The sequence below is a fragment of the Mixophyes fleayi genome, chromosome 5 (genome assembly GCF_038048845.1).
Source record: "Mixophyes fleayi isolate aMixFle1 chromosome 5, aMixFle1.hap1, whole genome shotgun sequence".
NCBI classification, from domain to species: Eukaryota; Metazoa; Chordata; class Amphibia; order Anura; family Limnodynastidae; genus Mixophyes; species Mixophyes fleayi.
Window position 1 is genome coordinate 142,138,935 of NC_134406.1, and position 1,153,433 is coordinate 143,292,367.

A 1,153,433-nucleotide genomic window follows, 5' to 3' on the forward strand; every position below is an offset into this window, starting at 1 on the left:
TAAGTCTGCTAGAAAGCTACTTGAGCAGACTTCTGCATACTAGTAACTCTTTTTAACTTTTTAAGCAATGTACACATTTATTATTTGAGTTCATCCAAGTTCTATGACATTCATAACAATCCTCCCTCTGAGGATTTCTTCCTCACACAAATTAAGACCTAGCCATGGCAGAAGTAACAGGTGGATTTAATTACCTCCTCTTATACACTAGAGGTCCTACAACTAAAGAGGGTTTGGGGAAACATATAACAGAAGGTGAAGGATGTGTGAAATAGATGGGTAAGTAACCAGTACAGAATGTGCCGGACAAGGGACAACGCCCATAATGTACAGACATAGTCTCTGCTGAGACTACTATATGTCGACTAATACCATGACCAAGGCAAGTGTTTGATTACTTTTAACAGTGCAAACTTCCTCAGGATAATCCGGACAATCCTTTACCTAGGAATCCAAAAAGTTCCCATCCTTCACTACATATCTGCCTTATTTCTTTCTGTAGCTTGTCTATTTCATCTATATGAAGGTTTACATCACTTTCATGGTCCAAAATATATGTACAACGTTCCTTTCCTATAAGAGCATAGATTACCCCCTTTAAGGCCAGAATATGTCCACTTCTAATCTGTTTTGTAAGGCCATGTTTCTAGTTTGTGCTCCTCGTTAACATCTTTAAGGGCTCCTTTAGTCACATTTATAATATAATCTAACACATTTCCTAACTCAACAAATTATTTTACAAAAATATAACAAAAACTTAAGGAAAGAAATGTTGTTAACAACTACTAGTGGGACCCTCAATGGGGGGCAAACATACCATACACCTGTTAGCCACATAGGAGAAATTATAAAAAATTATAATGGAATTACAACCGAGGTAATACATCCCTAGCATTTAAAGGCAGATGTGTACAAACCCAACACTTTGGTTGATTCATAGTCTTAGCAACTTTAGCATGTATCTGTAAGACTTCGCTCCAGAGGAGTCACCATAATACTTTTTTTTCTTGTGTTAAGATCGAGAGGCAAAAGGCAATGATTTACTTCAGACAGGGCCCATTCTGAGTCCACAGGAGTAGACTGTTATTTTGCTAACATTAGGTGCGTTATGTCCCCAAAAGGGCTTAGGTGATTTTTTTTAATCAGGTACAGCAGGATTGTTTATCTCTTGAGCTGTTGGTTTAGGAGTTACCTTCTTACGGTGAGAGGCATATATCCATGTCAGCTTCTCCTTAACTGTTACAGAAATTGATTACATCAGTAACACCTGATAAGGTCCTTCCCATCGATCTGCTAAAGAGCCATAGCATAAGAAACTTCTTATCATTATCATGTCTCCTGCTTTTATAGAGAAGCATATGGAAAGAGGCTTTGGTTGTGTGCTTATCACAGATGCTTGCAACTCCTTCAAATTATTAGTCATTTTTATTAGATATTTGACTGTCACATATTGGGCTGTAGCTAAGTCAATGGCTGGACTTAACACCTAATTAATAGCTTTGTACGAGAAGATGTTCAGTAGCCCATTTGGTATTATTCTAATGGCATGTAACACAAGTGGTAAGGCCATTGTAGACCAGTCTGCTAGGTAACTTTGGTATATTTAACTTTGATAGTGCTGGTGTCAATTGTCCCATTAGCCTGTGGATGGTAAGGGGTATGCAGTTGTTTAACGCTTAAAAGATCACACATCTTTTTAAACATAGTCCAGGAGTATGTGTGCCTTGATCAGAGGTATACCTGCATACAACGGAGGAGGCGGCCAAACCTCCATACAAATTCCTGTACTAATTTATTTGCTGTTATACTAGCAGTCTGTGAGGCCATGGGATTGACCTCTACCTATTTTCAATACAAATCTACACATACCAGTACATAATGTAACATGAAGTCAATCTGTTTTACCTGGAAGGGTCCTTCAGTAGGTGGGAGTTGAGAAGATTGTGTGCACTGACCTGCCTGGATTGCTCCTCAAACAGATGAGGCAACCCTCACAATGTTTAGCAAAAAAGGTGGAGAATCCAGGGGCATAACAGTAGGTCTTTATCAGAATTACCATGCTGACTAATCAAGGGGAAAGGGGAAAGTGGGAAAATTAGTATAGGGAGTCAGAAAGGGTTGTGTATGTAGGGTTGCTTGAGGATCAGGTGTGTGAGAGATACAATAGACTTCTATCACCAACATCTGGGAGTATTCCTCTACTGAATCCTCACCCATACTACCTACCCTATTCGATCTCCCACACACTTGATCCTCTAGCTTACCTACATACACACCCCTTTCCGATTTCCTCTCCTTATGAGGAAGCAGATCAAATTGTTTGGAACACTGATTCAAAAAACCTCACCAGACTTTAGGGTCTTCGTCATACGTGGCAGCAGTGGGAAGCCAAAAAGTGGAGGCAGGTGTGGGAGCAGCCACAGCAGAAGGAGATTCATCTACAGCTGGAGGAGGAGGAGGAAGATTACCAGATTATTCTGTAGTAAATCTTGCCAGGTAGACAGGCTTTGAAGGCTTTCCACCAACTGAATTTGAGAATCATCTTGTCAATTCACTCTGCCCAAAAAATGTTAGAGCATTTCCTTGGGCAATGTGTCTTCTCTAGAATAAATGCTGCCCAGATCTTACTGTCACAGTGACAGTTGGACTCTTTGCAGTCTGCCTGGTTTGACTCCACCTACCACAGAGGCGCATTGTCTATTGAGGTGAAGATTTCCGACATGGACCCAAGGAGGTTTGAGTTTTGCTGCTTCACTCCATAGATCGGACCTGACATATTGGCACAAATACAGGATACCAGAATTAACTGAGAAGCATATGGTGCTGGATATCAGGACCTGAAGAATAGGCATGGATACAGGGTGCCATATTGCAGGAACCGGAGTCTTAAACAGTCTGGAGGATGCCAAGTAATTAGCCAATGGCTGAATAGGGAATGTTATAAAGAACGGGTTTGTGTATGCGCAGACCCAACATCTAAGAAGGCAGCCACCATCGGAGTACAGAGCTACAGCGAGAAAGCCCAACTGGCCTGTTTACCTGACCCCGGTAAGTGACACAGAGAATTTGGTGTGTGACAACATATATAAAATATGAAAGCAGAAAACAGATGTTATTGCCCTCTCTATAAAAATTAAGACTTTAATAAGTAAAAGTGCCACTCATCAACTCAATAAAACAATAAAAAAGAAAAAACATGAATTGATTTCCCACAGCCTGCAGCTATAGTAAAACAAGTCCCTGCATGCTGAAAAACAAAAAAAAACACTGATCATATTAATTTAAGCTCTTGTCAGTACTCCAGAGTAATTACTCTTGAAGTATACTTGAAAAAAGTTTTTCTATTCAAACGTACATGCATTTCCACACATTGTTCCACATGCAACAGCAATTTCAACTTACAAAACCTATTTCCCTTTAGTAGAATATTTGCTAAAGAGATATTCTGCTGCATCAATCCCCCACACCAGTGGTAGCTATGTTTAAAATAGAAGAAATGCAGACACTTATCCGGCAGACATGAAAATGCCGGCAGGCTAAATGCTGACATTTCTTTTTCCCTCTACACTCTGAAAAGGCTTTCATTGTGATTGCCGACTGTCAGCGATAAGTATCTGCATTTCTTCCATCGGAAATTCATACCCAATCCTCCCCACACAGATCACAGAAACGGAGGGGCACATTCTCTCCAACAATGCCGTTCAGCATTTCAGCGCACACTAAGACCACGTTACCACTGCCCACTGTTGCAATTGCCACCAGCTCATTTTAATCACCTCACAGGTAATTGCATCTCGAACACCACATCTGACAGAAGCCCACAGAGTAACCCAGCGCTCCCCGACAGCTGCATCGCAGACAACCACAGGGCTGATCATCATCACTCGTACCAGCAACACCACTACTTACTAACTTACTAAGGGGCACATTTATCATTTATCGTTGAAATAGAGAAATGGTTATCAATCCTTATCGGACGGATAAGTATTGATTCATTTCTCAAATTTATCAAAACCGGAGTACAGAAACAGCAGTCCCGATAATCTGCTGTTTCTGTGAAAAAAAAAATCATACTTACCTGTCTCTTCGGAAGCGCTGTCTTCGGGTCTTCTCCTTACTCTTCAATTGCGCATGTCCAGTTCCAAGAACTGGACATGCGCACACAGATCCCCTCTCTGTCTCTGCAACGATAGTTGCAGAGAGAGAGCTGTGAGTGACAGGGAGGGATCATGTGATCCCTCCACACATGCGCTGTCCAGCTCTGCTCTCCGGAGCAGAGCTGACAGCATTAGATTTCTTCAATTCGGATGATGTACGCCAGCTGCAGCTGGCGTACATTAACATGACAAGTTCCCGAAAAAAATGTTTTTTCGGGACTTGTTAGATTGCAGCCAGGAGCAGTTACCATTCTGTTGAATGGTGATTGCTCCCAAAAACGAAGAGGAATGCAAAGCAGCAGATATCCCTGATATCTGCTGCGATGCCCCCTTAATAAATTTGCGGAGGGCACTGTGGGACCTTAATTACCCGTTAAAAGCACTATCGTGCTTTATTAAATATGCCCCTAAGAACTTATCTGTCCCGACATCCCCGCAACAGGCTTCCCCTAGCCTAGACCTGCATCTTCTATACAGGATACATCCTCCTATCCCACACATGCACTTGAGCGCTAAGTGACCCTACTCACCCATAGAAGGTACAGGAATGTGTCTTATCTTCCTCTTTATTAGAAAGCAGCTTATGCAAAATATTCCTTCTGCATACTTATAACTCTTTTTAACTCTTTAAGCATAAGCATATGTACATATTTATTATTTATATTCATTCAAGTTCCTTAAAATTCAAACATTACTTGATGGATATACAATACTAAATGCTGTCAATGGCATGGATGATATCCACACCTACCAATATTCTGAATAAATTATATTATGCTCCTGGTACAGAAGGTAATTTTGTGTAACACAATTTCCCTAAAACTAAAATTTGTAATATCTTTAATCTTAACACAAATGTAATAAAAAAATGTGCATTCTTAAATGTTGGTTTTAAGCATATGTATCTAAAAGCATCATAGTAAAAATTTACAAATTATCTAATTTGTGGTATGTACCTTAATATTTAATGACGTTGTATTCCGGTCTTTCAATCTCAATTCATTAGTATGTTAAAAAACCTTTCCCAATGGTGAGTTCTTAGTAACTCAATTTGCACATCTCCATGCTTTAGTATAGTACCTCAATGCAGAATTCATATAAAACCTTGTAAAGTTACTTAAGAAACGTTCAACATCTCTATCGTACTGACGGTTCTTGCCCAGTATCTTTGGTGTCCTTTCAGCATGTTCTAGTTCCCCATGTGCACGCGTGAGTTCTGTTGGGAGGAGCGCCATCCATGAAAGGTGAACCAGTTTCCAAATTTTGCAGACTACAGATACCTCTGTGTGCAGTGGGTATTTTCTGGTTTCAGCCTGGCATGCAACTCACTTGTATATCTTAAGACATTACAGGTGTAATAGGTTTAAAATAGTGAACGGTGAATATCCTTACGCATTTCACCTAAAATTAGGCTTCCTCTGTGATATTCTGTGTAGGTTATCATATAGATACAACATTTCACAGAGACTGCGTTGACTAAGGTGGTCAATGATCTGATCACTGCTAAAACTAAACACCATTACTCTCTCCTAATTCTCCTGGATTTCTCGGTTGCATTTGACACCGTTGACCACTTTCTTCTCATACAAACGCTGCAATCCCTAGGTCTTCAGGACACTGTTCTAACCTGGGTCTCATCATACCTTTCTAATTGCTCTTTCACTGTTAATTTCTCTGGAGCCACCTGTGCTCCGCTTCCTTTATTAGTTGGAGTACCGCAAGACTCAGTGCTAGGTTCTCTGCTGTTCTCTATCTATAATGCTTCTCTTGGAAATCTAATAAATTCCTTTGGATTTCAGTATCATCTCTATGCGGATGATACCCAAATTTATCTATCCTCTCCTGAACTCTCGACATCTGCGTTGTCCCGTGTAACTGACTGTCTGTCTGCCATTTCATCTTGGAAGTGCTCTCGCCAACTCAAACTCAATCTTTCTAAAACAGAGTTTATAATATTTCCACCCACCAACAAGAGCATACCTGACATTTCTATTTCTGTTGATAACATGACCATAAATCCCACCCCACAAGCTCGCTGCCTAGGGGTAATCCTCGACTCACACCTATCCTTTGTTCCCCACATTGACTCTATATCTAAATCATGTTATATATATATATATCTAAAAAACATTTCCAGAATTCGCACATATCTCACACAAGACACTGCAAAAACCTTAATTCATGAACTTATCATCTCCCGCATTGACTATTGCAATTCCCTCCTTACTGGTCTTCCCCAAAACAGACTCAAACCCCTGCAATCTATTTTGCACACAGTGGCAAAAGTGATTTTTGTTGCAAATCGTTATTCCTCTGCTGAATCACTCTGTATGTCTCTACACTGGTTGCCTGTTTTCTACAGAATCCAATACAAAATACTTTTACTAACCTACATGGTCATCAACAAAGCTGCACCAACATACATCTCCTCTCTTGTCTCAAAATAGCTCCCAAATCGGCAACTCCGTTCTGCACAAGATCTGCGTCTCTCATCCACCCTCATTACATCCTCCCATTACCCGTTACAGGACTTTTTTCGGGCTGCACCCACTCTATGGAATTCTCTTCCTCGCAAAATAAGACTCTCCTCTGGTCTACAAACTTTCAAGCGTTCTCTGAAAACCTACCTCTTCAGACAAGCTTATAATATTGCTCAACCAGCCTCTTAACCTCACTACATTACCCTCTTACTATCCCCTAAACAATTTAACACAAGACAACTACCCCCTGACCAACGTTGTGGTGTGACAGGACCATTTAGCTTATGAGTCACTTTTACCTTTACAGTCTGGCTAGACCGAAATGCAAAATGTAGACTTAACCTCATGTATCAAACTCCCATTGTCCCATAGATTGTAAGCTTGCGAGCAGAGCCTTCTCACCTCTTTGTCTGTTTTACCCAGTTTGTTTATTAGTTTACTGTGTTTGTCCCCAATTGTAAAGCGCTACGAGATATGTTGACGCTATATAAATAAAATGATTATGTTGATGAGATAGATCATTCATGTTTTAGTACCTTCTGCATCCTCCATAGTCAGTATGGAGGCAGATTATTTACCTCTTTTTATTCCTTAAATACAAATCTGATTTAATGTGTCTATAAAGTTAACCAAATCAAAATTAAGGACATTTGGTGAAAGTGTTCCCTAAATTAAAATTTCCTTTCTAGAAATTTTTCTGGAAAGTTTGCCCACTCTCCAGGATTTTTATTTTCTTGACCCTTTTCTTGAACCTCAAGGTTGACGGATGTTCATCATGATATTTTGCATAGTGATCAGACAAACTGTATACCTTTACTGTGATACCTTTTGATACGTATGCATGAAAGCAGAAAACACTTAAGTGTGCTTTGATTGCTATTTTTTTTTATCATATTTGTATTAACATTAAACATATAACAAAGCTCAGTTTTAATAAAATTGTTTGACACAAAAATACCATCTGCACCAGGGACATAAAAAATGTGTACTATTACTGTGGTGATCAATAGAAACGATTACTGTAGTGATCAATAGAAACAAGGCATTAGTGCCCCAAAATACTTCTATTGATAGTATCTGGCACTGTTATTTTATCAGACCACTGTCCCAGAGGCTCTGAATAGAAGTGTTTTGGGGTATTCATTGATTGCTTCTATTTGTGTGACATTCAAATGTTGTGAAGTTATCCGCATTAATTGTAGATTTTATACGTTCTATGTGAGTCCTACATAATTTAATTGCTTTTTTGGTATCTATATAAGTACTGTAGGGGGAATGAATAATACATTCTAGTATATTGTATTCTTGGAAGAAGAATTGTAGTAATGGTCTTCCAGGCACAAAGAGAGGGTGTCGGTAATGTGTTGTGATCTCAATTGATGTTAAAATGGCCTTTTACATTGTCTGTTGGCACTCCACTTAATTTCTCTTACTCCAATTTGGCATACATGGTTTTTAGTTTAATCTATTTACAACCTACCTCAAACAGAAATCCTTATGAGAATGTCGGCATCCAACACCTCTATCCTGGGGTATAGAAACTGGCAGAGTTGTCCCTTTCCACCTCTTCTCATTATCTTTCGAACTACGAAGCCAATTGTTTGAATATAACTGTATCTTTAAACCTATAAACTATCAGGGCATTTAAACCCCAAGGGAGTTAACATGCCATCATTATAATGTTGCACCTACCCTATAAAATACATGTGAAATTAAGAGGTATGTCTATTAAATAACGAGACTGTAATTCCACCAAGTAAACAAAGCAGTCAGAACCGGTTATAGCTGCATACAAAGTAACCTTGAACCGGCATGACAAGCTGCAACACTCTGACGTTCAGTTGATTGTGAGTCACCATTTAGTTTGGTTGTGTTTTCTGTAGAGTGCCGAAAAAATGCTAAGTTTAAAAGTTGAACAACGTCTCAAATTTAAATTTTTAGTAAAATTGCACAAAACACCAACAGAATGTTTTCAAATTCTTACTACGGCCTATGGGAGTGACTGCCTGTCTCGTGCGTGTATGTTTGAGTGGCACAAAAGATTTAGCGAGGGACGTGAGAATGTCAAAGATGATGAAAGCCCTGGACAACCATGCACTTCATGAACCAAAGAAAATGTAGAAGAAATCAGTCAAATTGTTTGAAAAGACCGCCGACTCAGTGTTCGAATGATAGCTGAATCTGTGAACATTGACAAAGACACCATATGGAAAACTTTGCTGAGGATCTTAATATGACGAAAGTTTGTGCAAAGATGGTCCAAAGGGTTCTCACACCAGAGCAAAAAGAACATCGCAAGGAATGTTGTGTTGACATTCTGCAGCAACTTGATACAGATCCAAACCTGTTTCATAAAGTAATCACTTGTGATGAGACCTGGATCTTCCAGTATGATCCTGAAACCAAAAGACAGTCAATGCACTGGAAAACACTGTCATCACCAAGAATGAAAAAAAGGAAGTTTTGCAAAAGCTGAAAGAAGAAGTCAGAAAGAAACGGCTGCAACTGTGGAAAAATGGTTTCTTTCTTCACCAGGACAATGCGCCTCCTCACACAGCACTTTCTGTGAAGCAGTTTTTGACCGACAAACACATTCATACACTTGAACATTCTCTATATTCGTCCAATTTAGCACCTTGCAATTTTTATCTTTTCCCAAAAGTTAAATCAGTGCTTAAAGGGACACATTTTGAGTCAGTTGATGCTGTAAAGAAGAAAACGGCAGATATGTTGAAATAAATGACAGAAATTGATTTGCTCCATGCCTTCGACCAGTGGAAAACAAGACTACAGCGATGTATTAGTGCAAATGGGGAGTATATTGAAGGGGACAAACATTAAATTTGTAATATCAATAAATAAAGGTGAGTTATTTAATCAGTCTCGTTATTTAATAGACATACCTCGTATACACAAGAAAAGACCTTCATATACATGTATAGTGCAGAAAAGCATTTAAATTAAAAAAAAATCAATAACAAGAATTGCATATAGCAAAATCCTTCTTCCCACAGCTCTGGGAGGCTTGTCCCTGCCCAATCTTAGCAAAACTAAAATCTGTATCAAGAATAGCAGCAGAATGGGCCACTGTACCCTCGCATCCCATCAAATGGAAATTAATAAATGAAGAAAGCAAACTGAACAATATATCCCCCCCACCCCCTTCCAATTTAAAGTAACAATTATTCATTTCTCTTGCATTGTGGGAATCCAAAGGCCTATTTACATTGTTGAATTGTAAAACCTTTGATCCCCAAAACCTGCAGAGTTTTCCATCACAGTCATCTTCAAACAACTTACCACACACAGTTTTTCTAACAAGTGTGCAACTCTTACATTAGATCCATCAAAGATTTCAAGCTGTATGTCTTTTCAAAGTCTTCATATGTTCTCATTATGCTCAACCATCAAAAAAGAAAACAGTTAAAAATGGTACCACTTTACACTCTAAACATATATATATATATATATATATATATATATATATATATATATATATATTAATAAATCATCCATTAATATTGGGGAATGTATCAATCAAGATTTACACATCAAGATGTATTAGACAGTAGGAACATATTTTTTGAAAAATTATTATACAACACACTTTGAGAGTACAGCATTTTAAGTTACTTCCCAGAACTCATCAATTTTCAACACTCCATATCAGAAACACCCCAAGGGCTATGTTTATCAAGCTACGGTTCCCAAAAATCACCTGCTCTCAGCGATTTGCAGTCATTTTTTAAAATGACAATTTTATTAAAGACAAAACCCAATGGACTTTGCAATTAATAATATTGGCGATTTAAAAAAAAATATGGCAAACCGGAAAGTTTTCAGAACTGCTGCTTGATAAATATACCTCCTAATGTAATTCACCTGAAACTAATCTTTCCCATTGTTATTGGTCAGGTTATATTTTGAAACATTATCATTTATAAGGTAACAATGCGTACAACCCGCCATACCTGGATGAGGAGGGAGTGGACTGTGCTCGCCATCCTTCCTCTGTGCAGCCCCTTAGAAGGCAGGAGAGCCGCATATGCCGCCCTCCAGATAATTTCACGTTGCTCCTCACTGCTGTAGCAGCTGCAAGATGATAAATACTTTTCTACTGGATTAAGGATACTCCTCCAACCATCACCACAACTCTACAATAATTACTCAAAGTATTCTGCACCGATATACTCTCTTTTAAGACTCTGCCTAATAAGAAAAGTCTGGGAGATGTTGAAACTCCTAATTTGCTCCTAAGATACCCCAGATGATGATAAATGGTCCATGTTATGGTCAGGGCTGCCGAGAGGAGGGGAGCGGGTACTAATTACCCAGGACTGGGCATGCCAGGGGGCCCATCCTGGGCCCTCACTGCCGACATTTTTATTTGTGAGGGTGGGGATGGGGGTGGAGTTACTCTGCCCTGTTCGTTGGTGGGGGGAGCAGGGTAGTTAAAAAACCAAAAAATCAAAAACATAAACACACATGATCGCAGCGCCGGTGTCCCTCTTCCCTTCTCCCTGTTCCGTTCACACTGAATGTTGAGCATGATGTCATCAAGTCATGCTCGACATTCAGTGAGGAGCTGCGCAGAGAGAACCCAGACAGAAGCAAGAAGACAGAAGAAAAGAGATGCATGACGCCAATAAAACGGTAAATAAAGGAATGCAGGCAAAGGGAGGAAAACAGAAAAGCACAGTGTGAGGGAAAAGGGGGGGGGAGAGGCACAGTGTGATGAAAAAGGAGGGGGGGAAGGCACAGTGTGATAAAAAGGGGGGGAGAAAGGCACAGTGTGATGACAAAGGGGGGTGGAAAGGCACAGTGTGATTGAAAAAAGGGGGGGAAGCGCACAGTGTGATTGAAAAAGGGGGGGACGCAGCATGGCACAGTGTGATTGAAAAAGGGGGGAAGCAGCTTGGCACAGTGTGATTGAAAAAGGGGGGGAGCAGCATTGCACAGTGTGATTTAAATTGGGGAGTGGAAGCAGCATGGCACAGTGTGATTGCAAAAGGGGAGGGGAAGCAGCATGGCACAGTAGATTGAAAAAGGAGGGGGAGCAGCATTTTACAGTGTGATTGAAAAAGGGGGGAGCAGCATGGCACAGTGTGATGAAGGGGGGAAAAGCAGCATGGAGGGCGCAGTGTGATCATAAGGGAAAACTGAGTGGTGATAATGAAGGTGCACAGTAATGTGTGTGTGATGGCACAGGGGCCCTGTGACAATGTAGCGTGTGCGAGGTAGGTAGTGGTTAATTAATGGGTGCTATTTTGTTTGTGGGGCGATGGTGGGGCAATTTAATAGTGGGGACTGTTAATTTAAGATGGGGTTGTTTGGCGGCTATTGAATATGGGGGTGAGTTTGGGGAGAATGAGGTCTCTTTATTAAATGTGACTATGAATTATTTAATGGCATTGATGCTTGTGGGAAATAGGTATATTTATGAAATGTAAATACTATTAATTTATTGCTGTGGCTGTTTGTAGGGAGGGAAATAGGTTGATTTATTAAATGGGAATACTATTATTTTAATGTTGGGGCTGGAGAAAGGCCTAATTATCACTCGTGAATGCTATTGATTTAACGCCGGGGCTAGTTGTAATTTTCTAAATGTACTCATTTTTTTTTCAAATAAGCCCCTAATATTCCAGGATCCAGACAAGCCGCAACTAAAGAAACCAGCAGCCACAGGTGGTGAAAGTGACAAGAGCAGGTAGGAGAGAGCAGGACAGTCTGTGAAATGTTCTGATTCTAGTGGGGCAATCCCAATTTTTGATGACTGTTCTGCCCAATCTAAGGGGCAGGTGAAGATTGTTAACTCTTTATTTACACACTGCATTCTTTATATTCTAAACTATGGTGCTAGATGTCCTGAAAGTCAGGAGTGCACAACAATTTTTTATCTGTAGGAGCATGGCCTTGCTTTTTCACCTGCTAGCCACGCCCCAATGATGCATAACTACGTTCCCAATCATATGAACACACCCACAGCCAAATTTTTTGCCATGCTTGACTATAAGGGGGGCCCCATGAAGTTGTGGTATTGGGGCCCTGAATTCCTCTTGGCAGCCCTGGTTACCAAAGTGACAGACAAATGAATTGCTTCACGTCTGTATAAGTGCAGCATCAAACTATATGCTGATGGGTATACATGTGGTTTGTTAGGTGACAAACCTGCTCCACTTTTTTTTATTTTTTTTTACCCCTTTTCAATACTTAACTCCTATAAAAGAAAATAACAGACATATCTCCATATAAATGAAAATTGCCAAATCACGCCACCCCCTCATTTCCAATTTCATACTGTGAATGTGCAGGGAGAATAATGGATGTTTATTGTGCTATTTGTGAAAAAAAAATGCAAAAATAATACAGAAAATGCTTGTGATGTTGTGTGCTGTGCTAGATTTGCTTTATTATTCATGGGAGTATTGTCAGATAAATCTATTCACACTTTCTTTTGTCACATAGTGCATCTAATACCCTCATGTTGAGATTCTAAATGGCTATTGATTTCCATCATCTTAAACAATCATTTCTGAGGTGTTTGTCCAAAGTAAAACATGTTCGATTTACACATGGCATCAATGTATAAAATTTATTTTTACTTCTATAAATGACCATTAATAATAGAAATGGATTGAGCAATCCTCTGAATAATTTTTGAAATGTGTTCTCTAAAAATTTAATTTGTACCTTGAAAATGTCGGTGCTAAAAAATGTAAACATTAAAAAGGAAAATTGAAGTTTTGGTTCTGTGTAGTACAAGGATTTGCTGTAATAAGATTAATGCACTGGCCATCTAACAAAAGAACAGCACATATTGAAACCATTTTCTAAGTAACTATGATGTTGTCCTCAAAAAGCCCACTCCTACTCAAAATAAATACATTTCAAAGGAGTATAGAGAGTAGCAAGCGAACCCCATTTGAAAGATCTACTAAGCAGTAAATCTTTAATGGAAGGTATAAGGTTCACATTTACATACTGGGTGGATTTCTTATCTTGTATCTCCGCTCTCATTTATGTTTATCCTCACAATTTAATTAACCTATTTCTTTCCTTTTCATATTTTCAATTAATTTAAATATATTATTATGAAGTTTAATTTAAAGAACACCTATCTAGCTCTGCATCATCATTCTTTATTTCTTCTCTGAACTGTTTGAACTTGACTTTTCTGTTTCTCATTTAGACCCAGTGCTTATTTTATCCACAAGGCAATTTCCTCTACTGATCTTAATGGATTTATCTTCAGACTTTGGGTTTGTTGCTGTTTACTGTTTACTGTTCCATAACTCTCCTCATTTGGGATCCAGAGTACTGTATTATTTTGGATCTCTTCCTTTTATTCTGACCAGTCCTATAGCTCTCCACCTATGTGTTTGGTCTTGGTCATATGACTAATTTCTTTAGGTTTCAATGTCATTAATATGCTATTTATTATTAATGGTTGATATGGAAGATACCACTACTTATTGTAACAAATTAAAATCTTCACCCAATTTAATATTAAAAGGTTGGCTTGGGCAGCACCCTGGATGCAATCTTCATGTGAAAGGCTCACCAAACAAACAATGCTGACACAGGTATGCTGGACCACTTTGCTGTAGTTTATTCAGGAATGTCAGGATGATACAAACAGCAACTCTTATAGTTCCAGCAAAATCACAGAAACAAACCAAAGTATTTACACTTCCATGCGACCCTGCTGCTGGCTGGACACACTGTCCCCTCATTAATAACCAGCCACTGGCTGGCGTTGTTCGCCCCGCCCACAACACAAGTCCAGTTATTTAAGCTTCTTCTCAAGCACTCACTAACTGAACCCTTAACTAATTAGTCACACCCATGTGCCCACATGCGATTATCTGCTGTGTGTGTGGGGAAGTGTGGAGACTTAACCATGTCTGCAGAATGAGGTTGCAGACTGCCAGTGACGTTATTAGTCTCTCCTTTAGTGGCCTGTGGCCAACTACCCTTTTTGCCACAATACATAAATAGCTTTTAGTTGATTATGACTGTGCTTGTGCTACTAATGATAATGATGCTGAGAACTGCTCAAAAATAGGTGTTATTAACCCAGTGGAGTTTGTCTAAATACTACACATAAAAATATTGCCACAAATAGACAAGATCTATGTTCTACACAAATGTAAAACGTCCTAAATCCCATTTGACATTCCTCAGGGTATTTTTGATTAGCTTTTCTTATTTTCCCAAAGTCATTTTGGTGCATATAAATCTGTGGGAAAATAGTCAGGTTAACAGAAATCATAAATGTAAGCTTTAAGAAATATTCTGCAATCATTTATCGTAAAATAAATCCTTCACCTTTTCAATGACAAATTGCTAAGGAAATGTATTGCAGGTAAATTAACCCAAGACTTGTAAAGACTGGTAAAAGAAAATAACCATCAGCCAGAAGCCTATATAAGGTAATTGTTTTGACTAAATATATTGTGCCTTCACTAAATGTTATTAATTTCATCATTCCACTCAGGTACAAAGGGCTGTTTATTGAGTGTGACACTCCCTCTGACATTATTATTCAAACCACACAGTGACTGTATGTGTGGCCCAGCACTAGGACCCAGAAGAGAGACACAAGACTCACCCCTGTTGTGATCAGCTCATCCAAGTCTTCTTAGCAACAGAAGACTTAGATGAGCTGATCACAACAGGGGTGGGGAGGTAGTGACAGTCGGGCCAGGGACCAAGGAGATGTCGAAGTCAGATAATTGGATATGGTCATTTCAAATTAATATCTATCAATCCCATTGTCTATGTTCGGAATTATGTGAATAGCACGCTACGGCGTGGAGGAGCGTAATTAACCGCAACACGTGCAAACACTTATACACACATTTACATGAACACATACTTTTGTAGTTAGCTCATATTAAAATTAGTTGCAACACATAGTTATTTGTAAAGAAATGTAGCAGAGTTTATGGTGAAATATTATAATGTTATATAATGATATATACACGTTAGTGAGATTTAAGGTTCAGGTCACAGGAAACATATCATGTCTGTTATCATTCTAATCCCCTATTTATCCGCAGACGTCCAGTTTAATCTCCTAAAGGATCGCACCTTGCGTATGCTAGCTATGACTTATAGGGAGTAAATGATCTGAAATGGTATTGTCTGTGTAATGCAAATAGACCATTTTGAACTAGTTCTTGGCGGGAAGATTAGTATGCATCTTCTGGAGAGCTGACCCCCACCCTTGGTTGTCATCGTTTGAACTGCCCAATGACCTGCATTACACTAGACCTTCCTGAAGCCTGAACCTATGGAAACATCTGTATTGTTTTCACTGTATCACTGACTGTATATAAGCAGGGGCTCTGGGACCAGTAGTCAGTCACATTGACCACAGACTTCAGGACTGAATGACTGTATGCTGGATCCAGGGCGCCTGCAATAGTAACGGCTGTACTTATTTTATATGAATTGTTACTCTGCTGCTTTTTGCTATTAGATCACATTGTGCTTTGGAACCACACAACTGGAGGTATACAATCGTTATTGGATAGCGAATAGACGTACATAACAGAGAGGAGGTCCCAGGATCCCCCAGCAATGTGGGAAGTGGGTGCATGGACTGCTGCCACATGGGCCATAGCACATTATGACAGATTTCTAGAGGGAGTTTCCACAGGATGCCTTCAGAGTGTTTGGGTGTGACTATCATTTAAAACAGTGCTAGACTGCATTTCAACTCTTCCCATTAATGCTGGTGAAACAAGCTTTAATATAAGACCAAACTCTTTACCTTTTAAAACACCTGAACCATGAAAACCTTTACTATAGTATTATCTATGGCTAAATAAACAATCTAATACATTTTACTAATAAATAAATGTGGATTGGAACCTTAATAAATATGAACTATATATAAGTGAATGTGTAAGTGTAAGTGTATGCGTAATTTATCGTGCGATTGCGTCATGATACGTGGCGTACTGAATGCAATCACACAATATTAATCAATATACTTCCTTTCATCCAATTATTCGACTGTGACACCTCCCTAAGTGCGGCAGAGATGAAAGTGCAGGAGGTGCATTACTTGCTTTGCATCCCCGTAGGCCACACTCTGTGACAGGGGGTTACATAAAGTATATTGTATAAAAAGACATATAGACCAGACATGTTTTGCCTGTAGTAATGTACAACTAAAATGAGGTACCTCATTCTATTTATCTGCTGGTAAGACACTTGGGGCTAGATTTACTATCAGGCGTGTTTGTAAAGCCGCCGACTTTCGGCGGGTTTGCCGGCGGTTTAGCCATCGCCGGATTTACTAACGCTAAACCCGCCATCCAAACGGCCAGAAATGATGTTTTCAAACCCGCCTCTGTATAAAGCGCCGTGACGGTTTCAACAATGCTCCACATACAAACAGCCGGATTTACTATTAGGGGGTTTATAAAGGCGCCGGAAAACCGCCATTCAAAAGACCAAAATGAAAGCGCTGCTTGTGAGCGGCGAGATTGTTCAAACAGTGTGCTGTTTGAGGTATTTGGTCAATCTGAACAGAAGGGAAAGGGCCATTTCATGTGCAAAGTTTGTCCCTTTGGGATTGTATATGTTAAAAGGCCAGTGTCTTGTAATGGCAGTGTAATTTGGGTTTCTTTTTCTCTTCTGTTTTCCCACGATGCAATTTTTTTACTAAGTTCAACATTTGTTTAATATTGCAACAAATCCCTTAACAGAGTGTAAAAGCAATTTTACCTGTACTCAATAAAGAATGGGTTTCTGGCTGATGACTCCTCTGCTGCATCCTCACACATCTGCACAGCACAAATTCAGGCACAAACCCACTAGTAGAGGTGTGTTATAGCGTACATTTGTACTTTGGTAAACCAGGTTCAGCTTACTAGAATAATCTGGTGGGGTGGTTATGTATGCACCTGAAAAGGGGTCTGATATTATCCTGGCTGGCTGTTTGATACATAATCTAGCATTACATCAATTTACCCCACCGATTAGTGCAGTACACACTGAAGCAGAAGGGGTCTGTGTCACATCTGGTGATGTGCAGAGCACAGAGGGCTGAAGGCAGATTAGAGTCCGTCTCATTACAAACTACTACACAATAGGAAAAACATTTATTTCTCTAAAATGTGTTTGATGTGAGTGCAATGTTTGTGACAGTCAGAGGGCAATGTGTAAATGATTTGAGTGCCTAGTTTTTTAAAACATCACTATACTCTTGTTTAATTAGCAGAAAATAAACACTGACACCATAGAAATTTAACTGCATTTATTGCAGTACAACACAATAAATAATAAAGGATAATGCTTATACAAAGTAAAAAAAGCATGAGGCAATAGTCATGTGTTAGCGCTAGCGACGCCTTTTTGCTTGCATATCGCTATGTCTTGCCCCACTCTCTCCTCTGCCTCGCCCACCCCTGGTGCGAGCACCTCTCCTTGGAGGAGTACTCTGTGCCGATCTGCTTGGCGTACTAGCGGTACTTGTGCTGGCCGAGGAAAAGGGTGCAGGCAAGCGGGCAATGAGTTCTTGCTGCAGTTGGCCTGCCAGCCGGGTCAGGTTCGCATTCCCCTCGCGAACGGAGGAATTTAATGCCTCCACAGCCCCAGTCATTTGGGCCATCTGCAGATTGGATTGCTCCCAGGCATTAGCCAGACGATTGATTGCAGCAGGAATTTGGCTATTTGTGCGGTGTATCCGCCTCAACTGGGCCGCAATTTGGGAAATGTTGCGAGTTTGGCTCTCCATGAAGACTGATTGCTGCTGCTGGAAAGCACCAATAGACTGCGCCATTTCACGGGCTGGGTCCATACTCTGAGGTGCCGGCTGCTGGTGTGCTGGGGCTTCAGCAGGGCCAGGTGCAACATCCTGGAAACCAGACACAGGGGCATCCACTGTTTCCAGGGTGATTATGGTTTGCTCATCTGGCTCAGGGGACATTTGGAGGGACTCCACCTGAGGTGCCTGGTATGAAGAGGGCCCTGTGTATGAAAATGACGGTAAGTATATAGGATATAATATGTTTGTATATTGCATTCTGAACACTTGATAGGAAAGAATAATCTTTACAAACTACAGATTGTTTCACAATTTTTGCATGAATGATTTATTGTCCTATGCTACCTGCTTAAGGATGCACATATTATCCTTTTAATACCCAGTATCATATGAACTATGTATGGTTGAGGGGGCTAAAAAAGCATAGTATTTTTAACCTACAAATATTGTGATTTATTACGCAATATCTGGCTAGACCGTGCCTTGGGGTACACAAATCCTATTTCAGTCCTCCCTCTGTGTAGTACATGCTGGGTATTTTGACTTAACTGCGTGTGTAAAAAAGTGAAGACGTTGCCTATAGCAACCAATCAGATTTGAGCTCTCTTTTTGTAGAATGCAATAAATAAAGTAAAGGTATATTCAGATTGGTTGCTCTAGCCAACATCTCAGTTTAGTAAATGTAGCCCTAAGGTCGCATAGCACACCATATTTTAACAAAAAAAACATTGCCAGCAACATTTCCACAGAAAAACAATTAACTCCATTATTTAGCACAAAAATATAAATCACACACCTGCTTGCTCTTCTGTGGCCGAATCACTGACTGAAGGTGGAGGTGTAGCTGTAGGAATGGGACTCAACTGTGGTCCAGGTGATTCTGGATGTATTAGAAAAAGCATACAATGTATTTGCAGCAAAAAGCCTTTTACAAATAATAAATCTTTGGAAGACATGTGTTTGCACATTAAAAAACAGTTATAAACAAAATTATTGCCCTTTAAATACTGATTGAGTAAAAAAAACACTTTTATATGGAAAAAAGACACTTTTACAATAAAAAAACATTTTCAATATTGTTAGCTTAAAAAGGACAAATCACTCACCAACTACTTGGGCAAACGAGGGCGAATCTGTGTCTTGCACATTAATTCCCTCCACTATTTCACGGGGCATTATCTGCCGCAGCTCCTCCTCATAGCTGGTATATTCAACGCGAAGAGGGGGGCCACCACCCGTGCGTCTTGTGGACCTCCTTTCCTGGGCCATTTTTTCCTTCAACCTCCTCTTAATGTCCGAAAATCTCTTGCGGCAGTGCGCCACTGTCCTCTTTAGTGGGCCCACCGCGTTAACAGCGTCGCACACTCTCCCCCACAATTGGTGGCGCCGCCTTAGCGGAGTCCGGGCTGCCAGGTTCCCCAAGATCACCTCGTAGCAGGGAATGATATTGTGCACCAACACACAATTCTTATCATGTGAGAAACGCACATTCCTCCCTGTCTTGGTCTTCCTGCTCTGTCCTGTCTCCTCAACCTCTCCCTCTCCCTCCTCTGACCCCTCAACCTCCATCTCCCTCTCCTCAGCCTCTGCTCCCCTCCTCTCTCTGGACATAATGACAAAGAAATGTCAAACACACAAAACACAGAAAGACTTACAAACACAAAGGACAAACTACACTAAGTACAGACACACTCTCCACACAATCACACACAAGTAACACAGACAAAGGACAAGTCAAATACAAAAAAGACAATACCGAAAATAAATGAGAAAATAAATGTACAAAACAGGAAAAAACCACAGGACTACTCACACTTCTCTCAGATACACAAAGCCACCAAACTCCAACTCACAAAAACTCTCAGCAAACAACTCTCCTCCAAACTCCTCTCACAAAACTCCTCAAACCCCTATCAAAGAAAAAGTGTCAGGCCAGTGGTTTATATAGGGCTTGTGATGTCAAATCTCCTGACTTTGAAAATAGCCAATAGTAACAGGCCATGAGGCAGGTGTAATTTTCAAAAAAACCGCCTTTACACGAAAGCGCCGTCATTTAAAGCAAAAGCGCCATGTTCTATTCAAAGCCGCCGGCGGCTTTGAGCATTACATCCCGCCGTGACATCGCCGGCGGCTTCAAAATGAAGATCAAATGCGTCCATTAGTAAATCCGGCTGTTTCATATGCAAACACGCCGGAAAACCGCGGCGATGCATGGCGGCTTCAAAACGCCATGCATCACGCCTGATAGTAAATCTAGCCCTTAGAGGTAATCCACTATTTATGGAAGTATTGGCCTGCAGGATGCAATGTACCAATAAATTTTTCTAGGATTGTGCACACAGGGGAAATATCACATTTATTTGCATGACGCCACAGATACTGTGGTGCCTGACAGTCGTATAGATATCATAAACACGATAATAACATATACATTGGTACAGACAGAGCTGAATTAAGAGGAGAGGGGGCACCTGGACCAGGTATTGTCAAGGGGTACAGTGTGACTTAGTAGCTGGCCCATCATCTGGGACTAGCCAGCTTCTTACATTTGGCCACTGATCTCTCTCCCATTGCAAAAGTGTGGCCTCGTTCTATCCCTGTAAGAGACAGATGCCACATGGAATGTGCACAACTCATGACAGGCATCCTCCCACATGTGCAGAGCTGCAAGAGAGACAGAAAGAAGAGTCTGCCTATCCAACATAGTGTAGATGGATCAAAGTAAGTAAGAGGTGTGGTACCCCAAAGCCCTGTTGAACAGCACAGAGGAGTGCATAAACGCATTTAAAACACAGGGCTACAAGGGGTTTATTGTGCTCCTGAAAACTTGTGCCCAGGAGTGATTGACAGGAGGAGGATGAAGGCCCTGATTGGCTGGGGGAGTAACAGGAAGAGGATGTGCAGGAAGGAGGAGAAAAAGAGAGCAGCATGGTAGAAGGAACAAGGGTGAGGACGTGCAGCCGAGCAGAGACAAGAGTGAGCTGCTGCCAGAACTGTGACATTGCCAGCAAAGTGGACGGAGAACAGCTGGGGACACGCAGCAGGGTGCCAAAGGCAGTCTCCACTAACTGCAGAACCGTCTCAAGGTAAAACCCTAGCCTGCAGTGTACTGCACACACCCCAGTGTCAGAGGGAAGAGTGATGAGAGAATCTATCCAAAACTGACATTGCATTCTTGTACAAGGAAGGATTGTGAGAGCTTTTCCCCCAGATCATACCTTTACACAGGCTGCAGGGAACAATTAAGATGGTCGTTTCAGCTATATCCTGTGTGTGTGCTGATATCTGGACACCATACCCTGTTGCAGAGCAGATGTGCTGATAGAGATTCATTGACTGTTGAGAGAACAGCGCCATCTTCTGGCTGAAATGAGCAACAGCCCTGCTTTCTACTATAATACTTAACCCTTGATGGAAATCTCTGCAGGACATTGGAACACTACCAAATTCCTATGCACAGGTCAGCCCAGTACTGAGTGGAAAATATGGTAATGTTACCAGGGATAATATTGGTGCACCAAATGTTGAGATGGATGTTAATGTTATGTGATTTACCTAAGAATTGATTTATTAATATTGAAGGTGTGACATTCAGTGTTAGTGGTACCGCTGCAATTTAAGTTAACTCAGCAGTAGATGCTAAAAGTGGGGCGCCTGACCCATAGAGAATAACATGGTACCCCAAACACCTGAATAAGAAGTAGCCCTCTAGTGGGCGCGGTAGTGAACGTAAGAGTCTTGATGGGTTATTATTGATGGTTTTTGCATCATCACCAGTCAGATATTGTTAACGTGAAAGTAGTAACTGTGATTACCAGTGTGCCTTATTAGACAATGTGTATTGAAGATGTTATCGTTATTCTGCCTTATACTCACCAGGTGTATGTCATATGTTAAATGCTATTGTGCTCTATGCTGCTCAGACGCATAATTTTGTCATTACTATTGAGCTGAAGGGGTCAGTGGCGCGGTGTCTTACCGAAACTATCCTTACCGCATTCTTAATAAACCCAAGTTGTTTGACCAATCCTTGTCCCTTTCATTGAAGTATTTATCTCCTGACCACCGGATATCCGAACAGAAAAGAACCTGACTCGTGTCTGGAGAACAAGGTAAGGGAAGGATTCCCATCAGTACCTGACCACCACATAAACTTTGGCGTCAAACCGAACCGGATCCGAGTGCATCAGGAGAGTAATACCCTCAGTGAAAAATGGATCAGCAACTGGCAGGGCCACAAAACCCATAACAGGCCGCCCCAGCAGCAACACCAAATGTGCCTATAATCCTACCGTACTATTTCGGGGCCCCATGGCTTCCAAAGTACAGCGGAGACGACGACAAGCTACAGAAGACTTTATTCACAGAATTCGAGAACAAACTGGAATCCATGTTCTGGCTATACCCGTTGAATGAACAGCAGAAAGTGGAGAGCGTAATAGGGCAACTCACAGGGTCGGCGCTCAGAGAAGTAATCTCATGGCCGAGGGACGACAAGAAAGAGGCGGCACAAGTTTTAAAAAAAAATGTCCACATAGTTTGAGACAAGAACTCTTCCGGAGCTGAAGATGAAACTATATGCTCGCAAGCAACAACTGAACGAGACACTGCGGGACTATGCCCTGAGCCTACAAGAGATGCTAAGAGCCATTCAGGCAGTGGACAAAGAGGAAGTACGTAACGCGGACGAAGCCCTGACCGTACAGTTCGTAGAAGGAGTCGCCCAAGAAAGCGTTAAGATTCAGCTACGACTGATGAAGGCACAGATGCCAGGCAAAACCTTCCGAGAGTTTAAAGAGACCGCCATCGCCATTGTCGGTAACCAACGGAGAAGGGAGGAAGAATACCCAGAATTGGTGGGCTTCAGAGAAAGCGCAAGCTCGAGGGAAGCCATGGCAAGCAGCACAGAAAAATCAACAAGGGCCCAAGAATCGGTAATACAGAGCGGTCAGTATCCCACCGAAGACCCAATACAAACGCTCAAAAAGCAAATGGAGGAGCTAGCCGTCGGAATGGTAGAAATCCAGCGAGAGATGCGCCAAATGGCGAGGCCAACGGCACCCACCTACGGGGAACCAGAGTGGAGGCCTGAACGACAAAGACCAGTCCGAGGCAGGTGGGAACCACCTCGCGAGTATGTACGGCGATCGCCCAATCAATTTGATGGTCAGGGGCGCCCGATATGCCGCCGGTGCCATGAGGTAGGACACATAGAACGAAACTGCGACCAAGATGAACATTTAAACTCCGACTGCCCGAGATTCGAGGGCCGAATCTCGGGGCAAGCCCCGGGAATAGATCCGGATTCAGAAAACTGGAGGCCCCAGTTCATCGGACAATGTCCCACGTTACCCGTTACAATTAATGGAGTGGAGACCCTGGCTATGCTTGACACGGGGTCGCAGATTACGACCATCCGGCTCCCTACATTCCACAAGTATTGGGGCAAAGAGCAGCTGTTAATACCACCCCCAGCCTGGCTGCAGCTGATCGCCAGTAACGGCCTCGAGATTGCGTGTGAAGGGTATTGGGAAGCGGACATCCAGATCGGAGCGACCTTGTTGCCAAGACAAGGCTATCTCGTCACCGCCCCCTGTGAAGGGAACATAGCCCCCATCATCCTGGGGATGAATGTGCTGCAAAGATGCCCGGATGAGCTAGTGGCAACTTTGAAGGGTAAATTAACCCAAGCGGCGTCCCCCGGTCATCAGGCCTTTCAACATACTGTTCGGCTCCTACAAGGTCATCAAAAGTCCGCTGGTCCCCATGTAAAGGTTTTGGGCACTGTTAAGTGGTTTAATGTGCGGAATGGATATAGCTTCATCAACAGAAATGACACCAAAGAAGATGTCTTTGTCCACCAGACAGCAATAAAGCGAAATAACCCACGGAAGTTTCTGCGCAGTGTTGGAGATATAGAGACTGTGGAATTTGATGTTGTGGAGGGAGAGAAGGGTGCCGAGGCAGCAAACGTGACTGGCCCTGGTGGTGTACCAGTAAAAGGAAGCAGATCTGCACCCTACCAACGAAGGTTCCGCAGACGTTTCTACCGGCCAAGAGGAGAGAATGCTGCAGAATCTGGTGAAGTAAGTGCAGAGCAAGTGAGCGAGGGAGTGAGAGCAGAGGAAGTGTCCCCTCAGCAGAGACCTGTTCAGCGCAGGCGCCCTCCTCCGTTCTTCTACAAACGGCAGAAGAAAGACTACGACCGGGAGGCGCAGGCCTGTCGGCTGCCAGAAAGGAGCATCGTCCTCAAGAAGAATAATCGACCCCGGAGTAAGCTGGATCCCAAGTGTAAGTTGAACCCGTATGTGATTACGGCCGAACCCATATCAAGCTCCGCCCAAGGCCAGACCAAGGGCCAGAAGAAACATCAAGGGATGACTGGAACGAAGAGCCAGACGATGGCGAAGTGACTTTGCCTCAGCTGCCCACTGACCCTTTCGAGCTACTATTGGCGGTATCAGGATTAGAGATCTACTGAAACTGTTGTATATAATGTATATTAAAACTGCTGTCATTGAAAATGTTTGCCATTATAACTGTTGTAGATGCGTGATTTGAGTTGATAAAGAACAACCACCTTTATGTCTTAATGCGTGAGGACACGCACCTGAAAAAGCGGGGGTGAATGTGGTACCCCAAAGCCCTGTTGAACAGCATAGAGAAGTGCATAAATGCTTTTAAAATGCAGGGCTACAAGGGGTTAATTGTGCTCCTGAAAACTTGTGCCCAGGAGTGATTGACAGGAGGAGGATGAAGGCCCTGATTGGCTGGGGGAGTAACAGGAAGAGGATGTGCAGGAAGGAGGAGAAAGAGAGAGCAGCATGGTAGAAGGAACAAGGGGGAGGACATGCAGCCGAGCAGAGACAAGAGTGAGCTGCTGCCAGAACTGTGACATTGCCAGCAAAGCGGACGGAGAACAGCTGGGGACACGCAGCGGGGTGCCAAAGACAGTCTCCACTAACTGCAGAACCGTCTCAAGGTAAAACCCTAGCCTGCAGTGTACTGCACACACCCCAGTGTCAGAGGGAAGAGTGATGATAGAATCTATCCAAAACTGACATTGCATTCTTGTACAAGGAAGGATTGTGAGAGCTTTTCCCCCAGATCATACCTTTACACAGGCTGCAGGGAACAATTAAGATGGTCGTTTCAGCTATATCCTGTGTGTGTGCTGATATCTGGACACCATACCCTGTTGCAGAGCAGATGTGCTGATAGAGATTCATTGAATGTTGAGAGAACAGCGCCATCTTGTGGCTGAAATGAGCAACAGCCCTGCTTTCTACTATAATACTTAACCCTTGATGGAAACCTCTGCAGGACATTGGAACACTACCAAATTCCTGTGCACAGGTCAGCCCAGGACTGAGTGAAAAATATGGTAACGTTGCCAGGGATAATATTGGTGCACCAAATGTTGAGATGGATGTTAATGTTATGTGATTTACCTAAGAATTGATTTATTAATATTGAAGGTGTGACATTCAGTGTTAGTGGTACCGCTGCAATTCAAGTTAACTCAGCAGTAGATGCTAAAAGTGGGGCGCCTGACCCATAGGGAATAGCACGGTACCCCAAACACCTGAATAAGAAGTAGCCCTCTAGTGGGCGCAGTAGTGACCGTAAGAGTCTTGATGGGTTATTATTGATGGTTTTTGCATCATCACCAGTCAGATATTGTTAACGTGAAAGTAGTAATTGTGATTACCAGTGTGCCTTATTAGACAATGTGCATTGAAGATGTTATCGTTATTCTGCCTTATACTCACCAGGTGTATGTCATATGTTAAATGCTATTGTGCTCTATGCTGATCAGACGCATTATTTTGTCATTACTATTGAGCTGAAGGGGTCAGTGGCGCGGTGTCTTACCGAAACTATCCTTACTGCATTATCAATAAACCCAAGTTGTTTGACCAATCCTTGTCCCTTTCATTGAAGTATTTATCTCCTGACCACCGGATATCCGAACAGAAAAGAACCTGACTCGTTCCTGGAGGACAAGGTAAGGGAAGGATTCTCATCAGTACTCAACCACCACAGAAGGAGGGGTGGTATCTTAATATAATGTGCGAATGAAGGTAGTGGGGTCTTACTATAATGTGTGAGGGAAACATGTCGGGGTCTTAATATAATGTGAGAGGAAGGTAGGCTATTATTTTAATGTTGGAGTGTAAGTGGGTTTTAATTCAAAATAATTTAACGGTTGCTATTTTATTTGTGGGGTGATTGTGGGGCAATTTAATTTAATGGTAGTGTCTATTAAGTTAAGATGGGGTAATAGGACCTTTAATTTAATGCTGGGGTGGTATGGGGGATTATTATTTGTATGTGGGGATGAGTTTGGGGATAATGAGGTCTATTTATTAAATGTGAATATGACTTATTTAATGGCAGTGATGGTTGCAGGAAATAGGTATATTTATTAAATGTAAATGCTATTTATTGTCAGGGTGGGGGGGTAGGCTATTAATTTAATGGTGGGATGATGGTAGGGCTAATTTACTTTAATAGTTGGGCCTACTTATTTATTACTGGGTGGTTTGAAGCTGTTATTTGAATGTCGATCTGAGTTTGGGGAGGAGGGTTATTTATTAAATGTGACTATGAATTATTTAATGCCTAGATGATTGTGGAAAATAATTATATTTATTAAAAATAACTGATTTTAATTTATTGCTGGGGCTGTTTGGAGGGAGGTAAAAAGGTTTATTTATTTAAATGGGAATATTTATTTAGTGTTGCATTTGGTTTGAGGGAAATAAATCTATTAATTAAATGTGAATAGTAATGTTTTAATGTTGGGGTTGGAGGGATGCCAAATTATTAAACACCAAATGCTATTGATTTAATGCTGGGGCTAGTTATTATTATTATTATTATTTTTTATTTATAAGGCGCCACAAGGCGTCCGCAGCGCCGTACAGGGACAAACAAATTACAATACAATGGGAGACAGCACAGTACAGTAAACAGTAAGCACAGTAACTCAGTAAGCTAAATGCACAGCTAGAGAGGGCGGAGAAGGGGGAGGGAGGATCCGCAAATGACGGGGCCCAAGAAGGAGGGCGCGGAAGACAGGGAGACCCCCAGGGGGGAGGAGGGAGCGAGAGTGGACGTGGGGTGGAGGACCATCGAGGAGGAGGACTAAGTAGCTGGAGAGCAGAGTTAGAAGTGGTGGAAACAGGAGGAGAGATGGCCCTGCTCAGAGGAGCATACAATCTAAGGGGAGGGGTGGACAGACAGAGAGACACAGGGGAGAGAGGGAGAGTAGAGGGACAGAGGCAGATAAGGAAGGAAGTTAAGTGGAAGACAGAAAGGCTTTAAGGAAACGGTGGGTTTTTAGGGCCCGTTTGAAACTGGACAGATTAGGGGAAGTTCTGAGGGAGCTTGTTCCAGTGGAGGGGGGCAGCGCGGGCGAAGTCTTGAATACGCGCGTGGGAGGAGGTTATAAGGGGGGAAGAGAGACGACGGTCAGAGGCAGAAAGGAGAGGGCGGGATGGAGCATGAATAGAGAGGAGGGTGGAGATGTAGGGCGCATTGGAGTTGGCGAGGGCCTTGTAGGTGAGTGTGAGGAGCTTAAAGAGGATTCTGAAGGGGAATGGGAGCCAGTGAAGGGCTAGGTAGGGGGGGGGGAGACAGAAGAGGAGCGGCGAGAAAGGAAAATAAGCCTAGCGGCAGCCTTAAGAATGGGTCGAAGGGGATTGAGATGAGAGTGGGGGAGGCCAGTGAGGAGGAGGTTGCAGTAGTCCAGGCGGGAGATGATCAGAGAGTGGATAAGGCATTTGGTGGCATCTTGGGAGAGGAAGGGCCAGATGCGAGCGATGTTACGCAGCTGGAAGCGGCAGGATTTAGCAAGAGAGAGGATGTGGGGGCCAAAGGAGAGAGAGGAGTTGAGGATGACACCAAGGCAGTGAAGTTGGGGGACAGGTGAGATAGAGGTGTTGTCAACAGTGATGGAGAGCTTAGAAGGGGATGAGATATGAGAGGGAGGAAAAACTATGAGCTCAGTTTGTGGCAAGGTTAAGTTTGAGGAATCGAGAGGACATCCAGGAGGAGATGGGGTTGGTTGGGGTTTTCTCTTCCAAATAGAGCCACCAACATTCCAGGATCCAGTCAAGCGGCCACTGAGATAAAGGGATGTATTAACTAAACTGTGGGTTTGAAAAAGTGGAGATGTTGTCTATAGCAACCAACCCGATTCTAGTTATCATTTAGTACATTCTACAAAATGATAACTCTTATTTCAACAAACTTTTTGAATCCAAAAATCCATTAAAAGGTGTTATCTTGGTTTAACATAATCCAAGTACCAACTGTACTTAACCCACTGCAGAGGTAATAAGAAGAAAGACAAAACAGCTGATACTGCACCAAGCCTGTACTCAGCATTGTTATCCATGTCCCCTTGGAAACAATACATAGGTACTTGTATAGTTAATTTAGTTGTCTCCACGACTTAGTAAGGAGTGTGATTTTTTTCTCAAAAAGTTTACAGAGGGAACTTGGTTAATCAGGTTTTGCGGGGAGAGCAAACATCCATATTGTGAATTTAGTATATACTAATGATGTCATTTTTCGGACTGCAGCTATTTATTTCCAAAATAAATGCATTTATTGAAGATCTGTATTTACGCCCACTTTTGGACAAAACGCCATCTGGTTTCACGTAACTTCTGCTCCTTTCAATGGCCAGGAATCAGGACTGTCCTGTCAAAATTAGAACTGTTGGTTGGTATGGTGTATGTTATTTGTAGAGGAGTGTTGTTATTCATGCATGCATTTTGTAAGTGTGGTAGAGGTGTACTGTGTGTTGGGTGTGTTTGGTGTGTGTGACTTTTGGGGTAGAGATGTGTCCACAAATGTATTTGTATCTACAAAACTGTGTATCCTCTTCCCGGTAGATAGCCTTAGTATTTAATATAGATATATATACATATATATATATATATATATATATATATATATATATATATATATATATATATATATATATTAATATGTTATATTCTACTGAAGAATCAACCAATTTGCTAAAATATTGCAATGTTATGATGTAGTCAAGGGGGTATATTTACTAAACTGCGGGTTTGAAGAAGTGGAGATGTTGCCTATAGCAACCGATCAGATTTTAGTTATCATTTATTTAGTACATTCTACAAAATGATAGCTACAATCTGATTGGTTACTATAGGCAACATTTCCACTTTTTCGAACCCGCAGTTTAGTAAATATATCCCAAAGTCTCAATAGAAAAAACTGTATTCTTCACAAAAAAGAAATTCAATCATATTTTTATCGATTTAATTACTATTCATAACTTATTTGTTTTCTCAGCACAGTTTAATGTACCTTATTTACAAACAGTTTGTATTTACAAAGAAGTTTGTTTGCTTTTTGTTTTTTTTGCTTGGTTGTTGGTGAATATCTTCCACAGCTCTCAAGATAAAGCTGACAAGTAGTGCTTCTCTTTATTGTGATGCAAACAATAAATGCACGTTTGATTTACAACAAGAAGTTGTCGGTGTACTCTGATGTCTGCAGAGTGCCTGTGTCACAAGCAGGGTGCTCTTGCTACAAATATATATATATATATATATATATATATATATATATGTGTGCGTATATATATATATATATATATATATATATATATATATATATATATATATATATATATATATATATAAAAACAGACATAGATCCTCTGCACTCACCATGTACAGACTGGGGTGCAAGAGGGGGTTGCCCACATTGTATAGACAAAAAAACAGGGATACTCTACACTCTCCAAACACATAATTAATGCTGTACTAAATAGTGTTCTATATTAAAAACAGGGGATGTTAGTTCCACATATTGCAATGTATGTTAAGCTGACCAACTCACGCCAAAGTCTTTCCAATCTGGTCAGTCCTAAAATGATCAAATGCAATGCTATTTTATCTGGGCTTTAGGCTTACCTGCACACAGCTTTTAAAGGCAAGTCTTTCCCAAACACTAGCAACCATGGGAGACCTGGGACTCACCTGACACAAATTTGAATTAATTAATATAAAGAATGGGGTGCAAGAGTGATATATATATGTATGTATATATGTATATATATATATATATATATATATATATATATGTATATTTATGTGTATATATATATGTATCTATAATATAAATGTCTAGTGGCGTGTGTTAGTCTGTCTGTCTGTGTGTGTGGAAAAAATAAAACCAAGCTGCAGCGCCACCTGCTGGGCGGAGTTATACACTGACCTACTAAATTCTTAGTGTGTGTGTAAAAAAAAATTCAGAAAGGGCTGAAATTTGGTATACTAAGCTGTTTTTAATTTGTTAATTGTTAAAAGTGTTTATAAAGATTTTAAAAAAATATATATATATTTCTTAAAGGAGAAGTGACAGTTAGGAGTGGTTGGTGGTTGCCGGGGGTGACAGTGGGGAGTGGTTGGTGGTTGAGGCCTGGGCTATGGCCCAAATGCATGACAAGAACCTTTTTAACACCTTAAGTAGCTTTATTTGACTAGAATGCATGAGTATCATGCACGGGTTAACTTGTATGTATATATGGATATATGTATATATATATATATATATATATATATGTATATATGTATATATATATATATATATATATATATACAAGTTAACCCGTGCATGATGCTCATGCATTCTAGTCAAATCAAGCTACTTAAGGTGTTAAAAAGGTTCTATATGTATATATATATATATATATATATATATATATATGTGTATACATATGTAAATATATATATATATATATATATATATATATATGTGCATATATATGTGTATATGTGTGTATATGTGTCAGGCTGTAGGCCTACTGAGGACTGCAATGAAGGAGAACACTAACCGGTATTAGCACTACTGAACTAGCAGGTGCGGAGTCTAACGTACCCCTGGTATCCACCAGGGACCCCCGCAAGGAGGTTTTGACTGTGCCCCTACCTGCAACTGAACTGGACTGGTGGTACAGGTGATGGAACCGTTGCTGACTCGGTTACCATCCACTGCGGTGAGAACCAATGGTTGCGGCAACGGATGAAAGGGTATGCAAAGTTCGGACACAAGAGTGGAGGAGATGAAGTTCCCTGTTGATCCATAGTCCACAAATGTGGAGCATTACAGGGATATATCCGTAGACTTGAGGGTAACTGGCATCAGAAATTTGGTATCTTTAAGGGAGTAGGGAGTTTGGAGACTGGATCCTAGGACAAACTTCCTTTTACTGCCTAGGAGGTGGAGTTTCCCCGCCTCTTTGGGCAGGTTGATAGTAGATGACCGGACTCCCTGCAATATAGATAAAGGCGGTACTTAATCCGGCGCTCTCTTTCTTCCCGGGTCAGACGAGAGCGACCAATCTGCATAGGCTCTTCGGCCAGAAGAGCCGGAGACTGGAAGCGAGGAGCCAAACAAGCAAGGCGACGGTCTTGGTCTCTTTCCAAAGAGCGTTCTTGTTGACGGATGTCCACTTTGATGCTAAGAGAGAACAGCTCGTCTAGTTTGGTGGGACGGTCCCGAGAGGCGAGGGCATCCTTGATGGGGTCAAACAACCCTTGCCAGAAGGTAGCTGTCAGGGTCTTATCATTCCACCCTAGTTCAGAGGCGAAGGTACGGAATTATACTGCATACTGACCAGCCGAGAGAGATCCTTGTCGAAGGGCAAGAAGACTGGAGGCGGCAGAAGACACCCAGCCGGGCTCATCAAATATTTTTCTGAAATTTTTGATGAGATACATCGTTGCGCTCCCAAAGCAGGGAGGCCTAGGCCAGGGCCTGTCCGATGAGGAGGGAAATAATGTAGGCTACCTTGGCTCTCTCAGAAGAGAAATTCTCCGGTGCAAGTTCAAATTGGATGGAGCATTGATTAAGAATTCCTGGACATCCCTTGGGGTTACCATCAAATTTCTTAAGAGTGGCTATCCGTAGAGTCCTGGAGTTAGCGGCATTCACACTAGGAGGAGGAGGAGCCAGAGAAGCTGCCTGGGGAAGATTCAGGGAATGCATGTGGGACATCACGCCTTGTATGCACTGAAGGTGTTGAGCCTGATTAGACTCTTGCTGTTCCACTCGCTGGCCCAAATGGAGGAGGAGGTCACGAGCAGAAGGTTCCCCAGAGCCGTCCGTCATGGCCAGAGTAAACTGTGAGACTGTAGGCCTACTGAGGACTGCAATGAAGGAGAACACTAACCGGTATTAGCACTACTGAACTAGCAGGTGCAGAGTCTAACGTACCCCTGGTATACGTCAGGGAACCCCGCAAGGAGGTTTGGACTTCGCTGCACAGGGCACACAGGTTGCGGTCCTACTAGCCAGTTGCTGGTGTAGTATAGAAGGGTCAGACGGTTCGGGTCAAGCCAATCCGGAGTGCAAGGTACAAAGGAGAATCCAGAAGAGTAGTCAACTTTTCCAAGGTCGCAGGAACAATATGGGGCATGCAGATAGAAGGATGGTTGAAAAGCCGGGTCACAACGGGAGAGCAGAATCACAAGGAGAACGGTCAGGGAAGCCGGGTAATAACTAGGAAACAGCAGTGGAAAGCTAAAGGCAGAACCTGTTACTCTGGCACCCTAATGGCGCCAGAGCCAGGTTTAAATAGGGACAGGCTGATGCTGTTAAGGGAGAGCCAGGGGGCGGCACGCTGTGGAGGAAATAGCTAGGCAACGGGGGGAGGCAGGGCGCATGCGCCTGACAGACTGGCCCGGCCGGAAGCCGCAGCGCATCTGTTGCTAAGCAACAGAGCGTTCCGGCCGGAAGGCAGGCGTCCGTCCCCGTCTGACAGGAAATCAGCGGGGACGGCGCCTGACAATATATGTACGAGGTATGTCTATTAAATAACGAGACTGATTAAATAACTCATCTTTATTTATTGGTATTACAAATTTAAATGTTTGTCCCCTTCAATATACTCCCCATTTGCACTAATACATTGCTGTAGTCTTGTTTTCAGCTGGTCAAAGGATCAAATCAATTTCTGTCACCTATTTCAATATATCTGCCGTTTTCTTCTTTACAGCATCAACTGACTCAAAATGTGTCCCTTTAAGCACGGATTTAACTTTTGGGAAAAGATAAAAATCGCAAGGTGCTAAATTGGGCAAATATGGAGGATGTTTAAGTGTAGTAATGTGTTTGTCGTTCAAAAACTGCTTCACAGAAAGTGCTGTGTGAGCAGGCGCATTGTTCTGGTGAAGAAAGAAACCATTTTTCCACAGTTGCGGCCGATTCTTTCTGACTCTCTCAGCTTTTGCAAAACTTCCTTTCAATAATTGCTGATTAACTGTTGTGCCTTCTGGAACCCATTCTTCCAAAATTACACCCTCGAAAAAAGCAACGAGCATTGCTTTGAATTTTGACTTGCTTTGACGAGCTTTATTCATTCTTGGACATGACGGTGTTTTCCAGTGCATTGACTGTCTTTTGGTTTCGTACTGAAAGATCCAGGTCTCATCACAAGTGATCACTTTAGGAAACGAGTTTGGATCTGTGTCAAGTTGCTGCAGAATGTCAACACAACATTCCTTGCGATGTTCTTTTTGCTCTGGTGTGAGAACCCTTGGGACAATCTTTGCACAAACTTTTGTCATGTAAAGATCCTCCCGCAAATTTTTCCATAAGGTGTCTTTGTCAATGTTCACGGATTCAGCTATCATTCGAACAATGAGTCGGCGGTCTTTTCGAACAATCTGATTGATTTTTTTCTACATTTTCTTCAGTTCTTGAAGTGCAAGGTCGTCCAGGGCGTTCATCATCTTCGACATTCTCACGTCCCTCGCTAAATCTTTTGTGCCACTCAGACAGGCAGTCATTCCCATAGGTCATAGTAAGCATTTTAAAACATTCTGTTGGTATTTTATGCAATTTAAAAAAAAAAAAGTCAAATTGACACGTTGTTCAACTTTTAAACTTAGCATTTCTTCTAAAGAAAACACAACCAAACTAAATGGCGACTCGCAATCAGCCGAACGTCATAGAGTTTTGCAGCTTGTCATGCAGGCTCAGACAAGTTCAAGGTTACTACCTATGCAGTTATAACCGGTTCTGACTGCTTTGTTTACTAGGTGGAATCACAGTCTCGTTATTTAATAGACATATCTCGTATGTTACAATATTTTCAGAGGGATTGCCCAATATTTTTGGCATGTTGTGTTGTAATCCATGCCCAGTGTGAACCAAATCTCTGATTATAGAGCACAATGTGTGTGTGTTTAAACTTCGAGAATTCTTTGCTGTTTGAATCAGAATACTTGTTATTTGAAATATGGCAACAAAACCTGTGTTTTATGTTAGCGTTATCAGAAAGTAGTTGCATTGAAAAATAGTAGTTGTTTTACTTTGAAAATAGCATCTGTGTAGTGTTACACAGGACCATTAACTGCTTCAGTTTTCCGTTTGTTTGTAGTTTCCGCATGTTACAAAGATGTATCTCCTCCCTTCTCCCTCCTCCTATGGAATGAGGTTGATGTTTTATTCTCATGCCAAGAGGAGGAGCTGAGCATATGGAAATTTCCTGTGTTCTGAGCCTGAACACAGTTTGTACCACAGAGCGGACAAATGACTGGACCTCGCATTTCGATACAGATCTATTTATTACATAGATTGTGCAGCGTTGATTTTTAATGCTAATAAGAACTATTAACAATATTTTATTTTGCTGTTACCTACAGGGGGGATTTAATATTTATAATGTTTCATAGACAGTTTTAATTATTTGTTATAATGTTTGCAGAATAATTTGCAATCTTTTGTACCCACAGGTGGTTCTGATCCAATAAGAGAATAATTTCCTGCTGTGTTCTAAATCGTATCAGATTTTTCTTGAAGATACTAAACAACTATTGTGTTCTCTTGCAGAAGTATCCTAGAAAAAGACAATTCATCTGTGTACTAACAAGGTTAAATTGTTTGACACCTGACCAGAGATATTTAGATTTCCCATAAGGGTAGCCCTGATATTTAAACATCCTCTACCTCAGAATAAAAAATAAAAAATAAAAAAAAGATATAAAAGCAGTATATTTATTTCTTGATATGTCACAACTCTGTAGTCAGTGAATAACAGGATTTACACTCCTGAATCCATTGAGGCATTTGAGAAGATCCACAATTATAAGAATTTTTTTTTTGTTGTACTGATGATGAGAACACTGTTTAGCATATGTAAAGGATAATTTGTATACAATTAGATAGTAGAGATGAGCGCACTCGGATTTCGTGAATCCGATCCCACCCGAACGTTGCCGATCCGAGTCGGATCCGAGACAGATCCGGGTATTGGCGCCAAATGAAAACCTGAAACCGAGGCTCTGAGTCATAATCCCGCTGTCGGATCTCGCGATACTCGGATCCTATAAATTCCCCGCTAGTCGCCACCATCTTCACTCGGGCATTGATCAGGGTAGAGGGAGGGTGTGTTAGGTGGTCCTCTGTCCTGGTAGATCTCGTGCTGTGCTGTTTAGTTCTGTGCTGTGCTGTGCTGTGTTCTGCAGTATCAGTCCAGTGGTGCTGTGTGCTGTGCTCTGTCAATTTTGAGTTCAGTGGTGCTGCTGGGTCCTGTGCTGTGTCCTGTTCAGTCCAGTGGTGCTGTGTCCTGTGCTCTGTTCTTCTAAGGGCATAGTTATTTCCCCATTATTCCCCATTTTCAAACAAATTATAAAAAAAAGTTATAAAAAAAAATACAAAAAAATAATTAAAAAAAAAATTAATTACAACAAAATTTGCACAACCAATCCTGCAGTATAAGCCCATTGGTACTGCAATATTACCAAGTTCACACATTCAGCAGTAAAAGTCCAGTGGTACTGCAATATTACAAAGTTCACACATTCTGCAGTATCAGTCCAGTGGTGCTATGTCCTGTGCTCTGTCCTTCTGAGTTCAGTGGTGCTGCTGGGTCCTGTGCTGTGTCCTGTTCAGTCCAGTGGTGCTGTGTCCTGTGCTCTGTGCTTCTAAGGGCACAGTTATTTCCCCATTATTCCCAAGTGTTTAAAAAATTTAAAAAAACTTATAAAAAAAATACAAAAAAAAATAAAAAATTAATTATAACAAAATATGCAAAACCAATCCAGCAGTATAAGTCCATTGGTACTGCAATATTACCAAGTTCACACATTCTGCAGTATCTTGTGCTACATATAATGGAGACCAAAAATTTGGAGGATAAAGTAGGGAAAGATCAAGACCCACTTCCTTCTAATGCTGAAGCTGCTGCCACTATTCATGACATAGACGATGAAATGCCATCAACGTCGTCTTCCAAGCCCGATGCCCAATCTCCTAGTACTGGGCATGTAAAATCCAAAAAGCCCAAGTTAAGTAAAAGTAGCAAAAAGAGAAACTTAAAATCATCTGTAAAGTTGCCAATATGCCATTTACGACACGGAGTGGCAAGGAACGGCTTAGGCCCTGGCCCGTGTTCATGACTAGTGGTTCAGTTTCCCCCAAGGATCTTAGCCCTCCTCCCCCCCCTACAAAAAATTGAAGAGAGTTATGCTGTCAGCAACAAAACAGCAAACAACTCTGCCTTCTAAAGAGAAATTATCACAAATCACCAAGGCGAGTCCAAGGGTGTTGGTGGTTGTCAAGCCTGACCTTCCCATCACTGTACGGGAAGAGGTGGCTCGGGAGGAGGCTATTGATGATGTAGCTGGCTCTGTGGAGGAACTTGATGATGAGGATGGTGATGTGGTTATTGTAAATGAGGCACCAGGGGGGGTAACAGCTGATGTCCATGGGATGAAAAAGCCCTCTGTCATGCCTGGTCAGAAGACCAAAAAATGCACCATTCGGTCTGGAGTTATTTTTATCCAAATCCGGACAACCAATGTATGGCCATATGTAGCTTATGTAAAGCTCAAATAAGCAGGGGTAAGGATCTTGCCCACCTAGGGACATCCTCCCTTATACATCACCTGAATAACCTTCATAGTTCAGTGGTTAGGTCAGGAACTGGTGCTAGGACCGTCATCGGTACAGGGACACCTAAATCCCGTGGTCCAGTTGGATACACACCAGCAACACCCTCCTCGTCAACTTCCTCCACGATCTCCATCAGATTCAGTCCTGCAGCCCAAGTCAGCAGCCAGACTGAGTCCTCTTCAATACGGGATTCATCTGAGGTATCCTGCAGCGGTACGCCTGCTACTGCCACTGCTGCTGTTGCTGCTGTTAGTCGGTCAAATGAGCTGATACAAATTTTGATTAAACATGATAGCCTGCTATTAGAACAGTATACGAGAGAAATAACAGTACTTGGGGAAAAACTAAAACAACATTAAAATTTGGATAGCTTTCAGAAAGCATATGCAAAATTTAAGGATGATCTAGATTAATTTGAAAAAATAGTGGAAGATAAAAAGCGTGTCAAATTCACAAGAGATCGTAATGACTATCTTAACAACACAGTTTTTATATGGCACCTTAGAAGACCTATTAACAAGTCAGTCTCCTTTACAAGTGCCTCTGAGGTAGATTCATCTGAAGGAGAAGCAGGTGAACCATCTGTGTCAACTAGAGAAGACCCAACATTAAGGAGGGATTTTTTAGGGCTGCGTATAAGGGATCGAGAAACCAACAATATTACAAAAACGACAAAGATACGCAGGGGGGGAAGAAACATAGACAGAAAGAGGAAAGCAATGGAGGAACAAGAGATTCCTCATACCACACGGAGGAACTACAGAAAAACAAGATTCTAGATGATGAATTGAGAATTATCAATCTCACAGATAAACATCTTAGCCCCACTCATATTAAATTATTGAGTAAGGGCCTGTCTTTCTCTCCCACACAGCCCTTAGATAGGTTTGGATGGGAGAGAGATCTTATGCTCTTCTCCAGAAAGCTACTTCTGAATAAATTCTTTTCCAACCGCTCTAGAAATATAGATAGTCTTGTTGGATCACAGCAGGATATGACTACTCTGACTTTTAACACGGAAGAAGAAAATAATGCATTGCAGATATTGGAAGAACTTGACAATACTAGCCAACCCTCCAATACACAATTTGAATTCCCCAAGTTTAGGAAAAAATCAACGTTCCTACCAGATATCAGTATCTGTCCAGAAATTAAGGTCTTTAGAGATTTAGTCTCTAAGGATCTAGATCAACTTTTTCTCGAGTCTTTTGAAAATAGGCTACATAAAGGTAATATCAGTAAGGCAGAGAGAATAATATTAAGGGAGATACAGATGTGGACTGATACCATCATAAAACCCTCAGACAAAGGGGGGAATATTGTCCTCTGGCCAAAGGCGCAGTATCTGAAAGAGGCTTATCGACAACTTAATGATACAAGTTGCTATCAACGCCTTATCTTTAACCCAGCAGCCAACTATTTATCATCTTATAATAGACTCATTAAACATATTTATGATGAAGGGGTCATTACTAAAGAGGATTATGAATATTTGAAGGTTCCCCATCCCAAGACACCTGTTTTTTATATCTTACCTAAAGTTCATAAGAATGAACGCAATCCCCCAGGGAGACTGATCGTATCGGAAATAAACAGCCTTACTGAGAAAGCCAGTATTTTTGTAGATCTTCACTTACGTAAACATGTACTGAGTTTGAACTCGTATGTGAGAGACACTCTAGATGTGCTATCTAAAATAAGTCACATTATAGTGACCGCGTCCACTAAATTGGCTTCCCTAGATGTTGAATCTTTGTATTCAAACATAATACACAAACAGGGAATTAAAGCGGTACGTTTCTTCCTAGACATGGAAAAACATGAGAATATAAATGATTTTCTGATACTATTACTGCAATTTATACTAACAAAAAACTACTTCCTATTTGAGGAGAAGTTTTTTCTTCAAGTACGTGGGACAGCAATGGGGACAGCATGTGCTCCCACGTATGCAAATTTATTCCTGGGTTGGTGGGAGAGGGAACATGTCTTCAACTCACAAAATGATAAGTACACCCAGCACATCATTTTATGGTTACGTTACATCGATGATGTTTTTATGCTATGGGATGGACATGATTCCCTTTTCCAGGATTTTATTACATGTCTTAATGAAAATGACCTGAATTTAAAATTAACTTCGGAAATTAACAGTACCAAAATTAATTTTTTGGATCTGACCATCACTAAAACCGAAGATGGGAAATTAAGTACAGACATGTACAGGAAAAAAACTGCAACTAATAGCCTGCTTCACTTCACAAGTTCCCATTTTCCCCCGGTCATCAAGGGGATCCCCAAAGGGTAACTGCTGAGAGTTAAAAGGAACTGCTCTGACGAAGGGGTCTTTACATGCAGATCTAATGAACTTGTACAGAGACTACTCAATAGGGGATATAGCAGACGGAGTGTCACTCACCGGACTGTGAGTGCCATTTCCCATGTGTTTAGGAACCGTGGCCGTCCGCTATCCTGAGGGTCTGCGTATGTGCAGCCCTTATCAAACCTTCAGTACCTGTTGCTTTTAATTGATTGGATGATCAGGCAACCATCCCTATTTAAACCACCTGTGATCATTTCCTGGTTGCCTGATCTTGGAGTCTCATTCCCCATGAGCCTCTGAAGGTGTTCCTGTGTTCCTCGTGTATTCAGCTCCTGCTGATTCCTGTTTACTGCTATTGTGGTTTCCAGACCACTTCAACTCTCCTGTGTTCATCGTGCCTGCACTCAGCTGATTCCTATCTGCTATTACTACCGGACTCCTGTTCGTTTCAACTCTCCTGTGTTCATCGTGCCTGCACTCAGTTGATTCCTATCCGCTGCCTCCGTTACTACTACAGAGTTCCTGATCGTCTCAACTCTCCTGGGTTTATCGTGTCAGCTCTCCGCTGCCTCCGTTACTACTACAGAGTTCCTGATCGTCTCAACGCTCCTGTGTTTATCGTGTCAGCTCTCCGCTGCCTCCGTTACTACTACAGGGTTACTACTACAGGGTTCCAGACCGCCTCTACTCTCCCGTGTTCAGCGTGCCTTCTCTCCGCTGCCTCCACCACTACTACTGGATACCAGACAGCCTCAACTCTCCCGTGTTCTTCATGTTTCCAGATCTACTTACTACTGCTTCCTGAGTATTGCTTCGTTGATTCTGGATTACCTGCCGTGCGCTGCACCAACCTGATTACCGCTTCCACCCTCCAGTGGTGTCTCCTCCTGCCGGCCTTCAGCCTTCAGGTATCCCTGCACGTCTCTCTGACAGCCTGCTCTCCTGAACCGCGGTATGCATACTTTCCATTGACTTTGCCTTTGTATTGCTTATCCATCTGGACTGAGTTGTGTTCTCCTCCGGAGCCTCCTATCCACTGAAGCTATTGTTACCATTGACTTTGTTTCCTATTGCCTGGATAGCTATTGTGACTTTGTATACTTCAAGCAGTGCTTGTCAGTTATCGTTGTATTGTGGATATCATCGCGGAATCAAGTTCTGTGTGCCCCGTGTATACTCTGCTTTACATTCATCTCCTCGTGCCCCTCCTCACATATATATAGCAGTGGTACAACTTGCTGACGCAGACCACTGACTCCTGTTCCCTGTGACACCAGTTTCAAGTATCCTCTCACATAAGCAGTGGTACAACTTGCTATACGCAGACCACTGACTTCCCCGTTACCTACTTTCACCTGGATTCCATTCCTTTACTATAGACAGCGGTACAACTTGCTATATGCAGACCGCTGACTCTCACTACCTCCTCGCTACTCCTGGACATTCCTCCTCACTATAGCAGTGGTACAACTTGCTATACGCAGACCACTGACTTTCCTCACGTTTCCTTGTCCATCTGGTTTCTCGTGTACATTCATCTACTCTTTACCAGTTGCTGCTAGTCATAGACTTTCCTCGAGCATTCTCTCACCATCCGCTGTTTCTCCTGTTCCGTTGTCACTCTGCTACCAGAGAACCATAGTACCAACTATATTACTCTGGTAAGTCCATCATCTGGTGATATCCTGGGCAAAGACTCCTAGTGCCCGTGACACGGAGTATCAGGCGAGCTGAAAAAGCAGTTAAAATTAGAGACAGAGAGTCTCTCATCCACATTCCATCAAAAAATAGGAAACAAACAACAAATGTACAAACCAGGATGATAGGCACTTTTTGTACTGAATGGAAAGACATAAATAAGATCTTTCAAAAACATTGGCACATTCTGTTGCTTGATGAGGATCTAAAAAATACCTTACAAGACAAAGTATCTATTACATGGAGGCGCTCCAAAAATTTGAGAGACAATCTGGTACACAGCTCATCTCAAATACAACGAGAACGAATATTAGATAGACCGAAGGGCTGTTTTAGGTGTGGAACATGCAAGGCTTGTAACTACATTGTACAAACAAAAGAGTACAAGGATAGATTTGGAGGATCGATCAATTTTTAAATTGCAATACATGCAATGTGATATACTGTCTGAACGGTACATGTAAATTGCGATATATAGGGATGACCAGTAGGCCATTTAAAAGGAGGATTCTTGAACATGTCAGCAATATCAAGAATGCTGGCAAGGATAAGACCAATATGAGGCCGCTATCTACAGTAGCCAGACATTTCTATAAATACCACAACAGTGATCCGAGATTTTTGACTGCATTTGCTATGGAGCAAGTTATTATAGGTCTTAGAAGAGGAGACATACACACAGAACTCCTTAAAACACGAAACAAAGAAAATCTTTCTTATGGGGAGCCTAATTCCTTATGGCCTGAATGATAACAGCAACTATATGGTTTTTACCTAATTGTCTTATTTGTGTATAATTTAATACTGTAATAGTATGTTAATAGTACCCCAACTAGCTCCATAATACACAATATGAAACACAGATATAGACCTCCATATAAGAGATCAATGTAAAAATACAAGAATGATGTATTAAATCATAAACCACCTGACTGGTTACATATGTAAGGTTACCCCACATGATAAATGGAGATAACGCCAACATACTCTACAGTGTATAACAATAAAGGCCAGTATTGACCATTATAGAAAGGACTGAACTATTACCACATGAATGACATATCAGCCAAAATTCCAGATTACTTTATAGGAAACATAGAAATGGTTGCCTCATATAATCAAAGGAAACTACATAATTAAAATATTCACATTGGGCGCGATATACCAATGATTTGAATTGATTCTACACTATTAATTTAAATACAGGGGGACTGCAGATTTTTTTCACTGTAGTAACACTACACAATAAAATATATGTATAGTTCAGCTTTATAAAATGATAGTCACACCTTTCACTATCACTAGAACAGGTTTTATTACCACCAGTTTACTTTGTCACGATTTATATTTTTGATTGATATATTATTTTTGCTCACTTACTTTTTTTGGTAATAATACCTCAATTAGCATATTATTATATGCTTTAGAACAGAAATTCTGTTCACATTATATTATTTATTTTTGCACACACCATTAGGTGTCACTTTATATCACATAAGGGCTGTGTTTTAATAGCCCCATATTAGGCAACACTCATAGTCAACCTCCCCTCTGGTATAGAATATAGATATATTTTAAATTTCAAACATGTAGGTTATAGTCAACATCTAATTTACAATACTTACCTGCCATATGGATATGTATGATCTGACTATCGTCACCTCTACTAATCCAGCGGGTGGTTTATAAAAGAACTAGTATTTTACATTTTAGAAGGGCGATATCTCTGAATATTGTTGTTGTTGTACTGTTGCCATAGCAACCAATGTGCAGCGTAGCTGGCCCGTTATTTGTTTCCGGGCCGGATCACATGAGAGCAGGAACAGTTTCAATTGGCTCTGATATAGATGTCACTCCAAGTTAGGAGAGAAGCCGCGTCACAAAGGGGTGTGATTACAAACTTAAATAGCCTATCATTGCATATCATCGGGTTGCCTTGATAAAGCTCTTAGCGAAACACGCGTTGGCGTTCAGCTGAGCTCACTGTTTGTTTGTCTGACAATAATCTATATGTATTGAGCTGTACCACGTCACTCCTCTCCAATAGACTAACGGGGTTACACTGGACACCCTCAAGAGTGCTAGAGACTATACAATATTAAGAACAGTTTAATTATCCAGCTATTCCCCAGCTTGTTAGGCTATGGGCTCTCCTCTCTAATAGATTAAACGGGGTTACGCTCGGCACCACTTGATAGTGTTATAGATGACATGTTATTAAGAGCTCATTAACTATCCAGCTATCCCCCAGCCTGTTAGGCTAAGGGTTTCTATAATCTGGAGCACCTTACTAACCAGATAATAGATCAGATGGGATGTCAGGTATCCGGATATTTAGTGATACCTAACCCCAGTCTCCACCATTGATAAACCTATCAGAACTTGCTATATCTATACTACCATTCAGTAGCAGAGGGGTGAGGTTACGTACTCACGTACTATTAGATCAATTATATTTACAATACTGTAATCAGTGTAGTACTGAATTCCACCTCTAGGAGCGATAACATGGGACCATGTTCCTTGGAGAGGAGTTATATATAGGAGGTTTAATGAGATATTAAGTGTCCTGAAATAGACCATAATATGATAGAAGGTTTGGACACACAATGATGATAACCCATTGTACCTATATATATTAAACTCAATATCAGTAATCAATCTATGTGATATTGGTACAGCTTATTTCTTAACATTACTGATAGAACACAGTGAGACAGCACAGTAGTCTTTTTTACTACTTCTTAAAAGTGTTTCACCTAGTACATTTGGTCATTATGTTCATTCACTGAGTGTTTTTAATTATTTCGCTAATGTATCATCTGTTTATTATAATAAAGATATTACTCTTAACAGAAATCTACTATATATATTGAACTAAAAGAGTGCCCTATATACACATTTTTCCATCCCTCCCCCTTTCCTCTTTTCCTTATTCAATACATATATTGGTAATGTGTAGGAGCACCTCCCCACTTTATGAGACAAATAGATCTCTCCAACATATAAGGGGTTAAGCTTGGTGCGGTGAAAATTGTTATGTTTAGTCAGTCATCTTCCCAGAGGGGAAGTCGTAAGACCGCTAAGTCTTTCACAAAACAATTGACCGTCCAACAGTCGTTTGCCATGACCACAAAATACGATAGTAGTCACCCTATTGCAAAGCGTATAACTGCGGCTGTAACTGCTATGTTGGTGTTAGACGTGTGCCCGGTGTCCACCATCAGTGGAGTGGGATTTAGAGGGTTGATGAAGGTATTGTGTCCCCGGTACCAAATCCCGTCGAGATTCCACTTCACTAGGCAGGCGAATCCAAAAATGTACAGAGAAGTACGATCAAGTGTCCTCAGTGCTCTGAAAAATGCGGTTGTACCCACTGTCCACTTAACCACGGACATGTGGACAAGTGGTTCTGGGCAAACGAAGGACTATATGACTGTGACAGCCCACTGGGTAGATGCATCCCCTTCCGCAGCAACAGCAACAGCTGCATCAGTAGCAGCATCTACAAAACGGCTGCTCGTGCAAAGGCAGGCAACATTGCGTATTACAGGCTTTAATAAGAGGCACAACGCTGACAACATATTAGAGAAACTGAGGAAAATTATCTTCCAGTGGCTTACCCTACTTAGACTCTCATGGGGATTTGTGGTGTCAGACAATGCCAGTAACATTGTGCGGGCATTAAATATGGGCAATTTCCAGCACGTCCCATGTTTTGCCCACACCATTAATTTGGTGGTGCAGCATTACCTCAAGAGTGACAGGGGTGTGCAGGAGATGCTTGCGGTGGCGCGCAAAATTGCTGGACACTTTCGGCATTCAGCCAGTGCCTACCGCAGACTAGAGGCACATCAAAAAACCATGAACCTGCCCTGCCATCACCTCAAACAAGAGGTTGTGATGCGCTGGAACTCCATCCTCTATATGCTGCAGAGGATGGAGGAGCAGCAAAAGGCCATTCAGGCCTACACAGCCACCTACGACATAGGCAAAGGAGTGGGGATGCGCCTGAGTCAAGCGCACAAGTCTACACAAGTCTACAGCGGTGCAAAGACCTGCTGGTCAGGATATTGTCCTCTGAAGAGGACCGTGACATGCCAACAGCTCCACCATCATTTTCTTCCACATCTATGGCTGCGAGGAAAAAGCTCAGTTTTCCTAAAAGACCCGGTGGCGGGGATGCTGATAACATCTGGTCTGGACTGAAGGACCTGCCAACCATTGCAGACATGTCTACTGTCGCTGCATTGGATGCTGTCACAATTGAAAAAATGGTGGAGGATTATTTTGCTGACACCATCCAAATAGACATGTCAGACAGTCCATATTGCTACTGGCAGGAAAAAAAGGCAGTTTGGAAGCCCCTGTACAAACTGGCTCTATTTTACCTGAGTTGTCCCCCCTCAAGTGTGTACTCGGAAAGAGTTTTTAGTGCAGCGGGGAACCTAGTCAGTGAGCGACGAAGGAGGTTGCTTCCTCAGAACGTTGAAAAAATGATGTTCATAAAAATGAATTATCAATTTCTCAATCAAGTACAGCACTGCCCTCCAGATAGTACCGAGGGACCTGTGGTTGTGGAGTCCAGTGGGGACGAATTGATAATGTGTGAGGAGGAGGAAGTACACACTGTAGGGGGAGAGGAATCAGAGGTTGAGGATGAGGACGACATCTTTCCTCAGTAGAGCCTGTTTAGTTTGTACAGGGAGAGATGAATTGTTTTTTTGGTGTGGGGGCCCAAACAAACCAATCATTTCAGCCACAGTTGTTTGGTAGGCCCTGTCACTGAAATGATTGGTTTGTTAAAGTGTGCATGTCCTATTTCAACAACATAAGGGTGGGTGGGAGGGCCCAAGGACAATTCCATCTTGCAACTCTTTTTTTGGCATTATGTGACCATTCAACAGTCGTTTGCCATGTTCAAAAAGTAAAACAAAATGTCAACAAATTCAAAAAATTAAACCAAAAGTAAAATGCCCTGTCATAATTTAAAACAAGAGGTATTGACGTGCTAGAACTACTGTAGTGTTTATATGTTATAAACACTACACTTGGAAGTTGGAGGAGGTATTGTGGCCCCGGTACTAAATTTAGTACCGGGGCCACTCCACTATGCAGTCCAGATAGAGGTGTATCAGATATTAAACAACGTTGACTGTTGCTGCAAAATTTTTAAATAATATTGTGGGGAACACTACACTATGCAGTCCATAAACTTTTTTGGTAGAATTCAGACCCGTGGAGGGTTTTTTAATTATATTGTGGCCCCGGTAAAAAATTGTGTACCGGGGCCACCCCATTACGCAGTCAAGAAACTTTTTTTTTGGAATTCAGACCCGTGGAGGGTTTTTTAATTATATTGTGGCCCCGGTAAAAAATTGTGTACCGGGGCCACCCCACTACGCAGTCAAGAAACTTTTTTTTTGTAATTCAGACCCGTGGAGGGTTTTTTAATTATATTGTAGGGACCACTCCTCTACGCAGTCCAGATACAATTTTTGGTGTAATTAAGACCAGTTGATGGTTTTCTTATTATATTGTGGTGACCACTCCTCTACGCAGTCCAGGTACAATTTTTAGTGTAATTAAGACTAGTTGATGGTTTTCTTATTATATTGTGGTGACCACTCCTCTACGCAGTTCAGGTACAATTTTTGGTGTAATTAAGACCAGTTGATGGTTTTCTTATTATATTGTGGGGACCACTCCACTACGCAGTACAGAAAGATACCTCGTTGCAACATTTTGGACTAATAACAATATTGTGAGGTGTTCAGAATACACTGTAAATTAGTGGAAATGATTGTTATTGAATGTTATTGAGGTTAATAATAGCGTAGGAGTGAAAATAAGCCCAAAAACTTGATTTTTGAACTTTTTATGCTTTTTTCAAAAAAAATCCGAATCCAAAACCTTAAATCCGAACCAAAACCTTTCGGCAGGTGTTTTGCGAAACAAATCCGAACCCAAAACCTCAAGAAAATCCGAATCCAAAACACAAAACACGAGACACCAAAAGTCGCCGGTGCACATCCCTATTAGATAGGTAGCAAAAGTATTAACTTCATGTTTAAGGTTCATAGCCATAGCAGCTATTCTTGTGGAAAAGACACAGGATATTGTGTTGCAGCGTGGGTTACATTTGTTTGCCTCTCGTGCTGGTGCACAACTCATGATTAGTGCACAGACTAGACATGTGTCTGTAGCAAGGTTTTTAATTCTTCTAACATTTCAATACACAAAAGCTAGAATATCAATCCTGCTACATTATTGCCCCCTGAAACCTCACAAGATGAGGAAGACAATGAGCATGATTGTATTAAGTACATGTGTATGTTTTTCTGTATGGCCAGACATTTCTGAGTCTACATTGGAGAATCTAGATTCAATTTTCTTTACTGATGAAAATGTTTCACAGATAAACACATGATGGTTCACTAGTGATAGGATATGCAGTCACTATGCAAGATTAGGTAATTGAAGTTAAGTTATTAGTCACTCAGTTCAGGTAACTGAACTTACAATCACATTTTCAGGCACCGCCGCGACTCGCTCCTGCTAGTGCCCTCGAGTCCCGGCCATCGTCATGACGACCGGGATGTCACTCCCGCCTTGTCCCGACCGTTGCCTCTTTGGTTGCCAGCGCCGTGTCCCGGCACCTAGAGCAAGCCCTCCCTGCCGTTTATAGTTCCTGCTTAGTTGAGTTATAGCCTGCTGTGTTCTTTGCTCTTTGCCATCCATTGTATTTTTGATTATTGGTGCCGACCTCTGCCTGAATATCTGACTATGTTTGACCGCCTGTGCCCCTTGATCTTTTGCCTGGACTCTTACGCTGCTGTTTTGCCTGTGCCCTCTGATCTCGGTTTGTTCATTGGATACGCTGTTTGCTGCCAGCCCTCGACCCTTGCCTGAACTTCACTCCGCCTTCCTGGGTTCTCCGCAGCCAGTACCCATCTCACGACCCTCCGTTCGTCTGCAGCCAAGTCTGTCCCCACCAATAGGGGCAACAGTAAAAACCAGGCTTTCGGAGTAGACTCCGGGTTTGGTGCTGCTGGCTGTTGGGGTTCCTAACATTATAACCGGTCATTAAAAAAACACTAGGAGTGAGTGAATTGTCTAACACTCGGTCCTGTGGAACCAAGTCCGACTCAAGTGTTGGCAGGACAGATCCAGACCCTGTCTCAAATGGTCCAGGAGTTGTCCCAGTGACAGGCTGCCCAGGAACAGGCGTCCAGAGCCTTATAAGTGTCACTCACCGGACTGTGAGTGCCATTTCTCCTGTGTTCAGGAACCGTGGCTGTCCGCCATCCTGAGGGTCTGCGCATGTGCAGCCCTTATTAAACCTTCAGTACCTGTTGCTTTTAATTGATTGGATGATCAGGCAACCATCCCTATTTAAACCACCTGTGATCATTACCTGGTTGCCTGATCTTGGAGTCTCATTCCCCATGAACCTTGAAGGTGTTCCTGTGTTTCCTCGTGTATTCAGCTCCAGCTGATTCCTGTTTACTGCGATTGTGGTTTCCAGACCACTTCAACTCTCCTGTGTTCATCGTCTCTTCTCTCCGCTGCCTCCGTTACTACTGCAGGGTTCCAGACCGTCTCAACTCTCCTGTATTCAGCGTGTCTGCTCTCCGCTGCCTCCGTTACTACTGCAGGGTTCCAGACCGCCTCTACTCTCCTGTGTTCATCGTCTCTTCTCTCCGCTGCCTCCGTTACTACTGCCGGATACCAGACAGCCTCAACTCTCCCGTGTTCATCATGTTTCCAGTTTTACTTACTACTGCTTCCTGAGTATTGCTCCGTTGATACTGGTTACCTGCCGTGCGCTGCACCAACCTGATTACCGCTTCCATCCTCCAGTGGTCTCTCCTTCTGCCGGCCTTCAGCCGTTCAGGTATCCCTGCACGTCTCTCTGACAGCCTGCTCTCCTGCATACTTTCCATTGACTTTGCTTTTGTTTTGCATATCCGTCTGGACTGTGTTGTGTTCATCTCCGGAGTCTACTATCCACTGAAGCTATTGTTACCATTGACTTTGTTTCCTATTACCTGGATCGCTATAGTGACTTTGTATACTTCAAGCAGCACTTGTCAGTTATTATTGTATTGTGGATATCATCGTGGGATCAAGTTCTGTGTGCCCCGTGTATCCTCTGCATTACATTCATCTCCTCGTGCCCCTCCTCACATATATATAGCAGTGGTACAACTTGCTGACGCAGACCACTGACTCCTGTTTCCCTGTGACACCAGTTTCTAGTATCCTCTCACATAAGCAGTGGTACAACTTGCTATACGCAGACCACTGACTTCCCCGTTACCTACTTGCACCTGGAATCCATTCCTTCACTATAGACAGCGGTACAACTTGCTATACGCAGACCACTGACTCTCACTACCTCCTCGCTACTCCTGCACATTCCTCCTCACTATAGCAGTGGTACAACTTGCTGTACGCAGACCACTGACTCTCCTCACGTTTACTTGTCCATCTGGTTCCTCGTGTACATACATCTACTCATTACCAGTTGCTGCTAGTCATAGACTTTCCTTGAGCATTCTCTCACCATCTGCTGATTCTCCTGTTCCGTTGTCACCCTGCTACCAGAGATCCATAGTACCAGCTATATTACTCTGGTAAGTACATCATCTGGTGATATCCTGGGCAAAGACTCCTAGTGCCCGTGACAACAAGCTGCTCAGCCTTCTGTTGTGGAACCCAAGATGCATCTTCCAGACCGTTTTTCGGGAGATCGCAGGCACTTCCGTAACTTCCGTGAAAGCTGCAAACTTTACTTCAAATTGAGACCACTGCCGTCTGGGTCTCCACAGCAAAGGGTGGGGATAATTATTTCTCTTCTACAAGGGGATTCTCACTCTTGGGCATTTAGCCTAGATCTCAACTGTCCTCAGTTGCAGTCTGTGGACGCCTTTTTCGCAGCGCTTGGTTTGATTTATGATGTTCCTCTGAAGAGTACTGTTTCAACTTTAGGCGTTGGTCCTCAGACTGTGCATGGAATGACCCAGCTCTTCGCAGTCAATTCCGCTTGGGTCTCTCTGAACAAATTAAAGACTCCCTAGTCCAGTACCCCACTGCGGAATCCCTCGAGGAACTCATGAAGTTAGCTATCTGGATTGACAGGAGACATAGAGAAAGGAAAGCTGAGAAGGAAAACTCTTCATCTTATTCTCCTATGTTTCCTCAAGTTGCCCCCATTGATCAAGTTGAACCTATGCAACTGGGAGCATACCGACTGTCATCTGAGGAATGTACCCGAAGGCGTACCTTCGGTCTCTGCTTATATTGTGGAGAAAGGGGCCATCTGCTTAGTACTTGCCCCGTCAGACCGGAAAAAAGATCTGGCCAAGTGAACGTGGAGGGAGTACACTTAGGCCTACAAGCCATCTCTCCAGCAAATTCTCTACAAATTCCTGCCCAACTTACATATGGTGGTCAAGTCGTTTCTGTTCCTTCTGTTCCTGCATTTGTGGACAGCGGAGCTGCTGGGAATTTTTTAGATTTATCCTTCGGCCATTCCTTGGGGTTCTCGGCTGTTCCTCTAGATTCCATAATTTCTGTATGCGGATTGGATGGGAATCCTCTGAACCACGGAGAAATTCATTATCGTTCTCCTCCTCTGCAGTTGAAAATTTGCGCTCTTCACTCCGAGATAATCTTATTGTACTTAATTCATTGCCCTTCAGTGCCTTTGATCTTGGGTCATCCCTGGCTAGCCCTGCATAATCCTCATATTAGTTGGACTAGGAGCGAGATAATTCAATGGGATCCTAAATGCTCTTCTTCCTGCTTATCCTTCCCAATTAGGATTTCCCATACTGGTCCTAAGTTATTGCCTCCTCCATACCATGAGTTCTAGGTCGTTTTTTCTAAAAAAGAAGCGGACGCTCTTCCCCCTCACCGGGAGTACGATTGTGCGATTGACATCATCCCGGGTTCAAGATTGCCCAAGGGAAGACTGTACGCATTATCTCTTCCAGAGACCCAAGCTATGGAATCATATGTAGAAGAAAACGTACGGAAAGGCTTTATCAGGCCTTCCAAGTCACCTGCTGGAGCAGGTTTCTTCTTTGTGGCCAAAAAGGATGGCCGGTTAAGGCCCTGTATTGATTACAGAGGATTGAATAACATAACCATCAAAAACATGTATCCTTTGCCACTTATTTCAGTCATCGTTGACCAACTTAAAGGAGCGAAAATCTACTCTAAAATTGATCTGCGCGGAGCATATAATCTGATTCGAATCCGGAGTGGGGACGAATGGAAAACGGCCTTTAATACTCAGACAGGCCATTATGAATACCTCGTTATGCCTTTCGGCCTCAGTGATGCTCCCGCTGTCTTTCAAGATCTGATTAATGATGTCCTTCGTGAATTCTTGGGCTCCTTCGTAGTGGTCTATTTGGATGACATACTAATTTACTCCCGCTCATTAAAACAGCATCGGGAGCATGTTCGACAAGTTCTTCTGAAGCTTCGTCATCATCATCTATACGCCAAGTTAGAGAAATGTGAGTTCGAAGTTGCTAAAGTCACTTTCCTGGGATATGTAGTCTCCCCAGAAGGCTTCGCTATGGATCCAACGAAAGTACAAGCAATCCTAGACTGGGTACAATCCTCGAATCTTAAGGCCATCCAAAGATTCCTAGGATTTGCTAATTATTATAGGAAATTCATCAGTTTCTTTTCTATTCTTGTTGCTCCCATCACTGCTCTGATTTGCAAGGGTGCTGATCCGAAAATCTGGCCACCTGCCGCAGTATCTGCTTTTAAAGCTTTGAAACAGGCTTTTGTGTCTGCCCCTGTGTTGAGACATCCTAACCCAGACCTTTCTTTTATTGTAGAAGTTGATGCCTCAGAGGTAGGAGTAGGGGCCGTGCTTTCACAAAAACACCCAGAAGACCATCGCTTTCATCCTTGTGCCTACTTATCTCGGAGGTTTTCTTCCGCTGAAGAGCATTATGATGTGGGCAATCGAGAGCTACTGGCCATCAAATGGGCATTGGAAGAATGGCGCCACTGGCTTGAAAGAGCAAAACATGTCATCACCATTCACACCGATCATAAGAACCTATCTTACATCCAATCAGCGAAAAGGCTGAACTCCAGACAAGCACGATGGTCCCTCTTCTTATCCCGATTCCGTTTTATAATATTTCCGGCCTGGCTCAAAGAACCTTAGGGCGGATTCCCTATCCCGCAGTTTTATCTTGTGTCAGACTCCTACCACTGAGCCATGTCCTATTGTCCCGGCCTCATCTGTATTGATTGCCTTCACTCAAGAATTGGGGAAAATTCTCCTACAAGCTCAACTACAGGCACCTCCAGAAACCTCTACAGACAAACTGTTTGTGCCTGTCCACCTCAGGAAAGCCGTCCTGACTGAATGTCATGACAACCAGATTTCAGGACATCCTGGTTTTGCCAAGACCACTGAAATCATCTCCCGAGCCGTATGGTGGCCATCTATGTCTACAGATATCAAAGAGTACATCTTATCCTGTGATCTATGCTCAAAAAACAAGGTTCCTCAAAAATCTCCCACCGGTATATTGTTACCCTTACCAGTTCCGGTCAGACCTTGGTCCCACCTGTCCATGGACTTTATTGTCGACTTACCTCCTTCCTCGGGGTGCAACACCATATGGGTTATTGTAGATAGGTTCAGTAAAATGGCTAACTTCGTTCCATTGACTAAATTACCTTCAGCACGCATCCTAGCGCCATTATTCATTAATCACGTGTTTCGCATCCATGGTCTCCCTGAAAACATAGTATCAGATCGTGGTTCTCCGTTCGTAGCAGCCTTCTGGAAGTCATTTTGTTCCCTGCTGGGTATTAATCTTAGTCTGTCATCTGCCTACCATCCGCAGTCAAACGGACAGACTGAAAGAGTGAATCAATCTCTAGAACAATATCTGTGACTTTATATTTCAAAAAGCCACGATAACTGGGTAGACCTTCTTCCTTGGGCTGAATTCGCCTACAACAACGCATGCCATTCGTCATCCCAACATTCCCCATTCTACTGCAATCTTGGGTATCACCCCAGAGCTAACTCATTTTCCTCTTTGCCTACCGTTAAGTCTTTTGAACCTAGGTCTACGGCCACCCGGCTTAGAAAAATCTGGAAGATGGTACATCAGTCCTTACTCTGAGCCTCCTTTCAGTCCAAGGTCTTTGCCGATCTTCACCGTTCCGCTTGTTCCTTTAAGGTTGGAGATTTCGTGTGGTTGTCGACCCGGAACATCAAACTCCGCCAGCCGTGCAAAAAGTTAGGGCCCAAGTTTATCGGTCTTTTTCCCATCCTGAAACAAATTAACCCAGTGTCTTTCAGGTTGAAGCTTCCAGAATCATTAAAGATACCCAACACGTTCCACTGCTCCTTGTTGAAATCTGTTCTCTCTTCCAAGAAGTTCAGACAACAACGACCCTCTAAACCTCAGCCCTTATCCATCGATGGACATCAAGAATTTGAGGTCGAAAAAATCTTGGACTCAAAGAAAGTCCAAGGTCAAACTCATTTTCTTGTTCATTGGAAGGGGTATGGCCCTGAAGAGCAGTCCTGGGTGCCACAAAGGAATCTACATTCTGACAAGCTGTTTATTGAATTCTTTAAAAAATTCCCAGTGAAAACCTGGTTGTCGGGGTTCCCTGACCCCTCCTCAAGGGGGGGGTGGTACTGTAACGAGCCGTGGCGGCTTCAGGCACTGCCGCGACTCGCTCCTGCCGGTGCCCTCGTCATGACGACCGGGATGTCACTTCCGCCTTGTCCCGGTCATTGCCAAGGCAACGGTCGGGACGCTCTTTGGTTGCCAGCGCCGCGTCCCTGCACCTAGAGCAGCCGGGCGCGTTCGCAAAGTAAATTAATTATTGCCCAGCTGGGCTTCTTTCAATCCCCCTGCTAGGGCAGTGTTTCTATTGGGCCACACTGGTATATAAGTCAGGAAGGGGCAAGCCCTCCCTGTTGGTTATAGTTCCTGCTTAGCTGAGTTCTAGCCTGCTGTGTTCTTTGCTCTTTGCCATCCATTGTATTTTTGATTATTGTTGCCGACCTCTGCCTGAATATCTGACTACGTTTGACTGCCTGTGCCCCTTGATATTTTGCCTGGACTCTTACGCTGCTGTTTTGCCTGTGCCCTCTGACCTCGGTTTGTTCATTGGATACGCTGTTTGCTGCCGGCCCTCGACCCTTGCCTGTACTTCACTCCGCCTTCCTGGGTTCTCCGCAGCCAGTACCCATCTCACGACCCTCCGTTCGTCTGCAGCCAAGTCTGTACCCACCACTAGGGGCAACAGTGAAAGCCAGACATTCGGAGTAGACTCCGGATTTTGTGGTGCTGGCTGTTGGGGTTCCTAACAGTCATACAGATGTCTAAACAGTTGCAGAAGCTTCAAAAGGTCCAGAAGAACACTTAAAGAAGGACATTCAACCAAAACCAGCTCTTGGGCCTGCACACAAGATACAACTAGAGACTATGTTATGGTAAGATATTTCTAACGTTCTGGTTCCCTTACAGATCGATGTGATGGTCCTAATAAATGGCAAGTTCTATTAATGATTGATACTGCTGTAAAGGTTGCAGAGAAAGACACTTGGATCCACAGTTACCACTGCAAACAGGTCAAAGACCCAAGCCTAACGGAACCAAAGGACTCAGAACTGAACAAAGATAAAAAGACTGAATTATATTTAATAGAACTCTTCAATCAAGATAGAAGTGATGATGTATAATCAGCTACATGGTTATCGACTTATGACGCAAAGAACCTTCAACCTTTTGCCTGTCTTATAGGAACAATGATATTTGTAGCCTCAACACGTTATTTATATATTTTGGAGAGGTGGGAAAGTGATAGCCCATTTGATATATTAGATGAGGATGATTTTAATAAGACCATTTCTGCTTCTTTTTTAATCAGTAAACAAGGAAATTCAGAAATTGTAAAGGATTACCACCAATTCCAAAATGTATTTGTAAGTATTGTGGTACTCCACAAGAAAAAAAGGTGTATAATATGGTGGTCTGATAATAATGAATATTGCATGTTATGTTAAGTAAATTGTTAGGAGTTACAAATTGTTGAGTGTGTACTAAAACTCCTATATTGAGTAAAATATGTCAATGTTACCATTTCTGGTATCTTATGAAGAATGACACACATTAGTCCTGATATAAAATGTCAAAAACAAAATTGAGAACTCTGTGATTATGGTCGAATTGTTGAAAGTATATATAAGTTGACTAAACCTCCAGTTATAGTTTTAGCCCCACACATAACTGAATAAATTCCTTTTTGTTTTAATAAAACAATAAATGAGGTTAAAACTATAACACCTCAAATAAAGGACAGCATTATGTATATACATTGCTGCCTTGTTACAACAAGTACTTCAAGTTGGAAGAGTTAGTTTGAATAAGTGTAATACAGTAGTTACAGTGCCAAAACCAAGTGTAAAGAACCTTGTATTTTTTATGTAGACAGAGATTTACAAATAACATAAAATGAGAAAGCTAGCCTAAAGATGGAACCTGAAACAGATGCAACTAAATTTGAAAGGTATGCCAGCTAATCTCTTAAGAGTAAAATATGTACACAATGCACTATGAATTATTATAATCAAATTTTTAGTTATACTCTACCAAGAGCAGACTCAGATGGAGGGGACACAATACCAGATACAAGATGTCATTTGGGTATGCTAATCTCAACCATGGTGTTAAAATAATGTGATCCATTTCTTTTACCAGGAGACATTTATTATTTTATATATAAATATATATATATATATCCCAAAAAGGAACCAAACCACCAGAAATGAGTGAGCCAGAGCTTCCCACCATGTGGGTATCAACAGTATCTAAAATAGATATGTATAGCTCATAGGATAGAAAGTCACACACAGCCAGATGACGTTCAAAAAGGTATAAACAGGTCACACCAATAAAGATGTATGCGTACCAGAAGCCAATTGTTCAATGGCTTATCTGTAGGATATCCCATAGACTGTGAGGATGTATTCAATCTTCAGCCACATTAGGTTATCCCATAGGTTACCTTTTATTTCTGCTAAATTGAAATGCTGCTGGAAGGCCTGTGTCTGCACGTCATCTGGCTGTGTGTGACTTTCTATCCTATGAGCTATACATATCTATTTTAGATACTGTTGATACCCACATGGTGGGAAGCTCTGGCTCAGTCATTTCTGGTGGTTTGGTTCCTTTTTGGGATTTTTTTACTTGCCATACTACACTATTGTGCGCCTCCTCTCATTTACTTTTAGATTTATTCCTGCTACACCGCTTGCTACAGAGGATTGGCAGCCGCCCGCACAGGGGAAGTGTCATATAAGAAGGAATCATCTTAAGACATTGGACTTTAATACTACTATACTGGTGCAGTGTCCTAGCGCCTTTTTGTATCTATTTTGTGTCATATATATATATATATATATATATATATATATATATATATATATATATATATATATGGAAAATATGCATTTAAATGGTTATCAATAAATTCTGAAGAGTTTTGCTATTTAGGAAGAGTGGTTCCTCAGTTTTATACAGTATTGTACGATGAGTTGAAAAAATATTATTATTAAAAATATGTTCCACTCATTAACAAGTCAGTAAGACATAAAGTGGGTATAAGTATTGATAATATGTATACTTATGGAAATTTTGGATTTATGACTAATCAATATGAAATTGAATGTTTAGTTTGATTTATTGATAATGTGACTGAAATTTATAATGAAACCTATTGTTATGAATTACAGGTATTTGAAAAAAGAACTTTTACAACATTGAGTAGTTTTGGACAATTTAACAGCCCAAACAGGAGAATATTGTTTAATTCTTGAGACTGAACATGAAGTCCATTGTTTATTACCTAACCAACAACACATCTGATCCAGAAACTGTAATTACAAGTTATATAAACAACGCTCACAATATGAAAGAAGGATTTCGATGACAAAATTATGATAAAGACTTAAATAATAATTCATCATGGTCAAGGCTAAATACAAGCATATGGTTCTTTGGACTTGGAAAGTGGTTGTCTAACCTAATGTATTTTTACAAGAAATGTATTGTGGTAATAATTGTGGCAATATTCTTTCTTTATACCTTATTAAAGTAATTCTATTGTTTTCAAATAAGCATTGCATAGGCGATTGTATTGTGTTTCTAACGCACAAAGTGATTTATTTTAGCTGATGTAAATAGTCAACAATTCAATATATTATTATATTATGATACAGTACAGTACAGCCAATACCAAAAGTTACATACATACCGCTGCGCTTCGCTGCGCTAACCAAGGGCACCAATGGACAGTGATTCACCTTTGAATACTGTGATCAGTGAAGTCTGAGGGCCGTGAGGGTGCAGCTATGATTATATACAGGACAGTGTTACACAGTGAACAATAGAGATGACGTAGCTTGCTTCTATAGGTCCAGACAAGCGTGGTTCCAGGGTAAACAGGTCATAGGCTGATTCAATCTAAGGAATCCAAAGGTGGGGGTCGTCTCTCCAGGGGATATGCTCCAGTTACAATGAATTCATTAGCATTTCACATTCTGATATCACTCTGGCTATTTATTACCTAACATCAATAACTAGAGTATGCAATATGCGATCTCTTCGGCGATGGAACCGGACAGCTGCTGATGAATAGGGGATTGGTATGATATCAGACATGAAACATTTCCCATAACCTGAACCTTAGATAACACTAAAGTGTACTCATAATCATAATATATAAACTAATAATAAACCAAATACTATCTGCTCATAAATGACAGTGTAACGGAACCAATATGAATATGAATTATATAGATAACTAAATGTTGTAATGCGAGTGTGTGCGTGCGTATTTTACCGTGCGATCGCACCACGCGCTATGTTAGGTGGTGTACGGATCTGTGTTACGTGGCGTACGCATCGCAATCGCACGCCAAAACAATATTAACCAATATACTTTCGTTCATCCAATTATACGACTTCGACAACCTATTTCAAGTATGGTTTGTGTTGAATACAAAGACTTGAGAGAGCCAGACCTATATCCGATAACATCAATGCTGACAGAAATATATACTCCCATTCAATTAATTATACGCACATGAAAAAGTATTTTTTATGTGTATATAAAAGGGAGGAATTGTCGACGTAATAAATTAACAAAAAACCCTATATTAACAATTAGTTCAATAGAATGAGCTAATGAACTTGAATTTTATGTGTCTGTGCTTTTAAGAGAATGGAAAAAACGTAATTGCACAATAAAGAAAACAACAAGTTATATAAGGGTCACATGTTCTTCATTTCACAATAGCAGGCCAAGGAAATATTTGCTCCGAATATGGTCAAGAAGACCCTTCCAAAAGACGCCTCCAAGAACATGTCACTTTAATGAAGATTAATGATAGAAGCTTAGAGTGTCAGCAGTAATGTAAGCTGGGAAGATGTGTTTTAAGCAATGATGAGTAACATTTTCAATAAAAGAATGACTTAATCAAATATAGATTGTCAATCGGCATTTGAGACCCTGGGCGTATCTCTGCTTCATCCAGTAATGGCTGCATCTACGCATAATATCTTTTAATTAAGAATAGAAATATTATATTTTGGAAACCTGCTCATCTCAGACATTATTTAAAGAGAAGATTAGAAAAATCTTTGACATGGACCTCCCCCAATAGAATGTTTCCATGGTGTGCAGGGCCCTCCTTCCGATGGGCACTGACTAATTTATCCAGTACTGTGGCCTGGGGGTATATCCCATAACAAATCTGAGCCCTATTATGCTGTCCTCCAAGAATAATTTGACCTACTGGTATATGTTTCCTCCTACTATTATTTTTAATATATATATATATATATATATATATATATATATACTAAAACTCCTGATGAAGTCTTGATTTAGTAAGATGAAACGCGTTGAGGACTGTGTCTATTAGGAGCCTGCTGACGCTACATCCAGCTACATGGTGGTGAGACTCCATTTGAATGCAAACTGCTCCGTTTTTAACAAAGATACCCAGATATGTTTATTTTTAAAGTTTTAATGTAAGTGTACATCTGTATCGCTATACAAAATAAATGTGGTGCTTTACAGTTTCACACTATGTGAGTTCAATTTTTTTCTATCATCCTGGCTATCACTGAGGATATATGAAGTATCAGATCTGGATCATAAGTGTTGAGTGAAGCTTCCCACTAATCTGAAGGGATAATAGAGCCTAACCTGACCCATGAAGACATCAGTTATACCTACAGATAAGCCTTAAAGATTTGATATTTGGTACGCACAATATATTGTCTTGGTGTCTGTGTTTTCAAGTACTTCTCCTCTTTATTTGATTCACCAATAATATCTGAGTGTTCCTACCCACTTGGTGTTTCCAATTCTACTTTGTGGTACATCTTTCTGTATTATTATATACAGTATTATACTATGTGGCGCCCCCTCCCGCTTATTTTGTTTTATATATATATATATATATATATATATATATATATATATAACCAAGTGGGAGGAATACAGGCGTCAAATATCAATATCCTGCAATATCCTCTGGGAGAAATTCCCAAATCACCAATATTGTGATATATGCTTACTAGAAATGAAGACTTTAAGGCTTGTCATATAATGCTGGAAATATCTATGCCCCGCAGCTTCCGTAGTCTCCAACCATATGTAAATGTACAAAAAAAAAATAGTGTAGTATAATCAAAACATCAGTGACAGTTCTGTATAGAGCACTGTGTGGCAGCATACCAAAAGTAATAAATAAAACGGCTTATCTATATCTCTGCTTCATGAAAACAGCCTCAGCTCATCCTGGTATATCCAATGTAATTATTGATACAGCTTGTCTGTGTATATCACTTCTTGGTCACGTATAACAACCCCAGTGCAGCAACAGCCAACACGTTCCGCTCAATAGGTATATATTAGAAATAGAAACACCATATAGCGTAGTAATTTTTCTAAAAAAAAAATATTCAACATGTACCACAAAAATGCGTACTCACAATATATAAAATATTATATGCTTATCTGTGTTTCCATGAGTATTAGGTATACTGCTGGCAATATTAGATCTCCAGTTAGTTCATATAATAGTTTCCCTAGGTCTCCACACAAAAGTTACAAACAGGATACCACTTAGGAGCCAGAGAGACAGTATATACCTGATAACACTAAGGATAAGTGTACCATGTAGCCTTAATGCTTTTCATCAAAAGACTTCATCAGGAGGGTGAAGAAGAACTTCAAAAGTTGTGATCTTATATAGCGATGGCAGGCGCCATCTTGCGCATGCCCAGTACGGCACAAAGATGCGCATGCGCACAAGTCACTTCTGGTTCAGAAGTGGCGATATATATATAGTAAGGGAGCATTATAAAGCCTGTTGCAGGTTTAACATATACACTAAATGATGGATAGGCTTTCTTATGGATTTCTGAACTAATAGGTGGGTAAAATCGCACCTGCCATATTTCTTAAGGGAATAGAATGGGTATTTGTATTACATGAAGAGCTGGTGGCCATCTCTCAGAGGGGCGCAATCTACATGTATAATACAGTAAATATAAAGGGTGACACAACCATAAAATATGGCCCTATATGTGTTTTCCAATGCCGCCTGATTAATAGAATGGACATCTCTTATAACTGTTTATACTGATATTATTGGTACTTGATTTTGATGGATGCCCAGAAATTGTCCATATTATAAAGAGAGGCGGGGGCCATTTTTAGAAATGGCAAAACTTATATATAAAATACCATTTAATCAATACAACTAGACCACCACATATACAGGATTGGTCATCACACATATCAGTATGAATACAATAAAAGTGCATTATAAGCTTAAATAAATAAAACTCAGTAAACATCACATATGTATATAGTTGGGGTGTAAACAAATGTAAAACCTAAACAACATGCATAAATCAAAATAAAAGGACACCACCAAAGGTGTGACACAAATATCAAAGATGAGAATGTGTAAAACACAAAACTCGGTTGCTCATGGCCATAAAATAATAATCCAAAACTAAGACAAAAATAATAAAAATATCTAATAAAAAAATCGAATCAGTAGAAAGTATTAAGATATCTATGGACAGGAAATTTATGTAAATGACATGGATTATAAGAAAGGTGCAATCTCATAACCCTCATTAAGACCATACGGGCTCCATGTATTAAGCTGAAAAATCCAGACCACTTCTCTTTGGGATAATTTAGTTTATATATCTCCCCTTCTGGGTTCTAGCCGAACATGTTTGATTGCTTTGAAAGTAATAAACCGTGGATCTGAAGTATGTTTAATAATAAAATGTTTAGATACTGAATGACTTTCGATTTTATTTTTTATATTGCGAATATGTTCCTTTGTCCTTAATTTAAGTGGGTGTTTAGTCTTGCCCACATATTTTAGTCCACACGTGCATTCTAGTAAGTAAATCACAGATGTAGTTAGGCAGTTCATAAATTGTTTAATGTTAAACTTAGTACTACTGTCATGGTTATAAAAAACTTTCTTTTGCCCATGTGCATATTGGCAGACATTACAGCAGTTGCATTTATTGAACCCATTTACATCAAGGAAGGTAGTCCTAATAGTCTCGTTATTCTCTTTTAACATGCTGGGGGCTAAGATGTCTTTAAGATTTTTATTTTTTCTGAAGATGATTTCAGGTTTCTCAGGTAAGATGTTCATCGATACGTCCATTCTTAAGATACCCCAATGTTTCCTAATAGAGGTTCTGATTCTATATTCCCCACAATTGTTATTCGTAATAAAGGGAACTTTGTCAGTCTTTTGTGGTTTTGTCATATACTGCAGCAGGCTGGGTCTTACTACTTGATGGATTCTAGTACATGCATCATTAATCAATGTGTCTGGGTAGCCTCTACTTTTAAATCGTTCGGCCTAAGTATATAGTTGTTCATTGCATTGTGTTACATTACTACAATTATTTTTTATTCTGTAGAATTGTGAGTAGGGGATATTATTTTTCCATCTTTTAACATGGGCACTATTATAGTGAAGATAACTATTAGTATCAACAGTTTTTATATAGTTTTTCGTTTCCACTTTTGTATCAACACCTGACAGTACCAGATCTAGGAATTCAATGCTCTTAGTGTTAAAATTGGCAGTGAATTTTAAATTATAATCGTTGGAGCCAATATATGATAGAAAGTTTTTTATAGATACCTCATCACCTTCCCACACCATTATTATATCGTCAATGTACCTTTTATATATTTTAATATGTTTAGATTTGGGTTTGGGGTTTAGGACAAATTCTGTCTCCCAGCATCCCATAACTAAGTTCGCGAAGCTAGGCATGAAAATAGTTCCCATGGCCGTCTCACATATCTGGAGGTAATATGTGTCCAAAAAATTTTAATGGTTATGGGTTAAGATAAATAATATTAAATCACACATACAGTTTTGTGTTCAGGAGTGAGAGAAGGGTCTGCATCTAGGAATTGCTTGCACGCCTTTTTTCCGGTTTGGTGTTCTATGGCCGTATATAAGGATTGAATGTCTATAGTTAACCATATATAAGTAGGGTTCTACGCAAAGTCCTCAAAGATGTAGTAAAGCATAGGGATAATCGGATTAGAGACCAATAAGTACTGGTATTCCTCTTTAGTAATGATGTGGTCATGTAAACCTCTGGTTAGAATAATTCTTAGACGGGAGATGAAGTCCATCATAGGGTCCTTAGATAATATTGTATAAGATTTATCGTCATTGAGAAGTCTTAAGGCTTCATCTATATAATCTGTTCTGTCCAATAACACTACTTCACCTCTTTTATCTGCTTATTTTAATAACTAGGGATTTGTTGTCTTTTAATTTTTTCATGGCAGTCATTTCCTATTTGGAAAGATTATTCCCAAATGTGTTTTCATGTTTTGTTTGGCATAAATCCTTAACCACTAATTCTTGGAATAAGTCTATGTTACTACTTCTTGATTCAAGGGGATAAAATTTGGACATGGGCTTTAAACCTGATTTTGAAGCATTTTCAAAGTTAGATATAACTGATGTTTCTTTCCTAGTGAAATGTCGTTTCAGGGTGAGTTTCCTATTATATTTATTTATGTCAATGTACATTTGGAGTTTATTAGGTCTTTGAGTCTGGGCAAATGTTAGTCATTTGCTCAATAAATTAAATTCAGATTTATCTATTGTATGGTTAGATAGGTTAAATATACCATTACCTCTTAATGTCTCATTGCTTATTAAATGAGATTCCTTCTCTTTTTTATAGCCCCCTCTCTTGCCTATCCTTCTCCATGCCTGCGTTTTATTGGTGAGGCAATCCAAATATTTTCCCTCACAGTTTTTCGGTGTGGCCCTCTTTCGTATGGTGTATGGGTCAGGGACAAAAAATCATGACTGTCACTTGCATCAGTATGTTCTAACACTTTAAATCTGTTTCTAATGGACAGACTCTCAGTGTGAGGAAGCCTAGTGGGCGGACTGGGGCGTGGTGCAGCGGTACTCTTACTTTGCTGTATTGTTTTCCATCTGTAGACGTATGGTCTGATTCATAGTATTGTTTGGAGGTATGGCGGGAATTGATCTTGTTTCATTGTTTAATATTTTTACTCTCATAATCACGTTTGTCTCTATAGAATTTTCTTGCCTTGACTTTAATGATTTCAGTTTCTACTCGATCTAATTTCTTATTAAGGACTTGTTCATTAATAGTGTAATCTTCTTGATTTCTGTATGGATCTAATAGTTTATCCTTCTCAGTGAGACCCTCTTCTATTTTTTGAAACATTTCTCTCTTTTCCTGTATAATGTGTTACATGAGTTTTATAGAACAATTGTGTAGGAGATGGTCCTATTCCTTAATAAATTCTGGGTTATCCTACCCAAACGTGGGATTCTTATTGAGATGCAGACCTCTAGGGACTCCATCAGCCTGAATATATTGCTCTAGGCCTTTAATGTCCCACCATATTCTAGTTTCCTTTGTTAACAATTTCTCCACGTCCCAAAATAGATTATCTAAATCAGTGCAATAATCATTATTAGTCATATTATCACTAAAGACCTTGTGACAGCGGTCTGTTCTTTGGTTAATTCTGTCTGTATTTCTCCACATCTTGTAATAGTATATGGGGAACTCTCTCAACAATTTGATAGTGCAGCCAATTTATATATATATATATATATATATATATATACATATATATATATATATATATATATATAAAATTGTAATGTTTGTTTTGTCGCTACCAATAAGCATCAGGGGCCCGATGAAAGCAACCTAGCTGAAATGATCGGTGGGCAGGGCATACAATTGTGATGTATCTTTGTATTGTTTCCTGTTAAATTCTGTATTTTACGTATTGCTGGTGCTGGTCTATTCGTTTGTTTAACAACTATGGATTTTATAATATATATATATATATATATATATATATATATATATATATATATATATTGTCATAAGATCGTATCGGGGTTATCGTCTTCAGGGTTAGATGGCTGCACTTCAGACAGACCAGCCAAGGGTATCAAGGGTAGCAATTGTTTTGTATTAACTAGCCACAGCTAGTGTTATTCACCATGTTCAAAACAGCCAAAGCATAAAAAAAAAAAAAAATCCTAGTCTGTCTGGCTTCTTATTGAGGCACAGGAACACCCTTTCTCAAGTGAAGGACTTTGAGTCTCACACAAAATAAATTCAGAAGTTAGTGGTCACCAATTCCAGTGTTTCTCCTTAGGCATCTGGCCTGCTCCCCAGGTAGTGAGAGACTGAGACTGATCACACTGACATCCTTTTAAACACCCCTTACAGATGCAACCATTAACCAGTCTATCAGACTGTAAGATCAGAAGACCCAGACTGGGCCTTATGAATGGAGCCCACCCTCTCTCTGCATTCATACCCCAGGGTCCCTTATACTGGAAATTGCTGTAGCCGAACACACTCTTTGGAAAAATCCTTCCTGCACAAAAACAATATCCCTGGGCACAAGACAGAAAGCTGTGGACATGTACCACTGCCATTCACCATTTCCCTGGTGCTTCTGTCACAATATATATTCCTGAACTGTCGTGTCAGTCTCTCAAAATAAATTGTTAGACAAATAGTTTAGTGGCTCATATAGAATAGACAATAGAATATTGGCTTTCAGACTTGGGTCTCTCAAAGCACTTGCTTACCTTGCTTTGGATGTTGACACTAATCCTCAAATAGTGCTAAGACAGGTGAAAGCAAATGCCTCTTAGAGATTTAGATTGCTTCCATAATATATGGCCAATTTATTTATTACTTATTTATTTTTGTAAAGTGGAACTAAAGCTACTGTCAGACAAATTACAAATCTACAGCAGTAGTAATTTGCAGCTAATGACATGCAGCCCTTAATGTATTCTTTCTCCTCAGATGTAGTGTGACAGATTCCAAGAACGTACATAGGTTATAGAGGGGAAAGAAATGCTGTATTTTGTTAGCTATAAAATACTGGTATTTTGTAACATGTAGGTTATTAGTCTTGCATTTGTTGAGATCAGGGGCTATCTTCTTATTTCTTGTTACCTGCTCACGATAAGTGATATTATGAAGATGTGATTAAACAGAATATTACAAATATGAGCATACTAACTGATAAAGCTAAAATTATTTATATTTATGAAGGAGTGAGGCCATACAATATATGTCTAATAGAAAAATAATAGAAATCTTAATGATATGACAAAGTAGTTTAAGTGTTTGGAAAAATTGTGGAATAGGCAGAGAAAGCAGAATATGCTTGGGCTCTTGTGGAATCTGCAAATCAATGACACTTGTGGCTAAGAAAATTACTTCTTTCCAGAATGATTGGAGTTTAGGGCAGTTCCACCAAATGTGCAGGAAAGACCCCGGCTGACCGAAAATCCTCCAACAAGTATCCAAAGCATCAGGGTAGATGGCACAGAGCATAGTTAGAAATACCACTGGTAGTGCAATTTGTAGGCATTCTCTCTGATAGAGACACTGATGGAGGCTTTATCAACTCCCCGTGATCATCAGCCCACTTCTCCAGGTCTAAGGAATTAGCAAAATCAGCTTCCCATTTTGTTTGTTATGAGTCCTTCTCACCATTTGATATGAGAAGGAAAGCATTATAAAGCATCAAGATAAGACCCTTGGAGGAGACAAGGGTTTACCATCATAGAGGGTAAAATAAATGCCTAATTTGCAGATACTGGTTAAACTGTTCTTTTGAGGAACCAGGTAAATTCCCTATGTCTGAAATTTGAGGAAATAGCCCTGTCCTGGAAAGACTATTGAAAAGCAAAATACATGTCCCAGATCACAGTGAGGACGTGGGTAACGAGAGCCCAGGGAAAAAGCTGAGTTACCCCAAAGGGGAATAATGGGACAAGGGAAAGGAATCAAATTTGCCAACGAGTCCAGATGGCGAGTACAGGATGGACACGAGCAGGGAGATGCCTCTGAGCTGGAGAGAGCCAGAGTAACAAACATACTGGAAAGCCACCAGTCAATGCTGACTCTTTGTCCACCCAAACTCTGGCACCAGGTGAGAAATGCCATTGTACACATTGTGCAAACTGAGCTGCATACCGGTAGTAGTACTTGCAAAACCTGAGGATGCCCAGCCCACCTGCTACAGTGGATCTTTTGAGAATGTACTCCTGGATCTGAGGTTTCTTTTCACACCAGATAATTCTCATGGCCAGCTTTGGCAGAGATGAAAGAAAGGAGAGGAGGCTCTAATGGGCAAGGCATGAAAGTTAGAAAAGCCTCGGAAGAAGGTCCATTTTTACCGAGATGATATGTCCAACCCTAGAAATAAATAAACCATTCCAAGAGTCAAGGTCATTCTTGATGCTGTTGAGGAGTACAAGATAATTAGCTTGGAAAAGATTTTTAACTCTGTTGGTGAGCATGAACTTACCCCTAAGATACTTAGTTTGCTTGGAATACCAATTAAAGGAAAGTTAGCTCAAGTAGCCATTTTCTTTGTAGTGGAATAAAAAAGTATTTCCATATTGGTTGTTATTATTTTAAAATTAGGCTGAAAACTAAACAAATTTAGAAGCAAAATAAGGTGCTATATAACAGCGAGGAGGATGTGTACTGCACAGAGGATGAACTTATGATTACCAGATACCCTCAGTATATTGGAGACATCAGGGTTCAGACTAATTTTGGTGGCAAGCTGCTCATTAGTACATAAGCAGAGATAAAGGGTATACCTGCCTAGTTTCATTACTCACTGAAAGAGAAGGGTAAGAGCACCCATTCACCAAGACTGAGTTGGTGGGGTTATGATAGTTCTAGATATAGAACTGATACACCTGTAAGGAATTTGCAATGGAACCCATAGGAGGTGAGAGCTCTCATCATGAAGGGCAGTTCAACGTGGGCAAAGGCCTTTTCAACAGCCAGGGAGAGGAAAAGTGATGGTAACCTGCACTCACTCACACTGCTAATCAAGGTTTTAATTTATCTGGTATTGTCCGTAGTCCTCTGTCTGTAGTCCCCAAAACCCACCTGGGAATCTCAAAGGTCTCTCCGTCTTTGTATCATGACTAGAATTAGGCCAGCAAGTAAATGGACTTTGACACCATTGAAGATGATAGAGTGAAGACTCCACACAGCTTGACTATTCTTTTTGTTGATGTGATAGAAATGCATGGGCAAAAAAACAACTCTGGATGATTGGCCTGGCACAGATTTGGGCCTCAGGGATCTATGGGCTCTGTCAATTAAAAGGCTAGCCTCTAGTAGGATAGATTTGAAAAAACATTTAGTGTCACACTTCAATGCAGAAATCACAGCTATGGAGCCTGGAATATAGTGAAACACACAATGTTTATTGCAGGATGGTACAAACCGGATGGTGTAGGTATAGAATGAGGACTGCAGGGAGATGCAGAAAGCAAATACCAGGAACACGACTAATGCAGGTAAGCAGGTAATATGAAGAAATTCTAGGGAACAGGTGAACCATGAGCACAGCAGGGAACAGCAACATGCAGCAGCAGCAGCAGCAGCAACCACCAGCAAGGTATGCAAGGAGTGGCAGGTATAAGTAGAAACACCCAAGTGCAAGAGATAATTGGTGCAACAAGTTAACCACTAGTGATGAAAGGGAAGGCACAATAGCAGCACCTCTGGTGAACAGAGGCACTGCAGATAATACATAAAACACAAGTCCAAAGTCCAGGAGGAAGCTGCCAATGTAAGCAGCATATAATGCAGAGGGCTGGAGGCAAATCCTGAAGTTTAGGAGGTTAGGGAGGGCTTGAGCGAATGTTATTCCATCTGGCACTGTTTTCAGTATCCTCACATTTTTGGAGAGAGAGATGCCATCTTTTTACAAATTGAAGATATCTCTGTATTGGCATCTCTATGGGATAGGCAGATTTAATCTGACCTGGATTCTAGAGACAATGTATTGTTCTCAATCTCTGTAAAGTCCATGTGAAAATCAGTAATTGTCTGATGCAATTCATTGTGGAACTCCCATTTTAAGTTTTAGAAAAACTAGTTGATCAGATGCTGCATAGCAGGGGAAACATCCACCATTTGAGGATTAGGGTTAGTTGAGCGACTTACAGTTTGCAAAGGAGCTGCAGCTGGAGTAGCTTCACTGAGGAAGCTTGGTTCTTTTCAAAGACATGTTTAAGAGAATCCTCCAGGCAGAGATAGAGAATGAGATGAAAACAGAAGGATGTTAATGTCCCCATATGTGGAGGTTATTGCCTAGACTAAGTGGTGAAACCAAAGCAAAAAGTCATTAGTAATTAGAAGAGATTGTGGCTCTGATGCTGAAGAACCAAATATGGGGCCGCTTAGGTATGTTTTTTGGAAGAAAAAGCGTCAATGTTTTCCAATATAAGGCAAGGAGGCTGGATGACGAAAGGTGAAGATATCCGCCTTGAGCAAAAGCGCTCCTGTACACTTGATATAAAGTGCAGCTTTGCTTGGAATGCCACAAGTGTGATAATGTAAATAATAACTAGAAAGCAGTAGGATTTGACAAGATAAAGAAAAATGAGCCTGGCAGTTGGGGAAATTAGAAGGGTCCAGGGTCACAACAATTGGTTGAGGAAGGCTCTAGGTGGGATATTGAAGGTGCAGAGGCCTCTTTCACTGAGGCAGTTTATAAGTCTTTATATACAGTATATATAAAACATTAAGGTCAAAGACAAGCTAGCACTTAAATGATGTAGGGGTGTTCCTCCTCAATCCTCCACATGGGGTTTATGTGCTGGGTCACAGGGGAATTATTTCTGCAAGCCTTAGATATTGTTCATGTTGGTTATACCTTCTGACGTTACTAAAGTTGTTCAGCTGTGTTAATGTGGATGTTAAGTCACAACACTTTGTAACTTAAACAGTTTATTTAAAGATGATAACTACAGATGAATGCAGTTACTCACAGTTGCTTGTAATACAGCAGTATTCAGCAGTAACAACAGTTGCAACACTCAGGCAAAACAGATTATTTGCAGTACACACTTGTATGTAGATATGCTGGTGGTGATGCACTCTTATGTAGATATACAGATGCAGGTAGGTTTGCTATACTGCACAGCCATGCAGTTTATGTTGTGGCAGACTCCTCTAATATATCTGTAGGGACAGTATGGAGCCTCCGTTCACTATTTGAGGGCTTTTGGGGGACTTAAATTATTGGTGCCACGCAGCTCTCTAAGCTGCGACTGTCCCCTTCAGTGTCTGAAAGTATGTGCGGCGCGAAAAGCCGAACTTCCGGTTTCCGAGTTCTGGGCATGTGCAGTAGCGCAAATCGGACATTGTCCTGCCCCACTTCCTGTTTTCTCCTAGACCACCGAGGAAAGCAGGTAATCTTGGCAACGCGCAGGAGACACAGCAAAAGCGCTCCTGTACACTAACAGTTCAGACCAAAGGTTGGGGTCTGGGTGCAAGTGAGCCTTGCATGTCTGGCGCACTAAACATTGGATGCTAGGAGGGATCACAACAGCGTGCACTTGTCTGTGTATTGTAGAATGTCAGAACTATATCAAGATGGCGCCCAGAAGCAAGGTGGATTGGCCCCAAAATGTCACCATAGATTCAGGTGGTCCAGGACAGTCCAGGGACAGAGGTCAGCAGTGCTGTAGCTAGGAGTCCCGCATCTGTGCAGGCAGAAGAACCTGGATGCTCCCACAGCAGGGAAATACTCATGTCCCCTCTGGTGGATCCAGACAGGGCTGGATTGGAACCTCGGCTGCTGGAAAAAGAACCGGAGAGGCTGTGATGGTGAGTGCTGGCAAAATGTGCAGCTCACTATCTCAGGGAAAAAGAGAGAGTAGGCCTCAGAAAATCTTGACTCAGGTGGCTGATAGTTAAAACTCCTAGTGCACCAGGAGAGCAAGACGACCCAATATCTGATTTATTACCTATTGTAATGAGGCCACAAGGAAGGCTGTATTCACAGGTACCTCTCCAAGTGGATCATCAAATAGATATACCACTAGTAGACGGAGTTGTGGAAGAAACAAGAAGGGATGATGAAATTCCTGTAAGGTCTGATGAGCCCCAAATATCTGATGAGGACAGTGAGGGAGAAGTAAGGGGAGCAGTAGATGGTTCTGTTACAGAAATTAAAAAAAAAACCCTTATGGGTAAACATTATGCAAATATATCTGCAAGTAACATTACCAGTGCTCCAAGACGGTCTGGAGAATCCCCTGATGTCCACGTGCTTTTCTATAATTACTGACCAAGGCGCACAATGGGTAGCTCATGTCCCTTGGACACGAACTGAATTAAATTTAATTGTTACTGAATGCAAAGATTATAGACCTAAACCTGCAGAGGTAATGATTGAATTGCAAAGATTATACAAAACACATAGTCCCACATTTTCAGGTATACTGCAATTATTTCATGCTCTGTTAATCTCAGATGAACTTACTACTTTAAATATTCAGTGTATGTGGAATGAGGCTCATTTTCAAACCCCTAGAAATGAAACAAGGGCTGATATCGATACACAGTGGGAACTTGCAATGGCAAAATTTATAGAAATGTTTCCCTTGAAAGTGGATTGGTCCAAAGTTTTTTATGATTAAAGAGGGTGCAGCTGAAGGTGTTAGAGAATATAATGCTAGATTCTGAAGAGAAGTTGTAAATTATTCAGGCGTTTCTGATGTGTTTGCAAAAGCTGATTTTAAAAGTATTTTAACTAGTGCTTTTGTTGAGGGGTTAAAGCAAAATCTAAAGACTAGAATACAAATTCACGACCCTCTGTGGGCTTTAAAAGACATTGATGCCTTAGCCAAAGTTGCTGCACATCATTAAGATAATAAGGTACCGTATATACTCGTGTATAAGCCGAGTTTTTCAGCACATTTTTTGTGCTGAAAAAGCCCTCCTCGGCTTATACACGAGTGAACTTCTGTTCTCCCGTCCCTCAGCTTTTAAATTCCACAGTGGAACGCATGTGCGTTCCACTGACAGGAAGTTCGGCATTTGGAATGCAAACTTGCGTTCCAAATGCCAAACTTCCTGTCAGTGGAACGCACATATGTTTCACTGCGGAGGTAAGTAAAAGGCTGAACACCGCTAATTTCATTTGTTTAAAAGGTTATTTCCAGGGGGATTAATTGTCCTCTTGTAAATATAATAGTGAAATATCTCAACTGATAATCCAAGGTATCTATCTGCATGAGGAGGAATAGAGATTCCCAAATTAATAACTGCTGTGCTTCTAAACCTACTGCCTCTAATGCATGCAATACAATATGCGGGGATTAAATAATCCACTACCTCCTATTCATGACAGACTGTCTTGGAATTGAAGGAGCTGCACATACTTATATACCGGTAGGTATATTATCTGCAGCTGTTATGCTATAAGTATCTATTTAGTCTTGAAAAAGGCCTTGAAAAAGCATAGCGAAACACTTAACAGATTTTATTAAATGTAACTGTAATGAAGATTGACTCTGCTAGTTTTCAATTCCTCTTAATATCGTCTGTGTTTTCTCTCCCCCACCTCTTCTCTCTCCCTCCTTTTTCTCTCCTTCTCCCTTCCTCTCCCTGCATTTCCCACCCTAGGCTTATACTCGAGTCAATAAGTTTTCCCAGTTTTTTGTGGTAAAATTAGGTGCCTCGGCTTATATTCGGGTCGACTTATACTCGAGTATATACGGTAATTATAAAAGTTCAAACAGAAACAAAACTGATGAATTTGCAAATGGAAGCTGTAAAAGCAAGTATACAGGGTAGACCCAAAGCGAGGGTAAATGCATATCCTGATAGTAGTAACAGATCACAAGTGATTTGTTATAACTGCCAGGAGAGGGGGCATGTTGCTATGTATTGCAGGAAACCTAGGGAACAAAGGGATAGGGTGAGGCAAGATCAAATAAGTACTTCTCAAAATAATATTGATTGACTGTCTCCAGCAGCTCCTGTGAGCATATGTCTAGTATTAAGAACAGATGTAAAGGGCCCCACTATAAAAATGACAATTAATGGTAATAATCATGAATTTCTGATTGATACAGGAGCTGCAAGATCAGTTATAAAAACTAAAGTTGCATTGACAACTACCAGCAAAATTGTAAATGCAGTAGGAGTCGCTGGACAAGTTATTTCTTTAAAAGAAACAGATCCAGTTACAGTCACTTTAGGTCCTATCACAGATAAACATTCTTTTTATTGGCAAAAATTGCTCCTTCTAATTTATTGGGTAGAGATTTGTTGTGTAAATTAGGGTGTTCAATATTTTGTACTCCTGATGGAGTGTTTTTTGGCATTCCTGAGAAAAATAGATATGAAGTGTAGCTAGCTCTTGACATGAATGCTAATATGCCTTATCACAATATGAGATTATTATTATTATTATTATTATTATTATCCTTGGGGGCATATTCAATTAGCTTTTTGATTCGCGGTAACGCGCGTTGCCGCGAAAAGTGCGCGTTCTTGCGGGTATTACGGTACCGCATTAACGCGGATTTTCGTTCGCAACCCTATGGGCTGCGAACGAAAATCCACGTTATTGCGGTACCGTGTATTACGTTTCGCGACTGTTCCGGCGCGTTACCGCGAATCTAAAAGCTAATTGAATATGCCCCTTAATTTGTTAGTGTCACAAACAAAGTAATTGGATGGCCTTACCTGCTGGTGTTAGCGCTGCTACGCAAGGAGGCGCGGAGTCTATCCACGCCCCAGGTTTTCACCAGGGAACCCCGCAAGGAGTTATGGGCTTAGCTGCTGAGACGTGTCGGTCGCGGTTCTCCCAGGTAGCCACCAGCGAGGTCACGTGAACAACGTAGTGAACAGTCCGAGGTCAAATCCGTGCAGGCAACGAGGTACAGAAGGATGAGGCAGGAGGGCAGTCAGGAAACCGAGAGTCAGAACCAGGATAAGGAACAGGAACCAGGGAGAATCCAAAGAATCGTCAAAACAGGCAAAGGTCAATCCGGAGGAGGCGGGCAGGAGATATATATATATAACAGGGGAGCCTAGAGACAGGTAAGGAGACTAGATACTCTGGCACCCTAGTGATGCCAGAGTCTAGTTTAAATAGAGGCGCCACCCCTGTCATTGGTGGAGTGGAGCTCGGCGCTCAGCTGATCTGACCGCCGACAGGAACTGCTGGCAAGCGTCTCCGTTGCCTAGCAACGAGACGCGATGTTCGGGCGCATGCGCCTGGACTCCTGTGGCCGGAAGTGACGTCCCGTTGCCTAGCAACGGGACGAGGGAGGATCGAGAGGACGTCCGTCCCGGCACCAGGTAAGAGTGCGGGACGGCGTCTGACAGTACCCCCCCCTCTCTCCATCGAAGAGGTGCAGGCCTCGAGGATAGTTTCTTGAAGAACTTGGCCAGGAGACGAGGGGCATGAAGATCCTCCTTAAATACCCACGACCGTTCCTCAGGTCCGAAACCCTTCCAGTGAACCAGGTACTGGGGACGTCCATGGGTGCTACGAGTATCCAGAATGTGGCTGATCTCATACTCATCACCGGTGGTGGTAACAAGAGGTTGCGGAGGAGAGGTCTTGCAGGAGAATCTGTTGAGCACCAAAGGTTTTAGTAGAGAGACATGGAAGGAATTGTGGATTCTCAGAGAGGGGGGAAGGAGTAATTTGTAAGTTACAGGATTTATGACTTGTGTAACTGGAAATGGCCCAATGAATCGTGGAGCAAATTTCATCGAGGGTACCCGAAGTCTAAGGTTCCGTGTAGAGAGCCAAACTTTGTCACCAATATGGATAATGGGAGCAACTCTACGGTGACGATCGGCCGTTAGCTTATATCGTTGAGTTGCTTTTAACAAATTTTCCTTAGTAGATGTCCAGATGTGGGCCAGATCTCGAACCAGAGAATGAGCTGCAGGAACCGAAGGTGCTGAGGAATGGGAGAAGTCAGGAAGGATGGGATGGGCACCAAAGACAATAAAAAAGGGAGAGGAATCCGTGGAGTCATGTATATGATTGTTGTGTGTGAACTCTGCCCATGGGAGCAAATTATACCAGTCGTCTTGATTGCTGGAGGAGAAGCAGCGAATGAACATCTCGAGGTCCTGATTGACCCGTTCTGTCTGGCCATTCGTCTGTGGGTGATAACCCGAGGAAAACTTTAGGTTAATTCCAAGATCCTTACAGAATGCCCTCCAGAATCGAGATATGAATTGTACCCCACGGTCGGATATAATCTCTTGGGGACAGCCATGGAGCCGGAACACCTCTTTAATAAAGACTTGAGCCAGTTTAGGGGCAGAAGGCAGCCCTTTAAGAGGGACAAAATGGGCCATTTTCGAGAATCTATCGACAATCACCCAAATCGTATTGAACCCTTCACTGGGCGGGAGATCGGTAATAAAATCCATGGAAATACTAGTCCAGGGACGATCAGGTACTGGTAAAGGCAGGAGCAGCCCAGAGGGATGGACTCTAGGTATTTTGTTTTGGGCACATGTAACACAAGACTTAATGAACTCTTTGAGATCCAATCGAAGAGTAGGCCACCAGTAGCTTCGGGAAAGGAGAGAACAAGATTTCTTGAACCCGGCGTGGCCAGCAAACTTAGTAGCATGAGCCCAGCGGAGGGCTTTTAAACGAAGATGGGGTTCCAGATAGGAGCGACCAACTGGAGGAGTCTTGGCCCTGGCTAGGGCGACAATACTGGAAGGTTCCAGGATGTGAGGAGGTTCGGCAGCAGGAGCGTCATCCGATTCATTGAAGGACCGGGAAAGAGCATCTGCCCTAGAATTTTGAGCACCAGAGCGAAAGGTAAGTTTAAAATCGAATCGGGCAAAGAACGAAGACCATCTAGCCTGGCGAGGATTTAGACAGCGTGCTTCTCGGAGAAAGGTTAGATTTTTGTGGTCCGTAAAGACTGTCACCGGGTGTCTTGCCCCCTCAAGAAGGTGACGCCATTCCTCAAATGCAAGTTTAATGGCCAGTAATTCTTGATCGCCGATTCCATAGTTGCGTTCAGCAGAGGAGAATTTCTTAGAAAAGAACCCACAAGGCCGAACAGTCCCAGAGAGGGATCTTTGTGAGAGGACAGCTCCTACTCCGACAGCAGATGCATCCACCTCTAGAAAAAACGGTCTCTCTTGATCCGGTTGGGATAGAACAGGAGCTGATAAAAAGGCCTCTTTCAGAGAGGTGAAAGCAGAAACGGCTTCCGGGGGCCAAACCTTTGGGTTAGCAGATCGTCTAGTGAGAGTCGTTATGGGTGCAATCAACGTAGAGAATTGATTAATGAATTGTCTATAATAGTTAGAAAATCCAATGAAGCGTTGAATAGCTTTCAGACTCATATACCCCAAGAATGGTATCTGAGGAACTTCAAAGCTACATTTCTCCAGTTTACAGAAGAGTCTGTTTTGCCGTAAACGAAGTAGGACCTCTGAGACGTGAGACCGATGAGTAATGATATCAGAAGAAAAGATTAGTATGTCATCCAAGTAAACTACTACTGAGTTATAGAGGAGGTCCCTGAAGATTTCGTTGACAAACGATTGGAAAACAGCGGGAGCATTGCATAATCCAAAGGGCATGACGAGGTACTCGTAATGTCCGTCGCGAGTACAAAGGCAGTCTTCCACTCGTCGCCCTCGCGTATCCGGATCAAATTATAAGCACCCCGTAAATCAAGTTTAGAAAAGATCTTGGAACCACTAATTCGGTCAAACAGTTCGGAAATGAGGGGTAGCGGGTATCTGTTTTTTACAGTGATGGCATTAAGCTGTCGATAATCGATACAGGGACGTAAGGTACCGTCCTTCTTTTTCACAAAGAAAAAACCCGCCCCCGCAGGAGAGGTAGATCTTCTGATGAATCCACGTTGCAGGTTCTCTGCGAAATACAGAGACATGGCCTGATCCTCAGGAAGAGAAAGAGGGTAGATTCTGCCCTTGGGAATGGGCCTCCCTGGTAGTAACTCAATAGGACAGTCCCAGGGACGGTGAGGAGGTAGAAGCTCAGAAGCTGCCTTGGAGAACACATCCGAAAAACGATAAATAAGGAGCGGGAACCTCTAGATGAGGAGAGTGCGCCAGGGGGGTTGTGGAGGAAATGCATAACTTCTTGGGTCTGACCCAATTTAAACACTTTTTGTGACATTGGGGACCCCAAGAACTGACCTGAGCTAAACTCCAATCGAATTGGGGTGCATATAACCTAAGCCATGGCAGACCTAAGATGACTGAATTGATGGATTGGGGCAAAACCAAAAATTCGATCAGTTCAGAATGCAGAACCCCTACCGTTAGCCGGACTTATGCAGTAACCTTGGAGATGGAGCCATTGGAGACACGGTTTCCATCCACGGCAGTTAGGAATAGCGGCTGAGGCAAGTCCAGAATCGGAATTTGGAGTTGTGATGCCAAGGTGGCGGAGATGAAATTTCCGGCAGCGCCGGAATCCACAAAGGCAGAGGTCAAAAAAGGGCCACTAGGAGAGTCCAACGTGATGGTCATTAGGAAGTCTGGATTGGAGGTGGAGAAGGGAGTGGAAAATCTTACTCCTAGAACGGCCTCCCTGTCACCGACTAGGATGGTGCGTTTCCCGGCCGTTTAGGACAGGACAGCAACCGATGTCCGGATTCTCCACAATAGAGACAGAGGTTCTGCCTGAGCCTTTTCTCCCTCTCCTCAGGAGATAGCCGGGAGCGCCCAATTTGCATGGGTTCATCAGAGACAGCTGGTGTAGGGTTCTGGAACCGAGGGGCTAAGCGAGGGAAAACACGTCTGGGGGAAGATCTCTCTCTTTCTTGAGTGCGTTCCCGAAAGCGGAGATCCACCCTATTGCATAAGGATATGAGAGAGTCCAGATCCGCTGGGAGCTCACGGGACACCAATTCATCCTTGATACGATCCGTAAGACCCTGCCAGAAGGTTGCCGTGAGTGCCTCATCGTTCCAGTTAAGCTCAGAAGCAAGGGTGCGGAACTGTACCGCGTATTGACCCACCGTCAGAGAGCCTTGTCGTAAGGAGAGAAGGCTGGAGGTTGCTGAAGATGCTCGGCCTGGCTCATCGAAGATCTTGCGAAAGGATGTGATGAAGGAGGAGACATTTAGAAGAAGAGGATCATCTCGTTCCCACAGTGGTGAAGCCCAGGCCAGGGCTTGTCCAGACAGCAGTGACATGATGAAGGCCACCTTGGAACGCTCAGTAGAAAAGGCTCCTGCGTTGCATTCAAAGTGTATGGAGCACTGATTAAGAAATCCTCTGCATCTAGTAGGATCCCCATCAAATTTCTCTGGCGTGGGCAGCCGTAGCGAGGAGGACGCCCCAGGAGAGGGAACGAGGACCGGAGAAATGGCTTGCGGGGGAGCGGCAACAGCAGATTGGGAGGCAGCTAGCGAAATCTGCATGGAATCCAGTCGGGTAGCTATACCCTGGATACACTGGAGAAGCCTAGCTTGCTCGGCGTCCTGTCGTTCAACCTTTTGGGCCAAATGCAGTAAGAGGTCCCGGGCTGAAGGTTCATTTTGGCCATCCGTGGTCATGGCCAGAGTATTCTGTCACAAACAAAGTAATTGGATGGCCTTACCTGCTGGTGTTAGCGCTGCTACGCAAGGAGGCGCGGAGTCTATCCACGCCCCAGGTTTTCACCAGGGAACCGCGCAAGGAGTTATGGGCTTAGCTGCTGAGACGTGTCGGTCGCGGTTCTCCCAGGTAGCCACCAGCGAGGTCACGTGAACAACGTAGTGAACAGTCCGAGGTCAAATCCGTGCAGGCAACGAGGTACAGAAGGATGAGGCAGGAGGGTAGTCAGGAAACCGAGAGTCAGAACCAGGATAAGGAACAGGAACCAGGGAGAATCCAAAGAATCGTCAAAACAGGCAAAGGTCAATCCGGAGGAGGCGGGCAGGAGATATATATATATAACAGGGGAGCCTAGAGACAGGTAAGGAGACTAGATACTCTGGCACCCTAGTGATGCCAGAGTCTAGTTTAAATAGAGGCGCCACCCCTGTCATTGGTGGAGTGGAGCTCGGCGGTCAGCTGATCTGACCGCCGACAGGAACTGCTGGCAAGCGTCTCCGTTGCCTAGCAACGAGACGCGATGTTCGGGCGCATGCGCCCGGACTCCTGTGGCCGGAAGTGACGTCCCGTTGCCTAGCAACGGGACGAGGGAGGATCGAGAGGACGTCCGTCCCGGCACCAGGTAAGAGTGCGGGACGGCGTCTGACAGTTAGGCGCCACAAGGTTTCCGCGGCGCCGTACACAGTACAAAACAGTCGACTATACATGGTGAAACAGTACAAAACACTAAACAAAAATACCAATACTTCAGAAAATCCAGGCAGGCTGATGCAAAAAACGGAGCAGAAGAACAGGTAGGGAGACATGAATGAAGAGGGCCCTGCTCAAGTGAGCTTACATCCTAAGGGAGGGAGAACAGAACAGGCACAGGGGGAGCCAGAAAGGTAAGGGGGAGAGCGAGTTGAGAGCGAGTGGCGGGGTTATGTGGATTGTTGGTATGCTTTGAGGAAGAGGTGGGTTTTCAGTGCACGTTTGAAGGAGCACAGAGTAGGAGAGAGACGGATGGAACGAGGGAGTTCATTCCAGTGAAGGGGGGCAGCGCGGGAAAAGTCTCGGATTCTGGAGTGGGAAGAGGTGATAAGAGTTGAGGAGAGGCGTCGATCGTTGGCCGAGCGCAGGGAGCGGGCAGGAGTGTAAATGGAGAGGAGGCTAGAGATACAAGGGGCAGTAGAGTTGGAGAGAGCCTTGTAAGTGGTGGTGAGGAGTTTGAAAAGGATTCTGTATGGGAAGGGGAGCCAGTGTAAGGCAAGGCAGAGAGGGGAGGCTGAGGAGGAGCGGCGTGAGAGGAAGATGAGTCTCGCGGCCGCATTGAGTATAGAGCGGAGGGGGGAGAGATGGCAGTGGGGGAGGCCGATGAGGAGGAGGTTGCAGTAATCCAGGCGGGTGATGATGAGTGCGTGGATGATAGTCTTAGTGGCATCCTGAGAGAGAAAGGGACGGATGCGGGCGATGTTGGGTAGTTGGAAACAACAGGCTTGGGCAAGGGCATGAATATGGGGGGCAAAAGAGAGAGAGGAGTCGAGGGTGACACCCAGGCAGCGGAGTTGGGTGACAGAGGAGATGGTGGTGTTGTTGACGACAATAGAGAGGTTGTGGTGGGATGGGAGTCTGGACGGAGGAAAGACAATGAGATTCAGCCCCTATGGTGCTACCAGCTAGGGCTAAACAAAACGATAGATGACATGATAGAAGATGTATCTAGGCTGTTGTGGACTACAGATGCAAACGAAACTGGGAAGATTAAAGTTAGCTCAATTTCTGTTAAATTGAAACCAAATGTGAGACTTCCCTCATTGGCTCAGTATCCTTTAAGGGCAGAAGCTGATCAAGGTATTTTCCATGTAATACAATCCTTATTACAGCAAGGAGATTAAAACCCAAAGTCCATGTAACAGTCCAATCTACCCGGTAAAGAAGAGTGGTGGCCGGGGCTTTAGGCTAGTCCAAGACCTAAGGGCTATTACTGTGGTAGTTGAACCCTTACATCCAGTTGTTCCAAATCCTGTAACAATTCTAATGCAAATACCACCAAAAGTCCAGGTTTTCTCAGTCATTGATTTATGTTCTGCCTACTTTTCTATTCCTATACATGAGGATAGTCAATATCTGGACTAGGTCTCCCCAGGGTTTTGTAAACAGTGGTACTATATTCAGCCAAGCCTTAGCAGCTAATTTAAAGACTTTGAGATTTTCACAAGGAAGCACACTCATTCAATATGTAGATGATTTGTTGTTATGCTATGACTCTTTTGAGGCATCATTTTCAGACACTGGAGAGTTGTTAACTCATTGACATATTCAGGGCACACAGTGTCAAAGGATAAAATGCAATTGTGCAGTCCACAGGTCTTATACATAGGACACTGTTTAACTAAAGGGAAAAGACATTTATCCCCAGATCGCATACAAGCCATTCATGATTTAACTTTGCCATTGATTAAAAGAAAATTGTGTGGTTTCCTTGGTTGTGAAGGTTTCTGTAGGCATTTTATATCAAACTATTCAAGTTTAACTGCCCCTTTGTATGCATTTTCAACTGATGCTGTTAAAGAACCTCTCATTCACACTGATATTACCAAAAGTTGTTTTGAGCAGCTTAAAAAATAACTCTTGATGGCCCCTGCATTGGGTATACCAAATTATGAGTTATCATTCACTTTGTTTTATCATGAACATTCAGGTCATGCTGCTGTTGTTTTAAAACAGCCCCATGGGAAAATTCCCAGACCTGTTGCATATTACAGTAAACAACTTGATCCAGTGGCTAGAGGGCTCCCAAATTGTTTAAAATCTGTTGCAGCCACTGCCTTGTTAGTAGACAAATGTGCTGATATAGTTTTGGGAAATTCACTTACAGTACAAGTCCCACATGCAATAGCTGAACTTTTAAATTGCCATATGACTAGACATGTAACAAATGCCAGACTAACAAAATGGGAATTGATTCTCCTTATGGCTCCAAATATTACACTTGTCAGATGCCATGTTTTAAACCCTGCAACCCTGTTGCCTATTGCTTCTGATATTGAATCTTGTAAGACTCAAAGGGAGGGGCAGGTATATCTGGATACAGATGATAATGATTTAGCATTAAGTAAATCAGACGAGTAGAATAAACATAAGAGTGAACGTCAGAATTTTACAAACTTTGCTCATGAGCCACATGATTGTGTTGTGTACATGCAGCAAACTACTGCATCACGACCAGATTTAAAAGAAATACCATTGCAGAATCGTGATTTGATTTTCTATGTAGATGGAGTTGTCATAGGAAAAATTACTCAGGATCATTACAGTCATTATTTGCAATAATGGATGATAATATGACTGTAAATTCTGAAAGTTTATCATCTCTGCATTCTGCTCAGATCGCCGAATTAAAAGCATTAATTAATGCTTGTCAATTGGCAGAGGGTAAAACAGTAAATATTACACAGATAGTAAATATGGGTTCGGTGTTGTTCATGATTATGCTGAAATATGGCGACGAAGAAATTTCATCACAGCTAATGGTACACCTGTTGCTCATCATGAAATTGTAAATGAATTACTGCATGCTATTCAGTTACCAAAACAGGTAGCAGTTATTAAATGGCAAGCGCATATGACAGGACATGATGAGGTAACAAAAGGAAATCATAGAGCTGACTTAGGTGCTAAGAAAGCAGCAGAAACAGACATTGCACAGATTGTTGAAAGTACTGAAATCCTAAATGTTGTAATACCTGATCAAGCTGAACTAATTGAGATGCAAAACGTTTGTGTTTCACAGGAAAAGGCCCGATGGGAAATGGCAGGATGTCAAATTGATAAAGATGGACTGTGGCGTGGGAAGGGAGGTAAGTCTGTAGCTCCCAAAGCACTCTTGCTAGCATTTGCACAAATAAGTCATGGATTAACCCATGCAGGTAAGACTGCTATGAAAAATATAGTCCAAATGTATTGGTATGCACATGGATTTTCAGCCATAGTTGCCAGGTACTGTCCTTCATTTATTATCTGTCTACAGAGTAATGCAGGTAAGGCAGTATAAACAATACCTAATCACCTGTCACCAACTGACGACCCGTTTCAAATAATTCAAATTGATTTTATCCAACTTCCTAAGTGTAGGATGCTAGAATATGTATTAGTATGTGTTGATAAATTCTCCGGTTGGGTTGAAGGTTACGCAGTTGCGAGAGCCACTGCTAATGTTACAGCTAAAAAGATTGTACAAGAATTTGTATGTAGATATGGCATACCACAGGTAATTTCTTCTGATCGAGGTCCTCATTTTATTGGATTTGTTTTTAAGCAAATGTGTGAATTGCTAAGTATAAAACAATAACTTCATGTACTTTACCACCCACAAAGTAGTGGGAAAGTTGACAGATACAATGAAATTATTAAAAATAAGCTATCTAAGATATTCAAGGAAACAAGAATGCAATGGCCTGAAATATTACCAATAGCTAATGATGTAACTGTTAACTATATTCTATTGTTTACTAAACAGTTGAGACAGATTCAAGCTCCTGTGATAGGCACACAATCAATTCGATTGTGAGAGCCTGTCATAATCTGCATCCTGGAGATTGGGTGTTGATAAGAAGTTTCTTGAGATCTGGTTGAGGGTCCATATCTTGTGTTATTGACAACGCCAACCGCGATAAAGGTCAAAGAGAAAAGCACTTGGATACATGCTTCCAATTGTAAAAAGGCAACCGATCCTGATCAAGTAAGAAGATAATTATCACCTTTATTCTACAAGTAAGGGATATTTCTGAGACCATAATAATGTCTCAGCCTTTACAAAGGCAAGATGCTCTCCTCTTGATGAAGTCAGGGGATGAGAGTCTTGTGAAGAGGAAAAAACAAGTGACGGAAAGAAACTGGTATTCAGAGTTGATAGGTCCTCAACCAAATTTGAAATTATGGTCATTGCTTTTTGTTTTAACATTAATTACATTTGCATTTTGTATTTTTCTTGAACTGTATGGTTATGGCCCTGTAAATGGACAACAGAACAATAATGTAACAGCTTCGGAAAATAGAGGTAAAAGAGAGACTACATCACTTGAGCATTGCAAAGATTTATCTCCAATACAAGCATGTATTTGTAAATATTGTGAGCGTCATTCAGAAAGACAATGTCACTCACCGGACTGTGAGTGCCATTTCTCCTGTGTTCAGGAACCGTGGCCGTCCGCCATCCTGAGGGTCTGCGCATGTGCAGCCCTTATCAAACCTTCAGTACCTGTTGCTTTTAATTGATTGGATGATCAGGCAACCCTCCCTATTTAAACCACCTGTGATCATTACCTGGTTGCCTGATCTTGGAGTCTCATTCCCCATGAGCCTCTGAAGGTGTTCCTGTGTTTCCTCGTGTATTCAGCTCCAGCTGATTCCTGTCTACTACGATTGTGGTTTCCAGACCACTTCAACTGTCCTGTGTTCATCGTGTCTGCACTCAGCTGATTCCTATCTGCTACTGCTGCCGGATTCCAGTCCGCCTCAACTCTCCTGTGTTCAGCGTGTCTGCTCTCCTCTGCCTCCGTTACTACTGCCGGGTTCCAGACCGTCTCAACTCTCCTGTGTTCATCGTGTCAGCTCTCCACTGATTACTATCTGCTACTGCTGCCGGATTCCAGACCGTCTCTACTCTCCTGTGTTCAGCGTACCTTCCCTCCGCTGCCTCCGCTACTCTGCCGGATTCCAGACAGCCTCAACTCTCCCGTGTTCATCATGTTTCCAGTTTTACTTACTACTGCTTCCTGAGTATTGCGCCGTTGATTACCGGTTACCTTCCGTGCGCTGCACCAACCTGATTACCGCTTCCATCCTCCAGTGGTCTCTCCTCCTGCCGGCGTTCAGCCGTTCAGGTATCCCTGCACGTCTCCTTGACAGCCTGCTCTCCTGAACCGCGGTATGCATACTTTCCATTGACTTTGCTATTGTATTGCATATCCGTCTGGACTGTGCTGTGTTCATCTCCGGAGTCTTCTATCTACTGAAGCTATTGTTACTATTGACTTTGTTTCCTATTACCTGGATCGCTCTAGTGACTTTGTATACTTCAAGCAGCGCTTGTCAGTTATTATTGTATTGTGGATATCATCGTGGGATCAAGTTCCGTGTGCCCCGTGTATCCTCTGCATTACATTCATCTCCTCGTGCCCCTCCTCACATATATATGACAGTGGTACAACTTGCTGACGCAAACCACTGACTCCTGTTTCCCATTGGCACCAGTTTCAAGTATCCTCTCACATAAGCAGTGGTACAACTTGCTGTACGCAAACCACTGACTTCCCCGTTACCTACTTGCACCTGGAATCCATTCCTTCACTATAGACAGTGGTACAACTTGCTATACGCAGACCACTGACTTTCACTACCTCCTCTCTACTCCTGGACATTCCTCCTCACTATAGCAGTGGTACAACTTGCTGTACGCAGACCACTGACTCTCCTCACGTTTCCTTGTCCATCTGGTTCCTCGTGTACATTCATCTAAGTCATTACCAGTTGCTGCTAGTCATAGACTTTCCTTGAGCATTCTCCCACCATCTGCTGATTCTCCTGTTCCGTTGTCACCCTGCTACCAGAGGACCATAGTACCAGCTATATTACTCTGGTAAGAACATCATCTGGTGATATCCTGGGCAAAGACTCCTAGTGCCCGTGACAGTAAGATCAGGCCATGACAGACCCAGGAGCGGAACCTACAGCTAAAGAGATGCTGCAGTATCTGGTTACCCGTATTGAACAACAGGATGTTCGCCAATAACAATTTCTGCAATGTTGCCAGGCGTTAGCCTCCCAAAGAACGTCTGCGCAAAATATCACAGCTACTGTTGATGCTCCTGTGCCTTCCTCTGTTTCCGCAGTGCCATCCCAGGTGTCTACTGCTTCCACGCTACACCTGCCTACTCCTTCAAAATATGATGGAGACCCCAAAACATGCAAGGGTTTTCTAAATCAATGTTCAGTTCATTTTGAGCTTCAACCTCACAATTTCTCTACTCATTGTTCCAGAGTGGCCTATCTCATTGCCTTGTTTTCCGGACAAGCTCTCGCATGGGCTTCCTCTCTGTGGGAGAGAAATGATCCATTATTGCAAAATAGTGCCAAATTTATTTCCACGTTTTGAAGTGTATTTGATGAACCTGGTCGTGGTATTTCCGCTGCATCCAGCATCCTCCGTCTACGTCAGGGTTCTCGTACTGTAGGCCAGTACGTCATTCAATTTCGGATATTAGCCTCTGAACTTCAGTGGAACACTGAAGCCTTAATTGCCGTCTTCTGGCAGGGGCTTTCTGAGAAAATTAAAGATGCACTGACTACTCAAGAATTACCTACTTCTCTAGAAGATTTAATTTCTCTTTGCCATCGTGTAGACATGAGATTTTGTGAAAGAGAGTCTGAAAAAACAACTTCATTTAAAGCACCTCTTCGCTCATGTCCTCAACTTCGCAAAGTTTCATCTCCGGTGATAACTATGGAGATAGGTCGCTCCAAATTAACTTCAGAGGAGAGGGACCGAAGAGTAAAAAATAGACTTTGTATCTATTGTGCTGATTCTACTCATATGCTCAATTCATGCCCTAAAAAATCGGGAAATGCCAGGCCCTAACCAGTTCTGGAGAGGTGAAGTTAGGGTCCCTGGAGTCCTCTCCATGTTCTACGAAATTAAAAGTTTGTGCTTTTGATGTTACGGTTTCCTTTGCTACCAAATCTTTCATGTCCCAAGCACTTATTGACTCTGGAGCTGCAGGAAATTTTATTTCGAAATCCCTCGTGAATCAATGGTCCCTACCAGTGATTACTTTTAAAATACCTATTACTGTGACTGCTATCGATGGATCACGCATTATTAATGGTCTCATCACCCAGAGTACGTCTCCAGTAACCCTTCAAATTGGTGTATTACACCAAGAAGAAATTTAATTTTTTATTCTTCCTGTTACTACCAGTCCGATTGTATTAGGCCTTCCATGGCTTCAACGTCATTCTCCCCAGATTGACTGGCACACTCCTCAAGTTACGTCTTGGGGGCCTGAATGTCATCATCGTTGCCTCTCTCAAGTCGTTCCTCTCAAAATACAGCAATCCTCCATTTCACCTTGTTCACTGGGACTTCCTCCTCAGTATGCTTCTTTTGCCGATGTATTTAATAAAATTCAGTCTGAACGTCTTCCTCCTCATCGTTCGTGGGACTGTCCGATGGATCTTCAACCTGGCAAGACTCCTCCCAGGGGTCGTGTGTATCCACTTTCGTTACCTGAAACTCAAGCCACATCTGAGTACATCAAAGAGAATCTCCAGTGAGGATTTATTCGACCTTCTACCTCTCCCGCTGGAGCAGAGTTTTTCTTCGTAAAAAAGAAGGATGGGTCACTACGTCCTTGCATAGATTTCCGTGGACTTAACGCCATAACTATCAAAAATCGGTATCCCATTCCATTAATTACTGAGTTATTTGAACGTATCAAGGGAGCCCGGATCTTTACCAAGTTGGATCTTCGTGGTGCCTACAATTTAATTCGAATCAGGTCCGGTGACGAATGGAAGACAGCTTTCAACACCAGAGACGGGCATTATGAATATTTAGTAATGCCCTTCGGGTTATGTAACGCCCCCGCTGTTTTCCAGGGTTTCATTAATGAGATCTTCCGGGACTTGTTATATGTTTGTGTCGTTGTCTATCTGGACGACATATTAATCTTTTCTCAGGATCTGCCTTCTCATCATCAACATGTGGCAGAGGTCCTTTCCAGACTCCGGAAAAATTCATTATTCTGCAAGTTAGAAAAATGTTCATTCGAGTTGCCCCAGATTCCATTTCTGGGATATATTGTCTCCGGAGTTGGTCTTCAGATGGATCCAGAAAAGGTGAATGCTGTGTTACATTGGCCTCAGCCAACTACTCTTCGTGCAATTCAGCGTTTTTTAGGTTTTGCCAATTACTATAGACGCTTCATTCAAGATTTTTCCTCGATTGCATCTCCTATTGTGGCCCTAACTCGTAAAGGGGCCATTACTAAACAATGGTCCTTTGAGGCCCTTCAAGTTTTCCAGTTTCTCAAAGAGTCCTTCTCCTCCGCTCCTGTTCTTCGACAGCCTGATGTGACGGTTCCTTTCTTCCTAGAGGTAGATGCCTCTAATGTTGGCTTAGGAGCCATTCTCTCCCAAAGATCGGAGCAACAAAAATTCTATCCTTGTGCCTTTTACTCTCAGGGTCTTCTGCCTGCGGAGAAGAATTATACCATCGGGGACAAGGAGTTGCTGGCTATAAAAGTAGCATTAGAGGAATGGAGATATTTGTTGGAGGGAGCTCGTCATCCTGTGACAATTTTTACTGATCATAAAAATTTGTCATATTTACAGTCTGCTCAATGTTTGAATCCTCGTCAAGCAAGATGGTCTCTTTTCTTTTCTCGTTTTGAACTAATCATAACCATCAAACCAGCTGCGAAAAATAAAAAAGCAGACGCCCTATCTCGAGCTTTTGTGACGTCCTCAGACGTTGAAGATGGTCCTAACCACTCTATATTAGACCCCAAATGTGTTTCTCTGGCTGCTTCTTCCACTAAGGTGCTACCATTTGGGAGAACCCTCGTGCCTCCGGCTCTTAGGAAGAAAATCCTTTTGTGGTTTCACTCTTCTCGTTTTTCTGGACATTCTGGTGAACGCAAGACTTTTGAAATTCTTTCTCGAAGTTACTGGTGGCCTTCTATGAGGAGAGATGTCAAAGATTTTGTGGCTGCTTGTGAATTGTGTCCCCAGTTCAAGACTCCCCGCAGAACTCCAGCGGGTTTACTTCAACCACTACCCATTTCTTTCAAGCCGTGGACCCATATTAGTATGGACTTTGTTACTGATCTTCCTCCTAGTAAAAAGTGCAATACTATTTGGGTAGGGGTGGATAGATTTTCGAAGATGGCACATTTCGTTCCTTTGACCGGTTTACCTTCTTCATCTACTCTGGCTGATTATTTCATCAAAGAAATCTTCCGTATTCATGGATGTCCTTCCGAGATTGTTTCAGATAGAGGAGTGCAATTCATTTCCAGATTCTGGCGGGCCCTCTGTAAGACCTTGGGTATCTGATTATCACTCTCATCCTCCTACCATCCTCAATCAAACAGACAAACCGAAAGGGTCAATCAAGATCTTGAGACTTTTATAAGGATGTTCTCTTCAGCCAACCAAGACAACTGGGTAGATTTGTTTCCATGGGCTGAATTCGCTCATAACAACATGTATCATGAATCATCTTCTAAAACTCCGTTCTTTGTGATTTACGGTCACCATCCGTCTTTTCCGGAATTTCCTGCCCTCCCTCCCACCCAAGTTCCTGCTGTAGAGACTGTTTGTCAGACCTTCAAAAATATTTGGTCTCAGGTCAAAACCTGTTTAAAGAAGACATCTGCCAGATATAAGTCTTTTGCAGATAAAAAGAGACGGGCTATTCCACAACTTAAAATCGGAGATCGTGTATGGTTGTCAACCAAAAATATTTGTTTGAAGGTCCCATCTATGAAGTTCGCTCCTCGTTTTATTGGTCTATATAGGATCATTCAAGTGATAAATCCAGTTTGTTTCAAACTTCTACTACCTAAGAACCTTCGTATTTCCATTGCCTTCCATGTGTCTTTGCTGAAACCTCTTATCATCAACCGTTTCTCGGCCCCTCCTTCAGCACCTCGGCCAGTTCAAGTTCATCAAGAGGAGGACTTTGAGATTACTCACATATTGGATGCAAAAATTTCGCGAGGAGTGCTTCGTTTCCTTGTTCATTGGAAGGGCTTTGGTCCTGAAGAGCGTTCATGGATTAAAGCAGAAGATCTCAATGTTCCAGCTCTTCTTAAGAAGTTTTATTCCAAGTTTCCGGACAAACCCGGTTCCAGGTGTTCTGTGCCCACCTTTAAAAGGGGGGGTACTGTCACTCACCGGACTGTGAGTGCCATTTCTCCTGTGTTCAGGAACCGTGGCCGTCCGCCATCCTGAGGGTCTTCGCATGTGCAGCCCTTATGAAACCTTCAGTACCTGTTGCTTTTAATTGATTGGATGATAAGGCAACCCTCCCTATTTAAACCACCTGTGATCATTACCTGGTTGCCTGATCTTTGAGTCTCATTCCCCATGAGCCTCTGAAGGTGTTCCTGTGTTTCCTCGTGTATTCAGCTCCAGCTGATTCCTGTCTACTACGATTGTGGTTTCCAGACCACTTCAACTCTCCTGTGTTCATCGTGTCTGCACTCAGCTGATTCCTATCTGCTACTGCTGCCGGATTCCAGTCCGCCTCAACTCTCCTGTGTTCATCGTGTCTACTCTCTGCTGCCTCCGTTACTACTGCCGGGTTCCAGACCGTCTCAACTCTCCTGTGTTCATCGTGTCAGCTCTCCACTGATTACTATCTGCTACTGCTGCCGGATTCCAGACCGTCTCTACCCCCCTTGTTCAGCGTACCTTCCCTCCGCTGCCTCCGCTACTCTGCCGGATTCCAGACAGCCTCAACTCTCCCGTGTTCATCATGTTTCCAGTTTTACTTACTACTGCTTCCTGAGTATTGCTCCGTTGATTACCGCTTCCATCCTCCAGTGGTCTCTCCTCCTGCCGGCGTTCAGCCGTTCAGGTATCCCTGCACGTCTCCTTGACAGCCTGCTTTCCTGAATCGCGGTATGCATACTTTCCATTGATTTTGCTATTGTATTGCATATCCGTCTGGACTGTGTTGTGTTCATCTCCGGAGTCTTCTATCTACTGAAGCTATTGTTACTATTGACTTTGTTTCCTATTACCTGGATCTCTCTAGTGACTTTGTATACTTCAAGCAGCGCTTGTCAGTTATTATTGTATTGTGGATATCATCGTGGGATCAAGTTCCGTGTGCCCCGTGTATCCTCTGCATTACATTCATCTCCTCGTGCCCCTCCTCACATATATTTAGCAGTGGTACAACTTGCTGACGCAGACCACTGACTCCTGTTTCCCATTGGCACCAGTTTCAAGTATCCTCTCACATAAGCAGTGGTACAACTTTCTGTACGCAGACCACTGACTTCCCCGTTACCTACTTGCACCTGGAATCCATTCCTTCACTATAGACAGTGGTACAACTTGCTATACGCAGACCACTGACTTTCACTACCTCCTCTCTACTCCTGGACATTCCTCCTCACTATAGCAGTGGTACAACTTGCTGTACGCAGACCACTGACTCTCCTCACGTTTCCTTGTCCATCTGGTTCCTCGTGTACATTCATCAAAGTCATTACCAGTTGCTGCTAGTCATAGACTTTCCTTGAGCATTCTCTCACCATCTGCTGATTCTCCTGTTCCGTTGTCACCCTGCTACCAGAGGACCATAGTACCAGCTATATTACTCTGGTAAGAACATCATCTGGTGATATCCTGGGCAAAGACTCCTAGTGCCCGTGACAGACAATGTGTGCAATGATGCTCAGATGATTCAAATTATTTCCATGATCAACATCCTATGGATGTGTTTCATCAATTGATAGGAAAGAAGCTTAATATCAGTGAGTGTTTTGTTTGTACTCAAGTACCTCGTAGACATCATAATGTTGGTCTTATACCGTTTCCCATAAATGAAAGTAAATTAGGTGAGAAGAAATGTGGTAACAAGACTAAGGGAGAATATAGTACTACCATGCCACCACATATAAAGTTGATAAAATATTATAATGTGATACATGAAAATATAACACGTTATAATAAAACTGCTAATCCTACAGTTCAACAGAAGGAATTCAATTATAATGTACCGAAAATATATTTAGGAGCAATAAAAAAATGTTTGAGTATTGTGCAGTTTAACAACTTAAATTTAATTGAAGAACTAATCAATGTAACATTAAGTGGAAATGTAACTAGGTGGACGAGACATTCTGTGAATCAGACCACTTGTCAATTGGGCTATGAGGCAGCTCATAGTTTAATGTCTGATATACCATATACACTTGCTGAGAATTTGTATTTCATATGTGGAAGGCGAGCATATAAATGGCTACCTCCAAATTCTGAAGGTATATGTTATATTGGAAAATTAATTCCTAGTACAATTATCATGGAATATAAGGATCTGATTGACATGATCACTCAGAACATAAACAATAGAAAGAGGAGATCTGTAAAAACTGTAAGTACTAAATATAAATATCTTTTTAAAATAGAACATTCAGTCAAAGTAAATTTAGGTTTTGAAAATAATTTCACCCATGGACATATTGGATATTTAAACAATATTGAGGCAATTGAACAAATAGCTGATTTGTTGGATAACATCACAGAGATTTATGATGACACTTTTAGATATGTTTCCAAAGAGCTTCAAGCTTATAAAACTGAATTAAGCCAACATAGATTAATATTAGATTATTTAACTGCACAAAATAGTGGATATTGTCACACATATTTTCAGGAGTGTCAGAATGGTGGAAAGGTTTATTCAGGACATTAGAATGAATAGGGGGCCTCACTCTATACAGGATGTTTAAATAGATACCAGGGAGTAAATGTATCATACTGCGATTTTTACAAGTCGCCGGAAATCGGCGAGATGACAGCTTAAATTTAAAGCGGCGCTGCCTTGTAAAGGGAAACTTCCCTTTGATACATTTACCCCCAGATTTTTAGGCAGGCATAAGCCTTAGAAATGTAAAAGGTCACATATGCTCCTTGATCTAAGCATATAGCTTTTCTGTTTGATGAAATATCTCTCAAAAGCATTTATAATTGATTTCTTTACTTTTGTAGGATATTATTTCAAAGTATGTGATATGATTAGTGATGTCTGTTAGGAGGGATGGATTTTTATGTATATAATTTGTGTACATTGAATAAAGAGGCAGTCTTGCTCTGTCCTAGAACTAAGACTGCATTGCATTACAGAAGAATAAAATACTCTTTGCCATTTCCACACTTACTGCTTTCTGAGTGCTTCATCATATACCGGTATTCAAGTACTAGCGGATCGCAATACACGTTTCCATTTGAATATGGGTATACTCTGGGTATACGTAACTATGCAGACAGCTAGAACACAGTGCAGGATAGGAAGGATGTATATTTGCATCATAAATACTATTACAATACATGGAAAAAAGCCCTTTTAAATACATTAACAATTCTTAATACTATAATCATTAATAAAAATTGTGTTTTTGACATGAAATTCACAAATCATGATGTTCTAAATGTGTACTGTACATAAAATGCGTTTTTACAGTTTCTATTACTTGCAAACACATGTTCTTGCATGCATGCATACACTCAGTCATCATCATCAGACAGCACTTACCCCTGCCCTGTAGCTGTTGCAAGTGATATGGCTAAAAACATGGAGCTAAAAGATGCACAGAACTTGAATTGGAGCAATGTGTGTGTGCTCAACTTCGCACGCACTTACTCTACATTGCCTATGTATGTCTGTCCCTTCCTTCACTCGTTCCGCCCTTTAAGTCTTAGGCAGTCGGAGGTGTCATTTGCGGTTGGACATGAATTAGATGCAATTGTGTTCACTGACGTTCGTCTGTTTCTGAGCATACGCAGAGCATTTTCCCGCAAGATACGGCACGCATCAGGATTTACGTCCGAAGATTAATTAGGACATTAATGGCAGCGCTCTATCCCAAACACATAGATTATGCTAGCTCTGTTTTGTACGCACATTGACTATTCTAGCAGTGTGTAATGGCAGCACTTTACTATATATATATATATATATATATATATATATATATATATAATGTATATTGATTATGCCAGCATTGTGTTCCCACAAAAATTAATAAGTGAATACTTCATACTGCCTATTTTGTTCCAATGCCTCCATCGCCGCTGGCCCTGAAATGCTAGAGCTCAGTGTAGCGGATATTACTGCTGCCTTCTGATTTACTTGAGTGCCGTTCCTTGTTTCTTCTTTTGGACCCATGGCTGCACCCACCTCTGTGGCTCCTGTCTTCTGGAATACTGTACAATTGCCTCAGATTTGCGCATCTTCTCCCCGACGGAGTTCCAATCTGCCGGCAAGTCAAGCTCTAAGAAATTCTTTCTGCTGGCCACATTTGCTTCACTTGCAAGTGCATATTGATGGACCTTTTCAGTTGCAATTTTTATTGTCCTTCTATTGTCTCATCCCATATGAGCTTCACTTTATAACATTTATCCCTGGCTCCTCCTAAGGTAACTGCGTTTAATTGCCATGTTTAACAAATCTAAGCTCCATGGAATACAGTTCATTGTTCTATGTATCACGATACGCTATGTTCCTCTTCAGGGCTATCTTTTCCTGATCATCCTTTACCATCAATTTACTCTGATATTGATGATCTCTCTATAGTTATGATTATTATTAGTGTCTCCACCAAAAGATAATTACTTATGTATATGTTTAAGCTGTTATATACAGTATATAAAGCAATTACAAATTAGATACTACATTTTCATCATCATCATTTATTTATATAGCGCAACTAATTCTGCAGTGCTGTACAGAGAACACACTCACATCAGTCCCTGCCCAAACAGAGCTTACAGTCTAAATCCCCTAACACAGACAGACTAGGGTCAATTTGATAGCAGCCAATTAACCTACTAGTATGTTTTTGGATTGTGGGAGGAAACCGGAGGAAACACACGCAAATGCGGGGAGAACATACAAACTCCACACTTTGTTGCCATGTTTGCATGTTTCACTACTGCTTTTTCCCAATTAAATGTTTACTTGCTGAACAACGGTTGATGGGGTTATTACCCCCCCCAGGTTGTCCCCACCACTCACCACTCAACCAAACAACCCAACATGGGTTCTCCTCTATATTGCTATTAAACCTGACCCCCCTGTTTTTCACTTTATTTCCAGTATATAGGAGAACAAGCGGGGGGAAGGGAGGAATAGGAAGGCATGCAAATCGGCAAGTCAAAATGTATAGGTGGAAGACCCTACTGTATAAAAAGATCTAAAACCTATAGAAAGCTCTCCCTTGTACTGAAAGCACAGGGGGACAGCCTGTATGTAAACCAAGACACAGGAGTGGTGAAAAGGCATGAGAGTCACTAAGGAATGGTCATGGTGAGATAGCTAGGATTCTACGTGTGTCATGCAGTGGTCAAAGGTAGTTGGGCTCCATATAAGCTTGTTTATGGTGTCCATGTGTTTTGAAAGTTCAGTGGCGCATTATGTAGGATGGCCGTGATACTCCATGTGGTAATTTGACCAGATGCTTTATATAGTGGCGGCCAGTGAAGGATGAGTAATGCTCTTCCAGTGTGTGCCAATTAGGCATTTGGCCGCATTCGATATATGTCTAATCAATTTTTGAATATTGCGTGGGAAATTCGGGATGTGTCTGGGCAGAACGGAATATAATGAGGATTCGGGCATGTGGACATCAGTGACATTTGCGATGAGAGAATAAGGCTGTATTTTTGGACAAGGCCACCAGAAATTCAGCAGGGTAGAACACTGGCCGCAAGCTAGTAAGCACTGAACAGAGGAATTTGGAATATCGACCGGAGGCATGATGAGACACAATATTATCTGTAGAAAATTTAAATTCTCTTTTATTCTTACAGAAATCAAAGGTTTGGTGAAATTCACCTTAATTTTGGTCAACTCTTTGGGGTCCAAGATATTGCCCAGATATCTCTCCCAAGCCATGTGTTGAGGATCCTTGGAAGGCTAATTATGATGCAATAGCAATTTGTATAACATTGATTTTAAGCCTTTTGATGAAGTGGTGTCACAACAAAGGGACACTAATGGGGAGCATTGATCTGCAGGCGGTGGGACCGTAAGTGATTGAAAAAAAAAAATTCTAATTTGGAGGTACTGATAAAATACACTGGAAGGGAGTGTCTAATGTTGAGCTCTGAAAAAGTGGGGAAAGGTCGCATAAGCACAAGGTCCCAGGCGAAAAGAATATTACGCAGTGTCCAATGTTGGAAAGCTTTATGATTTTGTCCTGGCAAAAATCTTACATTACTCCACAATGGGGGTCATTAGAGAGTAATGAGAGACTAGTTGATGTACTTGGGTGTCATGGTCCCATATGGACAAGGAAACTGTAGGAATTATTATTATTATTGTCTTAGTCTGCTAATGAGATGCTAGCCTTAACAGGGAGTATGGAGAGTATACTTGCAGCTGGTTTTGATACCATATGGGTCAATACTCTTTTATTTGGCTCCCCGCCAAATAAAAGAGTATTGACCCATATGCCAGAGAGTGCATTGAACAAGGTGCATGGCTTGATAATACTTGAGGAGAGTAGGTATTCCCAACCCGCTATATTTTGTTTTTTAGATAGGATGCGCATCTTTACTCTAGACATTCGGCCTGCCCAAATAATTTTCGAAAGAACTTGCTGCAAATGTTAAAGTATATGGTTTGGGACCTGGCAATGTATGTTTGTCATAGATATAAGATCCTGGGAAGAATGTACATCTATATTAGAGATGGGCAGGCTCGGTTCCCGAGAACCGAACCCGTCCGAACTTCCGGAATCCGAGTCTCGAGCCGAGTCATCTCAGTACTCTCCCGCCTGTTCGCATTCCAAAACGAGGCAAAACGTCATTGTGACATCGTCGGATCTCGGGATTTTTAGAATGAATAAATATCCGCCTCCACAGACATCCTGCGCCATTTGAGAGAGGGAGAGAGAAGAGTTAGGTCAGGGTCGCAGTAATTGAAGCAGTAATTAGAGGAGTAATTGGAGGAGTAATTAGAGCAGGAAGAGAGTAGTAGGAGTCGTTTTCCTAATTTACACTGCAAGTGTTTGGGCTATCACATATTCCCCTCTTGTAGTAAAGCTATTTTGTGGTGCTGAAATTATTATATACCGGCACTATTTTTTTCTGAATTTGCACTACAAGTGTTTGGGGTGTCAGATATTCCCCTTTTCTAAAACAGCTATTTTCTGGTGTTGAAATTATTATATACCAGCACCATATATTTCTGAATTTGCACTACAAGTGCTTGGGGTGTCCCATATTCCCCTCTTTGAAAAAAGCTATCTTCTGGTGCTGAAATTCTAATATACCAACACTCTATATTTCTGAATTTGCACTACAAGTGTTTTGGGTCTCATTAAAATGGATTCACAGCAGTCCACATATGAGCAGGATCAGCAAGCAGCTGCTGGCACCAGTCCAGATGGTAGTCTTCCTTGTACGTCATCTGGTAAAGCCTATGTAAATAGTCTTTTTAAGTCAAGGAAAATAACACACAAAAAAACCTTTTACCGTGTTGAAGAGAAAAACAGCTGTAACTGATGAAAAGTTAACTGCAGAGAAAAAAAAATTGCCAACATGCCATTCTACACACGCAGTGGCAAAGAAAGAATGAGGCCTTCGCCTTTCTCTATTAGTGCGAGATCGAAAAATGTTACTGAGCCTTCTTCTTGTAAGGTCACTCGTGACCAAGCAAGACCAAGTAATTTGGAGTCCAAAAGTGGTGCACAACTACTGTTATATGTGAAAGCCGAGCTGAAAGAAAACAGTAAGGCATTAGAGGAAAATGTATGCTCAGAATAAGAAATGACACCAATCCCTGAGGAGATTCCATCCATGAGTGGTATGTGTAATCGTGACCATTCTGATAGTGTACCTATTAAGAAGTGCCCTTTCAGCATTTCTGCTGATGTGTACCTGAACAGCCCGAGTGTAGCCGGTAATAGAACAATTGAGGATGACACTTTGGAATTAGAAGAGGATGAGGGGGAGATTTGTGTAGCCGACGAGGGAGCTAATGAGGATGTTGATTAGGTTGTGTCACTCACCGGACTGTGAGTGCCATTTCCCGTGTGTTCAGGAACCGTGGCCGTCCGCCATCCTGAGGGTCTGCGCATGTGCAGCCCTTATCAAACCTTCAGTACCTGTTGCTTTTAATTGATTGGATGATCAGGCAACCCTCCCTATTTAAACCACCTGTGATCATTACCTGGTTGCCTGATCTTGGAGTCTCATTCCCCATGAGCCTCTGAAGGTGTTCCTGTGTTTCCTCGTGTATTCAGCTCCTGCTGATTCCTGTTTACTGCTATTGTGGTTTCCAGACCACTTCAACTCTCCTGTGTTCATTGTGCCTGCACTCAGCTGATTTCTATCTGCTACTACTACCGGACTCCAGTTCGTTTCAACTCTCCTGTGTTCATCGTGCCTGCACTCAGCTGATTCCTCTCTGCTACTACTACCGGACTCCAGTTCGTCTCAAACTCTCCTGTGTTTATCGTGTCAGCTCTCCGCTGCCTCTGTTACTACTACAGGGTTCCAGTTCGTCTCAACTCTCCTGTGTTCAGCCTGTCAGCTCTCCGCTGCCTCCGTTACTTCTACAGGGTTCCAGACCGCCTCTACTCTCCCGTGTTCAGCGTGCCTTCTCTCTACTGCTGGATACCAGAAAGCCTCAACTCTCCTGTGTTCATCATGTTTCCAGTTTCACTTACTACTGCTTCCTGAGTATTGCTTCGTTGATTCTGGATTACCTGCCGTGCGCTGCACCAACCTGATTACCGCTTCCACCCTCCAGTGATCTCTCCTCCTGCTGGCCTTCAGCCGTTCAGGTATCCCTGCACGTCTCTCTGACAGCCTGCTCTCCTGAACCGCTGTATGCATACTTTCCATTGACTTTACTTTTGTATTGCATATCCATCTGGACTGAGTTGTGTTCTTCTCCGGAGCCTCCTATCCACTGAAGCTATTGTTACCATTGACTTTGTTTCCTATTGCCTGGATAGCTATTGTGACTTTGTATACTTCAAGCAGCGCTTGTCAGTTATTGTTGTATTGTGGATATCATCGTGGGATCAAGTTCTGTGTGCCCGTGTATACTCTGCTTTACATTCATCTCCTCGTGCCCCTCCTCACATATATATAGCAGTGGTACAACTTGCTGACGCAGACCACTGACTCCTGTTTCCCTGTGACACCAGTTTCTAGTATCCTCTCACATAAGCAGTGGTACAACTTGCTATACGCAGACCACTGACTTCCCTGTTACCTACTTTCACCTGGACTCCGTTCCTTCACTATAGACAGCGGTATAACTTGCTATACGCAGACCGCTGACTCTCACTACCTCCTCGCTACTCCTGGACATTCCTCCTCACTATAGCAGTGGTACAACTTGCTATATGCAGACCACTGACTCTCCTCACGTTTCCTTGTCCATCTGGTTCCTCGTGTACATTCATCTACTCATTACCAGTTGCTGCTAGTCATAGACTTTCCTTGAGCATTCTCTCACCATCTGCTGTTTCTCCTGTTCCGTTGTCACCCTGCTACCAGAGAACCATAGTACCAGCTATATTACTCTGGTAAGTCCATCATCTGGTGATATCCTGGGCAAAGACTCCTAGTGCCCGTCACAGGTTGTTTGTGTAAGTCCTGCACCAGTGGCAGCAGTGTGGCATCAGTGGCAGCAGTTCTGGCACGTGAGGTTCTGGCACCAAATTGCACTTTCCAAAGAGAAGTAGGGATGACGCAGGGATGGCAGACCTCAACAGTTTGACATCTGGGCTGGTTTCAAAGATTTTACCACAAAATGTGTGACCTTGCCCATAACTTCAACCAATCCTACTATTAACATGCAAAGAATGGTGGAGGATTATTTTCAAGAGTTAATTGATATGGAAATGTCAGACAGTCACATTCCATACTGGGGCATTTCTATTTTAAGTACAGTCTTTGCAGGCTGCTGTTTTGTCAATTTCACTATAAGTGTAGGGTGTAATCTAGACCCAAAAAGAAAATCTGCTTTGGGCATTTCTATTTATGGTACAGTCTTTGCAGGCTGCTTCTTTCTTTATTTAACTATAAATGTAGGGTGTAAAATACAGACAGACACCCAACTGCCTTTTTCTGCTCTGCATGTCAATAGCTCTTTTTAGAACGATGCCTGCCACCCTGGATTAGTGTGTGTAGCTGTAGAATTAAGGAGGGCCTAGCAGGGATTAAACAGTATTTTTCATAATTTGCACTAATAAGGTTTGCCAATAATATACACCCAAACAGAACATCTGCTTTGGGCATTTCTATTTTATTGTACAGTCTTTGCAGGCTGCTTCTTTTTCTATTTCAATTTTAATGTCTGGAAATAATGTAGACCCAAACAGAACATCTGCTTTGGGCATTTCTATTTTATTGTACAGTCTTTGCAGGCTGCTTCATTTTCTATTTCAATTTTAATGTCTGGGAATAATGCAGACACAAACTGAAAAGCTGCTTTGGGCATTCTATTTTATTGTACAGTCTTTGCTGGCTCCTTCTTCTTCTATTTAAATTTTAATCTATAGGAATAATCTAGACCCAAATAGAACATCTGCTTTGGGCATTTCTATTTTATTGTACAGTCTTTGCAGGCTGCCTCTTTTTATATTTAAATTTTAATGTCTGGAAATAATCTAGACCCACACAGAAAATCTACTTTGGACATTTCGATTGATCGTCCAGTCTTTGCAGGCTGAATTTTTTTCAATTTAACTATAAGTGTAGGGTGTAAAATACAGATAGACACCCAACTGCCTTTTTTGCTATGAATTGCAATAGCTCTTTTTAGTGCATTGTCTGGCACCCTGGATTGGTGTGTGTCTGATCAAAGCACACATCCCAGGGGGCTCAGCGCTCTTTGACATTTATTAGCTGTAGAATTAAGTAGGGCCTAGCAGGGATTAAACTGTTTTTCTCATAATTTGCACTAATAAGGTTTGGGTGTAATATACACCCAAACACAAAAGTTGCTTTGGACATTTTGTTGGATTGTACAGTTTTTGCAGGCTGATTTTTTTTCTATTTAACTATAAGTGTAGTGTGTAATATACAGTTAGACACCCAACTGCCTTTTTTGTTATGGATTTCAATAGCTCTTTTTAATGCGTCTGGCACCCTGGATTGGTGTGTGGCTGATAAAAGCATACATCCCAGGGTGGGTCAGCGCTCGTTGACATTTATTAGCTGTAGAATTACCTCACTTATCCAAGAAACAGGTGGTGCACTAAATTATGCTATTTTAGGCCAAAAAAAATTGAATTTTTGAACAAATTGCAAAAAAACCCCAAACAAAACCAAAACCAAAACACGCAAGGGTGGTTTTGCCAAAACCAAAACCAAAACACAAAGGTAATCCAGATCCAAAACCAAAACCAAAACCAAAACATGGGGGTCAGTGACTATCTCTAATTTTTATTGCCACTGTGCACCCAAACCAAGATAAAATGAGTTTGTTCCAATGTACCTTATCAGTCTTAAGCGCATTAAGAAGTCTAGGAAAGTTAGCCACATATAACTGGGAATAAGATCTGGTTAAATATACCCCAAGATATTTAAGTTTCTGGCCCTGCCAGCGAAAGTCATAACTAGCTTTCAGATGCTGAGCGACATCAGGGGGTATATTTAAGTCAAGGATCTCAGATTTATCTGCATTTATTTTATAATTAGAAATGACTATAATCATGAATTTCTTTGAGGAGATTTGGAAGGGTTATGTGGGGTTTAGTTATGTGCAGTATGAAGTCGCAGGGCCCTCTTAACAACATTTGGGGCCCCCGGGCAAAGCAGTGCACCGGGGCCCCTATATATAAAAAAAAAATAAAAATGATTATATATATGGGCCCTGCAGCCCAGGGGGCCCGTCAGAGGCAGCGAGAGAAAAAAGTTCCTGAAAAAAAAAAAGAAGAAAATAGTTACCTTGCTCTCAGCTGGCGATCCGGCTCCCTCCCTGGTCTCCTCCTCGTGCTGCGCTCCGCAATGGATGTCGGGCGGGCATGATGACGTCACGCCCGACATGCACTGCGAGCGCCGCACGGAGGAGGAGACCAGGAAGGGAGCCGGATCGCCAGCTGAGAGCAAGGTAACTATTTTCTTCTTCTTTTTTTCAGGAACTTTTTTTTTTTAGCTGCCTCTGACGGGCCCCCTGGGCTGCAGGGCCCCCGGGCACCTGCTCATCGTGCCCTATGGAAGAGGCGGCCCTGTGAAGTTGTCAGCATATATTGCGATTTTGTGGGGATACTAATGATATCATCATTGTTCCTGGGTACACGCAGCAAGTGGCTACATAATCAGCGCAAAAAGGAGGATAAAGGGCAGCCCTGATGTGTGCTGTTATGAATAAGGAAAGGAGTGGAAGTAAAGTCATTAACTAACACTGTAGCTGATGGATTGTGATATAATGCGAAAATTCCTCTACAAAAAGCTCCCGGGATCCAAATGTGTTTAAAGGTTCTGCTGCATAAAAGGCTGTGCTGCTCTGTCAAAGACAGTTTTGGCATCCAAGCTAAACAATAGAGCAGGGAGGGCCCCATGGTTAGCTACATGTATCAGATTAATAATTCTCCTAGTGTTATTGGAAACTTGACTATTAGGAATGAAGCCCATTTGATCCAGGTGGAGCAATGAGGGTAAAACCTTTCCCAAACTAGAGGCTAACACTTTAGCAAACAGTTTTAGATCCACATTAAGAAGGAATATGGTGCTGTAACTGCCCGCCTCTGTGGGATTTCGGTCTGGTTTGGGGATTACGGCTACCCCTTCTCAAGTGGTGACCCCATCAAAATTACTGCCTTCTAGCATAGAGTTTTAAAAACCAACAAGCAGGGGCGGGCTGGGCCGGACAGGCAAAGGTTATTTTGGGCTGGTCTACTGCTTGGTGCCTGACCCCTCCTCTGGGACCAGCCACCTTCCATCATTGGCCACGGATCTGTAATGTGTGCAGGGGGGACATGGCAGCATAATGTGTGTGTGTGGGGGGGAACATGGCAACATAATATGTGTGTGTGGGGGGACATGGCAGCATAATGTGTATAAATTTGGGGGACATGGCAGCATAATGTGTTTGTGTGTGAGGGGACATGGCAGCATAATGTGTGTGTGTGTTGGGAAGGGAGGACATGGCAGCATAATGTGTTTGTGTGGGGGGTACACATGCCAGCATAATGTGTGTGTGGGGGGGGACACATGCCAGCATATTGTGTGTGTGTGTGTGAGAGGGGATATGGCAGCAAAATGTGTTGGGCGGGGACATGTCAGCATTATGTGTGTGTGGGGGACACACATGCCAGCATAATGTGTGTGTGTGAGGGCACATGGCAGCATAATGTGTTGGGGGGGACATGTCAGCATAATGTGTGTGCGTGTGGGGAGGGGGCATGGCAGCATAATGTGTTTGTGGGGGCGGACATGTCAGCATAATGTGTTTGTGGAGGGTATGAGGGTAGAGTATGTTAATATAATGTGTGAGGGAAAGAGGGTCTTAATATAGTGTCGGAGGTAGGCGATTTAATGGTGGGGGGTAATTATTTGATGGGTGCTATTAATTTGTGAGGTGATAATGGGGCAATTTATTGGTGGGGCTATTTAATAGTGGGGCCTATTAATTTAAGGTGAGGTGTCGACGGGACCTTTAATTAAATGCTGGGGGGTTTGGGCTATTAATTGAATATGGGGCTGAGTTTGGGGAGGAAGGCTATTTATTAAATATGAATGTGAATTATTTACTCCCGGGGAAGGTTGTGGGAAATGGCTATATTTATTAACATAAATGCTATTTAATTTATTGCTGAGGCAGTTTGGAGGGAGGGAAAATGCTTGTATATTAAATGGGAATACTATTAATTTTATGTTGGGACTGATTGGAGGCAAATAGGTATATTTATTAAATGTGTTTGCTATTAATTTAATGTCAGGGTTGTTTGGAAGGAAATAGTCTATTTAGCAAATGTGAATATTATTATTTTAATGTTGGTGCTGGTTGGAGTTTTCTAAATTTTATGTACCCATTTTTGTTTCCAAATAGAGCATCCAACATTCCAGGATCCAGACAAGCAGCAAATGTGACAAGGTAGGAGAGAACAGGACAGTCTGCCAACTGTCCTGAGTCTGGTTGGACAGTCTCGAATTTGGGTGACTATCCCACTTATTCAGGATTTGGTCTGACTGGAAGGACAGTTGGAAGGTATGTCCTGCTTCACACTGTACAGCTCTTAAAAGCAGAACTGCGTGCACCTAACAGTAGTACACACAGTATTGCCTGTGTATTTGTCTAAAATTATATCCATGTTACATCATAGGCCCCCCCCCCTGTTTAAAGTGCCCCAGTCCCCCCAAGAGCCTTTTGATGAATCCCATTATAATCAGCAAAGTGTGTAAGCAAACCAAACAAAGTGATGTAGGGAGAAGGAACATATAAAATAAAATGCAATTTAAAGTGAGGTGTGTTTTTTGTTCCATTATTTATCTTATTTAAGATTTATCATTTATAATAATAAAGTATTGCTGGATTAAGCAACACTAAAATAGGCTCTTTTTATATTAATAAATATATATTGTACTGAAATTCACCCTGTAAGGATGGTCCATTGCTATGTGGCTGTCCCCCAGGCTAAAGTCTGCCAGCCAGCCCCTGCCAACAAGCATGGGGACCAGGGTTTCCATAAACTTTTTATAGTATAGTGCCGTGAACCCATCCTATAGTCAATTGACATTTAAGAGCTTTGATGGAGTCAGTAATCTCTTCCGATGTTATCTCTTTATTCAGAGTAGCAAGTTGGGCTCTCATAAGTTTAGGGAGATGGCAAGTGTGAAGAAAGGCTTTTATGTTACATTTAAGTTGGTTGGCATCTTCCACTGGCTTTGGGAGGTTATACAGGGAGACATAATAATACCAAAAACACTGTGCAATCTTTTTTGGGTTATAAAAGAGAGTGCTGCCTGCTGATTTAAGTGCTGTTATTCTGTTGCGAGTGGGACCGGTTCTAAGTTTTCTGGCAAGAAAGGTGTCAGCATACCTTTCTTATATTTTTGCTGGACCCACAAAAAAGAGTTGATTCAACTGACCTCTCAACTATAGGATCTTAAGATATGTACGTAATTTAGGATGTTTGTAAGTGAAGCCTCCAGACCTCTTATGCATTCTCGTTCTACTCGTTTTTACGCAATAGATAGATTTAGTAGGATTCCTCGTATGGTGGCTTTATGGGCCTCCCATAATACGGCCTGCAACATCGCCAGGGTGACATTATGTGTAATGTAATTGGTAATCACTTGTGTTAATTCAAAGACATGTTCCCTCTTAAGCAGGAGTGATTCATTGATGCGCCACTGGGAGCGTTCAGAAACTGGGTGGGATATGTGTAATTACAGGACCACAACTGAATGGTTTGGCCAGAACAACTGGGAGATCTGGACATCTGGACCCACCCTGAGTTTCTGTGTGGACAATTGGTCTATAAAGAAGTAATCTATATGAGAATAACGGGTGTGCAGGGCTTAATAATGTGTGTCAGCTGTAGCTGTGGAACATGAGACCCGCCAAGCATCATACAAATCATAGAGTTTTAACAAGGCCGCCAATCTGTGTGATTCACTAATGTGCCCTGAATATGTATGTGTTTGGGCATTGAGCAATCCAGATTGAGACCCAGGATGTTATGAAGTCGCCACCAATAACAGTCATGCCTCTTGGGGCTAGAATTAGGTGTAAAAAAAATCAGCGTAGAAGGTACCCTGCTTGGGGTCTGATTCAGGGTGCCCTTTAGTATAATTTATCTATCTTGGGTATCAGTGATTGTGGTGGTGATGTGTAGTCGAATTCTATGATGTATTAAAATAGAGATACCCCTATGTTTAGCTCCAGCTGTGGATTAAAAGGCATGAGAACACTGCTTAGTTGCTAAATACGGATGAGTAGCTTTAATGCGAGTTTCCTCTAACAGAATGATATGAGGGTTTTGACGTCAAAAATATTGTATAGCCATGGCTTGCTTAGTGGGGATGTTGAGACCGTTGACATTAAGCGAGAGTAATTTCAAATTCATGGAGGTTTATAGATCTGCAGGTGTAAGCTGGAACATGAGATCTCAGTGGCTCTCAATGGAGGAGGAGTGTGAGGGTATGAGGTCAAAAGGGGACAGAGGCAGTGGAATTAGTAGGGTAAGGGAAGTGGAGTGGGTGCAAGGTGCACACTCCCTTTTCGTATTTTGGGGTGCGGCAGCCAGTGAAGCAATGCAAGTGTGTCTGGGCCGCGAGTGCCTGGGAGCAACATACATAAATGCCGTAAAATTGAAGACAGGGGTATGAGAGGAGTATACCAGTGAAAAATTGTCAGCAGCTAAGAACAGATAAACATAGATATAAACTAAGTAGCAATGGTATAGCATAGTGCAATCAATGAACAGTGCAACAAATTAGAAAATGGATATGTAACAGCTAAACTGGCATAATAACAGTTTGTGAACATAAAGATACGTCGCCAAGACTATGAATCATGTATATAGTGAAATGGTATTATAGTCATTAAAATCTACATAGGAACAAAATGTAGGTAAATTAACATTCACAATAAAACAGTAAAAAACATATTCAGAAAAATAGCTATGTAAGCAAAAGGCATAGTTAATGTCTAAAGCTTTTAAAACTAAAGTGTCAAGGTTGCTGATCGACGTAGAGTCCTGGATATTATTATTATTATTATTATTATCAGAGGCAAACGATGAACAGAAAGGCTCATGCTTTTGCCACTCGGGAGCAGGAGCTGGTGGTCTCAATGGTGATGATGAAGATGTGGAAGGGAACTTGCTTCTTAAAGGATTCCTTGTGACCATTTTTGGATATTATCAGTTGAGAGGGGAAGTCCAATTTGTATTTGATGGAATGTTTACATAGGGCTTTTAATACATTTTTTAAATCTCTACATTTTTTAAGTGTTGAGGGGGTAAGATCTTGATATAGTTGGAGGTGAGCTCCCATATAAGGGCTAGACGAAACATTCCTGGCTAAGGCATGATTGGCTCTTACATTTTGTATTAGTGAAATCGAATAATAATATCCCTTACAGGCTGATCAGAGTCTGGTTTTGGTTGAAGCGCTCTATGAGTTATATCCATATGGAACATAGTTTTGGACAAGTCTGGAATCATATGAAGAAACAGGCCTTCTAAATATTCTGGAAGGGTGTCAGAGGCAAACGATTCAGCCACATTTTTAAAGCGAAAGTTGTTGCATCTATTAAATTTTTTGAGATCTTCCAAGTAATCCTTAAAAGCATCCAAATCAGCTCATAGGTCTGTCACTTCTTTATCCATGGCCTGTTTTTTTGCAGCACACATCATCTAGTTTATGTTCCACTGCATCCGTATGAGTACCCAGTTCTGTGATTTCAGACCGAAGTTCAGCAACCATCGCTCTCATTTCAGATTGTATCATTGTTGTTACTATAGCAACAACATCATTAGCAGTAAAAGTTGACTTCATAACAGAGGCGTTGTCAGACTCTGAGCCCATGTTCAGCATAGCTGGAAGAAATTTTGTGCGACCACTTGCTTTCTCTAAAGCTGTAATAATCTTATCTTTAGGTGTGGTGGCTGACTTCTTGTGTTAGGGTGACATGGCAGGATATACTGAGAAGTAGAGTCTTAGCAATAAGCAGTATTAAATATCATGTGCAAAAGTGTATTGAAGTTGTGAGACTTCCCATTATGTAAATTATAGATTAATTTGTTGTAGACAGCATAAAAAGCATGGAGTTTACTTCTTTTTTAGCCCCAGCGATTACAATGAAAAAGTCGTGAATGGTTAGAACAACAACAATGATGCCACAAAACAGAAAATAGGCACCTCGGTGGTAGTCATATTTGCGATGCTGATTAATCCAATGCCTGTAATTTAGACGTGAAAATACAGATCGCTAATATTTATACACATTGCCCCACATACCCGGGCACCTAATACAGCATGCAGATGCTTCCAATCTATAACTGTCCCAGGATAACCCTGCAGCATGGAGTCGAGGGGACAGGAGTGGAGAGCAAGAGAGTTTGGCAGGGATAACAGATTGAGATGCTCACTTAAAGATGCATGCTTCAGCAAAGTTTCAGTTAAGGAAGGGGTAGCTATGAGCAGTGTCGGACTGGGGCATGAAGGGCCCACCGGGGGACTGCAACGCTAGGGGCCAACCAGAGGGGGTGTGGCCAGCCATCATAGAGGCGAGACCAGACACTAGAGGGGGCGTGGTCAGCACACGAAGGACAGCTAGCCCGATAGTGTAGTATATAAAGAATGTAATGTGCTCATCCTTCTCTTTTAAAATGACAGGCTGACTGCGCACTTAGTTACTAACCTGCTCATGCTCCTCTGGGCGGTTGGATATTCGGAACTCCTACTCTCATCTGCCCTGCTCAAAGTGAAAAACACACTACCGCGCAGGTTCAGAGAGCCCAGACGCGACTCTCTGCACCTCTGTGGTAGTGTTTGGCAAAAACGGGGAGGGGGGGGGAGAGGAGTTGCGCTCTACCCCTACTGTTGCAAGAGCAGCATTAACACAGGTTATCCCTCTCTACGAACTAATAATATACTGAAAGTTAAGCGCTCATTGACTTATGTATTATTCCAAGTGTAATGCTAATAATTAAATTTGTATTCTTTTATCTTGAATACAATTCGTATTTTTCTATATCATGTATTAGGCTGTGAGCAGGAGGCTTGGTTCAATTAGTGGGATAACATTTAATGTTAGTTTTATCACAATTTATTGAATCCTGGTTAAAATACATAAAAATACATTAATATAGACAAATAAAATACTCCAATTAAACCACAGTATTTATATTATGAGGCATTGATTTCTATATACATACATATGGTATGGCATCAATTGAACATACATAAAAAATCAGACAAACCTAGGTATATAGACCTGGACTAGTCTAGCTACTGGGAGGCAAATGGCAGTGGGTATAAATGCTGCATTGATCCAGATATAACACAGTCACTGATATCTCAATAAAATAATGTTCATAGCATACAAGTCCAGTAGATGGGAATTGGTATTTCTTTAAGTCTCTGCTAGTGCAATATAAATATTCAGATCACTGTCCACATATATCACATGGTTATTGCTGCGATGCTTTCAAATTTAACTTTGTTTACTTGCAGTTTCGATGTATATAGAGATGGTGGCCGGGTACCCAGTGTGCTAAAATCAGAGGATGTTTCTTGTGGTCCGTGCTTGTTACTGTTGGAGAGGAAGGTGCCTGCGTTCCACTGTGGAACGCATCTGTCCCTTCCTGTTCTCGCGTATGTCCAAAAGATGAATTGTATGCAAGTCGGGAGTCAGCTGTTTTCTTAGCTCCTCCCTAACAATGGAGGGGGCGTGGCTATAATGTGGCGGGGCCTACAGGTGGATAGTCCTGCTGCCCTGCAGGCCAGTCCGAGCCTGGCTATGAGAGTAGCTAGCAATCTATGAATAAATTGTGCAGTGAGCGAGCACTCGGTAGCAGGTAGCCACTAGAGTCCCTGGTGTGTGGCTGCAGTTCCTGTGTCAAGATGCGGTGGCAGAGCGCTGTCAATCAGAATAAAGTGAACTCCAGAGGTATCCTCAGGGATTGTACATTGCCAGCAGTAGGGTGATCCAGGGAGTGGGTCTCTGGCAGGTAGAGTGTCTGTCACTGCGGTGGGGGAGAGCAGCAGTGAATAAAGGAATGGTGAGACACTAGGTGTCGGCTCACAGGCAGGGATACTTTCTTGCCAAGACTGCTTTAAGGCAAGGACATGGGGTAAAACTGCTCCCGGTCTGCGGTAGTGGCAATAAGGCACAGTATCACTGGTTAGGTTGCAATCTCTGAGAAGTGCTGACAGAGGTTGTCCGAGCACAGAGGAGACTACAGTGGAACTTAATCTCTTGCCACTCCATAGAGTCGATGCAAGTTGGTGGCAGCCGCAAGGTTAGGTAGGGCCTTAGTCCAGACAGTATGAAAGCAACTAGCAGGTCAAACAAGAGTGAGCTCAACAGGAAGCCAGAAAGTGTAAATGCCTGGTGCTGACAATTTGGACTCAAACGGGTCTCTGGAAACACAATGGGATGGGATTTCCTGAGCTCGGTGTCTGGAACTAACGTGTCGCCCAACCACGCCTATGTCAGCCAGCTCTCTGTTATGCCACGGGAGTAACCAATCAGTCAGAATTAGCACAGGCTTTCTTCAGGGTGCAGAGTCTAATGAATCCCCGGTCTTCACCAAGAACTGCTGCAAGGTGGTATGGGCTTTGCTGCCAGAGGTTCAAAGGTCGCAGGTCCTATAGTAGCCCCTTGATGTAAGAGGTGAGAGATAAAGAGACTGTAGTAAAATAGATCCAGTAGCCAGAGAAGCAACCACAACAGAATATGCGGCTCAGAGAAGAAATCCAAATGTGGTCAGTATAGCTGGGTCTGGTACACAATCGGACTGCGCAGTACAAGGGGAATTGAGAAGCTGGAGTTAGAAGGGAAGGCTAGATCAATGCCAAAATTCTCAAATACAGAGTACCAAAGGGATATTAAATAACGTAGTCAAGGAAGTTGGGTCATACACTGGAGAACAGAAATGCAAGCACAGGAACACAGGAGCAGACTGAATACTGGGAACAGAGAGCAGGGTCAGACGCTGACAGGAACTGTTTGTCACGAAATCAGAGTCAGGATGCTCCTGGAAGTCTGCTCAGGTAGATACTACCCCCAGAGAGGTGCGGAGTCTAATGGAAAGAGAGGTTTTCATCAAGGATCCCCACAAAGGAATATGGGCTTAGTGGCTCTCTAACTGCAGGTCGCGGTCCTTTAGGGGCGATGAGCGAGACTAGATGGAGGATAAGGAGATAATGGTTGCAGTAAGGATATGTCAGAGTGCTGGAGGCGGGTCCAACAGATAAGTGGAAGTTCAGGATTGCAGGAGAGAGCAACAATCTGCAGGATGCTGATGCACCGGGGTCCTGATGGCCTGAATGGCCCTGCAACAGGATCAGAGGAGATGGACAACGATCTGTAGCATAGCGGCAGTGTCTTCACTGCAGTGGTGATACAGGTATACACAGGAGAGCAATAGACTGCAGGGTGATGAAGCACTGAGGTCCTGATGAGCTGGAATCCCTGAAGCAGGATCAGAGGAGGTGCATAACAATCTGCAGAGTAGCTGCTGAATCCAGAGTACAACGAAGTAAAAGCAATAAACAGAAGCCAGAGGAGGAGACGTCCTAAAAGGTAAGGAGACCTGAAGATCTGGCAACCATAGTAAGGAGGCAGGTGCTTTAAATAGACAGGCTGACAGGTACTTAGCCAATCAAGTGAATGTGATAACCCGCGATTTTGTCCTCAAGTCGCCAAGTGTATTAAGCTGCGATTTTTTAACTCTGATTTTCAAAATCGCTGGTCATTTCTGGCGATTTGCTGTGATTTCAAACACTCCCATGTTTAGCTAACCCTCCTGTGTTCAAGAAACTCTCCTGTGTTTCCTAGCTGCGAGATTAGTAAACACTTTACTGTTACACTGTCTGTCTATAGAGCCGATGGTCTGGCAGCTGTCAAAAGTTTAAAAATAGATAAATAAGTTAAAAAAAAAATGTGGGGTCTCCCTGTACCAGCACTATTAACGCTAGTGCTGCCAGCCTATTGCTAGTTACATGAAACTCGGGGAAAAATTTGCGTGGGGTCCCCCCAGTTTTCACATAACCAGCACTAGGCAAACCAGCCCAGGTGGGTGGCACTATAGCAAAGGGACAGGCGGAAGGGGTCCCCCTGCCATAATGAGAACCAACCCCAGACTGTTCAGCGCAGGGCTGGATTCCCTAGGGAGTGGAGTCCGCCAAAAAAACAAGCGGGTCCTCCTTCTAGGAAAACCCAGTCCAGTGCTGAAAGCTCTTCCTACACCCCTGGGCAGTGGCTGTAGGGTAATAATAGCAAAAATAAAGTTAAAAAAATAAATGGGTGCCATTTTGTTTTGTGGAACTACAAGTCCCAGTCATGCCAGGGTGCTATAAACAGTGTGGGCATGCTGATGCTTGTATAACTATAAGCACCAGTATACCCATGGCAGGTCATGCTGGCACTTGGAGAACCACAAGTGCCAATATGGCCTGGCTGGCTGACACCTGTAGTTTCACAAAACAAAATGTTAAATAAGCCACAACTCCCTGTTTAAAACCACAACATTTTAATAAAAATAATAAAACCCCAATAAATACAATAAACATCCTCATCTAAACCACAACAATTTGTAATTCCAATTGTCCCTGCTTGAAATGTCCTAAATCAATTTGTAATTCCAACTGTTCTTGCTTGTAAATATCTTCTGTTCTTCTGGCTGGAAGAGCCTGTTTGTTGATTGCAGTCTTCTGTCCTTTAGGCCAGGAGGGCCCCCATATTTGTAACCAAACCGAAACATGCTTGATGAAAGAGGACGCTGAAACAGCTTGTACAGCTTGTACAGTGTACAAGGTCCACTACGCAATGACTATAACAGAGCCACAAGCTCTATTTATAGTCTATGGTATTTTCCCAGGATGTCATGGGGCTGAGATGTTTGCCATTGTTGCTCTTTTTTAAGACATTCGAAGACAAATTCATTTGGAAGTATGTAATACCATCTCCGACCGAGTCCTCTTCTCAAGCCAATCCTTAGTGGCGCATATAATTTTTATTCCCAAGGAGGGGAAGGACCCTTTTCTATTCCCAAGTTATTGCCCAATATCTCTTCTCAAAGTCAACGTAAAATTATTAAACTGTTGGCTAACACTTTGAAATTACTGCTTCCAAAACATGTGCACACTGATCAGGTAGGCTTTGTGCTGGTTCGAGAGGCTTGTGATAACACAACAAAAGTGTTGGACCTTGTCCACTTTGTCAGGAATTCTGATATCTCTGTGATTCTCCTGTCAACTGATGCAGAAAAAGCCTTCAATATGGTTAACTGGAGATTTTTATCCAGACTGCCTGGGCATTTGATAGTCGGCCCAATCTGTTACCAGAGGACCTTATAGTTATGTAAATCTCCATCAAGTAGTATTGATATTATTACTCACTCTCCATCCATTTAACATCAAAAGGGTTGCGTTTTCCATCATACTAAATCCTGATACTTCCAGGATCAAAATAAATGATAAAATATACAAACTGTCAGGAGCCACGGTGGCCGTGGACACCGTCGCGACTCACTTCCTCATTGTGTCAGCGTCCCGGCCATCTCCATGATGACCGGGACACCAGTTCCTGCTTCTTGGCCCCGTGGCCAAGGCAACGGCCGGACGCTGAGTGTGCTGATCGCTGCGCCCCAGCAAGTAGTGCAGCCGGGCGCATGCACTAACTAGCTGATTAATTAGGTGACTATTAATTACCTGGAGCCTGGTGATCTTTTCAGGGCTAAGCCCTGATTGGCTAATGTCAGTATATAAGGCAGGGAGGGCATAGCCTCCCTGCCGGTTATAGCGACCTGTTTCCAGTTCTGCTGCCTGCTCCTGAGCTATTGTTTGGTGTTGAACGTGTGGATTGATTGCCTGTGTATGACCTATTGCCTCTCCCCGGATTCTGAACCATTGCCTGTGACCTTGACCTTTTGCCTGTACCCGGACTCTGAACCATTGCATGTGATCCTGACCCATTGCCTGTACCTGGACTCTGAACCATTGCCTGTGATCTGATCCATTGCCTGTACCCGGATTCTGAACTGTTGCCTGTGACCCTGACGCTGCTGGTACCTGACATCTCCTCCAGTGCTCCATCCAGTCTGCAGATCGCTGGCCTGCCTCTGTTCCATGTGTTATCTCCTGTACCTGTGCACAGCCATGTGAGTATAAACTTATACTACTACTCTGAGTTTAAGACCTGGTGGCATCTGAGTACCTGTGAGCATAACCAGTCTCTACGGGAAAGGCGGCTGTTAAAGGTGAAGACCTCTTCTACCAGTTCTATGAGTTTATGCCACACTGGTTGCCGTTACATTATAACCAGCCAGTGAAGATTGGAGGTAATTCCATCATGGATGACAGCGAGCCGAACCATTATCTGGCACAGATCCTAGCTAATCACATCCAGTCCTTGTCACAAGTAGTGCAGAATTTATCACATCGCTTGTCAGCACAGGAAGAGTCCTGTAGAAACCCACAGCTTCAACAGGTCTCCTCTGGTACCATTACAGAGCCGAAGCTGAACCTGCCCGATCGGTTCTCTGGAAGCAAACCCGCCTTCCACAACTTTTAGGAAAGCTGCAAGTTATATTTCCGTTTAAGACCACGTGTTTCTGGCTCTGTACAGCAGAGAGTCGGTGTGGTAATCTCATTACTTCAAGGCAATCCCCAGTCCTGGGCCTTTTCTCTTCCAGCAGCGAGCCCCTCCTTGCAAACCATGGATGCCTTCTTCCAGGCCTTGGGTCTACTATATCATGACTCTGGCAGAGTGGTCTCAGCTGAATCACATCTCCGGGCATTGAGGCAAGGACGTCGTTCTGCAGAAGAATATTGTGCAGAATTCAGACAGTGGGCAACCGATAGTGAGTGGAACGACCCGGCGCTTCGGAGCCAGCTCCGTTTAGGTCTTACGGATCAAATCAAGGACTCCTTAGTCCAGTATCCTGCACCAACCTCACTTGAATCTCTGATGCAATCAGTTATTAAATTTGAGCATCGAATCAAAGAAAGGAAGATTGAGAGAGAGTCAGCTATACCTCCTTGCTCACCACCTAAGCCTTGCTCTACCTTTCTGAACACCTCTGAGCCAATGCAGTTGGGTGCTTACCGTCTTCCTCCCGAAGAACGCTCCAGACGGCGCTCCCTGGGCCTCTACATGTACTGTGGTCAATCAGGCCACCTAGTTCGGACCTGCCCTACCAAGTTGGGAAACGCCTAAACCTAAGCGCTGGCGAAGAAGTGTGTTTAGGTTTTCAAATAATCTCTTCAAAAAATTACTTGCTAGTCCCAGCATGCTTAGCCTTTGGAGATCATTCTTCGTCTTTATTCGATAGTGGTGCAGCGGGTAACTTTCTGGATAACCACTTGGCTCGGACACTGGGCATTCCGGATATCAAGTTGGAATCGAGCATTACCACCTGTGGTTTGGATGGTATCCCCTTGCCTGGGGGTAGAATACTCGCTAAGACTCCATTGGTTATCTTATCTGTAGGAGCCATCCATACGGAGGAGCTCCCATTCTTCCTGATTACCTGTCCCTCTGCTCCGTTGATTCTGGGGTATCCTTGGTTTCAGAGCCATAATCCCCTTATTGATTTGGAAAAAGGGGAGATCATCTGTTGGAGTCCAGAGTGTTCTTCCTCTTGTCTGACACTTCCTCTTAGAGCTCTCCAGCCTAACCCAGAACTGCTACCTGCACCCTATCAGGATTTCAGGGATGTGTTCTGTAAGAAGAAAGCTGACTCTCTTCTGCATAGACTTCCGTGGTCTGAACAATATCACTGTTAAGAACACATATCCTCTACCGTTAATTTCTGTCTTGTCCGACCAACTCAAAACAGCCACCATCTTCTTAAAAATTGACCTCAGAGGTGCCTACAATCTCATACGTATAAAAAAGGGGGATGAGTGGAAAACACCGTTCAACACTCAGTCAGGACACTATGAATATCTTGTAATGCCGTTTGGTGTATGTAATGCTCCGGCAGTCTTCCAAGACCTAATCAATGATGTGTTACGAGAATTCCTTGGAAAAACGGTGGTCGTCTATCTAGATGATATCTTAATCTATTCACAATCCTTGTCTCAACACCGGCAGCATGTTCGCGAGGTTCTACAAAAATTACATGAACATCACCTCTATGCAAAACAGGAGAAGTGTGAGCTTGAGGTTTCCAGAGTGACCTTCCTGGGATACATCAGCTCTTCATCTGGTTTCGCTATGGATCCCAGTAAGGTTCAGGCAATTCAGGACTGGGTCCTTCCCACGAATTTGAAGGCGATCCAGAGATTCCTTGGTTTCGCCAACTTTTATCGAAGGTTTATAGGCTCATTCTCCTCATTGGTGGCTCCGCTCACTGCCCTCACCAGGAAAGGCGCTAACCCAGCCGAATGGTCCCCGGAAGCATTGGCAAGTTTTTCAGCCCTCAAAACGGCCATCATTTCTGCACCAGTCCTTAGACACCCGGACCCGAAACTCCCATTCATCTTGGAGGTAGATGCTTCAGATGTTGGGGGAGGTGCCGTTCTCTCACAGAGATATCTTCAGAATAAGAAATTGCATCCCTGTGCTTATCTGTCTAGAAAATTTTCACCAGCTGAAATCAATTATGACATTGGAAACCGTGAGTTGTTGGCCATCAAGTGGGCCTTTGAAGAATGGCAGCACTGGTTAGAAGGAGCAACCCATGTCATTGCGATCTTCACGAATCACAAAAATCTCCAGTATATCCAGACCGCAAAAACCTTGAAGCCCAGGCAGGCCCGCTGGGCTTTGTTTTTTACCCGGTTTAATTTTTTCATCACTTTCCGTCCAAGTTCAAAGAACTCCAAAGCTGATTCATTGTCCCAAAGTTTTTTGGCATGTCATCCTCAGTCTCCTGATCCGCAACCTATTGTTCCCTCATCATCCATTCATGTCGCCCTAACTCATGATCTTGGTGCTACTCCTCGTCAGTTCCAGAAAACTGCTCCAGCTCAGACGCCTGCTAATAAATTATTTGTACCAGTTCATCTCCGAAAGTCAGCCCTCATGGAAAGTCATGATAATCACTCGACAGGTCATCCAGGAATCTGTCTCGCTGGGTGTGGTGGCCTACTTTATCTTCGGATGCAGTGAACTATGGCCGCACTTGCCCGGAATGTGCTATAAACAAGTCTTCTAGGAATCGTCCTTCTGGTCAATTGATGCCCTTACCTACCCCAGGTAAACCGTGGACCCATCTCTCGATGGATTTCATAGTCGATCTCCTATGGTCTTCTGGTCATAATACCATCTGGAAAATTGTTGACCGTTTCAGCAAAATGGCCCACTTTGTTCCATTACCCAAGTTGCCGGATGCGAAACTCTTGGCCACATTGTTCATTTCACACAACTTCCGTCTCCACGGCCTCCTGGATGATATAATTTCGGATCGAGGGTCCCAGTTCATTGCTCAGTTTTGGAGGGCCTTCTGTAATTCGCTTGGAATCAAAGTCAGCCTGTCGTTTGCCTACCACCCAAAATCGAATGGCGATGGAAAGAACTAACCAAACTCTAGAACAATTTTTACCCATTTATGTATCTAAGTGTCATGACAACTGGTCCTCTCTCTTGCCTTGGGCGGAGTTTGCGTATAACAAAGCAGTGTACTGAGGGATCTCTCTGTGTGTTTGTTCCTTTCAGGATAACCCCACCCTTTCAAGCACCTGTTTTAGCCTATAAATTGATTGAGCAACTTCCACTTCTTTATTTGTCTGAGAGGCATGTTGGTGTCAGTAGCTGAGGGTGAGTGCTGACATTGGAATGCTATTTAGAGGCTTCTGGGGTACGTCTTTGGTAAGTTAGCTTTCAATTTAAAAACACATATGTATGGCCCAAATATATGGGACTCTCATTGTTTAGAGTTAGGACCACCCTATTAGCAAAAGCGCCGTGGAGTGGCGGGTGGCTTTAACATATATTTGCAAATGTGTGCAACTAAGACTTTTGCATTTTTATCTACAGTAGAAATGGCAGATCTGTTGCTGGCTATAGCAGTGTGCTGGGGGATCTCTCTGTGTGTTTGTTCCTTTCAGGATAACCCCACCCTTTCAAGCACCTGCTATAGCTTATAAATTGATTGAGCAACTTCCACTTCTTTATTTGTATAACAACTCTTGTCACTCAGCAATTGGTATATCCCATTTCTTATGTAACCTGGGGTTTCATCCAAAGGCAAATTCTCTTTCCTCTGTCAGTGATGCCGGGACTTTTGCCTTTACATCTCGGCTAAAGTCCATCTAGAAAAAAATACACTCTGCTCTACGTCAAGCCTCCTCAGGTCCAAAGTCCTTGCTGATCGTCACCGTGGTCCTTGTCTATTAAAAGTGGGTGATCGAGTCTGGCTATCCATCAGATTGAGGCAACCATGTAAGAAACTAGGACCTCGGTTTATTGGACCGTTCACTATTGAGAGGAAAATTAATCCTGTGGCGTTCAGACTCAAGCTTCCACCATCTTTAAAAATTCCTAGCACCTTTCACTGTTCTGTACTGAAAAAGCCGGTTCCTCCAAGCAAGTTCAATCATCGCTCTGTAAAAAGACCTTGGCCTCTTCGTGTAAATGGAGATCATGAATTCATCGTTTAAAAAAATTCTGGATGCAAGAAAGGTTCAAAATCAGGTTCAGTTCCTTGTGCACTGTAAGGATTATGGCCCAGAAGAGCGGTGTTGGATACCACAGAAGCGTCTTCACGCTGAGAGGCTCATAAAATAATTTTTCAGGAAATTTCCCGCAAAGGCTGTGTCACTCACCGGGCCGTGAGTGCCTCTGCGCTGGTGCGTGGCTCCCTAGCCTTCCTGCCGGCACCTATCTTGAACCGCGGCCGTCCGCCATCCTGATGGACTGCGGATGCGCAGCACCCAAGAACTCTTGTGACTGTTGCTTTTAATCTAATTGGTTTATCAGGCAACTCTCCCTATTTAAGGCACCTGTGCTCATTACCTCATTGCCTGATCTTGAGTCTCATTCCCTGTGAGTCTCTGAAGGTGTCTCCTGTGTTCTACTAGTGTCTTCAGTTTCCTGCTGATTACTGTTCTACTCATCGCTGGTCTCCATACCCACTACTGTCTCCTGTGTACTATTAGTGTCTTCAGTTCCTGTGGATTCCCTGTGTTACTCATCGCTGGTTTCCATACCTGCTACAGTCTCCTGTTTCCTGCCTGTGTCCTCAGCTGGACTCTGATTACCGGATCTACTCACCTGTGGTTAATACACTCGTCTCTGCCGTTCAGCGTCTCTGCAGTCCTTGCATCTTCCTGTGGACAGACTGTTCTACTGAATAGCGGTATGCCTATCTGTTATTGACTTTCTACGTTTACTCTGCATATCAGCTAGGACAAGTTTCCACTCTCAGCAGCGGTATCCATACCCACTATAGACTGTTATTGTTACACTGCATATCTGTTTGGAATTAACCGTACTACTCAGTCGTTATATGCATAATTGTGATTGACTATCCTTTATTGGCCTGCATATCTGTGCTGAGCAAGTCTCTACCAAGCAGCGACACATACCGTTATAGACTTTGCTGGATACGCTGCATATCTATTGGGATCAAGTTCCTCTGTGCTCTCAGTGTCTGCATCCTATTATCCTTTGTATGCCTCCACTCATCGACACCTGTACACTTCCTCACCTATTAAGCAGTGGTACAACTTGCTGTACGCAGACCACTGACTTCCCGCTACCTACCTGCACCTGAACAAGTCTTCTCACTATAAGCAGTGGTACAACTTGCTGTACGCAGACCACTGACTTCCCCGCTACCTACCTGCACCTGGACAAGTCATCTCACCATAGCAGTGGTACAACTTGCTGTACGCAGACCACTAACTTCCCTACTACCTTCCCGCATCTACTCACGTCCATCCTGATCTCTGTGTTCAAATCTGCCTTTCCACAATATCAGCTAGTCGCTGACTCATTGACCAAGATTGCTGCAAGTCACTGACTTTCCTATTCTTTATTGGCATTCTCTCTCCATCTGCTGTGATATATGTTCCGCTAATCACCCTGCTATCAGAGGACCGTTGTGTTAACTTCACTACTCTGGTAAGCCCAGTCATCTGGTGAATTCCTGGGCAAGACTCCTAGTGCCCGTGACAGGCTGGATGTCGGGGTTCCTTGACCCCTCCTCAAGGTGGGGGGCACTGTCAGGAGCTGCGGCGGCCGCGGGCACTGCCGCGACTCACTTCCTCATTGTGTCAGTGTCCCGGCCGTCTCCATGATGACCGGGACATCAGTTCCTGCTTCTCGGCCCGACTGTTGCCAAGGCAACGGCTGAGCATGCTGATCGCTATGCCCTGGCAACTAGTGCAGCCAGGCGCATGCGCTAATTAGCCTGGGGGCTGATTAATTAGGTGACTATTAATTACTTGGGGCCTTGTGATCATTTCAGGTCGAAGTACTGATTGACTAATGTCAGTATATAAGGCAGGAAGGATTTAGCCTCCCTGCCGGTTATAGCGTTTTTTGTCCAGTTCTGCTGCCTGCTTGTGAACTATTGTTTGGTGTTGAACCTGTGGATTGATTACCTGTGTATGACCTATTGCCTGTCCCTGGACTCTGAACCATTGCCTATGATCCTGACCCATTGCCTGTACCCGGATTATGAACCATTGCCTGTGATCCTGATCCATTGCCTGTACCCAGATTCTGAACCGTTGCCTGTGACCCTGACCCTGCTGGTACCTGACATCTCCTCCGGTGCTCCATCCAGTCTGCAGATCGCTGGCCTGCCTCTGTTTCGTGTGTTACCACCTGTACCTGTGCGCTGCCGTGTGAGTATAAACTTATACTACTCTGAGTTTAAGACCTGGGGCATCTGAGTACCTTTGTGCATAACCAGTCTCTACGGTAAAGGTGGCTGCTAAAGGTGAAGACCTCTTCTACCAGTTCTATGAGTTTATGCTGCACTGGTTGCCGTAACACAAACGAGCTCTTTCGCAGACTTCTGCTCACGATAATTACCAACCCAGTGATTCCACTTCCCAATTTGCTGAAGGAATTCAGAGAATTGGGCACACTGTCTAATTTTAAAGTAAACTAATCCAAATCTGTGGCTCTAAACTTTACCACGCTACCTCAATTGGTGGAAGGTCTTAAACAAGCCTTTCCCTTTGCGTGGCATAAATCTCACATGAAATATTTGAGAGTTTATATCACAAATTATATAAGTTTACTTTATTGGGTTAATTTCTTGCTGCAGCTTACCAAACTCTGAAAGAAGTTTGAAATCTAAGAACTTAACCTGGATAGGGTGTTTTAACATACTCGAAATGAGCTCATTGCCCAGAACATTCCTCAAATGTTCCCCATCCACATACCCCCACCCCATTCGAATAGACTAGAGGTGTGGTTGCAATGCAATGGATAGAGATTGAGGAACAATCTTTACAGGCCTCAACTGGCATCATTCTATGTACCCCCACTTTACCCACACTTAAACTTTCTTCCATCTCTTTTTTGTTGTAAAAATTTAGATGACAGAAACTTATTTAATCAATGGTCTTCCCCCTGATGTTATTCATAGCAGAAATTCGGTTTCCACTGGGACTAGAACACATTGCCTCTGGACACTGGCTGGAGATGGGGGTCTTCCAGGTTGGCCAGCAGGTGAGCTCTACTGGAGTTTGCCCTATTAGCGAGCTCTGAGGGAAATGTAATTCCCCCTACAAAGAGGAGTGGAAATACTTACAACTCCATCACTTTTTAAGGGCAAAAGGTTTTATTGCTAAAATTAGCAGAGACCTTACACAATTTGAGAAATTAAGCTCAAGCACTAAGAATCTCTTTCATTTTATTTCAAAATGATGCAAACTTATACTTCAGGACTTATATGACCCTTTACCGCGGTATACTAAACCTGGGAAAGAGACCTTTGACATAAGATTGAGAAGGGCAAGTGGACAAAGATATTTTAGTAATTTAAATTGCTCTCTAGATGGTACAGATGCTTTGCTACCCTGAGTAAGATGAATTTAGGAGTATCAAATTTATGTTGGAGATGCCTTAAAGACTCAGGTAACCCGCTGCACATATGGTGGGACAAGGGTTTACGCAAAAATGATATTAATTTTTTTTTTTTTTTTTAAATAATAATAAAATAAAAACCCTTTAATGTTTTACATCTTTCTAATGTGAGCCGTGGAGAAGATGTTCCTAATGATCCGCTGTTTTGGCTCCTCAATTGGGCAAATACACCTGTCTGTAAGTATAAAAAAATCCCATTCAAATCACCTCTATAATGCAGCTAAAACAGTGATACCCAAATATTGGCGATCCTCCTCTCCTCCAATCATCACCGAATGGTTCTCCAAAATGATTTCTTTATGTATATGGATGAAATTAACTTAGTGACAGGTGACGACTATGAATCTTTTCGTGATACCTGGTTCCTTTGGTTAGATTTCAAGGACTCTGCACTCCATAGTAATAATCACTCACCTCCTAACAGTTGAGTTATTTGCATCCCTTAAAGGGTTTAAATTAGATTTGTTGTTGATTAAGTTTTATGCCTGCCCTTCCATGTCACTCTTTTCTCAGTGTCCCTTAGAATTCTTCCAGATTGGGTCATGTGTTTTATAGAACACTCCTCCAGGTGTTTTGGCCATCAATTTATATTGTTTCCTTTTGTACCCTTACACTACGGTTATATTAGACTGAATTTTACCCCTTCCCCAGCTTTCCTCTTGTTTTCCCCCCTTGTTTGTATTCCTGTCCCCCCTGTTTACTTTTTAATCCAGTTGAGATGGGGTTAATACTGTTTTACACATATGTTACATTGATAGCAATTGTGATTTATAATGTGATCTCTGAGTACCCTGTATCTCGGTTTGTTATTACTGTATGCTCTATCTTGCTGGGAAAAAACAAAAAAAGAAAGTTTATACACACAAATAAAATTGGAGTTGGTAATGAGGCGTATACAAAAATATGTGGAGTGGGGGTCCATGCCTTGAATGCAGCCCAAGGCTATTAATCCACCACTGACCATCAGGTCAGTGGTGGATTATCCATAGGAAGGGGGGGGGGGGGAACTGCCCTGCATATCTATAGGAAGGGGGGGGGAACTGCCCTGCATATCTATAGGAAGGGGGGGGAACTGCCCTGCATATCTATAGGAAGGGGGGGAACTGCCCTGCATATCTATAGGAAGGGGGGGGAACTGCCCTGCATATCTATAGAAAGGGGCAGGGAACTGCCCTGCATATCTATAGGAAGGGGGGGGAACTGCCCTGCATATCTATAGGAAGGGGGGGACTGTCCTGCATATCTATAGGAAGGGGGGGAACTGCCCTGCATATCTATAGGAAGGGGGGGAACTGCCCTGCATATCTATAGGAAGGGGGGGAACTACCCTGCATATCTATAGGGAGGGGGGAACTACCCTGCATATCTATAGGGAGGGGGGGAACTACCCTGCATATCTATAGGGAGGGGGGGACTACCCTGCATATCTATAGGGAGGGAGGGAGAGGGGGGACTGTCATGCATATGTATAGGGAGGGAGAGGGGGACTGTCATACAAATCTATAGGGTGGGAGGGGGGGGCTGCCATGAAAATCTATAGGGAGGGAGACAGGTTGATATGTATGAAGGAGGGCAGAGGAGGGGGGCTGATATATGTGACTGGGGGAGTTTTGATGTGACGGGGGGGATAGCTACAGAGTGAAGGTAAGGAAAATAGTTGCAAGGGGGATGGATGCAGGGTGGGAGGTAAAGAAAATGGCTGCAGCAGGGGTTAAGGAAAATGGCTGTGGGTGGGGGGTTGTGGTTAAAGAAAATGGCTGCAGGGGGTATTTAAAAAATAGAGCAGCTTTGGGGGGAAGAATCTCATGATTGTGTGGTGGTCACATGGGTGGTCTCAGCAATCACTAGAATACTAAATATTAGTGAGATGGGGCTGGTAGAGGTTTGTATTTGATTGACAACAAATATTCAGATATTGCTTATATATGCCTGTCCAATGGGGTACTTTTAGCTGGCCATAATGGAGTGTTTGGTTTTAACTAAAGGGCCTAATCATTCAGGGTTTGCATTATAATACATTTTTGCATTTTCAAAACAGGACGCCAACTTTCCAGAAGCCAGCGAGAGGATAACAAAGTTGCAAGAGAGAAGAGCAAGAACAGGTAAGAGACAATGGCACAATCTGTCTAAATTTGAATGCTGGAGAATACGCCTGAACATTCATATTCAGGAGTGTTCCTATACACCTATATATTCGGAGGAGGGGGGGGGGGGGCGCTGCGGCCGTATTAGCCTAGGGCGGCCAGAAAATCAGGCCCTGCTGACCATTACCATGTATTGCACTCTTCTTAGGTCACTAATATACCACCAATGGTAGCTACTGATTTCTGTTAATCCTGCAACCCAAATACAGAACTCCTAATGTATAGTTTCCCCTTCTGCTATTGTGAATAACATCTTGTTTGCTACTTTTAGGTTCTAAGTCTCCTTTTCCTTACCATATATTGTATTGTATTGTATTGTATTGTAAACAGGTTCTTTCAATTTTTTTTCCTGTACGATTTAACTGATTGTTCTTGCACGTTATAAATAAATGATAAGCTTAAAAACAAAACTGGCATAAATATCTGTATTCACTGTTGTCAACACTATTGACTGTGAATAAAGATACATTCTCACATTTTATTATGCAATAACTTTTTTGTCTTTTGATCTTGCGCTGAATTATTTAGCAGTTTGGCTGCTTATACTTGCAAATAATTTTATGTATCTACTTTACAATAATTTACCTTGTATAATTATTATTTTAATCCAGAAAATGAACTTTAGTTCTAACTTTGATTGAACATTTCTTAAAATTTTAGCCATTTCTTGTACCAATATGTTTTCTTTTTAACTAGCAATGGTGAAGTGTCATAGACGTGCTTTAATTGTGAATATGGGAAGATGTTAGTAGAGCAATAGAAAGGAAAGGTCAGTAATGATTTGTTAAAAAAAATAAGCACACACAATGATTTATGGAAGCATGAATGTGAGTCTACAGGGGGCCACCAACAACATGTTTTTAGAAGCAACAACAGTGATCCCTATATATAACACTCCGTTTATAATGCTACCATTGCTTACCAACAGGTATACTCTTTACACAAAAGTGCATTAAAATGTATTAATTCCATTATTTGTCACCCCTGTTATAAAGCCATACTCACTATATCGTTATAACACCAGATTCGTGGTGCATCTTACATTGGTTGTCTAAAAAGGAGGAATATACATAATCCTTGATATAAAAAAATAAATAAAAATAAATAAATATATATATATATATATATATATATATATATATATATATATATATGTAACATCCCCTCCTATATTATGCATTGTGAGGGTGTATATATATTGAATGATGTAGATGTTTCTCACCTCTGTATTTGGATTTAAGTGCCTCCACCTGAATCTCCGCTTTCTCTTCTGAAGGCTGTTCTTGAGATACACCAGGGGGAGATTCGAAAACCCCCCTGCCCAGTACTAATGCGCTGTGACACATTGTGTGCTGTAGAAGCCAGCTAGGCACATTTATTGAACTGGAATCACTAAATGCAGCTTTTAATTTTACAGAAAAATATACTTTGGCATAGTTTGAAATAATAGTGTGAATGAAGTAGAGTACCAACTCTTACTATAAATAACAGGTTAAGACAATGACTCGCTATAAATCAGTACTATAAGCAGCATAAGACATAAACATTAATTGTCACAACCTTATACACTGAATCAATATATCATATGATAACCTTACTGGCTCCTGATAGTGGGAATTATCTCAAGGGGTGAATGTATATATATTTACTTATATTTCTACAATATACTGCCAAACATACACACTGGCAGCACTCAAACACACCACACAAATTGAGCAGTGCACTGCAAGTTGGGGCCCTTCTGTATGGATGCCAGCATGGCATGGAAACACCACAAGCCCTGTTTGCAGCTTTTCTGGGCCTTTTAATCACTTGCAATAAGGTACAACAGTCACAGTATGCAAACCCTTCTGTAGCAACAACTGTAAAATCCTCAGCTTGTATCGTTGCTTATTTGTATCCTGGGACTTGTAGTTTCACAACTTTATTTTAACACCAGAGGGATCACCTTGTTGTATAAGCTCATTTGCTACATAAACAAACTCTTGAGGGTATATTTGCTAAACTGAGGTTTTGAAAAAGTGGAGATGTTGCCTATAGCAACCAATGAGATTCTAGCACTAATTTTGCAGAATGTAGTAAATGATATCTAGAATCTGATTGGTTGCTATAGGCTACATCTCCAATTTTTCAAACCTGCAGTTTAGTAAATATACCCCATGGTGCACATTTACCTGCCCACCCACCTATCCCTGTCTCTTCAGCCCTTGTGGCCAGATATAGTCCAAACCTCACTTGAATAACAACAGATAAATTCCCTCCAAAATGGCTGGCTTGCAAAATATCCTGTTTCAGAGGTGCATGCAAACCTCCTTCTTCAGTTTCAAGGTGTGACTTCCCAGCAGGTTCTGTTCACCACTCCTCTCTGCTCTAACCCTCAAGACTGTTGGTTCTCTCTGCCCAGAACAACAATCCAGTGCCCTTTTTGCATAGGGTCATCTTCTCTGGTTTCGTCAGTCTCTCTCAGAATGCTCTTCTATATCTCTCCTCCTCTGTTCTGGGTTTTTCAGTCTCATAAGGCTCCACTCCCTTTTCACAGTAGTCTTGTGGGAGATTAATTTCTCTTCCTGGACTGGTAAATGACAATGTTTATCTCTTTTCTTACTGACGCAAATGTGATTAGTAGCCCCTGGGTGCTCAAATGCTACTGACTTCTAAAAGTGGAGACAGGTATTTAGCTGACAATCTGCAGAGGAAGGCTGCATGCAGAGTTACATATTTGTACAGCAGTGCAACTGGTAAGAAGTTAAACAGGTAGATGACATTTGTGTGACAAAATAATAGTATGTAGTCTGATTTAACTTACATTATTTGAAAGTGTCATTTCCCACAAATAAAGCAGGCTGTCAGGGTGTGTCTGCAGTGAGAACAATTAAACAGAGCAGATGGAAGGGAAGGTGGGAGTGTCAAGCTAGGGCTGTGGGAGGAGTGTCAAGTATAAAAACCTGCCTGTTTCATTGCTCACTGTGACCGGTGCTGAATAAGTTGGCTAGTGTCTAGAGAGCTGGTCTTTGTTAATTTAGTGTTAGGGTAACAAGAAAGTGTATGTAATCTTTATGTTGTCAAGTACTTTGCCATTCTGGCATTAAAGCAATGTAAAAAAGCAAGATATTGTTCATGTGTGCTTCACCAGAAGTGTGCTAGTGTTACAAGTGGTGTCAGATATGTGGATGCCCAGGGAAGCAAGTTTCCACTACCCAACCCACATAGACATTAACAAGGAGGAAGTTTTGAGAGTCCTCGTCAATGTGGCTGCAGCACAGCAAGAGCAGAAACCTGTAGTGCTATGAGTTGCAGAGGCACAGAAGGAAAACACTAGACTCTTAAGGGAAGAGTTAGTCCAGGTGAGGTATAACAGAAATGTACCACCTGGTTCGGCTCTGCAGAAAATATCACCAGCTGATAACATAGAAGCATATCTGGTGTCCTTTGAGAGCTGTAAAAAGAGCACAATGGCCTTCTGAAGATTTGGCTGAGAGGCTGGCGCCATATCTAACTGGCGAAGCTCAGTGACATTATCTGAATCTGGATGATGATCGGGCCTTTGATTATCCATGTTTAAAGTCTGAGATATTGGCTTGCATTGGGGTTTCGGATTCAGGTCAAGCCCAACACTATCATGAGTGGTTCTTTGAGAAAGACAAACCAGTCTGAGCACATTTAAAAAATGGCTGCAGTCTGAGGAGAGTTCGCCTACTCAGATTATTGAAGTCTGGTGATAGATCACTGCAACCGGGGGCTGGACTGCGGTATGTAAATGTGGGTGCTGCAATAAGACCCACAAACTTTTGAAGACCTTGCCACAGTATTAGAGAGGTTTTGTGCTTTACAGCAAATGACCAAAGCACCTCCATTCTTGCCAAGGACGATGCCACGTCAAAAGTCAAGTTTGATAATCCTTGCTACAGGCCCAATGGCAAAACTGCTACAGACAGAGGGCCGCATACAAAGGTGTCTTATCCAATGTGCTTTAACTGTGGTGAACCAGGCCACTTCACGGTGGAGTATCCTAAACTACTGGAACCATGGACTGTTCTGCTGCTCATGTTGGGCTTGTGCCATATGTCCCATATCAGAAAGACTTTGTTTGTTCTGGGTGACTGTGCTTATCAACCAAAACCTTTTCTTGGAATTGGTTGGCTCTGGGAGTGTGCTTAGGTCAGTTTCCAGCTCTGCCTTGCCCAAAACAATAACTACTCGATTGCCCAAGGTGAAAGTCCTGTACATATGTGAGCAAAATGATGCAGAGGAAAAAAATTGTTATTGCGGACTAATATGTATGCTCACGACCAGCTTAACGATGCCACTTTAGAACAAGATTGTCTGAAAAGGTGGGTTTTCAGTGAACGCTTGAAGCTTTGAAGACTAGAGGAAAGTCTTATTGTGCGTGGGAGGGAATTCACAAAGTGGGTGCAGCCCGGAAAAAATCCTGTAACCGAGAATGGGAGGATGTGGTGAGAGTGGAGGAGAGATCTTGTGCAGAACGGAGGTGTCGAGTAGGGAGATATTTCGAGACAAGTGAGGAAATGTATGTCGGTGCAATTTTGTTGATGGGCTTGTATGTTAGTAGAAGAAATTTATATTGGATTCGTTGATATACAGGCAGCCAATGTAGAGACTGACAGAGTGGCTCATACATACACTTTCAAAAGAAAGTGTATGTAATCTTTATGTTGTTCTTTCCTGACATGAAAGCAAAGTAAAAAAGCAAGAAGTAGCTCACGTGTGCTTCACCAGAAGTGTGCCCATATTGCAAGATATATGATCCAAAAGAGTTGTCGCTCAAGGATTTTCACAAACCCTATTAACAACAATATGTGTTTATTCAGCAATTCTAACATTTCAAATCAAATCAAAAGTGGAGATATTTACTTACCCTGCACCTGTGTACTCTCAACTGTCCCTCCAGTGCATCCCTCTGAGACACTCCCAGGCTACGCCACTATATGGGCCATGCTAAGCAGCGAGCGCAACTCCAATCAGGTGTGCGGTAGACCCCTGATATCACACGATAGGGCATCTATGTCAGACTGCGGTGTCTAGGCAACCGATGTCAACAAACTCATGTGGGGGTAAGAAGTGGTATAAACAAGTAGAAGTGAATTTATTTTAAGAGATCACAGAGGTGATCAATATTGTTATACAAACAGAACATATGTTATGTGAATACACAAGGATGTGAATATAAAAACATCACATATATTATAGTAAAAAATATAGTAAAAAAATATTAATGTGCTGCACCCCCCATTCCAGAAAGGCTATTGATGCCAAAATAGAGCCTCTGTAGAGAGAAAAATATATGAACCCACATAGAAAGGGCATGACATAATGCTATAAGTGTTACGAGCCGCGGTGGTGCCCAGCCGCCGCGACTCCCCTACCTCCGTCCCAGCCGTCGCTATGACGACCAGGACGTCACTTCCGGGGGCTCATCCCGGCCGTTGCCTAGGCAACGGTAGGGACACTGAGAGAGAGAGCGCCGCGTCCCAGCAAAGGAGAACTGCTGGGCGCATGCGCAACTAAAGCAAGCCTGCGGGCTTATAAATGCAGGGGCTGAAGTTACAGGCATTAGCCTGCAACGGTGTATGTCTGTCAGGGTCTAGCCCTGATTGGTCTGGAGCCATATTGCTGATTAGTCTACAGGGGTGTAGGCAAACTCTGATTGGGCCATCTGTGTATTTAAGGCAATGAGGTCTGCTGTCTCATTGCCGGTTATAGCTTCTGTTTGCCAGTTTGCTGACCTGCTCTTTGCCTTGTTCCTGTTTGCTGGAAATTCTATTGACTACCCGGGTATGACCTTTTGCTTGGATTTTGACCCTGCCTGTGTTTCTCGTGACCTTGACCTCTGGCTTGAATACCGACCTCCCTGCCTGCTTGTGACCCCTGACCTTGGCTTGTTTATCGGATCTGCTACCTGCTGCCGGCCCTAGACCTCCGCTTGGACCTTACCCCGCTTGCCTGGGTTCTCCCCAGCCGGTACACACTTCACGACCCTCTGTCAATCTGCAACCCAGTCTGTCCCCACCATCAGGGGCTCCAGTGAACACCTGATTGGCAGAGTAGACTCCGGGTTGTGTTGTGCCGACTGGAGGGGTTCCTAACAATAAAGAAGAATAATTTATCAACATAGTAAGAGTGTGTATAATAACAAAGTAGCAGAAGGTGATTCTATATAAGCGAATGCCAACAACAAAGTAGCAGCAGTAATCACTTATACTTAAAGGCAGCTAGTATATGCTAGTAGGCAAATTTAATTGGTTTAACCAAATAAAAGCTGGAATATCAATCTATAGGCTAGAAGAGAAGACTACAGGCCTGAGTCATTAAGCAAAGTATAAAAAAGGAGTAATTTTGCACCTTGGCAAAACCATGTTGCATTGGAGTGGGGCAGCACGGTGGCTAAGTGGTTAGTACTTCTGCCTCACAGCACTGGGGTCATAAATTCAATTCCCGACCATGGCCTTATCTGTGTGGAGTTTGTATGTTCTCCCCGTGTTTGCGTGGGTTTCCTCCGGGTGCTCCGGTTTCCTCCCACACTCCAAAAACATACTAGTAGGTTAATTGGATGCTATTAAATTGACCTTATTCTCTCTCTCTCTGTCTGCTGTGTGTATGTTACAGAATTTAGACTGTAAGCTCCAATGGGGCAAGGACTGATGTGAATGAGTTCTCTGTACAGTGCTGCAGAATCAGTGGCGCTATATAAATAAATGGTGATGATGATGATGGGAGTTAAATTTAAAATGTGGGGACATATTTATAGTTGGGGTAGGACATGTTCTAGATGAACTTAAATTTCAGTATAAAAATAAAGTCTAGTATTTGTGTGCTAGGTGCAAAAACAGCCAGTATTTAACCTATGTGCAAAATATTAAACTAATTTGCACCCCTTGCATTGTAACATGGAGAACATTCCTTCCGAACAACGTTCCGGAGAACATTAACTCCTTTTTTGCCTTAATCCAGAATGACTCACACAGGCCCTACATCTGAAACATTTTATAATATGCATACAAAAATGTGGTCTATTTTAAATAATATCAACCATGGTGTACATTGCCTAATGCCACAACTTATAACCTGTGTGTCTACATATAGTCTCACCAGGGTAATCTGAAAAACTACAAGTATCCGCTACTATTAAGTATAATCACTTACTCTGAACATAGTTGGGTAAAGAAACATGTAAACTAAATATATTTAGGCCATGCAATGCTTTAGTAGAAATGGAGCATGTCACTAAGAACCAAGAAACAATTTGATGAATTACAAAAAACAATTTAAAGGGAGGTATTCGTGTACAGTATAAACAATGTATCCATGTAGTCTCAAGTGTCATGTTGTCTCTATCCCGACCTCTTTGGGGCAATGGAACATGGTTGATTATTTTGTAACAAAGCATTGCCATATTGTGTCTTGCATTTAGGAAGTGTCTGGCAGCAGGTTGTTCACTGCTTTGTTTCCCGAGAGTCACTCTAATGTCCGACCTAAGTACTGCCATGCTTTCATTGAATTGTCATTGACATATATGTATATGTATATATATATACACACACACACTCAAACACACACACACACACACACATTGGTCAAAGTGGGCTGGTATACAGTATGGTTACATTTTAAATTGGTATACGCTGAAAAACCTGTAAAGATTTGTCTTGTATAATATTTGAAATATAAAAAAAACTGTCCTCTGCGTAACTTCTGTGAATTATGTAGTGCTTACGGTGTGTCATAATAATCAGTTATCAAAAAAATGTTATAGTCCTTTTCAGGAAAATAATAATAACCCTCATCATCTGTATGGATGAGTATATTTTCATTTACAAGTAAAGTAAAGTAAAAGTGTCAATATATACCAAGAAAATGAAGTTTGTATGTTCTCTCTGTGTTTGCATGGGTTTCCTCCCACACTCCAAAAACATACTAGTAGGTTAATTGGCTGCTATCAAAATTGACCCTAGTCTGTGTGTCTGTGTGTGTGTGTATATTAGGGGATTTAGACTGTAAGCTCCAATGGGGCAGGGACTGATGTGAATGAGTTCTCTGTACAGCGCTGCGGAATCAGTGGTGCTATATAAATAAATGGTGATGATGAGATATGCAAATATACCCTTATTTGCTCCTTTAGACTAATTATGCATACAATAGATTTAAATATATTCTCGCTTTGTCATACGTGCCATTTTTTTTTATCTCTCCTTCTGCATACTGTGTATCCATACTGTGGATACACATCATCCACAGTATAGTCATGAGGATGAGATTCACAGTGAATTGTATCATCAAGGCCCCCATTCTGCTCACTTCACTAGGGAAGTGTGCAGGATACAGGAGGGTTGCCTTTTTCCTGGGAGAACTTGCATAGAACTTGTCTTTTACTACTTGCTTAGTGCAAGGTCAATGGCTTCTTTGGTGAATGAGTTGTATCAAGAGCATTAAATAACTACTACTAATTACTTTGGGCTAAAAGAAACCTAAAAGTTCCTCACTGCAAGAATACAGTAAAAGACTTCTTAAAGCTTTACCTATGCCCTTTGGATGTTTGGTCTGAGCTGTGTTCACTGCTTGAATGCAGCTTAATCACAATGGAAAATAACTGTTATTGAACTCTAAGAAGAAGGTGCTGGCAGTACATATGATGGTTCACATGGAAAGAGGACCAAAGTAAATAGAACATACGACATCCATGTTAGTGCAGCGTTGCTTATTTACTGCTTGAACTTTAAATAATACCAATCCCTACTGCTGAACATAGCTCAGAGTGCAAGTGAAGGGAAATAACCTGTGTGCACAAGCCCCTGAACAGAATATATTGAAATAATCTGTGCTACATTTTTTTACTACCAGGATAATCCCACAGAACCAAAAAATGAACATTTAAATCTTACGCAAAGAGCTGTGGGTAGCACCATGCAATTCTGTCATTGTGGGATGATGGCACTTAAGTGTCTAAATACATTTTAATGAACTTGCACACATAGAGGGGAATTAAATTCTGAACGAAGTCCCATTGGAGTCTCATATGACGAGACTATGTGGGATGTTAGGGTACTAAAACATTGGTGAGTTTTGCTCATACCTCATAGAGCACACATCACACTAGGCTCCAACAGGACTTTGCTGAAATTTGAACACCTCATATAGTAAGGTTAACAAAGCTGATAGAACATTTTGAGATCTCAGTGCAGGCTTTTTGGAATAAAGCAGATTAGATACTAGACTATAGGTAAATAAATGTAGAGACAAATATATGCTGTATGTGCTACACTATGTCATCATGTGTGATAGTGTACTGTATAATGTTGCAAATGTAAGTGCAAGCAGCAACAATGGTACATCGTATTTGCAGAGTTTGGTGACAGATATATATATGTCTTTCTCTCTACCCCATTAAGATCTATTTCCTTAAGATTTCATGCTGTATAGTTCCGAGACTATGTGTAAATTGAGAGAAATGAACCTCAAGCACAAAACAATAAAGGTTGTTTGGAAGACTCGGATGGATATTGTTGATAAGGTCAAACAGGAACATAAAATGTTTTCCGGTAATTCATAAGCCCAATTCATTACAAGATGATTTGTGACATATGTCTATTATGTCTTCTGCCAACTTTTAGTAAACTATTATGCATAAATAAATAATTTTCTAACCTACCCAAGAATTTTTCAGTTGACGCATCATTTTAGTTTGAAAAGGTAGCAGTTGCAGTTCACTTTCCTATACTCTACAATAGAACTTAGCAATTAGCCAAGACTACTGTTTTTTTGCATTGTTACAACCATGTTGTAGTTCTCAATACTGGTAACTCCTGGTGCTACAGAAAACCTAATGATTTGAAATTATGTTTATAACCAACTACAAGAAAGCAGATAGTAATAACATTTTATTATTAATTAGTGTATGGTAATCTAAACATAAACATTAAGTGGGCATCTTCTCTATGGAAGACGCTTATATAATTATAAGGATTCAAGATAAAGTCCAGGGAATAAAAGCAGTGGAATGGATTATTGCCATTAAATTAAATGAAACGTGGACAAAACACTACACATTTTTTCTTTCTTACATGCCCTACTTTCCTTCACATGCACAAATGCAATGCACACAGTCAATTAATGGAAAAGAGTGATGTACAAAAATAGTTTTTAACAGGGCTCTATGACCTCTTCTTATTTTGCATTTTTTGTGCTATTCAAAGCACCTTTCACTCAAAACACATGGGCAGCTGACAGATGGTGCAAGTAGACGTGAGCCATCAAGTTTCAAAACAATAGTGGATGTATTAGGAAAGCTGCACACTACATTTACTGACTGAGGCAGGTCGCACAGGTCTCAAAATTGAGACAATGTGCATCATCAGCCGGTTATCGGAGATCACATTGTCAGTGAGCCTGTTTTGATGAGGAAACAAATATTTTCTCTCCTTAAGTCCTTAGGTGATATTGCCGAGAATCCCAAAAGCATGAACCCTTTAGGGTGAGATTTGCTAAACTTTGAAACCAGTGAACATGTGAAAATTCCAACCTCCATTTAGATATCTCAGCCTAGCAACTAGTGTTTACATAATGCGCCTACAGTAGAATATACATCCATATTATAATGTGTTCTCATAGTTTCCTTCTCAAGCACATAATTAGTGAAAATATAATATGTTTAAATATTTTATTCATAAAAACAGATTTTTAATGATATATTAAAAATTGATATCATGCAGTATAAGAATACAAGAAAATCTTTCATCTCTGGCATTTTAAAGCATTTGTGTAATAACATCATTGGAAGTTGCCACCCGGTACAGGCTCTTTAAAATTTACAGTACATTTTTTTTGTTGTGATCTTAACAAACAAAAACATTATGTATTAAGTAGTGTATATTTGAGTCATGATACGTGTGTAATAAAAAAAATTTGGACAAAGATATAGAAATATTGAGACAGTGAACTTCATGGATATAAATACTTACAACTTGCACACAGTGAGAACTCACAAATACAAACACACCTATCTCTGGGATTATTTTGTTTTCATTAATCATCAATGTCAAAGTATTTCTACTGATATGTGTGTTTACATTATGTACATGTGCGTTAATTCTGCCGATGTTTTCCATGAAGTAATTCAAATTATATTAAGACAAAATGAAGACAAAATTTAGGAACATTGTAAAATCTAGAACATTAAGTGGTTAATGAGACTCATATTATACACTGTATGTAATGGATATCTACAGCTTATGTCAAAGAATCTCAGTGGAGTAAGAGAAAAAAGATGTGCTAGGAAACAGAGTACAGGATGTTATGAAATAAATAAATGACAACGTGTAGGATTACATTCATCATAACAATTAAATATTTCTTCTCCTGGGGACTTTTATGTGGTAATACAACTTTCCACTCCCACCCCAAGCTCATAAACAGCTGTTAGTTCAATTCATAAAGATGCTGTAGACAGGCGCGGGCTGGCAATGTTCAGCCCGGGGGTTAGGGTTGATGACGCGGCCGCATCGCGTGTCATGTGCTGCGGCCGCCTGTGCGCTGACGCGGCCGTATCACGTATATTGTGATGCGGCCGTCGGTAATATTTAGAAAATATTGTATCTCCGGGGAAGGGGGGGGGGGCCTTCCCGAAAAGCCATCAGCCCCCCCCCCCCCGGCCCAGCTCGCCCCTGGTTGTAGGTGAGACTACTTACATTAGATTCCACTTAAAGTGCACCAGTCATCTACACACAATGAGGCAGTCAGTCTACATCACTAATATTTTAGTATGTAGACTATGCTGATTCACTTGGAACCAATACCTTACAATTATTATTCATACGGATTCACCATGATGTTACTGTTTCCCATTAAATAGATTTGTCACATTCTCATAACTAGGGTTTCAGCCTACAATGTGGCCGCTTCCTCTGAAGGAGACAAGTACTACTATAAAAACATTGCTGACATGCAATGACCTTGTAGTGTTTTACTTATATACTCATAGCCTCTAAGAAATCTTTATTCTTATACAGTACTAGTTCATTCAATAAGTACAGTGCTGTTCATTTAGAGCCTCAAGTCTTTTCGTTAACTTCACTAATTCTTTTTTTTGAGAATTGTTTTTCAGTAAGAATCTTGATATTTATTTATAGAATATACAGTATGAGACAAACAGCAATGAAAAGCTTGGACAATATTTAACTGTTGGGTTCTGGGTTAAAAATAAACATGTCTTTGAAGGCAGTTTAGAAAATACTGTCTAACAGCCCAATAGGTTCATATACCTATTATTCTCACATTTGATTTTTAAGAACTTTGTTGAAAATAAGTAAAAGCATTTAAAATAATTGAATGTATACTTGGAGACAAAATACAAATCAAGCGATCTTAGTGATCAGGGGCCTGATTCATTAAGGATCTTAAATGAAGAGGTATCTTATTTCAGTCTCCTGGACAAAACCATGTTACAATGCAAGGGGTGCAAACTAGCCTTCTGTTTTGCACATAAGTTAAATACTGACTGTTTTTTCATGTAGCGCACAAATATCAACTTTAAATTTCAGTGTCCAAATGAGCTATCAAGTATTTGTGTGCTACATGAAAAAACAGTCAGTATTTACCATTGTAACATGGTTTTGTCCAGGAGACTGAAATAAGATACTTCTTCATTTAAGATTCTTAATGAATCAGGCCCCAAGTGTCCTAAATATAGCAGGCATCAATCAGAACCCAAATGATGAAGACATTTATTAAAAAAATGCAATTATATTTTTCTCTTTTTGAATAGATTGCAATAAATAAATAAATAAATATATAAATAAAAAACTTAGTATTATTTATATTTGTCACATGGTAAGATTTTGTTTAGGAAATTAAAATATGCTTCAAATATAGATTTTGTAATAATGTAATTTTATTACTTCATTATTATTACTTCTATTTTTGCAACAGCTTTATAACTATGAATTTTTGCAAGATTTGAAATACATATGTAAACTCTATATGTGCTCGGACATAGACTTGATGCCCTTTTATTGTAGATGACAATCGCAAAGATACGCCAGTTACAATATTCAAGACAACATTACATATTTAGTGTTTGTACGCAGTTATATTTTACTGTTCCCTATTATTGCTGTCAAAAATTATGAATGCTTCTGAGATGTAGGACAGCTCACTTTCAAATTTAAAATGGAAAAAAAAGCCAACACCATTTTCGATAAGATTTTCTCTTTTTTATCAAACAAGTAAAACTACAGTTTTGAATACAATGAAATGGCTGTTAATACATATAAATGAGTATCAAGACACTTCAACCATTTACGGTATGTCTATCTAAAAACAAATCTCAGCATTGATATTAAAGTTACAGTTTGGTAATTGTGAATTCTATTGTATTTGATGTTGTGATTATTGTAGTGTGGGTAACAAAAACACTGTTGCCTTCTACCTATTGCTTGATAACTCCCATTAATGTTAAAAAATATGATGTTCAACAAATGATATACTATAAGCCGTATTTAATAAATCGAGGCAACTAGCACAAACATGCTGTAAACATCAATCAGATATTGGCATTGGTTATACCTGTAAACACTGTAAAGGTCTGGGCCTAGAGCAGAACAATTACAGGGTGGCAGACTGCTTTTATTTTACTTTCTGGTTTTATATGTAGAGGTATTTCTGTGGTGGTGAGGGAGATAACATGCTGGGACACCCATAATGATCATGATTTTGAGGTATTTATAGAGATGACATGTGGTAGGGATTGGTTCCATATAAACCTCATGCAATTTGTGGTGTCACATGGTGGTGGGGGTAGGGAGTTTATAACATTGTTCAGTCTTGTGCATGTTAAACCAATGAAAGCGAATTAAATAGAAAACTGGGGTACCTAATATTACACAAAACTTAATTAGGCCGTAAACCCCTCCTCCCACATTTCTGTTTGATGCCAAATGCAGTAAAATAGTTATAGAACCCTATTTCCATTAATTCTGAGAAGCCAGTGTTTACAGAGGGCTGAAGTCTGGAAAGAAATCTTTTTCAAATTAGATATTAATACATTTCCAAAAACAGTGTACATGGGGCTCTAACTGAAGTTTACAGCATATTTGTGCTAGGTCCACTATCTTATTAACTGAGTCTTATAAGTGTACAGCATTGGTAGGACAGTATGCATTTTGAAACATTTATGGCTCATATCAACATAATTATAAATGGACTCTGTATAAGGATATGATGTATACCAAATATATTTTTCACAATATTAATCCGTAATTTTGGTGCATTTAACAATTTAATAATGCAGGTGTATATATAAATATATACAACATAGTAAAAAAATTGTTAAGGACTATAATTTTGTCTGACATGTATCAAGACCCTTGTTTCAGAAAATGGAGTGTCAATTCCACATAGCTTTTTGAAAATGAAACAAAATACTTAGGGATTAGCTGAATTTATGGATAAAGAAATTGTAACACAATTATGGCGCAACAGTATATGTTGTAAAAGATTACTGGCATCAGTGTCAATATGCCTAAAGAACCTGAATCCACTGTAACATTGGTTTTATTGTACTTTTTCTGTGGCACTGTATGGAACAAATCAAACACAAAATTGTGACAAATCATACATCTTGTGACATATAAGCTATTTACTAGGTCTCAAGCCTGCAAGTCGCTCAGTTCTGTGCATTACAAAAAATACAGAAACCTTGATAAAACATAGTCCCAAATGGCGAGCGTAGGAACATGGCCGTTCCTGAATTCTCTGAAGTGCTGTGCTGCAAATTGTTCTGGCTCAGTACAGTAAAACCTTGGTTTCCAAATGACTCCATAATGCTTCTCTAAATATATTATACCATTGTAAAAACAGCCTAGTTCTGTTACAGAGACAAAACCTTGGTAATACTGCATGTCTCGATGTCACCTGAGGGATCATTTGTAAAGATGCTCTTATTTTTTTCTGCTGTGTATTGTCTGACATGTAAGACACAAGCAGGGCTTATCATAATGGAATATGTTCAGCATTTCAGTAGATTTGTGCAAACCCGTGTATGTTTCTCTGCAAATAATTCCTAAGCTGTGCTGTCTCCACATTTTTTCTTCATTATTATTATTATTATTATAATTTTTTTTTTTTTTTTTAGGTTTTTGCATGTGTATAAAGTGTACTAACCAAAGTTCATAGCAGCCATATTCGTAGCATTGTGAGTTGGATTTAAAAAGTTACATTTCTGAATTTCTTTTTCTCCCTTGTGCAAGATTCAGAATTCCGTACTCTTGTTCTTTTGCTCGTTAAGTTTTGGGAAGAATTATTTTATCCGAGTCCTCTGAGTAAAGGAACAAAAACTCCACAAATAAGGCTCCAGGTATAACTCTGTGCATCTCTCTAACTCGCTTCTAGCCCATGCTGGTTGAAATTGGCCTCCCAGGATGACATCCTTAGAATTCCTCTGTCTATGTATATTAAGAGCAAATATTATGTGTGTAGCAAAGGTTCTATATCAGAATGTGCAGTTGAGTCTCTCTTGAGAAATTACAGGAGTAGTCTAGGAAGCCTGTTTCAGCCATTCCTACAGGCCAGAGACCATGACTTGAAAAGAAGGCTGCACGTGTCTGTGCCGAGGACTGGCACTGGGGCTTACACACGGACTGGCACAGCTTGCATCTACGCCACCTATTGATGGCAAGTAGGCATGGTGGAGTATGGGTAGTTGTAACGATAGTCGTCGCTGTATACTGTCAAGAAAGAAGAAAAGTAAATTGAGTCGCTTCATAGAACAATGGTTATTTAAAAATTACTTTTGCAATGTATAACTCCTACTTATAACCTCTGAAGTGTAGTCTAAGTTGAAAATAGATTTCATGATGTTGGAACAAACTGGGTATATGAACTTCGTTCCATATAGATGTGTGTTTAACACCACCGTCTCCCCACATCCGTTTAACTGGAGTCTTACCTAACTATACTTTGCTTGTATGTGTGATATTTCATATGACATTGGTTTGGTGAACTTTCTTGTATGGCATTAGTTCTGTGATATATACAAGGTTACAATGCATTAGGTTAATTTATGTATTGTAAAATGACAGTATGTTGAGAAAAAATATAGACACTGCTCATGGAATATAGAAGGCAATATTTCTTTCAGTGCCACTTCTATCAGCTGCCACTGATGCAGTCAGTAATAATGTATTTATTGCATACGTCTTAGAGGACCCTGGTGACAGCAGAGGATGGATTCTTGTTTATTCATTTTACCTTTTTTACTGCCTCACTAATTGTCTCATGGGAGAAAAGGAACTTACAGGAAACACCTTTGATACAAGAAATACTGTGAGGGCTGTTTAACACTACCAATAAGTTTTTGTAGGATCACGTTCTGGCAGTGCAGAGATATTACATTTACTATGGGGGCATATTCAATTAGGTTACCGGCTCGCGGGAATGCGCCAGAGCGGGTCGCGAAGTCAATCCACATTACCGCAATAACGTGGATTTTCGTGCGCACCCCATAGGGATGCGTAGGAAAATTCACGTTATTGCGGTACTTTATTACCGGCATTACTGTGCAGGTTCCACGGTAACGCGCATTACCGCGGACAGGAAACCTAATTGAATATGCCCATCTGAGTCTTTTACCAATTTTCCCTGTTCCATGCCACCAATAATTTTGATTTCCACATCGGCAGAACGTCGATGTCTGGACATTGCTACATAAAGTTGACCATGACAGGATCAGTTAAATATATGCCAAGTCATCCATTGTTTCAGGCGATTTTGGATTACATGTTATTGTGATAAAATAATTAGGCTTTCGTACTTGCAAACAATGGCCATTGCATCTAGGTCATTTTGTGCCAAATTTCTTGGGCTTCCTTGAATTGAAGAAGGAAGGATGACAGATTTTCTGGGTAGCAAACCTTTTATTGCTGCTTCATTATGCAAGTGATCCATAAGGCCGGTATATTTTTAGTTCTCAATTGCTATTGATATTATAATTAAGCCAATTGGCTTCAGTTTTCATGTAAGCACCAACTAAATATTGTTGACTCAGATATATATATATATATATATATATATATATATATATTGTGACAGAAGTGCTGGGAAGGAAGTGGGTGGCATGTACATAAGTCCTAGATTACAGTGTTTTAAAACACCAGGGAGATTGTTTGTGTCTGAGGAAAAGCTTCTCAAAATGTGTTTCTTAGCTTCAGGAAAGGCTGGTAAGGGTCCCTGGTGTTTTGTATGCAGTGAGTAGGGTGGGCTCCATACAACATGCCCAGTCCGGGTCTTCTGGTCTACAGGCTCACAGTAGACTAATTAGGAGCTGTACCTGAGTAGGGTCTGTAACATTTTGCAGCTCTGCCTCAATCAGGCTCTCATTGTCTGGGGAGGCAGTCAGATGTTTCCTGAGAGAAACTGCAAATTGTACTGTGAGTTCCATTTGTTTGGTTTAAGTGAGGAGCAGTAGGCCCCTCACTCTAAAAAGGGTATTCCACTGTATTAGTTAGCAGCCAGATGGCTAGGATTTTGTTTATGTTCTGTTCTGTTTTGCAAGCTGGTGAGAATAAAACTAGCTGAGGCTATTGAACCTGAAACACTGGATTTGTGTGATTTTCTGACTGAAGTGAAACTGCCCACCCCAGAGGATGGCATCCCCAGTACGATCTTGTCACTATACATATAAATATATATATATATATATATATCAAATATATTTTACATTATTTGGTTGTGTGTCTTGTATGTGTATTTATAAAGGTGAAGAGCAGCGTTAGCCTTTCATACATATAAATGCTTCTTATGGAAAGTAATTTATAGACGCATGCAATTAAAAAGTGCTGTTCATTTTAGTAAGCCTTCACATACATAATCTCTCCTCCTTACAAGGGCACAAAAACAAAATTTTCAGTTTTTCTAATATCCCAAATTTTAAAAGAACTGCTCCAATGCTCCTGGGTTTAACCAATACCACATACCATCAAGAGCAAATATTTGCTCATCCTGTAATATTTACTCATTCTACTGTGCATATCAATTTGCAGCCATGCTAAAACATGACTAAGACCAGTTCTTATTAAGGGCTGCAAACAGATACTAAGGGCTGCAAACAAATATCAGGAGAATAGAATCAGATACCAAGGGCTGCAAAAAGCTACAAAGGACTGTAATCAGATGCAAAGCGCTCCAATCAGATATTATGGGCTGCAATCAGAAATTAAGGGCTGCAATCAGATAGCAGATACCAGGAGGACTGAATCAAATACTAAGGGCAGCAATTAGATACCAAAGACAACAATCATATACTAAGGACTGCAACATCTTTGTTAGCGTCACTTCTCAGAAGTGACATCAAACTGAAAAACTTCTAACTGATCTCTTTTAGTTGTATAGAGGGTTTTCAGGATGATGTCAGATAAGGTTTTATGTCACTGCTGATTTTTATTTTATGTTGTTTAAGGCTTTAGAAACAAGATTCAAAACAGGAGTTGGCAATGTGCTGGCGGGGGGCAATTGCCCCTATCGCTTCCGCCCTCGGATCCGCACCTACCTTCAATGGAGACACAGCTTTTGCCACTGGGTTTATGTGATGCTCATAAATGGCCTGGTAATCTCCAGATTTCATGGTCCATGCAAATGTTCAAGGCAGCCATTGCAAGATGCATTACAGCAAACCCAAAACATCACTGCACCTCATCCATGTTTGACTATAGGGAAGGTGTTGTTTTCTTTCCCATCTTTCTACAGGACAATCTCCCAGAAGGAATTTCGCTTGTTCAGCTTTGTTTCGGAAACCTTCAGTCAAACTTTCATATGTCTCTCTCTCAGCAGTAGAGCCTTCCTTGGCCTGCTACCATATAACCCTGTACATTGATTTGGCGATAGATGGTGCAAGTTTAAACTGTTGTACCTAGTGTCTGCATGTAATGTTGACTCTGTTTGGCAGTTGAGCAAGGTGTTTCCTCCACCATTTGAACAATCCTGATCTACAATCTTCAATCAAGTATTCTGTTTCAGCCATGTCCACAGAGATTGGCTACAATGCCATGGCTCTTCCTAATAACATTACATACAGTAGAAATGGGAAGATGAAGATTTCTGGAGATTGATTTGTAGCTTTGAGATTGTCCATCTTCTGTTTGGCCTCTTCAGACAAATCTCTGGCTTTCTTTCGTTTCTCCATGTTTATTGCTGTACACATAGTGACACAAAACAGAAAAACGAATCCTTTTCTCTATTCAAGCTTGTTTAAACACTGATTTTATATTGCAAGAACCAGCTACTCATCACAGGTGAGTTCAGTTCCAAGAGGAAGGAGAATCACCTGCTTGAAATGTAATTATTTTCTAACTACTTCTAAAAGGTACCAATAAAAGGAATTCTGTTTGGAATAACTTACAACTTTTCTACATTTTGTATTTTATTCCGCTGCAAGCCAAATAAATAAATGAATACCAAGATATTTTTAAATGTTATGAATTTTCTGGAACAAGTGGTTCATAATTAGAAATACTCTATATGGACAAAAGTATTTGTCCATACCTGTTAATTATTGAATTGTGGTGTTTCAATCAGACCTGTTGCCAGAGGTGTATAAAATCCTAGCCATGCAGTCTCAATTTGCGAATATTTGTTATACAAAATGGATAGTTCTGAAGAGCTCAGTGACTTCAAGCGTGGTACTGGTATAGGATGCCACCTTTGCAATAAGACAGTTTGTGATATTTCATCCCTGTTGAATATTTCACTGTCAACTTTAAGTGATATTGTGGTGCCCCAAAGCCCAGTTGAACAGCACAGAGGAGTGCATAAGCGCTGTTAAAATGCAGGGCTACAAGGGGTTAATTGTGCTCCTGGAGACTTGTAACCAGGAGTGATTGACAGGAGGAGGATAAAGGCCCTGATTGGCTGGGGGCATAGCCAGATTAAGGGGGGGCACAGGGGGCACGTGCCCCGGGCCCCCTCCCTCCGAGGACCCCCCGCCGCCACGCACATAACCTCTACTGATTTTTTTTTTCTTAATGGCGGCAGCAGCGGGGGGCCCTCGGAGAGAGGGGGGGTTTGCGGTTGGGTTCGGGGCTCCCTGCATTGGTGGGGGGAGCAGGATAGTGAAAAAAAAAATACAGATACTACTCACCTCATCCTCCTTCCTCTCTGCACTGTTAACACTGAATGACAGGCGTGATGTCATCAAGTCACACCTGTCATTCAGTGAGGAGCAGCACGGAGAGGACCAGGAAAGAAACAGGAAGACAGAAGAGAAGAAAGAAGCTACAAGAAAGGTAAGTTAAAAAAAAAAGGGAATGACGAAGAAAGGGACACTATGTAGGAAAAAAGGAGAAGAAAGGGACACTATGTAGGAAAAAAGGAGAAGAAAGGGACACTATGTAGGAAAAAAGGAGAAGATAGGGACACTATGTAGGAAAAAAGGAGAAGAAAGGGACACTATGTAGGAAAAAATGAGAAGAAAGGCACACTATGTAGGAAAAAGGGGGAGAAGAAAGGGACACTATGTAGGAAAAAAGGAGAAGAAAGGAACACTATGTAGGAAAAAGGGGGAGAAGAAAGGGACACTATGTAGGAAAAAAGGAGAAGAAAGGCACACTATGTAGGAAAAAAGGAGAAGAAAGGGACACTATGTAGGAAAAAGGGGGAGAAGAAAGGGACACTATGTAGGAAAAAGGAGAAGAAAGGGACACTATGTAGGAAAAAGGGGGAGAAGAAAGGGACACTATGTAGGAAAAAAGGAGAAGAAAGGCACACTATGTAGGAAAAAGGGGGAGAAGAAAGGGACACTATGTAGGAAAAAAGGAGAAGAAAGGCACACTATGTAGGAAAAAGGGGGAGAAGAAAGGGACACTATGTAGGAAAAAGGAGAAGAAAGGGACACTATGTAGGAAAAAGGGGGAGAAGAAAGGGACACTATGTAGGAAAAAAGGAGAAGAAAGGCACACTATGTAGGAAAAAGGGGGAGAAGAAAGGGACACTATGTAGGAAAAAGGGGGAGAAGAAAGGGACACTATGTAGGAAAAAGGGGGAGAAGAGAGGCACACTATGTAGGAAAAAGGGGGAGAAGAAAGGGACACAATGTAGGAAAAAGGGGGAGAAGAAAGGGACACTATGTAGGAAAAAAGGAGAAGAAAGGCACACTATGTAGGAAAAAGGGGGAGAAGAAAGGGACACTATGTAGGAAAAAAGGAGAAGAAAGGCACACTATGTAGGAAAAAAGGAGAAGAAAGGGACACTATGTAGGAAAAAGGGGGAGAAGAAAGGGACACTATGTAGGAAAAAAGGAGAAGAAAGGCACACTATGTAGGAAAAAGGGGGAGAAGAAAGGGACACTATGTAGGAAAAAAGGAGAAGAAAGGGACACTATGTAGGAAAAAGGGGGAGAAGAAAGGGACACTATGTAGGAAAAAAGGAGAAGAAAGGCACACTATGTAGGAAAAAGGGGGAGAAGAAAGGGACACTATGTAGGAAAAAAGGAGAAGAAAGGCACACTATGTAGGAAAAAGGGGGAGAAGAAAGGGACACTATGTAGGAAAAAGGGGGAGAAGAGAGGCACACTATGTAGGAAAAAGGGGGAGAAGAAAGGGACACAATGTAGGAAAAAGGGGGAGAAGAAAGGGACACTATGTAGGAAAAAGGGGGAGGAGAAAGGGACAGTATAGAGGAAAAAGGGGGAGAAGAAAGGGACACTATGTAGGAAAAAGGGGGAGAAGAAAGGGACACTATGGAGGAAAAAGGGGGAGAAGAAAAGCACACTATGGAGGAAAAAAGGGGAGAAGAGAGGCACACTATGGAGAAAAAAGGGGAAGAAGAGAGGCACATTAAGGAAAAAGGGGGAAAAGAGAGGCACAGTAAGGAAAAAAGGGGGAGAGGAGAGGCACAGTAATGAAAAAGGGGGAAAAGAGAGGCACAGTAAGGAAAAAAGGGGGAGAGGAGAGGCACAGTAAGAAAAAAGGGGGAGAAGAGAAGCACAGTAAGGTAAAAAGGGGGATAAGAGAGGCACAGTAAGGAAAAAAGGGGGAGAAGAGAAGCACAGTAAGGTAAAAAGGGGGAGAAGAGAAGCACAGTAAGGTAAAAAGGGGGATAAGAGAGGCACAGTAAGGAAAAAGGGGGAGAAGAGAGGCACAATAGTGGAGACAATTAAATAATTTAAGATGGGGTGGTTTGGGCGCTACTGGATGTGGGGGTGAGTTTGGGGAGAATGAGGTCCCTTTATTAAATGTGCCTATGAATTATTTAATGGCAGTGACGGTTGCAGGAAATAGGTATATTTCTGAAATGTAAATACTATTAATTTATTGCTGGGGCTGTTTGTAGGGAGGGAAATAGGTTTATTTATTAAATGTGAATACTATTATTTTAATGTTGGGGCTGGAGGTACTGATTTAACGCTGGGGGTGGCTGTAATTTTCTAAATGTACCCATTTTTTTTTCCCAAGTAGGGCCCCTAACATTCCAGGATCCAGACAAGCCGCACCTAAAGAAACCTGCAGCACAGGTGGTGAAAGTGAGAAGAACAGGTAGGAGAGAGAAGCAAACTCTGTGAAATGTTGTGATTCTAGTGGGACAATCCCAATTTTTGGTGACCGTTCAATGGTGTACACAACAATGCAGGTTTTTTGTCTGTAGGAGGGTGGCCTGGCCATGCCCAATGATGCATTATCAATGGTATTTTAATTTGCGGTATCATTGCTAGTTTTAATGTGCATTATAAATTTTATTTTTAAAGTTCGGTATCATTGCTAGTTTTAGCGTGCGGTATCATTGCTAGTTTTAGTGTATGTTATCAATGGTATTTTTAATGTATGATATCATTGCTAGTTTTAATGTGTGGTGTCAATACCCATTTTAATGTGGTGTTTTGATGATTGTTTTAATATACAGTATTTTAGTTTGTGGAAGCAATGATTTTTCTTATGCAGACAACCTTAGCGAGCCCTCTGGGAGAGCAGTAAGTGTCATACTGTGGGCTGTAGGTGATGTAATGCAGGATGTGTCACTATGCCCTTAATTTTAGATCTTAGGGGCCCCCCTGTCTTAAGTGCCCTGGGCCCCCCAAAGCCTTAATCCAGCTCTGGCTGGGGGAGTAACAGGAAGAGGATGTGCAGGAAGGAGGAGAAAGAGAGAGCAGCATGGTAGAAGGAACAAGGGGGGCTGAGGTGCAGCCGAACAGAGAGAAGATAAGCTGCTGTCAGAACTGGTGACATTGCCAGCAAAGCGGACGGAGAACAGCTGGGGACACGCAGTGGGGCGCCAAAGACAGTCTCCACTAACTACAGAAGCCTCTCAAGGTAAAACCCTAGCCTGTAGTGTATTGCACACACCCCAGTGTCAGAGGGAAGAGTGATGAGAGAATCTATCCAAAACTGACATTGCATTCTTGTACAAGGAAGGCTACTGTTCCCTTCTTGAGAGCTTTTCCCCCAGATCATACCTTACACAGGCTGCAGGGAACAATTAAGACTGTCGTTTCAGCTATATCCTGTGTGTGCTGATAGAGATTCATTGACTGTTGAGAGAACAGCGCCATCTTGTGGCTGAACTGAGCAACAGCCCTGCTTTCTACTATAACACTTAACCCTTGATGGAAACCTCTGCAGGACATTGGAACACTACCAAATTCCTGTGCACAGGTCAGCCCAGGACTGAGTGTAAAATATGGTAACGTTACCGGGGATAATATTGGTGCACCAAATGTTTTAGATGGATGTTAATGTTATGTGATTTACCTAAGAATTGATTTATTAATATTGAAGGTGTGACATTCAGTGTTAGTGGTACCGCTGCGAGTCAAGTTAACTCAGCAGTAGATGCTAAAAGTGGGGCGCCTGACCCATAGGGAATAGCATGGTACCCCAAACACCTGAATAAGAAGGAGCCCTCTAGTGGGCGCGGTAGTGACCGTAAGAGTCTTGATGAGTTATTATTGATGGTTCTTGCACCATCACCAGTCAGATATTGTTAACTTGAAAGTAATAACTGTGATTACCAGTGTGCCTTATTAGACAATGTGTATTGAAGATGTGATCGCTATTGTGCCTTATACTCACCAGGTGTATGTTATATGTTAAATGCTATTGTGCTCTATGCTGATCAGACGCATTATTTTGTCATTACTATTGAGCTGAAGGGGTCAGTGGCACGGTGGCTTACCAAACTATCCTTACCGCATTCTCAATAAAATCAAGTTGTTTGACCAATCCTTGTCCCTTTCATTGAAGTATTTATCTCCTGACCACCGGATATCCAAAAGAGAAAAGAACCTGACTCGTATCTGGGAGACAAGGTAAGGGAAGGATTTCCCATCAGTACTCGACCACCACAATATTATTAGAGAGTTGAAGTGGTTAGGAACAACAGCAACTCAGACACAAAGCGAAGACCATATAAAATCACAGAGTGAGGTCAACGACTGCTAAGGCCCATGGTGCCTTTGGGCAGCACAGTGGCTAGTGGTTAGCACTTCTGCCTCACAGCACTGGGGTCATGAGTTTGATTCCCGACCATAGCCTTATCTGTGTGGAGTTTGTATGTTCTCCCCATGTTTGCGTGGGTTTCCTCCGGGTGCTCCGGTTTCCTCACACTCCAAAAACATACTAGTAGGTTGCAATCAAAATTGACCTTAGCCTCTCTCTGTCTGTCTGTGTGTGTATGTTAGGAAATTTAGACTGTATGCTCCAATTGGGCAGGGACTGATGTGAATGAGTTCTCTGTACAGCGCTGCGGAATTAGTGGCGCTAAATAAATAGCTGATGATGATGAAGATGATGTTGTGTGAAAGTCGGCAACGCTCTGCGAGCTTAATAGAATGGGTTTGCATGGCCGAGCAACTCCATGCAAGGCTCACATCATCAAGACCAATGCCAAACTTTGGATGGAGTGGTGTAAAGCACACCGACACTGGACTGTAGAGCAGTGTAAACGTGTTCTGTGGAGTGATAAATCGCGCTTCTCTGTTTGGCAATCAGGTGGGCGAGTCTGGGTTTGGTGGATGCCCGGAGAACGGTACCTGCCTGACTGCTTTATGGCAACTGTGAAGTTTGGTGGAGGGGGGATAATGGTATGGGGCTGTTTTTCAGGGTTTGGGTTAGGTCCCTTATCTCCAGTGAAGGGCAATCTTAATGCTTCAGCATACCAAGTTATTTTGGATAATGCTATACTTCCAACTTTGTAAGACTTGACTCAGCAGCCTATTTTAAAGGAAAAAAATGCAGGTGGCCCAGTGACCCAGTCTAATTTAGCACACTATGGGACCGACCCGGGGGGCAGAGGCCCAGCCTGCCCCTGAGTGTGTGTGATGGCATGGGGGCTGGTGGCAATGTAGTGTGTGTGATTGCAAGGGGGCTGGTGGCAAAATAGGGTGTGTGTGTGAGGGCAAGAGGGGGACTTGTGGCAATGTAATGTGAGTGAGGGCAGGGGGACTTGTGGCAATGTAATGTGAGTGTGAGGTAGGTGTTGACTTATTAATGGGTGCTATTTTGTTTGTGGGGTGTTGGTGGGGCAATTTAATTTAATAGTGGGGCTTATTAATTTAAGATGGTGTGTTTTGGGAGCTATTATTTGAATGTGGGGTGAGTTTGGGGAGAATGAGGTCTATTTATTAAATGTTAATATGAATTTTTTAATGGTGATGGTTGCAGTAAATAGGTATATTTATTAAATGTAAATGCTATTAATTTATTCCTCGGCTGGGTGGGGTCTCTATTGTAATTTGGGTGGGAGATAGTCTATTACTTTAATGGTGGACTGCGGATTGGAGCTAATTATTTAATGGTGGGAATGGTTGTAGTGTTCTAAATTTCGCCAACATTCCAGGATCCAGTCAACTGAGCAAGAGACATCAGCCACCACAGGTAGGGAAAGCAACAAGAACAGGTAGGAGAGAGCAAGACAGTCTGCCAACTGTATTTTTCTACATTGGCAGTTCTTCTGCACCATGTTATTAAATAAACACAAATATGTATATATGTGTATATTGGTACTGCTAAATTTAGTAGCTCATTTGTCCTACTTTGTATGTCAGTGGCGCACGCAGGGGGGGGGTTTGTATACAGCACTGCCGCGGATGCTTATTTGACAGCGCCGCGGCTGCTGTATAGGACAGCGCTGCCGAAACGGAGCATGCGGGCGCATGCGCAGCAGCTCTCTCGCGTGTGGTTTTTTTTTTTTGGTTTTTTTTTTGGGGTCAGGGGGGGAAACCCCCTGACAATCCTGCATGCTCCCCTGTATTAGTCAAAGTGTACAAGTTGACAAGGTAGCAAATACCTAACACTTTCAGTAAAATGTTCTGTCTGCTCAGGCTGCTTTTAGTTCAGACTTTAAGTATTACTATATTACTATACTAGATCTATCTATTAATACATGTGAAAAGACATACCATTGGTATTTTATATGAACTAATGTCACTTATCTCATACTGCCTAATTGCCCCCCTGCTGAACACAATTCACCTTGTCTCTCTTTATTTGTAAGTTGTCCCTTTCTCAAGTATGATGTATAGTCAGGGCCGGACTGGCCATCTGGCACTTCTGGCAAATGCCAGAAGGGCCGATGGTCAGTAGGGCTGGTTCGATCAGTCAGTGCACTGGACGGTCAGTGCACTGACACTTCCTGGTCACATGGGCCGCGCGCAGCGTTGTGCGCGGCACATGTGATCAGTACAGGTCCTGGAAGGCAGCTGAAGAGCGGACAGGAGAGCGCTGAGAAAAAGGTAAGTAAACCGGGGTGGGGGGGAGAGAACATTAAAGTTGCCAGACAATAACAGGGGGGGGGGTGAAGAACATGAAAGGTGCCAGACAATAACAGGGGGGGGAGAACATTAAAGTTGCCAGACAATAACAGGGGGGGGGGAGAACATGAAAGGTGCCAGACAATAACAGGGGGGGGGAGAACATGAAAGGTGCCAGACAATAACAGGGGGGGGGGGAGAACATGAAAGGTGCCAGACAATAACAGGGGGGGGGGAGAACATGAAAGGTGCCAGACAATAACAGAGGGGGGAGAACATGAAAGGTGCCAGACAATAACAGGGGGGGAGAACATAAATGGTGCCAGACAATAACAGGGGGGGGAGGGGGGGGGAAGAAGAGGAAAGGTGCCAGACAATAACAGGGGGGAGAACATAAATGGTGCCAGACAATAACAGGGGGGGAGGTGGGGGGGGGGAAGAAGAGGAAAGGTGCCAGACAATAACAGGGGGGAAGGAGAACATAAAAGGTGCCACACAATAACAGGAGGGGGACATAAAAGGTGCCAGACAATAACAGGGGGGGGGAGAACATAAAAGGTGCCAGACAATAACAGGGGGGGGGGGAGAACATAAAAGGTGCCAGACAATAACAGGCAGGGGGAGAAGGTGCCAAAAAAAACGAGGAATAATATGATTTGGGCCACTATTGTGTGCCATAATTTCAACTGGGGGCACTATTGTGGCATAATATGATTTTGGGGCACTACTGTGTGGCATAATATGATTTTGGGGCACTACTGTGTGGCATAATATGATTTTGGGGCACTACTGTGTGGTAAAATATGATTTTGGGGCACTACTGTGGTAAAATATGATTTTGGGGGACTACTGTGTGGTAAAATATGATTTTGGGCTACTACTGTGGGGTAAAATATGATTTTGGGGCACTACTGTGTGGCATAATATGAATTTGGGGCACTACTGTGTGGCATAATATCAATTAGGGACATGTACTCAGGCATGAAGGAAGGAGGAGAATGTTAATATAATGTGGGAGGTAGGCTGTTAATTTAATGGTGAAGTTTAGGTGGGGGCTAATTATTTAATTAGTGCTATTTTATTTGTGGGGTGATGTGGGTTAATTTTATATTAGTACCTAGCAATTTAAGATAGGGTGATTGGACCTTTAATTTAATGATGGGGTGGTTTGGGGGCTATTAATTGAAAGTGGGGCTGTTTGTGAAAAAAAATGTGAATATGAATTATTTAATGGCAGTGATGGTTGCGGGAAATAGGTATATTTATTAAACGTACATGCTATTTCATGTATTGCTGGGGTTGTTTGGAGGGAGGGAAATAGGGTTATTTATCAGCAGCAGCAGCAACTATTTATATTAAATGTGAATACTAGTATTTTAATGTTGGGGCTGGAGGGAGGCCTAATTATAAAACATGGGTTGTATTGATTAAACACCAGGGCTGGTTGGAGTTTTCTAAATTGCATGTACCCATTTTTTTTCCAAATAGGGCCTCCAGCATTCCAGTATCCAGACAAGCAGCAACTGAACTAAAGTCACCAGGAGCCAGAGGTGGTGAAACTAACAAGACAGGTAGGAGAGAGCAGGACAGTCTGCCAACTGTCCTGAATCTGGTGGGGAAGTCCCGAATTTTGGTGACTGTCTCGTTTAGTGAGATTTTGGCCGACTACAAGGACAGTTGGGAGGTATGTCCCGCTTCACACTGTACTGCTTGTGAAGGCAGAGCTGTGTGCAACTCACAGTATTGCACACAGTATTGCCCGTGTATTTGTCTAACATTTGTCTAAAATGATAGCCATGTTACATAATAGGGACTCCCTGTCTTAAATACCCCAGGCCCCCAAGCGTTAATCTAGCTCTGGTTAGCAAGAGGGAGCGGATAGCTGCTCCAAGTCTCTGGATAGGACACAGCCTGCAGAGCAAGCCGAGGAGCTCTAAGTCTCACAAGATTTGGTAATCTTGTGAGACTAAGAGCTTCCCTGCTCACTCTACAGGAAGTTCCCACCCTGATGGATGTCAGCAGCACCAGAAGCATAGATAAGTACAGTGGGCTGGGGGTGTCATAATGTGCCTCGGGGGTGGCATGATAAATGTAATGTTTTATTTTAATGAATGTATCATTGCCCCATGTTGGCCACACCCACAACACAATGTGGTCACGCCTTTTTCGGTGCCGCCGCGCAGGCCCACCTTGGTTTCTTTCCTGCTGGAACTGAGGTGGGCCTGTGGACTATAAATGCCAGGGCTGATTTTTAGTCCCAGTCCGGCCCTGTGTATAGTCCACTACAAATAACCACTTACATAGCTGCCAGGAGTCTATTTGGCTACATAGTTTGTAACATGCTCAGTGTGTGTTATTGTTTTAATTGCCCTTTCTAGTTTTTGTTTGGAACATGGTTATACAAGCTCAACTTTACCTGCTTGGGAGTTGCCATAATGACATAGAGATATTTCTCCAAACGGACATTGCAGTGTTATTTATATTGAGAACAAAGTAAATAAATTGTAGAAATTGTATGCTCTGATTTAGTTTCTTTAGATTATATTACATAGACAGAAAACGTACTGCTCCCAACATTGCTGCTTTTTATTGATTCAATTAATTTACTAGCCATGTGGGACACAGTTTCACAAAATTATGGCAAAAAGCAATGGGGAACTTCTAAATGATTTTCTGACATTAAAAGAAAGACAATATAATTAAGCTGATTTTCCTCTAGACCACTACTTTAAAATGTATAATTCTGTCCTTGCTTTATTGTTAATCGTCATCACAAAGCATTGTTTTCAGATATACATTTTAGAACCTTGCTCGTTGTAGTATGTTATCACATATCAGTACCAGATAAAGTGACTCAGATATCACAAGTCAGTACACAGTATCACATATGGTAGCTATTATTAGTGCAGTACTTCATGGAATGGGGTTTAAGATGCAAATTTAAGCCTGGGGGATGAGACTTGGCTCATCAGCCGATTATTCACATTTTAAAGGAAAAAAATGCAGGTTGCCCAGTGATCCAGTCCAAGGTAGACCACTGTGGGACCAGCCTGGGGGACAGATGTTCCCCGAGCTCTCTAGCCTAACCAGCCCCTGACAACAACATGGTATATATTGTCAAGGAAAGATAAACTCCAAGGGGTATATTTATCATTGGGAGATTACACCTTTCTATTCCTATTTAAGAAGAATCATGGCTGTACACATACCACAGCAAATCTCATATCACTATAGTCACTATCACTATGGCGATAGTGGAAGATACCAGGGGAAAATAGGAAGGTTATCATCAATATCTTCCTATGTATTCACCAGCGGCCACCTCCCACTGCTGTAGCAGGGCTGCTGAAGCCTCGGAGAAAGCAAAACAAATTGCATTATTATTTTAATTATTTATATTTCAACTTTTTACAGTTCTATTTTTATACCATTTAAAGTCTATTCCCCCCCCCCCTCTTTATTGAAAGTGAAACTGTAAGCACTGGTGTTACCCATCCAGATCAAGATAACCCCACACAACACCTCCCCCAAAACACTTACATAAGAAATTGCTTTGGTCTCTGCACCAGCTAGTGTGGATGGATATGAAATGCAGAGAAGGAAGGGTGGTAGGTGAAGGGGAGGAAGGAATTTGTGGTGCATCCCAACATACCCATCAACAAATGTCCTGGCTGTTCGGACAGCGGGACAGTCCTGTCTAAATCAGGACAGTTTGGAGGTATGCATTTCTTTTGGGCTAAGTAGATTTCTTCTGCTGCAGAGTATCTGTTAAATATTTATTTGTATGTATAGGCTTTCTGTTTTTGCTGTATGTCCCACAGTCTTTTAAACTTTAGCTCAAAAACTAACATTCTTATGTACAGTTTATTGGTAGAAGCAAGAACATGTTGTTTCTTAAACTTTTATGAGATGCTGAGGCTGCCCAAAATATTATACTCCTACTACCATGATTTAGAGTAGTTATGAGGTTCTTTTGATGGAACTAGTGATGCATTTTCTTTATTCATAGTTATCTCTTAGTTTTGTCCCTTTTGGCAAAAATTTTAATCTGTCCAAACATCATTATTTTAATAGTTATATGGATCACCCAGGTAGTTTTTTTAAAAGTTAAGTTAGGAAGATGGTTCTCTTCTTGGAGTACTTCCAGACACACCACTCTTGTTCTGGAGCTTCCACATGGTAAAGTCATAAGTACTGGCATTAGTAGAGGCAAAGGAGACCAACAGACCATTTGCTGTTAAACCAGGGGTTTCTCGTGAATTTCAATATTATTAAATGCTTTGCTTGTGTCACACACTTGCTGGAGCTGCCCCAAACTATTGGTTGGCTGCAGGGTGCCAAGCAAATGAGGCACAGCGTTGCTTGGCGTCAGGCAATCATATGGCCACAATTCATTCAAAGGTTGGCAGGGAGCTCATTTTGCACAGCTGATTGGCTCTCTGCCTTTACAAGGTGTTATTTTGTGCTGTGTTCAGTTAGTTCCTGACTGTGTCCGCTGCTTGTGCTGACCTTTGGCTTTCTTTGAATACTCTTGTCTGCTGACTCCCCTGAGCTCTGGCTAAATTTTTTGGAATAATCTTGTCCACTTCCTGTCCTGATATTTGGCAATTGTTTTTATTACTAACATCAAAGGATTCCTGTGCTGCCACCCTGATCCCAGATTTTTATTGCTGCCAGAATTATTCTTTACCTTCCTGTTGAGCTCTGCCCCATTATGTCTTCACTGTATTTGAATGGCTTTTTGCCCATGCAATCCCTCCTCCCTTAATGCAGCCAATCTCAGAACAAACATAATGTAGACATAATGAAGCAGAGCTCCTTGTTGGAAGGGAAAACATTATTCTGGAAGGGAAAAAATATTTTTGGCAGCAGTATACAATTCTGGATACAGAGTGGGTGGCATAGTGACCCTTGACTCATGTACCCGTGTGCACTGCACACCACGCACCCATTATAGATAAGTCACTGCTTTAAAAGATCATCAAACCACACTATGAAACTTTTACCATAGCCAAACTTTTTTAATGTTTATTCTAGATCAAACCATCATAACTGTGTACAGTATTAATAAATTATATTTAAAAAATGTTACTTTTCCTAAGTTTCCTAGGAATAGCAAATTTACTTACTGTTCTGGTGAGTTAATATCTTCTATAGGGTCTTTGCTGGTCCTGGAGGATTCTATAGTGTTCCATTGTGGAGGAGTGTTTTGAGCAAGGTGATTTTTTAGAACAGCCTTTTCACCATCTGTATACACAAACAAAACAGATTTACATTAAAACCCCATTGTATCATACATTTCAAACTTATCTGCTTAAGGCTGCATACACACTGGTGTCATATTCGTATGTGATACTTTGCTAGTTCAACACATGAAAACAGGCAAACAAATATAAACCACTTTTTTTCCAATATCCCTATAGCCACTAGTGCTTTTACTGAAGTTATGATTTGCAAGAACATTATCCCAAACCTATCTGCTCCATTTAATTGTGTGACTTTCAATGACTTCCTGCAACTCATGTGGTTTTGCTGGAGTTTATACATTTTTAAATGCAAATCAAATGGCAATGGGTCCCCAGATATTCCAAAAGACTGTCTATATCTATCTGTGCCTAAAGGCTACAAGTTTAATTTTGGTAAAGGTCTAGCCAATAGCTAAATGCTTTATATATTATTATTATTATTATTATTATTAATCATAATTTGTAAGGTTTCACAGTACTCCAAAGTGTGAATATAGGAAATAATACAATACATAAAACAGCGGCATACAAAGCAGACAAAATAAATGCAGGCATGAAAATGGGTTAGTGTGGGTCCGGCTTATAAGAGAGCTTACAATCTAGTGTGCAAAGGGCAGAGCTGAGAGAAGAGGAGTGAGTTTGGCTCAGAGTGGAGAGTGAGATATTTGTGAGGATGTACCACTGTGAGTAGCACATACTTACCTACTTTTGAAAGCAGCTGCCTGGGAGGGGGTCCGTTGAGGGGGGCGTGGCCACGCATGGTGCGCTGTTAGGCTCCGCCCCTGTCAACCGTAGCCAATTCTAGCCAATCACAGCAGGGGCGGGGCAACGATGGCGCGATTAGCCCCGTCCCCACCATCTTCAACAACGGGGACAGCTGGATCCGGGATTTTTACCTGCTCTCTCGGGAGTATGGGAGAACTCCCAAAAATTTGTAAGTCTCCCAGATATTCCGGGAGAGTAGGCAACTATGGAGTAGCATAGGTGGGAATAGTACACACTTCAACAGAGAGGTGGATAGTAAATAAGCAAACTATATTATTCGGTGCTAGATAGGCTGTGGTTAGGATCACCAGTTGCAAGGGGTCTGCGATTAGGTCTGACATTAACAAGGTAAAAAAGCAAAAAACGAAGACAGATGAAAAGCAGCAGATATCTGCTGCGATACAGTGGTAAATAAGAGTTTTGCGGTCTCTTTATCAAACAGAAATTCTCAGATAAATCCCCAAAAACCTCGATTCCGTAAATGGAATTTTATTAAGAGGTCACTGCATTTGTCTTCGACTCCAAAGCAGTCCCACAGATATTGATGGGGACTGCTATTTTGCACAATATAATAAGTTCAAAAAATCTTTGGGGGAGAGTATAGCAGTCGAGGGATCTTCAGATCCCTCACTGCTTCTTAATGCTTTACCCTCCGGTCACTATTGCAAGGGTGACCACTTTGAGATAGTCACCATAGAGAACATAGGGGACAGGTCTTCGCAGGAACAGCAGTTTTTTGTGACTGCTGTTATAAGTGGATACTTTTACTAAATACTCAAGATGTTTCAATCCTTATCTTTGCGCTAAGGATTGAAATGGATCGCGTTCAAAATGTGTTTATTAATAAATATGCCCCATAAACAAGTTATCACCATTCTTCTATACAGGAAGTTATCATCAGTTTCTCATACATCAAGTTATCACAATTCTCCTATAAAGCAAGTAATCATTAATTTCCTGCACAGCAAGTTATCAGTTTCCTATACAGCAAGTTATTAACAATCTCCTAAACAGCAAACGTCCGCCATACTCCTACACAGCGAACGATGGCCACTTCCCTACAAAGCAAATTATTGCCATTCTCCCGTACAGTAAATGACCACCACAGGAAATTACCACCTTTCTTCTAAAGGGAAAATTACTGCTATTCTCCTACACAGCAAATGACTGCTATACTCATACACAGTAAATGACCACTATTCTTTTACACATCAAATGACTGACATTTAATTGCCATCAAGTTCCTGTCATTCCCCTGCACATAAAATGATTGCCTTTCTTCTACACAGCAAATGACCACTATTCCCCTACACAAAAAAAATTATGCTGATTAATCCTCGAAGTAAGATGAAGGCACTTGGAAGAAGTCAATCTGTTGGGATCATACTAGCCTATGAGCATTGGTGAGGGGCAGTGGTAGGGGAGGAGACACATATTCCTCCTTGTAGATGCACATTGGTGGAGTAGCGCATTTCTAAGTACACTATGCCAAAAGTAAAACAAAGCGCAATGTGTAATAAAGACATATTATCAATATCTCTTCTCTCTCACAATTAAGTTAAGCCACAAATGACGCTAATCAGCAGTATATTTTAGAATTAAAACAGGAACGTTTTACATAAAGTGGTAGGAGGTCTGATTTTTTTATGTGACATTTACATTTTTTCACAGTGAACCTCTTCAGATTTTTCCTTATCTCCACACACTTTTAGTTTGCAGGATTGTCTCCCGACAGCTGAGAGTATGCGTGCACCTTGATGTGCACTGAGCAAACCATCTAAGTGCACTGAGGCAAAACAAAAGTGTTTATCTCTGTGCATCAAAATACAGAGAATATTTAATCACTCACATCAGTCCCTGCCCCAGTGGAGCTTACAATCTATATTTCCTACCACACACACACACACACACACACACACACACGTCAGATAACACACAAACATGGGGAGAAAATACAAACTCTTCACAGATTGTGCAATGTTGGAATCAAATCCACAACCCCAGTGCTGTGAGGCGGCAATACTAACCCCTGTGCCACCATGTTGCACTGTGTATGAATGTTCCTACAGACAACCCGGCATCCTGTTGTACGTACCATCTAACCTTTGATTATCTGTTTTAAAGAACTTCAAACTAGTGGGATATCCTGGCACACAAAAGATCACCAAGTTACTTTCTATAACAGTATTTATAAAATGTATATAAAACTATTAATAAAAGAGATGCAGCTAAACCATAAGTGAATGTTTGTTAAATTTGTGTGAGAAAAGAAATAATTACATGCTGCTCTCATTGACATGTTGAACACTTTGTCTATTCCTAAAGAGTTGTAGTCTAATATATTACTAAAGATAATTTACCTATTTCTATAGAGTATATTGCTATTTTGTTCATTATGGACAGTTTTAGCATAATGCGTTACTTGTTTACTTTCAGCCAAACAACTTGCTTTTTAATTTGCTATCATGTATTCAAATATCATGGTATTTCCACTGATAGTCTGATAGGGGGTATTCATTTATGCTCAAATTTTAGACTGCTCTCACAATCTCCTTGGCATCAGTTGATCTTTCTCCTCAGCTTACTATCTGGAAAGAAACGGTCAACCAGAGGCAATCAAAACGTAGAACAATTTTTATAATATTACGTTTCAGATTATCAGTCTGATCAGGAAGAATTCCTCCCTTGGGCACAGTTTGCGTTTAATAATTCAACTCCCTCCTCTTCAGGTAAATCTCCATTTTTGTGTTTGAAGAACTCTCAAATTCTTGTTCTTTTTCTTCTACAATCTCTGGTATTCCAGCTGCTGACTCAACATTTGTTCACGTGGTAGAGATTTGAAAGGAAGTTAATTCCAATTCACCTCTGTTCTAAATAAAACTACTTAACTAATCTTAGCAAAAGACAGCCATACAACTTTAAAGTTGGAAACTAAGTTGTCCACTAAGAATATATAATATAGAATTAGTTCTCAAAAGAGTTTGGATTGGTTAAAATTTGCCATTAATTGCAAATCAAACTACTGCTTCAGAAAGACTAGCCCTGGACGTAGCTGTTTCCAGAGGACAGTTGCAAAATTTATATGCCTGTCCTATATATTGCATCAACATAAAATACACACACTTCTGAGAAATGTCTCATAATAATTTACAGTATTCGGATACTGCCTCAAAAATAGTATTTTCAGTTTAATTCTCAGGTATATACATTGCCTGAATGCCAACACACAATATTAATAAAATACATGATTTATTTACACCTTACCTTTGCTGTCTGTAAAGTTTTGTACACTGAGAATATCATTCAGATCCTGGTAGTGGTTCTGCTTGATATAGGTTGTTTTCTCTGGTGTATCTTGAAGTTGCATTGTAACTTCCTCAAGATCTTTGTCCAGCTGTAACAGTAAGATATTTCAATTACCATTTTACACTTTTTAGCCATCTGTATAAAGTGTATATATATAAGAACATGTGTGTATATATATATATATATATATATATATATATATATATACACAAGTTAACCCGTGCATGATACTCATGCATTCTAGTCAAATCAAGCTACTTAAGGGTTAAAAAGGTTCTTGTCATGCATTTGGGGCTAGGCCAGGCCTCCTCAGGGGAAGAGCGTTACTTCCCGACGCAAGCACCCTTTTTTAATGTGGTTTTGTCCACATGTCACCACCTCATTTTTCTCCATCACCTCATCCTTCATCTTCATCGCCACATCCTTCATCAAGCTACTTAAGGTGTTAAAAACTCCCCACTGTCACCCCCGGCAACCACCAACCACTCCCAACTGTCATTTCTCCTTCAAGAAATATATAGGTCAGTGTATGACTCTGCCCAGCAGGTGGCGCTGCAGCTTGTTTGTTTTTTTTCACACACGCCACTATGCATTTATATAGTATCTATATATATATATATATATATATATATATATATATATATATATATTTATGTATATATAATGTAAATTTATATATTTATTGTGACATTTTGAATGTTATCCGAATGACAGTATGTGAAGTAAGCACAAATGGTGTCTTTATGAAGGCCACAACTACTTATTTAACCTCTTGTTATATTAAATTTGCAGATCCCTCCAGCAGGGCCGTGTAATCTACAACTTACACTGTTGCATGTTTAACCACTATTGCTGAAATTTACCATCTCTGATTTCTCCTTCATTTCAAAAGGAACAGCTGCAGTGGTCATTCTCTGGAGTAAACAGTTGTTTTCTTCAGATTTTTGACTCATCACAGTTTAGTAAATAGAACCCATAGTCTGATTGGTTGCTGTGGGTTACAGAACTTTTTTGCAGTTTTAATTAATCCCCTCAATATATTTCCCCATATAGTATTACAGTGTCCAATTATTTCTAACTCATTACTTCCAAACATACTCCTGCCAGAATGAGTCAAGCGCTACGGAATATGTTGGCGCTATATAAATAAATGATGATAAATGATGATGATGATGTTAGAATCTTACAGTAGAGCAGTCTGCAAAACTGCTAAATTAAGTTTAATTTCTTTTGCCAACAGGTATGTGGGTTCAATTATGCTGGATATGACATTCTTTGAGTTATTGTAAGTGTCCTCAGCAAAGATCTGACTACTATAGTAGGAGGAGGTAGCAGTCTCAAGTGCAGTTAGCCAGCATCATCAAAGAAAGAGAAAGAGGAGGGCTGACAGTGTTTTTAAAAGTCTCCAGTGATATTGTACTGTGCCATTGCTCACCCAGAAACAGGAGAGGTGGCAGTGTTCTTGCCAGTCTACACTGTACGTGCCATTGCTCATTATCAGTGCTGAAACAGAATAATAGGAGTGACAGTGTTCTTAAAAGTCTCAAGTCACATAGCTCTGTGCCATCGATATGGATTCACATCAGTCCACAGATGACCAGGAGCACTAAGCAGCTGCTGGCACCAGTCATGATGATAGTAATCCCTCTACATCATCTGCTAAAGCCTATGTTAAAGTGATTTTAGCATATTTTAGCAATTTTTCCCAAAAAATACAGATCCAAAATCAGTACACTCAAGGGCGGTTTTGCCAAAACCAAAACCAAAATACGGGGGTCAGTGAACATCTCTAGCGAGAATATAGAAAAGGGGCTGAGGAGATATTACCACAGTGTTGATAATTATTTCTCAGTGCCTAAGTTGGTACCTATGTAGGGTTTGAAATGACAGCTGACTCTGCAGCACTGTTATCCTAATGGAGCCTAGTATCATTTCTTGTTTATTGAGGCTGTCTAGCAGAGGTCCACAGTTAATGTATGTAGCACTACCATACTAAAATCGACAAATGGTTTCACTTTTTAAAATAACTTTACTGTTTAACACTCCTTTGTAATTGTATTATTAAAAATAAATTGGTATGATACTCCCAAAAACAATATAGGTAAACAATATAGGGTGCAGTAAGTTGCATATGAATAGAGAAAGAAAAATGCACTGATGCATCCAGATATTGCTTTCCACATGTAATCTTTATCATCTCAACATTTTGGTCTAAAACAGATCTTTAACAAGAGGGAACATAAGGTTATCCCTTCATCAGTGACATTTATACAATAGGAACACATAGATGTCTAGAGCACTGTACCCAGTTATGGAAGTCTGGGAGGGTTAAAATGCCATGGATAGCACTAAACACAAGCCAGATTATCGCCTTATTGACAAGTGGCACCGGCATAAAGAATTAAACATGCTATCAAACAAAATTATCCAGCTGTATATATATATATTGTCCATATGTGTAAAGCAATGTGTCATATATATATATATATCTATAATATAAATGTCTAGTGGCATGTGTTAGTCTGTCTGTGTGTGTGTGGAAAAAATAAAACCAAGCTGCAGCGCCACCTGCTGGGCTGAGTTATACACTAACCTACTAAATTCTTAGTGTGTGTGGGAAAAAAAATTCAGAAAGGGCTGAAATTTGGTATACTAAGATGTTTTTAATTTGTTAATTTAATTTGTTAATTGTTAAAAGTGTTTATAAAGATTTTAAAAAAATATATATATATTTCTTGAAGGAGAAGTGACAGTTGGGAGTGGTTGGTGGTTGCCGGGGGTGACAGTGGGGAGTGGTTGGTGGTTGAGGCCTGGGCTATGGCCCAAATGCATGACAAGAACCTTTTTAACACCTTAAGTAGCTTGATTTGACTAGAATGCATGAGTATCATGCACGGGTTAACTTGTATATATATATATATATATATATATATATATATATATATATACATATATAAAAACATAAGTAATCCAAAAAGAAAAGAAAAAAAGTTAAAAAAAGGGATCATGTTCAGGTATAAATATCCAATAGCATAGGACATCAAGGGAAAAGTGTCAATTGTTCCCATTTAGGAGCAAAGCAGGGGAAATACTGACTGCCTTTGCATGTAGTGTTCAAATACCAGGCAGCTTTATTTTTGCAATTTAAAGTTCAGCTAGGACAAGCCCACTCACAACTCTAAATCTGTCCTCACATTTAGGTTTGCTCTCCCCCCTCCTCAGTGCAATATAGTTTTGTCAAGGTGTAATTCTGCTCCCTTTTTGTCTTGCTCTTATACTGAAATGAGGCACCCCATATTTAATAGTCATGAACTCCCAAAGTCTACAATACATATTAAATGAAAGCTTAAATGGCCAACCAGACTAGGGCGAGGAAGGTGTTATTTATTCTTCAGCCCCACAGTGGCATTGTATCAGCATAAAGCTGGGGAAAACTGACAATCATAGAGATGAAAAACAAGTATTAAGGCATTAAGGCAGTGGATCCCAAACTTTCTCAGTTCCAGGCACCCTTAGGGACTCCATCATGCTTCAAGGCACCCTTAACCCAAAATAATTACCAAGTAGTCCCCTGACTTGCTTACAACTGGCACTGGTCAAGGTACCCATGTGAGATCACCGCGGCACCCCAAGGAGATGTGACGCACAGTTTGGGAACCACTGCATTAAGATAGGAATTATCTTTCCCTAGAGGAAACTAGTATACATTACTGAATATACTAAGCGGACAATCTGGGATAATGGTGTTGAAGGTACCCAAATGTCCAATGCTAAAACTCCCTGAAGGGAAATGGCTTGGTCCAAAAGTAGAGGCAAGCAGTAAAATAACCCAAAAAGATGAAGGGGGTCCCCATTCCTCATCCACTGCACATTTGTCTTAATGGTGGAAAATAGCTTGCTAGCTCCCAGGGCAGCTGATTTATCAGTCAACATTACTCTATACATAAGCTGAATTACCACAATTTTATGAATATATTTTTAAAGAAGGAAAAAAGAAAAAGGGTTTTCCTGAAAGTTTACATTATACTGTCCAACCTCCTTAAGCAGTATATACCACATTTTTACTGCCCTTACTGGAAAGAAAAAAATATTCACAGAGAGATACTTATATTGATTTTTAGTTTATTTGAATAAGGTATCATATAATGCCAGACATATCTCTTTTCTAATGTAAAAATCCATCATTCTTATTGCCATTTATCAAAAGCAATGCCTGTTTCTTCATTAACTCAAGCTCCATAAAGACCTTTTATGGACCAATATAACCATAAGCAAACTGTAGTCCAAACAAGGATTTATAGACGCAGAATAATGCTGCTCTGTGAAATCAGTACTGCATTTCAAGCACTACAAAATATTCCAAATCCTCATTTGACTATATGTTACATTTAAGTTATGGATTTATTATACTAAATAAGTATTTTATAATTTTTCATCATACAGTAACATAGCTACTAATTATGGGAAGATTATGTTTGTGTCACTGAATTATATTACAATTATATTAATTATATTACATTTCACCTAAATGGAATTTGCAATATGACTTCTCATACAGATTAATACGAAAATATCAAATAAGTAGGGGAGGAAATAAATTCCCCCCGAAGTACAGCCGCGTAAAATCTATTACTGTTATTACGGTAATATTAACCCGGCTTTCTGCCCGCAGCTCAGGGAGCTACGAGCAAAAAGCCGGTGTTGGAACTACCGTAATAACAGTAATTAAGCGCACTATTACCATAATAACGGTAATAATGTGAAGGCCACGTTACTTTTTACAGCAACGTGGCCAATTGAAATCCCCCCGTAGAGTTATAAGATCGTATGTGTAAAGTAATCTATGTCATTAAGTTTTACTATAAGATTAAATGAAAAATAAAGTAAAAAAGGCTTGCAAATAAATTAGGAAACTAGGTAATATTTTCCCTTTAATAGAAGAAGCATGGTGGCTTAGTGATTAGCACTTCTGCCTGACAGCACTGTGGTCATGAGTTTGATTCCCAACCATGACCTTATCTGTGTGTTTGTATGTTCTCCCTGACTTGCGTGGGGTTCCTCTGGTTGCTCCGCTTTCCTCCCACATTCCAAAAATATACTAGTAGGTTAATTAGCTGCTATTAAATTGAACCTAGTCTCTCTGTCTGTGTGTTTATGTTAATTTATACTGTGAGCTCCAATGGCCTAGGGACTGATGTGAGTTCTCTGCACAGCGCTGCGGTATTAGTGGCGCTATATAAATAGCTGATGATAAAAGGTATTTAGAGCAGATTGCCATAGCTATCTTTTCATTTTGCCAACTACTTGTCCTTATATTTTGTTACAGCTTGGTGTTGAATGTTTGGTTTAGAGCTTATGGTTAAACCATAATTTTGGTTTATAGAGGGGGTGGGGGGGTGTATACTGGTGAGATTGAATGTTTAACCGTTAGTTATATCTGTATTGCTGCATTATTTTGACCTCAAATGTGATCTTTATTTTAAAAATAAAAATAAAGAATACGTTTAAATAAAACAAAATAAATGTACTTTTTTATGTATCTTAATGCACTGATCCAAATATTGCTTTTTACTGGAAAACATTTTTTTTGACATTTCAATCAATGTGAGGGCAATTAGGTATGAGTTTGATGGCCCCTTCCCAATACAAAAACACAAATTTGCATAACAACACTGACATTTCCGAGTACCACAAAAATATGTTGAGGCTCATGTTACTGAGTAGGTCACAAAGTACACAATTTTTGTATGGTAGTCCATATGGAAAACAGTGAGCAGCATTAGTGTATATGGATGGAAGTCAAGAAGGAAATTACTGCTCTAAAAAACAAAACAAAACATTGACTCCCATCAACGCTTTTCCATAGAATGATCCGGGAGGCTATTGGAAGCATGCTTTGGTAGCAAATAATATTCAAGTGGAATTTTATGCCTACATGAAAAATATTATGCATGAAAAAAAACACACAAATAAATGTACAACAAACTTAATGTAGTGAAAGAAATTGTGTGTTTTGGAATGACTCACAATCCTGACTTAACTAAATTGAAATTCCCTAAAGTACCCAGTCCATCCAAGGCACCCAAAATATATCAATGAGATGGAGCAGTTCAACAAAGAAAATTATCAAGATTACCTTCAAGCTGATGTGCGTGTTTGTTTTCTTATGTTTGTTTTCATTATCTATTATGAATTTGCTACCAGTTGATACCTGACTGACCCTGATTTGCTGCATTTGCTTTGCTTTGAAAAACTTTTTTATGCTAAAGGTTTCATTTGGTAGCACAATGGATTCTTTTTTTGGGGGGGTGGGGGGGGTATGATAGGGAAAATGGGCAAAATACAATTGTAATGGCTGGGTCAGAGCATCTCCCAAATGACTGGCCTTGTGGGTTGCTCCCAATATGCAGTAGTTAGTACCTACCATAAGTGTGTTCGTGGAGACCAGTGGCTGGCTCGTCTGGTTTAATCCCACAGAAGAGCTGCTATAACACAAATTGCTGAATAATTTAATGCTTACTATGATAGAAAGATGTCAGAATACACAGTGCATAGTAGCTTGCTGCATATAGGACGGCATAGCTGCAGACTGGTGCTAATACTGACCTCTTTCCACCACCAAAACCACCTACAATGGGCACATGAGCACCAGAAGTGGACCATGGAGCACTGGAAGAAGTTGGTCTGATCTGAGGAATCACATTTTCTTTTACACCATGTAAATTTACATCAGGCATTACATATGATGCTCTGGGCAATGTTCTGCTGGGAAACCTTGGGTCCTGGCATTCATGTGGATGTTCCTTTGACATGTACCAGCTACCTAAACATTGTTTCAGAACAATGACATGTCATCATGGCAATGGTATTCCCTGATGGCAGTGTCGTCTTTAAGCAGGATAATGTGCCCTGTCGCACTGCAAAAATTGTTCAGGAATGATTTGAGGAATGTGACAAAGAGTTCACGGTGTTGACTTGGCCTTCATATTCCCCAGATCTCGGTTTGTCTGTGAGATGTGCGAAAAAAAAGTCCGAGCTATGGAGGCCCCATCCAGCAATTTACAGGACTTAAAGGATCTGCTGCTAATGGCTTGGTTGCAGATACCACGGGACACCTTCAGAGGTCTTGTGGAGCCCATGCTTCAACGTGCAGAGCTGATATGAGTCGAGCGAGGGGGACCTACACAATAATAAGCAGTGGAAGTAGAGAGGGGTGTGGGAGGGTAGAAGAGTGGGGGATTGGGAAACAAAAGTAAAAGCGGTACAGACAATATACTTGGAGGCTATTGAATTTAGCACTTGATTATAGCCTGTTTTGCAGTTTTTCACGTCTATAGCTCTTTTGATTTGTTTATATCTCTAGTGCAGTGTATATTGTTTGTGGCGGTGGTACCGAATTTTATACTGTTAGTAGTTTATAGCTCTGGGGGTTAGAGCGGATAGAGTTGTTTATAGCCCTATGTTTAGCTCAGTGGTTATAGGTCGTAGTATTGGTAGCAATGTCTATAGCTCTAACTTTATATCTTTATGTCTATAACTCTAACACATATATAATATTGCCACATAGATTACACATAGCCACCATTAAAGCCTCCACCCGCCCCACTCTAAACAATATATTTCCACTGGGCAGATACTGCTCACCAGTCATTACACATCTATCCCATTAATAGGGATTATTACCACTTCCACCACCTACTGCTAAAAAGCAAAGAGCTAAACTGATTGACCTATAAAGTTAGAGCTATAGACATTGCTACAAATACTACGACCTATAACCACTGAGCTAAACATAGGGCTATAAACAACCCTATCCGCTCTAACCCCCAGAGCTATAAACTACTAACAGTAGAAAATATGGTACCACCACCACAAACAATATACACTGCACTAGAGCTATAAACAAAGCAAAAGAGCTATAGACGTGAAAAACTGCAAAACAAGCTATAATCAACTGCTAAATTCAATAGCATCCAAGTATATTGTCTGTACCACTTTTACTGTTGTCTGCCAATCCCCCACTCTTCTACCCTCCCACACCCCTCTCTACTTCCATCCCAGGTTGCGCCACGGCAGAAACAACGGAACCACCAACAACAAGCTTGGGAACTGGAACGCCCAGATCCCCCGTAACAGCAGCAACAACCCTCAAGACACACAAATCAAGCGCAGACGTCCAAGGTAAGCTCCCCAGAAAGAGTTTCTTCCACCTACAATAATAAGCAGGTAGTTTTAATGTTGTGGCCGATTGTTGTAATTATAAATGAGTACTTTTCTCAGACTTGGAGAATTTGTTTTTTACCTTGAGGAGTCAGCTGAGATAGGTCTACAATATTTAGCACTAATACATCCAAGGTAATAGTAATTTCTACAGCAATTTCTAATAGATTAATTCTGTATGAATTTATTAGTATTGCTTTACATGGGATTCTCTTTTTAAGTCTATTATCCATTTAATAGGACATTTCTACCCTGCAAGGATGTCAGGTGATAATATAACAAGCAAGTCCTATGACAAATTGTGGAAGCACATCCAAATTTCAAAGCTAACGCACAATACCTAATTTAGAGTTCAATGAAAAGATGCTCAGTTTGAGCATGAGCAAAGAAATAGCTGCACATTTGCTTTCCATTAATCCACTTTCATTTGCACAGATTTTATACATGCAACCTTAAATCTAGCATATAGATGATGAGTTTGAAGCAAATATATGACAATCACCATCATCCACTCCAAAAACTTGCACCCAATTTGTTTAGGTGCAAAATGTATTCCTTGTAGCTAATATATTTTAAGATCTGTGTTACTAAAAATAAGATGCATCTCAAAGGGATACTAAGAAATGCAATAATAAATAGTAATATCTGGTTATTTGCTCATTTTATCTCTGTTGCTATAATAGATAACAGTTTTAGGGACACCTTACTATTGTAATGGGACCACTGGGGTGACAAAGTTTATTTTCCAATCCAAAGCTTGTTTCTGTTTGGGATGGTAATCTCTGTGGCTGTATGTGGGACGGGAGAGCTGATATCACATTATCAACTGACACATTTGCGCTTTCCTTTCATAGGTGCAAAATTTATGTCTGAAAACTAATGTATGTAAAAACTTTTACTAAAATGTATATAACTCTAATTACTGTTGCAAGTTGTGTGCATGAGCAATGTGTCAAATTCACACCAAGAGGTATCATTATGTTGCACAAACACGCTTACATGCAACTCTAAATCAGGCCCACCGTATTCATTTTGATTGGCAAGTATAATGATAGTAAGGATAGGAACTAATCTGTATGGCTCCTGAACACACCACCAAATCCTGTGGCTGTCATTTAGAGACCCAGGCTTACATGCAGTCGAGCCATCACGCAAATGCCATTTGCTGGTGTCATTTATAAATAGCACTAATGATTAAGGTATCTACACATTAGTAATATATGATTCATATTTTGTTGAAGTAGATTAATGTCTTCAACAAATCTATGTAAATATGTAATTTATATGTACTACTTGTTTAGTCAGATATGAGTTACCTGGGAATTATATAAGGACAAATAATTCACATATCTTCTTTTACCACAGTAATTGGCAAATAAGATTATGTAGTTTTAACCAGAGCTGTCATATAAATGCTTTATTTACATAAATACATATCAAATTTAATAAAAGGTAAGCCAATGACAATAACATATTATTATTTTATCTTTCATCAAAATTAGACAGACATGGTATTATTTATGGCTAATTGCTAGACCACCCTATCCAATCCAATGGAACCTATTTGACAGGATGGCAAGTCTGGTGGACCAGTGGCTTACAAGAGAAAACTATCAGGCATGTCCCAGACGAGTGTGTTTGGACAAATATGCCACACCTGCTGCCCAGCAACAGGGGAGGGCTGGCAAATTTTAGCCTGGGGACAAGATCCGACTCAGCAGCCTATTAGGGACATTTTAAAGGAAAAAAAAAAAGGCAGATGCCCAGTAATCAGGCCAAACAACCGGCTATGACTATTTAAACTGTGAATGTAAGGAATTGTATATTAAAGGCATTAAGGGAAATGTAACAAGGCTGTATAGAGAGCACTCCATCTGCAATATGTCTTTATTCTGTGTTGGTAAACTGTGAATAAGGCTAAAATGTAAATATAGCGAATAACATTTTCACAAAAATGAGTCCTGCAGCGAACAGGCCATCGTTCCTGCTTTTGTCAGCCTTGCAGAATGTTATTTGACAGACTATTCTTAATTCACTTGCAGTTTTGTGGGGTTAGAGGAGGGCTTGGAATATTTCAGATCAAATTTCATGTGGCGACATTGCAATTGCTGAACTAGTCAAATATTTGCAAAATAGTTTTGAAAAGTTTGCTCATTTCTAGTCAGAGGGAGATTAAACAAACTCATGCAAGCACTACACCTGTTGCTACTGAACTTTGCCAGCTGCTGAAAGCAAAGATGAACATGTTGTTCCTGATTCATCAAGGCACGCATACGGAGCACAAACTGCATTTGGTATCACTTTGGTAAATACTCACCTATTTCAGTTTTGCACAATTCCAAATTCGACAAAGCACGGATCTGAAAATACGGGTACTGTTGAATTTGGGTATAGGTCTGTTGTGCTCTACACATCTAATACCACCAGTTAATAATAAAGGCATTAATGATCAAAAAGTAAAATATTTTTTTCTTACTCATTTCTTAGTGTGTACTTAATGTCTACTGAACATAAAATTATTTTTTACAGTCCCTCCTGATTGCAAACAGATGTTCTTGCATGCATACAAGATTGTCATCACTAGTGATCAGGGCTTAGACTAGCCTTGTAGCTGGAGCAAGAGTTACGGCAGAAAAACAAGTAACTTTGAGATGCTCAGAGCTTGATTCAGACATGGCTGTGTGGGCTTGAGTAGGCATGCCCCTATTATTAATTATAAAACACACCTTCCCCACCCCGTTCACTCCTCAAAATCGTAGACTGAAGTAAGTGTCCTTTGCTTTGGAAGATGTAGCAGACAGGGCTGCATGCACAGATGTATCTCCAAGTTCTGGTCATCATCATCATCATCACCAACATTTATTTATATAGCGCCAGCAACTTCCTTACAGCTTTACAATTGGGGACAAACACAGTAATAAATAATGCTAGGTAAAACAGGCAAAGAGGTAAGAGGGCCTTGCTTGCAAGCTTACAATCTATAGGTCAATAGGAGTCGGATACAGGAGGTTAAATCTACCTATTGTATATTGGTCCAGCCAGTTTGCAAAGGTAAAAAGTGATTGTATGTTATGTGATCCAGTCACACAGCAATGTTGGTCTGAGGTCAGAGGGTTGTTGTCTTGTGTGAATTGTGTAAAGGGTGGTAATAGGGTAACATAGTGAGGTTAAGATGCTGGTTGATATTATAAGATTGCCTGAAGAGGTGGGTTTTCAGAGAACACTTGAAGGTTTGCAGACCGGAGGAAAGTCTTACTGTGCGAGGGAGGGATTTCCACAGAGTGGGTGCAACCCAAAAAAAAGTCCTGTAACCTGGAATGGGAGGATGTAATGAGTGTGGATGAGAGACGCAGATCTTGTGCAGAACAGAGATGTTGAGTTGGAAGATATTTTGAGACAAGTGGGGAGATGTATGTCGGTGCAATTTTGTTGATGGCCTTGTAGGTTAGTAGAAGAATTTTATCTTGGATTCTGTAAATATCAGGCAACCAATGTAGAGACTGACAGAGTGGCTCAGCAGAGGAAGAATGATTTTCAAGGAAAATCAGTCTGGCCGCTGTGTGCAAAATAGATCCTAGAGGTTTGAGTCTATTTAGGGGAAGACTAGTAAGGGGAAGAACTGCAATAGTCGAGGCGGGAGATGACATGTGCATGAATTACATTTTTGCAGTGTCTTGTGTAAGATATGTGCGTATTCTGGAAATGTTTTTTAGATGTATGTAACATGATTTAGATATAGGGGCATATTCAATTGTTGGATTTTCCAGAGGCGTTAAAAGTATTACCGTTATTACGGTAATACTAAGCCGGATTTCCGCTTGCAGTTCCCTGAGCTGTGAGCTAAAATCCAGCGTTAAAGGTACCGTAATAACGGTAATTATGCACAATATAACCGTAATGACGGTAATAAAACGCACGCCGCATTACTTTTCCGAGTAACGCCAGCAATTGAATATGTCCCATAGAGTCGATGTGGAGAACAAAGGATAGTTGTGATTCTAGGATCACACCTAGGCAGCAAGCTTGCAGGCTGGGAATTTTAGGTCATGTTGTCAATAGAATTAGAAATGTCAGGTAGGTAGCTTCTGTTGGTGGGTGGGAATATTACTGTTTTTAAGATTGAGTTTGGTTTTGCGAAAGGTCATCCAAGGTGAAATGGCAGAAAGACAGCCAGTAAATGGCGAGAGATCGGGAGAGGATAGATAAATTTGGGTATCATCCGCATAAAGATAATACTGAAACTCAAAGGAACGTATTAGTTTTCCAAGAGAAGTGGTATAGATAGAAACTGCAGAGGCCCTAATACTGAGCATTCTGGGACTCCTCCTGATAAAGAAAGCAGAGCAGACAAATTAACAATGAAAGAGCAAATAGAAAGGTAGGTTGAGAACTAGGATAGGACAGGGTATTGAAGACCTAGGGAATGTAGCATTTGTATGAGAAGAAAGTGGCCAACAGTGTCAAATGCAGCAGAGAGATCCAGGAGTATTATAAGTGAGTCATGGCCTTTAGTGTTAGCAGTGATCAGGCCCGGCGCTCACATTAGGCAAGGTTAGGCAATTGCCTAGGGCGCCGGGCTCTGCAAGGCGCCTCAAAATTAAAAAACATTGGCTATTGTCATTAAAAACTGTGCGGCGGCCGCCGCACAGCGTCCGAGAAATCCACGGGTAGGGGAGGGGGGAAGGGGCTATGAATCTTACCTGCATTAAGCTGCTCCTCTCTGCTCTGTCTCCTCCCCTCTGCTCACTGACTGTCGGGCGTGACATCATCATCACGGCCCGACAGTGTCTGTGAGTGGAGGGGAGAAGACAGAGCAGAGAGGAGCAGTTTAATGCAGGTAAGATAAGGAAAGACGTGGGGAGGGGAGGGAAGCGCCGATTTTGATTGACAGGGTACCTGCGGCGGGGGGCGCCGATATTTAAAGTGTGCCTGTGGGCGGGCAGGGGGGGCGCCGATTTTCACAGTGTGCCTAGGGCGCCAATGACCCTAGCACCGGCGCTGGCAGTGATCAAATCATTGACACTCTTAGTCAACGCAGGCTCTGTGGAGTGTTGAGAGAGAAAGCCTGACTGTAAAGGATCCAATAGGCTGTTTGCAGAAAGGAAACATGTGAGGTGAGTGTAGGCAAGTTTCTCTAGAAGCTTAGAGAGGTATGGGAGCTGAAAGATGGGACAGTAATTTAAGAGAGTGTTTAGGTCAAAAAATGTTTTTTAGAATAGGATCACTGCATGCTTGTATAATGATGAGAAGATACCAGTAGAGAGAGATTACAGATTTTAGTTAGAGATGGAATGAGCACAGGAGACAGGAATCTACAAATATGTGAGGTTATAGGAACAAGAGGACAGGAGGAAGTAGAGGAATATAAGATCAGAGTAGATACTTCATCTTCATTTGTGAGATCAAATGAAGAGAGGGTGTCACAAGGTGCTGGGAAGTAATTGAGCTGATTGCTTGTCGAGGAAGATGGAACCATTTCTAGTTTAATTTTATTAATCTTGTCCTTGAAGTAGGAAGCAAGATCCTGGGCACATAGTAGTTGGAGGGTTTGGGGTGGGAGCGCTGAGAAGAGATTTAAATGTATTAAACAGGCATTTGAGGTTTGAAGCCTGAGCATAGATAAGAGATTAGTAGCATGTTTGTTTTGCATTGTCTAGAGCATTTTGGTAGGAGCGGTAGATAGCAATACGTGTGAAGAAATCATTAGAGGTATGAGGTTTATGTCAGTGAAGTTCTGCTTTACAGGAAAGTTTTTGAAGATTTTGTGTTATTTTAGTGTGCCATGATTGACATCGAAGTCAACATGAAGTATGAATTTTCACTGAAGGCAATTGATCAAGAGCTGTTGCTAGGGTATGGTGAAAATGAGGTACTGCCATATCAGTGGAGGCGTATGCAGAAATTGGTGAGAGAAGGTTTTGAACAGAGGAGATAAACTTTTGAAGATTAATAGAGTTAAGATTTCTGCAGGTATGAGGAGGCTTGGTGGAGTTTGACAGCAGAGAGGTTAAAGTACTGGGAGAGAGCGTGTATCTGATAAGGTGATGATCTGAGAAGGAGAAAGGTGTGCTAAGGAAATCAGAAACTGAGTACAGTTTAGAGAAAACAAGATGAAGGCATTGGCCATCCCAATGAGTAGAGGATTCAACCCACTGGGAGAGGTCAAGTGAAGAGGTTAGAGGTTAGAGAGAACAGTTTGGAAACAGCATTGGAACATGGATTAGCAAATGGGATGTTGAAATCACCCATGATGATGGTGGGGATGTCAGAAGACAAGAAGTGAGGGAACTATGCAAAGAAATCCTCAAGAAATTGTTGGTGCGCTCCAGGGGGGCAATAGATCACAGCAACACACATAGAGAATGGATTAAAAATCTGAATAGCATGTACTTCAAAAGATGTGAATATAAATGATGGGACATTTTGTAGAACTGTGAATGTGCACTGTGGGTAGTGGATTAGTCCAAGCCTACCACCTTGTCTGCCTCCAGGTCTGGGAGTGTGGGTGAAATGGAGGCCATCTTGTGAAAGGGCTGCAGGTGAGGCAGTGACTGATTATGTAAGCCATGTTTCGGTTATTGCCAGAAGGTTGAGGTTGTTTTAGAGGAAGAGGTCATTTATGGAGGTAAGTTTGTTACAAACAGAACGTGCTTTCCAAAGGGCAAATTTAAAGAACTTTGGAAGAGACAAGTGATACATTTGAAGTTTGCTGGATTTTGGTAGTGTTCTGATATATTTTTAGTGTAGGAGTTGTGGGGTACCTGGATTAGAAGATATATCACCAGCTAATAGAAGCAGAAAGAGAGGAGGAGGCTGTTCTAGTTAAAGAAAATAAATAGGACAAAAGTTCATGAGTGTTAACTTGAGGAAAGTGGAGTAATGTGGACAAATGCTTGTGTTGCAGGAAGGGTGAAGCATGATACAGTCCCTAAGATAATGACTTTAAAGGAGAATAGTAAAAGAAATGTGTTAAACATTGTGATTTAAGAGTAAAAAGCCGCAAAGTTAAGGGAGTTTAAAGAAATACCTATTTCCAGTGTTCTGTGTAGTTAGAGAAGTAGTGCAGAGATAGGCTGCAGCAGATGTAGCTTATTCATGGAAGTATTCAGAGGTTGTCAAATTTTTGTCCAAATGTTTTGTTTTACTGTACATTTCCAAACACTTTGTGAGAGAAACCCACTTAGTGTAGGAAATTCCAAATACGTCAACCCCCAAACATGTTTCTCCCTAGACTGAATGCTAAGATACATTGAGGCTGATCTGCATCTGTGCTAATTGGTCAACTAATGAGTGGGGAAAGAACAACTATGTGTACTATTAGGCTACATGAGGCCAGATACCTATCATAAATTAGGCATCAATAAAACACTCTGGCCATCAGAGGTTAAAACAATAGATAACAAATCAGCATTAACATATTTTTAGCCTAAAACAGTTAATAACAGAAGACATTGCCTCACATCTTCTGGGTTCTTAAAGCTCTGGGGATCGGGAGCGTGGCTGCTGTCATACTAATCAAATGAAAACCTGTGATTGATTAAAATACTGGTTACTATAACAACAGTTATGGACTGATCAGTAAAGGGTGCTTCAGTAGGACAGAGAAGGTATGAAATTGTTTGCTTTATGCACACGGTGGCCCCAAATTTGTACTATGGGAAACACAAATGTCCTGTTTGTGAAGAACAATACAATATGTCTTTGTGTTTCGGATTACCTGAATTTTATATGAATTGGCTTTTTAAGCAAAGTCCCAAGCTGTCTGAAAGAACCATGTCTATATCTGCATATTGCCCCACTCTCTGTTCAGTGCCTTGAAATGTGGAGCTATAAATAAATAAAATAAACTCTTCCCATGGTAACATTGTTGAAATATTCAGGCTTGCTGAGTATATATAAACTGATCAAGTGTTATTTTAAACTAAGTGAAGCTGGCTGTGTTCCACATCTAACCTAAATACCAACAAAGTTGAAAATAAAACACAAAGTTTTAACACCTATCATGTTCCCCAAACCTTTATAAAAGGTACGCTCTTTAGTGGCGCTATACATAATACTTACAGATAATGCAGCTCTGCTCAAAATTAGAGCAGAGCTGACCTCCGTAGGGGAGAGGAGGGTGCAACACACCCCATGGTAATGATTAATCTCATTAACAGAAAGTAGAGAAATCACATCAGGAGGAAATTATGCAAAAGCTCGCTGCAGAAAAGGAAGCCACAGCTGCCATTGCTGAAGCAGAGTTCTTGGAGAATGCACATCACATTGAAGTGATATGATACGAAAAGAAACCATCAATGTACTTGACTCAGAGCTTGGATCCCAAGATCCACTTCAACACACATCAGAATATGTCCATGAAGTCTCCAAAATGGGTAGCAACCTTCCAGAAGTGCAAGGTATGCAACCAGACTTTATCAGTGAAACAAATCAAACATGTTGTGCATTGCAAACTGCAAATTTACAAGCAAGAGAACCCCACACAAGGTGAGTGACATTCCTCCCCCACACCAGAGAATTTGAGTCTGAAAACGACAACAAAGGCAACGCCTCCTACACATAAATGTGGTATGATACAAACCATTTACTCACCATGTTTACACATCAGCAGCATATCCAAGAGCCAACCAGGACACACTAGACTTGGCTAAATTTCTTGCACCACGAGAGCTAGTAACAAAGGACTTACAAAGTTAAATGATCGCCCTGAGAGCATCAAAACTTGGTTATCCTCCTTCCAAATTGCACTCAGAGGCTTAGTCCTTTAATAAAGTGAGGAGATAAATGGATTTAAAATTAGTCTGTTGAAAATGCTAAAAAGATTAGAGTGATCAATATAAACTACCCAGAATATGGCCTTAAAATGATCTGGGACAGACTTGATGAATGTTATAGCTCAACAGAAGCAATAGAAAGTGCACAGTTCAAAAGAATTGATGATTTCCCTTCCTTCTCTTTTCCAGCTGTGTCACAATCATTTTCTCATAAAGAAACTGCCACACCATCCTGTCATAGACCCCTCTAGTGACAATCACGTCTTTGACAACTACCAAGGTCATCTAGGGTACACAGTCTTCCAAAAGCAAATAATGATCAGGTGGCAATGTCCATCAAGGACAAACTATTCTTAGAAATAATGGAGAATGGACTAGTTAAAGATGAAGCTGGGTTGCACCTCTACCGTCTAGAACCCACAGTTCTCGCCTACCTAACAGAGAACAAGTACTTAAACACTTCTCTTCCTATTATCGTAACTTTCATAAAAAACTAGAGATGAGAGATCACTTCTTCTCTTTCATGGGCAATATATTTGAGAATGGTCATGCTGAGATAGCTCCCATTCTCAAAGATACAGAGGAATGCTGGTACCTACCTATGTTTGGAGTATATCACCCAAAGAAACCAGGTCAGATCAGAGTCGTGTTTGATTCCAATGCCAAGTTTGGAGGTATTTCCTTAAATGATTTTCTGTTGACAGGACTATATCTTAACAACAAACTTCTCGGAGTACTCATCCACTTTACGAAGGACGCTATCGCCTTCACTGCTGATATTCAACAAATGTTTCATTGCTTTCTCTTGAAGGAAAAAGATGGGAATTTCTTAAGATTCCTTTGGTTCAGAGACAATGACCCTTCTTAAAACATTGCAGAATACCGCATGAGGGTACACATCTTTGGTAACAGGCCTTCTCCTGCAGTTGCCATCTATGGACTTAGACGTTCAGCTCAAGAGGGTGCGCTAGAGTATGGTGCAGATGTTAGACAATTTATGGAAAAAGAATTCTACATGGATGACTGTTTAAAATCTTTACCAACAGACGAGACCTAACCTGTGAGTCATCTGACTGGGATGCCCCCTACCTAGACAGGTAAAGGATCAGTGGGAAGAGGGAAAGAATTCTCTATCTGCCTTAACTAACCTTTACATTACGTGTATATATGCATTAGTGCCTTCTACAAAGGTACAGAACCAGAGACTATGGGTATTCTTCATAGCTTTAGTTAAGGCAATAGCTGCTGTTGCATATCTTTAAACTATGGACATAAAAGGACAATGTCATATTGGATTTGTTATGAACAAAGCAAAGTTAACACCACATCCAGAGCACACCATACCCAGACTGGAACTGTGCTACAGTACTAGTTGTTGAATTAGCTGAACTCATTTCATCTGAGTTGCCTATTGAGCTTGCAGAAACAGAATTCCACAAAGACATTAAAGTGGTGTTAGGTTATATTTATAATGAGACCAGACAATTCTACATCAAAAATCATGTGCTACGCATCAGGAAATCCACCAATCCGAAACAGTAGCACTTTGTATCTACTGTTCACAATGCTGCAGACTATGCTACAAGAGCTGTCACAGACAGTTTTCTTAAGACACTTCATGGCTCACAGGACTTGAATTCTTCTACAAAGCAGTGTGGAACATTCCAGAAAGCAACACATTTGAGCTAGTAGATGCAGACTCAGATGTCAAAATGCATACACAAGTGACTACACTCTATACCACAATTTCAGAATGTCAATTGGAGCCTCTCAGTTTCCAAAGATCTCAACATGGAATCACTTGTTAGAGCCATTACCTGCCTAAACCACAAAGCTCAGTCATTTAAAAATGCCACACCTGTAAGTGCGAATTGAGAAAAGGGTTGGCATCACTGTCAAAATACTTACATAGTAGCAGAAACACAACAATCCAGGAACCTCATCATCAGTGTCATACAGCATCAAACCTATGCTAGAGAGATTGACTACATTACGAATGGAAACCCTATTCCTAGAGACCATGTCCATTAAAAAGCTATACCCAGTCCTCTGAGAATAATTTACTGAGACTAGAGGGTCATATTGAAGAATCAAACTTGGAACCCAAAGAAAAAAATCCTTTAATCAATCCTATAAATAAACACGTGACTTCTTTAGTTGTGCAACACTATCACAATGAAGTGAAACATCAGGGCTGATTATTTATCAAAGGGACCCTATCATCAGTTGGGTTCTGGATTATTAGATGCAAAAAGATGTGTAAGTAACACAATCTTCAAATGTATCACTTGTCGAGGACTTCGTGTTACTTCTAATACTCAGAAGATGCCCAATCTACCAGCAGACAGACTTTGTATAGATCCTCCCTTTTCTAAGAATGGTCTTGATGTATTTGCTCCCTGGACTGTTATCACCCGACATACAAGAGGGGCAAAAGTAAGCGCTAGGCGGTTGTATTGACCTGTATGGCCATCAGAGTTGGTCATATTGAAGTCATAGAATCAATGGACACTTAATGCTTGATTAATGCTCTTAGACATTTCATTGCCATCCATGGTACTGTTAAGCACATCTGCTCTGACAGAGGCACTAACTTTGATGGAGAAGCCACAGAAATAAAAATTTGCGCGGGCTTCGGCACTGGGTGTGCAGAGGAATTTTAGTTAACAGGGATGTGAATGGGCCCTCAACCCACCTCATTCCTTTTATATGGAAGGGACCTGGGAATGAATGATCTGCATAATTTGAAGTATACTTGATTCCATCTTCCTACAAGTAGAAACTTAAAGACTCTCTCACGAGAGTCTAGCAACCTTCATGGACGAAGTCTCAGCTATTGTGAAAGCTAGACCTCTGACTTCAGTATCTAATAACTCAGAAAATCCATTTTTGCTTGCTCCTGCCACTCTTCTTACCCAGAAAACTGGGTCTATCCATGCTCCTCCTGGAGAGTTCAATACCAAAGATTTATTCAAATGTCAATGGAAGCAAGTACAAAGCCTTGCAAACACCTTCTGGGACAGGTGGAAGAGACAGTACATCTCTACCTTGCAACCAAAAAACAAATAGCAAGATGCCAAACCTAACTTAAAAACTGGTGACATTGTGCTTGTCAGGGATTGTCAATCACAGCACAATCAGTGGACCTTAAGTCTTGTCACTGAAACATTCCCAAGCAAAGATGGAAAGGACGAGGTCAAGATCTACAAGCACAGAGAGACTAAGGGCTAGATTTACTAAGCTGCGGGTTTGAAAAAGTGGGGATGTTGCCTATAGCAACCAATCAGATTCTAGCTGTCATTTTGTAGAAGGTACTAAATAAATGAAAGCTAGAATCTGATTGGTTGCTATAGGCAACATCCTCACTTTTTCAAACACGCAGCTTAGTAAATCTAGCCCTAAGTTGTTTCCTGGACCAGTATCTGAACTGATCTTATTGTTACCTTCTGTGGATTTAAATGGTGGTGTCAGTTGATACTAGATGGGCCTTCAGCATTGTTGTTTTACATATGCATTATTTCTGAGTAAACTCAATATATTGGCCAGCCTAGTATCAGCTTAAAATGAATACTCAGGCCTCAGTAGTTTAGCTGTCAATGCTTCTTGGGTAGTGATACATTTTATATTTCACATGTTAGTCAGAGATGCAGTATATATCTCAACTTAGCACAGCATCGATGGTAAGATTTTGTTTCATATTTTGCAGTTATGCCATATATTCATGTTTGCATTGCGTATATCTGTTCATATTGTGATTGTATTTTTTCATTGCTTTATTACAGTTTTACTGCTTGAATTCATATGTTCTTTACTACTTAAATAAACTTAAATAAACACAATTCTTTAGAGCTTCACATCTAGACTGGATTACTAAAGTAGGAGTGGTTATGCTGTCTGTCTGATTATACTCAGGCCAATGGGAAGTTTATAGTGAGGACAGTACGGACTAATTTATCATGATTTAGTAACTTTACATGTATTCCTTGGATTCCTTGATTCCTGAAGATTAATAACATGTAAATTAAACCATAGTTGCCAACTCCCGGAAACATGTTTCTGGGAGAGGGGGCGAGACTGGAGGGCGGGAGGGGGCGGGACGAGGCCAATCGCGTCATTTTGGCCCCGCCCCCCGTGAAAACGTAATTTGACGCGATTGGCCTTGTCCCGCCCCCTCCCGCCCTCCAAAATGGTGTGATTCACCGAGAATCGCATCAAATGACGCGATTCTCTGTGAAATCCGGGATGCAGGAGAAATGCCATCTCCCCCGGGAGCCCGGGAGACTGACTCAAATTTCGGGAGTCTCCCGGACTTTCCGGGAGAGTTGGCAAGTATGAATTAAACAGATAAAAGTTTACTCTAATAAGAATTCCACTGTGAGGGTGACATGAAGAATTTACTGCTCAGGGTAACCCCCAAGATGGACAGGTTTGTATTAACCATCTGATAACAGTGGTGTTCTTTTTTTTTTAAGCTTTGTTTGATTTTTCAAAAAATGTTGCATATCTATACTGAGCATTAGACATCACAGACATTATCAAGAATCACTGTAGGTCTATTTGCGCTATTCACATGTGGCAAATAACATACCTAATTAGTTAGTTGCTGTCTACAATAGCAATAATATAGCTCAAACTTTGTTAAAATGTGTTTACGCACTATAAAGTATCTCTTGAACAAATTCATCAATGTTAATGCTCTCACCAAGTGGGTTATAAAAAGCTGGATGTTATGTTAGCCTACAGTACTCATTCATCACACAGCAAGATATTTTAGACATTTATAAATTAGTTCCATATAGTACAATGACATCAATGTTCTCTTTCTTGGGTCTTGTCATCTTTTGTTTCATCCATTCATTCATAGTTAAGCAAAAATATGTGTTTATTTAAACATTTTAAAGTAGAAAACAAAAATCCAAAAAGATTATTGACTATAATGTGCATTTCTTTTTGCGATAGTGAAACTGTAAGTACCTCTGTGATTTTCATCCGTAAACGATGATTCTCTGATTGCAGTCCTTCTAGCCGGGAAGTGCTGGCTTGATTTACACTGGTGACCGATGTTGATGTCTTGGAATCCTCTTTTTTTTGATTGTGTGTGAACTGAAATCTCCTGGTCTGAGTTGCTGCATCAGGATTTGTCTTTAGGGTAATTAACTATGAAATTTTGAACAAAAATTTACAAGACTGTAATGAAACAATGCTGAAATATAATTCAATAAACGCTAGACTTCTTTAACAGACAGGTGCTATATTATGCCAGCAATTTAGGTTAGTTGTAATTTTCAGTGCATGAATAATGTGCTCAATAAACATAAGCAACATTAACTATTTATACAAATAAGCATTTCAATTGTGCATTAATAACTCAAGAAAGCTATTCTTTTGGATAAGAAAATAGATTTTTCTTCTTTTTTCTGCTGTAGCTGTGAAAAGCTTATAAAGAAAATATACACAGTTCAGTATATCTGTAGTCTGATTAGTCTGCAATTGCAGTGTAATAGTATATAACAGAATTTCTGTAGGGACTTTCAATCTTTAAATAAGAAGGATTGGGTACTGTGCATTCAGCAAAAACTAGCAAAGGTGTATTTGCCTTTTCAGTTAGAGACTTTGGGCCATTAAGGAAAGGAAAGCAAAAGCAAGGCGTAACTTTGCACTTTGGCAAAACCATGTTTCATTGGAGGGGGATGTAAATATAAAATGTGGGGACATATTTATAGTTGGGGTAGGGCATGTCCTAGAACAAGTTTAAATTTCAGTGTGCAGATAAAGCTATCAAGTATTTGTGTGCTACATGAAAAAACAGACAGTATTTAACTTATGTGCAAAATAATAAACTAATTAGCACCCTGTGAGGACACCGGGGTTATTACCAAAGCTCTCTAGATACCCGGTCCTCTAGGTTCACAGGTCACACAGGTAAGGAGACAGGAAAGAAATAATAATCCCTTTTATTAAACAAAGTGCACACACTTAGTAAAATACAACAGTGCTCCCCAAGGAGAAACTTGTTCCCCCCGCCAAATATATCAAGTGTCAGAAAATCACCAGTGCAAGTAAAACTCCCCAACAAAATCCCCAGCAGGTTACCTCCAAGCACAGAGTCCTAGCAGGCCCAAACTCCTGGTAATAAAATCCACAGCTGACAATCCAAGTGGGCCAGGGTTTCTGATCCTTAAGGTGGGTCTGTGTATCTTGCTGATCCCAGCCGCTCGGCCAACTCTCCACCAGCTTGGTGGGACCCTGGGTATCAGTCTCCCTACGGATGTAGGCTCACCAATTCCCCAGAATCTGCGAGTGTCTCCCGATGGAGTGGTAACAGAATCAGTCCTAGAGGTACACTGTCCGATCTCTGTCAAGAAGCTCCTGCCTCAAGCATTCCTTTAAGGCCCTGCGAGAATACGGTTACTCTCTAACAGGTCCTTGCTGTCTCCAGATTCTCCAACAACCCTCCCATCCCCCAGACAGCTCCTTTTTGGTCCCTTCTCACCACCCCCCCCCACTCACTGTCCTCTTGTGATTGGTGGTGTGAAGAGTTTGGGTGGTAACCGGGGTGGAAATAGTGCATGACATCAGTGGTCACCCCTTGCTGTGATGGTGCCATTCAGACTGTGTTGCAGACTTGCTAGAACAATAGTTAGCAAACAGGGAGAGACCCCCTACTGATTTTAGATAAGGTCCTGACCCTCCTTTTTTTAACCCGTTCCACTACTTTTTGATGTCACAGGGTCCACAGCTGATTCACACTTCCTGTGAGCTGCCTCTCCCCTCCCTCTCTGGACACCACAGTAATAACAGATCTGGCCACCGGGCGGCATTTAATAACAGAGTGGGCCATGGTTGTTCAATTGGCCCACTGAGGACAGACCGGGTTGGCACGATATTCTCAATATAAGGCCTGGGTCTGTCACATACCTCCCCCTTATTAAATCAAGGGGACAGTTGGAGTCTGGTGGTCGGGCTCCAGATGTTCTCCTTGGCACGGTGGGTTCCTTAATGAAGGGTTCTCCTCCTCTCTTCTGGAGAGTCCGTCCGCATTTGAGTGGTCTTTTCCCTTTTTGTGCGAGATAGTAAAGTTATAACCTTGTAATGCTAAACTCCACCGTAATAACCTCCCATTTTCCCCAGCAGATCTTTGTAACCAGTAAAGGGGGTTGTGGTCTGTAATTACTGTGAACTCTTGCCCATAAATGTAGGGTTGTAATTTCTTTAGGGCCCACACTATGGCCAGGCATTCTTTTTCAATGGTGGCATAGGCTACCTCTCTATCCACCAGCTTTCGGGATAAATAAACTACTGGGTGCTCATGCCCATCCTCCCCCACTTGGCTGAGCACAGCACCGAGTCCACACCCTGAAGCATCTGTCTGTACCAGAAATCGTTTCTTGAAGTCTGGGGCTGCTAACACTGGGGACTGGGTCAATGCTGCCTTCAGAGCGTCAAAGGCTCCCTCGCACTCTGGGGTCCATTCTATACGTCTAGAGTATTTTTTCTTTGTCAAGTCAGTCAGGGGCCTGGCAACAGTGCTATACTGCGGCACAAATTTTCTGTAGTACCCTGCGATCCCGAGGAACGCTCGTACTTGCTTTTGGTTGGTGGGTCGGGGCCACTGAACAATGGCTTCTACTTTTGCCGGTTCAGGTCGTATGATTCCCCCACCAACACGGTGCCCCAAGTATTGCACTTCTGCCATGCCCATGAAGCATTTGTCTGGGCGAATGGTCAACCCTGCCTGCCTGATTCTCCTCAGGACCTCTGACACCTGCACTAAGTGATCCTCCCACGTCTGGCTGAAGATGGCAATGTCATCTAAGTAAGCCTGGGCAAATTCCTGACACCCCCCCAACAGGTCATCAACCATCCGTTGGAATGTGGCTGGAGCATTTTTCATCCCAAACGGCATTGTCGTACATTCAAACAATCCCAGTGGGGTTATAAAGGCTGACCGCTCCTGAGCCTCGGGGGTGAGGGGAATTTGCCAATAGCCCTTACTCAGATCCAAAGTTGACACAAACTTGGCTGCCCCTAGCCTGTCTAGTAGCTCATCTATTCGGGCCATGGGATAAGCATCAGTGGTGGTGACCTCATTTAGTTTACGGTAGTCCACGCAGAAGCGGGTGGTCCCATCCTTCTTCGGGACCAATACCACCCCTGCAGCCCATGGACTATTTGACTTCTTAATTACTCCTAAGGCCAGCATTTCCTCTATCTCCTTCCGTACTTGGGCCAGTACAGCGGGGGTCATGCGGTATGCTACCTGCCTTATGGGCTTCTCCTCCCCCGTGTCTACATGGTGGGTGGCTAGGTGGGTACGACCGGGCTTACAGGTAAATTGGGCCTGCTCCTTCTCCAGTACCTCCCTCATTTCCTGCCTCTGTCCCTCTCCTAGCTGCGTCCCCACTGTCACTGTCTCCACCCCCTTTTCCTCTCTCACCTCCCCTATCATCTCCAGTAGGGGGTCTACCTCTGTGGGACCCATGGGGGGACAACACACCACCATTGCTGCCACTTGCCGTTCCACATAACCTTTTAGTCGATTGATGTGGAAGGTTTTCAGCCAGGTTTCCTCATCATCCAGCGCTACTACATAGTTAACCGGCCCTACCTGCCTCACCACTTTGTATGGGCCATCCCAGGTGGCTTGAAGTTTATTCCGTCTCATTGGGATTAGCACCATCACCTTCTGTCCTGCGTTCAGCTTCCTATCCTGAGCGTGGGCATCGTACCACTCTTTTTGTCTTGCCTGGGCTCCTTTTAAATGGCCTTGCGCCAGCTGCGCTACTCTCTTCATCCTCTCCCTCATCTTCTCTACATATTTAAGGATAGGCTGCTCATTGGCCTGGAATGTTCCTTCCCAGCTCTCTCTAACCAGGTCTAGGGGGCCTCGTACCCTCCGGCCATACAGAAGTTCGAAAGGAGAGTATCCGGTGGACTCCTGGGGTACTTCCCTGTATGCAAACAGGAGCTGCTGCAGGGCCCTGTCCCAGTCTCTCCCTTCAGACTGTACATATGCCTTCAGGAGGTGTTTCAGCGTTCCATTGAAACGCTCACATAACCCATTGGTCTGGGGATGGTACGGGGTGGTTCGTAGGGGCTTAATGCCCCACTTTTCCCATAGGGTCTGGACTAGGTCCCCTTGGAATTGGGTCCCCTGGTCAGTAACCACTTCCCTGGGATATCCTACCCGGCTGAAAATGTCCACCAGAGCCTGGGCCACATGCTCTGCGTCTATGGACGACAGGGCTACTGCCTCTGGGTATCTGGTGGCAAAGTCCACCAGGGTGAGGATGAATCTTTTTCCGGTGTAACTGGGGATGGCTAATGGACCTACGATATCTATAGCCACCCGGGCAAAGGGCTCCTCAATTATAGGCAGGGATTGTAGTGGAACTTTCTTAGGGGCTCTCCCTATTCTCTGACAGGTGTCACAGGAGGCTTTGTAACGTTTCACATCCTGGGTGACTTGAGGCCAGAAAAAAGTCCGCAACAACTGGGCCAACGTTTTTCTGGTCCCAAAGTGCCCCGCTGCTGGAATGTCATGGGCCAGCGCTAATAAATGGGTCCGGTAAGCCCATGGTACTAACAACTGCTTCACTTCTGTCCCTGGGTCTTGATCTAGGGTGGGGGTGACTACCCTATATAACAGTCCTTTGTCCCACACTACTTTACTGCCTGCCACTTCCCCTCCCCCAGCGTCTGCTGCACTCCTCAGTTTGGCTAGGGATGGGTCAGTCTGTTGGGCCTTCCTAAATTCCCTTCTGTCCTCCTCCCCCAAATCAATTTCTGGTACAACATCAGATATTTCTGGGTTACTCACCAACGGTGCTGCCTCTGGCTCCTTGGTTCTGGTTGCCGGGGTTAATCTTGGTGGTCTCCTTGGCGTTGCGGCTTCTTGTGCTGCTGTGGCTTGTGCTCGGCTCTGGCTGCGGGTCACAGCTTGCACAAAGTGAGTGACCAATCCCTGGCCCAAATCATTCCCCAAAATCACTTTTGCTGGTAGTCCATCCAGAATGCCCACCTCCACCATTCCAAATCCCGCCCCCCAATCCAAATGTACCCGGGCCACCTGAATATCTGCAAGATGGCCCCCCACCGTGGAAATCCGGACCTGCTGTCCCTCCATAACTTGGGATCTTTTAATTATATCAGGCTCCACCAGGGTCAGGGATGCTCCTGAGTCTCTCAACCCCTGGACCTTGCAGTCCCCCACCCACACGTCCTGTAGATGACCCTGCATATTCCTAGGGCTCTGCCTCCCCTTCCCCAAAATCAGGTTCACCACATACACCCCGTCCCTTGCCTCTGGCACATCAGGACAGGGTGGCTCGGCCTCAATGCCGATTTCAAAATCTCCTGGGGCATACTGTACAGCGGCCACTGGTGCAGCTCTGGCTCCTGGGATCGGACTTCTGGTACGGGGGCAATCTCTCTGGAAGTGCCCCACCTGGTTGCACCGAAAGCACCTCTTTGGATTCAGGTCCCAGGGTCTGGATCGGGCTGGTTCATCTCTTGGATTCCGGGCAGAGTTCTCTCTAATAAAGGGGGCTCCCGGTGTCACTAGACCTGCTGGAATTGTTTGGCTCCCCCTCCCTGCAGCTGCTTGACTAGGCATACTAGGGGCTCTCCATCTTGGTCGACTCACCACATACTCATCAGCTAGCCCTGCTGCCTCCTCCAGGGTCTCAGGTTTTCTGTCCGCCAGCCATTCCCGGATCTCTGGGGCCATTTTTAGAGTCAGCTGCTCCAGCATAATGAGCTCTTTAATTTGCTTAGCGGAGCGGGCCCCTTTCCCTTCCATCCATTTCTCGCAGGCCCTCTGTAGCTGGCTGGCAAATTCCTGGTGCGACTGTGACCCTCCTTTATTCAAAGTCCTGAACTTGTATCTGTAGGTCTCTGCATTTAACTGGAATTTTACCATCAGTGCCTTTTTCACTGTACCATAATCCCCACATTCGTGAGGGCTTAGAGCCTGGTAAGCTTCCAGCGCTCTCCCAGTCAGGCTGGGTCCCAGATATTTGGACCACTCTTCCTCCTCAATCCCATGGACTCCCATCAAGTTTTCAAAAACCTGGAGATGGGTATCAATGTCTGTGTCTGCCTCTTTAAAAATTGAGACTCCACTATATCCCAGCTGAGGTCTCAACCGGGCCTCTCCCCGACCTTCTACTCTCTGAATCTGGGGTACCTCATATGCTACCCCCAACATTGCTTGGAGTACGGCTGCCCTTTCATGCAGGGTTGCCCTTTCCCCCAGTGCTGTCAGCCAATCTTGCAGCACTGCTGGAGTGCCGGACGGTGGTCTGGGTTGTGTCCCACTAGGGGGTCTCTGTGGCTGGTCTTTGGCCTCCTCCTCTTCCACCTCTGACTCTTCCATCTCCTCAGGGTGGGCCTTTTCCCATTCCATTAGTTTGGCCACCAGAACTTCACGCACGTCTGTGTCATCAAAGTCCACCCCTTTGGTTCTGCAGAACCCCTGCAAGTGTTGTTTCCTTGCTTTCATATAGAATCTCTCTGTGGCTTTTAAGCTGATCTGCTCTGCTTCTGTGGCCATTCCTGCTGACTTCCTAGCTAGGGTTTTTTTTTTTTTTTTTTTTTTACTAACACTGGTGCTGACAGACTGTTGCCTTGTGTCCTTACAGAGCCTGACCGTATCTGGATACGAGTCCCTGCGCTCTACCCAAACGTTGGGACTGTGTGACCCCACTGCTTGCCACCAAAATTGTGAGGACACCGGGGTTATTACCAAAGCTCTCTAGATACCCGGTCCTCTAGGTTCACAGGTCACACAGGTAAGGAGACAGGAAAGAAATAATAATCCCTTTTATTAAACAAAGTGCACACACTTAGTAAAATACAACAGTGCTCCCCAAGGAGAAACTTGTTCCCCCCGCCAAATATATCAAGTGTCAGAAAATCACCAGTGCAAGTAAAACTCCCCAACAAAATCCCCAGCAGGTTACCTCCAAGCACAGAGTCCTAGCAGGCCCAAACTCCTGGTAATAAAATCCACAGCTGACAATCCAAGTGGGCCAGGGTTTCTGATCCTTAAGGTGGGTCTGTGTATCTTGCTGATCCCAGCCGCTCGGCCAACTCTCCACCAGCTTGGTGGGACCCTGGGTATCAGTCTCCCTACGGATGTAGGCTCACCAATTCCCCAGAATCTGCGAGTGTCTCCCGATGGAGTGGTAACAGAATCAGTCCTAGAGGTACACTGTCCGATCTCTGTCAAGAAGCTCCTGCCTCAAGCATTCCTTTAAGGCCCTGCGAGAATACGGTTACTCTCTAACAGGTCCTTGCTGTCTCCAGATTCTCCAACAACCCTCCCATCCCCCAGACAGCTCCTTTTTGGTCCCTTCTCACCACCCCCCCCCACTCACTGTCCTCTTGTGATTGGTGGTGTGAAGAGTTTGGGTGGTAACCGGGGTGGAAATAGTGCATGACATCAGTGGTCACCCCTTGCTGTGATGGTGCCATTCAGACTGTGTTGCAGACTTGCTAGAACAATAGTTAGCAAACAGGGAGAGACCCCCTACTGATTTTAGATAAGGTCCTGACCCTCCTTTTTTTAACCCGTTCCACTACTTTTTGATGTCACAGGGTCCACAGCTGATTCACACTTCCTGTGAGCTGCCTCTCCCCTCCCTCTCTGGACACCACAGTAATAACAGATCTGGCCACCGGGCGGCATTTAATAACAGAGTGGGCCATGGTTGTTCAATTGGCCCACTGAGGACAGACCGGGTTGGCACGATATTCTCAATATAAGGCCTGGGTCTGTCACATACCTCCCCCTTATTAAATCAAGGGGACAGTTGGAGTCTGGTGGTCGGGCTCCAGATGTTCTCCTTGGCACGGTGGGTTCCTTAATGAAGGGTTCTCCTCCTCTCTTCTGGAGAGTCCGTCCGCATTTGAGTGGTCTTTTCCCTTTTTGTGCGAGATAGTAAAGTTATAACCTTGTAATGCTAAACTCCACCGTAATAACCTCCCATTTTCCCCAGCAGATCTTTGTAACCAGTAAAGGGGGTTGTGGTCTGTAATTACTGTGAACTCTTGCCCATAAATGTAGGGTTGTAATTTCTTTAGGGCCCACACTATGGCCAGGCATTCTTTTTCAATGGTGGCATAGGCTACCTCTCTATCCACCAGCTTTCGGGATAAATAAACTACTGGGTGCTCATGCCCATCCTCCCCCACTTGGCTGAGCACAGCACCGAGTCCACACCCTGAAGCATCTGTCTGTACCAGAAATCGTTTCTTGAAGTCTGGGGCTGCTAACACTGGGGACTGGGTCAATGCTGCCTTCAGAGCGTCAAAGGCTCCCTCGCACTCTGGGGTCCATTCTATACGTCTAGAGTATTTTTTCTTTGTCAAGTCAGTCAGGGGCCTGGCAACAGTGCTATACTGCGGCACAAATTTTCTGTAGTACCCTGCGATCCCGAGGAACGCTCGTACTTGCTTTTGGTTGGTGGGTCGGGGCCACTGAACAATGGCTTCTACTTTTGCCGGTTCAGGTCGTATGATTCCCCCACCAACACGGTGCCCCAAGTATTGCACTTCTGCCATGCCCATGAAGCATTTGTCTGGGCGAATGGTCAACCCTGCCTGCCTGATTCTCCTCAGGACCTCTGACACCTGCACTAAGTGATCCTCCCACGTCTGGCTAAAGATGGCAATGTCATCTAAGTAAGCCTGGGCAAATTCCTGACACCCCCCCAACAGGTCATCAACCATCCGTTGGAATGTGGCTGGAGCATTTTTCATCCCAAACGGCATTGTCGTACATTCAAACAATCCCAGTGGGGTTATAAAGGCTGACCGCTCCTGAGCCTCGGGGGTGAGGGGAATTTGCCAATAGCCCTTACTCAGATCCAAAGTTGACACAAACTTGGCTGCCCCTAGCCTGTCTAGTAGCTCATCTATTCGGGCCATGGGATAAGCATCAGTGGTGGTGACCTCATTTAGTTTACGGTAGTCCACGCAGAAGCGGGTGGTCCCATCCTTCTTCGGGACCAATACCACCCCTGCAGCCCATGGACTATTTGACTTCTTAATTACTCCTAAGGCCAGCATTTCCTCTATCTCCTTCCGTACTTGGGCCAGTACAGCGGGGGTCATGCGGTATGCTACCTGCCTTATGGGCTTCTCCTCCCCCGTGTCTACATGGTGGGTGGCTAGGTGGGTACGACCGGGCTTACAGGTAAATTGGGCCTGCTCCTTCTCCAGTACCTCCCTCATTTCCTGCCTCTGTCCCTCTCCTAGCTGCGTCCCCACTGTCACTGTCTCCACCCCCTTTTCCTCTCTCACCTCCCCTATCATCTCCAGTAGGGGGTCTACCTCTGTGGGACCCATGGGGGGACAACACACCACCATTGCTGCCACTTGCCGTTCCACATAACCTTTTAGTCGATTGATGTGGAAGGTTTTCAGCCAGGTTTCCTCATCATCCAGCGCTACTACATAGTTAACCGGCCCTACCTGCCTCACCACTTTGTATGGGCCATCCCAGGTGGCTTGAAGTTTATTCCGTCTCATTGGGATTAGCACCATCACCTTCTGTCCTGCGTTCAGCTTCCTATCCTGAGCGTGGGCATCGTACCACTCTTTTTGTCTTGCCTGGGCTCCTTTTAAATGGCCTTGCGCCAGCTGCGCTACTCTCTTCATCCTCTCCCTCATCTTCTCTACATATTTAAGGATAGGCTGCTCATTGGCCTGGAATGTTCCTTCCCAGCTCTCTCTAACCAGGTCTAGGGGGCCTCGTAACCGGGGTGGAAATAGTGCATGACATCAGTGGTCACCCCTTGCTGTGATGGTGCCATTCAGACTGTGTTGCAGACTTGCTAGAACAATAGTTAGCAAACAGGGAGAGACCCCCTACTGATTTTAGATAAGGTCCTGACCCTCCTTTTTTTAACCCGTTCCACTACTTTTTGATGTCACAGGGTCCACAGCTGATTCACACTTCCTGTGAGCTGCCTCTCCCCTCCCTCTCTGGACACCACAGTAATAACAGATCTGGCCACCGGGCGGCATTTAATAACAGAGTGGGCCATGGTTGTTCAATTGGCCCACTGAGGACAGACCGGGTTGGCACGATATTCTCAATATAAGGCCCGGGTCTGTCACACACCCCTTGGTTTGCAACATGGTTTGTCCAGAAGAAAACTTATTCCTTTTTTTGCCTTATTTTCCTTAATGAATCAGGCCCCTTGGATACCAGAATATTCCTTATACACACATAAGCATGTAAAATGAAAATTAAATCTGTCGTAAAGGAAAAGTGTTATGCATCAAGAGATGTGAGTGCAAATTTAGCGCAAATGAAATTTCACAGTGAACCAGGCCTCTGGTGTGCTTATACTGCCTAGAAACAAACTACAGTTTTTAAGATCTCTCAGATATAGGTGCAAAGTCTTTAAGCTGTCTTTGTTTCAGATTCTTGAAGCACCTTGAAATACCTCCTTCTCCTTGTGCACAGACAAGCCCACCTTTCATGTCCCTCTATCTCATTGCCTAATTAATAATTAAGCACATATACATAGTGAAAGATACCCTATCCCTCTCAATCATGGCCACTTGACATTAGTGGACCCTGAAACTGAATCCCTACACTAGTGTCCAAATTAATATCTTACACCCACTTATTTACCCTTTGATTGAAAGAAAATTCCCATCTGGGGGTAAATGTATCAATGTCCGGATTCTTCAACTCCGGCGTGTTCAGCGTCTTCGGTGATTAAATTTAAAGCGGAGCTGCATTGTAAAAGGCAACTTCCCTTTACAATGCAGCACCGCTTTAAATTTAATCACCGAAGACGCTGAACACGCCGGAGTTGAAGAATCCGGACATTGATACATTTACCCCCTGGACTCTGTTACTATAAAGGTTAATGGTGAACCCAAACAAAAAGGAATTCTGCCAATTAAATGAATTGACCCTTCTTGGCTGCATTGGGAAATGGATCAATGTATTCGCAAAAAGTTTTTAAGGATAGATATTTTGTTTTCACTTCTGTATAAGGAGGTCATAATTATTATTTTCTATAGTTATATTGTTGTATAAATTATAAATATGTTACTGTTGAAATCTACAGTTGTTGTCATTGTACCTTTTCTTTCTCAGATTTAAAGATCATGGCACTATTTTTTACTATGTTTAACTGTGTAGCTGTGCTCTATCACTAATTTGCTCATGGTGTTGTCTATAGCCTCGTAATCTCAGCCAGGCTAAATGAGCAATTAGAGCAAGAGATATCATAAAATGAGACATGACTGCGCTGCTCAAGGATGTAGGAGAGGCAAAATGGACCAGTACACTTAAAGATTCAAATCTTTATGCTTATTTTTGTAGCATTATTTATAGGACACTACTTACAGGTAGTGAACACCAACATTTTTTCAGCAAAATGTCCAAGTAATATCTGCATCTATTTGAAATGTTGCAAATGTACTCATTGGAACAAAATCATAGTAATGATAAACATTTTCAGATTATTTTCAATGCTTAATATATGTGATACAATTGAAATTTGTGAAAAAAATTAACTTATAATAATACAGCAAATATAATTGCTTTGGGTTCATTCAGTAATTTTTTTTGTTTATTTTGTTTCATTTAGTTATCATTATCACAACCAAACTTTAACATTAACTAGAGGTCAACTCAGATATTATAGTAAAATGGGAAAAATAAATGATGCAATCAGTTCTGATTATGCAAGGCAGCAAATCTAGCGTGGAAACATTTTGCTGCATTTGCAAAGCTTGCCTGGGTTAAAACCTCAAGACTGCAATAAGAGTAGTCTGCACTTTTAATGTTACTGTACTGCATGTATAATATAATTTTGACTGGTGGTAGTAGTACATACTTTAAATAGACTGCCTGCAATCTCAGGGACACGGGTGGGGACATTTAAATTAATTGTCAGTAGTGAAGCGCCAGTGCCATCCTAAGCTCGCAGCTGTGCTAGTTCAACATGTAAATTAGTGGAACATTGATTTGGTTTTATTAGATTAGTGATGCCTAATGAATAGGGAGCATTACTAATTAATCTTTAGTGTTGTGGGCAGTATTCAGCCTTCCATATGAAGAAAACAGGCCAATCTGAAGAAAAGCATGTAGATAGGCTTCTACTTCCCCCTAAGAACAGACAGACTCGTGTGTAGAAACAGCTGGCCAGGACATGTGTGCGTTTGCACATTACGTCCACTCAGTTTATGAAGCTACTATTAACTACAAAATCACATGATAATCCTCTTGCAAAATGTGTAATCCGCAAACAGCCTTGTTCTGAGAGGATGCAGAATGAAAATAACAGATAAGGAAAGGAATTTAGAAAAATGGATGAAAACACAAATCATGAACTTATATATGACTGTAATTTACTTCTGTGATGTTGTAAAATCCAGAATGTTTGGGATCGATAATTTGGACGTTCACCTTGTTTTAAAGTTAATGGTCTGGATGCTGAAAATTAACATAGTCTGAAGAATAGATTGTTATAGTTCTAGGTGTACATTAAAACAACTGTTGCTCACCAAGACTAATTTGTTCTCTTGATACATGTACACAGCAAACTTTTATCCTGAATACAAAATATTACGACCTTATTGTACAACCAAAGACGTCTAGTTGTTTAGAGGCATGGTATTCTCGTTTGAGACTCACTTAGGGAACACAATTTCAAGAAAAGCATTTCAAAATCTGTCCAAAGTGGCTGGGCCAGATATTTTCAACACAATTTGAACATGCCAGTTCAGTTACTGACAGCAGGAAGAAGTGCATTGAGATACACAATATCACTTGTACTTTCTCCTGGAATCACTGTCTAAAGAGCAAAGTGATTGATACCATGCGTGAACTAGGAGAAGAGAAAGGATACTTCTACTCTCTCTACTGCACCTTATCCGCTCATACTGTTATCAACCAGTGATTGCAGAGAAAGCATGGATCATTGATGTATCAAACTGTACTTCATCCTGAAATCAATTATTGCAGAGAGTGGTGACCAGTTATTGGGAAAGGAGAGGAAACAGGTCTTTTGCCAAGAGGCAAGGTGAAAAAAATCCTCACTGCTGCTTGAACGATTGTACTGAGGCTCTCGCTTCTCCTCATGGAAAGAACAACACTGGTCCTGTCCATTCCTATATTTGTCCTTAACTTCTATGCATAAAATAAACAGCAGCCAGAAAAGCAATGTGTTCTGAAACTCCAATAGTGACACAATAGTGATTTCCCTGTCAAAAGGAAGAATTTCTGCTGTGAGAATGAGGAATGTAATCTTCTCACCGCTGAAGAGCTATCTGTGTGACATGAGAACAGAAGATTCCTATGTGTCACCCCACATTTCTGGCTGACTACTAAGACAATGATGCTGAACAACATACTGCCTATAATGCCTTTGGTGAAGACGTAACATTAAATTAATGGTCACTTGTCTTATTCTTAATACCCAAATTATGCTATTTTTACATACCAAATGAAGCAAAACAGAGAGCTATAGGAGTTACACCCACTAATTCTTTGCCCGCCAATTTTAACAGGACTATAAATTCTGTAAAATTGAAATAATGAAACTAAAGAGATCCGGTGATAAAACTGACCACTGTATAACTATATAAACCACATATTAATAGTAGGCTGAAAGAATGAATTTACAACAAAAGATTATATAATCCAAAACACAAGTTCATTGTCACATTATATCTACATTATTATTGATTAGCAACGCTATAAGTTTACTGACATAATTAGTATAATAAAGATGGATTTCAGCATTTTTTCACTTTTAATTTTTTTCATCTTACTTCAGCAAATTGTATACATCTATGTTATTTATATATTCCTTGTTTTATTGCTGGACAGATGCACTTAAGAATTTACTACACATTTGTATGAATGATGAATGATGAGCACCGCTGATCTTTAGCATGTCTTGTTAAATCTAGGTCACGACACGTCGCATGCAAAAAACTGATTACAGGGCAGAATGATTTAGTATATAAAAATAGAATGGAAAACAACTTACCTTTGGCACAAAAACTAGACATAGTGTAATGGTACTGCAGAATATGATGACTAAAGCCACAATACAGAACTGGACATTAGGTTGGTCTTTGGTAAGAAAGGAAACTGCGGCTCCTATAATACACATGATTCCCACGTTGTACACACTCATTCCTATATATTTGCTGTCATTCAGCGCTGGAATGCTTACGTTCCGGGTCTCCCATGCCAAAAAGCAACCAAACAACTGGTAGAAAAATACAATAGCATTTTAAAATTGTATTGAAGTCATCATTATCATTATACTGTACCTCCCCAAAATAGCAACAGTACAATAACTTTTCTGATAAACTGGATGAAGCTGAATGTTGCATGTTTAATACATTTTGTTTCATATCTGATTTGGATTATAGTTAATTTGCTTATTAGGGTAATAACATCCCAAAGGATATAAGGCCAGGCTCTCATAGTAAATTTTAACCAGCGCTTATTTGCATGTGAACACTTAAATAAAAATGTTTGACAGTATCTTACACATACTGCGCTGTCCTCACTGTACACTGCAATTTTTTTCTGTTGCATGAGCATAAACAGAGGTGACATGATCTTAATCTCACAGATAAGTACTCTGAGTAACAGATAAACACATCGAGACTCATTTACAAATAGCACTGCTTTTTTATTTTCACAAAAAATCCACATCGGAAACAAAAATGTCACTTCAAAGTCTAACCTGCTAACCCTTCATTTAAACTTTTAGATTTGTCTCCAAAAATACTGGTTAGTTTACCTTTATTTATTAACCATTAGTGGGGCCATCGGATGTCTTTATAACTTGTGTACAATGAAATATGTAAAAAGCGTTCAAGGGGTACCTCGTTCATCATAATTTTGTCACTTTGCATCATTCAGGTTTTACCATTTCACCTCACATAATAAGTCCTAAAACCATTAATACGTTTTGCTTATAGCACCAGTAATGGCTGGACTCTTACCACACATTGTAAAAGTGATTCATTCATAAGATTCAGAGTATAGTATAGATGCGTCTGGAAAAAATAATAAATTAATAGTCATCATCATCAACTTCTTTCCTGGACCAAGCTGTTTGAATGGCCAGTGGAAGAGGTTGTTGTAAATTATTTTCACCTGCGTCACTTTGTAAACAAAAATATATGATGTTTATCTTGCAGTTGTTAATAGCGATTTTTACTTGTTGCCAGGAGGTCATTGGAGGTCGCCTTGGCTCCTCCATTGCATTCACTTGTGGTAAATGCAAGTGAATGAAGCAGAACGAAAAATGTAACGCTCCCCAGAGCACTACCTAATACCTACATAATATTCTACACTACCTAAGCACTACATAATGTTCCAATCGGTTGTGTTTCATTAGTGTGACAATTTAAATGCATTTTCATAAGCTAAAAAACTCTAGTACAACACAAATATTGACACCAATAGGTAGGAGGCCTTATAGCTGTGCAATGTATGCTCCAAGGCAGATCCCCAGATACTGTCGTGGGAGAACAGCCAGAAATATTCAGGTGCAATATACAAAATGTGATTTTATATTACAATTTATATTATACTTTCAAACTGTGTTTATTATGTCATTTTAAAATATTAGTAAATAATTATTTAATTCAGCTTTAACTCAAAAATGTATATATTTTAACAAGACATGTAACATAAAATACTGGGCATTTCTCTTGTGTGTTCCTAGACTAACTGCATAAAGGTGTTATCCTTATGCTAATTATGTTATGTTTACTATTTAAATTAATAATACTGTTCATTAATCATTAAATGAATAATATTATTTAATTTACAATGTAAACATAAATTACATAGTGCTGTACATAACTTTTGTTCTTTGTTTGAAGATAGTTAAGTAATACATATTCCAACATTTACATAACCCCAACCATACTGATTTCTAGTGAACAAATGGAACAAGACATCAATTTGGGGCATGACCTTGGTAAATGGCAGGGTTGTGATTCATTTTGTTGCAATTTTTTTATTTCTTGAATGTAGGTAAGTAAGTATTTACTCAATACCATTGAGATGTATGAGGTCATAAATATGTACTGTTGGTCTTGCAATTAGTCATTCAGATTGCACAACATTTAAAGTGAAGTTAAGACTGGCCCTCATAATTATATGATCAGCAAATGCATCATGTCATAGAAACCAATATGCACTACTTATTAAAATTGAATAATTTATCTATTTATTTCTTTATTTCTCGGTGAAGTCACCATTGATAGGAAAAGAGTCATTAAAGGTAATACCTTAATCACAAAGAGGTCCTTGTAAAGAGAATAGCATAATATAGAGGTAGATAAACCTTCTAAGCTGATAGGGAATGTCATGATTATATTGATATCAATCAAATGAAATTACACATTTGGGCCTCATTTAGGGATAGTAAAAAATACAACGAATATACAACTGGACAAAGCGGACCTGATTCATTAAAGAAAGTAAAGCAAAAAAAATTAGTAACTTTACACCTTGATAAAATATGTTGTATTGGAGGGGGGGCGGGGTAAATTTAAAATGTTATGGCCGATTTATAATTGGGAAAGAACATGTTCTAACTCAACTTTAAATTTCAGTGTACAAATAAAGCTATCAAGTATTTGTGTGCTACATGAAAAAACAGCCAGTATATAACGTATGTGCAAAATAATAAACAAATATGCACCCCTTAATGTGTAACATGGTTTTGTCCAGGAGAAAATGTAATCCTTTTTTGCCTTACTTTTCTTAATGAATCAGGCCAACCATGTTAAAGTGTAATTTTTTTTTGCATTTGTAAAAAAATACTGCTGCTTTTATATGTAGCATCATCATGTACAGCTTTATTTTTACACAGTGGTTGAAAGTTACTGTAGAATGCTCCCACTCCCTACTATCTTTACATTTTAAATTTGCCTCGTTGTAGTGTAACATGGTTTCGCCAAAATACAAAATTGCACCATCTAGACTGAGTTACTCGTAACTCTAGATGAGGCACCCTAGACATTATAATACATTATAACCATCAATATGACATGGCCATAATAATTATATTTTATATTAAATAATGACCTTAAAATATTAACTTCATCATATGCTATTAGAACAAACACTGAAAAAATGATAAGAAATTGCAAGATATTAGGGATGTGGTAATAAGAATATTAAAGACAGATTTTAAGAATTCTGATCTAAAAACGTGACCTGGGCATAGGTTACAATTAGTGAGTGTTGCTACAAAACCTGACAATTTGGCAAACAGCTGCTCAACTGATATCCTAGATATAGCAAATAGTCCTTTCATGTTATAATAATGACAAGAAATGGTCAGCCTGATCCTTATGGTATTTGCATAATCAATAATAGTCCTCTATTAATTGTTTGTGGCACACATACAATACAGTATACTTTATAAGTTATATACCAATGTCCGTTTTGTAGGTTGTCATTGGGACGCCAATATACAATTTACTGATTGCAGGGATATTCTACTTTTACTATTATGCCCTATTAAGAAGATACTTTACTCAAAAGCTTTGTTCTGAGTCTTGCTTGTGTTAATACTATATAAAAAAGGCAATTTATATTACACCTAGCATAAAGAACCAAAGTTCTGCTGTGCAGAGAGTTTAAGGATTGTTTAGGGCCCATGCATTTTGTATCTGAGGAGCAATGACACACCAAGCAAAAAAATATGCATACCTAATTGTATTTTGGATATTAATTTCAAACTTTTCAGTAGCATCTTGGACTCTTCTAAATGAAACATCAGACAGGTTTTATTCTGAAGCCAAACCACTGATCACACACACCAGGCACATTACAGATTTAATCTCTTTGGTCCAAACTAATTGGGAGAAAGGGAATCTCAGACAGGCACTGATGCTTTGCTGTATAAATCATAGGTGAGACTCTCTTTTTTTTACACACTCTGACCCCCCCCCTGCTCTCTCAGACTGTGGTGTACCTCTAGAGAAGTAAACTAATTAAAAAAAACCTAATCAAAATAATGATAAGAAACAATGTGACCCAAGGTACCAATAGAGATGTGGTCAGAAAAGCTATTGCTGTGCTTAGCATTATTTAGGCTGTAGTTTTCAGCATGTATGGTCCCAAAAGCAATATATTGAAATGAACACCTCATAAGACATGTAAACCTACAGTTATCTGTACACACATTTCATATATGTGTGTACTTAGTCAACTCATCAAGGGACAAATGTTGATTTTGCACATGGATCAATGTCAACTATATATAGAAGTCTCACTTACCATAAGAAGCCCTTTGTAGGCATAGACAATTCCAAGCCAGATTGTCATGTGAGTGTTCTCACAGTGCTCCAAAAAAGGAAGAATTGCAATGTCTCTCCCTGCAGGATCCGGCTGGAAAAAAAATAATTAAACAATTCAGAGATTTAAATATAGATTTCTATTTTTTAAAAATAGTGAACTGCTTCCAAAAGTGGCAATTGAAATGGCACCTCTGTCATGCCATATATACTGATATAAACATTTCTCTCAGTGTAGTATACACTATAGAATATAAGTACATTTGTTTTAATATCATTTGATATACCAGCAAGACTTACATTTTACTTTAAAACTCCATTATTAACACTACCAAGAAGTTAGAATTGACTATATTATTGTTTTTGCAATTCATTCCATACATTTGGCTGCCCTCTAAAACTTGTTACCAGAAACACCTGCTTATTTATATGCTCACCCCTGTGCAATATAATAAGCACTTTTCTTGACATCATTCTCTACCAACAATGGAACTCCCACTGTAAGATTTATCCATTACACAAATAAAGGTTATGGACTAAAGATATAACTATGGGTTGAAGATATAACACTACCGGCACTGTAAGTGGAACCTGCCTATGACTCAAATGGATGGTTTTAAAATGTTTTAGCTATTATCTAGCTAGTTGGCATTATCAAAGACACCATGGTTAGGGTTTTATGGAAAATCAAAAAATATAAACATTGTTAGTGCTTGTCATAGCTACCAATATTGGAATAACATTTGCAATGACACTTCCAGTGTGATCAATCACTAGGTTGCCAATTATATACATTAATGCCCACCTGGAAGCTCAGTTGATTGATCCCTACCAACAGCCCATCTATTATTGTAGTTTCCATCAGGTTGATCATCAGTTGCAATAATGCACTCCAGGATGTCCATTACTTACAGTAGTGCCCTCCAGGATGCCCATCAAAACACATCAGTAAATAAATATTGCTTAACCTGATGCTAACTTTTTCCAACTTTAATTCCTATGAGAGATACAAACTGACATTCTACCATTACTATTAATGGTTATAACCAGACAAATCCCTAATTGCTGAAGCAAACCCTCAGATTAATTATGAAATACACTCCAATTAATTGTGAAAGAAGACCAAGAAAATTGTTTTGCTAATTTTTAACAGTAATTACTAGCAGTTAATATTGTTTATTGTTTGCTGGTACCCATTATAAGGTAAGTTAAGCTGGCCATACATGCTAAAGGACAACAAAATCTCCACACTCCATTGTAGGCAGCTCAAGCTACTTCTACATTTTTAGGGCAGTTGCCTGGTGGCATCTGAAACAGGTCAAAAGCTGAGAATATACACAGTAGTTTGGCTTTTTGAATAATATTTTTTAACGAATAAAAAATGTATTTTAACATATTTTTTAATTGAATATCGAAAACTGTCTCAATGAAAACAATGCCAAAATGTTTCAAATTTAACTTGACCATGTGCTAATCAACTTGAACATGGTCAAACCTGTTGCTCTTCCTCAAATTTAGCCCATTTTTTTTAAATTGATATAAAATTAGAAAAATAAAATACCAAAAAACATTCAAATTTTACAACGTTTGACCAGTTCAAGCATCTTTAGTCATGAATAAACTGTTTAGTCTTGCAATTAGAAATTTAAATGTGTTAACATTCATAGTAAACTAATAGAAACAAAAAATGTAACCTAGTAATTCTCTCTTTTCTTTTAGAGATATGCTATAATTAATAAAATAGAATAAATATATACAGGGAAAAAACTCTTAAATGTATGACCTTAATCACAAATGAAAATAATTATAATAAGCACTCGACTGCGCTCCTATCAATCGCCTCTTCCCACTCAATAAGAATCACACAAGTTGTAAAATAAATCAATATGTAAATAATATGGTAGAGATTCCAGTGCTATTGTCTGTATTCTAACATAATAAATAAATAATAACATACTTTTATTTTGTTGTAAAGTATGTGTCCTTCCTCCAGTGCTTTTATGCGATTCACACTCCCGAAGTTTTCAAATAATATTGGTCACATAAAAAGTAAATATATATAACATAGCATAATACTGTTACGATATCTATGTTCTCATATAGACGTGAAATAAAGTGACATCGGTATTGTGTATAGTTCATCAATTAATTTCTTAAACCTGTGTCAACTGATGGGAATTCACTCACTAGTCGTAACAATATGAATTAGTGGTGCTATATAAATAGCTGCTGATAATGATGATGTGAGACTTATTATGGTGCTATAGCTACTCCTTTAATCAATGGTAATTACCTTCCTTTACAATGGGATTTTACAGCGATGTAACAAAATTGTCACTGATTAAAAGAGGAGCAATAGCACCACAATAAGGCTCACATATTGTTACGACTAGTAAGTGAATTCCCATCAGGGGACACAGTTTGAATTGCATTTAAGCATCGAAGGAAGGACACATACTTCGCAACAAAATATACGGTAAGTATGTTCTTATTTTTTTATTCTGTTAGAATATGGTCAACAGCGTATTATTTACTTAATCACAATTTAGACATTTATTATTTCCTAAAACACTGCCCTTGTGCAGAATGATATTATATGGAAAGAGCTACGCCTTCCAAGCATATAATACATTTCACTAAATGATGATATGACAGCAAGTATTTAATTTCTGGCAAACTATTTTCAGTTACCTATTACTAATCTCTTTAGAGCTTAAGGGTCTGGCAAGATGCTTAAATGTTCTTCTGATCCTCAAGCACAGAAGGACTTAATCTTCCTTCATATTTTTCTTGCAGAAATTCTAGTTATGTCTATTGCTTTAAATACTCTTCAGGTATATAAAGATGACTTTTATTTTATATGGGCAATATTATATACCAGAGACAGTTATTATGTGTTCTGCAAATAATGACAATGCTGAATGTGCACATACCATATTAGTTATTATACTTTAGGAAGAAAAGTAGGTGAATCTCAAAATGTATCTGGAGTCATGGGCTGAACAGGTGAATAAGCAGACCACCACTGGTGATGTTCAACACAGATATTTATCAATATGTATTTGCAGCATGACTCATTATTATTATTATTATTATTATTACTATAAATTTGCAATGTTCCCCAGTGCTCCGCAGCACCGTACAGTAAGGAAAACAGTACCTACATAAAACAGGGTCATGCAAGGTAGACAAAATAAATACAGATATGAAAACAAAGGGTATGAAAGACCTTAGGAGGAGCGAGCATGGCTCAGAGTGCAGATTGAGACAGTTGTAAATTAGTGACATTAGTGTGAGTAGTATCATTGGGCATAAGGTCACCTCTAAAAAAGAAATGGGTTTTCAAAGAGCATCTAAAGATTTGAAGGCTGTGGGAAAGTCTGATTGAGCGTGGTAGGGAATTCCAAAAATGAGGAGCAGCACGGGAGAAGTCTTGTAGGCGGGAGTGAGAGGTGGTTAAAAGAGATGAGACAAGGCGCAGGTCAGAGGTAGATCTAGGAGGGCGGGACGGAAAGTATTTTGATATGAGATTTGAGATGTATGTAGGGGTGTTGTTGAGGGCTTTGTAGTTAAGGGTGAGTAATTTGAATTTGATTCTGGAAGACACAGGGAGCCAGTGTAGGGATTTGCAAAATAGTGCAGCAGATGTGGAGTGGTGAGAGAGGAAGATCAGTCTTGCAGCAGCATTTTAGGATGGATTGAAGTGTGGCTATATGGGTGTCAGGAATGCCAGATAGCAGGAGTTTGCAATAGTCAAGATGTGAGATGATGAGAGAATAGATAGGAGTTTTGGTAGCATGTTGAATAAAAAAAGGGTGTATTCTGGCAATGTTTTTAAGGTGGAGACCACACAACTGGAAGAGAGTCTGGATGTGAGGAATAAAACAGAGGGCAGAGTCAAGTGTGACATCAAGGCAGCGGGCTTGGGAGACTGAGGAAATTGTGGTGTTATTGACAGTGAGGGAGATTTGAGGTCAGGTGGTGACTCTGGGAGGAGGGCAGATAATAAGCTCTCTGCTTTGGACATTTTGAGCTTTAGGTAGTGTTGGGACTCATGACTCTTAACAGCTCCCAGAACACAAGTTAAAAAAAATAAAAATGATATATCATGTATAAAAATTCCGGACTGTCATGGTTGTTTACTAATTATGATTAGCATGGGTACAAGAGCAGACATTGTGATTTAGGTTGACTGTTGGGGTGCATTTTGCAGGAACTTTTAGTGATCAAGATAACTCAATTTGCTAATGTTTCCCAAGCAATGGTGTCTAAGAGTATGTTAGCCTGAAACTCCATGGAAAAAAAATCAACAGCAAGGGGCAGATATGTGTTTTCATTCATTTTAAAAGCAAGGCAAAACAGGTGATTAGCTGCAAATGTAAACCTGTGAAACTAGAAATGGCTAGTCGAGATCTCTGTAGAACAAGATATCATAGTTCAAACTGCTCATCCCTTCTGGCAAAGCACATTTGTGAGTTTAGTGGTGCAAAAAGCACAGACAATGGACTACTGAGCAGTGGATTAAGGTGATAGGAATCATCTTTCACTAAATGCTTGACAAATGGATGAGTACACGTGTGGCACAAACCTAAAGAACTCTAAAGATTGTTTTCAACAGTGAAGGGTTCTGGTGATTCCATAATGCTGTAGAATGGTATTTTCCTTGTAGAGTTTTGGTGTAGTTCTTTCCTTGAAAAGGAAGGTCAATGCTAATCACTACTTATTGCCCTGAGTGATCATCTTTACCCACCCCATGTGTGTATATATATTTATATATACATGCATTCTCTTGTTACTCTGACCCCTGCTGAAAATCTTAAGTGATTGAAACGATCAATGGGTGCAGTGACTTGTTTTTCTGATTTGAAAATCACGCTATATATTCTGTGTTATATCTAGATTTTTCCCATTGCACTAAATATTGAGTTTATAACATGTTGCGGACTGCTATTTGTATTACAAAGATTCATATTGTAGGATATTCTTGAAGTTGGGTATCCATCATAAACATGCCATAGTGGCAAAGTAATATGCCATTGTCTGTCCATGACTTCTGAATATAAACCAAAACCCGCTGTTACAATGAGCATATCAAACTCACAAAGACTTTACTTTACTGAGTGGATAGCAAACACTAGCTGAATTGACCCTCAAACTTACTGGTGATCGGTAGGCACATTGCAGAGTTTTTCTGTATTATATTGTAAATATATATTATACAATGTGTATTTGTTTTATTGTTTTTATAGAACTTGATACCCTTCAATATTTAAAGCAATTGGCCCTTGGATATTGGGGCTTCCCTGGTACACCCACTTCCTTTTTTGTCTCCCAGGCTCCCCTCTTGGTGGTTGGCCCTTACTATAACTTAGATTGCATGTCTTTGAACTGTCCATGTTTTGCTCTGATTGGAGTCGGTGCTTATAACCATAGTTATAGTCACAATTTGCTTGGAACAGGCTTGAATTCTTGAGGGCAAAAGGGGAGTGGCCTACTCTATTGGGAGTGTGCCCACAGCTAAATATGGCTTGATTAGTCTGTAGTAAGCCTCAGTATTACTACTGGTATCTCTGCTTTATAGAAACAATAATAAAATATTACCATTTATGCAAAGAAAACAAAACATTTTATGAAAATATTAAACCATTCTACTTCCATTTTAAGCTTCACTGTCAATTAATCAGCCTAGAGGAACTAGCACTTCTGTATTTCAATTGCATTGCTACTATTATAATAGCGTTTTCAATGTCTCTTATTTATTTATTTAGATCCCTGTTTATTTTCGAACAATATATTTAATTAAAATAGGTCAACTGGTCCTAAATTTGTTGTTATGTATTCATGGTTAGGTTAGTATGTTATTTTTTTTTTTTGTAAAATAATGTCAATAATGAGCCAACTACAAATGTCTGTGTTTTTTTGCATGTTAACAATCTGCTGCATTTGTTGATTATATATACTGCCATAAATATTATTATGTAATTAGTGTTGTACATGCCTGCAGGTGCTGAGTACAACTGCAGGAGACCAATGGTGAATTAATTCTTGGGGAGGACATGGAGACAGTGATGAATTCACAAGGAGATTTAATGAGCCCACTCGATATCAGGACTGCACAAAAGCACAGCATAAACACTCTGTGGGGGATTATAAAGACAACTGAGCCATAGTCTTGAATATATTGAATTCACATCAAGATAGATGATTTAGATGATCTGGCAAAGCAGACTATTCCAAACATTGGACTATAAAAAGACAATACATAGAAAATACTATGTAAACTTGAATCTCAAAAGAGAAAGACTATTATAGAGAAAACACCATACATACATACATCAGCCACAACATCAAAACCATGACAGGTGAAGTGAATAAAATAGATTATCTCATTACAATGGCACCTGTCAATGGGTGGGATATATTATGCAGCAAGTGAACAGTCAGTTCTTGAAGTTAATATGTGGAAGGAGGAAAAACATACAAGTGTAAGGATTTGAGCGACCAAATTGTGATGGCTAGATGACTGGACCAGAGAATTTCCAAAACAGCAGGTCTTGTGGGGTGTTCCCAGTATGCAGTGGTTAGAACCTACCAAAAGTTATCCAAGGAAGGACAACCAGTGAACTGTCAACAGGGTCATGGGCTCACAAGGCTGATTGATGTGTATGGGGAGCGAGGGCTAGCCCCTCTGGTACAATCCCACAGAAGAGATACTGTTGCACAAATTGCTGAAGTTAATGATGGCTGTAACAGAAAGGTATCAGAACACACAGTGTATCACCGCAAGCTGCTTAGTCGCAGACTGAACAGAGTGCCCATCCTGACCCCTGTCCACCGCTGAAATCCCCTACAATCGGCATGTGAGCACCAGAACTGGACCATGGAGCAATGAAAGAAGGTGGTCTGGTCTGATAAATCACATATTATTTTAAATCATGTGGCAGCCCGGTGCGTGTGCATGATTTACCTGGTGAAGAGGTGACACCAGGATGCACTATGGGAAGAGGGCAAGCTGGCGGAGGCAGTGTGATGCTCTGGGCAATGTTCTTCTGGGAAACCTTGGGTCCTGACATTTATGTAGCAGTTACTTTGACATATACCACCTACCTAAACATTGTTGCAGGCCAAGTACATGCCTCCATGGCAACTGTATCCTCTGATGGCCGTGGCCTCTTTCAGCTCTATAATGTGCCCTGCCACACTGAAAAAATGTTCAGGAATAGTTTGATGACCATGACAAAGAGTTCAAGGTAGTGACTTGGCCTCCAAATTCCCCAGATCTCAATCTGATAAATCATCTGTGGGATGTGCTGGAAAAGCAAGTCAGAGTTATGGAGTCCTCTCCTCGCAACTTAGGACTCAAAGGATCTGCTGCTAATGTCTTAGTGGTACCACAGGACACCTTCAGAGGTCTTTTGGCAGTACAAGAGGAACCTACACCATATTAGGCAGTTGACATTAATGCTGTGGCTGATCGATGTATAAATAATCAAATGTTGGAAAGCTTTCAACATGTACACCATCTGTATATTTAAGGATCAGCTGAGCCTTCTGTTATAACCAAATATTTTCAGATGTTTATAACTTTTAAATATTATAACAAATCTTCTTGAATACTGGTCGCTGAGAAATACTGGGAAGATTACATTTTTAGGAAATTTTAAGTGAGATCCGTTAAGCCTATTTTGAAATAAACAAATAATAAATGAAGGGATTTTTTTTTCAGAACTGATTATCCATGAAACTTGGTATAGGTGAAGCATTTATATTGGACTGTTCTTTTATATAAGTTCTTTCCCTTTTACCAACCGTAAAATAAATGCAGAGGAGACCTACTCCCAGTTTCAAATGTTAAAATTATACCTAAGAAGTGGGAGTCAAGGTCATATTCATTCTAGAGATGCTCAGGCTCCGTTCCCCGAGAACCGAACACACCCGAACTTAGCATATAGCTTTTTTTCGGAATTGTAAACGATGCAAAACATCATCGTTACGTCAGATCTCAGATCTCGCAAGTTTGGAATTCTATAAGTACCGTTCTCCACGGTGATCTAGCGCCATTGGGCAGCAAGCTAGATAGTATAGAAAGAGGAGGGGGTAGCATTGTTCAACAAAATCTACAGTGACATTTTTGAGAGCTCCATTGCTCCATTGCTAATTATCATTGCTGAAATACAAATACTTGGGTTGTAGGCTTGGTGCAAACTGTAAATCTGCAGTTACATTCTACTGTGTTATATAGATAACACACAAAGAGGAGAGCTCCATTGCTAATTATCATTGCTGAAATACAAATACTTGGGATGGCAGGCTTGGTGTAAAACTGTAAATCTGCAGTCACATTCTACTGTGTTATATAGGTAACACACAAAGAGGAGAGCTCCATTGCTAATTATCATTGCTGAAATACAAATGCTAGACCTGGAAGGCTTTTCTTCTGAAATTGCAGTCAAATTATACGGTGTTTTATAGGTTGCACACAAAGAGGAGTGCTCATAGCTAAGTGTCATTGTTGAAAGACAAATACTAGTCCTTGCAGGCTTTTCTTCTGAATTTGCAGTCAAAGTGTACGGTGTTATCAAAATGGATTCACAGCAGTAAACAGTAGAGCAGGAGCACCAAGCAGCTGCTGGCACCAGTCATGATGATAGTAATCCTTCTACGTCATTTGGTAATGCTTATGTAAAAGTGCATAGTGTTTTTAAGTCAGGCAAACAAAAATGTAAAATAAACACCTTTTACCTTGGTCAAGAAAAAAATACCTGTAATCCAGGCAAAGTTATCTACAAAAAAAAAAAATGCCAACATGCCTTTCTACACACGCAGTGGCAAAGAAAGAATGAGGCCTTCGCCTTTCTCTATGAGTGCGAATTCTGCAATTGGAACTGAGGCATCTACTTGTAAGGTAAGTCGTGACCAAGCAAGACCTTGTCATTTGGACTCCAAAAGTGGTGTCCAAATACATTTACGTGTAAAAGCCGAGCTGGAAGAAAACAGTAAGGCATTAGAGGAAAATGTATGTTCGGATTCAGAAATGACACAAATCTCTGAGGAGAGTCCATCCACGAGTGCTATGTGTAATCGTGACCATTCTGATAGTGAACCCATAAAGAAGGCCCCTTTCAGCATTTCTGCAGATGTGTGCCTGAACAGGCCGAGTGTAGCCGACCAATTGAGGATGCCACTTTGGACTTGCAACAGGATGAGGGGCATATTTGTGTAGCCGACAAGGGCGCTAATGAGGATGTTGATAAGGACGATGTTGTTTGTGTAAGTCCTGCACCGGTGGAAGCTTTCTGGCACGTATTAAGAAGAAGGCCATTTTCATGCCTGGACATAAGACCAAAAAAATCCACTTCTTATGTGTGGAATTATTTTCCCCAAATCCTGACAAAAGTTAGCTAGCCATTTGTAGCGTATGTAAAGCCACAGTCGAGGTAGGGACCTTAAACATCTAGGAACCTCATCCATGTTATGCTAGTTGAAGCGAATTCATGGCAAGCTGTTGGTAAAATCAGAAACTTATGCTAAAAAAATAACAACATCAGCTAGGACCGTTCTCTTACCTACATCCCGATGCCTGCAATCTACACCCACAACACCGTCCTCATCAATATTCTCAGTAGCGATCAGAGTTAGTCCTGCATCCAAGTTGCTAAGGCTAGATGACTCCACTATCCTGGATTCCTCAGAAGAGTTCTTGAGCATTAGTCCCACTGCTGCTGCTGCTGTTGCTGTTGAGGGTGAATCTTCATCCCAGAAGCAGACCAAGAAGAAGACTACTAGTAGTTTACAACAATTGACTGTTAAACAATCCTTTGCAAGAGGAAGTAAGTATGAAAGCTGTCACCCTGTCGTAATGCGGATCACAGATGCCATGGGGACTATGCTAGTATTAGATCTGCGTCCAATATCCACTATTAATGCAGCTGGTTTTAGACAGTTACTTAAGGTCTTGTGTTCCCATTACTAAAATCTATAACGACACCATTTCAGTAGAAAAGCTACTCCTCACCTCTACCAGAAAGTTTGTAAAAATGTATTTATTGGGCTACAAAATGCCATTCTACGACCGTACACTTAACCACAGATATGTGGACAAGCAGAACTAGGTAAACTAAAGGTTATATGACTGTGACAGCCCACTGGGTTGGTGATTTGCCTTCACCAGCAGGAACAGCAGCAGCATGTTCCCAAGTACGTCACATTTGTCAGAGGCAGGCTACTTGGTGCATCTTCGGCTTCACTAAGAGGCATACAGCTGACAATCTGTTACAAAAACTAAGGGAGGACATTGCAACATGGCTTATCCCGCTTGGACTCTCCTCAGGATATGTAATTTCTGATAACGCCACCAATATTGTGAGAGCATTACAGCTGGGTGAATTCCATCACATTTCCTGTTTTGCTCACACAATAAACTTGGTGGTGCAGAGCTTTTTAAAAAATAACAGGGACACGCAGGAGATGCTGTCTGTGGCCCATAAAACATCTGGACATTTCAGGCATTCTGCAACAGGGTGTAGCAGATAGCAGCAGCAACGAGAGCAATTTAAATTTGCCCTGCCACCAACTGAAGCAAGAGGTGGTGACAAGGTGAAATTCCACACTGTATATGCTTCTACGGATGGAGGAACAGTGAAAAGCCATCAACGCTTACTCCACAAGCCATGACATTGGGAAATGAGGGGGGATGTATTTTACTCAAGCACAGTGGAGAATACTTTCCGTTTTGTGCAAGGTGCTAAAACCATTCGAAGTAGTCACCTGTGAAGTGAGTTCAGACACTGCCAGCTTGAGTCAAGTGATTCCCCTAATTAGACTTTTGGAAAAGCGGCTTGAGAAACTGAAGGAGGAGATTAAACAAAGAAATTACGCTAAGTATGTCGGACTTGTAGATCAAGTACTTTATTCGCTTCACCAGGATCCAAGATCAAAATCTTGAAATCGGATAACTACATTTTGGCGACTGTGCTTGATCCTCAGTTTCAGAGCTATGTCTTCTCTTTGTTTCCAACTGACCCAGATCTGAATAGATGCAACGAGCTCCTGGTGAGCAAGATGACAGCTCAAGTGTTACGTGCCAGGACGGCGTCTCCTCCTTCAGCTTCTCACTCAACTGCTGCTAGACCCAGGGATGATGCAGTTGACTCTGCACCAAATTTTGACATCTGGTCTGGGCTAAAAGAATTGATAAAAAATCTTGACACCTCTGCCGTAACTCCACCTGATCCAACTGTCAGCATCCAAAGGATGGTGGAGGATTATATTCACGACAGCATAGAAATAGACACATCAGACAGTCCCTTTACATACTGGGAGGAAAAAAAGGGAATTTGGAGACCCATGTACCAACTCTCTTTTGCACTGCCTAAGCTGCCCACCTTCCAGTGTGTACTTGGAAAGAGTTTTCAGCACATCCGGGAACCTTGTCAGCGATCGGCGTAGGAGGCTACTTCCTCAAAATGTGGAAAAGATGATGTTCATAAAAATGAACTTCAAGTTCCACAAGGAAGGCCTTTCCCGCCAATTATATCAAAATACTGAGACTTCTGTAATGGTGGATTCCAGCGGTGATGAATTAAAAATGTGTGAGGATGATGTACACACTGATGAGGGTGAGGATGAGGCTGAGCATGATGACAACAACATCTTGCCACAGTAGAGTTTATTAACAGCACTGTTACCTTAGGTGCCTTAAGCCCATTGTTACCTTGTTTTGTGGTTGCCCAAATGAACCAAGCACTTCAGTTACAAGGAGTGGCACTTTTGTGGCTGAAGTGCTTGGTTTGTTAAAGTGTGCATGTCCTTTTTAAGATCCAACATAAGGGTGAGTGGGAGGACCGAAGGACAATTCATCTTGCACAACTTTTCTTTTCTGCCACAGCTGTGTGCCAATGTGTCCTAGATGTGCTAGGAACTGCCGTGTGTTTGAGTCATTGCTCTGTCGCTTAGCATCCAGCCAGGTCACTGCAGTATTTGTCTGAAAGTGTATGAAAATAATATTGTGACCTGTTATGTGGTCAAAATTGACTGCAAAGGACTTGAAATTAGTGTTATTGAGGTTAATAATAATGTAGGATAAAAAAAGAGCAAAATTATGTGATTTTAGCATATTTTTCTAAAAAAATACAGATTCAATGCCAAAACCAAAACACACGAGGATGGTTTTGCCAAAACCAAAATCAATACCAAAACATGAAGCTAATCCAGATCCAAAACAAAAACCAAAACCAGTTCACGGGGGTCAGGGAGCATCTCTAATCCATACCAGCAGACTGTTACCCTGCATAATAGAAGCCAGGGCATTACCGATATTAGCCGTTGGCCCCAAAGTGCAATGATTTGTTACATGTACCTATATATTTTGCAAAGTTATGTATTTCTTTATCACTCAGCTGTTGTATTTTGTTGTAAATGACTTGATTTTTCATCCTTGTTAATTTCCTGAATTACTACAAAAGACATAGTAGAGTAGATAGGGCTGGTTACTGGCTACATTGTGAAGTGAGAACCTCATCAGTTAGGACCATTCCAGGGACAGCAGGGATAAGGCTCTCACTGCCTCTTGGCCCACTACAAGGTTTATATAGGTTTATATATATATATTTTGACACACAATATCTTTATGTGCTGTATGTTTTCTCACTAGAACCTGATCTATTTGTTATCTGTTACCTTAAAGTAAATATTTTTATTATTTTGTAGTAAAAGTAATCTGAACAGTCTTATATTTCCTATAAGTTATATGATTGTATAAAGCCCAAACTATCTAAATGTCATTTATGAAACTGGAAAAGGGTGAAGCACATTCTGTTTTGTGATGTCATGCAACTGGTTTTAAGCAAATGCAGCTGTTTTTATGGGCGATGCATAGACTTGCTGCCAAGGCAGAGGATTATTTAAGACACAAAATGTAACATTCTCCGATGGGAGGAGCTAGGTGGTTGGGGTTTGTTCCTCACTGACTATGTGCGTATGTGCGTTCCACTGACAGGAAGTTCGGCATTTGGAACACAAGTTTGCGTTCCAAATGTCGACTTCCTGTTAGTGGAACGCACATGCGTTCCACTGCGGAGGTAAAAGGCAGAAGATAGGGCTAGGTAGCGGGCGGCTGCTGCGCCCCCTTGGGCTTCCGCCCTGGGCGACGGCACCGCCCGCACCACCCTAGTTACGGCTCTGACTATTTCCTCTGCTGCTCCCATCCTTTTACCATGTCAGTGAGCATGCTTACTCCTACAGTGAGCCTCCAGTTACAGTAGCACAATGGGGAACAGCAAAGTACAAGTGCCAACTCAGGATGCAGAAGGGGAGATGGCAAATTCCTGGTGGATGTCCAAATTTCAGTTTTTGGAAGTGTCAACTTTCACAGAATCAGGACAAAAATTTGCAGGGTGGGAACAGTAAAAGGTGATTTTAAACTACTGCACTACTAACTGGATTTTTTAGTATAAATATTTTTATTACATGGGTATTTCCGCACTAATAAATGCATGCACCAACATTAAATATGCTTGGAATGTAGAAAAGGTATCCCATTGAAAGTACAGAAGATAGAGGTTATGTTTCCTCAGTAAACCATGGAACACCCCTTTATATGTGTCCTCTCCTATTAAATCTTGTGACACAATTCGAGGCACATGAGTGCATTTACAATAAAACCATATGTATAGAACTTACTTTAACTGTAATCTCTTTTCTACTTTATATCCAGTCTTTCCTATGAGATAAAATTATGAGAACATTTAATGTTTGCCTTGTTATAGCTGTTCCACAAAATAATAGAACTACTTCACAACACATTATAATGTAACCCACTGCACTGCAACAGCAGCCCCAGTGGTATACTCATCTTTAGTCTGTAAAAATAAAGCTGTAGTCTTAACTGCAGCAATACTGCTAATTAGTCTTATATTCTGTGCACAGTGTATGCTTTTAGCACCATCATTATTCTTAATGGGAGCACTGTAACAAGGACCAGCTCAATCCACATAATAGTGTTAGATATTTATTGCCAAGTGTTTATGCAGTTCTGGGATATGATAATATTACCTTTCCTGAGTTTAAGTTTTTAATGTTACAAAAAAAAAATCTTATACTTAGTAAGACATTATCAATAAAATATTTTAAGCCATTTTGGAACATGTAGTAACACAATGTACATCAGTGATGGGCAACTCTTGACTCTCCAAGCCTCCATTTGCAGCTCCCAGCTCCTTCATTCATGATTGTCAAATTTTTTTGTTACAACTTGCAACACTTGTTTAAAATGTCAGCTGATATGTTATTACAAATAGGTGTCTCTTTGTTTGATTAAATGTGTTAAAGGCTTGAAGAGCCAAGAGTGGGAGGGCTGCCTATACGGCTTATGAACTGTATCAGGTTGCCTATCATTGATGTAAATCATATTTGATTTACTCTTGATCTTTTGATCATAGATCTGTTGTTGATATTTTGTAGTATGTAGTATTTCTGTTACATTGATTGCATTTGTTTTCTGATTTATCTTGCTGTTATTTGAATGTGGTACCATGTGGAGAAAGAGCAGAATGTCTCTCCCTATTTTACTCTTTTTATTTTCCATTTGATCCCTGCCTGTTTTATAACTCTAAATAGAAAAAGTAAGCTTTTGGTGTAACATTTTCTTACAAATAAATGTTATTGTCAGATTTATCAGAGGCACAGTATTTACTGTAAATGTATGTAACAGGAAATGCCTACAATTCAAGGATGGTTCTAGGAGCCACATATGGAAAAATCTACTCTTTAATAATGAAACAACTTGTAATACTAACACATCTTTAATATCATACAATTAATCAACATTTCTATTCTCTAGTGTCATGTGTCAAGGCCTACATACTTCAGTGGACACATGCAAGTCCTCTTCGCTGTGGCTTACATGGGATTATAGATGTTATATTATCATTGAACGTTCAAGTACATGGTTGACCAACCCACATTGTTCATAATTTAGTATTTTATACTAAACTCATTCTTGACTCATACAACCACTACACATGAGTGTCTCAAAAGGTAGTTTAGTACAGTTTCCATTAAAATTCATGACAGTAATAAAATATTATTCTTCAGATGAGAGGCACAGACTCTACTTAACCCAATTAAGCTGGGATAAAAACAATATGGGTGGTGAATTTTTATGTGTTCAGATATATATGTGAAAAACTATTTAGATATAAAAATTGGACCAAAACCAATACAGCTTGGATCACATTGTATAATTAACATTCAGTTCAATAATTAATCATGGGCCTCATGAGCTTATATAATGACAAGGATTTATTTTGGGCAGCAGGATTGGGGGAATGGGGCAACATATTTTATATAAGGTCTCCTTATTTGTTATAGTAGCTTTAGGGAACAAGTCAAAGTTTCATTTACTCAGTTTTAGAGTATGTTATTTCATATAAAATGTCCTCTCATGTATCATAAAACATATCGATAAGTTTAATATTAGTAAACTAATCCAAAACAGTGCATAATCATTGCTTCTCAGATGAAACTAAACTTGGCTTGTTATCACACGATGGCTGCAGAAACAAACTGTCTCTGATGTCAGATACCATCTGGAGATGCAACTTGTATTCAACCATCTACATACATTTAGTTTTGAAAAAACCCATTTCCCACATATCTAATATCTTTACATTGATAAGTCATTACAGCTCCAATAAATTATAAAGAGTATTGAAAATCAAATATTCTTATAATAATGTTCATCTATATTAATGTCTGTAAAATCTACCCTTTAACATGATGAAAATGGCACTTTGGGATGCCAAATACAGTATATCTATGGTTCATCAAACTAACTGCCTCATTTAGAGTTGAGTGGTATAAATATATGCATTTATGTACTGTGCATGCATACCAAAATGCATCCTTATTTAAATTTAAACTTATCTAAGACTTGTGGGAACTCATACCTGTAGAGGCGGGAACAAGTGTAAACTTAATACAGAACGGATGGGTAGCACGCTCCCTGGAAATACACCTAATGAGACTTTTCCCAAGATCCTCATCATCATCAGTCCCAAAATCGTCATCATCATCACCATAGTGTATTTATAAGGTGCCACAAAATTCACCGGATAGCCGGTATAACAAATCATACAAAAAACAATTAATACATGGAGGCTTGGTGTAAAGATTTATGATGAGGATGGTGATGATGACACTAGCAGCACTGTCTAGCTGCTACTGATTTACTGTTTGCATTTTGACCCCTCCAGCTGATTAAGATACTTTATGTCAAATGCAGCAGTCTATTAGCATTTTTATTTCTCATTTCAATTTGACTGCTGCAGGAAAGAAGATCCCCATTGGACTATAAAGCTACTGTTGGTGTCATATGTTGCTGCTTGTCTGGATGCTGGATCTCCCCACCAGTCCTCACATAGCATTAATATCTCCATCCCAATAGCAAACCCCAAATTATATTATTCCCCCTATCACACTTTACAGCATTTGAATACTGTGAGAGACAGACTCCTTTGTCTGCCTCCAATACAGTTCTCCGCAAGCTCCACATTTTCAGAGGGAAGGATAAGAAGGAAGTAGCAGGGAATGAAGGAACTAGCAGGGCATGAAGGAAAGAGGAGAGGGAAGAAAGTGGTTTGCCGATCTGTGATGCAGCTTATACATTCCTGGGGGAACTTAGAGCCTACCGATGAGGACTGTTGTCAATCCACCACTGGTCTCAGTACTTTCCCTTTCATTAGCATTGACATGAACACATTAACATTGTAGCCACTGACTTTGTCTGATGTCTGATCTTCTCTCATTATCACATACATAGCAAAATTCCTTTACTAGAAATAATAAAATAATTTCTGCTGGGTAATAATACAGGACAATACTTGGAAAAGAGTGCTTTCATCATATTACTGCCTAAAACACTGTAAGCAAGAAATTATTTAACAAAAAAGGATGACTACATTATTTTTTAAGCATAGCTAGTATGAAACACTAAAGATAAGGGTATGGGGAAGGCTACATCTGGCATTTAATGGGGCTTTAATGGCAGAATTATTGTACAGATGGCTGAAAATATGCTGATGTTCTTTGGAAAAAGGTTGCTTGTTGTTTAGGAATTAAATGACCACCTCCTTTTTAAAAACAAAAATGTGAATAGAATAAATATAGAGTATATTCTTATGATGTATTAACTAAATGGCTATAAAAAAATTAAGAATATGTATTCTGATATATTAGGTATGTAACTTTTACAGATATCTGTCACACTCCGCTCCCCGGGTAACTCCACCCGAGCCTCCAAACACTGACTATCACTTTAAACCTCTCTTCCTAGTACAGGTTGTCAGCCACGGCTTGCACCTGTGATTACTTCACCTGTGTGTTAGTCAGTTCTGTCATTGGTCAGCCTCCCTTTATAAGGTCCCTCCTTTCACCTTCTCATTGCTGGTTCTTCAAGTCATACCTGACCTGATTCTGATGTCTCCTCCTTGATCCATATCCTGTGGCAAACTGTGCTCCATTGCTGCTGTATCTGGACTCCACTGATCTCTGTGCACCACTTTCACTACCTGTGGTATCGCTATAATCAACACCTGCTACCTACTCGGTCTGCACTGCTGACTACTGCTGTCTTGTTCCACATTCCATGGTAAGCTGTGCTTCATCGTTGCTTTGTGTCTGGATTCCATTGATCTCTGCACACCTGTTCCACTACTGTGATCAACACCTGCTAGCTACTCGGCCTGCACTGCTGACTACTGCTGTCTTATTCCATGTCCCGTGGTAAGCTATGCTTCATCGCTGCTGTGTGTTTGGACTCCATCAATCTCTGCACACCTGTTCCACTACCTGTGGTAATCGCTATGATCAACACCCGTTATCTACTCTGCCTGCACCGCTGACTACTACTGTTTCGTTCCACATCCTTGTGGTAAGTTGTGGCTCATTGTTGCTGTGTATGTCTGGACTTTGCTGATCTGTGAGCACCAGTTCTGCTTAGCCATGGTAACTGCTGTGATCTACGCCCGCTATCTACTTTGTCTGCACCGGTGACTACTGCTGTTCTGTTCTACATCTCTGTGGTAAAGCTGTGGTTCATCGTTGCTGTACATATCTGGACTTTGCTGATCTTTGTGTACCTGTTTCATTTATCCGTGGTGGTCACTAGGATGAACGTTCGCTTCCTACGTTACTTGCATCATGCTCAACTGCTGGCTTGTGTTACATCCCTGTGGTGAGCCGTGGTTCATCTTTGCTGCATATCTGTATTTCGTTGATCTGCTCATCTTCAGTTAACATCATTGTACTGTGTATCATCATCATCATCAATTATTTATATAGCGCCACTGATTCCGCAGCGCTGTACAGAGAACTCATTCACATCAGTCCCTGCCCCATTGGAGCTTACAGTGTAAATTCCCTAACATACACTCACACACAGACAGACAGAGAGATAGAGACTAGGGTTAATTTTGATAGCAGCCAATTAACCTACTAGTATGTTTTTTGGAGTGTGGGAGGAAACCGGAGCACCCGGAGGAAACCCATGCAAACACGGGGAGAACATACAAACTCCACACAGATAAAGCCATGGTCGGGAATTGAATTCATGACCTCAGCGCTGTGAGGTCGAAGTGCTAACCAATTAGCCACCATGCTGCCCATGGTGGCTAATTGGTCATGTTCCACTCCGTAGTGGTACTTGTTGTAACTTTACTCATTAAGTATTCAATCTGCACTATTGAACTTTGCTGACGGTTACTACTTTCTTGTATATCATCGTGACCATCATTTTCAATTTATGCTAACCTTCAATGAACTTTGTATTTATATTTTATAATAAAGTGGTAAACTTTATTATCACCATTTGATGTCCGAATTGGATCTTTCTTCTGCTGCTTAAATCTGTTCTCCACCTGTCTCACTGGGAACTTCCCTCGAGGGCCGCTACCTGCAGGGTGGAAGTCACTGAATTCCAAATTCCCTTGCAGGAATCCCTGGTGAATACCTTCCATCTTGTTAGACTCCGCGCCTCTAGGGTAGTCTAGTCAATACCAGTTGAGACAGCGGGATCTCACTCATTCATTAATGAGCTAACCTGACAATATCTATGGTCCTCAAGACATCCGTTTAATGTTCTTCCACATGTATGAAGGACCCTGCACATTAGTGAGCTTACATTCTAAGTGAAAGGGGGTAAAGCTGAAACAAGAGGAGCGAGCATGGCTCAGAGTGGAGATTGAGACAGTTGTGAATTAGTGACATTAGTGTGAGTAGTATCATCGGGCATAAGGTAAGCTCTAAAAAAGAGATAGGTTTTCAAAGAGCATCTAAAGATTTGAAGGCTGTGGTAAAGCCTAATTCGGCCTGGTAGGAAATTTCATAAGTCGGTAGCAGCGAAGGAGAAATCTAGTAGGCAGGAGTGAGAGAAAGTTACCAGAGATGAGACAAGGCACAGAGAAAAGCACGGGTCAGATGTAGACCTAAGAGGGTGGGAGGGAGAGTATTTTGATATGAGATTTAAGATGTATGAAGGGGTGATATTGTTGAGGCTTTTGTCAGTAAGGGAGAGTAATTTGAATTGAATTTTGGAGGACATAGGATGCCAGTGTAGGGAATTGCAAAGTGGAGCTTCAGATAAGGAGCAATGAGAGAAGAAGATAAATTTTGCAGCAGCATTTAGGATGGACTGAAATGGGGACACATGGGTGTTGGAAATGCCAGATAGTAGGGGGTTAAAGTATTCAAAGCGAGAGATGATGAGAGAATGGATAAGAGTTTTGGTAGCATGCTGGGTAAGAAAAGGGTGTGGCAAAGTTTCTAAGTCAACAGGACTGGGAGAGAGTCTGGATGTGAGGAATAAAGCAGAGAGCGGAGTCAAGTGTGACACCAAGGTGGCGGGCTTAGGAGACTAAGGAAACTGTGGTGTTGTTGACAGCAAGGGAGATTTGAGTGTAGGTTGTAACTCTGTGAGGAGGGGAGATGATAAGTTCTATTTTAGACATGTGAGCTTTAGGTAGTGTTGGGACTTTCCTGCGGGTACAGCAGAAAGACAGTTGGCTACACAATATAGTACAGAAGGGGAGAGGTCATGGGTAGAGATATAAATGCCGGTGTTGTCAGCATAGAAGTAATACTGGATGCTAAATGAGTAAATTAGTTTACCAAGAGAAGAAATCTACAGTGAAAAAAAGTGAAGGGATACAGTACAGCCAATGGGAGTTGAGGGGAGGATGTGCCAGAGGTAGAAACACTAAAGGAGTGGTTCGATAGAAAAAAAAGCAGCAGTAAGGTCCAGAAAAATGAGAATAGAGAAAAGACTGTTAGACTTTCTAGTAAGTAGATCATTAAACACTTTTTTGAGACCAGTTTCAGTGGAATTTTGGGGGTGAAAGCCTGATTGCAGAGAGTCGAGAATGGAATGAGAGGAGAGAAAGTGAGGTATTAATACACTTATATACTATACATGTTTGCTATCTGTTCTGTGTTACCAATATATGCGGAGTGGTTTATAGATCAGTTAAGCTCTATACTGCAATATTCCACAGCAGCTTTCGGGGTAGCATTTGGTTTGGTACACAAGAAAAGCATATATCTGAATGGGCCCTTAGAGCAGGAAAACAAACTGAATATTATCAGTAAGCTTGTCTAGGAAATGTCCTGCAAATAACTAAACAACACATAAATACAAAATGGTAATACAAGCCTTGAATACAGGTTGCCTGATGTGTAACTGTTGCACTAGAATTTATTAAGACAGATAGACAATTGGCTATTGAGAACCTGACAAGACATTTGTGGATTGTTTTGAAAATATAAAACTACATATTCCATCGGCTCCAGGACTGCAAGGGATGCAGGATAATGAGTTAAAAAGCAAGTTTGAAGAAACCATCATTCTCTTCTCACTGAGCAGTGAGAAGATGGAAGGCTTTGCAAAAATCTTCATGTACAACCACAGCAGGCAACAGCAGATAGCAGAAGCAGTGATACAACATTTTGAATGTCATAATCTTATGGAACCCTGAACTGAACAACAGATGGTTCTTAAAAGAGCATCAGTGTCAAGGACATACAGGAGAGTACAGCAGCAAGAGATGCCATTGAGTGAGATTTCATCCACAGGGTCTTGTCCTGCCAGATAGTACTATATTGATGTAGTAAACTGAGTACTATAGTCTGACCAGGGTAATTCCCAGCCTGTGCTGTTTCTACAATCCAGTATAATAAGTATTTAAAAAACCTGTAAGTGCCTAACAATGGGCTCATCTTGGTAAGCAATATGAAGGTACTCTATTCACAGCATAACAGCTGCAACCTTATTCACTATTGGGGTGGAAAGAGCTACTAACTCAGAGTGGGTGTGTATGCCAGTGTACTGTCATACTGTTGCCCATACTACACAGGGGCTTATTTATAATTCTGGGTGATTTTCTATTGTTTCTTATCACAACAATAGCAAATTCGGTTTTACACTGATTTAACAAAAAATAATCACTGGGGCAGCTGTGATGATCAGCTCCCTGGCGATACAGAATGGCAGCGGTAAAAGGAGTCTTACCGCTCCTCAAGCTACTACAGGGTCCTGCTGCGCAAGAACAACCCAGGAGGCACCCCCATGAACCCAAAAGGTCCTAAGTCAACTACCTAAGTCACCTGGTGACAAGTCAAGAGTAAGTGACCATACGGTTCCCACGTTACACCCCCCGGGTAACACCTGCCAAGGGGAAACAAAATAATTTCACTTAAGAGCAATGGTTCCCAAATTTTTGCAGTTCACGGCACCCTTAGAGTCTCCAAATTTTTTCAAGGCACCCCTCCAATATAATTATTGAGCAGTCCTGTTTTAGAAGTAGTTGGGTCAAAAAATTGTAATAAGTATTTAGGTCAGGACAGAAATACTTATTTAGTTGTATGCAAAAATACCCCCTCTGCATCCAGACACTCTGCCCCCTCTGCATCCAAACACACTGCCCCCTCTGCATCCAGACACACTGCCCCCTCTGCATCCAGACACACTGCCCTCTCTCACACTGTCCCCTCTGCCCTCTGTCACGCTGTCCCCCCTCCTCTGCTCTCTGTCACGCTGTCACCCTCCTCTGCCTCTCCTCTGCCTCGCTGTCACCCTCCTCTGCCTCGCTGTCACTCTCCTCTGCCTCTACTCTGCCCTGCTGTCACCCTCCTCTGCCTCTCCTCTCTGCCTCGCTGTCACCCTCCTCTGCGTCGCTGTCACCCTCCTCTGCCTCTCCTCTGCCCCGCTGTCACCCTCCTCTGCCCCGCTGTCACCCTCCTCTGCCTCTCCTTTGCCTTGCTGTCACCCTCCTCTGCCTCACTGTCACCCTCCTCTGTCTCGCTGTCACCCTCCTCTGCCTCTCCTCTGCCTCGCTGTCACCCTCCTCTGCCTCTCCTCTGCCTCGCTGTCACCCTCCTCTGCCTCTCCTCTGCCCCGCTTTCACCCTCCTCTGCCTCTCCTCTGCCCCGCTGTCACCCTCCTCTGCCTCGCTGTCACCCTCCTCTGCTCCCTGTCACCCTCCTCTGCCCTGCTGTCACTCTCCTCTGCCTCTCCTCTGCCCCGCTGTCACCCTCCTCTGCCTCTCCTCTCTGCCTCGCTGTCACCCTCCTCTGCCTCGCTGTCACCCTCCTCTGCCTCTCCTCTGCCCCGCTGTCACCCTCCTCTGCCCCGCTGTTACCCTCCTCTGCCTCTCCTCTGCCCCGCTGTCACCCTCCTCTGCCCCGCTGTCACCCTCCTCTGCCTCTCCTTTGCCTTGCTGTCACCCTCCTCTGCCTCGCTGTCACCCTCCTCTGTCTTGCTGTCACCCTCCTCTGCCTCTCCTCTGCCTCGCTGTCACCCTCCTCTGCCTCTCCTCTGCCCCGCTGTCACCCTCCTCTGCCTCTCCTCTGCCCCGCTGTCACCCTCCTCTGCCTCTCCTCTGCCTCTCCTCTGCCCCACTGTCACCCTCCTCTGCCTCTCCTCTGCCCTGCTGTCACCCTTCTCTGCCTCGCTGTCACCCACCTCTGCCTCTCCTCTCTGCCTCGCTGTCACCCTCCTCTGCCTCTCCTCTGCCTTGCTGTCACCCTCCTCTGCCCCGCTGTCACCCTCCTCTGCCTCTCCTCTGCCCCGCTGTCACCCTCCTCTGCCTCTCCCCTGCCTCGCTGTCACGATCCCTCTAACTCCTCTGCCGCTGGCCAGCCATATAAAAAAAAAATAAAGAACACAGTAACTTAACAATCCGCCGGGCGCCAGGACCCAGCAGCCTCCTCTCTCCCGCAGCAGCTGTCACTGAATATCGACGTCAGTGACAGCTGCTGCGGGAGAGAGGAGTCTACTGGGTCCCGGCACCCGGCGGATTGGTAAGTTACTGTGTTCTTTCTTTTTTTTTTTATATGGCTGGCCCGCGGCACCCCAGTGACAGCGCCGCGGCACCCCTGGGAGCCGCGGCGCACAGTTTGGGAACCGCCACTTTAGAGAGAAAGAAAAAAGAAGTGCTCATCTGAACTGATTGTTGTTTATTTATTTACTGTTCCTTAGGTTGCAGTGAAATCCTCTATGTACTCTGTAACAAAAGCAAAGCATTGTCAGAATGACTCATAATTAATCCAATAAACCATTCATTGAGAGATAATACTTTTTATCTTAAGATCTGCTCCCAGCATTGAACAAAGGTTAGTTATAATACTTTTAGTTCTAATAAATTCCTGAAAAATGTCCACTTTTGTGACCATGACTAGCAAAGGTTTTCATATAGGTTTAGTGGTCATCATTCTCATGCTCCTAATTAGCAATTACTGCCATAGTCTGTCAGATTAAGCACATCAGAGCATAATCAGAGCAGAAACAGAGAACAAAAAAGGTGAATATTTTGAATGCTAAATACTAACATTAACACTAAAAAATACAGTACAAATATAATAAAATGTCTTTGTCCATCTTCTTGTTAGATGGCAAATACACTTTAATCACTGAATAAAACAGAGAGAAAACTAATGTTATAGTACACATTTATGTACATCTAAAAGGCAGGGCCCTCTTAAGAACATCTTGGACCCCCGGGCACAGCAGTGCACCTGGGCCCCTATATATACAAAAAAAATATATGATTATATATATGGGCCCTGCAGCCCAGGGGGGCCCGTCGGAGGCAGCAAAAAAAAAAAAAAACCTGGGAAAAAAAAGACATTACTTACCTTGCGGTCAGCTGGCGATCCGGCTCCCTCCATGGTCACCTCCTCAATTGTGCTCGCAGTGCATGTCGGGCGTGACATCATCACGCCCGCCCGACATCCATTGCGGAGAGCGACAGAGGAGAAGACCATGGAGGGAGCCAGATCGCCAGCTGACTGCAAGGTAAGTATTGTCTCTTTTTTTTTTTCCAGGTTTTTTTTTTTTTGCTGCCTCCAACGGGCCCCCTGGACTGCAGGGCCCCCAGGCACCTGCCCATTGTGCCCAATGGGAAAGACGGCCCTGCTAAAAGGTTGTTACATTTTCTATACAAGAGGCATGCAGGCTTTCTTTCCAATGTATTGCAAAACTAAAGTTTACTTACAATGAATTGCTAACATACAATCTGCAAGAATCTGGACATTGATGCCTTTCTCTACATAACCTTCATCCTCCTCTGCTGCACTCCTGTGCTGCTCCCTACACTCTTGTCGGAGTATGATGTAATTTTCTGTGTCCTACCTCTTAGGGAATGCAGGGTACTACAGTTGGACAGGCAGTGCTGGGCAGCCCCCTAATGCCATGGGCATTATATATATATATATGTGTGTGTGTGTGTGTGTGTGTGTGTGTGTGTGTACAGACTGTAAAAAAGGATAGGATGAGGTGCCCATGGCAGTAGGGGGCTGTGTATATATATATATATAAAACACCCCCTTTCCTCGGCTAATGGACTCTTCACCTTTTATTCAGTGTCGGACAGTGCCTTCACCTTGTCTAAGTATTGTAGATTCTTTGTGGGGTAGTGTCCTGGAGTTAGCAACACCAGGGACCAAGGAACCTTCTGCCTCCCTACAGTGCACCACAGGCACATACAAAGAAAGTATTACTACACCAGGCTGATCTTTGGAAGTAACACTGTTTAGCAAGTTGCAAGTTTATATGGAGGCGTGGACTCCTAAAGTTTTTGTATATTTTTTATATCAAAAATATATCTCTTTGGCTCAAACAATGGCTAACCCGAGAACAATACTAATTAATATCCAATACACAATTTACACAGGCCATACTAGTTTTATACCACTAAGAGATACCTCTATTTCTTCTAATGACTGAATATCTCTCTGAACACAATAACTATCACTGGTAATACACACTAAACTATATCACAGTTACTTTAACTTTGCTAACACATATCACACAAATGTAACTGAATATTAAACCAATGTATATAATCATGCAGTTTTTGTTAATAGGCAGTTTAAACTAGAGATGCTCACTTACCCCCATGTTTTGGTTTTGGATCTGGATTATCGTCGTGTTTTTGTTTTGGTTTTGTTTGGTTTTGTTTTGCAATTTTGTTTAAAAATTAATGTTCTTGGATAAGGTTATTCTAAAGCTAATAAATTAGGAAGGGAACAGTTTAATCCCTGGTAGGCCGTCCTTAATTTTGCACACAAACCTGATTGTCTTCCTCTTCATCTTAGCCTATTGGCAATGCAGCTATCGTCTTTGGGTGTATATTACACCCTACACTTATAGTTAAATATATAAAGAAATGGACAAAGGCAGTTTGGTTTCTGTCTCTCTAGGCCCCCCTCCACTTGTAGAAAATACCAAAAAATTCAGCCATTATAGACTGTACAATATAAATTGAAATGGACAAAGGCAGTTTGGTTTCAGTCTCTATAGGCCCCCCTCCACTTGCAGTTAAATAGAAAAAAAGTAGCCTGCATAGACTGAACAATATATAAAATAAATAGACCAAGGTAGTTTGGTGGCTGTCTATGACCCCCTCCCGCCCTCCACTTGTAGTTGAATAGAAAAAAAGCAGCCTGCATAGACTGTAGAGTTAGAATATAAATGTAACCCCCTGTCACCCCCCCCTGTGTGTAGTATGAGGTGCAAAGGGTACACAATGCACCTCCTTCTCAAGCCCTGGCTAGCTGATGGGCATGAGTATAAATGATCAGGGGGTCCCTGCACATGCAGGTGTTTCTTTGTAGTTAGTAGGACACAGGTAATGTCACTTTGTGGTGCAATGTAATAAAAGTCACAATAATTTGGGCGCCAGACCATCTCTATAACAAACTCAACTCTTTATTTACACTCCTCTTCCTCCAGCACGATAATCATAATGGTTACAGCAATAAAGAAAAATATATACAGCTCCTTACTCTCTTCAGCACAGTTCTTAATGAGCAATACGAATATGGTTGCAAATATCTTATTACTCCTCCTGCACAGTTCTTAATGTTATCCAGATGTTATATAACATAACTCACATGTCTCTTACACTCTGCAGGGCACTCACATGGATGCTTACAGGCAGGCAGCTTCTCCTCCATGCAGCTCTGACACACTCTGTGTACCTCTCAACTGCAGCTCACTCACCCCTCCTCTGCGGGGATGATGTCTCCTGTGCTCTGACACTTCACTCTGTGTACTCTCAGCCTCAGGATCTGACAATACAGCTACCATGCCTCTTGTAGATACCCTCCTCCAGGGTCTCTTTCATGTGAAGTGTCCCCCTCTATCTTGGATTCTCAATAGTGACATGGAGTTCTCCCCCTCATCCAGGGCACACATTCCTTGCCCTGGTGCAGTCACCATGCTCAGACTTCCAGGGAATGCTGGGGGAGCCTGGGAGGAAGCTCCCGCTCCCAGTCTCCAGCTACATCTCTCCTCTCCTGTGTCTCCTCTCTCTCTCTCTCTCTCTCTCTATCTCTTTTCCCCCCTTAATGACAGCCCCTCCTTCCTCTCACTCAGTCTCACAGGCTGGGCTGGGTTATCACCATGGTAACCAGTTTATGTAACTTTTCATAAACTTCTAGCTTACCCTCTAGGTGACCCCTCCTGTATTCACTTAGGTCTAGGTTTTACTAAAATGCCACTAGGGGGCGTTACATAAAAATAAATGGACCAAGGTAGTTTGGTGGCTGTTTATGACCCCTCCGCCCTCCACTTGTAGTTGAATAGAAAAAAGCAGCCTGCATAGACTGTAGAATTAGAATATAAAAATAAATGGACCAAGGTAGTTTGGTATCTGTCTGCATCAGACCCCCTCTCCACTATGAGTAAAATAGAAAAATATTCAGCCGTCATAGAGTCTAGAATATAAATAGAAATTGAGAAAGGCAATTTGGTATCTGTCTGCATCATAATATTCAACATCATCATTAGTGCCCTCGTCGCCTACACACATCTCCCCCTCATCCTCTTCTAATTCCAAAGTGACATCCTCAATTGGTGTATCACCGGCTACACTCGGGCTGTTAAGGCACACATCAGCAGAACTGCTGAAAGGACCCTTCTTTATGGGTACACTAACAGAATGCTCACAATTAGACATAGCACTGGTGGATGGACTCTCCACAGGGATTGGTGTCATTTCTGATTCAGAGCATACATTATCCTCTTATGCCTTACTGTTTTCTTGCAGCTTGGCTTTCACGCGTAACAGTAGTTGTGCACCACTTTTAGACTCCAAATTACTTGGTCTTGCTTAGTCATGAGTGACCGTACAAGAAGAAGGCTCAGTAACATTTTTTGATCTGCCACTAATAGAGAAAGGCGAAGGCCTCATTCTTTCTTTGCCCTGCGTGTGTAGAATGGCATGTTGGCAAAAAAAAAATTATCGGCAGTTAACTTTTCCTCAGTTACATTTCTTTTTCGCTTCAACACAGTAAATTTTATTTTGGTGTGTTTTTTTCCCCAGATTTAAAAAGACTATGTACCGTATATACTCGAGTATAAGTCGATCCGAATATAAGCCGAGGTACCTAATTTTACCACAAAAAACTGGGAAAACTTATTGACTCGAGTATAAGCCTAGGGTGGGAAATGCAGCAGCTACTAGTAAATTTCAAAAATAAAAATAGATACTAATAAAATTACATTAATTGAGGCATCAGTAGGTTAAATGTTTTTGAATATTTATTTCAAAGAAAAACCGTAAACTAGCTCTGTAAGTGGAAAAGAGTCAACAAAACCAATATGGTATCAACAATAACTTTTTAAAGTACAAAAACCTTAGCGCAATCAGCAACAAGCTAAAACACAAGAGTTAAAATCCTTCAAAACTGGATTCCTCCTCATCATCTGTATGTCCAAACAGAGCTTCAACTCTATCTGGTGTGAGGCTATCAGCATAGACATTGTCGTCATCACAGAGTTCACAGTCATCACCATCACAGCTGTCGTTCTCATACAAAGCGCTGTCTTCACTGCCATCCATAGCATTACTAATACCACATTTCTTGAAGGCGCGTTGCACCATGTCCTCTGGAATCTCTTCCCATGCATCACGAACCCACTTTGCTACCAATTCTATGTCGGGCTTCCTCAGATTTCCAACTTTTGTCAGTTGGGCTTGACCAGATGACATCCATTCATGCCACATCTTTCGCACACTGTCTTTGAAAGGTTTGTTTAAACACACATCTAGGGGCTGCAATACAGATGTAAGCCCACCTGGAATAATGGCCAAAGTAACTTGAGAAGACTTTGCCAATTTTTTTATGTCATCAGATGTGTGGGCTCTGAACATATCCCATACTAGTAATGATGTTTTTTCTTTAAGGCTGTTCCTGGACGTCGGTTCCAGATTTCTTCCAGCCATTTTTTTGTTCCGTCTTCATCCATCCAGCCTTTAATATGTGCACGCACTGTAATTCGTGGTGGGAATTTGACCTTTTTAGGCAAGGTCTTTCTTTTAAAAATAATGACAGGCCGCAGCTTAGTTCCATAGCCAAACATGACAGAACGACTGTGAAATGTTTTTTTTAATTTCCTGTGGTTCTGAGTAAAATAGTTTTTTCTCCCAAACTTGCCACAGTTCTGTTGCTAGGAAGATCAAAGGTCATAGGTGTTTCATCCATATTCCCAATATCTCCCAGGTCAAAGTTAGTGATATCACTTTCTCTTCAAGGTCTTTTGGCAACTTCTGTAAAATCTTTCTTCTTTTCCGCAAACATAAGGCAAACCTATTCATAAAGCGGGTACACCATCCTGCTGACGCAACAAAATTTTCAATGCCTGGTGCTTTTAATTTGTCATCTTCAGCCATTTGAAGGGCACGTAAGCGAATTCCCATACGTGTCACGCAGTTACCATTTTGACGACACTCTATAACCCATTTATGCAATTCAGTCTCTAGAGCTTCATATGAAGTCGTTAAACCACGTCTAGCTTTTTTTGCCTTTTTCAAGTCAGCTTTCATTTTCCGCCACTCCCTCACTTGTTTTTCGTCAACACAAAATTCCCTACTTGCAATACTGTTATTGCCCTCTTCTGCTCTTGACACAACCTTAAGTTTGAAACCAGCTTCGTATGACCTGCGTTTTTGTTTTGGTCCAGGATTAGAAGTACTGGGATCCATTTCTAACAGGATAAAAAAAAAACATCTAGTATTTTATGCACCTTATTATGCTCATCTTCTTTTTTTTTTACTTTACTTTTATACATTCAGTTGAGACCCCAGGCTTCCACTACAGTGGAAGCACATTCATTAGAAGCAGCGGCACCCAGCAGTTATGCTGCTCTAGATAACAGTGACCCCCTGTCAGGATGTGTGCATTGCAATTAGTGAGCGCATCTCGGCTTCTCATCAGCACCCTCGCCGCTAATTGCTCTGGCGCACGGTCCAAATCCTTGAAGACACACATACTGTACTTCCGGTTGCTTTGTTTGTGAAAGATGGGTGATGTTGCAGGGCTGAATATCAGCACTTCTACCTTACAGCACTGGGGTCATGAGTTCAATTCCCAACCATGGCCTTATATGAGTGGAGTTTGTATGTTCTCCCCGTGTTTGCGTGGGTTTCCTCCAGGTGCTCCGGTTTTCTCCCACACTCCAAAAAGCATACTGGTAGATCAATTGGCTGCTAACAAATTAACCCTAGTCTGTCTGTGTATGTTAGGGGATTTAGACTAAGCCCCAAAGAGACAGGGACTGAAGTGAGTGAGTTCTCTGTACAGCGCTGCAGAATTAGTTACGCTATATAAATAAATGGTGATGATGATGATATCTGTCAGTTTACAAAAATACCCCCTACCCCCAAACAGAATACAACAAATCTTTTCAAAGTCTGGTTTTATAGGTAATGTACAGAACAAAAAGCATCCAGCGCAAATATTGTCCAGAGATATGGATATGCAAAATCTAAATAAGTATTAAATTATATATGCTTAAAGTCATTATAGGACTAATGACATCTAATTGATAATCTATGCAAAATCCCAGCCGGCGTGGTTATACAAATACATTTATTAAAAAAGCCACAATCAGATACAATATACTGACAAGGAGTGGAATATTCCCTCCTGCGCAAAATAAGAATGATATATACAATCTATAAAAACAAATGTATTGTTCCCAGACTAGACATAAATAGGATGATTGACTGGTGTAGCAATACCAACATGTAATATATCACAAAGGATATATAGGAGATCCAGACCTCAATAAACAGTACTGAAGAGAATGGTGGTATATCTGGAGGCTCCAAACTGTATAGGACATAACAATAAGGAACAATGCAGAGCAGTGTTGGGAGTGTATAACTCACAATTTCTTGATAGCCGTGCTCAGTCCGTCCGCGGTATTCCTTAAAGACTGCAAGCAAACATTCAGATTGGGTGCGCAGCCTATAATAGCTGTCTAGACACAAAGTCATATGAAGGAAAGTTCCTAGCTCCGTTTGGTCCTACCACTCCAATAGCGCTATAGCGCTATTGGAGTGGTAGGACCAAACGGAACTAGGAACTTTCCTTCATATGACTATGGAATACCGCGGACGGACTGAGCATGGCTATCAAGAAATTGTGAGTTATACACTCCCAACACTGCTCTGCATTGTTCCTTATTGTTATGTCCTATACAGTTTGGAGCCTCCGGATATACCACCATTCCCTTCAGTACTGTTTATTGAGGTCCGCATCTCCATCACCCGAGTATAAGCCGAGGAGGGCTTTTTCAGCACAAAAAATGTGCTGAAAAACTCGGCTTATACTCGAGTATATACGGTACTTTTACATCGCCTTTCCCAGATGACGTACTGGAAACACTACCATCAGGACTGGTGACAGAACTGGGTTGCTGATTCTGCTCATATGTGGACTGCTTTGAATCCATTTTAATTAGCCCAAAGCACTTGTAGTGCCAAAAATTGTATTAGATAGATACTGCTGACAAATATCACTTTTGACAACCAGAAAAATTACTGTAAAACACTGGGGAATATGGGACACCCCAAAAACACTTGGAGTGCAAAATATTGTTTTAGATACTGCTGACAAATATGACTTTTTTTGACAGCCAGAAAAATTACTGAAAAACACTGGGGAATATGGGACTCCCCAAAAGCACTTGCAGTGTCAAAAATTGAAAAAAAAGCCTCCTCTATCATCCTCTCTTACTGCTCTAACAATTGCTAATACAATTGGTATTAATATTAGAATTGTATAGAATAGAATAGAAACAATAATGTGTCCAATTATTGCTCTGTCCCTGTGCTAATATAGCATGTGACCTAACCCTGCTCTCTCCCTCTGTCAAATGGGGATGGATTGCTGTGGAGGCTGGTATTTATGCTTTTCAAATCTCGCGAGAACCGAGCTCAGTAATACGAAGACATCACGATGACGTTTTGCCTCGATTTCAATTCCGAATGGGCGGGAGAGCTCGGCTCGGTACTCGGATAGGCGAAATTCGGATGGATTCGGATCTCGGGGAACCGAGCCCGCCCATCTCTAGTTTAAACACAGATCAAACACAGATCACTTCCTCTTTTTCCCAGGTTATTTCCTTCAATTTAACACAAATGCAGATTACAATTTACACCCCGCTGCTCCCTCTCTCTTCTTAGGCATAATCATACAGTCACTTTAATAAAATCTGGCTACTCAGCATACAGTTATAGACTTTCCTGCAGATGTTATATATGCTAACTGTGGGAAAGTCTATGCAGTTATTCTCAGTTTTAAACTCACTCTCTGTCCCCTATCTGTCCCTGCACTTCAACCTTGATATTATATATCACAGTCCCGCAAAAGGGTATTATACAATATGCTTCAGGTTTCCCCACCTGTTCCTTACTTGACTAATAACACAATACTCAGTCCAAGCAAAATCAACAATGTGGTAAACATGGGTTAATTATCAGTGGCGCACGCAGGGGGGGTTTCTGGGTCTCCAGAAACCCCCCCCCCCCACCGCTAAAAAGTGCCCTACAAGTGCCCTACTGTAGTATACAGCAGCCGCGGCGCTGTCTAAGAAGCATTCGCGGCGGTGCTGTATTGTATAAAGCACCGCCGCGGACGCTTCTTTGCCAGCGCCGCGGCTGCTGTATACTACAGTGCAGCCGAAACGGCGCTGCCGCGCATGCGCGGCAGGTCTCTAGATTTATTTATTTTTTTACGGGGGCGGAGGAAACCTCCCCCTGAAAAATCCTCCGTGCGCCCATGATTATCCCTACTGTTCTCCACTATCTGCATCCAAGGTAGCTCCCCTGTTCAGGTGTACGATAAGCTCACTCACTAGGAAGTCTTTTCCACTCTCCCTTTCCATCTCCCCCTCTCTGGGGTCTCACTTTCACTCACACCTCTTTTCTTCTCTCCAGTTGTCTTGTTGCAGAGGACTCCCTCAGGATGTCTGTCTCCCTGAGTCCCCCTCAGAAATCCAGCTGCCGTTTCTAACTGCTCATCCAGAAGCTCCTGCTCCCTGCTGTATGCTGAGAGATGTAGTTCTCTGCCTGCAGGTGAGGCATCCAAAGTGCATGCAGGTACAATGAGTGTCTGCAGGCAACAGTGAAGCATGGCGGAAGTTCCTTGCAAGTTTGGGGCTGCATTTCAGCAAATGGAGTTGGGGATTTGGTCAGGATTAATGGTGCCCTCAATGCTGAGAATTACAGGCAGGTACTTATCCATCATACAATACAATCAGGGGGCATCTAAACGGCTCCAAATTTATTCTGCAGCAGGACAAGGACTCTTAACATACCGTCAATGTGATTAAGAGCTTTCTTCATTGTAAAGAAGAATAAGAAGTCCTGCTGGTAAATTTATCAAGCTGCGGGTTTGAAAAAGTTGAGTTGTTGCCTATAGTAACCAATCAGATTCTAGCTGTCATTTTGTAGAATGTACTAAATAAATGATAACAAAAATCTGATTGATTGCTATAGGCAACTTCTCCACTTTATCAAACCTGCAGCTTGATAAATTTACCCCCTGGAAGTGATTATATGGCCCCCACAGAGCCCTGATCTCAACATTATTGAGTCTGTCTGGGATTACATGAAGAGGCGGAAGGAGTTGAGCAAGCCTACATCCACAAAAAATCTGTGGTTAACTCTACAAGATGTTTGGCACAACCTCCCTGCAAAGTTCCTTCAAAAACTGTGTGCAACTGTACCTAGAAGAATTGATGCATTGATGCTGTTTTGAAGGCAAAGGGTGGTCACACCAAATATTGATTTGATTTAGATTTGTCTTCTGTTTATGCACTTTGCATTTTGTTAATTGATAAAAATAAATTATTAACAACACTTCCATTTTTGAAAGCATTCCTACATTGCAGCATTTTCTCCACACCTGCCTAAAACCTTTGCACAGTACTGTGCGTATATGTATGCATATATTCTATCTCTCTCTCTCTCTATATATATATATATATCTTTTCAAAAGCTGGAGCATTGACATTGAACCATTGCAAGCAAAATGCAAACTCAGAAGAGAACCTATTAGATGGCACCATTCTGGAGACAAGAGTTATACAGCCTCACATCAGTTTGACTATTTTTGTTAATGGGGCTTGCAGATGTTCGATGCAATAATTTGGATATATCAATCTAATGACTGGGTACAAGTCTAATATAATAAGAATATATATATATATATATATATATATATATATATATATATATATATACACACACACATACAGTATATATATATAGTGTAGGAAAGTGGTTGGCTCAACAAACACAAGTTTGTTAGATGTTTTAAACAATGGAAAAAGCTTAACATGCTAAATGATTAAGGGCTGCTCAGCACATAGTATTTAGGGAGAAAGACTATATTATATTTGCTTATTTTAGCAATGTGTTCCCTATAAACATTACAAAAAGAATGTCTGTATTCATACATCATTAACTTTATGGGTTTAATCCTCAATGTACCATATTATTACATTACTAATTCACAGAGCCATTTAAACAGAGGCAGCTTGTTTCAGTCTTAACACATGAGACTAACTGAAAATACTCATGTCACCTGCTCAGATAAAGTTATTTATATAACAGCAGTTGCAGACCAACCATTACTGGAAGGGGAATGGTGGCTATATGCCTGGAGGTGAGGGGGGCCATGATGCTCGTCTGAGCCATTGCATACATAACATACAGTTTTGGACTGAAAGCCCCAAAGGAGCTTCACTGTGCATGCACTGGGCCTCATGCATGTTCAGCAGAGCAGAAGCCTCTGTAGGATGGACTGGCAACACCATCACAAAATGTGCTATGGTGCTTGGTGATGGAATATTATGTCCCTGTTTAAAAGGATATTTGAATTATCAGTTTTGAAAGCTGGGAAATGGTTAAAATCCATAAATCCTGTGAAATACAACAAATACTAGTGTTAACATTTTCCATGTAACCTGTTATTTTTATATGTGGAGCGAAGTATCATCATCATCATCATCTGTTTATTTATATAGCGCCACTAATTCCGCAGCACTGTACAGAGAACTCACTCACATCAGTCCCTGCCCCATTGGAGTTTACAATCTAAATTCCTTAACATACACACAGGTCAAGAGAGACTAAGGGCAATTTAATAGCCGTCAATTAACCTACCAGTATGTTTTTGCAGTGTGGGAGGAACCCCACGCAAACACAGGGAGAATATACAAACTGTATGAAGCAGGTCTTGAAAGTGAAAAATGTGTCCTATTGAAAGTAGAAGCTAAGACCTTATTTTTAGCAAATGAGCTGTGGTCCCTTTTTTGAGCTTATATACAGTAAATAACTCTGAGATTGAACATGTTGGCATGTGTCTCATTAGTGAGTGGCTTCTTCCCTCTTTTGGTGAGTCCTGACTAATAATGTAAGTAGAGGAGTTTGCTGAAAGAGAAAATAAATATTGCTAATGGAGGAGCCTTTTGATTTTTGTATATAGGACCCCTGGCCAGGGTGTAAAGTAAGTGGATACATTTTTCTGTTGTTGTAGGACCATCCACATACTTTACACAACTGCTGAAAGACGCAAAAGTTTTAAATCTGGAGTTAATATTTGAATTAAAAGAATGTGTATTATATGTAATTTGTCTATAAAATCATGCAAGTGGAAGTTGTATGTAAACATATCCCATAGTTGCCTACTCTCCCGGAATGTCCATGAGACTTCCGAATTTCTGGGAGTCCTCCTGGGCTCCTAGAAGAGCAGGGCAACTTCCCGGTTTCCTTCACTGCAGTAATTAATTGTCGGGGGCTTAGTGACACGATTTGCGCATCATAGTGGCTCCACTCCTGCTGTAATTGGCCATAATATGTGATGCACATCTTGGGGGCAGGGCCAAGTGACGTGATTTTCCGGGCCCCGCCCCCAAACGCCCACCTGCCCACCGGACTTTGCGGAAAAGAGTATGCCAAAGTTGGCAAGTTTGACATATTCTAGTAAAGTTAGTGTGGCATTACAACTTCATTGTGGAGAAAGGCCACAGTACATTTATTTAGTAAGATTTTAATTACAGAATATAAATAAACTATGTTTTGAAATTATTTTAAACATTTCTATTTACAATCATTTCACTCCCATCTAGTCAGCCACACCTTCACTCATGGTCACCATGGTCAAATTATTACACCTCTGCTTTTATAAGCATATTTAAATTCCACAACCATAGAATACTGACAGAAATAAAAACATTTTTTGGGCGTGAGAGAGGTGGATGATTTTCTTGGAAACTTCAGAGCAGCAGGGTCTCCTCATTTAAGCAAAAGCTCGGCTGCCAGTAACTCTCCTTATTTAAGTTTGAATTTACATCATTCTGCACAGTTAGAAAGCATTAAGGAGCTCTCCAGCTCCACTGCTACACAACCCACATGGCCAGGCAAACCATTTTAAAAGTACGCACTTGACACTCAAGAGCAGTGTGCACCACAAAGCCCAGCACACTAACACCCAAACACATATACTCTTGTTAAAAAGATTTTTCTTAATTCCAAGTACTATGAACAAATCAGATTAGTTGTATTTACCATATATGGCCTTCATTGTAGATGGGGATGCACAGGTAAAGGGTTTATTTTGTATCCTGACAGTGGTGGGAGCAGTACGGTACTAATAGACAGGATGTCCCCTGTAATACCATAAGGATTAAATTATAATCAGATCCATGAGTCCATTTCACTGCATGGCACCTTCTCCTCTTCTGTCATCAGAGCAGCCTGAATGGTAAGCATAAAAGCTGACTGTATTGCCCCAGATATTTACAATCTGAAGAGCTTGCTCACACCATCTGCTATTAGTGTGCTTTTCAGCCAATCATGAAAACTTGCAAAGTGCATTAAAAAGAAAAAACGGTTTCTTATCGACACATTACCACCATTGAATTCTAATTTTAATGCTGTATTTAAAATTTGAGACCACAGTACAGTCTATTTCTCATGTGTTAAACTGCACTACCAGTACAATAGATTGCATTTGTACAATCAATGAAACTTGAAAAACATGTTGGAAATAAATAATTAAAAAAAGGCTTAGTCTCCATGCATTTACTCATTACCCATTTTTCAGTCATATGTGTAAATGAGCCTAATAAGTTTCTACCCTTATGGTGCAGGCCGACAAAAGAGGAGAAACAGGAGCCGCAGATGACAACACCCCTGCGGTGCACAGTGTGTGAGAGGGCAAAAGAGGACACAAGGGGGAATGGCCGAGGACACTTGTGGTTGTAGACATTAAGAGATATAGAGCACATGTGGGGAGGGGGGACATATATTTTGGAACATATAGGAAATATGATACTTAAAGAAAATCATATGAGGGTAAACATAAGTGGCCAATCACATTCATGGACATATGATTCCAGACCAGGGCCTTATCTGTGTGGAGTTTGTATGCCTTCCTAGTGTTTGTGAGGGTTTCCTCCAGGTGCTCCAGTTTCCTCCCACACTCTAAAGACATACTAGTAGGTTAATTGGCTGCTGACAAAATTAATACTAGTTTAACTGTGTCTGCCCGTGAGTGTTAGGAATATAGACTGTAAGCTATGATGGGGCAGGGACTGATGTGAATGACAAATATTATCTATGTACAGTTCTGCGGAATTGGTGGCACTATATAAATAAATGATGATGATGATGATGATGAGTCTGGACAGATCATCCCACATCTGTTACTAACCCTCTACAGTGCAGTTCTGTCACTGGTCACTCTCTGCAGCGTTATTTCTGCTATTCCTCCACACATAGACCATACATGTAACAGTCACACCAAAAAGTGACAAGACTGCATGTTAAAAATGTAAATTTACCACGTCATTTATTAGACAAAGAAATGGAGAAACAGTTTGATAGCTTTGCATTTTATCCCATCATAACCTACTCCCTTAGGCGTAAATTAAATACCCTTTAAATACTCATCAACAACACGTTAAATAACACTCCTATATACTTAACTGTCCCACTATGTATAGGCTTCAGAGATCACCGACCAACACCATCTTCCCCTAGTCAAAAGTTACCAATAGAAGGGGTGCACAACACCAACCACTTTCCAAACCGAGGGAGGCCTAGTGTTGTGGGTATTTTTTTTAATAACAACATGCTCCCTTACCTTAGGAGAGGTAACTGACCTTTACCAAAGATCATCTGGGATGCCATTACCTTGCTGTGACGAACAACTCCAGAACATAGTAATGAAAACAATGTCTAGCTGAACTAAATGGGTGGGAGGTCGGGAGATGTTGTCTATTCACACCCAGGGCTGTTGCCACCATTAGGCAGTTTTAGACAGCTGCCTAGGGTACGGGGCTCTGGGGATGGCACTCTGGCTGGGTACCCGCACTAACAATGTCTCTGAATGAGACAATGTTAGTTAGACACCCAGTGTGGTGTAATCGCTCACCTAATCCCTATTGCCCATGTCCCTACTTGTAAAGGTGTGTGGCAGCTCCGCCTCTTCACATCCCTCTAGTGCTGGGCTCCTGACAGCGCCATGAAGTCAGGACGCTGTCAGTGTAGAGGAGCTGAGGCTCCAGGAAGAGAAGAATTAAGAAGTAGTATGAAGCAAGAAGCAGAGAAGATGAGAAAAGGAAAGGTCATTTCAGCAATACAATGAAATGGAGGGAGAGAGAAAATGTGCAGAGAGGGGGAACCAGAAAATGTGGAGAGAGGGGTCTGGAGAAAATGTGGAGAGATGGGGCACCAGAAAATGTGGAGCGAATGAAGTGGAGAGGGAGGGTTAAGTTCAGATATCCCCACAAGTTACATACTATTAATTTATAGGAACTTAAGGTTTGAGCAACCATTTATTTTTATAGGTAATTTAAATGACATACATACAGCATTAAGCTGAGGGGAAGAGGACATGTGAGAAAAAAGTCATTTGGCAAAGGGGCATTTTTGAGAAAAGCTAGTGGGCAGGGGGCATGTGAGAAAAGCTGGTGGAATGCAGGTGGCATATGAGACAAGAGCTGATGAGTACAGGTGCCATGGGTGAGAAAATCTGTTGGGCAGCGGGGGACATGTCAGTGTGTGACAGGTCAGTGATTTGTTTTGGTTTTGTTCTGAAATCTAACATTTGGAGCCTCCCCTTTAGATATCCAGTGTTTATGCCTGGGCAGAAGTGAAGCCTGGACAACATCTGCTTCAGACATCAGTACATCTGGACATCAGCACATCTGGACTGCTGCCTTACCAGCCAGCCTGGAGGAGGTAAGAGCTACTATTTATATTTTACAAATGTCAAATGTGTGAGGGGCTAGGAAGTGGAAATTGGGGAGAGGAAGGGTGGAAGGCTGAAGCCTTCCCTAGGGCGCCGAGAATCCTTGCACCAGCCCTGTTAACACCTAACAACTAATTAAATATTGTAGCATTAAACTAAATGACCTATAATAGAAAAATATTAATTCCAACTGTGTCAAACATACACTACACATTTTCCATTAAACATGTACATTATGTATGTCATAGAATCAAAATGATACAATGTAACCTAAAAGAAAAGGTTTGACTTTATTTTTAGATAAAATATGCATTTATAACTGTGAACTTTATTAGCTTGTGGATGTATAATAGTAGGAGTGTAGTTTCCTAAAAGGATAAGCCATTTCTAAAATTACTTCAATCTTCCTTTAGAATGTAATCTTCCAAGTGCCATGCTGGAATCCATTATTTGTTTCCTATCAAATACATGGTTACAATGTGCTCAGCAATGTAAATGACTAAGCAAGCTGCTATATGTAACACTTCATGCAGGTTATTTCAGACATGATCTTATCAAGCAGACTTCTTGTTGTTTGCTATTTTTGGACTCACTGTGATCCAAAGGTATATATGTATTCTAAAAGATTGTAAAGTATATATGTATTTCAAAGTGGCTTTTATTCCCTTTTCCCAACTCTTTCTTTCAACCAGCGTTGGGATCAAACCACTATAGAAGTCAGACCTTTCAGTATCTAGAGATTACTTTTCATGTGAAACTCTGCAAAGAGTTAAACATTTAGGGGGGTATTCAATTGTTAGCGTTAACGGGGAAAAACGAGTGCTCAAAAAATATTACCGTTTATACGGTAATATTGCGCGTGAAAAGCGTTAATACGGTAGTTTACTCGCTGAAATTTCGCGAGTAATTACCGTATTAATGCTAAGATTTTTTGAGCGCTCGTTTTTCCCCGTTAACACTAACAATTGAATACCCCCTTAATGATTTAGATGTCGATTTTAATATAGTTAAAAACATTCTCGTTACCCTGTTGCCTATTATTTTATAGTAAGATCATGAATCATAAGGTTATCGCTAACATGATTAAAAGAACAAATAAGGGAACTGGATGCCAGTCATTGAATCATAGTGTGTCATTTTGTATCTGTTAATTGGATGAATGAATTAATTAATACTAGTAAAATGATTGGTCCTTAATATTTTGCTACGTGAAATGTATCTATAAAATAAGGCAGTAGAAGATCTGCTTTGATGTTCTGCCACACAGTGCGTATTCTTTGCTATCCTGTGTACCAGGGATTCAAAGTTTGCAATTGAAAGATTGTGATCACTCTGGGGGCTTCAGAATGCTGGAAAGTGTTTTCTGGCTCTTAAAATGAAGTGTTTCAAAAGACCTGTGTGACACCAGCCTTATACATACCTGACAACATTCCCAAATGAAAATTAGGAAGAAATAGGCCACACCCCAATATTCCAAACCACACCCAAATTTACACAAATCTGTCAATTTGGGGAGAACTCGCTCCCCATTTTTAGATGCTGGAAATTAGGAATGTTTTTGAAGATAAATAGTTGAAATTTATATTTTGTGGGTACAATAAGTAGTGATAAAAAATTGCTTTTTTTCACCAATGCAAAGTGAATTATCGTAAATAGGCCTCTGAGTTTCAATTCACTAATACCATGTGCCTGGCAAGGTCACTGGGCAGAGGGACGCAACACACAAGCAATCAACATAGGTAACTTGTTCCACACTCAATTAAATTAGCCCATAACCCTAAAGGGAAAAATATACATTTACCAAGGAGAAAAATGTGTCAGTGTTTAAGACTTCATCATTTAGAATTTATGCTGGATTTATAACTACTGCGAAGATCACTGCATTATGAATTCTATTTTGCTCTGTATTGTGGCCAATATAATTCACAATGCCAACTATCTCTTTTGACAAGGAAATTTAGCAAGTATGGACAAAGGTTAATGTATTTCTTATGATTATATGATTGTGTTAATGATGTCATTTTTATAACCCTAGGTTATTAAGTATAAGGCATTAGCATGTTAACAAGTTAGTGAGAGTATGTCTAAGTAGCCTGCATTACATTTTATGGAAAAGCATTTGAGCAAATAGACGTGGACAGGAATGTTTATGTTGTAATATGTTTGATGATAACACTACCCAGCTATACATTTAACATAATGATATCTCTCTAGGAAGAGACACCACAAATTACTTGTCCCAGCAATAAAAAAACAAAATACAAGCAAAACAAAGGATCTCCTTTAGGGGTAAATTTGTCAAGCTGCAGGTTTCCTATAGCAACCAATCACTATATCTGCGGCACTAGGTACAATATACTTTATTTCATAGTGCATTCTATAAGGCAACAATTTACATATCATTACTCTTTCATGTATTTCATTTTACTTTTTGCACAGAAACTATATGAGTGACTGTGACTGGATGAGCTTACTCCGTCACTCGGTCTCTTGGAGGAAGAAGGTTAAAGTGATGCTCTTCCTGTACAGTTTATCTAGGTTTCACTTTGCCACCACACACTCGCTAACTGCGAATGCCAACTGCGCAATAGTTGTAGGAGAACCTTGCTGCCACCGCCTATGCTCCTTCGAGGTGCCTAGAACCATTACTTACTTCTGGGATAGCTACTATAGCTGCTACAGCACCTCTTTGCTGTCAGTTGCCTGGTACTTCCTGACCGCTTACTATGGATCAGGACTGTTGGGTAGCAGGCAGAACGTTGACACAGAGATGCTGGGTTCAACACAGGACAGTCGGGGAAAGGATTAGAGTTTAAGCTCTTATCTGTTGGTCACAGGATACAGCAGCCAATAGGCATCAGGTACAATCTTCAAGCAGTGATGTTTATTTGCTCAAGGAGTCCTTACAAGGACCATTACACTCTAGTTGGAGGTACTAGTGATCATCCAGAAATACAAATGGTATAGTACAGATAAAATACAAAACACAGCTCTTATATACTGTTTTTGAAGCACATGTTAGCAGGGAGTAACCCAGCCCTCTTAATAGCTGGCACCACAAAGTCGGAGATATTACAACAGATTTTTAGCATCAGGATGTAATATATTCTCTAATCTAAGATTTAACAAAATTTGGATCAATCTGTGATTTCCTAAATTGCTTGCTAGTTGCATTATTCATGTAGTTAATCTATGTTTTTAACAAGACAGGATAAAAGGTAATGGCCCCTTGCTCTGTATTCAGGCTAAAAAAAGAGTTGGTCATTCAAAGATGGAAAAAAAGGCTTAATTAGCATGGGATTTCCAAACCATCGTTACGGATATATCTGTTGCTGATCAACTGTATAACAATTGACCAAAAACAAAATCCACATAACTAAACATTACAAGTTGATAGTGGTATTGTCAAGATCAATTCTGACCTACTGGGATATTCATTAATAATAAGATAAAATTTTAAAAAAAATTAAGAAAGCAGAAAAATGTTATAAAACATTACAAAGTTACAGAGAATTAGTTATATAGCCTACTAACTAAAAAGTAGCTATGAATACTATCGCACATTGCTCCTTTTCCTTGGAATAGTTGACTAAACAATTGACAACTCTCTGATAAAAGGCAAAGAGCAGCAATGTCTGGCAGCATTCAGTGATGAGCAAAAGAAATGGTCTGTTACTATGGAAACTCAACAAAGCAGAGTTTCTTACTAACAAGTGATATAACTGCTGTTCAGATGCTGAAGCTAGGTGTAGTTCATATAATTCATTTTTGATATGTCTAATAACAAAAGCGCTCATTGGCAGTAACAGAAATAGTGTATATTTGGATCCCGTAAGGATAATTTACAGCATCTACACAAATACATATAGTAAGAACTATTTATTCCAGTAACCCATTCATAATTATTATTCATTCATTATCTATATCATATCATTCATTCATTATCTATATCACCTTTCATAGAAAAATAGGAAACACACTCTCTTACATTAGTTGATTCTATGTAACCTATTTAGGCAATTAGAGAAATCACCCCTCAGCTCAAGTTTAATTAAGCATAGTTTTATTTATATGAGTTCTTAAGACTCAAGAGATTCTTTTTACTAGTTGGGGCCTCAGTGATGGAAAGTAACCAGCCTAACTGTATTTTGGGTGTAAAGTTTACAAACATAACACTGACTAAAGTTTTGAAGACCATACTTTTTTGTTTTTATTTATGGCAATCATAATTTTGCCACATTTTCCTTTTCAAATTAAATCACAGTTAGTGGTATATAAAACTGGCAAATTATACAATTTACAGTCTCTCATTGGAAGAAATGTAAGCATCACAAGGGGTGATATCTTAGCGTAACAAGAGCCAAAGTTTGGAAACGGAAGTTGTTATGGTGTGATATGTAGGTATCCTACATCTCATAGGGGTAACACACACATACTTGTTTTTATTACATTGTGAGAACCTATGTCTGAAACAATGCTCATAGGATCACTCCTTTCCAATTGTCCAAACAGGACAATCAAATGGGTATGTTTTGTATCTGCTTGTCACCAAGGCTATCACTGTCTTGTGTGGACAATTTCATGTATTCCAGCCAGCTGAAAACTTCCATACACAGGCATATACTGATACATAGCCACGGCTAGTCAAACAGGTTATAATCATGTCTCCCTTCTGAAAGGAAAGTGTTGGCTAAATGAATGCCCACTTGTCTCTCTGGATCAGGGGATTGCTCATCCTCTGACTCCTCACTCTGTAGCTGGACTGGTTCTAAAGGTGAAAGGATATATAAACAACCAATTTAAAAGATAAAAATCTAAGCCATATAACAGATATGAGATTTCAAACCTACCGTCTGAGCAATGTTTATTTCTTCCAAATTCTTTCCTTTGAATTTATCCAGACTTCCTCTCTTGAGAGCCATAAAACGTTTGCTGATCTTGACAAGTTAGAGAGTGCCTTCTGAGAGGCAAAATACTGCACCCTGTTGTCGTGGCCATGGAAGTCTGCCAATTGAGCCAGTTCTGTGTTGTTTAGGTTAAGAACTTTTGAAAGTGTAGCAACTTGTTTTCAACCCTGTTTGGGGAATTTTAGCACTGCATTTCCGAGCAAATAGGCGTATGAAATCAGCGCCTCTGAAATGTGACTAAGGAGCTGGTCTTGCAAACATGTAGGCATTTTCAGCGGCCACTCCATATTCTTCACACTTCTCTGCAAGAAGTTATATTGCTCTTTGCATTGCTGGTTTAAACAGGATTGGAACTTTCTTAACTAGTTTTCCTCAGATTTCAATCCTTGTGAAATGTCTGTAGAGCATCTTCTCAAGCTCGAAAAGAGCTAGGGCAACATATTTATGGAGATCCAAAGTATCTCCTGAAGAAAAGGTAGTTAACAGCATCTTGGAAACTTCTCTTACCTTCTTCAATTGAATAAGATTAACTGTACCAGGGTGTCCTTTGCAAGCATTGTCTTGTTTTTAAGCAAAGGCTCACAGACTGGAGTTGTGTGCAAAGTTACCTCTATCCTGAAGATGTTCAAATTGTATGTGCCTTTCCATCGAGTGTTTGGTACATTTAGGTGCCCAGGCAACTTCAGTCTAATTTCAGTGAACCTGCATTATATGCTGGGCTATTTTTGAGACAGTTTTCTCACAGTACAAGCAGTACTGCTTTTGTTATACACTCTGAATTCATCACCTTTTCTTAGAATGGACACTGCATCAGATTTTGGCCATCAGGTAGAGGATCATTGTGTGTAGAACAAGTCTCGGTTGTTCTTTCTTTTTGTTCCACATCCCAGCAATGGTGCATTACCACTACTGTTGCTGGTGTGTCAACCACTTTCCTCTGAAGTGTCAGGAACATATTCATCTCCACTGCTCTCCAGGTTTTAATTGGAGCCGCCGCCAACGCCATTGAGAATATTCATATTTAGACCTCAGGACTGTGTCATATCCCACTGTTTCTATGTTCCCTTTGGCAGCAACAGGCTGGGATAGTCTCTCTCTCTCTAATTCCCATGTGTAAAAAGGAGGGAAAGCCACAATCCCTCTTTTCTTCTGGTGCACTGAGGATCTTGGTGGTTCTATGAGGCTGCAGAGGACACTTAATTGAATATGATTCTGCAGTTCCACTGAGGTTGGCGATCAGGCACATGTACATAATAGCTTGCCCCTGCTAGGAGTGAAAAGAGGGTCGGGTACTAAACCGCCTCCAGACAAAAATAAAAAAAAACTAGGTCCTTCCCTGACTGACAATTAGTGGCTTTTCTCTATACTGCATAAAAACAAACACACTTTTTGTCCTGCAAAGTGACACATTGTTACATGCCCGATTTTGTTGCTGGGTCTCCTGCATTGACTAGCATAGTCAAGATTGTGGGGACCTCATTTTGTGTCCTTACAGTGTTGCTGTTTAAACAGGTCAATGTAAGTATAGAAACACAAGCACACACACACAATGTTAGAATATTAATACTTAATATTTTTCTGACTACAGTGGCTTATAAAATATTTTAAACCATTTATATTCTTCTATTCATCATTTAGCAGATGATGAACATATTGTACGTTAAACTATTCAAAGAAAAGAAAAGAAATGCCATTGTATTTCTTTTTTTATGTATTAAGTGCTTTTCTATTTATAGATGAAGCTTACAATGGCTTTTCACTACAATGCGATCTCATTCTTGGATGGAATCCCTCCTGCGTGTCTTCTGAATAATGAAAAGCAGAGAAAGCAGAATTCTGCTGGGATACAACCCCGAATTTTAGAAATTATTATATAGCTAAATAATTGAATACACTGACAAAACAGTGCCAGAGACCACATGGTACAATAGGAATGACATAGTAGGGCATCCTATCCAAAAGCATCTATTAGGATGAATTTAACTAATGAAGTTCTCTGTGGTAAATTCTATTTTTTTGCTATCCTGCTGTTTTTTTAACATTTAAGACCTCACCACTTTGGAAACATTCAATAGACTGGCAGGCAATCTATCAAAATTCAAAAAAAAAGAATTTATAGAATAAAATGGCGATGAGTTATCCGAAGTAAAATCTGTTGTACATATATGTGTGCAATATTTAGAGCTACATTTATAATATCTATAACTACTGCATTGTAGTTTATTAAAACTGTGTGGTAGCTTTTTTTAACAGCCAGAAAATCAAATTGTCTACCTCAAGGTGGAAACAACTAACTTGAAAACAAAAGATACATCCTATAGTGGCATAGACCCTATACACAATCCTATTTTACCTGTAGTGCACTCAATAGAATGCAAGCAGGAAGTGTTGCATTACGAGATCAAATTATGATAAAAAACAAAAAGAAAGTTGTCAGCGCTTATCCTTTAAACTGCATATCTGTGTGTGTCTAGCAAAATGAAAACATGAGGAATTAGTTCATATTTTGATCAAAAGACTTAAGCCTGCATCCCAACGTCAAGGGTACCTCATAATATGCAGGTCCTACACTGACCTATATGCTTTAAACACTATTAAACACTATTAAAATGCAGTTAAAATCAGATGCACTCACCTCCCAGGTGTAGGGGTTTACATCTAGCAAAGGCTGGCTTGTGAGCCACACCCAAATGTGCCTTAAATACCTGGGAGGTGAGTGCATCTGATTTTAACTGCATTTTAATAGTGTTTAAAGCATATAGGTCAGTGTAGGACCTGCATATTATGCGGTACCCTTGACGTTGGGATGCAGGCTTAAGTCTTTTGATCAAAATATGAACTAATACCTCATGTTTTCATTTTGCTAGACACACACAGATATGCAGTTTAAAGGATAAGCGCTGACAACTTTCTTTTTGTTTTGTATACATACATGGGCATTTATATTGCCACGCAGCTGGTACCACATACAATATGGGATATACCGAGCGCGGGCTTATTGCCAAGCAGCTGGTACCATATATAATGTGGGATATACCGAGCGCGGACTTGTTTTTCTCTGGTTTTGGTTCAAAATATTGCCTTTTTTTCATAGCAGCTGTCCATCAAGCCTATTTAAGGCACATTTGGGTGTGGCTCACAAGCCAGCCTTTGCTAGATGTAAACCCCTATACCTGGGAGGTGAGTGCATCTGATTTTAACTGCATTTTAATAGTGTTTAAAACATATAGGTCAGTGTAGGACCTGCATATTATGAGGTACCCTTGACGTTGGGATGCAGGCTTAAGTCTTTTGATCAAAATATGAACTAATACCTCATGTTTTCATTTTGCTAGACACACACAGATATGCAGTTTAAAGGATAAGCGCTGACAACTTTCTTTTTGTTTTGTATACATATATGGGCATTTATATTGCCACGCAGCTGGTACCACATACAATATGGGATATACCGAGCGCGGGCTTATTGCCAAGCAGCTGGTACCATATATAATGTGGGATATACCAAGCGCGGGCTTGTTTTTCTCTGGTTTTGTTTCAAATTATGATAAAGTTTGAAGAATTTTAATAATACCAGGTTATGCTAATCTAGTGATTTGAGGACTAAGGTGAATATAAAAACAACATATGTTAAGCTCTTCTGCACCATGCTCAGGAGTTTGGTTTTCAATGTCCAACCTCTAGGTCATGTGAACATATCTATGCTTGCTCTTTTTACTAAATATACAATACATCTAATATACATCACCCATATATTCCAATGGTTAAATGCCCCAATGGCAAATTATAACTACATATGTGTGATTGCCGTTACCAACTTTTAAACAAAACATTTGTCAGATATGAGTATATGTTTGTGTCTAAAAGTGTCTACATCTTGTTATCGGTCATTTTTTTTAGCTTGCTCCATACTCGATTATCGTGCTAAGCCTTGTAAAGTGGTTGATATGGTCATGTTTGCTACTCAGGAGAGGAGAGAATATTTAGGAGCAGAGTCTATATAAAACCCGAGAAGTGTGAAGTCCAGAATACCATGTGCTACAAAGTGAATGAGAACTAAAATTATGAATCAAGATTTTTTTTTTTTAGAGTAAAATCAGGTGTTCTGTCTGTTGAGTCTGCTTTATATGTGCTAAGTGTTTGCCTAGCCAGACAAATGTAAACAGCAAATAGGTAAATGAGCGTAATTAATAAGCTAATGTTGGAAACTGCTGAATGGTGCCTTGGCAAATCCATATAAATGTTTGTTTAAGTTGTTTGCAATGTTTCAAGAAAGTTTCCACTGATAAATTACACCATTTCACTTAAATACAGCAGAGATCAATAAAGAACCAGGGATCACAAATAATTTGTGCAAATCAACAAATATACATTACAGTGAAATATAATAATAATAAATCTTCTTTAGCATACATAAATAACAACATTATTATACAATATACCCCCCAGTAATCCTATTAATAAAAATGCAAGTGCTACAACATTAGCAAACATGTTTCGCCCAAGTAGTCTAGGATGGATCTGATTAAGTGGAAAACTAGAAATCTCCTCGGCTCCATTCTCATATTGAAATGTTGGAGCTTGTGGCAGTGATGCAGAACTCATTATTTAAGTTCATTCTCCCTTTACAATAAAAACCCTCAATACTGAAAGACACAAGCTGGGTCTACATTCTTGCCACAAAAAGTTGAGTGGATAACTTCCAAGTAAGCAGTAAGAAGGGGAGGGCTGGCAAATTTAATTCCGGGGGGCAAGACTTGGCTCAGCAGCCTATTAGGAATATTATAAAGGAAAAAAATGCAGGTGGCCCAGTGAGCCAGCCCAAGGTAGCCCACTATGGGACCGGCTTGGTGGGCAGATGCCCCCCTGTCCCTAGCCCAGCCTGCCCCTGACAGTAAGGTGGGAAAAGGAACTTCAATACAAAAGCAATGCAAAAATCTAACAGTCTGAGCAATAGGAAGGTTGCTGATAAATTATGGAAATCCCTTTATTTGTTTAAATCATATTGAATTTGAGGTAAAGAGGACAGTTTTTATATACCTAAAGGAGATCAAATAAGGAGATAAGCTAAATGGAACTAGTCAATGTAATGAAACTTACATTTATTAAAATTTGTAATATAATAATATTTATACACAGAGCAGGGGCAAGGTAACATCTCATCATTCACATCTCAATGCTTAATACAGTAGGAACACTGGGGTGACAGGTACAACCACTCAATCTTGATCCTACTCTTTTGAGCTGTTATTGGTTGGTAGTTCCCACCAATGAGAAACAAGGAAATGGTGTAAACACTGTTGAACCATTTTGTTAAAAGCTACAATCAGAGCTTAGTGAAATTTATTCAATAAGCATTGTGAGGTTCTATTAAGAAGGGGGATTATTGTGTAACCAGTTTGGATATCAAACTTTTGAAAGTTTTGTAAGCCAAAAAGCAGAGCATATTTAAGCATCAGATGCTGTATCCCTATGTAAACATTTTCAGCTGCATAACCTACATTGACATTATTATTAGGGATGTGCACCGGCGACTTTTGAGGTCTCGTGTTTTGTGTTTTGGATCCGGATTTTCGTTATTTTTGAGGTTCGGATTTGTCTCGCAAAACACTTGACGAAAGGTCTCGGTTCGGATTTAAGGTATTGGATTCGGATTTTTTTTGAAAAAAACATAAAAAGTTTAAAAATCAAGTTTTTGGGCTTATTTTCACTCCTAGGCTATTATTAACCTCAATAACATTCAATAACAAGCATTTCCACTAATTTACAGTGTATTCTGAACACCTCACAATATAGTTATTAGTCCAAAACGTTGCAAAAAGGTATCTTTCTGGACTGCGTAGAGGAGTGGGTCACCACAATATATCTTAAAAACCCTGAACTTTTATGATTCGCACCAATAATTGTACCTGGACTGCGTAGAGGAGTGGGTCACCACAATATCTTAAAAACCCTGAACTTTTATGATTCGCACCAATAATTGTACCTGGACTGCGTAGAGGAGTGGGTCACCACAATATCTTAAAAACCCTGAACTTTTATGATTCGCACCAATAATTGTACCTGGACTGCGTAGAGGAGTGGGTCACCACAATATCTTAAAAACCCTGAACTTTTATGATTCGCACCAATAATTGTACCTGGACTGCGTAGAGGAGTGGGTCACCACAATATATTAAAAACCCTGAACTTTTATGAATCGCACCAATAAATGTACCTGGACTGCGTAGAGGAGTGGGTCACCACAATATATATAATAAGAAAACCATCAACTTGTTTGATTCGCACCAATAAATGTACCTGGACTGCGTAGAGGAGTGGGTCACCACAAGATATATTAAAAACCCTGAACTTTTATGATTCGAACCAATAATTGTACCTGGACTGCGTAGAGGAGTGGGTCACCACGATATCTTAAAAACCCTGAACTTTTATGATTCGCACCAATAATTGTACCTGGACTGCGTAGAGGAGTGGGTCACCACAATATATTAAAAACCCTGAACTTTTATGAATCGCACCAATAAATGTACCTGGACTGCATAGAGGAGTGGGTCACCACAATATATATAATAAGAAAACCATCAACTTGTTTGATTCGCACCAATAAATGTACCTGGACTGCGTAGAGGAGTGGGTCACCACAATATATATAATAAGAAAACCATCAACTTGTTTGATTCGCACCAATAAATGTACCTGGACTGCGTAGAGGAGTGGGTCACCACAAGATATATTAAAAACCCTGAACTTTTATGATTCGCACCAATAAATGTACCTGGACTGCGTAGAGGAGTGGGTCACCACAATATATTAAAAACCCTGAACTTTTATGAATCGCACCAATAAATGTACCTGGACTGCCTAGAGGAGTGGGCACTGGGCACCACAATAAAATATATAAAAAACCTTCAACAGGTCTGCATTACACTACACATACGGCTGCTCCTCCATCCTCTCCATCATATACATGTTGGAGTTTTAGCGTGTGACAACCTCTTGTTTTTGATAATGTCAGTGCATTTTGAATATTTTTCAATTTGCCCCACACCACTGAATGTACTTTATCTATGATACGCATCTATCTATCTTGACTGCGTAGTGTGGTGGCCCCGGTACACAATTTGGTACCGAGGCCACAATATAATTAAAAAACCCTCCACGTGTCAGAATTCCACCAAACAAGTATCTGGACTGCGTAGTGGGGTGGCCCCGGTACCCAATTTGATACCGGGGCCACAATAAAATAAATACACCCTCCACGTGTCAGAATTCCACCAAACAAGTATCTGGACTGCGTAGTGGGGTGGCCCCGGTACCCAATTTGATACCGGGGCCACAATAAAATAAATACACCCTCCACGTGTCAGAATTCCACCAAACAAGTATCTGGACTGCGTAGTGGGGTGGCCCCGGTACCCAACTTGATACCGGGGCCACAATACCTCCTCCAAACATGCTACAGACAATTCGTCATTGAGATCCCATCAAGTATGTTAAAGACAGACAGGGTCCAAGTGTTATTAGTTGACTTTGTAAAGAAAAAAACTGTCCCTGTTGCACATAGTCGTGCAATGAAGACTTACTTTTTCATTTAAAGGCACGATCTTTCAAGTGTAGTGTTTGTAAGTCTAAGTCATATTATACTTTTGGTAAAATTGGTTTTTTTTGTTCCTCTTTATGTTAATTAATTAGTAATAGAATTAAAGTAGGAAATAGAATTAAATAGAATTAAAGTAGGAAATAGAGTGGTATAGAGTTGTAGTGTGGTATAGATAGAGTGGTCCACACAATATAATAATAAAACCCTCAACTGGTCTGAATTCCACCAAACAAGTATCTTGACTGCGTAGTGTGGTGGCCCCGGTACACAATTTGGTACCGAGGCCACAATATAATTAAAAAACCCTCCACGTGTCGGAATTCCACCAAACAAGTATCTGGACTGCATAGTGGGGTGGCCCCGGTACCCAATTTGATACCGGGGCCACAATACCTCCTCAAAACATGCTCCAGACAATTCGTCATTGACAGACCCCAGACAGACAGGGTCGTAGTGTTATTGTTTGACTTTGTAAACCCAAAAAAATGTCCCTGTTGCACTTGCACATAGTCGTGCAATGAAGACTGACTTTTTCATTTAAAGGCACGATCTTTAAAGTGTCAGAAAGAGAGAGAAGACACAGGAGAGGAGAGTTGTAGCTGGGGACCTGGGGTGGAAGCTCCCAGGCTCCCCCAGCATTGCCTGGAAGTCTGAGCGTGGTGACTGAGCCAGGGCAAGGAATGTGTGCCCTGGATGAGGGGGAGAACTCCATGCCACTATAGTGAACCCAAGAGAGAGGGGGACACTGCACATGGAAGAGGCCCTGGAGTGAGGGCTGCTACAAGAGGCATGGTAGCTGTAGTGTCAGATCCTGAGGCTGAGAGTACACAGAGTGACGTGTCAGAGCACAGGAGACATTATCCCCGCAGAGGAGGGATGAGCTGCAGTTGAGAGGTCTGTTGTTGAAATAGGACATGCACACTTTAACAAACCAATCATTTCAGCGACAGGGCCTACCAAACAACTTTGACTGAAATGATTGGTTTGTTTGGGCCCCCACACCAAAAAAGCTATTCATCTCTCCCTGTACAGACTAAACAGGCTCTACTGAGGCAAGATGTCGTCCTCATCCTCAACCTCTGATTCCTCTCCCCCTACAGTGTGTACTTCCTCCTCATCACACATTATCAATTCGTCCCCGCTGGACTCCACAACCACAGGTCCCTCTGTAGTATCTGGAGGGCAGTGCTGTACTTCATTGAGGAATTGATTATTCATTTTTATAAACATCATTTTTTCAACGTTGTGAGGAAGCAACCTCCTTCGCCGCTCACTGACCAGGTTCCCCGCTGCACTAAAAACTCTTTCCGAGTACACACTGGAGGGGGGACAACTCAGGTAAAATAGAGCCAGTTTGTACAGGGGCTTCCAAACTGCCTTTTTTTCCTGCCAGTAACAATATGGACTGTCTGACATGTCTACTTGGATGGTGTCAGCAAAGTAATCATCCACAATTTTTTCTATTGTCACAGCATCCAATGCAGCGAGAGTAGACATGTCTGCAATGGTTGGCAGGTCCTTCAGTCCGGACCAGATGTTATCAGCATCCCCGCCAGTGCCTCTTTTGGGAAAACTGAGCTTTTTCCTCGCAGCCATAGATGTGGAAGAAAATGAGGGTGGAGCTGTTGGCATGTCACGGTCCTCTTCAGAGGACAATCTCCTGACCAGCAGGTCTTTGCACCGCTGTAGATTTGTGTCCGCCGGAAACAGAGACACAACATACGCTTTAAACCGAGGATCGAGCACGGTGGCCAGAATGTATTCCTCTGACATTAAAAGAGTGACCACCCTCGGATCCTGGCAAAGCGTACGAAGGGCTACATCCACAAGAGCTACATGCTTGCTGTAATCGCAATGGCTTACCAGCTCCTCCCTCACTTTCTCCAGCTGCTTCTGCAACAGCCTGATCAGGGGAATGACCTGACTCAAGCTGGCAGTGTCGGAACTGACTTCTCGTGTGGCAAGTTCAAATGGCTGCAGAACCTTGCACAACACGGAAATCAGTCTCCACTGCGCTTGACTCAGGCGCATCCCCACTCCTTTGCCTATGTCGTAGGTGGCTGTGTAGGCCTGAATGGCCTTTTGCTGCTCCTCCATCCTCTGCAGCATATAGAGGGTGGAGTTCCAGCGCGTCACAACCTCTTGTTTGAGGTGATGGCAGGGCAGGTTCATGCTTTTTTGATGTGCCTCTAGTCTGCGGTAGGCACTGGCTGAATGCCGAAAGTGTCCAGCAATTTTGCGCGCCACCGCAAGCATCTCCTGCACACCCCTGTCACTCTTGAGGTAATGCTGCACCACCAAATTAATGGTGTGGGCAAAACATGGGACGTGCTGGAAATTGCCCATATTTAATGCCCGCACAATGTTACTGGCATTGTCTGACACCACAAATCCCCATGAGAGTCTAAGTGGGGTAAGCCACTGGGAGATAATTTCCCTCATTTTCTCTAATATGTTGTCAGCGTTGTGCCTCTTATTAAAGCCTGTAATGCACAATGTTGCCTGCCTTTGCATGAGCAGCCATTTTGTAGATGCTGCTACTGATGCAGCTGTTGCTGTTGCTGCGGAAGGGGATGCATCTACCCAGTGGGCTGTCACAGTCATATAGTCCTTCGTTTGCCCAGAACCACTTGTCCACATGTCCGTGGTTAAGTGGACAGTGGGTACAACCGCATTTTTAAGAGCACTGAGGACACTTGATCGTACTTCTCTGTACATTTTTGGTATCGCCTGCCTAGTGAAGTGGAATCTCGAGGGGATTTGGTACCGGGGACACAATACCTCCATCAACCCTCTAAATCCAACTCCACTGATGGCGGACACCGGGCGCACGTCTAACACCAACATTGCAGTTACAGCCGCAGTTATACGCTTTGCAATAGGGTGACTACTATCGTATTTGGTGGTCATGGCAAACGATTGTTGGACGGTCAATTGTTTGGTGAAAGACTTAGCGGTCTTACGACTTCCCCTCTGGGAAGATGACCGACTAACAGCAGCAACAGCAGCAGTGGCAGTAGTAGGCGTACCGCTGCAGGATTCCTCGGATGAATCCCGTATTGAGGAGGACTCAGTCTGGCTGGTGACTTGGGCTGCAGGACTGAATCTGATGGAGATTGTGGAGGAAGTTGACGAGGAGGGTGTTGCTGGTGTGTATCCAACTGGACCACGGGATTTAGGTGTCCCTGTACCGATGAGGGTCCTAGCCCCAGTTCCTGAACTAACCACTGAACTATGAAGGTTATTCAGGTGACGTATAAGGGAGGATGTTCCTAGGTGGGCAAGATCCTTACCCCTGCTTATTTGAGCTTTACATAAGCTACATATTGCCATACATTGGTTGTCTGGATTTGGATAAAAATAACTCCAGACCGAAGAGGTGCATTTTTTGGTCTTCTGACCAGGCATGACGATGGGCTTTTTCATCCCATGGACATCAGCTGTTTCCCCCCCTTGTGCCTCATTTACAATAACCACATCACCATCCTCATCATCAAGTTCCTCCACAGCGCCAGCTACATCATCAATAGCCTCCTCCCGAGCCACCTCTTCCCGTACAGTGATGGGAAGGTCAGGCTTGACAACCACCAACACCCTTGGACTCGCCTTGGAGATTTGTGATAATTTCTCTTTAGAAGGCAGAGTTGTTTGCTGTTTTGTTGCTGACAGCATAACTCTCTTCAATTTTTTGTAGGGGGGGGGAGGAGGAGGAGGGCTAAGATCCGTGGGTGAAGCTGAACCACTAGTCATGAACACGGGCCAGGGCCTAAGCCGTTCCTTGCCACTCCGTGTCGTAAATGGCATATTGGCAACTTTACGTTTCTCCTCAGATGATTTTAAGTTTCTCTTTTTGCTACTTTTTCTTAACTTGGGCTTTTTGGATTTTACATGCCCGGTACTACGAGATTGGGCATCGGGCTTGGAAGACGACGTTGATGGCATTTCATCGTCTATGTCATGACTAGTGGCAGCAGCTTCAGCATTAGGAGGAAGTGGGTCTTGATCTTTCCCTACTTTATCCTCCAAATTTTTGGTCTCCATTATATGTAGCACAAGATACTGCAGAATGTGTGAACTTGGTAATATTGCAGTACCAATGGACTTATACTGCTGGATTGGTTTTGCAAATTTGGTTATAATTATTATATATTTTTATTTTTTTTTATTTTTTATTTTTTTTTATTTTTTTTTATTTTTAAAAAACTTGGGAATAGTGGGGAAATAACTATGCCCTTAGAAGCACAGAGCACAGGACACAGCACCACTGGACTGAACAGGACACGGCACAGGACCCAGCAGCACTACGGAACTCAGCAGGACAGAGCACAGGACACAGTACCACTGGACTGATACTGCAGAATGTGTGAACTTGGTAATATTGCAGTACCAATGGACTTATAATGCTGGATTGGTTTTGCAAATTTGGTTATAATTATTATATATTTTTTTTTTTTTAAATTTTTTATTATTTTTTACTTTTTTTTTATTTTTTAAAAACTTGGGAATAATGGGGAAATAACTATGCCCTTAGAAGCACAGAGCACAGGACACAGCACCACTGGACTGAACAGGACACGGCACAGGACCCAGCAGCACTACGGAACTCAGCAGGACAGAGCACAGGACACAGCACCACTGGACTGATACTGCAGAATGTGTAAACTTTGTAATATTGCAGTACCACTGGACTTTTACTGCTGAATGTGTGAACTTGGTAATATTGCAGTACCAATGGGCTTATACTGCAGGATTGGTTGTGAAAATTTTGTGGTAATTAAAAAATATTAAAGTAATTTTTGGTATTTTTTAAAAAAACTTTTTTTTATTTTTTTAAACACAGGGGAATATTGGGGAAATAACTATGCCCTTAGAAGCACAGAGCACAGGACACAGCACCACTGGACTGAACAGGACACAGCACAGGACCCAGCAGCACCACTGACCTCAGAAGGACAGAGCACAGCACACAGCACCACTGGACTGATACTGCAGAACACAGCACAGCACAGCACAGCACAGCACAGCACAGCACAGCACTAAACAGCACAGCACAGCACAGAACTAAACAGCACAGAACTAAACAGCACAGAACTAAACAGCACAGAGGACCACCTAACACACCCTCCCTCTACCCTGATCAATGCCCGAGTGAAGATGGCGGCGACTAGCAGGGAATTTATAGGATCCGAGTATCGCGAGATCCGACAACGGGATTATGAGTCAGAGCCTCAGTTTCACTTTTGAATTTGGCGCCAATACCCGGATCTGTCTCGGATCCGACTCGGATCCGCAACGTTCGGGTGGGCTCGGATTTCAGAAATCCGAGCGCGCTCATCCCTAATTATTATATGTTATATAACAATACCAGATCTATAAAAGTCATGTTCTTAAATGCTACAAAGTTAAAGTCTTTTCTAAAAGCTGAGCAAAACAAGAACAGTACAAAAGGTCAGTGTCATTCTCAAATGAGCATCAAAGCACAGAATATGCTGTCAGGTGCTAAGTGCATGAGCTCTAGATCATACATATATATATTGTATAGTACTTGTTTATTTTTTATTTTATAAATAAGCTTAAAAATAATGCTAGTGCCTTAAACTATACAATATTTTTCCCAGGGAATGCTGCGAGAAATACAATACAGAGGAAAAATTAATAACTAGAAAGTACAGTGGCAATCTGTTCATTAACTCCATTTATTAATTGTACTTTTTTTTTTTTTTTGGTTTGATATAGGCTGCGACATTATAATAAATAGTGACACAACTTATATAATACAATATATACAGTATATGTAAACATGTCTAATGAAACATTGTACTAAACATAAATTAGTTTAAAATCTGTGGGCCTCATTTACAAGGAAGAAGAAATATTTTGTATTATTTTGGTCCAATGTGTCTATTCATCGCCTTCATATAGATGCACACCCACGATATGTTTCTTTTCTTCTATTTTTTGGGAGAAAGCACCATGCTCCTACCTCTATGGGGTTGTGGTTCCTGTTGGAAATGAGCATGGTGTAAAGAGTAAAGACATTACCTTCATGTCCAGCCTACTCTCAATTTAGGACCATCACCTTCATTAATTTAAACTTTACCTTTACATTTTTCTCTTAAAATACTGCCCACTGAAGCCTTATTAATGTCTTAAATAATAAATGTGTTGGGATATTGGGACTGAATTGTTACATGTGTCTCTATCATGCATACTCTCCCGAAATGTTTTGCATCCTGTCCCAAACAGGCCTTAATGACGCGATTCATAGCAAATCGTGTCATTTTGACCCCGCCCTCGCGGCAAAATGCCAATCTTGCAGCGGGGCTAAAATGATGCGATTCACCAAGCTCTGCCCCCTCCCTCCCTCTCACCACACCCCTCTTCAGGGATCTCTCGGAGGGAGATTCCTCAAAGTAGGCAAGTATGCTATCAAAGATTTGAATGCTTTTTTATTTCATTGGTTGAAAGGCTCCAACACATGTTCTTTCCCTAACAAAGTACTCCTAGAAGACGGAAAACAGGACCCACTGAAGGTAAAGACCGAGGCCTGATTTCAGCCACCTACAAGGATGTGCAAAATTGTACTTTGCGGCCCATGCTAAATAAGGGTGCTCCCATTAAAATGCCTCCTAACATTTTAAGATGCAAAACATTGTTTCCCTGCACATGGCTTCATCTTGTTGCGTGAATCTATGCACTTCCTGTAAACATTGGTGCAATTGCACAAAAACAATATCACTATATATAATTTGTGTTACAAATGGCTTTTAATATTTGTCTAGAAAATTTGTTATTGCTCCCTAAATACATCTGTTTTTTACTGATTTGCAAGTTCATGGTCTTTGTAAAGGAGGACGGGTGGATGTTCTTGGGGAACAAATATATCTCAAACAGTATGACTTGTCCTTAACACATCCAAACAGAGAAACAAATGGGAAGCATGACACAGGGTCAGGAATGACAATAAACAGGGTCACAGGTAAAATATGAGCTAATATTGCCTAGCAACTACATTCCCTGCCTAAAGAAATTAGTTATTGATAAATGAAGACCTGAATAGGGATGAATGCACTTAAACGTCAGGCTTGTAGGTTTATATTGCATTTACTTCAGGGGTTAAAATTTCCCCTGGCTTGTTTTGAATTTATATCCAATAGTCTGCCACTGGGAGTGGCAAGCAAGCCTATAAAGCATCCAAGTACATGAAGTTCTCCCTCTTTTGCTTCACAAAATCCCTCCATCTCGCCCTATCACAATATGTCTGTTAGTTATATGTGGTTGTTTGTGTTGATAATCTAATTCTCTTTTTCCATATTCAGATGACGCACAGTGGGCAGGGAAGCAGTGCAGTCAGAGGTTAATACATGGTGCAAGAAGTTTCTTGGCTGCAGGATCCTTCCCCCTTCGATCTATGTCTCTCTTAGGGTCCTTTCTGTGTAGGCTCTGGGAAGCGTTCTTCGCCACCATCATTTATACAATTAAAACTGTGCCCTTTTTTTGCCAAAATTGAAATCTGTGTATGTGTCTCAGGTATTAAGTAGGTATCATTATTATATAAGGAGTGGAAGGTGAATGGGCAGAGGAAGAATATCAGGCGTTTGACATTTAATGTAACTATTAACATATTATATACTGTGAGAATAATCTCTGCCGTAATTCTAACATCAAGGTCACTAAATATTCCAAGTTGCTTAGTGCAAAGCTATTGTTTATTAAAGTAAAGTATTCCACCATGTTTAGTAATATGACATCTAATATGCCACTGGGGTTTATGGGTGAAATTTAAGCAACATCTTTTATGTTAAAAGTTGGAAATGTTTGGAGATACAAGGTTCTGGGTGCAGAATAACATGCACACAGCTTAAAAAGTGGTCAAAGTGAGCTACGTTGATGTCCACCATTTTCCTGTATACTAAGTTGAACATATATACTTTGCCCTGAACTATATTTTGCTCTTTTACACAGGCTTCTTAGAATGATAGGGGTGTGACATTCATGTTATTCATAATGAACATAACTTCCTAATCATTATTGCAGTGATCCCCAAGTATTTTAATTTTGTTACGCACCTTCCAAGTGATTATTGTTTCCTGATATACTGTACAAATGGTAAATATCATTAAAAACAAAAACATAATTATAAACTAATAGGCAGCTAACTCACTGATTACGAATCACTGGCATGTATAGAGCAGATCACATCACGTTTTCCCTTAATGTATAAGCTTTATAAAATCCTTGCTCAAATCAGAATTCACCTTCATCCACTGATACTGTCAGTAAGTGAAGCCATTCAGACCTAGGGGTAAATGTATTAACATGCGGGTTCTTGAACACCCGCGAGTTCAGCGTCTTCGGCGATTGAAATTTTTTAATGCAGCGCCGCTTGATATTTAATCGTCGAAGACGCTGAACTCGCGGGTGTTCAAGAACCCGCATGTTAATACATTTACCCCCTAACTCACTGAACCATGCCTTAGTGCTCATTCACACAATTACAGTGGATGTGTTTCCCCTCTGTTGTGTACACCAAACAGGGATTATTTAATGACTGTTGTCTCTGTGTTACAATTTAAATGTTATACCAAGTCTTTCATTAAACAAATGGCCTGATTGAGGGAGAAAATATACACTACCTTGGTTTTCCATGTGTATACTTTTATATTGTTTACATAGTATCATTCACTACACTCAGTTTTCTCCAAGTATAATGATCTGTTCCTACCAAGTTAAATCATGTGGATGGGTGTAACATTCATCGCACTGCCTAATAGGGGGGAGAGTGATGCCTATTCAACCTCCCCACTCTGCTCTTCTGAGCATGTGCAAGGGTTGGTGCATGTACATTAAGCCCCATTTGGACTTTCAGTTCAATTAATATAAATGATTAAAAACACATTGTCACAAAATGAGAAAGGGTGTATGTTTAATTTAAATCCTCAGGGTGGCCGGTGCTCAGTTCAGTGGTGCAGGAAAAAATAAAAACAGAAATAGAATGATATTATGGCACTCACATTGGTTTAGGTGTCCCTGAAATATTGGTGCTCAAAGTGACCACCACTTTAGTTCCCTAATTAATAGCTTCTGTACTAATTAAACCATACCAATAAAAAGAGAAAATATGAGTAGATGAACATTCTTTCAGTTTTGATTTCAACAGCTGTTGTCTTTGTTTAATATCAGTGATGAAATGTGAGCGGTGAAGTTGTAATCAAACTGCCATACTGCCCCACCCTGGAGATTTAAAAATAAAAACACCTTTGTATTTTAATTTACATTAAGCAACAAATCAACAGCTAAATCATCCAATAGGACTATAAAAGCGCAATTTAATAAATGTAATGTATAATGCAGTAACCATTTGGATAGAGATGTCACATGTAATTTATTAGGAAGATAACAATATATTACTGTCATGCTTTCTGATCAGACCATTAACTGTTCAAGGCATCTTAATTCACTGGCAGCATATGAAAGTCAGGTGGCAGGACAGAAGGTTGGCTTTCAATCCATCAGATGGTCAAAGCTGTTAATCACTGCACACTATCTGTATGGAACAGATACAACATAATAATCACTGAAATTTAAGACACTCTCTATTTACTTCAGTTGGATTTTTAAACTGAAAACAATATATGCTGTGAACACAGAAAGAAATATTTATGAACCACAATATCAGATCCACAATGCTTCTTTATTTGTGCAACAATGCTTCTCCTCCCTTGCCCCCTGGACAGGACAGCGCTGGGTCTGGGGCTTTCATATATTTTTATCTTTTGTGTGTTTGAATTTTTTTATTACATTAGTCAAAGTGTACACAAGGTTGTGCTTTCCCACAGAAATCCAACTCAAAACGTGCAAAGTGCATAAGTATAAAGGCGAAAAATATTATTTGTGAGGAGTAAATGGTTAAGCAATCCTCCACAAAGCAGAGAATGCACCTAAAAATGCACCTACTCCACCCCTTTACATCAATAAAATAGTCCTGTCCCACAAAATTAAATCGGTTTTCTACATCTCCACTGTGTAAAAGTAGGCATGCTCATGTACCAACTCAACACTTAGTGCCTGATTTAGAATTAAATGTAAAAATGTGAGTCTTGCATATATGCAAAATGCATTTGCACGGTTATATTTCTACAGCTGTAATTTGTGTTGTGTGTATCTTAAGATACGTGCAGATTTACATCTAGCGTATAGATATACCTAGCACAAAAATACAGGCATCATCATCATCAACTTGGAACTTCCACCAGGCCAATGGAAGGCTTATCTTAAAGTCAAAATTGGATGCATCTATAAAGACATGCTTGACTTGCACCTTGATGTCTTTACTGTACTAAACTTACACATGAACGTACATGCCTCTCCAAGTGCAAGTGGGCACTCAACTAAAGATAATGATGGAAGTTGTGCACATATCTTATGTGAGTCACCTTTTACATGTGCAACTCTAAATCAGACCCTTAGTGAGCAATATCCTTGCAAACTCCTCCAATTGCCACACCTCACAGACACTGCAATTTTTCTGTAAAGAAAAATGTGCTTTCACATAGAATTGGGCATACTTTAGGAATATAGGTGCTTGACATAAAAAATGCGTTTATGATGCACTTTTGCAGTTCGCAAAAAATCTTTAATGTTCACTTGAGATAATATATTTTTTAAATAAAATATGGGTTAGAAATGTTGATACTTTCTAAAATCTTTATATATGTATATTACGTGAAATACATTACTCAAAGTATTACAGCATTTAGAATATGCATCCTTCCAAAACGCAGCACGGTGGCTTAGTGGCTATCATTTCTGCCTCACAGTACTGGGGTCATGAGTTTGATTCCCGACCATGGCCTCATCTGTGTGGCGTTTGTATGTTCTCCCAGTGTTTGTGTGGGTTTCCTCCGGGTACTCCGGTTTCCTCCCACATTCCAAAACCATACTAATTGACTGCTAATTGACTGCTATCAAAATGACCCTAGTCTCTTTCTGTGTGTATGTGTATGAGTGTGTGTGTATGTTAGGGAATTTAGACTGTAAGCTCCAATGGGGCAGGGACTGATGTTAGTTCTCTGTACAGCGCTACGGAATTAGTAGCATTATATAAATAGCTTCTGCTGATATGCACACAGAAGCGCTATTATTACAGAAGCAGTCTGCTATACAATAGGAACCTCCTTCCACTGACACTGATACCCGAGGGAACATTTACCTTTCTGCACCACCGGCCGCCATAGGCTCCACGGAGCCAGCCGGCTCAGCGACTCAATGATACAGTGTGTTGTTACAGACTTCAAGTACTATCTCCCAGCAGTCTGGTAAGAATTTCATTATTTTTTCCCCACACAGCTGGGTACTATTGAGGACCTGGAGACTCCTTTATAATTCAAACACGCACTTTATGTTCACTCAATAATAGCAACTCTATCGGGTAATTTTCCATATGCTCAGTGGATGTCCTACTTTATTAGCTTCATCATTTCTGCTCCATTATGGCTACTAACCTACAGATCCACTTAAAATACTCTGGATAGAAGGAAGAGCCTAAATTTTCATGCTCTTTATTTGTTGCATGTTGCACACAGATTATACAGAGTGATTGTTTCATATGTGATACGTTTATATGTTTTATTTTGCCTATTATATTTGTGATTTTTTTACTATTATTATATATATGTGATGTATTTTATATATTTTTAATGTAATAAATTGTATACTATATCCGCAGTTCACAGTTCCTTTGTAGTTATCCGACTACCAGTGCATACTTTTCTTTCAATTCTGTATTTATCCAAACAGTTGCAAAACAATTGTTTTCTGTACTTGTTAGCTCTGATATCTATTTAGGTATAGAGATAGACAGGCAATTCAATGTGACATCAACCAGTGTATAATTTAGATATTTTTACATTCAAAAAGGAAAGCACACACCTGAAATAACCAAGAACATAGATATAGGCTAAAATAGGAAAATCTGAAAATATTGCAGTATTACTAAACTAATAAGTTTATCAAAGATTTTTGATAACAATGTGATCAGTGAAGTGGGGAAACGATATACGACTTCACAGTGACCTCATCATATGGGTTTCTACATTCATTTTGAGAAATCAATTTCTGAGCTATTGTACATTACTAACGAAGAACTTCTGTTTTTAATAATCATCTAGATTAGCAATAGTGCAGCATTTACAGATGTGCTTGACTTTGCCTACATTGATGTTCTTGGTTATTTCATGTATGTAGCTGCCCCATTAAATTTATTGTCAGTGACTGCAAAGTAGCACTTTGTACAATTTATATAACCTAATAGAGTTTCTGCTGACCCCTTATAGTTTTATTATATATATTTTTCTATGATATCTTTTTTTTATTTTGTACTATACTTTTTATGACTTACGTATTTCAAAGATATTAGTTTGGTGAGTGCATAGAAGCACATAACAACTACTTGCTGCATACTTGTGGTTCACGTCTTCTTTTCTGGGGCAACACAAACAACTGTGGAACATAATTATCTATTTATATATATCTCTATTTTTCTTAATCCCTCGAGGGAGCGCCAGATTGTTTACTTTGGTTTATTACTGTAATTATAAAACCAGTGGTAAGGGATATTTTTACAGCAAACTTTTATTTTAGGAGGCAATTTTGTGCAACAAAGCACCACTACGTCTTGATGTTTCTGTTCAAGACTATAGATTTAGAGAAACATAAACTAACTGATAATTTTCCAAACACTTTCCGAAACCAAACAATAAAATACATAAACTACATTCAATACACACATAAAATAAAATAAAAGAACACCACGCTTCACTGGTCCACTTAATAACTGTCATATTGCTATTACTGAATGCTGCTGACAGTCCAACACCATCATTCAGGGACAAAATATGGTGGAAGGGAAATTAGCCAAAACAGTGCTTGTAAATATATAAGGAAGTCTCTCATCTAATGCACTGAAGATTATGGACCTCATTTAGAGTCGGAAGCAAAGTCCGTTTTAGGCGCATCCAACAAAAAAACACTATTATGCATGTGCAGAAGCACCAAATCCGCCTGCATCTTGGACACTTGTGCCTAAAACAGACTGTGCATCCGACTCTAAATGAGCTCCTATGTCTCCAATATTTTAACCTAAAGACACCTGTGGCTGGACGGGTTAATTAACAAGTCACTGCTTTTGTACCACAGACTGGATTCGATCAAGATGAAAGATGCACAGGTCTTCTGACTGACCATGCTTACCAAAATACACTCTATTATAACAGCAACAGCTAACAGTCAGGTACCATCTGGAAGATCGCAAGGAAGGGGCAGATACTCATAATTTGCCTTATTCCCATATCTGATTCCTACTGTCCATGTTGAGGCTGTATGGATTGAGTTGAAGTCCCTACAGGTGAAGGCACTCACAGCAAGTCATGTGTACCTGAGTTTCCCTGACAACCTCATTACAGGAATCCTTCTGCTCTACTCCTACTGTCATCCCTGCCAAGCTGAGCAGAAGCCATCCCACTTAAGACAAAAGACAATGCAGTTTGCCATTAAGCCCATACAAACCTTGCTCAGTGAGTCAGTGTTTGGATCTGCAGAATTAGAACATTTTTCATTGTTTTGTGTTTTAAGAATTATGAGGCCAAATTCCAGTGATTCACCACAAAACAGATTTTGGGGGATTTCTATACCTCTAGTTGCCATCAAACATTGCTCGACAGCAGCCTTGCAACCTGTTGAGTTTGGTCCTGGCTTTCTGACCAATGTACACAACTTTTAAACTATACAACTAAAGCAAAGAAATTGGCGCTTTTGCTTTAGAAGAGGAAATCCTTAGTAATGTCATAAAGTGATATCACTAACAGCTTATCTTGTGGAGGGTAGGCCAGAAAGGTGCAGAGGAGACCTGATTTAGTTTACCTCTACTAAGCTGCTCTAACAGTGATGAAAAATAAATTTGTTTTTATTCCTCTAATTGTGACAACACATGCTACATAAGTAAACAGGTTTGTATTTCAAGACTAAAGCAAGGTACACACTACACAGTTTTCATCCAATAATTGGCTTAATCAGCCGACATACGACCACTCGTTCAAAAGTCAGGTCAGTGTGTGCAGTGACACGATGGTCGAAAGTCTGCCCAAATGGACGATTGCCGCCTCATTTGGTTGGTCGTACCGTTTAATATTTTCGTTCCAATCTCGTTTCCGTTGTGTAGTGTGTATAAACCTCCGACCAATCCACAACAGTGAGTACGAAATTACAGTCATTGCTCACGACAACATGGCTGTAAAAAGTCGCTAAAGGGACGTCCACTCTTCCCTTTATCGTCCTCAACAAGGCTAGTGTGTATGCAGTCCATGGACCGAGCGATCGGACCATCGATCGCATGTAAAAACGATTGGCATAAAAAGTTGGTGGAAAATTCTGTAGTGTGTACCCAGCTTTAGGAAAATTAGGCTACTCATTATAGTATAGGTAAGTTAACTTTAAAAAAAAAAAAATAGCAATGAGGTGAGCACTTTAACATGTCCCAACGTTGCCACTGGAACTTTATACATTACAGAGCAATAATGCTTGTGACTGCTGCAGGTAATGCTGAAATTGACACAAAGAAACGCAAAGCCAACACTTGTCAGAAAGTGTTGGTGCACATGTCCATTTACTTATATTACTTTTTGGAGCCCCAGTGTCTGAGAACATTTTCTAAACTTTTCTGCCATGCAATAAATGCACAATAAACGCCTAATTTTATCTGTACAAGCCCTTTAAAAAAAATTACATTAGAGTCTTACATTTAGGGTAAATAAATGGAGTTGAGATATTATGTGAATGTAAATGTGAGCAGAATTTTGAAAAAGTTAATTATTGCAACCTATTCTTTTTTCCCTTAAAATAAAAATATGTTTATGGTAGTAAAAAGAAAGTCTAAACTCATAGTATTCATTTTGATACCAGTGTTAATTAATTTACTGCTTAGGTTTTCTTCAATTCTCCTTTAGATACATAATTTCTTATGAATCTATCTTTACAAACATTATATGGCATGTATAAGTCTCCACATAAGTTCCCACAAGTAATTTTGTTTCTAGTGACTCTTAATCATATCATAAGTTTATTTAGCAGACAATATTTTCCTATCTTGTGAAAAAAAAAAAAAAAAGCAGCTTCAGACTGATTATGAAAAAAATGCTGTTACCGTGGAGGGTGAGGTGTCATACAGTAAAGCTGCTGATGCACTTGAAAATGTGTCTACCGTGTGCTAATGATATCGCTGAGAAAACAGATGCACGGCTGGTCAAATGATTGGGAACAGGAGAATTTGTACCATGCAGCCAGCATCTGCGTTTTCCTTGTAGTGTGAGAAGTAGCAGTTCTGACTGATAAAGGATTTTCATCCAAAAAGTACAATCATCATGCAAAAAGTATAATCATCATGCAAAATGCCAAGGGGGAAGGAATTTAAAATGCCAATGAGGTTTATAAAGATGAAATATGTTTTGTTTTTTAATTCAAGTTAGATAATGTACCTTACATTCAGCTACACAGGCTGGATGAAAATACACCAGAAGAATTTGAATCTTAACAGTACCGTTTTTATGCAGTTTCATACGGCAGTTTAATTATACTAAATATTTGCTTTAAGAATTTTACAGTCGGTATAAAGGGTGGAAAAAAAGATTATAAGATGAAGGGTGAAGAGTCAGGAATTTAAATGAAACTAATTTACGGCGCTGCGGATGCCTTGTGGCGCCTTATAAATAAATATTAATAATAATATTAATAACTAATATTATTTATGTAAAATCTCAGTATTTTAATTTTCCATAGCATTACCACACCACAATGCAATTTTTATGGGGCTTTAATAGCAGAAGAATAACAAGAGAAGATTTAATTACAATGCAAGCAATACATATTCTTACAGCAATCATTAAATATTGTAGTGAATTATTATTTTCTAGGGCAAAACCTGCCTGGCAAGGTAACACTGTGCCTGTAGTGTACAATGCATAACATGTCACAATATAGATCCACTGGATGGCATCAGTCAGCAACAAAAGGATTGTGTTTGTTTTGTTTATTAAGCAACATCTTTTGCTCCTTAGTGACACCTTTGTTATTTCACACCAATGTGTGAGACAATTATTCAAAAGCTTTGTAAAACTTTCATGTGGAAACAAAAACAGAATTGCCTTCAACAAGTAGTGTATCAAAAGATTGTGACGGAACAGTCTAATCTATTCTACCATTAATAATATTTTCTAACTACAGTGGTTTGGGTAGCAGATGTAGCAAGGTGTCAGTCACATGACCTTACCACCACAGATGTGCCTGAGGCAGCAACTGAACTGAAATTGAGCCAGTCTCTCCTTGCACAAACTGCCATAAACATTTATATATGAGTTATATATACTTTAATGATAAATATTGTCATTATTTGATCAATCAACAGGGCAAATACTGTTAACATAGACATTAGTAAAAAAAATATATATAAAATGAATTCCCTCCATGTTGCTGCCCCCACATCTTGCTGCCTCAGGTTGTCTTGTTGTAGGCCATACCCTGGCTCACCATACTGTTCAATTACAGGTGTATGCCTTGCTGTCCTTCTTAAACAGGTACACCTATGTAAAAAAAAAAAAAAGGACCACCTGCAGGTCACTATCAGTAGCATACTCTACAGTGTTCCTCATTCAATTTATGAACCCATGTCCAATAAATCTGCTCAAACAAAAGACATCCACTCTAAAATTTTTTAGAAAATATTTTGTAGTTTTCTGTTCTATACATATCATCTTATGAAGGTATACTGCCTTCATGGCTTCTAAAATTCTTATACCGTGCTTACAGTCCACTCGGATGCACTGCTCAAATTAAGACCAAGCAAACCTAATTTGAATAAGCTCACAGCCATGAACCACTTAACTAAGAGAGATAACCTCACAAATAAAAAGTAACCATTTATTTTTATTAGAGACCTAGTATTGTATATTAATATGAACACCTGTGCACCTAATGCAAATATCTAATCAACCACTTATTTTGCAGCAACTCAATGCATAAAAGCATAGATAAATGATCAAGAGGTTAAATTGTTGTTCAGACCAAATATTAGAATTGTGGAGAAATGTGATCTAAGTGATTTTGACCGTGGAAAACATACTTGTAGGTTAACTGGCTGCTATTAAATTGACCCTAGTCTCTGTGTGTGTGTGTGTGTGTGTGTGTGTGTGTTAGCGAATTTAAACTGTAAGCTCCAATGGGGCAACGACTGATATGAGTGAGTTCTCTGTAAAGCGCAGCATATATAAATAGCTGATGCTGCTGCTGCTGATTGTTGGTGCCAGATTGGGGTGGTTTGAGTATTTCAGAATTTGCTGATCTCTTAGGATTTTCACATACAACAGTCTCTAGAGTTTACATAGCAAAACAAAAATCACTATGAAATCACTAGTTCAAGCTGACAGGAGGACAACAGTGACTTAATAACTATGCATGATAACAGTAGTATGCAGAAGAGCATCTCCGATTGCACAGCACATTGAACCTTGAAGTGGATGGGCTACAGCAGCAGAAGACCTCAATGGCTTCACCTCCTGTTGGCTAAGAACAGCTAAGAACAGGAAATGGAGACTATAGTGACCACAGGCTCACCAAAACTGGACAATTGAAAACCGGAAAAATGTTGTCTGGTACAATGAATTTCGACTTCTCTTGCGACATGCAAATTTAGAACATTTAGCTTTTTCTATTTTAATAGACAGGTGGGTACATCTAACAAACTTGTATGTGTTGAGCCAGCCACTTTCCCATACTACAATATAGTAAGAGCAATTCATATTTTAGTGTATAAAATATTGCAAATATATTCTTATTAGATTTGTACTTGGACATTAGATTTATATGTCCAAAAACTGCATCAAACATCCAGAAGCTGCATTAACAAAAAGAGTCAAAATGATGTGTTGCTGTATAACTCCTGTCTCCAGAGTTGTGCCATCTGATTGGTTCTCTTCCGTCAGATGCATCACTTCGCTGGCAATGGATCAAAGCTCCAGCTCTTGAAAAGATATATATATATTTAATACATACTGTATATAAAATAATAAAAACAAAGGAAGAAAGGGCTCTCATGGTGTAGTAATTAATGTACAATCAATGAAACTATTGAAAGAAAGTAACATAAATTTTTCAAAAAAAGATAAAGCTTATCTGCCAAATTCTTGATGGATGTACAGTACTACAGGCAAGATCCTCAGCTCTTGCTTATAATCACTTCATTATCTGTGAAGGAAATACACATCGAGAAGACAACCGGCCATGTGTGAAATCCTATAAAATAGCCAATTTTTATTTTGATGTTGATACCAAGAAGGAACACTTAAAACTGTCCGGATAAGCAGGTGTAACTGTTTCACAAATATCACACTGGTAATAAAAAAATCACTCTAAAAGATGACTCTAAAAATACCAATATCATGAGTACAAAACCCTACATGTTTCATTCTCTCAAACCTCATTAGGGCTCTGAATCAGGCTAATTATCTTTTGTGTATATGACACTTTATTACATTATTATGTTGTGTACAATAGGGTCATATTACTTTTGTATTTACCATTTTGAAATTATTTTTTTTTGCAAATATATTTTACGCCTATAAAAGCGGCCCTTAACCTGACTGACAGAATCCGACCAAAGCATGTTGTATTCCACAATATAATATATATATATGCCATATGTTGTAGTTTGAACCTTAGTTCTCTTACTGCTTTCTTTGTGCAACTGTAAAACTATTTTTTGCTTTACACATGAATAATTGATTGTGTACATGCCATGCATTTTCACGCATGATAAATATACAGCTGAGTATCAATTCCCTGAATGTTTGTGTTACCATAGTAGGCTCTCTAAAATACATTTAAGTAATCTAAGCATTTGCCTTACTGGAAATATATTAAGGCTTTCCAATACATTTTATGCAGTAAATCATTAATCATTTGATCATCTGGCAAATATCTGCAAAATAATATCCAATCCTATTAAATAGGTATGAACATATAAACAAACCAGACCACTTAATCTCTCAGCCCAACGTGGACACTTCTGTATAGTTACTATCAAGACAATCTTAAGGTATCAATAATAGTGTTATATGTGAATCCTTTCATGTGTTTATTAACTAAGCAAAGTGTTGAATGTTTTATATCTAGTGCTTGGCCATAGTGGGTGGTCAGAAAGTGAGCATGACTGAACAGAGTTTGTGCAATTTGGGGGAATGTTTTTGGAGATCAGCAGTGGAGTCTTATTTGACCTGATTTTGCCTAATCTCTCACAATCAGAGCACTCTCTCCTCTTGTTGTCTTTTTGTCTGCTACCTATTATATCCTATGTACAGGATTATACTCATTTCCAGCTATTCTTCCTTTTATGTTTCTTGAATGTCCTCTATTTTGCCTATTGTTCCTCTATATCTAAGTAAAGTGCTCCATTTCCCCATTGTATGGTGCTTTAGATTACTGTGAAACCTTATAAATATATGATAATAAAAAAGGTATGAATTTTTGTGCCTGGTCTGTCAGTTTTAAGCTTTTATTTACATATCTTTGCAAAGTTCATAACTCATACATGACAACTCTCCCGGAATGACCAGGAGACTCCCGAATTCCGGGTAGGTCTTTTGGACTCCTGGGAGAGTAGGGCATCCTCCTGTGGGAGGATGTGGGCAGGATTAGTAAATTAGATTTCTACACTACGAGAGGGGAGTAAATATACACACTTGTACGTCTAAAATTCGTGACCTCTTAACTCTGAAAATTACTTTCTATTGACAGTGACAGCTCCTATTCTACCAGAGTCAATTAGATGTCTGCATTTGCAGTTTACATATATAACTAGCGTTTTGAACTGGACATAATAGTAATTGAAGGCTCTTAGATATAAATGAGTGAAGTTCTAGCAATACAGTCTTCATGTTCTGCTTTTGTTTCGCATTTCTGTGGAATGCAATTCCACACTGCATTTGTAAACTCACATTAAGCTGAATTTATAGTTTTTAAACCAAGGTGGCGGAACAGTTTTGGAAATTTCGCTAATTTCTACTTTTGTCAAAATTGTGTGAAAACTGTACTCATATAGGAAACTGTTTAGTAAAAAAAAATTTAATTGAGTTTCAAACCCTTTTAGCAAATTGGTAAGCATTTGTTGGGCAAAAGATCAATTATTCAAATATAATGAACTATTTTTAGAACTTAAGCTGTGATTTCTAAATCTGCTTCAGTTATAACTTAATGACTTATACATGCAGAATGTGGAAGGCAGTTATGGTGTCATTCAGGGATTTTATAGCAATAAATATAGCCTGAACTGCTCACTGCTCAGCACATTTTAACATAGCTGCAATGTAATCTCTAACTCCCATATCTGGTCTGTTTGATACATTTTAAGACTACTGAATAAAAATACAGAACATTGCACATTAAGCCAATCACTCCTATCCCAGCAGCAACGTGTTTGACTGCGCATTTAAAACCCATAAAATTTTAGCAAAATATGCAACAAACTTTCTAAAAGCATTTTAAGTAAAAAAGGACAGATAGACAGTTATACCAAATGAATACATGTTTCAAATAAAAAAATAACAGCTGCAGTTTCTGTATGAGATTACACCAATCATATAAAACATTCTGTTGCCAATATGAGTCCAATAAACAAGTCTATATTTGCCTTATAATTATGCAAAAAAAAAAGAATTATATGCAAATTGTAGCATATTGCTACCTGCAGATTTATTGCATACTTGTGGATGTAAAAGTTCTTCCAACACTTTTATCAAATCCATCAACACTACATGATGTTATCCATTCTAAGAATATACCCCACAACTCCATAGAAGTGCACATTTTTATGTACAAAATCAGAAAATTGAAGTAGACCAGAGAGGTGCTTTTGGATAGCATTTACATTTTACTTGTCATTTGTTTGTACATGGAAATATGTGTTTGGTGAACATCAAGCAGTTAAAAATAGAAAAAAGAAAATGAAAAACAGAAAATAAAATGAGAACAAAATATGTCTGTGTGGTTATTATTGTTATTATTATTATTAATAATAATAATAATAATAATATTGATTTGGAAGGGCAAACAGAAAACAGGGTGTGATGGCAGTTACCCTCTGTGGGATTCAACTCACTCAGGTATCCAAAATAAGGCTTTATTAAGACAGCACAACACCACAAGTCGTTCACAAGATACAGGATACATGGTAGCATGTATCCTCCAGCACCCTCTTGCAGTCAGCACTCCAAAGAAATAATCTCAGTCTCTTTCAGAGTCTTATCCTCCTGCAATATTACCACTTAGCAAAACAGTTACGCTGTCGCCCAATCTGGAATACTGGCTCACACAGACCCTGTCCTGGTAGGGTTTCCTCCAACGCTACCACAATGCCTGGCCCAGAGTCCTTTTTAGTGATCTCCTGTACACCAGGATCCTCCAAGCTACAATAGCTCCCCTGGCATTCCCCTCTCCCTATATTTTTTGCTGTATACACAGGAAGTAGGGTCAAATTTCTCAAACCTCCCCCTTACAGCAGGGGTCTCTCAGTGGACATTTTAGCTGTTAGACATACAGTCTCTGCTACCTTGATTATACAATGGATTGGCTTGAGTCAATTAGCTGTTTTGGCTGGACACACTAAACATAGGGTTACAATATTACAGCAGGGAATGACACTGCACGCTTACGTGAAACAATAAGACTTTTGACACATTGTATCAGCAGTGTAAAGCCATCTGAATCTGTGATACATTTTGATGCAATAACATTTATATTGATACATAATGGTACATTTCCCAATGTTATTTTAGCCAATATATTACTGTGGGGGCACATTGCATATCATTTAGAAGTTCTAACTTCATTACCTCTCAGATTACCTGTTGACCTAGCTAATTAACATGGGCTGCCAGCTAGTTAACTCAGACATTGTTCTGATTACAAACCAAATCTAAGCTGCACTTCATAACAAAGGACATTTGAGACAAATGGTAATTACATTAGCTAACACAAGCAAAATGACTGCTGCTGTCCTGGTATTTTCACACAGTATGGTAATATTCTTTATATTTATACTACATAGAATATTGCAGGTAATAGCAATAGGTAATACCTAATAACATGAAATAAAAATACACATGATACACCGATACTCTCGTGTATATACTTAGACTGGGCCAAGGATTAAAAAGTACATTAAACTGTGAGAAACGGGTGGTGAATACAAAGTTCTCTGTCCAGTAGCACCCTGTTTTCTCACACAGGGATATACATGGTAGACAAAATTAATGCAGGACTCTGTTCATTAGAGAGCTTATAAGGTGTACCAGTGTGAGTAGATTCTGCAGGTAGTGGCATGGGAGAAGTTCTGTAGGTAAAAGAGGTGGATATCAGAGATGAGGCGAGGTGCAAGATAGATGTAAATCTAAGAGGGTGTGAGTGAGAGTATTTCAAAATGAAATTTGAGATGTATGAAGGGGAGTTATTGTTGAGGACTTTTTTAGATGAGGGTAAGTAATTTGAATTGGATTCTGGAGGACATGGGGAGCCAGAGAAGGGATTTACAGATTGGGGCAGTGGTTGTGGAATGACAAGAGGGGTTGATCATTCTTGTTGCGGCATTTAAGATGCGTTGCATCAGGGATTGAGGGGTGAGGGGAATGCTAGATAAAAATGATATTGCAATAGTTGACACGGGAGATGATGAAAGAATGGATAAAGGTTTTCGTTATATCTTGGGTAAGAAAAGGGTATATAATAGCAATATCTCTGAGATGGAGAAAAGCTAAGGATGGAGTCAAGTGTAACACCTAGGTACCGTGGTCAGGTAATTGTGCTGTTATTGATGGTTTGTTGACAGTTTGTGCGCAGATGGTGACTCTGAAAGAACGGAATATCAAAACCTCTGTTTGGGGCATGTTGAACTAGCTGTGGAATATCCATGTGGAGATAGCAAAGAGACAGTTAGTAACACAATATAGTAGTGAAGGGAAGAGGTCAGGAGAGGAGAAGTAGACTTGGGTGTCATCACTGCAGAGGTGGTACTAAAGGCTGAGGGCCTGCATCAATTTTATGGATGGAATGGGAGGGCACTGGGCATATACACATAGCTAATGTATAGTAAGGGCGTGACAAGCTCAGACGCACGCACATCTCTAAGTTACATGTTGGCAATCTTATGCAATTTTAATGCATTTTATGTACAGCAGACATTCATAACATCCTAATAAATATATTTTATGGGGGGAATGGAAAACAACCCTTTTTTATTTTTTAATGTTTTGCCATTAATGACTATGTGCCTGATTCATTAAAAAAAAGTAGTCATTCCTTTACTTAGGTTTTCTCCTGGACAAAAACCATGTTGCAATGCATGGGGTGCAAATTAGCTTTTAATTTTGCTTTTAACTTTTTTTTTACATGTGCTCATTCAGCATCCCTTCAGCTAGAGAATCAAATCCCCCTTAACTTACCTTTCTATCGCCTTGTTCTCTGAGTCCGATCCCCTTCTATTCTTTTTTCTGAGTCTTCAGTGAGTCGCTGTTCTCCATTCTGCGCTCCTCCGTGTTGCGCTCCTCCGTGCTGTGCTCGCAGTGAATGTCGGGCATGATGACGTCATCATGCCTGACATACACTGTGAGCACAGCACAGAAGAGGGGGCCAGGGAGGGAGCCAGATCACCACCTGCCCTAACCACCTGACATTTTTTGTTTCTTTAAAGGATTTTCTATTTTCATCCTGCCTGGGGCCCCCTTTCCCGCTGGGCCCCCAGGCACCTGCCCATCGTGCCCAGTTGGAAAGACGGCCCTGAAGGGCATGGCCTAGATCAACTTTAAATCATACTTACCTACTCTACTGGAATGTCCGGGAGACTCCCGAAATCCGGGTCGGTCTCCCGGACTCCCGGGAGAGCAAGCAAGTCTCCCATATCCTGCAATTCCCTTGCCAAAATAACGTGATTTGCGGTGAATCTCTTCATTTTGGCACCACCCCCACGACAAAACGTAATTTCCGTCGAGGGGGGCAGGGCCAAAATGACGCGATTGGCCGTGCCCCTGCCCCTCCCGCCATCTAGTCACGCCCCACTCCCGGACTGCACTGCCTGAAAGAAGGCAAGTATGCTTTAAATTTCAGTGTAAAAATAAAAGCTATTAAGTATTTGTGTGCTACATGAAAAAGCAGCCAGTATTTTCCTTACGTGCAAAATAATAAAGTAATTTGCACCCCTTGCATTGTAACATGGTTTGTTCAGGAAAAAACTTACTCCCTTTTTGCCTTACGCTACTTAATGACTCAGGCCCAAAATGTCTAATTCAGCCTCATAACAGGCCTCGACACCCAGGAGACTGGGAAACAAATGAACCGAAGGGACTGATAGTAGTCTGTACCTTCCATTTTCACGTAGGGACCATCAGAAAGCTGCAGTTAGTGAGCTGCATACTGTATATTAAACACTATATAAAAAGTAAGGCATTGCTTCACAAGGATGTTCCTCAGATCGTATTTATTATGGCCTTGGAATATTTGGTCTCCCATGTGTCCCAGTTTTCCCAGGACTGTCCCTACCTTTTTCTCTTCTAGAAATCTTTATAACTCACAATGCTTATTTTCTCAGAATTCAGACTCCTGATAAACCAAATAAACAGAACAAGTCAGAAGAGATTCCTATTACTGTTTTCCTTTTTTGGCACCCAGAAAACATTATCGGGTGGATTTTATGGTCTGAGTGCATTCAGGTTACATGGATGCCCCGTTTTTCATTTAATAACTCAGGGAGACAAAGCATGTAATCAATATTGGAAAAAGTATTTTTTTTTTGTTGATGTGCATACGTATTTCTAGTGTGGTGTGGTCCCACAAGACATCACACTTTTCACACATACCACAGAAAGCTTCTCTCAGTAATTTGAGCTAGGTTAATTAACAGATAACTAGAGAAACATTAAAGACATTTCCTGCTAGTTTCCCTTGACAAGCAAACATCATGAAGGCAGATCCAATGTGAAGGCACATACAGTTCTTTCTACAAAAAATGCATTTTCATTAAAAATATGATTTGTGTAGCTGAAATTACCAGGTGTGTTTCAGGTTCACACATATTAAGGATAAGTAATAAAAAAGCAAATTATAAGTGAACCTGTCACTGTTAACATTTTTATCTAATAGTAAATTGCAAGCTGGCTTTCCACCCCTTCCTTGTCCTGCCACCACACGCTCTGGCAGGCATAAGTGCCAGAATTGTGCAAGTCTACATAGGCGTGTATGCATGCACCCACATTCTGAGCATGCACAGAGCAATGCAATGCAAGATACTATGGGCCTGATTCATTAAGGAAAGTAAGGCAAAATAAGGAATAAATGTTCTCCGGGACAAACCATGTTACAATGCAAGGGGTGCAAATTAGTTTGTTATTTTGCACATAAGTTAAATACTGTCTGTTTTTCATCTAGCAGACAAATACTTGATAGCTTTATTTTTACACTGAAATTTCAAGTTGATCTAGGACATGTCCTACCCCAACTATAAATCTGTCCCCACATTTTAAATTTACCTCCCCTCCAATGTAACATGTTTTTTTTGCCCACATGCAGAGTTACTCCTTTTTATCCTTTGCTCTTCTTAATGACTCAGGCCCTATGATATTACGTTTAATTATTTAGCTGTTTATTGTTTTATCTATATCCTTCCTCTCATTTGTTTACAGGCCTCTATAATTTTGGAAGTAGTCTACAAAAGGGAGGGAGTATAAATGCTATCCTCCCACATATCTATAGATGCAATTATCATTATCTTAAAGGCATTTAGTAAAGATGAGCGGGCTCGGATTTCGCAACAGTGCGGATCCGACGGGATCCGAGCACTGTTCGGGTACTTCCGGCCGCCCAAGGAATCCAAAACGAGGCGTCGGATCTCGCGAGACTCGGATGTCATAAATGCCCCACTCGCGGCCGCCATCTTCATTCTCCCTGTGGGTAGTGTAGAGGGAGGTTGTTGAGAGATAGTGATACTGTGCTCTGTCCTGCTGATTATTTTAGTAAAGTGTGCTCTGTCATGCTGATTATTTTAGTAAATTGGTGCTTTGTCCTGCTGAGTCCAGTAGTACATTGGCCAGTGTTCTGTCCTGCTGATTCCAGTGGTGCTTTGGCCAGTATCTGTCCTGCTGAGTCCAGTGGTGCTTTTGTCCTGTATTTTTTTCTGCTAAGTCCATAGTAATTTGATAATTATCCCAAAATCTTAAAAAAATAATTAAAAAAAATAAAATAAAAATAAATAAAAATAATTTAAAAAAAATATAAAAAAATAATTTAAAAATTATAAAAAATATTATAGAGCAATATATTATTGCAGTCCCAAAAAATAGGTACTGCAATCTAGATTACTATGTTCACTGTTTCTGCAGTCCCAAAAAATAGGAACTGCAATCTATATTACTACGTTCACTGTTTCTGCAGTCCCAAAAAATAGGAACTGCAATCTATATTACAACGTTCACTGTTTAAGCAGTCCAAAAAATAAGAACTGCAAACTATATTACTACGTTCACTGTTTAAGCAGTCCCAAAAAATAGGAGCTGCAATCAATATTACTACGTTCACTGTTTAAGCAGTCCAAAAAATAAGAACTGCAAACTATATTACTACGTTCACTGTTTAAGCAGTCCCAAAAAATAGGAGCTGCAATCAATATTACTACGTTCACTGTTTCTGCAGTCCCAAAAAATAGGAACTGCAATCAATATTACTACGTTCACTGTTTCTGCAGTCCAAAAAAATAGGAACTGCAATCTATATTACAACGTTCACTGTTTAAGCAGTCCAAAAAATAAGAACTGCAAACTATATTACTACGTTCACTGTTTAAGCAGTCCCAAAAAATAGGAGCTGCAATCAATATTACTACGTTCACTGTTTCTGCAGTCCCAAAAAATAGGAACTGCAATCTATATTACAACGTTCACTGTTTAAGCAGTCCCAAAAAATAGCAACTGCAATCAATATTACTACGTTCATTGTTTAAGCAGTCCCAAAAAATAGGAGCTGCAATCAATATTACTACGTTCACTGTTTCTGCAGTCCCAAAAAATAGGAACTGCAATCAATATTACTACGTTCACTGTTTCTGCAGTCCAAAAAATAGGAACTGCAATCTATATTACTACGTTCACTGTTTCAGCAGTCCCAAAGTGTGTGTGGTTTAGGGGTACGCTCTCTTGTGCTGCATGTAATGGAGTACAAAAATTTGGAGGATAAAGTAGGGAAAGATCAAGACCCACTTCCTCCTAATGCTGAAGCTGCTGCCACTAGTCATGACATAGACGATGAAATGCCATCAACGTCGTCTGCCAAGGGCGATGCCCAATCTCCTAGTAGAGGGCATGTAAAATCCAAAAAGCCAAAGTTCACTACAATTAGTAAAAAAAGAAAACTCAAATCATCAGAGGAGAAACGTAAACTTGCCAATATGCCATTTACGACATGGAGTGGCTAGGAACGGCTTAGGCCCTGGCCTGTGTTCATGACTAGTGGTTCAGCTTCACCCAAGGATCTAAGCCCTCCTCCTCCCCACCCCTCTAAAAAATTTAAGAGACTTAAGCTGTCATCAACAACACAGCAAACAACTCTGCCTTCTAGAGAGATGTCATCACAAATCCCCAAGACGAGTCCAAGGGTGTTGGTGGTTGCGAAGCCTGACCTTCCCATCACTGTACGGGAATAGGTGGCTCCTTCCACCATTTGCAGCATGCCCTCTGCATATGCTGGAAGGATCACCCACAGTCCAGTTACAGATTTGGCTAATGAAGGTGTGAATGTTGTACACCGGGAGGAGGATATTGATGTAGCTGGCACTGTGGAGGATGCTGATGTGGTTATCTTAAATGAGGCACCAGGGGGGGAATCAGTTGTTGTCCATGGGATGAAAAAGCCCATCGTCATGGCTGGACAGAAGACCAAGAAATGCACCTCTTCGGTCTGGAGTTATTTTTATCCCAATCCGGACAACAAATGTATGCCATATGTAGCTTATGTAAAGCTCAAATAAGCAGGGGTAAGGATTTTGGCCACCTAGAGAAATCCTCTCTTATACGTCACCTGAATAACCTTCATAGTTCAGTGATTAGTTTAGGAACTGGGGCTAGGACCGTCATCAGTCCAGGGTCCTGTCAGGGACCGTCACCTAAATCCCTTGGTCCTGTTGGATACACACCACCAACACCCTCCTCGTCAACTTCCTCCACGATCTCCATCAGATTTAGTCCTGCAGGCCATGTCACCAGCCAGACTGAGTCCTCTTCAATCCGGGATTCATCCGAGGAATCCTGCAGCGGTACGCCTACTACTGCCACTGCTGCTGTTGCTGCTGGTAGTCGGTCATCTTTCCAGAGGGGAAGTCGTAAGAACGCTACGTCTTTCATCAAACAGTTGACGTCCAACAGTCGTTTGCCATGAGCACAAAGTACGACAGTAGTCACCCTATTGCAAAGCGGATAACTGCGGCTGTAACAGCTATGTTGGTGAAGGACGTGCGGCCGGTGTCCGCCATCAGTGGAGTGGGATTTAGACGGTTGATGGAGGTATTGTGTCCCCGGTACCAAATCCCATCGAGATTCCACATCACTAGGCAGGCGATACCAAAGATGTACAGAGAAGTACGAACAAGTGTCCTCAGTGCTCTGAAAAATGCGGTTGTACCCACTGTCCACTTAACCACGGACATGTGGACAAGTGGTTCAGGGCAAACGAAGGACTATATGACTGTGACAGCCCACTGGGTAGATGCATCGCCTTCCGCAGCAACAGCAGCAGCTGCATCAGTAGCAGCATCTCCACAACGGCTGCTCGTGCCAAGGCAGGCAACATTGTGTATCACAGGTTTTAATAAGAGGCACAACGCTGACCTCTTAGAGAAACTGAGGGAAATAATCTCACAGTGGCTTATCCCACTTAGACTCTCCTGGGGTTTGTGGTGTCAGACAACGCCAGTAACATTGTGCGGGCATTACATATGGGCAATTTCCAGCACGTCCCATGTTTTGCCCACACCGTTAATTTGGTGGTGCAGCATTACCTCAAGAGTGACAGGGGTGTGCAGGAGATGCTTGCGGTGGCCCGCAAAATTGCTGGACACTTTCGGCATTCTGCCAGTGCCTACCGCAGACTCGAGCAACATCAAAAAAGTCTGAACCTGCCCTGCCATCACCTCAAACAAGAGGTTGTGGCGCGCTGGAACTTCACCCTCTATATGCTGCAGAGGATGGAGGAGCAGCAAAAGGCCATTCAAGCCTACACAGCCACCTACGACATAGGAAAAGGAGTGGGGATGCGCCTGAGTCCAGCGCACTGGAGACTGATTTCCGTGTTGTGCAAGGTTCTCCAGCCGTTTGAACTTGCCACACGAAAAGTCAGTTCCGACACTGCCAGCTTGAGTCAGGTGATTCCCCTGATCAGGCTGTTGCAGAAGCAGCTGGAGAAAGTGAGGGAGGAGCTGTTAAAGCATTGCGATTCCACCAAGCATGTAGCTCTTGTGGATGAAGCCCTTCGTACGCTTTGCCAGGATCCGAGGGTGGTCACTCTTTTAAAGTCAGAGCAATACATTCTGGCCACCGTGCTGGATCCTCGGTTTAAAGCGTATGTTGTGTCTCTGTTTCCGGCGGACACAAGTCTACAGCGGTGCAAAGACCTGCTGGTCAGGGAATTGTCCTCTGAAGAAGACCGTGACATGCCAACAGCTCCTCCTTCATTTTCTTCAACACCTGTGGCTGCGAGGAAAAAGCTTAGTTTTCCTAAAAGACCCGCTGGCAGGGATGCTGAGAACATCTGGTCCGGACTGAAGGATCTGCCAACCATTGCAGACATGTCTACTGTCGCTGCATTGGATGCTGTCACAATTGAAAAAATGAAGGATTACTTTGCTGACACCATCCAAGTAGACATGTCAGACAGTCCATATTCTTACTGGCAGGAAAAAAAGCCAGTTTGGAAGCCCCTGTACAAACTGGCTCTATTTTACCTGAGTTGTCCCCCCTCCAGTGTGTACTCGGAAAGAGTTTTTAGTGCAGCGGGGAACCTGGTCAGTGAGCGGCGAAGGAGGTTGCTTCCGCAAAACGTTGAAAAAATGATGTTCATAAAAATGAATTATCAATTCCTCAATCAAGTACAGCACTGGCCTCCAGATACTACAGAGGGACCTGTGGTTGTGGAGTCCAGCGGGGACGAATTGATAATGTGTGAGGATGAGGAAGTACACACTGAAGGGGGGCAGGAATCAGAGGATGAGGATGAGGACGACATCTTGCCTCAGTAGAGCCAGTTTAGTTTGTACAGGGAGAGATGAATAGCTTTTTTTGTGTGGGGGCCCAAACAAACCAATCATTTCAGCCACAGTTTGGTAGGCCTTTTCGCTGAAATGATTGGTTTGTTAAAGTGCGCATGTCCTATTTCAACAACATCAGGGTGGGTGGGAGGGCCCAAGGACAATTCCATCTTGCAACTCTTTTTTTGGCATTATGTGACCGTCTAACAGTCGTTTTCCATGAGCACGAAGTAAGACAGTAGTCATCCTATGGCAAAGCGGATAACTGCGGCCTTAACAGCTATGTTGGTGTTAGACGTGCATCCGGTGTCCGCCATCTGTGCAGTGGAATTCAGACAAGTTGGAGGAGGTATTGTGGCCCCCGTACCAAATTGGGTACCGGGGCCACTACACTACGCAGTCCAGAAAGCTTTGTATCAGATATTAAACTATGTTCACTGTTCCTGCCAAATAAAAAAAGAATGAAAATGCCCTGTCATCAACGAAAACAAGAGGTAGTGACGCGCTAAAACTCCACCCTCTATATGCTGCAGAGGATGGAGGAGCAGCCATCTTTGCAGTGGAATTCAGACTAGTTGAAGAAGGTAATGTGACCCCGGTACCAAATTGGGTACCGGGGCCACTCCACTACGCAGTCCAGAAAGCTTCGTATCAGATATTAAAGTAATTAAACTACGTTCACTGTTCCTGCAGTGCAGAAATATTAGTATCAGATATTAAATTACGTTCACTGTTCCTGCTACATCAAAAAAGCATGGACATGCCCTGCCATCAACAAAAACAAGAGGTAGTGACACGCTTGAACTCCACCCTCTATATGCTGCACAGGATGGAGGAGCAGAAAAAGGCCATTCAAGCCTACACAGCCACCTACAATGGGCCACGTGTTTGTGCCGCCCACTTGTGTCGCTTAGCTTAGACATCCAGCTACCTCGGTGCAACCTTTTGGACTAAAAACAATATTGTGAGGTGTGAGGTGTTCAGAATAGACTGGAAATTAGTAGAAATGATTGTTATTGAATGGTATTGAGGTTAATAATAGCGAAGGAGTGAAAAAAAACAAAAAAACTGGATTTTAGCACTTTTTATGCTTTTTTAAAAATAAATCAGAACCCAAAACCCTAAATCAGAACCAAAACCTTTCGTCAGGTGTTTTGGCAAAACAAATCAGAACCCAAAACCTCAAGCTAATCAGAACCCAAAACGCAAAACACAAAACACTAAAAGTGGCCGGTGCACACCCCTAGAATTTAGGTTATGTTGAGTATTTCTACTTGTATTTACCTAGGAAGGAAAATTAGCAAATGGCTTTATCAATTTAAAAATATAGAGATAACTATTTGGGATATCAAGAGATAATCATTGTCCCAATGTGAATCATGGACAATGTTATTAGTAGCTATAACCCTGTGGGGATGTTGCAGATTCGGACGTACGTTACATAGCATATCTTGTGTGACATTGCACTGCGTATGGCCAGAATATGGGTGGATGAGTATGCACCTAAGCAGACTTCTGGCACTTATTCCTGCCTGGGCCGGATGGGGGAGGCCAGGAAAGGGAATTTCTAATATAGGTTGAGTACAATAGAAGTGTGTTTACACAAATGCAGCTCTTAAAACAAGAGGTGCCAATCTGTGCACCTGCTCTTATTTGTCTTTTATTATTCTGTATGGTTTTGTTAGTGTCTCCTAATCTTTCCTGTGTCAGCGGCATTATATGAATAATCCCATACTACTGCATACATAAGACCTGGGGGCAGCTGAGTACCGGTAAGCATGTTCATCACTAAGTGAAAGGGGGCAGCTAAAGGTGAAGACCACGACCATCTGATTCCAGAGGCTTATTCTGAGAATTTAGGGTCTGTTGTCACACTTCCTAATTCCAGTCCGGCCCTGTTATCAAATCAATCCCCTGTTGTACTTATTCAAATATGCTCATAAAGCTGCTATTCAGTATTGGTGCTATTGTAGGAGCAGAAAAAAATCCTAACTAATGGGTAGACCTGAAGTCCATTATGATCAACCCATTGTTTAGCCAAATAACTGGATGCTTCCAATGCTATTAACTTTGCAAACACAGATGCACAAATAAGTAAACCCTACAAAGATATAATAATGATAGATATATGATTGCACAAGTCACCTGAACTTGGCCTATATGTTGCTGTAATATTCACATTTGTTTATTTCTACCAGCAAATCAGTAAATTGTACAGATTGATCGGATCCCAACCCTGATTCGTTGTATGCTGTTGGTCAGCCATCTTCCAAACTCTGTAGGAAGAAATGAATTGTAAAAAAAAATACACAGTTTATATAAAATTGTGTTGCCTGGGTATTTGTACAACTATATAGCTAATGGCGCAAATGACAGTCCAGAAAAAATGTAGTTTTGAACTTATGACAGTACTGAATATAAAGGAGGGGATGGAGACTGTGAAGATAAGGCCAATTTGCAAAATGAAGGGGAACAAAACTACTTCAACAGATTGTGACAAATGGGGTGTCCTGGTAGGATGTAAAAAAAAACCAAATGAGATGTTGATGTACTGTCCAGACAGTCTTAAACCAGTGTGCACAGAAGTGTGGAATAGTCTAGTCCGCTAATATTCATAGTTTACATCACATTATGTTAATACTTGCTGATTGGTTACCTAACATTCCATACATTTTGATTGGCTTCATAATCCACTGGACATTATATATTCACCTAATTTTTAGTGAATGGTAAAGATTCACAAATTGATTTGCCAACAACGAATCTCTGAAATTCAGTTGAATTTCAGAACTGAGTGACTTGATTTGTCCATTTCTAATAAAAGTACTTTACTTTTCAATTCACGTAAGAAACATTAAAATCAAACAGGAATCAAGAGCTAATGAACTAATATATTGTTATGCATGTATGTGCATTTCTTCACTATGTTGCATAATTTATCCACTGGTTACAAACAACCTAAATGTCACTTAAAAAATTAAAAATGCAAAACCCTGGCATTGGTAAAAGCCTTTGATGCAGGTGGAAAAGCTGAAGTTCACAGCTGGGATCTCACATCATGTCAGCTTTCACATGAAGTTCTAAGGCTTTGATATTAATAGGCACATATAAGAGTCTCATTTCCAATTCAACGACAGCTTTTGCATTAGACAGGGGGATGCAAGAATGGAAAACAAAGAGTAAAAAGATAGATATAATGTCCAGGAAGAATTACATTCTCACATGAATTTCAGTATTTCCCTGTGCATGTGCCCACACTCTTATCTGCATTCTACAGCATCCTCTAATGAGATATTTCAAGTTCACTGCTATTACTTGAAATATTTAACATCTCTCTAAAGTGACATTTGCACTTCAAAGGAATGGCTCACAGTAGCCATACTTTGAGGCTGCAGCAAGCAGGAAAAATATGCTTCTCTGCACTCTCAGAACATGCATGGATCAAGCTTCCTTTTAATGTGTCTGTACACAATTCCAGTACATACTGGGCCTGATTGAGCATAGTTTTATCATATTCAAATCGAAATGGATCTCAGGGTGTGTTTCGATTTGAATATGGGTGCCTAAATGGTACTTGCTTTTTATAGACAGACAGAACAGACTGCAGTATACGCACAAGTATAAGGTCACATAAGAATACATACAAAAATATTATATTACAAAATGAATGAACAGTATAATCAGTATTCTAAATATGGATTTTCAACATTCAAGATGCTTTCAATGCATACTGTACATACAATGCATTTTTATACTCTATCTTGCTTGCATACACATATTCTGTGGTATCTAGTGGTATGCATATATGTAGTTTTTCAAGCAAAGACTATGCCGTGTCAGTCATCACTATCAGTCGGCACTTTCCACCTGCCCTGTAGCTGGTAGAAATGATACGGCTGAAACTTTTGCCCTTCTGCTCCACGGGAGGTTTCTGTCCTCCCTGAGCTCGCCTTAGGACACCTGCGTTACGGTTTGACAGGTGTACTTACGAGAAACCCAGGACTTGATTCAGCCGCATCTGCATCATAACCCCTTCGGCACACCTTTACTGTAATTGCCTACATTAGTCTGCGCACTTCCCTCCCCTACTTTTCCCCCCAAATAGTAGACTGTTGTAAGTGTAATTTGCGGTCGGTCATTAATTGCTTGCAATTGCGCTCATTGGCATAATCTCCGTTTCTGAACATGCACCGAGCTATTTAACGTAAGATATGCTACGCAAATGGACGTACACCCAAACATGAATCAGGCCCACTATGTCTAGTATAATGGTGCTGAAACATCCAGAAGACACAAAACAACAAGAATTAGGGGAGGTTGAATATTATAGTTCAGCAAGCAGAGTCTAAGGATTACCTTCACCCATAAGATGACTGGAGCAGACCTATTGCAGAATCTCCTCCTATGGTTTGTATGTTATCAATTATATACATGAGGAATTGGCTGAACCCCCAAAATATTATACTTTAGCTGTTTTTGAACATTACTACTTATATGGAAGAACTTGTTTCTTCATCTGACTGAGCTATGGCTTCTTGGTACCTTTTTTGCATAACTGACAGTATTATAGCTCTTCATAAATGCTCGTTTACTAAATCAACTAGTAAGTATGTAAAAGCCTCCATTTACATTGGTAACCAGAGCCGTGCCATTTTTATCAAGGGTAGTCTGGGGCTGTTAAGTCCAAATGGCACAATTAAAATTCCACAAACAAACAAAGACAAAAGTTCATGAAGTTAAATCTATTCTTATATGTGCTAGTAGTGTTGAGCTAAAATAAGGCAACACAAAACATCAGTAAGGTAGTTTCCAAATTAATCTCAAAGATAATAATAATAATAATAATAATAATAATAACAATAATGGAAAAAAATAATTCCTAACCTCATAAATGACAATCAGATTAATTGCCTGAATGAATCGCCCTTATAATGCATTTTGAGAATTATACCCAGAAATATAAAGTTATCCAATCCACTTTTAATTTAAAGAATTAGAGATAGCCTTATTGTTTCACCATCAATATGTTTTTATGCTGATGGTGAAACTGACTCTCTTCCAGTCAAAATGGGTGTCCCCTTGCCACCTGCATAGTTCTAGGTATGAAAAGCTCATAAAACTAATATTTGCATAGATACATTTAAACATATATTGGGTCATCTCTTGTGTACAAGGTTTATTTTCTATAAGAGAGGTCAGCAACCCCTGGCACATTGCCAGATGTGGCATGCAAATCAGTTGAATCTAGCACGCTGGAGCTGTATGACTGAAGTAGCCAAAGATCGCCCAAACAGAGCTTGCGGAACTGAAGACGTGTGTGCTCATTCCAAAGGTGATTTACGCATAAGAAAGCTGCTTACATATGTTTGAAGTTGAACTGTGGGCACTACTGAGTGGCACAATATAAACTGGTGGGGCTACTATGTGGCATAATATGAATAGTGCTCACTATGTCTTGAGGAAACTTTTAATAATGTAACTGAAATGTTGGATTCACTCAAACAAACACCTATTGCTGAGAATACTGTCTGTGAAAATCCTTGAATGCCACCTCGTTTGGATCTTATATACAGCCCGTCCTTGGAACAGGAGCGCAGAGGAAGGCAACACAATAGTACATGATACATTCTTTGGAGCGTCTGGTTTCGGGATATATATATATATATATATATATATATATATATATATATATATATATATATATGTATATATATACCGAAACCAGACACTGGGGCTTGACCAACTTTTAGCTGGCACACTAATAGAGCCAGCCGCTGATTTGCAACATATTTCTGAATAGAATACCTTCAAGTATTTTACCCACAGCTCTTGATCTGGGATAAAGTTATTGACTGTTGGCATGATGGATGGTTTGACATAGACATAAGCCTACAAGGTACCATTACATTTATTTGCAAGTGCTCCAATGTCCTAGAGACATTGGGCATAATTTCTGTGGATTTAATAAGTCAAGGAACTCAGCCACTCATTCAAATATTCCAGAATAGGTTATTGTAGACTCAAAGAATTTATGATACAGACTTTATAATAATTGCATCTGTCCAGTTAATTAGTGTAATATATGAGCTATCAATTTGCAACAGCTTATACTTACTTTTGTACACTTATGAAAGTTAACTATTTAACCATGTTAAACTTGATATGTCAACTTTAAAAGTATCTTTAGTACTACAGTGGTACACACCATTCCCTGTATTTTGTAATCATTTTCCCAGTTTCTGCTCCCATTTTTATTTAGTTATTTTTAAATTCCATGATTGGTCTATGATTTACAAGTGTATGCAGAGAAGCTTAATAACCTGGGATACCCTGCTAATGCCAAGCAAAAAAGGATGGTTCAACACAATAAATACCTGTGCAATAGTTAATCCAGTTGTGGTCACATCAACTAAGGATATAAAGCAAACAAACAGAGGAAAGCACAGTAACAGAGATGTTGGTACTTAGTTTATTACCTTATATTCATAAGTGCAACTCGTCAAACGATTACATTTCACAGATAGAATCTTTTTCAGGGTTGTACAACCTTACAGGTTATGAGTGCCCACTAAACATATTATAGGGGATATTATAGTTAATGTAATATTGTAAGAATTGTAATCAAAGCAGAAACAAAACAAACACTTTGACTAAGATGTGTTAATACATCAATATATTGAGCCTGAGTCATTAAAGAGAGCAAAGCCTAAAAAATGATGTTATGCACGTTTTGTCGCTATCCGATAACGATTGTCGAATCACAAATATTTATTCTCAAAAAAGTAGCAGAATAATTCAAGCAAAATAATAATAAGCACAGCCAATACTTATCGCAGGCGCTCTGGATCCAGCGAACAGTCATTCAGGTCTGAAGTCTGTGGTCAAGATGACTGAACACTAGATGAAAGCTACTGCTTATATATCTCTCCAGGGGATGTGCTCCTTTCTTTCCGCCAAGACTCCAGTTACAACTAGTCCATTAGCATTTTAAAGTCAGCATCATATTAATGGTTTATTCCCTAACATCAATAACTAGAGTATGCAATGTGCGATCTCTTCGCCGAATGAACACGACAGCTGCTAAAGTAAAGGGTATAAATATGATATCAGACATGACACCTTTCCTTTAACCTGTGCCATATGTATTACTAATGTGCATATAACTTATAATATTACACATAAACACTACTATATTTTGACATAAATAACTAAGTGTTGCGATTATAATTAATGTGTACTATTTACAAAGATGCGTATTGGTGCGAATGTGTGTAAATGTGTAAATACCGCTATTGCCACGTGTTGTGGCTGTGTACGCCCTTCCACGCTGTAGCGTGCAATACGCAACTTTTCAGACAAAGACAACCAAATCTGCTCGATATTAATTGAAATGGCTTTATCCAATTTGCTGACTTCGACAGCTCCACCCTTTGATAGTGTAATAAACTATCACAAAATCATAGTTTCAAGTTCAGGATTATACAATACTTCTTCACAGACCATGATCTCGGTATCTCTCACTACCCTTTCAAACTCGTTCTCAGTGTTTCTCCCAGAAGACTGTTTTCCACACTTCAAAACAGTAGGAACACATTTGACACATAAACCAATTGCTAAGATGAAGCTAGCAACCATTTCTGTACCCACTCCCCCAGACCAGAGAACCATTTCACAGGTTTCAACCACGAGAACCAACCTGCCACCTTTTCCCCGACCTCATATAACGAAGAATTATGGTTCCTTCGAAATTCCCATTTCAGTTGCAGAATTTCATTCATCTTCCGGTCTATAACCTCTTTGGGGTCATCTGTATTATTGGTGATGTATGTGCAACATTTGACACCAAACTGGGGGGCTAAAGTCACACAGTATCCACCAGTAATAGAGGTGAGATAATTCAGTACCAACCTATGTTGTACCAACTCCTTCTTGTACGCTTGTAGCTCCCTTCCAGTATACCTGAAAGTGTCATCATACATCTCGGTGATATTGTCTATCAATTTAGCTAGGTATTAAATATATTTAAAGTTTAAAGTTCCCCGAGCGGTCCTGGTGAGGTCTAGAGCAACCATAACTTGAAAACCAGCGGTTTCACTAATCAATTTTGTAGCTATGGGTTCCTCACCAGGAATCATATTTCTCTTGCCACGGTGTTCGTACTGTTTGTGTATGTATTGTGGTGATGTAGTCTTGTGAATACCAACCATTTCTTCAGGAGTAATAGTCATGATTTCAGAAACCAGTTTACCTAGGAAACACAAGCCCTTGGAACTCGGAGTCACCCAGGAATAATCTTTTCTCCCACAAACAAAGTACACATCATTAGGGAGAACATAAGGAACAGTATGCCCATTAATTATTTCACATAAGGTTTTGACGAAACTACCCATGCCTAGTGTCTCCATTTGTTCAAGACACGTGTCAGCATGGATGACATTCTTACAATTAGCTATAGAGATTTTTCCAATGGATACTTTCTTATGTTTAGTTACACGCCCTAATTTGTGGTGTCCATCAACATTCCTGCCTATTGGTGACCTTGCGAGTCTCTCTCTAAAATGAGTGTGGAGAGCCATTGTCTGATCTGATAGGTCAGCTTCCCAATGCTCCAGACGCTTTGCATGAGAGATGTTTAGGCACAGTAAATAAAGATCTGTCTAAGGAGTAATGTCAAAGCTTCAGACTAGGGGACCTAGTGTTATTGTACCTCCCTTCTATGGGCCTCCCTCCCCTCAATTCTAGTACCTCAGAGATGTTTAGTGGGAATGGCACTAGTCCTATGTTATGCTGTCCCTGAGCCACGTGTGAGCACACCCAGCACTCAGTCTGGTTTAGAACCTTACCCACTAAGTAGTGATAATCTTCCAGAGGATGTCCGCCCACGTCCAGATTACTAGTGGACAGGCATCGCTGGATGCACTTCTCTTCAACTAGGGAGTCACAGAACTTGCAGATACAATACTCATCAGACAATAGCCCCACACACTGTCTCTGAGTTTCCGAGCTAGCAGACCTTTTCATAACCCCTGGACCAAGCTTGATAATGGGCTGCTCTGAGTACTCTAATAACTTTTCCTCGATCTCCATCTCATCGGTATCACTACCAAAACCTGCCTCTGTCCTCCCTCCTCCTTCACAAAAATAGAGTGTCCTAGAAAAAGTAAAAACAAGGAAAATCCTGGAACAAAAGAAAAACAAAACCGCCTCTCCATCACTGGAAAGATAGTTCTGGGGCAACGTCTCTGGTTCAGGTGTCTTGACTGAAGGCTTTAGGTCTCCCGGAACAGGTTTACGAGTGACAGATCGGTGTCGTCTGTCTCAGTTTTATCTCGCACTTTCTCCGGGTTACTGACTTTCTTGCAGTGGGTGGAATGGACCCAAGTGTCTCTCTCTGCAACCTTCAGTGATGTGGTACTGGTCAGCAGCACTTGGTACGGGCCTTCCCAAAAGGTCTGTTAAACAACCTGAGCGTAAGAAATTGCGGTTCATAACATAGTCCCCAGGTTCAACATCATGACAGCTCGTTTCTGGCATACCAGGTGACAGCATTTTTAGTTTTTGTTGTTGTTGCTTTAGCTGTCTGCTCATTTTTATAAGATATTGTACAGTCACTTCATTATTACACAAGTCGTCTTGCGGACTCACGATCAAATGAGGTTGTCGGCCGAAAAATATCTCAAAGGGCGACCGATTAAGAGGAGGTCCGGATGCTATGGAGGACTAGTGGCAAAGCTTCAGGCCACGCCAACCCAGTTTCAGCCATTATCTTACCAAGCTTGTTCTTAATAGTACCATTTACTCTTTCCACCTTACCACTGGCTTGTGGTCGGTAAGGGGTGTGAAGTCTGCTACTGATTCCCATGAACTTACACATATTTTGGAAGATGTCACCAGTAAAATGGGTACCCCTATCACTTTCAATGATTCTAGGGATACCGAACCTACACACAAACTCTTGTACAATTTTCTTTGCAGTGAACACAGCAGTATTAGTGGCTGCCGGATATTCTTCTACCCAACTGGAAAACACATCAATACATACTAACACATACTTTAGATCCTGCAAGGTGGTAATTGGATATAGTCAAGTTGTATTACCTGAAAAGGGATGTGGGATGGCTCAGTTGGAATAGTTTTCCCAACACTTTTCCTCAAACAAATAAGACATGACATTGCCTTCTTACCAGCCTGAGAGGAAAATCCAGGAGCACACCAGTATGCTCTCACCAGTTTGCGCATACCTTTTTTACCCAGGTGAGTCAGACCATGTGCTGCTTCAGCCAGGCAGGGATAGTATGTTCTGGGAGCTACAGGCTTACCTTGTCCATCTCTCCAGAGTCCTGAGGACTCTTGAACACATCCCTTCGCCTTCCAGACCGCCTTTTCCTGCAGGGAACACAAATCTTGCATTACAATTAATTTCTGCATGTCTAATGTCTGAAAAACCATCATAGTCTCGGTCGATACAGTCATAGGTTGCCCTGCTGCCCATTTAGCAGCTTCGTCCGCCCTGTTGTTGCCCAATGACACCGGGTCTTCTTCAGAGGTATGGGCTTTACACTTTATGACGGCTACTGTCCTGGGTAACTGTATCGCTGTCAAAAGTCCTTTTATGGGATGTGAGTGTGCCACTGGTGTGCCTGCTGCTGTCGCAAAGTTTCTAAGACGCCAAAGGGCCCAAAAATTGTGCACTACCCTGAAGGCGTACCTAGAGTCAGTATATATATTAGCTGATTTACCTTTTGCCAACTCACACGCTCTACTTAATGCTACTAGTTCCGCCACCTGGGCTGAGTGAGGTGGGCCAAGGGGTTCAGCTTCAACAACATCCTGATTGTCTACAACAGCGTAACCAGTATATAGTTCTCCCGTCTCTGTCTGTCTATGACAACTCCCGTCTTTATAAAATGTAAAATCTACATTTCCTAATGGGGTGTCACGTATGTCGGGCCTCGCAGTAAAGGTCTGGTTCAGGTATTCCATACAGTCATGCGTATCAGTACTCTTGCCAAACTCATCATCCCCCAGTGTCTCCTCACCTCCCACCCTTTGTGTCTCTCGAGACACATATGGAAGGTATGTAGCTAGATTTAAGGTGCTACATCGTTTGATGGTGATGTTTGAGGGTGCCATTAGAGCTAATTCTCACTTTGTGAATCTAGCTGAAGAAACAAGTCTGGTTTGAGCTGAATTTAACAGAGCTAATACAGCATTGGGTGTATAGACAGTTGAATTATGTCCTAAAACTACGTCTCTGCTCTTACTTACCAGAAGAGCAGTTGCTGCTACACTTCTGAGACATGTTGGGAGTGATCTTGCCACATTGTCCAATTGTGCACTGAAGTATGCTACCAGTCTGCTAGCGTCACCATGTTTCTGTGTGAGGACACCTGCTGCACAACCATCAGCTTCCGTACAGTATAGCTCAAAAGGCTTTTCATAATCAGGTATTCCCAATACAGGTGGTCTAGTCAGACTATCTTTAAGATTAAAGAACGCCTTGCTCTGACTCTTCCGTGTGTACGACACGTTCTGGTTTTGAGGAAGAGACTAGCTCCCGTAATGGTAATGGCAGACTAGAAAAACCTGGGATCCAGGATCCACACATCTCCAAGGAGGTACGAATTTGCTTCTGGCTTTGCGGCAAAGTCATGTGTTGTATGGCCTCAATTCTGTTGGTTGTCAGGTGTCTTAGCCCCTGGGTGAGACAGTGTCCTAAGTATTTGACCTTAGTCTGACATGGCTGTAACTTGTCCTTTGCCACTTTGTGCCCTGTTTGGGAGAGATGGAGCAACAACAATTTAGTATCATGTAAACATGACATAAAAGAATCAGAGCACAACAACAAATCGTCCACAAATTGAATTAGAACAGACCCATTGCTGGGTTGAAAGGATTGTAAACAGTCATGTAAGGCTTGGGAGAAAATACTGGGGCTGTCAATGAACCCCTGGGGAAGTCTCGTCCATGTATATTGCACTCCCCTGTAGGAGAATGCAAATAGGTATTGGCAGTCAGGGTGAAGAGGGACTGAGAAGAAAGAAGAACATAGATCAATGACAGTAAAATGACTAGCAGACGGTGGGATCTGCATGAGGATGACAGCTGGATTGGGCACTACGGGGAATTGGCTCTCAACCACTTTATTAATTCCCCTTAAGTCCTGGACTAATCTATAGCCTCTCCCTCCACTCTTCTTCACAGGGAAAATGGGACTAATTGCTGTGCTGGATGTACAAATTAAAATCCCTTGTTGCAATAGCCTCTCAATAACAGGATATACCCCTAGTTCCACCTCCGGTTTTAATGGATACTGTGGGATTTTTGGAGCTATTCTACCACTTTTTAGATTTACCATCACAGGGGCTACATTTGCCATCAATCCAGTGTCCTGTCCATCTCTGGTCCATAAGGAACCCGGTATTTCATGCAACATCCCCTTTACTTGAGATGGACTTTGTTCTATAATGGTAGAGTGCAACATTAACCTTTGAGGGGTGTCCAAAATATCCTGTACCTCATTTACGACCTTCTCTGGTATATCTAGGAATACACCATCTGGGGTACAGTATATGACACATCCCATTTTACAGAACAAGTCTCTTCCCAGCAAGTTAGTAGGAGCTGCTGCAGCTAAGAGAAATGAATGCTTGGTATGCAGGGGCCTGATAGTAACTTCTGTGGGTTTAGTTAAAGGATAATGTAACACTCTTCCCGTTACCCCCATAGCTGGAATAGTTTTACTGGTCACCTGTAGATTGAAAGGAGAGGTTATCACAGATCTGGCCGCCCCTGTATCTACAAGACAAGTTTGTTTCCTACCAGCTATGTCAACTATCATTGTTGGTTCTTTTCTCAGACTCTCAGTTAACCTCACTGGCTGTAGACTACAGGTATGACCTGACCCCTAGCGCTGACTATCGGTTTCCTGCGCAGCATTTGCTGCTATAACGTGCGCGGGCAGGTATGAGTCTTCTTGTCTATGTGAATTCCTCTTTGGAGGATATTTATGTGACCCACCCCTGTGTAATGAGTCTTTCCTTTTTACAATCTCTCATGAAATGTCCTTCTTCGTTACAGTTGAAACACCTAATTATTTTATGTTTCTTCTTATGTAGGTTGTATGCTGGTGGTCGTGTATGCATTCCCTCTAGAGCCTGTATACTTACCGTCATTAACCTGTCGCTTTTCTCTTCCTTTTTCCTAAAAAGGTCATGCTCCACAGCAGACTCCCTAAGAGAATCTACTGTGATGCCTCTCCTATTAAGTAATGTGGTTTGTACTCTCGTCTTTAAATTTTCCCTAAGGCCATCCATTAATACCCCTAAAGCTACCTCTCTGTGATGTGGGTCCTCACCTATGTTTGATATTCCAGTGAACCGTGCTATCGCTGTTAGAGCTCTAGCAAAGTAATCTGATGCTGTTTCACTATCTTTCTGTTTAATGGTGAAAATTTACTCCAATTTACTGCTGCTGGAAAATAGATGGCTAAATGTGTGACAATTTTTTCTATATTTTCTTGATTAACCTCATCTGTCAAGGTGTCGTCTTCCTCCAACGAACAATCTTTAATAAATTTTTGTATGTTAGTATTGGGAGGAAGACATGCCCTTAACACTACACGCCAATCCTTATTGGTTGGTTCGTGTGCATTTCCTAAGTCCTTAGCAAACTTCTGACACTTAGCCAACTCTTTTCTAGGATCTGGGCATTCAGTCATAATGGAACGTAATTCTGATCTGGTCCAAGGACAATGCATTGTATCATTTCTTACAGGAACTACACCATCCTTATCCGCCTTCCCATTGGGAACTGTTATTGTGCGGACTGGATACGTACCCACCGGTTCACTATCTTCAGAATTATCTACAGGAGTAACTACCTCAGTACTTTCGATGTTATCCCTCCTAGTGGTAACACTACTCTCACCTATCTCAGCCATTGCCCCCTTTCCATACTTACGCTGAACCTCTAGCATATTAAGAGCATGGGCAATGGCTGAAATTACAGTGGGTTTATCTTCTTCATCTGAAACACTTGTTTTAAACTGACTTAAAACATGATATAACTTAGCAAATTCCTTTTTATTATTTTTAATAACAGCTGTACTTACTCCTCCCGCCACATAGGGTGGCGGGGGCGCGCTTGCGCTAAGTTCTCCACGCTCCTCAACGGCTACTTCCTTTGTGTGCGCGCTTTTCGCCACGCCAACTTCCACTGTGCATTCGCTGTTCTGCCACATGTTGCCTTCCATTTGCCACAATTTTAAACAATCATTATGTTTATTTCTCACTTTTGTTGACTTAATCAACCACACTTTATCTTTTACATTATTCAGTACCTCTGAATTAAAACTTCCTATTGTTGGGAAAGGCCTAACACAATCCTTGGTCATCTTGACCCACGTGTCGCAATAAACCGTTGCGTATTCACCATATTTCTTACACATAAAAAACCTCGCTGAATCAATAGGCCCTACCTTAGGCAGTACACTGGCCATCTCTAGCGTATGCTTAGCACCCATGTTGAACAGAACTAATATCTATATGGACCACAAATATACCGCAATACTTTGTCTCTTGCACAAACACTTTCAACCCTGTTGCTACAATCAATCTACCGCTAGAGATCTCTAATGGCCGCGGACGTATTTCCACTAGCCGCATCCACTCGCTTCTTCTCGCACCCGGCGAGGACCCCTAACACAGGAATATCACTGTGGGCCCCAGGGCTATCAGCTCCTTGATACCCCGGCTCTACTACAAAATCTGTTGAGTTTATTATCGCTGGTAGCACAAAGTCTATACAATCAACCTGTCTTTCCAGTATAATTCCTCCAAGCTGCTCTCCCAATTCACTCTCACGGTTGTCCTTACCATGCGGTCAGATCGCACTGCCTACTAATACTAATTATCAGTAAACCATGCGATCTATTGTGCGCGCTTGGCGAAAACCTCCTAGTTTTCGCCTTTGGTATATCTGCCTAATATACCGTTCACCAGTTGGGCACCTGCCTCTTCAGACAGCAAATGAAACTCTATTCAACAATAGATCACAACTTTAGTGTATTGAAATCACAAAATCACACAACATACACCTTTTCTGCGCAAAAAATCAACAAAATTCCAAACAATAGTAATAACGTTTCGGAGGCTTTCACAAGTGATTATATTATGCGTATATAACAACTATCAAAACGATTGTTTAACCACGTGGCAAATCTACCGGAAGTTCACATACGCAAAGCAGGAAGTACGCATACGCAAAGCACTAAAATGCATAAAACGCAATATGACAATAAAAAGAAACAGTTTTCTCTTTTGTCCCTAGATTCAAGTTAGCGGACCTTAGATAATGCAAAAACGGACATTCGGTTTCACAACACAGAGTAAAAATCAGGTTTTGAATACATTGCATTCTTACCCGTATGACGCGTCTCCACCCTTTGTTGCGGAACCGAAATCCGTTGGTCTTGCGTATCGTACAGCAACAGAACCTCCGCCGCGAGCCCCCAAATTGTTATGCACGTTTTGTCGCTATCCAATAACGATTGTCGAATCTCGATTTGTGTTTCCAACGCACAAATATTTATTCTCAAAAAAGTAGCAGAATAATTCAAGCAAAATAATAATAAGTACAGCCAATACTTATCGCAGGTGCTCTGGATCCAGTGAACAGTCATTCAGGTCTGAAGTCTGTGGTCAAGATGACTGAACACTAGATGAAAGCTACTGCTTATATGCAAACAGAAATACAGTAAAACAATGCAGATGGTATGGCTTGCTTCTATTGGTCCAGGCTTCAGGAAGGTCCAGGGGGTTGCAGATCATAGGCTAGTTCAAACTAAAGAATCCAAAGGTGGGGGTCATCTCTCCAGGGGATGTGCTCCTTTTTTTCCCGCCAAGACTCCAGTTACAACTAGTCCATTAGCATTTTATAGTCAGCATCATATTAAAGGTTTATTCCCTAACATCAATAACTAGAGTATGCAATGTGCGATCTCTTCGCCGAATGCACCTGACAGCTGCTGATGTAAAGGGTATTAATATGATACCCGACATGACACCTTTCCTTTAACCTGTACCATATGTATTACTAATGTGCATATAACTTATAATATTACACATAAACACTACTATATTTCGACATAAATAACTATGTGTTGCGACTATAATTAATGTGTACTATTTACAAAGATGCGTATTGGTGCGAATGTGTGTAAATTTGTAAAAACCACTATTGCCACGTGTTGTGGCTGTGTACGCTCTTCCACGCTGTAGCGTGCAGTACGCATCTTTTCAGACAAAAACAACCAAATCTGCTTGATATTAATTTAAATGACTTTATCCAATTTGCTGACTTCGACAATGAGTAAGTTTGGACCTACGCAAAAAACCATGTTCCATTGGAGGGTGAGGTAAATTTAAAATGTGATGGCAGATTTATAGTTGGAAGAGGACATGTCCTAGATCAACTTTAAATTTCAGTCTAAAAACAAAGCTATCAAGTATTTGTGTGCTACATGAAAAAACAGCCGGTATTTAAGCTATGTGCAAAGTAATAAACTAATTTGCACCCTTTGCATTGTAACATGGTTTGTTCCAGAGAACATTTAGTACTTTTTTTTGCCTTACTTTCCTTAATGACTCAGGCATATTCTCTCTGTTTATAGAATAGCAAGTATATCTTCTAAAATAGTATCCAATACATGTGCCACCTTGTTCTCATACTCCCGATTTATATGGGTATTTGCAACTGTAAAAAAATATAAAGTGATTTAGAAAAATGGTTGTATATACAGTTTTAAATGTTTATTTTGCTTGAGAGTGTTTATTTTATTGTAAGAGAAGATATTACTAAAAATACCAGATGGTTTTGATGTTATTTGTGTCTGTAGTTCCCTTGTCACAAAGTATACATCATGTGCAATATTATTTTGTTACAATGACATGTACAGGTCTAGAGGTGACAGACTGTAACTCTCCTGAGCAATCAAACCCTGGAGGAAGATATAGCTTTCAATCCCTTAAACTTTTCTAGCTGGTGGTCCCTAAAGAGTACTTCTATTTATCCCTCATTCTATGCCATGTAGATTAAACTCTAGAGGCAATATTGTCATGTCCCATATCCTTGCCCTAAACTGACCTACACAGCAATGCTGCAGCGTCCTCCAGTATGACACATATCAATTTAGACTTCACTGTTAAATTATTAAGCTAAATATCTAAAATACATTTCAATTCTTCATATACAATTTGCTAAAATGTCCAATAACTAGCATATATTAAATCTCCTTAACATTCTCCAAATTAATTTTTACTTGTCTAGTAGAAAAACAAAATTGCATACATGAATGAATGTTGAGCTCTAGAATGCTGACTTGAACGCAGGAGAGGACAATGACGTACCTCAGAGATGCCCTGAGCTTGAATCGGACGAATGTGCATGTACTCGACTTTGGCACGCCCTTACTGTACATTGCCTACATGCATACGCCCCTTCCCTCCCCGTTCCGCCCTTCAAACCGTGGGCAGTCGGAAGTGACATTTGCGTTTGAACTTGATTTACAAGCATTTGCACTTACAGGCGTAAAGTCAGTTTCTGAGTATGTGCAGAGCAATTTCACGCAAAATACGACACGCGACAGGACTTACAAAGAAGAATCAGGCCCATAATGTTTTGCTGCCCATGTTATTTGCACTGTTATAAATTATCTTTAAAATATTTCTGTATTGCTAATAAACATTTGCATCCCATTAGCATTGTTTTGGATATTAAGCATTCTTAGAGCTGTGCAATCACATGACAGCAATGAGACTCAATATTTCCATTAATACCTTAAAATATAATGAAAACTACATTTAAATGCACTGTTTTTCTACTGTAGCTGAGTTAATATAACATGATAATAACACCTGCTTTATTGTATTAAGAGCACAATATACAAAAGTTTTCAAAACAGGTCTCTAGTCATCAAGAACAGTTTTCTCAAAGTGTTGACGTTAATATTGCTTTATTGATATAATGAGATAACAGATGTTCATACAGGAATTGCAAGGTATTGTTAAATCTCTAACCACAACTTCCACTTCTTTTAACTCTAAATACCATTATTGTACACCTAAAAAAGACTCTATTCTCCATCCTAAGCATTTTTCAGTTAAACTTCTCACTGTGAATGAATCGCATATTGTGTTCTTCACGTAAGTCAGAATGAGAAAGACGTCAGCATGTGATGAACATTATTTGAACCAATGTATTTTTAACATTCTTTTGAATGTTGAACTTCTTTTATCTTTTCTGAAAGCAGGAATGACCACCTACACAGTGAACTGGGACACAGATGGGATGGAAGCTATTTTAAATGTAATGTAGCCACTCAGGCTCTGATATCTTTCATTAGTTATAAATATTGTTTAAGTTTAAAAACCTAATTCAGTCTTTTTAACACATTTAAGTGTCCACTTGCTGAAAGGTCTTTAGCACATTGCACTGCATGACAAAACAAAGTAACACCCCCCACACACACACACCAATTCCTCTGCCCCTGTTTTTAACCAGGATTAGTAGATTGTAAAGATGACCACTCATGGAATCTTCTGATCAAAAGAGTTCTGCACAGATGTCACCAGTTGTGTTGAGAATTATGTTATAGTGAGATAAAGGAATTCAAGTTTGTTTGATTTTCGTTTTTACAGTTTACTTTTCTTTTCACTCATGTTTTATACTTATTGTTGGTCTGTATCTTCAAGTCAATCATCCCATTCTGTATCAAGGACAAAAGGCCCCAGCACAACTGCAATGTATCCAAATCAGAAATACACAACTGGTGCACATTTAATTAGCTTAGGAAGCAGTTTTTATTCATATCTGTTTACTACATTTCTGTTATCAATAGCACACAAGACATTTAATACAGCATTACCATACCTCCCAACATTTAGAATCCTAAAGTGGACAAAATAAGCCCCGCCCCATTCCGCCCTAACTCCGCTGACAATGAATGGACATCTGTGGATAAAAAGGTCACCCACTTTTCTGTTAAGCCCCATCCCTTTTGATGCCTATGATCGGGATGTTCCGCCAAAATTGGGATAGTTGAGAGGTGTGCATTACAATGTGTGTGTAATACAATGTGTGTGTGTACAATGTAATGGCAGAGGGTAGGTAGTTGGCAAGAGATAGCTGTCACTGCATTAGAAAACCCAACTATCACTAAAGTTTAATAAGCTGATTTTATGTATGAGAAGGGATTCCAATGAGCGATTTTACTGTATAGTACATTGCACCTAAAAGTTTTTCTTTCTTTCTTTGTATTGTGTGCAGGAAAGAAAATGTTATCTGTTTTTAAGTAATGTCTTTGGATAAAGACATTTTTTATGGGAGTACTTAAGATTGTCATCTTTACTGGCCACCGCTCCTTATATGAAAAGAAAAATGCAGTACTTTATATTTGCAGCAGGCACTGACACAGAATGGACAGAAGGCCTTACTGCACTCATTTTTATCAGAATATATACAAGATATTTAACTTAATAAGTTTTAGTAGCTTGTAGACCTCTTTTGGCTTTGGTTGAATCTTGCAGAAAGGAAGAAAAGAGCAGGTAATACTACATGTCCATTGTGCTTGAAGATCATATGGGTAGTCTGCAATGGTATTACACCACACACTTAAATACAATATAATGAGGTGGCACCTTCCTTCCATTTCATAACGAATAACAAACCTCAAAGCGCCCATTCTGCATTTCACCATCTAATTCACTGCTGTAAAAAATAATAGTGTTTTACTGCATTGGGAATCATTAATTGAGTAATTAAGGCGGTACTGTCAGAGTGAAGGATTTTTTCTTCCACATTTAAGTTCAGTTCATAGTTATTTTTATGTAACATCATCATATTTCCTCTCCAGAGCTAAAAAAAAACATTTTACATGGCATACTATTACTGTGCAAGAGAAACTAAGATAAGAGTTGTTCCTGGCAAGGTTGGTTAATGTGAATTTTCTGGCTTTGTTTCAGCCTAACTTCCAGGAACAGCCTTAAATTACTCCATTACTGAGATGTTCAATCCGGAACTAAGGAGACAAAGGCAGGGAATGGGATATCATTATTGAAACCTCTGTAGAATTGATTGAGTTGATGGAGAAAGCTGTCGTATTATATACATACATTTGAGCTGAATAAATTTTACAGGCAATCAATGCAATGTGAAATTGAGTATTTAAGTTTCTTCAGTTCATTGCAGGCGCCAGAAGCTCTACAACAGTTAAATTGCTGCTTCTTTTCACTACGTCATTATATGAAAGCATTAGGGCTATGCTTAATATACAATGACATTCTTTACCAACAAACATTTTATTCCTGCGACTGACACATTTTTTCTTATTAATACTTCATAATCTCAGTGATCAGGCCTTATACCATGCTCGTCATATGACGTAAAACTCTGCAGTGCCAGACTCTTGCTTCTGGAATGCATTATGTTGAATGCCAGAAGGAAGATCTGCACCATCTGATGTTCTGATGATAGTACAGAAAGAAGTTTTCGTGTTCTCTCAAATAAATGATGAAAAAAAAAAGATATCTAAGCATCTTCAGGAAAGATCGTGGCTTTCAATTGACTTTTTTCCTGCAGCCATGTGGAAGCTTTTTCTAGTTTCATCTACGTTAGGCCTTACCAAGCATGTCTAGTTTACTAATGGGTCCTGCAAATCTATTATTCATTGCCATAGAATCTATTATAAACTCTGAGCAAAAAAGTCTCTTGTGTTTATAGTTCCGTGATCTACTTTGAAATTGTGAAATGGTGTTTAAAGAAACAGAGACTGAAGAGCACCTCTCATTAGCAAGAAGCAAAATCTAATTAGAAAAGACAAAGTAAATTTTATTTGAAGGTAAATTTAAAACATTTCAACATTAAATGACATACAGTAGGCAACTTGTTTTTACACACTTTTTGCAAATGTAAAGCCAAAAATACAAAAACAAAAAACAGAAGCGCCACACATAAGGTATTACAATGATTTTTGTGATATACAATCGTGATATATCTGCGTGCCAAAATATAAATTGTCAAAGCTTATCTGATGCATATGAGATAGATGTATGATCTTCCAAGTTGAATCTCATTAGGAACTGAGACTCAGAACAGAAAACAGCATAGTGTAGCACACCCTTCTCATCCTTCTCATCAAAGATGTCTACATCAATTACATTTTCATTTGAAAAAAGAATATACACCAACTATGTAACTGTTAGGCAGTATGTGGGACACATTGGAGAGGGTCATCAGCAACACATTGGAGGGCATCAGCAGCAATACATTGGAGAGGGACAGCAGTGCCAGTATCAGAATTCATTAGATGGACAGCATCAGTAGACATTATTTAAAAGATGATGAGAGAATAATGGCACAATATTAAATGGTGCAAGATAGCATTGTCCTTAGAGCTACCCATCTGGGTGTGATACATACATGTGTTTGACACTTGTAGAACTGACACGATATGACTAGTGGGCACCTAATAGATGGTTGTAAAGTCAACAATATAATGACCATAACAGTATTAATAGGACAACTACTAAATGCAGACAATATTTAATAGGTTGACAATTCAAATGTAGACAGTATCAGCGTCGGACTGGCCCACCGGGATACCGAAAAAATCACCGGTAGGCCCCGCTGCCCTACAGCCACACCCCTTTCTAGAAGTGGGCGGAGCCCATCCAGCTCACCTGGGGGTCGATGTCCTCTTCGGCGTCCCAGCTGTCCTCCTCGGCGTCCCTGCTGTCCTCCTCTGCGTTCCTGCTGCTGCAGATGACTGGCTGTCAGTGACAGCCAGTCATCTTTCACATAAGATCGCAGTTGCGATCATGTGACCTGCCCCCTCCTCCTGTCAGCTGACTGTCTGCTCCCTGAAGGACTAAGGACCAGAGAGGCTGCAGCAATGGGTAAGTAGATTTTTTTTTACAGGACTTGCAGCATGAGACAGAATTCTCATATATATATATATATATATATATATATATATATATATATATATATACACAAGTTAATCCATGCATGATACTCATGCATTCTAGTCAAATCAAGATACTTAAGGTCTTAAAAAGGCCTATATAATACTGCAATTGAAGGCTTCACATAATAAAGCATCATGGGTGCAATTATATATAGTTTCCCAATGTTCCACTAAGTTTTTGTGTCTGGTGACAAACTACATTATAATAAACCTATATTTAGTTCTGAATTCATTCAAACTGCATTGGTCTCACTTCTGTTGATTAAAGCTACCACCAGGTCTTTTCAGTTTAATTTTGGGATAATGGTATTTTTAAGCGAAATTTTCATTGATAATCAGAAAAGGTAGGTAACCCACCACTATCCTGTTAGTAAACTACACACCCAATAAAATATATATATATATATATATATATATATATACACACACAAGTTAACCCGTGCATGATACTCATGCATTCTAGTCAAATCAAGCTACTTAAGGTGTTAAAAAGGTTCTTGTCATGTATTTGGGCCTAGCCCAGGCCTCCTCAGGGGAAGATCGTTACTTCCCGACGCAAGCGCCCTTTTTAATGTGTGTTCATGAGGTAAAATTAGCTCACGAAAATGAGTTTAACCCCTCAACTCGTAAATTTAGCCTTTACTACCCCTCCCACGGGGGAAGGGGGGATGATGGAAGTTAACTGACTTGACTATTCTAATTTTTTTGTCAAATAATGTCAGTATACCAAATTTCAGGTCAATTGGATGAGCCCTTTCTGAGAAAATAGTTTTTTCCACACACACACACTAACGCACGCCTCTACACATGTGTGTTTATGAGGTAAAATTACCTCACGAAAATGAGTTTGAGCCCTACCAAATTTCAGCCCTTCTTGAATTTTTTTTCCCACACACACTAAGAATTTAGTAGGTCAGTGTATAACTCTGCCCAGCAGGTGGCGCTGCAACTTGGTTTTTTTTTCCACACACACACAGACGCCACTAAGCATTTATATATATATATATATATATATATATATATATATATGTATATACACACACACACATTATATATATATATATATATATATATATATATATATATATACATATAGATATACATACATATATGTATATATATATATATATATATATATATATATATACATGCACACATACACATATATACACACATATATATACATATATATATATATATATATATATATATATATATATCTTTCATCTGTGCTCTAGTTACTGGGAGAGCAGAGGTTGACTGCAGAGAGTATATATATATATATATATATATATATTAGTGTGTGTGTGTGAATTGAGAGCTCTATTCCATTGCATATGTGAATTGGAGGGCACTATTGCGGGTATAATGTGAATTGGGGACACTATTGTGGGCATAATATGAATTGGGGACACTATTGCGTGGTATATGTGAATTTCGGGTACTACTGTGGCATAACATTGGGGGCACTACTGTGTGGAGAAACATTGTTTGGGGCACTTACTGTGTGGTGTAACATTATTTGGGGGCACTACTGTGTGGCATAATATTGTTTGGGAGCACTACTGTGTGGCATAACATTGGGGGCACTATTGTGTGGAGTAACATTGTTTGGGGGCACTACTGTGTGACATAATATTGTTCTGGGGGCACTACTATGTGGCATAGGGGGGCTGCCTATCTATACTAAACTATAGTGACGGGGGGCTGCATATGCTAAACTATAATCATTGGGGACTGCCTATGTTAAACTATAGGGAGGGGGGCTGTACAGAGAACACTATAGGGAGGGGGGTGATGGGACCTTTAATTTAATGCTGGGGCTGTTTGGAGGGAGGGTAATAGGTTTATTTATTAAATGGGAATACTATTAGTTTGATGTTGGGGTCGGTTGGAGGGAAATAGATCTATTTATCAAATGTGAGCACTATTACTTTAATGTTGAAGTTGGAGAGAGGCCTAATTATTAAATGTGGGTGCTGTTGATTTAATGGCAGGAAAGGTTGTCGTTTCTAAATGTACCCATTATTTTTTTCAAATAGGGCCCTCAGCATTCCAGGATCCAGACAACCAGCAACTAAAGAAACCAGCAGCCACAGGTGATAAAAGTGACAACAACAGGTAGGACAGTTTGTCAAATGTTCTGAATCTAGCGCAGGCTTGGCTAACCTGTGGTAGTCCAGTTGTTGTGAAACTACAAGTCCCAGCATACCCTTCCAGCAATAAGCTGCTATATATTGGCAAAGCATGCTGGGGCTTCTAGTTTCACAACACCTGGAGTGCCACAGGTTAGCCAAGCCTGATTTTTGGTGACTGTTCTGCTCAATCTAAGGGGCAGGTCAAGACTGTATATTCTTTATACACATACTGCATTCTTTATATACTACAGTAAGGTGCTAGCTGTCCTTAGTGGACTGACCATTCCCCCTCTAGTGTCTAGTCCCGCCTCTATGATGGCTGACCACACCCCCTCTGGTGGGCCCCTAGTGTTGCAGTCCCCCAGTGGGCCCTTCATGCCCCAGTCCGACACTGGACAGTATTATCCCTAACCCTATCCCTACCACTGTTCCTGTCGCCATCCCTATTCCTGTCCCTAACCCTATCCATAACCTAGTCCCTCTCCCTACCCCTATTATACTGCTAACATTTAAATTGTTCACCTAATCATACTGTCCACCATATGAATTGGCGACCTATTAATACTGTTGACACCTGAATTGCTGACCTAGTGTTGTTTTTTTTCTGAATGTCAACCAAATAAATGTCTAGCTGTTGATGGCATAGCATTTTACAGTTACAAAAAATGAAAGGCAAAGGCCAAAATGTCAAATAGTGCAAGATAGAATTGTCCTTGGGTGCACCCACCCACCCATTTGTTAAAAAGGACATGCACATAATTTAACAAACCAAGCATATCAGCCACAAGGACTGCCACTTTTATAGCTGAAGTGCTTATATGTTTGGGCCCCCACAACAGAGAGCATTTTGTTTGTTGGTTAATGAACTGGACAGAATAGATAGGGATTTTAATAAAATACTAATTGGCATTTGGCTAACAGCGGTACTCTTCCTCCATGTTGACAATGTCGTCATCACCCTCATCATTATCTTTATTACTGATGTCTTGATCCTTATCATCACACATTATTTATTCCTCCCCACAGGAATCTACATATTCTGTTTAAAATTGGCAGCAAGAACGGTATTCCTCATACAATATGTAGTTCATTTTGATGAACACCAGTTTTTCTCTATTTTTGGGAAGTAGTCTTCTCCGATGATCACTCACAATGTTCCCAGCTGCTAAACACTCTTTCCGAGTACACACTGGTGGGTGGGCAGCTTAAGTACACCATAGAAAGTTTGCAGTCTTCAAATTGCTTTTCTTCCCTCCCAGAATTCAAAGCGACTGTCTGAGATGCTAAATTCTACTTTATCATTAAAGTAATCTTCCAGCATTGTACTAAGACAGAGTGTATCTGGTTGAGACATGTTAGAGGTTTGATATTTGAGCATTTCTTTTAAGCCTGACCAGATGTCATAATCTTTAACATTGGTGTGTTGCAGTGTTGTTGACTTAATGATCAATGTGACCTTTAGAAAAGGGACATTTTTTTCTGGCACTACCATTTTTAGGAGAAGATGAAGTAGCGGACGTGTCATGTGCAAAGTGATCCGACAACTTGGTCAGAAGGAGCTGTTTGCATGTGTGAATATTTGTGTCAGTTGAAAGGAAAGACATAACGTATGACTTCTTAAACCTAGGAACAAACAGGGTTGCCAATGTGTAGTGATCCAATTTCAAGATGCTGCAGACCCTTGGGTCCTGGCAAAGTGAAAAAAGAACGTGTTATACAAGGCCGTCAAACATAGCAGAATCTCTAAGTTTTGTATCCTTCTTCAGCTTCTTCATCTGCTTTCCCAGTAGGCTGATAAAGGGGTATGACTTGACTCAGGCTGTCTGAAAACACTTAAATTGTTACAATTTCAAATGGTTTCAGTAACTTGCATAAAAGAGTAGGGATTCTCAAATGTGCCCACGTAAGGTAACATAACCCCCTCTCCCTATCTCATGGTTTGATGTGTAGGTCTTGATGACTTATTGCTGTTCCTCTGGTTGCTGAAGTATATAAAGTGTGGAATTCCACCTTGATACTGCCTCTTGCTTCAGTTGGTGGCATGGCAGATGACATTTTATTTGCAGCTGATGCAATTTTCTGCATGTGGTCGATGAATGTTGAAAACTACCTGAAATTTTAAGGGGCACGAACAACATCTCCTACAAGAATCTCTCATTTTTTAGAACTTCTAAACCACCAGTTTATTGTGTGTGCAAAGCACTGTACATGTTGAAATTCATCCAGTTGTAATGAACATAAAATGTTCCCTTCCTTATCAGCAATTATAAATTACTGGGGAGAGCCATTTTGCTATGACATTCCTGCATTTTTCCAACAGATTAACACTGGTATTTTTTCTATGTGAAACCAGCAATACAAAGTGTAGCTTGCCTGTGAATGACCTGCCATTGAATGCTAGCTAAACTATGCTGAAAGGATAAGGAGGATGATGGTGAAGCTTTTTGCTTAACCTCCTTGTAAAGCTGAGGGATTTATGTTTGGAGAAATGGAATTAAGATGTAATTTGGCAGCGTGGACCCATGACCTCAACTAATCAGCTAAAAACTGATGCACTGATGGTGGAAATTGGACTCACATCCTATGCTAATATAGCTGTCATGGCTTTAGTGATCTGCTGTGCAACAGGATGCTGGCTGTCATACTTGTTTCCTCTTAGAAATGCTTGCTTCACGACAATTATGTAAAACTATGCTTACTCTTTTTGCTCCCCCACCCCTGATGGCAGCAGCAGCTGTAACATGCAAGGATGTCTCTTGGGAATCATGGATAGCATTAGGGAAGTCAATTGGAACTGGAAATTTGGATGCTAGCCTACAAAGTAATAATGAGGAGGTTGATGATGAAGCTGTTGACGCCGGTGAGGATTGCAACTGTCTATCCCTTTGGCTACTACCTGATGTTGGACTTCTTGCTACTATACACAATTTGCCATGTTTGGAAACACAACTTGAATGAACTCTCTACAAATGACGTTAAAGGGAGGAGGTGCCCAGATGATCATGGTCCCTACCTCTACTAACTTTGACCTGACAAAGGCTACAGATGGCTTGACAAATGTTCCCTGGTTGTGATAAAAAAAAAAATCCAAACAGGAGAGGTGCTTTTATCTTATGCGCTGGCATAATAATGCGATTATCATGGGCATGAGGTGGCGGTAATACTGGTGGCTGCCCTAGTTCAACACCATTATCATCCTCCTTCGCATTATCTCGTTCAAAAACAACACATTCATTTTCAGATCCACAATTATCCCCTGCATCCTCTTGTACATTTTCAACCTCCTCCATAGTAGCCTCCTCAATTTCTATGTGTAAATCATTATCATTAATACTACTGGTACTAATTTGCATCCTCACATTTCCAAATGGTTGAGGAATTTTGGAAGGAGGCTGCTCTATAATGACTGTGTCAAATCTGAAACGTCAGATTTGCATATAGCACTCATGGATACCCTCTTTAGTCTCTCTTCAGGTTTCTGTGAGTGCCCAAGTTGTTCTTCAGCCTCAGGTGCTGTTTTTAAGCACTGATTTGGCTGTTTTTGGGGTGACAGCGACAGATCTACACTTTGAGCGAGAAAGTGGTACATGGGAAGTTAAGAAAGATGCATGACTGTGTTGGGCACTCTGTTTTGCAATGGCCAGTCTAGTATGTACACCAGTACCAGTAGTAGCAGGACCCCTACTAGCAAAAAGTTGGCATAGTCTGAGCACTGTCTTGCCACTGTGCTTGGTGTATAGAATGTTAGCTATTTCCTTATTTTGGGCAAATCACCACATTTATCAGAAATTTTGCTCTTAATCCTCCTCCTTACATTGAGTGCTGATGTTTTGTTTGAGATTGAATTTGACAAGTAGTGTCTGGATTTTGAGGACTCTTTCTTCAACTTTCTTCTCACATGACCTATTTTACTAGTCGTAATGGTAAAAGTACTACTACTGCCAGTACTGGTATATTCCTTATCTGTAGAGTGATCCATGGTTGCCAAGAGAAGTAATGCTACTTGTACAAGTTGGAGCTATTTGTAGATGCCTACCACCACAACAGGGGAATGGCCCAATGAGATTGGGAAAGGAGGGAATATTATCTTGCAATTCTTGACACTGCTCTACAATATACTTCTAATTTAGAAACTTAGCTCAAATTTGGGTGGGGGGAGGGTTGTGCTTCGCAGAGTCAAAGAAAATACCACCCTGTTATTTGGGGGGTACTGCTGCTCACACTCAAGAACAACACCCTGTGCTTTTGCCCGCTTCATAAAAATGTCACTGACTGCCTCTGACAAAACTACTTTGAGTACAAAAGCAAAATGAATTTAGGTTTTAGAAGAAATAAATATATTGTTTGTTTTTTTATTTTTGGGGGGGAGGGGTAAGTGCTACACTGCTGCTCATACTCAAACACAACACCTAGTTTTTTTTGTACTGAGACTGCCCCTCATCAAATTTAAAATGACTTTGACTAGAAAAGTGAAAATATTTTAAAAGAAATAAATATATTTGTTGTTTGGTGGATGCTGCTCACAGTTAACCCTTGTTTTTTGCTTGTTTCTTAAAAATGTCTGACCCTCACAAGATTGTTTCTTTCACTAAAAATCTTTGGAGTTTAAATTAAATAAATCTAATTGTTTTTTGGGGTGTGCTGCTCAGAGTCATACAGCAACAGCACCCTGTTTTTTTCCACTAAATAGAATTATAAAGAAACACTAGTTCATAATGATGTCCCACTAAATCGGAATACTAGTTCAGAATGATGTCTATAAATAGTACATTTGGGCGTGGCTTATACCCAGCCCTTGCTTGATGTAAGCCCATATACCTGGAAGGTGAGCTAATTTTAACTGCATTTTAATGGTGTTTGAAGCATATAGGTCAGTGTAGAACCTGCATACAATGAGATGCCCTTGACACTGGGGTGCAGGCTTAAATGTTTTGATCAAAATATGATTTCATATATTATGTTTTAATTTTTCTATATACACACAGATATGCAGTGTTAAGGATAAGTGCTGACAACAACTGTCTTTTTTATTTGTCTACATATATGGGCAATTATATTGCCACGCAGCTGGTACCATATATAAAATGGGATATACTGAGTACTATAAACAGTGCTCCGACAGACTGCCATCCAATAGAACAGCATATTCTAGCTGACTGATCACTATAGAAATAGACAACATTACAAATACTCACAGCTACTCTTTTCTATATACAATTTCCTATTTCATCCTGTCTAACACTATAGTCACATTCTACACGCCTGTCTTAAAATGGCAGATAAGAAAGGGGAGAGGGCTATATACATATACAGAGAATAAAAAAATCCTGAAAATTATGTTTTGCCTCGCTTTCAGATCTGAATGTGGCACCAAAAACATACTTACCCACTCTCAAGGAATGTCTGGGAGTCTCCCAATTCTGGGTAGGTCTCCCGGACTCCCGGGAGAGTTGGGCATTCTCCCGCATCTGCCCACTTCCTAGTGAAGGGCAGAATTTGGAACCTCCATGACGTGATTCAAAGGCAATTCAGTCATTTTGGCCCGCCCACCGCGGTAAAATGGCATACTTGCGTCATTGTATCACAAAGGCGGGGCTAAAAGGAAAAGATTCGCTGAGCCTTGTTCCCACATGCTGGGGACATTAAATGCTATATTTTCTTTACTCACTATTGTTATTTACAAATGGTTATTGAATTGTAAAATAAAGCACTTTGACTGTGACAATAGTAGAATATAAAATTTGATCACAAGTTATATTTGCTTTAATGCCTTGCAATGTACATATGTATCTTTGTTGCTCACTATTACTCTATTTAAACATTAGTACAGCTTTCAAAATGGTTGCATATCAATATAGTGTATTCCTGTGTAGATAAGACTGACACTTTTTAACCTCACAGTATAATTTTAATCCTTCTAAAGTTGCTCTCAATCGTATAATTTAATGTATTATTATATTATATTATTATATATATATATATATATATATATATATATATATATATATATATATATACATTCAAATAATTTACAGTATTTACAAAGTTCCAACTGTTTATGTTGTGCTGTATAGTGAAAGTAAATAAAAAGTAAACAGACATTAAATACAAGTAAAAAAAAAAAGCAAGGGAATATAGACAGCCCTGCTCATCAGAGCTCACAATTTAAGTTGGTATAAAGAGGTCAGTTTTCCAACAGCATCATAATGAACAAAATCAGCAACTTACCTCAAGGTTATATTCTTCAACTGTCCTTTTTAAGGGATCCACTATTTGCCAACAAATCAAAATACATAGGTCAATCAACAGCATTCCACCAACTATCACCAACAACTTCTGATCCTTAATAATCTGGGAAAATAAAAGCAATTGTATATATTAATTTCAACATTTTTACAAGTCATGCATTATTAGAGAAATACCTTGGAATGATTCCAAGAATGTCAGATATTTTATGATGGGGAATAATTTCACCTTAACATATGACTCTTGCCTTGATATAGATTGAGTAGGGTGCACATGTCCCTTTTTCCTCAGACCAGTCCAACTTTTTGTCACAGTCTTAATCATGGATTAGTTTTGTTATTTGATTCCATCTATACACCCACAATACATGAACAGATTGTGTATGGATATTGTTAGCTGTTTCTCATGATCTCTGACACTAGTTCATTATTAATGTTCATTACTAATGTAAACACATTAAAGGTTAGAGAAGCCAAAGCCTCAATGTCTATGGTCACCTTCTATGTACGCAAATCTGACATTGTATAACCATATATATTGTACTGGGGTCCAGAGCCTGATTATACAAAAGGCTAACTAGCCTGCAACCTAGGGTGCACAGCTTGGGGGGGTGTTGCAATATTTTGGGTGTTGCAAATTATGACAGGGTGAGGTACAAACTGAGATTCATTTTAAATATAAGAGACTAGTTGTTCTCCAAAGTAAAAACATGGAAGAAAAAAGTAGAGAAGCTTTTTCTTGATGTATTCCTGTTACGAGGCCCAGCCGCCGCGACTCACTTACCCGCGTCCCGGCCGTCGCCATGACGACCGGGACGTCATTTCCGGCCATAACCCGGCCGTTGCCGGGGCAACCAGTAGACGCTTCACAGCTGCGTCCCGGCAATAGGAGGAGGCCGGGCGTAGCGTTCTACAGCCTGTGGGCTAATTAATATGGGCAGATTATAGGAGGCAATTACAGGCATTAGCCTGCAACTGTGCAGGCCAGGGGCAAGCCCTGATTGTCTCTGTTAGTCACTGCTTTATTAACCTGCAGGAGTGTGTTCAACCTGTGATTGGTTCAGCTGGGTATTTAAGGCAATGAGGTCTGCTGCCTCATTGCCGGTTATAGCTCCTGTGTTCCAGTCTGCTAACCTGCTAGTTCCTGTCCTGTATCCTGATATCTCTATTTGACTCCCCGTGTATGACCCTTGGCTTTGATTTGGACCTTGCTCGTGTTTCCTGTGACCCTGATCTCTGGCCTGTTTACCCGTTCTGCTATTTGCCTGTGACCCCTGACCTCAGCTTGTTCATCGATACTGTTGTCTGCTGCCAGCCCTTGACCTCTGCGTGGACCTGACTCCTCTTGCCTGGGTTCTCCCCAGCTGGTACGCACTTCACGACCCTCTGTCAGTCTGCGGCCCAGTCTGTCCCCACCATCAGGGGCTCCAGTGAACACCTGACTGGCAGAGTAGATTCCGGCTTGTGTTGTGCCGGCTGGAGGGGTTCCTAACAATTCCCATGGTAAAGACAGAAGAGAATGAGTCATCCTTGGGAGGGCGCTTGAGGATAAGCTAATAGGTGAGGCAAGAGTGGGAGCAGACGCAGACATGACAGCCCCCTCTACATCTTCACCCTCAGGAGTTTTTTTCATGCTTCTATGTTGCTATATGCAGTTATGATTTTAATGAACCTTTTAAAAAGTCAAGTGGAGCTGAGTCTCGAACAACACCGATACATAAACATTGGTGGGGGGTGTGAAGGAAGCCAGATTTTAAATTAAGGACAAGTTCCTCTTTACCTACCATGTATTAAACTGGAGTGGAAGGCAAGGGGTTGCCATTTGAGTATTAGCCTAGGGCAGCCTGAACCCTGTACTGTGAACCTCATTTACATTTAGGAGCAAATCCTGCTAGAAGTTGCAGATTTGCCGCTTGGCAAAACTATTCTTTGCAGTAGGGAGGTAAATTTAAAATGATCAGATAGTATTAGAGTTAGGACTGGGGTACAACCTAGCACAACTCTAAAGTGCAGTGTTAAAATAAATCTGGTCATTATTTGTGTGCTGTATATAAATAAAAAATGCATTTGCACCCCTTTCATCACAACATGGTTTGTCCAGGTGCAAATTTGTACCCTTTAGCTGGATTTGCTCTTAACTCTAAATTAGGTCCTGCATATAAACTCTATATATTAAAATAAAATAGTTAGTTTAATAATGGATGTAGCACCTGATTTAAGAAGAATATTCCACCCTATAGGGGGAATTCAATTGACCATGTTGTTCGTGAGAATAATGCGGCCCGTACACTATTACCATTAGTATGGTAATCTTAACGCAAATTCACAGCTCACAGAGCTGCAAGCAAATTGAGCGTTGAAATTACCATACTAAAGGCAATAATGCCCACTGTTACCCACTATTACTGTAGCAATGGTAATAGTGCACGGGCTGCGTTATTCTCACAAACAATGCGGCCAATTGAATTCCCCCCTATGTGTCTAAATGATTAATAAGGAGACAATGTACTTAATAGGGCCACTAAAACCCAATAATACTTGGTCAGCAATTTTTTTGAAATCCCATGTATTACCAACAAGGTTAATAACCCCTGGGATCAAATATTTTGGTATGCTGTTGTTGAAGATAATTATATTTGAATGAAGTTAATTAAGTATACATTTAATAGTAGATTATAGAATGAATATAATTATCTTAATTTTGAAAATGTTCAATGAATGTGTTTTATTAAGAGAACACTAGAGGGCACTAGATGTCTACATGCATGTATATAATGACTTGAGAAATAAAGTGCCATGTGGTATAAGAATAACTGGTTTTGGCCAGTTTCAGACTGTTGGAGAAAAGGAATTCCTTTTTTCGAAGAATCTCTTAGAGCGCCAAGCAGTAAGTCATACCCACATAATGGCATACCATGTCTGTATTGCGCAAGGAACACGTCCATTAAGGTTTCTGTCTTAATCGTCGTAATTTCATTGCTTTTTGCAGTTTGAGTTGAAGAGTTTCAATCGTTTTTTTACATTGTAGATTGTGTATAAAGAACCTTAATTGAACATGTTAAACTGTAAGGCTTTTTGTCCATGGAATTTCATGCATTTCATTTTTTTGTAAAGTGAAGTGTATGCATGCATGTTCTGGCAGTCAGAAATGTGGTGCAGTATGTACCACATTGTGCTTATGTGCTTCCCACCAGCACCTGCAGCACTGTAATCACCTCCCCAGTCCTTAAACTTGAGTCCTTGTTGATGCTGGTCACCAGTGAAAGCAGACAGACTTTTACAGAGATTCTGACAGAAAAGCCATGAGTAAACCAATGAGTAAAACACAGCCCACAGCAGGCAATGAGAAGTGGGTGTGTATAGATTATCTTCAGCTTCTCTCCAATACATGTCACTTGTAAAGAGGGACATGTCAGATGCTAATGTCCAGATACCTCACATCTGCTCCCCGCTGTGATTACCACTGAGTGTGATCAGTACAAGTACCACAAAGCACTTTTGAATAAATTAACTGATGTCACTGAGGGGCGGGAGGTTTACAATGGATTCACTAACAGCTGTCTCAGGGAGAAATTAAACTCTCAATTGAGAGCAGTGCCTGGGCTAATAGTACTACAGGGTGCCCCTCCCATATCCCCAAAACACTAACCAGCCCCCCTGTGGCTAGAAAAATGTGGGTAATTTCTTCAGCTCAGAGATGAAAATCCCTTAGCCACAGCCATGTTTGTGCTCTCAAGTGAAGCCAGTCTGAATACACCCAGCACACACCTCTAACTGACATGTGCAACATTATGAAATCCCCTATCTTTAAAATGGGGCATATTTTATCAAATTGTAAAAAAACTATAACTTTCTCAAAATGTTAAACCCTCAAAGGCACTCCTCAGCCCTAATAGCTTTCTTTTAAAACAAACCCCGAGTCTTTAGACCTTCTGTACACTGAGTTACGCTCTCCCCCCAAAAAAAACAGAAAAACGGTGACTTTTGCAAAGTGGAAAAAAAACAGCGAGATTTTGAACTTTAGATTATTCCTTGTCATTTTGTATACCTTTTCTATGAAATTTGGCATGCGGCACCTGTGGACAGTTCTCCATTCGCATGCCAAATTTCAGCTTAATAGCTTTAATACCTTTTAAAATGTAGACCCTCAAACACCATGACCCCCCTCTCACAGTTTTCCAATGGCAGAATGTCATTTTTTAGATGTAACCTTAATATAAGGGCATGGCTGTGCCGTTATAATATATATATATATATATATATATATATATATATATATATATATATATATATATATTTCCTTGCCTGGGTCGAAGAAACTTGAGCCGAGAAGTGCTTATTAGTGTATGCATGTATGAATTGTGGGCTAATTTGTTCTGTAACAATAATAACAATAATAACAATAATAATACTACTAATAATGGTGATAATAAGTACTATAAGAGTTTTGGGCTTGGTGGTACTTGGTGGACTTTCAAAAGTTATATGTGTTGTGAAATTTGGGGGCACAATTCAGGATTTGCGGACTGCGGTGATGCAATTCTAAAAAAATTAAAATAAAATAAGATAATAATATAGGAGGTACTATTCTCATTTTGAATAATAGGAAACAGAATGTTCAGAAGGTTAAATAGCAAGGCGTTCCAAGACAGAACTACTAATTTTTTTATGTATAATAAGTATGATGCTAAGGCTGTGCATTTTGTGCATGACTGGGTGAATATGACTAATAATTATGAGAAACATTTTCCAACTACTCGTTCTTTTGATAAAGTGATTTTGGATAATGTGCAAAAGGAAATTGAAAACATAGTTGTTTTAGCATTATGTCAGACTGATTCTACAAATTGGAAGCCAGTAGGGACATCAGACAGCATTGCACAGATAGAAACATCTGATATTGTTAATTCTGTAGTTGTTGCGACTGAAATTGCATAGCAGGGCAGTTCTAAGTCTCCATACCAGCCACCTGTTAAGCGCTGTGTCTGCTTACCAATTTTGTCCCAGGGATGGACGCCTTCTAGATTTGTTGGGCCTCTGGCTTCTCCTTATTCTGGTTTGCGCATGTGCATTCCCTGCCAGGCAATGGGACGTGCTATTTGCTACCCCTGTTGGTGGTCAGTGATGATGATGTCACTGACCACGCCATGTAATTGAAATGCCTATATAAGGCAGAATCTGGAATACACTTACTGTCAAGTATTGGGTCACTTGTGGTTCCTGCTACAGCGTTTTCCTGCTCCTGCTTAGTACTGCTGATTTCCTGGCTTGACCTCTGCTGTTCTTGACTATTCTTTTGGCTCCTGATTTGGCTTAATTGGATTACCTAGTTCTGACATTGGCTTCTTGACTACTTATCCTCATTTCCATTCTAGATTTTTATTGTATTCTTGGTTCTGACCTTGGCTTTGTTTCCTTCCCTTGTTCTTCACCTGCTGCCTCACCAGGGACTGACATCAAGGGCCGCGACCTGCACGTCCCACACAGGTAAGCCCTAACCTCCTTGCGGGGGTCCCTGGTGAATACCAGGGTATGTTAGTGAGGTAGCTTGTGATACCACTTAAGCCTGCAAGCTTGTATCCATTGGCTTGGTTAAAATGGATGGAAAAATATAGAAAAGGAGTGTCTGCTATACCAGCCATGCCAGTGGATTGCTCAGTTGTTTTAATGGAGCTGGGTGCTGTCTGGGAGTACAATATGCCCCTAGTGTATCAGAAACAGTTAAAAGATGAAATAATAGAAAGACAGATTAAGTTTATGATCCTGTAACAGGGAAACATATAGGAGATTAAACCAAATTTTTATGTTGAAAGTTGCAGCTAGTACACAGATCTTGTTTCACTGTTACTTATAAAGAGAATCTTAGTTTCTAGACCTGATGCTGGTAACCCGACTGTCCACAAGTGTCCTTAGAGGTGCCTCTACATGTCTCCAAATCCAAAGACTTTTATTGTATTCTTGGTTCTGACCTTGGCTTTGTTTGCTTCCCTTGTTCTTCACCTGCTGCCTCACCAGAGACTGACATCAAGGGCCGTTAGGTTGTCAGATGTATATTAGAGTTAATGGAAATGCACATGAGCCCAAAGGGCATGATTAGTGCGTTCTGTTTAGAGCAATATTGCCTGAAGCGGGGGGGCAGTATGCTGCAGAGGGGGACATGGTCAAGCAGTGGGGGGAAGGGCAGTGTGCTGCAGGGGGAGCAGTGTGATGGGTCATTCTCACAAGTTTTTGTTCCCATATCTAATACTTGGATACTTCCCCTCTAGAAATCCTGTGATTTCCCCTGGACAGCAGTGGAGTCTGGACAACGTTCTCTATGAAACATCACGGCAGCCAGACCGCTGTAGGAGTTAAGGCTCATTTTTATTTATTTTTTTACCAAAATTGAAGTGTGTGAGGGTCTGGGAAGTGGGTATTTGGCATGTCTTGGGGTGGGGGGGGGGGGGTGGTATTTTGAAATTTTGCCTAGGGCGCTGAGAACCTAGCACCGGCCCTGTGAAGTTGGTATCTCCCCACCCATATCCACAGTGGGGGAGTAGGGGGTGTGGTAAGCCACAATTTTCAGGTTCCCACCCATCCCCCAACCCACTCAATCCTAGTGTAACTTCAGATTACAACCTATAAGAAGGAATGACTTTTGAAAAATCACATGTACAGAATCCAGGGCAGGAGCTGCAATATAATTATCCACACTGATATTATAGCCATAATTGTACTTTATTAAGTTTAGATGCTATTCATTTTATTGCAAATTGGTGATTAGAAACAAACATTGTTAATAGATATGGGGTCGGACAAATCAGTGTTAAAAACTCCTATATTGTACCATTATCTGATCATCTGCTATAGGAGTTTCAGGAATAGTGCAGCAACATTCCTTCCTTTTAGCAACAAGCATGCCAGTGAATTTTCTAGGGAGGGATCTGATGTGTAAGTTAGGATGCACTATTTATTATAAACCAGATGGAATATTTCTGGAAATCACACAGAAGCATTCTGTTGATTCTCAGGATTTATTACACATGCCTAAATGTTTATCTAACTAGCAAACTACACCCGATCTTGCCAATACAGCAAATGTTAGACCATGTTCCAGAGCAGTTGTTGACCCCAGATAGTCAAGACACAGGACTAATGGTGAATTTAGATCCAGTTTTAGTAATTCTCTAGCCAGGGATACAGCCACCTAAGATTCTGCAATATCCACTTAAATCTGAGCCTGAATTAGGAGATTTCCCAGTTATCCAATGGCTGTTGGAATAGCATATATTAGTAAGTACTAATAGTATTGGTAACATTACTATTTTACCGATAAAAAAACATGGTGGCTGCGGTTACCGCTTGATTCATGATTTGCAAGTATTTAATAAAAGTTTTTCAGTCTCAGTACTCTGTAGTACCTAATCCAGCCACCATTCTAATGCAAATACCAGTGGAGGCTACACACTTCACTGTAATTGTTTTGTGTTCTACATTCTTTTCCATAGCATTGCATCCAGATTGTCAGTATGTTTTGCTTTCACAGATAGAGGGGTGCAATACACATGGACCAGACTTCCCCCGAGTTTTATTGATAGTCTGAGCATTACATGATTGTCTTTTATACAACAATATTTTTCTGTAGTGTTTAATATGTTGATGACCTATTGTTGTGTTCTGCTTCTTTACAGTCATCCCTTGCAGATACCAGTTTGCAATTAACATTCCTGTATCAAACTGGCCACAAGGAATCCAGAGAGAAATTGCATCATTGCCAAACTCAAGTTAAATATTTGGGTCATTGCTTGACCCAAGGACTGATAGCTATAGAAGTGAAGTACCATATATAAATGAATAAACAACACGAGGCACTAAAATTAATTCCACCACAGATGCCAACGGAGAACTTTCATGTGATAAAGCCAGAATAATATGTTAAGAAACTTTTCATGTTCTGTTTGTTTGACAGATCGATGGGAAGGACATTACCAAGTATTGCTAGCAACGATAAAGCATTGAAAGTTTCTGAATGAGATACTTGGATCCATGCACCACACTGCAAGAAGGTAGCCGATCTGGCAGATACCTAGAAGCTAAGAGAAAATAAGAAAGTTGTTGATCCTGATTTAACTAGCTTGTTTAAGGGGTCTGAAAATGGTGTGTTATGGGAAGAAGAATCTGACCTAGAAGAGTGAGGATAAGAAGAGAGACATTAACACTCTAGTTGTTGATAATGGGTTTGACTTTTTTATCTGTTTATCTTCAATATTCTTCTTCATGCTAAAAAATCCTCCATGGTAAGACTTGGTACTGAGAATTTTTCAACAGGTAATAATAAAATACAAGATCTGCCTTAATCAGCTACTTGACTCTTAACAACAGAAGGGTTTCCACTTGATCAATAAATATATAATCATAGAGTAATTGGAGGTAAAAAGGTAGATTGTGGTGAGAAACTGCCAGTTAGAAAGTGAATTTGCCGATATTGTGGCCAAAAGAAAGATGTGCAAGATGGTGTAAGGAGGATCCAGAACGTTTTCTGAATCAACATCCTATAGATTTTTATCATAGTATGATAGAGCAAATAGTTAAGCAAACTACAGTAATTGTTGAATATGTTCGCATACACCAAATGGACATGAAAATTTAGGACTATTATCTGTACCTTTAAATAAAGCTAAGTTAATTAATTTACCAGAAGGACATTTCAGCACTGTTATGCGCCTGGCACACTTAAAAATTTCTCAGATCTCAATTCGATGGAGCATCTGCTCCTAATGTCTTCGTGCCAGACACCACAGGACACCTTCAAACATCTTGTCGAGTCCATGCCTCGACAAGTCAGAGCTGTATTGGTGGCACGAGGGGGACCTACATAATGTCGCTCACCGAGTGTTGTAAGTGCCCCTGCAGCCCCCACACATAGGCCGTTGACATGGAGGAAAAGCTTCTTGTGATGCTGTCGGCTATTGATCCTCAATGTCAGTCTTACACTGGGAGTGTGGTCCTTGGCTATGGTGTCATATCTGTATGAGAAGTAGATCAGAGGAAGGTGCCTCATCAACAGCCCATAAGGGGGCTTTATCTCTGAGGTAGGAAAAAGCTTACTAGAGCACCCCAAGAGCTTGTGCCGACCCTGGGGCATTAGATCTGTTTAATGTCATGTCCTGTTTATGGATTTTATCATTTTAAATACACTGGTGTACTTATAGAAATGATAGCTTTTAAATAGAGATGTGCATCGGCGACTTTTGGTGTCTCGTGTTTTGTGTTTTGGATTCGGATTTTCGCGATGTTTTGGGTTCGGATTTGTTTCGCAAAACACCTGCCGAAAGGTTTTGGTTCGGATTTAAGGTTTTGGATTCGGATTTTTTTTGAAAAAAGCATAAAAAGTTCTAAAATCAAGTTTTTGGGCTTATTTTCACTCCTACGCTATTATTAACCTCAATAACATTCATTAACAAGCATTTCCACTAATTTACAGTGTATCCTGAACACCTCACAATATAGTTATTAATCCAAAACGTTGCAACGAGGTATCTTTCTGGACTGCGTAGTGGAGTGGTCCCCACAATATAATAAGAAAACCATCAACTGGTCTTAATCGCACCAAAAAATGTACCTGGACTGCGTAGAGGAGTGGGTCAGCACAATATAATTTAAAAACCCTGAACTTGTATGATTCGCACCAATAAATGTATCTGGACTGCGTAGAGAAGTGGGTCACCACAATATAATAAGAAAACCATCAACTGGTCTTAATCGCACCAAAAAATGTACCTGGACTGCGTAGAGGAGTGGTCACCACAATATAATTTAAAAACCCTGAACTTGTATGATTCGCACCAATAAATGTATCTGGACTGCGTAGAGGAGTGGGTCACCACAATATAATAAGAAAACCATCAACTGGTCTTAATCGCACCAAAAAATGTACCTGGACTGCGTAGAGGAGTGGGTCACCACAATATAATTTTAAAACCCTGAACTTGTATGATTCGCACCAATAAATGTATCTGGACTGCGTAGAGGAGTGGATCACCACAATATAATAAGAAAACCATCAACTGGTCTTAATCGCACCAAAAAATGTACCTGGACTGCGTAGAGGAGTGGTCACCACAATATAATTAATAAAAAACCCTCCACGGCTCTGAATTTCCCCAAAAAAAATTCTGGACTGTGTAGTGGGGTGGCCCCGGTACTAAATTTGTTACCAGGGCCACAATACTTCCATCTACCCTCTAAATCCCACTCCACTGATGGCGGACACCGGGCGCACGTCTAACACCAACATTGCAGTTACAGCCGCAGTTATACGCTTTGCAATAGGGTGACTACTATCGTATTTTGTGGTCATGGCAAACGACTGTTGGACGGTCAATTGTTTTGTGAAAGACTTAGCGGTCTTACGACTTCCCCTCTGGGAAGATGACCGACTAACAGCAGCAACAGCAGCAGTGGCAGTAGTAGGCGTACCGCTGCAGGATTCCTCGGATGAATCCCGTATTGGAGAGGACTCAGTCTGGCTGCTGACTTGGGCTGCAGGACTCAATCTGATGGAGATCGTGGAGGAAGTTGATGAGGAGTGTGTTGCTGGTGTGTATCCAACTGGACCACGGGATTTAGGTGTCCCTGTACCGATAACGGTCCTAGCCCCAGTTCCTGAACTAACCACTGAACTATGAAGGTTATTCAGGTGACGTATAAGGGAGGATGTCCCTAGGTGGGCAAGATCCTTACCCCTGCATATTTGAGCTTTACATAAGCTACATATGGCCATACATTGGTTGTCTGGATTTGGATAAAAATAACTCCAGACTGAAGAGGTGCATTTTTTGGTCTTCTGACCAGGCATGACGATGGGCTTTTTTATCCCATGGACATCAGCTGTTTCACCCACTGGTGCCTCATTTACAATAACCACATCACCATCCTCATCATCAAGTTCCTCCACAGCGCCAGCTACATCATCAATAGCCTCCTCCCGAGCCACCTCTTCCCATACAGTGATGGGAAGGTCAGGCTTGACAACCACCAACACCCTTGGACTCGCCTTGGGGATTTCTGATAATTTCTCTTTAGAAAGCAGAGTTGTTTGCTGTTTTGTTGCTCACAGCATAACTCTCTTCAATTTTTTGTAGGGGGGGAGGAGGAGGAGGGCTAAGATCCTTGGGTGAAGATGGACCACTAGTCATGAACACGGGCCAGGGCCTAAGCCGTTCCTTGCCACTACGTGTCGTAAATGGCATATTGCCAACTTTACATTTCTCCTCAGATGATTTTAAGTTTCTCTTTTTGCTTTTTTTTGAGAACTTGGGCTTTTTGGATTTTACATGCCCTGTACTGGGAGATTGGGCATCGGGCTTGGAAGACGACGTTGATGGCATTTCATCGTCCATGAATAGTGGCAGCAGCTTCAGCATTAGGAGGAAGTGGGTCTTGATCTTTCCCTACTTTATCCTCCAAATTTTTGCTCTCCATTATATGTAGCACAAGATACTGCAGAATGTGTGAACTTGGTAATATTGCAGTACGAATGGGCTTATACTGCAGGATTGGTTTGGCAAATTTTGTTGTAATTAAAAAAAAATGTAATTAGTTTTTTGTATATTTTTTTTATTAACTTTTTTTTAATTTTTTAAACACTTGGGAATATTGGGGAAATATTTATGCCCTTAGAAGCACAGAGCACGGGACACAGGACCACTGGACTGAACAGGACACAGCACACAGGACCCAGCAGCACCACTGAACTCAAAATTGACAGAGCACAGCACACAGCACCACTGGACTAATATTGCAGAATGTGTGAACTTTGTAATATTGCAGCAGTACCACTGGACTTTTACTGCTGAATGTGTGAACTTGGTAATATTGCAGTACCAATGGGCTTATACTGCAGGATTGGTTTGGCAAATTGTGTTGTAATTAAAAAAAAAATTAATTATTTTTTTGTATTTTTTTTTTATAACTTTTTTTACATTTTTTAAACACTTGGGAATAATGGGGAAATAATTATGCCCTTAGATGCACAGACCACCGGAAACAGCACGACTGGACTGAACAGGACACAGCACGGGACCCAGCAGCACCACTGAACTCAAAATTAACAGAGCACAGCACACAGCACCACTGGACTGATACTGCAGAACAGAACACAGCACAGCACAGCACAGCACAGAACAGCACAGCACAGCACAGCACAGAACTATACAGCACAGCAGGAGATCTACCAGAACAGAGGACCACCTAACACACCCTCCCTCTACCCTTATCAATGCCCGAGTGAAGATGGCGGCGACTAGCGGGGAATTTATAGGTTCCGAGTATCGCGAGATCCGACAACGGGATTATGACTCGAAGCCTCGCTTTCAAGTTTTCATTTGGTGCCAATACCCGGATCTGTCTCGGATCCGACTCGGATCGGCAACGTTCGGATGGGCTCGGATTCAGGAAATCCGAGTGCGCTCATCTCTACTTTTACATTATAAAAATTTTGGGGATTGTAGCATGGGCATAGACAAAGTAGAAGAATGCCAATTAAATTATTGGATAAGGAATAGATAATACTCCCACCAAGATTGTGTTAAAATGAGAGCCTTTTGTGGGATGTAAAAGCTCTGCAACTGCTCAGAAAACAAAATTGAAATTTAACAGTTCAAGTATTAATGGAAAAATTGGGACTAGACTGTAACTATAGGAACAGTGCAATGCTTTCCATCCTGCTTATTTATTTTTAATTTGTTTGTAAAATATTTTGCAAGGAAGTTATTCATCTATTTATAAAATACATTATTAGGCAGTCGATAATAGATACTTTAAGATGTAATTTAGTACAGTGATATAAGTTACATGTCACAATATAGTTTGATGCCTGTGATGAAAAAGGGTCAAACTGTATCCGGCTGACATGTGATATTTAATACCACTTTTAAATAAGCTGTAATGATAATATCTACAATGCATTAATGTATCTATTGTTTTTCCCCAATGCAAATTGGACACATTGGTCATGGTGCACAAGAAAAAGGGGACCCGAAACAAGGTAAAGAATTAGACATGCTACACACACACACACACACACACACACATGCACACACTTGACTGTAGCCATACTAGAACCTAAAGGAAGATTTTCCCGTTGACCCGCTACACTAGTAAATGATGTTGAAGTTATTGATCATGTCCATAAAATACATAATTGGACTCATATTTTCTGAATGTGAAAATTCTAATAACACATTCTACATAATATCAATAATAGTGTCATCATTTACATTTACATAGAGACTGAAATTAATAAGCTTAAAGCTAGACCTAAATGGGACACATTCTTTGCAGATCTCCAGATATGGGTCAAAACCATTTCTACATCTTTGGTTTCTGTGTTATTTTATTATGCTTTAAAAAATTTCCATTCTTTACTAACAACATTTAAATGTCAAATGGAGTTTAGTGTAATGTTCATACTTAGTTAAATTTACACATACTTAATTTCAACAACAGAAAGTCAGTATTACTCTACATCAACCCCTAAAAATGATTGACTGTGTCTTAAATTTAGATTAAAGGTCAGTGTTCCAGAGGCTATGTCACTGTTCTCTGAAACTTGTTCTAGATTTGAAACAGAGTAAAGTCCAGTATGCTCTGCAATTCAATTTGGCCTCAGGCATTGCCTCCAGATCAGATGGCATTGTTGTACGCTAGAGAAAAAAGTATTTTACAATGTATGAATCATTTTAAACCATAACAGCCATATGTTCCATATTTGTGAAATACATCTACTGTTAACAAAGATGTGTACATGTATGCATTGTTTTAAATGAATAACTGTTTGAGCTTTTATTTGCTGGTTTATTTTTGGACAGTGGCATGATAGCAAGACTTGCAAAACCTAAAAGTGTGTACTCAGTCCCTGGAGCTCTATTTTTCTTGCACATGGAGACTCCATGTGTGTGCTGGTCTCCTGAAGGTTTCATGTGACATTTGCCACTATGAGTATCTCTCTGAAACAAGTTGCAGAGGCGGTGATATTTTTTTATTTACTAACAATTTTACTATATTGCCTACCACACACAAACATGCACACGCTCGGGTTAATTTCGTCAGAAGCTAATTGATCTTCTAATAGGTCTTTGGAGTGTGGGAGGAAAACCACCCAAATATGGAGAGAATATACAAATTCCACATAGCTAGTGCCCTCTTCAGAACTGAACCCATTGCCCCAGAGCTGTAATACAGCATTGCTAACCACTGGTCCACAAAGATAGAAGATGATGCCACTAGATCTTCTGGGGGTAGATGTATCGACCAGCGGATCCTGCAAGTAGCCAAGATTCAGCGACTTTGCAGGGCAAATTTGAAGCGGCAATGGCTTTCAAGGAAAAAGTCAAGTTGAAAAGGTTTTCTCACTACCGTACTGATATAATGCTAGCATTGTAGAAAAGTCATGGTAAAAGGTCTAATTATTTCATACTTGTCTGTCGCTTGATCAAATGTCAAGGGCCTTTTGATGTTTTTTCTCTATTAATTATTTAATGGATTAATAGCCTCTCTGCCCCATAACATTAATGGGTAGGAAACCATGCAGCTTGGAAATATGGATCTCTTAAGAAAGTAAAGTATATGGAAGCATATGGGTTGAGATGGAATGGTGATGTATCTGATGTCAAAACGTCCGCATGGAGATGAGAAGAAGGTTATTTAGAATATGGCCAGGTACTTTTTTTGATCATGTAAGTGTAAGAATGCTACCAGACTAATTTCAGTAATGAAGCATTTTTCTAGCAATGTATTTAGTGTAGATTTCAGTATTGTGTATCCAATCTTTTAATAATTGCATCTGTGCAGCTTAACTGTATAGAGCAACATCAGGTATGTTAATACCTTCATTCCTTTTGGATTGTTGGAGTTTGAAAAGACCTATTGTGTTGTATTGTAGTTGTATATTTAAGTATGGCATAACTGACTTCACCCATATTACGCTAATGTCCTTAGCCCAAAGTGAACAAGTAGATTAGTTTCTCAGATACAGTTCCATTGATTTCTCAATATTAACCATGAAACTAGAAACAGATACAAATTCGGTAATCTTTTTCATAAGGGCTCTAAAGGGAAACCTCAGGATTGGATATATAAATCAGAATGTCATCAGCAAAAGCTGTTATCTTTATCTGCATAATCTCCATATTGATACCCTGCAGCAAATGCCAGTTCTTGAATACTCTAAGTATGAGGTGTAAGATTAAGATAAAAACCAATGGAGACATCGGACATCCTTGGCATGTGCTCTGTACATGTCAACCTTATTTCTTTTCATGCCACTTGATGAATAGAGAGGTGTTAGGTAGAACAAATATATTAAATCCGTGATGTCTTTTCCAAATTGTCTGTGTGAAGTACTTCATGCACAGGGGCGGGCTGGCAAGTTTCAGCCCGGGGGGGGGGCACACAGGCGGCCGCATCACATGACATGCGATGTGGCCGCCTGTGTGCCGAGTGTTGTGATGCACCCGCCTGTGCACCAGTAATATTAAGTTTATGCGGACGGCATCACTTGCAACCACGGGGGGGAGGGGGGGTGGTCGGCCAAAAAAGCAATTAGACTGAGCGGCCTGGGGGGCCCGCCGGCCCAGCCCGCCCCTGCTGATGGAGGTATGGTTATGCATCCAAGTCAAATGCTTTCTGGGTATCCAGATACCAAAACACCTTTTACTGAATGGTAACCTGTGACAAGCACGTGTTGATGGCCAGTCAATATGGAGAAAGAGAGAAAAATATGTTGTAATGTACTTTCCATTATTTTTGTCAACAAATTAAAATCCAGATTAAGAAGAGTAATGGGTCAGTAAGAGCTCTCCAATTGGGGGTATAGTATGTGCAGCATTAAATTAGGCATATGATGGGATGCTTCTTATATAGTGTACAGTATAATTCTAGTAGTACAGGTAGTGGAAGAGGTGTTTTTAATACAACTGTTACAACAAAATACAGTTTGCTTGTTAAAATATGTTAGTGGAGCAGGAAATAATGTATGATAAAAAACAAATGAAATTCATATTAAAGACATGTATAGGAAAATAAAACAACTAAACACAAAAAAACTAGAGATGACACCATTATGACTAATTTAATGCAATAATCATAACTCTGCCAACTAATACAGCATTTCCTACATAAAGTTCTGATCCACCTAGGTTCTTCCACCACCAGAACCAGATATCTTTTAGAGATTTTCACTGATCCCCGTGTTCTGGCTTTGGTTTTGGATCTGGATTAAGTTTGTGTTTTGGTTTTGGTTTTGGCAAAACCCCCCTTGTGTGTTTTGGTCACAATATTCTTTTCATACACTTTTGGACAAATACTGCAGCGACCTGGCTGGATGCTAAGCGACAGAGCAATGACTCAAACACACGGCAGTTCCTAGCACATCTAGGAAACATTGGCACACAGAGTGGCAGAAAAGAAAAGTGGTGCAAGATGGAATTGCCCTTGGATCATGAAACCAGTTAAGGTTCATTTGATCGCTCCACCCGTTTCTTGGATAACTGGGGTAATTCTACAGCTAATACATGGCAAGGAGTGCTGACCCCTCCGGGATGCGTGCTTTTATCAGACCCAGACCAATCCAGGGTGCTAGACAATGCACTAAAAAGAGCCATTGTAATTCCCAGCAAAAAGCAAGTTCATCACTGAGCTTCGAATCAGCCCCAATTCCCACAAAATTATAATATATTTAGGCACCTTTGATGTAAAGTGCAGATTACAAACGCTTGATGAAATAGCAGCAAAGTGGAAGGTAATACATATACACGTCTATTTAGACATCCTTTGCTTACATTACTTCTGCAAGCAAAGCTGTTCTTAGTTAAAAAAAGCTGTTGTCTTTATACCGTTCAAACAAATTAAAAATAATTCTCCACCATTATTTGGATGTTGATAGTTGATAGTAGGATCAGGTGGAGTTACAGCAGAGGTGTCACTAATTCTGGTCAATTCTTTTACAGTAGACAAGACCAGATGTCAAAATGCTGTGCTGAGTCATCTGCATCATCAATGGGGTCTAAGATTTTTGCTAAGCACACAGCAGTATATAGCAAATGTAGGTAACATTGGCACACAGTGGTAGTTGAAATTTAAAGGGGTGCAAGATGGAATTGTCCTTGGGACCTCCCACCCACGCTTATGTTGGATCTTAAAAAGGACATGCACACTTTAACAAACCAAGCACTTAAGCCACAAAAGTGCCACTCCTTGTGGCTGAAGTGCTTGGTTTTTTGGGCCCTGACAAAAAAGGTAACAATGAGCTTAAGGCACCTAAGCTAACAGTGCTGTTAATGAACTCTACTGTGGCAAGGTGTTGTTGTCATCATCCTCAGCCTCATCCTCACCCTCATCAGTTTGTACATCATCCTCGCACATTATTAATTCATCACAGCTGGAATCCACCTTTACAAAAGTCTCAGTATTTTGATGTAATTGGTGGGAAAGGCCTTCCTCATGGAACTTGAAGTTAATTTTTATGAACATCACCTTTTCCACATTTTGAGGAAGTAGCCCCCTATGCCGATCGCTGACAAGGTTCCCAGCTGTGCTGAAAACGCTTTCCAAGTACACACTGGAGGGTGGGCAGCTTAGGCAGTGCAAAGCGAGTTAGTACATGGGTCTCCAAATTCCCTTTTTTTCCCCCAGTATGTAAAGGGACTGTCTGATGTGTCTATTTCTATGCTGTTGTGAAAATAATCCTCCATCCTTTAGATGTTGATAGTAGGATCAAGTGGAGTCAGGGCAGAGGTGCCACGTTGTCAGGCGCCGTCCCGCTGTCTCCTCAGGACGGTCGCCTGTGTCAGTTCCAGGCGCGCCTGGTTGCCAGGCCGGCCTGGAACATCGAAGTTCCGGCCGGCTGTGGCGGCCTTCTGCGCATGCGCGTCCCGTTGCCAGGCAACGGGACGTTACTCTATAGTCTCGGCGGCAGCTGAGACCAGCGGTGCCGCCCACCGCTTTCTATTGGTTCCTCCATGTATAAAGGGAACTTCCTGAGCACTCACCTGTGCCAGAGTATCAGGTCTTCCTGCCTCCAGCGTTTGTGTGTTACCAGTTTCTGCATTGTTCCTGATTATCCTTGTGCTGCCTGTGACCTTTTGACCCGGACTGTTTGACCACCTCTATTTGGATTCTGCCTTTGTACTGCACTACCTCAAAGTTACCAACCTGGCTTGCCTCACCATTCTTCTGGATATCCCTTTTTGTACCTCTGCTACCAGAACGTTACCGACCCGGCCTGTCTGACACCTCCTTGTATCTCGCTGTTGACTCTTGGAAGGACCGCGATCTGCGTGTCCCTGCAGCGGAGTCCATACTTCCTTGCGGGGGTTCCTGCTGAATACCAGGGGCACGTTAGATTCCGCACCTTCCTCTGAGTTGCGCCAACAATAGCAGGTACCTTACATAGTTGTGACACACGTTTTTTGGTCAATTCTTTTAGACCAGACCAGATGTCAATATTTTGTGTTGAATCATCTGCAAGTTTTTTCCTAGCAGCAGTAGAGTGAGAAACTGAAGAAGGAGATACCGTCCAGTTACGTAACACTTGACCTGTCATCTTGCTCACCAGGAGCTCCTTGCATCTCTTCAGATCTGGGTCAGTTGGAAACAAAGAGAAGACATAGCTCTTAAACCGAGGATCAAGCACAGTCGCCAAAATGTAGTGATCCGATTTCAAGATTTTGATAACTCTTGGATCCTGGTGAAGCGAATAAATTATTTGATCTACATGTTACGAGGAAGGTATCTGCACCTGCAAGTATTGGCACAACTACACTAGGAGGCGCGGAGTCTAACACGCCACCGGTTTTAACCAGGGACCCCCGCAAGGAAGTTTGGACTTCGCGGCGAACAGCGTGCAGGTCGCGGCTCTCCCAGGTAGCTACTTGCGAAATGATGGAGATAATCGTGGTCGTACAGGCAGGAGTCAGAACCAGAAGGGCAAATATGGTACCAATTCAGGAAGCGAAGAATAGTCAGCAGGCTGAGGTCAAACCGGAGAATACTATGCAGGACAATAGGAGGATCCAAAAGCGAAGTCAGTGAGAGCTGGGTCAGTAACGAAAATCAGATGGAAGGTATGCTATATATATAAATATATCAGGTCCGCTGGAGGCTAGATTACTAGTTGCTCTGGCACCCTAGTGATGTCAGATTAGGTCTTATATAGTAGGTGACCGTCTCTCATTGGTGGGCGGTGGTACGGCGGTCAGGCGCGCTGACCACCGACCGGAAGTTCTACTGCGTGTCCCGTCGCTATGGCGACGGACGGCATGCTCACCCAACCGCCGGAGAAGGGTCCCCATTGCTTAGCAACGGGGCGCTCCGACATAATCAGGCATCCGTCCCTGCCTAGCGAGGAGGCGCGGGAACGGCGTCTGATAGTACCCCCCTCCTCACAATTGGGGGAAACATCGGATAAAGAGCGCCGTTTAAGGAAGGTGGCTAACAATCGTGGGGCATGCAAATCTTCTATAAAAACCCAAGACTTCTCCTCCGGTCCGAAGCCCCTCCAGTGCACCAGGTACTGTAAACGTCCTCGGAATTTACGTACAGCAAGAACCTGACTAACCTCATATTCGTCCCCAATAGTGGTTGGAATAGCTTGAGGAACAGGAGTGACCTGAGAAAATTTGTTGAGTACCAGGGGTTTAAGGTGGGAGATATGGAAGGTGTTATGGATCTTCAGCACAGGAGGGAGTTGGAGTCTAACAGTAACTGGGTTAATCACCTGAATTACTGCAAAAGGACCAATAAAGCGGGGTGCCAGTTTCATGGAGTGAACCCGTAGTCTCTTCTCAAATTCCGAGTGGACAACCACACCTTGTCCCCAATCTGGAGGATGGGCACAAGTCTATGATGATCAGCGGAAGACTTATAATGACGTCCCGATTTTAGCAGGTTCTGCTTCGTGGAAACCCATAGTTTAGCCATATCTTGAGTCATGGCATGGGCGGCAGGAACTGTGGGAGGTGGGGAAGAAAAAGTGGGGAGAATAGGATGGGTCCCATACACAGTAAAGAAGGGTGAATATCCAGAAGAAGAATGCCTACGATTGTTATGGGCAAATTCTGCCCAAGGCAGCAGAAGACTCCAATTGGACTGGTTGTGTGAGGAAAAGCAGCGGAGAAATAATTCCAAATCTTGATTTACCCGCTCAGTCTGGCCATTGGTCTGTGGGTGATACCCAGAGGAGAATTTAAGAGCAATACCCAAATCTTTGCAAAAGGCCCTCCAGAAACGGGAGATGAACTGCACGCCACGGTCAGAGATTATCTCCTGAGGGCAACCGTGGGGGCGAAAGATCTCTTTGATAAAGGCTTGAGCTAATTTGGAAGCTGATGGAAGACCCTTTAGTGGAACGAAATGGGCCATCTTGGAGAATCTGTCCACTGTTACCCAAATGGTGTTGAAGCCACAGCTGAGAGGTAAATCAGTGATAAAGTCCATCAAAATGCTAGACCATCAGGGGCGAACGGAGGATTGTCGGGGGGGGAGCTTCCCCCCCGACCCAAAATAAAAACCACCCCCCGCGAAAGCTGCTGCGCATGCGCAGTAGCTCCGTTTCTTCAGCGCTGTCCTATACAGCAGCCACGGCGCTGTCTAAGAAGCGTCCGTGGTGGTGCTGTTTACACTACAGCACCGCCGCGGACGCTTCTTTGACAGCGCCGCGGCTGCTGTATAGGACAGTGCAGCTATAGCGGCCACTTAGTTAGCGCCGGGGGGGTTCTGGAGACTCAGAAACCCCCCCTGCGTGCGCCACTGACCATGGATGATCAGGGATCGCGAGAGGTTGTAAAAGTCCTGCGGGAAGTTGCCTAGGTACCTTATTCTGGGCACAGGTAGTACAAGAGGCTACGAACTCCTGAACATCAGTACGGACAGTAGGCCACCAATATTGTCAAGATAGCAGGGAGAGGGTCTTCTCTGTAGCGGCATGACCAGAAAATTTAGAGACGTGTGCCCAACAGAGCGCCTTCAGGCGTAGATGAGGTTCCAGAAAGGAGCACCCGACTGGAGGTGTACGAGTGATAGCCACAATGCAAGAAGGTTCAATCACCGGAGGAGGTTCAATAGTAGGAGGAGTATCGGAGATGTCAAAAGAACAGGAGAGAGCATCAGCCTTGGAATTCAGAGTACCAGCACGGTAGGTGAGTTTAAGATTAAACCGAGCAAAAAATGAGGACCATCTGGCTTGACGGGGGTTTAGACACCGAGCATCCTGAAGGTAGATGAGGTTCATGTGATCGGTAAACACAGTAACTGGGTGGAGAGCGCCCTCCAGAAGATGACGCCATTTCTCAAGCGCGGATTTCACTGCGAGTAACTCTTTATCTCCAATGCCATAGTTAGACTCGGAAGGGGAGAAGTTCCTCGAGAAGAAACCACAGAGGAGAAGTTTCCCAGAAATAGACTCCTGCGACAGAACTGCCCCAACACCAACTGAGGAAGCATCAACTTCGACTAGGAATGGTCTGTTTTGATCGGGCTGAGCAAGTACAGAAACGGAAGAGAAGGCCTTCTTTAGTACTTCAAAGGCAGAGACAGCCTCTGGGGACCAAACCTGAGGGTTGGCTGACCTTCTGGTCAGGGCGGTGATGGGTGCGATAATGGAGGAGAATAGTGGTATAAACTGTCGGTAGTAGTTGGCGAAGCCAATAAATTTTTGAATAGCTATTAGTCCCACAGGTCTTGGCCACTTAAGGATCGCAGATAACTTTACCGGATCCATCTGCAGACCAGCCCCCGACACAATGTAGCCCAGGAAGGGAATCTGTGGCACCTCAAAAACGCACTTCTCGAGCTTGCAGTATAGCTTATTTGTGCGCAAGCGAGATAGGACCTCTTTTACATGAGAACGATGGTTGACCAAATCGGTGGAAAAGATTAAGATGTCGTCTAGATAAGCTACCACCGAGACGTAGAGGAGGTCTTGAAAAATCTCGTTAATAAAAGACTGGAACACAGCAGGAGCGTTACACAGCCCAAAGGGCATAACTAAATATTCAAAGTGTCCTTCTTTAGTACAGAAAGCGGTCTTCCACTCGTTTCCTAAACATATACGAATAAGATTATACACCCCCCGCAGGTCCAGTTTGGTAAAGATCTTTGATCCAGCAATCTTGTCAAAGAGTTCAGAAATAAGTGGCAGCAGGTATCTGTTTTTGACGGTAATGGCATTCAATCGCCGATAGTCAATACAAGGCCGTAAAGTGTCATTCTTCTTTTTAACAAAGAAAAATCCTGCACCAGCAGGAGAGGTAGACTTCCTGATGAACCCACGCTGTAGATTCTCGGAAATATAAGTAGCCATAGCAGAATTTTTGGGTAGAGATAATGGATAGATTCTGCCCTTAGGGAGTGGTTTATCTGGTAGAAGTTCATTAGCGCAATCCCAGGGATGGTGAGGAGGAAGGGTCTCTGCAGCGGCTTTGCAAAACACATCCTGGAAGGAGAGATATGGAGATGGTAAGTCAATCTGAGGAGACGTCAAACGACAAGGAAAAGAGGACTGACCAGGTTTGAGGCCAGACAAACAGGACTTGAAACATCGGGGACCCCAAGAGGTAACCATCACACGATTCCAATCAAATTGGAGAGAGTGAAGCTTGAGCCAAGGTCATCCTAGAATGAAGGCATTCACAGAGCGAGGGAGAACCAAGAACTCGATGACTTCAGAATGTAGCACCCCTACCGTCAGCCGAATTGGAGTGCAGGTATGGGAAACCGACCCGTTGGAGATCCGATTCCCATCTACCGCGGTGAGGAATAACGGCTGAGGCACTTTTAGTGTAGATAATTGGAGTTACGATGCCAGTGTGGCAGAGATGAAATTCCCGGCAGAGCCGGAATCCACATAGGCTAAGGTCTCAAAGGGGCCGACAGGAGCATCCAAGGAGATGGGCATGAGGCAATCAGTGCCAGAAGTAGAGTAGGGAGTAGTAACCCCAACTCCTAAGCCGGCCTCCCTGCCACCGACTAGGAGGGGGCATTTCCCGGTCTCTTGGTTCAAGAGGATATAACATGACCAGGGTCTCCGCAGTATAAACAAAGATTTTGCTTAAAACGTCGCTGACGTTCCTCAGGTGTTAGTCGGCCGATCTGCATTGGCTCCTCCATAGGCATGGGATTCTGGAACATGGGAGCGAGGCGAGTAGAAGTCCTTCTGGTGGAGGAACGTTCCACAGTACGCTCCCGAAAGCGTAGATCTATGCGGTTGCATAGAGAGAGATCAAGGAATCCAGATCCGCCGGAAGTTCTCGTGAGGCTAATTCATCTTTAACTCGATCTGCCAGTCCTTGCCAGAATGTCGCCACCAAAGCTTCATTATTCCAACTGAGCTCGGGGGACAGGGTGCGGAACTGAATTGCGTACTGACCGACTGTCAGAGATCCCTGGCGTAGGTTTAAAAGGCTGGAAGCCGCTGAAGATACACAACCAGGCTTATCAAAAACTTTTCGGAATGCCTCAATAAACGAAGAGGCACTAGCCAACATAGGATCATTCCGCTCCCACAAGGGGGAGGCCCAGGCTAGAGCTTGTCCGGACAATAGAGATATAATGAAGGTCACCTTTAAGTGTTCCAAGGGAAAGGATGCTGGATTGCACTCAAAGTGGATAAGACACTGATTAAGGAACCCTCTGTATTTCTTGGGCTCTCCATCAAATTTATCCGGCGTGGGAAGTTTTAACGAAGCAGTAGAGACCACCACGGGAGAAGATGAGGTTGCGGCGGCAACAGAAGTCGTCACAGGCACGGCCTGAGTAGAAGTCACGGAAGTCTGAAGTGAGCCAGGTGGAGTAGAATGTCACGAGCAGATGGTTCACCAGGCGTTTTGGTTGACATGGCCAGAGCAAGCTGTCACGAGGAAGGTATCAGCACCTGCAAGTATTGGCACAACTACACTAGTAGGCGCGGAGTCTAACACACCGCCGGTTTTCACCAGGGACCCTCGCAAGGAAGTTTGGATTTCGCGGCGAACGACGTGCAGGTCGCGGCCCTCCCAGGTAGCTACTTGCGAGATGATGGAGATAATCGTGGTCGTACAGGCAGGCCTTTCTTAATGCCATGGCTTGTGGAGTAAGCGTGGATGGCTTTTTGCTGTTCCTCCATCCGCAGAAGCATATACAGGATGGAATTTTACCTTGTCACCACCACTTGCTTCAGTTGGTGGCAGGACAAATTAAATTGATCTTGTAGCTGCTGCAATTTCCTACATGCAGTTGCCGAATGCCGGAAATGTCGAGATATTTCCGGGCCACAGACAGCATCTCCTGCACATCCCTGTTATTTTTTAAAAAGCTCTGCACCACCAAGTTTATTGTTTGAGCAAAACAGGGAATATGATGAAATTCACCCAGCTGTAATGCTCTCACAATATTGGTAGCGTTATCAGAAATGACATATCCTGAGGAGAGTCCAAGCGGGATAAGCCATGTTGCAATGACATCCCTTAGTTTTTGCAACAGATTGTCAGCTGTATGCCGCTTAGTGAAGCAGGTGATACACAGAGTAGTCTGCCTCTGACAAATGTGATGCACTTGGGTACATGCTACTGCTGTTCCTGCTGGTGAAGGCGAATCACCAACCCAGTGGGCTGTCACAGTCATATAATCTTTACTTTGCCCAGTTCCGCTTGTCCACATAGCTGTGGTGAAGCGTACAGTGGGTGGAATGGCATTTTGTAGCCCAATAATTACATTTTTACGAACCTTCTGATAAAATTGAGGAAATTCTAGTGAAATGGTGTTGTGATGGAATTTGATAACGGGAACACAAGACCTCAAGTCACTGTCTAAAACCAGCTGCATTAATAGTGGATATTGGATTCAGATCTAATACTAGCATAGTCACCATGGCGTCTGTGATCCGCTTTGCAACTGTGAGACAGCTTTCATACTTGTCTCCTCTTGCAAAGGATTGTTTAACAGTCAATTGATGTAAACTACTAGTAGTCTTTTTCTTGGTCTGCTTCTGAGATGAAGATTCACCCCCAGCAGCAGCAGTAGCAGCAACAGCAGTTGGACTAACGCTCAAGAATTCTTCTGAGGAATCCAGGATAGTGGATGAGTCATCTAGCCTTACCAACCTGGATGCAGTACTTTCTCCGATTGCTACTGAGGATATTGATGAGGATGGTGTTGTGGGGATAGATTGCATGCAATGGGATGTAGCTGAGAGAAGTGAACTAGCTGATGATGGACTGCTTGTTGTTATTTTTTTAGCATAAGTTTCTGACTTTTCCCAACAGCTTGCCATGAACTCGCTTCAAATGGCGTAACATGGATGAGGTTCCTAGATGGTTAAAGTCCCTATCTCTACTGACTGTGGCCTTACAAACGCTACAAATGGCTAGACAACTATTGTCAGGATTTGGGTAAAAATAATTTCACATATAAGAGGTGGATTTTTTGGTCTTATGTCCAGGCATGACAATGACCTTCTTATCACGTGCAAGAACTGCTTCCACTGGTGCAGGTCTTACACAAACAACATTATCCTCATTAGCGCCCTCGTCAGCTACACAAATATCCCCCTCATCCTGTTGCAATTCCAAAGTGGCATCCTCAATTTGTGTATCACCGGCTATACTTGGGCTGTTCAGGCACATACCTGCAGAAATGCTGAAAGGGGCCTTCTTTATGGGTACACTATCAAAATGGTCAGGATTACACATAGCACACTCTGAATCTGAACATCCATTTTCCGCTAATGCCTTACTGTTTTCTTCCAGCTCGGCTATTACATGTAAAAGTTTTTGGACACCACTTTTGGAGTCCCAATGACAAGGTCTTGCTTGGTCATGACTGACCTTACAAGAAGATGCCTGAGTGACAGTTGCAGAACTAGCACTCATAGAGAAAGGCGAAGGCCTAATTTTTCCTTGCCACTGCGTGTGTAAAATGGCATGTTGGCAATTTTTTTTTCTGCAGATAACTTTGCCTCGATTACAGGTCTTTATTTCTTGACCAAGGTGAAAGGTATTTTTTTACATTTTGGTTTCCCTGACTTACAAACACTATGCACTATAACATAGGCCTTACCAGATGACATTGAGGGATTACTATCATCATTACTGGTACCAGCAGCTGCTTGGTGCTCCTGCTCTTCTGTGCACTGCTGTGAATTGATAGCACTGTACACTTTGAATGCAAATTTAGAAGACCAAGCCTGCCAGCGCTAGTATTTGTATTTCATCAATAACAATTAGCAACTGATCAATGGAGTTCACCTCTTTGTGTGTTACCTATATAATACCGTACAATTTGACTGCAAGTTAAGAAGACCAAGCCTGCCAGCGCTAGTATTTGTATTTAAGCAATGACAATTAGCAATTGAGCAATAGAGCTTTCCTTTTTGTGTGTAACCTATATAACACCGTCCAATTTGACTGTAGGTTTATACCAAGCCTGCCAGCCCTAGTATTTGTATTTCAGCGATAACAGTTAGCAATGGAGCAATAGAGCTTTCCTTTTTGTGTGTAACCTATATAACACCGTCCAATTTGACTGCAGGTTTATACCAAGTCTGCCAGCCCTAGTATTTGTATTTCAGCGATGACAATTAGCAATGGAGCTTTCCTCTTTGTGTATAACCTATACAACACAGTACAATTTGCCTGCAGATTTATACCAACTCTGCCAGCCCTAGTATTTGTATTTCAGCAATAACAGTTAGCAATGGGGCAATGTAGCTCCCCTGAATGTCACTGTAGACCTTGAAGAAACTGAAGGAGGAGATGTCGCTGTGTCATGTACCACTTGAGCTGCCAGCCCGCTGAATAGGAGCTCATTGCATCTCTTGAGATCTGAGTCAGTTAGAAAGAAACAGAAGACATAGCTCTTAAACCTATAATAAAGCACAGTTGCCAAAATGTAGTGATACGATTTCAAGATGTTGATGACTCTTGGACCCTGGCAAAGTGAATTAAGTACTTCATCTACAATTCCAATATAGCTTTGTTTCATTTCCTCCTACAATTTCTCTAGCTGCTTCTCAAAAAAGTCTAATTAGGGGAATCACTTGACTCAATCTAACAGTGTCTGCACTCTCTTCACAGGTGACTACTTCGCTGGACTAAAGTACATTCCCCCTCAAATTCTATTCTTCTTAGAGCTGCTGCATTCTCCTACATGCTGTTGCAGAATACCGAAAATTAACTGAAATATTTCAGGACACAGACAGCATCTCCTGCATGTCACTGTCATATCTTTAAAAAAGTTCTATACCACCAAGTTGATTGTGTGAGCTAAACAGGGAATGTGATGGAATTCCCCCTGCTATAATGCTCTAACAATATTGGTCGCATTATCAGAAATCACAAATCCGTAGGAGAGTCCAAGCAAGATTAGCCATGTTGCAATGTCAGCCTTTAGTTTTTTATCATCATATATTTATTTATATAGCGCCACTAATTCTGCAGCGCTGTACAGAGAACTCATTCACATCAGTCCCTGCTCCATTGGAGCTTACAGTCTAAATTCCCTAACATACATACAGATTGAGAGAGACTAAGGGCAATTTAATAGCAGCTAATTAACCTACCAGTATGTTTTTTGGAGTTTGGGAGGAAACCGGAGCACCCGGAGGAAACCCACGCAAACATGGGGAGAACATACAAACTCCACACAGATAAGGCTATGGTTGGGAATCCAACTCCTGACCCCAGTGCTGTGAGGCAGAAGTGCTTACCACTAAGACACCGTCCTGCCCACAAACAGGTTGTCAGCGGTATGCCTCTTAGTGAAGCAGATGATACACAGAGTAGCCTGCCTCTGAAAGATCTGGCGTTGTTTGTTAGATGATGCTGCTGTTCCTGCTGCTGAAGGCGATTTACCAACCCAGTGAGCTGTCACAGTCATATAATCTTTAGTTTTCTCAGTTCTGCTTGTTCCCATATCTGTGGTTAAGTGTACACTGGGTACAATGGCAGTTTGTATCACATTTATATTCTTTTTTGTAACCTCCTGGTACAGGTGAGGAATTGCTCTTCTGGTAAAATGGTGTAGTGATGAAATTTGGTAACAGTGACACAAGACCTCAATTAACTGTCTAAAACCAGCTGCATTAATAGTGGATAATGGACGCAGATCTAATACTAGCATAGTCACCATGGTGTCTGTGATCCGCTTTGTGACTGGGTGACAGCTTTCATACTTGCTTCCTCTTGCAAACGATTGTTTAACAGTCAATTGTTGAAAACTACTAGTAGTCTTCTTGTTGGCCTGCTTCTGGGTTGAAGATCCACCCCAAACAGCAGGAGCAGCAGCAGTGGGCCTAACACTCAATGATTCTTCTGAGGAGTTCTGGATAAGGGAGGAGTCATCTTGCATTAACAACTTGGATGTAGGCCTAACTCCGCTCACTTGTAAGGATATTGATGATGAAAGTTTTGGGGGTGTAGATTGCAGGTGCTGGGATCTAGATGAGAGAAGGGAGGTAGCTGATGCTGGACTGTTTGTTGTTATTTTTTCAGATTTTCCCAAGAGCTTTCCATGAACTCGCTTCAAATGGCGTAACATGGCTGAGGATCCTAGATGGTTAAGGTCCCTACCTCTACTGACTGTGGCTTTACAATGCTACAAATGTCTAGACAACTGTTGTCAGAATTTGGGTAAAAATAATTCCACAGATAAGAGGTGGATTTTTTAGTCTTATGCATAGGCATGACCATGGCCTTCTTATCACTGGCAAGATCTGCTGCAGTCTTTGTTTGAAAGTGTATGAAAATAATATTGTGACCTGTGAGGTGGTCAAAATTAACTGCAAATGACTTGAAATTAGTATTATTGAGGTTAATACTAATAATGTAGGGGGGGGGGGAAACAAAATTATGTGATTTTAGCAAAAAAAAAAATAGGGATTTTAGAAAAAAAATAGGGATCCAAAACCAAAACACGCAAGGGCAGTTTTGCCAAAACCAAAACACGAAGTTAATCCAGATCCAAAACCAAAACCAAAATCAGAACACGCGGGTCAGTGAACATCTCTAGTATTTATAAGCATCTTATAAGCAGGTTTATATTCACACTAGTTTTTCCATCAATATCAGCTGGTTTTAGGATTGCCATTTTGTGAATTACCACTCACAAACATAAATTATAAAACACTGCATGGACCAATACAGTTGTACCAAGCCTTGCAATGAGAAATGAGGTTGCATTTAAAGAAAAGTGCCAAAAACAAATATTTTCAGGAACAGAAATCTTAGTTGTGACACACTATATATCACGTGACCAATATAAATCATATGTTACAATATAAATGGCAATGCAAAACAATAAATAATTTATTGAGTATATTTTTCAATTAAAACATTTTATATTTCAGTAAGTAAGCACAAGGAATGTATCAGTGTAGTGAAGCAGTAAGGAAATAGAACTTTTTACAAATGTGTATTTTCTACTAAACCATGTTTCCACGGAAACCTTCTGGGCTCAGGTAAATATATTTTTCTTATGAGAAAATGTAAGTGGCAATATGTGAAATAAGAGTTTGTGCTCTTTAGTCACAAATGGGCTAACAATGGGTACATGTAGAGTCAGTTGTATGTCTGTTTTTTGTGTGTATAAGATGTGCACCAAGAAATATTGCACTTGCTACTCCTTAAGTGTGGTGAGGCAGAAGGGTGGAGGGAGTGGGTGAACAAGCATAGGCCAAGTAAGTCATGCTCACGTAACTGCGGCTGAAGTAGAGCTGGTCGCAGATACGTCTGTCAGGAGGCATATCTATTACGGGTGCTGCAGAGTTGGTGCAATAAAATGCAATGATGATGATTTCTATAAGCACTATCTAGCTGCTTCTTATTGGATGATTGTGCATTAAACCGCCCAATCAATAGTACTTAAATTATTAGTGTTGCACCTATATTATATGAAGTTGTGGATGTCTATTTGCATTAGTTGATTTACATTTACATTTGCTCTACTGTAGGAAAGAAGTTTCCAATTTGATTATTAAAGGGGGAAAAATAGTTTGTATTTAATTTAGCTTCATTTATTTTGCATTTGTGTATGTATGTAATTACATTTATTGTGGAATATATGGCTTTCTCATTTATTGATAATACTGTTTAGGCACTATTTTCTCTTGTGTATATGAAACTTCATTACAGTATTATGTTGTGTACAAATAGGGCAATGCAACTTTTTACTACTAACACTATCAAGCCATATCTTTACACTTTCCTTACGCTAATTTGGTGCATAAGTATCCACACTTTTTACTCCTGATGTACACCTGACGCAAATGCTAGTGTTGCGCAGCTGGATACATCTTTAGATGCGTCCGACTGAACAAATGCGCTTTTTCTTGCATGCGTTTTTTCCTACGTACGTTCAGGGCACAAATGTGTCCAACTATACAATATTACTAAATGTTCTATAGTTACCCTGTAATGCAATACAATACTTAACAAGACATACCACTGAAATATGTATATTTCTTTAATAGCCTTTTATTTAAGTATTTACTGTACATGAAACAACTCACCTTTTTCTTCATTTTTACATTCTTAAAAATAGCATGAACTCTCCACGTTTTAGCAAACATTGCCCCAAAAGCTGTTGTATAGCCCACAGTTAAAATCCACGTTCTGACCTTTAAACAGATAAAAAAAAATAGACATCAGAAGGTAGTGCAAATTTATTTGTATTTTTTGAATGAATACAGTATGCATTCTGGCATCACTATTTCTGAGAAATGGAATTTTTATTCTAAAAATCAAATCAAACATTTATGTATAATGTTACATTTGATCTTTTTACTAAGAGCAGATCCTATTTGATATATATTCTCACTAAGGAGGGGAATTCAATTAGCCACAAGATTTTTACAGAAATCTCAGCTGATTTTTTCCTTGCAACCCATAGAAATATGTTGAAAATGAGCGGAGATTTTACCATAGTAGCATTAAAAATGCTCCTCAGAACATCACAACTAATTGAATTCCCCCATAGGAGTAAATTTATCAAAGACTGAAATTGAGTTTTCTTATAAATAAAGAAATAGAAAATAAATACTATAATAAATTATGTTAGGTTCTCTTGTTTATAAAGCAAATAAGATGTAAAATTATTGCGTAAGTTGTAACATTCAAATTCTAAATGCTACATTAAATTGATATTTTGTGTAGTGAAAAAATAAATGGCGAAGCAGGTGTAGACCAATGTACCAAAATGACAAGTTCCTGCCAGCTGACCTGTGTCAGAACCCGATTTGAATGTTTGCACATTATATTATAAAATTGACTTTTTTTAAAAAAACGTTTGCAGTCACTTTACCCTTCACTTCACTTTTTGCAATTATTTAATTTTCTGCAAAATAAATAAGGGAAAAATCAACTTGACAAAAAGACCCTTTGGAGAGGAGCGTAGGGCAAAGGAGAAGAAGTGGCTTTAGGGGCTGAGACTAAGACTTAACAGTCGTTTATTTATGCCTTTTGTACTGAAATTTCAATTTGATATGGGAAATTAGATGAGAGGTAAATTGAGTTAACCATCTATCATTTTATATATATATATATATATATATATATATATATATATATATATATATATATATATATGTGTATACATACATACATATGTATAACAGAACAGAATAGAAGATATCTGAGATAAATATGTGAGCATAAGAGTAGACATGTTCCTACAGTGCTTGTCAGTAATCCCATTGAAGAACACAGTCAATCAGCCACTTTTAGACAGAATATGGCTGATAACAGACAACAAAAGAGTATACTCAATTGCCCAGTAAATGTCAATAGAACATCAAACATCTCCCAGTCTGTTAAGGCATGGAATATTTTACGTATAAGCTTATGAATGTTAATAGGAGGTCTTTTTTATAAGGCAACTTGGCACTAAGGTTTAGTGGTACTTTAAGTGAAACATTTAGGAAGGAGTTAAAACATACAGCAGGTAAAATAAGTATTGAACACATCAACATTTTTCTCAGTAACTATATATTTAATGTAGCAATTGTAATGAAATTTATACCAAATGTCAGCAACAACCCTTGCAATCCACACATGCAAAAAAAATCAAACCATAAATGTCCATAAATTAAGTTTTGTATAATAATATGAAATGACACAGGGATAAAGTATTGAACACAATGCCTGAAATTTATTCAATACTTTGCACAAAAGCCTTTATTGGTAATGACAGCTTCAAGTCGCCTCCTGTATGGAGAAACTAGTCGCATGCATTGCTCCGGTGTGATTTTGCCCCATTCTTCAAAGCAAATAGATTTCAAGTCTTGAAGGTTCCGTGGGCCTTTTCTATGAACGCTGATCTTTACTTTTTTCCCATAGATTTTCAATTAGATTCAAATCAGGTGATTGTCTAGGCCATTCTAGCAGCTTTATTTTCTTTCTCTGAAACCAACTGAGAGTGTCCTTGACTGTGTGTTTGGAATCATTGTCTTGCTGAAATCTTAACCCTCATTTCATCTTCAGCATCCTGGTAGATGGCAGCAGATTTTTATCAAGAATGTCTCGGTACATTTTTCCATTCATTCTTCCTTCAACCATATGCAGTATGCCAGGACCGTGTGCAAAAACACAGCCCCACACCATGATGTTCCCACCTCCAAACTTCACTGTTGGTAAGGTGTTTTTAGGGTGATGTGGTGCCATTTCTCCTCCAAACATGGTGTGTATTATGGCATCCAAAGAGTTGAATTCTATATATACACTATATTCTCCCAGTCTTTCACAGGCTTGTCCAAATGTTGTGCAGCAAACTTTAAACGAGCTTCAACATGTTTTTTCTTCAGCAAAGGAGTCTTGCATGATGAGCGTGCATACAGGCCATGGCGGTTGAGTGCATTACTTATATTTTTCTTTAAAACAATTGTACCTGCTAATTCCAGGTCTTTCTGTAGCTTTCCACAAGTTCCAGATTATGGCCCCAATAGTGCTCACTGGAACATTCAGCAGTTTATATATCCTTATGTAACCTATGCCATCAGTATGCCAACATATATGCCAACAATAAGGTAGCGAAGGTCTTGAGAGAGCTCTTTGCTTTTGCCCATCATCAGATGTTTCTTGTATGACACCTTCGTAATGAGACACCTTTTTATAGGCCATCAGTTGTGGCTGAACCAGCTGGCAGGATTGCTTTCTAATTACTGATTTCAGCTGGTATCTTGGCTTTGCATGCCTTTTTGCACCTCCCTTTCTTCATGCGTTTCAATAATTTTTCCCTGTGTCATTTCACATTATTGCACTAAATTATATTATGGATTGCAAGGGTTGTTGCTGACATTTGGTGTAAATTTCATTATAATAACCACATTAAATATATATTTACTGAGAAAAATGTTGATGTATTCAATACTTATTTCACCCGCTGTATATATACCTATGGAAAAAAATTTGCAAAAAATAGCCCTACAACACACGCACACCTATTTAGATATAGAATAATAATATATAATGGTATATAATACAAAAATAGCACTAGCTTACTGCTAAGAGATGTGGGGAACAACTGATATCTAAGGTAGCAGAATAATAATTGTAGCTGGTAGTGGGGAAAGTGTGACATATAAGACAACTTTATCTGATTAATCATTATCCCAAAAGCAACTAAAGAATTTCTTCCACAACATGTTCTTTAACTCATAAAGGTCTAGCTATTATGACTTCCACAAACCATTTCTTAGTTGCTCCTCTCATACACTTACACAAAGTAAACCGAGAAGACACTATAATATAATAATACGTTTCTGTTTATTAGCTATACTTGAGTGAAAAATGCTGTCTCTTGGTGAATTCTCAGTATCACAAAAATATCCATATTATGCATTTAAACTCAGTGGATAAATGCATAGCTCAAGGGGCTCAATGGACTACTATGTAAATGGTATTACCAAGAAGTTCCTTCTCCTCAGAGGCATATTTACATATTGTGCTTAAAGAGTAGCTTATGGTCTTGTAAAGTATGGGTGTGCAAATGGGTGTTAATTCATTCATTCTGTTTTCTCTCCATTCCGTTTTTAGGAGAAACATGGATGCAGTGCACATGGCTATGCTTGCAAGGTGGGTATTAGAGCAGAGACAGGAACAAGTAGAACACACTTTACTTTTACTGTCCCTACTTTGTCATTCACTTTAGAAAGAGAGCAGTATACACTACACCTGCACCTGTCCAAAGAGAACAATGATCTTTATGTGAGATCTCCAGCTATCATAAATAAAAAGGAGAATGAAATTAATTAATGCCTTACTCTTCTCAATGCTTAGAGAGGCACTTCATATAGTGACTAAAATGTTTTATCCTAAACTGAGGAGTCCAACCAAGGATGAAACAAGTTAAATTGACTCTGGTGAAAATAGAGCCTACATAAAACATGAACTCATGTGTATGAGAGAACGTACAATTTAGTGGAAAAAGGGCAAAGCTGAGACAAAAGAAGCCAGTCTGGTTCAGAGTGGAGTTTGAGACAGTTGTGAGGTTATAAAATAATGGTTTTTTACTTTTAATTAATTTAAAGATTTGAAGGGTGGGCGTAAGTGTAGTCGGGTATGGTAGGAAAATTCCATACCTGGGAGATGTGTTTTAGATGGGAGTAAAATGTGGATATCGGAGAGAAGGCGAGATAACAGGTCAGAGGTATATCTAAGAAGGTATGAGGGAGAGTGCTATCTGCCGGACCCACCGGCATTGGTCTTTTAATGTTGGCATTGGGACTGTCAACATATTTATGTCGACAGGTTAACTGCCGACATTTCCACTGTCGAAATTTAGTACCCTATCTGTGAGGGGAATGCCAGAAAAAATTAGGTTGCAGAACTGAAGGTAGGAGATTATGACAGAATGTATAAGTGTTTAGGTTGTATTTTGGGTATGGAAAAGCCATATTTTATCAATATTTTGAAAGTAGTGGTAACAGGACAAGGAATGATACTGTATGTGTGGAGTAAAGCAGGATAGAATCAAGGTGACATCAAGACAGTTGGTTTTGGAGACAGAGGAATTAATGGCGCTGTTGATGGTGAAGGAGTTCTGAGGTTATGTGGTGACTCTGGGTGGAGGGGTAAAATAAGGTTTACTTTGGACAAGTTCAGCTTTAAGTACTGTTGAGACATCCATCTGGAGAATAGCAGAGAGTCAGTTGGTCATACAAGATAGTAGAGAATGGTCAGGAGAGGATAGATAGATAGATTTAGGTGTAATCAGCATAGAGGTCGTACTGTAGATGGAATGAGTAAATTAGTTCAACAAGAGAAGAGTTGTATAGAGAGAAAAGCATGGGGCCAAGAACAGACCATGTGGGACACAATGAGAGTAAAAAAGAGGATATGCCAGAGGTAGACATACTGACGGAGCAGTTGGATAGGTGTCAGGATCTGCCTCTGTCTGCAATACATCAACTCCTCTTTTGATGCTGATTTTACTGTATCAGATCCTGCCTGTAAGGCTTTAAGCCCTCATCACTTGTCTTGGATCCTGAACACCTGTGCCTGACCTTTATAGTCTGCCTTTTCCAGCAGACTGGTGCCAGTTCATCAATTGTTGACTTTTCCTAGTCTCACTCTCTGTACTCCTGTGATTTGTACTGATTTATCTCCTTTCATCTGATTCCTAATTGGCTTATCTTTTTGTACCTTTTCTGTGACCTTGACTTTTGCTTCATTGACATTGTTTCTACTTGCTCCTTGGTACTGCATGTTTCTGACCCTGGCTTGCTGACCATTCTCCTGTGTACGCCTTCCATAGAGTCTCCTGCTAACTCCTGTGGATTAACCAGGATCTGCTATAACTGCTAAAGTGTCAGCATTCAGTTCCTGCTTTCTCCTGAGGATATTCCAGCATCCAGCTTCTGCTGCAGACAACACACATGTAAGCCTTCAGTTTCTGTCATTTATAGACTGTGACTTGGATGATTTTTCTATATGCAGTGTCTGCTACAGCTGCTACTTGAGCAACACTGAGTTCATGCTGTTTATTCAGTGCAGTATTTGTTTCCTATTGTTGCAAATACCACTGCCAATATGCACTGTCATTGTATTATTTATTTAATTGAACTTTGTATCTGTTATCTGTAGTGCCTATGGACTTGTGTTATCTGTATTTACCACTGCATCAAGTTATTTACCTATGTCGTTCTTGTTTTAAATAAAGAACTAGCTAGACTGCTATTCTTAATTTTCATAGATTCAATCTCATCAGGCTCAGTACCAAGGGATTGGCGAATAGCAGATGTGGTGTCGTTGTTTAAAAAGGAGACAAGATCACAACCACGGAATAATAGATCTGTAAGCCTGACATCAATAGTGGGGAAACTACTGGAAGGTATATTAAAGAATAGTATTCAGGATACGTGGTGCGTAATAAAATTATTAGTGGGAATAAGCATGGATTTGTGAGGGATAGGTCATGTCAAACTAATCAAATTAGTTTCTATGAGGAAGTAAGTGGGAACTTAGACTAGGGCAGCACAGTAGATGTGGTCTACTTAAATTTTGCAAAAGCCTTTGATACAGTGCCACACAAGAGGTTGGTTTACAAAATAAGGGAACTGGGTCTAGGAAACTACATTTGTACTTGGATCAGAAACTGCTTAGACAATAGGGAACAGAGAGTTGTGATAAATTGAACATTTTCTAATTGGTCAAAAGTTTTAAGTGGAGTACCTCAAGGTTCCGTGCTGGGGCCACTCCTTATTAATATATTTATTAATGACCTTGGTGATGTAAATTATAAATTATGTAAATGATGTAAATCTATAAATTAAATGGTATTAATTTAGGGGAATCTATAATGGAAAATGATTTGGTAGTGCTCGTAGACAGTAGACTTAGCAATAGTGCTCAATGTCAAACAACAGCTGCAAGGGCAAATAAAGTATTGGCATGTATAAAAATGGGCATAGATGCAACGGAAGACAGTGTAATTTTACCACTGTATAAATCGTTGGTAAGACCTTATCTTTAATATGGAGTACTTTTCTGGCCACCACTCTATAAAAAAGATATTTTGGAACTAGAAAGGGTTCAGATAAGGGCGACACAATCAATAAAGCGTATGGAGTCAGTAAGTTATGAGGAAAGGTTATCCAATTCAGGCATGTTTACTTTAGAAAAGAGGCGTCTAAGGAGATATGATTACTATATACAAATACATTAAGGGTCAATACAGAGAACTTTCATGGGAACTTTTTATCTCAAGGACTATACACAGGACATGCGGTCATCACCTAAGGTTAGAGGAGAGGAAGTTTCACAAATAGCAAATGAAGGAGTTCTTTACAGTAAGGACAGTGAAAATATGGAATTCACTGCCAGGGAAGGTTGTGCTGGCAGATTCAATAGATATGTTTAAGAAAGGGTTAGACAAATTTTTTGCGGAAAAGTGTATCCAGGGATATGATCGTTAATTAAAATGAAGGATATAGAGAAAAAATAGGACTGCAATATTGGGTCTGGAGGGATTTTTCCCGATTGAAACAGATTGGCAGTTGCTTAATCTGGATCAATTTCAAATATAAGTGAGGGATCGCAGGAGATCCAAAATAGGTTGAACTTGCTTGACTGGTGTCTTTTTTCAACCTCATCAACTATGTATGTATGAATGTATGTAACTCTGTTTTCAACAACTCTCTCTGATGGGAAACCCATAGGTAGGAAATGAACCAGCAATGAACTGTGTTACAAAGTCCCATGTTGTGAAGAGTAGAGCAGGAGAAGAGGATGATCAAATCTGTCGAAAAGCAGCAGAGAGGCCAAGGAGGAGGAGTAAGTGAACCTTAGACTTTGTTGTAAGTAGAGATGGGCGGGCTCGTTTCCCCGAGAACCGAACCCACCCGAACTTTGGGTATCCGAGTACCGAGCCGAGTAGGCGGTACTCTCCCGCTCGTTCTGAATCCAAATCGAGGCTGAACGTCATCGTGACGTCGTCGGATCTCGGGGCTCGATTCTCGCGATGCTTGAAGATTATAAATACACGCTTCCATAGCAATCCATCGCCATTTGACAGAGGGAGAGAGCAGGGTGTAGTCACAGGCTGATTAGAGCAGGGAAAGAGAATACAATATTCTGATTCCAATTGTGCTAACAAAAATCGCTAGAGAAGAGAGGAGGATAGAGGATTTTTTTTTCTTTCAATATTTGGCACTCAAAGTGCTTTTTGGGTGTCCCCCATTATTTTGCCTGAATATTTCTGGCTGTCAAAATTACTATCTGTCAGCAGTATCTTACCAAACAACTTTTAGCACTCCACAGTGCTTTTGGGGTGTCCCCCATAATTCTGCATAAATATTTCTGGCTGTCAAAAGTACTATCTGTCAGCAGTATCTACCAAATCATTTTTTAGCACTCCCCAGTGCTTTTGGGGTGTCCCCCATTCTTTTGCATTAATATTTCTGGCTGTCAAAAGTACTATCTGTCAGCAGATTTAAAAAATAATTTTTAGCACTCCCAAGTGCTTTTGGGGTGTCCCCCATTCTTTTGCATTAATATTTCTAGCTGTCAAAAGTACTATCTGTCAGCAGATTAAAAAAATAATTGTTAGCACTCTCAAGTGCTTTTGGGGTGTCCCCCATTCTTTTGAATTAATATTTCTGGCTGTCAAAAGTCATATTTGTCAGCAGTATCTAAAACATTTTGTAGCATTACAAGTGCGTTGGTCTCATAATGGATTCTAAGCAGTCCACATATGAGCAGAATCAGCAACCAGGTTCTGTCACCAGTCCTGATGGTAGTGTTCCCAGTACGTCATCTGCGAAAGGCGATGTCAAACTACACAGTCTTTTGAAATCAGTCAAAAAAACACACACCCAAAAAAAATGTACCGTGTTGAAGCGCAAAAGAAGTGTAACTGAAGAAAAGTTAAGTGCGGCTAAAAATTGCCAACATGCTATTCTATGCACACAGTGGCAAAGAGAGAATGAGTCCTTCACCTTTGTCTATTAGTGGCAGATCAAAAAATGTTACCGAGCCTACAAGTGGTGCAAAACTACTGTTACGGGTCAAAGCCGAGCTGCAAGATAACAGTAAGGCATTAGAGGATAATGATAGCTCTGAATTACAAATGACACCAATCCCTGTGGAGAGTCCATCCATCAGTGGGATGTCTAATCGTGAGCATTCTGTTAGTGTACCCATAAAGAGGGACCCTTTCAGCAGTTCTGCTGATGTGTGCCTGAACAGCCCGAGTGTAGTCGGTGATACACCAAGTGAGGATGACACTTTAAAATTAGAAGAGGATGAGGGGGAAATTTGGGTAGCCGACGAGGGCGCTGATGAGGATGCGGTTGATTGTGTAAGTCCTGCGCCAGTTGCAGCAGGCAGACCACAAGAGTTTGACATCTGGGTTGGTTTGAATTTTTTGGTATTTTATACAAGTGGAGGGGGGCCTAGAGACACAGAAACCAAACTGTCTTTTTCCATTTCAATTAGAATTGTACAGTCTATAACGGCTGAATTTTTTGGTATTTACAACAACTGGAGGGGGGCCTAGAGAGACAGAAACCAAACTGCCTTTGTCCATTTCTTTACATATTTAAGTATAAGTGTAGGGTGTAATATACATCCAAAGACGATGGCTGCATTGCCAATATTCATAGATGGAGAGGGAGACAATCTGGTTTGTGTGTAGAATTAATGAAGGCCTACCAGGAAATAAACTGTTTTCTGAATAATTTATTAGCTTTACAATTACATTACTTATCCTAGAAACAGGTGGAGCACTAAATTTGGGTTTTTTAGGGCCAAAAACATAGATTTTTAATGAAAATAGCAAAACAAAACCAAAACAAAAACCAAAACACGCAAGGGTGGTTTTGCAAAAGCAAAAGCAAAACACGAAGGTAATCCAGATCCAAAACCAAAACCAAAACCAAAACACGGGGGTCAGTGAGCATCTCTAGTTGTAAGTAGATTTTTGTTCAATTTTGTGAGGGTTGCCTAGTAAAATGTTGTGGGTGGAAGCACGATTGTAGAAAGTCGAGAAGGGAGTAAGGAGAGAAGGCAAGAAATCAGTTGTACACATGTCACTCCAGTAGTTTTAAAGCAAAGGGGATGAGAGTATTATGGTGGCAGTTTGCGAGAGAGGCTAGGACAAGAGATTGCTTCATTAGGAATGGTGAGATGGTTAAAGAAGAATGAGAATATACTAGTGGAAAGAGACAAGTTTAAAAGTTTAGACAGAGGTAGGCATGCCGTACACATGTGTATTGGCAGGTATATTATGACATGAAAATGTTTGGAAATGACTATCAAATGGGCTTTCTCTGAAATACTATTAAATGAGCCTTTAAATTTCCTTACTGCATTTTGGTTCTAATTTCTGTTATTCTGAATAAGTAGAGAAAATACACTTTGTTTTTACAATAAATGCCAACCTCATCAAGCTCATTTGTATTGCCAAAAAATGTTCTTATGGCCAACGTCAATAACACTTTGGCTGCTGGAATCCTCCAGCTAGTAAGTACACCAACCATCTGGTATTAATCATGAATAACAATTTGTTGTTGCAAATTCATGACGAAGCTCTTCATGTCAATTAACATTCTGATGCTATTTTCCTGTGCAACAGAAGGGATCATTTTTCTCTTCTTGTTCTGTCTCCTTTACAGAAAATAAATCAATGTTATTTGTAACAGTAGGGTGTACTACAGTATTATCAGAAACAAACTTTGTATCCCACTTAAAGTGAACCTATGTTCCCATGCAACCCTTGTCCATAAGCCTATAAAAAAATGTTATGTTATACTTTTAGTTTACTGTATGTTGGAACTATTCATATTTTCCCAGAATCTATAGCAGCTGGCTCTACTATTTCTCTGTATGAGTTTTAATTTCAAGTGATATAATCTTAAGTAAGTGATCTGCATTATGACTATATGACCATAGTGAGTGCCATGTGACTATGAATATGCACTAGCTTAAAAATAGCAAACTGTCATGACGAAGAATCAAAGCACAGAATAATAATGCTGTAAAAAGGTGATTGGCGCTATTCACATTCTTCTATAATCTGTATCTGGAGCATAATTCTTTTTCTGAACCTTTATGAGACAGTAGCATTAAACGTTATTTTACAAATAGTTTTCTTTAAATAAATTCATGTTTTTTCTTACCATTCTACAACAAAACTAACTAAAAAGCAGAGAATATTAGGCAAGGGGGTATATATCTGGAAGGAGACTAAAATGTTTGGCTTCAATTTTGCCCAATTCTTTAGTCCCTATAGTCCCATAACAAATGTATATCCTCAGGGTACCTACAGATGTGCTAAATTTCTGCAGGTCTAACTGAAGCGCAAAAGGTGTATGCTACGAGCAAAATACTTACTACCGCACCCTTAGTCCAAAATAGTAATAATAATAATTATTATACTAATGGCAGCACTATAACAGTGGTGTTATATACTACTGTGCATTTAAAACCAGAAAGTTCAATTAAGTGGTACTAAAAACACTGAAAGTTGGCCTTTATTATCAAAGTAAATCAAGTGGCTTGATATTGATCTAAAATGTGACCCGTGTATAGAGATAGATCTCACAACTATTTTCCTTCCTTTTCTACAGATAGGTATAAACATGCACAGTAATGATACTGAGTTCAACCCCCTAGCTGACAAATTTTCACCTCAGGAGGGCCCTCAATTATTCACATTTTTATACTGTATCAATTTTACTAGGAAGAACTTTAAAAAGAAATTTACTTTAACCCCAAAAAATTACATTTTATTTTAGGGCAGATTAGGTATTATAATCAAGTAAATATATTTTTACTTTACAGGTATTATACATTGAAAAAAAAGCATAATAGCTAGTTTACTTATAGTAGACGCGAAAAAAAAGCTAAAAGTATATAAAACAGTTTAACACATAGTATAGCACGTATGATATGTATAATTAACTGCATAATCTTGTTACATACTTATTCGCTTTGTAATATCAAGCATAGCGAATGTAGGCAGAATCCAAATATCAGACTAATGTAACATTCTTTGTGGAGACTAAGATAATAGGAAAAGAATGATACTTGGATATTAATTTTAAAAGTGTAATTTATTTTGTAAACATCCATATTTATTCTTGGAAAATGCATTTTTTATATCTAGAGGAGGTCACTTTGAGATTGAGAAAACCTGTTTCTTAGAAGGTGAAAGATGGTATCTGACAGATGGAAGTAGGAGTTCTGGCAAAAGCATCCTATGCAGAGATAAACTTGCTAATATTTGGCTAAATCACAATGGCACAGCAGCGAATTCCTATTTTTCTCTTGTGTTTATTAAAGGAAGCATTTTTGTGCCATATAAGAACTACAAAACATAGCTGAATTTGCTATGGCTCTTCTATATTACTGTACTATTTCCAATATTTGTACATAATCTTGCATTTAAAGCCGATTTATGGCCAAAGGGTCTGTGGAATGTTAAAATTGCATATTATTCAATTTAACTTTTACATCTCTTCCCCACACTGAGACATTTGTTTTGACATCTGGTGAGATAAACAGGAAACAGCGGCACATACCCAACACTGAGACCGGAAAATGAGATCTTTGGAAAACATTCCAAGCTCCAAGGTGGCTTCCTTATTGTCTGACAATACGTTTCTAACAGCTTCTGTGCCAGTAAGGAACAGGCATATGTACAATGGCTTGCTCCTGCAAAACGCCACTGTGACAGGTCATATGACCTGAATGAGCAGTTGGTGCTTTAGCAACTTCATTATTTGCTTGTACATGGGACAGCAAATGTTTACACAAAAGTTAAAAAGCCCATAAAACCACTATGCACAAATATTGTCATAAAAATTATATGGATGGTAGAATATGTGTAATCCAGAAATGTATATGTATATGTTTACATTTGCAATACTGTATATATACCTTTGTTTTTTAGCCATAGTACATTTTGGTTGCCTAGCCATATACACTGGCATCTCTTTGGCTTAAGTGTCAATGTAATTTGCCTCTTTTGTTTTGTCATGTTAGTTCTATTTATTTCCTGTTATAATTTGCTAGATTGTGAACAACTATATGAACTTACAAACACATATATTACCATGCATAATGAATAAGATTATTGATTGCACAAGACAGTGGTGACACCAATATATCTAAAGAAGCATTACATTTTATCGCTCTTCTCCTAACTAGTACTTCTTGGGGGTTTTCCTCTCCTTTGACCCATGTTATTTCCAAGCAGGGTACAGGAAATTTAAATTATTGAGGACTTCTGTTTGATAGCCTCTATAATTTTCTCTGACCAGAGAAGTCCGATGAATGGCTAGAGCTGACAATAGGTTCCTGAGAAAAAGAGAGCATCACCCATCTAGATTATGAAATGGGTTACTCAAAGGCCCTCTTCCCTATAATGGTAATTTAGTGGGGACTCCTCCCCAAGAATCACCTAAATGAATTGCACTGAGCAGGGTCCTGGCTCTCATGTGCATTGTCACATAGGCAGTTTGGTGTATTTGAGCAAAATGAAAATGCTCTGTATACCAGCGTATTTTGCAGAACATAAATTACCTTTGGTGTGACTGATTTGCTCTGCACTCATTACTTGTTCCACACCAATAGCAATATGTTGTCACTATTATTGGTAATGGAAAAATACAGTAACCAGAGATTAGCAGAGTTGCAATGCGATTTCTCACAATTATGCAGTTCTGACAACATAGCCTTCAAGTTTCAGTGTCTTTATAAATTCCGCATATTGTGGAGTTTATAGTCTATAAAGACAGCTGTGACAAAATCATTTAAGTCTGTTTTGGGGTGTTTTGCAGAACACTTAAAGCCAATATAATGGCCAAATGTGGAATAAGGTGAAAATTCCTGCAAAACAATTTTGATCATTTTGTTCATTTCTAATTGTAACATTAATTTTAAGCTTAACCAAACTGAAGCCAGTGCCTTCAACATACTACATAACATGACACCGCTGAATCTAACCTGAATGCCTCTGAATAATAAAATGAATTTATACTAATGCTATCAAGATCTGAAAAGTAGGAATATCAAGCAAATAATACATTGCATATTATATGAATCACTGGAAAACTGTTACTGACAATACAATTTCACAAAGGTGAGAAAGGTATAAAAACAGCAGACAGAGAATTACTTACAGTGCATAATGTTTCAAATGTTTTTGCTGATACGAATGATCCATCAAGGCCAAACAGAAATATAGATGCGTAGGAAAGCATTCCTCCAAGGATAATAAGGTTATTCATATAAGGACTAGACATCTTTATTAACCTGCCAAAAGGAAGATACAGACAGATATTTATACAAAATTGTACTTGAATAATATCAACAGAAAATTCTACTATTTTCACATATTTTAAACTCGGGACTTGAATATTTCAAATTATGTTGAATTGTTAATTCATATTGTATGTCCTAAAATCAATGCCTCATATGCTAGTTCCATGACTGGGGTTACTAACACCTTTTACAACAAAAATATCTATTTTTAGTAAAAAAGCAGGAATGTTCTACAAAGACACAACTAAAAATCATCACACATGAAAATAGAATATCTAATTAAACAGATACTAACGTGAAACAGAAGAAGCTACTTTACTTAAAGCCTCAAGGGTCCCATTATTTGATAACTGATGTAGTCCATATTTATCCTTGTTATCCATTAAAGCCTCTAGTTTCTTCAACTGAAAATCTGTAAACTGGTATTTTTTTTTATGGTTGTGGAAGCTTTCTTTAATTGCATTGCTGTATTTGACACCCAAAACAAAACAAGAGGAAAGTTTAAAGGACTGAGGGAACCCTATAGAATATAGTGAATTATGGGGCAGCACGGTGGCCTAGTGGTTAGCACTTCTGCCTCACAGCGCTGGGGTCATGCATTCAATTCCCAACCATGGCCTTATCTGTGTGGAGTTTGCATGCTCTCCCCGTGTTTGCGTGGGTTTCCTCCGGGTGCTCCGGTTTCCTCCCACACTCCAAAAACATACTAGTAGGTTAATTGGCTGCAATAAAAATTTACCGTAGCAGTGGCGCACGCAGGGAGGGTTTCTGAGTCTCCAGAACCCCTCCCCGCTCTAACTAAATGGCCAATATAGCGGCACTGTCCTATACAGCAGCCGCGGCGCTGTCAAAGAAGAGTCCGCGGCGGTGCTGTAGTGTATACAGCACCGCCGCGGACGCTTCTTTGACAGCGCCGCAGCTGCTGTATAGGACAGCGCTGCCTAAACGGGGTTGGGGTTTTTTTTTTTTGATCAGCGTTTTTCTATTGCGGATAACAGAGGATGACCAAATATGGAATGTGTGACGTCATAGGAACCAAGCACCGGCCGATTGTTTCCTTGGATACAGACACTAGGGAGAATAAATTCCTCGAAAGTGCTTAATACAGGAGAGCGGCAGACATTTTTTTGTGGTCCACATCTGTTGCAGGAAGGACATGAAGAAGAAACACAGACTCCCATTCTGCACTCCTCATCTGCAACCCTGTTACCGGGTAATTACAGAGACTACAGCAGTATAACATTGATCTGTTATATGGTGGCAATAGAAGGATAATGTGGTGGTAATGTGAGGTTAGATTTATGGTAGCGTGCATTATGAGCCTATGTAGTGACATGATGACTCCTTTATATAAGGGCATGGAGATGTTATACTGGGCATTGGGATGATGTGTGTACTATATGCTGTGCTATGGTATATGAAGGATAGCAGGGTATGTCAGGTTTTTTTAGGGGGGGTTTGATGGGGGGATTCATTATTCTAACAATGCACCATTTCTTCTACAAAATTGTTGAAATTAAAAATATATATATTGTAGCATCCACATATCTATGTCTTTGGTTTGCTGTGGAATAAAACATAAATAAACCCAGAAAAAAACTACTAAGTGACACAAGATGGGTATTAACTCTTATGTTTTTGTGTGAGATTATAATGATAGACAACAATTGTAAAAATGATAATACAAATGTTTACTATAAAGTATACATATAAAATAATAGGTACTTAACTGTGGAATTCAAATTGATTGTTGAGAAATGTCGTGACCCGTTGTTATATAACACTCTAGGGTTTATTTACTAAAGTGCGGATTTGAAAAAGTGGAGATGTTGCCTATAGCAACCAATCAGATACTAGCTGTCATTTTGTGAAATGTACTAAATAAATGATAACTAGAATCTGGTTGCTATAGGCAACATCTCCACTTTTTCAAACCCGCAGTTTAGTAAATATACCCCTCAGTGTATTCAGGATTTTCAGCTTTTATCACGTTCTAGTCAAAGCTAAAGCTATCTGCTCGTTGGCTGCCTAATTACACTCTGAATCCAACCTCCCTCTTCTCCCCCCTGAGATTAGTTAAAACCAGTTCTTTGCTGGACACACATCATCGCTTTGTATTGCAATACAGTGATCATTGTGTACATGTTATCTACTAATCAGGGGGTGCTTGCATGAGTCCATCCTGTTACACCTTTCCATCACACTAAGTTGTAGCTTATTGCAATCAGAATTCCGTACTTGGGATGGACAAAATTATTTACACCTTTTAGAAGTAGTTAGAATTAGATTTCACACAGGTGATTCCTGATTCCTCGGTCACTTAGGAACATGTGGTGAGTACAGGTACCTGCACTATAAAAATAACTCATTAAACAAGCTTGATTAGAGAAAATGACTCCAAGTCCTGTTTATGTCAATGTGTGTGTTCTGCAGTGAGCATGGAGAAAAGAAAGACAGCCAGAGAATTGTCTGAGGAGGTTAGGCAGAAGATTGTAGCCATAGGCAAACAAAGGGGGGGGGGGGTTTCCTAGTGCCTGGAGAGCCTCCTCCAAGGCTGGGGCACTGTATAATTGAGGTGGCTGGACCCTGCTCCCGCTTCACACGGCTCTGCTTGAAAAGGGAGAGCTGCGTGCACCTAACAGTATTGAATGCAGCATTGCCCATGTTTATTATGGGGATAGGAAGAGTTTGAGAGCAGCCAAGCACTGTCTAAAATTATAGCCACGCCCCCATGCATGCTGGTCACGCCCACTGGCAGTGTGGTGTGGAAACCCCCCTCTACAAATCCTGCGTTTGTTCCTGCGTAGTCTCTCTCTCTCTCTCTCTCTCTCTCCCCCGTCTGACTTCCTGTGTATTAGGAAATTTAGACTGTAAGCTCCAAAGGGGCAGGGACTCATGTGAATGAGTTCTCTGTACAGCGCTGCGGAATCAGTGGCGCTATATAAATAAATGGTTATGATGATGATGATAGTGTAGTATCTCTTATGTCATTTAAGAAAGAATAGCAAAATAATTACAGATTATGTGGCTAAGTAAATGAAAGGCAGATGCAGAGTCACATAGAAATCATTAAGCTTTACGGAGAGATGCTGTTACAATGGACATATTAGATTTCAAACCACATGACAAAGTATAGACAGGGAACAGAGTTGTCACTGTTTAAAAAAAGACACCTGTGTTCACAAAGCCTAAGGCATACATTTATGAGAAGTGACACAAAAGATAAAGGTGTCGTAAAGCATTAGCAAATAATCAGATTCTAATATGTTTCTTTCTCCTAGTTTTCACGGACGTCTCCCAATGCATTGCATACAGTCATGGCCAAAAGTTTGGAGAATGACACAAATATTATTTTTCACAAAGTCTGCTGCCTCAGTTTTTATGATGGCAATTTGCATATACTCCAGAATGTCATGAAGAGTGATCAGATGAATTGCAATTAATTTCAAAGTCCCTCTTTGCCATGACAATGAACTTTATCCCAAAAACAACATTTCCACTGCATTTCAGCCCTGCCACAAAAGGACCAGCTGACATCAGCTCAATGATTCTCTCGTTAACACAAGTGAGTGTTGACGAGGACAAGGCTGGAGATCACTCGGTCATGCTGATTGAGCTAGAATAACAGACTGGAAGCTTTAAAAGGAGGATGGTGCTCTAAATCATTGTTCTTCCTCTGTTAACCATGGTTACCTGCAAGGAAACACGTGCAGTCATTATTGCTTTGCACAAAAAGGGCTTTATAGTCAAGGATATTGCTACTAGTAAGATTGCACATAAATCAACCATTTATCGGATCATCAAGAACTTCAAGAAGAGAGGTTCAATAGTTATGAAGAAGGCTTCATGGCACCCAAGAAAGTCCATCAAGCGCCAGGACCATCTCCTAAAGTTGATTCAGCTGCGGGATCGGTGCACTACCAGTGCAGAGCTTGCTCAGGAATGGCAGAAGACAGGTATGAGTACATCTGCAAGCACAGTAAGGCAAAGACTTTTGGAGGATGGCCTGGTGTCTAGAAGGCCAGCAAAAAAAGCTATTTATCTGCAGTAAAAACATCAGGGATAGACTGATATTCTGCTAAAGGTACAGGGATTGGACTACTGAGGACTGGGGTAAAGTCATTTTCTCTGATGAATCCCCTTTCAGATTGTTTGGGGCATGGGGAAAAATGCTTGTCTGGAGAAGGAAAGGTGAGTGCTACCATCAGTCCTGTGTCATGCCAACAGTAAAGCATCCTTAGGCCATTCATGTGTAGGGTTGCTTCTCAGCCAAGGGAGTGGGCTCACTCACAATTTTGCCTAAGAACACAGCCATGAATAAAGAATGGTACCAAAACATTCTACAAGAGCAACTTCTCCCAACCATCCAAAAATAGTTTGGTGACTAACAATACCTTTTCCAGCATGATGGAGCATCTTGCCATAAGGCAAAAGTGATAACTAAGTGGCTCGGGGATCAAAACATCAAAATTTTGGTTCCATGGCCAGGAATCTCTCCAGACCTTAATCCCATTGAGAACTTGTGGTCAATCCTCAAGAGGCGGGTGGACAAACAAAACCCACAAAGTCTGACAAACTTCAAGCATTGATTAGGCAAGAATGGGTGGCCATCATTCAGTATGTGGCCCAGAAGTTAATTCATAGCATGCCAGAACGAATTGCAGAGGTCTTCAAAAAGAAGGGTCGACACTGCAAATATTGACTCTTTGCATAAACTTAATGTAATTGTCAATAAAAGCCTTTGACACTTATGGAACGCTTATAATTTTACTTCAGTATACCATAGCAACATCTGACAAAAAACACTGAAGCAGCAAACTTTGTGAAAACCAATACTTGTATCCTTCTCAGAACTTTTGGCCATGACTGTATATGCATGAGGCACTCAAAACTGTAACATAAAAGAAATCGATCTCTTAATACTCTTTGGGACAAACATTATGGTTACTGTATTTTATCTAAAATCCGAACGTATTGCTGAAAGGAAACCAAGATATGAACATGATGTCTGTTTTTTTATATTAAACGATACTTACTTTTGATTCCTATTTTTGATGTTAAAGAATAAAAATGTGCCTGCCATGATCATTCCAATAATTGTTATAGCTGAAAGAATACTGTAAAGTGGTAGGTAGATCTGACGTCTCTCCATTCGGATGAAAGTTTGATCTTTTGGAGGTTCCAACCCTAAAATAGAAACACAAGGTATGTTTTGAGATATTTGTGTGGATCATATAATTGATATAGTTCTACAGTTCTTTCTATGGTTATTTTATGACTTGCGCCATGTCTCCTAATATACATTATTGTGTTACATGTGGTGTACTGCCAAGCCAATTGCTACTCATCATTGTGTATACCTTGAAACCTGATGGTGTCATTAATCAGTTCAAGGCTGTCAGCTACCGCATTGTATTCGCCCACCTTCATTTCTTTTCCATCTGCAGAGAGACAAAAGGAGGAAGTAATAGGTTATATTAGTTGTTCGTCTCCTTACATTTGTTCTGTAAGGTTGCTTGAATTAACATATAATTTACAAAGTTTAAAATAGATAGAGGCAGGAGATGTTTAAAGGTGTAATAAGACAGTTATAAAAACAAAACAAAACATGTACTGCTGTAAAGTAAAGCGAGTTATTCTCCTTTTGTTAGAATGCAGTAGATATTACAAAACACAATACAGTTAGAAGAGCTGGTGCCATGCCCTCTCCTATTCTTTGTAATGAATGCTAGATTAAATAGGCCTATTTTGAACTCTTGGAACCTTTCCAGGGCCGTCAAGAGTATTCCCAGACCCTGGTGCAGCAGTTTATTATGGGCACCCTCCTCCAAGCTGCAAGCAAAAGCTGGTAGTGCACGTTCAGCCTAAGGGGGCATATCTGTTTTGAGCCCCCTACTAGGCCACACATGGAGCTTTGGCAGACTTTGTGACTGCATAGATCAATAGAAAGGTATTAGCGCAGTCATCCTACTGCGCCCACAATCCAGCTCTGATGGGCCTGAGTCCCAACTTTTCCCACCTAATGTCTGCTGCAGAGCGGCCTAGGTATTTTGTTATTGCACTCACCTGCTTAGCACCCCTGAATTTCTCTGCACTTTGAAGGACCTTTGAAGGACCATTAAATACTTAGTTCTCTTAATTTTATAATGATAGAAAATATTATTTACAAATGACTTCTGTGTTTCTAAACTGTACCAAGTCACAGAATTCAAAGAAAGAAAACTGATCATGGCTGCAAAAAACTATATTAATTTGTCTATAGTCTGTCTTCCGTTCGCTGCTTTTACACATGCGCACATAGTCAAAGACTGACATGGTGAAACGGTAATTTGTTTGTTACTGGTCCAGGCCAATATCGCTAGGGCAGCAGAGTATCGTCAATATTTTTTTTGTGTGTTAAATTGCAGTGACAAGTGAGGTGAGGATCTGTATTTTTCTGGAAGGGTCTGATGAACACAAGATATATTAACAATGTATCTTGATACACATTAAGTGTATCTTGATATGCAAAGGATTTTGAGCTGCTCATAGCTTATATTTACACGTACCTCTTAGATGCACCTCTAATTGAGGCCCTATATCGTATGACCATCAATGTCATCTCTGTTTAAAAAAACTACTAATTTAAATAGCTGTCTTCTCTGAAAAACATTATTTGTGAATTTAATACTAATGAAAAATAATCTGTCAATGTATCTAAGTAGTGGATACATTTAAATATTTTTTTTCAATTAATACACAATACAATCCTTTACTTTAATCAATCAATTTACTAAAATCCTTTAATCCTTTAGTTATTTCTTAGATTTTTGTTCATGTTCATGAATAAATTGACAGCTGAGTCACGTTAAAATCATGTTTCACAAACAGTTCATGGAGGGGTCATGAACTGATAATCTTAGTGTTAAACCAATTATTAAAATCTTCAATAGTATGTTGTTGGGATTCAAAAGTTTACACAAAACAATTTTATGTCTAAGCAGTTCTGGAGAGAGAGTGATACATCTGTCAGTGTGATCAATATTCGAGATTGTCTATTTTTATGTCTAGCCTTTTGGAAAACATTAACCTGTCTTGGAAGAAGAGAAATGCATTGACAGCACTCTCTAGCTTCAAAATTTCTATTTGTATTACCTCTGCCTCCATGCAGGCTGGCATTCAGCTTTACTATGAAACATTTTCAGCTAATTCTATTGTCCTCTTCCATTAGTGCCTGATATCATACATGGCCCAACCAAAGCTGATAGGCTTCTACTGAAGGACACACCAGCACCCAATGGGAAATGCTGCCACATGAGAAAACCTCATCTCTATAAGCACTGCATGCAGTGGTAAAGTGTTCACAAGACAAGGAAACACCACTCCCAACCAAACGCAATGCATCACAATGGAAACCCAGAGAAACTCACAGTGCCATTTTGAATAAAAAAAATGCAATGCCCTAAAGCATCTGTGCTACAACACCACTATAGTATATAGTACAGAATATCACATATATAAAGATGTTCAACAAACATATCTAAGAATCAAATTGTAACCCCTGTTGACCTCTGATGATCCATGATATCAAGATTTGCGTATATTACTGATTGGTAGCTGGGGGAACTACATATCTCATCAGCTGCAAGGATTGATGGAGAGATTACATAAAACACTCAAGTGAAGCGGCCATCGTTCTCCTCTGTATGGACCTGAGAGCAGAGGAGCATGCTCTTCAAGGATTTCCAGGCCTAAGCATTGCTGGCAAAAACAGACAGCTGCAGCAACAGCAAGCAACATCTGACAGTGACTGCCAGTCAGGTGCAGGCCTAGCCCTTTTTTTTAGGGAGGGCGATTTTGCACAACCACGCCAATCCTTCACTCTAATTGGTTGGTCCCGGTTGGCCCCACCCCGCTTTCACTGATGATCAGACCTCACCCCACAATTTAATGGGATGGAGATTGCTGCTAGGGGGGGGGGGTGTGTGTGATTGCCCCAATTCCCCCCCTCTGGATCCGCCAGTGCTGCCAGTCCAAGTGTCCCAACATTCCAAGACACCCACCAGAAAACAAGCCAACTCTAAAGGAATATCAGTGCCCACTACCTCTAGAAATCTGCAGGAGAGGCCTTTGGGTGAGATTCATTCCACAGGTTCTCAAACCACCAGATACCCCCAAAATAGATATTATGTGATACTGTCAGCACATTCAAGTGCCCATCTTGACTAGTGAAGGAGAACTATTCCAGCTGATCTGATGGGCACCAACACTGCCGGACATTTCATTATTGTCTAGGAGATATTAGCTTGCCACTTAGATTTAAATATTGTTGATAACCACATTGTGTTTAGTTAAAGTTTATAGTTGATTAGGATCTAGATATTAGTTACTGTTAGGGTCCTTGACTCCAAGAGGTATACAGATAATCTGTTATTATTTTTAAGTATGTGCATGTATATATATTACTATTAAAGTGACATTTTTAATATTACACTATATAGTTTCCTTTTGTTCACTTAATTCTTGCATATATTAAAGTCCAGAGCAAACATGTGGCCACTATGATCATGAACTTGCAAACTTGCACCAGGCCCATGGGAAAGACAAGTTTCTAAAAGCCTCCTAGAAGGCTATCTTCAAGATAAGTTTAAGGCAAAATTGAATGCATTTATGAGGGGTGTGGCTGATTTGCATCTCTATGCTCTTACTGTGGCAAACTTACACATGAATGTCCCTGACCCACCTTAGTGCAAGGGGTCGCAGAGAGAGATATGTACAACACAAAATATGGATAAAAGTTGTAGGATACATTTTACGCAAAACACATTTTTAGGTGGCATCAATGGATATGCTTTACACCTTAAATCAGTCCCTACATTGTTTAGCAGAGCTCCAAATAGTAAGTGCAGTAATAATTATCAGTAGCTGTGTATTTGGTATTATCTGACTTATTCCACTTATTTGCAAATATGTGGAAAACAATATGATTCATTTGCAACTACATTGACTTTATACTGACATTAAAATGAGGTTCATTATTGTCTATCAGACATCAGATGGGCAATGCGTTGTATATTGGTGATCAGATTAAAGGACGGATCTTTTCCAGGAAAGCTCAAATTCCCAATGGAATATTTTAGACCCTTGAGGTTCCTGATGGTAATATTGTTTATTTCACTATTCCTCTGGCACATGTCAATACAAATTGTTAAATCCCCACCCCAATTGCCTTTGGGGTGTAAAATTGCTCAAAAAGAAGTGACTTGAGTGACTTGAATATTCAAAATCATGGAGTAAAGGATTCTACGCTGACTGACCTGGCGATTTCATGAAAAAGCTCATATACTGATGTTCCCAGAAATGATGTCAAATAACTTTTTTCATGAATGTGTCTAAGTGATGGTTTATGTTTTATATTAGAATCAAGCCATTATCTGGAAGGCACGCTTATATTCTGGCATTATCCAGGATTTCCTTCCGAAAAGAACAAGGCTCTATACACAATTGATAACAAACAGTAAGAATGAAGGACTAGGCTGAATGGTGAAAGCGTTTCTAAGAACCATGATTACAGTAGTTACATGATGACATGATTACTGCAGTTATATGATTACACTAGTTTTGACAAAGTTCTGAAAGTAGTCTGACAATCTTCTAGAAGTTGTGACAGCATAAAGCATTGTTTTCTGTGAGACAATGCATGCAGCTGTATTTATTTCTCAAGTGGCATTTTTCTTCATATGTATGTAGGTGTATGTCATATTATTTCAAAGATTACCTGACTGCTTATTTTACATATTTATTCCTCATCACTATCTACTGCAAATCTACACAAAAATCTACAAACAAATCTTATTTTCTAAACAGCATTTTTGGTCTATTTACCAAATAAGTTGCTATTATATAAAAACTGCTAATTCCATATTACAGACATACATATTAAATAGCAAAAGGAGTGAGTCACAGTGGAAATTATACTGTAGATAAAATTCTTGTAATATGGGAGCCTCAGATTACCTTCATCTGTTATTGTATAACTTATAATGAACGGTAAAAATATTTTTCCAACTTTTGTTACTTCCTGCATATTTTCTTTATGTTAGCTGTATATAAAATGCATAAAAATAACCAATCTTACACATTATACAGTATGCACAACCACCAATGATACTGATTACATTATCATTATCTCCACTACATGGTCCACAAAAAGGAAGCATGAACTCTTCTGCAATACAATTTAATTTTAAATTGTACTGTCTTTCTATCACTAGGAATAAGTTCAGCACCACAGTTAATAGATCATGAACATGAACAGTAATGCCATTATGGATAAAGTAATATAGCACAGTGTACATCATTATTATCATTGATATCCATCACCGATTATAATTAACAGCAGGTTAGAAGCTTCTTTATAACTATCATCAATATCACACAACATTTACCATTTCAGTTCACAATGTAATTCCTGTAGCACAGTAATCAGTAGTCATTAATTCTGCATACCTCACACCTACCTTAATATACCAAAACACCTACAGATGGTTTATTCTCTGATAGGTGAAATCCATGTACATTTCGCACTGGTGCCCCTCAGAGTTTGTAGAGTTAGCTTTCTGCAACTAACCACAAAAAATTCAAATAACGGCTAATAAATGCATGGAGACCAATTAGGGTCATAGACACCTTTATGACTTGAGTGGATATAGAACAAGACATCCACCAAGCAAAAAGAGATCTCAACATCTTTGAATCTGTTGCAGATATAACAGATCACTCAGTTCAACAAAGTTCATGCAGGCGGTGACAGTAGCTAATGACTTTATTTTATTAAAAACACTCAGAAGGGATGATGGCTGAGAGAGCTACCTGCTATCTAATGACAGGCATTGCAGCCACAAAAAATGAAAAGTCTGGGTAAGGTTTAGTGTAATTGTGCAACATAAAGATTCATCGTACTTCACAATTAAAATAAATAAATAACCATCAGCATTATAGATCAAATTTTAAATCCTTCTTCCTTAAAAAATGTGTTTTTCATACCTTCTAACTCTCCCATTTTGGATTACACAGCCCTGATTTAAAGGGACTGTCCTGCTAGTAGGCACATATGTCCCAACTCCCAAAGCATTGGTAGGTCACCTCAGGGACAATGTTGAGTGGTATGGGTATATAATTTTAAGGGTTATTTACATACAAGAGTTTGAGAATGTATCGACTTGATTGCAGCTGAAATACATTTTATGACAAAATGTAAGCTATAGTAGAGCTGAAGATTGCATGAAAGCTGAAATGGTCTTATTTCAGTTCCCCTCTATGGGGCAGGATCAATTCAGCCGCGACTAACGTGGCGTTAAAGCTAATACCATTAAGAAAGTAATTTTAATCCTACGTTCTGCTCACAGCTCTCTGAGCCACGTGCAAAAAGCCGGCGTTGAAATTACTGTATTATTATTTATTACAAATTACGTGCACTATTACCGTAACATTGGTAATAGTGCGCAGGCCACGTTACTTTTGGCAGTAACGTGCCCAAATGATTTCCCCCCTATGAACTGAGTAGCCTGGCCTGTGTACACAAATACAGTATACAGAGTATAAGATACTGATGCTGTAAAACTTTCTGGAATGGTGTTTATTGATTTAAGAAAAAGATTGATTCAATTTATACTAACAGTAGACACCATTTGAGTATAGTGTGTGGTAGCTTTTCAATGATGTCACCTAAAATGGACCAGTCTTAAATTGGATAACTTGTTCCTTTCCCTATAATGTTAATGACCTTTAAATGGTAAACAGAGAAGCAATTTACTGTAGATTGTGAAGAAATCAATTGAAAAGAAAGCTCAATGCTTTTAGATGTTTCTCCCACTAATTGCCTGTAAGTTTAAGGCTGCAGCTAATATTTGTAAGGAAAAATAAGCAAAAGTCATTAGAATTAACACACTAGGAAAAAAAATCTACGTATTTATTTAGTTGACAAATAAATAAAACTAAATATTCAGATGAGTTTTTTACATGGATATGAGCCAATGTTATTGACTTGTTATAGAATGGGGCTTTAAGAAAACAAAAAATATGTATTAATATGAACTAGGAAATATTTCTGTTTTGCCGATTCTGGCCTAACTTTCTCATGAAAAATTTTTAAGAAGGAGAGAAGTGTGGTAAGGTTTTCCCTGAAACCATTAATGTCTTTGCCCGAGAGTAGTGTAGATAGTGATGAATTCCTTTGGATAAGTAGTGAATAGGCCCCAGGCCTCAACACAAAGTAAATATTTTGCCTAAAAGTATCTTAGTGTAGTGTTGCACTAACAGAGAAGGACTTGTAGTACCTATTACATTTACATTAGCTTTAAAAGCAATTAAAGCTGCACTATTACCTAGAAAAATATTTCTTTATAGTGCTCCGTCTTCCTAACTGGAGTGCTGGAGTACGGTATGTGCAACCGTTTATCCCAGGGCTCTCTGCTGGTTATAATGAAATGTAATACAGAACAGGCAAATTAATTTTATTTGCCAACTTTAAATGATCAGGGAAGACGAGCAAGAGAAAAAGTTTTTGGCCAGAGCTTTCAGAAAAATGTAGGAGTCATAGGAAAAAATAACTGAGCGGGTAAACACACAGGACTCTGGCCAGGGGAAGGGAGCACCTTAGGAAAATATTTTGTGGCAGTTCAACTTTAAAGTTCTCTCTTCTATATACATTCCTGATTCTAATTAATTGGTAGGTCCTAGATCTATTATTTTACAAGAAGGGACCAAGATGAAAGCCTGGGACATTGTATTGAGACTATAGTGATTTGTGCAACCTTCAGCAATGTGGCTTGGCAAGCAGTAAGAGGCTCTACTCATGTTGAACATTAGCATAAAAATATTCACGAAAATGCAGTTGTACATATTATGAATACTGCAACACTAGCATATACACCAAATTTACATCAGGAGCACACCAATACAAAATACAAATACAATATAAGTTAAATTAATTTGAGTGAATTTAAATTAAATATAAGCAACTATTATTTTCCTCTTTAAAGATGAATTAAGCACTATCAATTGGAAAGGTCAATTCGCAAACATCCAATTAGTTCTGCTGATCAACATCATCATCAGTGCCTCTTGCACCAACCCTAATGCACCCACAACAGATATGCCACCTGGAATGTGAATATGAGTCTGCATAAAGGTCTAACTCTATTGCAGTTATGTTAACACTCATTTAGTGTACCCTGCTACGCTTGCCAGCCCCTTCTCTTCCCCATTCCTGCTCTCCAGTGGTAACGAGCCACAAGTGTAAGATGCAACCAAATCCCATCTGAATACTGATGTAGCATTTTTTGGTGTGCATAAGTCCAACTCATGAGGCCCTAACTATATTTCAAGCATGCGCAGATCACATTTTTGTACAAAATACCATTAGCTATCAATTTAATATAGGTGATACAAAAAACAAGAAGAATAAGTGCCTTGTGATAACATTCATAATAAAAAATAGTGTCATTGTACAACAGTCTGCTCATAGTACCTGTCATTAACACAATAAATGAAGGACATGAAGCTAGTGTGACTGTTGAATTATTTTAGAATGTTATTACTTACTGAGATATGCAAAAAAAGTTTGTACACATACTTTATGTCAGGATCTGCCTCTGCCTGCACTGCAGTATCGTGCCAAGATGCTGCTTTGCCTCTGCAACTCCTGTCTGTTGGACTATGTTTATTGTATCAGGCCTGCAGTAGCCCTGGCTTACCAGAGGTGCTGCTATTGTTCTATTGCCTTTTCTGTCACTAGCAGGAGCTAATCTTCTGCTCTTGGTTTATTACTGCACCTGTGTCTTTGCCTATTTATGCCTGCTTCCCACTGTGCACCTTGCATCTTGTTATTGTTCTTGTTCCTTGGACTTCCTGCAAGCTGTTTGCTGTCATGGCTATACATATTACTCTGCTTGTTCACCTGTACCTGCTGTCATATTCTCTGATTCTTACCTCAGCCACACCGTTGTTTATACTCAGTGTGAGGAAACAGGGTGCTACTGGACTGAGAATTAACAAGCTGGCAGCCCATGTTAATTAGCTAGGTCAACAGGTAATCTGAGAGGTAATGAGGTTAGAACTTCTAAATGATATGCAATGTGCCTCCACAGTAATATATTGGGTGAAATAGCATTGGGGCATGTATCAATATGTATCAATATAAATGTTATAGTATCAATATGTATCATAGATTCAGTAGGCGTAACACTGCTGATGCAATGTGTCAAGAGTCTTATTGTTTTATGTAAGTGTGCAATGTCATTCCCTGCTGTAATATTGTAACCCCATGTTTAGTGTATCCAGCCAAAACTGCAAATTGAGTTAAGCCATTCTATTGTATATTCAAGGTAACAGAGACAGTATGTCTAGCAGTTAAAGTGCCCCTGCTGTAAGGGGGAGGTTTGAGACAGAATGTCAAGGGAACTATTCTAGCTTGGAGGATCCTGGTGTACAAGACATCAGCGAAAAGGACTTTGGGTCAGGCATCGTGGTGCTGCTGGAGGGAACCCTACTAGGACAGGGTCGTTGTGAGCCAGTAACCCAGGCTGGGCAAAACCATAACTGTTTTGCTAATCAGTAGTGGTAATATTGCGGGAGGATAAGACTTTGAAAGAGACTGAGATTATTACTTTGGAGTGCTGACTGCAAGAGGCTACTGGAGGATACATGCTACCATTTACCCTGTAACTTGTGAATGTCTTGTGGTGTTGTGCTGTCGTAATAAAGTCTTATTTTGGATATATTCTGGTCTACCCAAGTGAGTTGAATGCCACAGAGGGTAACTGCTATCACAGCTAAGGGTGGTATCCTCACATTTGGTGGCAAGCAGTGGGATCACTCGGCTGGGTGTCGCAAGACCCGCGTAGGCCGCAAAGGACGCAAGCGGTTGCGGTCCAAGAGCCTTGTAGGTACAGCACAACCTGGACTATACAGCACCCAGAGAAAGCCTATCAGAGGAGTTGCAAGAAACATGAGCCATGAATAACTATAACTCCTTAAAACTAGATGAACTCGGGGGATTATGCCATGCAAGGGAAATTGCCACTACCCAGGATAACTTCAGGCCACAACTAGTGGAAAAACTACGCAAATGGGACCTGTGCCTACTCGATAATATGGGCAGGATGGAAAAAGCAGAGGTCCCAGCAGTGGAAGCCACCCAAGTTGGGACTTATGTTGCAGAAATGCTGGAAGCGAAGGAGTTGGGTGAGGACCAGGAGCAAACACATATATTGGTGCTCAGTGATGGAGGATTCATATGTGCAAAACTGTCTGAGGTGGACTTTATTAAGGAAAGTCAGGAGAACTTCCCACATGTGGTGGGGGAATGGTCCAAGGAGACTGGGGTGAGCTACTATACTACCTCACTGCCCGAGGAGCAGGCACGACTGGAGCCCTCAGACCTTGCCCTACTTTTTCAGGAACAGCCAGTAAGGATTCAGGAGATTGCAGCTACCACACAGACACCCCCACCCCAAGCCAGTCAGCAGTGCACAGTGGAAGCTATGACTATGGTCAGCTTCGTCAAGAGCTGCAGCACATCCTCAGGCAGTGGATCCGGAGAAAAGGGTTTTAGCTGGTAAAAGCAGGGCTGGCTGAGATATTTCCCGGCCTTCAGGACTGGGTTGCAAAGTGTAACCCACAGTCCTGGGAAAAAAAAGAAAAGGGGCAGAGTGAAGGCCCAAGGCAACCCAGCAACCGTGGACCAGCGATACCACACTTGGGAAAAGTCTGGAAGCAGTGCCATAGATGTGGATACTGGGGGCATCTTCGACCACAGTGTCCCAGGAAAGGAGGTCAATTAGACCATTTCCCACCCACGGGGGTTGTTGGCAGGAGCCACCCCCTGGAAAAACACACACTACCACCCTGATGCGCCAGAGGCAAGGGGAGTAAGTGCCACTTGCAATGCTGTGGCTGACATGAGGCAAACCAAAGAAGGACACCTTTACAGGCACTTGAAACCAGTATGGGTAAATGGCAGAAAAGCCCAAAGATTTAGGGACTGTGGGGCAGTCATCACCCTGGTACGGCCCGAGTTGGTGGAATCCAGAAGAATTATCCCCAACAAGTACTTTAAAATTAGGATGAACGATGGTCAGATATTCCAGCCCAAGTCCAGTTGCATTGGGGCCATTGTAACAACCTGGTGGAAGTTGGAGTTATGGCAGGAATGTTGTTAAAGTTGTATATATAATAATAATAATATGTATTATAACAATAATATATAATAATATTGCAAATCAGGTCGCTGACAATAAATGTTATTATTCTTATATATACAACTTTAACAGTCCACTCTCTTGTAGCACCCAAAACTACAATAATTTAATTTTTTTTATTAATAATGGTGATTTTGGGCAATAATTTGGGGCAAGACATAGGAAATTATTTTGTTGGAAAAGATGCCCATATAAAGGCGAGCCCCAGGCAGAGGAAGAACAACCACCCCTACTCGCCTGTGACAACCGGGTAACAGCAATCTCTCTTTTCCATCTCCGGGCCTCTGAGGGTGAGTAGCCAAGACCATCCTGAGTGGGGGGATAGTCTTGGGGGAGGAGGATAAATCTAGAATGCAAGATCTAGGAGGGATGCGGTCACTAGCAGATGTCATATAAGACAGGGGTGGTAGAGGAATGTGCTTGATTGGACGGGTTACTGTATACAGTGTCTAGCCCAAATTTATAAGTAGAGGTTGGTAGTCCCACCCGAATATCGGGATCGGTTTATAGCTCAGGACCATGGGGAAGGGGGTACCGATCACAGAGGAAAATGGAGAACACGAACCAGGCTCAGGCAGCAGTTCATGTGGTTAGGTATAGCGAGGAAAGTAGACCGCAACATAGCCAACTCTGCAGACTGAAAGAATATGCTAGAACAGGGCTGCAACAGTGACAGTCAGACACAGGAGGGATGCAGGCAATATAGAAAGCAGGACATTGATGACTGCGTGATGTTACTCTTAGTAGTCCCTGTAGGAGATAGTGTGCAACAGGATTCTTGCAATAAGCCAGTCCATAAGTGGACGCAGACTGGGGAAATGAGTAATCCCAGGGCAGAAGGGAACTGGGGAAGGTGGAGACATACCCAGACAGAACCCCAGACAACCAGCGAAAGGCAGTCGGTAGGGCTCTCAGACAGTAGGGCTCAGGATAGCTACTGGAGCAGGAGACTGAGACCTCCCGCAGAGACTCTGGGAATTGACAGGTGCTGGCAGCTACACTAATACAACAAGGTGCAACAAGTGAAGGCTGGATGCTGCGCACAGCCCAGCAGGAATTGGTTCATCTCATGGGAGACCGCATAAAACTTGCAGTAGTGTCTGCAGAAGAGACTATGGTTTAAGTTTAAAAAGTGGGGAAGGAATGTGAGGAAACAGGGTGCTACTGGACTGAGAATTTTGTATTCATCACCCATTTCTCACAGTTTAATGTACTTTTTAATCCTTGGCCCAGTCTAAGTATATACACCAGAGCATCAGTGTATTATGTGTATTATTATTTATTAGGTACATTTTGCCCTTGCTATTACCTGCAATATTGTATGTAGTATAAATATAAAGAATATTGCCATACTGTTTGAAAATAACCAGCAGCAGTCATTTTGCTAGTGTTAGCTAATGTAATTACCATTTTTCTCAAATGTCCATTGTTATGAGGGGCAGCTTAGATTTGGTTTGTAATCAAAACAATGTCTGAGTTAACAAACTGGCAACCCATGTTAATTAGCTAGGTTAACAGGTAATCTGGGAGGTAATGAGGTTAGAAATTCTAAATGATATGCAATGTGCCTTCTCAGTAATATATTGGGTGAAATAACATTGGGAAATGTATCAATATGTATCAATATAAATGTTATTGTATCAAAATGTTTCACAGATTCAGATGGCGTAACACTGCTGATGCAATGTGTCAAAAATGTTATTGTTTTATGTAAGCGTGCAGTGTCATTCCCTGCTGTAATATTGTAACCCCATGTTTAGTGTATCCAGCCACAACAGCTAATTGAGTTTAGCTATTCTATTGTATAATCAAGGTAACAGGGACAGTATTTCTAGCAGCTAAAGTGCCCCTGCTGTAAGGGGGAGGTTTGAGACATTTGACCCTACTTCCTATGTATACAGGGAAGGATATAGGGAAAGCAGAATGTCAAGGGAGCTATTCTAGCTTGGAGGATCTTGGTGTACAAGACATCAGCGAAAAGGACTCTGGGCCAGGCATCGTGGTGCCGCTGGAGGGAACCCTACCAGGACAGGGTTGGTGTGAGCCAGTAACCCAGGCTGGGCGACGCCATAACTGTTTTGCTAATTGGTAATGGTAATATTTTGGGTGGATTAGAGTTTGAAAGAGACTGAGATTATTACTTTGGAGTGTTGACTGCAAGAGGCTGCTGGAGGATACATGCTACCATTTACCCTGTAACTTGTGAACGTCTTGTGGTGTCGTAATAAAGTCTTATTTTGGATATATTCTGGTCTACCCGAGTGAGTTGAATCCCACAGAGGGTAACTGCCTTCCCAGCTAAGGGTGGTATCCTTACACTCAGCTATATCTGGTCTGTACCTCCCCTGCATTATTTTGGATTTTGTTTGTTCAATAAAACTGTTATTTTTTTCATCATACTCCGGGCTCCATAGCTGTCATTACTAATTCCAGTTTTTAACACAGAAATGTTACATTTTATGGGTTTAATAAATACTAGAGATGAGCAGTTAGAATTTGGACAAATCAGACAGATATAAGATTTGGGGTTCCAAGTAGATACAAAACACTACTTGATTCTTTGTGCCAAAATGAAATCTGAAAATTAAGCAAAACGTAATTTCCAGGAAAATATGGAACCAATCCTGTTAATGCATTTGAAGCTGGAATTCTTACCGCCGGAGTGTGCATTTGATAGTGGAGGTGCGTTATACATGTCTTAAGTACTCATGGTACACCATGCTAGGCAGGTGTCCCAGTGATTTACCTAGGAATCGCTGTGTTTGGTTGTTATAGTGAAAACCTGTGTACTTCTGGGTTTGGCACTTTCGGTTTATGCTCTCCAGGGTGGGATGCGTATTGTTTGGAGTGCCTCATAGACAATACATTGTTCAAATATGTTGCAATTATATGCAGACAATCAACTTTTGATGAATCATGAGCTGCTGCTGAAGATAATCTGGCATTGCATAAGAAGTCAGGTAACTAAAGGTTTTTTTAAAAAAATGTACATCTTCTCTGTTGTTCTATGTGGTTGTCTTTGTAAAGGTCCAAATGTAGGACCGAAATGTTGAATTGTAATGTGATGTATGGTATTGAATTAAAAGAAAATGAAAGCAGAAATGGTGATTATATGTTTTAGTAAACTGCCATGTATTGTTTCAGCTACTTTGTCACTAATTTTAGCTAGCCAGCTTGCTGCAGACTTTGGCCAAAATTAGTGAAAATTTTGATACTTGTGAAAAGATCATTAGAAAATAGATTATAAATGACTGTAAATTAATGTTAGTGCTATAAATAGTAATATAGGAGCAAAAACAGCTAAAAAACACATCATTTGACTTATTTTTCATAATTTTTAATTAAATCCAGATCCAAAACCAGACCAACAACTAAAACTTTTCAGGATTTTTGGGCAAAACCTGCAATAAAACCAAAACATGAAGACACTTTAGAACCAAAACCAAATCCAAAACCAAAACACGGGGGTCAGCACACATCTCTAATAAATACATAGAGCTGATTCATTAACAAATTGAAAATTAATGTAAGGTGCATTCTTTTAAAAAACTCATGTACATCTAGCAAACGCACCCTAGCATTCAAAAAGGAGCAGATACGTCTGTTATGAATATGGGTCTAGTTCAATTCTGGTCTAACAGACAATATACTGCAGGATACGTCCGGTACATATGTGGAATAAAAAGTCCCAAAAGAACTCACAGAAAAAAAAACCTATTCAATTAATGTCACCTGTTAATAATATAGTCATTAAATACATTAAACAATGAAAAAGTTGGGTCTTTTAAAAAAACAAACAACCCCTTATTTCGATGTTATGAATGTCTACTGTACATATAATGACTTTTTACAGTTTCTACTGATTGCAAACACATGTTCTAGCATGCAAACACAGCCGTCATCACTAGTCATTGGCACTTACACCAGACCTACAGCCAGTGCAAGTGATATGACTAAAAATCACGTAGCTTTGAGATGCCCAAAGCTTGAGCTGGATGCTGCTGCGTGCGCTCGAGCTTGGCACGTCCTTACTGTACATTGACTACATACATGCTTCCATTCCCCTCCCCGTTCCGTGTGTGAAATTGTAAAATATATAAAGGGTATTTTGTGATTGAAGATAAATTGGACGTTGTTGTGTTATATGGCGTTTGGATAGTTTCTGGGCATGTGCAGTGCACATACAGTATCTTCAGTTTGTTAATGAATCAAGCCCATAGTGTTTTCTTATGCTTGGTAACAGCAATATTCAAATGTATTAAATGGCTTGTGTACATTCACATGGGCATTTATATTTAATCACTGTGAAGTTTACCTTTTACCATCTAAGAAATTAGCAAAATATTATGTTGTGACCATTTAAAATAAATAATTTACATTTTGTTACCAAAATTGAAGACAATTCTTTTCTTTATTAAAAAACTCTATTTCATGTACATTAGAATGTCTGATCTTTGCCTGAATGTCTGACATGTTTTATCTAGATAAATACAAAATATATTTTTTTCAATTCTAGTTTTTCTTTAATAATGATTTGTAATATGGTTTTGACATTAATAAAAACATAAGTTAAAAAGAAAACATATCTAATGATAAAAAAAAAAAAAAAAAATCAATAAAAATAATTTTCACAAGTAAAAAATTGATAGGTAAATAAAGTACACATAATTTACAGAAAATAAAATATCCTAACATAAATTAAACTATCTTGCTCTGAGATATTTCTTATTAGATTATAGAACAATATAGTTATTATAAAATATACATAAAAAAGAGCTGAAGACCCGAAAGAATATAGGGGAAGGGTCAAAAGAAGAGAGGTCAAGGAGGACATTTTTTTTCATGTGTTGTATTGGGAAGTGGGATAGGCAAGGATAAGTTGTCGAGGGAACATATATTGGACAATACCAACTGTACTGTTCAGTCTTAGGTCTGATGTCAATTGTTATTCATTAAAGCCCTATACATTGGGGAATTGCTCATTTCAAGCCAGGGCCTCCAGATAAAAATAAATTAATTAAGATTAAAGGCAAGTATCTTGTAAAATTATGAGAATGCTCCATCTAGATGGACAGCGGGAGAAAGGACATACAGAGTCTTCGAGTCAAGCTAATAGCTGAGTTTACAAGATGTTTCTATACTGAGTTCTTGTACATTGAAATAAGAAGTAGCAAGTAGATCAGAAGGTCAAAATTTATCTGTATCAGAGATATTTGCTTGATCATTTTATGCACCTTAAACTATAAAGGCCTTATTTTGCAATTCCACAAATGTGAAATGTACTGACATATATATATTGCAAAGACGAATGACATAGATACCAGTAAGGTAATTATTTGTACGTACCTGGTCTCAAAAATGTGTATATTTTGTGAACAAAGATAAAGTGGAATATGGGCCATTGTTGTTTTGTAAAATCCAGACCCAGTTTATATGATTTTTATCGAAGAGATGAACAATGAAACAATGCACATTACTGAACTACAGATTTAAAGATATTATAAGAAACATTTGTATTTCAATTCTACCGGATTAATGGATGACAATGCCGCATAGTGGTTATTACATTAATTGGAAAAAACACTGTATAACTAAGTATTTTCTTTAAATAAAATTGTTGTTATACTTAGCACACAGATCCAAAAGGGAGGGAGAAATTGAGACAAAAAAGCAGGCAAATCTACAGGAGCGTTCAGGCTGAAAGATTGTGTATAATCATAAGGAGAATGGCAATCCCCATTTATATACATTTTTATCCTCTTAGTAAAGTTGTCAGGGGCGATGTTCACTCCTCTGGTGGAGAGTCTGTAGTGGTAGATCTTGAAAGATATGTACTTCTTGTACCTGTACTCTTCAGTATAGATCTGTCATAGTGTCATCAAGTTTCATTACGCACTCTTCCACATCTGCTGTTCTTTAAGCCTAGTGGGGAAACTGAGTTCTTAATGCCTGCATAGATCCCATGTACAAAATTGTCAAAAACCCCATTGGTGATTAGGGAGCACAGATGTATTTTCTGCATAGACACAGTACCCCACCTTGGAATCTTTAAATCAACTAACAATTCTCATCCTGGCAAAATCACCAAAATGGAAGTCTTTGTGCCTGAGAATTTGGCAGCAAATCTGATTGCTGTTTGCTACCTGTCAGATGACCAAGGTTCTTTGTCTGGTCTCTCCTGATATGGACTACCATATATCACAAGGACAAACAAAGAATTGTCTGTGGCCTCACAGGTAGCTAACAGTAATTGGAATTGCTTGCAGACTGCATGACATGCATAACCACCAAAAGATATAGACTGCTGTGAATGAATGTCAGCAGCAGTCCGGATTTCTGGGAAAGGGAGGTTGGTGGAGGTCAGTGAAATGGTTGTAGGAGGCTGATGAAATGACTGGGGTTGATGAAACGGCTGTAAGGGGCTAATAAAATGTCTAAAGGGACTGATGAAACTGCTGAAGGGGATGGATGAAGTGGCTGAAGCAAACTGATAAAATGGCTAAATGAGGCTAGATGAAACGGCTGAAGGGGGCTAGATGAAATGGCTGAAGTGGGCTGGTGAAACATTTGAAGGGTAGTGATGAATTGGTGCAGAGGAATGACAAAATGGCTAAGGGGTGATGAAATGGCTGAGGGGGCATTTAAAAATAGAGCAGCTTGGGGGAAGGGGCATAATCACTGTATTGTGCTGCAGTCACATGTATATTCTCTATAATGGGTGGCTGAATGCTCTCTGTGGTCTCTGCATTCACTAGAATACTAAAAACTAGTCAGATGGGGCTGGTAGATGGTAAATGTTTGTAATTGATTATGGCTCTTTGACAACAATTTTATCATCTATATATGGAATAGATTTATCTGGCCATAAAGGAGTGTTGTGTTTGAACACTAACCATTCAAGGTTTGTTAACATTATGCATTATAATAAAATGTTGGCATGTTTTCAAAACAGGACCCCAACCTTTTAGAAGCCAACTTCAAAACAACAATGCTGTAAGAACAAGCAAGAGAGAACAACAGTTAGTCAATGCTGCAAGAACAATTAAGTGTGAATGGCACAGTATGCCTAAATTTGAATGCTTGAGAATTCTCCTGAACATTCATATTCAGGATCCCTCCTATAAGCCTGTAAATTGAAGGAGAGGGCATTATGGGTGTAATAGCCTAGGGTGGACGGAAACCTTAATCAATGTATCATTCACCACAAGACTGTTTTGCTGTCACTATTAGGTCCAATGCTGTGTATGCAGTGAAAGCTCTCTGCTATGGTAGCCCTCTACAATTGTGCTCAAGATAAGCCCCCAAAACAAAACTTTTCATTGGCTATGCCTTTATTATTATTGTTTGCTAAACAATCTAAACAATTGCGATCTAGAACCACTATATGTGTTGTATTTATACAAAATTAGTTAGTAATTAGTAGAATATGTAAATAATTCAATTATAAGAAAATTAAAACATATTATATCATTATTTATCTTTTTCAAACTCACATACTTAACAATGCATGACTAAGCACATTTTCTGTCTTTCTGGTATGGTTTTATGCTTGAAACTTAGATGTCAAAATGAGTGTTTATCACTATAGTGTAATATAACACAGATTGATTCTGAGGTATTAGATTATGTTGCAAAAGATATATTATGAAAATGTATAAAAAAAAAGCAATCTTAAACTGATAAGAAAATACCTACTACAAAGTTTTTTACAAAACAATGACAAAACAATAAGTGGAATATTAGAAATTGCTCCGCAGAATATTGCTTTCTTCGGTATTTGGCTGTGAAATGATGCATGTTTCCACATTTCTAGTATGCGGTTTTAAATGTTTCCAGTCCTATCCCGACCACCCTACACAGCAGGATGAATTGACTGTCATCATCCCAACTCTATTCATAGGCGATAAAATCTGCAAAATGTGATTCAATAAATACAGTGTGAAATGGCATTCCATTATAGAGCTAAGCAAAAGCATAGCTCAAAGACTGTATCACTAGAACTTTGCATCTCTTGTGAAACGGGCTATACTGCCTCATATCTAAATGATGAAACAGTGGATTCACCAAGATGTAAAATGTTGCAAAGTTTACTAGACTCCAGGGATCAATTTCTATGTTGCACAGAGTCAGTGGTGTAGCAATGTGCCATGGAGACAGCATCTCTGCTCAGACCCCCCCCCCCCCCTGCGCTCCCGTTGGAAGAAGTGTAAGTGCCGCCACAGAGTATCAATACATGGCTAATGAAGAAGTTGTCGATGTGCAAGAGGCATGCCTAGAGGCTTAAAATCTAGAAGCTCTAGGCCTCATTCCATCACTTCAGCCACCTCTCCTCACCACAGTCAACAAATTAAACAGATGTGAGGATTTAGTTATTTCTGGACATTCTTGCTTCTTGGACACCTATTAGGTGTATCCCACACCACGTTGACATTTATGATCTTAATCAAGTTGCTAGTTTGCATCTTGGAGTTGGTTGAGATGCTGATTTCCAGTTCTGGATCCGGTAGTAGGTGTCTAAAGAGCAGGAGTGTTCGGATGCAGATAACCTTATTAATTTTTTATTGATGCAAGAGTATTTACTCTTGTTTTTAAAAATGAAAAAAAACCAATGCATTACTATACATGATGGGTCATTTGTGGCCATTCAGTTTTCTTTTTCCATCTCATTCTAGTACTGGTGTGCAGGTTAAGTAATTTCTGGAAATTTAGCATAAAAATATTGCTGGATTGGTAGTCAGCTAGACAAGTTCCCCCACACCAAACTCGGGAAACCATGCTGAAATAGTATAAGGAAAGGCCTTCCTTATACTGTTGTCGCAAAGTTGAAAGTACACAATTCTTTAGAATGTCATTCTATGCTGTGGCATTAAGATTTCCCTTTTACCGGAAACTTTCTGCTGGCAACTGCCAAACCCAAATTCATCTGTCAGACTGCCAGATGGCAAAGCATGATTTCCACTGCTTAACAGTCCAATGGTGGTGTGCTTTACACCACTCCAGTTGATGTTTGGCATTGCACATGGTGATCTGAGGTTTTTGTTCGTATTTTCAACCATGGAAACCCAATCCATTAAGTTCCCTACAAACAGATTTTGTACTGCTTCCAGAGGCAGTTTGGAACTTGTTAGTGAGTGTTGCAACTGAGGACAGGCAATTTTTATGAGTTACGGCACTTAGTGGTCTCGATCTTTTTTGGCCTATTGCTTTATGGCTGAGCTGTTGTTATTCCAAGACATTTGCACTTCACAATAACAGCAGGGCATACATTTGACAAATTGACTTGTTGGAACGGTGGAATCCTATGACAGTGCCATGTTGAAAGTCACTGAGTTCTTCAGTACGAACCATTCTACTGCTAATATTTGATTATAGAGATTGCATGGCTATATGCTTCATTTTATGCACGTGTCCTATGTAATTACACCCTTCCAGCTTTTCTTAATTTATCAGTCATCATATGATCACATTTTATGCTTAAAAGATAAATTGTAATTGAGCGAATGGTGTGAAGGAGCAGCATCATTTGTGATTTTTCATGATAATTTGCCTCTAAATTACACTGTTCAATCACTGTTTGCATTACTACTGTACAGTCATAAATACATGTCAAGGCCTCATATTGATTGACATCAAATATTTGTATTGATTAAAAACAGAGATATCATAGAAGTGCAAAACTGATCCAATCTAACCGTAGAGTTATATAGATATATATTACAATGTATTTTAATAACAAAAAAACACAATTAATCAAAAGTCAATATCACATGATAAAATAAAATGCATAACAACTCCAAAAACTATGATTTGGTCCTGTTAATCTGATAAATATCTCGTATATAAAAGTCTCTTATAGTGCACATATAGGGAAAAATTTATAAATTGTGTCCTCCAAAAAGCAGTATTATGCCTTGATCCTGGATTGTTGTTTATATAAAATCAAGGGACCATTCTACACTTTCCAAAATATGATTGTGTTTGATATAATCCATATAGCAATGTCACAGTATTGTGTGTATCATAATAATGTTAACTAACACGACCATATAATATTCGTATAATGTTAAAGCTCATACATCATTCAGGAGGTGAAGATCTTACATGGAACATCTGACTGATGGAGCCCTGCTTACAGTATAATCTCTGAAGAAACCACAGAGTATTAGTGGAGAAACGCATCAGCTTATTACTATTTATTGTGATCAAAGGAACTGAATTGGATTGTGCCTACTGGATGCAGTAACAGAAAGAGACCATAATAACTATCTGATATCCACCTTTATATTCCAAATTCTTCTTCATAAAGTCCTCAGTGGGGGAAGATCACTGTTGTGAGCAAGAAATATTTACTTCGGAAGACAGACTCGTTATGCAGTTCTAGCAGGCGGAGTCATATACCGTCAGCAGGGCTCCATGAGTCAGATGTTTCATGAAAGATCTACACCTCCTGAATGATGTATAGGCTGTAACATTATATGACTGGTCATGTTAGTTAACACAAGACACAAGACTGTGACATTGCTATATAGATAATATCTAACACGATTTTATTTTGGAAAGTGTGGAATGGTCCCTTGATTTTATATAAACAACAATCCAGGATCAAGGAATAAAATACTGCTTTTTGGAGGACACAATTTATATATTTTTCCATATATGCACGCTATTGGAGAATATATACATGAGATATTCATTAGATTAACAAGTACGGATTATAGTTTTTTGAGCAATTTTATATATTTTTATTTTATCATGCGATATTGACTTTTAATTGTGTTTTTTGTTATTAAAATAAATTTTAATATATATCTATATAACTCTACGGTGATATATTTCTTACCTTAGATAGGATCAGTTTTGCGCTCCTATGATATCTTTGTTTTTTGTTCCTCTATTAATTGAAGTTGATACACAAACAACTTCCCCATTGAAGCGGCATCTTTGATCCTTTTCTAGGGTTTTTAATAGCATTATTAAAGGTTTTTGGCAACATATGATTTTTAAGGTCAGCGCTTAGTCCTTACGCCCAACGTTGGCAAGAGGACCTCCAAAATAAAATGGCAGAAAGAGCGCCAGTAACGCGGGCCAACACATACGGTGAGTGATCTGGAGAGGCTATATAAATTTGAGTATCATCTGGATAGAGATGCTACTGAAATCCAAAGGAGCTTATTAGTTTTCTAAGAGAAGTGGTATAGAGAGAGAAGAGCAGAGGGCTTAGGACTGAGCATTATGAGAAAGGAAAGCAGAGAGGAGGTGAATCAAGAGAAACGAACACTGAAAGAGTAATGAAATGCGTAGGTTGAAAACCAGGATAGGATTGTGTCTTGAAGTGATTGTAGTGTTTGTATGAGAAGAAAGTAGTCAACAGTGTCAAATGCAGCAAGAGAGATCCAGGAGAATTAGAAGAGAGTAATGGCCTTTAAATTTAGCAGTGATGAAATCATTGACAATCTTTGCCAGTGCAGTAAAGAGTTGGAAATGAAAGCCTAGCTGAAGAGGGTCCAATAGGTTGGAAGCTTGGAGGAGTATTTGAGCTAGATGGGACGGTAATTTAAGAAAGAGTTTGGTTCCGAATTTTGTTTTATTCAGAATAGGAGAGATCACTGCATGCTTGAACAGTAATGGAAAGATACAGATAGAGAGAGAGATTATATATTTTAGTTAATTTTGTGATGTGCACATGAGACAGAGATCAACTGTCTTGAAAGGGTATAGGATCAAGAGGATAGGTAGTAGAGTAGGAAAGATAAGAAGAGAGTACATACTAAATCTTCATTTGTAGGATACAATTAAGAGCAGGTGCCAGAGGTGTAGCAAAGGAATTGAGCTGGTTATAATATATGTTCAGAGCTGAGTACCAACCGTGCTTAAGAGTTGTTTAAAGTTTTATAACTATGATTCTATATATTCATATTGTTACAGCTATTCAACTACTCATTTCTATTGAGTGCTGCCTATGCCAATTGCCTTCAATTGTGTTAGTCAGTGTCATCGAGTTCTAAAATCAGGGACTAACATAAAAAAACAGTTTTCTATCTTTTTATATTTGAGCTCTCTATTCAACAATGGCTTGTTTCTCTATTATTTTGAGAGTTACCCATAATATGATTTATGGTTATATTATATTATGTATAATTGTTCTTAGTAAAATGTTATAGTAGGATATTGTGTTGGTGGTATATAATTGTCGAGGAGAGGATTTGTTTCCGCTTCCAACTTTTAGTCTATCTACTCAGTGTTTGAATGATTCAATCTATTTAGGGGAACACAAAACATTCATACCAGTAGAGCTTGCAGTGAAACAGTAAACACATTTCAAATCATGAATATTTTACTTTGTATTTAGTGATTAGTAAATTGGGGGGGAAAAAGTCACCAGAGCTCACTTATTAACACTGCATTTAGGTGAATATTTGTGCACTGAACTACAGCAACAAAACACAATTGTTTGTACTGCTTAACTTGTACTATTACAGATAAAATCTTATTGCTGATTGGTTGGCGTATTCTTGCACCTATATACAGACCAGTAAATGAGCCCTACTGAATTACAAAAAAAGGAAGGAAAAAGCGCCGTACACTTCAAAGAAGCCATAATATTTGCATACATTTTAGCTGGAGTCCATACATGAATTATGACAGGCGTGATTTGGTTTGAAGTAATGTAGACTCTCAGGATGAATTATGCATGAATACCAAGTTAATGTTTATTGTGAACTCATTTCTGCTGTCACTAGTTTAACAAACCACTTTGCAAAACTAAAGAAAAAAAACCTTACATTTTATAATAAAAAAAAGCCCAAAAATAAATAAAAACAGATTGTTTGTTTATGTTAGAACTGTCACACTTTCACTGTCAGGTTTAACTGAGAATGATGTTACTCTGACTGGTATTATATAAGTCAGCCACTGAACTGTAAGATTCAGAGCACTGTCATTTAAGCATAAATAATTCATCTGGGAAAAGGGAAACTCATTTTTCATTCATTTAGCAATGTTTGTTAACTATTACAATGTAAAAGATTTAAAGGACCACTGAACCCCTATATTGACATTTTCAGATACAAGCTGTGAATATATTGTTGACAATTAATCTGACATACCACTGCTCTGTTAAAAATAAAGTATTAACTCCCCCTTCCAATAAAGAGAGCTGAAGATTCTCCCACATCTTTAAGACAGTGTCCTCATTCAATCATTTGAATTACTGTGACTTCACTGGATCTGCTCCTCTGTATGAATCAACCAATCCACACAGTGTATTTTTTCAAAGCAAGTCTGTCTAGCTGTGAGTAACCATGTGTCCCTTGTGTTAAAGAAGCACATAAAAACCTTCTGCATGGGAGTAAAAGAGCATTGTGGACATGTATATTTTTCAGCTCAGTAATACACATTGGTCTTGATTCATTAAAGAAAGTAAGGCAAAAAAAATGAGTAAGTTTTCTCCTGGACAAAACTATGTTACAATGCAAGGGGTGCAAATTAGTTTATTATTTTGCACATACGTTAAATACTGGCTGCTTTTTCATGTAGCACACAAATATTTCATAACTTTTTTTTTACACTGAAAATTAAAGTTGATCTAGGACATGCCCTGCCCCAACTATAAATCTACCATCACATTTTAAATTTACCTCACCCTCCAATGAAACATGGTTTTGCCAAGAGGCAAAGTTACTAATTTTTTTGCTTTACTTTCCTTAATGAACCAGATCCATTATGTATCAAATAGTGGCTTTACTTGCTCTCAATTATGACAAATTTAAATCACTGTTTTATATTTAATCATACTTGCCTTATCTCCCAGAACATCCGGGAGATTCCCAAAGTTGGGTAATCATCCCGGATCCTACCTCTAATTTTGTAAAGAGGGTAGATGGGGCCTCGACGAGAGGGTCCAAGTATGTATTTATGTAAACTTTTTACCCTCAAAATATTAAAAACATATACACAAAGATGAGGAAAAAGACAAGTAGGTTATGTTTCAAAAAATTTAAAAACACAATACTGCTATCACTATTTTATTTAATATAGTAATATCTGGACAATAAAATTGAATATTATTTTTAGTAATATTTTGTCAATTTTTATCAATGGAAAGCTACAATTAAAATATTGCACAGATTAAATTGTGCATAAGATAGAAAGTTGTTACACTCATATATATTATACATGTATCTATTTCAGGGCCAGTTTTAAATAAAATGGGGCTAACCGCTCACTGCAATTTCACATGTATCTTTGATAGCCGTATTGCACAGCCTATTAGTCAGACATTGCACATATAACTAGATTACTATCTAGGTTATACATACCCCATTGTACAAAGGAGGCATTACACCATACTTGCCAACTTTTTAATGTCCATCTCCCGGAGGGGAGGTGGAATGTTCGACGGATGGTGGCACAGCGTGGTGAACAGCTTAATTTTGACCCCTTCCTTCAATGCATTGATGAAAATGCGTCATTTTACCAAGGGGACAGGGCCAAAATAACAATTCCCAGAGAATCGCGCGATGAAGGCTCCCATTCAGACCAGTTCACTAGGTAGTGGGCTAGATGCGGGAGAATGGCCTGGTGTCCCGGGAGTCTGGGAGACCTACCTGGAATTTGGAAGTCTCCCAGGAATTCCAGGTGAGTGGGCAAGAATATATTACACAGACCCATGTGACAGTTATCTTTTTATTATTTCATTGCTGCCTTAAAAAAGGATCAGCAGCTCCCATTGATGACTATTCGTGCAAAACTCCCGGGGCCTATATTACTAATCATTCACTGAACTGGAGCTGATTGTGTAGGCATGCATAGCAGCTTTGCGGTTCTGCTACAGTTCAACAAGCAACTACGTGGCCAGCGTGATATACTCTATAGGCTTTTACAGTATGAGCAAACAAATCTAGGCTGCACCATACCTGTTGCCAGTATGATATCCTGATCAATATCTGAGGTAAGTATAAGATCTTATTCATATCATATGCCAAGTATACAAATATATACCATACTTGGTGCATAGCAGTGCTTAGCAACATAAGATGTCAAACATAAAAAGATAAGCTATATTCACTATCACATAAAGTATACTGAGACATATCTGACAACCAAATATACAAAGTTGAGCAATTCCAGGTGCAATATATGGTAAATCACATCACATGCCAGGTATACAAAGCTGGGCAAAATCAGATATCAAGTCTAATATGCAGAACCATATCTGGAGCCAAGTCTAATATACAGAGCCAACCTAATGTCATGCCTAATATTGCCAGAGCCAAATAGGTGTACATACTGACCCTCATGTCACTGAGCTCTCCCAGGGACTCTCTCACACTCCAAGTGAAAAAATAATTCCTCCCATAGATTCCTAGCTGGTAATGCTGTTTCTTGCCAGGCACTTAGAGTTCAGTATACAAATGAACCCAAGCAGCTGTCGGCTAGTGATCACACAAGTTTATAGCGATTTGGGAATCTGACTGAGTGGAAAGTGGGGAACAGGGTTAAACTTCATATGCTGCTAATAATTTAGATTTTGTTATATTGCTACAGATAGCTGCCAAGTTTGCCACCAAAACTACAGACCCTAACATTCGGTCATTAAAGGACAATAATGAATGTCCAAAAATTAATGTACAACATATTATGAACCTTTATTAATAATAATTGTGCCTATAATATGTTTTTTATTATTATTATTATTATTATTGTTATTATTGTTATTATTATTATATATATGTTTTAAATGAACTTTTATATATGACTGTTTGGTGCTGCATAGTTTTGTGATGCCTAAAATAGATTGTGATGATGATGATTATATGAATGCATGCATACATATGCACACACCCATGTTTTGCTTTTGCAAACTGCCATGGAAAAATTACTTGGCACCAATTTTTGCAGGATAAGCCCATCTGAAAATGTGCATGGTGGAAACAGTAATAAATAGTAATGCCTATGTGTACAACAGGACCACTACCTTGATCAAATGAAACTTTTTTCTCAGGAAACACTGCTTATTCCAGCATCCTTTTGTTGAAATCATACTGCCATTCCTTCTAAGTAGGATTTGCAAGTTGTCAGTGCTTATTAACATGTAAATGGCGGAAGCAAATAGACACTGTACACGATTTCATTAATTTTGTACTAACTTTACTGTAAAGCATTCAGAGACTCTATAATCCCTTTTTTCAAGATCCTATTATAACGTACACAATGTCTAATTTACACTTCTACACCCCTTAGAATAAAACCACCTCCTCAGTCAAATAATAGGCTGGATTGTAAATGTCATTGGTTGCCAAGTAAATCTCTCTACTATCCTTGCCTGTGAGATGAATAATTATACCACCTGTCCGATTAAACATGAGAACATCAAACAAGGTAAGAACAAAAAATATATTTCATTATAAACTACATCACAGTTAAAACAGGCAAGCCTTAAAAACAGTAGCAGCATTTAATTTTATTCTTCAAAAACACAAATATTTATATACACAACTATATTATTTGAATATGCAGCAAAAAACATGCAATTTTCAAAATATCATGGGTGATTGTTTGGTTATATAACAGTCAACCATGCAAAGAAATTTCGGATACAAACCAGAAACAAAAGATGGAGAGTACACTCTTACAGAATTAGAAAGTTTACAATAAAAAACAAACATAATCATAAGAAGACATAAGACTATAATGTAACATATTTTGTATTGCTTACAGGTGCAAAGAAGAGGCGGCAGGGTGGGGGGTATTGGCCATCACTTTGGTGCTCTGAGATGTGAGGAAGTTGCTTTTATTCATGGGAGAGGCATGAATCGTTATTGGTTTTTATGGAATTAGTGTGTGAGGTACTGAGTAGGCAACATTTTATGGGAACTAACTGGAGAAGGGAGCTGGGGTAGGAAGGATGCTGTGTATGAGCTTGAGGTCATTTGTGTAGGATGACCTTGTAGAAAGAGGCATGGAGCCCAGATTTTGACAGAGAAATTCAGGGTTGAGAAAAATGTAATGAATCTCTTTCTGTATTGTTTGGGTAGACACCAGTTGCAGAAAAGATAGGTCAGTGTGAGGTAGTTAGTTTCTATGTCTAACCAGAATAAGGATGCAGATGGGGAAAAGGAGACAACAATCTTGCTAAGGTGAACTGCCCAGTAATACATTTTGAGTTCTTGGAAGCCTTTGCCCAATAGTTATGTGGGTTTCTTAAAAATATCTAATCTTATCCTAGGGGTCATACCGCTCCAGACCTTGCAAGGCATTTTTGGATAGATGCAAGTACAGAAAAGTGATACTCTGACTGGGAGGGAAGTAATACAGGAGTTTGGGAAGAATATTAATTTTGATGGCTATGACCAGCACTAAGATAAGTAGGGGCAGCATCAGGAATAAAGGTCTGATTGGATCTTTTACAAAAAGGCCTCAGTAGTTCTCTTGATATAGGGACACATAGGAGTGCTTAATGTAGGGTCCCAGTATATTTTACTGGGAGGTAATGTTTTGTCCATCCTGAGGGGATAGGTTCAATAGCATGGGCTCCGATTTTATGATATCAATTTCATCACGATAACTTACTGTAGAGATCCATACTTTTGAAAAAATTACGAAGAGAGGTTTTTGACTGCTGGAGAGTTAATAATTTTGTAGATTGTAGAGGAGTAACTAGCCCTCTAGATCCCTGACCGTCACACCCCATATATCCCGTTATGCCCTAATAGTTGCGGTTATATTTTCAGGGCAAAGAGTAGGGTGATGAGAGGAGGCATCCTTGCTTCGTGCCATTTTCAATGGAGAGGGGATCCGAGGGAAAACCATTGATCATGACTCTGGTTGAAGGCTGATAATCTATAGAGCTTTAACACTTGCGAGGATGCTTCACAGGTCAAAATGCAGTAGAGTTTGAGTCATAAAATCCCTTAGATTGTACGCTCCTCTGAGCAGGGCCATCTCTCCTCCTGTTTCCACCACTTCTAACTCTGCTCTCCAGCTACTTAGCCCTCCTCCTCGAGGGTCCTCCACCCCACGTCCACTCTCGCTCCCTCCTCCCCCCTGGGGGTCTCCCTGTCTTCCGCGCCCTCCTTCTTGGGCCCCGTCGTTTGCGGATCCTCCCTCCCCCTTCCCCGCCCTCTCTAGCTGTGCATTGAGCGTACTGAGTTGCTGTGTTTACTGTACTGTGCTGTCTCCCATTGTATTGTGATTTTGTTTGTCTCTGTACGGCGCTGCGGATGCCTTGTGGCGCCTTATAAATAAATATTAATAATAATAATAAAATAAATTGCCAGGACATCCTGTCAAAAGCTTTCTCTGCACCTAGTGATAGTATAATGGTTGGAATTTTCCTGGTGTTGATAATGTGAATCAGGTCAATAATCTTTCTTATATTATTCCTTGCCTGTCTGTCTGAGACAAACCCCATCTGATTGTAGTGGACCAGGAATAGGAGAACATCATTCAGTCTAGTGACAAGGAATTTTATGTGGCCACCTTGGTTCTGAAAGTACGGGGAGCGTATTGTGCCTCCAAAGCAATAGGACTCTGAGGGGCATCCAGTCTTTTTTTACCTGGATGACGAGGAGGTATTCCTAGGGAAGCACTGGGAGAGCCACTTCGTATCCATTTTTTTACTTTTTGCTATTGTTGTTTGTAATAGGTGGCTTGGAAAGAAAAATCAGGTTTAAACTTTGGGTGGAAATTTTGCTCAGAGAAGGTCCACTTTTATAAGAGTTTTTAGCATAAGAAAAATGCTGTAGAAGTTCTCTTCCCCTTGTCTGCATTGAAACAATAGTTAAATCAAATGGCGACACTTTTTGGGATATGTCTAACTAAAGGGTCTGCAAGGTAAGCCCTTTTGGGAGAGGTCAAAGTAGCAGATCTAAAGCAAGTGACATAATGTGGATACTTCCCAGAAAAATGGGGGTACCTTTATTCCCATAGTAGATGGAAGGCAGAGATTTCTTGTTGTGGGAGGTGGTAACACTAACAATTTGCATTATTAGGATGCTTTGTATTAACATAAAGAGAATCTAGTCAGCAGATATCATTGGACCGCGAGTAGGGTGACCAAGGGGAAATGTAGAGTGGGCCACCCCTTCTTAGGTTGTGAGAAGGGATCCTGCAGTGGACTCTAGTATCAGTGCTGAAGCTGTTACTGTAGCTATGGTAGGGTGTAGATTAAGGGGATACTCTAGTCTGGGAATAGAGAGAAGAGGTGTCTCGGTCAATCATCATCATCATCATCAACATTTATTTATATAGCGCCAGCAAATTCTGTAGCGCTTTAGAAATAGGAACAAACATTAATAAGACAATACTGGGTAATACATACAGACAGAGAGGTAAGAGAACCCTGCTCAAAAGCTTACAATCTATAGGACAATAGGAGTTTGAAACACAAGGGCATGTGTTACATCATATTGCACAATGGACCAGCCAGACTGCAAAGGTAAAAGTACTGAGTGGGCTATGTGTGTTGCAATGTTGGTCAGAAGGTTGTTGTCTTGCAATAGCAGTGTAGAGGATGGTAATAGGGTAATCTAGGGAAATTAAGATGGTGGTTGAGGAATATCATAACCTTGTCTGAAGAGGTGGGTTTTCAGTGAACGCTTGAAGGTTTGAAGACTAGAAGAAAGTCTTACTGTGCATGGGAGGGAATTCCACAAAGTAGATGCAGCCCGGAAAAAATCCTGTAACCGAGAATGGGAGGATGTGATGAGAGTGGATCCAATCCTAGGCAGGAAGTTAACCTTGACTGGTCTGCATGACAGATATATGGCTGGACTGCTGATCCGACCCCTTTCAAGGAAGTTCTCAGGTTCAGTATGGTGTGGGGTAATATTTACTAAATTGTGGAATTTGGAGAACGATGGAGGTAGATTTACCACAGACAGAGCTCTGGAATGCTGCTTCTGGCTTGTTCAAGAGCCAAGCCCCCCAAAGATATTTTTAAAATTAAAATGTACATTTATCTAGCTGTCCATAGTAATGAAGTTCTATTTGAATGTTTTGGATCTTGATATCTATAGTGGTTTGAAGATGAAACCATAGATATTAGATGAGGGAAAAGTGTAGGGTTAAGTTGGTGAACAGCAAATTATGTAGATTGCTATGATCTATGGGAAAGCATAGCATGAATGGTGGGAAATAGCAAATTTAATTTTTGAAAATTATACGTTAGGTATATCATAGAAAAACTAATTGTAACATACAAAATAGATTGTTGGAGAGATAGATAGATATATAAATTGGACATATTTTACAAATGATTAGCAAGTGGTGTGTTCCTAGGAGACTGTTAAGTTGTGTTGGAATATGTATTGTGTGTAATAGGTATGCAGTTAAGGTTAAGAGGATAAAGATGAAGAAAGAAGAGAAATGCAAGGAGTGGAAAAAGGAAAAGAAAAAGAGGATCCTTATTGTAATTAAGTTGCAGACACTGCAATTGGAATAGGGTTTGCTTCCTTACTTTGTTAAAAATGTGATGAGCTTCTGATATTTAAAGACAGGATATTCCCTGACTAACTGATCCAACAAGATGTTTTCTTTTCAGTAGGGGATGATTCCCTTGTGTTTAATGCTAAACCTTGATCAAAGCAACAATGCTCCAGTTCTTTTTAAGGACTGCTGTGACAAAGAGATTGGCTTGCCATAGGCTTCTAAGAGAGGAGTTAGGTATTTATCTGACAATCTGCAGAGCAAGTCTGCAAACAGAGTTACACATTGGTATAGTAGTGCACCTAGGTTAAAGAGATTTGGAGAACAGATGGATGACAAAACAACAGTAGAGAGTCTGATTTAGCGTACATATTTTGAAGTGGTTTAAAAAGCATATTTGCCACAGCTAGCAGGCTGACAGGGTGTGTCTGCAATCAAACAGAACACCTGCAAAGGAGGCAAGGTGGGAGTGTCATCTGTCTACCAAGTTAGGGCTGTGAAATGAGTGTAGAGTATTTAAACCTGTCTTTTTCTTTTATGCAATGTGACCGATGCCAGACAGTGGCCAGTGTCTAGGGTGCTGGTCTCCATTACTCTAGCATTAAGGTCACAAGAAAGTGTGTGCAACTTTATGCTATGAATTACTTTGCCATACTGAAAATAAAAACAATGCAAAAATCAAGAAAGTATTCGTGTGTACATCACCTGAAGTGTGCCCATGTCACACTACACTTACATTTTCTCACAATTACTTGTTTTTACAAATTACTTTTAAAATGTAACTTGTAAACTTTATGTTGTTGTTTCACATTGGTCAATTTTCTTTTTCAGTAACTCAACCTGATCACCTTTTTCTCTTAGTTTCAAAAATATTTTAGTATTTTGTGTTTCATGTTCACCTCACTACAAATGTTTACCACCTGCATAAATTTGGAGCAGGGAATACTTTTTTTTAATGTGCTGAGGTTGATAGCTGTTATTCATTAATATATTATTCTTATCTGTACTATTTTTGAGCATTGATTTTGTTTCAATCTGAATATTCTTTACATTTGCCAGCACATCTAACAAATTCATTTTCTTTAGATATCTCAACATTAAAAATGATTCTGCTCGCCACCTGTTTAATGTTGAGAATACATTTATCTAGACTTGTCTGGGTGCTATGCCACACCATAAACATGTAGTCTATTTGGCACCACCATTTAACAATGGAGTAAAACGTATTGCTGTCTATAATAAAAAATGTTGTCTTTGAAGTATGATAGAAATCACTGTTAGTGTTTATAAAGTTGGTATAGATCAGGTGTCAGCAACCCATGGAACTCATGCCACTAGGTGGCACTTAAGATTGTTAGCAGTAGCACCTGAGTCTTGTCCTCATCTCCTCCTTTTTCCTTATCCTTTCCTGCTCCACCTCCTTCCTCAACAGGATCATGTGCTTTGTAGTGTGCTAGCTCAGTAAACTGTGCAGGTACCATTTGACTGCATGGGCATTACCAATACTATACTAATGCTTAATATTTCCCATCCTGCATGGATCCCTGCCTGGACCTTGCATTCTTATCTGGGTGCTTGCTTGGGATACACAATCCCCAACCCCAGAGCCAGTGCTGACTCTTTTAACAGTGGGGCTAATTGACACACTGCCCTGTGTGTGAATTATATAAGAATTTGTACAAGTGTACTGCAGGCTAAACTGTAAAATATATACCAGTTCCTCAGCAGCATATCTAAATTATTTGAGAATTTGAATTTAAGTGGGACCCTGCTGCCACATATATTGTGCTCTGTCTTTTGTCACCCCAAATTGCCAAACCTGAAAATTAGGAACAATTATTCACCTCAATGTCAAGCGCAGCCAAAACTGTAAACTATATAGTGCTCACTTTAAGTAAAAACTATACCTGTATAACTACACCTCATCTGCAGTATATCAGAACTTATACATGTAAGTGGGACCTTGCTGCCACAAGTATTGTGCTTGGTGTTCTGGCACCCTCAAGCTGTCAAACATAGTGGCCATACTGCATATCACAGCATAATAAACTCTTGCTACTAAACTTTTGTCAAGTAACTTTGCAACAACTGCCAGCACAACTCTACTTTTTGTCTATTTGGGAATTATTTGAATTTAAAGCTAAGGATCTTCTGAAGGGACTTCCCTCAAGTTCCCCAGAATTTGTCACCTGATTTCTAATGTAAGCACCATTGTTCCTTCTGAGAAGTCAGCAAGATTTTACCCTGCCTGGTCACTCAGTCAAAATCGTACTATCTGAAAGTGAATCATATAATAGACAAGTTAATTACAACACAAAACACGAAGGTTTTTTTTTATCACATTTGGGTGTTGAAGAAAGACAAATAATTAAAAAGGAAAACATTTTACTGATGGCAAATTTTACAATGTTCTGAAGAAATTTTTGTAAATTTTCCAAACAAAAAAATATAACTTAAGATATTAACGAACAGTTGAAAACCGATCTAGAAAATTGTGAAATATTTAGTTTCACTTTGGACGAGAGCACAGACATAAATGACGTAGCCAGTTTAAATAATAGTTGTATGATTTTGTTCACAGAAACACAAATCTGTCGTAGATGAAGTTGTACAGTTGCTTCAATGAATGGACCTCAAAAGAGGTAGATAGTCTAAAGATCGCCATTGACATTACTGTAACGTATGATTTGAAAAGCACATTGTTTTGTTGTATATACTGATGGGTCAATGGCAATGATGGGAAATATTTCTTAACTTTGTTGAACTTTTAAAGCAAAAGTTAGGAACACTGATTCTGGCATTATCCATCAACAAAATGTGTTCTTTACAATTTCTTCAATTTAAGTAATGGTTCTGTAGTGAAAGTCGTCAATGGAATTGTGGCACGATCATTGCTTAGTCACTTTTAAAGCGATTTAAAGCTTTCTTAGAAAAATTGGAATCTGAATATGGTGAGCTTGTATTGCACTGCAATTGACATTGGCTGAGCAGAGGGAAAGTACTCTCTCGATTTGTCAATTGTTTAGATGAAATTCAAATGTTTTTTCGAGAAAACAATGAAATTTATTCAGAATGGGAAAGCAAAGGATAGCATATGAACCTCATGTTTCTGACAAATATAACTGCACATTTAAATACCCTGAATGGAAAACATCAAGGTATAAGGCAAACTGTGCTAAACTTGTACAAAAATCAGGCTTTATTTACAAAAAGAACCAACAGATTTTCCCAGATGACATTTAAAAAAATACGCTGAGATACTTTCCAACGGTTAAAATATTTATGGATTAGCTGATGAGTCAATCCAGAGAATGATAAAAAATATAAGAGTCTTTAGTAACCAACTAACGCGTTTCGTCCTTGTGGCTGGCTCCTCCACAGCAGAGATCGGCACCCTTCCATGACAGTCAGTCAGCCTAGTACAGGATGCCTACGCTGACAGACAGGATGGACAGCCAGTCAGGACAGAGAGCTAATCTCCTCCTCCTCCCTGAAGGTCCAACTGGCTCCCTTTCACTTCACCTCTTCTCCTTTTCTTCCCTCCTCTCTGCTCAACCCCTTCCCATCCATCCTGTTTTTAACTATCCCTTCTGCTCATCCCCTTCCCTCCCATTATGGTCTTCATTCTTCTTCCCTTCCATTGTCTCTGCTTCTCACTCTTCCCTCTGCTACTCCCCTTTCCTCCCTCCACATGGGCCAGCTGCTCATCCCCTCTTCACCACTTGTGGCTATGCAAAAGGAAGACAGTGGACTCTGCTTCACAGCACTTCAAGGTCTGCAAAACAATGTAAGTGTTGGGATGGGGTATTAATGCAATGTGTGTGTGGGGTCTAGTAATTTATTTTTGAAGTTGGTGTGTTATGTGTAATATAATATGTGTGAGTAAAGGAATTAATGTACTGGAATAATTAATCTAATGTAGGAATAATAGGACTAATAATGTAATGTGGGGGTGGTGGCAGTTAATGTAATGTGGAAAATATTAATGTAATGCAACTGCTAGTGGGAGTATCTATAATGTATGGCTATAAATTTAATATGTATATCTTTTTTATGTGCGGGGCTTTTAATTTAATATGTGGTTAATAAGAGCTATAATATATTGTAGAGGCTAATAATGTAATGTGGGACTTATGTATTAAATGTGGGTGTTATGATTTAATGTCAGGGCTGGTTGGGGTGAGGGAGTCCTACCTTGTTCACTGGGACTTCCACACCAGTAGCAGGTTCCCAAAGCTGCAAGATCAGGTAGGAGAGAGCAGTACAATCTGCCATCTATCCTGATTCTGACAGTATAGTACTGATTTTTGGGAGCTATGTCCCGCTTTATACTGCTCTCCCAATCTACACCTGCCAGCATCTCTTACCCTGCTTTAGTGTCCAGTGAAGGATGGGTCATACTACTATACTGCACAATGCAGAAGCAGCTCACACTGTAAATGGAAAGACGCATTATGCTATTTATACCTAATATTATAATGTAATGAAGTGTCATAAACACAAGAAAGAAGTGTGTCTAAACAGTTATTAATTAATTTAAAAGTTGCATTTAACATATTATTAATTAAACTGTATTTATATAGAGCCAAATTACATCGGTCCCCATCCCACTGCAGCTTACATGCTATATTCCTTACAACTTGAACACCAAAAATATATGACTGGGCATAAAAAATTAAGAAATATTTATATAATGGGCTTTGATAAATACCTCCATCCTTTTTGTCAATACAGTTAGGTTTTTCAATGTATAAGAGTTATAATACCAAAAACAGTATGGTTTTATAATGACAATATGGGAAACAATTAAAGAAAAGCATTATCAACTTTACATGCATGTTTTGAAGCAAAAATAATCTATTTTGGTAACTCTGGTTGCTCTTTATATAATATTTAGGAAAATTTACTAACCAACATGTCTGTAATTTGTCATTATATGTAAATGAACAAAGGTGATCATTATTAGAGAAGTATATGAAAATTAATCATCTGTAAAATACATGGGTTCAGTGCTGAAACAGAAATTGTAATAATAGGGCTGTCAGTGTTCTTAAAAGTCTCCAGTGACATTCTACTGTGCCATAGCTCATATAGAAACAGGAGGGGTGGCATTGTTCTTGTCACTCTCCAGTCTCAGTCATGATGATACTAACCCCTCTACCTCATGTGCTAAAGCCTATATTCAAGTGCATAGTGGTTTTAAGTCAGGGAAACAAAAAAGTAAATAAAAAGCTTGTACCTTTTTATAGAAAAAAAACACCTCTCTATTAAAGGTGAAAGTTTACTGTAGAAAAACATAAAATTGCCAACATGCCATTCTACCCAAAATATTACCAAGCATACCAGCATCATCTACCTCCCTTCTCTCAACTAGATATCAGCACCTGCAATCTACACTGTCATTATATTCACCCTCATCAGTGTGTACATCATTCTCAAACAATACTAATTCATCCCGCTGGAATCCACCATCACAGAAGTCTGTGTACTTTGATGAAATTACGGTAATGGCCTTCCTCATGGAATTTGTAGTTTATTTTACGGAAGAGCTGTCATGATTTTTGTGCAGTTCTTTTAGACCAGACCAAATGTCAAAATGTTGTGCAGACTCATCTGCATCACCACTGGATGTCTTGGGAAAGCTAAGTTTTTTCCTAGCAGCAATTTCCAGAGAAACTGAAGGAAGAGACATCATTGTGTCATGTACCACTTGAGCTGTCAGCTTGCTGACCAGGAACTCATTGCATCTCTTGAGATCTGGGTCACTTGGAAAGAAAGAAAATACATAGCTCTTAAACCTAGGATCAAGCACAATTGCCAAAATGTCAGATTTCAAGGTGTTGATAACTTTTGGATCCTGGCGAATCTAATAAAATACTTAATTTACAAGTCTAACATAATTAGCGTAATTGCTTTGTTTCATTTCCTCCTTCAATTTCTCTTGATGCTTTTCAAAAACTCTAATTAGGGGAATCAATTGACTCAAGCTAACAGTGTCTGCACTCTCTTCAAAGGTGACTACTTCGAATGGTTTCAGCACCTTGCACAACATGGAAAGTATTCTCCACTGCGCTGGGCTAAAGTACATTCCCCCTAAATTCTATTCTTCTTGCAGCTGCTGCATTCTCCTACATGCTGTTGCAGAATCCCGAAAATGATCTTATATATTTCGGGACACAGACATCATCTCCTGCATGTCATTGTAATTTTTTCAAAAGTTCTGTACCACCAAGTTGATTATGTGCGTAAAACAGGGAATGAGATGGAATTCCCCCTGCTGTAATGCTCTAATAATATTGGTGCATGGCGTTATCAGATATCACATATCATCAGGAGAATCCAAGTAGGATAAGCCATGTTGCAATGACATCGCTTAGTTTTTCAAACAGGTTGTCAGCAGTATTACCTCTAACCTGCGCCTTGTCTCGTCTCTGATAACCACCTCTCGCTCCCGCCTTCAAGACTTCTCCCATGCTGCTCCCCACTTATGGAATTCCCTACTATCCTCAATCAGACTGTCCCACAGCCTTCAAATCTTTAGTTGCTCTTTGAAAACCCATCTGTTTTTTGGAGGTGACCTTATCATTGATAACACTATTCACACTAATGCACCCTCACAACTATCCCAATCTCCACTCTGAGCGACACTCGCTCTTCTTGTTTCAGCTATGCCCTCTTCCCTTTAGAATGTAAGCTCTCTAATGAGCAGGGTCCCTTTGTTTCATGTCTCCATTCATTTTGTCTGTTCTTGTTTTACGTATGTCTTGTTTTATGTATGTCCTTGCATTCCCTACTGTACGGCGCTGTGGAGCACTGTGGTGCCTTACAAATCTACGATAATAATAATATTAATAATATTAATAATAATAATATGCCTCTTAGTGAAGCAAATGATTCACAGAGTAGCCTGCCTCTGAAAAATGTGACGTTCTTGGGTACATGCTGCTGCTGTCCCTGCTGGTGAAGGCGAATAACCAACCCAGTGGGCTGTCACAATCATTTAATCTTTAGCTTGACCAATTTTGCTTGTCCACATATCTGTGGTTTAGTGTACAGTGGGCAGAATGGCATTTTGTCGCCCAATAATTAATTTTTTACGAGCCTTATGGTAGAGGTGAGGAATAGCTTTTCTAGTAAAATGGGGTCATAATGGAATTTGGTAACGGGGACAGAAGACCTCAAGTAACTGTCTAAAACCAGCTGCATTAATAGTGGATATTGGATGCAAGTCTAATACTAGCATAGCCGCCAAGGCGTCTGTGATCCACTTTGCGACTGGGTGACAGCTTTTGTATTTGCTTCCTGTTGCAAATGATTGTTTAACAGTCAATTGTTGTAAATTACTGGTAGTCTTCTTCTTGGTTTGCTTCTGAGCTGAAGATCCACCCCTAGCAGCAGCAGCAGCAGCAGCAGTGGACCTAACACTCAAGGATTCTTCAGAGGAGTCCTGGATAGTGGAGGAGTCATCTCGCCTTGGAAACTTGAATGCAGGACTAACTCCGATCACTTGTGAGGATATTGATGATGAAGGTGGTGGGGGTGTAGATTGCAGGTGCTGGGATCTAGCTGAGAGAAGGGAAGTAGCTGATGCTGGACTGCTTGTTGTTATTTTTTAACATTAGTTTCTGATTTTCACAAAAGCTTTCCATGAACTCGCTTCAAATGATGTAACATGGATGAGGTTTCTAGATGGCTAAGGTCCCTACCTCTACTGACTTTGGCTTTACAATGTTACAAATGGCTAGACAACTGTTGTCAGGGTTTGACAAAAAATAATTCCACACATAAGAGGTGGATTTTTTGGTTTTATGCCCAGGCATGACAATGGCCTTCTTCTTATCACTGGCAAGAACCTGGAAGCCCAGGTAACTGATCTAAAGCAGACCATTGCAACATTGAGAGACATTGCCAACCTGGAGCAGAGTTTACAGCTCACCGTTGATGCGTTAGCTGAGCAGGGTGGAGCAGAGACCGAGGAGGATGCACAGGTAGGCAGCTGGGTAACAGTTACTAGGGGTAGCAGAGGGAGGAAGAGGCAGGCCAGTTCTGAGCTAAGCAATCCCAGTAGATTTGCCAGATTGGCTGAAGATACTGTGGAAGGCAGTTCAGAATTGGTAGAGTTGGATGAGACTGCTTCCTCTAGCAACCAGGGGAATGGTCTCTCCAGCATAGAGGGGACCAAAGTTACTCAGGGACCCAGGCAGATTGTAGTGGTAGGGGATTCTTAGGAAGGTACATAGGGCAATCTGCTACCGGGACCGTACATGCCGAACAGTTTGTTGTCTCCCGGGTGCTCGAGCTCGGCATATTGTGGATCGGGTGGACAGATTGTTGGGAGGGGCTGGGAATGACCCAGCGGTTTTGGTGCATGTTGGCACCAATGACCGAGTTAGAGGAAGAAGGGATGTCCTAAAGAATGATTTCAGGGACATAGGTCACAAACTTAAGGCAAGGACATCCAAGGTAGTATTTTCGGAAATACTACCTGTGCCATGCGCTAGTCCAGGGATGCAGCTGGAGATTAGGGAGGTTCATGCGTGGCTAAAAGATTGGTGTAGGAAGGAGGGTTTTGGATTTTTAGAGCACTGGGCTGATTTCTCGGTCAGTTGCCATCTTTATTGTCGTAATGGATAGCATCTGAATGAGGATGGGGCTGCAATGCTAGGGGAGAGGATGGTTAGAAGGTTGGAGGAGATTTTAAACTAGGCTCCGGGGGAGAGGGGCAAGCAAGTATTTATGGGATAGACATTGAGAGTAGTAAAGAGGAATTTAACAAGAGTCAGGGGGTGGAGAGGGAAGGGGGGGAAGGGAAGCATAGCCGATAAGGAGAGGCCCTTTTTAAGGCAAAAAGAAATACCTAAGGGAGGCAATAGACTTAAGTGTATGCTTGCAAATGCAAGAAGCCTGACAGGTAAAATGGGGGAGTTAGAACTAGTAGCAATGAATGAGCAGTATGATATTATAGGTATTACGGAGACCTGGTGGGATGATACACATGACTGGGCAGTCAACTTGGAAGGCTATTCTCTCTTCAGTAGGGATAGGGTAAATAAAAGAAGAGGAGGAGTATGTCTTTATATTAAGCCAGAATTAAAACCAAGTATTCAGAAAGTTATATACAAGAATATTGGTGATAATATAGAGGCATTGTGGGTGGAAATATCCAGCGAAGGAAAAAGTTCAGAGAAGTTGCTGATAGGGATATGCTATAAACCGCCAGATATTAGCACGATTGAGGAAGCCCAACTTCTACAGCAAATTGAAAAGGCTACACAACTAGGTCAAATTTTAATTATAGGGGATTTTAATTATCCGGACATTGATTGGAGTACTGAGACCTGCGTTACAGCTAGGGGAAATAGGTTTCTGAGCACGCTAAAAGACCATTACATGTCCCAATTAGTAGAGGAACCAACTAGGAACCGGACTATACTGGACCTAGTAATAATAAACAATGTAGATGTAATATCAAATATTCAAGTAAGGGAGCACTTGGGAAACAGTGATCATAATATGGTCTCATTTGAAATTAGTTTCCAGAAGCAACGTATAAAAGATCAACTAGGACTTTAAACTTTAGAAAGGCAAATTTTAATATGCTAAAGGAGTCTATAAAGAGCATAGACTGGGACAAAGCCTTTGAAGGCAAAAATACGGAAGAAAAGTGGGCTGTCTTTAAAATATTGTTGGAAACACACACGTATAAGTTCATTCCTATTGGAAATAAATGTAAAAGAATTAAGTCTAAACCAATGTGGCTAAATAAAAAGTTAAGGGAAGAAATGCAGAGGAAGAAGCGTGCATTTAAATTGTTTAAGTCTGAAGGGTCAGAGGAGTCCTTCCGTAGGTACAAGGAATGTAATAAAACATGCCAAAAGGAAATTAGATTTGCTAAATTAGAAAATGAAAGGCACGTTGCCAAAGAAAAAAAGACAAACCCCAAAAAGTTTTTTAAGTATATAAATGGCAAAAGGATTAAAAAAGATAATATAGGACCCTAAAAAGTGAGATGGGTGAATTGATAAATGATACTAAGGAAAAAGCAGAGGTATTAAACACTTTCTTTTCTTCAGTATTTACCAGAGAGGAACAAATGGTAGGAGTAATACATAAAAATGGAAATGAAACCATGCCATTAATTAATACTTGGTTGTCAGAAGTAGAAGTCCAAAGGCTACTGGAGAATATTAAGATAAATAAAGCTCCAGGTCCAGATGGCATACACCCAAGGGTCCTTATGGAGTTAAACTCGGAAAAAGCGAGACCGCTATTCTTAATTTTCAGAGATTCAACCTCATCAGGCTCAGTACCAAGGGATTGGCGAATAGCAGATGTGGTGCCGTTGTTTAAAAAGGGGACAAGATCACAACCAGGGAATTATAGACCTGTAAGTCTGACATCAATAATGGGGAAACTACTGGAAGGTATTTTAAGGTACAGTATTCAGGATTACTTGGTACGCAATAAAATTATTAGTGGGAATCAACATGGATTTGTGAGGGATAGGTCATGTCAAACTAATCTAATTAGTTTCTACGAGGAACTTAGTGGGAACTTAGACCAGGGCAGCACAGTAGATGTGGTCTACTTAGATTTTGCAAAGGCCTTTGATACAGTGCCACACAAGAGGCTGGTTTATAAAATAAGGGAACTGGGTCTAGGAATCAACATTTGTACTTGGATCGAAAACTGGTTAGAGAATAGAGAACAGAGAGTTATGTTAAATGGAACATTTCTAATTGGTCAAAAGTCTTAAGTGGAGTACCTCAAGGTTCTGTGCTGGGGCCACTTCTTTTTAATATATTTATTAATGTCCTTGGTGATGGTTTAGAGAGAAAAGTTTCTATATTTGCAGATGACACTAAACTCTGTAAGGTATAAAATCAGAGCAAGATGTAGCTTCTCTACAGAGGGACTTAAATAAACTGGAGGATTGGGCGGCCAAATAGAATATGAGGTTTAACACAGATAAATGTAAGGTTATGCATTCAGGGATCAAAAACAAGAACGCAATCTATAAATCAAATGGAATTAATTTAGGAGAATCTATAATGGAAAAGGATTTGGGAGTGCTCATAGACAGTAGACTTAGCAATAGTGCTCAATGTCAAGCAGCAGCTGCAAGGGCAAACGAAGTATTGGCATACATAAAAAGGGGCATAGAGGCAAGGGAAGACAGTGTAATTTTGCCACTGTATAAATCATTGGTAAGACCTCATCTTGAATATGCAGTACAGTTCTGGGCACCACTCTGTAAAAAAGATAATTTGGAACTAGAAAGGGTTCAGAGAAGGGCGACAAAATTGATAAAGGGTATGGAGTCATTAAGTTATGAGGAAAAGTTAGCCAGTTTAGGCATGTTTACTTTAGAAAAGAGGTGTCTAAGGGGAGATATGATTACTATGTACAAATACATTAAGGGTCAATACAGAAAACTTTCATGGGAACATTTTACCCCAAGGACCATACACAGGACACGTGGTCACCCCCTAAGGTTAGAGGAGAGGAAGTTTCACAACCAGCAGAGGAAGGGGTTCTTTAAAGTAAGGGCAGTCAAGATATGGAATTCATTGCCAGGGAAGGTTGAGATGGCAGATTCAATAGATATGTTTAAGAAAGGGTTAGACAAATTTTTAGCGGAAAAGTGTATCCAGGGAAACGAACATTAATTAAAATGAAGGATAGTAGTGGATATAGGTTAAAAATAGTACTGCAATATTGAGTCTGGGGGGATTTTCACAATTCAAACAGATTGGTGGTTGCTTACTCTGGATCAATTTCAAATATAAGTGCAGGATCGCAGGAGATCCAAAATAGGTTGAACCTGATGGACTGGTGTCTTTTTCCAACCTCATGAACTATGTTACTATGTAACTGCTGCAGTCTTTGTTTGAAAGTGTATGAAATAATATTGTGACCTGTGAGGTGGGCAAAATTGACTGAAAATGACTTTAAATTAGTGTTATTGAGGTTAATAATAATAATGCTGGGGGAAAAGAAACAAAATTATGTGATTTTAGCAAAAAAATGGGGATTTTAAAAAACAATAGAGATCCAAAACCAAAACCAAAACACGAAGGGCAGTTTTGCCAAAACCAAAACCAGAATACGGGGGTCAGTGAACATCTCTAGTTTTAAGGATGTTTATTTTCTGACAAAATTCATTGATTTGGGCCGGCGGTTCCCAAAGTGTGCGCCACGGCTCCATGGGGTGCCGCGGCGCTGTTACTGTGGTGCCGCAGGCCATCCATAAAAAAAAAGAGAACACAGAAACTTACCAATCCGTCGGGCGCCGGGACCCAGCAGCCTCCTCTCTCCCGCAGCAGCTTGTTACTGACGTCGATATTCAGTGACAGCTGTGGGAGAGAGGAGGCTGCTGGGTCTGGATGCCCAACGGATTGGTAAGTTTCTGTGTTCTCTTTTTTTTTTATGGCTGGCACGGGGCAGAGTGAAAAGGATCGTGAGAGAGCGGGGCAGCAGAGGACAGTGTGAGAGCGGGGCAGCAGATGACATAGTGACAGTGGGGCAGCAGAGGACAGTGTGACAGCGCGGCAGCAGAGGACAGTGTGACAGGGCGGCAGCAGAGGACAGTGTGAGAGCGGGGCAGCAGAGGACAGTGTGAGAGCGGGGCAACAGAGGACAGTGTGACAGCGGGGCAGCAGAGGACAGTGTGACAGCGGGGCAGCAGAGGACAGTGTGAGAGCAGGGCAGCAGATGACATAGTGACAGTGGGGCAGCAGAGGACAGTGTGACAGCGAGGCAGCAGAGGACAGTGTGACAGCGGGGCAGCAGAGGACAGTGTGAGAGCGGGGCAGCAGAGGACAGTGTGAGAGCGGGGCAGCAGAGGACAGTGTGACAGCGGGGCAGCAGAGGACAGTGTGACAGCGGGGCAGCAGAGGACAGTGTGAGAGCGGGGCAGCAGAGGACAGTGTGACACCAGGGCATCAGAGGACAGTGTGAGAGCGGGGCAGCAGAGGACAGTGTGACACCGGGGCAGCAGAGAACAGTGTGACAGCAATGGGGGACAGTGGGGCAGCAGAGGGTGACAGAGGGGGGCAGCGTGACAGGGGGCAGCAGAGGGCTGCAGAGGGGGCAGAGTGCCTGGATGCAGAGGGGGGCAGCATGACAGGAGGCAGCGTGGCAGAGGGGGCAGCATGACAGGGGGCAACAGAGGGTGGCAGCATGACAAAGGGCTGCAGAGGGGGCAGCGTGAGAGAGGGCAGAGGAGGGGGACAGCGTGACAGGGCAGAGGAGGGGGACAGCATGGCAGAGGAGGGGGACAGCGTGAGAGAGGGCAGAGGAGGGGGCAAGCATGGCAGAGGAGGTGGACAGCGTAACAGAGGGCAGTGGAGGTGGACAGCGTGACAGAGGGCAGAGGAGGGGACAGCGTCACAGAGGGCAGAGGAGGGGGACAGCGTCACAGAGGGCAGAGGAGGGGGACAGCGTGACAGAGGACAGAGGACAGAGGAGGGGACAGTGTGACAGAGGTGGCAGAGTAGGGGGACAGCGTGACAGAGGGCAGAGGAGGGGACAGCGCGACAGAGGGCAGAGGAGGGGACAGCGTGACAGAGGAGGCAGAGTGCCTGGATGCAGAGGGGGGCAGAGTGCCTGGATGCAGAGGGGGCAGAGTGCCTCAATGCAGAGGGGGCAGAGTGTCTGGATGCAGAGGGGGCAGAGTGCCTGGATGCAGAGGGAGCAGAGTGCCTGAATGCAGAGGGGGCAGAGTGTCTGGATGCAGAGGGGGTATAGTGTCTGGATGCAGAGGGGGCAGAGTGTCTGGATGCAGAGGGGGCAGAGTGTCTGGATGCAGAGAGGGCATTTTTGCATACAACTAAATAAGTACTTTTGTCGTGACCCAAATACTTATTACAATTTTTTGACCCAACCACTACTAAAACAGGACTGCTCAGTAATTATTTTGGAGGGGTGCCTTGAAAAAATTTGGAGACTCTAAGGGTGCCGCGAACTGCAAAAGTTTGGGAACCACTGATTTGGGCTATGGAACTAAATGCCATAAATTGAAATGTACTGATATTGAAAGGGTGGAAAATATTGTGCAGTTCATCCTCATATACAACAATTAAAATATTGTTTCTGCTTTAATTTTATCACTGGACCATATTTAAATTTGTAGCATATTTCTTCCCTCTGTAGGATCAATGGTGGCAATAACAATACATTTAGGACAATAAAGAGGGATAGGTTTTTATATTTCCTAGTCTTTTATTTATCACCATAAATATGCAATAACTGTGTATATATCTGGTTAGATATTGCAGTGTATGCAATATACAGGAGAAATAATAAATGGAAGAATAGAAAAACAACGTTTTACAAACTAGAAAATCAACTTGTACAGCAAAACAGTATAACATAAAATTGCCATGGTGTTTTATTTCTGTTGAGATTGTTAAAGTCATGAGTTTCTTGGTACATTTAGTATGGGATTACATTGAGTGAAAATAATTGATCTCAAACGCTGGAGAATTTTACAAAGCAATACAACATTTAAGGAATCGCTTAAAGAGAACTTATTGCTGGAACACAGTGTAACACATTGCTGTTGTACAGAATTTTTTTCTTGATATACTGATCAAGTTCTTGTTTTTGATGGAAAGTATATTACAAAGTGCACAGAAAAATACATTTGTACAAATACCAGGATAGTTTTCTAACTGTATATAATATGTTACTGCATTCAGCTAACTAATATAAATGGTTTGTCCATGCTTATACATGTTTACATGCAAAATTAAGGAAATGGATAGGGGAAGTCAGAGGGCATTTTACTGATGAGTTGGCTTTCTTACAGATGAAGTAAAACATACATAGGGGCCTATTTATAATAGATAATTTTCATGTAAATTCCCCTAAAACAGCTGTTTTCGGGGGAATAGACGCAAATTTAAGTATAGTCCAAATCTATCAACAGTGCATCGCAGCAGATAGCTTTGCATTTGTTTTTGAAATACATAGCAGTCCCCATAGATGTCTATGGGGACTGCTATTGGGTGACACAGAGTGTTAGAAAATGAAAACAGGAATCTAATTAGTTACTATACGTTACATGACACACATTTATTATTGTAAAGGTATCTAAAAATACAGAGTTGTCACAAAGAGAAACTTAATTTTTGTATCCCAAACTGTTATATGATAGTTTGTTTCTGGCTTCATATGAAACAAAAAGACTTTATGGCTGATAACACCAACTTTGAAGCTATTAGTTTCTCTTGCTTTGTGTTGAAGAAGACTATGGGCTATATTTACTAAGCTGCGGGTTTGAAAAAGTGGGAAGTTGCCTATAGCAACCAATCAGATTCTAGGTTTCATTTTGTAGAAAGCACTAAATAAATGATAGCTAGAATCTGATTGGTTGCTATAGGCAACTTCCCCACTTTTTCAAACTTGCAGCTTAGTAAATATAGCCCTTGGTGACTGAAGAAAGGAAGTAACTCTAACTTGAATTTTTATTTTAAACATTGCATTTTTGCTGACATTCACCTAAGTACACTTCCTTAAGATGTGTCTATTTAGTAACAATGGAAAGAGCAATATTGTACTGTATATCATACACGACTAATAATTGATTTAATATTTAAGCAAATTTGCTGATGTTTGCTGTACCATGTACTGGTCCTAATTGGACAAGTAGTTTATTTATCCATGTCTTAGTTTGTGGGATGCATTATCACAGAAATATGGCAGTGACAGTATTTTTAGGGGATGGGGCTCTTACTGAAATCCAAGAAAAATGTAGTGCTTCTACCTCTTTAACATTATTATTATTATTATTATTATTATTATTATTATCTTTTATTAATAAGGTGCCACAAAAGGTGCACAGACATTTAAATTTACAGTACTATATAATACACAGACAGCAATGATCCATAGTGCTTTACATAATAAATTAATGGACTAAATATATTAATATAAATACCAGACATCTACTAGTTAACAGATTACACAGATAATTTGGTAAACCAGATTAAGTTATTTTGGGACAGTGAGTGAGAGTGATAGTAAGTCCAACATGAGGTAGGCTTAAGCTTAAGAAAACAGGACTAGGGAAGCAGACCTGGAGGTACAGACTGTAATGCAATAGTAGAATGGTAGAAGGAGACCACGAGGAAAGAGGACCCTGCTTATGAGAGCTTACATCCTAAACGGAAGGTGACCATGTGGGGGAGGGGGGTGATAGCAGACAATGGCGGATCCAGTTGGGGGGGCATCCTGGCATTCTGATTGTATTTTAAACACAGCACGGCCGAACAACATCCTCTGCCTGCCTTTCAGCTGATGGTAACATGTATATTGTGTGTTGCCGCAGACAACCCGCTACTGCTATTAGTGAAAAAGGGGGTGAGGCACTAAATCCCCCCACCAAAAAAAAGAATAAATAAATAAAAATCTCGGTCTGCCCCTGAGAGCAGAGGAGGAAGGCTGATCGACTTGAATAAGGAAATTAATTTTAAGGGTCCTTGATGAACATGAAAGGAGTAGCCTGGGTTGGAGTGGTTAATTACACTTTAAGTACATTATTTGTATGTTTGCAAAAGAGCAGTACAATACAGCAGACTTTTGCAAAAATGGTGGGAACTATTTTTCTGGGTGGTTCTAAACTGATAGATCATGGTTAATGTAATATACATTAATTAATGGAAGGTGTAAAATGTCCCTGAGAATGTTATTTCTATAATATTTCCTAACAAAATCAGCCAATTCACTATATTTAAAAAGGAATAAGTTAACATAGACACATATTTTAAAACTCATTTATACTCCACTAATCTTTATTTGTTATAATATCTGTTAAAAAGTGTTATTACTATTTTATTATTTCCCATATAAGGGACAACTAAATCCAAAATTAAAATTGCAATTACAGTATATGACGCAAGAATGCAAAATTCACTTCATTCAACATCCTTAAAACACTGTCCAAAGTAAATATAATATAGGACAAAAAACTCAAACTGCACAGCACAACAAGTCAGTTAACTTGTTTTGTTCTCACTGACCATGTCCTTAAATATTCCACAAATCCACTCAGATTAATTCTACAGAACAAAACAGCAAGTCTGTCACTCATATTCTGCTACATGAATTAAATAGAGAAGTACTCCCTCCTAACAGAAAAGCTTGTCTCCTAGGATTGAAATAGGGATCACAATGGTCCTATTTAGTTCAGGTTTATTATTCAGCTCAGTAATACTTAGAAATTGAAATATATTAAACAGTCTGTCCATTTACAGGTAACTCCCCTTTTGGTAGGCCTCCCTCTATTGACAGCAGGGAGAAGTGAGTGCTGTTTAGTAAATAATCCTCATTGTGTGTTGTAGGGTTGAACAAATCACAATTGAATTTGGTCAAGCAAACAGAATGAATGGTCATAGTAACATTTACTGTGGTAAAAAGCTGGGACAAATTGCCAGTTTGTTGTCTGAGATGAAAAGTAAAATGGTTTCTTTCTCACCACCTCTACAAACCAATATAGGTATTTTGAATAATAACAGGATACTCTTTAAACAGCAAATATGGTCAGTCAATTTTAATGTTAGTTACCAATAGAGAGAATATCAATATAAACAAAAAGCAGCAACAATGGTCTCTAACACAACTATAGACTCTCTCTCTCTCTCTCTCTCTCTCTCTCTCTCTCTCTCTCCCTCTCTCTCTCTCTCTCTCTCTCTCCCTCTCTCTCTCTCTATATATATATATATCTATATCTATATATATATATATATATATATATATATATATAAAGAGAGAGATAAAGAGAGATAAATAAAAAATAAAAAAATATATATATATATATATATATATATATATATGTAGTATGATATCTATGTATTGAAATCATAAGCGCGAAATGTAACTGACTGTAATATTACACAGCAAATAGTGAAAATCAGACATTAAAGAATAATTCCAGCAACAAATAAAATAACAGTTCACCTGTAGCAGAAGGGTGTTGGTTTAGTGTCCAGTGCTCTCAGCGATCATAAAGTACATATAAAATCCCCCCTTCACCAGAGACAGAATGATAGCAATATTCTCCTGCCCCAGGAGAACAATCCTCTTGTGTTAAGACACTGATTGAATGGTGCCGCTGCCATCTAATCAGTGCTCTTGACACAAGAGGTATAAAGAGTGTTAATATTTAAAATGCTTCTGCATTCTGTTACAGGAGAATATGTGATCAGTACAGGGCAAGATACCATATAGATCACTGCAAGAGTACCTTGATTCAGAAGCACTTGTGCATATTTTGCATGTAACATACAGTAGGGTCCATATTATCCTGTAACTGCCTTCTGGTTTCATAGAATGATGTACTATATCACATTTACATGTCACACATAAAAGGCATACCTTACCTTGAAACTGAGTAAATTTGATCGTACCCATTCGTTCTCCATTTCTAAATACAACTTGTCCCTAAAAAGAAAACACATTTATGAAACTTAGAAAATAATTTTGATTTGTTATAATTTAATATCAGTACATTCATTTAATTTTTAAAAGTCAACATCTCCTGGGTATATACTGTATATAGCAAATTAATTTGCTTATACTGTTATACACATTTTTAAAAATTCTTTCCCCAGAAAAATAATCTAGGGACAGCTCACTAAAATAGTAATAGTTACTAAAGGTAAGAGAAGGAATACCTATAATGTGCACTCTGACAAATACTATTGATCTTTCTTTACTAAACATATTGATATGACAAATTACAAAATAAAATAAAATAAAATCATACTTCATTGTTCAAATGCCAAAATGACGAGAACAGAAATATATCAGCAAATTCATAAGGCTGGGTACACACTACAGTGTTTTCAGCCAAGTATCGGACCAATCACCTGATAAACCACCGTTCAGCCCAATATCTCATTAGTGTGTACACTTAGACGATGAACGATTGTTGATCCAAAGCACCAACCATGGTTTGTTTTAATTGTTCAGCAGAACTATAAATCTCGTTCAGCTATGTAAAGACATCCTTCCAATTCTCCAGTGTGTGCACTCACGATCATGATCTCCATAGAGTTTACAGAGCCATGATCTTTTCAGCTGATGGTTATGACAGTTGAAGAGCAGAGAGCTGAGGGTAAATCTTTTAAAACATGTATAGTGTGCACACATGAATCGGCATGCTGATCGGGACTTTTTTTATTCAGTCTTTAGTAAAATCGTTGCTGATAACACATTGGTTGGAAAATTCTGTAGTGTGTACCCAGCCTAAAAGTAATTCAGTCATTATCTCTTCTAGATGGTGTCAAAGAACAATGATAATATGCAAAGCCTCAGAAGATCATAGAATTGACAATCCATAAATGTTTCAATAACACATAATAGGATTAATGACGCACTTTGTGATGGTATCAATGTCAAATAAAAACATAGCAAGTGAATCGTTGCTCACTACATATAAGTTTTATGGGGTCTATGTATTAAGATTCCCATGATGACTATATTTTCTAACACTGCGTTCCACAGCGATAGAAAATCTTTTAGCGTGAAATTTATTTTATAATATCTCAACAGGGCAGCTGAGCAATGCTCAACTCCCCAGTGATACTGGCTGGCAGCAGTAAGAGGAGTCTTAGTGCTTACTACGCCAGTCCTGGACCTTGTGTGAATGCTTGAGCCCAGATGCCGGCTTGGGCATGTAACTGAATATCGATGTTATCACTGCCAAGTTAGAATAATATGTATGATAATCAGTTGAATAAATATGAAAAAAAATTCAAAATTGTAAAAGTAAAGTATTACCTTCCTGTTCCATTACAGTGAGCTGGAGCTCTGCCCAAATGTTTAGGACAGTGTATAGATGGGATCTGATATGGGTCAAAAGACTGAGAATGCAGTCATTTCAGTAACTGTGACATCACAGGTCCCAGGACTAGGTTTGTGGAAAATAAACATAGACCCAGGTCTACACCTGCAGAGCTAGCACTCTACACTCATTGACACATTATTGTTTTTATTTGTATTAGTTTAGTTACTACTAATTCCTTCTTCACACATTATAAACATTTAACTATGGGTTTCATAGAGACCTTCAGACCCAGAAAATCTGGACCATTAGGAAGTATTGGTTTCCTTTCATTAATGCCTGTTAAAATACCAGAAAATTGGCTGGTCTTACTTGTAACAATATAAGTCTTAGTTAGTCAGAAATCCCATGGAAAGGTAAAATGAGACTAATACGAGTTGGAGAATTTACCTAGCACTAAACTTTACCTTGCAGGTGGTTTCTAGATCTAGCTAATGCTGGCCAGCCCCTTCTTTAGTTATGTCTAATCCCTGCTTAGCACAGTCGTGAAAACATCTACTTGTAAGTTGACTTCCACACCTCTGTTGCAAACACTGCTGTATTATAGGAAGGAGTGAATTAAAGTGAAGATACGGTGGCTAAGTGGTTAGTACTTCTGCCTCACAGTGCTGGGGTCATGAGTTTAATTCCCGACCGTGGCCTTATCTGTGTAGAGTTTGTATGTTCTCTCCGTGTTTGCGTGGGTTTCCTCCGGGTGCTCCGGTTTCCTCCCACATTCCAAAAACATACTAGTAGGTTAATTGGCTGCTATCAAACTGACCCTAATCTCTCTCTGTCTGTTTGTGTGTGTATGTTAGGGAATTTAGACTGTAAGCTCCAATGGGGCAGGGACTGATGTGAATGAGTCCTCTGTACAGCGCTGCGGAATCAGTGGTGCTATATAAATAAATGATGATGATGATAATTGCTATCTGCCAGTGTGTATGTGTGGTCTTCTGCCAAGTACACTAAAAGTTCCTGTATAATCCAATTATTCAGCCTAAGTGATGAGAGAGGACCGTTGCAGTTTCGCAGCACATGTGTGGCAACATTGGAAATTAATCCTGTTGAGTTGCACATGCTTACCTTCTAAAATTTCAACTGCCCCATGAGGGTTACTTAAAGTTAACCTTAGCAGACACAGTTTTGTTTGTATTTATAAACAGGAGCACATGCCTCATTGTACTTTAAAATACAAATTTGCAATAAACACAGCTTACTATACCTAACTAATACCACCACGAAGCAATAGATGTTAATAAAATAAAAAGCATATTTGTGGGTAATGGGTGGACAGCATTTTTTGGAGCCAGTGGAGATCATTATCCATTTAAGTTTGCATTAGATATAAAAGATGAACGTAGAGATTTGTGTCAGAAAAAAGGATTGTCCCTAAGAAATGATGGAAGTGAATGGAATTGACAGAAATGTCCCCAGGTCTATACTATGTCATGTACTGGAAGGGGCGTTACAATATTTAGGGCCCTTACTAAGTTGAACACTTGATTTCTCTGTAGATAGAAACAGTTTTGGAAGTGAAACATTTGTGTGGATAACTCTGTATTTATTCTGTAGGTCCACAAGCATACTGAACCCCCTAGATAGTGTCCAAAGCAGTACCTCAGCCCCTGTAGATTATTTGTTTTGCTGTGCTAAATTTTTTAACAAATTGGCTGGCAGTTACAATTAGACTGATCATTCGACGTGTCTGTCTAATGCTCAGAGAGCATAACTACAAAGCTAACTGCAAAAGTACTGCTTACATCTGAGTAAGAATCATGAAATTTTGATATACAAAAATTGTTAAAAAATTAGAACACAAATGTAACGGGGGAAGATGGTTGGCACCCCAAAAGTTGTATAAGAAAGGAATCTACAGGCCCGGTGGTATGGTAGAGAGGCAAGGTTCACCCCAGTAATGTTGGAAAAAAACAAGGAACGCAGGGCTAAAACTGCATAAACTCATGGGTTTGCTTGTGGCATAAGGCTTTACCACAGCAGCAGATCAGTAGCGGTAGTGTAGAGAAGTAATAGCACAATACCATCAACATGCAATGTTATTCAACATGTCACAAAATAAATCACATTTTAGGAATCTTGGTTCAACAATATGCAAACATAAATCAACACAATACTTTTAGTACAATTATACCGATTATACTTATCAGACAAAAATCAGCAGTGTTGCAACAAGGATTAATCCAGCTTGTTCAGGTTAGCTGCTTTCTAGTTCACTCTATGATATACAGAACCCAATGGGGTAGAATATAATCGACAGGTTTAAGCGAATTCTCAGCTAACACATGAAGCTTATTTACTTGTACAAGTTGAAATCAGTAGTCCACTTAGCAATACGTCTAATGGAATAAGCAACTCTCTCCCAGCAACTGTAGGGTTAAACAACTTGTAATTCTCTCATCAGCATCCATTTTAGGCAGTTTCAGTCAGCTTGTAGATAACTTTACAGCAGATTTGGCTGGAACAAACTCTTCCTTTAGCCAGTGCTATAACACCCCTCAAAAGCAACATTGCAGTCCCGTTCAGAGGTTTTAATAACACAGTTTGATGTCTCACTTAAATAAATTGCACATAGCAAAGCAAAGAAACTTATCTGTCTTCATATGAGTCCTGCTGACATCTCATGGGCAGTGGCAAGTTAGGTATTTTCCTATACTGCAAAGGTGCTTCTTTCTGGGCTGGATGCAAACATCCCTCAGGACAACAATTCAGCCATAGATTCAGTGGCTGTTTATGGGAAGATCCTACATTAGTTCAGCCAGCAGCCACACACATCACTTCTCTCTAGCAAGTCCGTTTTTAGCTCCTCCCCTTTTCCCCAAGAATCTCCATGAAGCCTTCTAGTACATTCTTGGGCTCTAGAGAGCAGCCTGGGCTGCAGTTTGCAGTCTGTCTACCCAAAAATGGCCGACACAATTTGCATTTAACTTCCCAAAGACACTCTGGGGGACTATAGTTTTCTGAATGAGTGAATACAGTAATATACCTGTGATTTGCAGGGTATTACATTCTCCCCCGCTGGAACAAAGCGTCACCTCACGCTAGATGAGAATCACAAAAGTCTATAAAAGTTTTTTCAAAACAATTTTAACCTTATATGCAAGGAAAGTAATCAAACAGGTTAGCAAGACATACAAATTAGCTTTGCACTACTGCCTGTATCTGGCAGGTAAGATACCTCTAGTGCTTCTCTCTGACCTTATGAGGGCCACTGACTCAAGTACATTTTCAACAATCAACATAAAGTCAATATTAGTATCAACATTATCATTATCCTCACTTACATGTTCATCACTCTCTACCTGGACTGTCTGACTCTAAGGGTAAAGCAATTGTTGCCCCTGGGATTACATGCCCGTACATAGACATGAGTAGGTCCGTGGGATTTGAAAAGGGGGATCCCAACCTCTCTATCAGAGACGCGCCTTCTTCTTCCTCAAATTCCTGAATGGTGGTAGAACTGGCTATGCACAACTTGAGTTGGTCTCTGTGGACTACACTAGAACTTCTGCCGTCTTCTCTTTCAATTGTGTATACAGCAACACCATCAATTGTAATGTCAGTGACAACATACGGAATCAGTTCCCATCTACTATCAAGTTTACTATTGCCATTGTACTTTTTCTTCCCGGTCAGAGGTTTTAATAACACAGTTTAATGTCTCACTTAAATAACTTGAACATAGCAAAGCAAAAGAAACTTATCTGTCTTCATATGAGTCCTGCTAACATCTCATGGGCAGTGGGAAGTTAGATATTTTCCTATACTGCAAAGGTGCTTCTTTCTGGGCTGGCTGCAAACAATCCTCAGGACAACAATTCAGCCATAGATTCAGTGGCTCTTTATAGGAAGATCCTACATTAGTTCAGCCAGCAGCCACACACATCACTTCTCAAGTAGCCTCTTCTCTCTCCGTGTTTAGCTCCTCCCCATTTCCCCCAAGAATCTCCCTGAAGCCTTTTAGTACATTCTTGGGCTCTTGAAAGCAGCCTGGATTGTAGTTTGCAGTCTGTCTACCCAAAAATGGCCGACACAATTTGCATTTAACTTCCCAGAGGCACTCTGGGGAACTATAGTTTTCTGAATGAGTGCATACCGTAATATACCTGTGATTTGCAGGGTATTACACAAAGACGTTGTAGCTTCTAAATACTAAATTACTCACTTTGTCCTAGACAAACACGTAGAAGCCAAAAACTTTTGTAAACTGCTTAGTCCACAGGGAAATTAGTAACTGTATACGAAATGGAAAAGTTGAACGTAGTAATGAATGATTTAGCTTCACTTCCTATGTTAATTAAAATAATTATAAAATGTCTTTAATTCACATGTGTAAACAGGCGTGGCCACACAACAACTTAATCATCTTCTTAATCATCTTCACACTTCACAGTCTATTCATTCTTATATGGTAAAAGTTATCTGTTCTAAAAAGCAGATTAATGTGTTTCTTATCTCTGTGATCACTGCTTTGAAACTGTGCATTGTTGTAGAAGTTTGAGACCTTGTTAAATTATGGGGTGTTAGTTAAAGCAGCAGTTGTTAAGCATGCCACCCACCATTAGGTGTGACACATTCTTTTAAATGTTTTTCAGTCTAAGACTCCAGGGAAAAGATTGCAAATTTGCTTTTATTGCAAATATTTCTTCTTCATTTCTAGTATTTTACAACAATTACATATTGTGCACATGAATGTATAGTTACTTTTGTTAGATATTAGGACCAGGGTTGTATGAAACCCCAGAAATTCTATTTGTCTCAATGTGAATGAATTAAAGCTCAAAACTCACATAATGTGATGTATAGTATTAATGTATGTTTAGTTTTAAAAATCTTTAATTTGCTCCAATTCGCCAGATGCCAGCTCCGATTTGCCCCTCCACACATATAATTTCTACTAGCTATGTGTGAGGATCCATCACAATACCAGCTTTAGACAACAGATGACAGTGCACCATTAACATTGACAACTGCATATTCGTTTTCACTTGCTGCAATCATCAGTTTGCTAAAGCTCAAGTCAATTAAGACTGAGACCACACCTGTATGCAGCCTCTATAAGGCCCTCATTCCTATCAATCTTTGCAGAAGCAAAATTATAATTTTGTTAGTCTGCTAGTGGTCGCAGAGCCTTGTTTTGTTTGCCTGTTTATAGGCTTCGTCCCTCACAATTCTACATTCTCTAACCCATAGATTTTGGCTTCATCCCTCATGATTCCATCTTTTCCAACAAATTAAATTCATATTTGTCTCTCATGACTCGTCCTCTCAGGACTAAGCGGCTTGTCCGGTCATGGTATGTGTCTGATCGTTACCCCAGCCAAGTGGTACTCTTTTGAGAGCAAACAGCATCAAGACACCATGTATCTTTTTGGGAGCAGAAGGCAGCACAATACAGTAACTAAGAACTAGCAAGAAAAAATGTAAGGGTTTTAGGGCTTCTTTAATGGTTTTAATGAGTTTAATTTCATCTGTAGTGTGATTTGTTTTTGGTAATTAATTTTGTAACTAATTTGTTAGTTTCCTTTTATTAGGATTTCTTCACATATTGGTTAAAAGTTTATAGATTTCTGTTTTATGTAAGTTTATTTTTTGTAACATGAATGAGGAATTGAATTGGCTAAATAGGAGCTGCCTTGGTCTTTGTCAAGATTCTACCCCAGTCCCTGTTAATGGTGACACATCCAGCAGCAGCGATAGCAAAGCAGCTGCTGCTATGCTTCTTGCTATGAGCATTCAGTCTGTGTCACAGCAGTTAACTTCTTAAGGTTAGCGTTATCAATGATAGCGGGTATTACCAATTTGGAGTAAACGCAAGGAATGCCATGACCTCCTTGTTGAATCTGTAAGTGAATTGAGATGACCACTCTTCTAGTGATGATGAACCAAGTCACATGCTGCGATCTTTGTCTGTGACAGATGTGGATGCTTTGGTGGATGCAGATTTTGCCCATGATGTAATAGCCATCAACAACAGCACTTACAGTGCAAGTCTGATCACTGGACAGTCGGAGTAGTGTACAGAAATCGATTGATGCCCCTGCAGTGGTTACTGTAGACCACTTTTCTCCTTTCATGGATTAATCTGGTGCCGAATTATCGAAGGCTGGTACTGTTTATACTCCAATGCCTGTGTCATCTGCTTCAGATGTGGGTAGCCTGGAGTCCTGTCCACAGTTATCACAGTATTTCACAGAGCCAAGCAAAAGCTCCATGAAGAATTGATGATGGTTGCCTGCAATCTGTGCAGTGCTTTTATGCAGACTGGTAGCGGATCGTAGGCATCTCTGCCCTTCACCAACACCTCTCAAGTGGTGACAGGATAGGTTTCTGCCTGAACTGGGATACCTAATGTTCAATGTGACAGTGTCACCAGTTTCAGTAGACTCTATAGCAGAAGGGAGGGAAACCCTGAAGACCAATCAAATGCAGGCATATGCTGACTACTATGAGTTCTTCTTACAGTGTTGTAGAATCGGTGGCTTCTTCTTCCAGCAGAAGTGAAATTAAATAATCCCCTTTTCTAAATCTTTTCAATTTTAAGGCATATAACCATACTGTACCTTCGCTGTTAATTCTTTCCCACCACCTATATCATCATTTTCATCTTTGCTCTCATACTCATTATCAGTTCTTGGCTCCCGTCATCACTATTAAACTGACCAGCACCATCTTCATTTTTATCCTCATCATCACCATAATTTGTCATCTTCTCTGCGGCTTTGATTTGGAAAGTCCAGGATCTCATCACAGTCTTCACCCTCATTAACCTGCTACATACAGCTTAACTTCTCTTGCAAAAAATGAATGTGTAAACTGCTGCTAATGCCAAAGCATCTTTGCTAACAAACGTGATCACATTACCAAAAGTGTGCATGGTAAAACCACTCTGGTTGGTTACTAGCAGGGTGATACAGGGTGCATACATTTTAATGAACTACATTGTATTAATTTTTCTAGCATTGTTTCCCTTGGTGACCTTGACTGACCCTTGACTGACCATTTGTGCACATTCTAAGCACTTGACCATATTTATGTTATCCATGTCACTCAATATTTCCAAACCAAAAAATGTTTGCCCTGTAACAATGATCGACCTTTTACATAATTTATGGCTTTTACATTTTAATTTTTAACTTTTTTGCTGCTGTTTTTCTAAGGTTGTAGGTGCTGTTTTGTAAGGTTGTAGGTGATGGAGAAGAGAGAGCAGCTTGGGTCATGAATTATTGGTTTCACTTAGTCTATTTTAAATGATAGTTTCTTTTGCAATATAATGTATATTTTGGACAGGCAATTTTTTCCGCTTATTACGTGTCCGCTGAATGGCAGCTGCATCTAGTTGCATGGCTGTTACCTCTTCATCTTCACTGCTTGATACAACTGTGCAAGCAGTTTCTGAAAATAGGTTGTTTAATGTCACCTCGCTTTGCAAGGCTATGTCACCAGTATCTGCAAACACAGATTCCTTTGCACGGAGCTGACATATGTTTGCCATCCATTAGATTATTTTAAATCCTAAATGACTTGGCTGAGAAAGAGGATCAGCACTACTTTTCTTCACCAGAATTTGTACATAGTTCTTTTCTTGAACTATGTACATTGCGATGTGGAGTTGTCTGAGTACATTTGCTCCTTTTTCTCTACGCTGGTTTTAAGCTTATTGCTTGGTGCTAAATTTTCACCTAAATCTGACAACAGCAAAGATAGTCTTATAATAAATGCTAACCCTCATCATCCCTCTGAGTACTGCAAAACTACTGTTTCATAATGCTCAACCTCAAATGCTACTTAATTACAATATCAGATTTACATCATTTTCACTACTGCTAGGACCTCACATATTAACCCCAAAGTCTGCAAATGTGTGACTAAATGAATACAATCTGTGTCACAATTTGATAAAGGAGATGGCAAAGATTCACACATTTCATTAACATCTAAACTGCCATTAACTAGTCAGGCTAATTGCATGTGTTTGACTGATATTTACCATCACTTTGGCTTTAAGCAAATCTGTTACTTTTATTTACTTTTATTTTCTTCATGCAAGTCATCATCCTCTATAAAGTTAATGAGATTCAATAAATAAACTTGATGGTGTGGCTTACCAATAGAGTAAAGTATTCAACTAAAGGGGATGAAAATATTCACTTGTGGTAGTGACAAGTGAAATGATTGTTATTTTTTATTATTATTTTTTATGTCAGTGCGTTGTAAAAAAACCAAGCAAAAAAACCATCAACTGAGATAATGTAACATGGAAAAACAAATGTACACAAATGAATTGGAATCCAATAGATTGTGAGTCACTTTAGGGTTAGCTAAGTAGGATGTAAAATAAAAATAGGCTACACAGAACAGGCTACTATGTACTGAGTATGCACAGAACAGACATGCAATTGAAGACAAGAATAGTCATGGACCAAGTCACACACAAATCACAGTTCAGGTCACAAGTCACAATCACAAATAGTAGCATCCACAGACATTACCCTAGAAAGAAAAAAAGGGGTGTCAGAGGGGTTATAATCTCCTTTTATAAGTGAAATGACATGACATTTGTTGATGCTTGTCGATTAACTTCTTTCATTTTCATGCACAATGATTCTCCATGGGAAGTAAATTATTCAGCAAATTTTGGGTGTATAATTAATTCACAAATCAGGAATTGTTGAAATCAATTACCCATCTATAATGAGGACTCACAATCACTCTAAAGATCGACTGTATTTCACTGCCTACCTATAACCTGTGCTAAAAAAAAGGTTATGGTTGTTGTCAGGGATAAGCCCCTCTAGCTACTCCCTGATTAGATATCTTATCATATATTCCAACCGTCATACAATATATCATCTCTATTCTCTCAGGAAACCGCTCCTGAACCCCTTTATTGGTCACAAACCGCACTCTGCGCACTTGTGACTTGGAAGCTTACTGTAAGGGAACACAGGATTCCAGCCCCAAATCTCACACTCACCTCTTTCTCTAAGGCTACAGATTTTGCTGGTCCCGTCCCAACACAAACGCAGGCTTCACACCTCTCAACAACTGCCACCAGTTACGAATAAGGCCTGTAGCAAACCTATGACTTAATCACCCAATTGTGCACACTCTGTGCACTGGTGGCTAAATAGTTAACTCTTCTCACTCTGGTATCTAAAGAATTAATCCAGCCAAGCAATCTGTCTCTTCTAAACAGGCAATGGATTCGTTTAGAGCAATAAGGACAGAACTATTAAATTTTAGATTTAATATCCAAAAAGTACAATGCTTACAGATAATAAAACAATTAGATAAAGATTTGACATACAAATAAAAATTGCAAACAGTTATAAACACAAATGGGATGAAAGTACAGAGCATTACTTACATATAATAATCTGTATGCCTGGGGCAGGCAGAGAAGATGGGCAGTCCTTCAATTAGATTGATCCCCTAGAAGCTGACAGTTTGTTCCTTCAGAACACAGGTTTTTAAGCAACATGAAATGGGATGGTCTTCACAGGGGCAGCGTTTAATGCTAATCAGGGGTTGTGTCCTGGGACACTTTTTCAAACCACATTTACATGTTGCCTGATTTACTAACCAATTCTACTATGTGATATATTTTTTCTGGAGAGCGTTACATCGATCCAATTTTATCATTAATAAATCCCCTATGACTTTACCCATCTTTTGATATCAAACACGCCTAAGTACAGTGCATTCGCAGAGCTTACACTCCTTTTCTTCATTTCTCTGTGGGGCAGAATTCTTAATTTAACATATAAGCTGGCCTTCATCATGCTATTGAGGAATATGTGGTTGATCACTACATTTATTGATTTTAAATGGTATATTTTAAAACTGAATTCTCTTTGCCTACACATTATTACATATAGGCTATGTCAGCACATGGCCTCTTTGAGCCAGACCACATGCTGAGCGTTACCTAAAAGTCTATTCAAGTGTCACAAATAGTCTAGATCTCACCCCGGGAGTCATTTCAAGTTGCCCCCCCAGGTGACACTTCTATCTTTTCACACTGGTATGTGCAAAGCCATCCAATAAATTCACATCAGACTCTCTGGCTGCAAATCTTACACTTTAACTTATCAATGGATTCATTTGATATCACCTAATTACACTGCAGTTATGAATTATCCCTTATAAATAACTGCAAGCTCTCTATGTTCACGACAGTTGTCTCAAGATTCACTCCTCTGTTACTATTTGTTTGGTTTGTAATATTGCGTAATCATTGATTACACTATTCCTTGATATTACTTAGATAACTAACTTTGGTTCTTTTTTCCTGGGATTAACTGTCCTTGTATGTCTGCTATTTTGATTACATTTAGCTGTATATATTGGGATCAGGGCCGGCGGAACATGGTAAGCCCTCTTGCCATGATTACTGCGGTGCCCCACCAGGCTGCTGTGGGTGACGTCCCCCTTGTTTCGAGTACCTGCTCTAAATAGAGAAGGTATCGAAAAAGTATAGTATTGGCTCATGCGCAGTGAAGCCTTCTCCATGCATACGCAGTGAAAGGCTTCCCCAGCACATGCATAGTGAAGGGATTCACCAGCACATGCACAGTAAAGGTATTCTCCGTCACATGCACAGTAAAGGACTTACCCAGCGCATAGGCAGTAAAGGACAGGGGGTTGCTGGAGAGCCCAGCATTGGCCCTGGTTGTGATCTAAGTGGTTTTTACTACTTTTTTTTTTGACAGATGTTACTTTCTGTTGTTATCAAGTGTTTTTTCTTCTCTTGAAAATACAGTAAAACTCTAAAACAATGGAAAATGGAAGATGAAAAAGAAAATCCTCATTTTAAAAAGTGAGTGCTAATGTGATTATTAAAAAAATACAAAAGGTACATCAATACGGGTGATTTTTAAGCTGCCGTTCAAAAAACTATTGTGATATGTTGTTTTAATATATTGTACATTAAATATAATTAAACTTAATATTTTAAAAAAATATTTATACTTTTAAGTATATTTATTAGTTTGTGATGTTGCTCCACTCAGTCGATATAGAGCTAACCACTAAAAGTGGTCTATAGATCATGTCTATAAGTTTATAGAATGTTGTTCCAGGAGTAGATCTTAGAGAGGATTGGAACAATCAACATGTTCTGATTTAACACTACATTTACAATTGGTATAAGGTGCTTTAGAGCTCTCAAAATCATTGGAGTTTAGTTTTATACTGTTGGACTGCTCTACACTGTTTACAGCTTTAGGGAAAGTCTAGTTCTCAGCCTTAATTGTGGTTATGGCAGTATGCCATTTAATACAAATAGATTGTAATTCAATATAGGCATAACAAGTGAATACAAACACGAATACATTTAATCATAATTATAACTTTTAACTTTGATCTTATATGTTGCATTTTTAGATCACTGTACAATATTTGACACTAAGAAAAAAATGAAATACTAAGCAATTTTCAGAAATACTCAAGTGATTATTTTTCTCTTTCATTGCTTGGTTTTATTACAGGGTTTGAACTAAATGCACGGGAAATTAACTCTCCTTATAATTACTTTGACAGCTAACAAATTCATAACTGTGCATTATGGCACAGATCCGAAAATCCAAAAACACATTCATAAAAATCAGAGCATTTACAACAAGTATTCTCTTACATAGTATAGATTTATTAATGCACACAATTTATTTATTATTTGTGAACATTTGTTTACATAGAGATAATATACTACACAGCTCTTTACAATTAGGAGCCACCATAGTAATAAAACAAGACTGAGTAATAACAGACAAAGAGGTGACAGGACCCTGCTCGCAAGTTTACAATTTATAGACAAATAGGAGTTTGATACATGAGGTTAAGTATCACATAGTGGATATTGGTCCAGTCAGATTGCATTGGAAAAAAGTGCTTAGTGGGGCTAAGTGCTCCAGTCCCACAGCAAAGTTGGTTTGGGGGTCAGAGGGTTGTTTGAGTATGAAAGGACAATAAATGTTTCAGTAAACTTGAATCTGCTTAAACGTTAGGACTTTCCACTACATTGTAAGGTTTCAACTTGAATACTGACATGCATCACCAAGTGCCACATTTTATATTTCTTTGTACATTACTGTTTAGCAAATTAATCAGGGTGAGGTGTGAACGACTGGGCAATGTGCAAAAGCTATATATAGGGCTCTTTAGTAAGAGGAAAGATACCTTGACCAATATCTTTATAATGCCACCTTTGCTTTATCAACATTTTAAGCATATGTTCCCAACTGGCAATAGAGAGAGAGAGAGTAAGCACTATATTGTGATATTATAAAGATTGATCACTTTTTAGTACACTGAATAATTTATGATGGAATCACAAACCTGAAGCACTGTTTAGCATTTTGCCCTTCTAACTGTCTGGTACTCTACAAAAATCCTCTACTCACACTGTAAGCTATTTTGTAGAAGTTGACTAGTTCTATCACTATGATTTATATATGCTAATAACTCATAAGAACCCATTTAGAGACAACTAACTAAAAAAATGTAAATGTTTAAAATACACTCAAGGTGATTTAAAAAGTGTACTCAAAGCAAACCACAAAATGCACATCTACCCTTTACTCTTACTCGGGAGCTGCCTCCATAAAATATAAGTGCACATCTATGTGTGATGAGGCAGAATAATCTTTAGAGGTGTACACATTTTCTCCAAAAATAGTGTTCAGTCTAGCCTCATATGTGGATTAAATTAATCATGAGAGTGTGAGGACATGGAAATTGTCTTTATTTTGGTTGGTAATTTTGTGTGTGTAATGTATTATTACATTTTTCTGGATGTATCTGGAAATGCACTTCACAACCAAAGTGCCTTACAGAGGTGCAAGCGGGTCCTATTAATAACATAGGACAATCTCAGCCAGCTCTTAGTAGGTACAAAAGTTATTTTGCAGAGTGGAAATGACTGTGCACCCACCACATGGGAAGGAACAAACCTGAAAATACCCCCTCTTCACCCTTTATCACATTACAAAAATCTGGTTTCTGTACTGTTATGCAAAATGAGATAACCTGATGAACTTCTGTTCTTCCTTAGAATCTCCTTCATTCCACCAAACTCCTCCCCTCTGCCTAGGCAAACTGTGGCTCCTCTACAAAAGCAGTCATCTTACTCTATAACCCTATTCACCCCAGTGGAAATTTAGGTACACTTGCGCATTTTAAGGCACACAACTTGCCCACAAGTACTTTTGCACTGTGCAGTGGCCATCTATGCTTTGCAAATTACTTTCACTGTTCAGTTTTATCCTTAGTTTTCAGTGGAGCATTGTTAAAATGTAATTAATTTGGATTGACATTACTTGCCTTGCCTCTGTGTGTCAATCTAGCAATGAGAATAGATGTTAATGGGGATGTCCCCCTTCAATTTATTTTCCCCCTTATTCTCAGGAAAATGGGAGAAAATGTTGTAATCTGAAATCACTGGGTATAACCTTAGCTATGGTCCCTCCTCTATTCACTATTAACCCTAGTGCTGCCAGCCTATTGCTGGTTATGTGAAAATCAGGGAAAATTTTGCGTAGGGTCCCCCCAATTTTCACATAACCAGCACTAGGCAAACCAGCCTGGGGTGGGTGGCACTATAGCAGGGGGACACACAGAATAGCCTATGAAGCCTATAAATTGTTTGAGCAGCTTCCACTTCTGTATTTGTCTGAGAGGCATGTTGGTGTCAGTAGCTGAGGAGGAGTACTGGTGCTGAATTGCTGTTTGGAGGCTTCTGGGGTACCTCTTTAGTAAGTTAGCTCTCAAAAAAACCACATATGTATGGCTTAAATATATGGGACTCTCACTGTTTAGAGTTAGGACCACCCTATTAGCAAAAGCGCTGTGGAGTGGTGGGTGGCTTTAACATACATTTGCAAATGTGTGCAACTAAGACTTTTGCATTTTTATCTACAGTAGAAATGGTAAGTCTGGCTATAGCAGTGTGCTAGGGGAAATTTTTGTGCGTTTGTTCCTTTTAGGATAACCCAACCCTTTCAAGCACCTGCTATGAGCCTATAAATTGATTGAGCAACTTCCACTTCTGTATTGGTTCTTGGTAAATACTGGGAACTCTTTAGACTCCGCACCTCCAGGCCCGCCAGCATCAATCAAGGTTAGTACCCGAGCACTATATTTTATGGGTAACGTGAAAATGCAGCCCAGGCTGCTGGACCAGACTGCTGGACCGGACTGCTGGACCGGACTGCTGGACTGGACTGGACCAGATTTCAGACTACACTGTCTGAGCAGGAATAGCTGTTTAGCCTACAGACAGCTGGGAACCAGGTTGGTGTTTAAAGAATCATCGTTGCACTGCCAACACATTAAGGCTCCAGGAAGTCCTTTTATACTAACTTTGTCACCTGACTGGATGCTGCGGGCAGCTGGGCTGAAGCAGCACTCTGGCTGAGAGGGATCAGGTAACCAGATCCAAGATGGCAGCACCCAGGAACTGGTTTTGGAGGGAACCCAGGAATGGAGACTGCTATCCCCTTATGGGAAGCTGTAGTCAGCTGAGCTGAAGCAGTACTCTGACTGGCTGAGGGAGAGCAGGTGACTGAATCCAAGATGGCAGTGCCCATATACTGGATTTGGAGAGATCTCTGGAGTGGAGACAGACTGTTCAGCATCCTGCATAGAGAGCTGAGACCAGCAGAGCCGGCGGACCGCAAGGACAGCTTAGTAAGACAGTGAAGTGGTAAGTAACAGGACCAGAGAGCCTGGTACATGACACAATGAACTGGTTTAGTTATTGTCATCTGTGGTGCATTTAGGATCTAGGATAGACCCATGTGTATAAGCCAGCAGAGGAGCTATATCTAGTAATGCTAGTTTTGTAGCCTGTATATTACACTTACATTGTAAGTGTAAATTGCATCCAACACTACATGACCCACTCTTGGTATATAACAAATTATGTAAACAAATATGATAATGCAGTGGTGAATTGTAAAGTGTTATGCTTGTAACAAAAACAATAAACACAAATTCAAATTCTTAACAATATAATATTAGGTACTTGTTAATAATACAGTGCACCACCTGACTCCACCTACCTCTAATTTCAGGAGGGGTTCAGTTCTCTTTAGTGCAAGTGGGGGGGGCTCATATAGTTAATAAGTACCTAACATTAATGTTATAACAAAAAGCAAAAGTTGTGTACTTTTTTTTTTTAAATTATTTAATGTACAAATGAAACCCAGCCCTGGCTAGGTTAACTTCTTTCAGAGATTTTATACATGGTCTAGTGACCACACAAATGGCATGATTAAGGAATCATCATGCTTGTGTAGTCCTAGCTTCCCCTTTTCTAATTGGCACTTCCAACTCAGACATGTAATTAGTTTGTATTTTTGGATAGTTAATTTGAACAACTGGTGCTCTTTTTTTTAAAGAGAACAGCCACTAAGTATATAGAAATGTTTCCTATGCATATTCTGCTTTGTATCCCACAAAGTGCCATTTATCTTTGACTGGGCATGGTTTAAGACTTGAGTGCAGTTGTTGATGTACTGTAAATTAAGGGAAGTATTTATCCAAGGCAGTAATTCATCTGGGTTATTACGGCCAGCCTTTGCCTCCTATCATCAGAGTACTTGGTAATGAAGCAGAATCCAGAAGAGCTACCAAATGCTAAAAAGGTTATTAACAAAGGGGTTAAAAAATGTCTATGATGACTAATTGTAGACACTTTCATTAAATCACAGATGAATAACATAATACCAATGACTTAACAATAACATAAATATACGTTCAAAATGGACACTGAATATAGCATGGATATATCCAGGGGCACTGAGAAGGGCTGGAGGGATAGGCACTTCTTGGACTGGACCTTCACTGTTTTTTTTGTTTTTTTGGGTTTGTTTTTTTTTGAGAAACGGATTGAGGTAATCTTGTCTGGTTATACCGAGTTACCTACCCTCTATCTACATTTATTTATGAGAGATCAATTTAAGATACACATTGGATTATTACTCTTTGGAAACATATTATCATAGCATGATTACATGCTTTATATGAAGAATACACTAGGAGTTGTGTTAAGCACTCTTTGAATTAAGGATCACCGTATAGAAGATTTATATTATTTATTTCCATGGCACCAATCAGAATGATTCATTATTGTGGAGCTGTGACGAACATTTTTTGCATGCCTCTTTGAACTGCGTTAATACAGCTGGTATACATATATATTTTTATCAATCAGTAGCGCTAAAATAGGTGTGCACACTCGCATTTCTCAGCATACTTGTCTAATCACAGTGCACTGTGATTTGTTATGTGGGGTCAGCTCCATTCATTGTTAGATGCTTATTAATTCCATTTTGTTGGTAGATTATTATTTTTACATATTGATATTAAATTCTCTTTATGATCTGTGACCATTTTTATTTGTTTTTTAACATTTTTATTTATATTTATTAGTTAGTTAGATTTTTAGCGCTGCAAATCTTTTTGTTTTTGGTTATTGGATTTCAACAGGTGGTTTGCAGCCACCTTGTTTTTTGCAGCAGCTTGATCTTTCTACCATTTTCAGTTTTTGTATTATTTTCAAGCGCCATATCAAGGGTTGTTGTGTGTTTTTTGAAGGTCTTTCACTGGTAGGACGCAGTGTGTGACATATGTCACATGTCACATGTCACAAACTGTCTGACAGCCTGCAGGGCAAGCCGAGAAGCTCTAAATATCGTAAGACTTGGTGATCTCTCGAGACTAAGAACTTCGCTGCACATTCTACAGAACATTTCCACTCTAATGTCAGCAGCACCAGCACAGCATAGGTAAGTAAAATAGGATGGGGGGCGGTGCGATGTGGCTGCGAGGTGTTGTGATGTGGCTGGGGAGTGCATGATAAATGTAATGTTTTAGTATAATGTAGGAATTATATACTGTGTGATCTGTGTTATGTACTGTATTCACTTAATGCGCGGTTTTCATGTACCTATACATTTTCCAAATAGGTCCCAACATTCCAGGATCAATACAAGAATCCAGTACCAAGTTGTCAAAGCTGCAATAACAGGTAGGTGAGAACAACACCGTTTCACTACACAATATGTCATATCTACACCCCATGTTAGCCACGCCTCAACACTATGTGGCCACACCCCCTTCGGCACCAACACTGCTTGGCGCATGGAGCCCTTTTCCTGCTCATCTGTGGAATGAGGGCCCACCAAGTTCATTTTGGCAGCCCTGGATATATAAACCCATTTCCTCAGAAATAACACACAGGTATAAAGGTCACACTTTTGTGGGAAGAAAAACGCAGTGTCTGGCTGTGAACGAAGGGGGGTGGTAAGGGGATAAGCATGTTTGCAAAAAGGTGAAACAAGTGAGGAGGGGAATGCTGTAAAGGAGGGATAGGATGGGCAATGAGTGAACAGGAGAACAAAGTGATGTGTTGATGAAGTGGGTAAAGGATTGGATAGGCAGCAAATCTAAAGTCTTGAATTGAGATGTGAAAGAGGGTAATTGGAATTACATGTGAGAATGGAACACATTTAAATTTGTGTGAGAAGAAAATAGGCCATGTGACAGGAAGTCCTGTGTTAAGAGACAGTGTAGAGAGATTAGTTAAAAATGAATGAGGTGGCTGGAGAGGGTGTATATGGGAGTGAATACACAATGATCTTGAATGATCGGAAAGAGGAGAAAAGCAGAGGGAAATGACACAAGGATGAATGGCACATATAAAGATATGTACCATACAATAGAAATAAGATGAATTAATTTTTATCACAGCTTATCTAAGGATGTGATTACCAAACATTTATGTAATTGCTCTGTATTTCCTATTGGTATAGTAATTAAAATCATTCCTAATGCAGGGGAAACCACAGCATTTTGGACCTTGCGACTAAATAGTTTCACACCAGAGCGATGTAAGGGAATTACAGATTTGTCAGTTATGTATAGTGTATAGTCACTACAATTGGCATAATACTTCTCTATATGTTTGTAGTCTTGGCCCGTTTTAGAGAAATACAAATGCTTCACTCAGTGCCGTAACTAGACATTGTGGTGCCCTGAGCGAGACTGGGCACCGGCGCCCCCCATCTAAGTGGGAGTGGCATTTGACAAGTGGGTGTGGCCAACCTAATGTGGGTGTGGCTAGCATTTTACTGAAAGAATTCGTATATTATAATATATATATATATATGCAGTGAAACGCATATAATTAATTAACATTAATGGGGTTGTGCTGCTGTACTGGATTACACGATCTTGATGTACTTGTTTTGCTATGTTTATAGAAGACCGCTCAAATTCTCAGTCCGCTAAGGTTCTTAGAGGGTATTTGTGTTAGTCAATCCTGTTCTGTAGAGCTGGCTAATCCTACAGTTAAATGTTATCTCATTATCTTATTATCCCTCATTACAAACGCATCCATACAACTTTTCCACCCATAAATAATACAACAATTTAGGATTCAGTACTTTTTAAACAGCATACCAGAGCCGTAAAGACGCAAGCCCAAGGGGGCGCAGCCGCCCGATACCTGCCTTCATGCCCAGAGGAATCGCTGCTCTAATTCAGCTCCCCTACAAGCAACAATCCATTCCCGGCAATGCAGTGGAACGCATGTGCGTTCCAACAACAGGAAGCTCGGCATTTGGAACGCAAATGCGTTCCAAATGCCGAACTTACTGCTTTCACATGCGTTCCACTGCATTGCCGGGAATGGATTGTTGCTTGTAGGGGAGCTGAATTAGAGCGGCGATTCCTCTGGGCACAAAGGCAGGTATCGGGCGGCTGCGCCCCCTTGGGCTTGCGCCCGGGGCTTTCGCACCACCTGCACCGCCATCGTTACGGCTCTGGCTTTACTATAAGTATAGAGTAAGTATAGGGTTTTTCACTCATTCTTCATATGGATTCACTGTGAAACTCTTACTCCTTCTGCAGTGATAACAGCTTCCACTTTTCTTGGAAGGCTTTCCACAAGATGTTAGAGTGTTTCTGTGGGAATTTGAGCATTTATGAGGTCGGGCACTGATGTTGGATGAAAAGGCCTGGCTTGCAATTTCCATTCCAGTTCATCCCAAAGATCTTCCACGGGGTTGAGGTCAGGGCTCTTTGCGGGCCAGTCAAGTTCTTTCACACCGAACTCATCAAACCATGTCTTTGTAGTCCTTGCTTTGTGCAATGGGGCATAGTCATTTTAGAATGGAAAAGAGGCTTCCTCAAACTGTTGTCACAAAGTTGGAAGCATAGCATTGTCCAAAATGACTTGGTATGCTGAAGCATTAAGATTGCCGTTCAGTGAAGATAATGGGCCTAGCCCAAACCTTGAAAAACAGCCCCATACCATTATCTCTCCTCCACCAAACTTCACAGTTGGAATAATGCAGTCAGACAGGTAACGTTCTCCCTGCATCTGCCAAACCCAGACTCATGCTTTGGCCTGCCAAACAGAGAAGCGTCATTCGTCACTCCACAGAACACGTTTCCACTGCTCCACTGTCCAGTGACGGTGTGCTTTACACCACTCCATCCGACGCTTGGCATTGGTCTTCGTGATGTGAAGCTTGCATGCAGCTGCTCTGCCATGGAAACCCATTCCATTAAGCTCCCTGCGCACAGTTTTTGTGCGTACATTAATGTCAGTGGAAGTTCGCAACTCTTCAGATATGGAATTAGTAGAGCATTGGCAACTTCTACGCACCATGTGCCTTCGTAGTCGTTGACTCCACTCTGTGATTTTACGTAGTCTTCCGCTTTGTGGCTAAGTTGCTGTTTTTCCTAAACGCTCCCACTTTGTAATAATATCAATTACAGTTGGCCGTGGAATATCCAGCAAGGATGAATTTTCTCGAACTGTTTTATTGCAAAGGTGGCATCCTATCACAATACCATGCTTGAAGTCACTGAGCTCTTCAGAGCGACCCATTTTGTATCACAAATGTTTGCAAATGGAGACTGCATGGCTAGGTGCTTAACTTTATACACCTCTGGCAATGGGTCTGATTGACACACCTCAATTCAATAATTGACAGATATGACCAAATACTTCTGATCATATAGTATATATATATATATATATATATATATATATATATATATATATATACACATACACACACACACAAGTTAACCCGTGCATGATACTCATGCATTCTAGTCAAATCAAGCTACTTAAGGTGTTAAAAAGGCTCTTGTCATGCATTTGGGGCTAGGCCAGGCCTCCTCAGGGAAAGAGCGTTACTTCCCGACGTAAGCGCCCATTTTTAACATGGTTTTGTCCACATGTCACCACCTCATCATTCTTCTCCATCACCTCATCCTTCATCTTCATTGCCACATCCTTAATCTCCATTGTCTTACTGTTCTAAAACCTCTCGATACACAACGTTTCTGCTAAACACCTTATCGCTGTGCTCAATCAGTCTTCCTTGAAGGGCAGTATTCATAACCTGCACTTTCACATCACTGCTTCTCCGTACTCGTGAAAATGCGACATACAATTGTCCATGACCAAAGACAGGCTCTGGTAAATAAATACGGTCAAGTAGTAATTTTTGCCGACTTGTTAGGAAGGCGTGAGTAGTAATAGTAGGTGTTTGGCAAGTTGTTAGGAAGGCGGGTAGCACAGTAATGACGTCCATGCATATGGTGCTTTCATCAGGTTTCTTCACTGTGTTAAGTATACTACGCATGTGTGTTCATGAGGTAAAATTACCTCACGAAAAAGAGTTTGAGCCCTCAACTCGTAAATTTAGCCTTTACTACCCCTCCCACGGGGGGAAGGAGGGATAATGGAAGTTAACTGACTTCACTATTATAATTTTTTTGTCAAATAATGTCAGTGTACCAAATTTCAGGTCAATTGGATGAGCCCTTTCTGAGAAAATAGTTTTTCCACACACACTCACACACGCTAACACACGCCGCTAGGCTTATATATATTAGATATATATATTTTTATATATATATATATATATATATATATATACACATATATATATATTGTGTCAAGGGGAGTGGTTTGTCACGGCCTCTAAGAGAGAAAGTAGGTGTTCAACTGACAGTCTGCAGGCAAAGGCTGCAGTCAGGTTTACACAAGTATAGCAGCGCACCTATGTTAATGTATACAGGTGTATGACATGTATGACATACACGTGTAAGACATGCATGAGAAAGTAAAAGTATAAAGTGTGATTTAACTTACATACTTTGAAAATGGTTTGAAGGTGTCTTTTTCCACAATTAACAGCAAAGCTGACAGGGTTTGTCTCCAGTAAAGAGCAATTACAGAATCCATGGAGAGAACTCCCTTTTAGAGGCAAGATGGGAGTGTCACCTGTCCATCAAGCTAAGGCTATGGGAGGAATCTCAAGCATAAAAACCTGTATTGTGCTACTATGGATTGAGACCAATGCCAAACAGTAGCCAGTGACTAGACAGGAAAAGTGTGTCTAGTCAGAGCCAAGTTGCATGGTGTCATCCTGAGTAAGTGTATGTTGTCTATTGTGATGGAGCAATAAACAAACTGTTTATACAACAAGAAGTTGTCTGTGTGTGCATCGCCAGAAGGGTGCCATGTCACTATATATATATATATATATATATATATATATATATATATATATTATACACATATATCCAATAATGCAACATGAACAGAAAAGTGTTTCCCTCTAGCCTGTCTCAGGCTGCTACAATACTATACAGAGATGTAGGTTGTTTTGAGGCATTTACCTAATAGTAATTGTGCGTGGGTAGAGTAGTTATCCACACTGCTTTATGGAGAGAAAATATAATCCCGAACTAGTAAAAAGGCAATTTGAAAAAGTTAAATATGCTGACAGACTACTGAAATGCCATGAAAAAACAAAAGACCTAGAAGAAACTGAGACAGTAAGGATTTTAACAAGGTCATGCGAAAATCTTAAAGAATATAGTAGTAGAAAAACAAGAAGGGTTAATGCAAGAAAAACCCACAGTTGTGTTCAGGAAATATAAAATGATCAAGTTACTAGCCCCATCCTTATGAAGGACAACAACACAGGAAGGACCTGATTGAATTGAGAACAAAGCAAGATTTTACCACTGCAATAGACGCCAAACATGTAAAATCACGACGGTGGACAACACGAATCCTACCAATGAACTCACCTCAAATTCTAATAGAAGAAAATTATCAATAAGATAAAAGATCACCTGTGACACTACAGGGGTGATATATCTCTTGGAATGTCCATGCGGCCTGTAATATATTACCCACATTAGAAGTCTTAAGGTGAGTTTAAGTGACCATTGCAGGAAAATAAAGAAAAAGTAAACTCTCATGGTGTATCAAACCACTAGTCACAGAAACACAATGCTGACCCCTCGAGTCTAAAATAAAATAAGGTATAAAAAAGTCCTGTTAATCCAGAAACAATGCTGAGAACCCTGACAGCCACTGAATACAATATTTTTATCAGCAAAAACAGGACCAGCACCCAAAATATATATTGAAGCTCACCATTTAAAAGGGCAGGATAATACATTTTGAAATACTGTTTTGCTTGTTTCTACATTCCAGTCCAGAAATGTAAGTGGTTTGCAGGAAAAACGAATGGCCTGGGTCAGCTTGTGGGTTAGTTCCTTATGAAGTGCGGGTCTCTTAAAACAGACCCATTTGGGTTTCTAGTCTAGGCTAGGATGATATAGGCAGAAAAGATGAAGGGAATGACAGACATTATGATGACGATGGGCAAGAAAAATAGGACTAGCCAAATGGAGGCAGCAAAAAGAGTAATAGAAGTGAGGTATAGCTCAACAATGCAAAGATAAGGGAAAGGAGCAAAGTAGATTTAACATAAAGGTTCAAGGCATGTGTTTCAAATTTAGGCATCTGTTAGGGACTCCCATGCTTAACTACTGGGCCAATTTATTGGGAAGCAGAGATAACAATGATTTTCTTATCACTGTTTATTGCAACGATAAAAAAAAATCTGTTGTTGCTTCAATAAAATGTTGCAGAGATAGCTGGATGAGACAAGGGTTAACTTATTACTTTGCCACGCCAGTGTCAGGAAATCTGCGCATGTGTGAACCAGCTGGGTGGTTTCCACATGTGCATAGGAAGGGGCTTCAAGTTCCTTTAATTTAAAAAAACAAAACAAAATAAAAATATATATTTTTCGCTCCATAAGACGCACTTTTTCCCAAAAAAAAGGGGGTGCGTCTTATGGAGCGAATACTGCATGCCAGAAAGGAAGGAAGAAAATAAAACTTACATGTCCAGCGTGGAGAAGCGGGTCCCGGCAAGGCTGCAGATCCTCCTGATCATCCGTCCCCCTGCCTATCTGTGAGGACCTAGCTATCACATGGGACGCTTCTCCACGCTGGACATGTAAGTTTTATTTTCTTCCTTCCTTCAGGAGGATCCGCAGAGCTGAAGACACTGGAGGGAATAAGATAAGGCTATAGTGTGTGTGTGTGTGTCCTGGAGGCTATAATGTGTGTGTCCTGGAGGCTATACTGTGTGTCACGGTCGTCTGTATTTCTTGATCCGATTCGGGACCCTTGGGACTAGCTGGAGCAGGACTGAAACAGAACCTAGCAGCCTGGATGATCTTCCTGCTCATGTTCTTGCTGATTGTAGAATATAGCAGGGGAATGAGCAGTCTGGAAATGTTGACAGGAACAGTGCACTAGTAATGCAGACAGGAATACTGCACTTTGTAATTCTGACAGGAACACTGCACTTGTAATGCAGTCAGGAACACTTGCACTTGTAATGCAGTCAGGAACACTTGCACTTGTAATGCAGTCAGGAACACTGCACTTGTAATGCAGTCAGGAACACTGCACTTGTAATGCAGTCAGGAACACTGCACTTGTAATGCAGTCACTGGAGCCAAGAACTATCCTCTGGAGAGAAGTGTGTTGTTCTGGCAATGAACAGATCACAGCAGCAGGTTTAAATAGGATGTCCCAAACAACTATTGGCTGATCAGTTCATGTGATCACAGCTGCTGAATCTGGTTGGTCTGGAATGATCACCTGACTGCATCCAAGATGGCAGCGCCCATGCAGCAGAACAAACAGTGTGTGTTTGTTTACAAACGGAGGTGTGGGGAATGGGAATGTTGCAGACGACCAGTAGGGACCCAGGTAGCCATGATATGACAGCGATGGATGGGGTAAGTGCGGCTAAGATCCCGATTTGTGCCACTGTGTTTGTACTGAGGCTATACTGTGTGTGTGCTGGAGGCTATACTGTGTGTGTCCTGGAGGCTATACGGTGTGTGTGCTGGAGGCTATACTGTGTGTGTGCTGGAGGCTATACTGTGTGTGTGCTGGAGGCTATACTGTGTGTGTGCTGGAGGCTATACTGTGTGTGTGCCAGTGTGCTAACATAGCATGTGTGTCTAAGAGTGGGGATCAGTGTGTTAATATAGTGTGTGTGTGTGAGTGAAGAGGCCAGTGTATGTTTTCCTTCTCTAAAACTAGGTGCGTGTTATAGTCAGGTGCGTCTTATGGAGCGAGAAATACGGTAGTTAGAAATATATTAAAAAATTAAAAACATTTAAAAATTATTGTCAAATGAAAAAAATGTTTTTATTTTCAAATAACAAAGCATATTTTCATCCTTTTCTCCTGTTATTGCTCTCCTAAGGTGGCGACAACAGAATAAGGTACATGTACTGTCGCGCTCCTGGTTAAATAGGCTTCCCCATGCTTTCTGTGTGGAAGCTATAGATAGTGAAAATTAGGAAATTTTCACCAGATTTTCATCCTTTCATAAACATAACCATATAAGTCTATAAAGGGTTAGTCCAGAGGTGCTCAAACTCAGTCCTTAAGAGCTACCAACAGTTCAAGTTTTCAGGATTCCTTTAATCATACACAGGTAAGTTATTCTATTTCTGGGTCAGTAATTATCAGTGGTAGTCGGCATATCGATGCCGAATACCCCGACAACACTTACCACAACATGATGATTCCGAGGGGCTCCTTACCGACGATCACCGATGACGACTACTGTTGAAAGCGACTTGAACCAATCACGAAGAAGTAATATGCCGGCTCCCCATCATGACGTCATTCACCATGGCGACGGGATTGTCGCTGCTGTTAATGGTTTAATGTAAGTATGCGCCTATGTATAATGAAGATGTAAACTACATTGTACATAGGCGCATACTTACATTACCCCATTAAGAACAGTGATAATCCCATCGCCATCGTGAATGACGTCATGAAGAAGAGCTGGCTCATTACTTCTTCGTGATTGGTTCAAGTCGCTTTCAACAGTAGTCGCCATCGGTGATCGTTGGTAAGGAGCCCTTTGGAATCATCATGCCGTGGTGTTGACAGGGTACTCGGCATCAATATGCCGTACCCCACTTGTAATCATCCCATCTGTTTCTACAGACAGAAATCCTGAAAATATGACCTGCTGGTAACTCTTGAGGGCTTAGTTTAAGCACTCCCAGGAGTAGTCCATCTGATCAAAAGGTATGTGTACTTTATAAACTGAAGGATACTTTTCCATTGTAAATAAACATTGGCCAATTCTAAGAACCAATTTGACCTGAGGATTATATGCTTCAGTATCAGTTTTATATTTAAAACACACACTTTCCATATTCTGCCATAGCAATGAACAGTTAAATTGGAAAAAAATTAAGATATGCACATGATTATTGAAATGTGTCATGTTCAATCTACCATACAGTCAAACACACTAAAAACCAGGCATCATTATTTTTTACAATGTGCTATAGTTTCCACTTTCCCCTGGAGTGGTAGTACAATTTCTCCCCTGATACCAATCAGTCAAATCATATGCATAGCGCTCTGTAGTGTGTAGGAATATTGAGGGATGCTATAAAGTAGCAGTTACTGAGATCTGATTCCTCCCTTACAGTCTGATGCTCACACAGGAATTCATAATTATGCAACAGCTAATGCAAATAATTGCTAACTCAAATTAGATCACGTTTTATCTTCCATTTTGCAAATTGACTGGAAGAGTTACTAAATTCACTGCAATGCTAGCAACAGCATTAACACTGGTTTAACAAAATACAGGTATGGAATCTCTTATGTAGAAACCAGTTATCCAAAAAGAAAATACATTATTACTGCTATTAGTTAGTTATGTCATTTTCACATACATGATCACCAAGATCTTTTTACAGTTACTATGAAGAACTCTGCTAAATAATTTAATAGTGGGAGAATATCTGTGAAGACTATGACATATTTTAAAAGTATGTGGGATTAGATATACATGAAGAAAAAACACTAGTAAAGTCCTGATTGGGGTGTTTAATAAGCCACCTACCGAAGAGTGTATACTGAAATTCAATTATTATTACACATGAATAAAAATTGAGACAATGAATCCACTGGTTCTGACAAATGAAGCTGAATTTTATTTGTTTTCTAGGACAAATACCTTTCTTAAGTGGAGGAAGTATTTAGTAGAGTAGGGGTTCTACTGGACTTGTAGTATCTATTTGAACATTTATTATATCTGATGTACAGGTGATGGGTCATTTAGGGAATTGGGTAACATTTGATTTGAGTTTACATGAAACATTTTGTAAGAGAGCTACAAAAACTTAATTTTAGAAGAGCAAAGTTTAGTCAGTTTAGAGAAACATTTACACATGTAGACTAGAAAAAAATACTGTTAAATACATGTTGGCCCAATGGGATTTTATTTTAATATTATAAATAAGTACTGTTGCAAGTACTTACTATACAGTAACAAAATGTCCATTAATAAAAGACAACCAAATAGGTTAAATAGCTCAGTATTGGAGGTAATAAGTGAAAAAAAGACAGCATATAAATTGTTAAAACTAGAGATGCTCAGGCTCGGTTCCCCCGAAATCCGAACACACCCGAATTTAGCAGATCTGAGTACCGAACCGAGCCGGCTCGGTACTTTCACGCGCCCTCGGAATTGAAAACGAGGCAAAACGTCATTTATACGTCAAAGGGTCTCACGAGTTTTGGATTCTATAAGTACCGCCATCCATCGCGATCCAGCTCCGTTTCACAGAGGGACACAGAAGGGGTAGCACAGTTCTTGGCAGTCTCTAGTGCAGTTGGGCAGCGTCATAGGTGGAAAAGAAAGAGGAGGGATAGCTGTGTTCTTCAAAGTCTCCAGTTACATTCAGGAGAGCTCCATTGCTAATTGTCATTGCTAAAATAGAAATAATAGGGCTGGCAAGCTTGGCCTTCTAAATCTGCAATCACATTGTACTGTGTTATATAGGTAACACACAAAGAGGAGAACTTCATTGCTCCATTGCTAATTGTCATTGCTGAAATAGAAATAATAGGGCTGGCAGGCATGGTCTTCTAAATATGCAGTCACATTGTACTGTGTTATATAGGTCACACACAAAGAGGAAAGCTCCATTGCTATTTGTCATTGCTGAAATACAAATAATAGGACTGGCAGGCTTAATCTTCTAAATCTTCAGTCACATTGTACTGTGTTATATAGATAACACACAAAGAGGAGAGCTCCATTGCTAATTGTCATTGCTGAAATAGAAATAATAAGGCTGGCAGGCTTAGTCTAAATCTGCAGTTACATTTTACTGTACCATAGCTCACTCAGGAGAGTTGGCAGGGTTCAGTGTTGAAACAGAAATTGTAATAATAGGGCTGTTAGTGTTCTTAAAAGTCTCCAGTGACATTCTATTGTGCCATAGCTCATATAGAAACAGGAGGGGTGGCATTGTCCTTGTCACTCTCCAGTCTCAGTCATGATGATACTAATCCCTCTACCTCATGTGTTAAAGCCTATGTCCAAGGGCATAGTGGTTTTAAGTCTGGGAAACAAAAATGTAAATAAAAAGATTGTACCTTTTCAAAGAAAAAAACACCTCTCTATTAAAGGTGAAAGTTTACTGTAGAAGAACATAAAATTGCCAACATGCCATTCTACCCAAAATATTACCAAGCATACCAGCATCTGGTAGCTCCTTTCTCTTAGCTAGATTTCAGCACTTGCTGCAATCTACACTGTCATCATAATCACCCTCATCAGTGTGTACATCATCCTCAAACAATATTAATTCATCCCCGCTGGAATCCACCATCACAGAAGTCTGCGTACTTTGATGTGATTGCCGGTAATGGCATTCCTCACGGAATTTGTAGTTCATTTTACGGAAGAGCTATCACGATATTTGGGCAATTCTTTTAGACCAGACCAAATGTCAAAATGTTGTGCAGAGTCATCTGCATCACCACTGGGTGTCTTGGGAAAGCTAAGTTTTTTCCTAGCAGCAATTTCCAGAGAAACTGAAGGAAGAGATGTCATTGTGTCATGTACCACTTGAGCTGTCAGCTTGCTGACCAGGAGCTCATTGCATCTCTTGAGATCTGGGTCACTTGGAAAGAAAGAGAAGACATAGCTAAACCTAGGATCAAGCACAGTTGCCAAATGTAATGATCCGATTTCAAGATGTTGATAACTCTTGGATCCTGGAGAAGCGAATAAAGTACTTGATCTGCATCTTGTCTCGTCTCTGATAACCACCTCTCACTCCCGCCTTCAATACTTCAAGGAAATAGCTGGGAAGGCATAAAAATGAGGGTTCTGACACACAGGGTCGGCCCTAATAATTTCATGCATATTTTAATGAAATTTTTTAAAATATTGGCTGGCCGGATAGAACCTCTAAGTGGGGCGGATCTGGCCCGCGGGCCGTAGTTTGCCCATCACTGGTCTAGGGGAAAAATCTTCTAGCTTGTAGAGAACAAGCTGCAGTTAGACAAGCTGCCAGAAAAACACTGGTAAAACCGTTGTAAAAGGAGGAAGGAATCAAACAAGCATCCAGGGCCCTTCACCTAGAGATGATAGCCCAAAGGTAAGTAGCATTGGGCCCCTTCTGAACCATGGCAGTTATTATTATTACTATTATCATTTATTTATATAGCGCCACTAATTTCGCAGCGCTGTACAGAGAACTCACTCACATCAGTCCCTGCCCCATTGGGGCTTACAGTCTAAATTCCCTAACATACACACACAGACAGACAAACACACAGACTAGGGTCAAATAACCTACCAGTGTGGTTTTTTTTTGGAGTGTGGGAGGAGACCAGAGCAACCAGAGGAAACCCACGCAAACATGGGGAGAAGTTAAAAATATTTAAATTAGAATTAGAAATTTAAATTAGGAATTTAAAATAGTAAGATATTAGGCTTTTTGCTTTGCCCTATTTGATTAAGTTAGTTAAGTTAAATTAGTACATTATGTATTTCTTTTGTATAAAGCCAATGTATGAGTACATGCAGTTTCAACAAGATTCTCAAAATTTTGTATTATTGAATTGGCAATCCTAGCGTTAATTTACCTCCAATCATTTAGAACATAATTGACTTATATAATAATTATATGGACATTTCAATACCTTTTCCACAATCATCTCTTGATACTTGAGTAACAATTGGGGTTCTGCGTAGCGTCCCTGTCATTTGAATAGTTAGTTAGTAAAGAGGTCTTGGAACTTCCGTTCCCAAAATAGACACCAATTTCAATATACTATGTGGCCTACCTGCATCCGCTGAAGACCAGGTTTAAATATTTCCACATGAAGTTTAAATATATACATATAAAAGATCGAATTAGGACAAATTGTATCCTCTGAGCAGTAGAGAATTCCTATGAGCTTTGCATTTTAAACTGTGTAAACAGCCATGAAGTTCAAAGACTAGCAATGTTTGTTGACCCATTAAAACTGAAAACACTGCATACATGACTTAGAATTTTACCAACACTAATCTGCAAATTACTTTAATTGGAATTAAACTCTGAAAATGTTACACATCCTATAGCAATGTCGCACACAAGGGAATTTCTACCAAGGCTCATTATCTGTGCTAATTACTTTGTCAATTTCCTTACCATATTTGCTTCTACTATAAAGGCAAATCCTGTAATAGGGAGGAGTCATAATTATAAAAGGTAGATTTCCAGCAGAATATAATCAAAGCACTTTTAAACCAATAACATTAAATATATTCTTTAATTAGTACAGAATGGATTAAAACAGAATTTTTAATTATAAAATGTCATTAATGGGAGAATAATGTTTAGCAAAAGAAAAAGAATTAGGTGATTAATTAGGAAAAAAAACTGCTAATTAACATTGGATACAAAGTAACAAAATGGTTTTCTGAGCTAAAGAACTCATATTTCTGAAGCATACCTTCTAATAGTCATAATGTTCATAGGACAATACTAATGTCTGCTAGCCAAAGGGAAGTGAACTGCCAAAAAGACATGTGACCTCTCATGAAATGGGTGTAGTATGGATTGGGAAAGTTGGGGAAGTATCATGTAGGCTCTACTATTCATTTATAGTAGAGATATTGTGTACTAGTGGGAACCATTCCCTGGATATAACTACATATGTTAACTCAGAAAAAAGGTTGATTGCTGCATGCAACCACATTTATTTGAATGTTCACACTACATGTCACTACCTTGGGTTAAAAAAACGAACCAATCATATTCACACAATTGGCTACGGTGTGTACTTTTGGAAATGGGAGGTTTTGTATCAGTTTATATATCATACATTAACAAATAGACTAAAAGAACAAAGTAACTCAGTTACTAAAGATCTTTCTTTGTTCTTAGTATGTACAGAATATTACCATTCACTTTTAATGGCATCCTCATCACAGTTCCCAGTCAGCAAAAGCTTAAATTGTAAATTTAAGTTGATTTAATTGACTTGTATAACCTGTACAAGTGTCGGGTGCCAATTTTTAACTGGTGATAGTAGGAGGCTCTTGAAAAATGAACCAACCTATTTATCAGTGTCATTTAAGATTCCATATAGTAATGCACTGTTCCAACTGTGCTTGAACACATTAGGAATATGAAGTGTGGATATATTGTTACAAGTAAAAAAAATATATATTGAGCTTACTGAAAAGGATTTTTTTCTTGAAAACAAGTCATGAACAGTACTAAGCAAAGCTCAACACTTTCATGCACAGACATAATATTTGTGGATGATTGACATCACTGCACGACATACTGTGTATTGCGGAAGCAATCTCAGGTTTTTTATTCTCTGCTTATTATTACTGTTTTAATTGTTTATAGATTCCATCATTTTTACACTTATGTGTAAATATGCTCTCAATGAGTGAGCAGAGGAATCAGAGCAGTTTTTAACCTAGCACCTTTACTGCACAGTTTCAATGTTAAGTAGGCTATTTTCAATGAGACTAATCAACATGCAAGTAAGCAATAAAATAAGGGAAACTCATGGAAAATGAGAGCTACAAAGTACATTGAAAGTGGTTGATACCTGAGTTGATTTCACATTTATTTAATCAAATTACATCCCATCATCCTAAGAGAAAATACTGGTCAGGTTCAGCATGATACCTATTTTGCAATCCAATTAATAAAGGCTCCATAACATATCAATACAAGAAAGAGTAAACTTACCACCTAAGTCATGTATCCTGTTATTCAGATTGCATTAGATTGAAAGACTTCAATGAAATAGGAAGGTAGGTACTCATCAAGTAAAAACTTCATTTAGCAGATACATGTTTCAAGGGAGGAATTGCAACTTTAGGAGACTAGATGAACAAACCCATTTTTTAATGAGAGTTGACAAGTTTTGGCCCAAGAAGCAAGTACTGCTCTTTGCACAGCAAATAAGCCCATCCATCTAAGTTGTTTTATATTCTCTAGTAATATACTTTTCCAGCTGCTTATACAAATTAGTATAAGCAATGACGTTTAGGCTTTTATTTATTTTTTTACAAACTTGGAGCTCTGGTGGCTTGGCTGATTACCCAGAACTACAAAGCCCTAGAGGGAACCATGAACTAAAACACTATGTCCCAGCCAAAAATGGATAACCACCAGCTTGACATCTCTAGGCTCTACATGGAACTTGGAACTATGACTTCCAGCAACCATTGTTTTTCTCATCAAGGCAGACTAACTCCAACTGAGTGTACATAGCTGACCACGGCGCATACCAGAGCCAGTGTTCAGGTTACCACATTAGTATCATGTAAAGCTAGCACCAAACTCATACTTAGGGGCATATTCAATTTGGTAATCATGTGCGGGAAAAACCGTTAATATGGTAATTTTCTCGCTGGATTTCAGCTCGCAGCTCCCTGAGCCGCGAGCTGAAATCCAGCCAACTATTACCGTATTAACGGTAATAATTTTTCCACGGCGCGGAAAAAAAAGAATTGAATATGCCCCTTTCTGTTGACTACACACAATCATATCTAAATGTGTATGGGCACCACATTTGATTTTGGGCCAATTAAAAACAAAATGTTTCCTAAGTATCTGACACATAAGTAAAACCATGAACAAGATACATCCAAAGAGAAAAAAGCAAATATCCTACTTAATAATTTCAAGAGATAAACACCTGGGGGTGAATAAAATAAAAGATGTAGCATCCATATTCTGCTTAGGAAACACTGCCATCAAGCATGCCAGGAAACCACTTAAGTTCATTCTAACAGATCACCAAAATAGAACACCATCAGGATCCGACACAATGCTAAAAGTCAATTACATACACTAGTAACCTATCTGTAATAAATGAGTGGTTCCCATTTGCACAAACCAAAGTAATAAATCCATAAACAACCCACAGAATAGTGAGATCCACTCACAATCCACTGCCATTTTGCAAACTCGTGACAAAAATTCCACCACAAAATAAACATTAAATTAACCAATATTAGCCCTGTCATGATATAACCTGATCAGGGTAATAAAAATCATTCATAGTCCAATAACCGTACTTGATGAACTTCGTTGGCCATTAAAATAATTGCATTGCATTTATATTTCTGTATGTATTTCTACAACTATATTTTAATCAATAAAAAAAAATCTCCCAACATTTGGGTAGGGGGCTCAAAAGGTTTGGTTACAGTACAACGGGGACGTGTTCACATTTTGATGGGGGCATGGCCACACACCAAGGGGCGTGACTAGTGTTAGGCAGCCCCGTTCTTTCCTCCCCTCTCTTCCTCAGCTTCTGTTAATTATCTGCTCTGCCATGCAGGGCATCAGTGAACAGACAATACCTCCCTAATTTCCCAACAATTGGAACAAAGCTGTCCTGATTGGGATGGTGGGACACAGCCATCAAATCACGATGGTTGGGAGGTATGAATGAAAATTGAGACCATTTCACACCCTACTGTATTAAATCACATGTAATAACTTTCTTCTTTGTGTTCCTAAGGTCATGTGTCAGTTTTTTTTGCTTTTAATAGTAAGTGTGAGACTGGGAGAGAAACTGAATGTGAGGAATAAAGCAGAGGATAGAGTCAAGTTCAACACCAAGGAAGTGGACTTGGGATACTAAGGAAATAGTCGTGTTATTGATGTGGAGGCAGATTTGAGGGAAGGTGGTGACTATGGGAGAAGGGAAGATGATAAGCTGGACATGCTGGGCGTTAGGTAGCGTTGGAACAATCATGTGAAGGTAGTTGTAGACAGTTTTTTACATCAAATAATAGAGAAGGGGAAAGGTCAAGGGTGGAGAGGTAGATTTCAGTGTCGTCAACTTAGAGGTGGAACTGGAGGCTGAATGAGCTAGTTAGTTCCATATATAGCTTAATAAATACTTATTTATATACGGAATAAGGGGGTGGAATCACTCCTAAATGAGATTAATATATACAAGTATTAACCTGAACCACAAATGCCATGCTAAGTGATTTATGTAACTGTACATCCTTGTTTATGCAGCACAACATCTAGCCCACCCAGTAGTGGCTGACTTAGTTCATTATAGCTACACAGTTATACTATTTTGTACTTGCATAACTTGGATCCTCTGGATCTGCTCATTGTAGCAATAACTTTGTATATCTTTATTTAAAAAAATAGCCCACATACCTTCTGCATATGATTCTTTCCACTTCAAGCACTAAAATGTGAATCAGGGAAGCTAATCACAACAAACAATATGCAAAGTATTAATCTGCAATCATCCTATACATAATGGCCCTAGCAGTATTCCACAACATTTCAGATACATCAATGTAAGGTATCAAAGGAACTTTAGGTGTGGGTACCATCAGTCAGTGAAAAAAGAAAAAAAAATCACATACCCGCACACTATGAATGACCGATGCAAAGTAATCAAAACTGGGATTCTACAGGATTCCCCTTCACTCAACTCTCGTGATTGGGTGGGCTATAATCTTTTCCCACCAGTCATTTTTAGTGTAATTTTTTTTTAAAGAAATTGTGTGCATATTTTTTTTCTTTTTAGCATAATGGTCAAGTCAAGGGTCCATGAGATCCCTGTCCATTATACTCTGACTAATAAGGAGGTACATTTGTCAATGCAGGGATCCAAAGCTTTATGATTGTTAATTACCCCTGCACCCACAGCCCTGTGTGGACTAACTTTTTTTAAGTGGAAACCAGCCCCACCTGATAGTCCCTGAGAGGGGGGTGACCATGACCTGCACCTGCCAAGCCTAGTACTGTTTTTCACTATAACAGGAGTTTTCCACCATTGGTGGTCTCCACATTATAGTGGAAACCAGTTTAGGCTGTCTACTGCTGGAGCTGGTTGAGAATTTGGGGAGAGGGCATGCTGCTTTTAATATTTTATTTACTATTTTAAGCAGTGCACTGAGCATGGGACAATTTATTGGAACCCATTTGACTTCTCTGCCAAATGGGTTCCATTAAAAATGTAGGTCTTCAGTGGAAAAGTGTATTCCTATGTGCACTCCAAACAATGTAATAAAAAGCTTCAAACAAAAACTGACACGTAGTAAGCCACAAATTAGGCTAAACAAAGCAGTATTTTTGATGAAAAATGTTATGGTTTATTCATTTGGAATGGCGGTACTAAAGCAGTTGTTTAGACTTTGATGCAATATTTACTCTTTTCCACAGTGTACCTACTAATGATTTGTCTGCCTTGCCGAACATTCAAACACACTTTTGCAGAGACTACTTTGAACTATGCAAATGAGGCATGCTCCTTGATATGTGGTGGACAGATCATCATACAGTAAGGGAAATGCATTGGCGTGTTATGAGGCTGCAGCAGGAGACCAGCCATCCAGCCACTAAGTCTGATCCTAGAGAGGTCCTCTGGATCTCTGGATTGCTGCATGCCTGGACCTGTCATGTGGATATTGGCTTTCCTGTATTGCCGCCAGCCCAGATGTCTGCTTGGACACTGGACCCCATTCTGACCTGTATGAGTACATGCACCTCTTTGTCTGTTTTACCCAGTTTGTTTATTAGTTTACTGTGTTTGTCCCCAATTGTAAAGTGCTACGGAATATGTCGGTGCTATATAAATAAATGATGATGATGATTCTTCTGCTTTTTGGTTCTCAGTACCATTTACAAAGCATCTACTTTTTGATGCCAGGTCCTATTGCAGTATAAGCTGCTACAACTGTGTGCACAAGACCTGGGGTCAGCTGTGCTCTGGTAAGCATGTACAGCTCTAAGGCAAAGGGGGCTGCTATGATTAGTCTGGTGTAAGGCTTAAAAGTGTGCCTACCTCTGCTCTATCTTTTAGAACCATAGAATCCCTCCAAAGCCAGGCAAGAGGCCATGGGTTAAGGTTTTCCCTCAGACAAAAAGTGTTTGAAACCATTTGGTCAGTCATCCCGGGTAATTAGGTTAAGCCCAGACGTTCTTTCAGGAAAAGCACTTAGCATATACAGATCACAGCCATGCATTCCCTTTGATCATGCATGCCTTTTACTACTTAGAGCAGAGGTGTCAAAAGTCAGTCCTCAAACCTCAAGGGCTACCAACAGTTCAAGTTTTCAGGACTTCTTTAATCATGCACAGGTAAGTTAATCTATTTGGTTGGGTCAGTAATTATCCCACCTGTTTCTACAGACAGAAATCCAGAAAACATGACCTGTTGATAGCCCTTAAGGACTGAGTTTGGACACTGCTGACTTGGAGAATACTGTCTACTAATGGCATTGCAAAAACAAAGTAGTCCACAAGGTGAGAACTTTTTAGGTAAATGCAAAAGATAAGGCTACCTATGCATGTAAATAAGAATGACTAACTTCAAAAAACATGCCTTCATACTTCATATTTTGGGAAATCAGTGCGCTAGTCTATACTTAGGGGCAAAAACCGCACAAGTTTGTGAAGCATAAATAAAAACTGTAAAGAAAAACCACAGTAGTCACATATCTTTTGGAATGATATTTGATATTGTTGTAATTGAATCATATTGGATATGTAAATGTGCAGGAGGTTATGACTGGTTTATTGAAGGGAAGTTATGTCTCTGGGATATGTCTGAGAAAAGTTATGGAATGCCAAAACTTTTTGACTATTTTTGGACAAATTGTCCTTCTGCCCCTCTGAATGTCCTCCCAGTTAAACCTGTTTAAATGCCCTGTGTGTGAAATGGCAGATTGTCAGCTCTTTTCATTTTCCATTTCATTTTGCCTTCCCCCCGGCATACATATAATTATTTGTAAGTTTTATTCTATGCAACTTCATTCCATTTGTTTTTCTAACTGTATCGCATTTATTTTTGTATGTCTGTTTTTGTATGTTCTCTTTTTATTTATATCCAAATGCTCTGTATCTTTGTTTATTAAATCTAAAATATAATAAGTTTTGTCCCTGATACTCTTTTATGAAGAATTCTATATGACAATGTTAACCCTTTGAATGTTGGTGTGTAAATTTGACAAGCCTAGTATATGCCAGCGTGTATATTTGTGTAACATAGTTTTGATGTGTTATCCCATTGATTGCTGGTGTGTACAAGGAGCATAGTGTGTGTCAGTGTGACAGTATATTGGGGTCCTATTGCTCTTATTCAACAGGTGATGGCAGATCATAGGTGTATTTGGGCATGAGAGCACTGTTTGCAGGGGGTTCAGCAAATCTATAACCTTTGTGATAGGTGAGGGACAGACTGTGTGCTGGAATTGTGTCTAACCTCAAAGTAAACAACTAGATTGCTTGCCACTTCCTTTTTTTACTATGTAAACTTTAAAAAAGTATTTAGCTCCATTCAACTTTATGTGCGAATCACTGCATGCACTGTTTGGTGCCATAGGAGCAAAAGTATACACATTTACTTTTTAATACAGATTTTTTTGTTTCATTACCACATTTAAAACAAATATGATTTGATGACTTATGTTAAATGTTGATTTTCACAATGTAGGAATAACATAGTGAAATATCATATTTGCCTGTTCATTTTCTTTTCCTGGAGAACCCAACAGTGTAAACCCTTTTAAATTGTTTTCAGCATTGGATCGATGAAGTAGTGTCATAATTTCTCATTGCCATCTGCTCGCAATTAGTTAATCTGAGAGCTGATTACCAGTCAGAAGTAGAATCTGGAATCTACTTGACGTGACAGAGAATGTAATGTTTAATGAGCAGTAACTGAATCATTTAAAAGCAGAGAATGTCAGAGAATGCTTTGCTAAGCATGAGGCATTCTGAATATATGCTTACCAACTGCCGCTATACAAACATGTATCTGCATCTAAAAGAAATTCAGTTTAATTTAACACAATATATTTTCTTAGTTAATTTATGGGATAATTCACTCTCTATTCTAAATTATATGGATATTAGACGTCACCAATGAGTTTTGTGACCATATAAAAGCATGAGGATGTGCTTTTATGCAAATCATGTATTTGAATATGCGTAATAATTTACAGCAAGGGGTGCATTATTCTTTATTGTACATACTTTTTCCTAAAGAAAACTGAAAAGATGACATCACAGCTCGCTCATTATAAGTGATGACCTCAGAACTCTCAATTTATGCACATTTTATAACTTGTGTATTATATGGACCTGAGCAACAATTATTCATGTGGACTGTTGTAATAGGGGTTAACAGAAAGTTTCTTAGAAGCAACATGTCAGCAGAAGCCTAACAATCAATGTTTATTTTTAGAACATACATTAATAGCTGTAGATATCTGAAAACAGCCATAACAAAAGATATCTTACACAATACCCCTTCCCACATTTAAGATAATTGTCTGAAAACTTATATACTAATTTAGTGATGATACTGTTGTATAGAAGGGAGTACCATACTAGTAATTTTTTAGCCCTTCCCTTGGCTGTGCAAGGGTCTGCCTGTCGATTCTATTAGGACTAAAGCATTGTACAGGGCACCTTGATCAAGGCTGTATCTTATTAATTTCCTCATTAAATTAAGTATAAATATATTATCATTATTTTATTAAAAGTATGTCATAAATATGTTTGTTTAATGCCTAGAAATAAGTTTATGATTGTTTTGGGACAAAATAGTGTGACCTGCTTTTGTTAATTCCATACATTAAAATTAAGGATTGCTATGGTTAGAGAGTTATGCCGTAATTAAACTTCCCACTCCAACCCAGAGCTGCAGAGGGAGTCCTCAGTGCGGCCGTTTCTTGTCAACCAAAAAACATGCAGTCCTTGCAAAAGTCATAGCTGTGCATGCAGCCTAATGGGGTGTACCTGCACAGACTCTCTCTCTGCACAGCTTGCACAAATCCCGTGCTTCAAGTGCAACCTAGTGGTTGTGCTAGGAAGCTACTGTTCCATGCCATTGCTTTCCCCTACTTATAATCTGCCCCAAAGTGGGGGTTATATACTGGTGGATGTGGTAGAAGCATACACCCACAAGATGATCTGTAAATGTGGCTTTCTGTTTACGTTCAGACCACAAAAATGCATCCAATACAAAATGTGGCCTTATGTTCCTATGTTTATCTTTTTTCAACATAACGCATTATCCTGGGGCTTGAGGGCTTGCCACATCTAAGAGAGCATCCTCCTCTATTGAATTACTGCAGATAGAGAGAAGAGAAATGTTTAAAACTGTTCTATTAAAATTTGCTTCATTCGCATTTGAGTGTGGTTGATGTTTCTCAGGTGGAATTATGCTTTTAGTGATCCACATGGAATTCTTGCATCAATTTTTGTTCTGTCCTGAATTCCAATACATACCCCTCTTAAACCAGAGCGTATAATCAATTGACACCATTGTCACTCTTTATAGAGCATAACTAGCACAAAATGCAGAATTTACAAATACAGTGCAGAAGAGTCCTGCAATAGTTGAAACTGCACATCTGTGAAATGGTCTTCTGATTCTGCTGCAACTTCGTTCATCTCTACCTTTACATGGATGAACTTGAATCTCAGCAGCAAATTAATCAATGTTCACTAAATAAAAATTAGTGATCAAATCATATAGATTCATGTGAAAAACAGACCATAAGATTTCGGCATTCTGTGGCCCAAGCTCTCTATACTAACTGCAAAAATAAGCCATTGTGAACAATACTTTAGAGTTAATACAAAAATCATATTTTCCTTATGACATAACTGCTAAACAAAAATTATTACTGGCAAATGCTGGGTTGGAAGCACACTTAAGTAAGTTTTTTAAATGTGGTCTTCATGCAATTGGCTATATATTGAAAATTAAAGAGTTACAAATGGTCTGTGCTCACAAAATTTAATCTGCAATTGGAGCACCTCTCTAAGGAAGTAAACTAGTTTAGGACTGAAATTGTGTCTGCCCGAGAAGAGGAGCAGTCATGTATGAAAAAACTGATCCAATGAGCAACATTAGACCTGACAACTTTGGAGCCTCTCCAGGCAAAGCCAGTTAATACGAAGTTCTACCAACACAAGTACTGACTGAGAAAGTCTGCTCTCCAAATTATCTAGTACTGATTTATAGTAATAATGTTGTCCAGTAACATATTCAATAAAAAAATTAAGGTTTAAATGCGTACTTACAAAATATAATATACAGCAAGTGTTATATTTTATTGTTGCTTTAAAAATTGTTTAAACAAAGGCACTTCTGTATGACACCATGCTAGTATGCATCATAAAAGCTTCATAGACATGGACATTAATTTAACGCATTTAAATGATATTCTGAACGCATTTAGAACACACTTTAACACTTAGGGGTATATTTACTAAACTGCGGGATTGAAAAAGTGAAGATGTTGCCTATAGCAACCAATCAGATTCTAGCTATCATTTTGTACAATGTACTAAATACATGATAACTAGAATCTGATTATTTGCTATAGGCAACATCTCCACTTTTTCAAACCCGAGGTTTAGTAAATATAACCCTTAGTCTAAAAACTAATGTTGGTGAATGAGTCTGTATACTTTCTGATAAGTGTATGCTTCGATTTTAATGTTGCCTGGATTGTTTAGAAGAGCTTAGTAAAGCACAGTATGCTATAGGGAAACTTTAAACACAAGCCCTTCATGCTCTGTACGCTTTCAACTAGCATTGTTATTCAATGCTTCTGAGTATGAATCCAAAGGCTTTTGTATTACCCATATGCGTACAAAAGTGCACAGATCAAACATTATGCATTATCGCAGTTGTACCTACAAATACAGCCATGTTACTAACCTATATATATAAATAGAAAATATGATTGTCACTGAATAAATAAGAGCCCACTAGCCCCTTTGCTTTTTTTTTTCCTTGGCCCATGACGCAGACAGAAATGAGGAAGCCAGTCCCATGTTTAAAACAGTCCTTGCAGCTAATGTAAATTAAACATAAAGAATGTAGACACCAGTTCAGGTGGATAAAACCAGACCACCAGTCTAGATGACTAGTGTAAAAAACAGACTCCAATCCAGTCGACTAGAATAAAAAAACAGACCCTATTTTAGGAGACGCAAATCAGACCCCATTGCTTACCTGTTCCACTGTGTCTCACTGATCTGCTTTCCTTCTTATCCTGTCTTCAATGAATGCAGGAAATCAATCATTAATACAATCACTGATAAAAGTTCCCTTGCTCCTCTTGCAGTAAGCTACCATCTATCAAGGTCCTGGTGTGACAACTGACAATGAATTAAAAATCAAACAAATGCTGATCAGAGTGATGCCCCTTGCCTTCTCCCAGAACATTCACAAACCTGTGTGACATCTGGGCCTACCAATGCTTATATATCACAGCCGATGGCAATAAAGCTATCTGAATTATTTTTATTGTGTTAATTTTTACAGTTATTGTTACATATTGTTATTTACATGTATTTTAATGGTATTGAAGCTGAATCTGCATAATCAATTTTTTTTTTACAAATCAAACCAATTCTAATTATATTGTGTTTGTGAAATCTCTGCATCTAAAGTTATCACATATATTTAATTTTAACAACACTGTCTAGTTAACTGACAATTGTGATAAGCATAAACACTGCTATACCATTAATTTATAATCCATAGAAAAGTAACTGAGCCATTGAACGACCCCAGCAAATCTACTTACAGGAGCTGCTCTTAAATGAAGGTAAATGTATTATATTTAGTAATGACATGCTACACTTTCTGGGTGCTATTTTGGAAAGCCCTCAATCCATACAATTAATGTTTTCATTCAACAGTCATAGGGGGGTATTCAATTGTTAGCGTTAACAGGGAAAAACAAGCGCTCAAAAAATCTTAGCGTTAATACGGTAATTACTCGCTCAATTTCAGCTCGCCGCTCCCTGAGCGGCGAGCTGAAATTCCGCGAGTAAACTACCGTATTAAAGCTTTTCTCACGCAATATTACCGTATAAACGGTATAATTTTTTGAGCGCTCGTTTTTTCCCGTTAACGCTAACAATTGAATACCCCCCATAGTGTTAAATAGAGTTATCACCTCTCTGGTAAAACCTGGATTTGTTGTCTTTTTGAGTGACAAATCCAAAGTGCGGATGAAATTTCAGATGCATTCTTGTCTTCTTGGCTCCCCAGAGCTACTGGTGAAAAATCTTTATTTTGACTAAATGCACTCATGTAGCCTTAATAAGTTGGAAATATGTATGTACAGAATAAAGAAGAGTATTAGCAGCCTTGAATACTGCAGTACTGTAACAGGCCTCCTTCCCTTGAAAATTTAACATGTCACTGCTGTTTCATATTGTTCTTAAATTAAAGGAACGTGCGCAAGTATATTTGCTGGTGCTGCTCTAGCAAAGCCACTGTTTGTCCATGGGGGGGGGGGGGAGGAGTGTTTCAGGCAATGACAGACAACCAACAAACTTGTGTTATTGTCTGCTGCACATGTATGCCTGCTATAAGAGGAAAATTACTATGGGGTAAGTGTTCTACCATAATGGGTATTTTATATAAATGAAAAAGAGTGATTAGTGCGATTCCACAAATAAAAATTAATGTGAGATTTGTTCCCCTCAAAATATTACGTTCTGAATGTGAGATATCACTGCATGTAATGCGTTTGCAATCAATCTCATTAAAACTGACAGAATGAAAAAAAATAAAAAATAACTCAACAAGTTAAGTTTAATTGATATTCTTTACTTTATACAATTACAGCAAAAACGGCCCTTTACTGCCACAAGTGCCAAACACCAGTGAAATTAGCATGTTGCTCAGGGCTTGATTTTGCCTTTTACCAATCCTATATTTCTGAGTATACCCTATTTTTGTTCATCCCCTGTATTCAGGGACGTACAAAAAGTAACTTAATGGAATAAGGAAAGGAAAATGGCAAAATTTGAGCTTGATAGACTGTGTGCATGACAAAATATATCTATATTTTGAAGAGTATAAATACAGATGAATCGTGTGTGCCTTGTATTGCTTACTGTGATTAAGTATGCAAATGTATAGCCTAGCTTTAAACAAGTCTAGTTGTCTATGCTACAGATGTTGGTACTGCAGATACAAATAGGAGACAGTTGAACATATGACTACAAATCAGAGATATGGGGCATCAGCTTTCAGTGATTATCGGCATTATCATAAAAGCAGTGTGATACGGCCAAAAGAAGTTTAACGTGAGTTTGCAGAACTGAGCTGCAGATGACAAAGTGTGCCCTCTTCTTGTAATTTAAAATAGTGCAACCTTGCACTAGTACCTCATGAAAAGTCTTCTCAATACTGCTGATACTCGTTTTCTAGACAGCAATTCTGCCAATTTTTAGCAAAAATGGTGTTACAAATAGGACACATCAAAATGTGGTAGAATCACAAATATTTTCAATGGATAAATAAAAAATACAATACTCTATCGATAAACAATTTTCTGCATACAAAATAAAATAAACCTTATTAATCCAAGCTCCACAGGAAACACACTCAGAAAAACACAAAGAGAGGTCTCTTATGGCGACTCACCTTTGAACACTCAATCAATAAGCCAGCTAGTGTTCAATCTGGACCCCCCTCCCCCCAAAAAATACATGTCTCACAAGGATTTAATGTCCTAGTATGGAAAGCCAGCCAGGTTCCTGGTGCAGCTACCAAGGGTTAGCTGTAGCTCAAGAAAGAGAGGAGCTAGGTATATGTTTCTTTGACCAAAATTCTATTTAAGGCATAACATATGGGAACAATATAGTTTAGCAAGAGTGCGTCTGTAATATGCAGAGTGTGTACGTAATATGCAGAGTGCATATGTTATATGTACGGTAGGGCACGATTGCAAGTGGTTTAATCTGTGTTAAATATTTTTTATTGTCCTTTACTAAAGGTGGCTACCCGATCAATGTACCCTCTGATCTGGGTAGCATGTGCCTTCCATGTATTGAATTATTTTATTGATTTTAAAGGTGAAAAATGCTAATTTGAAAAAGACCATATATTACTATTGTAAATTGTTTTGTGATCTTTGTATAATCATAAGCAATATTATAAAAAGCATGACAGAAGGACTAATAAACGAAATTCTATTTAGGATTTTTATCCATTTTGAAGGACAAGAAACTGCAAAATGGCTGTCAAATAAATTAATGTCAAAATTAGCAAAAAGTCTCTTTATACCAGAGTCAGGTCTGCCACAAGGCACATATAAAATTGAAGTACATGGAACATCTCCGAAAGGAAAATCTCCCGGAGGAATGTTATAGATTCGTCTCATTAAAGTGACTCCCTTGGCAGTCTAACTGTATTACATCTATGGACATTCAGCTCCAATGTTTTAGTTACACAGATCTGAGCAATGGGAGGTGATGTCCTTCCTAGAGTATCCAGACTATTATGTATAATTTGGAATAAAATACTATTGTATCAAAGACAACATTGCAGTGTAGAAAAAGCATTGCAATTCTGATCTTAAATAGACTTTATAATCTATAAGAAGTAGGTAATGCAACATCATTATAATTTTGTAATACTGGTACATTTGCTATACAGAAAATTAAAATGCATATAAAGGTATACTTTCCTGTGCACATTTCACACTAGTGGTATTTTAACTGCAAAATATTTACATAACGCTTTGTGAATAGTTTATAGAATACTTTAAAAATTATAGTATTAAATTGTATTTCGTTTAAATAAATGTACTGTTCTATATAATTTATCTGTTTTAATTTGACTCGCATTCAAAATTGTATTCTAATTAATTGTAATCGCCAACATAACTCTGGGTGTTATTCACAATTAAGTAATTTTCATCTCACTACCGAAATGTAAAAATGTAGGCCATAAGAACTTCATACTTCTTGATAATTCCAATGGGCAATAAAATATTAAAAAAACTATTTTACACAGCTGCAAGCTTACAGAACTAAAATTCACAATAAAGCATATGGAATGTTGAATTTAAGAGCATGCAATATGTTTTGTGAGCTAGCAGACAATTGAGCAGTATCTGTTATTTCACAAAAATAAAAAATAAAACATACATATACAATTATGCAAAAAATGTGTATATTTGGGGGCGTGGTCTGGACGCCATCTTGGGTGGTTGATTTTCCCTGGAGCTCCGGTCCAACTCCCCAAATAAAGGAATCTAAGAAGAAATATACCCTGCGAAAGCCAACCCCAGCATATATTTTGGAGGCTGACTTATCCGGGAACGAGCTGGACATAGAAAGAAAAAAAAACAAGGGCCCAGAAACCGAGATATATATCAGAGCTCCATCAGGCGGTCTGACCCCTCCCCCGGGTCCGCAGCGTTGCGGGATCTATTTGAGTGCAGAAAGGTGACATCTGTCAAGGTACCCACATCCTAACGGAGTCTGGGATAACCCTGGTTCCTCCGACGGAAGATCCGCAATCCGCGGCCTAGCTGAGCCTTGCATCCCCGGCTGTGATTTCTCCCTGGAGGCCCGAGCACTACGACTTCCGGTTTTCGGAGGTCTACTTCCGGTCGGCGGCAGGAGGACAATGGAGGGGTGCAAATCCAAGCCCTACACAATAATAGCACAACAAGAGAAGTACATTGTCCCATCAGACCCCTCACTGCCCTGTAGGGAGCACCCCTGCTGAGAGAGACAGGATACAGCCCTGAAGGACCCTACCAGCTATATATATTGCTGGGACTTGTTGTCCCCAGAGGCACAAATTCCAGGGCCAGCATTAGCGGTGTCACGACTGATAATGGGTACCTGCTGTTGTTGGCGCAACTCAGAGGAAGGCGCGGAGTCTAACGTGCCCCTGGTATTCACCAGGAACCCCCGCAAGGAAGTATGGACTCCGCTGCAGGGACACGCAGGTCGCGGTCCTTCCTAGAGTCCACAGCGAGATACAAGGAGGTGTCAGACAGGCTGGGTCAGCAACATTCAGGTAGATGAGGTACAAAGGGAAATCCAGAAGAATGGTGAGGCAAGCCGGGTCGGTAACTTTCAGGAAGAACAGTACAAAGGCAGAATCCAAATAGAGGTGGTCAAACGGTCCGGGTCAAAAGGTCACAAGCAGCACGAGGATAGTCAGGAACGAATACAGCAACTGGTATACACAAACGCTGGAGGCAGGATGACCTGATACTCTGGCACTGGTGAGAGGGCTGGAAGAGGTTTAAATACTGTGGTAGCCCAATCAGAATCAGCGCTGCAGCGCCCGTTGCCTAGCAACGGGGCGCATCATCACACCCAGAGGTCGGACGGCAGGGGGATCCGGAAGTGATGCGTCTGGTTGCTAGGCAACCAGACGCGCTGTCAGCAGACAGGCGGCCGTGCGGAGCGGCGCCTGACAGTATACCCTCCTCTTCCTCCTCCTGTTTGAAGGAACCTTTTAAGAATTCTAGGGGCGTGAAGGTCCTGCTTGTCCATCCATGATCTTTCCTCTGGGCCAAATCCTTTCCAATGGACAAGATATTGCTGTTTGCCATGAAGAATGCGAGAGGCCAAGATCCGATTGACTTCGAATTCTGTTCCAGAAGAGGTTTGTATTGGTGGGGGACGACAGGGAGGTCGATAGAATTTATTGAGTACCACTGGTCGTAGTAATGAGACATGAAAAGTATTATGACATCTCAGAGAAGGAGGAAGTTTCAATTTAAAGCATACAGGATTAATTACTTGCATGATGGTGTACGGGCCAATAAATCGGGGAGCCATCTTCATAGAAGGAACTTTTAGTCTTAGGTCCCGGGTGGATAGCCATATTTGGTCTCCCACCTTTAAGAGAGGCGTGGCCCTCCGATGACGATCTGCAAAGATTTTGTGATGTTGAGTAGCCTTGAGTAAAGCCATCTTAGTCTTAGCCCAAATGAGAGAAAACTCCCGATAAAGAGTATCTACGGCTGGAACCGGTGAAGAGAACACTGGAAAAGGATCCAGAAACACAGGATGACTTCCATATACAATAAAGAATGGGGAGAATCCGGTAGACTCATGAATGTGTTGGTTATGGGAGAACTCCGCCCAAGGAAGGAATTGAGACCATTTATTCTGATTGCCAGAGGTAAAACAGCGAAGAAATGTTTCGAGGTCCTGATTGATTCGCTCCGTCTGTCCGTTGGTTTGGGGATGATATCCCGAAGAGAATTTCAATTCTATGTTCAATTTCCTACAAAAGGTTCTCCAAAAACGGGATGTGAATTGGACTCCACGGTCCGAAATGATCTCCTTCGGGCAACCATGTAATCTGAATATCTCCTTGATAAAGATATCTGCCAGACGACTGGCCGTGGGCAGTCCAGTTAGAGGAATAAAATGTGCCATCTTCGAAAATCGATCAATGACCACCCAGATAGTGGTAAACCCTGCACTGTGGGGTAGATCTGTGATAAAATCCATGGCCACACTTTCCCAAGGAGCATCGGGGATAGGGAGTGGACGAAGAAGGCCTGCCGGGACTCTTCTACAAGTCTTGTGTTGAGCACAAGTAGTGCAGGAAGCAATAAATTTACAAATATCGGCACGTACAGTAGGCCACCAGAAGCGACGGCAAAGCAACGATGTTGTCTTCTTTATTCCAGCATGGCCGGCAATGCGGGATGAATGAGCCCACTGTAGGGTCTTGAGCCGGAGATGAGGTTCCACAAATGACTGGCCTGGAGGAGGAGAGGACGTTTTGGTCCTAGTGAGGGCTACAATATTAGAAGGATCAATAATATGCTGAGGAACCAACGGTCTTAAGCGATCGGAATCGTCAAATGAGCGAGATAATGCATCTGCACGTCCGTTCTTGGCTCCAGGGCAGAATGTGAGCTTCATGTTAAATCGAGCAAAGAAGGATGCCCAGCGGGCTTGCCGAGGATTAAGGCAACGAGTCTCTTGAATGAACACTAGGTTCCGATGGTCGGTAAACACAGTAACAGGAAAAATAGCCCCCTCCAACAGATGTCGCCATTCCTCCAGAGCCGCCTTGATGGCCAGTAACTCCTTGTCCCCTATTTCATAATTACATTCACTTGGAAGAAATCGTCTGGAGAAAAACCCACACGGGTTGTGTGAGCCAGCAGGAGACTCTTGAAAAAGCACCGCCCCAATGCCTACAGAGGATGCATCTACCTCTAAGAAGAAGGGTCGTTCTTGATCTGGCTGGGACAGAACTGGAGCTGAAGAAAATGCTTTCTTTAACGTTATGAAGGCAGACATGGCTTCCGAGGACCAAACCCTGGGGTTGGCAGTCCTCCTGGTTAAAGCTGTAATGGGAGCTATAATGGTGGAGAATCCCTGAATAAATTGGCGATAATAGTTTGCAAAGCCAATGAACCTTTGAATCGCTTTAAGGCCTTGTGGCTGAGGCCAGTCCAGAATAGCTGACACCTTGGTGGGATCCATACAAAGACCTTGACCCGACACAATGAAACCAAGAAAAGGTACCTGGCTAATCTCAAACACACATTTCTCCAGCTTGCAGTAGAGGTGATGTTTCCGGAGTCTACGTAAGACCTCCTTTACTTGTTCCCGATGAGTTTTCAGATCTTTAGAAAATATTAATATATCGTCTAAATACACTACCACAGAAGTGTATAACAGGTCATGAAAGATATCGTTAACAAAGGTTTGGAAGATGGCTGGGGCGTTGCAGAGGCCGAAGGGCATCACCAGGTACTCGAAATGTCCATCTCTGGTGTTAAAGGCCGTCTTCCATTCGTCCCCCTTCTTAATGCAAATCAAATTATAGGCCCCACGGAGACCTAATTTGGAAAAAATTTGAGATCCACTGAGCTTGTCAAAGAGGTCAGAGATGAGAGGTAGTGGATATCGATTTTTGACAGTGATGCGGTTGAAAGGACGATAATCAATACAAGGCCGAAGAGACCCATCCTTCGTCTTAACGAAAAAAAAACCTGCACCCGCTGGGGAAGTGGATTTGCGGATAAATCCCCGTTTCAGGTTTTCAGTAATATATTGAGACATGGCTGACGTCTCTGGATGAGATAAAGGGTAGGTCCGCCCTTTGGGGATGGGTTGGTCAGGAGACAAAACAATAGCGCAATCCCAGGGACGATGAGGAGGCAAGATCTCCGCTTCAACCTTACTGAATACATCTTGGAATTCTATATAGGCCTCAGGAAGTAGGGGTAGCTCGGAATGAGCCATCACTTGACATTTTGAAGGCAAAACTCTGGACAGACATTTAAAGCGACATCCTGAACCCCACGACATAACTTGAGCGTGGTCCCAATCCATCTGAGGAGAATGCTTTCTCAACCACGGTAGCCCCAAGATGAGGGGGTTAATGGACCTCGGCAAAACCAAAAGTTGGATCATCTCGCTATGAAGTACTCCTACCATCAACCGAACAGGAGAAGTCACGGAGGAGATGGAGCCGTCGACTGCCGTCAGAGATAACGGTTGAGGCAATGGGTTTAAAGGTATTTGGAGCTGCGAAGCTAGATCCGCCGAAATGAAGTTCCCGGAGGAGCCGGAGTCCACAAAGGCCGTGGTGGAAAAGGTACCCTTAGGGGTGCTCAGGATGACAGCCATCTGAAATTCTGGGGAATTTTCTTTAGAATAGGGAGCAACTGTGGACTCTCCTAAAACGGCCTCCCCGCCACCGTTTAGGAGGAAGAGTTTCCCGGTTTCTTGGGGCAAACTCTTAGCAGGTGTCCCGGATCTCCACAATACAGACTCAGGCGTTGTTTGAAGCGTCTCTCCCTCTCTTCAAGGGATAATTTAGAGCGTCCTACTTGCATTGGTTCGTCCACTGGCAGGATGGGATTTTGGAACTGAGGTGCTAGCCGTGATATGAACCGTTTGCCAGGAGAGCGTTCCTGCGTGCGCTCTTGGTAGCGCAAATCCACCTTTATGCACATGGAGATGAGGTAATCTAGCTCGGCCGGGAGTTCTCTGGAAATTAGCTCATCCTTAATCCGGTCAACCATACCTTGCCAAAAGGTTGCCACCAGTGCTTCGTTATTCCATTTTAACTCGGAAGCCAGGGTCCGAAATTGAACTGCGTATTGCCCCTCGGACAGGTCACCTTGGCGGAGGTTTAACAAGCTAGTAGCTGCAGAAGCAACTCTTCCGGGATCGTCGAAGACCTTTCTAAAAGCTTCAATGAAGGAGTTGGAGCTATTAAGTGGATCCCCTCGTTCCCATAAAGGTGAGGCCCAGGCAAGGGCTTGACCACTGAGGAGGGAGATGAGAAAGGCTACTTTGGTGCATTCTGAAGAAAAGGCCCCTGAGTTGCACTCAAACTGAATGGCACATTGGTTCAGAAAGCCCCTGCACTTCTTGGGATCACCATCAAACTTTTTGGGTGTCGGGATGCGTAAACCGGAGGTCGCTGTAGAGACCGTAACCACACTGGATGCTGTGGATGCAGCAGAGGTTATGGCTGGTGTAGCGGGTGAAGCACTCTGAAATGTATCGAAACGGGTTGCAATCCCTTGGACACATTGTAGGAGATGCGCTTAGGCTGCTTCTTGTTGCTCCACTCGCTGAGCCAGATGCAGGAGTAGGTCTCGAGCAGACGGTTCACCAGACCCCTCCGTTGTCATGGCCAGAGTATACTGTCACGACTGATAATGGGTACCTGCTGTTGTTGGCGCAACTCAGAGGAAGGCGCGGAGTCTAACGTGCCCCTGGTATTCACCAGGAACCCCCGCAAGGAAGTATGGACTCCGCTGCAGGGACACGCAGGTCGCGGTCCTTCCTAGAGTCCACAGCGGGATACAAGGAGGCGTCAGACAGGCTGGGTCAGAAACGTTCAGGTAGATGAGGTACAAAGGGAAATCCAGAAGAATGGTGAGGCAAGCCGGGTCGGTAACTTTCAGGAAGAACAGTACAAAGGCAGAATCCAAATAGAGGTGGTCAAACGGTCCGGGTCAAAAGGTCACAAGCAGCACGAGGATAGTCAGGAACGAATACAGAAACTGGTATACACAAACGCTGGAGGCAGGAAGACCTGATACTCTGGCACTGGTGAGAGGGCTGGAAGAGGTTTAAATACTGTGGTAGCCCAATCAGAATCAGCGCTGCAGCGCTGTCATACCTGCCGCCGGGAATCCTGTTCATAGCGTCCCGTTGCCTAGCAACGGGGCGCGTCATCACACCCAGAGGTCGGACGGCAGGGGGATCCGGAAGTGATGCGTCTGGTTGCTAGGCAGCAGACAGGCGGCCGTGCGGAACGGCGCCTAACAAGCGGACGCACCTCAAGGCATCAGAATGGTGTCTAGTACCCTTGTGACCCAGTGGGTGCATGGACGCTGAGGCCCCACTACCTACTCCTGTTATGCCGGTACAGGCGCACCCTTCTGTATCCCTGTACCTGACATGGCTGTCTAGACCTCCAATGGGGGGACGGGTCTAGTGACGACTCATCTATATGCTAAAGTACCGCTGAAAAAGATTAGTTTTTGTAACCTATCAAAGATATTGGCTGAAGGCCCAGATGGCAAAGATAAGAAAGGCTCCACTAAGAAAGCTTCTAAACAACCTGCGGCTGCTTCTCAACGCGCAAATTTACGTGCTTTTCTGACATCTCCAATCGGGCTGGAAGCAAGCGACATGGATTCGTCCACCAACCACTCCCAATCACCCCCACGTGACTCCCAGGTAGCTGCGTCCCAGGTTTCCGTGACTCCTCCTGTCAAAGAGCAGTTAGAACTATCCCAGATCACGGGCATGCTCCGGACGTTGCCAACCAAACAAGAGGTCCCCTCCAAAAAGGACTTTGAGACGTTGGAGACCAGACTGAAGGAGGTGGTCCGCCACGAGGTGGCCACTCTTCAAGCAGACTTGGCACACCTCGGGCACAGGCTGGTGGCTCTGGAGGAGAGCAAAGAGGCAGAGGAAAGCTGATTTACTACCCTTGAATCCACGGTGTCGGCCCAGGGAAAGGCTTTACAGTGGATGCACTACAATATGGACGACATGGACAATCGTGGCCACAGAAATAACTTGAGGATAAGGGGTCTACAGGAGGATGTTCCTATACAAGGTCTGGTGGATGCCCTTACGAAAATATTCAACGAAGTACTATAGATGCCACCAGAGAATGTCATCACCTTTGATAGAGCACACAGGGCATTGCGCCCACGAGGGGCCCCTTCGGAAAGACCTAGGGATGTCATCTGCCGCTTACATTACTTCACACAAAAAGATGAGATTTTGCGGAAGCTGAGTCATCTGGATGGTCTCCAATTTAACGGGCAGGAGATCCAGGTCTTCCAGGATTTATCCTGGCACATGCTTCAGCAAAGGCGGCTGTTAAAGCCCCTTACAGAAGAGCTACGGAAGAATAACATGAAGTATCGCTGGGGCTTCCCCTTTCAGCTGTAGGTGGTTCATGAAGGCAAATCAGCTGTTCTGGTGGAACCAGCAGGCCTTTCGGACTTTTGGTCATCATTAGGCATCCCAAAGGTCACACTCCCAGAATGGCAAGAGTCTTACTCACGTTTGACACTGATGGATGCCCTCAGGGGAAGGAAAGGTTTCGACAGGTGGGCAGACCGAAGAAGGCTCCTCAAAAGCGCCAAAATCAGCCAAACCAAGAGAGCACATGATCAACTAACAACGGTCTCAAGAGACTTGATATTGCAGGGAGGCGACTCAAGAAGGTATATGCCGCTGCCTCTCTTTCGCTATTACACATGGGACACAGTAGAGTTGCCTTGCAGATAAGCTAGTTGCTTTTGAGGTCCCTTTGTCTCTCCCTCTTGTTGCACTACCCCCCTCTTCTTCTCCCCCTCCCGGTATTTGTTTCCACAGGTGTACAGTGTTCAACTGTCAAGAGAATGGTCGTAAAGCCTCTGAAAGGAAGGATCAGTTTCCTGTGGTCTGTGTGGCATGGACCGCTCCGTGCCTTTTGATTGTTTTACCTCTGAGGGGTCGGGGGCTGGGGAGGGGGCCGCTCCCTGAGGCCAGTCGTTAGTCAAAACATTTGTAAAGTTAGGTTAGTTAAAAACATAGCAAATGTTTTGTTCACCTGTATCAGTTTCGGATATGTTAGGTTACATATTATTCCTGTAATAAGTTGATATAGCAGTACAGAAGAAGTCTATTACAAAGTTGTCACTGACATTGTATCCCCCCAGTACCCCCTGAACCGCAAGAGTTTTTCCGAGGCTTGAGGGATATTGGGTCCCTCTTGTTTCCCCGCAGCGGTTTGTTATTTCTGTTTAAAGTACCAAAAGGATATTTTCAAATGTTATTACTTTCTGCATTTTCTCTCTCCATGTCCCTCCTTTCCAACCCTCTCTTTCCCTCCTCCCACCCTATCCCACTTCCATTGTTTTGGACCACATGGAAACGCATCCCACAGAACAGTAGCTCTACCAGCATTTACTCTTCTCGCAAAATAGATGAAAAGGGATAAACTTAAATGTATGACCCTTAATGTTAAGGGTCTCAATATACCAGAGAAGAAATCTAGGTTAATAAGGGATCTCATAGCAGCAAAAATAGATGTGGCTTTACTACAAGAGACACATTTTAAGCTGGGCGCAGAACCGCGCCTTCGTAGCCAGCAATACCCACACAGTTTCACCTGCAATAATCCTGATGGCAAGACACTAGGGGTAGCTATTCTTCTTTTCAGACGACTGCAGATTAAAGATATAGTTACTCACAAGTTGCAAGCAGGTAGAGGCTTAGCATTGACCTGTATAATTTTTGACAAGCTCTTTACCTTGGTGACCCTATATGTGCCTAATCATAATCAACCTGTTTTCCTAGAAGCCATTCTGGACAAAGTGGATCCGTTGAGGGAAGGTATTCTCGTACTAGGAGGAGACTTCAATTGGGTGCTTCATCCTGCCGTCGATGCCTCTTCCGGGTTGACCAGGTATTCTGGTAAACTTTACCGCAAGGTGAGACGTACCATACATGGACACCAGCTGGTTGACACATGGAGATTCAAACACCCTACAGAAAGAGATTATACTTTCTTCTCCCACCCCCACAATATATACTCACGATTAGACTACTTTTTCTTATCACACAACCACCTAGACCTGGTAAGGGAAGCAACAATAGGCCAAGTCACATGGTCAGACCATGCCCCAATATACTTATCTCTTTCACTACCCCAACCTGGCCATAAAACATTTACTTGGAGGTTAAATGAGCTCCTGATCCAGGAGAACTACAGTAAAACACAAATTGAGACAGCACTGGATGACTATATAATACTTAACGACACCCCCGACATATCAAAAATCTCACTATTGGAGGCCCACAAATGCGTTATTAGGGGAAAGATGATTCAATTAGGTACATTTATGAAAAAAAGAAAAGATAGCTTACCGAGATCTACTCTTGGAAAAAATCAAATCCCTTGAAATGAGGCACAAAGTCTCTAAAGAATCAGAAACTCTGGCTGAATTGGCGAGGTGAGAAAGACCCTCAATAGGCTGATGTTGGGTAAGATACAGCTGGACTATCGCAAATGCAGAAATAAATTCTTTCAGTGGGGTGATAAACCCGGAAATCTTTTGGCCCGAGCCCTTCGAGCTCAGAGAGCTCAGCTGTATATATCACACATCAAATTCAGACATCGGGAAACTCTGCATCACCTCCTCAGACATAGTTAGGACGTTCCACGCATATTACTCAAATCTTTATAACCTTAATAAGAAGATATTGGGGGCGGAACGCTCTGCTAAACAGGAACACATAGCGAACTACCTTGAGAGGGTTCAATTTCCCAAACTAGACACAGACGCCATGCAATTGCTGGAGGCCCCTTTCACCCACGAGGAACTAGAGGAAGCAATAAAAACAACACCCTCAGGGAAGAGTCCTGGTCCAGACGATTTTACAATATCCTATTATAAAACCTTTAAAGCCAAATTGATACCGCTCATGCTCCAGGCCTTCAATGCGATCTCGGCCCAAACTCACTTTTCACACCAATCCTTGTCAGCCCATATCACAGTATTGCCTAAAGAAGGGAAAGACCCAGCGCTTTGCCCAAGCAATAGGCCAATATCTTTGCTTAATGTGGACATTAAATTATACGCCAAGCTCATAGCAAACAGAATGAAACCACTCCTGCCTAAATTATCCACTCAGACCAGGTAGGCTTTGTCCCAGGGCGCGAAGCTAGCGACAACACTACTAAAATAATTGATTTGATCCAGCATGCCACTTTCACCAAATCTTCCACCGTTTTACTATCTACAGATGCGGAGAAAGCCTTCGATAGAGTGGATTGGGATTTCATACAGGGAACACTTAGTCATTTGGGTCTGGGGCCGGTGGGGTTGGCAAGAATCCAAACGTTGTACACTCATCCAACGGCAAGAGTTAGAATTAATGGGGACTTATCAGAACCCTTTAATATAGCTAATGGAACGAGGCAGGGCTGTCCCCTTTCTCCCATGATTTTCATCCTATGTATGGAGGCACTCGCGCGCTCTATTAGAGCAAACCCAGACATTTCAGGGATCCGGGTGGAAGAGAGGGAATTCAAATTAGCCCTCTTTGCGGATGACCTCCTAGCCATCCTCACGAATCCGACTGCCTCAATTCCGAACCTGGTGTCGGAATTTCGTGTTTTTGGAGAATTATCTCACTTTAAAATTAATTATTCAAAGTCAGTGGCCCTTAATATTTCCTTCCCATCCAACATAATTGAAGGTCTGAAGTCGGCTTTTCCTTTTGTCTGGCACCCCACGCAGCTCAAGTATCTGGGGGTGATCATAAACAAAGACAATTCAAAAATATACGCGGATAACTTCCTACCTATTACTGCGACCATATGCGCCAATCTGAGGGATTGGCTTAAGAAGGACTTTTCCCTGATAGGTAGAGTTAATGTCGTCAAAATGAACTTACTCCCGAGAGTGTTATACCTACTACACACACTTCCAATTCAGGTTCCCATCTCGTGGTTCAATGAGCTACATAAGGCCATTAGACATTTTGTCTGGAGGGGTAGGAGACCTCGCTTCAGACATGACATATTATATAAACGTAAATGTGATGGTGGTCTGCAGCTTCCACATTTTTCAACATATCACGACGCTGTCATGCTGAACAGAGTTCTAGACTGGTCACGAGGAGGAGGGGACAGACAGTAAGTCTGGATTGAGGATTATGCTTTAAAGACAGCGATTGATCTTGTCCCATGCCAGCCTTCTCTTCCCATTATTAAACACCCGACTATATCCCCCACCCTGGCCAGATGGTCAAAGCTGCGTCATATCCCAAACATCTCCACAAAGCACTCACCATTGACGGCACTTTTTGACAACCCGGACTTTCCACCCGGCTTATCGAGACAGTCATTTAAACATTGGATCCAGGCAGGGATAACCCGTGTCGGCCAGCTGGTGGGCAGGTCTGGGGTCATACCCTTTGCTGAGATACAGGCAAAGTGGGGTCTACCTAATGTGGAAATTTGGAGACATATCCAGTTGAGACACTTTGCCTGCTCCAGGGAAATCCGTGAGGAGGCTGGCAGGACTCGCACACAGTTTGAGACTTTTTGCACTGCAGCACACCGCCCTATACATACCCTATCATCTATTTATAAGATATTGATCGAACAATCATCCAAAGCGCTACCTAAATTCACAAGGGACTGGGAGCGGGAGTTAGACATAGTCATTCCGGAAACAGAATGGGGGAACATATTTCAGTGTACCCATGTTAGTTCAATCAGTGTGAGAGTGGTTGAAACTCATTTCAAGGTACTGACTAGGTGGTACCGTTGTCCCAGCCTCCTAGCAAAAATGATTCCCGGGGTCTCAGATCTATGCCGGAGATGTCAGGGAGCTTTGGGCACTCCATTACATATCTGGTGGGATTGCCCGGTAATCAGACCCTTTTGGGATACGGTCATTCTCATCTCCAAAACGATTGTGGGAACTGAACTACCAAATTGCCCAAGGTTTTGGCTACTTAACGACACTAATATGCCAGTCTACAAATATAAAAAGTCCTTGGTAAAGTATCTTAATGGCGCTGCAGAGGTGGTGATACCGGTACACTGGAGGTCAACGCTGGTCCCTAGCATAAAAGAATGGTTTACACGGATAGATTTCTATATGGTAATGGATGAAATAATTTATACGGCAGAGGATAAAAATAGAGCATTTTACATACTGTGGTCGGAATGGATTGAGTTTAAAAATAATGTGTTGTTCGCTCAGTGGAATGTATGAAGCTTATCACATACCCCTTTTCTCTCCCATACCCACCCTCCCCCCCTCTTTCCTTCTACCTCTTTTCTTTTTTCACAATAATTTCACCCTATTTTATCGTATTTTCTCCTTTGAGAAAAATTAAGCAAATGTACCTTACCATGGGTGAAAACGCAACTGTTGAAGTGTAATGTAAAGTTTGAAGTACTGGAATTTGAGCTAATGTTATTGCATATACTTGTATAGGATGTTAAACTTCTATAAATACAGATTATATAAAAAAAAAAAAAAAAATGTGTATATTTTTTCTAAGGGAATATACACATATATGCCTATGCTGAAAAGTGTGACTATATGGCGAAAGGGTGACAACTGACTATGTGATATTTTATGCAGTATCAGCATTAGGCATACTTTAGAAGATCAAAAATAGATCATTGTCATATACCATATGATGCTAGTATCCTTTCTCTCCCAAACTCATTGCTCCCAATCCTACTCTTTATAAAACTTCGAATTTGGAACATTAAAAAGACTTATTTAAATTATATAAATGTATATTTTTTTTAAACGCAATGTCATATGGCATTGTAATACTAACACTATTAGCCTAAATTACCAAAAAATCACTATGACAAGGCTGACATTTAAAATTCTTGGCTTGATGATGAAGACAACCTCACAGCTATATTCCATTTACCCAGTGAAAATATATAATGTAATTTATCATTATTAATTTCAGTTTTGAAATCTTCAACAAAGTTATGCCTATTATTTCCAAGACATTTTGCAATTTTAACATATTTTGGTATGTTTCTCAGCTACAGAAAATAGTACAGCAAAGGATCAACTTACTGTTACGCCAAAGAAATTTGTTTCATTCATTGCATCAAGGAATATTTTTCCAAGCTTGTGGTTCGTATAGTTAAAATCCTGAATGCTTTGATGCCGATTGGTAGCATTAAGGTATTCCATTGCTCGGTGCAGTGTCTTGGCTATTACCCATATTCCATCATAGGCATAACCATGAAATTTACTGGGTTCCACATCTGACCTCTTTTCATTGTATTCTTTTTCATATTGTTGTGGAGTCTAAATAGGTAAAGAAACAAGTGACATCAATACATTGCTCTTTCCATTATACGCTTTGGATACAACAAACATTATTCATCTGCAAATATGCATTTTTAACAGGGATTTAAATTCAAAAGCTTCAAAATAATCACATAACATAACATTTTGCTTTATATTTCTTTCTACTCTAATACTTTTATTTTTGTGGTCTGCACTCTTTGATAAAGGTCAATGTGCCTGCCTTCTTTTTAAATTGATAGCTTTGTAAGCTAAGTAGTGTGCACAAAGTTGAGACATAATGGTAAATGGTAAATCTAAAGATGGCACCATACACATTAAGGGATTCAGTTGCACAGGAAAAGATGCATGTAAAAAACGTATTTACTGTTAATATTGTCATGGCTAACGTCTATTGACATAAGCTTGTAGAGCAGGTGGTAGAGGTATTCGCCTTTAGCAGCCCCCTCTCTCATAGAGCTTGTTGCGCTCACAGGTACTCAGATGCTCACAGGTCTTATGCTCTGTGTAGTACACACTTATGGATAAAACCGTAGTGCGGGCAAGGGGATGACGGCAAGAGATAAGCGAAGTCAGAGACAGGTTGAGGTCATAGGGCACAAGCAGGCAGCGAGGTGAGGTCCAGGCAAAGAGTCAGGTTAGGCAGAAAGATAGGATATCAGAGTCACAGGCAGAAGTCAGGGTCACCAGCAATGAATCACGGTCCAATAAACAAGCCAAGGGTCATACACAGAAGGGTCTATCCAGAAATACAGGCACAAAGTACAGGAGAAGGTCAGCAGCCAGGGAACTGAACACTATAACCGGCAGGGAGGCTAAACCCTCCCTGCCTTAAATACTTAGACTGCTCAATCAGATCTAAGGCGGTGATGAATGATTTTAATCAGCCACCTGATGCTGTAGAAACATAATTAATTTATACTGCAGCTGCGCCCGGCTGCCTTTGCCACGGTGACGCCACGGACCTAGAAATCGTAAGTGACGACCCGGCTGTTGCTATGACACCTGGAATGCAGGCAGGAGAAAATAGCCGCTGATTGCTGTGGCTCGTAACAAATATTAGCTAATTAAAAAAAATCTGAAAGTTATCTTCTCAGTAATAGATCTTATTATCTGTAAAATGCTCACCCTTCCTGATATTGTCTTGATTTGTTTTGTGCTAAGAGGTTCAAAATCCACTCCAATGTATCCTTCCATAGCAGTGAGTAGATTTTTAGTTGAACAGGTGGAAGAATTGGCCTGCTGCCACCATAGTGCTTGATACCATCCAGGGATGATCCACTGATACTTACTGCCAAACATCTCTTCAACATAAACCTACAAATAAACAAAAGAGAAAGTAAATACTGTTGTTGCAATACAATGTAAAAATAACATTAGTTTTGTTTTAATTTAACATAGCTGAGTTTAATTCTGATAAAGGATGTGAGGTTTTATGGGTAAGCACAACCTAAATGGCATCATTATAATTTTGTCAACTTAAAAGTTTATTAAATGTTTAAGGTGTGTTTTACTAGGGGATATCACCTGTTATCCTCCTGTCAGATAGACACTACTGAAGTGTATAGAATTGAGGAACAAACTGGTTTGAACGTCCTATAGCACACATTTATGTAGCCTGTCCTAGCAACAGATTCTCTTTGCTGCCCTATCATAAGAGAATGACACACTAGTCTCAAAAGAGAGACTGAAAGAGAAATTGATGGGAGACAGAAGTTAAAAGAGGGTACTAATAGAGGTCTAAAGGGAATTAGAAAGAATAAAAAAAGTCAGAAAGAATGTAAGAGCAGGTGATTTAGGTGAGATTTCATGACAGCCGAGGTAGTGGCCCTGAATAAAATTTAAGGTGCCAGCAGTATGGCCCTCCAAGAAAGAGTCTACCCTGACCAATGAAAACCAACATCATCATCATCCAACTATCAATGTACATCACTGGACCCAGACTAATGGTACCATTAACACTGACACTGAATTCTATTAACTATAATACATCCTGGTGAAGCTTCTATTCACAGCTATACTTGCACACTGGTTATAAGGGATACGATGAAAACAACAAATTGTAAGAAACAAGATCACTAAGCAACCATGTCCTATTTCCTTGGATCTTGCTCTGTCTGAAGGTTGCCTCCCACTGCATTGGAGATGGTGGCTCTCCCCCTCTCAGTAAAAAGGAGCAGAGCAGTTACCGCTGATAATTAACTGCTAAGGTGTTATACAAATACCATGGCAACAGTCACATGATATATGGGGCTTGATTAATCTTCAGATGTAAGTCCATTTGCATGGCATATCTTGCATGAAATAGCTCTGTGTGAAACAAGGGAGGGAAGGGGCGAATGAACGTAGGCAATGTTCAGTAAGGGGGTGCTGAGGGCGTGCCAACAGAGATGCAGACGATTCATGTCCTGTATTTTTTTTTTCTAAATATGCTATTTGTCTTTATTATTAATATGGTTGCATTTCATTTATGATATGGACATATAAAAATGGCGGTTTTTGTTTGATAAACTAATTTAGGAACCGCTATTAAAAATCTTATGCTGACCCAAGTTTCAGAATTTCGTTGATTTACACCTTACTTCAGATTTTTGTATTAAGGTTTAGAATGTAAATTCATTTTAACACATCTTTACATATGATGTAATTTTATTAGACTGACAATAAAGGAACTGAGGTAATCTTATGATTTTAGTGGACCTGGATACTAGTAGAGTCAAGGTAGTAATAAAGGGTGCAGCCAAACATGTTGTTTTTGCACATTATCAACAATGGAAGGTGTATGGCTGTGGTTTTTAAGAGCCTGCAGTCTTTTAGAATGAGTAATTCACTAATTATTACGCTACTGCTTTTAGGAGATTTGCAGAACGAGCATGGCACTGTGGGGGCCTATGAAGGCAATGTTAAAAAACGCAGTATACAGACTGCATGTTTACAGCTTAGCATAATGTTCTCTTCATCCCACACTACTAATTCTCTCAAATTTTCCTACATCTATCTAATGCCCAATTTAGCAAAAAAAGGAGATAATTTTATATAAACCTTATATCTAGAGCTAGTACTGACAGGTATTTTGAATACTTCCATTAGTTAATCGCATACTACTCGGCCTTGACAATGAATTAAATGTTTTACATTACATGGAATGATTTTTAATTGTGCAATTACTGTCAACTTATTTTGGTTGCTGTAAGGTTTATGGTTGCTCTGTACCCTTATAGGTGGTAAATATTAAGGTATTTTGATTGATTAGACATCATTTATACCTATTATGGGTTTCATTTACTTGACATTAATTTTTTTAGAAATTACATTTAATGGTGTTTAATTATGTTTTCACACTTTAAATTTTACACATCAAAATCATTCCCCCTGCAATTGTGTTTGGCAGATGTGGTAGAGGCTGAGAATATTGGTGGGTTATTTCAAAAGTTTGGTAAAACAGATATAGGGGCCTAATTACCAAAGGGCAAAGAGCCCTATTGCTGGAGAAAACACATGTCACCGCCCACAGGGCTCATTATAGCATCATTCTGTGTATGAAAGAGGTTGCCGCCAGAAGTAACTTTTTTTAAAAATGTAGTAATGTTTAAAAAAATGAATTTAATTTAAATAAATAAAATCTATTTTAAATTTATTGTAATTTCACTTTTCCATAGTAAAAATGAAACCCCAATTCTGGGCTTTCAGTTCCACTGAGTGTATGCGAGCCGGCAAGCTGATTCATGTATATGCACAACTCCAGAGTACTGGAAACTTCAAGCAATGTAGTGAAAACAATCAAAAACACAAATGACACATGCAGGGATATAGGAACGAAGATTTTCATGAGGTACAAAAGGCCAAGGATTCCTATAGTGCTTGCAGACACTTTTTCTTTCGTTTGCTATCTTGTTTAACGGAAGTTGTAACAGTGACTGTCCAGTAGATATACAAAGACTCCCAATCCTAGGTTATTTTTTGTCAGTGTTTCAGAGGTTTGTCAACCCCAGTTTGAATGTTTATTTTACTATACAAATTTATTTATACATTATGAAATAAATAGTATTATTAATATTAACTACCAATTAGTACAATAGCTGTTAGAAAGATAGATAAATTCAATTGTTCGTCTAAAAAATGTACATTCTTGATAGTCCATAACCTATTTTTTATTCAGATTTCATTGACAGCCTAATTTCATTTGATTGGGAGTATTTTTATATTTATAATTACTGCCTCACTGGTTATAGTATGTTCTATAAATTCAGATTGATATATGTCATGTTTGTTACTGGACACACTGCACGAAAATCAGGGTAAAAGTAAAGTGAATAGTTGTTCATCATCAATACAGGTTATTTATTAAATATTTATGAACGGAATACTTAGGACTAGATTTATTTAACTGTGGGTTTGGAAAAGTGAATATGTTGCCTATAGCAACCAATCAGATTCTAGTTATCATTTATTTAGTACATTCTACAAAATGACAACTAGAATCTGATTGGTTGCTATAGGCAACATCTCCACTTTTTTAAGCCCGCAGCTTTATAAATTTACCCCAAGCTCCACTGGGGCAGGGACTGATGTAAATTATTAAATATTCTCTATAAAGCATTGGATATTATAGAGGCACTATATAAATAGCTGTTAACAAAAATAAATAATAACTACTGGTTGCAGAGAATTCTATCTTAAGATAACTTGAGATAGCCATTATGCATAACTATAGCTATAGCACCATGACTAGCAATAGCTACTTTGTGGCATCAGTTTTATAATGCCGTTGTAATAGAGACCCAAGTATCTAGTGTCATCAAAGATCCTGTGTATTATTCATGCATTGTTAAGAATTAGCTAGAATTTGATTTGTTGCTATAGGCAACCTGCAGTTTACAAATAAATATACCCCTTAGAGATTTTTAAATTAACAAATCAATCAATCTGTATTAAACCTATACCAAGGCAATCTATATTAAAGAGCATTTGATAGTTATACTAAGACAATCTATAAAGTTTTACAAGTTTAGAACAGATACCATGACTTCAGAGAGTGGCATGAAGGCTTTTGTGTAGAAGTTCATATTGGAACAAATCACAACTGCCCCCTCTGCCCCCTGGTTCCTACACCCCTGGACACATGTAATAAACACTAAGTAGATTAACATCATGTTGGTACACTGTATGGAAGACAGAAAAAACAAGATCTGCATTTTTCTGTGGGCTAGGATCCCTTTGTTTTTAGTGGAAAAGTATTATGTATTTAGGAATGTGTGTACCCTGGGAGCCTAGACTCTTTTCAAACAATTGACAGCACTTTAATAATATTAATTTCATAATTGTATTAGAATATGTTGCATATTTACACAAGTATCCTCTCAAGAAGTAGACTCTGAATTTATTATGAATTGAATAAGCACAGGGTACCACCGCACTAGCTCTGATTATATTTTGTTTTAGTTAACTCCCCAATATTAAAGTTAAATAATATTGTTAACATACTATCAGATTATTTTAAATGCTTTATATAGTTACAAGGAGGTGCGACTACCTAAAACAGTGTTCATTCATAAAGACAGAAGAGAGAAAAGTGTTATTTTGTGGTGTAAAATAACACTAAATGGTCTAAGTTTTGTTACATGTGGTTTATAATAATTTTAAAAAAACACAACTTTATTGCTCTTTATTATAATATAGACTTGTGTTCTTTCAATGAAAATAATGTTTCAGCAAACATATTAAAAATATGTAGAGTGTAGTGAGTTAAAAACCCTATGTTGGGAATAATCTCATTATTATAATATTTATCCAAATGATACACTGTAAATGTCCTCAAGTTAGAAGTCTGTGTAAGCTAATTAGGGATGTAATAAGATCTTTTATAATTATTAATTGAAGGGCTGTTAGTTATGATTTGGGAGTCATACGATGCGTACCATGCATTTAACACCCCTTTTGGATGAATGTGCTTGAAAGACACCTCTGTGTAATTTGACATGAATGACCCCCACCTCTGGGATGGGCCACTGAGTGTGATACATAAGTTTTACAGTTACATGATCGACATTTATATGGTCGACACCCTAATATAGACAGGGTTGGAAAGTCAACAAAAATGACATTGACAGTATTATTAGGTCAACAATTAAATGTAGACAGTATTAATAGGTCAACAATTCAAATGTAGACAATATTATTAGGTCAACAATAATATTCCTAACCCTATCCCTAACCCTAATCCTATCATTAACCCTGACCCTAACACTATCTCTATACATATAATACTGTCTACATTCAAATCGTTGACCTAATAACTTACATTTCAAGTACTCAGTCTCATTATGCAACTTTGAGTTTACCTTCTACCCCATCTTTGAAAGTAAACCCCTGTCTTTGGGTTTAACTCATTATTAGAGCCCTTCTATGCACAAGTTAACCAGATATCGGAGGGAAATGCAGATCAGCTTAAGGAAAAATATATCCTGTTAGTATTGACTCTGAAGAGAATAGGAGGTAGAGTGACAATCCATATCAGTGAGAATATCCACTCTGGAGACAACTTGGTGATGTGAACCAACTGTGATTATGCAGCCAATAGCAGCACAGAAGGAAAACATGTAAAAGAAAAAATCAATTATTTATTGGATTAGAGACATGGTCTGGTGCCTATGCATTTGTCAACTGTAATTTCACTATACTACCATCCCAGTGACAGCTCCACGTACCGTGTTCCTTGTCACTAAATCATCATCATAATTTGTTTATTTATATAGCGCCACTAATTCTGCAGCGCTGTACAAAGAACTCACTCACATCAGTCTGCATCTGTTCTGAAATTACTTCCCTATCTTGGGAAAAGGAAGATTAATCTAAACTTGGGTGGTGAATAAGAGGATTTCCAGAGGTTGGTGCCTCAGAGTATGCATCTACGCTAGCTCACAAATGGACAGGGAGAAACATACAGATTTTATATACAGAAGTTTTACATACAGTATATTAACATCACTTGTGCTTCATACAATTATTATTTTGATAAATATTTGAGGACATCACATTTTCACAATGGCAAAGTACAGTAAGTGTCTACTTACACAACAGAAGACCTTTGCTGCCATATGCTCGTCAAACTGGCCAATTATTATCCGAACATCATTGCCCTATTAAAACAAATTTAAAAAAATTCAGATTGTAATTTGAACAGTAATTACTATAAAATGAACAAATCACATTGCTAAATGAAAGGTGAACTATCACAAAGTGGAAACCTTTAAAGATTCATTATAGCAATAAAATACATTTCTTGGTTTTAAATAATTATTTGAAAATACTTTTAACATAGTAGCATAGATATTTAGGCTAAAAGGAGCAAAAGTCCATATTGTTCTAAATTCTGACCATGTTGATCCAGACCAAGGTAAAAAAAAACCTGCAAGTCAGCTGACAATTTAACCTTACAGAGAGAAAAATATAATTTCTAACCATAGGCAATAGTATTAGTGGCCAACAACCCAGTTATAACATACACTATACATTCTATCTACAGATGCAATTTCTATAGCTTACCTCTCAATCACATGAATTATTAGGGCTGCTTATTTCTGGTCCCTGTAAAGTTTTGCTATATGTTTCTTGATGCTCCAACGTGTACACCATATTTAAGGTTTGACCTAACCATTGATTTATGATCTTAAAGAACTATGATTGGATCTCATTAATCTGTCCCAATTCTTATGTAACCTAAGATTGTAATAGTCCTTGAAGCTGTTGCCTGTCAATGAGTGATGCTACTCAACTAACCATCTCTTTCCTACTGATAATGGCTATATATAGACCCAATGTTACTCAGAGTGCCATTGTTTACAGCAAATTTTAATGGATAATATTTAGAATCATAGGGCCTGTAATATTAATACATATAAAGTATATAGTCAGTCTGTGCTGATTATCGTTATAATGAGGAAGCTGACACGTATGGTGATAACAAGCATGCAGGACAGAAGTCTTCCAGGTTCCTCATGGGTGTTGTGACTAGGTAATTGGTAAGTTTGACTTCTGAGGTGTCAAATTCTGGGGTTGCTCTATAATTGTACAAAAAATGTTAAAAACAGTCATCAGGTTTTTTAAAAAAGTTTTATTCTGAATAATAAGCCACACTTTCCCCATATTATTAGAAAATTGAAGAAAACATATTTGCTTGATCCAATGAAGTCCAGCACTAACTGAGCTCCCACAAAGTGATACACTTATCCCCAATCTTATTTTTTTAGGAGATGTAGTCCACAGTAAAATTAAAATAATACAAATGCTACAAACATCCTAAAAGAGTTATAACAATGCCTCCTTGCCCTATTATGCTGTCTGCTGCAAAGTAATTTTGAGAGACTGTGAGACTCCCTCAGCTTGGTTGAAGATGTGAAACATGTTGTTTTCTCCATTTCAAATTTAGAAACAGCTGATAGTTCACCAGTAGTTTAATCGAAATTCAAAAATTTTGATCATCAGAACTAATATTTGGTGAAATTAGTTCTGTAGTATTTTGTTGAACTTGAAAAAAGAGACAATGAAAATAATTCTTTACATATCAATATACATCATCTATTGTACAGTAATGTTTATTGTGTTATTCATTGATAGTTACTTTAAATGATACTAATTAATCTGTAGATTTTTTTAAACATATGCAATGTGTGTGTATATTACATTCGTTTTTCCTATGAATTATACATTTTAGTCTAGGAAACAAGCACATCATGTCCTTATGTTTATTGTCTAATGATGGCATTATAATTACCTTGCAAACAGAAGACAGAGAAGCTAAAAAGCTTTGGAGGCAAGGCAAGGTCCTATCATTAAAATACATTTGGAGAGAGTTAAATATTTAAAAGCATTTTACAATACAGTGCCGCTGTCCTCAGTTGACATTCATCTTAGCTCTCAAGCATTGTACCCTTGAAAGTTACTCATTCTAAAATCAATATCTCTGCATAAATAAGCACAGTACTATTTGCAAATATGCTTGTACATGTTAATTAATATGTTAGTTAAGTAATTAATTGGAGATATATAGCTTATTTATGCAGGGCTGCCATCAGGGGGGTACAGCCGGTACAGCTGTGGGGCGCTCAGAGAGACCAGGGAGCCCAGACAGAGCCCTCCATCTGTTCGGGCAACCTGGTGTGTCTGAGCCCCCCCAGCTGATACTGGCCTCCCCATGTGATCTTTCATGATGACTGGGAGCGCACGGGCAGTGACGTCATTACTGTGCAGCGCACTCCTATTCATGTACTAACTGGGAGTCGCCTCATCGTGAAGCAGTGTATAATATGGGGAGGAAGGGGGGGCACAATGCTACTATGTTATAGGGAAGGGGTGTAGTGTCTACTATGATATAGGGAGGGAGGGAGGCACAGTGTTTACTATGATATGGGGAGTGCAGTATCTACTATGATATGGGGAGGGGAAGACGCAATGTCTACTACAATATGGGGGGCGCAGTTTCTACTATGATATGGAGAAGGGGTGTTGCAAAATCTACTATTATATGGGGAGGCGGGGGAACACATTATCTACTATGCTATGGGGAGGGGGGAGCGCAGCATCTACTGTGATATGGGGAGGAGGGGAACACAGTACAGGTGTAAGGATCTCAGCAGTTGTGACAAGGGACAAATTGTGATGGCTAGACAACTGGGTCAGAGCTTCTCTAAAACAGCAGGTCTCATGGGGTGTTTTTGGTATGCAGTGGTTAATACCTGCCAAAAGTGGTCCAAGGAAAGACAACTGGTGGGCTGGCGACAGGGTCATTGTTCTCCTAATGCTCATTGATGCGCATTGGGAGTGAAAACTAATCCACCTGGTCCAATCCCACAGAAGAGTTACTGTAGCACAAATTGTTAAAAAAAGTAATGTTGGCTCTGATAGAAAGATATCAGAACACACAGTGCATCACAGCTTGTTGCGAATGGGGCTCCGTAGGTGCAGACTGGTCACAGCGCCCATGCGGACCCCTATCCACCGCCAAAAGTGCCTACAATGGGCACGTGAGTGACAGAACTGGACAATGGAACAATGGAAGAATTTGGCCTGGTCTGATGAATCGCGTTTTCTTTTACATCATGTGGACGGCCAGTTGCGGGTGCACCATTTACCTGGGAAGATATGGCTCCAAGATGCACTATGCAAAGAAGGCAAGCTGGTAGGGTTAATGCTCTGGGCAATATTCTGCTGGGAATGCTTGGGTCCTGGAATTCATGTGAACGTTACTTTGACACTAACCACCTGGCAAAAGTATTCCCTGATGGCAGTGGCCACTTTTAGCAGGTTAATGCACCCTTCCAAACTGCAAAAATGTTTCAGGAATGTTCATTAATGTTTCAAGAATCATGACAAAGAGTTCAAGGTGTTGAATTGACAAATTCCCCAGATCTCAATTTGAGCATCTGTCCGAGCCATGGAGGCCTCGCCTTGCAATTTAAAGGACTTAAAGGATCTGCTGCTAACATCTTGGTGCCAGATACCGCAGGACACCTTCAGAGGTTCTGTGGAGTCCTTGACTCGATGGGTCAGAGCTGTTTTTGCAGCACAAGAGAGACCTACACAAAATTGGACAGGTGGTCTTAATGCTGTGGCTGGTCGGTATGTATGTCTATCTATCTATCTATGTATATATATATATATATATATATATATATATATCCTATCATTTATCTTTTCCTCCTGATGAAGTCTGATTACCTAGCAGACGAAACACGTTGAGGAGTGTCTGAGAACTTTTATTATTGTCTGGATATCGTGGTACTAGCGTGGTCGGAGTGCCGTGGAGACTCATTTACAACTGACTGATATCTATCTATATGTCTCTGAATGCATCCCAGATGAGTACCAAAAGATACCATTATATGCTTTTTATATGTGCTTTTATGTAAGTGTATTACTTACCGTCTATTAGTAAAATTCAGATTTATACAGTATTATACTATTTGAGTTTTTTATTGCTCCTATGACGCTGAGGTTCCAGTCTTAACAAGATAATTCATTTGGATGAGTGACGTTACTGGCAACATCTCTGCAGCGTTGGAGACATCGCTTTATCATATACATCAACCTTCTAGTTCTACAATCTGGTACGCAAATATATGGTTATTGATGATCTTTTTGTGGCATTGGATACAGTGTGTTGTCACGTGTGTATATTTCTAATCACCATTCCGGTTTCATCTTTTATATTGGAGAGTTGTACCAATTTTTGAGTGTGCATCTGAATTATCACACCTTATCTTCTCTCACATTATTACTCATTAGTATTGTGGTAATACACTATGTGGCGCCGTGTTTCCTTTATTCCTTTATCTATTTATATATATATATATATATATATATATATATATATATATATATATATATATATATATATATACACGTGTATGTGTATATATATATATATATATATATATATATATTTATACATATATATAAAACAACAAGAGAGCGCTCATAGAGTAATATTGCAAACACCATATAGTACACAATAATTGATATTAAAACCTCTCACAATATTATCTAAACAAAATGCGTAGGGTGGTTTCCTGTATGCTGTGGTTCTATTATTTTGTTCATTGTTTGCTATTTTGGCTGGATCTGTCTCCTGTGGACACCTGGTGATATTTGTTCTGTCCGGACCTGAAGGGCTGTTCCAGGAAGGACAATCTACAGACCACTAATGATGCTCAGATAGGCAATAAAACTTTTTAAACATTGTAAGGGTTTTAATTCACTTGTGCAATAAATTTACATATTTAGAAGAGCCTACCCATATGTGGCCACCTTATGTGGTGTATAATTACTGTATTTGTAAGTTAGCCATCTGTGGTAATCCTGGTGTGAAATTGAACCCAAGCAGTTTAAAAGGGATAATAAGAGAAACCACTACTGATATGCCTGATTTATAATCTTTAATTGTACGCAGTTTTTATATCAAATATTGTGCGCTGTATGGTGCTTGCAATATTACACTATGAGCGCTCTCCTGCTCTTGTTTTTCCATTTCTAGATTGCCTCATTTGCTGGCTGAGCTGCTTGGGCTGGATCAGCTCCTCTTTGATTCTGAAGATGTCTGTTTGGAGTGCTATTAACAGAACTCTTTGTATATCACATATACACAGACCAACAGGACAAGCCTAGTAGAAGAATGTTCTGTAGGCTGATAAGTCTAAAATATACATTTGTGGCTTAAATAAGAAACATAATGTTTGGAGAAAACCAAACACTGCATTCCAACATAAAAAACACAGTGTTGGCAGTATCATGGTTTGGGGCAGTTTTGTTGTGACAGGAGCAGGACAGTTTACCATAATTGATGGAACTATGAATTTTAGAGAGTGTCAACAAATTCTACAGGAAAATGTCAGCGTGTCGATCCTTAGACTGGAGTTCAACAGGTGGGTCTTGTAGCAAGACAATAACTCTAAACACACAAGTTAGTCTACAAAAAAATGGTTGCAGCAGATGAAATTTTGCGTATTGGAATGGCCAAATCAAAGCGTAGACCTTAATCCAATCGAAATGTAGTGTCAGGACCTTAAACGAGGTGTTCATGCAAGATAATGTACCAACATTCTTGAGTTGAAGCAGGTCTGTAAGGAGGGAAATTGAATTTTATCAATCAACCCTCCAAATTTGAGAATGTCTTGCTAAAACAAAGTAATATTTCCTTGGGGGCAGATTATAAAAAATTGATACAGGTAATTTTGCAAATGCTGAGCTTGCTGCTTAGGGGAGGTGGTACGTTGACCCCCCTGTTAGTCATATTTGGCTAAGTAACACTATTTTGGAGCAGACAAATATCTCCTGGATGAAATGGGTCAGGGTGACATCTCTGGTGTATTTTTGTACCTACAGAAGAGTCAAGATGTATGGCAATATTCTATATTCAGTTTTCAAGTGTTCTAATTGTTCTATAATTTTCTTGATCATATACTGTACAGATGAATTTATCTATTCATCTATTAGACTAAGTAACTGATAGGCTGCATTCTGATGAAGAATGTTCATCTAAATGGGACAGGTGAAAATGTAACATTTAGGAAATTACATTGGATGTAGCATATCTGCATACATCCTATTAATAGATGTCTAGAAGTGACATTTACTCTGGTACAAAAAAATTGTCTGTAAATTTGCTCATTATCTTTTCGAAACATTTACTACCTTAATATGTTGTGTGCATACTGTACCTTGAGCTTTTTCACACTGATGCATGGATCATTGGAGAAACTTTCAGTGTCTGCAATTTGGATATCTGAGTCTTCCAGTTCACCGGTTAAGTCATTTCTCACCTGCCAGGAAATAAACGAAAAGGGTAAATGGAAAAATTGGTCTCTGTTAGTTGAGAGCAGATGGATTGCATGGTATTATCTTGATAAAGTACATAGATACCGTATGATTAATGGATCCATTTTCTTTTTACAGGTCCCTAAAACAATTCACTGAGATCATTATAGGCAGCGGACTATTTAGCATAATAAAATGAAGCTGCTGTGAAAAAACGTTAGATCTCTGTAATGCAAATGATTGATTTTTACATTTTGCCTGATCTACATCCAGCAACCTGTTTTTATGGGAGCAATTTATTAATGGTAATTACAAAATGTATGCACAGTGTCACTAATCGTTAGAAAATCATAGGTGGCCTATAATTAATCTTCTGGCACATGGTCAAAATAATCAAGCATTTTGTAACAGGATTGTAAAGAGGTCATACTGAATATGATGGGAAAAGCTGTCTTTCTGAGGACATTACCATTTTAATGACTTTTAAAATACTATTCAAAGAATAATGAGATCGAACAGTTACACTTCTATAACCATGATGGATATTCAGTAGAAATAGTAATAATGGTATTAAGTAATAATTGTATTTTAGTGACCAGTATGAAAAATAAAAATTGCCAAGGTAAGAAAACAGATGTCTTACTGACTGTTCAGGTAACTGGAAACATACCTTATTGATTATTGTTAAAATAAACATCTACAAAAATAAATGCTGCTATAACATCGTCATGTTAATGATTTTGCACATTTCATTTGTCTAAATGAGGCAGGAATGACATCACATATGCTCAATCAGACCAGATCACCATTTGATCAGACAGGCCCAATTGTTTTCGTCCAATAAACGAAGCAATGTTAACTCAGATTGGTATAAAATTACCACAATCCCTGACATAGTTGCCATGTATTTGGCCATCTTAAAAGAGTACTCCCAAGGTAATTTAGCAAATATGGCACAAACTGATCAGAATAAAGTATGAAACCTAGATATTAAACACACTGTATAGAGTGAACCTGCCATAGAGACATCCATTTTGTGGGCTGAACAACTAAGCAGCCTATCAATTCACAAGGAACTAGTAATATCCCGATGCCCTGCCTGAATACTATTCATGTGACCTAAAAAGGGTACCTTTATTGTGTGTAGGTGACAGACCCACTTTAATACCAATATACAAAGACTATGTAAGATATAAACTATATGGACAAAAGAATTGGTCCACACATGTTAATTATTGAATTTCAATCAGACCAGATGCCAGAGGCAGCAGCGGCGAGAGGGGGGCGGTTACAATTTTTTCTTTTTTTAAAATGATTCTTTAAAAAAAAAAAAAACAGCTGGTGTCACGCGCGAGCACTCGTGCGCACCCGCATTTTTCTTGGGGGGTGGCTATGGGGAAGGATGCAATCTGACAGATGTCAGCAGCTCCCAGTCCCTGGACAGTGTTTGACATCTTCACACACTGTACCTACAGCCGGCAGAGCAAGGAGGAGGAGCTCCATCACTAAGCACAGCTTAGGTAAGTATGCTGTTTTAGGGGGTCTTATCTTGTGTCTGGGGGAAACGTATACTGTATCTGGGGGGAGTAATGCTGTGTCTGGGGGGTCTTAGGCTGTCCTTGGGGGGCCTTAGACTGTGTCCGTGGGGAATTATGCTGTATCTTGAGGGGACTTCTACTGTATCTGGAAGGTTAGGCAGTGTCAGGGGGGGACTTAGGCTGTGTCTGGGGTGGGGTTAGGCTGTGTCGGGGGGGTTAGATTGTGTCTGGATATATATATATATATATATATATAGATCTAAAACAATAGAAAAGCAGGGTGCCTCATGGTGTATATATAATATATGGTGTATATGTAATATAAAGGTAAAGGTGTTATGTAAAGATGTAATATGCGTACCAGATAGGAACTTGATCAAGGCTCATAGCATGTAAGGGTCAAGTTGGTTCACAGGATCCTCTGTCTGGATCTCACCATACACATAAAAAATGATGGAAATCGATAATGGTGTAGTATATCTCAAAAGTGTTGATCACCCAATGCTATATTACACTTAATCACCAACTGGCACCAGTGGATGAAATCACACACAAATGCATGCTTGTGATACCCCAGTAGGTATTCAACGTACCAGAAAAAACATATATAAGCGCTTATCTGTTACTGGATGCCTGCATATTTTGCTTGTTATACAATTATATACTGCGTGATCTGTGTTGTGTACTGTGTTCATTGATTATTTTCCACATTTCATGTACATTTTCCAGGTCCCAGCATTCCCAGGATCCAGACAAGAGTCCAGTACCAGATTGTGAAGCTGCAATAACAGGTAGGTGAGAGCAACCCACATTGACGACAATTGCAGTAGAAATTTATGTCAAAAGCTCCGCTGCAAAGTGTCTCACGGATGTTCCAAAGACACATTGTGGCTAATTGAATTCCCCCCATAATGTCATGTGTAAAGAGGAGCAGCCACAGCCCATGTTGGCCACACCCCCATCACTAAGTGACCACACACCCTTTCGACAGCACTGCCGCTGTGCGGTGTTGCGCATCCCTTCTCCTGCTGTGTGTGGAGGGGGACCCAGAAAGTTGCTGTACCGGGGCCCAAAATTCCTCTTGATGGTCCTGGCCAGAGGTGTATAAAATCAAGCACCTAGCCATGCAGTCTCCATTTGCAAACATTTGTGATACAAAATGGATCATTCTGAAGAGCTCAGTGACTTCAAGCGTGGTTCTGTGATAGGATGCCATCTTTGCAATAAGACGGTTTGTGAAATATCATCCCTGCTGGATATTCCACAGTCAACTGTAAGTGATATTATTAGAAAGTGGAAGCATTTAGGAACAACAACAGCTCAGCCATGAAGTGGAAGATCACATAAAATCACAGAGCGGGGTCAACAACTGTTAAAGCGCATGGTGTGTAAAAGTCGCCAACGCTCTGTTGATTCCATAGCTGAGGCGTTCCGAACTACTGGCATTAATGTAAGCACAAAAACTGTGTGGCAGTAGCTTAATGGAACTGGTTTTCATGGCTAAGCTGTTGAATGCAAGCCTCGCATCACCAAGAACAATGCCAAGCGTCGGATGGAGTGGTGTAAAGCACACAGGCACTGGACTGTGGAGCAGTAGAAAGGTGTTCTGTGGAGTGACGATTCACGCTTCTCTGTTTGGCAGTCAGATGGGTGAGTATGGGTTTGGCGGATGCCGGGAAAAATTTACCTGCCTGACTGCATTATGCCAACTGTGAAGTTTGGAGATGGAGGGATAATGATATGGGGCTGTTTGGGCTAGGCCCCCTTATCTCCAGTGAGGGGCAATCTTAATGTTTCAGCATACTAAGTCATTTTTGACAATGCTATGCTTACAACTTTGTGGAAACAGGCCATTTTATTTTCTATTACAACATAACTGTGCCCCAGTGAACAAAGCAAGGATTACAAAGACATGGTTTGATTGAGTTCGGTGTGGAAAAGTATGACTGGCCCACACAGAAACTTGACCTCAATCCCATCGAACACCCTTGAGATGAACTGGAATAGAGATTGCAAACCAGACCTTCTTGTCCAACATCTGTGCTTGACCTCATAGATGCTCTACAGAATGAATGGGCACAAATTCCCACAGAAACACTCCAACATCTTGTGCAGCACGGTGGCTCAGTGGTTAGCACTTCTGCCTCACAGCACTGGGGTCATGAGTTCAATTCCCGACCATGGCCTTATCTGTGTGGAGTTTGTATGTTCTCCCCATGTTTGCGTGGGTTTCCTCCGGGTGCTCCGGTTTCCTCCCACACTCCAAAAACATACTAGTAGGTTAATTGCTGCTATCAAAATTGACCCTAGTCTCTCTGTGTGTGTGTTGGGGAATTTAGACTGTAAGCCCTAATGGGGCAGGGAGTGAGTTCTCTGTACAGCGCTGCGGAATCAGTGGCGCTATATAAATAAATGGTGATGATGATCTTTTGGAAAGCCTTCCAAGAAGAGTGGAAGCTGTTATGACTGCAAAAATGGGAAAAACTCCATATTAAACTATATGTATTTGAATACAATGTCATTACAGCGCCTGTTGGTGTAATGGTCAAGCGAACAAATACTTTGACTATATAGTGTATTTTCATTTGATAACCACAATAAAATGAATAAAAAAAAATCTTCTACTTTTAATATATACAGTGTTTGACAACTTGTTTTCAGTTTTCCAAAATCAAAGTCCAATCCATTAATTCCATTCTTCTAATTCACCAAGCACTGTGCAATTTTTGTGCAGTTATATATCATACTTTTTACATTACATCACCTTATGTTTTTTTTTTAATATATATAGTTATTAGAGTGACTTTTTTTATCTGCAGTATAATAATAGTACCAATAAATGTGTGTTCTTATCTTTATCAACAACAAACGGTACTATACTAGGTGATATACAATTATCAGCATAGGAACTGTGATGCACAGTGAAAAAATCAACTATGGATAACAAGTGAAATAAAATAGCATTGTCTGACAAAGAGACCTATGCTGTAGTAGTAAAGGTTGTTCTGTGTTAATAAAACAGGGAAAGCATACACTATTGTCCAATATGGCTTCAAAAAGCTAAAAAAGTTGGATCATAAAACAAAAGAAACAAAAAAGTTGTTCGACATATGTACAACACTAAAAGTGAATGACACTGAAGCTGGAGAATATTATGGGAATTCATTTTAACACTACTGCAAAGGGAATACTTACCCACTTGCCGTCCATTATATTTTGCAGTAATGAAGTAGACAATACTAAAATGAAAACTACATATTTCAGGGTAGGTTTTATCATAAATATAAATTTGTGAGTTAAAATAAAAGTCCTTTCACATGAAAGTAATCACATTACTAATTACGTTGATAAGAGTTTCTTCAAACCCAACAGTTGACCCAGAGATGAATGAGCAATTATTGCTCAATTTGTTGACTAGAATTTGTGCCCAAATTAAATGATGTTTCTGTCTCTCGTATTGAGTTGCAAGTTTAGCCCATTTATGGACACCTTTACCTTACGTTTCTTTATAACTACGACAGTTTAATCATCCCATTCTAGGAAAAGTTGTTTATAGTAAAACTAACAAGAAGACAGTAAGGGTCATCAACAAAGCATAAAAGCATAAAACTACAGCACAGATGCTCTTTTGTAGTGTCATATGTCTACTCCTGCACAAGTGCACCTAGTTTTATGGAAAACTCATGGATTTGTAGGCCAAGTTGCCAGCGTCTGCAAAACTTTTCAACAGCCAATGGGAGGAGTTTTGCAGCTTGGTCTCGTCCCTTGCTAAGTGTAGTACATGTACACAACTGTGACTAATTTTGCTGTGAAGTACAATAACAAGCTATAATTGGATAGGGTAGGAATATTTATATGAATTGCTTGAGAATATGAGTATACAAGAGTCCTCCTGCATTGTGGGATGGGAAACAGATTTGTTTTAAATACTCTGACACTTCTGATGTCTCAGAGATTGGATCGTATCCCTTTACTTATAAAGGGATACATTTTGCATCTTCCAGTTCCACATATATAGGAAAGCGTATTTCTGAACACTCTTTTAAACAATGTAAGCTTCAGACACACAAAAGTGATATATGTAATACAATTTGTCTGAGGTTAAACTGAGCAGTGATTTAGGAGAAAAAAACATACATGTTTAAATGAATAAAGGGTGTGGTACTAATGTAGTAGTAAGTTGGATCTTTAATCCATACTTCAAGTGTACAGTTATTGCGGTGGTATTTAACACTACATGCTACTAACTAATATTTTTCCTTTTTCAGAGTACTGGTTCATACCAGTTTTTAAATTCCCTTTGGCCAAGGTTTGAATAGTTACATGCTAAAAGGAAGATCTTTAATACAGTATTCATTAGAGATGCTCAGGCTTGGTTTTCTGAATACCGAACTCACCCGAACTTCGGGGATCCGAGTAGGCTCACGAGCCGGCTCGGTACTTTCGCGCATCCTCTGATCTGAGTCGAGGCAAAACATCATCGCTGCGTTGTCGGATCACGTGGGTTTTTGGATTCCATATGTACCTCCCTCAGAGCTGGATTAAGGCTCTGGGGGGCCCGGGGCACTTTAGGCAAGGGGGCCCCTATGATTTAACATGGTTATCATTTTAGACAAACACACAGGCAATGCTGTGTGCACTACTGTTAGGTGCACGCAGCTCTGCCTTCACCAGCAGTACAGGGTGAAGCAGGACATACCTTCCAACTGTTCCTGTAGTTGGACCCAATTCTGACTACACGAGACAGTCACCCAAATTCAGGACTGCCGGACCAGATTCAGAACAGTTGGAAGACTGTCCTGTTCTCTCCTACATGTTTTTGTCACTTTCTCCACCTGTGGCTGCTGGTGTCTTTAGCTCAGTTGCTGATTGTCTGGATCTTGGAATGTTGTGGGCCCTATTTGGTAAAAAAAATGGGTACATGAAAATTAGAAAATTCCAACCAACCCCGATGTTAAATCAATAGTATTCCCATGTAATATATAAACATATTTCCCTCCCTCGAAAAAGCCCTATCAATAAATTAAATGGCATTTATGTTTAAAATATATAACCATTTTCCACAATCATCTACGGCATTAAATAATTCATATCCACATTTAATAAACAGACCTAATTTTCCCCAAAAAACATTTATTTATGAGCTTCCAAACCACCCCAGCATCAAATTTAAAGGTCCAATCACCCCATCTTAAATTGATAGCCAACACTATTATATTAAATTGCCCCACCAACACTCCACAAATAAAAGATCACCCATTAAATAATTAGCATCCACCTGCAATCCAAGTTAAATTAAGAACCCCCCTTCCCTCCCACATTATATTAACATACTACCCCCTCACACACACACATTATATTAACATACTACCCCCCCTCACACACACAATATATTAACATACTACCCCCCTCACACACACAATATATTAACATACTACCCCCCTCACACACACAATATATTAACATACTACCCCCCTCACACACACATTATATTAACATACTACCCCCCTCACACACACATTATATTAACATACTACCCCCCTCACACACACATTATATTAACATACTACCCCCCTCAAACACACAATATATTAACATACTACCCCCCTCACACACACAATATATTAACATACTACCCCCCTCACACACACATTATATTAACATACTACCCCCCTCAAACACACACATTATATTAACATACTACCCCCCTCACACAAACATTATATTAACATACTACCCCCCTCACACACACATTATATTAACGTACTACCCCCACTAACTTTGTTTTATCCGCTCGCTGTATGACCTTGTTTCTCTTCACAAATGGGACGGCACCTGTCACGTGGTGCACGTCCCATGTGACACCAATAGCAGCCACACATGGGGAAGGGGAGGATGGATCGTAGGAATCCGCAGCCAATGATAGAAGGTGGCTGGTCTCGGAGGAGGGGCCAGCCACCAAGTAATAGAGACTTGGGCCAGTGCAGGGACCGGCCCAAAATAGTCCTTTTTTTTTCTGCCCAGCGGGCATATGCCACCCAGCTCCCCGTCCCAGTCCGCCTCAGAAAATAGTATTGATACGGCACATTAAAAAAAAAAAGAAACACTGATAAAATGACATCAGTTTTAACATAAATATATATATATATATATATATATATATATATATATATATCAAAATTATTGACATGTTATAAATGTTTCTTTCTTTTTAATGTGCGGTGTGTATATATATATATTTTTATATATATATATATATATATATATATATATATATATATGTAGACACACACAACAAATATGTTATGGGATCCCCTATTTTGTTAGTAATTAAAGTACTTATGCCTTTTCTATTAAATGTTTAATTAACATATACATACACACACACACACACACACACATATATATATATATATATATATATATATATATATATATATATATATATACATAACTACATACATACATACATACATACATACATACATATACACATACATATTCCAAGTGAATGTGTGACTCACCTTGGCAGCCACGTTCAGCACAGCATCCCAGTAGCTTTTGGTATGTGAGGAGCTGCTGCTGCACATGCGCAGCAGCTCCATTTTGGCCATCTTAGAATAGCCTGATGTACAGCACCGCGGCTGCTGTACATCAGGGCAGCTGTCAAATTCTGTGGGGGGCGGTGCGCCTGCGTCAGGGGGGCCGCACAAGCAGCAGAATCGGATCACCAACTGACAGGTGATCCGATCAGCTGGCGGCCGGCGGCGGGGGGCCCTCAGAGAGAGGGGGGCCCGGGGCACATGCCCCCTGTGCCCCCCCCTTAATCCGGCCATGACCTCCCTCCCCAGGAGATCAGCACCATTGCTCACACAGAACATAGGGGTAGCAGTGTTCTCGTCATTCTCCATTCTCCAGTGACATTGCTCAGTGCCATTGCTCACACAGAAACATGAGTAGCAGTGCTCTCGTCACTCTCCAGTCTCCAGTACCATTGCACAGGGACATTGCTCATACAGAAACAGAAGGGGTAGCAGTGTTCTTGTCACTTGGCAAAAAATTAATGCTATTGCGGTTAATAATAAAGTAGGAACAAAAAAAGAGCCAAATTATGTGATTTTAGAAGAAAAAATAGGGATTTTAGAAAAAAATAGGGATCCAAAACCAAAACACATGAGGGCGGTTTAGCCAAAACCAAAACCAAAACACGTGAGGGCGGTTTTGCCAAAACCAAAACCAAAACACATGAGGGCAGTTTTGCCAAAACCAAAACACGCGAGGGCGGTGAACATCTCTAGTATTGATACCAGTCACATTGTTACATGATGAACTCTTATTATCATTGTTATTATAAACTGTTACCTCTGTCTTAAATGTTATGCTGATAATTGCACTATATTTTTAATGAGTTTCATGCAATTGTATTTATGGCCCAATGAAATCCATCTATGCAACAAATATATTATTTTAAACACTTCTGTTGGAGTTTACACCTTGTAACCCGTTGTACAGAAAATATGGCGAATCTGACCTCAATACTGCTGTGATGTTCGTCGATTTCTAAATCACACACAAAACTACACTTTGGAAAATGTTCTACAAAGTATGCAAAACAGTGACTTTACCTGGTTAGTTAGAGAAGCACTTTCCTCCTAACATGGCAACTTGCTGCAAAGGAATTAAAGGGAACATAGTGGCCATATTTATTTAGTATAACCACTCAAGTTATTTTATGCATATTATGCAGTTCAGTAATGCATAGGCTATGTATTATACATATTGTAAATGGTGGTCTTATTCTTTTTATAAATGATGGTATTTCAACCTTTTCCTTTGCATTTTATTATCCATTTATTTTGGTTGTGTTACTGTCTTGCCAACAATTATTCTTCTATGAGATCTACTTAAATAAAGTGTGTCGACAAATGAGCATTGAAAGACAATTACATATTTAACATAGGGCTACATTTTAAACATGACAGTTGTCAATAAGACTAAGCTGCTTCCAGAGAATAGAGTACAGAGAGTCATTATCAGTAGTTAGTCTAACAAAATGCAAAATAATTGCAGATTTACCACAATGTACAACATAGTGCCTAATAATTCATGCACACAAGAGTAATAGAGTACCAAGTATGTAGAGTACCAAGTATGTATTATCTGATATAGCGGTATAAAAAAAATGTACTTATTAGAACATTTTTAATTCAATGCTGCAAATTTTAGCCAATTTATTTAAAATGTAATGGGTTTAAAGCTTCTAGTGCCCATAAAAATATATTTTAATTTGTACATCATTTATAACAAGCATTAGTTCACTACTGAATTTAATGTTTAAAATGAAGAATTTTTTTAATTTTTTATTTACAGTAGATAACTGTGCACATGGGCATCTTCCAACTGGATTTACTGTCATGCCCAAAAATGATCCAATCAACTTCATATTATACTAAGGCCCCTATTACAGTTTGTGACAATTTACCATGAATACCAGTGATAAAAAAGGTACTGTAGCCAAATGCAACCAATTAGATTCTGTCATTTTTATAGTACAGCTGGTTTCATGAATGTCCTCATTGTTGTCCTCTATTTTAATTAACTTGTGCTCCCATCTGATCACATCTTATTTCATAGGGTCAATAGATGTATAATAAAATAGCAATGGTTGGAATTCAGCTGCACAAAATATCTGTTAGTCCAAGTCAAAATATGGTCCTATGTAACAATATAATTTTGATTAGATCCCTAAAAAGAACTATTAAATAATATGCACTACAGATATAACATTAATGTGGACTACATATTTTAATGCAAGCTCTATATTATATAATGACAACTACATGCTCCAATCAGTCTTTTTCTACTGTTAAAAATGTTCAAATGTTTATATTTATAGAATACAATGTTCACATGTTTACTTTATGTTACTCTATGTATATGTACTAATGTATACATGTATATACAACAATCAGCCACAATATTAAAACCACTAACGAGTGTAGTGAATAACATTGATTATCTCCTTACAATGGCACCTGTCAGTAGGTGGGATATATTAGGCAGCAAGTGAACAGTCAGTTCTTGAAGTTCATGTGTTGGAAGCAGGAACAATGGGCAAGTGTAAGGATCTTTGACAAAGGCCAAATTTTGTTGGCTAGACAACTGGGTCAGAGCATCTTCAAAATGGCAGGTCTTGTGCAGTGTTCCTAGTATGAAGTAGTAAGTACCTACCAAAAGTGGTCCAAGGAAGGACAACGGTGGAACCAGCGACAGGGTCATCGGTGCCCAAGGCTCATTGATGCGCATGGAGAGCGAAGGCTAACCCGTCTGGATCAATCCCACAAAAAACTACTGTAGTACAAATTGCTGAAAAAGCTATGCTGGCTATGATAGAAAGGTGTGGGAATGCACAGTGCCTCATAGCTTACAGGCTAAAAGGGCTATGAGCCGCAGACTGGTCAGAGTGTCCATGTTGACATCTGTCCACCACCAAAAACACCTACAATGGGCACGTGAGCGCCAGACCAGGACCATGGAGCAATGAAAGATGGTGGCCTGTTCTGTTGTATCATATTTTCTTTTACATGACGTGGACATTTACCTGGGAAAGAGATGGCACCAGGATACACTATAGAAAGAAGGCAAGCCGGTGGAGGCAGTGGAATTGCTCTTGGCAATGTCCTGCTAGGTCCTGGCATTCTTGTGGATGTTAATTTGACACATACCACATACCTAATCATCCTGTACACTCCTTCATGGCAACGGTATTTACTGATGACAATGGTCTCTTTCAAAAGGATAATGCACCCTGCCACACTGCAAAAATTGTTCAAGAATGGTTTGAGGGACATGACAAAGAGTTCAAGGTGTTGACTTGGCCTCCAAATTCCTCAGATTTCAATCCGATGCGATATAATATATATATATATATATATATATATATATATATATATATATATATATATACATATCTATATATATATATACATATATATATAGGCCTCGTAGTGGGTGGTATATGTAGCTATTGCATGCTGGCCATACTTTCCCAACCTTGTTTGGACCTGCATGCATGCTCTAGAGCAGGAGAGCATAATATAAGAAGACCGCAGGTATAGAACTTAGACACTTGTTGGGGCGGGGTCTGGAACCATGCAGCTTGTGGTCATTCTGTATTGTTGATCCCACCTCTCCTCCTCCCCACTTCCATTGTCCAGGGCTAGAAGTGGATAGCAAAGACTCATTTGTCTGTAGGAGCCGGTGTGTAGGAGCCTTGGTTTTCACGGCTGTGGCACAAGTTGACCGAATCTATTAACCAGGTAATCTAAACACAGGAGGGGTTCCTTTCCTTTATATTTTACAAATTTTTAATAAAGCACATGTAGGGTTATCATACTGCTGTGCTGCATGTAAGAACAACAATGCTTAATTAAAATAACAGCTCATCCAGGAGGTGAAGATTCCGCAATGGTATATCACAAGTTCATTTATGGCAAGTAGATTTATATTATTTTTTTTAATGCTGGCCAACTCATCAATACAAATCGGGTATTCTTAAATTTTGACATCATGTTAAAAGTGTCCATATCAGGACAAAACTTGATGTTTGATTTTATATTTGCCCTACAGCCATATGTAATTATTTTTTATTGTTATGCTTTTGTAATCGTTTTGCAAAGGCTGGCATTATGAAAGCTAATAAAATATAATTACATATCAAATTTTAAACCCATCTTATCATGTATTCGGACATATTCCCAATGAAAATAGGAGCAGGAACAAGTACATATAGAGGGTGAATAAGGGATTGAGGGAAACAAGCAGTGAGGCACAGAGGGGAGCAGGTAAAGATGGAGAGAAGGGGTTACCTGGGATGAACTTAGGGAGGCATGCAGAGTTGACAGAGAAAGGAATCAGATAAGGAAGAAAAGAGAAGGGACATATGGAAAATATGAAGTTAAGAAACACAGGGGAGACATTAAGGAAAGTAGAGCGGACACAAGATATATGAGGAAAAATGTAAATACCAAAAGAAGACATGGGAGAGATGAGACAACATGGAGACATAAGGGAGAAATAGAGGGTCACAGAGCAGGGGTTATTGAATAAAGGGGACACAGAGAGGATAGCTTTGCATCATTTAATATTTTTTCGATTATATCAAAATCCCTAAAGCCAGGACCCTGCCCATTCACTTCAAGCTTCTCTACCAGCACTCATAAATTTCCACCTCAACCACTATACACAAACACACACACATATATATATATATATATATATATATATTACACATAAGAAATGTACTTTGTATGGAAGCCCTGGCTGGGGCCATTAGAGCCAACCCTGACATTTCAGGAGTTGTAGTGGGTAAAGTGGAATATAAATTAGCGCTTTTTGCAGATGATCTCCTAGCTGTGGTTACCAACCCAATCATTTCAATTCCCAATCTGGTTAAAGAATTCCAACGATTTGGTTCTCTATCCAATTTCAAAATCAATTATTCAAAATCGGTGGCTTTGAACTTATCTTTAGCTCCTTGTGTGGTTGAAGGGCTCCAGCAGGCTTTTGCATTCCAGTGGCACCCATCACATATTAAATATCTGGGTATACTTATTTCTAAAGATCTGACGCAACTGTTCGACCTTAACTTTAGTCCTCTCATGGCTAAACTTCGTAAGGATCTGGGAGAGTGGCATAACAAGGCCTTTTCCTGGATAGGTCATATCAATATTATTAAAATTAACATTCTCCCACATATCCTTTACCTCCTCCAGACTCTTCCAATTCACATACCCAATAAATGGTTTAATGACCTACAGAAATTGCTGAGAGACTTTGTTTGGAGGGGAAAGAGGCCCCGTTTCAAACATGACATTTTATATCTACGTAAACACATAGGGGGACTCCAACTTCCACACTTCCCCTCATACCATAATGCGGTGATGCTGGGAAGGATCCTGGAGTGGTCAAACACTAATAGTGAGAAGCAGTGGATCGTTATAAAAGGATCATACCTTCCTTCCTCACCTCTATTTACTCCATGGTTAAGCAAACTACCTATCATCAGACACCCCATAATTGGTCCTACCATTTTAGTATGGTCCAGACTTCGGATCCTTCCACATCTCTTCTCTATTATTTCACCACTGACCCCCTTATTTGATAATCCTCTTTTCCCCCCAGGCGTACAAACTGGCCCCTTTAATACATGGGTGCGTGCTGGGATTACACGTGTCGGCCAGCTTATAAATTCCACCGGTGTGTCCTCCTTTCTTGAGATCCAGTCCAAGTGGGAGCTTCCGGGATTGGAGATTTGGAGATACCTCCAGATCAAGCACTTCCTGACCTCGGGATTACCTTGTAATGATATAACTAGAGCCCTCACAGGGTTTGAAACATGGTGTCTAGCAGATGGCTGTCTTCCCCACCTGCTCTCCAGAATCTACAAACTACTTATAGAAAACCTTTTTAGCTCCTTACCCAAATGCACCACTGCTTGGCAGCAAGATCTGGGAGAGCAGGTCCATGAAGCAGACTGGTTAGCCATTTTTGAGACCACACATGCTTGTTCTGCTCGTGCCTCTATAATAGAAACTAATTACAAGGTTCTAACAAGATGGTATAGGTGCCCAGCCCAACTAGAAAACTTTTGCCAGGGTGTTTCTGACTCCTGTTGGAGATGCCAGAATGCCCGGGGCACTACTATGCATATCTGGTGGGATTGTCAGATACTCAGACCTTTCTGGTCCAAGGTCATGGAGGTCTCTGCTGAAATATTAGGAGATGATGTTCCTGATAGTCCCGCCTTTTGGCTTCTCAACAAGATCGACGTTCCAATTTCCAGGTTTAAAAAAACATTTTACATTATCTGATATCGGCTGCGAAAGCAGTGATTCCAACCCATTGAAGATCTCCTAACCCCACAACCATCCGGGAGTGGTTCCAGAGTTTGGAGTTTTATAGAGTTATGGATGAGCTTTTACTTTCATCTGCTGATAAAGTTACTGAATATTACTCCATTTGGAGCCCATGGCTCGAATTCCAGGACTCTGATAAATTTAATCATTTAAACAAACCAGTTCTCTCACCTACTCTCCTTGCTAGGACTTGAATTGTTTATTTACATAATCTGTACTAGGGAACATTGCCCCCCCTTACCTATCCCCATCTCTGTCTTTTCCTTTTTCTCTCTTCCTTCTTCTTCTATTATAACATTTATTTGAATGTGTTATTATGACATTTTGTATTAATGAGGTGGTTTTGTTACCCACTTATCTGTTCTCGTGAATCTCTGTTGAAACTGCCATAAAAACAACTTCAATAAAGATAAATATTATAAATATACACACACACATATATCTATTTACATATATATGTATATGTATATATATATATATATATATATATATATATATATATATACATATGTATATATATATATATATATATATATATATATATATATATATGTATATATATATATATATATATATATATATATATATATATATATATATATATATATATATATTTCACTTGGATGTTATTTACATTATATTCTGGGGCTAGCTAATATAATTACTAATGTTGGTCATGATTAGTGGAAAGACAGTGAGCTGAATTAAAAAGTTAGCAATTCACAGGGATGGCTTAAAGTGATTACATTTGAAGAGGATTGCCTGATAATCAGTTTGTTGGCAGTGTAATGGACTGATATGCATCTGTCAGGCTCTGCAACCTTACTCGGTTTCCTCAGTGTTTAACCTATTTAAAAAGGTTAGCACACAGAAGAGTGGAAATGAAAGATGAATAATGACACTCAAGCATATATAGAAATAGTAAATAATACATTGTGTAAATGTTGTCGTTACAGTAGCTTCATGAAATGGCCCTATAGTTTTGGAGCACTTTTTATATGACATATTGCATAAACATGCAAAGACAAGTGACAACTTGCCCTTTGATTGCTTTCCTGCTACAGAGTTTATAGATTTGCATAGAAAAAAACCACTAAAATACATACTAACTAGAGATGCTCTGGCTCGGGTTTCCGAAAATCAAGCCCACCCGAAATTAGGGGATCCAAGTAGGCTCATGAGCTGACTCGGTACTTTTGCGCGTCCTCGGATCTGAATCAAGGCAAAGCGTCATTGTTGCATTGACTGATCTCACTGGTTTTGGATTCCATAAGTACCTTCCTCCCCAGGAGATCCAGCGCCATTGCTCACACAGAAACAGGGGTAGCAGTGTTCTTGTCACTTTCCATTCTCCAGTGCTATTGCTCAGTGCCATTGCTCACACAGAAACATGGGTAGCAGTGTTCTTGTCACTCTCCAGTCTCCATTGCCATTGCTCATACAGAAACAGGAGGAAATTTTGTCAGTGTTCTTGTCACTTGACAAAATTGACTGGAAATTAATATTATTGAGGTTAATAATAATGTAGGAACAAAAAAAGAGCCAAATTATTAGATTTTAGAGAAAAAATAGGGACTATAGAAAAAAATAGGGATCCAAAACCAAAACCAAAACACACGAGGGCGGTTATGCCAAAACCAAACCGCAAATTTAATCCAAATAAAAAACCAAAACCAAAACACGGGGGTCAGTGAACATCTCTAATACTAACATAACTCTATGCCAATTTATAAAGTACTGCTCTGGGGATCATTAATAATTATTGATTTAATTATATTAAACCATTGTCAAAATAATTTATTTAATGCTTAATGCTAAAAAAAGAGTGGAAGCGGTACATTCACTAATGTAGATTGCAACAGATACAAAAATTTGGAGAGTTTACAGCAGCAATTGGCATTCTAACACACTTCAAGAGCCGCATTTGTGGTCTTCTAACCTTCAAAATGGCAACACATTACCCTAAGGGGGGTATTCAATTGTTCCTCCGGGCGCCGCCGGAACGAGCGCGTTAAAACTATTACCGTTACTACGGTAATTACTCGCTGAATTTCATTGCTGCGAGATGAAATTCAGCGAGTAAACTACCGTATTAACGGTTTTTACGAGCAAGTTTACCGTAGTAATGGTAATAGTTTTAACGCGCTCGTTCCGGCGGCGCACGGAGGAACAATTGAATACCCACCTAAGTCTCAGTAATAAGTCAAAATTACAATTAATCAAAGAAAGAGACATCAATTTGTAATAACATATCAGAAGGTGTTTAATGTAAGATAAACAATGTAACAAACAAATCTGATAATTCGGTTTTACCTTTGTGTGACCAGTTTTTTCACCTGCATTTAAACAGGTAGAACACAATTCTGTACAAAGGTTTTCATCTGCCTACCTGTTTCTATTTTTGTTTTTAATGTGCCTCATGATACAAAATGTGTGTTCACAAGTATCAGATCAAAAGTTGTCAGCAAAAGGTGCAGCACACTGGTGTACAACAGAATCTGGGTAAATGTCTGCAGACAATACTACACAACAATATGTAAAAAATTAAAAAGATATTTTTCTTGGATATTAATTGACTATATTTTATTTTTATTTATTAATATTTTTTATCATGCATTTGCATTGTTGAGGGCATAGGGATTCTGCTAGTGTTATTCATGGTTTATGAGGTTGAAAAAAGACACCAGTTCATCAAGTTCAACCTATTTTGGATCTCCTGCGATCCTGCACCTATATTTGAAATTGATCCAGAGTAAGCAACCACCAATCTGTTTCAATTGTGAAAATCCCCCCAGACTCAATATTGCAGTCCTATTTTTACCCTATATCCACTACTATCCTTCATTTTAATTAACGGTCGTATCCCTGGATACACTTTTCACTTGTCTAACCCTTTCTTAAACAAATCTATTGAATCTGCCATTACAACCTTACCTGGCAATGAATTCCATATCTTGACTGCCCTAACTGTAAAGAACCCCTTCCTTTGCTGGTTGTGAAATTTCCTCTCCTCTAACCTATAGGGGTGATTGCGTGTCCTGTGTATAGTCCTTGGGGTAAAAAGTTCCCATGAAAGTTCTCTGTATTGACCCTTAATGTATTTGTACATAGTAATCATAATTCCCCTTAGACGCCTCTTTTCTAAAGTAAACATGCCTAAACTGGCTAACCTTTCCTCATAACTTAATGACTCCATACCCTTTATCAGTTTTGTCGCCCTTCTCTGAACCTTTTCTAGTTCCAAATTATTTTTTTTATAGAGTGGTTTCCAGAACTGTACTGCATATTCAAGATGAGGTCTTACCAACGATTTATACAGTGGCAAAATTACACTGTCTTCCCTTGCATCTATGCCCCTTTTTATGCATGCCAATTCCTTTTTTACCCTTGCAGCTGCTGCTTGACATTGAGCACTATTGCAAAGTCTACTGTCTACGAGCACTCCGAAATCATTTTCCATTATAGATTCTCCTAAATTAATTCCATTTCATTTATAGATTGCATTCTTGTTTTTGATCCCTAAATGCATAACCTTACATTTATCTATGTTAAACCTCATATTACAAAATTCTGTTGTATCTACATATATAAATATCCATCTTGTGCTCTCCCTTTTTAATTTTTCCATTTTATATGTAATATTATTATTTATTTCATTATTTTTGTATTTTTTATACGTTTATTAGTTTATTATTATTCTATGTTTCATATGTTATTTAATTTACTCTGTTAGATTTTCTCCTTTTTTCTTCATTTATTATCATCTGTATTGTTTTTCTAAAGTCAAGGATCATTGCTTTCTAATATAAGTCTTAATACTAGGAATGATATATGGTATATATGTGGGCCATTCTATTGGACTGTGGATCCATCACTTAGCTATGCCCTCACCTATTGGTAAATTAGATCTAGGTCCTACCTCGATAATGCATATAAGAACACTTTGGACTCCATAAGTATAATCCCTACACCCTGAGGAAGCCTTCCCCACGCAGGTGAAACGCGTTGGTTTGGATTTATTATTTACATTTTTAGATTGCAATCGTATATATATATATTTTATCCACATTGACACGGAGATTGGAAACTATCTTTATTATTACCTACCAGGACCTTTTTACTGAGGGACGTACAAGCACACCAGTCTGGTTTCAGTTGTGAACGGAAGGACATGCAGGGGAAAGAGCTGGCCGGCGTCTATCTAGCGGTAATTACTTTGATAAAGAACTGAGCTCACCTTTTGGACAGCTGAACTTTGGAATATATTCTACTACTGAGTTACCAATTTCTCTTTATCGTTTTGTTTTTTTGGGATCATTGCTTGACAATCTAAGACAGTATTGTATGGAAGTTCCGTTGCAGACCCTTTAGAGATCTGACATTTCTATTTGGGACATATAATCTATATTCCATCTCTTTTGATTTGTTTTTTTTTCATTTTCTGGATCCAGTTTTTTGGCTTTTTTATCTTTTCCATTTTTTACATATTTTTTATATATTGTTGTGTAGTATTGTCTGCAGACATTTACCCATTTTCATACTATATGACATCTGTGTATTATATTGGGTTCAGCCGTTTTTGGTATCCACTTTTCACTGTGCTTACATTTATGTTTATTACATATAAATTTATCTATCTTTATTCTTTCTATTTAGTTTTCTTTTGAGCGCCAGGGAGTTATCTTATTACTATTTGTATTCTTTTGAGAGGACTAGGGATCTCCTTTCTATATCCCCATTATTGTGTCAGCCTTTTTCACACATTTGAGGAGAGCTGGTATTCTCTAATTTTTGTTTACAACAGAATCTACCTAAAAACTCTTTACTGTTAATGGTATCAATTCGTCTATGCTAGTGTGGTAGTGAAGTTTTTGTGTTGTATAGAACTTTGGGTGACTGTTTCTATGGCACAGTGGTGCAGACCATACAAATCCCTCCACTTCTGATGTCAGATAGGCTGTTGGCACTGCAAGACCTCATTGCGCTGTGCAGAGGTCACATAATGCAGATGAGGCCATGTGATGTAGTAGTCAGCTGCTCCAAGCAAAGAATAAGATCAAATTCAGTGTTATTCTCTGCTTTAGAGCATGCTAAACTTCACACGCTACTGTACCTCGAATCTTATTAAATAGGAGCTGGGATCACTAGGGAAAAAGCAGAGAAAGAGTGTTTGCTATACACCATTAAGCAAAGAAAAGGGCCTGGAGCTCCAGGACAAAGGCTCAATGGGACTCTTATGGCCCTGGAGCTGACTGTCAATCATCACTGGATTTCAGACATACTTGAGAAATACCAAATAAAATCTGGCACATAGCTGGGTAATTTTTACTTGGTATTATGGTTCAGGTTAAACTAATTAGACACTATCGTTTATGTTTCAATCTGGCCTCATATAAAACCATAACATCCAAAGCAAGCTGCTCAAACTATTACAATTTAAAAATGTACAGGTCCTCCCATCCTGCACAACCACTGCTCTAAACTATTGAAGATTTTCTGAGGTTAAAATGAGTGTAAACTATCTTGACAAGATAGTCATCACACGGTGTCCCATGTGATGACATCATAGCCAAGAGCAAGTTCACACAAGTTTTATCTACCCTTCCTAATGATCAATCACAATGTAATTCCAGCAACTCAGCAATTGATCATCTCAGTTGGTCTGGTTCTTACCAGTACTTTAAAATAGCACCACTGACATTAGTGGTCACATGGTATATATATATATATATATATATATATATATATATATATATATATCTATATCAGTGAACACTTTATTAGTACTTGATTAGTCAGTTTACCTTTACAATCTCCTACTTGTACCATTATCATCGAGCAGCAAGATTATGGATAGCTGTAAATTAGTTGTCGATATACGCACCAACACTCACTGAATAGCAGTAGACAGATAACTATGACTATTAACTATATAAATACATAGATATTTAACCACACCTGTACTTTATGTAATTCAGGCGCTCGAGCACATAGATTTTGCCAAAACACGTTTCATAGACATTTTTGAATTATGTGTCATTCTTAATAAATCTTTTTAAACTAGCATATTTCCATATTTATGGAGTTCTTAAGAAGATTTTGTTTAACAATTTTCAATCAGACCCATAATGACCATATAGGTTCTTGTATGTTATCTGCATGAGGATTACATTATTTACTCAAGTTTCTACACAGCCATGGTAGCACATTTTTATGACATTTTTGTGACATTGACTGGATGGAATACTGACAGTTTTCATTATTTTGCTTCTAAAATAACCTGTAATGGGAAATTTGTGTTGCTACCATAAGTCTTTTACATATTTATTATTCATGTTATTTTTTGGTATATGAAAAAATGTATTAGAGATTATAGTCTTTTAGTGCAATTTTAATTACCTTTCATTACAGAGTTTAACAGAGATTATTTAAATTAATTTGTTTTTCATAAAAATTTATATATATTATGTAATTCTGTCATAGGGACTTTGTTGACGGATAGACCTAAGTTTGTTTTACGTAAAGTGCTTAGCCTAAAAGATAAACTGCTTAAAAGTTGTCATCATAATAAAGATTTGTGATTGAGAAATACGTTTAAAGGGTTCTTTTATGTAATACATTTACTGCTTGTAAATGATTGTAAAACACTCAACAATAATGAGAAGGTATGGAACTAATTTACAGCCACTAAACCTATTAGCATTTTTCACATGACTGTGGATTACTATATATGGGTTTAACAGGTAGAAAATGAGAAACTCAAATTATTAATAATCACATTTATAAAGGATTGGTTATATATAGTTCATCCTAACATTTTAATAAGAAACACAATAGTGAACCATCAGTTATGAAATATTGTAGGATAGACATGCATAGGAATCATTGGAGGGAGATAGAACTATGAATCAAATTTTGGGGAGTGAAACAAGATGGATTCATGCTCTGGGATAACAGGTCCAGAAGTAAATATGAAGCATTTCATTTGGGTGACACTGAGTGTTAGAAAATATGTAAAAGTATTTTTTTTAATGTATTTTTATTATTGAGGCAAAATAGGCCTATTGGTCCGACTGTGTTATTATGTAATATAGGAATATCCCAGATTCAGTGACTAAAATGTTAATTTGTGTTTGTTTGGACATGTGACTACCAAATGTGTGCTTACTGGATGTTTTTGACTCAATTAAGTTTGAGATTGTATTTAATTTATTAACATTTATTTATATGGCGTCAGCATATGTCTAAGATAGTGTCTCAAGCATAGTGCTTTACAGTTGAGGCTGCTCGCAAACTTACAATCTATAAGCAAACAGGAGTTTCAAACAAGAGGTTAAGTGCACTTATTACATATTGGATCAGCCAATGATGTAGGTATGTGGTTTAGTCAGCGGTGAGAGAGTTTTTAATAGCTATTTGAACTATTTTGAGACAAGGGAAGAGATGTATTTTGGTGCAATTTTGTTAATGGCTTTGTACGTTGGTAGAAATATTTTATATTTGATTTGGCAAAGTACAGTCAACAAATATAGGTAACCAATATCTGACAAAGCGGAGCAGTAACAGAAGAATGATTTGCAAAGAAAATTAGTCTCACTGCTGCATTCAAAACATATTGTAGGGTTGAAAATCTGGCTAGGGGAAGACCATTAATAGGGTATTAGTCAATTATGAGAGCATGTATTGAGTTTCTGCAGTGTCCTGTATGAGATATATATGTATTCTGTAAATGTTTTGTAGATGTATGTAACAGGCTTTGGATACAGTCTGGATGTGGGAACACAGTTCTGAGTCAAGGATGACCCTTAGGCAGCATATTTTCCGGTTGTCCACATATATAGAGATATTATAATATAGAACCGCGCTCTCTTCCCAAGGTTTGTGAGAGCTGCACCTGCTAAGGGTATCCCTCCCTTTGGATTAAATCTAGAATTTTATAATGCTGGGCGCTCATCAAATGTTTTACCAAATAATGCAGAACTAGTGATCCAAAGATGTTATAAAATCAATCAATAGATGGTTGTTAACATTTATTAAAATACAATAAAAATACAAAAAAGGTTTAGTCACGTGTTACCATGAATATATGGCTAATAATTGAGAAATAATGATATGTACATTAAGGGATTAATATCGCTGAAATGAATAACGTGATCTAGACAATATTATATATAATATCAATCAGACTGCATCTGAACAGATAAATTCATAGACATAAATGAAAACCATTGAAGGAAATCTTATCAAAAAGAGTCCATATATCACAGTTCTATTGATCCAGATTGGTGATGCGTGCTGCTGAGGATACATGCCCCATAAATGTAAAAATGTAAAAATATATAAACAGTCCTCACGAGGGTTGTGAACTTCCAATTCAGAGAAATCCGTCACGTTTACAAACATGTATCAAAAAATGATGAATGAATCAGACAAATAGTTGTATAGATTCCATGTAAAAATGATACTTGCGGTTTGAAGATTACCGGGTGTGGAGTTCACTCTTAGCAATAATCCAGTATATTGTCCCAATGATAGAAAGACGTCCAATGTATCAGCTAGTCAAATAGGTAAAATATAAATGAAGAAAAAAAGGGGGAGATGGTTCAGCAGCGGGTGATCACGCCGCTGCTGTTAGCGGCTAACGGTGCGTTCCACTGTGGAACGCAAACGCACTTCCGGTATTAGCGTCACTTCCGGATAGTGCTTAGGCCAATAGAATGATAATGGGTGGAGTCCCAACGCGTTTCGTACTGCTCCGGACTTTCTCAAGGGCTATCCCTTTTTGATACATGTTTGTAAACGTGACGGATTTCTCTGAATTGGAAGTTCACAACCCTCGTGAGGACTGTTTATATATTTTTACATTTTTACATTTATGGGGCATGTATCCTCAGCAGCACGCATCACCAATCTGGATCAATAGAACTGTGATATATGGACTCTTTTTGATAAGATTTCCTTCAATGGTTTTCATTTATGTCTATGAATTTATCTGTTCAGATGCAGTCTGATTGATATTATATATAATATTGTCTAGATCACGTTATTCATTTCAGCGATATTAATCCCTTAATGTACATATCATTATTTCTCAATTATTAGCCATATATTCATGGTAACACGTGACTAAACCTTTTTTGTATTTTTATTGTATTTTAATAAATGTTAACAACCATCTATTGACAGATATAGAGATATCAGTTGGGGAGCTTCTGCTGACTGGTGGGAATATAATTAATCTAGTTTTTTGAAATATTGAATTTGAGGTGGTAAGAGGACATTTAAGATGAAATGATATAGAGACATTCCATAACACAATTCCACCACAGATGGTGAGAGATCTAGGGCCTGATTCATTAAGGATCTTAACTTGAGAAACTTCTTATTTCAGTCTCCTGGACAAAACCATGTTACAGTGCAAGGGGTGAAAATTAGTATTCTGTTTGCACATAAGTTAAATACTGCCTGTTTTTTCATGTAGCACACAAATATCAACTTTAAATGTCAGTGTACAAATAAGCTATCAAGTATTTGTTATACCCCACAATGGGCCTCTTTTCATAGGATGTTAAAATTGTTACTAGTTGTGATGCTATATAGAGCAAAGAATGTAAGAGGTCACATATGCCTTTTGGCGTGCTCAGACATAGAATTATATGTACAATGATGTGATTGTAAAAGAATATATATAACCAACTTTGTCCTTGTAAGGAATATTCTTTAAAGTATGTGAAGTGATTAGTGACGTATGTAAGAGGGGTGGGGTTACTTGAATATAAACCTGTGGTCTTACATGGAGAAGGCTGCTTGTTTCAGACTTTGAATACAAGCCATTGCATATGCAATTGAAAGAATAAAAATAACTTTTGCTTTTCAACACTTATAATTTTTGAATCATTTATACTTCGTCACAGCCCACTAAATACTTTGTAACCTTTACATTCTAGCTGGACAAATATTCAATATGATGTAGCACTTACCCTTGTGTATCAAACCATTGTCCCATAGATTGTAAGCTTGCCAGCAGGGCCTTCTTACCTCTACGTATCTATGTATTACCCAGTATTGTTTTATTACTGTTTGTTCCCAATTGTAAAGCGCTACGGACTCTGCTGGCGTTATATAAATAAATGTTGATTATGATGATAATGATACTGAGAGGGGATCATTTCAGGTTGGTTGCCTTGAACTTCTTGCACGAAGGATTCACATTCCAATTATCTACTAGTTGTATTATACACCATTAATTGTCACAGTACTAAAATAGTAATAAATCTGGGAGCTGCTTGAATTTACCAGGGTAATTCTGAAAATATTTAGCACCTTATATTGTTAACTAAACCATGCATACTTTTTACTCCGTAGCATAACAGGAAATGGAAGTAGTAGAAAACAATGTCAAAATAATGTTAATGAAAAGGAAGTACAAAGAAGGATAATTCTAACATTGAGTGAAGGCAAAGTTTCCATTCCTCATCTTTTTATGGAATATGCTCTATAGTTTTAGGGTAGTATTTCAGTATTTGCGCATGGGCACACTGGGAAACTGCCCGGGGGCCCCACAGGCATAGAGGGCCACATAGACAGGGTACGGAAGAAAGATTTTCTTCTTTCCATCTCGTTTACAGCGGAGCAGCAGCATTCCAGCTCCCTCTATCCTCCCCCTCCTCACTGCTGCTCCCTCCCTCCTACTCTCCTCTCCACCTTACTCCTTCCTGCTGCGTTCGGCTCCCTCCCTCCCTCCTTCCCTCCTCCCTGCTGCGCTTGCACTGAATGTTGGGCGTAACGTTATCACGCCCAACATTTTCTGTGAAGAGAGAGGAGCCGTGACAGCAATAAGACAGAAAAAGAGAAGAATTGAAAGGGGAGCAAAAGCAGCATATTGGAGGGAACAGTGTGAAATAGGGGAGACAGAAAGGGAAACAAAAGCAGCATAATGGTGGGCACGGTGTGAAATAAGGGAGACATGAAGGGGAGCAAAAGCAGCTGATGTGGATATAAGGGGCATATGGAGAGATCTGATGGGCATTGGGCATGCAAGGGGCATTTAGTTAGGTTTGATGGCATGTGGTGTGGTGTGATGGGTATAACAATAGAAAAGTAAGTGAAGGGGGAGTGTAAAACAGGGGAGACAGAAAGAGGGGGAGCAAAAGCAGCCTGATGGAGGGCACAGTGTGAAGCAGGGGAGATAGAAACAGGAGCAAAAGCAACATGATGGAGGGCACAGTGTGAAACAGGGGACACAGAAAGGGGAGCAAAGTCAGCATAATGTAGGGCCAAGTGGGAAATAGGGGTTACAGAAACGGGAGCAAAAGCAATGGGCACAGTGTGAAATAGCTGAGACATGAAGGGGAGCAAAAGCAGCTGATGTGGATGTAAGGGACAAATGGAAAAATCTGATGGGCATTAGGAATGCAAGGGGCATTTAGTTTGGTTTGATGGCATGTGGAGTGGTGTGATGGGTATGACATTTTTTTATCCCCATTTCACCAGTTCCCTCCACAGCAATTGTGAAGCACTGTGAAGAGACTATGGGGTCTATGCATCAATAAGATGCAGTGCACCTAAATATGCAAACTGCAGCGATGCATATTTATGCACCACTGAAATGCACCATGCCAGGGCTACTTTAGGACCCCCGACAAAGTGACCCCTAGGCTGCCAGTGAAAGGAGGACGTGCACAGCACTTCTTCTGTAACAGATTCTGCAAAGCCAGAGAGGCTTCAGCAGAATCCCATAGAAAAAGAAAGGTAATGTCATCCTGATATGGCATTATCTTTCTGCGCACTGCAAAGCTTTTCAAAGCTTCATGCATTGCAGAATTTCACAGTCCCCATATTAATCTATGGGGACTGTGAAGACAAATGTAAAGTGGGTAATGTCAAGAGAGATTTCACTTGCAATAAGCCCTTGATCCATTATGCGATGGCCATTTAACAGAAAAAAATGTTGTTTTCTCTGTTTTAATGGTTCATCGTAGTTTGATGCATAGACCCCTATATGTCGCCCTTTGAACCCTCCTCCGCTGAATACAGCAGCTAGGTTTTTTTTTAATGTTTAAACACTGATTTTGGTTGTGTAGGTGCCCCTGTGCGCTGCTTTGCCTGAGGGCCGATATCACTGTGAAGATGGCCATAGTATCCAATAGAGGAGTACTAAAGTATCAATAATAAAACCAAGGAAGCATTAAGTAACTTTTAGCACTATTGGTTGAGGGCAAATGAAGACTTTTCAAGGAGACATACTAAAGCACCTGGAAAACTTATATAGACCAAGAATTTGCCAAATAGTCCAAATATCTAATTAGTATCTAATGCTATAGCTACAGTTACCAACTGCATGGAGCCAATAACTAGTAATGTACCTGAAGTAACTGATTGCCTGGATCCAGTGCCTAGTACAGTGTCTGTAATCATTGACTGCACAGAGTGCTGTTTCTGTGGTTGCAATCTGTCTCTAGCCTGATACTAGCACAATACGTGTGATTACTTTCTACCATGCAGATTGTTCTGAAATTATTTGCAAGCAATAACAGTTCTTGATAGTGATCTTATTCAGATCCTGATAGTCAATACATTATCTTAAAGCAGTGAGTGGCAACAGGTTTCCCAAGGGAAGCATGCTTTCCCCCCGAGCTTCCAACTCCCAGTTCTCCTCTGTTTCATGCCCCATCAGTCTTTCTCCGCTTTATGCTCTGAACTTTACCCATGGTCCTAACTCTTATTAAAAGCTGGAGCACTGTGTGAATGTTGGCTGATCATAAAACAGAGAATAAGACTGATCTTATTCTTTGCCAGGTGCAGCCAAATTCTAAATCAGATGATCTCCTCCACATCATGTGACCTCCTCCACACAGCTATTAGCTTAGCCAGCTGCCTAGCAACGGCAACTGGTGTCTCCAAGCCAATCAGCTGTGACCAGCACTGCCAAGCTCTCAGCCGATTGCCTAACAACAGCAACCGTTGTCCCTGCTGTATTACTACCATTCTTTTGGCATCTGCTGGTTAAAGGAGTGTGCTGCATTTCTGCTGGGTTAATCAGTATTCGCCGATTATCCCCACCCAGCACACTCCTGTTCATGATTTTTATAATTAAAGGGGGTGGTCTGTAGGCTTCTCCTTTTGGTTCCACACCATTCATTAAGCTCTCTCTCCCCACTTCCTATGCTGGTGATAGTTTAGTCTGACTCAGTGTGCTGAGTTCTGTGCTTACTACTGTGTTTCTATTTTGTAATTGGATTGATAATGATTCAATAATATCTGCAGCTTGCCTTTTGACCATAGCCTGTTATTTAGATTCTGCCTGTTTGACGATTCACTGTGGTCTGTTGCCTACCTCTGACCACTGCCTGACTAACATATGCTCAGTATGGGTGCCTTAATGACTCAGCCCCTATAAGTGCAACAGGTTGATGACTGGAAACCTCTCTGCAGAACTGTGTTATGTTTAGGGGTGTGCACCGGCCACTTTTGGTGTTTTGGGTTCTGATTAGCTTGAGGTTTTGGGTTCTGATTTGTTTTGCCAAAACACCCCACGAAAGGTTTTAGTTCTGATTTTGGGTTTTGGGTTCTTTTTTTTTTTTTTTAAAAAGGCATAAAAAGTGGTAAAATCCATATTTTGGTTTTTTTTTCCACTCCTACACTATTATTAACCTCAATAACATACATTTCCACTAATTTCCAGTCTATTCTGAACACCTCACACCTCACAATATTGTTTTTAGTCCAAAAGGTTGCACCGAGGTAACTGGATGTCTAAGCTATGCGACACAATTGGGCGGCACAAACACGTGGCCCATCGTAGGTGGCTGTGTAGGCTTGAATGGCCTTTTGCTGCTCCTCCATCCTCTGCAGCATATAGAGGGTGGAGTTCAAGCGCGTCACTACCTCTTGTTTTAGTTGATGGCAGGGCAGGTTCATGCTTTTTTGATGTAGCAGGAACAGTGAACGTAGTTTAATATCTTATACTAATATTTCTGGACTGCAAGAACAGTGAATGTAGGTATTGCAGTAGTAATATTTCTGGACTGCAAGAATATATTGCACTAGAATTTTTTTTTATACTTTTTAAATATTTTTTTTATATTTTTTTTAATTATTTTTGTACAATTTTTTTTAAAAAATTTTTAATTGTTTTTCTATAATTGTTTTTTTATTTTTTTTGTATTTTTTTTATGATTTTTGGATAATTTTAAAATAACTATGGACTTAGCAGAACAAAGCACAGGACAAAAGCACCAGTGGACTCAGCAGGACACTGAAAATCTGGAATGACTTTTTACCTTGTAGTGCTCTGTATAGTGATTGTAACATGGGCACTCCTGCTGCTGGGAGCTGCATCCTTTAAGCACACAAACACATTTTATTATAAAAAAGGTTTTTTACTAATAGCAGGAAATACAGACAAGTAGCATTTAAATATGTGTAAATGGGTATTTATCTGCCTGCAGTATACTCTACTTCTTCCCCGACAAAAAGACTCTGTACAACCCACTCTGGATTCCTGACTACTAGCACTCCAAGAAATACATTAATTGCTTTTTCTTTTTACTCCTAATAAATTTCTGCTTGTGTTAGTAGCTCATTTATGTCATTACACTAGAATCTGTCAGCATACCTAATAACTATGCTGGTTCCTGCATCAGATGTACCTGAAATTGTGCAAAAGGCTTCTCACTGAAGATATATATACAGGGGCTCCCAAACCACAACCTCCCTCTTCTCTAAACGCAAGCAGAATGAAGATGGTGGCCGCGAGCGGGGAATTTATGACATCCGAGTCTCGCGAGATCCAACGCGAGACTTGGATGTCATAGCCTTGTTTTGGATTCATTTGGCGGGCGGAAGTTCCCGAACAGTGCTCGGATCCCGTCGGATTTGCGAAATCCGAGCCCGCTCATCTCTAGTTATGTTCTAGTTATGTTCCAGCCTTACAGATAACTTTGGTTGGGTGAAAATCTGGTCATGCACAAGTCACATCGAGTTGTCATATTTGTTTATTATATCTGTAACACTTGTTTGTCTTATGTAGAAATATTTGCTGATATGTTATTATTGATTGGTGTCTGTCTTTTTAGTTAAAGTATTATGTTATTACTGAGATTAAATTTAAATGTGGGTCCCTTTTGAAGATTAGAGGGACAAACATGAGGCTTTTAAAGTGTATTAGGCTGACCATGAATGTCTTAAACCCCACTTATGCAAGAGATGATTACTATTATTGTTTTAACATCTTTTATTATTTAAATTATTTCATTTACATTATACATAATACTTTATGTATACTAATAAACTTCTAGCTGACACAGTGGATACAAAGTGGAGAGATACCTGGAACAAAATAAAAGTGAGAGGGTAGGGTCTCAGAAGACATCTGCGATCTGAGAATAATGAGTACATTGAAAGTGGAGCAGTCCACAGATGTCATGTCAATTAGTGCCAAAGGCTTTGCAGAGTGATACAGACTTTAAAACAATGTCTGCCCAGGCAAAATCTGGTCATAATTTAAATCTACAGATGGATCATGTTTCCGAAGAAATTACCAGTCTGGAGCAGAAGGAATAGGATGAAAGAAAAATCTGTGTGTGGAAAAGAGCAGTTTTGAGGGAAATTGGTATGGCCCTAAGCAGGGTTGCTATCAGCCACAGAAGGTAATAAGGTGATATGTGATAAATACAAATATGTAATTAACTACAGTAGATGCAGATGAACTAGGAAAGAGACTGATACTGCACTACCCAATCTCCAATAGCCTTGCGCCTGTTAGTATTAGATGTACATGATGGGAGAAGGATGCTATTAGTCAGATCCCTCCTAACTTCCCAGCCAATACTAATACCAGACATAAAAAAATAATTTAAAAAAAATATGAAAACTCCCAGACAGGGATGCCTATAACTAGTGTAAACTACATTTGTTTGATAATCCAAACTAATGAATAATAAAAATCGAACTTTAGGTCTATAGATCAAGTAATGTTGTAAAATTAAATGCTGGTAGCTTACTCAATGACAACACTTTTAGCAATTTAATTAAACTAATTATTCTGAAAGATTTTCAATTTTACATTTAAAATTGGGGCTTTAGAAATACTTCACTTCCTAATATCTGAAGTCCCATTTTGCATTTACACTTACATAGTTTTCCTAAAATATGTATCATATCAACACTTGGCCATTTATTTTAACTTCTAAGCATTCACACAGCACTGTGAACAAGTTTGGCATATTATGCACATACACATTAGCTTGTTGTACCTCTGTGGTCAACAACCAAACCACGTAAGTTTCCATAATAGGAATCTCACTAATACAAAAGGACATGTTACACTATCCTGGCACAAAAACACTTACATTGTACTCTGGGCCTGTAATTCACCTAAAGGATTTACAGTAGAGGAGACCTTCCACATTTCCAAGTTTCCACTTTCGCCTATTTTTAGCAGTATGTCCTTTGAAATTAGGATTCCTTTATTTTACATATTGCATAGATACTAGACTATGATATTACAACAAAAATTGTCAGATTTCTTCTTTACTGTCCAGCACTCAGTAGTTTTATCTTGCATTTGCCTCATAGCTTTACATTCACTGTACCAAAGAATCAAGTAGTGTAAATTCATCTTATGCTCAAAGAGCAAACTGAAGGCTTCAGAATTGAACTGTACATTTAATAGTAAACGTCTCATCTGAACATCAAACATTTCTTTAATCTTCATATAGCATACTGTGTGCTCAATCATAAAATAAGTAAAGAGATGGACAATCATCAGTATAATCATATAATCAATGCCATGAAAGTCAGGCACCCGATCAAATAAAAACCTAATATAAAGGTAAGACTGCAACATATATTTATATACATATAAATATATATATATATATATATATATAGAGAGAGAGAGAGAGAGAAAGCAAGAAAGCTATATAGAGGTTATTAATGTATAGGTTGTATCCTAAAACATAAGTTATTACCATTTAGGGAATAACAATTGTCCTCTTCTTGAAAATTGATTGTTGACTTCAACTGTTAAATTAATTATTAGGCTTCTGCACATTTAATCCACCTCTCCTCCATTCCAGTTTTTAACAGGTAAATGGAGGAGACACAAATACTCACATGGAGATCATTGTTATATAAAGAGATGCTGGTACAGTTAACAAAAGTACTTAATCAAAGAGCATAACAGAACAGAGACTGTGGAGATTAAACATTCTCTACTTTCCCCTCTACCTTCTCATTCATCTGCTTTGGTAGAATGGTAATATGCTTGGTAGTAGTATCTCTATATAGATATCAATGATCCCTATGTGAGTGTCCATCTCTCCTCTGGTCACCTATCTAAAAGACAGGTAAAGGCGGGACTGAGTAAAAGCATGCCAGATAACAGTAAACTCAATAAAATAATTAAAAGGAAGTATATTGAGATGGGTGCAGCATTTTATGACCAATATTTAATATGGTTGAACACCTAGGGCCTCATTTAGAGCTATGATTAAATATAGCTAGCAGGTGCAATTTTGTAAAACTATATTGCACTACAAGGGGTAAATTTTAAATTTGAGGAGTGAGTTTGAAGGGGCTGCATTCTATCTCATCTCTAAATAGTAATCTTAAAAATATAAAGCTCCACAGTATTTAATTGGCCTAAAAAAATTCATTTGTATCCCTTGCATAGCAACATAGTTTGTGCAGATGCAAATTTGCATCATTACAAAAATAAGTCCCTTAGATGCCAAACTTCATAAGATCAAGCCATTTGCCGCTTTTGACATGTCTAGAGCCTATTTGTGGGGTCGGAGGATGACATTACACATAAGCCAATGGCAGTGATTTAACTACATTTGACAACATACTTGTTATGTTTCCTATATTTCTTTCTTATTTACAGGCCATTGTAACCATTAATGATCATAGTTGTTACGTACCTATGTTGAAAAAAGTAACAGGTCCCTCAAGTTCAAAAATTCTAATTATGTTTTTCTAGAAGAGGGAAAACACAACCCAAGTGAGAGTTGTCACTTTTCCATCACAGGAAGAAAATACTTTTCCTGACCCCAAAAATGGCTAACAGAATTTTCCTGAATCAATTGCCCTCATAACGTCCTCACCTAATTATAGATACAGATACTGTTCTTGCAAAAATAAAATTACTTTCTACTAGTGAATTTGCCATTGCCATCAAGGAATTCCACCTTAATCACTTCAACAGTGAAGAACCATGGCCATGCTTATATCACTATTCAGCACATTGTCATTAAAAGTGGCATCAACTACAGTCACTGTAGTGCAGGTGGTATGTTGAGGGTGTGTTTGGACACAAGGTCATCATCATCAACATTTATTTATATAGCGCCAGCAAATTCCGTAGCGCTTTACAATTGGGAACAAACATTAATAAGACAATACTGGGTAATACATACAGACAGAGAGGTAAGAGAACCCTGCTTGTAAGCTTACAATCTATAGGACAATGGGAGTTAGAAACACAAGGGCATGTGCTACAACATATTGCACAATGGACCAGCCAGACTGCAAAGGTAAAAGTACTGAGTGGGCTATGTGTGTTGCAATGTTGGTCAGAAGGTTGCTGTCTTGCGTTAGCAGTGTAGAGGATGTTAATAGGGTAATCTAGGGAAATGAAGATGATGGTAGAGGAATATCATAACCTTGTCTAAAGAGGTGGGTTTTCAGTGAACGCTTGAAGGTTTGAAGACTAGAGGAAAGTCTTACTGTGCGTGGGAGGGAATTCCATAAAGGTCCAACACCTGAGAGAGGGTGTCGCTAAAATGTATTAGCTAGTAGCCAGACGGCTAGGATTTAGTTTATGTTTTGCTTTGTTTGCAAGCTGATGAATAAACTAGCTGTGGCTTTTAACCTGAAACCTCTGGACTTGTGTGGTTTACTGCTGCTGTTCATTGCCATCTTCCACAGGGGATGTTACCTATTTCCCTGATGGTGTCACAATATATATATATCTACCAGACACAACCCATGTTACAATGCAAGGAGTGAAAGTTTGTTTATTTTTATTGCATTATTTTGCACATAAGTTAAACCCAAAAGGCCTGATTCATTAAGGAAAGTAAGGCAAAAAAGGAGTAAGGTTTCTTCTGGACAAACCATGTTGCCATGTTGCAAACCAAGGGGTGTAATTTAGTTTATTATTTTGCACATAAGTTAAATACTGGGTGTTTTGTCATGTAGCAGACAAATACTAGTTTTATTTGTACACTGAAATGTAAAGTTGAACTGGAATATGCCTTCCCCAAACTATAAATCTGCCATCACATTTTAAATTTACCTCCTGCTCCAATGAAACATGGTTTTGCCAAGATGCAAAGTTACTCATTTTTGTTTGTTTACTTTACTTAATGAATCCAACTCGATATTACTAAATAACTTTCTATGTGTGAAAAATATGCATTTAGGCTGGTGTTCCAGGTTTAATGTTATGTTTAATAGGCTTCTGAGATCATGCAATAACTTCAATGAGATGCCTTTTGCACCACCTAGGTGGAATTTATATAGGAAAGCACATTTATAGGTGTGTAAATAGTAATGTAAATAGGAAACCCTTCTGGCTTGAATAGGCTGTGACAAAGTTTAACAGTTTGACTTTGTTGTGGAAGTAGATGATGAGATTTCTTGGAACCTCTTGGACTATATGGTTTCCACCCTTGCTTTTAGGAAGGAATTCCAGGATGGGACACATTTAATTGAGGTAGACCTCCTTATAGAACTAACATCATGAGGTGCTCACATAAATATTTATAGGGTTGCCTAAAGTTAAACATATAATCAGTCAAAGCACAGTCAGCAACCTCCAATGAAAAGCATGGATCACAGCATAGGCAGACACAAAGGTACAAATTATTGTACTTTGACCTGCCATAACACAGAAAACATTTGCACTCTTTGGATGATGCCTTGAGAAGCGCCACCTTTCCAGCTGTCAATGGTTTCTCTGACAAGGGTTCGGTGGGTGGTGGGGGTTAGGGTTCGGCAGTGCGCCACAGGAGTTGTGCATGCCGCGGAGCACGGTCCGATCCGCTGATGCGATGATGTCACGCGAGAGTTCCTTGCTGTGCTCTTGCGTGACTTTGTGGAACTGCTTGTTTACAGCCTATGACCGCGCCTGTAGGGAGCGCGAGTCATAGGGCTGGCTTCGGTGGAGGCTGCAGCAGGGGACATTGTAAGTAAAATTGCAGGATTGTGGGCATAGTTTGATGAATCAGGTGTTAATTGCTGCTTATATTTGATTCCAATCATTCTGCATCATTGATCTACCACTTTATCTGTTTGCACATAGATTATACACTCCACCCTACTTTATTAAACTAGGAAACAAGTTACTCTTTATTCCCATCAATATTCCCTAGTAATACTCCACTTCTGCTTTTCCTCTTTTCAACACAGCCCACCAGTTTCCATTTATCCATTACTCACAACTTGTCATTATTCCTGCACATCTCACATCCCTATGCCCCTTGCCACTTATACACATGCAAATAACCTGTACACCCCTTTATCTGTTCCACCACAATGGGATGTGTGTAAATGTCCATCCTCATCCCATTGAGGATGGCTATCATATTACAGTACTACTATCTCATCATATTCATCCAACTGCTGCAAATTGTCTCTGGCATGTAATTATAATTCCAGATGTACTTTGTTTTCACCACTGCCAGGACCTGACATCTTGTGGGCAATTCAATTAGGACAAAGATGAATCACTTTTTGGGCAAAAAGTGAACGGATGCCCTAGTTTTCTGATTCAAAATTATGGGAGCCCTAGATATGAGGGACATTTTTATAGCACAGGCATAATAAGGTCAGGGAGAAATTACACTCTCGTAACAAAACTAGCTGACGCCGCCAATCTAATCCACTCCCTGTCCTGTCAAAGCCTGATAATATGCAAAGCTTCTAATATAACTACATTTAAAATGATGATATTTTAGGCTAATAAATTGATCCCAGAAAAGAAACATGTATAAACAATATCATAGCTTTCTGCTTCTAAAGAATCAGAGAGCTCTAAGCATGCTGGGAAGAACAGTACCATAATGCACGCAGTACAACATGGGCAAATGTCAGTGAAAAGGGAAACAAATATAGGTTTTTGCTTTAGTTAAATATTCTATAAAACTTTGAATTATTGTGTACAGTAAACATGGGCATCCTTCTCCTAGGGAGGTGATCATTTGTCTGTTCTGCCCATATACCATATTTCACCACTGGGTGGCAGGGCTTATATTAAACCAGGATCGGTCTGGTGGTGGAGTGTTGAAAGGGGAATGTGTGAAATCTTTGATATACAAAACAGTTTAACAAGTGCCCAAACATTCGCACTTTGTCTTGACATTGGTTAATTTGCTGCTAACAAAAATTAACCATAGTCTGTCTGTGTGTGTGTTAGGGAATTTAGACTGTAAGCCCCAATGGGGCAGGGACTGATGTGAGTGAGTTCTCTGTACAGCGCTGCGGAATTAGTGGCGCTATATAAATAAATGGTGATGATGATGATAAAATGGTTATATGCAAACTGTAGGAGGACATCCACATTATGCTCACAAAATGCCCCCAATTCATATTCTGATACATAGAATTGCCCCCAGTTCATATTATGCCACAGTAATGCCCCCAGCTCATTTTATGACACACAAGTGCCACAATTCCTATTATGCCACAGTTATGTTCCCGATTCATTTTATGTCACACATAAGTGCCCCCATATACTGCGTGATCTGTGTTATATACTGTGTTCAGTTATTGCTCTGCTTTTGCATATTTCATGTACCTATACATTTTCCAAACAGACCCCAACATTCCAGTGACCGGACAAGAAACCAGCAGCAGACTATGGAAGCTGTAATAACAGGTAGGATAGAGCATGCACAGACCTTTATACACACAAGATACAGCACACAGATGAATAAGGCCCAACTGTGTCTTAGTGTATGTATGTGCTTATATATGCAAAAAATGCAAATTCTTTTTGTCCGGGTAAAATTGAGATCCACCACTACAAGGAAGAGCACAGCTCGGTGACTTCAGGGGGGAAACGGTGAAGCCTGGAGCAACTTGATCTCAAACACAAACAAGGTAAGCTGTTTTATTATAAAGGATAAGGTATTTGCGTTGCTTAGAGGTATACTTAGAGATCTAATCCAAACCCGTGACTGCTTCTTCCATTATCATGTGTATACTGCAATTAAGTTAAGACGCCATTGTAGCTACCAAGGTACGTCCAAGTCTTGATGAGGCAGACAGAAAGTAAGCAGCAATCCCTCCTACATACCCCTAATATATATATTTATATATATTCATTTTAGTGGAAGCTTTGCCATGGATTTGTATCATCATAAATCTGGCGCACAGAAACGTAAAGAAAAAAAAGCAAGAGAGAAAAGGACCGCTGAAGGTCGGAGAACTCTTGAAAGTGTAGGATTTACTGTTTCCTCTCATTTGTCTGAGCATGAAGGTCAGAAGGAGGGGGCTGGATCTTCAACAATAACAAGTGGACTTGAAATTGATGAAGTTAATGAAAATCTAACTGTTATTGTTCTTGATGATGATGTTAGTGGTTCAAGTAGTATGCTAACATGTGCTTCTGGCACAGACACTACACTGATTTCAGAACCATATACAAGTTCTGCAGACATAACTTCCGCACGTAAAGGTGATGTTACTGAGGTTTCTTACACAGCTTACTCAGAGGGGGCATCTGATATCGAATTAGATAGCAACAGGCAGCTATTGAAATGTGATATAGGCCTTCTTCAACCAGGTTTCTCAGTGGCCCAAATAGAAGATGCCATACGACAGGGACCAGAACCACACACAACATTTTTCCCACCTGATAAACATGGCAGCCAATTTCCTTTTTATATATTCAATTTTCACTTACTAAACAAAGAAACATTTCCTCGTGACTGGTTAGTTTGGAGTAAGAGTAAGCAAGCTTTGTTCTGCTTTCCCTGTTTTTTATTCAGCAAGCTCCCAGTAACACATCGTTCAGTTTTGACAAAACAGAAATCGGTTGGGGACCTTCGAAAGGTTATAAAAAACTGTACAATAAAATACCTGACCATGAAAAAAGTAATAACCATCGGACATGTTATGTAGAGTGGCGAGATTTGGAAACCAATCTTGAAAAAAACATGACAGTTGATAGTTTATTATGGCACAAAATCCAGAATGAAACAGAAGTTTGGAAAGCCTTATTGCAAAGATTTCTGGATGTAGTTCTGTTTCTTGCAGAATGTGGACTGGCTTTTAGAGTATCAAGCAACCTAATTGGACATCCAAGAAATGGTAATTTTCTAGGAATGTTAGAAGTTGTAAGCCACTACGATCCTTTGCTTGCAGAGCATTTGAAAAAAGTAAAACAGGCGCAAATGGAGTAAAAAAGATTACAAGTACATCAGCAGAAATTCAAAATTAATTTATATCATGTTGTGCCGAATATGTGTTTAACTGCATTATAAAGGAATTAGAAACTGCAAAGTATTTTTCTATCATTGTAGATGCAACACCAGACTCAGCACACATGGAACAAACTACATTCATTTTGCGTTATGTTTTTGTCGTAAACAATGAATATCAAGTTTTAGAACGATTTTTGGAATTTGCAATAAAAAAACTGGAGAAGCTATTGCAGATTTAATTCTGGAAATACTTCAAAAACGTATTATTCCAATAAATGATTGTCGTGGACAAGGCTATAACAATGGTTCTAATATGAGTGGAGCATACAAGGGTGTCCAAGCATGAATTTTACAAGTAAATCCACTGGCTATTTTTTGTCCTTGTGCCCGTCACAGTTTGAATCTGTGTGGTGTCCATGCAGTAGATTGTTGTCCTGAGGTTGTGACATTTTTTGGCATTGTACAAAAGCTGTATAATATATTTAGTGGCAGTCCTCAGAGGTGGGAAATTTTGAAAGAAAACATCGGTGCTTCACTTCACTCCATGTCAAATACATGTTGGTCTGCAAGGGTAGAGAGTGTCAAACCCTTTGCTGAAAGACTTCCTGGGATCCAAAAGGCAATTGAGTCAGTGTTGGAACTAAACCTAACATCAGACATTCGAACCGATCTAGATTCTGTAAGCATCTATTTGGAGTCATTTAATTATGTTTTGATGGCATCTATTTGGCTAAAAGTCCTTACAGCTATAAATTACAGAAGCACAGTTTTGCAAGCACGAAAGACAACAATTGATAAAGAAGTTTAAAATCTTTCCAGTCTGGTAGATGAATTAAAAGCAATCAGAAATAATTGGCAAGCTCTCTTAAATGAATCCCGACTGGTTGCTGAAAATTTTAGTATACCAACTGAGTTTAGATCTTTTCAGGAAAGACGTCAAAGGAAAAGGAGAAGATTTTTTGATGAATCATCAACTGAAGAATCTTTCTCTAATTCAACCCCAGAAGAGATGTTCAAGTGCAAAGTATTTCACATGCTTTTGGATAGCGTCATAGGCAATATGACAACAAGATTTGATGCAGGAAAAGCCATAAATTCTTTATTTAGTATTTTATGGCTCTTCCCTGAGGTAGAGGATGAAGAAGTTAGAGAAAAGGCAAACCGGCTTCAAAAAAAAAATGAAAATTATATTAGACAAGCTATTTGTGATGAGCTAATACACCTTAAATCAATATATAAATCAAATTTAGGAGAATAATCTCTTTCACCTATCAAACTCCTAAACAAATTGAAGCACCTGAAGCTTGAATGCCTGTTTCCGAATATTGTTGTTGCCTTAAGGTTGTTCTGCACCATACCCGTAACAGTGGCTCAAGCTGAACACTCTTTCAGTTGTCTCTCAAGAATAAAAGATGTTTTAAGATCAACAATGACTCTGAATCGTTTAAATGATTTAGGTCTGCTATCAATAGAGGCTAGCTTGGCCAGAAATTGCGATTTCTCAAGTATTATCGACTTATTTGCAATTCGTAAAGCTCATAAAGCTCCACTGTAATGGATCCAGATATTATAAATCAGTGCTAGAAAAAGTCTGGGCACCTAGATATTAAGAATTAAAAGGGTCTTTCAGGTTTTTTGTTTCAATGAAACACTGATCATAGTTTTGTATTATGACTAATATGTTCCTAACCTACCTCCTAATATATTTTATGGTACTTTACCTGTCAGATGTGCTGGCAGTTTTGAAAATGTATATTGTATGGTAGTTTGCTTTCATACTTCATCACGTCATTGTGTAACTGGGGATATGACACTTACACATGGTTGAAGATGTCTCTATGGCTGAGGTATTTACAGTTGCACTGATTTGTTATTTATTTTTTTGCACCTAAATTATTTTGATATTTATGTAAATTTTAACATGTCAAAGCTAAGTTTCTCTATCTTTCTGTTACAAAATGTATATTGTATTTATTTTATACATTTCTGGTGTAAAGAACAAATAAAGTTGTTTTGTTTATATTTGTCTTTTTCATTAGAACATCTGCAATTCTTACACTGAAAAAGATGTTTTTAGGTCACTGTCCTGAAAGTCAGGACTGCTTGGACATATGTCATGCTCCGGCAAGCGGGCGCTGCACCCTTTTGCCAATGGTGTACGCAGCAATGCAGGTTTTTTTTTGGCAGGAGGGTGGACTAGAGCTTTCATCCTGGTAGACATGAGCCACAATGATGCATAGCCACGCCCCAATTGTATGACCACTCCCACCACAACCACACACAAAATTATTGGCCGCCGTGGAGCGTCGGCGGAAAAGATTCTCCACTGCGATGGGGATGCCCCATGAAGTTGCTGTACCGGGGGCCTGAATCCCTCTTGGCAGCCCTGAATATGGCAGGTATAGGTGTCACAAAAGGTGTCCAGTGAATCTGGAATCCATTTACTCCCTCAACACTGGAGCAAGTGGGAACAGTGTAGTGATTCATTTTACCTTTTCTGAAGTCCAATCACAATAGTGGGGATGGGGCTTTTATGCTCATGAGTAGAATAGCTTGCATATAAAACTCCAGTTAAGAAAAGCAAAAGCTATATAGGTACCAAAAGGAGGAAACCCTAACGATAAATGCATATATATTCTTTTTTAGCATAATTTCATTAACTGAACTGTTAATGTATGCATCCAATCATTGCCTGTACCTAACTGTGTCACAATCTGTACTTCCAGGACTGCAACGGGTTCCCGGCCTTTCTGTCTGCCACAAGAACTATTTTATTTATATTAAACAGTTGAAAATCTGTGATGATCAGTATTAGTCACGCATGATGTATGGCATGTGTAGAAAATTCTACTAGAATTAAAAATAAACAGTGTTGATTTCAACATAGTGCAATTTATACTACAGCAACTTTATCAGCATTAAATCATATTCATGTAGTTTGGCGGGTGGGGTGTGTGTTTTTCACTGAAGACTGAAATCAAGACATTTGTTAGATTTTCCTATCCACAGATTTCTGCTTTACTTTAGTAAATGGTCACACTGTTTAAATAATACAGAACTGTATTTTCTAACCATACTTTCAGTTGCTTTTTCTGGAGCTAAAGCTACATGTAAGCACTGAATAGTAAATCCTTTTGTCATTCAGAGGAGTCTCTAATCCCACCAGATGCTGATCATAAGAGAGTCCTAATGAGAACTAGTCATGGCAGATGGTTTGCACACTCAGACATTTTAATGCAGTTTGTATGTGCAGAAATGCACTAGCAGGCTATTGTCATTGTTTGTCTATTTATATTGTATTCCTACTATAATAAATGGTGATAAAGAAAGCTTAACTTCTCATAAGCTTCACAAATCCTCTTCCTCTTTAAAATGAAGCTTTGTATTGTACAAGAAAGCAAGAGTAATCAGAAATCTTGAGCATGCTAGTGTTGCGAAAAAACTTGATGACATCACATGTGTGGAAATCAGTACTAGGTCTCATCTTCCCTTGTTAACAAATTTTTAATAATGATCTATAATATATTTGTGTGTTACAGTGGGCTGGATGGAATGGGTTACTGAACCCTCAGGAATGCATTCACGTCAATTTCCATGTAATTGTTTTGTCTGCTGGTCACAAATGCATACCTTGGGTTTATGAAATAGCAAGCTTGGGAATGTACAGACAGAAGAAAAATTACTGCTGTATAATTAATTTTCAAAATTTAGCTATCTGTTATGTAAACAAGATGTTCCTCATGAAAAGTTTTGAGGGATATTTATTTTATTTTATTGCTTGGATTATGGTTTCCTGGCATGTCAATAACTAACAAAAATATTCTTCTATGTTGAGATTTTGGTCAATGGTAAATGAAAGACTATAAATAATCGCAGATTAAGTGTTTAAACACTTAACCTGCGGGGTCCCAACATTGCCGCTTTAAATTAACATTCATAGAAGTCGCGATGACGTCAAACTCTACTGACAAAGACCTGTCCATTCGGAATAACTTGCTGTAACTACGGTGGTCCCATTGGAGATCTGCAGTGTCGGCTTTCAGGTAAGTCTATTTATATTCAAATCGGTTTTTCATAAATTTGTTTTTCATTTGTAGGTGTCCTCGCTGATGGAATTATGGTAATCGTGAAAGCGATTACCACCGAAAAAATCAAAGGAAAATGTTTGGTCAGTAAGTAGAGCCTCATTGGTGATAAAGAATTAAATAAAATCAATTAAAATAATTCAACTTTTAACACAATTAAGGGAAATGACTGGTGTCAACAAAATCATAAAGGTATCAACTTCTAAGAGATCAACTATTTCTGGACTTTATGTAATCCTGAAAAAGTGACAAATTTACTAAACATACCATACACCAGGGACCTCTATGGCAAGTTGAAGATGTGTTAAGGAGAAGACTTATATATTAAATGGTTTCACCCCCACTTGTGATAAGAGATCCGGTGTAAATTGAATCTAATAGTGGCCTACTTGCTCGTACTAGATCCAGGATTTAGTGTAAACTTAATCTATCCGTGCTTGCAATAAATGAAACCCATCACAGACCCATAACAAAGTTTTAGAATTTCCCCTAATTAACACAAGGTAAAAATAAAGTGCAAAATGAAACAAAAATCATGAAATGGTCCATGGAAGAGCCAAGTGGATGTGATCCAATTACAATTCCTGGGAGGCATGAAAACAAAAGGCGTATTTTTAATCATTTTCCATGGCTCTACTTTGCTGAAGACCAACCCTGAAGGTATCATGCTTCAAGTAGTGTAAACATTTATATTATTTTCAGTAAGTATTAACTTAGCTACATATCATATAAAACAGATGCTGAAAAATGAGGGTGGATGGAGGAGCTCTAAGTTTCACAAGATTTGGTGGTAATCTCGATTCCCTGCTCACTCTATAGGAAGTTCCCACCCTGATGAATGTCAGCAGCAACAGCAAATGATGGGTAAGTAGTGGGCTTGGGGTGTCATAATGTGCCTCGGGGTGGATGTCTTAATGTGTCAGGGGGGTGTCATAATGGTCCTGATTTCTTAAGGAAAGTTAAGCAAAAGTAAGCAAGTAAGGCAAAATTATGTTGCATTGGAGGGGGGGGGATAAATTTAAAATGTGATGGCAGATTTATAGTTGGGGTAAGACATGTCCTAGATCAACTTTACATTTCAGTGCACAAATATGCTATCAAGTATTTGTGAGCTAAATGAACAAATAGACAATATTTAACTTATGAGTAAAATAGAAAACTAATTTGCATCCCTTGCATTGTAACATGGGTTTGTCCAGGAAACTACTTGATTTTTTTTGCTTAACCTTACTTAATGTATCTGGCCCAAGATGTCTGGGGTGTGGGTGTCATAATGTGTCTGGGGGCATCATCATCATCATTTATTTATATAGCGCCAGCAAATTCCGAAGCGCTTTACAATTGGGAACAAACATTAATAAGACAATACTTGGTAATATATACAGACAGAGAGGTAAGAGAACCCTGCTCGCAAGCTTATGAGTCTGAGGGTGGCATGATGTGGCTGTGGGGGTGGTGTGAAGTGGCTGGGGGTGGTGTAATGTGGCTGGGGAGGGCGTGATGTGGCATGATATGGTTGGGGGGTGGCATGAGGTGGCATGATGTGGCAGGGGAAGGAATGATGTGGCTGGGGGTGGTGTGATGTGGCTGGGGGTGGCATGATGTGGCTGGGGGTGGCATAATATAGCTGGGGATGACATGATATATCAGGGGGATGGCGTTATGTGGCTGGGGGTGGCGTGATGTGGCTTGAGGGTGGTGTGAGGTGGCGGAGGGTTGGCGTGATGTAACTGGGGTGGTGACGTGATGTGGATGGGGTTTGGCATAATGTGGCTGGGGGATGGCGTATTTTGGCTGGGAAGGGCTTGATAAATGTAATGTTTTATTATAATCTATGTATTATATTCTGCATGATCTGTGCTATGTACTGTGTTCACCTATTCTTTCGGCTTCCATATTTCATGTATCTGTACAATTTCCAAACCGATCCCAACATTCCAGGATCCAGATAAGAATCTAGCACCAGGTTGTGAAAGCTACAATAACAGGTGGATGACAGCAATACAAATTTTATACGTAATACGTAATTTCCAAAGAGGCACAGCCATGCTCCATGTTGACCCTGCCACCAACACGATGTGGCCAGGCCCTCTTCGACATCACCACAGCTGCTCAAGGGCACACAACCTTTTTAATGCTCACCTATAGAAGGGAGCCCAAAAACTTGCTTTACCAGAGCCCCAAATTCCTCTTGGTGGCCCTGCTGACTGGCTGAACTTGGCTGGTAGTAGGTAAAAGCTAGGCAAATAACTGTGAGCTGATGCTGACCTAAAGCACTGCTCAAAGTGGGCGATCACTGTATACATTAAAACATACATTTTTTTTAAAAAGTGAATGCCCAGAGCATACCAGTTCCAAGAGTCCCGATGCTCTAAACAATATAAGTTGCAAGCTGATTTTATTCATGAGCTTAAGCACATATGTACAAATAAGCACAATCACAACTCAGAGCTTTTTTCGAGCAGTTACATTTCAGACAAGCAATTAGTAGTTCCACAATCCATATAGTTTTAGCAAAGAGGCAAGATTATGTAATTCATTAGACTGGTTTCATCCATCAAGACCTAAAATGTAAATGTACTCAACACACAGTGTTCAAATGCACTAAATTGCTAATTGAAAGATTAATAGATTTCTTGTCATGTTATGTAAAATATAGCTATACATAATATGTATTTATTCATCATCCTGCTCATTTTAGCTGGATACTATCATGTGTATTATATGATTCTTATGACATAACAGTGCACCTGCATTGTGAAGCTACTCTTTACATCAGTTCTTAAAGACATTGCTTTAGCACAATTACACAACATGAAACCACTGATTAAACTGTCATATGCAATTTTTCTAAATATATGCCATCAAAGACTTATTTATATCGGTATAACAAAATACCCCCATATATATTAATGTATGTTCTGTGTATTCGGTTATAACACAAAAATTACATTTAAATAATATTAGAAACTTGAGCATTTAATTTTGAAATTTAAAGAGAATAATCTATCAAACAGTTGATTGTGATTATACCAGGATGTTAGGGTAGGAACCCAGAGGGAAGTCCTGTATCTTGGGGTTCATTATAATGAACCCCAAGACACAGACAAAGAGAGAGAGAGGATGGATACAACCATATCTTTATTACAAAAAAATAAACATTAAATGTATCAATAGCCAATAACAAATAACACACTTTAAATCAAACCCAAGTGCTGAACCACACCTCAAATAACACTCAATAACCTCCCAGTTTGACTAAACCTTATCCTCTATATAAATGATTTGGCAGTTCTTAGTACTTACCAAGCCATCTAAAACTGTTTCCTGGTCAAGCAGTAATCTTCGCGGTGGTCATCATGCAGTTGCCAGGACAACTGCAAGGAAGGTACACCAGTATTGCAGTGGCTGGCCAAGCTGCTAGATCAATACCTAAGATGTTATAGGAACTGCTATACCTTGTCTGCTATTACAATTTATGAAGATTTTAAGTCTGGCCAACCTGTATAGTCCTATCCCTTCAATGTTAAAGACTTTGGTAATGTCCAACAAGTGGCAGCAATCTTCTTCTGACCTGCTTATCACGGCTGCTCGGCCTAAGCTCTCTACCAACTCGGTAGGGATCTTGACCCCAGACTTTCTACTACAGCAGCCTCAACAGGTGAACAGGTACAAGAGCAACTCCAGATGGAGCAGATATTCTTGGCAGCGAGATGTTTAGAGCAGTTGTGTATAAGACGCAGGATCTGGTCTTATGATGCAGCTAGTGAGAGACAAAACTTTAACCTAGCTCAGGGAACCTTTGAACACCATTGGCTTCCTCCGGCAGGTTCTTTTAAACTGTCCAAATTTTCCACAGTGGGAATCACACCTTGCAGAGGTAGTCTTAGGTCAGTATTGGCTAGGAAGGAAAAGTGAGATGGTGATGGGCAGGGCGGGGATTCTGATTCTCCCTAGTTATTCCCTGCTGTGCTGGGAACTCCATGTCCAAATATGTCCAAGGAAGAAAAATAGTGGTCAAAACTGGTTAACAATATTCCTAATCCCAGTTAATGGAGAGCAACTCCTTATTTTAACCCTTTGATAGCATTTATGATGTTACAGGTGTTGAAGGAGCTGCTAACTTCCTGTGTATGTGACCAGAAGGTAATGGAGACCAGGAAATATTAAAGGCACCATTTTGTACATCCACGTTACTGCGAGTTTATCCACCTGACTAAATTTAATAACCTGGGTGGCACCAGTTCACATAACAAGTCTGGATGGATGAGAAGCCTTTTGACTTTGCAAAGTCCAAACTATAATATACATGCTTAATCAATCAGGAAACACACATAACACTACATGATTTATATCAGTTGAACATGGACAGCAGGATGGAGTATGCTCTGTAGTCCATGCTGTCACATTCATTTTTGCAAAATGATCCTCTAAGCTTATGATTAGTGTGGGATTAAATTAATCGAGACGGAGAAAAACAGAAAGTCAGCCTATTTATGAGGAAGTGTCAATAGGGATGGTTATCGCAGCCATACCTTTTAGCACCATGATTACCTAATAAAATATAGCCGAGACAGCTAAGTGATACTCAGCTTCCTGAACATATTGGCCTGAGAGCTGAGAATACACTTACCAGTTCACCTGGGATATGCACATGCATGAACCAGATAGCCAGTTCATGCAAGGGCAGTTGAACTGAAAGCTCTGACAGTGCTTTCAGCTACACTTGTTTAAAAAAAAATTAAAAATATATTGAACATATTAAAAAAAAAATTAAATATTATTCTGCAAAAAAATTATTTAAAAAGTCAAGCATGTTTTCATTGAATGTCTCGGTAAGTGAAAGCAAGTATGTTAATCAATTAGACCATTAGTGGAACGGTTTATGAGCTTACATTTTGCACATAAAACTTTTTTAGCACACTAGTATAATTGAATACTGTTTTAATGAGCTATTGTGTCATATAATCCTTGCTATAGTTATGTAATAAATGCAGTTGCATTAATTCAGCAGAAGGGGAACAGCGCAGAGCCAGCTAAAGGTTCATGTACATTAATGATTCTCAACCAAAGTCTTCTTCAGGATAGATATGTGTGCCATAACATTACACTGTATAAGTATTACACACATTTAGTTTTGATAAGGAATACTGTATATCTCATAGTTGCCTACTCTCCCGGAATATCCGGGAGACTCCCAAATTTTTGGGAGTTCTCCCGGACTCCCAAGAGAGCAGGCAAAAATCCCGGATCCAGCATCTCCCCGTTGATGAAGATGGTGGGGGGGGGAAGGGGGGGGGCTAATTGCATCATCGTGGCCCCTCCCCTTCTGCGATTGGCTAGAATGTCCCAATATTGACATGGGGCGGAGCCTAACGGCGCACGTCGCGTGGCCATGCCCCTTCGATGGACCCCCTCCCGGACGGCTGGCTTCAAAAGTAGGTAAGTATGGTATATCTTGAAATATGTAGAAACTGTGCCTGAAGAGATGTGAAACATAGATTACATTTAAAATAGCAAGCTAAGATTTTAGATTTAAATGAAAAGTTCATAGATGTTTAATAAATCTGATTTTAACTTTTAAGTAAGTTGGGAACCACTAATTTACACTTGTGTGTTTTAAAAACTGGATGAAAAATGCACAAAAATGAACACATAACTGTGACCAATTTTCTTGTCCTGTCCTGTGTATACACTCATGAAATATTCATAGGTGCATCTTGCTCACTAAGGGCCTAATGCTGAGTTAGGAGCAAAGCAAAAAAAGGAGTAAGTTTGCTCCTGGACAAACCATGTTACAATGCAAGGGGTGCACATTGATTCATTTTTTTGCACACAAGGAACATACTATACTGGCTGCTTATTTATGTAGCACACAAATACTTGATAGCTTTATTGTTACACTGAAATTTAAAGTTCATCTAGGACATGCCCTATACCAACTATAAATCTGTCCCCACATTTTAAATGTATCTGCCCCTCCAATGCAACCTGGTATTGCCAAGGTGCAAATGTGCTCCTTTTTGTGCTTTGCTCCAAACTGAGCATCAAGCCCTAGGGGTCTATTTATCAAAGGGATTTGAGCCCTAAATCTGGTGAAACATTGTGTTTTTGCCGGATTTAGGACTTCTCTTTATTTCTTAAGACCAATGAACACTATTGCTGGGACCTCCAGCTGGGCTTCACTGCCTTGCACTAGCTTGGTGAGTGGTAAGCATACTTACCTACTTTCTTCAGCTCTCTTCCGGGAGCCAGCCAGTGGAGGGGGGCGTGAGGGGGCGGGGCGGCCAAAATCGCGTCATTTCGGCCCCGCCCCCTGTGACGTCATGACGCAAATTGCGTCATTTGACAGCGGGGGGCGGGGCTAAACGCCGCGATTCATCGGGAATCGCGGCGTTTGGGATCTAATTCTGCCCACTTCACTAGGAAGTGGGCACTTCCTAGTGAAGTGGGCAGAATTCGGGAGATTGCCACACTCGCCCGGGAGTCCGGGAGACTCTCGCAAAATGCGGGAGTCTCCCGGACATTACGGGAGAGTTGGCAAGTATGGTGGTAAGACTCCTCTAACCTCTGTCAGCCAATATTGCCAGGGAGCTATACACTACTGAGCTGCTCCTGACATTTTACTGATAAATAGCGGTGATAGAAAATCTATAATATCACTGCTATTTGACCCTTAAGCTCCATGTAGTTGCCTTATTGGTGGTTCTGCTGTTTCTTAAAGACTAAATGGAAAACAGAAATCCAAACAACACTTGCAAAAAAATTCCAGATTTTAAAAGAAAATGTCATCTAGTACACACAGAAAGCAGTATGGTTCATTAATTTGTATGCTATGCTTTGAACCCAAATAAGAGCAATAGGGGAGAAACAGCTCTCAAAGGATGTAGTAAAGATAAAAATAAGTGGCTCCAGCATTGAAATTAAGGATGAAACGAGTAAGAAAAACCATGACTTCAATCAGGAAATACATACATAAAAGTGAAGAACATTTTAACTTGTGTTAGTAATGCTACACAAATATATACATTAAGGGTTTATCCACACATATGTGCTTGGAAATGGGTTATAAAGCATTAATTGAAAGAGGTGCTTTTTGACACAAATTGCTGAAGTGCTTTTAATGCATTGTTCATGTACTTTTCATGTGTTACACTCCTACCAATACAATTTTTTGCACTAGTAGTTCACATTAACACAGGAAAAAGAGTTTGTGTCGCTCTTTTAAACTTTAAAAGCAGCAATAATGTTTTAGAGTGCAATGGTGGGTATGGCACTTTTTACTTTTCTTTTATCTATTTTTAATGCAATTTTCTGTGGTGTCTGCAGCCAGCAGGGAGCTTATTGAGCGGACACAACAAGAGATTTGAAGCCCCACAATGCCCTGCCCTCAAGCTGGTATCTTGGGATGCAAAATTTGTGTCATATTTCCCCTGACCTTTTTAAGCTGCTATTAATGATTTACAGTTGTCATGCAACTACTATGGCAACCACAGTCACATGACATATGATGTAGTGAGCAGAGATGATTTGCCCTCTTGTGTATGGAGTAAGCGTGACCAAGAACAAACTAGAGTGCTGTATTGCAAATGCCTTCCAGCTAACAGACACAGCAGCCATATCAATCTACTTCACAATGTATTAAGTATGAGGGCTTATTTATATTTTTAGAATTTGGGAGGCACGATAATAACTCTCCTAAAACTTAGGGAAGTTTGAGAGATTGAGCTAGATTGAGCTTGTGACGTTTTCCTGATATGGTTTTATAGGGTTCTATACTAAGACACATTCAAACAGATTGACTAAAACACATCCTTCCCCATGCTGTCTGTGTTAGACCCCTCCACGTTAATTTGTTGACCAGAAGCAGTCAGCACTGGACATTAACACAAATAACTCTGTTCAATCAAAGTGAGGAGTTTACCCTGAACAGTTACCTTCACACTGCTCTCAAACAGCTGAAGGATGTTGATCCTGCAACCTCACTGCGGCTGATTCAGCAACCCCAAGAGGTTGCAGAACGCCGTGCAGACAGGGAGGCTGCTGAACGCTGCGCTGCTGCAGACAGGGAGGCTGCAGAGCAACAAGCAAAATGCGAACACCAGCTGGAACTAGCCAGGCTCAACAGCCAGTCGGTAGACCGAGGTCTGGGTAGGAAAAAACCCAGGCATGACCAATTACCTTTGTTGGAAAAAGGCGGCGACCTTGATTCATTCCTGAGTGGATTTGAAAGGACTTGCCAGCAGTTTGAGCTGGACCCCAGTAAGTGGGCCAGCTATTTAACCCCTGGACTGAGAGGGAAAGCTTTGGAAGCGTTTGCAGACCTTCTCCATGAACTGGACGGCGATTATGTCGCAATTAAGAAAGCCTTGCTACTTCTTTTCAACATAACTCCTGAGGCTTACCGGCGGAAATTACGAGACTCAAGGCTCAGTCCCTCTAATACTTATGCCAGACTGTTAGCGCAATTATCATCCATGATGCATCAATGGATTGAGGGTTTGCAGGTATTGGACTATGATAAGCTAAAGGATATTATTCTCCAGGTGCAGTTCCTCACACTGTGCCCAGCTGAGGTGAGGGAATGAGTTGTGGATCGTTACCCTAAGACTTAGCAAGAAGCTGCCCGACAAGTACACAGTTACCAGGGCTCCTATAATGAAGAAGAGTTGGGGAGCACCAATGTAACTATGTGAAAAGAGAGGCAACCTGGAGCATCATCCCTGAGTTCCCCATCAACCAAACCAGCTGTTGCTGCACCTTTTGGGGGGGGGGGCAGGGGATAACCTGTTTTGTCTACTGGTCGCAGGTGTTTTACATGTGATGAAGTGGGGCAAATCAGTGTCAATTGCCCCAGAATGAAGAAAACAAGTCCTTCTCCTGTGGGGGGCCCGGCAGAAAAGTCAGTGCTGGCCGTCATGTGTGCAGGAGGACCCCAAGAATGCCCCATAGACAATCTGCAAGTAGTTAAGGTAGGACACCAAGTCGCACTTGGGTTGGTAAACTCTGATGCAGACCTGACTCTTGTACATCCAGCTCTAGTGAGTCCAGAAAACATTATTCCCGGGAAAACTAATGCTTTGCGAGGAGTCGGGGCCTACATTCATGCAGTACCCGTATCCAGAGTGTAACTAGATTGGGGATCTGGCAGAGGAATACTAGACGTTGGGGTACTAGATAATCTGCCTGCCACGGTATTGTTGGGGACTGATTTGTAAAGGATGCACGCTGCTTATATAAATGAAAGTGATGTAATTTCTAATGCACAGATGCAAACTAACCTTAATCTTTCCCAGGTGAACCCTGCTTACCAGCATAAAATAAGTGCAAAAATATGCAATGAAATTTCATGTGCTGCTGAGAATACTCATGCAGATTTGCAGGTACCTATGATGCAGAGGGAGGGCTTATGTGTCAATGTGTTTGGTGATAATGCTCTTGTTGGAGAGACTAACCTTTTAAATCCCCTAGGTTGTGGATTTGATCATGGCAAAGTGTGTGAGATTGTGCCTAAATGTGATACCATGTCTGCTAATGTTTTAGGTAAGCAAGTCAATTTACATGTACGCAATTCGTAAGGTGTCCCAAAGTATGAAAATGTATCAAATGTGTTAGCAGTAGTGAGCCGGAGAGCAGCACAAAGGAGCTGTGCATAAATCCCGGAAAGTGTGGAGGGAAGTTCACTAGAAAATAATCACCCTCCACCCACTCCTTCACTGTAGGAGCTGGAGATTCAGGCAGTTATTTGAATGAGCCACCCCATGCTGTGTTCCACACTGACAAGTTTGGAAGTGATACCTTCAAATCGGAACAAAACACTGATCCCAGCTTATCAATAGTAAGGGGGAGGGTCAGTCAAGACTGTTTTGGAAGTAATGAAGATTTTTTTGTAAAATGACCTTTTGTACAGAGAGAAAAATGTCACAAGTATGCATCCAGATGTAGTTGCTGACAGACAGCTCGTTGTACCATAAACCTATAGAGAAGATTTTCTGAAAGTGGCCCATGAGATTACCCTAGCAGGACATTTGGCTGTTGCCAGAACTAAAGCTCGTTTGGTGCATACATTTTACTGGCCTGGCATGCTGACTGACATAGCCAAGTACTGTTGCTTGTGCCATGTGTGCCAGGTCCTTGGGGAGTCTGGTGATGTGGGAAGGGGCCCTCTAATTCCCCTGCCCGTCATATCAGAACACTTTGAATGGGTTGCTGTGAATATTGTGGGTCCCCCAGCAATTCCCAGTAGCTCAGGGAAAGAGTACATTCTGACTGTAGTGGATTATGCTACTAGGTACCTAGAAGCAGTAGCTCTTTCCTCCATTCACTCAGACATGGTAGCAGATGCCCTTATAACTATTTTCTCCATGGTGGGCTTCTCAAAAGAAATGTTAACTGATCAGAGTAACCAGTTCATGTCTAACCTCATGCAGAGTCTGTGTAAAAAGATGCAGGTGAATAATTTAATTACTTCCCTGTATCACCCGCAGGCCAAGGGGCTGTGCGAGCGCCTTAATGGCACCCTAAAACAAATGCTTAGGACTTTTGTGGAGTCGCAGGGAAGAGACTGGGAGAGGTTCCTGCCGCACCTGCTCTTTGCATACAGCGAGGTACCGCAGGAATCCACTGGCTTCTCACCCTTTGAACTCCTGTACGGGCGCCGGGTGTGCGGCCCGTTAGAGGGAAGGGGAGTGGGGTTTTTCTTAATGTAACGAGAGGTGACCTATTAATTTAATGGTGGACTGTGGGTGGGGAATAAGTTTGAGGAGAAGGAGGGCTATTTATTAAATGTGAATATGAATTATTTAATGCTGGGGATGGTTGTGGGAAATGGTTATATTTATTAAATTTAAATGTTATTAATTTATTGCTGGGGCTGTATGGAGGGAGGGAAAAGATTAATTTATTAATTGCGAGTACTATTAATTTAATGCTGGGGCTGAGTGGAGTGAAATAGCTGTATTAGTTGATTGTGTATGCTATTAATTTAATGTCAGGGCTGGTTGGAGAGAAAAGATCTATTTATCGAATGCGAATACTTTAATATATTTCAATGTTGGGGTATCATTATTAAATGTGGGTGCTATTGATTTAACGCTGGGGGTGGTTGGAGTTTTCTAAATTACATATTCATATTTTTTTTCCAAATAGAGCCCACAACGTTTCAGGATCCAGACAAGCAGCAACTAAAGACACCAGCAGCCACAGGTGGTGAAAGAGACAAGAACAGGTAGGAGAGAGCAGGACAATCTGCCAACTGTTCTGAATCTGGTGGGGCAGTCCTGAATTTGGGTGCCTGTCTAACTAGTCAGGATTTTGTCTAACTGCAAGGACAGGGAGGTATGTCTTGCTTTACATCGTACTGTTTGTGAAGGCAGAGCTGTGTGCATCTAACAGTAGTGCACACAGTATTGCCTGTGTATTTGTCTAAACTTTGTCTAAAATGATAACCACATAACATCAGGGGCACCCCGGCTTAAGTGCCCCGGGCCCCCTAGAGCCTTAATCCAGCTCTGCCCTAGCCAAACCTCTGACTGACTTAACAAAACAGAAATTACCACAGGTGCTTAATTGGACAGAGGATTGTGAGAATGCATTTCCAGCTTTGAAATCTGCTTTGGCCCAGTCCCCTGTTCTACAGGCCCCAGATTTCAACTGGAGGTTTATAGTACAGACCGACGCGTCTAACTATGGACTAGGAGCTGTCCTTAGCCAGGTGACAGCGCAGTGGTTCTAGTGAATGTAAGGACACCATAATAAATCCTTCATAGTGACAGAAACGGTGTATTCTTTTTTAAGTAACTAAGGTAACACCAGCACGGCGAGCTGTTCAGATTGCTGTATCTGGGACAGGCAGGTCATTCGTGACAGTGCCTGATAGCCAAATTGTGGAAACACGCAGAGCCTCTCTGCATCTCGTTTCTAAAATCTTATATCTGGTTAATTTCCAACATGAAGAAAAACACCTTCCACCTACAAGATAAGGATGATAAGTTTCACCAGATCTGGGCTCCTTGGCTATATCAATAATGCCCCCAACATAACCCCCCCTCTGGATTGCCTTTTCCATGCCTACCATCTCTGCTTATAACACTCCTGCATGATGAGTCATTTCCTTTGCTTCTCTTCCACCTCTGAGGTTCCTCCTCTCCTTGGTTCACTACAACCGATGACCCTTCCCCCCATACCTTACATTACAATCCTAATAATACTGATATTGCTTGAAACAGTACAATTTTTCATTTACTCACCATGTCTTGCTATGCATAGCAATTCTTAACATGCATCGTGACAGTGTTTGATTTTTCTTTCCCTGTTATCTTCTACTTAACTGCTATCACCCATGTGGATTTAATAAAAGTTTTGAGTTAAAATAAAAAATAATAACTAATAAAACCACGCTACATTTTTATTACATGTATTTTGAAATTGTCTAAATAAATTTTAAATGTTAAATATACATTTCTGTCCAACTGGATATGATGCTGTGGAAGATTCCTTATTGTAACACCTCATAAAATGTATGTGTGTTCCTTGTAGTGCCCTTTAGGAAAAAGATAGCCCGTGTGTTCTTCATTTTTTTTTGTTGTATTAGTTAAGCAGACTTGCTTCTGCTTGCTGAAGGATTAATGCTGTATGTCAGGTGACAATGGCTAACACTCAGCTGTGACTATGACAAGAGAGCACTTGAGCTGAGCTCACTTAAATGAATACATTTGGGCTTACATAATCTAAACACTAACCTGCAAGTGTTAAGTTCTTCTGGTAGTTTCAAAATAGCCATTGGGAGTTGGCGAAGAAGTGGTTATGATGATGTTATATAAGTTTTCTCTATTCGTTGCTCAGCCTTAGTTTTCGGTCACACAATTCTGTGAGAGACCTGTGACCTCTGACAGCAGTCAAAAGATTTGTTTATTTTGCAATTATCATTTTAATTTGCTGTATTATTGTTTTATTTGCCTCATTTTGTTCATATTCTCTTTACTTCATTCATTTTCTGATTCCCTTCCTATTCCTCTACATTTGTTTTTCTCCCTCCCTGTTCTATTTTTCTCACCTATCCCCCCATTTCTTTCTATGCCTTTTCTGCCATATAATCCTTATTTTCATCTCTATTTTAGCATTTTTTTCTTCTCCTGGTGCCCCAACCCAAGTGGACGGCTTCCCACCTGCTCAGGATCCAAGATGGTATCTCATCCCTCATTGGGAGCCATCTTGGGGTTGGCTGACAAAACCTACCCTAGAGTGATCGTTACCGCCTGCCGGTGTGCTGTGCCCCCCGCTGCTTCATCTAGTGTCCCCCCTAGTGAGACACTAATTGGCGATAGGGGGCGGTGATGCACATACAGATCGCAAGCTTTGGAGCCTCCCTGGAGTGAACATAAATTCCCCTTATTTGACCCAGTGCCCACCTCTCCCAGCACAGGTGTACAGGTCTGCAGCCTTTACCCATCTGGCGGTTTGCCATTAGGGACATGAGCTTATATCCTGTGGTTTTTCCCTGTCTTTTTTCACAGCATTCCAGGGGTTTCTCCACTTTTGTACCACCCTGTGTTCAGACCCTACTTAATTCTAATATTCAATATTACCTGCAGGAGCACACCCATATTATGCAAAAACCCACATGTGTATAATACCCGTTAGATGGGGGTAAATATCAAACTACCTCCTTTTCGCAACCATCACTATGGCCTTTAACCCGGATGCATCTAAGGGGCTTCCATTGATATTTATTCGTCACAGGAGAGATGCATGTTGTGGGCCTGTTTGTTGCCTTAGTTCTGAATTTCGGATAGGGTGCAAAGGTAGCTCAGTTGGACATTGAGGGCCTCATTTAGAGTCGGCCGCAATTTAAACTGAAATCGTGAGTGTAAATTGCACCCCGTAATTTACACAGTATTTAGAGTGGCATGGATCTATAGATCCGTGCGATTTAGAATACTGTGCAAATTGCACAAATATGGCTCTTTATCTGCCTTATGGTCCGCTGTGCAATTGTATCATGCACATCGCCCTGTAAAGCAGATAATTAAATAAAAATAAATGTAAAAAAATATTTTAAAAAATTATTTTCCTCCCCCAAACAGCACAAGGGTTGCTTATGCTGTTTGGGAGGGGATGCACTCCTTTTTTTTTTAAATGTAATTATTTTTTACTTTGTTTTTAAAGAAAGCACCTGCAAAAAATACGTCTCCTAGAGATCTATCTGTGGTTGCTTTCAACTCAAAATAGCATGTAAAGTGTGTGAACACGCCTTTACATCATTAGGCTCGCCCACTACCCCCATTCCTCCTCTCTAAGTGCAGAGAGCTACAACGGGGAGATCCGTCTCAGTCTGAGTGCAAACTGAGACTAATCTTTGGCCGAAAGTGCTTTTTGCACTCAACAGAAGGACTTGCATCAGACTCCCAATCAGGCCCTGAATGTGCATTTTGTTTGCTGCCATTACATCCTGATTCGTTTCGACTTATGGGTTTTAAAATGCAGGACGGATATTATATTGACTGTTGTCTGCCCATGGGCTGTTTGATATCCTGTGCATAGCTGAAAAGTTTAGTTCATTCTTCCATTGGTGCATTCAAGCAGGAGCTGGGCATCGCGTGTTAGCCCACTTTTTAGATGATTTTTTGATAGAAGGATCGGTGGGATCTTCCCCATTGCGCAAGACAAAACTGAGGGTCCTACATCCTTCTTGTCTTTTTGGGGATTGAATAGACACACAGGAGGGCTGTTGTTGTCTTCCCTAGATAAAGTATGTAGAATGGAGGAAGACATTCTCTTCATTCATGGAGCCCCATCTGTCCCTTTGCGCAAAGTTTAATCTTTGTTAGGTTTGTTGTTAGGTTTGTTTAATTTTGCATGTAGTATTATTCCCATGGGTCGGATTTTCTGTAGCAAACTGCGGACCACTACAGACCTCAACAGGCCTCAGATATGATAACTGTGTTTGGTCCCATTTTTTGAGAGAATTTGGAATGCACATATGGCCTAGCCTACCCATTTCCAGCTTGCTAGATTTGCATACGGATGCCTCGGGGTAGCAAGGTTTTGGGGACTACTTGAATGGTGTGCCACTCATTGGCCTCATGCCTGTCGTCAGTCTGGCCTTGTGTCTAACCATCTGGTTTTGGAACTGTTCCCCATTATTGTGGCCACAGAGCTCTGGGCCTCAAGATTGCATGGGCGTCACATGGCATTTTAGTGCAATAATCTGGGTGTTGTTTATTTGATCAAGGAATAGAGTGCGTCGTCCCCGCCCACTATTGCGTTGCTAAGACAACTAATTTTGCGCTGTTTGGTATTCAACATCTCCTTCACTCTGAGGCATGTCCCTGGGGTGGACAATGGAATAGCAAATGCGTTATCACGCTTGCAGTGGCAGCACTTTAGGGCTCTGGCTCCTCATGCTAACTTGGCGGGCACCACTTGTCCCTTTTATGTTTGGCATAAAATGACTCTTGGAGATGTCATTGGCACCATCTACCAGGCAAGCATACCGGGCAGCCTGGAAATAATGGAGACAGTTCCTACTTTATCAAGGTCATTGAGACTGAGGTCGAAGCAGTTATATGATTGCTTTTATTTGGTTCCAATATAGAATAAGTGCCGCTAAGACATCCATGCCAGCTATGCTAGCGGGTATCTCGTTCATGGCATATTTAAAGGGAGTATTGTATCTTACTAAGAGCTTCTTAATCTCCAACTTCCTTAGTGGTGGGCTGCATGATAAGAGGGTTCCTGAGGACTTTAGATTTCCAGCTAGTGCAACATCTAGTTAATTGCCTGAAATATGTTACATTAGATAGTTACAAGTTGATACTGTTTAGCATGACCTTTGTTTTGGCTTTGTTTGTTGCATATGGGTTTTATGAATTAATGGAGCAATCCAAACAAAGCACAGGGTCAGGATTGCTAGCACAACATGTACTGATTTATAAGTTCCATTTGTCATGTAAAATAGCCAGGTCCAAAATTGATCAATCGAGTAAGGATTGCTGGATTACCATATCTCCTCATGTGTATAAGACAATATGCCCAGTAGCTTTAACCAGACAATTTACAAAGGTTAGATCCTCTGCAAGTGATTTATTCTTGGTACACCTGGATGGTACCCTTCTTACAAAATATCAATCTAATGCATTATTTAAGAAATGTTTTGTCCTTCATATGGGTTACCACTCCCCCCTCCCACCCCTCAACCCCATCCTGTCAGATTCATCACAGTCAACAGATAACCTGCTTTATTTTAGTTGTATGTGGGTGCAAGTTAATGATGTTGTTTAATAATTTGTTCAATGGTATTCCTAAGCAGAGGATTTAAATTTGGGTTTTTGGACATTCAGACATGTTCTGGGCACAAGATGTCGAAGAAATGGTCCCCCTTTCACTGCCCTGTGGAGGTCCACTTTTTGGGCAGCAGGGGCATTTGTTGGCCGGCCATTCTTCCCCTTTTAACACAGGAAATTCCTAAAATAAATAATGGTAATTCATCTGTGAGGAACGATTTGGGAAAGGGGAAGTCACTGGATTTGATTATTAGGATCAGAGAGGATGTTAGGATGGTAAAGTCCTGTAACAGTTTCAGAGGTAGGATTCCTTGTGTTAACCTAGATTGGCGCTGACCGACCAAGGGTGCGGAGTCTAACAAATTTCCTTGTTTTTACCAAGAACCACCGCCAGGTGGGATGGACTTAGCTGCCAAGAACCCGCAGGTCGCGGTCCTCTGACCTTCCACTATGTGTAACACACGATACTGAACACAGTAGGAGAGGGAAGAAGCACTTTGCAGCAATCGGAGAAATGGAATCTGAATAGGTACATGAATGGTTAATAATAGGTTCTGGTTGCAGGTGGAGTGTCAAAACCAGCCAGGGTCTGGTACATAGGCAGACAATGAGGTACAGAGTCAGGAGGCAGATGGATAGTCAAAACGTAACCGGAGTCTAGTACAGGAGGGCAATGCAGTAGCAGAATCATGAGACAAATGGAGTGTCAAGACAGAGCCAGAGTCTGGTATACAAATGGTTAATGAACAGGATAGCAACTCGGGCAGCGATAGCACAGGAACTGAACAAGGACCAGGAGTCAGACAAGCTGAGACACTTGTTGTTCTAACACTGCTTTAGTCTTAGAGTGAGGTTTATATACTCGGCAGAAAGACTATGCCACCTCCCAGCCACGATCATATGACCGCCTGAACCAGAAAGTGCTCATTCTACACAGAGGGAGAGGAAATCAGCAAAACAAGAGTGTGTGGAACAGGTAAGTTGTGACAAGTCCAGATGGCCGGCTATTCAGTTGTTTTGTTCGGATATGGTACCATGAATTGAAGAGGAGTAATTTCCCATGATACAATGTTGAAGCTTGTTAAAGAGCTCAATCGTTCTATTGGGCAGGTAATTTAGTCCATTGGGGGATTTGGGAGTGACTACTCCTTAATATCAGTGGATCAAGTTCAATTATTTAGAAGGGATGGGGTTCACCTTACAGACCAAGAGTTATAGCTGTTCATTGAACACATTTTTTGGAAGGTTGGGGGCCGGATAAGATCATCTGGTGCGGGCTGTCAGTACATTAAAGGATGACATCGGTGGTGGGAAAGCACTGCGATCAGTGACTGATACACATGGCGTTATAGGTAATTGGCTGCAGGTAACTGCCCTCTTTGAGGTACAGTTGACTCTTGGTATTTTTGTGTGAAGGACCCCTTGACCTGCTATGTGTGGACACATCATTGTGAGTCTAAAGGGAGTGTTGTAACTCTGATGCCAGGTTTAGTGCCGGCCATACAGTAAGGGAGTGGTCATCCTTGATAAGTGGATTCAAGGCTATTTGGCCATTCACACGTTTGGTTCAGGTAATCAGTTGGAGCTGTCCCACAGGTGCTTTCTCCTCCACCAAAATATTTTTTTAAATAAACTGTGCTATAAATTTAGCCAATGTTAATATCTGTCAAAATCATTATTTCATATTTAGTGTGTTAAGTTATAATTGTGGAAGGTTATTGTGAAGGGGAAAGGGGGCATCAACAATATGCAGTTTAGAGATATTCTGCTAATGCTCATTAATGTTACTTTAGTAACAAATGTTTTTAGTAATCTTAAGATAGCCTATATCTTTTTTATTTATATTCAAGACAGGACTGCAACTAGTAAAAATCTAACATGCCTTAAAATTAAGTAATTACACTGGTCTGTGATGAAAAAGCTTTTTTAACAAATTTATGTGATTTTTGGCTTTTGAACACGAAAATGACTCCTGATCTTGCATATCACATCACATTTTTCTCCAAAACATGTATTTATGAATAAGTCATTTTTTCATATTCTTTTAAATAATAAATGTATTCTGCCTACATTTATTATAAAACATTGTCTTAAATGAATTCAGTCAGTAGTATAGAACATTGCAATTCAGTTCTCGTTCATAAAACTTCAATCTGCCCATTGCCAGATTAAGGTCCACATGGGCCAGCAGCTGAAATTTACAAAGGGCCTAAACCCCATACTGTACTACAACTACAAGGTGAGCTGGCGAAGGTGAACCAAATACAACAGATGCAACACAGTTTTGCCCTGTGCCGGCCCATTTTAACCCCAGCCTATCACCACATACACACACAGTACACACTACAAACACACAGTACATATGCATTCATAGATTCTTCAAAAAGAAGTTTAAAAGCTGTTTTATTGCACAATGACAACAATGTCAATACAATTAGCACACTCAGTCTATCTTAAAGAAACATATGAAAATTTAAAAACTGTTTTGGAACTGATTGGATATGCAAGACACAACTGGTTAATATGTGGAGATCTTAAAATTGTATGCATGGTACATGGCCAGCAACAAGATTACACTAAATTCCGATGTTTTCTCTGTGAATGGGATAGCAGAGATAAAAAATTACATTGGCAAAGAAATAATTGGCCAGCTACAAAAAGTTTAGAATTTGGAAAAAATAATGTCATCAAATCCAGTTTAGTAGATCCAAATAAAGTTTTAGTTACAACTCTACATATAAAATTAGGTCTGATGAAACAATTTGTAAAAGCACTGCCTAAAGATGGAGAAACTTTCAAATATCTTTGCACCAAATTCCCTAACATATCCGATGCTAAACTGAAGGAAGCCATTTTTACAGGCCCTGACATTAGAAAGTTAATAAAAGATGAACATTTTGGGCATATAATGAATATTGTGGAGCTTTCGGCATGGACTTCGTTCAAAAAAGTGATTTCAAAATTTTTAGGCAATGCCAAGGATCCAAACTACAAATAAATTGTCAAGGAAATGCTTAATAGTTATAGAAACCTTTGCTGCAAAATGAGTTTAAAGGTACATTTTTTGAATTCCCATATTGAACATTTCCCCGAATAATCTCAGAGACTACAGTGAAGAACAGGGTGAACGGTTCCACCAAGATGTTAAAGATGTAGAAAGCCGATACTAAGGTCGTTGGGACGTCAGCATGATGGCTTACTACTGCTGGATGATACACAGAGATGACACAGAGAAAACTCATAAACGAAAAGCGACAAAATGTAGTTTGAAGACAAAAAAACAAGATATTAACGAATATTTCAATTATTATGGTTTTGTTTGATTTTATTGTTATTTTATTATGTAATTAAGACAAAAACACAGTGATATCATCTACACTTCTTCATAATTCACAATAAATATGTCAAGAACAATTAAACATCTTGTTTTTTCTTAAAAATTTATGTAACCCCCTTATAGGTAAATGTGATGTGGTAATTTTTTTTATATACTATTTCTTGATATACACAGGAGTATAATTAAGAATATAAAAGTATTATTAAAAAAGCTTTCAATACCTTAAATTTCATAGACCTGTGTTGTCTGTGGAACTTTTAATAGCTCTACCTACAGATCTTATTCTGAGAAGAAATCTTTGATACATGTAAACTTAGCAAACAAGATAAGATTGTAAAACAAGTATACTAACAAAGTGATATTGTTCCTGTATAATGTATAATAGACTATGCAACCAACATCTGTGTCAGGAAAATATATGAGCAAGAACAACAACTCAAATATTTACAATAGTAAATACAGAACAAACAAATTAGGGATAAGACATATGCTAAGATAATTGTTGTTTCCCAGATTAAAAACATTAACATTAACCAGAAGGATCACTGGTATGGATTAGAGGACTAACAGTGGTTTAATACTAAGGTAATTGTGGTTAAAAGTCACTCTTACAAGATTGTTCACCAAACCTATGCAGCACTTGAAAAACCACATTTACTGCACTAAGACTATACAGATAAATGTTTCAGAAGCTGTGGTTTGAATCAACATTTGTCCATTAGCACAACATCTATGAGTTAGGGTAAGGAGTATGTTCAGCTATGTGTTGGTCACTAGAATGTCACTATATGCAAGGTGTATATTGTTGAACGTGAAATTGAGATAATTGTGTTTAAATGTAGTAAATAATTTGCATAGTTTTTTCTTTATTGTTACTTTATTTTACATTCACCATTTAATAAAAGGACATTAAACAGACGTTACATTAAACTGGCACGGGGTTGAATCGTTTTTAGACATACCAGTTGGTGTCATGCCCACATGTCACACAGGTGAGTAATATTTTTCTTACGGTTAACATGATTTACAGTATTTTGTGCATACTTTATCCCCATTTGAACTGTGGTTGGTTCAGTAGCTGAAAGTGAGTGTACCACAGCTTAGCAGTTGCGTGTTTGTATTTTCAAAGTGAGCATGCCACAGCCAACTAGTACTACCATATGCATATGGCCATATTATTTTAAAGTGAATTTAGATGGTTTTGTCTTGTTTTCAGACTAGCTATGGGAGTCTTTTAATGATCCTTTAAAAGTATAGTGAAACATATGAGTTCATTTTATTTTGACTATACATTGAAAGTGAGAACAAATTAAACATATTTTTCCATGATTCTTTGAGAAAACACATAGTAGGTTTACTCTATAAAACTGTCTTAGGTATTATAAGTATTATATTTAGGCTTTTTAATTTGCCAATTATCCTGCAGCATTTTTAATCCCCTTATCCACCCCTTAAAATTCTGATGTAATAAAAAATAATTGTGATAGGTATACTGCTCACACTGATATGTCCTTAAAACAGAAAAAAAAGTGTTTTTGTCATCACAGCAGTACGAGCCTACCATAAATGTGGTGCTTCAAGTTCCTGTAGGTAATTGTCTCATTTGGTAATTGACATTTAATTATGTTCTATCATTTATCTTTAAAAAATGTGGTCCAAACTATGGATTTTGAACAAAAAGTTATATAATGAACAATTCTAACCAATACACAAGTATTTCAGAGTAAAAAGGACAATAAATTAATACTGATACATAACTACCATTACTATGATATATATACCAAATAATAAAGTAAATAAAACATACTAAACATGTTAATTAAGTATTTTTTATCATGCAATAACTAAATAGAAATAATTGTTTTTACTATTTGAATAAATGCTGCTATGGGAAAGTGTGACACAGTGACACAATGTGGATTTAAATAATTATATCAGACTACTGATAATGACAACTTTGTAGATTTGCATATACAGCTGCAAGGTAAATACCATTCCATTTCAAAAATAGACCCTAAAAGTTGTATATGGCACTGATAAGCCAATGTTTAATTTATATTTCAAATGCCCGTTTGCACCACTGCACAGGAGCTTTGGAACATCACTTTTAAGTGAGCATAACATTTCTCATGTAATATATTATTGCGCATTTTGTATATTCCACCCAGTGGTGTTGGTGATTCAAGAAGACAGCTGATTGTGGTGTTTAAAACACACTAACAATAAATGCCACAATGTTTTGACATAATTTCTATGCTAAAAGCCTTCATTTAATAATGTATTATAACATACTTGCCAACTTTGACAAGCAGTGCTCCTGGAGATCGCGGAAGGTGTGAGTGTGGGGGCGGGGCTTGGCGAAATGAGTCAAATTGTGTCCTAAGCCCCACCCCCTGCCACTTAATTAAAGAAATAACCAGGTACCGAGAGGTTGCCAAGCTCTCCTGGGAGTCGTGAGTCTTCCGGATATTCCGGGAGAGTAGGTAAAAATGGTATTAAAGTGTGCTTTAAGATCATTTATTTCCTAACATAGATGCAAAAGTAAACACTATACCCAGCCCCCATGGATAACAATCTTCATTAGGTTTTATAGCTGCACAATTCACTTCAGTAAATATAGGTTTTGATTTACCTCTGAAAACCGTTGTATGTCTTGAGTTAATGTTCCCACTCTTTGCCACTTGAAATGTTTGAGGAATTTCACTATTGCTGGATTAACTGCATTATCTGATGGCACTGTCCGAAAAAAGTAGGGATACTTTTTCTTATCTGCTAAAACTGGAGTTGTTGCCGCAAAAGACAGCTAAAAGCAAACAAATGGTGTAAAAATATGTTAGCTACAAATATGTAGAGATACATTTCATTATTTTCATATATTCCAAAATGTAAGTCACTTCCATAATTATACTCCATTTTATATAGCACTTAACATAGTTACAAACTAGTCTGTAGATGATTTCTAGTACAGATTGACCACATTTACAAGTCAACATTAAAATTTGCACCATGAGTAAAATATTGCAAGCAAGTCTGTTGTTGTGGGAGTTAAAGTAGACAGGATTATTTAAGCAAAAATAAAGTGTAGCATTACAAATAAAGGATATATTAAATTATTAAGCAAAGTATAGGTAACCAAAAATCATAATGAATATTAACAAAATAGAAACATATAAACAATCTTTTAGAATAGTGTACACTTGTGTTTCGAATCTAGATGCGTCCATCACGACCTCAAAAATTGCATTTTTTTTATAACTTTGGGATCCGAACAGTTTATTAAACAATGCATTCTTGTGACACAATTTTGAATGGCAAGTTGATTATTATATGCTAGTGAACATTTGTGGTAATTCAGATTTTCCGATAAATCTGAACTACATATAATAATTTGCTTTATTATATAATCAACTTGTGCTGCCTTTGTACAGTCTACATGGTAGCCATACAGTCTGCAGTATTACTGGTTAGATAAATTGCTAGAGATATGCCATATTGTCCTAAGGAGAGTAACAAAGTCTATTAGCTCAGTAAACTAGTATGAAACTACTGCAGTCAATGTGAAAAAGCATCATATTGTCCAAGTGGGACCAATAAATTTGTTTAAATATTTAAAGGAAATTGTATTTTCTTTTTATGAAGCTCATCTTTTAATTACACATTGGTATTTTATTATTTCACTGCTCCAACCAGATAGAGGTATATGTAAGAAATAAATGCAGTTACTGCAGCAATGCTATTAATTAAACAAACCATTAAATAAATCAATATTTCAAGTGTAACATGCTCACTCAAACTGTGAAAATAATGAAACATTATGAGAATTATTTGCCTAAAAATATAGCCACACAATGATTTATAATTTCTATAATTTGATGAAACCATAAAGAAAATTAAAAGCATAAAACATAACTGTAATTCACAAAATGTTATACGGGTTTGAAAACCATGAACGTGTTACTGAATGTTATAAGCAATAAAAATTCAAGCTACATTACATACAAAAGAGAGCATTATCAGTTTAAATGAAACTGGAGCAAAATTATTGCTCAATAAGTTTAAAAAGAAAAAGGAAATAAGTTTAAAATAACCTTACATTCATTTCTTTGGACCTATTCTTTTATATATACAGCACTCATTTTAGACAAAAAACCTAGGTTTTAAAATGGTCAAAAGTGTTAGAAATAACATTAATGATAACTTGTGTATAAAAGTAAAAGCTGAAAGTGCAAATTTTACAGGTTTATTTTCAATTTAGAAAAAACACTGAATAGCCATTGTTTATAGAAAGTTACGTGAGATGTAGGATGAATTGCTGCCTGGGTTACCAATCTTATTTGCTTATGTGAGTATGAGATTAGTAAACTCTGTAAACCGTATTAGCATATTTGCCATTTTGCAATCTGAGATTGAATGTACTCTTTAAATAGCCAACACTGTTTTCCAAAATACTATTGAATCCCAAAAATTGCTATCTTGCCAATGTATACATGGGAATGGAAGTGTTTGATTAATTAAATAAAAGCAATTACTACTTTCGATTTGTTAAATGGCAATGCAAATCACTCTCAGAATAATGCAAAGGTTATTCAAAATGAAATTTGTTTAAAAAATGTTTGGCATAGATGTAGTGTAATAAAGGGTTTCTGCCTTCACCTTTTGAAACACATTCATGTAATGGCACTTGGTTAAACAGTTTTGGTCAAATTTTAATTGTATTACATTTTAAAGGAAAAAAAGCTAACCGGTTCACCGATAAACATATCAGTTCATTCACAGCGCTTGAGAAGCAATTGTGTTTTCATACAGTATATATATATATATATATATATATATATATATATATATATATATATATATAGATATATATATTCCAGGTTAGGCAGCACTCAAGGTTCTAAGACAAATTGTAGTTTGTATCAAAAGGGTGTGTTTAATCCATTCCAACGTTTCAGTATAGTACTTTCCTCAGGGACATCATGTGAGTCTGACCAACATACTCAATACATATAGGACCTCATTTAGAGTCGGACGCAAAGTCCGTTTAAGAAGTGTAGGAGTGGGAGTGTGCCGCAGCTTGGTAGGGTATTACGAGTGGCAAGCAACGTCAGTTGCGTCCCACTCCTAATACTTTATCGAGCTGCAAGCAGTTCCTGCAGCTAGCTAACCGCTTGCGCCACCTAATTCCTGCCGCACAGCTTTAGCCCTGTTTTGACGTGTGTTGCGTCTGCGCCTCACTGCGACTAGGATGTATTTACATGGTCACACCTTCACAATTCCGTGTTCCTCCAATTCTCTCGTAGTGAGTCGCAAGCTGTCGCAAGTGTTAATTGCGTCCAAGATGCAGGTGGATTTGGTGCTTTCTGCACATGCGTGGTAGTGTTTTTTTGTTAGATGCGCCTAAAACAGACTTTGCGTCCGACTCTAAATGAGGTTCATAGTGCACAACATAATTAACATACCTTACACCTGCTACAATGTGAAATTAGCTGACTGTTTGCTCTGCCATCCCAGCATGCATTGCAAGGGAATAACACTCCCACTAGATCAAAACTGCCAATGAATAAACAATGCAGAGCAACATCATCATAAAGGGCATGGCTAACAAGCGTCACCATGGCAACCCGAATTGTAATATACTGTCATATGTTTTGAGAATCACTGCATGAGCTTAATACAATATATCGAGTCTTTCCGATTCTTGTGGCACAAACTAAGATATTTTACATTGTGGAGCTATTCTGAACACATCATATTGTTCCGTTTTGCATTACTTTGAGCTACATCTAATACAGCTGGCATCATTTTATTAGTAGCCTTTCACATGGTATGCATACATTTTTTTGTGTTTAATACATCACAGTGCACTGTGATTTGACTATAGAGATAGTTCCTATCAATAATATAATATTATACCTAGTCAAGGTATACATTATATATCTTTATTGATTTTGTATGATACAATAAATTTTATGTTTGATGATTCGTGACTGCTTATTGGTTCATAACAACATCTATATTTTTAAGGGCCAGTTTGATTTTGAGCGCTGCAATTCTTCCATTTTTCGTTAACATAATTAACATACCTTACACCTGCTACAATGTGAAATGAGCTGACTGTTTGCTCTGCAATACCAGCATGCATTGCAAGGGAATAACACTCCCACTAGATCAAAACTGCCAATGAATAAACAATGCAGAGCAACATCATCATAAAGGGCATGGCTAAAAAGCGTCACTTTGGCAACCCAAATTGTTAACATGCAAAAAAAAACACAAATATTTTAATGCAAATGTATTTAACCACTGATCGCTGGATAGCCACCTAAAGAGCCATAACCATTTAAAACTACACTACATTAAAACATTTAAAAAGAAAAGGATAATGCATATATGTTGATATACAAATGGCAAAGCAATATACAATATATCAGTGTGACTTACCAATAACTGCATGTATATATAAGCTATATTTAGTGAAGAGAACTCTTACTGTTATTAATACATGTATTAACCATTAATGCTACTAAAAAACAGTTGCAAGCTGGATTTCTATATATAATGATACTGTATAAATACATCATCTATTATTTGCATAATCATATCTAAATAAAGGAGCTATTAACCACTAACCATACATCATATATTCTGATGAATGCATGCCCATGGGAGACCACTGAGGCTCAAATAAAAGAGCCTGGGAAGTCTCACAGGGAGCATGCATCCAGATCTACAAGAAACAATTAAAAGGGAGATTCTCATTAAGCCCATATGGAGCCACTGTATTCAAGCGATGTATCCAAGTAGATTCCAAGTGCATTCATTTATTATCCCTATCTCCACCTCTAAGCAATGTCGGAACATGGTCAATAATTTTATACCGAAGCATAGCCATATTGTGTCTAGCATTCAAAAAATGTCTAGCAACTGGTTGTTCTCACTGTTATGTTTTTCTATGGCCATTCTTATAGCTGACCTGTGAAGAGCAATCCTTTCCTTGAATTGCCAAGATGTTTTGCCCTCGTAGTAAAGGCCACATGGGCACATATGTACAGCGCTGCGGAATCAGTGGCACTATATAATTAAATGGTGACGATGATGATGATATGTACTAGTGCAGGATAGCATAAAAGTAATTTTGTATTCTTTGCCTGAATGTTTAAAGGTATTTCCTGTCTCCATATATCAACATATTATGCAGTTTGGACACTTAAAGCAACGTATGCGTTCTTTGTAAATCTATCAATAATTTCAGATGATTTGATGTTTGTAACATCTGTGCGCATCACTAGGTCTTTGATGTTTCACCCCGTTTATAACAGGGCATAATGGAGACTTCTCTTAGCGATGACAGTTCTGGATCCGTTTGAATTATTGGCCACAAAGACTTGACTGTTTTAGCTGTGCTTGGGCTTTTTGTGTTATAGCACTGTACCCACAGTAATTTATTAACCGATTTTGCCAGCTTCATATTCAAAAGTGTATCAGGTTTTGGAATCTTCAAAACTTTCTCTTTAATATTTTCTAATAGTTGTTTAGAATATCCCTGTTTGAGAAATTTTTGAATCATCAAATCCATCTATATTAGATGGATTTGATGCGATGAACTCGCAATATCTGTGAATAGGGCAAACCCTATTTAAGGACTATAGGATGGTGACTATTAGCCAACAATATAGTGTTTCTATCTGTAGGTTTATTGTATATAGTGGTGGCTAACTTGTGTCCTTGTTTTTTTATTGTGATATCTAAATAGTGAATCTCCTGTCATATTCATAGGTTCATTTGATGGTGGAGTCAGAGATATTGATAGCTTTAAAGAGATCTTCAAATGTGTTGTTGCTGCCGGTCCATATTATAAAGAGATCGTCTATAGTATATACCTAGCAAAGAAAAAATCTGTGACAAAATTTCAGTTTCAGAAAAAAACTATTTACTCTCTTGTTGGAACATACAAATATTTGCATAAGATGGTGCCACATTAGATCCCATTGCACAGCATGTACGTTGTAAATAAAATTGACCAGCAAAGTAAAATAAATTTCTAGTTAGTGATAGTTCGAATAATTGCATGAAAAAAATCAATATGTGGACCTGTATATATTGGATTATTTCATAAAAAGTCTCTTACTGCTACAAGTCCATCTATATGAGGAATGCTGGTGTATAAGCTACATACATCTACAGTACAAAGCAAACTGTCTGTAGGTAGCGGTGGTAAATCTTACAATTTCAACAAAAATGAGGTTGTATCTCTGACATATGTAGGCTCCTTTTGTATGCATGGTTGCAAAAAGTGATCCAAAAATGTGGCAATAGGTTGAAATAAACACCCACGGGCTGAGATGATAAACCTGCCTGACGGCTCCTTGTCATTTTTATGTATCTTTGGAACTGTATATAACAGTGGTATAATCGGAAACTTCTGTATCAATGCATCACAGGTAGACTTAGAGATTGTTTTACTGTTGGTGGCTTCTATAAGAAGTAAATCCAATTCCTTTTTGTATATATTGGAAGGATCACTGGCTAACTTTAGATATGTAGTGACATCATTCAATTAATGGTATACTTCTGATTTATATTTGATGGTATCCTGTATGACAATAGCGCCTACTTTGTCAGCGGGGCGGATAATAATGTTGGTATTTTTATTAAGATCTTTCAGTGCCTTAGCCTCACCCTTAGAGAGATTTGACCATCTATGTACTTTAGGTGTCTCATTATTCACTGAATTTTCTAAAAGTCTTGTAAAACATTAAACGGAGGCATTATTGGAAGGTGGGTCAAATGTTGATTTTCGTTTAATGATGGAACCTTGTCCCTCCTCAATATCAGCTTGTAACCCAGAATTGATGTGTTTATCTTTATTAAAGTACTCCTTCAATTTTAATTGATGATTAAGCTTCATAATGTCAATCCTACAACTTTTTACATTAGTGGGAACAAACGATAACCCACGGATAAGCACTGTTGTCTCTGCTTGAGTGAGCTTATCTGAGGAGAGATTGAATATTAGGTTCTCTATATGTTGTCATTTCTTTTTGACCTCCCTCTTTCACTGACCGCCCCTTCTGGTGGGTTTAATCTTGGACCTCCTAGTTGTGCCCTTGTAGTCACCCGTAAAGGGGGTCTCTTATTTAAAAAATTGGATTTATTGTCAGAATTGCCACCATCACTGTCACTGAATGAAGAAGAATATTGTGTACTATAATATGTGGCTTGATGAGACTGCCCCCTCTAGTGACTCTAGGGGTTCTGAATCAACTATTTTTTGATTGATCAGTTCCAGTGAGCCACTGATACACCTTTATAATCTCTATTTACTTTATGCAATTTATCCTTTTTAAAAGAAATGAGTTCTTTTCTATATACTTCAATTTGATCTTGCAATTTTTTTAACCAATCTTTATTGGTGTCAAGTTACAAACTCGTTATGTGTAGAACCTCAAATGATCTGATTTTTTCCTTAATTGCTACCATTTCTCTCTTTGACTCCTCCACCACCAATAATATTAAATATAAAGAACATTTATTTAATAAAAAATTACTGTCTGCAAAATTCCATGTTATATCGACCAAAAGTGGGAATATATTTTATTCTAAACCCTCTGGGTATTTTCTTTTCTCGAGGACAATCAGATAAAGGGATAAAGTAACATGCATGACCTCCATGTAAAAGTCAATTTCACATTTCATGAGCTTAAGTAACTTCCCATATATTTCTTCTATAGTGGCTGTTCCTCCACAAGTTAGTAAATTCTCTTTAAATAAGATATGTTCAGCCTCTATATCAGAAAATCTCAGAATTTCTCCAATTGGTAGATTTATACCCATAGGTATACTATCAATTGAACACGCAGTATCAGCCATATTGCAAACAATCCAGGGGGTAAATGTATGAACGTGCGGGTTCTTCAACACCCTCGTGTTCGGCGATTAAATTTAAAGCGGCGCTGCATTGTAAAGGGAAACTTCCCTTTACAATGCAGCGCCGCTTGAAATTTAATCGCCGAACACGCTGTTAAGGAACCTGCATGTTCATACATTTACCCCCAGATCTCAGTTTAGAAACAAAATAAAGTGACCAATGCAAACGACTTAACCAGCAGAAAGATATTGTCAATTATCGAACAGAAACTCAAGGTGCATCAGCATTCTTTCCATACCACCATATATGTAAAAGATTGCATAGTATCCAGGTGCTTGGCACTCATAAATAGCATGTGTACATTACCCTATTGCCTTCCTCGGTACTTCACTTGTATGGACAGTACAGTAAATAGATTCCAAGTTAGGCGGCAACCAAGGATTTAAGACAAATTGTAGTTTGTATCAAAGGGTGTGTTTAATTCATTACAACGTTTCAGTATAGTAATTTCCTCAGGGACACATTGAGTCTGCTCATATACTCAATACATATAATGTACATCAAAATTAACATACCTTACACCTGCTCTGCCATCCCAGCATGCATTGCAAGGGAATAACACTCCCACTAGATCAAAACTGGCAATGAAAAAACAATGCAGAGCAACATCATCATAAAGGGCGTGGCTAACAAGCGTCACCATGGAAACCCAAATTGTAAACATGCAAAAACAATGCAATAACCCACAAATATTCTAATGTAAAAGTATTTAACCAGCATCTTTTTACCCACTGATCGCTGGATAACCATCTAACCACCTAGAGTGCCATAACCATTTAAAACTACACTAAATGAAAACATTTAAAAAGAAAAGTAATTCATATATGTTGATATACAAATGGCAAAGGCTCAAATAATATATATATATATATATATATATATATATATATATATATATATATATGTAAATAATATCTGTATAAATGGTAACTTCTGATGTAATCACTTCAGAATTGTATATCTAAAAAGTTAACAGCAGTCTTACTTATATAAAAAAAAGGAAAACATCCCAATCATTGTTATTCAGATAGGAGCAGCACTGTTTTAGAGAATCCTCATTACCACACCAGGTGAAGATGATGTCATCTATATATCTAAACCAGGACACCAAGCCCGCCCCAAGCTTGCCAATCTGACCCATATGGGTATGTTCCCAATGAGCCATAAAAAGACTGGCATAGTTTGGAGCGAACCATGTTTTGCTGTCCTTTCATATTAATAAAACTACTGTTAACTTTTTAGATATACAAATCTATGTTAAGAATGGGGTTGTACAAACCAGGGGGTATAAAAAACCCACGGATAGTAACGCATATATCCTTAAGAACAGTGAACACCATGAAATGGTATTCTATATAGCCAGTTTCTGAGACTCAGACGCAATTATACTGAACCAAATGTTTTGGACTACCAAATGGAAGATATGAAAAAAACATTTAAGAATAAAGGGAAGCGTGAATTACATTTAGAAAAAAAAACAAAAAATAGAGCATTAAAGGTTGATAGACATAACCTCCTGTTTTAGGAAAAAAATTAGAACAAAAACAACAAAAGAACCAAAAGAATTATGAAATGTCCTTTATTGCTAAATATAGTAGGTATCATAAAAGTATGGAAAGAAATCTAGACTCAAACGCTCCTGTCTAGCCAAGTCCACACATTCGGGGGATATGGCCTCCTGTTCTTTGATCGCTACTATCAAGCAGTCAATCTCAGCCCTATTATTTCTTGGCAGTCTACCCTGGGGGTCGACCTAGAGAATGCACTTACACCAGCTCACACTCTAAACTCCCTCCCTTGGCTCCCCCATAGTCAAAGAACGGCTGTAGTCTACTCTCACCCCACTATATAATTCACACTAGAAATCTGAGACAAATTGCATAAAAGTTGGAAGCTCACCTCATTCCTCTCCCTCCTCACTCCTTTGTGGCACCATCCAGATTTCCCAGCAGGGAATTCTAAATTATACTCATCACTGTAGCAGAAAGCGTGTATCACTCAATTTGTCCACATATTAGGAGAATTTGCCCCTCAGACTTTTCTGGAACTGAAAGAGAAAACTGGTCTTCCTCCATCCTTGTACTTTGCTTACATTCAAATTAGAGGCTTGATGCAAATTCAATGCAGAGCATCTAAAATGCGTAAGCTTACACCTTTTGAGAGGAGCTGTATGGACCGAATTGGAGCTCCAGGATTGATATCTTTGGTTTACCATGTTTTTCTGAGCCCAGAATCAGATCTCAATGAACTGTTTGAGTCTGCATGGGAGCTTGACACTTGCAAAACTCTGGATCAGGAGGGATGGTCCCGGCTTAGACTCAGGATCTCCAAGGTCTCCATCAACACTTCGATTAGAGAAAACACATTCAAAGTATATACAAGGTGGTATATGGTTCCCAGGAGATTGCATAAAATCTACCCAGGTATGTTGGAGCTGTGCTGGAGGGGCTGTGGGGGTGTGGGATCCTTCTACCATATATGGTGGACATGCCCGAGTATCTCTAATTTATGGTCTCAGGTCTCTGCTTTTATTTCTAGAATTTTTGAGATTGAGGTGTCTCCGGACCCGCTGGTTATGCTATTATGCTCTCCGGTCAAATCCTTTACCAAACACAGTGATAAGTTGGTGCTACATGTTTGTGCCGCGACACGTTTGCAAATAGCTAAAGAATGGAAGTCTCCCACCCCCCCTGGTCTCCAGTGCATAATTTCTCAGGTCTGGTACATTGCATCAATGGAGTATATCACCAGTCTTCTTCATGACAAAATCCCTCACTTGCATAAAGTTTGGAACCCTTGGTATTCTTTTCATCAGGCGTCAATGCCTGCTACTCAGTAAGCCGCAACATTTGCTAATAACCTGCGTGTCCATATAGCCTGTTTTTCTCTCTCTCCTCTCCCTTTTTTCTGGTATTAACGTAAGCAAAAAGTCTTACGGAGTTGGTCCCGACACACCTAGAGGTACATTGATGGGCTCTGTGTGTCCCCGGGGGGCTGGTGTGTTGTGCTGGTCGCACCCCCCTCTGGGGCCATATTGGGTCCTTCTTTCTACCTTTTAACTTCCTGACTTTCTTCTCCCCTTCTCCTCCCCCCTTCTTCCCCCATCCTACTCTTTCTCTCTCACTTTCTTTTTTCTCTCTCCTTTTATAAGTTATAAAACAGAAACTAGAATAGAAAACCTCCAACAACAGGGTTTTCGAGCACAAGGGGAGACGGAAGGGAGAAGGAGGAAAGGAAGAAAAGAAAAGGAAGATATTTTGATCCATTTTGGACAATCTCTTATTTCCGGTATAGGCTCACTGTTGTGGTCCCTATTTGTTTTGTTTTCTTTTTTGTTTTTGCTTATTGTTTTTGTTTGTTTGTCCACACTAAAAGGAAAATGTTTTGTTTGCTGTATTATTCTTTAGGGATTGTTATGTTTCATTCTCAGTGACCCATTATAACTACTATGTCCAGTATATTTTTATATATATTTTTTTGCTTTTAGATTTCATCAATGATTTTTCATCCTGGAGGTCTCTTTTAGTATGGCTTCTTATAAGGTGGAGTTTATTTTATGGGTTCTTTGAATTGTTTTGTATTTGCATTTTTAATTCCAGTTTGGATGTTATGTGCATCGCTGCAAAGTATGGTATAATGTTACAGCGGTACTCTGTGTTAAACTGTTTTATGTATAAAGTTTTATTGTTAATATTTGCACTTCAAGCCTCGTTTTAAGATGAGATTTTGAAACGCATCATTTATTATGACATCGGAAAGATGATGCGATCATTTAATGTGATGAGCATAAAAGGAGAACTTTTTAAGACGTATAACATCAGCCTTGATAAAGACCTGAGCTACACAAGGTCAAAACGCGTTGGCGCCCAGACGTTACGGGACGATACCTACGGAGTTGTTATTCACTGAACATCTATACGGAAGGAGATTGCTACTTCTGGCATGCTACACGCTGATAAACTCCTTGACTATGGTAGGCGGCCCCGCCACTAGTTATATGCTGCATTTATGGATTGATTTGTTTTTATTTTTTATGTTTGTTTTATGATTTTATATTCTTTTGTGGTATAAAATCTTTTTGTATATAAAAGATAATGCATTATGTTACCCCTTTTTTTTGTTTTCTCTGATCTTCCCCTATTGGAATGATATTCGGGGATTTGCATATATTGGAGGTTGCACGCATGAAACATTGATGCTATAGGAATAGGAATGCATAACTATTTTCCTTTTGGATTTTACTATTATTTTATTTGTTTTAATGTGAGTGTATCATTTTTGTGTGAATAAAATATTTTAGATTTATGAAGCGGTATCACACTAGATGCACTTTATTTCTTCCTTTTATGGTATGATGGTGAGCTTCTTATTATGTATAGAGGAAGAACACAAAGAAAAGAAAAAAAGATCCCTATGTTGATGTGCCTGTTCCCCACAGTGTTCTAGTGAGTAGCCCAACACTAGGGGGTGATAAGCTAAGGAGAAGTTGTGGGTTTTCAAGCAAAAAAGAATTATATGTGGGACTTTATCCCACAATTACATGTCCAACAATATTGTACTTTTGTGGGGTTTTTTTTCCGTGTACACGACATATGAGAAAGCACCGTAAAGAATCGAGATCTGTAAGAATATCATCACAAATAATATAAGTATAACTTCTATTAATCTGTAAAGATATTATAACAGCGGCTGAGCGGTTTATTGCAGGATGGTACAAACCGGATGGTGTAGGTATGGAATGAGGATTGCAGGGTTAGGCAGAAAGCAAATACCAGGAACACGGCTAAGGCAGGTAAACAGGTAATATGAAGACATCCCAGGGAACAGGTGAACCAGGAACACAGCAAGGGACAGCATAGCAACATAAAACAGCAACAACAACAATGACCAGCAAGGTATGCAAGGAGTGGCAGGAATAAGTAGAGAGACATCTAGGTGCAAGAGACAGTAAGTGCAACAAGGTAACTCCTAAAGGACAGAGAAGCAAAGCACAATAGCAGCACCTCTGGTGGATCAGAGGTACTGCCGGAAAACACATTCAGTGAAACACAATAGTAAAGTCCAATCCAATCCTAGAGGCCGGAGCTGCTGATATGAAGCAGCTGTCACGGTCGTCTGAATTTCTTGATCCGATTCGGGACCCTTGGGCCTAGCTGGAGCAGGACTGAAACAGAAACTAGCAGCCTGGATGATCTTCCTGCTCATGTTCTTGCTGAATGTAAAATATAGCAGGGGAATGAGCAGTCTGGAAATGCTGACAGGAACAGTGCACTTAGTATTGCAGACAGGAACATTGCACTTTGTAATGCAGACAGGAACACTGCACTTTGTAATGCAGACAGGAACACTGCACTTTGTAATGCAGATAGGAACACTGCACTTTGTAATGCAGAAAGGAACACTGCACTTTGTAATGCAGACAGGAACACTGCACTTTGTAATGCAGACAGGAACACTGCACTTTGTAATGCAGACAGGAACACTGGAACCTGGAGCCAAGAACTATCCTCTGGAGAGAAGTGTGTTGTTCTGGCAATGAACAGATCACAGCAGCAGGTTTAAATAGGGTGTCCCAAACAACTATTGGCTGATCAGTTTATGTGATCACAGCTACTGAATCTGGTTGGTCTGGAATGATCACCTGACTGCATCCAAGATGGCCGCGTCCATGCAGCAGAACAAACAGTATGTGTTTGTTTACAAACGGAGGTGTGGAGGACGGGAATGCTGCAGACGACCAGAAGGGACCCAGGTAGCCGTGATATGACAGCGGCGGATGAGGTAAGTGCAGCTAAGATCCCCATTTGTGACAGCAGCATCCTGACACGATGCTGCAGAGAAAGCGAGGCAGATCCTGACATATTGTTAGAATACGTGTGAGCTTCTTTGACTTAAATACTGCAATTACAATACACACAGTTTCAATCAGGTTAAATCCAATCTCCCTTGGATGAAAACTTTCCATACAAATGATTATTGATCCATTTGGCCATCTACATTTCATCGCATTGCATCTACGGTCAAGGGAGGGCTGGCAAATTTTAGCCTGGGTGCAAGACTCAGCACCGAAGCCTATATTAAAGGGAAAAAAAATGCAGGTGGCCCACTGACCCAGCCCAAAGTAGGCCTCTATGGGACCGGCCCAGTGGGCAGATGCCCCTCTGACCCCCCTCCCTCAGCCCAGCCAGGTCCTGTCTATGATCGTCTGATTGTTTATTTTGTAACAGTTTGATAAAATAAAAATGACCTGTTTGAATATTTGGATGTGTGTGCTTACAGGCACTCCTATAGAGAGGTTTCAGGGTCTACTGCACTGACTTTACAGTGGGCATGCACTAAAATGAAAATCACTTGCAATGTATAAAACAGTGTATTTCTATTTCGAGTGCTGTTATAGATTTTTTAACATTTAGTCAAATGTGATGTATGATCGCAATGTGTATATATATATATATATATATATAGATAGATAGATAGATACTGTTTAAAATATACGTATGAACTATAAAAAATTCAATATGAATTAATGTGTATTAACTGCATCCAATGATTAGTATGGGTAAAAAATTATATTGAAAGCACAAATTAGAGCGATTCATTACATCATAGATCTTCAGTAGACTGGATGCATCCCAAAATGCACAGGTTTTGACAGCAGGATGTTAAACTTAATACATCAAGTTAATAAGAACATGGCATTGAAGGTTCTAATAAGTCTTGATGCCAAAATCTCACTTGACAGATTGAACTAGGGCTTAATTTGTCTTTAATTTAATGTGCTGCTGAACTCTTAAGAAATCACTTACAGGTTTAAAAAGCATTATTGCCCAACAGAAAAAGTTAGAATAACAGCTCATAAATTACAGATATGGCATGGTCGAAGTGGAAATTTAGAAGTGGCGGTATGGAAATTTAGAAGTGACAGTGTGAAAAATGTAATGGGAATGTAAGTGAATGGAATTTGATAGTTTTACAATGAAGATAAATATGTTCTGTCTCTATACCCTTTGTCTTCTATTCTTAAACCATATACATTTTTCTGGTGGGTCTAGTACTCTTCTCTTATTTACCTCTCTTCTTATTTAGGAGGTCAGTTTTACCCCTTTGAAACTTACCTCCTAATATATGAAACCAAGCTGGCTCTGTGTTATGAAATTATATTATACAATATATTTCAGTACAAATTCAATTAGTTTTACTCCCGGCTGAAGTTAGGCTTGCAAATCTATAAGTGTCTGTTTTCAATTTTGTTCCCTTTAGAAATATTGGTATCACATGCACTTTCAGCCAAGTCTGTAGTATTGATCCAGCTATGAGGAAGTCCAATAAAATAAAAAAAAGGGGTCTATCAATTTCTGTACTGAACACGTAGTTGGAAGGTATCTGGTTCATGTGCATTATCTGAATTAGGGGTATATTTACTATACTCGGGTTTCAAAAAGTGGAGATGTTGCCTATAGCACCCAATCATATTCTAGCTGTCATTTTGTAAAATGTACTAAACAAATGACAGCTAAAATCTGATTGACTACCTTTTTCCTATTATATTTATACTTGATTTTCAGTACAGTTATGCTAAATGGATAAATATTAACCACCAACCAGTACTTTACTGGTGTCTTTTTACTCTACTTTGCATAACCTTACTTTGCCACCGTTCTCTTTCGCTATCCCAATTGCATTCTCTTGCCACAGTAGGAGGGGCTTACAAATGCTGCCACCACTGGACTTCATACCGGGTTCCAGCACCAGGCTTCTTCTGGGTAACTGACGCTGTGAGTGTACCCCTGGTCTACCTGGGCTGCTACTCCTGACCTCTTACTATGGATCAGGGTTACTGTGGATGGATCCCCCTGGCTTATCACACTGACCAGAGCTGCAGAGTAGCAGGCAAAGCTGTGGTACAGGAAAAGCTGGGTCCAAACCTCAGAAACAGCCGGGAATGGATTCGATTTTGGGTCTAATCTGTAGGTCACAGGATTTTCAGCATGGAATATATTTTCAAGCAGGTCTTTGAAGCAAGTGATGTTTATTTGCTCTTACACTGGTTAAAGGTACCAGTGATCAGGTCAGATGAAATCAGAAGAACAACTTTTAATACAAAACAGTGCTGTTTTTATACACATTTGAAGACAGCCTCACTGGGTAAGCCAGCCCCCTCAAAGTCTGAGCTATTTTTAGAATCAGGATGTAACCTGTTTATCCATACATGGATTTACATGCAATTCAAAGCTAACAATAGTTACACTTATCTGTGATTTGCTGTGATTTCCTGCATCTTATTTCAGAAGCAGAAAATCTACTAGCAAGTCAAAAGGTCTAATTAACATGAATACTTTCTTCAGACAGTTGCAGAATACAGATTCCCAAAGAAAATTACAAAACCCAAACAAGCCATTTCCCCACATCACAATACACAAAAGACCTCCATCCACAAAGGCTTATTGTATCAGATATATACCTCCAAAAATAATGCATCTCCTCTAGAAAGGCTAAACAAGATACAAATTTCTTCTCCTGGTCTCAGAAATTAAAGATTTCCCTTATGAAAATATACACAATTTCAAAAATAAGTGCATGTGCAATTATATAAATAAGCACCCTGCGCTATTTCCTTTAAATAAATTTATACCAGAAGTTATTTATAAGGTATCCAGTCACACTCACTTTATCATAATTTTCTTCCAATGTCATTCATTCTAGTTCACCTGTTTTATTTGGAAGACTCTCAGCATTTGTTAACACACATTTCAAAGTATTGCTTTTACTTTTAATTTTACGCATCTCTATATTGCCTATTCAAAACCCTTTATGTCTAGAGATGCTCACTGACCCCCGTGAAGTGGTTTTGGTTTTGGATCTGAATTAGCTATATGTTTGGTTTTGGCAAAACCACACTTGTGTGTTTTGGCTTTGGTTTTGGATCTGTATTATTTTAGAAAAATTGCTAAAATATGCTAAACCCACATAATTTTGCTCTTTTTTTAATCCTACATTATTATTAACCTCACTAACACTAATTTCAAGTCATTTGCAGTCAATTTTGACCACCTCACAGGTCACATTATTATTTTCACTTACGGACAAATACTGCAGCGACCTGGCTGGATGTTAACGACAGAGCAATGACTTAAACACACGGCAGTTCCTAGCACATCTAGGACACATTGGCACACAGCAGTGGCAGAAAAGAAAAGTGGTGCAAGATGGAATTGTCCTTGGGCCCTGCCACCCACCCTTATGTTGGATCTTAAAAAGGACATGCACACTTTAACAAACCAAGCACTTCAGCCACAAAAGTGCCACTCCTTGTGGCTGAAGTGCTTGGTTTGTTTGGGCACCCACAATACCAATGACCTTAAGCCACCTAAGGTAAGAGTGGTGTTAATTATCTCTACTGTGGCAAGATGTTGTTGTCATCATCCTCATCCTGTTGCAATTCCAAAGTGGCATCCTCAATTCATGTATCATCGGCTACACTTGGGCTGTTCAGGCACACATCTGCTGAACTCCTGAAAGGGGACTTCTTTATGGGTACACTATCAGAATGGTCACGATTACACATAGTACTCGTGGATGGACTCTCCTCAGTGATTGGTGTCATTTCTGAATTTGAACATACATTTTCCTCTAATGCCTTACTGTTGTCTTCCAGCTCGGCTTTTACACGGATTTTGGCACCCCTTTTTAAAGTATTTGGGCACCACTTTTGGAGTCCGTCTTGCTTGGTCACAACTGACCTTACAAGAAGATGCTTCAGTAACAGTTTCAGATCTATCACTCGTAGAGAAAGGCGAAGGCCTCGTTCTTTTTTTGCCACTGCGTGTGTAGAATGGCATGTTGATAGTTTTATTTTTTTCTGCAGATAAATTTGCCTGGATTACAGCTCTTTTTTTCTTGACCAAGGTAAAAGGTGTTTTTTTACATTTTTGTTTGCCTGACTTAAAAACATCATGTACTTTTACATAGGGTTTACCAGATGACGTACAGGGATTGCTATCATCATGACTGGTGGCAGCAGCTGCTTGGTGCTTCTGTTCTTCTTTGAATCTATTTTGATAACGCCGTACACTTTGACTGCAAATTCAGAAGAAAAGCCTGCAAGGACTAGTATTTGCATTTCAGCAATGACAATTAGCAACGCAGCTCTTCTTTTTGTGTTACCTATATAACACTGTACAATTTTACTGCATAATTACACCAACCCTGACAGCACTAGTTTTTTATTTTTATGCAATGAGAATTACCAACGCAGCTCTCCTTTTTGTGTCTTACGTATATAACACAGTAGAATTGGACTGCAGAATTACATCAACCCTGCCAGCAACACTAGTATTTGTATTTTTCTGCAAAGAGATTTAACACTGGAGCTATGGAGCTCTCCTGAATGTCACTGATTACTTTGTTTAACACTGCTACCACCCTCCTCTTTCAATTCTCTAACTTTGCCTGCCCAACTGCTCTACACTCTATGCTACCCGTTCTGTATCCCTCTCTCAAATGGCGCTAGATCACCGGTATTTATAGATTCCAAAACTCGCAAGATCCATCGATGTCACAATGACATTTTGCCTCGTTTTCAAATCCCAAAAAACACGAAAGTTACTCGAATCCCCTAAGTTCGGATGTGTTCGGTTTCCGAGGAACCGAGCCTGAGCATCTCTATTTATGTCACTAGCAACTCATTTCCCTTGGCTACGACATATTGCCTGTCTAAACTATTGCACACTGCTTCTATGTTCTCTTCCCCCTGTTCCCTTTGCTTCTAGTTTAATATCTCTTTCGCCCTTCTAACCATCTTCTCCCCAGGCATAACTGCACCCTCCCCATTGAGATGTAACTCCTTACTGTAAGAGCTTTTATCTGAAAGTGAATTTGTCCCAGTTCAACAAAAAGACAAACACATTTTCCTGGACTAACCTCTCAGTAGTTTTTAACCTTCCTAATCTCTTACTGTCTTTTGAGTGTAGTGTGAGATATATATTGTGTTTTTAAGAAAAGGCTTCCTTGCTTTAAACACCAACATTTTTGAGGGATGTCAATCTACCCTTAGTATTTGGAACCATATATATCATGATCACTGAGGTATCATAAATCCCTCCAAACAATTTATCAACCTAATCCACTATATGCCCAACTCAAGCACCTGGGAGATAGCAAATTGGTATTCATGATATTGGTGATAGATTACCTAATCCTCCTAATAATTAAATACCCCACCATCAGGACCTGATCAGCCAATAGGCTGATCAGGCTGCAGCCTGGGACGCAGGGTCCTGGGGGGGCACAGCGTCGGGCACATTAAAATTTGTCTTTATATATTTTGTTTTGCAAATGCAGGCGATTCTTCCTCCATTAATGGGCCCCCCCCTGATCTCAAAGGGGCGGCCTCAACTGTCAGTGGATCCAATTAGGCTCAGGCAGGCAGCTAGCTGCCTTGCCAGTGTAGGTGCGGTTAGTTGCGTTGCCAGTGCGGGTGAGGATGCTGCTTAATATGGTCTTGTGATATTATCACTTCTCACATATCCACACTAAGCAGTGAGAATGCGCCACTGACAGGGCAGCTAACAGCATAGGATTTGCTGTTAGCTTCCTGTCAAGAAGACAGAAGTGCCAACATCTGAAGAGAGAAGGAGCAGAAGATAGCAAGGTAAGATCTGTCCTTAAATATCAAGGAGGAGGAAGAGGAGATGAAAATTTGACTGTGGAGAAGGGATATCACTGGTGAAGGGGGTGGGGATTAATGGGTTAATTAATTGTCTGCAATGGGATTGAAGAATATGGGGGTGAGGGGGGGTAATGTATTGGCTTCAATTGGTTGGTGAATTTGCCTGGGGGGTTAATGAATAGGCTGCAGTGGGTTGATGAATTGGCTGGGGTGGTGCTAATAGATTGGCTGCAGTGGGTTGATAAATTGGCTACATAGCTAAATGAATTGGCTCGGGGTAATGAATTGGCTCGAGAGTTAATGAATTGGTTAAGGTGATGTGATGATGGATGGGGTTTCCATAAACTTTCTGGTGAGGGTTGATAAAAATTGCTGGTGGAGGTGATGAAATAGTTTGTGGGGGCCATGATCTCTGTATTGTATGGCCATCATGTGGTCTCAGCAGTCACTAGAATGCTAAATAGTAGAAAGATGGGGATGGTAAATATTAGTATATGCTTAGAAATAATTTTCATATATTTTATTGTCTATACATGCCTGTACTAGGGGGTTGTTTTATTGGGTAATAATGGAGTGTTGTGTTTGTATCATTCAGGGTTTGTTAACATTTTGCACTATAATATAACTTTTGCAAATTTTCAATACAGGACTCCAAATTTTCAGAAGCCAGCCAACTTACAACGCTCCAAGAACAAGCAAGAGAGAACACCAGGTAGTCTACGCTGCAAGATCAGGTAAGAGAGAACGGCGCGATTTGTCTAACTTTCAATGCGGTATCTTGCTGTAATGACATTGTAATATTTTTCCAGAATAAGTGTGTTCAGTGACTTCTTTTGTATAGTTTATTGAGAAGTATCCAAAGCTTCTCTGAACATGAGCAATGAAGGATTCATATGTATTTATTTAAAAAATAATAATAATATATATGTGTCAGGAGCCGCGGCGGCCTCGGGCACCGCCGTAACTCACTTCCGGCGTCACTTCCAGTTTCTCGGGCCCGACCGTTGCCAAGGCAACGGCCGGACGCCGGGTATAACAAGCGATGCGACCCGGCAAGTGAGGCAGCCGGGCGCATGCGCTAGTGTAGCCTGCGGGCTAATTTAGCTGGGTAGCGCACCTGGGATGTATTTCAGGGCTAAGCCCTGATTGGCCAAACTCTGTATATAAGGCAGGGAGGGCTTAGCCTCCCTGCTGGTTATAGCATCCAGTTCCTGTCTGCTTAATCTGCTCCTGTTCCTGCTTCTGCCTGAAATTGGTGAAAACCTGTTGGACTGTTACCCGTGTATGACCCTTGGCTTGGATTTGGACTTTGCTTGTGAATCTCGTGACCCTGACCTCTGGCTTGAATACCAACCTCCCTGTCTGCTCGTGACCCCTGACCTCAGCTTGTTTATTCGTACTGTTGTCTGCTGCCGGCCCCTGACCTCTGCTTGGATTTCACTCCGCTTGCCTGGGTTCTCCCCAGCCGGTGCACACTTCACGACCCTCTGTCAGTCTGCAGCCCAGTCTGTCCCCACCATTAGGGGCTCCAGTGAACACCTGACTGGCAGAGTAGACTCCGGGCTGTGTTGTGCAGGCTGGAGGAGTTCCTAACATTATAACCGGCCCAAAAACAGACGTTCTGGAGACAAAGTTTAAGATGGATGAAAGCGGAACCCAATCGTCTCCATTTCAAGCCCTAGCAGGTCATGTTGAGACCCTGTACCAAACGGTCCGGGGATTGTCCCAGCGGTTGTCCTCTCAAGAGGAGAACTCCCGGTCTACATTGCCCATTTCCAGTTCTGTTGTTGAACCCAAGTTAAACTTGTCGGATCGGTTCTCCGGAAATAGAGCCCTGTTCTGGAATTTTAAAGAAAGTTGCAAACTCTATTTTCGGCTGAGACCTCAGTCTTCTGGTTCGGAACAGCAGAGAGTTGGAATTGTCATCTCCCTCCTGCAAGGTGACCCCCAGTCCTGGGCTTTCACCCTACCGCAATCAAGTCCTATCCTGCAATTGTTGGAAGCCTTCTTCAACGCATTAGGTCTCCTCTATGATGATCCCGATCGAGTTGCCTCTGCTGAGGCTCATCTACGGGCTTTAAAGCAAGACCGGCGCTCGGCAGAAGAATACTGCGCTGAATTCCGCAGATGGTCATCTGACAGCAAATGGAATGATCCAGCGTTACGCAGCCAGTTTCGCTTAGGACTATCAGAGGAGATTAAGGATTCACTTGTGCAGTATCCTTCACCTACCTCGTTGGAGAGCCTTATGCCACTTGCTATTAAAATTGACAGGAGGATCAAGGAGGGGAGAACAGAGAAGGAGGCATCTTCTTTTTTGTCTGCAGTTATTCCAGCTTCCACAGACGTTGGGAAGTCTACACAGTCAGGGGCGTTTCGCCTCCCTCCTGAGGAAAGAGACAAGAGACGGTCGCTAGGCCTATGTCTTTATTGTGGCAATAAGGGCCACTTCTCCTGCTCTTGTGCATTTAAACCTGAGAAAGGAGCATGTCTGGGAAAGGTCCACTTAGGATTGCAAATTGTTTCCCAAAAGAATGCTGTCCTGGTTCCTGCACAAATCTCTTTCGGTGCCAGCTCCGTGGCCCTGTCGGCCTTCATTGATAGTGGAGCTGCAGGCAACTTCCTCGACATCGGATTTGCCCGTTGGGTCATCCGTGGCTTTCTCGTCATAACCCTGTTGTGGACTGGGTGAAAGGAGAGATTGTCCAGTGGAGCTCTTTTTGTTCACAGTCCTGCTTGACCTTGCCACTCCGGATCCTGCAATCAGTTTCTGAGCAGCTTCCTTCTCCATACCATGAGTTCCTGGACGTGTTCTCCAAACAAGCAGCTGACTCCCTACCGCCTCATCGTGCTTTTGACTGTGCCATCGAGCTAATTCCTGGGTCCAAGTTACCAAAGGGGCGCTTGTATTCTCTCTCTGGTCCCGAGACCAAGTCCATGCAGGCTTATATTGAGGAGAATCTTGAGAAGGGGTTCATCAGGCCATCTAAGTCTACTGTAGGTGCCGGATGCTTCTTTGTGTCAAAAAAAGATGGTGGACTGCGGCCCTGCATTGATTACCGGGGTCTCAATCAAATTACATTCAAGAACACCTATCCTCTCCCTCTCATCTCAGTGTTATTCGATCAGTTAAGAGGTGCCACCATATTCACCAAAATTGATCTCCGTGGAGCGTACAACCTCATCCGCATCAGAGAGGGAGATGAATGGAAGACGGCATTCAATACACACTCTGGCCACTACCAATATCTGGTCATGCCGTTTGGCCTCAGTAATGCACCTGCTGTGTTTCAAGACCTGATTAATGAAGTGCTACGGGAGTTTCTCGATTATTTTGTGGTTGTTTATTTAGACGACATTCTCATTTACTCCAAATCATTACCTATACATTGGGGTCACGTCAAACAGGTCCTACAGAAATTGCGAGAACATCACCTTTACGCCAAGTTAGAAAAGTGCGAGTTTGAGGTGCAGAAGGTATCCTTCCTAGGTTACGTAATTTCTTCAGAAGGGTTCTCTATGCATCCAACAAAGATCCAAGCTATCCTGGATTGGGTGCAACCAAATAATCTCAAGGCGGTGCAGAGGTTCCTGGGCTTCGCCAATTATTATAGAAGGTTCATTCATGGCTTTGCTGATATTGTGGCTCCTATTGTCACTCTGATCCGCAAAGGAATGGATTCCGCTAATTGGTCGGCTCAAGCAATAGCTGCATTTGAAAACTTGAAAAAGGCCTTTGTATCCGCTCAGGTCCTTAAACACCCAGATCCTAAAAAAACGTTTGTTCTTGAAGTCGACGCCTCTGATGTCGGTGCTGGTGCTATATTATCTCAGAAGGACACTCATACTCACCGTCTGCACCCATGTGCCTACTTCTCGCGTAAGTTCTCTTCGGCCGAAGCCAACTATGATGTGGGCAATAGGGAACTACTGGCAATTAAATGAGCCTTTGAGGAATGGCGACATTGGCTGGAGGGTGCAATACATCAAATTTCTGTTATCACGGACCATAAAAACTTGCAATATATACAATCGGCCAAACGCCTGAACCCCAGACAGGCCCGTTCGTCGCTGTTCTTTACCCGTTTTAATTTCGTAATCACCTACCGACCAGGTTCTAAAAATGTTCGGGCAGATGCGCTATCTCGGAGCTTCTTGGCACACCATGTTCCAGTTACTAATCCGGAACCCATCATTCCTTCTTCCATAATTCATGCTGGGCTAACTCAAGACCTGAGCATAACACTTCAAAGGTTCCAAAGATTAGCTCCTGATAATATGCCAGAGGGACGTCTATTTGTTCCGGTTCATTTAAGGAAGGCGGTTCTTGCAGAAGCACATAATAGTAAGACTGCTGTACATCCTGGAGTTCAGAAAATGCTGGAGATTCTCTCCCGAACAGTCTGGTGGCAATCATTGTCTGCTGACGTCAAAAGTTATGTCCTCTCTTGTGATAGGAGTCGGCCTGCAGGCCAATTGGTTCCATTGCCCATCCCTGCGAAGCCTTGGACACACGTATCAATGGACTTTATAGTCGATCTACCACTCTCTGCAGGACATAACACCATATGGGTGGTAGTTGACCGCTTCAGCAAAATGTCACATTTCATACCGTTACCTAGGCTCCCTAGTGCCCAAAATTTGGCTATCCTGTTTATCCAGCATATATTCCGTCTTCATGGACTTCCTACCGATATTGTGTCGGATCGTGGTTCGCAATTTATAGCACAGTTTTGGAAATCCTTTTGTACCCTGCTTGGAATCAAGATTAGCCTGTTGTCTGCATACCACCCGCAGTCTAATGGACAGACTGAAAGGGTTAATCAGTCCTTGGAGCAGTTCTTACGGTGCTACACGTCCGAATTTCACTACAACTGGTTGTCCTTATTGCCTTGGGCAGAATTTGCCTATAACAATTCATATCATTCATCTACGCAAATCTCGCCATTCTATTGCAACTTTGGTTTTCATCCCAGATCAAATTCCTTGTATTCCCTCAGATCCGCTGGTATTCCAAAAATTCGTTCCACAGCTGCTGACCTCAAGCTTATTTGGAAAAAAGTGCAATCTGCTTTAAGACGGGCTTCATTTTCTGCGAATTTTTTTTTGGATTGCCACCGTACCACCTGCTCCCTCAAAGTGGGCCAGAAAGTGTGGCTTTCTACACGAAATATTAGGCTCAGACAGCCTTGCAGGAAATTGGGTCCTAAATTCATCGGTCCGTTTCTCATTGTTAAGCAGATCAATGCCGTGGCATTTAGGTTGAAAATTCCTGGCTCATTAAGGATACCAAACACGTTCCATTCTTCTTTGCTCAAACCTGTGCTATACCCAAGTCAATCCCAGCATCCAAGTCCGCATGTACAGAATCAGAATAAGCCTCAAAGATACATAATTCAGAAGATCCTCGATTCTAAGAACGTACAGGGTCAGGTGCACTTCCAGGAATCGAGGCTTGGAGGAGCGGTCCTGGGTCCCGCGAAGAAAACTTAATGCTACAAAACTTTTAATAGAATTCTTCAAAAAATTCCCTAAAAAACCTGGGTGTCGGGGTTCCTAGACCCCTCCTCAAGGGGGGGGGGGTACTGTCAGGAGCCGCGGCGCCCTCGGGCACCGCCGCGACTCACTTCCGGCGTCACTTCCGGTTTATCAGGCCCGACCGTTGCCAAGGCAACGGCTGGACGCCGAGTATAACAAGCGATGCGCCCCGGCAAATGAGGCAGCCGGGGGCATGCGCTAGTGTAGCCTGCGGGCTAATTTAGCTGGGTAGCGCACCTGGGATGTACTTTGCTTTTGAATCTCGTGACCCTGACCTCTGGCTTGAATACCGACCTCTCTGTCTGCTCGTGACCCCTGACCTCAGCTTGTTTATTTGTACTGTTGTCTGCTGCCGGCCCCTGACCTCTGCTTGGATTCCACTCCGCTTGCCTGGGTTCTCCCCAGCCGGTGCACACTTCACGACCCTCTGTCAGTCTGCAGCCCAGTCTGTCCCCACCATTAGGGGCTCCAGTGAACACCTGACTGGCAGAGTAGACTCTGGGCTGTGTTGTGCCGGCTGGAGGGGTTCCTAACATATGTGTATATGTATATATATATATATATATATATATATATATATATATATATATATATATATATATATATATAAAGTGATGGAAGTAGGCTTGCAGATGGTGGTATGCCATACTGCCACTTCTACTGTCTTCATTGTAAAACCTTTCTAAATTTCCACTTTGACCACTGTATTGGTGGTGGGTGGTGGCAACCGGTGTATTTATTTGGGGGTGGCTGGAACCCTTAATTAGGCCCTGTCTGATGTCTGGCCTTCTCTACCCTCTTGTTCTTATCTTTACTGTAGCAGTCATTCCCTTGGTTGCTAGTAGAAGTATACTGCTGCAGCAATGCTACTCTTGAACATCCCTAATATCAGCCAGACTGGCATATTTATTACATTGTATCAGATCAAGGATTACCTCCTGACACTTTTACTTCTACCCTTTCTTCTAACAGTTACCCAGCTACCTCAGTATTCTGCTCTCCATTGTCTCCACCTACTTCTACACTTGCCCTAACCAATGTCTATTCAGAGAGCAGCAAACTCCTCTCTATGCTGTCAGTTTTGTCACTTTACACAGAAAATCTGGGCTCTAAGATGAGCAACACATATTTCACAGCATATTTCACCACAGAAGGATTGATCCAGATGTACATACATAACAGAATATATATATATATATATATATATATATATATATATATATATATATATATATATATCATCATCATCATCATTATTTATTTATATAGTGCCACTGGTTTCGCAGCGTTGTACAGAGAACTCACCCACATCAGTCCCTGCCCCATTGGGGCTTACAGTCTAAATTCCCTAACACACACAGACATATATATATATATATATATATATATATATATATATATATATATATATATGTGTATATACATACATGTGACATTCATTACCAATTACCAATCATGGAACACACATTTGCTACGATTTTATGCTATAGGAGGATACTAAATGTATTATTAAAGTACTGGGTATCGGTTTATTAGATGTAGTTAATGCAATTTGAATGTAATACTGCCTATTTTTAATGCAGTAAAGTTCTAGTAGACTGCTTACAACTACAAAGCAATATTTTAAAATGTTTAACAATAACAATAAGGGTACAAAAAGAAATCACAATCCTATATAGAAACTTACGTCCATGTAGAAATTAAAGCTTTCCCTTGCTTTTCTACATCTTTGTTTTAAACTATGTCCTTCCATTAATCTATTCACTTATCAGAACAAAGGCTGTTTCAGACAGTTGCCAGGAAAATGAAAAATCTCACACGGTGTAGAAACCTTGACTAATGTCAATGCTGAAACCATATTTCAGACTCCAAATGTATTTGATACAGTGTACAACAACAAACATTATGCACATGTTGTATAAGCCTAATAAATATGGCATTTTAACTACTACCATGGCATGTTTCTCACAAAGGTAAAATCTTTTCTACTACAGTAAACATTATGGCTGAAATAATTATTTTTTCCTACTTTAGTGGTAGGACACATTTAAGTTTACAAGTCATCATTATAGAAAATTTCAATCTCAATCACATTGTATTAAAATTATATATTTAAAACAACCGACATTTTAGACTATTTATTTCCACCATGGGGCTGTAACCTGTTAAAAGTGTATTTTAAAAGACTAGGAATTCAAAACAAAATGACACATTATTACTTTCACACTGTCTCAGAGTCAGACAGGTATACAAATAGAGGTATATGACATACTAATATGATTGTCAGATTAATGACAGACTGTAAAATATAATATACTACATGACTCAAATGTGTGACACCATGCACTTTAAATGACTTGCCTCCAAATGACATTATGTATATTAGATAACAATAAACTACTGTGTATAGTCCATTGTTTTGTATGAAATTTAACAATGATGACAGTCATATCTGTATGTAACCATGTAATCTTTATAGTGTGCCAATGCACCTGAGGCAGGCAGTCCCTCTGTGGCCAATTTATACTATTTGTTGTTCCAGGTTATGAAAAAATAATTTATACAAGGTGAACATTGAAGCCAGCAACGGAAATGTTCATCATACCCAGCATTTGGTAACTGAATGATGAACACAAAGCTTGGATTATAACATTCTGGTTTAATACAATGAATATATGTTTATCAATGAATTGCTATATTTTCTATATTAAATGTTCTGTTGCCCTGGACTAAATAAGCAGCGCAAAACGTGTTTAGTAGTGTACTATTTGTTAGTGTAAAAACATCTGTTTCACCATTTAAAAATAAAGGTTAGGGGGTAAATTTACTAAACTGAGGGTTTTAAAAAGTGGAGATATTGCCTATAGCAACCAATCAGATTCTAGCTGTCATTTTGTAGAATGTACTAAATAAGTGATAACTAGAATCTGATTGGTTGCTATAGGCAACATCTCCACTTTTCAAACCCGCAGTTTAGTAAATATACCCCTAAATGTCTTCATGACCTGACATTTACACCAGGAATAACTTATGCATATGTATCTGTTGATGTTTTGTTATTCGTTATTCAGTTGCAGATGCTGTGTCAGCTCCAGCTCCAGAGTCTATTTTAATGTATTTTCCTCAATCTATTGTGACATCAACAACTTGACCATTATTCCTCACGAAAAATCAGAAAATTGAGCATTTGTTTTTCCTTGCAGCACCCGCCAAACATGCCCCAGCAAACACTCCACTCTCAAAGTCAATCGAGTCTCTTTCTTCAGATGTGGGAGGCAGAATATTCAGCACCTGCGCCTGTCCAGTATATTTTATACACAATCCTAAGCATTAGGAATTGCTATTTGCTTAATTGACTCAGATACCACACAATGTGGCATCACCTGCTTCCAATATACTTTGCACCTTAATTTATGCAAGTGTTTGGGTAGATAAATCCATTTTACTAGCGTTACATATGAAAAAATATGCATGATAGTTAAAAATTGTACATAAGGCATAGTTTCACTTTATATTGCAGTAGTTTTTGGTGAGGTATAAAAATTAAAATTTCAAGTGGGGATACTCAAGCAGATTCCCCTATATATTTCTAGGTTCATATTGAGGCTATGGGGTGAAAACTAAATTTGGAAACATGTCAATATCTCTCTTTGTAAGGGACAATTTTTAAATCATTGTGAACATTATTTTCATTGTACAAATGATCTTATATTGTGTTCTCAATGTTGTGATTGTTGTCTTATAACCCTTGTTATATTAAACTTCTATTGGTACAGAATACCTATTTGCTTACTATAAAACTGCTCACATACTTACAGGGTGCTTGACAATAATCCGGTCAAATCTGAGCTCAGAATTTTGGACATGCCCATAAATCCAGTCTGCAGATCACCAGTATGTTGTAATGTGATCTAGTCACTCGAGTACTGATTAGACACATCCTGTTACTCAACGCTTAAGACGAATGACAGGATTACAGTTTGTGTGGCCACTTTCAGACAAATATTATAAAAAACTTGTCAATTGTTTTTTCATTATGTGTATAATTAGTGCATTTACCTTATATTTAAAATGACTGTACTTTACATGATAAATTACTTCATAGTATGAGTAATACTCTGTTTTCTGTAATAGCATTCCAAAGAAGTAAATAGAATATCCTTAACTATATAAAGAATATATAGAATATCTTAACTATGCAAAATTAATCTTCATATTGAACATGTAGGACGAAGTATTGGAGAAAAACTTGTTGTTTCAAGCCAATATCTTTGAAAATGTCTCTTGTGGTTAGACTGGAATATTTTTTTTTATCAATTATTTAAACTTAAGTGGAAGCAGTATAAAACTATTGATATTTCCAAGAATTTCAACTCTGAGAGTCATTTTAAAATACTGATGCAAGCAAAAAGAAAAAGACAGTTGGTAGAGTCAGTGTTAGAATTATACAACATACAACAGCCCACACACTGATGCTTTCTATCAATCTAACACGATAACTCTGCTTTCAGTATTATTGTTACAGAAATACCCACAAGCAACAGATTTAATCTAGAGCAATAGGGTATGTGAAAGCATGAAGCAAGATTATGAAGGCATATTTTTAAAAAAAGTTACTAACAACTTTGACCGTTTATTGTATGGGCAACATTTGCTTCCACTCACATCCCCACACTCTGGCAGCAGAACTATCAGTGTCCAGTGTGTTGTATTTGACGTGGAATTTTAAATGCCTCCTGGCCCCAGAATTACGCCTGTGGAGCTAAACTTATTTAGTATGCTGACAAAAGTAAGTCGTATCCAAACAACAAATTAATATTAGCAACCCTACATAAGAACCCATGCAGTCAGGGTGCTGTACCTAAATTAGCCTGCTGCTACTGGCCTACTGATGTGCTATATCAGTTTGCCCAACTCACAGCCTAAATTAAATTCAGCATTTCAGTGCTCTCCCGTGTGAGGTGTAACTCCTACTTTAGTTGGTGGTTTAGGCCTATCCGCTTCAAATATCCCAAATACACAGGCAAAATTAGTACGATCACCCCAGGCGATTAACAATGCTTGCGGGGGGAGTGTTGTAACTTAATTGGGCTTACAGATGTCTGACTTAAGTAGGACCAAATTGTGCACAAAATGGATCCTATTTTAGTCTGGGGACTAGGTCAACCGGCAGATAATATTGATGTGTGCACCCTGCTCACTGAAGCTAATTTAGAATGGACCTATCAAATTCAAGTAATTAACATTGTCTTGTGCAAAAGTAGTTTGTTTCAATGAGTTATTTTTTTTAAAAAAATGCTTATATCTTAGTTTAAACATCTGAACTGTTATGTGGATCTTTCTGCTAAAACTACATTTTGAGTTTGGGAAGTACAATTATTTCAGTTTATAAAAAATGTTATGCAAAACAAAAAATATTGAGTGTGCTGCAGTTTAGTGGGCGAAAACACCTTGTTAAAGAGAGAGGTCAGAGGTGAATGGCCACACTGGTTCAAGCTAACAGGAAGGCAACAGTAACTCTAATAAAGATGTGTTACAATATAACAGGTGTATGTAGAAGAGCACTTCTGAATGCACATTACGTTGAACTTTAAAGTAGATAGGCTACAGCAGAAGAACAGGAAACTGAGGCTACAGTGGGGACAGGCCCACCAAAACATGGACAGTTAAAGTCTGAAAAAAGTATCCTGGCTTTTTGAATCTCAATTGATGCTGCAATATGCAAATGGTAGGGTCAGAATTTGGAATAAACAACATGAATCTATGAATCCATCCTGCCTTGTGTCAATGATGTAGGCTGCTGGTGGTGGTATAATAGTGTGGAGAATGTTTTCTTGGCACAGATTAGGCTCCTTAATACCAATTAGGCATCATTTAAATGTAATTGCCTACCTGAGTATTGTTGCTGACCATGTGCATTCCTTTATGTCCACAGTCTACCCAACTTCTAATGGCTATTCCAGCTGTATTACACAGCCTCTTGTTGAATCCATGCCACAAAGAATACAGACTGTTCTGGGGGCAAATGGGGGTCCAAACCAGTAGTACGAAAGTGTACTTAATAAAGTGACCACTGTGTGAATACTGAAGTAAGTACATATATGTAAAACTAAGCTTCATTATTATTTCATTTTTATTATGCTACACCAATAATAGAGATTCAGTTCAATATTCTCTTAAACATCTTGTAAACCCAAATCATGTAATCTCTTAATCTATTTTGTTCTATATAAAATGCATAATCTCTTTAAACCCTCCCTAAAACAAATTCTTATACTACAAATAACAGAATAAAGCAGAAATCAGACATGCATATTTTGAACTTTAGCTTAAAAATAAAAATAATTCTCACTGATCTAGAATATTTTTGATCATTGGAATAAATATGACAAAGAGAAAATCAAACAAGTGATTTTTACAGTGGCCTTTTATATTGGTATTGACTTTTGTAAGGCCTCAATAAAGTTTATTAAACTTGTTTTGAACCTGAAAGTCTCTCAGAAAATTTAAGCAAATGGACCCATACGCACACTCTTTCTGACAAATCTTTTCTTTGCTTTATTTTGCTTAATGCCAATTTCGATGCCTGCAGCATTCATACTTTATGGGAATGCTCATTTAAGCACATAATACACTTTGCTGCAGGGAAGCTTTGAAAGGCACCAAGGTGTGTTTCTAAAGCTCTCTTAAAGTGAAAACAAAGTACAAGTATTTATTAACACTTTCTCTAATGTTTATTGTCAACGCTCATCTGTAGAAGCCCTAATAAAGGCAAATTTGCATTGTTATTGACCAAGTTTTCTCTTTTCATGGCTACAGTGCCATGGGCCATAACCTTCCAAATAACATTATGAATGGTGGACATATGGACATCAAGGTCTCTGGAGATTGAATTGTAGCCTTGATATTATCCATACTAGTCTACAATCTACTTTCTGACCTCCTCCAACAATTCTCTGGCTTTCTTTTTTTCTACATGCTCATTACAGTACAAACAGTGATGCAAAATAGGAGGAGTCCTTTTCTCTATTCAAGCTTGTTTAATGCATGATTGCTCTATTTCAGTGACTCACATGTAAGATAAGTTCCAAACTGTAACACCTGCATGAAATCTAACTACTTCTACAAGGTTCCAGTAATTTTAGGATTTCTGTGTGGAATAATCTAGGACTACAAACCAAAGAAATACATACTGTATATGGATACCAAAATATTTTTTAATTTAAACAATTTCCTGTAAGAAATTGTGTATCATTAGAAGCGACAAAGGCACAAATACTTTTGGCCACAACTGTGCAACTACCTGTGTGTATGTACACTTGGAGCTCAATGGCATTGCGTTAAGTGCTGTCACAGGACATGACAAATATGAGCGTTTGCACTTGAGGTTGGGGAGTGGTCAATGGACAAGACTCCTTTGATCCCACTGCAATCACTTGCACTAAATGGAGCAGGCAGTGTCAGAACAATGTGCTGCAATACAGACCCTTCTGACCCCAAGTGTAAATTCTAGTGGGCATTGGAGCCAATGGGATCCATTCATTTACAAACGCTAATAGACACTTGTATTTTGATGTCTGGAATGGAGCATGTATACCTGACAAAGACAGAACAAATGCCCTCTTGAAGACAATGAGCCATCCTTGGGAGGGCGATTGAGGGTTAGTGGATAGGATAGACAAGGGTGTCGACAGGTGTAGTCATGAGAGTCCCCACCCTATCTTTACCTTCAGCAGTGCTTGCTTAAGTCTTCATTCTGCTATTTAGCACAGTTATGATTTTAATAAAAACAAAATGACTGACTAAGATATCCGTGACCCTTTTAAAAAGCCAAGTGGAGCTGCGTTTCCAAAAACACTAAAACATAAACATTGGTGGAGGGTGTGAAGGAAGGCGGACTTTAAATTAAAGATGAGTTTTTTTTACCTACCATGTATTAAAGATGAGGGAAAGACGAGTGGGCGCTAATAGTATATTTGCCTATAGGACCACCTGAACCCTTAATAAGGCCCTGCAGGAGGCAGCTGTAAATGTGTATATTCTTGTATTTTTCAACAAGATGCAAATAAGCATGTAACTTTGGAATCACTTTTCTTCCTGAATATTTTGAAAGTGAAAAAGTAAAAATGCTACTTAATTAATAGTATACATAAAAAGAATAATAAATACATCAGAGAGGGCATATTGCTCACCAGATATTAAAACAACAACTTACAGGATGCAATTTTAGGTTGCCAAGGCATGTTTCAAAGTATCCTTTTGAAAGCTTGTTACCAGTTATTTTTCATGAAGTTTGCACTATATCAAAAATTAGCATAAGGCTCTTTCTAGACAGTATAACTACAATGTGTTTGTACCTAGTATTCAAATACATTATATAATCCACAGAGGTATTTTACCCCAAATAGCATACTATAACCACTTTCTTGCTTTATACTTCATAGTTCCAGCCAACTGCTTTCTGTTTAATGGTTACAGTACAGAAAAAAACTACCTTACGGTCATTTATTTTCTTTCCTCTCTAATTTTCAGAAATTTTGGCTTCTCGACTTGACTGAAACATGTCATGCTACAATGCTTTTCCAATTTCTTCCTTAGTTACACTTTCACACAGCAGAGATAAGCACAGAAATTAGGTATGACTCAGTACTGTTAACAAACTGTCTCTTTGGTAACCGCCGCGGAGGAATATTCACTGTATGAAGCCGATCTGCCTAACTGCCGTTATACCATAAGAAAGGGGCTTATTACAGCATGGTTTTTGGTTGAATAAAATATAACTAAGTGCATTGTATACACATTTCCAGGTCAGAATTGTCATAGGAAATTGATGAGAACGGTAGCAGAGTGACTAGCATCCCAAACATCCCAACCATGTTCTCACCATGTTTCCTCCCATAGTCAAAAAAACAAACAAACCATACTATTATGTTGATGTATGTTTGTTTTTGAGGTAGAGAAATTAGACTGTAAGTTCTACTGGGGCATGGACAAAACTGAATTATGAAAGTGTTTTTGTTGTCATAAATTAACATTCAATAGTAAATCAAACACATCCTGCTCATCATGCTATTTGTTCCATAAATATTTTTTTCTTTATTTTATATACAATTCTCACAGTCAGTCTTCTTTCTCTCTTCAGCTGGAACTGATATAAGCCCTGACCCAAGACAAATTCAAATGGCATTCTATAAGTTGGAATCAGAATCAGAAGGTATAACAAGTTAAAGAACGTGGGTATGTAGACAGTGGTGGAACTACTACCAATGCAAGGCTGCAGCCGCAATAAAGCACAATGAAGTGAAGGGCCCTGACAATTCCAATCACTCCTGATAACTAAGTGGCTTAGATATCAAAACATCAAAATTTTGGGTCCATGGCCAGGAAACTTCTCAGACCTTAATCCTATTGAGAACTTGTGGTCAATCCTCAGGAGGCGGGTGGACAAACAAAAACCCACAAATTCTGACAAACTCCAAGCATTGATTAGGCAGGAATGAGTGGCCATCTGTCGGTATGTGGCCCAGAAGTTGATTGACAGCATGCCAGAGTGATTTGCAGAGGTCATCAAAAAGAATTGTCAACACTGCAAATATTGACTCTTTGCATAAACTTAATGTAATTGTCAATAAAAGCCTTTGACACTTATGAAATGCTTGTAATTTTACTTCAGTATACCATAGCAACATCTGACAAAAAGGTCTAAAAACATTAAAGCAGCAAACTTTGTGAAAAACATTACTAGCGTAATTCTCAAAACTTTTGCCAATGACTGTACACATAAAAAGAAAATGCATAGTGTATAACAACTCAGGCACACACATTTACAGCAACATCATGGGAGCTGGTTTTTTATTGTGATTGGGTTGAACTTGAAGTCAGTGAAATGAATAACTTCTTATGTTTCTTTCACTCTGTTTATGGACGACTAATCCTAAAACAGATGCTGCCTTATATAAAATAAATACTAGTATACTAATTATGTATAAGGGAACCTTAAATATATATTGCAATACAGTATATATTTACCAGATTAATTACTCAAAATGAGTGTGTGTTAATAGAACACATATATGCTCTCATACAAGGCACATTATCAAAATTCTAGTGGATGGTAGATAGATGACTTAATTATTATTACTTGCTGGTGTTATTGATGAACTTGAAGTCAGTTTATGCAGGCTCCCCTGCGAAAATGTCATGTCGTGCTGTGGTAACAGTTGTCTGTAAAAGATGTATTGCTTCATAAATAATAAGATGTTGGTTTGAAAACCTTATTTTGCCAACCACATTTAGTCATTTAACCAGCAGAGCATGAGGATGTGTGCAACATTTGCATTATTAACCTGTTCAATTTTTCACCATGAAAGCAACAGCGGGGATTATAAATGAAAGTCTTCCTGCTGTAAATACACTGAGAGCACCAAATCCATCAATTGCAACAAATGAGATTTAAGAAAAAATAAAAATAAAAATAAATTACTAAAATACTATTTCAAAGCAATAAACGCCAAACGGCTGATTTTCTCCCACTGCACATTCACCTTCTAACCCTTTAAATAATTAATAAAATACCGTAAATAAGACACCAACACAGATTTCAATTTTGGCACATTAAAGTCACAGTTTTAATTGTATAAATGATGGTGGCAATAAAAGTTCAGGTCAGCTAACCAGCTCATACTATACAAAAAAAACCATAGGCATGGCCAACTGGCCCAGAATGCCAGGTGCTACTATAATGGTGTCAGAGAGACTTCACCCCTTCTGGCCTCAAAGGGCACATTTTCTGAAACTATACTCAGGGCACTTGCTGAGATGACCATAACAGAGACATAGACCGAAGGGGAAAGAATCCTGCAGCCAGACTTAACTCTTGTGCCATATATTAGACGCTGAATGCACTGCTTCCCCCGATGTTGAATAACGACTTCCCCACAAGTTCCTTACGTAATTAGAGGCAGACAGCTAAACCTGTTTTCTATACTTGTCCATGTCCAGTCCACTGCGGACACCATACCAAATTAGTCCAGGGCTGATTTTGAACCAGCAGATCTTAAGTGCAGGCCAGGTATGGACTATGAGCTGCAAATTAGCTATGATATGCAAAATAAGCCCAATAGATTTTCCTTTAACCAAGTTGTTGCCCCCTAAGTGAATCATTAAAAGTTCTAGAGCTCGATTTCTGGCGAGATCTGTGAAATATTTGAAAACTGGGCCAGCACATCCCCCTCCTACCAAACCACTTGATGTCCTCTGGCATGGGAAAATTGGACAAGTTCCAGACCAAGGAATGTCTGGCAGCCCAGATGGGGGAGTAGTGGTCAACTACCCAGTTATAGGCAAAGTGGCAAATTCAACACCATGAAGAAGTCAAAAATCACACAAAGCAATAAATTCAACACCAAGAAAAAAAATCACAAATCACAACATCCATGGATAAAAGTTTAGATGCATCTGGGTAAGCAAAGCAGAATTATCAGCATGTGAATATTGGAGGGGGGTACAGGGGTGGATGTGGAAGAGACATCCCATGTGAATAAAAACCGTAAAACACCTTCAAGGTACTCATGAGGCCCTTCATCTGAGGAAAATTTAGCTAAATCTCTTTATGCCCTCACTTCCAAAGGTGACAAACGAACAAGTCCTGGGTCCCTAAGAGGGAGCACAGTACTATAATTGAGCAATTCTAATATATGTCTCATAGGTGGAGGATTTCCAATCGCCAAATTGTTTAATGCTCTGCACAGATGACTGTGGTACAGCTGTAGAGTTGCTCGCACTCATTCTAAAAGAATGGAGCCATACTCGGCTGTGTCTAGCCCTATAATTTTAACACATTTCATAAAGATAAAACCAAATTTGCATTTTGCATAGAGTGAAGGTGGAGCAGAGAAACTTGCCTACCAATAGGTCTAACAAACAAGTAAGCTCTAGTCAATGCTATTGAGTAGAAGGCGGGATCAGACAGCGATCAGCTGACTCAACAAGGGGTACCATTAAGATCAGCACAAAGAGCAAGTTCCCTGAATTTCACCCGGTTAAAAACGGTAATGTGCACCAACCAAAACGTTCTGGCTACATGGCACACATGTGGCCCATAACCAAATGTTATGTTCGAAGTAGCGCAAAACAAGAAGCCTAATAAGCCTAATCACAGGGACAGAAGTTACTCTTTGCTTATTGATGACCTGCACAACTCCTAAATTGTCACAGCAGAAAACAATGTTACAACACTGTAATTGAGGAGCCCTACCCTCCATAGCCACCTCGAAGGGGAAAAGCTCTAGCACTAACAGATTAATCACATCGGCCATCGTCCTCTGTAATTTCAAATGAAATACTTTACCTATAGCGATAATACGGCAAGCAAAATTAAGGGAAACTAACAAGGATTAGATCTGCCTAAGGGATACTTCATCCGTATGCCTGAGTGAAAAAAATCAGCTCTCAAGTTTGTAACCTTTTCCATAGGAAGTGTGTACAGCAAACAGGTCTGAAAATGGAATACATTATTTCCAATTACCTCATTCCTAGTAACACTTTTAATCACATCTTATATCTTTTTTAACTAGTGCCAACCAAAAATGCAATGTGTCCAGCTACGTTGGGACTCATTTAGAGCTAGGAGCAAATAGAGCTAAAGGAGAAAATCCGCACCAGGACAAACCACATTAACATGCAAAGGGTGTAATTGTAATTGTTGGTAAATGCAGGGAAAATATGGCCACCCTTGTGTGTAACACACAAATACTTGACAGCTTCATTTAAATACGGTAATTGACAGAAAAACGAGGGCACAAACCACTCCCAAGTCCATATATTTTTTCATAATTCTAAACTTAACCCCCGTGCCATACAATAGGACTGAAGGAAAATTAGCAAAAGTGTCACCTCCAGCTGGTGTCACTGCAGCCCGATGATGGTATTGAAAGTTAAGGGTACAGGACAAGTGAGTTACATATACAATCATATTATTTATCAGCTACAGAGATGAAGGGAAATAGGTAAATTAATCTGCAAAACTTTAGTCATATAAAAGGACATGCTCATCTTCAGTAAAGCAGTCACATAGTCATGAAGAAAAAAAGCAACTTTCGTCAGTATTGTAAGAATTATTGTTTAAACAACCACTTGTATATCCATGTAGTGGAAACATTCCAAAGCGTGTGTATTCATATCTGTAAATTACCATTTTTACTTAAAATAATTTTGTTCAGCACTAATGATGTATTAGCAGTTCTGAAAACCTCATGGCCTTAAAGAAACCTGCAGTAAACAAAGCCAGCCAGGCCCAGCCTTCAACATGTGGGGAGCTGCTGCTCATTAACAGGCACTAGGGTCAAATGGCCAAAGTTACAACATAAGCAGTGGTATCCGCCGCCTTCTTAGTGTAAAAGAGAGTGGGAGAGCAGAGTGATTATGTGACTATAGGATGGGCCAGGCGCGGGCTGGGAGAGGCAAGCCCAGGGGGCACACAGGCGGCCTCATCACATGACAGGCGATGCGGCCGCGTCATCATGTCATCAGATGCAGCCACCGGTGAAAAGGTGGTATATTGCATCCGGGGGGGGCGACCGGCCGGCCTATCCCCTGGCCCTAATAGCGGCCTGCTGAGCGGCCCGGGGGCGCTACCCCCTGTCCCCCGGGCCAGCCCGCCCCTGGGATGGGCAATTAAACAACATGAATGGAAGAATTGCCAATAAGTCAATGATATTGTAACACAATGCATCTTGCTCCACACATCTGGTCTCATTCAAAGGCCGTCGAGTTTAAAACATCTGGGGGCTGGACAGATTGTGATTAAATGGGAAGAGTATGTGGTACACTTGGGATCAACATTTGAAAGTTAACACCACAGTTACCAGACCTGTGTAACCAACACTTTACTCCCCAAAAAGGGAGGGGTGTGGCCATAGAAAAAAAGCAAAGGATTTGAGGACATCTCTAAGCGGGTTCCTGAGATAGACCTTTATCTATGTGTGTCCTTGTACATGAGCCAGGTGGTCCACGTGTGTCTAAATCCATCATAGCGATCATGGGCTGACAAAGAAATTTAATCCATATTCATGTAATTATCTTTTAAACAATTCCAAAATAGAGGGGGAGATGGGCAATTTCCAGTGCAAGGGAATTAAAACCTTGGCTGCATTGTTTAAATACCTCAGCAGGGAGCATTTATAGATAGATTCTCCACAGAGGTCCCAATAATTTCCCTAAAACTAAACATTCCTATCAGATATGCATAGGGATCTTAATTGCACATTTAGCAGAGATTCGAGTGAGAGGGATAAATGGAGTTCAGTAGACTGGGACATCTAATGATCTAGGGAACATTTTCTATTTTTTTTTTTTTTTTAAATCTACCAAAGTAAATGTCATATTTTATTGTTTGACAAATTTTATTTTATTGTTTGACAGTGCTTTTTATACAAATTAGAGAAAGTACCCTTTTACTTTATTAGCATTTTATCTGGAACATCCGGCATTTTTAAATGTACTTTTCTATTATTTCATTATTTTAATAAAAGAGAGAATAATATTTTAATTACTTAGTCAATCCTTGTGATTTCTATATTTTTTTGCAGGGAAAATAGACTTCTAATTCTTACTGTATTGGATTATATTTTTAATTTATTTGGATTAAACAGGGGAATAGGAGAATAAAAGGGGTAGAAATCATTTGCTTATGTCAACAGGGGATTCGACCAAGAGAGCGACTGAAGATAAGATGTAAGTGTCACATATTCAAAGCATGGTGGAACTGTGGTTAGCATTGCAGCCTCACTGGGGTCATGAGATTAATTCCAATCTGCACTTATTCTGTGTGTAGTTTGTATGTCCCTGTGTTTGCATGGGTGTCCCCCAGGTGCTCCAGTTTCCTCCCACAGTCCAAAAACATACTGGTAGGCTAAAGCTGTTAGGGAATTTAAATTGTAAGCTCTAATCAGCAGGGACTGATGTGAATGACTACATATTCTCTGTACAGCACTGCATAATATGATGGGCATCATATAAATAAATTATAATAAACATTAGATTCAATGTCAGTTGGTTATGCTGTATTATTAATAAAGAGTATTTTAATATATATGTTAATATATGGAGTTATGCACTCCCTACTATAAATTATATGGATATTAGAAGACAGAAAATAGTTTTGTGAGTGTTAAGATGCACAAGGGTGAAGAGTTTTGAGATGCACAAGGCTGTAGGCTGAGTGGTTTTATACAAGTTACAGAAACAATACCCAAGTTTTCCTACTGAACTCATTGTTTATACAGATCTCATTTACAGGAGTTTATATATATTGTGACAAAGAAAAGGTTTGTCACAGGCTTCTAAAAGAAGAGTTAGGTATTAAGCTGCCAACCTGCAGAGAAAGGCTGCAAACAGAGTTCACATTTGTACAGTAGTGCACCTGAGTTAAAGAGATATAGGTGGAGGACAAAATAATAGTGAAGAGTCTGATTTAACATACATATTTTGAAGTGGTTTAAAAGCATCTCTTTCCACAGCTAGCAGCCAGCTGACAGGGTATGTCTGCAATCAAACAAAGCACCTGCGGAGAACTCCTTTTTAAAAGCAATGTGGAAGTGTCATCTGTCCATCACCTTAGAGCTGTGGGAGGAGGGTAAACTATGTAAACGTGTATTTTTCTTTTGCACAAGGTGACCAATGCCATAAAGTGACCGGTGTCTAGGGAGTAGGGAGCTGGTCTCTGTTACTTTAGCATTAGTGTCACAGGAAAGTGTGTGCAAGTTTATGTTACTTTGTCATCCTGACAATAAAAGCAAAGTAAAAAAGCCAGGAGGTGTTTGTATCTACTTCACCAGAAGTGTGCCCCTGTCACTATATATATATATATATATATATATATATATATATATATATATATATATCTATATCAAAGAACAACTAAGGACAGAGTATTCCTGAGCATTTTTTTTACAATCCTTACATAAAGAAATAGCTTTTGACAGTTTATGTGTGAAATTATAGAGTGTTTTACATTAATTTCAAAGGACCTGAACTTCTTTTAAATCAGATAGGTAAAGACGCTAAAAGTAGCATTTATGACTGCTAGAAAATTTAGAAACAGCTAGTGTGCCAGTAAAGAGCAGATCCATGAAATATAGTGTTATACATTAGAAGCATACATTTTTTTTTGTTTTTTTACTGACGCATAAAACATTGCCTATAAACTGTAGGTCTGACACCAGCCATAGGATAGTGATAGCAAATATTGGCGTATGAAAGATGAAGAGAAGGTAGAGCTGTATTAATGAATCCAGCAGGATTCCAAGAAGCAGTTAAACAAAAACAAAAATGCACAGCAGTAATTACATCAGTGACCTCTGATCGGCAAATAACAGTAACTATTAAGTTATCAGTTCATAGTGACTGTTGACACTTTTTCTATTGACAGCACCTGGCAAATCTCCGTGTTTGTGTCTTTCCTCCATTAAATCCCCAAGGTTGTCATAAAAGGACCATATTTTACAACCCATTATTTTGTAAAATAATGTTGTGCTTCATTCATTACATCATTAAGTTAAGATTGGACCTATTGCTGACAATGTAGCCATACGAGCCATTGCACACTAGCACCAAGATGTTGGCATTAAAGTTAGTTAATTTTTGTTTAAATTACAATTTAGTCTTTGAGGTGTGGGTGGTATATAAAGTGCCTTTTTTTTCCAAAGCTTGATTTAAAATTAGTTTCTTCTGTGTGACTTTCTAGCCCTGTAAATTATCCCAGTATATCTGCACATCATATATAATTTTTTCAATCCAGCTAATTTTAAACCCCAATGGTGGTTTTGTGACCTGTGGTGCAAGGTACACATTCTAGAAAAAACTAAGTTGATGATTTCCAGTAACAATAACAGGACTGCCCCGGAAAAGCCAGGACACATAAAATACCTGCTCCCATGCTACCCTGCCGTCCCCCTGTAGGTCTGGCTAGAAGAGAAAATAGTGCTATGTGCTGTGTAACGCATACTTGCCAACTTTTGTGATCAGAGAGAACCCAGAGGGGAAATCGTAGTGCCAAGTGTAGAGGGCTTGGTAGTGCAGAACACGTCATTAGGCCCGCCCCCACTGCTCAAATGTCATGATTTCCAGAATAAAACAGTAGGGAACAAGGCTAGAATGACGCAATTCTCAGTAAATTGCGTTATTGGGCCCCGTCCCCACCCACTTCACAAAGGAAATGGGCTAGATGCGGGAGGTAACACTGCTCTCCCGCTCCTACAACTTCGGGAGAGTAGACAACTATAGTGTATTGTTTAGAGATAAACTGTTCCAGGCAAGCCAGACATAACATTTTCTCACCCTACCAAGTGCAGCAGTGATGTGCTGTAGTGGCAAAATAGCTATAGGGAATTAGACCAGAGAGATGCTCTCCTGCTATAACATGCCTCTGGTCAGGTGCACATCTAGTTGGCCAGAAAACGCCCCGTGCTTGAATGACCACCAACTGATAGCGGCCAGCAGGAGAAGAATACTTTCATCATTTAAAAAATAAAGTGCAGTAATGGGCTGCACGTTCCCTACCTTTACAACCATGACAGAAGGGGGATGACAAAGGGGCCACATTAAATCCCACCTCCTTCTGTCAACATTATGAAAGCAAGGGGCTGCACTGCTGCAAAATATATGTTAAATATGCTTCCCCATGCAAGCATTTGGGAACATTCCTCTAGAAATCCTGAGATTGGCTTTGAACCCAAAATACAGTGTAGTGGTACATAGGACCAGATAGGACAGTTATGCAGGGGTCACACAGGCATTTAAAATTCCCACACTTTTCCAGCTAGCAAGCTCAGCTTATTAAGCTTGGTGACCTTTAGTAATAAATGAGAAACTGAACTGAGTGATCTGAATTGTTGTGATAAAAATATTCTCAGATCATCAAATTGGAAATCGCTTTTAATTCCAGATTGGTCAGAACATTGAGAGAACATGCCAGTCAGGTAGCTCTGTGGCTGGTCTGTGATGACAATGATAACAGCAGCCTGCTGACCTGGGTGCTGTGTCAAGAGCTAACATCCTTACTGCAAATTCATGAAAGAAAAGGGACCAAATGTTTATTAAGCTACTGTGGGTGGGACCTAAATAATAAACTGTATATTGTGGATGACTCTTTCACCCTGCACAGCTACCCACTGTCAACATTTACTTAATAACTTTAATAAATAACAACTCAAACACTTTTTGTGAGTTGGCAACATTAAGGTCACATTTTATTTATCAAATGAAAATTGGTGGCGGAGAAATCACACTGCGGGACAGCTAACGACTGATTATTGAACCATACGTGTGGATGGCCAACTGACTCTGAATCCACTTAACCAATATTGCATGGCTGGCGCTAAATGTGGTGTCAGAGTGACTACACCCCCTCTAGGTTTACAATGACCCGCCCCCACAAAGCAGATCAAGGGGTCCTCCACACTAAAGGATCAAGAGCCACCTTTACCTTGGAGGGGACAGGGACCTGCGGCCAATCAGCGATAGACCGTATGTGTCAGCCGCTGATCTGAGTGCTTTCCTAACAACTTTGCCTGCTCTGTGACAAAGGAAAGAAAACAGGTTAGTTCGCTAAATACACTAGATAGTCTTCGTACTCCAAACGGTGTGGGCGAGCGGATTTACTGTGATGGTGAAAGAGACAGCCCAGCAGTCAGGAAGGAACTATATCTAAAATTCAAGCACTCCCCCTGCCTGCCATTGGCTGACCTCGGGTTCATAAAATCATAACACTTGCTGGTAAGTTTAGTCTAAGGAGAAACATACGTCTAAGTTGAAGTACATTTGTCTTAATTTGCTCGCTTGTCAATACAGGCAGTTTTTATAAGAATGGAAAAAGCTAGTAGGTTATCAATAAGTGGTAGAACATGTATTTTTGGATCCATGTATTTCATACTTACCAACATGGGCAAGATGATTCCCGGGGTGTCCGGGGTGCAGGTGGGTGGGTGGGGGCGGGCATCAAAGAATTGCGTCATTAGCCCAGCCCCAAAATAGACATAACTACTCTGAACCAATAAAAACAGGGGGCGGGGCCACGATGCAGAGTCATTGACGTCACTAGTCCCCACCCCCTCCGTTTAGTTTACACAGCTGGCCAGGATCAGGGGGAATTGCCTGCACTCCCAGGAGTCCTGGAGAACTCCCAGAAATTCGGGAGTCTCCTGGACATTCCGGGAGAGTAGGCAACTATGATATATTTATAATCAAAGGCTGCGTGTCTTGGAACCATGAAAGTATCCTTACAAATGCATCACATCAGTTCATTGTCTCTGAATTAGCCTTTTTGAGTAGGGAGGTTTCTGCAATAAGAAAATGTAAATGATCTTAGATGTATACCATCAGTTGGGATTGAACAAGTAAATTCACTGCCAATGGCTTCCTATAGAAAAGTCTAATGTACTATACAGAAAAGAGAAATAATGAAGCTTCAGTCGCATGGTATTATTTCTGTATAGTGGATGATTATGTGGCACTATCTCAAAAGCTTTACTGTATCGTTTAAAAATAATTCCCAGAATACCATTGAGAAATGGCAGTGTCTGACACTTATTTGTTTAATGCAGTAACAAAAAGCAAATGTCATGGATTATTAATTGTTTGAGCCAATCTGTTTCTGTGAAGCGGTGCCTGCTGGGAAGCCACTGCTGCTTTTGCTTTTCACTTTCTATTTCTCAGGAGATAAGGAAATATTAGCTGCTAATAGGTTAACCTCGTTGAATAATAAATACCATCCTTCAAAAACCAAAATGTGATTTTTTTTCTTTAGATCTGTACTATAATAGAAGCAGTAATGAAGGAAGCAAAAACTGCTGCCAATTTAATGAAATGTATTTATCCCAAATTAATTTGAGACTACGGTAAACTTTTGGAAACTTCATGCTATAGTTTTTATTTGTAGTTTGTATGATCATAGGAGAAAGGGCCATTGCTGCTGTAGTTCATGCCAGCACAATTTGTTATATTTTTTATGTATTTTGGAATATGATTGGTACAAAGGTTTTCTATGTGTGTTAGAGTTTACTAAATATGAGCTGTCAGAGTGTGTGAGATTTACATTTAACAGTTGACAGTTATTGTTGACAGTACTTGTTGACATTTTCTGTGACCCCACTGGGCAGGGCCGGACTGGCAAATGCCAGAAGGGCCGATGCCAGTGTGGGCCGGTCCGGCTCCCTGCGATCCCCCTGATTAAATAAAATAAAATATTTTTCTTTTTTGTGTGTAGCCCGGCTCCCGCGCTTCAGGTTCGCGGACGTGCGATGTGACGTTGTGATGTCACACGCGGCCGCGTAGCACTAGCTGCAGTGGATTCCCGGAGGCTGCTGTCAGTGCTGAAGTAAGTGTATTTTTTATTTTCACAGGGAAGAGAACCGGAAATGTGTGCAGGGCGGGGAGGAGAGGAACCGAAAATGTGAACAGGGGGGTGAGAGGAACCGAAAATGTGCTCAGGGAGGGAGAGGAACCGAAAATGTGTGCAGGGGTGGAGAGAGGGGCTGAAAATGTCTGCAGGGGGGAGGGGCTAAAAATGTCTGCAGGGGGGGAAAGGGGCTGAAAATGTCTGCAGGGGGGGCTGAAAATGCCTGCAGGGGGGGAGAGGGGCTGAAAATGTCTGCAGGGGGGAGGGGCAGAAAATGTCTGCAGAGGGGGGCTGACAATGTCTGCAGGGGGGAGAGGGGCTGAAATTGTTACAGGGGGGAGAGGGGCTGAAAATGTTTGCAGGGGGGGAGAGGGGCTGAAAATGTCTGCAGGGGAATGGGGGGGTGAGTGAAAATGCAGGGGGTAGAGGGGGTGATTGAAAATGTCTGCAGGGGGGAAAAGGGGCAATAAATGTCTGCACGGGGGGAGAGGGGCTGAAAATGTCTGCAGGGGGGAGAGGGGCTGAAAATACAGGGGGTAGAGGGGGTGATTGAAAATGTCTGCAGATGAAAGGGGGGTGAGTGAAAATGTCTGCAGGGGAAGCAATGGCTGTAGGAGGGGGAAAATAAAAATGGCCAATGTGTGTTGGGGACAGTATATGACTATAATGTGTGTGGGGGACAGTATAGGACTATAATGTGTGCTATTAGGTAAATGTGGGGCTGTTTGAGGAAAATGAGGTCTATTTATTAAATGTGATTATTAATTATTTAGTTCATGGGAAATGGTTATTTTTATTACATATAAATGCTACTTAATTTCTTGCTGGGGTTGTTTGGAAGGAGGGAAATAGGTTTATTTATTAAATGGGAATACTATTATTTTAATGTTGGGGCTGGAGTGAGGCCTATATTGAGTTAACACCGGTGCTGGTTGGAGTTTTCTAAATTTCATGTACCCATTTTTTTTTCCAAATAGGGACCCCAACATTCCAGGATCCAGACAAGCAGCAACTGATCTAAAGACACCAGCAGCCACAAGTGGTGACAATGACAAGACAGGTAAGAGAGAGCAGGACAGTGTGCCAACTGTCCTGAATTTGGTGGGTGACTGAACCCGCTTAGTCAGGATTTGGTCTGACTGCAAGGACAGTTGGGAGGTATGTCCTACTTCACATTGTACTGCTTGTGAAGGCAGAACTGTGTGCACCTAACAGTAGTGCTCACAGTATTGCGTGTGTATTTGTTAAAAATGTGTCTAATATCCATATTACATCATAAAAGCCCCCCTGCCTTAAGTGCCTAGGGCCCCTTGAGCCTTAATCCAGCTCTGATTAGCAGGAAGGAGCGGATAGCTACTACCAGTTCCTGGATAGGACACAGCCTGCAAAGCAAGCCGAGGAGCTCTAAATCTCATGAGATTTATTAATCTTGTGAGACTAAGAGCTTCCCTGCTCATTCTACAGGAAGTTCCCACTCTGATGGATGTCAACAGCATCAGAAGCATAGATAAGTACAGTGGACTGGAGGTTTTGTAATGTGTTTCTGGGGTGGGGGGTGGCATGATAGGGAGGGCCTGATAAATGTAATGTTTTATTATAATGTATGTATGAATGCCCCATGTTGACCACCCCCCAAACATAATGTGGTCACGCCCTTGACGGTGCCGCTGCAGTTTTTTCATGTGCATCAACAGAGATGGGCTTGTATGCTTGAAATGCCAGGGCTGATTTTTAGTCCCACTCCAGCCCTGCCACTGGGAGATCCAACCAGGTCCCCTATTTCTGTGGGGTTTGTATGTTCTCTCCATGTTTGCCTGGCTTTCCTCTGGGTGCTACGGATTCCTCCCACTAGGGCCGTAACTAGGGCTGTGCGACAGGGGCGACCGCCCAGGGCGCAACGCTGAAGGGGAGGGCGCAATGTAGGAATATTTTAGATTCATTTGGTTAAAAATGAGGGCTAGGGGGGCGGCATTTGTCTTTCTCGCCCCAGGCGCTAGAATTCTAAGTTACGGCTCTGCCACCCACAGTCCAAAAACATACTGGTAAGTTAATATGCTTCTGATAAAATGGTCTCTAGTATGTGTGTGTAGTAGGGCATTTAGACTGTGAGCTCCAATGGATAAGTGACATATGTGAATGATTACATATTCTCTGAACTGCACAGCGTAATATGATTGGTGCTATATAAATGATAATAATGCTGTTCTGCATTCCAATACAGTGCCATATGTATGAAAGCATAAAACACCAAGTTAAATGTCATTTTTTTTTTAGAATAATATAAGTTTTGCTGATCAAATGATTAGCCTGGGATTTTAGTTAGAAGAAGCTAATGTGTTGTACATAGTGTACACTTAGCAGATCTGCTTCAGATGGAATAAACAGCAAGTCTTTGCCACATTTTCCTTGTTTCCCTGGCAACCAGCATGAAAGCCTGAGCTCAACATGAGAATTTTCATATTTTACTCACAATTCATATTGACAGATTAGGTAGATTTATACTTGAAACATGGAATGGGGGAATCATAGACTTCTTTAATTATAGGATATTTTAGAAGTTATCATATTATTAATTCTAATTAATTACAAACCAAATGTACCTAATATATTGCATATAAACAAACAGTATGTTTGGTACAGTGCTCCTAAGAAATTATATATATTTATGTAGACAAATAGATGGAATGAAAGACACATATGAGACATATAGATATATTATACCTTCCCAAGCAATTTAAGGGTGATTTCAGGGAAGCGGGGGTTTAAGTTATACCAGCACTTCTGAGGCAGACTTGGCACATCCCACGTAATGTGACCATGTCTGCAACACGATGTGACCATGCATTACATTTTGTATCGGTAATACTTGTACCTTGTTTGTCAGTGTTTTGTGTTCCTGATACCTCATCCAGTGTTCCTGTAAACTTTCTTCCAGATTCAACCATGATGTTCAGTAAACTCTGGACCTGTTCCTATATTCCCAGGCTTGCAATGCAATTTCCAGAAGAACATATAGAGCCTGAGTCACTAAGGAGAGCAAAGCATAAAAAGTAGTAACTTTGCACCTAGGAAAAATCATATTGCATTGCAGGGGCAGGTAAATTTAAAATGTGGAGACAGATTAATGGTTGGGGTAGAACATGTCCTATATCAACTTTAAATTTCAGTTGAAAATTAAAGCTATCAAGTATTTGTTTGTTAGATGAAAAACAGCCAGTTTCTAACTTATGTGCAAAATAAAAAACTAATTTGCACCCTTTGCATTGTAACGTGGTTTGTCCCGGAGAACATTTACTCCTTTCTTTGTCTTACTTTCCTTAATGACTCAGGCCCAGAGTGTGTAACATTTACACTGAGATCCTGACCTGTTCCTGGATTATCTAACATGCAATATGTAGTTTTCAGTCTCTCCTGCCTCTGACACAGCCAATCTGTATCATTCCTGGTGTACTACACCTTCCTCAACCCTACAGATGTCCATTGTACGTATCAGCAGATGTTTGCATCATCATCATCTATTTATATACAGCGGGTGAAATAAGTATTGAACACATCAACATTTTTCTCAGTAAATATATATTTAATGTGGCTATTGTAATGAAAGTTACACCAAATGCCAGCAACAACTCTTGCAATCCACACATGCAAGGAAATAAAACCATAGATGTCCATAATTTAAGTTTTGTGTAATAATGTGAAATGACACAGGGAAAAAGTATTGAACACATGAAGAAAGGGTTCTGCAAAAAGGCATGGAAAGTAAAGACACCAGCTGAAATCTATCAGTAATACCGCTTTCATACTGCCGCCCGGCAATATCCCGGGTTTTTCAAGCCGGGTTTTTGCCGGGGTTTGGAGCGTCCCAGCTCAGAAACACCATTCATACTGCACCTCGGACCCGGGAATTTCCCGGGTTGACCCCATTCATATTGCACAAGTCTGTGCCCTGGCAATTTGTGGGAGTCATCACCAGAGCAGTTTTCATTGGCTGAAAAATGGTGATGTCATTGAAAGGTGACTGGTTTTTTGACGCATAAAGATGATGCAAAAGTGGGTGGTGATTGTTTACCACATTACTTTTCATCATGGCCGGCAGACAGCCAATCAGCTTGTTTTCTGTGCAACCCGGGTTGAAAAACCCGGGTTGCACCATTCATAGTGCAGCCAACCCGGGTCCGACCCGGGAATTACCCCTCGATAAATCCTGGGTTGAAGACCCGGGTTTTTAGACCCGGGATTTTTGACTTGTACCATTCATACTGCACCAAGACCCGGGTCGTTTGAGCTCGCCCCAGCAAAAACCCGGGATTTTGGTGCAGTATGAATGGGGTATAATTAGAAAGCAATCCTGCCAGCAGGCTCTTCCACAACTGATGGCCCATAAAAGGTGTCTTATTACGAAGGTGTCACACAAAAAACATCTCATGATGGGCAAAAGCAAAGAGCTCTCTCAAGACCTTTGCTACCTTATTGTTGCAAAACATACTGATGGCATTGGTAAAAGAAGGATCTCCAAACTGCTGAATGTTTCCGTGAGCACTGTTGGGACCATAATCCGGAAATGGAAAGAACATCATTTCACCATAAACCGGCCACGACCAGGTGCACCTCGCAAAAGATTTCTGACACTGTCTGTGTGACCATTGCTGTTGTTGTTAACTATACTGTTCCTGTGTGTACTGTTTCATTAAGAGATTTGTGTCTTGGTGAAATTATCAGAAGAGTTGTCCAAGAACCAAGGACCACTTGTGGAGAGCTTCAAAAATACCTGGAATTAGCAGGTACAATTGTTTAAGAAAACAATAAGTAATGCACTCAACCTCCATGGCCTGTTTGCACGCTCACCGCGCAAGACTCATTTGCTGAAGAAAAAACATGTTGAAGCTCATTTTAAAGTTGGCTGCAAAACATTTGGACAAGCCTGTGAAATGCTAGGAGAATATAGTGTGCTCATTATGAGAGGAAAATTGAACTCTTTGGATGCCATAATACACACCATGTTTGAAGGAGAAATGGCACTGCACATCACCCCAAAAACACTATGACAACAATGAAGTTTGGAGGTGAGAACATCATGGTGTGGGGCTGTTTTTCTGCACATGGTACTTGCATACTGCATATAATTGAAGGATGGATGAATGGAAAAATGTACCAAGACATTCTTCCTAAAAATCTGCTGCCATCTACCAGGATGCTGAAGATGAAAAAAGGGTGGACATTTCAGCAAGACAATGATCCCAAACAAAAAGCCAAGGACACTCTCAATTGGTTTCAGAAAAAGAAAATATATATAAAGAACTAAAGATCAAAGTTCATAAAAGAAGCCCACGGAATCTTCAAGATTTAAAGACTATTTGCGCTGAAGAATGGGGCAAAATCACAACTAAGCAATACATGCGACTAGTTTCTCTATACTGGAAAAGTCTTGAAGCTGTCAATACCAACAAAGCCTTTGTACAAATGATTTTCAGGAAGCTTGTTCAATACTTTTTCCCTGTGTCATTTCATGTTATTACACAAAACTTAATTTATGGACATCTATGGTTTGATTTCTTTGCATGTCTGAATTGCAAGGGTAGTTGCTGGCATTTGGTGTAAATTTTATTACAATAGCAACATTAAATATATATTTACTGAGAAAAATGTTGATTTCACCATCTGTAGCGCCAATAATTCCACAGCGCAGTGCAGAGTACACACTCATATCAGTCCGTGCCCCATTGGAGCTTACAGTCTAAATACACTTACCTACAGACAGAAAGACAGAGAGAGACTAGGGTCAATTTGATAGCAGTCAATTAACCTACCAGTATGTTTTTGGGGTGTGGGAAGAAACCAGAGTAGCTGGAGGAAACCCACGCAAACACAGGGAGAACATACAAACTCCACACAGCTAAGGCCATCTTCGGAAATCAAACTCATGATCCCAGTGCTGTGAGGGAGAAGTGATAGCCACTAAGCCACTGTACTGCCCCATCTATCCGTTTCCAGTGTGTACCTTCACCTATGACCTGTACAGACTCCAGCCTATGGCCTGCATTGACTGTTGTTTGTTTATGGTAATTCCATTGGCCTCTGCTGGCCTGCTGGGATTCTCATATGTGGGCAAGTTCTTCATTATCCTATCCTAAAATTCTACTCTGACTTGAGGACTCCCCAACTGCAATCAGTGTTGATTCCTGTGAATCGTATTTGATATCCGGTATAATAAAACATGCTACACTTCCATCCATGCCTGACTTCCATTCTAAAACATTTTCCCTTTAGAAAGGGAAAAATCTAATAAGATTAGCCAGTAACACACTTGCCAGCTACTTTCAATGTAAGCAGGGTACAATTTAACACACACCATATAACTCTTGGGAGTGTGGGGCTGAAAGAAGTGTATATATTTATATAGTGACACAGAATCTTCAATAAAGTATACATATTTACAGGTATGGATGGATACAGATGGCTTCCCTGTGTAGTGGATGGAGCAACTAAACTGGTGTGGACATGTCCCCCACATTGGCTATGGTATGGGCCCCAAATAGTTGCAGTACCAGGCCTGGAAATTACTCTTAAAGTCCCTGTGGACGGTCAGTGCATTGTTTATTGATGTGGATATTGAGTAATGTGCCATTACTGATGCTCACCCACCATGGATCTGCCATGTGGCCTTTTCACAAATTTGGGTTTGCCATTCAAATATTATGACAGGTCTATAGACCTACATTTCCATGCAGCTCTCTAGCCTCCTTGATAGTGGATACTATCATACTTCAGACTATAATGTAGTAATCTTAGAACAGTACAGTGTATCAGAGAGCTGCATGAAAATGCAGACTTACAGATTCATCAAACAATGTTCATACAGGTAGCTGAGTGGTGTGCAGTATCTGTACAACACTCAGAATAGGAACATAAGTATACATAATTTCATTGTAGTACCATATTTAATTTGCCTTTGTAACCCCCAAATTTTAGAGTAAACAAAGGGAGCATAGTCTATTCCGCTTTGTGTATCTGGGTTTATGTTAGAGATGGGCGGGCTTGGTTCCCCGAGATCCAAATTTATCCGAATTTAGCCTATCCGAGTACCGAGCCGAGCAAGCTCGGTACTCTCCCGCCCATTTGGATTCGAAATCGAGGCAAAACGTCATCGTGACGTATTCGTATTTCTGAGCTCGGTTCTCGCGAGATTTGAAAAGCATAAATACCAGCCTCCACAGCAATCCATCGCCATTTGACAGAGGGAGAAAGCAGGGTTAGGTCACAATGGCTATATCAGCGCATGGACAGAGCAGTAATTGGACACGTTATTGTTTGTATGCAATACCATTGTAATCTTAATATCAGTTGTTACAGCAGTAAGAGGAGGATAGAGGAGGATTTTTTTTGTGCAGTTTCTGGCACTCCAAGTGCTTTTGGGGTGTTCCCCATTCTTTTGCATTAATTTTTCTGGCTGTCAAAACTAAAGTCCTATTTGGCAGCAGTGTAAAAAAAAATATTTAGCACTCCCAAGTGCTTTTGGGGTGTCCCCCATTCTTTTGCATTAATTTTCCTGTCTGTCAAAAGTCCTGTTTGTCAGCAGTCTAAAAAAATAATACTTAGCACTCCAAGTGCTTTTTGGGTGTCCCCCATTCTTTTGCATTAATATATCTGGCTGTCAAAAGTCCTGTTTGTCAGAAGTCTAAAAAAATAATATTTAGCACTCCAATTGCTTTTGGGGTGTCACCCATTCTTTTGCATTAATTTTTCTGGCTGTCAAAAGTCATATTTATCAGCAGTATCTAAAACAATTTGTAGCACTACAAGTGCTTTGGGCTCAAAATGGATTCAAAGCAGTCCACATATGAGCAGAATGAGCAACCAGGTTCTGTCACCAGTCCTGATGGTAGTGTTCCCAGTACGTCATCTGGGAAAGGCGATGTCAAACTACACAGTCTTTTGAAATCAGTAAAAAAAACACACACCCAAAAAATATTTACCATGTTGAAGCGCAAAAGAAGTGTAACTGAGGAAAAGTTAAGTGCCAATAAAAAAAAAATTGCCAACATGCCATTCTACACACGCAGTGGCAAAGAGAGAATGAGGCCTTCACCTTTGGCTATTAGTGGCAGATCAAAAAATGTTACCGAGCCTACAAGTGGTGCACAACTACTGTTACGCGTCAAAACCGAGCTGCAAGATAACAGTAAGGCATTAGAGGATAATGTTTGCTCTGAATCACAAATGACACCAATCCCTGTGGAGAGTCCATCCAACAGTGGGATGTCTAATCGTGAGCATTCTGTTAGTGTACTCATAGAGGGACCCTTTCAGCAGTTCTGCTGATGTGTGCCTGAACAGCCCGAGTATAGCCGGTGATACACAAATTGAGGATGCCACTTTGGAAATAGAAGAGGATGAGGGGGAGATTTGTGTAGGCGACGAGGGCACTAATGATGATGTTGATGATTATGATGCAGACAGATACCAAATTGCCTTTCTTAATTTCTATTTATATTCTAGACTCTATAACGGCTGAATAGTTTTCTATTTTACTCCTAGTGGAGAGGGGGTCTGATGCAGACAGATACCAAACTACCTTGGTCCATTTATTTTTACATTCTAATTCTACAGTCTATGCAGGCTGCTTTTTTTCTATTCAATTACAAGTGGAGGGCGAGGGGGGCATAGATAGGCACCAAACTACCTTGGTCCATTTATTTTTACTTTCTAAATCTACAGTCTATGCAGGCTGCCTTTTTCTATTCAACTACAAGTGGAGGGTGTAATATACACCCAAAGATGATGGCTACATTGCCAATAATCAAAGATGGAGGGGGAAGACAACCAGGTTTGTCTGTATAATTTGTAGGCAAGTGTTAGAATTAAGGATGGCCTACCAGGGATTAAACTGTTTTTTCATAATTTATTAGCTTTAGAATTACCTCACTTATCCAAGAAACTGGTGGAGCACTAAATTAGGTTATTTTAGTCCAAAAAAAAATTATTTTTTCAAAAATAGCTAAATAAAACCAAACAAAACCAAAACCAAAACCAAAACACACAAGGGCGGTTTGGCAAAACCAAAACCAAAACCAAAACACAACGGTAATCCAGATCCAAAACCAAAACCAAAACACGGAGGTCAGTGAGCATCTCTAGTTTATGTACACAAGCAAAAATTTGGGAAGTCTAGCAGAGGGTGACTTTGTTTAGCAATATCAAATTTCTCAAAATCCCCAAGCTAAAATGGGGATTTCATTGGCCAAATTCTCTAATCTAGTAAATAGCAATTTTATTACTAAATCCGGCAAATTGTGGTGATTTTGAATGATCTGTTTTTTATTTATTTCACTGGGATTTTCAATGTTTGCGCTACACATAAAAAATAAATTAAAATGTTTGGGCTATTGAGAAGCTTCGGTCAATAATAAAATGACCCAACCCCTGATAGAACCATGAAGGCTAATTGAGTTCATTCATTCTCATTGTGGCAAATTGTGTCAGTCTATTATGTTTTCCTTTTTTTATATCCTACTTTAAACTACTTGTTGAAATAAGATTCCGTTTAGGAGTGTGCTTATTTTAATGCACATGTATTTAACACAGTCTTTTAATTTTTTTTCTTTTAAAGCTATTGTGGAAATACATGTTCCATTGAGTCCTGTCTGCCAAAGCATATTGATGATTGTAGTTCCACTGGCTGCAGCAAGTCCTAGCAACCATGGGCATGCTGACATTTTTAGATCCACAAGCTCCACCATAGTTCACAATAGTTTGAAAAATTGTATTACTTCTAACTATTACCTTGGCACCCACCTGTAACAAGGACAAGGTACCTGGCCCTGTCAGTACAGGTTAAGCCACAATTGCCAACTCTCCTGGTAAAATGATGAGTTTGCATCATTATGTTATGGGGTGGGGCCAAAGTGATATGATTCACCAAGCCCCGCCACTCACGCTCTCCTCCCCTCTAGACTCCCAAAGAACAAACATGGTAATGCTGGAAACTATGGGTTAAACCTGTTGGAAAATAATGACATTGGCACTTCTACTAACTGTTCTTAAATGACGCCATGTGGTATGATCAAATATATGATTCCCTGTAAATGTAACAGATCAGTAAAAGAGAATGGTCACCCTGTATTTCCACATGTATTCCAATATAAAAGGAAAATACACTCAATGCTTAATTGCAGGAGAAGCTTAGCACTTATCTTATCTCTCAGGATTATTATGGTTATTATCATGGATCTGTAAGGTGCCACAGTGTTTCGCAGTGCCGTACAGACATACATAAAACAAGCACATACAAGGCAGACAAAATAAATGCAAACATGAAAGACTGTCTTGAAATAATGCTACAGGATCATGATTTGTAGAGATACAGCTTACTACAAATCTCCAAATGTCTATTCACTCTAGTGTGATCCTGAGGTTTGATTCCCGTCCTGCTTGTCAGAAGGAGAGGCAGATCACTTCCTGGAACAAGCCAACATAAAGGACTGCATGAGTGACCATTGCTGTTGTTGTTAACCATACTGTTCCTATGTATGTACTGTATCATTAAGAGATTTGTGTCTTGGTGAAATTACATGTTCACAGTATGATACCATGGTGTATTGTGAGTCCAATAGGAGACCCTGTAGGATCTGGTAAGGTTTGTTGGTTGATGCCAGTTAACAGCAAGGTGGACATGCAACTGATTGGTGCAGGTATAAGATGGCTCAGGTCTCGGTGTTGTGACATTTCGAGAACATCCCTTGTACTATTCAGCACTGGGTTAAAGCTCTATGAAGAAGGGCCAATTTAATGTTTTCATACAGGCTCCTACCCATTACAAGCTCCATGTGCTGCATGGGCTGAGTCTGGTGCTTGATACCGCTTCAACAGAGGGACACGTGAACCCCATACTGGCTGTCGCCATGTTTTGGTGGGAACCAGCACCGGGCTTATTGCCAAGCAGCTGGTATCATGTCTTTTCTCTGGTTTTGTTTCAAAATATTGCCTTATTGTCATAGCAGCTGTCCATCAAGCCTATTTAAGGCACATTTGGGTGTGGCTCACAAGCCAGCCCTTGCTAGATGTGAACCCCTATACCTGGGAGGTGACTGCATCTGATTCTAATTGCATTTTAATTGTGTTTAAACTAATGTTTTCATTTTGCTAGACACACACAGATATGCAGTGTAAAGGATAAGCGCTGACAACTGTCTTTTTGTTTTGTATACATATATGGGCATTTATATTGCCACGCAGCTGGTACCATATACAATATGGGATATACCGAACGCGGGCTTATTGCCAAGCAGCTGGTACCGTATATAATATGGGATATGCTGAGCGTGGGCTAGTTTTTTCTCTGGTTTTGTTTCACAATATTGCCTTATTGTCATAGCAGCTGTCCATCAAGCCTATTTAAGGCACATATGGGTGTGGCTCACAAGCCAGCCCTTGCTAGATGTAAACCCCTATACCTGGGAGGTGAGTGCATCTGATTCTAACTGCATTTCAATGGTGTTTAAAGCATATAGGTCAGTGTAGGACCTGCATATAATGAGGTGCCCTTGACGCTGAGATGCAGGCGTAAATATTTTGATCAAAATATGAACTAATACCTCATGTTTTCAGTTTGCTAGACACACACAGATATGCAGTGTAAAGGATAAGCACTGAGAACTGTCTTTTTGTTTTGTATATATATATATATATATATATATATATATATATATATACATATATGGGCATTTATATTGCCACGCAGCTGGTACCATATACAATATGGGATATACCAAGCACGGGCTTGTTTTTTCTCTGGTTTTGTTTCAAAATATTGCCTTATTGTCATAGCAGCTGTCCATCAAGCCTATTTAAGGCACATTTGGGTGTAGCTCACAAGCCAGCCCTTGCTAGATGTAAACCCCTATACCTGGGAGGTGAGTGCATCTGATTCTAACTGCATTTGAATGGTGTTTAAACCATATAGGTCAGTGTAGGACCTGAATATAATGAGGTGCCCTTGATGCTGGGATGCAGGCTTAAATGTTTTGATCAAAATATGCGACGCAACTGGTACCATATACAATATGGGATATACCGTGCACAGGCTTGTTTTTTTCTCTGGGAAGCAGCACCTGTCAAGGGGTGGGATATATTAGGCACCAAGTGAACAGATAGTTCTTGAAATTGATGTGTTGGAAGCAGGAAAGATGGGCAAGCTGAAAGATCTGAGCAACTTTGGCGAGGGCCAAATTGTGATTGCTAGACAACTGGGTCAGAGCATCTCCAAAACGGCAGGTCTTGTGGGGGTTTTGTGGCTGGATCACTTATAAATAACTCATTGTATAAAATTATAAAATTTATTTAAAGGAAACAGCGCAGGATGCTTATTTATATCATTGCAACTGTACTGATATTATTATTATTATATTGTGTGGCACTTTGTATAAGAAATGCATTCATTTCTGAGGTATTGATTTGTAACTTCTGAGACAGGATGTCATGATTGGATTTGTATAACTTTTCTAAAGAAAGTAACTTATGTTAATTAGATCTTTTCAATTCAGTGGCCAACACGTCTGTTTGGCCTGTATACACAGCAGGGGGGGGGAGCGATGCCTCACTGTCTGTGTGGCTTGTATCCTGTATCTCAGACCCTGTCCGAATAATGCACAAAGAAGGTTTTGGGATATAGCAGATTAGTGTAAACTTTGGTAACTTTACATTGCATTTAAATCCAAGTTTTGGGAAACATATTGCGCCCTGATACTAAAAATAACTCAGATTTCTAGGGGCCAGCAAAGAGTTCAGGAGGCTGGCTTACCCACTGCTAGGCTGTGTCCAAAACTGTATAAAACAGCACTAGTTTGTACTGAATTGTACCATTATTGTTTTATTTGACTAGTACCTTCCCAGGACACTTGGGCTAAATAAACATCATTTGCTTCAAGATCTGCTACACAACTTCTTCCCTGCTGCAATTTTCTGTAACCTACAGATTAGACCCAACTCTGATCCATTTTCCGGCTGTTCTGAGGTTTGGACCCAGCTTTCCAGTACCAACGCTTTGCCGCTACCTGCAGCTCTGGCTAGTGTTATAGGCCAGGGGGGATCCATCCACAGCAACCCTGATCTATAGGAAGAGGTCAGGGGTACCACCTCAGGTGCACCAGCAAGGGGGTACACTAGTAGCTACACTTACTCAAAAGGAATGCGGTTCTGGATGCTGTTAAGGAGTCCAGTGGTGGCAGCATCATGAGGACGCGATTGGGAAAAAGAAAGGGAATGGTGGCAAAGTAAGTCCAGCCAGTTCCCAACAAAAACAGACAGGATGACATAGGCGGTCCATCCTGTCACAGTGTTTCTAGTATGCAGTGGTTAGTGGTCCAAGGAAGGAAAACCAGTGATGGGCGCCCAAGTTGTGCATGTGGAGGGAAGGCTAACCCGTTTGGTCCAATCCCACAGGAGAGCTACTGAAGCACAAATTGCTGAAAAAGTTAATGCTGGCCATGATGGAAAGGTCTCAGAACACATAGTGCATCGCAGATTGCTGTGTAGCTGCAAACCAATCAGAGTGCCATGCTGACCACTGTCCAGCGCAGAAAGCGCCTACAATGGGCATGTGAGCGCAAGAACTAGAAAATGGAGCAATGGAAGAAGGTGGCCTGGTCTGATGAATTACATTTGCTTTTACATCATGTGGCTGGCCAGGAGCGTGTATGTAGTTTACCTGGGGTAGAAATTACATTGATGTAGATGCTACTTTGACACCTATCGCCTACATAAATATTGTTGCAGACCAAGTATACCCCTTCATGGCAAAGGTATTCCCTGATAGCAGTGGCCTCTTTCATCAGCATAATGTACCCTGCCAAACTGCAAATATTTTTCAGGAATGGTTTGAGGAAAATGACAAAGAGTTCAAGGTATTGGTTTGGCCTCCAAATTCCCCAGATCTCAATCTAATCGATCATCAATATTGTGCAAATAAACCTGTTATACATGTCTTCAGTGGTAAAATGTGTTTCCAAATATATATATATTTTTTCAGTGTAAAGTATTTTACTATTGCAATGTGCGTTAAAGTAATGTTAATTACACTATACAACTGCCATAATCTACAGATTATATTTTATTTATCTTCTGACTTGACATGTGGATCAGATGGAGAGTTAGAAAGAGAATAACAGAGACATAATGTACCTATTATTATTCATTTACATTTGACATTTGTCCAAAGGAATTTCAGTTTTCTTTGAGAGCTAAAATCCTGTTAGAATGGAGCACTTAGCTCTCTCTTCTATAGCTAGCAACCTATAAATCCCCGGTGGTCAGGGGTAGGCTGGGCTGGGGGGCAGGGGGCCATTTCTCCCCCGGGCTGGTCCCGTAGTGGGCTACTTTGGGCTGGGTCACTGGGCCACCTGCATTTTTCCCTCTCTAAAATGTTCCTAATAGGCTGCTGAGTCAAATCTTGCCCACCCCCGGGCTCAAATTTTCCAGCCCTCCCCTGCCAGGGGTCTAGAGGAGAAGAAGTGGGGCAGGGCGCCTCATGTCTGATATGTGCTACTGCGCATACGCAAACAGCAAAAACTGGAAGTACAACACTTCTGTCTGAAACTGCACGGAACAAACGCAGTCTATTGTAGCTGAATACCGTGCATATATAAGTACCTCAAAGGGCCAAATAAGTGACTGGATGTTCCCTACTGTATACACATACATATTTGGAGAGTCTGCACAATAAACCTGCACGGACATGCAGAGTATCACACCAACTTACTGTCTGCATATTGCAAACTGCATATATATATATATATATATATATATATATATATATATATATATATACATACATATATATATATATATTAATGGCATATGTGAAACTGTTTGCTGGTTTACTAGAAGCTACCAGCTGTGAGTATTTGCATCAACGGTGTTTGCTACCAAGTTCAATAAACCGGCAACCTGGTTAAGTTATATGTGTTTGTGGCTTCACATCCACCCAACACCGCTGACACCTTGTTACCCTAAGTTACTAATTATTTTGATGTCATTGAGAAACTTATACTCTCTTATTGTTTCTCGACTTTGAGAAACAATAAACTTTCTCATCCTAAGCAACTGAGATTGTGTGAATGGCCAGTGCATTGTGACTAGTATGTGACTATGTTTATTCCTTACTCAACAAACGATAGGCGTGATCAATGTATGCTCAGTGAAAAAGTAGTTGCCGCTTTGGCATTTTCTACATTTTATTTTCTTACATCATGGAATCAAAATTGTTTTAGAACTGACCAACACAAGCCATTTTGTAATGTCAAATAAAAATCACCTCTAAAGCAAATTACCAATAAAAAACAATTTGATTAAGTAAGTATTCACTCCTTTGCTAAGTTAAACGTAGACCCTCAGTTTTCTTTAGAGGTCACAAAATTAATTAATTGTAGTCCACCTGTGTTCAACTGAGGTATTTTTAATTGATTTTGAAATAGATAAACAAGTCTAAGAGATGTCACCATTTTGTCCATTTCCAAACAAGAGCTTCATCAGAAAGATCAAAAAACATTAACAGCAAATCTGAGAAAAGCTTATTGAAAATCATAAATAAATGGAAGCCTATAAAATTTCAAAAACTTTGTTGTACCCAGGGACACTGACAAAACCATTGTGAACTAATATAGAGATTGTGGTACAACTTTGTCTAAAACAGGTTGCCATTAAAAACTGAGCATCCATATGAGAAGAACACTTGTTAAGAAGGCTAACAAGAGGCATATGGCAACTATGCCAGAGGTAACATCTCCCGTTGCAGAGATGGGGCAAACTGTCCATTGGATAACAATTGCCTGGGCACTTCACAATCTGTGCTTTATGGGTGGGTGGTCTTAAGAAAAATCCCATGAAATCTTACCTAGAGTTTGCCAGAGACCCATATACCTAGTAGAAGAAGATTTTATTATCTGACGAGACAAAGATTCAATACTGTCGCTTCAATGATAGGCACTATGTTTGGCAGAAACCTAACACTGCTCATCATCTAAGAACACTTTCCCTACCATTATGCATGTTGGTGGTAGGTTCTCTGCTCCATAGTGTGTAAAATATGTGAAAATAGAGAGCAAAATAGATGGAGCAAGATATAGACAAATCCTGGAGGGAAGTCTAGGACTCTTTCTCCCATTTTTATTCCAGGAGGACAATGATCGAAGCAAACAGCAAAAGCCATACTGAAATGGCTTAAATAGAAAAAAATCATATCCTGAAGATACCAGACCTCAATCCCATTGAGAATATGTGGAATGATTTACAATTGCTTTTACTGGTGGTCCCAATCCAATGGAACTCGAGCAATGTTTGAAATATGAAATGTGAATATTGCATGTCCAGATGTATAAACCTGGTTGTGATTTACCCAAATTACAGTAGTAATTGCAGATAAAATTACTTCTACCAACTTTTATAATAGAGGAGATGAATACTTTATTGCTTTTATCCTGTTTTGTAATTAAGAAAGAACTTTAAAATTGTTGTTTTTTATTTAATGAGTAACCCTCATTATGGTATTTTGGTGTTGCTTCTAACTGGCTGCTTGTATTTTCTCCTCCACCATACATTTGTTTCCTATTATTAAAACTGATTCTCATGTCCAGATGTATAAACCTGATTCAATACTGTCGCTTCAATGATAGGCACTATGTTTGGCAGAAACCTAACACTGCTCATCATCTAAGAACACTTTCCCTACCATTATGCATGTTGGTGGTAGGTTCTCTGCTCCATACCCAGTAATGTCTCTGGGGGTTTTCTTCGCCTTCCTCAGCAATTTTCTCGCGGGTGTTTCATCTCGCAGATGTATTAAAGTGAGATTTGCGGTAAAATCGCCAGAGATGTGTTTCTGTCAAAATCGCTATTTCCAAAACCCCGACTGTTGGCACTTTAGTTTTACAAGTCTCGAATGTATGAAGCTGCGATTAAGCAAACTCTCCTGAGTTTGTTTTAAAAATCGCTAAATACAACACGCTGCTTCCTAGGTGCGTGATTAGTAAACACATCATTGTTACACTGTCTGTCTATAGAGCCGGACCCTCTATAGACAGAACCGCAAGCTCTGGTTATAGTCTAAGGGATTTTCCCACACTGTCATGTAGTTATACAAGCATCAGCATGCCCAGACTGTTTAGGGCACCCTGGCATGGCTGGGACTCGTAGTTCCACAAAATAAAATGGCGTCTGTTTATTTTTTTACATCATTTTCATCATTATTACCCTACTACCCACAGCGCACGGGAGTAGGAAGAGCCCTAGTGCTTTAAGCACTGGGCAGGTTATTCCTAGAGCGGGGGGCCCACTCGTTCTTTTCGGCAGACCCCACTCCCTAGGGAATCCAGCTCAGCATTGAACATCCTGGGGTTGGTTTGTCATTCTGGCAGGGGGACCCCTTCCGCGTGTCCCCCTGCTATAGTTCCACCCACCCCAGGCTGGTTTGCCTAGTGCTGGTTGCAAGAAAATCAGGGGGGACCCCACGCAAATTTTTCCCCAATTTTCATGCAACTAGCAGTAGGCTGGCAGTATTAGGGTTAATAGTGGTCAGGCGGTGGGACCCCACGCTATTTTTTTTCTTTTTTTAACATTTATCTATTTTTACACTTTTGACAGCTGCCAGACTTCCGGCCGTATAGGCAGGGCAGTGTAAAAGTGATGTGTTTACTAATCTCTCAGTTAGGGAACACAGGAGAGTTAGCTAAACACGGGAGTGTTTGACATTGCAGCAAATTGCAAGAGATGACCAGCGTTATCAGAGTAAAAATCGCAGTTTAATACATCTGGCGACTTGGGGACTAAAATTGGGAGTTGTCACCCGCGATTTGCTGCGGTTTTAAAAAGCTGAAAAAAATCGGACTTTGATACATTTACCCCTAGGAGTGCTATATTTAAATAAAAGATTATGTTACTGTGCTGGGTTAAAGTGCTGTACTCCAGCACAATTATGTAATTTAGACAATATAACAAGCCTGCTTCATCCAATATATGCAAGGCTGCAGACCGTCCCATGTAAAAAAGATGTCGCCAATTAATAGGGTGGATCTTAGGGCACCAAGAAATATGTGCCTCCAAAAGTCATCCCTGCAGATGTTGTGCAGTGGCACAATAAATGGCTCCTGGGCCTAGGTCCAACATTTGAGTTTAGAATCCTTGACATGAAGCACCTGTTTAGTTAATATTGGAGAATTTTTAGCTCTAACCTTTCACATGCGTGCTAGGAAGAAAAGTCTTTGTGCAGTGTGTAAAATTAGAAAGTCTTCTATAAATGTTAACAGGCCATGCTGGAGCTTCTGTGGTAACAAAGAGCGGGAAAGAAGAGGATAACAGCTATCATGTTGCTATGCAGGTGATGATTAAACCTCCAAAATTGCTACTTTAAATTTACAATGTACAAGTTCAGTATAAAAATCTGCAAGTGTCTGTTAGACCATAATCATTTTTAGAAGACGATTTTGTACTTTAATGTAATGGAATTTAATGAAGGCCATTACAAACTTACATACATACAATTGCTTGCTTGGCCCTTTGAGGCTTTTTATTTAAATCTCAGTGCAGTTTAGAGAAGGTCTCATTAGTTTTTCTATGTTACTAGTTCTAGAGATAATTTGATTTGATACAGTTCTTCATAGGTTTTTTTCATACACCGTACAATGTAACTGGACATACCCAAAAGTTTTGCTTATTTTCATACTTCTAAGCCACTCCACACAAGTGCTTTTTTGGTATTACCTTATTGCTATTATAATTTATTTATATAGGCCCAATCATATTACCCAGCGCTGTACAGACAATATGTTGCCATTCACTTCAGTCCCTGCCCCATTAGGACTAACAATCTATATTTCCCACTGCACACACACAGACTAGGGTCCAGTTTGTCAAAAGCCAATTAATTCACCAGTATAGTTTTGGACTGTGACTGGGAAACCAGGGCACCCAGAGAAAACCAAAGCAAATATGAGGGGAACATCAGGGGCGCACAGAGGATTTGTCAGGGGGGTTTTCCTCCACCCCCCAAAAAAACCCAAAAACCTAGAGACCTGCCGCGCATGTGCAGCAGCTCCGTTTCGTCTGCACTGTAGTATACAGCAGCCGCGGCGCTGTCAAAGAGGCGTCCACGGCGGTGCTGTATACAATACAGCACCACCGCGGACGCTTCTTAGACAGTGCCGCAGCTGCTGTATATTACAGTGCCGATATGCAGGGCACTTTTTCAGCGGAGGGGGGGGGGGGTTTCTGGAGACCCAGAAACCCCCCCTGCGTGCGCCACTGAACATACAAACAACACACAGATAGCACCCTGGTCAGAATCAAACTCATGTCTGCAGTGCTAAGAGGTAGCAAAGCTAATCACTCCCTAGGTGTTGTCTCCATCAGTATACCTGCTTGGCATTTTGATGCCATTATTTCCAGGAATCCCCAGATGGTGCTTTTTTTTGGAAAATACAGCTAACACATGTGTAGGTTTTATTGATAAATTAACAACAACAACTAGCTGACCATGAGTAAACTGCTACCAAGTAGACAGCTGCACTTCTTAGCCCTCAATCATTCCTGAGAGAAGAGTGTGTGAGGTGAGGTAGTTTGCTGTCTAACTGTTGCTGGGTAACCTAAATACAAAAAATATTCTAAGAATAGAGGCCTAACATCTTGCTTACTGGTAGACTGCACACAAAATTAAACTGTGCATCTAATTGTTTCCTATAGCAGTGTAAGCAAACCAATCAATCTATTTTAGTTCCCTTGCAGGTGTTCGCTCATAAGACATTCAATTCCCCAAAAAGTTCATCCCTCAAAAGTAATTACAGCTGCTTTGTGAATGGTATCAGTAGAATTACTCATAACACCCAAAAGCTTAGGGATCTGTGTTTTCTGTTTTTGGTCAGATGAGAAGCTTTCAATCCTTTGGCACAAAGACCATTTACATGTCTGTGTATGTGGTTAAAACGGGCTGTTTACTTAGATAAAAAAAAAATATTGTACAATAATTGCAACTTTCACTGTAACTTCAGTGGGTTTATTAGTGAGTAAATTTTGTCAGTACTCCCATCTGTATCTGTATACTATACACTTATTAAATTAGATGTTTGGTTTTTGTGACTTACTACATAAACTCTACGGGCCTAATAAATTACGGAAAATAAGTAAAAAAATAGAGTACGTTTTATTCTGGACAAAACCATGTTACAATGCAAGGGGTGCATATTAGTTTATTATTTTGCAATAAATACTGGCTGTTTTTTCATGTAGCACACAAATATTTGATAGCTTAATGTTTAGGGAAATTTAAAGTTGATCTAGGTCTAGGATATGCCCTACCCCAAGTATAAACCTGTCCCCACATTTTAAATTTACCCCCCCTCCAATGCAACATGATTTTGCCAAGATGCAAAGTTATTTATTTTTGTGGCTTTACTTTTCTTAATGACTCAGTCCTACATAGCTATTATTTCAGTTCATCACCAGACAATGTATAGCTTGGATATAAGATATAACTAACATAAATAGAAAAGGCTCTCAATATTCATATTCGATTCTACACATAGGGGTTATTTACTGATATAGGTAGAAATTTGTACAAAGCAGAATCCCACAGCAGTGTCAGTTAGAGACTCCCTTTTATTTGTCTTATTGTACTGTTGAAGTAGGTAGAATAAAGCAAATTGCTGATTAGATTGTATGAGTCACTGTACACATTTGCTGTAGTGCTCTTATCCATTATGTGCTGCTAAATCTTCTTCTTCTAACTCACAGGATACAGGTTCATGCCCAGAGTTAAATTCTTCTGATCACAGTACTTTTCATTTAATAATGCCTCCTTGATATAAGCCTGTAGGTCTAAATGTGACAACTATCCACACCCTAAATTTGAATGGTTATATGTGAGGAGTTGGACCTTTAACTAAGTACCAGCAGTCACATGGTGATGTCATTATTGCCATTGCAATTCTACCATTGTCACCTATGTTCTTGATGATTCTTCTATTGAATGCATCCAAATTCAGATTGTTTACTTCTCCACTAATGACATACAGCCCTCTATAAAGCTCTATTTACTAACAATATATTTATTTTGAATTCTATATTTGTAAATGACTTATTAGGAGATATGCCCAGTACAATGATATACCCAGTACTTGCGCTTATGTATGAAGGGCACTTGATAATAACCCCTCCTACATCATTTACAGTTTATCCCTAAAAAAGTCCACGAAATCCGTTTGTTTATACACATTTATACACACCACTTTAGGAGACCAGAAGTTCCACTTACTTGGCTCAGGCTTTAGCTTTTCATCCCTCAGCTGACCAGAAGACATTCATGTTACTATAGAACAAAGATATCTTCACCCAGGAATTGAAACCCTACACACAGCTGGGCCAGCGGACAAAGACACAGGAATTGTGAAATCTCCCTACAAAATGGACTTTTAACATAGCGATTGTCTCCATTTGGTAAGCACAGTCTTAACTACAATATATAGACTCGCATTAAGAATTTTGACAAGTGAATCTGGAATGTTGCACTAATATTGAAAATCCTAGGATCCGATTTAGTACAGTCACTACCTGTAACAATAGAGTGTCACTTTATTCAAACATCAAACACTGTGCAAGGAAACAGACAATTCACTGATTTTATATCAGACCTTACAGCTGTGCTTTCTTTACCATTATTATCATACAGCAGATTAATCATAGAGAAGTTGAATAATTTATATGCACAGTATATAAGCATGTGTCTCGAACTATACTTAATAAGGATCAACATCCAAAATGCCACCATTATTAAAGGCTTAACACAGCTGAAACAAATCAGCTACACATATAGATTCACCTGAACTTGCGATCAAAGCCTGTTTCTATATTTTCGTCTACAGGCAGGCCCAAAAGTTACCTCCATATTTATGAAGCCTCTCCCATTTTATTATTTACACACTGCATTCCAGCATTTTGAGACACATGGCATCAAAATGCTAGATTTCAACTCAATATCATCACAAGAGTCACAACATAGATTTTTTTCCCTTTGCAATGCAACCGAATGGTGATAAGTTATTTTTTTGTTAATATTATCATGTCATGTTTAATGTAATCTTATTATATGCTTCTTTCTGATACAAGTTAACATTTTTATTATACTCAATTGGCAAATTAAATCAGATGGTTAAAACAAGTTTTAATTTTAAAGTCTGGACTCTCCCAAAGTACACAATGTACTTCACAAGCACAGCACCCAAACAGAAATGTATTTCCTTGAAAAAAATACCCCAAAAAATTATAATCTAAAAAACAGTGCTGGTGCCCAATAAAAACTATCTGATTTTTTAAACCACACTCTTTAGAGAATTTCAAAATAATTTATTTTATGTAATTCAAACTCTTTTAGAAATTTTGGTACAACTCTGTACTTTTTACTATCATTTACAAATGATCATTGCTATATTTGTGGATGAATATCTCACATTTATTTACAAAACAGGGATTCCTAAAAATATAAAGCCATAGACTGTACATAGATATTCTATATGTTGTAAGCGTAAGATTGAATTTAATGCTTTCTCCAATCTTTCAAAATAATTTAAATAACCACATCCCACAAAACTAACATTTATTTTTTGCATGTGGGTGTATAAATATGTGTATTAATGTTCCTAATGCCACCACCTTGGCCTGCACATCCATGCGTAATTTGATATTTCAGATGTGCTCGTAAAATGCTCCTGAAATGCCTCTCTATTTTCTTGAATGGAATTCTTAAACTACACAGTGACTAGAAGACCCTGACCCTCTCCTTGCAACTGTAGCCTATGTCACTGTTTCTCAAACCCTGTCCTCAGGACTCCTAACAGTGCAGGTTTTCCAGGTCACAAGGGAAATAATTTAACCACCTATGAATCTGTTACAATGTGTCAGTCAGTAATGAATACACCTGTGCTAAAGTAAGGAGATATGGAAAACATGCACTGTTAGGGGTCCTGAGGAGCAGATTTAAGAAACACTGGCCTAGATCAACAGTATTTTAAAACTCCTCCCTCATGTATGATGTCTTCAGGAGATGGAGACAATTTGTGAATTATGGAGGGGCTGGCAAGTGGGATGTGATCAGTCAGCCAAATAAGTGAGTATCTCTGTGATAAGCTTTACGTTTCTACTAAAACTAAGATGACACAAATTGAACTTAACAAGACTATGTCCTAAAGTATTTATTACAGTAGTATTAATGTTGTAACCCTAATAAAGCTGGTAAAACAGGTATAAAACCTAAAAAATGTATTGATTTGTTGCAATAGAGCAGGGAAGGATTTATACTTTTTATTACGCGGCCAATTTCCAAACTGTGAAGACTTCTTCTATGGAACTACATGTCCAAGGATGCCATGTCAAAGGCTGTTTTGGCACGCTGAATAATGAGATAGAGAGGGACTAAAAATCCTGTATTTGGCCTGTTTATACCTCACAACATTTAAAAAAAAATTGGGGGACAAGTAAGCCTCTCCCATTATCAAAACCACGCTCAAATTACCATGAGTCCACACTCCTTTAAGAATCGGTAACTCGGGATAGTCCGAGCAAAATTGGGACTGTTTGGAGTTATGCATCTAATTATACCCAATAATTCTTTTTGGTTAGAACATCTGCAGACAGGAACTGGATGGCCAATTTTAGCCCAGGGTGTGAGATTTGGTTCAGTATCCTATTGTGTACATTTAAAAGAAAAAAAATACAGGTAGGCTATTGACCCAACCCAAGGTAGCCCACTATTTGACCGGCCAGAGGGTCAGATGCCTCTTGTCCCTCAGCCCATCCAGCCCCTTAATTCAGACAATTGAAAATGCCTGTATTTTTGTCCTCGAGTCAAGAGTTATGAAATGAAAATAGGAAACGCCTGTAGAATCTTAGAAACAAGTTGCTTTACATAAAATAGCCACAACACTACTAACATTGATACATATGTATATAAGCGTTTCAGGAGCTCAACAAAGCTTTACATAAGTGGTGGGCAACAGCGACCCATAGGCCTTCATCTGCGGTCCCCAGCCGGCTAACCAAATCTGACTTTTCCTGAAAATAAGACTAAACATAAGTAACAGATGTCATGTGACCACCTCTGCACAATACAGAGAGGTCACGCAGCATACCAGAGGAGGAGGAGGAGAGAGTATAGTGTGCTTTCCCTCCTTCCTCTACAGAGACCAACAATAAAAGTAAGTAAATGTGGGAGAGGTATGAGAGGCTTGAAGGGGAGGTCTCATGGGCATGCATTTAAGGTCCAAGGGTTCTTGGTAAGTTCTGATAGGCATGCAGTGAGGTCTGATGGGCATGTGGGGCAGTTTGGATAGACATATGAGGGAGTTTGGAAGGGTATGTTAGGAAGTCTGAGGAGTATGTGGTGAGCTCTGGGGGGCATGTGGCAATGTCTGGGGAGCTTGTGGGTAGATTTGAAGAGCATGTGGGGAGGACTGAGGGACAAGAGGGGACTTGTGAGGAGGTCTGAGTGGCATGTTGGGGGCTTGTGGGGTCTAAGGGCATGTGGGTACATTTTTTGGAAGTGAGGGACTGAGAGTATGTGTTGGCATACCAAGATCATCTCTGGCCTTTTTTCATTATTTAAATTACAGGTAATATGCGACTATTTGCAGGTTAGAGGGCCTTGATTTATATAAGGTTGCCCATCACTGCTTTAGACACTTAAGAAATGACTGATTATATAAGGCCTGAAGTGCTGGCATGCAGTACCTTCGCAATTTCTTGCAGTCTGGATGGAGGGTCGTTGGAAAAAAACAACTTTGTTTTAATGTAAGTCTGTATTTAATCAATGTCGCTGTTATAGTAATCGGAATTTGTTTGCCTATATACTCGTTGTCGGTAATGCACATGTCAGAATAATGTACCCAACCCATATAATGGACTGTTACTGCAGGTCTTTTTGGAAATAGATCCGTCGATCTGCATTTAGCCAACATGAAGAAAAGGCAACAATTTTTTCCCTTTTAATCTCCATCATTGTCTGTGTACTGTAAACATTCATCCATCATGCAGACTAAGGCTAAGCACTATGTCAGGAATCAGATGACGGTCACTCAAAAAAAATAATTCACTAGTACGGGGCTACAATATAGTTTTATGCACTCTTTATAAATGCAAAGTATAATCAATATCATATTAGAGACTAATAATTGACTGTATGTAGCAACCCTGATATTTTGTTGTAAAAAGCTGCCATTTGAGAGTGCATTGATTTTTCATTAGTCACCACTGCAAGTATTAACAATATAGTTCTGGGGGTTACTATTGGGGTAACAGGGGTATCATCTGGAAAAGAACCTTATAGCTGCTGGACCCCATGAAGCTGCCACCTTTTCTGTATGAGTCCCTGCTCCCCTCTGTCAATAATGAAATGTCACTCAGAGGAGAGGTGATCACTGACATTCCCTTCTCTGACATTAATGAAGAGCAGTTATGACCCAGAAAAGTAGGGGAGAGGTGGGGAGAAAAGGAAAAGGTAGGGTGTTCTTCCCTAGAAATACATAGGGGCAGTCTAAATGTTGCTATGGGGTCCCCAAATTTTGGGATACACCTCTGTTTATATTAATATTTTTCATATAAAAAGCAATGACATGCACAGTGCTACATTCATTTATTTTTTTTGTATGGCAAGTACAAAGCAATATCAACAACAACTTAAACACTTAAGGGATAAAATACAACACTTTCACATACTTAGGGATTAATTCAATTAAACAATAGGTCCCATAGGAGCCACGTACAATATGCAGCTGTGCACACTTCCGGGTGTTATGGTACCTAAAACATTGCTGATGTTTGCTTGAACCTTTATGAGATTTCTCCCTTAATGTCATGGAGGAAGCAGGATAAGTTTTCTTAACCCGACATACCATTATTATTACTGGGTAGACAAAGGTGTTTTTTCGTCCTTTTTATGGAAACCTTCCAATCCAATTAACCTTTGTGCATTGTCAAACATTAATGGACAAACAAAGGCTATGAAATGTTTATCCATTTGTAAAGGAAATTAATTCAATTAAATTTAGAATGCAGTTTAAATTATAATTTTTAAATGCAAACCACACACACAAACATTATCTAGTATTTATACATTAAATACTATAATATATTAATATACTATTAGTCTAATAATACTCTCAATGTACATTTTTACACTCAAAACTGAATTTAACTGTTTTCTAATAAACTGAATTTAACTGTTTACAATAACAAGTAAGGGGTTTCGTGAGCGCTCCCTAGTGTTGTGAAAGAAAAAAAAGGCTGCTTGGGGGGAAAAGAGTTTAGTAAGGGTAGTTCCAGCCCTTAAGTAGATATATTAAAGAGCGGTCTCCCCGTAGCGCAAAGATGTAGGACAGATATGTAGAAATCAGTTTAATAGTGACAAATAATGCAGTGGTTACATATAATGCAAGGTTGCAACCTGAATATTCATTCATGTTTGAATATTTAGGTTGCAACCTTGCATTATATGTAACCATTTGTCACTATTAAACTGATTTCTACATATCTGTCATACATCTGTGCACTACGGGGAGACCGCTCTTTAATCTTTTTACAATAACAAGGTTTAGGACATTATTTACTTACATAGTGCAGTAATTCATCGCAACCAATCAGACATTTACTTTTTAGCCAATCTTTAGCTAGACTAGCTAATTGGTTGCTGATGGTCACTGCAACATCTTGTTCTTGAATGTCTACATCGGTGGTAGACACTAACGCGACTACCACTACACCGACAAGGACTTACCCGACATGAGAAGGGAGAAACTGGCAATCACGAAACAACGTTAACATCGAAGGTTTCAAATCACTACCTGGCAGAATCGCAAGGAACGCAGAAGCCGGCACACAGAAAGTCATGTGACTTTCTGGGACTATACTATTATTAGGGGTGTTAAATTACTAATGCATGGAGGCGCCGGATGTATAATATTTTATAGCAAGCCTTCTACTTTGTATATTCGGCACCTCTATGCATTACTTCGATAACGCCCTTTATAATAGTATTATAATTAGTAAATTGGTACATCACACTTACAGTGTGACGATACGATTATCAGCAGTCAGTAAAGGCAAGTACCATCCTAACAGGCAGCAAGTAAGGAGAATTAAGTGATATAGGGAAGCGATCAGTGTTAGGCAGAGATTGAAATAGGATTGGTGACAATACAGAGGTGAGTAGTTTGGGGTGTACTCAGCACCAGGCTATAAACCCCTTATATATCAATTGGTATAATTATTACCCAATATAGCTCGGGGAGGTGCTCCAGTACTGTTTTGGAACATTAATACATGGAAGAGAAAAGAAGGAATAGTACTAAGAGGAGCACTCTTTTAATCAGATAATGGAATTATTTTCATTTGTATACATTAAAATGAACAACCTTTATTAGTAAATTTTAAAAAGATAAGCGAAATATTAAAATACGAAATTTGATACAAATTGACCTGAATATTACATCAGTTAAAAAAGGTAGAAAACTACCACGTTGGCCTGATGCTATGTATATTCCCTCTTATTACTTGGTAGAGTGTATTCATGAAATGTAGTAACTAGGGTTGATTATAAGAGGGGCTGTGGTAAACCTTATTATTTTAAATCAACCAGGAGGCAGGCTGGAGTCCGCCTACTGAAAAGACTTAGCTAGTCCACATATATCATTATTACCACTCTCTGATCGTTATCACTATTATAAGGAGTGAGGTAATGGTAAATCTAATGATTCATGAATAAGGAACGTGTTCCCTGTCATGATATCACTACTCACTGATTATAGGGGTAAAATCTGATATACTATACGTATAGTCTCAGGAGGTCCACTGGTTAATGTGCTCACCAGTTCACAGAGCCCCTTTGTTCTGGACTAACTATACAGATTATTGTAATTTACCCTGATACCTTCTGTCTGCTGTATCTTAGCGTGGGATTATCTGGCTAAATACATCGCTATCTAATGTCAGTGATTCATGGACTGCTAAACCCTAAGTCTTATTTCATGGATATAAGAGAGTATATTAATATAAAACACCACTGCTCTTAATTATTAAATAATGAGGACATAGCACACAGGCTCAGCGTGAACGCCGACGCGCGTTTCGCTTATGAGCTTTAACGAGGTTGACATTAGATAGCGATGTATTTAGCCAGATAATCCCACGCTAAGATACAGCAGACAGAAGGTATCAGGGTAAATTACAATAATCTGTATAGTTAGTCCAGAACAAAGGGGCTCTGTGAACTGGTGAGCACATTAACCAGTGGACCTCCTGAGACTATACGTATAGTATATCAGATTTTACCCCTATAATCAGTGAGTAGTGATATCATGACAGGGAACACGTTCCTTATTCATGAATCATTAGATTTACCATTACCTCACTCCTTATAATAGTGATAACGATCAGAGAGTGGTAATAATGATATATGTGGACTAGCTAAGTCTTTTCAGTAGGCGGACTCCAGCCTGCCTCCTGGTGGATTTAAAATAATAAGGTTTACCACAGCCCCTCTTATAATCAACCCTAGTTACTACATTTCATGAATACACTCTACCAAGTAATAAGAGGGAATATACATAGCATCAGGCCAACGTGGTAGTTTTCTACCTTTTTTAACTGATGTAATATTCAGGTCAATTTGTATCAAATTTCGTATTTTAATATTTCGCTTATCTTTTTAAAATTTACTAATAAAGGTTGTTCATTTTAATGTATACAAATGAAAATAATTCCATTATCTGATTAAAAGAGTGCTCCTCTTAGTACTATTCCTTCTTTTCTCTTCCATGTATTAAATACAGAGGTGAGAACAGACTTTTTAATCAGAAGGGTTAACAGTCAGAGAAAGTAGCATATGGGAAAAAGTAAATAGAGAATAGAGATGTTTAAACTACACTACTACTAATTACTTGACTAAAGAAAAAAAAAAAATTAACATCGTATTCAAATAACCCTAAATGGCAACAGCATTCACAGAGAACTCATAATAAATATACTTAAGTGAAAATTGAAATTCATGCTGAACCACAGTGATTCTAAATCCCAATAGTTTCTCATAATATCTTTTCATTAGAGTTCATTTGATTGGTTAGTAATAAGTAATATTTGAAGAAACCTAGTGTAAAATTAGTATGATTACACTTTTTAAAGTTATTTACTTAGTCACAAAGGAGGAAACATATATCCCCTTTCCCAATAATTCCCTTCTTCAATGCCTTTTCCTTTATCCCTATAATAAAAAACGACTTCTCCTTTTAAAGTAGCCAGTTCCCTGGGGTCTTGTCTTGGTAGAGGCTGAACACCGAGTGAGGCTGGTGCCCTCCAAACCCGGAGAACCATTGCCGGGCACCACAATCTGTTAATGCTATAAAATACTAAGGATCATTTACAAAGCTATGAAAATACAGATGCACAATGCAAATGGTTCATAGTTTTGCTTTTTATGGTCCAACAGTTTGAGTGGTTTTATTTCTGACAAGCATCGGAATTGAACTCCACTCTTACACAGGAGGTTTATTACTTGGTTCATCTTGCAAACAATTATTTCAGAGACAATTGTTGTTTAAAACTATGCTTAATCTTCTTGGACCTCTTGCATATGGATGTTTCACCCCCAGCACCAGCAGCCCTTACGTCCAAGGATTCTTCCTCGGAATCATGTATTGCCTTATGGGAGTCAGTATTTATTTGCAAACTGGATGCTGGTGTGCGTACTGATAATGATGTGGTTGCTAATGAAGGTGTTTATGGTGAAGATTGCATGAGCTATCCATTCTGCTGGTAGCTGATGCTGGAATGCTTGTTACATGATTTTCCTACTTTTGATCAACCACTTGAATGAACTTTCTGCAAATAACATGACAGGGAGGAGGTGCCTAGAAAGTCAACATCCATACCTCTACTTATTGTGGCGTCATAAAGGCTACTTGACAAATGTTGTCTGGATTGGGATAAAATATCTGCACATGCAAGAGGTTAATTTTTTTTGTTTTTTGCCCAGGTATGACAATGCGCTTATCATGGGCAAGCGGTGGTACCACTGGTGGCTGCCTTATTGGACACAATCAACATCATCTTCACTATCTTGTACAAGTCCAGCACAGTCATCATTGTCAGATGCACAACTATCGCCCTCATCTTGCTACAGACTGACAAACGTTGTTTGGATTTGGAGCGCACTTTCTTACACTTTCTTCCCACATGCCCTTTACCTATAGACTGATCCATGACTGACAACTAGAGATACTTGTAGCTACTACCGCACCAGGTGGACACCCATTGATATAGGGAGAGGAGGGACTGTTAATTTGAAATTCAGACACTGCTCCACAAAAATCATTCAAAATAATAGAAATGGCTTGTTAAAAAAAAAAAAATGTGTGGGTTGTGCTGTCAAACACAGCACACTGCTTTTTAAGCTACTTGCTAGTACAGATATTATACTGTCCCTCACACAATAATCTTCACATTCAAACACTTGGATTTTGAAATCAAGAAATACTTTTATTTTCTGTCAACTCCTAATTAGTTTAATACTAATAGTACTAGTAATGCTAATATACTAGTATTACTAGCAGTAGTTACTGATAGTCTATTCTTAACTCTTTCACACCCACTTTAACACACAATTCCAGCAGACTTTGATCTGTAAATAAACTGTAAATATTTCTGCAGTAAAATCACAGCTAGTCCAGTACACATTGATTGCCCTTTTCACCATCTCCAACTCTCCACATCCCACTTTATCAGCACACAATTCCAGCAATGGACCTCCCCACGTGCTATCATTTCTAAAATGGCAGCTAAGAACAGGAGGGAGGACTTTATATAGAAGATATTGATCCAAAACACACAATTTATGATATTTTTCCAGAAATTATGTTTTGCCTCATTTTCAGATATGAATTTGGGGGGAGAAATTGAGTCATGGCTCAGTTCTACTCAGTACCCCAAAAATTATGTCTGTTAGATTTCTCTAAATCCGAACTGCTCATCTCTAACTATGTGGTCCAGTGTTCCTTCTAAACTGAGCAATCTGGAAATGATAGAGTTAAACCTGTATCTTACTAGGAAACATCCTGCAGATTGTGAATGCAAACCTTTCGAGTGGAGCCCTCATTAGAGTGACCTTTTAACTCTTTAATTTCCAGATTGCTCAGCTTAGAGGGAACACTGATGTGGTCACCCCCTCTCATACTGCAACTTGATAAAAATGATGAAGTATGTTTAACGTTTGATTGTAGGTTTACTGATAGCATGTTATTTCTCTGGCGCCTTTTAATGTGCCTGCATCCTTTTATTTTGTTTTGTGTCCTTTTAAAAATTGGGGGTTCGCTTACTATTGTAGAGCAATGGAGATGGAACAAACCATTTTAAAAATACTGATTACATTTTAATTACATTACATATCATAAATTGAATGCATTTTAATGAAATGCAGTAAATAAGGATATATTCAATATGTGAAACTACTGATACTTTCTTACTTACAGGGGTAAACTTTGTAAAGTTGTGAAAACATATTTACACATTGTGGTATAGAGGAGTGCTGAGGTTTCATTTTCTAGGGGGTAAATGTATGAACATGCGGGTTCTTCAACACCCGCGTGTTCAGCGTGTTCGGCGATTAAATTTCAAGCGGCCTGTATTGTAAAGGGAAGCAAACAAACTATAGCACATATTAAAACAATTCTTTCCTTTTATATATAGAGAAAAATTAAGTATGATTGTTCATACCGGAAATCAAGTATTCAAAGCATTCTGTACAGAGATCAGATGTCAAAATCCCGGGAGATCTCCTTGACAAAGACCCACTGCTGGTCGAAACGCGTCGGAGTGATATGACTGGCACTTTGGAAGTGTGGTTAGCGATACAGTTATCATTGGTTTGAAGACTTATGAACAGAAGGATCTACCCGGGATTTTGACATCTGATCTCTGTACAGAATGCTTTGAATACTTGATTTCCGGTATGAGCAATCACACTTCATTTTTCTCTATATATAAAAGGAAAGAATTGTTTTAATATGTGCTATTTTAATAAAATTTAGAAGCTTTTACAAACGTTATCACACTATAGTTTGTTTGCTTCTTTTTTTCACTATTAAAAACATCATTGGATGTGAGCATCGCTGTTGGCGAGGACTATAAAAAGGTGAAAAAGTGGAGATATCTCTAAGAGTTCTTTGACATCGAGAGGATTCCGCTGGATATCCTATATGCTGATATCATGAGGATCTCTGGTAGGAATCCATTTGTAATATTTCCCACGGAAGGTGACGTGAAGGGCTCAATCACTTTGAAAGAGACTACATCTATGTCACAGAAATAATCACCTTACTATAAGAATGGAATTATGATTATGGATTGTTTTTTACCATTTTGCTTTCTATGGGAACCTTTATGCGCTGAATGTCCTAATGTTTTTTTACTATTGACCATTTCAGACTGTATAACCTGAGTTTAGGATTTTGGCTGCATTCAGGATCATATAGCGCCTTAGTAGTGGTTGTTTATTGCAGTTAATGATTAATCAAAAGGTGATCGTCTGCATATCATTGCAAAATATATCAGGCAATGGCTCCCTTGTAGTCTCTATGAGGCATGCCAAACAATGCGCATTCCACCCTGGAACGCATAAACTGGAAGTGCCAAAACCAGAAGTATACAAATAGGTTTTCACTACAACAACCAAACACAGTGATTCCTAGGTGACTGGGACACCTGCCTAGCAGGTGTGTATTCCCCATGTACCAAGGAGGTGCAATAATGCACCTTCACTATCAAATGCAACTCTGGCAGTATGTGTTCTAGCTTGGAACTCATTAACCGGAAGTGGAATGACACACTGTCTGTATAACAAGCATTTTGGTTCCATATTTTCCTGGAAATTATGTTTTGTCTCGTTTTCAGATCCAATTTTGGCATGAAGAATTGACTGGTGTTTTGTATCTACTTAGAACACCAAACCGAGGATCTGTCGTATTTCTCCGAAATCCGAACCGTTCATCTCTAGTGCAAACTGTGTTTTTTTTTAAAGTATGTACATCAGTTGCTACAACTCTCATCCTCTCTTAATCTAAACATTACCTCATCTTATCTCATTGCACCTCTGGGAAAACTATGTTTTTTTAAAAGTATGTACCTGCTGGTCAGTGAAGCATTTTTTCTGTCACCATTCTGGTCTGGCTCTCATCTAGCCTAAGACCAATAGTTTTTTTTTTCTTTTATAAGCTGACCAAGTAGCACTGATGTAGCTGGTTTGTATTCATCCCAGCTATATCTTAGCGCTCACTCTAAGGGCACATGTGTTTGGGTTATCCTATACTAAGTGATTTTTCTCACAAAGTTTAAGGAAATACATAGTTAAATGACACAGTTGAACAAATACAGAATAATCTCTGATGCCTGTTAGTAACAAGCTTCACATGCTTCATCCTACCACTGCACTTCTTATTTCACTGTCCTGGACATTATAACTTGGTAACTATATATTTGTTTTCTCTTATTATTTCCCTGCCTCACTCTCAACATCCAACTGCTCAGCTCCTGCCCTCTCTGATCCCTACCCTTTCACTCGCTATTTATGTTTTTCACCAACTCTCTTACTTCTGCTTTCTCACCCTTCACACCGTCTCCTGTCTCTTCATTGCTCTCCTGCCACTAATCACCCCTCCCACACTCTTTTCCCATTGTCTTTATATTTACTGCTCTTAACGCTACTATTATTATACTGTGTCGACTTTGCCAGTCTACTGCTCTAACATAACGTGGCATTACCATAGTGTTGCCTTGCTGTTATTTTACCACTTTGATTACATTGCCACTATCATATGACCCTTGCCACCATCCTGGCTTCTACACTACCTAGACCCAGATGTCATTATGATCCCTGCACCTTCTAGTTCCCTGCACCAGCCTGGCCATTAAGCAAATAGGCCTGTGCACCTTCTGGACCACACAGGGCTCTGTACCAACAAGGGCCCTGCACCATCATCTGCAAATCTAGGCCTCTCAACATCATGGCCTCAGTATCTTTCAGACCTCTACACCATAGTGAACACCATTATGCCTATTGTTTCCATTTGCTCCTTTTGCCTCTCATTATCTCCTCCCTTTAGAATGCAAGTTATCATGGGCAGGGTCCTCTACCCTATGTCTTATGTCTGCCCACTCTCCATCATCCTCTCTGTCCCTGCCTTGTCTTTCAGGATTTTTGGGCAAAACCTGTAACGAAACCAAAACAAAAAGACATTTTAGAACCAAAACCACATCCAAAACCAAAACACAGGGGTCAGAGCACATCTCTAGTTTGCACAGATATGAAGCATAAGTTAAAATAAGATTAGATGATGTAGTTTGTTGTATATATACACACAGGTCCAACTCTCAAAAGAATTGAGGAAATTAGCTATTTAAATTAGTGGGGATTTGCATCTGTGAATATGGATTGTAGTTTCCCAGAGATTTACATTGTCACTGGCCATCACAGATTAGGAAATTGTATAACTGCAATTTGTCAGTTTATCGTTGTTTTATTTGGTTTTTTTATTTAGTTAGTGAGAACCCCCAACATTATTATTTAATATACAATGAGGGGCGACAATAAACAAAAATCAAAATGACCCTTTTCTAATTTTTCTTTTCTAATCCTGATTCAATATTCTGTTGGTTATTTTATATATCATTCAAATAAATGTCTAAAAGTGGTCACATATATGCTTAGAATGAACTTAGGAAAAAGCGTATTTACGTGCATACATTCAGTCAGACACATCTCAAGATGTGTCCAGCTCGAAAATAGTACAATTTGCAGCAAGTATATGTCTGGCATATACTGCTCCAAGATAGCGTAGAGAAGGCATATAGATAGAAATGTGGCTTGACAGTGTCAATAATAAAGTCACATTACCCTATTTGTTCACAATATAATAATGTAATAAAGTGTCATATACAAAAGAGGTAAATGGATCTGAACAAAAAGTCACATTTTTAATATAAAATATAATCAAAATGCAAACTCAAATTAAATGAAATAAAAACATCAATGTTGTTGTTGTTGTTTTCTCCTTTAAAATCATCACTCGTTGCACCAGCCCTATAGCACCCACAAAAGAATACTTCATTTAATTGTGTTGCAATGATGTTAACCTCTACCTGGCCTCTGCTTGCCCATTCCTGTTTTACCCGGCATAAAATTGTTAAATTGTTTAAGTCTGAAGGGTCAGAGGAGTCCTTCCATAGGTACAAGGAATGTAATAAAACATGCAAAAAGGAAATTAGATTGGCTAAATTAGAAAATGAAAGGCACGTTGCAAAAGAAAGTAAGACAAACCCCAAAAAGTTTTTTAAGTATATAAATGGCAAAAGGATTAAAAAAGATAATATAGGACCACTAAGAAGTGAGATGGGTGAATTGATAAATGATACTAAGGAAAAAGCAGAGATATTAAACACGTTCTTTTCTTCAGTATTTACCAGAGAGGAACAAATGGCAGGAGTAATACATAAAAATGGAAATGAAACCATGCCATTAATTAATACTTGGTTGTCAGAGGAAGAAGTCCAAAGGCGACTGAAGAATATTAAGATAAATAAAGCTCCAGGTCCAGATGGCATACACCCAAGGGTCCTTATGGAATTAAACTCGGAAATAGCTAGACCGCTATTCTTAATTTTCAGAGATTCAATCTCATCAGGCTCAGTACCAAGGGATTGGCGAATAGCAGATGTGGTGCCGTTGTTTAAAAAGGGGACGAGATCACAACCAGAGAATTATAGACCTGTAAGCCTGACATCAATAGTGGGGAAACTACTGGAAGGTATTTTAAGGGACAGTATTCAGGATTACTTGGTACGCAATAAAATTATTAGTGGGAATCAACATGGATTTGTGAGGGATAGGTCATGTCAAACTAATCTAATTAGTTTTTACGAGGAAGTTAGTGGGAACTTAGACCAGGGCAGGACAGTAGATGTGGTCTACTTAGATTTTGCAAAGGCCTTTGATACAGTGCCACACAAGAGGGAACTGGGTCTAGAAATCAAAATTTGTACTTGGATCGAAAACTGGTTAGAGAAAAGGGAACAGAGATTTGTGATAAATGGAACATTTTCTAATTGGTCAAAGGTCTTAAGTGGAGTTCCTCAAGGTTCCGTGCTGGGACCACTCCTTTTTAATATATTTATTAATGACCTTGGTGATGGTTTAGAGAGTAAAGTTTCTATTTTTGCAGATGACACTAAACTCTGTAAGGTAATAAAATCAGAGCAAGATGTAGCTTCTCTACAGAGGGACTTAAATAAACTGGAGGATTGGGCGGCTAAATGGAATATGAAGTTTAACACAGATAAATGTAAGGTTATGCATTCAGGGATCAAAAACAAGAACGCAATCTATAAATTAAATGGAATTAATTTGGGAGAATCTATAATGGAAAAGGATTTGGGAGTGCTCGTAGACAGTAGACTTAGCAATAGTGCTCAATGTCAAGCAGCAGCTGCAAGGGCAAACAAAGTATTGGCATGCATAAAAAGGGGCATAGATGCAAGGGAAGACAGTGTAATTTTGCCACTGTATAAATCATTGGTAAGACCTCATCTTGAATATGCAGTACAGTTCTGGGCACCACTCTATAAAAAAGATAATTTGGAACTAGAAAGGGTTCAGAGAAGGGCGACAAAACTGATAAAGGGTATGGAGTCATTAAGTTATGAGGAAAGGTTAGCCAGTTTAGGCATGTTTACTTTAGAAAAGAGGCATCTAAGGGGAGATATGATTACTATGTACAAATACATTAGGGGTCAATACAGAGAGCTTTCATGTGAACTTTTTACCCCAAGGACCATACACAGGACACGTGGTCATCCCCTAAGGTTAGAGGAGAGGAAATTTCACAACCAGCAAAGGAAGGGGTTCTTTACAGTAAGGGCAGTCAAGATATGGAATTCATTGCCAGGGAAGGTTGTGATGGCAGATTCAATAGATATGTTTAAGAAAGGGTTAGACAAATTTTTAGAGGAAAGGTGTATCCAGGGATACGACCGTTAATTTAAAATAAAGGATAGTAGTGGATATAGGGTAAAAATTGGATTGCAATATTGAGTCTGGGGGGATTTTCAAAATTGAAACAGATGGGCGGTTGCCTACTCTGGATTAATTTCAAATATAAGTGCAGGATCGCAGGAGATCCAAAATAGGTTGAACTTGATGGACTGGTGTCTTTTTTCAACCTCATCAACTATGTTACTATGTTACTATGTAAAAGGATGCAAGTAAATGATGCAAAAAATATATATACGGGTGTATGCGTATGCATTTTGGGGGTGTATACCCCATTGCTTGTTGACATTTTTGTATTTTGTTTCAAAACATTGGATCACAATAGCTAAATTTATGGAGCAGCAATTTCACTTTAAATTTGGGATTTGAGGCACTGAGCCCCAATTGCTGTCTAATAAACTAGTTAACCTGGTAAGAACTGGCTAACTTGCACATGACAGCGGAATCCTTTTATATCCTCTGTATTATATGTTCCTTAAAATGTTTTGTTGACTTATTCAGCAAGGAACATTGCTTAATGTGCATTTTATGTGAACATCAATATAGGATAATGTATCAACTGCACTATTTACTTTTAGGGCTACAGATTCAATTTCACAGCCAAAACAAAGAATTGCAAGGTTATATGCATTATGATGTGTGAGGTTTTTGTATTCACCCAACACTTCACAAAGGCACTTATATTGGTAAAAGAGGGTGACATTGCTTGTGTAGTTTGATATACTACGTAAACTACTAAGCAATGTATGTTTCACGCTAACGGAATACAACATATAATATATTGGGAAGCTGACAGATTTATACACAGGGGTCGAAGGGGAAATTTAGAAGTGGCATTATGAAAAATGTAAGTGAATGGAATTTGATAGTTTTATAATGAAAACAGTAAGATAAGTGATTATATGACATACCACCATATACACCACAACTTCGACCTGGTTTAACTAATAAAAACTATTTATTTTATTTTTAATAAAAACAACAAGGACAGGTCTATTTTGCTGAGTATGTATGTGTTTACTTATACTACACTGTCTGCCAGTACTGAGAAGATACGTCTGATGCTGAAAGGTTATTTATATATGTTTATTGTTGCTAACCTGATAACCTTAAAAATGTCACAACAAATACTTTTAGGTCTAGATCCTGCCGCATGTGAAAGAAGGACGTTTTTGGGACATTTTGCTGCTGAGTGGTAGCGTACAAACATCTCATGCACTGTACTGTGTAATTAGACATCAGTGCCTGCCAACATGCCAATTGCAAAATCGGAATAATTTTGGCAACACCAAAGATTTACCAAAGCCACGGCTGTTGCAACAAAACCACTACTCAATCTACTTGAAACATGCCTATTTTGTGTGACACCACAGCAAATTTTTTCATGGCAGGCCACATTCCATTGAGCCACCTGAAATCGGGACTCACTGCAGTTATACTGCACTATAATCCCCAACACATCATGTTTATCAAAATTCGGTGGCTAGTCGGTTTCATTTTTCCCACATGATAATGCTCTTCCCTTTCAATTATTCCTTTTCTATCTCAAGGGAAAGACATTTAGGATTTCTATTGGACTATGACAGATCAAGAAGGTTTATTTTGCATTAAGTTAAATTGTAGACAATGGTTTGGGAAGTGTTTAGTTCCAATAAACTTGAAAAAATTGTTTCTGTGCTTTTTTTTATTTTAACTAAGTTATTACAAGGGCAGGTGCCCTATTATACTGGGACCGCTGAGGTTACAGGGGCCCAATCTTTTTCATTGTCCATGTCCCCAGAGCTCTGAGGAATCAGAAAGGACCCTAGTCTTTTCAGCTGTCTGCTGCTGGGATAGTTGTGGACACATTTTTTTATTTATTATTTATATATTAGCATATATTTTTTCCAGTTATTTAAATGGTTTATTCATTTCAGTGGGGCTTCCAATGTGTGCTCTACATGTAGAAACTCTGAATATAAATAGGCCCATTAAAATGAATAGAGCTCCACGGCATTGTTAATTGTTTTCTTCCCACATTGGTAGAAATTAGTTTAGTCTCTATTGATGTGGAACAGGGGAGGGCTGGCAAATTTTAGCTCAGGGGGTAAGACGCGACTCAGCAGCCTATTTTAAAGGGAAAAAAATGCAGGGGGCCCAGTGACCCAGTCAAAGGTAATCCACTATGGGGCCAGTCTGGGGGGCAGATGCCCTCTGCCCCTCAGCCCAGTCAGCCCCTGATGTGGAATCAAAACATAAGCAGGATTATGGTGAATAAAGAAAGAAAAAAAGAATACAAACATTTTATTTCTCATTGGCCTGTGACAGATGAAGAACAAAGTTTTAATTTATATTAAAGTGGTAAACAAGGGTCTTAGGACCTTGGTCCTGGATACTGGAGTGGAAGGTTGCCACTCAAGTGGTCCCAATATTTTTCCTTACTCTGGCCTCCACAGCCCAGGGAATTTGGGAAGAGGTCCAGATATTTTCAACATAGTGCAAATAATCTTTGAGAAGGGAGCACAAAGTGTTTTATTGTCTCTCCATAGAGGCATCAGTCCTGTTCTGATTAGTCTGGAAGTAGTTTTTTCTATGACTGAGGTCTTCCTGTTTAGGTTGTCTAGAGCTGGTTGAGGATAATTTAGAAATTAAAATGTACAGTGAGATTCCAGTATATTTGAACTTGTATCCAACTAGTGCTGCAGTAAGGTATGCAGGAAGCAGCTGGGGACCGGAGGCTGATCTTCAGAGTCCATCGCTGCTCACAGTTGCATGTGAAACTGTTAGTTTGTGTCCAACTTTCCCGCTCACTAAAATATGCATTTTTTTGTGAGTGAGATCTTGTGAGTAGACACTTCATTTGAATTGGGGGACAATTTAACCATGAGAAGTGGAATTTTGCACATGAAAAATGGAGCTCTATATCTGTGTGCCCAAAAACTCCACTTATAGAGCTGAATTTATCTAGGTCCTTGTGTAATATGTAATATGTTGGAATTTAAAATATTTGGAATACTTATTAATGTATTAATTATACAAAGTGTCATTATACTGTGCAGCTGGAAAGTTGTAACCACTTTTGGCCAACTATTTCTTAATGAATTCTATCCTGTAAGTCATTGGCAGGCCAGCCTGGGAGCAGATGCCCCCCGGCTGGTCCCATAGTGGACTACCTTGATCTGGGTCACTGGGCCACCTTCATTTTTCTCCCTTTAAAATATTCTTAATAGGCTGCTGATTTGAGGCTTGCACCCCAGGCTAAAATTTGCCAGCCCACCCCTGCTTTAAATATAGCTGAGCCAGCTTGCTCAGACAATGGTTTGGGAAGTATTTATTTATACTGCACTGTCTACCAGTACAGAGACGATACATCTGATGCTGAAACCATAGCAGCCAAATATCTGTCAGATTGAAGTTATGGTTTTAGTGCAAATTTGCAGCTTTGAACAATGTTAGTAAATAACCCTCAAAACATAATTTGATAGCTATAATATAGTGCATGAACATTTACACAATTGGCTTTATATACAGTAAGTGTGTGCATGCCCCCTGCATGAAAATTGGCACACTGCATCCATAGCGCTTCAGTAGAGTTCCATTGGTGAACTTCCATTGAGCGCTTCTGAGGCACTATGTATACATGAAGTTCAGTGTTGAGCATTGTGGAGAGAGCTGAATTCAGGTAATGGGAGTGATTGTATTTGCTATTTGTACAGGACATGACTGATTAAGAAGCCATTGTCCAAACACAACCCCTGTAAACTCTGCGTTTGGAATGCCTTGGATGCCTTAATTGCCTATCACTATTTGCTGGTTTCCCACCTGCCAGAGCTCAGTTTTTGTTATTTTGCAAAATGTGAGAAGATACTCGGGTTATAGTCAGCAATGTCAAAAAAATGCATTCCAGACATATGAATAAATCATAAACACTTCTCTATTTTAATTAAAATAGTGTTATTAAACAGGTTTCCATATCTAAAAAGGCAAACTTAACAAACTAAAACAATCAGAGGACTATTCAATAATTTTGTTAAAAAGAGAAAATCTGCCCAAAAAACATAGCAGCCAATTTCTATCTGTCAGACTGAAGTGTTTTTATTTTATTTTTAATAAAAACAACAAGGACAGGTCTGTTTTAAGTGTGTCCTGTCTGTATTTATTTATACTGCACTGTCTGCCAGTACAGAGAAGATACATCTGATGCTGAAACCATAGCAGCCAATTTCTATCTGTCTGACTGAAGTTATGGTTTTAGTGCAAATTTGCAGTTTTGAACAATGTTAGTAAATAACCCTCAAAATGTCATTTGCTAGCTATAATATAGTGCATGAACATTTGCACAATTGGGTTTATATATACAGTAAGTGTGTGCATGTCCCCTTTCCATATTAATTTGTGAGTTTTGAGATGCCCAAAAAATGTAAAGGCCTCCATCTTGATGGCCTCCATATTACCTCAATAATGTGACTGCCTCCATCATCATTTGCTCATCCATCTGCGGAACTATATACCTGTGTGCAGCACCTGTTTCTTGACATCATAATGAAATTTGTAGTATCAACGATCTGTGTTTTTGCTCCACAATTGACCTTCACCTACTGTATACTTAAGCAATAAGCTTAACAAAACTGGGAACCTCACAAGCAGGTTTGGTGCAGGATTGGTAAATTTGAACTCAAAATAAGATTTCTGTCTTGCCTATTTTGACACTGTTTAGATGAGTAACCACAAACATTGCTAATTATCAATTATTTGAGCAAAATTGTGCAGTAATGTCTGTAATATACAGTATATTAAAAATATATGTATAAGAAATGTTCCTTTCTTCAATAAAATAAAAGTATTTTATATCAGCCTTTATTAACCTTTCTATGTATCAAATATGATGATTAAACAATTGTATTAAGTTAGCTTTTGTTTATTATCATTTACAAGAAAATATGTTCACAATAACACTGTAAAAATAGTGGTTTCTCTATGGCATGGAATTTATTTACATACATGTACATCTGAATGTTAATATAGCCATTCTTTGCTGTTTCTGACACTGGATCAGTCACTGGCTATGCATTATATTACTCAAACACTATATATAGCTACTAGTATATACACATTTTCTTTTTTATAATTGCTTAAGCTCTTCTAAAACTGTACTGTTCCCTAATGGAAAATGTATCTTGGCTGCTGCAGAACCTCTTGAGAATCAGACATTATTTAAATTATTCACCAAGATTTAAAATCTTTTTCTGGGTAACTTTTTCTATTTTGATTTATATGATTGCTTAGAAAGAATTGTTTGCAAAGACCCCCCAAAAAAACATGTACCGCTGACATTGGAAATTTACAGCCTGAATCAGGAATAAAATGTTTGCTAGGCACAATAGGTTACAGAGGCAGGCTGAGGGAACAAGGGACAAAGACAAGGAGGTGGAATGATTGTAAGAGGTGCTCTCTTTCACTGATACGACCAGATAGTGATTGGTGGTCACTCTATAGTAATTTATGGTCAATATAAATCATTTATTCACCTTTTCTTCTGCTGCTCATAATAATGGTTTTAGGGCCAATGTTATTGAGTGCCTCAGTGGCCATGTCTTGTACAACTATTCTTAATGTGTAGTTATTTCATCAAGCAATTTACTCTGAAGTGTGGAAGCATTGGAAGGTAGCTACACAGACTACAATCAGCTTATTGCAGCAACAGAAAAAAATCTGTTTTATCGCTAGGACAGCTGAGCGATACCTGGCCCCTCAGCGATACTGGCCAGGAGTGGTAAAGCTTAATTTACTTGTGGGGATTTCTCGTGCGTAACCCAGCTAGATGGTTTGCTCATACGCTGAGGAATTGAAAGCCCATACTTGGGCTTTCAATTCCCACTAATACAAAATAATAACAATAATTCTAAAATAAATAATTTAAAAATAGAAAAAAAAGATTTAAAAAAGACTTGAAAAAATGCTTTGTTCAAATAATAAAGCATTATTTCATTCATTATTTTTTGTTATTGCCATCCTTAAGATGCTGCAGTCTTTGTCAAATAGGCTTCCCCATGCTTTGTGGGTTGGATGGGGCGTTGATAATGCAAATCACATCATTGTGCTGCATGGGCAGGCCCATGATTTAAAAAACTGTTGTCGCACCCTATGCACGTATGATAGGAACAGGCAGATTTGTTTGCATTGCCCTAGGATACTATACAGCTCTGCTGTGCTTTCTACATTGGATATAATTATATCCAACTTTGTATCATATTGCAGGGCAATAACAATAAATACATCTGTCTGTCTGTCTGTAGAAAGACACGTCTAAAAAAACATAAATTAGCTAGAATGAAAAGCAATTTGTATTATACTATCCAAGTAGCAGGAGGGCATACACAAGTTATCCGGAGGTGGACTTTTATGCCTTTAGTGTTCTTAATCAGTCATATCTTTATTGACAAACAAAAGTCACTTCGAACTGAGTACTTAACTCCATACTGACAACATTGAAAAATATAAATTTCTTTGCATACATTTTATAAAATAGAATGCAAATTAAGTTTCATCCACATCTCAGTTATTAGAATCATATAACCCTAATTTGAACTGTCATATTTTGTTTTCTGTGTTCAACTATCATCCTTCAACCTGTTTCAACTTCCATCATCACGGTTACAATATGCAAGCCAGGTTGCCATGCCAATGAGAGGTGCAGTCTTTGTCCTGCTGTCAATCATCATGGCTGTAACAGCTGAAATACATAATTTGGTGCTGCAGGCAAAGGCAGTGAGAACTTTCATGTAGACATAGTAACAAGGATCTTGCATTTGTTGAAATAGTGATGGCCAAAATGAATGGCATATTTTAATATAATTTGTATCTTTTTTGAGCCCATAGTAAAACAAAAAAAAATGATTGCAATAGACTGTGAGAAGAACATGAAAAAGAAAACAGGACACAAAGAATTTGTAAATAGAGGTATGTGAAATGTCAGAAATTATTTTGCAGCAATTTGGCAGAATTTTGATACAAATGTTTAGCACACCTATTAGCACAAATGAAAAGTTAGTTAAAACGGCTTGCCCCTGACCCCAGCGCCATCCCTATTTAAAGCAAAAAAATATTTTTTATTACAAAAATGGGCAGCTTGTCCTCACCCCAAATCCTTAACCAGCCCCAGTGCTAAACACCCTGCACTGGTTTTTAGTATAACAAGGAGTCTCTGCTTGCATCATTCAGGCAGTCGAGAAGAGGCTCAGCACTTTGCATTGTGTTTCTAGCACCAGGCGAGCACTTGTAGGGGTTTTCTGTTGCCCGGATTTCCCCCTCCTGTCCAGTACTCATAGTCAGGACCAGCCATTTTAGTGCCATGGATCTACAAATCCGTTCCGTCCTTCCCATCCACAGTATGCACCATGCTACTTTTTTCGTGGGGAAAGCAGTATGTCATAGTGCAGTGTACAGTAAATAGGAGCGGCAGACAGTAGAGTTTGCAGCTGAAATCTACAGATCCAGATGGAAGAAGGTAAGTGTGGGGTAGGACTTACACTATAATAGGGGAGGAGGCTGGGTATTAAGTTAATGGTGAGGGGGGTGATAATTACTTAATAGTAGGTGGGAAATATTATTTTATTGGTGGGAAATAAATTAATTTTATGTTGAGGACTTGTTAATTTAATAGTGGTTTCATAGTAACGGCTGTTAATTTAAGGTGGTGTGGTGTTATTATTTAGATACTGTGGGGCTGATTTTAGAGAGAAAGAGGGGTATTAATTATTTGTGATTACCAATTATTTAATATTTCTGCAATTTAGGGGTTTATTTATTAAATGGGAATTCTATTTATTTAATATTGGGGCTGTTTGGGGGTAAATAGGTCAATTTATTAAATGTGAATGCTATTAATTTAATGTCGGCTGATTTCATGGAGGGAGGCCTAATTATTAAATGAAGGGGCTATTGATTTAACTTCAGGCCTGGTTGGGGGAGGAATGCCTAAATAGGTTCACTCACTAATAGACTGTCAATATTTTATGTGTCTCCTTTTCCCGAACAGGGCACTAGCATTCCAGGATCCAGACAAACGGTAAAAGAGACCAGCAGCAGTAAGTAGTGAAAGCCGCAAGAACACGTAGTATAGAGCCGCACAGTCTGCCAACTATTCTGAATCTATTGGGGCAGTCCCGATTTTGATTGACTGTCCTGCAGAGTCAGGACTTTGTCCCAAGTGCAATAATAGTTTGGATATATGTCTCATAGCCACACCCCTTGAATACACTCTGGTGGCGATGGAAATCCCACTCTAGAGATCCTGCATTTGCACCTGGGTAGTTCTGTGATGGGGGGGGGGCAGGGTCACACTGCTTTTGTGCCAGTCTGGGGCTGTTTTTCACTATGACACAGCCTCCCTGTTATAATGTAAATTAGACCTGACTGCCTAGTGCTGTGGCTGGTTGAGGTTTTGGGCATAGTGCACTCTGTCCATTTTTGTTCTATTTATTTACTTTATTTTAAACAGTGCTGGTCCTGTGAAATTAGGTACCAGAAACTAAGCAATAATGGTAGAGCAGTGGAGATCCAGTGACAACTACTGCTGGTTATAGCTGCTTTATAAACAAGGGCTGGGGTGCTTAATTCTCTAGTTTGTGTAAAATATTATACATTGCAAATTGTGAATTCCTGAAATTTATTAATTTCAATTAGTAAGCTGAAATAACACTTAAACATCTTTCAAAGATTTACCCCTCTATGCACATATCCTTTTTTTTGTTGGAGAGAGATATAAAATAATATGCTTAATACTTTTTAGTACTTTTACAATAAGCGTGCTCTTACAGTGAATAATTCATCGCCATATGCAAAAGTTAACTGCCACAGAATTCTCTCACATTATTCAAGCAATTTAGGAAATTGCCTCTAGGGAAAAGAAGGATTAGCTAAAATAATTCAGATGCAGGTATAGAAATCTAACTAACTTTTTCATGCTTTTTCAGCTAAAAAGGATTTGTGATAATGAGTGACATGGTTTGTCTTGCATCACAAGGTGTGTATAGGGAATGGTCCATCTGATAATCACAATGTACAGTTTTTCATCCTTTAATGTCTGTCTCATAAGTGAAGCTAAATGTCTGGCCACAGACAGGTTTTATCAATAATATCCTCATTAATTATGTATCTAATCTCAACTCAGCAAATATTATAACATTGCGAGGGGAGGAGGGTCGCTGCCCAGGGCTCAACAGTGCCCTATTTAGCACAAGTTGGCAGGTTTCCATAGGCTATTTAGAACAAACACTACTAACTCCTAGAAGTTCATCCAAATTCAATTACAAATCAAAATTAAAATGAAAAAGAGTTGAATTCTACAATACCACAAAAAGCAAGATAACACAGCAGAATGCAGTGAAGAGTTGACAGTGGAATGGTTGGATGGTCAAAGAACTGAGACAGGTCTTAATAGACTCTAAGGGGCGAATTCAATTGGCCGTGTTACTGTTGAAAGTAACGAGACCTGCGCACTATTACCGTTACTACGGTAATAGTGTGCATTATTATCGTTAGTACGATAATGTTCAATGCTCATTTCTGCTTGTGGCTCTAAATCTAGGTTAAAATTACTGTATTACCGATAATACAGCGCAGGTTGCATTACTTTCGGCAGTAATGCAGCCCATTGAATTCCCCCTGAATAGTAACTTGGTAGATCAGAATTTAGGCATGTTGCACAGTGTCTACTGTAATCATTTTCAGGTTAATGATGTCAATCATGTCTGTGACTGCCGACTTTTAAAATGTATAAGTGAATGGATGTTAGGTTTTCTTGCACCGAGCTTGTAATATCTTAAACAATCAAAATATTATGCTACGTCAATAGAAACCATTATAGCTCCTATAGAGATACTTAATTAGACTGTAATCTCTTTAGTCAGGGACTAGTTTCTATCATATCCCTTTCAATCTCATTGTACCCAATATGTATGTTTATATTTGCTGTAAGGCACTGTATACATTTTGTGGTACCAGAGAAACTAATACTATATAGATAAATATAATATCCAACAAAGGATTTATTGTTTTTCGTATAACATTACGGTGTCTACATTATGCCTTACTATAGCAAACTTAATAAATTTGCATTGTTTTACAAAAATATTTAATATATTTATCATTTTCCTCATAGCACCACGAATAATGCTACTTTACAAGGAAAGTGTTATTTTATAGTACTAATCTTTTGAGAAGTTTTACCTAAATAAAGCACAGCATATTACTATGTAATGATAATTACAAAGAACAAATTGGTCACATGTCCAATTGTTAAACACAAAAGAGTACACTGATTACCTTTTGTTTAAATTGCATTAACTATTCGCTTAGATTGATAACAGGAAATAGTAGATATTTAGAAGATGCCATGTTCTGTCACCCAACTCCGCTGCCTGGGCGTTACCCTCGACTCCTCTCTCTCCTTCGCCCCCCACATCCAATCCCTCGCCCAAGCCTGTCGCTACCAGCTACGCAACATTGCCCGCATCCGGCCCTTCCTCTCCCAGGATGCCACCAAAACTATCATCCACGCACTCATCATCTCCCGCCTTGATTATTGCAACCTCCTGCTTACCGGCCTCCCCCATTCCCATCTCGCCCCCCTCCGCTCTATACTCAATGCGGCTGCAAGACTCATCTTCCTTTCTCGCCGCTCCTCATCTGCCTCCCCTCCCTGCCTCGCCCTACACTGGCTCCCCATTCCTTACAGAATCCTCTTCAAACTCCTGACCGTCACTTACAAGGCTCTCTCCCAGTCCACTGCTCCCTATATCTCTAACCTCCTCTCCATTCACACCCCTGCCCGTTCCCTGCGCTCGGCCAATGACCGTCGCCTCTCCTCCACTCTGATCACCTCTTCCCACTCCAGAATCCAAGACTTCTCCCGTGCTGCCCCCCTTCACTGGAACGACCTCCCTCGCTCCATCCGTCTTTCTCCCAATCTGTCCTCCTTCAAAAGGGCACTCAAAACTTACCTGTTCCTAAAGGCCTACCAACCTTCCACCTAACCTCTCCTCCACCTGTTCTTCCCCTCTCTCCTCCCGCCCCCTGTTCTCTCCCCACTTCTTCAACTTGCTCCCTGTGTGCCTGTGTTCTGTCTACCCTCCCTTAGGATGTAAGCTCATTTGAGCAGGGCCCTCTTCCCTCTGTTCTCCATACCTGCTCTTCTGCTCCGTCTTTACTGCATTAGCCTGCCTGGAGTCTCTGAAGTTTTGGTATTTTTTGTTAACCGTTTGTGATGTGTTACCTTGTTTAGCCTACTGTTTGTGCTGTGTACGGCGCTGCGGAACTCTTGTGGCGCCTAATAAATAAAGGATAATAATAATAATAATAATAATAATGTTCTGTACAATAGGATGTATTGCAATTATTACCAATTTTGTCACAGTCAGTGATAGTAATACTATGATACAATACACTAAAATGATAACCAACATACGTATCTTAATGTGATTTTGTTAAAATTACAGTACACAAATTGTCTACTAAACAATATTTGTTGGCCCCATAGCAAAAAGTTGGTAAGGGCCCCCATGTACCGCTCAGTTATGAAAATTACAAGAAATAAATTTTCTCCTACAAATGTAAAATTTTCAAGACGTTTACTGTCCTGAATATCTGTGCAACATTGAGAATGTGCCTTGACAGGCGACAACTTGATGCAGGACATATTGACGGATTTATCATCAGGCACGGGAGTCCTGTGCCAAGGGGAGGTAGAGCCTAAAAGTGGCTCCGTCCCTGCACAGTGATCATATCAAGCTTTTTTCTTTCATTCACAGGGTAAAATTGAGGTGTGGAAATGTTATCTTGTAAGTTGTTGGAGGTTATATAAGGATAATGTTTATCTAAGGAGGGAATAAATTGTGCAGTTGTACCTCTATTCTGCTCTGTGACAGAACTGTCAAGGCTACAAAATGTTTCATGTAAAAGAGAGGTGTGTGTAGCAGATGGGTTGGGGAACAGAGTGCCAATGGAAAATAAATTATATTTAAACTACTCAGCTAAATAAACCTTAACTTATGTAACACACAGATTAAGATACCAAAAATTGCAAACACAATAGAAGTGGTAATGTCAATATTCGCAAACAGGCTGATTTAAGGCAGTGTTGTATAGTTACTACAAACTCTATATGACAATATAGTAATATAATAGATGTGTATTAGCCATACTTGCCAACTTTGTGTTGTTGGCATCCGGGAGATCCCAGGGAGGGTGTATTTATGGAGGGCAGAAGGGGCGAGGGTGAATCACATAATTTTAGCTGTGCACCACAACGAAATTGCATCATTTTGCCTCCCGATGGGCAGGATGTGGGAGACTTACCTGCTCGAAATTCGGGAGTCTCCCGGACATTCCGGGAGAGTTGGCAAGTATGGTATTAGCTAGCTCACCACAAGCCATGGACCCAATGAATTTCTAAAGGGAGGAACTATGACAATATCTATTTGGAAAGCAGTGCGGAGTAATTAAATGATTCCATGAACAAGCCAAATTGTTAAGAAACATGTAGGAGATTAAGGAAATTTATTCAGAAATAGACAGTTTTACTTTCATTCATCATCCTGCTTTCAACTGCTGCTGCTTCTCCTTATGACCAACCACCATCATCCTTATGGTTATTTTTACTAAGAAGGGAATTTAAATATTATGCCGAAACTTTCATGTCTTTTTCTGCACTGGTTGATGTCCCATAGATTGAAAGCTTGCAAGCAGGGCCTTCTTACCTCTTTCTCTGTGTTTCCCAGGATTGTTTTGTTACTGTGTTTGGCCCCAATTGCAAAGCGCTACGGAATTTGCTGGTGCTTTATAAATAAATGTTGATGATGATTGATGATGATGAATGTATAATATAAAGACATAGGGCCTGATGCAGAGTTGGTCACAGAATGGGAGTAAATTATTAACATAAAAGAGAGCACATAAAACAAGCATAATTCCGCCCATATGCTTTTTAGAGATGCTCCCGCCCCTGCATGAGCAGCAAACGCACCTGGATTATGATAAATAATCATCATCAGCGACTACTTGCACCTACCCTCTAGCAGATGCAAGAGATACGCCGCCTAACAGATGTATATGTGTTTTTCTACAAGTCTGCATAAGCCACATTCCGTATACACACTTTTACTGAACTAGCCCAACATTAAAACACCCCTTCCCTCTCCCCGTCCTGCCTCTGTAGGCAAAGTCACATGTAAGTGGCAGAATAATACAAACCTGCACAATCATTTTGGGCATTCAAATAGCGATTTCACGCAAGATACACTATGCGAATTGATGTATGTTCCACTCTGCAACAGTCCCATAATCATTATACTGGTTATATATAGTTATGTAGTTTTGGGTTTCCAAATAATTTCTTTTAAATCTTCTCATGTTTAAATGCTCAATATATATTTTAAAATAATTTTCAATTCCTGCAATATAATAGTCTAAGTTAATATAAATTACCCTCTACTTTAGAAAACCTCACCGTTTTTAAACTAAATGCATTAATGAATTTATAATCTGCCTGCATGCAAGTACCTCTTCTCACTTAATGTCAAAAGGCATTTATATGTTTAGAAGTTAAGCCTGGAAGGCTGAAAGCCTGTTGGCATAGCTGAAGGCAAACGTCTAACTTTGCAGAGTAAAATGTAATGTAATGTTTGAGTATACATTATGAAGGGCTTTTAAGTAGTGCATACATTATATATTAGATGCCACCATTCAGTAGCCTGTACAATAGTATTCTATTCAAGAGGACAATCCTGTCCATTAGACGAAAAAAAATGGACGTAGATGGTTGTGTACGATACGGCAGTTCTTGCTACTAGAAAAAGTATGGAATTTACAGGGCTATTTAGAATAAAAAATGCATTGGCAGTGAAAACACTTTTTAGTGATGTTACATCCCTAAAAGCAAAACAAAAACAACTGTTATCACTGGTAAGTTTTGCAGGATAAACTAAGATTTGCAAGGCAAGATTGTATTGTATGTGGAAATGCTGATCTGTTATGTATTGGGGACGTTCTGTGCACATTAGGTGCACTCATCATTTATTTGACATAAATTAACCTAAACTGAGCAGTAATTTAGGAGAAAAACTTAACATTTTAAAGCAACAAAGTTGGTCCTAAATTGGAAATAGGTTGGACATTGATATGGCATTTTCAAAAGTGTCAGTAATACTGCAAATATAGTCACATATTTATTTTTAAGGTTGTTTAAAAAGACTGGGAAGTGGAAATACATTTAACAGATGAATAGACTCACGTTTTTTGTGCTTTGTAAATATGCCTAGCTGTATGTGGATCAACCACAATACCAGCTGACAACTCAATTAGGACGAAGACATTTCGCCGGCATACAGCCTTTAACGCCTACCAATCTTTTCAGGAGCAAAGTTGGAATTTTCGCTTCTCTGTTGGTGATTGAAAGGGGCCAATTGAATTCCCTGCGTTGTTCTTTAGAACAAAGCGTGGAATGAAACTGCCCCAAAGAGTTTTGTTTTGTTTGCCTGTTTATTGACTTCATCTCTCTCAAATCTACATTCTCCAACTTCTCGTCTTTGGCTTCGTCCCTCACAATTCTAAGTTCTCCAACCCAACAACTTTGGCTTTGTCCCTCACGACCTGTCCTCTCAGGACTAAGCGACTTGCCCGGTCCTAGTGTGTTTATGAAGCAGCCAAGTGGTTCTCTCCTGGAAGCAACCACCACAATGACAACCTGCTACTTTTCACTGCACAGTACATTTAAGCATGTCATATATTACAGTAAAACCTCAAATATAGTAGTCAACTCTATACTCTGTTGATAAAATTTGCATTATCACTTACTAAAATGTGAAAAAGTGGCAATCAGAAAAAATATTGATGATGACAAATGGATGGAAGATTTAGTACAACGTTTCTACCTTATAAATGAAGTATAACTTCTAGAATGTAAGCTCTCACGTGCAGAGCTCATTTTAACCTATGCCTCATGTTTGCACATTCTTTTTCTACCTGTTATGTATTTATTTTGTATTTGTGTGAATGTGAGGATTTTCTGTTTGTATTACTTTTATGATTTTCCATTTAACTTATATAAACGTAATATGTACTTGTATGGCTTGTACTTGTATTTGACCTCCCATGTTTTGTTATTATGTTTATTTGTTATTATGTTTATTAATAACCTGTAATTTATATGCTGACCGGCGCTGTGGAATTTGTGGCAACTTTCAAACAAATGTTGATGATCATGATGAAGATGAATCATAAAGAAAACATGGAAACATTTCCATCGCAATTAATTCTACTCCTGCCAGCTCACCATCATGGAATATTGTACTGTATTTATAACTCTGAATCAACAAGAAACAGAATTAGCACACAGCCCTGCTTTCCAGCAAAAAAACCCGCTAAAATCTCTGGTCTGCTAGTTTGGAGTTGACCATGGCTATATGGGAGCTTGGGCTGGGTTGAGCAGGCACCTCCTTGATTTTGTCCTGAGTTTTTTTTTTATATATGGTTTGCTAGCATTAGACATGGAAAAAAGGGCAATGTCTGATGCTTGAATTTAATCCAGATGAAGTATTCAACTTCCTTGTAATGTTTCCCAATATGGTTATTATTTCCAGTCACCTACAAGTGCTGAATGTGGAATGTCAGAGCATACATTGCTCCCCATTACTGGTCATCTCAGGATAGAGACACCTGGAGACTCTGACCACTTGTAAGTTTTAGCCCTGTGAACCCTCACTAGACTGTATATATATATACATATATATATATATATATATATATATATATATATACATATATTTCAGTATATATATTTACTATAACACTAATATATAAACTAAGATAAAGCGTATCTTTATGTTTTTTTCACATTGCTCATGCTCAGAAAGTGAATATATGCAACTGCAACTGAAGAGGCGTGACTGGGGCAGGACAGGGTGGTCTAACATAGGCAATGTGCAGAAAGGGTGTGTTCAAGCAATTGCGTATGGATTCTGAACACGAGTCTACAAGTGGCTAGCCTTGCGATCATTCATTGGGGCATATTCAATTGACGGCGAAAATCCAGCGCTCAAAAAATATTAGCGTTCATAAGGTAATATCTCGCTGGATTTCAGCTCGCAGCTCAGAAACACAGCAAGTAAATTACCGTATTAACGGTTTTCCCATGCAGGATTACTGTAATAATGGTAATATTTTTAGAGCGCAGGATTTTCGGCGATCCCGCCGTCAATTAAATACCCCCCATTGTGTGCAAGCTTCCTGCACGTCCAGACAGCAAAACCCTAATATCCAAATATCCAACCTTCTTCCAAGCTCTAAACAGCTATCCTAGGTCGTGCCATATGTGCAGGTTCTAGCTAATGAAGTCACTTGGTCCCGGAATTGGAGATCGTCTATTATTATTATTATTATCATTTATTTGTTGGGCGCACAGGGTTTTCGCAGCGCCTTACATAATACGAACAGTAGAGCATACAGGGTAAAACATCACAGAACAATAAACACTAAGTACCAATGCTTCGGAAACTCCGGGCAGACATATGGAGTAAGGGCGGAACAGAAGAGTCGGTATGAAGACAGGAGGGGAGAGGGGCCCTGCTCATACGAGCTTACATCCTAAGGGAGGGTGGACAAAACAGGCACGTAGGGGGGCAGTGATGCAAGGGAGAAAAAGGGACCAGGGGAGAGGAGGGAGAACAAGCAGAGTGGATGACAGGCTTGAGCAAGGGATTGGACCTGGGGGGCAAAAGAGAGAGAGGAGTCAAGGGTGACACCCAGGCAACGGAGTTGGATGACAGATGATATGGTAGTGTTGTTAACAACGATTGAGAGTTTGTGGTGAGAGGGGAGTCTGGAAGGAGGAAAGACTATGAGTTCCGTTTTGGAGATGTTAATTTTGAGAAAGCGTGACATCCAGGAGGAGATGGCAGAGAGGCAGTCAGATACACGAGAGAGGAGGGTGGACGAGAGATAAAGAGAGGAGATGTAGAGTTGAATGTCATCAGCATAAAGGTGATACTGAAGACCAAAGGAGGAGATGAGCGCACCATGGGAGGAAGTGTAGAGAAAAGAGAAGGGGGCCGAGAACAGAGCCCTGGGGGACTCCTAATTGGAGAGGCGTGGGGGCGGTGGGAGAGCCGAACGTGGAGACAGAGAAGGTGCAGTTTGCAAGATAAGAGCAGAACCAGGCATGGACAGAACCAGAGAGGCCTAGAGAGAGAAGAGTTTGCAGAAGGAGGGGGTGGTCACTGTGTCAAAGGCCGCGGAGAGGTCGAGGAGGATAAGTAAGGAGAAATGACCCCTGGATTTGGCTGATAGGAGGTCATTGGTGACTTTAGCTAGGGCAGTTTCAGTGGAGTGGAGGGGGCAGTAACCAGATTGGAGAGGGTCGAGGAGGGAATTGTCCGAGAGGTATCTGGTGAGCCGACAGCAGACTAACTGTTCAAGAAGTTTGGAGGCATAGGGGAGAAGAGAGATAGGGCGATAATTGGCGACGGAGGTGGGGTCAAGGTTGGGTTTTTTGAGGATAGGAGAGAGGATAGCGTGTTTGAATGAGGAGGGTACAACACCAGAGGAGAGTGATAGGTTGAAGAGGTGTGCCAGGTAGGAGCAGACAGTGGGAGAGAGAGAGAGCGAAGGAGGTTAGAGGGTATTGGATCAAGAGGACAAGTGGAGGGAGGAGAGGAAAGCATGAGGGAGCAAACTTCATCGCCTGTTGTGGGGCTGAAGGAGCTCCAGAGTTGTTTGTTAGAGGAAGGTGAAGCAGTAATGGCAGCGGGAGAGGGGTTGGAGGAGGAGATGTTGAGTCTGATGGCTTCAATTTTGGAGGAGAAAAAAGTGGTGAAGTCATCAGCTGAGAGGGAGAGAGGGACCGGAGGGGGGGGGGAGAAAGGAGGGAGTTAAAGGTGGCGAAGAGACGACGGGGATTAGAGGACTGAAAGGAAATGAGGGATTTAAAGAAGGTTTGTTTAGCCAGGGAGAGGGCAGAGCAGAATGAGGAGAGGATAAATTTAAAGTGAAGGAAGTCAGCCAGGGAGCGAGATTTTCTTCAGAGACGTTCTGCAGTGCGAGAGCACTTTTTAAGGAAGCATGTGAGTTTGGAGTGCTATGGTTGGGGGATGAGACAGTGAGACAGCGTAGGCGGATTGGAGAGGCAGGGGCCACAGCGTCAAGGGCAGTAGTGAGGGAGTGGTTGTAGAGACAGGATGCCTGGTCAGGGCAAGTCAGGGAGGGAAGGGGAGAGAGGAGAGAATCAAGAGTGGAGGAGAAGGAGATGGGGTCGATTGCATCAAGGTTGCGTCTGGTGAGGGTGGCTTTAGGCGGGGGGGGGAGCAGGGGAGGAGGACAGAGTGAAAGAGAGGAGATGGTGGTCAGAGAGTGGGTAGGGAGAGATGGAGAAGTCTGAGAGATCGCAGAGATGCGAGAAGACAAGGTCGAGGGAGTGACCAAGATGGTGGGTGGGGGAGGAGGTCCACTGGGTGAGACCTAGGGAGGAGGAGAGGGAGAGAAGTCTGATAGTGGCAGGGTCTGAGCAGTTGTCGATGGGGATGTTGAAGTCCCCGAGTATGACCTCTAGTATCGTCTAGAGGTCCTTTCACGAAGTATCAATTTACATGCAACAGATAAGCTTTATTGATTTATATATCTGGTACGAGCATTACGTGGATTTTTATCATTATTGTGGAAATTGTAATGCACTATGTGTGGCGCCCCTGTCTTTTTGTCTTATATATATATATATATATATATATATATATATATTATGTACGGGCATTGATTTTACTTAGAAGCAGTGCTTCTCATGCTGCTAATAAATTTATACTTGCCTTGAGACATCTGGTCTCTATTTTTATGGTATCACACTATTGTGGTTATATATAAGTCCACAGATTCTCTGGACACTACTCTGCTCATATTGGAAGGATCCACCCACTATCCAGGCTTGGTATAGATGTCCGGTATTTCCAATGAGAGTTTTATTCTACTGGCTTTAATTCTACTAATATTTGGTACGGAAAATATCTACCTTTTGGAGAATTTATGCATTGTCAAATTTATGTAATGCACTATGTTGGCGCCCCCTGTCTTTTTGTATTCCATGTACTAGGTCTGACACTTGCAGACAGGTGTTGAATGATCGGGGAGCTGCCTACTACATTTAAGTATTTCAATTTATTTCAATTTATTATTACTAAAATAAGCGCTCTGGGCTTAGAGAACATTTGGGTAATATATATATATATATATATATATATATATATATATATATATATATATATGTGTAGAAAAAAGATGGAGGAGGAGGCGCACAATAGTGTAGTACAATAATGCAAATGGAGTCATACACGAATCCACAGTGGGACTTGAGCACCAATGATGAGGAAACCAGAGACCAAAAAATATATATATATATCACCCAGGTGTAAGTGATAGGGGTGTATACGTATCAAACATGGAAATTCCACGGCATAGGACCAGTGTATTATCAATAACAAGTCCCTTAGCATGGATTAAGGGTCACCAAATCCACATGTATATAGATGTATGCGTACCAGAAATAAAAACTTTTCCGCTTATCTGGAATGATGTTCCATAGACAGCACGATCAGGTCACATTCTCTTTAGGCAAAGAGGTTATGTCTAGTAGCAGGTATTAAGCCTCTCTGGACAGGACCACCTTTCAATATGCATAGACCAGCAGTAACACAGCAAGTACTCTCAACGCGTTTCGTCTACAACAGCAGACTTCATCAGGACAAAATAGATTGTAAAATATCTATCTATATATATATATATTGTGAGAAAGTACATCATTCACAGGAATCGGACACAGGTATGCTGATCCATTTAGCTGTTTATTAGCAGTTGTCAGGATGGTAAAACAGCTCCAATGCTGGTACAGCAATCATACCAAGTGCACGAAAAACCCCACCACCTACATCTGGCTAGACATTACTTCCCCGTCTACTCGCCGGCCACTTACTGGCATAGGTGGTGCCACTCACGCAAACAGACAGTGTCTTTATCCTGCACCCCAAGCACTACAAACAAATCACAGCAAACCAATTCACACTCATGTGGAACACCTGTGTGTGTGTATGCTCAAAGAGGAACCTAGGGAAAACATAACCCTGTCTGCAGCCTGCTACTGCAGACTAACTGTGTTCCTACCTGTTCCCTTATAGGGAACTGTGGCAAATATCCCTCTTTGCCACATAGCCCTCCCCTTAGCGTCACCAACCTTGGTGATGCTGACACTGCGGAGAGCAGATCGTGCCTCATGGGAACTTTGTCACCTGGTTGGATAGTTCTAACTACAGCTGACTTATCGTAGTTTCTTTTTTTATTGTGCTGAACTTTACATTGCACCAAGGTATAACTTCGGGATACCTGGTGGCATAGTCCACTATGACCCATACATACTGATGGCCCGAGGGCCAACTTCTCTAATGGGCCTACCGAAATCCATACCAATACGCTTCAACAGGGTCTGCACAACATGGATGGGACCTAGCGGGGCCCGATAGTCTGGCATCGGACAGGTTCTCTGACATACTAGACACGTCCGGCAAAACCTTTTTATTGCCTTGTACACTCCTGGCCAATAAAACCTGAGCAATATCCGCTCCCTTGTTTTATCTTCCCCCAAGTGTCCCCCACACAGATGTGTATGTGAGTTTTGAGAACAAGTGATGTATGGATTTGTGGAACTAACAATTGCTCCACAGTTCTATTCTGCACATTAGCAACTCTATACAACATATAATTCTTTACCATATAATAGGCAATACCCTCTGCAAGCTTGTTAGCCTTCTCTATCCCATTAATCTCAACCACATTCTTATAGACATAAGCTAAGGCAACATCTCCAAGTTGGTCTCGGCTAAAGTCTTTTAGTGGAAACAAGTTAGACAGTCCTGCCCAGTCTGTGTCCTCATTGGGCGGCATAGCCCCTTCACCCGAGGTCTCGCCAACGAACGATGCCAGTGTCTGGTTTTGCGTTGGTACTGGTGCAGCTCTCCTTTGTCTACACTCCCACCTCTTCGGAGGTGTATTTTGCTGAATTGTCTGGTTCAGATTCCATAGTAGATCCTGGCACTTTCCATTTTCTGTTCCCTCAAGCTCCTCCATCAAGGCTGGACTTTCAGCCGGTGCTTCAATTGCCGACATGTCCGGCTGAATTCGCTCCTGGAGGATCTGCTTGGACAGCGGAAAGTCTCTGCCCAGGATTAAAGGGTATGACAGTTTTGGGGCAATGGCTGCTACCATTGTTACTGTCTGTCTATTCACAGTAATAGGCAAAAGAGTCCTGTCATATTCCTCGGCAGTCTCATGGACACAGAGTACCTTCACTTTAGGCAGATTATGCGTAAGTTTCTCTGGTAATATGGAGCTGGAAACCAAGGACAGTTCACTACCCAATCTAGCAGAGCCAGCACCGGTTGGTGATTCCCAAACACATTCACGTGGAACAAGCAGAACTTCTTGGTAACCGGACTCATTGTACAGCAGCTTGGGAAGCTTGGTTGTGTGTGTGCTAGTGAACAATCCATATGCTCTACTAACATTGGGCACTGAGCCCTCAAATGTCCAGGCTCTTTGCACTTGAAGCAGATTGGACTTAATGCAGGTTTGGGTGCCTTTTTATCCAGCAATCTCTCCTCACCAGCATCCGGTCCACTGTTCCATATGCCAGTCTTTGACCGAGGCACAAACTTTGGAGTGGGCAACGGAGGTTTGGGTATATGTTCCAAGGTGCTGTATCTCTCCACTACAGCAGCCAATTCCCAATATGACTGAGAATCCTCCTGCCGCGCCCCCCTTTGGAACCCTTGGTCCATACCCCGAATACAGTGGTCAATGGCCAGAATTTCTATCATTCTGTCCACAGTGTTCTTTTCTGGCTGTATCCACTTCTTTAGTGTTCTACCAAGTTCAGCAAGCTGAGCCCGAACTGGTATATATTTGGAGAGCCTCCAGTCATGATATGGTTGGGCCTCCCGTGCTCTGGTGACGCCAACTCTCGCTAAGATGGCGGTTTTTAGCCGCTGAAAATCACCAGCCTGGTCCTCATCTACGTCTATATAGGTTCGCTGTGCTTCTCCTGAAAGATAGTCAGTCAGGTATTCGAACCAAGACCCAGGTGGCCACTTGGCTCAAGTGGCGGCACGTTCAAAGGCTATTAGATATGCCTCCACGTCATCATCAGAAGTTAATTTCTGTAGCGTGGCAGTAGCTGGAGCCTCTCTATCCTGTCTTACCTGAGCGATCTCCTCACGGAGAAGTTGGGTATTTTCCTCCTGCACTGCTGCCACATGCACTGGGGTTCTTAAAATGTCTTCCATTCCCACAGGGGTTTGTGCTGGGAAATGAAACCTAGCTTCTTTCAGCATTCAGGTAACAACAAAAGTTTCTGGGCCACACCCAATTCACAACTGAGTGACCCATATGTGCTGTGAAAATGAAACCTTCACTGATAAATAGCAAACAAACCCCCCCAAAAAAATGTTTTTCTTGGACCACACCCAACTCACAGTCTGAACCCTTAATAAGTGTGGCACTACAATGACCAGCAGTGTTTTAATTTCTGCTTTTTTTTTTGCAACAAAACAGCTGCCAATCAGTTCCCAATGCAAAGGTTTGTCTCTTCACAGCAACACATTTGATTGATTTTCTGGACCACACCCAATTCACAGTTTGAACCTTTAACAAGTGTGGTACTACAATGACCAGCAGTGTTTTAACTTCCACCCCAAGCACTACAACCAAATCACAGCAAACCAATCACACCCACGTGGAACACCTGTGTGTGTGTGTGTGTGTGTGTGTGTGTGTGTGTGTGCTCAAAGAGGAACCTAGGGAAAATTTAACCCTGTTACAACTACTTACTGCCGCGTGCTTCTGCTCAATCCACAACAGCTTCCACTTGTTTGTCTGTTTTTAATCTCCATTTTAACTTGAAATGCTGTTTCAGGAGAAAGTGGTAGTCAGCATGCAGGTGGAGAATTAGTTACAATAAGTATGCAAGATTTTGGCAGTAATCCTCGTGATAGCAGTCACAATTGGAACCGACTCCAGACTATATAACTGTAATACACTAACCACATAACATTACTACTTACACATGGCAACCCACATGGCAAACTACCCCCCCCATAACATTAATTCACCCGTCCACATATTAATACAATCCCAAGATAACATTAATTCACCAATCCAGATAACATTAATACATCCATTCAGATACCAGTAATACACCCCCTCATAACATTAATATAACCCCAGAAAACATTAATACACCCCCAAACAACATTAATACATTCTCTGTGATAACAGTTATACACCCCCCAGATACTTACCTAGCCTTGAAGAAAGTGCTCTGGTTCTGCACCAGGCAATCAACAGATCAGAGGAGAAGGGTGGAGAGCAAATGAAAATGAAGAGGAAAAGGAAGGGGTGGTGAAGGGAAGCAACAGATCTTTGATCTGTGACAGAGTGCATTGCTATCTGGTCCTGGAAGTGTGGCAAGGCAACAGGAAGCAGAGTACAAGTGACGCCAGCCCTCCTTGGTCTAGGGCCAACAATGTAAAACCCATAATGCGTATCCCCCACCAACTGACCTAGACCACTCACTGACATATAGTGGCAGCTTGTGGGCTCCCCAGGGCCTGCCAGGCCCTAGGCGGGGGCCTAGTTTGTCTAATAGATGAACCAGGTCTGGTGTTGGGTTCATTGGGCTATACATGTATACAATATGAAGAACTTCCATGTGCTCCTGACCTTAATGAGGTGGTATGACTGGCTGGCAGAGGTCTTTAGCGTTAGTAATAGGAACTATGTTTTGGGCCTGTGAATTGTATTATATAGATAGTATAGATATCAGCATTTGTGATAATTGCTCTGGGAAAACAGTCTCATGTATAAAAAATAGCTGCTTTATTTCATGCTTCTTTGATCCCACTTTTTGAATTGCAGTCCCCTAAAAGTGGAAGTCCTCCACTGACCCAATCCCAATCTGTTGCTAGGCAGAATATGCAATATAAAACAATTAACACACTTATAAAACAATGAGTATAAGATGTCAGGTGCTAATATATTGATAATACTTCATGACTCAGCTGCTAGGGATAGGACTAAGAATAGCAATTGGATTTAGGCTGCCAGTAGAAGAGTGATGAGGACTAAGGACAGGATTCCCACCATTACACTTTAGAGAGATGGAATCAGAATGGGAGATGCACTGTATGATATCCTATTTCAGATCCTGGTATCCTAGTTAGACAAGGACCAGTTTTTTTCCAAGAGGAGTCTTTTGCTTCAAGTTGCTTGAACAAAGTTATTGTAATATCACTCTCTACATTACTAATATTAGCACAAGTCCTAAATGTGAGCCTCACCCAAGCATTAATCCTAGACCTACTTTTAGACTTTTTGTAAGTCTGAGTAAAAACTAATGGTTTTTCACCTGATTATTGGGCCAATTACACAATGTACAACCTTATGGTGTGTACGCTCCAACGATGAATGATTATCATTCCATAGCACATTGTACTGTTTGATCTGATTTTTCAACCGGACTAAAAATGTTGTTTAATGATGGAATGATGTAGATCCAATTCTGCAGTGTGTATCCACTCACAACCAGCAGTGTAGGCAGATCTCAATGGAGTGTGCAGAGTCACAATCTTTTCAGCCGATGGTTATGACAGTTGAGGGGCACAGATCTGATGGTAAATTGTGTAAAACATCAATATTGTGTACACAGGAATCTGCATGCTTATCGTGACTTTCAGTTGGTAAAATTTATTCCATTGTCAATGGAAAGAAAATATGTTTCAGTCTAGTACTTCTCTCATGAGAAATTATTATTATTTGAGGTACAGTAGCGAGTTAACTTTCAACTTTTGCAAAGGAGTCTGGGTGTAAGTAATATAAAGTTTGTCCTGGGCCTTCTAATGCCTCAAGTATTCCTAAAAGTTACATTGATAAGTAGTATTACTAATTCTGTAAACATGTTTTGAAGAGTTCCACTGGTGTGTAAAGAAGAGTAATTGCTAAGTCTGATTCAAAAACAGTATTTCACCAGTTTCCAGGTTACTTTACCTAATAAAGGCTGAGTAACCAGCATCACAGCTCTCACTCATATCAATAAATTGTCATGCATACCTATAAATTCTTTCTGCAGATTAATTCCCCCTCAATTGCTTTGTTGAACATTTATGGAAACTTAAAATAAACCCAGTTAATGAATAGTGTATATGTTCCATTTGAGAAAATAAACATTCAACTCCAGAAAATGCATTGAAAAGCAGAAACAAATGTTGCAAAACGATATCAAAACAAAATAGAAAGACTTTAAAAAACAATTCAAAATATAGTGTGTGAATTATTAATGTATTTGCTGAAAAAGTGCAATATGAGCATGAAAGTCAAACATTTCCATATCATTTTGTGCTCACTCTGGGTGACATTTTCAGAAAGTAGAACTCTCTGCACAATGATAAATATCTCTTTCATTACTATGTGGCTGTGTATTATCACAGTTGTGTCTGTGATTAAGTTAAGATATTATCTATACTAAAAAGGGACCAAATGTAACAAGATAAATATCCAAATTCCTCGCTGGAAGCAAACACTGTGGTCTTACTGCCAATGAGACTCATCATACCATCAGATATGCATTATGTAATGTGACTCACATGCAGCAAATGAGAAAACAAAGAGAAGGGATATTGCACACACTAAATGGGAAACATCAGCCCAAGGCCATTTTCCCACACACTATAGCAAAATATCTACACACTGCACAAAACTCCAATACACAAAATAACACAATTCTTTAACACTGCAGTAAACTTCTACACCCACTAGAGTAGGCGACAAAAGAGTCTAAGTGTGGCAAGTAACTATAATACTATAGGGGGACTATTTGGACTATGATGACATTCCTAATTTACATTTAGCTGTATGGATGGACTTTATTAAATCAGCACAGATGTTTCTAATGTGAGCTGTTGAAACCTTCTGTAGTTCAGTGATTGTGCTTGGGATAATCCTGGATATTCAGGAAATAAATAAGATTTAATTAACCATACCGCTGTCACGTTGCATCAACACTTAGCCCCTTTTGGATCCTACGCTACGGAAGCTTTCTCCATAGATACAAAGCTTCATTTGTCAATGACTGGTTCCAGTACAATCTTTAGTGTATACACGATTTCTCTCTCACACAGGAGGGATTCAGCTGTGAAAATGCTGCATCCAGCACATCCACAGATGAAGTATTGTCATTTTACAATGAAACTAGGTTTCCAATTCAATGCAATGTCTCATGTCTATGGGAGTGTTTAATGCAGTCAGAATGCTGTTCTTCCTAAATGAAAGACTGCAGCATTCTACAACATCATTGTACCACCTACATTGGTTCTTTGGGTGAATGGTTGTCAAAGAATATCAAACAAGGACAATTTATTATTATAAAATAGTTAATATAATTAATACAGTATTTTAAAAATATAAATATATATATTTTTCCTTTGTAATTTTCTGGTCACTCAATGAAATAAATGGACAGGCTCTTACCTGAACTAAATTCCAACCTTTTAGAGACTCCGCAATAATAGAAGTTACCGAAGGACATACTCCGCCAAAAACCATCAAGTGATTAGGTCCATACTTGATCGCATCATAAAATGACTTTAGTCCTCTTGCATTGTCACACTAAGGAAAATACATAAAAAAAAAATATGATAAAGCAAAGATGTCTGTTAATAATAGCATTTGCAGAGTTTATCTAGGGAATGTTAGCTTTGAGGCGTGCACAACATATTTAGAAATCTGTCATTTTGAGTTTGCCTCAGTAAGGCAGTTACATATTGCAACCAACTGTATCTATAACATCTACTTATAATCAAAAAATAAACATGAGAAGTTCCTGCATTGTTGACTTTAACTGGATTTGCTACATTGAACAATGATTTTCTTTGGCAAACTTGAGCTATTCTGTATCTATTGCAGTCAATTATAAATGCATCAGTTGTCTTTGTTCTTAATTAAAATTCCACTGGGTTTAGCTATTTGGGTAAGAGGTGTAAAGGGATAAAGGAATTGGGTAGTTATATATAGTCATATTGTTTTATTCATTATGTTAAAGGGGCATCATTTGTATGATACAATGTTTTTAAAGTAAATCATGACTTGATTATTAAGCAATTAAATACAGTTTTATTCAGTACTAGGAGTTTGTACAATTGTATGGGTTTTTTAACTTTCTAAGTGAATTGTAGCAGGGGTAGCTATTGTAACACTTATAACTCTCGTCATTCTGTGTGAATAGTGCTACACTGGCAATTCCTCAGCTCTGAACTAACAATTTAGAAGCGTTTTTTTCATAGCTAAGATATGCTGTTGAAGATTGCTGTTTTAAATATTGAGTGGTTTTCCTGTAGATTTTGAGCATTGGCATCCAGAGAAAAAATATAATCATCTACAAATTGCTGCTTAACAGCATTGAATATTAGAGATACTGAAAATGGTTTCAAATTGGTTAATCTAACAGGTTCTAAAATTTGTAATTTTCAATAAATTCTCAAATTTTAGATAGACTAAAAAAAATTCATGTCTGCGCTTGTTTGAGCGAAAATGACTACATTGTACAGTATTTTTTACTGTTTTTCAAACACAATTTTCAGACTCGAACACATGTTTTCTGTTCAAATGAAAACATTAATTACTAAAGAAGCGGTTTAAGCTTGAATAATATCGAACATGTATGAACCAGTTTCATTATGCATTTTAAAGTTTATTCTAATGTCTTTTAGCTCTAAGTGTGGAACCTCTATTTCAAGTTAGCAGCTTAGTAATTATAAAATAAACATCATGGTAGTTGAACCAAAAATAAATTTCAAGATTTTCTTATTGCTTTGACCAAAAGTTCTAGTTTGTCAAACCAGGTTGGTTTGATTTTGAACTGGCATGAATAGTCTGAGCATCTCTAATGGTTATGCTTTGTGTGCCAAGTAATTGTAAAATTCCAATGATTTAAATAAGATAAATTCCAGTATTGTATTACCCTCTTGGTAGCAAAAGTTAGGTGATCCCTAGAGGAAAACTATTTATGTAACATCTTCCGAACATATCTAATGGGTGTATTTGGGAACATAGTTCCTTCAAGTTACTTATGCTAACATAATAGCTGGAGAAAAATCACTGTTGTAACACTATCCTTAAACATTAAAGAGCACATGTTATATAATGGGCCAAAAAGTTTAGATGTCACATTGCTGTTTAATATGTGCAAGTGCAGCTACTTCAGGGTCCGTAAAACTGCCCCTGCAAAATTAATCTGATAGCTTTGCAGGTTTGTGTATCCACCTGAAAATAGACAGGGTGAAAAAGCTTAATGTCACTTTGTCCAATGTACTGTACTATCACTTTAGAACTACCCCTTTTACCCATTGAAACATTTCTAGTGTTCTCCTAAAATCATTTTTATTTTAGCTTCAGTTATGTCTTAAAATAATCAATAGATTCAGAAAACATCTGTCTTTATAATATGTTGCACATGTGCAACTGGAAGGTGCAATGTGCATCACATTAAGAAGATAGGACAAGACCTCTCACATCTCTAAAGTGGGAAAAATGCTGCTAGACTTCCTTCAAAGTAGAGAACACCCAGTGGCGGAACTACTATAGATGCAGCAGGTGCGGTGCACAGGGGCCCAAGGAGATAATGGGGCTCGCTGCATGGGGAACTAGTGAACTGTGGGCCTCGGGTACCTTCTCCCTGCTTTTCTACACCGGGGCCCACAGCTCACTAGTTGTGCCTCTGGAAACACCGTGTTAATGTTCCCTCTCCAACCCTTTATCCCAAATTAAAGTATTCAGGTCTAAAAAAAATAGTGTTTCTTCACATTCTCACCTATTTAGATCCCTGCATACTTTTGAATGTGTATGTATTCTGCTTCCCAGTGTAAAAAAGCTGGAGAAAAACACAATACATAAAACACTTGCACTGTTTTAACTCCTTCTTGCTTAAGACAAATCAATGCTTTTGAGCTTGATTCATTAAGGAAAGTTAAGCAAAAACTTGAGTAAGTTTTCTTACTCAAATTTTCTGGACAAAACCATATTGCAATGAAAGGGGTGCAAATGAGTTTATTATTTTGCACATAAGGAAAATACTGGCTGTTTTTTCATGTAGCACACAAATACTTGATAGCTTATTTGCACATTGAAATTTAAAGTTGAACTAGGACATGCACTACCCCAACTATAAATCTGGCATCACATTTTAAATTTACCTCCCCCTCCAATGCAACATTACTTTGCCTTACTTGCTTACTTTTGCTTAACCTTCCTTAATGAATCAGGTCCTTTAACACTGGAAACCTGTAATTATTAATATTGTAATCATTAATATAAGAATAATTGTCAGGCTTCATTGCCTGTTTGCCATTGTTAATGTAGGAGCTCGCACAGTACACAATGCTGTGATTAAACTGTATTATCTGTAGGATTTAAAGCAACAAACAACACCTTACTTATTTCAACTATTAAGTAAGTTAAGTAAGTGTTTCTTTTAAATTACATCTAGTTTATTTTTCCAACAATTGGCTGTAGTGCTAGTGTGATAAAACAAGGTATTTTTATCACCGTAACCAGTCTGCACAGTGTTTCTCACAATGTGTGGACTATAAAAACATAGTCCTCAAGCCCTCTATCCCCATATTTGCCAATCATATTTCAACTGGTGTATATTGTATTTTTAAGTTGTAATATCTCAGGCAGCATGGCTTGCTTATTTTGTGTTTCCATGCAGACTAGTCCATTGTTTCAGCCTAGGCAAAAGGATTATTGTCCACCATTCCTGTATAAATGTACATCACACCAAGGGGTATCATGTGTTAAGATAGGGAAAAGGTCCACAGATAGAGCTCTTTGTTTAAATGCACTGTGTCTGAATTGTGATCTCTCATGTTTAAACAAATTCTGCTGTATAACCATAGAACAATACCTGTCCCTAATTGTATCAAGAGAAAGTTATCTGCTATCTGTGAAAAGATAAACACAGAAAAGGACCAATCAGGTATGTCCTGAGACTTCTCAAGAGGTCACTTCTGCTTTTAGAAGACAGCTCCTAAGAACAGCAAATTGGCACTCACTACCCAGTGATAGCTCAAATCAGGCTGGCATTGAGGCTTAGGACTCTGTCAGGTGACCAGCAAGGGACAATCAGTCCCTGGAGTACTACCCTTGTCCTGATCTATCTCTCCAGGTAATGTGAAACTATGTGTCTACCAAAAGTGCAGTGACAGTGAATCACTGATTTGCTGATAGCCTTAAAGGAGAGAAAGTCTGCGTCTCAGGAGATGTTTGGATGGACAGCATCCTCTGAGAGTGGATAGAATACTGGTGAGGTGGTTTTATTATACCCTGCATGTTGCCTGTGCCAGAGTGTAGTGCTATTTGTTGCAGGTTATTAAATTTTATTATTGCAGTTTGGTGCTACCATTTTGTTAAATAAATCTATTTATATTATTTTGGATATTTGCCTAGGTGATTTTTGAAACAGCCCACCAGAATGTATGGTCCTCACAGCTAGTAAAGCTAAATTTTAAAAATATATTATTACATCTTTATATTACGTATTAAAAGTATAAGAAAATCTATTTTTATTTATTAATAGCAGCAGAAAAGAAAACTTTCACAATTTATTGTGTGTAAAGTTTACTTAGTGGCGAGTCTAGAAATATTGATGAAGACAAAGCATCCAGTTATTATCTTCTACTGAAAACAATTTCAAACAAATTAGTGTTTGGGAATAATTTAATTTTAAAACTTTCCATTGCCTGCCAGCAACAGTGCATTTATCTCATTAAAAAAAATAGCAATAACATCAGTAATGTGAACTGATGATAGCTGAAATAGAAAATGAAGCCTAATTTTTAGATATTGAAGCAACATGGAAATAGAAAGCAAACAGGTGACATATCAAACATTATGGACATTCTACACTATGCATTATTGCTTTAAGATTACCAGATTATCTGAAAAATTGGGCACCCCATAAATCATATAGAATAGGACAAGAAGCTTTTCTCTCAAAGTGTCTCAGATTATTAATTTGATCTGATAACCTTATTTTACTTGCATAATCTGACAATAATATTGACTAGTTATTAGAGCTGAGTGGTTCAGATTATGTGAAATTCGACAAAATCCGACAAAATCCGACGTTGAGGATCTGAGTGACTCGGTTTCTCCCGCCAAACTTGGATCATCTGTAGAGAATAGTCAGCTACAATAGTTTGCTGATCAATTGCTTTTAATTTTAATCTTAAATAGACTTTACACGGACTAGAGACTACTGGTTGTTGTTAATGCATTTCATTACATATATATAATAGTACTAGACAGTATATACAGACTGAGTTAGATCAGGAGTTGACAACCTTTGTCTATCAGTGTGCTGGCTAAAATCTAGTCAAGCCCAGGTGCACATGTGTGCGTATATATATATATATATATATATATATATATATATATATATAATATATATATATATATATATATATATATGTTTATTGGAGAATAAAGTGTGGTCTTGCTGTCTGACTATTAGCAGAATCCTAAAAAACAAACAGATTTCTTTCTTTTAAAATTGAAAGTTTTTCCAGTGAAAGTAATCATGTGTGGGGCAATGTCAACTGAAATAATTTTTTTAAAAAATGGGTGTTTGTGTGTGAGATTCTACAGCAGTTGCACACCCCAAAAAAGGCTTTATAATGTTATAATTTAATCTTTTCTATTTTTCAATAGTTTTAGAAAGGTCATTCAGTGAAATCTATATTTAAAAAAGATAGTTTGTGTGTGATGGTCAGCAAACAACTGAACCCCCCGCCCCCCCCCTCAAAAAAAAGCTATATATTATTATATTCTAATCTTTTCTATTTTTAAATACATGTCCATTTTGGAAAGGTCTATTCAATTAAATCTATATTTAAAAAAGGGTGTTTATGAGGGTCAGCACGCAGATGCACTGCCCAAAAAAAACCACTGTATATTATTATATTCAAATTTTTTCTCTATTTTTCAATACTTGTCCATTTTGGAAGGGACATTCAGTGAAATCTATATTTAAAAAAGAGTATTTGTGAGGGTAAGCAGCAGCTCAACCCCCAAAAAAGTAAACAGGATGTTCTTGTCTTTGACTCAGACCAGCACAATCCCCCCAATAAAATATAAAATTTGTTTGTTAAAAGTATATTCTGGAGCAGTGACATAAGAATTGTAAGATAGCATTCCTTCCTTTCCCTGTCTCATTGGGCATTCCTATGGTGTAGTGGCAGGAATCTGCATGTAGCTCTAATCTGTTTAAGTAACATTACTCCTGTTGGCAACCATGGCTCACTGTACAGATCAGCAGCAGCCCAGTACCAGTACTGGCAGTAGTAGTATTTTTACCATTACGACCTCTACAAGTAAAAAAGGTAATGCGGAAAGAAAGTTGGCAAAGTGTCCTCAAAATCCAAACAATATTTGATAAATTCAATCTGAAAGAAAACATCAGCTCCTGATGTAAGGAGGAGGATTAAGAAGGGATTTTTTTAAGAATTTAGTGATTTGTCCAAAAAAAGGGAAATAGCTAACATTTCATACACTACCCGCACTGGCAAGACAAGGCTCAGACTATGCTCCCTTTTTGCTAGTCCTGTTACTGATGGTCCTGGTATAAGTATTAGAATGGACATTCCTAAACAGAGTGCTCAAAGCGGTCTTATCTTCCTCAATTTACCATGCACCAACATGTCGCTCAGAGTGTAAGTCTGTTACTGACACCTCCAAAACAGCCAAATCAGTGCCTGAAAATAAAACTGAGATTAAAGAACAACTTGGGCACTCACAGAATGCAGAGGAGAGTCTAATGTTTTCAGACTCTGACACTGTAATAAAAGATCAGACTCCTTCAAAAAGTCTGCCACTGTTGGAAATATGGGGATGGGTAGTAGTAATATTAGTGCTGATGATGATTTACCCAAGGAAATTCAGGCTACTATAGAAGTTGCAAATGTGCAAAAATGTAAAAGGAGATAATTGGGAATGTGAAAATGAATGGACATGGGTGAGATAATGAGGAGGATGATGACTGTGTTGAAGTAAGGCAGCTACCAGTGTTACCACCAGCAGATGTCCATGATAGTCACATTACCATGCCAGGGCAGAAGATGAAAAAAAAGGACCTCATTTGTTTGTAAATATTATATCTAAACCCAAATGTGTCAAGGCATTTATAGTCTTTTTCGTTTCAAAATAAGTACAGATAGGAATGTTGAACATCTAGGCACCTCCTTTGTCGTACTTCATTTCCAGCAAGTTCATTCAAGTCGTGTTTCCAAAAGTAGAAAATTGTATGTAGTATCAAGCAGCCTAGCATCAGCTAGCAGCCAAATATATATATAGTTGCAATCATCACTAGCATCAACACCTTCATCATCAACCTCCTCATTATTAGTATGTAGTCCTGCATCCAATTTTCAAATTACAAATGACTCTTCTAATGCAATCCATAATTACGAAGAAACATCCTTGTACACTACAACTGCTGCTGCTGGGGGTGATACATCGATACAGAAGGGAAGCAAGACGACTAACCATAATTTTACACAAATGTCTGTAAAGCAAGCGTTTGCAAGTGGAACCAAGTATGACAGTCAGCATCATGCATGAAGACTATCGTTCTTACTGCCAATTACCAATACAATGTGTAGATTCCAGTGGGGATGAATTAATATTGTGTGATGATGATGATCATGACATCAGTGATGAGGATGATGATAAGGGTGATAACAACATCATCAACATAGAGGAAAATGACCACTGTTAATCAAATCACTAATAGTAATTTGTAAAAAAAAATTATACTGCTGTCTATTCTGTCCAGTTCATCGACCAACAACCAAAACGTTCTCCTTTGTGGGGCTCAAATAAATCAAGCACTTCAGCCACAAACGTGGCTGCCCCTGTTGCTGAAGTGCTTGGTTTGTTAAACTATGTGCGTGTCCTTTCTAACATAAGGGCGTGTGGGTGGTCCCATGGACAATTCCATCTTGCACTATTTTAAATTTTTACCTTGGTCTATCAGCTTGTTTAACAGTCGATAATTCAGGTGTAAACAGTATAATTAGGATGTCAATTAACATAGTGGACAGTATGATTAGGTAAACAATTCAAATATTGACAGTATTATTATAGGATTAGGGATAGGACTAGGGATATGGTTAAGGAGAGGGATAGGGACAGCCTCCTTGGTGGGAGCAGTTGATAACAAGCAAGGAATACAAGAGTACAGACTGTTTCTGCAAGCGAGTATGATGTTAAAGGAAAACACTGAGCTACACATAACTAACCACAAGAGTACTTGTGCAGCACACAACCAGAACAGGAAGGAGGTTCACTTAAGATAAATGGGAAGGATAGTAACTTTTGCCAGCTTTGGTATTCCTACATTGTCTGGTTCATGTTTCATATATTCACCCTTCACCATATCTCACATTCCAACTGTACAAGAACAACAGTAGCTGCACAGATATGCAAGTCAATAATGACTGACTTATTACTGGCAGCTGATAATGCTGCTGCCTTACAATAGCACATTTTCTCCACAACACAATTGATATTCAGCTACCTTATGTATCAAGTGTTCCCTACCTCTCTTAGATTGTAAGTTCATAAGGGCAGGGTCATATATTTCTTCTCTTTCATGAAATTGTATGTAATTTGCTTGTGTCACTATCCAATAATGTGTCACCAATAATGCTACTTTATGATAATTATACTATTTGTATGTTATTATCGTCCGCCAAAAATATTAGGAGCTCATGGGCCAACCATGGAGTTGTGGGTTCTGTCCAAATTGACCACCCACATCTGGTCTGATTGGACACATATCCAGTCTTTTAGCTATTGGAAATCCTATTATCTTAAATATTTTACTGGTTGCTACCAAATGTTTTCTTCTAGCCTGCCAAATTTCATAATGACTATGTTTACTTCATAACATGTCAAGTATTCCAAGTTACTTTCAAATACCATGAACATATTTGGATTCAAACGGAGATATAAATGCTCAAAAAGCAAATTCCGACATACTGAAGGGCTCATGTTAAGCTGAATACAAATCGCGTTTGTGGCGTATTATATACTTTTTTACATCTAAACATTATATCTGGAGAGAATACTAGTCAGCTAAGATGCCTGTCCTGTGATCTATGAAAAGGCTTACAAACGCAGTAAGCAGATTGACTCAAAGTTGACGATGTGTGAAACTCTGATATTAGAATTATATGAGATGATAGTCATTATAATCGACTACAGGCTACAAATCCTGCAAGTAACTTGTGATCGCTACTACACCTTTAAGATAATTTATATCCTACAATATGTTTAATATATGTTTATCTTTCATTACAATAGATAATATGAAGTGTGATCTACAGTAGCAAAAACAGCTGTCACAAACACATAAATATGATTTCTGTTGGGTACTTAAGTAGCCTTAAAATACATTACCTAGGGACCCAATCCACATATGTCAATGCAATTGACAAAAGTTTATGTATCCTTAAATTTCCTATCTATTATTAAACCAGTGCTATGTTTGTAATAGATCACGGTCACTTGGGATATGTTATGAATGGGACATTTAGTACTTTTTATGCTGTGTTGTTGAGGTTGCCTGCAATCTGAGTGAAAGATTCTGCTCATTTCATGTCAAGACAATTAATACCCCTAGGACACAGACAAAGATGAAGACCGACAGTTCTAAATTCCCTGTATTCCATCTAGGTTACCTGCTGACTTTTATTTTGACATGCATATAACCAGATTAGACACTGAGAAAAAATATTGTGGAAAAAGAATATAGCCATTAATTGGAATATCAATTAGTATTACATGGTTGAACAATGTAAAATATATTGGAATTCAGTGGACCAAAAAATTATGGAAAATATTAATCAAGCATAAACAATAATACAGTTTGGCACATACATTTGATCACAAAAGCTGTAACGGAAAGATTTACTACAATAGAGAGGGCAAAATAACATGATCCTAGGGTTAACAGCATTTTGATTATTCTAGTTTGCATTGATTATTTTATAGTTAACACATAGATTGACTGCTACAATTGACAGCTGCTTGTAAAAACATCATGCTATCGTTTATTTATAGATTTTGTAGGAGTAGAGCAAAATGCTACATAGCCCAGCTAAGTTGTCCTTTTACCATGCCTCAGCCAAGTATAAGGAGCAGGTTGTTATTTTTCTTGTTCGTATTTTGTAATGTTCCACAGTGTTCCGCAGCACCAGGCAGTGGGGAATAAAGGACATACATCAAACAGGATCATACAAGGTAGACAATTTAAATGCAGACATAAAAACAAAGGGTAGAGAGGGCTCTATTCAATAAAGAGGATGCATTCTAATTAGAAGACTGCACAGCTGAGGCTAGAGGAATTAGTGATGCTCAGAGTGAAGATTGGCATATTGGTGAAGATGCATTAATTTGGGTAATATAGGCGGGAGTAAGCTCTAATAAAGAGATGTATTTTCTTATATGGGCAAGTGAGAGCTGTTTATCAGAGAAGAGGTGAGGCGTAGGTCAGACATAGATGTAAGAGGGTGAGAGGGAAAGTATTGTAAGGTGATACATTTTAATAATATTCTGGTATACACAGGGAGCCAGTGTCGGGATTTGATGTGTAGCAGATGTGAAGCGGCAATTGACAATTTTGTGATTATATTGCTTATATACTTTATACTTTAAGAAATGGGCATTTTGATGGAGATGCCAAATTTGATTTTAGGTTACAGAAAACTTCAGGTTGCATCACTATGCACAAGTGTTTTCTACAATTATTGCAAATGTGTGGAAAATATTGTTGCTAATCATATCATTCCCTTTTCAGATGAGAGGAGGCCGAGAGACAGGAGATCATATCAGAAATTACAATTTACAAAGATGGAATTAAATGGATTGTTGACTCATGAATAATTCCCTTTTAACATTAGGTTCCGGTGTAGAAAATAATGGATATCCCCCTCTCAGGAATCCCATTATTATCTGAAGACTGTACACATCAGCCCCTGGTATCAGTTAACACAGGGGGACAACCCCCAATTTGCTACTAGGGTGATGGCAGACTGAATTGAGGGGAACAAAAATGGACACTCTCATTAAAATTAGAATGTTCAATGTGGGTTAGAGGAAACTATTCATGAGAATAGAAAAAATGCATAAGGGCAATAAATGTAGGTGAACAAAGTCAACGCAACAATGTGCAGTGCAAATGACACAATGAAAACAAATGTATTTATGACTAAGATCTAGCATTACTGTTGTGACACAAGCAACCATGTACTAATGTACTTGTCTAAATAATAATCATAATAATAACTGTTAAGACTTCTCATTTACACCCTGCTCACAGTAAACAAAGCTGAAATGCATTTACTCCTGAACTATAATTATTTTTTTGTGGAGATATTTAAAAATAATAAAAAACCCTTGCTGGAATTTGATTCTAGAACAGGTACATTGGCCAAAAGTAGACAAGAGAGGCAATATTTTCATCAAATAATGACATCACTGGGAGTTGTAACATCATCTATAATTAGTGCTATACATTGATAAAGTAAGTTCCAGACTGAAAAACCATTGGTATCATCAAATTAAAAGAAAGGAAAGAACTGACATAGATTGGAGCACTACAGTCTTAAAAAGTGTTTATAAAGATTGTATTGTAAATGTCCCTTGTTGTAAATAAAAATTAACCTTTAGTTAGTATTGCTAAAATGTTATTGTTAAAAATACAGTGTAATATGATGTGTTAAATTAAATAATCAGTGAATTAAAAAGTTGTATGATTTTAGTCCTTTTTCTAAGTGCCTCACTGAGAATTGGGGATTCTGAAATTAATATATTGGTAGCCCACTATAAATCTTTATGGTTCTAGAGATGATATCCATTAATTGGTATCACCTCTAGTCTCAAAGTTGCAAGGTATTTAAGATATTGTGGTCAAAGATGTTTTCCTAGTAAAATATAGTCAGTCAGTACCTCCCTAGATCATTAACAGGGGTTATCACTGTTTGATATTATGCGGTTCCCTGTATAAGTAATGTGAGGGGGTGAATTGTTGATTACCTGTCAAATGATCTGACTCAGGGTTTGGGCAAATAGCAGTAAATAGTCGGTCTAACAGAATCTCAACATAAATCCAAAGTGATAAATAGGGCTAATGTCACAAAGTAGATTGAGATTCTGTTAGACCAACTATTTACTGCTATTTGTCGAAACCCCAAGTCCAGTGGCGGATTGGTGATTGGCCTTAACGGGAAGAATCCCAGTAGGCCGGCACCCTAAAGAGGCCGTCCGGAGGCCGCTTCACTAAGGAATTATTATTATTTTATTTTTATTCCAAAGTACACCCTGCACGCGCCGGGGCTGGGTGGATGGTAGTCGGCGGGGGGGGGAGAGGGTTGGTGATGGGGTTGTTAGAGAGGGGAGCGGGGCACCGATCAAATACATTGGTGGCCAGTGGAAAGCAGCAGGCAGCCAATCGGGAGGCTGTCTGTTGCTTACTGGGGTCCACAATGCTGTGAGGTCGGACAGGAACTTCCTGTCTAAATAGAGGAGCGATGCTGTGCGCTGCCAGGTAAGTGAGGGGAGCCTGGTAATATATATAAAAACTATTATGAGAAGGGGCTTCTCATGTATATATAAAAACTATTGGGAAGGTGCTGCTCATATATATATATATATATATATATATATATATATATATATATACTATATAAATGCCTAGTGGCGTGTGTGAAAAAAAAAAAAAAACAAGCTGCAGCACCACCTGCTGGGCAGAGTTATACTCTGACCTATATATTTCTTGAAGGAGAAGTGACAGTTGGGAGTGGTTGGTGGTTGCCGGGGGTGACAGTGGGGAGTTTTTAACACCTTAAGTAGCTTGATGAAGGATGTGGCAATGAAGATGAAGTATGAGGTAATGGAGAAAAATGATGAGGTGGTGACAAGTGGACAAAACCACGTTAAAAAAGGGCGCTTGCATCGGGAAGTAACGCTCATCCCCTGAGGAGGCCTGGGCTAGGCCCAAATGCATGACAAGAACCTTTTTAACACCTTAAGTAGCTTGATTTGACTAGAATGCATGAGTATCATGCACGGGTTAACTTGTATATATATATATATATATATATATAATACATATATATGTATATATATATGTGTGTGTATATATATATATATATATATATATATACTATTATAGATGGGAAGGGGCTGTAATGAGAGACATGAAGGGGGCAATAGGAGAGATGTGAGGGAATGGGGAGACTGCTATATTACTACAATGTGCGAGGGATTGGGAGTGCTATGTTACTAAAATGTGTAAAGTAAAGGAAGGGGGTCTTAATATGTGAGTGTGTGGAAGGTTATACATTTAATGGTGGAGTGTAGGTGGGGGCTATTTATTTAGTGAGTGCTATTTTATTTTTGAGGCTATTTAATTTAATATTAGGGTCTAAAACTTTAAGGTGAGGTGACGGGACATTTAGTTTAATGCTGGGATGGTATAGTGATATTAAATGAGTATGAGGCTGAGGTTGGGTAGGAAGGCTGTTTATTAAATGTGAATATGAATCATTTAATGCCGGGGATGGTTGTGGGAAATGGTTATCTTTTAAACGTAAATACTATTAATTTATTGCTGGGGCTGTTTAGAGGGAGGGAGATAGGTTTATTTATTAAATGTATATACTATTAATTTAATATCAGGGGTAAATTTATCATACTACGGTTTCTTCAACTCGCGGGAGTTCGGCAAGATGACAGCTAAAATTTAAAGCGGCGCTGCCTTGTAAAGGGAAACTTGCCTTTACAAGGCAGTGCTGCTTTAAATTATAGCTGTCATCTTGCCGAACTCCCACGAGTTGAAGAAACCAGAGTATGATACATTTACCCCCAGGTCTGGTTGGAGGGAAATAGATCTATTTATTAAATGTGAGTACTATTATTTTAATGTTTGGGCTAGAAGGAGGCCTAATTATTGAATATGGGTGCTATTGATTTAATGCTGGGGCTGGTTTGGGTTTTCTACATTTCATATATCCATTTTTTTCCCAAATAGAGTCCCCAACATTCCAGGATCCAGACAAGCAGCAACTGATCTAAAGACACCAGCAGCTACAGATGGTGTAAGTGACAAGAACAGGTAGGAGAGAGCAGGACAGTCTGCCACCTGTCCTGAATTTGTCGGGCCAATCCAGAAACATTCAGGATTTGGTCCGACTGCAAGGACAGGTAGGAGGTATGTTTCACTTCACATTGCTTGTGAAGGCAGAGCTGCATGTACTTTACAGTAGTGCACACTGTATTGCCTGAAATTAATCCAGCTATGGTGATACTTTAATGGTTCTTGCATTTATCCCATTGTCTGCCTTCTACCTTGCACTGGTCCCATTCTCAGATCACTTTGTTGAACATATGGCCAGCCCACATTGTACTGACAATATAATTAATCCTTCCTCCTTTGCAGTTACTATATCACCAGCAAACCCTTGATATTTGCTCTCCCTTTCACTAATGCCATTGTTAGCCCCCCCACTGTACTGATCTCATTGTCAATGCTCCCTGCACTGCTATTAATTAAAACCATCCCCAATCACAGGACACATTTAAAGCTAATAAACAAATGTTACAAAATAAGTGTTTTGTTGCAGATGCTTAAAGCATTTCACCTTGATCACACCTAGAAAGCCATTTATTATAGGAATTACTTTAAATTCATTTTTCTGAAACACACAGTACACATATATATAATATATTATATTATATAGAGAGAGATTTGACTGTTATCTCATGACGTCAGGGGAAAGATGCAACAGTGCTTGTGGTCCTCATATGCTGCTCTGACCGTCTGATCAAATACGATTGTGCCAACATGTATCATAATAGTTAAACTTATTAAACAAAGTCAAGTATGTTTCTATGTAGGGAATTTTGGAAGGATGTGTTAGTAGGCAACTAAACAAGTTGGAGCACAGAGGCATAAACCAGTTGCAGATGATGCAAAAGGATTAATGTAATTTTATAACACAGGACTGGCTGGTTTTTTCTCTGCATTGCTTTAGAAATGACCCACTGTGTATTAAGTTATCACATCTAGGTTTTCCTAAATATTACTACAACCAAATTCAAGTACTTCCAAATATCGCCCACTTTTGTGTTGGCCCCGCCTACAGTTGATTTGGTCCCGCCAACATGACGCCACTTCAATAATTTTTTCCAGGGCCACTTTCAGTTCCCAATCCGCCCCTGCCCAAGTCAGATAATTTCAGCAATTCACAACTTCACTTTACTAATACAGGGAACTGCATAATATCAAACGGTGATTGTAGTGATCATAGAGGAATTACGGTTATAAGGATTAACATATCACATAATTGTGGGGAATAAGGCTTAAATCATAACTGCAGTGTAAATATGGTATATCAAATGAATCCATTGATAAATTGAGCTACTAAAGTGTACAAGGTGAAGTCAGGGAGTCTGATGTGTGTGTATTCGGTGGCTCTGCACTTCCCAGTGTTAGAAGATAGCAGTGTCACCTGTGGCAGCTTCAAAGGCCCCTGCGGTGAACTATATCCTAGTTTAGGATGGAGTTTTGACACCTGAATAGACTTTTGGAACCACTCAGCATGGTGTCTGGCTCAAGGAGACCATGTGCTGACTTGGCTATTTTATCAGATAAAAAGATAGTAGAATTGAGTATTTAATCAGGCAACATGCAAATGGTGATTGTAAAAAAAAGTGTCACAGACCACAACCCCCCTGGAGGTGGGAAAAAGGTAAAGGTGTCTTTAAAAAGCTGAGACCAGTTACAACAAATTGTTAGCTTCTTGGGGATCAATCTAATTGAAGGACTGTCCATCTTTTCTGCCTACCCCCAGGCATACAGATTATTATATGTAAGTTATGTTCTGTACTTTTATCCCATTTGTTTTTATAACTGTATGCAATTTTGTATTTTTATGTCAAATCTTTATCTAAATCTTTTTTATTATTTGTAAGCATTGTACCTTTGGTATATTAAATCTAACAATTTAATAGTTCTGTCTAGTTATTGCTCTAAACAAATCCATTGCCTGTTTAGAAGAGAGATAACTTGGCTGGGGTTAACTCTTTAGAAACCAGAGTGTGAAGGGTAAACTGTTTAGCTACCAGATCACCGAGTGTGCACAATTGGGTGATTAAGTCATAGGTTTGCTACGGTCCTTATACGTAGCTGGCGGCAGTTGCTGAGAGGTGTGAAGCGTGTGTCTGTGTTGGGAAAGGGACCAGCGAAATTTTTAGTCTGAAAGAGAGGTGAGGGCGAGGTTTAGGGTGGAATCTTCTGTGTTCCCTTACAGTAAGCTTCCAAGTCACGAGTGTGCAGAGGGTGGTTTGTGACAAAATACCTTGCAACTTTGGGACTAAAGGTGAAACCAATTAATGGATATCATCTCTAGAACCATAAAGATTTATAGTGGGTTACCGATATATATAAATTTCAGAATCCAAAATCCTCAATGAGTCACTATATGGAAAAAGGACTAACACATACAGCTTTTTAAATAGAGAAAGAGAGGGCTCAATGGAAAAATATATACACTATAGGTCAATAATGTATTTATTTATAGCTCTGGTATAATAAAGGAATAAGAAATAAATTAAGTACAATGTAAGCAATAAATTCACAGTAGAGCACTGTGACAATTTTTATAGCTCTTTCTGTGACAGCGTTATTTCTTCTGCAGCATGTAACAAGTCCAGCTTCTATCTATCAGCTATGTATCAGCTTCTTCTATATCAAAAAAATCCAAAGTAACAGTAATAGAAGGATAATCTTACCCTATATATCCCTATCGAGTGTGACCAGGGGCACAAAGATCCTTCTGTTAGCAGTTCTCCGTGAAAAAAAGATATGTTGTTTGAAAAACGTGTTGACGCGTCTGGAACGCGGAAGTGTGACAGTGAACCGAAAAGATACCAGATCACAGATACGGTGGCTTGGTAGGGTCAATATTCCAACATGTTTTTTCTGATCTAGGGACTTTATCAAGGATAGTATAAGCAAGTATGAGGGATCTTAAATAGAATATCCTTCTTTATTGGGTAACGTTACAGCTTTTTAATTCACTGATTATTTCACTAAGCACATCATATTTTGCTGTTTTTTTATAAATAATATTTTAGCAATATTAAGTAAAGGTTAAGATTTATTTACAACAAGGGACATTTACAATACAATCTTTATAACCACTTTTTAAGACTGTAGTGCACCAATCTATGTCAGTTCTTTCCTTTCTTTTCATTTGATGATGTCCTTTTGAACTGACTGATAGCCCTTTAATATCATCAATTCAATATTCAAATAAATTTAAAAAAGACAAACATGATATATGAATTCAGAGTAATAGACTTTATAATACTAATGCGACTACAACCTCCCTAGTGGAAAACCATTGATGACAGAAGTTACGGCTACATTTTAAGAGAATCAAGGCCGTTTACAGAGGTGCAAAATTCTAGTGACGCAATCTTGGAGTCCTGCTTTTGCTTTGCCATTATGCGCTGTATTTTTAAATACACAGAATTTATAATATTTGAATAGAGCTAGGATGTCGATGGTTAATTATTCTGCCTGGTGTGATTGAGATAGAACATTTCAGAAGAAATTTTCTGGTGAAACCTATGATATTTTGCTGCCTAATGTGGATTGAGGTGAATATTTTACAGAACAGTTTTAAAAATGTCACTCATCTCTACTCAAAACCATTGAACTAGTATCTCTCTCTGCTGATCAGAGCTTTAACTTCCAGTCTGCATCTCAAATTATTCCAATTAAAATTTAAGCAACAAGGTTAGAAGCATATAAATGTGCACATTATCTTTCAGTAGATAGTGTTAAAATAAATTAATTTGCTAAACTACTGTTACTTCCAGGATATGCAAAGGCATTGCAATTTTCAATTTCTAGATATAAAATGTTTCAAGCTGTCAACTATTAAGCAAGGTTCAATGTCCAGTGTCTGATAAACCCATTACTATTGCTACGAACTGCTGAGCATCGCAAGAATTAAGGCAAATCCTATACATTTAATTAAATTACATTAAATTATTTAGATGATGCAAAAGCACAGTAGAAAATGTCCATTCGTCAAGTAATATACAGCACATGAAATCTGCGAGATTGCCCTGAACATGGAAACAGACAGTTTGCAATTTCATCAGATCTCAAGGATAATTTTAATGGTCTCAGCATGATATAAAGAAGCTAAAGCCAACTTATTACTAAGCACCTATATTATGTAATATGATTGTTTTGTACTTATTTTCAACTGATGAAAATCTACCCATGAATAGATATGATATATGCAGATCTCAGGATACTAAGTTATGTAATACATATTTAATTAAATCAATACTTGCCACACTTAACACACAAGAATTAGTCAATAATTATTGGCAAATAATTCATAATCTTATTCACATAATTTGTACATCCAAACTAAAATATCTTCCTTTGTTTATAGATATATAAGGTATATTATTAATAAATCACAATATTTAATATCTGAATAATATCTCCGGTTAATGATAACTTAGTGTGGAGGAAACTTTGCTTGTACAGAACTCAATATGAGTCTTAAGCGGAACTTTCAAATTTTTTACCAGTCCCGCAACATATGCCAATGGTATCAGAATGACCCTATAGAGGTCAATCCCAGAAATTCCTAATAGCTACGGGTACATGAAAGGACAAATAAACGTCCCCAGTTTTTGAATTCTACATGAAACCCAAGTTGAAAGATAAGACACTAAAAAAGACATCAAATATGCCAGAAGTTAACATAAAACAACTCTTTATAAGCTGCCAATGTGCTAGTGACCCATCCCTCAATTCCAAACCTGATTAAGAAGGTAAAATTTGTATCACTATTCAAGAATTAAAAAAATAAAAGTTCCCTTAAATTCCCTCAACAAAATATATATATATATATATATATATATATATATATATATATATACATGTATATACATATACATATATATATATACATATATATATATATATATATATATATATATATGCATACATGTATATATATATATATATATATATATATATATATGTACATATATATATATATATATATATATATATATATATATGTATATATTTAAATAAATGTATATACAGTTTATCTCTGACTCATTTCTCAACAATTTACAACAGATAAATGACTGCTAATAAGCTGCTATGACTTTTTGAATGATTCCGGGAACAATTTCCTCTTTCAGCAGTAGGCATGTCTATTTTTTTTTTTTAATAAAACTTTTTTAATAAAACTTATATATATATATATATATATATATATATATATATATTGAAATAAACATTTGATCAAATATGTTAAGGTTTGTGAGCCTCTACAAACAAATCATTCTACACATCAACGATTATTCACAAATGTGGATTAAGTGAAACAATTTACTAACAGCGAGCATAATCACAAACTGTCCAGGGAAATTAACTATTACAATGCCTGTACTCACCAACGTCTTGGGGCCAGTAACTGGTACAGTGCATGTAATCACCAATTGCCTGGTGCCAGGAACTAGCACAGTACTGAAGACATGAAAATGTATCACTGATAACAGCTACCTATTGTACCAAAGTATATCCCACTCTTAGATCTCAAGTGCATTTGGACAGGATCATCTTTATTTTTTTAAAATTTATTGTATATCATTTGTTTAAATTATGATCCCCTCAATGTGCAGTGCTACATAATATGTTGGCACTTTATAAATACAAGGTAATAATAAAACTGGAGATGCTAAAATCTCCTTTATATGATGCACACATTTGTAAAACCCTTTTACTTAACATATTGTTGTTTATTTTAGGACTCTCTCTATACAAATCCTAAATATAAAATACAAACACTTTACTTACTATATCATAATTAGAATAATAAATGATTTTGCATAAAAAAACAGAACTATAAGATGCCATTAATTGCAACAAAAAGTTCTCACTTCCAGAAATGTAAAAATATTAAACTGGTAATAAGTTACTTATGACTTTTAGGAAGGTACGCCAACCACAATATTGAATGATTCTGGGAACAATTACCTCTCTCAGAAGTAGACTTAAATAAGATTTTTGTTAGACCATTAGATATGTTCTCAAATAAAAATCTGTATGTCTTTGACATATTTCACAATAACTACTGTTTACGGGCTTGAAATGAAGAAATGGTGTATCCAAAACTATGCTATTTCTAAATTTTAAAATATCTTCAATAAAAGAACTTCTGAACAGTGAATATGTTATATTATTGCTAAACTCTCAATCGGCATCTAATTTAATGTAAATATGTAATTTAAAATGCTATATCAGATTTATTATAATCCTGCAAAGTTAGTCCTGATTTACAATAATTAAACCAAATTAAATCAGAAATTTTAATATGTTAATATTAGCACATTATTCACATTATTATATTAGATTATTGGATTATTGGATATTCTTTGAGATATTATTAGTGTATATTATAACAAGAGTAGTGAAACAATTTTCAAGGAAAATTTTAAAATTGCTAATGCTGATAAAGCTTTCAGTAACAAGAAACCACTATTACATTCTGATAAGAAGGCAACTATCTTTACTAAGAAATGCTGTAATGTCTATATCAAACCATTTAGTATTTGCTGCAATATTCTGAAATCTTATTTTTGTAGGCCTTTTAGTTCAATGAATTTAAGTACTAAACACTGATACAATTGATCTCTCTGAATTGTTAATTTCTACTGTTGATTTCATTAATGAGTCTTTCACACTAAAAACGTATTGGATGTTTTAATTAAAATATAACTCTATTTATTTTTTAATTTCCCTGCACTAGATTGAAAATATCACATGTTGCTGTTGGGAAATATTGTTTCTTCCCATCTATCTTTCAGTCTGTGGCTTCATGTTTGCCTGCATTCCCCTTCTCACATCATGACAGCCCCATGTCACATGCAGCCCTGTCCTTACCAACAGAATCACACAAATGGACAGGTCATTTCCTCCCACAAGAACAGCAGACTGAAAATTACAGTGTTGAAAATAGAACTTTCTAAGAAACTTCCAGCAGCCTTTCATGGTGGAGATGTCATTAGAATGACCATTTAACTATTTGTTCCGCTTAGAGGGAACATTGCTGCTGTGAACATTCTAATGATATACATTCATGCTTATCAAAACTGAGGACAAGCCACATGAGAAATATTGAATACAACAAGGTGCTCAGACCACAGATCACAGAACTGTAAGTGCAGAAGGACGTCTCTGACAAGTTTAAAAGCTTATTGAAATAGAATGCAGGTTTATTTACTTTACTGTCAGAAGGATGAACCCAAATGGAAATAAAGCTTGAAATCAGCAGCTCTATGATACCTGGATGACATCTGGATTCTAAGCATTGTCAGTAGCTCTGGTTGGCAGTACAAACTCTACTGAGTAGCAAAAGGTGCTCTGATACAGTAATATTGTACCTTTTCCTTACATATAGTAAAAAATAAATGTATACATACTTTTTAATGGTATACCTACAGACAGGGATACGGCAGAGGGGTGTGATGTGAGTACAAAGTATCGGGTCCTCTCTAGAGGACTTGGCAGTGGTGTTCATGGTGGGGGCAGATGAGGCTCTGTTCCCATCAGTGCTGGATTATATCCTTGAGAAAGTGACTGTATGGCTTCCTATTAGCCCATGCAGTTATATTCCTCGTAGTCTGTGCACAAAGGGAATAATGGTGGGCAGGTGACAACAAGTGAGTGGGGAGGGTATATATCACATATGTGTCTCCTCACTTTTGCCATTTCATATATTTTCCTCCACCACTTGATTCATAAAAGCTCCTGTACTGTACAATAATTATCACCTCTTTCATAAACTATACTGGGCAATGTATAAATGACTTAAAAGGCATTTAATGTTAGGATAGGAACAATATGGATATGACTATGTGCTATTGAATAGCACACAGCAAATATTATTCATTTATTTTAATTCAACTCAACTCTTGTGGTTGCTGGATGCCTGGTGCAAATGTACTCAATGATGATGATGCCTTAACAGAACTATCTAACAGCTTCTGATTGGCTGCTTGTTTATTGATCCCTCCAGTTAATAGTACTTAAATCGTTAGTTTGGCATCTATAATATATGAACTTATGGCCATCCATTTGCATTACTTAATTGATAATTCTATTTGTACTACTGCAGGAATGAAGATTCCCATTTGATTTTAAAACAACAGATATTTGATTTAATTGAATTTAATTTGTATCTGTATTTTTCATTTGTTTTTGCATGTAATTACATTTTATATTGAAAATGCATATTTCCCATTTATTAATAAATATCCAGACATTTTTTATATATTTTTCTCTTTTGTATATGATAATTCATTATATTGTTCTATGGTGAACAAATGTTAGCATATACTGGTAAATCAGTTTGCAACTGCGTTCAGCTCTACATCAGCCCCTATTTCATGTATGTCCAGTTTTCCCCATTGTCCACCACTGCAGAGAAATGTGACAAATGTTACAAATTAATCATAATAATCATAGTAAGATATGGCAGGACACAGAATTATAGATTCCCACAACTAAAAATAAAGAAAAATTCATAAACAATTCAGGGCCCTCCTATTTTATTTTAATATTTATTTCAATTTGGTTTGAAATTCTGTATCTTTTGTAACAGGATTCATTAGCTGAATCACATATATTATGTTTTTTAATTTCTATGTGCATTCTAGCTTGCAGCACATAGGCAATCTTTAATGAAATAGAATACACTATATTAAACTAGCCAATTAATATACCTTCTAAATAATGCGTTTCACTGATTAACATAAACACTATAAACATAAGAATTTTATACAATCCATCATTGTTGCTTATAAATATTACAATTAATATTTCAAATTAAATTACATTTTATACAGACCTAGGGCCTGAGTCATTAAGAAATGTATCTGCCAGTTTTATGCGTTTTGTTCGCAAAAATCACGCTGCGCCTGCTCAGAACCGGAAGATATGTAACAGTATGAAGGGCTATAGAGTTTTCCACAAGCCAATATAAGCCAATATAGGAGAGAGTCTTGGGAAAGCAGACTAGTGAAACGTGCGTTGGCAACATTCATCTCCTATATTGCCTTATTATCCCCCTGATCGCTCCCCAGTTATTTCAGGCAGGGACTTCTCACAAAATCCCGCAATCAGACGGAATTAACTCTATAGCCCTTCACCTTGTGCCAGCATTTGCAACTTTATCATTCTAATATTTTCTGTCCACCTGGTTCATTTCTTATAAATTCAAGGGACAGCTTATAGCGCCTTTATTGATTATATCCTGGGACCATATGTAGGTTAAAATACAGGGTTTTTTTTTACTGAAATACTACTTCTTAGGAGTTACACCCGTTTTATTTGATTTGGTCTATTATGACCCTGTTTTTGCATCAAGGCTTATCTTAGTCTTGCTGCATTCAACTGTGTGTTTTTTGATTTGTTGAAGCCCTTGCAACACAGTTTGCAGTTGTATTTTGTTTTGTATCACTGTATGTTTATATGTTGATTTTAAACATTTCGCTCTCATTTCTACCTGTATTTTTAATGCATACCATTAAAATGTAACTATTTTATCTATTCTCTTTGGAGTGCCCCATTTGCACTCTCTTTTTGTTTTTTCTCTTGTCATTTTGGACAATGCTATGCTTACAACTTTGTGGCAACAGTTTGCGGAAGGCCTTTTACTATTCCAACACGACTGTGCCCCTAAATGCTCTACATAATGAATGGCCACAAATTGCCACAGAAACACTCCAACATCTTGTGGAAATCCTTCCAAGAAGAGTGGAAGCTCTAATCGCTGAAAAAGAGGGACCAACTCCATATTAAAGTATATGTATTTGAATAAAATGGGTCTGATTCATTAAGGAAGGTTAAGTAAAAAAATGAGTAAGTAGTCTACTGAACAAATCCATGTTACAATGCAAGGGGTGCAAATTAGTTTTCTATTTTACACATAAGTTAAATACTGTCTGTTTTTTCATGTAGCACACTGCAAATATTGACCCTTTGCATAAACTTAATGTAATTGTTAATAAAAGCCTTTGACACTTATGAAATGCTTGTAATTTTATTTCAGTATACAATAGCAACATCTGACAAAAAGGTCTAAAAACACTGAAGAAGCAAACTTTGTGAAAACCAATACTTGTGTCATTTTCAAAACCTTTGGTTATGACTGTATATATTTACATATAAGTGCCTTAAATAAATAATATACTTCTGAATACTACTGTGTTCAGCATAACATAATAACATATGATTTTCACTTAAAATATCTCTTGTGAACTCTCCTGAGCTTGCAAAATGTAGTTTATTTGCATAATAAGAGTACATTTTCACCAATTTTTATTTCCTTTTTTCCAGCTGATGAAGATCTGATGAGGTGACCCCACATTAAAGGACGCCTCCCACCCCAAGATATTTTACTTCATTGAAAAAAAGGGAAAAGTTTAAAAAAAGACAAAAAAAAAGATTTTAAAAAAACAAAAAAAATTATTTCTTGAAACATTTACCAAAAAATTATTACGTTTTATTTATAAAATAAAAATAAAACAGTTTGCTTACTAGTTAAAAAAAATGTGTAGTAACTTGTTTAAGGTAAAAAATTGTATGCCACCAAATAGTGTGCTGTTAGTACCGAAGTTATCAAGCAACATATATAAAGATCCGTGCTTTGTAGACTTCGGGAGTAAGCAGAGGCGATTTCTGTACATTTTACACCAAAGACAAGTTCCGCTCAATGTGCGTTAATGACTCAGACAGAAATTGATTAATGCCACAATGATTTGACATAAATATTTACTCTGAAATGACCAGGTATAGCATTAAAGGAATATTTAAGTGTTTGGATAGTATTTGTTGCAGTCCCCACTTGATTGACTGGTATGAAAACAAGTAAAAGAAAGCATAACTGATAACAGATCAGATTTTTGGCATCAAAATGGGAAGTGGTGTACTGGAAAAGGAATATAGCCTTATTACAAAGGGTAAGCATGTATGCATCTGGGGGTGGTTTGTGTGTATAGGGACTGGGAATAATTTGTCCGGATTCTCCAAATGGGAATGTTGAGAAAAATCTACAACATAGAAATGCATAAAATTATAATATATATTATACTCTCAATTATTTTAAAAACAATATATGTTTTGCAAAGCTGTACCCATTATTAAAAACAAGAATATTCTAATTTTGGAAGCATGCACTGATCATGGACAGCCTAGCAGATATTCCATAATTTTTATGATAATTTACTCCTATTAAAAGTGCAGTTTCTTCCGCTGTACCTAAATAGTGGGGCATTACTCTTGGGACCTTGTTCATTGTTGGAAGGTATCCCTGTACAAAACATTCAACAGGGATTAAAAAAGTCGTCACCCCGACCCATCATATCATTTCACAGACATAATTACATTGAATCAAATGTTCCTACACTTGTAATCTCAATTTAACCACATCAGCAAAATAACATGGCACCGTGATTAGGTGGGCACAAGCATGATGGTACAACCTGCTGAATTAGACTCTGAACATAAGGACCTCCTGGGTGGGAGATCCAGTGAAAATACTAAGCTGTATGCAGGCAACGAACGATGGAGTATTCAGTGTGGTCCACACTCTGCCCTCTGAGGTGAGGTGGTGGGTAGGGCAGACTACTGTCTCCTAGCTTAGAGCTAGTAGCCTTATTCACTCGCTCTGGCACTTAGTGTGCTACTGTGTGTGTGTGTGTGTGCTACTGTGTGTATGTGTGTGTGTGTGGGGGGGGAAGGGGCAGGATTATGAACTTCAAAGGTGGCCACCTTTACAGTTCTTCCCATTTCCAATGCTATTAGGCGATGGGTGTACTTGAGTAACCTGTGGATCTTTATCTAATATGCAGGAACAAGCTACAGCATGCAACATCTTCAGCTCATAGCACATAATAATCAACTTAAATATATGTTATATTACAACTAGCAGTAGTCAGAAATGTTAGTAACAATAAATTGCATAGCTTTCTTATCAGTTGGGGATTTAAATAAAGAATGTGTTTGGGTTTTATTTTAAAGTCCAATGTGTTGTTAAAATTGCACACAATGCAGCGCCATATACAATAGTGATGCACAATTTATGCATAAATTATTTGTTCATAGTATGGATGTCAACACATATAATTGTTTTGATGTCATCACTTCAGTGTTCATTAGGAAAACGTGTGTATTGTTTGGAATCTTACATCCCCCTACTGTAAATTATAATTGCGTCCTTTTAATTTACTGTGCTGGCCTTCAGCAATAACTTATCATATTTACTATCACTTACTTTGAAATGTATTATTATGGCAATAATGCTCTTTCTTTCTCCATGTTAAGCCCCGTGCTGACTAGTCATTGAGGAGATTAGATACATTTCCTAACAATAGTCAGGAACTAAACATGCTAGTCTAGAAGACCAGCTGGCATTTCAATTTCATTGAATTTGCCATATGTCTGGAAAGGCTATAATTGTACAAAAAGGTTTAGCATTGGGTTTAACTGTATGCCACAGTTTTGGAGAAGAAATTAATTTATTAGGTCCTTTGTTTGCCATTGTACAACCAGTTGTTAAGTTATCTTTTTTGTTATTGTGCACCATCCAGGATGATGGAGTAATGAGGTTCTTAGGTTTTGGTGCTTTTAGTAAGGGAAAACAGTTACAGCCTATAATGAGGCAAGTGCCCAATATAGGAAGATCCCACATATCCTAAATTGGTAAATTATAGGTCATGGCTAGAGATGAGCAAAATTGCCATGTAATTTCATACAAATCGAATTTCACAGCACAAGAGGCCATTTCACAGATGCGCAACATTCTGGTAATACAACCTTCACCTTCCTCTTTTGCTTTGTCAACAGTCATTCCACAATGTATTTGTAAATATCTAGTTTATAAGTAGAACAGGGAAACCAATGGTAAATTTGTCTAAATTCTGAGTAGAACAAAATTGGTAGGGGGAACACTTGAGGCCAATTTTGGCAGAGAAACAGGGGAAATTCTGCAGCCCCATGTGGAATGAGATGAATACCACACTGAAGAGTTTTGGAGATTTGCTAGTGCAGGCCATATCATCATCATCATCATCAGCTATTTATATAGCGCCACTAATTCTGTAGTGCTGTACAGAGAACTCACTCACATCAGTCCCTGCCCCATTGGAGCTTACAGTCTAAATTCCCTAACATACACACACAGACAGAGAGAGAGAGAAAGAGAGACTAGGGTCAATTTTAATAGCAGCTAATTAACCTATTAGTATGTTTTTGATGTGTGGGAGGAAACCGGAGCACCCGGAAGAAACACGGGGAGAACATACAAACTCCACACAGATAAGACTATGATTGGGAATTGAACTCATGAACCCCAGTGCTGTGAAGCAGAGGTGGTAACCACTAAGCCACCATGCTGCCCCTATGAAGTCAAACGTCAAACAGGTAATCAGATATAATATGGTAGCATAGTAACAGTTTCTATAATCTGTCTGCTGTGTGTATCCCTGTAATATCTGTCAGAAGAGGCTGCACCCTACTATTTTGGAGAAGTGCATTTAAAAAAATTAGATGGGATTATGGCTGATCGCTGCTGCTAATTGCAAGGATAACATATGTTTGTTACCTCAGTAAGGCCTTGACATGGGAAAGACCTTTCCTGTTTTTGATGGTGTTCTTCACTGCACTACAGGAGTACATATTTAGCATGACTGTATAAGAGACATACTTTTTTGGATAGGACAGCTGAAAAAATATATTACTGCTTCTAAGAAACTGTATCCAACAATTGCATTCAGTTTTGGTTCTTACCCAGAAAAAAGATGAAAAACAGTAAATACTTCTTGTAAACTATATTATTTGTGATCATGTTTGTTTTATTATTCTGAAATATAGCTTATTTGTCTGTGATGATGCTATAGGTGATGATTGGATGATTTCAAATATAATAAAAACATCCTCATTAAATACTCAAGGGAATGAGTGATAAATTTAATGTAAACCTATAATGTATATCTATGGCTCAGGGCAGCCATATAAATTTAATTTAATTTAATTTAAAATAAAGTTAAAATGAACACCACAAATCTAAAAAAAAGTGTGAGAATTTACCACATCTGCTATTGTACTATATATTGTATTACAAGTAATATACACATCAAATAAAGACAGGAGCAAAGTATTTCTTTCCGAGTTAAAAGCTTCGCTCTTTATATTCTCCTTTCAAAATCCGTTGTGTCCTTTTTTGCCTTTGTGTATAGAAATCAATCAGCTGCAATATAAATGAATAGAAAGAACCTTTTGCTGAGATTATTGGCCTGCCAGGAGAATTAATCAGAGATTTATGTATTTTCAGTAAGCAATTTCATAGGGGTCAATTAGATTAGGATGTATAAGAAAGACATATGGAAATATACACATAAAATATCAGAATTTGGGCAAGAGTGTAAAAAATTCTAATGTTAGGAAATATAGTGGAAATTTCATTTACTGTATACTCAATTTACAGTTAAAAATCACTGGCATCTGCTACCTATTCTTTTCTCCTATCCTTTAAGCCTTATGTTTTTAATATATTTAGCTCTATTTGTTGGTTATTTGATGAAAATCCCTGTAGTCAATGCAAGACAAGGTCATACTTCCTCTGCAGGAAGTAAGTAGCTGAACAGAAAGCGGTGCAGATAAAAATTAAAATAACAATAGGGAAATAATCAAACAATGTTCACAATAGTGAGAAAAATATCAGTTGATTATAATATTACTACAGGATGGCTGTTAAGAATAACTCTAGTATTTAGAGCCAGTTCCTACTACCATTTATACTTGCCTATGTAACAGCCATTAACATGCACAAAAATACAAAGCTCTTTCTTTATACCATACTTACTGACTTTTGATTTGAACCCTCCTGGAGATTGCAGAGGGGAGTGTAGGTGTGACGACGGAGGGGGGCACAGAGCATTTCATCATTTTGTGTCAATTTCGCCACAAATAATTATGCTTTACACCTATACCTTTTATAACTCCACTCTCGCTTAACAATAAATATTTTTAAGGCACACAAGTGCATTTAAATGTATTAATTCCCTTATTAATTCCATTATAAGTCACTCTTTTATGACATTACCATTGCTATGATATCAGTTTTGACCTGTGTTTTAGGCTAGTGTTATAGATAGGGAGCACTGTAATACCAAATGGACAGTAGTGTAATCAATGTAGGAAGGGTACAACTTAATAACCAGAAGTGATAGCTCTTGTGCGATTAAATATGTTGTTTCAATTTCATTAACACATGGGCTGAGTGAGGGTTTTTAAAAAATTGCAATTATTTTGCTATTGTGTTGATTATCTGGAATAAATTATTTTTGCATTATCACTTATTCTTAACATTCTAGGTATGTATATTCTTCAGAGACAGATATATTTGTCTTTGTTGCTGTATTGTGCAGCATCCTCACCCTCCCTCTAAAATGTGTTTTCCCCTTGGTACAAGTGTTTTTTTCTCCCCTTCACAAATGTAGGTATGTATACTACGCTTTCAGCAAGGAGCTAAGGGTCTCCTTTACTTGTGGGAACACAAACACAATTTGATCCAGTTAACCTGTGGGGTTTTTGTCTAGGGAAATCATGTTTGTTTCAGCCAAAGAAATTGTAGTTATTTCAGGAAGGGAAGACCTGTGGTTTCAAAACAATACTGTTCAGTATCTTCTTAGGGTAAAGAGCAAAAGCAGCTTCAGTTGTGAAATTGTTTTTTTTTTTTTGTCGTTATCAGTCAAGCTACAGGTGTCAGTGAGACTGTTCAGCTTCCACTCACAAACACTAATTTCTATATTGACGTTGTTTGTTATTGTCATTAGTGTGCAGAGAAACAGTGTTCGAGTAGGAAATCAATAGAACAATACCTCCCTTCTCTGGCCCCGCTGATTTACCAACCGAGTGATCGATAGGGCAAGATGGATAATACAAAGGAACAGACCTTTTTTGCACTACCCCCACCTTGGCATGGGCCATCTCATATCAAATAGTAACTATGACCCTGCTGACCTGCTCTAAATGTGCAGTGGCAATCCACATTTAAAATGCATGGCACAGATGGCACAGTGGTTGTTGCTTTTCAATGCCGTGACCTTGGTTTGAATGTGTATTTTCTCCCTGTGTTTGCGTGGGTTTCTTCTAACAGGGCAAAAACATAATTGTAGGTTTATTGGTTTGACTAAAGTGACCCTGATTTGCGTGTTTGTCTGTCCGGGGTAGGGAAATTGATTTATAAGCTACAGGGTCAGGGACTAATGTGAATGAATTGACAGCACTGTATAGCACTGACAAACCTGTTGACTCTATTTACATATAAGATAATAATATGATACAATTGATCCTACCAATGTTCTATTTTTTGCTTTTGAAGACTATACAGTACCATGTTTTGATCAGTATGCCGAATGAAATTTCAAACTGAAGATTCATTGAAATGAAAATGTAGATTATTGTTGAATATGATGTGATATATTGAGATAATATAATAGTGTCCACTGGTCTTGTCATGTTGAGGGTGTAAAAATTCTAATACAATGCATAAACAGCATTTCCTTTAAAATCAAATGGAAAGTTGGCATGTACTGTATGTCTACAGCATGTGATAACATTTTACAACAGATCACAGAAATTAATTTATATTCCTTGTGGACTGCAAATTGCTGCACCGTAGTTTAGTTATTTTTCAAGACTTTGGACTTTCCTATTAAAAACATTTTTTTTAAATAATAATGTATTGCACATTATTTCAGTCCTTAATTTGCAAATGATGTGAGCCTCTTCAAAATCAAAGTGTTAAAGACTGTGGTGAAATATGCTCATGAGCGCTTTCATTTTATGCAAAACCAGATAAAATATTGGAACATATCCTGTTTTACATAATATTGAAGGAATAATAAATCAAAAACTGGAGGCTGCAATGGCTAGAAAAGAATCTTAATCAAATCACACTGAGAAAGATAACCACATAAATTGCCTACTAGAAAATGCAAGCTATGAAATATGGATTTCCAAAGTATATGAATGCTATTTACAACATAATGAATACATAATGGGGGATACTCACTAACAAAGTGGAAATGTGGAAATGTACAGTAACCCATAGCAAGCAATCACCAATTAACTTTGACAGATGTCCACTGATAAAATAGTGAAAAAAATAAAACATAAATTTGCCAAATAATGTTTTAATTTAATATGGATTATATGTATATTTATTTAAAAAAGATTATTTTAAGGCTAATAATACTTTTCTTTAATCTTAATATCCTGGCAATGCCTGTTACCCCCTCCCTCCAAGGTCATTGCAAACCCCCCATGCTATTGCAGCACTACAGGAGACCCACTATCTCCTCTAGAACAACAGAGCAAAGTGCTCTTCCGATTGGGGCGCCCTGGATGCTACAGCGGCATTGCAGTACCACCATCCAAGTTTTACTATGGGGCCTGGTGAGGCATTGTTCTGCCGCTTGCCTTACCCCTTTTATGTTCTGCAGGATTGTCTGCTGAAATTGGGACAGTTGAGGAGTATGGAAATTACAGTTATGTTTGAAATTATAAATCTTTACAGACCATTTCCGTGAAAAACTAATCACTAAATGACAGGGGTTTGCATATCATGTAGTGACCTCAGGCAGCAAGTTTCATTCTATAAAATGCTATTTTCCTTGCTAGAAACACCTTCCTAATCAGGCACTTTAGTAATAATGACCCAACATGCAAATTTCTATCAAGAAATGCAGAGACACTAATAATACATCAATAAAAAACAGGAATATAGGAATATAGCAACCTAATTGTCACTTTACATTAAACTAGGGGTGTGCACCGGCCACTTTTAGTGTTTCGGGTTTTGGGTTCTGATTAGCTTGAGGTTTTGGGTTCTGATTTGTTTTGCCAAAACACTTGACGAAAGGTTTTGGTTATGATTTAGGGTTTTGGGTTCTGATTTATTTTTAAAAAAGCATAAAAGGTGCTAAAATCCAGTTTTTTGGTTTTTTTTCACTCCTACGCTATTATTAACCTCAATAACATTCAATAACAATCATTTCCACTAATTTCCAGTCTATTCAGAACACCTTACACCTCACAATATTGTTTTTAGTCCAAAACGTTGCACCGAGGTAGCTGGATGTCTAAGCTAAGCGACACAAGTGGGCGGCACAAACACGTGGCCCATCGTAGGTGGCTGTGTAGGCTTGAATGGCCTTTTTCTGCTCCTCCATCCTCTGCAGCATATAGAGGGTGGAGTTCTAGCGCGTCACTACCTCTTATTTTCGTTGATGACAGGGCATTTTCATTCTTTTTTTATTTGGCAGGAACAGTGAATGTAGTTTAATATCTGATACGAAGCTTTCTGGACTGCGTAGTGGAGTGGCCCCGGTACCCAATTTGGTATCGGGGCCACAATACCTCCTTCAAATTGTCTGAATTCCACTGCACAGATGGCGGACACCGGATGCACGTCTAACACCAACATAGCTGATGCACATCTAACACCAACATAGCTGTTACAGCCGCAGTTATCCGCTTTGCAATAGGATGACTACTGTCGTACTTTGTGCTCATGGCAAACGACTGTTGGACGGTCAACTGTTTGGTGAAAGACGTAGCGTTCTTACGACTTCCCTTCTGGGAAGATGACCGACTACCAGCAGCAACAGCAGCAGTGGCAGTAGTAGGCGTACTGCTGCAGGATTCCTCGGATGAATCCCAGATTGAAGAGGACTCAGTCTGGCTGGTGACATGGCCTGCAGGGCTAAATCTGATGGAGATCGTGGAGGAAGTTGACGAGGAGGGTGTTGGTGGCGTGTATCCAACAGGACCAAGGGATTTAGGTGTCCCTGGACTGATGATGGTCCTAGCCCCAGTTCCTGAACTAATCACTGAACTATAAAGGTTATTCAGGTGACGTATAAGGGAGGATGTCCCTAGGTGGCCAAGATCCTTACCCCTGCTTATTTGAGCTTTACATAAGCTACATATGGCCATACATTTGTTGTCCGGATTGGGATAAAAATAACTCCAGACAGAAGAGGTGCATTTCTTGGTCTTCTGTCCAGGCATGACGATGGGCTTTTTCATCCCATGGATAACAACTGATTCCCTCCCTGGTGCCTCATTTAAGATAACCACATCAACATCCTCCTCATCAAGTTCCTCCTCAGCGCCAGCTACATCAATATCCTCCTCCCGGTGTACAACATTCACACCTTCATTAGCCAAATCTGTAACTGGACTGTGGGTGATCCTTCCAGCATATGCAGAGGGCCTGCTGCAAATGGTGGAAGGAGCCACCTCTTCCCGTACAGTGATGGGAAGGTCAGGCTTCGCAACCACCAACACCCTTGGACTCGCCTTGGGGATTTGTGATGACATCTCTCTAGAAGGCAGAGTTGTTTGCTGTGTTGTTGATGACAGCTTAAGTCTCTTAAATTTATTAGAGGGGTGGGGAGGAGGAGGGCTTAGATCCTTGGGTGAAGCTGAACCACTAGTCATGAACACGGGCCAGGGCCTAAGCCGTTCCTTGCCACTCTGTATCGTAAATGGCATATTGGCAAGTTTACGTTTCTCCTCTGATGATTTGAATTTTCTTTTTTTACTAATTGTAGTGAACTTTGGCTTTTTGGATTTTACATGCCCTCTACTAGGAGATTGGGCATCGCCCTTGGCAGACGACGTTGATAGCATTTCATCGTCTATGTCATGACTAGTGGTAGCAGCTTTAGCATTAGGAGGAAGTGGGTCTTGATCTTTCCTTACTTTATCCTCCAAATTTTTGTACTCCATTATATGCAGCACAAGAGAGCGTACCCCTAAACCACACACACTTTGGTACTGCTGAAACAGTGAACGTAGTAATATAGATTGCAGTTCCTATTTTTTGGACTGCTTAAACAGTGAACGTAGTAATATGGATTGCAGTTTCTATTTTTTGGGACTGCAGAAACAGTGAACGTAGTAATATTGATTGCAGTTCCTATTTTTTTGGACTGCAGAAACAGTGAACGTAGTAATATTGATTGCAGTTCCTATTTTTTGGGACTGCAGAAACAGTGAACGTAGTAATATTGATTGCAGTTCCTATTTTTTGGGACTGCTTAAACAGTGAACGTAGTAATATAGATTGCAGTTCCTATTTTTTGGACTGCTTAAACAGTAAACTTGTAATATAGATTGCAGTTCCTATTTTTTGGGACTGCAGAAACAGTGAACGTAGTAATATTGATTGCAGTTCCTATTTTTTGGACTGCAGAAACAGTGAACGTAGTAATATTGATTGCAGTTCCTATTTTTTGGGACTGCAGAAACAGTGAACGTAGTAATATTGATTGCAGTTCCTATTTTTTGGGACTGCTTAAACAGTGAACGTAGTAATATAGATTGCAGTTCCTATTTTTTGGACTGCTTAAACAGTAAACTTGTAATATAGATTGCAGTTCCTATTTTTTGGGACTGCAGAAACAGTGAACGTAGTAATATTGTTTGCAGTTCCTATTTTTTTGGACTGCAGAAACAGTGAATGTAGTAATATTGATTGCAGTTCCTATTTTTTAGGACTGCAGAAACAGTGAACGTAGTAATATTGATTACAGTTCCTATTTTTTGGGACTGCTTAAACAGTGAACGTAGTAATATAGATTGCAGTTCCTATTTTTTGGACTGCTTAAACAGTGAACGTAGTAATATAGATTGCAGTTCCTATTTTTTGGGACTGCAATAATATATTACTATGGACTTAGCAGAAAAAAATACAGGACAAAAGCACCACTGGACTCAGCAGGACAGACACTGGCCACAGCACCACTGGAATCAGCAGGACAGAACACTGGCCAAAGTACTACTGGACTCAGCAGGACAAAGCACCACTTTACTAAAATAATCAGCAGGACAGAGCACACTTTACTAAAATAATCAGCAGGACAGAGCACACTTTACTAAAATAATCAGCAGGACAGAGCACACTTTACTAAAATAATCAGCAGGACAGAGCACAGTATCACTATCTCTCAACAACCTCCCTCTACACTACCCACAGGGAGAATGAAGATGGCGGCCGCGAGCGGGGCATTTATGACATCCGAGTCTCGCAAGATCTGACGTGAGACTTGGATGTCATAGCCTCGTTTTGGATTCCTTGGGCGGCCGGAAGTACCCGAACAGTGCTCGGATCCCGTCGGATCCGCACTGTTCGAGTGGGCTCGGATTAGCGAAATCCGAGCCCGCTCATCTTTACATTAAACACAATATTTTGTCTATTTATTGTAAAAAAAACAATACTGGTTTATTAAATGTGAAGTAGCAGATCAGACTAAGGGAAAAAAATAGCTTAGAGCAACGAAGAGGCAGCTGCACCTGTAATCCTCTTATTGACAATAGATAAATGCTTTAGCTCCTCTTTAGTAAGCTATTGTGTATATGTGTATATGTAAGACCAAGCTATAACTAGACATTGCCCCAGGTAAGAAAGAACACTGGCAACCTCCAATGGTAGTGGGAGCAGTGGTAGGCACCGGAGTGGGTGTGGCCAACCTATAAGGGGGTTTATCCAGACCATGCAGGGTGTGGTTAGCTATTTACAAAAGCTACACTGCCCTTTATTCCACTCCTCAGACCCTGTCCAATCTATTTGTTGTGTCTTTTTGAACTTTGAGAATTTGGGGCATATTCAATAGTCACTGGAGATCGCAGTTATGTGGCGGCAGCCCATTACATAAGGTAATATGATACCGCAACAATGCAGATTTTTCTTTGCAACCCTATGGGGGGGGGCGAAGGGAAATCGGCATCTTTGCGCTACCGGGGATTACCTACATGGGCCGTTCTGGTGCATAAGTCAGGGTTTCCCAAACCCAGTCCTCAGGGCTCCCTAGCAGTGCAGGTTTTCCAGATCACATGTGACATAATTAGGACCACCTGTGGATCTGTTACAATGTGTCAGTCAGTAATGAATACACCTGTGCTCCAGCAAGGAGATATGGAAAAACTGCACTGTTGGGGAGCCCTGAGGACTGGGTTTGGGAAACCCTGGCATAACTGCTAATTGAATATGCCCCTTTGTGTCAATCTGAGCTGAAGTCGGGCAGAAGCACAACTGAGCAGGTTGTACCCATCTGTGCAATCCCAGTAATATCAACATAATATAAATATTACTCATTTAAATGAAAAAAATTAAACATTAATTCCACACTATTTCTCCCTCTGCTACATGCCCTGGGTGGGTACACATGTCACATAACCATAGTTGACGCTGTGAAGTAAAATGTGATACTTCATATAATCATAGTAATTCGAAATAGAATTGTTACTTGAAAGTATCCTTGTAAATCAGAGTATACCATAGCTGAACCTTATTGAACGATCGATTCTCTATCTACATTAAAAGAAATCAAGATATTGGCACAATTACCTTTGAAGAATTGAAACAGTTGAAGCTTAACAAATAATATAATTCCCTGTGTATCATCCAGAAATCTGCTAACCTTATTTAATCTATGTACAGTATAAAATATTGCTTTATGGTATAAAGATTTTCCAGCATAATTCATGTAAATAGTTAAACATTTTTGACTAACTCTGCTGCAGAAGGAAATGTGAAAGGTGTTGATATTTTAAAACAAATTGAGGGACCACAGTGAATGGTGCAACCTGACTCCTGAATGGTCAATTACAAATAGAAACATTTTAACAATTGCTCCACAAACTATCCTTCATTAGAGCAATCATATAATTGCAAATGATCACTGTATTATTTAAAGGTACCTTATCACCCATTGATGCTCCATTTAAAATAATTGCACTACTGAATCCAATGATTTCACTTTAGCACCATTGAAAGTAATGGTTTGCTTCTGGTCTAAGCAGGCAAAATCTTTCCAGTCTTGAAGTGAGCTTTAATGTGGGTTTAATGATACATCGTTGGCTTTTAAATAGGGAAAATATGAATGAAAGCTTATGTGTTAGTACAAGTGCTGAAACAGATTAAAATACATTGCAATGTACTGTTAAAAGAACAAAGCACTTGAGATACTAAATCACATAGCAGATGAAATGGAAAAACTTAGCTATTAATCGTTTTACAAGTCAACAGAAGTTACTAACTTGACATCTCTAGGTTAGTTAACAACACAACAATAAACCCTACCCCTCAAGTTCACTGCCTTGGTATCATCCATAACACAGGACTGTCCTTTGTATCACATGTAAAATTTGTATCCAAATCCTATTTATGTGCATCTAAGAAACATATCAAGAATATGCATACTGCAACATTTTAATTTATTCAATCATAATCTCCACATATATTACTGCAATTCACTTCTTGTGGTCTTCCCCTAAACTCATTTTCCTCACCAAATGTTTGCCTATTATTTCAGTCTTAAACATATTGAGTGTCAGATAAATGTCAAGGGAGGAGAGAGAAATTTAGGTGACATCAGCATACAGGTGATACTGGAGGCCAAAGGAGCTAATGAGATCATCAGGGGTGTAGGAGTAGAGGGAGAAGAGTAGGGGCTAAGAACAGATCCTTGAGAGACTCTGACAGGTAAGGGAAGGGAAGAGGGTGTAGAGTTAGATGGAGGGACAGAACAGAAGTGGTTGGTGAGGTTGGAGGAAAACAGGGAGAGCACAGTGTTAGGAGGCTGATGAAATGGAGGGTTTTCAGGAGAGGAGTGTAGTCAAACATATCAAGGGCAGCAGAGGGGTTGAGCAGTGAGCAGAACTTTGGTGACTTTGGTGAGGGTGGTTTCCATGGAGTGGAGACTTAAAAATACTCAGTGATATACTGGCAAACAGATAAAACTCCTGCTAACACAGCTTATTAAATTCACACTAATTGAGGTTTATACTAGAAAGACAAATAATAACTTACATAAGGAATCATTATTCTAGTGGGATATTCTGATGTGAAACATCAGGGTATCCCACTCCTCCTCCTATTCTGTGATGCTAAACAGGCATTTAAATGGAACCACTTTATGTCACAATCTCAGCTGTGATTACTGGCCCTTTCCTACCATGGTTCTTGGCATTATACAAGCAACCAGATACAATACTATATCTTTACAGTAGCCCTATTCAATACATTCCAATTAAAAATGGCACTAGACAAGGATGCCCACTATCCCAGTTGCTCTTCGCCTTTACTATAGAAACACTTGCTCCATTGATACATCTGAATTCTGACACCTAAGGCATTTCAATAAATGACAATCATTATAAAACCTCATTAATCGCTGGAGACATATTTATGACCTGTACTAAACCTATGATTTCACTGATAAGTGGATATGAATTACAAAAATGTGGTCTTTATCAAAATTTCCATATTAACTTTGACAAAACCTAAGCATTAAATGTTGATCTCCTCAAGGCCATAGAACAGTTTCTTTCTCTTAGCTCTGATTTTAAATAGTCAAATATAGGTCTAAAATAATTAGGAATCTATCTGACAGACTCCTTATAAAAAGTAAACTTCCCTCTACTGCTAGAGAAATGTCACAAGTATTTAATTTCCTGCATATGTACAATGATGGCAGTTAAAGTGAACTCACAAAGAATCCTTATTCCACTGAACGTGTCATATGTTCTAGAACCATGTTGATGATCTCGAATGGTGAAAGAATAAGGGTCAGAAACTCCTAATTCAATTAGAGCAAGACGGTTAGCCCTCCAGCTGTTATAACATATTTCCAGACTGTGCAATTAAGTCACGTGATATATTAGCATCTTCAGACAAGTATAAACTATTGGCTAATAATAGATTGGAATTATCTGGCATAGATTTAAATATTCTTTGGATTCCTAGGACACAAATATATTTCCTGACACTAGACAACCCTAACTAGCACACTAACAAACTGGGATTTAGTGCAAGAACAGTTGCTCACTAACTTTCTTTTCCACAGTCAGCCATTTTTAACTTTTTATTTTCAAAACCATATCATAAACATTGTATAAAAAGAGTAAAAGAGCAGAACAGTGCAGTGATATAATAAAAGATTACATTGTGTATATTGTAACATTTATGTGAAGTGGGGAGCTTGGGGTGGGGATTGAAACAAAGGGAGGAGGTGGGGGGGATATTGTCTTGATCAAGCATTACCTTGCACCGGAGAGTGGTGAGCGTAGAATCCACAATCAGTCCTTTTTACGTACTATCCAATTTGCAGACTGGGGTTCCCAGTATATTATTAGAATCAAGCATTTTGGGATTCTAAACTCAGCTTTGGCACTAAAATGCAATTACAATGTTGCAGAAACTTGTTTATATACCCAAAGCAAGGATTTTCCACTCCCATTCTGTTTAAACGTCAGTGTGTCAAAAATCATTAATTTCAAGTATATACCTTTACACTTTTTTTCAAGAAGATGAGACAAGAATATAATCCAATGAGAGGTTGAACTAAATAAAATATATGATCATTATGAGTGGCTTTCCTTCAAGGAATATGCACTACAAAAGTAACTTCTATAGATTATTTGAGAGGTTACATGACCGCAACTACAATAAATAGGATATACCCAGCTATTTCACCTTTATGTTAGTGGTATTTTGTGATGTCTGGTACATTAATTCACATGTGGTACAAATGTCCTCATATCCAAACTTTTTGGAAATATATAAAACCCCTCACAAATTCTCTAGACTAAGTCCTCCTTTAAACTTGAAAATATTTGCTGAAGAGAACCTTTCCCAAATTTAAGAAACACGTCCGTTAACTTATATGTAGTATTCACTCAGCTGCTACAATCCTAAATGAAGTATGTAACAAATCTGGTTTGTTGCCCAAATGGATAGAATTACGATCTTATTACATCAAATCATATCTCCCAACAGTCCCTATTTTGTTGGGACTGTACTGATTATCGACCTCAGGAAGGGGCATGGCTTTGTGAGAATGTGAGTGTGGTTGGGCAGATCTGGGCATGAGTTGGGTGGATCATGGGAACTTATAGAAAAGTAAATACCACTTGTTTTGGGAAACTTGGCTAAACTCTGGATCAACTTCCTCAATCATACGTAACACATTTTTTGCATAGAATTCCCCTTTTTCTTTCATTATCTATATATGTAAAACACTGACACTGCTCCTCACCTTTATAAATACACACACAAAACACACAAATAAATTTTATAAAATGTTTGCAAATGTCTCTTTTGTTCCTACTGACTGGATTTTCCTCATTTCTTGGGCTTTTTTTTATATTTGGCTTATTTAGGTTTTTTGGGTGGCTGTTACTATTTATAACAATGTTTGCTATTCCAAATTGACTTGATTTTCTATCCACTCGTTTTATTTGCAATTTGTGTTAAATTAATAGGAATATACTAATTAATTTAAGCAACAAAGTGTAACTGTGATGCCACCTAAAAGTCATATGTCTGCTGTGGTAGTAACTGCAGAGCAAACAGCAGCAAAAAGACGAAGGGCTGAGCGAGATAAAGCCTGACGACAAACTATGACTGATGACCAAAGAGAATGTGAACATGATCATCATCCCCATGCAAATATGACTCCTCAGCAAATTGCCCGTTGAACATTCAAAAAACACTCTTATTTTTCTCCATCATTTTGACTGGCTTTTTACTAGTATTGTATATTTGTATGATTTTTCAACAAAATACTATTTTTGTACACTGGGTATCTCTGTATGTGCATGTACCGCGCACCCCCATCTTTTACAGTCCCTCCCTAAAAAATTATAAAAGTTGAGGTTAAACAAAATACTGATTCTTTTTAAAATTAGTCTCTCAAATTTGCTTCACTGCAACAAACAAGAAAAATTACTCACCGCGGACTTCAAACTTAGTGAAAATCTGTTTAAATAAATGGAATGCTCTATGAGTCAACATGCTTCATGGCAGGAGGCACATATACAGCAGATGTGACATAATTATGGGAATCATTGTAATGTTAAATAATGTTGTGGTGAAAATATGGTTAAGAAGGGACAGGGGATGAGTCATTGATTTAACACTGTAAAATAAAGTGACATACGGGGAAATATATGACGGGTGATGATTCAACGTGAATTATATGTCACTATCCTGGGTACTATGAGAGATTGTGAATAATTAAAGTCATCCACATTGCTAAATCCAAATTATGTTCTTGTATTGGATATTATTCCAATTTTTACATATTGTATCTAAGTGTGCACTGACATTCACATTTCTTTTCGTTTGTGCTGCAGAAATGAGTTGCATGAATCAATAGAATGTCTAGATTAGTTATTTGATCATTTAAAAATATAATCTTAATCTACCCGTGAAGGCATCTATGATTATATTCTTTTAATTTATGACTTTCACATTTTCCTGTTTTTCTATTTTGAAACACTAATTTGGAAAGTTTATTTTCTACAATTCCTGATGTACCTGTATGAACATAATAAAAGACAGTAATGCTGGCTCATGTTGCCTCTATTGTAGGTCATACTTGGAGTAAATTACTGATGGAGTAGAGACTCCAAATAGCTTGTTCTATCTCATCCCACAGATGCTCAAATTTATAGAGAACTGGTGGCTGGAGATGCCATGGATTTAAGCTCATCCTCTGAGGACTGCGCCACCTCAAACTAATTGGTTGTAAATTGGGGGAAGGAGAAATGCTTACCAATAGCATAGTGTTTGCAGCTTTCTACTGGACCGCACAGTCATACCCTCTCTGCCCAGCACTCCCTCCCTGCAGCACTAACCTTCCTGCTATAGAACAGTTACAAGGATAGATGATAGGTAGTGGCTGGCAAAGGATGCAGAGCAGCACTGGTTGTCAGGTTAGTTTCAGTGTTAATATTGGGAGATATGCATTTATCAGAGTCTTAAATGATTTATAGCTGCAATACTGTAATCCATATTACTTTATTTCTACCACTCTTGTGGTCACTTACCTTTGTCAAAAGTAAATGAACAGAAAGTACTGTAAGAATTGTTGTGAAAGTGTACTTAGGAGCTGGGTGATGTCTGTTTATCTGGAGATTAATCTGTTATAGCCTGCCATGTAGGAGATACACTATTTACAGATTTTGATAAGCCCATACATTTGTGCAACTGCTTGGCAAACACTTTGAGTTTAGTGGAAATCTGTATGTGCAACTACTCTTATGCATTACACATCACAGGTAGTTTTGCTTAACAACAGCCCAACAGTCAGTCCTGCTGATATATATCTGAACGTACAGCACATCAAACCTTGAATGGACTACAGCAATAGCAAACAACACCAGCTAATAACAGGAAACTGAGACTACAGTGGGCTCAGGCTCACCAAACTGGACAGTTGATTGGAAAAACGTTACTTGGTTTGACGAATTTTGATTTTTGCTGCAACATGCAGATAGGAGTGTCCTAATTTTGAGTAAACAACATAAATCTATGAATCCATCCTGTGTCAACTGTGCAGACTGGTGGTTGGAGGGTGAATGATGTGGCGAATGTTTTCTTGACACACATTAGGCCCCTTACTAACAATTGACCATTGTTTAAATGCCACATTGTTTAAATGATTGCTTACGCTCCGGGATTGAGCACCGTGGGACTCTTTTAGAAGTGCATAACATACAAATTTCTATACTTCACATGCACAACAAAAATGCGTATGCATACCTACGTATATACCTAGCAAGGTTACATCCTCCTCGCCTGGCCACTCACAACTGGTATCTCTGGTGGGCGCTCTACATCTCACTCTTACACTGTATGGTTAAGTCGTATTGCACATGTAAAAAGTTTGATAGCACTTCCAAAAAAAGAAAAAGAAAACCCAGAATGTTCATAAAACAAACTTTTAAATTATACAGCCAGCTAAAAATATTGAAGCACATAATCCTGACTGCTGTTATGAGAAATGAAGAAAACAAACAAACTGCTGTCCTTGGGCTGAATATGAAGTGAATGTGGTGATATATATAAAGCATATATAGCATGATGTAAAATTACTCCAATTACAACGAAATAAGAAAAATGGAACAAAGAAAGACTTTCTTATCTGAAACATGAGTCTATTTCTATTAGTGTTGCTCTTCAATGCAACATCTCCTCAGTAATTTTCTTGTCCCGTAGTTCAGGCTTTGCACTACACTGACCTTCTTACAGTGCAACTGCTCTAAGATATTGCAGTCAAGTAATCATTTAACTAATGAAAATTATTCATGTTCCTCTATGACAGCATCTCATTCACTTACAGATTAAACAAAGGTCTTTTTGGTATATTAAAAAAGGTGATATGCCACCTGAGCTTTTTCCAATTATACATGATACCTTTGTTGATCACCTGTGGTTTAGAAAACTTGTAACCTCATATACTGTATATTCAACATAACTTGGTATGTTCACAAGTGTTAAGATGGTTTTGAGATGTTTGTTTTCTTAATACTACTATGCTGTCTGCTAACAAATGTAAACAAAACAGTTTAAAGATGTATTTTAAAAAGACACTGGACAATGATCCAATATACAGAATAAACCATATTTCAAATGTAATATTATTATTATTGTTATCATCATCATTATTCTCTTTTATTTATATGGCACCACAAAGGGTCCGCAGCGCTGTACATATAGAGTATGGGACAAAACAGAACACACCATTCAGGGCAATACAAAAACAGAAACAAAGTGCAATAAAATCATTACAGCTGAGAACTGGTGCAAAGAAGTAAAAGTGAATTTGAGAGCATTGAGAAATTAGGAAGGCGAGGGAGGAGAGGAAGTGCAATTATTGGGTTTTTAAAAACGTGTTTTTAAAAGCATATGTAAATGGGACATACACGCGCGTCGTATTCAACATAGAGCGGATCTGAAGAAATGTCTATTACTGAATAAGGGTCTAGGTACTTTCTACTGTGACAGACAAAACACCGCAGGATACATCCATTACATATTTAGCGTATAAAGTTTCAAAAGAACGCACAGAAAAAATTTCAATTAATGTCACTTGTTAATAATTTACTGTCACTAATGACAAAACATAAAGAAGTTTTTTTTCCCCCATAAAATACATTATGATGAATGTCTACTGTACATAAAATACATTTTTACAGTTGCTCCAGATTACAAATGTTCTAGCATGCATAAAAAGCTGTCATCACTAGTAATTGGCCAGGGTTGGGTACGTCAAGGCGACGTTGTAAACCCCGACAGCACATACCCCGACATGATGACACCAAAAGTGTCATCCCCAACAGACTTGAAACAATTTCGATCAATCAAGATGACATGAGCCTACAATGACGTCTCTTTGAAGGCCGACTGTATTATTGGTGCTGTTAAGGTGGTAATTTAAGGAGGCGCTGGCTGTACAATGTGCTTTACAAATGCTTGTACCTTGTACAGCCATCACCTCCCTAAATTACCACCTAAACAGCACCAATAATACAGTTGGCCTGCAAAGAGACGTCATTGTGCATACGCCCCCACTCCTCCCAGTTTCACTAATGAAATCGTAGGCTGTAGAAAGGGACCTTTGCGCTCAAAGATTAATCGGATATTTCTGTGTTAAATGGCGTTACGTCCAGTTCTGAGCATGCGCAGGTTGATTTTATACAAAATACACCACATATCAACATTTACATTCCTTAATGAATCAAGCTCAGTGTGTGTATAACCTGAAAGAAGTTGGTTCCAATGACTTTCAATGGGATAATTTACAGAATGCTTTTGTGGGTAGGAAAATATCTCTGCTATCTATAGATCTTTGTCTTAGATATCTTCACTTCTGATAAGCAACAGTGTTAGTGACAATGTCATGCTAGGGAAACCAATCTACACATTCTAAATTGCACGCCCACACTGACACTTTTTGTCTGAAAAGAGGGGCTAAAATTTCAAATGGCAAGATTACATCAGACACAATTGTCATTGCCACATGACATCTCTGTTGAGGCCAAAATACCATCTCAATCAAAACCCAATGCAAGGAAAGAAAATTTTAACAAAAAGGTTTTATTTTGGTTTTTAAAACCTGTTTTGGGGGGAAGGAGGGGGTAGGAGGGCATCTCCTTCTCTCATTCTTGTCTCCTCTATCTCTCTTTGCCTTTACTTCCTCTCTGTTTTTCTCTTTTTTATTCAGTCTTTCTCTCTCTCCTTTTCTCTTTTTCTTCTTTTCATTGTTTTCACTTTCCTTTTCTCTCTCTTTTTATACCTTTTCCTCTCTCTTTCTTTTTCATTTTTCTCGCCATCTCTCATTTTCCCTCTACTTCTTATCTCTTACCCTTCCTCTCACCTTTTTTCTATATCTCTCTGTCTCTGTATTTCCTTCTCTTTAGCCCATGCATGCCCACTCTCCCTGAATCTATGGGGGACTCCCAAATTCTGGGTAGGTTTCGCAGACTCCTGGGAGAGCAGACCATTCTCCCGTATGTAGGGAGGCTGTGTGCCTCCATGATGCACTGCATCGCAAATTGCAAAAACAACTGTGTTTTATGGCAGTCAGAGTGTGACTGTAAAAATACACAGATTGAGATTAAAATTAATTTTCTACACCTATATTTAATATTTAATGGCACCATCTACATTGTAAAGTGTGTAGAAAAAATGGAATAGATGAATTGGGTAAGCAATGCTGCAGTACTGTTTACATGGCTGTGTAGCAAATGTAAGGAACCTAAATGTACATCCACAGACAATTTCCAATAGTGAAATCCAGAAAGAATAAGTGTCTGAGGGGCTGTAGGCAAGGGTTTAATAAAGGGGGTGCAAGTCATGCGGTGGCTACAGAGCCCGGAGGAGAGTGGGGGGCCCACTACTCTGCTCTACTGAGAGCCAACATCATGCCCCCTATCCCTATATTTTGCATGGGTGTCCAGTGATTCACTGTTCCGAATCTGGCTTTATGCTCCTTTTTCAAAGGCTATAGACATTTGTTGATGCTTGATGATTGAGGGCCTTATTCATTAAGGATCTTAAATAAAGAGGTATCTTATTTCAGTCTCCTGGACAAAACCATGATACAATACAAGGGGTGCAAACTAGTTTTCTGTTTTGCACAAGTTAAATACTGACTGTTTTTTCATGTAGCACACAAATACTTGATAGCTTATTTGTACACTGAAATTTAAAGTTGATATTTGTGTGCTACATGAAAATACAGTCAGTATTTAAACCCCTTGCATTGTAACATGGTTTTGTCTAGGGGACTGAAATAAGATACCTCTTCATTTAAGATCCTTAATGAATCAGGCCCTGGTTTTTTATGTTGCATGCATTGTGATTGGCCTCATTCTGCAATGAGCAGTATTTATTTGGATAATTTTTGGTGACTCTGCACTTTGCTACATATGAGTTAAAATCAGGTAAAGATGAGCAAAATCATAGAGAAATTTAGTGCACATTTAATTTTGCAGAAGAACAGGCCATTAAATCTCCACCATATATATAAATTCATATTTCACAGAATTAAAAGTTCTACTTACAACTGTCAATTTGTTCTGTTGTGTGGGGTGGGTGAAGAAGTGCTGGGACCACTTAAGGCCAAAGTTTACCAGCAAAACATTGGAAAAGTCACGGCGACGCAAGGAGAGAAGTAAATATTTGGCTGTAAAATGTTTAAAATTTCACTCATCTCAGGCATAGCTAGCAGCCATACTGAACAGTCGCTTCTTCTTTGGGCACCGCAATTAGGCAATTTTTTCCACCTAACTCAGGGATCACCATTCCCTGTTGTGCCCGCCAATCATCTCCTCACCCTTCAGTGGACCCTTTGGTACACTCTGGGTCCGTTTCCAATAGGGGAATCAAGTGAACGATGGAGAATGTAGAGTTGATGTGCCTTGCCTCTAACACCGTGGCCTTGCACATGGGAGATTCCAGTCTCTGCACGGACTCCGGTTCCTGTACACACCCACATGCAATGTATTGATTCCCTACCCGGTGTCAGAAGAGCGAACGGGGGATGACTATACTGCAGAACACCCTGCTCTTTGCTCCCTATTTTGCCCACTATTCCCTTGCTATATAGACTGTAATTTGTTCTCATCATTCTGCCTCTTCTCACTCTACCGTGAGTCCTGTTGACAATGTTCATGTTACAGATCGAGTAAGCTGAAATAAGAGGAGCTTTACTGCCACCTGCTGGATGGCTCAGCAACTTGCTTTCAACTGTACAGCATTGCCTAATTGGATTAGTTAATCTCTGCTAATGGGCCTCACTCTGACCTCACATTACCTCATGCCATAACATTCACTGCAATATTTGTAAGCCTGGACATTCCTTTACTCCTGAGAGATCCTTCTCCATCTGTGCTTATTTGCTTCTGGTAACTTTCTTATTTCATTGAGCAATTGCCACCTAAAAGGTGAAATCCTCTAAATCGGTCACTCCGGTGAATTTCTTTGGAGCTAATACTGTCGCATCAACATCCAATTCAGCTTATTCCTATGGAACAGGTAGATATGTGCAGCCCATCACCTCCTCAGGTTTTGCCTCCTCAATCGAGGTTGGACTTTGCTAATGTTTCCCAGCTACTTGAAACTGTATGCCTTGTCACACTAAGATAAATGCCTGCTGTTGGCCCTCAAATGTGATATAACAACTGAATTCAGATCAACTGTCACAGAAATAAATTCTGGCTTGGTGCCTCTTTGACCTTGTACGGACCACCTCAAAAATAAGATAGAAGAGCATGTCTCTTCCCACAATGACCTGATATCTGCCCATGACATTCTCCATGATGAAATTTCTGTGATCAAAGGCAAACTCACTGACCTAGAGGACAGGTCCCGGCTCAACAACATCAAAATTCGGGGCATTTCAAACTCGGACTCCAATGAGGATCTTTATGGGTTTGTTACTGATCTATTCAACAAATTGCTTCTGTCTGCCTTCCAACGATCTCCTTATAGAAAGGATCCACTGGTTGCCAAATTCCAAGCAAGTCCAGATTCAACATCAAAGCATACCCCAGATCCCTAGAGCATCTCTACCTTTTCTTCTACTTTCAAGGCTTTAGATGGCCTGCAACTGTTCCCAGATATATCTTCTACTACTCTTGCAAAGCACAGACTCTTCTACCAGTTCACTTCTCCACTGTAAACTGCATATATCCAATACAGATGGGGCTTTCTGCCAAAACTCACAATCTATAGAAATGGAACCTACACCACAATTACATCTCTGTGAAAAGGTCCGGACAGATTTAGGAAACACTCAATGAAGTGGAGTCATCATATGAATCCCAGATTGCATTTCTAGAAATACAGCAGAAACAGAATCCTTCTAAGCCCACTGTTAAAGCAGACCTTGTGAATCTCCATAAGAAGCTGTATATTTCCTTATTGCAGATCAACAATGCTACTGCTAAACTTTACCAGAAAAAAATTATTTAATACATTTTATACAATATCTCTTAATTTTATATAGAGGGCTAGGGCTCGTTTATTTTGTTCTAAATTGAAAGGAGGCTTTGCTGCTCCTAAATTGGAAATCTACCAACAAACTTGCTTGCTGGACCAAATTAAAGATTGGTTAGCTACTCTCCCTCAAAAATCATGGTTTAGCATTGAAAGTCAAAACTCTTCCCATTTTCCTTTAGCGGATGTGCTCTCGATTAATAAGATGTGGAGACCGGTGAATGACTCTACCTTACTGAGTGTACATGACTCTCTAGTTGTATGGGACAAGATGCTAGCCCCTAATCAAGACTTTTCCCTCCCCTCTTACCGTACTGGCATTAACTAAATTAATCCTGAATCTATCTCTATCTCTGTGTCACAATCAGGGCATTTCCAATGTGCAGGATCTTTTTGAGGGTGGCTGCCTTTTGTCATTCTTTCAAAGATGGGATAAATATTACATCCCTGCACAAGACTTTTATAAATATCTACAGATACTCCACTGGATACAGTCACAAGACACTCACTCCCCCTCTCTGAAATCCCCCATCCCCCCATGTAGGGTTGATACTCTCTTCCTCTACCCACAAAGATGGAATATCCACATGGTATAAGGTCCTCATGTCTCCTGTCGAATCTGACAAACTTTTTTTTTTTTTTTGGCGTTCGCTTTTGTGTGTTTTAATCTAATTAGGCAGATATCGCTCTGTTTAATCTGGTCCTCTCAGACCTACTACGACAAATAAAATAGGATTATGTGAGGGGTTCTGGAGATACAATAGCGATCAGCGCTTCTGCTTAATTTGGGATCAGAGGTCTTATAAGATATATCACTACCCTGATAGACCAGCAGTGTTTGTGTCACCAATTATAGTGTTCACAGACAAATTCCCCTCCCTTTATCAGACTAAGATTAGTATACAGGGAATTACACTGTGAATAGTATCTATCTTTAGGGGCTGAGTATACATTGATACAATTCTGAAATACAAACAATGAGCATGTCATTAACTGCAATGTTCACAGAATAAATCTCATATATACCTCTAGTAACTTAGTACATCAGATTTCTATTTAAGAAATTACATTAAAACTTTGATTGATGTCTCTAGACACAGAATAAAGGAAATTATCCAATTCATCAATCTATGGTATTTATCATTGTACGATAGATGACTTAAATACAAGCCCTATGTATGTACCTCTGTTTGGATATTATATATTTGCCCACTGATTCACATAATTACATCATATTATATGATTTATCAGTTCCTAAGAGTTTTGACCACAGAGTTGATTTGCAACTTTTAATTTCACTCCCTTTGTTTTTAATATTTTGCGTAGCTTTATTTTACTAGGATGAATTCATTTTAATACATACCAATAAAAATTTTCATTTTATTTTATAATTTTTCTTAACCACTTATCCCAGAGTGCCCCTGTAACAGATTCTGGATACTATATTACTAATCTTGATTAGCGCTGGCTTACCTGAGGTGCGGAGTCTAACGATCTCCCCGGTGTTCACCAAGAACCGCCGCAAGGCGGGGTGGGCTTCGCTGCCAGGAGTCGCAGGTCGCGGTCCCCAGGTTCGCCTCAAGATGTAGTACAGCGGAGTGAAGCGGTGGTAGCGGAGTCAACAAGCCGGTTCGGTACACAGGACTGGAGTCAGGCAGAATCAGAAGGCAACTCGGAGTCAACAAGCCAGGTTCGGTACACGGGTCACAAGAATAGGAGAATGGTCAGCAAGCCGGGTCGGTACACAGGGATTAGAGAGCCAGGGGAGTCAAACAGGCAGAGATCAGCACACAGGAGACACTGGAAACAGGAAGACACTGCAATCCACGAAGAGCAGGAGCCAGGAACAGGTAAGTGTTGCTCTGACACTCAGCGAGTGTCAGAGTGAGGTTTTTATACAGAAGGGGATTCAAAATCCCCGCCTCTAGGTTGTGGTCATGTGACCGCCTCCGGGTGCGGTCACATGGTCCTGAATGCGGAAGTGCGGCTGGACGGAGCGGCGGGGATAAGGTAAGTCCGTAACAGTACCCCCTGCCATAAAGGTGGACTCCGAACACCTAATAGGGTTTCAAAGGAAATTTTTTATGGAAGGATTTAAGTAGACGGGGAGCATGTAGGTCAATGGCTCTTACCCATGAGCGCTCCTCAGGGCCATAACCCTTCCAATCCACCAAGAACTGTATGGCACCTTGAACTTTACGAGAATCTAGGATAGTTTTAATCTCGTATTCAACTTGATCCCGATCCACAGCAGGAGGCGGAGTTCTGGATGAGGTGGAGAATCTGTTGGTTACCATCGGTTTTAACAAGGAGACATGGAAGACATTGGGTATGCGTAAGGAGGGAGGCAGACTCAATCTAAAGGCTACGGGATTAATAATCTCAGATATAGCAAATGGGCCAATAAACTTGGGAGCAAATTTTTTACTGGGAACCTTTAAACGAATGTTCTGGGTGGATAGCCATACCCTGTCACCAACTGCAAAACTTGGAGTCATTCTTCTCCTTTTATCGTAGAATTTTTTGGAACGAGTAGTTGCTTGTTTTAAGTTTGTCTTGGTTTGTTCCCAAATATCAGAGAAGTTACGAACCAGAGAGTCCACTGCTGGAACTTCAGAAGATGAGACTTGAGAGAAGGTGGGTAGTCTAGGATGGCAGCCATACAGAACAAAAAAGGGGGAGTTAGAGATGGCCTCATGAAAATGGTTGTTATGGGCGAACTCGGCCCAAGGGAGAAGGTCCACCCAGTTGTCTTGGTTACTAGAGATAAATATTCTTAGAAACTTCTCTAATTCTTGGTTGGTTCTCTCAGTAGCCCCATTGGACTGGGGATGATATGCGGAAGAGAAGTCAAGCTTAATCCCGGATTTATTGCAAAAAGACCGCCAAAATTTTGATATGAATTGTGATCCCCTATCGGAGACAATATGTTGAGGACAGCCATGGAGGCGAAATATTTCTTTAATAAAAATATCGGCTAAGGAGGAGGAAGAAGGAAGGCCTTTGAGAGCAATAAAGTGAGCTGTTTTAGAGAAGCGATCCGTGACCACAAGCACTACAGTACAGGATTTGGAAGGGGGAAGGTCCGTGATAAAATCCATGGAGATCTGTGACCAAGGGTAATCAGGAATGGGTAATGGGAGCAAGCATCCATAAGGCTTCTTCCTAGAGGTCTTGTGTTGAGCACATTTGGAACAAGCAGCAACAAATCTCTTCACATCCTCCAGCAAGGAAGGCCACCAGTAGCTTCGGGACAATAAGTCCCAGGTCTTGCGAATGCCGGCATGCCCAGAGAAGAGTGAGTGATGAGCCCAGTGAAGGAGCCGGGTGCGTAGATGTGGCAAGATGAATGTTTTGCCTGGAGGACAGCCCTTTTTCAGGTGTGTAGCTGCCAATACTTGACATGGATTTACAATGAATTTCTTATCTTCCGAGGATTCCATGTCAGCTGGATCAAAAGAGCGAGATAAGGCGTCTGCCTTCGTGTTCTTAGATCCTGAGTGAAAAGTGATGTTGAAATCAAAGCGTGAGAAGAATAAGGACCACCTTGCTTGTCGAGGATTTAGACATCGGGCAGTGCGTAAGTAAAGCAAATTCTTATGGTCGGTATATATGGTGATAGGGAATTGTGCTCCTTCTAGTAAATGTCTCCATTCGGAGAGAGCCAATTTGATGGCCAGGAGCTCTTTGTCGCCAATCCCATAGTTCCTCTCAGCAGGTAAAAAGCGACGGGAAAAGAATCCGCAGGGATGAAGTTTTCCAGAAGAACCTCGCTGTGATAGTACGGCTCCTGTGCCAACAGAAGAGGCATCTACCTCCAGGACAAAGGGACGAGAACAATCTGGCTGTTGAAGAATGGGTGCGGATGAAAAGAGAGACTTTAATAATATAAAGGCTTGGATAGCCTCAGAGGACCAAATACCAGCATCAGCAGATTTGCGGGTCAATGCTGTGATGGGAGCCACGAGAGAGGAGTACCCCTTGATAAATTGACGATAATAGTTGGAGAATCCTAGGAAGCGTTGAGTGGCTTTAAGGCCTGAAGGTTGGGGCCAGTCAAGTATGGCTTTCAATTTTGTGGGATCCATCTGTAGACCGGTGCCCGAAATAATATATCCCAGGAAGGGAATTTGTCTCTGCTCGAAGGTGCATTTCTCCAATTTGCAAAATAACTGATTTTTTCGGATACGAGAGAGGACCTCCAATACATGAGTACGATGAGATGCTAGATCTTGAGAAAAGATGAGAATGTCGTCCAAGTAGATGACTACAGATTGGTACAAGAGGTCTTGAAACAGCTCATTCATAAAGCTCTGAAATATGGCTGGGGCATTGCATAGCCCGAAGGGCATGACCAGATATTCAAAGTGGCCGTCTCGGGTGTTAAACGCCGTCTTCCATTCATCCCCCTCCTTAATGCGTATAAGGTTATACGCTCCTCTGAGGTCAAGTTTAGAAAAGATGGTGGCACCCTTGATCCGGTCAAATAGTTCAGAAATCAGTGGCAGTGGATACCGATTTTTAACGGTAATGGCATTCAGGCCTCTGTAATCAATGCAAGGGCGGAGGCCCCCATCTTTCTTTTTTACGAAGAAGAAGCCAGCCCCAGCTGGGGAGGCAGACTTGCGGATGAAGCCCCTGTTTAGATTTTCTTGGATGTACTCCTCCATAGCCTTAGATTCCGGGAGGGAAAGGGGGTAAACACGGCCCCTGGGAATGGGTTTACCAGGTATCAGATCAATGCCACAGTCCCAGATTCTGTGAGGAGGAAGTCTAGTGGCCTCTTGTTGACAAAAAACATCAGAGAAGGTTTGGTATGGCTCAGGCAGGAGAGTCACAGGAAATTCTTGGGTACGTCTGGGACTATTCGGGGGAACCACTCTCTGTAGGCAGCGAGAGAAGCAGGACTGTCCCCAGGACAATATGTGACCAGATTTCCAGTCCAAGGTGGGAGAGTGGGCACGAAACCAAGGAAGTCCTAGGATGACTGGGTTGGTAGATCTCTGTATTACTAGAAAAGAAATCTTCTCCCGATGAAGTGCTCCTATCTGAAGTAGAAGAGGAATAGTGCGTACCAAGATGGACCCCTCAGGGATTCTTCCCTCATCAATGGCCATCAGAGAGATGGGTTGTTCCAAGGCTTGTGTGGGAATAGCGAATTGTTTAACTACTGTGGCAGAAATGAAATTTCCTGCGGCTCCGGAATCTAGAAGAGCCGACTGCGGGAAGGTCTTTTGTCCTAACTGAAGGGAAATGGGAATAGACAGGCAATCATTACTATTGGGAACTGACTGACACTGAGAAAAGAGGCCCAACGACACAGCTCCAGAACTCGTTAGGCCCTGTCGTTTCCCGAGCGTTTGGGACAAGAACTCAGAAGATGGCCACTCTCTCCACAATATAAACACAACTTGTTCCGAAATCTCCTCTCCCTCTCTTCGGCTGATAGGCGGGTCCTCCCAAGTTGCATGGGCTCTTCAGGGGGAAGAACAGGGGTTTGGAAGTTGGGGGCCAAGCGAATCATGCTACGCCGCGACTGTTCCTTCTCGGAATTACGTTCCTTGAAACGCAAATCAACCTTGACACAGAGGGAGATAATGTCGTCCAAAGACATAGGGAGTTCCTGGGATACCAACTCGTCTTTGATTCGGTCTGAAAGGCCCTGCCAGAATGTAGCTACTAGAGCCTCATCATTCCAGCGAAGTTCAGAGGCCATGGTTCTGAAGTGGACCGCATACTGCCCCACAGACTGGTTTCCCTGGCGGAGTCGTAGTAAGCCGGAAGCGGCATTGGACACCCTTCCTGGCTCATCAAATATTTTCTTGAAGGTGGACAAGAAGAGGTTGAAGTTCTGTAGAATGGGGTCGTCCCTCTCCCATAAGGGGGAAGCCCATGCTAAAGCTTGACCGGACAATAACGAAATCACATAGGCCACTTTCGTTTTTCCGGAGGGGAAGTTCCCAGGTAGAAGCTCGAATTGTATGGAGCATTGATTTAAAAATCCTCTGCAATTTTTAGGGTCTCCATCGAACTTAGGTGGGTTAGGTAACCGTAGCTGCGAGGAAGAAGCTGCTGCTGCTGCCTGAGGTACAGGGGCCACTGCCGGCCCAGGTGATCCACCAGCCACTAGGGTGTTCTGGACAACATCCAAGCGAGTGGATAGACTATTGAGGAATTTTAAAAGTTGCTCTTGGTTAGCTTCTTGTTTATCCATCCTTCCTACTAAATGCTCCAACAGATCTTTAGCTGTGGTATCCATGGTCAGAGCAAACTGTAACAGATTCTGGATACTATATTACTAATCTTGATTAGCGCTGGCTTACCTGAGGTGCGGAGTCTAACGATCTCCCCGGTGTTCACCAAGAACCGCCGCAAGGCGGGGTGGACTTCGCTGCCAGGAGTCGCAGGTCGCGGTCCCCAGGTTCGCCTCAAGATGTAGTACAGCGGAGTGAAGCGGTGGTAGCGGAGTCAACAAGCCGGTTCGGTACACAGGACTGGAGTCAGGCAGAATCAGAAGGCAACTCGGAGTCAACAAGCCAGGTTCGGTACACGGGTCACAAGAATAGGAGAATGGTCAGCAAGCCGGGTCGGTACACAGGGATTAGAGAGCCAGGGGAGTCAAACAGGCAGAGATCAGCACACAGGAGACACTGGAAACAGGAAGACACTGCAATCCACGAAGAGCAGGAGCCAGGAACAGGTAAGTGTTGCTCTGACACTCAGCGAGTGTCAGAGTGAGGTTTTTATACAGAAGGGGATTCAAAATCCCCGCCTCTAGGTTGTGGTCATGTGACCGCCTCCGGGTGCGGTCACATGGTCCTGAATGCGGAAGTGCGGCTGGACGGAGCGGCGGGGATAAGGTAAGTCCGTAACAGCCCCGTTGTACAACCACTGTTCTGTCCCTCTCCTTGCCATTAGAATCTGACAAACTGCCAATATAATCTCACTGGGAGGCAATTCTCCAACTTTCTCTGTCTGATGGGGAGTGGGAAAAATGTTTCTAGAACATATATAAAATGTCTAGATGCATTAACCATTCAGAGATGTTAGTAAAGATAATTCATAGGCGGTACTCCATAGCTGATAAACTCCATAGGATCTGGCCTACAGTTTCTAAGTTTTGTTTGAGGGAATATGATGAGATCAGAACCCTCACACATGTCTTCTGGTCCTTTCCGAAGATTTGCCCTCTTTGGGGGGAAGTGTTTGACCAAATACAACAGGTTACTGGCATGAGACTGCAGACTCTCCCTGGAATGGCTCTTCTCCAACTCTTCCTTCCTCAGCTCCAGCACTGCAACAGGTATGTCACCGGACATATACTTATCGTGACCAGACCCGTAATTGCTCAACATTGGAAAAACCCAGCTGCCCCACTTATTTCTAAATGATATCCAAAATTCAGAGCAGTTATGTAATGGAAACATTGGGCTCAAATATTCAACCTCTGTGTCTTCCCACCTATTTAGGTGGATTCCATGGTATGATTTCTATGCAAATCATCTGGTCTCACCAGGCTTCCCCACATAAGCTTAGAAGCTTTGTTGAGGCAGTGGGGAGAGGAAAGTTCTAGACTTCTGAGGGAGAGAGATCCCTGTGTCTGCATAGACTGAGAGAGAAAAATAGGAACAGAATGAAAATCGGACAAAGTGATATATAAGCAGATTAAAAGTGAAGTAAGTGTAAGAAGAGAAGAAGATAAGAAGTGAGCCAAAGAGAGGTGTGAGTAAAAAGGAAAATACTGAAAACAAATAAGCAGTATAGAGATTTGTGACATCACACTAAACAGACTGAGCTATGTACTGAGAACAGTGTGAGAGGAGAGAAAATAGAGAGGTCTGTGAATACACACAAAAGAGACTGTGTAATACAAAAGATCATCAGTTTATTTGGTGTGAAAAAGTAATTTATGAGCCCCAACCACGTGCACCACTTCTACTAAGTTCCTGTGCACAGTTCAACCCAGGACTGAGTGTAAAATATGGTAACGTTACCAGGGATAATATTGGTGCACCAAATGTTTTAGTTGATGTTAATGTTATGTGATTTACATAAAAATTGATTTATTGTATATTATATGTTAAATGCTATTGTGCTCTATGTTGATCAAATGAATATTTTGTCATTACCATTGAGTTGAAGGGGACAGTGGCGCGGTGGCTTACCAAAATTATCTTTACCGCATTTTTAATAAACCCAAGTTATTTGTCCAATCCTTGTCCCTTTCATTGAAGAATTTATCTCCTGACCACCGGATATCCGACCAAAAAACAACCTGACTCGTGTCTGGAGGACAAGGTAAGGGAAGGAACTCCCTTCAGTCTCGACCACCACATAACTTTGGTGTAAAATTATAAAGTTAATGTGGTGGCCGAGTACTGATGGGATTTCCTTCCCTTACCTTGTCCTCCAGACACGATTCAGGTTCTTTAATATTCGGACATCCGGTGGTCAGGAGATAAATACTTCAATGAGAGGTGACTCTTATTCATTCTTAATAGATGTCAATATGAAATGAGGACACATTGGACAGTTTTATAAACCATCTCTTTTGCAACTGTAACACAAATCTAGAATTTCAAATTTACACCTGTGTTAAAATGTTCTAGTAGGAAATGGCAATTCGAAATACTTAGCTTTGTTTAAAGGCTTTCAATATATTAGATAGTTTACATTGCATAGAAATATAAGGAAGGGAGTGTTATCTTATTTCATCAAAGTCTCTGAACACTTATCTGATTGCAATGATTTTCCATCACTTAGCCTAAATGAGATTAAAATAGGTGAAGCGTAGTTAATCCCTTAAATCACTCAATACCCTTGAAAGATGGCTGTAAAGGAAATACCTCATGGAATTTACATGGTAAACATTACAGTATCATGATGACTTAAGACATTTAATTATATACCCTCCCAAGAGTAATATAATCGATTCTTCAAAACAAAAATAGCAACAGGAAATGTGTGTAACTTTATCAAAATGTGCAATCATGTTAATACTGTGCTCCTAACAAAGGAAGATGGCTGTAAATATCTCAGATTAGTGGTCGATGCCAGGTATTGAAACTTGTATGGAACATAGAAAACAAAGGACACTTACAGTGACTTTTTTCATGTTTCTGTATGCAGCAGGTATACATTTGTTTAGAAATGTGTTTAGCTATTTAAACATGCACAATGTGTCTGCAGTCTATTTGCAGTCAATTTTACACTACTTTAACCTACACTGCCATTGACATAACATTGTACCTACAGGCTGTGCAAAAAATAAGATTTCTAGCTATAGATGCCAACTTTATATCTTGCTGTTTACTGCGATGAGCAAGTAAAAACACTGTATATTGATATTTTTGGTGAACACTGAGAAAAGCTGGTCGTTCTGCAATATTCAGACCAACTGCAGCACAAAGATAGCTTTCATTACCTTTTAAATAGAAATGTGACCAGGCACTCAAGTCCTGGTGTCATAATGAGAACAGGGCTGTAGTCTGGTTTTCATGATTTTGGGGAAGCTTGTGTGCTGTGGGCTAAATGTATTGGCCCACAATTGGACCAGTATTGATGTAGCTAGCCTAACAAAGAGCAATGATTACATTCAAATAGCTGATAATGTGACAGTGAGAAACTAGTAGCAGCCCTGCTATCCTGCTTTTTATGTAGATATTTGAATGAATCAGCCTTTATTCCAAAAGAATGCCTTGATTTATTTAACAATTCCATGTGTTCAGTTCCAAGCAGGGGCCTATATGTGTGGAGTATGTATGAATGTATGATCTCTCTCTGTGTTTGCGTGGGTGTCCTATAGGCGTTCCGATTTCCTCCCACACTCCAAATACATACTGGTAGTTTAATTGACTTGTGATGAAAGTAACCCTAGGGGTAAATTTATCAAGCTGAGGATTTTAAAAAGTGGAGATGTTGCCTATAGCAACCAATCAGATTCTAGTTATCATTTATTTAGTACATTCTACAAAATGACATCTAGAATCTGATTGGCTGCTATAGGCAACATCTCCACATTTTCAAACCTGCAGCTTGATAAATTTACCCCCCAGTGTCTGTGTGGTAGGGAATATGGATTGTAAGCTCCACTGGGGCAGGGACTGATGTAAATTATTAAATATTCTATATAAAGCATTGGATATTATAGAAGCACTATATAAATATAACAAAAATAAACTATTGGTTGCAGAGAATACTATCTTAAGATAACTTGAGATAGCCATTATGCATAACTATAGCACCATGAGTAGCAATAGCTACTTTGTGGCATCAGTTTTATAATGCCGTAGTAATAGAGACCCAGGTATCTAGTGTCATCAAAGATCCTGTGTATTACAAATTGCATAGTTAAGAATTAAAAAAAAACACACACACAAATCATATTTTAATCAAATTTAAATTGAACATAAATTGATCCTCATTAAAAATACAATTTAATAAAAAGGTGCATAACATAGTCTGAATATCAACTGGGCTACAATTTAAAAAGGGAGCTCTTTCACCAGTGTCACAAAGCAGACATTGAGGATATTTCATACAACAGGCTTAAATAGACTCTTCTATTCCAAATATAAATACATTTTCCACCAGTTTCTATGTATCAGATTGCTTCGAGTTTAGAATCCAATAAATGGGTCATATTAAGTTATGGTATCTTATGTTATAGAGCTATTATTACAATCTGATATTAAAGAAGGTGCCATACAGATTAAGAACTGACTGCCTAGCTCTAAACCAAGATGTTATAGATGCTTTGTCATTATCACCTGTAGAACAACGCTCACCAGCAGCAATTTCTGACCTCTTTATGGTGGCAAAATAATTATCTATGATACAGATTATCCTCTCTAATAGATCATATTATTTACATTCTGATGTACCCATGCAGGTTGTATGGTAGGAAGATGATCAGAACCTTCCAAGAAAGAGTGGCAAATCACAGATCAGTTAGCCTACACTAGTGGAGAACTGATAAAGCTGTGGCCAAACACTTTATTAACAGGGGACATCAAATTAAAACACTTTGCTGTATGATGATTAATTGGATACCCCATTTGTCAACAGGTGGGGATAGAGCACTTATTCTATTAAAGAAAGAAGCCTTTTGGATCCATATGCTTGACACTATAGTGGATTTTGGGCTTAGCAAATCAAATCACCTAGGCATGTTTTTGAAATAAGATGGTTTATGCTTTTCAGCTACATGTAAACAATGAACATACCCATCTCTGGTCCAAGTAATGTCTTTAAAAGAATATTTTTTTGCTGAATCCTGATTAATATGCATATGGAAGATTGGTTTCCATATGTATATTGGTCTTGTTTTTCATTTTGCTTTTTGTTTTATATTTTTTGCTAGTATTTTGTGGTGGTGGTTTTTGTTTATTTTAATTATTGACTCTGATGTTGGTTATACTCCATCTTATTGCTACGCAGTAGTACTTAAATTTGGCAGTGGTATGGAATGATTATGATGGCTTGCATTATTACCTAATGGTACTGCACTTGTTTATCCAAACCAGTGATATGAATGGTAATGTTAAGATCTAACAACTTGCATGATTAAAATATGGTGGTGCATTTTGTGTAATGCTTAGGTTGTGGTGTAAGCAATGGCCACATGGTCTATGAGTATATTTATGGTCTGTTTACATATGATATTATCTTAGTATTTAACAGTTGTGGCTTATGTCTCACTGTGAAACGCATGTCCTTTTAATATGTGATACTTCCTGTATTAAGCTAGTCCGGTGTGCATTGCAGCTTGGAATGTATGTTTGTAAAAGTTATTCAGTGGACAAAGTGACATAATTTCCGGACATGAGTCAACATTGGGATGGTGGAGGTGGCTGTCAAAAGTTATTTAAATATTGGGGCAGTAGTTTATGGTACATGCTTACCATTTTCTTTCCATATGATGGTCTTGAAAATGTTCCAAAACATCGACTATGCTTAGGTATCATTATGTAGCTAAAATGCATATTAAGAAAAAGACCTACTCACATACTTTATTTATGTGACCAATATGGATCATTGAGGATTTAAGAACCCCAGCAGTTAACTATTAGTAAGACCTGCATGCAAGCTTTTGGACATTTCTATTGTTTGTATTATTTTAGGCATGGTAAATGTGTTGCTTTATAGGCTGTTGTTTTTATACCACTATATTGTTTATGAAACTATGGAAATGTTTATGCTTCCTGCTGTCATGGAAAAGAATGAATGAACCATTTTAAATTTCACTGACTTTTCAAATTTGCCACTAGAAGATAAACAACTAATTTTAAGGATGATAGTGGATGCTTCAAATGAATATAGGACAGAAGCAAATTATTTCACACTAAGCTGCACATCTCTACTTATCTAGGGAAATGCTTTATATCAAAAAATCAAAACTGAAATCTTTCGTTACATAATTATAAGGAAAGCATAATTCATTTATTCGCTCATCATTCATTTATAAGCCTGCCATAGTTAATTTTCTTTGATCCAGAGCAAATTCATAACAATGTTTCTGTTTAAGTCAGAAGACTCGAGAAAAAGTCTTCTGTTCTAAAAACAAGCCAATTTGTTATTGTCACTAGTTTATTTGGATTCCTAAAGTAATGTTATAATTTTCAGTATAAAATATATTGTGTCCTTAATGCAATAAATATTTTTCTATATATCATGTAATTATGCAAATCATCCTAAAAACTATTCAAATATCACAGACTATTTTTCCAAGATGTAGTATTTTTGTGCCAAAGCATTACATTTTTTGGTGACGTAAGATTGAACATAGTTAAATAAAATTCTTTAACTTAGATAATATATTTTCTGTCAAGTGTTCTTTGAGGCTGTGAAAACATATTGAAGATATTTCAAGTATAATAGTACTGGTTTTTTATAATTAATATAATACAAGAATTGCATTAAAAGAATATCACATTTTATGTTGGCCCTTTACAGAATGTGACATTTTGTCCATGCAATTTTCCTTTGGTATGCATGTTGTCTATTTTCTTGTTTCAGAAGATGTATCTATTGATCAATCTATTGAGGCCAAATTAAAATATAACTAATATTAAAAATATTTAGATTGTGAAGTAGCACTGGTGACTTTACTCAAACAATTTGACCTAACATTTGGAAAAACCGCACACAATTGTATTATAATATTAAACAAGGTCCGAACATTTGGTCACTTGTAAAGAAAAAATGTCAGTGGGAAATAAGTGGTAACAACAGATGGGCAAAATTTTCAAACCTGTTTTGTAGAATAACCTCAACAGTTACCACAGACAACTAGAAAGAATCTTAAAAGACACTAGCATATCCTGCTCCACAATGAGATGCTGAAAGAAACACTAAATGAGAGACTAAGGAATATCTGCAGGAAAGGAAAGTTTCATCCCCAAAGAAGATAACAAGACCAACACCTGGCTGGGAGAAAAGAGAAATGGATGCTACCACTGCAACAGATGCCTTCCGTGCAAAACAATAAAACACTCAACCACAAAAACCTCCATAGCACCAGCAAAAAAAGTCACGTGCAACACCATAGCAATAATTTACCTCCTCCAATGACCCTGTGAACTATAGTATGTAGGAAGGACAATACGAGATTTAAAGACCAGAATATCCAAGCACACCAGGAGCATTAGGAATGAAGTACAGACCCATAGCATATCCAAGCATTTCAGAGTACACCACAACCACAAAGCCTGAAGACTAAGTTTCCTAGACATAAAACATGTTACACAAATATCCAGAAAAGAAGTTAAATGGATCTACATGCTAAGCAACCTAACACATAAGGGACTCAATATTCACTTTGACCTGGGGACCTTCCTGACACCTAACTGCAAAATCAGAGAAGCCTCCGTAATGCTTTATAAATACTGATCTTTACATACACTTGTATGTCCCCTCCCCTTAGCCCCTTCTCATGCCCTTCCTTACCACCACCTATGGTATACAACCCTGCCTTGTTTCCATCTTATACAGCATCTACTACACCTGATTGCAGCAGACTTAGACATTCTTCATGATTATTCCACCCTGCTTTGCTTCACCCTTTATTCCCTTTTCTTTCCTTATATCTTCATTTTATTAGTTAAGAAAACATTTTTATCCATTTCTCAGTTCCTATTTTTTTCCATCTCATACTGTTTAATTGTTTTCTGTTTACTATTATTTTCAGTATACTACACAAAATACCAGCTTTATTGCGTGCATTTTACCTATTTATTTATCTATTTATTCCCTCCCATTCCTGTTCGCCCCTACCTTTTTTTTAACCAATCGCCACCTAAGTTTCCATCCCCCTCCACTCCTTCCCATTGTTCACCCAACTGAGCACACTACAAATCCCAGCTCACAAGCAAAGCACTACCAATCCCTGAAGAAGTCTGTAATTTGAGAATGAAATACATCTCATTTTACTTAATAACATATACACTATATGGACAAAAGCATTTTGATGCTTGAAGAGTACACCAACAGGGACTGTAATGATATTGTATTCAAATACATATACTTTAATATGGAGTTGGTCCGCTTTTGCAGCAACAACGGCTTCCACTCTTCTTGGAAGGCTTTCCGCAAGCTATTAGAGTGTTTCTGTGGGAATTTGTGCCCATTCATTCTGTAGAGCATTTATGAAGTCAGGCACTGATGTTGGTCGAGAAGGCCTTGCTCGCAATTTTCGTTCCAGTTCATCTCAAAGGTGTTCGATGAGGTTGAGGCCCGGGGTCTGTGCGTGCCAATCAAGTTCTTTCACACCAAACTCATCAAACCATGTCTTTATTGTGCTTGTTTTGTGCACTGGGGCACAGTCATGTTGGAATAGAAAAGGGCCTTCCCCAAACTGTTGCCACAAAGTTGGAAGCATTAAGATTGCCATTCACTGGAGAAAAGGGACCAACCCCAAATCCTGTAAAACAGGTAACATTCTCCCAGCATCTGCCAAACCCAGACTCGCCCATCTGACTGGCAAACAGAGAAACGTGATTCGTCACTCCACAGAACATGTTTCCACTGCTCCACAGTCCAGTGTTGGTGTGCTTTACACCACGCCATCCAAAGCTTGGCACTAGTCTTGGTGATGCGAGGCTTGCATGCAGCTGCTTGACCATGGAAACCCATTCTTTTAAGCTCCCATCACACAGTTTTTGTGCTTGCATTAATGCCAGTGAAAGTTTGGAACTCTTCAGCTATGGAATCAGCAGAACTTTGGTGACTTTTATGCATCATGCGCCTTAGCAGTTGTTGACCTCTGTGATTTTATGGGGTCTTCCGCTTTGTGGCTGAATTGCTGTTGTTTCTAAACACTTCCATTTTCTAATAATATGGCTAGGTGCTTGATTTTATACACCTCTAGCAACGAGTCTGATTGAAACACCTCAATTCAAATATTAACAGGTGTGGCCAAATACTTTTGTCCATATAGTGCATATGTAGTTCAATCTGATCCATGCAAATTTGAACTAACCCAAATGCAATAAATGTTCTAATGTTAGATATTTTAACATAACTAAAGTAGATAAATCCTGGTAGTTCCTTGAATTTGTGATCTCTCTTTCAACTGTCTTATTTCTGCAATTGCACTTCGTATCTGACCTATTTTCGGGATTAGAAAAATTATTTTAATCAGAAACAATGTCAATTTATTTGCAATTAAGCACATTTTTTGCAATCTCAACTGTGTCTCTGTAACAAGTACTGTCTTTTTTTTGTGGTTTCTATGACTACATGGTAAAATGGAGCACACATATGCATCCTTTAGTGAAGTGACTGTAATGTGTCCAATATAAAAATGCCCATGTCGATTAATATTAAAAGATCACAAAATTTGCTGGTACATGAAAGCACTTCAAATTATTTGAGAAACCATTAGATCACTATAGACAAGCCCTTTTTACCACAAAACATTGTAGTCCCTTTTCTAAAGGATGAGCATAGTTTAGAGATTTAATGGTAGAGCTTTCAACTTTGTCATTTGTAAGACAAACACTACAACCTTGCATTATTTATGTATGTACAACATATATAGGATATGTATATAACAATAAATATTGTAGGCTTCAAAATAGGAAGTATCTGCACTGCTACCTGGTAACCAGACATATAATGCAGCAGCTGTTTATTATCATTTTATTGGCCACAAGGGATTTAAGACACCCTTATGCCTCCACCAACATACTTCTTCAAACATACACCCAGTGCTCGAAGTTTGCTTCTTTGCCTCACTTCTTCACAAGCAGCCAGGGCCGTCCGTAAGTGGGGTAGGCAAGGCGTGGGAGAATTCCCCTCTTGCCCACCGGTGCTGCATCTAGCGGTGTCGGTGGCTCCCTGCTCCATTCTCACTGACTGTTGGAATGTGATAATGTCACAACTGACAGTCAGCGAGAATGGAAAAGGGAGCAGAGAGGAGACAGAACACAGAAGAAACGAAGAAGATAGAAGAAAGAAGGTCAAAGATAGGTAAGTAGAGAACAGAGAGGGACAGTGTGATAAAGGGGAAACAGGGTGATGAATAAGGGCAGAGTGTGATCATGAATGAGGGCACAGTGTGATAATGGAGTTGGCACAGGGGAATGAAGGAGGAACACATGTTGATGAAGGAGGGAACACAGTGTGATATGGAGGAGGCACAGTGTGAAGAATACGGATACAGTGTGATGTAGGAGGAGGTGTAGTATGATATAGAGAGAGCACAGTGTGATTAAGGAGGGGCACCGAATGCTGGAGGAGGGTGCAGTGTGATGGAGAAGTGTACAGTGTGATGAAAGAGGAGGTGTAGTATGATATGGAGAGGTCACAGTGTGATTGAGGAGGGGCACAGAGTGCTGGAGGAGGGTGCAGTGTGATGGAGAAGTGTACAGTGTGTTGAAGGAGGAAGGAGTGTGATGAAGAAGGGGGCACAGTGGGATGAAGGAAGATGCAGTTTGATGATGGAGGGGCACAAGTGTGAATACACTATTGAGAGGCAATAATAGAAGCAGGAACAGGGATAGATAGAGAGGATCAAAGAGTAAGGTAGGAGTGAGAAAACCAGGATATGAGGTACAGGAGAGAGCAGGAAGGGAAGGAGTGAGGAGGGTACCTGCAATAAAGAAAAGGACACATAAAATAGAAAAATGAAACAGATAAGGGAAAGATAAAGGGCAACATTGAAGATATAAGGTAGATATTTTGTATAGTTTTATTATTATTGTATAGTTTTATTATTATGGAGATATGAGGGAAAACGTAAGCACACAAAGGAGACGTAAGGGAGAGGTAGAGGGAAACAAAGGAAAGGTAATTTGACACAAGAGCATTGGGTACACAGGGTGGATAGCCTTACATCATTTAATATGTTTTATATTAAACTATATAGTGTTAAAACGCAACATCCTTAAATGTTCCAGATGCACTCAGAGTACTGGAATACATATAGTGCAATATAGTGACTTCTCAGCACATTATATTGTAAAGTATCCACTGACTTACAAGACATGCAAAACATATTAAAGTCTATAAGAACTAAAATGAAAAAAAACTAAAAGTTCTGTACACTTGTGATAAATCAACAGGTGCTCTACAACATTACTGCACAAATATATTTTTTCAGTTGATATTCAAGAAAATTTTTTGTAAACAATGTTACCACAATGTAATAAACAGAATCTATGTTTTTAGAAAACTTCAATGTGAAAAATAGAGTAATGGAAACAAAAGGTATGTCAATACAATCATAGCTTTAACAAATAAGACATTTGGAGTAATCTAATTATTTTACCTTTGAGAAAAATAAACCTATGTTGTTTAATGTGGGTTTGTTGATCTAAGGGAAGAATAAGGATGCAAGTGAGAATGTAACTGCCAGTTGTCCAGAGGTTATCTTTCAGTCAATAATTGTTAAGGTGCATTTGACTAGGGTTAGAATACCACAATGTATTCTATCTACAGCTTCTTCTTGTCCTGGATATTCTTGGTTTTGAATTAAGTGGATGTAGAACATCTTGTAACCAGGTCAGTGTTGTAAAAATTTACAACAGCACATAGTATCAGGATATCAGTGACTTTGTGGCAAGCACTGCCCTATCCACTTGTGATTATTTTACAGGGGTGCCCCTTCATTCCTCAACATTGTTACAATGTAATGTAGGTCTTTAGATTGCACGTTATTTATATGATGTGTTAAACTGTGCACTGAAATGTTTGTGTTTTAATTATGTTCACTTTGTTGCAATGGTAATGCTTTCTGTTTATTGGAAAATACTACATTTGTTTTAACCAAATACAGTGCCTAAAGAATATAATTGTGCCCTGTCAAAATCATTTCCCTTTTGACACATTGCACCATGAAAATTTAAATTAAATCAAAGTCTTTCCAGTTTTATTTACACATTTTGCCTTACAACATTCAACTAACAAAAACAAATACAACAGTTCTGATAATTAATATAAAAGATGAAAAACTAGAATAACAGAGTTGGAATAGTGATCAGTCCTTTGATTTAGTACTTTGTAGAACCAACTTGCTGTAATTACAGCCATCATTCTGTTTGGATATGTCTTTACCAGCTTTGTGTACCTAGATTGGGGAATACTTACCCATTCTTCCTTGCCGAATTGTTCAAGTTCAGTCAAATTTTGTTGTGGTGCATCGAAGTACATACTACAGATTTTGTATCGAATTTAGGTCAGTGCTCAGACTTGTCCAGTCAGGACATTCACCTTCCTATCCTTAAGCCACTGTGTTCATTTCTTGGTGTCATGCTGGATAGTAAACCACCTGCCCATACTCAGCTGTCTAACAGTTGGTACGGTGTGGTTTGGGTGGTGTGCTGTGTTTGGTTTGTGCCAAACTTGGCGCTTGGAGTTCAGTCCAAAAATTTCTATCTTGGTCTTATTTAATCATACAACCAAGTGTTTGTTTGGAAATTGCAAAGAAGTCGGAGTGTGTGACTTTTTCAGAAGAGGCTTCTTTCTTGCCACCCTGCTATACAAGGCAGCTTTGTATAAAGCTTGTGAGATAGTTGTCACATGCACACACCAACCAATCTCAGCCATAAAGACTTGTAAGTCCTTCAAAGTTACATTGGCCTCTAGCTAGCTTCCCTGATCAATATCTTCCTGGCCCTCACCCCAATCTAGGCAAGGTGTTGGCTGTTCCATATGCTTTCCACTTCTTAATAATGCTTTGAGCGGTACTCATAGGGAGAGTAAAAGCCTTTGAAATATTTTTGTGTCCTTCTCCTAACCTTTGCCTTTCCACAACTTTATCCCATAGCCCTTTTGAAAGCACCTTTCCAACCATAGTGAATTATTTGCCTTACTATGCACTACTAGTAGTTGAAGCCTCAAATAACAAAGGTTGTATTCTGAAGAAAACAAAAACACTACAACTGATGTCATGTGGTGGCCAATTAGCCTGTTGTGTGGTCTGGAAGGTCATTGGTTGTACTTGAGCAAGTTTATAATGATTACTCTAAGGGTATGATCACTTATCCAAACCAGGCATTTCAGTAATTAAATTATATTAATTGCTAAGAATTTTTGTAAATGTTATTTTTACTTTGTTGAGAATTGGAAAAAGTTTGATTTATTTAAATTTCCATGGTGTACCCTGTCAAAACGTAATGATTTTGACAAGCTACAGTGATTTTCTATTGGTACTGTATGTCATAAAGATGTTGTACTTTTTTTTTTAAGTCATGCTTATCCAGCACTTTATCTGATGTGGAAGTTAACTGTGATCTGTCCCATATTCTTCCCAAATTACATATTTGCATGTTTAGAGCTAGCTGCACAACTAGCAGGGCCCAGAAGCGTAAATGCCGGGTTGCACCTTATTGTATGATCTAACATTTGTTAAATGTTGTAATTCATTCCACATAGATTCTCTTTTAGCAGTATTTAGAATGTTCATTTTATTTATACAAAAATAGTGTGGGCGCACAGGGACTGCAGCATGATGTTATATTTTCTCTTATGCCTGGGTTATGTAAACTTTCTGGGACTCAGATATTTAAAAGGTATGGGTTATTTTACCTTGGACAATTTTTTGAGGAAAATGTTTTAAAGTCATTTCTGACTGGGAGCTTATGACCAGGGCCATATTTTCCATTGGGCACGATGGGCAGGTGCCCGGGGGCCCCATGGGCAAGGGGGCCCCATAGGCAGGGCTCTTAACTAGAATAAACAATCCTGCAAAAGAAAAAACCTGCAAAAAAAACCTTCAAGGGTCACTGAGCAAGTACATCTATCTATCTCTATCTATCTCTATATATCTATATCTGTATCTCTATACATCTATATCTATATCTATATATATGTAGGGGCCCCGGTGCACTGCTTTGCCTGGGGGCCCATAATGTTGTTAAGATGGCCCTGCTTATGACCCTCAATTTAATTTCCGCCAACTTTAAGGAACAAGTGTCACAATTATATATTCCTTATAGAACATACTACTCAATTCAAGACTGTTTGACCAAAATGACTTATGCCCTAAATGTAATAACAATTCTGCATTATTTTGAACCTTAGAGTTCTTCTAATCTATATATATTTATATACATTTATTTTTAATTTGTTATTTTTTTGGAAAAAACTATTCCTGGTACATATGTTTCGTTCACAAAGTATACCTAATTTACATATATGCTATAATAAGGAACTACATAAATGTGCATGTTTTCCATTTGAAGATAAAAGTATATAACCCAAAACTTATAAAAATGCTGAATATTATATTTTACATGCCTATGTTAAACCAAAATATATACTGGCTCTTGTATCTTCAGGGGACGTTTTGGGCTGTCAGAGACAGCTTGGCTAAAATAATGGCAGAGCATTCGAGAGAATGTGGCCACGATTAACAGCCGTTGTACCTATATGCAGTTTAGAGATAGGTATCTATAAGCCCACCTTATAAAGATAATGGTTGGCGAAGAATCAGTTAAAGGAAATATGACTGTGTACAATTCTTCTTTATTTCCAACAAAAGACAAGCCAAATGAATAAAAATTAGAAACATTGGTAATATGTGATTTGGAAGAACCTACTGTATTAAAGAATTTATTTTGTTTTAAGTTAAGCTACATCAAACTATGATATTTTCTCTGTGTATATTAGCTTAATTACTGTTTATTGGAATGCTAAAGTCATTTTACATTTAAACCTGGAAAAAATCCAATTCCACAAATAATGGAATAGGTTCAAATTCACTATTATCTATATTTGTAGAGATTTTGTAGTGGTTTGATATAAATGGAATATGCCTTTTCATGCCTTGAGATATGTACTAATCATGTAGCTCCACAATTTTGGAAACACAGTGGCAATGATTTATTGAGCTTGGTCAATTCTGAAAACGAAGAATTTATTAACCTATGGAAATTGATATATGAAATAATATATCCCCTACTGTGCAGTATACATATATTTCTACAGTAGGACGTGTGCAACTCCTTATAAAACATGAGTATCAGTTTTTGAAAAATCATTCAAGTATTTTTAATTTAATTTTATTACATTTTGTGTTGGTTTAGATTTTTTTGTTTAATTATGTTTTTTCATGAGAGAGACGAAAGTTGTCACATAGGGACTCGAGGAGGGCCAGGGGGGGTGCCTGATACATTTTTGGCAGTAAAATCTCTGGCTGAGTTAAATTTGAAACAGAGAAGGAGTAGGTATTGCTCAAACACTGTATGAACAAATGTAAAATGTATGTCCTAAATTGGACAGAGTAGTGAAATATATTGTTGTCTTTGAAAATAAATGATATCAGAGAGTGACAAATATATGAATATATTTACAAGTTGTTTATGGATGTAATTCACATTAGTTATGTATTATAATCATATTATCAACTGACTAGTTATTACATTACATTATTATTATATTACAGAAAAACTTATTCAAATGTGTTTTGCAAACTAAACCATGCTCCTGAAATAGTGTACAATTCTGAGCATAAATTTAGTGGAGCAATCTGTGGAAAATATATACACATAACATATATAACCAACAAAGCAAAGCAAAATCACACACTAGTTACAAGCAAGAATATTTGCATTTTACTATGACATAAGTTATCATTTAACAATATGGTAGCAAGGGTGAAAATAATTAGCCTGTCAACTTGTACAGAGCTGCATACTTCAATCCACAGATAAACTTGCATGTGAATGGGCAGAGCCAATGGAAAAAGGATGTACATAAATAATAACCTTAAGTGTATAAAAATTAACACTCAGTATCCACCTTACAATTAACCAGTAATTCCCAACAGCATTTGGTGGTTGTTTGGGTTATTTAAGTTCACCTGTGCCCCACTTGGAGCTCGGTCACTAAGCTAACTATGCCAACTGTAGACTTGAGTTTCCGCTTATATTCTGATATCCCGTACTCCTGGGGAAAAATTTATCAAGCTGCGGGTTTAAAAAAGTGAAGGTGTTGCCTATAGCAACCAATCAGATTCTAGCTATCATTTATATAGCACAAACTTCAAAATGACAGCTAGAATCTGATTGGTTGCTATAGGCAACATCTCCACTTTTTCAAACCCACAGTTTAGTAAATATAACCCTTGGTCTCAATGTACTGCTGATATGGTGCTCTTCCTGGAATTCTTTGGTATTTGAGTGCACTGCTGCACTTTCCTTGTCAGTGACACGTTCCAGCGCTCGGTACTCTGACCTAATGTTTGTGAACACATCTTTAAATAAAAGCATCATCTGAAAATTAATTTCAGCTGGCAAATGTATTACAAATAATTCCTAAATTACAGTAAGTTGCTGAAAGTAGCCATGTGGCAGAAAGTTCCAAGTCCTCTATGTAAATAGCTGAGACACACAGGGCAACAACTTTTTTTCTTTTCTTTCAGCAGAGATACTAGAACCTCTCCACTCTCCAACTTTTTTAATTAACTGGATCATTTCTAGGTTTGAATAAATACAGATCTATTTTATAATATATAGTTTACATTTCACAAAAGTAATCCAACTCAGAAATCTGTGACAGGATGGACCGCCTATGCCACCCTGTCTATTGTGTTGCTGGGGACCGGTTTGGCTTGCCTTGACACCATTCCCTTTTTTCTCTCAAATGTGCCCTCTAACCACGGTAGGGGCTTAAGCTGCTGTCACCACTGGACACCTTAGTGGCATCCAGAACCACGTCCTTCTGTGTAAGTGTAGCTACTAGTGTAATCCCCTCACTGGGCACCTGGGCTGGTCCCCTAACCTCTTCCTGTAGATCAGGGTTGCTGTGGATTGTTTTTCCTCTGGCCTATCACACTGGCCGGAGCTGCTGGGTAGTGGGCAGAGTGGTGGTACAAGACCCTGGGTCCAAACTTCAGAACAGCTGGATAATGGATTAGAGTTGGGTCTAATCTGCAGGTCACAGGAATTACAGCTGGGAAGTTGTTGTTAAGCAGGCTCTTGAAGCAAGTGATGTTTATTAGATCGAGTGTCCTAATAAGGACAGTTCAAACTGGTTTATGGTACCAGTGATCAAAAGGTCAGAAAGAACAATAATACATGGTCAAACAGAGCTCCTTTTTATACAGCTTCTGACACAGTTGTTAGCAGGGTGTAACACCGCCCCCTGATCCTAGATGGCTCCGCATTCAATAATTTAACTTCAGCATATAATCAAATCTTGCATCTAATACAGTTTAACTTTCACACCAACCAGATTTTCTCAAATGTGCTGTCTATATTATTAGGAAGCTTTCTTTCTCTCTAACAAGATATGCACACAAGTAACGACCACCTGCTGGGCTTTCAGGCAAAAGCAGGTGTTTGTCACTTCTGAGATGAAAAAACTTACTTAGCATATCCTACTATCAGCAAAACAGACTTCCTCTGACCTGGCACAATCCATTAGAAATCAATACATTCCCTATACTGCAATACACAACATATAAAAAATATCAGTACATTTCTAATACACAGTATCAGAAATAAGTACATTTGCAATAATATAAATTGGCACACTGTGATAATAATTGAAATATATTATTACAATAAGTTAATCATAAGTGATTCAGCCACACTCCTCCCCCCCTTGTCCATGCGGTACACTACAGAAATAAATTGGGAGAAGGCTTAGAGACTGAGAGGCTTATGGGCTGTTTCAATTCTTAGCGATGTGCTGAGGATTCTCTCCGGAATGGTCAAGAAGGCACTCCACAGTGATGCAACATTGGAGATTTTTCTACGCACCCCATACAGGTACGCAAAAAAAATCTGCAATGTTAGGGTAACTTAGTACCCGGAAATGAGCACAGCCAAACATCATGATGATGTTCGCTGGTTCACCACAGAGAATTGAGTCAGCCCCTTAGAATCTCACTAAAAAGGCTTATTTAAAAACTGCTCATACATTATAGTACAGTGAAAAACAGAATGTTGACAGCAGATAAACATTGGTTTATCTAATGTGTCCAATTTAGTTATTATTCTCAGGGCAGACCTGGACATTGCTTTGTATGGTGGGCATTTAGGCAAAATATGCATGTAGTCAAGGTTGGGCACAATGTTGTAGGCATTTCTCTGGTTTTTTTTTAAACCATTTCCCATCATGATTGTGCCTAGCCATTTTGTGGTCTGCAGCTACAACTACCATTAACTTTTGCATATGAGTTGTGTGAACTGCAAAAGCCAAATATTGTAATTTTTAGGCATTATTAGGTCCACCAACGTAAAAATACTAATTCTGACAGCTTGTCTAGATCTGCACTAATGCTTCACTTTAAATATTTGACAAGCTTTCCCCTTCTGTTTGTTGTTTTTGCTTTTAACAGTTGCAAAGTATTGCAGGGAGCAAGTAAGGACAATTCCACAAAAAACGTCTATCCACATACATTCCTCATTTTGTAGTTTGACAAACGATTGGCGATATTAGTAATAACACAGCATATGCAATAAACATTTTTTTCAAACCATGGAATATAACAATATAGCCTTTGTACATGTTAAATGGGTTATGTTGGCAAGACGTTTGAATTTGTGTTGGGCTATTTATTTATGGGGTTAATTGGACACTGATTTTTGCATTTATTTATCCAGAAAATATGTTTCCATGTTAGACTCTTTAAAATTGCATAAAGTAAATAATTCATTTCTATATTCACCTTAATTAGCATCAAAATGATTTGGCATAATTAGTTTTAGAATCAGTACATGCTTTTGCATGGATGGGCAATATTCATCCAGTTAGCATGGATTAAAGTTTCATCAGTAAAAAAAATGTTAAACAAAAAAATAAAAATATTCCCTCAATGTAAGTACACCTGAATTCAATACATATCTTTTTTTCAAAACTATATTACGCATGGAGCGTTTATGAAAACTGGTGCAGAAGAAAAATCATCCAATCAAATGTCTGATTTGATTTGATTATCTAAACTTTACTAGAAAAAGACAGAATCTAAGTGGTTGACATGGGTTACAAAACCTGTGTGAGTTTTCAGAAATGTGTATCTTCTGCAGTGTGGAATTTCAAATGAACTTATGCATTTGAATTAAAAGCTGCAGTTACATGTCTAGAAACTGTACATGCAGTACACTAGCCAACATATACTTTTGTACTGTTCCATAGATTGTACAATAAATATACCCTCTACAAAATAAGACAGAGCATTCATGAAAGCATCCCCAACTGGACAATCTGGCTTATAACATGCTAATGACACGCTCTCAATACACCCAAACCACAATTAGTTCCACCCAGATCAATGGTCAAAGAGGACATGAATACAGTGGTATACCATACTGCCACGTCTCCTACTACCCTCATTGTAAAACTATTATATTACATTTACTTACATTCCCATTATATTTTTCATATCGCCACTTCTACATTCCCATAATTTCACTTCTAAATTTCCACTTCGACTACTGACCCAGATCCACTGTGATAGCTAAAAATCTGCAATGCCTTTTAAAGCTTGGGCTATTGACAGGCATATTGGATAGTTTCTAGGTTAATATCCTATTTGTGGTGAAATACTTAGCAGGTATACAGTATGTTACTGTGTGACTAACAATGCTTTGAAAATTTAAACACAAATAGAAATCTAAGCTAGCAATTGTCAAATCTCCTTAATGGCTAGATGATATGGGACACATAGTACAATAACAGTTCAAAGGTTAAAGTTTGCCCATGGCTACTGAAAGCAACATAGACTTTACAAGTTATGACAGTTTTTGCTACAGATACATTTTTTAATACTTCAAGTTTAAGGAGAATGGCCATTTATTTTTTAAACAGCGTTATTTTCTGAAATCAATAACATTAATTTGTAAATCACTGGATTTTGCAAAGGAACAGTTTCATTGTTATTACTCACCGAGGATGTGGCTTACTTAGACTTGGAAGCATCTCCAGATATGCCTCTTTGCAGGCATACCTTTAGTGGGGATCTAAAGGTTGGTGTAAAGATACACAATGATGGCACCAGCACGAATATATTTACTGTTTTTAAAAAAGTCAAGGTAAATACATTTATTTAAAAATACTAACCCCTTCCTAAATAAGTAACCAGTACCAGTGCAATAGCCTGGACTAGGTACAGCTAAAGCAGGGGAACAATGAGCGTGATGGTTTTGAAATCCGGCATGGGAAATCTCCCAGTTATAAATATGATTGCACAACCGCTCATAGCTCATTTACGATGGGAGTTCCTAACAAGCAAATCATGCCTTGTCCCATATGCTTTTATTTTTGGCGAGACCTATAAAATAAGAAGAGTTTGCCCACATGGATTTAGGTGAGAAGAGGATGTTGTGGGGTTTTCATTTCAAATAAAAGTATTTTTAAAACATTGTCTCTCAATTGGCATTTTCCTTTTGTACACAACCGGTACCAGTGGGCCCTTGTGGTTCTCCAAGAGCTAGCATGCTCTGGAAGCTATAGTTACACTGTTGTATGTAGTACTACAAGGGCCAGCATGCCCAAACACGTAATAGCAGCCTGGGCATGTTGCGACCTGTATTCCATATACCATGTATACCATGGACAGAATTGTTAATTTATTCTATTTTGTTAAAATTAATCCACACCCACAGCTCCAGGAGTGTGGGAAAATCTCGAGTGCTTTTCAGCAGGGGGCTGGTTATATCTGGGGAGGGGGGGGACAGTATTTTTTATCAATCCGATGGAATCCAGTCCTGTTTTGCTCAGCCTAGTACATGTTTGGCACTATGGAAGGAGGACACCATGCTGCGAGTATTCCTACTATGGTACCACTAAAGCAGGGAAATTCTAGAATAAGTTCCATTCTATAATAAGGTCCATTCACTAATTCTTTGTTAATGTGCTATGTTGCATATTTTTTACCCATAGTGTTCTTATGCAATGTTTTGTATAAACCTTGTATTTTCTATCCAGCAGTTACTTTTCTACTGATTTTATACTTTGTAACAAGTGTTTATATTTTCAAGCCAAAATATGCTTACAATGGTATTTACTGCTGTCTTCCACTGAAATAATATCAGTAAATACTATAATAATGTTATATGGGATATGTCTAGTGAATTAAAATTTAATATGATAAAAATCAATTTGTTCAGAGTTGATAATAAGAAAAAGAAGACGCATACTTAGAAAATTAAAATGTAAAAAAAGAAAACACACAAAACAGCACTGTCTTGAGATTACGTGCATTTATTTTAAATTCTATTTTTAGCTACTAATATGAAAGCAGAACTGGTAATCCTGCCTTCAATAGGCTTACATAAACAGAAATAGTTTGTCTAAGCTTTAAAGTATATTTGTGAATGAGTCTAAGTAAGCTTTAATTGTCACTGCATTAATTCCATCTCACGTGGTGCTTACTGTGTTTCATGACTTTAGATTCAGGCAATGATGGATTATGTGTCCTTAAGGTCCTAAAGTTTAAAATTGCAATGCTTTTTTTTCTGTTGACTGTTAAACACAAAGTAAGCAAAAACCTTTTTTGTGGTTCAAAAAAGGAGAACTCCATGTATATTATAGTAATCCACTATCCTTTTTTCAACTTTCTTTTTCTATTATCAAAAATAACATAAACATAATGGGGCTGATTCATTAGGGCATGTATCTGCCAGTTTTGGAGCGTATCGTATGCAAAATCACTCTGCGCATGCTCAGAACCTGGAAATACTGCCGTGAATGCAGTCCTGTTCTGTGCGCCAGCGAACATGAAAGGACACTTTCTACAGCCTACGATTTTGAGGAGAAAACTGGGCGGTAAAGATGTATTTTGCCATTGTGTATATACAGTTGAGGCGTTCCAATCTCAAGAAGACGCAGTAACGTGCAAACACGACCGAATCCAGCTTTGTGCATCTGTGTTTTTCTGCAGCATCTTTTGCTCCAGCTAAAGGGCAAGTCCAATTCCTGATCAGTAGCGTTGACAGTCTTGTATGCACGCTGTAGCATGTGTCTCTAATCACAAGCTACTGTAAAAATGTATTTATGTTTAATAGACATCAACAACATTCTAATAAATGAATTTCATGACAGGGAAAAAAAGAAAAAAACCCTTTGTTTTGTACTGTTGTAACATTAATGTCTTCATTAATATTACTTTTTTTCCCCCCTGTGTGTTCTTTTGCAAATTTTTAATCCATAAAGGTATTGGTGCATCCTGCGGGTTGGGCTTAAAATACGTGTCTTTAAGAATCAGGCCCAGTAAGTGATTTGGCTACCTGATGGACCCTAAGAGATAATAATTGACTAAATGCAAGATTCTTGCTTTATCATGTATGAGCTTTAGAGGTAGTCGGCATTGTGATGGCAATGCCAACAAGAGCAAATGATGGTTGTCTAGAAAAGCTAATCAATAATTTTAATTTACTGCTTTGCAAAAGGTGACATAAAACCAAAGGTAACACAAGTAAGTCATCAGTGGCACCAAGAGTGGTTTTGGGCATGTATAACACTTGAAAGCCCAGCAAGAGGTGGATGCAACTACAGATTCGCTTGGTAGGAAACGTATCCATTGCAAGTGCTTGTCCCCTTGTGTCAAGATCCATACTTTTGCTAATCATCAGCTCAGACCTTTGCAGTGGTAAAAAGAAAATTTAAATTAATTAATAAATAACAAAAAATGGCAGCGCTCGTGACCTGGGCTCTGGTTGCCGCTATTTAGTGAAGAAGAAGATCCTCCTGCAATAGCAGCAACAATCCCAGGCTGTCAGTGTTGGTACATGGATCATTTTTTTTGGTATGTGCATATGCGTGTGGTGGTGAAGGGAGGGGGGGTGGCTCGGTTTTTAATTTATTTATTTAGTTGTTTGTTTTTTCTACACATTGAAATGGCAAACATCATCATGATGAATAGTATCATACTTTGCACATATCTTAGGTAAATGCAACATTTTTGCGACACAGATTTTCAATGGATATTTCGTCCCATTTGAATGTGAATTTCCTGACATCAAGAAACAGTAGCCTGCACTCAGCTGTAAAGCAAATGTAAATACAATGTCCAACATCCCAAACTTTCCAACAACTCAAACTTTGCTAAAGCATGTGGGAAAGTCTACAAATATATTTCTGACTGGTATAAAGATGCCTTTCTTATTTGATACATTTTTATGTGATGTTTTATGGGTTTGTAAGATATACTATTCATGCGTATAAAATGTGTTGTTATTTTTTGTTTCTAAAGCTAATAATTAACATAAACATATTTTACATGTGAATATAAATTATAAGCTAATTCTACTGATAATTTAACAAGTTGACAAAACTGAATAAGCAGCCTTCAGAAAAAGAGAATGCTTCTGGTGCTACTTGCTCTGAGAAAAAGTGTCAACATGGTAGTTTCTCATTACTTAACCGAGTGGAATCATTCAGAGCTGGCAGTGCATGTTCAGCGAAGCACAGCCTTTTACCTCTGATGTAACATTTCCATTGCACAAAAGCAGCATATATTGGCAAAAGAAAAAAGGTTACAAAATAATCTAAGGAGCCACCTCTGATCTAGTGCAAGAGTAGATCTTTGTGTGAGACTTGTCATTTTACTCACTTCTAAAGACTGATGCCCTGGTAGTATACATTGTTTAGTGTTAGGCTGACATTCCACTGCATGTCTGTTAAAAAGTAAAACATTAGCTCCCTACTCCTTTACATATCTATATCTTTACATATTTATCTATTGGACAGTGTTCTAAGATATGCATGGGTTTTAGCTTAGTTATAGCACCCAAGAATTCATAATATGCCATAAATGTGATGTACTATGAATTATAAAACAACATTATTTAATTACTACTCACACGGATCAAGGTATGCTCATGTGATATGTTAGAACCTGATGAGATAGCTATCAAATAGAGTACTTGGGTACTGTATGAAGTACCCTACTTGGGAGATTGGCAAAATCAGGGAGACAGAAAGCATGTGGTACCCTACTTTGAGCTGTCGTAGTAGAAATCCATGTAGCCTTGTTCTAGCCAGAGAACTACCTCGCCTTAAATCTCCCTCACTGTCAAAAAAACACACCACTATTTCCGCAATTTCCCATGCCTGCTGCTTTGTTGACTCTGCCCTCTGCTTTTTTTTCTCACATTTTCCCTACACTGGCTCCCTTTGACCTCAAGAATCCAATTCAAACTATTTACCCTCACCTAAAAAGTCTTTAACAACACAGCTTCATACATCTTAAATCTCATATCAACATATTCTCCCTCTCGCCAGGGGTGGATCTAGAAAACTACTGTACCCGAACGATTTAGGGGGGCGATTTAGGCCCCGCCCCTTTCTAACATCTTAGGCTGCCGATGGCTGCACACTATGTGCAGGTCCGTCCAGCCGTGACAGGCATGGACAGTGTGCTGCCCGGCTGCTCTGATTGTGTTTTAAACACAGTCAGAGCAGCCGGGCAGCACACTGTCCCTGCCTGTCACGGTTGGATGGACCTGCACATACTGTGCAGCCGTCGGCAGCAAGTGTCTGCTAGGGGGGGGGCGATCGCCCCGATCGCCCCCCCTGGATCCGCCACTGCCTCTCGCCATCTTTGATGTACCTCTGACCAGCACCTTGTCTTGCCTCTGGTAACCACCTCCCACACCGGCCTTCTCATGTTTCTACCCAGAATTCCAGACCACACCCAGACTCTTCCAAAGCCTTCAATCTTTAAAAGCTCTTTGAAAAAAACATCTCTTTATTAGCGCTTACCGTACTCCCACTTATACTACTCCACTAATGCTCCCTCACAACTGTCCCAAACTCCACTCTAAGCCACACACACTAATTTTGTTCCAGCTGTGCCCTCTTCCAATTATATTGTAAGTTCTCTCATGAGCAGAACCCTCACTGCCCTCTGTTTTCATGTCTGCATTTATTTTGTCTACCTTGTATATCCCAGTTTTATGTATGCCCTGATTTCCCCACTTGCATGTGCTGTAGAGCCATGTGATGCATTACTAATCAATGATAATAATAATAATAAGGATGGAAAGTTATGCTGCAATCATTTTACATTAATAAAACGATTATAGAGCACCGCTCCCTATACAATACCTTGTCCTTATTGATGGTGACATAAACTCAACAATAGAAGCATTTGATAAAAAAAAACAAAACATGTTTTCACTAGTGTCACTAGTGTAGGCAAACCATACTTGTCAATGATTTAAAAAATGTTAACAGCATTGATAGTTAAAACTTTACAATGACTCAATTCCGAAGAACGAATGCAAGGTTCTGGTTCTGAAGAGAATTGTAATGATGATGTTGAGAGGGAGACAGATTAAGAGGAAGTAAGTAGAGTTTATTTAGATTTGGCTAAAAGCTATGAAAAAAACTGATGCTGAAAGTAGCATTGGTGGTGATGCTAATGATCTGTTTATCCCCAAGGCTCTCATTATCACCACCTATTACCCCCAAGGCTGACATCCTCCCTATGCATAGAATTCAGAAGTATCAATAGACTTGTGAGGCTTAATTATTTTCACACAATAATCAGTATAAATTTACAATATATTTTGTACTCGTAGTGCTCCTCTGAAATTGTATTAGTAATGCTTTTTATATACCTATTAATAACAAGGGTATTGTTTTTATTTGTTTATATAAGTATAATAGTATAATATAACAGTACCCATAAAAAGTTTTCATCCCTTTGAAATTTAATACATTTTCTACATTTGGAAATTCTTACCACTGAATATGTCAAATTACTCTGTAGTGTCAATAAAATAAAAATCTTTTTCATAATTAGTTATAATGTGGGTGTAGTGATGAATATACTGAAACAGGTTAGCATACAATTCTCTTCCCAGTCATTATCCCCAAGGTTCACAGATAACCTTACCTGCTCTATCAGCATATAGTGCTTCTGATGTGCAAAGCATTTTGATGGCGGCCTGCAAAATCTGCCGCAACCTGGCCCAAGACACTTTAGGTGAGAAAGAAATTGCTTTTACAGAAGTTGAACATTGAGCTGCCCACCAGATTAAATAGCACAATATGCTTAGTTGTGCAGGGGCTGCTTCATAGGCAACAACAAACTTTCAACAACTAAGTCATGGATGCATTGAAGGCTGCTTGGCAGAACCTACGGACACCCTATGCAATGGCAAATCATAGGGGGATTTTTATCTTAATCTTAGTCTTGTGTTATGTGCAATTACTGAAGAATGTGCTGTAGCCAATGCCATTAAGGCTATTGTATGACCAAATAAACAGGGATCCCCAGACAATCTGCCCAGATCAATGAAACCCACATATCTTATATTTAATTATAAATTGGCAACAAAGCTAAGGCCTTCAGAGAAATCTCATCTCTTTTATACTAGTGTTTGCATGAGTAAATAAATACTGGTGGATTCTAACTTTGGTTAAGACGATTAACTGACAATTTTAAAAATTAGTTTTGTTTTAAATTCTTAAATTGATATTTAGTGTTACCTTTCAAATTTCTATTGGTGTCCATTTTAAAGGTCAAACTAAATTGATCAGACATCTTTGTTGGAAATATACGGCATCTATTTGCCTAACATGCATGTCAAGAACATGGCAAGTCACAAACTAGTAGGGGAGTTTACATTGAGTAAGGACTTTGACTTCACACCAGATGGCATAAAAGAAGCAGAAAAGAAGAATACATGCAGAGACAGAATGTCAAAATTAGTTACAGCAAACTCATGGGAAAGTAACTGAAGTTGAAATAATGAGGAAATGGTGATAAATAAAATTAAATTAAGCGATTGTGCAACATCTAATACAGCATTGTAATATAATGAAGTGCATCACGGCTCATTCCCAATAAAAAAAAGTGTTGGTGTGCCACATTGCAATCTTAATATTAGTGACATTTTATTTAGTATTAACACACTCATCTCATGAACTCCTTACAGTCTATCAGTGACAGCAGGATCAAGGAGAGAAAGAAAAGAAAATAGACAAAATAATTTAAATGAAGGCAGACAAGAAAAATAATGTGAAATTACAGTTTACGAGAACAAACTACCTCATTTTGCTGCATTTTGCACTTGACATAGTGGGTCTGATTAATGTTTGGAGGCAACCTTCACGTAGCTTGACTTTTAAAAGATAACACAGACCTTGAGTGCAGTTCCGATCATAATCAAATATAAAGGGATCTCAAGATAGGTTCAGATTTGAACCTGGGTGAAAGTAGGCTCTGCCTAAACTTTACCTGCTATGTGTAGACTGACAGAACAGATTGCAGTATATGCACAAGCGTCTGTTGACTAAAAGGTCACATCAGAACACATAAAAAATGTTTTAATTAAAAAATAAATGAACAACTCTTATCAGTATAGTCATTACTAAAATTATGGATTTTAAATACATATATATTTTTTTACATTACATACATAAATCAGTATGCTTTTAATTTGTAACGTACATACAATGCGTTTTATATATATATATATATATATATATATATATATATATATATATATATATATATGTTTTTACCTGGTTTAATCTCCACCTAGGTACATAACTGTGCCAATGTTTTACTCTACTTCCCTGCTTTCTCTGCATATTGCCAGCTAAATGCCTCCTTTTGTTACAATATATATATATATATATATATATATATAAAACTTCCTTACATGCACTTTTTCTTTGCAATTTAGTGGCATGCATATGTGTAGTTTTTAGTACAAAGCCTTTGCCGTGAAAGTCATCACTATCAGTCGGTACTTACTCCTGCCCTGTAGCTGTTGCAAATGATACAGCTAAAAAGCAGCGTACTTTAGAGAAACACAGGACTTGAATAGTCCACATCTGCGTTGTCATGCCCTTACTGTACATTGCCTATGTTCATCCACCCCTTCCCTCCCCCGTTCTGCCCTTTTAGTCGTAGGCAGTCGTAAGTGACATTTGCGCTCAGACATGAATTGCATGCAAATGTATTCATTGGCATAAGGTCCATTTCTGAGCATGTGCAGAGCTATTTCGCGCAACATATGGTACTCAAAGAGACTTGCATCCGAACATGAAACTGGCCTAGTGCATCTACTATTCATGGAATAAAGTTTGTGGCAAATATATTACCCAGTGTTCTGGTTAGATGCCCTTTCTTTGTCAATTACCAAATGCTGGTGGTTTGGGGCGCTGAAAACTTGGAGACTTTACACTGGGATGTTTTATGCCAGACAATTTTGAGCTGTTTGCTGAAAAATGATGCTATGTATTATGATGGATTGTAACACCATTTCAACTGTGGTCAAATAGCTGTGTGGCTTAAATATTTTGCAGTGTTGGCTATTAGTAGAAAAACTGTAGATGCATATTCAGCTTTAGCATGCGCTACATCAAAAGCAAGGGAAGAGAGTATGCTGTGCAGGAAAGGCAAATAGGCCTGAGCCCTTATACATTAGAGCACTGTGAGTTATCACAGGCAAGTTATTGGCCACCATTATATTCTAGACAAAGAATTTTGAGGGAACAAAGACTAGAATAAGAGTTTCTTCTTATTAGGACACACAATTGGGTGAATTGGTGCTATTAAGATATGTCTTCTGACTTTTTATTGTTTAATATACTAATATGTTCACAGGTGATTATTGCATTATCAGTATTCTTCCTGCTTTGAGTTTCTGCTTCACAACAAAACAGAAAGTATGCTGGTGGTTTTGAGGGTTCTTCCTGTATGAGCCCTACCAGGACTCCTTTTACCAGGCAATGATGCCATGACATTTACCAAGCCTTACCCGGAATCAGAGGTGATCCCTAAACATAGAGAACCTGTAGTGACATTTTAATAAACTGCTTAACTAAATACACAATGCATTTGGCAGAGAAAGCTTGCATGTTTTGCATGGGAAATGCGGAATTAAGTGTTTCCAGTCCTACCACAAACACACCACAGAGCCGAACAAATTGGTCTTAGTCGTACCAGGTCTAAGCAAAAACAAAAAGAGTGTGGAATGGTATTCCACAGAACTGTGTAAAAAAAGCAGAACTCGAAGACTGTATCATCAGAACTTTGCAACTCTGAGAAAAGATCTGTTCCGCTTGATTCACGCTAAATTTCAAAAGTTTTGCTCCTGAGCTGGATAAAATAGCTTATAGCTGGATCAAGGAGGTTTACAGAATCAGAAGGGTGCCAGAACTCTTAAATACAAAAGGAACATACTGGGCCTGATGCTGAATTAGGAGCAAAGCGAAAACAAAGGAGCACTTTTGCACGTTGGAAAAACCATGTTGCATTGGAGGGGAAGGTAAACCTAAAATGTGGAGACAGATTTATAGTTGGAGTAGAGCATGTCCTAGATCAACTTTAAATTTCAGTGTACAATTTAAGCTATTGGGTATTTGTGTGCTACATAAAAAAGCTGCCAGTATTTTTCTTGCGTGCAAAAAAATTTAAACCTCTTTCATTGTAACATGGTTTGTAAATATAACATGGTTTGTAAATAATACAAGGTATTATTTGACCTCTATATATGTTCTTTAGACTTTCATAATATATTTTATGCTGTTAACTATCTTTTTTTTCCATCTTCGCTTATTGCTTTGCCAGACTTGGTTACCAGAGCAACCTGACTTTGTTTATGGTATAGCAGTATGAGTGAGATAACATGTTTCTTAGCAACAAGGCAAAGGCAGGGATTGCTGAAATATTCCAACCTATTTCTAATTGTGCCTGAGAAATAAGAATTCTGATGCGGATGGAGGTTTTCATCAAATTGTACAAAAAAAGCTGTGTGTGTTGACTATCAAATTTAACACACCAATTATATATATAAGAACCCGTCCTCATGAGAAATCACACTGGTACATTCACTGCAAAAGGATTATGCAATTGTATTGCTGGGGAATTACTTGCAACCACTTCAATTGCATATGACTATACATTAATTATTAGTTGTATTTACCATTTTAGAATCAGCCAGTTGCTAAATACTGAATGTGCTCTAAAGGTGATAAAATGTAATTTTCAATATGTATTGACAACTGCTGTTGCCATAGCAGCAGGGTATTCAGTTAATGTCTGTAAGCACTGAAATATTCAGTCACTAGAAAATCCAAAGTATATGTCTGTGTGTGTTTTCATGCATTTGCCCTCACAAACATTTAAATTTCAACTCACACACCCGTAACTGAATTTTTTCTATGAAAACCAAAATTGTGGATACATGCATTTTTATATAATTTTTCTGCCACTCACAGCAATCTCCCTTTTTAATATACTGACATACCTTGTTCATTTTTAAATTAAAATAGTTGAATAATGGATTAGGCCACAAACTTTTTTTTGCAACACAAAAAAACATTATTTTGTATTTATAAAATGTATTTATAGCTACATAATCTATATTGACAGTCTAATGTAATATTACAAGGATAAAGAATGCAATACAAAATCAAATTTCTAGCCACTAAAATATGTCAAAATAATGTTATACTACAGAAATGATAAATACTATTACTTTGTAGCAAAATTAATTGCGTAACATTATTATGTCTACAAAATAAGTTTTATCCATAAGTTTAGCTTATACCAACCAAAAGAAGCTGTTTGACAGTTGCATGCAAAATCAATATTATATTTTAATTCCCACCATACATTATGCCATAATCACTTTTGTACACAAAAGTACTACAAATATTTACAGAATAGCATTAATATTTCATAAAACATAATTTGTGCAAAGGATATGATGAGTGGCATTGGTTATTAGGTAGCTGCCCATGCCTAGTTTTCTTTTGCTACCATGAATCTGTTATTCACCTACTCCTCCAGTCTCTGGGAAGTAGCAGGAACAACCCCACAATTCTCTGTGGAATTGTTTATTTCCTGTACTATGAAAAATACATGAACACAAAAAAAAATAAAGACTGGAACTCAGAGTGGCATAATTCTCCCATAACTTCACCTTATACCCAAGTTTTGTTTATTTCACTTCTATGGGAGATTTTCTTTACAATTATAATTGGCAGGTCAGCTGTTTAAGCCATGGCATATAAAATGAGCATGAGTGTACTGCAACTAGTTTCTGTGCATGCTGCATACCTGGAATTGTACCATAGACTAATGTAGCATGCATATACTAATTACAATGTATCTATGCATCATGTGTATTAAGCATTACATGGCTAATTTGGCAAAATGCATAAAGTACATAAGAAATTATTGCAGAGCATGCCTCTATCATATTTCATGTGTGTTTGACTTTAAAAGACAATTAAATGTGAAAAGACAATCAATCGGGCCTTTTGCTTCCATCTTTTTCATCCTTCCCTTCACCACAGAGATTCAGGGCCACGATCCTCGCCACATATCAAGCATACATATATTTATAAAGCAAGAAATAAGAATACTTTACCAGTAATCCCAACTTAAATAAAAGCTTTTATACTGACAAGCATACTTTAGATAAGATTCCTGCAAATCTAACAGTATAGTCTGGTCCTATGTATGCTTTCCACAAATTTGGACCTGCTTACAATAAAATATTTAATTGTCTTGTGTATTATATTGATTGAATTTATACTTATTATACCATACCTTGCTTCAATTGGGAAAGTGCCAATTTGAGGGGGTGACCTACCATTGCTACAGTTATGAACTTTAGCTCAACTAACGGAAGGTATGTTCCATTCACTATGGTGAGCTGGTGCAGTGCTTACATGACACTAGTGTGTATGGATTTAAGCAGTAATCTATTTTGGGACATAAAATTATTTCAAAAACATAAGATAAATTTTGTAACACATAACAATGATTTTCTGGTACAAAAAACTTGTAACATAATTGATTTTGTGGAACAAAATACATTTTGTAGCACACTGAATACTTTTTGTGCACAGCATTTACACTGCCATACAGACATTTTTTTCTGTGGAACATGAGTTTATATCATAATAAATAAATTTTTCAGCACTCAAAATATATTTTATAACAGCATATCTGTATTTTGTACATCTGGATAATTTGTGACACAGAGATACTTTATTTGTCTTGTGGCACTACAAACAATTCTGTGCCGGCATCTGCTTAATTATGTGGAGCGACAGATGACAAATGGCCTTCTATACTCTTGTGGCCATAACTTAGAACCAACACAACTCTTAAAAAAGATGGTTAACAGTATTCAATATACAGAGCTAATGACTGATCATCAGACATGTTAACTTAGGGTAATTATTTTGATACAGTGTTAAAAATCACCAGCAACATTTTGGGAAATAGTACTGACACAGGACCTGATTCATTAAGGAACATAAGCAAGAAATTTCTTACTTAAGGCTCCTGGACAAAACCATGTAAAATGAAAGGGGTGAAAATGAATTTGCTTTTTTGCACTTAAGTTAAATACTGTCTGTTTTTTCATGTAACATACAAATATCAACTTTAAATTTCCGCATACAAATAAGCTATCAAGTATTTATGTGCTACATGAAAAAACAGCCAGCATTTAACCATACTTGTCTACTTTCAGGCAGTGACGTCCGGGAGATCCCGGGCAGGGGGCGTGACTATGGGGCAGGAGGGGGCGTGGCACGGTCAATCATGTCATTTTGGCCCCGCCCCCAGCAAAGAAAATAACGTTTTGTCGTGGGGGCGGGACCAAAATGACACGATTCACCACAAATCACATTATTTTTGCGAGGGAATTGGGGTTTGCGGGAGACTTGCTTGCTCTCCCGGGAGTCCCGGAGAGCAACCCGGATTTCGGGAGTCTCCCGGACACTCCGGGAGAGTTGGCAAGTATGTATTTATCTTATGTGCAAAATTGAAAACTACTTTTCACCCCTTTCATTTTAACATGGTTTTGTCCAGGAGACCTAAGCAAGAAATGTCTTGCCTAAGTTCCTTAATGAATCAGGCCCACACAATGATTACTAATCAAATTTACAAGCTGAGTAATCTTGCAAATTTGAATAAACCATTGTTTTCCTTTATACTTTTTATTACTAAAATGTTTTATTTTGAGTCTCATACAATACACCTTACAGTCAGTGGCAAAGCAAATATGTACATCAATATTTGCACCTGGCGTGACTTTTCATATAATATATATATATATATTATAGATGGGAAGGGATTGTAATGAGAGACATGAAATGGCAATAGAAGAGATGTGAGGGAATGGGAGGCTGCTATATTACTACAATATGAGGGATTGGGGGTGCTATGTTACTAAAATGTGTAAAGTAAAGGAAGGGGGGTCTTAATATGTGAGTGTGTGGAAGGTTACACATTTAATGGTGGAGTGTAGGTGGGGGCTATTTATTTAATGAGTGTTATTTTATTTTTGAGGCTATTTAATTTAATATTAGGGTCTAAAACCTTAAGGCGAGGTGACGGGACATTTAGTTTAATGCTGGGATGGTATAGTGTTATTAAATGAGTATGAGGCTGAGGTTGGGTAGGAAGGCTGTTTATTAAATGTGGTATATGAATCATTTAATGCCGTGTATGGTTGTGGGAAATGGTTGTCTTTTAAATGTAAATGCTATTTATTTTTGCTGAGGCTGTTTAGAGGGAGGGAGATAGGTTTATTTATTAAATGTGTATACTATTAATTTAATTTCAGGTCTGGTTGCAGGGAAATAGATCTATTTATTAAATGTGAGTACTATTATTTTAATGTTTGGGCTAAAAGGAGGACTAATTATTGAATATGGGTGCTATTGATTTAATGCTGGGGCTGGTTTGAGTTTTCTACATTTCATATATCCATTTTTTTTCCAAATAGAGTCCCCAATATTCCAGAATCCAGACAAGCAGCAACTGATCCAAAGACACCAGTAGCTACAGATGGTGTAGGTGACAAGAACAGGTAGGAGAGAGCAGGACAGTCTGCCACCTGTCCTGAATTTGTCGTGCTAATCCAGAATTTGTGTGATTAAGTGAGACATTCAGGATTTGGTCCGACTGCAAGGAGAGTTAGAAAGTATATCACGCTTCATATTGTATTGCTTGAGAAGGCAGAGCTGCATGTACTTTACAATAGTACACACTGTATTGCCTGAAATGATACTTTAATGGTTCTTGCATTTATCCCATTGTCTTCCTTCTACCTTGCACTGGTCCCATTCTCAGATCACTTTGTTGAACATATGGCCAGCCCCCATTGTACTGACAATATCATTAATCCTTCCTCCTTTGCACTTACTACATCACCAGCAAACCCTTGATATTTTCTCTCCCCTTCACTTATGCCATTGTTAGCCCCCACTGTACTGATCTCATTGTCAATGCTCCCTGCACTGTTATTAATTAAAACCATCCCCAATCACAGGGCACATTTAGAGCTAATAAACAAATATTACAAAATAAGTGTTTTGTTGCAGATGCTTAAATCATTTCACCTTGATCACACCTAGAAAGCCATTTACTATAGGAATTACTTTAAATGCATTTTTCTGAAACGCACAGTACACATATATAATATATTATATATAGAGAGAGACTTGACTGTTATCTCATGACATCAGGGGAAAGATGCAACAGTGCGTGAGGTGCTCATATGCTGCTCTGGCCGTCTGATCAAATACGATTGTGCCAACAAGTATCATATATTGCCCACTTTTGTGTTGGCCCCGCCTACAGTTGATTTGTTCCAGCCCACATGAGGCCAATTTTTTCCAGGGCCACTTTCAGTTCCCAATCCGCACCTGCATAGAGTACAAATGCACCATATACTTAAACAACGACACAGACTCAGTTTGTTAAGGACGCTGACCTGGGGGTAACTGTATCAAGCTGCGGGTTTGAAAAAAGCAGCCAATCAGAATCTAGTTATCATTTATTTAGTACATTCTACAAAATGATAACTAGAATCTGGTTGGTTGCTATTAGAGATGGTCACTGACGTGTTTTGGTTTTGGTTTTGGTTTTGTTTGGTTTTGTTTTGCTATTTTGTTGGAAAATCAATGTTTTTGGGCCTAAAATAACCCAATTTAGTGCTCCAACTGTTTCATAGATAAGTAATCTAATTGTAGAGGTAATAAATCATCCAAAAAACAGTTTAATTCCTGGTAGTTAGGCCTTCATTTATTCTACACACAAAACAGATTGTCTTCCTCTTCATCTATGCATATTGGCAATGCAGCCATCGTCTTTGGATGTATATTACACCCTACACTTATAGTTAAATATGTAAAGAAATGGAAAAAGGCAGTTTGCTTTCTGTCTCTATAGGCCCCCCTCCACTTGTTTAAAAAACCCAAAAATGCAGCCGTTATAGACTGTACAATATTAATTGAAATGGACAAAGCCAGTTTGGTTTCTGTCTCTCTAGGCCCCCCTCCACTTGTCGAAAATACAAAAAAATTCAGCCGTTATAGACTGTACAATCTTATTTGAAATGGACAAAGCCAGTTTAGTTTCTGGCTCTATAGGCCCCCCTCCACTTGTCGAAAATACAAAAAAATTCAGCCGTTATAGACTGTACAATATTAAGAGAAATGGACAAAGCCAGTTTGGGGTCACTCTGTCTATGAAACCCTACCATATGTCAGAAATTACATACCCTGGGGAGAGTCCGAGTGGTATAAGCCATGCATCAATCACATCTCTCAGTTTCCGTAACAAATTGCCAGCTATATGCCTGTTAGTGAAGCCGGTGATACAAAGAGTGGCCTGCCTGTGACAAATGTTACGTAGTGGTGTAAATGCTGCCACTGTTCCTGCTGGTGACGGTGAATGACCAACCCAGTGGGCTGTCACAGTCATATAGTCTTTGGTTTGGCCACTTCCACTTGTCCACATATCTGTGGTTAAGTGGACAGTGGGCAGAATAGCATTTTTCAGCGCAATCTCTACATTTTTACACACTTTTTGGTATAGTTGTGGAATTGCTTTACGGGAGAAATGGTGTCGCGATGGAATTCTGTAACACGGACACAAAACCTCAATTAACTGTGAAAAACCAGCTGCGTTTATTGTGGAGATTGGACGCAGATCTAACACTAACATTGCAGCCATGGCGTCTGTGATTCGCTTGGCGACTGGGTGACTGCTGTCATATTTGCTTCCCCTCGCAAATGATTGTTTCACAGTTAATTGCTGAAATGTAGGACTGCTCATTTTCTTGACCAGCCTCTGGGATGATGATTCACCCCCAGCAGCAGCAACAGCAGCAGCAGTGGGACTAACGCTTTCTTCAGAGGAATCAATAATAGTGCAGGAGTCATCCAGCCTTAAGTGGGATGCCTGGCTAACTCCGAGCGCTACTGAGGATATTGATGAGGATGGTGTGGTGGGTGTATTTTGTAGCCGTCGGGATGTCGGTGAGCGGAGGGTCTTAGCTGATGATGGAGTGCTTGTATTTTTTTAGGAAGAACTTTTAGCTTTTCCCAACACTTTGCCATGAACTCTCGTTAAATGGCGTAACATAGACGAGATTCCAAGATGGTTAAGGTCCCTCCCTCGACTGACTGTGGCTTGACATACACTACAAATGGCTATACAATTGGTGTCTCGATTTGGGTGGAAATAATTTTACACATAAGAAGTGGATTTTTTTGTTTTATGCCCAGGCATGACAATGGCCTTTTTCTGGTCACGTGCCAGAACTGCTGCCACTGGTGCAGGACTTACACAAACAACCTCATCCTCATCAACATCCTCATTAACGCCCTCGTTGCCTACACAAATCTCCCCCTCATCCTCTTCTAATTCCAAAGTGGCATCCTCAATTTGGGTATCACCGACTACAGTCGGGCTATTAAGGCACACATCAGCAGAATGCTCACGATTAGACATCCCACTGTTGATTGGACTCTCCACAGGGATTGTTGTCATTTGTGAATCAGAGAAAACATTATCCTCTAATGCATTACTGTTATCTTGCAGCTCGGCTTTGACGCGTAACAATAGTTGTGCACCAACTGTAGGCTCGGTAACTTTTTGGGATCTGCCACTAATAGCCAAAGGTGAAGGCCTCATTCTCTCTTTGCCACTGCGTGTGTAGAATGGCATGTTGGCAATTTTTTTTTTATCGGCACTTAACTTTTGATCAGTAACCATTCTTTTTCGCTTCAACACAGTAAAAAAAAAAATATTTCGTTTTTTGGACTGATTTCGAGACACTCTGCAGTTTGACATCGCCTTGCCCAGATGACGTACTGGGAACACTAACATCAGGACTGGTGACAGAACCTGGTTGCTCATTTTGATTCAATGTGGACTGCTTTGAATCCATTTGAAATTATTTGGTAGATACTGCTGACAGATATGACTTTTGACAGCCAGAAATATTTATGCACAATTATGGGGGACACCCCAAAAGCACTGAGGAGTGCTAAAAATTATTTGGTAGATACTGCTGACAGATATGACTTTTGACAGCCAGAGATATTTATGCACAATTATGGGGGACACCCCAAAAGCACTGAGGAGTGCTAAAAATTATTTGGTAGATACTGCTGACAGATATGACTTTTGACAGCCAGAAATATTTATGCACAATTATGGGGGACACCCCAAAAGCACTGAGGAGTGCTAAAAATTATTTGGTAGATACTGCTGACAGATAGTAATTTTGACAGCCAGAGATATTTATGCACAATTATGGGGGACACCCCAAAAGCACCGGAGAGTGCCAAATATTACAAAAATAAAATAAACCTCTATCCTCCTCTCTTCTCTAGCGATTTTTGTTACAGCAATTGGAATAAGAATATTGTATTCTCTGTCCCTGCTCTAATCAGCCTGTGACTACACCCTGCTCTCTCCCTCTGTCAAATGGCGATGGATTGCTGTGGAGGCAGGTATTTATAATCTTGAAGTATCGCGAGAACCGAGCCACGAGATCCCACAACGTCACGATGATGTTCGGCCTCGATTTCGATTCGGAGCGGGCGGGAGAGTACCAAGCTACTCAGCTCGGTACTCGGATACACAAAGTTCGGGTGGGGATTGTTGTCATTTGTGAATCAGAGAAAACATTATCCTCTAATGCATTACTGTTATCCTGCAGCTCGGCTTTGACGCGTAACAATAGTTGTGCACCAACTGTAGGCTCGGTAACTTTTTGGGATCTGCCACTAATAGCCAAAGGTGAAGGCCTCATTCTCTCTTTGCCACTGCGTGTGTAGAATGGCATGTTGGCAATTTTTTTTTTATCGGCACTTAACTTTTGATCAGTAACCATTCTTTTTCGCTTCAACACAGTAAAAAAAAAAATATTTCGTTTTTTGGACTGATTTCGAGACACTCTACAGTTTGACATCGCCTTGCCCAGATGACGTACTGGGAACACTAACATCAGGACTGGTGACAGAACCTGGTTGCTCATTCTGATTCAATGTGGACTGCTTTGAATCCATTTAAAATTATTTGGTAGATACTGCTGACAGATATGACTTTTAACAGCCAGAAATATTTATGCACAATTATGGGGGACACCCCAAAAGCACTGAGGAGTGCTAAAAATTATTTGGTAGATACTGCTGACAGATATGACTTTTGACAGCCAGAAATATTTATGCACAATTATGGGGGACACCCCAAAAGCACTGAGGAGTGCTAAAAATTATTTGGTAGATACTGCCGACAGATAGTAATTTTGACAGCCAGAGATATTTATGCACAATTATGGGGGACACCCCAAAAGCACTGAGGAGTGCTAAAAATTATTTGGTAGATACTGCTGACAGATAGTAATTTTGACAGCCAGAGATATTTATGCACAATTATGGGGGACACCCCAAAAGCACCGGAGAGTGCCAAATATTACAAAAATAAAATAAACCTCTATCCTCCTCTCTTCTCTAGCGATTTTTGTTACAGCAATTGGAATAAGAATATTGTATTCTCTGTCCCTGCTCTAATCAGCCTGTGACTACACCCTGCTCTCTCCCTCTGTCAAATGGCGATGGATTGCTGTGGAGGCAGGTATTTATAATCTTGAAGTATCGCGAGAACCGAGCCACGAGATCCCACAACGTCACGATGATGTTCGGCCTCGATTTCGATTCGGAGCGGGCGGGAGAGTACCGAGCTACTCAGCTCGGTACTCGGATACACAAAGTTCGGGTGGGTTCGGTTCTCGGGGAACCGGACCCGCCCATCTCTAGTTGCTATAGGCAACATCTCCACTTTTTCAAACCCACAGCTTGATACATTTACCCCCTGGAGTGTTTTGTGGTCACCACTTACAAGAGTCCAGAGTGTATCTATCCCAAGGTAGTGATAAGCCTAGAGGCAGACTTGTAAATACAACTGGCTATCTTTCCAGTGTATAGTGGCATGACTGTCAGTTGGAGGCCTCCCAACAATGTCTCCTCCTCAGCTGGGTGTATTGATCTGTCCTTGGAGACGTCTCTCAGTGTGGTAGCACTCTGGGATGCAGCTTAGGCACAATGTATAGTCTCAGGCTGGTAGTCAAAATAGCAGCACTTAATTATGATACACTAACACAAAGAATATTTCCTATAATTATTACAGGACAATGTCCATAAGATACATATTGGCAAGCCTGATTACCTCCTAGTTTTAAAGTAATAACATGCCTAATCCCAATGATTGTTGCTTATATCTTCAGGTGCTGATTTAATAAAAAAGTAGCTTACATGTCCCCAGCATTCAGATATATATGTTGAGGAACATGCCATACTCCCTCTGGTGGAATCACTAAAGAAGCTCCAGGCAATATGGTAAACCAAAAAGACTGTGTTTTTGTTTTGAATACATATATAGGCATTTATATTGCCATGTAGCTGGTGCCATATACAATATGGGATATAGAGAGCGCAGGCCTATTGCCACGCAGCTGGTACCATATAATATGGGATATACTAGTTGCAGGCCTATTTTAATATGGTTAACCATCCATGGAGGGGGACATCTGATTTACCTCAGGAGCAACTCTCAGTGCAGATATAAGTGTCAAATTGCTGTTGATAATGTTGTTAAGATGGCCCTGTGTTAGGTAATTTCTGAGTGAGGACTCTACCCAACATGCTATATGAGAGTCTTTAGTCTTTAGTTACCATTGGGAAGCAAAGTGACTGCTTTTTTGATACTTGATTAAAAGAGAATGTACAGCAGGTACATAATTAGATTGAATGTGTCCAGCACATGCATCATAGTAGTCTATCCCTTTCACTGATGTGTCTTCTGCCTCAGACTTGGCAAGAGTTTTGGATGCCACAGGTTTAGATTCATAGATAGAATGATTGGCAAAAGGTATTTCTGCCTCCAGTACCTTTACCCACATAGCATCATGAACTTTAACTTGTTTATGCACTACTCAATGGCTTTCTTATTAGTTATTATGTTTCTAGACTCATAAATAACATCTAGTCCATATGTCTAAAGAATTGAGAGACATCTTTTTGTTTTGTCTCATATTCTGGAAAAGACCAAGCCATGAGTATGGATTATTACAGGGTTCACACATGTCACTCAAAGAGCAACATCATCCTTAGCTGAGACTTAATATCAGGTGGAATATGCACTCTCACATTTTCAGTTATGCTATTTTTTAAACATGTGCATAATAGTCTCCCTGTACCCTTCAAATTCCTCTTCCCATTTGGGGACAGTAAAGGTATTAAGTTTTTCTCCCTATATAAGTATTTCTTTGGATATAACTATTTGAATTGATGCATCAGCTTGTAAACCACAGTGCTGTTGAACTTTATAAAGATATTAAAGTCTTTGATAGCTCCTCTTTAACAGGTAAATTTTTAATACTAGTCTCCAATTGAGAAACTGACAGTCTTCTATCTCAAAGGTATTGGAGGATTTGGAAGCACTGTGCATCTTTGGGAATGGGTACCTAGAGGAAAAATTAAAAAAGGGCTTTTATCTTCAAATATATCATAATTAACTTTGCAGAGTAGGACTGAAAATACTTCAACAGCTAAGATTTTGCCAGCAATTATGTCATATCAATGAAATACATTTATGATGATGTTATTAAAGTCTACTGTACATAAAAATGCATTTTTAAAGTTGCTCCTGATTGCACACGTGTTCTAGCATGCATACATGACAATCATCACTATCATTACATCTGATCTATAGCTGGTGCAAGCGATATGACAGAAAAACACATATCTTAGAGATGCCCAAAGCTTGAACCAGACTATGCTGCATGTGCACGATCTTGGCACGCCCTTACTTTACATTGACAATGTGCATACACCCATTACACTTCCTGTTCCACCCATAAAATCGTAGGCTGCAATAAGTGTCCCTTGCATTCGAAGATGAATTGGGTGTTCTTGCGTTCACTGGTGTATAGTCTGTTTCTGGGCATATGCAGTGTGATTTTACATAAAATACGTCAGGCCATTTAATGTTCTCAGTGACAAACGCTACAGTATTTTCGCTGCTGTTAAGGGGGTAATTTAAGTATGCGGCGATGTACAGTGTAGAAGTCTTTGCACACTACATTGTACATCACCGCATACTTACAGTACCCCCTTAACAGCAGCAATAATACCGTCGCGTTTGACAACATTAAGTGGCACCGGCTTCTTCCTACATCGTGATTGGTTCAAGTCGCATTTCAGAACAGTCGTCATTGATACAGCGTCAGGAAGGAGACATTCGGAGTGAAGATGATGGGGTAAGTGTTGTTGGAGTACTCAGCATCCATATGCCATACCCAACCCCTTTGTGGAATTCCCTCCCTCGCACAATAAGACTTTGCACTAGTCTTCAAACCTTTAAACGTTCTCTGAAAACCCACCTTATCAGAAGAATTTTTATTGGATTTGCTGAAAAACAGGCAACCAATGTAGAGATCGACAGTGTGGCTCAGCTGAGGAAGAACAAATCAATCTAGCCGCTACATGCAAAATCGATTGTAGGGGTTTGACTCTGATTTTGGGAAGACCAGTAAGGACGAAATTGCAATAGTCAATGTGGGGGATGATGACTGCATGAATTAAAGTTTTTGCTGTGTCTTGTGTGAGATATATGCGTATTCTGGAAAATGTTTTTTAGATGTATGTAACATGATTTAGATATGGAGTTGATGTAGGGAGCAAAGGATAGTTGTGAGTCAAGGATCACACATAGGCAGTGAGCTAGCGGGTCAGGATTAATGGTCATGTTATCAACAAAAATAGAAATATCAGGCAGGAAGCTTCTGTTTTTGGGTGTGAATATTATTAATTCTGTTTTTGAAAGATTAAGTTAATTACAAACACACCACATTGATAACCAAAAATACTGGCCCAATCCAATAGAGACACCCACACGACATGGCTTGTGGTCACCTGACTTACAGCAAGTGCGCTGGTGAGTATAAAGGCAAAAGAATGATGTTGTTTAATTTGTTGAGACTAGAGATGTTCACTGACCCCCGTGTTTTGGTTTTGGATAGAAAGCTGGTGTACTTTGATGTAGTTGCCAGTAAAGGCCTTTCTTGTCGAATTTGTAGCTCATTTTGATGAACATCATCTTTTCTACATTTTTAGGAAAATAGCCTCTTACGCTGATCACTGACAAGGTTCCCGGCTGTGCTAAAAACTCTTTCCAAGTACTGGAGGGTGGACAGCTTAGGTATTGCAATGCGAGTTTATACATGGGTCTCCAAAATGCCTTTTTTTCCTACCAGTATGTAAAGGGACTTTCTTACGTGTCTATGCTGTCGTTATAATAATCCTTCACCATTCTTTGGATGTTGATAGTAGGATCAGGTGAAGTTACGGCAGAGGTGCCACGATTTTTGGCAATTCTTTAAGACCAGACCAGATGTTAAAATGTTGTGCTGACACATCCTCATCATTCCTGGGACTCTTTGAAAAGCTTAGTTGTTTCCAAGCAGCAGTTGCCTGAGAAACTGAAGGAGACGCCTTCATGTCACATACCACTTCAGCTGTCAACTTGCTGACCAGGAGCTCATTGCATCTCTTGAGATCTGGGTCAGTTGGAAATAAAGAGAAAACATAGCTCTTAAACCTAGGATCAAGCACAGACGACAAAATATAGTGATCCGATTTCAAGATGTTGATAACTCTTGGATTCTGGCGAAGCGAATAAAGTACTTGATCTACATGTCCAACATACTTAGTGTAATTGCTTTGTTTCATTTACTCCTTCAATTTTTCAAGCTGCTTTTACAATAGTCTAATAAAGGGAATAACTTGGCTCAAGCTAGCAGTGTCTAAACTCACATCACAGGTCACTACTTCAAATGGTTTCAGCACCTTGCATAACACAGAAAGTTTTCTCCACAGTGCTGGACTAAACTACATTCCCTCTCCTTTTCCAATGTCATGTCTTGTGGAGTAAGCGTGGATAGCTTTTTGCTGTTCCTACATCCTCACAAGCATATAATGGGTGGAATTCCACACTGTTACCACCTCTTGCTTCAGTTGGTGGCAGGGCAAATTAAATGTTGTTGTAGCTGCTGCAATCTCCTTCATGCTGTTGCAGAATGCCGGAAATGTCCCACAGACAGTATCTCCTGCACGTCCCTGTCATTTTTCAAAAAGCTCTGTACCACCAAGTTGATTGTGTGAATAAAACAGGTAATGTGATGGAATTCACACAGCTGCAATGCTCTCACAATATTGGTGGCATTATTAGAAATAACATATCCTGAGGAGAGTCTAAACGGGATAAGTCATTTTGCAATGACATCCCTTAGTTTTTCTAACAAGTTGACAGAGGTATGTCTCTTAGTGAAGCCGGTTATACACAGAGTAGCCTGCCTCTAAAAAAACCTGGTGTTGTTAGGTACATGCTGCTGCTGTTCCTGCTGCTGAAGACAAATCACCAATCCAGTGGGCTGTCACAGTCATATAATCTTTAGTTTGCCTAGCTCTGCTTGTCCACATATCTGTGGTTAAGTGTACAGTGGGTATAATTGCATTTTGTAGCCCAATAATTACATATTTTGGAACCTTCATTTAGAGGTGAGTAACTGCTTTTCTAGTAAAATGGAGTTGTAATGGAATTTGGTAACAGCGACACCTCAATTAACTGTCTAAAACCAGCTGCATTAATTGTGGATATTGGACGCAGATCTAATATTAGCATAGTCGCCATGGTGTCTGTGATGCTTTTAGGATGAAGATCCACCCCCAGCAGCAGCAGCAGCCTGCATAACGGTCAAGAATTCTTCAGAGTAATCCTGGATAGGGGAGGAATCATCTAGCCTTAGCAAATTTGATGCAGTACTAAATATGCTCACTAGTGAAAATATTGATGAGAAAGGTGTTGATGGTGTAGATTGCAGGTGCCAGGATCTAGCTCAGAGAAGGGAGCTAGCTGATGCTGCACTGCTTGTTGTTATTTTTTTAGCATAAGTTTCAGTTTTTCCCAACAGTTTGCCATCAACTCACTTCAAATGACGTAACATGGATGACGTTCCTAGATTGTTAAGGTTCCTACCTCTACTAACTGTGGCTTTACAAACACTACAAATGGCTAGACAACTGTTGTCAGGATTTGGGCAAAAATAATTCCACACATAAGAGGTGGATTTTTTTGTCTTATGCCCAGGCATGACAATGGCCTTCTTATCACTGGCAAGAACTGCTTCCACTGGTGCAGGACTTAAATAAACAACATCATCTTCATCAATATCCTCATTAGCGCCGCCATCAGCTACACAAATATCCCCCTCATCCTGTTTCATGTTGTACCCTCAATTTGTGTGTCATCGGCTACACTAAGAGGCATACAAATGACAACCTGTTTGAAAACCGAAGGGATTTCATTGCGACATGGCTTATCCCATTTGGACTCTCCTGAGGATATGTCATTTCTTCGAACGCCACCAACATTATTAGAGTATTACAGAGGGGAGTATTCCATCACATTCCCTGTTTTGCTCACACAATCAACTTGGTGGTTCAGAGCTTTTTAAGAAATGACAGTGACATGCAGGAGATGCTGTCTGTGTCCTGAAATATTTCGGGTCATTTTTGGCATTCTGCAACAGCATGTAGGAGATTGCAGCAACTGAAAGAAGAATACAATTTGAGGGGGAATATACTTTAGTCCAGAATACTGGAGAATATTTTCCGTAATTTGTGCAATGTGTTGAAAACAATCTAAGTATTCACCTATGAAGTGAGTTCAGACACTGTTAGCTTGAGTCAAGTGAGTCCCCTAATTAGAATTTTGGAAAAGCAGCTAGAGCAATTGGATCACTAGATTTTGGCAACTGTGCATGATCCTTGGTTTAGGAACTATGTCTTCTCTTTCTTACAACTGACCCAGATCTCAAGAGATGCAATGAGCTTCTGGTCAGCAAACTGACAGCCAAGTGGTACATGACATGACGAAATCTCCTCCCACATTTTCTTTCGCAACTGCTCGTAGGAAAAAGCTTAGCTTTCCCAATATACCCCGTGGTGATGCAGATGAGTCAGCACAACATTTTTACATTTGGTCTGGTCTAAAAGAATTGCACAAGAATCGTGACAGCGCTGCCGTAAAATGAACTACAAATTCCATGGGGAAGGCCATTACCAGCGATTACATCAAAGTACAGAGACTTCTGTATTGGTGGATTCCAGCAGGGATGAATTTGTATTGTGTGAGGATGATGTACACACTGATGAGGGTGAGGATGATGACAGTGTAGCTTGCAGGTGCTGGGATCTAGCTGAGAGAATGGAGGTAGCTGATGCTGGTATGCTTGTTAATGTTTAGGGTATAATTGCATGTAGGCAATTTTATGTTTTTCTACAGTAAACCTTCCTTTTATTAGAGAGGTGTTTTTTTCTTTACCAATGTAAAAGCTTGTTTTTGGATTTTAGTTTCCTGGACTTCAACCCACTTGAGCATAGGCTTTAGTAGATGATGTAGAAGGACTAGTATCATCATGAATGGTGCCAGCAGCTGGTTGCTGTATTGATGGCACTGAGCTATGGTATTGGAGACTGACAAGAACACTGCTACCCCTCCTGCTTCTGTGTGAGCAATGGAACAGAACAATGTGACTGGAGAGTGACAGGAACACTGCCACCCCTCCTGTTTCTGTATGAGCAATGGCACACAGCTATGCCACTGGAGACTGATAAGAACACTCTCATTTCTCCTGTTTCTATATGAGCAATGATGCTGACCAATGGCACTGGAGACTGCCAAGAACGCTGCCACTCCTTCTGTGTCTGTCTGAGAAATGGCGCCTGATCTTCATGGAGGACGGTACTTATGGAAACCAAAAGTCGTGAGATCCGCCAATGACATTTTGCCTCGATTTCAGGTCCAAGGACACGCAAAAGTACAGAGTCGACTCGGATTGCGTAAGTTCGAGGGGGGCTCAGATTTTTTAAAAAAACAAGCCTGAGCATCCTTAGTTGAGACTAAGCATGTTCTGGAAAGAAGAAGGCCAAAGACTTTTAATAAAATTGCTCCTTGTTTTGTTCATCAATAGAGATTTTTTTTGCTGAATTATTTCAACTAGTAACTGTACAAGTCTAGCCCTATTTATCACTCTTAAACATATATATTTTGGGATACAGAATTAAAAGTAGGTAACTAAGCTTAATACATTTATGAATGTTAGTGGAAAATGTGCTCATACCTTCACTGAACTTTAGATATTTGAAAATGAATGCAATCTTGTTGGACAGCCAGGTGTTATGTAACCAGTTGCATGATGGCTCTGTACTTTATTTCAGTAGTCTATCATATAGAAGATTAGTATATATACAAAGCAATGGTTCAAAAAAGTTAAAGAAAATAAAGTTGGTAAATAATGTCAAGTCTGTAAGACATTTACTTTTTTACTTATCTATAATTTTCAGTGTTACAATGTATAATTCATATTAAGTCACTTGTGTTTTAGGTTTGGTTCCATTTATATTAGTGCTACCAAAATGTTGTAGACTTAAACCACTATTAAAAACCACAGGATATGACTAAAGTTTGCTTATGCTATTATATTGGCTTATTTTACTGTATCTACAAGTCATGACAGATATACTGTATCTAGCATTCTAAATGCATAAATAAACCTAAAAGGGCCCTGGTCATTTTTTGAATGTCTTATAGATTGTTGTTATTCGAAATACTGATTAAAAAATAGTCACATTCCTGTTTAGCATTTAGTTCTGCTTTACTGTCAGCAATGGTTTATTTACAATTGTTTAAGAATAAATCATTGGAAACAATTGTGTGTTCTATGGAGTAGATTCTGCAGGATAAATAGGTATGTGGAAACAATTGTCAGTGTGTGGATGAAAGACCATAAATGCTGCATAACTGTTTACACAAATTTTTAAACTCATATGTTGTGAGTAACAAATAGTATCACAAAAGACATAACATATGTTTACCTGCTGAGCTGTACAAAACAAACACCCGTCCAGTCTCAAAAATAACAATGATTTCCTCTCTACACTCTATTTGTCAATATGCACATGCTGTTCTTCATTATTACACATAAACCAGAGCACTACCATTTTTCTCTTATGTCCTTTGCATTAACAAATTGAGGTTATTTAACAGGACAAAGCATTCGTTCAACTCACAGGCAAACAAGTCTCACCATAATCTTTTAGCATGCAATTAATTATTGTTTATGCTAAACCTTATTTTAAATAAAACTGGCTAAACCTCACAATTTTCCATTGCATAGATAGCAAGGTTGAAAACAGATCAAATTCTATCTTATATAAACTTCAACTGTTGATGCAGAGGAAGGCCAAACAACACCTCCTGTGATATACACTGACAGTATTATGTCATTAGGCAATTCCTTCCTTACCCAAAAAAAAGCAATCAGTTTTATTTTGTGGATCAATCACCCAATCTGTATAATGTGATTGTTATAATTAGCAATACATTAAAAAGATGGAAATGTTGAGGTAAATCAGGCATACCAGGCAGTATGGCTTGCAATAATGTTTAAAGCTACCAGACTGTTGACAATAATAGATGCAAGATGAGTCTTTGGTGACTTAAAAGGGTCTATTGTGTCATAACTGCAGGAGGGTCAGATTAAAAGTCAGGCCTATTGGCTGATGATTCATGGCCAAAAAAGATGTCCGCATGGAACTCAGAAAATAGTAACAAAAGGTATCATATACCAGTATCAGTGGCGCACGCAGGGGGTGTTTCTGGGTCTCCAGAACCCCCCCTCTGCTAAAAAAGTGCCCTGCATATTGGCACTGTACTATACAGCAGCCGCGATGCTTCTTTGACAGCGCTGCGGCTGCTGTATAGTACAGTGCAGCCGAAACGGAGCTGCCGAGCATGCGCAGGTCTCAAGGGTTTTTGTTTTTTTTTGGGGGGTGGAGGAAACCCCCCCTGAAAAATCCTCCGTGCGCCCCTGAGTATCGTAGCATGTGTGAGGAGATGACCCACTGATACAATAGGAGATCTGGCAGCGGTGGGGCGGTGAGAGGACAATGCATATCCAGAGATTAAAAATTAAATACAGCTGCGGAGGCCCCTGCTCCAATCCTTTGACCATTTGTGGGGGCCAGTGCATGTGAACTGGTGCCTTGTTTGGGGGCTACACTGCCTATAAGCCAACCTCCGCAGATGATCAAAAGAAAAGAACTGGGGCCTTCAGACTGGTAAGTAATTCTAGGAAGTGCAGATACTGGGGTGTGAGGCCATATAAAATGCTTTCTATGGGACTTTACTAACCTTTTTACATTAATTCTGTTGTAGCAACATGCACAAGTTTTCACTGCACCTTGGTCAGTAGACCTTGGGTTTATTTATTTAGTCATATATACACACCGAACGTGCACAGAAAATGATGTACAATTACGTTCAAGTATGTATATTTACGCCTAATGAAAACATACAGATGGCAGGGACATTGACAATGGTGGTAATAAGTGCTAAAGTCCCATTAAAGTCTCATTACTCAATCTCTTTAGTCACAAAACAATAAAGTAATGAAGAGTCATATACACAAGATCGAATAGTGTCTTGACTGTTAAATAAATAAATAAAATTAATTGTTATAAATAAATGTCAAAGTCACATTTTCCATATAAAATGTAATGAGATACAAATACCTCCACATATGTTGTGTATTATCACTTTAACAATCCATTTGCAACACTCTTTCCTGCAGTAGTCTAAATGGACAGCTGCAACTGATATAATAGCCAAAAAAAATAAAAAATAAAGAAAGAAGAAATTAAGTCCTATCAGCTGGAGAGGTCAATACACAATCAGCCAATCAGAAGCAGCTAGATAGTGCTGTCGATGATGATCAATGCCAATCACAATGGTATACCCTGGACCCAGAGGGAATTTTTCTTTTAATGTCGGCATTGTGATTGGCGACATTGTCAATGTCTGCACAATGTAAGTGCCGACATTAGCTCCATCGCAATTATGTACCCTACCCAAGATAACACATGTGAACTGAATCCAGACATATGAATGCTAAGAAGATATATACAACAAGAAAGTTTGGCACATGTGAGATGAACATCATTTGTACTCATACATTTATTTATTAGACTAATGCCACATTAGATAAATAAGACTGTACGTGAATCTTAAACATTTGCAAAAATATATAAATGTATTCTATAACAATTTAAGTAATGTGAAACATTATAAGAAGAAAGTAATCATGCTGATGGGTTCTTTTTAGGCGTTAGGTAAAATCATCTATAGCTGTCTGCAGACAGTGAGACTTTTACATCAACCACAAACACCAGATGATTCAAGCCCTAAAACAAATGTTAAATAGTTATTTTATTTCCTAATTATGCAAATTTAAATATTCATAAGGAATCAGTCAATGGAAGTTAAACTGTAAGTAACTTGTGGATTTCAATACTATTGCTATTGTGGCAATAGAAATAAAAACATAGGTATTGATGTTCTAAAAAGTGTTTATATTCTAAAATGTTCCTATCATTCCTATATTCTTTTGCTTTTTTTAATAATACACTGAAAACATATTTTAAAAATGGATCTGTCACTCTTAATTTCGGTAGTTTAAGAAAAAGCTTGATGAGCTTGCCAAACTCTAAATAGAAAAAATTGCCGACATAAAGCGAATTATTCAACCATCTCAAATAAACTTTAAGATCGTTGTGATTCGAACTTAGCATAGATCCAAATGCTTTTAATGATCTTAAAAGCAAACAAGGGGCATTAAATGAATATATCACTATTAACAAATTCAAGAACTGTTGTACATGAATAGCTTCTCTAATTGCATCTGATGTGCACCACACTTTAGGAAATATTCTACAACCCTCTTTTTTAGATGCTTTGATTGAACATTTGCTTTGATATGTGGCTTACAATGAAGTAAAAAGCATAATAATTACACTTTTTCCCACTGCTCTACAAACACCTTATTTTGTTTAATTACAACAGTGAAAGAAAACATTACAAACAGCATGAGATGAAAGAGAATATAGTAACGGATGGAATCGACTATGTTATTTAACATCAACCAAGGCTAAATCAAAACCCTCTAATTTTCTTCATGCAGACATTAGGCTAGTTATATTAGGATAGGTGACACCTAAACTGTTTAACAATAATACAATGAATTTAATAGCTGATATGCATGCAAAAGGTGTTGTAATCCATTGCATTACCTTCCTGATTTTTTAACCTAGCATTCTATTTCTGATGAAGATAGTAAGTCAGACTCAAATTGATGCCAACCGGGACAAAAGCCGACAACAGAAAATAAAACTAAACCATAACAGTTCCTTTTTTTCTTTTATCTTTGGTGGTAGTGACAACCATTCTGTCTCCAGGCCAACATGGTGACATTGCGTGTTTATTCAGCGGCACTAGCATATAATGATTTATATAAGAAAACATTAATATAAATTAGTAATACAAGCATGTACACCAGATATATACAGTAGTATTTTTCTTCACTAGAGTGTAAGCAGTGTTGCTACATCATTGAAAAAGCCCACCGAACATGATGATTATTAATGTATTCTTATCCAGTTAATGTTAATTTCTAAAGAACACACATTATGGCTAGAAGAAGAAAAGCTAGGCAAATCTAGGTCAGTCCTGGACATATCTGATTGCTTAATAAATATCACATAGGAATTGTGTGTTTCATAAGATTCAAGCATTTATTTTTTTGCTAAATATGTACAAACATATCTACAATTAGCCCAGTTTTGCATTGAAACGCAAAGTTGCAAATGCACATTAAGTACTGGCTCTAAGGCTTTACATTCAAGGAGCTGTGAATTGGTTAAATGATGTAAACTATTAAATTCATTTTAGCTGTATAGAAGCACATTTAGACTGTTGCCATAACTACCAATGCTACAGAACCTGCGATAGCAGGCTAAGGCTTGCTGTTAGTCTATCATGATACAGTATTTGAAACATTACATACAAAGGAGGAAATTCCAGCTTTTTCCATCTCCTTTCAAATTAGAACCACATTCAAAACATTTATTTGTTATTTTAGAATAGATTCATTCATGCAGTTTAGCAATGGTTTGAGTCCAATTACAGCTTGTATATATAAAGATATTTAATTGTTCCCAATTATTCTATATCCAGATTTGGAGTTTAATGTCACATTGTTAATGTTCATTTTATATATACTTAATGGCTTGTGTTCTAGCCTACCACAGCAACATATTGGATTCCTCATTGCTTCCAGGATATAGCCAATAAAAACCTCAATAAAAGCAGTATTGCTCCTCTCTCTGTCATTTGGAGAAGTCCCATATTCCTGCAACAGGCTCTCTGGCAGATATAATTTTTGTATTATCTTTCTAGATTTTTTGACTGATCATCCTCATATTAGTCTTTTATTCTTTCTCGTCTCTTAGGGTGATGTCAGGTGATTGATTTTTATTTTTATTGCGTTTTCTTTTTATCTTTGCAACGTTTTAAGAGGTAAACTGGTAGTACAGTGGTTCATATCCACATCATTGGGTCAGTACTCATCTTCAGACAGCTACATATTACTTTTTACTTTTTTTGTGGTAGAAAGAAATGCAGCATTCACAATGACTCAAGTGACATCATCCTATATTTGTGTTAAGTGCCATTTACAGTTACTTATGAGTTCATGGTTTTTATATGAATGATGTGCTAGTATCATTTAATTCTATACTGTCTTTATTGGCTAAACTGGTTCATAGTTATCTTTAACTGACACCAACACTGATTTGCATTCTGCAACAATATTTTGTGATTGAGTCAATTTCTATTGGCACTTTATTCATATAATGAATGTATAATATTTATCAGATTATTAGCCTTATCTTCTTGGATGGAGTGGTTTTGCAAGTTACATTTACAATGAATTATTTATTTGTAAATTGCTTGAATTTTTTTTTAAATGATCAAATTAAAATCTCTTAATTGAAGTGTCATTTTAAAAAAACAAAACTTTTTAATGTTTAAACGAAAATATGTGTGTAGTCTATACACCACTGGATAAATTAGTGTACCAGGAGGGCGGAATGTTGGTAATATCATGGCTAGGGTAATCTCAGCTCTTCTCAGATGCAGTGCCTCCATCGGTGTCGTGCTCTCTCTTTTGGGATTGGAGACATTGGTGAAGTCTACCAGGGGTTGACTAACGAAACCCCTTGCCCGGCTCATTTCTAAAATAACTGGTTTGACTCTCTCTCTCACACACACACACACACACACACACAAGGAAAGGGAGAAAAACCACCTGGCATGTTTATTAAATGTATGTGCAACTTAAAAGCCCATAACCAGGTAAATGAATAAAAGGGTAAAAGATTCTGTCTCTGACAGATGACATATGGACAGAAGCAGCATACAATGATGAATAAATAAATACAATGAGTCATGTCGTCAGCGCCTTTCGTCGTCGGGACTTCAAAACTTCTGGGGGTATATTTACTAAACTGCAGGTTTGAAAAAGTGGAGATGTTGCCGATAGCAACCAATCAGATTCTAGCTTTCAATATTTTAGTGCATTCTACAAAATGACAGCCAGAATCTGATTGGCTGCTATAGGCAACATCTCTACTTTTTAAAACCCACAGTTTAGTAAATATACCCCCTAATGTGATAAGCCTCATACTACTAAATGTATGATACATGATTTTAAGAGTGGTTTTTGAACAATAAGAAAGAAGGTTTTACACAAGTGCCCATTGTTTGAATTTCATTATGTATCTCTATCTCTCTTTTTCTCTCTCTATATATGTTATCACATTTATAAGATTTTGTCTAGGATTGAAATAATCGTTGGGCGCTCTATCCACTTTAGTGTTGCTAAGGTTTGATATAATTTTGCCACATTATATGTGCTGGTTGTCCACTGATTTTGCTTATAACATATAACAGGGATAAAATTTACCTTGGTGGTAAAAAAAGTAAAGTGAAATAAATTGTTATAAAACATAAAAGCTCATATATATGTTCTACTTTATGAGAACATTACACAAACTGTTAGTCACCTCCATATGCAAATAATTAAATTATGTCTTTTTGTTCACACTCTATCCAAGCACAAATTGGTTATAATTTATGCACTACTCTTGGCCTTGGTGTATAATAGTAGCACTAATGCATAATTTTACATTGTGTCACTTTCTTTGTTATGCACATGGACAATGAGGCAGCTGTGAGCCACATTTCTTTCATTTGAATGGTAATTGTGTACTTTTTTATGTTATCACATTCTTGTCCAGATATTTCAGCTACAGAAATACATGAATTTTACTCGCCATCTGTTCAGGGCCAAAAAATATAAGTCAATGTTACGTTAATGTTTTACATCTTTGCATTTTTATACGTGTGATCATGTTGTGTAATTTGCTCACGTCACGTAAAAGATCATTTAGAGTTAGTTATATAACAAGCCAAATAATAACGCCACAATCTGTCCCAATCGAAACTGGGCCAAAATAAGCCACTAATTAGTCCAAGCCACATCATAGATATGCCCACAATCTGTATAACTATGCCTCAGTTCAAAATCACACTGTCCAAAATCTTCCTCCCCTTTTATCTAGAACAGGACTTTTGGGGGTATGCACCATAGACCTAACTTATTGTGTAATATATATTTGCAAACCATTTCTCAAGATGGGCTCAGTCAAAAGAATATCACAAAAAATATACAGACATATTCATAACAGCTGAAGCACCGGTAACTGGGCAAAAAAGGTGCTGTAACTCATAACAACCAAGTAGATGTGTTTTTCATATTTTAAAATGTGCTGAAGTAATTACATAATTTAATTGGTTGCTATGCTTCTTTCCAGTTGCTTCTGTCCCAATTTTATAAATGTCTCACATATTGTTGTTTAAAATAATGAATAGATCAGTGTAATGGACCTGAAACACTAGCATATAATGAGGGTGAGATTGGTAGAAGTACAAAAACCACTAAGTTTAACACTTGTAACGGAATGGTAGATTAAAGGACGTAAGAACCAGGAGTTATCTTTCGTAAAAAGTCATCGCCGGGACAGCTTCCTATCGGATGTGCTGTCCCAACATGTCTACTAGTAAATTGTCCCATTAATTCATCTGTCATAGCTGTGATGACAGATGATATCTAACGGAACAAAAGTGCAAATAATAGTAAACAGGCCCCTAAGTATGATAAGTAAATCTCAATCATTTTCCTTAAAGTGCTCTTAATTACAGCTACATGCAAGTGACTTATGGAATAGTTTTACTACTGGAGGATTTACTCTTTGGTATTTGGTTTGGGATCGAAAATATTTTGTTGTATGGCATAATAATATTAGTTTTACATAGTAAAATTGTGCAATTAAATTGTTACCCGCATAGCATTATTTGGTAACAATCAGATATCTGGGTGAGCAATATTTACCTATTTCTAATAAACCTAGTAAAAAATATAGAATTGTACCTCTTACAATACTGTAGAAGTTAATACATATATACGGGATCTACAATCTTACCAAATGTCTGTGTTCGATAGATTGAGACCAATTCATGTTTAATTTTCAACTTAACACAAGTAATCAATATTCCAGTTTTTGAAAATGGTAGTTTCCTGCTAAACATAATGTACACACCTAACAAATCAATTGTAAACATTAGATAAGATCAGTAGCTACATAATACAAAGGCACGTGAATAATCCCTTATCAGGAGATCACACTAAAAATAGCATTTACTATATTCATGTTCTGACAGTGTGTTGTAGTTATTATGCATATGAGTGTGAAATCCCATACTAGGTTTAATGACATGAATTTTATTACAATAAATAGTATGTGGGGTTTTATTCGTGTCTTGCTCCTTAGTTTCTCTCAGAGTTATTGTGCATTTTGTAGGGTTGTGCCTACAGTGAGGTAACTTGAGGCAGATGTGCTACACTACAACCTCCACTACACTGGCCAAGATAAATGGATGCGCTTGCATAGAAATAGTTGTATGCGGTCAAAAAATAGTATTTGCATTGCTAGAGAGCATTTTTGCAAATAACCCTTTTTTGTCTTTTAAGATGACAAATATACTAAAATCTGGCTTATTTTCCTGATCTATTTGAATACGCTGTAGGTTGCTCACCATTATAGGAAGCTTTAAACAATTATAAAATGTCAGAAGGAAACCATTTTAGCATGTACAGTAGCTGTGGTGTAGACGAGATTGAGCAGAGACTCTTCCTTCTTCAGACACTTCATCTTTGTTACTCTTGGGAGCTTTGTGAGTGGTTATAAATGGGAAAGTGCTGTAATATATCTCTCCAGTTAAAACTTCATTAATTTTGTATTCACTTCCATCCTAAATGCACTTTATCAGCCACATAACTCTTCACTAGTGCGATTGAGGCTTAATGTGGTTAAAAATCTGAATGAGGAAATCTACTGCTGATATATATACATTAGAGCCTATTTACTAGTTGTTTGTCCCATCATGTAGAACACATTCATTTATATTATTCATGATTTAAAGGCTTAGTCACACATAGCAGTACTTATAATATCTACTACTAAATTATTAGTAAATTCAGTCACAGTAAAACATTGTTCCTGTGAAAGAGGAAATTAATGTAAATGTATCAAAATGTCTATCTATCTATCTATCTATCTATCTATCTATCTATCTATCTATCTATCTATCTATCTTCATATGAATTAAAGTGCAACTGTCACTAGTAGACTGTGGAGGCAGCCATGCTATGGGCTGTACCAATATTCATGAGAATGCAGTCTTTGAATCTACTTATGACCATTGACATTGAGTTACTTCAGGGTAAGTCTTGGGTTACTGGTTCCTAATGAACTTACACGCTGCATTCTCACCTACTGTGTAGGGGACAGATGCACTTTAAGCATACAAAACTCTAACAAAGATGAGCAAATTGTGATAGTAGCTGAATAGCTCACAAATCTTTAATAGGAAAGTTGTATATAAAGATGTTTTTCGGGGTAAAAAGAAAATCTTTACATTTGTTAAATGTGTTGTTATTTTTAACATATTCCATTAAATTTGATTACACTTTTTAAACTACAATGATTAACAATGCCAATGATCAAGTCTTTTCTTAATGCAGAGAAAATAAATTAAACCTTGCATTCTGTAGAATTGAACTGCATTATTTGTTGCATAATTTAAAACATGCTATATACAAATATAATTTGAATGACCAGCACATTATTCAGCTTGGTCTATAATATAGGGTAAATAAGATACTTAGGGCTAGATTTACTAAGCTGTGGGTTTGAAAAAGTGGGGATGTTGCCTATAGCAACCAATCAAATTCTAGCTTTCATTTATTTAGAGCTTTCTACACAATAACAGCTAGAATCTGATTGGTTGCTATAGGCAACATCCCCACTTTTTCAAACTCGCAGCTTAGTAAATCTAGCCCTTAGTCTATTTTTTGTTTGCAAAGTTTACCATAATGTCATTATTTTTCTCTTTATCTTACAATTCCCCTATCTCCTCAAACCTTATCTTACTCAAAATGCAATAACCTGGGCTCGTCCTAGTGACAAACGGTGGGTATGATCTTATTGGGGATGGGTTAGATGAAAGGTGGATATGAGTAGGATGTAAAGGACCAAGATATATTCCAAAGAAGGTAAAGAGTTGGCAAACACAACTCCGAAGTTTGCTTTGAGCACGCATAGAAGGATAGCATAACATGGTGTCTAATAAACACATTCTCCAGGACCAGACACAAGTAAGGCAATATATATTTTGAGGTTAGAGAACCTATAGTAGTCTACAAATGACACATTTGGTGCCACTATATAGGTTATTCTGTTATGTTTATATAAAGTCAAGACCTAGAAGTACATTTATTAAACTGCAGTTTTGAAAAAGTGAAGATGTTTCCTATAGCAACCAATTAGATTCTAGTTATCATTTATTTAGTACATTCTACAAAATGACAGCTAGAATCTGATTGGTTGCTCTAGGCAACATCTCCACTTTTCCAAACCCGCTGCTTGATAAATTTACCCCCCAGTTTAGTAAATGTACCCCCTATTGTCTCTTGCGTATTGGATAATTGGCTGCCAAATTTCCTATGTGTAAATATTGTCACTGGTGTAAATAATATCTATCAATTTAGTCAATACCTGCATAAAGGTAAGAAAGTATTGTTTATTTTAAGTAGACAAGGCAGCACTAGTGAAAGTTCTGGAAGCAAATAAATCTTACAATACAAGAATGTCAATTTTTCAAAACGGCCAAAAATAATTGTACAAGCTAATCTGGGAAATCACTTGCTTTGAAATCAATGCTGCCTCCAACTGTTCCACAAAGTTCAAAGTTCTGGTCTACAAATAAATAACGTTCCTGTAATACTGTAAATGCTCTCCCCTCAAAAATGATCTTGAAAATGTAGCTATCAACAACAATTAAAAATATTGCAAGCCTGCAATTAATCATTTTGCTACAACAGGGCGAGGCTTTGATTACTCACCTGCACTCAACCAACACTCACAGCTCACTATGCAACTGTCCCATCTAGTTCCCCAGATCAGTCTTTTCATTATCTCCTGTCTCATTAAAAGGTTTCATCCTTCAGTTGGACATCAAAAATAGTGTTTCCGCAGATATCTTTCACCCATACTTCCTATAAATTTCCTATCATGTCTTGGCTGTATCTATAATGTATCTATTTAACTTGTCCCTTGAGCTGAGATCCTTCATAGAAGATGTTAACCTGCTAAACCCAATGCAGTCTGGCTTCAGAACTGAATGTAGTATAATTATGGCTTGTTTGTTAAAGTTAAACCACCTACTAACTGCAGAGGCAAAGAGACAGTTAGTTAACTCTACGTTTCTTTCCATAATACAAAGATGTATACAGCCAATGTGCTACTTCATACTTTGGTAAGTTAAAAATATTTTATCGTAAAGTACTTCTTTTCATCATGGATCTCCTTTTCTCCACTCATCACTGTTCTTTATATGTGGCCCTACACTACACATACAAAATAACAATGCAGCTCCGTGGAAATACAGAACTGTCACTGGCAAATTCTTATGTAATATTGTTGTCTGTCTCTCAATGTGTCTAAAACCTATACCCTCAGAAGATGTTCACTGATTTATGTACCAAAAGCCCTAAAGTTGTTTGGGAGAGCTGCCATAGGTTTGTCACATTTGACCATCACTCTGGAATAAGCTACCAAAATCACTGAAACTGAGGACTCCTGTAAGTATTAGAAGAGCTTATAATTAAAATACATTGCAAAGGCTGCATCTCCTTTCAATGATCATAGCATACTCCAATCACCTTCCTCATCCTTGCACCAGTGTATAACTTGCCCTGAATTACCTACTTATCTATTGTCTTAAAAATGTGTTCCTTCCACACTTACCTATTCCTTCTATATGTACAGCATCTCATTTCATTCTTAGTATTGTCCAGGTTCCAGATTCCGCTCTTCCCAATTGATGCCCAGCAATCTTGACACATATTTCCCCTATGATATGACTGGGTTCCCGTTAAACTGGATATGTACATAATTTCACTTACAGCATCCAGAAGTTGTTGAACTACCTTTACAGGTATATTAAATTTTGTGTGTTACTGTATTAGGTATACATCTTAATGGTGTGCTATTGTTATGAATATCCTACCAACTTTCTTTTACTGTAACCAAAAAACATTTTAATTTCTGTCTACTAATAATCCTGTCTACCTGTACTCTTGCATTTACTATATGTTGTCCGTATACAAATGTATTGTTACTTGACTTAATTAAGGTCCACATTTTAAATAAACTTTCTCAATGATGTTCGCATAGATGAATAAAGAATTTGATTAATTACATGACTGATATATTTGCTACACTAGATATGGGTATTTACAGTTTATAAATGCAAAACATTTGTAAATTATACCATATAAATGGTAACAACATGTTCTGGTTAAAACCAAATAACTAAATCCAGATCAGGATAGTACTGTATTTTTTTAACAGTAGGGAGGGAAGGAGGGACAGAAAGATGTGATGGGACTGGGCCACACTGCCAAGATAACATCTCCCACCGGCTCATCAATCCACAGTGTTACATGGACTGTCACCCCTGGACCAGTTCTTAAATTTTGCCTTGCAGATAAGGTGAGGGCCGATTGCGGACACATGGAGGAGTAGGAAGGAAAGGACAGGAAGTGAGGGACAGCTAGAACCCCTGACTTGTACTAAAAGTGTGGAATAGGTTAACTTCAGGAGGGATTAGGTACTATCTAAAATCTGGAGTTGGGGAAAGTCATGAATTACCCATTGTCTTCCACAGGACTGGCCAAACATTGTGGCAGGGACACAGCAGGGAACCACTGTGGAAGGCTGACTTATCTACACTCCCACTCCAACCCCCTGGTCCACCACCAACCAATGTTTAAAAAGGAGAGAGCCAGGGTTTTGCCTGGGGGATGGAAAAACACAGTGTAAATTTGACCATGGATATAAAGAACCACTAAAGGGAGGAGCAGTGTGTGGCTTTCCTTAGGATTGATTTCCTGAAGGTGCAGGGCTGACTGGTGTTGAATTTCTGTGCTCTACAAGTAGACTCAGTGATTGTCATCTGGGGACCTGTCATCACCTCACTCCATTGGGAGATACTCGCCAGATTCTAGGTAAATTGATGCACCCACAGGAGCAGGTAGACTGTTATCCAGAGCTCCACCATGCTGGTGAGGAGTTGGCCAAGTGGCCAGAAACAGTTCACAGACTCTTTTGCCTGTGGAACTGTTACATGGCTAAGATGGGTGGGGAACTTTACTGGGACTCCTATTGACACTGGTGAGCTGCTGACCTATTGTTTAAAGTGTGCAGGCATATGCTTTGTTGTGTTACTGTAGAAAAAGTAAAGATACTGTTGTATCTTTCGTTCTCCTCCTTGTCTGTGTGATTCCTGAACCTAAGAGAGCAAGGTAACCAAGTAAAGCTCAGTTCTAAAGACCCGGTATCATTACAGAACAGGAGGAATTTTAATCAATGAAATTAACATATTATCATTTCAATATTATTTAATAGTATTATTTTAATATTGCGCTGAAGTGAGTGGAGTTAGCAGAAATTTTGGAATGCACACATGCTCTAATTGTTATTTCTACTTGAAGCAATTTTCATTGTATCCAGTTAAAAAAAAGTGTATGTGTTGCTTAATACATACATTTCTAAAGATCAATACAGATATTTCTATATTGATTTATGTCAATTTCTATGTAAAACATTTTGAGGCTGATTTAGATTTAATTGCATATTTTGCCCAGATGCAATTGAGCAGACCACGATGAACTGGGTGTAGTACAAGTTATTGGTGCTGTATACAACAACATTGTTTACTCCTACATAATTATTCCGATAATGAACAGAGTGACATAGAGAAAATAACTACTTACCAGTAAAAATACACAGAGGAAATCCAATGAGAGGACACTTCAAATTGATGTCAGTTGCGTGCGCATCTTTGTTTTGTTTTTAAAGCGGCAACGCACGGACTATGGTAATATTTATTTTATTCCTTACCCTAACTCTAACCCCCTAACGTAGAGGTAATACTTACCTGGATCTGTGTGTTGCCGCTTTAAAAAACGAAATTTCCAAGTCGTACACGCAACTGACGTCATTTGTAAGTGTCATGATGTCTTCTCATCAGATTTTGTCTTTGTCTCTTTACTGGTAAGTAGTTATTTTTTCTGTTTTGCTCTGTTCACTATCGGAATAATTATGTAGGAGTAAACAGTGTTGGTGTTTATAGCACCGATAACTCGATTACCACCGGATGAACTGCAAGGGGTGCAAATGCAACAGTTGCTTGTGTGTAGGGCAGGCTGAATACATACAGGGCAGCTCTATTTTTACACAGCATTTCAGAGTCAGGCTAAGTTGCCAAACATGTACTCCTGATAGCTTGGGTTTTACAGGTGTAAATTTTGCACCCAGTAGCTGGATTTTTCCCTATATCTAAATCAGTCCCTTTATTCCCCTCTTGAAAACACTGGAATGTAGTTCTTTAAAGAGTTCCATTGAGTACTTTTTCTGTATGTTGAGTGAGACAGCTGTTCTAATAATAGAGAAGGTAATATGGGAGTTTAAGAAAGCTATAATTAACTCTTGACAAGTACGACATGGTCCACAATCTAAGTGTCTATGGCTTTGTAATTCAGTTCCTTTAAGTGGAAAAGCATACTAAATTCACACATCAGAATGGCTATGTAATTGTACCTGCATCCTAATTCATGACTTCTCAGTTAGTCCTAACATCAAGCAAATCTTAAATTTGTGTTAAACACAGCTGACCATATACGAATATGATAATATTTAATATAAATAAAAATGCTGAGTTTGGAAACTGTACGCAAGTCACCAACTTTCTGTAAAGTGAGCGTTCCACTGACAACTATAAGTACTGTATCATTTAGAACAATAACTATAATAGAAAACTTAAATAGAATAAAACCTTATAACCATTACTATTGTCCTAAGAGTACCATATATGTAAATCTTTTCAGCAGTATATAACATTGGGTTACCTGATGAACACAAATAATTAGACATGTAAAATCAGAAAATTCATATGTTTTTTTTTGGTTAATAGTCCCTATAATTTTAAAGCCAGTACATTGCTCGACGCCATTAACAACATGTTTTATTTAAAAGACAAGATTTAGACAAGGCAAACTGGTTGTTCTCTACCAATCTGTCTGTTTTGCCTCTGCAAAAGCGGGATAGGGATACCTGATATCCCCACCATGCCCACAAGCCTTCATTGTTTGTAACTGTATCCGCAGGACTCTGATTTAAAAGAACACTTATTCTACTGGAAAGTCCATGTCTTGCTATTTCCTCCTGCCTCTTTGGAGGGTCCTTTGCTGGATTAAGTGGGACAGCTTCTTTCCTTACAATTGGACTACATCTGATTTTACCTGGACGTTAGACAATTTGTGAGGGAGCACCATCTGGAGGGACTTAAACCAGGCTTGTGTAAGCCAAACCCTATCCACAAGCTCATTGGAGCTAAGGACATTATGGATTCTGTTCCAGGTCTCCCTGCAGCAACTGCTAAACATGTGTGGAAGAATGTGGATTCTAAGAGGTTGACTAATAGACATAAAAGCATTGCATGGATGGCTATCCAGGGGGTTTTGTATCTCAGGACATTCATACACTCCCAGAACCTGTGCAGATATGTTCACTGCCCCTTTTGTATCACTACAAGGAAAACATCTCAGCATATTTTTTAGGACTGCCATACTGCACAGGCACTGTGGGATGCCTTGGAACATGAACGCCCATGACTTGCCTTTCATACCATTTGGCATTTTATTTATTATTTCCACTCTTGGGGCTATTCTTCTCTTTCTCCTGTGATTCTGTTTTTCAATAAAGCTTTGGGCCTTTGACTTCCCCTCCCTTAACCCGTCCACCCCATTCCCCATCACTGTTTGAAGTTTTGATGAAATGTTTATGCCTTAATTTATTCATCCTCTCCTTATATGTGTCTGTCCTTCAATAAAGCTTTGGGTCTGTGGTCTCACCCAACTTTCCCCTTCATTTACCCCCCCACAGCCATTTCTTGTTTGAAACTGTTGTGTTGTTTAAGTGATACATGGTTAGTGGCGTACTTGATGCATATTGTAGGGTGTCATATCTTGTACCTTATGCCTAGTATAGTACTAACACGTATGTCAGATTATGTTTCATTGTGTACTTGAATATAATGCATTATATGTTTTTTGTACCTTTATACAAAATAAAGATACTTCTTCAATCAAAAAAAAAATCTGTCTGTTTGACAGGGGTGCAAGGAGAAATCTGCGGTGTTACGGCACCGTATTGCCATAAAAATTGCACAGCCTTGATGTTCCTCTGAACATTACAGCTAATTGAATTCCTCCCTACATGTTATAAAATGTGTTACGCTATTTGCAGGAACACAATAAACATGCCACAGTACTAGTAGGCCATATGTAGAAACTGATTACATCTTGAGAGCTAGAAAGTATTAAACATTGGGATGCCTGGAAAGTAAATTTGGCATAAAGAAAACACAATTTTGGCAGTTAAATTTTAGAGTTACATCAAAGCAACCGGATCTGTCTTAACAAATGTTGCTCAGTTTTGATTGAACATCTGTCAAAGCTGATTACTGCATTAACATGTGTGTAATAACCTGCCCACCAGAATATATATATGGGTTCCCTTTTGATATGGACATTCAGCCTGGCTAAATGATTTGGTCTTCCTAATGTGTTTCTGAGTTGTTAAAAGAACCATTTTCCTAGTAAATTGGCCAAGTGACTTCATCGCCTCATGTACTCATGTGTGGCCAGCTTAACTCTCTGGGGGTCATTTATGAGCAGCAAAAAATCTAGGAGTGCACAGTGCATATAATGGCACTTTCCCTCTGCATTTTCTTAGTCCATTTGAGAAGACACATTGTGTAACATTCTGTACATTTTAGTGACAGACCAAAAATTATAACTCTTTAAAACTATAAATGTCATCTCAAAGTACAACCATCTGTCATGTTTACACTATTCTATAATTAATGCTTTATATAACTGAAAACAATTAGGGGCTGTCTTTTGTATATTACGTATTATGATTTGATACGCAAAATGTTTTTTATTACATTGCTTTATGTGTGCAAGCTAATATGTGTCACTGGATAAAAATAGGGTATAATTTTAATTTATTTTGCTGCTTATAATTGTTGTTATGACTCACCTATGTTAAAGATTAATAATTGGACGAAGGTGGTAATAAATAATTTCTGTACACTACAATCAGTTGCGATGCGATTAATACGCGACACAATTATAATCGTAACAACATTTAAATAAGTTTAAAGTATTTTCTATCTTTTAAAATAAAATAGAAACATGGTGAAGAAGCTAATGCATGTTTCCAACATTAATTCATCATTCTATCCGCTTTTGCCCTTCAAAACACTGTGCCATGCCGCTTTTGCCCCTCAAAACACTCTGCCATGCTGCCTTTGTTGCCCCTCACAACACTGTGCCATGCTGCCTTTGCCCATCAAAACACTGTGCCATGCTGCCTTTGCTGCCCCTCAAAACACTCTGCATTGCTGCCTTTGCGGCCCCTAAAAACACTCTGCCATGCTGCCTTTGCTGCCCCTCAAAATACTCTGCCTTGCTGCCTTTGCTGCCCCTCAAAACACTCTGCCATGCTGCATGTGCTCCCCCTTGCTTCCGTTCACTCACTTATCTTTTCTATTGGCTTCTTTCTTCTCTTTTCTTCTAATCTTCTCTTCTTGTCTTTTGTCTTCTTGCTTGCCGCCGACTCCTCTCTGTGACGCTCGTCACTGAATGTGATGACGTCACGCCCGATATTTAGTGCGGACGGAGCAGGGAGGAGGAGTGCCGATGTCGCGGACAGGAGAGTTTTTTTTGTTTTTTTCAAGGAGCCTGCTCCCCCCACCAACGAAATGAATGGACTCAGCCTGTAGTCAACGATTTGCCAAAACGAGCCTAAAATTAGGTATCGGTTTTGGCGAACCGGTGGGTACTGACTGAATCCCACCACTGGTCATGACCCATCGACCAATGAATGTGGACCTTAACAATGTAACTGTGTTACAGTATCTAGACCTTTCTGCTGCTTTTGATACAGTTGATCACACTCCTCTCTTACACACCCTTCACTCCATTCGCCTTCGTGACACAGTTATTTCCTGGTTCACTTCCTACCTATCGAACCGCATATCCTAACAAATACTCCCCTCCAATCCTATTATCTGTTGGGGTCCCACAAGGCTGTGTTCTTGGCCCTTTACTTTTTTCATTGTACACCTCTTCTCTTGGGGCACTAATTCACTCATTCGGCCTCAAATACCATCACTACACTGATGACATCCAAATCTATATCTCTTTCTGACTTCTCTCCTTCTGTACTATCTCGTGTAACCAACTGTCTTTCTGCTATCTCCACATGGACATCCCAACGCTACCTAAATCTCAACATGTCCACCACCTGACCACAAATCTCCCTCACTGTCAATAATGCCACAATTTCCTCATTCTCCGAAGCCCGCTGCCTTGGTGTCACACTTGACTATGCCCTCTGCTTTATTCCTCACATCCAGACTCTCTCCCAGTCCTTTTGACTTCACCTTAAAAACATTGCCAGAATCCACCCTTTTCTTACTCAACATTCTACCAAAACTCTTATCCATTCTCTCATCATCTCCCATCTTGACTACTGCAACCTCCTGATATCTGGCATTCCTGACACCCATATATTCACACTTCAATCCATCCAAAATGCTGCTGCAAGACTTATCTTCAACTTTTACCGCTCCACATCTGCTGCACCATTTTGCAAATCCCTACACTGACTTACTGTGTCCTCCAGAATCAAATTCAAATTACTCACCCTTACCTACAAAGACCTTAACAACACTACCCCTGCATACATTAAAAAATCTCACATCAAAATACTCTCCCTCCCACCTTCTTAGATCTACCTCTGAACTTCGCCTTGTCTCGTCTCTGGTTACCAACTCTCATTCCCGTCTACAATACTTCTCTCGTGCTGCTCCCCACTTATGAAATTATCTACCACACTTATTCAGACTTTCCCACAGCCTACAAATCTTTAGATGCTCTATAAATACCCATCTCTTTTTTAGAGGTGACTTTATCCCCGAAAACACTATTCACACTAATGCACCCTCACAACTGTCCAATCTCCACTCTGAGCCATATTTGCTTCTCTTGTTTCAGCTGTGCCCTCTTCCACTTACAATGTAAGTTCTCTAATGAGCAGGGTCCTTCATACCATTTGTTTTCATGTCTGCATTTATTATTAATAATAATAATAATAATAATAATAAGTAACTGTGTATCTTTGTGATATAATTGTTTTTTACAATGAGTACATTTTTATTAGCGTTAACTACACTATGCAATGGATAGGTAGTGAGGACAATGTTTAGTTAGAATGGAAACTGCAACGGAAGATAATCTTTTTAGCAATAGGCCTGAACCTTTCCCCCCTTATCATAGAGTTACTGGGCTACCACACTCTTTTTTATTTGTTGAGCTAGCATTTGGGTGGTTGGGTGGTAAATGCTACTCTCTGTCATGTGGCATGCTTCACCATTACCAAAGGAATCTTTTAGAAATTTTAGGAAAATTAACATGGAGAAAATGACAGGAGCATAACATAACAGATTTTCATTACCACCCAACTGTCCTTATTTAGACAGGACAGTCCTGATGTGAGGAATCAAGACAGCTTTGTCCCATTGATCAAGAAGTTGGAAGGTACCTTCACCAATGTTCTGCATAGCAGACCAGCGGTGAACAGGTATTTTGTGCATATGCCACTAGAAATAGGAGGGAAGGGGAAAAGACACAGCCTAGCACTTCAAAGGTGCTTTGCACACCCCTGGAGGCATGACCCAATCGCACCATGTCCACATTTCCTGTCCTAATTTATGGCATTCCAAAGTTGGGAGGTATGGCTTTTGGAATGATATTATCAGTACACGGCACATTCTCGACTACAGAAAGTATATATGACCTTACTAATATACTTAATATTATTCAAACCACCAAAACTCAAAAAAACACAAAACTGTTTACAGAACAAATAAGGGCTACTAGAATAGTAGATTAGGCCAGCAAAGGAGAAGTTACAATCTGATAGGACAAACATGCTTTGATTTCAACACAGAAAATATAGTAAGTACTGCGTATGAACAAAGTCAGAAAAAAGATGAAAAATTGTGAATAGGAGATTGGCTTGGGTCTAGTGGCTCAAAATAATTGCAGGGGATACCTATCCTAGTTTGTATATTGCTTTGTATTTATGCACCTATAACTAAGATCAATGGCAGAATTAGTAGCCATCTTCATGCTGCCACTGAGGGCAAATACTTATTTTGCTATAGAACTAAGGCTAGAACAGGAGGAGGATGCAAAGCAAATTATGAAAACAGGTAATAATTAAGAAATATATGCATTTATTGTTTAGCATAATAATCATAGTTTAAAAGGGGGGTTGTGGAAGGAAAATTAAATTATTATTGTAGCAAGAGGCTATTATAATACTCACATAATCTGCCTAATGGCAAAAAGTTAGTTTGTTGCTTATTGGGTTTATTACCTTCGCATTACTCATATACTGACATAAAGGTTATTTCCAAAGAGGAAGTGTAACAAGTTTGAACTATTTTGTCATTTTGTTTATTTAATTAATAAATGTGCTGTCCTTTTTTTTAAAAAAAGTGAATTTTTTGTATTCTTACTGTACAATGTGATGCTACCTATGCTACATAAAATCTCTGTAATCGGCAGACCCACGTTGAGAATGTGAAGGGTCTACCCTACTGATCTCCAATCAGTACAGCATCAATATTCTTTTTATGGATATTTGTTTCTCAGAATCAATTATTATTATTTCCACAACAAGGGAAACCCTCAGAAAACAAAATAAATTTGCTTAACTTAAAAGCAACAAAACACAAAATTTGGTTGCACATCAACAACCTCTGTTGCTAAAAACAATTCTATTAAGAGCAAATAATATGATGAATGTTCTTCCAAAATCTTTAGGACTACTTTGAATAATAATTGTTATGTTATATACCATATGATGTTATTCTGAGTCGTATTATAAGTCTTATATTATTCAAAGGGGCATATTTATTAAATACAGCATTTTTAACACAATCCCTATTAATCATTATCACAAAGATAAGATTTATTTATTAAAAATCTTCAACAGGAACAGCAATCACAAAAAACTTATGTTCCTGTGAAGACCACTCTCTAATCTTTACTATAGTTACTATCGCAAAGTAAGAACCTTTGTGATAGTGACCAGAGGGGAAAGCAGTAAAATGCGGTGAGGGATCAAAGATCCTTCTACTGCAATGATCTCCCCATAGAGCAGACCTGAAAAATTACACATGTGGTAATGTACACCAGTTAGAGGTGTCGTACATCACCATATGTGTAAATGTATTTTCTGAACTAGTTAAATTGTGGAATAGAGCAGTCCCCATACACATGTATGGGGACTGCTCTGGATTCCGAAACATAATGCAAAGAAGCAGAAATCTACGATATCTGCTGTGATGCATGGTTCATAAATTTTCGAATTACTTAAATGTGCGTCAGTCCCCCAAAAACTGTCATTTTGAGGGGAATTTAATGCTAAAAACAATAATAAATAGGAACCCATGTCTTACTCTATGTCTTATTATAAGTCATATCATCACATAATTATTAGATGTGGGCTACAAAAGTCCAAATTTAACAAATTTACTTAATTTTTGCCCTAATATTTTACCAATGTCAGGATTCCTAGCATGAATTCCAGAGAGATGATAATGTAAAAATAAAGTGTCTTTATTATGCAAAGATTCACAGGCAGATAATGGTGCAGTAAATGATAATGTCAACACAGTTTAAGGCACCAGATAGAACAACAGGACTTTCAATATAGCTGAATAACTCATGAAGCCACAATTAGTAAAACAAATCATAGAGTAGCCGGATAGCAGACCTAGCTCAGATGCTAGAGACACAGAGAAGAATGAAGACACAGGATGTACCACAGTGTCAGGATACTTGGTAGACTCAGGAGGCACGAGGCACTGGATAACCACAGATGGCAGGATACCTGGTTTACTCAGGAGGCATGAGGTACTGAATTAAACAGGACTCGAGGTCTTGCCAGGTGGCACGAGGCCCTGGATCGATCCATAAGTGTCAGGATAGAGCAGGGTCAAACAAGCCAAAGGGTCAAAAGTAGGGAGAGCAATGAAGGTACCAGGGAATGAGCTGGAGTGTAGTCAAGAACTGAGCCTGGGTCTGGTTCAGAAAATAAACAGAGTAGCCAAGAAACAAGCTGGGGTCCATGCCAGGAAGTCAGACTGGAAAAGGACACAGGATACTCCAGAGAATCAGAAACACCAGGCAAGGCAACAGTGAACTGCCAGAGATTACTGGGAGAGGCAGTCTTATAAAGGCAGTGAACAGGTGTGTGTGCTGATTAGGGAATGAGGTAACTCCTGCTAGTGAGGTGGTATGTGCAATGGTGAGACAGCAGCTCTGGTGGTAGAAGAGTACTGCAGGCCAGGTTCACATAATGGCAAGATCACTCACAGTTCTTAGCAGACAGGAGCTCAAGGAGGCAAGCAGCATCTCTATGGGAGATGCTGCAGTGCAGCCCAGGACAGATCCTGACAACCAACAAATACTTTACAAACCATTATAAAGATCTAAATAACTACTTCTAACATGATATAGGAATAAAGATATATTTTCCAAAATATATAATTTGTGAATTACTCTGAGACTACATTTATTTTGACTTATTACTAAGAACTTTGTACCAATTTTGCAAATTATATGCCGGTTCCCTTCTTTTCCACTGTACTTGCACCAAAGAATCAGATAAATGCAATATTAATGCTAATTACACAGTAATTATGTTGTTTGTTTTTTCTGTAAATATTCAGTAAGATATGGGGTTATTTACAAACAAAATGCAAACTTGCAAATGTGCAGTAACCCACAGTAACTGATCACACAGTAGTAGAGGGGAGTGAAATTGCTGCAAAATTGAGTTATGTGGTGGAATAGATTGACAAAATGTTTGAGTTTTCACCATTCCCCACTGCATTTGGAAATTTGCATATCGGAAAATGTATAGTCATTTTCCTCACCATTTATTTACATGGTAGCATTAATTCTGCAGTGCTACATAGAGAACTTACTCACATACTTACCCTGCCCCATTGGAACTTACACACACGTTCTCTAACACACACACTGAGAGAGACTATGGTCAATTTAATAGCAGCCAATTTACCTACTAGTATGGTTTTGGAGTGTAGGAGGAAACACGGGGTGGACCAGGGGTGGATTGGCCATGTAACCTACCGGGAAAAGACCCGGTAGGCTGATAGCCTCAAGAGGCCGACTGGTATCTTTTTAGAGGGTTTAAAAAGAAAAAAAAAATATGTGTAATTATTTATATACTATTAATTTAATGTTGGGACTGGAGGGAGGCCTAATTGTTAAATGTGAGTGCTATTGATTAAATGCCAGGCATGGTTGGAGTTTTCTAAATTTCATGTACCCCTTTTTTTTTCCAAATAGGGACTTCAACAATCCAGGATCCAGACAAGCAGCAACTGATCCAGCAGCCACAGGTGGTGAAAGTGACAAGAACAGGTAGCAGAGAGCAGGACAGTCTGCTAACTGTCCTGAATCTGTTGGGGCAGTCCAGAATTTGGGTGGCTGTCTTGCTTAGTCAGGAATTGGTACTGCTCGTGAAGGCAGAGCTTCATGCAATTAACAGTAGTCCACACAGTTTTGCCTGTGTATATGTCATAAATGATAACCCCCCTGTCTTAAGTACCCAGGGCACCCTTGATCCTTATTCTAGCTCTAGCGACACTTTAGTGGTTCTTACATTGATTCCATTGCCTGCCTTCTACATTGCATTGGTCCAATTTTCAGATCACTTTGTTGAACATATGGCCAACCCCATTACACTGACAATATCATTAATCCTGCCTCCTTTGCACTTACTTTATCACCAGCAAACCCTTGGAATAGCTCTCCCCTTCACTTATGCCATTGTCTGCCAACCTTTCCTACACTGTTATTAAATCAAACCACCACCACCATCAATCACAGGGCACATTTAGGAATCATACACAATTGTTACAAAAGAAGTGTTTTCTTGCAGATGCTTGAAACATTTCACCTTTGTGGTGATCACACTGGATAGTCATTTATTATAAGGATTATTTTTAATGCATTTTTTGAAACACACAGTACACATTTTCATATATTAAAGAGAGAGATTTGACTGGTAGTTTACAGCTCATGATGTCAGGGAAAGATGCAACAGTGCGATGAGGTGCTCATATGCTGCTGTGGCAGACTGATTAAATAGGATTCTGCCAACAAGTTTGGTAAATATGGTAATGGTAATAGTTAAACTTATTAAACAAAGTCAGATATGTTTCTATGAACGGAATTTTGGAAGGATGTGTTAGTAGGCAACTAAAGAACTTTGAGCACAGAGACATAAACCAGTCGCAGATAATGTAAAAGGATTCATATATTTTTATAACTCAGGACTGGCAGCTTTTTCCCTGCTTTGTTTTAGAAATAACCTACTGTGTCTTAAGTCATCACATCTAGGTTTTCCTAAATGATACTACAACCGAATTCCAGTAGTTCTAAATTCTCCTACTTTTGTGTTGGCCCCACACACAGTTTATTTGGACCTGCCCACATTAAGCCACTTCAAGAATTTATTCCAGGGCCACATTAAGTTCCCAATCTGCCCTTGGGGAGCACATACAACCTCCACACAGATAAGGCCATGGTCGGGAATCAAACTCATGACCCCCAGTACTGTGAGGCAGAAGTGCTAACAACTAAGCCACCATTCTGCCTATATAGTCTATGAATAGAGCTGAGTTGATGACAATCAATTATTTCTGCTGTGTGGTGTTGTTGGGGTAGGTCTGGAAACATTAAAGGTCAAATTCCAGCAGTGACAAATTGTAAATTTGCATATGTTGGACATGTGGAATGCTACTTACAGAACACTGAGGTATATTTATCAGAGCCAAAGATGATGGTGTTCGCCTTATGCATTAAGAAGCCACTACAACCGATAAGATTCCTCAAATATTTCAGGTGATAAGCTTCCCTATGCAAAGCATGGGGAAGCCTATTAAACAACCAAAGCGATGGTATTGCTGCAATTCTTGTTCTGTTATTGCCACACTTTAGCAAAAAATGAATGAAAAAATGTTTTATTAATTTGTTTTAATGAGCAATTTTTTTTTTAATATATATTTTTTTAGATATTCATCTTTTTTTTTTTTTTTTAAATCATTTATTTGTTTTACTAAGTGGACTTGGGCTTTCAGTTCCACTGTGCATGCGTAAATTGCAGCATAATAAGAAATAGACCCCCCGACTGCTCTCTATTCTCTAGTAGTGCAATCAGGAACACACAATGCAATGATGCTGCATAATAAGACGGCAATTGAGTACTTTAACAAAGCAGAACGAGTATGAAAGAGGACTGGGATCTCGTCTATGCAATAATTTATGATTTGTTTGTGTGACATGTTTTACCAAGGTAAAATTAAGTGTACACTACATATATTAATTGAATGGTATTGTTTGGCTAGGTTTACAAAATCAACCATTTGTATTCTAACACAAACAATTTGAAATACACTTGCTGCATGGCTGAACTCAAATTAAAACCGCATTGTAATACCTGCAGACATGCTTGTGAACTAATTACATTGAAGCCGTCATATTTATGTCATGCAGTATGTGTCCAGACTTATATCGCAAACAATATTTAGCAGATAAATTAGTTTGCAAAATAGCAGAATGTTTCCTTTCCAAGCAACTTTCAGATATGGATGCTCCCAGGGAAGGGCTGGCAAATTTTAGCCCGGGGGGCAAGATTCGACTCAGCAGCCTATTAGAAATATTTTAAAGAGAGAAAAATGCAGGTGGCTCAGTGACCCAGCCGAAGGTAGCCCAGTAAGGGATCGGTCTGGGGAAAATATGCCCTCCTGCCCCCAGCCCAGCCTGCACCTGGGTGTTCCCTTGTTTAATTCAGTAAAAAATGTTTTCAAATATATATTTCTCAGTAAAATATACCATTTAATACTAAGGTGCCTATTTATTAAGGGCAAAAAGCCCTAACTCTGGTAAAAACTGGCAAATTGCTGTGATAGAAAATCAGCCTAGTAATTCATAGACCCCCATGCATCTAAAATGTCTGTACTAATTATAACATATCTTTGATAGTATAACTGTACAAAATAATGTTATCAAATTACTAGATAATTATAGAACTGCACAATAAGGAGGTATTCACATTACTTGTTGTAAAGGCCTGTTTTATCATTCACACATATATATAGATACATTTTATAAAAGAATAGACACATAGACATTCACTGAAGCTCCACAATGATCATTTTTTGTTAATCTCTGTAAAAATGTAGTTTCTTTTTATACGTTATTATTTTTTAAGTTAGTAATAAACATTATCCTTTGATAACCCTATAACACCGATCATTCACTTAAGCAGACATATTAACACAGATTTAGCATTTTATCTTATTAAACTATCTGTTGCATGACAATATATACTACTTTGATTATTTGTATGTTTTATTTACTGTACCTGTGAATCTGTAAATGTTAACTGCAGCTGATAATCCTTTAGAATGCCAGGATGGCTGTCTAAGTGCCCCAAGGCTAGTTGAATGGCAGGCAGGACACCTGCTGTAAGATTTGTTGGGCCCATAAAGCGACTAATAGGTAAGAGCCCTAGAATTGATAATCCTACTGGATTTGATTCACTGGAGAACAGTGTCGTGAACAACAAATATATTCCAAAAATACCCCTCTTCCACTTCCAAGTCACCATGTTTTATACTCGGTCTGTCGCTCTCCTTTCCTGGAATGTTCATTACTAGAGCCTTGGAGCTATCTGTCAACATCGTCTTCCGTGTGTGTCTGAGAAAGGGATGACTGTTATTAAGGGATAAAGAGCTCACCAGAGCTAGCTACTCTACAGTGGATAGTAAACCTGTTCAACAAATCCGTGGCTATAGATAAACACAGTGACACAAACACTGTCAATGAATACCTTGCTGCTATATAACCTTCAGAGAATCTACAAATATTAGGTTATGTTATACGTAATGTTTGCAGGTCATTTTTGACTACAGAATATCTTTGTTGAAAAGAAATCAAATCCCATCACAAAAAGCCAAGGTTAAATAACAGGAAATGCAGACATGCAATAATTTTTAATGTCCCCAGTGCATATCATTGCACAATTCCTAAATGCAATCATCCATTAATCATAGCATGACATTATTTTAACGATATTTATCCCATTTGAATAACTTTTAATAAGTGTAAAAAAAAGATAAAAGTTTAAATGGAAAAAGTGCATTTTTATATAGTGAGACCTATAAAAAGAGGGTTGGTGATGGGTTTATGATAAAAACTAAAACAAAAAAACCCTGTTCTGAAAGAAATACAAAAAAACAATATCAAATTTGTTTGAATAGCCTCTAAAATAAAAATGTATTCTCTGCAAAAATTGGTCCAGCAGAAAAATGCACATGAGGTGCAAATTTTGAAAGGATCAATGGTGACAAAAGGGTTAACCCCCCCCCCTCCCCCAACCAGATCTGATTAGATAATATGGAGGTGAACACAGATCTGATAAGCTAAGCTTCAGTTACACCTTTAGGAAATACCACTGCAGTTTTTCATATAAATATGTCTATGGCTTCTGAAGAATTCCTCTATGCTCTTATGTGGAGTACCTATGCATAGAGTGAGGCTAATAAATAGGATTATAGATTTATATACTGTCCACCTAGAAATCTAAAAAAATGAAATCAAGGTTTTTATTGTGAGATCTTTCACACATTTTTGATTAATAGCACACAAGTGCCTATTTTGTCTACTCTCCTGTATGTGCATACTTTTTTTTTTATTTAAAGTAAATATGGCTCGTGGCTCAGTTTGAATCTTAAGCTCCATTTTACATAACACTAAATACTTCCCGTGGACATTGCTAATGACTCTAATTAGGAATTTCTAAACTCCTGCTGAGCAAACATAAAACTAAACATTTGCAAAAGCAAATGTAGTGCTTTATCATGTTTGTTATTTTCCAATAATATTTTCACCCTCTACCAAAGAATTTTGTTATATAAAGCTACAGATATTTAATGTGGTTACCAGTGACATAACTACAGGAGTGATAATTAATGTGATCCAACCATAAGCAACATACTCTAAAGTGTACATTCCAGCATCAAAGCTATTTTACAGGACCACACTGTGTCAGTAAATTAATAAATGTCACAACTTATAATAGGAGTGAAAAGGGTCCATAAAAGTAAAAAGATACACAGAAAAATGTCATGGAAGAACCTAAATGGTCTAATCCCTCTGACCTTTTTAATACCTCATACTATTAATTATATACATTGTATGTTCCATACAATTGATCTCACAATGGCAGGGCTGGCATTCCACCATATGTAGTGGTGACTGATAAAATAAAAACATGATAAATTCATAGGATAAATAGAACATGATATATAAGAGATGGAAAAAGTGCAATGTTCTAATAAACTCGACCACAGAAAGAAACCAAAATTATATAATGAGTGTTAAAACGTGTCTGAGGAAATGTATTATGTTTCTTCAGTAAACTGATATTGATGGAGATATCTGATCTAACCTGAGATATAGCAAGTCGTTTGGTGAAGAAACTGAACGTGCTGATGTATAGGTTTTAGATAATAATATTATTTGGGTTTCCAACAGTAACTCTAGCTCCCCCCCCTTACTCTCCGATCTGTAAGTGCATTTTGTAATCTTAGGTGACTTGTGACTTTCCTAGAAAACGCTACCTATATCGAGTGATCAACTTCTTATGTTCTTGTTCCTGTTACAGCTCAACTTTTTGTTAATTTTTGTTTGGGAACTCTATGGTTCCTGTGATGTGTATTGTTAAAGTACATATTTAATTACTTATGTTAAGATTTATTCTTTATCAATAGTGATTGGATAATTTATGTGTCACTGGTTTTTACATATATCTCTCACAACATGTAATTGGGATTGTATGATAATTGTGTTGTAATCTCATAGGTATACCATATCAAAAGTTAGCTAGGTACACACTGAAGAATTTTCCGACTGACGTGTTATCTCAAACGATTAAACCTACAAGTGAAAGTCCGATCAGTCTGACAATTCATCCATACACACTGACACGATTTACCTACAGATCTGTGCTCTTCATCTGGTCCTCTAGTCTTCAGAGAATGACAGCACAATATTCATTCATTCATTATTGTTACATTGTCACACTAATAAAAACCGCCTTGTTATAGCTATCCACATGTCCAAACAAATTTCGTTAGCTTCTGTGACTCTGAAACAAAACATTTTGTCTCAGAACGAACAAATGAATTATTCCTTATACAGCACTTTCTACATTTATTCGGGATATTCATCGCTTGCATCGGCTGAAAAGAACACAACTCCGTAAACTCTATGGAGATCGTGAGCATGAGTGCATACACACTACATGATTGGTCGGTGGTTGGTCGGAAAATATTAAACAGTACGACCAGCCAAATGAAACGATGATTGGCACTTTAGGACGACTTTAGATCATAGAGTCACTATACACACTCACATGATATCTGATAAAACGTTCAGATGTCGACTGATTGCAGGTTTTTCGTGCAATCATCGGGCCAGTGTGTACCTAGCCTAATTTGTATACGGTTTTCTTTATATGAAAAAATTATTACAATAGATTAAAAAACATAGATTACATTTATATAAAAAAATTAAAAAGTTTAAAAATCTTAATGTATTTTTTTAAAATAATACTTTATTCAAATAATAAAGCATTTCTCTAATTAATTTGAATCTGCTATCACCACCCTGAGATGGCAATATCAATACAGGCATTGTAAAAATACTGCTCTGATACTGTAGCCATTTTATGACCACAAATGTGATTGCAGCTAATATGAGGTAAACAATTCAACAGCAGAAGCCTATCCCAAAATGATACTAATATATCCCCTTAATTGTCCAATACCCACTGATCTTCAGTTGTACTGGAGAAATTTGAAAGTCTTTCTGGTTTGCACTGATTAATTCCCTTGGAAAACAGGACCAACATCAAGAGGCACTCCAGGCTGTGCAAGGTGTAGAGGGTGCACTATCCGTAGGCATATGGTCACAGGAAAATGTTTTTCTCATCCTTGCTCTGGTAGTAGAATAGTTATTAATTATAGACTATGGTGCACCAGCAGCTTCATCATTTACTTAATTTCTTGTCCTTGTGGCTTGAGTTACATAGGGAAGATGGATAAAACTACACTTGAATTACATAGGGAAGATGGAGAGAACTGTGCGAAAGGCCCTGCACAGATGCACAATCAAGGTGGCAATCACTTTAGGAAATTTGGATCAGCAAGTGGCAGTTCACTTTCAAAGACAGGACACCAACTACCCACACTATGCCATATGATTATATATTATATCCTGACATTCAATAAGGAAGGTAACAGAGGCCTTGAACTACGACAATGTGAGGCAACATGATCCGTTCTGCTTAAAACCTTAACATGGGTGGTCTAAATGAGATACTTCTGATCTGTTTATTAGGTTACACTTGAACTCATTGTATCATAACCACAGATTCCAATAGAGTCAGTGAGACGCCTATAATTCTTATTTTTCCACCAGCATTCTTAGTTAACAGAATGTGTCTTTCGTGTCACAAACTGTTGATGTTTAACACTATGATTCCCATCACACACATCCCCTCTGTACAATGGAGGCTCCCTTGGTTTAATGTCTTCAATATCTATGACTTTTTGACTGCCTTATTTGAACTGTGCATTTGATCATCATAAACTTATGGACCTGAGTAATGTTTGATTTTCCTCAATTTCTGATCCTATCATGACCATCGTTCAATGCTGCCTCCTGTCCAATAATTAGTCTTGCATCAGACTTTAAGTATTTGATACGGCAAAGTTGCATGCAATTCGTTCTTCCTATTGAGACTATCTTTTGAAGTATATCGATATATACTAGAACAACCATTCTTGCCATAGGGCACTTGACATCTATATAACTGTTTAAAAGTGTGGTTGTTAAGCCCATATTAGCCTAGCAGTGGCTGCTGTGTGTCACTTGCGCCACCCCACTGGCCATGTAGGTCGGATCCTGTGGACGTTATTTTAAATTCTGTTATGATATTACTATATCAGTAAGTATATTTGCAACATGTGTGCAGCATGAGTAAGCATCCTAATTAAAAGCATTATATACGAGATTGTGCTCTGGTGTGTTGATACTGGGTGAAATTTTTTATAGTACTCAGTGGGGGGAATTCAATTCCCCCCTAAGTATCACCACGCTAAAACGCAGCCAATTGAATTCTCTCCAGTATATTATAAAATGGGTGTTGCTACAAGAACAGCAATAGCTTGCTGCAGATTTGTTAAATAACTTTAGACTCATTCTTTACCCACTGTTATGCTTTGAGTTTATGCGGAACAGATTTATTCAACAATATATATGTATTTGCTTTTCTTTTATATTGCTAGTACTATTTTTGTTGGTTCTGGCTTTTCCTGGTATAACTTAATTTGCTGTCCTTAGACTTACTACTATAACCTATTATAGGTTACATCTTGGATCTAATGTAGAACTTCTTTATTTAATTTGTATTATTTATTTTAGTTTAAGAATATACTGATACCAGTTCTACGTTGACTGCATAGTTTCACCAATTAGCAGTTTGCTAATTTTCACTAATTAACGACTTGCTAATTACTGCTTCTATAACAACTCTGTGTTTTATCAGTGCATTTCCTTCATGTCTATTTGTGGACTCTTACCACTTGTGTTTTTTTAGCAACAGAGTACATTTTGTCTTCATGGTCCTTAGACATAAAGTTGACATAAAGGTTGACTGTGATGTGCCAGTCATGCTGCCTTGCCATCATGTGATCTGCCACAGCAGAGCATTTGTTTAAAATGAAAACAATATAGTAAGGCAAACATAAATAACATCAGAGGGCCTGGTGTCCTCTGGTAGATATTAAACAACAATAGAGCTATGGAATTTCCAACCATTGCATCAAAATCTGTACACAGTACTTTATATAAATATATGTTAAATACGTGTTTATGCACTCGATCTTATGCCTTTGGCCAAGATCAAGTATGGTACTGTCATAGGCGGGTTTTGATAATGCATGGTCCTCTTACCAAGTCACCAGAAATCCCAAGGTACTTTGTGTTCCCGGTGTTTCAGCAGGCACAGTTGGAGGGAAAATGTCATAAATAGAGGCACTTTTGCAATGACTACTTTGAAAACTACTGCCACAGGTTTTTTGGTTGGACAGGATGAATTTTATACTTTAGCACTTACAATGTCTTTTTTTAGCATTTACTTGCCTTTGTCTCATGTTTTTGGATTGGGGTATGTGGGCCAGAGCCTTATGGGCAGTCTGCTCCCTGAGGCTAGGCGAGAATCCCTTCCCCCTGACCCGCTCTGAGGCAGAATCTTTGTGGGGAGCTGACCTGAAGTTTCAGCCACTGTGGAAGGCTTTGGATGATCTAAAGAAAAAGAGTGGGTTATAGCACATCTGTGCAGATTTCAAAGTATTATTAATTAGGCCTATGTGTTACTGTACCATAACATCTTTCATTTATCCAATCTCCACCTCTTCAGTGAGGTTGCCTTCATGTCACAATTCTACTTGGCTTTAGAATGAGCTTATAACTACTAGGCCATGTACAGTAATTATTGAATGTATTCTAAAATCCACATGCAATGGCAGAGGATTATGGTGCCCAGGGATACCTGTTCTGGAAGAGGAAATGTAGACAGTTTACAACAAAAGGAAATCTGTGGCCATATAAAGGTACAAAGGAGCAGTATGAGTACTTCTATACTGGGCATGAAACATTAGACCCATCAAACTGTCTACCAAGATAGCAGGGGTAGCAGCTGTTGGTATCTGCTCTCTCTGTCATCTTGGAGGAGATTCAGAGGAAAATAGCGCAATGTTAATTGTTCCTGTAACTGTAGACACCACAAGGCATATGAAGCCCTCGAATGTAGTGCACATGAGCAAATTAAATTCTGCTCAGAGGGGAAAGGAAGTCTGATGTCCCCATTTTTTCTAAACAAGAAGTGCAGTGCAGACCCAATATATTAAGTGAGTGGATAAACAGTTAAGATAAGTTAGGGGAAAGTGTCGATCCCTGGAAACTCGAACACCTTTCAATATTTTGTTACGGAGCCTCTGGCTAATCCTCATAGTAAGTAAGTGTTGTTGAATGTATATTACATTTTCTACACCACTAGGCACCTTTATATGAAATTAAATAGCATATTATTACACAGTAGATTGGATTTTAAAATATTGTGTCTTCAGCAGATATTAAAAAAGAATAAATGTAAGTCTTCTAAAATATAAATGGTTCTAGAATGTTCTAGAATCTATTTGTACTGACATATAGAAACAGCATTTTATACACCTGCATAAATATCCATTTACCTGTATTATATTGTCACATTGGCTGAATTAATTTTATAATGGCTTAAATTAACTGTAATTACCAATAGAAATCCACCAAAATCACAATAAGTAACAGACATATTAATCTTCATACAAACAAATAAAAGGGAAGACGGCGCTGATGGTAATTACCATCAGCGCCATCTTCCCTTTTATTTGTTTGTATGTGTTTATTGAATTGTACTCATAGGGGTTTGTGTACTTAAAGGTGAAGGGCTGCTTTTTGGTTGGACCGCGCGGATATACTCCTAACCCTTTTTGTTGTTTGATATTAATCTTCAGATTGCACCTACAAAAATCAGACAAGCTGTTTAAATTTAAATTTTGACAGAATACGGTATATTAAAATTAATGAAAAGAGTTTGCATCATCTGGACCTCACAACTTCTTGGGTGTTAAGACAAATGTGCTGATTGGCTTGAAAGTGGGGCAATTTCCCCAAATTGAGACTCTCCCACCTAAATCATGACAATTGGTAGCCATGGTTTTGTGGCCCTCTTTTTTGTAGTGCTCAATAATGTAAGTCAATCTTCTTGAGATAATTGGTACATCTTTCTAGGGATATTTGGTATTAAATGGTAATGTAAAGTAAATCACATATATAATACTTTACAAGTTTTATAAACATGAATGTGACTGCAGAACTACACTTACCATGATCAGGTTCCATATATTTTATGTATTATTATTTTGCAGAATGATATTTAAGGAAACTTAACATTGTACTACACAAGCAAAATGTTTCAATAATCTAACTCATCATACACCATGGAACTATAACCTGTACATAGCCGCTGCATTTTGTGGACAATAAGACACAAAGTACCATAAGACACATCCCACACTGCAATCCCCTTTTCCTCCTGTTTCTCGATCTCTCCGTTAGATCTTTTGTCTGTGGGCTACTATAGTAGCAATATAGTTGCTGCTTCCTCTTTCACACAAAAAGACACAGACTTTTTAAGACCCATTTTGGTCTTTAAAAGTGCATCTTATTTTCTGTCAGTTACGGTTCAAAACTAGTCGACATTCTGCAAAACCCAACCGAAATCTGATACATTATTTATAACCAAGACAGGTTTTGACTTTACTAAGTTTCATATACAACCTATAGTGGTGAACAACACATTGGGGTATATTTACTAAACTGCGGGTTTGAAAAAGTGGAGATGTTGCCTATAGCAACCAATCAGATTCTAGCTGTCATTTTGTAGAATGCACTAAATAAATGAAAGCTAGAATCTGATTGGTTGCTATAGGCAACATTTCCACTTTTCCAAACCCGCAGTTTAGTAAATCTAGCCCATTGACTCGATGAATATTTTATTAGGGCAGTGAGCTACCTTCTGCTCATCCCCTAATAGTACCGTGGACATGACCCTATCGGAAAAAAAACTCACCCCCAGCGGCTTCTGTAGTCTCATGATCCTTAGGGATTTTCATCTTGGTGTTTGAATATAAATTGCAGCAAGTAGATGTTATTAATGTGTTTTACCCAATAAGCTGCATAAACAGCCTCCATCTGCAGCAGTTTAACGACAACAAATTTTAGGATCTAACCACTGCAAGATAGAGCTGAAGTCACAAGCATGGGCGTTACTGTTAGTGGGTAGGTTCATTATCATTCTTTACCGAAAAACAAACTGTTTCGGACAGTTTGGGGTTGTGTCCAATTATTGCCAGTTGATTTAGCCAAAACAATTTTGCAAAACACATCTTGGTTCAAGGTTCAAGCATACGTATTCTAAAAATCTAGGCATATTTTACAAAACCACATAAAAAAAATCTAGAATGTGGAGCGGAAAGTTATTAGCTGAAATAGAAAATGACATGAGTAGATCTGAATCTCCAGATAGTATGGCTACCTATTCGCTTTTATTATATATATATACATATATATATATATATATATATATATATATATATAAAAATAAATATATATATATATATATATATATATATATATATATACACACACACATATATATATATATATATATATATATGTATATATATATATATATATATATATATATATATATATATATATACCCCTCTATCTATCTATCTATCTATCTATATATATATATATATATATTCATACAATATATATATATATATATATATATATATATATATATATATATATATTTATATATATACATATATATATATATACTATATATATATATATAAGCAGAGAGGTTGCATACTTATAAGGCTTTACTTATAGTGTGTTCACTCATCTCAATTAAAATAAGTATGTTGAAAATGCTGAAAGGGCATTTTGACAATTTTAAGCGCTTTGCTGTGCAACATGATCCTCTTATTAGCCTTACTACCGCATACCTCCACATTAAAACTTAAGTCTAGCTTATGCTTGTGCACACTTTATTAGTTCCTGAGCAAATGTAATATACATATACAATTTCTTTTCTATGCTATATTGAATCTTTGCACAAACACAATTATCCAACCTTTTCATTACAGGACCCAAGGAGAAAAACAGCTACAGTATTCACAAATTACAGAAAACCTTAGTTCAAAGAGATTCTAGTAATATGGAAAAATAGTTCTCTTTGATATTTTCTGAGCCATTTACTATAAAACTCATTTTGTACAGAAAACAATTGCAAGATCTAGACTATCATTAAACTTCTTCTTTTATGTGGGATTCATATAATATCTAGACTATGATAATAATTCTAGTCAATTGACATTACAGCATCTAGGTCTATTTATTAAATGTCAAAAAGCCCTATCTTTAGTAAAAACAGTCATTAGCTGTGCTATCACCAGCTGTAGCCCCCTCTGGCAAAAAGATTCACTGGGTCTCAGGTACTGAATTCAGCCCATCACCAGATATTAATAAATAGACCCTCTAATTCTGAATTTAGTAAGTAATAATAAATCAAATAATTAATTATACAAGCATTATAAAGTTATTCATTACTATATGACATAGCATAATTCCTCCAGTAAATTATAAGGTTGTTAGAAGTCAATAAAAAGTTCTGACAACTAGTTAAGTACTTTTATATACATCATATGACCCTGAGGTGACTCCTAATATTCTTTATATTGTACTCAGGTTCTAACTTCACTCTTCCAACTACTTAATGCTATTTAAGCAATTTAACAGTAATGCACTGCCCGCATTGGTACAGTTATTGTTAACTTTTTTCCCCTACAATCCAGCCTTGAATGAGATCATTCACAGTTGGGTGAAAAGGCCTATTTACTCCCTTACCAACACAGATATAGTCATGGAGATCAGAGTTGGAACATGGGAAATATTGGAAACAACTAGTACAATTATCATATGCTATGATCAGTTAGTTTAAATATTTAATTTCCATCATGAAGTTGTGAGAAATAACTGGGTCCCTGGGAGGGTCTGTCTTTGTTGGATAAGAAAAGCTATAATGACAGGAAGCACTAATTATCCATAAATAATTGACAGTTAAATCAATGGACAATATTCACTGGTATCTAGTATAAAGCATTTTGAATGGCTTAACGTATAAGCTCATAATGCCCTTAGATAAATGTAATCATAAAGTGAATACAGATTATAATATTAAAAACTGCATGCAAGAATTATTTCTGGTTTGTGAATACCGTTGATAGTTCAAAATACTAACACATCCTAGATTGGAATACCATTTCCAACTTATTTAGATTGATTTGACAATTTACTTTAACTGGTTTATTACTAAGTTAATCAAATGAAGCAGAAAAATAGATTAGAGATTTTGAATTTACAAATAATAGTAACAATAATAGAGTAAACATGGTGTTTTGAAGTTATCTTTTTCTGGCAAATTGATTCAGATTCATATAATTTAAAACATCAATATCTGTACCAATTAAACCTCATAATTAGTCAATTTATATTAGTTGTATCAAAAAAACAGAACACAGATAGAAATGAAGCAGAATATAAAGAAAACTAAACAAAAAAGAAACATAAAACTAAGAAACAAGATTTCACCCAGATTGAAAGATGAGCGATTCGGATTGAGAGAAATCTGACAGATCCGAGATTTGTGGATCCGAGTATAAACAAAACACAATATGATTCTTTGAGCCATATTCGGATCTGAAAACGAGGCAAAAAAAATTTCAGCAACTAAATTCCAAAACTCTTGCTAGTTTTGGATCCAGGGCCGGACTGGCCATCTGGTGCTTCTGGCAAATGCCAGAAGGGCCAATGGCCAGATGGGCCGGTTGCTAGATGGCCGCCCCATCGCTCAGCGCACAGACTGTCATGCCAGAATCCGGCATGACAGTCTGTGCTCTGAGCTATGGGGTCGGCCCTACACTTACTTCCTGGTGGCCGCGCGTCCCCTCCTCCTCCCCTCCGCTTCTATGACTTGCTCTGACGATGAGTGTCACATGGGACGTGAACCATGTGATCGGTGCCTTCCTATGTGTCTACACAGTGCACCACGTCACGTTGTTGGAAATCGAGATCATATTAGCGCTTACCATCAGGTGGTCCACTCTTTTCATCGGGGACATAATCCTGCCCATCTAGTGCAATACTGATCGAATACAAGCCCACTGTGTCTGGAGGACTGTTTTGACCTGCGAAACCACGCTACTATTCAGATTTGAGCCTACAACGGTACTTTTGAATATTTTACATTTGCCCAGCTATTAGTTTTTTTAACCAAATAGTTGGTGTGCACAGGTGCAATACTGTGCACACCATTGGAAAGTTTCATCTTAAAGTGTAGAGACAATGTCTCCAGCTTAGTATGTGCATATCTGTTTATTGTATTTCTATAGGTTCTAGTTATGTTGATGTTCATGTCCTGGCACTGAGCGCTGTAGAATTGTACGTTAAAGGGGGGGAGGGTAGTTTGTGTGATAGTGTATCTATAGTATGTTTTGTGTGTGACAGGGTATCTATAGTATTTTTTGTGTGTGACAGGGTATCTATAGTATGTTTTGTGTGTGACAGGGTATCTTTAGCATGATTTGTGTGTGACAGGGTATGAATATAGTGTGTATGTGTGTGACAGTGTAACTATAGTGTGTATGTGTGTAACAGTGTAACTATAGTATGTGTGTGACAGTGTATGATTATAGTGTGTATGTGTGTGACAGTGTAACTATAGTATGTTTTGTGTGTGACAGGGTATGGCTATAGTGTGTGTATGTGTGTGACAAGGTATGACTACTGCAGTTGTGTGGGGGCTGGCGTATGACCATAATATGTGTGTGGGGGCCGGTGTATGACCATAATGTGTGTGTGTGGGGGCCGGTGTATGACTATAATGTGTGTGTATGGGGGCCGGTGTATGACTATAATGTGTGTTTGTGTGTGGGGGCCAGTGTATGACCATAATGTGTGCGTGTGGGGGCCAGTGTATGACTATAATGTGTGTGTGTGGGGGCCAGTGTATGACTATAATGTGTGTGTGTGGGGGCCGGTGTATGACTATAATGTGTGAGGGCGGAGGGTCTTAATATAATGTGGGAGGTAGGCTATTAATCTAACGGTGAATTGCAGATAGGGGCTAATTATTGGGTGCTATTTTATTTGTGGGGTGATGGTGGGGCAATTTAATAGTGGGGCCTAACAATTTAAGATGGGGTGATTGGATTTTTAATTTAATGCTGGGGTGGTTTGGAGCTATTAATTGAATGGGGGGCTGTTTGGGGAAAATGAGGTCTATTTATTAAATGTGATTATGAGTTATTTAATGCCTGGGGTGGTTGTGGGAAATGGATATATTTATTAAATGTAAATGCTATTTAATTTCTTGCTGGAGTTGTTTGGAGAGAGGGAAATAGTTTTATTTATTAAATGGGAATACTATTTAATGTCAGGGCTAGTTGGAGGGAAATAGATGTATTTATCAAATGTGAATACTAGTATTTTAATGTTGGGGCTGGAGTGAGGCCTAATTTTAAAACGCGGATGCTATATTGATTTAACATCGGGGCTAAATTTCATGTACTCATTTTTTTCCAAATAGGGCATCCAACATTCCAGGATCCAGACAAGCAGCAACTGATCTAAAGACACCAGCAGCCACAAGTGGTGACCATGACAAGATAGGTAGGAGAGACCAGGACAGTCTGTCAACTGTTCTGAATTTGGTGGGTGACTGTACCGCTTAGTCAGGATTTGGTCTGACTACAAGAACAGTTGGGAGATATGTCCTGCTTCACACTGTACTGCTTGTTAAGGCAGAACTGCGTGCACCTAACAGTAGTGCACACAGTATTGCCTGTGTATTTTTCAAAAATGTGTCTAATAGCCAAATTACATCATAGGAGACCCCCTGACTTAAGTTCCCAGGCCCCTCAGCCTTAATCCAGTTCTGGTTAGCAGGAGGAATCTGTGCTCCCAGTCCCGGACAGAACACAGCCTGCACAGCAAGCTGAGGAGCTCCAAGTTTCATGATATTTATTAATCTCGTGAGACAAAGAGCTTTCCTGCTCACTCTACAGGAATGTCAGCAGCATCAGAAGCATAGATAAGTACAGTGGGCTAGGTGTGTCATAATGTGTCTGGGGTGGTGGCGTAATCGGGATGGGGAGGGCCTGACAAATGTAATGTTTTATTATAATGTATGTATCAGCGCACCATTTTGACCACGCCCCCAATATAATGTAGCTACGCCCTTGGCGGCGCCGTAAATGCACTGCGGCACGCATTTTTTCTTATCAACAGAGGTGGGCCTGTGTGCTTTAAACGCCAGGGCTGATTTTTAGTCCCAGTCCGGCCCTGTTTGGATCTATATCTTCTATATATATATAGCCCTCCCCGTTTTTATCTGACATTCTACAACAGACAGTGTGTAGGGAGGACCGTGGCTTACAGGCTGTGCTCCTAAAATAGAGTGACTAGAGCATCAGGCAGTAGGCAGGGTGAAATAGGGAATTTTGCATAGAAAACAATAACTGTGATCATTCTTAATGCAGTCTATTTCTGTAGCGTTCAGTCAGTTAGAATAGTTTGCTGATCGATTGAGTGTCACTCTGTCAGAGCATTTAGATAGATTACTGGCTACTGTGTATGTGTATAGTATTATATATATATATATATATATATATATATATATATATATACATATATATATATATATATATTGCCAGCTAAATACCCAACTCCTCATTTAGAGGAATGTGCCAAACTTCTCCCCTTGTCACAATATATTATATATTCTATAGACATTATTCTGAACTAGTATTTCTTTATAATTCTATTTAATGGAAAAAACGGTGCTGTTACTGTATGACTCTGAGCTGCACACTCCAAAAAACAATTTGATTTATTTAATATAAGATCCAAAGTTTTTCTAGTGAAACAAGCAATCTTGTGAGGGTCAGTCTTAGTGACATCTTTATGAAGCAGGCAAAAAACAGGGTTTGACTGCGAGCGGCATCCACCAAAAAACAATTATAGTTATTTATTTATTTACAAATATTTTTTCTTTTCTAGTGAAAGCAATTTTAAACTTGGTGAGGGGCAGTCTCAGTGACCTCTTTATTAAGTGTGCACAAAACTGGATGTTGTGTTTGAATATGAGTAGCAGTGTAGCAGGACACCCAAAAAAACAATATGTTTCTTTCTTCTAAAATCAAAAGGTTTTTTTTTCTATTTTTTCTCTTTTGTACTCAATGCAGTTTTGTGAGGGGCAGGTAGTGACATCTTTATTAAGTGAGCAAAAAGCAGGGCGTTGTACTTGAATGTCAGCAGCAGTACCCTCCCCAAAAACAATATTTTTATTTATTCTAAAATCTAAGCATTCCCTCCTTACTCTATCTCATTGGGCATTCCACTGTTGTGGTGGCAGCAGCTACAAGTAGTTCCAACATGTTCAACAAGCACTATTCCTATTGACAAACATGGATCACTCTACAAATCAGGAGCAGTTAGAGGTGTTGCCGATGCTGCTCGCTGCTCCTTCTTCTTCTACTGCTTCTTCTTCTCCTGCTGCTTCTTCTTCTTCTTCTTCTTCTTCTGCTGCTCCTTCTTCTTCTTCTTCCTCTGCGGCGGCGGGAACAGTGACAAGGGAGGATTACATGATCGCAGGGGTGGAGCAATGATTCCCCTGCGATCATGATTGGCAGCTGCCTGGCTGTCACAGGCAGATCACATGATCGCAGGGGAATGATTCCTCCACCCCTGCGATCGCATTCTGGTGCCTGGCTGTCACGGTGACAGCCAGGTTGAAGACATCAGCGCAGAGTAGCGGAGACCAGCGGACTGCAAGACAGTGGGACCCCAGGTAAGTTTGTGTATCGCTGTTGTACCAGGCCCCCTGGTGAGCCTCGGCCCGGTACAACAGGAACCCCTCTACCCCCCTGATGGCGGCCCTGGGCAGTAGTAGTACTTTTACCATTATGACCTCTACTAGTAAAAAAATGCAGAAAGAAAATGGAAGAAAGCGTCCTCAAAATTCAAGCAATATTTGTCAAATTCAATCTCAAAGACAAAATCAGCTCTTGATGTAAGGAGGAGGATTAAGAGCAAAGTTTCTGATAACTGTGCTGGTACTGGTATATGTTCTAGAATGGCCATTGCAAATCCATCATGGTCATGCATCTTACTTAACTTCCTATGCAACGCCTTTTAAGCTCGAAGTGTAGGTCTCTCACTGTCACCTCCAAACCAGCCAAATCAGTGACTGAAAATGTTCTCTTTTGTGGGGGACCAAACAAATCAAACACTGTTGCCGAAGTACTTTTGTTAGTTAAACTATATGCATGTCCTTTTTAACATATGGGTGAAAGGGTGGGTGGACCCAAGGACAATTCCATCTTGCACTATTTGACATTTTGACCTTGGTCTAACATCTTGTATAACTGTAACATAATTAGGGATAGGGTTAGGGATAGGAATAGAGACAGGGTTAGCGACAGGATTAAGGACAGGGTTATGAATAGAGACAGGGTTAGGGACAGGGATAGGGAGGAGATAGGGATAATACTGTCTACAGTTGAATTGTCATCCTAATAATACTGTCAATGTAATTATATTGTCGATTCCAATCACATTATGTCAATCCTGTAACTTTCCAACACATCAGCTACTAATATGTCAAAAAGACCAGAGTTGGAATTTAGAACAACCATAAGGCACTCCAGTCCAATAGAACATCATTATAACATTGGATATAAAAGTCACCTGTATATTTTCATATGTAGGCCTAAGCCTTTATTTAGAGAATATAGATGAAATATTAAAAGAATAGATGCGAATAAAGTAAGAAAGTGAAAATAAAATCACCAGAACCCCTCAATAGCAGACGCACTTTGATATTACTCAGAGTTGGACTCCATTAACATGTCATGAATTTATCTGGATGAAATAAACCAATCATCCTTCATTTTTGGATGATTTCAAAATTGCCTTTCTCTCAAATTAGGAATTCTTCTATGACAAACTTATTTTATGGCACAATATTTCTTAAAACAACCAAATCATAGCTGTTATGAGTTTGAACACCATATAAAATGTTGTTCACTGCCATGGGTTATCATCCACTGCCCTTATTATTGTTAATAATCTCATGGACATTAAATAGTAGTTCCTCCTCTGAAGATATACATCATTGTTTTGAAGTTTTATTATTTGCTTGCGTTTATATCAGAATCTCCCCCATTCATATAATGCCTGTGATATAAATGAATAGTATCTTGTCCCCATTTAGTAATCTTTCCAGACCCATAGAATGACTCTAGTTATATGCAGAGACTAACTGATCATTACACAATAACACATAGAGGGTAGAAAAGTCGAAGGCTGACACCATCTGATAGTGGTTCAAACTCAATTTTATCAAATCATTCTCCAAGGATAATCTTAATTATATCCCTGGTTAGTATATGTATTCAAACCTCATTAAGAAAGTTATATATAGTAGTCTCCGGGGATCACAGTCACTTACAAGTGCCATACATGCTCCCATGCATACATATCACTGCCCAGACTCGATTGACTTAATATGATTCTCTTCGAGATATATATGAACTGAATCTATGGCAGTGGTTTATAAGCTGTTATGCATATGCTGGTGGAGTAAATATTATCATAGAAATGAATTAGGAGGTACCGATACTACAAATAAATTGTGCCGATCAACGCGGTTGCTGCCGGCTGCTACTTCCAGGTCTGTGACACCAATTGTGACGTCAAACATCCTGACGTACGTTTCACCATCCGTTTTTTCAAGGGATAACCCGATCACCTGCTTGAGGATTCTCTTTATCTAACCTTAAACCAATCATCAATTGCGTTTTGTGATTGACACACATATCAGCCAATGGCGCTCATTTGGACATTCTGTGTGCATCATCATCTAGGATTGTTAATGGCAGACAACAATAACATAGTAATCTGTATAGATTACTAATGATAAGTAAATCAGATATTTATTAATAATATGTTATACATAATCCTGAGATATATAAATATCCTGATTTCATCCCATATACCAAATACATTTTTGAAAATTATTATATTTTATAAACTTTATAAAACCCAAAGTAGGGGCTGCGTTTGTCAAGTTCATTATCATTCTTCAACAAAATAAGATGAAATAACAGGTTTTAAATATATTATATTCATTATATTGAAAAATTTATGTGAACAACCTATAAAGTGAAGCGAAAATAAATATGAATCAAGACATTCACTAAATATATAAGTGAATGATAAAACATGAAACATGATAAAACTATAAAGCGTAAAAAGATAAATTCACTTGTGTAAGGAAATTATAGATGTGATGAGATATCCCTAAAAAGTCATATGTGATTAACTAAAATTAATATATAATTAAAGTGATGTAAGGGATATAAATAGATAAATAAAATGGTGATGAGTCTGTGTATACACAGTGCATAATGTAGTGATAGAAATGGATTGAATAACATAATTTAAAGAAATGTCTGATCAAATTATGACAATTTCACCAAACTAAGTTTTCTTATATTATCTTACGTATATAAAAATAATTCAAAGAAAAGTCATAATCCATTATCAGTTATGGAGATATATCAATCAAAAAAGACATAGTCATAAAAGGAGATATTCCCAAAACATGAGTGAATATCATTGGATAATTATACCATGATGCCATTGGCTTTAAAACAATTTTTTTCAATATTGTGTATGATATACTGAGATATTTTAGGATCAATCATCATCTATCCTTCTGCTATAGGGGTGTATGAACCCAAAACCAAATGTTGTATTCATTTAAAAGTGACCATCTATCTTGAAATATGATATTTAGAATATGTAAAAGTAAACATTGTAAATTGTATCAAAATTCCTCAGGAAATACTAAATAACTATTTAATGTATCTCAAGATATGTGTAAACAGCCATAGATATCAATTCCGTAGATGTAAACATTTGTAGGGAAAATTCTCCCAGGGAGGTCCATTGTAAGGCAGGTACATTAGAAAATCTCTAATGCCAATACATTTCACATCATAAAATTTATTTAAACAAATACTTTTCCCTACAAATGTTTACATCTACGGAGTTGGTATCCATGGTTGTTTACACATATCTTGAGATACATTTAATAGTTATTTAGTATTTCTTGAGAAATTTTGAGCTAAGAGATATAAATTACAACGTATATCATACACAATATAGAAAAAAAAATTGGGGAGCCAGTGGCATCACGGTATATTTATACAATGATATTCACTCATATTTTGGGAATATCTACACTATCTCTTTTTTGATTTATATATCTCCATAACTGATAATGGATTATGACTTTTCTTTGAATTATTTTAATATACGTAATATTAGGTTGGTGGAATTGTCATAATTTAATCTGACATTTCTTTAAATTATGTTATGCAATCCATTTCTATCACTACATTATGCACTGTGTACACACAAACACATCATCATTTTATTTATCCATTTATATCCTTTACATCACTTTAATTATATATTAATTTTATTTAATCACAAAAGACTTTTTAGGGATAGCTCATCACATCTATAATTTTCTTACACTAGTGAATTTATCTTTTTATGCTATATATTTTTATCATGTTTCACATTTTATCATTCACTTATATATTTAGTTAATGTCTTAATTTATATTTATTTTCACTTCACTTTATAGATTGTTCACATATATTTATAAATATAAAGAATATGTTATATTTAAAACCTGTTATTTTATCTTATTTTGTTGAAAAATGATAATGAACTAGACAGACACAGCCTCTACTTTGGGTTTTATAAAGTGTATAAAATATAATAATTTTCAATAATGTATTTGGTATATGGGATGAAATCAGGATATTTATATATCTCAGGATTTATATACATCATATTATTAATAAATAACTGCTTTACTTACTTATCAATAGTAATCTATGCAGATTACTATGTTATGGTGGTCCGCTATTAACAATCCTGTACAGATGATGCACACAGAATGTTCAAATGAGCGCCATTGGCTAATATTTATGTCAATCAATCAGGTTACATAAAGGGAATCCTCAAGCAGCTGATCGGGTTATCCCTTGAAAAAGCTGACGGCGAAACATCACAATTGACGTCACAGACCCGGAAGTAGCAGCCGGGATGATCAGCACAATTTGTTTGTAGTCGCGTCACCTCCTAGCTCATTGCTATGATAATATTTACTCCACCAGCATATGCATAGCAGCATATAAACAACTGCCATAGATTCAGTAAATATATATCTTGAAGAGAATCATATTAAGTCAATCGAGTCTGGGCAGTGATATGTATGCATGGGAGCATGTATGGCACTCGTGAATGAATGAGATCCCCGGAGACTACTATATATATTTTTCTTAATGAGATTTGAATACATATATAAACCAGGGATATAATTAAGAATATCTTTGGAGAATGATTTGATAAAATTGAGATTGAACCACTATCAGATGGTGTCAGACCTGAACTTTTCTACCCTCTATGTGTTATTGTGCAATGATCAATTAGTCTCTGCATATAACTAGAGTCATTCCATGGGTCTGGAAAGATTACTAAATGGGGACAAGATTCTATTATTTTAAATCACAGACATTATATAAATGGGGGAGATTCTGATATAAACGCGAGCAAATAATAAAACTACAAGACAGTGATGTTTATCCTCAGAAGAGAAACTACTATTTAATGTCCATGAGATTATTAACAATAATAAGGGCAGTGGATGATAACCCATGGCATTAATCAATGTTATATATGGTGTTCAAACTCATAGCAGCTATCATTTGGCTATTTTAAAAAAAATTGTGCCATAAAATAAATTTGCCATAGAAGAATTGCTAATTTGAGGGAAATGCAATTTTGAAATGAAGGATGATGGGTTTATTTCATCCAGATAAATATATGACATGTTAATGGAGTCCAACTCTGAGTAATATCAAAGTGCGGCTCCTACTGAAGGGCTCTGATGTTATTATTTTCACTTTTCTTACTTTTTTCACATATTTTCTTTTAATATTTTGCCTATATTCTCTAAATAAAGGCTTAGGCCCACATATGAAAATATACCTTTGATGTTTTTTTATCTAATGTTATAATGATGTTCTACTGGACTGGAGTGCCCTATGGTTGTTCTAAATCCAACTCTGGTCTTTTTGACATGTTAGTAGCTGATTTTTGGTGGAGCACCCCATCTTCAGATAATCTAATGGATTATAAGTGATGATCGTCACTTATATTTTCACCCATATTTGTACTAATGAGGTTTGTCCCATTCCTTGTGCAAGTACTTCTTGTTAAATACTTTCCAACACATGTATGTATCATACCCGGGTGCTTGGCCACAAGGGCATTACTATCTTGCACCATTTAACATTGTGTCTACTGATGCCTGCACTATACAATTTATGAGCTCTGATATTGCTGCTGCTGTCCATCTCCAATGTATTGCTGCTGTCCATCTTAATTATATTGCTGCTGTCCATCTCCAATGTATTGCTGCTGTCCATCTTCATTATATTGCTGCTGTCCATCTCCAATGTGTTGATGCTGTCCCTCTTCAATGTATTGCTGCTGTCCATCTCCAATGTGTTGATGTTGACCATCTCCATTGTGTCTACACAGTTATCTCCTTAGTGTATCTTATTTTTTTCAAGTGAAAATGTAATTGATGTAGACATCTTTGATGAGGATGATGATGAGGGTGATGATAATATTGTCATTTCTCATCATTGACAAAGATGACGAAGATGACCACTGTTATTCAAAACGGTGTCTTCTTTTGTGAACTGGTGGAAAATGAGATTTCAATTTACATAGCAAGATTATTGAAATTAGATAAATCTGTTTTTTTCACCAGCTCAGACTTGGCAGAAATTGAGTCTTATTTCATCTGTTTATAGAAGACATTTAGCATCCTCCAACTGCAGTTCAGTGGAAATATTTGGTGGAAAGTGATGTCTGTGAGATGCATTCATGTCACTGCCCTGTCACTAATTTTAGCCAGCCAGATCGCTGCAGACTTTGTCCAAAATTAGTGAAAATTTGGACAGTTGTGAAGGGGTCATTAGAAAATAGACTGGAAATGAATGTTAATGCTATAAATAGTAATAAAGGAGCAGCTCAAAATAGCATAAGTTTAGCTATTTTTTTAAAAAAAATTTTTATTAAATCCAGATCCAAAACCAAAACATTTCATGATTTTGGGGCAAAACCTGTAACACAACCAAAACACGATGACGTTTTAGAACCAAAACCACATCCAAAAGCAAAACATAGGATAAGCTCACTTCTCTACCCAGAATTAACCTTGAATTTGCTGCTCCTCTCCTCTCAATCACTAGAGGCCCAGATTTTGATGTCTACCATTTATGAGGCACTTGCTCACACAGTGCATGTTAAATAGTCAAATCCCTTTTTGGAAAAGGCAGAGGTTGCTTGAAATTCAAATGCTTTGGCATCTCAGTATTTTCTGAGTGAATACTGAACAGCTATCAAATCAGTGCTGTTGACACAAGAGGTGCCAGAGTGCTTCAACTTGTGACACCTCCTCCAGCAGGAGAAGTGAGCAAACATGAAGGTTTGTGCATAACACAAAGAGTGGGGTACCAGGGCACTGGACTCCCATGATTCTGCTTGTTGGGGGGAGGGAACTATTGCAAAGCCCTTTTATTTCTGCAAGGTGTTCTCCTTTAAAAATATATTTAAACCTGGTCAGTAACCAAGCTCCCTAATTTTTTAGCATGCTCCATGTCTGATCAACAAATATCTACATAAATATCCTCATCAAACTACTGATTTTCAAGGTTAGTTGTCACACCCAACAGTTCACAGTCATTTTACAGCAATGCAAAGACAATAACATAATTTGTAGTAAAATACATAGCCACCTCGTCAACTCAAGATTGCTTTGGCACTTGTCAAACACCAAAAATAAAATGTTTTACTTACTGTACAAAAGACAGTAGTACTGTTTTGACAATCCAAGCTTCTTAGAAGATTAAAAATAAAAGGGAAAATGTGTGCTTGTTTCTATGTTGGAGTACATGACCTTCAACAATTCACATTTGCATAATTCTGCAAAAAATGCAAAGTAATGTTTTCTCAGATGATTTAAATACCTGTAAATGGTGTAGGTGGTAAATCAAAACAGTAAATGTATATGGAAATGCTGTCAAAGCAGTGTCAAACACACTGAAGTGACATTTATTAAAGTAAGTTGATCTGACTTAATTACTTTTGATGATTTATACACAACTGCTAGGACTAGTATTTTCCAATGTCAAACATAATTCACCAAGTTTATGACATAGCACTTGCTAGATTATTGCACTGCTTGTATAATTCTCAAAACGTAGCAAATTTTGTCAAAGGACTCAAACACTATATGCCTAGAGTAGCTTTGAAAATTGACATAACATTTTAGACTGTCCTATAGGTTATATAAAACAGTCCATTTATATATTTAAAATCTTATGATGGTGTAATTAAGTGTTAATATGTAGCAAACCACAATTTATTGTTCTTTTGTTGACAGGCTGGGAGCATTGGTCCTGGGAAGTCACTACACATTTTCTTCCTATAATGTGCTATTGAAAGGCAAGACTCATTAAGCAATCTGTACATTTTATCATTCACTTTATCAGATAATGAGTGCAAAAACAGTGGAGCTGTCTATATGAGTGCCAGAACATTTTAGCTGTGTTTGCCATTAACAAAATACTATTTGAAACTAGTTACTGTGCTTTATCTGTATTAAAAGCTATATTTGGCATATGGACCGATTTTCCCTGCCCTATTCCTAGCATTGTCTTTTTCCCTTTTCTCCCTGCAGATTATATGCTTTTAAGTGTTTGGCTCTGTTTTCCTTTTGTACAGGTATGCACCTTTGTGTGCTTCTCATGGAAGCCATTATTTTACGCAGCCATTGAACATACATTATATAAATAAAATATAATGTGATTAATTTGCAAATGGCCGCATGCTTTTTTAACTGCGCTCATGAGGTATGCCCCTATTCCTCTTTTGGGTACTGCCCCATTAAAACTTTCTGTGCGATCTTTTGCAGGAATGCAGGTCTACATGGCAATGCATATGGTGGAAAGAGGTAAAATTATTCCTTTGCAGAATGGACTGATCCATCATGGTACTGGGGAAATCCGCGAAGGGCCCCAGTGCCCGAGGGCTCCACCTCGTAAGCCAAGGACCCCACACTGTGTACTGCTCCCTGTCCCTTTAAGACTGACAGTGACAGCGTTGTGACATCATTAGTAAAAGCTGTGCTTGTGCTCTAGAGAAGAAACTGAAGTTCTGGATATAATGGATTTTTGTTGTTGATATGTTCAACTGTTATGTAAAAATACATTAGAATTGCAACCCAAAGGCTTATCGGCTACTTAATTTAATAGGGATGATGGTGGTGCTTAATAATTAAAGGTGGGTTGTGGGACTATTTAATGCTGGGGATGATTTGGGGGCTAATAACTGAATGTGTCGCTGAGATTGTGAAGAATTAGGGCTATTTATTAAATGGTGGGGCTGTTTGCATGGGGAATATTTATTTATAGGTTTATTTATTAAATGTGAATAATATTAATTCAGGTCAGGTTTGTTATACAGTGACAGTGCAAATTTGCATAATTTAGGTTAAGCAGATGGGCATATGCCCAACTGAGCATCAGCCCCATACTCACCAGAACTGTAGCAATAAGACCAGGATTAGCATTTGGCATCTGGGCAGGTATCTCCTCAGACTCACTAATCAATGAATGTGAAGCTTATCTTGATTTAATCCACCATAAACAAATCACAATATCTTAGGCTATTTGTTAATGATTTGTGAAAAATGAACAGTGGAGATAGAGGAGCAGCGCTAGATAAGTTGGTGGGGATCTCAATATTTCTGACAGTGTCTCTGTAGAACTCTTTTACTAAATGATCTTTCATTCCTTATCATTGCAATAAGGACTGAAAATGATTGTTTCAAAAATGCGCTAGTTAATAAATATGCCCCATAGACATCAAAGGACTTTTACAATTGAAAAAAACGAAGCTCTCAAAGTGCAAAAAAAAACTTTTTTTCTCCTTCCTCTGTGATGTAATAAGCCTATTTTTGCTAATTGTCCTCATTTATAATGATTTGGATGTGGGTTGGAGCAATAATAGAGGAATGATTGTGGGAGAACTGAAATTGTTCTCCTTCTGATGGAGGCAGCGGCATTAATAAGTCTATTTCTTTGCCCAAATGTAAAAGGCGTATTTTGCTTTGTGGGATAAAGCAAAACATAGGTATTTTGAGCTGGATGCATCATAATGATCATCACTATCATTTCTTAACTTAAACCAGTGATCAAGCACCCGCAAGTTTGCCACCTTCTGACAGGTGCATATACGTCTGATTCTCAGTATACATAAGATGCTTTTGCCCCAACATGACATTACACACCCCCTCCGTCTCCTGTACCACCTCTTCAATGGTAAGGGTCTGCAAGTGTCCATAAGCTTGAGATGTGACGCAGTCTACATATGACCATAAACTCATTCAAAGATTTTTTGCTATATATATATCTATCAATGCCCTTGGCAGATAGGTAGAATGAGTGGCAACCAGGAGGGGATATTTCATAAGCATGAAAGTAAATACTGTGTATAGTGTACTAGCATTGGGAAAAACTGGGTATACTGACATTGAACAATACTATGTATATTGTTGTCGCTTGGAGGAACAGAACTGTGTATATTGGTGTAACATAAGGGCAATATTGTGTACATTGTCATTAATTTATACAGTATATACTGGCACTGGGTAGTATGGTATTTACCGGCATAGGGGACAATACTATATATATATGCGTGGAGGAACACTGTTCAAACTGCCAATGTGGCTATAGTGCTTCGAAATCTGGCATGGAAGGAGACTATACTTTTATGGTCTCCTATGTGCAGATTGGCATTGGGACAATATTGTTTGTAGTGCATGCAGGGTGAGCAATATTGTGTACAGTCATGGCCAAAAGTTTTGAGAATGACACAAATATTTTTCACAAAGTTTGCTGCAATATGATGGCAATTTGCATGTACTCGAGAATGTCATGAAGAGTGATCAGATGAATTGCAATTCATTTCAATCTCTCTTTGCCATGACAATGAACTTTATCCCAAAAACAACATTTCCACTGCATTTCAGCCCTGTCACAAAAGGGCCCACTGACATCAGGTCAGTGATTCTCTCGTTAACACAGCTGAGAGTGTTGACGAGGACAAGGCTGGAGATCACTCTGTCATGCTGATTGAGTTAGAATAACAGTCTGTATGCTTTAAAGGAGGGTGGTGCTTAAAATCATTGTTCTTCTTCTGTTAACCATGGTTACTTGCAATTATCACATGTTACACGTGCAGTCATCATTGCTTTGCACAAAAAGGGCTTCACAGGCAAGATATTGCTGCTAGTAAGATTGCACCTAAACCCACCATTGATCAAATCATCAAGAAATGCAAAGAGAGAGGTTCAATAGTTGTGAAAAAGGCTTAAGGGCACCCAAGAACGTACAGCAAGTGCCAGACCATCTGCTAAAGATTTTCAGCTCAGGGCACGACCAGTGTGAGTGCATCTACACGCACAGTGAGGCGAAGACTTTTGGAGGATGGCCTGGTGTCAAGTAGGCCATCAAAGAGCCACTTCTCTCCAGGAAAAACATCAGGGACAGACTGATATTCTGCAAAAGGTGCAGGGATTGGACTGCTGAGGACTGGGGTTGTCATTTTCTCTGATGAATCCCCTTTCAGATTGTTTGCAAGGCCGTCTCTTCCATTGGGCACAATGGGCAGGTGATGGGGGCCCTGCGGGCAAGGGGGCCCGTCCGAGGCAGCTCTGTAAAAAAAAAATCCTGAAAAAAAATAAAAATGAAAATACTTACCTTGCGGTCACGTCTGCGGCAATCCGGCTCACTCCGTGGACCCCTCTTCCGTGCTGTCCTCGTAGTGCGGTGAAAAGGAGAAGGGGATCGGACTTGAGGTAAGTTATGGGGGCCCCTATATATATATATATATATATATATATAAAATCACTTATCTTTTTTTACATACAGATATATTTGTTTTACACACACACACACAAACCCACACACAAACTATATATATATATATATATATATATATATATATATATAATTTTTTTATTTTTAGGGGCCCGGTGCACTGCTTTGCCCGGGGGCCCATAAAGTAGTAGAGGTGGCCCTGATTGTTTGGGGCATCTGGAAAAACACTTGTCCGGAGAAGAAAAGGTGAGCGCTACCATCAATCCTGTGTCATGTCACAGCAGTAAAGCATCCTGAGACCATTCATGTGTGGGGTTGCTTTCAAGGGAGTGGTCAATTTTGCCTAAGAACACAGCCATAAATGATGGAGCACCTTGCCCTAAGGCAAAAGTGATAACTAAGTGGCCGGGGGATCAAAACATCGAAATTTTGGGTCCATGGCAGGAAAGTCCCCAGATCTAAATCCCATTAAGAACTTGTGGTCAATCCTTAAGAGGTGGGTGGACAAACAAAACCCCACAAATTCTGACAAACTCCAAGCATTGATTAGGCAAGAATGGGCAGTATGTGGCCCAGAAGTTGATTGACAGCATGCCAGGGCGATTTGCTAACTCAAAAAGAATGGTCAACACTGCAAATATTGACTCTTTGCATAAATTGGATGTAATTGTCAATAAAAGCCTTTGACACTTATGAAATGTTTATCATTTTACAGCAGTATATCATAGCAACATCTGACAAAAAGTTATAAAAACACTGAAGCAGCAAACTTTGTGAAAAACAATACTTGTGTCATTCTCAAAACTTTTGGCCATGACTGTATACTGACATTGGCATCAGCTAAATACTTGGTTAATCTGAATATATTGGCTTTAGGCAATATTATATATGTTGTATATATGATGTTCATGCAGGGTATACTGGCATGAGACAGCAATTTTAGACACTGAAAAATAATGGCTGTGGTAAAAATAAACTGCAAAGCAAAAGTGCCTTTGTGCATTTGTAAAGTCACCGGACCTGATTCATTAAGGAATTCAAATGCAGAAACGATCTGTGTTTTGCTGTAAATTGCTTTGTGCATGTCCCAAAATTAACTATACGCCAGAAATAGTTCATCTTTGAGTGCAAAGGACACTTACGACAAACTATAATTTCATGGGTGGAACGGGGAGGGGAATGGGCAAATGCACATAGTCAATGTACAGTAAGAGCAGGCCATGCTCGAACATACCCAGATTCAAGCTTTGGGCAACTATAAGGTACATTTTTTTCAGTCGTATCACTTGCAACAGGTCAGGTGTAGGTGCCGTTTGATAGTGATGATGGTCGCCACTATCTTTATTGCTTTATTGCAATATGTGCATGTAATAAGAAAACCCTGTAAAAATGCATTTTATATACAGTAGATATTAATAACAACATGTTAAATATATTTCATGGGGGGGGGGCATTTTTTTTTATTTTTTATTAATGACTATATTATTAACAGGTGACAATAAAGGAATACTTTTTCCTGCATTTTCTGACTTTATATTGAACATATGGATTGTACGTATCCTGCAGTGTGTTGTGTCTGTGCCGTATAGCCAGAGCATACCTAGACCTGTATTCAACAAAAAAAGGTTTCTTCAGATCCGCATGTATTTGAATACGGATGTGCACATCACATTTGTTTTCTATACCTTAATGAATCAGGCCCATTGTGTCTACATTTGCGCTCTGTGTCATCTTGTGCATGTGAATAGCGTGGCTTTTGCTGGTATTAAGTGATACATCTTGGACATAAATATTTTCACTCAGAGAATTCAAAGTGTGCTTGTTACCCTACATTGCCATTGGTTTGGTGGGCTATATGTCCTTCTGATGCTAGGCAAGAAAAGTACATGTATGTTATTATCTGAATCCATTATTGTTATTAGAATGCAGGTCTTTACTATGTTTTATATACGTTATATAAGCATTTATATAAAAACACATGTATGTCTTTATTTTATGTTTCTGTTTGCTATTGCTGAGAGAAGTGCAAAATGTAGCTTGTTTTAATTCAGTAGGGATTATGCTTTTTCTGGCAACTTGTGTGCAAAATCAGATTTCTTGAAATGCCATGAAAGGCGATAATATAGAAAAGTAGAATTTTGAACAGTGTGAGATGACCATCAAGTTTACAGATATGATTGAAATCAGGGCCACCTTAACAATAGTATGGGCCCCCGGGCACAGCAGTGCACCGAGGCCCCTATATATAAATATATAAGTAAAAAAAAAAAGGATTATATATACTTACCTTTCAATCGCGATGCGTTGAATCCTCTTCTGTGCTCCTCCATGCTGTGCTCGCAGTGAATGTCTGGCGTGATGACGTCATCACGCCCGACATTCACTGCGAGCGCATCACGGAAGAGAGGACCAGGGAGTGAGCCGGATCGTCACCTGACCTGATTGGTCAGGTGACCGCAAAAGGTAAGTTTCTTTTTTTTTTTCTTTTCAGGATTTTTTTTACAGCAGACCTGCCAGGGCCCCCTTTCCCCCTGGGCCCCCGGGCACCTGCCCATCGTGCCCAATGGGAAAGACGGCCCTGATTGAAATGCTTAAAAATGGTTCTGCAAAATATTTGCTTCCATTCTCATTCTGTATGATACACATCTAAGTAGAAACTAACATAAAAGACAGATTTATACACTTATATAAAAAAATCACACATACCTAAAACTTACAACGATATACAAGGGAAATGTTATTATATTTAACTTGGAAATCATATAAAAATATAATCAAGCCAGTGAAGGTTTACATAAAAAAAATATATAGAAAGTATACATCTTTTAAAAGAGAGAAAATCTGGAAACAAAGAGTAGCCATGTTTTGATAAAAATAGGGCAATTGTCACTTCAAAAATTGGACAATTGGGAGGCAGGCTATCCATATGGTTTAGTGCAAGTGTTTAGATTTCTATGTCTGAGGGCAGGCCTGGATTTGTGAAAAAGACACAAAGACCTGTGCCCTAAGCTGGGTACACACCTTTGCAATCTTACTTCAGATGTGATTTATGTAATGATTTCACCAACGACTGAAAGTTCCCATGAGCATGCTGATTCATGTGTTTACATCGACACAATTTACCTTCAGATCTGTGCTCTTCATCTCTCATAACCATCTGCTGTAATAGTTAGTGACTCTGTATACACTATCAATATCTGCCTACGTTGCTGGTTCCACACTTCCACATTTGCCTGACATCATTCCATTGTTGATGAATATTTTTAGGAAGTTTAGAAAAGCAAATCAAACAATGTGATGTGTTTTGGTTCGATGCAAACCAAATGTGATGTGATAGCGTATATATTCTTGCAATATCTGCCCACAACGGTCGTGAATCGTGTGATCTGCACTATAATTGCATAGGTGTATACCCAGTCAGCACAATTGCAACATCATAGAGAATGGTGTTTTGACTAAGTATCAAAATATTGTGCACTGCTCTGTTTATGTAACTGTGTAATTGGGTTTGGTGAGGGCTGACACAAGTCATGAAAATTGGCGAAATGTGCACAAGTGGCATATGGGCACATAAACGGTACATTTATTACTGCCAATGTTCAAGTTTATTTCGGCCAATATTAGTCTATATTGATGAAGCCACAGTTATAATAATGGTATAAATGTATTTACTCACCTATTACCTATATCGTGATTGTTTTTTAGTGTTCCTAAAAGTTAAGCTGGATTAAATGACTCAAGATAACAAACAAGATCCCAAATATACATGCATTTGAGATAACCATTGCTCCACCTGTATATACCAGTGATACCGTAGATGCACGCAAAGGTGTATATCTCTGTACCTTTATTTTAAGGTATAGATACTTCAAAATTTTCAGGCTCATAATTAGCTGTAAATGGAATTTGTCTTGATTTTGAGACCGGACTAAAATTCTACATATGATTTACTTCCACTTTATTTGTATGTGCTGTGGTGGGCTTAACCATATATCACAGTATAGTTGATATTTGTATTCTTTCATAATGCAAGGTATAACAAAATATTAAATATATGGTGCATCACCATGTAATTGTCAACCAGAATAGTAGCAATCATTGCCATCATTCCATACCTCTGACAAGGCTTTGACTGAATACAATTGATGACCCTTGTATTTAACATATTTTTAATGCACAGTAAAATAATTAATTTGCCATATTTTGTATGTACCATCAAAGCTTTAATACACCAACATTAAATTAATAAAGTTATTTCAAAGTACTAATATATATGGTACAACTGTCCATGAGGCCATTGGTCTATAAAGTCCTCTTTAGATGCACAGATTTAAACAATTATTAATAATTAATAATGTTACAGTATCTTCGTAGTATTGTTAGTCTAATGTTGAACATACATTAAATACTAATGGAAGGTTATTGATCAACAAGCGGAATATAGTTTAACATTACAAAGGTCATATTAATAATGTAAATATTTTATTTTGTTTAGTCAATTTAATTTGTATGCAGATTTGGACTGCACATCTTTTAAAGAACTAAATAATACATATCTAAGTTTTTATCCAGATTTAAGTAAACTCATGTAAAAAAATACCATAAAAATGTTTTTCTGTGAAAGCATAATGCTGCAATAGCATGTGTCAACATGGAAATAAATGTCCTGTTCCATAAAACAGCAATCATCTACTCCAAAAGGTACTGACATACAACAGTAACAATACTAGCAAGTGCAAACTCTGCATATAGTTACAGCTTGCACAAATAAAGTTACAAGCACAACTCAGCAAAGTAACAGCCAAATAAATGGATAGAGTTAAGCAGTAGAATTGACATATAGCTAGAATGTAGATATGGGATGTGTATAAATCATAGTAGATAAAAAGACATATAATACAATTTACATACAATGATATTGTTTTACACGAAAATATAAAAAAATATATTTGGTTATTTAAAGAACTCTACCTGTTTGTTTTTTGAACTGCCCTAACCTGATTTACAAAATTCCTAACCTACATTGTTGAGCTCTAAACAGTGTGAAACAGTCCATCTTTAGGATGCACTCAGATTCAGTCCTTAGTACATGCCCGTGTCTTGCTCTATATACTTAATGGGTTAAACATAGACTGAAAGGGCAATCATGTCATACTTGACAGCTCCAGAACGGAGATGCAGATTTGCACTTTATCAATACTTAAAATTAAAATGCTCATTTATCTGTCAACCTAAATTATAATTCAAAACAGGGCAAAGCATTTAAAATTGGCAGTTCATCCAAGAAATTAACAGCAATTTCATATTATTGCGTAATTTCTAGAAATATATATATATATATATATATATATATATATATATATATATATATATATATATATTATAAAAAAGTAGGTATTTATAACATTGCAACATTGCATAGAAAATAATAACTTAAGATTTTATTTTAAATCTTGGTAAAATGATTCATTTGGAAGGATGCTGTGCTTGTGTTCATGCGTGTTTTTGCATGTGGGCATGTGCATGTGATCTTGTATGTGGAAACTATTGTGTGAAATTCATTATCTTTGTCATTAATTTTTAAGTGTTTGTTTTGACACATATGTTATTATTTCTATTGAATACTTTTCTATCAAACAATGTATCATCAAATTGTTAAATAAGGGGAAATACTTTTTGTTTGAGTTTATTTTATATTTTTTTAAAACCAAGTCAAAGGGGTGTAGGTATTTTCCAGCAGACAATCTGCATTTTTCAAGGGGTTGCCTTGGAAATGGTATCAAGCTCCTCGAAATGACTGCCATCTTCAGGCGCTTGCTCAATCAACAGGGTCATCCCAAACACGTTTAATAGAACCATGACAAGAATCTATTAATGGTAGGGAAAGACAACACTGTAAACTGTTCTAACTGAATCGTACCCACTATATAAAAGCATACAAGGAAATAGACCAAACAAAATTATTATTTCATAATAGCAATAAAAAATAATACATACAGATTATCTGAATTAAATCATATAGCTATGTACATTTTTAGACAGCTAATAACTGTTTCACATTTACTTTTCTATTCTATGAGTCAAGGTGGGCTATGTAGACTGAACTATAAATTTTCAAAGAAATGTCATTTGATACATTGGATAAATGCGGCTCAGCTTCAGCAATGCTGATTAGTATTCACAAGCTAGTAGCTATATAATAAAAGGAGCCTTTCCCTTATGTGCAATATCGAGACTGCATTGGTCAATCCAAATAATCTTGAGCCTCTTTAGTTTGGCCCCCAAAAGGCAGACATAAAACCATAATTTGATATTTCATGTATAGATATCAATTACTGGAAATGAATTGTCCAAAGCTTGAAATAAGAGGCATTAATGTATCTGTTGCTCAGTCATCTGAACTTAATCTATTTCAAGGAATGGAGGAGGCATCTGGACTAAAGATATTAAACATAATTCATACTGTTAAGTGCGGTTTACACAAAATGAACGATTTAAAGATGTGTATGGCAAAGTAATACGGATAAAAACGTAAGTACAATTGTCTCAGCCTTCAAAATCAAGCAGGAAAGGTGAGCATGCACCTATGCAGCATCATGGTGCTGGGAGCACATACTGAAAAGCTGTGCTGCATTTCTGCATTCTCTTCATCATTACACCGACTCCCACTCAAGGAATTGTGCCTTGTTGCTATGTTATGGGAAAAGCACAATCAATCATGTCAAACAGCCGCGTTAATAATGACAGCTACCGACAAACACGTAAATGTATAGAAATAAATATTTGACACCTTACTCATATAAACCTATCGGAGTAATCAAACAACTCTTAACTGTGCTAAGGTAATATTGGAGCATACCTTTGCAGCCCCAATGAACAGAAAAATGATAAGATAATTTTATCATCAGTTCACACCTAAAAACCCGTTGTCTATGAATCTACAAAATACAGAAAAAGTCCAGTAACACATCACCGAAAGCATAGACAGAAGGGTGGCAGTAGGTGAACCTTACCGCTGTGTCATAAAGCTTTAGGTCCAGGAAGTAGGGATGCAGCAGGGATTCATTGCGGATCTGATCAATAGCCAGTAGCACGGCAGGCAGGATGCCCCTGCCGATACTTCCCTTTGCTACCGTCTCACTAAGGGGCATCAAGCCCATGATAGACAGCGAGGTGCCGTTTGTGGGCTGTTCGATTGTTGTTCCGCTTGATCCACGAACCAAACCAGGTCCCAATCCCAAACCCAGTACCAGAAGCAAACATTGCGGAGGTAGCCCTGGCATCTGAATGGCAGCTTTGACGGAGCCTCCAGCAACAACAGTACCAGCAGCACCAGCAGCTCCTGCGGTTTTAGCACCACGGAGAGCGCAAGCTGGTCTCCAGTGCCTCCTCGGGGACGGAGCCATTCCTGTGTCTGACTGCAGGGGAGATGGATCAGGTCCGCCCTCTCACTCTCTTCTCATGTCAGGGAGAAAAAGACAGAGGCTCCCCAAGCATAGGCGGGCCAGAGAGGATATCACACACACCACAGACTAAAATGCAAGATTTGGATACCAGCGCCCCGGAAACTCTCCTTTTGAAAGAGATATAGGGGCGACGCGTAGCTGAATATCATTTAGATTTTCTGCATGCCATTTGCATGTACATAAAGACCAGAGTGAACCAACGTAAGTAAAACATAGCAGGTATCCAAAGTGCTCTCTTCCAAGAGACCTCTTCCTCTGTTTCCTATTTGTTTTCCTTCGAGGATCAGGGTCTCCCTCCTCCCTTCATACACACACCCCTGACAATCCTACTGTCAATGGCACCTCCTCCTTCACAACTCCCAATTGTAACACCGCCACCACCAGTGCAAGAATCACAGGCATGGGCAGAGAGAGGTGTGCTGCTGATGAAGGATCGAGCACGTCTGGTACTGCTGGAATCTGGATACTGCTGCTCGCAGACACACTCCTACAATTGTGGTTGTAGATGACAGACCTGAAGCAACATCTCCTATGTGTTGAGCATCCACATCCTTTGCTTGCAGATTTCACCTCTAAAGATATCTGTTGTTTCTTCGGGGAATAAGCGGGGTCTGTAGACTCACTACTGTAAGAAGAGATGGCCCAACAATCTTTAAACTGTGTTGTGCTGAAAGGGAAAAGGCTGCACTGCCCTGAAGCAGGCACTGTGTGTCCGACGCTGCGGGCTGTGGGGTTTCTGATGTCTGTCCCAGAGGGATGAAGGATCAGTAATTCCTTCCCAGACTGAGCATTCGGTGATGCTGTTGTGGTGGGGACGGTTGTCATGCAGAGGGTTTGCAGTCTTTGCTGCCTTGTGCTCTGGCAACCAGGAGGGGAAAACAGCTGGTTGGGGGACCAGTGTCCACACAGCGAACAGGATACTAACACATTTGTGATTTTTTTTCTCTCGGAGCTATTGGAAGGATGTTTCGATGGGAGGATATTAATGATCATAGTGCAGACAAATGCAACACGTTCAAGTATAACTATATACTGTATATATTGTGTATTCTTTTATAGATGTACATGTAAAGCAATATGCTCATTGTAGATCTACAAGAACAATATCTCTTTATCATGCGGCAGATGACAAAGACCAGGTATAATACAGAGCACACAGTATTTCCCTGAATTGCTGCAATTACTTTAATTGTCAGCATTAGATCAGTCCACACATGAATTTGTTCTTAATGCCCATGTGCTGTCATCTAATTCAGCAGTAAAACACAGCTTGTCCTCTAGGCAGGATATCAGAATCCACACGCATATTTTAATGTTTATTATGTGTGTATTATTCATTTTAAATGTAGCTATGCAATTTTTTTCTATTAAAATAAACTGCATATATATCTCATTTTGGCTAATGAACAACTTTAGAGAAAATGACAAATATATAAATTTCACAAAGGTGTATTTTTGAGTGAACATAGGGCAATGACTCAGGCCTTTTGGGCGGTAACCACTTACAATCAGTTGTGCACAATGTGCATTCACCTGGGATAACAATATAAAATGTAGAGTAGGAAACAGTAGAAACTTATTAGGGAACCTTAAGCCATAATTATTAGGTTACTCATATTCAACTGACCTTTTACATTGAAGGTATTTTTAAGGATGTCATTTTGAAGATGTACTTATGGTAAAATGAGTATTCAAAGCAACACAATATATGTCAAACGTCTCATCGGCCAAAACTAGATCATAGAAAGCTGCTTCCCTTCAGAAATTTACAAATTCAGCTTTGTATTTATTATGCTTGAAATGGTAATTTGGACAAACACACAAACAAGTTTACATGCAATATGATAAGTTCACAATATGAGTCAGTGCAAAGTTTAATTGTCATTAAGGATTTTATTTTTGAGGTTTTTTTTCAGCAACATTTTGTTTCAACTGATATGTTATTACAGATAGGTGTCTCTTTCTTTGATTAAATGTATTAGTTTTAACTTATTACAGAAATTAAGGGTAATGTGTTGCCCTTTTGAAGATTAAAGGCCCGCACAGTGCAAATTGTTTCAGGTTGTTCATCACTGTTCTAGGCTGATCAAATAGCCCTGGGCCTCTAGAGATGGACAAGTGGGACTTGAAAGCTGTCCCTCAAGTCAGGGTTTGTAATTCTATGCTATTAAATAAAAAATATGTGTGATAATTTTTAATGTATGGTAGATTACATTTATTTATACAAGCAGGGTATAAGGTGTTGGAGGTTTGAGGATGTGAAGCTCGGTGGTGAGTTGGTGGTTGGGGTCAAAATCAGTATAAAGCATAAATTGACCTCAGGACTGGATTGCATTTAAATTGATTTGTCTCTGTATTGCTCTAAGACACAATTTAGATTATATTTCATTACTTATGTGCCAATTATCTCATGCTTGATGAAAGAGTTTTTTTTATGCAATAAGATAAGTTTTATATTGAACAAATTAAACAGTTGATTTGTTGTCTTACAGTAGAAAGTGAACCATATTATCTAAATATTATAACAGATAATAAAAAAGTGTTCATTAACCCATATTATCTGGCCGAAAATCATGCTTATTCCACAGTTTATATGCTTGCCATTTATAAATGTTTCCATTTTTGTGTCTTTTTTAGTTTTGTTTCTCATATTTTGAAGACATTACAAAAGACTTATGTTTGTTCCATTTGTTTTTAATGAAAAAAATAATCCCCAGCATACCTCTTGGGAAAGTAGTTAATTTTATTATTACCTGTTGGCAGAACCTGTACAAACTATTACATTTCAGTATTTCTGCCTTCAGTTTCAGGATACATCTTTTTGCTTAATAGAAGGTGAACCCACTGTGATCTGATTTGCATGTAGCTTTTTTTTTTATTAGCATGGTTTCATTGTTTGCCGGTTTTTTAATGCTACAAAACATATTAGACATCTCAATGAACTGCACAACCACACTGCTTTTTATGAACTATACAAATCTGCTGATGTCATTTCCTGATTTACATAAATGTTTTCTGTTCTACAGTTTAAAAAGTGATCACATGATTATCCAGCATTTTAATCCATTCAATTCATCTAAAAACTGCAACCAAACCATGCCTTGATTCTCAATTTTTGCAGGTTCGGTGGAATGGCAATATTTGTATGAGTTGTGAAAACTCCTAATAGTGCACCAAACATAGTATTGTAATAGTTAAGTTAAATTCAGGCAAATTTATTTTTAATTTTTATAATTGTGAAAATCATGCTGGAAAGTCACACACTACGGCTTTGGTAGTTACTCTAGTGCATCAAGCTTTTTAATCCAGCAACATCCACATGGAATCCAAAATGGGTCACTCATTTTATATATTATTTTAAACAATAACATTTAAAACATGCTACTCTCCTGAATTCTATTACCCTAAATGTATTTCAATGTTTCTACCATATCAACTCAGTCTCTTGTCATTTAGCTTTAGATATCATATCTTAGATTTATGTAACACATAGACAATTTTGCAACAATGCAAGTTTGAACAAAACAACATCAAAAATTCCACCCATTTAGATATAACAAAAAAAACAGAGAAGGCCCCTTTTCCTTAACTTGGAATTGTGTTTCTTCTCAAAAAATTACAGCACAGAATTGCGCATTTTGAAAGAGATGATTATGTTAACTGCATGTCAGCAAAAGAGGAAATGTTGCAGCTGGGTCATTTCCATAGACTTTAAAGAGTCACAATCTTTTCATCTGATGGTTAGGACAGATGAAGAGCACATATCTAAGGTAAATCTTGTAAAACTTGAATAGTGAGTACACATGAATTGACAAGTCGATTGCGACTGTCAGTCGTTGGTAAAATTGTTAACGGTATCGCATCGGGAGAAATTATCAGTAGTGTGTACCCATCCTTAGTCTGAATTCAATTTGCATGAAATTCCGACATAACTTCGCTCATGTCTAGTTACAGGTATCAGCTCAACATAAACCTTTCAGTCAGCTCAATTAAAATCTGTATTTTATTAAAGTAAAAATATCAGACTATCTTGCGAAATTGAAGCCTTAGTTAGTGGATATATCTAAATGAAACTATGTTTATACTTTAGATGTCTCTTATTATGTAAAGGTAAGTTCCCCTGCGATCATGTGATCTGCCTGTGAGATCACATGATCGCAGGGGAATAATTCCTCCACCCCTGCGATTGCATTTTGTTGCCTGGCTGTCACGGTGACATCCAGGCTGAAGACATCAGCGCAGAGTAGCGGAGACCAGCGGACTGCAAGACAGCGGGCCCCCAGGTAAGTTTGTGTTGCGCTGTTGTACTGGGCCCCCTGGTGAGCCTGGGCCCGGTACAACAGTACCCCCTGTACCCCCCTGATGGCGGCCCTGTGTATAGATATAGATAAATACATAGACAGAAAGATAGATAGATAGATAGATAGATAGATAGATAGATAGATAGATAGATACAAAAAAAAAAAACAGTGGTCAGCAATTGTGCTTAACATTACATGTCTGTGTGAATCCAGTAAAATGAAAACATAAGGCATTAGTTAATATTTATATCAAAACCTTAAAGCCTGCATTCCATTGTCAAGGGTCCTACACTGACCTATATGCTTCAAACACAATTAAAATGCTGTTAGAATCATATGCCCTCACCTTCCAGGTATAGGGGCTTTTATCTAGCAAGGGATGGATTTTAAGCCACACACAAAAGGCCTTCAATAGGCCTGGTAGACTGCTGCCTAGACAACACAAGGCAATATCTTGAAGCAAAACAAAAGAAGAAATAATCCTGCTCTTGGTTAATGCCATATTATACATGGTACCAGCTGCTTTATGTCTATTCCATGTTTACATTTTACCAATTTAATTAAACTGTACCACCATTGTTGGAAGGCTTTTACACCAATTTACTACATTCTAAGGTAGATGCTTATAAAATAAATATGGATCATGGTGCAAATGCATAAATGATTCTTACCAGGCAATATTATATATCTAGAAAGAAAGATGTACCATTTAGGATTATTCTCTGCATTCTGTTCCCCAGTGCAGTTTCTCCTAAAGCAATGTTCCTGGGGATTCTTTCATTGTGTTCAGTTGCTATAGTGGGTATCACCAATCTAGAAATGCTAGTCACTGTAAACAAATGCAAATCACTATAGCATTGCTGTATCCCTTGAGAACATTTTCACATTTAGAGGGAAGCAAAATCATCTTATTGACGTCACCAGAGATATAACTACCTTCTTGATTTAACTTTTTTTTTTTACAATTTTGGGACTTCAAAATCAAACATCTGTATGTGTGTAGAGACAGACTTTATGAATATTTTTTTAAACAGTACAATGAGACATATTATTATTATTTTTTTTTTTTAAATACATTTTATTATTAACATCAAGTACAAAAAAGAGTTACAGAAATTCCTGAGAAGTACAACATTAACTTAATATACATATAAATATAAGTACAGGGTACACAACACTCCCCAACAATGCTTTTACAATATGAAGTCAGTCAGCTGTGTACTGATCTGGTAACGTAATGATGTTATTTTTTTATTTTTAACTCTTCATTTGTTACAAGAGAAAACAGCATGGAAAAGTACAAACAGCAAATAAAACAGACTATTATAAGGCAACAAGATGTCTCCTCTTATTTTATATTTTTAAACTAGAAGGGAGGAGTAAGAGAGAAACAAGGGACGGGGAGGAGGGGGTTAGAGAGGGGAAACGGAGGAGAGGGGGTTGGAAAGAAGGATAGGCACATATATCATCATACCTATTATGAAGGAAATTATAAACAACATATCCAGAGATTAACAACCTATGAAATAAAAATAAATAAAAAAACCGACAGCAAGATATATGGGTCTCTTACCCATGGTGCACGACATTAAGGCTGGAGACGGCCCAGAGTTTATGTACCATTAGAGGTCGATTGAACCAAAAGGGGTAAACAGCTATGGCTTTCATAAAAATACCACGAGGCCCAAACCTTGTCAAAGTTGTAAGATTTATCGTGAAGGTAGCATGTAATACTCTCCATGCTTGCGATATGCCAGATGTAATTCCGTAAGGCCTGCATGGAGGGGGGATTAGGGTCTTTCCAATGATTAGCTATTAGGGATTTGGCAGCAGCCAGTATATAAGAGATCAGCTTGTTGGAAGGGTGTTCTCATCAGGGATCGGGCGAGAGAGAAGAAACGACTAGGAATCCTTAGTGATCTGTTGTTCAGATACGGAGTTAATAAGTGCAAGGACCATGTTCCAAAAAGGGATTATATGGGGGCAGGTCCACCATATATGTAGCATTGTGCATCTCTGGCCGCATTTCCGCCAACAGCTCAGAGTAGCAGTGGAAAACATTCTAGATAACCTATCTGGGGTATAGTACCACCTATAGTACAATTTGTATGCAGTTTCTTTAATAAGGGTGGATATTGAGCTCTCGGCAATCCCCTCTCTGACCTCCTCCCAACAAGACTCATCTGGGGGGGTTCCCATTTGTGCCACCCTAGGACGTCAAAGGATATCTCTACTAGCCAATTATAAATCATCGACACCATCCCTTTGGTGAGTGGGGAATGCAAACATATGTGCTCAAAGAAAATGAGGGGCCGAAGAGTGTCAGAGGCGGGCAAGAACATAGCAAAGTGTTAGACCTGGAAGTACTCAAAAAAAAGCGGGCAGAAGGGTTCAAACTTGTGATGAAGATCTGACATAGAGGCCCAAGTTCCGTTGACCACCAGGTCCGAGACCACACGTATCTCCGCACGTATCCAGCAAAGTGGGTTTCCAAGTTCACCCACGCTACGGTCCGGTATGGGACATAAGTAATCACAACCTCGGTCAGATGGGCTGCCAGGTAATAGAGTTTAACATCTGGAAAGCCTCTTTCTCCCCGAGCCCTGGGCTGCTTCAGTACTGCTACTGAGATTCTAGGGGGCCTGCCACGCCAGACAAAATTGAGGAAGGAAGATTGCAAGTTCTGAAACACAAGATCCGGCACCTTCACTGGTAGAGTCTGGAAGAGGTAGAGAAGTTTAGGGATCAGGTTCATCTTAACAGCAATGATTCTCCCACAGCCACGATATGATTTAGCTCCTCCATATTTCTAGCTCTTTTTTGATTTTAATTAGAAGAGAAGGAAATTTTTCTCAATATAGTCAGTCATAAGAAGAGGTGATATAGAACTAGAGCTGAGCAGCTCGGTACTCTCCCGCCCATTCCGAATCCAAATCGAGGCCGAACGTCATTGTGACGTCGTCGGATCTCGGGGCTCGGTTCTCGCGATACTTCAACTTTATAAATACACGCCTCCACAGCAATCCATCGCCATTTGACAAAGGGAGAGAGCAGGGTGTAGTCATAGGCTAATTAGAGCAGGGACAGAGAATACAATATTGTTCTTGCAATTGCTCTAACCAAAATCGCTAGTGCAGAGAGGAGGATAGAGGTTTATTATTTTTTCTTCATATTTGGCACTCCCCAGCGCTTTTGGGGTGTCCCCCATAATTGTGCATAAATATTTCTGACTGTCAAAAGTCATATCTGTCAGCAGTATCTACTAAATAATTTTTAGCACTCCTCAGTGCTTTTGGGGTGTCCTCCCTAATTGTGCATTAATATTTCTGGCTGTCAAAAGTCATATCTGTCAGCAGTATCTACTAAATAATTTTTAGCACTCCTCAGTGCTTTTGGGGTGTCCTCCCTAATTGTGCATTAATATTTCTGGCTGTCAAAAGTCATATCTGTCAGCAGTATCTACTAAATAATTTTTAGCACTCCTCAGTGCTTTTGGGGTGTCCTCCCTAATTGTGCATTAATATTTCTGGCTGTCAAAAGTCATATCTGTCAGCAGTATCTACTAAATAATTTTAAGCACTCCTCAGTGCTTTTGGGGTGTCCTCCCTAATTGTGCATTAATATTTCTGGCTGTCAAAAGTCATATCTGTCAGCAGTATCTACTAAATAATTTTTAGCACTCCTCAGTGCTTTTGGGGTGTCCTCCCTAATTGTGCATTAATATTTCTGGCTGTCAAAAGTCATAACTGTCAGCAGTATCTACTAAATAATTTTTAGCACTCCTTAGTGCTTTTGGGGTGTCCTCCTTAATTGTGCATTAATATTTCTGGCTGTCAAAAGTCATATCTGTCAGCAGTATCTACTAAATAATTTTTAGCACTCCTCAGTGCTTTTGGGGTGTCCTCCCTAATTGTGCATTAATATTTCTGGCTGTCAAAAGTCATATCTGTCAGCAGTATCTACTAAATAATTTTTAGCACTCCCCAGTGGTTTGCGCTCAGAATGGATTCAAAGCAGTCCACATATGATCTGAATGAGCAACCAGGTTCTGTCACCAGTCCTGATGTTAGTGTTCCCAGTACGTCATCTGGCCAAGGCGATGTCAAACAACAGAGTGTTTTCAAATTAGTGCAAAAAACAAAAACCAAAAACTGTATTGAAGCGAAAAAGAAGTGTAACTGAGCAAAAGTTAAGTGACAATAAAAAAAAAATTGCAAGCATGCCATTCTACACACGCAGTGGCAAAGAGAGAATGAGGCCTTCACCTTTGGCTATTAGTGGCAGATCCCAAAAAGTTACCCAGCCTACAATTGGTGCACAACTACTGTTACGCGTCAAAGCCGAGCTGCAAGATAACAGTGAGGCATTACAGGAGAATATTTGCTCTGATTCACAAATGACAACAATCCCTGTGGAGAGTCCATCCAACAGTGGGATGTCTAATCGTGAGCATTCTGCTGATGTGTGCCTTAATAGCCCGAGTGTAGCCGGTGATACCTAAATTGAGGATGCCACTTTGGAATTAGAAGAGGATGAGGGGGAGATTTGTGTAGGCGACGAGGGTGCTAATGATGATGTTGATGATTATGATGCAGACAGATACCAAATTGCCTTTCTCAATTTCTATTTATATTCTAGATTATATAACGGCTGAATAGTTTTCTATTTTACTCCTAGTGGAGAGAGGATCTGATGCAGACAGATACCAAACTGCCTTTGTCCATTTCAATTTATATTGTACAGTATATAACGGCTGAATTTATTAGTATTTTATACAAGTGGAGGGGGGCCTAGAGAGACAGAAACCAAACTGGCTTTCTCCATGTCAATTAATATTGTACAGTCTATAACGGCTGGATTTTTTTGTATTTTATACAAGTGGAGGGGGGCCTAGAGAGACAGAAACCAAACTGTCTTTCTCCATGTCAATTAATATTGTACAGTCTATAATGGCTGAATTTTTTAGTATTTTATACAAGTGGAGGGGGGCCTAGAGAGACAGAAACCAAACTGGCTTTTTCCATTTCTTTACATATTTAACTATAAGTATAGGGTGTAATATACATTCAAAGACGATGGCTGCATTGCCAATATGCATAGATGGAGAGGAAGACAATCTGTTTTGTGTGTAGAATAGGCCTACCAACGAAGAATTAAACTGTTTTTTTGGATGATTTATTACCTCAACAATTAGATTACTTGTCTCTAAAACAGTTGGAGCACTAAATTGGGTTAATTTAGGCCCAAAAACATGGATTTTCCAAAAAATAGCAAAACAAAACCAAACAAAACCAAAACCAAAACCAAAACACGCAATGGCAGTTTTGCAAAACCAAAACCAAAACCAAAACCAAAACACGACTGTAATCCAGATCTAAAACCGAATCCAAAACCAAAACACGGGGGTCAGTGACCATCTCTATATAGAACCCAAGGTACTTAATCTTGTTCACCTGCCAGCGCAAGGCAAAATTGGCCTGTAGGGTGGCACGGAAGGGAGGGGGAGCGTGGAGGAGCATGGCCTCAGATTTAGTAAAAGTAATTAAATAGCCTGAGAGAAGACCATACTCATTAATGAGCCTGTATAGAGCAGGTAGAGAGTCTCGAGGGTTCGTGAGAGAAAGAAGTATGTCATCTGCAAAGAGGGAGACCTTGAATTCCCAGGGTCCCACCTCCACACCCGTTATCAAAGCTGACTGCCTAATCACTGCCGCCAAGGGCTCTATAACCAATGCAAAATTAGAGAAGATAGGGGGCATCCTTGTCTCGTTCCATTGGAAAGGGAGAGGGGATCAGATAGCGAGCCATTAACCAATACCCTAGCGGTAGAAACATTGTAAAAAGCATATACTCCCATCAGGAATTCAGCCGAGAAGCCATACGTTTTCAGAGCGTGAAACATGAAGTTCTACGAAATCCGATCGAATGCCTTCTCGGCATCCAAAGAGAGCAACAAGGCTGGGAGATGCCTCTGGCTAATTTTTTTTATCTAAATCTATTGCGCAACGGGTATTATCTCTGGCTTGACGGCCACGAGATAAATCCCACCTGATCATAATGAATCAGACACGGAAGGACTCTATTCAAACGGGTGGCTAGTGTTTTTGCATAAATCTTAACATCAACATTAAGGAGGGAGATAGGACGGTAGCTCGCACAGTCACTAGAGTCCTTCCCCTCCTTGTGTATAACTACTATGCATGCTTCCAGCATTGATTTAGGGAATGGGACTCCTTGACTCTAAGACAGCATTGAACAGGGTGCGGAGGTGGGGAACCAGGTCTGGGAATTGTTTTTATAATAGGCCGCAGTGAAACCATCTGGGTCTGGGGCCTTAGAGGCCTTTTGTGCTTTAATAACAGCCAGTATTTCCTCTGATGAAATTTCCTCATTTAGTTGTTGGGCCGAATCGTAGTAGAGAGTGGGGAGGTTCGTTTGTGTCAGAAATTTATGGTTTCATCTGGAGGGGTACTTCCACGGTTCAAGCTATCTACGTTATACAAAGCAGAATAGAACTTCTGAAATTCTTGCCCTATTTGATCAGGACTGTAGATGGGGAAGCCTGAGGCTGATATCAGGGTCATAACGTTGTTTTGAGTGGTTTGAGCTCTCAAACGGGTGGCCAAGATCCTGTCTGCTTTGTCTCCCTTCTCGTAAAACGTTTGCTTCAGCTGTTTCAGGGCCGCAGCTGTGGATTCCGAGAGGAGGAGATTCAAATCAGAATTATTTTCTTTGTTTTAATTTACCTTCTATGGCAGTCCCTTGTGGCCCATAGCAGTAGTTTATTTGTGCACGCATTATTACTGAATATGAAAAAAGCTGAAAATGGATTCTGTATGTATGTTATAAAGTCTCAATACATACATACAGGTGAGTGTTACAAATGAGCGCTGCAATCAGTGGCACAACTAACACCAAAGCAGTCCATATGACTGCTGTGTGGCCCATGTGGTGAGAGGGTCCCGGTGATACCAGCCCACCTGCTCTGCATGCCCTCACTTTTAGAACTGTATATGCATGGGCCTCTGCACATGCTCAGAAGAGCACCGTGGGGGCTTCCTGGTGAATATGCAATGAACACCAGGCTCCCTTGAAATTTTGCTATTGTCCCAATCATAGCATATTATGACCCTGATTGCAATACTTATGATCATATGCTTTCCACCCGCTGATCTTAGAAAGGTAAATTGGATTTTATTACATTGGACATATTGAAGGATACTAGAGGTTATCGTTTTCATGGGAGTCTTAAGACTACTCCATACATCCGGGATTTACTCATTATTTCTCAGTTGGCAACTAATACAATAACTCATTTTCGATATTACACAGAGCTCTGTTGTTTATTGTAGCCATTTATTAATTGGCTGCCATCATTTGAATACTATGTGCATAATGTAATAAATAGTTTTGTATTTCTTATATATAGGTACTTTCAGTGCATTTATTGTTTCTTTTTTGGCTTATTTCTCTTTAATAGGGGAATGACACTACACCTAATGAAGTGCTGCGATTGATACCATTTGTTATTTTAACTTTTTCTTTTATATTAGCACCAGAGATTCAGTTTTGTGAGTTATTATACACATTTACAAACACCACAAGGCATCTGCAAATAGGGGAGTGATTTGTGTGCATTGATTCTGTGATCTGGCCAATTTTGTCCCATTTAATTGACATGGAATATGGGGAGGAATGATGTTTATACAAAAAAGATCTTTATACCAATCTATACATCAAACCCCAAAAGCGACAATTCGGAAGGAAAAAGGGATAGAAGTTACTAGTTGGGAGACATAACTTATTGAAAAGAATATATAGTAGCATGATACATGAGATAGAGACAGTAGAGAAGTACTACTTGTAACAAAACATAGTGATGAAATAAGATCTATAGTACATTAATCAACTTCATATGACTCATATACACAGAATTATTCATGTTAAATGTTTAGACAAAAATGTAAATGGGACTAGCATTTATTTTATACAATATATTAAAAATGCACAATAACCTAAAGAAAATTATTTCTGTTTCCAATAAATGACAGACATATAATTAAATTAGAAAGTGAAGAGTAAAGCCTGTATATTGTAAATTAATTATTTTCCTCTTGACTTCAAGGACAGTAGTTTGCCATAAAAAGTAATGGATCCATTCACTTCAATGCAAATAGTTTCCCCACACAAAGCAATAGCTTTAATGACTTCGATGTTAGCATTTTCCCCATAGAAAGCAATGACTGAGTCAGGTCTTAACAGGCAAAACATTTCCGGAAAAAAGTAATAGAAAATGTGCTATTAATGACACAGACATGCTTTATAAACATGTTGAAATGGCAAAAGCATTGTAAAGGCCACTAAAACAACAGCAAGCCATCCGCTATAGGCTAATTTTGGTATTTGGATGAAATTTGGTAACACAGTGAAGATCAGTAACAGTATTCCAATAAGAAAATGATACCCAGATCAAGAAGAAAAACTAATAACGAGCGCCAAATGATGCCAGCACTGGACTTATATTGTCGCACCCATGACCGCAGATAAACAAGACTTGGGGCAGATTATAAGAAGTTTGCAATTGTCTGCAGTACTGCTAAGAAGACAGTGAACAGGCAAGTAACAAGTATCTTTTAAGTATAAAGTGCCAAAAAAACTAGTCTGTGCTTAATAGGGACTCTATGCTGCTTATAGAGTAAAATAACACCAATTATTATTATTAATTATTATTAATTTTTATTTATAGGGCGCCACTAGGTATCCGTAGCGCCGTACAGGGACAGACAGAAACACGATACAGGGTGAGACAGCACAGTACAGTTAACAGAAATCACAGTAACTCAGAAGCTCAATGAACAGCTAGATTAGAGGTGAGAGCCCCCAGCGGGGTAGAGACAGGGGCCGGAGGACCTCACGGAGGAGACAAGGAGCTGGAGAGCAGAGTTAAGGTGGTGGAGAACAGAAGGAGAGGAGGCCCTGCTCGGAGGAGCGTACAATCTAAGGGGAGGGTAGGACGGACAGAGACACAATGGTAGGAGGAGGGAATGGGGAGAACAGAGGCAGAGACGGAGAGGGGGGGAGAGGAGAATGAAAAGGAGGGAAGTAGGAGGGGGTCAGGAGAGGGAGGGGGGTAGGGGAAGACTGGGAGGAGGTCAATGGGTGGGGGACTGAAGGGCTTTAAGGAAGAGGTTGGTTTTTAAGGCCCGTTTGAAGCCTTAAAAGAATATGAAGATTGATGTAATACATTTAAAACATGTACTCAACATATAAAATATAGTTGATTAAATAACTAATGTTAGTATGAATACATGCAATATAACATTGGCGTTGTTATCTGAGGCAAGATATCAGACTAATATCTGATATTTATACAAAAGGCAACATGCTGTGTTAAAAAGTAAACAGTGATATATGCAGAATCTGGAAACTTATAAATGAGAAGTTGTCGTAGATGGTTTTAGAACTATAGATGCATTGAACCAAATGTTAATTACAATGTATATGTAGAGGTGTATTAAACATTTAAAATATACTGTTTTATTTTTTTATCTGCAAAGGAGTATAGGCTTTAAAACATATTTTTAACTATATCCCTGCTGCAGCACATGTTTTTAAATTTGCTTGTTATTTGCAGCACACTCTATAATGATAAATCAGTGATTTTCAGCAATATGTTTTTTTTAGGACTAAAGTATGCAGAAACACCTCTTTAATCCTTTTTAAATAGACTCATAAGCTATTTCAAAATGCATCATCAGACTACAACATGTAACATAAAACATGCAAAAATTGGGATGCCAACAAATAACAGTCACATTTTGGAAATTTGATACAGAAAACAAAGCAAATTAGCTTATTTCGAGGTTGGCGCATATGTGCTTACAAGGTACACAGAGAAAAGATGTCCAGCTCAAAAGAGTAGCATTTGCTCCAGTCATAAGTGAAATTCAATGTGTATATTTACGTCCCACGATAGAGTAGAAATGACAGTGTTAGTAGTAAATTCTAAAGTTGCATTACCCTACTTGTACACATGAATAGAATAATATATTTAAGTGTCATATACACAAGAGAGAATAATGTATTAAATGTGTTAATAAATGGGAAAGTCACATTTTCCATATAAAATGTTATTGAATACAAATACATAATGCAAATTAAATTAAATATATACTTGGGGCCTAAGTCCTTAAGGAGAGCAAAGCAAATTTTTTTTTTAATTTTGCACCTTGACAAAGCCATGTTGCATTGGATGGGGAGGTAAAATTAAAATGCGGGGACAGATTTATAGTTGGGGTAGGGAATGTTCTAGATCAACTTTAAATTTCAGTGTAAAAATAAAGCTATCAAGTATTTGAGTGCTACATGAAAAAGCAGCCAGTATTATCCTTACATGCAAAATAATAAACTAATTTACACCCCTTGCATTGTAACATGGTTTGACCAAGAGATAATGTACTCCTTTTATTGCCTTACTCTCCTTAAAGACTCAGACCTTTGATGTTTTCCCCTTTAAAATCAAATGGGAGTGGACATTTCCTGCTGTTGTCTAAATGCAATGTCAATTAAATAAAGCAAATATACTGCCATATCTTCATATAAATATAACCACTAACGAGAATAAGAATTTTTATCAGCTGGAGAGTTCAATACTCTATCAGCCAACTAGAAGTGACTGTCATCATCATCATCACTTTGTATTGTTGTACCAGGCCTCCAGCCCCCGTAAGAAATATACCTTTTAAAAGGTTCAATTATAGCACTTTTAAGAAATGGTTGACAAAGTCATACAATGACAGATGGAACATACATTACAGAAGGGGTTCAAATGAAACACTATGTCAGTATTCTATTAGCCACCTTGGAGTGTCTGATCTGGGCTTTTCCGTATGCTGCAGTGGCTTCTCTCCTGATTCTGTTCTGCTTCACTCTGCTTTTGATGGACACACAGATCCACCTGAAGAAGATAAATGACTCGCTGATCCTCGTAGTTCTTCTATAGCACTCCAATCTTCAGTCAGTACTGTTGTTACTGTAACCCCAGTCCTGCTCAGTTCTTCCAGGTTGCGGAGAGAGTGTTTTTGATGCAGCCATATGTGCTCTTGATATGGTCGCCAATCCAATCTCAACCCCTCCAGCAGTGGCTCCACACTGTCTGAGAATATCAAGTTCACACAATGGGTCTCTTAAGAGGAACGGAATCACTGTTGATAACATTAGCAAGGCAATTTCCTGGATATCAAACAAAATATCTTAATCACAGGTATATGATTAACTCTGGCATTCTCCCTGTAATAACCCCTGGAGCTGGCTCATGGTTCAGATGCTGCCCATATTTGTGTCAGAACCCTTGCCAATGGGACTCCACACTGTCTACAGATTCCTTGGTCACACAAAAGATCTCCTGAAAGGAATCTGGTGATTAAATTACCAAAAGCATTGTCCTGGCTTTAAGACACAGGAGTGTAATTAATGGTGATTTAATTATCCGGGGTCTTATTCCAGTGTTGACCCTTCCTTGCTAGTCTACAGATGGCTACAACCAGGATGGTTGACATGAAGACACAGTATATGCACACATTAATATATAATAACTGTATGGCTTAAAATATAACTAGGGAGCTAAAGGAACAGGGTGAAAGTATATACTGATCAAACGACCCATTTTGGGAGCGACAAAGGTGGTGGTGTCAAAATATCTGCTCAGTTCCTTGCAGCATTCCTGTCTGATTATGTACCAACAATGTAAGTACACATTACTCTCGCCCACCCTGTTCTACTTTGTATTTGCCTCTTCAGGCATAATTAAATGTAAGACAAAAATATGTAAAAAGCTACGTGTAGACATATGTGTACGCATTTTTGGTGCGCAGGTGCAATATGGAAATGCGTATTTTATAGAATAAACAGACATATATCTAACTATAAATGATTTTCAAAATGAGAAAAATTGCATTTTTGTTGTTTTTTTTATTTATGAGTTATGACATATTACTGTAAGAAAAGATGTGAAAGTGCTGCAAATGAGATATACATAAAAAGATGAACTTTTTCTGAAAAGAAACTTATTTACAATTGAAGCCTCATTTACATAGTGAACGGTGGTCGAGACACAGCACTAATATTTTGCATCAAAGCACATATGGAGCAAGATGGTGGTGTTTTTTCCAAGGACCAGAAGTTTGCACCAACCAATGGGAGGATTTTGGTGAACTGACAACATTCCTTACAAAATACGAGTAGGTGCACGGGTTGGCCTACGCTTGCGGAGCAATGCAAAAACCAGAACTCTTTTTGTGAAGTGAAATTATGGCATGAAATTAGTGCAACAAGATAAAGTAGTTGGAGAAGAACCCATGGGCATTTTATATCCACAAATGGACTTGAAAGTTGCACTAGTTAATAGCTGCTGACGTGTCCAAAACTTTTCATGTATTTTGCATCTTCAAATTGTACTTCAACGGAAATTTCTAGGTGCGCTATGAGCAATGTAGATACAGACCACTGACATGTGCAATAACAGCATATACAATGGTCCATCATTCTCAGAAATAATTAAGCCACACATGAATCAGTTAAACTCAGCAGTAAGATAACAAAAAGGTTAATAAATAAAAGTAAAGTGATAGAAAAACTTGTCCATAGTGCGTCTCTTTAGATTTTTTTGCTGCACATATAGTTTCAGGCAACACCCAAATGCTGTGAGTAAACGTGTTCTTTGATATGAGCTTGGAGGAACAAATATGTACACTACTGCAATACCAAATAATTTTTAAGTGTATATCCAGTATGTATTGTACAAATCGTATAGTGTGTGAAGAGAAAGAATGAAACCTAAATTCAGGTATATCAAAATCTTGCACATCTAATGTGAAAATGTCAAAATATAAAGTCAAAACCTCTGCCACTTAATGGTTTATAGCTAGAACAAAAAAAAATGTTTTCTTGCAAAGAGATACACTAGACGAGTAAAATACCTAAAACTGATGCATTGCTGGAAAAAAAAATGTTTGTCTCAATAACTAGGTATTTTTTCAGGAGGATTGCTTTAGCTGTTGCATGAATCACAAAACTGAATATCCCACGACATACATTGATGGATGTGTCTATTGATGTTATTATGAGGTTACATGCTGACATGATCATAAAGATAATTAAGTAATATACCCAGGGGCGGGCTGGGCCGGGGGGCAGGGGGGCAGATGGCACCCGGGCCGGACCCAAAAACAATATTTTGGGCCGGCCCTAATTTCACTTACTCGGTGGCTGGCCCCTTCTCCGGGACCAACCACCTTCTATTGGCCTGCTGCTCAAAGCACATCCTCCCTAGTCCCTCCCACTAAAAGTTTCGCTGGCTTCTCTTGTGACATGGGACGCGCACCACGTGATAGGTGCCGTCCCATGGCAGAAGACTGCAGAGCTGAGCGCGTGGCGCGGATAGAACAAGGTAAGTGCGGGGCTGTGTTTGTTTGTTTCTGTGTGTCAGTCAGCGTCAGCACTGTGTCCCTGCTGTACTTTTTCTGTAGTCTGAGCCACTAGAGCTTATGGCCAGGGAGAATCACCAGAAGAGGGGGATTACCTTATTTCTTTTACCTTCTTCCGCCTCGATATGCAGAATGAAGAAAGGTGTAAACAATGGCTGGGGAGGAATGAGACCCGGTGCTAGCACTAACCAAGCTGCTGGGCTCACTGTCCAGGTCAATTTGCAGGATGCTGAATACACACTGCACATGCTCTGATTGGTCACTAGCACAGTAGGGCAATTCTCCTGTCATGACCAGTGATGTGAAGCAGTTCTGCTGGGACAATGTTAGAACTGGTGAGACCATGCTAAGATTTAAACATAATGCTGCAAGAACAGAAGGTGTAACCATTATTGACCATTAGTACTATTGCTGGCATTTTGTTGGCTTGTTACTGGACACTACTATTGGTGGCTTATTATCGAGCATTACTATTATTGCTGATATATTACATAACTAACACTACTACTGATAATTTACTGGGTATTACAACTGCAGGTGGCTTGCTAACAGATTCATTACTGTTACCGCTGGCATATAATTTTGCACCACAACTACTACTGGCATATTATTTGGCATTATTGCTAATATTGGGAAAATACTGGGCACTCAAGCTGATATTTTATTGGGCATTGCTACCACTTTTGCTTTATTAATGGGCATTATTTTTCCTGCAGCAACTGTGCCCTAGGTGATTACTTGGAACACACACTTGTAGCAGGCAGTGTTAGCCTGTGCCATGGGTCTCTTGACAACTAAACAAGGCCCCCAACTAGGCAGTGTCAGACCACATGTAGGGAACCGGGATGTCATGTCTCTTGTCTGACAGCACCAAGGGCAGATACATGACTCTACCCTATCAACTGCAGTTTGTTCATCTTTATTCATTTATGTGAAGGGTGCCTATGGGGGAGTTGGGACCTACATATTTTGGCCCCAAAATTGAGCAGGTTGCTCACCATTGGAATAGAGTAACCCTCTTACTATATGGCATCCATGCCATTGCACTGAGGCAAAGCAGGTGAATACGGCTCAGATTTGAAAATACTGTGCTACATTTTTGCATATGTTCTGTGTTGTTGCTCTTGTTTTAATTTATCTTTCCATGACTCCACCCATTACCCAGTGTTATAGCAAACGTCTATGTTCTACCGTCAGAGCTGTTAAGATCGTATGCCCATTATGTGAAAAGCAATAGTTATTTCTTGAGAACAGACAGGGATTTTTTAGGATGGAACCAGCGGCTGAGAAGAGAGCTGTAGGAAAAGTAGGGGGAGGAAAGGAGGTAGGGGGATGTTAACCATGGGCGGGCCTGAGCAGTGCGTGCGGCGCGGATAGAACAAGTTAAGTGCGGGGTAGTGTGTGTGTCAGTGTTAGCAGTATCTTCTATGTATGTGTGTCAGTAGCATCTTGTATATATATGAGTATGGTGCCAGTATATTGTTTGTGTGTGTGTTTGGGGCCAGTAAATGATGAATGCTGTGTGTGTGGGGGGGGGGGGGGGAAGGGGGCAGTAAATTAATGTAGTGTGGAAGGGAGGGGGGTCTTAATAATAATGTGGGAGGTAGGCTATTAATTTAATTGTGGAGTGCAGGTGGGAGCTAATTATTGGGTGCTATTTTATTTGTGGGGTGATGGTGATTTATAATGGGGTAATTAGACCTTTATTTAATGCTGGGGTGGTTTGGGAGCTATTTTATTAATTGTGGGCTGGTTGTGGAAAATGAGGTCTTCTGTGTGATTATGTATTTTTAATGCCTGTGATTGTTGTGGGAAATGGTAATATTTGTTAAATGTAATTGCTATTTAAATTATTGTTGGGGCTGTATGGAGGGAGGGAAATAGGTTTATATATTAAATGTGTGTGCTATCTAATGTCAGGGTTGGTTGGAGAGAAAGAGATCTATTTAGAAAATGTGAATATTATTTTAATGTTGTGGCTGGAGGAAGGCCTAATTATAAAACGTGAGTGCTACTGATTAAACATCGGGACTGGTTGGAGTTTTCTAAATTTCATGTACCCATTTTTTTCCAAATAGGGCCTCCAACATTCCAGGATCCAGACAACCAGCAAATGAGCTAAAGTAACCAGCAGCCACAAGTGGTGTCAGTGACAAGACAGGTAGGAGAGAGCAGGACAGTCTGCCATCTGTCCTGAATCTAGTGGGACAGTCCCAAATTTGGGTGACTGTCTCGCTTAGGACAGTTGGGAGGTAAGTCCCGCTTCACCGTGTACTGCTCGTGAAGGCAGAACTGTGTGCACCCAACAGTAGTGCACACAGTATTGTCTGTGTATTTGTCTAAAATGATAACCATGCTACATCATAGGGGGTTACCCTGTCTAAAGTGCCCAGGCCCCCCAGAGCCTTAATCCAGCTCTGGGCCAGGGCAAAAAATATATATATATGGATTAAGCAACACTAAAATACCCTCTTTTTATATAGGTAAATATATATTGTACCAAAAACCACCTCTTAAGGATGGGCCGCTAATTATGGGCCAGTGCTGTGTGCTTGCCCCCCGGGCTAAAGTCTGCCAGCCCTCCCCTGAATATACCCTGGTCACAGAAAATCACATGTAATGCAACTCATTATAGATCTCCTAGAGTAATGGTGATTCTTGTTAAAACCAATTATAGACAATTAATTCCACCGACACTGGACTGTGGAGCAGTGGAAACGCGTTCTGTGGAGTGAGGAATCATGCTTCACTGTTTAGCAGTCAGACTGACTTCATTATGCCACCTGTGAAGTTTGGTGGAGGAGAGATAATAGTGTGGGGCTGTTTTTCAGGGTTTGGGCTAGGCCCATGATCTCCAGTTAATGGCAATCTTAATGCTTCAGCATACCAAGTCATTTTGGACAATGCTATGCTTCCAACTTTGTAGCAACAGTTTGGGGTAGGCCCTTTTCTATTCCAACATGACTGTGCCTCAGTGCACAAAGCAAGGACTACAAAGACATGGTTTGATGAGTTCGGTGTGAAAGAACTTGACTGGCCGCACAGAGCCCTGATCTCAACCCCATTGAACACCTTTGGAATGAACTGGAACAAAGATTGCCAGCCTGGCCTTTTCGCCAACAATCAGTGCCTGACATCATAAATGCTCTACAGAATGAATGGGCACAAATTCCCACAGAAACACCCCGACATCTCGTGGAAAGCCTTCAAATAGAGTGGAAGCTGTTATCTCGTCTCGTCTCACCCATTCTCAAGAAACCCAATCTTGACCCCACTTCACTCTCTAATTACCGCCCCATTTCCCTTCTCCCATTTGCCTCCAAAATACTCGAGAGACCTGTCTGCAACTGTCTCTCCACCTACCTCTCTGAACACTCCCTCCTTGACCCTCTCCCATCAGGCTTCCGCCCCCTCCATTCCACTGAAACTGCCCTGGCTCAAGTTACGAACTATCTCCTCTTGGCTAAAGCCATGGGCCACTACTCCCTCCTGATTCTCCTCAACCTCTCAGTGGCCTTTGACACCGTTGACCACCCCCTCCTGCTTCACACCCTTCAGTCCATTGGCCTCTCCGGTACCGTCCTCTCCTGGTTCACCTCTTACCTTGTCGACCGTTCCTTCTCTGTTTCCACCCCTGATTCTCTCTCCCCTTCTTCCTCCCTTCCAGTCGGGGTCCCTCAGGGCTCTGTCCTTGGACGCTTACTATTCTCACTATACACCTCTTCTCTGGGTGCACTCATCAGATCCTTCGGCCTCAAGTACCACCTTTATGCTGATGACACTCAACTCTACCTTTCCTCTCCTGATCTCTCTACCTCCCTTCTTTCCAGGGTATCCGCATGCCTCTCTGCCATCTCCTCCTGGATGTCCTCTAGATTTCTTAAACTCAATCTTGCTAAAACTGAACTCATTGTCTTTCTTCCCTTTCGTACCTCCTTCCCCTCTGACCTCTCCATCACTGTTGACAACTCATCTATCTCCCCTGTTCCCCAACTCCGCTGCCTAGGTGTCATCCTCGACTCCTCTCTCTCCTTTGCCCCTCACATTCACTCTCTTGCAAAATCCTGCCGTTTCCAGCTCGCAACATTGCCCGCATTCGGCCCTTCCTCTCCCAGGATGCCACCAAATCTCTCGTCCACTCTCTTATTATCTCCCGCTTGGACTACTGCAACCTTCTCCTTATCGGCCTCCCCCTCTCTCATCTCGCTCCCCTTAGATCTGTACTTAACGCCGCTGCTAGGCTTATTTTCCTCTCTCACCGTTCCACCTCTGTATCCCCACTCTACCAAGCCCTTCACTGGCTTCCCTTCCCCTACAGAATCCTTTTCAAGCTCCTCACTCTGACTTACAAGGCCCTCGCCAACTCCACTGCTCCCTACATCTCTAACCTTATCTCTATTCACACTCCCTCCCGCTCACTGCGATCGTCCAACGATCATCGCCTCTCTTCCCCTCTGATTACCTCCTCTCACGCACGTATCCAAGACTTCTCCCGCGCCGCTCCCCTCCATTGGAACAAGCTCCCCCGCTCCATCAGAACTTCCCCTAATCTGTCCTCTTTCAAACGAACATTAAAAACCCACCTTTTCCTTAAAGCCTTCCAGTCTCATGCCTAAACTCCCACCGGTCGGCTACCTCTCTTTCTCATCCCTTCTTCCCTTCTCCCCCTTCCTCCCGTCTCTCCGTCTCATCCATGTGTCTGTCTGTCTTCCCCTCCCTTTAGATTGTTCGCTCCTTTGAGCAGGGCTCTTCTTCCTTCTGTTTCCATCACTTTTAACTGCGCTCTCCAGCTACTCAGCTCACCTCCTCTCAGTCCCTCTGCCCTCTGTCTCCTCTCGCTTCTCTCCGCTACCCTCAGTGACTCTCAACCTGTCATCCGTGCCCACCCTCTTGGGCCATAGTTACCTGCCTGTACTCACTTTTCCCCTCCCTCCCTCTCTTTCATGCTGTGCCTGAGCCCCCAGAGTTATAGTGCTTACTGTTACTTGTACTGTGCTGTTTCACCTTGTACTGTGCCATTGTTTGTCCTTGTACGGCGCTACGGATACTTTGTGGCGCCCTATAAATAAAAATTAATAATAATAATAATCGCTGCAAAAGGGGGGACAAGCTCCATATTAAAGTATATGTAATTGAATACAATGTCATTACAGTCCCTGTTGGTGTAATGGTCAAGCGTCTGAATACTTTTGTCCATATAGTGTACCTATAATAAATTTTAGATTTTCTTATTTTCTTCTTTCTTAACTAAATGCAGGCCAAATTGGATATAAAAACGAATTCTGAAACTTTCCATAAGAAATTGAATTCCCTTGAACTCTCTTTTACTGCCATCCAGTCACAAGTGGTCAGCATGGAAAAGCACTTGTAATTGGCTGGCAGTGAAGGGGAATCCTGATTACTCTCACACACAGTAAATTTGCATCTGTTGTTTGTCATGAGTGAGTGGGTTGTGTTTTATGGGTATTTTTCCATTCTGATTTGGACAACATCAGTTGAAAGAGGAAGAATGTGGAAAAGAGTATTGCATTTTATATTTAATAAAGTTGTGAACAAGGGTTTTAGAGAGTTGTATATTCAATTAAAGTTTATTTTAAAATTGTGTGTGTCTGTTATTTATTTATATTTTGTATTAATATAATAGGCATGGGTTTTAAGGACCCCTGTACATTATAAAAGGGCCAACTCGTGTTAAAGTTGCCATTACAGGGTCCCAATATTTTTAATTATTGTGGCTGGTGGCAATCACCCTTCCGAGTGCCATTAGACCGAAACTGACTACAGCAACATAAATATATTGAACACTATGAGGCCGACATGAAAAAAATATAGACTTACCATGAAGCAGATACTGAACATTTCCGAGACGGGTCCTATGAATTGCGACTACAGAAAATGCCAGCACTTGAAATTTACGTCACATAAAATGGTGATATATATTATATTATATTATATATTCAATGTTGAATTACAATCAACTCTCTGTAAGTGCATTCACATAGTAGTGCAAATATTTATTATCACATAATTATCACTACCAGCTCTATGGGAAAATAATATCTATATCATATCTTGAAGTGTGTTTTTTCATATACACTGCACTATGGTCTGTTTATTTTTTGTTTTTTGCATATACACGGTCTCTTGGAGTAGCAATGGAGGAAGTTTCATGTTTTGGATCTTAGGATTCCTTCACGAAGTTGATTTATAAGTGGAAGGACTATAAGAACGTTTTGTTTTGCAAATACTGTATGATATCTATTTCACTCACATAATTCATATCAGGTGTGTTGGACTTTTAAAATAAAATAATTGTATATACAGCTAATGTCTCTAGCGCCATCGCTGTCCCCATATTTGGATATTCATGAGTGATTGTTGGGCTTATATACGGATCAGGAGCCTGGTGATAGGGGCCTGCTTTAGATTGTTTGCGCTGATTTATTTGTAACCTTTTTGTTGCTCATTGTATTTTGTGATCCATACAAGTGTAATTTTTAGCAAGCAATACATTTATAAATAGGGAAAATCATATGTTCCAGTTGGAAGAGATATTTAATAGGAAAGAATCTTCTGATGACTTCAATTATTTTGAGGTGGACCATGAGGGAGTTATGTTTAGACTAGAAAAGCAATTAATCAAAGAAAGTAAGATTTGATGGGAAATAGCCACATTGGATAAATATCTGACAGACCAACTTATCCCATGGGTCTAAAAATGTCAAAAGTTTTTCAATATTGACTCACTAAGCAGTTTGTAGAAAGTTGGCATAAACTTTTCAATTTCCTTTTTCCCTAATGGAACTGATTGTTAATGAGAGGAAAAAAAGGTCTATCATTCTTTGGTCAAGAAATAGATATGTTAAAATCATTGATTTTTCCATGCTCATATTTTGGAGGCGTTAGAAGAAAATGCTGCAATTAAACTAAACAAACAAGAGAAAATGATCATGGACAAAAAAATATAAGAAATATAACATATACAAGGAGAATTCCACCCAAAAAGTTTATCTAATACTTAAAACAGAGATCAAATATAACTCAGTGAGAAAATTTAACCCAAAAGAACGAGATGTCAGTATACATCTTATGCTTCTAATCAGAGAATGAAGTTTTATCAGGAATATAATTATGAGTGAGATAGAAGTAGAACAAATGCAAGATCTGTGGGTCAACAAAACAAATATGATAAATATAGATACCCACAAAATAATAGGGAGAAGTAACATGAGTGTTGGAAGAAGGTATGTAGATCGGAGAATGAGAATAGGAGGGAGGAAAATAAATAAAATAGAAAGGACTCTCTGTTTAGAGAATACCCGACTACCACAAGGATTAGATATGAAGCCTTCAACCGTCATGAATTTTTTGTAGGCGAATCAGATTTATAAATGAAAAAAACAATAGGAAATCTTAAGGTGAACAAGAGGGGGGTAAATTGAATTGGCATAAAATTAAAAAATAAAGATGAAAGGTAAAAAAAGGAAGAAAGAAACAAGACATGTAATCCTACAATTAGAGATGAAGTTAAGATAATTTAAGTAAGTAGCTTGAAGAGAAATTTTTATTAGCTAAAGGACTAAAATTTGCTCCTTCAAATGAACCTAATAGTTTCAAAACTTTTGTAGATCTACAAAAATTCAATCAGAAAATAGCTTTGAAAAAGTTTTTTAAAAATAAAAAGAGAATTTTACCGATGATAATAGAGAACCATCAATTTTCAATAAAAAATGTACTTTTTTCCCCACTTTTTATAAGGGTCCACTAGTAGAAACATTTTAAAAATTAGTGACTGAGGATTTACAAAAAAATCAAACCAAAAGGGAATAGTTATATATTGAATTTAAAAAGACAGAAAAAATGCAAGGAAGTTAAAATCAAATAATCAAATTGTTATAAAACCTGCAGATAAGAGGGAGCGTTGTCATTCAAGATTTAGAACAATACCACAAAGAAATTATGAGACATTTGAATGATACAGAAATCTATACAAAATTAAGAGTAAATCCATCTATTCAAATTTCAAATAAAATATAATTTTTCTTAGAAATATATATTCTAAAATGAACGATATCAGCTGAAATTAAAGAGTATATAACCATTTCCAATCCATTGATTCCAGTCTGTATACCCTCCTGAAGAGTCACAAAAACTCCCTCTGTCTGCCTGGTAGACCTATAGTGGCGGGCACTGAATCTATTATATTAAATTTATTCCACTATTTGGACCATCAACTTCAATATTTCATGAAATCTATTAAATAATATTTAAGAGATACAATGGATATCGTAAATAGATTAAAAAACGTGGAATGGCAGGAAACTTACACACCAGTTACAGCAGATGTTGGTTCACTTTATACGATTATCAATCCTGAAAAAGGGGTTGAGTTCAATAAATATTTCTTAGATCAGACAAAGATAGACGATGATGTTAAAGATTTTATCGCTGCAGGGATGTAATTTATTCCTACCAATAATTTTGTTTTGGCACTCGGATAATTTCTACTTGCAGAATCAAGGTACGGCCATGGGAAGCAAATCCGTCCCCAGTTATGCCAATATATTCATATGTTGGTGGTAAAATACACAAATATTGAGCGACACCACCCTGGGGGTGAAATCTGGTTTCCTGGTATCGATACATCGACGCCTTTTTTTTCATATGGCAAGGAGATGATGTATCATTGGAAACTGTCTGCACAAGATTAAATGAAACACTCTGAATATCAAAATCACTTTTGATAAAAGTAAGGAAGGTACACTTTTTGGATTTCAAAATATACATTAAAAATAAACTGCTAACTACCAATTACAGCAAACCGACTGATTCCAACTCATTAATTCCTATTAACAGTAAACATTATTATAAATGACTTGACAGTATTCCAACCAGTCAGTTCCAAAGAATTAGAAGAAATTGTACAGAGCCGGATACTTTTTTTGAACAAGCACAAGTTTTAAAAAACAGTTTTTAAATAAAGGATATAAGGAAAATAATTTAGATCAAGCTATAGAACAAGTACAAGCTATAAATATTATTATTATTATTATTAATTTATATTTATAGGGCGCCATAAAGTATCCGTAGCACCGTACAAGGACAAACAATGGCACAGTACAAGATGAAACAGCACAGTACAAGTAACAGTAAGCACTATAACTCTGGGGGCTCAAAGCACAGCTAGAAAGAGAGGGTGGGGAAAAGTCAGTACAGGCAGGTAACTTGAGCCCAAGAGCTTAGGATGTAAGCTCGTATGAGCAGGGCCCATCTCCCCTCCTGTCTCCAAACCTGATCTTCCGCTCCGTCTTTACAGTATTTGCCTGCCTGGAGTTTCTGAAGTTCTGGTACTTTGTGTTTATTGTTCTGTATTGTTTTACCCTGTATAGTGTACTGTTTGTGCTGTGTACGGCGCTGCGGAAACCTTGTGGCGCCTAACAAATAAACGATAATAATAATAATAATGACAGGTTAAGAGCCACTGAGGGGAATGGAGAGAAGCGAGAGGAAACAGAGGGCAGAGGGATCGAGAGGAGGTGTGCTGAGTAGCTGGAGAGCACAGTTAAAAGTAATGGAAACAGGAGGTTGGAGAGCCCTGCTCAAAGGAGCGTACAATATAAAAGGAGGGGAAGACAGACAGACACATGGATGAGACAGAGAGATGGGAGAAACGGAGATGGAGTCGAGGAAGGGGGAGAAGGGAAGAAGGGATGAGAGAGAGAGGTAGCCGACCGGTGGGAAGTTAGGCATGAGACTGGAAGGCTTTTAAGAAAAGGTGGGTTTTTAATGTTTGTTTGAAAGAGGACAGATTAGGGGAAGTTCTGATGGAGTGGGGGAGCTTGTTCCAATGGAGGGGAGCGGCACGGGAGAAGTCTTGGATACGTGCGTGAGAGGAGGTAATCAGAGGGGAAGAGAGGCGACGATTGTTGAACGATTGCAGTGGGCAGGAGGGAATGTGAATAGAGATAAGGTTAGAGATGTAGGGAGCAGTAGAGTTGGCGAGGGCCTTGTAAGTTAAAGTGAGGAGCTTGAAAAGGATTCTGTAGGGAAGGGGAGCCAGTGAAGAACTTGGTAGAGTGGGGAGACAGAAGTGGAACGGCGAGAGAGGAAAATAAGCCTAGTCGCGCATCTAAGAGGAGCGAGATGAGAGAGGGGGAGGCCGATAAGGAGAAGGTTGCAGACGGTTAGAGTATGTTTGTATATTTGAATAGGGAAAGTTTATTGATCACTAAGGATGATAAAACATTAAATATCTTGCAAGGCAAGCAGGTATTCCGTTTATTACTCAACATAACACACATCATAAAAGTATAGAGAAAATTGTAAGGAGTCATTGGCCAATTCTTAGTAGTGATCCAATGTTACAGGATGTTGTTTCAAAAAAGCCAAAGTTCATATATAGGAAAGCATCCACTGTAGAATATCTGTTGGTAAAAAGTGTTATCTCGAAACCAAAATGTGAACTCAATAAAGTCAAATGTTTGTTTTAGATGTGGCGTGATTGGAAGAAAAAACATTCGAATGTAGGGGTTGCCAAAACCGAGATGAAATTTATTTATTTCATGGGAACTCTAGCTCCCATGGGTTTAAATAACAATTTCAAAACCAAATGGTTCCTTGTGTGATTTAAAGAACTGAAATGATACTCTCATTAAATGCTTATAATATCAAAGAAGATACAAAATATTATGGGTCTGACTAGATATTTAGAAACTCGTTAAAGGTACAATAATTGTTTTCATCTTAGAGTGGGTTAGTTATAGTATTAAATAAAAAAAATAACTGTATGTTTTCTTACTTCATGCATAGGAAAATAAGGGTTAAATACCCAATTTACTAGTAAAAAATTATTTTAATGAGCAAAACTTATGTATTTTTATGTGGAAATATCAATCACTCCATTATTCCATTAGTGGTATTATGAAGTTCTACATATTCCATTAGTGATGCTATCAAGTTCAGAAGTTCCACGTTAGACAAGGATTCTTTAGAATGTTGTTTAACATGTATGTGGTTAATTTGTCATAGTAATACATCACTTACTAGTCACTGCAAATAGTATTAATATAGGATCTAACGCCGCTACATAGGCGAAACATAATACTCACCAGTATGGAACTTTTAGTATGTGTTGTTAGTGTATGTTTGTATAATTGAGCAATGCGTCTCAAAAAATGTGTGAACTTATTATATAGGGTGGTTTAAGATGGAACGTAGAAAGAAAGGCATATAAAATATATACAGAGGTTCAAGAAAAGTTAAATGCCTCTTAAAATTGTGTGAACACAGTTAGTGTTCCTTTAAGACAACTATTTGCTATATATAATATTCACAAGCATGGAGGATTGCGGTCCGTAAAGCTTTTTTTTGTAAATTAAATATCAGCTTATGTTCATATATATGAAGGAGATGTCTTGCATAATGTGTATAAGTTTAAGAAAACATAATTTGCATTTATATTGCTGTAACAAAGAAAAGCTGAGTGCTCTTTTGAACTGTGTAAACATGGCGAGGTTTTCCCCTGGAGAAACACAGGTTAAAAACAATACTTACAAGTATGGACACAATATTATTTACAGTTAACAAATAAACCCATTTCCCACAATCATTGCCGACATTAAATAATTCATATTCCCATTTAATAAATTCCCCTCCTTCTCCCTAAACTCAGACTCACATTAAATATATAGCCACTGTTATGAGAGTTTTGTCGCTATCCAATAACGATTGTCGAATCCCGATTTGTGTTTCTAATACACAAAGATTTATTCTCAAAATGTAGCAGAATATATTCAAGCAAAATAATAATAAGTACAGCCGTTACTTATCGCAGGCGCTCTAGATCCAGTGAACAGTCATTCAGTCCTGAAGTCTGTGGTCAAGGTGACTGAACACTACATGAGAGCTACTGCTTATATGCAAACAGAGATACAGTGAAACAATGCAGGTGGTATAGCTTGCTTCTATTGGTGCAGGCATCAGGAGGGTCCAGGGGGTTACACATCATAGGCTGATTCAATCTAAGGAATCCAAAAGTGGGGGTCTCTCCAGGGGATGAGCTCTGTTCTTCCCGCCAAACTGCTCTGTTTTTGCCGCCACACTCCAATTACAATCAGTCCATTAGCATTTGACAGCTAATATCATATTAAAGGTTTATTCCCTAACATCAATAACTAGAGTATGCAATGTGCGATCTCTTCGCCGAATGCACCGAACAGCTGCTGATGTAAAGGGGATTAATATGATATTAGACATGACACATTTCTTTTAACCTGAACCATATGTATCACTAATATGCATATAACTTATAATATTACACATAAACACTACTATATTTCGACATAAATAACTATGTGTTGCAACTACGATTAATGTGTACTATTTACAAATGTGTGTGTTGGTGCGAATGTATACTAAAGTGTAAAAACTGTTATTGCCACGTGTTGCGGCTGGATACACCCTTCCACGCCGTAGCGTGCTCTACGCATAATTTCAGACAAAGACGATCAAGTTTGCTCGATATCAATTGAAATTACTTTATCCAATTTGCTGACTTTGACACCACCAAACCACCAATGCATTAATTTAAAGGTCCCATCAATTCACCTTAACATAATAGGCCCCACTATTAAATTAAATACCCCACCATCACACCACAAATAAATGAATAGTACCCACCATTAAATTATTAGCTTCCACCCAAACTCCACTTTTAAATGAATCACCCACCTCCTACCCACATTACATAGGTAATGTGCAGTTTTGGGACTCTTTTGTCGGCCTCTCTTGCAGTCTGCACCCGGACAGTTTGTCCTCCGTCATGTCAAGTGACACATATAATTATAAATTTTTTGTTTTGTTTGTTTAATATTAAAATTTGCATTTCTATATAAACTAAGTGTATGTCCAGAGTAGGGGAGCTAATGGATGTCAATCGTGAGGACGTCACGCCCGCCATGCACTGCGAGCGCCGCACGGAGGAGGAGATCAGGGAGGGAGCCGGATTGCCAGCTGACCGCAAGGTATTTCCTTTCTTCTTTTTTTTTTGGGGCAGGATTTTTCTTTTTGCAGCGCTGCCTCGATGGGCCCCCTGGGCTGCAGGGCTCCTGGGCTCCTGGGCACCTGCCCATTGTGCCCAATGGGAGAGACGGCCCTGTGTGGTTTCAGAAAGTGAGACATTAGTTAACCTCCATCCTCCATGACACAGTTGTAACTTTGCAATTTTACTGAGTCATTTTCTTCGGTCTCTCAAAATGCCCACTTTTATAAATGCCACTTTCCAGGTGCAAGGATAGCAGGTCCACAATAAAAGCTGCCATTGCGACAAATAGAAAATCTAGGTCTGAGAACCACATCATACCACTCTGTACTCCATTTCTATCCACAATTTCCTCCTCCTCAATCCCATTCTTCACCTTACTCCTCTATCTCCCTCGATCACATTCTCTATCTTCCCTCTCACTCCTCATTCTTCACCTACTTAGCATCCTAAATATTTCCTCAATCAGTTTTTCTATCTCCAGCTTCACCTCATTTCTCTTCTAATCAGCAAGGTTTCTCTTCCTGGGTTGTCCTTATGCAACCCCTTCCAGGATCTCCCCCACTTCTTGTTTACATTCAAAGCTTTTCACACACACACCTTTCCAGCTTTCTATAACCACCACCACCCCTCAATTATCACTTATTCCCTCAGCTGCAGATCTTCACTCACCTTAAGCTCAGGAGGCAGCACAGGTCCTCTCTGCTTTTCATAACAGTTACAGCATCATGGCTACAGCAGTGTCATCATTATTAAAGCCCAGGCTAAAAGGCTAAAATAAAAATAATCGCATCCACACATGTTATTTCTATAATACCGGCATGGCAGTATCCTAGGTGGATAGTGCCAGCGAAGCACATGGGACCCTATTCTGCTCCCTGTATTTGGGGGCAGTACCAAGAACCATACAGGACCTTGTCCAGGGGACCCCTGTGGACAAAGTTCTGTACATGCCCCTTCGCTCCTCTATTCTGCCTCTCAAATTACAATAGGTTGTATATCTCAGATACATGTAGATATGAATTACATGCAAATGTGCTCATTGACGTAATGTCTGTTTCTGGTCATCAGCAACACAGAATGACGGAAGATATGCTAATCAAACAGATGTACGTTTGGACTTGTATCAGGAAAGTTTGTCTGTCTCTTGTTTATTTAGATTCCTAGGGGCGTATTCAATTGTTAGCGGTAACGCTGATAAACGAGCGCTCAAAAAATATTACCGTTTATACGGTAATATTGCGCGTGAAAAGCGTTAATACGGTAGTTTACTCGCGAAATTTCAGGGAGCAGCGAGCTGAAATTCCGCGAGTAATTACCGTATTAACGCTAAGATTTTTTGAGCGCTCGTTTGAGAGCGTTAACGCTAACAATTGAATACCCCCCCTAAAGTATAAAAATGGCAGGCAAAGAATTAGTTTTATTAATAAACATTTACCCACCATGGAAACTCATTTGAAGTTTACAAATTGTGTACAACCGATTCTAAAATACTCAGCAGGGCAGGAAGCATCTGTTGCCACTCTGACATCATCCACATGTCAATCCACTATTCATAGAAAAACACTGTACTTTTAAAGTCAACCTAATCACCAACTTAAAAACTCTGCTTGATCATCCCACATCACTGTCTACTGGTGATTTTCACGCTGAAGCCTTAAGAAAAAACAGAAATCTGCTCTCATTAACGCCAGGATTTAATGTTAATTTGTAATGCAAGAAATGTGAAGCAGAGCAATATACACTTAAACACTGATCAGTTTTGGGAATAAAATAAAAGTAGGTTAAAAACTGTAATTTTGAAGCCACAGAGAGAAGTATGATGTTCAAGACTCCTTGAATGATAGTGGGTATGCCATAGGCAGTGGTGAATCAACCGCTGGAGCAGCTTATAAATTGAGCTTTGTTGTAGAACAGATTGTTTCACAGTCCTGCAATCTTCGAGTCCTGCTTTTGCTTCATCATTCCACAGAATGACATTAGGAACACTTACGGACAAATTCCATAAAAGAATGTGTAAAATTTTATGGATAAATGTAAAATTAGGCAGATATTTTATATGACAGTGTTAAAAATTTCACACATCTCTTTCTTGTATGTAATGTTAGTTTGACAATTAAGTTTGGAGCTTCAGTATGTGTGCAAAGTTTGATAACTCTGCAGAATTGTTAAAAATTATAAAATATTTTAGTACAATACTATCATTAAATGACAAGATATATGACAAGATTATTTGAAATGGGGACCAGAGTAGAAGGCAATGAGTAACCTTTCTTTTATGAAGTCCTGCTGTCTCCTTCAATCACTCTTTTAATAATTAATGTCGCAATGGGAATTTAAAGACCCACAATACAGTACGTTTCTTACCTCTGTGACTTTTTACATATTGATGCATAGCTTTTATTTTAGATTTGGCTGTAGAAAATGTTTATTTATAGTTTTCCTAAAGGAAAATAAAAAAATCTCAAATCTCTCCGATTCAAAGCAATATTTAGACTTAAAAAATATATATAAATATCAATCTCTGTAGAGTTAGCACATATAATTCATAGTTGGATGGATTGTAGTCAATGTTGTCATATTACAAAATTGACCAATAACTATTCTATAATATATACAAATATATTTAGTGTCTCATTTAATGTAATGTGCCAATCCAAACGTTTCTGCCCATGAATTACAAGCAATTTAATCAAACATATGCAATAATTTGAGCTTCATGAATGAGGTGATTTTTAATTTATAATGTCATTATAATATTATTAAATGAAAGAAAATAACTGTAATAATAACAACACATGAAATTTAAGCTTCATATTCGTGATCTTTCAATTTCTATAAATTTTGTTTTTGCTGCATCATCTACTTGCATTACAGACAACCACATATAGTTGTAATCTAGCCTAGATTCAACTCTACTCTTTATTTTTGCTAAATGTACAGTATCATTTTACAAAGATGCACCAAAAACAAAACTACACTCCAGGAAGGCAATAGTGAGGTGAGTCTATGATCACATTGTTTGGGGGGAGCAACACATAAATTGAGTGAGATATAATTTCTTTAAGAAATGAATTCATTTTATTATTAAATTCAGTTCATGAATTGGCCATCACCCCCACATTGTTAGTCTAAACCGGGGGTTGGCAACCCGCGGCTCCGGACCTGCAAGCGGCTCTTTCAGCCATTTGCTGTGGCTCTGGAGTCCGGGTGTCAGTGGCAGAGGGGGTGACAGAGCGCCTCTCTTTCACCCCCTTTGCTAAACTAATTGCGTTTCAAAAATGTAAAAAACAGCAGGGAGCCGACAGAGAAGCGAGCGCTCCTCCCCTGCCGCAGCTCCCTGAGGGCTAAATGACTGAATGACACTGACGTGACCCTAAGGTCGCATCAGCATCATTCAGTTGACAGAAAGCGCGCTGAGGAGGAGCAGAGAAGAGAATATCCAGGACCGGGACACCACCTGAGTGAAGGTAAGTAAATAAAAAGAATATTTTCTTGGGGACTGCATAATAAAAAAAAGGGACCTACAAGAGGGGACTACACTATAAAAAAGGGACCTACAAGAGGGGGCTACATTGTAAAAAAGGGGGCTATATAATAAAAATGGGACCTATAAGAGGGGCTGCATAATAAGGGTTTTGTGGCTCCCGAGGTTTTTTTTTCTCCGGAAAACAGGTCCAAATGGCTCTTTGAGTGTTTAAGGTTGCCTACCCCTGGTCTAGACTATTACAGATGTTCACAAAAAGATAATCATTCTAAATATAATTTTTCCATGTTATTTTATAATATGATTATTATGTTTCCTGAGTAATCATAATAGTTCACAAATGAGTACGATGCTCTCTTTATGGTATGGTTATATATAAATAAAGTTATAGAAAATTATTAGACAACATTGTTAGATGAAAAAAATAGTTGCCATAATTGCTTATGATTTTTGATTGTTTTATAGCTGAGCACAATCTATATTATAGTCACTGGGATTTAGCAGTTATGTTTAGTATTGTACATAATAGTGCTTTCCAGCTTCTTAGATATGCAAGGCCATGCTTATGGCATTACAAGTTCATGGGCCTATATGGCATGGTGTGCAGAATGTCAAGAAATGAAATACCTGTAGTGTGTAAAAAAGTGTATACTCACATCCACAAAACATAGTATAAGGTACACTGAAAATGAAATAATTATCATATGTAGTATGGTGTGAAAGAATATTCTCAGTACAGGGTACACAGAGCATGATGTGGCAAAAAAATTCTTTTGAATGGATGCATGGTATGGCAAAAAATTAAATAATGTCTTGTGCCCACTGCAAAGCAATACCTAATATAACTTACCCATACCCACCATATAAAGCCTTGTGATCAGCATAACAGCATCATGCGCAGCATTCAATGCCCAGTGGTCAGTAAAAAAGTTTCTTTCTTTCTTTACAGTTCCATATTCATTATTTACAAATTTACAGCAAACAGCCTCATGCCTGCCACAGTCCCACATCCACCATATGCATCTCCATGTTAAACATCCTAGTTTCATGTCTCACAATCACCTGTCCAACATATACAGCCCTGTGTCTCACAAAGCTGCCATACAATGCCTAGAACAACTGCCCTATGCCCACCATATGAACCCTGATGTTCATGCTTACCACAAGCCTCATACATACAGTTCCATTGCCACCATACATGGGTCTGTGCCCACCATAACAGCATCCTGCAGACCAGTAACATTTCTACACTGTACAGGCTCATGCCCACACACACACATACCTATGTCCAGCCAAACAAGCAATCAAATGATTAAACATAAGATCCCTGTATCCCCACGTGGGCAAATGCAGAAATCTTAAAGGGGGCTTCCCAGATATAATGAGGTAGCTTCTACTGTGCACGGGTGTGTGTGTGTGTGTTTGTGTGTGTGTGTGTGTGTGTGTGCATATGTAAATATATATATATATATATATATATATATATATATATATATATATATATATATTGTAGTACAATCAGGGGAACAGGTATCATCTCCTGGGTGAACAGCAGTAGTAAGACACATGAGTCCAGCCACAGCCAGTTTATTCACCAGCTTGAAAATAGGAACAAAACACAAAATCCTAGCCATCTGGCTTCTAGCTAATACATTTATGGAGGCCCTCTCTCATGTGTAGGACCTTACGTCCCACACACACACCAAACCATATGTATATCGCTTCTCACTGCAACAGAGTGTCTCAGGAGGCAGCTCACCTGCCCCTAGGTCTGAGACACTGGCTGCATATCCCAGATGCCTTATTACAAGCACCTCACAGGTGCATCCCTTGATCAGTCTGTTAGAGACTGATAGAACAGAAGACCCGGACTGGGCCTTATGTATACAATGCTGGAAGCCTGGGACACATACTTCTGTATCTAGCCTCCTTCCAGTGACTCTGTCACATATTCTCCCCCCTTTGTTTCAACCTACAGGTGGAACACTTGTAACCCCAAATGCTCCTCTAATTTTCCCCATAAATGTTGTAGCTTTACGTTGCAAACTGTGTGCAAGGGTATTGGTTACAGATCTTTTCCAACCCAAAGGAACACCAGTTAGTGGGGAAACTGGGGTAGTTGCCATTGGACTTTTAGACTGAGGTCTGGAAACATGACCTTCACACTCAGGGCAGGATGACCACCAATCAAAGACATTCTTTTCGAACCCCTAGCCAGAAGAACTGCTGTAAAACTTTATCTAGGGTTTTTCCTACCCCCTGATGCTTGGCAGTTGTCGAACCATGAGCCCAGTCCAACACTGCTCTTCTATACAGTTTAGGAACTACCAACCGCTCCAAAATGTCTTTTCCTCATTTAAATGACTGACACAATAACCCCTGGGTTATCATCATGTGGGGGTACAGCAAGCTATTAGCAGGTTCAACTGGCTTCGTATTAATAATTCTCACACTTTCTCTGGCCCTTGCCAGGGTGGGATCTTTTAACTGTTTTAAGGCAAAAACATTTTTCCTTACAGTAATCCCTGGTACACAATCAACAGGTTCAACCATATTTCCCCCTTCAATAGGAGGTACAAAATCCTGTCCTCTACTGCTGCCCTTGTCATTTCCTGACTTACTAAGCACATTGGACAGAGGGAACACATTTGACTTGTGGAACACTCCTGCTACCACTGTATCAGTAATACCACGTGGAGCTGGTCTATTTATTTTTGCAACCAAGTGGGTCTCCCATAGCTTCCAGAAGTGGGAAAAGTCTCTCCCAAATATTGCGTCAAATTTCAAACCAGGAACTAGAGCGACAGTGACTACCCCAAAACCATACTGTGTTTTTATATTTACTTCCGTGGTAACAGAATGCCGTGTATCCCCGTGTATGCAGGTTACCCCAACATTTCCCTTTTGACATTTTAAGGGACTCACTAATTTTGCTTTCACAAGGGAAATCGTACTGCCAGAATCTAGCAGGACCTTTATCTTTTTACTTTCTATGGTGACTTCACACATCAATTTGTCAGCCTGTTTGTCTGCATTACAGGCTAGCTGGGCATATAAAGACATTCTATGAGGTACATAAGCATTATTACATTGCATAGATTAAAAGGTACAGGAACAATAAGCAGCAATATGGCCTAAGCCACCACATCTGAAACAGGTAATCACATTTCTGTCATATCTCTTATGAGGCCGGAACCTTCTTGGCATAACTGGCCAATCTCCAGGTTCTGAGCCTAAAGTCTCTGTACATTTCAGTTCATTTAACCACCCAGCACCCTTTTCCCCTGGAACAGTCTTACCAGAATCCACTGGAGATCGCCGTTTCCGAACTAGAGGCTGGCGGGGTGTTTTCTTCCTTTATTTTGTTGCTACATACTTGGTCTGTACCACTTCCAATGGAGCCATAGACAAGGATAGGAACTCAGCTTCCTGGCATGGCTGACTTTGCAACTCCTTTAACTGTTGTTGAGGAAAGTCAGTAGTAATCGCAGTCTGCTGTACCTTTTGAAGCATATTATTAATTTCCTGAATGCTTGTAACTTGAACCTTGGACAATCCTGGTTTATTTAGCCGCTTTACTTTTCCTGAAACCGAATTGGAAGGTGTCTCAGAGCCACAGGAAAACCTCTCCCAGTTATCCTTAACAGTTTGTATTCTGCTGACATTGTCTTGAATAGATTTAGTAGAATACTGTAGTTCTTTTTGAACTGTGGACAATTCTGCTAGAATTTATGGGGTTTGCTCCCGTTGACCTTTGTCTTTCTTTCCTTCTCCAACTGTCAAGAGCTTCTGCTGGTTTAGCAAACGCTTTTCCTGCACTGGCTGCTCCTTGATGACTTGAAACAAGATTGCATGGTCCAGCAACTCTACTTTCCCAGCTTCTTATTGGGTCTCTACTGCCTTGAGCTCTGCACCTTGCACTTCACGCTGTTCTAATCCTTTGTCAGCAGGTGCTTGCTCTTTCTTCTCATCTTTCTTAAGAAACTTCTTTTCCGCCAGCAACGTTTCTCTTTTCTTGCCGAATTTGGAGTAAGATTGTTGCAACAGTAACATATTTGCTTCAAGCTTCTGTTCTTTGAATTTCTGCAGCCCTGACACTTTCTCCTCATGTTCCTTCCGCATCACATAGTCCAAACACATCTGTTCTCTCAAGTCCTGCAACTCTGATTTTAGAGCCATCTCCCTGGCCAACCGAGCTTGCAGGGCTGCTTGCTTAGTAACCTCTCTCTGCAGCTCTGTCCGTATCTTAGTCAGGTCTTTTGTCTCACGCTCCAGTTGCTTCCTGATCACGGCTACCTCACCTTTAGCTTTCTCCAACTCTGTGGTCAGTGCGGTAGAGGCTTGCAGGTGTATCGTCAGCGGTATGTGGTTTTCCCGCAGACTGGCATTTTCTGAGAGGAGAGAGCTTACTATTTTTGCCTCCTCTTCACCTTTCTGTGACACATCTGACAACTGTTTCTCCAGTTGTATGATTCTTAAATGCATATCCATTATATCTTTTCTATGCTCCTGGCGAGGAGTGAAGGATGTTTGAAGAAGCATCATACCCTCCTTTAGTGTCTTTTTCTCCACCAGTAATGTGCCCTGCTCCAGCTCAGCCTTCTTGTAATTCTGCTCTGACTCTGCTAGTTTTTGGCTTAGTTGAGCAATGGTCTCCTCAATGGCTTGAAGTCATCTATTGGACCCTTCATTGGCTATCTTCTGTAGACTGTTAGTTTCCTGCTGAGCTGCAAAAACTGCCTGCTGTACCCTGGTGGCTTTCTGCTGAGCTGCAGTAATTACCCTATTAGTTTCCTGCTGTAACAGTTTGTAGTAAGTCTTTATCAGAAACATCCTCCTCTTGCAACCTAGCACAACGATGAGGGTCATAATCTACCGCTAAACAAACATACTCCAAGTTCTGATATTTGTCTGTTTCCATATCAACACTTTGACACACCTGTGTGCACTCTTTTTGGGTTGAGACAGTAGGCTTCTGCTTTTTCTTGCCCATTGTAGTTTGTAGAAGCAGCCAATTTTATCTTTATGCGAACAAAGCACTTTCTTTATAGAAGGAGCACCTCACTTGACTTAAAAGCTGTGGAACTACAACACCAAGCATATATCACAAACTTTTTCTTTGCAGAGCAAAAGTTTTTCCTTTTTCTCCTTTAACTTCTGCTCAATGGTTTTGCAAACACATTTGCACACTTCTGTTGTTTCAACACAGAAAACATCCACTTTATACTGAAAAGATTTCCAATAAATTTCTCCTTTTAAGGTCTCTTGCTCTTGGTTTATGCACAGAAGCAGGCCACACCCAATTTGTGCTTTGCAGACACACCCTAATACTTGCCTTTTTTCAGTCTTAATGAACACACCTGCTTTCCATCAATTAACCCAACTTAGGGCTAGATTTACTAACAGGCGTGATGCATGGCGGCTTGAAGCCGCCATGCATCGCGGCGGTTTTCCGGCGGGTTTGCATTGCAAACAGCCGGATTTAGCCGTCTGGCTTCTAGCTAATACATTTATGGAGGCCCTCTCTCATGTGTAGGACCTTATGTCCCACACATACACCAAACCACATGTAACTGTTGCTCCCTGCAGCAGAGTGTCTTGGGAGGCAGCTCACCTCTCCCAGGTCTGAGACACTGGCTGCATATCCCAGCTGCCTTATTACAAGCACCTCACAGGTGCATCCCTTGATCAGTCTGTTAGAGACTGATAGAACAGAAGACCCGGACTGGGCCTTATGTTTACAATGCAGGAAGCCTGGGACACATACCTCTGTATCTAGCCTCCTTCCAATGACTCTGTCACAATATATATATATATATATATATATACCCACACAAAGTATGTATATGTATACACACACACACACACACACACACACACACACACACACACACACACACACACACACAAACACACACACACACACACACACACACACACACACTGGGCTAAGGGGTGTGCGATTGCCGTGCCCCATCCCCCAGATCTCAAAATAGTGTAATAAATTCTTAATTCTAGATAAAATAAAACGTTAAGCTAAATTCGAGCACGGCAAACAGGTTCAACCATGTATAACTATAAAACACATTATTTATATGTGCTTTTTCTGTTAATGTTTTCAGTAGCCAAGAATGACTTTAAGGTAGGGGGTGTTCAACCCTTTCAATAGTATGGCATAATTCACAATTGTCCTTTTGCGCAAATGATTATTATATGGTATTTGTGACGCCTTTCTTTTTATGCGCTAATAGAGGTAACTTCTCTGGGTTTTAGTACAAAGAGGAAAAATTATTTCCATCAAGATATATCAGAAGTCATTGTCAATTGTGCCACAAAAAGCAGTCTTAATATCAACATTATTTGCAATATATTATATATTAGAATCTACTTGACATCCAAAAATTCTATTTTGCAAATTGTCTTTTGTCAATTCTTCTCATAGAATACTTGTCTCTTGATGTATCCTGAAGCACAGTTCATATACAAGGAGATGGTCACTTCTATTGTTCACTCACATACAGAGATGTGAAGGTACCGGGCATATGTATAACTCTTTTGATGCTCAGATTAGCTGGTTTGCCCGTAGGTAGCTTTATGTGCTAACCGAGGACACCTGGTAATCTTCAGGGTTTGGAATCACTTAGGCAGACAACTAGCAAAGTTCAAGTGTACTTTATTTTCTGTAAAAAATAGAGGTATTTATAAATTACAAAAGGATACATGCAGTTAGAAAACAGTCAGGGTGGTGCAGCAGACATGGATAGTTTACTTTCTTGCCAACTCTGCTCTAAAAGGACTGTAGTTCTCTAGAGTGATGATCCAGATCCTATAGAGCACTGTCTCATATGAACCACACTGTTCACTCCTCTACCAGCACTGAACAAGTCCTCCTGCTTTTGGCAGATTCACAAGATAATGAGGTCCATTGAGGCTTAAAGATCTACACATTGGCACAATCCTGGACCAGTCCAACAGGAGCCATAACTTCTAGCCATTCTTTCATGAGAACACATGGAAAATGGCTGATCACACCATTTGAAACCCAAACTTGGCGTGGCTCATTCCAGATAAGATTTCCCAGCAAATTGGGCATCTGTTTATCCCAGCGTCTTTGGGTGCCCTGATAAAGCCAAGTGACAATGGCTGTTTTAGGGAACATATTGGAGAATCTAGCTTTATTTAAGGAATCCGTCTGTTGACATTTAAAAATAAGTGAAGCAACATATAATAATACCATACAGTAATACAGTATATATTCACAGATACATTGCTGGCTGAGAGGGTATGCTAAGTGGGCTTAATCTTTTTTGTGATACCCAGCAACCTGTTCTCGCCACAAGAGTTTCCCAGTGTTAAATTCTCCTTGTATATTATTAGAGCACAGGACCATTAGCTGGTCTTACCTTATCCCATTCCATCTAGACCTGTCCCCATTGCAGTTCTGGTCACCGCTCTTTGCAGTGAGCTTCCTTTTGTGCACATCGGTAGTGTTTTTTCCTGAGAACAGGGACAGCCTGCTTTTGTATGTTTCACTCTGCAGCTTTCTTTTCAGCTACTTCATTACAAAATTCTGTTTAGTTTCCTGTTATAGTAAAATTGTAGCCAATGTGAAAACTCAGTCTCTGCAACCACAGATATATTAATTGATGAATGAAAAAGGTGTCTCATAAGGTTTCTCCTTTTAACCTACGCGTTTCACCCTATCAGTTTCAGGGCTTTTTCAGGTATTATAGGTTTGTAGTCCTTCCCTTCATGAATATTCAAAAATGACGTTCTGTCTAAATAGCACAAAGATATACATTGACTTCTGACACAGAAAAGGGGATATTGCATAATCCAGATAATATATAACAAAGGTGTGTTATGAAAGTCCCAGTATTTTATGTTTTCATCCATAAATAGTTAACACTTGCTGCAGTTTCTATAATAAAAAAATGATGCTATACTACTTAATTAAAGAGCACCTTTTATTCACTTGTAGCAATTGGCTTATGGTTCTCAGTGGGCACAGTTGCTGAGGGTTTGGCTTTTGTGGCATACCATCATTCTCTAAGGCAAGGGCTAATATTTTACCCAAAGTGCGAGTGTATAGTTGAAAGCTGAATGTAGACAGCTATGTATTTGGTAAAATGTTTGAGTTAGGTTAAACATGTTCAAGCTTGTTTAAACTTAAATAACTAGATTGTATAGTATTTTAATGTTTTTTTTTGTGAACTTGAAACCTGAACTTCAAACTTAAACACCATAATTATATATAACAAGGCACCCAGCGCTCTATAAATGCGTTCAAGTATAGTAGAAGACTGACTTTATGTGGAACAGTAGTCTGTCAGGTGAGCGGATGTGGCTGGTGTGATCCTGAAGTATGTGTTGTATCCAGATGTATCCCCCATTAGAATGGATAACCTTTAACTGTCAGAATCATGAATAATGTAATCAAAACTTGCTTGAAAAAGAATGCTTAAAAAGGAAATTAAATTTAGGACTATATTTACATGAAAGCTCCTCAGCAAACATTGCTAGTTTGCTGTCTGGTTAGCAGCACACGCACAAGGGGGCAAATATTAAGTCACATGGGGGCATTTAAACAATCACATCCACTTACATGATCTTTCTGTCATCAGTGGAGTACACAGGTTATCACATGTTTGATATATCTCCTTGAAACCTGTTTGCTCTTGAAATGGTCACAGTTTGTGTGTTATACACCGATTTTGGCAGGGAGAATCTTGCTGCTTTCGAAGGATGATGATAATGATGATGATCATTATTTATTTATATAGTGCCAGCAAATTACATAGTGCCTTACATTTGGGAACAAACATAGTAATAAAACAATACTGGGTAATGCAGATAGACAGAGAGGTAAGAAGGTCCTGCTCGCAAGGTTACAATCTTACTATCTATGGAATGTTGTGTGGCCAGCCTCCTTAGAGTCCATGCAGAATGGAAAGCTCACTCCGTAGGCGGGATGTTGTGAAATGTCTATTAAAGATTTATGTCTGTGCTGCCAGTACCGATGTCATTGTAAAGTTATTTAATTAGAAGTGTAAACCTTTTGTATATCGTACTGATCCAATACTTTTCATTGCACTAATGATGACTTCCTCAGGGAGTGTAAAGGGTAATGGTGTTTCCTCTGTTCTTTAAGTAGGTAACGTCAGGTGATTAAAGTAATGCTTGATTAATCAATCAACCAGACCGGGTCTGGTGGTAAGTGAATCACATTCAAAATGAATCAATTCTGGTTCCATGTTTAGATAAATCATGTTAGTTGGTGTCATACACAATCTTTCAGCTGTTCTCCTATGATTATCTTGTGTGTATGAGTAAAAATGAAATCAGTCATGTGTTATTCATTGTGCATTGTATTGATTTGTATTAGCTGTTAATTTTTATCCATTATAATCTACTAATCAGGGATATATACCTAATGGTGACACTAGCCACATCCACTCACCTGAGAGACTACTGCTACACAATCCACACAACGGTCAGTCTCTTACTATACTTGGATATTTGGATATTAGCTTTGTTGTTTCAGAATGCTGGTATATTTATCTCAAACACAGTGATGTTTGCTTTTTAGATTTTTTTTAAATACTATGATATGTAGAAATTTGAGCTGTAACGCATTTAAAAGTATATTTGAACGTATTTTGGGCGCATATTTGAACTTCAAAACATGGACAGAAAATCAATTCCCCCAAAAAATCATATTTACACTGTGGTCAGGTTTGATGCCCTCAAATTGGACAAATTTGACAACATTTTTGAGTTGGTTCAAATAATTTCAGCATCTCTGCTATATATTTTTGTGATCTAAATTGACAGATATTTTTATACTACAGTTTCCCCTTCTCCTGTGTGATACATATATGATGATTGGGTGAGTTACACATTTTTTCTTTTAAGTTTGAGGTCTTCAAATTGGACAAATTTGATAACATTTTTGAACTAATTCAAATAAATTGAGTATTTGTAAATGTATTTTCACGATCAAAATAGAAGGAACACATAAATTAAGCACATATTATCTAACAATATTAATTAAAAAAATAACTGAGGGAGTGTAATATCTGCCTGAATGTGTTTAATAAACAAAATTTAAAATAACAGTAGCCTTAGTAGTCTCTTAAAAGATGTGATGGGGAATAATACAGTAAGGGAATTAAAAACTTACAGAGCCACCTTTATGCAGTATAAGATTCTTTACAAAGTTTACATATTAACCAAGGAGTCAGGAAAGTGAATTAGTTAATTGGATTTGTTATGCTTGTATCTAGTTGTAACTAGCACCCAAGGCTAAACACAAACTTTTAACAGGCATTCACTGCTTGTTGCAGGGATAAAGCACAAACAGATCATTAATAATCTTAGCAGATGTGCTGACCACTGCAATACATGTTGACATTCACTTATTCTTAAACTAAGCTATTTCTTTCCTTTGTTAAATTTTATTAAGTGACACACTGACTATGGAGGATAGCGTTGGCATAAAAATAAATCAGTTGACAGGAGAAACTTTGCATCTTGTGCGGACAGCAGTTGGAGTAAATTGCACATCAACTCATCTCTTAGCCCAAGCTCCCACTTTTCCTTATTCTCAAGTATATAAATCATTGGATATTCCTGGATACTGTTGACAAATGTCACAGTAGTTCTGAGGAACAAGGCTGTTTTAGGATCTACTGAACCATCTCTGTTCAGCTGTGGGACCCACAGAGCTCAACTGTGTTTGTTGTTGCCACCTCTGTTTGGACCCTCTGTACCCAATTGTCAGCATCCTGGACCTCGCCGTGTCAGAGCTGCAGAAACTTCCTACACCATTATCCTCAGCCAGGTGGTGGTTAATTACCCATCACTTCCTCCATTGCCTGATGCAATTTGGATCATTTTATCTCATTAGCTGCAATAGCTAATACACCTTCTCCCACATCTCTCCTTAATGCACCTACTCAATTTATATTAAATAGCTCTTTCTCCAATTCTCTCTCGCCATCATCCTATTTCTGCCTTCCCTATTATTATTTCTCCCTGACTACTTCTTCCTCGCTAGTTTGCATGCATGAACTTATTTTTCTCCTTCATCCACCACACTCACTGTACAGCAACGGGCTTGGTGTATGGTGTTGCAACCCCTTAATCTAATCCATACCTGCACTTTTAAACCATGTTATCAGGAAGTATCAGTGATGTACTATAACATCTCCTTGGAAAAGTACTTCAGGGGTTAAATTCCACCTCCACAGGGAACACTCAGGAGTTGAGTGAATTAAGCTACCATTGTTAACTCTGTTTACTCCCTATTGTCCACTAATGAGCTCTACTGGCAACCAGGAGCCAGACCCAGCAGGGGTCACCTGAGGAAGAGACCTGGGGAGATATGGGAGGGGACTGGATAGTATGAGAAGCCCACCAATCGAGACTTTTGCAACTCCCCTGGGCAGGCAGTTCCCAAGGTGGGATTATAAGGTGATAAAAGAGGCTACCCTGGAGGCTGGACATGTATGTGACTGATATGGGCCAAGAGGTGATGCTCTGCCAGAGATGTGCTGTGGAACCTATCTCACTGGATTTATTTGAACTGATTTCCTCACTTGTTGTACCTGCCATTGTTAAGGCAACTGTGCTGTACCTACCCCACTGGATTTATTTGAACTGATTTCCTCACTTGTTGGACATGCTATCATTAAGGGGCTGTGCTGTATTTAATCCTGTTCTGTAGAATAAATCATCCGTTTATTTTTCCTCTAATACCTTGTCTGAGTGATTTGGGAACCACGTATCTTCACACTCACCAAACTGCATAATAAGATATAGACCTCACACCCCCAAATTATCCTTGCATGTCCTTTTTCTGACCCTGCTCCTCCTCTTGGTTGCTGGTGACATCTCATTAGAAAAGAGAAAAAAACAAAGGTCCGTCCTTTGACAAAGCCTCTAAGCGAAATGTACGTCAAGTGAGATGTCAGTTCAGACTAGAGGTGCTCACTGATCCCGTGTTTTGGTTTTGGTTTTGGATCTGGATTACCTTCGTGTGTTGGATTTTTTCTTTTTTTTGGTTTTGTTTTGCAATTTGTTAAAGAAATCCATTTTTTTGGGCTAAAATAACATAATTTAGATAATATTTTGTACCTACATTATTATTAACCTCACTAACATTAATTTACAGTCATTTCCATTCAATTTTGATCATCTCACAAGTCACAATATGCTTTACCAGATGACGTACAGGGAAGACTACCATCAGGACTGGTGGCAGCAGATGCTTGCTGATCCTGCTCATATGTGGACTGCTGGGAATCCATTTTAATGAGACCCCAAACACTTGTAGTGCAAATTCAGAAATATATAGTGCTGGTATATTAGAATTTCAAGACCAGAAAATAGCTTTTTTACAAGTGGGGAATATCTGACACCCTAAACACTTGTACTGAAAAATCAGAAATATATAGTGCTGGTATATTAGAAATTCAGCACCAGAAAATAGGTTTTCTACAAAAGGGGAATATCTGACACCCCAAACAGTTGTAGTGTAAATTAGGAAAAATGCCTCCTACTACTCTCTTCCTGCTCTATTACTGCTCTATTATTGCTCTCTTCTTACTCTACTTCCTACTCCTGCGACCTAACCCTTCTCTCTCCCTCTCTCAAATGTCACTGGATCGCTGTGGAGGCGGATATTTATTCAGTCTAAAAATCGCGAGATCTGAGATCCAACGACGACACGATGATGTTTTGCCTCGTTTTGGAATCCGGATAGGCGGGAGAGTACTGAGCAGACTCGGGACTCGGATTCCGGAAGTTTGGGCGGGTTCGGTACATCTATATAAATCCTAGAAAGTCACTTGGTATTTACCTGTGTTGTAGGTAAATTCCAAGTTGAGGCAATTGCTATTGATATGAGTGAGAAACTTTTGGAGATCTTCTTCTTGCCCGTCCCAAATGAAGAACACATTGGGCCTGATCCATTAGGTAAACCAAAAATAATTAGATACTTTGCATCTTGGCAAAACCATGTTACATTGGAGGGGAGATAAATTTAAAATGTGGGGACAGATTTATAGTTGGGGTAGAGCATGTCCTAGATAAACTTTAAATTTCAATGTAAAAATAAAACGATCAAATATTTGTGTGCTACATGAAAAAACAGACAGTATTTAACTTATGTGCAAAATAAAAAAACTAATTTGCACCCCTTGCATTGTAACATGGTTTTGTCCAGGAAAACATTTACTCATTTTCTTGACTTACTTTCCTTAATGAATCAGGCCTATTATCTATATACTTGTGCAAAGAGATGATGGGCCTGAGTCATTAAGGAGATAAAAAGCATAAAAAAGGAGTAACTTTGCATCTTGGCAAAACCATGTGGCATTGGAGGGGGAGCTAAATTTAAAATGTGGGGACAGATTTATAGTTGGGGTAGGACATGTCTTAGATCAACTTTAAATTCTAGTGTAAAAATAAAGCTATCAAGTATTTGTGTGGTACTTGAAAAAACAGCCAGTATTTTTCTGATGTGCAAAATAATAAACTATTTTGCACCCCTTGCAATATAACACGGTTTGTCCAGGAGCAAACTTACTCCTTTTTTTCTTTTGCTTTGCTCTCCTTAATGACTCGATGACCCGACTGTGCCACCCAAAGAGTGCTACATCCAACACTATCAACATCTATAAAGAGCTATAAACATTGCATGAATTCTGATGCAATTGCATCTATATGATTTTAATCATTTTTAACTATTTTTTGTCCACACTTAACATCAATTGAATTTTTACATATTGTTTTTATTTATTTTTATTTCATTTTATTTTATTTCACCCTATTCCTTATTTTAGATGTTGAACATTAATATTTTTATTAGTTCCTGAAAAGTGAGACTGATGAGAAACGTAGATATCTGCAATTATTATCATTTTATAAGTCATCTATACTTGTATCTCTTTTATTGCAAAAATGTAAGACACCTTGGATAATTGAGTTGTTTTCTTCCAGATATACAAAATGATAATGAGTATTATGAGTTAGTTACATAGTATACACAATAAATATTGCTAACAATCAGTTTACTTATATCACCTATGTAGTTAGCAGTATATATTTCTAATATATATTTGTCATTGTATCACTATTTATACAAAATATATATTACTATTTCGCTATAAGAGTGAATCAAAATTCATTTGCACAGAAAAAGTGCAGTTGGCACCTATTATTCAGTGCTACTAGAGGAAACAGCACTCATTTATGTACCCGCTATCCAAATATATTAAATATATTTCACAAGTGGAATTCAAATGGATTTTCAACTAAAAACTCTTGCACCCAATAGCTTTAATCTAGACCAGGGTTGTCCAACCCGCGGCCCAGCACGCCTGTAAATGTGGCCCAGAAGGAGTTTTGGTTGTGGCAAGGGGGCAGCACTGTTAATGGAAAAAAAAATCCTGCAAAACAAAGAAAAGAAAATACTTACCTTGCGGTCACGCGGTCACGTCAGCTGGTAATCCGGCTCCCTCCCTTGTCTCCTCCTCCATGCAGGGCTCGCAGTGAATGTCAGGCATGATGTCATCACGCGCAACATCCATTGCGGAGCGCAGCACAGAGGAGTCACCCGCACGAGAAGAACAATCAGCAGCACAGAATTGGAGAAAAGAAGAGAAGAAGACAGGAGAACAAGCCGATTAAAAGGTAAGTTAAGGGGGATTTTTTTTTATTATTTCAAGGGACCCTGACCAGTGAATAAAAGTCACCTGGTCCTGGAGCATCATGGACCTTATCTCCCTGCTACATACTTCTACTTGTAATACTAATGGGGCATTATATATTATTCTCTTTGGCCCATTATAAGTTGTTATCCCTTAACTAACATAGTGGTGTAATTAGCAAAACAGGTCACAATTTCGGGTCACAGTGATGTATATGTCAGGGACCGCAGGCCTGGTCAGGGCACCCTGATAGACAATGCCTGGCTTAAATGCACTCTATTGATATTGCATCGAAACAATACAAAAAGTGATTATAGTATAATAACTAGATAGGATTTTTTGAACAGGGCGATTGAAAGGTAAGTATAGGGGGATTTGAAAAAAAAGTGAGATATATATATATATATATATATATATATATAAAATCTATATCACTTTTTTTCTCACATATATATGTTAACTATGTTTTCTATGGTTTTTTGGATGATCGGCTATCGTTATTATTAGTGTATCTTATGTGCGGCCCAAACCAACTCGTCGTCTTCCAATGTGGCCCTGGGAAGCTAAAAGGCTGGACACCCCTGATCTAGACTAATCTGAACTAAGTTCAAAAACTTAGTTCATTTCTCAATGAAATCTCTGCACTCGTCATCTCACCCTACAACCTGTCCCCTCGACCCTATCCCTGCCTAACGTTTCTACTCCTTCTCCCCACTTATGGCCACCTCTAGATCACCTCTTCAACCTGTCTCTCTCCACTAGCACATTTCAATCTCCCTTTAAGCATGCGTTCATCTAACTAATTCTAAAGAAACCATCTGCCCTTTGTATCCAAACTACTTGAGCAAATATTTTACAACCATCTGTATCACTTTCTCTCCTCTCATTCTATTCTAGACTTTCTTCAGTCAAGCTTCTGCCTTCAACATTCCACTGAAACTGCTCACAAAAAAGTGATCAATGATCTACTTACTGCAAAGACTAAGGGTCATATCTCTATACTCATTCTCCTGGACCTCTCTGCTGCTTTTTACACTCTTGATCACCCTCTTCACTTACATACCCTTCACTCCATTGGCCTTCTTGACACAGTTATTTTCTGGTTCACTTCCTATTTATCTAATTGCTCCTTTAGTATTTCTACCTCTGGTACATCCTCCCCTCCACTCCCACATGCTCTTTTCATGTCCCTATACTTATTCATTGTATACCTCTTCTCTAGGGAACTAATTTGCTCATTTAGCCTCCAATACCACCTCAACACTAACGACACGCGTGGATGTCCCAATGCTACCTAATGCTCAACATGTCCAAAACAGAACTTATCATCTTTCCTGCTCTCAGAGTCACCACATACCCTCAATTCTCCTTCTTTGCCAATAACACCACAATCTCCAAAGTCCACTGCATTGGTGTCACACTTGAGTCTGCTTTATTCCTCACATCCAGACTCTCTCCTAGTCCTGTTGACTCCACCTTAAAAACGTTGCCAGAATTCACCATTTTCTTAACCAACATGCTACCAAAAGTCTTATCCATTTTGTTATCATCTCCCGTCTTGACTACTGCAACCTCCCGCTATCTGACATTCCCGGAAACCATGTATCTCCACTTTAATCCATACTAAATGCTGCTGTAAGACTGATCTTCCTCTCTCACAGCCCCACATCTGCGGCATCACTTTTCAGATCTCTACACTGGCTCCCTGTGTCCTCCAGAATCCAATTCAAATCACTCACGTAAATCTACGATAATAATATTAATAACAATAATAATAATAATAATAATCTTGTGTGTATAAATTACTTCTCAATAAATTTGCTATAATAAAATGTTATTATGTTGGAGATGCCAAGTCTCGGTGTCAACATCATGATTCTCCATCCACAAGAGCATTGTCCTAGAGAAGCACCTATATTTCCATGAGTTTGCTAACTAAGTGGTGTTTGCTGAGGTGCAGATGTTTGCAGTGGCTGATAGGAGGAGTTCGGGGGTTTATCAGTGTGCAGCGATTTTCTATTGCCACTATCGCAGCAATGGAAAATCTATTATTGCTGCAATTTACCAAGATAAGATCCCAGAACAACTGAGTGATACTCAGCTGACCAGCAATACTGGCTCTCAGTGGTAAGAGTATAAAGCATTTTTCAATGAAAATTTACTGCTATTGCCATGCTAAGATAGAGTAAATAGGACAACGGTGGTACTTGTGCTGTCGCTGTCCTTCTTAAATAGGTTTCAGCATGCTTTGCATGGGGAAGGCTGTAGCCAGAGAAAGCCTGCAAATCTCTTGATAGATAAAAAGAAGCACTATGTTCTGTGAGAACACCCAGTTTCACAGGAGAAAGGGCTTTTCATCCTTTCATTAATAGGCCCCTAAATATGGAATAGGTGCACTGAAGCAACTAGTTTTAAAGACCAGTGAAAAAAAGATTTCTTTTTCCTTTTAAATGATAAAAAAGGGTGAAGATGGTGAAGATTTTAAGAGCGTTACTGTAAGCGGGCACAAAGGACTTTATATTTGTATCAGCTGTAAGCTGATATAGAAAGAGTCTAATCCTATACTTTAATTGGGATGCACTTTGCACCATCCAGTTGCAATCCAGTGGAAAAGTGCATATAAAGTTGAAACATGTTGGGTACTTCTCTCCACACATAGCTGCTGCTGAAGATGGCAATTTGTTAACTATTTAAACCTTCGCCTAATGCAGACATGTCTGTGTTTCCAATTTGCCTGTATTACTCTTTCCTTTTATTTTGACCTGGCTTTGGATTATGACTGGATTACGACCCCTGCTTCTGTTCCTGACCTTGTTGTTTGTTACCTGCCCTGATATCTGGCTTGTCACTGACCATTCCATTTGTCTCCTGTGTGCCTGATTCCCTGTGCAGTGACCCAGTTTAAAATTTGACTCTGCTACTCTCTCACTTTCATTGTTTGCATTCTGTGTTGTACCCTGCCTGAATTGAGTTACCAACCTTACTGTATGTGTGGCTCTGCAGTTATACTGCTAATTAATCCTCTACAGTCTGTCTCTTGCCCCTGGTCTGTATTATTTTTCTGACCATCCACTGCTCTTTTCTGAGGACTTTTGTCATTGACATCCCACTTACTTGGTCTGTGTTATTCATAAATGAAGTGTAATTTTGCATATCCATTTTTCTTCCCCGAGGTCTTGTAATTAACATTTATGTGCACCAGTGCAAAACCATGTTGTTTTGAGGTGCAGAGCCAGTACACTTCATAAATGATCCCCATTATGCATAAAATCTTAATTTAAGGATTTAGCACTAAAACCTGGAATTGAAATATTCAGATATGAGTCATTAAGGTAAAATGCATTCATCATTGTTGACTTGACATTCCACTGCAGCTTTGTTAGAAAATAAAGTATTACCTTCACACCTTTAAAGATTTCTAAAGTCCCTCCCTCATCTTTTAGACTGCGTCCTAATGGGATGTGCTGCATGTCAAAAAGCAGCCCTCAATCACAACCTGCTCTGTCAACTGTTACTATTACTGGTAGTTCTCTGAAACACTTTATTCTGACTGGCAACATTGTTATTTAGTTTCCAGTTTACACATTGGATATATAGGGGGAATTCAATTGACCGCAGGGTTTTTTACACAACCTTTCTATTTTATAATATCTACATACAGTACTTTTTTTTACTATGTTTTTTTTTTTTTTTTTTTTTTACTATACAATCATCTATACCATGACAAAACACATTAGTGCATACATATTAGTACATATACCATACATAAATATATTAATTAGTGATTACTGTGTTTATTATTTTTATAAAAAATTTTTACATGCTTTTTATTAAAGAAAATCACCTTTTTTCATGTTATGCATTACAGATAAACATCATTTTTTTTTACATTATTACATTATGTGAAATAGTTTTCTTATATTTTTAATTTTTTGCACAGCCATGAGAGGTGCGAGATAAAACTGGAAATTTGACAGTTTACCGCGCTGCGTTATAAAACAATTGAATAGCTTTTAAAGCTTCTCCCTCCCTTCCTCCTCCCTATACTTTCAATGGATCTTCTACTTGTCCGCGATAGGACCTTTTGTGCAAAAAAAAAGGTGTGTTAAACATTTAATTGAATATTGGGTAAAGTTACCCCACTCTAAAATGAGTGAAAACTGCGTTAAAATGACTTAACGCGGAATAAAAAAAAACCTGCGGTCAATAGAATCCTCCTACCATAGTCAGGAATATAGTGCTTTAAAATATTAGCTAAAATAAGCAATATTTAAAGATATACATCATATATTGCAGAGTTGGAAGTTGCTCAATCAATTTATAGGCTCGTAGCAGGTGCTTGAAAGGGTGGGGTTATCCTAAAAGGAACAAACAGAGAGTAAAATCCCCCAGCACACTGCTATAGCCAGGAAAGAACCTGCCATTTCTACTGTAAATAAAAATGCAAAAGTTTCAGTTGCACACATTTGCAAATGTATGTTAAAGCCACCCGCCACTCCACGACGCTTTTGCTAATAGGGTGGTCCTAACTCTAAACAGCGAGAGTTCCTTATATTTGGGACATACATATATGTGTTTTTTAAGTTGAGAGCTAACTTACCAAGTGGTATCCCAGAAATCTCCAAACAGCAATACAGCACCAGCAGTCCCCCTCAGCTTTTGACACCAACATGCCTCTCAGAGAAATACAGAATTGGAAGTTGCTCAATCAATTTATAGGCTCATAGCATGTGCTTGAAAGGATGGGGTTATCCTTAAAGGAACAAACACAGAGAAAAATCCCCCAGCACACTGCTATAGCCAGGAAAGAACTTGCCATTTCGACTGTAAATAAAAATGCAAAAGTCTCAGTTGCACACATCTGCAAATGTATGTTAATGCCACCCACCACTCCACTGCATTTTTGCTAATAAGGTGGTCCAAACTCTAAACAGTGAGAGTCCCATATATTTGGGCCATACATATATTATTATTATTATCCTTTATTGTTAGGCGCCACAAGATTTCCACAGCGCCGTACACCATACAAACAGTACACTATACAGGGTGAAACGGTACAAAACAGTAAACAAAAAAATACCAGTACTTCGGAAACACCAGGCTCGTTAATGCAATAAACACGGACCAGAAGAACAGGTAGGGAGACAGGAGGGAAGGGGGCCCTGCTCATGTGAGCTTACATCCTAAGGGAGGGAAAACAGAACAGGCACAAGGGGAGCCAGATGTGGCAAGGGGAGAGAGCGAGTGGAGGAGGTGAAGGGGTTATGCGGATGGTTGGTAGGCTTTAAGGAAGAGGTGGGTTTTCAGTGCACGTTTGAAGGAGCACAGAGTAGGAGAGAGGCGGATGGAATGAGGGAGGTAATTCCAGTGAAGGGGGGCAGCACGGGAAAAGTTTTGGATTCTGGAGTAGGGAGAGGTGATAAGAGTGGAGGAGAGGCGGCGATCATTGGCTGAGCGCAGGGAGCGGGAAGGAGTGTGAATGGAGAGGAGGTTAGAGATATAGGGGGCAGTAGAGTAGGAGAGAGCCTTGTAGGTGGTGGTGAGGAGTTTAAAAAGAGGATTCTGTAGGGGAAGGGAAGCCATTGTAAGGCGAGGCAGAGAGGGGAGGCAGAGGAGGAGCGGCATGAGAGGAAGATGAGTTTTGTGGCCGCGTTGAGTATAGAGCGGAGGGGGGAGAGACGGGAGTGGGGGAGGCCGGTGAGGAGGAGGTTGCAGTTATCCCGGTGGGAGATGATGAGTGCGTGTATGATAGTCTTGGTGGCATCCTGAGAGAGAAAGGGACGGATGCGGGTGATGTTGCGTAGTTGGAAGCAACAGGCTTGGGCAAGGGAATGAATGTGGGGTACAAAAGAGAGAGAGGAGTCAAGGGTGACCACCAGGCAGCAGAGGTGGGTGACAGAGGAGATGGTGGTGTTGTTGACGACAATAGAGAGGTTGTGGTGGGATGGGAGTCTGGACGGAGGAAAGACAATGAGTTCCATTTTAGAGATATTGATTTTGAGAAAATGCGCGGACATCCAGAAGGAGATGGCGGAGAGGCAGTCAGATACACAAGAGAGGATGGCGGAAGAAAGGTCAGGAGAAGAGATGTAGAGTTGAATGTCGTCAGCATACAGGTGATACTGAAGACCGAAGGAGGAGATGAGAGCATCAAAGGAGGAAGTACAGAGCGAGAAGAGTAGAGGGCCAAGAACAGAGCCCTGCAAAACACCAACAGGGAGAGGGTAGGGGGGGAGGAAGAGCCGGACGTGGATACAGAGAAGGAGCTGTTAGCGAGGTAAGAGGTGAACCAGGCATGGACAGATAAGGAGAGGCCGAGAGAGAGAAGAGTTTGCAGCAGGAGGGGGTGGTCCACAGTGTCAAAGGCTGTGGAGAGGTCAAGGAGGATGAGTATGGAGAAGTGACCCTTGGATTTGGCTGATAGGAGGTCATCAGTAACCTTTTCTAGGGCAGTTTCGGTGGAGTGGAGAGGACAGTAGCCGGTTTGGAGGGGGTCAAGGAGGGAAAAGTCAGAGAGGTGACTGGCAAGGCGGCTGCAGACAATCCACCCAAGTAATTTGGAGGCATAGGGGTGCAGTGAGATAGGGCGATAATTGGCAAGAGTGGTGGGGTCAAGATTGGGTTTTTTAAGGATAGGGGAGATAAGAGCGTGTTTAAAGGAGGAGGGGACTACACCGGAGGAGAGAGATAAGTTGAAGCGGTGTGCGGGGTAAGAGCAGACAGTGGGAGAAAGAGAGCAAAGGAAGTGGGAGGGGATGGGATCGAGAGGACAGGTGGAGGGAGGAGAGGAAAGAATAAGGGAGTGAACTTTTTCCCCTGTTGTGGGGAGAAAGGAGCTCCAGAGTTGGTTGTTGGGGAGAGGTGAGGAGATGAGGGTGGCGGGAGAGGGGGGGAGGAGGAGTTCAGTCTGATGGCCTCAATTTTGGAGGAGAAAAAGGTGGCAAAGTCAGTAGCAGAGAGGGAGGGCGGGACAGGAAGGGGAGGGTGAGAGAGGAGGGAGTTGAAGGTGGCGAAGAGGCGGCAGGGATTGGAGGACTGAGAAGAAATGAGGGATTCAAAAAAGGATTGTTTAGCAAGGGAGAGGGCGGAGCAGAAAGAGGAGAGGATGAATTTATAGTGAAGGAAGTCAGCCAGGGAACGAGATTTCCTCCAGAGGCGTTCAGCAGTGCGAGAGCACCGTTGGAGGAAGCGGGTGAGTTTCGAGTGTCAGGGCTGAGGAATGAGGCGGCGCTGGCGGATAGCGGAGGCTGGGGCGACAGCATCAAGGGCAGTAGTGAGGGAGTGGTTGTATAGAGAGGACGCCTGGTCAGGACAGGCCAGGGAGGGGAGGGGTGATAGGAGAGTTTCAAGAGAGAGAAGGCGGTAGGGTTGATAGCATCAAGGTTGCGCCTAATGAGGGTGGCTTTAGGTGAGGCGGGAGTAGGGGAGGAGGACAGAGTGAAGGAGAGGAGATGGTGGTCAGAGAGTGTTAAGGGAGAGTTAGAGAAGTCAGAGACATCACAGAGATGAGAGAAGACGAGGTCGAGGGAGTGACCAAGACAGTGGGTGGGGGAGGAGGTCCACTGAGTATGTGTCTTTAAATTGAGTGCTAACTTACCAAGAGATACCCCAGAAAAGGGATTTTAGACAGAGTTGCACATGAGTGTCTATGCTAATCATTACACTCGTTCTGCTTTTCATCTCTGTCCATAATATATCTTATTTCCAGTGTGATCCCACTTTATCACACTGCTCATATATATAAATATATTTGCTTATGTAGCAGCATGCAATCAGTCTAAGTATTGTCTTAATTACCTCACTCATTTATTATAATGATTTTTTTTATTGTGAATGAAACACAAGATAAATGAACAGACAATAGCATAATTCCTTTATTAGACGTACAGTTACATATGAGTGCTTTTAAAACACAATTTCATTATTTTTTTCTTACTTCATCTATATTTCATTTAGCTGAATAATGATGTGCTTATAGAATTGGAATATTTGAATGTTTTAAAAGTTTATCAATAAAGTTTCAGTTTCTATTATTATATGTTTTCTGAGCACCTCAAATTGAAGTTACTTTTTGTCCCCTATGGGAATTCAGCTCAGACAGCAGTCATTGGAGTTGCTGTGACATCATTAGAGCTGCCATTTTTTATGAATCAACTAATGCATACAGTGCATTCTTGCAGAGCAAGTTTACCTGTCTGACAGTCACTGTTTAACTTACAGAAGCACTTCTCTCTTAACATAACAACCCATTGCAGAGGGTGGAAAGACAGTTCCACCAATGATCCTCATCACAGGTGGCACATTACTATGTTTGGCGGAGATGAGGTTCTTATCTCACCTACTGGTCTCTAACTTTCCTCTGCCCACTTACTGCTATGCAGTATTTTTATGCAGAAGAAATACAAGGTGAGATGAGTTTCCTGAGCTCATTCCTGCCATCACTGCAGCCTTGGCTTGACACCATGAAAGAAGTAAGGACCAGAACATGAGGGGATGGAAGTACAAGTTGAATATAAATTCATTTTTAATACTGGCCTTACTTTACTAAAACTGGTGTTTAATGTGAACTTATCTCACAAAAGTATAACATTAAGGTGATACGCTTTATTGGCTAGCTTAGTGGGCCTGATTCGTTAAGGAACGATGTGCCGCATTTTGCATAAAATTGATTGCCCATAAGCGAACTATACGCCAGAGAATGCAAATGTATACAATTCATCTTCGAGTATAATGGACACTTGCGACAGCCTACGATTTCATGGGTGTGTGTCGCGGCTTCCTGGTGGCGCTATCAGGAATGGCCGGAATGGGGAGCCAATCAGGGCTACCTGGTCGGTCTTTTGAATTTTGGCACTACGGAGAGCCGGAGAGCCAATTATGGATTGCTGCGGCATCACGCAACGTAGTGGTGATGTCATTTGGCGTCGGCAGCCATTTGAGCCACCGTAACCGCCGCCATTTTGTTCAGTCGGCAGCAGAGAGCGAGGAGGACAGACGTAGCAAGACTGCGGGCGCAAGAAGAAAGGAACAAAGGTAGAAGACGTTGGACCCGGTGAAGAAGACGCCGCGCGCAACTGGAAGAAGAGGAAGCGCTGGAGAAAGAGGAAAGAAGACAGCAAGGAAGAATGAAGGAGGGGGACTGACAGTGGAGCGTGGAGGCAGAGAGCCCTTGTCAGGGCTGAGAACCTCCCAAACACTCACCGGGATCAAGCAGAGAAGACAGCAGCACCTTGAGCACGGCGGCGGTGTGGAGTACTTCTGGAGAAGACCCCTATTGGGTAACTCCTCTACCGGGCCCTCGCCCTCACTTCTATCTATACCCGTTCAATAAAGTGGCACTTCTTTCTTACATCAGGCACTAGGCCTGATCTGCATCCAGGCCCTAGGCCTGAGACTCTGTTAGGGTGGCCTCAGTATGAATTGTTTGGTGCACGCTGGTATGGGGCACAAGGCCCCATAGCCAGTTGGAGCCTAACAGTTGGGCAAAGGCCCTATAGGTGGAGCTGGGTGTCAGGCCCATTGTATTTTATAATTGGGCAATAGGCCCATGTGGTTAGAAGGGCAATAGGCCCTAGGTAGTAAAGAGGACCTTATGTTTTCATAGTTCGTAAGAGGGCATTCGGCCCTCAACATAGCGGGACACTTAGTTCCTAAATAGTGAGTAGTCTAGTTAAAGTTAATTAAGAGTGTCATACAAAGCACCTCTAACTGTCTCACAGGGCACCTAATGTCCTACGCCCCCAGAAAGCGGGCTTAACCACTGGGGGTCAGGCTGCGGGCGGAGGCCTGTAGGACGTCTGAGCAGCAGTAAGTATGGTGTGTCCTTAGCTGTCCCTCAGGATCAGGTGGGTGCCTGGGGTGTCGGGAAGGGGATTGTAGTTTGTGTGGATATGTCTTCCCTAGCACTCTTAACAGCAGCATCCTTGCTTGGTAATCTATTTCCTGATCTCCACTAAATGTTTATTGTATTATATTGCATTTTTGTGTTTGGGGTGGAAGGTGTTATTTCTGATGAAGATTAATTGAATTATGCATTTTAATGAAATGAGTGCCTGTCACATATTAGTAGACACAAATTCATCTTAGTTTGGAAGTGTCACAGTTTTAGTTTATTGTGTGGTGAAAAGCATTGCAATTTTTGTAGAATTTATTAACTTTATTTTCACATGATTCTAACTAATTAGGATATTATCAATGTAGTGAAGAACATATACCACAAGTTTGCCATAATTTTATTATAAACAAATAAGAATATTCAGGGGAGGTCTGGCATATTTTTGACCAGGGGACAAGACTCGACTTAGCAGCTTATTAGAAACATTTTAAAGGAAAAATAAATGCAGATGGCCCAGTGACCCAGTCCAAGGTAGTCCAGGAGGGGCAGATGCAGTTCTGCTCAAAAGAAAAGTAATTGTGAAACACAAACAGTGTATCATCATCATCATCCTCATCATCAGCTTTTGATATTGTGCCGCTAATTCTGCAGCGCTGTACAAAGAACTCACTCACATTAGTCCCTGACCAATTGGAGCTTACAGTCTAAATTCCCTAACATACACACACAGGCTGAGAGAGAGACTAGGGTCTATTTGATAGCAACCAATTAGCCTATTAGACTGGGGACATGAATGTGTGTGCAAGACAATTCTGCCCACGGCTGATCTGTCTCTCCCCTTCACCCTCCTCCTTCCCCCTAATGGTCCCTCCCCCCCAGTGCCTGCCATGGCCTCCTCTGCTGATGGTGCAGGGTCCTAGAGCTAATCATCCAGAAATGAACAGGCTGGGGAACTACAAGTCTGGAGGTCTGTATGTATGACTAGAAGACTGTGGTGAGACTACAAATCCCAGCACACTCTGGTAGCTAAATGCGCTGGGACTTGTAATTCCACAGCAGCCACAAAGCCACTGAGCAGCCTATTGTACAGCCATCATCTCATGGGTTGGTGATTGTATAAATCTTCACAATAAATTTCCATTTCATGTAATTTGTCACCATCCAGGATAGAGGTTGCCCTCTATCCTGGATGGTGGCCATCGAGATGCTTTCTGAACTGTATGTCATTGGGATGCTTTCTGTAATTTAAGGCAGTCATTGGGATGCTATGGTTGACTGTCATGCTCTCTGTACTATGTGGTAGTCACCAGAGGCAATGTGATTTATTTTTTCTATTACATGGGTAGGGAAAATTTAGAACCAGTGAGTGTTTGACAGTGGATGAACGTCTTGCAATAATGTTCTATCTTACAATAACTCTTACAATAGCTCTATCTGCAGTTGCTGTGACTCTGCCTAACGTGTTGCATTGGTCTTGCTTTTCATCATTGGGGCTAAGGCTAACAGTGTGCTAATAACATCTACTTTTGTGTTGGCCATATCTACAATTGATTTGGATCCCTCTAAATGTGGCCAATTCTTTTCAGGGGTTACGGCTAGCGGTCTTATCAAAAACCAGTAGAACAAGTTGGAGAGGTCTTCACCTATAGCAGCTGCCTTTCCCGTAGAGCTCGTTATGCTCACAGGCACTCGGATGCCCCCAGGTCTTATACTCAGAGTAGTACAGGTTTATGAACGTACGGTAGCGCAGAATAGCGGGGTGGAGAATCAAGGCCAAGGGTCATACATGAGCAATCCAACAGAAAACAGGTTCAAGGCACAGGAGCAGGCTAGCTCACAGCAACTGAGAACTATAACCGGCAGGGAGGCTAAGCCCTCCCTGCCTTATATACAGAGACTGGCCAATGGGAACAAAGGAGACAGCCTCAGAGGCTGGTTAATTAATGAACAAACTAATAGTTGCGCACGTGCCCGGCTGTCCTTAATACCGGGACGCGGTGTTACAAACTACAGCGTCCCGACCGGGGCGAAAACAGGATGTGTCATCCCGGTCGTCATGGAGACGGCCGGGACACGTCCTGCAGGGACAGTTGTGACACCAGGGCCACTTTACGTTTCCAATCCACCCCTGCTTACAGTTAGCTGCCAGAAACTTTCTCTTCTTTTGGTGTAGTTTTACTTTTTTATATCATGACTATATGATTCCAAATCTTTTTATAGTCTTTTCTGAGAGAATTATTAAGAAGCCGATGTAGTTTGCAATGTAGCGCACATAAAATAAAACTGACAAAGTATGCAATTACACTACCTTTAATAAGTAATATTAAGTATTAATTCTGTTATACACATCACAAAAACAAGACAAATGTTCAATGTGAATTGTATTTTTTCACATTAAAAATTGATTAATGAGTGTTTGTTTCAAGTTATATACTATTGAAAAATAAAAGGGTCAAAAATGGCTTCAGGAAAGGAAAATAAAATAATAAAATATATTGTAAATGGATTTTCACTATCAAGAACTAGGTGTGCTTTTGCTATTACAGTATGCATTATTAATGTAACAGAAAAACAAACTGTTCACATATAACAAGAATGCTGAAGTTCTACAGATTTATGATAGAATATGTCAACAAAGTTATCATTGTGGAAAATGAGATGCCTATTATTAGACATGAGTGAAACCATCAGCATTCTATATGACAGCTATTTTGCTACCATTTCTTATTGTTCAGTTTACATAATTATTATAGAAAACTATTTTATGTCTGACAAAGAGCAAACAATTGTTGAATTTTGCTTTTAGTATTATTGTTAGTATTTACCCTTTAAATGCTGACTAGATAGAAGTACAAGAAGCGGCCACTGCAGGGGCCGTTGGTTGCCCTGATAATACCTATTTTTAGGAGCGAGCACTCAGATAGACATTTATTCTTTTTAGGTGGTCCCTCTGATGTGTGAACATGCGTTTGGGTTGCATGCCTGTGGTGTCGAAACACTTGGGTTCGCCCGTAAATCTAGGCTTCCCACAGTGTGGGTTCCACCTGTTATAGTGCTCACTCTGTTAAGCACAGGGCCTCCAAGAAAAAATGCTCTCCACCTAGGAAATAAACAGCCCTGTGGTGAAAGCCCTGGAGCACTTCCCAACACTCCTGTCTGTTGGGTGTTAGGATAATAATGAGCTAAAGTTGCTGACCCTAACAAGCCTTCACAACCATAAACTACTTGGGTATGTTTGTAGAATTACAATACTGGCCGTTGGGATCAGTAGAGCCACATATATATTATATTAATGTAAAATTCCACATATACCTTAGTAAAAATCCTTTAATATAAAAATAGAGTCACCCATTTCCACGTTCACCATTTTATTAAACTTTAATTCAAAGGAGATCATCTTCTTTCTTGTTATTCAGGTAAATCCATAAGAAAGATAAAAAGACCCACATTAATCTAGCAGTACTGCTCTTTGCTAAGCCACAACATGAATGACAGTCCAGGACAACTGACATCAACTAACTAAACCAAAGAGGTTTTGTTCTGATTGGTCAGAGCGTGAAAATGTGCTCTAATTGGTTAGTTTCGGCTAGACCTACATGGGGACTCGTTAAATTTTACTGTATCCACCTATATTAAAATAAAATGTATCACACATTCATCTTCACAGAGACCCCTACAAAAGGGAAAGATATTAGTAAATCATAAACAGGGCCAGATTAAAGTTTGTGGCTACCTTAGGCTAATACACCCAAAGTGCCATCTCCCTCACCAATGTTTATGTTTATATTCAGCAATAAATAAATATACTGCCCATGCACAACAACCAGTTATAACACATAACTATATGTTGAGGTTAGGTTTAGCATATTATATAAAGCATATATGTGAACTCATAAATGAATATTGAAACATACAGGAATACTCCTGAATATGGAAATGCATTCACATTTAGGCAGACTGTGCCATTCACTCTTACCTGTTCTTGCAGCTTTGTTCTGTCTTGCTTGTACTTGCAGACTTGCTGTCATCTAGTTGGGCTTCTGTTTTGAAAATATGTAAAAAATTGTATTATAATGCAAAATGTTAACAATCCCTTAACTCTTTAGTTTAAACACAACGCTCCATTATAGCCAGATTAATATACACCTATAGCACAAGCATAAATAGACAATAAAATACATGAAAAATTGATGTTAAAGAGCTATAATCAAATACAAACATCTACCAGCCCCACCTGACTAGTATTTAGCATTCTAGTGAATGCAGAGACCACAGAGAGCATCCTTGTAACCACCACACAATAAAATACCCCCGAATACATTTCATCACCCCCTTCTTTTTGCCTTTATGCATAACAGACAGACTGGCAGCAAATCTGATTGCTGTTGCTGCCTGTCAGTGAAGGACTGGAGTTCTTAGTCCGATCTCATGAGAAAAGACTCAGAATAGGGGCCTGAACTGACAGGCAGCTAACATCAATTGGATTTGCTGCAAAGCTACCTGTCATGTAATAGTGACAGCCAGTTCCTGATGATTTCAGACAGCACCTGCCTTAACAAGGTAGAAAAAAATATTGAAAATCCGTTGTCGACCCCCCGGTCGATGATGGAGCCTGATCAGCCTTTTGGTTGATCCATCCCTAATCATAAATAAATAAAAACTAAAAATTTAAGTGTCGTGAACATAGAGAACTTAGTTATTTATAAGGGATAAATCATAACTGCAGTGTAAATAGGTTATATCAAATGAATCCATGCATAAATTGAGCTGTCAAAGTGTAAAATGTAAAGACAGAAAGTCTGATGTAAATGTATTTGATGGCTTTGCACATTCCAGTGTGAAAAGATAAGAGTGTCACCTGTGACATCTTCAAAGGGTTCCTGCTGTGAGATAGCCTGGCCTGGGATGGAGTATTGCACACTTGAATAGACTTTGTGGGGCCGATCACAGCTGGAGATCCTTGTAGGCAGCATATGAGATTCTATACAGGTATATAGAAATATGAGCTTCAAGGGAAAATGTCTTCATATTTCACATTTTGGGAGATCTGGTTTTAAGTCCATACTAAGGAACAGAAATCGCACCAGGGTTGTGAATTACAGGTACTGGCGGTATCCGGAAACAGGTATACTCACATATCTTTTCCAAAGATATGTCACATTGTCATAATTCCATCATGTTTGGTATTTAAATTTGTGGGAGATTATGACCGATTTATTGAAGGGGGAGTTATGTTTCTGGAATATATCTGTGAAGAATTACCCACAGATCAAAACTTTGGGAATATTTGTGAGCAAACTATAGTGACACCCAGGGGACATCCCTGCCCCCTATTAGCATTAATCACTACCCCTGTGAAGACCATCTCATTTGATTTTGCTTAAAAAACCTGTGCTAGGAAGGGGCAAGTTGTCAGACATGTTGGGAAATCAATTCACATTGATAAGCTGTCCATCTTCCTTGGCAAATTTCCCATGGTACAAAGTATGCAATTCATGAAAGTGACACTCTGAATGTAATCCCATTTATTTTAAACTGTTTTGCTTGTTATGTCAATCTATTAATTGTTATTCATTATTTTTTATATATGTATGCCCTGTACTTTTGTATATTAAATCTATAATTTAATATGTTGCATCCTTAATACTCTAACAAATCCATTAGCCTTTGAAGAAGAAATAGCTCAACCAAGTTAACCCTTGGAATGCTAGTGTGTGATTTGTTGATACATTTGATTGACAAGCTTTACATTTGTGTAACAGTCTGGATGTGTGCAAAGGTAACCCTGTGCTTGCTGGTGTGGGTCTTGCTAGTCTGTGGGCAGCTAGAAGCCTCTGTGCCAGTGTGGGACAGTATATTGGGGTCCTATTGCCCATATTCAATAGGTGGTGGCAAACCTGAAGTGTCTGGTGGTGTGAGAGCGCTGTGTTTGGGGGCGATTCCGTAAGTCTATAACCTGTGTGATAGGTAGAGAGAGACTGTGGGCTGGAATCGTGTGACTTCATACAGCAATCACCCCCAAAGTCACGGCAGCTGGGAGAGTGTTTGTGACGGTAAGTAACATCATTTAATAATTATTATTTCTCATTGATCAACAAGCTGAATCACCTTTGGCAACTATTACAGGCAGTTGTCTTTGTGGATAAGACACCAAGATTGAAGAAAATTTCTCCATTCCTCCTAGCAAAATTGATTAAGGATTGTCAGGTTAAGGGAAACATAAAATTTGACAACAGAAAGGAACCCACATATCCATATAGTCTGCTTGTTTTTGTATGTGTATTTTATGGAGGGTGAGGAGTTGGGAGGGTGGTTATTTTTTTATTTTTTTCTCAATCTTAATTCTTGATACTAGTAATATGTAATATGTTTGTCGTAGGCGCTCATTTTTTTTATTTTATAGTATATTTCCCACCACTCTCTATGTAAAAAAAGTTGTTCTTTATGTAACATTTACATTTTCCTACTTTTCCCAGAAATCTTCTATTTTATTTTAAATACTGCTTTCCTGATATTTATTAATATCTTTTACATAATTGAATGTTACCATCATATCATCTCTGTCTCTTCTCTCCTCTAAGTTATGCATGTTCAGCTACTTAAGTCTCTTTCCTGATTTGTTATGCAGCACATGCAGCATTTCGGTATCCCTTCTCTAATTTTTCTATTAATGTCTTTTTGGAGGTAGGGACTCCAGAACTGTACACAGCACTCAAGGTGGGGTTTTACCAGTGACCTACAATTTCCCTCTTCATTCAATTAATACCTCATCCAATACAACCAGATACTCTACTGGCTATTCCCACTGCTCCCTTACCTTCATAGCATCTTAAGCTATAGCACCAAGGTCATTTTACTCTGTTGCTGTTGACAATACATCACCATTTATTCTGTGTTCTGCTTTCAAAATTTTGCACCCCACATTAGTTATTATTCCTTTTGATGTATTAAATGTATGAATTTACACTTTTGTCCGTTTCTGTTTTTCCTAAAGCACATGTTTTTTTTACTCATTTGCAAATTTTAGATGGGATTAAGGTCAGGACTGGGCCACTCATGGAAATCTATTTTCTTTATTTTAAGTGTACAGTGGATCATTGTCCTGTTAAAAGACAAACTGCCTGTACAGTTTGAGCTTTTGGGCAAGCAGTAGCACATTTTCCAGGATTTCTCTGTAATGTACACCTTCCATCTTCCCATAGATCCTGACAGGATAAGCATTCCCTGTAGCTAAATAATATTCCCAGAACATGATGCTGTCATTGCCAGTATCTTCTAGATTGCATTTTCAGACAAGGCTTGCAACTCTTCCATCAAGGTCCTTTCTGTGAAATTGTTGACTCATTTTGACCTTTTTGGAGATTGTTGACTCATGTATATAATCTATCAATTTCAGCCACTAACTTCTGTAGATCCTTCAATGTCAGAGTTGACTTCTCAGTAGCTTCTCTGATTGGTATCCTTTTTCCCCAGAAAATAAGTTCAGGCGGTCAGACTGATCTAAGCAGTATGCCTTTAGTTTAACCTCTGTAGAATGGATTCTACTTATAAAGTTCAATGACCTTCAATGGTTTTATACAGTTGACAGCTCTCTATAATCATATCTGACTTATTTGGAACAATTTTACATCATAATTTTGCACCTTTTAGTTTGGAAAGTCTCAAATATGCAGTAGGACCTCAGCGAGAGGAATATTTAAACAAATTTACTTTTGAGGTACTGTATTGCAGCTGTACACATTTCAGCTTACAATTACAGGGATATTAATATTTTTCAATATAATAATTTATTTTTCCTTTTTAGAAATTTATGGAAATGTTTTGTAATATTTTTTTTTATTTTTTTTTATGATACTCAATACGTTATGGGTCATGTTGGTTCTTAGCTAAACTCCAGTGGCAAGGGCCACATAAAGAATCCATATTGATTTGCAGGACATTAGATAGGTTAACTGGCAACACCTCAAAAGGGCTTTAAGTTTAAGACAGAAAGATACACCACACTATCTGATGGAGGGATGCCAAAGTACTGTAACTTTGTTATTGTATAATGTTTATCTATAGCACTAGAACCATGGAGGTTTGAATAAAGGAAAAGTGGGTCATGAGTTTCTGGTCAACTGGAAAAACAAATAATTAAAATGTTAATCAAAGTATATGACTTATTAATAAATTCAAAGTATAAACATGTTTGTATGGTTTGCTTATAACTAACATAAGCTTTTTTTAACATTTGATTAACCCTGTATTTATGGACTGTTGTCTAATGTGTTGTGTTTGTTATGACATATAAGGCCTGATTCATTAAGAAAAGTAAAGCAAAAAAACAATGAGTAACTTTCACAGCTTGGCAAAACCATGCTGCATTGGAGGGGGAGGTAAATTTAAAATGTGGGGACAGATTTAGAGTTGGGATAGGACATGTCCTAGAACAACCAGTATTTAACTTATGTGCAAAATTATAAACTAATTTGCACCTCTTGCATTGTAACATGGTTTGTCCAGGAGAAAAAAATTCTCATTTGTTCAATCAAAATAAAACATTTAAAACATATTTGAAATCAACATTTAATGTAAACGATTGCTTTTAATTATTTATGTTATCTAATAGCTTACTAATTTAAGAATGTATGGATAAGTTACATAGGTAAAATTAATTTCTAGTAGCTTGCTATTGTTGCTAAGTAAGAATAATTTGTTTTAAATAAATCAAGAAGCTGGAAAAAAAATAAAATCTGAGAATAACAATTGCATACACATTATAGTGGATGCCATCTGGATGTGAGCTAGGAATGAGATTTATAGTGTTTTTACAGACAATTACATAGAGTAGGCTGTCCAGCAAAATGATCTGTGCATGCGCTGCTTTCACACAATGCCCTCAGAGAATATGTCTATCAAAATGACGTGTCTGGGGAACCGTGAAGCAAAAACTTTCCATCTGGGATTTATACAAATATTTTATTCAGAAAAAAAGGGATTATCTGGCAGCCACAGAATACAGCATTGTTGCATGCCTATGAAAATGCACAGCCTTAAAAGTGAATATAGTTATGGATCATGAGCTAATGAACAGTATATGTATGAAAAACTACACAATAAAATAATATTTTTTATTTACATTATGATCACAGTTAATTATTTCAGTGCCCAAAAATAGCGTCATTACAGTATTTAACATAGAAGATCAGATGCTGGTCTCCTCCAACAATGCTTAACCACTTGCCAGCTGTGCACCATAGTAAAATGGAGCAGAAGTGGTTGGTTAACCCAACATTACTATTTTATAGTGGGAGAAATCAAGTGGAGTCTGTGCTCTCCTTGGAGAGCAGACACTGCTAGCACTGACAGACAATGTCAGCTGTGGTATCCAGATAAGGTTCCAGAAACATTGTGTTTGGTCCTGGCACCTTGTCGCAATTGACAGGACCCATGTCGGAAATGTTCTATGTCTGTCTGGTGGTAAGTCTATTATTTTTTAATGTCTTGCTCATAGTCTTCGGAATATTTGTGTCACTATAGTCGGTGTCGGAATAATCTCACTCGGAATGGTGACTACCACCGGTACTGTCTTAACACTATTGCAAGTCGCCCGTCGAAGCATTCAGTGGCGAAACCCAGCAAACCTTACTGCTGCCTGGATTATCATTGGCGATTGTAGGGTTAAAGGGCAAAAATGATTAAAAATCAGAAAATTGTGCTTACCTGATAACCTCAGATTCTTACATAGCACTTACAATTAGCAGCCAGCTGGACTTCAGAAAAAGAGGAGGAGGAAGAGGGGTGATGTGGAAGAGAAAATGGCGGTTGTTTGCACACATGGTAGAAGAATGTGGGGGATAGATGTGAGGGGTGAAGGGAGAAAAAAAAGGATGAACACTCACAATACAAAGACACAAAAACACAAAAGGTGAACAACAACAATGAGAGACAGACAGGGAGTCAGAGGTGAACATACTTTATATTCCTTGACATGCTGCAAAACCCAAATTTAATACCCACAAGGTTGACTTTGATGCCACACATTATTTTACCGAAATATGTAGGTGGAAACACCACACACAGGAAACAAGAATGTGTATTAAAGGAATTCCTCCCTCTCTTAATTATATATTTTCTCCCCCTAAAGCTGTCTTTCCCTCCTGCATCTCTTTTTTTTTCTTAGCTTTTTTACCAATTTTTTGACCTTGTGTTCTTTCTTTTTTTACACCCAGGGGGTAAATGTATTATGGTCCAGCTTTGTCAACTCGCGGGAGTTCGGCGAGTTGACAGCTTAAATTTAAAGCGGCGCTGCCTTGTAAAGGGAAGTTTCCCTTTACAAGGCAGCGCCGCTTTAAATTTAAGCTGTCAACTCGCCAAACTCTCGCGAGTTGACAAAACCGGACCGTAATACATTTACCCCAGGTCTTTTTCTCTTCCTCAACATTATTTTTATTAACCCAGCTTTTTTTCACTTTCCCCAGATTTATTTTTCCATCCCTGGTAATAACACAGCTAGTTCTATGTCACTGTTTCCAGCTCTTCTCTCCCCTTTCACTAGCAGCACCCATCCTTGTCTCTCTCCATCCCTCTCCCTTTTTAAAAGTAACATATCCTGTGATATTTACTGTCCAGCAGGCAGCAGGCTCTTCCTCTGCAACCCTACAACAAAATACTATAAGGGCAACCGTCTCCACCATGTTGACTAATCAGAAGAGACACCCTGTGTTATCTGAGTGGATGGTATGGCATGCAGAACACATATTGTGCCAACCAATTAGAGGAGACCCAGAGAACACACAGAGTCACCACTGATAGATACTCTGCGCAATGGACTGCTCAAGAAGTAGTGTTTTCTGAGTGGATGGTATGGCATGCAGAACACATATCGTGCCAACCAATTAGAGGAGACTCGGAGAACACACAGAGTCACCACTGATAGATACTCTGCACAATGGACTGCTCAAGAAGTAGTGTTCTCTGAGTGGATGGTATGGCATGCAGAACACATATCGTGCCAACCAATTAGAGGAGACTCAGAGTACACATAGAGTCACCACTGATAGATACTCTGCGCAATGGACTGCTCAAGAAGTAGTGTTCTCTGAGTGGATGGTATGGCATGCAGAACACATATTGTGCCTGCCAGTTAGAGGAGACTCAGAGAACACACAGAGTCACCACTGATAGATATTCTGCGCATTAGACTGCTCAAGAAGTAGTGTTCTCTGAGTGGATGGTATGGCATGCAGAACACATATTGTGCCAACCAATTAGAGGAGACCCAGAGAACACACAGAGTCACCACTGATAGATACTCTGCGCAATGGACTGCTCAAGAAGTAGTGTTCTCTGAGTGGATGGTATGGCATGCAGAACACATATCGTGCCAAACAATTAGAGGAGACTCAGAGAACACACAGAGTCACCACTGATAAATACTCTGTGCAAAGGACTGCACGTCTGTGAAAAGCTGGCTTCACTTTGACACGCCTGTCATGGATAGGCACTATAATGGAAGGAGAAGAAAAAATTAATTAAAATTAATACTGGGCAGGAGGTAGTTCCACCTATGATTGGCAGGTCATGTGATTCAAGTACAAGAGGGCAACAAGAGACATCACATTGAGATGCCAGTATCTAGCAAAGAGTTAGATGGAAACAATAAAACTATATAAGAAATGTGAAACAGCATAATTTAGTTAAAATACATTTAATGTATTAACTTGACACTGGGTCTTTTGAAAACCTGGTAATGTTCCTTGGAAAAAAATACGCCCATCTCGCCGTTTCACAAAATAGGAACTCCACAATAGATCGGCTGGCAACCACAGCGCCAAGTGTCCTTCGTTCCTTCAGGCAACTGCAACTGCAAACACACTTTATTCTCTAATTCTGTTGCCTTAATTTGGATCAAGCATGCAAGCAAAAGGGCTATTAACTGCGATAGAGCAAATGCAAATATTTTTTAAAGTTAGTGGTAGTGTAGAAGTCTACTCTAAGACAGACAACAATCAGAAAACAATTTTAGATATGGTCTTATTATTTGCAATAAAACAGCGTAAAAAAGGGACCTATTTTATAGTTGTTCATTTCCTTTTTCATGTTAAGAGCTAAAGGCATAACTATCATAGATGCAGGGGGTGCAACTGTTACGAGGCCCCCATCTGGGTAAGGGATGTAGCCCTGTCAAAGCCCCATGTGTCCTATGTCTTTTTAACCCTTGGGCTGCACATGGGGGCTCTTACAGAACTTTGATATAGGGCCCACAATTGTTTTATAATGCCTCTGCCAATATCTTCACTAAAATGTCATTTTGACTAACGTGTGACACTATTAGTCATAATACACCCCTGCATTCCTTATGGACATATCGAATAGATCATTCCGCAATAACTTGGCTGTAAACCTTTCCAGAATGCCACATTCCAAAATTCCTTACCTGTTTTAATCACTTCCCTCACCTTTACTTGCATAACTCATTTCTCATTTTCAGTTTCTTTGTCATCACAATTGTTCTTGGATTTAAATAAAAGTTCTAAACATTTATATTAAAATTTAAAACATGTTTAACTTTTAAGTTTGGCTTCTCTGTTTTCTATTTTTCTTTTTCCACCTTTCTAATCTCCTGGGTGGTTCTTTATGACAGAATTCCAGGCTGGCTACATTTCAAGCTGTTCTTCACTATTGTATGAAATGTCAAGGGGCGAACATTTACCATCACAATGTCACCTTTTTTAACAAGGGATTCAGGTACAGGTTTCAGCTATCAACACAAAATAGTACACTGTGCCCTAGTAAGCCCTTAAAATTTAAGATAAAGAAATTTTCTTTCATTATATTAATATTTGTTTTGATGTCTAGTACTTATCAGCAGAAAATGCTTACATTCAATGCGTTAGCATGTATGTTAATGTAATTCAAACATGTTGGTGACTTCTTACTGAAGTGACATGGCTACTATAAATATAAATGTATCCTTTTTACCAAACCGCAATTTCAGTCCCCCAACCCTAAAAAACAAACATACTACAAGATAGGAGATTGCATTATAGTTGTATGCACAACCATTTTCTTTATATTGTGGGTACAAGTGACGTGGTGTTATAATTGAATCCACATCATCGTGCATTTTTGGACCATCCTCATAACAAGTTCAGAATTGGCAATTATCTCATTTCCATATATTAAGATATGACTCAACAAATTACTTGTTATTCTGCAATATTAATATTTTCAGAATAAGCAAAATGGAGAGACGAGTCCTGGTCCCAGGTGCTCTATGATTTATTGCATTTGTTCCAATGTCTCAAATCAGCTTTAATTATTTTTAAATAACACACTATATCACACTGCATTTTACTGGAAGTTTTCCTGTGCCGGCCTGGATCTAGAGAGGGTAAATGATGGGTGTGTAGGAGAGTTTTTATTTCAATTCAATTACTTTTTTAAATGGTGTGTGTGTTATTTACATAATAGTCGTTATTAATTTTCATCTGAAAGAAATTGGTGAGAAGTTGGCTTTTTGATATATGTCCATATATGTACCCACGAAATGTGTACTGGAAATGTATTGATGTGTTGTCAACCTAAGAAGTTGTCCTACATTTAAATTATAGTAATTTGGCTAAATGGTTGTCCTTCATCTATGGTAGTTCTTCATGTAATATTCTGTAAGTGATTTTTTTTCTTAATGTCCACTAACTTTATAAAGTATTGTTCACTAGCTGATGAACAATTTAATACCAGTTGTTTTCCTTCTCTTACAGGTAACTGTTGAATGAAACATGGCGCTGCAAAATTACCATATAATTGTCATGCTTTAATCAACTACTAAAGAATATTTTTCTTGTCTTAGACATTATAAAATGCACTCCTCCAATAATTGAGTTGGCTTGTTTATTTGTGCACCCAAATTAATTTGGGATACCTATGTCCTGTACAGAAAATTAATTGCTGTATGTCATCAATGGTGCATAGTGAGAAACATATTTTTTGAAAACAGTTTCAGTAGCCATGGAGGACCAGGCATTCCAGAAGACACCTCATACTCTACGGCAAGTTTTAAGTGTTAATATAGAGCGCTACACTCCGTCTCCCATCTTGCTAGTGGTGTCCCCTGTGACCTAATGAAGACAGGAATTGGGACAGTCTCCAGACATCTGCATCACTCTAATGCACAGACAGGAAGTTAAGGTCTCAGCTGGTTCTTCCAGTGACAGTTGAACTGTAAAGTATGCGATAACTGGAGCTACATCCTTATTGTGGTCTCTTACTTATATATAAATATATAAAGCGACCGGAGGCACAAAAATATATGTGAGCAGCCTGATCTCTGATATTGCCCACAATATAGGCCTACTACTACCTGCATATATGAATGTACTATAATAGAGTTAAGTACATTAACTACATAAGTTTGTCATACTGCCTGTCTATTACAGTCACTATTAACTGTGAGCAACTGTATATATGTATATTATCATCTGAAACAACTAGTTCTGAAACAAAATCAACAAATTGTTTTAAGTTTAAAAGCTTCTTGTGGCTTAACATCTCCAACCAACGCTACTGACACCTATTACTTATAACAGCACAAGTGCCCTGATAATGGGTTTCTGCCAATATTAAGTTGACATGCTCTTGCCATGTATATTTTTTTTTATTTTTGAAATTATATAATTGAGTTCATATTTATGGGGAGATTCAATTGGTTGGGATGTGTCGCCGGACATCATCGCGATGCCTGGCTGCTTACATTGCCGGCCATTATGGTAAGGAATTTCCAATAACATTTTCCTCGCACCTATATGGAGTGTGTCTCTGTGGACTGTTCCAGAAACACATTATGCTGAATTGAATGTCTGCTATTGTGTCATTATTTCTAGACACAGGATTGTGTACTCAATGTGGCATTCTATTTATTTCTTGTCTTGTTCACTTCTCCTAGGTAAAGAAGCATAGCTAGACCACTGAACTGCACACAATGGGAAATGTGGGGGGGGGGGTACAGTGGTGCAAGCATCACAAGTTCACTAGGACAAATTTACTGCATGTTCACATGGCTTGTCTCCAACATTGCACCACAATAGTAGTATCCTTTAGATGAGATCAATATACTTGTCGAAAAAATTTCAAATACAAAACACGTCATTGGCATTCTTGTAAGGAGCTGACAAGTTGTTTCTTTGTTTTAAGGTTAAGAATGTTCTTTAGGTCAGTGCTTTCAGATATAATGCACTAGAGATTTGCCCACTATGTTGTCCTGGAAGGATATGTGTGAATATGTGTGTCTAAGAACCAGTGCCGTAACTAGATATTTTAGTGCCCTGGGCAAGACAGGGCACCGGCGCCCCCCATCTAAGTGAGAGTGACATTTGCTGAGTGGGTGTGGCCAACCTAATGTGTGGGTGTGGCTAGCACTTTAGTGACAGAATTCTGTTACACATATTTGCAAATCCATGATATTTTATATATATATATATATATATATATATATATATATATTTTTTTTTTATTATAATCTATCAATATTAACTTACTCCCGTCTTTGCTACTATAGCAGCCTCCACTCTTTTGGGAAGGCATTCCACTAAATTTTGGAACATGGCTGTAGGAATTCAGCTACAAGATCATTAGTGAGGTTGGGGCACTGATGTTGGGCACTGAGGTCTTATTCGGAGTCAGCATTCCAATACATCCCAAAGGTGATCGATGGGCTTGAGGTCAGGGCTCTGTGCAGGCCAGCCAAGTTCTTCCACTAAAAAGTAGCAGCAACCTGCACTCCAATTACTGGAAATGGTACAAGAGCTGCAGGATTGACAAGGTCTGCCTCCTTGATAGCAATACATAGCAGATAAACAATCATGCGCTCATTGTTTCTTTCTGTCAAATGCTGACAGGAAAATAATTCAATAGATAAGAAGTATAATAAATGAGATATATTTCATGTACACTACTAATGTAGGAACACATTTAATAAACAAATGATAGTTGTGTGCAAAAAAAAACCCCAAACATTGACAATATCTATAATATAAATGCCTAGTGGCGTGTGTTAGTCTGTCTGTGTGTGGAAAAAAAACAACTAAGCTGCAGCGCCACCTGCTGGGCGGAGTTATACACTGACCTACTAAATTCTTAGTGTGTGTTTGGTATACTAAGATGTTTTTAATTTGTTAATTTAATTTGTTAATTGTTAAAAGTGTTTATAAAGATTTAAAAAAAATTATATATATTTTTTGAAGTAGAAGTGACAGTTGGGAGTGGTTGCCGGGGGTGACAGTTGGGAGTGGTTGGTGGTTGCCGGGGGTGACAGTGGGGAGTGGTTGGTGGTTGCCGGGGGTGACAGAGCGAGAGGAGTGTGATACTCAGGACCGCTGAGAGAGATCCCTGTGTCTGGATAGACATCTAGATAGATGTGGCGATGAAAATGAAGGATGAGGTGATGGAAAGGAATGATGAGGTGGTGACATGTGGACAAAACCACGTTAAAAAAGGGCGCTTGCATCGGGAAGTAACGCTCTTCCCCTGAGGAGGCCTAGCCTAGCCCCAAATGCATGACAAGAACCTTTTTAACACCTTAAGTAGCTTGATTTGACTAGAATGCATGAGTATCATGCACGGGTTAACTTGTAAAAAATATAAATATATGAGTGGATAACCTACAATCTACTGTGACTTGGCACAGGCTAAGATTCAGCTCACTAACTAAGATGTTGGCTAAAAGCATACATTGAGTGTACATATAAAAGCTCATAGATATAGCAAACATATAGCCTAGTATCAATAAATTGTTAATTTTTCCCAGCCCCTTCAACACTCCCTACTTTTCCATTCCCTCCAGTAGTTTACTTACCGTAGAGTGTCTCTTCACTTCTCTATGCTGGCACCTGTCGGCTCTTCTGCAGTGAAAGCAGCATGACGTGATTAGGTCATGTGACCACGTCAGCTGCAGGGGCCGCTAGACTCTATGGATGCGGCTGTTATCTGGCACCCGTATAGGTGCTTTGTGCAAATGCACACACAGCACCTATCATCTTCATTCTTGGGGTAAATTGCGGGTGGGGAGGGCGGCCGTTGCGCCCCCTTAGGTTTGCGCACTGGGCGATGGCACCGCCCTCGTTACGGGACTGCTAAGAACTCCTATTGTAGTAGCGAGAAATATTGTTATACATATTAGTGTCTCATCTTGCAGCATACCATTAACTTCACATAGTGGTTTCTGGATGTGAGAGAAAACATGCTCATGAATAATTCTATTGTAGGCAATACTTTTGAAATAAGAACTGAAGGCTAAATTATGCAAGAAGAATAATACAGTCTGAAGGATGTGTCACTAGGCCTTAGTTAGCCCTCTGTGGTAAACAATTTAACTGGGGGAGTACGCCCATTTGATTTCACAGGGGAGGGAAGTTAGACTATAAAAAGGATGGGCAGAGAGAAAATCATTCTCTGGAGTTCATGGTGTTGGCTGAGTATCATTGCTTTCCCTGTTTGTCTCTTGTGTCTTTATCTTTTGTGACTGATATCTATATATTTTTCCTTTTCTCCTTTCCTTTCCACCTTTCATTGTACATTTCTTTCCCCCTTTCTTTATTCTTTTATTTCCCCCTGCGTATTTCTTTGATTTCTGTCCCTGTGTATCCCTTAAGTCCTTTTTACCCCTTGTAAACCTCCTCCCATTTTTCATTTTCCTATTCACCCTTCATTCTTACCTTCTTCTCCTTTTGTTTTCTACTATGGAGCTACATTGTGGGTCCCCCCCAGTTTCTGTCCGCGGCAGCCACTTATATTCGTGTGTGAGCAAGTAAGTGCTGCACACAGAGCACCCCGCTTCCCCTCCAGGAGAGTGAGTGGCCAGAGATCTCTGCCCCCTACACGGCTCAAGGCATAGGAATATCCTTCCACCTGGGTCTCCCGCCATTTGACCAGAAGCGACGGCCAACACTTCTGGTCACGGACTTCTGACGATGGCACGTCCACGAGCACTCAGTAGTGCTCGTGGACGTGGCTCCCCCTGCCACAACTTGGGGCACTAGGTCTCGCGGCCACTATTATGCTCGGGGGGAGTAACAAAGCCCCCCAGCATGGCTATGAGAAGGTGGGGTGGCAGCAGAGTGGAGAGCAACGGCGTGGTTCTGCATTGGGTTCACAGCAGGCGGGTGATGGCAGGAGGAGGTCTGCATTTCATGTTTCACTGTCCCATGTTTCTGTCAGTGACATGTCTCTCCCAGCAGGTGACGGTGCTGGTGTGAATAATCGATATGCATGATCGGTGACAGCTATACCTCAGCATGGTCGGGAATAGAAGATCAGTTGGTCAGCTCCGAGGGCGGTTCCGTTTGGTCAGGTGAGATTGACATGTTTGATTTACCAGTTGCTTGTCCTGTTTTGTCTGAATGCTACAGCAATAGTATGGAATCTTCTGGCTCTGATGTGTTCCCCAAGAAGCTCTTTAAGCTCTTGCACAAGCATTTTGTCAAACGTGGGTTCAGCGGCATACGCTGAGGCGTGTTCAGCGATACAGGGGATCCCGGCTCACTGGGGATGAAATAACAATGCTGTGCTAGCACAGCAATATTTCAAGGTGTATGGGTTTCGGTGTGGAATCAGATATACAAAGGGAGGTATATCGACATGCTCACTGTGACCGAGAAAGCCAAGAAGGCGGTGACAGGGACTCTGGCATGAGGGAGTAATGGTGAGGCTAGCTGTAAGAATCACAAAAACTGTCTGACAGATAGTCCAGTCGGCATAGAGGGTCTGGCAGAATAATCCCTAGCACCAGCAACAAGGAGGAAGCCATGTTGCATGGCAGTAATGGTGTGAGTTCAGGAACACCGGTGCTGATGGAAGCAAAAGCGAATGCGTGCATTTGTTGGGGCGAGGTTCAAGGCCGGTAAATCTAGTGCCATAATGTCGATGTCATTTGCCGGAATACCATTTTTCTCCAGGCTGCGGGGGAGACTGATTATACCAGGAATTTTGTAGTTTCCAGGGCATTAAAGGACTGGAGGAGACAACGCCCAGTCCTTCCTGATCAGAGGAGACCAATTAGTGGTGCTATCTTGATGGGATTGCTAGACGCTGTCTCAGGGATTGAGCGCAATGCTTATGAAACTTCTCTTTTGCGCTGCTTTTGTGATGCTTTACTTCAGGGCTTATAGGGGGTGCGAAGTAATTGCCTCTTCACTCCCACTTCCGTTATGTTTGTGCAGCATGTGGTGATTTCTCCCTCCTCAGTTTGCTGCAAGGTCAGGAGGTCTAAATCATATCAGCTGAGTAGAGTACGCTGGGTCACGTTAGTTCCTAAATGTGATTCCCTGTTTGCCCTGTTGCAGTGGCTCGTGAATTTGTTGGCCTCAGGCCAGGGTCTGCATCCCCATGGCTGGTGCATGGTGATGATTTTTCCCTTACCAGGTACTAGTTTTTGGCGGTACTTAAATGAACATTGGTCGCGTTCGACCTAGGCGGTTCTCACTTTGGCACCCATTCCTTTCGAATCGGGGCTGCCACATCCGCAGCAATTGTAGGCGCTTCTGGGCAGGCTATTAAGGAGCTAGGCAGATGGAAAAATTATGTGTATAAGCGATATGTATGGCCTTCTCACCATTCTTGAGCTTTCTTTCCTGGAATCTTGCTGCTGCATTGACAGAGGGTTTCGGCTGCTTGTTGCCTTTGGAGTCCGGGAGCAAAGGAATTTGTCCATTTCTTCCTCTAAAAAGTGGGCCTGGTTGGCACTTGGCATCACAACGTTTTATGGTTTTACCTTCTCTTGTGTCTCCCGCTCCCCCTTTGTTTTCTTCTTTCGCCTCATGAGTATTTTCTTTTCTGGAGTATGTACTGCTGGTGCTGGCTGAATGTGAGGTTCTCGTCTTGTCTTGATATTTCTTTCTTAATTTCAATTTCCCTTTCTTTCAGGGATCTCTGACCAGAGTCCTTTTTTTTCTTCCCCGTTTGAGTTTCAACTTTTTATGTATGCTGATCTATGTTGGTTTCCTTCCTGCCTTACAGACCATCGGACCCTGCAGCAAATCTGGGTGCTGGGGGACTCTTATGTACATTAGGCTGCATTGCACAAGACTAGAGATACTTCTGATTTCCCGGGGCTGGTAGTGATATCATGAATAGGCCGTAGGTGTCTACGATGTCCTGGGTTTATGGAGCTCTTACAGGAGGAGATAGCTCAGCAATGGGTCCCCCACATCTTGGTAATACATTTTGGGGGAAACAATTTAGGCCACGGTAGATTGGTGGACCTTATTTTGTTCATTCAATCTGAACTGGAATGGGTATATGCCTCCTGGCTGGCCCTTCTTCTCCACTGGTCTGATATAGTGCCTAGGGTTGTTTGGCATTCTTTTCCTGAAGGACGTGTAGCGGATGAGGTTTGGAAAAACATTAATTCTATGACTGCACACTTTACCTGCTCATTAGGTGGTCTGCGGATTGAGCACCCGCACATTAGATTTCAGAGCCCTTTTCTCTATAGGCAGGATGACTGCATTTGGGTGATACAGGCATGGCTTTGATTATAGGAGAAGTTTGTAGGAGTTTAGCATTGTTAGGTGTAGGTATGGTGAAGGGCCACGGCTCTTGAGGACCCATCGTGACCGGAAAACGCAGTGCAGTCTACGTCCAGTGGTTGGGCACACATTACAGTAGTGGACAAGCTGAACCCACCTCTCTTAGAGCAGTGGCTATATTCTCGATCTAAGTACCGCCCTGGTGGGTAGACTTGTGGGTGCCTTCTTTTTAGCCCAAAGGAGTTGCAGTTTTAGTAGTGCCCAGGACAGATGTTCCGGTGGTAGATATGAACGCTTTGAGTGAGCGTCCCCATTTTTGGTGGTTATCCCTTGGTTGGTGCAGGGACTTCCTGGTTGCCTGGTGGAAGTCGTACTCACTGCTCTTTCTCCACCACCATTAAATAAAGTTCTTTAATTTTGCCACACTCAAGTCTTGTGTCAATTATTCAAAGTAGTTAAAGGTATAGAAGAGGTTAAGTGAAGTAAGAGATATCAGCCATTAAGCATTTTATAAGAACTGAAAGCAGAATTAAGCAAGAAGGATAATAAATTCTGAAGTCTGCGTCACTAGGATTTAATTACTCCTCTGGGGTCAAAATTTAACTGGTGGGGTACGCCCATGTGATGTCACAGAGGAGGGTAAATAGTCTATAAAAAGGATGGGCGGAGAGAAAATCACTCTCTGGATTTCATGGTGTTGCCCATCCACCCTCCCTGATTGGATGATATATGGTGCCTGCGGTCAGAGGCAAGCTGTTCAAGATCGATGTACAGTACCTGATATTCATGGACGTGCCAGTGGAAATAATAGATGGAGAGTTGCCGGGAAATACAATGCAGTCGATGCCCAGTGGGCACACATTACGTTGGTGGGCACACTGAACCCTGCCTCTCTTAGAGCAGTCAGTTATAGTCCCAGTCCAAGTAGACTTGTGGGTGCGTTCCTTTTTGCCCAAAGGGGTTACAGTTTCATTAGTGCCCAGGACAGATGTACCAGAGGTAGATATGTGTGCCCGGGGTGAGAGTCCCCATTTTATGCAGTTAACCCTTGGTTGATGCAGGGACTTCCTGGTTGCCTGGCGGAAGTCGTACTCACTGCTCTTTCTCCACTACCATATTTGAATATAGTTCTTTATTTTTTCCACACTCAGGTCTTGTGACAATTATTCAAAGTACCTAAAGGTATTGAAGAGGTTAAGGTAAGTAAGAGATATCAGCCATTAAGCATGTTGTAAGATTATTAAAATATGAGATGTGCCTAGTGTTTTGACCGAATCCAACAATTTTTCCTTAGATTGCACAGAACCAAATCCAAATCTTCTTTTTTTTACTAATTTGAAGATGAAGACAACCCTCTTTCCTCCTCAATGTATCCAAGCCAGTGGTGTGGTTCTTACTTTCTTGGTGGTTGACCTGGCAATGCAAAAAGAATGGGAATGTTGCAGTGACGTCAATGCAACTGCAGTATCAACTCCACTTCTCCTTTTCCTCTGAATGCTGGAAAGTCTCTAAACAGTTCTAATCAGTGACAATGCATGTGTCCTGTCATTTGGGTCCCAGCAACTGCCACGAATGTGGATCAGTTGCTTGACTGGCATATAATCATATGGTCACTCTTCTGGTTCTATATATATATTTATATGGTCTCTATCATGGACTGTTATATAAAAATAGGGACACTTTGCTGGGCTTTTAACTAATAGTCTAGACACTAGTGGAGTGTTATAAAACTATATGGGCACTTTTGTTGAGATTGCATAAAATTGTATGGGCTCTCTGCTGGATTTGTATATATCTTAGAAAGATTAATACACTTTTTCAGGACCCTACACATCCCACAAATAATTCATGGTTGCCATCTCTTCATGGTGCTCCATTAAAGAAGCAACTGCTGTACAGTTTTCACTTGTCCTAGGAGAATGATCCCCAAACTGAGGACCCTGACAGACACATTTAAGTGAGAACTTACACTCTCATTAAGTGTGTAATTATTATTGAAAGACTTTTTGCAGTGAAAAGTCTAACTTAATTTACAAGTACTGCTGCAATATTTGATATATAGGTTCCCCCATTCAAAGTCTGGTGCTGTCAATACTTACCACTGGTCATCCATTGGGTGAAGCAAAAAGAGGTTATCTGCCCTTTAATTAATATATCAATAAAACCAGAAAATAACCAAACACTATACAACTGGGCTATGGGAAAAGGGACAGTAAAATAGTTATACAGTTTCCATCGTACTGTAGCCAGTGGTCTAAGTGGAAATTTTGAATAGGCAGTATGAAATTTTAGAAGTGATGGTATGAAAAATCAAATGGGAATGTAAATGAATGGAAATTAAAAGTTTTTCATTAAAAGCAGTAATAGTGGTATGACAAACTACCATATACCACCCCACTGACTGCAGTATAATCTGTTAAGATGATACAACCATACATAAACAAACTTTAAAACTGAATATAGAACACAAGTAAACTTCCCACGCAACATGTGCAGTTTCTATTGTACCATAGTGGGTAAACTGAACTGCGTTCTTTTAAACATGAATGCCAAAACAGTAAAACTGATTACACAGATTGCATTGCATGGAGATAATTCTCAATTGCTGCAAATATTAACTCCAAAAACAACATATAAAAATGCCAAGAAACGTCACCATTTTCCCATACAGTAATATAATAATACTGATAATGATAACACAGACTGATAATACAGACCTTACTTGTCTGTACTTCCATCCCAATCTACTATGCATCATTTGAATTATCAACAGACATCAAAGTTCATGTAGTAGTTTTGCTGGAATTGTCTCACAGTTATCTTGTAACTTTCTATGCTCAGGTCTTTATCTATTCCCTGCCTGTGGTGAAAGAAACATAGTTTAAAAATAATAACGGTACATTCACAATGACTATTCAAACAAAATATAGTAATGGTTATGTGGACAAACGTTGCAGCTTTGCACAGATATTTGCCCTATTTTCAATGTATTATATATGGACAATTAATAAGGCTGTGTAAATAACATTCACTGTGCAATATGTATTTTGTTCTCTGTTGATAAATTAAGAATAGTGCTTAGTAAAAATAAATTTTGCTAATATAGGAATTAGCAAAGGCAATCCACATTATGGGCAATTCAAAAATAAGCATTGCAAGTGTCATAGAGAAAAGATCAAGTTAAAGTATGTGCTTTTCACCAACATAATATATTGTAAGTGATGAGGTTATTTAATAAGCTTAGCTCCTAACCTTGTTGTTGCTGAATTGCGTTAGCAAAAAAGAGCTTGTCAGTGGCCTTATTAAATAAGCCTGAAATTGTCTTTGTTGATGTAGAGATGACTATTTTTTCATTTGCAATTTAATGATTTCCTTGGTCTCAACATATTGTCATTAATTATATGTTAAGGTATCCACGGAATCAGATGCTTCCTTATAGAGCATGTTTGCTGACGCAGCAGAAAAACAACAACCAATAGAGAGTTGCAGCCATTATCGGGGTTGTAATGATAAATGGATTTTTAGTTTCACAATGTTAAGGTAAAACCTTCTTCTGAACTACAGCCAAAGTTCTGTAAGAAGTACATCCTTTAGCAATGAGAAAACAATGAAATTGATGATGATGAATGGTGTCTTTAGTATTCCATCATGATACACTTATAGCATATTTAGATGTGTTTTAAACGTATCTTCATGCAGACGCATTTACGCGTTTATTTTGAATGCATGCACCGTAAGCCTTTTTTGCGGCACATATTATACCTCTGCACTTTTAACGCAAATGCGTCCAACTAAATGAGATTCTATGTTATCAATTATTATATTATTTACTTACTTGATTGATTAAATCAATACAGACTTGTATGAATACAACAGACAGCATATACATGCCGTAAGACATATTGTAAATAATGCATATTTTACACCTATAATGATAATTAATGTTGAATTCATGTATTTGAAGTGAAAGTAAAGTGCAAAGTTATTACATTAACATATATAACAAATCATCATTCCTTATCAAGTATTTAAGTATATTTAACACTTTCTATTAGCGAGTTTCCTAAAGCCACTAATTAATTTGTTTACATAAATTGATTTTAGTCACTTTATTGTGAAGTAAAATGTGTTTATCATAGCTTACCACCTAATGAATAGATTTGATGTACTTTTGTGAAAATAATATTTATTAGTAGAATTTCTTTTTAATTTATTTTTTATGTGTGAAGTTTTCATCACCATTATATAAACTTACATGTGTTATAGTTCGCAATGTATCTTGTATTTACTGTGGTTAAAATATTTAAGAAAAGTGAAAGGTGGGTGTTATTACAAGTGAAGATTATCTAAAAATCTTACTTCCAGGTTATTATTTATTAAGTACATTTTACAAAATGACAGCTAGAATCTGATCGGTTGCTATAGGCAACATCTCTATTTTTTCAAACCCGCAGTATAGTAAATATACCCCAAAGTGACACATCTCCCCTTGTACCTCTATGAATAATGTAATTTCCTGCAAAAGTGCAATTGGGAAGTAAAAAATACATCACATTAACAGTATGGGACAAAAGCTGACCTGCTGGAGAAATAAAGTCCCTTTTAAGATAAATAAAAAGCTTTGAGACCTCCCACAAATGAGAGAATGGTTCTTATCTACCTAATCCATACTGAGCAAAGAATGCTCCTGATTAACCTACCTCCTCCCATTGGCTTCAGCAATCTCTTCCCTCCATTGGTCTACAAATGCATGCTACCTGTAAAGATAAGTACATTTGTGTAAAAGTTCCTAATATCATAAAACTACATTTGCACTTCAAGATTTCACTTTGCACAGACATAAATGACTCTTACTGTTTCTGATGCCACTTCATTAGATGTACCTGATGAGTATTTTTTGCCATTGCTTAATCAGTCAAAACTTCAAGTTATTTACTAGTGGAGTATAAGAAGTCTGAACTGGCTTCAGATCATTTCTGAATGAGTGACCATTTTCTTCACACAGGTCAATGTGGCACTACTAAAAAAACATTTTTAGGCCACTTTTAATTTGTAACTATTATTATCATCTATTTGTATGGTACTATAGATTCTGTAGCACCTAACATAGTAGTACAAATATCACATAAATGACACCAGTAGATATAACTACATGTACATGGGTACAGAGCTGAATAAATGCATCAATGCAATTAACAGAAGAAATCGTATGGCATACAGAAACAATTTAGTATAAGTCATGACAAGGACAAACAAAGGAGACAGTCAAGCTTGCAAGAGGGTGGGTTGAAATAGGAAAGGATTTTGGGCAGGAAGGATCGATAAGAGTGTGAACACTGGAGGAAAGTTAGTTTAGGAGGGAAGAGAGGAAGATCTGGCAATGTGGAGAGATATGGAAAGCAGTCACTTTAGTGTGGGCTGAAGTTTTGGTGATACAGATAAAGAGATTGGACATGCTGAGAAATGAAATGAGAGACAATGTTTGCAAATTGTTAATTAAATCGGCAGTGAAGTGATCCAGGCTAGCAATTCAGTAGGGAGTGTCCATGTCATGTAATGCAGGTGCTTGAGATGATGGGTAACAGGACTCTTTGGAGACGGATGGATTTTGTCCTGCTGTAGCAGTCATATGTGATAGAGTGTTCTCCTTTTTACCTCCAGTTTATTCCTGGTATAACTCTGATTTATGTTATATTAATTTTAATGCACTTGGAATTAACACAATGTGAACTAAACACACTAGCTATGCAGCCAACACTGGGTTACAGCCACTACACTCTGATTTTGTATGGGTAACAAACAAAGATCATAAGTGACTTCAATGAACCCCCAGTATTCTCCATAACAAAGGATAGCAATAAAAGTCTTAAACACTGAAAGAACAGTATACCATGTATTAAGAAAAAAACGCTTTCTTTATTCAGTTCTGACACAGGTGCTGTTATGGATAATTACCTGTTTAAATATTGTGTTATTTTATCTATGTCTAGGGTGAGTAAATAGAAAGATTGGAGTACCAGACGTATAAAGCCCAGCCAGGTGGTCCCATAACTCTTAGAGCCCATGATGCAGAGTGGAACAAAAGTCACACTCAAAGTGCAATTGGAAAAAGTGACTTAAAATGAGCATATATTTGGGGGTCATGCAGAGTTGCACTCAATTAAAGAAACGTTTCACTGGCACCAGCAACAAGATATGACAGGTCTATGTCACTTACCGATGTGCATATTGTGTGCCAGGATGCAGATCTGAAACGTATACTTTGCATACGTACAGCTTTGCGTTCATCTGTTTTATGACACACATCCCATGTGCATCAACCTATCTCACTAGGTTTTCCTTGTGCTGCTATGTTGCACCATATATTCCCTCAAGCCTGTTATTAAGTTGCCCTGTTTCTTTTCTGCCATTTCAGTTGTACACTTGTTGATTAGGAGAATTGTGTAACTGTGTGTTTGTATTTATTTACTTTAAATAAGGTATATATTATTACATGGTGGCCTGACTGACAAGATACATGCAACTGCTGGTCGACTTTTCTGTCAGCTTTCATATTTTCATCACTAATAATGTCATCACTAGTAACATCATCAGTAGTATTGCACTAGTGTCAAGCAGGTACAAAAGAAACATCTGTGTCAGGAGCATTTACGACTGACTGCAAGGTATGCATCTGATCGCAATAGCGTCAACACGCACTTACTGTACATTGGGGAACCCTTTCACGCCTCAGATGTATCGACCCCTCAGTCATAGGGGTTTATATATCAGAGATCCATACAATTTTGCATCACTCGCGTGTGCTTGTCTCCTGACCATAAGCAATGCAAAAAGAGCAACATACGTACAAAGCAGCTACTTGCGTTCAATTCTGCATGACACCCCATGTGTGCCAAGAGATGTAATCGCACATACACACTGGCATCAGGCCTGGCTGTGCAATTGTAATTGTAAGTGTATTGCAACTGCGAATCTGCTGGAGAGTGAAGTATAAAAATTCTAATAATGAAGATTAGACTTTTGTCTCACTTCCTACTCTCTCAATATTGTCTAATGCTGGGTACACACTGAAGAATTTTTCTGACCCACATGCTATTTTAAATGATTATACCTATGACTGCAGGTCCGATAAGTCTGGAGATTCATGTATACACACTGACACGATTTACCTTCAGATCTGTGCTCTTCATCTGGTCCTTTATCTGGTCCTCTAGTCCGGAGAATGACAGCACAATATTCATTCATTCATTACTGTCACATTGTCACACTGATTAAAACAGCCTTGTTATAGCTATCCACATGTCCTAACGAATTTTGTTAGCATCTGTGACTCTGAAATTAAATATTCTGTCTCAGAACGAACAAATTAATTATTCCTCCTACAGCATTCTCTACATTTATTCACTCTGACATTCAGTGCTAACATCGACTGAAAACAGCCCGACTCTGTAAACTCTATGGAGATCATCATCATCCTCATCATTTATTTATATAGCGCCACTAATTCCGCAGCACTGTACAGAGAGCTCACTCACATCAGTCCCTGCCCCATTGGGGCTTACAGTCTAAATTCCCTAACACACAAACACATACAAAGAGACTAGGGTCAATTTGTTAGCAGCCAATTAACCTACTAGTATGTTTTTGGAGTGTGGGAGGAAGCCGGAGCACCCGGAGGAAACCCAAGCAAACATTAGTCAATTGAACAGGAGAACATACAAACTACACACGGATAAGGCCCTGTTCGGGAACTGCACACATGACCCCAGCGCTGTGAGGAAGATGTGCTAATCACTGAGCCACTCTGCTGCCTCACTTAAACTCTTGTATGGAGAGCATCCGGTAAAGCAGAATTTTTTTTATGGCTGTAGTGACGAGGGCACAATTTGTCAAGATGATGCACTTGCCCAGGGCCTGACCGGTTTGGTCAGACATATCTGAATATCAGAAATTCTCGGACAAAACACCAATGATTTTATTATTGACACCCAGCACATGCAGCACTCTAGTGTGACTGCGAGATGGTTAATGGCACCTTATTTTGTTCGAGTGTCTCTGACATCTCTGGCATAAATATTGAATTGGGAATGAGGAAATGCGTATCCCACAAACTGATATTTGGGAACTTTATTAGCCTTCATCAAGCACACCCTCCTGCCACCTGTTTACTCTGGCATTTCCTCTCCATCATGCCTAGTTAATAAAACTGAATATTTAAAAAAAAGAAAAAAAAAGAGATAGGCTATTTGTATTCTGTATGTGTTATGTGTATTATTTGGTATGAAATCATAGAATATAAGATGTTGGTTTTCCCAGGAGAGTCCTGATTTTTTCCACTGTATATTGAATGACTTTTTTCCATAATCTGACTCTAGGCTTGTATGGGCAACCCACTGTATTTTTATATCAGGTTTGCGGTTTCCTAAAAAAATTGTAGCAGTAATATGCACTCTACCATAGATGTTCTTGGACCTGTTAGCAAAACAATATTAAAATGGATGCAATTGTTCACTGAAAGGGTTCATTGAAGGTCTGAATTCACACATTAGATGGGATAAGTAAGCAGTGCAATCAGTTCAACGGAGATTGATCTCTATGTTTGTTTGGATTTATTTTCATACTTACTGAAAATGTTTTGCTTCATTTATTCCATTGCTCTAATCCTTTTCACACTTAAAGTAAATGAGCAAATGCCACTTCAGAATCAAACTGCTTCTCATAGAGCTGCAATTGAACAAAACATCAGTCTCCAATCTGAAAGTATGGATGTAGCAGGAAAAGCAGTTTCCAACTGTTTTGAGCTGTTAAAAGTTACTAGTTTGCAGGATGAGCTACAGTAAATCACACAAAAGCATTTTATCATTACTTTATATTTCCAAGTTACTAGTTAGTAATTTTTTTGCTATGTGATGCATTATAAAAACAAGTTAACTAAGTAAAGGCTAAATCTAAATATGCATAAATATACAACACAATAATAGATAGGTAACAGATAAGGCAATCTGTTACCGGGACCGTGCATGCCGAACAGTGTGTTGTCTCCCGGGTGCTTGGGCTCGGCATATTGCGAATCGGGTGGACAGATTGTTAGGAGGGGCTAGGAAGGACCCAGCGGTTTTGGTGCATGTTGGCACCAATGACCGAGTTAGAGGAACAAGGGGTGTCCTAAAGAATGATTTCAGGGACATAGGTCGCAAACTTAAGGCAAGGACATCCAAGGTAGTATTTTTGGAAATACTACCTGCGCCACGCGCTAGTCCAGGGAGGCAGCGGGAGATTAGGGAGGTTAACGCGTGGCTAAAAGATTGGTGTAGGAAGGAGGGTTTTGGATTCTTAGACCTCATCTTGAATATGCAGTACAGTTCTGGGAACCACTCTATAAAAAAGATAATTTGGAACTAGAAACGGTTCAGAGAAGGGCGATAAAATTGATGAAGGGTATGGAGTCATTAAGTTATGAGGAAAGGTTTGCCAGTTTAGGCATGTTTACTTTAGAAAAGAGGCGTCTAAGGGGAGATATGATTACTATGTACAAATACATTAGGGGTCAATACAGAGAACTTTCATGGGATTTTTTTTTACCCCAAGGACCATACACAGGACACGTGGTCACCCCCTAAGGTTAGAGGAGAGGAAATTTTTCAAACAGCAAAGGAAGGGGTTCTTTACAGTAAGGGCAGTCAAGATATGGAATTCATTGCCAGAGAAAGTCGTGATGGCAGATTCAATAGATATGTTTAAGAAAGGGTTAGACAATTTTTAGCGGAAAGGTGTATCCAGGGATACGACCGTTAATTAAAATGAAGGACAGTAGTGGATATAGGGTAAAAATAGGACTGCAATATTGAGTCTGGGGGGATTTGAAAAAGATTGGCGGTTGCTTATTCTGGATCAATTTCAATTATAAGTGCAGGATCGCAGGAGATCCAAAATAGGTTGATCTTGATGGACTGGTGTCTTTTTTCAACCTCATAAACTATGTTGCTATGTTACTAGCATATGGCCCACCATTAGTACAGCTGCAATCCAGAGCATTAGCCTTAATATAATGGTGAGGGAGTGACAGTACTGGAAGCAACTAGCCAGGAATAAGTTTCTTGTATGCTGCAATGGGATTTAAATTTTAAAATGAGAAATATCAAACAGCGTTTACAGGTGCTGTGACATCTCGATGGACGCTGATGCTTACTGCAGCAGAACACTAGATTAATTTGTAGTTCAACAATAATAAAATGCATCATAAATGACTGTCTGTGTTTAAATCGCCATACAGTAAAAACTTAAATGTACTTTGTATCCCTATAGAGGAGTTGAAGCTTACATGTGAGTCAATAGAGGGTAAGAAAGTTGGTCACCATTCATGTAGCCTATTGAATTCAGTAGAGATGTGCGCTGGTTTTGGATGCGGTTTTGGCTCTAAAACGTCTTCATGTTTTGGTTTTGTTACAGGTTTTTCCCCAAAATCATGAAAGGTTTTGGTTTTGGATTTGGATTTAATTAAAAATTGCAAAAAATTGGTAAAATTATGTGACTTTTAGTTGTTTTTGCTCCTATTTTACTATTTATAGCATTAATATTCATTTACAGTCTATTTTCTAATTATCTCTTCACAACTGTCTAAATGTTCACCAACTTTGGCCAAAGTATTGCTGCTGACCCTCTCCAATATGTCCCACATACTGCCTAACAGTTGCCTACTTTGTGTGTCTTCTTTTATTTTAAATAAAAATGCACTTGCTCTTTGATGAGGATGACGAAGAAGGTGATGATAATATTGTCATTTGTCACCATTGAGGAAGATGACCAGTGACCACTGTTATGCAAATGCACATGATTAATTTATTTACATCCCTATCTGTTCTCCAGTTCAACAACCAAAATGTTGGCTTTTGTGGAGGCCCAAACAAATCAAGCACTTCAGCCAAAAAAGTGGCATTCCCTATTGCTTGGTTTCTTAAACTATGTGCGGGTCCATTTCAACATATGGGTAGGTGGGCCCAAGGACAATGTCATCTTGACTTGCATCATTTAACATTGTGCCCTCTCATTATCTTTTAAGTGTCTACTAAAGCCGTTGTCCGAGTTGAGGTTTTGTGTCCACTCTCGTCTTAATGAAGGATTTTGTAACTCTGCTATCTTTGCATTTGCTTTCTCCGATTCAATTAAAAAAATAATGAACCAGTCTATGCGGTTCTCTCACTCCATTACATAACGTAAATCGTCAGCCATCATACCTCCAAGTAGGTTCGCGAGCCGGCTCGTTACTTTTGCGCATCTTTGGACCTGAATCGAGGCAAAACATCATCATTGCGTTGTCGGATCTTGCAGGTTTTGGATTCCATAAGTACCTCCCTCTCCAGGAGATCCAGCACCATTGCTCATACAGAAACCGAGGTAGCAGTGTTTTTGTCACTCTCCAGTCTCCAGTGACATTGCTCAGTGCAAATGCTCACACAGAAACAGGGGTAGCAGTGTTCTTGTCACTCTCCAGTCTCCAGTTGCATTGCTCATACAGAAAAAGGAGGGGTAGCAGTGTTCTTGTTACTTGACAAAAATTGACTGGAAATGATTGGAAATTAATAATATTGAGGTTAATAATAATGTAGGGATAAAAAAATTATGTGATTTTAGCAAAACAAATAGAGATTTTAAAAAAAAAATTGGGATCCAAAACCAAAACACGTGAGGGCGGTTTTGCCAAACCCAAAACCAAAACACAAAGTTAATCCAGATCCAAAACCAAAACACGGGGGTCAGTGAACATCTCTAATCTATACATATATTCTTTGCCAGTGCCAAATTCTGTCCTCTTAATTTCTAAGAATGTGGGCTTTCAATTCCTCAGTCTTTGCAAGACAGATGTTTTTGGCAACTAAAATTGTGTAGGAAGACCAACTATTGGCCTTTCTAAACTGTCTGTTTTACATATTTCTTATACTTCACTGATATAAGATATATATATTACCCCGGTCAAAAATCATATTGCTGCCAATCATAATAGAGTAATTTTGGGGTAACTATGTGGTGCTGATTCTGAATATGACATTGGTTTTGCTAGATTGGCTTCAATTCTCTAAATAATTGGTACCCCATTGAAAAACATAAAAATGCTAAAAATTTCATGTCGGACAGAGTCTACTTAGAAATCACATTGAAATTGTCTCCTATCTTACAAAATTAATCATGTGAAATACATAATGGCATTTTATTCGGTATAATAACAGATACACATAGCAAGCTGATTCTGATAATTATAATTAATGCATAGTAAAACACTGTTTGTATGCTTTTCTTTTACGTGGGTTATCATCTGTCTGTCCTATATGCCTTGATACCTTTAAATCTTGATGAAATCTCTTCCCTTTTTCCTCACTAAAATCGCCAAGATTATCCAGAAATCTGTGTAAGTGGCTATGGAGAAAGTATACCTTTGTGATCATATTAGTACCCCATTTTTTTAAGTTTATGAGCATGTTTTGCACAAGTTCTTCAATTATCTGCTTTGTGGATACCCAAGAAGTTCTTGACAACTGAGACATAACTGCACCAGGCAGAAGCTTCAACACCATTCAATTTTTTTGAAATTAGAATCCTTGATAAGTTTATAAATTGAGGGCCATCAGAGATTCCAGCTTTTAGTTTTCCATACTTAGTTCCGGGAACGATCTGCATTTGTATTTGAAGCAATTGTCATCTTTGTTCAAGGCCTTCAACAATTTTGTTATTAGTCCCAGCTTGATGGAATGGGGGAGAGTGATTTTTTTTCCCTGTCAACCATTTGAGTTTATTCTTAGTTGAAACACTCTATACATACAAATGATAATAAAACCACTCCATATAAGTATATGACTTATTTACACTCATTACATGTATACAAATATATTACATGGACGAGAAACAAGAAAAATACAATAGGCAACACAAACTGCTCAACTGTCAGCTGTCATCTGACTGCTTGTTGGGTGACCGATAACTTATATACAGGGGTGGAATATTCTAGAATGATTGTGGATTAAACACCTAGAATATTTGTGTGTCTCACCTTCTAGAATGTTCTGGTAGATTTCCATATGCACCTGCTATTGCTAAAGTCCCTATTAATTGAAGGTATCCATTATCTCAAGAACTACAGCCAATTTGAAAAAAAACTACTTTTGTTTTTTTAATTCAGCAACCACAAAATACATGAAATTTGTTTAAATATCCTTAGCTATATTTTTTTGGTGCTGTGTTATTTTCACATCTCAAGTCTCGGTCAATAACTTTTATTCCGGGATTGTACAAGGTGAGGGTTCCAGTCCCACCACCACTGCAGTTTCAGTTCACCTATGGGTCCTGAGGCACAGGCACTTCTGGCTCCAAACACCACTGGCCTTCCAGGACCATACCAAGGAGACCCATCCATTCAGGGTGTCCCAAAACAATGTACAAGGTCAGATACTACAGTTGAGTTTAGCCAAAAGGACGAAATGAGATTGACATTTTCATCTCAAACTGTACATTAATATGTAGATACATGGCAACTGGATGTAGCTATACACAGCATCTGACATATATATATATATATATATATATATATATATATATATATATATATATATATATATATATGAGAATCACCTTGTTTGGTTCATAAGGGCAGCATTATGGCCCACACCTATCTTATTTGTACCATAAAAAAAACACTTAGGCAAAAAAAGGTACACTCCGCTCTTGGCCTCTGATGAATGCTCTGCCCATCTAGAAATGCATAGTGCTAGTCTTTGAATTCTGGGAGATGCTGCTGCTACAGACACTGCTGCTGAAGGTGATATACTAACCCAGTTGGCAGTCACAGTCATGTAGATTTTTTTTTGTTTGACTTGTACCGCTTGTCCACATATCTGTAGTTAAGTGGATAGTCGGTACAATCTCATATTCTGGGGATTGAATGTGATTAACCTCCCAGTACAGCTGAGGAATTTCTGTTTTTAAGAAATGGAATTGAGATGGAATTTGGTAGCGTGGATACATGAACTCAATTAAACTGCTAAAACCTGATGCATTGGTGGCAGAAATACGACGTTCATCCCATACTAACATAGCTGTCATGGCTTCAGTGATCCGCTGTGTAGCAGGATGCTGGCTGTCATACTTGGCTCCTCTTGCAAACAATTCTTTCAAGATAATTGTTGTTTGAAACTATGCTTAGCCTTCTTGGTCCCCTTCGGTATAGAAGTTTTGCCCCGAGAAGATGGACTAGTGTGCAAGGTTTCTTCTTGGGAATCATGGATTGCATAAGGCAAGTCATTTTGCATTTGTAATTTGGGTGCAAACTATGTACAAATAATGAGAAGGTTCATCAAGGTGTTGAAAGTGACAAATGCATGAATTATCTATCTATTCTACTGATGGCTTATGCTGAACTACTTATTACAATACATGATTTTCCTGCTTTTGATAAACCACTTGAATGAACTCTATGCAAATTTAGTACCTCTACTTATTGTGACTTCACAACAGATACAAGAGCCTTGACAAATATTGTCTGGGTTGGGGTACAATTATTTCCACTAGCAAAAGGTGTATTTTTTAGTCTTTATCCCTGGCATGACAATGCGCTTATCATGGGCATGAAGTTGAACCACTTATAGCTGCCTTACTTGAAAACAATCAACATCATCCTCATTATCTTGTTCAATTCAAACACACTCATCATTGTCAGATTCATTAGCAACTTCCAAAGTAGCATCCTCAATTTCTATGTCAAAATCATCATCAAAACTACTCATCCTCACGTTTCCAAATGGTTGCAAAATTTTGCACTAGTTACAGTGTCAGAATCTGAAAATGTCAGACTCACACATAGCACTCATGGACACTGTTTGACTCTCCTCTGGATTTACATTAGCAACTTCCAAAGTAGCATTCTCAATTTCTATGTTTAAATCATCAACATTACTACTCATCTCCACATTTCAAAATGGTTCAAATGGTTGAAAAATTTTGTAAGCAGCCTGCTCTATATTTACAGTGTCAGAATATGATATGAAATGACAGAGTTGCATATAACATTCATGGACTAGAGATGCTTGGGCTCGGTTTTCTGAAAACCGAGCCCGTCCGAACATCGCCAATTCAAGTACCAAGCTCGGCTTGGTACTTTCGCATGCCCTCAAAACTGAAAATGAGGAAAAACATCATCATTGCGCGTCTGATAAGTACACCTTCCAATGAGATCCGGCGCCATTTCACAGAGAGACACAGAAGGGGTAGCAGGGTTCTTGGCAGTTTCCAGTGCAGTTGGGCAGTGTCATTAATCAAAGTTTAAGAGAAGGGTTGGCAGTGTTCTTAAAAGTCTCCAGTGACATTCTACAGAGTTATAGCTCACACAGAAACAGGAGAGGTGGCAATTTTCAGTGCTGAAAGAGAAATAATAGGGCTGTCAGTATTCTTGAAAGTCTGCAGTGACATTCTACACTGCCATAGTACACACAGAAACAGGAGAGATGGCAGTGTTCGGTGCTGAAACAGAAATTCAAATAATAGAGCTGGCAGTGTTCTTAAAAGTCTCCAGTCACATTGTACTATGCCATAGCCCACACAGAAACAGGAGAGATGGCAGTGTTGAGCGCTGAAACATAAACACAAATAATAGGGCTGGTAGTGTTCTTGAAAGTCTCCAGTGACATTCTACTGTGCCATAGCTCATCCAGAAACAGGAGATGTGGCAGTGTTCAGTGCTGATAAATAAATAATAGGATGGGCAGTGTTCTTAAAAGCCTCCAGTCACATTGTACTGTGCCATAGCTCGCACAGAAACAGGAGAGGTGGCAGTGTTGAGTTCTGAAAGAGAAACTAAAATAATAGGGCTGGCAGTGTTCTTGAAAGTCTCCAGTGACATTCTACTGTGCAATAGCTCACCCAGAAACAGGAGAGGTGGCAGTGTCCAGTGCTAAAAGAGAAATAATAGGGCTGACAGTGTTCTAAAAAGTCTCAAGTCACATTGTTCTGTGTTATTATAGCTCACACAGAAACAGGAGAGGTGGCAGTTTTCAGTGCTGAAAGAGAAATAATAGGGCTGGCAGTGTTCTTAAAAGTCTCCATTAACATTGTACTGTGCCATAGCTCGCCCAGAAATAGGAGAGGTAGCAGTTTTCAGTGCTGAAAGACACATTATAGGGCTGGCAGTGAATTAAAAGTCTCCAGTGACATTGTACTGTGCCATAGCTCACCCAGAAACAGGAAAGGTGCCAGTTTTCAGTGCTGAAAGACACATTATAGGGCTGGCAGTTTTCAGCGCTGAAAGAGAAATATCAGGACTAGTAGTGCTCTTAAAAGTCTACAGCCACATTGTACTTTGTCATAGCTCACACAGAAACAGGAGAGGTGCCAGTGTTGTTGCCAGTCTCCAAACTACTTGCCATTACTTATTGTCATTGCTGAAACAGAAATAATAGGGCTGGCAGTGGTCATACACGTCTACAGTCACATTGTACTATATCATTAAAATGGATTCACATCAGTCCACAGAAGACCAGGAGCACCAAGCAGCTGCTGGCATCAGTCAAGATGCTAGTAATCCCTCTACATCATCTAGTAAAGCCTATGTTAAAGTGCATAGTGTTTTTAAGTCAGGGAAACAAAAATGTAAAAAAACACCTTGCACCTTGGTAAAGAAAAAACTCCTGTAATCAAGGCAAAATGAACTGCAGAAAAATATAAAATTGGCAACTTGCCATTCTACACACGCAGTGACAAGAAAAGACTCAGGCCTTCACCTTTCTCTATGAGTGCTAGTTCTGCAACTGTCAGGGAGGCATCTTCTTGTAAGGTCAGTCATGACGATGCAAGACCAAGTCATTCTGACTTCAAAAAGTGGTGCCCAAATACTTTTACGTGTGAGAGCCAAGCTGGATGAAAAGAGTAAGGCATTAGAAGAAACTGTCTATTCAAATTCAGAAATGACACAAATCCAAAATTAGAGACACTTCTGCCGTAACGCCACCCAATCCTACTGTTAACATCCAAAGAATTGTGGATGATTATTTATTTTTCTAACGGTATAAAGACAACAGTTTTATAAACAAAGAACAATGTTGCTTGCAGAAGTAAAGGAAGTATGGATGTCTAAACAGACGTGTATATGTATTACTCAAAACTTACACTTTGCTGCTGTTTCATCAGTATTGCAAGTGTTTGTATTCTGCACTTTACGTCAAAGGTACCTAGCTATATTGTAATTTTTTGGGGATTGGGGACAATTTGAAGCTTAATGATGAACTTGCTTCTCTCTCATACGTGTGACCACATACTTTGTTTTTCACTGGGTTCATCATCTCCAACTGTGTTAGGGAGTGCTCTGGGTGACGGCGATCTTCTCGTCTTCATCTTCCAAAGTTTCGTTTGCAGGGGCCGGTGACACACACATTTGTTTTCTCTGGTCTTTTAGCTATTCTCTAAACTGGAATTTTTTATCGTCCTGTCTTAGGGCCTCCTCTGTATTATTCTTCTGAAGCTTAGTGTATCTCTAGTGTACAAGCTCTCTTAAATCCGGGATCTCATCTGGTGGGTCACGTTTTAAGTACGGTCTCCTCAACTGCACCTATATATTGGTTTAAATCTCTGTTCAATGCAGGGTATTCCAAGATAATGAATTTCATGCTGCCCACATGTTCTGTGTCACAGTCTGTCTGAAGCAGATCTAATGCCACTACAGTTGTATTATCCATTCCTGTGTCTACATAAGTTGGCAGTTCTTCAGGGATGGGACGGAGGTATCCAGAGAGGAGAAGGAGATTAAAGATGCAGCACCAGCATACATGGTTTAATAATGTAGAGTTTATTGACAGCACTGTTGTCTACTAAACGCTTGGCCACTTCTCCCTCTGTCCCGGAGGATTGCTCATCATCCAACATGTCGCTCTTTAGCTGGACCAGTTCTGAAAAGAAACAGATATGCAAATGACTGAGGTAAAAGTGAAAAGCATACATCAAACACCAGATTTTCCACTTACCGTCCGGATCGATGTGCATCTCGTCCAAATTCTTGCCTTTAAATTCAGCCAGTCTGACACTCTCAACAGCCATTAACAGTTTGTTGATCTTGGCGAGTTGGAGGGTTCCTGCTGGGAGTGGTAATACTGCTGATGCATCCTAATGTTGTGCCCAAGGAAGTGTCACGGGCACTAGGAGTCTTTACCCAGGGATCACCAGGTGATAAGCTTACCAGAGCAGTATAGATGGTAATATGGTACTCTGGTAGCGGGGTGATCACGGAACAGGAGACAGCAGATGATAGAGATGCTCGGGAAAGTCTATGACTAGCAGCACTGGTAATATATATGTAGAAATACACGAGGAACTGAATGGACAAAGGACACATGAGGGTAGTCAGTGGTCTGCGGTAGCAAGTTGTACCACTGCTATAGTGAGGAGGAATGTCCAACAGAAATGAGGAGGCGATGAGAGTCAGCAGTCTGCGTTTAGCAAGTTGTACCACTGTCTGGGTGAAGGAATAGAATCCAGGTGAAGGTATCCGGGGAGTCAGTGGTCTGCGTTAGCAAGTTGTACCACTGCTATGTGAGAGGACACTGGCACAGGTGACACAGGAAACAGGAATCAGTGGTCTGCCTCTAGCAAGTTGTACCACTGAATATATGAGTGAGGAGGAGCACGGGGAGAGACTGCAATACAGCGGATACACGGACACCTTGAACTTGATCCACAATGACATGCACAATATAGTAATGACTGAACAGCACTGCAATAATACAAAGTCATAGAAACTATCCGGGCAAAAGATAACACAGTCAATGATGGCAAAAGTCTCAGCGGATAGTAAGCTCCAGAGGAGAACAACTCAGTCCAGCAAGATATGCAATACACCAGCACAGTCAATGAGAAGTATGCATACCGTGGTTCAGGAGCAGGCTGTCAGACAGGAGTGCAGAGATACCTGAACGGCTGGAGGCCGGCAGGATGCGAAGTCCCTGGAGGGTGAAGCGGTAATCAAGTAGGTGCAGCGCACAGGTAGGTAGACCAGCAGGGGAACAAATACTCAGGAAGCAGTAGTATGTAGAACTGGACTCCTGGAGGACCCTGAAGAGTAGCGATGGTCTAGACGAGATGAAAGCAGTGAGGCGCAGATCCGATGCAGACTGGCGAGTAGACACCAGCAGGAACACTGAGAAGCACGGAGAGCGGATCAGCTGCTGCAGACACGAGTAGAACTGAGGAGTAGCAGCCAGCAGGACTCTGCAGGTACACGGAGGTAGCGGATAGCAACCAGCAGGTGCAGCCACGATGAAACACGGGAGAGTAGAGCTGAGCTGGAACTGTTGAGCACGGAGAGCAGCGGATAGGAATCAGTTGTAGCAGTCTCGAGGAAACACAGGAGAGTAGAGATGAGCTGAAGACTGTAGCGCACGGAGGCAGCGGATAGGAATCAGCCAAACAGTCACGATAAAACACAGGAGAGTTGAAGTGGTCTGAGGACTGTAGTGCACGGAGGCAGCGGATAGGAATCAGCTAACGGTCACGATGAAACACAGGAGAGTTGAAGTGGTCTGAGGACTGGAGTGCACGGAGGCAGCGGATAGGAATCAGCTAACAGTCACGATGAAACACAGGTGAGTTGAAGTGGTCTGAGGACTGTAGTGCACGGAGGCAGCGGATAGGAATCAGCTAACAGTCACGATGAAACACAGGTGAGTTGAAGTGGTCTGAGGACTGTAGTGCACGGAGGCAGCAGATAGGAATTAGCTAACAGTCACGATGAAACACAGGAGAGTTGAAGTGGTCTGGAAACCACAGGAGTAGAAGTGGTCTGGAAACCACAGGAATCGGCAGCGCTGAATACACGAGGAAACACAGGAACACCTTCAGAGGCTCATGGGGAATGAGACTCCAAGATCAGGCAACCAGACTGTGAGTGCTTCTTCCCGTGTGTTTAGGAACCGTGGACGGCCACGGTTCCTAAACACACGGGAAGAAGCACTCACAGTCTGGTGAGTGACAGGAAGTCTTCCAACTGATCATGTTCTGTGTTGTTTAGGTTGAGGACCTTTGAGAGAGTGGCAATGTGCTTTCGAAGCTTCGTGGAAGACAGTGTGAGGGAATGCTTGGCCCCACACTCTCGGGCAAACAGTCGTATGCAATCAGAGGCTCTGAAGTGTGACAAGGCAGCTGGTCTGGCGAACATGTAGACATTTTGGCTATCCACTCCACATTTGTAACACTTTTCGGCGAGAAGTTTCATTGCAGCTTGCATGGCTGGGGTCAGCAAGATGGAGACTTTTCTCCCGTATTTTCCTCGGACTTCAATGTGAGTGAAGTGCCAGCAGAGCTTCCTCTCAACCTCGGAAAGTGCTAGGGACAGATCTTCATGGAGATCGAGGTATCTCTTGAGGAGCAGGTAGTCAGCAACATTTTTGAAACTTCCCCTTCCCTTCTTCGATTGAACTAGACTTTTGCAAGTAGTGCCCAGTGGTTAACCTTAGGCTTGGTGGATAGCCCACTTTGGTAGGCTTGCTGCTTCTCATCTAGGTATAAGTGCATAATTTTCACATGCTCTATGAAAGGTAAGAGCTGAGGCATGTTCTACTTGGACTCCTTAAGAGTTTTCAAGGCAGCAGGTGAGATCAACTGGTTAAATCTCACCTCAAAGAGCTTCCTGAAATTTTGTGTCTTTTTAACTGCAGCAGTGCAGCCCTCCATCATGGCTCACACTCCACAATGCTCGCTATCTTTTGCAGGCTGTGCCCGTCTTGAGTTCCAGTGTGGACATCTCAAATGTATCTGTCTCCTTGTCATAGCCAGCTACCAGCTTCACAGCGTCTACTACGTGCAGAAAGTTCGATGAGGTGGTAAAGTCTTCGATCCTCTCCAAAGGGGTAGCTCTTCTGGCCTGTAGCAGTAGCCTGCCCATTTCTCTAAGCTTCTGATGGATGTACTTGTGCCTGCCAACATCTGATCCGACTCGGTTGAACAGATGCTGTCCCATCTGCATGATGCATCGATCATTTTTGACTGCGAGTAAGACTTCATCCTAGGTCATGTCACTCAAGAGCTCCCAAAAGCCATCCCTGATGTCAGGTGGAACAGGCTGAGCAAAGACGCACAGTGACTGGACACTGTTCTTGACAGGTGTGAGCTTGTTACTCCTTCGGTTTAGCTTACATCTGTTAATGTGTCACCACAGGTATTTCCTTGCAAACAAGCCCTGGAATGCTGCACAGTGCATGAAGGTTTCATCATCCATCTCTTTTTCAGGAAGTTTGCATGGGAACAGAACGCTATGGCCTGCCCTCATTGTCTCAGCATTGTGTGCAAAGTTGCCCCTATTGTGAAGATGTGCCATTTGCATGCACCTTTCTTTCGAGTGCTTGGGGAATTTTAGGGCCCAGGCTACTTCAGTCTCATTGCAGTCAACATGCTCCATGTGCCGGGAAATTTTTAAGAGAGGCTTCTCACAGTACAGGCAGTACTGCTTTTTTGTTATACACCCTGGAGCCATTACTGTTTATGGATAGCATATGTACAGACACCACATCGTTTCTCCGACCCTCTGTGTTTAAAACACAGCTGCCAGAAGGTAAAAAATGGTCGTACATAGTCCGAGCTATGGTGGGCTCAGTCATGCTTCCCTTTGCCAGCTTTACCTTCAGCAGCAGATGGAATCGACTGTGTCTTTACCTGCTTGGTGTATAAAGTGCTGGCTGGCCGCAGTCACTTCCTCTTCTTGTTTTTGCTATACATTTGGATGTATAGTGGCCTCTGGTGGTGGGGTGCTAACACACTCTCACCTCCACATTGGACACATGCATACTTTTGTTCTGACAAATGTGACTCCAGGGACATTCCAGATTTTTATGCTGAACATATCAGCAAGGTCCCCTGCATTGATTAGTCTTGGGAAGCTTTCTGGGGACCTCAATTTTTGGGTGACCCCACTATGACTCAGGTTCCCACAGTGTTGAAGTGTAAACGGGTCAATGTCCCCACAAACATAGGAATGCAGGTCCACACACACACACACATGCACACACTCACACACACACAAGCACACACACACACACACATGCACACCCACTCACACGCACACACACATACACACACACACACACACACACACACTGCAGGAATATTCCTCCACATAACATGAAATGCAAAATTATGCAAGGGTCACTCCAAATCCCAGCTAATAGCTTACACTTTATTTAACAGTCTACTGACTTCAAGGGTAGACTAAAATATTTAATGCTAATGTTTAGTATAGTGATTTGCCCGAACCATGAGCTAAAGTTGGCTTTGGGTAACAGGCTTATTTGTAGCTCTATAATAAAAGGTTCAGCCTATTTCATCTGTATTATAAGTAGAGATGGTCACTGACCACCGTGTTTTGGTTTTGGATTCGGTTTTGGATCTGGATTACCGTCGTGTTTTGGTTTTGGTTTTGCAAAACCGTCATTGCGTGTTTTGGTTTTGGTTTTGTTTTGCTATTTTGTTGGAAAATCAATGTTTTTGGGCCTAAAATAACCAAATTTAGTGCTCCACCTGTTTCATGGATAAGTAATCTAATTGTAAAGCTAATAAATTATCAAAAAAACAGTTTAATTCCTGGTAGTTAGGCCTTCATTAATTCTACACACAAAACAGATTGTCTTCCTCTCCATATATGCATATTGGCAAAGCAGCCATTGTCTTTGGATGTATATTACACCCTACACTTATAGTTAAATATGTAAAGAAATGGAAAAAGGCAGTTTGCTTTCTGTCTCTATAGGCCCCCCTCCACTTTTCGAAAATACAAAAAAAATTCAGCCGTTATAGACTTTACAATATTAATTGAAATGGACAAAGCCAGTTTGGTTTCTGTCTCTATAGGCCCCCCTCCACTTGTGGAAAAAAACAAAAAATTCAGCTGTTATAGACTGTACAATATTAATTAAAATGGACAAAGCCAGTTTGGTTTCTGTCTCTATAGGCCCCCATCCACTTTTCGAAAATACAAAAAAATTCAGCCGTTATAGACTGTACAATATTAATTGAAATGGAGAAAGCCAGTTTGGTTTCTGTCTCTATAGGCCCCCCTCCACTTGTTGAAAATACAAAAAAATTCAGCCGTTATAGACTGTACAATATTAATTGAAATGGACAAAGAAAGTTTGGGGTCAGTCTGTGTATGACACCCTACCCTTAAGGAGAAATTGCCCAAACAGCAGCCTTTCAAGACGGTACGTGATATGGAAATGCCACAAGTCCCTTTCCTCTTTGGGGGTAGATTGCCCCCTACACTTACATAGAAAGTTTTAAAAAGATGTTATCATCATCATCTTCAGCTTCATCCTCACCCTCATCAGTGTGTACGTCATCATCACAGACTATCAATTCATCGCCGCTTGAATCCGCCATTAGAGAACAGTCAGTGCTTAGATGTCTTTGATGTTGAAGGCCTTCCTCGTGGAAGATGTAGTTCATTTTTATAAACATTATTTTCTCCACATTTTTTGGAAGTAACCTTCAACGGCGATCACTGACTAAGTTCCCGGCTGTACTGAATACTCGTTCAGAGTATACACTGGAGGATGGGTAGCTTAGGTATTGCAAAGCAAGTTTGTACATGGGTTTCCAAATGGCCTGCTTTTCCTCCCAGTAAGGAAAGGGACTGTCTGACATTTCCATATCAACTACCTCTTGAAAGTAATCCTCCACCATCCTTTGCATGTTTATACTCGTATTGGATGGAGTGACACATTTTTTAGAAAAATCCTTCAAACCAGCCGAGATGTTAAATTGTTCTGGTCTGCGCCCTGCGTCTTCCCTGCTTCTTTTTTGCAAATTTAATTTTTTACGAGCAGCAGCAGCTTGAGAAAGTGAAGGAGGACACGTCGTCAAGAGGAGGCCCAGTTCAGTGGCCAACTTGCTGAGCAATAGCTCCTTGCAAAAGTTCACATCTCGCTCATTTACAAGTAAAGACTCAATGTAGGTCTTAAACCTTGGTTCAAGCACAGTGGCCAAACTGTACTGATCCGAGTTCAAGATCTTAATAACTCGAGGATCATTGTGAAGCGAATGAAGTACTTGATTGACAAGGCCAACATACTTTGTTGAATTGCTTGCTTTCAGCTCCTCCTTCAGTTTCTCAAGCTGCTTTTCCAATAGTCTAATTAATGGAATGACTTGGCTCAAACTAGCAGAGTCTGCACTCACCTCACACGTCACAACTTCAAATGGTTTCAGCACCTTGCACAGGACTGAAAGGATTGCCCACTGTGCAAGAGTGAAATACATCCCCACTCCTTTCCCAATGTCATGGCTTGTGCAATATGCTTGGATGGCTTTGCGCTGTTCCTCCATCCTCTGAAGCATTTACAGGGTGGAATTCCACCTAGTTACCACCTCTTGCTTAAGTTGGTGGCAGGGCAAGTTAAACTGCTCTTGGAGCTGCTGTAATCTCCTACATGCTGTGGTTGAATGCCTGAAATGGCCCGAAATTTTACGGGCCACCGAAAGCATCTCCTGCACCTCACGGTTATTTCGTAGGAAGCTCTGTACCACCAAGTTGATGGTGTAAGCAAAACAGGGAATGTGCTGGAAATCACCCAGCTGTAATGCTCGCACTATATTGTTGGCATTATCAGAAATGACATTTCCTGGGGAGAGTCCAAGTGGTATAAGCCATGTATCAATCACATCTCTCAGTTTCCGTAACAAATTGCCAGCTATATGCCTGTTAGTGAAGCCGGTGATACAAAGAGTGGCCTGCCTGTGACAAATGTTACGTAGTGGTGTAAATGCTGCCACTGTTCCTGCTGGTGAAGGTGAATGACCAACCCAGTGGGCTGTCACAGTCATATAGTCTTTGGTTTGGCCACTTCCACTTGTCCACATATCTGAGTGGACAGTGGGCAGAATGGCATTTTTCCACGCAATCTCTACATTTTTACACACTTTTTGGCATAGTTGTGGAATTGCTTTATGGGAGAAATGGTGTCGCAATGGAATTCTGTAACGTGGACACAAAACCTCAATTAACTGTGAAAAACCAGCTGCGTTTATTGTGGAGATTGGACGCAGATCTAACACTAAAATTGCAACCATAGCAACTGGGTGACTGCTGTCATATTTGCCTTCCCCGCAAAAGATTGTTTCACAGTTAATTGCTGAAATGTAGGACTGCTCATTTTCTTGACCTGCCTCTGGGATGACGATGCACCCCCAGCAGCAGCAACAGGAGCAGCATTGGGACTAACGCTTTCTTCAGAGGAATCAATAATAGTGCAGGAGTCATCCAGCCTTAATAAGTGGGATGCCGGGCTAACTCTGAGCGCTACTGAGGATATTGATGAGGATGGTGTTGTGGGTGTATTTTGTAGCCGTCGGGATGTCGGTAAGCAGAGGGTCTTAACTGATGATAGAGTGCTTGTAATTTTTTTGGAAGAACTTTCAGCTTTTACCAACACTTTGCAATGAACACTCGTTAAATGGCGTAACATAGACGAGGTTCCAAGATGATTAAGGTCCCTCCCTCGACTGACTGTGGCTTGATATACACTAGAAATGGCTATACAATTGTTGTCTGGATTTGGGTAGAAATAATTCCACACATAAGAAGTGGATTTTTTTGTTTTATGCCCAGGCATGACAATAGCCCTTTTCTTGTCACGTGCCAGAACTGCTGCCACTGGTGAAATAAGACTCAATCACTGCCAAGTCTGAGTTGGTGCAAATACCCATTTATCTCATTTCAATAATCTTGCTGTGCAAATTGAAATCTCATTTTGCACTGGTGCACAAAACCAGAAACAGCTTTGGATAACAGTGGTCATCTTCCTCAATGGTGACAAATGACAATGTTATCATCAACCTCATCATCATCCTTATCAAAGATGTCTACATTAATTACAGTTTCATTTGAAAAAAGAATATACACTAAAAAGTTAACTGTTAGGCAGCATGTTTGACACATTGGAGTGGGTAAGCATCAACACATTGGAGAGGAACAACAGCAATATATTGGAGAGGGTCAGCAGCAACACATATAGAGGGTCAGCCACAATGCATTGGAGAGGGTCGGCAGTGATACAATGGAGAGGGTCCGCAGCCATACATTTGGAACACAATAGGGCATCTATCATAACCTGATGCTACAGAAACAGCCAGAAGTCATTGGATGAACAGTTGTAGAATGCATAGTTTGACATTTATACAGTTAAATAGATGAAGATGGCCTGCACTCATAATAAAAAATTCAAAGACTAGTACTATGTTGGGCAGAATATTCATCGGAAGTCAAGAGCTGAGTTTCTTAACACCTTGTTTTGCTTAGTGTTTTTTTCTGCTGTGACTAAGGTAAATGTGCCTGAATAGAATATAGGTGCTGTAATGCTACCCTTGTGAATCAAACAAAGTGACTCATATATGTTTACGAGTTGTCATGTATATCTACATCCAGTTAGCACGTATATCTACATACTATTGTCCAGGTTGAGATTGAAATGTCAATCTCTATTCGTCTTTTTGGCTAAGCTTAAGTGTAGCATCTGACCTAGTAAGGTTGTTTCAGAATGCCTTCAATGTGTGAGTCTCCTTGGTTTGATTCTCAGCTTTAGGGATTTTATCAAACAAATTTTATCTCTAACATTACTTAATACCTTTGGCTCAAAACTACCAACTTTAGGAAAGGGTTTGCCACATTCAACGGTCATCTTGACCCACTTATCTCAGTACGCCTATTGCGTACTCACCATATTTTAAACTCATAATATACTTTGCCATAACCCATCGCCCCTTCCTTAACCTGTACGTCGGCCATCTCACACGTTTGTTTAGCACCCATGTGGAAACAGAATGCTCAACGCGTCGCAGTTCAAAACTCCAGCTATGTAGTGGCCGTGGATGAATTCTGTAAACTGCATCCACTCACTTCCTCTCAACTGGCTACAATTTAACACTTCATGCGATGCCAAGCGCACACAGCGAGGACCCTCAAAAAGTCGCTTAACTGTGTCACGCCTGAGGATCTGTCTGTACCCAGACTGGGTTGTGTCTCTGGAGCTGGACTGTTGACTATGTGGACAAAGCTGGGTAGCCTGATCATGTTCCTCTGCATGTAGTGAAAGGACTGCTGCAGATGGTGATTACACTAGCAGAGGAGAGCAAACAGGAACTGGATTGCTGGACCGGACTGTAACCGAAATGCTGGACCGGACTGTAATCAGAATGCTGTAACTAGAATGCTGAAAGAGGATTGTTGTAACTGGACTGGAACCTGAATGTTATAACCGGAATGCTGTAACTTGTATGCTGGAAGTGGATCGCTGTAACTGGAGTGCTATAAATGGAATGCAGTATCCGGAATGCTGGAAGTGGATCGTTGTAACCGAAATGCTGGAAGTGGATCGCTGCAACCGGACTGGAACCGGAATTCTGTAACCGAAATGCTGGAAGTGGATCACTGTAACCGGAATGGAACCAGAATGCTGTAACCGAAATACAGCAACTGGAATGGAACCAGAGTGCTGGAATCGGACTGGAGCCGGAATGCAGACTACACTGTCTGAGCTGGATTAATAGCAAGACATTTAGCAAGATAGACAGCAAGACTGCAGAACCAAGTTGGGGTCTGAAATACAACGTTGTACTGGCAACAGCTAAGGCATTCAGAAAGTCCTTTTATAGTAGTTGTTGTTTTCTGATTGGAGACTGTGTTCAGCAGCATTCTGAGTTGCTGGGATGGATCAGGTGACTAAGTCTAAGATGGCAGCTCTGGAATGAAGACTGTTTTCACCTGATTGGCTGAGAGGAATCATGTGACTGAATCCAAGATGGCCACAACCATACACTGATTCTGGAAGGATCTGTGGAGTGGAGACAGACTGGGAAGCATCTTACAGAGAGGTCTGAAGCCAGCAGAGCCTGAGGACTGCAGGGACAACTTGGAAAGGTAGTGAACAGGTAAGTGACAGGACCTGAGGGCCTGGTGTGTGACAAACTGGGTGAATGGAAATATCAATGTTTTAGTGCCCATGTGAAAGCTGACTTCTCAACGCTTCTAAGGAATAAACAATACCGCCTTCCTGTTGAATACTTTAGAAATGGGAGAACTGAATATAGAAGAATAATATTACCAGCCTTTCCAGTGAATTTCTTCCGACCATCCACGATTTCACAATCAGTTTTGCACATAGAAAACGTGCAGTCCGATTGCACAAGTTACAGATAGTTATTATCTGTACGCCATATGATTACAATTGGGTTTATCACCAAAAACTCTGTTTTTTATGTATACCTCATATGCCACGGCATCTTTTATATCCTGTTTTCTCAACAGAACCTTTGACCTTAACCTGTATTTTCACAATCACACAATTCACAATCCACATACACCTTTGCTTTTTGTACAGAAAAATACTTTCCAAATGTTGGTAATAACTTCACAAAGGTTTTAACAATTCCTTTCACTATAAAACACAACAGCAATATCTATCAATGTAACCATTTAAACATGTGGCAAATATACAGGGAAATATATGTATCACGCCTGGCATTCAGTGAGAAGCGAGGAAGGAGGAGGATGCTGGGTCCCGGCAGGGCCGGATTAACCCTAGGGCTAACTGGGCTACAGCCCAGGGGCCTCGGGCATCCAGGGGGCCCTTGAAAGTGCTCAGCAGCAGTATTGATCGGTCGTGGGTGGGGGCGCCCCCGGCGTGATCCATGCTGCTGAGCACTTTCACTGCGGTCCTTCCCCAGCGCGCTGAGTCTCCTTACTGAGGAGATCTCGTGAGTCTCACTTTCACGAGATCTCCTCCGTAAAGAGCGTACAGCGCGCCGGGGGAAGGACTGCAATGCCAGGAGAAGGAGGTAAGTGCCTTGGGGGCGGCTCAGCTCACCGGGGGGGTGGCTTGGATCACGGGGGGTGGGGGGCCTCACAGGGGAATGGAGGCCCCCTTAGCCCAGGGGCCTCCATTCCCTTAGTCTGGCCCTGGGTTCCGGGCGCCGCCGAATTGGTAAGTAGTTTTTTTTCTTTTTATTTCTTTTTCCTTCCTCTTCCTGTCCACAGCACCCCTGTGACAGCGCCGCGGCAATCCTGGGAGGCGCGGCGCACAGTTTGGGAACCTAGGGAATAGAGGGTTCTGGGTGGATCTGCTGCCGCCCTTGCAGAACAAACACCCTTTTTTTAATACAGATGTCACTGAATCAAATTTACAAGTACTGAAAAATAGAAAAGATTCAAATATATAGTGTTTATTGGGGTGTGCATCTGTGCAGTGCCGGATTAAGGGGGGGGCACAGGGGGCATGTGCCCCGGGCCCCCCGCTCTCCGAGGGCCCCCCGCTGCTGGCCGCAAGCTGTTCGGATCACCTGGTGATCCGATTTCTGCTTGAGCGGCTGTGCGGCTGTGCTGCTGTGCGGCTGCGCACCTACCCTTCACAGGATTTGACAGCTGGCGTCGGCATGATGTACAGCAGCACCGCGGCTGCTGTACATTCTGAGATGGAGGAAAAGGAGCTGCTGCGCATGTGCAGTTGCAGCAGCTCCTCCCAGGAATTGACCACACCAAAGGAGACGGGGGATGCTGTGCTGAACGAGGTAAGGTAAGTCACACTTTCACTTGGAGATTTTATATATATATATATATATATATATATATATATATATAAATAATGTATGTATATACATATACATACACACAACAAATATGTTATGGGATCATCTATTTTATTAATACATATTAAAGTATTTATTGAAGCATGCCCCTTCTATTAAAGGTTTAATTATATTACACACATATACATATATATATATATATATATATATATATATATATATATATATATATATTCAAAACTGATGTCATTTTATCTGTGTTTCTTTTTTGTTTTTATGTGCAGTATCAATGCAAGTTTCAGGGACGGGGAGCTGGAGGGCATAGGAAAAGGCTATTTTGGGCTGCTCCCTACACTGGCCCAAGTCTCTATTACTTGGTGGCTGGCCCCTCCTCCGAGACCAGCCACATTCTATCATTGGCCACGGATCCTTACAATCCGTCCCCCCTTTCCCCTATGTGTGGCCAGCTATTGGAAGAGAAGAGAAACAAGGTCATACAGCACGCGGATAGAACAAAGTTAGTGGGGGTAGTATGTTAATATAATGTGTGAGGGAAGGGGGGGTTCTTAATATAATGTGGGAGGTAGGGTATTAATTTAATTGTGGATTGCAGGTGTATGCTAATTATTTATTGGGTGCTATTTTATTTGTGGAGTGATGGTGGGGCAATTTAATTTAATAGTGTGGTCTATCAATTTAAGATGGGGTGATTGGACCTATAAATTTAATGCTGGTGTGGTTTGGAAGCTCATAAATGAATGTAGGGCTGTTTGGGGATAATTAGGTCTTTTTATTAAATGTGAATATGAATTATTTAATGCAGTGGATGGTTGTGGGAAATGGTTATATTTTTTAGACATAAATGCCATTTAATTTATTGATAGGGCAGTTTGGAGGGAGGGGAATGTGTTTATATATTAAATGGGAATACTATTGTTTTAATGCTGGGGCTGGTTGGAGTTTTCAAAATTTCATGTACCCATTTTTTTTTCCAAATAGGGCCTCCAACATTCCAGGATCCAGACAAGCAGCAACTGAGCTAAAGACACCAGCATTCACAGGTGGTGAAAGTGATAACAGGTAGGAGAGAGAAGGACAGTCTGCCAATTGTCCTGAATCTGGTCCGGCAGTCCTGAACTCGTATATGTCTCGCGTAGTCAGGATTGGGTCCGACTACAAGGACAGTTGGGAGGTATGTCCCGCTTCACAACATACTGCTTGTGAAGGCAGAGCTGCGTGTACCTAACAGTAGTGCACACAGTATTTCCTGTGAATTTGTCTAAAAAAATAACCATGTTACATCATAGGGGCCCCCCTGTCTAAAGTGCCCCGGGCCCCCCAGAGCCTTAATCCAGCACTGCATCTGTGTTGCCACTCACACACAGATACCCCTTTTTTTAATAGAGATGTCACTGAATGATGCTTTACAAATTGACAAGTAGAACCTGGACTGCTCATCACTACTATAAATGCATTATTATAGTTAGTATTCATAAACAATGTTGTAGAAGTGGGGAGTTACAAATAAAGGCAGATAGACACTAACTCATAGTACAAACTGAACCATGTGGTGAAGAGGACCAAGTCCTTGAGAGTATACCATCTATAAAAGGGGAAGGCAAAATGTGTGAGGCAATTAAGCTAGCTAGTCCTCTAAGCTAGCAATCTGGAAAATAAAGAGTTTAAATTTAAATCTAATGAGGACCCCACAATAAAGGAATACATTTACAATCTGCAGGATTTAGCTAGAAAGTTAAATTTTCAATAGAACAATTTCCTGGTTTTCAGGTTAGGAGTAATTTTGCGCGAGACTGATTTTACTGGCATCAGTCACAGTTTCTTGTCACTGTATTGTGTTGCACTATTCACAATTTGTTTTGTATTTACACTAGCTATTTCCTGTATAATTGTCCCTCACACATTGTAATCCAGCCATTCAATATGATTGCCCAATGACAGAACAAGAGAGCTCAAACAGTGTAGTGATTGGTAAATTTAATGAAATTGACTAACCATCGACGAAGTGTAATTCTATGTGGCAGTGACAGGTTTTCTATGGTAATATTTTTTATATTCTTTCCACAATATATATTTCTTTTGTTCTTAGTGCCTATATTTAAGTGTGATTTTGGATTGTCTTACAGCTGGATACTGTACCGACATTTAATCCTTTTCCTGGATTTATATTTTCCATTCAAGCAACTACCACAGCTGCATATGTGTATCCATGTCTAGGATCAGGAACTTTTAATCTACATGCCCATAATGAGCTTGGTTCACACTCTAGATGTGAAAGGACAGCTTTCTGGTCTGATCAGTTCCTTGGCTCATCCCTGCTACAGTGATACTGTCCTTGAGTGAAAATGATCATGTTCCCATGATATGGTTGAGATCATAGATTAGGTTAGTTTCAATTTAGTTCACCCTTTTAGGAGCAGGGCCACTTAGATTAATGTAAGGCCCTGGTGTGGTCGCTTCTTGGGCTCCCCCTCTGTGTGAATGCACAGAACCCCCCCCCCCCCTCTAGACTGTATGTGCAACTTTTGAAAATTCTGCAAAAGAAAATGATTATTCTGTGGAGCCAGTTCCACCAGCATTTAATTGGCTCAAGTAACGCTATGGATGAAATGTGGTTCAAATGATGATGACTACATTATAATCTGCCCCCTCTGGACCCCCTAAGGCGGGCCACGGACCGGTACTTTGTACCTGCCCTACCATGCTTTTGGTGATCCTGTCTGAGTGTAATATGGTTAATTTCTTGTTTGATAATTCTCTGTGCCTATCAAAAAGCACAATAGCCTTACAAATACCTGTTTACACTATAACATGGGAAGTGGATTCTTAAAAAAATAAATATTAAATAGAAAATCACCCTCCCTTAACAATGAGGGAAAATGAAACATAAAAACCCGTATATGTATATACATAAGCTTTTTCTTCAATGTCCCTGTCCAACAGCTTTTTCCTCACATGCCCCACTGTCCACCAACTTTTTTTCACATGCACCATGCTGCCCAACAGTTTTTATCTTCAAAAGCCCATTGACCACCAGCTTTTTTCTCACATGCTTCTGCTGCCGACCACCTTTTCCCGTGCAGGCCCCTCTGCCTATCACCTTTTTCCTCATTTGCCCACTGTCCACTATATTTTCCCTCATATGCCCCCATGGACCAGCAACGTTTCTCACACTTGCAACCACGCTACCCACTAGCTTTTTTCACATATGCCACCCTGTCACCATCCAGCTTTTTTTCTTACATGCCCCATGGTCGCTACTGCAGCAGTCACAAGACATTGTGACTGCTACAGTAGTAGGGAAGAGTAGCAGGAAAGACTGCCCCTGTAATCTGGCTTTGCCTTATATTAACACTTCAGGCGCCGACCAAGTGTCGTGATCCTTTTACTAAAGTCAGTACAACTGAGGAAACTACCATTTGGAGCCAGAGAAACACTTAAGTAATTGCAGTCTTTGAAAAGAATTTGCTACATATTTCACACTCCATTGCATAACACTAAGGGGTAAATGTATCAAACTGCGATTTTGAATTACCAGCGATTTTTTCGGGCGAGTTTAAAATCACCGATTTATTGACCAGCAATTTGATGTAAAATCGCCAGAGATGTGTTTCTTTCAAAATCGCTACAAATCCTGGTCCTGATTATTTGCCACTCTAGCTATACAAATCAACAAATGTATGAAGCTGCGATTTTGAAAACTCGCCTGAGTTTGAATTCAGTATCACCAGATACAACAGGCTGCTTTCTATAGGCGAGATTGTAAGAACACATCACTGTTACACTGCAGGGTAATATTAAAATAACAGGAGGCACTAGAAGTGTCAGCATGCACATGAGCACTTGTAGTGTCACAAGTCTGTACTTTAAATGGGAACCACATCCATGAATTTAAAGTATTGCCATATTATAAAAATACAAATATTGCCCCACTGGTGATGAAAAAGTAAGCCACTGTAATAAAAAAAAAAACCAACAACAAAAACACTTACATTTAATATATAATTACATTTGGGCCACTAATTTATTCTTAAAATAAATTGTTCCCCATAATATAATTCATAATCATTTTTGCCCCTCTACAACAAACAAGATGGTTTATTGACCCTTCCAATGTGTCTCCTGTTATATTAACATTGCCCTGCAGTGTAACAGTGATGTGTTTGCCAATCTTGTCTATAGAAAGGAGTGTGTTGTATGCTTTGTGCTTCAGTGGCTTCATTAGAGACTGAAGTGGACAATTCAGAGTCATTCCACTTAAGGACGGTAATTATGACTACAAGCTATAATCATCTTGATGTTGCTCCATATTTAATGTACATATATTAACACTAGAGATGGGTGGATTCTCAAAAATCTGACAGATCTGTATTTTGGGGTACTGAGTCAAACCAGGCTATGACTCAGCTTCTCCTACCATTTTCTGATCTGAAAGCGAGGCAAAAGATAATTTCAGGGAAAATGTTGACTCTTACGTGATTTGGATCGAGATCTTCTGTATATGTCCCTCCCTCCTGTTCTCAGCTTCCATTGATAGCATGTGGGGAGATCAATTGCTGAAATTGTGTGTTGTTGAAGTGGGAGATGGAGATGGTAAAAAGGGCAATCATTGTGTACTGGACTGGCTGTGAATTTACTGCAGAAGTCTATACAGTTTATTTATTTGTGTGTTGAAGTGGGTGTGAGAGAATATTGGTATATTAGTAAATTACTTAGTAGTGCACAACAAACCTCTACTAGTAAAAATGTGTGAAGAAAGTGTAAGAAAAGGCGCTCCAAATCCAAACAATGTTTGTCAATCTCAAAGAAAACATCAACTTTTGATGTAAGTATCAAGGGGAAAGTTACTGATGATTTGTCTACATAAAGAAAATAGCTGACATGTCACAGTAGCAAAGATAGACTCAGACCATAGGCACTTTAGATAGTAGTGGTTCTGCTACCATCTTTACATGTACTAGAATGTCCATTCCAAAAGCGAGTACCCAATACAGTCATGCATCTTCTGTAGTTTCCCAAGCACCACATTCTCGTTCCAAGGGGGAGATTCAATTGCTGCTGCTGTGCAGCTTGGACATCACCGCAATGTCTGGCTACACACATTGGCAGCCATTATGGTAGGAATCTCCGCCCATTTTTCTGTACAACTCTCAAAAGTTGCTTCTACAAAATATTAGTTTATGGATGTGCTAACTTATGCAACCAAGTACCTGTACGCACTTTCATTTGGACTATTACAGGAAAGAAAATTAACATTTCATTTGAACTTAATTTTGATTTGGTTTAATTTAAGAATGGTGATGCATCACTCCTGCACAATTCCAGACATTGGTAGACTTAAAACAACAGAGCTAGCAGGCTCTATTGGCCACACATGGCGAATCAATGCCCTATTAATTGAGTTTATATTGGTATTTCCATTTTTTGCTCACTACCTGTAGATTTCACATTCAATTCATCCAGCTGTGTCAATCAAAACGTTTAATGTTATGTGGGTTACAGATTTGTTGTATTATGTGCAGACAAAAGTAAAGAATTATCCACATATAGGGTATATATGCATAAGGTCGGAATAGAAAATGAGGCAAAACGTCATCGTTATGTTGTCTGGTCTCGGATCTCGCAAGTGTGGAAATCTATAAATACCGCCCTCCATGGAGATCTAGCGCCATTTGAAAGAGGGACACAGAAGGGGTAGCACAGTCTGTAGAGCAGTTGGGCAGCAACATAGATAAAATTGAAAGAGGAGGGGTTGCAGTGTTCAACAAAGTCTATAGTGACATTCAGGAGAGCTCCATTGCTCCATTGATAACTGTCATTGCTAAAATACAAATACTTTTGCTGGCAGGCTTGGTGTAATTCTGCAGTCGCATTCTACTGTGTTATATAGGTAGCATACAAAGAGGATATCTCCATTGCTCCATTGCTAATTCTCATTGCTGAAAAATATAAATACTACTGCTGGCAGGCTTGGTGTAATTCTGCAGTCACATTCTACTGTGTTATATATTTAACACACAAAGAGGAGCGCTCCATTGCTAATTCTCATTGCTGAAAAATACAAATACTAGGCCTGGCAGGCTTTTCTTCTGACTTTGCAGTCAAATTGTACGGTGTTATATAGGCTACACACAAAGAGAAGAGCTCCATTACTCCATTGCTAATTCTCATTGCTGTAATACAAATACTAGGCCTAGCAGGCTTTTCTTCTGAATTTGCAGTAAAAGTGTATGGTGTTATCAAATTGGATTCACAGCAGTACACAGAAGAAAAGAAGCACAAAGCAGCTGCTGGCACCAGTCATGATGATAGTAATCCCTCTACGTTATCTGGTAAAGACTATGTAAAAGTACATAGTTTTTTTAAGTCAGGGACACAAAAATGTAAAAAAACACCTTTTACCTTGGTCAAGAAAAAAAGACCTGTAATCCAGGCAAAGATATCTGCAGAAAAATATAAAAGTGCCAACATGCCATTCTACACACACAGTGACGAAGAAAGAATAAGGCCTTCGCCTTTTTCTATGAGTGCGAGTTTTGCAACTGTCACTGAGGCATCTTCTTGTAAGGCACTCGTGACCAAGCAAGACCAAGTAATTTGGAGTCCAAAAGTGGTGCACAACTACTGTTACGTGTGAAAGCCAACCTGCAAGCAAACAGTAAGGCATTAGTGGAAAATTTTTGCTCAAAAAAAAAAGTCCATCCACAAGTGGTATGTGTAATCGTGACCATTCTGATAGTCTACCCATAAAGGGCCCTTTCAGCATTTCTGCTGATGTGTGCCTGAACAGCCCGAGTGTAGCCGGTGATACACCAAATGAGGATGCCACTTTAGAATTAAAAGAGGATGAGGTGGAGATTTGTGTCGCCGACGAGGGCGCTAGTGAGGATGTTGATGAGGATGAGGTCGTTTGTGTAAGTCCTGCACCAGTGGCAGCAGTTCTGGCACGTGACAAGAAGAAGCCCATTGTCATGCCTGGGCATAAAACCAAAAAAGCCACTTCTTATGTGTGGAATTATTTCTACCCAAATCCTGACAACAGTTGTATAGCCATTTGTAGTGTATGTCAAGCCACAGTCAGTCTAGGGAGGGACCTTAACCATCTTGGAACCTCATCCATGTTACGCCATTTAAGTTCATGGCAAGGTGTTGGGAAAAGCTGAAAGTTAGGGCAAAAAAATAACAAGTACTCTATCTTCAGCTTGGACCCTTCTTTCACCTACATCCCAATGGCTGCAATCTACACCCACAACACCGTCCTCATCAATATCCTCAGTAGTGGTCGGAGTTAGGCCTGCATCCCACTTGGCAAGGCTCGATGACTCCTGCACTATAATTGATTCCTCTGAAGAATGTTTGTGCATTAGTCCCACTGTTGCTGCTGTTGCTGCTGCTGGGGGTGAATCTTCCTCCCATAAGTAGCCCAAGAAGAAGAGCACTACTACTTTACAACAATTAACTGTGAAACAATCTTTTGCTAGAAGAAGCAAATATGACAGCAGTCACCCAGTCGCCAAGCTGATCACAGACGCCATGTCTACTATGTTAGTGTTAGATCTGCGTCCAAAATCCACAATAAACGCTGCTGGTTTTTCACAGTTAATTGATGTTTTGTGTCCCCGTTACAAAATTCCATCGCTACACCATTTTGGCCCTAAAGCTATTTCGCAACTATACCAAAACATTCGTAAAAATATAGTAATTGGGCTAAAAAAATGCCATTCTACTCACTGTACACTTAACCACAGATATGTGGACAAGTGGAAGTGGGCAAACCAAAGACTATATGACTGTGACAGCCCACTGGGTTGGTCATTCACCTTCACAAGCAGGAACAGTGGCAGCATGTACACCACTACGTAACATTTCTCAGAGGCAGGCTACTCTTTGTATCAATGACTTCACTAACAGGCATACAGCTGATAATTTGTTATGAAAACTAAGGGATGTCATTGATACATGGCTTATACCACTTGGACTCTCCCCAGGATATGTTATTTCTGATAACACCAACAATATTGTGCAAGCATTACAGCTGGGTGAATTTCATCACATTCCCTGTTTTGCTCACACAATAAACATGGTGGTGCTGAGCTTCCTGAGAAATAACCGTGAGGTGCAGGAGATGCTTTCAATGGCCCGTAAAATTTTGGGACATTTCAGGCATTCTGCCACAGCCTGTAGGAAACTATAAAAAACACCATACTCTCATGTGTACTTGTTGAGCCTTCATTACATAAATATAAATAGGGTAATGTGACTCTGTATGTAGAATCCACAGTTTTTACTTCTGACATACACCTGGCGTAAATGCTAGTGTTGTACAATAGGAAGAATGTGTCTGCACATATGCACAAAAATGTATTTTTTCTTGAATGAGTATTTCCCTGCCATATAGTTCTTATCATAAATAATATACTTCATTATGCTTTTGTATACTGACTTTTCTGCATCTCATTCAAGTAATGGTGCTTATTTAGAAAAATAAATACATTTAACAAAATGCCACTGACATGTGCTATAGTAACAGGATTTAATGTATTGCAAGATTGCAAAAGTATGTCTGAAAATGTAGTCAACTGTGATAGGATAGATTAATATTTTCACTCTAGTAAAAGCTTTTAGTCTAAGTAGATATTTTGATAAGATTGCAATACAAATATGTTATGTACTTACATGCGTTTACAGATAATACATTCCATTCTGTTTAGGGGAAATTTTAGCATCCACCTAAATAACACTAAATACAAATTAAAAAAATCATTCATTATAAATTGCAATATTATTATAATAAAATATTAACACTTTGCTCTGTATGAGAAGTGTTAATTTAATCATAATTGAGTACAGCATGTTCTACGGGTCGGTCTAAAAGTTATCTGTTACTCTCACTATGAAAACAATGTACAATATATAAACAGATGATAAAATGTCCAGTGTTGTGAAGACTGAAGATTATGGTCTATAAAAAGATGAATTGTGATGATGAGATTATACATATGAGGGTACTTTATTTAATCAGGTTATATCCATCACCGATTAAACTGAAATGCAGTAATAAAAACACATGGAATTAAGTAAACACATTTTTCTTTTGTTGGCCTTTATATTTGAGTAATTTTCTTTAGTTGTGAGAACTTCCCAGTTATGTGACCTTAAATTATATAAAAAAAACAGTTTATTTTCAAACGCTCATTCTACTATATATATATATTATGTCTTTCCGAATGTACAGTAGGTATAAATAATACATCATCAAATACATTGCCATCATGGAAATAGCAAGTGAAGGGGATCAAGAAATTATACAGATAGTGGACAATAGTCAGAGATCAAAATGTGAGCTTCTTGATTAAGGCAAGCTAACATGGTTGCAGCACTCTGACAAGAGTCTGAACACAATTAATGCATTTACACAGTGTTATATAAATTACTTGTTACTGGACAGATTTTAGTTACATCCCCATAGGCAAACAGAGGGGGGGGGGTTTCCTAGTGCCTGGAAACGGAAACCCCCCTCCAAGCCTGGGCCACTGTATAATTGAGGTGGCTGGACCCTGCCTCCATTTCACATGGCTCTGCTTGAAGAGGGAGAGCTGTGTGCACCTAACAGTAGTGCATGGAGTATTGCCCATGTATATTATAGGGATAGGAATAGTTGGAGAACAGCCAAGCACTGTCTAATATTATAACCATGCCCCCATGCATGCTGGTCACGCCCACTGGTAGCGTGGTGTGGAAACCCCCCTCTACAAATCCTGCATTTGCCCCTGACACCCTATCCTGGGACTCCCCCCATACAGTGATTGGCCTCGCAGGGGTCCACAGTACATCTTTTTTATCTGGTTTCCTTGTAACTTGGCACGACAAAATACAATAATGTGCCTTATCTTCCTCTTATAGCTTATTTTAAAATGTTAATGTTATTTTAATGTATTTATCTGCACCTATAGATGACACAATAACTCTTTGGTTTGTATTGATTATCTGACAGACATTATTGTTTTAAGAATGTTATATTACATTAATTTTCTGTGATTTTCTTCTATGATCCCATTTAGTACTAGTCTATAATCAATACCATCTATCACCAGCTCAAATCAGTTTATCAATATCCTTTTGGTGATAATTAAAGCAATTTTCAGCATTTTAGATCTTTTCTGACATACCCCCACTGTGTCATTTTTATCCATTAAAGGTAAGTAATATTTCTATTTATTTTATTGGTTGCCTTTAATCTTCTCTCCTTTCTGTCACATGCTCAATCTCATCTCAGCAATTTGTTTCTTTTTTCCCCTGCATTTGTGCTTCATCTATGCTCCCATATGTTCTCTTACCAAATCCTGAAGACAAAATAACAGCCATTACGAGGGAGTGATGTAAAGGCAAAGAGTGGAAAGCTTTTGAGACTCTGATGTCATGTTAAAATTATGTTGTGCTTTACTTTCAGAACTGAGGAGTGTGGGCAAATTCAGGTTAGTTCGAACCTCGACTTGGATATGTAAAACCCAAATCCGATCTGCTCATCTCTAATTATAATACATAAATAAAACAGTCAAAAATGGGGCTTAATAAAAAATGTTATGCAGAAGAATAAAATGGTACATAGAAAAGAAATTCATGTAGGGAATGGCAATATATTTGAATAACATGAAGACTGTAATAAAATATATCATACATCAGACAGAGACTTAATACAAATCAGTGGGGTGATATAATAAAGAATCAATACCAATTAATTTTGATACTGTTTTGACTAGCTAGTCATTTAAACATACCAGTTGATTCATAATATACAATACAAAATTGAAAACAGGCCAGTAAATGTTATGTTGTTGAAGTCTTTCCAAATAAAAATCTAAAAAGGGAAAGGTGTTTAAATAGCTCAAATGCCATTTAAATTTACATTAAGGAGGATAGCAGATCACATATGTCTGTGATTATGGCTGCATAAAATATTGTAGCCCTCTTGCTGCTTGTCATTTTTGAAAAAAACTGATGTGCTAGTGTACTTTTGTATGAGAGATAATACTTGCTTTTACTGCAGTCATCAAAAAGATAAATAAAGTGAATTTTACACTTTTGATTCTACAAACTACTTATTGTACCTAAAACCAAATACCTCAGTTTGCATATATAAAAAATATCAAAAGTATTTTCCTCATATTATATTGAAATAGTAAACATTTTCAGCAGTGTTCTGTAAAAACATACTTTTAATTTACAGAGATTTTGTAATGTGTAAACCAAGCGAAAAACATGTTACTTTCCCTGTAAAATAGAAAACTAAAGTGAAAATCATTGAACAAAAATATTACAATGCCCAAAAAAGACATTGAAAAAAAGTATTTGGCATTTTTGGTAAAATTATAGAATAATGAACCTTTTATTAGAAATATAGATAAGCAGATTTTCAGAAAATTTTCATTCAAATTGAGTTTATTGCTGGAACAGGCTATTTTGTTGTGAAGCTCCGTTAACATAATGGGACAACATAGGTCAATTATTTCTGTTGTATGGTGTGGTCGGGGTAGAATTGGCAAAACTTAAGGGCAAATTCTGCCAGTGATATGTTGCCAAATGCAGAATGAGACAAATATTTGGAAGAACAGTTTTGCTCATCTCTATATTATTTTCCTTACTACATGGACATTGCTGCATTGACATTAATGACAGTTGTTTTCCAATGCAAAGTAATGATTTCAATAAATGCCATTCACTAAAGTGCAAGAACACAGAGCTTTTCCATTTGCTCAAAGCACAATTTTATGTGAACACTCTAAAATATCAATCTTCATCTACTTTTGCATGATTGTGGGTCTAACTGGAATTGCAAATTGGGAAAAGAAATCACAGTGATGGGTCATTGGGACCAGAGGCAGAAATAGCGAGCTGTTGACCCTGGTGCAAGGAAGCAGAGTGGAGGGAACCAGGGCCCACAGCTTGCTAATTCCCCATGCAGCGGCCCCTATTATCTCCATGGATCCCGGTGCACCCCACCAATGGTAGGTCCGCCACTGATTGGGAATGTTTTTAATACATGTGTCACTTTTGTGTGTTTAAATGCAACTATAATTGTTTTTTTCATTTAGAGATAAGCAGTTTGGATCCTGAGAAATCCAACACATCCAAGTTTTGGGATACCGAGTCAAACAGAGTCTCTGACTCGGTTTCACATGTCACATTCAGATCTTAGTGGGTTTGAGAGAGTGAAGAGAAGACAATCAGTAATAATAGTATAATAGTAAACTAATAAGGACAAAAACAAATTATTGCTTGCTTTTAAAATCTATGTGTTTCAACCTGCAGGCAATTGTGTGAGGTGCAGTATCACTGACATCTGTACTAGTAAGCGCCCAAAAAACAGAGTGCTTGCAACTGCTGTGATCATTATGCTGGGTAAGGCTTGTGCACCAATATACATGTAATCATTAAAGTATGCGAATATTGTGATCGCAAGGTAGACATGTTAGTATTATGGATTGTGTATCTGTCATATTTCATATTTTGTGATGTGATCTGTGAATTATATATCTTGAGATGTAATGTTTAAACTACACCAGGGGGTAAATGTATCAATATGCGGGTTCTTCAACACCCGCGTGTTCAGCCTCTTCCGCGATTAAATTTCAAGCGGCGCTGCATTGTAAAGGGAAGCTAACCCTTTACAATGCAGCGCCGCTTGAAATTTAATCGCGGAAGAGGCTGAACACGCGGGTGTTGAAGAACCCGCATATTGATACATTTACCCCCAGGTGGGTGACATGCAATAATTGGTAATGTGTATTCAATAACTGTTCTGTGTAAGTTAAATGGCAGACTTTGTGTACTTTTATTACTTGGGCAATGTCATAATTTAGATGGGAAATGTGCATTGTTAGTAGGTAGGTTATTTATACTGGTGTAATTAAGCTAATATCCTAAGACTCTATTTGTAGCAGCCTTATGTCTTAATAGAATTATTCAGCCAGGCCTTGGTCAACATTCTAATGGGTAGTCAGCAGCCTGGCTAGTGTTTGCACAGTATACAGAACTACAGGAGGTGCTGTTAGTAATTGAATAGCAAGTGCTCCACTTAAGTGCAATTAATAACAAACTGTATTGAAAGCCAATATGGTTTTGTGATGTGCTGTGTACAGAAAAGGCATAATATTGCACAGCTGTAATGACATCATGTCTAGCAGAACTAATTGAATAGGCTTCATCAAAGTGTATCCTTAATCATCGATGGATCAGTCTATAGATCAGGAGCATACCGGTATTAGTACTTGCAGAAGTAGTACTTTTTCAATCTCTAATAGTAAAATAGGTCATGTGGGAAAAAAGTGTAAGAAAGTGTGCTCTAAATCCAAGCACTGTTTGTCAATCTCAAAGAAAACATCAGCTATTGATGTAAGTATTGAGGCATAAGTTATTGATGAATTTAGTGATTTGTCTAAACAAATGAAACATTCCATACACCACCCACAGTGGCAAGAAAAGGCTCAGACCATGGCCACTTTTTGCTAGCAGTGGTCCTGCTACTGCTCTTACATGTATTAGAATGTCTAGTGCAAAAGTAAGTGCTTAAGACGGTCATGCATCTTCAGTAACTTTCCATGCACCATCTTTTTACTTTTAGTGCAGTACGCTCACCTCCAAAACAGCCATATCAGTGCATTACATGGACACTGATGATGAAGAACAATTTAGGCATTCACCGCATCCTGAGGCGAGTCAAGGGTGTCCATGAGCGTTATATGTGAGTCTGACATTTCAGATCATATTCTGACACTGTAATTATAGAACAACCTCCTTACAACATTTCTCAACCATTCAAGCCATTTTGAATTGGGAGGATGAGTAGTAATGTTGATGATTTAGACATAGAAATTGAGGATGCTTCTTTGGAAGTTGCTAATGTGCAACAAAATGAGGAGGATAATTGTGGCTCTGACAATGATGAATGTGTTGTGCAATGGGGCAGATAGTTGGCACCACAAAAGTAGTATAAGGAAGGATTCTACAGCCCCGGTGGTATGGTAGAGAAGCAAAGGTTACCCCAGTAGTGTTGGAATAAAACAAGAAACACATGCTTGTGGCATAAGGCTTTACCACAGCAGCATATCAGTAGCAGTGGTGTAGAGAAGTAATAGCACAATACCATCAACATGCAATGTTATTCAACATGTCACAAAATAAATCACATTTTAGGAATCTTGGTTCAACAATATGCAAACATAAATCAACACAATACTTTTAGTGCAATTATTCCGATTATATTTATCATACAAAAATCAGCAGAAATGCAACAAGGATTAATCCAGCTTGTTCAGGTTAGATGCTTTCTGCAGTTCACTCTATGATATACTGAACCCAATGGGGAAAATTATAATCCACAGGTTTAAGCTAAATTTCAGCTGACACATGAAGCTTATCTACTTGTACAAGTTGAAATCAGTAGTCCACTTAACAATCTGTTTAATGGAATAAGCAACTCTCTCCAAGTAACTGTAGGGTTAATCAACTTGCAATTCTCTCATCAGCATCCATTTTAGGCATTTTCAGTCAGCTTGTAGATAACTTTAAATACAGCATATTTGGCTGGAACAAACTCTTCCTTTAGCCAGTGCTATAACACCTCTCAATAGCAATATTACAGTCCCGGTTAGAGGTTTTAATTAGAGATGGGTGGGCTCAGTTCCCCAAGAACCGAATCCACCGGAACTTCTGGAATCCGAGTACCGAGCCAGTACTCTCTCACCTATTCGGATTCCAAAATGCAGCAAAACGTCATTGTGACGTTGTCGGATCTCGGATCTCGCAGGATTTGGAATCTATAAATACCGCCCTCCACCGCAATCTAGTGCCATTTCAGAGAGAGACACTGAAGGGGTAGCAGGGTTCTTAGCAGTCTCCAGTGCAGTTAGGCAGCATTATTAATGCAAGTGAAAGAGAAGTGTTGGCAGTGTTTTTCCAAGTCTTCAGTCACATTGTACTGTGCCAGAGCTCACCCAGAAATAGGAGAATGAGAATGTAATAGGCTGGCATTGTTGTTCAGAGAAACAGAAGGGTGAACAACAGTGTTCTTGTCACTCTTCAGTCTCAGTGTCATCACCTACACAGAAACATAAGGGAAAGGAGGGACATAATAGAAACTTTGAAATATATAATTACGAAGAATTTTTAACAAGGTACAGGAGGGTAACATTCTTCAAAGGAAGAAAAGTACTAGAGGGCAATGATATTATGTGCTAAAGGGAAGTAGATTCAGAGGAAATTGGAGAATAAAACTAGCTAGCTTCCTTCTCTCAGGTACACCCCAGCACCTGCAATCTACAGTCACCATTCCCATCCTCATCAGTGTGTACATCATTGTTGCTCACACAATATTAATTATTCCATGCTGTAAGACTATATTACAGAAGTCTCTGTACTTGGATGTAATTGCCAGCAAAGGACTTTCTCATGGAATTTGTAGTACATATTAAGCCAAAGCTGTCAAGGTTTTGGGGCAATTCTTTTAGACCAGAGCAGATGTTGAAATGTTGTGCAGACTTAGGTATCACCACCACTGGGTCTCTTGGTAAAGCTTTTCCTAGCTGCATTCACAATAGAAACTGAAGAAGTATACCTTGTGGTGTCATGTACCACTTGAGCTGTCAACTGGCTGACCAGCAACTCATTGCATCCCTTGAGATATGTGTCATTTGGAAATAAATATAACACATAACTCTTAAACCTAGAGTCAAGCACAGTCGCCAAAATTTAGTGATTACATTTAAAAATGTTGATAAATCTTAGATCCAGGCAAAGCAAATTAAAGTACTTGATCTACCAGTTTGATATTCATAATTTATTTTCCAAAAGCCTAATTAAGGGAATGAAGGTAAAGTAAATAACAGTGAAATTATTCTCCACTGTGCTGGACTAAAATACATTCCCCCTTTTTCCCATGGAGTGTAGAGTGAGCGTGAATGGCCTTTCGCTGTTCCTCCATCCACTTAAGCATACAAATGGTGGAATTCCACATTGTTACCACCTCTTGCTTCAGTTGGTGACAGGGCAAATTGTATTATTGTGGTAGCAGCTGCAATCTCCTACATGATGTTGGAGAATGGTGGTAAAGTTCAGAATTTTTTCCAGCCACAGACAGCATCTCCTGCACGTCCCTGTCATCATCCTCATCTGCAGCAACTAATTATATAGCGCCAGTAATAGCGCTGCGCTGTATAGAGCAGATGAGAACTAAGCAGAAACCATTATAAGTTATGTTAGTTATGTAGATAGGTATAAGATATAGTAATAAGCTATGTTAGTTATGTAAATAGTTATAAGATATAGTTATAAGTTATGTTAGCTCACATCAGTCCCTACCCCATTTAACTTTGCCTTGATTACAGGTGTTTTTTATTTTACCAAGGGAAATTGTGTTTTTTTACATTTTGTTTTCCCTCAATCTTTAACATAGGCTTTAGCAGATGATGTACAGGCATTCCTATCATCAGGACTGGTGCCAAAATGTAAATAAAAAGCTTGTACCTTTTTAAAGAAAAAAACCTCTTTTAAAAGGTGAAAGTTCATTGTAGAAAAACATAAAATTGCCAACATGCCTTTCTACCCAAAATATTACCAGGCATACCAGCATCAGGTAGCTCCCTTCTCTTAGCTAGATTTCAACACCTGCAATCTACACGGTCATCATATTCAACCTCACCTGTACATCTTCCTCAAACAATACTAATTCATCCCCGCTGGAATCCACCATCACAGAAGTATGTGTACTTTGATGTAATTGCCGATAATGGCCTTCCTCATGGAATTTGTAGCTCATTTTATGGCAGAGCTATCACGATTTTTGGGCAATGTTTTTAGAGCAGAGCAAATGTCAAAATGTTGTGCTGACTCATCTGCATCACCACTGGGTGTCTTGGAAAAGCTACGTTTTTTCCGACAAGCAGTTGCCCGAGAAACTGAAGGAGTAGACGTCATTACAAGATTTTGATAGCTCTTGGATCCTGGTGAAGCGAATGAAGTACTTAATCTACAATTACAATATAGATAGCAGATTTACTTTGTTTTATTTTATCCGTAAAAGAAGACTTCAAGTTACCAGCTGCATTAATAGTGGATATTGGACGCAGATCTAATACTAACATAGTCCCCATGACGTCTGTGATCCGCTTTGCGACTGGGTGAGAGCTTTCTTACTTTCTTCCTCTAGCAAAGGATTGTTTAACGGTCAATTGTTGTAAACTACTAGTAGTCTTCATCTGGGTTGAAGATCCACCCCCAGCAGCAGCAGCAGCGGACTAACGCTCAATAATTCTTCAGAGGAATCATGGTTAGCAGAGGAGTTATCTAGAATTAGGAACTTGGATGCAGGACTAACTCCCATCACTTCTGGGGATATTGATGATGAAGGTGTTGGGGGTGTAGATTGCAGGTGCTGGGATCTAGATAAGAGAAGGGATGTAGATGATGCTGGACTGTTTGTTGTTATTTTTTTTAAATAATTTTCTGATTTTCCAAACAGATTTCCATGAACTCGCTTCAAATGCCGTAACATGGATGAGGATCCTAGATGGTTAAGGTCCCTACCCCTACTGAATGTGGCTTTAAAAATGCTACAAATGGCCAGACAACTGTTGTCAGGATTTGTGTAAAAATAATTCCACACATAAGAGGTGGATTTTTGGTCTTATGCCCAGGCATGATAATGGCCTTTCTCTTATCACTGGCAAGAACTGCTGCAATCTTTGTTTGAAAGTGTATGAAAATAATATTGTGACCTGTGAGGTGGTCAAAATTGAATGGAAATGAATGGAAATTAGTGTTAGTGAGGATAATAATGTTGTAGGTACAAAATAATACCTAATTTATGTTATTATAGCCCAAAAAATGTAATATTTTAAAAAATCAAAACCAAAACCAAAACCAAAAAACAAATTTAATCCAGGTTCAGAATTTCTTAAAAAACAAGTGGTCTGCGCAGGAGTTGTTGTTGGCATGTTAAATTTCTGGGCATTTGTGGCATTCAGCAACCGCATGTAGAACATCAGAGCAGCTGCAAGATAAATATCATTTGCCATGCCATCAAATGAAGGTAGTGGTAGTAACAAGGTGGACTTCAACACTTGCATGCTTCAGTGACTGGAGGAACAGCAACAAGCCATTGACTTCTACACATTAAACCATGAGATATGGAGAGGGGAGGTACATGTTACTTTAGTCCAGCACACTGGAATAGTCTTTCAGTTTTACGCAAGCTATTAAAACCATTTGAAACTGTAACAATGAAGTGAGTTCAGACACTGCCAGCCTCAGTCAAGACATACTCAGGGCCGGATTTACCACTAGGCTACCTAGGCACTTGCCTAGGGCCCATCAGACCCCAGGGAGCCCAACAGCAAGGCGGGTGGTAGAGTATGCCAGCCAATAAAAAAGATATTGTGTGAGAGGGCGAAAAAAGAAAAATCACATGATTGCAACCTCCCCTGGCAGCCTCCTCCCCTCCTCCGTTGTACTCCACTGGATGTCGGGCGTGAGTCACGCCGTGTGATGTCATTACGCCCTACATCATATTCAAAGAAGACTCACTGTGGAGCGGAGAGCAGCACCGCATGCGACGGGGCAAGAAAGAAGACAAAACAGAACAGAAGGTGAAAGAACAGAATGAAGAAAACAGAAGAGAAGCAAGCAATAGAAAGGTATGCAAACTAACAGAGGCACAATGGCACACTATGATAAAAGGTAAACAAGTCGTTTCAAACACGATTATGAAGGGGCACAGTGGTGATGTGAAGGGGCACAAAGGTGATGTGAAGGGCACAGAGGTGACAAATACTTATTAGGTTGTTTTGATCCAACTACTTCAAAAACGGGACTGCTCTGTAATTATTTAGTGTTGCGTTTTTCTGTAGGAGGGTGGTTTAGCTGTTTTCACATGTTAGGTACACCCGACAATGCAAACCATGCCCCCAGTGGTATGGCCACCCCTCCTTTTGCGGCACATAGCTTTCCTTCTACTCAACTATAGGGGTATATGGTATGCTACAAAAATATAGTGCTATGTATTGTTTCAGGTAGGGGGGCCCCAAATCAGTATCTTGCCTAGGGCCCCATGAGGTCTAAATCCAGCTCTGGACATACTACTAATCAAACTACTGGATAAGAAGCTAGAGATGAAAGTAAATGATTCTGCTAAGGTATATTGGCCTTGTAGTTCAAGTTCTATATTCACTTCACCAGGACCCACGGGTTTCCAGTATTTTGAAATTGGATCACTACACTTGTCAACCATGCTTGCTTCTATGGTTTTTTTTCCAGCTACTCCAAAAAATGGCCCACCTATGTGAAAGATTATTATGACATCTGGTCGGTCTTAAAATAAATGCCTAATTATATCGACACTTCTGCCATGTCCAATCTGATTCACATTGTAGTAGTAGAATTGTGGAGGATTACTTTACTGATAATGTATAAATTACCATCTCAGATTGTCTCTTTAGACAAGACAATTTGGAGCCCCTTGTACAACTACCTCTGTACTAAAGCTGCCCACCCTCCTGTGTGTGCTTGGAAAGAGTGTTTAACATAGCCAGGAACATTATAAGTGATTGTCATAGGTGGCTACTTCCCAAAAATTCTGAAAAACTGATGGCATAACTGATACACAAAATTTGCAACTTCAGGTTCAGGTCCAGAAAAGGACACGATGTAACTGACAAGTTTGGGTACTCTAAGTGAAAAGTATGATTCTTTTTGAATAAGACGAAAAGGTTGGAGGATGTTATTCTGCACAGTATAGACTTTGATAGAAACATGCAACATATACCAACTAATCTGCCCCCCTCCATTTACAGTTATTTCTAAAGTGAATCACATTATTGATTTATAAAGCTAAAATTTGTTTGAATGCATCATTACCTTTATGGCACACAGGCCTAAATATATCCACCCAAACTGTGGAAGAATTGCTCATCTCTAGCAAAAAGCAAAAAAAATGCATGTGGAAAAGGCAATGGTGAGCATGGTTAAAATGACATAAAAATAATGGTAAGATAGATGTTCAGGGCGCTACCTTCTGGTGGCCATAAGATGTATGGCGTTACTCGAAAAAGGGTCTGGTTTAGGGGACCAGGCCATGGTTTGTGTGAATGAGAGGGACATTTCTTTATTTGCCCTGAATTTGCAATCAGGAATATTGACATCTATGCAGCGTAAAACAATTTTTTTCCTGATTTTATCAGCTATTTTTTTTTCTTGCCTTGGACATTTTTTTTTAAAAAAAAAAAACACACAGAAGAGAAATAAGCACAAAAACATTTTAGGGCTGTAGATCAAAATGTTCTGTAAACTTAAATATGACGTGCTTTCATCTTTTATCTTTTATATTGCCAGGTATGTGATTTTGAAGGTAAAATACTATTATAGCAATTAGGTATTTTGTTTCATTTACAATAAGTCTACTTGGAGTGACAAAATAAAGAAACAACACAGAGAAAATGAAGTAGCAAGACATATAGAACATTTTATTCACCATATTTTACCTATATCTTCACTTTATATGCATTTTGGTCTGGATTTTCTTGTGTTTGATGGAGGCACATTGCAAAAGATTCTATTCACTATTTAAAAAATATGACCATTATTGCCCTAATTATAATATATTAATGAAACTTTTTTATGTGATGCTAGTACATTTTTTTTTGTTTTCATTGTCCACGTTTGCTTTTTTATAAAATAGGTGGAGAGGGACATCTAGTGGTAAAAGAATGAAAGTCAAAATTTATTTTAACCCAGCCTTTTACAGTTAGTGTTTCATTTGCTAGACATTTAAATCTTGTAACTTTTTAATCTCTATTTTTAATCAAATGATCCTATCTGTGATATATCACACATATAATTAACAAGTTAAATGTAATAAAAGAAGAAAAGATTGTGGTTAAGTTGAAAACAAAGAATGTAAACCTACACTACTACTTGACACACCTACTACACACACCTAAACCAATATTACATCAATAAAGGTTTCTGATTATGTTTTTGGACATATTGCATTAAAAGCAGCTAACCAACTCTGAGGGGCAAATCAATTGCTGATTTATGTCGATTTTGTCAGTAAGATTCAAAAAGCAACATTATTAAAGGCAAAACCTGTCGTTCTACATCCCACCTGCAAAATCATTAATTGCAAAAAAAAAACCACAGATTGATACATTTACCCCTGAGAGTGGGAGACTGTGAGGAGGATCCTGGTTCAGATTTTTTTCCAGGGTACAAAATTGTTAAGGTACAGCTTTTAAGGCAGTAAAAATGACATTATACAACACAAAGACACATATTTGTATACTTGAGATTGTGACATTTTCCAAACTGTTTGAGGAAAACCTTTTCCACATTTTGTCAGCAGAATTAGACCTTAGTGTTCCCAGTCCTACCCCAACCACACAACACAGCAGTATGAAATTACCATTTTAGTCCCGGCTCTATTCATATATAACTTCTGTGAAATGTGAATGTACAAATATGGCACAAAATGGCCATCCTGCACTCTGATGAAGCAAAAGTGGAACTGGAATACTGTATCACCTGAGCTTCAAACCTCTGTGAAGTGGAATGTCCTAGTGATCATCACTAGTTTATAGATCTATCAAACAGATATTTTAAATGTCACTGAATTTTTAAACAAATGGAAATATATGCATACCTTCCATTTGTCCCAAATTAGGCGGGTCAGTCCCCGCATGAGGGGACTGTCCCAGTGTCCCACATTAAAGGTTGTGCCGATTTGGGGACAGTTGGGATCTATGTCCCATTAAGTGATGGCTCATCAATGCCACGTATAGCAGCGGCATGTTTGCATGTCACTGAAGGGGTGGTTTAGTGGATAGTCTGGGACCAGTGCAGTGCTTCAGAACACTGGACATGATACAGAGTAAAGTAACACACCTCCAATGTCAAATGGTCCACCCCATGTCGCATTACCACGACCCATTCTTGTTCATGCCTCACTCTGTTTCCCTGTTCCACTTCCTCATTCAAAAATGTTGGGAGATCGGCATATTTGGGTAGGTAAGCACTAATGTTGCCCACAGGCCCTCTCATTTCTTAAACAAACCCATGAGACTGAACCATACATTTACATTCGTTCATTGTTTTATTTAGAGACAGTGAAATATGTTGTTTGCATAAAGGGCTACTGGGGTGTCCGTTTGTCTCTTGTATTATTTTTCTTTTAACATTACATACTAATTGTGTATAATAAATTGAACATAAATCTATATTAGTAATGCATTTTGATTAACTTCTAACTATGCATTTCTTTAATACTTCTTTGATACTTTGTTGCAACCATGTGGTAAAGGTTAATAAATTTGGTTTGCTTTCATATGTGCAATAAATACATGTTCTCTGATATCAACTTTGCTACTATTCTTATGGTAAAGGGTTACTTAAGCCTACAGTTTGTCAATAAATGAATTAATTATTTTGATATGTAGATTAGAATCATTTCAGAGAAAAAAGACTGTTAATATACTTAGGACTGACATAATTCAGGGTAGAAATACAAAATTGGTGAACGTAACAGCTTGCACAAACACACTAGTACTGCTCTGAAGTCCACTCCTAAGGTTATAACATTCATAGTTTGCTTAAAAGTTCTTACCACAATACTGCAAATAAGCTGTCTCTAATATTTTTCATAATTATTAGTGAGATTGCTTTTATAGCACATGCTGAGCAGCAATATTTGTCCTATATGGATGAGCCATAGCAAGAACAAAGCAATCTATATGTGATCCTATGTCATGCTCTGAATGCCCATTGGGCAAAGCATTGACTTAAAAGGCTGCACTATATGTCAATTTTATTGCACTTTATTTTGTTTTTTGTACTTCCCTGCATTCCATGTTCTGTTTTGTCCCATTCTCTATATGTACGGTGCTGCTGACCCTTTGTGGCGCCATATATATAAAAGAAGATAATAATAATAATAATAATAATAATAATAATAATAGTATTGGATTATTTGAAGAATATCCTTAATTCATAAATAAATCATGAAAGATTTTCCACATACATTTTTTATTTTATTTTTTTATATTTGTTGATGTGTATTTGTTCTGTGTCAGTGGGGTGCAGCTGGAGGAAAATCCTTATGTGTTTTCAATTTCATTTAATGTAACATTTTTTACAATAAAAATGCACTCTGCTGACCTCTAGTGGTCTATTGTGATACTACTGTTTGGTATTTTAATGCAAGATTTTGAGATTTTGAGAGTGGACATTAAGGGGGGGGTATTCAATTGACGGCGAGATCGCCGAAAATCGAGCTCTCGAAAAATATTACCGTTAATACGGTAATCTGCGCGTAAAAACCGTTAATATGGATTTCAGCTCGCAGCTCAGGGAGCTGTGAGCTGAAATTCAGCGAGTAATTACCGTATTAACGGTAATATTTTTTGAGCGCTCGATTTTTGGCGATCACGCCTTCTATTGAATACTCCCCTAAATGCTTCGGTTATCTAAAAATAGCAGAGGTAATTTACAAAGCATGGTCAGTGTATGCCGCAAAATGCCTTGGTTTTGCACTAAGGCACCGGGATGATCTGCCCAAAGCACTTTAAGATGCTCGCTTGCCGTCTTTCACGAAACATCTCTTCAACATAGAAGTTCACTAAAGTGTGTGTAGAAGCAAAAAATTCTGAAGAGGCACACTGTGCAGAACTGCAAAATAAAAACGACCTACCACTTTAGTACTTCTCCTTTCAATAAAATTAGTTCTGTTCTTTTGAAAGCAGAGATTGGGTCTCAAAGGGGGTGACTCAGGCCCACCTCACCTCTGGGCCCCATAGTGGCTGTACACCCTGTTATTTCAACACTGGTTAAATGTATAGGAAAAGATTCAAAGCTCTGAGGTATTGCAAAAATCAAGTCCTTTTTATAGTCAAATGGCAGTGTGTATAACTACACACAGCAGTGTAATTTATAACATTACAATAATCTCCCTGTTCTGCTCTATAAAGGGAGGTGAATTGGTGTCCCCAACTCCTCACCTCTTTCTGTACAAACTGCTCAGTAATCCTATGTGCTTTGGTGGAACTTGCACAAATTGAGAAGAATAGAAATTCCAAGCTGCTTTATCAATGCAAAGTGGGCATTTTGTACTTTATAAATAACCTCTAGTGGAGACAACCAAATGGTAGTAAACTATTCATGCCACACTAGTCTCCTCAAAGTATAAAAGGAAATACAACAGAAAAAGAAAATGTTATTTTCAATAACTAAACAAAAACATAAAAAAAAAATCAATAAAAAGCTAAAATAATAAATACAAAAAATGTAATGATTTCCCTGACCCCCTTCCCATCATACCTGGACCACATCATGCCTTGTCTCATACACTCCTACTCTATGCCCTACCACCAGGGCCGGTGCTAGGGTCCATGGCGCCCTAGGCATTTTTAAAAAAGCGCCCCCCCCACGCAAAAATTGCCGCCCCCCCCCCCCGCAAAAATCGCCTCCCTCCTCTCCTTACCTTGTCTCACCACCACCGCCTCTCTGCTCCGTCTCCTCCCCTCCACTCACTGACACTAGTAAGTGGAGGGGAGGAGACGGAGCAGAGAGGCGGCGGTGGTGACAAAATAGCCTCTTCCCCCCTCCCCGTGCATCTGATGCTGTGCGGCGGCCGTGACAGGTATGGTGAGCGGTCGCCGCACAGTTTTAAAGTCTTTTATTATTCTGTGGCGCCCTCCAGGCGCCCTCCAGAGCCCGGCGCCCTAGGCAAGTGCCTAACCTTGCCTAATGGGAGCGCCGGGCCTGCCTACCACCTTCCTACCAAACTAAGATGTTGTGCACTTGTGTACATTACGTACATTGCATCTGTGTGCATTGTTGATATACAATAATAGATTTGAAACAATTTAATATTAAAAAATACACCTTAGATCTTGGACCCTAAAACTAGTACATATATCTGATATTCCTATACCCCAGAGAACTAGCTTATTATATTTTAGGATGAATACCTATTATTTTTGTAAGTATGTGAAACTAACTGTGGCAATAATTTTATAAAATAATTTTTTCATATTTTGCTAATTTCACTGAATATAATGTCCATAAAATAAAAGTTAGTTCACCTACTGTGCAACTAAAAGAAAACTATCTTTCTTGGAGAAAATTGATTCACTTGCATGGACTATGAATCTTTAAGTATGTTCCAGTCTTTACCTATTTGTCACAAATATAATACATACACACAAATACATGATTCTTATTGTGAAGCACATTGAGGTGCCATTGAGTTCTTATGCAGAGTCAAAGTGAAAATCTTTAGGCCAGTGCTACTTTGTGCTACAGAAGAAGCAGTTTTCTGTGAGGGTGTTATAGGACCTCTAAACAAAACAGTAACACATGGAATTTCTCTTTCTGCATGGACTTTGAGTAGACAGCATCAAATCCCTCTCACATCCTATTCCTTCGCCCATCCACTTCACTCCACCTCATTGCAATCTAATAGAGGATATATATATGGGGAGGAGTGTGTCACAGCGCTGACAGCTCCCAGGAAAGAACCACTTGGCTGGGTAGCAATCAAAGACACACCACATTTGGCCAAGTCACTTAGTCCTGAGAGACTGGTAATGAGGTACAAGCTGAAGTAAAAGGATTGAGGGTGGAGTGAAGTGGATGGGTGAAGGAATAGGATCTATGTACTTTTACATAGGCTTAACCAGATGATGTACTGGGAACACTACCATCAGGACTGGTGCCAGCACCTGCTTGCTGATTCTGCTCATATGTGGACTGCTTTTAATCCATTTTTATGAGCACAAAGCACTTGTAGTCGAAAGTATTGTATTAGATAGATACTCAGGGCCTGATCAGCCAACAGGCTGACCAGGCTGCAGCCTGGAGCGCCGGGTCAGGGGGGGGGGGGGGGGCGCAGAAGCGCTGGGTAATAGAAAAATGTTCTTTTTTTTTTTTTCCGATTCAAGCCCGCCCGCCGCCCGAGAAAATGTTACCAAACGGGGTCCGCCGCGGGTGTATGGAGTCCGCCTATGACTCCATACACAGGCTAAGGTAAGCTGAAGACGCTGTCATCTGCCGTCAGTGCGGTCACGTGAGATGTTAACATCTCACGAGACCACACTAGTCAGACAGACCGCGCCCACAGTGAAAGGACAAACACCGCCAGACGACGAAGAACAACAGAGGAGCAGCTGCATTTCACAGGCAGGTAAGGTACTTTGAGTCAATGGCTGCCCAGGGAGCATTTTTATCCTTAATTTGGTGGGTGGGGGGGGCGCAGGAGAACATTTTTATCCTTAATATGGGGGGGGAGCAGGAGAGCATTTTGATCCATAATATGGGGGCGGGGGCAGGAGAGCATTTTGATCCATAATGTGGGGGTGGGGAGCAGGAGAGCATTTTTATCCATAATATGGGGGGGAGCAGGAGAACATTTTTATCCTTAATATGGGGGGGGGAGGAGGAGAACATTTTTATCCATAATATGGGGGTGGGGGAGCAGGAGAGCATTTTCAGCCATAATATGGGGGGAAAGAACCTGGCATTTTCAGGGGGTGGATGGGGGACTGGCACTGGCAGCATTGAAGGATTATCATATTTTTAGGCACAAATAATTAATGGGGGGGCAGTGGCACAGATCATGACTGGCAGTAGGATAATAGGCTCAGTGGCTTTACTTATTATTCTCTATGGGTGGGTCAATGGCACATATCATGATGCAGGGGGGGGGGGGGTAAGCTGCAGGGGGATAAATATTTTTTTCTATATGGGGGCCAGAGGTGAGATCATGACTCAGGGGGGGGGGAATAAGCTGCAGGAGGCATAAAAATTATAAATTGTTTAAGGGCTGGGGGGTTAATTAACTGACTGTCAGGGGTTGGTAGATGTTAGTATATGATTATAAATAATTTTCATATCTTTTATTTTATTATATATGCCCATACTAAGGGGTTGTTTTATCTGGTCATAATGGAGTGTTGTGTTTGAATCATTCAGGGTTTGTTAACATTTTGCATTTTTGCACATTTTCAGTACAGGACCCCAATGTTCCAGAAGCCAACTGACAACAACACTTCAAGAACAAGAGAGAACATCAGGTAGTCTACACTGCAAGATCAGGTAAGAGAGAACAGCGCATCCTGTTTAACTTTAATGTGGATTTTTACTTTAGTGACATTATAATGTGTTTTCAAACTAATGTGGGCCTGATTCATGAATGTAAGTAATTAAAAAAAAATAAGTGAGTTTTCACCTAGACAAAACCATGTTACAATGCAAGGGATGCATATTAGTTTATTATTTTGCACATAAGTTAAATACTGGCTGTTTTTTCATGTAGCACACAAATACTTGATAGCATTATGTTTACACTGCAATTTAAAGTTGATCTAGGACATGCCCTATCCCCAACTATAAACCTGTCCCCACATTTTAATTTACATCCTTCTCCAATGCAACATGGTTATGTCCATGTGCAAAGTTACAATTTTTTTTGGATTTCCTTTCCTTAATGAATCAGGGCCTGTGTGTTTTTATGTATTAAGTAATACTTTACAATTTTGTGCATATATATATATATATATATATATATATATATATATATATATATATATATAAAAATATGGAAATATAGGTATTGGTTGGGGCAGGGGGTGGGAGGCACGCGCGGGGAGGGGGTGGGGGGCATCAACCAGTGTATTAGCCTGGGGCGGCTGGAACCCTTAATCAGACCCTGTAGATACTGCTGACAAATATGACTTTGTGCGACAACCAGAAAAATTATTGTTTCACACTGGGGAATATTGGATACCCCAAAGCACTTGTAGGGCAAAATATTGTATTAGATAGATACTGCTGCCAAATATGACTTTGTGCGACAACCAGAAAAATTATTGTTTCACACTGGGGAATATGGGAGACCCCCAAACACCTGTAGTGCAAAAAATGTTTATAAATACTGCTGACAAATATCACTTTTGACAGCCAGAAAAATTAGTCTAAAACACTGGGGAATATGGGAGACCCCAAAGCACTTGTAGTGCAAACAAATTGAAAAATAAGCCTCCTCTATCCTCCTGTCTTGCTGCTCTAACAATTGCAAATAGAATTTGATTCAATAATAGAATTGAATAGATTTGAAATGAAAGAATAATAGAAAGAATAAGGTGTACAATTATTGCTCTGTCCCTGCGCTAATACAGCCTCTGACCTAACCCTGCTTTCTCCCTCTGTCAAATGGCGATGGATTGCTGTGGAGGTTGGTATTTATGCTTTTCAAATCTCGCGAGAACCGAGCTAAGAAATACGAATACGTCACGATGACGTTTTGCCTCGATTTCGATTCCGAATGGGCGGGAGAGTACCGAGGCTCAGTACTCGGATAGGCGAAATTGAGATGGATTCGGATCTCGGGGAACCGAGCCCGCCCATCTCTAATAGTGATACATATGTTTAACACAAAAAATTAATTCAGAGCAGAAAAAGAGTGACATTTCTGGCTAAAATGTTAATTTTAAAACTGGTTTTGGGATAAGTTTTATATATATATATATATATATATATATATATATATATATATATAATATTATAATAATTACCATTTATTTATATAGCGCCACTAATTCTGCAGCGCTGTACAGAGAACTCACTCACATCAGTCCCTGCCCCATTGGGGCTTACAGTCTAAATTCCCTAACAGACAGACACACAGACTACGGTCCACTTAGCCACCGTGCTGCATTACAGTTGAAGATATATGTTCAACTGTAATGTATTATATGTATGTTATGTAAGGATTTACTTCGGTGTGTTCAAGATAACTGAGAGAAAGTATGATTAGTTTGTCTTCCCTTAAATTATATTGTGATTAAGATGGTAGACTTCATGATTGGCACATAATATTGGGTAACTTAGGGAATTTTCTAAGGGATGTGTGTTACCTAGGTGGATGGGCCTGGACAAAACAAAGCTATCATGGGCTTCATGTTGGAACACTTTAAGTGTATTGACAGAGCCTATCGGTTGGCGAGTTACAATGCGAATATGGGAAGGGTATGTTGAAAAATGCTCTTAGAACAGCTGTATCATATAGTCACATGTTTACCTATGTTACGGAACTTAAAATGGTGGAAAGTGTGCAACTTGCATTATTTCCAAGAATAATGAGTATACTAAATATTAACAATTAGACATGAATTTGACTAGTATCGAACCTAGTATCGAACCTATTCAAAGAAATTAAAAGTTATGCCATTTGCAATTCATTTGAAATGTGATGTAGTAATAAATGGACAACAACCCTGCAGTCTTTAAGTGGTTGAGAGCATCAGGTTTTCTTGTGATGTGGTAGAGAAAGGTTGTTTTTTCCTGCTGATAGCAGCCTGGTTAATTAGCCCTCTTATTTGTCCTATAGTTTTACACAGGGCTACTATAATTTGAAAAACTGGGACAATATGCTCAAGCCATAAAATCTACCCACTAATTTCTTTTTATCCCAAATAAAGTAAAATAGTTAAAACATGTGAACATAAGTATGGTGAGTTTTAAAAAGTGAGGTGGCTCAGGCACTAATATAAATAACAATGCAACTGTTACATATAAAAAACCAGAAGCATCTATAAAACACTCACTTATAATCTCATGGCCATCTCTAATACAATCTTTAATACATCTGTATTAAAACTGCCAGGTTGTGAATCACCATCCCAATTTTTACACATGAAAAGAATACAAATCATACACTATATCAAAACTGCAAGTCGAACAGCAAGAAAAAAGTCCTAACTTTTAGATATGGGTCTGATTGGCAAGATTGCTCAAATCACATGCCATTTCAGTATGACAGCCATACAATGAGATGTTTCTGTTTCTGTTTCTGAGAACCTGTATTATCTCCAGTTATTCTGTATGCATACAAGTCTGCACTTGAAGAGGATTTCGCTTTACATTATTCACCCACCTGCTCGTTAATGCAAACCTCTAATCAGCCAATCATCTGGCAGCAACTCAATGCATAAGCGTACACAGACATGGGGAACGTGTTTAGCTGCTGTTCAGACCATATAGCAGAATGGGAAAGAATTGTGATCTAAGTGAATTTGACAGTGGAATGATTGTTCGTGCCAAACGGGGTGGTTTGAGTGTGTCAGAAACAGCTGATCTGTTTGTCCCCAATTGTAAAGCGCTACGGAATATGTTGGCGCTATATAAATAAATGATGATGATGATCTCCTGAATTTTCACACAACAAACTCTGCAGTTGAAAGACAAAAGTGGGCAAAACCATAAATATTCAGTAAACGGTGTGTGGTGAAAATTAGAGATGCTCAGGCTCGGTTCCCCGAGAACCGAACACACCCGAACTTAGCAGATCCGAGTACCGAGCCGAGCCAGCTCAGTACTTTTGCGCAACCTCGGAAATTCAAAACAAGGCAAAACGTCATTGTTACGTCATCGGATCTCACGAGTTTTGGATTCTAGAAATACCGCCCTCCACGGCGATCCAGCGCCATTTCACAGAGAGACACAGAAGGGGTAACATGGTTCTTGGCAGTCTCTAGTGCAGTTGGGCAGAGTCATAGCGAGAAAAGAAAGAGGAGGGATAGCAGTGTTCTTCAAAGTCTCCAGTGACATTCTACTAAGTAGCTAACACACAAACAGGACAGCTCCATTGCTAATTGTTATTATTGAAATAGAAATAATAGGGCTGGCAGTCTTGTTCTAAATCTGCAGTCAGATTGTACTGTTCTATATAGCTAACCCACAAACAGGACAGCTGCATTGCTTCATTGCTAATTGTCATTGCTGAAATAGAAATAATAGGGGTACATTGTATTGTGCCCTAGCTCACCTCGAAATAGGAGAGGTGGCAGTGTTTATTGCTGAAGCAGAAATTCAAATAAGTGTTATTAAAAGTCTCCAGTCACATTTTACTGTGCCATAGCTCACTCAGAAACAGGGGAGTTGACAGGGTTCAGTTCTGAAACAGAAATTGTAATAATAAGGCTGTCAGTGTTCTTAAAAGTCTCCAGTGACATTCTACTATGCCATAGCTCATACAGAAACAGGAGGGGTGGCAGTGTCCTTGTCACTCTCCAGTCTTCAGTCACATTGTTCTTGTCACTCTACAGTCTTAGTGCTGATGATATTAATCCCTCTACCTCATGTGCTAAAGCCTATGTTCAAGTGCATAGTGGTTTTAAGTCAGTGAAACAAAAATGTAAATAAAAAGCTTGTACCCTTTTAAAGAAAAAAACAACTCTCTATTCAAGGTGAAAGTTTACTGTAAAAAAACATAAAGTTGCCAACATGTCATTCTACCCAAAATATTACCAAGCATGCCAGCATCAGCTAGCTCCCTTCTTTCATCTAGATCTCAGCACCTGCAATCTACACTGTCATCATATTCAACCTCATCAGTGTACATCATCCTCAAACAATAATAATTTATCCCTGCTGTGTCAGGCGCCGTCCCCACATTGTCAGGAAGTGCTGGGGATGGGCCCCTTCCTGCTCTGCCCCCTCACGTCCAGTTGCTAGAGCCCTCATGTAACTTCTGCTTTTGTGGACTCCGGCGCTGCCGGTAATTTCATCTCCGCCACTTTGGCTTCCCAACTCCACATCTCCACTCAAGAATTGCCTTAGCCACTCTTTCTCACCGCTGTGAATGGGAATCGAGTTTCTAAAGGTTCCTGTTCCCGGATTACTTCCCAGGTTCGGCTGACGGTAGGGGTGCTCCACACAGAGACTATAGAATTTCTGGTTCTTCCTCAGTCCATTAATTCTATCATTCTGGGTCTTCTGTGGCTCAGATTTCATGCTCCTCAATTCGATTGGCGATTGACTCAAGTTACGTCATGGGAGCCTCAGGTCAAGAAGTGTCTTCCTAGAGTCAAGCCTGTGAATTCTGTTCCCTTTTGTATCCTCTCATCCCAGCCTAAGTTCCCTCTCCCTATGCTCCATTCTGGGATGTCTTTTGCTAAGTTTCTTCAGAAATACTCCCTCCTCATCGCCCGTGGGATTGCTCAATCAAGTTGCTGCAGATAAACCCATACCTAAAGGAAGAATCTACCCCCTTTCGTTGCTGGAGCCGGTTTAGTTTTTGTCAAGAAAAAGGATGGGACACTGCACCCCTGCATCGACTATCGGCAGCTGAATGCCATTAAGAATCGGTACCCTCTTCCACTTATCACCTAGTTGTTCTATCGGATCAGTGGCTCTGAGATCTTCTCCAATCTGGATCTCAGGGGAGCTTATAACTTTATTCGCATTTGCGAGGGTGACGAATGGAAGACTGCCTTTTGTAATCGCGAGGGACATTTTGAGTATCGTGTTATGCCCTTCGTGCGTTGTAATGCCCCGGCAGTCTTTCAGTCCTTCATCAACGGAGTCTTCCAAGACCTCCTTTACACCTCTGTGGTGGTATACCTGGACGACATCTTGATCCAGATCTCATCTCTCATCGCGATCACATTAAGGAAGGGCTTACCCATCTTTGAACAAACCGATTGTTCTGCAAGCTTGAAAAATGTGTGTTCGAGGTTTTGCAGATTCCGTTCCTGGGATACATTGTCTCCGGCAAATGGGTCCTGAGTGTCAGGCACCGTCTCCGCTGATCCCCTGTCAGTTGGGGACGAACGCCTGCCTTGAGGGCCATAGCGCTCTGTTGCTAGGCAACAGACGCGCTGCGGCTTCTGCTCCCGGCTCCTGTCAGGCACATGCGCCCTGCTCGGCCCCATTGCCAAGCAACGGGATGCTACCTATCCCTCCTGTGTGCTGCCTCCTCGCTCCTCCAATCACCTGATACTCTGACTTATTTAAACCTGGCTCTGGCGCCATTAGCTTGGCAGAGCAACAGGTTTCTGACCCAGTGTTCCTGGTTCTTTCTGCTCCTTTTCCCTGATTGTGCTTCCAATATTCCTGCTCTCTCGTTGTGACCCGGCTTTGCGACCATTCCTTTAACTGTGTGACCCATATTGTTCCTGCGACCTCGGCTTGTTGACTATTCCTCTGGATTCTCCCTGGTACCTTGCATTCCCGATTGGCTTGACTCGGACCTTCTGACTCTTCTACACTACACTGGCAACTGGCTAGTAGGACCGCGACCTGCATACCCTGTGCAGCAAAGTCCAAACCTCCTTGCGGGGGTCCCTGGCGAATACCAGGGGTACGTTAGACTCCGCACCTGCTAGTTCAGTAGTGCTAATACCGGTTAGTGTTCTCGTTGTACTCCTCAGTAGGCCTACGGCCTGACAGTTTACTCTGGCTATGACTGACGGCTCTGGGGAACTCTCTGCTCGGTACCTTCTCCTCCATTTATGGCAGCGAGTGGAACAGGAAGAGTCTAACCAGGTTCAACTCCTGCAGTGCATACAAGGAGTAATGTCCCGTCTGGACTCCCTGAATCTTCCCCAGGCAGCTTCTCCGGCTCTTCCTTCACCTCCTAGCATGAATGTCGCTACCCCTAGGATCTCAGAATAGCTAAGAATCTGATATGCATTGGAAAGGGTGATGAGTGGAAGACGGGATTTAACACCCGTGACGGGCACTACGAGCACCTAGTGATGCCCTTCGGGCTCTGTAATGCCCCTGCTGTTTTTTAGGATTTCATCAATGAGATCTTCAGGGATCTTCTGTACTAATCCGTGATTGTCTACCTGGACGATATTCTAATATTCTCACCTGATCTATGCTCTCATCGTCTTCATGTGAACACGGTCCTCTCCCATCTCAGGGAACATTCTCTATATTGTAAGCTGGACAAATGCCTCTTTGAATGTCCCCAGGTTCCCTTCCTCGGTTATCTGGTCTCTGGCACTGGTCTCCAAATGGACCCAGAGAAGGTAGAAGCAATCATCAACTGGCCACTTCCCGCTGGTCTCAAAGCTTAATCAGGTTTGCCAACTATTACCGTCAGTTCATTAAAGGGTTCTCTTCCATCATCTGTCCCATTATGGCCTTAACCCGCAAAGAAGCCTGCTGCAAACCATGTCCTACAGAGGCGGTAATGGCCTTCAAGACTCTTAAGGAGGCATTCATTGCGGCTCCCATCCTCAAACAACCAGACCAGGGGAGACCTTTTCTTCTTGAGGTTGATGCCTCTTCTGTAAGAATTGGGGCTGTCTTGTCCCAAACATCTTCATCCGACACTCTGGAGACATGTGGATTCCTTTCTAAAAAAAATTCCGGTTGTGAATTAAATTATGGGATCGGAGATAAGGAGCTCTTGGCCGTTAAAATGGCTCTGGAAGAATGGCGCTACCTCCTCAAAGGGGCATTACACCCTGTAACTGTGATGACTGACCACAAGAACCTTACTTACCTCCAGGAGGCACAAAGTCTCAACCCGCCAGGCCTCTGCTGTGAAATCCAAACTTCCTTGCAGGGGTCTCTGGTGAAACACATTTAGACTCCGCGCCTCCCGCTGTAGCGGTGTCAATACCAGAGGGTGGGTCAATTCTCACTGTCAGCCTGACACAATGGAATCCACCATCACAGAAGTCGTTGTACTTTGATATAATTGCCGGTATTGGCCTTCCTCACGGAATTTGTAGTTCATTTTACGGCAGAGCTTTCACGATTTTTAGGCAATTCTTTTAGACCAGTCCAAATGTTGTGAAGACTCATCTGCATCACCACTGGGTGTCTTGGGAAAGCTAAGTTTTTTCCTACCAGCAATTTCCAGAGAAACTGAAGGAGGAGACATCATTGTGTCATGTACAATTTGAGCTGTCAGCTTGCTGACCAGGGGCTTATTGCATCTCTTGAGATCTGGGTCAGTTGGAAAGAAAGAGAAGACATAGCTCTTAAACCTAGGATTAGGCAAAGTTGCCAAAATGTAATGATACGATTTCAAGATGTTGATAACTCTTGGATCCTGGCAAAGTGAATAAAATAATCTACAAGTCCAACATAATTAGCGGAATTGCTTTGTTTCATTACCTCCTTCAATTTCTCTAGCTGCTTTTCAAAACGTCTAATTAGGGGAATCACTTGACTCAAGCTAAGAGTGTCTGCAATCTCTTCACAGGTGACTACTTTGAGTTGTTTCAGCACCTTGCACAACACAGAAAGTATTCTCCACTGCGCTGAACTAAAGTACATCTCCTGCATGTCATTGTAATCTAATATATAAAAGAGAAAATTTGTCCTTCTGTCCTTCTGTCTTTCTATACAAATCCACATTTTTCACGCGAAGATCATGAAATTTTGCATATGAGTGTATTAAAACATGACGGAGGCAACTAAAAAAATTATAAATTGAAATTCATTACGGGGTGGGGGTGGCGAGGGGGGTAACACCTAAAAATCATCGAAAACTACCATAACTCTGGAATATCTGGAACAATTTACACCAAACCTGGTACACATATGACTTACAGTCTAACAACAAATATTGTGGGGGCAAGACACCCCTAGCACTCCTAAGGGTTGGGGTGGCGAGGGGGTAACACCTAAAAATCATTGAAAACGACCATAACTCTGGAATGTCTGGAACAATTTACACCAAACCTGGTACACATATGACTTACAGTCTGACAAAAAATACTGTGGGGGCAAGACACCCCTAGCACTCCTAAGGGTGGGGGTGGCGAGGGGGGTAACACCTAAAAATCATCGAAAACGACCATAACTCTGGAATGTCTGGAACAATTTACACCAAACCTGGTACACATATAACTTACAGTCTGACAACAAATATTGTGGGGGCAAGACACCCCCACAATCCTAAGGGTGGGGGTGGCGAGGGGGGCAACACCTAAAAATCATCGAAAACGACCATAACTCTGGAATGTCTGGAACAATTTACACCAAACCTGGTACACATATAACTTACAGTCTGACAACAAATATTGTGGGGGTAAGACACCCCCACAATCCTAAGGGTGGGGGTGGCGAGGGGGGTAACACCTAAAAATCATCGAAAACGACCATAACTCTGGAATATCTGGAACAATTTACACCAAACCTGGTACACATATGACTTACAGTCTGGCAACAAATATTGTGGGGGCAAGACACCCCTAAGGGTGGGGGTGGCGAGGGGGGTAACACCTAAAAATCATCGAAAACGACCATAACTCTGGAATGTCTAGAACAATTTACACCAAACCTGGTACACATATAACTTACAGTGTGACAACAAATATTGTGGGGGCAAGACACCCCCACAATCCTAAGGGTGGGGGTGGCGAGGGGGGTAACACCTAAAAATCATCGAAAACGACCATAACTCTGGAATGTCTGGAACAATTTACACCAAACCTGGTACACATATGACTTACAGTCTGACAACAAATATTGTGGGGGCAAGACACCCCTAGCACTCCTAAAGGTGGGGGTGGCGAGGGGGGTAACACCTAAAAATCATCGAAAACGACCATAACTCTGGAATGTCTGAAACAATGTCTTGAAAGTAGTTCCAAAAAAAAGGGGAAATATATTTTTTCTGGATGCACCCGGAGGAACAGGTAAGACGTTTCTCATCAAGTTGTTACTTGCTAAAATTCGAGTACATTCAAATATAGCTATTGCTATGGCCTCTTCTGGAATTGCTGCAACTTTGCTCCCTGGTGGAAGAACAGCACATTCAGCTTTCAAATTACCGCTTAATCTGGCCCGAAGTTAAACTCACATCTGCAATATCACTAAACTAACAGAAAAAACTCAGACTCTGCAGCAATGTCAGGTCATTGTATGGGATGAATGCACCATGTCACACAAAAATGCTTTACAGGCCCTCAATCAAACACTTCAATTTTTAAGAGGCAATGATTTACTAATGGGTGAAGTCACTGTTGTATTGGCTGGAGATTTTCGACAAACATTGCCGGTCATTCCAAAAGGAACAATGGCGGATGAAATTAATGCATGCCTTAAATCATCACATCTTTGCAGGCATGTTCGCACTTTGCGACTAACCACAAATATGAGAGTTTCTCTGCATGGCAACACAATGGACGGTCAGTTTGCTCATCATTTCTTAAATATTGGGAATGGCTTAATGCCGCTTCATCCAGTAACTGGTCTCTTCAAACTCAGAAAAACACTTTGTAACACAGTTGTGTCTTAAAATTCTTTAAATCCCGGGCAACGCCAGGTATTCTGCTTGTTTTTTAATAAGTTCTGTACCACCAAGTTGATTGTGTGAGCAAAACAGGAAATGGGATGGAATTCCCCCTGCTGTAATGTTCTAACAATATTGGTAGCGTTATCAGAAATCACATATCCTCAGGAGAGTCCAAGCAGGAAAACCCATGTTGCAATGACATCCCTTCGTTTTTCAAACAGGTTGTCAGTGTATTACCTCTGACCTGCGCTTTGTCTCGTCTCTGCTAACCACCTCTCACTCTCGCCTACAAGACTTCTCCCGTGCTGCTCCCCACTTATGAAATTTCTTACCATGCTCAATCAGACTTTCCCAAAGCCTTCAAATCTTTAGATGCTCTATGAAAACCCATCTTTTTTTTTATAGCTGACCTTATTCTCGATAACACTATTCACACTAATGCACCCTCACAACTATCCCAATCTCCACGTTGAGCCACACTTGCTCCTCTTGTTTCATCTGTGCCCTCTTCCCTTTAGAATGTAAGCTCTCTAATGAGCAGAGTCCTCCATACCCTTTGTTTTCATGTCTCAATTAATTTTGTCTACCTTGTTCTTGTTTTACGTATATATCCTGTTTTATGTATGTCCTTGTCATCCCTACTGTACGGCACTGTGGAGCACTGTGGCAATAAAAATAATAATATGCCTCTTAGTGAAGCAGATGATACACAGAGTTGTCTGCCTCTGAAAGATCTGGCATTGTTTTTTAGATGCTGCTGCTGTTCCTGCTGCTGAATGTGATATACCAACCCAGTGGGCTGTCTCAGTCATATAAGGACAAGGACAATTCCATCTTGCACCACTTTTATTTTCTGCCACTGCTGTGTGGCAATGTTTCCTAGATGTTCTATGAACTGTAATTTGTCCGAAAGCGTATGAAAATAATATTGTGACTTGTGAGGTGTTCAAAATTGACTGGAAATGACTTGAAAATTGAAATTAGTGTTATTGAGGGTAATTATAATGTAGGAACAAAAAAAGAACAACATTATGTGATTTTAGCATATTTTAGCCATTATAGCTTGAAAAAATACAGATCCAAAATCAAAACCAAAACACGCAAGGGCGGTTTTTCCAAAACCAAAACATGGGGGTCAGGTAGCATCTCTAGTGAAAATGCCTTGTTAATGAGAGAGGTACGACGATAATGGAAGACAGGAAGTTGACAGTAACTGAAATAACCATGTGTTACATCAATAGTATGCAGAAGTTCATCTCTGAATGCATAGCATAGTAAACCTTGAGGAGGATGGGTTGCAGCAGCAGAAGACCACACTGGGAGCCACTCCTGTGAACTGGAAACTGATTACAGTGGGCGTAGGCTCATGAAAACTGGACTTCAGGATTTGCCTCATATTTAATAGGACCATTTAACCTCCTTTATGTTGAATTATGGCAGAGAATTCCATTGCCAGATGTAGTCCAAATATTGTAATAACACATTTCACATACACACAATATAATAAAAAAAAAAATCCTCTCTCCTGATTGATGTAGCAATCAGATAATAATGCACTTAGCTATAACTTGGGAATACTATCTTTGTGTGCTATAAAAACACAGTGTCCGCCACCTGGTAATACTAAAAAAGTGATTCTTATCTATTTAAAGATACAGAAAACATGTTGTAAAATCAGCACTACTAACAATAGATAATATTATTGTCCAAAACAGTGCAGTAAATGGTTCTCTTAGTCAAATAGTAGATCCTGAATTTCAGTTGCTCTGTCCAAAATACAAAGAGGGATCAAAACCACACAGTAGAATATGTTGTAGTATCAAAATAGAGGGATTGTCGATAGGAGGAAAAACATCAAAGATAGCCCCAACAGATCAAATGCAATAAGGTTTTGGATCTATACAATCATAATATATATGCACTTGCAATTGCTTTAAGTCTAGCAGGCTTAGCAGGCTTCTGACATTTTGACAGTCCCTTCTCCTCTTTAGTTAACTTGTTCCCCTGTCCTGGATGCAGGATAGCTGGAAGGACCAGCAATAGATCTGTAACGCCTGCGGGGAACAGGACAGACACACACAGACCAGGAACAGTCCCGCCTCAAGTACCTCACTGACCTCTCGGTGAGGGCCTCCCTCTACTTTACAGGGAACACCAGCCGGTGTTCGCGGTCTATTCCGGAGGGCTGCTCCTAACACCCTCACCCAGGTTGTACCGAGAAGACTGTCCTCTCGCTATGGGGTCACCCATGGAATTCTAAGGTCCAGTCGCAAAGGGCACGAAAGAGGCTCACTGGAGCAGCACACCACCAGAGTGTCAACTGCCGCACGGAACCGCCAGTCGTCACACACCTGTCCCAATCCGGAACCGCCAGAGAACCTGCCAGAACTGATGACTGGAACACCCAAATAGAACCACGGGCCACCCGTGGAACTTAAATGAGCTGTGCCGCACTGCCAGTGGGATACTCAGTCACTACCTCTGGAAACCAACGTAACCCCAGGGACCTACGGGACGGGAAAACTACTGTGTGTTTTTTCCCTGGCTATGTGTATGCTCTTAACTACACCTTGTCCCCACAGTACAGGTTATTGCAGGAAAACAGCAACTAACAAGAGCCTACCTTTAATGGGTGCCTGACATCTTGCACCTGTTAAGAAACACTCACAGCACAGCCCAAATACAATACACAATGCAATATTGTCTGCACAGGCGGAATAAGCCCCTGCTTCTGTACCTGGAAGTCTGTCACGTAGTACACACACCTGCTATCCAACCAGACGGTTTGGTATAGCACTAACCGGAGCCTCCTGCTCTACGGTTACCTAGGACTATCACCTAGCTACTTACCACACACGGGATCGCACCCTACTATACTTAGGGCTCTCACGCCAGCTACATCCAGGGCCTTATGCCCTACACCATGGGCCTTCCTGCCCAGCTGACTACAGGGCCTTGTGCCCTGACTATGGGCCTTAGCCGCCTCTCTGCGTTGGGCTCTGAGCCCACTAACTAGGGCCTTGTGCCCTTCTACCTATGGGCTTTAAGCCCCTACCTAGGGCCTTGTGCCCTGTCACACTGTGGGCCTAGCCCACCCTCACTAGACCTTGTGGCCTACCTTACTATGGGCACTACCCCACTACCTAGGGCCTTGTGCCCTTTGACTATAATGGGCTTATAGCCCCCTAACTACTTTTAAGGGCCTTGTGCCCATTTGCCCTGGGCCTTGTGCCCCTAACTTGTGGCCACGGGCCCAGTGCCCGACTGTGCCCACGGGCCTTATGCCCGACCTAAGTGCTGAATAGACTTACCTGCTCTGCGCAGGTTACTTAGCTTGACCCGAAGTCTTCTTTCTCTTGGTCTTCCAGACCCTCCAGCCGGCGGCGCCTCTTCTCTGCTTTGGTGCGATGTCTCCCGCAGCTCTCTCGGCGGGGGCACTCTCAGCCTTTACAAGGGCTCCCCGCTGGAGTCTCCGGCGCTGCCCTCTCCTGGTCTTCTGGGCGGGGGCGCTCTTAGCCCTTACAAGGGCTCCCCGTCGACGTCTGCACTGCTGTTTTCTAGTGGCAGGGTAGCTCCTTGCCCTGACAAGGGCACCTGCCACTCCTGGCATCTTCTTCTTGATCCGCCGCTCCGGACGTCCCACGACATCCTTGTCTTCACTGGGCGCCGCCGCGAGTGCTTATTGACTCGCCGCGGCGCCAATCTATTGAACGGCCGGAGGTGAGCCGTGAGTGGCTCACTCATCTGGCCGCCGATTGGCCAGCAGAGGAAGGCAAGCCCTGATTGGCTCATCCTCCCTCCGCTGTCAACCCCTGCAGGAAGGAAGAAATACTCACCGCTGGAACGCTGGATCGGTGAGTAGATTTTCTTTGCTTCTTTCTTCGCCCTCTTCAGGGGCACAGCGGCAGCCTCTACAGATCAAGTGAGAAAAAACTTTATTTTAGATAAAAACTCACTTGTTGTGCTTTAAGTATGTGCTTTTTATTTAGTCTAAATGCACAGAAATTTGTTACACCTGGTAATTAAAATTAAGTAAATTGATTAAGTTATTATTTAATTAAGAACAAATGTAGTTGATAAAAACACTATAGGATCCAATATTTTGCTAAAGCAAATCAGTTCATTACTGGTGTTTCACTGTTAGAATAGTGTGGAACTTAATTAATAATAAATGACAATTTGACAAGTAATATGCAACCTTTTACATTTAGGTTACTTGTCTGCTGTAGTGGTTTATAAAGCATGTTTTACTTTTAACCCACAAAAAGCTTATGTGGGCTAAAACAAATTTATATATTGCATGGTTTTATATGACATTTTTAAAAAATTGCATTGGATATGTATGGTGTTGTTGATTGTGAGGAATAATTGAGTAAAGGTAGGAATGTGTGTGCAGTGGTGGGAGCCGGAGGAATCAAAGTAGAATATTAAAATGGGTAAAGTGAAATGTGGAAGGAATGTGGAAGGAAAGCAGGTGGAAAGAGGGCGCAGAGAAGCAAGTTGAACATTAATGGAAGTTTTTAATGAAATTATTCAAAGAAGAATTAGAAGTGAAGGATTGATTAAGCCCGAGAGAGAGATTAAAAGCTGAGGTTTGTGTACATAACTAGTTGGACTCACTAAGGGTTAACAAAGCAAGCGAAGGTGTGGTAATGCCTATGTAAGTGTCATAGCGGGCAGAATCAAGGGAACAGGCTACAGAATCTCAGGGAGGAGTCATCTAGTCCTCTTTGATCCTGAAAATCTGCCCTTCTACTCATCCTGGATCTAGTGTCTGTTGGCTGGATATGAAGTTTGCCTTCCTGCTGGAGTGCCCTGCAGTGTGGTAGTGCTCCCCACGCTTTTGCCTACGTTCTGGTGCAGGCCCGAGGGTGTTTGAGCTGTGTGGTGCACAAGCTCGGATATTTAGTATAGGTGCTGGTGCAGCCCTGGAGGTATGAGGAGCCACATGGTGCACAAGCTCGGGATTTGGTATGGCTGCTGCTGCAGCCCTGGAGGTATGAGGAGCCATGCGGTGCATAGGCTCAGTTATTTGGTACAGGTGCTGGTACAGTTCCAGAGGTGCCAAGTGGTGCATTCATTGCAATGTAATTCTGATATTTACAGTTATCTCAAATTTCTTTTGCAAGCTAATAGTAATTGTAAGGGGTAAGAATATTTCCTAGTCTCTGACTTCTTATGCATTCTTCAATTATATGCAACTCATCAGGCGTTTCTCCAACGTGAACAGGCATCTGTTGCAAGGCAGGGTGTCTCCAACACAACCCTCAGTAGCATGACTCATACTGTATGAACATGTCCAGTACATGCTGTATATAAATAGTTTAATTTGTCATTTATGTTAAGCTGCTCTTACCTTGATGCTCTATTATCTTTCTATTTGATTAAATTCAACCAGCTCTGACCTTTGCACTGTTCCTGAACTTGTTTGTGCCTTTAATTACCATTACTGTTATGATTCTCAACCCCAGTTTGTCTGACTTTGTTTGCTTCCTCCTCTGTTGTGTGACCTTTTTGTAAAATGTGAGTAATAAGCACAGTATATCAGTGAGGACATCTAGTTCTAATGGAAAAGGAGTTGCTATGGCTGAAAAGCACAAGTAGCCTGGGAGATATGCTGTACTAAAAAAAAATACCTTTAGATAGATGAGGAAAAGCAGTAACCCAGCCACAGTCAGTCGCAGTCCTCAAAATGATAAAAGATTCAAGAGATACTTTTTATCTCTATAGTTTTGTGAGATAGAAAAACCTATGTGATCAGATACGGTACACAGGAGCTCCGATACCGGAGTGCACTAAATTACTTTCTTTCACTAAATTCCAAAATTAACTGGATTAATATCAGATAAATATGTTCTGCATATAAAAATTATGGCAAAAAAACACAATTTCAGAACAAATGGTCAAGTTTATTTGTTGTAGTCTTATGTGAGATTAAAAAGTAAAATATTCTGCAAAATATTCTCCTTACTACACACTTAGATGCAAAATATTTTTATTAATTAATACATAAATCAGGATGTTCTTAATGCGTACTGTACATAAAATACACTTTTATAATTTTTCTTACTTGAAAACACATGTTCTGAGATACATACGTGTCAGTCATCACTATCAGTCGGAGCTTACATCTGCCCTGTAGGTTGTGCAAATGCTACGGCTTAAAAAACATATATCTTAGAGATGCCCAGAGCTTGAATTGGACAAATGTATTACTAGATTTTGCCTACGTGCATCCCCCTTTCCACCCCTTTTCCGCCCTTCAAGTCATAAGCAGTCAAAAGTGTCATTTGCGTTTGAACATGAATTGGATGCAATTGTGTTCATTGGCGTAAAGTCCATTTCAGAGCAATTTCATGCAAGATATAGCACATGCAATGGGACTTACGTCCGAAGATGAATCAGGCCCACAGAACAAGAGTCACATGAAATTTCACAGTGGCTGCTCATCTATTTTTCAGAATTTAGCCTGTTTTTCAAGCAAATAGAAGACTAAACCAGCAGGTGGTAGTATAACATAAACTTTTGTGTTTTAGCTCAAAATATAACACAAGTGTGATGTATAATAATAAGACTGAAATAAAGCTTTTATTTAGAAAACAAGCTTACATTTAGGGTGTGTATTCACTGGTGCTTAATATACAATAATTTAACATCTTTTTATGGTGTATATTGCTGTGACAACAAGTAAAAATACATACAGTATGTTCTATTTCAAAATACAGACCATGTCTTCCTTAAATTTAGATTATTTTGCAGGTGAACACTGCAAATTGTAGTGGATTATGGTATGGTTAAACTGCACTTATTGAGTTATCGAAAAAAGTCATGTACTGAAATGATGTATTTTAATATGCTGATTCATATGACAAGCCAAGTTACGGGCAAACAGATAATAGACATAGCCGAGATCAACCAGCGAATCAGCTAAGTAATAGCTATTTTGTTCAGAATGATACATGTTGTCCAGGCACTGATGAAAAGAGTGTCAGTATTTATAAACAGAGTAACAAGAATCTGTGGCTGAACGCACACACAGACATGTACCCAGAGGGATAGTATAGGAGATGATTGTGAAAAATTGTGACCAGTTGGGTAAGACACACCTGAAGAGGAGTGTACACCTGGGCATGAAGCAGGGAAAATATTAATATATATATTTTTTTTTTTAAAGATTACATTTTTTATAATTAAACAAGGCCTTATGATTCATTTAGCAATAGCTTCATCAATGAAGACATATATTGTCTTCTGTTTAATAATGTTTGTATAATAAGTCCCTTAACTTACCAGCAATCTAAAGCAATCAGATAGGTTTTCACTTTAATGTATTTGCATTGTACTTCACATCTAGTTTATAATTGCTTATATTCTATCTTCCCATCTGCGCTGTTGCAGCACTGAGCAGTATAGGCTGCAGCAGTATTTTTTCCCCCCTCTGCTGTATGCAGTCAACCGGCCTACCTAGGATAACGGGCTCCTCTGCTCTTGTTGACTTTAAAAAAAGAAAGATGGCTACCAGGCTCCACATTATATTCTGTCTCTGGGAGACCATGCTACACCAGAAAATTATTGAAATTGTAATACTTCAAACAGCCATGGTTGTTGTACACCAGGGGCAAACCATGTCTGGGTTATATATTTGGTCCTTAGTTGCCAACTTTCTATTGTTACTTTCCGGGAGATACTAGAGAGGATGGGGGGGGAAAGTGTTGGGAGGGCAGAAGGGGATAAGCGGGGTAAATCGCATCATTTTGGCCCCGCCCCACGGCAATATCAACTTATTGTCGCTGGGTGGGACCAAAATGAAGTCATTCTCCACAAATTGCGTCATTTAGGGTCGCTACGGGCAGGTTGCTGGAGAAATGCCTGCTCTCCCGGGAGTCCAGGAGACCTCCCTGGAATTCAGGAGTCTCCTGGACATTCTGGGAGAGTGGACAAGTATCATTTATACAGTATGTGTAATCAAATGACATTCTAAAATAATACAATACATTAAAAATACTTGCATTACTTTGTTTTGTTTTTTGAACTACTGCATTGAGTTTTTCTTATGACAGTTTGAATAGGTTTCCTAGAATATTTAAAGCTTCATTCTTATATTAATTGTAACAAACGGAATTCAAACTATTTATATGGTACTTATATAAGTAAAAAATAATTAAAACAATGTATAATTTGTATTATTTGAATGTTACTTCAACAATCCCTCTCTCCTCTTTTATAACCACATCCACCAAAAATCTCATTCATTTGTTACAGTTGTATAGTTTTCTATATATTCAGCTTTCTGCATGTCTTCATGAAGTTAAACATTGGTCAGTTATAAATATTCATTAGTGTTAATGAGAGTGTGAACAACCCATGTACTGGCAGGAGTATGCTCACTGCACTCCTGAAAAACATTGACATCATCAAGCCCCTCTGCTTTCTGTACATTGGCACTGAATGATTGCAATAGCTCATAGCTCACAGGAACTTCTGCCTACAGGAGCAGCTTATTTACATAATGTGTACAGCATTAACGACACAGAGGATATTTCAATAGCAGAATAATAGTGTTTGTGTTATCAAATAAATTTTCTTAGACTGTAGTATCAATGTTTGATTTTTTTAAAACTGTAATGCTGATACATTTTAATACAGCAATGTATAATGATAAACAGTAAATAAAAAAATGTATAGATAATGAAAATAAACTTATTTATTATAAAATCCAAAGCCAACACCTTCTGAACTACTATCGATGCACACATGATTAAAATAGCAAACCATGTGCTTATCAAATATATATCTAGACCAGAGCATTTTGAACAGGGTGAAATTGATCATTTTGGAGGGTAATTCAAACACTTCCTTTATACTAAAGATGGTCACTGTTTTGGTTTTGGATTCGGTTTTGGATCTGGATTACCGTCGTGTTTTGGTTTTGGTTTTGTCTTGCTATTTTGTTGGAAAATCAATGTTTTTGGGCCTAAACTAACCCAATTTAGTGCTCCAACTGTTTTAGATATAAGCAATCTAATTGTAGAGGTAATAAATCATCCAAAAAACTGTTTAATTCTTCGTTGGTAGGCCTTCACTTATTATACACACAAAACAGATTGTCTTACTCTCCATCTATGCATATTGGCAATGCAGCCATCGTCTTTGGATGTATATTACATCCTACACTTATAGTTAAATATGTAAAGAAATGCAAAAAGGCAGTTTGCTTTCTTTCTCTATAGGCCCCCCTCCACTTGTTTACAAAGCCAAAAAATTCAGCCGTTATAGACTGTACAATATTCATTGACATGGAGAAAGCCAGTTTGTTTTCTGTCTCTCTAGGCTCCCCTCCACTTGTATAAAATATAAAAAATTTCAGCCGTTATAGACTGTACAATATTAATTGACATGGAGAAAGCCAGTTTAGTTTCTGTCTCTCTAGGCTCCCCTCCACTTGTATAAAATACAAAAAAATTCAGCCGTTATAGACTGTACAATATTAAGAGAAATGGACAAAGGCAGTTTGGGGTCACTCGGTCTATGACACCCTACCCTTATGGAGAAATTGCCCAAACAGCAGCCTTTCAAGACGGTACGTGATATGGAAATGCCACAAGTCCCTTTCCTCTTTGGGGGGTAGATTGCACCCTACACTTACATAAAAAGTTTTAAAAAGATGTTATCGTAATCATCTTTAGCTTCATCCTCACCCTCATCAGTGTGTACGTCATCATCACAGACTATCAATTCATCGCCGCTTGAATCCGCCATTAGAGAACAGTCAGTGCTTGGATGTCTTGGATGGTGAAGGCCTTCCTTGTGGAAGATGTAGTTCATTTTTATAAACATTATTTTCTCCACATTTTTGGGAAGTAACCTTCTACGGCGTTCACTGACTAAGTTTCCTGCTGTGCTGAACACTCGTTTAGAGTACACACTGGAGGGTGGACAGCTTAGGTATTGCAAAGCAAGTTTGTACATGGGTTTCCAAATGGCCTGCTTTTCTTCCCAGTAAGGAAAGGGTCGTCTGACTACCTCTTAAAAGTAATCCTCCACCATCCTTTGCATGTTTATACTCGTATTGGATGGAGTTATGGGCAAAGTAACAAATTTTTTAGAAAAATCCTTCAAACCAGCCCAGATGTTAAATTGTTCTGGTCTGCCACCTGTGTCTTCCCTGCTTCTTTTTGGGAATTTTAATTTTTTACGAGCAGTAGCAGCTTGAGAAAGTGAAGGAGGACACGTTGTCAAGCCAAGGCCCAGTTCAGCAGCCAACTTGCTGAGCATTAGCTCCTTGCAAAAGTTCACATCTCGCTCATTTACAAGTAAAGACTCATTATAGGTTTTAAACCTTGGATCAAGCACAGTGGCCAAAACGTACTGATCCGAGTTCAAGATCTTAATAACTCGAGGATCATTGTGAAGCGAATGAAGTACTTAATCGACAAGGCCAACATACTTTGCTGAATTGCTTGCTTTCAGCTCCTCCTTCATTTTCTCAAGCTGCTTTTCCAATAGTCTAATTAAAGGAATGACTTGGCTCAAACTAGCAGAGTTTGCACTCACCTCACACGTCACAACTTCAAATGGTTTCAGCACCTTGCACAGGACTGAAAGGATTCCCCACTGTGCAAGAGTGAAATACATCCCCCCTCCTTTCCCAATGTCATGGCTTGTGCAATATGCTTGGATGGCTTTGCGCTGTTCCTCCATCCTCTGAAGCGTGTATAGGGTGGAATTCCACCTAGTTACCACTTCTTGCTTAAGTTGGTGGCAGGGCAAGTTAAACTGTTCTTGGAGCTGCTGTAATCTTCTACATGCTGTGGCTGAATGCCTGAAATGGCCTGAAATCTTACAGGCCACCGAAAGCATCTCCTGTACCTCACGGTTATTTCGTAGGAAGCTCTGCACCACCAATTTGATGGTGTGAGCAAAACAGGGAATATGTTGGAACTCACCCAGCTGTAATGCTCACACTATATTGTTGGTGTTATCAGAAATGACATACCCTGGGGAGAGTCCGAGTGGTAAAAGCCATGCATAAATCACATCTCTCAGTTTGCGAAACAAATTGCCAGTCGTATGCCTGTTAGTGAAGCCGGTGATACAAAGAGTGGCCTGCCTGTGACAAATGTTACATAGTGGTGTACATGCTGCTGCTGTTCCTGTTGGTGAAGGTGAATGACCAACCCAGTGGGCTGTCACAGTCATATAGTCTTTGGTTTGCCCACTTCCACTTGTCCACATATCTGTGGTTAAGTGGACAGTGGGCAGAATGGCATTTTTCAGTGCAATCTCTACATTTTTACACACTTTTTGGTACAGTTGTGGAATTGCTTTACGGGAGAAATGGTGTCACAATGGAATTCTGTAACGCGGACACAAAACCTCAATTAACTGTGAAAAACCAGCGTTTATTGTGGAGATTGGATACAGATATCTAACACGAACATTGCAGCCATGGCGTCTGTGATTCGCTTGGCGACTGGGTGACTGCTGTCATATTTGCTTCTCCTCGCAAATGATTGTTTCACAGTTAATTGCTGAAATGTAGAACTGCTCATTTTCTTGACCTGCCTCTGGGCTGACGATTCACCCCCAGCAGCAGCAACAGCAGCAGCAGCAGTGGGACCAACGCTTTCTTCAGAGGAATCAATAATAGTGCAGGAGTCATCCAGCTTTAAGTGGGATGCCAGGCTTACTCCGAGCGCTACTGAGGATATTGATGAGGATGGTGTGGTGGGTGTATTTTGTAGCCGTCGGGATGTCGGTGAGTGGAGGGTCTTAGCTGATGATGGAGTACTTGTATTTTTTGGGAAGAACTTTCAGCTTTTCCCAACACTTTGCCATGAACTCTCATTAAATGGCGTAGCATAGAAGAGGTTCCAAGATGGTTAAGGTCCCTCCCTCGACTGACTGTGGCTTGACATACACTACAAATGGCTATACAATTGTTGTCTGGATTTGGGTAGAATGAATTCCACACATAAGAAGTGGATTTTTTTGTTTTATGCCCAGGCATGACAATGGCCTTTTTCTTGTCATGTGCCAGAACTGCTGCCACTGGTGCAGTACTTACACAAACAACCTCATCCTCATCAACATCCTCGTTAGCACCTTCGTCGCCTACACAAATCTCCCCCTCATCCTCTTCTAATTCCAAAGTGGCATCCTCAATTTGGGTATCACCGGCTACACTCGGGCTATTAAGACACACATCAGCAGAATGCTCACGATTAGACATCCCACTGTTGGATGGACTCTCCACAGGGATTGTTGTCATTTGTGAATCAGAGCAAACATTCTCCTCTAATGCCTTACAGTTATCTTGCAGCTCGGCTTTGACGCGTAACAGTAGTTGTGCACCAATTGTAGGCCGGGTAACTTTTTGGGATCTGCCACTAATAGCCAAAGGTGAAAGCCTCATTCTCTCTTTGCCACTGCGTGTGTAGAATGGCATGTTTGCAATTTTTTTTTTATCAGCACTTAACTTTTGCTCAGTAACACTTCGTTTTCGCTTCAACACAGTAAATTTTTGGGGGGTTTTTGTTTTTTGCACTGATTTGGAAACACTCTGTTGTTTGACATCGCCTTGGCCAGATGACGTACTGGGAACACTAACATCAGGGGGTAAATGTATGAACCTCCGGATTCTTCAACTCCAGCGAGTTCAGCGTCTTCAGCGCTTAAATTTAAAGGGAAGTCTCCCTTTAGAAGGCAGCGCCGCTTTAAATTTAAGCGCTGAAGACGCTGAACTCGCCGGAGTTGAAGAATCCGGAGGTTCATACATTTACCCCCTGGACTGGTGACAGAACCTGGTTGCTCATTCTGATCATATGTGGACTGCTTTGAATCCATTCTGAGCGCAAAGCACTTGAAGAAGTAAAAATGATTTGGTAGATACTGCTGACAAATATGACTTTTGACAGCCAGAAATATTTATGCACAATTAGGGGGGGCACCCCAAAAGCACTGAGGAGTGCTAAAAATTATTTGGTAAGATGCTGCCGACAGATATGACTTTTGACAGCCAGAAATATTTATGCACAATTATGGGGGACACCCCAAAAGCAGTGGGGAGTGCCAAATATTAAAACAATATTATAAACCTCTATCCTCCTCTCTTCTCTAGCGAGTTTTGTTAGAGCAATTGCAAGAAGAATATTGCATTCTCTGTCCCTGCTCTAATCAGTCTGTGACTACACCCTGCTCTCTCCCTCTGTCAAATGGCGATGGATTGCTGTGGAGGCGTATATTTATAATCTTCAAGTATCGCGAGAACCGAGACCCGAGATCCGACGACGACGGTCGGCCTCGATTTCGATTCGGAGCGGGCGGGGGAGTACCGAGCTCCTCAGCTCGGTACTCGGATAGCCAAAGTTCGGGTGGGTTCGGTTCTCGGGGAACCGGACCCGCCTATCTCTACTTTATACAGACCAGGGGGTAAATGTATCAAGCTGAGAGTTTTCCAGCGGTTTTGAAAAACCAATTAGAATATAGCTATCATTTATTTAGTACATCCTACAAAATGAGAGCTAGAATCTAATTAGTTGCTATAGGCAACATCTCCACTTTTCAAACTCGCCCGAAAACTCTCAGCTTGACACATTTACCCCCAGGGGGTAAATGTATCAAGGTCCGATTTTGCTAATCCAGCGATTTTCTCAGGATAGTTGAAACTCGCAGCTGTGTGAAGCTGAGATTTCATGTAAAATTGCCAGAGTTGTGCTTTTGTCAAAATCGCTATTTCCAAAATTGATAGATATCAAACTCCCAACTGTTTGCCCTCTAGCTATACAAGTCTCAAAGGTATGAAGCTGTGATTAAGTAAGTTGGGGTCCCTCCTCTATTCATTATTAACCCTAGTGCTGGCAGACTACTGCTGGTTGCATGAAAATCGGGGAAAAAATTTAAAGTACATAGTACAAGGCCCCATCGTTACATTACCCCCTTAAAAGCAGCGGTAACAGCGTCGGCGAGCTCAGTGACGTCATCTAGTGCAGCCGTCTTCAGTGTTCTGGATTGCTTGAAGTCGTCAGGATACAACAGTCATGATGTATCCTCATCGTGGAACCAGGCAGCCGGACTACACACGTCGTGGTAAGTGGTGTCGGTGCAGTCAACACCGATCTTACGTACCCCACCCAGAAATAGAAGTAATATTTGGTATGTTATGTTACGCTGCAATAATTTTAAATTTTAAATATAAAGAATTGATTACTGAAAGTAACATTTTGAGATAAACCATGGTAATAAACCACTTTAGAAATATGGTGCCTAAAGGTGACAGACATTTTTTTTTGCAAGTCTATGAATATCATACTTGCTATCAGGGCCGATGCAAGTTCTCTCCGTGCCCTAGGCAAAATTTCAACCGTCCCTTCCCCCTGCACACATCAAATACACATTTCCAAGACCACAATATAGTTGACTTTTGTAAAAAAGAAAATAAGCCTTACCTCCTCCCGCAGTCCAGATGCAGTGAATTTGATGCAGAATGCTGTCTAGACTCTACTGCTGCCCAGGGTCAAACACAGGATTTCTAGAGGGGAGGTATCCAGATGTTAGATATCGGAACAAAAAACTTGACACAACAAGCCTATGTATTATGCACTTGTTAAAAGTAATGGGCATCTTCTTTCCTTTATTGGTACAAATGGAATGACAAGTAATCCAAATAGATGTCCCTTTATCACACACATGTCCCGAGCATCACACTTCGATGTCCTGTGCATCACACTACTGCCGCCCTTTGCATCACAATGTCCCATATCCAGCACACTGTCCCCATGCATCTCAATGTCCTCCCCCTTGCTTCAAAATGTCCACCAGTCAGCAGCCTGCCTACCCTGCATAACACTACTTCCCCCCTTGCATCACACTACTGCCCCCCTTGCTTCACAGTGTCCCCCATCCAGCACATTGCCCCCCCTTCATCACTGTTGCCCCCTTGCATCAAACTACTGCCCTCACTGCATCACACTACTGTCACCCCTCCATCACTGTTCCCCTTCCTGCTTCACACTGCCCCCCTTGCATCACAATGCCCCCCTTCTGCTTCACACTTCTCCCCCACCTGTTTCACACTTCACCCCCCCTTGCTTCACACTTCACCCCCCCTTGCATCACACTTCACCCCCTTGCTTCATACTAACCCCCTTTCTGCTTCACACTGCCCCCCCTTGTATCACACTGCTCCCTCCCCCTGCATCACACTGTCCCCTCTCCTTCACACTGCCCCCAACCGCTTCATACTGTCCCCTCTCCTTCACACTGCCCCTCCCCCTAGTATTCTTTACTTACCTGACATCTCTTCTTCAGCAGCTGCTCCTCTATGCCACGCTTTCACTGACACTCTCGGGACGTGATGACGTCACGTCCGACAGGCAGTGAGGGGGGAGGAGGGTGAATGGAGCTGAGAGATGGAACAGTGCGTCCTATCGCCAGTGTGCAATGGGACGCACTGGCGTCCCATCACACCCCTTTGATTTGAACCTGTGCATGGGCTGTAGCAGTTAAGCCCAACTGTCACCGCACAGCATGACAGAGTAGTGCCAGACACCAGTGGCGCCCGACAGAGTCCGGCACTCTAGGCAGTTGCCTAATGCTGCCTAATGGTAGCACCGGGCCTGCTTGCTATCAGTCCAGATCTTCCTAACAAGTCCAGAATTTTGACTGTCAGGAGGGAGCCAGGAAGGGCACGCTTTTGCCCAAAAAGGTTGTGTTTTGGGCACATTGCGCACATGGCCTATTTTGTTTCCATGTTGTTGATATGGTTATAGAAAGCTAGTAATATGTGGGACATTGAAGGGAACAGAGAGGAATTACAGTTAAAGGGTTTCCCAATAACATAATTGTGAGGAATAAGGCCTAATCATAACTGCAGTATAAATATGCTATAGCAAATGAATCCATTGATAAATTGAGCTACTACAGTGTAAAATGTGAAGTCAGAGGGCCTGGTGTGTGTTTACCTGGTGCTTCTGCCCACCTCTATGTTAAAAGTCCAGTTTGTGACTGGTAAAGATAGACAGGAGAGATTTCCTGATATAATAGAATTGATATATTGTTTAACTGTGTGAAGATAGGACAAAATATTATATCAGAGAGTAGCCAGAGGGGGCTATTGGTGACACATACATTGCTTTAATGAAAAATTCTTATGTAGTACTGTATATTTACTAGAGATGAGTGATTCGGATTCAGAGAAATCCGTCGGATCTGAATTTTGGGGTACTGTGTCGAACAGAGTCATGACTCCCGCCAAATTGGGATTTGAAATTGAGCCAAAATATAATTTCTGGTAAAATGTTGATCTTGGGAGTTTTGGATTGATATTTTCTATATATAGCCTTCCCCCTGATCTCAGGTGCTATTTTAGAAGTGATAGAATGTGGGTAGAAAGTTTGCAATTTTGTGCTCAGAAAATTGCCTGCAGAGGGTTGGATAGGGTGAAAGAGGCAATGTATATTGCATTAGCTGTGATTTTTCTGCAGTTTATTTAGAGATCTGTCTGCTAGAATTGTGTGCTGAACAATTGGGTGTGAGAGAGTGAAGAGTAGAGAAGGAGTGGCTACTGGTTGTTGTAATAGTATATTATAGTGTCTATAGTACAGATATCTAAACTGTTTAGTGGAGAAAAAGCAAGGCGCTGTATGACTCTGAACGGCATAGTACACAAATAGATTTCTTGCTTTAAAAATCTAAAGTGTTTAAATCTGAAAGCAATTGTGTGAGTGGCAGCATCAGTGACATCTTTACTAGGCGACCAATAAACAGTGTGTTCTTTGACTCTGAGCAGCAAGCGGTAGTAACAAGGTGGAATTTCACACCATGATGTGCCACTATGTTTCATAGGGACTGAATCATTTTATTAAACGGTCATGTATTTATGCTGTTGCTCTGTCACTAATTTTAGTCAGCTAGCTCGCTGTAGCCTTTGGCTAAAATTGGTTAAAATTTTGACAGTTGTAAAGAGATCATTAGAAAATAGACTGCAAGTGACTTTAAATTAATGTTAATGCTATAAGTTTGTTACGCTGACAGTCAGTACACAAACTCACAGAACTAGTTGGCGGAGGTCTTCACCTTTAGCAGCCGCCTTTCCCATAGAGCTTTATGCGCTCACCGGTACTCAGATGCCCCCAGGATTTATCTCCAGATGTAGTGGGAGTTTGTGAGACTAAACCGTAGCGGCAGGCCAGGAGGCAACGAAGATGGCAGCGGATAGTCAAACGAAATCCAAGGTCAGGGGTCACTTGTGAGCAGGAAGTCGGGAAACACGCCAAAGGTCAGGGTCACAAGCAATCTAGCGGGGTCCAAGGCACAGGCAAGATGAGTCAGGGTCACAGGCAAAGAGGCAAATCCAAGGTACAGGCAGGGGTCATACACGGCAAAGAAAATCCAAAAGGTTTTACATTAACAGCACAGGAGCAGGTAGCAAGCAGAAATCTGGAAGCTATAACCGGCATGGAGGCTAAGCCCTCCCTGCCTTAAATACTAAATGTGACCAATCAGAGCCTAGCTCTGAAATTGCCCTCAGCCTATGCCGAATTAAAAAATTGATTCCTAATTAGCCCACAGGCTAGTTTCTTTAGTTGCGCATGTGCCCGGCTGTTCTACGTTACCGGGACACCTGTGAGAGAGTCGCGGCGGCTGGGCACCGCTGCAGCTCGTAACAGTTTCCTTCCCCCCTTGAGGAAGGGTCAAGGAACCTCGACATCCAGGTTTTCCAGGGAATTGCTTGAAAAATTATTTAATGAGTTTGCGGGCGTGCAAATGTCTCCACGGAATCCAGGATCGTTCCTCCAGGCCACGATCTTTCCACTGAACTAGGAAATGGATTTGCCCTGGACTTTTTTAGAGTCCAGAATCTTCTCCACCATGAATTCCAGATGACCTTCAGAGTTGACAGACTGAGGTTTCCGTAAGTAACGGAGCCTAGACTTGCGTACAGGAATAGCAGGCTTCAGGAGAGAACAGTGGAAGGTGTTCGGCATTATAAGTGAGTGGCATTATAAGTGAACGAGGAAGCTTAAGCCTGAAGGCGACAGGATTGACTTGTTTGATGATCAGGAATGGGCCAATAAATCTAGGGCCCAGTTTTTTGCAGGGCTGTTTGAGCTTAATATTGCGGGTGGATAACCAGACTTTTTGCCCCACCTTAAATGAACAGTCCTTCCGATGACGGTCTGCAAATTTTTTAGACTGGAAAGAGGCCCGTACTAGTGCAGTGTGAACTTTTTTCCAAACAGATTTGAGGTATGAAGCCGTGGAACGGATCTCCGGATGGCTAGAACAGTTGAGCAGGGACAAGGAATTGGATCTTGGGTAGAAACCAAAATTACAGAAAAAAGGAGAGGTTTGGGTGGAGGAATGAGATGCGTTATTATATGCAAACTCCGCCCACGGAAGCAATGATGACCAATTGTCTTGAAACTCTGTGGTGTAAAAACGTAGAAATTGTTCCAACGACTGGTTGACTCTTTCAGTCTGCCCATTGGATTGAGGATGATAGGCTGAGGAGAGACTGATGTTTATCCCAAGAAGGCTACAGAAGGACCTCCAGAACTGAGCAACAAATTGGGAGCCCCGGTCTGAAACTATATCGATGGGTAGGCCATAAAGACGAAAGACATGCTGTACAAATAGCACAGCCAGATTTTGAGCACTAGGGAGCTTGGTCAGTAGAACAAAATGGGACATTTTACTGAAACGGTCCAATATCGCCCAAATAGTGTTGCTTCCTGAAGAATATGGCAGATCCAAAATAAAATCCATTGACAGATGTGTCCAGGGTTTCGTAGGCGTAGACAAAGGCATAAATGGACCTGAAGGGGAGATCCTGGAGGTTTTGCTTTTTTCGCAATCTTCACAGGTCCGAACAAAGCTCTCAACATTCGAGGACAGGGAAGGCCACTATACAGAATTTGCAAGGATTTTTGGAGATACCCGGATGCCCAGCCGATTTGTTCTCATGGGCCTCAGAAAGGACAGCTCTACGTAGATGCACCGGAACAAAAAGGCGACCCGCAGGTGTTTCAGAAGGGGCTATCTTCTGAAATTGACGCACAGTGTTTCCGAAGTCTTGAAATTGTATGAACTGCTCCCTCAAGCCAGTGACGCCACTCCTCGAAAGCCCACTTGATCGCAAGAAGTTCCCGATTGCCCACATCGTATTTGACTTTGGCTACAGAAAAATTACGTGAAAAGAAGGCACATGGATGCACTTTTTGATAACCGGGGTCCCTTTGGGATAGAAGAGCACCAGCGCCTACCTCAGAGGCATCCACCTCCAGAATGAATGGCAACTGCGGGTTAGGATGCTTGAGGATCGGAGCAGTAGTGAATGCATTCTTAAGGACTTCGAATGATGCAATGGCCTCCAATGACCAATTACTGGGATCCGCCCCTTTGTGGGTAAGAGCAGTGATGGGAGCCACTAAATCAAAAAAGGCCTGAATGAATCTCCTATAGTAATTCGCGAAGCCCAGAAATCTTTGGATTGCTTTCAAATTCGTGGGACATACCCACTCCAGGATGGCTTGGACTTTACTAGGATCCATAGAAAATCCATCGGGGGAGATTATGTATCCGAGGTAAGACACTCTTTGGACATCGAATTCGCACTTTTCCAGTTTGGCGAAAAGATGATGCTCCCTGAGTTTTAGCAGAACTTGTTTGACATGATTACGATGTTGAGGGAGAGACTAAGAATATATCAGAATGTCATCCAGATATACTACCACAAAGTGGCCCAGGAAATCTCGGAGAACCTCGTTGATGAGATCCTGGAAGACTGCAGGCGCATTACACAGGCCGAAGGGCATGACCAAGTACTCATAATGGCCAGATTGAGTGTTAAAGGCCGTCTTCCACTTATAGCCCTCCCTAATGCATATGAGATTGTAGGCGTCACGAAGATCAATCTTGGTGTATATGGTAGCATCCCTCAGCTGGTCAAACAGGACAGAGATGAGCGGGAGCGGATATGTGTTTTTGATGGTGATTTTGTTCAGACCACGAAAGTCGATACACGGGCATAGACTATCGTCCTTATAGGACACGAAAAAACACCCCGCTCCTACTGGAGACTTAGAAGGTCTGATTAACCCTTTCTGCAAATTTTCCTCCACATAATCTTGCATTGCCTTAGTCTCAGGACCACAAAGCGAGTATAACCTTCCTTTGGGCAATTTGGATCCTGGAAGTAGATCAATGGCACAATCAAAGTCTCTGTGTGGAGGTAACGAATCAGCCGCCTTCTTGGAAAACACGTCCTGGATTTCACGATAAGCAGAAGGCAGTTGTTCCGGTACCGGCTGCAGAAGCCGAAGAGACACGGCCAAACAATTTTGAGAACAGTGGGTACTCCAGCGAATAATTTTTCCAAGATTCCAGTCGATTACCGGGTTATGGAGGTGGAGCCAAGGATGACCCAGAATTAGCGGAACGAAAGGGCAATCAATGAGGAGGAGAGACAGGGTTTCATAATGAAGAGACCCAACTGTGAGTTGTAATGATGGAGTAGTGAAGGAAATCCTGCCTCCGGGTAAGGGACCCCATCCAAACCACAGAGAGTGATAGCAGAATTCATTTTCATGAAAGGTATTCCAATGGACTTGGCAAAACTGATATCCAAAAAGTTCCCTGCGCCACCACTATCAATGAACGCTGAGATGACAGAGGAATGTGATCCACAGGAAATGTGAGCGGGAACTAGTAATGCATTTTTGGAAGAGATGAACTGCAGACCTAGATGAGTTTCTTCCACATTCTCTAGGCCTTATCTTTTCCCGACTTGTTGAGACAGGAACGCAGAAGGTGACCTTTGGTTCCACAATATAGGCAGAGGCCTAAGGTGCGTCTCCTAGTTCTCTCTTCCTGAGAGAGTCGACAGGCCCCTAGCTCCCCGAAGTAGCGAAATCACTATACCCACCCTGTTGTTCAGAGCCGGAGGAGCAGGGACGAAGACGGAAGTAAAGTTTACAACTCTCCTTAAAGTTACGGAACAGGCTTCTGTCCCCAGAGAATCGGTCCACTAAATTCAGCTTTGGCTCCACGGCGGGAGCTGACGGGTATTGCTGGACTTGCGCGGCTCTGGTGGCCTCTTCCTGAGCAGACAAACGTTGAACAAGGTTCTGGACCACTTGTGAGATGGACTGGATCGGACCTGCCAGAACTTGGGCTGGAAAAAAGGTTCGCCCCGCTTTCTTCCATGGAAGCGAATACTCCAGAAGTTTATGGCTGGTTATAATGTTATGCTGACAATCAGTAAAAAAACTCACAGAACTAGTTGGCGGAGGTCTTCACCTTTAGCAGCCACCTTTCCCATAGAGCTTTATACGCTCACCGGTACTCAGATGCCCCCAGGACTTTTCTCCAGATGTAGTGTGAGTTTGTGAGACTAAACCGTAGCGGCAGGCCAGGAGGCAGTGAATCTAACCACAAAAGGAGGAGCGCAAAGTACCAGGTACTTAAAAGTTGACAATTTATTAAATGACAACATATAAAACAGGATAAGCAATAATATTCAAAAGCTTATAGGAGGCAGTGAAGATGGCAGCGGATGGTCAAACGAAATCCAAGGTTAGGGGGTCACTTGCGAGCAGGAATAGTCGGGAAACACGCCAAAGGTATGGGAATGCATATTATATATATATATATATATATATATATATATATATATATATATATATACACACACACACACACATATATATATATATATATATATATACACACACACACATATATACACACACACACACACACACATATACACACACACACATATATATATATATATATATATATATATATATATATATATATATATATATATATATATATATCTGCATATAATGACAGGTAGATAGGTAGACAGATAGGTAGATAAATTGATGGGTAGTGTCACGAACGAGCTCCCAGCTGCCGTGACCTTGGGGTGTTTGCTGTCTGAGGTCACACACGATTTCAGCCCGCAGTCTCCCTCACCTATCACACAGGTCCTAGACCTACGGAATCGCCCCCAAACACAGCGCTCTCACACCCCCCAGACACTTCAAGGATCAGCCACCACCTATTGGGTACGGGCAATAGGACCCCAATATACTGGCTCACACTGGCACACTGGCACACAGGCTTCTAGTTCCACAAACTAGCAAGACTTACACCAGCACACACAGGGTTAACTCTTCACACCTCCAGACTGTTACACAAATGTAAATACAAGCACACACAGCTTGTTAATCAAATGTATCAACAAATCACACACAGGGTAACCTGGAGAAGCAATCTCTCTTCTACACAGGCTATAGATTCTTTAGAGTATCAAGGACGCAACTTATTACATTTTAGATCTAATATACAAAAGGTACAGGGCATTCAGATATAAAGAAAAATAATGAATAAACAAATAATAAATTTGACATAACAAGCAAAAACAGTTTAAAATAAAAAGGATTACATTCAGATTTGCAGTTACATGAATTGCATTTCTGGCCAAGGGAAATGTGGCTAAGAAGATGGACAGCTTATCAATGTCAATTGATTTCCCAAAAAGTCTGACACTTTGTCCCTCCAGACACAGGTTTTTAAGCAAACTCAAATGGGACGGCATTCACAGGGGCAGCGTGAATGCTAATGTGGGGGGCGGAAATGTCCCCTGGGTGTTACCTCAGGTTTGGTCAAACTATTCCTAAATTTTGACCTGTTGGTAATTCTTCACAGATATATCTCAGAGAAATAACACCCCCCTCAATAAACCGGTCATAATCTCCCGCACGTGTAAATACCAAACAAAATGAAATTACAACAATATCCAATCTCATCCGGAAATACATGTGCCTATGGCTGATCCCTGTGTAGTTGGTATCTATCTTTCAAGACCCTTGTGTGGTTTTGGCCCCTCAGTACAGAGTGGCATCCAGATTTCCCAAAATATGAAAAATGAATTAATTTCCTTTCAAGTTCTCATTTCTATATACCTGTATAGGCTTTCACATGCTGTCTACCAGGATCTCCTCTAGGCATATGGCTCTCCAATTTACACCCAGGAGTTAGGTTGTGTTTACACTACCTATTGAAAGGAAGTAAAATAGCTAGGGAAATACATGATCAAATACAATGGATGTCTGTGATCTGCATATCTAAAGCTGGTCTCTTCACACAGGGTTTGCTTAACTCAATTACCTGCTCCTGGGCTCATTTGGTCACACCTTTATCTGAATTGACGATCAGGTTAAATTAGGTATTCATGCCAAGAGTTATTTTGGGTCCTGACATCCAATATTCTATTTCAGCATATCAGATTTATGCTCTCATCAGGACAGGTAGATATACACATAAACACATATATGCAAACATACATACCCTAATATACACACACAATTTCATTAACATGTGATAAGGGGGACATGTGAAATGTATCAAGAAAATAATAATACCAATGAGTTGATACATGATTATGGGAATTTGAGAACAATAAAGATATTAAATATTCAATAGTAAAAATGATAAAGGTGATAGAGTAAATGCACTAATACAATGTTATTGTGATACCAAACGTTTTTCACTAGAGCGTGGTTTCCTCATTGGTCTCTGTCAGTTCAGATAGCACTGGGTCAGCCTCCCAACCACTTCCACACCTTGCATAATAGAATAAACGGAGAGCTGGTAGCCCATGTAAACAGCTACATTCTTGTGGTATATGTGTGTTCACTTGGGACAGCTCTTTAAAAAAAGCTATTTGAGCCAATAAACACTATTACACTGAAATCCCGTTTGTACCTGTGATGATGGTTGTCGCTACACTGTTATGTTTCTGTGAGCAACAGTTTGATGCTTACACTTTAATTCACCCTTGGCTGTCCAACGTTCAAAAATTCCCAGCTAACCTGCAGTCCTTATCCACAGAAATTAGTCATAAAGGATTCAGAGTGACCAGTAAAGAGTAGCAGACACATATTTATGAGATTTCCATTGTACAACTGAATAGTGAGTGATGACTAGTTGCTGAAAACCAGCAATACCCCAAAGCATGGAGGACTGTGGCGGTATAGTAAATTCATCAGATTTAGTTTGTTGGCAGCAGTGGGATAAATCCAGGTGGCTGTCTCAAGACTACAGCTTCTGTAGAGTTACTCAGGAGATGAGTAACTGAAGCACAGAAGACACACAGGATCTCCAACTATGGCAGGATATCCAAAACAGAGATTACATTTCATTGCCAGGAAAAAAGTCTTGAGCTACCCCCAATGGCAACAACAAAGGAGTTAATAAAGCTGATAATGAGCTGGAATGAAGATCATCTGTTAGTGGCGTAGAGGACCCTAGAGGAGGTAGCTGGCAGAGGAAACTCCCAAGCAGCATCCAGAACTGGATCTGCAAAAGCCTCCCAGAGCTCATTGCCTTTACACAGCTGCAAGTCCCCACAATCCTGTAACTGCAAGCTCTTTTTGCCCCTATCAGGGACCATGCTAATTTGCTAAGGAAGCAGCTATAATTATGTGCTGGTGCATCTGAAGCTGATGCCTGTTGTCCAGGCATGGAGAGAATAGGTGGTGTGATGACCTGCAGCACCGAGTGAACAGGTACCAGTGGCTGTAATTAGACTGGGGTACCTACACTTAAATTTGAGGACAGTATTATTGGATGCATCTACAACTCTTAATACGGTATACATTTGCATACACTTGCGTGTAACCTTTTCAATTGCAAGTTTTTCTTACACTTGTGTTACACTATGAATCAGGCCCAGTAGGTCACCTGTCCTAGCAGAAAAGGGAAGAGGTGCATCCACTGTGGTATTCTGGCTGGCTTGCAGCCAAATTATACAATTTGAGCTTGTTTCCTTTAGACTTGTGATGCAACTTGGAGTATAGTGCTGAGGGTAACCTTAGGCATACACATACTGTATTACTATAGGTGTGGATTATACCTAATATTTTTAGATTGCAAGAAAAAAGATATTCTAATAGAGGGTATTCTAAGGCCCCCCCAAAAATTGATAGTAAAATATACATTTATTGGTATGCATTAAAATCAATCATCTTTTCTAGTTAAGGCATGGGCAGTACTTATTGCTAATAAGTTCTTTGTGAGGTTGTCTACTCTGCTGTATGTATAATTATAATACAGTAGTAAGCAGTTGTCAATCAAGCAGTGGCAAGTGTTGTGCGTCATTTTAATCCAAATTTATTTGGCTTTTCTCTATTTTTAGTTACAGATAATGTACTATGCAGAAAAGCTGATTCTGTATTTTAAAAGGGTGTCAGAACACATTTGCGCCCTGCATAGCTGCAGTGCCCATGAGATCATATTTATGGAATGACAGCAGATGTAAGATTAAATTAAATTTACAGTTCATTTTAGCTCTTCCCTATGGGGAATTCCCATCATTCTAACATGATGCATAACATGAAATAATAGATGACTTTGCAAATGCATAAGATTATCAATTATTTGCATGAATTCTCTTCAAAGTTGTTTATTAAATATATTTATATAACATTGCATAAATAATGTTACTTCTATATATTTTTACTTTTGAACAAAATGCAGATTTCTCCTCAATGTAAATAGCTTTTACACCCTTCTAAGTTAAGGAAAAGGCTCTAGATTCATTATTATTTAAATTGTAAATACATATGTTATTGCTGCACTCAAACAGGTGGTATATTGCTTTTCACACTTTATTTTAACATATCAGTACTGACACCATCGGATTTACACTGATTGCTGTCCCACACTAAGGGGTACATTTATCAAGCTGCAGGTTTGAGCAACCAGTCAGATTCTAGCTGTCATTTTGTAGAATGTACTAAATAAATGCTACCCAGAATCTGATTGGTTGCTATAGGCAACATCTCCACTTTTTCAAACCTGCAGCTCGATAAATTTACCCCTAGCAACTGATGTTTTTTAAATTTACTTTAATTGTGCTTTTAATATTTGTAAAATGCATTTAAACAAAGGTTTTCTAGTGTTACCATACCCAATGGCGTTTTGCTTATTTTGAGCTCTGTTGTGGTAGCATTTTCAAAACACAGCCTATTAATGCTAGTAAAAATGTATATCAAACATGCATTTGTGCTTCAAATTCGTATTACTAACGTTAAAAAAACACCAGATCCATTTTACTAGCATTAAAAAATGCCAATGGGTACATGGCCTTAAAAGTCCATCATTGTCATCCTTTGGTGGCAGGCATCCATACAAAGAGTTGTTAGTTATAGCCATTGGTAGCAAAGATCTTTTAATGACCCACAAGGCATCAAGCTTACATACAGGTGGTATCTTTCTGGACATCAAATAACTTCCTGAGCTCATGGGCACAGTGATTTCTATGTGTCATGCATTATTGGTGACATGCTACCAGGAGAGTACTGCAGAAAGGGAAGAGTTTGTGTCTTGTAAGACCGAGATCATCTATCCCACAGTGTCCCTAGTGTTATAGCATATGTTTATATGCTGAAACCTAGGCTTTAATGGCAATGACATTATACGTTAGGGGTTTATTTTGTGCTGCGAGTTATTGTTTTGTATCTAAGGTAGGACTTATGGAAGAATGCATTATTTTACATTTTTGCCTGTTTCACCACAAAGTGGCAATACATATTTAAAGTAATAAATAATTAAAAATTATATTAAATTGACTATGGTACGAAAAGAAAGGCATGTCATTCTCCCCAAAACATATAAAATCCACTTGGATAGAGAAAGGTGAAGATACCAGGCTTGGTACCAGTGGGTTACTTAATCACTCAGGCACAACACCAAAGGGATGAGATAATAAAGGGTTTAATTTAAACTTTCCACTGCAGATTAACAATAAACAGCCAATTGATTACCCAAAAGAATCGGTAATAGGTGAATATCTGTGTCACAGTTTCACAGATTTAGTGAAGTATATAGCAGAATGTAACAACTGATGTTGACAACCAAGCATGCAAACGGTAGAAGCCGAGTTTCTAGTTCTCTATAGTAGCGAAGTAGTATCTCTGTTTCTCACGGTTTGGGATACACGGCCGGCTAAACTGACGATGGAAATCTAGGACTGACGAAACCTGGATTCATGCTCAGCCTCCTCCCAAAGTAGCACACCCTCAGGGTGTTTTTGAATCTCATCTTTATACTCCTACCATAGTGATCTTTCCTAAAGTGAAGGTCTGGTGCACCAATATCTGGACTGGAATAGTCCTATGTTTATCCCATTCTCTTCCAAATAATAGGTCTAATGAGAACATTATAAAATTGCCTCTCAACCAACAAAACTGCATTATATCCCAGCGATTGAACATTGTGCTCCATTCTCTCCGACTGGCTGAATATTAAGTAACATTAGATATGATTTCCACAAACATTTAAATAAACATGGTGAACCATATAATTAAGTTTAAATCTACCCGCTCTGTCGACGCAAGATCAATGCAGCTAACTGTTAAATTTGACATTTTTTTCACATTTTACTATGGCCACATAAGAATTTACAGGAATACCCTCATAGGTACAGACATAGCAATGTTACATACAGTTTATACGCAACAGTGTTACTATACTATATACGTACATTTGCCAATTATATGCAGGCGAAAGAGGGTGTTTAAAGTGTCCATTTTTATTATTCAACTTGGCCATCCTCCACAGTAGCAATAAAAAACTTATACCTGGCAAAACATGTGTATTGTGAAAAATATTGATTCCAGCTGTTGCATTTGCAGAGTGACCCTGACATTCCTTCTGGACTTAGGATCCAAACCAAATCACTTGTAGTTCCACAACATCATTACTGAAAACTGTAGGATCTGCCTCTTCAAAGTTAATTGTAGTGGAAATATGAAACCTTGTGGGAGAACTGCACTGTGACATAATTATGGGACATTATCATGAGACTTTGTACTTTGGAATTTCTTTATGTCTTGCGAGTGCAGGATTTACATTCAAGAGAAAGAAAATCAGGCACAAAAGACACTATGGACTAACAATGGAAGGAAAACAAGAAACATTGTGATCAAACAAAGGGTAGTAGACAACTGTAGTGGGTATTCAAGTGACAAGCATATCAAGCTATATGTCAAGCATATTTTGAAGTGATGGCATACTAGATACATCAGCATCCTAGTGTTTTTATTTTTAAAATATAAAAATTATGTATTTTAAAAAGCCCTCCCTTCTTAAAAAATATTAATTTATTATCTCTTATAGGCGTATCTGGTTCCAGCTAATTGTGGCTTTTTGGGCCCCTCTCTAAAGCCGCAATCAGCACCAGGCTAAGAAACACTGAACTGGTCATACTATAACAGGAGAAACTGCAGATTTAGGTCCCCCTGACATAGAGGAGCTCAACCTTAGCCTGTTCAGCAAGGAAAATTGGACCTGCAAAATTATGCCCACCGCCCAGGAAAAACTAGCCTTAATTGATACACTGAAGTTCATTCATAACTAGAGATGGGCGGGTCCGGTTCCCTGAGAACCAAACCCACCCGAACTTTGGGTATCCGAGTACCGAGCTAAGCAGCTCGGTACTCTCCCGCCCGTTCCGAATCCAAATCGAGTTCGAACGTCATCGTTACGTCGTCGGATCTCGGGGCTCGGTTCTCGCGATACTTCAACACTATAAATACACGCCTCCACAGCAATCCATCACCATTTGACAGAGGGAGAGAGCAGGATGTAGTCACAGGCTGATTAGAGCAGGGACAGAGAATCCAATATTCTTCTTGCAATTGCTCTAACAAAAATCGCTAGAGAAGAGAGGAGGATAGAGGTTTATTATTTTTTGTTAATATTTGGCACTCCCCAGTGCTTTTGGGGTGTCCCCCATAATTGTGCATAAATATTTCTGGCTGTCAAAAGTCATATCTGTCAGCAGTATCTACCAAATAATTTTTAGCACTCCTCGGTGCTTTTGGGGTGTCCCCCATAATTGTGCATAAATATTTCTGGCTGTCAAAAGTCATATCTGTCAGCAGTATCTACCAAATAATTTTTAGCACTCCCCAGTGCTTTGCGCTCAGAATGGATTCAAAGCAGTCCACATATGATCAGAATGAGCAACCAGGTTCTGTCACCAGTACTGATGTTAGTGTTCCCAGTACGTCATCTGGCCAAGGCGATGTCAAACAACAGAGTGTTTCCAAATTAGTGCAAAAAACAAAAACCCAAAATTTTTTTACTGTATTGAAGCGAAAAAGAAGTGTAACTGAGCAAAAGTTAAGTGACGATAAAAAAAAAATTGCAAGCGTGCCATTCTACACACGCAGTGGCAAAGAGAGAATGAGGCCTTCACCTTTGACTATTAGTGGCAGATCCCAAAAAGTTACCCAGCCTACAATTGGTGCACAACTACTGTTACGCGTCAAAGCCGAGCTGCAAGATAACAGTAAGGCATTAGAGGAGAATGTTTGCTCTGATTCACAAATGACAACAATCCCTGTGGAGAGTGCATCCAACAGTGGGATGTCTAATCGTGAGCATTCTGCTGATGTGTGCCTTAATAGCCCGAGTGTAGCCGGTGATACATAAATTGAGGATGCCACTTTGGAATTAGAAGAGGATGAGGGGGAGATTTGTGTAGGCGACGAGGGCGCTAATGAGGATGTTGATGAGGATGAGGTTGTTTGTGTAAGTCCTGCACCAGTGGCAGCAGTTCTGGCACGTGACAAGAAAAAGGCCATTGTCATGCCTGGGCATAAAACAAAAAAATCCACTTCTTATGTGTGGAATTATTTCTACCCAAATCCAGACAACAATTGTATAGCCATTTATAGTGTATGTCAAGCCACAGTCAGTCGAGGGAGGGACCTTAACCATCTTGGAACCTTGTCTATGTTACTCCATTTAACGAGAGTTCATGGCAAAGTGTTGGGAAAAGCTGAAAGTTCTTCCCCAAAAAATACAAGCACTCCATCATCAGCTAAGACCCTCCGCTCACCGACATCCCGACGGCTACAAAATACACCCATTACACCATCCTCATCAATATCCTCAGTAGCGCTCGGAGTTAGCACGACATCCCACTTAAGGCTGGATGACTCCTGCACTATTATTGATTCCTCTGAAGAAAGCATTAGTCCCACTGCTGCTGCTGTTGCTGCTGCTGGGGGTGAATCGTCATCCCAGAGGCAGGTCAAGAAAATGAGCAGTCCTACATTTCAGCAATTAACTGTGAAACAATCATTTGCGAGGGGAAGCAAATATGACAGCAGTCACCCAGTCGCCAAGCGAATCACAGACGCCATGGCTGCAATGTTAGTGTTAGATATCTGTATCCAATCTCCACAATAAACGCAGCTGGTTTTTCACATTTAATTGAGGTTTTGTGTCCGCGTTACAGAATTCCATCGCGACACCATTTCTCCCGTAAAGCAATTCCACAACTATACCAAAAAGTGTGTAAAAATGTAGAGATTGCGCTGAAAAATGCCATTCTGCCCACTGTACACTTAACCACAGATATGTGGACAAGTGTAAGTGGCCAAACCAAAGACTATATGACTGTGACAGCCCACTGGGTTGGTCATTCACCTTCACCAGCAGGAACAGCAGCAGCAAGTACACCACTACATTACATTTGTCACAGGCAGGCCACTCTTTGTATCACCGGCTTCACTAACAGGCATACAGCTGACAATTTGTTACGCAAACTGAGAGATTTGATTGATGCATGGCTTATACCACTCGGACTCTCCCCAGGGTATGTCATTTCTGATAACGCCAACAATATAGTACGAGCATTACAGCTGGGTGATTTCCAACACATTCCCTGTTTTGCTCACACCATCAACTTGGTGATGCAGAGCTTCCTACGAAATAACCGTGAGGTGCAGGAGATGCTTTCGGTGGCCCGTAAAATTTCAGGCCATATCAGGCATTCAGCCACAGCATGTAGGAGATTACAGCAGCTCCAGGAGCAGTTTAACTTGCCCTGCTACCAACTTAAGCAAGAGGTGGTAACTAGGTGGAATTCCACCCTGTACATGCTTCAGAGGATGGAGGAACAGCGCAAAGCCATCCAAGCATAGTGCACAAGCCATGACATTGGGAAAGGAGGGGGGATGTATTTCACTCTTGCACAGTGGGGAATCCTTTCAGTGCTGTGCAAGGTGCTGAAACCATTTGAAGTTGTGACGTGTGAGGTGAGTGTAGACTCTGCTAGTTTGAGCCAAGTCATTCCTTTAATTAGACTATTGGAAAAGCAGCTTGAGAAAATGAAGGAGGAGCTGAAAGCAAGCAATTCAGCAAAGTATGTTGGCCTTGTCGATCAAGTACTTAATACGCTTCACAATGATCCTCGAGTTATTAAGATCTTGAACTCGGATCGGTACGTTTTGGCCACTATGCTTGATCCAAGGTTTTAAACCTACATTGAGTCTTTACTTGTAAATGAGCGAGATGTGAACTTTTGCAAGGAGCTATTGCTCAGCAAGTTGGCCGCTGAACTGGGCCTCGGCTTGACGACGTGTCCTCCTTCACTTTCTCAAGCTGCTGCTGCTCGTAAAAAATTTAATTTCCCAAAAAGAAGCAGGGAAGACGCAGGGGGCAGACCAGAACAATTTAACATCTGGGCTGGTTTGAAGGATTTTTCTAAAAAATGTGTTTTTTTGCCCATAACTCCATCCAATACGAGTATAAACATGCAAAGGATGGTGGAGGATTACTTTCAAGAGGTAGTTGATATGGAAATGTCAGACAGTCCCTTTCCTTACTGGGAAGAAAAGCAGGCCATTTGGAAACCCATGTACAAACTTTCTTTGCAATACCTAAGCTGCCCACCCTCCAGTTTGTACTCTGAACGAGTGTTCAGCACAGCAGGGAACTTAGTCAGTGATCGCGTAGAAGGTTACTTCCCAAAAATGTGGAGAAAATTATGTTTATAAAAATGAACTACATCTTCCACAAGGAAGGCCTTCACCATCCAAGACATCCAAGCACTGACTGTTCTCTAATGGCGGATTCAAGCGGCGATGAATTGATAGTCTGTGATGATGACGTACACACTGATGAGGGAGAGGATGAAGCTGAAGATGATGACGATAACGTCTTTTTAAAACTTTCTATGTAAGTGTAGGGTGCAATCTACCCCCAAAGAGGAAAGGGACTTGTGGCATTTCCATATCACGTACCATCTTGAAAGGCTGCTGTTAGGGCAATTTATCCTTAAGGGTAGGGTGTTATAGACAGAGTGACCCCAAACTGGCTTTGTCCATTTCTCATAATATTGTACAGTCTTTAACGGCTGAATTTTTTTGTATTTTATACATTTTATACAAGTGGAGGGGGGCTTAGAGAAACAGAAACCAAACTAGCTTTCTCCATGTCAATTAATATTGTACAGTCTACAACAGCTGAATTCTTTTGTTTTTTTCTACAAGTGTATATAGAGACAGAAAGCAAACTGCCTTTTTCCATTTCTTTACATATTTAACTATAAGTGTAGGGTGTAATATACATCCAAAGACGATGGCTGCATTGCCAATATGCATAGATGGAGAGGAAGACATTCTGTTTTGTGTGCAGAATAAATAAAGGCCTACCAACGAAGAATTAAACTGTTTTTTTGGATGATTTATTACCTCAACAATTAGATTACTTATCTCTAAAACAGTTGGAACACTAAATTGGGTTATTTTAAGCCCAAAAACATTGATTTTCCAACAAAATAGCAAAACAAAACCAAACAAAACCAAAACACGACGGTAATCCGGATCCAAAACCGAATCCAAAAGCAAAACACGGGGGTCAGTGACCATCTCTATTCATAACCCACTTGGAGTCTATACTCAAATAGCCAAGCAGTGTGGATTTCTCATGCTCTAACCAAAGCCACTCTTGATTGGTTACTTGTGGACTTGCCTTGGTCTTTCATGTATGTTGTGTCTCTGCTAGGCTCAAGTCATGCATAGTCCATGAGGGTTTGTTTTGTTTAACTATTGGATTGTCATAGAATGTGTTTGAATATGTTTTTTTGTGTATACTGGTACTTGTAAGCACCAGCATAACCAGGCAGTTCATGGTTGCCAGGACGTGCTGGGGCCAATGTTGCCACATATTATGTAATACTAATTATTTATATTTTAACATAATTAACTCAAGAACAACAGGGCTGATTTTAGCTAGTGGTGGGGTATATTTTTTATGGGTCAGATTCCCCTAGGGAACTTTGCCACTGTGCTGAACAGGCTGGGGCAGAATCCCCTTATTACATGGTATCCCCACACTCCAGGTTTACTTGTTATAGTGTGAATAGCCCAGTCTGTCATAGTCCCACACTTTTTGTCTCCTGCATTAGCCAAAACCTGTCCAGGAGCTATGAGTGCTGGAGGTTGGTTCAATTTTTGGGTTAGGGAGTTGAATATGTCTTGCAACAAGCAAAACTACAGATGTGGCCTGCTCAGCATAGGCCACATATCAAGGGACAAGCCACACTTATGTGTACATGCTCTTAATATACTTCAGTTGCACTTGCACACCCTTGATCCACCATTCCAGGCAGAGGGGGCTGAAAGTGCAACTTAAGTGAAACTCTACTTTCCATATTGTTTTACTGCATATGCATAGTAAAGTTAAACAGCATTTTGCCTTTGAAAGCTGGACATACATCCAACTGTATATGAGCCACAATAGTTGTATTTTCATCTAACTATAAATCAGCCACACAGTCCCCAAAACTACCATCTGACAAAATCATCAAAACTGCACCACAGTTGAGGAGAAAAGTGACCTACAAAAAGAGAGAAAGGAGAGGATGATATAGGGTCATAGCCAAATAAAATATTTTAATATACTAATTGAAGAAATTACCAAGTTCTTTATTTTAAAACCTTTCCTCAAAAATACTTACAGATTCTTTAATTGTGCTTCCACTATTTCACATCCATTTATTTTGTTTATACATATGAATAGATATGTGAGACAATTAACCCTAAACAACAGATTGCCATTAACTGCATGATGACTAGAGGGTTTGTACTATCTTCATGAACAGATCTGATTTCACTGTTTGGAATGCAGAAGTTTGAATTTGAATAGTTGCAAATTCTTAGTCTACCCAAATGAGTTTTATATTTTCTTTTTATGGTACAGAGGGATTTCTCTAAGTTGTACATTGTGTGGTGAGAACATAGTTTCAGGCACAGTTGAAAATAAAGTTATGCCCGCTTGGCATCCTCTCTCGCCAGCCACTGCTGAATAGTTTATGTTAAAATATATTACCCTATGTGTGTTTTATCTTACAATTAAACTGTTCATAAATATTGCTAGGTTGGATTCATAAGTATAAATTTATGCTCATCTCGAATAGTAAACTAATACTAGCTGGTTTGCCAGACTTTATATCTGTCCTGCTACATAACAGGACATACAGTATAAATACTGTGGTCAAACTGCAATTGGTTAAATCTTTTAATGGGAAGAAAAATAAAGACTTATCTCTTCATATAAAACTGCACATATTAGGGCTGATGGAGATTGAGCACTACAGCGATTTTCATAACATATCTTGCATGAAATCCATCTGTGCATACTCGGAAAAATGGGCACATGCATATATGCCCATGCAAATTTGTGCCTCGATCGGTGGGACGAGGGTGTTCTAACATAGGATGAGTGGAGTTTTATCGATGCCTAATAGCAAATGCGTTTTTGGCAAGCAAAATAAATGATCACAAACATGGGCGCAAGTAGCGGGTAAGTGTATTTGATGAATCAAACCAGGCACATATGCTACTGCTGCTGACCATCATGCATTACAGGATAGTTGCTGCTTTGCATATGGTCACAATTGTTGCTTTTATAATGAATGCAAATTGTGCCTGCGATTTGGGGAGCAAATGCGTCCAACACTGCATAAGCCCCATTATATTTAACAATAGTTGTGGTTGTTACGGAAAGAAATCATGCAATGTCCCTTTAGTTAAGGTGCGCAGTAAAGTGCAAACTAGAGATGCCCAGGTGTGGTTCTCCGAGAATCGAGCCCACCCGAACTTTACTGCTTCGAGTACCGAGCTGGAAGTGAAAACGAGGCAAAACGTCATCACTGCGTTGTCGGATCACGGGAGTTTTGAATTCTGTAAGTACCGCCCTCCACTGAGCTCCAGTGCCATTTCACAGAGAGACACAGAAGGGGTAGCAGGGATATTAGCCGTCTCCAGTTCAGTTGGGCAGCGTCATCAATGAAAGAGAAAGAGGAGGGGTGGCAGTGCTCTTGGCAGTCTACAGTGACATTGTACTGTGACATAGCTCACACAGAAACAGAAGAGGTGGTAGTTTTCAGTGCTGAAAGACAAATTATAGGGCTGGCAGTGTTCTTCAAATGCTCCAGTGATATTCTAGTGTGCCATAGCTCACCCAGAAACAGGAGAGGTGGCAGTTTTCAGCACTGAAAGAGACATTATAAGGCTGGCAGTGTAATTAAAATTCTCCAGTAACATTGTACTGCGCCATAGCTCACCCAGAAACAGGAAAGGTGCCATTTTTCAGTGCTGAAAGCAAACATGTAATATTAGAGCTGCCAGTGTTTTTAAAAGTATCCAGTTACATTTTACTGTGCCATAGCTCACCCAGAAACAGAAAAGGTGGCAGTTTTCAGTGCTGAAAGACACAATATAGGGCTGGCAGTATAATGAAAAGGCTCCAGTGACATTGTACTTTGCCATAGCTCACCCAGAAACAGGACTAGGTGGCAGTTTTCAGCGCTGAAAGAAAAATTGTAATAATAGGGCTGGCAGTGTTATTAAAGGTCTCCAGTGACATTGTACTGTGCCATAGTTCACCCAGAAACAGGTGAGGTGGCATTTTTCAATGCTGAAAGCAAAATTGTAATAATAGGGTTGGCAGTGGAATTAAAGGTCTCCAGTGACATTGTACTGTGCCATAGCTCACCCAGAAACAGGAGAGGTGGCAGTTTTCAGTGCTGAAAGACACATTATAGGGCTGGCAGTGTAATTAAAAGTCTACAGTCACATTTGTACTGTGTCATCAAAATGGATTCACATGAGTCCACAGAAGACCAGAAGCACCAAAGCAGGGATACGAAAATGTAAAAAGCACCATTTACCTTCGTAAAGAAAAAAACATCTGTCCAGGCAAGTGCTGAAAAATATAAAATTCCCAACATGCCATTCTACACATGCAGTGGCAAGGAAAGAATGAGGCCTTCGCCTTTCTCTATGAATGCTAGATCTGCAACTGTCAGTGAGCCATCTTCTTGTAAGGTCAGTCATGATGATACAAGACCTTGTCATTCTGACTCAACAAATGGTGCCCAAATTCTTGTATGTGTAAAAGCCGAGCTGGAAGAAAACAGTAAGTCATTAGAAGAAACAGTATGTTCAGATTCAGAAATGACACAGGACTTTTTTCGGGCAGCACCCAATATATGGAATTCTCTCCCTCGCACAATAAGACTCTCCTCTGGTCTACAAACTTTCAAGCGTTCTCTGAAAACCCACCTCTTCAGACATGCTTATAATATTCCTCAACCACCCTCTTAACCTCACTACATTACCCTATTACCACCCGTTACACAATTTCACACAAGACAACTACCCCTTGACCAACATTGTTGTGTGACAGGATCATTTAGCTTATGAGTCACTTTTACCTTTGCAGTCTGGCTGGGCCGAAATGCAAAATGTAGACTTAACCTCATGTGTCAAACTCCTATTGTCCCATAGATTGTAAGCTTGCGAGCAGGGCCTTGCTATATAAATAAATGATGATGATGATGACACAAATCCCTGAGGAGAGTCTATCCATGAGTGCTAGGTGTAAGCCTGACCTTTTTGATACTATACTCATAAAGAAGCCTCCTTTCAGCATTTCCGGTGATACACAAATTGAGCATGCCACTTTGACAAGTGAGGCCCTAAGTCGAACGCCCTTAAATAGCGACAGTGTTTGCATTTGAGCTTACACTTATCTTTAAGGGGTTAACTGTAGTTACAGCCCGACCAATGGTTGTAGAGTGGAGGGTCAGGGTTTTTCATATAGGAGGCGGCACTTCCTGGTTGCCTCACTCTTCTTCACAAGGTCCAGTGGGAGAGCCTGCAGCAGAGAAAGATTTGTATCAACTCCTTCTCTTCTGTCTTCCTTTTTTTTTATTCTTTTCATTCTGCTTTTACTTCATCATCCTTGTTTCTGTTACTTAACTATACACCCTTGTAGTTTTGCCATTTCTCTTTTATTTTTCCCTTAATCACTATCCTCCTTCCTCATCTCCCCTGTCTTCCACCCTGCCCCCTTCCACTACCATATCCATCCATCCTGCCCTCTGCAACAGCCTTTTACCTCCCACAGCACTATCCCTAATTGCCTATTTTCTCCTTCTTCTCCCCATAGCCACCCTTCCCCATTTAGACATGCCCAGACCTAAAAGAGCCTCCATCTGTCCGTCGCACCTCAGAGCCTCCCCTTCTCCCAGCTCTGGCAGCTGTATTGCATCCAATTCCCTCTCGGTCAATTTCCCCAATTCCCAGCTGATCCCCCTCCTATTGCCTCTCCCTCATGTTCTCTCCTGCCTCCTACCTTTCCTCTCCCTCTCCGAGCAACACCTTCCAGGCGCAGCAGGCACCCTGCAGTCTCTCCACGTGGCCAGACAGTTCATAATGAACTGCCTGTGACCACGCGCATGCTCAGATCGCACACACCGGGGAGGGGGAACTGCGCTCCCCAGCTCAGGAGCGCTTGCAGGCGCTGTCAGTGCGGGCGGCCAGGGAGGGTTAGGAGCCCCTCTCACCCTCACACCTCCCTTCCTTCTCACTGGTCTGCCATCCACAGAACTCCTACTTCTGTCAGTCTCAATAACAGCAGCAGCCACCCACATAACCGGCCACCAGGGGGAGCCCACAGCACCAGTAATCTCAGTGCTGGTATACAGTGGTCTTTAACCCCTCCATTGACATCCCGTAATGTGGTTTGCCATGTTTCCAACCCTCTAGTCACTCATCAACTTTTCTTCCCCTCCAGCCCCTTCTTAGCGCAGAACACACAGCCTTCTTCTTGAGGGGCACAATTTTATAGGGACACCCCGCCGGCTAGGAGATCCCTTTACAGTTCGTTTTTTTTTGGTTTTTTTTAAAACAAGTGTCTATTGACGGTCACACAGGAAAAACAATGTAATACAATTACATGTTGTATCATACAAAAAAAACCAATCAATACTTAAATTTATAGAACAGAGCTCTCCACGTATCGGAGAGGAAATTGGTCAGATTCTATAAGATAATGTGAAAGAAAGTCCGGTATATTTTTATATTTAAAAGAGAAAGTAAGGAAAGAAGAGAGAGAGAAAGAGAGAGAAAGAAAGAGAAAAGTGAAAAAGAGAAAGATAAAGGAGGGGAGGGGGTGGTGTGGTAGAGATCTCCCGAAAATTAAGAGCAATGAGGCGAGGAGTGGGAGGGTTGCAGGTGGGTATGGAGCATGACTAAGCAAGACTAAGTAAATGGGGAGCGGTATTGAAAGAATGACCTCCATGGATCCCAGACCTTGTTAAAAGATTTGGCTGTGTTTCTTATAATGCTAGTCATGTACTCCATCCGGTGAGTTTGACAAATCCTATTAGTAACAGAGATAAGTGCGGGAGGAGCGAGTTGCTTCCATTCTACGGCAATTTGACATGTGGCTGCTGAGATGATGAGGCGGGCAAGTTTGTTTTGGTGCCTAGTGGCCATGGGAAACCCGAGGGGTAGAAGGAAGAATTTAGGGTCGAAGGGCAAGGGAATTTGAATCACTGTTTCTATCAAAGATTTAATTTCACGCCAGAAGGGGATCAGTTTCGGACAGTCCCACCATATGTGTAAAAATGAACCTGCGCCAGAGCACAAACGCCAACATCTGTCGGAGGAGTCAGGTAGTATCTTTTGTAGACGAGTAGAAACATAATACCACCTGAAGAGGAGTTTATATATATTTTCTTTGATTCTGACACAAATTGAGCTAGAGGCAACATTTTCCCGAATTTCCGACTATTCCTCAGCATCAAGTGGTGAGCCCAGGTCGTGTTCCCATGCCAACTCATGAGGGTCATGAGGAGGAGTAGAGGGAGCGAGTAATTCAGAATAAATATTAGATATAAGACCTGACGTTGATTCCTGGCGCAGGCACAATGCTTCAATTGTTGTAAGAGGACGAGAGGTAAGGCGCAACTTGGTGATGGAATGTAGGTTACGAATTTGTAAGTATTGATAGAAATTTCGTGTGGGCAGGCCAAATGTTGTCGAATGTCTGTGAATTGGGGAAATGATACACTGTGAGTTATGTCGTTTATGAAACGTATCCCTCTGGAATGCCATGGAAGGAACGAGGGATGGTGTAAGCCCGGAGGGAAATCTGGGTTATTAAAAAGGGGGATTATTGGCGATGGATGTGGGGAGAGACTGTAGATCCCGATGGACGAGACCCATATAGCTAGAGAATGGGAAATTATGGGATGAGTCTGAGTTTTTGTGGAATCCACAGAAGGGAAGCAGGAGTAAGCATACCCATACTTTCAGCTTCCAGAGTCACCCAGACCCTAGTTGACCCAGAACCGTTCCATAAGACACATTGAGCAAGTTGGGCTGATAGGTAATATTTTTTGAAATCGGGTATGCCTAGACCACCGCCCAGTGAAGACCTCTGCAAAACCCTCAGCCGAACTCGTGGGTGTCTACCTGCCCAAATAAATTTAGATGACTCAAATTGGAGAAAATTAAATACATAGGGGAGAATTCGAATAGGGAGGGTTTGAAAGAGGTATAATAATCTAGGAAGGATATTCATTTTTGACAAAGTTTAGGTGGCCTATCCAGGAGATAAATTGGTGAGACCAGGTGCTAAAACCCTTTTTAATTTGGGATAGGATGTGGGGAAAGTTGGCTTGAAACAGATGGGAGAGATTTTTGGTCAGAAAAACACCCAAGTACTTTATTTTATGGTGATGCCAAGCTAAGGGGAATGTTTGATCTCATATTATCTTATCTTTTTTAGAGATGTAAAAATCTAATGTTTCAGTTTTGGCAGGATTAATTTTGTAGCCCGAGAAGTGCCCATAAGTTTCTAATTCAGAAAGAAGGGTGGGAAAGGAGGTAATGGGGTTAGACAGACATGCTAATGAGGACATCGTCTGCATATAAAGCAATTTTACTTTCCGTAGACCCAACTTTTATACCGGAGATAGATTGATTGCAACGAATTTTAGCTGCTAGCGGTTCAATTATGAGGGCGAAGATCAATGGGGAGAGGGGACATCCCTGACGAGTGCCGTTGGAGATTATAAATGGTTTGGAGGTAAGGCCATTAACTAATACAGTGGCAGAATGGTTTCTGTAAAGAGCCGACACGCCAGACAGAAACCTACCAGAGAAGCCCATCGATTCAAGTACCCCCCGCATAAATGTCCAAGAAATGCAGTCAAACGCCTTTTCCGCATCTAAGGCCATCATGAGAGAGGACAATTTTCCACTGTGTATAGAATGGATCAAATCAATGGACCTTCTAGTGTTATCAGGGGCCTGTCTCCCTGGAATGAAGCCCGTTTGATCCGGGTGAATCAGCTTTGGAAGCAGGGGTTTAAGTCTGGTGGCCAGGATTTAAGCGTAAAGCTTGAGGTCTACATTAAGAAGGGAAATTGGTCTATAACCTTCACAGTGAAGAGGGTCTTTTCCTGGTTTTGGAATGACTGCAATATTAGCAAGAGTAGTGGCAGAGTCAAAGGATGCCCCCTCCAGAATTTGATTGTAAAAGGTCGTTAAGTGAGGAATAAGGTCCACGGCAAACTTTTTATAATACTGTACCGAGAAACAATCCGGACCGGGAGCAGAGGAGGATTTGAGGGATTTTATTGCTATTTTAATTTCGTCTGCAGTGATGTCCGCGTTTAAGCTAGTGAGCTGCAACTGGGAAAGATGCGGAAGAGGGGTATTAGCAAGGTACGACTCCAGAGTGTTCGATAGGAGGTCCCCCGGGTCCGGGGAGTCAGGGAGGTTATAGAGAGATGCATAGAAATCTCTAAATTCCTTAACAATATCAAGTGGGTCATACGTTATTGAATTAGTGGATTTCTTATGGAGTTTGTTAATAGCTCCTCTGGTGCGCCTCTGATGGAGTTTCCGTGCTAGCAACGAGTCCGCCTTGTCTGCCTTGTCATAAAAGCGTTGCTGGAGTTTCTGTAATATGGAGGCTGCTCTGCGGGACTAAAGGGTATTAAGCTGGCCCCTTGAAGAGTTAATTTGAATTAATAGGGAGGGATCGGGGGCCTGCTTATGCTGAGACAAAAGAGTAGAGATACGTTGCTCCAATGAAGAAACTTCTAGGGCGGCCTTCCGCTTTACCTGAGAAGCAACACTTATGAGTCGCCCACGGATGGTGGCTTTGTGCGCTTCCCAAATAACGCCGGGTGCCAAATCCTGAGAGATGTTCTCTTGGATGTAATCAAATATTGCTGTTTTAATGTCCATAAAGGAGGAAGTGTTTAAAAGAAGAGCATCGTCCAGGCGCCATCTAAAGGGGCGTGGGTAATGGTGTAGGAGGTCAAGAAGGATATATACTCCCACATGATCATACCATGAAAATGGGACGATACCCGCTTGAGTGGTCATGGGTACCAAAGCCTGGGAAATGTGGATCATGTCGATGAGGGAGTATATCTGGTGAGGGGCAGTATAATGTTTATAGTCTCTTGCGGTGGAATTCTTGAGACGCCAGGTGTCATGTAGGGAGTGTTGTAAGAGCAGGGCAGACAAGGCGGAGGAACCCTTGGAAGAAGGTACGGAGAGTCCGTGAGAGGAGGTGGAGGACCTATCAAGGTGTGGGTCCAAGACGATATTAAAGTCGCCACCTATTACGATGGGACCTTACTATGGATAAGTATCGCTACCCCCTGTTTTTTACATTTAGCTGAGGCAAAAAATGTCTGGGAAAACTGCTTGCCCTGGAGTTGTGTGTGAGTACCTGTAAGGTGAGTCTCCTGATGGAAAACTATGTCCGCTTTTTCCCTTCTGCAGGCTCCAAGGACTACTGTGCATTTGCGGGGGGAGTTGAGGCCGTTGACATTGATGGAAAGGAGTTTCAGTGCCATGGAAGCGGAGACTAGGGGGTAAATGTTTTAATGTCCGGATTCTTCAACTCCGGCGTGTTCAGCGTCTTCGGCAATTAAATTTGAAGCGGCGCTGCATTGTAAAGGGAAACTTCACTTTACAATGCAGCGCCGCTTTAAATTTAATTGCCGAAGACGCTGAACACACCGGAGTTGAAGAATCCGGACATTAAAACATTTACCCCTAGGTGTTTGCTGGTAACTGAATCACTTGGAAGCTGTATTAGTGAGAGGAATAGGTCCAAAAATCTTTGGATGGGGGAGAAGGGGAGAGGGAGGTATGAAGAAAGAAGTAATGAGGGGTAGAAGCTACAAGGAGTGATGAGAAGGAGAGAGAAAAAGAAGAGGAAAAAGAAAAAAATGGCCCAATTGGGCAGAAACCCTTTGACGGTGGGATCCAGAAGGGATCCAGACTTCATGTTAGCAAAAATTGTATAGCTAAACAGTAGTCGTATAGGGAGCGAGGGGGGTGGTGTGAGAAAATTTACATAGACTTGCTACCTAAGATGATAGCTCCATCAAATAAACTGGATGCGTCTGTTAGCAAGAAAGTCACAACCGTAGGTCATCCAGATGCATAAAAGGTTGTGCAGCAGGGGGAGGGGGGGGGGGGGTGGGGTGAGGAGGTGAAGAAAGATGGGAAGGAGGGAGAAGAAGGGGGGTAATATGGGTGGATGCATGTTATATGTCAATACAGTGGTAAGAAACGAGAAAACTTTTGTTTAACATATATAGAAAATACCATATAACATAGTAACATAATAACAATAGTCAACTGTGATTTCTAAACAAGAACTAAAGTTTCCAAACTGACAAAAAAGGAACATTTGGAATAGAGACAACGAGTTGATTAGAACTGTGCGTGGTACATCATGCAGTCGGAATCTGTCAGACCTGGGAGTAGATGTAGAAAGAGGCTCTTGAGAAACGGCTGAATTTCAGACGGGGAAATTTCTTCAATCACGTTACGAACTCGAATATTATTATGCCGGGAACGGTTTTCAGAGTCCTCTTGTTTTTCTTTTAAGGTTTCAACTTCTTAATTTAGACGAGATAACTCTCTGTCAAATGTCGCTTGGGAGCAACAGAGGTCGTCTGCTTTTGTTTCTAGAGTGTTAGTCCGTGTACCCAGAGAGGAGAGTTCCAACTTAAACTCGCTAACTGCCTTTGAGAGTTCCTGTTTGAAGGCCTCTTTGACCCCCTCCAGTAAATTTGCTATGACTGCCTGAATCTGAGGGTCCAATTCAGATTTTGAGGACAGTTGTGAGGCTTCTGAGGTGTCTGAGGAGGCTTGGAAGAGTTAGACTTGGAAGAGCTGCCTACAGGTTTTCTGTTCTTCTGTGACATGTTGATTTTGTTGAGGATGTGGTAAACTATATAGGGCAGGGGTAATGAAGGGGGGGTAATGAAGCTGAGGGAGAAGGATGCTGCTGCACAATAGAGCTTAGAAGATCAAACAGAGCACATCATGCCCAGGTAGGGCGTCGAAGGTTACTGCATAGTGTACGATATATAAGCAGGGAGGCGATGAAGATGTCACAACACAGGTGGCGGATTGTTAAATCTTGTCTCGCAAGAGAATAGTCTCCAATTTGTTATATTGAATGTCCACAACAGTGCAATGTAGTACTTGAAGTAAGCACCAGGTGGAGCTATGTCCTCAGAGACCAATATCAGCTTGAGTGAAAGACAGTAGTTGTTTTCAGTGCTGCCACTAGATGGCTGCTGTCGGCTCTTCAGGGAAGACAAAAACAATAGAGGCTGTGTGAAACAGGGATTAACCCCTTAGTGACCAAGATTGCTGCATTAGTATAACCTTTGAGACAGGGGATTTTGCAACCCCTACTTTGCAGCATTTAGTAGATCACTTTAAAGGGCCAAGTTATACAATACTAGAATGTCTTAGGGAAGAATATGACAGATGTCACCTTGGGTCCTATAGTGGTACAGCAGCTGGTACGCATTTGTAGACCCGAGCTCATCGGGGATAATTAGCTGGGCCCGCAGGGGGAGAAACACTGACCTGTCTTGATACAGATCTAGCTGACTGCTTGGGTAGCGAGCCTGTAGCAGGTGTCAGCAGAGGTGCCGGATTTTGAAAGTGGCTATGTCTCTCTTCAGTGAATGGTCAGAGGGCTGCGCTTTGCTTCTATCAGCGGGAGGACCCCGCAACGAGGCGATGGTAGCCTTGAGAAGGTGGGCGCTTTATTCTTTTACTGTAAGCCCCAATGCAGGGATGTCGACTCCGCTCAATTCCGTCCGACCGGAAGTACCGCTGCGCAACCGGAAGTCCTGCTGCAAAACCGGAAGTGGAGGGTCCGCCGGGCAGCTCTCAACTTCAGCCCAGGGACTCTGCCGGGAATAGGCCCCTTATCCCGCCGTATGCGCTCCAAACAGCTGGATCCCCGGCAAGGAGCCAGTGGGGTCGGAGGGACTACTCAGGAGGCAGGAGCTATGCAACCACTGGGATGGCAGCAAGCCCAGTTTATGAGAGGGCACTCGGTGCGGGATATTCAGCCGACTGCAAGCGATCTTCCAATGCCCCAGAAGGTAGGTAAACACTCCCGGAGGTCTCAGCTAGCGTCACACGCCGTCTGGGCAACTCTGGCAGTATTCAAGCCCAATTATTGACTGGTTTAAGAACTCGTTGACAGGGAGAGCCCAAAAACGTGTCTGTCCGAGTTGGAGTCCTAGCCACGCCCCCTACAGTTCATTTTTTAGTTCAGGCCCTAAAACCATTTCTCGGAGCCCCAACCACAGATCGCGAGCGACAATCACTTGGCAGTGCAGCCATAGACACTTCCATTTTCCAAAGACACTCGGTGCTGGGAGAAATGTCTGTGAGGCTTTCCCACAACTGCCAAAACCGCCGGGAGGTTTTCTTTGTATTCACATAGGTCACAATCTTTTCATTCCCCATACCATGCAGAGTCGGTCGGGCCATACACCACCCTAGCGCCGACAACACGTCACAATGGCCCTTCCCGTCATTAGACTTAGTTTCGCCAGCTGGACATAATGTGACCCATTTCTGAATGCGGTGCATCACCCCTCCTCTGCAGTACCGGTGAACCTTGCCACGCCAGCCCGAGTACACGTCCAACTACGGGCTACGGTCCAAGTACAAATCTTAACGACCCTAATTTCCCTTATTTTATTTCAGAGTTGGCATCCGGAAATTCTGAGGCAGCTGCGTGGTCCTGCGTTTGGACGAGCTAACCACAGCACAGGAATCTGGGGATCCGATGCACGCAACCCCTCGGACGTGGCTTGCCTCAGCAACGGATCTTACAACACCAACTACTGATGCAGCTGAGCGCATGGTTTCCAAGTCGGCGAATCCTGCCTGGCGGTGAGTGCACTGAGATTACTATACACAAGTCACAACATCCTAGTCCACCTGTGTCAACCACCAGTGAGGAGTCATCAGACACTGGGCATAGGCCATGGAAGCGGATTAAAATTCTAGAGTCAGAGTTGCTAGGTAAGCACACGAAAAAACCTTCACAGGTACCAGGCCCCGAAATGAACTTGAGATTAGTGGACTTGGGTAAGGTTGAGAACATAGCGTTGACATACGGTATTAGACCAAGCGTGCGCAACAAGATTAAGAGAGGCAAATACGTGGATATGTTTGTGCTTACTGAAAATTACAGAAAGGCTCTAGTGGCGGCATGTGAGAGAACCGGTATGGGCGAAGAAAAATATTGTTCCTTTCCCAGATGGGTTAACGGTTTTTGCATTTTCGCAGCCATTTACATTGAATTTCGGTCCAGTGAACACAAGGAGGTATTGAGGTATATGTATCTGATAAGTGATATGTACGTTAAGGACAGGCCATTGATTTAGCGGGCGTATGACGAGCTCTTTAGGAAACAAATGAGCGGTCAGTTAAAACTCCCTTTAGGGTCAAAGGACATAGACACTTTGTCACGGGCACTAGGAGTCTTTACCCAGTATCACCCGCTGATGGTCTTATCAGAGCAGTAGAGTTGGTATATGATACTCTGATGGCAGGGTGATAATGGAACTGGAAACAGCAGATGGTTAGAGAATGCTCAGAAAGTCTATGACTAGCAGCACTGGTAAACAATAGGTAACTGAACACGAGGATCTGGATGGACAAGGACACGTGAGGGTAGTCAGTGGTCTGCGCACGGCAAGTTGTACCACTGCTATAGTGAGAAGAATGTCCAGGAGTAATAAGGAGGTGGAAGTCAGCGGTCTGCGTATAGCAAGTTGTACCGCTGTCTGTAGTGAAGGAATGGAATCCAGGTGAAGGTAACGGGGAAGTCAGTGGTCTGCGAGTAGCAAGTTGTACCACTGCTTATGTGAGAGGATATATGCAACTGGTGACACAGGGAAACAGGAATCAGTGGTCTGCCTCTAGCAAGTTGTACCACTGAATATATATGTGAGGAAGGACACGAGGAGATAAATGCTATGCAGAGTCTACACGGGTACACTGAACTTGATCCCACGTTGAACTGCACACAATGATAAAAATGAATGAACAGCACTGCACAGATAAACAAAGTCACTCAAATAGTCCAGCAAAAGGAAACACAGTCAATAATAGCAATAGTCTCAGAGGATGGAAACTCCGGAGGAGAACAACTCAGTCCAGATGGATATGCAATACACCAGCACAGTCAATGAGAAGTATGCATACCGTGGTTCAGATGAGCAGGCTGTTAGAGATAGTTGCAGGGATACCTGAGCGGTAGGGAACAGGCGAGATGAGAAGTCCTTGCAGAATGGAAGCGGCAGGTGGGTGCAGCGCACTTGTAGGTAGGCCAGCAAGGACGACAAATACTCAGGAAGCAGTAGTATATCGAATAGAACAGCAGGAGACCACAGGAGAGTTGAAGCGATGTAGCAAAGCTGGAAGCCGAGGAGCGTAGACTCGATGCATCAGGCAAGTTGACACAAATGGACACATTGTAGAAGCAGTAGGCAGCGGGTCAGCTGACGGCAGGTAGAATGCAGACTGGAGCGCTGAGACGAGCAGACTCTGTAGACACGAACAGGAATCAGCTGCTGGAGTCACGATGAAACACAGGAGAGTTTGCAGTAATCTCTAACTGTAGATATACGGAGGCAGCGGATAGGAATCAGCTGCTGGAGTCACGATGAAACACAGGAGAGTTTGCAGTAATCTGTAACTGTAGATACACGGAGGCAGCGGATAGGAATCAGCTGCTGAAGACACTAGGAACACGAGGAATAGAAGTGGTCTGGAAACCACAAACGGCAAACAGGAATCAGCATAAGCTGAACACACGAGCAGGCACTGGAACACCTTTAGAGACTCATGAGGAATGAGACTCCAAGATCAGGCAACGTGGTATTGACCACAGGTGCTTAATATAGGGAGTGTTGCCTGATCAGCCAATTAAGTTAAAGGAACAGAACTGAAGGTTAAAAGGGACTGCACATGTGCAGTACCTCATTATAATGGATGGACACGGTTCCTAGCTACCTTAGAAGTAGCACTCACAGTCCGGTGAGTGACACACTTGGTTGGAGTTGATGAGGCCTAGTAGCCTTGTTGCAGAGTCAGGTACGGGTAAGATGTTTCCCGGACAGCGTGTAGGTACAAACACATCTGTGAGTCGTGCAGCAGCCAACACCCTGCTTCAGATTGCAGCCGATCCTAAGGGGAAACGCGGGTAGGTGATGGGGGCGTCAGCAGCAGCTACTTGTCAAGGCCCCATCTCCAATTAATTTAGTAGAGCTTGACAAATTGCTGAGACATTATTATGACAGTGTCACGAATCAATGTAGAAATACAACTAAGGAGCCATGGATAAGGTGAAAAAACAATCAATGTTTATTGCTGGAGAGTATGAACAGATGATGAAATAATGAGCTTGCAGAAATTACCAGATATACAGCAGTTGCAGGTAAATGGAGGGTGAGGAAAGATTACAGGCAGCATGTACAGGGAAATGCACAGGTAAGTCCCAGGTTCACATAAGAAAAAGGTCAGCAGAATGTATGTTGAGAAAGATCTCCAGCAGCATAAATCCAGGAGCACAACAGGAGGAAGTGACCACAGAGTATAACAATGGATGTGATAACAATAACCAGCAATGAATACTGGGAGAGACAGGTTTAAGAAGGTACACACCAAGGTGCAAGGAATAATTACAGGGCAGGTTAACCCTGATACAAACAAGTAAGGCACAATATCAGCACCTCTGGTGAATAGAGGTACTGCAGCAACACATAAAAATACAAATAATAAAGTCCAAAAGTCCAGGAGGCAGGTCGTTATAGACAGGGACACGGCATCCCTACTACATGACGGCTTCCATTTTGGTTTCAAATTACCGATACAGGGCCCTTTACCAACGTTAACCCCCATCAAGCAAAAATAAAGAGTCAGTTTTTCGCCTGTTGCCTCTTCACCCCGATTCATATCAATATATGGGGTTTAGGCACCCTGGCGGTTACTACATAGACTGCTGCTTACCCATGGGCTGCTCAATATCCTGCGCCCTCTTCGAGAAGTTTAGCGGCTTCTTTCAGTGGTGCATTCAGGTTGGAACAAGTTGCAGGGGTACTGAAAGGAAGTGGTCACTATCTTGATGACTTCCTCGTCATTCGTAAATAGATTCTGCGGCCGGCTATTGTAGACTCCCCGCAGTCAAAGTGCTAAAACTATCAGATGTGATAACAATAGTGTTAGGGACAGCTTGCTGTTCACTGCGTCGGGTACAATCCCTACTGGGTTTGTTCAACTTTTCCTGCCGGGTGATTCCCATGGGGAGAGTTTTTTGTAGAGAACTTCAGAGGTCCACAGCAGCGAAAAATAGAGCACATGCGGCAATTTGTCTCTCCCGAGAGATCAGGGAGGATTTACAAGTGTGGCTCGTTCTCCTACAGGATTTTAACGGCAGGAGAATTTGGACCACAGACAATATCAAGATTAATTTGTTCACCGATGCTACCGGTGCACATGGTTTAAAGGCTTATCGTAACGAGCAGCTTGGAGCCAGTGGTCCGACTTACTCAGCCACAGGGACCAGTCGGAGTCAGGTCAGAGGGAGGCCTTCATGGCATTTATGTGGGATAAATACTCACGAGGGGCATCCAAAACCAGTATGGCCCCCATGGTGGGCTGGTATCACGAAAGGCTTTATGATTTCCAAAGCCCGCAAAGGATGGGCCAAAGTGCGACCCACGCCTGATTAGTGGTGAGTTTCCAGGGTTTTCCTCTGGTTTTTACCTTCGCCTGGGTAGCCTGTCCCTTCAATTCCACGCCCCCTTGCTCTTCCTTCCACGCCTACTCTTTACTATCCCTTGTGGCACATCTTTCAACAGTCCCTCTGCTCTGTCTTTTTTGATGATCGGTGTCTTGCTCTTCTAACACTGTATTTCTTCCTGCAGGTGATCGTACGACGTCTAATCGTGTTTGGATATTGGGGCATTCCTACATTTTTTGGGCAGCCGGCCACACCAGGGCCAAAGCAGTTTTTTCATTCCCCAATAGCGTAGACATTTTATGACTTGGTAGACAGGGGCTTGTGCTGGCCCGACCTCCTGCCTTGGTTGTCACACCTAATTGAGAGGTATGGCGAGCCCGATATCCTAATAGTCCACGCAGGGGGGAATGATTTAGGGAAAGGAAAATTTGGATCCATAAATGTTTCAGTTCAGGTTGAAAAGTGTGTGTGACAGGCTGAAGTCTGGGGAGACAACCTTTGACAAACTCAGTCTTACAGTAGGTAGTCCCACAGATTTACTCAGTCCGATGTGAGACTACAGAAAATATCAGCTTTTGACGATGTGGAAGCATACCTGGTAACCTTTGAGAGGCCTGTAAAAAATGGCCAATTGACCCCTTCATGTTTGAGCTGAAAAACTACCTTATCTGGCTGGTAAAGCCCAGCAAACTTACATGGACTTGGAATACTGCACATGAAGGCTGAAATATTAGCTTGAATTGGTGTTACAGGGCCAGCCAGAGTCCAGTGCTTCCATGAAAGGCACTTTGTTGCAGCTGAACCAGTTTGGTCACAATTTTCCAATGTATCCAAGTGTCTCAAAAAGTTTCTGCAGCCTGAGAATCACTCCCCCAATCAGGTGATCGAAATCCTGACCATAGACCACTGTATTTATGGTATGGACTGGGGGTTGCAAAGGTGGGTACTGCAGTCTGATCCATAGTTGTTTGAAGTACTTGCTACTGGGATGGAGAGGATCGGAGTGCTGCAACTGCATAAATGTCCAAACCTCCAACATGACTTCCAAAGCCAATAACCCAACAGGAACTGAGTTAACGTGTCATTTTGTGAGGAGGTAATGGGAAATCCACTGTATAAAAGGAACCAGCTAAGGTAGCGTCTGCTCCGCTATGCTTTCAGTGTGCTGAACTGGGCCACTTGTAGGCACAGTGTCCTTTGTTGCAAGAGCCTATGGAGTGTTCCATTGCCCAGGTCTCTTGGGTATTTCCAAGTTGCTGCACCATGAGTCCTACAGTGTGTAGACTCTCTGTTCTGAGTGACTGTCCTTATAAACAAAAATTGAGTTTTAGCTTTGGTGGATTCCGGGAGTGAACTCACTTTAGTCTATAGCTCTGTTATATCAAAGTCCATAACCACAAAGCTGCCTAGAGAAAAAGTACAGTGTATACATGGTACCACCGAAGAATATGAGAGGACAATCTTGACAGTTACTGTGAAGGACCAGATGGTGATAGCTGCACCAAAGCTCCCTTACTGGCTCATTTTGGGCAGAGATTGTCCATTATTTAAATAAGTCCACCAACAGCAAGTCCAGCCAAACATATAAGCATTTGGCTCAAAGGCCAAAAATCTGATCTTGATAGACATGCTTGAGGATACAGAGGATAAGCTCCCTAAAATTGTGGAGTTGCCATTTTTGAATACACTACAACTCTTTAACGCAATTGTACGAGGCATGGGCACAGTGTCGGACTGGGACATGAAGGGCCCACCGGGGGACTGCAATGCTAGAGCCCACCAAAGGGGTGTGACCAGCCATCATAGAGGCAAGATCAGACACTAGAGGGGGAGTGGTCAGCCCACGAAGGACAACTAGCACCATAGTATAGTATGTGTATAAAAAATGCAGGGTGTATATAAAGAGTACACAGTCTTGACCTGACCCTTAGATTGGGCGGAACAGTCACAAAAAAAAAAAAAAACGGGATTGTCCCACTGAACATTTGACAGACTGTCCTACCTGTTCTTGTCACTCACCACCTGTGGCTGCTGGTTTCTTTAGTTGTGGCTTGTCTGGATCCTGGAATGTTCCCTATTTGGAAAAAAATGGGTACAATTAGAAAATTCCAACCAGCCCTGGCGTTAAATCAATAGGACCCACAATTAATGCTTAGGCCTTCCTTCAGCCACAACATTAAAGTAATAGTATTCACATTTAATAAATAAACCTATTTCCCTCCCTCCAGACAGTCCCAGCAATAAATAGCATTTAAGTATAATAAATATACCTATTTACCGCAACCGTCACTGCTATTAAATAATTCATATTCACATTTAATAAATAGACCTCATGCTCCTCAAACTCAACCCCACATTTAAATAATAGTCCCCAAACCACCCCATCTTAAATTAATAGTCCCCACTTTAAAATTAAATTGCTCCACCATCACCCCACAAACAAAATAGCACCCATTAGTTAGCCACCACCTACCACACACATATTACATTGTCACAAGTCCGCTGTGCCATCACACAAACATTACTGCGCCTCTTCATCACCATCCTCTGCCCCTTTATGATCAGACTGCACTCTCCATGCTGCTTCTGACCCCCCTTCATCACCCTGTGCCATGCTGCTCTGGCCCCTCTCTCTCTCATACCCTTATTGCCCCCTCATCATCTCTCATACCCTTATTGCCTCATCATCTTTCATGCCCTTATTGCCCCATCATCTTTCATGCCCTAATTGCCCCTCGGCATCTCTCATGCCCTTATTGCCCCTCAGCATCTCTCATGCCCTTATTGCCCCTCAGCATCTCTCATGTCCTCATTGCCCCTCAGCATCTCACATGCCCTCATTGCCCCTCAGCATCTCTCATGTCCTCATTGCCCCTCAGCATCTCTCATGCCCTCATTGCCCCTCAGCATCTCTCATGCCCTCATTGCCCCTCAGCATCTCTCATGCCCTTATTGCCCCTCAGCATCTCTCATGCCCTTATTGCCCCTCAGCATCTCTCATGCCCTTATTGCCCCTCAGCAACTCTCTTTCCCTCATTGCCCCTCAGCATCTCTCATGCCTTTATTGCCCCTCAGCATCTCTCATGCCCTTATTGCCCCTCAGCATCTCTCATGCCCTTATTGCCCCTCAGCATCTCTCATGCCCTTATTGCCCCTCAGCAACTCTCTTTCCCTCATTGCCCCTCAGCATCTCTCATGCCCTTATTGCCCCTCAGCATCTCTCATGCCTTTATTGCCCCTCAGCATCTCTTATGCCCTTATTGCCCCTCAGCATCTCTTATGCCCTTATTGCCCCTCAGCATCTCTCATGTCCTTATTGCCCATCTCTCTCATGCCCTTATTGCCCCTCAGCATCTCTCATGTCCTTATTGCCCATCTCTCTCATGCCCTTATTGCCCCTCAGCATCTCTCATGTCCTTATTGCCCATCTCTCTCATGCCCTCATTGCCCCTCAGTATTTCTCATGTCCTTATTGCCCATCTCTCTCATGCCCTCATTGTCCCTCAGCATTTCTCATGTCCTTATTGCCCATCTCTCTCATGCCCCTATTGCCCCTCATCTTTTATGCCACATTTTTTTCTCTCCCCTCTCCTTCAAAATGACAGGCTGCTCGCTGCTGCGCGCTTTACTAACCTGCTGCTCCTGCATTCTGCATGTAGCTCCTCTGGGTGGCAGGACGTCCTCAACGTGGGCGGTTCTTCTTCCAAGATGAGTCATGTGACATATCATGTGACATGACTCATCTGTATGGCGCATGTGCAGAGAGCCGCAGTCGCGTCTGGGCTCTCTGCGCTTAAATCACATATTCACCTGTTCGGAACCACGGACCAGGCGGGGACGTGGCTAACCAGCGTCAGGGCCTACCCGTGGATCGCCCGGCTCACCGGCAGGCCAGTCCGACGCTGCATGGGCAGCCAGACTGGCAAAAGAACAATCAATCTATGTTGCTGGTGGGGGATGCTGTAAGTGATCTTCCCACCTTAAGATGAGGATCCTGCAGGGTTGGTTAGACAAAATTTGTTTCCCTTAAGAGAATTTCCATGGGATCAGCTTACTAATGCCACTCTTTAAAATGTTTGGAAAAATGTGGTATAAGCAGCTAGGAAAGGCAAAAGGTGTACCTTACTATATCATTAAGAACAATTTACTGTATAGAGTTGTTAATGTGCAGGGGAAAATGGTTGAACAATTGTTCGCACTGCAAATAAATGTTCCATTAGTCTTAAAGGCATCATATGCACAAGTTTGTGTGGGTCATTTGGGAGAGGATAAAATCTGAGAAACAATCTTATTGAGGTTTTATTGGCCAGGTGTGTATATGGCAGTAAAGAAGTATTGCTGTTTTTGATCTTTATGTCATAGGACTTGTCCTAAACCTGATTATAGGATACCCCTTGTTCCCTTGGAAAAGTCAACACGAGGACACCATTATGTCCTAGTAATTCTGGACTATGCCACTCGATATCCAGAGGCTGTTCACTAGGAAATATAAAATCTGGTACCATTGTTCAGGAACTGCTTCTATTGTATACCAGTCTGGTAAGGGCCGGACTGAGACTAAAAATCGGCCCTGGCATTTAAAGCACACAGGCTCACTTCTGTTCCAGATAATAATAGTATTACAATACGTTTTGCAAATCTCATAGTTATACGGTGTCCTGTGAGATACAAATGTGCAGCTTGACTCTCTATTTGCAGCATAGAGCTTACCAGTATCAGATAATGGTATGTACAGGACCAGCAAGAGAAATTTGGGGCCCAGATGCAGTAAACTTTTGGGCCCCCCTCTATAGACGAGTAGCAAAAAAAAGGGCGTGACCACATTGTGCTGGGGGTCTGGTCAACATGGGGCATTGATATATATATTGTAATAAAACATTACATTTATCACGCTCTTCCAGCCACATTATGACACCCCCAGACCACTGTACTTATCTATGCTTCTGATGGTGCTGACATCCATCAGGGTGGGAACTTCCTGTTGAGTGAGCAGGGAAGCTCTTTGTCGAGATTGACGAGATTACCAAATCTTGTGATACTTAGACTTGCTCTGCAGGCTGTGTCCTGTCCAAGGACCGGGAGCAACTATCAGCTCCCTTCCCCTAGAGAGAACTGGATTAAGGCTCAGGGGGGCCCAGAATTTTTAAGACAGCGGGGCCCCTATTATGTACACACAAGCTATAATAACATGGCCGCACACACACACACATGCTATAATAGCACACACGCACACACACACACTATATTAACATTGCCACACACACACACACGCACTTACCTTGTTACATCCGCACACGCACAGCCTGCTACACTTCACGATTCAGCCATCTGCATGCCTGCCACGTCACTGAGTCTCTGTCCACCGAGCAGCGTGCAGGGAGGTGCTGCTGCTGGGACGGGCATGCGGATCGGCCCATCTAGACATCGGCCGTTATGGCATTTGCCAGAAATGCCAGATGGCCAGTCCGGCCCTGGGTCTGGGAATCCCGAAGGAGATTCTGACAGACCAGGGCACCCCATTCATGTCTAAGCTCATAATGATTTTTTTTTTAGCTCTAAAAAGTAAAAGCGCTGTGTACCATCCACAAACTAATGGCCTGGTGGAGTGCCTTAATTGGACACTAAAGGAAGGGTGTAGAACAGGAGAATAAATTCTGGGACATTCTCCTACCATACTTAATGTTTGCGGTACAAAATGTGCCACGAGCATCAACATCCTTTAGTCCTTTAGAACTTCTATATGGGAGGTAGCCATGAGGTATTTTAGATGTCCTGAAAGAAGGCTAGGAGCAACAATGTCCTAAATAACCAAATATCGTTCAATTTGTATCACAGCTGTATGAAAGTTTTGCAAAAATGGGTTGCTTAGTCCAAAAACATGTTCAAAGTACCCAAGAATCACAAAAGAGGAATTACAATAAGTCTGCAGTAGTTCAGAGTTTTCAGCCTGGTACTGGTGCCAACTCAAGAGAGTAAGCTGGTTTTTCACTAGCAAGGTCCATATGAGGTGATAGAGGCAATAAGGCTGGTAAACTACAAAGTATGACAGTTCCGTGGGAGAAGGGAGAGCAGCTCTATCGTGTAAATCTCCTAAAACCATGGCAGGATGAGAACGCAGAGGCTGGGTTAGTCGATACCATTGTTGAAGAGTCTGATCCTCTTTGTCTCCCCAGCAGGACAGCTCGGTACATCCTGGCAGAGCTGAAAAATGCCCCTGTTCTGACATATTGTGTCCTCAGCTTGCTGCCCAGTTTTGTATTACCACATGAACAAAAATATGCGACAGTGGATAAAGAGCATTTGGTCATAAAATTGGCCACAGCAGCCATATGTTACTATCTGATTGGCAGGGTCTTCACTTTAGAAACTGATTATGCACCCTTACATTGGATGCATAAACACAGGGAGGTGAATGCCACGGTGACACAGTGGTTTTTGGCCCACCATACTCTTCACTTCATAGTGGAGTATTAACCAAGTGTTCTGCATGAGAATGCAGATGCCTTATCAAAGAAGTATGCGCTCTCTGAGGAGTCTGCACCACCATACTTTTTGACACTAGATGAAGGGATATGTGGCAAATGGCCCATTTTCCAAGACAGTTCAGGCTGAAAAGGGTCTGTGACAGGCTGCAGTGTGGGGAGAATCCTTTACACAGACATAGAGTGTAAACTCACACAGGTGGAAGTCCTATGTTTAATGGGTGATTAGATAAATTCTTGGGTGGAAGTTAGGTATTTGGGTGTGTGCTTTTGTTGGGGGCTGGGCGACTGATGCATAATTTGTGTGCCAGCGACTAGACATTGTGACTGTGTTAGTCATTACTAGGGTTGCAAGTTTAAGGGCTAGATTTACTAAGCTGCGGGTTTCAAAAAGTGGGGATGTTGCCTATAGCAACCAATCAGATTCTAGCTTTCATTTATTTAGTACCTTCTACAAAATGACAGCTAGAATCTGATTGGTTGCTATAGGCAACATCCCCACTTTTTCAAACCCGCAGCTTAGTAAATCTAGCCCCAAGTGTCTTTTATGAAAAAAAGTTAATATTTTCTGTCATCCTGACAAATAAAAGAAGAAGAGTGAATCAACACAAAATACTTTCAAATAAAAGAATAATGACAAAAAAAGAGACAATAAGAGATTCAACAGCACCAATCAGGGGTGGGGTATACATATATATATATATATATATATATATATATATATATATATATATATATATATATATGAAAGAGCGCCAAACATAGTGTAAAACCATAAAATTATGTAACAAATAATATTGTGCTTCAATCAGCCGCGTACCAAATATATAAAAATATCAGGCTTATCTGGTTATTGTTCCAATTTCAGATCCTCCTCATAGAGATAACAGGTTCACAGATGCACTAAAACTCAAAGGATAATAACAGTGTAATACATCCATGTATCAGTTTAAAAAGGTTTAATTACCCATCCAGGTTCAAAAGCAATAAAATGCCCGTACATTAAAACATATATAAAACAGCTTATCTGCACAAAAGTCCCAAAGGTCTTTCCTCCACTGGGACCATAGAGAGCAAATACCGATGCCTCCTCACTCCTTATATATATATATATATATTGTGACAAGACGGTATTGGGGATGCCGTCGTCTGGGGTGGACGGTTGCACTTCAGCTATTCAGCTATTCAGCCAGAAATATCACACAAATCCAGTGCTCCAGGTTCAATAGTCTTAGCTAGTTTTATTCACCAGCTTTCAAACAGAAGAAAATATATACAAAGTCCTGGCCGTCTGGCTACTAACTAATACAGAGGTACTCCCTCTCTATAGTGAGGGGCCTAGTATCAAACAATGGCACTCACAGATCAAAATTGCAGTTCCTCTCAGGAGCCATCTGGCCTCCTCCCCAGACAGTGAGAGCCAGAGTGATCAGAGCTGCAGCCTTTAACGAGCAGTACACAGGTGCAGCTCCTAATTAGTGTTCTCGGAAGCCTGCACTGGGAAACTTTTCCAACACACCTAAACAATCTCTCTGGTGCTTTAAAATACAAATGACAGGAGTCTAGAATTATATACCTGCAATTCACTTCTCTCCCTGTGCTTCTGTCACAATATAAATATATATATATATATATATATATATATATATATATATAAATATATATATATATATATTTATATAAACATAGCACATTATAAGAATAAGGTCCACATGCTTTAGTTGAGTGTATTGATCTAATTGAGCATTTCAATGTAAGAAAAAATTTACGTAAAGTTTTTTTGAGACACTGTCTTTCATTAAAAATAAAATTATGTAGAAAGTTATGAACATTTGCCATATAATTTTGTTTCTCAAATATTTGGTAAATAAACTAGTATGTCTAGAAATTAGATGAGGGCAGAATAGTCCCAGCAGTGTAGGGAAATACAACAAACTGTGACATGGGTAAATAGCTTCAGGTGTGGGGCAGTGCAATCTTAATATCTCACACAATACCAGTAGCAGCAACCTGGAATAATGGCAGAGACAGAATAAGCAGTAGACAACTGGAACACAACTGGACTGTGCCTGATTTTCAGGGGTGTGTCTGGAGTCTCATTTTTCCTCTGGGCTGTATCTTGCTCTATCTTTTCCTCTGGGCTGGACCTGAACTCCTACTGTTTCTCTGACAGCCTGTTCAGGACCCTTGGCAAGTTATTCCTTGACTACGGCAGACTCGCCCACTAAGCACAGCAGGAAATATGTATATATTTTTGTCGCTGGCGATGTGCACCTTGTTCCAGGGTGGCAGTCAACGGTCTAAAAAGAGCTATTGACATTCATAGCAAAAAAGGGAGTTGGGGAGTTGGGTGTCTGTCTGTATTTTACACCCTACACTTATAGTTAAATATAAAGAATAGCAGCCTACAAAGACTGTACGATCAATAGAAATGCCCAAAGCAGCTTCTCTGTTTGGGACTAGATTACACCTTACACTTATAGTGAAATTTACAAAACAGCAGCCTGCAAAGACTGTACGTTAAATAGAAATGCCACAAGTCCCTTTTTTCTTTGGGGGTAGATTACACCATACACTTATAGTGAAAGTTTTAAATAGATGTTGTTGTCATCATCTTTAGCATCATCCTCACCCTCATCAGTGTGTACATCATCATGACAGACTATTAATTCATCTCCGCTGAAATCCGTCAATAGAGTAGTTCATTTTGATGAACATCATCTTTTCCACATTTTTCGGAAGTAACCTCCTACGTCGATCACTGACAAGGTTCCTGGTGTGCTGAATACTCTTTCTGAGTACACACTGGAGGGTGGGCAGCTAAGGTATTGCAAAGCAAGTTTTTACATGGGTTTCCAAATGGCTTGTTTTTCTTCCCAGTATGGAAAGAGACTGTCTGACATTACCATATCAATTAACAATTGAAAAGAATCCTCCACCATCCTTTGCATGTTAATAGTAGGATTGGATGGAGTCATGGGCAAGGTCACACATTTTTTGGTAAAATCTTTCAAACCAGCTCAGATGTAAAACTGTTGTGATCTGCCCCCTGCGTCATCCCTGCATCTCTTTGGAAAGTGCAATATTTTCCGAGCAGTAGCTGCCTGAGAAGCTGAAGGAGGAGACGTCAAGCCAAAGCCCAGTTCAGCGGACAACTTGCTAACAAATAGCTCTTTGCAATTGTTCACATCTCGGTCATTTTGAAGCAAAGAATCAATGTAGGTCTTAAACCTAGGATCAAGCACAGTTGCCAAAACGTAGTGCTCCGAGTTCAAGATTTTAATAACTCTTGAATCATTGCGTAGCGAATTAAGTACTTGATCTACGAGGCCAACATACTTTGCGGAATTGCATTCTTTTATCTCCTCCTTCAGTTTGTCAAGCTGATTTTCCAATAGTCGAAGTAAGGGAATGACTTTGCTCAAGCTAGCAGAGTCTGATCTCACTTCACACGTCACAACTTCAAATGGTTTCAGCACCTTACACAGCACAGAAAGGATTCCCCACTGTGCAAGAGTGAAATACATACCCCCTCCTTTCCCAATGTCATGGCTTGTGCAATACGGTTGTATGGCTTTGCACTGTTCCTCCATCCTCTGAAGCATGTACAGGGTGGAATTCCACCTTGTTAACACCTCTTGCTTAAGTTGGTGGCAGGGCAAGTTAAGTTGTTTTTGGAGCTGCTGCAATCACCTACATGCTGTGGCAGAATGCCGGAAATGTCCCGAAATTTTAAGGGCCACCAAAAGTATCTCCTGCACCTCACGGTTATTTCTCAAGAACCTCTGCACCACAAGTTTATTGTGTGAGCAAAACAGGGAAGGTGATGGAATTCACCCAGCTGTAACGCTTGCACAATATTGTTGGCGTTGTCAGAAATAACATATCCTGGGGAGAGTCCAAGTGGTATAAGCCATGTATCAATGACATCCTTTAGTTTTTGTAACAAATTATCAGCTGTATGCCTGTTAGTGAAGCCGGTGATAGAAAGAATAGCTTGCCTGAGACATATGTTACGTAGTGGTTTACATGTTGCTGCTGTTCCTGCTTGTGAAGGGGAATGACCAACCCAGTGGGCTGTCACAGTCATATAGTCTTTGGTTTGTCCACTTCCACTTGTCCACATATCTGTGGTTGAGTGTACAGTGGGTAAAATGGCATTTTTGAGCCCAAATACTACATTTTTACGAACGTTTTAGTATAGTTGCAGAATAGCTTTACGGGAAAAATGGTGTTGTGATAGAATTTTGTAACAGGGACACAAAACATCAATTAACTGTGAAAAACCAGCTGCGTTTATTGTGGATATTGGACACAGATCTAACACTAGCATAGTAGCCATGGCGTCTGTGATCCGTTTGGTGCCTGGTTGACTGCTGTCAAAGCAAAAGTTTGTTTCACAGTTAATTGTTGTAAAGTAGTAGTGCTCTTCTTCTTGGGCTTCTTATGGGAGAAAGATTCACCCCCAGCAGCAGCAACAGCAGCAGTAAACCGGTAAAAGGTTTTTTTTGGTGTGTTTTTTTCCATTACTTAAAAAAAATTATGTACTTTTACATAGGCTTTACCAGATGACGTACAGGGAAGACTACCATCAGGACTTGTGCCAGCAGCTGCTTGCTGATCCTGCTGATATGTGGACTGCTGTGAATCCATTTTAATGAGACCCCAAGCACTTGTAGTGCAAATTCAGAAATATATAGTGCTGGTATATAATAATTTCAACACCAAAAAATAGTTTTTTTCAAAGAGGGGAATATCTGACACCCCAAACACTTGTAGTGCAAATTCAGAAATATATAGTGCTGGTATATAATAATTTCAACACCAGAAAATAGCTTTTTTTCAAAGAGGGGAATATCTGACACCCCAAACACTTGTAGTGCAAATTCAGAAATATATAGTGCTGGTATATAATAATTTCAGCACCAGCAAATAGCTTTTTACTACAGGGGAATATGTGACACCCAACACTTGTGGTGCAAATTCAGAAAGAAATTTTGCTGGTATATTACAATTTCTGCAGGCAGAAAATTGTTTCTTTAGGAGGTAATATGACATCCCAAACAGTTTGTAATGTTTGGAAAAATGCCTCCCCTATACTCCTCTCTTCCTGCTCTAATAACTGCTCTAATAACTGCTCTCTCCCTGCTCTAATACTGCGACCTAACCCTTCTCTCTCCCTCTGTCAAATGGTGCTGGATCACTCGGATTTTTATGCATTTGAAACATTGCGAGAATCGAGCTCCGGGATCCGACGACATCACAATGACGTTTTGCCTCGTTTTGAATTCCGAATCGGCGGGAGAATGCAGAGAAAGCTCGGCTCGGTACTCGGATACCTGAAGCTTGGGTGGGTTCGGTTCTCGAGGGAACCGAGCCCGCACATCTCTAGTTGTGTGCAACTTTTACTGTGTTCCGTCCTTTGAGAGGAAGTACTTGCCCAACAGTCAAGTCCATACGCTTAAAACTGGCATAATTGTGCACTTTTCAACTTAACATTGCACAAAAATTACATATACCGATGTGTCCTCATACATCATTGCTGCAGCATTCCAAACAGTCCTTCTCAGCATGCCAGGTCCTGTGACACTCTGCTTGTGCTGAGCTTCTTTTTTGCCCAAAAATGCTTCTTTGTCACAATGCTAAGATGCACCAAGAGATAGCACTGATTAATTTGATATGTGAACCTCATGTATCTTGTTTGTAACTGAGACTTAATCTGTATACAAACTGCTACAATACAGTGGCTACAGCTTTTTTCCACTGCAAGTTTTGTTGTGCTTTATATACAGACTAAATCGTAAACAGATATGCAAGTGTCGAATATAAAATTCATCAGTGTAGTCTCCTGGTGCATCTTAGCCGCATCACATTGCGACTAAGATGTATTTGCAGGAGAAAAATATGCTTGTCACAAGCAGAGCCGGCGGCTTATTCACACCAGGCGTCTCATGTTGCATTGTGTATTGAGGCTAGATGTATGAGCACAAATCTGTATATGCCCCACCCCTACGTCAGTACGTCCAGAAACGCTCTTTTGTTTGTAAGGCAGTGTATGTTAAGATTGCATAAAAGTCATCAGTCACATTTGCATGTGTTCCTGTGAAAAAACAGTAATAAGGAAATTCTACATATCTTTAAGAACTTTAATAGAATACTCCATAGTTTGTTTTTGAATGAAATTACATAGAGCTAATTTTAAGTGAAAGAAAAAATATTGTGTGCCTTTGACAAAGCAGGGTTTTTGGATTTTTATAACAGTATAAATAAAGTGTAGAAACTAGCATCAACTGTGCTTCCATGGATGCATTTTATTTTAATGTTCTATAACACAATCAGGTTTAAGGTATAAAGGAAAGTGCTAAATTTCTGCACTTAATTCTAAAATCATTAACTTTCCTTCGTATTATTTATTTCCTTCGTATATATCTATTTAGTTCAAGATAATCAGAGGTACTCTTAAAATGTTCAAGTCCCTGGTGAAAATCATTTGTTGTGGGAGCAACTTGTAGACAAAGGTTTATCATCTCATCAGCATGCAATATAATTGCATTGTCTGGTACAAGAACGTTATTATTGGTTTCAATTGTGGCTGTATAGCCATAGTTTTCAATGCCATGCTCAGCAATATTTATATCTGTGTCAAACATTGAATTATAAAGCATTCCGGCTGTCTATAACTGCATTGGGCAATGATATAATCTAGTACTCATAGGGTGATTTTTCCATTGTTTCATAAACTCTGTTACTGCATTGTTAATCCTCTTAAACATACATAATGCAAAGCAAACAGATGACATGCAATGTAAAAGAAAATATATGGGAATAGAACATAGGCGCTTCATAACACCAAAACGAACCATTTTTTCAATAGCGTGAAGAATAGCAAACAATCTTGCTGACCAGAGCTCAAAAGCAGTGGAACCCCAAAACATGGATATCCGAATAGAATGCCGAAACATGGATATTGGGGTTCCACTGCTTTTGAGCTCTGATCGACAAGATCGATTACGCTATTGAAAAGAAAGTTTGTTTTGGTGTTATTCTGAAGCCCAGCGGAGTGTAGTACCCAGCACTACTTACTGGTTTTTTGATATTCAGACATTATTTTCACCCTCACCTTCTGCGAGTATCATCACATGATAATCAGTCAGAAGGTTATATTGAAGAACATTTATGTTATTTTGAACATTTATTTTGTATTTATTTGTTTATTTATTGATTTTGTTCCACATGTCAATAGGATTTCGTTTTTCTCTAAAGGAAGCGCCTATATTCTATTGCAATATATTAACTTTTTCAAATTTATTTTTCTGAGGTTAGGGTGCACCTCTTGGGTTAGAGTGGGGCGCCTGTTTGTTCTGTCAATTTTAGATTTTCTAGATGACACTCATTGTTAGTATTTAGTATTCCTGTTTGTTCCCTCAATGAAAATAAATCTTAAAAGTAATAGATGACAACTGTTTAATGCTGCCCATAAGCGTTCTATACATTGATTGTGAATACATTGACCAATTATGAAGCTACCTCTGTTAGGTCCTCTTGTATTATTTATGTAACGTGCTATGTTAACATTTCCAACATTTCTCCTCTTACTCGTAATGGTAGACCAAACCTTGATACCATTTCTTGAAGTAATTGCAGAATTGTTGGTGCACAATTGTTTTAAGCAGTTTTTTTTTTTATATAATCTGTTTTTATTGAAATGAAACAGCGTATACAAATGTATGCAACAACATTAGCTCAAAAATATAGCACTTTAGACTTTCCATTGCACTACAACAATTGCAGGTTCACCCATGGTGATGTGAGTCTGCTTAACCCTTCTCAAAGGAGAAAGTAAAATAAAATAAAATAATGTGGATAGGGGATAGAGAGATAGAAAGAGAGAGGTGGGAGGGTAGGCATGGGAGAGGGGGGGTGTTGGGCTTCATACATTCCACTGAGCGAATAACGCGGTATCTTTAAACTCGATCCATTCCGACCACAGTATGTAGAATGCTCTATTTTTATCCTCTGACGAATAAATTACTTCATTCATAGCCATATAGAAGTCTATTCGTGCAAACCATTCTTTTATAGTGGGGACTAACGGTGATCTCCAGTGGACCGGTATCACAGCCTTTGCAGCGCCATTGAGATATTTTACCGAGGACTTTTTATATTGGGAGACTGGCATATTAGTGTCATTGAGTAGCCAAAATCTCAGGCAGTTTGGTAAATCGATTCCCACAATCGTTTTGGAGATGAGAATGACCGCATCCCAGAAGGGTCTGAGTGCCCAAAGTTCCCTTACACCTCCAGCAGAGATCAGAGACCCTAGGAACCATTTTTGCCAAGAGACTGGGACACCGGTACCACCTAGTCAGTATTTTGTAATGTGTTTCAACCACTCTTACACTAACTGAATTATATTAAGGTTGCATCTACTGAACGACATTTCGCCATTATAAATCTGTAAGAAGGGGGGACATTGTGTTTGAGGGTCTACAATTTAAAATTTATTAAAGCTATTAAGCTGAAATTTGGCATGCGAATGGAAAACTGTCCACAGGTGCCGCATGCCAAATTAAAAAAAAAAGAATAAAAAATTACAAATTAGGAATAATCTAAACTTCAAAATGTCGCCAATTTTTTCCACCTCCTGTTTTGCAAAAGTCACTGTTTTTCTGTTTTTTTTGGGAGAGCGTAGCTCGGTGTACAGGGCGTTTAAAGACTTGTGATTTGTTTGGTAAGAAAGCTATTAGGGCTGAGGAGTGCCTTTGAGGGTTTAAAATTTTGAGAAATTTACAGTTTTTTTTACAATTTGGTAAAATATGCCCCATTTTAAAGATAGGTTATTTCATAATGTTGCGCATGTCAGATAGAGGTGTGTGCTGGGTGTACTCAGAGTGACTTCACTTGAGAGTACAAATATGGCTGACTGACCCTCTCACTAAGAAATTTTCTTCTGTGAGCATGAGAATTTAGCCATAATTATTGGGTACAGGGGGGCTGGTTGGTGTTTTGGGGCTGATTGGAGGTACACTATGCTATTATTATTAGCCCTGACACCGCTCTCATTTCACAGTTTAATCCCTCAGAGCGGTGACAGAGCGGCTGGTACAGAGCCCGTTTACACTTCCCGCCCCCTCATTGACGTCTGTTAATTTATTCACTGCACTGAGCTGGGAGCGGGAAATTCAAAAGTGCTCTGAGGTTCTGCGGTGATTTTAAAAAAAAAGCGTGGGGTCACCCGTCTATTTACTATTAACCCTAGAGCTGCCAGACTACTGCTGGGTCCGTGAAACTCGGGGAAAACATTTTCGTGGGGTACCCCGGTTTTCACGGAACCAGCACTAGGCAATCCAGCCAGGGATGCTGGCACTATAGCAGGGGGACACGCGGCAGGGCCCCCCCTGCCATAATGACAAACCAACCCCAGGCTGTTCAGCACTGGACGTGGGGTCCGCCGAAAAAAATGAGCCGTCCCTCCCTCTAGGAACACCCAGCCCAGTGCTGAAAGCACCAGGGCTCTTCCTACACCCCTGGGCGGTGGTTGTGGGGTAATAACGGCTAATAAAGTATAAAAAACAAACAGACGCCATTTTGTTTTGTGGAACTACAAGTCCCAGCTAGCCAGGGTGCATAAATAGTATGGGCATGCTGCTACTTGTATAACTACAAGCACCAGCATACCCATGGCAGCCAGGGCATGTTGGCACTTGGAGAGCCACAAGTACCAACATGCCCTGACACCCAACGCTGGCTGGGACCTGTAGTTCCACAAAAAGAAAATGTTAAATAAACCACCACACCCTTGTTAACACCACATACATTTAATAAAAATAATAAACCTACAATAAAGACCGTAAACACCCTCATTTATACCACATATGTTTATTAAAAAAAAAAAATACCCTATACTCACCACTGATGTTTTCATCTGTCATCAGCAGCTTTTAATCCTAAAATGGCTGTAAACCAAGTCCAAATTAAATTTGTAGATCCAAAGTCCCTGCTTGAAATGTCACAAAAGTATTTGTATCCAAAAGTCCCTTGTTGTAATGTCTTCTTTTCTTATTGGGCAAGAAGCCCCCCTTGTTGCTTGCAGTTTTCTGTTCTTCTTAGCCAGGGGGGCCCCCTTGTTGCTTGCAGTCTTCTTGTCTTCAGCCAGGAGGGCCCCAGATTTGTAAGATCCACGCTTCTTCATTTTTGATTGAAGAAAAAAAAAAAAGAGCATAGCCGCCGCAAACAGCTTCTACTGTGTAGAAGCTCCAATACGCAATGAGCTTGCACTAGGTCTATTTATAATATTAGGGTATTTTTCCACGCTGTCCTGGGAAACCCCTAATACTATAAATATGCCTACCGTAATGAGCTAAGCTCATTGTGCATAGGAGCTTCTACAATGTAGAAGCTCCGATATGCAATGAACTTAGTCCATTGCTGCAGGTCTATTTATAGTATTAGCTGATTTTTCCACCTAAGCTCAGTCCCCTTGCCACGTGTCCCCCTGCTATAGTGTCACCAACCCCGGCTGGTTTGCCTAGTGCTGGTTCCGTGAAAATCGGGAGGACCCAACGCAAATATTTTCCCTGGTTTTCACGGAACCAGCAGTAGGCTGGCAGCACTAGGGTTAATAGTGAATAGAGAGGGCAGCCCACGCTTTTTTTTTTAACTTTCATCTATTTTTTACACTTTAGACAGCTGCCTGGACCTCCCGGCTGTATGACAGGCAGTGTAACAGTGATATGTTTAGTAATCTCGCTGCTACAAAACAGGAGAGTTAGCTAAACACGGGAGTGTTTGACATCATAGCAACTCGCCAGAGATGACGGTAAAAATCAGGGTCAAAATCGCAGATTGATATATTTGAGAAATTTTGGACTAAAATCGCGGGTTATCACCCGCGGTTTGCTGCGATTTTAACAAGCTGAAAAAATCGAACCTTGATACATTTACCCCTTGGTGTATGCCATTGAGTGGCTCACTAACATGTCACACACTCGTTGTCCTCATACTGCACTATCTGTCACTCACTGCTCTGGAAATTGCACTGTTTTACAAATATTATAATAACATAATATTATCTTTCATTTTGGACCTTTTTTAACTGTACGCCACTAGATGCACAGGTGTAGACATGTTTACATATATTTATTATATCCTGTCACCCGTTTACTAAATTCCCAAATCGTCTTGTTGTGTCTGCGAGATATGAAAGGATCAGTGGTAGTATATCTATTTTGTCTTCATGGGTGGAATTGGGTTGAAAGGAATTAAAGCATGTGTGCTTGATTCTGCCTTTGTTTTTGCAAAGATATAATTCTTTTGTTTGAGTTGTATGGCTCTATGTGCTGTGGTTTCTTGCATTCCCAAGCTCAGTTACGTTTATCTCTGCTAGGAGATGGGAAAGTCTCTCTGCTATAGATTGTCATGCACTTCAAGTTGTCACACTGGCTGCACTCTGGACTGATGTGTCAGATAGTGTGCAGTATACTACAACGCACAGTATAAATTTCTGTCTAGTCCACTGCACTGTGAATAAACTTCTTCGAAAGTACTGTCAGTCTCAGTGCATTGCACTATTTAACTGTAGAGGACATGTATATCTAGCCAAGTGCCCATCTCATTCATTGCAGTATCTGGAAGTAATGTTTCTCAGTGGAATGCATAGGATATAGAGAGATGCACTCTGCCAGAGACATTCAGAAGTAAGTTGCAGCACGCATATGAGGGAGAGACAGCAAGCTGACTGTGATCATCTGATGGTGGAGACAACATGGCAGCGTGTGGACACAGAGAACACTAATGGGGGATCTCCATTGGAAACCACGAGATAAACTTCTGTCCACCAGGAAAACTACCAATAGCTGGACTTTGAGTAAGACAGCACAATTTACATTTACAATTTAAGTGACTAATAGAAGTCAGCTTGTATGATACAGATCCATTTATTCTCTTTTTGTTTCGATGGAGATGATTCTATACAGATTGTTCATATTGACAAGAACTTTTCTACCTTTGGGATACTAATTTGTGTCCATAGGTGAGTGGTACTTGTTTGTACTGGTATTACTATACCCCCTAGGGAAAAGTGAACATAGTGACATTATTCACTTATATTTGTGTACACTTATTATTATTTCTATTTCATACACACATGGTCTATATTTACCAACTCCCTGCAGACACACAACTGAATATCTCTCTGGATATCTTACCAAACACACAGAGTGTAGAGCTAATTTGCTTTCTTTATAGTTGTTGTAATCAAGGATGCTGGATACTGGTGCATAGGCTGTGAAATTTGAGAGAAAAGCTGGTGCGCAGCGGGTGATGTGTGATAAAAGCTGGGGTACAAGGTGTGACGTGATAAAAAATCATGGGTACATAGGAATAATGTGAGAGAAAATTATGCTGCTGCATAGGCTGTGACAATTGAAAGAAAAGCTGGTGAGCAGGTGGTGACATATGAAAGAAAAGCTGGTACGCAAGGGGTGACATGTGAAAGCAAAGCTAGTATGCAAGGGGTAACATGAAAGAAAAGCTGGGGCACAGTGTGACATGAGAAAGAAAAGCCTGTGTGCAGGGGGTGGCAATTGAGAGAAAAGCAAGGGCAAAGGGTGTGATGTGATAAAAAAAACTTGAGCACATAGGAGTGACGTAAGAGAAAATTTGGTGCACAGGGGTGACATGAAAGAAAAGCTGGTGCGCAAGTGGTGATGTGAGATAAAATCCGGTGCATAGGCAGTGATAAGTGAGAGAAAAGCTAGTGTGAATGGGGGTGATGTGAGAGAAAAGCTGGCACACAGGTGTTCATGTGATAGAAAAGCTGGTGCGCAGGGGGTGGTTTGAGAGAAAATCTAGTATGCAGTGAGTGACAAGTGAGAGAAAATCTAGTGCAAATGGAGGTTACAAGTGAGAGAAAAGCTGGTCTACAGGGTTACGTGCTAAAAAAGCTTGTGCACATAAGAGTGATGTGATAGAAAAGCTGGTGCGCAGGGCGTGACATGAGAATAAAGCTGGTGCACTTGGCGATGTCATGTGTGCATGCGATCACAAAGCTGGTGGGCATTGGGGTATGTGTGAGAGAAAGCCATGCACTGGAAATGGAAGTGCTAGGTTTAGAGGAAATCTTAGGAAAAATTACTTTATCAAAATGGTAGTGAATAGGTGGGATAGTCATCCAACAGAGGTGGTAGAGGTTGGTATAATAGGACAATATTAAAACTCTTGTTTTTTAGGGATTAAGAAATATAGTGGACATTAGATGGGCCAAGTTATTCTTAACTGCCATACAATTCTAGGCTTTTAAATTTATTATCAATATTTTGACTTTACAAAAAGCCATGAAATTCCATAGACAAAAAACCTTACGGTTTAACATGTCCGATTAAGGTTCCTTCCTTACACACCATGAAAAATGTAAGAAAACTATTGAAACTCTTCCACTCAAACTCCAAAAAGCAATGAAATTATGACGATTAAGGCACAAACCTTAATGGACGTGTTACTTGCGCACTACAGACATGGTATGCCATCACATCCTGTGGTTAGCTGCAAATTCAGCACTATCATGGAGTGAGATTGCTGTCACTCACAAAATGGTGGAGCTGCTAATTCACAGATTTGTGTGTTCACTGGAATACACACATGCAGTACTATTACATTTTCTTAGTTGAGCTTTATCGTAGTTTAGGGCCTGCGTGTCTTAGAAAGAGACAGTAGAGCAACTTCATAAAAAAGTAGAACTACAGAAACCCTGCAGAGCATTTCTCCATCCAAGACTGTGCCTGCTCCTAGAAGATACCTGCAAAACATAGCACATCATCAAACAGTATCTGCTCCCGAAAGATCCAAAACACCCAAACCACCCAGGAATTAAATATAAGTCTCCTCATCTTAAATTATTAGGTACCACCATGAACCCACCATTAAATAGCAACCACCACCGCAATCGTAGCATCATTAAATGAATAGATCACACCAATAAATGAATAGCACATACCCCCGTTATAGTAATAGCTCCCAACCTCACCACATTGTTAACTTAAGACCCCATGAACCATTTTCCTCTAGCAACAGTCACTTTTCATTAAGAGCCCACTTCAAGCTGGACTCATGAGCTTTATATTATAGGAGGCAGACTCTTTTGTCTAATGCCCTTGCTGTCCGCCCATGTGGGATGTTGCTTGCCTGTCGGGAGAAAAGCAGCCCCATATGTGACTTGCTAAGATGGAGGGGGATGACATTATCAAAGGGCAACAGGGGAATATTGTCACACAAGGGTGGGAGTCACAGGGAGACAGAGAGAGAAGCTATCACATACAGAACTTTGAGGGAAGGGAAGTCAGAAGGAAAGAGTCACATGTTGATGGAAGAAGACAGAGGGAGAGACTCATACACTGAGGGGGAGACGGAGGGGAAGGAGGAGGTGACAGAAGAAGAGACTCATATGCTGATGGGGAGAGACAGAGGGAGAAGCTGTCAAACACAGCTATATACACATTCACACTGCTCTCCATACACACACTGCCAACTTCAGAGCTGTAGGGACCAATACAAAAAAAACAGGCAGGCCCCTTCCAGCCTGAAAAATACCCTAACATGCCCACATCACTCATCCCCAAATCCCACATGTCCATCACTTTCTCCAAAATACCACTGCATGTTGCTCAGATCCCATATGTACTCCAAAAAGCCCCCATATGCCACTCAGACCTTTTCACATGCCGCAGGGTCCTGCCCACATGACCAACAGATCTTCCCACATGCCCTTTTATTCCTATCAGATTTCCTCACATTCCGTCAAATCTCCCCACATGATTTCAGATCTCCCAACATGATTTCAGATCTCCCCACATGATTTCAGATCGCCCTACATGCCTTCAGATCTCCGCACATGCTCATTATGTGCCCATGAGACCTCCAACATGCCCTTTACATGCCTATTAGACCTCCCCAAATGCCATCAGACCTCCCCACATACCGACAGATTTCTTCACATAACATCAAACCTACCCACATTATTCAGAGGAAAATTAAATGATTGAACATTACCAACCTGGCAGCAAGATGCCACATGCTCAGACCGGATTAACCCGAGGTCCTACTGGGCTATAGCCCAGGGGCCTCGGGCATCCAGGGGATCCTTCAAAGTCCGCAGGGGCGGGGGCGCCCCCAGCCCGATCAATGCTGCTGAGCACTGTCAGTCCAGTCCTCCGTCCCCGGCGCTCAGTACTCTGCTTACTGAGAAGATCTCGCGAGTGAACTCTCGCGAGATCTCCTCAGTAAGGAGCATACAGCGCGCCGGGGACGGAGGACTGGACTGACAGGTAAGCGCTTTGGGGGGGCCCTCACGGGGGATGGGGGCGGCGGGCGGCTCACAATGGGGGCCTCACGGGGGAATGGAGGCGCCCTTAGCCCAGGGGCCTCCATTCCCTTAATCCGGCCCTGCACATGCTATTACATGGTTCCTGAAAATAGGTTAATACAGTAATATAGTAGTCTGCGTTTTCATCTTTACAATATGTGACCAGGGGCAGGGTTAGTTACAAGCATGCTGGAAACACATTGATTGTCTTGAATTCACTAGCCTACCACACATTCAGGGTTCCTCCAGCATGGAAAAGAACACTTTGTACATGGTGTGATATTACAGGAGACTACTGTTTCACTATTTTGTCCAGTACACAAAACCTCACTGTTCATCTACTGTATAATACATAACTAAAAGCTACAATTTATATTCAGGAAATGCACAAAAACTTCAACTTACTTAGGAATTATTGTCTTCTGTACAGTAGCAGATTCTATAACATCTCTGTTCCCAAAGATATTTAGGTAATAACATAAGAAATGTAGCAGACCTCTTCTATCTATGGTAACATTTAAGATTTAATAATTACTTTAGTAGTTTACTTTACCTCTTCACCTAACTGTGGTACCTAATCAAGTCAAGTACTGCATTCACTTCTGCATTTCTTTCTATAACATTGACAGATCTAGTTGTCAAAAACATAAAACTATTTCTCCAGTCTTGTATATGGTGATAGCTGATCATAAATTCCTACTTGGGAAGGGGCAGCTCAAAAAAAAACAAACAGATTGAGGTTTGTAACTAAGTGGAAAGGCACTTTAGCAAACCAAAAGGCAGATATAGAAGGACAAGCAGTATTCTCTATTGAAGTAGATTGTTTAGATAACAAAAAAGTCAGTTGTTTTCAGCGCTTATCCTTAACACTGCATATCTGTGTGTATCTAGCAATATGAAAATATGAGGTATTAGTTAATTTTTTGATCAAAACATTTAAGTCTGCATCCCAGCATCAAGGGCACCTCATTATATGCAGGTCCTATATGCTTCAACCACCATAAAAATGCCGTTAATATCTGATACACTCACCTCCCAGGTATAGTGGCTTACATCAGCAAGGGTTGGCTTGGAAGTCACACCCAAATGAGCCTTAAATAGTCTTAGACAGCTACTGGGGCAACATAAGGCAATATTTTGAAACAAAAGAAAAGAAGAAATAAGCCTGCGCTCAGTATATCCCATATTATATATGGTACCAGCTGCATGGCTCTAAGCCCGTGCTTGGTATATCCCATATTATAAATGGTACCAGCTGCGTGGTGATAAATAAACTGAATAGTGTTGATATCTCCATTTCATTGCACCCAAACCCCCTTTGCATATTCAGACTTGCTTTTACTGTAATTAAATAAATAAATAACCACACCTGTCCATTTGGCAAAAGTTCACAGTTTTTAATTAAACAAAAATAGGGAGGAAGAGAGAAATGTGAGTCAGCTAACAACTAATAGCAAAACCAAACAGTGGATGGTCAAATTGCCATTACACCACTGGTCCCAGGATATAATCCTTATGATGGTTTAGCTTCCTAGTAACTGTCATAAGCTTTTAGAACTAGCAGGAGAGGTCTTCACCTATAGCAGCTGCCTTTCCCGCAGAGTTGGACGCACTCACAGGTCGTTGGATATACATAGAACTTAACCTAGTAAAAGCTTATGAGCAGGAATCGGTAGCATGGAGATAGGAGAAATGGGGCCAAGACAATGACCACCATGTCTTCTCAGAAGGCAGCACAATTGCACAGCGCTGCACAATTAGTGGTGCTATATAAATAGCTGAAAATGATGATATAAGGAAAACAAGGTAGGAAAGCCCTGCTCTTGGCTACCGATCAGTTCTCTGGCAATGTATTGTGTGCCAAATCTTTAAATTTTGTAGTATGGGTGCAGGACACCTTCCCCTATTTACTTTCCAAAATCTCAAACTCTATTCATTCATAGCTCTGTCCATCCAATGACCTCTGCCCTTTAATTTAATTACAGCAGCAGGCACCAGCTTCCTGTCACAAGCTGGGATGCAGCATCAGTTTGAGGCGTCCTGGTTGCCCTGATGTCAAAGTGAGTACACCCTTTCTTGGGGACAGCCTCTGTTGCAAAACTCAGGCAGTCCCCTTTACCCCTAGACGAAACTTACCATGGGGCAATGATTTTTCCGCCCTGCCTCCCACATAAATGTTTACAATTTCCCTGGTTTAATTCAGAAGGGCAGCTTTATGGCACAGAGCATATAAAGCTGCTATTAAACTTACCTTAGCATCTCTTGGTCTGTGTGTGTATATGTTATCAAATTTGCAGATTGTACTCTACGCAAACTAGTGTAAGTCCAACTCAGCCTCAGGCACTGTATCTATAAATTCTGCATTACACAAAGCTGGGGTGATGTTTGTGTTGATTAATGCTACATTGTGTTGTGTTTGTGGTATAAGTGAGAAGACTGGATGTAATACAATGAAGGGGAATTCAAATTTTACCAGAATTACATGTGAAATTCCAAGTGTCCATCTATATGATGAATGAGGCAAATATTCCGTAGAACAGTTATGAAAAATTTGTACATCTCTACTTGAAAAAGTACACAGTCAGCATCGGAAAAAAACAAGAACCTTAGGTCATATCCAGTTAGAAATAAATAGAATTATTAAATTGTTCAAGAAGAGGATTGTTTTTAAATGAGGAAAAATAAAAATATAAATTTCTAGTTTACTTATTTTATAAATAACTTTTTATTGACAATTGTTTTACATATCCATGAAAGATTCAAATGAGAAAGTAAAAATAAAAACAAGAAAAGAATTGTCAATGACATAATCTCCTGTACAACATTTCAATAACCCCTAATTTCCCCTAATACATACGCATCAAAACTTTGAGCTAGAGATACATTGCTAATACATGAAAAAGAGGAAGGACGTAATAATTGCAGTGAAGACCTCCAAATATTTACAAAGCTTCAAAACTGCCACCTCCCTTCCCTGACTATTCTGAAATCCACATTTCAGAGCTCATTTTAAAAGGAGCTCCAAGTTTTTTCAGATTTCCCAGACAGCTCTTAGTTGGGAAAAGCAGTATTCCATTGCATACCGAAATGCAAGCATGAATGATTCTAGTTCTGATTTTTTCAACAATGTGCAATAACATTTTTTTCAATATGACTAATTATAGTAATTTAAAATAATTGCTTACAGAAAGTGTAAGCTTTATGTTATCATATAATTATCAAATAATTACTTCTATTTCAAGGAAGAATATTACATTAAAAAAACTGGCACAACCATTGCTACCAAGTTTGTCCTAAGCTACTCCAATTTGCTTATGACATATTGGGAGCACCTATACTTAGGTGATTCCAGTAAGTTTGGGGCAGGCCTGGTATCCTGGTTCAGATACATAGATTTTGTTTTGTTTATTTGGAAATGAGAATAAGGCACTTTTAATCAATTTTGTATATATTTGAATGAGAATAATTGAAATATAAAGTTCTCATTAAATATTAGTCAAATATTTGTTAATTTCATGGACTTAGAGATATTTATTAGTAATGGTAAAGGTCAGTCCAAATGTTATAAGAAGCCAACATATGCTAATACTTACATCCTAAGAAATAGTGAGCACCATGAAAATTGGTTGAATAGTGTGCCATTCAAACAATTTCTTCACCTATGTAAGGATTGTACAGAACAAGAAATACTTATAGATCAAATGGAGGAAATAAGCAGAGTTTTAAGATTAAGGGTACAGGGAGTATCAATTAAATACAGGAAATTAAAAAGCTATCAAAATGAATAGACAGGATCTTTTGTCTATTAGACAAAGAACGCAAAAGAATCAGAATAAATATGATGTAGCTTTTATTACAAGATACAACTATACGTAAACATTGTAGCATTTTGTGTAAAGATGACATTTTGTTTCACCTTCTCCCTAAAAAATCTTCTTTTATATATAAGAGGGCTGTTAATCTTAAAGATATATTGGTAAGAGGCACTCTCCAGAAAATATACTATTAGCAATGTATCTCTAGCTAAATTTAGTAAAAACCAAAACCATTTTTATTTTTTTCTTATTACGTGTAGTTCCAAAAATATTATATATCTATTGGAATGTAAATGTGGTTTGGTTTATTTGGGAGAGGCCACTTAAAAAAATTATTTGTGAACACATTTGAAAAATAAGAAAAGGAAACATAACGCACTGTCTGCACATTTTACGGAAAACCATGGATCTTCGGAAAAAAACTTTGTTCATTTTATTGGCATAGGTTCAAACCAAAGCAACTGGAAATATAGGAAGATAGAAAACCAGTTAGTGAGGACAGAGATGTCCTGGATTTTTAAATTAGATTGTCTGATCCCACAAGGTCTTAATAAAGATTTTGAATTAAAATGTTTCCGTATATACAAATCCTGTTCCTTACTATAATCCATGATTTTATGGTTTATATTACATACATATTGTATACAGGAGTGATTAATATTTTTTTTTATTAATAAGCAAAATAGCTAATGTTTGTTTTGTTTTTCTTGAATATTTGATTTGAGGTCTTATTTATGTGGCACAAATTTGTAGAGAATGATTAAAAGGTGGAATAGAAAAGAACTATATTGTTTACAACCTCTGCAATGTGACTTTATCTCTATTGTTTTATAATGCCTATCATAAATGCTGTATTTCTCCAATTATATATGTAAAGGTTTCAAAACTTGTATTGTGGAGCTTGTATTGTATAATCTGCAAAGTTTTGAAGTGTTCTGTTTTAGATGATAGTTTATTTTTCCTTTGGGTATCCTTAATTTATTTGTAATACTGTTCATTTTATATTGATAGAGATATAGAATAATTTATCATTTAGAATCGCTTCTGTATAAACAGGAAGTCTCCATATGAGACATGAACCACACAGATAGGAAGACCGGAAGTATTTACCTGTGTGCGTACTACTGTACTCATTCTGTCACCATGACAATGGGATACCATCCAATTATATTGGAGCAAATTTATTTATTTTATTTATTTTTAATATGTTAAAGTATGAATTCTTTTAGGGGGGCTGTTTATTTGATGGGCAGGGTCGTAGACTTAATTTCGGTACCTCATGCCTTTATTTTAGCAATATATGATATCAGATTTGTCCTTTGATTGGACAATGGAACTATTAAAATGGCTCCTCAGCACCCAGCTTTCATCCACCTTGAAAAAGACTGTGTACATGGGTCAAAATATCAAAGATTGGGAGTATCTTTCAGTGTATTAATCAAACTTTATCAAAAGATCTGTGATACACTGCATTTCTTTACTCATCTTTTCCAGTAGGGTATCTGCACATATCAATTGTATATATTTTTTTTATTGTTTAATGAAATGTGAGTGCATTTATTGCATTATTAAAAAACTTTTGAAAATTAAAAAAACGGTATTATAACAGATGCTTCTTATTTTTTTATTCTATATGATTACTATATGAGGAGGGACTAAGGGGGATCTGACCTTTAAGGAAGGAACCCATTAAAGAAAATTGCAACGGATAAAAAAAATATTAGAGAGAGGCTACAGTAAAGGAACATTTCTAGTAAGTTTTCCAACAATAGGGGGCAGCACATGTAGAAAGTAGTTTCATAAACATCTTTAAAAAGATTATCATCTTAAAGAAAGCTTCCAGTAAATCTCCCAGCATCAAGGGGACTTTCACATTTGGAAAGTTTGATGTTTACTGAGCATCTTTCAACAAAGAAAGTCACAATATCAAGGATTTTTAACTTTATTTGTTTAAAAAGTGCTGAACTATTATTTTATTTTTTTCCTTTTTCTGTATATCACACTTGATGAACTGGAGAAACAAAAGATCTACAAACAATATTGAATGAATTTAAGCATATTTTTTTCCATTTTATGCTTTATATAGAACTAATAAGAGATATATACAGTACTTTTTGCTCTTTATTTACTAGCATTACAGAAATTACCAGTAACTTTACAGGCTCATCTGTCTTCCTGTCTTTATTGCAAGTCTCTTTGCAGGGTGATCTTTAGTTTCACCAGTCTCTGCTGTAAGTGGATTAATTCCCTCCTCCATATAACCAATCAGCTAGGATCTTGGCTCAATGCATCAAGCAGTCTTCCATATCCCCTTACCCTGAATTCAAAGCCTTAAGAATTTGGCTAAGTAATACTTATCTTGAAACAATTAATTCCACATCACACCAAGCTATTAACACTAGAGGTATGGAAGGCTCTTCAAAGTAATTATTCAGTTAATATTTTATACGGGGGTGTGATTCGTCATTCTGCTCCCAAAAAACTGCATTTACTGAAGTGCTATTTAGTGAAAACAATAATTTTTGGGTGTATTTTTGGTGGTTTTCAAAGTGCCAGAGTTGCTAAATATATGACACATTTTCAGCCTTATTTTTTACATGATAAGCATGCAAAGCATGAGATTTATGAAGCTGCAGTTTGAGAAACTGCTGGAAATACTGCAAAAAAAAAAAAGAGGTGGTTGTAAGAGGCAAGATTGCTTAAGCCACAGTACACTGGCCTAATATACCTACAAGAAAGGGCCTGAAACCTGAGTGTTGGTCTGCCTAAATTGTGTTTGGGTGTTTCTAAATTCTACCAAAGCAGCTGCCATGTGTGGAAGGAGCATCTGTCACAACAGCTGTCACATGTGTGCGTAAGCAGGTTGCTCACATAGCTGGATTTCTGCAGGTACATATGGGCAGATTCCAGATATCCACTAGCTCCAGAGTGACCATGGTGTCTTCAGCACCTAATTCTCCTGAAGGTCCCTGCTGGACAGCATGTCTTTCAGGCTGGGTTGATGGTCCTGTAAATGGTAACATAATGCATGTATGTAAAATTTAAGCCTTATGTAAACATTGCCTAACTAAAATGATACCATTGTACACAGATAAAGGGTATGTTGAGGCAACATTAACATATTAATAGCCAAATAAATATCATTGGTCTCTTTAATAGTATTTTGAACCCAAACAACAATAATATCGAGTAAACCATTATTTACTTGCATGATGTTTTTCTTTTTTTGCCAACAACTCAGGTGTACAGACCTGTGTTTTCTACATGTAAGAGTTTTGAGGGTGGTGGAACCTTGTCTTTGTGATGAACTTGTTAATTTAACCATAGAAGATATAATTTGTGAATATGATCTATTATAATGCTGTGAAGTATTATGGAGGAAGTATCTTACCTCCATTCATGATCTCTCCCTCTCAAAAAACCTCAACCTTCTGGCAATAACAGAAACATGGCTCATGCAATCAGACACTGCCTCACCTGCAGCACTTTCACATGGTGGCCTCCATCTCACCCACACCTCCAGACCTGAAGGAAGACAAGGAGGTGGGGTTGGACTACTTCTCTCCCCACAGTGCACGTTTACAGTTCTACCAAATGACCTATCACTCACGTTCACATCTTTTGAAGTACATGCTATTCGCATTTTTAATCCACTCTCTCTACGTGTTGCAGTGATCTATCGTCCCCCTGGAGCACACCAACAATTTATTGAGGATTTCTCTGCATGGCTCCCTAACTTCTTATCTTCAGACATCCCCACCATCATCATGGGTGATTTCAACATCCCATTGACAACCCACCTTCCAAAGGTGCTTCCAAACTACTCTCTCTAACCTCCTCACTTGACCTCTCCCAGTGGATTGAATCATTTACTCATAAGGATGGTGACTGCCTTGATCTTGTTTTCTCTAGACTATGCTCAGTTTCTAATTTTCTTAACACACCCTTCCCCCTCTCGGATCATCACCTTATCAGCTACTCACTCACCCTCACTGCTCTAACCTCTCTACTGTCTAACTCTACCAAGCCTCATACCCGCAGAAATCTGAATTCTATTAATCTTCAACAATTTTCCACCTCTCTCCAACAACTTCGATGTCAACCGTGGCACACTAAAGCAACACAAAATCTTCAAAAACTGTCCCGTAAAGCAGAACATCACTGGCGTAAATCTCACACCTCTAATGACTTCTTCACATATACTTATGTCTACTACTCCTATCGAAATGCTCTGGACACTGCAAAACAAACATACTTCCAATCTCTTATCCATGCTCAGGCTTCTAACCCCAAAAGCCTTTTCAATACATTTAAATATCTTCTCAATCCTCCCATCCCGAACCCTCCATCTACTATCAGTGCTCAGGATCTTGCTTCCTACTTCAAGGACAAGATTGACAAGATCAGACTAGAAATTGTATCCTCTTCCTCAACAAGCCATCAGCTCAATTCCTTCCCACTACCCTCTGACACCCTCTCTTCATTTGTGGGGTCTACCTCCTGTCCTCTTGATCCTATTCCCTCGCAAATTGGTAGATCCCTGTCTTCTGTGCTCATTTCACCTCTAACTCAAATCTGTAATCTCTCGCTCTCTAGTGGCATCTTTCCATCACTATACAAGCATGCAGTGATTACTCCTATTCTAAAAAAAACAAGATTCCAACCCAAACTCTCTATCAAATTACCGTCCTATCTATCAGCTGCCGTGCCCCTCCAAGCTTCTAGAGAGACATGCCTACACTCGCCTCACACGCTCTCTTTATGCTAACAACCTGTTGGATCCTCTTCAGTCTGGCTTTCGTTCTCAACACTCCACAGAGACTGCATTGACCAAGGTTGTCAATGATCTGATCACTGCTAAAACTGAACGCCATTACTCTCTTCTAATTCTCCTGGATCTCTCGGCTGCATTTGACACTGTTGACCACTCTCTTCTCCTACAAACACTGCAATCCCTAGGTCTTGAAGACACTGTTCTCTCCTGGTTCTCATCCTACCTTTCTAATCGCTCTTTCACTGTTAATTTCTCTGGAGCTCCGCTTCCCCTATCAGTTGGAGTACCACAAGGATCAGTGCTAGGTCCTCTGCTGTTCTCTTTCTATACCGCTTCTCTTGGAAATCTAATAAGTTCCTTTGGCTTTCAGTATCATCTCTATGCGGATGATACCCAAATCTATCTATCCTCTCCTGATCTCTCGACATCTGTGTTGTCCCGTGTAACTGACTGTCTTTCTGCCATTTCATCTTGGATGTCCTCTCGCCAACTCAAACTTAATCTTTCTAAAACAGAGTTAATAATATTCCCACCCACCAACAAGAGCATACCTGACATTTCTATCTCCGTTGATAACAGGACCATAAATTCCACCCCACAAGCTCGCTGCCTAGGTGCAATACTTAACTCACACCTATCCTTTGTTCCCCACATTGACTCTATATCTAAATCCTGCTACATACATCTAAAGAACATTTCCAGAATTCACACATATCTCACGCAAGACACTGCAAAAACCTTAATTCATGCACTCATCATCTCCCGCATTGACTATTGCAATTCCCTCCTTACTGGTCTTCCCAAAAACAGACTCAAACCTCTACAATCTATTTTGCACGCTGCGGAAAGACTTATTTTCCTTGCAAATCGTTCTTCCTCTGTTGAATCACTCTGTATGTCTCTACACTGGCTGCCTGTTTTGTACCAAATGCAATATAAAATACTTTTACTAACCTACAAGGCCATCAACAAAGCTGCACCAACATACATCTCCTCTCTTGTCTCAAAATATCTCCCAACTTGGCAACTCCGTTCTACACAAGATCTGCGTCTCTCATCCACCCTCATTACATCCTCCCATTCCCGGTTACAGGACTTTTTTCGGGCTGCACCCACTCTATGGAATTCTCTCCCTCGCACAGTAAGACTCTCCTCTGGTCTACAAACTTTCAAGCGTTCTCTGAAAACCTACCTCTTCAGACAAGCTTATAATATTCCTCGGCCACCCGCTTAACCTCGCTACCTTTAGCCTGTTACACAGTTTCACGTGGGACGGCTGCCCCCTTACCAACATTGTTGTGTGACAGGATCATTTAGCTTATGAGTCACTTTTACCTTTGCAGTCTGGCTGGGCCAAAATGCAAAATGTAGACTTAACCTCATGTGTCAATCTCCCATTGTCCCATAGATTGTAAGCTTGCGAGCAGGGCTTTCTCGCCTCTTTGTATTACCCAGTTTGTATATTAGTTTATTATGTTTGTCCCCAATTGTAAAGCGCTACGGAATATGTTGGCGCTATATAAATAAATGATGATGACACATCATAGCACTTTCCAGTCTGTTTGCACTGATTTGGCCTATTGACAATGTGGTGCACAGACATCACGGCAATTATGCATTGCCAGCAATAATGGTAGAAATCTCAGCTCATTTATCTTCGCACCCAAGAGAGGTGCTAGGGAAAAATGAGCAGAGATTTCTGTGAAATCTTAGCTGCAAAGTATCTCACGGACGTTCCGGACACACTTCACGGCTAATGGAATTCCCTTTTTAGAGTAATGAAGAATGTATCTTTTCAAGAAGATCTAACATTTCTGAAAACAATGAAATTTAGTTTTGGATATATGTTCATTTTCACTAATAAAACTCCTAAACAAATATAGAGAGATAACTTCAGATTACTGAAGGAGTATTGGATTTTATTAATGAGAATTATGAGAATTATAGTGCTGAAAGGCGTTAATGAAAGCATATAATTAAGTAAAATGTAATACAATTGATTCTAGTAATTCTGTCTCTTACACCCCTCTTTGAGTATGTCAGTCCAAACCCTTGTTGAATGTTTAATATCATTTTCACTTGCTATACTTTATACTGAGATACCATTTAGGTTTAAGGAGTACTTACCAGTTTATTAAGTTCTGAACAAAAGTCCTTGTAGACATCGTAAAATATTATGTTTAGTATTTTAATCAATTTGCTAATTTTGTTATACACACTGGTTATATTATAGCAAGAAAGCACTTTTTTTATACATTTAGGTTTTTAAATAAATACGTTTTAGATATGTTTCAGTATCATGAGAATGTAGATTAAGGCTCTATTAAGAGATTGAGCTGTCAATGGTTTTCTGCAAACAAAAGAAAACTGTTTAATCACCCTTTTATTATTGAAATCTAAGAATTTTGGAGATATATTTGATTAAACTATTATTATGAGTTTAAATCTGATGATTATTGAAAGACAGTTCAAAGTGGAAAGATTGATACTTACCAAATGTATCACTGATGTATTAAAGGATTCCTGGACTATGATGTCATAAGCCACACACTTTTGTAGAGTGGGACAATTGTGACTGGTTCCTAACTTTTCTCTAACTGTGTGGTAAACTTGGTATTATATTTGCACATTGATTCATTTTCTGATATCCTCTAAGCTCGTCAAAGATATTTAACTACATAATTTTATGTAATATATATATATACATTTTATATAATATTGACTTAGGAATTTATTAGCCAACACATTATATGTTCATAGCTCTGTTTCCTAAGTGCTCTCTTTCCTTTCATGGTGGGAAATTGCAATATTTCTGCCAGACATGGTCTTAGCAACCTGACCCAACTCATTTGCCCCTGCCTCTTCTAAATCCTTTGCCCCTTCCTGCTCTAATTGTCTCTTCTTACTCCATGCTTTCATCCTCTCTACTCTCTCTCTCTACATACCCTGCACACCCTCCACAATACACAAAACACTTAACATAGAAAAATGAAAGGATAAAAAAAAGGAGTAGACAAACACTGACACACATACAATGAGATATCTTAAAGCAAAAAAAACAGGAAACTATAAGGCAAACAGACAAATAAGGAACAAGACTACAATATATAGCAAGACACCTATCAACAATCCCAAAAATCAATAATACTCACTGTCAACTCTTAAATCAAACTCCTCTCCTATCAAGAATATCCTTAGACCCCATACAAAGTTAATGAGGAAGTGGGCAGGCCTCTATAGGGCCTCTGTGGTCAATATTGCACAGGTTTTCAGGGCTAATATAAAACAGCCAATGAGAAAAAGTAATTTTGGTGGTTCCGTGTAAACCACTGATGCTTTTCTGGTTTGAAACTACTGCAAATTGCTGGTGATTTGAGATTGGATCTTCAAAACCATTGGAAAGTAAATCTGGTGACTTGGAGGTCAAAAGCACTGATGATGTTCAGCATTTTTTAAAAAGACCAAAAAAGTGCAGCTTAAAAGACTTTGCTCTGGCATCAAGCATTTGGAAATTCCTATCTAGAAATCCTGTGTTTGCCCCTAATGTTTTGGTAATTCTAAGAACATATAACATACACATGCAATCATATAAACCACATAGACTGTTTTAATTATAAGTACAGTATCATCATATATTCTATGTGTCAATATATCCATTGAATTGAATGACGGTTTTTAAGCAAAGTGATATTGTTAAACACGGATTATCCTCACACAAATAAAACAATTGGTTCTACACTTGTGCTAAGCAGTGGCTTTGCTACCTATGGCTATTTATAGACAGCCCTGCATGTTGCCAAATGTTGTGTTATCCAATCCTTTTCCCTCAAAGTCTTACTCCAAGGCTCCAAGCTTTCACCTCGCTGCTCCTAAAATATTTGCACTGTCAAAACAAATTAAAGTATTAAAGCAGCTTCAAGCTGAGAAGAAAATGAACAGTGCGTGTCAGTAATGCCTGATGAGCTCTTTCATATGCCCTAAATTAACCACATTTCATATAGTTATAATTTTTAGTACTCAGGTGTTCTGTAAATTGCATTACTAGCAATGACAAATCACTCAAATAAATATGTATAAACTCCCATGTGAGCTCTTTAATTTAGAAATACAGAGGGGCATCTTTTTCTTCTCAAAAATAGAACTTTATATGCTAAACATTGTTTTAAATAAAACAAAACTCTAACATAAATTACAAGTATTCATTAACAATTGTTTTTCCCACTAATGGTGCACCTCAAAGGAAATTTTATTTTACAAATGGATTGCTTCATTTAACACAATGCAGTATAGGGAAAAGAAAAACATTTATACTGTAGATATTTTAAACATTGAATAGTTAAACAATTAAAAGATAACCTTGAATGTAGTAATGAATATACATTTATTTTGTTCATTTTTAAAAACTGAAATTGCATAGTACAAACTCAGAAGCAAATGTATATGTAGTAACATGACACTCAGCGCATAATGCCACCATTACTGTCTCTTGTGGAACTACAAGGAATCATCATCATCATGTCAGGCTGCTGCGGTTTCGCAAACTGTTAAGTTTCTTTTGAATTGTTTAACATGCAGTACCCTTAGTCAGATGTCATATTGAGGCAATTGATGTGCACGTGCTCCAGGAACATCATTCATAAATGAAGTAACTCTGTAAATAAATAAATAGCTGTAGTGTAGTACCACTGTAAAATTCCATTATATCCCCCATTAGGGTGGCCGGCACGAAAGTCAAATCAAAAAAGCACCTCTATAAGAACAGTGGCCGTTCTTGATAGCCCTTTACCAAGAGACAAGAATGTAATTGGTGGGGGCATGGCCAAAAGCAGATGGGGGCGTGGCTAGTGGCATATACGCTCCCAGAGACAAAGAGTCAAGTGGGAGCCAGTGGTAAGTAGATTCTGGGGATGAGAAGACAAACAATGGCACAGTACTAAGTGGGGAGCAATGGAGGTAGCATTACTGAAATCACCATATAGGCTATAACAATACAGATGAGTGAAATATTCAACTGTAGTATACTCTGGCTTCCCACTGGCTTGTAGTAATACTCTGGCTTCCCACCCTAAAGAGGTGCCATTTTTTAGCTTGGACCCGGGGTAGGAGGAGGTAGCCCTGGCAAGTGAAGGGGGGGCACGGCGAGTGTCGCAACGCACCATGAGGAACCTGTGGGCATCCTGAAAAGCGGTGGTAATCGTTAATACAATTACCACAATTACGACACCCACTTGACCTACAAAGAAAAAACGAAAGTCTTAAAACCGAAGTAAATATTAATAGACTTACATTGAAACCGACTCTGCAGATCACCAATTGAGCAGAATGCTGACCGCAAGTGACTTCGACTGAAGAGCTGTCTGGCACTACTGTTTAGTGTCATCGCGACTTCTATTAATCTGAATTTAAAGCGGCAATGTCGGGCCCCTGCAGGTTAAGTGTTTAAACACTTAACCCGACATTGCCACACTTAAATCTTCAGGATTTCTCTATTTGTTGTTTTCCATACACTTTTTACTGCTTCCTCTGCCTCATCTGCTATGTAACATTGCTTTGGTCAATTTGACATGTTTGCAATGAAATGAACCGAAAACAACAATAATTATTCAACAACAATGTTTTGCAATGCAACTAACACTCACATGCAATGTTGAATAATATAATGTGAGAAGATTTCAACTTGGTAATTAATATAGTATTGAATAATGATTCAATTAGTAGAAGTCTATTTGAGTAAAACAGATTTTTTTTTGCTGCCTGATTAATTTTCTCACAATAGCATAAATATATTTATTAGCTTAGCTAATGTTTTGCTGATGCATTAACTAAGTTTTAGAGGTATTATTTAATTATTAAACATTTCATTATGTTTGAAAAAGATTCAACACATCAGATAAATTAACAGTGCCTGGAGCATAATTATTTTTTAGTAATGGCACTTATAAGATACCCTCTTTCATTGTACAGTAGCAGCATACTTCTACACTGTTCCCTGTCTAGCAGATAAAAGGACAGATACAGTATCTCATTTACAACTTCCCTTTTATAGGGCTGTGATTGCCACTGTATTATTTAATATGCACTAATCATTAGCAATATTATTTGTTTGTACTTAGTTCCACTGCTAACTACTGCAGGATCTTAAACCTTTACAACCTGCTTCCCAGCACAAAATAAGATACACAGCTTGCAAGATTTTGACATAATCTGAAAGTGATGTTTTATCTCACTTTCAGAACTAAAGGTCAAAAGGTCAATCAGAGATTCAAAATTTGCTAAAACTCTATTTTTTTTGTTAGATTCAGTAGATTTTGAAAAGTTAATCTCTACTAAGAAAACCCAGATTAGCCCTCACAGTACATAAGAATGAGAAGCATAACTGTGTGTTTAAGCTGTAACTGGCTTTGAAACAATGGCGTCATCTTTTGGAAGGCACGAATATTCTGATCACAATTTATACTGATAGCTGGAATCTTGAATACCTTAAAAAAGTAAAAAGACTCAATTCCCAACAGGCTTGGTGGTCACTATTTTTCACATGATTGAACTTATAGTGACCTAGAGAACGGGTACTTTTAATGGTAAAGCAGAAGCTCTAACCAGAATGTCTGAAAAAACTTCAAAATAACTGCAAGGATACTTGCCTATCTTACCTGTAGAAAAAATTCTAGCTGTCATATCTCCTCAGATCTTAAAGAGTAAAATAACCAAAAAGGCAATACCCTATATCTTGAAATAAACTCTCAGCTGTAAAGAATGCCATATTGGTTGTAGAAGTGGCTTCTACAGGTATCTGCCAATAACCCTTTGTGATTTGTGAGGTCTAAAGTAGTCAGATACTCACTCCGAGCTAGGTTCTCTACCAGTTCATCTATTCATGGCATAGGACAAGTGTCAAACCGGGAGACATTATTTAATTGTCTAAAGTCATTGGAAAAGTGTATTGTCCCATTGGGCTTCAGGACCAACACAATTGGACTAATCCGCTAGCTTATGGATTCTTTCACAACATCCAGTTGAACCATGTTTTCAACTCCCCACTTCACTGCAGCACATCTGGCCTTGGGTATACTGTAGGACCATTGCTTAACCAGGACCCAAGTGGGTGAGATCATATCATGCTCTATCAGAGTGGTATGCCCAGGAATAAGAGAAAATACATCACTTTACGTACCACCATTTATACCAGCTACTGCCTTCGAGGTGGTGTCATGGAGGTCTCAATGGGTACCTCCCAGTCTTCTGTTTTAACAACAAGCATTGAAGATATAGACCTTTCCTCATGCCAAGGATTTAGTAAAATGACATGATAAATTTGTACCTCCCAACTGATGGACTCTTATTTTCCTGGTTTGAAAGAACGGACTACTGAAGAGTCATAATATTTTTCTGATGTTCCTGGTTATCCTTTAAATGTTATTTCACCAGAGGACCTATTTGTCTCATCCTTCTAGACAACTGAGCAACAAACAACTACATTTGGCTTCTTGGGTTTTTGTTGCTTCCAACCTTCCTTGAGGATGTCCAAAATGCTCCTAGGTTGTCGTCCATACAAAAGCTCAAATGGACTAAACCCTGTTGAATATTGTGGTACTTTTAATACTGCGAACATTAGAAAAGGGAGTAATTTATCTCAATCTTTATTTTCTTGAGCCACTACCCTTCTAATCATTTATTTAAAAGTATGGTTAAGCTAGGGCTTTTATGTCAACTAGCTGCCTTAACTCTTTCATCTATTTTGACATGAAAGGACTGCCCTTGTCAGTTAGGAATTCTTTCGGAATCCTCAATGTCTTATTGTCAGGTTAGCTCACGAATAGATGAGTGAGATCCTGCTGTCTCGACTGGTATTGGCTAGACTTCCCTAGAGGCGTGGAGTCTAACAAGGTGGAAGGTATTCACCAGTGACTCCCGCAAGGGAATTTGGGCTTCAGCAGCTTCCACCCTGCAGGTCGCGGCCCTCCAGGAAAGTTCCCAGTGAGACAAATGGAGAACAGATTTAATAGCAGAAGAAATCCAATTCGGACATAAAATGGTGATAATAAGGATTACCACATTATTGTAAAATATAATACAAAGCTCATTGAAGGTTGAGTAAACTGCAGATGATGATCACGATAATATACAGAGAGTAGGAACCATCAATAAAGTTCAATAATTCAGACTGAATACCTCATAAGCAAAGTCACCACTTATACCACTAAGGAGGGGAACATAATACAAAGTTCAATGAAGTTACTGGGGATGAACAGATCAATGAAATCCAGATATGCAGCAGGAATGAATCACTGCTCACTACGGAGATGTAAAGCGAGCCAGCACTAGACAACGATATTGATAGAGTAGATAGCAAGCGTTGTTCCCTCGGATAAGTGAAACAGGTACACTGAGGTCAGCAGAGTCAGGTATATACAGCAACAATGAGCCACAGCTTACCACAGGGATGTGGAACGAAACAGCAGTAGCCTGTGGTGTAGCCAGGATAGATAACAGGCATTGATTTTAGTGATTGCCACGATAATGGAACTGGTGCACAAGGATCAGCGGAGTCCGGATATATACAGCAACGATGGGCCACAGCTTACCACAGAGATATGGAATAAGGCAGCAGTAGTCAGTAGTGCAGGCCGAGTAGGTAGCCGGTATTGATCACAGCGATTACCATGAGTAGTGGAACTGGTGCACAGAGATCAGCAAAGTCCAGATACATACAGCAATGATGAGCCACAGCTTACCACAGGGCTGTGGAACGCAACAGCAGTAGTCAGCTGTGCAGACAGGATGAATAGCGGGCGTTGATCATAACGATTACCACGGTAGTGGAACTGGTGCACTGAAATTAGCAGAGTCCAGATATATACAGCAACGATAAAACACAGCTTACCACAGAGAGGTGAAACACGGCAGCAGTAGTCAGTGGTGCAGGCTGAGTAGGCAGTGGATGTTGATCACAGCGATTACCACAGGTAAGTGGATCAGGTGTGCAGAGATCAGCGGAGTCCAGACACACAGCAGCGATGAAGCAGAGCTTACCACAGAGATGTGAAACACGGCAGTAGTTGTCAATGGGGCAGGCCCAGTAGGCAGTGGATGTTGATCACAGCGATTACCACAGGTAAGCGGAGCAGGTGCACAGAGATCAGCGGAGTCCAGACACACAGCAGTGATGAAGCACAGCTTACCACAGAGATGTGGAACACTGCAGAAGTAATCAGTGGTGCAGGTTGAGTAGGCAGTGGATGTTGATCACAGCGATTACCACAGGTAAGCGGAACAGGTGCGTAGAGATCAGTGGAGTCCAGACACACAGCAGTGATGAAGCACAGCTTACCACAGAGATGTGGAACACAGAGGAGACATCAGAATCAGGTCAGGTATGACTTGAACAAGCAGCAATGAAAGGGTGAAAGGAGGGGCCTTATAAAGGGAGGCTGACCAATAGCAGAACTGACTAACACACAGGTGAAGTAATAACAGGTACAAGGCATAGCTGACAGCCTGTACTAAGAAGAGAGATTTAGTCAGTGTTTAGAGGCTCGGGTGGAGATACCTGGGGAACGGAGTGTGACAGTACCCCCATCTTTAAATGTGGTCACCAAACACCTAGGACCAGGCTTCCTGGGAAATTTGGCATGAAATTTCTTCAAAAGAAGGGGTGCATCGACATCAGATGCTTGTACCCAAGATCTCTTTTCGGGACCAAAATCTTTCCAGTCAACTAAGTACTTCAATACCCCTCTGGAGTACTTGGAATCCAATAACTGTTTGATCTCGAAATCTTCAGTTTGCTGGATCTCAGGCTGAACATGAGAGGTAAAAGTAGTAGAGAACCGATTTATGACCACAGGTTTTAAAAGAGAGATATGGATGGTGTTGGTAATCCGAAGAGCTGAAGGAAACTGAAGTTTAACACATACTGGAGAAATAACTTGAGAGATCCTATAAGGACCAATATAACGAGGATCGGACTTCATTCAGGGAACCCTGAGACGAATATTCTTAGTCGACAGCCAGACTTTGTAACCAACTCTCAAAGGAGGTACAGCTCTAAGTTTCTTATCTGCAAATAATTTTTACAGAGAGGAATATTTCTTCAATGCTCTTCAAGCTTGTGCCCATGTGGAAAGGAAGTCCTGTCTCAAGGAATTACCATTTGGAATCTGGGTAGAGGGTAAAGCCGAAAACTCAGGAATTCAAGGGTGTGTGCCATAAATGATGGAAAAAGGAGTTGCGAAAAATGACTCATGAAAAGCATTGTTATGCACAAATTCAGCCCATGGTAACATATCAACCCAATCTTCTTGGTTAGTAGATGAAAAAATCCTAAGAAAAGTCTCTAGGTCTTGGTGAACCCTCTCCATTTGCCCATTGGTCTGTGGGTGGTAAGAAGAAGAAAACTTTTGCCGGATGCCCAAAAGATTACACAGAGATACATGGATACAAATTGGACCCCTATATCCAAGACAATTTTTAAAGGGCAACCATGAACGCGAAAAATCTCTTTCACAAAATGTTGGGCGAAAACAGCAGAAGAAGGCAGATCAACCAGAGGAACGAAGTGTGCCATTTTGGAAAAATGGTCAACGATAACCCAGATGGTATTATAATTTATGCTAGCAGGTACATCAGTAATGAAGTCCATCAAAATATGAGTCCATGGTTTAGAAGGTACAGGAAGAGGTTGAAGAAGACCCAACGGAGGCTGACGAGAGAACTTATGTTGGGCACAGACTGCACAAGTAGCTAAAAACTCAGACTTCAGACTGAAATTTAGGCCATCAATATTGTCGGGAAATCAATTCAAAGTCCTTCCAAGCTCCCAGATGTCCAGCAAAACGTGAGGCATGAAACCAAATCAATAGTCTCTTCCGTAAATTGAGAGGAACAAAAGATTTCCCTGGAGGGGGAGTGGGATTCTTGGAAAGATTGATGGCATTAACACACTTTGGATCCAGAATGGGACGATCCAGAAAATTTTCAGGTTCAATATTGTCAAAAGCTCGTGACAATGCATCAGCTTTCTTATTATTTGGTCCAGGGATAAATGTAACATGTAAGTTAAAACGTGAGAAGAAAAGCGACCAACGTGCCTGACGAGGATTTAGGCATTGGGCAGATTGGAGATACAGGAGATTTTTGTGATCAGTAAAAACTGTAACAATATGTCGAGCCCCATCCAACAAATAGCGCCATTCGCTCAATGCTAATTTAATAGCCAATAACTCCTTATCGCCTATAGAATAATTCCTTTCTGCTGGTAGAAATTTATGAGAAAAGAAAGCACAAGGATGAAGTTTCCCTTGAGTGGACTTCTATGAAAGAACAGCTCCAACTCCCATTGTAGATGCATCAACTTCGAGAAAAAATGGGAGGGAGAGGTCGGATTGCTTTAAAACAGGAGCAGTGGAAAAAGTCTTTTTAAGGAAAGAAAATGCTGCAAAATGCTTCTGGAGGCCAATGTTGAGTGTCAGCACCTTTCTTGGTAAGAGCCACTAATGGAGCCACAATGGTGGAATAACCATAGATAAAACGTCTGTAATTATTGGCAAAACCCAAAAACCGTTGGATAGCTTTAAGTGTATTAGGACAAGGCCACTCCAGAATAGCCCGAACTTTCTCGGAATCCATCCGCAGACCGGTTCCGGACACAATATATCCTAGGAAGGGTATCTCAGTGACTTAAAAGGAGCACATTTCTCCAATTTACAATACAGACTGTTCTGCCGTAATCGAGAAAGAGCTTCAGCAAGATGGAGGCGATGAGACTGGAGATCTTTTGAAAAAATTAATATATCATTAAGGTACACCACCACAGAAGAATACAGGAGGTCACGTAAAATTTTATTGACATAACTCTGAAAGACTGCAGGCGCATTGCACAAACAAAAGGGCATAACAAGATATTCATAATGGTCATCTCGTGTGTTGAATGCAGTCTTCCATTTATCTCCAGCTCGTATTCTAATAAGATTGCATGCTCTTCGAAGATCTAATTTAGAAAAAATGTTTGCACCCTTAATGCGATCAAATAATTCAGTAATTAATGGAATGGGGTATCGTTTTTTTACTGTAATGGTATTCAAGCTTCTATAATCAATGCAGGAACGAAGGGTTCCATCTTTCTTCTTTAAAAAAAAGAAACCATCTCCAGCTGGAGAGGTGGAAGGTCTAATAAAGCCTCTTTGTAGATTTTTCCTTAATATAATTGGTGGTAGCCTCAGTCTCAGGCAATGATAAAGGATAAACACGTCCTTTGGGTGGCATTTTACCTAGAATAAGATCGATGGGGCAATCCCATGGACAATGAGGAGGTAATTGTTCAGCGTTAGATTTATTGAAAAAACATCAGCAAACAAGGAATACTGTGGTGGCCAAACAGAAGTATTAGAGTCTGGTAAAGTAAGAAGAGTCCTTAAAGGCTTGACTTGCGTAAAACATCTTCTTATACAGGTTTTCCCCGATGCTGTAATCTGAGAAGAAGGCCAATCTAGTTGTGGCTAGTAGAGATGAAGCCATGGTAAACCTAGAAACCTAAACCTGGAAGTAAGAGGTAGAACAAGAAAGGAAATTTCCTCCCGATGGAGTGCTCCTACTTGTAGGCAAAATGGCTTAGTGCGAAACTGAATGGAACCATTGGTGATGCGAGCTCCATCAATACCATTAATCGTAATAAAGTTCACCAAATGCATAGTAGGAAGAGCCAACTGTTTAACAAGATGTAGAGAATTTAAATTTCCCGCAGCTCCTGAAGCAATAGGGCAGTAGTATGAGCAGTTTCAGAGGACCAATGTAAACTGACAGGAAACGAACAAACTTGATTAAAAGGAAAATTTGGAGAGTGATGAAAAGCCCCCAGCCTGACCTCTCATGAACAAGCTAAGGTCTGGCATTTCCCGACCATTTAGAACAAAGTTTAAGAACAAGTCCGGCATCCCCACAATAAAGGCAAAGTTTATTCTTGATTCTCTTCTCTCTCTCCTCAGGAGTTAAACGAGAATGACCCAACTGCATAGGTTCATCTGAAGAACCAGAAGATTGAAATTGAGGGGTTACTCGAGAAAATGAACGTCTAGGATTCTCTTTCTCAGAAGATCTCTCACGGAATCTAATATTCACTCTATTACATACTGAAATTAAAGAGTCGAAGGTTGCTGGTGGTTATTGAGAAGACAAAGCATCCTTGATTTTATCGGAAAGACCATGCCAGAAGGTAGCCACCAGGGCTTCATCGTTCCATTGCAATTCAGAAGAGAGAGTCCGAAATTCTATTGCATATTGGACCACAGAGAGCAAACCCTGGTGTAAGCGGAGGATACTGGAAATAACTCGTTCTGGTTTGTCAAAAACCCTCCTAAAAGTAGAGATGAAGGCAGTGCAATCATTCAAAAGATTATCATTCCGTTCCCAAAGAGGGAAGGCCCAGATAAAAGAGAAATAATATATGCAACTTTAGCCCTTGAGGAAGGGAAATTAAATGGAAGAAGTTCAAACAGAATAAGACATTGATACAGGAAGCCTCTGCAAGACTTAGGATTGCCATCAAATTTAGAAGGAGTTGGCAGGCATAGGGTGGAAGAATTTAAAGATGTCTCTGGAACAACTGGATGCACAGATGTCTGTATCGTAGTAGGCAGAGGTGGAGAAACTTGAAATTTGTCCATAAGAGTAGCCAGTGACTGAAGGCACTGGAATAGTTGAGTCTGCATGGCATCTTGACATTCCAATCTACCAAGCATATGTTGAAGTAAATCTTTAGCAGAGGGTTCTCTCTCAGGATCTGTCATGGCTGGTTCTTACTGTCAGGTTAGCTCATGAATAGATGAGTGAGATTCTGCTGTCTCAACTGGTGTTGGCTAGACTTCCCTAGAGGCGTGGAGTCTAACAAGGTGGAAGGTATTCACCAGTGACTCCCGCAAGGGAATTTGGGCTTCAGCGGCTTCCACCCTGCAGGTCGCGGCCCTCCAGGGAAGTTCCCAGTGAGACAAATGGAGAACAGATTTAATAGCAGAAGAAATCCAATTCGGACATCAAATGGTAATAATAAGGATTACCACTGTTGAAGTCGTATAATTGGATGAACGAAAGTATATTGGTTTAATATTGGTTTGCCGTGCGTATTGCGAAGCGTACGCCACGTGTTATGTGGCGTGGTGCGTTCGCACGGTAAAATACGCACGCACACACTCGCATTACAACAGTTAGTTATTTATATAATTTCATATTGGTTCTGTTACACTGTAATTCAGGAGCAGATAGTATGCGGCTTATTATTAGTCTATATATATATATATATATATATATATATATATATATAGTGATTATATGTACATTGTAGTGTTATAAAAAGGTTTAGGTTATAGGAAAGGTGTCATGCCTGATATTATATTGAAGCCCTAATCATCAGCAGCTGTCCGGTGCAGTCGGCGAAGAGATCGCACATTGCATACTTGAGTTATTGATATTAGAGAGTAAACCTTTGTATGATGATGGCTATGAAAGGAGCAGACCCCCTGGAGAGAAGACCCCCACCTTTGGATTCCTTAGATTGAATCAACCTATTACCTGTCTTGCCTGGACCCACCCAACGTCTGGACCTATAGAAACAATCTACATCATCTCTATTGTTCACAATGAAACACTGACTGTATATATATTCATAGCTGTGCATCCAGACCTCAGTCAACTCTGACACAGTATTCTAACAGATATACTGTCCACCGGGTCCCGTGGGTGAGCAGCGTGCGCAAGCAATTGCATTGGTATGTAACTTTTGGTATTGGCTGTACTTGACTTTATTAGAATATAATAATGTATTGAATTGTTGACTATTTACATCTACTAAAAATAAATAACTTTGTGCTTTGGAAACACATACAATTGATTGGGCAATGCTTATTTTAAAATGATAGAATTACTTTAATAATTTGGGGGCTCGTGAGTTAGGAATTACGTTACTGGCAGGTATGCAACGCTTACGTTATTCGGTTCCTCAACAAAGGGTGGATTGACGGATGCGTCGCATAAAGCAGGAAAGAACGCATTGTGTTCAAGACCTGTGGTTCACTTAATGTTGAGGGACTGAATGTCCGTTTTTGCATAGACTGAAGGAACGCTAATTAGAATCTAGGGACAAGAAAGAAAAATGTTTCTTTTTATTGTCGTTTCACGTTTTAAAGTGTATTGCATTGCTGAGCGTATGTGTATTTCCTGCTGTGCGTACGCGAACTTCCGGTAGATTTGCCACGTGGTTGAACAATCGTTTTGATAGTTATTATATGCCTAGTATAATTACTTGTGAAAGCCTCTGAGACATTATTACGGTTGTTGGGAACTTTCAATTTTCTGCGCAGAAAAGGTGTATAGTGTGCGATTTTTGTAACGTAGATACACTGTTATTATTCATTGTACTCAGTTGCTGTCTGACGAGGCGGATTGCCCAACTGAAGGACGGTATACAGGGCAGGTATACCGAATGCGAAAACGTAGTTTTCGCAAAAGTGCTACCAATAGATTGCAAGGTTTGCTAATAATTAGTATTGGTAGGCAGTGCGATCTAACCGCACCGTTAGTGCGCATTGGTGAAGCAGCTAGGAGGAATTATGTTGGAAAGGCTGGTTGATTATATCGACTTTGTTCTCCCAGTTATAATAAACTCAGCAGATTTTTGTGGTTGAGCCAGGGTATCGAGGAGCTGATAGCCCTTGGGGCCCACAGTGATATTTCTGTATTAGGGATCCTCGCCTAGTGCGAGAAAAGTGAGTGAACGCGGCTAAAGGAAATACGTTCACCGAGCATTATAGATCTCTAGCGGTGATTATAGCAACAGAGTTGAAATTGTTGGGTGGAAAGAACAGAGCATTGCAGTGTGTCTGTATTCCAGATAAAAGGGTATTGTTGGCCGGAAGGAACAGAGCATTGCGGTGTGTCTGTGTTCCGGGTAGAAGATATATTGTTCAACATGGGTGCTAAGCATACGCTAGAGATTGCCAATTTACTGCCTAAGGAAGGTCCTATTGAGTCAGCGAGATTTCTCATGTGTGTAAAATATGGTGCATACGCAACTGTGTATTGTGACACGTGGGTCGAAATGACCAAAGATTGTGATAGGCCTTTCCCAACAACAGGGAGTTTTAATGCAGAGGTACTAAATACCGTAAAAGATAAAGTACGGTTGATTAAGTCAACGAAAGTAAAGAAATGCACATAATCATTGTTTAAAATCGTGGCAAATGGAAGGTAACACGTGGCAGAGCAGCGAACGCACAGCGGAAGTGAGAGTAGCGAAAAACGCGTGTTCAGCGGAAGTAAGCGTACCGGAAACAAGCATTCCGGAAGTGTGCGTTGCAAAGCATGGCGAACTGAGCGCAAACACGCCCCCGATAAATTCGGTCGAGGCGGGAAGTACAGCCAATACCAAAAATGTGAAAACTGTAACTAGTAACGTGTATGTTGTTTTAAGTAATGTTAAAAGTAATGTTTCAGGACAAAGAAGAGGGACGGTCCCACCAGCAGGGGCAGCTGCTGAAAGTGGTCAGAATAATGAAACAGGGGGAGACATCCATTGTACCGCAGCAGCAATTTCAGCAACTAGTTTTAATGATTTGGTAGACTTACATCCTGTCTGCACAACAGCAGTTCCCAATGGGAAAGCAGACAGGAATAGTGATGTTCCCTTAAAACATGTAGCAAAGTATGATCCATGCACTAGGTCTGAAACATTTTCAATTTTGTCTGACTTCCCTGATCCTAGGAAAGATTTGGCCAAATGTCAGCAGTTTATTAGATATTACGGTAATGTGTATGAACCAACTAATAACGATTGGCGAGTATTATTAAAGACCTGTCTTCCTCTCAATACTGATATACAAAAGTTCATTAAGGATTGTATGTTGGAGGAGGATGAATCCTTAACCGAGGATGATAATCAGGACAATATCAGACAAATAATCACACGGTTGGCCATATATTTTCCAGTGATAGTGGACTGGAGTAAAGTTTTTACTATCAGGCAAGAGGATAGTGAAAATGCAACAGACTACTTTTGCAGGGCTCTGATGGAGATGGTCAAATATACTGGGGTATTAGACATAAAAGATAATGAAGATTACAGAGAGGTTGCTGTTAACGTTCTAATGGATGGACTTAGGGAAAACTTGAAAAAAAGGGTGCAAACTTCATTACCATACTGGAGAGGAAGTACTGTAAGTGTTCTCAGGGAGTCAGCTATAGAACATGATAGAAGTATGAATAAACAGAAAGAGACACTAAGTGATAGGGTAATGATAGTAAGTATCCCAGCATTAGAGGGTCTGCACACCCGACCACCAGCATACAACCCACATAATAAGAAACATAGAAAAATCAGGTGTTTTAAGTGTAACGAAGAAGGCCATTTCGCAAGAGATTGTAAAAAGTTAGAGAAACAACATGAGTTGAGGAAGTGTTTTCAATGCAATAAAATAGGACACCTAGCAAAACAGTGTGCAGACATGACAGGGACGTGTTGTTACTGCCTTAAGAAGGGACACTGGAGTAGGAACTGTGTAGAGAGAAAAAGGGATACCTGGGTTGGGAACCACATAGACACCCACAAAGGAGGCGTACACAAGTTTCAGAGGTTCCCCAACAATTGATTGCACATCCCATAGCCATTAATACTTTGGGGGAGAACTATAACCAACTCTAGAGTTCAGGTCAGACATTGCAGTCCTACAACCAGGGGGGGTTTAATCTATGGTAAGTATTAGTGTGTACTTTTAGGAAGAAACTGAGTTTAAAAAGTAATCTTTATTGATTTTGTTTGTTTGTTTTATATTGTCACATGTTTGTTTCCCTAAATCGCTGGCCGATGGCAAGGAATGGAAATGTTTGTTTTGTTTGCTGTTTTAAGATAACTATCTTGTTTTTCTTCTCACAGGTAAAGGGGACACAAAAGGAGTATAGACTTAGTGATAAAAAGGGGGGGGAGATAGAGAAATAGAAGAATCACTCTTGAAAGACAAATTAACAATAGACAATTGGAACACTCTTTTGTTTTAGGCTGCAGTGACTCATGATAATTTGTTTGGCTGAGAATCATTATCCAACAATGAAGTATGTACATACTTTGCTCCAAAATATCGTTTTATGTATTTCAGAGAAAATATGAGTCACTAAGAGTAAATTTTTACATTCCTCTATTATAAGTTATGAAAGTCCGTTGAAAAGGTATGTAGTCGATGTTATACCGAGTTCTTAATGAACAAATCACGGACGACACTGGATTGCACTGTTAAGACCCCCTAGTCAAGTATGGGGAGGGGTCATAGTTAGCAAATAGCTAAGGGGAGCAGTGGAATGAATACAGCCATTTCCCTATAAAGTCAGAGTCCAATCCAGCTGTCATTTTGTTGTAAAAATCTCCCTTTCTACATGTATGTTTGTATTCAAATCTTTATATTCCCATCATTCATTGCTTTCCTATTTCTCATTCTTTACACAAACGCTAGTATCTCTCTCACTCTCTTTCTCTATCTCTCTCTCTCTCTCTATCTCTCTCTCTCTCCCTCTCTCTCTCTCTCTCTCTCTCTCTCTGCTCTGGTAGAGATAAAATCAGACACAGTCTTAACAATGGGGCTAAAACATATTTTATTTCTTTTACATAAGACAAATTCAGAGATACACACACTAGATTGACATGAGTTACAGAAACAGTTAGGGGTTTTGTTTTCATGTGTATAGAAACTGCTGATTTTTTTAAGCAGAAAGGTTCTGTTGTGGAAATATGATTCATGTTTTATAGATTGCATATCTGTTTCATATTTTTGTTTTGGTTCGTGCCTCCTGTACAAAAAATGTGCCTTTATATGGATGCACAAAGGGTGGGGAGGACAGGAGGACAGAAGAATGCTAGAGGTTAGGCATACAGATATGCATCTCTGTATAGAACATTGGAGTAGGATTTTTACCACAAGATACGACATAATGTGAACCCTAGAAAATGTAGAATTTTCATGTTTTATATTTTTTCACTGTTAGACAGGCATGTACTAGATACTGTTATATTTGAAGAAAGTGTTATAGAAATAGACCCCTCTGCCTTTCCCACTTAGTCAAGTAGCTGAATATGAGGTACTGAGAATGACATGTGAGTTAGCAGAGGGAAAATCGATTTATATACATTGGTCTTTAGCATTTTTCTAGTCTAGAGGGCGACAATGAGGTGACTGAGAAATCGTTTTATAGCAATACCAGCACATGATTAGGACACTACATAGAGGATGTTATACAGTGACACAGTTACCAACTGAAGTAGCTACTAGTAAAGTCCACACTTACACACACGACCATACATGGCTGTCACACAAGGGCGAACATAGCTGTCAAATAGACAGCAGGGTTTTATGTGACAGTTAACAAATCTATGTTTTGTTTTGTTTTTCGTTGTATTGTTTTAGTTTTAAAATGTGAACACACACACACACATGTACGCATACACATATTGGTTAATATAGGAAGATTTGGGTTACCTGAGGGATAAACTGACTGGAAGGTGAAGAGATGTGGTGAGGAGTCTGGCGGACTCTGGAGAGATGGACAAGGTAGACCAATAGAGCCATCCCATATCCCTCCTGCTGATGGGTTTTCCTCCAGGTAAAACAAATATACGTCATCCATTTACCACCATGCAGGATCCTCAAGTATACACAGGTGTACCAATGAAAAATGTTTGGGTAGAGGTGTATTGAAATGTGTCTAATGTATTACTGTGTCATACTCAAAACTTTTGTTATTTAATGTGATAGTCCTAGAGTTATAATAGATGATAGGGGTATTCATGTTATTAATAATAGATGTATAATGTATGAGTAGTGGTAACAAATCATATACTTTCAGTTAGCCATAAACCAGTGTGAACATAAAGTAGTGGTACTCGGTAGAACGAATTGAATAGAATAAGAGTTGGAACTTGATTGAAGTGACTGATAGCTTCGGCCACTAGTCCTTTCCCGCCGCCAAGAGATCACTCCTGGGCAGACTCCTAACCTGTCAGTTTTTGAAATATTCTTGACCCCTCGTGAGATGAGATTGTAACTGGGAGGCTAGGTTAGACCTTGAGAGAAGGTAAATAGTGAGACAGCAACCAAGAACGTCCAAAACACTGTTTCCTGAAAAGTCACACTAACTGTCAGGATGTTGGATTGGGAGAGTAAGTTGTGGAGCAGAAATTTCTTAAGCTTAGGTTATTTGACAGACAGGTACCAGGTGTAGGCTACCAGCATCACGGCTTCAAGGGTAGCAGAGACACACTGGTGCCCATTCCACCCACTGCAGAGGGGCCAACACTCAGAGAAGGGTCCAAGGGCACTCATGAGTCTGTACTGGAAGGCCTCGAATGCAGTTAGTAGCACCTGAGCCAAAGGCTAAGACTGTTGTCCAGCATGAAGTTGTAGTTTTTCCTGTTTTGTGTTCTCTCATTTCACTCCCTTCTGAGGACGGTTAATTCTTTTGATTATTAGCAGGTGACAGAGACTGGTTCAGGTAATGATAAGGAGGTATTGGGGAGCAAGAAGTTAGTAGCATAATCAGTCCAGCCAATTACTCTATTCAATTCAGGGGTAAAGGAAAATTTGGAAACCCTGGAGCTTGGAGAAAGTGCGAGGGGCTATTGTCTGAGTAGCATTACGTCCGTAAGTACTACAACCCCATGGTTAGAAAAGAGACACACCCAGCGATGCCAGTCCGTAATATTCGGACTTGAGCAGGCATCCTTGAGAATGATTATCATTATTGGGAGGGTAAGGTTTTAGACCAAACAAAGTGCTGGGCGTGCTCACACGTGCCTCAGTGATTGTCACGGGCACTAGGAGTCTTTACCCAGGGATCACCAGATGGTAGGCTTACCAGAGCAATGTAGATGGTAATAGGGTACTCTGGTAGCTGGGTGATCACGGAACATGAAATGATGGCCGATGAGATGCTCAGGAAAGTCTATGACTAGCAACACTGGTAATAATGAGGTAATGATACACAAGGAACTGTATGGACAAGGACACGTAAAGGTAGTCAGTGGTCTGCGATAGCAAGTTGTACCACTGCTATAGTGAGGAGGAATGTCCAACAGAAACAAGGAGGTGATGAGAGTCAGCGGTCTGCGGGTAGCAAGTTGTACCGCTGTCTGAGTGAAGGAATGGAATCCAAGTGGAGGTATCCAGGTAGTCAGTGGTCTGCGGTAGCAAGTAGTACCACTGCTATGTGAGAGGATAATGGAACAGGAGATACCGGAAACAGGGATCAGTGGTCTGACATCAGCAAGTTGTACCACTGAATATATATGTGAGGAGGTGCACGGGGGAAGACTGCAACACAGGATATACACAGGCACCTTATACACGATCCACAGTAATATGCACAATATAGATATATATATATGTAAATGACTGATCAGGTCTGCAATCTAGAAAGTCTCTTGAAGTAGTCCAGCACAATGATAACAAAGTCAATGATGGCAATAGACTCAGCGGATAGCAGACTCCAGAGAGAACCAAACACAGTCCAGCAAGATATGCAATACACAGCACAGTCAATGAGAAGTATGCATACCGTGGTTCAGCAGTAGCAGTCAGATGGGATTGCAGCGGTACCTGAGCGGCTGGAGACCGACTGGATAGGAAGTCCCTGGATAGGTGAAGCAGCGGTCTAGCAGGTGCAGCGCACAGGTGAGTAGACCGACAGGGACACGAATCCACAGGAGTCAGCAACACGTGGAACTGGACTCATAGGAAACCCAGGAGAATGGAGATGATCCAGCAGAGGGTAGTAGAAGAGATACAAATCCAATGCTGACAGGAGGGTAGAGACCAGTGGAACACGTGAAGGCGTGGAGAGTGGATCAGCAGGAGATGGACGATAGCGCTGACCACAGCGGCAGGACTCAGCGGCACACGGAGGTAACCAGTAGCAACCACAGGAACCAACAGCGATGGGAAACAGGAGTGCAGCGCAGGGCAGGAGCTGTAGATCACGAAGTGTAGCAGATGGTAATGAAAAGCGGCAGTCTCGAGGAAGTCACAGCAAAGATGAGATGAGAGTGTAGTGCACGGAGGCAGCGGATAGTAATCAGCTGGCAGTCACGATGTTGAACACAGGCGAGTTGCAAGCAGGAGACTGTAGTGCACAGAGGCAGCGGATAGTAGTCAGCTGGCAGTCACGATGTTGAACACAGGCGAGTTGCAAGCAGGAGACTGTAGTGCACAGAGGCAGCGGATAGTAGTCAGCTGGCAGTCACGATGTTGAACACAGGCGAGTTGCAAGCAGGAGACTGTAGTGCACGGTGGCAGCGGATAGAAATCAGCAAACAGACTTGATGAGAAGCAGGTGAGTGAGGTAAAAGCTGGAGTGCACGGAGGCAGCGGATAGCAATGAGCAAACAGTCACATAGATATAAAATACCGTTGAAGTGGTGTAGAAGACTGTAGTGCACGGAGGCAGCGGATAGGAATCAGCAAACAGTCATGATGATACAGTTGATGGTAGAAGTGGTATGGAACCACAGTAGTAGAAGTGGTTAGGAAACCACAGGAATCAGCAGCGCTGAATACACGAGTAATACAGGAACACCTTCAGAGACTCATGAGGAATGAGACTCCAAGATCAGGCAACGTGGTAGTGACCACAGGTGCTTAATATAGGGAGGTTGCCTGATCTGCCAATTAAGTTAAAGGGGTATACACTGAAGTATAGAAAAGGGCTGCGCATGCGCAGACCCTCAGGATGGTGGACGGCCACGGTTCCTAAATGTCCGGGAAGAGGCACTCACGGTCCGGTGAGTGACAGTACCCCCCCTTTTAAAGGTGGGCACAGAACGCCTGGAACCGGGCTTGTCCGGATTTTTGGAGTAAAACTTCTTCAAAAGAGCAGGAGCATTAAGATCTTCAGCTTTGATCCAAGAGCGCTCCTCAGGACCAAAGCCCTTCCAATGAACGAGGAAGTGGAGGACCCCTCGCGAAATTTTTGCATCTAGTACCTCGGTAATCTCAAAATCCTCCTCCTGATGGACTTGAACTGGCTGCGGAGCTGAGGGAGGAGTTGAAAAACGGTTGATAATAAGAGGTTTGAGCAAAGATACATGGAAGGCATTAGAAATCCGAAGACTCTTAGGAAGAAGGAGTTTCACACATACTGGATTGATAACTTGAATGATCCTATATGGACCAATAAAACGAGGGGCGAATTTCATGGATGGAACCTTCAAACGAATATTTTTTGTGGATAACCAGACACGATCTCCAATTTTTAGTGGTGGAATAGCCCGCCTCTTCTTATCAGCGAAAGATTTATATTTGACAGATGTCTTCTTTAAACAGGTTCTAACCTGAGACCAGATATTTTTAAAGGTCTGACAAACAGTCTCCACCGCAGGAACTTGGGTGGGCGGGAGGGCAGGAAATTCCGGAAAAGACGGATGGTGACCGTAAACCACAAAGAATGGAGTTTTGGATGATGACTCATGGTACATGTTGTTATGGGCGAACTCAGCCCAAGGGAGTAACTCTACCCAGTTGTCTTGATTGGCTGATGAAAATATCCTTATAAAAGTCTCAAGATCTTGATTGACACGTTCGGTTTGTCCATTGGATTGTGGATGGTAAGAAGATGAGAGTGCTAATCGTATGCCCAAGGTTTTACAAAGGGCTCGCCAGAATCTGGACACGAATTGTACTCCTCTATCAGACACAATCTCAGATGGACATCCATGGATACGGAAGATCTCTTTAATGAAATGTTCAGCCAGGATAGACGAGGAAGGCAAACCAGACAGAGGGATGAAATGAGCCATCTTCGAAAATCTGTCCACTACCACCCAAATAGTGTTATGGTTCTTACTAGGTGGTAAGTCAGTAACGAAATCCATACTAATATGGGTCCATGGTTTGGACGGAATGGGTAGTGGTCGCAGCAACCCTGCTGGGGTTCTGCGGGAGGATTTGAATTGCGAACATAATTCACAGGAAGCAATGAACTCTTTGACGTCTCTCCTCATTGAAGGCCACCAGTAACTTCGAGAGAGGATCTCAAAAGTCTTGTGTTCACCGGCGTGTCCAGAAAAACGAGAGGCATGGAACCACGAAAGGATTTTCCTCCTTAGAGTAGAAGGCACGAGGGTCTTCCCAAATGGTAGCGTTTTGGTGGATGAAGCAGCCAGTGAGATACATTTGGGGTCTAGAATGGTATGGTTGGGAACCTCTTCTATATCAGAGGACGTAGCAAAGGCTCTAGATAAGGCATCAGCTTTTTTGTTCTTGGCAGCTGGTTTGAAGGTAATTATTAATTCAAAACGGGAAAAGAAAAGAGACCATCTTGCTTGACGAGGGTTCAAGCATTGGGCAGACTGGAGATATGACAAGTTCTTATGATCCGTGAAGATCGTCACCGGATGGCGAGCTCCCTCCAACAAGTATCTCCATTCCTCTAATGCGGCTTTGATAGCCAGTAATTCCTTGTCTCCGATGGTATAATTCTTCTCTGCGGGTAGGAGACCCCGAGAATAGAAGGCACAAGGGTGGAATTTTTGCTGTTCCGAGCGTTGGGAGAGAATAGCTCCTAAGCCCACATTAGAGGCATCTACTTCTAGGAAAAAAGGGAGTGTCACATCAGGCTGACGAAGGATTGGAGCCGAAGAGAAGGACTCTTTTAATGTTTGAAAGGCTTGAATAGCCTCAGTAGACCATTGCTTAGGATTAGCCCCTTTACGAGTCAGGGCCACAATAGGAGATGCAATGGAAGAAAAATCTTGAATGAAGCGTCTATAGTAATTGGCAAAACCTAAAAAACGCTGGATGGCACGAAGAGTAGTTGGCTGGGGCCAATGTAGTACAGCATTTACTTTGTCAGGATCCATCTTCAGACCAACTCCGGAAACAATATACCCCAAGAATGGAATCTGGGGTAATTCGAATGAACATTTTTCTAATTTACAGAACAATGAATTTTTCCGTAGCCTGGAGAGGACTTCTGCCACATGTTGGTGGTGAGAAGGCAGGTCCTGTGAAAAAATCAATATGTCGTCCAGGTAGACGACGACACATACATATAATAAGTCCCGAAAAATCTCATTAATGAAGCCCTGAAAAACAGCGGGGGCATTACATAGCCCGAAAGGCATTACCAGATATTCGTAATGCCCGTCTCTGGTGTTAAACGCCGTCTTCCATTCGTCACCGGAACGAATTCTGATTAAATTGTAAGCACCACGAAGATCCAACTTAGTAAAAATACGGGCTCCCTTGATGCGGTCAAATAGCTCAGTGATCAACGGAATGGGATACCGGTTCTTGATAGTAATGGCATTGAGTCCACGAAAATCTATACAAGGGCGTAATGATCCATCCTTCTTTTTGACAAAGAAGAACCCAGCTCCAGCGGGCGAGGTGGAAGGTCGAATGAACCCACGCTGGAGGTTCTCCCGTATATATTCAGATGTAGCTTGAGTTTCAGGTAACGAGAGTGGATAGACCCGGCCCCTGGGAGGAGTCTTGCCAGGAAGAAGATCAATCGGACAATCCCAAGAACGATGAGGAGGAAGACGTTCAGACTGAGCTTTATCAAAAACATCGGTAAATGAAGCATATTGAGGAGGGAGTCCCGGTGAAATAGCTGAGATGGAAGCTTGCTGTACCTTGAGAGGGATGACTTGGGAAAGGCAATGATGGTGACATTCAGGCCCCCAAGACGTGACTTGAGGGGTGCGCCAGTCAATCTGGGGAGAGTGACACTGAAGCCATGGAAGGCCTAGGACAATCGGACTTGTCGTAACAGGAAGAATTAAAAACGATATCTCTTCATGATGCAGAGCACCAATCTGAAGGGTTACTGGAGACGTACTCTGGGTGATGAGACCGTTGATGAGACGTGATCCATCGATAGCCGTCACAGTAATGGGAGTTTTTAAGGTAATCATTGGTAGAGACCATTGATTAACTAACGATTTGGAAATAAAATTTCCTGCTGCTCCGGAATCAATCAATGCCTGTGACTCAAAGGTCTTGGTAGCAAAGGAAATAGTCACATCAAAAGCGCAGACTTTAGATTTCATAGACGATGGAGAGGACTCCAGGGACCCTAACTTCACCTCTCCAGAACTAGTTAGGGCCTGGCATTTCCCGATCTCTTAGGGCAGGAGCTGAGGACATGAGTGGAATCAGCACAATAGATACAGAGTCTATTCTTGACTCTTCGTTTCCTCTCCTCAGAAGATAACTTGGAACGTCCAATCTCCATGGGAATCACAGCGGGTGACACTGGACGAAATTGAGGGTTAGAGCGAAAAGGTGCTTTAGCAGAAGTCGTTTTCTCAGCCTCTCTTTCACGAAATCTCATATCAACACGATGGCATAGAGAGATCAAATCTTCAAGTGACGAAGGAAGCTCTTGGGTAGTCAGTGCATCTTTAATTTTATCGGAAAGCCCCTGCCAGAAGGCGGCAACTAGGGCTTCAGTGTTCCACTGAAGTTCAGAGGCTAAGATCCTAAATTGAACGACGTACTGGCCTACAGTATGAGATCCTTGTCGCAGACGGAGGATGCTGGAAGCAGCGGAGGTCACACGACCTGGTTCATCGAACACACTTCGGAATGTAGAAATGAATTTGGCACTATCTTGTAATATTGGATCGTTCCTCTCCCACAGAGGGGAGGCCCAAGCCAGGGCTTGTCCTGAAAACAAAGAGATAAGATAGGCCACTCTGGAACGATGGGTAGAAAAATTTTGAGGTTGGAGCTCAAAATGGACTGAACATTGGTTAAGGAAACCCCTACAAGTTTTGGGGTCTCCATCGTACTTTGATGGAGTAGGCAGGTGAAGCGTGGAAGCTATAGACACCTGGGATGGCAATGGGGAAACGGAGGAAAGCACAGGAGCTTCAGTAGTAGCTGTCACAGTCTGTCCAGATGTTCCTTGGGAGGTTAATGACTGATAACACTGAAGTAACAGCTGTTGGCGGGCATCCTGTTGCTCCACACGGCTAACCAGATGTTGCAGCATCTCTTTGGCGGTAGGTTCCACATCTGGGTCTGTCATGGCCTGATCTTTCTGTCACGGGCACTAGGAGTCTTTACCCAGGGATCACCAGATGGTAGGCTTACCAGAGCAATGTAGATGGTAATAGGGTACTCTGGTAGCTGGGTGATCACGGAACATGAAATGATGGCCGATGAGATGCTCAGGAAAGTCTATGACTAGCAACACTGGTAATAATGAGGTAATGATACACAAGGAACTGTATGGACAAGGACACGTAAAGGTAGTCAGTGGTCTGCGATAGCAAGTTGTACCACTGCTATAGTGAGGAGGAATGTCCAACAGAAACAAGGAGGTGATGAGAGTCAGCGGTCTGCGGGTAGCAAGTTGTACCGCTGTCTGAGTGAAGGAATGGAATCCAAGTGGAGGTATCCAGGTAGTCAGTGGTCTGCGGTAGCAAGTAGTACCACTGCTATGTGAGAGGATAATGGAACAGGAGATACCGGAAACAGGGATCAGTGGTCTGACATCAGCAAGTTGTACCACTGAATATATATGTGAGGAGGTGCACGGGGGAAGACTGCAACACAGGATATACACAGGCACCTTATACACGATCCACAGTAATATGCACAATATAGATATATATATATGTAAATGACTGATCAGGTCTGCAATCTAGAAAGTCTCTTGAAGTAGTCCAGCACAATGATAACACAGTCAATGATGGCAATAGACTCAGCGGATAGCAGACTCCAGAGAGAACCAAACACAGTCCAGCAAGATATGCAATACACAGCACAGTCAATGAGAAGTATGCATACCGTGGTTCAGCAGTAGCAGTCAGATGGGATTGCAGCGGTACCTGAGCGGCTGGAGACCGACTGGATAGGAAGTCCCTGGATAGGTGAAGCAGCGGTCTAGCAGGTGCAGCGCACAGGTGAGTAGACCGACAGGGACACGAATCCACAGGAGTCAGCAACACGTGGAACTGGACTCATAGGAAACCCAGGAGAATGGAGATGATCCAGCAGAGGGTAGTAGAAGAGATACAAATCCAATGCTGACAGGAGGGTAGAGACCAGTGGAACACGTGAAGGCGTGGAGAGTGGATCAGCAGGAGATGGACGATAGCGCTGACCACAGCGGCAGGACTCAGCGGCACACGGAGGTAACCAGTAGCAACCACAGGAACCAACAGCGATGGGAAACAGGAGTGCAGCGCAGGGCAGGAGCTGTAGATCACGAAGTGTAGCAGATGGTAATGAAAAGCGGCAGTCTCGAGGAAGTCACAGCAAAGATGAGATGAGAGTGTAGTGCACGGAGGCAGCGGATAGTAATCAGCTGGCAGTCACGATGTTGAACACAGGCGAGTTGCAAGCAGGAGACTGTAGTGCACAGAGGCAGCGGATAGTAGTCAGCTGGCAGTCACGATGTTGAACACAGGCGAGTTGCAAGCAGGAGACTGTAGTGCACGGTGGCAGCGGATAGAAATCAGCAAACAGACTTGATGAGAAGCAGGTGAGTGAGGTAAAAGCTGGAGTGCACGGAGGCAGCGGATAGCAATGAGCAAACAGTCACATAGATATAAAATACCGTTGAAGTGGTGTAGAAGACTGTAGTGCACGGAGGCAGCGGATAGGAATCAGCAAACAGTCATGATGATACAGTTGATGGTAGAAGTGGTATGGAACCACAGTAGTAGAAGTGGTTAGGAAACCACAGGAATCAGCAGCGCTGAATACACGAGTAATACAGGAACACCTTCAGAGACTCATGAGGAATGAGACTCCAAGATCAGGCAACGTGGTAGTGACCACAGGTGCTTAATATAGGGAGGTTGCCTGATCTGCCAATTAAGTTAAAGGGGTATACACTGAAGTATAGAAAAGGGCTGCGCATGCGCAGACCCTCAGGATGGTGGACGGCCACGGTTCCTAAATGTCCGGGAAGAGGCACTCACGGTCCGGTGAGTGACAGTGATTATATCAAGTAGGATTAGTTCTCTTTCCACTAAGTATTCGTGAGGTACCCGAACTATGGGTGGGAGGTCACTAGGGGAAAAAGTAGGACACCTAGGTCCCTTAGTCTGAAGTCTCCCAATGCTTTGCAAGCCGATCACTGTTAAATCTGAGTATTGGGAGACTGGGAAGAACGAACAGACAATAGCCCGCCCACAAGTGTTGATGAAAAGAACTGATGACATTATTAGAAGTGTGTATATTAACGCAAGCTGAAGGAGATTGCATATGACATTATTGATAGACATAGGATGATGTTATTGATGAACATGAAGTGTTTAAATGTATTCTGAGCTTAAAGACATGCGTTGGACAGAAGAACCTGTTAAACTTGAAGAACTGTAGTAGAGAATTCTGTATAGCTGATACTTGTTCTACTGTACCTTGTACCTTTCCAAATAATGCATTAAGTGTTTTATTGCACCCTTGAAGGGCATACAAAAGGTTATCTCCGAGCTCCAGAAGTGTACGGTTTATAGTAAAGGAAGAAATTGTTTAGAGGATTGAGACTCTCTCTCTTACGATAACTTGTTTAGATCTACAAACAGCGTGCTCATACACCAAGGGGGATTTGTATTACATAACAATGAAACGTGGTACTGAGATCCTGCATATAACATCTTTAAGGTGATAGTTTATTTTACTATCAAAGGGTGGACTGTTGAAATCGTATAATTGGCGTGGTGCGTTCGCACGGTAAAATACGCACGCACACACTCGCATTACAACATTTAGTTATTTATATAATTTCATATTGGTTCTGTTACAATGTAATTCAGGAGCAGATAGTATTCGGTTTATTATTAGTATATATATATATATATATATATATATATAGTGATTATATGCACATTGTAGTGTTATTAAAGGTTTAGGTTATAGGAAAGGTGTCATGCCTGATATCATATTGAAGCCCTAATCATCAGCAGCTGTCCGGTGCAGTCGGCGAAGAGATCGCACATTGCATACTTGAGTTATTGATATTAGAGAGTAAACCTTTGTATGATGATGGCTATGAAAGGAGCAGACCCCCTGGAGAGAAGACCCCCACCTTTGGATTCCTTAGATTGAATCAACCTATTACCTGTCTTGCCTGGACCCACGTCTGGACCTATAGAAACAATCTACGTCATCTCTATTGTTCACAATGAAACACTGACTGTATATATATTCATAGCTGTGCATCCAGACCTCAGTCAACTCTGACACAGTATTCTAACAGATATACTGTCCAACGGGTCCCGTGGGTGCGCAGCGTGAGCAAGCGATTGCATTGGTATGTAACTTTTGGTATTGGCTGTACTGTACTTTATTAGAATATAATAATGTATTGAATTGTTGACTATTTACATCTACTAAAAATAAATAACTTTGTGCTTTGGAAACACATACAATTGATTGGGCAATGCTTATTTTAAAACGATAGAATTACTTTAATACCACTTTATGGTAAAATATAATGCAAAGTTCACTGATGATCACGATAATATACAGAGAGTAGGAACCATCAATAAAGTTCAATAATGCAGACTGAATGCCTAATAAACAAAGTCACCACTTATACCACTAAGGAGTGGAACATAATACAAAGTTCAATGAAGTTACTGGGGATGAACAGATCAATGAAAACCAGATATGCAGCAGCGATGAATTACTGCTCACTACGGAGATGTAAAGCGAGCCAGCACTAGACAACGATGTTGATAGAGTAGATATCAAGCGTTGTTCCCATGGCAGGTACACTGAGGACAGCAGAGTCAGGTATATACAGCAACAATGAGCCACAGCTTACCACAGGGATGTGGAACGAAACAGCAGTAGTCAGCGGTGTAGCCAGGATAGATAACAGGTGTTGATCTTAGTGATTGCCCCGATAATGGAACTCGTGCACAGGGATCAGCGGAGTCCAGATATATACAGCAACGATGGGCCACAGTTTACCACAGGGATGTGAAACATGGCAGCAGTAGTCAGTTTTGCAGGCCGAGTAGGCAGTGGATGTTGATCACAGCTATTACCACAGGTAAGTGGAACTGGTTCGCAGTGATCAACGGAGTCCAGACACACAGCAGAGATGAAGCACAGCTTACCACAGAGATGTGGAATACGGCAGCAGTAATCAGTAGTGCAGGTCGAGTAGGCAGTGGATGTTGATCACAACGATTACCACAGGTAAGTGGAACTGGTGCGCAGTGATCAACGGAGTCCAGACACACAGCAGTGATGAAGCACAGCTTACCACAGAGATGTGGAACAAAGAGGAGGCATCAGAATCAGGTCAGGTATGACTTGAAGAACCAGCAATGAAAGGATGAATGGAGGGGCCTTAAAACGGAGACTTACCAATAGCAGAACTGACTAACACACAGGTGAAGTAATCACAGGTACAAGGCATAGCTGACAGCCTGTACTAAGAAGAGAGCTTTAAAGTAATAGCCAGTGTTTAGAGGCTCGGGTGGAGATACCCAGGGAACAGATTGTGACATATATATATAGAAATAGTAGCTCTTTGGTTGTGGTAGTAGAGTTAATATTAACAAAGGGAATGGCTTCCGGAATGGCATAGTCCAGAATCACAAAGAAATACTAGTACCCATGAGTTGATTTTTCTAGCAGGCCCACCAGGTCCCTTCCTATCCATTCAAAGGGAAGTTGAATGACCGGAATAGGACTCACTAGGGTCCTGCAATGAGGTTTTGGAGAGGTTTTCTCACAGACTGGGCAGGGTAGGCAATACTTTCAACTCCCATGCAACAAATCAGAATAAGCCCACTGAGCTTCACTGCTCAATTATGGCGCCAGTTTTTCTGCCCAGACTCCACATGGCCATTTAAGTCTTGTGGCAGCTCTCTCAACAGCAAAGAGATATACTTCCACATCATCCGAGGAGGTCATTTTCTGACACACCAAACACATCATGTACCTGCCACACAAATGCTAGCTCCTCACGCAAGAGCTAAGTACTTTCCATTGGGGTCTCTGTGACCTGCAGCATTTGGGCTTGCTGCACCTGTTGCATAGCAGCTACATTCAGCAATGCCTCCTGCTGCTCCTGCTACTATTGGCCACATTCACCAAAGCCTTCAAGAGATCCTCCATAACAGTATTTTGGCATGAACAAAAGTGACATTTTGCTTCCCTGAGTTTTGCTGAACCACTTTTGCTGTAGCTTTATTCAGAGATGTCAGGATAGTACAGACATCAAATCAATGGAACAAAGGTATTGATAATTCCATACAACTTTATCGATAGCTAGACACACAGTCCCCTCACTAGTCACCTGGCCACAACACAAGTTCAGCTATTTAAGCTTCCTTCCAAGCACTAATTAGCTGAATCCTTAATTAATTAGTCACACCCATGTGCTCCACTTCTGATTCTGTGCCCTGTGTGTTTGTATGTTCTCCCTGTGTTTGCGTGGGTTTCCTCCGCAGTGGCGCACGCAGGGGGGGTTTCTGAGTCTCTAGAAACCCCCCCTGCGCTAACTAAGTGGCTACTGTCCTATACAGCAGCCGCGGACGCTTCTTCGACAGCGCAGTGATGCTGTATAGGAGGCATGTTGGTGTCAGTAGCTGAGGGGGAGTGCTGACATTGGATTGCTATTTGGAGGCTTCTGGGGTACCTCTTTGGTAAGTTAGCTCTCAATTTAAAAACACATATGTATGGCCCAAATATAGGGACTCTCATTGTTTAGAGTAGGACCATCCTATATGCAAAAGCGCCTTGGCGTGGCAGGATGGCTTAAACATACATTTGCAAATGTGTGCAACAAAGACTTTTGCATTTTTATCTACAGTAGAAATGGCAGATCTGTTGCTGGCTATAGCAGTGTGCTGGGGAAAAAATGTTGTGTGTATGTTCCTTGCAGGATAACCCCACCCTTTCAGCACCTGTTATGGCCTATAAATTGATTTGAGCAGCTTCCACTTTTGTATTTGTCTGAGAGGCATGTTGGTGTCAGTAGCTGAGGGGGAGTGCTGACATTGGATTGCTATTTGGAGGCTTCTGGGGTACCTCTTTGGTAAGTTAGCTCTCAATTTAAAAACACATATGTATGGCCCAAATATAGGGACTCTCATTGTTTAGAGTAGGACCATCCTATATGCAAAAGCGCCTTGGCGTGGCAGGATGGCTTAAACATACATTTGCAAATGTGTGCAACAAAGACTTTTGCATTTTTATCTACAGTAGAAATGGCAGATCTGTTGCTGGCTATAGCAGTGTGCTGGGGAAAAAATGTTGTGTGTATGTTCCTTGCAGGATAACCCCACCCTTTCAGCACCTGTTATGGCCTATAAATTGATTTGAGCAGCTTCCACTTTTGTATTTGTCTGAGAGGCATGTTGGTGTCAGTAGCTGAGGGGGAGTGCTGACATTGGATTGCTATTTGGAGGCTTCTGGGGTACCTCTTTGGTAAGTTAGCTCTCAATTTAAAAACACATATGTATGGCCCAAATATAGGGACTCTCATTGTTTAGAGTAGGACCATCCTATATGCAAAAGCGCCTTGGCGTGGCAGGATGGCTTAAACATACATTTGCAAATGTGTGCAACAAAGACTTTTGCATTTTTATCTACAGTAGAAATGGCAGATCTGTTGCTGGCTATAGCAGTGTGCTGGGGAAAAAATGTTGTGTGTATGTTCCTTGCAGGATAACCCCACCCTTTCAGCACCTGTTATGGCCTATAAATTGATTTGAGCAGCTTCCACTTTTGTATTTGTTTGTATGTTCTCCCTGTGTTTGCGTGGGTTTCCTCCGCAGTGGCGCACGCAGGGGGGGTTTCTGAGTCTCTAGAAACCCCCCCTGCGCTAACTAAGTGGCTACTGTCCTATACAGCAGCCGCGGACGCTTCTTCGACAGCGCAGTGATGCTGTATAGGACAACGCTGGCGAAACGGAGCTTCTGCGCATGTGCGGGCGCATGCGCAGCATCGCTCTCTCAGCTTTTTTTTTTTTTTTTGGGGTTGGCGGGGAGAAACTTCCCCCCGACAATCCTCCGTGCGCCCCTGTTGCGGGTGCTCCGGTTTCCTCCCATACTCCAAAAACATACTGGTAGGTTAATTGGCTGCTATCAAAATTGACCCTAGTCTTTCCCTCTCTGTCTGTCTGTCCCCCTCTCTGTGTGTGTGTGTGAGTGTGTGTGTTAGGGAATATAGACTGTAAGCTCCAATGGGGCAGGGACTGATGTGAATGAGTTCTCTGTAAGGCGCTGCAGAATTAGTGGCGCTATATAAATAAATGATGATGATGATGTGTGGAGAAGTATAGAGAACATGTTTCCACTGCTCCAAAGTCCATTGTCGCTGTGCATTACACCACTCCATCCGACGCCTGGCATTGGTCTTGGTGATGTGATTCTTGCATGCAGCTGCTCAGCCAGTTTTTGTGCTTACATTAATGCCAGTGGAAGTTTGAAACTGTTCAGCTATGGAATCAGCAGAGCGTTGGCGACTTTTACGCCTGTTTTGTGGCTGAGTTGCTGTTGTTTCTAAGTGCCTATAGTTTCTAATAATCATCATCATCATCATCAACATTTATTTATATAGCGCCAGCAAATTCCGTAGCGCTTTACAATTGGGAACAAACATTAATAAGACAATACTGGGTAATACATACAGACAGAGAGGTAAGAGAACCCTGCTCGAAAGCTTACAATCTATAGGACAATGGGAGTTAGAAACACAAGGGCATGTGCTACATCATATTGCACAATGGACCAGCCAGACTGCAAAGGTAAAAATACTGAGTGGGCTGTGTGTGTTGCAATGTTGGTCAGAAGGTTGTTGTCTTGCGTTAGCAGTGTAGAGGATGGCAATAGGGTAATCTAAGGAAATTAAGATGATGGTTGAGGACTATCATAACCTTGTCTGAAGAGGTGGGTCTTCAGTGAACGCTTGAAGGTTTGAAGACTAGAGAAAAGTCTTACTGTGTGAGGGAGGGAATTCCACAAAATAGGTGCAGCCCGGAAAAAATCCTGTAACCGAGAATGGGAGGATGTGATGAGAGTGGAGGAGAGACATAGATCTTGTGTAGAATGGAGGTGTCGAGTAGGGAGATATTTTGAGACAAGTGAGGAAATGTATGTCGGTGCAATTTTGTTGATGGCCTTGTATGTTAGTAGAAGAATTTTATATTGGATTCGTTGAAATACAGGCAGCCAATGTAGAGACTGACAGAGTGGCTCAGCAGAGGAATAACGGTTTGTAAGGAAAATCAGTCTAGCCGCTGCGTGCAAAATAGATTGTAGGGGTTCAAGTCTGCCTTTGGGAAGAACAGTGAGGAGAGAATTGCAATAGTCGATGCGGGAGATGATGAGTGCAGGAATTAATGTTTTTGCAGTGTCTTGTGTCAGATATGTGCGTATTCTGGAAATGTTCTTTAGGTGTATGTAACATGATTTAGATATAGAGTTGATGTGGGGAATAAACGACAGTTGTGAATCAAGGATTACACCTAGGCAACGAGCTTGCGGGGTGGGATTTATGGTCACGTTATCGACAGAAATAGAAATGTCAGGCAGGAAGCTTCTGTTCTTGGGTGGGAATATTATTAATTCAGTTTTTGAAAGATTGAGTTTGAGTTGGCTAGAAGACATCCAAGATGAAATGGCAGAACGACAGTCAGTAACGCGAGACAACAAAGATGGTGAAAGATCAGGAGAGGATAGATAAATTTGTGTATCATCCGCATAGAGATGATACTGTTATGTGCGTATCGTCGCTAACCAATAACAATTGTCGAACCTCGATTTGTGTTTCCAAAGCACAAAGATTTATTCGCAAATAAGTAGAATAATATGCTCAAGCGAAGTAATAGTAAATACAGCCGTTACTTATCGCAAGCGCTCTGGATCCAGTGCAGTCATTCAATCCTGAAGTCTGGGGACAAGAAGTCTGCACTCAGGATCACAAGCTGCTGCTTATATACACAATCACATACAGTAATACAATGAAGATGGAATAGCTTGCATCTATATGTCCAGGTCTCAGGAAGGTCCAAGGGGTCGTCATCATTGGCCAGTTCAAACAAAGGAATCCAAAGGAGGGGGTCATCTCAGCAGGGGGTATGCTCTGCTCTTCCCGCCAAGATTCCTTAGTCTTAAGTAGTTCATAATTCCCTATCATTCATAACTTGCGTATGCACTCTGCGATTCCCTCGCAGAGTGAACCGAACAGTAGGATATGTGACAAGGTTCATTATGATACCACTCATGATGTTATTCCTTCAACCCATTCCGTGTATTTCACTAATATGCATGTAACTCTGATATAACATATAAATACAACTATATTTCGACATAACTGACTATGTGTTGCAACTACCATTAATGTGTACTATTTTATAAGTATGCGTGTTTATGCGAATGTGTGGTAAAAGACCGATTACTGTTGCTGCCACGTGTAGTGGGTGCGCACGCCCTTTCACGCCGTAGCGTGCCCTTGTACGCTGTAGCGTACCGTACGCATCTTTTCAGACAAAGACAACCAAGTTTGCTAGATTTTAATTGAAATGACTTTTATCCAATTTACTGACTTCAACAGTTCCACCCTTTGATAGTGTAATAAACTATCACCCAATCACCGTTTCAAGTTCAGGATTATACAATACTTCTCCACAGACCATGATCTCGGTATCTGGTACCACCCTTTCAGTCTCTTTCTCAGTGTTACTCCTATGAGACCATTTTCCACACTTCAACACAGTAGGAACACATTTGACAACTAAACCAATTGCTAAGATGACACCCAGTATAAGGAGAAGGAGCTTACCTACACTCGCAATCATTTCCTGTACCCACTCCCCCAGACCGGAAAATCATTTTGCTGGGTTCAACCATGAGAACCAACCCGCCACCTTTTCCCCGACCTCATATAACGAAGAATTATGGCTCTTTCGAAGTTCCCATTTCAGCTGCAAAATTTCATCCATCTTCCAGTCTATAACCTCTTTAGGGTCATCCGTATTATTAGTAATGTACGTGCAACATTTGACACCGAACTGGGTGGCCAGTGTCACACAGTACCCACCAGTAATAGAGGTGAGGTAATTTAGTACCAGTCTATGTCGCACCAACTCCTTCTTGTACGCTTGTAGCTCCCTTCCAGTATACCTGAAAGTGTCATCATACATCTCGATGATATTATCTATTAATTTGGCTAGGTCTTGGATATATTTAAAGTTTAATGTTCCCCGAGCGGTCCTGGTGAGATCTAGAGCAACCATAACTTGGAAACCAGCAGTTTCACTAATCAATTTTGTAGCTATGGGTTCCTCACCAGGAATCATATTTCTCCTGCCACGGTGTTCATACTGTGTGTGTTTGTATGGTGGTGATGTAGTCTTGTGAATATCAACAATTTCTTCATGAGTAATAGTCATGATTTCAGGAACCAGTTTAGCTAGGAAACACAAGCCCTTGGAACTCGGAGTCACCCAGGAATAAGCTTTTCTCCCACAAACAAAATAGACATCCTCAGGGAGAACATAAGGAACAGTATGCCCATGAATTATATCACACAGAGTTTTGATAAAACTACCCATGCCTAGTGTCTCCATCTGCTCTAGACACGTGTCGGCATTAATGACATTTTCACATTTATCTGTAGAGACTTTTCCAATGGATACCTTCTTATGTTTGGTTATACGCCCTAACTTGTGACTTCCATCAACATTCCTGCCTAGTAGTGACCTTGTGAGTCTTCCTCTAAAATGAGTGTGGCGAGCCATTGTCTGATCTGATAGGTTAGCCTCCCAATTCTCCAGGCGCTTTGCATGAGATATGTTTAGGCACAGCAAAGATCTGCCTTTGGAGTATTGTCGAAGCGTCAGACTAGGGGACCTAGTGTTATTGAACCTTCCTTCTATGGGCCTCCCACCCCTCAATTCGAGTACTTCGGATATGTTTAGGGGGAATGGCACTAGTCCTATGTTATGCTGCCCTTGAGGCACGTGAGAGCACACCCAACACTCGGTTTGGTTTAGCACCTTACCCACCAGGGAGTGATAATCCTCCAAAGGATGCCCGCCTATATTCAGAGTACTGGGGGACTGGCATAGGTGGATGCATCTCTCTTCAACTAGGGAGTCACAGAACTTGCAGATACAATACTCATCAGACAATAGCCCCTCACACTGCCTCCGAGTTCCTGAGCTAGCAGAAATTTTCATAACCCCTGGACCAAGTTTGATAATGGGCTGCTCAGAGTATCCTATTAATTTTTCTTCGGCCTCCATTTCATCCGTATCACTCCCAGAACTCTCCTCCGTCCTCAATCCTCCTTCACAAAAATAGAATGTCCTAGAAAAAGTAAAAACAAGGAAAATCCTGGAACAAAAGAAAAACAAAAACCGCTACTCCATCGCTGGAAAGATAGTTCTAAGGCAACGTCTCTGGTTCAGGTGTCTCAACTGCAGGCTTTAGTTCTCCCGGAACAGGCACACAAGTGACAGGTCTGTGTCGTCGGTCTGAGTTTTGTCTTGCACTTTCTCCGGATTATGGACTCTCCTGCAGTGGGTGGAATGGACCCAAGTGTCTCTCTCTGCAACCTTCAGTGATGTAGTACTGGTCAGCAGCACTTGGTACGGGCCTTCCCAACGGTCTGTTAAACAACCTGAACGTAAGAAATTGCGGATCATAACATAGTCTCCAGGTTCAACATCATGACAGTTCGTTTCTGGCATACCAGGTGACAGCATTTTTAGTTTTTGTTGTTGTTGTTTCAGCTGTCTACTCATTCTTATAAGATATTGTACAGTCACTTCATTATTACACTTTAAGTCGTCTTGTGGACTCACGATCAAATGAGGTTGTCGTCCGAACAGTATCTCAAAGGGGGACAGATTAAGAGGAGGTCTAGGAGTGGTTCGAATGCTATGGAGGACCAACGGCAAAGCCTCAGGCCATGCCAACCCAGTTTCAGCCATTATCTTACCCAGTTTGTTCTTGATAGTACCGTTTACTCTCTCCACCTTACCACTGGCTTGTGGTCGGTAAGGGGTGTGAAGTCTGCTACTGATTGGGAGATATCACCAAGAAAATAAGTACCCCTATCACTTTCAATGATTCTAGGGATACCGAACCTACGCACAAAGTCTTGTACAATTTTCTTTGCAGTGAACACAGCAGTATTAGTGGCTTCCGGATATGCTTCTACCCACCCGGAAAACACATCAATACACACTAACACATACTTTAGATTCCTGCATGGTGGTAATTGGATATAGTCAATTTGTATTACCTGAAAAGGTCCGTCTGTAGGAGGGATGTGGGATGGCTCAGGTGGAATAGTTTTCCCAACATTTTTCCTCAAACAAGTAAGACATGACATTGCTTTCTTACCAGCTTTAGAGGAAAATCCGGGAGCACACCAGTATGCTCTCACCAGTTTGCGCATACCTTTTTTACCCAGGTGAGTCAGGCCGTGTGCTGCTTCAGCCAGGCTTGGATAGTATGTTCGGGGAGCTACAGGCTTACCTTGTCCATCCCTCCAGAGTCCTGAGGACTCTTGACCACATCCCTTCGCCTTCCAGACCGCCTTTTCCTGCAGGGAACACAAATCTTGCATTTCAATTAATTTCTGCATGTCTAATGTCTGAAAAACCATCATAGTCTTGGTCGATACAGTCATAGGTTGGCCTGCTGCCCTGTTGTTGCCCAGTGACACTGGGTCTTCTTCAAAGGTATGGGCTTTGCACTTTATGACGGCTACTGTTCTGGGTAACTGTATCGCTGTCAGAAGTCCTTTTATGTGTTGTGAATGTGCCACTGGTGTACCTGCTGCTGTCGTAAAGTTTCTAAGATGCCAAAGGGCCCCAAAATCGTGCATTACCCCGAAGGCATACCTAGAGTCAGTATATATGTTGGCTGATTTACCCTCTGCCAATTCACACGCTCTCCTTAGTGCTACTAGTTCCGCCACCTGGGCTGAGTGAGGTGGGCCAAGGGGTTCAGCTTCTACCACATCCTGATCGTCTACAACAGCGTAACCAGTACATAGCTCTCCTGTCTCTGTCTGTCTATGGCAACTTCCGTCTGTATAAAACGTAAAATCTACATTTTCTAAGGGGATGTCACGTATGTCGGGTCTTGCAGTAAAGGTCTGATTCAGGTGTTCCATACAGTCATGCGTGTCAGTATTCTTGCCTAACTCATCATCAACCAGGGTCTCCTCACCTCCCACCCTTTGTGTCTCTTGAGACACATATGGAAGGTATGTAGTTGGATTTAAGGTGCTACATCATTTGATGGTGATGTTTGAGGGTGCCATCAGGGCTAGTTCCCACTTTGTGAATCTAGCTGAGGAAACATGTCTGGTTTGGGCTGAATTTAACAGAGCTGATACAGCATGGGGTGTATAGATGGTTGAATTATGTCCTAATACTACATCCTCACTCTTACTTACTAGAAGGGCCGTTGCTGCTACACTTCTGAGACATGTTGGGAGTGATCTTGCCACATTGTCTAATTGTGCACTGTAGTATGCTACCGGTCTGCTAGCGTCACCATGTTTCTGTTCGAGGACACCTGCTGCACAACCATCAGCTTCTGTACAAAATAGCTCAAAAGGCTTTTCATAATCAGGTATTCCCAATGCAGGTGCTCTTGTCAGACTATCTTTAAAGAACGCTTGCTCTGACTCTTCTGTGTGTACAACATGTTCTGGTTTTGAGGAAGAGACTAGCTCCTGCAATGGTAATGCCAGAATAGAAAAACCTGGGATCCAGGACCTACAGTATCCACACATCCCCAAGAAAGTACGAATCTGCTTCTATCTCTGTGGCAGGGTCATGTGTTGTATGGCCTCAATTCTGTCGGTTGTCAGGTGTCTTAGCCCCTTAGTGAGGCAGTGTCCTAAGTATTTGACCTTAGTCTGACATGGCTGTAATTTATCCTTTGCCACCTTGTGCCCTGTTTGTGAAAGATGAAGCAACAACAATTTAGTATCATGTAAACATGACATAAAAGAATCAGAGCACAACAACAAATCGTCCACATATTGAATTAGAACAGACCCATTGTGGGGTTGAAAGGATTGCAAACAGTCATGTAAGGCTTGGGAGAAAATACTGGGACTGTCAATGAACCCCTGGGGTAGTCTGGTCCATGTGTATTGTACTCCCCTGTAGGAGAATGCAAAAAGGTATTGGCAGTAAGGGTGAAGAGGGACTGAAAAGAAAGCAGAACATAGATCAATGACAGTAAAATGGATGGCAGACGGTGGAATCTGCATGAGGATGACAGCTGGATTCGGCACTACGGGAAATTGGCTCTCAACAACTTTGTTAATTCCCCTTAAGTCATGGACTAATCTATAGCCCCTCCCCCACTCTTCTTCACAGGGAAAATGGGACTTCTTGCTGTACTGGCTGTACGGATTAAAATCCCTTGTTGTATTAGCCTCTCAATAACAGGATATACCCCTAGTTCCACCTCCGGTTTTAATGGATACTGTGGGATTTTTGGAGCTATCCTACCACTTTTTAGATTGACCATGACAGGGGCTACATTTGCCATCATTCCAGTGTCCTGTCCATCTCTGGTCCATAGGGAACCTGGTATTTCCAGCAACATCCCCTTTACTTGAGAGGGACTTTGTTCTATAACAGGAGAGTATAACATTAACCTTTGAGGGGTGTCCAATATGTCCTGTACCTCATGTGCAACCTTCTCGGGTATATCTAGGAACACACCATCTGAAGTACAGTATATGACACATCCCATTTTACATAACAAGTCTCTCCCTAGCAAGTTAGTAGGAGCCGCTGCAGCTAAGAGGAACGAATGCTTAGTATGCAGAGTGCCGATAGTAACTTCAGCGGGTTTAGTTAGAGGATAATGTAACACTTTTCCCGTCACCCCCATAGCTGGAATGGTTTTACTGGTCACCTGTAGATTGAAAGGAGAGGTTATCACAGATCGGGCCGTCCCTGTATCTACAAGAAAAGTTTGTTTCCTACCAGCTATGTCAACTATCATTGTTGGTTCTTCACTCTGACTCTCAGTTAACCTCACTGGCTGTAGACTACAGGTATGTTCTGACCCCTAGCGCTGACTATTGATTTCCCGCGCAGCATTTGCTGTCGTAATATGTGCGGGTAGATGTGAGTCTTCTAGTCTATGTGAATCCTTCTTGGAGGATATCTATGTGACCCACCCCTATGTGTATTGAGTCTTTCTTTGTTACAATCTCTCCTGTAATGTCCTTCCTCGTTACAGTTGAAACACTTGATCATTTTAGGTTTCCTGTTATATGGGTTGTACGCTGGTGGTCGTGTATGCACCCCTTCTAGAGCCTGTATACTTACCTTCATTAACTTATCACTTTTCTCTTCCCTTTTTCTAAAAAGGTTCTTGTCATGCTCCACAGCAGACTCCCTAAGAGAGTCTACCGTGACGCCTCTCCAATTAGGTAATGTGGTTTGTACTCTCGTCTTTATATTTTCTCTAAGGCCGTCCATCAGTACTCCTACAGCTACCTCTCTGTGATGTGGATCCTCACTTATGTTGGATATCCCAGTAAATCGTGCGATCGCTGTTATAGCTCTAGAAAAGTAATCTGAGGCAGTTTCACTATCCTTTTGTTTAATGGTGAAAATCTTACTCCAATTTACTACTACTGGAAAACAGATGGCTAAATGTTTGACAATTTGTTCTATATTCCGTTGGTTAATCTCATCAGTCAAGGTGTCATCTTCCTCCAACAAACAATCTTCAATAAATTTTTGTATGTTAGTATTGGGAGGAAGGCACGCCCTCAACACTACCCGCCAATCCTTACTGGTTGGTTCGTGAGCATTCCCTAAGTCTTTAACAAATTTTTGACATTTAGCTAACTCCTTTCTAGGGTCTGGGAATTCAGTCATAATGGAACGTAATTCTGATCTAGTCCAGGGACAATGCATTGTAACATTTCTTAAAGGAACTACACCATCCTTATCCGGTTTCCCATTGGGAACCGATATTGTGCGGACCGGGAACACACCCTCTGGTACACTAACTTCAGGGGACACTACAGGATTTACAGGCCCTAAATTTAGAACACTTTTACTCCTAGTGATCACGCTACTCTCACCTATCTCAGCCATTTTCTCATACTTGCGCTGAGCCTCTAGTACACTAACAGCATGGGCAATGGCCGAAATCACAGTGGGTTCATCTTCATTTTCAGATACACTTGATTGAAACTGGTTTAAAACAGGATACAACTTAGTAATTTTTCTATTTTCAGTTTTAACAACGGCTGTACTTACCCCTCCCGCCACATAAGGTGGCAGGGGCGCGCTTGTGCTGAGTTCGCCACGCTTCTCAATGGTTACGCCTACTTACGGTTTGCGTTCGCTGCTCTGCCACGTGTTACCTTCCATTTGCCACAATTTTAAACAATCATTATGTCTATTTCTCTTTTTCGTTGACTTGATCAACCATACTTTATCTTTTACAGTATTTAGTACCTCTGCATTAAAACTCCCTATTGTTGGGAAAGGCCTATCACAAGCTTTGGTCATCCCGACCCACGTGTCACAATACGCAGTTGCATATGCACCATATTTCTTACACATGAGAAACCTAGCTGAACCAATAGGGCCTTCCTTAGGCAGCACACTGACCATCTCTAGCGTATGCTTAGCACCCATGTTGAACAATATACCTTCTACCCGGAACACAGACACACCGCAGTGCTCTGTTCCTTCCGGCCAAATGTGAAACACAGACACACCGCAGTGCTCTGTTCCTTCCACCTAATGATTTCAACTCTGTTGCTATACTCACCGCTAGAGATCTATAATGCTCGGTGAACGTATTTCCTTTAGCCGCGTTCACTCGCTTTTCTCGCACCAGGCGAGGATCCCTAATACAGAAATATCACTTGTGGGCCCCAAGGGCTATCAGCTCCTCGATACCCTGGCTTAACCACAAAAATCTGCTGAGTTTATTATAACTGGGAGAACAAAGTCGATATAATCAACCAGCCTTTCCAACATAATTCCTCCTAGCTGCTTCACCAATGCGCACTAACGGTGCGATCGGATCGCACTGCCTACCAATACTAAATATTAGCAAACCTTGCGATCTATTGGTAGCGCATTTGCGAAAACCCGGTTTTCGCATTCTGTATACCTGCCCTGTATACCGTCCTTCAGTTGGGCAATCCGCCTCGTCAGACAGCAACTGAGCACAATCCACAATAAAACAGTGTATCTACGTTACAACATCACACACTATACACCTTTTCTGTGCAGAAAATCAAAAGTTCCCAACATTAGTAATAATGTCTCAGAGGCTTTCACAAGTAATTATACTATGCATGTACAATAACTATCAAAACGATTGTTTAACCACGTGGCAAGTTTACCGGAAGTTCGCGTATGCACAGCAGGAAATACACATACGCTAAGCAATGCAACACAGTTAAAACGCACAATGACAGAAAAAAGAAACAGTTTTCTCTTTTGTCCCTAGGTTCTAGTTAGCGTGCCCTAGATAATGCAAAACGGACATTCGGTTTCGCAACACAGAGTAAAATTCAGGTTTTGAACACCATGCGTTCTTACCCGTTTATGACGCGTCTCCACCCTTTATTGAGGAACCGAAATCCGTTGGTCTTGCGTATCATCGGCAACGAAACCTCCAAAGCTCACGAGCCCCCAAATTGTTATGTGCGTATCGTCGCTAACCAATAACGATTGTCGAACCTCGATTTGTGTTTCCAAAGCACAAAGATTTATTCGCAAATAAGTAGAATAATATGCTCAAGCGAAGTAATAGTAAATACAGCCGTTACTTATCGCAGGTGCTCTGGATCCAGTGCAGTCATTCAATCCTGAAGTCTGGGGACAAGAAGTCTGCACTCAGGATCACAAGCTGCTGCTTATATACACAATCACATACAGTAATACAATGAAGATGGAATAGTTTGCATCTATTGGTCCAGGTCTCAGGAAGGTCCAAGGGGTCGTCATCATTGGCCAGTTCAAACAAAGGAATCCAAAGGAGGGGGTCATCTCAGCAGGGGGTCATCTCAGCAGGGGGTATGCTCTGCTCTTCCCGCCAAGATTCCTTAGTCTTAAGTAGTTCATAATTCCCTATCATTCATAACTTGCGTATGCACTCTGTGATTCCCTCGCAGAGTGAACCGAACAGTAGGATATGTGACAAGGTTCATTATGATACCACTCATGATGTTATTCCTTCAACCCATTCCGTGTATTTCACTAATATGCATGTAACTCTGATATAACATATAAATACAACTATATTTCGACATAACTGACTATGTGTTGCAACTACCATTAATGTGTACTATTTTATAAGTATGCGTGTTTGTGCGAATGTGTGGTAAAAGACCGATTACTGTTGCTGCCACGTGTAGTGGGTGCGCACGCCCTTTCACGCCGTAGCGTGCCCTTGTACGCCGTAGCATACCATACGCATCTTTTCAGACAAAGACAACCAAGTTTGCTGGACTTTAATTGAAATGACTTTTATCCAATTTACTGACTTCGACAATACTGAAATCCAAAGGAGCTTATTAGTTTTCCAAGAGAAGTGGTGTAGATAGAGAATAGCAGAGGACCTAGGACTGAGCCTTGTGGAACTCCAACTGATAAATGAAGCAGAGCAGAGGTGGATCCAGAGAAATTAACACTGAAAGAGCGATTAGATAGGTAGGATGAGAACCAGGATAGGACAGTGCCTTCGAGACCTAGGGATTGCAGCGTTTGTATGAGGAGAGAGTGGTCAACAGTGTCAAATGCAGCAGAGAGATCCAGGAGAATTAGAAGAGAGTATTGGTTATTATTTTTTGCTGTGATCAAATCATTGACAACTTTGGTCAGCGCCGTCTCTGTGGAGTGTTGAGAGCGAAAGCCTGACTGAAGAGGATCCAATAGGTTGTTTGCTGTAAGAAAGTGTGTGAGGCGTGTGTAGGCAATTCTCTTGAGAAGCTTGGAGGGGCATGGGAGCTGGGAGATGGGGCGGTAATTTATGAGAGAGTTAGGGTCAGAATTCTGTTTTTTTACAATGGGAGTAATCACTGCATGCTTGAATATAGATGGAAAAATACCAGTAGAAAGAGATAGATTACAGATTTTAGTTAGAGGGGGAATGAGCACAGGAGACAGGGACATACCCATTTGTGAGGGAATGGGATCAAGAGGACAGGAGGTAGAGTAGGAAGATGAGAAGAGAGTAGAAACTTCCTCTTCATTTGTGGGATCAAATGAAGAGAGAGTGTAAGAGGGTGCTACAAGGAATTGAGCAGATTGCTTGTCAAGGCATTTCAAGCCTGATCTTATCTATTTTGTCCTTGAAATAGGAAGCAAGATCCTGTGCACTGATGTTAGTTGGAGGATTTGGGGCGGGGGGATTCAGAAGAGAATTAAATGTGTTAAAGAGGCGTTTGGGGTTAGAAGCCTGAGCATAGATGAGAGATCGGTAGTATATTTGTTTAGCAGTGTCCAGAGCATTTCTGTAGGAGTGGTAGATATCAGTATATGTTATGAAATCATTAGAGGCACAAGATTTACGCCAGTGACGTTCTGCTTTACGAGAAAGTTTTTGTAGAGTTCGTGTTACTGTAGTGTGCCATGGTTGGCAATGAATTCTACGCGAAGTATGTAGTGTCGCTGGAGCCACTTGATCCAGAGCAGTTGCTAGGGTTTCATGAAAATGGGGTACTGCCCGATCAGGGGAGGAGAATGTAGAAATTGGGGAGAGAAGGTGTTGGAGATATCACTTACAGTTAACCATGGAATATCCAGCAGGGCTGAAATTTCACAAACCATCTTATTGCAAAGATGGCATGCTTGAAGTCACTGAGCTCTTGAGAATGACCCATTTTGTATCACAAATGTTTGCAAATGGAAACTGCATGGCTAGGTGCCTGATTTTATATACCTCTGGCAACGGGTCTGATTAAAACACCTCAATTCAATAGTTAACAGGTGTGGCCAAATTCTTTTGTTCATATAGTGTATATCGCAAGTTTTAAATAGAAATTTTCCGGAAATTATGTTTTGCTTTGTTTTGATAACTGAAATTGGCATGTAAAACTGAGTCATGACTCTGTAAAAATCAGATCCACAACATAACCAAATCCAAACAGCTTATCTCTAATATAGATAATGTAACAAAAGGAGGCATTTAGATGGAAATATGCAGAGAAAGAAGGGAAGTAAAGTAAAACATTTGTCCAGCAATGCACCTAGATTGAATGTAAAGACCTATGTGTAACAAACAATAGTTTAAGTTTGGTTAACTTACATGCAGAGAAATCCTTCCTCTCAGCAAACAGACAGGGTGTGTCTCTTTAGTGCAAACAGAGCCAGTGATGGGGCGTTTCCTTTTAAAGAGAAGGTGGGTGTGTCACCTGTCCATCAAGCTAAGGCTGGGGGAGGAGTATCAGGTATAAAAGCTTGTTTGTATCGTTTTTGCACTGAGATCAACGCTGGGGAAGCTAGCTGGTCTTGAGAGAGCTGAGCTATGTCTAGCTAGCATTTAGGGTCTCCAAGTATTGCTGTGAAATCTGTACAGTGTCAAAAAATTTATCATTCTGAAAATAAAACTACATAAAAAGGAAGAAGTTGTTTGCGTGTGCTTCAGCAGTAGCAGGCTCTTGCCACAAGTGGTGTCAGGAGTGGGATACTCCGGAAAGCAAGTTTCCGCTACCCAACCCGCGCAGACGTCAACATGGAGGAATTACTGAGAACCCTCGTGAATGTGGCCGCTGCGCAGCAACAGCAGCAAGTTCAGATGCTACGAGTTGCCGAGGCACAGTTGGAAAACACAAGGCTCTTAAGAGAAGAGTTAAGCCAGGGGAGACATGACAGAAATGAACCACTTGGTCCTGTTCTCCAGAAAATGTCACCAGGTGATGACATAGAAGCATATCTGGTGTCCTTTGAGAGACTTGCAAAAAGGGCAAAACGGCATCCTAAAGATTGGGCTGAGAGACTGGCGCCATATCTGACTGGTGAAGCTCTGCGAGCGTATATGGATCTAGATGAGGGACGGGCCTCTGATTATTTGTGCCTATAGTCTGAGATATTGGCTTGCATTGGAGTTTCCGGGCCATGCCGAGCCCAGCGCTATCACCAATGGCACTATGTTAAAGAAAAACCGGTCAGAGCGCAAGTGGCTGAGCTTTCTAAAATTTTAAAGAAATGGCTGCAGCCTGAGGAGCATTCGCCTTCTTGGATTATTAAAGTTCTGGAGATAGATCACTGCATCCAGGGGCTGAACCACGATTTGCAAAGGTGGGTTCTGCAATCAGACCCACAAACTTATGAAGAGCTTGCCACCGTGGTAGAAAGGTTTTGTGCGCTACGGCAAATGACTAAAGAACCTGCATTTGTGCCAAAGCCGCTGCCACGCCAAAAGCAAGGTTTGACAATCTTTGCTACGGACAGAGGGCCAGGTGCAAAGCCGTCTAATCTGAAGTGATAAGAATGTTGTGAGCCAGGCCACTTTAAGGCAGAGTGTCCTAAACTACCGGAACCCATGGACTGTTCCGTGGCACATATTGGGCCTGCTTTTCCAAGCTAATTTACCATGAGTCCCACATCAGGAAGTCCTTGTTTGTTCCGGGTGACTGTGCTAATTAACCATAACCTTGTTCTGGCCTTGGTTGACTCAGGGAGTGAACTCTCATTGGTTTCCAGCTCTGCCTTACCCCGAAACCATAATTTCTCGGATGCCCAAGGTGAAGGTTCTTTGCGTACATGGCACGACAGAGGAGTATGAAAGAACAATACTACCAGTCACATTCAAAGACAAAACTGTTATGGTGGTAGCTGCCATAGCACCTAAACTCCCATATCCACTCATTTTGGGGCGAGACTTCCCACTTTTTAATGATGTCCTCGGTGAGCGGATCCGGCCGAACATGCCGGCAACTGATGCAACGGTCAGAAGCCTCGGTCTTAAAGAAACCGCCTAAAGATCTACAACATCTGGACATCGATCTTTGGGAACCGCCAAACCAGAATGCCATCCTGGGAGTCACAGCAGGAGTTCCACAAAAGCATCCACCTGCGGGGAAACATGGACAGTCCAAACTAGCATTGGTCGGTGATGTCGCAGATGAGCCCACCCCGCCTGTCAGTGAGGATACGGACTGGTCAGCAATGCCAATTTTGTTTCCTCTGAAGGACTTTGCTCGAGACCAACTTAATGATGCCACTTTGGAACATGCCTTTAAAAGTGTGACTGAGGTAAATGGGGTAGCGAAAGCCGCCCAGCCTGCAGAAGGTATACCATATTTTATTGTTAAAAATATTTTCCTGTATAGAATTGCTAATGTGCAGGGGGAAAAAGTAGAACAATTATTGGTTCCTCAGGTCCATGTAACCCTAGTGTTAAAAGCAGCACACACACATGTCTGTGGGGGACACCTAGGGGAGGATAAAACACGGGAATGAGTTCTGCTTAGGTTTTACTGGCCCGGTGTAGACATGGCAGTGAAAAAGTATTGCCGGTCCTGTCCCATTTGTCAGAGAACCTGTCCCAAACCCATGTACAGAGCACCTCTCATTCCGATACCAATAGTACAAGTTCCCTTTGAACGGATAGCTGTGGACCTTGTGGGGCCACTGGAAAAATCTGCACGTGTGCACCAATATATACTGGTGGTGCTTGACTATGCAACCAGGTATCCAGAGGCAATTCCCCTACGAAACATAAAGTCCAGCACCATAGCTAAAGAACTTGTATTGATGTTTACACGCTTGGGAATACCCAAAGAAATTCTCACAGATCAGGGTACTCCATTCATGTCTAAACTGATGAAGGACATGTGCCAGTTGCTAGGGGTTAAGGCGCTTCACACCTCTGTATACCATCCACAAACAGATGGCTTGGTGGAACGTTTTAACCGCACTTTAAAGCACATGCTCAGGAAAGCAGTGGCTCAAGACAAAAAAGATTGGGACACTCTTATTCCCTATTTGATGTTTGCTATCCGTGAGGTACCTCGAGCTTCAACAGGGTTTAGTCCCTTTGAGTTATTGTTTGGGAGACAGCCCAGGGGTATCTTGGATATGTTAAAAGAAGGGTGGGAGCAGCAAGGTCCCAGGGAGCCAAATCTGGTACAATTTGTGTCCCAAATGTATGAGAGGCTAGGAAAGATAGGGCCCATTGTGCAGAAACATGTAATAGAGGCTCAGGAACGACAGAGAAAAAGTTATGATAAAAGTGCTGTTGTTCGATCTTTTAAGCCTGGGGACAAGGTCCTAGTCCTGGTTCCCACCCAGGAAAGCAAACTTTTCGCCCATTGGCAAGGTCCATATGAAGTTCTAGAGGCTGTCTGTCCTGTCAGGTACAGAGTCCGCCAGTTTAGGTAGGAGAAGGGAGGAGCAAATATATCATGTTAACCTCCTTAAACCTTGGCATGATGAGGAAACCTCTCCTCAGGTAGTGAGTACTGCCATTGAAAAGTCTGAAGTGCCCATAGAGCCAGCTTTGTCCATTCAGCAGAGACAACAGACTGAAGAAATGATTCGCTGGAACAGGGATGTCTTCTCTTCCATTCCTGGGCGCACTACCTTAATCGAACAAGACATTGTCACTGCGCCAGGAGTCATTGTAAAGCAGAAGCCGTATCGTATTCCCGAAGCCAGACGGGTGGATGTGAGAAAGGAGGTCGAGAAGATGCTCCAGGTAGATGTAATTGAAGAGTCCACTAATGAGTGGAATAGTCCCATTGTGCTTGTCCCGAAACCCAATGGGACAATTAGGTTCTGCAATGACTTTAGGCACCTAAACAGTATGTCGCAGTTTGATGCCTATCCGATGCCACGTGTGGATTAACTAGTGGAAAATCTTGCTGGTAGCAATTATTTGACAACCCTTGATCTAACAAAGGGTTATTGGCAAGTTCCCCTGACTTCCACGGCCAAGCCAAAGACTGCATCTTTCACCCCTGATGGTCTCTATCAATATAAAGTCCTACCCTTTGGGTTGCATGGGGCACCTGCCACCTTCCAAAGGGCCATGAATAAATTGCTACGACCTCACACAGCTTATGCAGCCGCTTACCTGGACGATATAGTGATTTATACCCCAGACTGGGGATCACATTTAGCCAAAGTCGAGGCAGTCTTAGCTTCATTAAGGTCAGCAGGGTTAACAGCTAACCCAGAGAAATGTGCCATAGCCATGAGAGAAGCCAAATATTTGGGGTACGTTGTTGGTCGAGGGCGTGTAAAACCCCAGCTAGATAAAGTGGAGGCAGTTAAAAATTGGGCAAGACCAGAAAAAAAGTCGCAGTTAAGAACCTTTTTAGGCTTAGTCGGTTACTACAGGCGGTTTGTAAGCAACTTCGCCACTAGAGCTGCTCCGCTAATGGACATGTTAAAAAAAAGTTGTCCAGATAGATTAACCTGGTCTGACTCTGCAGAAACCGCCTGGTCTGATCTTTGGTTAGCTCTTTGTTCCTCCCCAGTGCTACAAGCACCGGATTTTACACTGAGGTTCTTCCTCCAAACTGATGCTTCTGGTGTTGGCTTACGGTGCAGTCTTGTTACAGGAGAAGAATGGAGTAGAAAATCCTGTCCTGTGCCTAAGTCGTAAGTTGCTTCCAAGGGAACAAAAATATGCCACTGTGGAGAAAGAATGTCTCACCATAAAATGGGCTACAGAAGCTCTGCGCTATTATCCTAGGCAGAGAGTTCACCTTAATAACAGACCATGCACCATTGAGATGGATGCAGAACAACCGGGAGGTAAATGCCAAGGTAACCCGCTGGTTCTTGGCACTACAACCTTTCAAGTTCTCAGTAGAACATAGACGTGGAATTCTACACAAAAATGCAGATGCGTTGTCACGAAAATATGCACTCCTCGCGAAGTCCGCATCCCCCTACTTGGAGACGCTAGGGGGAGGGATATGTAACAAAAGGAGGTATTTAGATGTCAATATGCAGAGAAAGCAGGGAAGTAAAGAAAAACATTTGTGCAGCAATGCACCTAGATTGAATGTAAAGACATATGTGTAATGAACAATAGTTTAAGTTTGGTTAACTTACATGCAGAGAAATCCTTCCTCTCAGCAAACAGACAGGGTGTGTCTCTTTTGTGCAAACAGGGCCAGTGATGGGGCGTTTCCTTTTAAAGAGAAGGTGGGTGTGTCACCTGTCCATCAAGCTAAGGCTGGGGGAGGAGTATCAGGTATAAAAGCTTGTTTCTATCTTTGTGCACTGAGATCAACGCTGGGGAAGCTGGCTGGTCTTGAGAGAGCTGAGCTATGTCTAGCTAGCGTTTAGGGTCTCCAAGTATTGCTGTGAAATCTGTACGGTGTCAAAATATTTACCATCCTGACAATAAAACTACAAAAAAAGGAAGAAGTTGTTCGCGTGTGCTTCAGCAGTAGCGGGCTCTTGCCACAATACATAAAGATATATATTGATTGTTGTATTAAATAACCTTGAGTTTCTACTTTGTGAGCCACCCCCACACCATCGGAAAGGAGACCCCTTGCTTCGGATTCTTCTCAAAATATGAATCAATTTCATGTTGGAAAGTCTAGGATATTCTATCATCTTGCAATAGGGACTTGCTAAGGAGACACCAGAAGTAAAGCAATAAATGAAATCTCATAAGACTTTTGAATAGTTTCAGGGTTGAGGCTATTCAAGGCAATGCTAGTGATGTTTTTAGTAGACTTGGGGTGGGGTTTAAAAGAGGAATTAGATTGTGTAGAAAGGGACGCTGCATGGGTGATTCAGGTGGAGTGAGGGCTCTAGTTTCCGGAAGCTGGTTAAAAAAACGTTTTTTTACTGTTTGTTATCCATACACAATTGTGTCATCTGCATATTTAGCATGCTGTGGTAATCAGCAGGTCTGTCCCCAATACATCCACATATAGTGTGGAGCAGCCTTTTCCAGTGCACATGCGCTTCCCCTAACCTCTGCTTCTCCTGACCTCTGCTCCTTCTCCATTGGGTGGTCAGGTCTTGAGCACCTCTGCTCCTGCCCCTGTTTTTTTCATTGTAATAGCTGTCTGCATCCCCCCCAGTGTGAATGTCTCTATCAGCCCCACTGGTTCTGTAATCCTCCCCCCTATGTGTTTGCCTTGTTTGTTTGTGTTCCGCCCCACCACCCGCTTGTGTCTGTGTATCTGTCTTCTCTGTGTGTGTCTGTGTTTTTTTTTCACCATTTTTGTGTATGTGGCTGTCTTCCTTCAACCCTCCTATTACAGATATCCCCCCACTATCTTCAAACATTTGCTCCCACCACCATTGTTCCCCTCATAACCATCTTGCTCTGCACCTTCTCCCCAACCCCTATTTGTCCCACTTCTGCCCTCTTTATACCTTACTTTCCTCATCCTTTTCTGCTGAAGTCACTGGAGATCTGATGGCTGCCAATAAGAAGCGACATAGACAGACCTGAAGATGGCAGGTAAGCACAATCTTCAAATTATAGTAATTTTTGCCCTTTAACTGGGTTATTGCAGACGATAACCCTGACAGCGGTAAATTTTGCTAGCTTTCATCAGTGAAGGCTTCACCATGCAAACTGCACTAGTATTATAATGGTACTTGTACTGCTATTCTGTTAACAGGTAATCTATTAAAATCATTTAATCACATGATAAATGATTATTCCGTGAATAAAGTACTTTATGCTTAATGGTTTTTTTAAAATACATTTTCTCTATTTTTAAATACTTAAAACATTTTTCCCACTAAACATTTTTAAATGTAGTACCTGTCACATGTCTTTTTTAGTATACTGAGAGACCTTAAAATATCAGACTTTCAGTTACATAGCATATTTACGTTGGTTAGCAACACAAGCTTCTCCCATGGAAGCACTCTACTTCCCTGCATCATTACGGAGAAGTTGCAGGGGTGAAAATGCAAGAATAGAAGCTGCAAGGTAGGTGGGACTTTAATTAATTACATTTTATAGCTACCACCATTTCACAGCAGCGTACACACTATTTTATGGGCCCTACCTTTCCTCCAGTGGGCCCTTCAAGCCCCAGTCTGATGCTGCACCTGCTTTTTGTTTATCACTTTAACTTGCCCCAACTTGCTGGCCATGCAGTGTCCTCTGGTGCACTTCAGAATAGGGTGGGTGGGGACACTGTAGCATGTTCTTGCTCTCGGCACCATGGATCTACACTACGCCTCTGGGTGTAAATGGGAAGTGATTAGGAGCCTGAATAAGGGTTAATAGAAGATACACTAGGCAAGGATGCAAATAAGATATTCAATGAACACATGTAATAAATGTCACATGTGCAAAACAAATGTCAAAACAATGGAAATACCAAATATATGCGTTCAGAGGTCCGTTGTGCAGTAATAGTGCAAAAATTAACAAGCCTTTAGATAGATGAGGGTGGGTTAATGGGTTAAATAAACACTAGGAAATTATGCAATGAGTATATGTAGTATATAATAATATTGTATTTATGTGATGTATAGTAGCAGAAATATAAAGAATGCTAACAGTAACTCAGTGTAGCAGTAGAGGTGCAAAAGTTCAGGAGCCCATAAACACATGAATTTTCTTCACTGTAGAATAATAAAAAAAATAGACAGCAAACCAAAGGTGTATATAGGCTTCAAAGAGTAAAATATAATAGCACTGTCAAAAAACAAGAAGGAACATAACATAAGTAACCAGAGCAGAGCTCAAATAGTAATAATCATGATGAATCCCTACTTTATCCTCATGTTATGGTCAACTCGGGACTGAGTGCCAGTGGAGGGGCTGAAGAAAAATAATCAAATTCAGCAATGAAACTCTAATAGTTTTGACAACTGAATGATCTGTAAGACCCTTAACGTTATAAAATTGGTAATTGTGTTTAAATAGTAAGCCTTCAATATTTCCCTCTGATGTAGCCAAAGTTGATCTATGAGCAGATAGAGCTTCAGACACATAGCCAAGGTGGTGGGTGCCAACTCAGGAAACAATTGTATAATGTGCCCCAAAGGGCCTGTTGGAAGAGCATTTGCACTTTTTCTTTCAATGGAGATGAAGCACTACATCCCTTGGACACTCTCTTTTTTAGGTTGCTGTCAGAGAGCCCAATATACTCCACCAAGCTCCAGTGCTGGTTTGAAAATATCCTGGAGATTGTGGCTAAGTAAGTCATGTAAACACATCAAAATATCTGTCTTCAGGAATCCTTAGAGGCAACAGTTGTTTTTCCTATCCCAATTTTCGGCATCTTCATGGTGTTCTTTAACAAGGCCCGGGAATAGATGTCCATGATGATGGCCCAGCATGGACGGATTATCGTAGGAGTGTCACGGGCACTAGGAGTTTTACCCAGAATTCACGAGGTGTAGCTTTACTCACCAGAGGCACGGAGTCTAACACAGTGGCTGGTCTTCTCCAGGAACTCCCGCAAGGAAGTATGGTTTTAGCGGCTGCCACTGTGCAGGTCGCGGCCCTCTGGGGAGTGTGGTGAATATACGGAACTATACAAACTGGATGGAAGAAGGAATGTCAATGATATATATGCATAGTCTCTGAGCAGTGGAAACAATGGTAGCACGGCAGAATGATGAGTAGTGATAAAAGGAGAAGAGAGTTCCAAAGTGCTTAGCACACAGGTAGCATACAGCGGGCAAACACTTGACAACTGGAGAAAGTCTATGCAAACAGTCAATCAACAATGTAATAGGAGAGTCAGTGACTCACAGCTATACTCCCGAGAAACTATAGACTTTAGTCCCAAAAATAGGTAACATGCAAAGTAGTAGAGTAAGCTGCTCCTGACAGGTGTTACCGCTGGCATGAAGTAAAGACTTGTCCAGAGATAGGTAGAATGCAAGGTATCCTGAAGCAGTCTGCGGCTGGCAGGTATTACCACTGATGTGGAGAGAAGACTTGTCCAGGTGCAGGTAAGATACAATGTAGCATGGAGCGGTCTGCGGCTGGCAGCTATTACCACTGATGTGGAGAGAAGACTTGTCCAGGTGAAGGTACAATAAAATGTAGCATGGAGCGGTCTGCGGCTGGCAGGTATTACCACTGATGTGGAGAGAAGACTTGTCCAGGCGCAGGTAAGATACAATGTAGCATGGAGCGGTCTGCAGCTGGCAGGTATTACCACTGATGTGGAGAGAAGACTTGTCCGGGGGAAAGATACGATACAAGGTAGCATGGAGCGGTCTGCGGCTGGCAGGTATTACCACTGATGTGGAGAGAAGACTTGTCCAGGCGCAGGTAAGATACAATGTAGCATGGAGCGGTCTGCAGCTGGCAGGTATTACCACTGATGTGGAGAGAAGACTTGTCCAGGTACAGATACGATACAAGGTAGCATGGAGCGGTCTGCGGCTGGCAGGTATTACCACTGATGTGGAGAAAAGAACTTGTCCAGGTGTAGGTAGCGTCCACAGCAAACAGATAGCACAAGCAGGAACAGGAAACTCCTCGGTGTCTCAATGGAATGAGGACCAAGAACAGGCAAAGGTAATAGGGCAACAGGTGCCTTTAATAGTGAGAGGTGATTAATTATCCAATGAGACTAGGAACAAGGTTTTAACCATCCGTGGGTCTTGCACATGCGCAATCCTTTGGTCAAGATGGCGGACGGCTGCAGCGCAAGACAGGCGCCGGCAAGAGAGAGAGAGACCCATGTCTAAAACTAGAGGCACTCATAGTCCGGTGAGTGACAAGGAGCATCAACAGTGAACATGCAGGGCCCATGGTTCCAGTCCTATCCACCTATTCATGGCCCATCTGAGCAGTTTTATAGCTGCGGCAATGTGACTGAATGGACTAATAGTTCCCTATTGGTTTTCATGGTCTGTCTGGGGGTTGGGAACCTTAAATCGATGCTGAAACCGTTGACATTCATATCCCTGACATGATGACCACGAACCTGTAATTCCCAAAACAGCTGTAATAGCGGCAGCTTAAATAAAAAGAAGTGTAACAATTGCGATGAATGAACATCTCGACATGCTACAATTATGTCACTTTCGAGGGCCGCACTGCGATTCCTGCTGTTAAGGTGGTAATTTATGGAGGCGCCTGCTAAACAATGTTGTTCAGAAAGCCTACTACATTGTCCAGCCGGTGACTCCTTAAATTACCACCTTAACAGAAGGAATCACAGTGTGGCCCTTGAAAGTGACGTAATTGTAGCATGCCAGGATGTTCATTCATTGGAATTATTGCATGTCTTTTCTCAAGCTGCCGCTATTACAGCTGTGTCGGGAATTAAAGGGTCTTTGTCATCTTGTAGGATTTCATGTAGCAATGGTTTTTGCATACTTGCTCATGACACATTACAATCTGTAGGACAGACAAGATGCCATTATGGATGCTTTTTTGTGTTGAGATGTGTTTTTAATTTGAATTAAAAGATAATGTACTAGGATTGGTGATCATATCTTATCTTATCTCTCTTTTATTTCCTTTACATAAATAAATCATTGTTCCGGATTATACCCTATATAATCTGTCCTGAGATTGAGGTCCAGTGTACAGTGAGTGAGAGAGAAGGTGGTGAAATCCATCCATGGGTAAGTGATCATTTCAAAGAAAAGGATCACATAATAATAACAGTTGGGTTTACAAAACGCATACACAGAGTATTACAGTCCAGCATCTCCATAGTTGAATGAGTGAGTGACATTATATTGTGAAATGGGTGTTTGGAGGTGAAAAAGAAAGAAGGTATACCTTTAATCCGTGTACTAGTATCCCACCTAAATGAGATATTGATCCTTCAAAAGTGTAAGTACACTATATGAGGGGGAGGTCAATCAATAAATCAACACTTACAGAATTACTATTGTTATTATTAATTCTGGACAAAAGTTATTTATGTTCCATAACAGTACTTTAAGAAAGGTGTTTTTAGATTTTAGAAACTACGCTTTCTGTGAAATATGAAAAATAATTGCACCTAAAGTGATAAAAACACATTATATTCAATTAATTAAAATGCTGTTCTGATGTATGTTGAGGATTGTAATAATGTCATTACGTTGTCACGAACGCCCATCCTGCCTCAGATACAGCAATTTGAAACAGCTGGCCGTGACTGGAGTTGCCTTACCAATGAATACACCTTTTCTGCCACCACAAAGGATTTACTATGTAGTCCTTTTGTTCACCAAAGCCACTTATTAATATTACACATTTAAGTTACATACACATGTAGCATGAGCTTCACTTGGCTTTGTAAATTCACAGAGAATCCCTAAGAATATGCTAGATTAAATGTATTTAATCCGAAAAATGTTTCCAAGGCTTAAGTACAAAACAGTTAATGACAAGACATGCAAAATAAGTTGCACAAATAAGTTTCAGAAATAAAATCGGAAATTAAACCAGAGTCACTAACTTACTAGTATAAGACTTGGGGGTAAATGTATCAAGCTGGGAGTTTTCCGGCGGGTTTGAAAAGTGGAGATGTTGCCTATAGCAACCAATCAGATTCTAGCTGTCATTTTGTAGAATGTACTAAATAAATGATAGCCAGAATCTGATTGGTTTTTCAAACCCGCCTGAAAACTCTCAGCTTGATACATTTACCCCTTGGTGTGAGAGGAGTACACTTTGAGAAAGATGGCACATCCTAATCTGGACAGGTCTCCCCAAGAATGCACACATTATCAGGTCAGGCAACACATTTTAAATTCTCACACTGCTCCCATCCCCACCTTTGGAACTTAGTTCTCTCAATGTCAGTGCAGATTGATTCCCAGAATGACCCAGGGCTTTCAAAGTAAGCTATCTATCCCTGAGATATATGTCTGGCATCTCAGAGGGCAGAATTTCTCACCTTTGCTTTGCTTTACTGGCCGGACTATTTACACAACTCTGGGGTGTCTCAGAGATGTTATCTGTCTAGCCTGGTTACTTTCAAAAGACTCTTGACACTTGCATAGGTCGCTGGTGTCAGTCAGCAAAGAACACTTTACATGACAAGGTTACATTCAATATACACATTGTCATACATGTGATTAGGTGCAATACATAATCGCCACAACTTAGTAAAATCAACACAATCAACACCATTTACTAGACAGGCCAAAAAGTATTGGAGAGCATTGTTGGTTTGCCATTTAAATTAACAGTCCACTCATGGCAGTTTTTGCATTTTAGACACAAAGTACAAATAAAACGTAAAATTAAACTTGAGGGATTTGTTCAACTTATGGGTTCAGTAATCAATATTTCTTATTTACAAAATTCAAAATGCTTAAAATGAGCATTTTTCACCAAATTGTCATGCATTTAAATGATTTATAAACCAAATCATGTATAGATTTCTTCTAAACAAATAAATATATGTCTTCTCTACTTACATTTTCTCTTTTATTTTCTGATCTTACTCTTAACATTCATGCCCTACATTCAAAATTAGTTTAGTTCTTGCAATTATATTTGATTAAATTCAGACCTATCAGTATACTATTAATTTTAAAATCAGGATGCAGGGAAAATAATATGGGTGCTCTGTATTTAAACAGGACCTTTATTGTATTCTATACAGATTGTTGACAAATGAGATAAAAAAATAAAATTTGTCACTAGTTCCCAAAGGTTAGTGTTATGTAAGTATCATTGTGACTTCTTGAAAGTGTTTTTGCAGACTGACTTCTTGTCTGTGTCAATAAATACATTTAAAGAGAAGAGTCCCTTTTGGTTGGGATAATGACAGACTAGAACATTCCTTACATGTGTAAAATAGGTTTAAAGATAAGTTATTCTAATCACAAGATTCTCCAACAGAATATATTTTCTGAGACAAGATACTTAAGTGATCTGGAAAGTTTGCAATTTGTAGGGTCATGCCCCAGGAAGAAAATCTTAATTAAACGTAACTTTTATGCAGAGGTGGAACTAACGAGATGTGAGCCCTGGTGCAAGGAAGCAGGGAGGAGGAAACTGGGGCCCACAGCTCACTAGTTCCGCGTGCAGTGGGCCCCATTATTTCCATGGGCCCCGTTGCACCGCACCTACCTCTCCAATGGTAGTTCCGCCACTGCTTTTATGATATCCTTCTATATACTATCAGTATTATGTTACCACCGCAAACTCCACATCTCAGAATGTCTTCTGTCCATAGCTTATATGGAATCTGGTTTGTTAGTGCTTAGCAATGTCGCTCTCAATTTCTTAGTTTCTGTTGAATTAGTGCTACAAAAACGAATTCCTGTTATGGGAGATCTGGAGAGCTGAGTCTGCATGTTCACTGCCTCCACTTACACAGTTCAGTGGCTAACATTACAAAACATTCCACTTTATACCACTTTGTAAAAAGTATGTAAGTTTTTAGTAAATCCCTGCTGCTGGCCATTAAGAGAGCTTATTTGGAAAAACATAGAGTCTCTAAGTATAGAATGGTAGCATGTTACCAGCGACATTACCTCTCTGTCCATAGCTTACAAGGAAACTGCTCATTAATGGCTAGCAATGTCACTCTTTATTTTTTAGTTAAAACTGAATCAGTCCTACAAACTAATCCCTATTATGGTAGAACTGAAGAGCTGCGTCTGCACATTCACAGCCTCTTTTGACACAGTTCAGTTGCTAATGATGCGACTGTTTTCACTTTAGATCTTTTAGAAATAATTGTATAAAGCTTTAATAAATATATGCTGTTGGGATATAAGAGAGCTGATTCAGAATAAGTAACCATCCCCCTAGATAGAACTGTAGAATGTTAACAATGGCATTAGTACTTATTCACTTTCATGATAGTTTTGCTGATATTTTTATATGACCACACTATTATCTAATATGTTGTGATCCATCAGTATTATCTATAATATAAATGTCTAGTGGCGTGTGTTAGTCTGTCTGTGTGTGTGTGGAAAAAATAAAACCAAGCTGCAGCGCCACCTGCTGGGCGGAGTTATACACTGACCTACTAAATTCTTAGTGTGTGTGGAGAAAAAAAATCAGAAAGGGCTGAAATTTGGTATACTACGATGTTTTTAATTTGTTAATTTAATTTGTTAATTGTTAAAAGTGTTTATAAAGATTTTAAAAAAAAATATATATATATTTCTTGAAGGAGAAGTGACAGTTGGGAGTGGTTGGTGGTTGCCGGGGGTGACAGTGGGGAGTGGTTGGTGGTTGAGGCCTGGGCTATGGCCCAAATACATGACAAGAACCTTTTTAACACCTTAAGTAGCTTGATTTGACTAGAATGCATGAGTATAATGCACGGTTTAACTTGTTAATAAAATAGTGTTGCAGATAATACTATCAAGATTTAGCTTGATAGTACTTAATTAGGGCCTGACTCATCAAGGAAATTAAGGTAAAAAAACGAGTTTTCTCCTGGACAAAACCATGTTAGAATGCAAGGGGTGAAAATTAGTTTATTATTTTACAGAGAAGATAAATATTGACTGTTTTTTCATGTAGCACACAAATGCTTGATAGCTTTATGCTTACACTGAAATTTAAAGTTGATCTAGGACATGCCTTACCTCAACTATAAATCTGCCATCACATTTTAAATTTGTCTCCCCCTCCAATGCAACATGATTTTGCCAAGGTGCAAAGCTGCTCATTGTTTCTGCTTTACTTTTCTTAATGAATCAGGCCTTTAATGTTTACTTTATTTAATTCATAGTGTTCACACTGTTTCATCAAACATATGTGTATTTCTAATGAGACCATTGGCTCAAGGATTTAAAGCCACAGACCTTGACAACTTTGACCCCCATTACCAGAAATGATTTTAATAATTAGTGTTGAAGTTTAATACTTGGCTGAATGTGGTAATTTCTGTACACTAACATTGGTTGCGATGCGATTAATATGCAATTGAACAATAATCTTAGCAAATAACACATGTAAATAAGTTTAATCTATTTATTTAAATTAATATCAAATATAATGTGGTGAAGAAAATAATTAATGTTTCAAACATATCAATTAAAATTAGTTTGGTCTCATTTTGATCTCAATCGTATGAGAACATTTCCGGTATTATTTATGAAGCGTTCGCACATTGAGAATGCTAGTAATAACTAATATTACTTTTCATACAATTAGCAACTCCAGAGTTGTCATGACAGAACCAGTTTATACAGGTCCAGTGGTGGGAGCCTGAAGAAGGACACCTGGCCATACATGGAAAGATGACTCACACAAAGAACAATGACCAGAGGAATCATCCAATGGGGCGTCGACTTGTTATGTGCGTATTGTCGCTAACCAATAACGATTGTCGAATCTCGATTTGTGTTTCCAACGCACAAAGATGTATTCTCAAAAGTAGCAGTAGATATTCAAGCGAAAATTATAATAAGTACAGCCGTTACTTATTGCAGGCGCTCTGGATCCAGTGTACAGTCATTCAATCCTGAAGTCTGGGGATGAGATGTCTGCACACTAGATGAGGAGCTGCTGTTTATATGCACACAGAAATACAGTAACACAATGCAGATGGTATAGCTTGCTTCTATTGATCCAGGTTTCAGGAAGGTCCAAGGAGTTGTCAATCATTGGCTAGTTCAACCTAAAGAATCCAAAGGAGGGGGTCATCTCTCCAGGGGGTTGGCTCCGATCTTCCCTCCAAGATTCCTTAGTCTTAATAGTCCATAATTCCTTATCATTCATAACTTGCGTATGCACTCTGCGATTCCTTCAGAGTGAACCGAACAGTAGCAAATGTTAAGGGGATTGTTATGATACCACACATGATATGATTCCTTCAACCTGTACCATATGTTTTACTGATATGCATATAACTTATAATATTACACTTAAATACTAATATATTTCGACATAACTGACTATGGATTGCAACTACCATTAATTTGTACTATTTTACAAGTATGCGTGTTTGTGCGAATGTATGTAAAAGACTAAATACTGTTGTTGCCACGTGTTGCAGCTGCGTATGCTCTTTTACGCCGTAGCGTGCCCTTTTACGCCGTAGCGTACCGTACGCATCTTTTCAGACAAAGACAACCAAGTTTGCTCGATTTTAATTGAAATGACTTTATCTAATTAGCTGACTTTGACAGCTCCACCCTTTGATAGTGTAATAAACTATCACCCAATCACCGTTTCAAGTTCAGGATTATACAATACTTCTTCACAGACCATGATCTCGGTATCTGGTACCACCCTTTCAGTCTCTTTCTCAGTGTTACTCCTAGGAGACCATTTTCCACACTTCAACACAGTAGGAACACATTTGACACATAAACCAATTGCTAAGATGACACCCAGTATAAGGAGAAGGAGCTTACCTACACTAGCAACCATTTCCTGTACCCACTCTCCCAGACCGGAGAACCATTTCACAGGGTTCAACCACGAGAACCAACCTGCCACCTTTTCCCCGACCTCATATAACAAAGAGTTATGGTTCCTTCGAAATTCCCATTTCAGTTGCAGAATTTCATCCATCTTCCGGTCTATAACCTCCTTAGGGTCATCCGTATTATTGGTGATGTACGTGCAACATTTTACACCGAACTGGGTGGCCAGTGTCACACAGTACCCACCAGTAATAGAGGTGAGATAATTTAGTTCCAGTCTATGTTGCACCAACTCCTTCTTGTACGCTTGTAGCTCCCTTCCAGTATACCTGAAAGTGTCATCATACATCTCGGTGATATTATCTATTAATTTAGCTAGGTCTTGGATATATTTAAAGTTTAATGTTCCCCGAGCGGTCCTGGTGAGATCTAGAGCAACCATAACTTGAAACCCAGCGGTTTCACTAATCAATTTTGTAGCTATGGGTTCCTCACCAGGAATCATATTTCTCTTGCCACGGTGTTCATACTGTGTGTGTGTGTGTGTGTGTGTGTGTATGTATGGTGGTGATGTAGTCTTGTGAATACCAACCATTTCTTCATGAGTAATAGTCATGATTTCAGGAACCAGTTTAGCTAAGAAACACAAGCCCTTGGAACTCGGAGTCACCCAGGAATAAGCTTTTCTTCCACAAACAAAATACACATCATCAGGGAGAACATAAGGAACAGTATGCCCATTAATTATATCACACAGAGTTTTGATAAAACTACCCATGCCCAGTGTCTTCATTTGCTCAAGACAAGTGTCCGCATGGATGACATTCTTACAATTATCTATAGAGACTTTTCCAATGGATACCTTCTAATGTTTGGTTATACGCCCTAGTTTGTGACTTCCATCAACATTCCTGCCTATTGGTGACCTTGCGAGTCTCCCTCTAAAATGAGTGTGGCGAGCCATTGTTTGATCTGATGGGTCAGCTTCCCAATTCTCCAGACGTTTTGCATGAGAGATATTTAGGCATAGCAAAGATCTGTCTACAGAGTATTGTTGAAGCGTTAGACTAGGGGACCTAGTGTTATTGTACCTCCCCTCTATGGGCCTCCCATCCCTCAATTCGAGTACTTCGGATATGTTTAGAGGGAATGGCACTAGTCCTATGTTATGCTGCCCCTGTGGCACATGAGAGCACACCCAGCACTCGGTTTGGTTAGGAGTGATATTGCTCCAAAGGATGCCCGCCCACATTCAGATTACCGGTGGACTGACATCGCTGGATGCATCTCTCTTCAATGAGGGAGTCGCAGAACTTGCAGATACAATACTCATCAGACAATAGCCCCTCACACTGCCTCCGAGTTCCTGAGCTAGCAGACCTTTTCATAACCCCCAGGCCAAGCTTGATAATGGGCTGCTCTGAGTATTCTAATAACTTTTCCTCTGCCTCCATCTCATCCGCATCACTACCAGAACCCTCCTCCATCCTCCATCCTCCTTCACAAAAATAGAATGTCCTAGAAAAAGTAAAAACAAGGAAAATCCTGGAACAAAAGAAAAACAAAAAGCGCCATTCCATCTCTGGAAGGATAGTTCGGGGGCAACGTCTCTGGTTCAGGTGTCTCGCCTGCAGGCTTTAGGTATCCCGGAACAGACTCACAAGTCACAAATCTATGTCGTCGGTCTCAGTTTTATCTTGCACTTTCTCCGGGTTATGGACTCTCCTGCAGTGGGTGGAATGGACCCAAGTGTCTCTCTCTGCAACTTTCAGCGATGTAGTACTGGTCAGCAGCACTTGGTACAGGCCTTCCCAACGGTCTGTTAAACAACCTGAACGTAAGAAATTGTGGATCATAACATAGTCTCCAGGTTCAACATCATGACAGTTCGTTTCTGGCATTGTTGTTGTTGCTTTAGCTGTCTACTCATTCTTATAAGATATTGTACAGTCACTTCATTATTACACTTCAAGTCGTCTTGTGGACTCACGATCAAATGAGGTTGTCGTCCGAACAGTATCTCAAAGGGGGACAGATTAAGAGGAGGTCTAGGAGTGGTCCGAATGCTATGGAGGACCAATGGCAAAGCCTCAACCCAGTTTCAGCCATCACCTTACCAAGATTGTTCTTTATAGTACCATTTACTCTCTCCACCTTACCACTGGCTTGTGGTCGGTAAGGGGTGTGAAGTCTGCTACCGATTCCCATGAGTTTACACATATTTTGGAAGATATCACCAGTAAAGTGGGTACCCCTATCACTTTCAATGATTCTAGGGATACCGAATCTACATACAAAATCTTGTACAATTTTCTTTGCAGTGAACACAGCAGTATTAGTGGCTGCTGGATATGCTTCTACCCAACCGGAAAACACATCAATACACACTAACACATACTTTAGATTCCTGCACGGTGGTAATTGGATATAGTCAATTTGTATTACCTGAAAAGGTCCGTCTGTAGGAGGGATGTGGGATGGCTCAGTTGGAATAGTTTTACCGACATTTTTCCTCAAACAAGTAAGACATGACATTGCCTTCTTACCAGCCTGAGAGGAAAATCTGGGAGCACACCAGTATGCTCTCACCAGTTTGCACATACCTTCTTTACCCAGGTGAGTCAGGCCGTGTGCTGCTTCAGCCAGGCTTGGATAGTATGTTCGGGGAGCTACAGGCTTACCTTGTCCATCCCTCCAGAGTCCTGAGGACTCTTGACCACATCCCTTCGCCTTCCAGACCGCCTTTTCCTGCAGGGGACACAAATCTTGCATTTCAATTAGTTTCTGCATGTCTAATGTCTGAAAAACCATAATACTGTCGGTCGATACAGTCATAGGTTGCCCTGCTGCCCATTTAGCAGCTTCGTCTGCCCTGCTATTGCCCAATGACACTGGGTCTTCTTCAAAGGTATGGGCTTTGTACTTTATGACGGCTACTGTTCTGGGTAACTGTATCACTGTCAGAAGTCCTTTTATGTGTTGTGAGTGTGCCACTGGCGTACCTGCTGCTGTCGTAAAGTTTCTAAGATGCCAAAGGGCCCCAAAGTCATGCACTACCCCGAAGGCGTACCTGGAGTCAGTATTATTATTATTATTATTATTATCAGTATTATTATTAGCTGATTTTCATTTTGCCAACTCACAAGCTCTCCTGAATGCTACTAGTTCCGCCACCTGGGCTGAGTGAGGTGGGCCAAGGGGTTCAGCTTCTACCACATCCTGATCGTCTACAATAGGGTAACCAGTACATAGCTCTCCCGTCTCTGTCTGTCTATGACAACTCCCGTCTGTATAAAACGTAAAATCTACATTTTCTAAGGGGGTGTCACGTATGTCGGGCCTTGCAGTAAAGGTCTGGTTCAGGTGTTCCATACAATCATGCGTGTCAGTACTCTTGCCTAACTCATCATCGATCAGAGTCTCCTCACCTCCCACCCTTTGTGTCTCTAGAGACACATATGGAAGGTATGTAGCTGGATTTAAGGTGCTACATCGTTTGATGGTGATGTTTGAGGGTGCCATCAGGGCTAGTTCCCACTTTGTGAATCTAGCTGAAGAAACATGTCTGGTTTGGGCTGGATTTAACAGAGCTGATACAGCATGGGGTGTATAGACAGTTTAATTATGTCCTAATACTACGTCCTCGCTCTTACTTACCAGAAGAGCAGTTGCTGCTACACTTCTGAGACATGTTGGGAGTGATCTTGCCACATTGTCCAATTGTGCACTGTAGTATGCTACCGGTCTGCTAGCGTCACCATGTTTCTGTGTGAGGACACCTGCTGCACAACCATCAGCTTCCGTACAGTATAGCTCAAAAGGCTTTTCGTAATCAGGTATTCCCAATGCAGGTGCTCTAGTCAGACTATCTTTACGGTGAAAGAATGCTTGCTCTGACTCTTCTGTGTGAACAACACGTTCTGGTTTTGAAGAAGAGACTAGCTTCTGCAATGGTAATGCCAGAATAGAAAAACCTGGGATCCAGGATCTACAGTATCCACACATCCCCAGGAAGGTACGAATCTGCTTCTGGCTCTGCGGAAGAGTCATGTGTTGTATAGCCTCAATCCTGTCGGTTGTCAGGTGTCTTAGCCCCTTAGTGAGGCAGTGTCCTAAGTATTTGACCTTAGTCTGACATGGCTGTAATTTGTCCTTTGCCACCTTGTGCCCTGTTTGTGAGAGATGGATCAACAACAATTTAGTATCATGTAAACATGACATAAAAGAATCAGAGCACAGCAACAAATCGTCCACATATTGAATTAGAACAGACCCATTGTGGGGTTGAAAGGATTGCAAACAGTCATGTAAGGCTTGGTAGAAAATACTTGGGCTGTCAATGAACCCCTGGGGCAGTCTGGTCCATGTGTATTGCACTCCCAGGTAGGAGAATGCAAAAAGGTATTGGCAGTCAGGGTGAAGAGGGACTGAGAAGAAAGCAGAACATAGATCAATGACAGTAAAGTGACTAGCAGACGGTGGAATCTGCATGAGGATGACAGCTGGATTCGGCACTACGGGGAATTGGCTCTCAACAACTTTATTAATTCCCCTTAAGTCCTGGACTAATCTAAAGCCCCTCCCCCCACTCTTCTTCACAGGGAAAATGGGACTATTTGCTGTACTGGCTGTACGAATTAAAATCCCTTGTTGTAACAGCCTCTCAATAACAGGATATACCCTAGTTCCACCTCTGGTTTTAATGGATACTGTGGGATTTTTGGAGCTATCCTACCACTTTTTAGATTTACCATGACAGGGGCTATGTTTGCCATCAGTCCAGTGTCCTGTCCACCTCTGGTCCATAGTGAACCTGGTATTTCCAGCAACATCCCCTTTACTTGAGATGGACTTGGTTCTATAACTGTAGAGTGTAACATTAACCTTTGAGGGGTGTCCAATATGTCCTGTACCTCATGAGCGACCTTCTCTGGTATATCTAGGAACACACCATCTGAAGTACAGTATATGACACATCCCATTTTACATAACAAGTCTCTCCCTAGCAAGTTAGTAGGAGCCGCTGCAGCCAAGAGAAACAAATGCTTAGTATGCAGAGGCCCGATAGTAACTTCAGCGGGTGTAGTTAGAGGATAATGTAGCACTCTTCCCGTTACCCCCATAGCTGGAATAGTTTTACTGGTCACCTGTAGATTAAAAGGAGAGGTTATCACAGATCTGGCCGCCCATGTATCTACAAGAAAGGTTTGTTTCCTACCAGCTATGTCAACTATCATTGTTGGTTCTTCTCTAAGACTCTCAGTTAACCTCACTGGCTGTAGACTACAGGTATGACCTGACCCCTAGCGCTGACTATCATTTTCCCGCGCAATATTTGCTGCTATGATATGTGCGGGTAGATGTGAATCTTCTAATCCATGTGAATTCTTCCTTGGAGGATATCTACGTGACCCACCCCTCTGTGCATTTTATCTTTCCTTTTTACAATCTCTCATGTAATGTCCTTCCTCATTACAGTTGAAACACCTGATCACTTTATGTTTCTTGTTATATGGGTTGTATGCTGGTGGTCGTGTATGCATCCCCTCTAGAGCCTGTATACTTACCGTCATTAACCTATCACTTTTCTCTTCCTTTTTTCTAAAAAGGTTTTTGTCATGCTCCACAGCAGACTCCCTAAGAGAATCTACTGTGATGCCTCTCCAATTAGGTAATGTGGTTTGTACTCTCGTCTTTAAATTTTCTCTGAGGCCATCCATTAATACTCCTACAGCTACCTCTCTGTGATGTGGGTCTTCACCTAAGTTGGATATCCCAGTGAACCGTGTTATTGCTGCTATAGCTCTAGCAAAGTAATCTGAGGCTGTTTCACTATCCTTTTGTTTTATGGTGAAAATCTTACTCCAATTTTCTACTACTGGAAAATAGATGGCTAAGTGTTTGACAATTTGTTCTATATTTTCTTGGTAATCTCATCAGTCAAGGTGTCATCTTCGTCCAACAAACAATCTTTAATAAATTTTTGTATGTCAGTATTGGGAGGAAGACACGCCCTCAACACTACACACCAATCCTTATTGGTTGGTTCGTGTGCATTTCCTAAATCTTTGACAAATTTCTGACACTTAGCCAACTCCTTTCTAGGATCTGGGAATTCAGTCATAATGGAACGTAATTCTGATCTAGTCCAGGGACAATGCATTGTAACATTCTTTAAAGGGACTACACCATCCTTATCCGCCTTCCCATTGGGAACTGATATTGTGCGGACTGGGTACGCACCCACTGGTTCACTGGTTTCAGAAGTCACTACAGGATTTGCTGTTTCAAGATTTAGAACGCTATCACTCCTAGTGATCACCCTACTCTCACCTATCTCAGCCATTGCTCCTTTCCCATACTTACGCTGAACCTCTAGCATATTAACACCAGGAGCATTGGCTGAAATCACAGTGGGTTCATCTTCATCTTCTGATACACTTGTTTTAAACTGACTTAAAACAGAATATAACTTTCTCTTTTTTGAGTTTTAATAACGGCTGTACTTATCCCTCCCGCCACATAAGGTGGCGGGGGCGCGCTTGCGCTGAGTTCGCCACGCTTCTCAACGACTACTTCCGCCGTGCGAGCACTTTTCGCCACGCCTACTTCCGCTGTGCATTCGCTGCTCTGCCACGTGTTACCTTCCATTTGCCACAATTTTAAACAATCATTATGTTTATTCCTCACTTTCGTTGACTTAATAAACCATACTTTATCTTTTACAGTATTTAGTACCTCTGCATTAAAACTCCCTATTGTTGGGAAAGGCCTATCACAATCTTTGGTCATCTTGACCCACGTGTCACAATACACAGTTGCGTATGCACCATATTTCTTACACATGTGAAATCTCGCTGAACCAATAGGCCCTTCCTTAGGCAGTACACTGGCCATCTCTAGCGTATGCTTAGCACCCATGTTGAACAATACCGTCTACACGGAACACAGACACACCGCAATGCTCTGTTTCTTCTGGCCAACAATACCCTTTTATGTGGAACACAGACACACCGCAGTGCTCTGTTCTTTCCACCCAACAATTTCAACCCTGTTGCTACAATCACCGCTAGAGATCTCTAATGCCCGGTGTACGTATTTCCACTAGCCGCGTCCACTCGCTTTTTCTCGCACCCGGCGAGGACCCCTAACACAGAAATATCACTGTGGGCCCCAAGGGCTATCAGCTGCTCGATACCCTGGCTCACCACAAAATCTGCTGAGTTGATTATCGCTGGGAGCTCAAGTTGATACAATCAACCTACCTTTCCAGTATAATTCCTCCTAGCTGCTTTACCAATTCGCACTAACTGTTGTCGTGTGGTTAGATCGCACTGCCTACCAATACTAGTTATTAGCAAACCTTGTGATCTATTGGTAGTGCTTTGCGAAAACCCAGTTTTCGCATTCGGTATACCTGCCCTGTATACCGTCCTTCAGTTGGGCAACCCGCCTCGTCAGACAGCAACTGAGCACAATGAATAATAAACAGTGTATCTACGTTACAAAATCACACACTATACACCTTTTCTGCGCAGAAAATCAAAAGTTCCCAACAATAGTAATAATGTCTCAAAGGTTTTCACAAGTAATTATACTATGCACATATAATAACTATCAAAACGATTGTTTAACCACGTGGCAAATCTACGGGAAGTTTGCGTACGCACAGCAGGAAATACACTTACGCTAAGCAATGCAATACAGTTAAAACGCACAATGACAGGAAACAGTTTTCTCTTTTGTCCCTAGGTTCTAGTTAGCGTGCCCTAGACAATGCAAAACGGACATTCGGTTTCACAACACAGAGTAAAATTCAGGTTTTGAACACATTGCTTTCTTACCCGTATATGACGCGTCTCCACCCTTTGTTGCGGAACCGAAATCCGTTGGTCTTGCTTATCGTCCGGCAACGAAACCTCCAAAACTCACGAGCCCCCAAATTGTTATGTGCGTATCGTCGCTAACCAATAACGATTGTCGAACCTCGATTTGTGTTTCCAAAGCACAAAGATTTATTCGCAAATAAGTAGAATAATATGCTCAAGCGAAGTAATAGTAAATACAGCCGTTACTTATCGCAGGTGCTCTGGATCCAGTGCAGTCATTCAATCCTGAAGTCTGGGGACAAGAAGTCTGCACTCAGGATCACAAGCTGCTGCTTATATACACAATCACATACAGTAATACAATGAAGATGGAATAGTTTGCATCTATTGGTCCAGGTCTCAGGAAGGTCCAAGGGGTCGTCATCATTGGCCAGTTCAAACAAAGGAATCCAAAGGAGGGGGTCATCTCAGCAGGGGGTATGCTCTGCTCTTCCCGCCAAGATTCCTTAGTCTTAAGTAGTTCATAATTCCCTATCATTCATAACTTGCGTATGCACTCTGTGATTCCAACGCACAAAGATTTATTCTCAAAAGTAGCAGTAGATATTCAAGCGAAAATTATAATAAGTACAGCCGTTACTTATCGCAGGCGCTCTGGATCCAGTGTACAGTCATTCAATCCTGAAGTCTGGGGACGAGATGTCTGCACACTAGATGAGGAGCTGCTGTTTATATGCACACAGAAATACAGTAACACAATGCAGATGGTATAGCTTGCTTCTATTGGTCCAGGTTTCAGGAAGGTCAAAGGAGTTGTCAATCATTGGCTAGTTCAACCTAAAGAATCCAAAGGAGGGGGTCATCTCTCCAGGGGGTTGGCTCCGATCTTCCCGCCAAGATTCCTTAGTCTTAATAGTCCATAATTCCTTATCATTCATAACTTGCGTATCCTTCGCAGAGTGAACCGAACAGTAGCAAATGTTAAGGGGATTGTTATGATACCACACATGATATGATTCCTTCAACCTGTACCATATGTTTTACTGATATGCATATAACTTATAATATTACACTTAAATACTAATATATTTCGACATAACTGACTATGTGTTGCAACTACCATTAATGTGTACTATTTTACAAGTATGCGTGTTTGTGCGAATGTATGTAAAAGACTAAATACTGTTGTTGCCACGTGTTGCAGCTGCGTACGCCCTTTTACGCCGTAGCGTGCCCTTTTACGCCGTAGCGTACCGTACGCATCTTTTCAGACAAAGACAACCAAGTTTGTTCGATTTTAATTGAAATGACTTTATCCAATTAGCTGACTTCGACAGACTTCTTTGAAGGTCATGACCCATCGACCTATGAATGTGGACCTTAATACTATAACTGTGTATCTTTGTGATGTCACTGCTTTTATGACTGTGTAGTGTACAAATCGTTCACCTCAGGCTTTTAAAACCAGAGCGTTCTAATAGAAGCATGTTGTTGGTGCCAGCTACGCTTGAGTATGCCCTGTAATTTATTTTGCGAATAAAACTCGTGCTTTGGAACCATAGTGATCGCAACAGAGAATCTTTATTTTATGCAATACATATGGACATATCATTAGATTTTAACTATTATAATATTATAATATTATTATTATTACTCCCCCCATTTCAAATTCATATGGTCAATTATTTTTAAGTCAGTTCTGAATCGGCTTCACACCTAGTGGATGCTTTTAATGTTCTAGCCTGTCATAGCCTAGTGTTAGTAAAGCCTTTTTTTGGGGACTTTACACTGAAATTGCAGCGAACAGCCCAGGCTATGAGTGCTGGTAGCACTTTTTGACACTTGCTGATAATCATCATCATTAGAATGGACACTGATCCAGGGGTCAAGCACGTGCAACAGATACGCTACCTGACAGGCATATCTGCATATGTCTCAAACTCAAAGGAGACTATGTAAACACGCCTTTACTGTACCTGGCTTATATCCGTTCCACCTGTCCAGATGCAAGGAGGTGCAAGCAGAGTTAAAAATAAAACTTTATATGGATGCATTTTTGGTGTGCATGTGCAATATGAAAAAGCTTATGTTACACTTAAAAATGGCCCTTTTTTAATGTTATGCTTACTTTAGCATTTTGGTTAGCACCCTTAGCTAAGGAATAACAATCCACTTTATTGTGTTTGAGCTCTAAAAGGGCCATTCATTTAGGGCAGCGGTCGCCAATGCACGGCTCTTTGATCTTTGAAATGTGGCTCCCGACCGGGAGCATCACCAATGCACAATGCTCCGGGAGCTAGGAAGGGTCTGATAAGCTGTTCAACTGACCGAGAACTGCCACATCACGTGACTTCCTCTGCACAACATGGGGAGGTCAGAGTGTCACAGCCAATCATGGACGAGGAGAGCATGTAGTGTGCTCTCCCACCTTCCTCTGCACAGGATCAAGTGGCTAAGTATGGGAGGTGTGAGGTCAGTAAGGTGCATGTGTGATCTTATGGCATGTGTAGAGGTATAATTGGCATGTATGGGGCATGTGTGGAGGTTTAATGGAAATGTGGGTAGATCTAATGACAAATGGAGAGGTCTGGTGGGCATTTGGACAAGTCTAATGAACATGTGGGGATCACTGATGGGCATGTCTGAGGCGTGTGGGGAGGTCTGATGATATGGGAAGGTTGAGTGCATATAAAGGGCATGTGAGGAGATCTGTTGGATATGTAAAAAGGTCTGAGGTGCATGTTTGCCATTTATGACTTTTTATATCCTCACAGCGCCTGTGGATACAGAAGCAATGTGAGCTACTGTGAAGAGATTGTAAGTAGCCCTTTGAGCCGGAGGTAGCCAGCATATCGATGCTGACTACACCAACACCACTTACCCCGACTTTAGAAATGGTTGGACATTGTACATAGCCGCAAATGTACATTACCCCCTTAAGAGCAGCGTAAACAGCGTCCTCTATCTCACTGACATCATTAAGTCCCGCATCCGGCCTCGTTCATCGTGATTGGCTGAAGTCGCTTCACAGAAGAGTCGTCATGGATCCTCGTTGTTGAAGCAGCGTCTGGACTGAAGTTGTCGGGGTAAGTGTTATCGGTGTACTCCCCACCGTTAAGCCGTACCCCACCTCCACTGGAGACCACCTCCACTGGAAACAGCATCAAGGAAAGTTCTGTGCAGTGCAGTGCTATGCTGATTTAATGATTGTTCTGAATATTTTGGCAATGTTAGATATTTTCTTTTTCATTTGACAAGGTATTGTAAATTGTTATAATTTCTATATATGTGTGTACAGTATGTATGAGCGTGTTATATTGTGTATATGTATATGCACACATATATAAAAGGTAAAGTTGGCTCCTTGCGGTATCTATAGATATATTTTGGCTCTTGGTCTCAGAGTGCTTGGCCATCGCTGATTTAGGGCACCATAATAATTGTGTTCTTGTTCAGGGCACTGTCTTATTTTTTTTTTTAGAAGTTTATATTTGTGCAGCATATGTGAAAGCTGTATAGATTTTGCAGGATGCTAACCCTTTCAGCTTCAAAAACAAAGTGGGCAGGATGCGGGAGGATGCTCTCCCGGGAGTCCAGGAGGACTCCCAGAAATTCGGGAGTCTCCCGGACATTCTGGGAGAGTAGGCAACTATGATATACACTACATGGACAAAAGTATTCGGACGCTAGCCCATTGCACCAACAGGGACTGTAATGACATTGTATTCAAATACATATACTATAATATGGAGTTGGTTACCCTTTTGCACTGATAACAGCTTCCACTCCTCTTGGAAGGCTTTCCACAAGATGTTGGAGTGTTTCTGTAGAGCTTTTATGAGGTCAGGCACTGATGTTGGACAAGAAGGGCTAGAACGCAATCACAGTTACAGTTCATCCCAAAGGTGTTCGATGGGGTTGAGGTCAGGGCTCTGTGCACGACAGTCAAGCTCGTTCACACGGAACTCATCAAACCATGTCTTTGTAGTCCTTGCTTTGTGCACTAGGGCACAGTCATGTTGGAATAGAAAATGACCTTCCCCAAACTACTGCCACAAACTTGGAAGCATAGCATTGTCCAAAATGACTTGGTATGCTGAAGTATTAAGGCTGCCCTTCACTGGAGATATGATGCCTAGCTCAAATCCTGAAAAACAGCCCCATACCACTATCCCTCCTCCACCAAACTATACAGTGACTAAATGCAGTCAGGCAGGTAACAAATAAAATAATATGCAAATTTGTATATGAGTTATTGGGAAAACCTTTTTATTTGGTCCAATAATAGCTGGAGTGCGAGCCTGGTGCTATGGAGACGTTACATCGATGATGTGCTGATCATCTGGGAAAGTACCGAACAAGCTCTATTTAATTACTTGGAGTTCATTAATGACAAAAACTATGGTTTAGATTTGTAGCTATCTAAAGCCAAACACTCATCCTGTTTTTAGATCTTGAAATATTCTTTAGGGAGGACAAACTGATGACCAAAACATATAGAAAGACTGTGGATGTAAATAGCTTCATCCTTTCAGATAGTAACCATCACCCCAATTGGCTGCGGAGCATCCCCCTCAGCCAATTTATTCGAGTTAGGCATAACTGTACAGACATGGAGGACTATATTTTACAAGGGGAGAATATGAAGCAGCAGTTCTTGATAAGAAATATGATGCTGATCTAGTTGATCAAGCATTTATCAAACTCATAAACACTGACAGGAACCAGTTATTGAAATATAAGACCATAAGAGAGAATAACACTGATTCTGCAGGGTCGGATCATTCACAAACTGAACGGGTATATTTTGTCTCCAATTACTCCCAAGGAGCAAAAACTATTAAACAGATCATCCGCAAACATTGGCATATACTGAAGCAGGATAATATATTAGGACCACTGTTACCATTATATCAACAATTGGTTTTTAGGAAAGCTCCTGATCTCAAAAAAACCTTAACATCCAACTATATCCCCAAGGAGATGAAGACAAATCAAATAAGCTGGTTACACAACAAAAGCCCCAAGAGTGGTTTCTTTTATTGTGGACAATGTTCCAATTGTACAACACTGGGGTGCAGAAGCACAAAACCAGTTAATGAATATCAATCCATAGTTAGTGGAGAGACATTCAGGATCCATGAATTTATCACATGCAATAGTTCTGATGTGATCTATCTATTACAGTGTACATGTGGAAAGCAGTATGTTGGGAGAACGATCATGAAACTTAAAATCAGATTTAGTGAACACTTGAGAAATATCAAAATAGGATTCAACAACCATCATTTATCCAGACATTTTAAGGAAGCCCATGGTTGTGATCATAAATATTTGTCATTTGTGGGAATTAAAAAGATCACAAAAAAATGGAGAGGAGGGAATTTAATACAATTACTCAATAGGGAAGAAACTAAAGCAATATATTATCTGAAGACTTTAGCACCAAAAGGGTTGAATATTGAATTTGACCTATCTCTATAATAGCAAGAATTACTATATAGCTGACCCTTTTTGGTATATGGCGTATACAAATGCATATTAACCACCAAGTAGTTGGTGTGACCATGGATTAGTAGGTGTGGGGCAGTTAACCTACAGTCATACCTCCCTGGGTATGCCCAAACTCGGTTGACCTTAGAAACCAAGCAGGGGGGGCAGGTAAGTAACAGGATAGGGGAGTACCTGTTAATACCAGGTGTAGTAGGAATACTGTCCCCCCTACATGTTCCAGGATAATCATACATACTATAGTAATGGTGGCATACAATTCAGCACAACTTAAGATATATGATCCATTTTTTGAGTGTGCAACTAGAGTGAATGATATAATATACTATTAATCATGTCACTTATGTTATATATTATCTCTATACTGTGAATTAGTACTGCTTCTGAATGGATTTTAACCAAAATTAATATTTATCTATACAAATCTTTTTATCTACACAAGTTCCAATACATGATCACTATGTTGAATATATATTTATAAGAACTATATAAAGTTTACAACGTTATAACGCAGACTTTCTTGATTGATAGGCACTAAGTATAGTTTGTCATGGATCATGTTATATTTATATGTAAGGAATTTCTGGGAGATGTAAGCTGCAGGATTGTCTTAGCCCTTTTAGAAGATAATTAACATACTATCTTTTTGATTCTCTCTTTCCTATTGAAAACTTCCCCACGATAGAATTTGAAATGATCTAGATGGCATCTATCTATAACTTGTAGAATTAAGCATTTTAACTATCTGATACATAAGAAGCAGTTTTATGGTTTGTGTTTTAAAATGACTTTTTGTTAGATGTATATTGAATTAAGTGTCTATAACATTGCTCAATTTGTGTATAACAAGTGAATAGATCTCCAGTCAATTAGACTGATCAATCCCGCTATTGCACTATATATTTATATATATATATATATATATATATATATATATATATATATAAATATATATATGCACACAGCATATGTACATTCATTCTTGCCCTTGAGAAAGTCCCTCTTCTACTTGCTGCTGCATACCCGGCTAACGACGGAGATTGCAAGTACCTGTAAACCTTCCCTAAACCTTTGAGATTTGTATGATTGGACTTGATCTACGAGGAGGGTGAGTGTACCTCAATTATATGGACTGCAACATTTTATTCCCTTTCTAAAGGACACAGCAACGGCACCTATCTATCTGGCGATTTTATTGGTCTGATATGAACATTATGGACACTTTCAGTTAGCGCAATATAGATCTTTACACCTTGGTGGCTGGAGGCAAATTTTTCCCTCACACAATTTTGTTTACATTTATTTGTGGTATATTATTTATTTATTCTATACCTGCTCTGAATTCAATCTGTTTTTATATATATTTTATAGTTAGTTCTTATTCTGGAGATATTTTATTGGCAATTTTTATTGGCTATAATAAACTGTATTTTACATTTTGGTATCCACCACATATACTAATCCTATAACACGGCATCTCTTATATTCATTACTAACAACACATAACAAGATTCAATGAGTGCCTAACCATTATATTTTTTTATTTGTTATTATAAAGGAGGGATACCCTTGGTTAGTGCATACCTTGCGACCAATAGGACTAGAGTGCAATCCTATATCTTTGTTTTAGTCAGGCAGGTAAAGTTCTCCTAGCATCTGCCAAACCCAGACTCACCCATCTGACTGCCAAACAGAGAAGCATGATTCGTCACTCCACAGAACACATTTCCACTGCTCCACAGTCCAGTGTCGGTGTGCTTTACACAACTCCATCCAAAGATTGGCATTGGTCTTGGTGATGTGAGGCTTACATGCAGCTGCTTGGCTATGGAAACCTATTCCATTAAGCTCCTGCCGCACAGTTTTTTTATGCTTACATTAATGCCAGTGGAAGTTTGGAACTCTTCAGCTCTTCGACTTTTACGCACCATGCGCTTTAGCAGTCGTTCACCCTGCTTTGTGGTTTTACGTGGTTGTCCGCTTCGAGGCTGAGTTGCTGTTGTTCCTAAATGCTTCCACTTTCGAATAATGTCACTTACAGTTGACCATAGAATATCCAGCAGGGATGAAATGTCATGAACCATCTTAATGCAAAGGTGGCATCCTATCACAGGACCACACTTGAAGTCATTGGGCTCTTCAGCATGACACATTTTGTATCACAAATGTATGCAAATGGAGACTGCATGTGTAGGTGCTTGATTTTATACACCTCTGGCAACGGGTCTGATTGAAACACCTCAATTCAATAATTATCAGGTGAGGCCAAATACGTTTGTCCATATGTGTATATATGTACAGTATATATCAGTTACTAGAACTAAAAGCAGCACATATGTTTACTTATTTACAGGAGTTAAATGAAGAATAAATAGAGGTCAAGTAAGCAGTATTTTGAGATTGCTTAATTTAATTTAATTTAACAATGGAGGCAGGACAAATGTCAGTGCAGTGCGTGCTTTTTGGCAGTGTTTGCTGGTATGCAAGGCTTTGATTTTAAGGTTTCACCTTTAAGATTAAATATTGTTTATACTATATGTATGTAATAAAGTATTGATTCTAACATGTTAAAGAATAAAAAAAATAAAACATTTGGAAAAATGTAAATTTGAAAATTTGGCAGGTTTTCTCAAATTTCAGTTTTGCAAAAGTACACCATTTTAACGTTTCATTGGGGGGAATCAAAGTACAGGACACTTTCAGACTAGTGTGTTTTTTGTGTTAGAATGCATATTTTTTTTAAAATATAAATCATGTTTATAAACTTGTAAAGATGTCCCATTTTATAAATAAGGAATTTTATAACATTGCACATGGCAAGTAGAGGTCTCTGATGTGAGTAGTGTGAGGAGGCTGACTTTTTGCGTGAATGGGAGATATATGATTAATATTTGTAGAATCCATTGGTCTGAGAAGTATTTTGGGGTTGTGGGGAACTCACTGTAACAATATTAACCCTGGTATCACTCTCATCAAGAAGTTTAACTTGTGCAGTGCCAGAGGCACTGGTTACATGAACCAGCATGTAAAACTATCCTTGGACTGGTATGCTCTCTGTATCATAAGAGGATAACATCGCAGAGCAAAATCTGTATAAAATCTGTACTTTTGAGTGAGAATCCCTCAATACTCAGCTGTTAGAAAAGTACTTTTTAAAGTTTCCAAAAATCCCCGATGTAGCTAATTTATGGGTTGGGATCGGGAAATTTAAAATGTCTTTTTGCTTTGGGTTATGCATTGATCACACAGAGTGGTGCATGTACTGGTAGAGAGAAGATGATGACTAACATTTCATTTTAATTTTTTTATTAAGTAAATAATTATAAAAAGTTATGCCCCTACCCCCCCCCCCCAAAAAAAAAGTGCTTTTACCAATAGCATTCATAGCCTAAGATGGTAACTGCAGCCAAGCACTAGGCTATGACAAACAAGGCTGGTGAAACATTAACCTGGATACCCACAGTATGGGTAGTTAAAACTGCCCCATAGCCCGTTCAGCATGTAGTTGAATTTTCTAGGGAATTTGAGGTTGCAAAAATATGCGAGCCCCCCTAAGGAAAATATCCTAGTGCTGAAACCACTAGGGCTCCTCCAGCACCACTAGGGCCTCAGAGTGTGGTGTAATAAAGAGTTAATTAGCAATATATGTAATCTTTTCCTGGCACACTACTGGCCTCAGCAAGCAAAGGCTACCAGACTGCAGACTAATCCCTCCCTACCACTCCCTCCTTCTTTTTCTCTATGTACCACTTCCTTGTTCTTTCACTCCACCCACTTCCTTTTAGATTGTAAACTCTCATGAGCATGGCCCTCCTTCCTCTTGTAGTCTCCCTCCGTCCTCTTTCACACTTGCTTCCTACCCTCCCTTGTCACATTCGGAAACCATTGCTATCCTTATAATTGCCTGGGAATTGCTATTTGTACTTTTGTTACCCCTGTTTTTTAAGTTCTACTTGTGCTGTGTAGTTTTTTTGTGAAGTGGAAGTTTGTGGTGCCCTATAAGTAAACACTTATAATGAGGATAATAATAAAGTACCTGCCATAATAATTAAGTACCTAGATTTTCAAGAACAGAATATAAACATTTCAGTCCTACATCAGGGAAAGGTACATATTTATGATCATCACTATTCCCAGTACTATCATTTAGTCTGTTAGTAGACGATGATGTGTTCTTAGTGAGTTACATTTTCAAGTTAAATTACCATATTACACAGAGAATTTCTACCATTAAACAGAATATGCTAAAACTGTTTAAACAACTTTACTGACAATGCAGTATTATTTAGCTTAGCTGCCAATTATAAGACATTTTCTTCAATATTCAAGAGAAAAAATGATAATTTTATGACAAAGGATACATTTTAGATGAATTATTGCATTATTTTATTTAATAGCCTCCAAAATCTATTCTGCAACATACAAACACACAACTCAATTCATTTGAAACATTATTACTAATTCTTATACTTATTAACACATGTGTGCGGTATCTCTATGCTCTCTAATAGATAGATATAGAGGTACAGTGTATCTCTTAGTGGATTTTATTAATTTATTTAGGACAAATAGTCCAAATATAATTTCTGTCATAGGGGATCTTTATGATTTTATTCAGTTCAGAGCATTTGTTTCTACACTGCTTTTATATTTCGAATAATTAATTCACAATGTCTATTATACAATTATGTTAATTAGTTTAATATATTAATATGGATATCTGTGCTGATTTACCTTGCAATGTTAATTTAATAAAATAAATTTTTGATTTTATCTTCATACATTTCTGTTTATGTTGAATGACTAAAGGCCATAGGTTACTCAAATTAGAAATGATCTTTTCCTTTTTCTGTTAATAAAATTAATTATTTCTCAGTGAGATTTGTCATATATCAGGAAGAGGTTAAATCCAGATAGAGTCTCAACCATTTCCTCCCTAACTAGGTGGGATTTTGTCTTTTATAAACCTAGTCAGAAATTGGTCAACCAGGAGGAAAGAATGTCCCTGTCCTGAAGCACTGCAAAATATCTGCCAGTGCCGCTAAATAGGCCTGTGCTCCCAGACTCATACCATAACCAGATGGATCCCAAACTTCTTCAGTTCAAGGCATGCTTAGGGTATCCATATTTTTTTCAAGGCACACCTAAGCCAAAATAATTGCCAAGTAGTGCCCTGCCTTGCTCACCACTGGCCCTGGCTAAGGCACCCCTGTGAGATCACCGATGCACCCCAGGGAGCCTAGGCGCACAGTTTGGGAACCACTGCTATAACCTAAAGGTTTGTTTGGTCTGTTCTTGCCTGTTTTGCATCTGCTGTGTCCTGTTTTCTATATCCTGATTGCTGTGTACATTCTGCTATGTGTGATTTATCTGCATTGCTGACAATTAAAATGAACAAGGTTGGAACTTGCTTGTCTACTCATTTGTGACCCGGCAGTGCCTGCTACAAACCCCCAGCTTGAATTTTTTTTACAGACAAATGACTTATATATCAAGAATTAGTAAGTCACTTATTCAATAGGATAGATTTAATCATATTTAATCAATATTGTCTCTGCCCTTGTGTGGATATTTGTCACACAATAAGAATTTGGAAATAAACTCAGTATCCACTACTGTTACATGTGGGTTAGAATATAAAGAAAATATGACATGTCAAAAAAATCCACAAAAGTAAATAATTTCTGCATCACTTTTACATGCCAGATTAAGTTATGTGTTCTTTAGCGTTAGCCAAATCCAGTAGCAACCAGGAATACAACCTATTTTATCAGGGGAGATTAAATTTGGTAAAGGTAAATTAAGATGGCCAGAGTATATTTTAAATCAGTGTTAAGTAACACAGTATATCTATAATTAGAGCAAAAAGATTGATCTGTTTTTGAGCTTGGGTATAGTTAGTATCAGGGCCACCATCAGGGGGGTACAGGGGGTACTGTTGTACAGGGCCCGGGCTCAACAGGGGGCCTGGTACAACAGCACAACACAAACTTACCTGGGAGCCCACTGTCTTGCAGTCCCCTGGTCTCTGCTACTCTGCGCTGATGTCTTCAGCCTGGCTGTCACCGTGACAGCCAGGCACCAGAATGCGATCACAGGGGTGGAGGAATCATTCCCCTGTGATCATGTGATCTGCCAAATTAAGTTTCCTAATAGCCACATATTTCTTGGAAAGTCCATGAGGAGTTCAGGGCTTGTCTATCAATATCTGGGGTTGTCTTACATTAGGGGAAGCTAAACATTTTGATACATTCTGATGTAGCTTGGGAAGAATTATCATACATTTTGAGATTATATAGTTTGTCATAATAGTCAAAAAAAACAGATATTTGTTTGAGATTAAGCATTTTCTTCCCAGATGTATCTATAATATACATAATCTAGATGCAGGCTCTTTTCTGACTTACTATAGCTTATCGACTAACAGAGCCGTAACTAGGCATGTGCGGGTGGTGCCATCACCCAGGGCGCAAGCCCAAGGGGGCACAGCAGCCGCCCGCTACCTGACTCTGTACCTACAGACTTTTAGTTTCCCGCAGTGGAACGCACTGTGCGTTCCACTGACAAGAAGTTCGGCATTTTTAACGCAAACTTGCGTTCTAAATGCTGACCTTCCTGTCATTGGAACGCACCTGCGGGAAAGTAAAGGTAAGAAAATCTCTCTCTCTCTCTCTCTCTCTCTCTGTCTCTCTCTCTCTGGAAAATATTTCTATATTACTGTAAGGCAAACATGTATTCAAATATAAGTGAACAATAAATAATGGACTGCTGTATGCAATTTTGAAAAGCAAACATATCCAATGAGCAATAAAAAAAAATATAGAACAAAAATTATCATAATGATTTAAAAAAAATAAAAAAATAATCTTGACATTTATTTAAGCTTGCTTGTGGGGAATGTGACAAAATATTCAAAATGATTCACTCTTTTTTAGATTTTGACCCATTTTTTATGTTATCATTGTCTGACACTGGAATGTATTCTAAAGTCTTTACTAGTGGATATTGAATTACAAGTATGATTTATTTGCATAATGTTCAGATCTGCTCTGATGAAGGTCATCAGATTTGATGTTATGTCGATTCCGGCCAACCTTTTTATCATCTGATCTGTGGTACATCCAGCATATTGGAAACATATGAAACAACACATGCATTGTAATATGTATATTTCATATAGTGCACAATCAGAAAATATATGATGGGTAGAGGTCCATTAATCCCTGTATGCTTCTTTGGATATTTTAGAAAAAAATTCACATGTATAGTATTTCCCCCTGTAATTAGTAATGGGGAAAATGGTGAAATAAGAGAGGTTCAGATGATGTGGGTTGATGACTGTGTAAATCTTGCAGGGTTCCAGAAAGTTTTTCAATGTCTATTTCCTATGATCTTCTTTTTAAAAAATAAATAAAATAAAAAATAAAAATAAAAAATCCTTTCTGAAATAATAATAATAATAATAAATTTATTTTATTAAAAAGAAAAAACATAAAAGCCAACGACACTTTACAGATTTTTAACGCAACAGTTGTAATCAATTGATGCACCATCACCTCAAGGTTCCGTGCTGGGACCACTCCTTTTTAATATATTTATTAATGACCTTGGTGATGGTTTAGAGAGTAAAGTTTCTATTTTTGCAGATGACACTAAACTCTGTAAGGTAATAAAATCAGAGCAAGATGTAGCTTCTCTACAGAGGGACTTAAATAAACTGGAGGATTGGGCGGCTAAATGGAATATGAGGTTTAACACAGATAAATGTAAGGTTATGCATTCAGGGATCAAAAACAAGAACGCAATCTATAAATTAAATGGAATTAATTTGGGAGAATCTATAATGGAAAAGGATTTGGGAGTGCTCGTAGACAGTAGACTTAGCAATAGTGCTCAATGTCAAGCAGCAGCTGCAAGGGCAAACAAAGTATTGGCATGCATAAAAAGGGGCATAGATGCAAGGGAAGACAGTGTAATTTTGCCACTGTATAAATCGTTGGTAAGACCTCATCTTGAATATGCAGTACAGTTCTGGGCACCACTCTATAAAAAAGATAATTTGGAACTAGAAAGGGTTCAGAGAAGGGCGACAAAATTGATAAAGGGTATGGAGTCATTAGGTTATGAGGAAAGGTTAGCCAGTTTAGGCATGTTTACTTTAGAAAAGAGGCGTCTAAGGGGAGATATGATTACTATGTACAAATACATTAGGGGTCAATAGAGAGAGCTTTCATGGGAACTTTTTACCCCAAGGACCATACACAGGACACGTGGTCATCCCCTAAGTTTAGAGGAGAGGAAATTTCACAAGCAGCAAAGGAAGGGGTTCTTTACAGTAAGGGCAGTCAAGATATGGAATTCATTGCCAGGGAAGGTTGTGATGGCAGATTCAATAGATATGTTTAAGAAAGGGTTAGACAAATTTTTAGCGGAAAGGTGTATCCAGGGATACGACCGTTAATTTAAAATAAAGGATAGTAGTGGATATAGGGTAAAAATTGGATTGCAATATTGAGTCTGGGGGGATTTTCAAAATTGAAACAGATGGGCGGTTGCCTACTCTGGATTAATTTCAAATATAAGTGCAGGATCGCAGGAGATCCAAAATAGGTTGAACTTGATGGACTGGTGTCTTTTTTCAACCTCATCAACTATATTACTATGTTACTATGTTACACAACCACAGTAAAAACAGTAGTAAAATTACCCTTTTATTTTCCTAGAATACAAAGTATCAGACAAAGCTTTCTCTTTAAAACAGAGGGTTGGATATTAAGCATGCAAATTAAATGCATTGCATTCTAAATTTTATAGTCTTTATAGAACTTACTAAAACTTTTTAATAGTTGACATTTTAGAATCTTTTTGCAGAAAAATCTGGAGAAAAATTTGCAGACAGGACTACATCACTTCTGAAGTGGTATGACAGATGGTGACATTATAGACCCCTTTATGTTGTAAATTGATTTTTCATGCACAGGTCTAAAAAAGCACACAGATGAAAAGGAATAAGATAATTTAAAGAAGGCAGGGAGAAACAAACCAAACACATACAGCAAGCAATGGAAGTAGGGACAAATTAAATAAATTGAGAGGGAATGTAAACTAAAAGTTCAGGTAGTGGCAGCAATAACTAATATCAGGGATGGATAAGACAAGTTTACATATTATCTGACATTTCCCCAGTGAAGAGATGTAAATCAGTGATACTGATAGCAGATAATAGCTCGAGGTGAATGAGGCGGTGGTCACCTGTGAGACCCCTTGTACCTCACCTTACAGAGGATTTTCTTCTTCTCCTCCATGCTTTTGTACTCATGTTTGGGGTCTGCAGACATGTAACAGAATTCTTTCAGTACAGTGCAAGCGACACCCCCACATTAGGTTGGCCACACCCACTTGGCAAATGTCACTACCACTTAGATGGGGGCACAGATGCCCTGTCTCGCCCAGGGCACTAAAATATCTAGTTATGGCACTGTCGACTAATAAATTGTCAGCTCTATTACCCTTAAATATAATTTGTTTCAAGCCTTTTCATTGCCAGCATTTTTGCTTTAGCGGCATTGAACAATTGTCCCTGCAGGACAATTTTTATAAAATACCCATGCAGGACTGCTTGATTACTGACTCATTGGGGCCGATTCCATTCGGCAATGTTAGGCTAGGAATAATGCGGCGCTAATTGCATTACCGTTAATACGGTAATTTTAACCTGGATATTTGCTTGCGGCCCAGAGGGCTGCAAGCAGAAATCAGCATTAAAATTACCGTACTAACGGTAATACTGCACACTATTACCATTTACTGCGTACCTTTACCATAGTAGCGGTAATAGTGTGCAGGCCACGTTAGTCCTAGAATTTAGCGGCCAAATTGAATTGGCAAAATTGAAAGAAAAGTATTCCTGTATTATTATTATTGTAATTTTTTTGACATGGTGATGCAAAATTCAATAACTTATTGTGAAGTTTCCAAGGAGTTGGGGCTGTAAATACCAATGAGTCCCCAAAAATATAGATAGAGGATTGATCTCACTATTGAATATAATATTTTTTATAGTTTTTACTGTTTGCAAAAAAAATGAAAGAATCATATAACTTCTAGAATATACTTTATGAGCCATGGAAAAAGTGAAAACCTTCTTTTATAATTTTATATCTAAGATCTTTATAAAATCATAATAATAATATTTTTGCATTATTTTTTATTATAAGATTTTACATAACAAGAAAGCAACAAGTACATAATAAGAAATATAATACCCCCGCAATCAAGCGAAGTATGAAAAACAATATAAAATAATTGATAAAAGGGCGTATAAAATCTATACATACATTACATATAAAAACATTGTAAATGCTCCAAAACAAAAAATTCGAAGACTAAAAGGGATATTTATTAATACATTAAGCAAGTGGAGAAAAAGCAAAATAAAAAAATACATTTCACTAGGTGCAATGGAAAAGGAATAGATACAGATATCAGGCTCTCAGGGAGATTAGCCCCTTTTATCATCTTGGGACAGCAGATAACAACTGGACATTGTCCAATATAAATACAAATCTTTCAAAATTTCTTAACCTAGTGTCTTCTAGTATAGGTAAATCATTCATGACCTACAGACTCATTAACTAAAGCTGCCCACATGTAAAAGAGTGAAGGATTACTTGCTATCTATGTTCAAGCAATTATAATTTGAACAATAGTTAACAAATTAAAATGATATTAAAACACATTTGTTTTAATAAATGTAAAAGAACCTGTTTCAACCTTGTCAGTATGTGTCCTTTTTCAAATATCTAACTTATATGCTCTAACTTACTATATGCATATCTACAGGGCTGCCGAGAGGGGGGCGGGGGAGCGGGTACTAATTACCCGGGCCCGGGCCCTCACTCTGAATTATTTTTTTTTTTTTACTTTTTTATTTAAACTTTTTTTTTTTAAATGTGTTTTTTTTTTTTCGGGGAGGGGTGCGATCATGTGTCTATAGAAATACTCACATGATCGCGGCGCCGGCGTCCCTCTTCCCCTCTCTATTTGCAGTGAATTCGGCCCGACATCCAGTGAAGAGCAGAAGAAGACAGAAGAACGAAGACAGAAGAGAGAAGAAAAGAAAATAAATATGAAAGAAAGCAGTACAGAGGTAAGTGAAAGAAGAGAAATGCAGAGAGGCACAGGGGGTTAAAGAAAGAAAGGAGAAACACAGAGAGGCACAGGGGGTTAAAAAAAGGAAGGAGAAACGCAGAGAGGCACAGGGGGTTAAACGAAGGAGGGACAAAAGCAGCATGGCACAGGGGGTTAAAGAAAAGAGGGATGTGGTTACCAGAGGGGAGGAAAGGTGATGGTCATTGTCTGACGGGAGAGGGTGGGAGGGAGTATGTTTGGAGATTAGATAGAAGATGTAGGGAGTAGTGAAGTTGGAGAGGATCTTGTATGTGAGGGTGAGGAGTTTGAAGAGAATTCTGTAGGGGAAGGGGAGCCAGTGTAAGGTTTGGCAGAGAGGGGAGGCATATGTGGAGCAGTGAGAGAGGAATATAAGTCTAGCTGCAGCATTAAGTATAGGTCTATGAGGAGTGAGATGGCAGCTGGAGAGGCCAGTAAGGAAAAGGTTGCAGTAGTCAAGATGAGAAATGATCAGTGAGTTGATAAGAATTTTTTTGTGGAATTCTGGGAGAGGAAGGGTCTGATACTGGCAATGTTGCACAGTTGGATGTGACAGGATTGGACAAGAGATTGAATATGAGTGGCAAAGGAAAGGGTGGAGTCAAGAATGACACCCAGGCATTGTTGATAAAGCAATAAAAAAGATGGTGGGTAAAGATAGATGGATTTACTGGTTCGTAGCCAAAAAGGTGACCAACAAGGGATGGTTTAGCATTCACTATTCAATATAATGGACAATACATAAGGTGGAAAAGATTTTTAGAAGGTATTAGAAAATTTTGAATAGGGATCCCATCTTATCTCCAATAACACCATAAAAACATTTTTATATTGAAAAGAAACTAATTTAATGAAAAGTGATTTACCAATCCCTACCAAGAAAATGTGTCATATAATAGAGTCGATTTTGTAGGCTGGAATCAGGGAGCCATCACTTATGCATGAGTGTATACTGATAGTTGAAATATGGTAGATTAGGGACTATTTCACTAGCCAACACTTAATTCATGTGATATGACATGTCCTATGTGACTTAGAATGCTATTCATTAACTGTTTAATAACACGATTCTATCATCCACTCTTTTAGACTTCTCATGTTGGTAGAATGGTGTAATTTTGATTATTATCTGTAGTCACTTTGGTACTATGGGGCATTTAATATAAGGTAAACAGTATGGAGTTCAGTAATAGTCATAGGGGTAAACGTATCAAGCTGTGATTTTTTTCAGCGATTTAATATCTCCACAAATCGCATAAGATCACTGACATTTTGAGCTACCTAGTCATGATATGTATTAACTAGCGATTTGAAGTTTCAACTAACAAATTGCTGTCAATCTTGAGTGAGCTGCAGTGATTTGCCCGTGTTTAGCTGTAAAATCAACATTTTCAAACCAATACTCATTTTTTGATTGGTTGGAAGTTTTTCTTGCAAAACTTGTGCAATTTTGACCTCACCAGCATGATATAAAGCAGGCTACTTCCTTATTTGAGTTTATAGGGCTATCAGGAGCATATAAAAAGCCCGGTGACAGTACAGGAGAGGTGAATTTGTATTAAGAGTGTGGAAAGTAGAGATGAGCGGCTCGGATATCTGAAATCCGAGCCTACCCGAACGTTGCCGTTCCGAGCCGGATTCGAGACAGATCCGGGTATTCCCACCAATTGCAAAACTGAAACTGAGGCTCTGAGTCATAATCCCGCTGTCGGATCTCGCGATACTCGTATTCTATAAATTCCCCGCTAGCCGCCGCCATCTTCACTCGGGTATTGATCAGGGTAGAGGGAGGTTGTGTTAGGTGGTCCTCTGTCCTGCTATATCTCGTGCTGTGCTGTGCTGTGCTTTATTTTTCAAAATAAATCCAAAACCTTAAATCTGAACCAAAACCTTTCGTCAGGTGTTTTGCGAAACAAATCCGAACCCAAAACCTCAAGCAAATCCGAATCCAAAGCACAAAACACGAGACACCAAAAGTGGCCGGTGCACATCCCTAGTGGAAAGTAAGTTTTTTTTGTATTTTGTGTGTGTCTTATTTGATTTAGCTGCCCTTGTCTTATTGTATGTGTTTTTAGTCATATTTGTTTGTTGATGTGTGTTGTTTTTTGGTGTTTTCTGTATTTCCCCAGTGCTTGGTTTGTGAGTGTATTTGATTGTTGTTTTATCTTTCCCCTGTGTTCTCTTTGTCAGTCTATTTGTTTGTTGTTTTGTCCCTCCCATGTGTATTCTTTGTCTGTTAGCATGGTGAGAGGAAGAAGAGGTGAGGGGTTAGGGACATTGGGGTGAAGGAGAGAGAGGAGGAGGTGAGTAGGAGCAGGAGGAAGAGGCAGGCACAATATGCGCATTAATTTTAAGAAAAAAATTGCGCTCATGCACTATTTCGTGCCCATGTATGAGTGGGTTTTGGGGAGCCTAGCTGCAGAGACCACGTTTGCACCAAAGAAGCAGCTGTGGTCACAATTATGTGAGGGGGTGATTGCGGTGGGCCCCATTGAAACATGAAAACTGCCGCAAACGCATCAGTGACATCAAGCGCAGAATGACAGAAAAGATGGCATTTAAGAGAAAAGTAGCTGCAGGGACTGGTGGTGGGCCAGCTCTGTTGATTACCTAAACGTTATATGAGGAGAAGTTCAAGCAGCTCAACCCAATTGAGCTACTTGAGGGAAATAACATGCGGGACACCGACAGACCTGTGTCCCAACCTAAAGGTAGTGAGTAATGTATAATGGTGCAAATGTTTTTCATTTATGTTCTAAGAGTAATCCTGCAGCATGTAAATGTTTGATTTTTTTATGAACATTGAAAACAGAAGCCTGTACATTATTAAATAACTTTGTTTTATTATTGGGAACTTTTTTTTACACAGGAAAAATATATTTATATCAAATATTTCAAAATGTTCTACACACAGGCTCCGCACAAAAGCAGACAGCACCAGCATAAGCAATCGCAAGCCAGGAGGAGGATGACTCCTTAGGAGGTAAATTCGCCTATGTTGTAATGGGAAAGAAAAAAATGCTATTAAACATTTGACTGTAATGAAAAACACCTGTAACTGCTTTAGTCCTGATAATGGTTATTAATGTTTTTGCTTTTCTTCATTTTCTAAGGAACATATCAAGGTGCTGTTAGGAGCCGCAGCTGATGACAGGGCAACGGCCAGACGCCGAGTTTTCTATTAGCACGCCTCGGAAGCCGGGCGTGTGCGCGAAAGTGTATACAACCTGCGAGCTGATTAATGAGTCACCTAAAATAATTAATCTGCTCCTGGGAATTGTTACAGGGCAAAGCCCTGATTGGCAAGTATTAGTATTTAAGCAGGGAGGGCTTAGCCTCCCTACCGGTTATAGCGTGATCTTACCCAGTTGCTGATCTGGTCTTGTCCTGTTCCTGCTTGTCCCAGTGCCTGCGGATTCTCTGCCTGTTTCTCCTTTGGACCTGCTGTTGTGACCTTTGCCTGTACCTTGGACCCTGCCTGCTTGCCTGTGACTCTGACCCTTTGTCCTGTATCTTGGACTCCGCTGTTTTGCTTGTGACCCTGACCCTTGGTGTATTATCTGACCAATCTACTTTGCCTGTGACCCCTGACCTCGGCTAACGACTGACCATCTGCTTCCATCTACTCAGACTCCACTGGCCTGCCGCTGCAGTATTGTATAACGAACTTGCACTACGCTAGAGTTAAGTCATGGGGGCATCTGAGTACCTGTGAGCACGTAAAGCTCTATGGGAATGGCGGCTGCTAAAGGTGAAGACCTCTGTCATCTGTTCTGCAAATTAGTTATCAAACCAACAGCCTAACAAGTGCAAGGGAGGCCAATGTGTACACACCACAAAGAGAGTCACCAGACATGGAATGGGAGGAATTCATCACCTTAGAGACTGTGTCAACATTCCCTGATGTTGAGGAGTCTGTGCGGACTACACCAACACCCATTCCACCAACTACCACACCCACCCAACCTCAACTTGCAGCAGTACCAAGTTTGGCTGAATCTATTCAGCATTTTAGTAGAGTTCAAAAAAATTTGGTGACACTCCACCAGGACTCCCTGAGAGGTATTAAGTATCAGCTAACAAAAGGTTTAAGATGCTTATGCAGTATACAAGATACCCAACAAAGGATGTCTACCTCATTGGAAAGAATAGATGCAGCCTTATCCAATTAAGCACACAACTAAAAAAACCTAAGTTTGTGAACTTTCAGGGAATTTAGTCTCTGTGGGTGGCTAATTATTGGCATGGCTGCCTGTGCTCTCATCATCAGCTGCTAGCACCGTAAGCACTACCCATGGCCCGTCATTGTCCGCTACTCGAGTGTTCAGCTGAGGTAGGATCAGGGGTGGCAGATGGGCATCCACCAGCCGGGCCAAATCTCCTGAGCCCACAGCAAAAAAATAAATAAACAATTTAATGTTTTTTGTTATGCATTGTTATGGCAGTTTTTATGTCACCATTAAAGATTGTCTAATGTAATTAATGTGGTTCCAAAGCGCAAAGAGATTTAATAATAACATATATCAAAAAATAACAAAATACAAAAAAGTATAACTGATGCATTACGCTTGCGCACTGACTCCAGTAACACTTCATCAATCCTGAAGTCTGTGGTCAAAGAGGCAGTTACAAAGACCAGTGCCTGTTTATATACAGTTTGGTTTGAAGAAAAGAGTGATGATATCATAATGTACTCAAGGATAAAACTAAGAAATGTCTTCATTGGTTCAGGGTTTAAGAAAGTCCAGTACAATGCAGAGCATACTGGAAAAAGTCCCAAGCGCTGTCTATCTTAACAATTTGAATCTATTAAAGTGAGGTGCTGCCCTTGGGAGTCTGAATGTTCTCTCCCACATTCACAATATTATAAAGCAGTAGATAGTTCCCTGGCGCTCCACCACTCTAAAAGCAATCCAACACTCTTGAGTAATGCTTCTATGTATGGTTTTATTGCACAAACATATAATTCCTCTGGTTTGGGTAAAAATAAAACATAGATAAGTTGAATTTCAATAAGATCTGTAGATCTTATTGCAATGCAGAGCATAGGTCAGTTCAAAGGATTCTTCTACAACGGTGGGGGCGACTGACTTCAACAGCTGCATGCATGTTTTCCGATCAAAAAATCTGGTTTAAACTAACCCATTAGCAGAGTATTTATGAGAGTTAATCTAATACTAATCATAACTAGCAATCGCTATGTGTGATAGCTTTTCCAATTATACCGGATTCCTGCTGGTAAAATGTGGATTAATATAAGACCACACACCGTACATTTCTTAGGACTGGAATCATAAATACCTTTAATGTAAGTTTATATTTGTATAAATAATCTCTATTTCTTAATAATAAAAGAATGTGAGTTGAAACTTTATTGAAAATGAACTATTTACAAATGTAGATGTGAGTGTAAGTTTATTTTCTTTGTTTACCTATGTAATTGCGTATTTAATATTCGTACTCCGATGCGTATGAATCGTAATAACATAGGATTCTGTAACAACTGATATATATTAATTAAAAATGGCTTCATCCAATTAATTTTTCGACTTCAACAGCATTTATGGCAAAGTGACATTGTGCAGATTGTGTTCTTTATGTTGTTTGAAATTTAGTTAGAAAATAAATTATTTATTTATGCACACTAGTATTATCATTATCAGTAATATAGTATATATATAAGGTGATTGACCTTAAGATGTTTACATGATCAATCTAGTTAAACTTGTGATATTGTTTTTATCTTACATCTATTTTTAAATTATTATTTTAAAACACATACACATACCCTTTAAATCAGGCTACTAGTTTTTCCAAAATAGCCCTTTGCTTATTATGTTTACTCTACAAGAATAGAGAAAATAATTACACTTTCTTAAAAAAAAATACATACTCACCTGAAAAATAAGTCTGGATGATCTTTTCTCTGACCTGCCCCCTCTGTATTATTTACATCAGCTGCTGGAATGAGCTCATCTGTTTTGTTACTTTCTACTGTTGGTGTTAGGGGTATTCTTTGGTTTAGGGCAAAATTATGCAGCAGACAGCATAACAATACGATATTAGCCACCTTACCTGAGGTATAGAGAAGCACACCGTCAGATGCATTAAGGCACCTGAATCTGGTCTTCAAGAGGCCAAAGGTACATTCTTTCACCCCTCTAGGGGCTGTGTGTGACTCATTATATCTGTTCAATAGAGGTGTCATTAATAAGGATTGACACCCATATCCTGAGTCACGTAGAATAAAACATTAATACATTTATTTAATTAAAACACCACACAAAAACACCTAACACAAAAATACCATACCCAGTAGCCATCCCTCTGGCATTTCAAAATGCTGAAATTTGTGATATGGGCAAGAGCCAAGAAACCCTGCAACAACACTCATGAATTTCATGTTTCCATCACAGATCACCTGCAGATTCAAAGTGTGTGAATGGTGTCTGTTTGTATAGACTTCAGACCTTTGACAAGGTCTTCTCAGTCCAATGTGTGTGCAATCTACAGGCCACAAGACATTAAGTAATCGTAAGTTCCTATAGATAGTTCCCTTTAATTCTTGCCATTCAATATCCTGGTGGGGAAAGCAGATATAGGTAGGTACCAGCTTGTTAAGAGCACTTAAAACTACAGATGGACTGACTGGAGTGAGCCAGTGGCAAAGAAATGGAGAGCACACATTAGTTTATGCATCCCAGTTAAAGCATGGGTATGACATGTTAATGGCTCTAAATCAGGTTTTAAATTTTCATACAGCTGCAGGAGGCTTGCTCTGTTAAGCCTAAACATTTGAATAATCTTCTGCTCTGGCAAGGAGTCCAGACTCAACCATGGCCTAAAGACATGTAGCCTACGCAGTCTAGGAGGAGCCTAGTGCTGGGGATGTTCTTCTATCCCTCTCTGTTCTGACTCCAAAATCTGTTGCTTCTCCAAAACACCCAATAACATAAGTCCATTTTCAACCACCCTCAGATTAGTGGCCATTTGGGGCCCTTTTTATAGCCTGCATAGACCAATGGCTGATGTGTTTGCTTATACAAAGCAACGTGTTGTAGAGTCAAAGTATGTACTGTAAATGGTGTCACCATCTGGAAAGAAATAGTATTACCACAGCATCTAAGAATTCAAAAAACCCTCCACAAGTAATTAAATAGCAAGCCAATAGAGTACAAAACAAATTATAATCATTACACAAATTGCCACCACTAATTTATTCATATAATAATTATGAATAAATGTTATTTTTAATCATTTTTACCCCTCTAAAACATAAATCATGCTTTACTTAAACTTCCATTGTGTCTCCTGTTATATTAACATTGACCAGCTGTCTAACAGTGATGTGTTTGCTAATCTCGCCTATAGAAAGCAATATGTTGAATCTGGCGATTTTCAATTCAAAATTGGGTGAGTTTGAAAAATTGCAGCTTCATACAATTGGCGATTTGTATTGCTAAAATGGCAAAAGGTTGGGACTGCGATTTGTAGAGATTTTGTAAATGGCGATTTTGAATGAAACACTTTACCTTGTCCATTAATACATCGGCGAGTTTAAAGTTGCCCAAAAAAATCGCTGTAAATGCAAAATCGCAGCTTAATACATTTACCCCCTAGTGTCAGATTGTATTATTAATGGTTTTATATATGTAAAATTATTATTCTCTACTGAGGCTTTCATGTTTCAGTACTTTTACATATTTTTAGCATGATTCTGAGGTTTGTTTAAACAAAATGCTAGCTTATGATCATGGCACATAATTTTTTCATTTATTCAATATATATTGGCCAATAAAAGGTAGTTAATTTGGGTGTTATTCAACTTCAGTTTCAATGTAACATGTCTGAATCTTGAACAAGATTGATTCTTTTATATTTTGAGCAAAATATAGTATTTAGTTCACTTTTGAAAACATTTCCGAATATATATATGTGGACACTTAATAAACTGCAATTTTAAGGTGTTTTCATTGGAAATTGTTTTCTTTCTCTTGTTATGATTCCACTTTTAGACTCCTATCATCAATTTTGCTTGAAAACAGGATATCTGATGTATTTGATTTCTATTCGTAGATACAGAAAGGGCAAGTTAGGTAGAGTGCCTGACAAGTTTGGATACATCACTGAAAATACGTGAGGAGATGACAAAGCACTTAGTAATTGATACAATTGCTGTAAAAAAAAATGTATACTAGTAAATATCATTTAAAACAATATTGTCAGGGAGTCATGGGATAAAAGATTTGTGAAGTTTAACATGGCAAAGGTGCTGGCACCACATGGGGTGCTGTCCTCCATGCATGCACCAGACGTGACTGTCAGGTTACTACAACCAGAGAGTAGTTAAAGTAACTATACCAGGAGTTAGCTGGCTATGTGATGAAATTAGGAATACACCGGACAGGTAATGTTACCAGGAATGGCCCACACATGTGATGATACCAGGAATGCACTGGATAGATGGTAATACCAAGAAAACACCAGACAAGTGATGTTGCCTGGATTACCACGGATAGGTGATGATACCAGGAACACACGCCCGGGAACTACTTGTCTGTGGTGCTACTTGGAAGACTGGAGGGAGAGAGGCATCCTTGGTAAGTACATGCAATTGACAGTAAGTCCAGCTCTTGATAGTACTTCCCTTCTTAAGGGTGGACTCAGGACATTCAACAAAGGGCTTCTTGGGGAATTTCATGTTATGTTTTCAGAAGAATGGGAGCGTAAACATGTGCAACATCAACTAATGCACATTTCTCTGGACCATAGCACATCCAATCCACCAAAAACTATTTTTTTTTACTGCAGATTCTGGAATCAAGAGTGGAATCAAGAGTGGAAACCAAAGAGAACCGGTTGATAATAAGAGGCTTAAGTAAATAATCATGAAAGGCATTAGAAATGCAAAGAAAAGAAAGTAACTTAAGCCTGAAAGCCACTGGATTGATGACTTGAAGAATATCGAATGGACCAATGTACTTAGGAGAAGCTTCAGCCACAGGTTCTGAGTAGATAATCAAACACTGTCTTCCACATTCAACAAAGAGACAATCCTATATTTCTTATCTGAAAAAAATGGTAGCGAATGAAAAGATTTGAGTTTTTTTTATAATGTTAGATCAAATATTACAGAAATCCTGGCATAATAAATGAACCTCTGGCACTTCAGTAGTAGACAGAGAACAAAAACTTAGACATCAAAGACCAGAGAACGTATTCTGTAAAGAAGAGGGTAGACAGTGCAGTCTCATGAAAATAATTATTGCGAGCAAATTCTGCCCATGGTAGAATATCTAAACAGTTGGCTTGAAAGACTGTTGTGTAGATTCTGAGAAAAATTTCCAGATCTTGATTTAGTGTTTTAGTTTTACTGTTTACTTGAGGATGATTAAAATAATAGTGTGAGATCTTTCTTACCTAGCACTATACCAGCCTAGCTAAGTGTGTGTAACAATGTAAACCTGATATAAGACTCAGATACAGATGTTTGGAAACTTAAAGGTTGCAGTTTATTTATTTAAATATTAAACCTTCATGGTGGTCTTGAGAGCATAGCAGTCAGCTAACAACCTTCAACTAACCTTTAACTAATAAACTGTGGGGGACAAATGCTCAACCACTAACCAAGAATCTCATCTTTACCAACTGGCCGGAGCTAAATTGGCGTCAGCATTGCACAGCTCTCCTACCCAGTGCGCCACTTCTGTACAGGGCCACCGAGAGGGTGGGGGAGCAGGTACATTTTACCCGGGCCCGGCCATGCCAGGGGGCCCGGGCCCTCGCTGCTAATTTAAATTTTTTTTTTTTTTCAATTTTCTCTTTTGCGATTTTTTGTTTTTACTTTTTTTTTTTCCCTCGGGGGGGGTTCTTGGGTTTCGTTGGTGGGGGGAGCTGGAAGAAAAAACAATACAAAAAAAAACAATACTCACGTGATCGCGCGGCACCATGTCCCTCCTCTCCTCTTCTCCATTCACACTGACAGCCGGGCGTGACGTCATCAAGTCACACCCGTCAGTCAGTGAGGAGCGCTGCAGCCAGCATGAAGAAAGAAGACGGAAGAGGAGCCAGAAGAGAAGAAAAGAAAGAAGTTGACAAAAGGTAAGTAAAGAAACGGAGAGGCAAGGGGAGGAAAACAGAGAGGGACAGTACTATAAAGAAAGGGGAGAGAGGAACAGAGGAGGAAAAAAGTGGGAGAGAGGAACAGAGGAGAAAAAAAAAGTGGGAGAGAGGAACAGAGGAGGAAAAAAAAGTGGGAGAGAGGAACGGAGGAGGAAAAAAAAGTGGGAGAGAGGAACGGAGAAGGAAAAAAAAGTGAGAGAGAGGAACAGAGGAGGAAAAAAAGTGGGAGAGAGGAACAGAGGAGGAAAAAAAATGTAGGAAAGAGAAACAGAGGAGGAAAAAAGCAGAGAGCCACAGAGGAATAAAAAAAAAGTGGGAGAGAGGAACAGAGGAGGAAAAAAAAGTGGGAGAGAGGAACAGAGGAGAAAAAAAAGGAGAGAGGCACAGAGGAGGAAAAAAAAAGTGGGAAAGAGAAACAGAGGAGGAAAAAAGCAGAGAGCCACAGAGGAATAAAAAAAAAAGTGGGAGAGAGGAACAGAGGAGGAAAAAAAAGTGGGAGAGAGGAACAGAGGAGGAAAAAAAAGGAGAGAGGCACAGAGGAGGAAAAAAAAGTGGGAGAGAGGAACAGAGGAGAAAAAAAAGGAGAGAGGCACAGAGTAATAAAAAAAAGTGGGAGAGAGGAACAGAGGAGGAAAAAAAAGTGGGAGAGAGGAACAGAGGAGGAAACAAAAATGTGAGAGAGATGAACAGAGGAGAAAAAAAAGGAGAGAGGCACAGAGGAATGAAAAAAAGTGGGAGAGAGGCAAAGAGGGAAAAAGATGGAGGGAAGGCAGCATGGAGGGCGCAATGTGAGCATAAGGGGGCACAGTGTAGTTGTGAAGAAGGGGCACAGTATTGTGTGTGTGATGGCACAGGGGGCTTGTTGCAATGTAGTGAGTGTGAGGTAGGTGGTGGATAATTAATGTGTGCTATTTTGTTTGTAGGGTGATGGTGGCGACTATTAATTTAAGATGGGGTGGTTTGGGGGCTATTGAATGTTGGGGTGAGTTTAGGGAGAATGAGGTCTATTTATTAAATGTGACTAATTATTATTTAATGGCAGTGATGGTTGCGGGAAATAGGTATTGCTGGGGCTGTTTGCAGGAAGGGAAATATGTTTATTTATTAAATGTGAATAGTATTATTTTAATGTTGGGGCTGGAGGAAGGCCTAATTATTAATTGTGGGTGCTATTGATTTAACACCGGGGCTGGCTGTAATTTTCTAAATGTAGCTATTTTTTTTTCAAAATAGGTCCTTCAACATTCCTAGATCCGGACAAGCCACAACTAAAGAAACCAGCAGCCACAGGTGGAGAAAGTGAGAAGAACAGGTAGGAGAGAGCAGCACAGTGTGTGAAATGTTGTGATTCTAGTAGGGACAATACCAATTTTTGGTGAATTTTGTGCCCAATGTAAGGTGTAGGCCAAGACTGAACTGTTTGTGTGCACACTGCATTCTTTGTATACTACACTGTGGTGGTAGATGTCCTGAAAGTCAGGAGTGCTTGAACATATGTGACGCTCCGGCGAATTGAGAGCCTAGTGATTTTGATGTTAGCCACGCCCCAATGGCACATTTGCCACGCACCCAAATGCATGACCACACCTCCGAAAAATTTTGCGCCGCCGTTTGGCTAGCCACGCCCCAATGGCGCATTGCCACGCCCCTGAATGTATGACCACACCCCTAAACAGCAGAGCAAAATTTTTGGAGGGCTCACTCAACTATGAGGGGGGGCCCCATGAATTTGTTGTACCCGGGCCCTGAATTCCTCTTGGCAGCCCTGCTTCTGTATAAGTGAAGAAATGTTAAAACAACTTACTAAACCTAAGTAGGGTGGGTGGTATCAGTGATGATCAGGAACAGAAAGACCCAGCATTCCTTGCTCACTGAATTTATGCAGAATAAGCAAAACCTCACAGGGACATCTTATTGGCTGGCTCAATGTAAACACAAGAAAACGTAACCCCTTGTGGTAAGTGCCTTTTCAGAGACAAAACACATAATTTTAAAAGCCCTCAGCTCATTGCTTCACTTATAAAATAATAGTGTGAGATCTTTCTTACTTGCCCAGCTAAGTGTGTATAATCATGTAAACCTTAAATAAGACACAGATATTTGGAAAATTAAAAGTCTCAGCTTATTTATTTAAATAATAAACCTTCATGTTCTTCGAAAGGGGCAGTGACAAGCAGCCAATAGGGATAGCACCTTCAACTAGTCACTGACTGCACAGCTCTCCTACCCAACACTGGGATCCTTTAACGGACTCCCAGCCCGCCACCAACACTGCCTACTAGAAAACCCAAATGTTTATATAACTGACAGATGAAGATTCTAACACCCTCATCGGAGAGATGTACACCATCCACACTTAACAGATGCGCTTCCTGGGAACTGATGGGCGTATGTGGTATTACCATGCCTCCTAGCAAAGTAATAACTTTCCCTGTGGTATTGCTAATTTTTCTAATTACCTTGCGTAAAATGGTGATGGAAATTGAAAACCTCTATGAAATTAGAGAACTATGTGCGACCAGCATAACTTCATGTCAGGTCAGCAGGTACACATGGACTTTAAGTTTTCCCATATAGCAATGATTAAGGTCAATGATTTCACACTACCCACATCATTACCTCCTGTGTGCACCACCAATATGTCAGGAACAGCGGAATTTCATATTTCAGCCTCTAACAATTGCATGAGACCAGGCCATCTAAGGCCATGCTTTCCTACCCCCTTGATATCTATTGGGCATGGAAATGGTGACATATTAATGGCTAGTGTGTGAATACCCACCCAGAATATGGCCGATGATCCATATATGGATCTTTCCACCGTGTGAACCTGTGACAGAAACATGGAATATTAGCTCCCATCTTATTATTAACGAGTATGCAATCCATTCCAACATACAATCAGAGCTCAATACTTCTGCGTAACAAGGTACTGTCGAGTAATGATGTCAGGGGTCAACTACAAGTTAAAATTCTTCACACAAAATGCACCAGCTTAAAATCAAGCTCATAATGTAAACGCCATTGGCTATAAACCAAGCAGACCCGCACTAAAGGCTGCTTTACCTTAATGTGAAAACCCACCGCCACACAAGCAGGTAATATTTTAGGGGAAGGTAAGGGGCGGTAACCCATATGAAGGCACAAAAAAAACCGGAAAAACCTCTGAAGGCCAATAGTCAATCAGGCCTGTATCCTAGGGAAATGGGAAAAAATCCCTTCACGCCCTCGCTAAAAGCAACAAGCAGCAATGCACTGGGTCACCGATGGGAGACGAGAGGGTTTTGCTTAAAGCAACTATGATTGCGGGCGAAAATAACCTTTATAGGCTCCTGATTTCCGACAGCCTAATGCCTGTATATCTGCTACAGGAGCGCCTCTCTCTGCTGCAGCTGTAACTGCCCCGATTCTGAAGGAATAGGTGCCGTAGAGGCTAGGTTCAAAACCCGAATGTGCTAGTGCACATTTTAATAACGCTGAAAACTGAAATTTGGAGAGAGGTGACCCGTCCTTATGAATTAACCACAGATCTCCCTCTATGGGGCGAACCCCTGCAAATCTAAAACACAGTGATACAGGGCATAGGGCCTTGTCCTCTTGTGCAGGTATTGTCAAATATTGACCTTTACTGAATTGATTGTCTTTGATCGCAGTAATTTGCATGTCCAGAAAATATCTGAAAACAAAACATATTTAGCAAGAAGTGCAGAGCCTTCATCTTTTTGTGAATGTGCAATTAATCACAAACTCTAAAGGCCATGGAAAAGGCTGTACCTAACAAGTGAGTTTCATAGGGGCAAGATGCAACTACCTCTAGTGCTATCAGTAATTTTTTTAAAATTTCAGCTCAAATAGGACGCCTGTGATCCGCTTCTCTAAGGCGCAACTTGGCCCAACCCCTCAATGCTTTATAACTGCCGAAACTTTTGGCTGGGTCAGCTACACATCGCAATTGCGCCATGAGAGAAATGCCTGCTAACGTGAAAACCTTAGACTGTTGTTTACTGAATACATCTTGGAAATTTGAGTACTGTGGAGGTATAGTGCACATTATAGATGTAGAAAATGCAGGTAATTCTTGATGTTACCTTCTGAATACAGTGAGTATGACAAGAGGAACCCAAGGCTAAGACTTGAGCTGTTGACCAATCAACATGGAATGAATGTAGCCATAGAAGAAACAAAATGATAGAACTGATAGCACAAGGTATCGCTAGAAATGCAATATTTTCTTTATGCAGTGCCCCTACTTGAAGGACTAAAGGAAGAGTACAGTACTGAATCCTGAAACAAGGGATCAATGGCATTTAAGAATACAGGATTTTTTAAAGGTGAATGTGGCATGGCCCACTGTTGCGGAAGAAATTAAATTTTCAGCAGCATCAGAGTCTAGGAGAGCAGGAAGTGGCACGAATCCAGAGGGGCAACTGAGGGTGACTGATTTGGAACAATTACTATTTCTAGCTAAGGAAGGAGAGTGAAGAATGTAACCTAAATTGGTCTCCCCTAAACCAGTTAGGACCTGGGGATTCCCAAATGCTTCAGACAAGGTGCAGCCAAATGACCTGATTCAGCACAGTAGAGGCATAAATTATTTTTAAACATTCTTGCTCTTTTTCTACCTGCGAGAGACAAAAATGACGAAATTATATTGATTTTTTAAAAGTTGAGTAGGGAGTTTAAAAACAAAGTACTAGCTCAATAGTGGAACCTTATTGTTTCTCCCGCAATGTTCCCAAAAGAAAATATCTAATCAATTACACAAAGAAAGAAATTAACTCATTAAGCGAAGTGGGTAGCTCACGGGATGCAAGCTCATCTGTAATGTAGACTCTGCCAAATGCTGCTACTAAGGCCTCATCATTTCATTGCAATTCAGAGAAGAATTTGCAAAATTGCTCACGGTCCTAGAGCCATAGAGACTTAAAATGCTAGCAACAGCAGAAATAGTACAAAAAGTGAAAAATATATGAGAAAAATCCACCTTTTCACTTTTTTGCTTTTTGGCTAGGGCACCTCGGTAGAATCCCATACTATTATGTTTTAAGTTAGGTTTCTGGGTTTTTTTCACTGACCCATGTTATGTACACTCATTTTTTGAGGTTACTGGTATACCAACTTTTGAAGAAAGAATTAATTTTAGAAAACAAATAATGAAGAAAAGGCCACACAATGTTTTGATTACAATTTTTTGAAGAGACTAATACATATAAAGGACTGTTTTGAGCTTTCCTAGACATTGTATTATTATCTTTCAGGACTGTATGATAGTGCCTTTTACTCGTTATCTTCTCCAATCCCCGTTGTTTTTTTATTGGGGTTCATGATCCCCAGAATACAAATAAACAGCACTTACTTGCTTTCATTTGTTCTTTTTGTGTTAATGGAAAAAAAAAACAATCCCACAAAAACCATCCTGAACTGATTAATGTGAGTTCAACACTGTTCAATGGGGGACTGCAGTCCCTTCTATTAGAGTCAATAATTACCCATGCTAAAAAAAAGTACTAGATCTCTTCCAGTCTCAACCATGCAGAGGGGGCCTGGATTATGTGTTTTTGGGTACACTGAGGTGGCAACTACTGTTTTCTTGTCTGTTATAGTAAGGGCTAAAATCCTGACATAGAATAGAGCTGAGTAAATTCTAGTTGATTTGTACATAATCCCCTAGAAATTTACGCAAGGTTATTATATAGAATAGTATACACAAAACTCTTATGTATTAATAATATTGACATAATTCTGTTTCTAGTTTCATTCATGACATAGGGCATTATACATTTATTTTCAGAAGGTGAAACCTAGAGGCCATTTACTGAATCTCCACAAAACATTATGTACTTTACACACACTTCAATCACAATACATAATATTATAGAAATGTGAATATTATAGATATGTGAAGACAAACGAGGCACATGTGAACAAATACAATAAAATCAATGTTCATCATATGTGGCCTTGTTGCTGGGATAAAATGGTTTGAATTTTATTTCTTTTATGGCAATAATGAGTATATAGCATTAGACTCCACATGCACTGCTTCTGCTAGGGTTAACAAAAGCTTTTTCAGATGTAGTAGGCTGCATTTTAAGTAGTTCTCCTGTGACTTATTTCATTACAATGTTTTCATTAATTCATATGTACCTTACTGCACACTGTTCAGCCTTGGCAGACAACCCTCTTGTGAAATGCTCCTACGGACTTAAATACAAGCCTCTTGCCTCTAAAGCTTGCGTTTCAGCATAGTGCATTGCAACATGACCACAGGTCGGCAAACTCCCCTGGCTTCATATTACCTGATCTGTCACAGCGAAGAGGAATGTAATTAGTATTTTCTTGTTGTTTGAATATGTTCTATGCTGTGATACATAGCCAAACATTTAAACCAGCAAAGAAAAACCCTTGTAAAAATAAAGAAACTTGTCCTTTCAGTTTCCTATGTTTTAACAAGATTAACAAGAAGATGCAGCTTTGTTTTTCACATAGAATATTACGTAAATGATCAATCTACAGATAATCATTTAGAATTGGATATTTGTTATTTTTTTGTTTGTACGATGTGCATTTTGGTACTGCACATATGAGTAAAAATGCGGAGGCATACATACATTACAGTTTTTGTTTCTGCGCATTGACTTACATATCTTTATGCCTGGAGAAGCAGAACAGAGTGGGCAGGGTGTAAGTCATGTAAAGTAAGGGCGTGTTCTTGTAATTGCAATATAATTAATTGTGAAAGCATTTGCATTTTAGGAGTCATATCTCTTGTGGGGGCTGGAGGGCTGGTGCACTGATAACCAATGATGAGGATGACTATAAGTAGTACTGTCTAGCCACTTCCAATTAGCTGCCTGCGTAAGAACCCTTCCAGCTGATAGTACTTTATTGTCACAGTTCTGCATCTTCTCCCTAGATGCTGCTGTGCCTTCCCCTGATCCTTCCTACTAAGGGTTAAGCTCTCTACTTTGGTTCCGGATCATGCTCACCTGTAACTGGCATTTAAAAGATTGCCTTTCCTAGAAGATTGGTCCTGTTCATCAATTGTTTTTGCCACTGCTGGTTCCTCAGTGTCAGTCCTGTGTTCTGATCCTGACTGACTTCCTGGTATTTGACACCTGCTTGTTCCTGTTTTGCACCTCATAATATGACCCAGACCCTGGGTATATTTTGATTCCACTACTGCTTTCTCCCTGGTATCGCTGTGGACCCCTGACTTCTGACCCCTGGCTTGTCTGACCCTCCTCTTGTATGATTCTCTCATGAGTAATCCAGTGCCTCATGCCTCCTGGTTAACCTGGACATCTGTGCTACGAGACTATCACTACCAAAAAGAAAGTTATTGTCAGCACTTATCCTTAACACTGCATATTTGTGTATATCTAGCAAAATGAAAACATGATCTATTAGTTCATATTTTGATCCAAACATTAAAGCCTGCATCCCACCATTAAGAGCACCTCATTATATGCAGGGCGTACACTGAACTTTATTTTTTAAAACACCAGTAAAATGCAGTTAAAATCAGATGTACTCACCTCCCAGGTATAGGGGCTTACAGCTAGCAATGGCTGACTTGTAAGCCACACCCAAATGAGCCTTAAATAGGCTTAATAGATAGCTGCTATGACAACATAAGGCAATATTTTGAAACAAAACAAGCTGTCCATTAAGCCTATAGGTCCTGCCCTGGCAGACATGGGTATGCTGGTGCTTGCAATACTACATGCACCAGCATGCCCAAACTGTTAATGGCAGAATGGGCTTGTTAGGACCTATAATTCACAAACACAGAATGGTGACTTTAATATCCAAATTTATTTTATTACCCCCACACCCACCGTCCAGGGATATAGGAAGAGTCCTAGTGCTTTCAGCACGACGCTGTGTATTCCTTGAGTACAGGCCTGCATTTTTTTCTGAGGACCCCATCTCCCTAGGGAATCCATCCCTGTGCTGACTATCCTGGGACTGGATGGCATTATGGCAGGGGTACCTCATGCTGCGGGTACCCCTGCTGTAGTGCAACCAGACCTGACTGGTAGAGCCTAGTGCTGCTTCTAGTAAAATCAGGGACACACACACTATTTGTCCAACACAATTTTACTAGTACCAGTTCTAGGTGGGCAGAACTAGCTTTCAGATTGGGGAGGGTTTTAGCCCTTTGTGTGCCAAATGGTGGGTCCGATAGCTGTTTTTCACTGGGTCCATCACTAATCTCATCTGCAAGTTTCCTTCTCATTAGTCTGGAACCATGCTGAAATGTCTTGCAGATATCAGGTAAACAGTTCTGAAACTTAAAACCTCTGCTGACTTCCAAAGCAATGCAAATTATTTCTTCTAAATCTTCTACTCTTCCCTTGCCTCTCCTCCTTTGAGTTAAACAGGAGGGTTTCTGGATGAACTGATGGTGAATTAAGGTGATCTGAAACTCTGAGCTATATATATGCCACGGACCCCCACCCCACATATCAAATATATGTTAAATGTACATTATGTAGCAGACAACACACACAGGCACAATGTGTGTCTGACATGTAATCAAGACTCAAATTGCTCTATGAGCACCTCTTTCCTGGTGCCTTTGTCATGCATTATGACCAAAACCCTCCCTACCTTTTCACATATGTCGCCAAAACCTCTATTCCCTAGTCACCGGCCCCCCTTTACATCATCTTACTCATTGCCACATATAATCACCAATATATATATATGTCATATGCAATTTTAGGGAGGGTAGATGTCATAAGTGACAAAACAGAATGGCAAAGGAGCATGTGTGACAAAATGCGATGGTGTAAAAGGGTGATTGTAATGTTCATATTGTCGCTATCAATAAATATTGTCCAATGCGATTACTGTGGTTCCAAAGCACAAAGGAGATTTAATAGCGAAATCAAGCAGAACACAACAATAATGCAAAGTACATCCGATACATATGCTGTGCAGCCCTGGATCCTAAAATAGCACGACAATCCTGATGTCTGTTGGCAAAGATAGACTGTTCCTAAATCCGGGGCTGCTTTTATGTTGTTAAGTTTAGAAAAAACACTAATGATGTCACAAAATATACACAGATAACACTAAGAGAGGTCTTCATTGGTCCAGGGCTAAAGATGTTCCAGTAGACAGCTGATCATAGATCAGTTCATTTGATCTTCTGCAAAAGGAGGGAGCTGCTCACTCCAACTATTGCCTATGTGTCTTCCCACCAAAGAGCCAATTTAAACTGACCCATAAGAAGAGTGCTTTTGTGTATTAATTTCATATTGCTCATATCTTGTGATTGCTAGATGTGATCGCTACTCTGTTGAAACCGGGTTAATGCTGGTGAAATAAGCTGTAATACGAGACCAAATTCTTTACATTTAAGAGGACCTGAACCATAAATACCTTTATTTTAATATTATCTGTATAATTATTCTTTAATTAATTTATTAAATGATCCGGTGTGAATTGGAACTATTAGAAACTGTGCAATATTTACAAGTGAAAATGTGAATGTAAGTGTTTGTTATTAATCTGTGCGATTGCGTCATTACACAGGGCGTACCAATCACAATCGCAAGGTAAACCAATATTAAACAATTTAGCCGACTTCATCCAATTATTTGACTTTCACAGTGATATTCTAGGGATTTAGGGTTTCAATCTTCCTAATAGTTTGGCAAATGTGTTGAAACCCATTTAATAACATTGCTTATGACTATTACCATCAACCAACTCCTCGGAAAGATAATTATGATTTACCCTAAGAAATATTATTCTTATTTTCCCTTAAATCCACAGGACAAATATTCATATATAACTTATGCTTTTTCTTCAAGACCTCACACAAGATATAGCTTAATTTAAAATGTGTTGTATTATTAATTAACATTCAAATTGTAACACTTATGTATATTATAAAACACTATAAAGGTAAAACAGTATTTTACACAAACTCAACAGATTTCACTTTTCTAACATAAGTGGTATAGCATGGATTAAATTATAACATTCATTGCCTGTTCTGACCAGCTATTGTGTTGTATAAGAGCGTGTGTGTGACCTATTGTCTAAAGGTGAGTGAATGTAAAGCTAGGTACACACTACAGAAATTGCAACCAAGTTTTTATGCCGAGCGATTTTACATGCGATCAATGGTCCGATCGCTCGGTCCGTGGACACTAGCCTTGTTTAGGACGATAAAGGGAAGAGCGGACGTCCCTTTAGCAACTTTTTACAGCCATGTTGTAGTGAGCAATGATTTTAATTTCGTACACACTGAAGCGACATTTGCGGGAAATGTGACGAGATACCAAAGACATTAGCATAAAGGGGCAGAGCTTCCGCTATAGTTTACACCCAAAGCTGCATAAAAAGAGAAGGCAACACTGTCTCTTCATTCATTCATATAAAATTGAAGTTTAGTATCATGCATAAAATTTAGAAAAACATTTCACTGCTAAAGTGCAATGCACTGATTATTCCCTAATAATAAAATCCCTTCGTATGTAATGGAATGCTCCATTCTCGGCGTGCATCATCGCTGATTGGTCCACAGCAGAAACGAACGCCCATGTCTGAGTGTATAAAATGACAGAGAAACCTGTTTGGCGCCGACGAGCGTGAGAAGATGACGAGTGAGCAAGTGTTAGTGGGTGTTAAGGTTGAGGAGAAGGTGTCAGTGGGGGTTGCGGGTGAGGAGAAGGTGTCAGTGGGGGTTGCAGCTATGGAGACGGAAACAGAGTCAGAAATGGTGCTGGAAGGGCCAAAAATTTCAAAAAAGTTAAGGTGGGGGGGGGGGGTGGAGATGCTCAAGAAGAGCAAAGAGCAAATCCAATGAGCCCAAGAGAGGTGGAGATGATGGTCAAAGTCCTGGACCAGGACGACTTTGACATTAAAAAAGGTCAGTAGCACATGTAGTGTACCTGCTTGAAGGACTTTATTTCATTCTAGTGTCGCATAATGCAATGTAAACGCCTAATTTGTAACCTAATTTTTTTTATGTCAGAACAAAGAATTAATGGTGAGAAGGCCTGTTTAGATACCACTGATACCACTAATGTTACACCTGTTAGCAAACAAGAAAAAAATGAAAAAGAAAAATATACAAAAGAAGTTCGACACAAAGGTATTTCAGTGAACATGTGTAAATAGCTAAATGCTTTGGGCACATTCCTTTACCGTTATAATAACCAAAATGGCGCCTGC

General features: G+C 40.0%; 1 protein-coding gene and 1 long non-coding RNA gene across 3 annotated transcripts; one reads left to right on the forward strand and one right to left on the reverse strand.

The window, feature by feature from the left end:
• Window positions 1-136,308: 136,308 nt before the first annotated feature.
• On the reverse strand, window positions 136,309-819,412 carry GABBR2 (gamma-aminobutyric acid type B receptor subunit 2). Of its 2 annotated transcripts, none has more exons than XM_075212899.1 (19): window positions 818,158-819,412; window positions 656,633-656,770; window positions 548,036-548,206; window positions 483,712-483,813; window positions 477,571-477,636; window positions 471,626-471,814; window positions 470,261-470,497; window positions 411,191-411,251; window positions 361,500-361,580; window positions 361,176-361,326; window positions 355,998-356,130; window positions 342,390-342,497; window positions 311,856-311,978; window positions 199,461-199,571; window positions 195,187-195,411; window positions 181,133-181,315; window positions 159,123-159,252; window positions 154,977-155,094; window positions 136,309-138,841 (listed from the first exon to the last, which is right to left on the reverse strand). In XM_075212899.1, the coding sequence occupies exons 1-19, from the start codon at window positions 818,548-818,550 to the stop codon at window positions 138,676-138,678; spliced, it is 2,886 nt and encodes a 961-aa protein (XP_075069000.1). In that variant the 5' UTR covers window positions 818,551-819,412; the 3' UTR covers window positions 136,309-138,675. The 2 variants fall into 2 exon arrangements, with proteins under 2 accessions (XP_075069000.1, XP_075069001.1); XM_075212900.1 differs by lacking the exon at window positions 818,158-819,412 and adding an exon at window positions 784,669-785,028.
• LOC142157745 (uncharacterized) lies at window positions 314,523-318,217 on the forward strand. The gene is made up of 3 exons (XR_012692603.1): window positions 314,523-314,759; window positions 317,320-317,359; window positions 318,139-318,217. It is a non-coding gene; the product is annotated as an uncharacterized LOC142157745 (long non-coding RNA).
• Window positions 819,413-1,153,433: the final 334,021 nt, after the last annotated feature.

Excerpts from the sequence above, each read along its gene's own strand:
- GABBR2 (XM_075212899.1), bottom strand. The coding sequence starts at position 818,550 with ATGGCTCCGTCCCCGAGGAGGCACTGGAGACCAGCTTGCGCTCTCCGT. Across the intron at positions 361,327-361,499 it reads TGACACCATCAGGTTTCAAG|GGTTGGAACCTCCAAAAGAT; the intron begins GTATACACAATG and ends TTTCTATTTTAG. Across the intron at positions 356,131-361,175 it reads ATCAAAAATAGGAATCAAAA|GTTAATAAAGATGTCTAGTC; the intron begins GTAAGTATCGTT and ends TCCTTTTGGCAG.